This window comes from Homo sapiens, chromosome 18, assembly GCF_000001405.40.
Source record: "Homo sapiens chromosome 18, GRCh38.p14 Primary Assembly".
Lineage (NCBI taxonomy): Eukaryota > Metazoa > Chordata > Mammalia > Primates > Hominidae > Homo > Homo sapiens.
Genome location: NC_000018.10, coordinates 32,653,214 through 33,806,646, shown reverse-complemented (window position 1 = coordinate 33,806,646; position 1,153,433 = coordinate 32,653,214). Strand labels below are relative to the sequence as shown.

The window sequence follows — 1,153,433 nt, the reverse complement described above, 5'->3', positions numbered from 1 at the left end:
TTAATCATTACTGCTATCAGTCTTTTAACTATTATAATCAGTTTTCTCAACATTGATTTGATTATTGACTACCTGACATGGAAAGTTCATAAGTATTAAGATATTAATATTCGAATATAAATTTAGGTTTCATCTTCATTAGTTAGTACATGAAGCGAAAACAACAATGATACAACTATTATACATTTGCAATATGAAGTTTTCACATTTATATCTAAAAATACAGGATTTTGGAGTTCAGAGAGTAAGCAAGAAAGAAAGGCCGGGCGCGGTGGCTCACTCCTGTAATCCCAGCACTTTAGGAGGCTGAGGCGGGCAGATCATGCGGTCAGGAGTTTGAGATCAGCCTGGCCAACATGGTGAAATCCCATCATTACTAAAAATACAAAAATTAGCTGGGCGCAGTGGTGGGCACCTGTAATCCCAGTTCCTTGGGAGCTGAGGCAGGAGAATCGCTTGAAGCGGAAGGCGGAGGTTGCAGTGAGCCGAGATCACGCCACTGCACTTCAACCTGGGTGACAGAGCAAAACTCCGTCTTGGGGAAAAAAGAAAAGAAAATAACTGTTGTAGATTTTTAAAGAAATCATTTCTTTAAAGAAAATTACTCACTAAAAGAAAATAAATGAGTAATAATCTAATCTTAATAGCTATCAGCAATAGACAGTAATTAGAGTTTATTTACTGAGAGCCAGGCTTTAGGTAGTTTATCTGAATTATCTATTTAATCTTTTCAGTAATGCTGGGAGGTATAAAATTTCATATCGTTTCAGTAAGGACAAAACCGATAAAGAGAAAAAGTAAGTAACTCACTCAGAGCACACAGCTGGAATTGAAATAAATCAAAGCCAGACTGTTTGGCTCAAGTCGGCCCTTTTAATCTTACCATTAAACCATCCAATATCCTATTTCCATCAAGTATACTGTATTATCCAGTTCACATCCAGTATACTTGTTTACCTGCAGCTGACACCAATGAAACGACAAAGCAATACCCTCAAATTGTAATGAGCATCAAAAACAGACATGTGCCAAACCCACATCCTTGAGTTTTTCTAAAACCTAAAATAAACAAGGAACAACTTCTCCATTGTTCCCAGTATTGGTGAATATAATGCAGGAGTCTTCTAAATGCATTTTTAAATATTTTTCTCTACATATATGTTCTATATTTTCTTTACAATATTTTTACTCACCATGTAGTTAGTTCATTATTCTTTTTCCTTCTGACCCCCTACAAAGAAAATGACTTTTATTTGGCTATGTTATTTCTTATAAAAACACCGTTCTGCTTTTTCCATACATCAACTATCCCATATTGATAACATTAAATCCTTATAGTATCCCTAAGGGGGTATATCATTAGACTGCCAGAGGAGAGAATTATCTTTTCCTGTGTGCATTCTATCTGCTTCAACTCCATATCCTTTTATCCTTCTGTTTCTGTGTTCAGCAATGCAAAAGGTCAATTCTATTTTACATAAAATGTATATTTGCCACCTGGTACTTTTCCTGATTAAAAAAAATCAGCTTCTCAACATGGTTTAAAAATTTTTTGATAGAGGCAATGTAGAATCCTGGCAGAAACTTGGAAATAGTAGCACATTTTTTTCCTCCAGTATAATAACCTCTGAATTATTTTGTGACAGTCTTAAAATGCTACCTAATTACAATGGTGAACAATAATGAAGGTTTGTGCCTGATGAAACGGGAAGTTGAAGGTTACATGAAGCTTGATATAGTTAGTAAAACTAACTTGGAGTTTCACGAGCATTAAATCAGATGGTTATGAACTATTTCCTTGAACGATGGGGAGGAGGGCATGAAAGACATTTCACACAAAAGGCTTTTCCACATAAAGTAATACATCATATTCTGAGTGGTCACTTACAACTATAAATGCCAAGATGTGGCCATTTTCCACCTCAATGAATATGAACCAACAAAGGTGCTCCTAGAATGAACTTGGTCTGCTCAAAAATATTTGAATTTAACCAAAGGAAAAAAAATCACATTTTTTTCTAGTGCCTTAACTTGTGAGAGGTACTATCCGGGATGTTTTCATATACTGTCATTTAACTGAAATTCCCTCAACAGCCTTCTGTTGAAGGTGTTGATATTGTTACCTCCATCTTTACAGATGAAGGAACAGAGGCTTAAGGAGCTTGACTCAGTTGGCAACTGGCCAAACTGAGACTCAAGTTACTGCTCCTCTGTGCAACACACAGTCTCTCCCAAGGCAAGACATATCGACTTCATCAAGGAGATTGAAACAAACGGGACAGTTATGAATAATGTGCATGCAAACCACAAATACCTTTGCTTCCCAAATTCCTCCTTTCTCTGCACTCTTGTTAGCATTTCAGAATTATGTTTGTTTTTTAAAAAATATTTACCTTTGAGTTAATATATATTATTTTTCCCTAAAATGCAAATGTTTTAGGGAGATGTAACAGAATATTCTATAGCTATCATTGATGCTTTAGTAAGCATAAGTTATATTTCCTTCTGGGGGGGGCAGTTTTAATAGAGGAAAGTAAATGGGAGAGAGGGGTATATACAGGGTAGGTAGGTTGAAGATACATTTCAGATACTTCAAACTGTTAGCTCTGTATGGCTCCCTTGTCTATGAACAGAATATGAGGCACATTTTCAATGGAAAACTTAAAAAAAAATAGGAGACAGCTTTAAGATAGCATCGCTGGACCTCCTTTTTGAATTCATTGAGTTTCTACAATTCTAAAATTGATGGAAAAACGTTTTCATGGTAGATGGCTAAGGCTTGGCAAGTTTGTTTTAAAAGGACGTCTGTATGTGTCTCCTGAGTTCATCTGGGATTACTTCACCAAAAAGAAAGTTGTGATCTAACCTTCAGAAAATTTTTAAGTTTCTATTTCTTCCACAAGGAATTTTCTATTGCTTGTGAAAAGGAAACTAAAGGCCCCAAGTTACATATATATTTCCCAAAACAAATAAATTCAAAAGCTGTGGTGATTCTTTTTATTTATTTTATTTCTAGTATGAGAATTAAGGTATTTTTCCCAAGTCAGCTATTCTAAGAAGAAAGTTGTTAATAAAGCGAAAGATAGTGAGAAGCTTCTCAGCATTGGGAGAAAATTGTTTGATAGCACTATTGTTTTATAAATCAGTTTGGTAAATGATAATTAATAACTAAAATGTTATGTCTTTAAATAACACTATTTTTCTATTTGAGGTGTTTCTATGTTCTCCAAACATAGCTGATAAATGTAAAGTCATAAAATTCTCTTATTACTCAAAATATGCTTGTCAACAATGGCAAGTAAGAAAGTGCTTACATATCATATCACTTCAGCCCTTGGTGGAGGATGGTATAGCCATACTTCCTGCTCTGTCAGCTAAACCCACACAAGATTAAATGCTATGTACATAATAGCCAGTTAGTACAGGTCTGTCTTGGAGGCTGGCAGGTGTTTCCATGAAATTTCACCCCGCCTGTCACAGCACACGGGGCAGCCAGCACCTGGCAACCTCCTCAAAAACAGCACACTCTTTAATTGCTTTGAAACAGCACAAGCAGCAGCAGCTGCTGCTGCCAACATTGTTAAGTAAACAACAGGTTTTGCACCTGCTGGAACAAAATCCTGACCTTAACATTGGCCAGTCAGGTGACCCCCATGTAACTTAGACAGCTTGTCCTAATGCAAGTGGCCTAGGAGATGAGCAGCAGTCCCTCAGTATTGATCCTTCCCCCAGATATGTAATATCTGCCCCTTAGTTGCCTTTTGAGGGCATCGAATTCAGCCCCTTTATATGAAAATTTGAAGAGTTAAATTTTTCTTATGGGCAGTTCCTTCTAGTTCTTTCTCTTTCCCTCCTCTGTCTTCTTTTGAGAATGCTAATGAGAAAAGATGACTTGGCTCTAATTTCCCATATTCTGTGTTATCAGTGATTCCTCTTTAGAAGTCTACAATGAAGAATGGGACTAGAGCAAATAAACTTTCTACCACTGACCAAAGACCCAACCTTTTAGCCTCTGTGAACAGAAAAAAATGAGACGATAAAACAAAATATTTTTATATACAATGTAACAGCTGGGCTTTTCAAAAATACAATTTTCAGTGTTTTATGGCCTTGGATGGGTATCTTCTCACCGTGTAGTGAGACGAGGAAACTCAGCTGTAGCAGCCAAGCGAAAGTGAAGTCAAATTTAACTCTGACTCTCACTGGAAAGTCCTTCTCAGCCTCCACATACATACATACACTGTTCTTATTTAGCAGGATCAGTTCCTAGGCACAGTAAGAAACACAGTTTAGGCTTTAGGGAATATAGTCCAGAAAAATGGAGAAGCAAGGGGCAATGGAGAAATACAGCCCGAAAGCGTTCATGACCATTCTCCCCCTTGTTCACAACTTCTACAAACTGTAGAAGTCCCTCCTAGTGGATAAAGCATTGGATTTGACTGGAACATACACATGCACATCACAACTTCTAGGTGGGGAAAGACAAACTCCATAAGGTGATTTTAAAGAGCAAATCAAGTAATAGTCTCAACGACATCAGATGACAATTAACTGGTGATACAGTTTGGCTGTGTCCCCACCCAAATCTCATCTTGAATTGTAGCTCCCATAATCTCTATGTGTTGTGGGAGGGCCCCAGTGGGAGGTAATTGAATCATGGGGGTGGGTTTTCCCATGCTGTTCTCCTGATAGTGAATAAGTCTCATGAAATCTGATGATCAGATAAAAATCTGATGTAGGGCAGTTCCCCTACACATGCTGTCTTGCCTGCCACCATGAAAGACGTGCCTTTGCTCCTCCTTCACCTTCTGCCATGATTGTGAGGCCTCCCCAGCAACATGGAATTGTGAATCCTTTAAACCTCCTTTGCTTTATAAATTACCCAGTTTTTGGTATGTCTTTATTAGCAGGGTGAGAATGGGCTAATACAACTGGGTTTTAGCATGCATTTATTTGTGTGTTGTTTAATCCCCAGAACAAGTCTTCTTGTGATTTGGCTGGTTTCTAAAAATGATACAACAGAGGGTTTGGCTTATCAGAGAGAAAATATATTTTCAACAAAGAAAAACATACAAACAATATAAACTGAGCCTTGAGATGGAGAGAGATAAATGGAATATTGTGAACCATGAGTGAAAATGTACTCGAATATGTTTTAGGTTCTTTAATTCTCATCATAAGCACACTGAATTCTTAACCCAGTAGAACAAAGATTGGATAGGCCTGCAGGCAAATGATCAAAAATCTGTTTCAAATCCTAAAGCCAACAGAACGTTTTGCCTATGGCTTGTTTATACCATTTGATCAAAAAGAATAATGCAATTGTGAGTTAGTCTGAGGTTGAGGAATTTTTCCAATGAAGTAAGTTAATTATTTATTACTATTGATTTGCTAGAGTGTTTCTGCAAAATCAAAGTATATTTCTTTTTCCACTTTAACATTTCTAAGAATTATGTAACAACTCTCCAAAGTTGTTACTAAACCTAATAACTATATTTTATAACATTCTTGATGCAGCTGATCAATTCGCTACATCAAGCTTATATATTCATGTTTTAAATAAAGTAACATATGTTATGTGCCTCATACATAATAATTGAAGAATAATGACAAAAATGTAAATTTTCCATTTTAGACCATCTCTTGAGTCATACTAACCACTAAAAGACCGAAATATACACACTGAGATAAATGTACTAAGAAATTGATGGGGGAAACCTCTAGTGGCTCATTGAATCCAGGCTGTCAAATTTCCAAAGAACAATTAGATGCTTTTAGCCAAGATCTATAGATTATATAAATGACATGTTAAGAAAATAGCAAAAATCATTCCAACTTTTCCTCTTCCTCTATCCTCTCTTTTAATATCTGCAGCAATATCACAAGAAAAACATATATTTAAGGTAGAAACAAAAGGCCAGTATCATGATCTGGATTATACCAAGATTCAGGAGTCTTTGGAGTTTATAAACATTAAAATATTTTATTTGTGTTATGTAATGTCCCTTTTATTTTATCCTATGGAAGTATACCTTTTAAAATAAAGAACAAATAGGCTAAAATAGTTTTGTGTACAATTAGAAAATTGAGGTGTCTTTCAATTTATTGCCGCTGATATCGTTTTTTAAAATCTTATGTATATTAAAAACTGAAGAGCTTCTTGCTATCCTCTAAATCTGTCTATAATCAGCAATAAACTAGGATTTAAAACATCCCTAACTCTAGGGCTTTTTCTGAAGGAGTAGGGCAGGAATACACTCTTTGTTCCTGAAATATATGGACAAGTACTTGAGGTACATAAATAGAATCATACAAGGAAAACTAATTATTCATAAAAATGAAAGGGGGGCATTACTACACCTGAATCCCAGAGTTTTTGTGTCTTTGTATGTGAGTCTGAGAACATATGGCCTTCTGAGCTTCAAAGTTTTCATCTGTACAAAGAAAATAACAAATTGACATTCAAGAGACTACTGTGTCAAATATCTGAGAAGGACGAGAGTGAATGCTTGAGGCTTATTGTCCACCTCTGCACGTGCCAATTCTCTTAAACATAGTTGTGGCTGTGTATTTTCAAAACCAACAAAAGAACAAAACTCTGTGAAAATATTACTCTTCCTTAAATCAAAACCAGTTTCAAAATGTTTTTAAAGATAACTGATAGGGAAGGCCAACATCTACGTGGAAAAGAAAGAACTTTTGTAAGTTCCATGAAATGATGTCGTGTTAAGGCTTTTTGCCTTATACCTAACAGAGCCTACATAATTATTGCATTAAAAATTTAGTCAGGTTCAATTAGGTATAATTTACCTATGATAAAACACATGGGTTTTAAACATACAGTTGAATGCATTTCAACCAATGTATATACTTATATAACTACCATCTTAAGATATGGAATATTTCCATTCCCCAAGAAAGTTCTCTCATGCCAATAATCCTCACTTCCCCTTTCTTTTCCAGCAAGCAACCACTGATCTAAATTCAGAAGCTATATTTAATTTCATCTGTTATAGAAATTCATAGAAATGGAAGCATACAGCATATATACTTTTTTCAGGCTGTTTTGTCCAAGAATGTTTGTGAGAGTCATCCATGTGATTTTGTGTATCAGTACTTCATTCATTGTTATTGCTGACTAGTATTTCACTGCGTTATGTACCATAAGTTGTTCATTTACTCATCTGTTCAAAGACATTTAGGTTGTAACCAATTGTTTGGCTACTGTGAATAAGATGCTAGAAACATTTAAATGCAAATATTTGTGAACTACATTCACATTTAAGATGTCAAGTTTTTTGGCATGATGTTATATATAATATTCATAATATCCCCTATTTCTTGTTTTCCTGCTTATTTTTGAGTTAATTCAGCACTATTATGATTCCATTTTATCTCTTCTCTGGTTGGTTTATTTACTTGTTTGGTTTTGTGCATGAGCCGGCATTTACATTTCCAAACCATTTGCTCCAGTTAAAGTTACCAAAGGGTTTTCAAGCAGAGGAAGGCACCAGAGGAGGAAATTGTCACAGTCCACTGTCATGGAATACCCTACTTTGTATACAAAATGAGAATTTACTTCAATTTTCTCCTGTGCCACTGATCAATTTATCTTGGTTCCAAACTCACCCTTCTTTGACTGCTCTGTGATAGCATAGCTGGATCTGTTAATATTTTTCTTATTACAGCTGACACACACAACGTTAAGTTTAGGCAGTAGAAAGTACTGAAGAGACAGTGCTCCTCTCTCTACATGCCTGCATGATGTGGCTTTTCCAGTGTCCAGCAGTCAGCAGTTTTCCCTGGCACATAATAGGAGGCTTTGCAGTACATTCAATAGTAAGTACTTGTCTGTGGACAGCATACCCCAAAACCACAGAGGATATATTTCCATCAAGTCCCACTAGTTCAGCACCTCAGTGACCTCTCTACCATTCAATGAGCCACAGTTGGCCACATCCACAAAGGTTTGGGGCTGGGCTTTGGGAATGGGTGTCTCTCTTTTGACCACTCTCTCTGCCCTAGGTGTAGTGAGATAAGAGTGGGAAAAATAATTTTTTGTATTTCCCTAGTCCAACCTTCATTTCTCTGGTCCTCTGTTAAATATAATAATTATGAATATGAAACTTTCCCTATTAAAATTACTGCATGATTTCTCTCTTCTGCTTTAACTCTTACTGAGATAGAATTAGCACCAGAAAAAAATTCTAGGTGTAGCAGCCAAAAATATGACATTGTTTACTGCAGTGGAAAGTCATGGCTTCTTATCCAGTTTCTAAAGCTGAGTTAATTCACTGGCCCACCGCCTCTTAATTGAAGAGAAATTCTGGACACCAAAAAGGAGGATCCTCCACTACAGCCATAGCCACATACCGAAAATCTTCACTGAAGGCACCCAAAAAGAAATGTGTGGCCATTTACTAGAGTCACTGTGCATTAGCAAAAAGACAAAAACCCAAACCTTTAGATGATTACTGGACATTTGGCTCTGAATGGAACCTAATTCCTGGTGACCCAAAATGCCAATGCAGTCAGGTGATGGACAGAATATTAGCTCAAGTCCAACTTAAAGTGTGACAAGTTAGTCCACAGCCCCATCTTGTGTTTAGGTCCCTGGTTCCCGAATGTATGATTGCAACAGAGACACTCGGCAACAGTCAGAAACCCCATATTGACTGATTCATAGATATGGACCATTATTATAGAAAGGGCTAAGTGAAAGCCCCTGGAACTTCCTCCTCAATCCTAAGATAACATACCAGAAGCAATGCAGTATCACTGGGGGAATTTTTTATGTAAACGCCATAATCAAAAATTTGAAAGCAGCAACAGCGGTGAAATCTAGCTATCCTTATATAACTCAACAGTTTAACCTGTGGAGAAATCAGGTAGATATTAGAGAATGATCATGGACTACTGTAAGCTTAATAAGTTGGTGACTTCAACTGTGGCTATTGTCCCACATGTAATATGTTCACTGGAACAACACAGGCCCTTTCATTTGGAATGCCACTCTTGACATGGCTAAGGCAGCAGTATACCTGCAGATACCTACCTGCTCCCTGCCAAGTAGAGTCTGCAGAGGTCTTTGTCTTTATGACACTTAGAAAAGCATACACTGGTCTACTGTATTGATGAAGCTGTGCTTATTAGATACAGTCAGCTGAAAGTTACAAACATTTTAGGTGCCTTAGTAAGACATATATGAACAAGAGGTTCCAAGTAAACCAAAATTTAGGGATTCGCTTCAGTGAAATTTATGGAGAATTAATGTGGAGATATTCCCTTCAAGGTGAAAAACAAATTGCTTCACCTCACATCAACCATCATATAGAAAGATGCCCAGTGCCTGGTATAATGTTTTAAATTTTGTAAACAACCTATCCCCCATTTGAGAGTATTATTTCAGGCCATTTTCAGAATCATCCACAAGGTGGGCAGTTCTTAGTAGAGACTAGAGTAAAAAAAACTGTGAAGCAAGTTCATTCTGTAGTACAAGCTGATCTGTCACTTAGGCCTTAGGATTCAGTAGATTTGATGATATTCAGTGTCTGCAGAAAACAAAGATATTGCATGCAGACCCTGACAAGCACTGATAGGAAAATTACAGTGTGATCTCTAAGATACTAGAATATATATATATTATATATATATATATAATATATATAATATATAATATATATATATATATCATCCACAGATATGTAGGAGGGTGCGTGTGCATGCATGCACATGCATTCACACACATAAAATCTGCAGATAACTATTCTCCTTTTGAGAAATGGCTTCTTGTTTTGTATTGAGCCTTGGTAGGAACTGAACACCCAACAATAGGACATCAAGTGGCCACATGATCCAAGCATTCTGTCATAAATTGGGTTGTCTGACCCACACGGCCACAGCAACCTATCATGAGATGAAAACAGTGTATAAAAGACCAAGCTTGGTCAGGTCTGGAAGGTTATGAGGAAGCTGCATGAGCAGGTAGCACCAGCTCCTTTAATATCAGCTAATGTTGCATTGTCTCTTCTTTCAAGCCATATGCAGGGCCTCCTGGGATACTTATTATGACCAGTTATCTGAAGAAGAAAAACACTCAAGCCTGGATTCCAAATGGGTCTTCACAATATGATAGCACTAATAGAAAGCAAATGAATGTACCACTACAGTCCCACTGGGTGACCTGAATGATGACAGTGAAAGAAAGTCTTCTCAGTGGGCAGAGCCTTGAGCAGTACATCTAGTTGTCCATTCAGTCCAGAGCTAGGGCCAAAAGTATAGATTTACAGGATTCTTGGGAAGTTGCTAATAATGCGGCTGAATTGTCAGGGACATAGAAATAATAGTATTAGAAAATTTGTGACAAGAAAATCCGGGGAAGAAGTATTTGAATGGGCTTTACAAAATGAGCAAAGACTGAAGATATTTGTTACCCATGTAAATGCCCACCAAAGTGCATCCTTAGAGAAGGTTCAAATTACACCTCTTTGGATGTCAGTTCCCTTTATCAGCTCAGTGGCTACATAAACAAAAATGACATGGGTGCAGGGATGGGGGCTACACAAGGGCTTAACGACATGACTTTTTCTTCCAAGGCTGACATAACCAACATTACAGCTAAGAGCCTACTCCATCAGCAAAAGAGACCAACACTAAGCCCCATTCCCTAGGGAACCTGCTTAGCCACATTATGGCAGTTCATTTACATTGGACCTCTTGCACCATGGATGGGGCAGAGAGTCTTCCTCACTGGAATAGACACACATTCTAGATATGCATTTTTTTTCTCTCTCTGTAATGCTTTTAGTTCCACCATCTGTGGACTCATAGAATACATTATCTGTGTGACACTTCCCATAGCTTTGCTTCTAATTGAGGAACTCTTTTTACAACAAAGAAAGTACAGAAATAGGCTCAGACCTGTAAAATTAACTGATCTTTCCACATACCTGATCACTCAAAAGGGGTTAGGCTAAATGAAAGGTGAAATAGCTTATTGAAAACTCAGTCATGGTACAAGTTGGGAGACAATGGAATTCTGTTTTACATAATCACAGAATATACTTTTGCATCTCCTGACTCCCCAAAGAGGGTTGCATAGCAGAGTGCCACCAGCCACGTACTTCCACATGACTAGCTTCCCAGTGGAATCTACAGAACATCTTTATAACTAATGAGTTCAGCAAGGTTGTAGGATACAAGATCAATATTAAAAATCAATTTTATTACTATATTCTGGCAATAAATAATTGGAATTCTGAATTTTAAAAAATAGTGCAATTACAATGGCTTCAAAAAGTGAAATAGTTACACATCTAATAATACATGTACAGAATCTATATGTAGTAAACTACAAAACACTGATAATATAAATGAAGGAAGACAAGTGGAGAGATATACCATGATTATTTTGTTCCTATGTCAATTCTCACGTAATTGATCTATGGAGTCAATACAAGCCCATTCAAAAATCCCAGATGGCTCTTTTATAGATAGTAATAAACTGATTCTAAAATTGACATAGAAAACCAAAGGAACTAGAGTAACCAAGACAAGAAGTCTGATGGTTGGACCAGGGGTTCGGGGCTTTTTTTGTTATTGTTTTCATTATGCCTGGGTCTTAGGCAGTGTCTTAGTCTGTTCGTGTTTCTATAAAAGAATACTCGAGGCTGGGTAATTTATAAAGAAAAATAGGTTTATTTGACTCACAGTTCTGCAGGTTGTACAAGAAGCATGGCACCAGCATCTGCTTCTGGTGAGGGCTTCAGGCTGCTTCTACTCATGGCAGAAGGTGAAGAGGAGCAGGAATCACATGGCAAAAGGAGAGAAGCAAAAGATAAAGAGGGGAGGAGGCCAGGTGCGGTAGCTCACACCTATAATCCCAGCACTTTGGGAGGCCGAGGCGGGTGGATCACCTGAGGTCAGGAGTTTGAGACCAGCCTGACCAACATGGAGAAACCCCATCTCTACTAAAAATACAATAAATTAGCCAAGCATGGTGGCACATGCCTGTAATCTACTTGGGAGGCCGAGGCAGGAGAATTGTTTGAACCCAGGAAGCGGAGGTTGCGGTGAGCCGAGATCATGCCATTGCACTCCAGCCTGAGATCGCGCCATTGCACTCCAGCCTGGGCAACAAGAGCGAAACTCCGTCTCAGAAAAAAAAAAGAGGAGGTGCCACACTCTTTTCAAAAATCAGTTATGGTTGCAGGAATTAATAGAGGAAGAACTCATTCATTACTGCCAGGACAGCACCAAGACCAAGCTTTTCAAGAAGGATCAGCTCCCGTGACCCAAAAACCTCCCACTAGGCCCCCACCCCAACACTGGGGATCAAATTTCAACATGAGGTTTGGAAGGGACGAATATCAAAACTACATTAGGCAGGCACTGTGTCCCCAGGTGTCATGCAGCTGTGGGTGCCTCTCAGGGTTGCTGTCTCTCCTTCAGCTGAATTCTGGGCCCAGTACTGTCCATCTGCTAAGGGTAGAGGTAATTTGTTTTCCTTCTCTCAACTAAAAAAGGTTTTCAACACTACAGGCGGTAGCTGCCACCCCCACGCACCCCTGGCCTATTTTATTTTTTTTTATTTTAATTGCTTTTTATAGCTTGCAATCAAGTAGACAATTATAAAAAATATTTTATTATTATTATTATTATTTCTACTTTAAGTTTTAGGGTACATGTGCACAACGTGCAGATTAGTATACATATTCCATGTTGGTGTGCTGCACCCATTAACTCATCATTTAACATTAGGTATATCTCCTAATGCTATCCCTCCCACCTCCCCCAACCCCACAACAGGCACCGGTGTGTGATGTTCCCCTTCCTGTGTCCATGCATTCTCATTGTTCAATTCCCATCTATGAGTGAGAACATGCAGTGTTTGGTTTTTTGTCCTTGCGATAGTTTGCTGAGAATGATGGTTTCCAGCTTCATCCATGTCCCTACAAAAGACATGAACTCATCAATTTTTATGGCTGCATAGTATTCCATGGTGTATATGTGCCACATTTTCTTAATCCAGTCTATCATGGTTGGACATTTGGCTTGGTTCCAAGTCTTTGCTATTGTGAATAGTGCCGCAATAAACATACGTGTGCATGTGTCCTTATAGCAGCATGATTTATAATCCTTTGGGTATATAACCAGTAATGGGATTGCTGGGTCAAATGGTATTTCTAGTTCTAGATCCCTGAGGAATTGCCACACTTGACTTCCGCAATGGTTGAACTAGTTTACAGTCCCACCAACAGTGTAAAATTGTTCCTATTTCTCCACATCCTCTCCAGCACCTGTTGTTTCCTGACTTTTTAATGATCGCCATTCTAACTGGTGTGACATGGTATCTGACTGTGGTTTTGATTTGCATTTCTCTGATGGCCAGTGATGATGAATATTTTTTCATGTGTCTTTTGGCTGCATAAATTTCTTTTCAGAAGTGTTTGTTTGTATCCTTCACCCACTTTTTGATGGGGTTGTTTTTTTCTTGTAAATTTGTTTGAGTTCATTGTAGATTCTGGATATTAGCCCTTTGTCAGATGAGTAGATTGCAAAAATTTTCTCCCGTTCTGTAGGTTGCCTGTTCACTCTGATGGTAGTTTATTTTATTTTATTTTATTATTATTATACTTTAACTTTTAGGGTACATGTGCACAATGTGCAGGTTAGTTACATATGTATACATGTGCCATGCTGGTGTGCTGCACCCATTAACTCATCATTTAACATTAGGTATATCTCCTAATGCTATCCCTCTCCCCTCCCCCCACCCCACAACAGTCCCCAGAGTGTGATGTTCCCCTTCCTGTGTCCATGTGTTCTCATTGTTCAACTCCCACCTATGAGTGAGAATATGCGGTGTTTGGTTTTTTGTTCTTGGGATAGTTTACTGAGAATGATGATTTCCAATTTCATCCATGTCCCTACAAAGGACATGAACTCATCATTTTTTATGGCTGCATAGTATTCCATGGTGTATATGTGCCACATTTTCTTAATCCAGTCTATCATTGTTGGACAATTGGCTTGGTTCCAAGTCTTTGCTATTGTGAATAGAGCCGCAATAAACATATGTGTGGCATGTGTCTTTATAGCAGCATGATTTATAGTCCTCTGGGTATATACCCAGTAATGGGATGGCTGGGTCAAATGGTATTTCTATTTCTAGATCCCTGAGGAATCGCCACACTGACTTCCACAATGGTTGAACTACTTTACAGTCCCACCAACAGTGTAAAAGTGTTCCTATTTCTCCACATCCTCTCCAGCACCTGTTGTTTCCTGACTTTTTAATGATCGCCATTCTAACTGGTGTGACATGGTATCTCATTGTGGTTTTGATTTGCATTTCTCTGATGGCCAGTGATGATGAGCATTTTTTCATGTGTCTTTTGGCTGCATAAATGTCTTCTTTTGAGAAGTGTCTGTTCATGTCCTTCGCCCACTTTTCGATGGGGTTGTTTGTTTTTTTCTTGTAAATTTGTTTGAGTTCATTGTAGATTCTGGATATTAGCCCTTAGTCAGATGAGTAGGTTGTGAAAATTTTCTCCCATTTTGTAGGTTGCCTGTTCACTCTGATGGTAGTTTCTTTTGCTGTGCAGATGCTCTTTAGTTTAATTAGATCCCATTTGTCAATTTTGGCTTTTGTTGCCATTGCCTTTGGTGTTTTAGACATGAAGTCCTTGCCCATGCCTATGTCCTGAATGGTAATGCCTAGGTTTTCTTCTATGGTTTTAGGTCTAACGTTTAAGTCTTTAATCCATCTTGAATTAATTTTTGTATAAGGTGTAAGGAAGGGATCCAGTTTCAGCTTTCTACATATGGCTAGCGAGTTTTCCCCAGCACCATTTATTAAATAGGGAATCCTTTCCCCATAGCTTGTTTTCCTCAGGTTTGTCAAAGATCAGATAGTTGTAGATATGCGGCTTTATTTCTGAGGGCTCTGTTCTGTTCCATTGATCTATATCTCTGTTTTGGTACCAGTACCATGCTGTTTTGGTTACTGTAGCCTTGTAGTATAGTTTGAAGTCAGGTAGCATGATGCCTCCAGCTTTGTTCTTTTGGCTTAGGATTGACATGGCAATGCAGGCTCTTTTTTGGTTCCATATGAACTTTAAGGTAGTTTTTTCCAATTCTGTGAAGAAAGTCATTGGTACCTTGATGGGGATGGCATTGAATCTATAAATTACCTTGGGCAATATGGCCATTTTCACGATATTGATTCTTCCTACCCATGAGCATGGAATGTTCTTCCATTTGTTTGTATCCTCTTTTATTTCACTGAGCAGTGGTTTGTAGTTCTCATTGAAGAGGTCCTTCACGTCCCTTGTAAGTTGGATTCCTAGGCATTTTATTCTCTTTGATGCAATTGTGAATGGGAGTTCACTCATGATTTGGCTCTCTGTTTGTCTGTTATTGGTATATAAGAATGCTCATGATTTTTGCACATTGATTTTGTATCCTGAGACTTTGCTGAAGTTGCCTATCAGCTTAAGGAGATTTTGGGCTGAGACAATGGGGTTTTCTAGATATACAATCATGTCATCTGCAAACAGGGACAATTTGACTTCCTCTTTTCCTAACTGAATACCCTTAATTTCCTTCTCCTGCCTGATTGCCCTGGCCAGAACTTCCAACACTATGTTGAATAGGAGTGGTGAGAGAGGGCATCCCTGTCTTGTGCCAGTTTTCAAAGGGAATGCTTCCGGTTTTTGCCCATTCAGTATGATATTGGCTGTGGGTTTGTCATAGATAGCTCTTATTATTTTGAAATACATCCCATCAATACCTAATTTATTGAGAGTTTTTAGCATGAAGGGTTGTTGAATTTTGTGAGAGGCCTTTTCTGCATCTATTGAGATAATCAGGTGGTTTTGTCTTTGGTTCTGTTTATATGCTGGATTACATTTATTGATTTGCATATATTGAACCAGCCTTGCATCCCAGGGATGAAGCCCCCTTGATCATGGTGGATAAGCTTTTTGATGTGCTGCTGGATTCAGTTTGCCAGTATTTTATTGAGGATTTTTGCATCAATGTTCATCAAGGATATTGGTCTATAATTCTCTTTTTTGGTTGTGTCTCTGCCTGGCTTTGGTGTCAGGATGATGCTGGCCTCATAAAATGAGTTAGGGAGGATTCCCTCTTTTTCTATTGATTGGAATAGTTTCAGAAGGAATGGTACCAGTTCCTCCTTGCATCTCTGGTAGAATACGGCTGTGAATCCATCTGGTCCTGGACTCTTTTTGGTTGGTAAGCTATTGATTATTGCCACAATTTCACATCCTGTTATTGGTCCATTCAGAGATTCAACTTCTTCCTGGTTTAGTCTTGGGAGGGTGTATGTGTCCAGGAATTTATCCATTTCTTCTAGATTTTCTAGTTTATTTGCGCAGGGGTGTTTGTAGTATTCCCTGATGGTAGTTTGTATTTCTGAGGGATCGGTGGTGATATCCCCTTTATCATTTTTTATTGCGTCTATTTGATTCTTCTCTCTTTTCTTCTTTATTAGTCTTGCTAGCCATCTATCAATTTTGTTGATCCTTTCAAAAAACCAGCTCCTGGATTCATTAATTTTTTGAAGGGTTTTTTGTGTCTCTATTTCTTTCCATTCTGCTCTGATTTTAGTTATTTCTTGCCTTCTGCTAGTTTTTGAATGTGTTTGCTCTTGCTTTTCTAGTTCTTTCAATTGTGATGTTAGGGTGTCAATTTTGGATCTTTCCTGCTTTCTCTTGTCAGCATTTAGTGCTACAAATTTCCCTCTACACACTGCTTTGAATGTGTCCCAGAGATTCTGGTATGTTGTGTCTTTGTTCTCGTTGGTTTCAAAGAACATCTTTATTTCTGCCTTCATTTTGTTACATACTGAGTAGTCATTCAGGAGCAGGTTGTTCAGTTTCCATGTAGATGAGCGGTTTTGAGTGAGTTTCTTAATCCTGAGTTGTGGTTTGATTGCACTGTGGTCTGAGAGATAGTTTGTTATAATTTCTGTTCTTTTACATTTGCTGAGGAGAGCTTTACTTCCAATTATGTTGTCAATTTTGGAATAGGTGTGGTGTGGTGCTGAAAAAAATGTATATTCTATTGATTTGGGGTGGAGAGTTCTGTAGATATCTATTAGGTCTGCTTGGTGCAGAGCTGAGTTCAATTCCTGGGTATCCTTGTTAACTTTCTGTCTCGTTGATCTGTCTAATGTTGACAGTGGGGTGTTAAAGTCTCCCATTATTATTGTGTGGGAGTCTAAGTCTCTTTGTAGGTCACTCAGGACTTGCTTTATGAATCTGGGTGCTCCCGTATTGGGTGCATATATATTTAGGATAGTTAGCTCTTCTTGTTGAATTGATCCCTTTACCATTACGTAATGGCCTTCTTTGTCTCTTTTGACCTTTGTTGGTTTAAAGTCTGTTTTATCAGAGACTAGGATTGCAACCCCTGCCTTTTTTTGTTTTCCATTTGCTTGGTAGATCTTCCTCCATCCTTTTATTTTGAGCCTATGTGTGTCTCTGCACGTGAGATGGGTTTACTGAATACAGCACACTGATGGGTCTTGACTCTTTATCCAATTTGCCAGTCTGTGTCTTTTAATTGGAGCATTTAGTCCATTTACATTTAAAGGTAATATTGTTATGTGTGAATTTGATCCTGTCATTATGATGTTAGCTGGTTATTTTGCTCGTTAGTTGATGCAGTTTCTTCCTAGCCTGGATGGTCTTTATGATTTGGCATGATTTTGCAGTGGCTGGTACCAGTTGTTCCTTTCCATGTTTAGTGCTTCCTTCAGGAGCTCTTTTAGGGCAGGCCTGGTGGTGACAAAATCTCTCAGCATTTGCTTGTCTGTAAAGTATTTTATTTCTCCTTCACTTATGAAGCTTAGTTTGGCTGGATATGAAATTCTGGTTGAAAATTCTTTTCTTTAAGAATGTTGAATATTGGCCCCCACTCTCTTCTGGCTTGTAGAGTTTCTGCCGAGAGATCCGCTGTTAGTCTGATGGGCTTCCCTTTGTGGGTAACATGACCTTTCTCTCTGGCTGCCCTTAACATTTTTTCCTTCATTTCAACTTTGGTGAATCTGACAATTATGTGTCTTGGAGTTGCTCTTCTCGAGGAGTATCTTTGTGGCGTTCTCTGTATTTCCTGAATCTGAATATTTGCCTGCTTTGCTAGATTGGGGAAGTTCTCCTGGATAATATCTTGCAGAGTGTTTTCCAACTTGGTTCCATTCTCCCCATCACTTTCAGGTACACCAATCAGACGCAGATTTGGTCTTTTCACATAGTCCCATATTTCTTGGAGGCTTTGTTCGTTTCTTTTTATTATTTTTTCTCTAAACTTCCCTTCTCGCTTCATTTCATTCATTTCATCTTCCATCACTGATACCCTTTCTTCCAGTTGATTGCATCAGCTCCTGAGGCTTCTGCATTCTTCATGTAGTTCTCGAGCCTTGGCTTTCAGCTCCATCAGCTCCTTTAAGCACTTCTCTGTATTGATTATTCTAGTTATACATTCATCTAAATTTTTTTCAAAGTTTTTGACTTCTTTGCCTTTGGTTTGAATTTCCTCCTGTAGCTCGGGGTAGTTTGATCGTCTGAAGCCTTCTTCTCTCAACTCGTCAAAGTCATTCTCCGTCCAGCTTTGTTCCGTTGCTGGTGAGGAACTGCATTCCTTTGGAGGAGGAGAGGCACTCTACTTTTTAGAGTTTCCAGTTTTTCTGCTCTGTTTTTTCCCCATCTTTGTGGTTTTATCTACTTTTGGTCTTTGATGATGGTGATGTACAGATGGGTTTTTGGTGTGGATGTCCTTTCTGTTTGTTAGTTTTCCTTCTAACAGACAGGACCCTCAGCTGCAGGTCTGTTGGAGTTTGCTAGAGGTCCACTCCAGACCCTGTTTGCCTGGGTATCCGCAGCGGTGGTTGCAGAACAGCAGATTTTCATGAACCACGAATGCTGCTGTCTGATCGTTCCTCTGGAAGTTTTGTCTCAGAGGAGTACCCGGCCGTGTGAAGTGTCAGTCTGCCACTACTAGGGGGTGCCTCCCAGTTAGGCTGCTCGGGGCTCAGGGGTCAGGGACCCACTTGAGGAGGCAGTCTGCCCGTTCTCAAATCTCCAGCTGCGTGCTGGGAGAACCACTGCTCTCTTCAAAGCTGTCAGACAGGGACATTTAAGTCTGCAGAGGTTACTGCTGTCTTTTTGTTTGTCTGTGCCCTGCCCCCAGAGATGGAGCCTACAGAGGCAGGCAGGCCTCCTTGAGTTGTGGTGGGCTCCACCCAGTTTGAGCTTCCTGGCTGCTTTGTTTACCTAAGCAAGCCTTGGCAATGGCGGGCACCCCTCCCCCAGCCTCACTGCCACCTTGCAGTTTGATCTCAGACTGCTGTGCTAGCAATCAGCCAGACTCCGTGGGCGTAGGACCCTTCGAGCCATGTGCGGGATATAATCTCCTGGTGCGCCATTTTTTAAGCCCGTTGGAAAAGCGCGGTATTAGGGTGGGAGTGACCCGATTTTCTAGGTGCCATCTGTCACCCCTTTCTTTGACTAGGAGAGGGAACTCCCTGATCCTTTGAGCTTCCCGAGTGAGGCAATGCATTGCCCTGCTTCGGCTCATGAACGGTGCACTGCACCCACTGTCCTGCATCCACTGTCTGGCACTCCCTAGTGAGATGAACCCAGTACCTCAGATGGAAATGCAGAAATCACCCATCTTCTCTGTCGCTTACACTGGGAGCTGTAGACTAGAACTGTTCCTATTCTGCCATCTTGGCTCCCCTCCCCTCTGATGGTAGTTTCTTTTGCTGTGCAGAAGCTCTTTAGTTTAATTAGATCGCATTTGTCAATTTTGGCTTTTGTTGCCATTGCTTTTGGTGTTTTAGACATGAAGTACTTGCCCATGCCTATGTCCTGAAAGGTATTGCCTAGGTTTTCTTCTAGGGTTTTTATGGTTTTAGGTCTAACATTTAAGTCTTTAATCCATCTTGAATTAATTTTTGTATAAGGTGTAAGGAAGAGATCCAGTTTCAGCTTTCTACATATTGCTAGCCATTTTTCCCAGCACCATTTATTAAATAGAGAATCGTTTCCCCATTTCTTGTTTTTGTGAGGTTTGTCAAAGATCAGATGGTTGTAGATGTGTGGCATTATTTCTGAGGGCTTTGCTCTGTTCCATTGGTCTGTATCTCTGTTTTGGCACCAGACCATGCTGTTTTGGTTACTGTAGCCTTGTAGTGTAGTTCGAAGTCAGGTAGCGTGATGCCTCCAACTTTGTTCTTTTGGCTTAGGATTGACTTGGCAATGCGGGCTCTTTTTTGGTTCCATATGAACTTTAAGGTAGTTTTTTCCAATTCTGTGGAGAAAGTCATTGGTAGCTTGATGGGGATGGCATTGAATCTATAAATTACCTTGGGCAGTATGGCCATTTTCATGATATTAATTCTTCTTTCCCATGAGCATGGAATGTTCTTCCATTTCTTTGTATCCTCTTTTATTTTGCTGAGCAGTGGTTTGTAGTTCTCCTTGAAGAGGTCCTTCACGTCCCTTGTAAGTTGGATTCCTAGGTATTTTATTCTCTTTGATGCAATTGTGAATGGGAGTTCACTCATGATTTGGCTCTCTGTTTGTCTGTTATTGGTGTATAAGAATGCTCATGATTTTTGCACATTGATTTTGTATCCTGAGACTTTGCTGAAGTTGCCTATCAGCTTAAGGAGATTTTGGGCTGAGACAATGGGGTTTTCTAGATATACAATCATGTCATCTGCAAACAGGGACAGTTTGACTTCCTCTTTTCCTAACTGAATACCCTTAATTTCCTTCTCCTGCCTGATTGCCCTGGCCAGAACTTCCAACACTATGTTGAATAGGAGTGGTGAGAGAGGGCATCCCTGTCTTGTGCCAGTTTTCAAAGGGAATGCTTCCGGTTTTTGCCCATTCAGTATGATATTGGCTGTGGGTTTGTCATAGATAGCTCTTATTATTTTGAGATATGTCCCATCAATACCTAATTTATTGAGAGTTTTTAGCATGAAGGTTGTTGAATTTTGTGAGAGGCCTTTTCTGCATCTATTGTGATAATCACATGGTTTTTGTCTTTGGTTCTGTTTATATGCTGGATTACTTTTATTGATTTGCATATGTTGAACCAGCCTTGCATCCCAGGGATGAAGCCCCCTTGATCATGCTGGATAAGCTTTTTGATGTGCTGCTGGATTCAGTTTGCCCTGGCCTATTTTAAAGTCTTGGTTTAAAAGGGGAGAGTGGAGAGAAGGATCTGAACTGCATGTTGTGAGTTTCTTGTAGCAGCGCCTGTTCCCCTCATCCTGGTCTGTACCAGGAGGGACACGTTCTCAAGACTCTTGCCAATTGTTCTTGTGGGGACTCAGTGAAGCCCATGAAGAGTTCACAAGTGTGTTCAAATTCCCCTTTCTGGCTTTCTGCATCCCAAGCAGAAATAGGTTTTCTGATGTATAGAACTTTTAGATTGGCAAGATTTGTTTGTTGTTTTGTTTTGCTTTTTTTCCCCTGTTTTAATTTGGGCACTTAAAAATGCCATTATATCATCTTCTAACATTCATTGTTTCTAGTAAGAAATTATGTCTTCTTCTTGTTGTTCTCTTGTGTGTATTGTGGTAATTTTCCTCTGGCCCCTTTTAAGATTTCTCTCTATATTGTTGGTTTTTCAGCAGTATCATTAGGATGTGCCTAGATTTTTTTTTATTTATTCTGAATACATGATTTGCTGCTTTCTTTTTAAATCAATTTAAATTTTATCCATTTTTTAAAATATTACTTTATTTTTCATTCTTTCTCTTCCTTTTGCCTGGTATTCCAATTATATGAATATTAAACTGTTTGCTGTTATCCTACCGTGGCTATGTTCTCATATTTTCAATCTTTGTCTCTCTTTGCTTCCATTTGCATAATTTCTACCTGTTTTCAATTTTAATGATCCTTCCTCTGTCCAGCCCGATGTTACCCCCCACCCCAATTAAATGTTGTTATTGCAAAAACCATATTAATCAGTTTCAGTTCTTGGCTTCCATTTGGTCCTTTCTGGGGCTTCAAATTATTTCCTGAAACTCTCCATCTTTCCACTCATTATATCATGCTTTTCTGTAGATTCTTTAACATATTTATTATTATTTGTGTTATTATAGCTATTTTAAAGATCTTGTTTAATAATTCCTATATCTTCATCATCTGTGCATTTGTATCTAATGCATGATTTTCTTTTTAACCATGAGTCATCCTCCTTTTTTGCCCTTTTTATTATTTTCTATTGTATACTGGATACCGTGTCTAAAATATGTGTGTATTATTTATTTCTTTCTAAAAATAAGGAATACTACTTTCCTCTGTCAGTGTTAGGTCACTGGGCTGAATTAGGGTGAGAGGCTGTTCAGTTTGATTCAATCAATGATTGAGCTGATTTAGAGAGACACTGTGGTTTTGATTCCTCTAGGAAGGCTTTAGAATTAGAATACAGGGAGTTTCATAAATCTGTCCTTGCTCTTTAGCCCCACCTTTGTATACCAGCTCAGTATTGATATATTTGATCTCATCAGAAGTTGAATTGGGTGGGAGTTCAGTTATGACTTTGGTAAGACTCAACTCATGTCTGGCTTTGAATGGTTTGAAGTTACCTTCTCCCTATACTGGGACCCTGGGATCAAATCACAAGACTGCTGGACCTCAGAACTTCCCATCTGTGAAAGCCTGAGACTGTGGGACTATGAGATTTCAAGACTATAGGAATACAGATAACAAGGCTGCAGACATTGACTTGGAGAATCTGAGTTTTCTTTCTGCTTTCCCACCCTACACCCAGGTTCTGTTACTCACCAAAATTCCTATGTAAGGGAATTACTTCACAGAAAGAATTGTCTTTGTTTTTGAGGGTCCTGCAGCATTCCAATCCATGGGCTTGTTAAAAGGTGCCAGGTTTGCCTCTGTCCAAGCCAATACTGTTTGGATTCTATTCTCTACCAGCCCTGCTGCCACCCACAAAAATTGGTTCCAAGTATGAAAACATCAGCTGTCCCTGAGCTGTTTCTCAGAAAGACTCATCCCTCTGAAGTTTAGTTCTTTTAGATTTTTAAATATCCACAGCCCTTCATTTGCTTTGTAGAAAAGTATAATTTTTTTTAACCTGGTGATTTGTTCTTCAGTGGAAATAAGGTGTATATGTGAAGATTATATATGGCCCACAGACAGAGAATATCCATTTCTAAGCACAGAGAAATACCTTAAGAAAAGAGTCAGATAATAAAATTAATAAAAATTAATTTTTAAAACAAAAATATAAAAAAATCCATTAATCTCATTGTTCCTTTTTAATTATTTATATTAAAAATCAAAATTACCACTATGCCTCTCTGATTTGACTCCAGAGTTACTTATTAACATTTTGTTGAATACAATTTAATACAATTCCTCACTGGATATTTTGCTATACTTATAGAGGCATAGCCCTATATACATATAATTACATATATATTTTTATTCAAAAAATTGGTTAATACAACACTTATTGCCCTATAATACATTTGGCTCACAGTCATCTTTCCAAATCAAAATACATAAGTTCTTGTTCTTTTTAATTGCTACAGAGAATACTCTTGCACTGCCAAGCCAGTATTAATAGCAACAGTCCTCTACTGATAGCCACTTAGGTTTCTTCAATATTTTGTACAGACAATATTCTTCAAGTTATATCTTTATACATTCCTAAAATAATGTTTCCTAAGAAATAAAATATAGATTTTAGTAGACAAAAGACAACTTTTAACATTCAAGAAAAAAGTAAAGCTATTATATTTGATTTCATGGTTTAGCTTTTGTGTTTTCTACCTAGTAGCTATTTATATAAATGCACTTGTCCTGGTAGATATGCCTGCAATTAATCTTTATTTTTGGCCAAAGTGTTTGGTTTTTAAAATATTTAATGCAGAATCATAAACACTCGAAATGCTTCAGTAAAATACAGAGGGAAGGACAGGGGTTTTGTTAGCCATGTGCAGCCGTGAAGCCCAGCTCTGCCGTGTAGTGGCCGTGTGTAACATCTTTCAGGGTGTGAAGTGAGCACAGCAGCAATTCTGTGCTTTATAGTTGTTGTGAGGATTAAATGAGAATTTAGGCATTTAGACAGTAGGTATATACATAGCAGTTCCTAGCTACTATCATTGTCATTCTGGAAATATTGACGACAAAGAAAAGAAAATAGGGACTAGGAAAAAATCAAATTAACAAAAATTAGTCATTAACAACTAAAATAATGTTTACAGATAAAAATCGGAGCAATCATAGGTAAAAAGAAAAGAACTCTAGGAGAATGAAATGCCAGTTTTACATTTCTGAAGTGGTCAACATCAATACCAAATAAATTAAATTGAAATATTACATAATCAATTTTTGTTGATGGAGAGGAACATTTAAAATAAATAAAACTTTTTATGTAAAGAAAAGGAGTTTTGGGGATAAGGGCACTCCAAAGAGGATCATTAAGGCTTTTGTCTCATAGGCAGAAAAGGGGGATGACTGGCAAAACAGTGAGATATCTTAAAATAAATGATGTTCTTATGTACAGAGGTCATTTTGTTCTCCAAATACCAAAAAACAGCATACCTGTTTCATACCATACTGGTTAATTAAGCTACAGAAAATAAAACCAAACAAACCAATTACCGTTTGTGCTCTTTTTCTAACATAGTATTATCTTTAAAAAGATTCAAAGAAATTTTCTTACAAAATCCTAACTCTTTGAACCGTGATGCAGCAACTTTCTCCCTGTACAGAACAGAGTCATAATGACTAGTGAAAGAAAATTTCCTAAAATAAGGCCATGTGGTAATGCTCCCTTGGATCCCATACAAGATAGAGTGGTTGGAGGAATCCTAAATAACCTACTAGTAATCCCCTATTAGGTGGGAAAAACACCTTACATTTTCAGCTGGCCACTCCTTCCCACTGAAGCTCATGTTGCTCAAATGTTCCTGCCAAGACTGAAAGGAGAGAAGCTCCCTGAGCAAGTGTTACAGACTGACAGCTCCCTTCCACCAGCAGCTATGTGGCACACAGAATGTCCATTACTATTTACATTTCATGAACAGGTTAATTAACTACAAACTGAGGCTACAGACTGAGCAGAGGCTATGGAAAATTAGATGTAGGTGCCAAATCCACCCAGCTTCCTTTAGTGGGAGCAGAAAAAGGGTATCAGAACCCAAGCTTCAGTTTTTATCAGGTTTCTCTTGTGTCCAAACATTGGAAAGCAGATCCAGACATGATCATTACAAGTTAATGCCATAGTCTCTCCCATTTAGCCTCATTCTGTGCATGGAAAACACAGTTAACAACCATTCAGAAGCTGACCATACAGCTACCGAATTTCTCCGTGCATAACGGATAAATAAATCAGCTGTGATTATGGAAAAAGAAGCCAATACTTAAAATCTGTTTGTTCTCTCCAAGGGTTGGTGCTTTATATTGCTATGAAAAGGGATCCCTCTGTATGTGAAAGGCCTCCTACCCCATCTGTTTTCTGATAATCCAGGAACAGGAGCTTTTAACACAGCTAGATTTTAATCAGCTTATTTTGGAAGCCCTAACTTACGGTGGTTTGAGAAACTTTTAAAACAAAGCACAGAACTGTGCATCATCTTGTAGGCTAGGGAGGAAAATTCATGATGAAAAAAATTACACAGAAAAAGAGACAAACATATGTATAGTTTAAATAGTTTAGATATTTGGCCCCACCCAAATCTCCTGTTGAATTGTAATTGCCAATGCTAGAGCTGGGGCCTGATGGGAGGTGTTTGGATCACAGGGGCGGTCCCTCATGGCCTGGTGCTGTCTTGCCAATAGTGAGTTCTCATGAGAGCTGGTCATTTAAAAGTGTGTGGCACCTTCGCTACCCCCCACTCTTGCTTGCTCCTGCTTTCCCTATGTGATGGTGCTTGCTCCCACTTCACCTTCCACCATGATCGAAAGCTCCCTGAGCCTTCACCAGAAGTTGGCAAGTGCCAGCACTGTGCTTCCTGTAAAGCCTGCAGAACTATGAGCCAATTAAATATCTTTTCTTTATAAATTACCCAGTCTCAGGGATTTCTACCAATGCAAGAATGACATAATACAGTAGTCAACTGTTATTTAGAGATATATACTTTACCTGTTTTGCTTTTCTTCCTTGCATTTTACTGCTCATTAACTACTCTACCAGAGAATATACAAAAATTATAAAAGAAGGAAATGACCAGTTATTTTTTGGCAGGTGCCAAAGGCCCTTTGGCATAAATTTCCCATACTAAGCATGGGAGGAAGTCAGGAGCCTGAAAAGCTACTGCTAAATGGCTTCACAAGTGAATCAGCATATATTAGCATATATTGTGTTCTCATCAAGATCTTCTTTTTAATTATAAATTACTATGTGTTGTAGAACTTTCTCGTTTATTTATTTGAATAATCAACCAACCTTTACTAAATGTGGGGTGTGTGTTTGTGTGTGCATGTCCAGGACTGTGCAAAGAACTGGGGATCCAGGGACTAAGATTTTTCCTGCCTTTTAGAAGTTCACAGCCTAGGGAGGGAACTGGTAGCCGAATTCCAAGCACTAGGTTCAGAGTTACCCCATTTGTGTCTTGCACCAAGCCTATACGGTAGGTTCATGAGCTATATTTCATAAATGAGGATATTGAGGCTCAGAGATATAAAATAATTTACCCAAGGGCATTCAGCTACTAAATGGAAAAAGTAAAAAGCAACCCAGTCTCTATGGCTCCAAAGCACAGGTTCTTCCCACTATAGCACACTGTCTATAGTAGGAGAGCCAGGAAAAGTAAACAGATGATACAATACAGCCCAGGGAGCAATGGACAAAGAGCTCCCCCAAATAATTCTATTTTTCTTCCTCCCTCTAATGTTATGGGCTCTTAATCAGAAGGAAAGTCAATATTGTGACTGCTTGTTTTTATATTTCTGCCTGACAATTCATATAAAAGGCTTTAATTTTGGATATCTTTGAGAACACAAAGTCTCAGAGCTCTGAAGCATTGATTCAGTAGCACTTCTAATTAAATGGTTTAATAGCAAGATTTATGAAAAATGTACATAGACACTAAATGGCCAACCCCCTCACTTTCAGTAAATCATGTTTTCCTACCATGGGTGAAGTGATTGATTTAACTGTGGCCAACATTCTGTCCGTATTTACAGTCATCCCAACTTCTTTTTCTCAAATCTAGTCCCTTCAAAGTCCAGTGTTCTCAGTGCAATTTTACACCACTTTCTCCAGTTCTTTGCTCCTCCAGTATTTTCTGCACTTTCCTATATTTTTAATGTCTATCTTGGTTGAAGAAAATTCAATTCACACATATGTGAAAGTCTGTTTTATTCTAAAATAAAAAACAGCAAAACAGAAACAAAACACAACCTAACTCTGCGTCACCCTTTATTGCTTTTGTCTCCCCACCTTTCTTAGTGTTCTGAGTTTTGTCTGTATTTATTGTGTCCAATTTCTCAGTTTTAATTCTTTTTTGTTATTGTTGTTAGATGGAGTCTTGCTGTGTCGCCCAGGCTGGAGAGCAGTGGCATGATCTTGGCGGCCCACTGCAGTCTCCGCCTCCCGGGTTCAAGCAATTCTCCTGCCTCAACCTCCCGAGTAGCTGGGATTACAGATGCGTGCCACTGCACCTGCCTAATTTTTGTATTTGTAGTAGAGATGGAGTTTCACCATCTTGGCCAGACTGGTCTTGAACTCCTGACCTCGTGATCCACCTGCCTCAGCCTCCCAAAGTGCTGGGATTACAGGTGTTAGCCATCGTGCCCAGTCTAATTCTCTTTATAACTGCATGTGTGGTGGTCTCTGGCCCCTCAAAGAACCTGAATTACGGCAGTACTTAATTTTTCTACTCATTTAGTTATTTAACATATTTATTAAGCATCACAAAATGCCTTGGAAGTTCTGAAGTCCATGATTTCAAATACACAGGATCCCTTAGGTCCTGAATTTTACAAGCACTTTTAGCTGCACATGATACTGTTGACACTCGCCTTCCATGGTATTTCCTCTTACTCCTTTTCTCTCTCAACTATTGTTTCTTAGTCACATTTGAACTCGCTTTTGCATCTTGTGACATCATATAGGGTTATCCTGGAGTTCTGTCCTCTGTCCATTGTTTCCTTCTCTCTCCACACTATCCTTGAACACTCTCCTTAATTCCAATCGTTGAACTAGCATGTGTAAGCTTATAACACTCTAATATTTATCTTTGGCTCACATCTTTTCCCAAAGCTTCAGAATCATTTATTTAATTTCCTACTACAATTACAATTTTGATGTCTCACTAGCATATCAAAGTCAATATATCACAAATTGAGTTTTACAGAGTTTTACTAATGGTATTCTCTTTCTTTGCTTGCTAACTTAGATATTGGTATTGTTATACACCCAACATTGAAAACTAGGGTTATCCTAATTTTACCCCCGTCATTTATCTATTCCCTCCCTGCTACACACACCTTAAGGGGATTCCCAAATCCTGTTTATTCTTGCTCTTATACATCTCCAAAATCCATCTTCTATCATCCCTGCCCTTATGGATCAGATTCTCAACATCTCTTTCTTGACCTACTGCAATAGTCTCCTCACAAATACCTCTGTCTGTCTGGCTTTCCTTGTTCTCCTTGTTCTCTACAGTGGCATTAGGGTTGTTTATACAAAATGTAAAACTAACCTTATATCAGCCCTGCTAAAAATTCCTCAGTGGCTCACTATCACCAATGGGATGAAGCCCAAACACTTTTTGTGGGACAGGAGGCCCTCTATAACCTGCCCCTATATACCCCCTCCAGTGTCTCCCTACCACGATGCCCTACTCACACTCTGTGCTCCAGCAACAATACATTGCTTAAAATTTCCTTTCTATGCTATACTCATATATCTTCTACTCTCCCTCCACTTAAAATATTTATCACTATTTATTTTGCCTGGATAAGTCCTACTCAATGAATATTCAAGGTATAGATTCAGCATGGCTCTTCTAAAAGCCTTCTTTCAATCCCTAATCTGAACTAAGTGATGCTTCTGTGTGCTTTCACAGCTACCTACATCGTAACATTTGTCACATTATTTTGAAATTTCTATTTAGAGGTCATCTTCCCATTGAAACTAAAGGATATTAAAGCACAGCAACCATTGTTAATTAATTGTTTATCTGCAAAACCTACCACAAGGCCTGTGTCAGACAGACACAGTAAATTTTTGCTGAAATATCCATTACAGATTTGGTCTTGAGGAATATGTTCTGTGTGTTTGTGTTAAAAATGAGTCTAGTTCTGTAGTTTAGCTGAACCAGATGGGCAATTCACAATATTCCCAAAACAACATACTGTTCCTTTGATTACTTTTGGAATAATTAAACAAATCATGAATAAATTGCTATGGGTTTCCTATTTGGGATCTCTTGTTTCTTGTCTTAGGATTATTTTGAGATGCCCCCAGTGATGCCCGCTACATACTTCTCCAAGAAAGAAATAAAACAACCATAGATATTCATCCATTATTAATGTTTTAAGGGAAAACAAATAACTTTATGATGAGTAATAGGCTAATTTTTTTTGAAATTATTTTCTCATATTTACTACTTTTTTTTTCCTTGATCATTAAATTAGCCAAGAATCTTCATAGTTCAAGATGGCAGCTGCTTCCTTGCCAAAAGTTTATTATTCAAATCTACATAGTATATCCCTCTGAATTAAAGTATTAGTGTTAGCTTACATGACAGTGATTAGCAGTATCAAATATTAAAATCTCACATTTGTACAATGAATACAGTTTTCCGAATGGTTTACATATATATTATCCCAATCTTTAGAAAAGCCCTTATGATAAGTATTAATATACCAATTTTATATTGTATATGTAAAGATGAGAATCCATTGAGAATATTAAATCAATGCATTTTATTCCCTGCATGTAGTCATGTTTCTGCACACTATTTTTGCCATTGTAGCCTCTGAAAAAGGAAGGGGATGAATGACCCACTGGGAAAGAAGAGGCCATGATGCTGAGTGGAGCCGTGGCAAATGAGGATGAGCAAGGAGTCCTTCCTTCTTGGCCTTGAGTGGTTACTGAGATGAAGAAGGAAATTAAGTTCAAAGGCTGGTGGAGACACAAGGTTGTCATGGCCTCCCTTCCTTTGGAGCTAAAATTCCAAAGGAAAACATTTGTTGAGAACAGAGTTAGAAGTAAAGGGGCTTTTGTACTATTGACTAGTTGGGACTCTGAGAGAGACCTGTCTCTCAGAATGGCCCCTGCCCTGGTGAGGAGGTACATAAAGGATGATCAGAGGTAAATTAAATAGGATGCATTGCTGTAACTGTGGGGGACTGCAGTTTTAGCAAGGTCAAAGTGAGGCTGGATAAGCAGAGGGAACTATCAGAGCCAGGAGAAAAAAGTTCAAGGACTCAGCTGCGGACACTTGCTGAGCAAGTGTTAACCAGCAACACCTCTGGGAAGACCCAATAAGACACAGAGCAGTACAGGAACCTGAGGACATATGGAAGGGATCCCTTCTACACCTCCACTATAAGATCACATATACCCTTTCTCTCAGATTCTCAGATGTCATCTTAGAGAAGAACAGGAGACGGAGAAGGGAAATACAAGATGGGGACAGTTACTTAAAAGAGGATGTAACTGCATTTTTGGATTTAGCTCCCACATCTAAAGAACTGGGAAGTCATGATTACTGTCCTACAACAACAACAGCAACAAAGCTGAACAAACGAAAAATCAATGAATTTTCTTGGATCCATGAGAGGACTGACATCACAGGAAAACATAGTCAAGGTCTACTTATGTGAAGCACAAGTTACTGGAGCCAGAAGCTGACAGGAATACTTAAATGGTAATTTTTAAATGCTGCTGGAAACTGAGGTGGGTTAGCTTGCAAGTGAGAAACTCCTGGGGTCGAGAGTCTTCGGGGCACCGAGAGTTTCATGAATTTTACAAAGAGGGACCAGATTATGACTGAAAACAGCCAAAACAAACAAAAACAAACAAACAAAACACTTCAGGTATCTAGTGGGAAAAGAGAAAAGTAGTTATTTTGAAATATTCTCAGTAAATTATCCATAATAAATGCTTAATTTCCTGGAGAAAAGACTTTACCAGAGCCTTATCTCACCTAGGAAGCAGGAGGACAATTAAACAATGCTACCCACCTAATTCCTGTCTCACCTAAGTAGTGGGGAAGAAAAAAAAAAATCTAAGAAATACTTAAAAAGTTATAGTCCAGGGACTCAGGACCAAGAAAAAATGATATTTAATTATAACATTATAGAATATTTCCTCTCCATGACTTCTTACCACCATATAAACAAGGCTGTAGTACAAAAACAGCGGTTTAGAATTGAAGCACAGACTGTGTTTTTTTTTTTTTTTTTTTACTATTATACTTTAAGTTTTAGGGTACATGTGCACAACGTGCAAGTTAGTTACATACGCATACATGTGCCATGTTGGTGTGCTGCACCCATTAACTCATCATTTAACATTAGGTATATATCCTAATGCTATCCCTCCCCCCTCCCCCAGCCCCACAACAGGCCCTGGTGTGTGATGTTCTCCTTCCTGTGTCCATGTGTTCTCATTGTTCAATTCCCATCTATGAGTGAGAACATGTAGTGTTTGGCTGTTTGTCCTTGCGATAGTTTGCTGAGAATGATGGTTTCCAGCTTCATCCATGTCCCTACAAAGGACATGAACTCATCATTTTTTATGGCTGCATAGTATTCCATGGTGTATATGTGCCACATTTTCTTAGTCCAGTCTATCATTGTTGGACATTTGGCTTGGTTCCAAGTCTTTGCTATTGTGAATAGTGCCGCAATGAACATATGTGTGCATGTGTCTTATAGCAGCATGATTTATAGTCATTTGGGTATATACCCAGTAATGGGATGGCTGGGTCAAATGGTATTTCTAGTTCTAGATCCCTGAGGAATCGCCACACTGACTTCCACAATGGTTGAACTACTTTACAGTCCCACCAACAGTGTAAAAGTGTTCCTATTTCTCCACATCCTCTCCAGCACCTGTTGTTTCCTGACTTTTTAACGATCGCCATTCTAACTGGTGTGACATGGTATCTCATTGTGGTTTTGATTGGCATTTCTCTGATGGCCAGTGATGATGAGCATTTTTTCATGTGTCTTTTGGCTGCATAAATGTCTTCTTTTGAGAAGTGTCTGTTCATATCCTTCACCCACTTTTAGATGGGGTTGTTTGTTTTTTCTTGTAAATTTGTTTGAGTTCATTGTAGATTCTGGATATTAGCCCTTAGTCAGATGAGTAGGTTGTGAAAATTTTCTCCCATTCTGTAGGCTGCCTGTTCACTCTGATGGTAGTTTCTTTTGCTGTGCAGAAGCTCTTTAGTTTAATTAGATCCCATTTGTCAATTTTGGCTTTTGTTGCCATTGCCTTTGGTGTTTTAGACATGAAGTCCTTGCCCATGCCTATGTCCTGAATGGTAATGCCTAGGTTTTCTTCTAGGGTTTTATGGTTTTAGGTCTAACGTTTAAGTCTTTAATCCATCTTGAATTAATTTTTGTATAAGGTGTAAGGAAGGGATCCAGTTTCAGCTTTCTACATATGGCTAGCCAGTTTTCCCAGCACCATTTATTAAATAGGGAATCGTTTCCCCATTTCTTGTTTTTGTCAGGTTTGCCAAAGATCAGATGGTTGTAGGTATGTGGCATTATTTCTGAGGGCTCTCTTCTGTTCCATAGAGAAGCAAGAGCAAACACATTCAAAAGCTAGCAGAAGGCAAGAAATAACTAAGATCAGAGCAGAACTGAAGGAAATAGAGACACAAAAAAACCCTTCAAAAAATCAATGAACCCAGGAGCTGGTTTTTTGAAAAGATCAACAAAATTGATAGACTGCTAGCAAGACTAATAAAGAAGAAAAGAGAGAAGAATCAAATAGACACAATAAAAAATGATAAAGGGGATATCACCACCGATCCCACAGAAATACAAACTACCATCAGAGAATACTATAAACACCTCTATGCAAATAAACTAGAAAATCTAGAAGAAATTGATAAATTCCTCGACACATACACCCTCCTAAGACTAAACCAGAAAGAAGTTGAATCTCTGAATATACCAATAACAGGCTGTGAAATTGAAGCAATAATTAATAGCTTACCAACCAAAAAAAGTCCAGGACCAGATGGATTCACAGCCGAATTCTACCAGAGGTACAAACAGGAGCTGGTACCATTCCTTCTGAAACTATTCTAATCAATAGAAAAAGAGGGAATCCTCCCTAACTCATTTTATGAGGCCAGCATCATCCTGATACCAAAGCCTGGCAGAGACACAACAAAAAAAGAGAACTTTAGACCAATATCCCTGATGAACATCAATGCAAAAATCCTCAATAAAATACTGGCAAACCGAATCCAGCAGCATATCAAAAAGCTTATCTATCCACCATGATCAAGTGGGCTTCATCCCTGGGATGCAAGGCTGGTTCAACATATGCAAATCAATAAATGTAATCCAGCATATAAACAGAAACAATAACAAAAACCATATGATTATCTCAATAGATGCAGAAAAGGCCTTTGACAAAATTCAACCCTTCATGCTAAAAACTCTCAATAAATTAGATATTGATGGGACATATCTCAAAATAATAAGAGCTATCTATGACAAACCCACAGCCAATATCATACTGAATGGACAAAAACCGGAAGCATTCCCTTTGAAAACTGGCACAAGACAGGGATGCCCTCTCTCACCACTCCTTTTCAACATAGTGTTGGAAGTTCTGGCCAGGACAATCAGGCAGGAGAAGGAAATTAAGGGTATTCAATTAGGAAAGAGGAAGTCAAATTGTCCCTGTTTGCAGATGACATGATTGTATATCTAGAAAACCCCATCGTCTCAGCCCAAAATCTCCTTAAGCTGATAGGCAACTTCAGCAAAGTCTCAGGATACAAAATCAATGTGCAAAAATCATAAGCATTCTTATACACCAATAACAGACAAACAGAGAGCCAAATCATGAGTGAACTCCCATTCACAATTGCTTTAAAGAGAATAAAATACCTAGGAATCCAACTTACAAGGGAAGTGAAGGACCTCTTCAAGGAGAACTACAAACCACTGCTCAATGAAATAAAAGAGGATACAAAGAAATGGAAGAACATTCCATGCTCATGGATAGGAAGAATCAATATCATGAAAATGGCCATACTGCCCAAGGTAATTTATAGATTCAATGCCAACCCCATCAACCTACCAATGACTTTCTTCACAGAATTGGAAAAAACTACTTTAAAGTTCATATGGAACCAAAAAAGAGCCTGCATTGCCAAGTCAATCATAAGCCAAAATAACAAAGCTGGAAGCATCATGCTACCTGGTTTCAAACTATGCTACAAGGCTACAGTAACCAAAACAGCATGGTACTGGTACCAAAACAGACTGTGTTTTAAAAGTTCTTAGGGAAAACCAAAGACCATGAGAAAAAAGAAAAGAAGGACTGTAGTTTAGGGAAATGTTAAGCATCTAGTCACCACAACTCTAGAAAACATTAAACTCAACCCAATGCCTAGCCAGACTAACATAAAATCTCAGTTTAAAGTCCTTTCTATCTCACTTCCTATTAGCTGAAATTGAATCAGTAGAACTTGAGTCTAAAAGAGAAATTACGAGGCCCTAGATGATTTTACTGATAAATTCTACCAATCACTTAAAGAAGTAATTCCCATTCCCTGCAATATCTTTCAGAAAGTGAAAGCAGAGGAAACACTTTCTCATTTCAAGAGTCCAGAGTTATTCTAATACCAAAATCAGATAAATACATTATTAGAAAGAAAACTATAGACAAATATCTCTCATGAACATAAATGGAAAGTTCCTTAAGAAAATGATGGCAAATTTAATCCAACAGTATGTGAAAAGAACTTTACATAGAGATCAAGTGGCATTTATTCCAGGTACACAAGTCTGGTTCAACATTTAAAAATTAATTAATATAATCCACTGTATCAGTAGGCTAAAGGAAAAAAGCATACAATCACATTAATACATAAAAAGCACTTAACAAAATCCAGTACACATTCACAATATAAACACTCAAAAAACTAGGAATAAAGGGGAACTTCCTCAATTTTATTAAAAAGAAAATTCTACAAAAAACCTACAACTATATCATAGTTAGCATACAAGGTGACCATACAAAGCCGGCTGCTTTCTTATATACCATCGATGAGCAACTGAAATGTAGAATTAAAAACACAAAAATCATTCACAATAGGAACAAAAAATGAAATACTTAAGTATAAGTCTAACAAAATATGAGCATTATCTATATGCAGATACCTGTACAACTCTGACTTTTCAAAAATAAAAAAACTACATAAATGGAGCTATTCCATGTTCATGGATTAGAAGTTTCAATAGTGTTATCAATTCTTAACTCGATTTATACAGTCAATGCAAGCCCAGTCAATATTCTAGCATACTATTTTGTAGCTATTGACAAACTAATACTAAAGTTTATATGGGAAGACAAAACAAAACAAAAAAAACAAAAAAAAAACTGAAGAAACAATACAATACCGAGGTAGAAGAACAAAATTACAGGATTGATATGACCTGACTTTAAGACTGTCTGTAAAATTGCAGCAATCAAGGCAGCATGGTATTGGCAAAATAAGAGACATATTGATCAATGGAACAAAATAAAGGGCCCAGAAATTTACCGACACAAATATCTTCAATGATCTTCAACAAAGGAACAAAGGAAAGTCAACAGAGAAAGGACAGACTTCTCAACAAGTGGTACTGTAACAACTGGATGTTCATGTACAAGAATAAACTAAATATAGACTTCATTTCTTTCACAAAAATTAACTCAAAATTAATCAAAGCCTAAATGTAAAATGTAAAACTATAAAACTTCCAGAAAAAATCTGGAAGAAAATTTATGTGACCTTTGGTTTGCAGGTAAGTTTTCAGATACAGCATCAGGAGCATAGTCCATGAAGGAAAAAAATGTTAAACTTTACTAAAATCAAAAATTTCCACCTTTGTAAAAACTCACTATAAGATAATTAAAATACAGGTGATGGTCTTGGAGAAAATATTTGCAAAACACAAATTTGATAAAGTATATATATCCAAAATATACGAACAACCCTTGTTTATCTTCAGATAAATCTTTCACCTTTTACAAAATATACAAACAACTTTCAAACCTCAACAATAAAAAAAAACAACTCAATTAAAAAATAGGCCAAAGATCTGAATAAAGGACTTGCCAATAAACATACAAATGGCAAAGAAACATAGGAAAATATGCTAAACAGAAAATGTCATAAGAGAATTACAAATTTAAAGAACAATAAGATGCCACTACAAATGTATTAGAATGGCTAAACTTTATATTAAATGCTGGTGAGGATGGAGAGCAACAAGAATCCTCATTCATGCAAGTGGGAATGCAAAATGTCACAATCATCTTGGAATACAGTTTGGCAGTTTTTATAAAGGTAAACACGGTCTTACCATACAACCCAATAATCAGGCCCCAAGGTATTTACCTAATTGATTTTAAAGTTTAGGCCTCACAAAAACCTGAACATGAATGTTTATAGCAGCTTTATTCATGATTGCCAAAACCTGAATCACCCAAGATGATCTTCAATAGATAAACTGATAAATTGTAATACTTCCAAACAATGGAATATTATTGAATGATAAAAATAAATGAGCTATAAAGCTAAGTGAAGACATGGATGACCCTGTATCTAGCTAAGTGAAAGAAGCCATTCTGGAAAGTCTACATACTCTGTTATTTCAATTATACAACATCTGGAAAAAGGCAAGACTCTGGAGACAGTAAAAACATTAGTAGTTGCCAGGAGTTTGGGGAGAGAAGGAAGGGTTGAATAGGTAAAGTACAGGACATATTTAGAACAGTGAAATTATTCTGTATGATACCATAATGGTAGTTACATGACATTATGTATTTGTCAAAACCCAAAGAACTTTCCAGCACAGAGGGTAACATTAATGTAGGCAAATTTAAAAACAATTGTTTCGGAGGCCAGGAGATTGCAGGGTGGAATGCAGACGTATCGAGAATCTACTTGTATACAAATTTATAAATAATCTCAATGATGGGAGTTGTGGGAATATCTGCTGACTTAAGTAACTTTGGGAGTGGCTGAAATTCATTAAACTGAAAGCAAGAGGAACTCTACATTAGTACTGTACCCTAGTTGATACAAATTATTTCCCATTGTGGTATAGGTTGAAATTCTGATATTGCTACACATTTATATTGAAATTGAACACTTAAATAAATGGATGGTGGAAGCAAGCTTCTCACTATGGAGTGGGAATTTGGAGATAAGTAAGGGATGGACAGTTGGATGAGTTGTATATAGTAATGGATCAGAGTTGAAGACATCATTATGGATTCATGTTTAGCTTCCTAGAGACATAGATGTTTACTTATATAAATAGCCGTGAAAACATGAGTAAGTAGGCCCACATATACTGCCTTATTCTCTCAACTGAAAAGGCCAAGAAGCAATGAGAACCCAGTAACAAGAAACCCATCTAGTACCCAGATGTTGATTTCTAATGCCATTGGTTTCGAATACCATTTTCCAATTAAAAATATCTTGGAGAAATAGCTGATTTTAAAACCAGGGCAGAAATTATACAAGATGAACAAGATGCATCTCTGAAAATACCTCAAAAGTACTCCTCAAAACTTATACTCATCAATAACTAGAAAGTCTTGGAATTATACACTATGAAACTCGAGTATCCTGTGTTGTTATTATAGAAAGTTAAGAAAGTGCTCAAAAAATTTTTAAAAGACCAAAAATATTTTAAAACCGCCAAAACACTCTACATTGATATAGATATTCCAAAGAAACACAAGAGCTAACTGAAGGGAGATCCCAATGGCCAAAAGCAGAACAATTTGAGCAAGAAAATGAAGTATTGGATTATAAATTTAAAATAAAGATAAATATCCACGAGTCCATACTGGTATAAATGAATTATTGAATAAATATATAAATAAATGAGGGAGAAGAGAAAAAATCTGTCTTGAAATAATTTATGTAGATACCCTGTTCTCAAGGAACATATAGTGAATTGAAATGTGGCTCTCTAAAAGATACGTCTACCTGGAACCTGTTCATTTGACTTTATTTTGAAAAAGGGTCTTTGCAGATGCAGTGATGTTAAGGATCTTAATATGCAATCATTCTGGATTATCCAAGTGGGCCCAAATCCAGTAGCAAGTGTTCTTATAGGAAGAGGGAAAGACATTTGGGTTGGTTCCATGTCTTTGCTATTGTGAATAGTGCCGCAATAAACATACGTGTGCATGTGTCTTTATAGCAGCATGATTTATAGTCCTTTGGGTATATACCCAGTAATGGGATGGCTGGGTCAAATGGTATTTCTAGTTCTAGATCCCTGAGGAATCGCCACACTGACTTCCACAATGGTTGAACTACTTTACAGTCCCACCAACAGTGTAAAAGTGTTCCTGTTTTCTCCACATCCTCTCCAGCACCTGTTGTTTCCTGACTTTTTAATGATCGCCATTCTAACTGGTGTGAGGTGGTATCTCATTGTGGTTTTGATTTGCATTTCTCTGATGGCCAGTGATGATGATCATTTTTTCATATGTCTTTTGGCTGCATAAATGTCTTCTTTTGAGAAGTGTCTGTTCATATACTTTGCCCACTTTTTGATGGGGTTGTTTGTTTTTTTCATGTAAATTTGTTTGAGTTCATTGTAGATTCTGGATATTAGCCCTTTGTCAGATGAGTAGGTTGTGAAAATTTTCTCCCATTTTGTAGGCTGCCTGTTCACTCTGATGGTAGTTTCTTTTGCTGTGCAGAAGCTCTTTAGTTTAATTAGATCCCATTTGTCAACTTTGGCTTTTGTTGCCATTGCTTTTGGTGTTTTAGACATGAAGTCCTTGCCCATGCCTATGTCCTGAATGGTAATGCCTAGGTTTTCTTCTAGGGTTTTTATGGTTTTAGGTCTAACATTTAAGTCTTTAATCCATCTTGAATTAATTTTTGTATAAGGTGTAAGGAAGGGATCCAGTTTCAGCTTTCTACATATGGCTAGCCAGTTTTCCCAGCACCATTTATTAAATAGGGAATCCTTTCCCCACTGCTATTCACAATAGCAAAGACTTGGAACCAACCCAAACATCCAACAATGATAGACTGGATTAAGAAAATGTGGCACATATACACCATGGAATACTATGCAGCCATAAAAAATGATGAGTTCATGTCCTTTGTAGGGACATGGATGAAATTAGAACTCATCATTCTCAGTAAACTATCACAAGGACAAAAAACCAAACACCACATGTTCTCACTCATAGATGGGAATTGAACAACAAGAACACATGGACACAGGAAGGGGAACATCACACTCTGGGGACTGTTGTGGGGTGTGGGGAGAGGGGAGGGATAGCATTAGGAGATATACCTAATGCTAAATGACGAGTTAATGGGTGCAGCACACCAGCATGGCACATGGATACATATATAACTAAACTGCACATTGTGCACATGTACCCTAAAACTTAAAGTATAATAAAAATAAAAAAAAAAAGAAGAGGGAAAGACTGACAGGGGCCTTTTGAAAACAGCAGCAGAGAGAGTTATGCAGTCACAAGCCAAGGAATGCCTGAAGCTACCAGAAGCTGGAAGACACAAGAAAGGATTCTCCCTAGAACTTTCTGAGAGAGCGTGATTCTACTGACCCCTTAATTCCAGACTTCTGGCCTACAGAGCTGTGAGAAAATACATTTCTGTCATTTTAAACCATAAAGTTTGTGGAAATTTGTTACAGTGGCCCTAAGAAACTGTTATGGAGAGGGAGTGCACATTCCCACTCCTTTAATGCGGAGTGTGCCTAGTGATACTCCTTTCAAAGAGTACAGGATGGAAGGGGGAAAATGGAGTACTTTGCAGTAGAAAAACCTGTTGTTAATAAATACCACTTCAGTCAGGTAATCCATGTCAGTATCAGCAGTGACAAATCATGTTGATGTGATGAGGATTTCACTTTATCTCCCTTCTTCCTTCCAAAGCCCCATATCTGCATTCTAATCATGAAAAAGACATCAGATAAATTCCAATAAAGATGCATCTGTGAAGGTACCTCAAAAGTACTCCTCAAAACTTATAGTCATCAATAACTAGAAAGTCTTGGAAACTCCACAGCCAACAGGAGCCTATGAAGACATGATTACTAAGATAATATAATACCCCAGATGGGATCCTGGAACAGAAAAAGACATTAGGTAACACTAAGTAAATCTGAATAAAATAGAGACTTTAATTAAAAATAATGCATCAATACTGTTTCATTAATTATACTAAATATACCATACTAATGCAATTTGTTAATGACAGGGAAAACTGCATCAGGGTATATGGAAGTTCTTTGTATTATCTCTTCAATTTTACTTAAATCTAAAGCTGTTCTAATATATATATATCTAATATATATTAGATATATATATAATATAAACTGTTCTAATATATATTAGAATATAATATATAAGAACAGTTTATATTATTATATTATAGATTATATTATATATAGAACAGTTTATATTATTTTTATATATAAAATATAATTTTTATATATTATATATAATATATAGTTTATATATAAATATATATATATTATATATAATATATAAAAATATGTTATATATATAATTATATATATATATATAGGGGTGTTACTTTAAAGGTAACTTTAAGTTATTTGATCAGACTGAGGTTACCAGACTTGGCTAAATTTAATTTTTGAATTTCCCTCATGCTAGTGATCTTTAGCTAGAACATAAGGAAGCATTTTATTTGCACTTTTAGATGGCGTATGTGCAAATTAGCCAAGGAAATTAAGAATCAGAGACTTAAGAATCACAAAGCTACTAATGGTAGAGCTCTTACTTGAACCTCAGATCCCAGACTGTAAAGTCCAGATTATTTAAACTTTACCTGTGCAAAGCACCACAGGAGGTTAACCAAAAATAAAAGTCTTTCTTTCAAACAAGCTACATTATACTTATCACAGATCCATTTAAATATGTTAAATAGTAAATTTCAGGTGATCTGAGAAACCCAGGCAGGATGGTACAGACAGAACCATATTATGGACGTAGAATATGTTAGATGCATAGTGGAGAAAATGAGTCAAATTCCCTTCTGTAATGATTGAAAGATCCATACTTAGGAAATGAAAGAGAACACAGTAAACTCAATTATCCACATTAAGAAAATATTGCTGTGTCTTTTATGAGCTTTGTCCAAGGTCTTCTGGTTGATGTGGATCAAAAGCTTAAAGGCCTCACCTGTCATCTAATTGTTTATGGTTTATTACTATTTGATAATCTAGAGGGTAAAAAATGTAAGTACTTCACTTTACAACAGTCACATTTTAACACTGCAGTAGTTATTTATCCAATATCTGAAGTATCCTCTCTTAAAATTCTAACCATAAGTACTTATTTCCACACCATGATTAGGAAAAATACAGAAGAGAAACTTAATATTGTAAAATTGTATATTAGCAAAATATTCATGAAGGCAAGTGTTACACAATTAGCCAAAGTCTTTAGTGATCAACTGTGTGAAAATTCAAAGGTTACTTTAAGAACATTAGGAATATAAATAGATTAATCCTATGAATGAAATGCAATAAAGTTAACTCCATATTAAATTTGTAATATATGATTTCACATATATATAACAAGTATGCTACAAGATATTTAGAATAACATATACTTCTTCAGTGACGGAAATTTCCTTCAAGAAGTGTACCCTTCTGGTTTTTGCAAGAAGAAATAAATAATTACATAACTCTAGTTGATTCAGCATAAGGGCTGATAACAGGTTAGAAAATAAATTAAAGCAAAAAGCTTTCATTTTAACCAGCAGGACACATTTTCTTTTCAAGTGAAATGCTCTTTAGTGAAAAGGCTAATAGAATATAATTATTAAGTACATTAAAATTCATAGAGTGGATTTTAATTCATCAAAAACTTGCTTTTATCACCCTACTCAAATAGCCTGTGTGGAAAACAGTCAAATAAATTTAAAAGGTAAAATGGAAGAAACAGAAACCCTGGAGCTGACACTAAATTAAAAAGGCAAGGGAAAGGAGAAATATCGTTTGCTTTTGTGCTATACTGGACACTGAGCTCATTTTATGTGTTTACCAAGTCCCAGCTCATATCTTTTTCCCACAAAATGAATAAATTATTCTTCTCAATGTAAGGTCACCTCTCCAGAGGTATTCATAATATGAATTTCACTGTCCACTCTTCTCCAGGAAATATTAAGTTCTTAAGGGATTATTATAGTTACACTACATGTAAGGATACTGTAATGATAGATGACAATCACATATTTTAATCTCTAGACTATGTATATCAGAATCACCTGAGTTGCCTATTACATATGTAGATTCTTGGTTCCCATTCCTGATGTACCAATTCTGATGGCAGAGACCCAGAATCTACATTTTTGACAAGTATCCACATGAATTCTTGGCACACTAATACTTGAGAATCTTTGCTCCAGACTAATAAAATTGATTACAGTATAAGATACATAATTACTGAATAGGAACTGAAAATGGAAACATAAGATATAAAAGTTTAATGAGCTAACACTTGAATTTGTTTATAAAGTTAAATAAGAATATTTTTAAGAATATCACAATACAAATTAAATAATAGTAATATGGATACATCACAAATGGATTTCAGTACTGTTTGAAGATAATTTGTGTTGGAAAATAACACTTCTTTCCTTCTTTTCTTTCTTAAGAAAAAGTGAAACAATCACTTATTACTATGCTGACTTTGAGATTTGAAAAATATAAAAGTATCATATCTATGCTGTTTAAATGATTACTGTGTTTTAATATTTATCCAAGTCATCCTTCAAGCTTTGTATTTAACAGTTATAATTTTACAGAGAAAAATGAAGCAGGAAAAGTGGAAGAGAGAGAAGTGAATGGGGAAGCCTACTGTATACCAGTGGTCAGCAAGCACTTAATCTTATAGAAACAAATACTTTAATGGGTCTTAATGTATTTCCTGTCTTCTTTACTCAATATTTACAGTTTCATCAGTAATATAAATGTATATCAACTGTTATTGTTCTGAAACTACGGAGATGAATTTTGATTGATTTTAATAAGAGTTCAGAAGCATAATTAGAACAAACATGTACCGAGTCATTTCACACATTATTAATTTAACAAAATATAAATCACTATGTTTCTAAATTAGTCAATAGAGTACAATCAAGAATTTATTCCTTTCAGGTTTATAAGGCACTAATTCTCCAAGAAGGGAGAAATAAATGACAGATCTCAATTTGCCATTCAGGTAACAATCTTCCAAAGTCAAAATCTGACACAGCAAGCCATACCAAAAGGGTGACATAAAGGTAAGATCCCTGTAACCAAAGCAAAAACAAACAAACAACAAAAAAGTGAAAATCATGCCTATCCCTCTAAGCTTAAAATGACAGGCTGGTCCCAAAGAAAGATCTCTGCAAAAATGAAAGACCCTGAGATTCAAGTCTGTTTAACTGACCTTTCTTTGCCCTACCTTCAAATCCTCCAAAATCTGCTTCCCTAGTTTAGAATTAATAACCTGTAAGGCAACATTCATGAGTGTGATTTTCACAATTACTGAAGGGTTTTCCAGTCTTCTGTATTCAGAACAACCATAGTAGATCACCATGGCTTAATCAGAATTTGAAATTTGCTATTGTTTTATACTAGTGCTTTTGCATTCATTTTCTTCAGCTCCAAAATTACTTTTTGACAGTGGCTTTCCAAAATTTTGATTTAGGATTGGCTTCAACTTTATGAGTTGTCTTTTCAATCAAAAGATGTCTCTGTTTTACATTTGTCTGACCTGGTTGCTCTTTGGGCCTCGAATTGCCTTGTTTTGTGTTGAGGAATCTCAATCTTCACCCCTTCTGAAATTAATGTCTTCTTTTGGAAAATTGACCCCTATAGAGGCCTGCCCAAGACTATTCCAGGTTGTTGGTTTTTTACCTTCTACCCAAAGGAATGCAAGAAGAAGCCACTAGCCCAGTGCTTAATTATCTTTTCCTTCTATCTCACAATACATATTTCATAGGCTTTAAACATTATATTTATTGTTGTGTACGCTCTGTAACAATTCAAAAACTAGAGAGGCGCAGGAAGGTAGTTTTCCTGTCTGTCCCACACATATCCCACCACCACTGATGATATTTGGGTGTGTATTTCTTCATTCTTATGTCAAGGCTTTTGCAAATCTATGCAAACACTGACTTACGTAGTTAATTTTTGTATTTCTCATTTGGTTTTCTAGATGTGGTTTGTTTTCTAAAATGTCTTAGTAAGTTGGAGAATTTCTTAGAATTGGAACTTGTTCAGATATATATTTTCTTATTTTTCCTTCATGGTTTTATATATTTTCATTTAAATCAAACTCTGGGGGCCTTGCCTCAGCTATTAGAAGACCTGAAAGACTTTGTGTAGCTGTGCTCCTGATGAACTGCAGCCGGCTGTCTTCTCTTGCTGGTCCTGAGGGATGTCCAACTCTAATTTGACTTCATCCACAGCTTTTGTCTTCTCTGAGTTAAAGGTGATTGGATCTAATTCGGCAAGCAGGTGTTAGCGACTGCTACTGTGGGGCAACTGTCCTTTGCACAAGACTTATGAAAAATTAGCTTAAGAAGGACTCTGTTATAGCAAGAAAAAGATTCTATAATTTGCAGCACAAATAATGTCTGTTGGCAGATTAGCCATGTGGACTCAAAACATCTTACTGTTGTTCTGTGGAAAGATTTCTCTCTGACTTGATATGCTTTAATTGGTTATTCCTAGACCTAGAAAATCACTGCTGCTTCAGAGCAAGTTGATTCTACCTACAAGAGTGCTCTTTGTGAGCAACTTTACTGGACAATTAGCTAGATGAGCAATATATATAAAACAGATGGAGCAGCCACTGGGTGGCAGCAGAAATGTAATAAATACCCTGTACCAATGTACTATCTTATTGTTTAATCCTATCATTTATCATGTAGCATGCTAAAAGACTATTATTTTCAATAAAATATCATATGATAGATAATATTCATCTAATTAATCTCTGTAATATAAACTAGCATATTCAACTATGAGAAAAATAAACATTTAAAACAAACTTAACTACCTAATATTCTATGAATATAATTTTTAATATTACCTAGAATGGCTTTGTGAATTTGCATAGTTGCTTTCCCCATACTTAAAAGTTGCTATTACTTTTAATAGCCATAGAAACCTGCTAACAGAAGTCACACATATTGAGAGAAGAAATGAAGAATTTAGAAAAGACAAATAAATTTACTCACAATCTTCACACCTAGAATTAAACATTAATAGTCACTTGCGATTATATATATTCTCTTTTTTGATGTAGAGTTGTTTTTTCAGCAATACCAATTGGCTGGGTGCCATGGCTCATGCCTGCAATCCCACACTTTTGGGAGGCTGAGGTGGGAGGATCACCTGGGGTCAGGAATTCGAGACCAGCCTGGCCAACATGTGAAACCCTGTCTCTACTAAAAATACAAAAATTAGCCAGGCATGGTGGTGGGCACCTGTAATCCCAGCTACTCGGGTGGCTGAAGCATGAGAATTGCTTGAACCCGGGAGGTGGAGGTTGCAGTGAGCCAGGATCTCACCACTGCACTCTATCCTGGGTGACAGAGCGAGAGTCCATCTCAAAAAAGAGAATAAATAAATAAAGAGGTCATTTTTACATAACATTTTTAAGTGTTCACTCATTTTTCACTCAACATAGTACAAGTTACATGTCATTGGTTATTTTTCTCAATATTCTATATGGTGATTGCATAATATTCCCACATGGCTAGACCAATTTATATAATCAGTTCTCTTTTGTTAAATATTTGCCAATTTTTCTAATATTTACTTTTACAGATAACTGTTGTTAGTTTTGAAGGCTAGGTAGCCAATGATTTTCAGCCTTCCAATGTTAAGTAGTATATAAATAGTTTATATAGAGAAAGATTCTGGTACAATGAATTTGTTGCTTTCTGATTAGAACTTTCTGATTAGAATCACTTAAGAGTCATCCTACATCAAAACCTCAAGGGTGAGGGCCAGAATTCTGCATCTATTTCAATGCACTTTAAAGTTTCAGAACCACTGGCAATCTGAATAAAATTATATAGGCAGATGACCTCAACAATAACATTAATAGAAAATGCACAAACTTGGAAGAACATTTAGCTTTCATTTGTCTCAATTTCTTCCTTTATTAAGTGGAAATGATGATATATCCTAACATTAGGGTAATATTAAGGGAACAATGGTGTTTATCAAGAGTTCATTTCCAACTTCAAAATGCAGGCTTTGAAGACTCTGTTAGGAAGAGTATGACTCTTTGAATACTAGAGATCACATATTGTGATCATAACATACAACAAACATTATGCTAAGCAGTATATATGTATTCTACCCCTCACAACAATCTTGCCAGGTTACCATAATTCCATCTTATAGGTAAGCTTGGATGGTCAGTTGGGTTAAGTAACCCAGGTTACATTGTTTGTAAATGTCAAAATCTGAATTCAAACAAGACTTTCTGGTCCTATGGTGTGTGTTCTTTCAACTCTAGTATTCTGTCAGGCAATATGCAGAAAGGTAGAGGTATAGCCAGCCAGACGAAGTTTCTTCCTGGTTCAGTATAGAGTTATTGTATGCTTACTAGTTTCTTTCTTCTCCATGGTACTTAAATATGGCAAGGGAGTATTCAGAGCAGATGCTTTTATAGACTTTATTGAAAGGCAAACCTTGAATTTATGTTTTTTGGATTTTTTAAGACTTTGCATTTTACAGGCTCTAATTGTCAAGTACAGGTCAAGTGGTGTATACAGTGTTCAGAAGTTTTGAAAAAAATATAACGAAATACTCCACTAAACAAAAACATATCTCTACTGACAGTTTTCTTAAAATTTACAGCTAGCCAGGTGCAGTGGCTCATGCCTATAATCACAGCTACTCTGGAAGCTGAGGTGAGAGGATCAATTGAGCCCTGGAGTTTGAGGTTACAGTGAGCCATGATACACTACTGCATTCCAGCCTGAGTGACAGAGTGGGGACCTGCCTCTAAAGAAAAGAAAAAAGTACAGCTACTCACAACAAAGAAGACTGGAGCAGTCCACGCACGCTGACATTTACCTAAAACTCATGGTTTATAAAGGGCAGGACCTTTGGAGAAAGTGGATTCCTTCAGTTGACTTAGTATCTTTGACTCTTACTTTATCTGAAAATGAGAAAACCAACTTCTTAGTTCTCAGAGGTGGCTTTAGATCTAGCAAAGCCTGAGATAAAATGATTAATACATAAGGCCCTTTATTATCTTGCTTGGTGAATAAATAATCCAACTTTTCCTTAGAAGTCTAATGACATGGGCAAAGGAAAAATAAATAATTTAAATCATTTACTGAAAAAGTTATACTTTTTGTCAAGTTAGGTCTTCGAAAATAGCTGATCTCATCACTCATGCAAGAACCTTGATAAACAGACAGCCTTACAAGTTCATTATCTTACCTTCTATAGGAGCCTCCTCTTCTTAGTAGGAGATTCTGAGAGTAATTTTATTTTAATTACCTACCATAGTACACTGGGATCCAGAGCCTTACATTTGTTTCTGCCTCTGCATGGGAAGTCTCTCCACTTGTTGTCCACTTGACATGGTCCCACACCTTCACACTTTCTTCCATTCTCTACGCAAATATTCTTTCCCTCTCAATTATCTTGGGCTGCACAACAGAATACCATGGACTGGTGGCTTCAACAATAGAAATTTATTTTCTCACAGTTCTGGATGCTGGAAGTCCAAAATCAAAGTGCCAGCAGGGTTGGTTTCTGGAGAGGTCTCTCTTTCTGGCTTGCAGATGGCAGCCTTCTTTCTGTGTCCTCACATGGTCTTTCCTCCATGCTCACATGGACAGAGAGATATCTGGTGTCTCACTCTTCTTATAAGGACACCAATTTTCTTGGATTACAGCCCCACCATTATGACCTTATTTAAGTTTAATTACCTCATTATAGGTCTTATATCCACATACAGTTACATTGGGTATAGAGGTTCAGCTTATGAATTTGGTAGGGGGGCCACATTTCAGTTCATAGCACCTTTTCAGCCAGGCCTTCTCTGGGAACCCTTTATACATTACAACCTCCATACTTTGATTTTTTTTTATGTACTTACAATGCTTTGTTTTCCTTTATAGCACTTATCACTTTCAAATATACTATACATGTTTTGTATTTCTCTCTTTGTTACCTGTCTCCATCCACTGGAATAAAAGCTCAAGAATGATGACAATTTGTTCACTGTGGTACCCACAGTATCTCTGTCATGCCCTAGCAAAGAGGAATCTATGATACAAACATTTCTTGTGTGTATTAATGAACTATCCCTATGTTACGCACGATGGAAGCTACTACAGATACCAAAGTAGAAGAGATACTACAACTTCTCTTCAGTAACTTTTAGTCCAGAGATAGATAAGGCTCACCATAAATGAATTGTAGCTCCCTGTAACCATAAGATATAACTCAGGGAATGACCAAAAAGGAATATAGGGATCTGTATCGTGCACAGTCCAGAAAGACATTTGCTTTCCACACAGAAACTAACTTCATCAGATTTGCATAAATCTATTTGCTAAACTATGAGTCAGGAAATCATATTTTTCCATTATTAAAGTTAACATTCATTTTTTGTAATATTTATATGAGCCAACTATGAAACATAAAAACAGGTCAAATCCGTGTGTGGAAGGATGTTTTAAAATCCACCTTCACAGTCACAAACAGAAATGTCCCATGACCATATTTTAATAAACAACCATGTGTTAGAATAACTGATTACAGAGCCCAGTTTTTCCTTTCTGAGAAATTACTTTGATAGTCTTTTTCTTAAAAAAAAAAAAAAAAAAAAAAAAAGAAGGAAATTACTTTTAGGTCTTGACCAAAGGGTGTTCCAAGTGAAGAGGTCCCAAATCTTAGTAAGCGGGCAAAGGTGGTTTTATTTTTTTCAGCATTGCTTCATTAATCTGAATGTAAAACTATAGAAAAAATAGTCTCTAATTTAGCTAGAAAATAACACTCATTTGCTTGCTAAGGTCTAGCAACAAAAGAATGTTAATGCACATTACTACCTATTACTACAACAGTGAACACAAAATGAAATGAGCAGATGCTGATTTACCTTCTCTGGTGAATCATGCATGGCACGAAACTGCAGTCCTGAAGCAAGCTAGACCATCTGTGCTGTTTTCTCCAGATGAGCCAAATTTGATGACAAACCATTCTCCATATATAGGAGTTTTTCTTTCTTTCTCTCCATTTTATATTAGAAAGTATAGTTTCCCCAATAGAAGATGCAGAAAACTATTTTGCATCTTCTACTATATTGCTAAATATTTTGACTCTGAGCCTGGATAAAGCAGTCTGGAAATTAAATATAACTTCAAAAGAGACATCTTTTCAGAACTTGCATTCCTCAATTATTCTCTCCATCCATATGCAAGCTGTTCTGGAAAATAGGATGGCCCAGAAAGGTACATTTGAATGGCATTTCTGATAAATTTCTTCCACCTTATGATAATGTTTTATGGTTCAAATTTTCTTGAAAAATCAAGTCATGAGAAAAACCATGTATTCCCTGTAATTCAGGGCCTAGCATAGAGATGGTGATGAAAAAAATTTTTGCTTTTGAACGTTGGATGAATTTTGGCACTGAAAGTGCCTTCATCTTTAGAATCCCTTGACAAGTATTAAAGGTCAAGGAGTGAGGTCTTTTTATATTCAGTGAGATGACATGTTTTACTTAAGTAGAAAGGGAAGTTAAAATATCTCTTTTTGAAAATAGGAAAATGCAATTTCTCACTAAATCTAAACTTAAAATTTCTTAGTTTCACAATATCTTCAAATAAATACTTATCAAGATACTTAAAACATTAGGTTGCCAGATGGCTTTAAGATAAATATTTGCAAGCAAGAGGTGATAAAAGATGGGTTTGGCCTGTGGGCAAGATGATGAGTCAGACACGGAGCAGGAATGTGAATCACCCAACGTCATGCTCTCACAGCTGGGGCAGGATGACAATGCAGCGTGGACCACTTGGTGCTACAGACGAGGCTTCTCTATGGAGTGACAGTCATCGCTTATGTCCTCAGTCACCAGTGTGGAATTAAGAGAGTGGTAGGATTCACTTAAACAGGCGAGCATTTCTTGGAAAAATACTGATACAGGTGAAGCTAATCTCTGGCACTATATATATCTTGGTGTTATCAGCTGGATGACTCTTGTATGCTTTTTCATTTTCTGCAATGATCAAAATATTTTCCTTCTGTGATCACCAGCAGAGTGGGGAGCTTTTATTTCTCAAAAGTACTGCATGACACATTTATAAGTTCCCTGACTTCAATCCAAACTTGCAGCTTGCATGTGTAACTCTTTGTTTTCTTATTTGAAACCTATTAATATGAATAGTCAGAAGCAATTTCTTCTCTTTTAAAAAAATTAATTGCTCACATTGCAATTTATATCAAGATACTCCATTTTTTGGCATTGGTTTCGGTAACAGTCTCTGTAACACTAGTTAACTTTTACATACAGGAATATGTTTTATATTTTTTAAAAAGTATTAAAGAGTCAATGACCACCAAGGACATCAGGCACCGTAAATATTGTTTCAATATGTTAACTTTTAAAACGTCAATTATTAACATTACCAACATCTGAACAAATTCCTAGATTCATGAAAGAAGGCTTTGGGGACAGAGCTCTGAACTATGTAAAAGATCTGTGAGACAAAGTAGTAAATATAGAAAGCCATGTTTGCTCACTTCTGCCTGCCAGCATAATTTCACAAAGCCCCTGACTCTGTGACAAGATGCAGTTCTCTGGAAGAATGCTTTGAGGACAAAACTGGATAGAGCACACGGTTCCCACATCTCTTGAATGAAGTCACCATATTCCTTAAAGGATAAATGACCCTAGACCTTGCCTTTTCCTATAATAAGATAATGTCTGACAGGGTCAGTGATTATGCCTCTACTGTCTATAACCAGATGTACTCTTGCACCCAAAATTTGATATGATTTTGCACGTACTGAACCTTCACTGCCTGTATATAAGCAATGAGCCAAAACAGTTTTGGAATAGTCTGATGGAACCTCTCTGAAAGATCTCTCCAGGGCTATAGTCCTCAGTCTACAGTCCCCAGTAAGACTTCTGAATAAAACTAACTTTAATTCTTTACAAGCTTGATTTTTTTTTCTCTAGTGGACGGTCATAAAACTCAAAAAGATCATTATCAGAAAAAAAGAGTCTCATTATTGATGAACCCTGTTCCAGGAAAGTAACTGGTATACTGATGGGGAAGAACTTGCTCTCCTGCCCCGTGGTACTGCCCTTAAACCATGGCAGATGAGGGGAAACATGTGCCCTTCTAGAGGTCTCATTCTCAGCCACTGGCAACCCTAGTTTCACCCACTTGGTTGCTTCCTTCCTTATTGAACCTTGCACGTCTTGGTTATATTTTTGTCACATTATTTTATTGTTTTTCCCACTAACCTATATTTTTTTCAAGGTCTGAGACCCTCTGATTTTTCTTGGAATCCCCAGGAGTTAGCAAAATCTGTGCAGCAGCCATTGCATCTTCTAGCAGGTAAGAGGATGGGCTTTTGTTTCTGATAAATCTTTATACCCCAAATCTTAGCTGAGTGTTCTTAACTTTAAGCTCTCTAAGCCTCAGATTCCTTATTTATTACATAGATATAATAATGGTGCTTCCTTTATAGTTTTTTTTTAAGAATAAATGTGATAATACCTGTAAAATGCTTTGCGGCACTTGTTACACTGCATTTCACTAATATTATCAATTATTTTAAAATTATTTGTTAATACCTTCAATGTTATCAACTATTACTTTTTAATCTTTTTTAATACCCATTTTAAAATAATGTTAACTGTTATTTTAAATAATTTAATAAATTATTTTTAATGTTATCAATTATTTCTAAATGAGTATTTTTTAATAAAGCCTTTTTGGAACAGCTCTGGAAAATCGCTGTAGTATACACTTAAAACTCTTCAAAGTTTATCGATATGAAGGGAACTTGTAAAATCTCCATATTCAGATCGTGACGTCTTCTTTAGATTTATTTTTTAAGGTAATAATATTACTGAAAGTCACAATTATAAAACTGGAATTGTAAGGACTGGTAGCTTTGATTATTCCCAGTTGTTGCCAAGCAAATCTTTTTGGACAGGAAAGTTTCTACCAAAGACCTTTCCAGTATCAACATATGAAGAAGAAGAAAGAAACTGGCTGTTACCGATCTCACAGTCTTTCTGATGGACAAAAGGTGAGGACGTTCAGTGAGTATTTATCGAGGAGAGGTAACAGATTATCCATAGAGTCCTACTCTGAATATAGTTTTTAAAAGCTTTAAAATTTGTTGAGGTTTTCTAAGCTACCAGCTAATTTTTCATTGCTTTTACTTTTCTTCCTGGAGATGTAAAGATTTTATCAAAAATATGCACTGAAAGAAAAAACGAAATCTACACTGAGCTTACAGGTTAAGGGAAGAAGGGGTATAAAATGTGTTAGTGGCTTCCACTTAGAAGCCATTATAGAACACTGTCCCTACTCCTACGCCAACCCTTTCAAATCCTCAATTTAAGACAAACTGATTTGCAAATGATGTTTATATTACAGTAGGAAATGTTTCATTTCTATATAAATGGACACACATAAATGTTGTCACCTATTGGAGGAGAGAAAAACCCAGGAAAAGCTCACATTTTCTACAGTTACTGAGGTCAGTCACACTTTGCTATATCTAGGCGACGCTGTAACATCCCAGAATTGTACATTGAAATCAATCAAAGAAAACAGAACCATAGTTCTGCACTCCTTTGAGGTCCCTCTGTGTTCCTTCTTCATTGAAGAATGAAGATTCTGGGCACAGTGTTTTCCTGAAATAAAATCACAATATGAAACTACAGATACAGGTTGAATCAAAAGTGAAATCTATTTTCCATTTACGAACTTTTGACAAATAAAGACTTTGTGATGACCCTATAGAAAATGAGATGGAATGTGTATAACTTCAAGTGTCCGAGACCTTGTTTTAAAGTAGCTGGTGCCCCCACTCTCGGGCCAAGTTGTTACTTATGAGGAGTGTCCATTTGCACAGCATGGTGAGTATAGTAAATAAGGACCTGTACACTTCAAAACTGCTCAGTACATTTCAAATATTCTCACCACAAAAACAAGTATTTGAGATGAATACGTTCACTAGCTTGATTTAACTACTCCATATTGTATTCATAAATTGTAACATCACTTTTTACCCCATAAATATGTACAACTATAATTTGTGAATTACAATGAATAAAAATTTTTAAATGAGACTTTAGCTGGTAATTTTAGCTTAAAAAAGAAAGTACCTCCGAAACAGACTTTCCCATAAATGCAATGAAGGTACTACGTAAAAATCCAAACTACCGATAAAAGCAGACTCAGGGGGCTCCTTCATTCACAGAACTGACATTCAGCCATTCTTCACTGATTTGTTTTTATAGGGCCACTTCTTTTGTGTAGCATGTGTTTAGATTGGTTGGTTGACCCTTACAAGATTGCTAAATATTTTTAATACATGCTTTACTTATATTCAGGTAGCACAATGGGATATTTACTATAGTTGCAGAACTTAAAACTGGTTAAATAAAATGGTCAAAACTTCAACCTTTGTTTTGTTAACTCAGGTGATTTTCCTCTAAGTAGTGAGTCTATGGTAGTTACATTGGCAACTTGGTTAAAAGTTTCTATAGGGATGAGTACTGGGTTCATCACTCAATTTAGACTTCTAAATTAGTTGTGACATTTGATTATTTCAACTTTTCATTTTTGCAGATCACTGTGAAGCACTGTGTGTGATCTTCACTTGAAATATTCAGTCTAGGCGATCTACAGTTAAAGAAAGACTTCAAATAATTTTATGGGATGTGAAACACTTTCTAGGATTTCTGTTCAATTCTCTTCTCTAGCAAGAAGCCCAAAACTGTTCTATCAACTACACTGCTAGCTGGGTTCCTTGTAAATAACATAATTATGTTTGATTACAATGAAGTATTTATGTGAATAAATACTGGATAAATCACTTGTTCTTTGATAAGTGCTATGATGGATACAAATAAATACTTTAGATCCTAACATAAATTATAATTCAAATTAGGCTACATTATTGTATTAAAAATAATGGCACATTTATACAAGAATTGTGTCATTGTACTTTTATGAAAATAAAAACACACAAGCATTCAGATAAGTTTCACTAAGCGACAGCTTAGAGAATGCTGAGCTGTTCAGTTTTATCCTAATAGGTTTTGGACTAGATAATGCCTGTGGGGTAATGCAATGAGAAAAAATTTTTAAAACAAACTGCAATTCTAAATAAAATTAAGAAAGCATTTTGTAAATATGTTAGTAGAAAAAACAGTGGAACAAAAAAGCATCATCATTGTCGTGAAAATAATGTAATTAATGTAGAAATATCCATCCTCTACTGGCTTACCTGAATAAATTTGACTTTTAATATTATTAAATTTGGTTTTTGTAGGAGGAAAAAGTATTTTCTTTTTTCCTACAAAAGTAAATATCCTCTTTCGCCATCTGGTGGCTAAACACAACATCTTCTGTGTAGATGAAAAACAGGAGATTTAACAGCCAACTGTGTTTAATGCTTTGATCCATCTTACTGAAAAGATATGCGTATTTCTTTAACCTATGTAAATATAACTGAAGCAATTTTGTTTTAATGGCTCACAGCATTTCATTCAAGTAACTCTAGTTACAATATTTCATGTAGGATTTTAAAAAATTAACCAAAGCAATTCTTCTAAGGGATCATTTTCTGAATTATTCATTTTGAAAGTTAAAAATACATGTGATAGTAACAATTTGTTTACCTGAATGCTTTTTGGTATAAAAAATTAAGATCTTAATGAAAACAGAAAGTCCAAATATAGTCTTAAATGATAAGAGTAACAGCTACAATTTCTGAAGTTTCAGTTTTAGCTTTTCCTGTTTTAACCATAGTTATAACCATATGTTGACAAGTCACCATTACCAAAAAGAAGCGTGGGTAATTTAAGAGTATATGGTTTAAGTTGTCCCTATAAATTTTAAATAGAATTTCCAATTATTAGTACATTTAACATATATAAATTACTTCATTTCATTAAAAAATTAAAAATGACAATTATTTCATGTTTAATTTCTTTATTTTCTCCAGAATATCTTAATATTGAAACCCAAGTTGTTACTTTGAGAAAGGGAAAGACAGAGAAACATGAAGAGACAAACATTTCATTTCATTTAACTTATGGTATTGTGAGCAGTCACTTTTGTAGGCAACACTTGTTTTCTTTGTAGAAAAGAAATAAAAAACAAACAGCACCATTAAAGAATGCATGATCCCTGAATTCTAAACAAAACACTGTCTAAAAATTTTCTTAAATGCTTGTTGCACTCAGTCACATTTAGTCAGGTATCAAAGCAAGCGTAACAGTATTAAATTGTCGCAGTCTTACTGAATCAACTGCTCCCCCTTCTGAGGATTTTACACACCTTTTCTGAGTTTTTCCTGTGGGAATAATATATTCTTTGGTAGAGGACTGAAGGAGGATTTTACTTTTCTGTATGCTGATATAAAATGTCTATGTAGGTTCAGGGCCTTCGCCCCCAATCTGTGTTTGTCATGCATGTTATGTTTGGGTTGATTTCACATTTTGCTGTTACACTGTAGGAGTAATACCGCCTTTAAAAAAGGCATTAAATGGCTAATGTCAAACAGATGTAAACATTCAGAATACTGACCAAAAAAAAAAAATTGTACAAACGAACACACATTAAAAAAAAAAAACTACTGAAAATATGTATCATATCAGGTTTCCATGAAGCAGGGGAAGGAGGGGAATACAGCAGTACAAGAAAATTATGGCAACCAAGTAAAGCACTTTCTTTGAAACATTCAAGAACAGTACAAATACAACAAAGTTTTTCTACAGTCTAAATTATTCTGCAACTATCAAATATAGTACAAAGCGAAATAGTATGTGCTATAAAAAAGCAGCTCCTTTAAATTATAGTAAAAATGCTTTTTGTTCTTTTTACAGTGACAAAGCATGAAGACTGAAGACGACAGGAATTTTATATTTAGTAACATTTTGGCTACATAGGCCCCTGACAGTCTGATTCAGAGTTCCTGTTCTAGGACTCTTCACAATTGTTCTCTGGGAACGCAGATGGACAGTGACTCTGGGCTCTGCATGCTCAGGGGGTCATTCCCACTAGGCAGCTACCGCTGTGCTGGGCCTCACCACCGTACAGACGATGCTACCCTAGGCTTGGCTTCAGCTTCTAAAACCTGGGACTTCATTACACCACGGAGGAACTGGGAAACCAGAGGCCACGGTAACTTCCACTTTTGAAATTGTGCGGGGGTTTGTAAAGGAAATGGGGCTACAGCAACATGTATTCTTACTCTCGACTGCATTATAAAGCACCATATGTACCAGCTTGTTTTTGTGTATTTTGAACCGAGTAAGAATATCCAAGGTCCAGCAGTCAACTAAACTTTCTATATAGCTCATCCCAGAAACACATACCATCCCAAAGTCTTTATAGCAACCAGGCTCAACCTCATAGGTTTGTTTTCAAGTTTTTTTTTTCTTCAAACTAGACCTTCGCAGGGAAATATTATATAACTATGGTGCTCAGTTCACCAAAATTTCTACTATTCTCATTTTGGGGAAGAAAAAATTATTTTCATTTTGAAAATGAATTTGCATCACAATGCTCTTATTAACATGCCCATTAACTAACCTAAATGTCTTTATACACCTCAGGCATATGCATATCTTATAGGAGGAGGATTAGGGAATAGCAGTTTTCTTCCTTCCCCTGCTCCAAAAGTGCTACTTAGGGAAATACATCCTTTGTGATTAAAAAAAAAAAAATTGTATGGTACATGTGCAAGTTCTATTCCTGATAAGAATAAAACTGTGTCCAGTAATCAGGATAATGCACATGCTAACATTTGCACACTACACCACAATAACCATGTAGTAAATAATATACTACATTTGCACATAGCAGACACATGTAGAAATCAGAAAACTAAGAACCTACTCAGAATATACTGGATTTTGTGTGTATATATATATTAAATGGAAACCTATAAAATATCTGACCCACATTTTACATCTAAATTTCTCTTCTTCCTTTCCCTTATATTTTAGCTTAAAGATATTAATTTTTCAGTAATATAAACCATATGAGAACACTAGGAATTTGAACTGGAGCAAAAAAAAAAAAAAAAAGGGCGCAGAAAAATTATGCTAATCGGACCTGGATGATAGAATCCATGCACTATCAACAACTGATTCTCCAAGCCTGTTATGTGAAAAATCAAAACATACAGAAGGACACTTTTTCTTATTCCCAATAAGCAACTTGCAGGCAGTATTCAACAATGAAGGAACTGATAATGAGCTCAGTATCTCATCAGCCTCAATTGTACCTCACATACTGAGTGCAAAGGTTCTGTAGACTGGAGTTTCTTCCGACACCATGTCAGTTACTGATGTGATGGTTTTCAATTTGCTGGTGTAGACAGTATCTGACACTGGTATAGCAGTGAATGAATTTGGAAGGAGTTGGCATGCAAGTGTCTATATTATAGGGGTGCCCCGCTGTGAGACTAACAGCATGATCTTCGAAATCAGGATGATATCAGAGCCAGGCAGACAAAGACACCACTGATAAGGATGCCACCCCAACACAACCTGGCAGGCAGTGAAGAGAAAACTAAGGATCCACTGGAACTTATGCTGCTTTCCTCGGGTAAGGCTGGTTAAGTGCATTGCTAACTAACTTTCTCAGTCATTAGTTTTGCCAATTTTACTGTGAAAAACAGAAATGACAGTACTGAAGCACCAAAATCATGGCTACAGCAGCAGGCCTTTTCTTTCTTTCTAAGATAAAGTAAAGTACCTCTCACTATCAGCAATTTGTTATTCGAAATGATGTCTCTATCACCTAAAGAAAGAAATTTGGCAACATCACAATAAATACGGAGAAAAAAACATATTATATAGTTGGTTATTATAAAAAAATCACAAGTGTTCTTGTTTTCAGGAATGTAATTTCTGCTCATTCCAGTCAACTTTTAAGACGTGTTTTACGGGAATGTCAAAAAGTTTACAGTGATTAGGATGATCCCATGTGAAAATATTGGTCATTCTTACCCTGGATACAGATGATTCCCCACCCCCCCCATGTTTGCTTTTTAAATTCTACAGCCACAATCAATCAATGGGTTAATGGCACTCCACATTTTGTGCTCTGTAATCTGAAGTTAAATGGGCATGGTTGGTTTTTGTTTTCTTTCATCTTCCCTCAATGTGCATGTGCTTTTGAACTTGCTTTTGAAAACAGAGCCTCCTGAACTACGGCTGTCCTCTGGTATGAGGGTGGCCAAAATATATGGAATGTAGCTCAAATACTCAACACGCAGACTTTACTGGATGCACACTGAAGATAACTGTTAAGATGCAGTATCCCTTTTTCAAAAGCAGTTCCCCCAAATATGAAGAATGTATTGAATATACCTGAGGGAAAAAACAAAACATGCCATACCTAGAACAGTTTTTTTCAAAATAAGGGTTATTTCAAAGTTGAATTATATAGGTTGTAAATAATGAGAAAAGCAATTGTTCTGAAAAATGTTGACGCTTTAGCCTTGGGTAGTCCCTTTTATCATCAATGACACTTTTAAAAAGATATGGCCAACCTCTGCAAGGTCTGAAGCCAGAATGAATGGGTGTCATCAATAAAGGGCTACAATGATTTCCACCCCCCACTTTTAATATCTAGTAATTCATTAGCGTGAATAGGATATTTACATTATCAATGCATTTATGTGTGCATATACAGCATCTTATTTCCTTGCTTTGAAGTTTAGGGTCTTTTTTTTTTTTTTTTCAAACCTGCTCTTAAAAGCCACACATGAAGCTCTAAAATCCTCTGGGCTTATGGCTATTGGCTGGCCAATTGCTCTCATATTATCAGGTGTCAAAGGCCTAGAACCAGATTGCTGGGCATGAGTCCCATGCAATTTCAGATGTAGGACACATTTCACTACAATATGTGTACAAAATCCAAGGAAGATCCAGATATTCTGCCATAGTCTCTGAGAAAGTACAACAGGAGGAAAGATAATACTCAGGACAGTGGATTTCATTAATGGCATACCTCCTTTAATATATCTTTTGTGATAGGAGCAAATACAAGGAATCACACATTTAAATCAGATTCCCCTTTCTAAATAGGATTTAATCACTGTGGTAAAGCTAGGTTCAGAGAAGTCAACTGTAAAATTCCTTGCTGTAATGGCTCATCTATAGAAAAATGCATAACCACTTTAACTCATTCCTCTCATTCTCCTTACACATCTGCATTTCCGGTTATTAAGTAATTAAAAATGTCCTTTTCCTATCTACACCTCGGTTAAAAGAAAAACAAAAATGGGGCATTGACTTGTATACACATGGACAGATAGAAACTTTCCAAAGCTAGGAATGGCAACTGAACACATAAAAGACATGCCAGTGAGCCATTCAGTTGGGATGCATCCTCCCCTTTATGAGAAATGCAAGAAAATAATGCCATAGAGGAAAGGTACCTGCTCCAAAGCAAAATAAATTAGCATGATAGAAACCACTGCATTATTCTATTTGTTGTTGCTGATGCTATTTGGCTTTTCCGTGTGGAAAAGGGATACTGCATCTTTCACTCAGCTCTTATCGTACAACCAGGCATGCTACACAAAGTTTTGAAGGACCTATGCAGTCGTCATGGCAGAAGGCCCCACAGCCTTTGCACACAATCATGGCTTTCAGCCGGCAAGAGCATTTCAGTTCCAATTCATCTGCATTGCTGCTGTCGGCAAAGTTCTGAACGGGCATCTGAGCGTTCTGACCAGACAAGCCTGTGGCAGGATTGGAGCCACTTCCCAAAATCCCAATGGACTTTTCAATTGCAGATGCTGCCCTTTTGAAACTCGTGCTACCAAAGTGTATTGTTGGATAATTTCCACAGAGCTGCTGTTGTTGCTGCACCTGCATTTTCTGAGCAGCTAATTGGGTAAAAGGCTTTTGTGGCTCAGAAAGCAAATAGGAAGAGAAATCTGCACTTTTTAGCGCGAATGCTTTTAACTGTTCTTTCATTTCATTCTGGTCATAGGAAACTTGTTTCATGCCCAGTTCACAGCTGCTGCTTAAACCTTCCTCAAAAGAAAGAGGTTCCGATTTTATATTGCTACATATGCCCGTGGACTGTGGCCAACTAAGTCTCTTAGTGGTTTCCATGGTAACTGGAGGTTGTTTTTGATCAGATGGGACTTCTGCATTAGGGAGAGGTGGAGGTAGCGGAGGTGGTGGGGGGGGAGGCGGGGGCAAAGCCAAGGGTGGAGGGGGAGGGGGAGGCGGTGGCGGCGGCGGATGTACTAGTGCTTTGTTTGGCATTGTGTGTGCAGTGCCTCCCACCTCATCACCTTCTTTCATGGGCATATTGGGGGATAACATGTTGGCTAACCTTAGCTGGTGAGGTGCTGAGGAAAGACTAACCTCTCCCAATCCCTTCTGTTCAAGATGCCTGTTGAAGGCAAATGCATTACACCCCACTGGGGTCTTGGAAGAGGCCTGTAACAGAGCTGCAGTAGGAATGGGGCCCCTGGCAGCCACAGGCATTTGGTAAAACTGCTGTCTGTGTGAGGTACCAGCGTCAGTGTGGAAGCCGCCATTCTTGTCAACATGAAATAGGTTCTGCTGGAAGCTACACGAGGGGAGCAGCCGCTTTTGCTGTTTGACCTCAGGGCTGTGAACAATTCTGTTCTGCATGGAGTGCTTGTTTAGCCATTCTTGCTTAAATGGCTGGCTGTGTCCTAGCTGACTGATGCCGGAACTGATGACACAAGGCACCCCTTTAACATCTGGCTCCACCAACAATTTTCCTGGTTCACATTTAACTTGAGTGTGTTCTCCTACAGTCCTAGCTACTCTCTTTTTGGGGTGGTTTTCTCGCTTTCTCATTTGGAGTGGTGCCAGAGTCCCTGCCAAGTAGCCCTTACCATCTGGATTTGGAGAGCTGGGCGGAATTTCAACGTTTCTCTCTGGTGCTGTTTTACCCACTGAGGTAGTTTGAAGAGGCAATGGAAGCCTGTTGATTTCAAGCTTGGCTCCCAATCTGGGCTGTGGCAACACTTTTTCCAAAGGCAGGTTGCCCTGTAGTAACTGCGTCACCAGCGGATTGTTAGCCTCCACAGAGGACAGACGACAGCCTGAGCTCCCTGCACCAGGGACTCTCTTCAGGGCATCGGTAGCCAAGGAAATAGCCTCTTCCATGGGACTTGAGGTGGAAGCTTTCATGTTCTGTGTTTGTTGTACACTAGAGGCTCCCTCTGCAGCCGGAGGAGGCAGCTCAGGGCCAGGGAAGTCTTCAGTGTCCATTCTAAAGCCCTTGTCTGCTTCGTGAAGTTCAGATTTCACAGGAAGAGCAACATTTGTTACAAGATTCCTGGGATGAAGTTCTGACACGTTCAAGTAGTTGGCATGTTCAGTTTTGATAGCCTTTGGACAGCTTTGCTCTAGATATTCTTTTTGTTTACTTGAACCCGAGTGAGTAACCAGAGGCTGTCCTGTGCTCCTCATCCCATCATCATTCCAGCAAATCCGGTTACTTGGGTTATACTGATTGCTACAGGTTGTGTCTGCTTCACTTTTGAAAGGAGCTGGGCCACGTGCCTGCTCAGCAAAGTTATGACTGGGAGCAGTCGGCTCATTTAATTTATCTGGAACAAGGGGTAATTCTCGGAGACTTGTGCAGGTGGCCGGCAATGTTTTACTGTCTTGTTTTGCTGCCGAAGCAGCAATGAAAGTGGAACTGTGATCTATACCTTCGTTGGCAACTGGCTCAGGCCTGCTAATCACAGACACCTGAGGACACGCCACGGGCTGTACGGATGCCTCTGTCCTCACTGGTCTGCCCTGCAGGTCCAAGCTGGCTTCTGAGCTTTCAACGGAGACAGTCAGAGACAAACTGGAGGTCAGCGTGGTGCTGTGGTCAACGATGACTTTACACGGAATTGATCGGTTTATGGCTGCTGGTGCAAAGCCCCCTGGTGGTTGCTGAGGTTTTCCAGAATTATCTGCCCTGTTTCGAGGCCCTGAATTTTTGTCCAAGCTTTCAGCACTTAACTTGGGAGGACTATCATAAGAGTTTATTGTCAGCATGTTTCCAGTAAACATTGCGACGGTCGGGTGTGCAACCAGAGAGTCTGTGACCGCTACAGAATCACTGCAGCTGAGGGCTGCTCTCACAGTGGTACCCATGGATACAGTGGCCTGTTCTTCACTCCCAGGTATGGCTATCTTCTCAGAAGGAAATCTGTTGTTAATTCCCATTGGGGGAATCAAGACAGAGCTAGTGGAGAGGTTTGGCAAATTGTTTCCGATGGAGGGAGTTGGCACAGAGGTGTACTGAGTGGAGACTAAGTTACTAGCACTGCTGCTTGATATTAGTAACTGCTTATCATCCATGGAGCTTGATATGCTGGAGCCCTCTGTAGTGGCTGAAATGGGAGTGCTTTCAATACATTTTGGTATAATGGCTATGCATGGAGTGTCAGTTCCCTGGATGGTTTTTAACATGCTTATATTACAAGCAGAAATTGTAGTGTTTGCACTGTCAACAGACATTAGGACAGAGGATTTATCAACAGAACTCACAAAGGGATGTTCTTTAATTGCTCCCGATATAGCAGTGCTGCAAACAGATACAGGGACAGAATTTTTATTAAAAAGCATGGGCACACTGCTATTTTCAGAAGAGGTAGATGAAACAATTTTCTCAGATAAATGTGACACAGGTATGTTTTCATCAGAACTATGCACAGATAAGTCAGTGGCAGTTTCTGGAAGTTTACTTGGGTTAAGAGACTGCTGTAGTACAGTGGTGGTCTCCCGGAGGTGGGCAGACTTGTTGCTAGGAGATCTACAGTTTGGATTGACAATAATGACACCAGTCGAACCTTCCATTTTTGTTTCAGGGGTAGAAGAGACTTCTAAGTTTGGAGGCCCTTCCTTTGAGCTGAGCGGAGGAGGCAACCGGGTCTCTTTAGAGGTCTGGAAGAGATGGGCTCGAGCTTGATGCTTTGCAAAGAGCTTAGCCTTTGTCTGCTCTTTGATGTGTGCCAGAGTTCTCGTCTTTCCACCCTCTCCTGGACTTCCCATGGCTCCAGAGACAATGCTCGCTGCAGCAGCCACAGCAGCAGCTGCAGCAGCCTCTCGCTGGGCCCGAGCTTGTTGGGCCCGGGCCTTGATATCTGCGAGGGTCCTGGCTCCTGTGTTCCTCCCGCCACTGACAGATGTGCTAGTGGATGCTCGAGACTCAGGTTTGGAGACTGGTTGGCTCTTGATTATAAAAGGTGGCCCAATTTTGGAAAGCTGAATCTAAAAGGAGGACAGAAAAAAAAATATAATGTGCTTCATACATGATCACAGAGGAGGCACGTAGAATGTGATAATGCAAGGGAAAAGACTAGCTGCATTCTCTCCTAATATGCCATGAACTACACCTAAATCCCTGGATGCACCCTTAGGGCATAAAGCAATAAGAAACGTAGTATGAATGGAAAAAATTAAGTTTTTAATCTGTTTTTTAATCTACAAAAACATCCATTGTAACTTCATTTGGCATGGAAATGAAGAATCTTCTTAATGCATCATACAAATGGATACAAAATTCATGCTTCTAGAAGTGTAGTAGGCTAAAAAGAAAGACTTCAAGATATTTAATTTTGAAATATCTTTTTTAGTGGCATAAAAAAGTGGAACTTCAACTCTATTTGAGTTTGTCTGTCTTAATTTGACCCAAAGAAAAAAGCCCTGACTGAGATATTGACAACTAGAATTCTCATTTTGACTTTACACAAAGGAACTTTGTGATCCTAGGCTAATCATTGTGTACCTCAGTTTCTCCAATAATCTCTCTGAGCCAAGAACTCTATGATTTTTATGCACTCCTATGCTACCTTGCATGCTGCTTTATACATATAAGAACACAAGAGAAGTTTGTAAACTCAGTTGTAAAATGGGACTAGTTATTTCTGATCTATTTCCTTCAAAGGGCTGTTTTAAAGATGGAATGAGACTACATTTGTCAGCGTGTTCTGTTTTCCAAAGGGATTGTATTATCATTGCATTTGCATAAAAGCAAGGGAAACTCTGATTTTCTGTCTCTAAAGGATTTATGCATTGGGCAGTTTCTTTTGATATTGGTAATCCACAATCTGCTGAATTTTGTAAACGTCCCAACCCATACTGTTTACCAATTCTTGGTAATTAAGAGACTCGCAGAGTCATCACCAAATTCATGAGGCACAAGGTCTAACAGCCAGCATTCCATAGCAAGGCTGTGTTGCTCTAGTCACTAAAAGCATTCTTAGTCATGGCTGTGTAGAGCTGGAAAGACTCTAGTTGACATCCCTCATTTCACAGTTGAGGAAACTGAGGCTGTGCAGGTAAAGTAGTTTGCCTTGGGATTATATAACTAGTGAGTGACTAGAGCCTTTGGACTTCCCATTTGGTGGTGTTTCCATGTATTCTGTTTCCTTTTTCTCCAGATTATACATATCAATTTAGAATTATGCTTTGGAACTTTGATGGATGAAATTGTCTTCCTGAGCTATCTTGTTTCTCATTTTCAAACTGCTTGTGAAGTCTCTGTTCTATTCCAAAGGCCAAAAAAAGAAAAGATAGTTTTGAGGAGAAGATTCAATTTGCTCTTTTAATATTTCTCCTATGTAAAAAATTAAACATATTTTAAATAAACTTAAATATCCTTAAGCAAGAGCTCTTAAGACCAAACATCAAATATTCTTGTAGTATTTACCTTTTTTTCACATCAGTGCTTAATTTATTAATTAATATGCTCAATAATATGGCAAGATAGTAACATCTTGCAAGATTCTAACATATCACAACCAGGATACTGACATTGATGCAATTAAGATTCAGAACATTTCCATGACTACAAATTTCCCTCATGTTGTTATCTATCTATCTTTACATAAAGTCCATATGACTTTGAAAATAAGCTTTTGACAGACTGGCATGTTTAAAAATATCTCCTATGGAAAGTTTATATTATTATTTCTATTGCTTCGGAAATTAAAATGCATAGTAAGTTTTTAATTGAACTTAATGCTCATCTTTTACACCTCTAGAATCTTGCTTACTAGAGACTGCTTTATTAAAAAGAGTAAGTACAACCATAATTTTAAAGTCAGCCTGTGGAGAACATGAGTCATACATAAAATGAAAATTTTGTAGATTTTATATCTACATATAAAGCATAATATTTTTAATTTAAAAAGCTTGAGATGTTTATAATTCTAGACCAATGCTATGATGGAATAATCCACTTTACTGTACAACAGTATAAATGCACTTAGATAAAAGCATCAAGTCAGTATAAGTGACAGAGAGCAGAAACTTAGAAAAAATTACACTGGGTTTATGGTGTAAGTTCTCTAAAGAACTTTTATAGAAAACTAAATTATCTTTCACATTTTCCCAGGTTTACATAGGTCTCTGTACTACACCTTGAAATCCCCATAAACCCAGGTGTCTCAGTGGCCTGGAGACATTTCCAGGCCCTATTCTCTCTCAATTCTTTTTCCTTTAATGCTGGGTCTAAACATATGCATGTATCTAAACTGCTTTTATGAATTCAGTACATAGTCATAAAGAGGATCATTTACTATTAGAGGATTAGATTATAAACTGCTGCATAAAACCTAGAAGGAAGAAAATCTAATTACTCTTGAAAAATTAGGCTTCTAAATAGGAAAAGCCTATCTACGGAATTGCCTTTTGTTTATTTAATACCATACCTTGAGAGGGGGAACCCTTGGTTCCTCTCTGGGAGGCTGTTCTTTCTCAGGTGGGCTGCTAGATGATATGTTCCGGGTTGACTGATCATCTTCTATCCTAGCTCTCTTTTCCTTACAGATTCCAAAGCTGTGTTGCTCTGCAGTTTTTCTCTTTGATATCTCTGAATCTCTACTTTCATTTCTTATCCCATCAGGTGACTTGGAGGGCTCTGATGACTTGGAAGTATGTGAGGTTTCTAACCGACTCTGTGTACTCCCTTGCTTATGTGTTTTATTTCTAGAGCCTTCTGAAAATGGAGCCTTATCCACTGATGAGATATATTGCTTGTCCTGTAATTTAGCAGATGGAAGCTCATTTCCCTTATTATCTGTCCCTTCAGAAAAGACAGATAATTCCAATGGTGAAGGTAACACTTTTTTTTCTGTTCTTTGCAGGACGCTATGATTTTTAACTTTTATCATTTCAGTAGAAGCAAGTTCTGGAATTGAAGCAGGGTAGGGCTTCTCAGTGTCAACATGTGATTTACAGGTTTGCTGACTCAGGGTCTTATTGTGCAAATCTTCAGACGGAAATGCTTCAGGAGCAATGGAAGAAGAACTCATTATGATGGGTTCGGGAGTATTAGACAGATTCTTCTGCTGGGAGGTAAGGTTCTCTCCCAGAGGTTTGGCAGTGGCGGAAGACTCATCTTTCTGCGGGGAGAGTGGCTCTTCAGATACAGAAGGTGACTTTCTTTGCTGATGTGCCATTCTCTCATTTATGGAAGAGTTGGAAATTGGAGATGTTTCTGAAGGAAGTGGCAAACTGGATACAAAAGTGGTCTCAGAGGTGAGAAGCATGGAAGACACTGAAGAAGTTTCTGATGTTAAAGGTAAGTCAGACATCGGTGAGGTTTCTGATGTTAAAGGTAAGTTGGATACTGGTGATGCTTCAGATGTTAATGGTAAGTTGGACATAAGAGATGCTTCTGATATTTCAGGTGAAGTGGATATTGGAGATATTTCTGACATCAAAGATGCATGAAAGTTTTCATCAGTGGAATTTCTCTGGTTGTATTTGTCTGTATTTTCAGTGCTAGATACCTCAGAACAAAATGTTGTCTCAAGGGAGGCTGGAGTACATGATTCTTCTGATGTGGACTGTGTTTCCCCTCCTGGAGAAGGCAGGCTGGTACAGGCTCCCTCTGGGCTCTCAGAAGAAAAGGACGTTTCAGAGATGCAGGCATTTTCTGAAAGCTGTTCTTCAGGGTCACTCTGTAGCTCCATATCTATAGCAATTCCTTCATTTGGAAACTGGCCTTCTAGAGAAGATGACCCTGTTTTTATTTTGGGGGTACTGGTCTCTACTGCAGTTTCTGACTCCTTATGTTCTGTGTCACTGACATGAGTCATAGATGAAGTGGAAGGAATAAGAGAGTCACAGACTTCTAACTGATCGATAACAACTGTCATTTCTTCCTGGGGTGATTCTGACTTCCCTTCTATCTTAACTTCAATATGAGGCAAAGTTTCTAAAACATCATTCATCATAACACAGGATTCCAAGTTATCTTCAGGAGGTGCTATTTGGGGTTCTTCATGAGAATTGGTTAGACTTTCAGCCTCCTCAGAAAATTCAGGTATTGTCTTATGATTTTCATCCTGGCATTCACAGATACTAGTCTCTACCTCTTCTGCAATTTCCTCCTGAATTACAGATTCTTCAGGGATCAAGATATCCTCTGACTCCAATTCTGCCATTATATCTTTAGGTGGAATTTCTACCATAGGGCAAAGAGTAGCACAGAAACCAGGCTCTGGAGAAGCTGGGCTTTTCATGCTTTTTGGCTGTTGTTCTGCCAAGGCTGTCTGTGCAGAAACTGGAAGGCCAGAAGTCCCACATGAAGAACTACTTTGAGCTCCAGCGTTGTTTGGTCCAGTAGTGAGCTTCACAGATTCCTCTCTTGACATGCCCAGCCTGTACAGAAATTAGAAATAAATTATTGCTCAACCACAAAACATAAAAGGTACAACTGGGATCTCTCATGAATGTAGTATTCAATAGAAGTAAATGCATCAAATTACATTTATAATCATTAACATGCTTAATTTATGTAAACCAGTTTACAATGATGATGTTTCTTTGCTGCTTTTATAATCTCAACTAATACTCTGCTTTTGGTTAAGAACAGTCTAGATTTTTATTTTGTAAAGCAAGGAGATAGGAGCCTTACCAAGTGTTAGTAAAGGAATATGAAAATTACATACAACAAAGTATTAGAAAATATTTATAATCACTAACATGCTTAATTTATGTAAACCAGTTTATAATGATGATGCTTCTTTGCTGCTTTTATAATCTCAACTAAAACTCTACTGCTGGTTAAGAACAGTCTAGATTTTTATTTTGTAAAGTAAGGAGATACGAGCCTTACCAAGTGTTAATAAAGGAATAAGAAAATTACATACAACAAAGTATTAGAAAATATGAGCAGAAAAGCAAAATAACGTATAAAATATATATTTTTTAAATCTGCAAGTAGAAAGATGCTCTTATAATAGAAAATTATATAGTTTTCAGAGGATGTAAGAAAACCAAGAAATTAAGATGAACGGAAGATGAATGAAATTCATCAAATTCTGAAATTGAAATGAGTTCCAAAGATTGGTTTTTGTAAACTAATCTAAGAAGTATTACTCAATCACCTTATTTTGGCATCTAACTGTCTAACCTAAGACAACATGCAAATTTCATTAAAGAATAACAGAACATATTTGGGGTTATCAAAGTTATTCTACCAGCTTACATTTGTGTGAAGCAAGACTTTTAAATTCTTTTATGCAGATCTCTTACTGTAAAGATATTCCATACGTGATAGGTACAGAAAATCAAGAAATAATTGAGCATGATGTTCAGGTCTTAAGGCAAATCTAATCAGAGTTACAATCAAGGGTACTGTAAATCACTGTTTTCTATCATATAATTTACACTGTCAGCATCAGATGGTAGAGAAATATGCTGCTCTAAATGAAGTTAAATTAGCGTAAAGGCAATGAGAAAGATAAGCAGGAGAGAGAACATTTCTAGAGGAAAAAGAACATTTAAGTGAAGAAATATAGTCATGGTAACATTGATGCAAACAATACCTCAGTGAAAACCACTTTAACCTTTGCTTTTTAAAAATCCTCAATGTGAAAGGGAAATAATGTTGAATACAGTTTTTGGGTATTTGGCCATAGCCTTCTTTATTTAAATTCAGAAATCTCTGAAAAGGTAGAAAATACTGCCTTCATACATATTCTCTTTCCTTTCAATGTTCTCTAAGATGAATTCAAACTAAGCTACAATTTATAACTATACTATACTGAGAGTATCAGAAAAACAACATTACAGATAAATTTAAAGCAGAATAATCTGCAAGAAATACGGTTCCTTGGGACTAGGTCAAGCAGAGGTACCACTGATACTAGAATAAGTATGTAACATTCAGAAATCTATCCACTGGCAGCCAAATTTCTGCTAGTTGGTTAATAATATTATTAAATATACATATAGGTAAGTGTATATGTACAACAGCACTGTATAAAATATACCCATGTCAACATTTTCTTATTTTCACGGAAAAATAGATTTAAGATTGCATAAGGCATAGGAGGAAGATGTTCACAGTTCCCCATACTACGCAAAGGAAAACCCTGGCCTCCAGAAATCTAGACACAAGTTCACAAGCCAAGCCCTGTAATACTTGGCATTTATACAAGTGATGTAAACCAAATATACAATAATATATTACAAAGAGATTAGGCAAGTGAGAATCATAATAAATATCTAAAAAAATTGAAAACTAAATCAGACAGATCTTAACTGCACACTAGTATGAATGTTTAGACACATTTTTGAAAAAGCGTACAGCAATGAAAAGGCACGTGGTGTCAGTCAACTAAAAACTGGCTGGTGGTGGGGGAATAAAGGTAACCTGGGGGCAACAAAGAAGGGCAGTCAATGAAATGTTCAAAATGTATCTGCCATGCAACATGTGATGAAAGATAAAAAAGATCAAGAGAAAAGTCCAGTGATGTGAGAGCACAAAAGCTACTGATAAACTACAGCAAAAAAAAGGGCTAAGTAGAAGCATGCTTTGTATTCAGAGCTTGGTGACGGCAATGAGGGGGTCATGTTTATTTATAATATCATAGCTGTCATCTTCTAGGGAAGGGGCCCTAGATCTGATATCCAAGGGAATCTGGAAAGCCCCTAAGTTTCATGCAAAAATTGTGCATGTATGTGAATTTTTCTGAGAAGGATTTGCAGGATTAAGACCCCAAGCAAGTTATTTAATAACCTCACGGTTATAAACCTGGGGAAATTACTTAGCTTCACTTTCCCTCAGCTTCCTAAGTTAAAAAAATTATGAATAATGGTATCCATCTTATGGAATTGTTGGGAGGATTAAATGAAATATTTGCAAAGCTCTTAGAAACACATCAGAGCCAGTGTATACTCAATGATTATTTTTTGCATGAAAGAAAGCTCTCTGTAATGTAGGTCCCTTGAACTGAGGCTCTCTGGGAGCAGAGCTTAGGTAGTCCTACAAACAGTTGCATCCCTGGCATCCAAGAGAGTGTCTGGCACAGAGGAGATGTTAGATAAATACATTAAATTAATAAAAGAATGGGTCTATCACTAAAAAATTAAGAACCAATGCTTTGGAGGTACTATCTCAGTTATGCTTCTGCCATTACTAAAAAGAGAGCTCCCCGCATTTTCTTTCATAGGCAAAAGCAGAGGGAAGAAGGCTCCTAAGTGGTCTTTAATCTTATCCTCCAGGGTTCTTAATCCTGCTGGGCATCAGCATGACCTGGAAAGCTTCCAAAACACAGACTCCTGGGCTCAACTCCTAGATTTTGATGCAGCCAGGCTTGAGTGATATTGTTGGTGACTTCATGTGAAGACATATAACAACTAGCTTGTCACATTTTTAATCTTTGAGAAAAGACATTAATTATCTTTATTTGGTTTTGCTTAAAAATATATATATCCTGGCACAGCAATTAAAAACAGGCCTTCCTACTCAAAAGGACTGCCATTTAGGACAATTCATGAAGGGTAGCATACTCTGAGCACCCTATTCCAAGCAGTCTGTTAATTATCTAATTTCTTTACATGAAGAGCTCTCACGTGAGACTCCTTCTGGCATGTCTTTCTTTTCCCCATTTACAAGTGTAATTTTGTGAAATGAGATCACATGACATAGGTCTTGTTACCTGCAACCATCTGTGTCCTTTACACAAAATAACAACTTTCAAGTATTGGTTTGTATGTGGGAGTTGGAGCATAAGTTCCTCTAAGGGGGATCTGAAGTGACCGTCAATAGTAAGTTCTTAAACCCCTCCTTTTTTAGGGATCTGATTGTCTAAGACACTAATATTGCCAAAGCAGAATGTGTCTCTGTTAAACCTGAGGCAAAGGTGAAACTGCTTTCAGGGTTAGTTCATTTGCTACCACGCTATGATGTAAACGCTCATGTCACTTAAAAAAAGCAGCACACATACAGATAATAAAGACAGATGACATTTGAAGAGGAAGATAAAGCAAAAGATAACATTTCAGGCTCTCCCCAAAAGAAGGACTAAACAAAGATTAAAATGCATTAGACACAGTCAATATTTTTAGAAAAGTGTGAGAATTAAATACATGACTAAAATTATTTATCTATAAAGCATTAATTCATGAACATACTTGAAAACAGGATAATTTTACTCAAATCTATTAAGAAATTCAAAAGTGACTACTTTAAGATTTCATGTGCTATTTTCAGCCCAAAATAAAATTTCATGAACAAGTTATAAACCCTTGAAAATGCATTTTTTAAAAATTTGAGTGCTGATATCCCACTATAATTTCATCTGCAATTTCTTACACTGAGGGACTATTGCCTTTTATCACAGGTTTATTAAGTTTTACAGCATATGAGTGTGCTATGTGAAGCAGAGAATTACATTTTCATTTCTTTCTCAGAGAAATGAGAAAAAATACTCTAGTACTTACTTTTCTCCATAAAACCTCTCAAAGAATTTTTCTTTCCAAGGTTCTGTTTTCTTTTCCTTCTCAATTTCTTGCCTTATCCGCAACTGCATTTCTGGGGTAAACTCTCCTAAAAAGAAAATGCTAATGTATTGAATAAATGTGGTCACATCTTTTGCTAATTAATAAAGAAAACATGTAATTCATTTGAGTAAACTTTTATGGATCTTGAAAAGTACAAGGACAAATAATGATAACATTTCTACATCTTCTCTTTTTATGAACATCACTCAAGATGTTCATAAAAATGCTAAAGCTAAATGCTTTAGAAGAATGCTAAAGCTAAATGCTTTAGAAGAATGCTAAAGCTAAATGCTTTAGAAGAATGCTAAAGCATTTAGCAAATGTATTACCTGCTAGGGGCTACAAATAAAAGAGCGTATATTCACTGTCCTTAAGGAAATCAGTCTGCTGGAAATAGACTATAATACAATGTATGAAGCCCTGTATAAGCCATAATAATAAATGTAGTGAAATATAGAAAGTAAAGCGCTTAATTCTGCCTAGGTCGATTAAGGAGGACCACATATAGGAGCTGATTCTTGAGTTAGATTTTGAAGGTTGCTCAGGCTTTTATAAAGTAATTAAATCACAAGGCACAGAGATACAAATCCATATGTTTATGATCTTTTGAGTGGCCAATTGTGAGTAAAACAGCAAGAAATAAAATGGGAAATAAAAGCTGAGGCCAATTACCCAATAGATGTTCTAAAGAAACTTCTTCATTTTTCTATGAGAGACAGAGGGAGGTTCTGGTGGCATTCAGTGTGGAGGGAATATGGCCAAATAAGCTGTGTAGAAAAACAGGTCTGACAACAGAGTGAAGTAATTGGAGGACTGCAGTTATAGGACTGCTGAATACCACACAGGAAAGGTGGAGATTACAGCTGGGCCAGTAGCAACAGGATGCTGAAGAGGGGTCAAGTACAAGTAACAGTTCATGACCAGATAGGTGTGGAGAAAAGGAAGAGGGTCAAAGACATCAGTAAGGTTTTAAACTGAGGAACTATGAGGACAGTTGTGACATTACAGAAATAGAGGAAACAGAAGAAGGAGTTGAGAGGGAAGAGAAGCTCGTGAATTTAATATTAGGCATTTTGGTTAAAAGTGCCTGTTATTAGCTAGTGAGATCTGCTAAGCATTTGAAAATAAAACACTGGGGAAGGAGTAGGGGGATTAGGCAAGGGGGTGAAAGCCAGATTTGAAAATTCTTGGCACGCTGGCAATAGCTAAAACCAAGGTGGTGAATGAGGCAGCTTAGGGAATACTATGATTAGAAAATAAAATGCTGGAGGCATCAGATGGAAGAATAGGAGATCCTGATGAAAGCTGAGCAAGGGCTGGCAGAAACGTAGCCCAAGAAAAATAATTTATAATCTGTTTTTAAAATCTAACGTAGATGGTTTCAAGTCGGATGGGGTGAAAAAACAAATGAGATATTGGTGAAGGAACTTGAAATGTAAGGGCTGAGAACAGAAAATTGGAATTTGCCATCAGTAATTTTTTTTTTTTTTTTTTTGAGACAGGGTGTCACTCTGTTGCCTTGGCTAGAGTGCAGTAGCATGATCAGTAGGTCGATCACTGCAGCCTTGACCTCCTGAGCCCCGGTGATCCATCCACTTTAGACTCCCTAGTTGCTGAAGACTATAGGTATGCACCACCATGCCTGGCTGATTTTTGTATTTTTTGTAGACATGGAGTTTCACCATGTTGCTTAGGCTGGTCTTCACTCCTGAGCTCAAGCGATCTGCCTGCCTAGGCCTCCCAGAGTCCTGGGATAACAGGCCAGTGAGCCACCACGCCTGGCTAGTATTCTTCTCTAGGAGGAATATTTCAGTTGTGTAGAGTGGGCCCATCCCTGACTATAAAGTTTGAGTGTGTAAAGAGGAAAAATACAGTAGCATTGGGCATTCTGTAGTCTTTCAAGAAACTTGGTGATTAAAGGAAGGATAAGGTGAAGCAGTAACTTCCGCGGAAGAGAGCGTTAAAAGAAGTTTCTTTAGGTGCCAGGATGCTTAAGAGAATGCATAATGGATCAAACAATGTCATTAAAATTACCATCCGCAAGAAAATGTTGCTGCATCAAAAATTTTATGATGTCCAAGATAAAATTATGCTTTCTTCAAAAATATCTGACATCAATAATGTCAAGTATAACAAAAGAATCAGTGAACTCATTTGGAAAGGGATATGAGTTTTTACTAAATTAAAGTGTACTGTGTCGGGGAAAAGACTGAAAAATCAGAGAAAGGTACAAGCTCAGTACGGTATGTGTACTCCAATATGTCACATAATAATAGAAAATACAAATTTACCTTCTGCCAGTCGCTGTTTCCACCCTTGTGCTGCATATGCAAAGAATTCATTATTTAGAGCTGAAGTACTGAGGCGTAAAATTCCATCACTTCCCATCTAGGAAAATAAGCCGACAAAAACAAGGTTCCATCAGGAATAAGTCAAAGCAAAAGTATGCAGGAAAGAAGCAAAAATTGAGTGGTGTTGGGCAGTGTATGTGTGAGGAGGAGGAAGGGGGAAGGAGACAGAGAAAGGAGAAGGGAGAGAGAGAGCAGGAGCTCCAGCGAGAGCATGTGCAGGGTAGGAGGCGGAGAGGAAAGGGACCCAACAAAAGATTGGTCTCCTGGGATGAATACTAGGAGTTTAGATGTATGCATTGTGCTTGCTGATGTGTAGGAGACAGAAATAATTAGTGTTCTCCTTGGCTGGCTTCTTATGTAGTTGGTGAGTGAATTTAAAACATATAACAAGTTAAACAATGTCAAGCATTAGGTGAGTGAGAATTAAGAAGTTCAAAATGTAAAAGCTCGGAGAATATATGTATGTGGACATGAGAGTGTAGGAAGAACCTGATGCAGCCGCATGAGAGTCTAAGAGGATCCAGACAGAATGGTTAGAGATAAAAGCATAAGGTATACTGTCAACGAGCATGAGCATTACTGTAGAAGCAGAACATAATGAACTATCAGTAACTGGGGCATTTATGAAGGTGTGAAGATGCTTTCACCTGGTACTAAAAGGCCTGGCAAACTGTAACCCCAACTAGATCTTCAAAGATTTCCTGTTACTTCCACATATAGAATTCATATATCCTAAGCACTAATTATAATTACCTGAAAACACACTTTTAGAGATTTCTTATCCTCACTTTTTTGTTTGTTTTTGATCTTTTCTACACTCCATTTTCACCTATTGAAATACTATCACTCTTCTAAAATTTAACTCAAATAATGCCTTCATGCATGTTTCAGTTCAATCATCATTCAGGAGCAAAGGAGAATATTGAACATAAAGAACAAGTATATTATCTTAAGCTGGATAATGTCTAATCAAAGCCAGCAAAGAGAGACACTGAGAACAAATGCAAGATAAGCTTATTGTTGACGCTGTGACATTTATAGGGAGGCCACAGATTCGAGATCATGAGGGTCTTCATTTAAGATGGCACTGGTAACCACACTAAAATATTCAATACATTTGAAAATTTTCAGGCAGGATTTCATTTATTAATTGATTTATTGTTTACTCATGCTCAATTATTTCATCTTATTCAACAGATACTTGTTAAGCCACTCATATGAACCTATGTGCAGGGCACTTGTATGGGTGCTGGAAATTCACTGGCAATAAAGAAAAATCCTCTGTATTTATATTCTGAATATATTCTACATAGAACAAATACTTTTGGTCCTTGTACGTGCTTTTCACCCGCCTGGGTTCAGCATGACTGATGTACAGTTACATCACCATGCCAATGTCCCACCTCATAGGTTTACCAAAGCCCTGATATATGAATGAATGTCTCAGCTTCCCCATCTTTTGACTGGATAACTCTAGGACACTATCCTCTGCAGTGTGGTTTATGCACTCAACCAAATGGATGCTGTTTGGTGCTATGTTCCCAATGGCTAGGCTACATGGATCTGGGAACTAAGGGGCAGAATGAAAGAACCTTTGCACTATCATTCCCAAACAACCACTTGCAGACTGCATGCATTCTGTCCCCATAGCTCTAGTCTCTGTGGGATTAGAAGTCCAGGTTCCCAGCGGTGAATCACTTCTATTAGAGCAGGGTTTCTCAAGATTGGCACTCTTGTCATTTGGGGCCAGATAATTCTTTTTAGTGGGGGCATGTCCTGTGTAATGTCGGATGTTTGGCACCATCCCTGAACTCTACCCAGTAGATCCCAGGAGCAACTCCCTATCAATTTGACAACAAAAAACATCTCCAAACATGGCCAAATGTCCTGTGGAGGCAAAATCATCCCTAGTTGAGAACAACTGCACTAGTGGACAATGTAAGGGACCCACTGTAGCCAAAGCTTTGTCTGGTTACTTTGTATTATTCATTCTGTTGGACCAGTAGGCAAAGAAAGGAGACAGATAGGATAATCAATCAGCCCTAACCATCATGAGGAAATAAGACTGCTGCAATAGGGAAGGGATGGACAGAAGGGTGTTGGGAACGCTGGGGATTCCCTGGGACATCTCTTGGTGTTATTCATGCCTGGTGATTGACATCCTGACAGGGCAAGACAACCAATGGCTCAAACTCCTCAGGGATGGCGGTCTGGGCCACTTCTAGTAGAAGTGCCGACTAAGAGTGAGAAAATCAGAAATGAGTAATGAAGGAGGGAGATGATGAGCTACAACATCCTTAAAACCAGCTTGAGACTGGCACAGCCTATAGCTGATCCACTAAGCTTCTGGTCATAAGTCTTGTTATTTTCATTTTTTCCTTCTTTCCAATACATTAATATTATGACCAGTTACTTTTTAAAGAGTTAAAGACAGAGGGAGCTTAACGTGAAGCACAAGATCTGAGTGGTACAAGAGGAAGTCTACACCAAACATTTCTGATACTCCACTTTATATCATCTTGGCTACATGAGTACAGAGCAAACAGGGTAAACAGTTGAATCCACTTAGTTCCAACATAAGTCTATAACACTCTAAGACTTTCTCTGAAGCAAAAAGAGCTTCAAGTTCCCCTGCAGGTACAGCCTGGAGATGCAGAGTTTGTCTCTGGGCGCAACTCCCAGTTCATGAGAGACAACAGACTGTAGAAAAATGCTTCACTCTCCTGCTGTCCTCCTGTGGAACAGTTCTGTGGCTCATTCTACACATTTTCTCCAATAAATGAGCGACAGTTGTCCAAAGGGCTTCTCTCTTCCCTGTCTCACCCTATTTAACCCCTGGCTTTGGCTTTAAAATGACCTGTCCTACAGTTCTTGTTCCAGGCCCTGTTTCGGGAGGAAAGAGCTGAGGAGGTTCCTAAGACAGACACCAAACCTAAAGAGCTTGGGCTTCATGCTCTACATGGGAGCAGCCCAGTAAATGTACCATAGGCCCCAGGTTAGTGGCCTCCAGGTCCAAGTTTCCCCCTCAGTTTACTCATGCATATGTATTACCTTTTTCAATATAAGCCATGATGGTGGAAAGTTGTGAAGCACCACTCTAGGTAGTGGGAAACGTATCAAATTTTTGAAGCCAAGGAAAAAACCTAAAAGGTATGTGCTTAAAAAGATGACTTTGGTAGCTGTGTAACAGAAGAGAGAAGGAAAAATGAAACTGAGACATTGCTAGAAAGGGTATCGGAGTATTTCAGTAAAAGGCAACAAAAGAAAGACAAATCTGAGATATATTTATGACTGGGTGAAGGTCTTCAGGATTAAGAAGGTAAAGTCATTGGGAGAACATTTCAGGAGACATTAAAGTTGCTCAGGATGATTCTGGGAGATGGGGGTGGATGAAATGATGGCCAACCTTGAGTGTAAGTCTTTAAGAAATGTTATTAAGGAGTTTTGGTAAAGACAATAAGGATGAGGACAAGATAGTCATATAAATGATATACCTCTATGAAATCTGAAATTTTTCTACAAATATTAACTTTGAATATATGTCCTTGTGATTCCAGCAGCCTTGAGAAAATGGCAACTCAATTTAGAAAGATTAAAAGGGAAAAGGTATTCATATTGTACAGATAGATTTCAATTAGGACTAATAGGTGGAAGGCAAGTTCTCTGAAGAGGTAGAAAGAGTTACTCATTGTGGAGTACATGTATAGAAGACACAGTGGATTAGAATTATTGTGCATTTGAGGACTTAGATTTTGTCTTATAAACTTTTATAGTCGGTGTAACACTTAGCATCTTGCAGATGGTAAATAAAAGTTTATTGTACTGCCCTTGCTTTGAGTAGTGAAGGATTTAAAATTTAACTCCAGTAGCTGATATACAGAAGTTTAGTTCCATATATCCTACCAAGCCAGGGGCATGATTAGTTAGTAATTAAAATTTCAGCATAATTTTAAGACACAAATAAATACCAGATCCAGATTAGCTCTGACAGATTCTCGAGATCTCAGCACATGGAAATGCAAGGCAGTGTGACATAAACACATTCAAGAATATGAAAGCTAGCCCTGGAGGAAAATATTTTTATTTTAAAACAGAAAAATAATTTTAACTGCCAGATCCCCAGGCTGTAACAGACAGTAAAATTAAATACTAGTGCTGAATTTGATTTAGGAAATAAATGCCAATAAAGTGTTTTAAATACACGATTAATTTTATGGGTTTTAAGAAATACTGTACAAAAGATATATTTGAATGAACTGGAACAATAAACATTTCTGAAAGATTTATTTATTCCTAAGTTAGTTACAATGTGTTTTCCTGATTAGCCAAAATAGAAATGTTCATTCCCAAAATCACCTGTCTTATAATGAAGTATCTAACTATTGATAAGTTATAGTTCCTATTTCATTAGGAGGAGAAAAACTCTGATCATAATCTTTGTTCCAAAGGAAAATAAACACTAATAAAGAAAACTTACTCACATAGAGATACTTTTATAAAGGTTTATACTCTTTCTTGGTAAGTATATCATTTGTCTTTGGTATGGATCCTATTAACATACATTTTAAGGAATGGGTGCCAACTGGAATTCAAAGGTTTAAATAAACTTTCCTCCTTGCATATCATACAATGTTTGAAGAAGAATGAATGTTAATTCAGTGCAATAATATATTTACATTTAATAATAATCCTTTAAACCTCTATTTTCTAAACCACTTTTTTCTTATTTTGTGTTTCTTACAAGTGATTCTAACTGCATGGTATGAGAGTTGCTGAGAACAGTGAGTGCTGGAGTTAGAAAGTGGCTAAATAATAACGGTGCACCGAGAAATACTAAGCAATCTAGATTTCATTCTACAGACAACGAGGAGTCATTCAAAGTAAAGCCAAAACATGAAGAAAATATTCACATTGAGTATGTGCGGGGAAGATGATTGCGGCTCTAAATAGGGTATCAGGATGAGCCTCTCTAATAGAATTAATAAGAGACATTTGAGCAGAAAGAAATGCAAAAGCAAGCCACACAGCTAGCTGGGAAACAGCCAAGCGAAGAGAATATAAATGCAAAGGCCCTCAGGTGGGGCTTGCACAGAGGCCCTTGGAGCTAGAGAGCAGAAAGTGGAAGGAAGAGGAGCGGAGGGGACAGGATCACACTGGGCCTTGTCACCCACTATACAGACTGCCTTCTCCCTTGAGGGGGCTGGAAAGCCTTTGGAGGGTGTTGGTCCAAAGAATGATAAGAGCTGACATTTCCAAAGGGTAGCTCTGACTGCTGTGTTTAGAAAAATATTTAGAGTACTGCTGTCTAATAGTATAAAGGTGAGTCACATATGTGATTTCAATTTTTCTACTAATCATGCTGGAAAAAATAAAAGAAACATGTAATTAATTTCAATAATGCATTTTCTTAATCCAAACTATCGAAAATATTATTTCAACATATATTCAATATAAAATATTGTTAATGAGATATTTTACATTCTCTTTGAATATGAATTCTTCAATATCCAGTGGATCTTTTTAATAGCACATCTCATTTCATATTCTAGTGAGCCGTATTTCTAGTTCTCAAAAGCCTCAAGTGGCTAGTGGCTATTGTACTAGACAGCATAGCTTTAGCAGATAAAGATCTACCAGGAACACTAGTATATAGGGTTTACAATAATCCAGGAAAAAAATGATAGTAGCTTGGACTGGGATAACCGCACTGGAGGCAGCGTGAAATGGTTAGGTTCTGATTACATCCTGAAGGTTGAGCCAGCATAATTTGATGATAGATTAAATGTGTGGTATGAAAGAGGGCAGGCAAGGCTGATATCAAGAATTTTTGGACTTAGGAATGAAACGTAGAAAACTGCTAATTAGTTTTTAAAAGACAAGACTATAGGCAGAGGAGGTTTGTTTTAGCACTACATCAGGTTGAGATGCTGATTATAATTCCCAGTAGATGTCTTCCATATGTTACTCCTACTGCAGTGTAGAGGATGCCCTGGACAAAGGCAAGACTAAGACAGGGATTTCTGTTAACTAGCATCAAGAGCAAGCGGAACCAATGATGAAAAGTCTTAAGATTGTTCAGGTAGAGGAAACAGAGAGGAAGGAGAATATTCAAGATAAGTATACAAACCAGAATTGATGGCACTGAGTGATCACTGGGGCTGAGAAAGATGAGACAAAAAGATGTGGAAGATGCTTCCCAGGAATAAGGCTTGCTAACTGAGTACATGCTGGCACCAAACATCAGAACAGGAAAAGGCACAAGAGGGAAACAGTATTTAGAAACAAGAAATGAAGGCTTTGGATATGTTGATGTAAGGATATCTTGATGGCATCCAAATAAAGATGTCTAGTCAGTAACTGAGAATAGGGCAAGATGCTCAATGGTAAATATTGTTTTCAAATAGGAATGATTAGCAAATAAAGTGTAGTTGGAAACATGGGTATAGATGAGAACATTGGAAGAATATTTACCAAAAGAGAAGGTGGCTTAAAGCAGAGTCCTGAGGAATACTAATGTAACAGGAATGAGGAGGTAAAGTAGATCCTGTTAGGAAGACTAAGCAAAAGTAGAAAGAGGTAGGAAGAAAATCGGAGCAAGTGGCATCATATTGATAGGTGTAAGGGAAGAATGTGTTTGCAGAAGGTGATCTGTATTGTGGATGTGCTAATATCTATCAAGCCTTTTAGCATTACTAAGGTAAACAGTGTGTGCAGTATAGTACATTAGCTGTTGTGTCCAATACAAAAATCAATAGGATCTTTAGAGCAAAGACAACCCAGACAGTGAGACACTAATCAGGAGTCTAATACAATACAAAAGAGCAATGAGCATATGAACCATCATATGCTGTTATCATTGAGCCACTTATACCCTGCATGATCAAGCACCCAGTGCCCTTGTAGTCTACATCCCAGTACGAATAAAAGCCAGAGTATTGACTCTCTTTAAAAGGTAAATTTTAATTTTTTCCTTACCACTAAGTATAATTCAGATGGCCCAGGAGACTCTATAGACATGCTCAAGATTTATCCACAAGGGAAAATATTATTCTTTAGAATAACATAAAGATAGGCATAAAAATGAAAGAAGGCTGTTAAAAGGGATGGATTCCCTAAAGGAGATAGATCAGCAATATGCCAAAGACAATTTTGCAAATAACTTTTCAAAGATATTTCCAAAATTGCAGTAAGACAATATTACCAAAATTGTGTTTTGCAAAATAGGTATTTTAATAGGTAAATCCATCTAAAAGAAATGCAGTCTTCCATACAATAAATATAGCCTGACTGTATTAAATATGGTTAAGTAGTTTCATTTACTGTATTATCTAATATGCTAAAATTTATTTTAAATTCTGAAGAATAAATTATACAGTATTTCCCACACTTTTATACTTTATAATCCTCTCACAGAACAACCATCAGTATCTCATAGAACAACTATTCCCCAGAATAGTTTGGGAACTGATGCATTAAGAGTTGTAAAAGTATCACTGACAGAAACAGCCACATGTGATAAGCATGAGACAATGAATTTCCCCATGCTAGAGACTATATTCCTCTTTAACAAATGAATATAAGTTTCTAAGATCTGAAAATGGGACAATTTTGAGAATATTGTGAGAACCAAGTATTCAGAATAAATAGTGACAAAATATTAAAGATGATGTAATAAACTTTAACCTACAAGCTTGAACAACCTCAAGTTCAAAGCCACTGAAGGAAACAATTCTTTGCAACCACTGTCAAAAAAGTCCTAATATATATAATAATTTTTTAAATATTGTGATTATAATGCTGTAATCAAGACTCTATCTAGTCATATGAGGACTCAATAAAAAATGTTATACAGGCATATCACAAAGACATTGCAAATTCAGTTCCAAACTACGACAATAAAGTGAATGTTGCAAAAAAGTAAGTCACATAAACGTTTTGGTTTCCCAGTACATATAAAAGCTATCACTATACTGTAGTCTATTAACTGTACAATAGCATTATGCTAAAAATCAATTTACATACCTTAATTAAAAATACGTTATTACTTAAAATGATAACAGTAATCTGAGCTTTCAGTGAGTCATAATCTTTTTGCTGACGGAGGGTCTTGCATGGATGTTGATGGCTGCTGACTGATCAGGGTGGCTGGTGGCTGCTGAAGGCTGGAATGGCTATGATAATTGCTTAAAATAAGCTGACAATAAAATTTGCTGCATTAGTTGACTCTTCCTTTCCCAAAAAACTTATCTGTAGCATGTGATGCTGTTTGATAGCATTTTGCCCATAGCAGAACGTCTTTCAAAATTGGAGTCAATTCTCTTAAACTCTGCCGCTGCTTTATCAACTAAGCTTATGGAATATTCGAAGTCCTTTGTTTTTACTTCAACGATGTTCACAGCTATCTTAACCCAGAGTCAATTTCATCTCAAGAAACCACTTTCTTTGCACATAAGAAGCAACCCCTCACTTGTGAAAGTTTCATCCTAAGATGGCAACAACTCAGTCACATCTTCAGGCTCTACTTCTAATTCTAGTTCTCTTGCTATTTGCACCACATCTGCAGTGACTTCCTCCACTGAAGTCTTGAACTCCTCAAAGTCATCTATAAGTATCAGAATCAACTTCTTTCAAAGTCCTGTTAATGTTGCTATTTTGACCTCCTCCCACGAATCACAAATGTTCTTAATGGCATCCAGAATGGTGAATTCTTTCCAAAAGACTTTCAATTCACCTTGCTCAGAACCATCAGAGGAATCACTACCTATGGCAGCCACAGCCTTAGAAAATGCATTTCTTAAATAATAAGACTTGAAAGTCAAAATTACTCCTTGATCCATATGCTGCAGAATAGGTATTGCATTAGTAATATGAAAACATTATTCTCTTTTTACATCTCTGTCAGCTTCTTCAGTGACCCCACTGCATTGTCAATGAGCAGTAATATTTTGAAAAGAATATTTTTTCTGAGCAGTAAGTCTCAACAGCGGACTTAAAATATTCAGTAAGCCATGTTGTAAACAGATGTGCTGTCACTCAGGCTTTACTGTTCCATTTACAGAGCAAAGGCAGAATAGATTTAGCATAATTCTTAAGGGCTGTAGGATTTTTGGAATGGCAAATGAGCACTGGTTTCCACTTAAAGCCACCAGCTGCATTAGCACCTAACAGAAGGGTAAGCCTATCCTTTCAAGCCAGGCATTGACTTCTCCTCTCTAGCTATAAAAGCCCAATGGCATCTTTTTCCAATTTCATCTACATTGAAAATCTGTTGTTTAACATAGCCACCTTCATCAATAATCTTAGCTAGGTCTTCTGAATAACTTGCTGTGGCTTCTACATCAGCCACTGCCGTTTCACCTTGCACTTTTAGGTTATAGAGATGGCTTCTTTCCTTAAGCCTCATGAGCTAATCTCTGTTAGCTTCCAAGTTCCCTTCTAGCACATCTTCACCTCTCCAAGCTTTCAGAGAATAAAAAAGAGTTAGGGGCTTGCTCTATAGTAGGCTCTGGCTTAAAGGAATATTGTGGCTGATTTGATCTTCTAGCCAGACCACTAAAACTTCCTCCATATCAACAATAAAGGTGTTTCACTTTCTCATCATTTGTGTGTTCAGTGCAGTAGCACTTTTAATTACCCTCAAGAACTTTTCCTTTCCATTCACAACTCGGCTAATTATTTGGTGCAAGAGGCCTAACTTTTGGCCTATCTCAGCTTTCAACATGCCTTCCTCATTACTAAATGTAATCATTTCTAGTTTTTGATTGAAAAGTGAGACTTATGCAACTTTTTCTTTCACTTTAACTCTTAGAGGCCATTGTAGGGTTATTAATTGGCCTAATTTTAATACTGCTCTGTCTTAGGAAATAGGGAGGCCTGAAGAAAGGGAGAGAAATGGGAGACAGCTGGTCAGTAAACAGTCGGAACACATTTATGGATTAAGTTCACTGTCTTATGAGGGCATGGTTTGTGGTACCCCAAAACAAATGCGATAGTAAAAAATATCATTGGTCATATATCACCATATATAATAATACATTATCATATTTTAATAATGAAATATATTATAATAAAAATGCTTGAAATATTATGAGAATTACCAAAATGTGACACAGACACACACAATGAACACATGCTGTTGGAAAAATGGAATGATGCCCATAGACTTGCTCAGTGCAGGGTTGCCTCCAACTTTCAATTTATAAAAAAAACAGTATTTGTGAAGTGCAATAAAGCAAACTAAATTAAAACAAGGTAAGCCTGTATAGCTTTCATCCTTCCTCCAAATAAGTTTTAAAAGTATGCATGGAATCAAGCAAAAGTGAACACAAAGTAAATTTTAGAGAGAAATATTACCGAACAAAGCAGCACTTAGATGGAAATGTGGAAGGCTTTTTGTCATTATTGTTATGATGGAGTTTTAAAGTAGATGTCATAATAAAAGCCTCTCTTCTTCTGAGCTGTCTTTTTCTACTACTTACTGCTTTTGTGATATGTGTATGTATGTACATCTCTATATCCATCTAAACATATATACACATGTACTTTAATATACACATACATGGAACATGCATACACATTTATGCAATTATCTATATACATACATACATATATATATGTGTGTACATATAATTTTTTCTTTTTCCTTTGCAAATAGAATTTTTAGCCAATCCAACCACTTGGCCAAAATAATGGTCTCCTTTTAAATGGAACCTTTTGCTGTTATCAAGAGAACGAGAACTATCCTCCTGATCCCACCACATGACCTGTCTAAATTTCCAAATCAGCAGAGGATATAATCAATCAGATGCTGGGGAGGCTATTCCTTAGAATAAGACTGTAGGAAAGCAATTTCTTAGGCTCCAATTAACGAAAGAAAACAATTCTCTTATTCTAAGAGAAACAGGTTTCATTATAATTGCTGCTAAGGATTTCAGAATATATAATCAGGAAAGCCATATTTCAGGGATGTATGCAATGTTAAAAGCAAATGAAACAAGGAGAATATTAATATTGATTATTGAAAGGTTTCAGGTATTCAGTTTCAACTATTGTGCTTACATGGGATTTCCCTTAAGCTTTCATTCAATATTAGTTAAAACAATAATTATTTTCCAATGATATTATTCTACAGTTTAAAATTCTGACACCTTTTCTAAGAATCAATCCATTTTCAAATTCCAAAAACAGGAATTGCTCAGAAGAGATGTAGCCTGTGGCAAAATCAGTAAAAACAACTGAAATAAAGACATCTAAAGGCAAAAATAAAGCCTTTGACAGATCACACTTTCACCAGCTTCTCCACAATTAGAGAAGGGTTTGGTGTTCACAGTGTATCTACTTCATGACAAACAAACTTGTGGAGGACCTTTGGCCACATCTTGGGACATTCTGCTGGGCCTCGATGAGAAGCGATGTTTTCAAAATTGGAACAAGTTGTAGCAAATATGAGAATGTGTATGTTTTAAAAGACAACGTTTTATAATTGTATTTTCTTTAATGTTCCCTCTGTGTGTAGCAGAGGGGGAAGGGGGGAAAAAACTTCCAATGTACCCAACCATGAATACTAATGTTTTATTTAGTGAAACTCAAGCTCATGTTCTTGTATAGATAAAATAAGGTTATGTTATAATGTAGTGGGAATCAATGAATCACTGTTTCCATTTGTAATACACTGAACAGCTGTGTTTAAGTGACTATCTATTAGTCATTCCTTTCTTTAACAAACATTTCACAGCATCTACTATGTGCCAGGAACTGTGAAACAGATAGACAGCTTCTGCTGATCCAAGAGCCTTGCACCTAGAGTGGTAAAGGGTAAAATGTCTTTTTTAATAGCATGGGGCGTGCCTGAGAAGGAAAGGATGCTAGGAGAGCCCCCAAGTCTGGGTATCTAACATATCTTTAATTCCCCCTTGTAGCCTGGTAATATCTATGCCCAAAGGTAACTGTCTTAGCCTCTCCTCCCCTTTAACAATGGCCCTGATCTACTTCTTCTTCCATAAAAACGATAACTAACAACAATAATAATAGACTAACTGAGTGCTTTCAACAACCCTGAAGATGGGTGCCTTAGTCTGTCTGGTCTGCAATAACAAAGTACCATAGACTGGGCAGCTTATAAACAACAAAAATTTATTCCTCACTCCTCCGGAGGCCAGAAAATCCAAGATTAAGGTACCAGCAGATTCAGTGTCTGGGGAGGGCCTGTTTCTTGGTTCACAGATGATGTCTTCTTGCTGTTGCCTCCATGGTGGAAGGGACTAGCTAGATTTCTGGGGTTTCTTATAAGAGAACTAATCCCATTCATGAAGACTCTGTCCTCATGATCTAATCATCTCCCAAAGCTCCACCTTCTAGTAACATCACTATGGGAGTTAGGATTTCAACATATAAATTATGAGGAAACACAAACCTTCAGACTCTAGCAGTAGGTAAGCAGCAAAGTAGGATTTGACTCCCTAAAATGATACCTTTTCCATTATACCACATGACTTTCTTTAGTTAACATGCAGGCATTCATTCTTCCACTGAAAAAGTTTATATGCTAGATGCTGGAAATACAATGAACAAAGAAAGGCATGGTCCCCGTTTTATCAAGTTGTAACTATAAATGGTGTTAAGGCCTCTGAAGAAAACAGAAGTACAAGAAGGGAAAATTCTAGGTGCATGCGTGTGGAGGTAGGACTCTCCGAGGCATTTATTTCCAAGCAGAGATGTATGTGAAGGAAGGGCAGGAAAGAGCCCTAGAGTAAGGGCAGAAGGAAAAGCAACCACAGCTCCGAAAAGGGAGGTAAGGAACCTTGTTATGAAGGGAAATGATGCAAGAGTGTGGTAGCTGAAGGACTGTGTGGCATCAAGATTGTTGCTGTTGTTTTCTCCTGTTTATTTTTTGGATGGATATTCTTAGCTAACAAGAATCCACTCTCCATGGTTCAGTTTAATTTCTAAACTATGAAAAACAAACTACTTCCTAGAGTTTTTTGTGAGGATTAAATGAATAAATATATATGAAATATTTTGAATAGTGCTGGCTTACACAAAGTTCTCAACAAGCTGAGATATAATATTTATTATTTGGTAGGAGGTGTAGCAGACATACTCTAGGAGCCCCTGATGAGTCACACACTTGTAGAATTCTCTTTCATTGATTATGGGAAGGACCTATGACTTGCTTATAGCCAATAGAAAATGGAGGAGGTAATGGGCTATTACTCCCTTGATTTTTTTATATTACATAAAATGTCATCTTAGCCAAAAGGGGCAGAAATATTCTCCTGCTGGCCTTGAAGGAAAAAAAAAAAGAAAAAGAAAAAGATTGTAAACTGCCTAAGGGGATAACCTTTAAGAGCTGTGGTCTTCAGCCCCACCACTGTAAGAAAATGAATTCTGCCAGCAACTTGCATGAGCTAGGAAGAGGACCCCATGCTGCAGTTAAGAATAGAGATGTCAGTGCGCTGATTTCACCATGTTAAGATCCAGAGCAGAAGAATCAGCAAAGCTGTGCCCAGACTCCTGACCATGAAAACTAACCTCACTCACTCCCAACCGATGGAGATAATAACTGCATGCTACTTTAAGCTGATAGATTTGTGGTAATTTGTTACACAGCACAGAAAACTAATACAGGGAAGGTGAGAACAACTCATTTGGGTGCTGCTCCTTTCTTTATCAGTTGAGAGACAAAATTATATGTGTACATGAGCTGGGTATGTTTGAGTGTATGGGATATGGGTCTATGGGATACATAATAAGGGACTTCCCACAGTACTAAATGCCAAAGATGACGGATTAGAAAGAGCAGACTATAATCTCCCTGAAGGCAGGGATTTGCATAGCATGACAGAGTAGGAACTTAATTAATGTTGAAGGAACTCGTTTTGCCATGATTTAGTTGTATTTGATGCCTCTACTTAACCCTACCAGTTTTGTGATACTTTTGTTAGGGAGTATAAACAACAGATTTTATAAGGAACATATAGGTAGTAGGAGCTACTTTTAATCTTTGATGTGAAGTAACAAAGAGATACAGAAAGAAGACAATAGATTTTAGCTTTTGCTTAGGGGTTATCAATACTACAGTTACGTTACTGTTACACAACCTTCCAAAGTGCAGACAATTTATGGCTTCTTATTAAATGAATTAGCTGTGCACAAACCAGAAAACGGGAGGTAAATTCCTTCCATTTAATTTGGTATTATTTTAATTTCTGTATATCCTGGTTCCTCTATCATCCTCTAAGGCCAAAAAAACTAAACCAAACCAAAACAAAACAAAAACAATAAACCAACGCCCAGCCTCTCCCAACCCACAAAGCATCCTTCTGATGTATTCAAGACATTCCATGGTAGTCTCCTTAAGTAACCCAACAAGTCACAGTGGAAAGAGAGCTTGATTTCAAGTTAGAAAATTGGTCTACTAAGCCCAGCTCTGTTATCTTCACAGCTGTCTGAAGATGCTCCAATTTCTTAACAGCTTTGAGTGGCGGTTTGTCTCATTATTCAAATGAGGAAGTAAGCATACTTGCAATGCTGTTATATGAACTAGAAATAATAAATGCAAATAACCTAATATGCTACCTAACATATGAGGAGTAAACATTTAAAAAATTAATATATAATAATACTAAGTGCTTAGCTTGTGATCCTTTAAATCATAGCATTCTCAAATATGCCCTTAAAATGGAACACAGATATCATGATATTTAAGAAGCAACAATCAGAAGTGACTCTCTACTTTGAAACTAGGTATCACAACTGCAGAGTTTAATGTTTTGTTGCTCTAGTGCTGGCTGGTCACCCGACCTCTACTGTCACTATTATTCTACTGAGAAATCAGCTCTTTAGCCTTGAGCAAAATCAGTCCTATTACTCAGGCTATAGCTGATTGACCTAGAGATCAGTGTCGGAGCCAAAGCTGTACCAGAGACATATTACATGACTTAATTAATTAATCACCTCCTTGATGTATAGGGAACGAGAATCTGGGATACCAGAAGAGACACTGTGAGATGAACAGATACCCTAGAAATATATAACAAAAGAACAGAGGTAAATATAAATGTATGTTTAACATCACCTCCCCACTCAATTACTTTTTTTTTTTTTTTAACCAGCAAATCTCCATTTCTTGCAATCTGAGCAAGGCCAAAGTAACACAACCAGAAAGTATTACACTGAGTAATCTATTATACATTTTCCACCTTGAAGACAGTATACAGTTCATTGAAGAAAGAAATTCCATTTGCAAAGAAAGCCTAAGACCATGAAAAATGTTGGACTGCAAAGTAATTACAAGCCAACAGTTCACTTTATAGAACACTATAAGGGTACGGTTTCATAAAGACTGCAAACCAACCTTTAAATTTTCCTAACAAAATGCCAAACATGCCACCTAAATTACACCAATCCCAAACACCTACACAAAAATCCTAAAACATACAACTCTCCTATTTCATTAGTAATAGAGAAAGCCTGTCATCTGACTTTCGAAACACCTATGCCACAATTAGCAACATGTCAAACCTTCATGCTTTTACTTCCTTGTTTCCCAAAATAGATTCTATTATAGCAACTGATGAGAAGTTCCTAAGGAAATAAAGGATTTTAAGATCAATGAAGTTTGGGAAACACTATTTATACAAAGTTTAAATGTTTTCTTCACTGCAGAGCTCTGGGACTTTTACTATGCAAATGAATGTAGCATTTCCCAAACACATGAAAGCTCAGAACACTGCTCTCTATGTTCCACGGGTCTGCTTTTCTACAGATTGTGTTCACCGTAAGAAATGTTGCTGTACAGTATCTGTAAGTCAGAGCACTGGAGAATTATAAACCTAGAATCTACTTTTGCACTCTATCCCTGAATTGACACATCTTGCTAAACTTCAGTTTAATGAACTCTCAACTTACCATTAAAGGCCAGAATAAGAATTGGCCTTTATGAACAAGGTCTTTGCCCTTTTAACAAAATTGCCATTGAGACTTTATTCAAATGCTGCTTGACATGACTGACACTCAAACCAATGATTCCTTTTACTAAAAAATGAGGTCGATGTGACTTACTGTGTTTGTCTTTTGCCTTTGCTGTCTGCAATGTCTGAAATAAGTGTGTGTTCACATCCAGGCCCCTCACTCAAGAGCATTTCTGACATAATGGCTACATTCTATCCCCTTCTCTTTATTACCTACCACTCGTCTCTTTACCTATGTCTCAAAGATTTTATTTTTTGATATGTACCCCCTCAATTTTTAAATGTAAAGAGATCATAAGTAATAAAAGCAAATTTTAATACCCTCAGGTTTTCTGTAGATATTTGATTTAAAACATTATCCTTCCCAAAACTAAAGATAAAAATTAGAAACGTTATTGTTAGTAACAAAAATATTAGTCACACAAATATGATGTTTTAGAGAGTAATCACATTGAGTTTTCCAATAATTACAAATCAGCACTGGGCCCATTTCTACAGCAAAATCACCCTTCCTTCCAGTTACTGTGGCTTGATGGATAACAGAAGGCTAAGCTGAATGTGTATAATGTGTAAGTGACATTTTAAAAGTCTAATGTGAAAAGCAAAGTGATAATATGGGGCAGAATGTGTAGCCTACTATTTTTTAATATGCTAACATATATAGTAGATCTGTATATGCCAGATTGGCTTTAGAGTGTAAAGAATGAATTTGCTGAATTTTTAGAGAACCTGCTAGTTTGGAAGCAGGTAAATGAACAAGATTCTCGAAGGAACAGGGAATTTGGGAAGTTTCAACAAGGTCAAGTAGACTCAAGATAAATTAACACATCCACACATGCACAACCTAGTCATAATATTCAGCCCCAGAGTGTGGACACAATGACACTTTGAGAAGCAAGAATAAAGTAAACTATAAAGTAAAATGCAGAGGCCTCACGTGACCTTCATGTCCATTGTCCTGAGTCAGTTACTGAAGGGGGTGTACTGAGGGAGGAGCAGGGCCTTCTACCAGCTAGAAGAACCCTACACCTTCGTTCACTCTCACTGGGATTTGAAGCTTTGCAATCAGCTGTCCTTGTTAGGTAACTTTACCAATTACAAATTGAACTGAATTAAACCAGTCCACAAGAAAAAGTGGACAAGGGGTATGAAAAGGTTCCTACCCCAAAATGGATTCAAGATAACACTAATAAGCCAATTTAAACAAAAAGAAATAGAGGAGAGCAGGCACAGGTCCTTCCCCTAGTATGAATTCATGTGTGTCAGATGGAGAGAAAGACCGGGGGAGGAGAATGGGGGAAGAGTTGGGGGCCTGGTGGAACATGTACCCCACAGGTCCAGAGAATGCCATCAACTCAAGAAAGGAGTGGTGGTCTAAAGCTGAGTTGGGGAAAACGTGGACAGAATGAAAAGGGAGCTTGCTTCTTATGGGAAATACGAGAGCAATAAGAAATACCCGTGGCCTGTTTTAGAGTTAGAACGAACCATGTGTTTTGGGGCAAGTTACTGTTAATGTGAAAGTGATTAAAATAGATCTCTTAATGTTCCTTCAAGATCTAAAGTTCTATGGCATAGGTAGAGCAAAGGAAAAAATGACAATAACTAGGTTCAAAGAAGCAGCAGTTAATGAAAAGAGGGTGAAATGGAGTTAGGAAGGACCTAAGTGCTGCTGGATGAGTAGTGATTCCATGATCCCGGGACCTGCCTATATTGAATTCAATTTGAGCCCTTGGCAACGTGCTGTGCTGAAATGTAACAGAGAGACATTGTTGAGACGCAAAGCAACACAAAGTATGAACACAGAGTTTAAATGTTTTCTTCACTACAGAAAAAGAAAAAGTGACGACATCCAGGAGAAAAACTTTATAAAAATAAGAAATACCACTTGAAATGTGTCTGAGAGGGAGGGCAGTTTCCACAATTAAGGTGGATTGCTGGCCTTTTGTGGGCAAAAAGGAAAGATACAGAGGCCTTGTCATGTGCACACACTCACCCACCAGCAGGAATTGCCAGCACCTCTTATGCCATACAAATGACTCCATGGACACACATGCAAGTCAAACACCCACTATGATGACTTGAGACCAGCATGTAACACTGAAGTTTTGCATGGGTTTTAACACATACAAAATTTTCTTTCTAGGAATGTACCTAACCTGAATTTTGGGAGAACACTGCACTTTGCTGTGTTAGAACTTTTATAACGGTTGTTCACGGAAAATTATGTTATGGAAGTTACCGCTTGTGGTATTTCCATCAATATTCTACCATATGTGTATCAGTCTCTAACTGCAGCTCTTGCAATCATGGTCAGGTGATGTATACATGCAGTTATCCAGATGGCCTACGCCCCGTTATGTCAACATGGATGCTCAGGCCTGACTGCTGACATCCTAGAACACATAAGGTTTGAATATTAAACATTTCCTTTTACATAATATATGACATATATTTGATGAAGACAATGAATGAAAGCTCAGGCCGGGCACGGTGGCTCACGCCTGTAATCCCAACACTTTGGGAGGCTGAGGTGGGGGTGGACCACTTGAGGTCAGGAGTTCAAGAGCAGCCTGGCCAACATGGTCCATCTCCATGAAGAATACACAAAATTAGCCAGGCGTGGTGGCAGGTGCCTGTAATCTCAGCTACTGAGGAGGCTGAGGCAGGAGAATCACTTGAACCCGGGGGGGGGTGGAGGTTGCAGTGAGCCAAGATTGTGCCACTGCACTCCAGCCTGGGTGACGGTAAGACCCTGTCTCAAAAAAAAAAAAAAAAAAAAAAAAAACAAAACAAAACAAAAAAAACCTTCTTGTGGTAGATTGCTAACTGCCTCTCTGTATTCTCCCCCTCATTCTTGTATTGTAACAAACCCTGATTTTGTATAGTAACAAACCCTGATTTTGAGCCACACTAGAGATGATCTTTCCCAGACTCCCTTGAGGTTACTGGTGGCTGTGTCCAACTTCTCAACAAAGGAACGTGAGCACGTGTGATGTATGTAACTTGTGCACTCCTAGTGTATAGCCAGTCATTTAGCTAGAACGTGGATGAGCCAGCTTCAACCACTGAGAAGGAGTGCAATAGCCTGGCAGCAGATGGGACAAAAAGAAGAAACAGAAGTACTGCACAACTTGAAGGAGCAAAACTGCCAAACTCCCACGGATGCACTGGCTACTTGCAGACTGTTATTAGAGAGAAAAACCACTATCATGTCTAAGCTACCATTTTCTGGGACTCTTTCTTACAGCAACATAGCTTCTACCTTGACTAACACACCTTGAAAACCAACTAACAAATGCACACATACACACAAACATATAGACATACATACATGCAAAATACTGCAGAAAGTTTCAGGAGTATCCTGGATCCTTGAAGTCTTTCTTGGTATTCTGAGCTAAATATTTTATAGAAATTGGGGTAGCTAAAAAGTATCAGGAAAACTAGCTTCAAAATCATCAGAGGAGCTTTTGTTTCAGAACAATCACAAGAACACTCGTCAGCTAGTATTGTAAACTACAGGTGAAATAAGAGAGCAGTCTGAAATACAAAAGAGATTAAATGACTGGCTCCTTCCCCAATAACCTAAATTCTTTCATATCTCATCTTTATTTTCAGGCCTGCAAGCAAGTAATCTCAATGAATGTCAAAATCTATTTATAAGTGTGTCAATGTTAATGCCAGGAGCAACAATCACTTAGACTCTAAAACTGTAATACAATTTTTTTTAAATGACAGAAAGCATTAAAATACCATCATTCATATTCTCTGTCAGTAATCAAAGCTGAAATTTTAAAACAAATATATTCTACAATAAATAAATAAATGTATCAGGTGGAAAACAAACAGCCAAAATCATACTTTATGATTAACTACTATAAACAAATACAAAAGAATTTTTGCAAAATAATAGCAACTGGAGCATCAACAACAGTTCTCAAATTTTTGCCAATACATTATCTAGTTTCCCTTTAATCCTGTATCTCATCTTAAACAAATAACACCTAAAATATAATATATTGTCTGTAAACCAGAAATTGGAGGAGTACATGGAACTGTTTTCATATAGCATGAACATTTAAGAAATAAAGATTGCATATTTTATGACATTATCACCATTTTTTCCAGCAACTGCAGGAATGTCTAAAATTTTAATCTTTTTGACACAGTTTTTTATTGCTGAGTGATATATAAGTGATTAGACCAAAAATGTAAGAGTGTGAGCCCTGAGATAAATTAGCAGGGAGGCAACTGCTATGACAATACAGCCCTGGCTCTGCAAGGGATCCCCATAGCCTCTCCCAGACACCGAGTGATCTAATCACACCATATGGTCTCACCCACAGGACTCACAGGATCTGTGCGCAAACAACCAACCATCTAATTTATTCAAATGATAAAGGGGAGGAATGGCTTTTAAAATTCCAAGCTGTTTAAAAATCAGTTACCAGTGACACAATTCATTATCATAACTGAAAAATGTTTCCATTTAATTAAATAATAACCATACACTGACAAGTTAACAATTAGTCATTTGGGAATTCAGATTTTCCATAATATGATTCTTACCTCATAAAAAGAAATAAAATGCAGTTAATATATATGTTGTAAAACTCTGGACAAGAGGAGTCCAGCCAAATTTTGGAAGAAGATCACATATATTTTTAAAGCAACTTTAAGGCATATTGCACAAAATCAAATACAAAATTAAATGAGAAGAATATTCATCAAATTTGCATACAAGCGCATAAAAAAGAGAAAGCAAATGTGAATTCCATGGACATTAAAAATAAAAAATTGTCTGTTTCCCCAAAAGGAAGAGAGAAATTATGACAATAAAACAAATACAAACATCTGTTTACAATGGAAGATGTAATTTGGTTATTTAGAAATCAATGCAAGAATAACCATGATCTCTACATTCATTCTAAAATGACAAAATTGGACTCTGGGGCTAAAATATAGGAAATTAAATGGAAAATCTAAACGAAATAATTTATCTGGCAAAACAAAAAAGTGAGAACATTTTAAAATCAACCTTAGAGAAAAGAGTACAATTATATTCATAAGGCAACAGCATTTTGTATGCAAATTTATTTTATCATAACATTTTTCAAGCATTTTATAAAATAAAGGCTTTGTTCCCCCCCAAACAAAAACCCATAAAAAATTCAGTAAAGAAATAAAATTAGAAGTTTAATATGATCAAGTGAAATGAAAGTGCATATATTTTAACTATATGTTTAAAGATGATAGCTTGATGTACACTTCTGTCTTGTTTGAAAGAAGTAAAAGAGAAAGTGAAAACGGTTAACCTTCACCAATAGATCTACATCTAAATAAGTAGGAAATTCTAAATTAGATCATTAAGGACAAAAATTCAAGAAAAAATTGATATTGGTTGGAATTGATCCTATTTAAGAGTGCCTAGAAAGACAATATGTCTTTAATAAGATAAAAAGAAATGGTCTAATTTTTATGTCTTTGAGCATATTCAGAAGCACACATTCAGAAGAACAAGTTCAGAAAGCATTCCTTTACGTGAACTATGACCCACTGAAAGAGAAAACTCAAATGGAAAAATGAAGTTAATTATGGACAATTCTTTCTAGCACATACATTCTGCTGTCATAGTTTCTTACACTAAAACGATTGCCAATAACAGTTTCCTAGCTAGCCTTAGTGAAGTGCCAAAGATACAAGGTACAAGTGGGGGAAAAATAACACATTGATCAATGACCACCAGTCAGTTTTGTTTTGTTTTGTTTTTTTGAGACGGAGTTTTGCTCTTGTTGCCTAGGCTGGAGTACAGTGGTGCGATCTGATCTTGGCTCACTGCAACCTCCATCTCCTGGGTTCAAGCGATTCTCCTGCCTCAGCCTCCTGAGTAGCTGGGATTACAGGCATGTGCCACCACGCCTGACTAATTTTTGTATTGTTAGTAGAGTCTGGGTTTCTCCACGTTGGTCAGGCTGGTCTCAAACTCCTAACCTCAGGTGATCCACCCGCCTCAGCCTCCCAAAGTGCTGGGATTACAGGCATGAGCCACCGCACCCGGCCCATCAGTCAGCTTTTAAGTCAGACTTACTGTACATCCTGACAAGGAGCTAGGGGTCATGGTGGGAGTGGAAGTGATTAGGAAGCAGTGGTCAGAGTGGGGAGAAACATAACTCCAGTTGCATGTGTGACAGAACAGACTGTTCATTGCAGAGCCAAACAAGTTAGGGCGGAAGAATAGTCATTTTCTTTAATTTTTGCACATGTGACATATTTTCCTTGAAGTGTAACATATATAGAAAGTGAATGAATCATAAGCATGGCTCGAATCACTTTTACAAAATGAATACTTTTTTGTTATCAGCAACAAGATTAAGAAACAGAACATTAACAGCACTTGGAAGTGCTCCCTCCCAGGTACTAATCCCTAAGAGTAATCTAACACCACAGATTAGTTTTGCTTTTTTTGATCTTTATAAAAATGGAATTACACAGTACATACACTTTTGTATTGGGCAGTTATGCTCAACATTGTATTTGTGAGATTCATCCATGGTGTTGCATGTAGATGTCGTTTGTTCATTCTCATTGTAAATTCAAACACTGGAATACTATACAGCAATTTATTTATCCATTATGCTGTTGATAGGTATTTTGGTAGTTTCCAAGTTTTGGCTATTGTGAACACTATAGCTATAACTTTTCTGCTCATGTTTTTGTTGTTTTTTTTTTTTTGGTAAACATATCAATGATTTCCATTAGGTATAAACCTAGGGAAGAGTTTAAATGCTAGGTCAACTTTAATAAATACTGTCAAACCATTTTTCAAAGAAGCAGTTCACTCCCACCAATAGAGTTCTATTTGCTTCACTTCTTCACCAACATTTGTTATTGCCAATATTTGCTTTTTATATTTATGTATGTTTGTTTTTCATCCTCCTGGTCAAGCAGTTGTATTACACTGTGGTTTCATTTATGTTTACTTGATGACTAATGAAGCTGAGCAAATTTTCATATGTTTATCGGCCATTTAGATATTATATCAAGAGCTACCTCATGTATGTTTTCCCAATTGATAGAAATTATTAGCATTAATGAGTGACTGTAGCAAAATTGTTCAATCATAATATAACTGATTGATTAAAGTCAATGTCATTGCTAAATGTTAGCACCAAATATAAAATTAAATTTTGGAAAATTATATATAACCACATGAAAAATACCTTGGAATAAATAAATTCAAACGAAAGATGTGTGAGATCTCTACGTAAGTGGTTCTTCAATCTCTTAGCCTTGGGGAATTTTTCCTCCTGGAACCATTTGGCAATTTCTAGAGAATACTTTTGATTGTTAGGGACTGGAGGCAGGGGATGCTAGTTATGTCTAGTAGGTAGAGGCCAGGTATGCTGGTAAATATCCTATAAGGACAGGTAACCATCCCCAAGTCCATCCCCCACCACAGAGGATTATCCAGTACAAAATCAGAAGATGGGAGAGGGTGTTATATAGTACTTATGGACTGGAAGACTCAATATTATATACATGTCAGAGTGTACAAAGAAACTCTCCAGAGTGAAAGATATGTCCATTATTTTGATTTTGATAATGGTTCCATTGAGTGTGTTTATATGTCAAAGTTTATCAACATGTACACATTCAATATGCATGCTATTTTACATCAATAGAGCTGTTAATTTTTTTATTCCCAGAAACAATTTATGAAAACTGAGACGATAGAAAAGTTCTACAACTATTAAAGAAATTGAGTCGGTAATTAAAAGTTTTCCCAAAAAGATCTCTAGTCTAGCTAACTTTACGAGTATAGTTTTCCTAACATGTTGAAAAGATATAAATCTTACACAAACTTTGGCATCAGATAGAATATTTACTAGCTAATTTTAAGAAAGCATCATTACTTGTATTACCAAAAACCATCAAAGACATTTTAAAAAACGAATATTACAGGCCAATCTCCACTTGATCAAAACTGTAAAAATTTACAACAAAATATTAGCAAACTGCATTTACATGAGCATGCATGGGCATGTGTATGTAAGTTCATTCTAGGAATAAAAGGATCATTTAATATCTAAAACAATTGGTCATTTATCACATTAATATAATAAAGAAGAAATCATCTTAAGAGATACAGAAAGCACTGTTTGTGATTAAAACTGAGAAAACAAGGAATGGAAGGAAATTTCCTTAATATGACAGAAAGCATCTATAAAATATATCTGCTTTAAGCATCCTGCATAAAGATGAAATAATAAAATCTTTAAACCGAAGTTTAAAAACAAGATATAGATGCCACCTATCACCACTTGTCTTCAACACTATACCAAAGATATTATCCAGTGAAATAAGGCAAGAAAGGTATAAGCATTTAAAAATAATACATAAAACTGTAATTATTATAAACAATATAACTCTGTGTATTGACTGAGAGGATAAAAAACCATACACTATTAAAATTAATACGTGAATTAGCACATTCACTGGAAAAAAATCAATATATAAAAATTGATTTGTATATCAACAAAAATAGCAACAATTTATAATACCAGCAAAAATCAGCAAAGACACAGGAACAAATTGATCAAATGATGTACTACCTTTCCTAAGGGAACTATGAAATATTGAGAGAAATTAAGGAAGACCTAAATAAATGGAAAGACAAGTTATGGTCATGGATTGGAAGATTCAATGTGGCAAAAGTTTCAATTCTTCCCTAAGTTGTTCTATATATTAGATGCAATCCATAACCAAAATTCCTGTGCTTTTAGGAACATTGACATTATTATTCTAAAATTTCTATGAAAATACAAAGGGCTTCTAATCAAAGAAAAAGAACAAAGATAGTGAGCTACCTCTACAAGATATCAAGCTACGAATAATCAAGATAACATGGTTTTGGTGTAAGGACAGACAAACAGACCAATGCAAAGGAACAGTGTCTATAAATAGATGCTCACATATAAGGTCAATTGTTATGACAAATGTAACATTACACTGTGGGGGTGGGGGGAAGAATGACCTTTTAAATAAGATATGTTTGGTCAACTGGATATGCATCTAAAACAAATTAATCTCTATCTCATGTCATACTCAGGTGGTTTGTAGATATAAATCTAAATGTAGCATAAGTACATCTCTTTACATGATGCGAATAGACAATATATTAAGACAAATAAGCAAATTGGAGTACATTAAAATTAAGAACTTCTCTTCATCAAATGACAACACTTAGAGAATCAAAAGACAAACCACAACATAAGAAGATACCAACAATATATTTGACAAAGGACTTATACTCTGAATTTATAAGATCTGACACAAATCAACAAGAAAAAGATGACCCAATAAAAAAAATACACTAAAGACTGGAACTGGTAATATACAAATGGGGATATCCAAGTATCCAAAAATGTGTCAAGTGTTGCTTAACCTCATTAGTCATCAGATAAATGCAAACTAAAACCACTATGAACAATTGTAAAGTTTGATAATATCCAGTCCTCGTAAGGATGCTGAATACCATAAATGTTCACATATCACTGGTGGCAATATGAACTGGTGTAATTATTTTGAGAAAGTATTTAAGATAGTTTAATACTATCTTGAAAAGCTGAATCTATGCATACTCTATGACCCAACAATTAGACTTGTAGTCATATATCTCAAAAAATTTTGTATTTAGGTGGACCAAAATCATAGCTACTGAAATGTCCATGGAAGCAAAACCATAAATACCAAAATGTCCATGTTATCTTGATTATTGGTAGCCTGATATCTTGTTGAGGTAGCTCTTTGATCTTTTTCCTTGGTTTTTAGAAGCCCTTTGTATTTTCACAGAAATTTTAGAATAATAGTATCAATGTTCCTAAAAGTACAGCTACTAAAAGTACTCCAAAATGAAAAAAAAAAAAGTGCATCAAGAGAATAAGGAATTATTATGTCACTCAATGGAAATACTACACAGCAATGAGAACTGTTGCTACACACAACAAAATTATCTAAATACAACAGAGTACATACTGAATGATTCCAGTATATAAAGTTCAAAAACAGACAAAAGTAGTTGATGGTGAAAAAAGTCAGGATAGTAGGTTCTTTTGTGTGGGTATTAACTAAAACGGCAACGGGAGTTTCCAAAATGCTAGGGTATGTTCTCTCTTTTTAAAAAATCTGGATGCCAGTTATAAGGATATGCTACCATTTTAGAAAAAATCATTAAGCTGTACAGCTATCAGGTGGGCACTTATCTGTATGCATGCTGCATTCCAATAAAACTTTCACACAAAAATAAATGAATGATTATTTTTTCCTTCCATAATTTCTTCACTTTCATGAATAACTGATCTGTAGAACAATAAAGATAAATACAGTAGTTGAGGAACATTTGGCATTCATAATATCAGAAACGGACAGGGAAAATTTGGAGCTTGTTGAATATAATGTGGGTCTTATATTTTTCTGCAATTACCTGTAGTTTGGCATATATTAAAAATAAAAAATATACAGAGTTCATACTTGATTTTGCTGCTGAAAATGGCTCATTTTATATAAATTAGAAGTTTGTAACAGTTAACTGATCATGCTTTAAAATTTAGTAAATTGTCACACACGTTTGATATAAGGAAAATATTTTCAGTTAAATTAAAAAAAAAAACAAAAAACACATTTTCCAAACACTCGTTTGGGAAATGGGTCTATATAAAGTTGGTGGGATGGTATCCCAATACTGATTCTTCCCCAGTGAAATAAATATGTAGTAGACATTAAAAACATAATAAATGGTAGCTTCATTGTTATCTTATGTTATCTTCTGTATTATAAATTTTATGCATGCATATTTTAAGATATCCAGAAAACAAAAATATTAATCTCTTAAGAATCAACTGTATATTGAAGTATTAAAATATATTAATATGATAAATATACCTAAGCTATTAAACATGTCAAATAATATCTGAATATTAATAATAGCTTATTCAATCTTGTTTAACCAATTTTTCTTGGCTTCTTTCCTTTCCTGTCAATAGAATTTCTGAATGGATAAAACATTAAAAGAAAAATTTAACTAAGAACACAGATGACAGAAAGTAACACTCTGGAAACTATCCCAAAAGGAGATTAAAGAAACTGGGTAAACTGAACCACTTAAAACATTTCCTCAACCTTCCATCAAAACAACCTTTCTATACTCACCATTTATTTAATGATACTTCTAACGTATAAAACACAATATTTAAATAATCAGGATCTTGGTACTAAAATATTAATGAATAAAAACGAATCTGTACAGGCTTAACACAACATTACTCTAGGCAAGAAAATCATATTCTAAATATCATTAACATCTTTGACTTCACACATTATCAATGGCAATGCTTGTGTTTTAAAATACTGTACCATTTTCTAAGTTTGCATATCTGACTGCTTCTAGATTATAAAATGTTGAGCACAGGCACTATATCTACTCATTAATTTTAATCCCCAATGGCTGTCAAAGAAATGGGACACTTATGAGTAGCAAAATGCATTTGTATTATTGTGATCACTTAAAACCTACCATAATACATAATGATAAAATAAAGGTAAAAATCAAAAGAAATGGTCTTCTTTGAGGACACAGTACTTTAAACAATTACTTATTAAAATAGGTACTTATAATGGAAACTGTCAACCTCCCTGTGTTAATGACAATCTATACTTTAATATAATTCTTTTTTCAGAGGCATCTGTAATATCAAAAAGCTTGACAAACTGCAACTTTTCTTGAATGTGAAATGTAACTTAATAGGAAAGAATATAAAGGAGTTTTTGTGAGGTGTTTTTAGTCATAGAAATAAGACGTTAATATGAATTTCATTAAAAAATAATTATTGAGTACCTACTACATTATAGCACATATTGAAATATGCATACACTACTAATATGTCACTTTTTGGAAAAGAGCAGTTTATTTAACAAATGCCTTTGGCATACTTGGAAATCTAGCACAGGAAAACAAATTGAAACCAAAATTTATTACCATATAAAAAAGTTACATAAAAAATCTAAAGGTAGTAGAGTTATTCTTCCAGAATGGTGGTGTGGGAAGCTCTGTGGAACTGTTCCCCGGAGAATCCATCATAATGGTAAAAAATATTTTTAAAATTACCCAGTTAGAGTATCTGGAATTTGCCCTAAGAGCATATAACAAATGAAGAAACAGTTATTCAAAAATTCTGCTAAATCTTGGAAACTACTGCAAGAATCTGTGTCACTTAAGTTCTGACCCATCCATTCCACCCAATAGATTCATGTGAGGGAAGCTCCTCTCCAGGCAATTTTGGCCAAAAAGTGAGGAGAGGGATGGGGGTGGGGGTTGGGGGGGAGTGATTTATCCTCCCTCAATTCCCAGTCAGTTGACACAGTAATTCAATGGGAGAGGCAGAGGCAGGTCCGCAGCATTTCTCATCCCTTCCAACTTCGAGTTCCAAAGGCTAAATACCTGGCAAGTACAACCAAGAGGTCAAGGGCTCCTTTCTTTTGGGCAGTGGGCCACTGTAGGGTGGTGGCTCCACCGCATGAGTGACAGGCCAAGAATACTAGGGCCTTTGCCCCAGCTCATTCATAGGGTGGATGTTTCATTCCAGAAGAGGTAAGCTGAGCACCCCCACCCAATGCTCTGCTACTAAAGCAAAAATGTTACTTCTGTCCCCATCCGAAGCAGAGACTCTAGATTTTGTCCAGGTAGAGAGGAAGACCATAAGAACAGATTTCTATGGTCTCCCTAAAGCAACTATTTAATATAGAGTACAGGTATAGGGAAGTTTGTGCCTAAGAGTGATCTTGAAACCAATGGAGATTTTGGTCGTGAGCAATTAAGAGGAGACTGGTAGCTTTATGAATGTAACAAGCTAAAAAGTAAATCAACTAATGTACCAGAGAGAACCAGGGAAAGAGATAACTAAGAAGAGCTCCCTTGGGACCTGAACCACCTCAAAAACTGGCCTAAAAAATACTCTGCAAAGGAACTGAAATTTAATTTTATCAGACTATGGAGCAATTTATGCCCACCGCATTGTTGAAAACAATAAAGCAATCAGGCAGCAATTAATGGACCTAAGGTCTGGGTGTGATATCAAAGCAGATTATAAAATCTTGAGCAGTGATTATTATCTCCCTAATAATTTTATCCCCATTGCTTATCAAGGAAATAGTATACTTAGAAACAGGTTCACAATGGCAAATGTAATTTTACTGTGAATGGCAAATGTAATTTTGCTGTGACCATTGAAAACCTAATATAATTTATGAATGGCAAATGTAATTTTACTGTGACCACTGAAAACCTAACATAAATTAATTATCCCATTCCCCAAACCAAATATAAACAAACTCCTAAAAATTATGGTATATAATGATAAAATAAAAGTACAATTAAAAGAAATACTCTCTGTCTCTGAGGAAAATATACTTTAAGTAATTACTACCTTTCACTTAGCCATTCATAATAGTTTAACAGAGGGATCAGGGAAAAGGGGAGTTCCATGGTGACTGTGCTCATGGCCAACCAAGGCTGTGCCCCTTCATGCTGCAGAGAAAGTAGCTTCACTAAAATAATACACTCAAATCTCTAACCAAGTTACTAAAAAGACAACAATAAAAACAATTCCTGAAGGAAGAGAGGAGTAGTATATATGGATGCTATAAGATATAACCTACAATATCCACTTGCAAAAAAAAAGAGTAAGAGAGAGAGAGAGATGCAGATATGCAAAGAAACTGGAAAGAATGACAGTCTAGAAAACAATCAGACAAGAAAATCTTCTATGAAATGCTTGATGTTGGATTTAACAGAAAAGGTTTTCGAAGTAGGCATTTTAAATATCTTTAAATATCTAAAGTAAACCATGTTTACATAAATTAAGGAAGGTATAATGACAGTGTCTCACCAAATACGGAACATCAATAAAGAGAGAGCAACAATGAAAAAAGTGAGATGGAAATTCTGGGTTGAAAGGTAAAATAATGAAAATGAAAATTTCATTAAGAGGGGCACAATAGTAAATTTGAACTAGCAGATGAAGGTGTCAGCAAACTTGAAGATACAGTGATAGAGATTATGCACTCTAAAGAAGACAGGAAATAATTTAAATAAGGAACAGACATCATAGATATGTGGCGCACAAGTACTACTATGGGTAGTAGAAGTGGTGAGAGAGGAAAAGGAGAAGAAAATAATAAAAAAAATGTTTAACTTTCTATATTTGATGAAAAACAGCCTACAAATTGAAGAAGTTCAACAAACGTTAAGTAGGATAAATGCAAAGTGATTCATACCCAGACACATTCTGGTAAAAATGCTGAAAGCCAAGGATAAAATTCTGAAAACAGCAAGAGAAAAAGGACTTGTCATGTACAAGAGAACTAGAATAATATTAACAGCTGGCTTCTCATCAACCCAAAAATCAGTGAAGAAAAAAACCCATATACAATAACACTAAAAGAACAAAATAGTAAGGAATAAATTTAATAAAAATGTAACACTTATACTCTGAAAACTAAAAAGCATTGTTGAAAGAAGTTAAAGATCTAAATAAGTGGAAATTCATCCTCTGTGGACAGATCAGAGGACTTGGTATTGTTAAGCAATGACAACACTCCCTAAAATGATTTATAGATTCAAAGCAATTCCTATCAAAATTCCATCTGGCTTCTTGATAGAAATTGGCACACTTATCTTAAAATTCTTATGGAAATTCAGGGACCCAGAATAGACAAAACCATCTTGAAAAAGAAAAGCAAAATTGCAGAACTCACACTTCTAAAAATCTAAAGGGAAAAAATTTTAAATATAAAAAGATTAGAATACTTTGGAGGATATTCATATATTATTAATGTAGGGAATATATTCTTTAACTAGACTGAAAAACCCAAATCATAAAGAAAAAGCTCACAATTTTTTGTATAGCTAATAACTTTTAAAAAAAAAAGACAAAAAACAACAGATCTTTTGGAAAATACTGGGTAAAATGCCCCAAACTGCTTTATTACTGTAAGTTTTAACCCCTATCGTGCTCTTCTCTCTGACCTCGCTAGCATGTTAACTTCCTCCTACCATGACCATTCTTGAACTTGTGACCCACTGTGTTGACTCATCCCTTTACTTTTACCCAGTTCATTGTTCTTTCTTCATTCCCCTAGTTTTGAAGTTCAGCTTTTCTGGTCCATCATGTCAACAAGATTCTTGCCCTTCCTGTCTTTTGGATACACCCATATGGCTAAAGCTCAATCTATAGTGGATGGTTCCATTCTATAGCCAACACTTTTGGAAAAATTTAAGCAGAGAGGTTTGTTAATAAAGCCTTCAAATTCAGGGCCCTTATCGCTCTCTAAGGTAGCCTGATGTGCTGCTTTCAGTGAACTCACTTTCTCACTTTTCAGTTGCTATTTCAAACTTCATTCTCTTTCAGTTGCTATTTCAAACTTCATTCTCTTCTGCTCAAGCTTCTTACCTTCCTCCCTACCCTCATCCTACCTAGCACTACCAGTACATGATCCTGATATCTACTTTCCTGGGGAAAAAAAAAATGAACCTGTGGTGATCAGGCAGGAATGCCCTAGATTTTCCACTAGGAAACTTCAAATACATTGTATTTACCCACCATCTTCCTCTCTTCCAGTTTTTCTGGAAGCAGTCCTCTGTCCCCTTTCTATGAAAAAATATCTCCACCAGTGCCTCAATAACCACCTATTCCACCCCTGCCTTCAGGGATCGTTACAGTAAGCCACCGATTCCTATTTTTATCTTGATTACTTAATTGCTCCCTCTCAAAGGGAACTCTATCACTTTGATCTCTAAACATATTAAATCCTCTGCCACATGAAAAAATAAACCAAACAAAACCCCATCTCTCTCCTTAACATGCTGTTCCAGTTACCCCTATGCCTGCTCCACTTTCAGGCAAATTTACTAAAAGACAAGTCTGCATTCTCAACTTCTTTCTTCTCTAACTTACATCTTATTTAACTCCAATCTGGATTTCTCCTGAACAAATAAATGAAATGGTTCTCAAAAAGTATGCTAATTATAAAGGAGATAAAATTATCATTCTTATAAGCGATATATTTATCTGAAAAACTCAATAATATAAATAAAAAATAATGTATAATTATCAAAAATTGAGTAAAATGGTCTAAGAAAAAAATAGCTTTCACATACACAAAACACAACTATATTATGAAATAAAATACCCCATGTATTACAGCAATTTTAAAAAGAACAGTGGCCTCAAAATACTCAGCAAGAAATTCGAAGATCTAATGCTCCATTTTGTTGTTCCATTGCACACGTTCCATTTTCATATTCTTTGTAGGGGAACATGAAAGAGTTCTATGCAAATATTCTCCTTCCAGTCTCTTCTGAAACCACTCCAAACTAGTTTTTCACCCCAAGAATGCTACTAAAATTGTGTCTGTCAAGATCACCAGTGAACCACATCGGTGAAATGCATGGTAAACTCTCAATCATCATCTTACTCAATACATGAGTAATACTCAATAATCTCTATCACTCCATCTTCAAATTTGCCTATTCTTTCATTTGCCAGTTCAAATTTATTACTGTGCCCCTCTAATGAAATTTTCATTTTATTCTACTCTTCAACTAATAATTTCATTATTTCTCATTGTCACTATTTCTTTATTGATGATGTGTATTTGGTGTGACACTGTCATTATACATTCCTTAATTTATGTAAGCATGGTTTCCTTTAGATATCTGAAGATATTTACAATGCCTGCTTTCAAGCCTTTTTCTGTTCAATCTAACATCAGAGCATTTCATAGAAGATTTTCTTGCCGGTTTTCTAGACTCTTGAGTCATTCTTTCTTATTTCTTGGCCTATATATGTATCTCTCCCTCTCTGTGTCTCTCTTTTGAAAAGTGGATATCTTAGACTATATTTTGTAGCATTTCTATATACTGTTACCCTCCCCTGCCTTCTTCAAGTCTTAGTTTTATTGTTGTCTTTTTATTAACTTGGTTAGAGATTTGGCTGTATTATTTTAGTGAAGCAACTTTCCCTATAGCACGAACGGGCACAGCCTTGGCCATGAGCACAGTCACCCTGGAACTCCCCTTTTCCCTGATCCCTCTCTTAAACTATTATGAATAGCTAAGTGAAATGAAGTAACTACTTAACACATATTTTCCCCAGAGACAGTGTTCCTTTCCCCTCCGAAAAAATAAATCATGGCCTCCTTCCTAAATATTCACTTTCTAAATATCATTGGAAGTGTATTCAATGATAGAATTCTGGTTTTATGCTACCCCACTTCACTGATGATTACTTTTCTGTCTCCTCTGTAAGCTCATTCTCTTTTATTCAGCCATTAACATTTGGAAATTTCAGACTTTCATCTTAAGCCCTCTTCTAAATCTATTCTATAGCCCTTTTTGTTTATATTCATGGTTTTAATTAACAGGCATACATCAATGGTTCCCAATTCCTTTTAACTCCACCTTGGAAGTTTAACCTCCAGACCTGTATAGCCAATTAGTTATTCACTGCTTCCACACAGATTTCTCAAATGCACCTCAGATCCAACACGTCCAAAATGGAAAACATGCTGTCTTTTTCATTTGTGCTGCTAAAACAAAACACTCAAGACTGGGTAATTTATAGAGAACAGAAATGTATTTTGTCACAGTTCTAGGGGCTGTGAGATCCAAGATCAAGGCACCAGTAGAGGTGATATCTGGTAAAGGATATTCTATGCTTCCAAAATGGCACCACGTTGCTGTGTCCTCACTTGGCATAAGAGAAAGAAAGTCCAGGCAGGCCTCTGAAATCTCTTTTATAAGGGTTTAATCCCATTCACAAGGGCAAAGTCCTCCTGACTTAATCACTTCTCAAAAGGCCCCACATCTCTTGATAACATCAGCTTGGAGTTCAAGTTCCAACATTTAAATCCAGGAGGGATACCTACATTCATACCATAGTACATATTCTTCCATCTTTACCTATCTCAGTTAATGGCACCACTATCCATCTACTGGGCTAGCAATACACTGAAGCTGAGTCAGGGAAAACAATGTAGTTATAGGTCACAGGAAGAGAACAGGAGAAGACAGAGTATCATAGAGAGAAAATTCTGGAGTTCTTCAGCTGAATGTTTTCTAAAATTATTATGATTTTTTTGAGAGACAGAGTCTCATTATGTTGCCCAGGCTGGTCTCAAACTATGGGGCTCAAGTCATCCTTTCCCCTTGGCCTCTCAAAGTGCTAGGATTACAGGCATGAGTCACTGTGCTGGGCCATCAGCTGAATGTTGATCAGCTGTGTGAGAAAATTGCCCAGAGGTTGGGCAACAACCACCTGAAATGTATAGAGGTAACAGTGTCCTGTGCTCATACAGGGCCAGGAACAGTGCTTGTTCTCACTAGTCAGATTGGAAAATCATACGCCTTAGTCGTGGGGAAGACTTCACTATAAACTGAGCACAAATCTGGTTCTGCCTAAGATATCATAAGATTCCAAAGTATCAAACCGTTTCCAAAAATTCAACTGCATCAAATTCACTCATGTGCCAGCTCAGAAGCTCTCTTTTCTGTTCTTCAAATTTGTATTTCCAGGGAGCTTAGTGCATGTTCACTACTTCTAATGTTGTTTCTCTTGCTAGACTATAAGCTCAATGAAGGCAGGACTCATGACAATCTCATGCAACACAGTATTTCCAATGTCTAGAACCTTGCATAGCCCACCATAAAATTTCAATTGATATTTGTAAAATAAGTATATTCTTTTGAATCAATTCAACTTTATTAATAGATACTGTTCAGATCATTTTCATCCTATTTCAGTAACACATAAAGGGTCTTGTTCTCTGAATTGTCACACAGGTTCTCTTTATTTAAACTGCCAAATCTTTTCTATGCCTAGTTATTGATTTCTGTCCTTTCCTTCTAAGAGGGTGAGGTCAGTAGGTGTTAGATCAGTCATAGATATTGAGATGGTTTCCATCAGAAACTCTGTTGACCCTGTACAAATATTTCATCCACAAATAAACAATCAGGAAAAAGTACATGTTTATGTTTACTTTAGCTGATGTTTGTCCAAGTTGAGGTTTGGCACTTGTGAGGAGCAGAGATTGATTCTTTAACAAATAACATTTTACCCATATGTTTGGTGATACATCATTGAGGCTGAGCCTTCCTTTGGCTAGCAGGTCAGTTAGGCTTTGGATAGAACACAGGACAACTCCATAGCAAGCACAGCCTGGAAACATTTTCTGCAATCGGATCTTGCTGTTATAGAGCATAAGTCCTGATGAACACTCCGAGAAAGCAAGAATGATATTGAGATGTGCTCCTCCTGACTGCTCCACCCTTGCCTCCAGCCCCCCTCACTCAGAGCTAGTTCTGGACAGGACAAATCAGCAGTCTCTTCCAGTCACATCCCACAGAGTTTCCTCCTGAGGCAGTCACTCCCACCCATTATCCCTCTGGTTAATCTAATCTCACTTTCATTATCTCCTGCAGAAACTCCTCACAGCTTTTGGCATCTGGATGGCGTTCTTCCCCTAGGTTCCATGACTGATAAGGAAATATATTAATGGGGAAAAGCCAATGTCACTTTAATGAGGAATTAGAAGTGGTGAGGGGAATTACATATGCATATTTATACTAACACTTTAATCCAGAAGTTCAAACGTCATTACACTGTTGATTTCCTGCTTAGAATTGATTCCTTTATTCCTTTACAATGAACTTTAACAAATTTTACAACTGGAATCAAAGTATTTTCTTGGGCAACTATATTTTTTTAATAGGGTATAATAACTACTAGGAGTTGTAAAAATGACTTCATAAGTGAAATCAGTTTTCTTCTCTCTAACTTTGACCCTAATTTAGGGGAGACTCACTGTATGACACCTGTTCATAATGGTCAGTGGTGACCTTGGCCTTAGAATGCTCCTTACTAAAAGAACAGGCACTAATGTGTAATCTACCACATGCATGATTCTCCCCCTCAAACTGTCTCTTTTTCATATTTAGGACAAAGCTAATGTTAAGTCATTTACCATTCCTGCATAAACTGGCAGCTAAGAATTACACATACATATATTATTAAGTAAATTATGTAAGAGAACAAAAAGAGAATTATGTAAATATTAGAGGGCAATACTAAGTATTTAGTAATCCAATATGCTAGTGGTAGTGGATTATACATGGACAAAGACACCCTTCCAGGCTATGAAGCTGCCACTTAGTAGCCTGTACAAAAGAGAAAGAAAGTGGCTTAATGCACAGAATAGTATGTTATTCAGGTTAAGTGATTTTGTGTTTCTCTATTAACTGCCTTATGCATAGACTAGAATCAGCTCTGTAAGTTAGATTGCCTATTATGTGCAATTACTTGAAAATCTGTAATTTAATTGAGTCTATAGTTATTTTACATACACTGAAGCAGATACCGATGAACAGGATTTGACGTTAAATATCAGTTAGCTAAGAAATGAATAATATATAGGTAAAATTACTTTCCTCCATAAAGAATTTCCATCTTATTAAATAAATTATATATACCTCCATACCCACCATAAAGCCCAAATGGTGAGAATGAAAATATCCAAGCATGATTGGCCAGAATATCTCTGGCTATGTATGATTTACTATCACCAGTAAGTGACTTAGGCAAGAAGAAATAATGGATCTTCTAAGTACTTTTAGATACGCTTTCAGACTCAGCGAAAAAGCCAAAGTGTCAGTTCCATTAAAATAATTACATTTCAAACACACACTTACTTTTACCTAAAGGCTTAAGATACTAGTATTTTTCATATATTTAATACTTTTGAATTTTATAATCTTTTAAGTAAATTGACATTTCATTATATACACTATTTGTAGAATAAAATAACAGTATAATTTTTAAATCAATATATTCAGTACATAGAGCAATCTCTAAGAGGAGCCTGAGTTATCGAAAATGTATGAGCTATTTCCACGGAGGGAAAAGACGGAAAGCCCTTTCGCATTTGCATTTATAAAGGCTGCGTGACTTCTTTAAATATATACACTGATGCCAACAGAGCCATCAGAAATCAATAAATCACATTCTCCTGTGCTGTAAAATGTCTGACAGACACATCCATTTTCCTAGTCCAAAATTCTCTGCAAAAGGGACTGTGTAAATGTTCCATTTTAGTTTAATGACATTCTCCACAGTTAAAATTATGTGCATTATTGCCAGTGAGTGCAGAACCGGAGGAACACAAAGACAGATAGGATTTTAAAGAGCCTACACAGTACCTACTCTTCAGTGACTAGTTATTTAACAGACCATAGACAACACAGACATAAATGCAAAAGAATTGAGAGTTTAGTAAAAATTGACTAAAATGCTGCAATTACCATTTGGACAAAAAAAAAAGCAGGCACAACTTATTTAGAAGCAGTTGGGGGATGGTCTTATAAATATTTGCAAAGATAGCCCCGTTAGCCCTGATAGCACCAAATAGAGGGAGTCAGAGAAGAACATCAAGTAAAAATGATATCGATGACAGAAATGACAACAACCTACTCATCAGTGAGGTTCAATTTGAAAGTGTAATAAAAACTTTAATAGGACTCCACTTTAGTTGACATTTATTCCACCAGCTGCCATATATTTTTAAAAGGTCACAAAATTGTTCTACGTAGACACATTTTATAAAGTACAAATTCTTAAAGAAAGGAGAGATCCGCTATGTATAATCAAGGAGGTTCTAAAAATTCTCCAAGCACATCTTGCAGAACGCTATGCACAAAGGCATGTCTGGCTACAAACCCAAGCAGTGAATTTATTAAGCCAACATTCCCATAAGGGGGATTGAGGGAAGAACTAGTTATAATTCTACCTATCTGCTACCACTGACCAATCCTGCTCTGACTTCTTGGTTTCTCTGTATTTCATCTCTGAGCCAAAATGCTGTGGTCAAGAAGATGACTTTGACCCATGTGTTTGCCTAAACCTGATCATATCCAAAGTGTGTTACTCTAGGACCCCATAACACTTCATTTATCAACATACTTTGCTTCCTTCCAACCTATATTTTCCTGTCCGCTCAATCAGCCCAGCTCCTCCAACCTTACTTTCCTTCCTATGCTGCCTGAACCTCATAATCAACCACATCTAATCAGTCAACAAGAACCTTACAAGTCTCCTAAAATCCATCAACTCCTTCAAATTTGAGCCTTTGTAAATCTCTGACTTTTGCAAAATCTAACTTCTGGCACATGTGTTACCAAGATAAATGCATAAATATTTAGCATTGCTGGGGTGAAAAACACATAAATAGACCAACTATTTGTCCACTGCCATCTCTTCTCAAATGTGCCCTCAATGATTCTCAGCAACTACTTTTTTCTGCAGGATGAATCTCTGAAAATACACCAAGCCACTTTTCACGGCCTTTTTACTCTCCTGAAATCCCTGATCCTCTAGTCTCTTAGCAGACACTTACATACACTACCATCCAGGGGAAAACTCCCACTTTCTACTGCATTTTTCAAATTTACTTATTTTTTACTCTTTCTTTCCTGCTTCCCTATGATCTCAGAAATCAATACTTTTTTCTTCGTTTTTCTAAATAAGCTTTGTCTCCAATTTAAGTCAATTCTTTCTTATGTATTCTAAAACTTTTGTCAGTAAATCAAATCCTCTCTCTTCCATCTTAAATTTCTCCAATTAACTGCCTCAATTTTAAGCCAAAAGTATGTTTAAGTCTACCCTAGCTTTAAAAACTTACCAATCTTTTGCTATTCTCAAATGCACAATAAACATAATACCAAAAACATGTATTCAGCACCTCCTTCTCCCCTAAATCCAACTACCAAGTTTTGGATGACTACTTCCAAAATGTTCAATATGGACTGAATTGCGCCTCCACAAAATTCACATATTGAAGCCTTAACCCCAACATGATTTTCTTCGGAGATAAGGCTCTTAAAGGGGTAATTAAGGTTAAATGAGGTCATAATAGCAAGGCCCTAGACCATCAGGCCAAGGAGAGAGGCCTCAGGAGAATCCCACCATGCTGGCACCTTTATCTTAAACTTCAAGCCTCAAGAACTGTGAGAAAATAAACTTCTGTTGTAAGCCACCCGGGCTGCAGAATTTTGCAATGGCAGCATGAGTAGACTAATGCAAAGTTCTTTTCCATTCTCTAATATCTGTGGCTAAGGCTTTTACATTTATTAGACAAGTTAAATTACCTTGCTAAGTCATTTCTCAGTCTATATTCACTCAATCACTCATTCGGAAAACCTTTACTGAGCACCTACTATGTGCTAGGCAAAATGAGGAGGAGAAACAAAGGACTGTCCTGAGGCCATTATTCCAATGAGGAAAACAAATACATGAATAAGTTAATCAGAGACTATAGTGAGTGCCAGGAAGGAAATAAACAGAAAAATAAGACAAGAAACAACTAAAGAAGGTGTTTTAGATGGGAGGGGAGGCAAGAAAAGCTTTTGTGAGGAGGACTTTGAGCCCTGGTGGATGAGAAGGAGCTGGTCTTGCCAAAAGCATCCCTGTCAGGAAAGCATCCCTGCAGAGATAGTAGGAAGCACAGAAGCTGAGACACAGAAAAGGCTTGGGTTTGAGGAACAGAAAGGAGGGTATGGCTAACTCCCAGCAAGGTGGAGAGTCTGGGACTCCTCCTCCTCTGTTCTATGCTTCAGTCCCTCATCACGGCTCTTTTTTAAAAAAACATAATTATACGTATGTCCTGCTCCAGTGCAAAATCCTGGCATGCTCTACATAGCTTACTGACATTTGAAGCCTTTTTAAAAAATGCTGTTCTAAGCTACCTTTGTGGCCTCAATTTACTCACATTATATCCCAGCCATTTCAAATTATGTGTTGACAGACAAAATGTACTTTTCTGCCTTTGCATCTTGGGGACAAGGAACATCATGTGGAGAAAAAGCATAAGCTTGGAGTTGGACAAACCTGTGTTTCCATTCTCACTCCCATGGTTTTACTTGGAAAAAGTTGGGTTAGACCTTTTTCCTCCCTGACCCTCAGCTTCTACATATAGAAAGTGGGGTTGATAATACCGTTTAGAGCATTATGGTAAGAATTGCTGATAATATATGTAGAAGACCTAGCAGTATACATAATCATTATTACTGGCACATATTGTTTCCTCTATTGGAATGCCCTCCACATTTCTTTACCTGATAACCTTCCTGTATCTTTCCGGACCCGGCCCAAATGACACCTCCCCTTTCAAGCCTTCTCTAAATCTTACAGACAATGTAATTATCTCCTCTATGTTCCCATAGCATGATATATAAACTACAATCAGAGCACTGTTCTGTAATTACAGGCTTTTACATCTCTCTCTCTCCTCTAGAACAATTCTCTCTTTCAGGATAGGAACTGTAACTTATTAGCAGTTACATCATCAGAGCTAGCAGAGTCTGGTGAATTGTAGGCATTAAATATGTTTTGGTTGAATAAATGAATGAAATATACATTCCATTCCTACCCCAAACCAGTATAATTTTCTTACACCTCTATTACTCAACTTCCTCACAAGGTCTGCCAGTCAAGAGTCTTAGCAGCCACAACAGCTCCTTCAAGTTAGGATCATTTGAGGAGAGTAAAGTGATGACTTAAAAAGGTATGGCCTAGGGGCTGCAACACCACAGAGAACAGTGAAGTAAACTAGAATTAACAATGGGAGTTAGTGTGTGACCTGAAGTGTGAAGGGACGCAGGGCTTATCAGACCACGGGCAGAGAGGGGACTGTATGGAGAGGACATCCTGATAGGAGCTGGCCAATGAATGAAGCCTGTGCTGTCATTGCAGGGAGGATATGATGCTCAATCTCACTTTTCTTTCTCCATTCAATCCATTGCTGTGACTACCCAACAGCTGAACCTAATCAGAATCCAGACAGCCTTCTCTTCCCTCTTCTGAACATCTAGGTATGAGGCTTAAAGCATTGTAAGCGTGTAGAGAAGGGGAGAGGGGTACAGCCATGATCATGACAGTCCAGGAGGGAATCACAGAGCCAAGTGGGGTGAGGTAGCACAGAGAGGTGGCCTGGAGAGGAGTTTTAGAGTCCAACCATGGTGAGGAGGGCACCTGCACTGAGGAGTAGCCTGATGTGCAGTGTTAGAAGTCTAACAGGAAGAGGAAAATGCAAGGTGGGTGGCCTGTCATCAAGAGTCACAGCCTGTGTGTGATGAGGAGACCATCCACATGGCAAAGGTATGGTGGCCAAGATGGAAGACTGGCTACCTACAAGGCAATAATCAAATATCTAGATATATTAAGAGTAAGAGGAGCTGGTTTCTCACTGTCGGAGAAGTAAGAGACATCTATGGAAAGACAGAAAACTAGAATGGACCATGGGGTATTAGATTAGCATTGGGGTTAGTAGATTAGGATTGGAGGTATCAGTGTGAACTCATGGCTTACAAGATAGAGCTATCTGGAAATAAATGTAGATATAAACTGTGTTATGTTTATATATTACGTAAATAGGCTCACATACTTTCTTCTACATGATGTTCCTTGTCTCCAAGACAGAGAAGTTAAGGAAGCATTCACACACACATATACAGGTGCATGTACATGGGTATTCATACCTATACATAAGTGTAGTTTTCTGAGATCTCTCTTAGATCTAGTAACAGCAACATCCTAAGAAAAAAAGAGCACACCTTTCATGACATCTTGATTTCATGACATCCTCCACTAATGGGAACCATGGCTTCTTGAAGAAAGGGTTCATTCCTGGACTGGGGCAGAGAAAGTATACTATAAGATCAGAACACTTTAACGTGCTTCAAAATAAGGAAGTGATCAAAGAATGACTGAGGTTGAGCATGGTGGCTCACCCCTGTAATCCCAGTGCTTTGGGAGGTGAAGTTGGTGGCGGGGGACCACATGAGGACAGGAGTTCAAGACCACCCTGGGCAACACAGTGAGACCCTATCTCTTAAAAAATAAATAAATAAATAAATAATAATGGAGACATGTCAGAGGGCACAGCAGCCAGCTTTAGTGGGCTCTTGTGGACCAAATGTGGGACAATTTAAGCATAATAGCCTAGTGAAAAGAAGGAAATAATGAAGGCATACATATAGATGCACACACACGTGTGTCTGTGTGTGTTTGTACATGAATTAATACATTGAAAATCTGAAGAGGAACAGGATATTTACACAGTTTAAAAGAACTTCCTCACAAAATACTATTTAATTACAAAAGGGAAAGGAGCAAGTTTACACTGGAAAAGCTTGACAAATACACTTTAATACAATGATCAAGTTAACAGCATCAGTACTGAGTCAAATCAAAGTTGTGTGCCACCTAACAGGATGCAAGAAGAACGCAACATCATTTACTGTATTTCTCCCAAAGGTACATAATCTGAATCTGAGTAGGAGATATTATGAAAACTCAAATTGGTTTATAACATTCAAAAGTGTCAAGGTCATGAACATCATGGAAAGACTAAAGAACTGATCCAAATGAAGGAGACTACAGAGACATGACAACTCAATGCAGTGACAGATTTAGTACTGGATGCTGTTGCTAAACGTGACATTACTGGGACAACTGGCTAAATTTGGATAGAATCTAAGAATTACATGATAATCATCACTGTTAATTTCCTGATTTTCACTGGTTACACTGTACTTATGTAAGACAACACATCCTTGTTTATAGAAAATACACCTTTTGGCTGAGCGCGGTGGCTAATGCCTGTAATCCCAGCACTTTGGGAGGCCGAGGCGGGTGGATCACCTGAGGTCAGGAGTTCAAAACTAGTCTGGCCAACATGGCGAAACCCCATCTCTACTAAAAATATAAAAAATTAGCCAGATGTGGTGGCAGGCAGCCATAGTCTAGCTACTCGGGAGGCTGAGGCAGGAGAATCGCTTGAACCCGGGAGGCGGATGTTGCTGTGAGCGGAGATCACGCCACTGCACTCCAGCCTGGGTGAAAGGGTAAGACTCCATCAAAAAAAAAAGATAAAAAGAAAATACACCTTTCAAGTCATCATATATTGGGGGAGAAAGTGACACTGGATCATCTGGCTGCAAACTTATTCTCAAATATGCCTTCACATTTTCTAAAAGTTTATGATTATTTCAACACTTTTTTCAAAAGACGATGGAGGGCACAGGCCCTCCTGATACAGTAGTCCACATACAGGCTAGCCTTCTGGAGAAAAGCAGCACAAAGAAGACTGAAGTGTGGATGTGAAGGGATAAATGAAAGATACCTTACTTAGTCTCCAGTGACTTCCTATTGTACATTTGACACTATTGCCTACATATGATTGGCACATTGTACATTTGACACTATTGCCTATATATGATCGGCACATTGATGATCTCTCATGGATTTGTTATTTTCTATCTATTTTCTGTCTCTTTCCCATCCTCTTTTTTATCCACACTCTCCACAAATACATATACTTCTCTGTGATGACTATGCTATCTCCCAATCTCATCAAATCCCATAGCAGACACAGTAATCTATGTATATGTTATCATTAACTCCATCTTCTACTGTCTTAAAACCTGCACACATAATGATTGTCTGGACATTTCAAATAATGGAAGAATTTCAATCCAATATGTTAAAAATAAAACTCAATTTCGACTTGTCTTCAACAGGCGCTGTTAATTGCCTACGAAGCATCTACTCCAACCTGTGTATCCCCTGATAAAACTTCTAAAAAACAGATTTTTACAGTATCTCTGACCTCTACCACAAGTGCACCATTTTACTTCAGGAGATGATGAACACACTCTCTGAGCTCCAAGGACAGGCGTACTGGGTTTAGGCCAATTTGTATATTCCATTCCCTTGGCTACAGTCATTGTTTAAGAAATGCTCATGTGATCTAAACGGTACTATTAGTGTGAATCTTAGGTCTTTTGCATGAAATACCAGTATTCTCCCCATGCACTGAGGCAAGTGCTCACATCTTGATTCGGGTAGCCATCCTACACAAAGGGATTAGGGTTTAGAAAATGTCAACAAGGCAGAAGATTTTATGAATTATTTATTTAAATAATGAAATGGTCCTTCAATAATAACTGAGACCTAGGACCAAGAACAAGAAGCCCACCCAAACTTCTGTCTTCTAATTAACTGAGCCAATAAATGTCCTTTTATGACTTAAAAATCTTTGAGTTGGACTTTCTTTTACTTGCAGTATGTGTGAAGAATAAACTTAAGTATAAAACTAGATGCAGCAATGTGATGAAACAACTAAGGGTAAATTAAAAATATAATCTAAGATAAACAGAACTCTAAAAAACAGAATGAGAAGTACAAATATAGGAAAACAAAACACCCAAAAAGATTGCCTTAACAGCTGGCATTGTCAAGATAAATGCGAAACTCAGCTCCCATATTTTGAGGATGTAATACTGGAATGAACCCGTTTCATTTGGGTCCAGAGTAGGAGGCCCTTTTAGGACTACTTCATACTAGAAAGAGCAGAAACTTGGGGTAGTCAAAGGAGGAAAACAAGAAAGAGAGGAGTTTCAGATTTTGTAAAATATGTGAAGATGTAATTGAAATTTTAGGTATTTCACATAATTGTAGGACCTTCCACTGGCTCAAATAAATCTATGTAATCAAATTCACATTTCCATGCCATCTCCACTCATTATGGCCATGAAACAGTGGTGTTCATCTTCATTTGGACATTTGCAATAAGCTAGACTAAAACAGCAGCAGTTTTGCTTGTTTGTTGCACCAAGTCACCCGTCCCTTTCTGCTAGAAAAGAGGGTTGAGCCCACCTTGAGCAGAAAGAGAGCATACTAGCTCTAAATTTCTTGCTATAAAATGCTGACAGGCCCACAAAGCTTCTCTTTCTTAAGTTACTCTAGAAAAAATCTCTAGTTGCCTTCTAGACCTTTAACAATCCCATTTCATAGCTGTCATTTATTCCTATTCATCCTGGGTAGAAAATATGTCTGGAATTCATTCCTTCCATTTCCAACTCCAATACCAAGGTCAAACATTTATCTCATATCTCAACTACTGCAACTGTCTCCTAACCAGCCTCTCTGTGTCTTATCTTTCTGCTGTCCAATCCATCATTCACAGAGATACCTGCTCCCAAAAAAGAAATTAAGGACTGCATTTTATTTATCCTTTGGATTCTCTTCCCTTCTTCTATGCCCAGGCACGAAAACATGTGTTTAAACTATTTCTTGCATGTCATTTCCCATCTGTCAAGTTTTTGATGGTACCTACTGGTTTCAGAAAAAGTTCAAAGAGTTTAGCCTACAATCAGGCCATCAAGGTTGTAGACTATATTCCCCCTCAGCAGAATAGCCCACCATTTTCTCCTTTAGGTGGCTCCAGTCATACAGAGATATTAAGTCTTCTGGAACATATAAGCAATATGTCTTTGTAAATGGCATGCCTTTCCTTTGTAAAATTCACTTTTCTTTGGCTCTACTCAAGAAACACCTACCAGTCCTTTAAGGTTCAACTTAAGCATCCTCTCTACTATAAAAATCTTCTCCAATACTACATTCAGATTAAACTTCTTCATCCTCTACATCTTCAAAAGACTTTCTTCATACTTCTATTATGACATTTATGTGATTCTAACTGGTTTTATACTAAACTTGGTAAAACACTTATCCATTTATTAAACTTGTTTTCTAGTAGTGAGCACAGAGTATTACACTTGCGTATGAAGTTGTTTTTCTCCCTTCTGTTATTCTTCCACAAGATTCATTCTTGTATCCTCCACAAGATCCATTCTTGCGTATAGTACACAACACATGCTCAGTAAATATTTCTGAATAAAAAAAGTTTCTCAATGGACTAAGTGTTATTCAAGGATGAGCACTGTGCCTTATTCAATTATATTTCTCACAGTGACTACAAAAAACTGAGTAACACAAACTGCTAGAGGTTGAAGAAAATATTGGGCTTAGATTCTGGCCATCAATATTCGACTAAAACTAAGACAATCCGTTATTTCTTCATTACAAAAGTATTTATTGAGTACATTGTTGATATGTTTTGGGGGTTTTGTCCCTTCCAAACCTCATGTTGAAATGTGACCTCCAATACTGGCGGTGGGCCTAGTGGGAGGTGTTTGGCTCATGGGGGCAGATCTCTCATGAATGTCTTGGTGCTGTTCTCATAGCAGTGAGTGAGTTTTCCCTCTGTGAGTTCAAGACAGATCTGGTTGTTTACAAGAGTCTGGCACTTCCTTCCTCTCTCTCTTGCTCCCTCCCCTGCCATGTGACATGACTTCACCTTCTACCAAGAGTATAAGCTTCCTGAGGCCCTCATCAGAAGCAAATGCCAACAGTATGCTTTGTGTATAGCCTGAAAAACCATGAGCCAAATAAATCTCTTTTCTTCATAAATTACCCAGCCTCAGGCATTTCTTTATAGCAATGCAAATGGACTAATGCAGTTGTAGATGCCAAACCTTATTTCTGAAGCTGGAGACAGATTTGTAAACAAGATAAACTACACCTGTGTTGAAGTGGAAGAAATTGTTGTATAAGCTAATAAATCAGATCTTTCCCCTAAACGTTTCTAACACCTAAATTCTAAGTCACACAAGCTTATAACGGAAGAATCATCAGTGGCTCCTCCCTATACCTGCTTCAAGTGTTATTTGACAAAATGTAAAATTGTGACTACTGGAGAACAAGGTGGTGAAGGAGAATGAGGATAAGGATGATGACGGCTGCATTTTTCTTCTCCTCTTTAATTTCAATTCAATCCTCGAAAATCAAACCCTCATTGTGCCTTTAGGGAAAAACTAAAATTCCTTTCTAACTATTCTTTCTACTTTCATGTTTCCCATGCCTATCATTCTCTTTCAGTACTGTCAGAATAATTTCCTTAAAAAGTAATGGTCTTATTACATCACAGCTCCATTCAAAATCCCTCAATGGCTTTGTATTACAGACACAGGGAGAACACCATTCAGACTCCTCAGCTTCATATTCAAGAAATCTTCCAAAGTCAACTTCCAATCTGTCCTTCCAAAATCATTTGCACCATTCTTCCTACAATCCAGACTTCCACCAGATTAGCTTTTGATTTTGTACCCCTGGACTCTCACTTGGCACTTTTCCATTCATTTTATTCAAATTCTACCTCTATATCTCAAGGCCCAATTCAAGAATTTTAAATTTGACTCTGATATTTCCCTTCTGCATATAAAAGTACAATATACTTTGTACTTTTCCCCTCAAGCTTACCTGTTTCTAACTCATATTTTGGTTATTTACAAATACAGTTTATGTATCCAACTACAGTGCATTTAATCACTCATTCAATAAGCATTCACTGTCTTGCTATTACTCCAAAGCACCCAGAATATATCATATTCAGGGTAAATATTAAGTAAATGTTATTGAAAGAGAAAAAACTCCTATTGAAATGAAAATGTACCCAAAATCAAAATAATCTCTTTCTAAATATGAACAATAATCACCACCAAAGAGATACATATAAATTGTAGCAAACTGTTGCTTATCATATTTAAATATGTATGAAAGAAGATGGGTAAGTCAATAGAAAACAGAAGCAAATAAAAAGCTAAGAAAACTTATTCAAAGTAATATGGAAATATTGAATGAATTTTGTCCACTTCAATTCATGGATGTACCTATCATCTCAAGACACAAATTCATAAATATACATGCATTAAGTCCATCAATTGAAAATGATGCACAGTTTCAGAATTCACTGAAATAAGAATCATAAGGGAATGTTTCCTAGACAGCACTTAATAAATTTTGTGAAATTTAATAAAAGTTTATGTGATAAAATTTTTTTCCTTTTCTTTCCTAAGCAAACAGCTTTAAAAGATGATTGATGGCTGCCATTATGGGTCTATATTTGTATTTCCTCATTTTAGAAGCTTTTCAAAAATATAAAAATACACTTAAAGCATTTCCAGTTATATTTTAAAAATGGTAAAAGGTGATTATTTATAGGCAATCATATTCATACTGATAGACTCTCAGAGAGCAATTGCAAACATAAATTTTAAATGCCTTTTGGAAATAGTTGAGGATGAAAACATTTACATAATTTTTTAGAAACCCTGGCTTTTTATTGCTGCATTTCAGTATTCCCTCTGGGCAAAGGAGCAGCTACTCTAAAGATTTATTTGATAATGGAATGTTTGATTTCTTTGTTTTCCCTTTCCAATGTAAGTTTATAGTTTTCACTCTACCACAATGTACCGTATTTTAAAATTTGAATTGGCTCACTATTAAGAATAAAAATGGTTCTGTTTTAGAGGATTAAATAAGCTAATGACAGCAATAAATAGAAATGCATAAATTACAGAAATTACTATATCCATATATAAGTCATCTTTGATAATAGACCTTCCACTTCATCATAATATAACTAGTGGCTGGTATCAAATGTCTAAAACTTCTACTTACCTGCCTATCCACTTCTGGGAGCAAAAGCAGGAGGTATTGTTGAAAATGCTGAGGTAAGGAAGCAAACGTATGTTTATTTATTAATGCCCTCAAGTTAGTGTTGACAAGAATAGATCCTGGGGTTTCTATGTCAATGTCCTCAGCTTTGGTCCATTTCAAGTGCCCTGTGATGAACAAGCAAGAGGCATGAATTTACTACAGGTAGAGGGAAACGTGTACGTACGTACACACAAACACAGCCACATATATCTAGTGAACATGTATATTCAATTTTATGTTTACTTCTACCCCTTTTACAAATGGTATTTCAGAAAAGAAATTCCCAAAGCTTCTTCCATTATGTGTCTGTCTGTCTTCAGTTATCTTTAGCTGTCATAATGTATACTTCACTCAATATCTTCTCTACTTTTAGCTCAAAGTAGCACCAGGTTCCAATAAAAAAATTTTAATTGTGAGCTTCCAATTAATCAGCATTTTCAAAAACTCTGAATGCCTGAATAGTAACAACTACAATTTATGTAAGTTCTATAAGACCTAAGGCTAATGATAACAGAAACAACAGTACTGTTAATTTTAATAGAGATACTGATAGCAAAAATAGCTGTGTGTTCCTCATGTGTCAGGCAGTGCACTAAGCACTGGATTATTTCAGAAGGTTCCTATTCAGGGCATTTCTGAGGGTGATAATTTAAAAAGCATTGTTTTAAAAAAACCTTAGGTTCGGCACAGTGGCTCATGCTTGTAATCCCATCACTTTTGGAGGCTGAGGCAGAAGGACTGCTTGACCTCAGGAGTTTAAGGCCCGTTTGGGCAACATGGTGAGACCACATCTGCACACACAAAAATTTTTTTTAATTAGGCAGGTGTGGTGGCATGCACCTGTGTTCCCAGCTACCCCAGAGTCTGAGGTGGGACGATCACTTAAGCGCGGGAGGTAGGGGTGCAGCGAGCCATGACTGCGCCACTGCACTCAGCCTCAGTGACAGAGTGAAACTCTGTCTCAAAAAATAAAAAATACAAATAAATTAGCCACTAGGTCTGAAATGCAAATATGCTCTGCAGGATGATTCCACAACTCAAGGCACACTGACCTCCAACAGAAGGCTGTATGTAGAGTTCACATCTCAAAATCATGAGACCCAAGAAAATAACATACCATAAGGGACAGTCAACTGATGCATCAAACACAGACAGAAGAATTACCATTCTGTTACTTGAGCTACGATAATGACTTGAATGTGATTTTATATAAAGAGTATGTTTTAAATCAGAGGTCAGAAAATTATGGCTCATGATTTATATCTGGTCCAATGCCTGCTTTAGCAAATAAAGTTTTACTAGAACACCATCATGTCCAATTGTTTATATGTCGTGTATGTCTGCTTTTGCACTACGATGTGGAGCTGAAGAGTTGTCACAGAAATCACCTGGCCTGTAAAGCCTATAGTATTTACTCGCTGGCCCTTGACAGAAACAGTTTGCCAATCCTTGTTTTAAATAACTAAAGACAAAAGAGTGACTTTTTTTAATTATGAAAATACAGGATACCATGATAAAAGAACAGTCAAATTTTAAGGAGAACCAGATAATACTTCTAGAAATACAAATTAAGTTAAGAAATTTAAAATTTTTTCAGTGGACATAACAGGGGAAAAATTATTGAGTAATTAAGATACAAACTTAAGGAAAATATATAGAGGGCAGTATAAAAATGATGAGTCAAAATGTGATAGGGAACAAATACAAAGAATGTAATAAGTCAAAATGCATATTTATAGAAGTTTCTGAATTTTAAAAAAAACACAGATTGCAGAGAGGCAATATTTGAATAGCTAATGACTGAAATATTTTTCAGAACTGAAATAATGATTAAAGTTCTTAAATAAAGCTACATACCAAATCTCAAGAAAGATACCCATTCCTCCATCTAGTGTGTTGAAATCTCCAAACATCAATAATAAAAGGAGTATCTTAAAACCATTTTTAACAAAAAATTGATTATCTCCAAGAAATTACAGTGTGATGGATAGAAATATTATCAATAAATCAATAAAGACAGTGACATCTCTTCAAAAGGGCAAGAGAAACTGTCAATTTAGAATTTCATTTGTAACTATGTCTCTAAAAAATGACAATTATAGCAATTATAAGAATGTTTTTGGTATCCTAAATCGAAACTCTATCCTTTAGAGAATCTTGCTGAAATAACCACTAGTGTATGTTCTTAACAAATAAAGCAATTATATCAAAGAAGAAATGCAATGGTTGCAGAGGCAATGATAAGCAAAGTGACTAATAATAGACATGAGTAAATCCAAACAAACATTCATTGTAAAAAATAATACTAATGACCTACGGAGGAATCAAACAAAGTGGAAATAAAATAATTCACAATAACTGTATGCAACATGGTAAGATGTAATTGAAATGAGAGCACTATAAAACTCTGGTATGCTCTGGGAACAAGAGAGATATGAACTAGTTCTTTATTTCATTAAAACTCTGGAAGTAGCTATTGGAAGAAAAAAAAAAGAATTATAATTTCCAAATAAATGGATAGATGGAAAAACTCAATCAAAAGGAAGGCACAAAAGGAGGAAAAAAATTAAAATTAAGCACAAAACAATCACAATAAAGGTAACTGGATTTTCACATTAGATTTTAAAAGTAACAACATCCATTTACTTGCTGCTTAGAAGAAATACACATAAAATAAAAATTATATGGAAAGAATAAAAATTTAGAAAATGAACAATAAACTAAAAACTACTAATCAGAAATTCAAAACAACAAAAAAGTCATACTGCAATATTAACATCAGACCAGATAAACAAAGGTAAAAAAATATATTATTAGGGATGAGAAAGATCATTCCTTAAGTGTATAAGGAATAATTTACTGGGAATATATAGTGACCTTGAACCTACATTCATTTAAATAGCACAGCCTCAAAATGTCAAATTCAGGTAATAAAAAAGAAATTGACATCACATAATGTTACCAGAAAGTCTTAACATACATTACCAAAACCTGATAGATTGGATCAAAATAATTGTCTTAAGGCTACAGAGAACTTTTACAACTCAATAATCAATCTTGAACCAAAGACTTTAACACAGGGCATTGTACTGAACCATTAGAGAAAGCATGTTTTTCCCCCAGGATTCAAAAGCAGCAAGAAAACAAAACACAACACAACTGTCCAGTGAGTCTCAACAGATACTGAAGAATAATATACAGCCTCATCTTTCTGTCCCAAATTAAATACAGTACCATATTAGAAAGGTATCAATTATCTAATACCCTACATATCCATTATATGTTTAGATGTTCAAAAGCACACTTGCATGTGCTTTACACGTTACAGAAAAAAAAATTGTAACGGAAATTATAAAGTATTTGAATTTTTAATGATACCGAAATTTTTGAAATGCCACTCAATTGGTTTTAAAGGTAAACTGCATATATTAGAGGGTAGAAAAAAATTGAAAATTAAAGGCTTACGTGTAAAAATAATGAAATTAATAAATGAACTAAAGAATAATAAGAAAGAAGGAAAGATGAGAAGAAAAAAGCAGACATTCGTTAAACAGAAAAGAATAATGAAAACCATCAACAATAAAAAAGTATTTTTTATTAAGCTATTAAAGGACATCTCTGGCCTGAGATGGTATAAACAAATGTGAAGAGGAATGAAAGGTAAGGACACAATACTTGACAGAGTACATATCTAAAGGCAGATGTAATTAAAAGTAGATTTTAAAAAGCATAATATTATGACTCTTTGCAATGTCATTGAATACAAATATTTTAAGCTTTATACATTTCCAAATTTAACCTGAAAAGAGAATGATAAATGTGTAAAAACTTTTTAAAAAATGAATCAGTACGCAACGCCCTCTTTCCCACATACACACAAAGCACAAATTGTAAATGGCTCTAAAGATAAACTTTATGTGAGGTGGGAGACTTACTTTCTTGACCTATCTCTGGAACTCCCTATTTCATTATACACATATTTCAGAAAAAAAGAAAAAACTTCTTCAATTGACTTTATAAAAATAATACAATCTTTATTACAAAAGAAAGAGCAGCAAGACAATATGAGAGAGACTGTATTAGCCAATCTTACTTATAAATACATAAAATTTTACAAGTTGTTTCCATTAAAAAAATCTAATATTTGTTGAGTTGAGATGTTGGGTATGTAGGTGTCTGTTCTACTAGCATCTGTATTTTTCCATATGTTTGAAATATTTCACAATAAAAATCTTAGACCAGAATTAGGAAGAAGCTTCTTTTCTCAGAAGTAGAGGCAAAGGCCAAACCTAGAGGCAAAAATGTTAAAATATATATATAGAGAGAAAAAAATTTGCTTAATTCTTATTATATGGCATAAATATTCTCATGTAACAGAGTTGAGGTCATTTATTGAGAGTAACTCTGATTGGAGGAAATGTTAGAAAACTGAGAAAAATGTAAAACGTTTTATTTTCTACTTCCGAAACATGTTATGAGCAATGTGAGAAATAGGAACTTACACTGCTATTATTTAGCATGGTTCAAAATGTTTAAGAATATCATAGAATAAAGACACTTCAGAGAGGCACACAGTCTTTTATGACAAAGTCAAAAGAAGATCTATTTCAAAGATGTCCACCTAAGCAAAAATGTGTTTTATGATTTTGGAACAAAGACAGAGAAGATGAACTAAATTTGTTGCCACAGAGGATGTTTAATTCCATTTTAATTATCCTTACACGTGTACTCTTAATTGGCTTAAGAACAATCCAATTATATATGATTGTCTTATCTCATTAAAGTTGGTACCTCATATCTCCCTATAGTACCCAGAGAAGGAAAAAAGATGTAGTCATTTTAGCGTTTAATTCCCACTTAGCCTAGAGGGTCTGAGGTAGGGCAAAGGGGAAAAGAACCAACAATTGCTACGTTGCCACAGCCTATGCTATACAAGAAGACACCTGACTGATCTCATGATAAAAATCATGGGGAATGTGTTCCATTAAGGTCAGGGAAATTCTCTATTATCTTGGCCACAGGGAATTTGAAGACCACAATTTGTGAAAGTTGCAGGCTCCAGAACACTTATTGATCACTGGGTAGTCTGCTGGCTTCAGGACTCACATTTCCCAGAAGGGAACCCACACAAGGATTATGCATGAAGTGTGCACACACAGAGATGCAGACACACTCACATAGAGAAGCAAACACAAAAGGCAGACCAGGCAGACAAGAAGCACTGCTCAAACACTGAGTTCAAAACCAAAGAGTTCTTCATGATCTCAAGGAATTAGAGAGGAATGATTCTGAAAAACAGCTCTGCTAGGTGTAGTGGCTCATTCCTGTAATCCCAGCTACTCAAAAGTCTGAGGTGGGAGGATTGTTTGAGGCCAGGAGATCCAGACTAGCCTGGAAAACAGCAAGATCCTGTATCCAAAATAAATAAATAAATAAATAAATAAATAAATAATAAATACATAAATAATAAAATTAACATTGGCATAATGGCGCATGCCTGTAGTCCCAGTTACTTGGGAAGATGAGGCAGAAGGGTTTCCTGAGCTCACGAGTTTGAGGCTGCAGTGAGCTATGATGGTATCACTGCACTTCAGCTTACACAAAAGAGTGAGACTATGTCTCTAAAATGAAATTAAATTAAATGGCGCTCAGAGAAGAAAAATCGGCTTTCAAAGAATAAAGTCTAATGGGAAAAATATCTATCAGAAGGCAAAATCTAATCAATACACAACATGAATCCACGTAGTCTTCACAAATGAAGAAATTGTGTAAAAAGTCTACATGGAGCACTGAGTCCATTAAAATATAGTACCAGGGTTAATGAACTATAGGAATTATGGTTAAACAAACAGAACATGAATGTTATCAACTTCGATATTCAAAAAGTATTGTAACGAAAACATGCAGGTAGGAAGGTCTGTAGTGTAATTATGTCCCTATCTTTTTATAATACATTGTCCAAAGTTGAAATGAGTAGTTAAAAAGGTAATCACTCTTATTTCAGTTTCTTATATTTGTAATAACTCTGGAGAAAACTTTTAGATATAAATATATCTTGTGGCAATATTTAACAATTTTGTTTTTTAGTTTTACTTTTTTATTTAATCTAAAATTAATTAAATTTTGTACTTTTAATTAAAATGGTATAATACAGGTTTTCTAATATCTCTGGCTATAGATACACAGTAAGAAATGTCAAATAATGTTTATAATGCACTGGAGATAATTATTTTGTATGAAAAGATGTGGGGTTATTATTCAAACTTTATTTTTATATTTATGCTTTGATTTATTTAAAGAGTATGTGCCATTTTATAAAACCAACAAAGCTATAATTCTTCACTCCAAAAACATTAAACCAAATAAAATACATTGGAATGAATCCCAGAAGTTAAGCCCACCAAGGACATTTATTAAAACCCCCTCGGAGACATCCATTAGAAGCTTAGATTTGTTTAGCAAGCACTTTTTAAACTCTTACTATGTGACTGGGTAGGAAGAAGTATAATTAAAACTAGTTTAGGTCAATGACCTTGAATTCAAGGAACTTACATTTTAGTTAGAGAAAATTGTAAGATATCAAGATGTAGAAAACAAATGGTAAGAGTATATTACTAAAGAATTTTTAAAGCATTCACAAATCTATGTTCTAAGTGCCATGAAAACAGTGAGATGATAATGTATTAGGGTTGTCTCAGAAAACTTCATGGGGGAGGGTTTTAAGTGGTTTATCCTTTGCTAAGACAAGGAGAGAGGGTATTATTAAAACAACTGATTAGGCAAGAAAAACACATGCTTCAAACCGCATTTGCAGCAGGCACCTACACTTCATCCCAGCAGATAAAGTTTCTACTGCCTGGTTATTTGGTAGTCTAACATTTACTGTTAAAATAATTTTCAAGGTCTATAATAAAGGAGTCCTTGTAGACATTGTTAGCATTTGTTTTATGCATATCAGAACAGTGTTTTCTATTGTACTTGATTAAGAAATAGGAAAGGGACCACCAAAGTTTTGTTTTGTTTCATTATAACCTCATCAGAGAAATACATACCATTTTAGAAGCACTGTATTTTTCAACTGCACTCACCCCGTGACCAAGTCTATTCAATCAGTGGGCTACTCAGAGAAATATCATCATAGTTTTCATACATAACCCTGGCCATGGGCAAACAAACAGAACAAAAGAAAAACCCTACATCAACAGTCGTAGCTTCCCAAGCTGGGTGGTATATTTCTCAGGAGAACGTCGAGGTTACCATCAGAATTAGAATGACTGAATAATTTTTTTTTTTTTTTTTTTTTTTTTGAGACGGAGTCTCGCTCGTCACCCAGGCTGGAGTGCAGTGGTGCCATCTCAGATCACTGCAAGCTCCGCCTCCCGGGTTCACGCCATTCTCCTTCCTCACCCTCCCGAGTAGCTGGGACTACAGGTGCCTGCCACCATACCCAGCTAATTTTTTGTAGTTTTAGTAGAGACGGGGTTTCACTGTGTTAGCCAGGATGGTCTCGATCTCCTGACCTCGTGATCCGCCCGCCTTGGCCTCCCAAAGTGCTGGATTACAGGTGTGAGCCACTGCACCCAGCCAACCGAGGAATTTTTTTCTTTTATTTTCAACTTAACATTTAAAATTGAGATTGAGGAATTTTGAAGCTTCTTCTTCTTATTGTTGTTTTATTGTGCGCTTTAACCCTCTCTAGGGAAGCTGAGCATGAAAGGGTCTGAGGGGGTCCATGGTGCCTCCTGTACTGAAGAGTGTTGAGAGAACATACTGGGGTCCATTGTCTCTTAGGCTACACTCCTTAGATGCTAAGGCCCAAGTGAAACTCAGGCCTTGCACAGGGTGAATATCTTGCAATCTGATAAAGCAACTAATTGCTAGAAATCAAGAGGAAGCACTTAGGGGACAATCAGAAGAATTTTCTATCCTTTTAGGAAAATATCACAATGAGAAAAAAATTGTAGACTAACACCCTGAACTCTGGTTTTCACTGGATTTTGTTTCAGAGTTATTAACTTAAATTAGAACAGACTTACAGCATTTGTTTTAATTCAGCATGGTTTCAACAGGTTAGGACTTATACATACCTACCACTACCTAGAGAAGGCAAGGACAGTAAAAAACCTCATTTCCAAGACCATATGAATTAGATGTCTAACTCAGGTGGAAAAAATAGAAGAGGGAATACAGGCTGTCTCTATCTGGCTGGCTAAAGGATATGAGGTGGGATCACTCCTTTGCACTGATTCTGCTACATGCTGGTATGCAAAGAATGACCTTCTCCACAAACACAGGATCATTTTTATTCAAGAAGATAGGAGGAGCTTCACTATGGACACCCTAGGATGTGTCATTCATTCATCCAAACTTCTAGGCCATTCAGTTAATTAGAATCAGTCATTCATTCCAAACTCATTGAGAACCTACTAAACAGAAGGGCTATGATGGTTGTAGTAAGGACTACAGATGTAGACAGAAAGGCCACTGTTCCAAGGAGTTAACAACTTAATGGCAAAGAGCAGAATGTACGTAAATAACCCTTACAGAGTATTAAATATCAGTCTGATTCTAATAGGGCATTAAAAACATCATTGTCTAAAAAAGACATGGGTGGCTGGGTGCGGTGGCTCACGCCTGTAATCCCAGCACTTTGGGAAGCCGAGGCAGGTGGATCATGAGGTCAGGAGATCGAGACCATCCTGGCTAACATGGTGAAACCCCGTCTCTACTAAAAATACAAAAAATTAGCCGGGTGTGGTGGTGGGCGCCTGTAGTCCCAGCTACTCGGGGGGTTGAGGCAGCAGAATGGGGTGAACCCGAGAGGCAGAGCTTGCAGTGGGCCGAGATCGCACCACTGCACTCCAGTCTGGAGCGACAGAGCGAGACTCCGTCTCAAAAAAAAAAAAAGACATGGGTTACTTTCTGGAGATGGTTACATTTAAGGCCCATCCTTTCATTCCATGTTTTTTCATTTTCTACTGCTGGGCATATATTGGAAACTTTGAAAGTACTACTGACTTCATTTGCACAAAATAAGCCATTCCATTCAGCTGCTTGATAGGTTAGTCAGCCAGTCACAGTTCCTACCCAGTAAACACTTGCAGTTTATTTTTGACAGAATTGTACTTCAACTGGCTTATTTTAAATCTCACCTTCTTCCTCCTTGTGTTTGATACAGGATAGGGTGAGAAATCTTACAATTGCTAGCTCTCCTTCCATGTGTAGTTAGACCTGCACTTTAACACCTATGGTAGTCTCACCATGTCATTTCTTGTATTTCCCTCAGTGGCACCTACAGGTCTAAAATATAGGTTAGATGATTTGACATTCAGATTCTATCCAAAATGAATGGCTTAGACTTTGGAGTTAGATATGCCTTGGTTTGTATCACTTAGCTGTGTCATCTTCATGTAACCTCCTTAACCCTTCAGGATCTCAGCTCCTTCAGCTGTAAAACAGACGTCATTCTACTGTACAAAACTGAAGTAAAATTAAAAGACATAACTTATGTCAAAATACCTAGACCATTCCATTATATATGGCCAGTGAATGTGACTTCACTTCTCCATTCCTCCATTAAAGTAGTTTCATTATCTCCATTACTTTGTAGTCTAGAACAAAGCAGGTTTGAAAGATTGGGGGCGCTCTTTCATTATCTTTTAATTTGCTAACAAGTCAGCGGAAATACTTCAGCAACACGATATTTAACACATAAGGTATTTAGTGGCATGCAGGATTTCCTAAAAGCAGGCTTGTATATCAGTCTTTATATCTTTCAGTTGACTTTCAGTATTAAAACAAATTCTGATTCTCTAATTCATTGAGCATGGACTTCAAGGTACAAAAATCAGAATACAAGAAATCCTGGGCCAGGCATGGTGGCCCACTGCAATCCCAGCACTTTGGGAGGCAAAGGCAGGCGGATCACCTGAGGTCAGGAGTTTGAGACCAGCCTGGCCAACATGGTAAAACCCTGTCTCTACTAAAAATACAAAAATTAGCTGGGCATGGTGGCAGTGCCTCAGCTACTCAGGAGGCTGAGGCAGGAGAATCACTTGAACCTGGGGGCAGAGGTTGCAGTGAGCTGAGATGGCACCACTGTACTCCAGCCCAGGCAACAAGAGCGAAACCCTGTCTCAAAAAAAAAAAAAAAAAATACTGAAGATCTCAGCCCCTGAGAGGATACTGATAAGGGTATACCTTAGTAACTTTCGCTCCTGAAGTTACTAAGGAAATAAATGGGGATGCCCCTGTGCCTTAAATTTTTGTACACTCATTACATGGCACTAACTTTACAGAGGTTGGTAGCTGTTTTTAACTAAAGGCCGCAGATGTTTAAATTCCTTAGTGTATGATAATGTGGTACTGTTTTGGATTTTTAGTATATTCTTTATCTATCATTCTCCCACTATAGTTTTCTATTTCAGAAGTAACTTATATTAAAATACTTACAACACCCAGAGTATTAGGAAAGAATATGTCCATGTACAGGTAAGTATGGTTATACACAAACATACATTTTGGGATAGAGAATAACTAAAATTATTTGGCCTTAAAATAATGCAAAACAAAGAAGTATGCTATATTTAAAGACTTTAAATAAAAAAGAGATTCTGCTTTCCTAAAGGTCTCTTATTTAAATATAAATAAATCCTATTTAAAGTCTTTTTATTAGAAGTATGTCCCAAGATTTAGCAAAATGTCTGTCATATAGTAGCAACTGACAAAACTTTACTAAAAAAAAATCAGATAAAATCTTGAATTTTATAAACAAATACACTCTGCAAATAAGAATTATCTCAAGTTGCCAAGAAAGTAAGTGGCAGAACAGGTAATAAAGTTCACGTCAATAAATTTGCAGTTTCTGCCAAACATTTTACAAAATATTGTAACGATCCAGGTTATTATCATGATCCTATTCACAGCTAAAACAACTCAGAGAAATGAAGCCATCAGGATCTAGGTGCAGCAACAAGCCAGTGGCAGTTGAGAATTCTAATGTTCAAACCAGGATATGTTTATTTTTGTCTTTCTAATTCTCATGCTCTTTTCTCCCTGAATGCTGTTGGGGGTTCCTGATGAAAAGTTATCAGGAAAGAAGTATGTTGAAGAAAACCTGGTGCTGATTTGAAAGACCCGTGGCCTGTGTCTCCAACATTTCTCAGCAATTTTACATTTTTTCAGACAGGCACTACTAAATATTTTAAGAAGCATAGACAAAAAGCAAGGAAGAGCAATTTTACTGCAGCAGACCCCACTGACAATGTACTCTCCAGTTCAGTGAACCCTTTATAAAGACTGCATTTTTTTCTTCCAAGACAGCATATTCCAATAAAGTGAAACCTAGTTGCACAGACAAAACACCGCACATTAGATAGTATCATGACCCGGCAGATAATTATTTTACATGTATCATTTTAAGTCTCATTTTTACCCTCTGCTTCATCCAATATTATCATTCACAAATTTAGTAATAGGCTTAAGACCATTCAGTTGTAACTAGAATGTTTCCTTATTTAGCATTCTTTTTGGTTTTGATAAATGGAGGGAAATTTTAATTTCCTTGTTTAATCATTAAAAAATGTTCTGAAAATTTTAGATAATTTATTTGAGAAAACACAAATTTCTAAAATGTGAAATGGCATAGTCTATTAAACACTCACCTAAACCAGACTTTTTTAATCGTTTTAAGTGCTGACTTGTTTGTTTTCCAGTGGGAGATTTTTGCCCATGTTTCATTTCTTTATCTGAACTGTCTGCTTCACCATTTTTAGATTCAGATCCTAAAAAAGGAAATAGTTATTATGTCATTATCTTCTCTAGCTGTCCTTGAAAAGAAAAATCTAAAATTGTTTGAGGAACTGTAGATATAATCTCCTTTTCTAGAGTTAATACACTACCTTTGGCCACAATCTGATTCCCCTACTGGATATAAAAAGAGAAGCCCAATAAATCAATCAAACAGAACAAAAAGCAAGAACAGATGGCCTAATAGTGGAGTCAAAACTACGTTCATTGATCTGATAGCTTTTAAAAGAAATAGAGTCAGGTCTTTTGTAAAATACACGAATAAGCTTGAACAATACTATGCCATTCTGAGACAACACAAGACAGACACGGAAAGATGAAAAAGAAAGGAATCTTGAAGAGAGGGAGAGATTATACCTTTATAAATAGCTTTATGTTGAAGTATGAACAGAAAATACAAACGTTAATCCACAATAAATAGAATAGTACATAGCCGATAAAGTGACACAAGGTAAATTAGAAGACAAGGTCAGGGCTGCACTGGGGTGAGAAGAATGCTGCCAGAACACAAAAACTAATAAAAGGATTTCTGACTTTGCAGCACAGGACTGAAAAACAAATTCACACTCACAGAGAACTGCTTTTGATGGTATTATACATCAGCATGTGGTCCACCCTTAAAGTTCAACATTCAAACAAAAGCCAAAGCAACAACAACAACAAAATTCGCCTACACATTTTCTTACACCTACTGTCATTAGCAAATGAAGACATTTGCTGATGATGAGGCAAGCAAGCTGGTACCTTTTTCTTTTCTGAACTGGAAATAGTCTATATTTTTGAATCACTGAGTCAAAGGTATAAAGAAATTAAACCAAACCTCAAGTGGAAGTATTATTCAGTTTCAGAAAAAAAATCATGACATCTCTTTCAGTGAGGAAGTCTCCTCCAGGAAGAAACTGGCCAAGCATATGATATTTCAGCTCTTTACCTGAAGGCGAATCCGACTGCTCATCAGACACCTTTAATGGTGTCAAAACAACACGAGGAACAGTCTTGTTTACCATCATTGAGACTCCATTTCTTCTTTTCTGCTGCTGCCTCAAAGCCTACAAAACATAATAAAAAGATATAACATAAAAATATAGCCAAAATAATTTCTCATAATTGAATTAAGTGACTCATTTGTCCATCATTACATAGAACCTCTTAAGAGACTTAAATTCCACAGAGCCCCTAATTTCTCAGGATTCTTAATAGTTACCTTCATGTCATTTTCCCTCAAAAGCATAAAATCAGGCTTTGGCAAAGGGTATAAGCCCGAGACCATTTTCGGTATAATTCTAACAACAAAGCAGCACTTAATGGTTTCTTCTACCTTAGCACTGTGGCTTGAGAGTCCATGGAATTTGAAACTATGACTCCCAAGTCAAATGAATGTAAAATAAATGTTTCGAAACCAGGATAAAAATATATGTGTCTGCACTTCTCTCGCAGGTGCGTCCTCTCCAGCGTACCGCTCAGTCAATCAAGTTAACACTGAGTGTCATCAGTATGTACAGCATGTAAGGACTACAGTATTGATGCACTCACTCAGCCATGGGGAGCACTGCACAAAATCACTCAACATGGCAGGAATCATTTATTTCTGTGAAGGGAATCAGTCCTAATCTTGGAAACCTTGCAGCACTTGGCTTCTGTCTGCTTGACTTTGGGCATTAACCTTCAGAACACGAACATGACAGATTCTAGCAAATCCAGGAAAAAAATGAATATAAGAATAAATCTGTCCAAATGGGAGCACTTTGTGTTTCATAAATGAATCGACCACGGTGATGATAATGTAATAAAAGACATTTAAAAGTTTTGAAATACAGCTTATCTAGCTGATCACTTTATACAGAAAATTACCTGTAATAAAAAGGGTCTTAAGCACACGAAACTGAAGAGCCATTAAATTCACAGCCACAGGAATGCTAAAACTCCTCAAAAGGTTAAAAGGCTGGCTTCATACTGCCTCAATCCTTTTTATTCCTAGTTTCTGTGTAATTTCTACCAATTTTACAACATCCCAGTTACTTGATTAATGTTCTTCGACTGAGAGTTGTCAGAATCTCCTGAAAGACTGCCTTGACTGTATTTCCCCTTGCTATCAAAAAACGATGTCCTTTTATTTGCAAAGGGTATTAGCTGATGTCCAACTTGTCAACCATAAGATTTAGCAATCAAATAATTATAGAAGTGAAAATTAAATACCATTTAAATGAGAGAAAGCATTTAAATTATGCAGACAACTTATTCAGATAAGATTTAAAGCCTGATGAGAAAGTAAAGGCTTGGGAAATCCATTACAAATGATATGGTTGCTAATGATAACATAAGACATATTTTCTTTGATTCTTACATTTATTAAGTTTTCATAAAGTACCCAGGTACTATATATGGGAGAGGGGCAAAAAATACAAAGATTAATAAGATGCCATCCTTCTCACCTTTAGCCTGCTGTTATTAATATATTTAATGAGGACATATGTGTTATAAAATATTTAAGACATTTACTCTTTCTTCAAGATGTATACATAATTGCACATAAATTTTGCACATAATTGAATCAATCTGTCTAGCATTGTATAAGAATTCAAAGTACTTTATAGAAATTAACCTATCAATCAATAATAAAACAGAATACAGCAACATAGCATAGCAATTTAAATTACAATTAAGTCCATCTTTGCCCATTATGTAAGACTTCACAAAACAATTAAACCTGCATAAAGAGTGATCAATTTTTAGGAGTCTTTATAGCATATATTTAAACTACTTCTCATGGAAAAAAAAATTAGACATTTTAAAAATAGTTTGTGTGTGTGTGGTGTGTGTGTGTGTTTGGTTAGAGTTTATTTTAGAAAATATTTAGGGAAAAAAAGATGAACTAATTAGAAGCTGGAATCATAAAGTCAAAGCTGGCATGTCTTTTTAGAGCATTTGTGGTAAATAATAATTAAAGCAACGAAAATTTTGACCTCAATTTCTAGAGCTGAGAGGACTCTGCTATAGAAAAATTAGTAATCAGACAGAAGAAAACCATAATAAAAATGATATAAGAATAAAAACCCATAGCAATTTTTAATTTTAAAAAGACAAGGTATAGTCAAGGCAAGGATAAAGGAAGGTGACCAATATTGAGCCTGTTTGTATGATGTTTTTTGAATATATGTCTCCTGATCAGACAACCTGACTATTTCTTAGTACAATATTTTTAAAAGCACTGACACACATTATGTGTCTGTAGGCAAACAAAACTAAATGCCTACTATATAAAAAGATTTTTTTTCCTATTTTTTTTTTTTTTTTGAGATGGAGTCTCGCTCTGATGCCCAGGCTGGAGTGCAGTGGTGCAATCTCGGCTCACTGCAAGCTCCACCTCCTGGGTTCAAGCAATCCTCCCACCTCATCCTCCTAAGTAGCTAGGATAACAGGTGTGCACCACCACCCCTGGCTAATATTTTTTTGTTTTTAGTAGAGACAGGGTTTCACTATGTTGGTCAGACAAGTCTTGAACTCCTGACCTCAAGTGATCTCCCTGCCTCAGCCTCCCAAAGTACTTGGATTACAGAAGAATTTTATAGAATTTCAGAATTTTCTGAAAAATTGGCAGTGTGATGCAGTGGTTAAGGAGTTGTAGAGAAAGATTTAACTAACTAGCTGCTGGGTAAATGACTTGGGTCAATGTCCTACAAAACAGAGGTAGTAGTGCAGGCAAGATGCTTTAAACAGAAAATCTGCACAACAGTGGTTAGCAGAGTTTACCTTACATAGTAAATACTCAACAAATATCATTTTTTGTTATTTATATAACTTATCCTTTCTGCAACCAATGCATTTTTGAGACCTTATTCAGTTCTATGGTAGCATAAGTGCTGCTGATTTATAATGGTGAATAGGGACAGTAGTTTTAATTATTCCACATTTTAGTGAAGGATTGACAAGGAAATACATGAAATAATATAAGTGTTTCACTCACATATAAGTGCTAAGAAAATTATGCCAGAAAGATGAAGTAGGGTAACTTGGGCGGGGAGAACCAATTTAGAGTGGGATGTCAGATACGGCCTCTCTGGAGGCAACAAAGGAAGTGAGACATAAATGACAAGAAGAAAGTGGTTGCGTGAAAATTGTGGAGTCTCCAATAAGTAAAAAAATAGTATCACATCCACTAGCAGGGATAACTTTTCATTATTCCAGAAATTAAAAAACAAAAAACAAAAAAAGAACGGAGTAGATGGAAAAAAGGAGTAGGGAGTTTACAGAGAAAGCAAAGAACTCCAAAATGGTTGCCAAGGCTTTATAAATTAGATTCGAGGACTTATATTCAGGATTAAAAACATGAGGTCAAATATAAAGCTTCCCTTCTAGCCTCCCCAGACCATGCCTAGGTCTCAAATCAGAAATTTCACTGGGAAAGGGTTTCCTGATTTTGTTATTCCTTTGTTTCCTCTTTCTTTTTTTCTGAGATCCCCAGGATTAGGATTCAGAATAGGAGTGAGAAGACTAGAGCAAAGTTATCTTAACCAGTGTTGTCATAGCCATGACATCATAACCTTCTGGGAGGCAGAAGGCCAACTGCTAGATTTTTATGGCCTGCATTAGTGGATACATAAGAGGCTTTTGCTGGGAGGCCTCTGAAACTACATTCAACACTGACATAAACCACGCTCTCTCTAGCTGACCTCCGCACTTCCCCTCAGTGCAGGCTCTATATACAGGGCTCCTCTCACCTAAGTAGGCAGCTTTCCTAGGCAAGGTCTTTACAAATTCCCCATGCTTGACTAGCTGTTCAGCACCTGCTCAGGCCACAAGCACAGTCAGCATCCTTGTCCCACTGTACGACGTGTAGCCTAGCCATTATGGTCAGCCCTCTGATTTAACAAATCTCATAATCCTTCAAAATACAAGGTTTGGAACACACACACCCCAAATCTTGAGTTATTTTTTTTTACATCTGTTGGGGGTTGTTCAATCGACCATCTGGCCTTCTCTTAGTCCTGTGAGGCTATGTCTAACACCTCTCTTCCAAACAGGGTTACTGGTATCATACTGTCTGCAGCTTTGAGCTTTTGCTGAAATTCTAAGAAAACAAGAAAATTCCTACTTTACTTTATGCTACATATATAATAGAAATCATCTGCAAATTAACTTGTGATTATCTATATTTGGGTATCTCACAGCCTGGATATTATAAATTCATGGAATAGATTAAGAAAATAGGATTAAGAAGATCACTCTAGATAGTCATGGATGCTGTGTCCTGCACAGGGGTACCCTAAAAGAGGGGATGTTATATTTTGTTGTGACAACTTGGAAGGGGCAGCTTTTTCTATTACACATCAAAGTCTTAATTAGCTAGTGGTGGCCCTGTTGGTTTGTCTATAATGTGATTTATTTTGACAGATATTACATAATCAGTCTATTTTAGTCTAGATTCATTTCAGGGGGGGATATAAATGAGACACCTCCAACTGTCTCAAGCCTTAGCTGTACTGTGGAATGCTAATGGACTATCTTGTAGAACAACTTTAAATTCTGTCATTTCAAATCCAGAAAGAAGCAATATCAGAATCAAAATAAACAAGCAGATGGTGACTGTAAATGCAGTCTACTATGAAGGAATGTACCTTCAAGCCGGTCATATGTATAATGTTCCACTGTCCAAACCACACAGAGTACAATTTCAATATCGATGGTGTTATGAGAAGGAGTATAATTGGATTTCAACTTTAATGCTTCCAGGTATTATTCAATATGAAAGAAATTTACAAGCTTAACCCTAGAAATAAATGCACTTTTCAAAGGAAACACACACAACATAGCTAATGCAGTCTAGGAAAAGTAAAGATCATATCACACTCACATCAATTCAATTCTGGCTCTAAGTGCAAGGAAAGAAATCAAAAGATGCTGACTGTGCATGCTTTTCTCCAGTGACATATTGCAATACTTTCTTCCAAAAAGAGAAAAAAAAAACCTTTAAATAAACATTTGATTTTTCAGACAGAAAGCCTGTTAGATAGTTCTAAAAATATGGATTGGTTTCATTCCTATCCTAATGGAAAAAATAAAATAAAACTTCAAATCAGAGGCTTTTGTGTTAACTTGGAATTTTAAGCAAGTAATGCCTGCTTTATTTTAACAACAAAAAAACACAAGCAATGTAGCTTAAGAATGCATCGAATGCAGTAACTCTTCCACTGAAAATCTGAAAATATCACATGCTGTGAATGCTAAAAGTCAAATGATTAGAAATACACATAGAAAACAGCGGGCTGTTTCAGGCACCAACAACTTGCATTGCCGCTAGTGTGATAAATGTCAATGCCCATGTTCAGAAACTACTATCATGCAATATAACCTTTGGAATTTCACAGTATTGGTCAAACATATAAAGCTAAAGCAAAATACCAAGAATAGATCTGCTTTGCAATATCAAAAAGAAAATGCATCTGCAACTTTATGAATAAACTCTACCACCCTAAATAATGAAGGAAGTCAAATAAACCAACACAAACAACATAGAAAGGTTATGTTCACTACCATGTCACTTGCTGTAACACAACTCATCCTTCTTTAACCTTTAATTATCTTGTGCCGGTTTAAAATTTCCAAAATTTAATCTTTCTGAATTATATTTTAAAATTCAAAATCTAATCTTTTTACACTTTTTAGGATCATAACTAAAATACCCAGGCAGAAAGAAGACAGGGAACAAGGTAATAATCAGCAATCTGCTGCTCTCCAGAGGCTTCTGAATATGCTTATGCAGAAAAAAAAGACAACTACTGAAATAACAATATGTTATTCATGCAATTATGCCCAACATATGATGTTAACTAACGTTTTGAGGATTAGAAAGTAAAAGGGACTCAAATATTTGGGAGCAATAAAAATATTCCATGTCAATCGTCAAGGGACATTATAGCTTCCAGATTGTCCAGCTTACAATTACACTGCAATCAACAGTGCTATGACATCAAAGAGCCCTGTAAACATGTAGCCCTCTCTGTAGCAACATGCTTTAGGCAGGGGTAGAAAGTACAGGCCTTCAGACTTGAGAAATTATGCCTGGCATATTTTGTAAGACAGTTTGTTGTAAATTATTTTTTTTACTCCACTTATGATTATAAAGCTATTTGGTTTTAGGAATTTTTTAAATCTACTTATTTCTAAGAGTCTACGCTGGTTAATGTATAGACTACTAAAGTCCTACTGAATCACAACATATTTCTAATAAAATAACAATGACATATATTTGAGTGTGTGTTATCAGTATGGGCTGGTACTGAACATAAGCAGCCTGTGTTCAGAAATGCTATTTTTAATAACTATGCTGTATTGCTTTCCATATGCTATATAACAACTCAAGTATGTAGATTTTCTTGGATAGCATCAAAAATTCGTCTATACTATTACATAGCACATGCTGAAAGGCAGTATTTGTGAAGAGGGCAGAATCTGAAACTACGGTTCTGGATTCAAACATCATCTCTAAGATTTACTTGCTGGGTGATCTTGGGCAAGTTACCTGACTTGGGTCTTAGTTTTTTCCTTTGAAAAATGGGGATATAAGTACATACTTCAAAGCATTTGCATGAGAATTAAATAATATATCCCACGTAAAATGGAGAGTACAGTGTCTAGAAACCATAACAGCTAATTATCAGCTAATGTAATTATTTTTAAGATCATTCTGCTGGCCCTAGGTTCATATGATTATGATTGTGCATGTATACATACACAAGAAACATATATTCACAAACACAGATCATATGTATATGGAAATATATATATATGTATTTAATACACTTACAAAAATTCTACATGGTCATAGCCATTCAGCTATCCAAAAGAAAAGAAAGCTGTAGATTTGCTGAGGTTGCTACAGTTTAAAATGCTGCATGTTCAGTCAATTTTTGCAATGCTGTCTTAAGAAATTCAGCAATTACATGGAATCTGGGCAAAATTCTGCAAGAATAGCTTTTCTTCTAAATATATTTCCAATCTGAATTTGATTATTAATCAAATATTAGCATATTTGCTACATATTGAGCCATATTCTCCTGGTTACTTATTTGCTATAGGTTAGAAAACAGAAGTTTTAAGAAATGAATTAATAACTCTTTCAGGACATTAAGAAGCTTTCAGGACATGATTCTTAAAACAAAGCTTAGACTCTAAGCAAGCAGTGGCAGTTCCCATGAATATATGCTCCACAAAAAACACAAAAACAAAAAAATCACTTAAAATTTTGTAATGTTTTAGTAATCGTAAAAAATGTTCAAATAATACAAAACCAAAATGATGAAAGTACAAATTAATGATATAGAACAATACAGAGAGTTGTACCTTTATATTTCCATTCATATACAGGAAGATTTCATGGTGTGCACATTTTCCAAGTCACTGAACCTCAGAAGTATGAGTTTCATTTATGATCCCATTTATGTTTCTTAAATGCCACAGCCACAAGTGTCCATTTTTGTATCTTTTGTTCTATTCTGGTTAGTATTTTATTACCTGCATCTTATTTGCTGTCTGAATGAGTAGCCCAGGCTTTGCTACCTACAGCTGTTTTTTATTTCATCAATTAAAAAGGGATCTCAACACCAATTTCAATTTTGTTCTCTGGCATCTAAAACATTTCAAATGCAGTAAGTGGCAAGCTTTCCAAAGGATACTTGACCTATGCAGGGTGAAATACTGTTACTACCTTCAATATAAATGCTGCAATGTCAATAATATGAAATAGGAAGGTAACATAATTCAGCATAACCATGTTAAGTTTCTTTCCTATGTTTTCTTGTCTGAGGTACAGGAGAAGATAGGTAGAGATGTCTAAGTCTAGAAGTTTGGATGTGCATATTAAGAAGCTTCAGTGGTTGGTGGAACTTAAAAAAACTCTATTTTAGAAAACATAATTTTTCTTTTCCTTGTGATAAATATATCGCTAGAATGATACCTCTAATCCTGGATCTGGTAAAGGTCATCAATGGGTGGCTGAAGGGGGAATTGTTATAGAAGGATCAAAATAGATGATTGTATCAGAGGAAAGCACTTAAACAAGGGGAAACTATGAATTCAGAATTAAATACGTGAACCTTCCATTTACTGACACTCTTTGTGTTATCATCATACGATGGCTCCATCTAACCATAACATCTCCTCCTTTTCTTCTCTGCACAATTTAGCATTTGCCAGTATGACAGAAGTCACTATTATTTCTATGAGCCACTCACTCTACCATGTGCTTTCATCCTATTACCTCAGCTAATTCTCGGATCAATCCCAGGAGCAAGATACTATTATTTCCCACATTTTCTAGATAATGAATTTAAGATTCAGAGAGGAGAAGTGGCTTGCTAGAGACAGCAGGTGAGTAGCAAGAATTCAAACCAGGGCATGTCCGTGCCCAGAGCCCAACCTTGTGTCTATCCCTGCACCATCTCAGTGCAAGGCCACAAAGGCCCGTACTGCCTCTGTGACGGCAGAATAATATGGCAACTTTAACTGCCATTCAGCACCAAACAACACTCATAAATGAATATTCCAGATATAAGTAAGCAACACTATTTTTCTTATTTGTAACTTAATGTATCTCAGTAACAAGAAATAAATTATCATTTATTTTTATACTATCAGATAAGCACAAAAAACATAGATGTTATTTTTTAAATATGCAATGCATTTATGAACCCAACAGATTTACTACTATAAATCATAAATAGACACACAAAATGTTAATACAAATTTTTACATATTTTCAGTGGGTGCATATTCCTTCTTCTATTTTACATCAAAGTTCTCAGTCAAGCCTCTCCTAGTTTTTTTTTATCACAGATTAAAATTATTGAACTGAATATCATGGATGGGATTGAATTCAGGAAGATTCTGCTTTCTGATTGCTAGGTTATTGTTTACTTGATCAGCAAAACACACATTACCTTAAGTATGCAGAACTGAAGGACAAAGAATAAATGGCAGCTATCTTACCTGTTTAAGAGCCTTTTTGGTGTGCTGCTGGAAGGAAGACACTAACTTGCTTTGCACTGCTGTGTTAGTAAGGCTTGAATCTCGAGTGGAAGATGCTTCATCAGTTACCTGCTTCGAACAAACTAGAAACAGAGAGAGATAATGATATTACTAATTTGAATTCCTTTTTTATATCCACTGTAATTACACACTTGGAGCTTTTCTGCAATTGAAAATGGATACCTAAAATAAAGCAAAATAGCACAGTAAAAAGAATAGTATCTACATATGAAGAAAAGGAATCATTTAATAACTGTGTGGCCGCAATTCCATTTAACCTTTTTAAGCTTTCCTGTCCTAACCCGCAAATTGATGATAATTTCTATGTCATTGAGCTATTGTATGGACATAAAAAATAGACAATATCTGCCTCAGGAGTTGGGAGTCAGTAGGTACTATTTGAATTTGAATATGGAGATTAGGCAATGCATAGTATTCTAAAAACAAACAAAAAAAAACAATATAAATTAATGCAATTGTTTTAAATCTACCCAGCCTCACAGATATTATGATGCTTCTACTTAACAGCCTTACTACTATAGAATCTGTGACCTATGGGACATGTTTATTTTCTCTTATGGGCTGAGTCATAAAGCATGGATAAGGAAAAAAGAAATCTGAGATGCTTGTTATCAATTCAAGATAATTATTTTGAGGAAAATGGTGTTCTCACAGATTACAGTACAACTGCTCATTTTTATCAGAGTCAGGCTTGCATGTTGTCTATTCTACAGAAGACATTTTCTTCCAAAAGACCGCTTTTTAGGAGAATCAATGTCTCACTGACTTGGGTGACCAAGTAGAGCCCACAGGCAGTGTCTGCTCTCTGAAACCTATGTTTGAGCCAGAACTCTACCTTTAGTTCTCCTCAAACGGACAGACTTCTGAGTCCTCATTTGACTCCTTCTCAAACTGAGAGACTTTAACACTGAAATGGTTTGAGTAGGAGCACAGATGCAGGCCCTTTTCTGTATACACTGGGGGAGAAGGAGTTTGGAAAATTAAAACGAGGAAGTACTATGATTAGCGACAGAATGGAGGCATATGTCAAAGGCAGGAGGCAAGAGGAAGTCAGAAGAAAATAACTTGAGAACATATTGTAAAAAAACTCAAAACATGACTTTTTAAGGGCACCAGGGTTAATGCTAATTCAAGAAAACTTTCCAAGTGATGGTAACTTGAGAGGGTTCTGACCTGAGTTTTAAAAGAAGGTGAAGAAGTAAAAATTATTGTAGTAACAAAGGAAGCACAGGCATATGCACCTTGAGAACACTCAAGTGGCTTCTGATAGACTCAAGCACACCTTGCCTAGAAATAACTATGCGGCCCGTGAGAGGCAATTCTGGGAAGAAAATAATCAAGTTTTTTGTTAATACAGAAAGTAATCAGAAAGACAAATGAACAAATTTAGGAAAATAAAATAACAGTTATTAATGCCATACACTTCCAACATGTGATCTGATTTAATCCTTGCAGCTTTCTTGTAACACAATAAGGTATATATTTCTATAATGGAGGAAGAAAACTAGAGCTCAAAAAGGTGAAATAACTTGCCCATGGTCATAGGGCCAATGAAACTGCAGAGATGGGATTCAAGGCCAGCCTAGTCTAGCTCCAGAACCCATGATTTTTCCACTTACAATATTTGGTTTCAAAAGTCAAGATCTGATACAGAAAATATCATATCTAAAGAAGCATAATTTAGTTGCATGATACTGAAACTAGAAGTTAACAAAGGCAGGGGGAAACAAGTCACTCAGCCCCCGACAAGGAAAAACTTAGAATTGTAAGTGATGGGTCTAGGAAATACTATGGTTGAAGTAGCAAAAAGATTTGCAGATGAATATAGTGAGAAAAGTCATTGAATTAAAGATCATATGACTTTTTTTACTTAATATGATTTTTTTGCTTAAGACAGTCTAAATGTTCTAGCTAAGAAACAGTTTATTACATTGATCACATAAACTATGCTTCCTAGGCTTCTCTCCTTTAAATAATCACTGGAATAATTTTTAACACCTTGCCAAAGCTTATTTATCAAGAAATATTAGAAATAATAATCAGTTTATAGTCTAAACATAAATTTATGGTATTTACTGATAATACAGATAGCCTTTTCAATGTTCTGAAGTCTCTATGAAATGTGACCAACTGAGGAGGTGACAGAGAGACGGCAGATAAAATATATGATCCCAAATGAACAGATCTCATGTATGCCCAGCCAAAAGTAAAGTGTGCATTAGCATATATGTTTTATTACTTTCACATTCTTACAATGGCATTTACATCTAGAAAATTGGAAACTTACAGGTTAGTTCGTTTAAAGGAGAACTAAATGCAGTCCATAGATATTAAGGAACTTAGGGAAAATATGAGAATGCTTCTGCATACTGGGCGTCTAAATGTACTTCCAATTTGTTTAGAAAATGCTATTATTCCTCTGTCTTTCAAAGGCAAACTCCACTTCAGCAGGATTAAATAATAACAAATTCTGACCCAGTGTACATGTAATTGAGGCCTCGCATCCCTCCTATTTTCTGAATAAGAAAATAAGCAGTATGCAATCATCTGTCCTTCCTGAGGGTAACTGCTACATAGCTCACCAGTTGCTCTATTTCTGACCTAGGAAACCATCAGACATTGGGATACCTATTTCAGTATCAGCATATACACTGTACATTTTGAGTTAAATTTATTATGGCACTATGTTGATAGTGATTGACATCTATTTATATATGTTGTATCCAAAAGAAAGATTCTATTCAATTTAGAGCCCAGAATTTCAGAGGGAGGGCAGGACAACAGTTGAAACTGCACTAAGGAATACCATGCAGTTTGTTCTAAAAATGATTCATTTTCCTTAACCCAACTTTATTTGCTTTATCTTACACTCCATTCTAGACCCAAGAAAAACATCAAGAATACCTGTCCTAGGTAGTCAATTTTCTCCCTAATCCCTCTTTCTGGAAGTTGTTCCTTACTTTATTTCTCTGGATCAAACCATATTTCCCTAATTATTTACTGACACAATAACTATAGAACTTTAAAGAAAAGCAAAATGTAACAGAAAAAAAGTATGTGATTGTTCCTTTGGGTTAAATAACTTATTTTTAAGAACAAAAAATCAGGAAAGAAAAAATGGGTAGGACATATTTGCAATTCACCCATAGGCTTCAATCAGTGTGCTCATACACATTTTTAAATTACTGACAAATACAGACCTTTTTTCATGGGCATTTGACTTGCTTTATTCATTCTTTTTCCATGCGTATGACGTGAGAATAGCTGAATCTAAAAACACTAATTCACTGAGTACAGTTGGCTGTGCAGGTTCGTGCAGATTCATATTCTGACAAAATGCAAGGTTTTCACTTTTACTTATTCTTGCAGCTTTCTTAATAATAGATGTGATAAATAAATAATGAAGGACTCATTTTAAACAGTTGCCTGAATATTTATCTAAGAGACTGACTTTGGCCTCTGAAATACAAGCCAAAGGAAAATTAATGTTAAAGAAAGGATCAGGGAAAATCCCTTGCATGTAAAATTACAACAGGAGCCAGGAAACTGAAGAATTAGGACAGATGTTTTATCCAATAAATATCAAAGACTGACATGCAGCTTAGAAAGTGATATCTTCTTGGCATTCAGAACAGAACAGGAGCTATCTTTTCTAACTATGTACTGGCATGATCACAAAACTAATGCCAGGACCTTATACTTTGAAATCCCACAATACAGCCTGTCCTTTTCAAACTGAAGATGAGGAAACAAAATGAGACTAGTTCTCCCTAGAATTTTTATCATTCCACATTTTTTAAAAGGTATAAAAATACTATTTCTGTCTACATTTTGCTTGCCTGCCAAAAATAGGCAAGCCAAAAGCATAGTTAAAAGCTAATCTGCTGATTTTAAATTTGCCTCTCAATACCTCTACTCGCACTCCCCAAACCCTCCCTCAAAATACTCTATTTAGAAGATCAGGGAGCAAAAGGAGGTGGGAGATTATAGGTAACCATGAGACAGCCTTGAAGGCTAGAGAACTGGTGACTGCTCCAGCAAAACTGCGGGCTTCAGTGTCTCCAAGTTGTCTGTCTCTCCTTTTAATTTACCATTCAACTTGAAAATACTATGGAACTAGAAAATGTAAATTAGAGTTCCTATTTTTAAAGCTGCATGCTAGGGAGGGGATATGGTTGGTATTCCCTCCTAATGTAATTACTAATCCACTGACAGGTGTACAAGAGGACATCCACAATTGTAACTGTGACTTACAACCCAGGATATACAGAAAGGAGCAATCAGAATACAAACTTGATCTATCTCTCTTGTCTCACATCCTGCCAGCCTCCCAATTCTCAGCCTCTATAATCCAGCCAATCTGGAGACTCTTCAGTGTCTTCTGAACACATCTACTTGCTGTGTTTGTTGTACTTGGTCTGATTGTCCCTCCTCCAAATATCCTTTCCCAGCACTCTGCCTGGCAAACTCATCTTGGCAGTCCAAATTCTGAACAGCTTCCCCCAAAGCTTCTCTGACTGTCCCAGCTTCTGAGGTAGACTTGCTCCTCCCCTAGCCATGCTTTCTTGGAATTTAGTGTACAAATTCATGACAGTCCCTGCAATTCTGGTGCTGTCATCTGCCTCAGCAGCCACAGGCTTGGAAACTCAGGGACTTACATGCGAAGATGGGCACAGAGCAGTCGATCTATTAATGTTCATTGAATTTTTTAAAAATCAAATTTTAAAGTATCAAATTCAAAAATTTTGTTTAAAGTATTTTTGAAGTTAACTTTCAACTATGATTTTTAATAAGAATTCATGAAAGTGGAGGTCAGCAAAGCTATTTTTTATGAAAAAGTATGTATAAAATGAATTGTTGTAAACTTGAAAATAGAAGCCTTCTTAAATTATTTTCTCAAATTATTCTAAAGTCAATTAGGGATAATATGAAAGCCAAATGACAGAATTTCCTTTGCAAGACAGTAGGAAGTTGCACGACCTGCCACTAATTATAGATAGATTTCTCTTTGCCATCTTTACTCATTGTCTTATTTAACGAGTAAAGTCAGTTTTGTGCTTTTGCATGGGGAAATAAAAATAAAATTTAAAAGTCAAAATTAGAAATCACAATGCTTACATAAAATGGCAGAAGCTGTGTGGGTGCAGAACCACAACACAGACCAGGATCTGTACATTATATAGTCTCTGCAACACCGATATTGTGTACTATTAATTGCTCTCTGTCCCACTGAGCCACCCAATAAGTAACAAGCTATCTGAGGAAACTGGTGCTCAAAGACCTAATAAAGACAAGGAGGGGTGCAGCCTTTTACCAATTTCATTTCTGTAAGTTCTCTTTCCAAACACTCCCTTTCATTCTTCTGAATAATCAGACTAGATTTGCTCAAATCACAACAGTTTTCTGTATGAATGATCTTGACATATATTATAGGTTGGTATTCCCTCCTAATGTAATTTTAAAAAGTTATATGAATAAAAAATTTAACTCAAAGGATACATAGTGTATTAGGAATAACACTGTGGTACATTGTTAGAAGTCAATAAAATCTGAATAGAGGGCGGGGTCTTAGAGGAAGTTTATTGGTTTATTGATGAATCATTCAGTTGCACAACTTTTATTGAGTACTTTCCCTCATGCCAATCACTGTATAAGATGCTGGGGGAAAAACAGTGAAAAAGATAGAATACCTGAGTTGGAGGCCATAAGAATTTTTAAAAAATGTTTTCAAAGAACAATGGTCTAGATATAGACCATTAATTCTACCTGAGGAGAACTACCGATGAAAACTTAACAATAATAAATTTGTTTTGAAAGATCAACAAGCAGACAATTCAGAAGTATCCCCAAATGGCAAATAAACACAACAGTTTATGTTTGGGTTATAATTTGTTTTATGTATAGTATTTACATTTGAAATTGTGTATATCAGATATTTTGGATATATACAGCCAGAAAATACATGCTACAAATTGTTAAAAAGACTTGAACAGGGAAAACCATCTAACCCCAATTAAACCATTCCTGAACTCTATTTTTAAAATCCTTTTTGCATTCAGCCTAAGCAGAACTGCCTTTTCTAAAAACATCTGTTTCAAGATAGGTATAGGTATTTGGGTTTAAGCAAATTTCCTTATTACATTAAAAGAAAATCCAAAGGATATAAGTTGCCAAGAAAAGTCAGTAAATAGATTAATAAATTGCTAGTAATACTAGCAATAAAATAATGGAAACAGCAATTTTTTCCTAAGACCCTTTCAAAGGACATGGAGTCTAAAAATTACAAGCACTGATTCTCTTTATAACGTTTAGAACAATATCTTCTATAATGAAACATACCTAATGTAACTGGAATGATTACTATATTTTATAACCTGCTTCATTAGCCCAATTAAGCCTCTTCTTATTCAGAAGAGATTTTCAGAAAAAATGCAAAATAAACCAAGAGGAATGTTGAATCAGATAATAATTATACCAACCATATATGAGTGACAAAATGCTGCTGCAAAATGTCATCATGCCAGAGACCTTAGTGATTTGGGTGGCTGATATCATATGATGCAAATGTCGTTCACCTGCCACAGAAATGGATATGCCATCACCTCATTACAATGGCTACAAATGGTTCACAAACATTTTGGTTAGAACACTGAAGCTCCAAAGGTAACTAGGAAGACCATTGTATACATAAGACGTAGCTATAAGAATCTCTCCTACAAGTACTCAATTTATCAGCCAGGCCAATTTAGTTATACTATTATCTCTGGATATTCATAAAAATATCTCCTTAAACACAGAAGAGAGAAAACTCAAACCAAAAATAAATATATTTAGTAGGAAAAGCATATATTGTAGTTACCAGCCTTTAGCCACCTAACCTCCTCCTACCATAGAACCAACAAGGATTTCGCTCACAGGGTAATGGAGAGTAATAATACTATATGCTGTTTGTGTGGGAAAAATGACATCAGAGGCTTATTTATTTTATACTGGTATAACCCCTGTGATCTACACTGCATCAGGTTCCTGAAACATCTGCACAGAAATAAAGCAATCAGCCTAGAAAATGAGAAACAGAAAAAAGTGGACAGGAAGGAGATCAGCAAAAGTTTGGCACAGGTCAAGGTTAAGTGTTTCATTCATGGGCATCACTACTAATTATTTCATACTTTATCATATAAACTATAAACTCCGATAAAGGGGAATCAGGTTAGCTATCCAGATGGCAGTTTGAGAAATGCTTATACAATATAACTAAAGAAAAGTGAGAACGAATTATCTGGCATCAATGAAAAAGTACTTTTTTTAAAGAACATGAGTGTTTTGTTCATATCTACAGTCACAGATTATATAAATCAAACAGAAAATTGGCTAGTTAAGATGTGTAATTGAGGGAATACCTTCAATTCTGTTTTTGAGAAGTAGTTTGTTGTTTTATTATGAGATCATATTCTGTTCTCAATCTTTAGTTTTATGAGATCATATTCTGTTCTTGATCTGTATATTATGAAATATTTATCTCACAATTCAAGAAGAGAGATGAAAGTATGCTTAAATGGGTCACTTCATCCCATTTAAAAAGAAAACGTTTTCCTACATGACTCTGGACTGTTAAAATTGACCAAAATCCATCTAGACAGGAATGAAGTTCACAGTTCAAGAGGAAATATGTAAGAAAAAGAGGTCTCTAAAAGATAAAAGAAATGAAAAGTGTCTGTAAGTAATGTTTGAAAGAGTTGGGATAAGTCATTTGGAGAAGTTAAGATGAAGGGGTGACCATCTGTTGTTTATCATCAGAGCACAGAAAAAAAAAAGGAGCAAATTAGCTTAATTAAAAGCACAAAAGATTTCAACATAAAGAAAAAAATATTCTCTATAAAAGTTATCAAGAACACAGGGAGAAGTATAAGGGGGACTGTGCGATTTCTATCCCCCGGATCATATACTATTAGAATATTGTCTACTTCAATTGAGTGGTTTAAGAAAAACACTGGCAGGAGAGAGGAAACAGGGCTTCATGATCTTTTGAAATTCCTCACACTTCTTGTGAACTGTATAATCTGGGGGCTGGAATAAAAGAAAGGAGAAGGAGAAAGAGTGGGCAATGGAAGTTCTATATCCTGCCAATGGTCATTTCTGACTGTGAAGAGTATTCGCTTTCCTCTGTGTTTTCTTCAATGTGTAACTAAAACAACATAATTCTCACATACTTAAGTTTCTCTAGGCCACCAATGTAGAGCAGGTGTCTCCATGAGCAAACAAAGCTGTTGCCTAAAATGCAGAGCTGTTGGATGAAAGACAAATTAGCTTAGTCTCCCAAAATTAGGGGACCTGGTTCAGGCATAGAAGGAATATCCTTCCTGCCCCCTGCAAGATTCTTAGGAATGGCTGCCAGGTAGTTGGTCACACTGTGTCGTCTTTCTCCACGATCATGTAGAAGCCTGTTGACACTCTCCTACCCCCACCCTCCTGAACACAAAGATGCAGACACAGAACATCCAATGTAAAACTACACTGGAGCATTCACAGGCAAGTTACTGTAAAACCTCCAGCAAAACAAGACCAGAATACCAACTGACACTGGGTAGGTGGGCAACATCTTCCAAAGTTACTCAAAACACTCCCTTCACAACTCCACAGTCACCCTCATTTTCCTTTTTTGTAGCCTTGTATAAAATTGCCTCATGAGCTGTCAGTGTGACTACTCCCCAGGGTGTCCAGACCTTTTAAATGTATGCCCCAATTTCTCCATGAAGCTTCTCATCTGCATGTAACTGATGTCTCAATTGAGATTATATTCACACACTTCAGGCCTCCTTAACACACTTTTCACTTTTGATAAAAGACCCCTCAAACTGTAGCCTCTGAGCCAATGAAAACAAAGAGTGAGCTGAGTAACGTTTCATTAAGTTAACACAACTCTGCCAAGAATCACACAATCAGAAACCCACTTATAAAACTGGCCATAAAGAATAATGAAAAAGGACTTCATAAAATTCTTCAAATGTTGGAATCATTATTTGCCCTGGGATCTAAGGTCTAAAACATAAGATTCATGTTCTTTTTTTTTTTTTGCCCCAACAGAAACTTTTAAAATACTAATTCCCTTGCTAGAGTGCTGCTTCCTCCCTGAAAGCCATTAGGGTTAATAGCAAGCAGAACCTTTTTTGATCTCTGTGGATAAAATGTGTACAATCTCTAGTTTCCTCATTTAAAAGAAATATATAGGATGGTTGCTGTTGATTTTAAGCCTGAACTATATTAGGGCCACAAAAGGAGAAACTTAATTTTTCTTGTTAATAACAATTTATAGATAGAGGATGAAGAGAGCGAAGACTGTCTACTGATGGTATCATCTCATATAAAATATGTATGAGTTCTGCAGACCAACAACACATTGTGAGTCAACTTAATATGTGTTAGGAAACTCACGATATATCAATGTATTATGCTCAGAAAACAACTCAGACACAAACATACCCATAAATCTCTGACTAAAATAGACCATAAAATTTATAATATTTTACTTGGGTGGCACAGATTTATACTTACATAGGCATAAATGGTCATGGGTTGTCAACACGGATATATCAAGTAATTCACCTAAATCATTCTTTGATCTCTAAAGCTTAGCTTGTAAAATGTGAAGTTTACATTCTCAAGTCTAATTATTATTAACTTGAGAAACTCTTCAGAAGTCAAAGAAACACATAACCATAGTTCTGTGTCTTGTAAATTCCACAATTAAAAATATACCACTTTTCCTACATTGTAAAATTTTTCAACAAAACTTTGTAACAAAGTACCTTGGCAACACATCTCCCATTTTAAAAGAATGTTTCCCTGCCCAGTTGATCCCAAGAAGAGGACTAAAGTATTATAATCATTATCTTAACTCTGCCTAAGGACTCAAGTGTTAATGACTGGAATCAAACTAAGATTTCTTATCAGTTTTTACAAAATACTTTCTTCTCAAATACTTCTCTGCTTATCCCCTAAATGGTACAGCAAATGTCAATAAATAGTTGTCAATCCAATATAACACTATGGTAGCAGCGGCTTATTCTTTCAACGCATCAAGGGTATGTTACAAATTGATGGTTAATATTCTTCTCAATACTCCCCAGTCTTTCATCCCAAAGGATGAATATAAGAAGGAAAGATGAATAAAATAGCAAAACAGATGGTGTACTCATCTCCCACTCCCTCTCTCCCTCCTTTCCAACTTTTCTCTCCCACACCCCTCTCTCTTGCTCCCTCACACACACACATCCACTCATATACCCAACCTTCTCTCTCTGATCACATTTTCAAAGTATATTTGTACAGCTGTAGGAAGTGTGGAAAGTATATCCATTCTAACTTTTGGTTCAAATATATATTAGACACAGAGTAAGCAAGGAAATCACCTAAAGCAGTTCAGTTTCCTGAAATCTATTATTGAATTTTAAGAAATCATGTGGTATCCCACTATTTTATTGGGATAAGCCAAGGGTTCCTCTTTGTCAAAGTCTTAAGTTTAGGATCATAATGGATGTGAACTAACATTGGAAAGGCAAACCGTACCAATGATGACTGGCTACTAAGTGTTCCCTGTGGTTCCAGGCAAGGTATCAGAGTAATGAGAGTCTGGCCTTTGGTGTCACACCTGGGCTTGCAATTTGGATGGGACATTTAAGCTAAGTTTGTTCCCTCAGAGGTAAAAATAAAACAAAATAAAAAAGTACTCAATACATTTTCAATATCTAGGTTTGAAAATGTGTCCTAAGGCTAGATTAATAAGCTATACATAGAAGCACAGGGTGCCTACATGGAGATGCAATTGTGGTTTGCAATAAGATGCAAAAGTGAGCAAGTCAAGGAATACTCAAGGAAATAAGCTATTTACTATTCTTTCACTGCTTTCCCAAAGTAATTTCCCGAATGCAACTTCAAAGGAGAGGTCAGGAAATCTAATTTTTGTCACATTAGCTGGATATGTTTGGGTATGTGTTATTTGGTGAAGTGCCTATTCACATTTTACATTAGGGAAGTTTGCTTATCCCTGTTTTGGTTTCACTATTGGCTGAGTGCTCTCATGCTATCTGTCACCCTTTCTCAGCTACTAAACTCCCAAGGTTTCCTCTGGAATTTAGGATGTCATTATCAAAATCTCCTGCAGCCTCCATATTTTCTCTGAAAACTCCCTTTACTTCTTAATATACAAAATCTGGCTGTCTTCCCAGCTAGGACACTGGTTCCTCTGGAATGCTCTCAGGTGGTAGCCTTTTTCTTTTCTACACCTCTTGTACCACTGGGCCTGGAAATGGAATAAGTGACCTATATTCCCCTCACTGTTCCCTCCAAACCATTCTCCCTCCCTGGTTCCTATGATGCCTCCAGCATTGTATCTCATGCCATCAGACTATATTACTAACTATTCAACCTACTGTACTTATCTGCCAACTCTTGGTTACTCTCCTTGATTTTTTGAATATGTTAGCTGCTAATATGACATCTTGTCAATGTTAGTTCTACTATAATTGTCTGTTTCAATATCCATGCTGATGATTCTCTAATATCTTATGCAAGGGCCACCACCAGCCTTTAAAACATCTTTGTGCAAAAAAGAAAAGGCAATCTTTTTTCCAGGTGGACCCAGTCCCATCCCACAGCACCAGGTTGGGCAAATGGAGGGGTGCTGAATTTCAGCCGCTGATGCCACCTCATCCAGGCAACTCTTGAGTGCACACATGGCCTAAGCACTCTTGATAGCCTGAAACCTAGCCCCCTTCTTTCTTATCAGCTCTGAAAATACATCCCATAATAGTATCCTAAATTCAATCCATGCATTCCACTCTCATATCACTTACACTTCCAACTCATTTCCTTCAGAACACCAGATCAAATAACCTTTTCACACCAATGAGACTTCCTTCTTCACACTATCCTTTACTCACCTCCACATCAGCTTAAATTCTATGGACATTTGCCTTCATTACTCCACTTCATATACCCTTAACTCCTTTCTTCCTCTCTTGCTTCATCATTTACATTTGGCAAAACCCCAGCTTCAGTCACTATACACATCTTCTGTACTTGTAGAGTGGTCCCGAACATGACTGGAGAAAAATGGACAACCATGTAGGTTGGTCTCCTAGTAAATTCAGGATGACTAACCTTAAGAATGTCCTTAATGCTGTCAGACTCTCTCAGACAAATATTTTCTATCTTCTCCTTAAGTCTACAAAACTACCTCCCCTATTCTCACCCTTAACTGATGGACTACTTTTCTATTTTGCTGAGAAAAATAACACACACAGAAGCAAACTTCTACGAGCCCCTTCCACAAGTACTGGCCTACCTTCACTTCTACTGAAACACCCTCGCTTTTCCTACTGCCTCCTTTAGAGCACCTGTCTACATCTCTTGCTAAGACCAATCTCTCCATTTGCTGAATAGTCCCATTCTCCCTCATCTAACCAAACCATAACAGAACACCTCTGCCACATTATCAATTTTCCTTAACTGAAATGTTCCCATTAGTGAATAATTTGCTAACAATTGTTTCCCATTTTTTTAAACTGTCTCTTGATTCTTTCCTTTCCAGCCATTTTCCCATTCCACTCCTTCCCCTGACCTCAAAATTCCTTGAAAGAATTGTCTACACTTGTGGTCTCTAATTCCTCTCCTCTCATTATCTTGAACCCACCTTATTCAAGCTATGGTCTTACCATTCCACAAAAATTACCACTGCCAAATTCATCAATACACTCATAAAGGTAAATCCAGTGGTAATTTCCTAATCTTCATCATGAATTCACATTTCAAAAGCATTGACACATTTGAGTCACTTCACCCTCCAAAATACTTTCTTCATATGGTTTCCAGGACAGAAAATCTTACCGTGTCCATTTACTTTCAGTCTCACTGTTTTCTATACTCTCTCCAAGCTCTTAAAATTCAAGTGCCCCTGAGCTCAGTCTTTGGGTCTTTTTTCTTTTCTATTTACCTTCAGTTCCTTGGTAATGTCATCCAGTTTCCTGTCTTTAACTACCATCTATAAACTGGCCACTTCCAAATCAGTATCTCCAAGAAGGATCTTTCCCATAATTTTCAGACAGATAAAATCAGTTATTTAACATGTCCACCTAGATATTGAAAAAGAATTTCATGTCCAGAACTGAGCTCCTGATCAACAACGCCCCTCCCCTTAACTGGTTCCCTTGAAGATTCTTCCATCTAAACTAAGGACAATGCTATTGTTCAACTTGCTCACATACTCAAACTCTGGAGTTATCCCCAACTCCTTTCTCTATCTTACACTCACATTTATCTGCCAGCAGCTTCTGCTGGATCTACCAGAATCCAATCACTTTTCATCCCATCCACTGCTAGTACTTTCCTTCAAATCAACAACACCTCTCCTCTAGATTACGACAATAGCTGTCTAATGGGTCTCCCTGCTTTTTTCCTTGTTCTCGTATCTTTTTCGTAGTTAGTGATCCTGCTAAAACCTACATGTGGCCATTGCCTTTCTAGCTCAAAACTCTACAATGGCTTAATATCTCACTCAAAACAGAAGCCAGCATCAAGGCACCATATAACCTGGCCCCCATAACTTCCCTGGCTTTGTTTCTTAACATACTCTCCCTTGTTCACTTTGGCCTCACAGCCACACCAGCCTCTTGCTATCTCTGGAATATTCCAGGCACTCTCCTGCCTCAATGCCTTTGTAACTGCTGTTCCCTCTACCTGGAGTTCTCTCCCCTGAATGCCTGTTCTCTCATGCTCCTCAGGTCTTTTCTAAATGTAACCCTCTCCCCTACTCCCCCACTCCCTTATGTATTTTGCCCCATATCACTTGTCACCACTGAATAACCTATACATTTTAGATATTTATTTTGCTTATTTTCTGTCTCTCAAAGAAAATAAGCTTCATGAGAGATTTGCTTTTGTTTTTCACTGCTGTAACTGCAATGTCAAGAATAGTACTTGGCACATGAAAGAAGCTCAGTATATATGTTGAGAGAGCACATGAGCGCTCACCCAGGCAAGAGTACCACACTAGGAGCAACTGCAGTTAAGATTCTCCTTCACCCTCCTGAAAGGGAAAAGTATGCCCCACTCACCTCCCCTTTTAGAAAGCCAGAAATTACTGTGATTCTCTGCCTTTTCCCCTCTCTAATCACAAAGACCAGCCAGGGTTCCACCATTACCACAACAATTGGGGGGATACTCAAAAAGCCTGGGAATAGGGACAACAAGTCACATGAAAAGTAAAACATCCATAAAGCAGTCTGCAGCCATTCTTGTAATTTCCTTAGGGCAATAAACTGTGTTTTTCCTACATTAAATTCACAACCTTTGCTACAGATCAGAGAGGAACGGAAGCAGTAACAGTCTTACAGGGTCTATCAGCACACAAGTTTAAAGAGAGCATTCAGTGAGCATGCAGAGGACAAACAAAGGGACTCTATGGCCATTAATAAAATGAATGACTTTGGGTTATTACTGAAATACAATATTTCTGCAAACATCCTTTAAGGTTTGTCTGTTTAAAGGTAATTTACTGATTCCTATGAGTCTACTGACAGAGACTTTAACTACACAGTTTTCTCTCAAATCATGATCTGGGTCCCTTTGTGGAACCAGTGGGTAGAGTAGAAGAAAGCACTGCAGCTATTGTGGGACAAAGATTTGCCAAAATTGCAGTGCAGAATTACATACACCGAAAGGATCACAATATAATTGTCTTAAGGAAGACAAAAATAAGTTCACATATAAAATTCAGAGGTGAAAAATGCCCCCCCCCCCCGCTCCCCCTTAAAATTCTGGAAGGTTCACTCACTTCTTAAAAGTGTCTAACAAGAAAATATCTTATTTGGCCCTCTTTTCACTGTGAGGAATGATAACACTGAGCTTCATTTGCAAAAGACAAACCAAGGAACAAAGCTGTTATAAAACTACTTGTGATTACAGGAAAAATCAGCACAATCAGAAATAAAACATTAGCATTCTCAGTCCTCCCATAAGAATGAAACCACTAGATGCCCCCAGTAACCCTCTCACTTTGCAGGAGAAATATGTTGATACTTAAAGAAGTATTTAAGAAAATTATTCAGGGAAATATGTACTGTTAAAAAACAACAAAAGCAAAGAACTATATACTTCTTTTAGATTTTATCCTTTTTGAATCAAAACACCTTGATGATAAATCTCAGCGGTAAAAATTTAGAAGAAAACTGTATTGATAATGGTGGGAAATTCAATTAATGAATCATTGGCATTCTATATAACTTTTAAGAGAACAAGGGATTATATTTTGGAATTCATCACACTTACCTCCATTTTCTTCTCCATGGGCATTTGCCTCGGCCATATCTGTACCATCCAATTCAGATTCACAGACTAAATCCAACGTGCCATCTGCTGGGCATGACGACTCCTCTTTCTGTATTATTTTGAAAAGTGATGATTTATGGAGAAGATGTATTAGCAACTAAAAACATTCAAAATACTTGCAGAATCCTACAGTATGATCAGTTATTTGTGACTTAACATTTCAATAATGATTTACTTTTTAATGTAAAATCATTCTTCCATTAAAAAAAAAAACTGGGTAAAGCCCATTGCTACTGTTGATTTTTTTTTTGGATAAATTTTTAAAATCTATACCCAAAAAAAGTTTCCTTTTGACATATGTTGTTTCCATCTTTTTTCAATTCTACAGTTTTCCTCATGTAAAGAAATGGCTTACCAACTCAGAATTTTAATCAGTTACTTAAATACCCAACTTGCTACAAAAAGCAATGGAAAAATTGCAAGTCTTTCTGATTAACCTGGGTTATTTTCTGAAACACACACAGTAGACCACAGCCTGATGCTTAGTAGCTAAAGAAGAATCCCTGCTTTGTTGTCTAACTTTTGACATTAAAAAAAAACTCACATGTAGTTAATGAACTTTAAATATAATCCATGACTTATTAAAGCAGAGACTTCTTTTTAATTTCTAAGAAATAACACAATGAATGTACTTATTCCAAGTTACACAACCATTTGTAGATTATAAGCTTTTGTCTTCTGGAATGTTGCATTTCAGGTGGCATTTCCCCTAGATAAAAATGGGAATGCCTTTAAAATAATTATACTAAAATAATTAAGACTCAGTTATCTGAAGCTTTTATTTCTCTCTTCTTCTCATACAAGTGTGCATTAGTAAAACTTCCTTGAGATCACGATTTGTTTTAAAATTGAATACTAGATTTAATTCAATGTTTTCAAGCAGAATGAATAAATGTCTTATTTTTATAAAAGACAAGGGCATACAGGTGTGAAGCCTGTATATCAACTGACGGTCATTAAGTCAAAGAGTTCATGGTAACTCTGCTCATCTTAAACTCCTGGCCAATGACCCATGACACTCCTCCCCATAAACTTTAAGGAATCAAGAATTTTAAGGAAGCTACAAGTATTCTGCATTACCATATGTCACGGAGTGAAACCACAGATATGCTTTCCTTAAAGAAAAATGTCATTGTTTATTCTTAATATGAAATCATTTCTAAGACATCTGTAAACATTTAAAGGCATAGGAGTCATTCTTCTACTCTTCAAATCTAATTTTGTTTACCTTCACATGTCTGAAAAAATGCATGATAATAGTAATAACAATATGCAGAACAATGCAACTTACTTTGAGAGCATAGAGGCCTGACTTTCCAGGGATTTTGAAGAATGTTCCATCCCCTATTCGAGTGTTAGTGTGAAGCATTGCATTCAGACAGGCTAATGGAGAGGTTCCACTAGAAAATAAAAGTGTGCAAAAATGAAGCAGTCTGAGGTACAGCTTCTATTGCAAAACTGTTCTCTGAGTCTCGCTCGCTCTCTCTTAAAAAAAATAAAAAAATAATTAAAAAAAGACCTCTTTGCATGCCTTTTAAAAATACCCTCTCAACCCTGAAAACATCTACATTACAATAAAGGGCTAGTCCAGTTTCACCAAAGTTAATCAGATGCATCTGTCTTATAAGGCTTCAGGCAAAAGTCTCTTGAATTGAAATTATGCTTTTATTCATAGAGTAACCAATACTATATTTTACAGAAACCAAAGCCCAAATACTTATGTGGTGTTATTTTACAAATAACACCATGAAGCCTTAGCTTTTAAATATTACAGACAACTTGATGGTTGCACTTGAATGATCAAAAAAAAAAAAACAAAAAAACCCACCAAGTTCAAGAGCAGCTCCATCCCATTCGTTTAAAAGCAACAAAAGAATAATAAACCAGGGAAGAACTGATTTGAAATTATAAGTATTTAAGTTACTCACAGGACTGCATTTCTCACATGGCAAAATAAGAATGTACATATGTGTTTCTATCTCTGATACAGCCTCTACAATGACATCCTTTTCTCAGTTAGATATGTCAAAGAAATATGTGTTGGGAAATTCTGTCCAGCTAACAGAATTCTGTAGTAAACATGCAAGTGATTGGAATATCAGATCACTTTTTAAAGAAATCAAACAGCATTAAACTAACATTTAAAATATCAAAGTACATATGTATAAACATTATTAGAATGAGTTCATATACTTGAATGATGTTTATAAAATATAAAGTACATATATATTTCCTGGAGTAGATTTTGGAACAAATTTTGTGTTTTGATTGCAAACTAATATTTAGAAGCTAAAATTTAGAGCTACAATTATTGCCTTTTAAAATTATACATCCATATACATTTTACTTCCTAATATGCCGAAATATCAATATCTGGTCAAACCAATTTTAGTTAAAAGCCCTAACCCCACTACACTCACATGCTTCTTAGGAATTATGGGTATTTAATTCACATTCTGAGACAATACAGCCTTTAGGATATGAAGCTTTCAAACTTTGAATTCGTAAGTTCAGAATTCTAACTTCAAATTTCAAGGATAAAGACATAATTTTGCTCCTAATTAAAAGTTTTCTAAAGATCAAGACTATCAAATCTCTTACTTATAATGAAAACTCACCAGTAAAATGGAAAAGTCAAATATGCTGAATTGCCAGAACACACTTAATAGCAAGGCAGCATATATATACATCATGGTCATAAGGATTTATAAGTATTATCATCCTACAAAGACAATTATTTTAGGAAGCAGCTTCTCTGTGCCAACATATAAATATGACTCCATTGAATTTGACAGGAAACAAGAATCTTAATATAAATTTGGTCACAGAACAATGCAGTTGTAACATTAAAGTACACATGGAAACAATGTTGTGTTTAGGTAATATCTTTCCTCATGAAGCTCCTACAAGTTTGCAGACCTCATTTCATTATTTTCTCTCACAAAATATTTTTCTCGTATTTGGAGAGGGCCCAGGCATACCTATAAAGTAAAATATATTCATCTCCCCAGAAATGTCTTTCCATGAATAAATTCCAAATAAATTATGCAATACATGTTATACTGAACATTGCAAATACATATTTTTACATTATATTCTTCAGACAAAAGCATAGAAAATTTGAAGCTAAGAATGATTATGCCAGATTTTTGGAGTTTTAATTTAGTAGAACTGTCAGAAATACAGACTTTCCGTAGGGACTTGGCAAGAAGATGTTAACACGACAAGTAAAATAGAATCCAATACATAAAAATGACACAATGTAGAATTTTAAAAATATAACTTAATAAAATTGTTCACCTAATATGAAACCTCACAATGCTGTTTCTTCTCTTTATTCCTAAGGCCCTAATGCACATGATTCCAACAACTCAGATTCAGCACGTTAAATAACAATACAGATTTAAAGGCAACGACTAAGTACTAAACAAATGTAACATTACTATAATTTACATTTCCTTTCTAAGGTATAGCAAGCTAAAGATAATTGTAGAAGATAAATTGGCTATTAAATAGCAATTTAATGCTGTGCTTGCTGCAAACATATGTGATAAGCACCCAGTTTTCTACAAATAATAAGCTCTATTAAGCATGAATATATTATTAAATTATACTGTTTAGTAACTCAATAAACACAAGATTTACTACGGAAAAATTTAAAAATATGTAATTCACAATCACAACATCTCCAAAGTCTCAATAACTATTGCAATTTCTATAAATCTTTCCCAAAAGAAACTTGTTTTATTTCAAAACTATACAACATTTGCATTAGAAAATAATTTGCAGTCAAATGCAAATTTTACAACTAAAATCACTCACTGATTAGTCACTTAGTTTTAAGCACACGAGTTTCATTCCTTTATGGAGGAAAAACTAGTTATTCTGGTCCGTTTTTTTAAAAAAACAATGAAAAATACGCATCAAATGAGCTAAATGCTTATTAAAAGGTAACTGATTCATCCAATGTAAAATATACAGAGGAAAATGTATTTCAAAAACATTTCATACCATTTCCTTATTGCTGCTATCCTCATCAATTCCATAAACTACAGAAAACTTAGACAACATTTTCTGCAGAAATATCTTAACTGCTATTGAATAGAAATAAATATAAGTCTTATGTAATTTTATTATTTTTATATTCAGAAAAAATAGAATTGGCATGTATACTATATATTGTATATACACATATATATATCTTAAACATAATGATTAACTGTGGGTAAAAAATGAGGCAGATGTACATGCTTTAAAAGTCTGTACTCTTAGATAGAATTGATTGCCTTCTATGTAATGGTTCTTATTTTTAATTTATTCAACAAAATTTTCTTCACAGTTAATGCAAAAGCTCATCACCTCAGTCGGAATTTAGAAGTTTGAAATCCTGTAACTATATGTGTGTGTATATGAAATAATAAAACATCCAAGTTTTAATTTAAAAGTCTCTGAAATTTCAAATTTACTTACTTTCTAACAAGATGAATTGGAAAAACCACGATATCCCGATTTATAGAAGGAAAACAAAAAGAAAGGAAGAAAACAAAGTTAGTTTTCCAACTTAAAACACAATTCTTCATCTTACCATTTCAACAAATAGGACAATGCACAGGAAACCCACCAAAGCCAAATTTGGCTGCCTATGGGGAGGCTGGGAAGAAAAAACTGGGGCACTGGGCTAAAAGGTGGCTTCGATTTTTTCCCCTAATACTTCTACGATGTTTTCATTTTGTTCAGAAAGCCCATGTATTTCTATATAATAAATATAACTAGAAATAAATAAGCAGGACACTATTTGTCCCCAATTCTTTTCTTTCTCCCATCCCCTACAATTGGGCCCTTTCCTATACACCTGCCAGGGTAGATATACAGCTTATTCTACTTGTTTGTTTTTCCCCCTGTACTGTAAGGCTGTGGACCCTTCTGGTTTGTTTTCATTTCCCACAACCCCTGAAGCAGAACGGGGTGGAATCTGGAGGCAAGGGAGCAGGCATAATTTAAACTGTCTAGACATCAAAGAACCCCTAGAGATGCTTTACAGAGCCCCAGTGCTGTGTGAAATACAGAAAAACTATTGCTTTATATTATCAAATTGCTGACGGAATACACACAATTTTACCGACAGTGAATACTTAGTGAAAGGAATGAAAGGCCTATCTATTAAATAATTTTAAAAACTAGACAGAATACCTGGGGAATGCAATTGGAAGACTATTTGCAGGCATGACAAAGAAAATATAATTGAGAGCCACTATTCCTTTATATATAACATAATGATTTATAATATTTCAGTAATACATATATTAAACTATTTTATTATATTGTTATGTCTTAATAAAAATTTCAGATGTAATCTATTTCCTGCTAACATTTCTTTTAGCCTCATTTTTTAAATATAGAAATGTAAAAAAATTAATTCTGTACAACAAAAGCATAAAAACAACAAATTCAAGCAGTTATTAAACACCATAATTAGTTACTGTGCTTAGTGCTATTAATATAAATTAATATAAACAATTATATGCTCATTCTTTCAAAAAAATTAATAATGCTTCTTTCAAGCATCTCAAATGTTAGCTTTGAGAAAATATAAAGAATATATTTTAAGAGTAAGTTAGGTGGGTCTCAGGTGCAAGTAACATTTTAATTCTTGATACAGTATCTGTGTTCACTTTGTGAAAATTGTTTAGAATTTGTGGACTAAACTCTGTATATACTTCACGAAAATTATTTTTGAATGTTAAAACATTAATAATGTACACTTAGATTTATTTATTTAATGGGCGTGTCTCTACTAGTGGAGAAGAATGAGGATGGCTCCTAAACACACATAGTAACCCAGTGTACATCAACTGACAACTCAGTAACCTAGATGATTACAAACCACCCTAGAAAAACCAAGGCCAAATGAACTTATTACTCTTGGGAGATATTATTGTCAATAAGAAACTCTCTAAAATGACTGAAAATAAAATCTTAAAATTTAGAGGGCTTTATATATGTTATCTGAATGATATATATATATATGTTTGTAATATATGTATATAGTTATATAAGTTAGCTGAATAATTCCAATACAAAATGATCTATACTAAGCCTCAAATTTGATAGTGAAGAAACAGTGTCCCAGACTTCATGGTCTCTCTACAATCACTAGTGAAAGCTTTTATTGTGCAGTAACATAAGAGGAATAAGAAAGATTTAGAAAATATAAACATAAATGGGAATAATCCATCAAATAAGAGACGGGTCACATTTCAAAGGAAGATATTTTGTGATTTTCTATGTGAGGATATGTGGTTTTTGATATTCAATATGTCTCTAAAGTAATGTTAAAATGCAGTATTGGCACTCTTTTTATCAGGAAGGATTAAGACAAAAAATATTTATCAAATAATATATGTTGTACACTTTAATTCTTAAATTTAGAGAAAGAACTTCGAACTCCAGACCTCAGTGTGTATCTCTTGTTGGCATGAATATGTCTGTTTGTACAACAAGTAGAGACATACATTTGAATTTAGAACTCTTATCCTATTAAAAACTACCAAGATATCATTAGATAGACTATAGCGATTCGTACAGCCACACTCACTAAATGGACCTATTGTTTTAGGAATCAAAAATTCAAAAACATTAATACAAGGACAAAAGTTTGCTTAGTATTATTTTAAAACAAGATCTACAGGGAAATTAAGAAATAGCCCTACATAAGCATAAACCAAAATATATGATCTGTATCATAATTTTCAAAGACCCTCAACTAAAATAGGAGGTGAGGTGGTTATCTTTAATTATAGACATCTAGTAAAGAACATGCCACACATACACCTAGACACTGACAATTGTTCCTCTACAATTACACATGCCATGACATGCTATATTACCATCCCTATGCTGGGGAGGGCGGTGGCGAACAACGAGGAAGACTGTGGGCTCTGGAGCCAGTCAGCCTGAGTTCAACAAGGTTGGGACCATTTAGGAGCTGTGTCACATTGGACTTCTCTAGGTCACAGGTCCCTTGACTCTAAAATGTGGATAATAAAACTCACTATGTCCTAGAGAATTAATCCGAAGATTAAATGCATTAAAACATATAAAGCACTTAGAACTGTGTCTGGTACGTGGTAAATGTTCAAAAATTGTGACTTATTTTATTAATACTACTACTGCTAACCATAGTAACCAACATCTAAATGTAAAAAGAATGACAAATGGAAAGAAATTAATATTTCACAGCTTGTTTAAAGAATTGGCTCAGGTAATATTTTAATTTTTAAAAAGATTTTAATTTCTAATTTCATTTTCATCTCAGTATCAAAAATAAGTGAAGACACAGGCATGTGTACACAGCTCGTCCATAGTCTGTCACATGTGGATAGTATTAAAAATAACTGATAACGTAGTAAGGGGACAGGGAGAAGAATGATGGCAACACATCTATTACTATAGCTACCATTTATTGAGCATCTATAATGTGCCTGGGCTTTCACAACTATTATCTATATGCCTCATAGCCACTCCAAAATGTAGGCATGATTCCCAGTTTTATAGACATGACTGAGATTCAGAGATGAGGAATCTTACAGAAGTCAGATAACAACTAAGTGATACAGATGAAATCTAAATTCTAATCTGATTCCAAAGCCCGTGCTCTTTCCACTATCTCACATTCTCTCTCCATAGAACTGCCTCCTCTATTTAATCTAACTTGAACACTTAAGCAAATATTTAGCACTTCAAGGAAATACATTTTTAAAGCCAGATGCTGCTAAATAAGGTGACCTGCTTCATTCTCAATTCTGACTTCTCCAGAGTAGATTTCAAATATAAAGAACTAGGCTGCAGAAGATGACATTGTTGGTTATCTTCCTCTGGTAATGTCACCAATGAAAACAAAGGAAGAAGAAACTTAAAGAAAATATGATAGAGGCCAGGCATGGTGGCTGATGCCCGTAATCCCAACATTTTGTGCGGCAGAGGCGAAAGAATGGCTTGAGATCAGGAATTCGAGACTAGTCTGGGCAACACAGTGAGACCTTATCTCTACAAATATATATATTTGTGTATTTGATAATATATATATATCATAAATAAGATATATATACACATAAGATATATATATACACACACTATGTGCGTGTATTATATATATATATACTATACACATGCACATATATACATATATGTGGTAGAGAATTCAGATCCATAATTGAGATGCCTCTTTATTAAACTGGATCATTAAGAAAAAACACAATTCTTTCACTGAACAAACATTTATTGAGCACTCTATTTATGTATGTCAAGCTAATCTTGAAATAAATTTGTACTCCAACAGTGTTTTGCACATAATAGAAATGTAGGCTGAGCTGAACTAAATTTTCTGAATACATATGAAATGACAGGGGACTCAGCAGAAAGGCAGCCTTGAGGCATGCTGCAAACAAGAGAAAACCATTTGGAATTTAAATGTTATCCTTAGTTTATTCCAAGATGACTGAGATGTGATCATGTACAAACATATCATGTCATTGACTCCTATGCAGAGGCAGTCAACCCATGGCCATAGGTGGCTCTTCAGGACTTTTAGCCTATTTCTCCACCCCTGCAAGCTCAAAAAAATTATTTCCAATTAGGTCAAAAACTGTATCTTACAAAATAAAATAGTAAATTTTATATATTAAAAGAACAGACATTGTAATTATATCTGGTATGAGTTAGTTTCATACTAAAATGTAAGTTTCTATATTCAACCTGTAGCTACTCATTCTCTCCCATCATATTAGCAATGGTCAATACTCCACCATTTCCAGAATCTGTTCTGTGGGATATCTGTCCCAAGTGTTGCTCAAAAACATTCTCAAATGTGTTTGAGAAATGTATGTTGCATTCTCCTTTTGCACACTCACCAAATACATTAATATATATTATTGAAGTCTCTGAAAAATCCTGTTTAACTCTGTGTTTTCTGATCATATATAATGAAAGAATCCTCTCCACCATAACATTTAGCAACAACGCCTATCATGGCATGCCAAAAAATATACTTAGAGAAATGTTATATCATATTTATATGATTAGGATAACTAGGAATAAAACACCTAGCAGTCAGCACTCCCAGGAATGTTTAATTTTATTAAGCAAATGTTAAAAGATTACTTGAAAAATGTGCAAAAGCTCTCTTTTTCTGTGAAAAATACAGTGTGATGATTATTTTCCCTGTATAAATTCATAAAATTGAAAAACACATCCAGGAAGTGTAAATAGCATTGAAAATTCACAAACGTATCTCTATGTACTTAAAAATACTATGTATTTGCAATACAGGTTGAGTAGCCCAAATCTGAAAATTTGAAATGCTCCAGAATTTGAAACTTTTTGAGCACCGACATGATGCTCAAAGGAAACACTCATAGGACCTTTTAGGATTTCAGATTTTTAGATTTGGGATGCTCAACTGGTATAACACAAATATTCAAAATTTTTTTAAAAAAATCCAAAATCCAAGACACTTCTGGTCCCAAACATTCTGAATAAGGGAAACTCAACCTGCATTATATTACCCAACAGATGCCACATCTGACATGAAATGCATCTCCTCAGAGCAGATCTTCCTCCTGATCCCCACTAGCCTCACTCAGCCGTGGGCACAATCTTCCTCCTCCAGTACCCATGACTGATGCATCACAAAGCCCCAACTACGTTCACCTGAAACCTTACATTTTCACTTCATTACATTCTATTTCAAAAAATCTTTACCTCATTCACAAGACAATTCTATAATCTCTAACTGGTCTCCCTGCTTCAACTCCCAGGTCCAATTCGGCCTACACACTGGTGCCAGATAATTTTCTTATTTAAAAACAACAACAGAAACACTGCTCAGACTGCTTCTTAGCCATGCCATTCACTGTGGCTGTGGCTGTTGTTGTGGCTGTTGTTGTGGCTGTTGTTGTTGCTGTTGTTGTTGTTGTTGTTGTTGTTGTTGAATCAGTGGTTTTCACTGCCCACCGAAGGAGGCACAAAGTCCTCAGGCCAGCATTAGGGTCATCTACAACACAGTTGGCATCTACCTCATCTTCATCTTCTCCAACTCTCAGACCACTCTCCTATAATCCAATCCAACTCAGTAAATCACCAAGCTTCTATGGTTTCCCATGTCTGCTCTGGCTACCATCCGTATGGGGAAGCCTTTTACGACCTAAGATAGCCCCATTCCTTTAGAACAATCACGATACTTTGCATATCTCTCATGGTTTATTTTCTTTGAAAATTGTTTACACCTTTAACTTTCCTGCCCTTACTACTTCCAACAAGTTTGGAAATTCCACAGGAGATAGACATATTTATTTTTATATTGCCTGACAAGCAACACCAATGTACTCAAAAGTTGTTTGTTGAAATACATTTAATCACTAAAATAAAAGCTGTTACGATCATGGATGTGTAGACATAAAATACATGCAATGAACATCACCAAAATTCTTTTTAAATTCATGGCTGCAATCATGTCTGTGAAGGACTCTATATACCAAAAGGCTGCAGTGGCCATCTTATATTTGCATACCCTGCATTCTTTTCTTTTAGGGACTCTCCCTTTCATAACAATGTGATTCCAGTGTATGCATCGATAAAATAGGATTGATTTCATCACCAGTAAGGCTGGCCAGATTAAACTATCTACTTGGTCATAGAAATTGGTAAGCTGGTGGAATTTTGAGTGTCTTTTCAAAAACAGATACAGAAATAAAAGGAAAGAGTATAAATTATCTTCCAGTAATAACATTAGCTATAAAGACACAAAAGAGAATAGCTGGTGCCTATCTCTGCCTCCACAAGGCCAGGGCCTGCAGGGGATAAAGCTAACCAGAGGAAAGCAGAGTAAAGCATGGAAAGAAAAGGGGAGAAAAGATCATGGGAACTCCCGTATTGCCTGGTCATGTTGAAGATCAACCTGATGGATGCCCAAGTTAAATAAGCCAATAAGTCTCTACCTAGTTTTATTTTGGATGCCAAAGAGAGAGCTTATATGACTTGTACAAGCTGACTATTTTTCTAGGCCTCATTTACATAGCGATAGTGAGTTTAAAATACACGTGTTTTGAGGCTCTATTAATCCATTTCTGGTTAAGGTTTTAAGGGCAATTAGTAATAGTTTGACTATTAGCTTTCTAAAGCCCATTCCAATCAGGCTGCCTCTCAGCATGTTTCTCTCTTCCTCAATGCCCACTGCTCTCCTCTCTTCCTACTCATTTGTCAAGATCCCCTCATCTTCATCTCCTAAAAGCTACTAATCACCTCTGCAGTCCACAATGATGTTCTCTGCACTTCCAAAGGCATTACAGCCTATGCTACTATTGTAGCATTTAGTTCTGTGCAGTCTACCACCACACTGCTTGATGGCAACTAGCTCCTTGAGGACCCTGACTTTAATAAAGATTCTAGGTGTTCACCTCATAGCGCCTTGCCAGGTTTGAGTGCTCGGAACACATTCAGGGGCTTGTTGATAAGCTAACATTTTACCATTTACAGAAAACAAAATTTCAAGCCTGACAATTCCATGTGTTGGCTGAGGACATCCAGAAATGGGAAATATTAAATACTCCAGTGAGAGCATAAACTGATATAACCAATTTGGAAAGGCATTTGGCAAGATCCAGTTTTTAAAAAAACTGTGCATGCTCTACAGATCAGCAATCCACTTTTTGGTACAGACCATAGAAAAACACATACTTTCACAAAAAGACATTATTAGTTATAGGAAAAATAAATTGTAAATAACTTAAATGTTCAATAGGTTATAGCTATAGATTTAGATATATTTCCCCTATAGATTCATAATAAAAGTATAAATTCTGAACTATGACAATACCCAGCAAATCTATGACACTGCTTCTGAGGAGAAAGAAGAGGAAATCAAAGCAACTTCAGCTTTTTGTTAGACTTTATTAAAAAAAAAAAAAAGAAGCAACTATGCCACATCCACAACTGTTAATTCCAGCTACTGTTTGTTGGAACGTGGGTACTCTGCTGTATTTTCAAAGCAGAAAAAAATTGTTTATTATTTTCTTCCTCACAATGTGACTCTTCTCTAATTTTGTCAGATTCTTGCCTTGATTCAATTAATGTTTTCATGCAAGCAAATGTAATTACATGGAAAGTGCAAAAGTACATCATTATACCCAGTTAAAAGTCCTCCTCAACTCCCCTCAATCCCATCCACTGCCTCAGAATGAATAACTATTAAATGTCAACCATGATTTCTTCCCGATCTTTTTGTATTTACATTCATATATATGCATATATTCAACTTTATGGTTTAGATTTTTACATTTATTTTCAATACAAATGAAAACATTTTTTGCTCTTAATATTCTATAGAATTCTTTCAATGCCTTAACATTTTACTTTATTAATTGTTACTTGAATTTTTTTTTTTTTTTTTTTTTTGAGATGGAGTCTTGCTGTGCCGCCAGGCTGTAATGCAGTGGCCTGATCTTGGCTCACTGCAACCTCTGCCTCCCGGGTTCAAGTGATTCCCCTGCCTCAGCCTCCCGAGTAGCCAGGACTACAGGCACGCGCCATCACGCTCAGCTAATTTTTTTTTGTATTTTAGTAGAGACAGGGTTTTGCCATGTTGGCCAGGATGGTCTCAATCTCCCGACCTCATGATCCACCCCCCTTGGCCTCCCAAAATGCTGGGATTACAGGCATGAGCCACCGCGCCATGCGTGAATTTTTTACAAGTGTATATTCTGCTTACAAATAGTGGAAAATTGATAAGATGTATAAGGCATTAATGTAATTTGACATTACCAAAAAGTAACATATCAAAAATGCAAATTAGTTTAATTATAAGATTTTGAATGTTTTTAATATCCACGTAATGTTCTTAAGAGTCTATAAAATATATGTACTGTATCATAATTCGTTTAAGTATTTCCTTATTACAGAACACTTAGTTTGCATTTAATTTCATCCATGAAAAAAGTGCTACAATAAAGAGTTTTATATAGTGTTCTCTTTGTTTATGTACAACTATCTTCCTACAATAAATAAAAAGATTGTATTTCCAGTTGGAAGTGTGCTTTGTAAATTTTAATAGCTACTTCCAAATTACCTTCTAATGAAAGTAACTAGTTAATGACGGATAGTATCAATCTTTAAATTTTTGCTAATTCACTCCAGGGGTGGAGATGAAAAGGCCATACCACGTGGGAGGAGCAGCACAAGGGAAGCACAAATGGACAGAACTGAATGTGGTGTGCAGGAACGTGATTCCAGAGCGAGGAGTAGAAGAGCGAATAGGATAGGAATCAGATTCCAGAGGGAAGGTCCACACCACTTCATGGCTCATGACATTTAGTTCCACAGTTTAAATGCCATGGCAAGGAGCTTAGACTTCATGCAGGAGATGATAGAGAGCCCCAGAGGACTTTAACAAGGAAGGTGCTCTTGTCCATTTATTAGCACAAAGATAGATTTCAGCTGAGATACACCTAGAAGACAGACCAGTTAGAAGCCTGCGGGACTGGCCTGCAGGGAAGATGGAGCAAGCTTCGCCAGAGAACTAATGGTAGGCAGCAATGTGGAGAAAGTCAAGAAATACATGCAAAGACAAAAAACAAAACAAAACAGTAGGCTGGTTTTTTCTTGTTGCTTTTTGGACAAAGACACTGACAAAATGTGTGAGATAAAGGAGAAGAAGGAGTTTAGGACTGGGAACTAGAGAAGAATGGTGGTATAATTAAGATGGACAATACAGAAGAAATCAGTTTGACAATATGATGAATTTAGTTCTGGACTCAGTGATTTAACAGTATGCATCCAAAATTCAGATATGTACATGCATCAGAGAGTTAATGGTGGTGTTCAGGATAAACACTGGGGCAGCTACCAGTATACAGACAGTATTTAGAAAATGGTGACAAGTGATTGTCATGGTTGTAGAGTAATAAGAGAAAAATGACTGATGTGAGTTCTTTATATTCCAAACTTCAGAAAACTATATGAGAAAATATTACTAAGATCAAAGAAAGGAAAAAAATCCTATAAGAATTTTATTATAATATGATATATACCCTAGCATCAGCATATAATTGTTTTATAAGCCAGAATAAATCTCTCTACTCATAGGTAGAAATAACCTGTAAGTAGGAAGCTATCTAGGCGATCTGGCCAGAAGGAACCATTTCTTTAAATACAGTTTTTTCTTTGTAATACAAGAACATTACTAAATGCAAATTGAAGAAAAGATGAGAAAAATCACTCAATATACCAACTCCTGAACATAACTCTAAGCACTTTGTAAACTTTCTTCCAGCCTAATTCTTTCCATTTTAAATTTATAATTTATTTAAATGCTGAATAACAATATTTATATCATTTTACATACTACCACAAAACTATCAAAAATATCACATCAAATGGTTTAAAATATTCTGTAAACTTGTTTCAAGTTAGTGGTCTTCAACCTGGCTATATATTCGAATTTTAGGGAAATTTTTAAAAAATGCAAATGTCAGGGCCAACTTCACACTTATTAAGTAAAAATATCTGGATGGGGCTGAGGTGTCAGTGTTTTCTTAAATCATTCCAAATGATTCAAATGTGCAACCAAGTTTGAGAGTCGCTGATATCAGCAGCGAACATTTAAATTGTCCTTTAATTACAATTAAAATAGCACTGCTATGAATATCTTAATGCATATTATATTCTTTTCTTATATAATCAAGAATACTTTATATTAGGTTTGTAGAGTGGCATTATTAATTCATGAGATATGGGTTATTTAATGACCTTTGTGAATAATGCCAACTGACTTTTCAATGTATTGTTTTGGTTTACATTCTCACCAGCAGTATATAAGCAAGACGCATCACTTGGAATCAAGAATGAGATGCAAAGACTGATTAATTTATTAGGTGAACTAAAAAAACAATTCTCAAGGGTTGCTTTAACTCTGATTTTTAGGATTATTAGTAAGACTGAATGCTTATCCACATATTTGTTTATTCCTTAGTTTTATGCGTTAGAGCTCCTCTGCTGTTCCTGTCCTTTGACCATGATGCTAGAGGGTCATTGGTTTTTCTTGTTGTTTTAATAATCTCTTCATATAATACCTCTAGCATATTAACTAAAAATATTTTCTCCATGGTTTATGACTTAATGTTTTGTTTTTCATATGCAGATACATAAAATGTTATGTAGCCAATTATCTCCATCTTTTCCTTTGTGGTTTATTTCACAGCTTCTAACTGTGAAGTTATTTCCCTGTCAAAGGTGGATTTAAATGTTACATTTAAATTTTTTCTAATTTTTTTCTATTGGTATGACTTTTCATATTTACATTTTTGATTGTGTCTGTATCTTTCTCAACATAAAACACATATTACATGTTGAAGAAAAAATTATTTTCAAAATGTAAAAAAATTACATGTTGAAGAAAAGCATATTACATGTTGAAGAAAAAATTATCATTTGTAATTGTTTTCTATGGTTCAGAAAGAAAAACAGCAGAGTTTCCTTGTTCATTATCTAATTTTTGATTCATCCTCCTACCCCTTTCTCTCCAGAAAATTCTGATACTACTCATCTGAAATTCCTTGATCAGCAGAATGTCAAAAGAATTCAGCTCAGCATTTTGCTGGCTATGGGAAAAATTTTACCTTTAAATGTTTGATAAAGGAAATGTCTAAAAATAACTAACTTAACCACTAGTGTTAAGACTGGCATTCATAACACAAGACGAGTGCCAATTTAATTTAGCTTCTTTCTCCTCTCTCCTCCTCCTTCTTTATCCACCTATATTCTCAAGGTACTTTGTCCACTGGTGGTTTCCATTTTGATTAGAAGTGCTACCATATAAACATACTTTTTAAAACATAAGCTTTCTAGAAAAAAAAAAGCCATAGGTTTCTGTAGTAAACTGAAAGTTTTGTGAAATTCAAACATCATAGTTATTTAGGATGGTGTGAAATATATATATGTAAAATGCAGATAGAATTATGAAGTAAAAACAAACTTTACAAAAGGACGAATTTCAAAGTAAGTCCTCTTATGGAAACAAGAGGCTTTAGAAAGGAAGTATAACTAGAAAGAGCAGTGAATTTAAGCACCCTTCCCCTCCCCAGACTTAGTATGTGACACTTAAAAATACATCTTAAGAATCCAGTAGTAGGCCTAAAAGAAATTCAATACACCTAGTTCTTGTTTTAATTTCACCCTCAGGGAAATATGATTCATGAGAAACCTAAGTTCAGAGCAGGGGGTCGCAGAAATGCCTATGCTTGCTACAAGCCAATATTAATACTCTTCTTCCGTACATTAAAACCAGTAAAATAAAGGTCAAGATGACTAGGATCAATGTAAATGTTTAAAGAGAATAAATAACAATGTTGCAAGCTAATAGTTTTTAAAATTTATAAAATTATACATACATATTAATAAATTCCACAAGCAATGCTACTAATCAGTTATGTAAGTATTACTTTTGTTTTACAGAAATATCTTCCTTAGGAAAAAACGTGCGTTTTGATTACCCATGAGGAGAAATGTATCTATAAACAAAATAAGATTTCCTGTGCATTATTTGACAGCAATATCAATGTTCCAACCAGACACACAGAGACTCTCCAGAGAGCAATTCCAATAACGAAAAAGGAGAATATGTAAATGTAATCGGGGTAGAAAAGAGAATTGGAGAGCCAAGGTAGTAGTTCAAGAAAAAAATTATCTTAAACCTGGGCCCCTATTTAATCAACTAACTAAATGGCAACTGATTAAACCATGGCTAAAATTATAGAGAACTACCTAGGTTTACGTAACAAAAGGATAAATATTCTTCTGTTTCCCTTCATTTTTCAATCTTCCTAAAAACACAACTTGGGATATCACAGTTTCTGGCCATTTGGCAAGCATCTTATTTAAGTAAGCACAACTCCAACCAACTCATTTAACTTGAATTAATGTTCTTGGTCTTTTATATTGCCACTTAAAGCTTTCAGGAAATAGTTTCTGGATACACCTGCCACCTAATTTCATGAAATCAATATCTCACTAAAGCTAAGTCAGGAAATCTTAAGGTGCTGAATTCAATTACAAATGTTACTTCAGGAGTTGATAGTAGATAAAATATAGCATTGACATTGAAAATCATTACAGTTAAAGGGCTTTACTTCTTTTGGCGTGTGGGGGGATTGTTTTCTAAGGTACTAGTAACAATCAGTAATGACAACATGACGTTAGGATAACAGTAACAGCTTTAACCTTTCTAGTGTCAACGTCCATTTATAAGCACAGAAACAACATCCTCTCTGACTACACCTGAAATAAATCTATTGTAATGATGAGAGACAGCGATCATCAACATAAAAATGAAAACTGCTAGTATGAATTCAAACTCCATCCAAAGATGAAAACAACCATTTACTGAAATCCAGACAAGTTACTCTTTAAGTAGAACACAAGAATTCACCACATCTCTGTCATATGTACCATGTTATACTTAAAAGCAGTGGTAAGCCAACGTTCCACATAGAAAAATTTTTGCAGACACATTAAAAACAAAAAAAGCTTTTATAAACAGTAAACACCTGATATTTGTCTTCAAATGCTGTCTTTCCTCAGATAATTAATTACTAACCACCTGATTGCCTTCCATGCACAGATCCTTAGAGTAAGTTTCTAGGATCCAGTGTGGGGTATCTTTACTTCATTTTCAGCATAGAGTGTGAAGAAATGTCAGAACAAAGATAGAAAATCCAAAATTCTAAACCTGTTCATTTGATAATCTTAAAATTGTTCCTTTTATCACTTGGCTTTTCAAACTAAGTGTGAGGAAAACTCTGGAAATTTTCAAAATCAACATTATCCTAATACATTCCTATGTCTCTCATTTCCTCCTTGGTTTGTTCATGTCTCCTAACCATCATTTTCTTCTTCTTTTCAAAATCTTTTCTCTAGGGACCCCACTTCAAGTCTAACGCTTGCCTGTGGCCCACAGTGACGGAAATACTGAGCTTTGGAATGGGCGAGACCGAGGCCAAATAATAGATCTTTCCACTTATCATTGTGTGAAGTTAGGCAAGATACCTAGCTTCTCTCAGCACCAATTTCCTCATCTGTAAAATGAAGAAACAGCACCCACTTCTCAATGTTACCATCAGGAATAAATCAGCTAAAAAAAATAGAAACTGCTTGGCTCAGTGCCTGACACTGATCAGTTACTACATAAATGTTAGTTTCCTGCCTTTTTGCCAAAATGACATTGAACAGACAGTTCTAATGATATTTACAGACACATACATCTGTGTTTTCTTTTCAGTTCTTTACCTGTATTCTACTCTTAGACCTAATAAACTTCTTTCATGTTCAACACTCAGCAAGCTTTTCATTAGTCTAAAGGAAAATACTGAAATCATATTATATAAATAAATAACCAAGAACAAGCACCACATTTCTAAGCAACATGTTCAAAATTGGAGAAACTCTAGTATATTCCTTGTAAAAATTTAAAATGCATGAGCAGTTTAAGGCAAAGTAGAGGCAGTATTTATGCTGCAAATTCCTTAAAACTACAACCCAATTTGATTCTTAGGAAAGCAGAATCAGAATAATGAAGTGCTTTCAGTGAAGATAAAACAGTCACCGGGAAAAATCAGCCTCAAGAATATTTATTAATGTCATCATGCTACTTTGCTTAAAAGGGTCCCAAGGAAAAGAGTGAACAAGGAGACTACAACTTCAGCAAGAAAGATCATGGAGATGCAGTCAATGTTCACAGGGAAAAAGGCTCTGGATATATACAAGAAAGGAAAATAAAACATTTCTATCTAATATTACATAGGATTTTCATGTTTAGATAAATTTGTGGTTAAAATATGGCCACAGTTTACACAAACTGTTAATTCAGACAGAGAAATTAGAAAGCACACCAGAGCCTCTCAAATTTTCACTTTCCAACAATTCACACTTTCTCACTTTCCATTCTAGACTGCACTGTCACACTGACAAAACAGAAATAACATATGTGAGCGACACCAATCTGGGAATCACTCTCATAACCTTCTACCCAGTCATTCAAATCGCACTGCCTGGCCTTCAGTTGTCCATTTGTCCTCTCATGCCCACTAAATGACAGGGGAATGAGTGACTCTTATGGGGTTCCTTACGGGAAGACCCTCAATGTCCATTTTCACCCAACGTCACTAGCTGGTACCTACCCGGAAGGAATGAACGGAACCACTCCAATGCAATCCCAGCCACTCCTGCTAGTTCAAGCATTCGGTTCAGCATCACCTCATGACCAACACGAAAGCAGCTGAGGCTCTAATATAATCATCATGGAAAGTTGTCCCAAATCCTTCATTGGAGGAAGATCCTTCATACACACCAACGCTGTCTCCAAGCCATGCCGGGGTCTGAAACCAGACTGGAAAATATTATATATGTGTATATATAGTAAAACTCCCACAAACCACTCTTCTATTTTGTCATATTTATTTACAGCTGCTTAACCAATCCTATATATATATTGCCTTCTCAAGATGAAAATATGAACATTCAAGGAAAGATCCTTTCCATAGCAGAAGGTAAACTTAAAAGCATATGAAGACCTGGTGCTGCCTGTTAAGGTTGTTGAGGTGATCCCAAATGGAAAATAGTTTGTCCTGAAGGGAAGAAAGAAAACACAATATTGGTTTCCAAGGCTAATCTTCTAAACAGGGTGGACAGAATCCAGTATTTAAAAGAGCATGAGGAAAAAAAAAAAAGCCTTGACCCAGCAGATAGAATAGCAATGCCAGATTAACCCCTGAAGGTCTATTTGATATTATAAAATGTGCCTTGACTCCTCCTGAATCCCACCACTTTCATAAGTCTAACTACCATCACCTTGACAGCATTATCTGACTCCCTCCTGATCAAAGAGCTCAAGACTGATTGCACTTGCTTATGATGGAGCAGGGCCAGGAACCTTAGAAGGAACAACAACTTGAAATGGTAAGATTTTTTTTTAAATGATCAATGGAGCTACAATAGCTATCATACATAAAAATCAAAAAAGAATTCAAACCAAGTAAAAGAATTTCCATTTTCCTTCTCCTTAATGAATAGGCTTTTTAGAAACAAAGTAATAGACATTACATAGAGTATTTAAAGTTGAACCAGAGAATTCACTGTTTTTTTTTCATTGAGTCCTTTATTATAAAAAGACTGAGGACTATTTCCTTTCCGCTTGCCCCTTTCACCTAAACTACCATAATAGTGACAACTGGAACTTTTAGTCCTACTGCCAAATTTTACCAACTTCCTCTAGTTCCAGAATACATCTAAAACAAAATTAAGTGGGTTAAATCACTGCAGCATTATTTTCTATGTACTTACCCTAAATTATTTTTGAGTCAAGCTGCTATCTATAAAAATGCTCATCATATATAATTGCATTTAAGGTTAACAGAATTCTGTCTTCTTATCTCCACTTAACTTGCTCTACTTGACCCCATTCCATCCTTGTCAGTTATTTTCTATCTATATTAAAACAAAGAAAACTTGGAAATATCCACTTGGTGTACTGCCTCCCCTACCTACTTGGTATATATTTTGGTTCCTATGTCAATTATTCTGCTGATGTCAGATACCTAGAAACCTTTTAGATAGATTTGGACCTGAGATAGCAAACATAACATTCATTATGTTTTTCTGGACATCTTCACTAACTTCACTATATCTCATAAAGAATAACATGTCTCTCACTAAGGATAATGCAAAGAATTGACTCACCTAGGCATAAAACTCAGAAAACATTATTTTGAAAGAGAGAGTTCACTTGGTTGCTTAGTAATATGAAGTAGTTTTCTTCCTAAAATTTTAAATTCTCATGTTTGACATACTGACTTCCTGTTGCATAACCTGAGGTTCCAATCACAGTCAAGTACAAGAATCTTCTCAAACCATTCCTTATACAAATATTGGCTAAAGATGTCTAAGTAATATATGTTCAGTCAAATAAACATTTGCTGTGATGGCCACTATGATCTAGGAATCATACAGGACGTGCAAACGAGTGAGATATGCTACCAGCTTTCTTGGAATTCATAGTTTAGTTCAGAGAAAGAGTTATTAAAAAAACAACGATAATGATACACTAGAAATTCCCCCAAGGAATACAAAAGAAGAAACCATATTTCTTGGGGGAAGTTTCCCAGGAGCACTAACCATCTGTATCTTAAATGATAAAGGAGTATTAACGTGGCAGTGATCCTAATAACCAACAGAGGCTAAAGCATTAGTGTATGTATGTGCAATTTACAAGAATCTCGGAAACCAGATTACTGTTCATAATTAAAATATATTCTATGCTGTATTTAGTTTAACAGGCAGCAAACTATTTCAGTATAATGGAAAAATCCTAGCATATAATGAATGTTCAATAAATATTAAACTGAGGATCTCAAAGACAGAAGCGCACAAATAATGACACAGATTTTCCAAAGAATTATTTCCTACATACATATGCACCTCCTAAGAGACAGCAAATTGGTTTTGCTCCCTAAAGTCTCTTCTCCAAATTTCCATTTTGTGTATATGAAGCTTCATAATCACATTTCAAACAAAATTTGGATGACGGTGCAGACACAGGACTTTAAGACACATCCCTTTTCCCCAAAAACATACCCATCAGATAATGGGCAGAAATACTGTCGGGATACTACTGTTAACACTTATGAGTATGGACGGTGGGAAAGCAAGGGAAATTCTACATCAATATCATACATTCAGAAGGTTGAAGTGACCTAAGTATGAAAATAGCTAAAGAAATATCACCACTGCCTCCACCAAAATACAACAACAACAAAAAAACCTGAGCACTAATATGTTAAGTGAATTGGGATTTATTGTAAATGAACTGTCATTATACCAAACATGGCAAATTAGGAAATATCAATAGGTATAATTTGCTACATAAAGTTTTAACTTCACAGTAAAAAAAAAAAATGCTGAGTTACAAATAAGATCCAAATAAAGCATCTCAGTTAATAAAGGATAATTTACTTATAGGTAGAGTGTACATCAGGAAAATCCCAATCCCTGATATTGGAGTCCCAAAATTAGTTTTTCTTTTTAATTTTATTTTTGAGACAAGGCCTCACTCTGTCACCTAGGCTGGAGTGCAGTGGCACAATCACAGCTCACTGCAGCCTGCATCTTCTTGGCTCAAGCAACCCTCTCACCTTAGTCTCCCAAGTAGCTAGAACCACAGGTATGCACAATCACACCTGGCTGGTTTTTTTTATTTTGTACATAAGGGGTCTTGCTATATTTCCAAGAATAGTCTTAAACTCCTGGCCTCAAGCCATCCTCCTGCCATGGCCTCCCAATGTGCTGGGATTACAGGCACAAGCCAGCATACCCAGCCCCAACATTAGTCGTTAATATATATTAAAAACAACTGAGGCTCTGCTTCATTAAGTAACAGTAGTTTTATATCCTGTCATGGAATCTGAATAAAGAACACTAACTAGACTCCCTTTTCTAACTACTGATGAAATTTTAGATAAAAAATAAATATCAGATATTTTAATATTTCTTATGGAAACATGAAACATTTGGCACCAGTATGCCAAAATACTGCTGTAAAATATCTTAGAATGCAAATTGGATTTCATTCTATCTTGATTATCTTTCTCCAAATTTCTAACAATGGCAGCAAACAGTGACATCTCATAAACTAAATATCTTACAACTGACAGAACATTTTTCAAGTTTTTGCAAATTATTTTATTTTTATAATAGTTTGATGCAAGAATTATGATTTCCCCTGTTTTACTGGAAAGACAAGAAAAATAGTCTAAGTGACTTATCCAAGATAACACATTATGTTCAAAGAAGAAACAGAGCTAGAATTCAAATTTCCACTCATTCAATCTGAAAATATCACAAGTCCAGTATTAACAAGGACACCATGGGGAAGAGAAGATCAATGAGACGTGAACTCTACCAATTAAGCAAACTGCAGTCCTATTACAAGAAAAATTGAGAGAGTTTATTAGATACTGCAACAGAAGAACACACATATTACGTTAAAATGAAATTGCAAAGATAAAGTGATTAATTGAAGCTAAAGGAGTGAAAGAATTCTTCACAAGGAGGTGCTATGTGACATTTGAATTAGGCCTTGAAGGTGGGGGTGGAGAGCAAAAATTGGTGAAGGCCATTAGAGGCTCAGCATTGTCAGAGAGACCTAAAATATAAGGAGTGTCTGTGTAAACTATATAGGTAATTTTTTTCAAAGGTAAAAAGTGATAACACATCTTTAATATAAATCAAGCCCACACATGGGATTTAATGAAAAAACAGATTTGGCAGAGGCTGGTGGTTGTTCTCCAAGAAGGACCCTTCCCTACAGTTAAGATCCTCCACTTTTTATCTTGGAACATGCCTCCTCGAATAAAGATCTATTCTCTAGCCTCCCTTTCAGCTCAGTGCAAGTGTATGTCTAAACCAATGGGACATGAGTAGAACTGTTTATTCAACTTTCAGAGCATGTCTTTAAAGGGACTATGCATGCCCCTTCTTCCAGCTGCAAGCTATCTGAGACCACTGGGATAAGAACAAAATCCTAGAGACAGCAAAGCAACAAGACAGAAGGACCTAGCTTCCTTGATATCCTGGGGTAACACAGCTATCTCATAACTCATAGGACTACCCACCTTCAGACTGCAACATGCAAAGTGAACTTCTATTTGATTATGTCATTTAAATTTTGGGACTCCATGATACCCATGCAAACTTACACATCAGCTTACAGAATAGATTGTGCTATAAAGTAAACAGCTAATTTCTTGGATCTTGATTCTCCAAACTAAGAAAAACAATCTGAAAATATTTAAATTAAATGCAAAGGGTTTAATAAAATCAGCAGCATACACTTGTAACAGGCTATCAAATGCATGTTTTAATTTTAGTCTACATAGCAAGCCTAGACAATAGGAAGGTCAGGGATCAATATCACCATTTTGTATGTGATGAATAAGACAACACATAATGAATTAATTACACAAAGCATTTGATAGCTCTGAATTATATTGGATTTAGCTGCTTTTAATCAGTAAAATAATCATTACATATATTATATACTGCATTTGATACACTAAAGATCCATTCATGAAGAAAATTTAAATGTTACTAATGCCAGAAAAAATAATCGGTAAATGAAAACTTGATTCTTACTGTCTCTTCACATTACTTCACAATGCTTTCATTTACTGATTGGGCTTTTCAGACCATTATATTTTACTGTGATTATATTTAAATATTTAATTGCTATCCATTTTATTTTTTATAGAGAAACAGAAGGAAAATTCAATCAGAAAACATAAAATATAATGTAAATAAAGAAACAGAGTGGGTTGTTAAGTCCATGGGGAAAATCTGAAAAGAGAATAGCTGTTGGACAAACCCTCTTAATCAAATTGTCTACAGACAAATCTATTGGCCCTTGCCTCACATATCCCATAGTTAAATGCATTCCAAACAAAAACTGGAAAATAATACTCAATTCAATGATTTCTCTCTGCGAGGTCGTCATTGGCTCACCATGCCTTACTGAGCTCAATGGCTCTCTCCACCAACCCATGGTGGGAATCTGAGCCAGTCACAGTCCCTTCCTTGTTCTTTTCAGTCTTCCTTTGGGTGAGGTCCTGGTGGCAACAAGAAGCCAATGAGACCAGAATCAAAAATTTTAGATCACTATTTGAAGTACAAATTATAGTACAATCTCTCTTGCATCCCTAACTCCTGCCAACAGTTTTACAACTATTTACTATTAGGTAGGTGCAAAAGTAATTGCGGTTTTTGCCATTCCTTTCAATGGCCAAACCCACTGAATAGTACCTAAGAACTATTTCAATAGTTCCATTTCAATAGTACGTAAGAACAGAACATTGATCCTTCTTTCTTTACACAGGGTTCAGCCTTCACTTACTTTTGAATATACTTTTGTACATTCTTCTTAAATTCTGAAATAATCAGCCTCTTCTAAGCTTAAAGATGAGTCAAATATTCATTGACTATCATTGTGGACAACTCACTCACTTTTCCTAAGCCTTAGTTTATTGATTTGTGAAACAAAAGTCTAAAACTATATGATCTAAAACATCCTTACCAGAAACAAAATATAATTCTCAGATAAACCTCATTCATGTCTTAGTTTGCATCCTAATGTGGTAGGGGCTGTTTTGAATGATCTGTTTTGAAGAGGAAGCTTCCTCTCAGATCAATTCTCACAAGCATGGTTTAAAATTGGGATAGTAATAAACAACAGTAAATGGTCCATGTGGAAACTAGTCCTGGCCTTCTTTTTACCAAAGGACACAACTCCTTAGCTATTAAAAATTATGTATCCCCCTACTCTCTTATCACAAAGGTACCCTTTTAATAAAGACTAGAAATTGTTGGGGAAATTAGGTGGTTGGAAGTTGGGTACAGGGAAGACTGGATTCAAAAGTTTAAATAATTATCTGCTCCAGGTTACTCAAAATGCTTCAGAGACTATTTCACAATCCCTCATCACCTTCTTATGAGAAAAGGAGAGAAGACTTTACCACTCTATGTACTATAAAAAGTAACTTATAAAACTTTGGGAATTAAGTTATAATTGGATGACTTTTAGTAATACAATAAAAAAGAAGGGAATTGAAAAATAATAAATAATTCTCGTCTTAGCAATCAAGTTAAAATTTCGAAAAGTTAAATAAAAACAGAGTAAGCCGTAAAAACTTTGGCAATTCCTACTAGTACTTCCTGTATTCTTGTTCAGTACTTTCCTTCTCGTAGTGGGGGAGAGTGGGAGAGTGGGAGAGGAGGCTTCCAAAGTGAGCCTTGCTAATCCTAACATTTAAGAAATTAAGATCTGAGCTATTCTTTAAACTACCTCACTGACAACAATCTGTTCCAACAAATCTTAATTAATGCCAATTTTCTATTTCTAGCTACCATCAGGTCATCTTCAATGAACACAAATTAAGCTACAAACTGAATAATCATTGTACGAATTGTATTTCCTGCAGACATGCTAGAGAAGAACTACATTATGAATTTAAGATAGCCACAGTGGCCTGAAACATGCCCTGCTTGGCAATTATGCATATGTCTTTTATAAAAATAAAAAGGAAAGGGTGAGGTTTTCATACTTCCCAGTGGGAGTATAATAAATGGGTGATAGGAGAGTGGATGAACAAGTGGTCATGATAAAGATTCTGCTTATTCTCTGCTTAAGAACACTTCCTAAAGGATGCAGTCATGCTGCTTCTGAAACTATACTGGGGCATTCATTCAGGCCTCCTTTTCTTTGCCTAGACACGTATCTCAAAAGGAAAAACGATGTTAATAACTTAGCCTCCCTCTACCTCCACCTAAACATGGTGGACCTAAACATTGTGGAGGTAGACAATCTCAACTATTTCCATGCAATTGTTTCCACAAGTGTAGAAATTGACACCTTCTAAAATTACCTTTTGGATTATCTACATTTTGTTAGCAATTATGATTTGACTAGTAGGTTAGCAAGAAACAAGAATTTCAATCTGTAAGTCCAAGATCAACAATAAAAAATTGAGTTTCATGAAGTCTTTAGTTCTCCCATTACCCACAGTACGTTTCCTGCCCTCAGAGCACCATCTTCTAAAAACAAACAGTACGAAGTTACATTTAAAATATGTCATGCTGCTGTCCATAAGCCCAAATCTTTACCCAAAATGGTCATCCTCATGTTGGACAAGCAAAACGGTGTGAGGTTTTGCATCCTCCAAATGTAAGTGGGTTGTGGAAATGTTTTTTTTTTTTTTTCAGTCTTCAAAACTATTTACAACTAGGGTATAAACTGAAAGAGTTTCAACATACCTGTCTTTGACAAACCAGACTTTCATTTTGGTGAGTAATCATATAGGATAGCAATAATCAGGCAGAAAAACTGCCAACAGCAGTAGGGGAGTGTTTACTCGATAGAATCTTATAACCAATACTTTTTTAAATCACAGTTTTATTAGACTTAGGCCACAAATGTTTAAAAAGGTTAAGAACAATTGGCTCTAAGTCAGACATCAAATCCCAGGTTTATCATTTTCTAGCTTGATGAACTTTTTCAAATTACTCACCCTCATCTGCCTCTGATTCTTTACTGGTAAAATGGGGAACATAGTATCTACCCATCTCAAATCTTTTGTTTCAAGGTAATTTATGTAAAGTCCTTGGCATTAAGCCTAATATAAAGGATCAATAGATGTTAGGTATTATTTTTATTATCATGTCCCTATTTATTAATTTGCTTGACATACTATATAAAACACAGCATTTCAGCACTATGCCAAGAAAATTAATGGTACAAAGGTATGAGTTCCTTTCCTTTAAGAGCTTATATTTGTGTTGGAAAGACAATACTTTTTAACATGTTGGAATATCATATACATGAATAATTCAAGAGATAATTTAGAAATTATCAACTTTAAAATCAAAAAATAACATCAAGTATGAGGCTTAAGATATGCTTCACAGAGAAGAGGCTGAAAGACCTCATTAAATAACACAGAAAATGGTCTGAAATACTCAAAGGCAGAAATGGTATTTTATTCATCTATTAACCCCCACAACTTCTACAGTCTCAAGAACACAGAATGTGCTGAATAAATGTTAATGGAATGAACATATGCCTTAAAACTTCCAAAAAGTTATCAGGATCTTACACAGTAAACACTGAGTAGGCGCTTAGTAGGTATTTAATTAACTTAACAGTAATATCTACATCTCCACAACTTTATCTTAATTTCTCTGAGGTCCTCTAATTTCTGTGATGTTCCTCTAATTTGACAACTAACCACCCTGCATATATATACCTGAGTACTAAGAACAGGCCCAGGAGATGATTACTAGCAGACTACAGAGAATCCAGATATCATATAGACATCTTGCACTGCACCAGCACAGGCCTTAACTTTTTAATAAAAAAGAAACTCAATAGAAAAACGACCTGAGTTCCAGTAAACAATTATCAATTTCATTTTTGCTTGGGTGTGTAAGAAGACAAAGGATAAATAGTCTTTTAATTGTCCTAAAAGAACTAAGACTTATTTTTAAGAATTATGTGCTATTGCTTTTAGAAAAACTGGCTCAACAAAAATATAATTTTTATTCCTTCTGAAAACAAATCAACTATAAAAAGAAGTCCCTATGTGAGCATATCAACTGTTCTGCATTTGAATTATGTTGTCAAGTTCAAAACAATGAAGCAAAACTAAAATCATTCAGGCGTGTGGCAATTAAGAGCACAAGCAATGAAATAAGAGAGGAAGAGAAGAGCTCCACTTAGAAAAAAAATTAAATAAAATCATCCCAGTTAAATGCCTATTCCTCCTCAAAGATTTTCACCTGCATAGGATACTTGGAAAGACTCACACACAATGTAATTTTACATCCATTTTGGGTCCTATTTCTGCACTGAAATATTTATAGAGTGTTCAATGTTTCTGGAGTAAATTATACCTAGATCTTGATAAAGCTGAAATCACTGAAATTACCTTTTTTTGCTCAATTATTTGGAAGAATGGAGAAAGAAAGCTTGACAGCATAAAAAGATATATTAAGAAATGGCCATTTCGTGGCTATAATTGCATAGCTTAGTGGTTATTGATGCCTTGAGGCATCAATATACATGCAGTCACCACAGCTATTTTTACCAAAGGTTTCAAATAAAATCCAAGTGAGTTTATGTTATGTGAACATACACATTATATTTGTTTTGTTTTGTTTGAGATGGAGTCTCACTCTGTTGTCCAGGCTGGAGTGCGGTGGCATCATCTCAGCTCAATGCAACCTCCGCCTCCCAGGTTCAAGCAATTCTCCTGCCTCAGCCTCCAGAGTAGCTGGGATTACGGGTGCAGGCCACCACTTCATGCAAATTTTTGTATTTTTAGTAGAGATGGGTTTCACCGTGTTGGCCAGGCTGGTCTTGAAGGCCTGACCTTAAGCAATACGCCCACCCCAGCCTCCCAAAGTACTGGGATTACAGGTGTGAGCCACTGCACCCAGTCAATATTTGAATATAAAACTTCTTAATTTTATTGGTTTATATGTTAGGAATAACATATGAAAACACATATGAGTAGTAAGCAAAAATAGAACCATGGTACTGTGTTAAGCATATTGTTATAAATAACTTTCAAAATGAATCAGATACAAAAAATTTCTAGAAATATTCTTATGTTATACTATGAATTCTATAAATCTTCCAAATTCTGAATCACGGTTATGGACTGAATGTCTTTGTACTTTCAAAATTCATACATTGAAACCTTAACCCTCAGTGTATCTGCATTTGAAGATGGGCCCTCTAGCGAAGTGATTAAGGATAAATGAGGTCCTAAGGATGGGGCCCTGATCCAATAGGATTGGTGTCCTTATAAGAAGAGACAGTAGACAGCTTGCTGTGTCTCTGCGCAGACATATGGAAGAAAGGCCAATGTGATGACACAGCAAGAAGGCAGCCAGCTACAAGCCAGGAAGAAAGCCCTTACCAGAAACGGACACTGCCAACCTTAATCTGGGCTTTCTGTCTTCCAGAACTGTGAGAAAAAAATTTCTGTTATTTAAGCCACCCACTCTATGGTATTTTCTTACAGCAGCTTAAGCTGACTAAGACAATCACAATTAAGTCTGGGAGGACTTAATAGTAATTAAGAGTCCTCTTCCATGCTTACTGCATTACTGTGAGGCATTCTGTATAAAAAGTATTTCCTTCCCATTCAGCAATCCAATCTTACATCAACAATGTGATAACTACCAGAAATGTGAGTGCCTATGCATGCACGTGTACACACACACACACACACACACACACACACAGGCACACACAACAGTCCTTGAATTTCTTGTGGGGCTCGACTTCTACTTTTCATATCATGAAAAAAATAACGGGACATTTCACAATGAACCACAAATACTCAACTATGGCTGCAGTATCAGATGTTTGACTATAAAGGCTTTACAGTTACCCAAGCCCAAGTCGATTAGGATTGTGCTGAAAACTTGAAACCTGATCTTGCTGGGTAACATTTCACATAATGATTTTCTACTCAGAAAATGCTACCACAATAATATCTAATCTTATCATCCTCCTCAAGAACTACTTAATTTTGTCCCTACATTTAAAAATAGTTTTAAGTTAAAAGAAGCTTAACTTATTAGAGATTACACAGTTATTTTAAACAATTAGTGATATTCATGTGCAGACTATGACTTATTTAATCAATGTTATACCATTTAACTCAAAACTAATTAAATATGTACAGAAAACATACAGTGCCCCAAAACATCTTAAGTGACATATTTTGGGTAAAACCAAATGTATATAAAAACGGCCAGATTAGAAATTCAAAATTTTATCTAAATGTAAGGTGTAATGTAGGCTTTATCATTCATATATAAGCCCTATAGTATCAGAGTATTATATAATAGATTTATCCAGATACCATCTAACTAGAAAAAGCACCATATTCAATTTAATCAAACAATCATCAAACATACAAAAGACTGTAGCTTTTGATTAATCACATTAAGTGATTAATATGTGTGATACAGTCTCTGGAATTTAGGGATACTTCATGTTTTGTGTGTTTCACTTTATTATGCTTCGCAGATATTGCATTTTTTACAAATTGCAAGTTTGAGGCAACCCTGCATCAAGCAAGTCTATTGGTGCCATTTTTCCAACAGCATGTGCTCATTTCCTGTCTGTGTCATAGTTTGGTAATTCACAATATTTGAAACTTTGTCATTATTATCATATCTGTTATGGTGTTCTGTAATCAGTTATCTCTGGTGTTACTACTGTAATTGTTTGGGGTGTCATGAACAGTGCCCATATAAAATGGTAAGCTTGGTCAAAATTCTATGAAGGCTAGGAGAGGTAAGGAAGCCGCAGAAGAAAAGTTAGAAGCTAGCAAAGTTTGGTTCATGAGGCTTAAGGAAAGAAGCCATCTCCATAACATAAAAGTGCAAAGTGAAGCAGCAATTACTAATGTAGAAGCCCCAGCAAGTTATCCAAAATATCTCGCTAAGATCATTGACAAAGGTGGCTATATGAAATAGATTTTCTATGTAGACAAAACAGCCTTCTGTTGAAAGAAAATGCCATCTAGGACTTTCATAGGTAGAGAGGTGAAGTCAAGGTTTGCTTTCAATGCTTCAAAAAACAGGTTCACTCTCCCGTTTGGGGCTAATGTAGCTGATGATTTTAAGTTGAAGTTGATCATTTAGCATTTCGGAAATCCCAGAGCACTTAAACATTATGTTACATCTGCTACACCTGTACTCTATAAATGGAAAAACAAAGCATGCATGACACCACATCTGTTTGCAACATGGTTTACTGAATATTTTAAGCTGTTAAGACGTACTGCTCAGAAAAGAAAAAAAAAAAAGATTCCTTTCAAAATACTACTGTTCACTGACAATGCATCTAGTCACCCAAGAGATGAGGGAGATGTACAAAGAGACTAATGTTGCTTTCATACCTGCTAAGATAACATCTATTCTGCAGTCCATAAATCAAGGAATAATTTTGATTTTCAAGTCTTCTTATTTAAGACATATATTTCCTAAGGCTGTAAAAGCCATAGATAGCAATTCCTCTTATGGATCTGAGGAAAGTGAATTGAAAATCTTCAGAGAAGAGTTCACCCTGCTAGATGCCGTTGAGAACATTCATGATTCACAGGAGTTGGTCACAATAGCAACATTAACAAGAGTATGGAAGAAGTGGATTCTGATCCACTTCAACACTTCAGTGGTGGAACTAACTGCAGATGTGGTAGAAACAGCAAGAGAACTAGAATTCGAAGTGGAACCCAAAGTTGTGACTGAACTGTTTCAATCTCATGATAAAACTTTCACAGGTCAGGAGGTGCTTCTTATAGATATGTAATGAAGGTAGTTTCTTGAGATAAAATCCTCTTCTGGTGAAGATACTGTGAACATTGTTGAAATACAAATAAATGATTTAGAATATTACATTAACTTAGTTGATAAAAAGCAACAGCATGGTTTGGGAGGGCTGACTCCAGTTAAACTAAGTTCTACTATGGGTAAAATGTTATCAAATAGCATTGCATGCCACAAAAATCTTTCAACAAAGGAAGTGTCAATCAATACAGAACACTTCATTGTTGTCTTACTTTAAGCAATTGCCACAGCCATTCCATCCTTCAGCAACCACTATCCTGATCAGTCAGCAGCCATCAACATCAAGACAAGACTCTCTCTACCAGCAAAGTGATTATGACTTGCTGAAGGTTCAGATTATTGTTATCATTGGTTTTCAGACAGGGTCTCACTCAGTCACCCAAGTTGGAGTGGAGCGGCACCATCTCAGCTCACTACAGCCTTGACCACATCGGCTCAAGTGATCCTCCTGCTTCAGCCTCCCTAATTAATATCTGGAACTATAGGCATGTACCACCAAGTCTGGCTAATATTTTATTTTTTATAGAAACAGGGTCTGTTTCTGTTACTGTCCAGGCTGGTCTTAAACTCCTGGGCTCAAGTAATCCTCTTTCCTTGGCCTCCCAAAGTGTTGGGATTATAGGCATGAGTCACCATGTCCAGCATAAAGTATTTTTTAAATTAAGGTATGTACAGTGTTTTACATACATAATGCTACTGCACACCCAACAGACTACAGTATACAAATACGACTTTTATATGCACTGGGAAACCAAACAATTTGTGTGACTCCCTTTTTTGCAATATTCTCCTTATTGGGATGGTCTGGAATCAAATCTGCAATATCTTCAACATATGCCTGGATTATGGATTCCTTATTAAGAAATGCTACTATAAACTGCAGTCGGTTTTGAGGAAAAAAATAGATTTGTAAAGGGGGAAGGAAGACTTGGGATAAGATAACCAGATAAGAAGATAGTGCAATAATCCAGGTAAGGTAAGGAATAAGTATCTGAAGAATTGCAAAAAGTATGGTACACAGAAAGAAAGACGTGTTTAGGAAGATAAAACTAACACTACCCAGAACCATCTGGCCATGATGATATAGGAGAAGGGAGTTAAGAATGGCACTGATTGAGATTTCTAATCTGAGTAATGATGACAAGTAAAATTTTATGTCAACTAAGAACTAGATTATTCTCGAAGCTTGCTTATACACATGTACACACACAAATATATGCAAATTGCCCTATGTTTCTGTTTAATAACACCATTGTCTCATACATCCCTCTCTAAGTAGCTGACTGTGCACACCATTTACACAATGAGAGAATTAGATGTTAACAAATGGCAGGGATGACACTGTGAGCTAACACTGTAATTCTAAAATGCCCAACACAAACAAACTAGACCACCATTTCAGTATTAAAGGAAGGGCACCAACATGGAGTCTGCAGATAAGAATTGATTTTGCAGTAGAAATTACTTGCGTTTATTTCTTATCTCTAGGCAAAACATTGCAGCGGCAAGAAAGAATCATCTCCTAAAGCACTAATTAGCAACGTAAATCTCACCAAGAGCAATGCCAAGAAATTTTATTGTTTGTCACTATACATGGTAATAGAATTTCTGACATGTTATCCCCCTAAAGAAATGCAACATATTTAATAAACCACAGTACAAAGTGGAGATTCTAATTTCAGCATATCATAACAGAGACCGCAAAACAGAAAACATAAAAAGTCTTAAACAAAATGAGGTAAAAATAAATTCCAGAGTTATCAGTGGAATAAAGAATTCTCATTGATACTAGAATAATGACAAAATCTGGGATGTCAATGCATGTTCTACATCATGAAATCTAAAATATGTCCATTATTCTGAGGAACGCTAAACACAATAGATACTGTTTATAAAACTTTTTAAAATGTCCCTACTGGAATATATATTTATAGTCTGCTTCTCTTTAAACAGTTGATGAAATTTAACATAGTTTTTAAATCTAAAATATGGCATCTCTAATATTGTTAAAATGTACCTCATAAATATTGTCTTGCTTTCAACCCAACAGAGGTTTTCTTAATTGCTTTGTGTGGTTTGTGTATATATATATATATGTTTAATTTTATGACCACTTCACCCTCATTATAAACTATTTGCCTATTACCAAATAATATAAAAACTAAATCACAGTTCATGCTACATTAATGACAGGTATCTTGTAATGATAATGCCCAGCACATAAAAAATTATTCCTCACTGATGAATGGTTGTTTTGCTCTCACTATGTAAGTCATGCAAGCCTTACTCCATAACCTTGCAGCCCCTGGATATGTTACTATAACAGAGCACACATTTCTTTGGAAGCACCACTTTAAAAATTACGTAAGACATGGCATCAAAAAACACATCCTCAGGCATCAAAAACCCCATAGTCCTCTTGGTAAAGGAATGATAACCTCTGAATGAGCAAATCAAAAACAGAAAATCAGAATTGGGATGTCCCCCAAAATCACCCAAAACAACACTGTAACTAGACGTACTCCTCTCTTCTAAATGAATACTTTCACTTACTGCAGACAAGAACATATTCCATGGCAGCACCCTAACTCCCTAAGGAAGTGAGGATGTTTATCTAAGAAGTCCAAAGAGGGATATCAAATATCCATCCACAAAAGCAGCAGACTGGAATATTCACATTTTAATCCCGTCTATAGAAGCAGCATGGCCATTTGATTATATGATTCCAATCATCTGAAAAGCCTTCCAATAACTTTGATTGATCAACTGTTGACAATCAATAAACATAAAGGGCAGAAGCCCTAAAAATACTCAGAATCAGTGAAGCAAGCACACAGAGGGACCAGAAGAAAATGACATTAATAAAATCTTCTACCCTATTATACAGAGGGAAAGTAAAAATTACCAAGAATATTTTCATAAGAAAGAAAACCAGATCTTAAAAAATCATTCTATTATTTTTTTTCAACAAAACCACATGTCCTTCTGACAATTTATTATATTCATATTTCTTTTTTACCCACATGGAAGGTACTTATTTCATTCTGGCTTTTCCAAATAGAATTCAATCCTACTCTACACATTTCATCAATAATATGAAGATGAGACACAGAACATGATGTAAAAAAGTTGTCCTATCTTTATCATGTCTACATGAAAATTATATTTAAAGTGTCAGTTGTAAAGAGGAAAATATAGCATACAATGTCAAATTTCACCTCAGTCAAATAACAGTAACATATATAACGAACACATTCAAATATCCTCATTAGTTTTAACAAAATTATAATGTAGTTTTTCTATTATAAGTTGCAAGTTCAAACCAGTGGCTTTCACAGTGTTTGAAAACAAGCAACAGCACCATAACTTTAGTTGTTCACAGATAACCTGCTGGAAACTATCAGCATACATATATTTAATGGGATTTCCACAAACGTGTTAAGTTTCTTTTGATGTTAAAAATAACTACTATTAAATATCATAAAAATATAACATGTAATGTCAAAAAGAAGCTTCTAACTCTGAATGCAAGCCGAAGTTGTTACTAAGCACCAGCAAATTAACGTCTTGAGAATGAAGATTATTGACTAAACAACTGTTTATTGAGTATCTGCCGAGAGCCAGGAGTGTTAGGTACCCTGCCCTTAAGGAGCTCACACACAGGCAGGGAAGACATACAAAGACAAAATTACAGTACAGCGAGGTAAGTGCTCTCGGAGACCTGCCTGGCACACATAGAATGAAGGACCCCGATAGCACTTGAAACAAATGGCCTTGCTTTGAGTACAGATTGGAATGATGATGGCTGAAGACCTTATCTTCTACTGTCTAGAACTGCTAGGTACAGTGGAGGACTGTTTGGGGGAGGACCATTAAAACATTACCTTTCATCCATAGAAGAGACCACCAGAGGGTTATGGCCATATTAGTAACTTCACAAGCACTTCCCTGTATTTAATCAGGCATATTACCAATGTGCATTTCTTAAAACACATCATTAGTAAATACCTAGAAATCAATCAGCTTATGTTTGACTTCATGAAGGTGGAATTTCTAAACTTTACTTAAGAAAAATACATACAGTTACACTTCATTTACTCAACTGCCTTAAATATTTGGAAAACATTTAAAAACTTGGAAAGTAACAAAACAGTACATTAAGTAGGCAAAATAAATGTCAGTATCTGCTCCTTGAAACAACATACATACATACAGGACAGTCCTAAACTTACTCAAAAGCTAGGTATGTATATTTTAGAGGTGACTCAAATAAGCAAATTAGAACTAGAAAGCAAGGGAACAGTGAGCAGAGATGCATGAGCCATAAGTAATGGATTACCATTGACAAGAAGGGGGAAATTTAAAGGAATAGAATGAAAAAACAAATGGGAGCACAAAATGCATAGTCTGAGGCCACTTGATGCAGAGCAGATTTTACAGAAGAAAACTTCAACTGTGTTCTCTTTCTTTGCCTTTCCCTTCCCTATTCAAACTGGTAATTGTGTGCAGGTACTTTCACTAATACTATACTGGTTCATGAGTGTTTGTAACAAAGGACTCTTTTTCCTTACAGAAGGACAAATAGTGATGTAGTGGGTGAAGTGGGGAGAGGGATTCAATTTAGAGGACTAGGGAGTTATGTTTCCCATTTCAGTGTTCTTTAATTACTCTTTGAAGAAGTTGGTTTTTAAAATTTGTTTGTATTTGTTAACTATGCATGCTGAAAGCCCTCTTATATACCATTCTGGGAGGACCAGCATTTTGAAAAAATTGAAATAATGATATAATGATAACAAGTGTAATTAAAATGTTGTGAGCCACGGTACAGGGATTTTTATATCTCTAGCTTCATAACAACTGATAACAGCAGAGTCATTCCTGTGGAGAAGAATATCTTAATGAACGAATTTCAAACGTCTGCTTTTAGGAGGTGCTTTTTATGTCCAAGTTGGCAGATTCCTCTGGCAACAAAGCCCACATAAGACAGTAGACATCCTTAGATTTTTAGCCCCTCTTTTCTTTTGACTGTGGCACAAATATTTTCAGTGCTTTCTAAATGTCATAAATATTTCCAGGGTTACTGACAGGTGGCAAGAAGAAAATTAATCTCCTGTTTTCCTGATTTTGTTCCCTAACTCCTTAAACTGACATCCGGGTTAAAATAGGATCTCCTTTAACAGAATTGTTAGGTACTGTTAGCAACTAATCTATCCACTGCTGCCTCCACTTTCTGGGGGAACAACTAGCACAAACACAGCGTGGTTATATTATCTTAGGCTATTTCTCCAGCGTAGGCAAAAAAAAAAAGTCTCCAAAATAAAAAATGAAAATTTGAGCATAGGTGTCCTGTACGCCAGTAAATTGTGATGTCCATGGACCTACCTTGCTAAATAATACATTTTAAACAGCTAGAGGCTGATGTTACCCACACATTAAAGTTACAGGAGTTATAGGTGAAACCTATTTTTCACAAAAAGTCAGCCTCAGAAGGATATTTATTTATCTTAGCAGTTTCTATATCCACATCAATGAAAACATTCAAAAGGCAGTTCAGTAGGTTTAATTTCATCAAGTTGCAACTACTGTATGCTCAATGGCTTACAGATGGACAATTCATGTACACAAATCTATTCTATGTAACATGGCTGATTACATACACATATGACAACATCATAGTTGTTTTATCCTATAGTAAACCTTTTTCTCCTTGAGTAGTATCATCTATATGGCCCTAACCTGCTATCTAAAGCCAAAACCATAAAATTAATACCCAAGAATAAAGAATCATCAGTGAAATACTACCTGCAACCAAAAGGAATGAATTCCTGATATATGCTACAACATGAGAAAACCTTGAAAATATTATATGCTAAGTCAAATAAGCCTTTCACAAAAGGCTACATATTAGATGATTCCACTTATATTAAATATCTAGAATAGCAAGTCCATAGAGACAGAAAGTGGACTAGCAGTTGCCACAGGCAAGAGTAGTTGGGATATGGAGTGACCGCTAATGGGTACAGGGTTTCATTTTAGGGTGATGAAAATGTTCTAAAGTTTGATAATGTTGATGATGCAGAACTTTGTGAATATAACATAACCCACTAAACTGTACATTTTAAAAGGATAAATATTAGGCTCAACAGCTATTACGGGATGCACCAAGTAGAGTTCTTAAATATAAGAGGACTAGATTTTCAACCACATTTATTGGCACTGAATTTTATCAAAGTGAGCTCATCTTTATATCCTAGGATCTACCTATTAAACCTGTAAAAGTGTTTCTCTTTCACCATTTGGTTTCAGAAACACAATCTCCTCTTACAAGAAACAGGAATAACTTCAATGAGGGGCTAAGTCACACAGTGCTGTTCTTTGTTAAGAAAGTACCTCCTGTATCAATCCATCTAACGTAATGTATTAAGGTAACAGGCAAGTCCAAGGAAATCTTAAATCATCCAACGATTTCTTAATTAGAAAGAATTTGTGGGGAGTTAATTCACAATCAACTACAATATCAAAATCTAGATACACCTATCGCTTAGCAACGAGTGGCAATTATTATTTAATGAAAACAGAAAATGTTTTAAATATGGATACTGACCTTGTTTCTTTTAACCCTTCTTTCTGAATGACTTCCAATATCTGCTTTGCTGTCATTGGTGAGTTGGGGTGTTTTTCTAGTGCCTAAAATATAAACATAAGATTCCTAGATTATTGCATGGCAGCATACAAAATGAAAATGTATGTGAATCATGCATTCTCTGCTTATTTTATTAGAGGGGAAGGGGCTTTTACATCAAAAGCAGTCCATCATACAGATCAGGTGTCCAAAGGAAGAACGTAATTTTTTTGGACATTTAAATCGGAAATTTCTGCAACAAAAAGGGGCCATCCTTCAAACATGTCACAAAGGCGTACATACCAAAAAAGGAATGTGAACCCTAAAGAAAACAAGTTAACAAATGTATATAATTTCCTTTATTTAAAAAGTTGCTAAAATTTTATGGTGAAAGTCATGTTTTCAGGCTGTTAAAATGTTTCCTAAGATTCCAGGTCCTTGGAAACATGGAGCCTGAATACTACCAATAGAAGAGAACGGAGTGCTGGTCACAAACAGCCTCACTGGATTCACGGCCAAAATGTTGAAAGAAGCATACAGGAACCCAAGTAACTCATTACAGTGTGTTTTCCAGTTCAGCTCAGTTTCCTTTCCTTTGCCTTTTCCAATTAATTTCAAGTAAGCCCTTTCCTCTTCCGATTTAGCCTATCTCAGTCATATGAACTCAGTCCCATTCTCTTTCTCTCCTCTTCTGCCCTACTTATCTTTTGTGAAAGGGGTTCTTTTAAACAAAGGGTGTGGAATACACAGGACATAGCTGATTATTTCCACAGGTCTTAGACCATCAGCCCTGGAAAACAGGTTCCTTTATTTTGCAGGGACTTAACCCCATGTGGTGGAAACAATAAGCAGCAGTGCCCCTATTGTGCACCAACATGAACTACAGGGACCACATCTGGGTACAAGAAACAAGTTACACACATCTCCACAATGACCTACTCCAAGGGTAGATGACACCTAATTAAAGATGCTATGCAAGAGCTTCATGCTCAAGTCATGGCCTCTTGTAACTTAGAGACACTAGAGTTCTAATCTATGATTATTGGAAGAATCATAATTATTAAGAATTAACAGGGTCATTCTGAAAATGTAAACTTGAAAAGGCTTCCAAATCTGTTCAAAATGGCTCTGTGATCTCTTATACTGTCAATAACCAAATTTCAACTGATTCACAAGTGAAGGCTCTGTTCATCAAGGTCCCTCAGTGTGTTGCACACAGCCTGCCCATCCTAACCTTTCAGACACTTTCCTATTCTCTCTTTCTAGTTCCCAGGAAATTTCCTCCTTTTTCCCAATCCTGATCAGCCCCTTCCTTACTCATGTTATAAATTATTAAAAGAATACAGAAATATGAGCCACACTACAACAAGGGTATGGCAACGAATATGTGAACGGGAAGGAAGGAAAATGGTCCTTGCAGAAGAGGACACTGTAGAGGTGAACTGAACACTCGAAAAGGGGAAACAGAAACATAGGCAAAGTTGTTTAGGGAAGAGGAGTATAAATATATTGGAAAAAAGGCAATAAGGAAACTGCATAATAGAGCTGTAAAGAAGGAAAGAGTAGAAGAGCACAGGGAAAAGAGGAAGAAGCTGATATGAAAACAAAAAGCTGACAGAAGTTTTAAAATAAGAACTGTAAGTAGAACAGTACATAATTATGAATTACTGAAAGGAGATGCTGTGTTCACATGGACTATATATAGTGTGGGCACTGCCTCAAATGAAAGGCAACGGGTCTCTCATAAAAGATATGGGCAGGAGGTCAATAGACACAGACACACAGGAAGCAAGCAAGGAAGAGGGCAACTGGAGGGAAAGGCATACGATGGGGAAAGAGGAGACAGATAGGAGGAGGGTGAGAAAGGAGGAAAATTGAGCTGAACTGGGAATGTCTAAAGGCAAACTGATTAAATCTAGAAAGGGCCAAAGAAGAAACTCTAGTGTACTAGACAATGTTTAAATGGAAATTTGGGCACACTGGAAATTGGGGTTACTCACTGTGGAGGATTCCCTGTTTCTCTTCCTGAGTACAGGCCCCTCAGCACACCTGGGCAGCTCCTCCCAGCAATTGAGAGAATTTGGATAGCCCTGTCCCCTTCTCTATGACATCACATCCTACTCTACAAAGGAAGTAAAAGTGCCAAGAATTACATCATGAAGTGGATGAGAGGCAGGAAGGAAATGATGAAGCCACACAAAACACCAGAAGCCACCCTCAATTCCTGCAAGACAGAGAACAGAGAGAAGGAGAGGTTCCTGGGTGTGAACAAGCTTTATTGATTGAGCTGTGTAAACATTAATAGAACAAAAGATAAGGAGAAATTATCTTCACAGAACAAAACATTGATGCCATCAAAATAATGTGACACATGGCAGAGACATGAATCAGACTCACAGACAGCCATACTCTAATACACTGAGTGGGGCAAGCCACAGTCAGAGCACAAAGGCATCTTAAGCTACCAGACCCAAACCTTAGACTAACTGTCCATTGCCCCAACAATCTCTTGACCATAAGGCACTACCTGGTCTTGTTGTTGCTTACATTTTGGATGTTTTGGTGGGAGATCTGTTTTATTTATTGTTACACAAGCAACTATTCATCAGGCTTTTCCATTAACTTCTTTAATGTTTAGAAATTCCTTTTATCCAGAGAGCATGCAAATACCTACAAGTATTTCTTTCAAGTACTTATTTTTTAATTCATCTCGAATTTATATTTTTTGCTAAAGTGAAATATTAACATCTGCCCCCTCCTCCCCACAGTAAGCCTTATTTCCCCAACATAATTTGTTTCATATGCCACACATTGGCTAGTGAGGCATCCTCTACCATATGTTAGTAGTAGGGCAATAAAAACTTTTCAAAATGTGAAACCTAAATATAAATGTGGGAACCCAATATATAAAACACACAAATGCAGAGCTGTTCATGTTGAGCTGGAGATGAGAGAGCTTGGACCCCCACACTTACTCCCTCTAATGGCTAACGGCACTTCTGGGAATTTTAAGAGTCTCCAGAAGAAACTGCATAACGCTGTCCTTGGGGGGCTTTGTCCAGGGGTCCCACTAGGTTCCACTGATCTTTCCATCAATTGCTGAGCCAACACTACACTGTTTTAATTGCTGTAATATTATACTTCACTCTCTGAACAGGACACTGCTCTCATTACTCCTTCTTAAGTTTCTAATTATTCACTTTATTTTTCCAGATGAAATTGAGATTGGAATTCAACGAAACATCTAATTAAATTCCGAGGAATTTTATACATCATTCCACTTAAGATTTATTTTGTAACCTGTAATAAGCTTTCTATTATTTTATATTTTCAGTTGCAACTTTGAATATACTTTTTTCATGTAATAGTCCCACGTTCTATTGCTAATACATATAAAAGCCACTAAATCAGGGTAATTATTATCTATATGAATAGTTAATTGAGTTAATAGTTTTAATAGCACAGAGTATACAATCATGTTTTCTACAAATATTGTGAATTGCTTCTCCTTTATAATAGCTGTATGCTTTATCTTTCCTACATTATTTATATTGGCTAACAATTAATCTTTCTTAGTCCATTTCAAAAAAATTTTTGCTGAAAATCTGAGCACTTTACAATTCATTTCCTCAAAAACAGTCCCCTAAAACTGCTGAGTTTCGCTAAGAATATCTGTAGCTAGAATTATTGGAACTAGCACTGCCAGGAAGATTGTAATTACAAACCACTGGCCACATATCACTGTCTCTTCACAAATCAGATTCTGAAACAGTGCTCAATTTTTACATAAAATGTCCTTTCTTTCTTTGTAAAACAAATTGTTCTCTTGTGTTAAAACTATATTTGTGATCTTACTTCACTCAATCTCTGAGATGTCTTGCATCTCTCATGGACTGAAGTCTTTTCAATTCCCAGCTACTTTCTTTTTTCTTCACTTCTACTCCATGAAAGGTTTCAAATTCAACATTGCTCTCCACAAACGGGACTCTCCACGGCTGGTGCACAAAGCAAACACACAACTAGCTGCCTTCCTAGTGGTGGATCTATTTTTCACAGGAGGTAAACAGATGTACAGAGCTAGCAAACATACCATTACATTCCACCTTCTTATCTAACTAACTCTATCAGGGCCTATCTCAAAGACATATACATTCATACAGTTTTGAGGCAAGATAGTCTCATTCCAGAAATTTCCTCCCCTAGACTACTACACGTCCTAGTATGGGGAGAAAAAAAATGCAAAAAAGGACCTGTAATACCTGCAATATAATTAAAGGAAAGAGAGATGATTTGCCAAATCATTTAGGGCCAAGTTAAGAATGCAATTTTCTATGTGTTAACTTTGGTCCTTAAGTACCTTTCTGGCCCAGGAACACTGGCTCAAGCATATTAAGGCTTACTCAAGAATTCCTTGGTGTCTCTCAAAGAGAAAACTCATTCTAAGTATCTCTAAGATCAACACATTAGACCAGTGTTCATTTAAAGGTTAAAATTTTTGCCCTTCTGGCCCAAAATAAAACTTTCTGAGAGAGCTTACTTATTTGACGGCAAAATAAAAAATAATCCCTACAATTTAAGTACCATTTCAATGATAGATGTCTACATTTGTGGAATTCTAAGTGGGTATCAGTGACCAGGCTTTCTCCCTTTTTCTAACATTAATGTGTCATCTTCCCTCAATCAATACTGGCAGTTCATTAAAGTGTTCAGATGTTTAGGGCCTCATGTCCAAGGTAAACGATTTTGGGGTTATAACAACAATAAACCATTATATACCTCTTTACAATTACAGATGACTTTTATACAACATATTTTATTTCATTTGCTTCACACAACATATGTTATTTTATTTGATCCTCAAAACAACTCAGTGAGATGCATAGAGAAGTATTATTAACATTCTCTGAGATGTACAAAGCTGAATTGGCTCAAGGCCATTAGGCTAGTGACTAGATGAACAGGACCTGTATGCATTACGATACTGATGACAATGTTTAAGTATAATAAGAGCAGCTAATATTTATTAGACAACTCCTATGTGCTAAGTCCTCTCTGGGGGCTTTCCATTATTACAAAAGACTTAGAATTAATATGTTTAACATTCCCTATTTCTACTACTCTTGAAAACCTCAAAGGTCCATGTCATTTTGATGAAACATGAACTTGGATTACTGATAGCCTTCAGATGAGAAAATAAATTACATCAAAAGTGACAGCACCTCAGCAAATACCCAGTATTCACAGCTCAATCAGGTTGTTCTTCACTCCCAGCATATGTGGCTGCTGGATGAAGGGTTAAAGATGATACTAACAATTTTCTATTCTATTTAAATGTACTTTATGGTAAAATTATATGCTATTGTATAGCTGTCCCCTACCTTTTTGGCACCAGGGACTGGTTTCATGGAAGACAATTTTTCCATAGAATGGCAGGGGGGAACAGTTTCTGGATGAAACTTCCACCTCAGATAATTAGGCATTAGTTAGATTATCATAAGTCAAGGTATCATCGCTCTCACAAACCCCAGTTCAGCAATTTCACACTTAAGAACAATCAGCCCAGACGTGGTGGCTCATGCCTGTAATCTCAACAATTTGGAAGGCTCAGGTATGCAGATCGTTTGAGCCCAGGAGTTCGAGACCAACCTGGGAAACACAGTGAGACCCTGTCTCTAAAAAAATAAAAATAAATAAATAACAATAAGCAAGGCATAGTGGTGTGTGCCTATAGTCCCAGCTACTTGGTAGGCTGAGGCAGAAGGATTGCTTCAGCCTAGGAAATTGAGGCTGCAGTGAGCAGTGATTGCAACACGGCACTCCAGCCTGGATGACAGTGTAACACCCTGTCTCAAAACAAACAAACTATATATATACAATCAGATATTTACTTAAATTCTCAGATAATGGTTTAAACTATACATTCCCTTGGTATAGGACCTGTCAAAATTGTCATTAATTAGTGTTATCTTGTTTAATGATATTCTTCCTGCTCACTGTAAACCTCATGTAATCCTGGGCCTTGGTCCTCATTCACATCTATATCTCCAAATTGTAGCACTACTAAATAGGCTCCAATAAACAAAGACCAAGTTAATTTGGGGGAATGTTTTCAGTCATTCTATATTTGGAACTTTTTATAGAATAATAATGAAGGTTGTGAGCTCTGGAATCAGATGAACCAGGAATCCCTACTCACTAGATGTCTGATGTTAGATAAGACATCAGAAATCTCTGAGTCATAATTTCTTCTCTTCCTTACTCACAAAAATATTGTGAGGACTAAATGAGATAATGAATATAAAGCACTTATTATTCCAATGAGCCAAATGACTGCCTACAGCAATGAGTGTTAATAAATAGTAGCTAATATTATTGGCTGAAAAAAAAAAGCTGGCCCCTTTGAACACAGCCTAGAAACACAGATTTTTTTCAATACAAAGAAGAGCGCTACCAGAAAATCATAGGAATTAAATGTGGTCTGAGATTTCCTAAGTAAACTTCACTAGTTACTACAAATCAGACTAGCCACATATTCTCATCCCTCGTTGCCTGACCAATTCCAAACGTATTCCACCAATGAGGCACAGGAAAGCCTGCACCATACTGTGCCTGGTTTCCTCATGGCATGCTTTTAGATACTGTTCAGATGACTAGGAAGAAGAGCATACTAAAGGACCAATTATCTTGTTTTGCTTGTTACAAATCAAAAATATAGAATATCAACAGTAACAACTTACTTCCAACAACATATACTGAAACTTTCAAGCAATTATGATATATGGTATCATAGAATATTCATGAGAAGGAAACTCTGTTTTATAGCAACATACTTCAGTTGCCCAGGGTCATAAAACCTGAGCACAGCTGAAAGACATGGTTTTTGGAGTTTCAAACAAAGTGGTCATTCCCTGAATTTGCAGATGAAATTCTATGCAATTGAGAAGTGAATCCTAATTTCCTGCAGGATTTTGGCAACTTTTTTGGATCTCAGTAAGTTTCTAATCATTTAAAACACTTCGCATTCCTTTTTCACACAGAAAGAAAACAAAGTGGCAGACACTCAGAATTTACACAATGTTCTAAAAAGTAAGAAAAGAATAATTGTTTAAATAATGATATGTAAAACTTGTTTTACAAAGTAAAACTTCTCTTAACAAAAAACAGAGAAATCTTCCTACTACAGAAATTTGCAGGCAGTCTATTCTCTTAAGAGCTTAGTAACTATTAAAGTTTTTTCAGTACTTCAAGTAAACATTATGCTTTCCTTTCATTTCTATCAAGTAATCCTAGTTTTTGCCTTTGAATATAACAATAATTATTTAATGTTAAATTACAAACACTGTTTTATCACGTAAGGTCAAAAGGCAATTGTGTTATATAAGTTTACAATTATGGGATTCAATAAGTTATACACAAAATACGTTGCCACATATTTTTAAACACTATTCAGACCAAGTCTCCCTTTGTTTCCAGACTAATAGATCCTTAGTTTCTTCATCAATCTTCATATAAAGTAGTTTGCAAACACAGTCACCCAAATCATCCTTCTCTGAACATTCTTGAGTTTTCCAGTGTCACTTTTAAAATACATTTAAGAATTACACTCATTAAAATAAATGAGCTAAAAATTGATAAATATTTTAACTGTAGCTTGATCCAAATAGAATATGGGAAAATCATTTTTTTCTATCTGCAGTAACTACATTAACCTAATATGACGTGCTTTTTTTCAGCAGCCACCTCACATTGTCACTCAACTAAAAGTTCCAGATCTTTCAATATCTGCTTCTGAAATTGCACCCACAGCTCTGTGGTGTGTTTTCCAAACTTGCCAGGCATAAGCATATCTTTGTTTTAATGCACTAGTGTTTGTTTAATCCAGTTATTTAGGCTCTGAAATCTTATTAGTGCCAAATAGCTGATTATTGAAAGTAACAGCTAAACTCATCCCAGAAATCTCCTCCACTGGATTTCTACATGCCCCAAAAAAACCTGCTGCAAAAAAGGACACTGTGATCTCAAGTAAATTTTATCTTTTAGTTACATATTATTTTCTCAAGCTTACAAAGTTCTTTTGTAATCCCCATTGTTTTCCAATTGCTCGGTTTCCCTTATTTTATTGGCCACCTATTTGACAAGCATGATTTTGACTTATTCCTCCAAGTTATTCATGACAGAGCTAAACAAAGCAATGGAAAACAAACTGTTGTGGCTGCCACTGGGATCTCTTTTCAGACTGATACTGATTACTCAATCTATATACTTTATCTATACATGTTCAATCCACTACAAATTCATTTAATTATACTACCACCCAGTTTATAAGTGTCCATCACTTATGAATGAGTTTTACAATAAACAGACTTATATCAAATGACTGGCTGAAATTTAGCTCTAACATATGCATCTTCCTGATGTATAAGTCTAATAATCCTATCAAAAATAAATTAATTTAGTTTGACATGAATTAGAGAATCCATAATGCCTTCCAGGGATATGATCTTCCGCTTCTATATGCTTACAGTCATCTGTTTAACAATACACTCTTGTATTTTACTGAAGGTTGAGATGAAGCTCAACAATCTATAATTAAAAATTTTTCTCTTCTCTTTTTTAAAATGCAGTTACTCTGCATTAAGCATTATTCTAACATGCATATGAGTTCATTTAATACTTTTAACAACCCTATCACATAGGGCCTATTGTCCCCCTCATTTTATAGATGATAGATGAATTAATGAAGATACAAAGGAGTTAATTTAATTTGCCCAGTGTTACACAGCTAGAAAGTGGGAGAACAAAGATCTGAACCCAGGCCTTTGGACAACTGCTCTCCTGTTCTCCATGATTATCCCCATGGTTATCCACAATACCTCCTGGTCATACCTGCAGATTCTTACAGTGTCTTGTCATCGAGGTTCATATGTCATCATTTCTTATCCCAGATAACTTATCTCATGTAACTTTTCTTATCACATCTCCTTGAAAGAAACTTGCACTAGTTTAAAAGAGACTAATCCAGTGAAATGCTTCAAAAATGAGAAATCATGCCCGATGATAAAGTTGCTGTGACTTTGATCTTGAACATTGTCCCAATTTTATGGCAGTTAAAATGTAGAGGCAGACATTAGTTAACTCTCATTAGCTGAATGAAAGAAACATGAGTTTGTCAGAGCAGATAAACGCTTTCTTATTTCTAAACTAAGAGAAGTGTCTCACATAGACATTTTTATACAGAGGCACTGGGGGGCAATGGACAATATTTACAAGGAGGGCTAAGTAAAAGCAAACATGGGACATATAATAAGTTTTGTTATAGAACCTCCCATAAAAATCTAAACATAACACAAAAATATAAATGAGAATATTAGATGAAATAATTAAAGTAGACAATCTTCCCAAGATCTAATATGATTAAATCAAGATTAGATACTCTAACAATTTGGGGTTTATATTTTACTACTACTAGTATAGATAGATATATAACAACTCTGAAAACAATATTTGCAGATGTAGGATTAATACAATATTATGAAAATTAAGGTGCTTAGTGTATATTTTTGCCTACATATGAATACTAAACACCTGTCCTTATGGAAACAGACAACAGGGATACCCAGCATTCCCTGCAGGATAACGTGAAGAGCAGCAATCAGTCAAGACCCTAAAGTTTTAAATCTTGGGAATCCATATAAGATGCTAGTGTTAATAAGAGCAGCTAATACATAATGCTAGAAAGCATTTCGTAATCAAAATAGGCTAGGCATTTTTCTAAGAACTTGACTTATGTTAAGACATTTAATTTCACAATCACTCAGGTAGATTTGTTTTGTTTGTTTTTTGTTTTTTTTGTTTTTTTTTTTTTGTAGATGAGAGAACTGAGACACCAATACATTAATTCACTTTTAATTCACTTATACCAGGTTATTCCCAGGTAAGAAGCAGAACTGGGATTCAAATCCATGCCTCCTTGTCCAAGTGTTTCACCATCACAATATACTGCCTTGTATCAAATGGTAAAATCTCACTTGGAGGATAATTTAACAGTACTATTACAATGTAAAAGGTAGGCAGTCTCACTTACTGAACTTCATCTACCTTTAGGTATTTTTCTTACAAAAATTCACAGCCTATCCTGCATGTACAATGAAGCATTATATGAGATTATGACTCCAAAATAATGAGACGTAGTCTAAGAGGGAGATGGTTAAATAAATGAAGGTACATACATACCATAAAATAATAGAAATAATAAGGTAAGAAATAAGAAAATATGTACTGACATGGGAGGATGTCCATGAGAAAGTGGTAAGTAAAAATAAACATGTTGAAGAACAATACATAGAGAGGACGCATATATTCCAGTGTCTGTGGTGTACATATACATGTACACCACAAAGTCCCACCCACATCCCCGCCATATAAAAATATTAGCGTTAATAATTGTAATCCTGGAGACTCTACATATTATGTAATTTATATGACTTATGCATGTATTATATAAGTTATATAGTTGTTAACAGCTGATTTAAAAGTCAGCTCAAGGCTAGGCGCAGTGGGTCACGTCTGTAATCCTAGCACACTGGGAGGCCAAGGCGGGCAGATCGCTCGAGCTCAGGAGTTCGAGATCAGCCTGGTCAACATGGTGAAACCCTGGTCTCTACAAAAAGATAAAAAAATTAGCCAAGCGTGGTGGCACGTGCTAGTCCTAGCTACTTAGGAGGCTAAGGTGGAAGGATCTTTTGAGTCTGAGAGGTGGAGATTGCAGTGAGCCAAGATCATGCCACTGCACTCCAGCCTGGGTAACAGAGCCAGACCCTGTCTCAAAATGAGTAAATGAATGAATGAATGAAACAGAGAGAGAAAGAAGGTCAGCTCAAAAACAAAACAAATATGAATACTCAACCAATAACAGAAACAGTTACATGCCTTATACTGTAATCATAGTGAAGAAAATAAAATACAGGAAGACTGAAATTTTTCCAAAGCAAACATTACTCATCATTCAATCTGAGTCAGAAAAATTATTCAATGTTATTCCCACAAACTAGTCTGAAATGACACAGCATCCAGATGTATCTGCCAGAAGAAATTAGTTGTAAAATATATCTTTAGATAATCGTATAAAATGACTTTGTTATATGAAATTATTTGATTCTGCCTACTTAAATGTTGAATAACAATGATGTTTATTTTGTCACAGTTAATAGTAATTCTTTTCTCCTGACTATAGATGGACACCACCACCACCACCTCAATAATCCATTCAGTTAACAAATATTTACCAAGCACACACATACACTAAAATGAAATACAATAAAATTTGCCATTACCATTGCTGGAGACATTTACTCTCTGGCTTACTACAGTGGGGGAAGGGAGGGTGGCAAGCATTTAATTTACTTAGAAATAGATTTAAAATGAAAGGAAGGAACTAAGCTATATGTCTTCTTTCATATTCATTCAAAATGCTAATCTACTCTACATAGAAATGACCGCTGCCTACCCTGTTTCTAGTGGTGGTTTTATAATTCAGATTCTATGGAATTGTTATCTTGATATGTGTTTGCTGCTATATTTCCAGTAACTAGCACATGTAGGTGTGTAATACTTGCCTAATGAAAAAAAAAAGAAGACAATGAATTGACAAGAAAGAATTGATGTACTCAGTTTATTATTCCCTACTTCCTTCTTCCAAAGAATGCCCTTTCTCATTTTGATTTGAATGGAAGCTGTTACATTCCTGAAGCTGACATATCCCTGTCATATTCCTTCAGGAAGAAACAACTCCTGAAGAGCTTCCTATTAAGGATGGGAAGGAGGGATGGCTGGAGTTGGGGACACAGGGAGAGCCAATCATTAATCTTCTCCAGGATGTACAACCCTAAAACTCAAGAAAACACATCTTGATTACTTTCTGGTAATGATACTATGTGAGGAGAGCCTGAGATTTGCTGGAAGCTATGTTCGTAGGCATGTGAGCCAGGCTCAGAAAATAAGCATACTCTGCAGAGAGAGGATGGGAGAGTCCTAGTTACTTTCATTCTTACTTTCCAAGTATTACCTAGAACCTCCCATTTTGCTGCAATGGCTTCTAACTTATGAGTCTTCCAATAAACTCTCCTTTTCATTAAATTGGTTAGATGACCAAAGTTTCATGACCAATGTGTTCATTATACTAATTATTGAGCCTATAGTTGATTCCTTTCATAGGATATTTTAAAAAGATACAGGATATATAATAAATGCTTTTAAGTCAGATGCTAACTTATCTCCTTCCTTTAGATTAACAGAAAGATAGCAATTTCTAAAACCTCATCACTGGCAATGCAAACTCTTAATAAACAAAAATTCTGAGAAGCAGGGTGTATTTCTTTGTTAAATATGCACTTGACCCATCCAGAAGTAATATCTAAAAAAATAAACATTTTACAACAATGGGAGTCCACGGGCAAAGTTATAAATAATTCTAGCGGTAAAAGTTATTTACCTAGAACTTTGATGAGTAATAGGTGAAGAAATTCCTGATTCCAAGGCTTCAAAAATAGGACTAACATTTTAAAAATATGAAGCAGGTATCCTAAGAGTTTAGAGTTTAGACCACAGGCTTTCTACAGACCAGTAGACTTAAGCAAAATGTGTGTTCCTGTTTCCAATTTGAGTCATGCATAAATATTTACCATAATGGTTTATACTACAAACCAACTCAAAGAACTCCCAGCCTGATTTACTATACTCAATTATGATGTAATTAAAATATCTGCATCAAGATTTGTGCTAAATAGGCCAGGCATGGTGGTTCATGCCTGTAATCCCAGCACTTTGGGAGGCCAAGATGGGAGGATCACTTGAGGTCAGGAGTATGAGAGACCAGCCTGGTCAACATAGTGAGACCCCATTTATATATATATAAATTAAGATTTATGCTAAACGAATTCAGGGCAAATATTTCTACATGCTTCTTGATGTACTACCTACCTTAATATTACCCCAGTTTTCCAACCCTCCCCAGTTTACTCCTCATTTCTGGTCTTGTTTCTTAAACTATGTGCTAGAGGAATTAAGGTATATTTATAAGCAAGCAGGACTGGTTTCAATCAGCCAATGTTTGTTGCTATGAAATAGGGGTTGGATCTCTTTGAGAAGTCAATGGAATATTAAAACTTGCCTTTGCCAACAAAAGATTCTGCATGAAATCAGATAGTCCCTGTTGCTTCCTAGCCTTCCTTAGTCCTGATTTTACAAGCTGAGTTCTGCTTACAACCAGGTTGGGAGCTCATTATACTGTAATATCACATTTTGATGACAGAACGAAGAAAAATTATTAACTTTCATGTGATCAAAATACCCATCCCTTTGAAAAAAGAAATACAAAGTAAGAGTTACCTTTAGCCAACCCTAAATTAGGACTCACAACAAGTCTTACTTAGATTTTTCCCAGAGGTTGCCATTCAGCATTATTAAATTTTGCCTAAAGATAAATTAGGCCAGATGTTGTTCTCTTATATTCGGTCAACTGCAGACAGTAGGATTTAAGCCCACAAGGAATCCGTCTTCTCAATGCAAGCTATCTACAGAAAAAGTTTTGAGAGTGTTGTTAATTACCCCTGCATTCAGGTTTAAAAGATAACTATGCCTGCCATCAGGTATGGAGGACATATAATAATACAAACATCTGGATAATCTGTAGGTGTTCCAGTAATAGGGGATATAAATGTAAAATATCTTTTATTTTATGGGAAATTAAAACAAAAAGATGGGAGATTTTGTTTTGTGACCTTAGCAATTCAGAGGTAGCCTCACCTATAATAATATTTCAGTGGCTGCATACCCATATATAGGCTGAAAATTTTAAAGATAAAGGAATTTGCTGTGAAAATCAATGTCTCCTGCAGATAAATTATGCCATAAACAAAATACAATTTAATATGTAAGCAACTGTGTATTTACAACTTAATCCCTGTTTGTGAGAAGGATTGGGAAAAACCTCCTGGTTCTGAGGTTTTAATTTACAGCATGAAACAGATATGGCTGAATATCAGTAAGTTGAAGGACTGGACAAACGTCGCTCGTCTGGTTTAAGATGCATGTGGTCAACACATTCCTTGTGGTATGAAAGTCTGCGGGCTTTCAAGACCAGTTTTCTTCATTTTTCCCCCTTTTCCTACATGAAGGGGTTGGGCTCAATGGGGAATCTGTGAGCTGCCAGGAGTTTCTGCATGGGATATCTAAGGAAGAGTGGAAACTGGTGGGAAACAGCCCGAGGGTAACTGAGCCCTCAATGGATGGGAAACATAGACTGGAATCTCTGAGACAGACAGGCTGGGAAATATAATCTGCTGGTGGGGGTACTTCTCTCCCAGCACTGCCCTAGGCCAAAAAAAAAAAAAAAAAAAAAAAGGTGGGCATAGGGGGAGAAAGAAAAGAAAAGAAATAAAGAAAGAAAGAAGTATTGTTACAGTGTCTGCTTTCCCCTTCTCAGTGGTGTGGAAATCTGGCCATACCTTTTCAATGAAACACAATTTGTCTCAACTTGGGAACCTGAACTCATTTAAAATGTCCAGGTGCCCTTTCTCTATCTTTTCAACAATCTTGGAATTCAATTCCTTGTTTACAACGATTGTTCTACTCTCTCTGGTTAAAAAACTTTCCTCCTCAGTAGACAAGTGGGAGAAAAGGCAGTTATTTTGTAAGGCAAAAATATAAACAAGATTATCTTAAGACGGAATACAAAAAGATTTCCCTTGTAATGAAAAATTTTTTACTGGTTTTACAAGTTTAAAATAACAAAATATAAATACTGGAAAGGAAGATTTTACAAATCAATTTAATGTAATGGAGAAGGAAAAAAACACAAAAGAACTTAACCTTGTTTTCCTAACAGATCTCTGAAGCATGTAATTATATATTTTAGTGCCTCATAAACAAAAGTAAAGGTGGGCCTGGAATAAAAACACCTGTTTTTCTTATAAAGATTGACTCTGTCAGGATAGGCAGAGATATGCAACAGTAAAAATCAACCCCAAAATCTCAGCAGATTGAAACAAATGCTTATTTCTCACTAACATCTACATTTCCAGACAAGAACCAACTTAACTGAAATTCCATCTTGTCACCGGCTTCTGCGATCAATACAACCAGAAAAGAAATAAAGTGAATAAAATAGTGACCCTCAAAAGCTGCAAGTGAGAGGTAACAAAACAAAAACGGTTATGCCTAATTCAAGGCAGCAAAGAAGTATGATGCCACCACATGTCCCTAAGGAGGAAAAATGAAAAAACTGTCCATCAACCTAATGCTTATGAGGTAATATCTACTTGCTCATGTATTAAAGACAGAGAAAGATTTTTATTTAAATAACTTAAAGACTTTTTTCTTTGTAGATTCTATTTAATATAAACATGTACATACAAACACACATGAAAAAACTTCAAACACTGTTTTATTAAAGTCCTATTATTTGTTTCCCCATCACCCATTTCTCTAGATGATACCTTTCATGTGCTTAGATTTGCTTTCCCCATCTGAACTGCCTACGACTAGCACCTAGCACCAAGAAGATAAAAGATAAAATTTCATACAAAGATAGGAGAGGGTAGACTCCCCTGATTAAGGATTTCATTCTCCACTAAAGCTTTTAACTAAAGGAAAAATGTGTTTAACTTTCATGAGTTCATTTCCTACTATGAAGTTGAGCTCAGAAAATAGTGAATTCCAAAAAAAAAAATAAGTAGTGTTGCCTGTAATCCCAGCACTTTGGGAGGCTGAGGCAGGCGGATCACGAGGTCAGGAGATCGAGACCATCCTGGCTAACATGGTGAAACCCCATCTCTACTAAAAATACAAAAAAGTAGCTGGGCGTGGTGGTGGTCACCTGTAGTCCCAGCTACTTGGGAGGCTGAGGCAACAGAAGGGTGTGAACCCAGGAGGCAGAGCTTGCAGTGAGCCGAGATCGCGCCACTGCACTCCAGCCTGGGCGACAGAGAAAGACTTCGTTTAAAAAAGAAAAAAAAAAAAAAAGTAGTGTCATTAGAAGATCGAAAGGAAATGCAATATCTAGATTTATGCATTCATTTTTCTTTTTCCTGCTGACAGTCCATCTATTCCTATTTAGTTACTGGAACTTGGTTTGTAAACAGAGCATTAGCAAAAAATGACAAAGAAATAAAAATTGGAGAAAGGATGAGAATAGGAGATAATATTTTTGTTTATATTCAATAGCATGTTTCTTTTTCTCATTCGCTCACTAAAGATCCTGGTGGATCCAGACTAAATGTGTATTCTCTTTAAATAGTAGCAACTCTGCCCAGGACAGAGCATGAAAAACATCAATTCTCAGAACCATCCACTTTCCAAGCTGAAAAAGTAGAGATAAATTTCCACAAAGCTAAGTAAAATGTGTTAAAAAGAGGGAGAAGGAGAGAAAAAAAATTTCTGAAACACTATATTTGATTCATTTGGGCTCTAGGAAAGGAGAAATGTTGTCAAATGAATAAACAGCAAATGGCAGCAATAAGACTGTGATGTCCATAAATTCCTACATGAAATAAGGAATCATTATCTGATGCTGACCTAATCTCAATATTCAGAAAATGAGTGAAGATTCATTCCATGGAGAAGAAACATTTGTTCTCTTCGGTAAGTTAATATCATCTAAGGATTATGATCAATAAAGGTTCTTCTTGGGCATTTTAGACAGTGAATAAAAATATTTACTTTCATCCAGAAGGTACCTGGAAGCTTCACGAAGAAATGTATATTTTAGTGTGTTAAGATCTAAATAGTACTTGGATCCTAAATTGTGTCAAACTATCTTATAAATATTATATATAGACTATTCCTATATAACCATAAAGAAACTAGTCTGTGGGGGAAAATAGAACAGAAATCATCCATGGTAACTTCTAGCTTCTAAATCAGGAAAGTAGGTTTCAGTAGAAACAGACCAAAGAGATATTTAGGTTCTTTGTAATGGATGCCTGAGCTTTAACATATATTTAGTGTAAAATAAATATTATAAAAATAATAACAGAAGTAATGAATGAAGAGTACCTACATTAGAACACTTAAGGTCTAAAGTCAGGCAGACCCAGACTGGAAACAGTCCTCCACAACTTACTAGCTAAGCAAGTTAATTCACCGTCTATATAGCAAAGGCAATGTCATTTATAATTTGTTTTTCCAGCATACTTTCCATCTGCCTTTTATTGGTGCTTTTTTGTAATTTTCCTCCTCTCTACATGATCCTTGTGTAGCAATCAATCGTGATACCTGATCTTGGCAATTGCTGTTGGTGCAGGAATGGGCATATCAGCCAAGCAAGGATAAAGTAAAATCTTCTTTGGCATTAGCACTTAAAAAATAAGAGAGAGATATGGCCTGGGGAGGGGAAAAGAGACTGAGATTGTCTTTAGGCTGTCGTGGCTAAGGTTGGACAACACACGTAGGTTGTGCCAGTGGCCATCTTACCTTGTCCAATACCTAAATAGAATCCTGCCTACACCATGAAGCCAAGAAAAAAACAAAGCAAAAAAAAAAAAAAAAAAACATAGAAAGCAAATACCTTGACGACATTCTCTAAGTCCCTACCTCACCTAGAACTGAAGTTCATTCCTGGATTTCTCAGTTATGTGAGCCTTTTTCCTTAAACTAATTTGAGTTAAATTTGTTTCACTTGTAACCGGGAGAAACTCAACTAATACACACTCTAAATCTCAATTTCTTCATTTGACAAATGTGAATAATATTATAAAATGTCTCCTAAGCTTACTCACAGGATTAAGCAATATAATGCATATAACAAGTTTAGTTCAGCATGAAGCACATAAGTACCCAATCATTATTAGTTCTTATTGCTATTTTTATTAATTAGTGATAAAGGTATTACTGTCCTTTAGTAATAATTTTATTATGATTGATATACTAAGGTTATTCCATCATATAAAATTCCTATACTCTTAAAAGGAGGCTATGACACTAAGTTTAAGAATAGTTTACTAGCACATATAAAGGAGATTATTTACTTTGCAAACATTTCCAATCTGTGTTGTAATCAATGTACTAGACAATAGTTATCTTGATATGAAAGTCAGAGCAAGCCTTTTTTCTCTCACTATATCCTGTTCTTTTCTTTTACTGTGCCCTTTCTTCAATCACCCCTTCAAGGTAATGCCGTCTATTTCCTACAGTACTTAGACTCAAAGCGGGTACCATGAACCAGTTTCACTTTTAAATAAGTGATTATAAATGCAAAAAGAATCATTCTCAGTGAAGGCAAGTCTAGAGTCAGTGAAACAAATTACAAAGTTGTTGCAGGAACTTCATAAGATGGAAGCTACCAAATACTAACATTAACTGGCATCTTATAACGTCAGACACAAAACTACGCTACACACATTATCTTATTTAAATATTGCAACCACTCTTTACGGTAGATATTATTATTCCTTTATTAAACAATAGAAATAAAATTGAGAGATGTTATGTAACTTTCTCAAGGTCAAACACATAGTAAGTGGCAGACTTTGGACTCAAACTCAAATCTGCCTGACTCTTAGGACCATCATTAATCTACACTGTCTCCATAACCCATATAACAGCCTGAATTAAGGTAAATGACAGTGGAAATGGATGTATAACTATAGTATTTAAAAACAAGGATCTGAAGAGTAGAAGAAAAAAGATGAAGGTGGCAGAAGTCAGTGATTTACTGGGTATAAGAAAAAAATATAAGAATGTATAACACTGACAAGAGGGTTTGTGGCTTGAACAAATGTGGAAATGGTGGTGGCTTTACTGGGAAATGAAAGAAAGGAGGAGAAGACTTGATGGGAGTGGGAAAGAGATAAGGCATTCAGCTTTAATGTTGTGGACTTCATTGTTGCTATGAAAATGCAAATGGAGATATTTCACTACAGGAGTTGAAGGGGCCATATATACTTTATCATCGCTCTCTGGCACCTAAGGTACAGACATGGGACCTAGAGTCTGCCAATTTGATTCTCCTGAATGTGTATTTTAATCTTCAACATGGGGTGCAAAGACAGCAAATTACGAGACTATTCATGACACACTGGGAACAATGGCAGTGTCTCATGCAATAAGCATGGAGTCATGGTGGTGACTATTACTGATGATATTAGTGCCCACAGCAATATTCCAACTAGGCTATTCTTGAAGCATGACCTTGTCTATGTGTTTTCACTGCCCAGCCTCTATTGATCCCTATTTATCAGGCCTCATTCTCCAGATCCTTTTTGATTATATGAAATACTTTATGACCTCCAAAAAAAAAAAAAACCTGCTCCTTTTCTACTTAAATTAGGAGGAGTTGTGTTCTGTTGCTTGCAGTCCATAATTCTGAATAATAAAACCAATACATTCAGCACTGCATCATGTACAGGATTAAGGGAGTCCTTTCCCCATTGTTCTTGTATCATCCCCAACCCATAAGCTAGATAACGATCTGCTAGATGTTAAGGGAAATCTTAAAATACTTCAAATAATTCATAGACTAACAGTGATAAAATGCAATCAATAGGTTATAAACCACAGCATGATCCACATTTTAAAGCAAATATATATATATACACACACATACACACTAAGTAGAATAAAGATAAATCCACCCATAAACATTAAGACAGACTATTAAAACTGTACAACTTCAAAAATAAAGAGAACATGTAGCAACTATCAGATATAAAATGTATATTATACCTCTTTAAGAATAACAATTTAACTCATGGACATGACAAATGAACATTTCCAAAGTACTAAGGATAAAAAATAATCAGCCGACTTTTATAACTAGCTAAATTATCATTCAAAGGTGAGGGTAATATGAGATCTTTTTGTTTTTTCCTACTAAGTTTCTCCTTTTTTTTTTAATTGTAATCTACAAATTCAGCGGATACTGCTTCAAAAGGGTGGCTTTTAATTATTTTTGTACCCAATCTTGACTGTATTCAGATTCAATTTTTTGAGGATAGTAAGGATTTCAGGAGAGAGTAAGAATGACAGGGAGAAGATATGTGACCATCTATTCATCCTTTTATTTTCTAACTTTTACAACTTCATGTGAGTCTGTATCTCAAAGTTAAAAAGTTTAATTAAAACATATTTTTAAAGGTGAAGGCAAAACAAAAACATTTCACCATACAAAAACTAAGAATATTTGCTATCCAAAGACTTTCACATAAAAATTATAAAGCTGTGAAAAGCAATTTAGAAAGAGGGAGCGTGATATAAGAAAGTTGAACAGAGAAGTTGATTAAATAAGCTGATAAATGTAATCAATTAACTAATGTCAAAAATAACTAGTTTGATGTGTTTTAAAAGAAAATAACATAAATCTAAGGCTGTAGAAATTGCTACAAGATTGCAGGGGTTGTGTGGTGTATAACAAATAAAACATGCTAAATTCTGCATATGATTAGAAAATTCAATGATATATCACTTTAAAACAGTGTTGTCAGTTTTGAAAAGGGCTTCTTACGGCCTGGGGTACTTTTGGTTAAAGGTAATCACAAACGTTTTAAACAGGAATGATTCAGTAAAATTGTATCTGTTCTTGAAAAATAACTACAGCTTCAGTAAGATTTGGAAAAGAGGTTAGAGACACAACTATTTGGAAGGTCAGAACTAAGTAAGATGTAGTGAATGAATAGAGGAGGAGTTAAATGTGAGCTATACTCGGAAGACAGACTCTACCACTTTCTCTGGACACCATGTGCTTAGGGACACATAGATAATCCCCTAATAGACAGGAACACTGTCACATTCTTCTTTGCCCAATGCATGACACAATTGTTGAAAGTATCCAATAAATGTTTAAATGAACTGGATAAATTTCATTTGAAATATCCACAATACATGAAGACAGACAAAAGGAATTATTAACAAAATTCTAAAATTCAGGGGAAAGATCAGGGCTGACATCCTCATCAGAGAAGACTTGACATTGGGCTAGGCAAGCTGGCCAAGGGTGTGGGGCGACGAGAATAAAGAGGAGGGGGAGGAAACATCCTGAAATACACCAACACTAAAGGGGCAACTGAGAGAAGGGGACACTCAAGTGAGCAGGAAAGAGTTAAAAGTGATGGAAAGAGAAATGAAGCTATCAAGAAATCTGATTTTTAAAAATTAATTAAATCTCTAAGATTTACAAATGAGAGAGACAAGAAATGAAGAAGAAAAATATTACAACAATTTCTAACTGCAAGGTTTTGAAGACATAATACTTTAAAAAAAAAGGAAGGCAATTTTCTTATATATACTTGTTAAAATAAGGGTTTATTTGTTGTGTGCACATTTGGGGTGGTGGTGGGGGTGGAGGGTCACAAAGAGTCCTGATGTTCCAGACAGTGACTTAGTTCTGGGGCTATGTCAACAAGGATTTGATGTATGTAAAGATTACATATGTAGTAATTTATTTTGACATTAAAAAAATGGAGAATAAACAACAGCCTCACTGTATCATGACTCTCTATGACCGAGCTGGAAAACAAACCCAAAGATCCAATTTCAGTTTCTATTTACTGAAATTTATTAAAATAGGTTCTAATACATTATGGTTAATAGTATCTTAGAAATGCCATTCACCTTCTGAATAAAGAATGGTCCATCCTATTGCCTTCTATAAGTCATAAATAATTATGATTGACTTTGATTTTTTTAAATCAACAGATGCATAAAGAATAATGGAATACGTGTACTTGCCAAAAATACCAATTGTGCAATTGTTTTAAAAAATCATAATCTAGTTTTCTCTGGACTAATTTATGCTACATCTATGCAAAATAAAGCAATAATAATTGTATCATAAATTAGACATGCATATATTTAGGAAAATCTTACAATTCCTAAGCCTGTCCACTGAGTCTAAATTGCACCGCCTTGGAGAATTCCTCAGATTCTAAAAGTTCCTCCAAAGCTAAGGCCTTGGATGTCATTTAAGTTATATATTTCAGATATTAAAGGCAATGTTCTGACAAGCCCTTTGGCGCTAACCCCAGGGCATAAATTTGCCTTAAAACTACGTAAGAATGTGTCAGAGGGCTATATGTCAATCAACCAGGAGACCTGCCTATTCCCAATTTAGTGTTGTCAGTTGCTGACATTAAAACCAGCAACAGTTAATTGTTACTACTTCAAGTGGGAATACTGAGGGAAGAGGAGAGGTAGGTGTCTAAATTCAGACTGATAAAGCTGTTAATTGCTACTCCTTTTTGTAGATTTGTTTAATAATGAAAACAACGTGGTTAATCATATAATGTTTCTATTTGTTCCCCAAGGGCTCTTCAGGGAAAGTTTCCGTCAGGGCTAGATTTTGGCAGCTACCAACTGTGCAGGGACAAAAGCAGAACAATCAAGGCACTCAGTGCTGGCAAATAGCTGAAAGTGGTTGTATACAGATGCCCCTCCTCCTGGCCCTATCAGGAAGGAGCCAGGATCTGCCACTGATGAGCTTTAAAGGAAAAGTTTAAAATGTAAAAGAAGATAATAATTTCAAGCAGAATGTCAGAAGGAAAAGAGGGAAGGAAGGAGGAAGACAGAGTGAGAGGAAGGGACTGAGGGAGGAGAATACATATGTAGGCAATCCAAAAGGCAGGGAATAAGTATGACATAGGCTTGGGCCCTCCCTACGCTTCCATGTAACAGATCAATTAAATTCACATCACTTTAAACACCCATATTGTTTTTTTAAAAAATGACAAGTTACATAGAAAAAAAAAAGTATACACACACACATACAGACACACATACACACACACACATATATACACAACATATAAATATAAAATGTGTATGTGTATGTGTGTGCATGCACAGACACACATACATATATATTGTCCCAGCCTTGCTTTTATAGACAGGATGATGATATTGGGTGTATCATTAAACCACTCTCAGAGACAGTTACTGGGATAGTCCTAGCTACTGACTAATCTCAAGAGGGTATTTTAGGGAACAGAGTGCTCTATGTAAGTCTTATACAAATGTAATGTATATAATTTACTGATTTTTTTTTCACTTTGCCTCATTTGGTAAAGAACATGAGACAGAATTAAATTGTATCATTTAATTTGTTTTCAGATTCTTTAGTATCAAGTAATGAAAACATTCAGAAACAGCTTCAGACCACTCACTGGTGCACCCCCCATCACTGTACAAATACATATCGTAAGACTTATGACATAAGTGATATTCATTTTGTTTTGTGCTTCTTTGTGTGTGCAAGGAGAATAGGGGGTGAGTCTTTAATTCCCTTTCTATTACCACCTAACTACAACAGCCCCATAGTAAAACTCACTGAATATGAAAATGGCTTTAAATCCCTCCCCAATCTGATCGCAATTACATTTTCAATTCTGTCCCAGTGCCTATGCCCCCCCAAGTCTTCTGGTATTTCTAGATTCCTCCACTCATCACCCCCTGAACCTATCCTCTTGCCTGCACCTCACCTCTGTCCATGTCGTTCTCTCTTCTTAGAAGGCTCTCTCTTCACCTGCTTAAACTTACTCATATTTCAAGGCCAAACCAAGTTTCACCTAATCCATTGAGCATTCCACAATCACCACATACCACATAGCTTTTCCCTTCTGTAAATCTGTAAATGAGCACCTGCTTGATCACTCATGTGTCACCTACAGATGGTGTCAGCTCAGTCATCCTCCACTTTTTCTTGTTCCTCTACCAAACTTTATACTGCTTAAGGATGTATCTTTGTATCCTCAACAGCATCTGAATCATATACATAGGAGCCTACAAAGTGTTTAGGGGCCATATTTCACTTTTCCAGTGCATTTCATTGAAGTTTAAAAATTATTACATTATTAAATGTTGAATTCAATTCCTCTATCAGTTAACTTTTCTGTGGTGAAATTCCCTTCCAGGTACAACTCTACAAGTCTAAAAGCCACAGTACACCAAGAAAATAGTTCATTTCTGGCATCTAAGAAATCATCTGTTACTCATGAATTTGTCAAAAAAATAGAAAAACTTAATGTCGGCAGGAAATAAAAAATTAACAACCTAAACACCAGGTCTAAGTTCACATTACTCATTCTTTCAAGTACATTTTTATCCAGCTTGAAACTCATTTTCTTTCTAAATAGGCATAGAGATCATTAAACTCTTTTTTATCTTTCAAACTGTAAAACAGAAATTTAGGTTCCATGTTTGAAAGAAAAGGTGATGAGATATAGATATAAAGAAATGATGCTATGTGCAGACCACAGAAAAGAGCTGAATCAAACCAACTGAAATTTTAGTGATTAAAAATAAAACTACATTTGCAAAACTATATTAGCCAGGCTCATGATCCAACTACATTGTCAGTTATGCTCTTGTGTACCTTTGGAGTGACCCAAATCACACGTCAAAATTCTTCAACTCTTAAGAATACCTGATTATAACCTGAAATCAAAGTACCATTAACACAGTGAGAAAATGTCAAAGGCAGTACACACGCCCTCCCCTATCACCATGCTTATCACTCCTAAAAAATTATATTTATTTCCCAAATACAAAGACAAAAGGCAAGGCAACCAGTAAATTACACAATTATGAATTGCTTTTTAAAAATTTTAACAGCTACAATACCATTCAGCTTTATTTTATAGAAATCCTAACAGTTTATTTAGAATGTAATGTATTGCATAAATAAATCCTAACAGTTTATTTAGAATGTAATGCATAATATTTCCTCTATTAATTTAAGGAAATCTGTGTGAATCTTTTGTTCAGTGTAGATTAATTTTTAACACAATATGATTTACCAAATTTTAATTTACTTAAAACCTTCAGTAACCCTGCTGTGTCGTAAAAGGTTATGTGCCTGTTTTCTTCCAACAATGAGGTGAATTTGTCATTAAAAAATTTTTACCCAAAGGTCACCTTGAACTACCAAGAAAACACACACACACACACACACACACACACACACACAGAAAAAAACCAACCAACAAACTGATGTTCATTATCTGTGTGCATGTATCTAAACTACAAGTAAATAAATCAGCCATGTTACCAAGCACAAAGCTATTGAAATAGTTAAGATTTATTTTCAGGTGTCACTGAGACTAAACAAAGATTGTAAGGAATAAAATAAAAGGAAACTCAGGGAACAAATTAATACATTAAACTATTATCTTAAAAGCAGCATTCCCTATAGAACAAAGTGATGAAGATATCAAAAAGCACTTCTCAAAGCAATATTTTTGCATGTCAAAAAAAGAATTAACCTAGAATAAATATATAAATAACAGTATGTTCTGTGTTAAGCCAGTAACAAAGAAACCCCTTAGTGCTGTAAAACAAAGTCCTGTCAAATCCCCATTTTTTACAAAGAAGCATGAAGATCGTTTCACAATGGTTTAAACTGTATTTATAGTAACAGAATGAAGACTTGAGATAAAAGTCAGAAGGATTAAAGTCAAAGCCCCAGCTCGACATGAGTTATGGTTTTGATTTTTATTCTTATTGTGGTCTACAAATATTAAGACAGAAGATACTTCCATGTGATTGTGGGATCCTCTGAGACTCTACAACCTTAGAAGAGCAGATAAAACAGATGAAAATGCATCTGGTTTGGGAGCAGACTCCATATTAAATGGCAATGCGCAAAGTAACACAACTACAACTGCAGAAGGCTGTGGGGGAGGGGAGGAGGCTAAAGCCTGAAATTTCTGCAACTGATGCAGGGCAGAAGAAAAAAGAAGGGGAAAAAAAGATGTGGTATTACTGTTTTAAAATGGCAGCCTGTTAATAATCACTGCATTCCTGAAAACACAGGCAAATTGTACCACCATTCCTTCTTTCATACACTAAGCAAGCCTAACACATACAAGCATTACACACTTCTTTGAGGAAAATGATACAGCTTGATAGCTGCATCTGTATCTAAAACAAAATCCCTAAAGTTGCCACTCCAGAGTTTACAAATTTGGAGACCATATACTTTTTCTCACAAAGAAAGAAAATAGAAATTCTGTTGTGAACTGGAAAGTCTTAGTTACACTAGAAAGATTCTTCTTCCACATATATTTTTCTTTAAGTGAAGGCAAAGCCACATTTATACATAAGCTTTTGGTCATGGTTCAAAATATCTATTTTGCATTTCCTCTCCCCTGATGTCCTATCTTTCAAGAAAATCACACACACACACACACACACACACACACTCACTCCAGCAAGAAAGATATATATAACATATTCTGCATGAATTGGAAGATCATTCTTAACGTTAATTTGAGTACTCTCTCTTTAGTTCATTTATTGCAAAAACCACATATTGAGTTATATATTTTCTATCCATCCTGAATCTTTACTTTTAAAATCAGGCACCTCATTTAATATTTGATGAAGAAAAGGCTAAAGTCCCTAACAACAACAGCAAAATCATCAGAAGCATTGTGTAATATGAAATGATAGTATCTATATCACAGAAATGCTTAAAAACTTTTTTTAATTGAGAGTTAAGAAATACTATCAATTATAAAAGTAAAAATATTTTATCATGCAAGTTTAGAAGAGAATTCAAGTCCATATGTATTCACGTAATCATAAAGAAAATATGAAAATTAACCAAATATTAATTTGGTTAATGGTGACCAGTTATCACCGTTAACCAAATGGATCAATTTCTCCTTTCTTCACAAAATAAGAATTAGATAAGTCACTTATACAAATCATAAATTTCTGAAAATTATATTTCCAGTACGATTCCTTGCAATTTTATTCAGTATTTGATTTTAACTGGCACATTTTGAATACATACACATTTATACAACTACCAGGGGAAAAATAACTTAAACCAAATTGAAAAATTACCATAACTACTAGTTCAATATGTCTGGTTAAAATAGAGACATCTGGTCTATCGTTCTTTTGTGTTGATGACTCCTAGTGTGTCTTTTCCCATCAACGAACTTTTCGAGAGGAAAATCCAACTTTTAACAAAAACCTGTGACTTAGAAATCTCTTTCAAATTATATCAATACAGATATATCATTATTAGATCAAATAAAACACAGTACCTTCAAGAATAGTAACATATACTGATTGAATACAAATGGCTAGCTTTAAATTCCATCAGAGTAATGTTATTTATTAAATAATTCTCTGCAGGCAGATATGGCTAATTCATGACTTATTATTTTTAAATATTTATAAATCAACTCATTGTTCACTTGCTTAAAATATACACTAAAGCTCTCTAATAGTACTTGATTGCCACTCCACGGAACCTGAATAATGCATTTTCAGAAGCCTTGCACATCCCCACACAATTCTGAATTAATGGCCGAGCAAACAATAAGTAATGTACTATGCTCCAGCAAAAACTCATTGACAACATCAATCTGGCATCTACTTAACACTTACTGCTTACTTCTCACATATTCCCCACAACTTAAGTTTCCTCTTCCAGATGCAGTTCATTAAAGAATCACTATCACCTGCCCATTCATCCACAGAGTGAGAGATTTAGCGATTAACGCAATCACAGATAAGTGGAGAAATAACATACAACACTACAAAATTAAGAGATTAAGTAAAGGGACCTGGGCACTCCAGCTACCAATAACTAGATTGCAATTAAAAAGGACTTTGTCACTTCTTCGCTGGGCAATAGGGCCAATTATCTAAAACCCTTTGCTAGAATCCAGATACATACCAGAGCAAGGCCCTTCAACCAAACTCAGATAATTACTTTTGACAAATGTTCTCCTTGAGCATAATGTAGTTACTCAAATGCTTTTCAAAATGACTACAGTTACAGTAAAACAATCTTTACAAAGTCAACCCAATAACACGTCCTGCTCCCCCCTCCCAAAACCCCCGCTGCATGCAGTCTGCTTTCTTTTGGCCAATTTATAACAGATAGTAAGCTGGCGAATAAATGTTTAATTTATGCAGCCAAAACCCTGAAAGGCTTAGCTTCAAATGTAATGCCTGGCATTCCCGAGACACACTGTACAGAAATATCCTTTTGAAAAATCCTTTTACAGCTGTCCTTTAAAAGAAGATAGGAAGAAAAAAGAAAGAAAGAAAAGAAAAACCCACACATATACATGCATCAAACCAAAGACGCCGACGCCCCTCTGCCAACCGGCATTTCTATAGAGACATTCTTTCGATGATTAAAACGTAAGCTCCGAAAGGTTAAAGAAAAGGAAAAGCAGCCAAGTAACACCGCCCAGGAAGCCAGCAGTAAAATACACCTAGCTGTACACTCTTAATAACCTCCCACTACAAATGACACTGACCCAACTTCACCAAACACACACACACCCGAAACACACTCACAAATTGCACACACGTGCACAGAATGTACACACAAACATCGAGCAGAGCACAATACCTACAAACACAAACGAACTGGAGCCACACAAAACATGCACGTATCAGTGTGCACACATAATGCACACGACATGGCACACAGACACGCAACCACCTAGCCCACATGCACACGCCCCACAAGTCCGTGTCGGACACACACCATGCATGCACGTGTAAAATGTTTGAACTCACAAACGCCGAACATACACACAGACTGTGCACAGAGTTATTGATGAAATTCCGGGGGGTGGAGGGGCCGGGAGGGAGTGGTAATTGCCACACAAAGGTCTCCGGAGCGGCAGAGAGGGAAGTCGAGCTGCGCCGAGCGCTCGGAAATTCACCCGTGGAGAAGGCACAGCAGAGCCCCGAGAGCGAAGTACGGGGAGAAGTGTCCCGGGCGGTCCCGGACGCGGGGCTCCCGGAGATAATCGCTGCGCCCCTCCGCGCGCGCACGCACACACACAGGGGCCCCCGGGCGAGCCCACTCCCGCAGAATAACAAAGAGCAGGAGCCCGGCGAGCGGGCGGCGGCTCGGGCTGGAAGTGGCCGTCTCCGCCGCCGCGGACCGGCGCGGGGCGAGCGGCGGGGCCGGCGGGAGGCGCGGGCGGCGTGTGGGGGGCGGTACGTACCAGGCGGGCAGCCTCGGCCCAGGTGCGGTCCTTCTTCTTCCTCTTGTCTTTCATGTTTGCATCTCATTGATGGTTCTGATGATGACGTGGGGGATTCCACGGGGTGCTCGGGGTTCGGGCGCGGAGACAATGACCCAGTGACCCGGTGACCCGCACTCGCTCCGCGGGGGGAGGCGCGCGGGCGGTGGCGGCGGCGGCGGCGGCGGCGGCGGCGGCGGCGGCGGCGGGTGGGAGGGATGGAGCGAGGGGGTGGGGTGGAGTGGGTGGGGGCGCGCGACGGCGGCGGCGGCGGCGCGCGGCGGGCGGGCCGGGGGCGGGGGCGGCGGCAGCAGCGGGGCCCGGGCCAGGGGCGGGGGCGGCGCCGGCCGGGCTCGCTCGTGCGGGGCTCGCGCTGCGCCACCGCCGCGGCCGCTGCGGTGACAGCTCCGGGGATGCTCCGCTCGGCCCCGCTCACAACAATACACTCTGACGTCACGGGGAATGGCGACGCGGCCGCACACTCACCGCGCTCACACTCGCCGCGCTCACACTCGCCCTCTCGCGCGCGCACACCCGTGCACACTCGCCGCGCGCCCCCTACTCCAGCCACGCCCTGAAACCCTCGCGAGACCCCTCTCCCTCCAACTCAGCCCCCAAATTCCTGGGGCGCTGCCCACTCCGTGCAGGCCGTTCCACCCGCTTCCCGCTGTCCCGCTCAGGCCGAAAGCCGCGGACACGGTGGCCTTTGGAACTTGTGTAGGAGTCCGCCCCGCACCTCGACGCCTCTGTCCTGTGCGCTCACGCGTGCACACTCACTCACACACACACCGCACTACTCTCCTCTGTTGGACTGCCTTAACCCTGTCTCTGCTTGGCTGGGGGAACTCCCAGAGCCTTGTTGAAAGGGTACAGAGCCAGTGTCTTCGGATACAGAACTAATAATGTACGTGCAACTTAACACAATGTTGAACCACCTACAGCATCTCAAACAATGCAGGACCAAAGAGCCGTCACCGTGGATCCACGCGATGCCATACCGTAGGGCTAATTATATTTAAACAGCGTGTAGTCAACATTCTGTAGAGTAAAACATGATGCACATGGAAAAAACTGAAAAGCTAACGCTTGTGTATTTTTTAAATTATAATTTTCAGGTCTGGGATACATGAAGTGTTGGATTGTTATCCTTATTAGCGAACTACCAAAAAATATGTTAAGACTTAAAAGTTTATGGTAATCTTTCCAACTTCATACATCTCTAGTGAATTGTTTGGGTCAGTAGAGTTATTTAAGCAAAGAAAAAAATGACGCTGTGACCCACACAGTAATTATGTGTATTTGTCTTGAGTATCTGAAAACAAAAAGGTCACTTCTACTGGATTATTTTTCTGAAGTTATTTCCTGAATAGGATATTAATGGTATATAAATAGTACTTTGTGTTTTTTCATACACATTATATCGTTTGATCCCCAAAACAGCTCAGTTAAACATATATTTCCCCTCTACTGTACAAATGAGGAAATGAAACTCAAAAACATGACAATGTATCCAAGATATCTTGCTAAATCATTTTTAATAATTCAAGTCTTTTGACCCTAATCTCATGTTGTTTATTCAATTCTATACTGCCTGTTTAAAAATAGTCTTGTCTAAAAAATGAACACTTACATCTAATGAAGAGATTTATGTCTCAGAATGAGAACAATTATAGTAAGGTGATTCCTTTGAGAGCACTGTCAAATGATTGGAGTAATAAAAATGTTTGATTACCAAAAATTAAACAGAGACAGTTCATAATCATAAAGAGCTGCATATGATAATTCTTTTAGAATATTTGTTTTATTAATTCATTAGACTGAGAAAAGACTATGCATCAGTTTTAGAAAATATCAAAAGATTATCTGCACTTTTTCTTTTTTTAAAATGGATTTAGAGAACACGCTGAAGTTATCCCTAGGGGAAAATTTTATCCATGCAATTTGCATAATTCTATCCAGGTGTATTATATTTTTACTTTACATTTCAAATATATTAAATTTGAATCACGTTCACATCTGCTTTTATTTTCCAGAATTCTCTTTATGGCTAAAGTAATTGATATATTTTCAAAGTATTTTCATTCTAGTGTTTTTTCTTCTACTCAGAAATACCTATTTTAAGCAATCAGACATAACATATAATTTGTTATTTTCTGTGAAATAGTGCTTAATAAGGAGTTTTGGAGCCAGCTAAAGGAAAACATACATATTCAGTTATTTCACAGGAAGGCCAATTTCTGGTTATTAAGAGAAAATATATTGTCCTACTTAAGCAGATGTAAATTGATGTTTTAAAAAAAAAGCTATTGTTTATGCATTCATTCTCTGACAGAGAGCTAAGTATAAATAACCAATCTTATGAACTCACTCTTAGATTCTACCTCACCTTTTGGGTACTTGAATATAAATAGTCCATAGCAGGTAAGTCTGGTTAAAGACTTGGTGAATAGTCTATGTCAAATTAACATATTTTACAGAGCACCATTTCCAAGAGACCATTGTTAGACTTCTTTCTTCTACATTTACTTTGTGTCAGGGGGCAGGAAATAGATTAATCAATTACAGATGTTTTATAATTTGGTAAATTATATGAATAGCTTTTCAACATAAAGTGAAATACATTATAAGAAATGTACAAGTAAATTTCTGTGAAAATTAATGGGAGAAATAACTCTGCTGGGGAGATTAAATAAAGCTTTAGTAAAGAGAAGTTTTCAGGTGGGATTTGAGGAATGGGTAGGATTTGAATATTCACACTTGTAGGAATGGAGAAAAGCTTTTTCAAACACAAATGCAATAAAGGTCAGTCAGGACAATTGAAAACTAGGAAAATATTAAATTAGATAGATGACAACTACCAAGCACTGCTTACATTCAATTAAATTCATATCAGATCACATATATTTCAAGAACTCTTTTTTTAAATGAGTAGAGAGGAATAACTCAGAGAACAGGCTCCAGTTAGAATTGCCTATAAATCCTCCCTTTTCTGAATCCCCATCCCAATTATACAGTAATGGAGATCCCTCCAGAGTTCAATTGGCATGTAACAGCAGCTTCTCTGCATTCCACTGCTTTCTTCATTTCCATTCCTACTAATAGTTCTGAATTCAACAACTTAAACATTTGTGCATATCTCCTCTCAAGAATTCCAGCAGATTTTTTTCATTTCCTGTAATGTTTATTGCAACATGCTTAACAATCAATAGAAATAGGTATATAATCCAAAGAGGAAGAAATATTAATTTACATATGACAAAATAGAGGTGTTGGAAAATGGTTTACCGTACAAAATGGAGGTTTACTGGAAAATGGGCTAAGTTAATGTGAGGCTCCAAAAGCAAGAGAAGAGACACCTAAGGATTTGAGGACAGAAGTTGTTTGTTCATATCTGTGGTCCCTCAGGAGATACAAGCTTTTGCCATGGATCCTGGTCAAAGAGTTCACCAAATATGGGAAACTTTAGGTGTTTCAGGCAGGGATAGGGGGCTGGGATTCCTTCGGATTCAGACTCCTTGTGTACATGGCTACCATCCACGTGCCTGTTGAATGTTGTGTGAGGAAGTCTGGATTAAATAAAAACATCTTCCATTCCTCTCCAACAAAATCCCACCAGCGGGCACAACACAGAACAGGAGGTGGAGTGGGGAAGGAGTAATAAAAGATGAGGGGAGAGAATGGAAGCCAGGGTTGCAGGGGAGATGGAAGAGGTCTTTGTTGGTCTGATGGCCATGCCCCATGGGTTTTATTTTTGAAGTAAGTTTGTTTACTATGCATAAGCTTAGAATCTCTGAATTTTCAAATAATAACATTTAATAATTTTAGTTTTTCTAAACATCTTTTGTTAATGATCATTTAGAATCTGACTGGTCTGGAAAATCCATGAAGGTGAGCCCCTTATCTCCTTTGTCCACTGCTCAATTCACTAAATTTCAAGCAGTAAGCAAATTCCCTGTCATACTCTAAGGTGCAATAAATATTTACTGAATAAAAAATAAACCATTGGAAATAAAGGAAAATGATCCCTTTTGTTTTTAATACAATAAACGTCCAACAAATCAAGTTATAGTTTTATCATTTTACTCTTAGTATCATTTTTTCCTGTCCTATTTATAGTCCACTGAACAATTTAGGAGATATAAAGTAAAGTAAAATAAAGCCAAGTGTCACTATTATTCATTATGTGTAGTCAAGTATTACTGAGTGATGCTCCTAAGGGCAAATGAATTTTGACCTTGTCTTTTTATTTTTTTATTTTTATTTTTTTTTGAGACGGAGGCTCACTCTGTTGCCCTGGTTGGAGGCAGTGGCGCGATCTCGGCTCATTGCAAGCTCCGGGTCCGGGTTCACGCCATTCTCTCGTCTCAGCCTCCCAAGTAGCTGGGACTACAGGTCCCCGCCACCATGCCCGGCTAATTTTTTGTATTTTTAGTAGAGACAGGGTTTCACTCTGTTAGCCAGGATGGTCTCGATCTCCTGACCTCGTGATCTGCCTGCCTCGGCCTCCCAAAGTGCTGGGATTACAGGCGTGAGCCACCGTGCCCGGCCTGACCTTGTCTCTTTTATTCTACTCCTACATATCCTTAACTTTTTGAGTCCCTCATTATATCTATTTAAAGTCAGTTTTCCCATGAATATAAACAAATTAGCTTCACTTCAGGACATATAGAAGTCTTAAAAATATTATCCGAAAGTAAGATTATCTAAACTTGGGACGATTCTTCCACTACGACATGAGTAGGATAACTGTGATCATTTTGTTTTTACTTGCAATCTATAACAGTTTAATACTTTAAGATTTCAGCATATTTTAATTATGAAGATATGTGTAGCTATAAAGACAATTAAATTTTCATTTTCTTCAAAAATTTTCTTTAGGTGATTTTATTTATATTGTCAAAGCATATCATTAAAAAGATAAATTAGAGCTACTTTGAGACTCATTTTTAAATCTCTGGCCAATTTGTATTGTTTGTATATTTCAGTGCACTAGTTGAAACATAAAATTTTTCATCATATATCGAGACCCTTAGCAGCTAAAGTGTTCTTGAATCTGAGGAAAAATAGAATAAAGTAGCTAAAAATATTTCCATAGTTTTCTTTTTCACTTTCTTAAGTTGCTCTCTTTTCTGCTTTATCTTTCTCCTTTCTTTGTGCAATAACAAACTCTCCTTCTGAGTAGAGCCCTTCATTCAAGAATTTACCTTTTTCCCCTTTAAACCCTTAATTAGCCATAGAGAACACAGTCTGATTTATGGCCTAGCGTTTAACAGGACTCACACTTAATCCATTACACAAAGAGGGATACACATATTCCCTAACAGCACCACTCATTAGTTTATACAAGATGAAAAAAAAAAAACACTTAGCAAATGTAAATAAAGCGTTGCGTGATACTATCTTCTTATGCATATATAATGTGATCAGAATTTCAACATTGCAGTCTAACAGCTTTTTGCTTATTTTCAAAACTACAAATTAGATTTCTCTAGGTAAACTCTAATTCAATCCCACATTTAGTGGATAAGAAGGAAAATTACATGCTGCTAAATTTATCTTTATGTAGAAAGAATTTCTTAGTTCACAAAGAAGACTAGAATTCTGATTATAGTTACTGTCTCAGACATAATGGAATCCTGGTCATTTACTGATATGATGTTTCCCTCTGTTTTCATGTTTACCAAAAGAGTAAATTTTGTGATGGAGACCCCAAAAAAAGAACTTCAGAGGGATCATTAACAAGTAATTTATTCCAGTAATTTTGTACCTAACTGCTATTATAAGTTGTACAGTAAAACATATGAAGTATACCCCTTAGATAGTAACCTGATATTGGAATGTCCTCTCCTTTCTATGCATAGCACCAAAAGCTCAAAGGAAGATATAAAGCTATTCTGCAAGTTTTAAAAGGATGGATTGAAGTGATGGGGAGATAGGGCTCCTTTTGTAACTGAAGAATTCTTATTGCTTTCCCATTGAGTTTTATTGCAGGGGACACGGCTGATCATTTTAGCCAACACACTTCCAGTAACCATGGGGTGACATGATTGATTAGTTAAATAGCAGAAATAACTGGAAGATCTCTTAGGAGCCCATTGTGGCCAAGGAAATGTCATCCAATTGTCCATTGGCTTATGTGGGGAAAGAAAGAAAGGCAGGGGGGAGCACAGGAATTGCCAACCCCACTGAGGCCCACCTATTAATGAGTAAAGCAGTAGGACTATATTTAAGAAAAAAGAGAACAATGACTCTGCAGTGGCAGAAATCTGTTCAGCATTTTCATAGCCCCAGTGAGGCTGGGGGTGAGAACAGAGGTAAGCCTGTTTATCTTCTGTGTGGGAATAGAGAGATCCAGAAAAAGAGATTCTTGCTCACCCACTCTCCGTGACTTTCTACCACTCTATCACATTTAGGCAAGGTATCCCCAAGGAAAAGGATCAAAGATAGTTATGACATTTAGATGTCAAAATAATGAATCATGCATTTTAAGAATATCTGGATTGAGTTGCTGGTAGGAATTTTAATCAATGCGCATTTTTTAGCAGAAAATTCTTTTCTCTGGAGACCCTCCCTTTTTTAGGCCAAGAGGCGATTAACTCCATAGTAGATTGTCTAGATCACTTTTCTACCTAACCTATAATCATTTAGTTAATTTCTATTTTATAAAACTAATCTCCCCTTTCTGTTTGTGGGCTTATTGCTAAGTTCTCTATGTAGTCAAGGAGTGTTTCACTTTAATAAAATTTCTAAAGTTTGGAAAATTTTCTATTGTTTTTTACTGGAGGCATAATTAACATAAAATAAAAGGCATAGGTCTCAAATATTTGGTCTGATGACTTTTAATAATTGTATATTCCCTAGTAACTATCATCCAAAACAAGATACAGAGCATTTTCATCACCCCAAAATATTTCCTTATGCCATTTCCAGTCACTCCTCATGCCTTCAGAAACAACCACTCTCAGACTTCAATCACCATAGATAAGTTTGGCCTGTTAATAGTAATTTCCCCTATTGGTAGCTCCATCTATTTATTTTTGTAATGGTGTCAGGTGTATTTGATGAAGTCATATATATATATATATATATTTTTTTTTTCTTTTATGGTTAGGGTTTTTGAGTGTTACCCGAGAAATCTTTGCCTACTCCAAATTTAAGAAGCCATTCTCCTTTCTTTTATTCTAGAAGCTTTATGGTCTAGGTTTTACATTCACATCTATGATCTAACTATAATTAATTTTTGTGTATAGAATGAGACAGGGATCTAATGTTTTTCATATGGCTATCCAGATGTTTCTATACAGTTTATCATTATTACTCTTACTAATTGAATTGACTTGGCACTGTGATCAAATGTTAATTGACCATATATGTATGAGCCTATTTCTGGCCTTTATATTTTATCGTATTAACCTGTATGGTTACACTTATACCAATAACAAACTGCTTTGATTTCAGTAGCTTTACAGTGATCTTGAAATCAGATACATAAATCCTAAAATTTTATTGTTCTTTTTCAAGGTTGTTATGGACTTTCTAGATTCTTGCATTTCTGTATAAAATAAATTTAAAGAATCAGCCATTTTTATATGGATGACATTGAATTTCTGTACTAATTTAGAAAGACATTCACAATATCAAAATTGGTATATCCATAAAGTTGAATTCATTTTTGAGGGACTTCTTGAATTTGTGTCAGCCATGTTTTAAAATGTTTGATGTAGTACTCTGGGATATGTTTGTTACATTTATTCCCAAGTTTTGATATTTTCTATGCTATTCAAAATAGTATTTAAATTTGATTCTTGGATTATTAGCTAACAATGTATAGAAATAAAATTGATATTTGAATGTCAATCTTGTACACTGTGATGTTAAATTCACTTTTGGTGTTATAGATTCAAGTAGTATTTTTATATGTATATGTAGAGTATGTTGTCTATGAATAAGGGAAGTTATATTTCTTGATTTAATAAATTTTGTTTATTTTTCTGGCTTTATTGCACTGGCTAGGACTTATGGGACAATTCTGAACATGCATGGTGAGAGTAAACACGCTTACCCTATTTACATCCTTAAAGTTGGAGTAAAGAGATACATGTTTCACTTAAGTATCATATTAGCTGCATGACTTTTGCAGATACACTTTATCTGATTCAGAAAATTATCTTCCTTTCCTAAAAATCTCACAGTTCCTTCCCTCTTTTCTGAGTAGGTCTTAAATTTTGTCAAAAGCTTTTCTGTATTTTTTTTTTTTTTTGAAATGGAGTCTCGCTCTGTTGCCCAGGCTGCAGTGCAGTGGCACGATCTCAGCTCCGTCTCCCGGGTTCAGGCCATTCTCCAACCTCAGCCTCCCAAGTAGCTGGGACTACAGGCACCGACGACCACGCCCGGCTAATTTTGTTTTTGCATTTTTAGTAGAGATGGGGTTTCACCATGTTAGCCAGGATTGTCTCAATCTCCTAACCTCATGATCCACCAGCCTCGTACTCCCAAAGTGCTGGGATTATAGAGACTTTTCTGTATTTATTGATACGATCATAAGATATTTTTATTCTGCTGATGTAGTATGTTACATGGATTCATTTTCTCATGTTACACCTTTTATTTCTACAATATACCACTCTTGTTCTTTTTAAGTTTACTTTTATATATTGCTGGATTTTTTTTCTAATATTTTGTTATGATGTCTGTCTTTATGCTCATGAAGAATGTTAATCCTTCATTGTTGATTTTTTAACATCTTCTAGATATCTTATAGTATTGGTCAACTCATAAAATAAATTGGAAAGTTTGTTCCTTCTTTGTATGCCAAAATGCTGAAAGAATAGTTGTTAGGTTAGTATTATTTCTTCCTTAAATGTTTTGTAGAATTCATTCCTGAAACCACATAGGACTGAAGTTATAACTGTGTGCGTACAACATGTGTGTGTATGTATGTAAAGGGTTTTACAGCAAATTCAATTTCTATGATGTATGATAGGCTATTTATTAATTTTCTCTTTTGTTTCTCCGAATTATATTTATTAAAGTTTCATAAATTTGGCCAGGCATGGTGGCTCTTGCCTGTAATCCCAGCACTTTGGGAGGCTGAGGCAGGCAGATCACAAGGTCAGGAAATCAAGACCATCCTGGCTAACATGGTGAAACCCCGTCTCTACTAAAAGTACAAAAAAAATTAGCTGGGCATGGTGGCGGGCACCTGTAGTCCCAGCTACTTGGGAGGCTGAGGTAGGAGAATGGCGTGAACCCTGGAGGCGGAGCTTGCAGCGAGCCGAGATCGCGCCACTGCACTCCAGCCTGGGTGACAGAGGGAGACTCCATCTCAAAAACAAAAAAAGTTTCATAAATTTTATTGAAATTTATAAATTTATATAACTTGCATACCTTGCATTTACCCAGTGTAATTGTATAATTTGAGGTTTTTATTTGTGTAAATATATACCTTTATGCAACCACAACTTTAATTTTACAACTGACCATCCCCCCAAAAATGCCTTCATGCCCATTTGAAGTCAAATCCAGTTTCTACTTCCAGGACATGGAATCACACAATGTGCAGCCTTTTATGTTTGGTTTCTTTCACTTATTTTGCATTTATCCATTTTTGTTGCATTTATCAGTAATTTGTCTCTTTTTTTATAGTACACTACTTTATGGATATGCAACATTTTGTTTATCGATTGACAAACTGAAGTATATTTAGAAGGTCTACAGCTCTTGGCAATAATAAATAATAGTGCTATGAACATTTGTGTATAAGTCTTTTTGTGGTCATGTTTTCATTTTTCTTGGTAAATGCCTACAAATGGAATTGTTGTATTTTATGGTAAATATATGAAGAAATTTTCAAATTGCTGCATCTTATTTTAAGTACATGTTTCCAAAGTGACACGATATTTTTGGTGAAATGTGTATTCAAATATTTTATCCATTTTAAAATTGTGTCTTTCATCTACTTGTTATTGATTTTCAAGACTTCTTTATATATATTGCATATAAGTATTTTACCATATATGTGATTTATAGCTAGTTTATCCCAGTATATGACTTATCTTTAATTTTCCTAATGGTATCTTTTGAAAAGCAGAAGATCTCAATTTTGATGAAACTCAATTAGTCAAATTTGTGTGTATGTGTTTGCGTGTAGAGTATGTTTATAGCATCATATCTAAGAAATCTTTACCTAACCAAAGGTCATATATTTTTTCTCATGTTTTCTTCTAGAGATTTTTTAGGTTTAGCTCATAAACTTATGCATATGACTTACTTTGAGTTAGGGTGTGGATTTTATGTGTGCTGTGAGCTAAAGGTATCAGTTTATTGTTTTAACATATGAATATCCAATTATTCCAGAATCATTTGTTGAAAAGAAAATCCTTTTCTTGATTGATTTATCTTGGCACATTTGTCAAAAACTTGATCAACCATGATTATATGGGTGTTTTTTGGCACTGTTTATTGGGTTACATTCTTATATTTGACTTCATGCCAATATCACATTATTTCAATTAGTATGATATTATTATAAATATTGAAATCAGGTAGTATAAGATCTTGAGCTTTGTTATTCTTTTTGAAGTTGTTTTAGCTTTTTAGGATTCACTGATTTTTCACATAAATGTCAGAATCAGCTTGCCAATTGATTTCTGCCCAAAAAGGGGGATAGTGAAGCTGCTGGTATATAATCTGTATCAAATCTTTCCACTATCTTCTCACTTGCATTATTTATGATGAAATATCTGTAGTCATCCTCATCTTTGCCCTCTGTTCCTAACAAGCCTTTTTTCTCCCTGGCTGCTTTTAAGATTTTTGATTTATCAGTGGTTTTGAGCAATTTTATTTTAAAATCTTTGGTGTAGTTTGCTTTCTGTTTCTTTTACTTGCAGTTCATTGAGGTTCTTGCGTCTGTGAATTTATAATTCTCACCAAATTTGGAAATGTTTTGGACATTATTTCTTCTAATGTCTTTTCTTTTTAGTAGTTAATCCTCACCATCCTCCCCAGTAACTAGATACATTCTAAGAAAAGGAATTATGTCTTTATTGCAGCACTGTGACACCATGATTAACCCAGGGCCTAGTACATATGACTCGTTGACCATTATCTGAATAAACTAATATATGTATTTCCAAGCAATAAAGATACCATTTGTTTTACTCACTCATTTTGCTTTGGCAGTGTGTATCTGAATATTACTATCTTTGGTTAGACACAATTAAGTGATTATATGTCACCAGTTTGGATTAATATAATTATCAGTCTTTCCCAAATTACCTCCCACCATCTCAGTCCAGGACACTACAACGTGACTTCTCCATTTATCCTTGTATTTCTTTAAAGTCATTGTCACTCCTGTATACAAAAGGATCATGATAGAAAAAGGAAAAAGTGAGAGAAAAAGAAGTAAAGGGAGAGGAGAAGAGGGGAGATTCAGTTGGACTCTTCCTTTCAATGCTCTTATGATCAATATAAAATGTTCTGACTTTCACATTCACAATGCTACACTTAGAGAAATTTTAATAACATTTTTATGTATCAAAATAGTCAAATATTTGTTCATGTTAAGGACAATACACATGTAGAAATAGATGCTTCTTGGGAATGTGCCAATTATATTAATAACACTAGCTAACATTTATTGATCACTTATTATACCATTGGCATGGTAACAAGTACTTGATTTACTTATTACTTGCAACAATATTATAAATTATGTACTATTGAGACAGCCAAATGCCTTGGCAGATAAAAAGGGGTCCCCAGAGAATCTCCAACCCACACTGCATGTGTTAACATCAGGTGCTTTTGTGTACATGAGGGAACCTGCCGAGGGCCTTGTCTGAGCATGCCCACATGTGCACTGGGGTGGAGTGCACCCATTGGGGTGGAGCCACAAGCTGAGAGAGGAGCCTGGCCTCTTTAGTTCCTGTGTGGTGGCCTGGAATAAATCTGTGAGGTGGGGGACCTAGCAGCAGGATTCCATCTTGCTTTGCTGAGGTATTATTATTTTTTGCTTTTTTTTGCCCAGTAAAATCCTGTTCTACTCACCCTTCGATGTGTCTATGTGTCTACATTTACTGGTCATGTGACAAGAACCTGATTTTAGCTGAACTAAGGAGCAAAATTTTGCAACATTTTGGCACCCAATGTGGGGCTTGAGAAAGGGTGAATAAGGTGTGAACCAAAATATCTTTTGCTTTTTTGCTTTTGAGCCTTTTTGTCCTCTGACTTCTTCTGAGGGTAGAAGAAACTGTGCACCACCCCACCCCACCCCAATGACTGCAGGCACCAGCGGCTCCCCCACCCGCCTCCCAGCTGGGGTTAGGAACCCATTTGTACAAGAATAAGAGATATTGCCCCCAGGCTCAACACTGCACTTTAAACTTTTTTCTACCTTTCCTCTAACCCTGAAAGAAGTTAGCACAGTCCTGCACTTTAAGCTTTTCTTTTTTCTTACATCAGGTCAGGAGTTAACTTTTTTTTTTTTCTTTTGAGAGGGAGTCTTGCTCTGTCGCCAGGCTGGAATGCAGTGGCACAATCTCGGCTCACTGTAACCTCCGCCTCCTGGGTTCAAATGATTCTCCTGCCTCAGCCTCCCGAGTAGCTGGGATTACAGGTGCGTGCCACTACGCCTGGCTAGTTTTTCTATTTTTAGTAGAGATGGGGTTTCACTCATTAGCCAGGCTGGTCTCAATCTCCTGACCTCATGATCCCAAAGGTGGGATTATGACCTCATGACCTGATGATTTCCGACCTCAGCCTCCCAAAGTGCTAGGATTACAGGTGTGAGCCACCACGCCTGGCCAGGAGTTAACTTTTAAGAGAGAGGTTTTTTTTCTTTTTAGAAGATGTTTTACTAGGCTAGGTAAGATAAGAATCACTGTTTGTATCCTCTGTAAAGTTTTAATTATGAAAACGGATTTGTGAGGTTGGTCTTAAGCTGTAGCCAATCTGATGTGCTTTGCGTGACTTTCTGTATGGTCAGTAGGAAACTTTGCTGCAGGCTTCCATCTAGTTTTATGTTCTTGGGAATGTGACCCGTAACCACGTGGCCATGTTTTGTTTAGCCTCCATTGTTTTACAATGGCGGCCAAGTTCAATCTTGGCTTAGGGAATGAGTCCTTTCTGGTTTGATATCTGCATAACTTTTGCTGTTTATTCTCTTCCCCTCCGTGAACCACCTTGTATTTTCATTTCTCCGAGCACCTGGGGGTCACCTTTGGTAAAGCCAGAAATATTGTCCACTTGGTGCAGCTAAGGTCAAGTAACAAGGGATTTAAAAGGATTTTCTTAAAGAGCATGCAGCCTAATTAAAAGTGGATATCCAAGTTACAGGTATATTTAAAAGGCCTTTATATTTTATTTTCTTGAATCTTGTTTTGCTGGCAAAAGGGTTTTTTCTCAGTCAACTGAATTCTTTTTCTCCATTTTGTCTTGCCACTCTTAATGCATGCATGAGAAGCCAACAATTCAATCAGGAGATCGGCAAATGAAAAATCTTATGGCTACCGGTTTTTTCCTGCCTGTTTGTGTAGTTATATATGTGTTGTGTGTGTGATGTCTATAAAAAGAACTCTAGTTAATTGGCCTAAAGGAAGACAAGTGCTTGGATCGAATGTTTTTAAAGGGAAGATAAAAGCTGTGGTACCTTTCAGTTCCTGTTACTTTAATCTTTGAAAAATAAAAACAACCTTAAAGATTATTGGTAAAATGCAGATGTCACCAAAATGTAAATAGGTAGACTAAATTATGTAGGTCAGTTACTAGGTTTGATAAATTGTTTAAGGTTAGAAACTGCTTTTTTTGGTTTTTGAGAACTGTTTGACTTGCCTGCTTAACAATTGGTAAGGCCTGGGACATATGGAATTAACCACGCCCTTAATTGTTCTAGAAGGAGTCAAACTTTGGCTGCACCTTATACATAATTAAAACAACTTACCAGGTTTTACATTAAAGTTAAAAATTGCTAGGAGTTACCAATATAACATGTAATTGAGAGTACTGGAAATAGATTTACATATGAAGTGTGTAAGAACAATAAGATGTATATTTAGTAAAAGGTTATAAGAAGGCGGGGAGATGTAAATTCTTGCCTAGAGTTGGTTGAAGGATTGTTTTGAATTAGATAAGATAAAGCTGAAGGTTTAAACAAGTGATGGAAGGACTGTAAAAATCAATCTTGCAAAAATTCTGTGTGTGGATATATTGACTACATTCAAAGGGTATAATATGGGTTTTCTGTAAATTGAGCATTGAAAGAAAACACAACTAGTTACTTTTAAGGTGCTAATCTGCTCTTTAGCAAAATTTGTAAAGGGTTTTATTTTTTGCTTTTTAAAATTTCTGAATCATCATTTTGGCAAGATAAATAATTTAGAGTCATCTCAAATTCTATTTCTTTTTTTTTTTTTTTTTTTTTTTTTTTTGGAGACGGAGTCTCGCTCTGTCGCCCAGGCTGGAGTGCAGTGGCGGGATCTCGGCTCACTGCAAGCTCCGCCTCCCGGGTTCATGCCATTCTCCTGCCTCAGCCTCCCGAGTAGCTGGGACTACAGGCGCCCGCCACTACGCCCGGCTAATTTTTTGTATTTTTAGTAGAGACAGGGTTTCACTGTTTTAGCCAGGATGGTCTCCTGACCTCGTGATCCGCCCGCCTCGGCCTCCCAAAGTGCTGGGATTACAGGCGTGAGCCACCGCGCCCGGCCTCAAATTCTATTTCATAGCATCAAGTGTCAAACCTCTAACATATTTAATAGACTTCTCAATATCAACCTTCAGTTTCAAAATTGTCTTTCCTAATGCCTGGCTTTTGGATGCTACAGAGCACCCCTGGAGTTTCCAAAAGAGAGGTAGACAGGAGTATTTGACATGTTTAGTTACATGAGATTGCCAAAATGGTGTTCAATCTTATTTAGGTTACATTTGGGTGAATAATACTAATATATGTTCCAAAATTTAATGACATTTCTAAAATTCTAATGTCTGAGTATATGCTATCAATCACAAGGTTGTTATGTTATTGTGTACCATAGAGATAAACAAATTTATGTGCCAATTGTGATTCTGACTATAACCATCCTGGACATTTTGTGCTTCACAGATAATTGTCTTGTTTTGATCCTCTTCAAAGCATGGTTTATAATCAACTATAGAACTTTGACAGATGCTCTCAAATGCAGATTTCTGATAATTTTGGAGATTGTAACACTAGAATAAAGGAAAAATGTACAGGACTCAACTCATGAAGAGCTGAAATGTTCACAAATATCAAGCAAAATAAAAATTAACTGAGTGGACTGAACTAATAGAAAACTGAATTAATCTTTTTTACTTTTGCTTGGAATATTGCTGATCCTTGTTTTGTTTTTCAGTAAGTCAAGGAAACTTATTTTGGGCTATTTACAGCCTTTAATAATTAATAAAGCTATACTCCTGTCTAAACAAAATTTGGAGCATGTTTGTTTCTCTCTGCCTGGTTCCTCTAGAATGTGACAACTATCTGTGAGTATTTTTAACTTATGGCAATATAGTTGTTTGCCTCAGTGTAATAAGAATGCATTCTCTTTTGTAACAGGGCACATTTGGAGAAACTGGTTGTTTTACCAAGGCTTTGACTGGAAGAGTATATTTCCCTTTAAGGAGACAAGCTCAACTTTCAGAGCCGATAAGAGCCTGTTGGAAAAACTGGCCTCCTACCCTTGTTTACACAGTCCCTGTACAGGGTTCCTAACTTGCTGTGGGTAAAGATTGTCACTTTTCAACAGGCCCAGGAACCACATGCTCTTGGAACCTCAAAAAGAGAGGAGTTTACACAACTTACAGGTATTTGCAGATACAAACCCATGGCTGGGCTAGGCTTTAAAAGGTCTTATCTAAGATTCCTTGTGGAACAGAACAAAGTCAATCTAAAAGACCTACATAGAAATAATTATTCTTGCTGCACATTGTATAAATAAAAAGGCCAAGTGTAAGACTAAAGTATATTTTGCAAAACAACACAGTCCTATCATGATCTGTTTTTAACAGAAATGAGGACTAGAGAGAGACAAATTATGTTGCACAACATATCATACATTTGTCATTAAATTCTAGACTCAGTTGTTTTTTAAATTTTTGCCTACATTTTAAACCAACTGTGCTTATTCCTGTAAACCAACCAGCAATTTGCAGCTGCAGCTCAAAAGGAACAAGAGGGATTGTTAATGTAAAAATCTGGATCAATATTCTAGTTCTGAGCAACTATCCTGCAAATCTTGCCAGTTTATGGATATAAATAGGGTGCACATTACCTGGAGGTTTCCTTTTTGGGAAAGTAAGACCAAGGGAGCTAACCAAAGTCAAGCTCCACGCATGCAAATCTTAACAACATGACTATAGCCACCAGATATCTGGGCACGTCACAAGAGATCCTTTTCTCTCCCTTGTTGGGGGAGGACTCAATTCCACAGCTTCACCTTAGCATTTGGCTTATGAGAAGGAGTCCATACAACACCCCCAAAACACATTTTTGGCCCAAACTCAATTCCAAGCTTCAGGTGAAAGCCCTAGGAAAGAGAAGTAGATCTGAGGGATCCAGAGGCAGATGATAATGGAAGTTAAAAGGCATAGAGCAGGTGAGCATGACTAATTCCTGCCGATTAAGCCAAGCTTTGTGTTTCATGGATAAAGATCATGCTAGTATCCATGGCATAAATGAGGTCTAGGGAATTCAAAGGCTACTGACAGCAGGGGAGGTGGGGTGTATGTGGGTAAGAGCAGATATTCTCACCCTTGTACCTCCTGTTAACATGGGTGAAATCTGCTTTGACACCCTGGGTGGCACTCTGTTGTGGTTGCCAGGACTCGGGAATACAAGGATGTAGGAAAGGAAGAAGATTACCTAGTTTTCTCTCCCTCAAGTACCCTGGGTATTTGCTAGGAAGAGAAAGAAACCAGAGATGCCTGCTCCCCACTTCCTAGATAAATAGCCATTCATCTTCAGTCTGTACCACTTTCAAATGTATCCTGAACCCCTGAGACTCCTCTGAAAAAAATGCCTTCTTTTTTCCTTTTTATTCCTCTGTCCCCTCTTCACTAATAAGTAATTGTGTCTCTGTACTATGGGAAACTTCCCTCAGATGCATCCTCCAAATTGGGAAGAGTTAATTTCCCAAACCTTACACTGGTTGGCTTAGGATTGGGCTCAGGAGAATGGAACCCAGAAGCCTGACATGACAGCAAAAGGGTAAATGGTTTTGTTTTGTTTTGTTTCTACCAGTTATGCTTTTGGCCTCCATTTCCCTGTGCAAACTGGTAAAAAGGCATCAGGATTTTTCAGCTGTACTTACCCCACATTTATTTTTGATACTTGTTTTCTAATAACCCAGTTTGTCTCTTGTCACATTCAGGCCATCAAACTCCAAACAGTCATGCAACCGGAGCCTCAGACGATAGCCCCTTCTGCTGGGGACCCTTAGATAGGCCTCTCAGGGAGCTCTAACTCCCGTTTTCCAAAAACAGAACCCCCTGTTGGCAGGGAGCTGTTAAGATCAGTCTTTATCCTTATCCTTATCCTTATCCTTATCCTTATCCTTATCCTTATCCTTATCCTTATCCTTATCCTTATCCTTATCCTTATTCTAATGGCAGTTAGATGTACATCTTTCAAGCAGAGAATGAGACAGCCAAATGCCTAGGCAGATAAAAAGAGATTCCTGGAGAATCTCTGACCCACCCCACAAGTGTTTACATCAGATGCTTTTGTACAGATGAGGGAACTGCCCAGGGACTTGTCTGAGCATGCCACATGCACGCTGGGGGAAAAGGTGGAGCCATAGGCTTGGGGAGGAGCCTGGCCTCTTCAGTTCCTGTGTTGTGGCCTGGAATCTATCTGTGAGGTGGAGGACCTGTACTCCATCTCACTTTGCTGAGTTTTTTTCTTTTTTCCCCTTTTTGCCCAGTAAAATTCTGCTCCATTCACCCTTCAATGTGTCTGTGTGCCTAAATTTTCCGATTATGTGACAAAAACCCAGTTTTAGCTGAACTGAGGAGCAAAATTCTGCAACACTATTATGATTCCTGTTTTAGGGAGGAGGAAGCTAAGCTGCAGATAAGTAAATTGCAGAAGGTCATACAACTTGCAAATGACAGAGCTGAGATAAAACTTGATGTGATGCAAGTCAAAGTTTGTTACTTGCACCTATTCTGAGAAACTACACCTTTACACAACAGAATACAATTTTCTACTATAAAATATTTCTTTATTTTCTTAAAAGGTGAAAACAAGGATACATATTATTATATCTCGGATTCTGTTGAAATATATTTGCCACAAAGAGATTCTGAGTCAGTTATTGACATATTTTATTCACGTATATTTGTAAAGAACATTTCTTATTTTCTTATCTTTTTATGTGTATATGTTTATTTAGTAAAGCATGCTCAACATGTACTTGATTTCCTTAAAAACTTTTATATAATCATTTTAGAAATAAACTTTGTATTCTAGAACCGTTTTAGATTTATAGAAAAATTACAAAAGTATACAGAGTGTTTTCCTATACATCAGTCAAGAGTCCCATATTATACTATTATGGTTTGTTTGTCACAGTTGATTAATTTATATTATCAATATCTACTTCATATTGTTATAAACTAAAGCCCATACTTTATTCATGCTTCCATGATTTTTTACCTAATGTTCTTTTTGTTTCAGGGTCCCATAAGGGTACCATATTCATATAGTTATCATATTATATCTCCTTTGATTCATTTTGGCTGTAAAAGTTTCTCAAACTTTTCTTGGTTTTGATGACCTTAACAGTTTTGAGGACTACTGGTCAGGTATATTTTCAGATCTGTGATAGGATGCCCCTCTATTGGAATTGGTCTGATGTTTTTCTCGTAAGTAGAATGAGGTTACTGTTTTTAAGGGAAGGCCAGAAAGCTTAAGTGTCATTTTAATCACAGCATATCAAGGGTACATACTATCAATATGGTTTATTACTTTTGATGTTGACCTTGGCTACATTGCTGAAGTAGTGTTTGTCAGGATTCTCTGTAGTAAAGTTGTTGTACCCACTTTCCTTTTCATGCTGTACATTTTGGAAGGAAGTCACTATGTGTGGTTACATTTAAGAAGGAGTGAAGTGTCTACATAAATTATTTTTATTCTTCTGCATACGAAATTTGTTTATTTTTCCATTTATTCAGTATTAATATCCTTTATTTATTACTAATATCACAGTGAGGTAATTGATATTTATTTTATAGTTTGAGTTATTTTCTTTCTTTTTTTTTTTCTGAGATGGAGTTTTGCTCTTGTTGCCCAGGCTGGAGTGCAATGGCACAACCTCGACTCACTGCAACCTCTGCCTCTTGGGTTCAAGTGATTCTCCTACCTCAGCCTCCTGAGTAGCTGGGATTACAGGTATGCGCCACCACACCTGGCTAATTTTGTATTTTTAGTAGAGATGGGATTTCACCACATTGATTAGGCTGGTCCAAACTCCTGACCTCAGGTGATCCGCCTGCCCTGGCCTCCTAAAGTGCTGGGATTACAGGCGTGAGCCATCACGCTCAGTCTGAGTTATTTTCTAATACACCTTTATTTATTTTGGTGCACAAAATGTTCCAGGTTTGGTGATTCAGAATTCTTTCAGATGGTTCCTGTGTCCTTTTCACATACACCCATCACTATTTTTTTGAGCACTTCCTTATTTGCTGGCACTTAGAAGATGCTCCAGTGAATCTTGTAAATTGCCTGTCCTAGTCCTAGGATCCTCATTTCCTGAGGAGTCCTGGTTCTTTTATTGGAGAAGAGTGTTAGAAACCAAGCTTGCAGTGCGAGGTGCACTTGTTGCTACTGAAGTGTTATTTTTAGCTCCTCTCAGCTGAGAGTTCAAAAAAATACATGCATGTATACTAACTGATATACAGTCATGAGTCACTTAATGACAGGGATACATTCTGAGGAATGTGTCATTAAGCAATTTTCTCATTGTGTGAACATCATAGAGTGCACTTACACAAACCTAGATTGTATAGTCTACTACATACCTATGCTATATAGTACACTATATAGTATGTTTATATAGTATGTAAACCTGTACAGCATGTTACTGTACTATTTCCTATAGGAATTTGTAACACAATGGTAAGCATTTATGTATCTTAACATATCCAGACATAGAAAAGTTACAGTAATAATATGATATAAAAGACTACAAAAGATACAGTAGTGTAGGGAACTTACCATGAATGGAGCTTGCAGGACTGGAAATTGTTCTGTGTGAGTCAGTGAGTGAAAAGTGAGTGAATATGAAGGCTGAGGACATTACTGTATATATACTACTGTAGTAGACTTTATAAACACTGTACCCTTAGACTACACTAAATTAATTAAAAATATTTTTTATTCAACAATAAGTTAACCTTAGCTCACTGTTATGTTTTTACTTTATAAACTTTTTAATTTTTTAAAACTTTTTGATTATTTTGTAATAAACTTTAGCTTAAAACACAAACACGTTGTACAGCTGTACAAAAATATTTATTTATATCCTTATTCTATAAGCTCTTTTCTATTTAAAATTTTTTATTTTTATTTTTTACATTTTAAACTTTTTATTAAAAACTAATACTGAAACACACGCATTAGCCTAGGCCTACACGGGGTCAGGATCATCAATATCAATGTCTTCCACCTGCACAACTTGTTTCACTGGGAGTCTTCAGGGGCAATAACATGCATAGATCTGTCATCTCCTATGACAGCAATGCCTTCTTCTGGATACTCCCTGAAGGACATGCCTGAGCCTGTTTTACAGTTAACTTTCAAAAATAAGTATGAGTGCACTATAAAATACCAGTAATAAGTATAACATAGTAAATACATAAACCAGTAACACAGTCATTTATTGGTATTATCAAGTATTATATACTGTACATAATTATATGTGCGATATACTTTTATACAACTGGCAGTGTAGTAGCTTTGTTTATACCAGCAGCACCAAAACACATGAGTAATTCACTGCTCTTCGATGTTATAACAGCAATAATGTCACTGGGCAATGGAAATTTTTCAGCTCCATTATGATCTTATGGGACCACCCATATTATAATATATGCAGTCTGTCATTGACCAAAACACTATTATGCAGTACATGACTTATATCCAGATCTCTGTAAACATTTTTGGATGCAGTAATCTATATCTATATTAAGGCAAACATGAGTTCATATTTATGTCTCCAACTCTTAATTCATTTCCACATGGATCATTCTATCATTCTCTTCTTACTTATTTATGACCTCCCACTACAACAATGAGAAGCTTGGTTCCCACCATCTGTCATCTATTTACTTGAATTGTTCAATTCTAGTATACATGCATAGCTATATCAGATATTATTTCAGCTATCTTATGGCTCCTAACAATTAGGAGTTGGCCTCTTGTCCTAAACTTTGTGACTACAGCAACTTATGCTACTATGCTATCCACCCCTCAGTGAATAACAGTACTTATGATCATCCTCAGCCATCTTTTTCTTTCTTTTCCTCCTAATAAGAAATACTACGCCTTGAAATTCCTGCGGCAATAAAGAATGTTGAACCACAAACTCCTAATGGCAAAACAACAAAAACCTATCCACATTCATTTTACAAAATAAGTCATTTCTACTTATAGGCATGTAAAAACAGCACCAGCTCAGACTCTGTCCTGCCCCAACACTTTTGAAATACATTGAATATGAAGAGGTTATGACTATGTCTGTCTCTGAAAATGTTGCCTTTCTTCATTAAGTACACAATTAACACAAATGTAATAGTAGGCACATGCATAATTGAGTTCAAAAACCTCAGTTTGGAGTTCAGATCGATGCCACCAAATCTCTCTCCTGTGTGATGTACTTCTTTATAATTTTGTTAGCATGCCAGATGTTTTATTAATATTTTATAACAGAAATTAAATGTCTTGAGATTTCAAAATCATCACAAACTGCTCCAGCTCCACTCTGTTGGTTATTATAATGTCATCAAAATCCTTTCATATATGTGTAGAAACCTCCTTACTGGAACTAGTTTTAGTTCCCAGTTTGTACATATACAGAAAGGGGAAACCCTGTGACATTCAATTTTAATGACATTGAAGATTTGGAAGGGTGTTTTGGAAATCTGTGTACATTTTTGTCTTCTGGGTGGTTCCCATGAAGAATATTCAGCACCTTTTTTTTGTTTGTTTAAGGAATCAAACCTCTTGAGTTTTATTTTTTTAATCTGGCCTCCTCGTTAAAAATTGACTAGGAAAAGATTACAATAGAATGAATATAAATAGCAGCTATAGAATACATTCTGCCAAGAATAAATCCTGTGTTAGAATAGTTGATATATTAAAGCTGCTTTATAGAAAAAAATACTTTGGCACTTCTTACTCAGTGAAGATCCCACTCTCTCTTTCATTGAAACTAGGAACTGTATATATATGAACAGACAGAAATGGGAAATTAAGGCATATATCAAAAAAATCCTTTCAAATGAACGTCTTTATATAACAGCAGCCCAATAATTACTTTTGAATAGAAGAATATTTAGGAAATATATTAATAAAGTTAGTTGTTATACTAGATATACGGATAAAGAGTTTTATTCTTCAAGCTTTTCACCCTAAAAATATTTAAACAAAACTAAAAGCTAAGGAATAAACACATATATTTTCCACCTAGATTCAATAATTATTGGTGATGTATTGTTAATTTAGCACTCGTTCTGTATGTATTTATGTATTTGTGTGTAAATAGCTTTAGCTATAAGTTTGCAAGTTTGTGTGAAGAGCTCTTTTATTGTCCCCATTTCACTGTGGCATGGAGTTCGAGGGTGTAGTTAGCCTCAGAGAGGATTTAGAAGGCAGCTGTAACATCAGAGGCAGTGTTCTTGCAACTTACTTTTCTAAGCATATAACCCAAAGAGCTAAAATGATATATAAAAGATATATCAAGACATGTGCTACTACTATACAACTGTGTACTATATTAGTACAGTAGCAAATTTATATATTATCAAACATAAATAAAATACAAATTATAAAGTTCTAAAGATTAACTAAGATTCTGGGTGTGGGTGTGTTGGCTCACGCCTGAAATCCCAGCACTTTGGGAGGCCGAGGCGGGTGGGTCACCTGAGGTCAGGAGTTCGAGATCAGCCTGGCTAACATGGTGAAACCCTGTCTCTACTAAAAATACAAAATTAGCTGGGTGTGGTGGCGCATGCCTGTAATCACAGCTACTCAGGAGGCTGAGGCAGGAGAATCGCTTGAACCTGGAAGGCAGAGAGAGGTTGCAGTGAGCCGGGATCACGCCACTGCCCTCCATCCAGCACTCCAGCCTGGGCAACAGTGACACTCCATCTAAAAAAAAAAAAAAAAAAGATTAAGATACATTTATTTTTTATTTTTAGTTAACTTATTAACAATAGCAAGTATTTCTGTTCTCATTAAAATATCAAATAATCAATATTAGTTTTTAGTGAAAGCACTGTAATTAAAATTAGTTTATTTTTTTAAAAGCTCATTTAATTCTAAATTAACTAATTAACTAAATTAGAACTAGAGCTACTTTTGTTCTAAATTAAACTGACTTCAAGTCCAGTTTCTAATGGTTTTAGAGCTGAAAAGTTACTTCAAAAAGATACATACAACTAATGTGAAAGGTTTCATTGGATACATCGTGATACACATATTTCAACCATATTTGCCAGTGATGTGAAGAGTTCTGTAGAAGTTCAGCTAATATTTCCATCTTCTCCAGTGCCAACCAGTTGCTTTAGCAAACTACTTGCCAACTGGAAGATGTTAGATTTTAATAATTTTAGCAAATTGGTTAAAAAGACATTTCTGAAATTTTCATTTGGAAGATAAGAGGTTAGAAATACTGTTTCCACTTTTTTTTAATTGGCCATGTATGGCAATCTTTTTACCAGAGTTGAAGTAATTATCATTTCGAAAACAGAACTGCGTAATAATAGTAACATTTTAAACATGTTCCTTTATACTATGAGATTCTTAGATTCTTTTGAAAAAGAAGTTATTTTTCTCAATTATTGTTAAAATGGTATCTATCCCATTTAGTTAAATAAGTAACTAGGTACATATATTTTTATTTCTTCAAATGTCTGTAGACAACATACTGCTGACAGTGTTACCATATAAAAGACCTATAAAATTGAAACAAATGTATTTTTATTAAAAAAAAAAAGAAGCATATAACTCATCTTTAAGCTCAATGACTTTTTAAAGTACTTCACTATTGGATCTTCAAACTGCTGTGTGGTACAAAAGGTTTTCAATGTTACTTCTGATATCTTTACAAAGTGTTACAAGGATTCTACCATTTAAAACAGTATATTCCATGAAGCCAGTACACTCAATAACTTGAATCAATGAGTTAGAGGACTATCAGGGCTTTCATGTTGTATAACTTCTTTTCTTCTCTTCCCCAGGTTACTTCACATTGTCTCCATGTATATATACCAGCATCACTCTACATATTAAATAATAGGGAAGTATCCTTTTTTCCATTTTCCTTTTTTATTAAAAAACCTATAAATATGAAAAATCTAATATTTATTTGCAGCTCCTCAACACGTGATCTTACGTGTTCCCTGGGATATGTGCATCTTTTTGTTGGCGACCATAGATGTAAAAGATATTTGCAAAAGATATTTCAAACTTGGGTGTAATTCAAGCAGTCTCCAATAGCAGAGACAATATGCCTTGAAGAACACCTATGTCAGGAAGGCTCACCCTGCAACAGTTCTCAGGAAGATCTTTCCAGGAGATCTGCCCGGGAAGAGCAGACATGCAACAGATTCAATCCTGTGGGAAGATTACTCTGTCAAGAAAGAGCAAGGATAGCCATTCACAGGATTGCACCATGAGGCTCATGGATTAGAAATTAAGATGATAGCAATGAGATCAAGAGTGTTAAAAGCAGGAGCAGAGTGTAGTTGTGGGGCTTGCCTGCAATATCTGATTGGGCATTAGCTCACAGTGGAGAAGTCTGATGGGAGAGGAGTGCAAAGGAATGAAGGAACATAATATCCATGGTTGGCTTTGGATCCCAAGTATGACTCTGTTGCAAGACCCATTGGAAGTTATAATAGAGGTTGTGCTACATACTTCTTCCATCAGTCTGGATTGGCTCTGAATTGAAGATAATTATTCCTGCAGTATGTAGAGAAAGAGCCAAGAAAGAGATTGATTACAAATGGAAGATAATTGCATTAACATTTTGTGAGATATTATTTAAAATGTTTGTCAACCATAAAAGGTAGTATGGTGAAATCTGCCAACTTAGTTAAGCTTCATATTTCAGTGTAACTGTCAAGTTAGCTTATATGCTGATCTTTATCTGTTAGATTATTTAGTAGTATCTAGGTATCTACTAGATTTCCTAAAGGCAGTCAGTCACAGGGGCTTCCAAATAAAAAATACTTCAGATTATGACCTGGATTTGAGACAAAATTCCACCATTCACTATCTGTGTGAACTAAGGAAGTTGTTTATTTATTGTGAACCAAAGTTTCTTTCTTTCTTTCTTTCTTTTTTGACAAAATCTCACTCTGTCACCCAGGCTGGAGTGCAGTGATATGATCTCAGCTCACTGCAACATGTGCCTATCTGCCTCCTGGGCTCAAGTGATTCTCGTGCCTCAGCCTACCTAGTAGCTGGGATTACAGGTGTGTAGGTGTGTGCCACCACTCCCTGGCTATTTTTTGTATTTTCAGTAGAGATGGAGTTTTTTCCATGTTGGCCAGGCTGGTCCCGAATTCCTGGCCTCAAGTGATCTGCCTGTCTTGAGCTCCCAAAGTGTGGGGATTACAGGTGTGAGCCACCCCACTCAGCTCCCTCAGTTTCTTTAAGTGTGAGGTGAAGATAATAATCTGTATCTCATAGCTTTCCTCTGAAGATTAACTATATTATTTTAAAAGATTTTTAACACAGTGTTTGACATACACTAAGTGCTTAATAACTGATAGCTATTATTAATATTATTTTTAAAGCCTCAGTATTCTATGAATGAAAGAACAAATATATCTAATCTCAAATGTTTATATTTTGAAAACTATCTAGGCTTACACTGATCTTATTCATGCAATAAAGAGGATAGTTCTGGAGACTGCGCATTCAGGGAAGACAGAATGGGTTAGATGTACTTTCCTATTCCTGCTGATAAGTACAGTTAAAAATCCTGGACATCTTATATACACAAAAATATAAAAATGTTGAAAGGTGAAAAGGAAGAAGTAAATTGGCTTGAGAATTTGGGGACCCAAGGGACAGTACATAAATGAGTTCCCTGGATTTTGTATTTTGGTTTTTGTCTCATATATCCTAGACAGGGTATTAAAGAAGCAGACTACCAAGAGATGCCAAGGTGCAGAAAAAAAGCACCAGCAAAGGTCTACTGTCTCTAAGCAAAGGACCAGGAAAGGGACAGCCAAGGAAGACACAACACTTACTGTGCTATGCCAGCCAAATACCCCAAGAAGAAACCCATGGCTCTGTCCCTACTCATGCCAACAAAGACCATGTGGGCATCCTGGACATCTATTTTTTTTTTTTTTTTTTGAGACGGAGTCTCACCCTGTTGCCCAGGCTGGAGTGCAATGGCATGATCTCGGCTCACTGCAACTTCTGCCTCCTGGGTTCAAGCGATTCTCCTGACCCAGCCTCCGGAGTAGCTGGGATTACAGGTGTGTGCCACCACACCCAGATAATTTTTTGTATCTTTAGTAGAGACGGGGTTCCACCATGTTGGCCAAGCTGGTCTCAAACTCCTGACCTTGTGATCCACCTGCCTCAGCCTCCCAGAGTGCTGGGATTACAGGCGTGAGCCACTGCACCCGGCCTGGATGTCTATTCTTACCTGAATATGATGAGGTGCCCCAAGACCTCTTATTCCTACGCCTCCCAAACCCTTATGCCAGGGTTGTATCAGAAAAAGCTAATTGGGGCCTGAGACTTTCATCCATGCCAGGTGTTGAGAAGGTTCCCCTATCCCTGCAGTGTCAGTAGAGACCACATGGGGAGCCTGTACCCTCACCTTCAACTGGTGGTAACAAGGCATCCTTTCTTTTCCCTACTGGTGTGGTGTTGGAGTAGGCCTAAGGAAGAGCTTAGGCTTTTACTAGGGCTTGGGTATAATATCCAAATCCTCATGATGGAGGTCACATGGGGGGCCTGAACTTCCAGCCCATGCATTAGTAACAAGGAGTACCCTCCTCTCATCCACCCAGGTGTTATAGGAATCTGAGTCTAGGCATAACATTATATATACATAGCTTACCACAGTTTTCTAGTGTTGAAATTTTATCAGTTCAAGTAAAGTGTAGAAACCATATTTTACATCCCTTTACCCTCCCCCATTTATAATAAATTGTTTTAAATAATATCTATTATCTCTGTATATAGTAGAGAGTTATTGAGAGCCACTGTAAGCAGTGTTTATGCTGTGTTTATAGCTGAGACTATGCCTAGACTTCCACCTCATTTGGCAGTAAGGAGGCAGAGTCAACCTTTACCCCACAGGAGAGGTGGGTCAAAGTGTTGCTAAAACACAGGATTTAAATAAGAACCAGAGTCTCATAGAATAACATAAAAATGTTGGGTATTCATCAAAAGTTATCATACCCAAGAACAAGAACATCTTTACTTACATACGAAAATGTAATCAACAGATGCCAACACTGAGATGGCACAGATGTTGGAATTATCTGCCAAAGATTTTAAAGCAGTCCTCGCAAAAAATGCTTCAACAATCGATTGTAAACATGCTTGGAACAAATGAAAAAATGGGAAGTCTCAGCAAGACATAGAAGATATGAATAAGAACCTAAAGGAAATGTTAGAACTAAAATATACAATAACTAACATTAAAAATTAAATGGATAGGTTCAATAGCAGAATGGAGAAAACAGACAAGAAACAGTGAACTTGAAAATAGAACAATAGAAATCACAATCAGAACAAGAAAGAGAAAATAGACTAACAAGAGCTGAACGGGGACTCAGGGTATGTAAGACTTTAACAAAAGCCATAACCTTCAGTGTTGGCATTCCAGAAGGACAGAAGAAAAAGAATGGACTTGAGAAATTATTTGAAGAAATGATGACTGAAAACTTCCCAAATTGGCAAAAGAAAAAGAAAGTCTGCAGATTGAAGAAGGTGTGTGAACCTCAAACTCAAATAAATCCATGTTAAAGCACATCAATAGTTAAATTTATGAAAACAAAATACAAAGAAAAAACTCTTGGAAGTATCAAGAAACTGATACATGACTTACACAGGAACACGAATTTGAATGAACAGCAAATTTCTCATCCAGAGCTATGGAGGACAGAGGGAAGTGACACACATTTTTAAGTGCTGAATGAAAAGAACAGTCAACTCAGAATTTTATATCCGGCAAAAATCCGTAAGAATAAAGACATTCTCAGCCAAAGTAAATGAAGAGAATTTGTTGCAGACAGACTTACCCTAAATGAATGGCTAAAGAAAGTTCTCTAAACAGAAATCAAATGATAAAAGAAGAAATTTTTAAAGATTAGGAAGGAAGAGATAATACAGTAATTAAAAAGATGGATAAATACAATAAACTTTCCCTCTCTCGAGTTTTCTAAATTATTTTACATCTCAAACAAAAATTATAACACTGTTTATGGTGATTCTCAATAATGCTCTACTATCTACAGAGATAATAGATATATTATTTGAAACAATTTGTTATAAATAGGGGAGGGTAAAGGGACGTAAAGTATGGTTTCTACACTTCTCTTAAACTGATAAAATTTCAACACTAGAAGACTGTGATAAGCTATGTATATATAATTTTACGCCTAGAGCAACCACTAAAAAAGTATGCAGAAAGACACTTAAAACACTGTAGATAAATCAAAATGAAATCCCAAAACAAAAAATGTTCACATAGCCCCAGGAAGGAAGGCATGAAAAAGATTAAAAAAAAAAACTGTAGACATACACAAATTATTCCAAAATTTACATAGAAAGGCAAAGGTCTTTTCAACAAATGGTTCTGGAGCAATGGGATACCCAGAGGCCAAAGAATGAGCCTTGATTGAAACCTCACACCATTTACAAAATTGTCTAAGAGTTAACTGGAAAAACTTGAGAAGAAGTCTAACGATGAGCATTTAACATAGATAGTTGTAAATAAATACTAAAACAAAGGTGAGGACATGAACAGAAGAATAATGTATAAAGGGGCATATGTTTTGACAAAACAGATAAAAGAAAACTAAAAAATAGGAGAAGGAAGAGAGAAAGAAATAACATAAGACTTGTTAATTTTTACGTAGACAATATGTAAGAATTAAAAGATATCATCACCAACTGATAGAACAGATACTAAAAGATTGTATAAAAATAGAGGACAAAGTGCAAGCAATAGGACAAAAAGCAAAGCTTCCTTAGTAAAAATAATAAATTTTAAAAATAAAACAGCAGGCTGGGCGCAGTGGCTTTCGCCTGTAATCCTAGCACTTTGGGAGGCCGAGGCAGATGGATCACCTGAGGTCAGGAGTTTGAGACCAGCCTGGCCAACATGGTGAAACCTCATCTCTACTAAAAATACAAAAAAATTAGCTGGGCATGGTGGCGGGCACTTGTAATCCCAGCTACTTGGGAGGCTGAAGCAGGAGAATCGCTTGAACCCAAGAGGCAGGGGTTTCAGTGAGCCGAGATCACACCATTGCACTTCAGCCTGGGCAACAAGAGCGAAACTCCATCTCAATAAATAAACAAATAAAACAGCAAAGAAATCAAATCACATAAAAACAAACAGGAAATATAACACAATACATGCAGTTATAAGATAAAATGGCAAAGCTAGTGACTAAGCATAACAATGCAATCAATAGATCACATTTATGTTTCTACAAATAAGTGAATGAAATTTTTACCGCATAAAGCAAGAACTAACTCTTCCTGTATACAGAGACAATCCAAAAACAGAATGATGCAGAAAAGCTATAAATAAATCAAAAATGTATTAGACAAATAAAACATGATAAAAGCAGAGTTTGCAATTCTGATATCAAAATAGAATTTAAATTAAAAAGCATTAAGCCATGAAAAAAGAGGAAATACTTTACTTGTAAAGGTCCTATTTTATAACATAAATATAACTGGTAATGAATATTTATGCTTCAAATAACAGAGCAACCACCTTTGAAAACAAAAGATGGAAACAGAAAACTTTCTCTTCTGGAAATTTAAAAACCTTCTATTAAACAACTTTTGAGTGAAAGGGGAAATAAAAACAAATATTATCAATTTTTTTTAAATAGTGAAAATTCACCTACTACATAGCAGGCCTCATGGGAAATAGTAAAAATGTAGCTACAGATCATATAAAAATAAAAAAGGAAGGTTAAAAATAAGGGCATTAAATTTCCAATTAAAGATGAACTAGAAAATCAACAGCAAAGTAAACCAAAATACCATATTAAGAAGGAAATAATAAATATAAAAGCAGAAATTATTGAGTTAAGCCCAGAAAATTGATAGCTCTAAATAATAAATAAAAAATGTTGTTTGAAAAACAGCAAAATATTCAAATGTCTAGCTAATTTAATAAAGACAATGGAGAAAACACAGACATACAAAGTAATAAATGACACAAATTATTTTGTAAAATATTGAAAAAGGCCACTTTGCAAATCCATATGCAAATAGATTTGAAAGCCTAGATGAAATTAATAAATCATTTAAAAATGATTGTTACCAAAATTGGCCCCATTAGAGTTAGGAAATTTAACCAAACCAATTTCTGTAGAAGAAATAGAAAAAGCTATTAAGGAACTACTCTACAATTAAGCACCAGGCTCAGTTAGTTTCCCAGAGGAAATCTACCAAATCTCCAAAGAACAGATAATCACAATATAGTGTAAAATGTATCTAGCAGAGTAAATGACGAAAAATGCCCCAACTTTTACTTTTGAAGTTACTTTAACATCAGGAAGTAAACCAAATAAAGATAGGACAAGAAATAAAGCTGCAAACTCATTAAAAAAATCAGTAAAGATATACTATAGAACCACATTTAAGTGGTATTTATTTCAGGAATGCAAGATTGATTCTCTCTCCCTACTTACGCCCACCCACACATATATCTGTAAACAAGAAATAAGGCAAATATTCCCAATTCCCCCTCTATTTTTTTAACACTGTACTAGAGGTATTGCCCAAGTTAGTTAAATAAATCAATTAGAAGCATATGAATTAGAAAAGAGAAAGTAAACAATTCTCTATTAGAGGAAGCTAGTATAGTACACCTAGAAAACCTAAGAGAATCAATGATATTGCTAACCAATAAAAATAAGTCAAGTAGCGGGACATACAAATGATATACAAAAATCAATAAGCTTCATCTACATAAATAGCCAATTAGAAAATAAAATGATAGAGAAAACTGTTTTCAATCGCTGCAGAAAAAGAGATCATTAGAAATCAATTTAACAGGAAATGAGCAAAACCTATAAGAAGAAAAGTCTAGTCCTAAAAGTCATAAATGTAGGTTTGTACACATTCTTTAACAAGTCAATATCATAAAGATGTCAGTTATCCTCCAAGTAATTTGTAAATTTTACACAATTCAATAAAGTATCAATGAACTAGTCATATAAAGCCAGAAAACTTGATACAAAATTTAATGTGGAAAAATAATCATGCAAGAGTAGCAAGAAAAACAATGAAAAAGAGAAACTATAGGGGACTAGCCTCACAAAATATTAAATAAATCAATACTCTCTCTAACAAAAGCAATATAGTATTGGCCCATAAATAGAAAGACCTGTACAGAATAGGTTTTTCAGAAACAGACCAATGTACATGTAAAAATTAAGTGCATAATAATGTCATAAGAAATCACTAGGTTAAAATAGGCTTTTTAATAAATGGTGCTGAGATAGATGGTTAACAATTTTGAAAAAGATTAAGATTCATGTCTCACACTATACATGAGGAAAATAAATTTCCAAATGAATTAGTGACCTGCATTTAGAAACTACATACAGTTAGTAAAAGGACACACTTGTAAGTTTCTCAATAACCAGGATGTTGAAAAGGCTTTTTAATGATGACTCAAAATTCAGGTGTAATATTTAAAAGTTGGTAAATTCTACTATATTAAAAAAATGCAACACTTTTGCATGGCAAAGGCACAGCAAAGCACATCTAAAGACAAATGAAAAACTGGAGAAAAAAATTACAATTTATAGCACAGCTAAAGGGCTAGTATTCCTAATATGTAAAGAACTATAGATGGCTTCATAGTGACTGTCTTGAATAGAAGTATTAGAGTCATTATTCAGTTTATTTCTGACACTTCCTTGTCATAATCATAACCATGTCTTTCATATAAGAATCATCCATGTGTAATTTTAAAGAAAACATACACTTCCCTTATTTAAATTACATTCGAGTGTAGCTATAAATTCAAAATACTGGGCCTTGGGCAAAATTGTCTTTTGCCAAATTGAACTGAAAATCATTTGATTGCAAAAGTCATATCCACAACTTGATTTTACGCTAATTAGCTAGGTAATTCAGGTTTTAAAAGCAAGTTTCTTTGCCTCATCCCCTAATCAATGTATTGCTTTGTCTTTGCAGTTCTACTGTGTGTTCTGGATAAGTCTATAGGTAAATCCACCACAGTCTCTTTCACTAAACGGATGTTAATGAATACAATATTGAGCTATTTTTCTTGGCTAAATTACCTCTAACAAGACATTTTAGAGTTGATTTAATGAAGTGCACTAGGAAGTTAAGTAAGTGGCTTATTTCATTAAAGGAGACAGGTTGGAAGAAAGTAAACACAATAAATACTGTAAGGTGTAGGTAATTCTATTGTTTACAAAGTATTTTGAAATCTTTCAAGCATTGCAGCTTTTTCTACTTTAGGATACTATTTGGACATATCTATTATTAAGTTTGCATAGCCACATCCATATACTATTATTATACAGTTTAAATAAATTAGTAAAATCATCCTGGACAACAATAACAACACATAAAATAAATTTACCAATCTAATATTCAGGGAGATAAGCTAGAATAAAGTGATTAATGACAGAAGTTTGCATTTTCATTTGAAGGATTTCAAAATACTTTGTAAACATTAGAATTACCTACACCTTACAGTATTTATTGTGTTTATTTTCTTCCGTGTCTCATTTAATGAAACAAGCCACTTACTTAACTTCCTAATGCACTTCATTAAATCAACTCTAAATAACCATTTCTGAGGTTCCATATTTCTTGTCCTTTATCTCCACATAGAGCAATAAATTATGTGGTTGGAATAAAGATTAATTTAGATTTTTCTCTGGAGTTTCTATTTCCAACATGTTTTACTAAAACTAACATTGGAGCAATCTGGTACATTATTTCTAAAATTATAACTCTAACTGTAAGCTGGAACTTTTCTCCTTAAATTCATAAGTCCTCCTTAAATCTAACTCTCCTGCTATGTACATGGATGGTCATGAGTGATGATAAGCCCTGGCAATTACTAATAGTTTTCTGGTGAGGGCCCTACTGTAGGGTCTGGCGAATAAATCTGCTCTAAGAGAATATGCAGTCCTCAACCTCTGCAGGTTGTTTTGCATTGACATATTGGGATATATTTTTCAATGAGAAGAAACTATTATTCTCTTCCGATGTTGTAGACCTTACTGCCTAGGTGTCTGCCTGAGTTCTTGTACCACCACCACCAAAACGTATAAGACTGGGAACAGGGAAGAACCAAAATTCTGTTAAAATATCTAGGTAAAACTTTTAGAATTTTCATTACAAAATTAACAGTGCTTAACAATGTGTTATCTCATAGATCAATGATTTTCAAAGTGAGGTCCTGGAACCAAATAGCAGCCCATGGAAACAGATTCTCTGACCCAACCTCATACCCACCTACTCTGTGACCTACGATACCTTAATCTAGCAGTGGGGCCCAGGACTCTGTATTTTAATAAGCTTTTCAGGTGACATTGGTTACAGGTCCAGGTTTTTAAAAATTGCCTTCTTAGAACAATCATCATTAAAGTGGAAGTACTTTTATTCTGTTTTCTCCTCCATTGATTTATTGAATCAAATTTCAGAAAGCGCTATAGGCATTTTTCTTGGTGTTCTTTCCTTATCTGAATTATTTTTTCTCATTTTTTTCGTCTGTATTAATCAAAATCTTAATTGCTATCAACCTTTTAGCTGTTAACTTCCATGATTGAGTACTTCTGGGGTAAACTCATTCCATTGAGAAAAAGTTACCCGAATGTGCAAAGGCTTTCAAGCCACTTTACCCTCAGATAATTCCCACTTTAAACACAGCGCAAGTAGATATGAATTCCAAGGATGTTAGAGAGGTGTTTAATTTTTAGCTAATAAAGCCCGAGGGAACCCTTCCAGAAATTTCTGCTTGAGTCCCTGGTCTAACACTTTTATGTGAGGAGTCTCTTTAAGCTAAATTTTTGGTCCTCAGATGAACAGAGAAATCCTTTCTTTCCCCTCCTTTAGTATGTGGTATAACTTGCTAGCTCCCAGCTATTCAGGGATGAATTTGGAAGCAATTACTTTGATGCATGTGTGATTGACTGAATTGGGCTCCTCCTGAATATTAGCTGTATCCATTAGAGAGAACCCAGTTTTCCTACTCACTTATAAAGTCAGGCAAAATTCAGGTTTACTTGGCCTCTTCTCCTTTGTATTTCCCTAGATACTATACTTCTGCTTCTTTTTTTCCCGCTTGGACTCTTTCCCAAACCACTTCTTTCTATTCTTTCCCAGCTTAATTTTTACTTCTCACCCCCTCTTTTGTTCTAACTCTACCACTTTTCTTTCTCCTAATTTTATCCTGATTCCTTTGTTATGTACCGGCTGGTTTCAATTAAGGAAACCTTATGTTTACTCTTTTAAGATTCACACTTGAAAACAGGCTCTGTCATAGATAAGTATATTTATTGTTAAATGTACTAATCCTGTTCAGAGATACAACAGTATTAACAATAATGAGATTATTGGTTGTGGTTTCAGATGAACCGGAAAATAAAAATCTTGCCCAAGATCTTGATCTGCTAGGCTTCCCCTGCCCCCATTTTCCTTGCTCAATGGTTTATTACTTTTTGAAGGTATGCTCTCAAAGCCAGAAAGCTTTAAAACCATCCTCTAATGAGCCCTACCCATTCCTTATCATTCTTTACAAAGTGCAGACTCTGTTTTTTTCCTCTTGCTTTTCTAACAGACAGCATTCAGATTATTTTGAAGGGCTTAGCATCTAGGAAATACTATAAACTTGCAGTGCTGCTCTAATACCCCAATGCCTTGAACAAGATCACAATATTTCTCTTTATCTTCTCTTAGACAATGGAAATGTCACATATCCCTGGAGATTCTTTAGTGCCATACTTTAATAAGTTCACAGAATTCAACTTCACTCTTCCTTTGGCTGAGTAATTACAAAAAGGACTGGGCTGATACATATTAAAGTCTGCCAGTAAAAGCTGCAATCTCACTCATTGGTGATATGCAATGCTTCTAAATGTTCTTAACTTGAAGTTTTCCAATTACGTTAAACAAACCAGTGTCCTAAACTATCAGTCCCTAAGTTTGAAATGCTGTAAAAATATGAAATACTTATTTATCATATCACTAATTCTTTGTTCCTTCAGTTCTGAGGTATTCATCTAATGTGCAAATACGTGGAAGATTATGCTACAGCTCCTCTCCCATGTCAGTGTAGCTGAGAACTCTAAAACAGTTTCTTGGCATTCTTTAGATTTTGTATCCCCAGATTACACTTAATTCTCACCAATTTGGTTGAAGGAAGTTCTGTGCCACATTAAATGAAATAAGAGACAGTTTGTTTATTTTAGTTTATCCTGTCACTTGCATGACCAGAAAATAATAGTTTCAACAAATACACAACAATCTAGTTATACACAATATGATTAACTTGTTTAGATTACTAAGTGCTTATATCTACTTTGAAGAATGTAAGTACTTAAGTATACTTATAAATCAGATATATACATATATTTTTTTGAGATGGAATTTAGCTCTGTCACCCAGGCTGGAGTGCAATGGCACAATCTCAGCTCACTGCAACCTCCACCTCCCAGGTTCAAGTGATTCTCCTGCCTCAGCCTCCTGAGTAGCTGGGATTACAAGCATACGCCACCATGTCTGGCTAATTTTTGTATTTTTAGTAGAGACGGGGTTTCACCATGTTGACCAGGCTGATCTCGAACTCCTGACTTCAGGTGATCCTCCCGCCTCGGCCTCCCAAAGTGCTGGGATTACAGGCATGAGCCACCGCGCCTGGCCTAAATCACGTATTTTCTAAAAATTATTTTTTAAAAAAATTAAAAAAGAAAAGTACACAGAAATTGTATAAACAACTGTATGTACATACTGAAATTTATAAGCACTTACATTTTCTCTTATTTGCTTTGTAAATTATAATAAAAAAATTATAGGTACAGTTATAATTTGTTATAACTTCTATGATCAAAACACCAAAAAAAATGTGTATTGTCCACTATACCCATCACTTCTATTCTTCACTATGATGAATTTGATGTAGGTTCTATCAGTTCCTAGTGTATATTTTCACACACACACACACACATATATATGCATTTATGATTAAAATACAATTTGCAGGTGGTGTTTTAACATTTTTATTTAAATGATATCATACTATTTAGTCATTCTGTAACTGACTTAAAAAAATTTGTACTTTCCAATGTGTAAACCTGGTTTATATAAAATAATTTTCTACTGTATACTATTATTCTGCTAATCTACATTCTTAAATCAACTTCCATATTGATAGCTAGTTTTTTGCTGTTACAATTTTACAGTAAACAACTTTGCATATATTACTTTTTATGACCATATGGGGGTGTTTTTTCATTAGGGAAGATATCTTTAAAATTGTTAGATCATAGGTATGTATATTTTTAATTTTGCTGGATTTCATTAATGTGTTGAACAAAGTTGTTATACCAATGTATACTCCCACCAGTTGTGAGTAGTTTCAGCTTGTTCACTTATTAGCCAATACATAATAATGTCAAACATTTAACAATTGTCAACATAATGAGTGACAGATTTCATTACGGTGTTAGTTGCACTTTTTCTGATACTCAGACTTCCTCTTTTGTGAATTTCCTATTCATATCCTTTGTTCATTATTTTTGGATCTTTCGTCCTTTTCTCACTTGTCTGCAAGAATTGTTTTATATATTCTAGATACAATATCTTTGTTTACTGTACTGCAAATATCTTTTAGCGTGTTGCTTATCTTTTAACATTGATTATGGTGTTTTATACATACACCTTGTTTTTAATTATTATGAATTTAGACTATAATGTTTGTTCTGATTGACCATGAAAGTATAATAATAATTCTTGTTCCACTTCTTCTTGCCATATAATTCCAACTTGACATTCAGGTTGAGAAGTAATATTTTAATTTTTAGCTAAAATGTGTTTCAAACAATGTCCTTATTGAGAATACATTATAATTATTATTATGCTTCTTTGGTAAATAACATTAGTAGGCTTTGAATTCATAAGGGACATAGAACTATATGTTACTGATTAAAGACTAGTTTTACAAAGTTTCTACATCCTAGGGCAGAAAAGGCCCTTAGAGATAGCCTCTTCCTCCCTTTACACGCAGTGGAAATAAAGTCCAGGAAATGCTGGGACTAAAGGCCACTGATCATGGGGAACGTGCAGCTAGAATCGATCTCTATTTATTCCTAGTTCAGAGCACTTTCTATTGAGCCACAATCTAAGTATCTCTAAGAACAAATGGATGTTTTCACTTTTCAGATTTAAAGTTAGTGTTATTCCTAAATGGCCTATTTCCTTTCCTTCCAGGAGAGTGACAATGGACTCAGTACTCAGATTTTTAGGTAATACCAGCTTTCTTCATGATTGGGAGAAGGTAAGAACATCAATTAACTTAGGTTCTCTAAACCAGTGAGTTAAGGAGAAGGGCAAGTGTGCACATTAACCACACATGCTGCTTTTCCTGTGGGCTCCACTCTGCAGGTGGCAGGGAAACCAAACGGAAATGAATCTACCAATTTCAGCTCCTAGCAAACTGTTCCCACATTCAGAGAAATTCTCTAGTAAAGGCTGAACAAATCCCAGGTTTCCATACACGAAAGTTAATTTTTGGATGTTTTTCATATTAGGGAGAATGTTAACCATGGAATAATTACACCGTAATTATCTTGTTTGAATTATATGCTTACAACAAATTCCTGTAGCTGGAAAATTACTAAAATTTGTAAATGCTTAATTACTTACTTTTTCCTTTATTATATCTATATTATAGATACACATCCATTAGGAACAACAATCCATGTATTCATTCAGTTTTGTTACTTTTTCTACAGAAAGAGCCTGTGGTTGATATGGGGATTAAATACATATGGCTAAGAATACAGCTTTGGGTCAGTGTACAGCTATTTTGAAGGGCAGCTGAAATGCTCTCACACATAACCTGAGCTTTTTATTCCCTGAGCTGTTTGAAAGTAGGAGTCCTTTCATCTTTCTGTGGCAGTTCACCATTTATTTATATCTTCTAATAGTAGGTTTTCTAGTTCTAACATCAAGGACTATGCCTTCTGTCTAGTTTGTTCGATTAGTGATCCAAGTAAAACTACAGGGTATTGGAAGGAGAAAGAAAAAAATTATAATTGTCATAACACTGTAGTACTGTAGTGGGTGAAGGATATGAACAGACACTTCTCAAAAGAAGACATTTATGCAGCCAAAAGACACATGAAAAAATGCTCATCATCACTGGCCATCAGAGACATGCAAATCAAAACCACAATGAGATACCATCTCACACAAGTTAGAATGGCGATCATTAAAAAGTCAGGAAACAACAGGTGCTGGAGAGGATGCGGAGAAATAGGAACACTTTTACACTGTTGGTGGGACTGTAAACTAGTTCAACCATTGTGGAAGCCAGTGTGGCGATTCCTCAGGGATCTAGAACTAGAAATACCATTTGACCCAGCCATCCTATTACTGGGTATATACCCAAAGGATTATAAATCATGCTGCTATAAAGACACATGCACAGGTATGTTTATTGCGGCACTATTCACAATGGCAAAGACCTGGAACCAAGCCAAATGTCCAACAATGATAGACTGGATTAAGAAAATGTGGCACATATACACCATGGAATACTATGCAGCCATAAAAAATGATGAGTTCATGTCCTTTGTAGGGACATGGATGAAGCTGGAAACTACCATTCTCAGCAAACTATCGCAAGGACAAAAAACGAAACACTGCATGTTCTCACTCATAGGGGGGAATTGAACAATGAGAACACATAGACACAGGAAGGGCAACATCACACACCGGGGACTGTTGTGGGGTGGGGGGAGGGATAGCATTACGAGATATACCTAATGCTAAATGACGAAGTTAATGGGTGCAGCACACCAACATGGCAGATGTATACATATGTAACAAACCTGCACGTTGTGCACATGTACCCTAAAACTTAAAGTATAATAATAAAAAAAATTATAATTGTCATAACACTGTAGTACTCTCACATAGGAAGGAAATCTACTTCACAAGCGAGTATACAGATGCAATTCCTATAGCATAAAGCACTCTGAATTTTAGAGGTCGGTCCGTTTCCCACATGATATTTTCTAGTTGCCATGGCAATTACTTGTTTTCACTGGGTAACTGAGCGAATGGCCACATCTGTTCTTGCTGTGCTCTCTTTCCCCGCACCTAACACAGAGCATAGGGAATAGATTCACTTCTCAGTGCACAAAGATTTATATGCATAACTGTCTCCACATCAAGGGGAGGCTGTAAATCTCAGGTCAGAGAGACACACTTGCCCTTGAATACCCTCTTTTTTGTGCCCAAATGTTCTTCTATTCTTCTATAAACACAGCTAAATATGCATTTATTCAGTGGAGAAAGATACATAACATTCCCCTTAGGCAATACATAAATAAATATACATGTGTATAGATATATACTGAAGACAGGATAACTTGTGCACTGGTACGATGATATTCTGGAATTCAAAATAAAAGATTCATTTGGATAAACTTAGTTACATCTGTTTTTTTTTCTTTTACATAAATATGTCTTAATTGGTGAGGTCCTTCAGGTAAATAAGTATTCAGATACTTTAGTTCTGGTGCTAATTGGAAGTAGAAGACCTTTGGCACCTTGTTAAATTTGTACTAGCCTCAGAAATAAATAACAGCTGCACAGAGTCAATTCTTTTTTGCTTTTCTGCATGCCCAGAGTGAGACTAGTGATAACAAATGTGTGTAGAGATATTCATGTCAAAATTAGACTCGATAATAGAGTCATGAGGGAGATAACTTCTGGTATTAATTTCATGTCCTTTTTATTTTTGAAAAAAGTATTTTATTTAAATTTAATTTAGTTCAATTTTAAATTTAGGGGTATATATGCAGGTTTGTTACATGGATATATTGCCTAATGCTGAGATTTTGGCTTCTAGTGAACTCCTCACCCATAGTGAACATAGAACCCAGTAAGTAGTATTTAAACCCTTCCCTGCACCCCAACCCTCCTCTCTTTCAGAGTCCCCAATGTCTATTATTTCCATCTTTATGTCCATACGTACCTCTTGTTTGGTTCCCACTTATAAATGAGAACATGTGGTATTTTATTTTCTGTTTCTGAATTTTTCACTTGGGATAATGGCCTCCAGCTCCATCCATGTTGCTGCAAAAGACAGGATTTCATTCATTTTTATGGCTATGTAGTATTCCACATATATATATGTATATGTAAAACATTTCCTTTATTCAGTCAACTATTGATTGACACGTTGATTCCATGACTTTGCTATTGTGAATAGTGCTGTTATAACAGCACAGGTGGCTTTTCCATAAAATGGTTTCTTTTCCTTTAGATAGATACTCAGTTGTGGGACTGTTGAGTTGAATAGTAGTTCTATTTTTAGTTCTTTGAGAAATCTCCATATCGTTTTCCATAGTGGCTGAGTTAATTTACATTCCCATCAACAGGGTATAAGCATCTTGTTTTCTCTGCATCCTTACCATCTCTCAACTTTTTACTTTTTAATAATAGTCATTCTGACAGGTGTCAGATGGTATCTCAATGGGATTTTAATTATCATTTCTCTGATTATTAGTGATGTTGAACATTTTTTCATATGTTTGTTGACTGCTTGTATGTTTTCTTTAGAGAAGTGTCTGCTCATGTCCTTTCTCCACATTTTAATGGGGTTGTTTATTCTTCTTGGCTTAAGTTCCTTACAGATTCTAGATATTAGTCTTTTGTCACATGCATACTTTACAAATTTTTCTTACATTCTGTAGGATGTCTGGTTACTCTGTTGATTGTTTCTTTTGCTGTGCAGAAGCTCTTAAGTTTAATTAGGTTCTATTTGTCAATTATAGTTTACAATGCATTCGCTTTTGAGGTCTTAATCATAAATTATTTGCCTTGGCCAGTGTCCAGGAGAGTTTGTCTAGGTTTTCTTCTAGGATTTTTACAGCTTGGGGTCTTAGCTTTCAGTCTGCATCCATCTTGAGTTAATTGTTGTATATGGTAAGAGATAGGGGTCCAGTTTCCTTCTTCTGCATATGGCTAGCCAGTATTCACAGCACCACTTATTGAATAGGGTGTACTTTCCCTATTGCTTATTTTTTGTCATCTTTGTCTAAGATCAGTTGCTTGTAGATATGTGGCTTTATTTCTGGGCCCTCTATCCAGTTCTCTTGAGCTGTGTGTCTATTTTTGCACCAGTTCCGTGCTGTTTTGGTTATGCCAGCCTTGTAGTGTAGTTTGAGGTGGGATAAAGTGATGCCTCCAGCTTCATTCTTTTTGTTTAGGCTTGCTTTGGTTACTCAGACTTTTTGGCTTCATACAAATTTTAGAATTATTTTGATTTGATGAAATATGACATTATTAATTTAATAGGACTTGCATTAATTCTGTAGATTGCTGTGGACAGTATGGTCATTTTAACAATATTGATTCTTCCTATTCATGAATATGAAATGTTTTTCCATTGGTTTGTGTAATCTGTTATTTCATTCATCAGTGTTTAACAGTTTCCTTGGAGAGGTCATTCACTTCTTCTATACGTGTATTTTTAGGAATTTCCTTACGGCTCTCATAAATGAGGTTAAGTTATTGATATGGTTCTCAGCTTTAGTGTTTGTTGTTGGTGTTTAGGAGTGCAATTGAATTTTTTTTTTGCATTAACTTTGTATCTTGAAACATTTCCTGATGTCATTTATCAGGTCTAGAGCCTCTTGGAGGAATCTTTAGGGTTTTCTAATTGTAAGATCATGTCATCAGCGAACAGAGATAATTAACTTCCTCTTTGCTACTTTGAATGCCGTTTCTTTCTTTCTTGTAGGTAATTGCTTTTGCTAAGACTTCTAGTGTTACACTGGATAGGAGTGGTTGGGGTGGACATCCTAGTCGTGTTCCAGTTCTTAGGGAAAATGCTTTCAACTTCTCCTCTTTCAGTAAGATATTGGCTGTGGGTTTGTTACATGCAGCATTTATTACTTTAGCTATGTTCCTTTGATGCCTAGTTTGTTTAGGATTTTTATCATATGGGGTGTTGGATTTTATCAAATGCTTTTTTCTGTATCTATTGAGATGATCATATGTTTTTTGTTTTAAATTATGTTTATGTGGTGAATCACATTTATTGATTTGCATATGTTTAACCATCCTTGCATCCCTGGAATAAAATCCACTTGATTGTGATGAATTATCTTTTTGATGTGCTGCTGGTAGTATTTTGTTGAGGATTTTCTGTCTATGTTCATCAGAGATATTAACCTACAGTTTTTATTTTTTTGTTGTGTCATTGCCAGATTTTGGTATAGAGATTAAAGTGGCCAGGCATAGTAGCTCACACGTGTAATCCCAGCACTTTTGGAGGCCAAGGTGAGAGGATGGCTTGAGTTCAGGAGTTCAAGCAACATATCCTGGGCCACATAGCAAGACTCCATCTCTGCAAAAAAATAAAAATAAATACAAAAGAATGGAATGCTTTCATAGAATGAGGGAGATATCTCTTCCCCTCTATTTTTTTAGAATAGTTTCAGTAAGATTGGTACCAGCTCTTTGTACCTCTGGTAGAAGTCAGCTGTGAATCTGTCTGGTGCTGGGCTTGTTTTTAGGGTTGGGAGTTTTTTTAATTGCTTCAATTTCATAATTCATTATTGCCCTGTTCAGGATTTCGCTTTCTTCCTGGTTTAATCTTGACAAGTTGTATGTTTACAGGAATTTATCCATTTCCTCTAGGTTTTCTAGTTTTTGCACATAGAGATGTTCATAGTCATATCTGAGGATCTCTTGTATTTCAGTGGTATCAGTTATAATGCCACCTTCGTCATTTCTCATTCTGCTTATTTGTCTTCCCTATTTTTTTGTTTGTTTGTTTTTTTGAGACAAAGTCTCTTTCTGTCACCCAGGCTGGAGTACAGTGGTGCGATCTCGGCTCACTGCAACCTCCGCCTCCCGGGTTCAAGTGATTCTCCTGCCTCAGCCTCCTGAGTAGCTGTGATTACCAGTATGCACCACCATGCCTGGCTAATTTTTGTATTTTTAGTAGAGATGAGGGTTTCACCATGTTGGTCAGGCTGGTCTCGAACTCCTGACCTAGTGATCCGCCCACTTTGGCCTCCCAACGTGCTGGGATTACAGGCGTGAGCCACTGTGCCTGGCCTTCCCTTCTCTCTTGATTAATCTATCTAGCAGTCTGTCAATTTTGTTTATCCTTTCCAAGAACCAACTTTTTGTTTCATTTATTCTTTGTTTGAATTTTTTTGATCTCAATTTCATTTAGTTTAGCTCTAATTTTTGTTATTTCTTTACTTCTGCTAACACTGGTTTGGTTTGTTCTTGTTTTTCTAGTTTCTTGATGTGTGATATTAAGTTGTTAATTTGATATCTTTTTAATCTTTCTGATGTAGGATTTTAGTGCTATAAACATTCCTCTTAACAGTGCTTTTGCTGTTTGCTGAAGTTTTGGTGTGTTGTGTATCTATTTTCACTTGTTCCAAAAATTTTTAAATGTCTGCCTTAATTCTGTTGTTTCCCCAAAAGTCATTCAGGAGCAAGTTATTTAGTTTCCATGTATTTGTGTGGTTTTGAGAATTCTTCTTGACATTAATGTCTAATTTTATTGCAAAAGGTCCAAGAGTATACCTGATATGATACTTGGACCACTTGGACTATGGTCCAAGAGTATACTTGATATGATTTTGATTTTTTTGAATTTATTGAGACTTGCTTTGTGACCAAACATATGGTCACTTTTCAAGAATGTCCCATGCCAGTACCAGCTCTTCTTCTTTCTGAAGGATAGGGATATTCAGGAAAATCTACCTAATTTTGCTATCTAGGTAGACATCCAGAACAAGAAATTAGAGAACACCTGTGAAATATTATAAAAGATGAACATCACCAAGGTATATAGTCATGAAACTATCCAAGGTCTGAATGTTGCCCAGTCTGTGTTTCTTGAACTCCTGTGCTCAAGCCATCCTCTCAACTTGGCCTCTGAAAGTGATGGGAGTACAGACATGACCCACCAGGCCCAGCTACTTTCATCCTGATACCAAAATCTGGCAAGGACACAACAAAAAAGAAAATTACAGGTCAATATCCCTGATGAAAATAGGCACAAAATTTCTCAACAAAATACTAGCAACCCAAATCCAGCAGTACATGTCTTATAAGAATGCATACTCTGTGGTTGTTGTGTGGAATGTTCTGTAGATGTCTATTAGGTCTATTTGGTCAAGACTCCAATTTAAGTCCGGATTTCTTTGTTTGTTTTATGCCTTGATGATCTATCTAATGCTATCAATGAGATGTTGAAATAGCCCACTATTATTGTATGGCTATCTATCTCTTATGTTCAGTATTGTTAGTTTTATAAATCTGGATGCTTCAGTGGTGGGTAAATGTATATTTATGATCATTAAATCTTTTTGTTGAACCCTTTGTCATATAATGCCCTTCTTTGTATGTATGTATGTATGTACGAATGTATTTATTTTTTACCATGATTGATTTAAGGTCTTTTTTTTTTTTCTGATACAAGAATAGCTGGCCCTACTATTTTCTATTTTCGATTTGTGTGATATGTCTTTCTCTATCCCTTTACTTTGAGTCTGGGGTGTCATTACTCATTAGGTGGGTTTCTGAGAGGGAACAGATGGTTGGGTCTTGTTTTCTTTTTGTTTTTAAACAATTTTCCAATCTATATCTTTTAAGTGGAGAATTTAGGCCATTTACATTCAAGGTTAATATTGATATGTAAGGTTTCACCCCTGTCATGCTTTTCTTAGCTAGTTGTTTTGAGTCTGAATTGTGTAATTGCATTATAGATTGGAACTTTGTACTTTGTAGTTTGTACACATGCTTTTATGACAGCAAGTATTACCTTTCATTTCCGTGTTTAAAACTCCTCTGAGCATTTCTTGCAGGTCTGGTCTGGTGCTTCCCTTAGTGCTTGCTTGTCTGGGAAAGACAATATTTCACCTTCATTTATGAAACTTATTTTGGCAGGATATAAAATTCTTGGCTGGTTTTTTTTTTTTTTTTTTACTTTAAGAAGGCTAAATCTTCTAACTTGTAATGTTTCTGCTGAGAAGTCTTCTATTAGTCTGATGAGTTTACCTTTATAGGTGATTTGGCCCTTTCCTCTAGCTGTCTTTAAGATAGTTTTCTTTAGCATTGACCTTGGATAGTCTGATGAATATATACCTTGGTGATGTTCATCTTTTATAGTATTTCACGGATATTCTCTAATTTCTTGTTTCCACCTTAGAAGCAAAATTAGGAAAATTTTCCTGAATTATTCCCTCAAATATGTTTTCCAAGTTGCTATCTTTTTCTTTTTCTCTCCCAGAAATGCCTATAAGTTAAGCATTTGGTCACTTTACATAATGCCATATTTTTCAGAGGACTTGTTCATTTTTAAATGTATTTTTTTTTCCAACTGGATTAATTTGAAAGACTGGTCTTCAGGCTCTAAACTTATTTCCTCTGCTTTGTCTAGTCAATTTTTAAAGCTTTCAACTTTTTGAAATTTATTTGGTCAATCTTTCAATTCCAGAAGTTCCAGTTTGTTAAAAATATATCTATTTCATCTTTTATATCCGAAGTCTTTTTTTCTTGTGTGTGTGTGTGTGTATGTATTGTTTTTCAACTGTCTCTTAGATATTACTGAGTTTCTTTGCAATCTATATTTTGAATTATTTATCTGTCATTTCAGAATTTTTATTTTGGTTCAGATCCACTGCTAGAGAGCTAGTGAAGTTCTTTGTAGGTGTAGAAATATTTTGCCTTTTTGTACTGCCGGGAAGCTCGTACTCATTCCTTCTCATCTAAGAAACTGCTGCTTATTTTTGATTTTGCTATCATTTGGATGGGAATTTTACATTTTTATTCTTTTTTTCCTAGATGGTACAACTGTGATGTGTATTATGTTTGCTTGGTTGGCTTCGTTTCTCGATGTTTTCAGGAAACCAAGGCTCTATATGTGTTCTTTGCTTGTAGATGGCTTTTGTGCAGTGGCTTTCTCAAATGCTGCTTGTTGTAGTGATGTATTGGATGTATGAGCTGACACATTATGTCCTGCAGGGCTGAGAATGCAAAGGTTTCAAGAAGCTTATCTTGAACACTAGCACTATGCTTTTATGACAGCAGATTTTTTTTCAACTTCTATTTTAAGTTTAGGGGTACATGTGCAGAATGTGCAGGTTTGTTTCATAGGTAAAGGTGTGCCATGGTGGTTTGCTGCACAGATCATCCCCTAAACTAAGCATTAAGCCCAGCATACTTTAGCTATTCTTCCTGATGCTCTCCCTCCCCCAGCCCCCTCTGACAGGCACCAGTGTGTGCTGTTTTTAATCCCATGTATCTGTGTGATCTCGTCATTCAGCTCCCACTTATAAGTAAACACATGCTGTGTTTGGTTTTGTGTTCCTGCATTAGTTTGAGGAGGATAATGGCTTCCAATTCCATCCATGTCCCTGCAAAAGACATGATCTCATTCCTTTTTATGGCTTCATAGTATTCCATGGTGTGTATGTATGACGTTTTCTTTATCCAGTCTATCATTAATGGGCATTTAGGTTGATTCCATGTCTTCGTTATTGTGAATAGTGCTGCAGTCAACATATGTGTACATTACAAGAATAGGCTTAATGCAGAGCCTCTTCCCCCAGTCCAGAGCAGGCAACACTGCGATGTGTCTGCCCTCCATTCCTCTGATGGTGACACTGTGTGTAAGGAGGGGTAGATGGGCTTTGCCCTTCATGGAAGCCCATGAGGTGCAGGCTCATGTAAAACGGGAATGCAGCCACTACATTAAGCACTGGAAGGCTTTCTCTGTGTGCACACACGCTGGCCTCCGGTAGGGAGAGCCTCTGCTGCATCCACAACAGTAGGCAGTGGGAGCAGAAGATACCCCCACTCCATGTCTGTTCCCAGCAGCCAATGCCACCTCCCTCAATGATTGGCACCATGCCTGCATTTCATTTCTCCCAAGGAAGTGTTTGGTGGGCTGGGACCTCCTTCTCTAGGAGAAGCCTGCTCAGAAGGATAGATCTCCAGGGAACCCATAGCTTCCTAGGGACCCAGTGGTCTCCTGTGGTTGCCAGAGCCAAAGCTGGTTGTGGGGTGCCTTTGTGGGGGATCTGGTGATGTGACAACTCAGAAGTGTAGTTCTCCAGGCAGGGCAGTAGCCCACAATAGGTACACAACAGCTGTTGATGGAGAAGGTTCTGGCACCCCACTATAGGACTATACAAAAGGATTACAACATTTATTTAGTCATCTCAGAGGGCTTGAAATCAGCGAGTCCTGACTTTGAATGCCATAGCTCTACATTTATTAACTACTTTGGGGCATGTTACCTAATCTTCTTGATCCCCAGTTTCCTTATTTCTAAACCCTGAAAAATTATAGTTACGTATCTGTGATGTTTAAAATTGAAGTGCCTGGAATCATTTCATGTAGGTGCTCAACTGAGACTTTCCCTCTTTATACCATTCCCTGCTGATTTCTCCAATCGTCATTAGGCTATTTTATTTCCAATTCAGTTGATTTTTGTTATTGTTGCTAATGGAAAAGTACATTATTTAAATACATGATATAAAACTTAGAAGATTTGAGTTATGAAGAGAATTCTGGCAAATAAATTCTTAGTAGAATGCAACAACTGCAGAATGTTCATTCTTTTCATCAGCACATGGGAAATTCTCCAAGGTAGACCATATGATAGGCCATAAAATAAGTCTCAATAAAATTAAGAAAATCTAAATAATATCAAGTATCTTATCAGACTACAGTGGAATAAATCTGGAAATTAACTCCAAAAGGAACCTTCAAAACTATACAGATACATGGAAATTAAATAATCTATTCTTAGATTGATCTTTGGGTCAACACTAAAATCAAGATGGAAATTAAAAAATTATTAGAACCGAATGATAATAGTGATACAACTTATCAAAATCTCTGGGATATGGCAGAAGGGGTGCTAGGAAGAAAGCTAAGAGCTTTGTGATGTGGCATTAAGTGCCTACATCACAAAATCTGAAAGAGCACAAAGAGACAATCTAAGGTCACACCTCAGGGTGCTAGAGAAACAAGAACAAACCAAATCCAAACCCAGCAGAAGAAAAGAAGTAACAAAGATCAGAGCAGAACTAAATGAAATTGAAACTAAAAAGACCAACAAAAAACAAAAAAACCCAATAAAACAAAAAAGATAAACAAAATCGATAGACTCTTAGTAACATTAGCCAAGAAAAGATGAGAGAAGACTCAAATAAGTTCAGCTGGAAATGAAATGAGAGATATTACAATGATATCACAAAAATACAAAAGATTATTCAAGGCTACTGTGAACACAAACCAGAAAAATCTACAGGAGATAAATAAATTCCTGAAAATATATTCATACAACCCTCATAGATTAAATCAGGAAGAAATAGAAACTGTACGGACCAATAAAAAGTAGTGAGATTGAAAGAGTAATAAATTGCCAACAACAAAATAAAGCCCAGGACCAGATGGGTTCAAAGCTGAAATCTTTCAGACATTTAAAGAAGAATTGGTACCAATTCTACTGAAACTATTACAAAAGACAGAGAAAGAGGGACTGCTCCCGAAATCATTCTATGAAGCCAGTATCACCCTACTACCAAAACGAGGAAAGGACATAACAAAAAAGAAAACTACAGTGTGATACCTATGATGGACATAGATGAAAAATATTCAGCAAAATACTAGCTAGTCCAACAGCATATCAAAAAGATAATACACCATGATCAAGTGGGTTTCATACCAAGGATGCAGGGATGGTTTAACATATGCAAGTCAATAAATGTGATACATCACATAGAATTAAAAATGAAAATTATGTGATCATTTCAATAGATGCAGAAAAAGCATTTAACAAAGTCCAGTATCACTTTTGGCACAGAAGGGACATACCTCAAAGTAATAAAACCCATCTATGACAAACCCACAGCAAGTATTATACTGAATGGGGAAAAGTTGAAAACATTCCTCTCGAGAACTGGAACAAGACAATGATGCCCAGTTTCACCACTTTTGTTCAACATAGTACTGGAAGTCCTAGCCACAGCAATAAGACAATAGAAAGAAATAAAAGGCATCTAAATTGGAAAAGAAGAAGTCAAACTGTTGCTGTTTGCTGATGATATGATTGTATACCTAGAAAACCCTAAAGATTCATTGAAAACCTCCTAGATCTGATAAATGAATTCAGTAAAGTTTTAGGATACAGAATCAATATACACAAATTAGTAGCACTGCTATACATCAACAGTGATCAAGCTGAAAATCAAATCGAAAACTCAATCCCTTTTACAATAGCTGCAAAAAGAAAAACCAAAAGAAAACAAACAAAACAGAAAAATTAGGAATATACCTAATCAAGGAGGTGAAATATTGAAATATCTCTAGAAAGAAAACTATAAAACACTGCTGAAAGAAATCATAGATGACCCAAACAAATGGAAACACATCCTATTCTCATGGATGTGTAGAATCAATATTGTGAAAATGACCATACTGCCAAAAGCAATCCTTAGATTCAATGCAATTCCCATCAAAATACCATCATAATTCTTCACAGAACTAGAAAAAACAATTCTAAAATTCATATGGAACTAAAAAGCAGCCCGCATAGCCAAAGCAAGACTAAGCAAAAAGAACAAATCTGGAGACATCACATTACCCAACTTCAAACTATACTACAAGGTTATAGTTACCAAAACTTCATGGTACTGGTATAAAAATTGGCATGTAGATCAATGGATCAGAATAGAGGACCCAGAAATAAAGCCAAATACTTACAGCCAACTGATCTTTGACAAAGTATACCAAAACATAAAGTGGGGAAGGGACACCCTATTCAACAAATGGTGCTGGGATAATTGGCAAGCATCATGTGGAAGAATGAAACTGGATGCTCATCTCTCACATTATACAGAAATCAACTCAAGTTGGATTGAAGACTTAAATCTAAGACCTGGCACCATAAAAATTCTATAAGATAACGTCGGGAAAACTCTTCTAGATGGCTCAGGCAAAGAATTCATGGCTAAGACCCCAAAAGCAAATGCAACAAAAACAAAAATTGATGAATGAGATCTAATTAAACTAAAGAGTTTCTTTACAGCAAAAGAAACTATCTTCAGGGTGAACAGACAACCTACAGAATGGGAGGAAATTTCTACAGTCTACCTCTCTGACAAAGGTCTAATATCCAGAATTTACAAGGAACTTAAATTCACAAGAAGAAAATAACCCCATCAAAAAGTGGGCAAATGACATGAACAGACACTTCTCAAAAGAAGGCATTTATGTGGTCAACAAATCTATGAAAAAAAGCTCAACATCACTGATCATTATAGAAATTCAAACCATAACCACAATCAGATACCATCTCACGCCAGTCCAAATGGCAATTACTAAAATGTCAAGAAACAACAGATGCTGGTGAGGCTGTGGAGAAATAAGAACACTCTTATGCTGTTCATGGGAATGCAAATTAGTTCCACCATTGTGGAAGACATTGTGGTGATTCCTCGAAGATCTAGAACCAGAAATACCATTTGACCCAGCAACTGTATTACTGGGTATATACCCAAAGGAATATAAATCAGTCTACTATAAAGATACATGCACACATATGCTTATTGCAGCACTATTCACAATAGTAAAGACATGGAATCAACCCAAATGCACATCAACGATAGAGTGGATAAAGAAAATGTGGTACATCTTCACCATAGAATACTATGCAGTCATAAAAAGGAATGCAGGGACATGGATGAAGCTGGAAGCCATTATTCTTAGCAAACTAACACAGCAACCGAAAAACAAACACCACATGTTCTCATTCATAAGTGGGAGCTGAACAATGAGAACACATGGACACAGGGAGGGGAACAACACACACCGACGCCTGTTGGTGGGGTTGGGGGAGAGAGAGCATCAGGACAAATAGCTAATGTCTGTGGGGCTTAATACCTAGGTGATGGGTTGATAGGTGCAGCAAACCACCATGGCACATGTATACCTATGTAACAAACCTGCACATTCTGTGCTTATATCCTGGAACTTAAAATAAAATAAAATTTTAAAAAAGTGGGCAAAGGATACAAATAGACAATTCTCAAAAGAAGACACACAAATCACCAAGAATCATACGAAAAAATATTCAACATCACTAACTATCAGGGAAACGCAAATTAAAGCCACAATGAGATACCACCTTACTCCTCCAAAAATTGTGATAATTAAAAAATCAACATATAATAGATGTTGGTGTGGATGTGGTGAAAAGGGAACACTTTCACACTGCTGGTGGGAATGTAAACTAGTAGCCACTATGAAAAACAGAATGGAGATTCCTTAAAGAACTAAAAGTAGAACTACAATTCAATCCAGCAGTCTCACTACTGGGTGTCTACCCAAAGGAGAATAAGTCATTATATAAGAAAGACACGTGCACACGCATGTTTATAGCAGCACAATTTGCAATTGCAAAAGTATAGAACCAACCTAAATGCCCATCAACCAACAAGTGAAAAAAGAAAATGTGTGTATGTGTGTGTGTGTATATATACGTGTATATATATATATAATATACGTATACACACACACACACACACACACATATATATGTATGTATACACACACCATGGAATACTACTTAGCCATAAAAAGGAATGAAATAATGGCATTGCAGCAATTTGGATGGAGTTGGAGACCATTATTCCAAGTGAAATAATGCAGGAATGGAAAAGCAAATATTGTATGTTGTCACTTATAAGTGGGAGCTGAGCTATGAGGATGCAAAGGCATAAGAATGATATAATGGAATTTGGGACCTCGAGGGGAAGGGTTCAAGACAGGTGAGGGATAAAAGACTACACATTGGGTACAGTGTACACTGCCCTGGTGATGGGTGCACCAAATTCTCAGAAGTCACCACTGAAGAACTTATCCAAATAACCAAACACCACCTGTTCTCCCAAAACTACTGAAATAAAAAAATAAATAAATAAAAATTCTGGGTAAAATGGATAATTTCAAAGACTACAGTCAGACAAATCAAATAATATGAGCAAATATCTTCAATCAAGAACAGAAAGTCTCAATTTGTTGTTTCAAAGTACACTTGAGTTGTTTCATACATTAGTATTTACACAATAAATATCAAAATGGGGGTTTCAAATGATTTTATTAACATTAATCCATCTTCACAGTCAATAATTTTCCCCCATTTTTAAACATAGAAGGTAGTTAAAATCACAAAAGAAATAAAGCTTTCTTCCTTCCTTCTAAGTTTGATGGATTTTTCTGAGGGAAATCTCTGTGGATTATTTAAAACAATTCTTTGGGTGGAATTAAATGTCAATTACCAAATTGCCATGTTATATTTTTGTCATAGATGAATGTATTTCTGCACACAAATTTATAAACTATTAAAACAGCTGTTAGGCATGGTGGCTCACACCTGTAATCCCAGCATTTTGGGAGGCCAAGGTGGTAGGATTGCTTGAGCTTAGGAATTCAAGACCAACTTGGGCAACATAGTGAGACTCCACCTCTATAGCAACAACGACAACAACAACAACAACAAAATTAGCCTGGCATGGTGGCACATGCCTGTAGTTCCAGCTACTTGGGAGGCTGAGGTGGGAGAATCACTTGAGCCTGGAGGTCAAGGCTGAGTGAGGTCATACCACTTCACTCCAGCCTGGGTGACAGAGTGAGATCCTGTCTCAAGAAAAATTAAAATAAAGTAAAAAATAAAAAAGAGTAATAGCTTTTGATATAAGTTATGCTTATATAGCACAGTAGTTTTCTTTCATATGTCTGAACCAATAAAAAATGAATAAGCTGGACTTGCGTGGTGGCTTATGCCTATAATCCCCGCACTTTGGGAGGCCAAGGCGGGTGGATCACCTGAGGTTGGGAGTTTGAGACCAGACTTACCAACATGGTGAAACCCCATCTCTACTAAAAATACAAAAATTAGCCAGGTGTGGTGGTGCACACCTGCAATCCCAGCTACTCAGGAGGCTAAGGCAGGAGAATTGCTTGAACCCGGGAGGGGGAGGTTGCAATGAGCCGAGATCAAGCCACTGCACTCCAGCCTGGGCAACAAGAGCGAGAGACTCCGTCTCAAAACAAAAAAAAACAAAAAACAAAAACAACAACAACAAAAGAATGAGCTTTATTCAGTAGTGCATTTTTACATTTATCTTAATTGACTAAAAGTATAACCTGATTCCTTTGCATACTCATCAAAATATTGTGGCAATTACATAGGGAAGGAAATTGTCCCCTTTAAAATATTGGTAAAAACAAAATTCCCATTAACCAAGCTTTACTACGTATGTCAAATAATCATCCCTTTAAAAAACATATTTTCCTTTAAAATGCAACAAGATACAATTAATAACTATAATATTCTGCCTAAATGAACTAATAGCAACTATAATAAATATTTCAAGATAAAATTATAATGGAGACCTCTTTATGATATTATGTTTTTGTTATTATGATTGTGAATACAAATAATCTAGTTCATGCGACAGGTAAATAAAATACAATTTCTAACCTAAGTCAATGCTAAGTAATGCTTTCACTTGAGATCTTGGATTTTCCTTTTCTGTGAAGATTTAGACTTGAGGTTCAGATTTGAGGCTCAGACATTTCAATTAAGGGAGAAGCACAAATAATAAAGTGCTTTTGACTTAACACTGGTGTATCAGGGATTTTTTTTTTTGGCAGAATTGAACAGATAGCATCCCCAGGCCAAGCCTGCCCTGTGGCCATATCACACATCACTATTTGCAGTCCTGAGACATAACTGGGATGTAAAGATTTTAGGTAAGTGTTTAGTTACTTTGCCTACTCTATTTTTTTTTCTGTCTTCACATAAAGTCAGTTGTGAGTGAAAAGCTGTTTCTTGCAATTTCTTGAATTTAACTCGTTACGTGCTTTCATAAATGACAAAGCCTACTTTTCTTTTAGCTAAAATTGTTCTCTAAAAAAGTACTCTCTCCAGCTGTGAAACTGATTGATGTTTTTAAAACCCCCAAGGAACTTCTGCTGGCAGCTAAAGTTGTAGTTTCAAAGAAGAAAAAGATGTGATATGTGTTTTTAACCTAAAAAATAAAAACCTTGATTTCTATTTGCAGAAGCAGAATCATTATGCATGAGGTACTGAAAACAATCAATGTAATTAATCGACATTGAAAAATTGAATCTACTAATACCTAAATATTTTAAAATTTAAATTAAATTACTTAAAATATTGAAATATCTTCAGGCCAATCTAGCATTCTAGTAAGAAGTGATCTAGCTATGAATTTTTAAAGTGCTATATTTATTTTTATGAGGTTGTTTAGAGCCGGAAAAACCATTTAAAACCTATTTAATGGAAATTAAGTACATTATAATATTTATATAAATACATTGAGTTTCTGAATTCGTGGTAAGAGACAAGAGAAGGGAGACAAGGGAGAAGAAACAGAAGTAATATTTCTTACTCCTTATTATAAGGAGTTATTGTTTTCAACTGAGATGACTCAAGCCAGTTTGGCCATCTGTAATCAGAGCATTCTGCAACTGTCTGAGACAGGTGAGAGTGGTAAAAAGTTCCTCCACAAACTTTTTGCTAGGTTATATGTTATAATGAAAGCAATATTCAGGCAAATACTGCCACAATTAAATATTTATTAGCAGGCAAGCATAAAAATACTAAACCAATTATTTTCGACTTAGGGAAGTCTCACTCCTCCATCCTTAAGGAGTTGTGATAAAAGTACTTTGCATGAAACTTTTATTGCAGGCAGATGCTACAATATTCTAACATGATCAGATAAATGTCTAGTCAGATGGGAAACAAAATGCTCATGCCTAAATGAACTAACAATAACCACCAAAATAAATATTCCAAGATAAAATTATAATGGACATTTTTAAATGAAATTATCTCTGTGCTTATTATGTTTGTAAGTAAAACCAATCTAGTTTAAGTGAAAGGTAAATAAAACACAATTGTAAACTCAGTATAAGACAGAGCAGAAGAGAGTCATAGAAGACTAGCTCTCCTTTCTGAAGAATCTGTAAGTCCCATTCAGACAACAGTGCAGAAACGTGTGCAATGTTACTAGCGCTTCGGTTTGAGATTACAAAATTAAAGTCTTAACAATTGATCATTTATTTATTTTCCAAATTTTCTTTAATGAATATGTATTATTAATATAATCAAAAGTAAAATTGAAATGAAACACATACACAAAAAAATACAAAATTACTATATAGGGGATAAGAAGAACTAAAATGGTACCAATTTCCTGACTACAAACTTCCATATCTATCATGTCCTAAAATCATGTTGATTCTTCTTTCTTACCACCCATTTTCACAGAAAACCATTAGCTATCCAGAATCTTACTATGGTCCATTGCTTTTAAGAACATCGAATCTCCTGGGTTATTAACAAAGAACCAATATAAAATGTTGTTTATGGTAAGTAGCCTTTAACTATTAATCAAGGAAATTCGTCTGTGATTTTCTTTTTCTTTTTTTTTTTTTTTTTTGCAATTTGTTTTCCTGGTTTTGGTGTCAGGGTAATGCCTTCTCATTGAGTTGACACATGTTTCCTCTGTTTTTTGAAACATTTTGTATAAGAATATTATTTTTTCTTAAGAAATGTTGAATATAATTTACCATTGGATTCATCTGGATGTAGTCTTCTGGTGTCTTGTAAATTCAATTTTTAGAGGAGATATGGGGCTATTCAGATTTTCTATTTTGTTATTTAAAGTTTGTTTTTGACTTTATGGTACACTTATAGTAGATTTTCCTTTGGAGCTACTTTAGCTCTCTACAAATGCATGACCCTTCAGGGGCCCCTTCTGAAGGCTGCAGGTGTTCTGCACAGATTCTTTATTCTGGCTAATTGAAATACACATATCCATTTCTTTGTGAGCTCCGTAGAATATGCAGCCTACACTTTCTTTGTCATTCTTTGAATTGACTTGAAGATTTCTGGACCTCTTTTTCTGTGTGGTTCCCTTGTCTTGGTTACCGCGCCTTCCAAATTTCCAAGTACCTCTGCCTCCTAGAACTCTGGTATCTGTGCCGTCCACATAATAAGACCCTGCTTTGGTTCCCCTTCCCTGTGTCACAGATCAGAAATATCTCCAAGCAAAAAGCTGGGAAGATATAGGACATACCTAGTTTTCTATATATTCGTATGGTTTGGTACAATTTTCTAATAGTAGTTTACCCAAACCAGATTCTTTTGGTTCCTATTTGCCTGGCAGAATGCTTTCACTTTTTAAATGATTCAGTCTTTATAGGTCTTTATTCTTCATGTCTTTCTCTTGTAAACATCATATATCTTGATTTTGTTATTTTTGAAGTCCAATCCTAATATGTGTCTTCAATAGTGAGTTTAGAAAATTTACATTTCATCTATTTTTTAAATATTTTTATCTAATTCTATTAGTTCACTTTATTATGTAATTCTGTCTTTTTTCTGTTTTAAATCTTATTTTACGTATATTTTCATTTTTATCAATATCTCTCACTTCTAACAAGATGATACATTTACTATACTTTCTCAGCCCTCTTCTACACTCTCCTTTTGTTCTTACTAGTTTGATGTTTCCAAGATTTTAATTCTGTGGCAATACACACTTTGTTTTCTCTGATGCTCACTATATTTTAAAAGAAAACAACAAATTTTGCTGACATATTTAATCTGTTCTTCATATGTCTTTTGTAGCACTGCATAGATTTATTAAAATATAAAAATGTTATAATTTAAAATGTTACAAAAATGTATTTAAAACTGTTTCCATGCAAATCTCTTTTGGGGAAAACCTAAGGTTTTAAATTCATGAGACTATATTTCTAAAATATAGTCTCAAAAGACTAAATATTTGAATTATCTTGGCTAGATCTAAGCATCTATGTTAGATTTTTTTCAATGCCTTCGAAATATGATTCCCTCTTTATATTGCTTCCAGTGGTGTTGAAAAATGTGTTGATCTGATTATTTTCCTTGATCTGCTCCTTCCTTCTGAAGATTTTAGAAGTTTCTGTTGTCTCTGATATATTCTTTAATACCCAGGTGTGTTCCTCTACTAATCTCACCTGTTGAATAATTCTCTTGCACTAGAAATTGTTTAGCTGTGGTTTGAATATTTGTGTCCCCCCAAAATTTATATGATGAAGCCTAATCCTCAATATTATAGTATTAAAAGGTGGGGACTTTAGGGGATTTTAGGGTTGTGAGGGTGAAGCCCTCATGAATAGATTTTTTTCTCTTTTTAAAAGAAGCCTGATGGATCTTGTTTATCTCTTTTCTATAATGTGAAGTCATGGAAGGCGCCATGTGTGAGGAATCAGCTTTCACCAGTGGCTGAATCTGCTGGTGTCTTGATCCTAGACTCCTTGGTCCATAGAACTGTGAGAAATAAATGTTGTTTATCAGCCACACAGTATTTTTGTTCTAGCAACCAGAAAAGACTAAGATAAATTGTACTGATATTTTTTAATTCCTGAAAAGGATTATTCATTTTTTTAAAATATTTCCTCCTCTCAATTTCTATAACTGTTATTATTGGTGTTTTATTTCTTGTATATATTTTTATTCTACTTTCCAAATCTCTTAAATTTAATAAAATTTTTTATTTACATTTTAGTTCTTCCTTTTGGGTAGTTATTCAACTGGGTCTTACAATTACGAATTCATTTTTCAGTTATATCAATTCAACATTAACCACTGTACCCTTTCTATCAACCAACTTATTTTTCAACTCATTTTTTCAATGTGTTTTTATTGTAATTCACATTGAAAATATCTTGTTTCTCTTTTAATATATGTTAAATTTGTATTATTACATTTATTTAAACTTTTTGATTTGTTTGTTCTAATGCTTCAGTATCTGAAAGCCTGTTTTGCAATATGCATTTTTTCCTCTGGGAATGAATGTTCTCTTCAATATCTCATTATTTCATTCTTGTGGACATTTCCTCCTGGAAGTATTAGCTACTCTGTAAAACAACGTGTACGAGAGGTCAGACCTCAGTTTATAGAGCCCTGTGGGTTCAAAGAAGGAGAATGGACATGGATTATGATTTGAGAGCTCCAGAGGACAGAAAATCGCAAATAATCACTCTTCATTTGGAAAAATTCTCATTAGAGTTTCAAGTTTTATCTTTTGGTAAAAGCCAAATTAAGAAAAATGACACTTTATTTTCTGTCAGCTATTGGTGAAAGTTCATTAAAATCTTTAATATAATTGTAGATTTGTCTATGTCACCATTTACTATGTCAGTTTTTACTTGATATATTTTCAAATATGTAATTTTGTGCACATAGACTTAAGATTTTTATGTCTATCTGATGGATTGTCTCCTTTATTATTATCAAATGCACCCAACAACTCTGGTAATGCTTCTCATCTCTTTACCTTGAAATATTCTGTGTCATAGAATGTATGATTTATCTCTTCTAATTATCATATCATCAAAAATGAGTCTGGTTCTTATTTTATTGAAGTATCTGTTCAATTTAAATTTAATTATCTATATACTTGGGTCAATAGCTACCATCTTGCAATTTGCTTTACATGTGACAGATCTCTTTATGTTCATTATTCTATAACTTCTTGTCTGTCTTTGAATTAGTAAAATATTTTTAATTATTTTATTTTGCTATCCATAATACATTCTTTCTTTATTCTTACATATTTACATTCTTTCACTATTCTTTTTGTGGTGACCTTAGAGATTTCTAGACAGTGGATGTATGATTTAATGTATCTCATAAAATTATTGGTCTTTATCACTTTCTTGATAGTGCCAGATCCTGGAGCATTATAATTCTATGAATTCTATCATCATTTGCCTTACTATTGTCATGCATGTTAATTCTGTAGGATTTTAAATTCCACAACACGTTACAGTTATTATTTTGCATATACAATATACTTTTTCTATTTCAGGCTAGTCAACTGAAACTGTAGAATGCACAATATAATTTTATAAATACCTGCCTATTTACTCATTGGTCTTTATTGCTTCCTCCATTTCAAAGTAACTATTTGGCATCATTTTCATTCTGCCAGTAGAATTTCTTTTGTAGAAATTTTGTTCATGGTTTCACTCTCACTCTCTCTTTCTCCTCCCACTCCCACCACTTTTTCTTTAGATAGTCTAATTAGAGGTTTATATATATGTTTTATCTTTTCAAAAAGCCAGCTTTTGGTTTCATTAATTCTATTGATTTTATCTTTTCAATTTCATTGATTATTTGCTGTGATGTTTTTCTTTTTTAAGGCTTGATTTTGGCTTAAGGTATTTACTGTGGCTTTAATTGCTTGCTTTTCTCTAATTCCCTAAGGTGGAAACTTAGATTATTTGAGATATTTTTCTTTTCTAGTATATAGATTTAATATTATAAATTTCTCAATAAGCATTGATTTTGCTGCATCCCACAAATTTTGATTAGTGGTATTTTATTTTCATTTAGTTCAAAATGTTTTTAAATTTCTCGAGACCTCTTTTACTCATATATTATTTAGAAGAGTGTTATTTAATCTCATATTTATTTATTTATTTATTTCCCAGTTATTTTTCTGTGATTCATATCTAGTTTCATTCCATTGTTGTCTAAGAACATGCTTTGTGTAATGTCTATTTATTAATTTTCCAAGTTGTTTTGTGGCTCAGAATGGTGTATCTTGGTGAATATTTCATGTGAGCTTGAGAAGAATGTGTATTCTATTGTTGATGGATGGAATATTCTATAAATGTCAATTAGATCAAGTTGATTGATGGTGCTGTTCAATTCAGCTATATGCTTTATGATATTTTTTCACTGTTGGGATTACTGATAGAGCAGTGTTGAAGTCCTCAAGTATAATAGTGAATTTTTCTATTTCTCCTTGCAATTCTATCAATTTTTGCATTGTGTGTTTTGATGCTTTGTTGTTAGTTGCATATACATTAACAATTGTTATGTCCTTTTGGAGAATTGACTGTTTTGTTGTTAAGTAGTGCCCCTTATTATCCCTAATAATTTTCCTTGTGCTGAAGTCTGCTTTGTATATAGTTAATATAACTATTCCATTATTCTTTTATTTTTATTATTATTATTTTTTGAGACAGATTCTCACTCTGTAGCCCAGGCTGGAGTGCAATGGCATGATCTCAGATCACGGCAACCTCTGCCTTTTGGGTTCAAGTGATTCTCCTGCTTCAGCATCCCAAGCAGCTGGTATTACAGGCATCCACCACCATGACAAGCTAATTTTTTTTTTTGTATTTTAATAGAGACAGGGTTTTACCATGTTGGCCAGGCTGGTTTTGAACTCCTGACCTCAAGTGATCTGCCCGCCTTGGCCTCCCAAAGTGCTAGGATTACAGACATGAGCCACCATGCCTGACCTCTAGCATTCTTTTGATTAGTGTTACCATGGTATATCTTTCTCCATCACTTTACCTTTAACCTAGATGCCTCTTTATGCTGAGACCAGTTCAGTCATGGAGACCCTAACCCAGCGGCACTAGAGAAATTAAAGACACACACACAGAAATATGCAGTGCAAAGTGGGAATCAGGGGGCTGACAGCCTTCAGAGCTGAGAGCCATGAACAGAGTTTTACCCACATATTTATTGACAGCAAGCCAGTGATAAGCATTGTTTTTATAGATTATAGATTAACTAAAACGGGAAACAAAGGGATGGGCTCAGGCTAGTTATCTGCCGCAGGAACATGTCCTTAAGGCACAGCTCATGCTGTTGTTTGTGGTTCAGGAACACCTTAAGTGGTTTTTCCGCCCTAGGTGGGCCAGGTGTTCCTTGCCCTCATTCTGGTAAACCAGCAACCTTCAGCCTGGGCATCATAGCCATCACAAGCCTGTCACAGTGCTGTAGAGATTTTGTTTATGGCCAGTTTTGGGGCCTGTCTATGGCCAGATTTGGGGGCCTGTTCCCAACATCTTTATATTAAGGCAGATTTTTGTAGACAACATATAGTTGGCCCTTGTCTTTCCTTCACTATTATGACAGTCTCTGTCTTTTAATTAGAATATTTAGGACACTCACATTTAAAGTTATCATTGGTATAGTTGGATTAATATATACCATGTTTGCAAGTATTTTATGTTAATTGCAGTTGTTCTTTGCTTATCTTCTCATTTTCTTCATTCTCTGGTTTTAATTGAATATTTTATATGATTCTATTTATTATCTTTCTTAGCATATCAATGAGCTGTGTTTAATGTTCGCTGTAGCTATGGGTGCCAGAGGGTTCAATTTCTCTAGTATCCTTATTTTTCTCCTTTCCTATTATCTTTGAATTTCCCTAAGAATCCCTTTTAAAACAGATTCTGTGTCTTGCAGCTCTTTTAGTTGCAATTCAATGTTCTTATACTTTTGCCTTATTGATGTTGTGGTAAGGTGAGGGGGAGAGGAAGCCTTTGATAATCTTTTGATTAAAATCAGTGTTTTAGTGGGCCTGCATCCCTGAGCTGTGACCTTTTAAATGCTTCTCAACGGCCTGGTGTGGTGGCTCACACCAGTAATCCCAGCACTTTGGGAGGCCGAGGAGGGCGGATCACAAGGTCAAGAGATGGAGACCATCCTGGCCAACATGGTGAAACCCCGTTTCTACTAATAATACAAAAATTAGCTGGGTGTGGTGGTGTGTACCTGTAGTTCCAGCTACTCAGGAGGCTGAGGCAGGAGAATCCCTTGAATCTGGGAAGGATAGGTTGCAGTGAGCTGAGATCACACCACTGCACTTCAGCCTGGTGACAGAGCAAGACTCAGGCTCAAAAAAAGAAAAAAAAGAAAAAAGAAAAAAAAACTTCTCAGCTTTGTTTATTCCTTCTCTGGGTGAGACAGGAAGGATAGATGGTGCTAGAGTTGGCTAATTGTCTTTTCCACAGGTCAGATAAGCTCTGATAAAGTCTTTTCCCTTGGAGAGTAGGTCTTTTCTTTATCAAGAATGCTCTGGATACTCACCATTGCCCCTGCCAGAATCAGGAGGGCATTTTTATTAGATCTTTTCTTTGAGAACCTGGCAGAGTTCCTAGAGTTAAAATCCATGAAATGATGGGGCCCCCAGGCATTTTCACTCTCAAGCTTGTCTACCTATCCTCAGCTTCCAGCAGTTGATGAAAATGGCCATTACATGTTTCTAGCAGATTATGGCTCCAACAGCTCTAGGTAAGCAGATCTCAGGTGCGCCTCTGTATTCACATCTCTTTCCTAATTTTAAGGTGGTGGTTTGCCCTGTGATTTCAATTATCTGATAAAGAAAGTCATTGATTTTTAGTATGTTCAGATTTTGTGTTGTTCTAAGCATTGATAACTTACAAGGTTTTTATATAGCACAGCTCTAGAATTTTAATTGCTTTATATTTTTAGTGCAAGTTTGTAGGCAACACATTCTGGCAGTTTCTGTCTGAAAAACCTGTTTATTTTACCTCCATCAAGGTACAGTGAAAAATGCTTGTACTGGTTAAAGAATTCTAGGTTAGCAGCTTTTCCTTTCATTTCTTTGATTGTGTCATTCCATTGTGTTCCATCTTTAGTCTCATTATTCCTCCATTGCAGGTAATGTAGTCTTTTCTCCTCTCTTGTTGCTTTTAGGATTTTTTTCTTTCTTATTGCTATTCATCAGTTTTACCACAACAAGCCTAGGGTAACCTTTGTTTATCCTTCTAGGGATTCCTAGATATTTTTAAAGATGTTCGGACATGTCAAATATTGCCTATGGTCCATTCTCTCTCTCTCTCTCTCATTCTCTCTCTCTCTTTTTCACTGACTCTTATTACACATTTTACAGGTCTTTTTTTGTACATTATTTTGGGTTTCCAGTAATCTGTACCTTAGTTTACTCATGCTGTCTCCTGCCATTTCTAATTTGCTGGTAATTTCCTGCCATTTCTAATTTGCTTAGTAACTTTCTAGTTTTAGACATTGTATTTTAAGTTCTAGAATCTCAGTTGTGTATTTTTTCTTGTATATTTTAATTCTCTGATGAAACTCAATATTGTCAATAAATTGTTCTCTATTTTTCTGAACATATCAATTATAATAATTTTAAAGTCTTTGTGTGCTAATTCAAATATGTGTATTATATTTGATTATTTTATTAAAATCTACTTATTTCCTGTTGGCTTTGGTCATGTCATCTCTTGGCATACCTAATAATATTTTATTGAATATTTCTGATGATATTATTATGCTTTGAGATTATTTCCCCCTTTTCATGCTAAGTAAATATCCTTTTGCATATGGATATCCAGTTTTCCCAGCACCATTTATCAAATAGATTGTCCTTTCCCCAATGTATATTCTTGGAACCTTTGCCAAAAATGAGTTCATTGTAGATATATGGATTTATTCCTGGGTTCTCTGTTCTGTTCCACTGATCTGTGTGTCTGTTTTTATGCCAGTATCATACCGTTTTGGTTACTATAGCTCTGTAGTATTAATTTAAAGTCAAGTAATGTGATTCCTCCTTTTTTTTGTTTTGCTTACATTAGATTGGGTTTTTCTGGGTCTTGTGTGGTTCCATATCGTTTTAGGATTTTTTTCTATTTCTGTGAAGAAATCTGCTGTAATCATTGGGTTTGGTTTGCTTTTGCTGTTCTAGTTCTTTAAGATGCATTGTTAGGTGGTTTATTCGAAGTTTTTCTTATTTTTTGATGTAAGCATTTATAGCAATAAATTTATAGCTATAGTACTATAGCTCTTAGTACTGATTTTGCTGTTTCCCTTATGTTTTGGTATGTTGTGTTTCCCTTATGATTTGTTTCAAAATATTTCTAAATTTTTCCATAATTTCTTTATTCTAATTTTTTTTTTTTTGAGACAGAGTCTTGCTCTGTTGCCCAGGCTGGAATGCAGTGGTGTGACCTCAGCTCACTGCAACCTCCACCTCCCAGGTTCAAGTGATTCTCTTGCCTCCGCCTCCTGAGTAGCTGGGACTACAGGCACGTGTCACCATGCCTGGCTCATTTTTGTATTTTTTTTAGTAGAGACAGGGTTTCACCATGATGGCCTGGCTGGTCTCTATTCTAATTTATTTATTGATTCACTGATCATTCAGGACCATATTGTTTAATTTCCATGTATTTATATAGTTTCCAAAATTCCTCTTGTTATTGATTTACAGTTTTATTCCATTGTGGTCAGAGAAAATGCTTGATACTATTTCAGATTTTTTTTAATGTTTTAAGACTTTTTTTATGAAATAACATATGGTCTATCCTTGAGAATGATCCATGTGCTGAGGAAAAGAATGTGTATTCTGCAGCCACTGGATGAAATGTTCTGTAAATATCTATCAGGTCCATTTGTTCTATAGTGCAGATAAATTTTGATGTTTCTTTGTTGATTTTCTGTCTGGAAGATCTGTTCAATGGTGAAAGTGGGATGTTGAAGTCTCCAGCTGTTATTGTATTAATGCCTATCTCTCTTTAGTACTAATAATTTGCTTTATATATCTGGGTGCTCCAGTGTTGAGTGCATTCATATTTACAAATCTTATATGATCTGGTTGAATTGCCCTCTTTATCATTATATAGTGACCTTCTTTGTCTCTTATAGTTTTGTCTTGAAATCTATTTTGTCTGATATTCATGTAACCATTCCTGCACTTTTTGGTTTTAGTTGGCATGGAATATCTTTTTCCATCCTTTTATTTTCAGTATATATGTGTCTTTATAGGTGAAGTGTATTTCTTGTAGGCAACAGATCATTGGATCTTGGTTTTTCATACATTCAGCCATTCTGTGACTTTTGACTGGAGAGTTTAGACCATTTACATTCAATGTTATTCTTGATAAGTAAGGACTCATGAATACCATTTTTTTGTTTGTTTGTCTTTTGGCCTTCTCTTCCTTCTTTACTCCATTCTTGTCTTCTTTTTAGTAAAGGTAATTTTCTCTGGTCATATGATTTAATTTCTTGCATTTTATTTTTTGTGTATCCATTATGTATTTTTGATTTGAGGTTATCATGAGGCTTGCAAATACTATCTTACACCCCATTATTTTAAGCTGATAACAATTTAGCACTGTTTGCATAAACAATCAAGAAAAAAGAAAACTAATAAAAATTCTATTCCTTAACTTCATCTCCCTGCTTTTTAACTTCTTGCTGTTTCCATTTATGTCTTATTGTACTGTCTATGTCTTGAAAAGTTGTAGTTATTATTTTGGATTTGTTCATCTTTTAGTTTTTCTACTTAAGATAAGAATGGTTTACACACCACAGTTACAGTGTTATAATATCTGTGTTTTTCTGTGCACTTACTATTACCAGTGAGTTTTGTACCTTCAGGTTATTTTTTGTTGCTCATTAATTTTCTTTCTGACTGAAGTTCTCATTTTATAATTTTAGGAGGTCTGGTGTTAATGAAATCCCTCAGCTTTTTTTTGTCTAGGAAGGTCTTTATTTCTCCTACATATTTGAAGAATATGTTCCCTAATATACTATTCTAGGCTAAACTTTTTTTCCTTCAGCATTTCAAATATGTCATGCCAGGCCAGGCACGGTGCCTCACACCTGTAATCCGAGCTCTCTGGGAGGCAAAGGCAGGCGAATTACCTGAGGTCAGGAGTTTGAGACCAGCCTGACTGCTATCGTGAAACCCTGTCTCTACTAAAAATACAAAAATTAGCCGGGAGTGGTGGTGGGCGCCTGTAATTCCAGCTACTCAGGAGACTAGGAGAATCGCTTGAACCTGAGAGGCAGAGGTTGCGGTGAGCTGAGATTGTGCCACTGCACTCCAGCCTGGGTGACAGAGCGAGACTCCATCTCAAAAAAAAAAAAAGAAAAAAAGAAAAAAAAATATATATGTATGTCATGCCACTATCTCCTGGCCTATAAGGTTTCCACTGAAATGTCTGCTGCCAGACATATTGGAGCTCCACTGTATGTTATTTGTTTCTCTCCTCTTGATGCTTTTAGGATCCTTTCTTTATCCTTGACCCTTAGTAGTTTGGTTATTAAATGCCTTGAGGTAGCCTTCTTTGGGTTAAATCTGCTTGGTGTTCTGTAACCTCCCTGCACTTGGATATTGATATATTTCTCGAGGTTTGAGAAATTCTCTGTTATTATTCCTTCAAATGAACTTTCTAATCTTGTCTTTATCTCTACCTCCTCTCTAAGGCCAATAACTCCTAGATTTGCCTTTTTGAGACTATTTTCTAGATCCTGTGGGCATGCTTCATTATTTTTATTCTTTTTTCTGTTGTCTCCTCTGACTGTGTATTTTCAAATAGCCTATATTCAAGCTCACTATTTCTTTCTTCTGCTTGATCAATTTTGTTATTAAAATACTCTGATACATTCTTCAGTAAGCCAATTGCATTTTTCAACTCCGAACTTTGTGCTTAATTCTTTTTAATTATTTCAGTCTCTTTGTTAAATCTATCTGGTAGAACTCTGAATTCCCTCTCTGTGTTATCCTGAATTTTTTTGAGCTTCCTCAAAACAGCTACTTTGAATGCTCTGGCTGAAATGTCCCATGTCTTTGTAACTCTGGGATTGGTCTCTGGTGCCTTATTTAGTTTGTTTGGTGAGGTCATGTTTTCCTGGATGGTCTTGATGCTTGTGGATGTTTGTCTGTGTCTGTGCATTAAAGGGTTAGGCATTATAATCCTCTTAGTATGAGGTTGTTTGTACTCATCTTTCTTGGGAAGGCTTTCCAGGTATTGGAAAGAATGTGGGTGTTGTGATCTAAGCTGTATCGGCCTTAGGGGAAACCCTAAGCCCACTAATGCTGTAGTTCTTGCAGACTTGTAGAGGTACCACCTTGGTGGTCATAGGTAAGAATTCTCTGCATTACCAGGCAGAGACTCTTATGCTTGTCCCTTAGTATTTTCCAAACAAATGGAGTCTGTCTGTCTCTGCTCTGAGCCACCTAGGGCTAGAGGTGGAGCGACACACAAATACCCTTGTGGCTACCATCACTGGGAGTGTATTAGTTCAGACCTGAAGGCTGCACATCACTGGGTCTCACCCATGGCCCACTGTAACCACTACCCGGATATAGCCTATGTTTGTTCAAGGCCCTGGGGCTCTACAATCAGCAGGCAGTGAAGCCAGCCTGGCTTGTGTCCTTCCTTTCAGGGTGGTGAGTTTCCCTAGGTTCTGGGCAGGTTGTGAGGTGCTGTCCAGGAGCCAGAAACTGGAGTTAAGAACCTCAGAAGTCTACCTGGTATTCTACTGTATTGTGGCTGAGCTGGCACTCAAATCACAAGATGCAGTCATTCCCACTCCTCCTTTCCCTTTCCACAGTCAGAGAAGCCTCACTCCATAGCCACTACCACCACAGGCCCAGACTACTGGTGATGTTCACTCAAGGTATAAGGGCTCTTCATTCAGCTTGTGGGAAATGCTGTCTGGCCAGGGACTCAACCTTTAAAACTGAGCTCCCCTTTGGCCCAGGGCACATCCAGAAATTCCACCCGAGAGCCAAGGCATGGAACTGGGGACCCAAAGACCCTACTTGGTGCTCTATCCCTCTGTGGCTGAGCAGGGACCTAAGGTGAAAGAGAAACTTCCCTCTACTTTTTCCTCCACTTTTCTCAGGCAGAAGGAGTTTCTTGCCATATCATCCACAACTGAGAATGTGTTGAGACTCACCTAAAGCCAGCAAGTCTCAGAGTCTCACCCAAGGCCCATGGCATACTACCTGAGTTTTGCTGCTGATTGTTCAGGGGACAAACGCTCTTTAGTCAGCAGGTGGGGGTCCTGCCAGGACTGGGTCCTTCTCTTTAAGGTATGGATTCCTTTCCAGTTCAGGGAGTGTCTAGAAATGTTATCCAGGAGCTAGAGCCTGGAATAGGGGCCTCACAACTGTGCCCAATGACTTATCCTACTGTGACTGAGCTGGCATCCAAGATGCAAGATACAGTACTCTTACTCTTTCTTCTCCTGTCCTCAAATGAAGGAAAGGTGTTTCTTGTAGCCATGAATGTGCAGGTTGAGATGAGGGGAGGGGTGAGACAGCCTTCCTTTAGCCACCACAGCTGGCATCTCAATAGGTTGCATGCCTCTCAAGTCCACTGTCTCTTAGCCCAGTTCAGCATAAGGAACTTCCCTAGCAGTTGCAGTCCTTGTGCGTAGAATGCCTATTAAATTTATTTAGGACTTCTGTACATGTTAGTCTGTGGTGGCGAGCCTTGCTGAAACTCAAGTTCTGGCCATTGGGATGGGCAATTTTCCTCTGACTAGGGCTAGTCCGAATGTTCCCTCTGTGGGCAAGCATCAGCTGACTTCAGCCCAGTTTTGCTTTCTGTTGTGACAGGGCAGCACTGAGTTCAATGTAATGTCTCACAATTGCTGCACTCTCCCTCTCCCAAGTTCACAGTTTCTCTCTGTGCCATGGGGCCACTGCCTGGGGATGGGGTAGGGATGGCATTGGCAATTCAGAAATGTGTTTCCTACCTGCTTCAGTGCCTCTTTCAGCAATATATAGTTAAAACCAGGTACTGTGAGGGCTCACCTGATTTTTGGTTGCTATGAAGATGCTTTTTTATGTAGGTAGTTGTTAAATTTGGTGACCCTGAAAGGGAGATGATCAGTGGAGGCTCCTATTTGGCCATGATGCTCCACCCCTCCTCCCTATCTAGTTTTTCTATTGTTACTCTTGGAGGAGGGAGACAACCATCATACCTTTCTAACATCTTACTAGAAAACCAATCTAGAATTCTTCTTAATTATGTTAATTTATTTTCTAATAATTTCATTACTTTGTAGATTTACTCATATTACTTTCTACGGCTAACTAAATCTTATTACCTAAACACAAAATCACTATTTTAAAATAATATAAAGTAATGAAAATAACTGAATCCTAACTCACACTGGATAACATGACAATTTCTTAGTTTTTATCTATGTTTTACCTTTTGATTCATGTGCTTGAAGTGCTATCTATCTATTCAATAATTTGCAACAGAATGACCAGAATGACTGTGTGTATATGAGAGCAGAGGGATGGAATTATTAAATCCAGATTTCCGGACCCTTTTCACAAGTAAGGAATTCAAATTTGGGTTGAGGAGTAAGGCCCAATAATTTACATTTTTAACAAGCCTCTTCTCCCACGAAGATTTTGATTCATGTTTCATTTTGAGAACCACTCCTCTAAAAGCTCTGATACAAACATATTTATTTTCTAAAATGTTCATTCAATGCAAATGCAAAAAATGTTATTAATATCATTGTCATGATTAATTTAAAATTATTAATGAGGCTGGGTGCAGTGGCTCATGTCTGTAATCCCAGCACTTTGGGAGGGTGAGGTGGGTGGATAACTTGAGACCGGGAGTTTGAGGCCAGCCTGGACAACATGGTTAAACCTTGTCTCTATTAAAAATACAAATATTAGCCAGGCATGGTGGTGCAGGCCTGTAATCTCAGCTACTCAGGAGGCTTAGGCACGAGAATAGCTTGAACTCAGGAGGCGAAGTCTGCAGTGAGCTGAGATTGTGCCACTGCACTCCAGCCAAGGTGACACAGCAAGACTTCGTCTCAAAAAAAAAAAAATTAATGAATTAGACTTTAGTTTTCTTGGTTTGATTATTTGTTAATTACACTAGTTTAATCAATTGTTCATGTCAACAAACATATGATTTCTGTTTTCACTGCTTTTCATATTCCTATCCGGAAGGCAAATCTTTTATCAATGCAAGGTATGGCCCACCTGTCACCATTGCATATTGCATTGGCTTGCTAATGTCATACTTTTGAAATGATGCTATATTCAATTCTGTTTTCAGCCTTTCATTTGGTAGTTTTTTAAGGCTAAACATTTCCAAAGGACTTATACCTAGTAAGTTTTGCTTACGGTGTGCACAAGCATTATCTCCACTTGTGAAAAAGGACAATCTCAGTAATACAGATAAACACACATTTGTTATGGGAGAGGGGGTAGAGAGTATAGAATTATATATGTACTTTAACATTTTCTCTGGGGAATCCACTTCTTTGAAGTTAGACAGCTTTTTGTTTTCATCCCTTAGAACAAAAAGTCTAATTACCTTAACTTTTCCCAGACAACTGAATTGAACAGTTCATTCCTTCTAGAGTCCCTAAACTCATTCTTTAGGAAGGGGAAGGGCTTTCTTTAGTGATTCTATTATGGTTTTGGTATCTCTTTTGATGGAAAAAAGTTTAAAAAGCCTAAACATTTCATCTCTCATGTAGCCTGCTAATACAAATTTATTTATTTGTGTACTTAAAAGTCTTTGTGTAATATCTGTTTTGTTCACCTTTGTACAACAACAATCCCTGGACCATAGGGAGGTATTCAGTTCAGATATCTTGTATCTCTGAGTTTGGGGTTAGAATTTTCGGAACTTTTCACTATCATTCTCATATACAATCTACAGGCAAGATATATTTTCCTTGAAATATATTCCTGCTCAGTTTTAAATATGTAGCAAGTATTATCTTAACCCAGAAACTTGTGTGCAAAACAAACTAGTGACTAATTTTCTTTCCTTCTTTTCAATCACCATAGTTTTGGCCCCAAGTCTCTTTCCCTCTAGGTTCATGGGAAATTTCCCTTGTATCTCACTGTCATTTTTACTGGGTCAGAAACCAGAGTATGAATTCAGCAAAGCATTGGGAACTGAAATCCAGAGTTGGAAAAGAGAAATTTTGAAAGCATAAGTGATTGCTGACATATGAATAAAATGTATCTCCCCAAAAGTTCAGTGAAGCATGACCTCACATATCTGAGAAAGACATCTGGCTTCAAGATGGCAAGCTAAGTATATGAGAGAGACTGAGAACAGATTAAATCTAAATGCTGTTAAAAATCGTATCCTGCATGAGTATTAAAAGTTTAAAGGAAATTATTATTCTTGAAAGAAACTTTAAAACTTCTATATTTATAGGTAAGTAACTGGAACAAAGACAAATAATAGATAGAATTTTTTTAAAAAAAGAGAAAGAGTATCATATATATAGAACACCGTATTAGATGGCAGGACTAAGTTCAAATAAATAAACAATAATAATGAATTAATTTTTGTTAAATTATCTTAGCTCTTTATAGTTAAAAATCAAGCTGCATTTTAGTTACTAGATCCATGCCTAGAACAAAGTGACACCAGATTGTGAAAAATAAAGAAACAGAAAAAAAAAGATTCTAGCAAATGCTAACGAAAAGAAAATAACTAAATTCTATTAACAATGATATTATGATCAGAATTCAAGGCACAACATTAAAAAAGATTGTCTTTAAAAGTGTCACATTTACAAAAGGGATTACATTCAAAAGGCAGGTGTGTAAGTTGGGTGTCAGAAACATAACGGGAGAAACTCATGCAACTAAAGCTAAGGAATAGTATCAGCTCAACTTGACTGAAAGAAGGATTTGAATACTCAGTCCAATTTAAATAATTAAAGGACTTGTAATCTCCAAGAGGGAAAAAAAATACAAAGTCTGGCACATCAATACCCATTATTCTTGTGTACATGATGTATGAAATAAAACAAAAATTTATGAGACATGCAAAGATGCATATTTTCCTTTAGTTCTTCAGATGTGGTTTCCTTTTGTTCTTTGAGCATATTTAGGACAGTTCATTTAAAGTCTTTGTCTAGTAAATCCAATGTCAGGATATGCTCAGGGGAAGTTTCTGTCAATTGCTTTTTTCCCCCTGAATATGAGCTATACTTTCTTGTTTCTGTATGTAACTCATATTTTTTAAAAAATTGGACATTTAAAATAGGCTTGTTATTGCTGTTCACTACTAGTGTTTGTGTTATTGCTATTTCTTGTTAAATACTTTTAAATCTGTATTCTTTTAAATCTGTGGCTACAGATGTCTGCTCAGTTAGGTTAATGGTTAGCTAATGTATGACAGAAATTTCTTTAAATGACTGAACAACAAGTCTAACAGATTTTGCCAAAAGTCTCTGTGTGATTTGTGGGCATTGCTTCATTGTCCAGGCAGACAGTTTAAAAGTCCACCTTCACCTTTACTTCTTATTTGTGCAGACCTTCAATTTCACACAGAAGTGAGAGGTTAGGGTCATCTTCCATCTTTTATGGCTATGCTTACAGCCCTACATGTGCACATGTCCTTCCAGATTCCTAGGAATATATCAGAGTTTTTCAGCCACCTATGTATATCTCATTCCCAAGCTTTTCCTTTGAACGTTTTGGATCTGCTTGTTTGTCCTAATAGTTATTGCCACATGAGATATTAAATAATTGTGGCTGATTGTTTTTGACAAACGGCTTCAGAGAAAAAGCTATTTACACTGGGTCAGCTCAATGTCAGATCAAATAAAGACAAGCTTTGCTAGTGGGATTGGTCAGAAAGCTCCAGAAAGGTCAAATAATGATAGTTTTCTTGAAATTAGAATTTTGAGAAGATCCAACTCTATTCTTTGCCCTTTACAGTCTCCTAGGCTGTTGGTTTTCACTGTGATTTGGAAGTGATTGCTTTTCAAGGCTACCAACAGGCTAGTACAAAGGTCATGGAACTACGAAAGTTAAAATAGTACAAACCTCTCGATTCTTACCAGGATTCAGCCAGTATTCTTGAATAGACACTACCAGGTTGTTGAATACCTTTGGTTAATTTCCAGTGCTCTGAAAACATTGATTTTGACAAATTTTTGCCAGTATTATAAGTGCTTTTATGGATGAGAGGTTTGTTGGAGGTCTTTACTGAGCCATTCTTGCTGACATCCAGCAGGGTTCTTAGATTTGACACCAAAAAGCATGAGCCATAAAATAAAATTTAAAAATAGATAAATTAGGCCTCATGAAAATTAAATCTTTTCTCGCTGGAAGACTCTATTAAGAGAATGACAAGACAGGTCAAGCAGTGGGGGGCGGGGGGATATTTGCACATCACATGTCTGTTGAAGAACCTGTATCTAGAATACATGCAGAACTCTCAAACTTCAACATTAAAAAACAAACAATACCAGTAGATGGTGGACAAAAAACTTGAACTGATATTTTACCAAAGAGGATACGTAGATGAAAAATAATTACACGCAAATATGTTCAACATTGTTAGCTATTAGATAAATGAAAATTAAAACCACAGTGGGACATCACCACACAACTATCAGAATGCTCAAATAAAAAATAGTGATAATAACAAAGGTCAGTGAAAACATGGAAAACTAGAGCTCTTATAGGTCACTGGTGTGAATATAAAATGTTACGGGCACTCTGGAAAATAGTCTGGTGGTTTCCTTTAAGAATAAACATGGACTTTACATATGACCTAGCAATTGTATTATTGTGCAAATAGGGCAAAGAAATGAAAACTTATTTTTGTACAGAAACTTGTACATAAATGTTTCTAGCAGCTTTATAATAGTAGCTAAAACCTAGAAAATATCCAAACATCCTTCAGTAGGTGTTATGGTTTGGATTTGCGTCCCTGCCCAAATCTCATGTTGAATTGTAACCCCCAAAGCTGGAGGAGGGGCCTGGTGGGAGGTGATTGGAACGTGGGGACGAATTTTCCCCTTACTGTTCTCATGATAGTGAGTTCTCATGAGATTTGGTTGTTTAAAAGTGTGTAGCACCTTCCAGTTTGCTCTGTTTGTCTTGCTCTGGCCATGTGAGACGTGTCTGCTTCACCTGCTGCCATGATTGAAAGTTTCCTGAGGTCTCTCCAACCATGCTTCCTGTACAGCCTGCAGAACCATGTGACAATTAAACCTCTTTTTTTTTTTAAATAAGTTACCCAGTTTCGGGTATTTCTTTATAGCTGTGCAAGAATGAACTAATACAATGGGTTGTGGTTAATGAAACACTACTTCCATGCTATGGAATGCTATTCAGGAATAAAAAGGAGGAAACTATTAAAACATGCACTAACTCACTTTAACCTAAAAGAAATTATACTGAGTGAAAAAGCCAATCTGAAAAGAATATATACTGCACGATTCCATCATATAACATTTATGAAATAACATAATTACAGAGTGGAAAGACAAATTAATGATTGCTGGTGATTAGGATATGGAAGCAGGAGTTAATATGGCTATTAAGCAGTAGAATGGAGGAGTCTTGTGGTGATGGCACAAGGATCTTGACTGTGGTGGTGGTTACCTAAAGCTATGGATGTTACAGAATTGCATAGAGTTATGCCCCGTCTCTGCCACACACAACTAAGTGCACATATAACTGTTGAAATCTGAATAAATACTATTCATTGTACCAATGGTGATGAAAAATTACAAATAAAGTTTCAGCCATTCAAAGCAAGCAATGTGTTAACAGAACAATGTATTATGACTGTGTTGAAGGCCATTTGATACCTACTAAATACTCATTTCTCTTCTTCTCAAGTAACCAAAACTCTGATTTTAATTCAGTCACTAGTCTGGCCAACTTAAAATATATATATATTCTTCTCAATTTTTTGGAGGTTGAGTGGCTAATGAAATGCAAAAAGAAATTGTGGATTGTAACTTCTGGGAAGACTATTGTTTCCCTACTATTCACTTTTTCATTTTTCTGGCCTCTGATGAAGATGTGAGGGCCAGATCTCTGGTGGTAATCTTGGAATTACAAGGAAAAACCAAGAGAAAACAGAGGTCTTCTTTTTTATATACTTGAATTGCTGAACCAATATCAGCAATTGCTTTACTCTAGACTTCTGGTTATTTCAGAAGTATAAGCTTTTGTGTGTTTAATCAACTATAGCCCTGTTTCTCTTATTAGTAGCTCAATGCAATTCCTAACCAAAACACTGAACAAAAAATTTATTCATGTATTGCAACAATGGATTATGAGAAATTATATCAAGACAATTATCTTTGTTAATACACTAAAGAAGAAAAGTTATATAATTATTTCAATGGCTGCTGACACATAATTTTATAAAATCTAATATCCTTTTGTGATAATAACTCTTAAATAATGAGAAATAGAAAAATACTTTCTTAATGCATTAAAAATCACCTGATAAAAACCTAGGCAAACATATTTAATAATGAAATATTAGAAACATGTCCTGTAATGTCAGAAATAAGTACAGAATATCTACTAACTTTACTATTATTGAACAATAAGTTAGCAATTTAAGTTAAATTAGGAAAAGAAAAATTTACTTAAAGATTGAGAAGAGATGATCTGATAGTCTTCCTAGAACATTTCAGAGAATAAGTTCATAAACAATGGAACTAGTCAAAGAACTTAGCAATTTGCCTGGATAAAATTCCCCATGCAGAAATCAAAATTTTAAAATCATTCATCAGTAAAAAAGAAAAACTAAGAACCTGTTTACAGTAGCCTGGTTAAGAACAACAACAACAACAAACTAAAAAATTCAAGATGTGTATAAAGAAGGACATAACAATTCAATGCAATGCTATAAATAGACCTAAATACACAGAACTATGCTACATTTATAAATGAAAATATTCAATATTATATAAACATTCATAGAGTCAGAATGAGCAAAGTTTTGGGGAGCAATGGAATTGCTTTGATTGTGGTGGTATCATTTACTTACACTTGTATTTAGATACAAGCGTATTTACTTACACTTGTATCTAAATACACAGAACTACCTGCTACATTTATAAATGAAAATATTCAATATTATAAAAACATTCATAGAGTCAGAGTGAGCGAAGTTTTGGGGAGCAATGGAATTGCTTTGATTGTGGTGGTATCATTTACTTACACTTGTATTACAAGTGTATGTGTTTGTCCAAATGCAGAAGGATACACAAAAAGAGATTAATTTCCCTGTAAGTAAATGATACCCCAACATAATTTTTTAAAACTTAAGTGGGAAACATGCATCAATATGCGCCGATAAAAATTGTTGCAATTGATTCAACTATAAAAAAAACTGTCTTTCTCAAATTAGTCTAATCAGGAGAATATTTGTAAAACAAAAAAAAAGTGATTTTTTTAACACTCAGCAGAAGTAAAAACAAACAAACAAACCTGACAATAAAGAGTGTCAGTAAGTATGTGGAGAGCAAGACTTTTTCTAAGTTATCTTTAGGCTATGAATACTGTATATGGATTTGCTCACTTTAGGCAGCAATTTGGAAATACAATTAAAAATAAATGTCTTGAGCCTATGACCGTGCAATTCTACTTCCAGATATGCATACTTTTGGGCAAAATAAAGTTCACTACAGCATTATTTGGATAATCAAAACATCAAAAACAAACAATGTCTTTCACAAAGGTTTAAATCAAACATGGAATGTATATTTTATGAAATATTGTCTGTGAATTAAAATACACAATCCATAGGCATTAACACAGATACTTAAAAATCACATATTGTTTACTACATAGAATGTGGTACCACCAAAATAAAAACACACTCAAGAAAAAATTTATAACAGCACACATACATATTAAATAAAGGTAAAAAAATGGAAATATGAAGAAAGGACATAATAGTAATTACCTTGGGGGAATGAAAGAGAATACTGGGATTGAGGATGGAGACCAAAGGTAATTTTAGATTTGGTTGTAACTTACTTGAAAAATGTAATAGAAAATTAGCATTATGTATAGGTTGTGCAGATAAAAATGAATTAAAAGGGTCTGGTAAGTATTTCTGTAGGTGAGTTTTGATAGTGGTACTCTATTAAAGGGCAAAAACCAATTTTGAATCATACTGGATTAATACTGAATTAATATATATAACTTCTCAGAGATTCTATATAGGATACATTGGGGGACACCTAATAAAGAAGAAGAAGTTCATTATTTCCTTCTTAGGAGATATGAGGAGGTAAATTTGAGTTTTGAATTTGAAGGGAAAATTGGAATTTGCAAGTGAAGTGGGCCAGAGTGAGTAGAATGACCACAGGCAAGCATACCGGCAAAGGGAGCAGTATGTACAAAGGCCTCGAGTCCTGAATGGGGGTTAAAGCATAGTGTGACTGAAAAAACATGAGGATTTAGAAGGAATGGGCTCTACAGAAGCTGTAAAGAGAACAGAGGCTGGAGATAAAAATCTGGGGTGGATTGTGGGGCTTTTATGCAGTAGAAATGCATATGTTGTTTTCCTGGTTATTAAACTTTTCTCAAACATTTCTACCTGTACTTCTTAAACTGCTAGTTTAATTTAGTCCCATTCTTAAATTGCTAGTTCAAAGCCCATGATGCCTTCCTCAACTACCCTGATTTATTTTGAGCTTTCTTTTTCAGAATGCTTTTAGCACGTACAATCTGTATCCATCATTCTGATACTTAAGTGCCTACATTCTGGAAGGTTTTTATATTGCTTCAGGTGTCTTTACTGTCCAATAAACAAATAAAACAAAACACACAAAAGAAACATACACACACACACACACACAAACACAATAATTACATTGGGTTATATATTATTCTTGTATCCTGAAATGACTGAATAGGATGTAAAGCACATGATGGATACCTGTATTTTCTAAATTGAACTGAGAAGAGATAAAATAATAGTTTCCAGGCACTCCAATAAAAAATTTATCATTAATATAAGCAACAGAGTTACATAGAGTGGGGACACCAGGAGTAATTTATTTTGGTCCTCATTTTGTTTATTAGCTCTGGTTCTCAGAAATGTAGTTTTGCTTCTTTGTGACTTTTATCATCTATAAAGTAGGGGTGATAATAACATGATTAACATTTGTTGAGTGTTTTCCGTATGTTAGAAAAATTGCTAAGTTTTTTTTAAACACATGTAACAGGTACAGATTTCACCATGACACCTACATAAAATAATGGATAGATTTCTTTAGGTGTCTAAATCAAATCAGATCTGTCTTAATCTCCTCCACCTGGCAGGGTTTATGAAAAGACATTCTCAATAGTCCCCCACTCCACAATTCTTGGGATTGATATGAGATTTACACAAGCTAGGTTTACACAATCTGGGGAAGTTGTATTTGACTTAGTCTGTATGGGAATCATTTTATAAGTGTATTGTTCAATTTTAGAGGCCCATTCAATGCCAAGTGGCTTTGCAGCTCCTGGTATTTATTCCCCTTCATCCTTTCAATGACAAATTCAGTATCTAGCACTTTGCTGTATGCCACTAGTTCTCAATGGGAATATGGAGGATTTGGTCCTTCTGGAGACATTTGGCAATAATGGAGACAATTTTGGTTGTTGCAGCTTAGAAAGGAGGTGCTAATGGCATCTAGTGGGTAGAGGCCAGGGATGCTGCGAAACATCCTACGACGCATAGAACAGCTCCCACAAAAAAGAATTATGTGGCACAATACATCAGTAGGGTCAAGATGAGAAATTGCTCTCAGCTGCAGACTCATGAAAATTGTGCCGATTGCTAAGAACTAAGGCGTATGACCAAAACTCCGCTGATCCTAGTACTCCTCCACCTGCTTCAGATGCAAGACTCCAACTATGTCTTCTGTCTTCCTCAAAATGCACCAGCTGCCCTCCATTCATCCAACTTGGCAGAAATTGCAGTTTTCTTTCAAACAGCACTTTGGTTCTTTCAAAGACTCATTTGAGGTTTTTCTTAGGATGGATCTTGAAACCCAAAGAAATTGATTATTTCTGGAGCAGAGAAGCCAAGTAAACATCAGACTGGCTGTCCATACTACTACAAGAAAAACAAGGTAGGAATTAATATCTCATTAAATGATTCTGTAACATTTTCCAAAATAGAAAACTGAGCCTTGGGAGAGATAAAGCCACTTATCTAAGAACACTCAGTTTATCAAAGAGCTAGAGCCATAATTGAAACCTAATCTTAGCAGTCCAGTACTATCTTTTCTGTGATAAGTAAAGATCATATTTGACTACGAAGTTGAGAGATGCTTTAAGTCACTTTCAAAGTCACTTTATCCAGGAAAACTTAAAACAGATGGAAGATAATGCCTGTTCCCCTGTAGCACATGTTTTATTTTAAAATATTTTAGTGAAATATACACACTAAAAAGTACGCATGTCATATATGTACAGTTTGATGAATTATGACAAATTGAGTCTACCTATGTAACCAGTAAGCTGATCAAGAAACAGAACCTTACCAGAAGCCCCCTTGAGCTCTCTTACAGTCTTGAATCCCTCTCTTCCATCAGTGTAACATAATTTTTCGTATTTAGATCCTCTGAAGGTGTCGCTCAGGAGTTCATTATAATACCAATAATACCAAATTCTATTTTCTCTATATTTTGTCTTTCCCTTTCTTTCTTTCTCCCTCTCTCCATTCCCTCCTTTCACTTCCCCACCTCTTCCCACCGTCTTTCCTTCCTTTTATCTTCTTAACTACCATGAGTTCACTAAATATTTTCCTTCATCACCTTTAACATAATAGGGCAAATGTAAAGGAGAATAGGCCCTGAAACAGCAGAACTATTGCAGCAAATGGGAAACCCTACAAAGTTATGCCACTATCACCGTAATGCTACTTGTTTATCTAAATCCATTACTACTATGCACCTGGGTCCTAGGGAAGCCGGCATAGTGAATATGACTTTTAGAATAAGATGCCATGTGACTGGAAGAAAACCACATAGGCTGCCAAAAAACAGGAAACAGGAATGGTAGCCAGCATAAAAACAAAAATAAAAACAATCCCTCCTGGATTCTTCTTTCTCCTATGCTGCTTCTGAGTTTAACATTGAAAATCAATAAATTAGCACTTTCAAATATTCCATGGACCAATTTCCCCCTTGTGTAGTAAGGATTAGTAAATTTTTACAAATTAGCATAATATTTGAATTATAAATTATATGAGCCACTTTTTTTTTTAACAATGCGACTGAGGAATGGAAGAAATGGGAGTAACACCTGTTTTATAAATTAATTACATTGCCACAGAGCTTTATGTTAGGCAGCTGTTGTGTTTTACAGGGTGAATTCAATGAGTGGGATATCCAAATCTGGGGAATCATGAGCCATATGAAGTTGGAGTTTTTCTTTCTTTCTTTCTTTCTTTTAAAGGCAATTTTATTTCTAAGTACATTCAGTTATTCAAACTAAAGTGAAAAGCCCTGCCGAACGGAGGCCTTGCTGACTCTGCTCCAAGGACTAGAATAAAGGCACATCTGTAATTAGCACATTAATTGCTTTAGCACACATGGTTACTACTACAGTATTTGAAAACAGCTGCAAATAGATAAAACATTCCTAGGATCTTCATCTGTCAATTTGCTCGGCATATCCCGTCTTCATAAATAATGTAAAATCTGAATCTTAGTAAAATGTTCATAGATTTGCGTTAGTGAAGTTCTATCACATGAAATAATTCTATAAAAATCTGGGGAAATGACAATACTTATTAAGGTTGTGCTGAACCATACCAACAAATCAGCTGTTTTCCAGTTGATTTAGTTTATAAGTCCATCTTAACATGGCACAATTTACTTAATGAACTGTACCGGGATTGAATGGATCATTAAAATAGCCGAAAACTGCCCAAATTCGGATTTTAGGTCTTCTCTTATATGTAGTGGAAGGCGAAGTTTGTTGTTCATTTTTTTCTGCAAAATTTAAAAATATCTATCATCTTGGAGCACAATAATTTTTCTAAATATTTTTACGAAATAGAAATGATTCTACTTTACAATTATTAATCAATCTTATTGAATGTTATTGTAAGTATTTTTGTGTTCTGACTGGAATTTTAATTAGCCACTTAATTGCTGGCTTGATATTGGACAAAATTCAATAGTTACTCTTGTTATTCTTAGAAGAAACAAAATGTTTTCTCATAGCTTATAGGTACTTCATCGCACAATCACTTCTGTTTTTAAATAACGATTTCATTCAAAACAATACTTATTTCCTGAAATAATTTTTTGGTTCTCAGCTTGTAATACATACATATTTCAAGGACAGTTATCAATGTATTACATTTAAAGTAATGTAATTTAAATTCAGGTTTTCAAGGAGATATACTATAGTCTCTAACGAGGTCTTTCTGAGGCCAAAATTGAGATTCTGTATAGGATAGTATTTGAGAGAGTTTAAAAGTAATGCTAATACTTCATATTTGTCCTGTGGCTTTGGCTGCTCTCCCAGCTCAGACTACGATTTAACAAGCATGGGATCTGTCTTTACCACCTGACAGATGGAATTAATCTTTCCAGTTAACCAGCAAGTGACATAGGAAGACCCTGAAAAAATGGGACAAATATACAAATGCTGGGTTTGGGAAGGGCCATCAGAAAAACCCCTGAACCTGTGGCCTGGCCTGAGTTGGGAAAGGGAGGAAGAGGCACGTGAATGTGGGTCTTTTAGTAGTTAGAGACGGTACATGTAACATTCTAGTTTAATGCATTTCCTAGTTTTGCCTAAAGATGATAAGAGAAAATGGTTCCCCATGATACACTGTATGAATACTCTGAGCAGTACCTAACAAAATACCTTGTCTAGGAATTATTCATAGAATGGGTTTTTAATAAATACTTGATTGAGGAATGAAGAAAACAAGAGTGTAAAACTCATACACGTTTGGATTTTCCTAAATAAAATGCTTTGAGAAATGTTGTCATTGTTTTGTCCTCTCTTTCATGTTGGATATGTTTGATTTGAATAATAAGTTATTTTTCGAATGCTTTAAATCAGAGTGAATTAGTTTAGTATATATTCTAATTATTTATCTCTATCCATTTTCCAAATAGTACTGATTTAACTGAAATTTATAGGAGTGTATGCGTGTGAATTCTAACTATCCAATTCCTTAATTCATTCTGTTAACAAATGTGACTATTGCTTGCATTAAATGGTAATAACTCTTTTACATGTCTAGCAGTTTATTGCTTATATTGAAAGGAAAACCCTGAAGGAGTTTCACTTTTCTTTTTTTCTGTTTTTTGGCATTTGTCAGTGTACAAAAATAGAAGTTCTTTCTGTTTTATTTGAATAATAACCTTCTCATTTTGTGTTTCATGAATATTTTTCTCATAATCTTTATTGAACAAATTTCCATGTTAAGATTTAGTTTAGTTATTTTGCTTACATCTCATGGTCTTTTTAAGACTTCTTTTTTGAAAATGCATTTAGCTCAGCAAAGTTAATGAAAGAATGCATTACAGGCATTTTCAGAAACATTTGTAAATCATGAGATATGATGAAAATATGTTTCACAAATACATATTCATGATTAATTTAATGACATGACAAGCTAGCTCAAATGAAATACCTATGTATTATGAATAATTAACACTGTTACTCTATTAAAAATACAAATTTAACGAAAATAATTTCTAGCCCGGATTCATGGTGAGTAAATTACTATGCTATAGCAATTTTTGTTGAACTTTAAGCTATTTTTCTGCCTGGACATCTAGGAAGAAATGAAATTTTTATGAGAAAGTTATCCCCAGAATATAAATCTGCCCACTGCCTTTATACCCCTTTACAGCTCTTAAAGTAGGCTGTCATCAAAACAGCCCAGCCTTGACATAGCTGGAACACAGTGTGAGAGCATCCTCCCCTGTGGCATCCAGTAGGATGTTATTGCTGAAATCAAGCAGGTGGTGGCACTCTCCTCCACTAAACTCTCCAATATGACCCATCAGGCTTATTCCAGAAGGATGTTTTGTGAGCAGGAATGGGTAGGAAAAGGATTACAGGAAGGGCTGTTTCTTGGCAGGATTTCACTTGAGTTACACTAAAACAAGGATCTGTTATTTTTCTCTTATTCTGAATCTCTGCTGTAGGATCCTCTTAAAATTCTTTCCTAAGTAATTCACACGCCTCTAGATTGTGGTTCTAACAAATTGGACACGGCATTACTGTGTTCCTTTCTCCCTCTTTCTTCTTTTATTACAGCAAATCTCACCTCTTTTTAAGAACGTGAAGCCCACTTGGTTTTAATAATATGCTGCTCTGTGCTTCAACAAAGAAGATCTGTGTTGCTTTTGCTTTTATACATGTATTGCAAAAATCTTCTTTATTGTTTCCTCCTCTCTCTTTCTTGTATCTTTCCTTCCTTCCTTTATTCCCCATTTTCTCTTAAAAGCATTTTTGCTGTATGCCCAATAATGACCACCTAAATATTTCTACTTCCTAATTCCTAGAACTGTGAATGTTGCCATATATGGCAAAAGGGTCTTTATAGATGTGACTAAATAAAGATGCTTGAGATGGGGAGATAATCCTCGATTGTACCGATGGGCCCATTATAATCAAAACAGTCCTTATAAGAAGCAGGCAGAGGGAGTCAAAGTCATAGGAATAGGTGGTATGATGCTGGAAACAGGGACTGGGGTGAAGTGCTTTGAAGATGGAGGAAGGTGGCCACAAGCCAAGGAACACAGGCAACCACTAGAAGATGAGAAAGGCAAGGAAATGGATTCTGTCCTAGGAGCCTCCAGAAGGAATCAGCTTTGCTGACACCTTCGCCGGTGAAATGGATTTTAGACTTCTGATCTCCAGAGCAATACGCAAATGAATTTGTGTTATATTAAACCACTAAGGTTGTACAAATTTGTTACAGGAGTAGTATTAACTTCATATGACTTTCAAAAAGAAAACTAAGTCTAGGCCAGGCTCAATGGCTCATGCTTGTAATCCCAGCACTTTGGGAGGCCAAGTCAGATGAATCACTTGAGGTCAGGAGTTTGAGACTAGCCTGGCCAACATGTGGAAACCCCATCTCTACTAAAAATACAAAAATTAGCTGGGTGTGGTGGAGGGTGCCTGTAGCCCCAGCTACTTGGGAGGCTGAGGCAGGAGAATCACTTGAACCCAGGAGGCAGAGGGGCGAAGGTTGAAGTGAGCCGAGATCTCATCATCGCACTCCAGCTTGGGCAAGAGAGCAAGACTCCATATTAAAAAAAAAAAAAGTCTAATCAAGAAAATCAAGAAACTGGTATTATTACACATATTGTTTAGAAAACAAAACTATTAAATAGAGACTAAACATTGAGCACTGAGTGAAAAATTTCCTGCCAAGCAGAAAGTTCAACTGGGCACAGAGTCTAGGTCAGCTGTTAGGTGGAGTTCAGTGGAGAACCAGGTAGAATTATAAAGGCAAAATACTGTGAACTGTTTCTGTCCCATGTTAGGAAAGCAACATCTCTGAGTGAGGTTGACTGGCTGTGGGACCATGAGGGGCCATCCATGCAAGCCCTGGACTGGCTAGCAGTGATCTAATGGGACTGTGTTGACCTGACTAGTGATGACAGCCTCCAGCTGCCACGTGACATGCTGTTTTAGTCCGTTTAGTGTTGCTATAACTGAAGACCTGAGGCTGGGTAATTTACAAATAAAGGAAGTTTATTTTGCTCACAATTTTGGTGGCTTGAAAGTCAAAGATCAGGTGGCCAGATCTGGCTGGATCCTGATGAGGGCCATGTGTGGCATCACAACATGGCTGAGAAGCAGACAGTCAAACAGGTGTGTGCAAAGAGAACAAACACGAGAGGCAGCCTTGCTTTATAACAACCCACTCTCATGGGAACTAAGAACTCATGCCTGCAAATGGCATTAATCTGTTCATGAGGGCCCAACCCCGTGATCCAAACACCTCCCACTAAGCCCACCTCCTAGCACTGCCGTAATGGGAATCAAATTTCAACATGAGTTTTGGTGGGGACAAACTCAAACCATAGCACATGCCCCAACTGGGATTGTGTCATCCACTCAGGTCTGCACTGGGATTAGTAATGTAAGTGGCAGGTCGGGGTTTATGGAGAGAGTAGAAAGGAGAAGGAGAGCCATACATAAAATGTTAGTAACTGCATTGGAAAGGAAGAGATAAAATAGGGGGAGGGAAGTAAAACTAAAAGTCATAACAAAATGTAACAGCTAACACTTATGAAATACTATCGGCTAGGGATGTTTAAATTTTCAGCATTATTAAATCATTTATTACTTAAACCCTATAAGCAATAGTGGGGAAGGGGTTACTATAATTATGCTATTTTACACTAGGGAACCTTGGGTCCTGATAGATTTTATAACTTGGTTAAGGTTACATGGCCTGTGGCCAAACCAGGTCCAAATTCAGGCCTTCCTAACTCCAAACTGAGCTCTTTTTCTGCTACCTGTTGAACAGAACTTTCTTTGAATTCGTGTATTGTCTCAGTTCATTCTATCTTTTTAATTTGTTGACTGTGTGACATTTACCACTACTGCCATTAAAAATAGCTATGATCACAGTTCTGTGGGACTTAAATGATTACAAGTGAAACTTCACATCAATACTCAGTTCTATTTCCTGTATCACAAGGCTTCCTTCTTAACCTGTCCTATATAAATTGTTGAAAGAATGTAAGCTCAATATAAACATGTTAAGTCTTGCTTCCTTTCTACAGTATTTGTAACATAAAATTCATGAGGCTATATCTATCTTTGGTGCCAAAGCCCAAGGTTAAAAATAACAGAATCCATCGTTATTTATCTTTGTTTTTGTCATCAAATCCAAAGTTTATGCATTTGCTTAAAAGGTCATAGTTGTGATGATTTACATTTTTAGTAAGTCTAAGACATATATTATGTTTTATCTTATCATAAAATATTTTCCAGACAAGCATAGACTGTATCTGATGGATAAGCCACATATATACTTAGGGTACTTAGAGAGTGATACCTTTTTTTTCTGTTTCTTCTTTCCTATATAAGGAAGAGATATTCCAAGATAATGGTAACATCATGTCATTATCAAGACGAAGAAGGACTTAGAGATATTATTCAGCATGATAATAAAAAAAGATAGACAAGGAGGAGCCCATCTTCATAAGATAAAATGTCTAACTGTATAACAGATGCACTAATCATAAAAGTCAAAGCCTCCCCCATAATGATTGACTACTATAAAAATCACGTTTCCAAATAGAAAGGAACAAAGATGATATAGGGACGCAGAGCTTATAGGATGAAAAGAGAAGAGAAAGGGATTCCCTTGAAGGGAAGTGACTCTAGTGAGAGACACAGCCTATTGGTACAGACAACAAGCATAGGTTGAAGAACCTTCACACTTTGATAAAGTAGATTATACATTGAAATGAACAAAAGAGAAATTTCAGACCTTCCACATACTTCCCCCACTCATAGATTCCATTTATTTTGGAAAATAATGCAAAACTGAAGAGAAGGCATATTTTGTGCATATTCTGGACTATCTGTTGGCTTGACTATTAAAGCTTTCTTTTTTTGACTGTATTCACTATATTGTCTTCATTATTAAGAGTGGTTCCTGTGATGATGTGTAGATACAGAGCCAAGTACTTTGCTATGGGAGGAGGTTCAAGGGAGCTTTGCTCTGATGATCAAAAAAGCTCCCACTTTTAGAAGAGCAGGCAAAACAGAACCACAGTTAACCTAAACTAAGATTAAGCCAAGGTTCTGGGGTGATTGTGGCAACTATTTCTTGTGGCTGATGACTAGCAGAAAATATGGAAATGATTTAGTAGGCATCTGAGCAGATTCTGGAAACTTTGGAATGTATGTACACATCAGTGACTCCTCTATTTTCTTTTATAATTGAGCAAAACAGTTTATTAAAGTTAATGCAGCAAGGAGAAAACTGTCTTGGTAATTTTATTAATATCTAAAAAGAACGAAACTATGGAAGGGTATTTACTTTTAGGGTTTTTAGGGTCATAGTTGGGTAACTTTTTTAACTTAACTTTTGATTTTGAGATGAGTATAGATTCACATATTGTTATAAGATATAATACAAAGATCTGATATATCCTTTACCCAGTTTCCCCCAATGATAATAACTTATAGAATTATAGTATATTATCACAACCAGGAGAATGGCATTGATACAATGCACAGACGTCATTCAGACATACGAAGTTTTACTTGTATTCGTTTGTGTGTTTGTGTTCATGTATTTATTTCTATGCAGTTTTATCACGTGTAGTTCCTATATCTGCCACCAAAGTCAAGACACAGAACATTTCCAACACCACAAGCATACTTCTTGCTGCCTTTTTATAACAACACACACTTTCTCCCTACACCACTTTACCACCACTTGGAGTCAAATGTGGAAAATGTATTCTTATTTAGTTCCCTTTACTTTCTGTACTTTTAAATATCATTATCCTGAATATATCAGATGGTGTTATAGTTTACATTTCAGTAATTATGTATGATTTATAAAACTCATAAGAAGGATCACCTATTGTATAGATCTGTATTGTCCCTCTTTCCATTGTTCCTGCTGTTACTCCAAGATTTCTTCTTTTATCCTTTCCTTTCTTTTTGAAGATCATCCTTTTGCTATTATTTAAGGATAGTTCTGCAAGTGGCAAATTCTTTTAGTCTTTCTTTGTCTGACAATGTCTTTATTTCCTCTTCATTCCTGAAGAGTTTTGCTAAACATGGAACTCACGGTTAACAGCTCCTTTTTGTCAGAGCTTGATGAATGTAGTGTGACTTCCTTACGGCCTTCCCGTTTCACATGAGAAATCCACTGTCATCGGAAGGGGTGTTCTTTTGTAGATAAGGTGTCATTTTTATCTGGATACTTCCCAGATTTTTTTCTTTGTTTTTAGCTTTTGGCAAATTTTGTTATGCTTTGTCTTCATGTGGATTTCTTTTGATTCATCATATTTAGGGTTTGTTCAGCTTCTCAAATGTGTAGGTTTATACCTACAGGCAAATTTGGGACATTTTCAGCTATTTTCAAAAATATATTCTTTTAACCTCTCTCACCTTCTCCTCTTTTTCTGGGACTCCAGTGATACAAATGTTATGTGTCTTGTTCTTGCCCCTCAGTACCTGAGGCTCTGCTGATATTGCCTGTGTTGTTTAGATATGATAAATTCTATGGTGCTACCCTCAAATTCACCGATTCTATTCTCTGTCATTTTCATTCTACTGTTGAGCCTACCCAGCTAGATTTTTATTGCTGTTATTGTATTTTCCAGTTCTACAATTTTCCTTTTTAGATAATTTTTTTGTAAAAGTTATCTATTTTTAAAATTTGCTCCAGATAATTTGTAGTTGTTTGTTGAAAGCTTTTTATGATGGCCATTCTAAAAGCCTTGTCAGATAGCATCAACATCTAATTCACCTGAGACTTGACGTGAGTTAATTGTATTTCTGATTCAAGTTGTGATTTTTCTGATTCTTGGTAGGACAGCTGATTTTTTATTGTATTCTGGGCATTTTGGCTATTATGTGAGCAGACTGGCCCATTTAAGTATTTTATTTTGACAACTACTCACTGTTTAGGGTTAGCATGTAGGTCCTGGCTTAACTTATTGGGCTGTAGACTCAAAAGAAGTTTAATTTCAGAGCCTTTGCAGTGCTATTTTGGTCTGCTTGGTTTATCTGGTGTTGCAGAGGCTCTGATTGTCTCTGCTGGTGCTGCTTGAGGGTTTAGAAAGAGTTTCCACAGAGTAGGCTGCCTGGTACCTTCCCACAAAAGATGCACTTCCTGGGTTGGGTGCTTTTTGTTGAGGAGTCTTCCTTGCCTTCACCAGCTCCTACGCCACCCTGCTCCCCCAGTGTGTTTTACTAGGGAGAGGATTCTTGGGCCAATCAGGAAAGAGAGCCCTTTCTAGGCTAGGCACTTGCTGCTGTGGGACTCCCCTTCCTGTGAGAGATGGAGAGCATGTCCCAAAACTAGTGCTTGTTGTGGCAGGATCCCCTTGCTAGTGCTGCCTGACTATTCAGTGTCTCTTTGTCAGTGAAGGTAATCTCAGGGCAAGAGCATGAATCTCTGTCTGCTTATTGTCATCACACCTCTCTATCCATCACCTTTGCCAATGGTATTGGGCTTGCCTGGTGTTGTTGTTGGCTTGATTTGGGAGAGGAATGAGCCTCTCTGGGCCATCTTTTGCTGTAAGGTTGAGCATCAGGAAATGTTGGAATTGGGTTGCCTTTTTCTGTTGGGTAGTGTCTTAGTCTAGTCAGGCTTAAATGAAAGACATTTGTTTCTCACAATTATAGAGGCTAAGTTTGAATTCAGAGTGCCATCATTGTTGAATTCTGGTGGGGGCTCTTTTCCTGGTTTGAAGGTGACCATCTTCTCATTATATCCTCACACTGGGAAGAGAGAGATTGATCTTGTGTTTCTTCCTTTTATATAAGACAATTAATCCCATCATAACGGATCTACCCTTATGACCTAATCTAACCTTGAAAATCTCCCAAGGCTGAACCTCTAAATACCATTGCACTGGGGATTAGAGTTTCAACATATGAATTTGTGGGGGCACAAAGATTCAGTCCATAACAAGTGAGGATTCGTGTGGCACCCTTCTGCTGAGTTGTTCTTCAAGTCCAATAGTTCCTAACCAGTTTGTTTTCCTCTTTTCACCTTTCAAAGTTATGTTATGGTTGCCTTGTGTAATTTTCAGAGTTTATCATTGTACTAAGTGAAGAGGAACAGAGAAAAATAAATCTATGCCACATCCAATTCTCTCTTTCTTAATCACTCTCTGGAGAAATATCACAACCAGTTCAGGAATCTGGCTTAGTCTATTAGTTTACATGAAGCTGTCAGATCTAGGTGGGAAGGCAGAGGTGGGACTTAGTTTTTCCTGTAACTGGCCTGAGATCAGGAGCCAGTGAAGAGGAAAAACAAATAGGAAAATTTCTTTCCTTTCCCTACAAACCAAATTTTCTTTTATTTGCCTGAAGATTCCCTACAGCTATAGGGTATGCTCAGTCCATTAATTAGGCAAATAGGAAGTACATTTTATTGTGTGTAAATCATACTTCAGTAAAGCTGATTACAAAAATAGACCCAAGGATAAAATCCGATTAAACTACTTTTAATACATCAGAAACTATTTAAAATCTACCTTTGAAAGACATATCTTTAAAGCTTGTCTTGAGAAGAATTATGGCTATGGTTTTCATTTCATTGAGGGAAATTTAATGTGAAAATAATCTAATACATAGAGAGCCTACAAACCTTTTTAGGAGATTGTACTAGCAAGAAGGCTACCAACTTGGATTAAAATGGACTTTGGTTGCTCAAATTCAAAAAGGTGTCCCTGACCCACAATATTTTACAGTTAAAAGGCAGGCTATGAAAGCTAATCATCTGCAATTGTCCATAGGAAGGAGGGATGTCTCAGAAGACAGTAAATAGTAAAGGGTCCAAACTAAGACATAGATAGAACACTAGATAATGGAGCCATTCCTAGGAGCATAACGAGGACTTAATCAAGGCTCATTCCAATCACCAGAGTAAGAGAAACTTGCGACATTTTCCCTGGTGGATTTCAGAATTGTTATGGGCCAGGGACTGCTTATTATCTCTGATTCCCCATCCCTCCCCACCCCCTTTTGGGGTAGGACTCTTACATTTTTTAATTTTTATTTTTGTTAATTTTTAATTCATACATAAGGATTGTATATATTTCTGGGGGTACATTCCTCCCTTTTTGAAAGGAGACACTTGTAGCTATCCCATCCTTATCTTATTATTGCATTTTGGATGTGAATGGTCAGATAACTTATCTTTTTACTGCATAGATCTCCCCAAGAGCAACATCCAGGGAGTCACATTCAGATCTGATGCAGATCATGACATTCTGAGCTTCAAGGCTGATGCCCTAACAGGAAGAGACACTGGGGATCCTGGATTGAGGATAATGTTTTGCAAATGGGAGAGACATGAAATTTACAATTAGAGGGAATATTGTGGTAGAATTTTAAAAAATGACCAAACATTCTTTATCTTCCATCATAGGTGGGATTGATTTTTCCACCCCATGGATTTGCACTGGACATGTGACAAGCTGTGGCCAATGGGTCCTTAGCAAACAAGGACAACAGAGGCTTGAAAGGCATTTGTTCTTTGGAGCTGTGGTCCTCCAACACCAGTTTCCAATAACAGATTCTTGACACCCACACTCGCCCTGTCCCACGCTTTGAGCCTCCACTGGCAGCATGATTTTTTCTAATGGTTGGTTTAAGGCAATTTAGGCTTTCTCTATCATGACCAGCAAAATCCATTCTGTCTTCACCTCGGCTTTGTTTTAAAGCCATTCCCACATTGTTATGCATCTGTGCATAATGTAGCACCCCATTTCCAGCTATCAAATCTTTATTAGTTATCTATACTCATTTAACAATTTACCTCAAAACATAACAACTATAAAAAATATACAGAAATCCAGGCATGCCTTAGACAGGTTCTCAGCTTCATGGCCTCTAGCAATGCTGGAATCATGGCGTTGGCCTGAGATTTAAGTCCCCTTTAGAGGTTCTACTGGGGAAGGATCCACTTCCAAGCCCAAGTGATCATTTGTAGAATTCAGTTATTTGTGCGCTCTAGTACTGAGAGCCTCAGCTTTTCTCTAGTGTTTGTCTGGGGGTCTCCCTAAGTTCCTTGCCATGTAGGTCTTTAAAACATGACAGTGGCTGGGCGTGGTAGCTCACACATGTAATCCCAGCACTTTGGGAGGCTGAGGCTGGTGGATCACCTGAAGTCAGGAGTTCAAAACCAGCCTGACCAACATGGAGAAACCCCATCTCTACTAAAAATACAAAATTAGCTGGGTATGGTGGTGCATGCCTGTAATCCCAGCTACTCAGGAGGCTGAGGCAGGAGAAGCACTTGAACCCAGGAGGTGGAGGTTGAAGTGAGCTGAGGTTGGGCCATTGCACTCCAGCCTGGGCGAAAAGAGTGAAACTCCGTTTCAAAACAAAAACAAAAACAAAACAAAACCATGACAGCTTGCTTCATCAAAGTATGTAACCTGAGAGGGCAATAGAAAGAGTCAAAAAGGAAGTTACAATCTTTCGTAAACTAATTATAAAAATGTTGTGGAATTCTATTGGTTAGAAGCAAGTTACTAGGTGTAGCCTACACTGAAAAGGAGAATATCACACAAGCGTACAAAATCCAGGATGTTGAGATCATTGAGGGTTGTCTTAGAAGTATACCTATCACAAGGAGTCAGGAGAAAGATAGGTTGGGGTAATTTTATTTTTCTTTTTCCTTTCTGCTTTGAGACTCATTTCTGGCAGTTGCTGTATCTCTACTGATGGGCTGCCACTACTCCATAGTTCCAGTAACATAATTTCACCCCCTTTCCCCTTCAAACCAATGGGTGGAAATGTTTTCCTGTCATTGGTAATTTCTGGTTGCTTCGACACTTCCTCTCTCTTTCCCTTAATCCAATCCTTCTGCTACAGGTGTTTCATTCATTGAAGACTTTCCTTCTAAACCCATCTGAGTTTACTTTTGTTTTTGGCTGGGATCCTGACTCATGAAGTTGGTTTTTGCTATGAAGAAATACTTGTTTTAATGGGGTAAAACTTGTCTATTTTAATTACTGCTTTTCTTTTTTGTTGTCGTACCTTGAAAGGCTTTCCCTTCTTTCAGGTAAAGAAGATGTAGCAAAAATTGTTACCCTCCCTGTTTATCTCTAAAGTGTTTATGGTTGCATTTATTGTACATTTAAATCTTAGATCTACTGGAAATATATAAGCAGTGAAGTTATCTTATCTGAATACTACCCATTTATTGCACATTATTTATTTAATAATGTTTATTTTTCCCAATGAGAAATGTCACCCATACTACATATTAAATTCATATTTATATATTTATTTCAATTTTAAATTATCTCTATGTCATTTAACATACATTAGACCACACAAAGTGGAAATATATTTAATTTGTTCAATGAAGCTGATATAATTTTAATTATCCAAAGTTGTCCTAACAAAGCAAGACACTTTTTTCATTCTGAATAAATTTGCAAAAATCTTATATAAAGTGTTTGCAAATTGAAACTAGAACAGTGCTTTTAAAAAAAATAAGGATAAAGCAGGACTTATTCTGGGAATACAATATCAATAAATCTTTTCATTAACATTTATAATTACAATGTGTTTTAATTATATCGTGACATACTGAAAAGATGTTTGATATAATACTGCAACAACTTTTAAGAAAATCTTAAAATAGGAATAAAAAAATCTAAGTTAACAAAGAGCATATTCAAAAAATCGCTAACAAACTAAATTCTGAAAATCAGAATATTCAGGAAGACTCACTATTACTTCTGTGACTCAATATTTTTGGTGGTCCTTGCTAATGCAGTGAGAGAGGAAAATTCACATGACAGGAGACAAAACTATCTTCAGTTGTTGGTAGTCTAATTCTATACCTAAAAAAACCAACAGATTAATAAAATCTCCTAGAATTAATTTTGTTTAAAGTTTGCTGGACCGGGTATGGTGGCTCACACCTGTAATCTCAGCACTTTGGGAGGCTGAGGCAGGATAATTGCTTGAGTCCAGGAGTTTAAGGCTGCAGTGAGCTATGATCAGGCCACTGCACTCCAGCCTGGGTTACATAAAGATCAATATGATTTCTCTGTACAACCAATAAACACACAGGGATGCAAAGGATAAAAGTAATTCATGCACCATTGGAGTAAAAGCTATAAAATATGTTGAAGAAATTTAAGAAGGGTTGTGTAGGTCATATACTAAGTTTTTCATAAAATACAATTGAGCAGCATGAAGCAGGACCTGAAAAATTGGATATGTAAATTTAATAAATTTTTAAATAGAAAACCTACAAGTTATGGAATTTTTGAATGGAGAAAACAATCTCAAATTTCACATAAAAAAAACTAAATATTTGGGAATTGCCAAAAGTAATGAAGAAAATAGGGAGGGAGGACTGGTTTAATGGAATTAAAAATTGGTCACAAAACCACTACACTGCAAATAGCATAATTTTTACCAAAGAATAGCCATAAATATATATAAGTAGTAATCTAATGTATGACAAAGATGACATTTTAATTTACTGGAAAATAACATTTAGTCAGTAAACTGTGGTATCACGATTGGCCACCCATGTGAATATACATCAGTCAAATCCTCCAAATCCTCTGTCCCACACTGTATTCAAACAAATATTCCAGATGGGTGAAGGATTCAAATAAAAATTATATTATTATACAATTAATTTAATAAAGGCAGTGAATTTATTATTTAATAAATACAAGTTAATAAACATAATTTATTATATAATAAAGACAATTTAATAAATATGTATAATTTGTTGTATAATAAATACAACTTATTTATTTTACAATAAAATTATAATCAAGTTTAAGAAAACATTTGTATAAATTTGGTTAAAGGTAACATTCCCTAGCAAAACTGGAAATCCAGAAGCTATATTAAAAGAAAGATAAACTTGTCAGAGGAGATAAGGACAGTCAGTTTAGGTATGAAAAAGCTACCATAAAAAAGCCAAAAGACTAGTAATAAACTAGGGAAAAATTACATCTCATGTATGTAATATTACTAATATTCCAACAGATTTTATATGTAAGATAAGAAAATATCCTACAATTTATTGGGAAAATAGAGGCTACAAATTAGCAATTCACAGATAGGGAAATGCAATGGCACAAATATATGAGAGATGCTCACCCTCAAAATTAGTTAGAAAAATTTTAATAAAAGCAAAATGAAATAACAATTTCACCCTTCGCACTGGCCATGATTTAAAGGAACAATAAAAGAAAATGAATAAACTCATACATTGCTGATGGCAAAGTGAAACTTTTCAGAAAGTAATTTCATAAAACTTGATTAAATGCTTTGAATCAAATGAACTACTTTGGGAATCTTTCCTATAAAAATAAAGGTGCATGTGCAAGCGTGCACACAGACACAATTAAAATAAAGGTGCGTGTGCACATACACATACAGAAGAATAATTGTATAAGGACACTTATGGCATTATTTTTAGTAGTAAATGTTCGAAAAAACTGAATATGAAATATTATCTAGAATATGAAATATATGATTTTTTTAAAGAGTGAGATACATTTATGTTCATTGGCTGAAGGGAAGTTCTTGTTGTATTGTTAAGCAAAAAAGGCAAGTGGTGGATAGCATGATTCCATTCTGGTAAAAACCAATGAGCAACAATAATGCACAAAAAATGTGTGTGTGTGTGTGTGTGTGTGTATGTGGAAAAGTTGGTGAAGAAACATACTAGGCATTTACTATCTGAGTCTGGGTGGGGATTGCTGTGGTTTGAATATCCTCTCCAAAACTCATGTTGAAATTTTATTTTCATTGTAAAAGTGTTGAGAGTTGGGACCATTGAGGTGTGGTTGGGCCATAGGACTCTACCTTCATGAATAGATTAATGTAGTTATTGTGAGAATGGGTTGCTATAATAACGAGTTTAGCCTCTCTTACTCTCGCCTTGTCTTTCTCTTCTGCCTTCTGCCTTGGGATGACTCAGCCCAAAGGCCCCTACCAGATGATGGTTCTTTGATATTGGACTTCCTAGCCTCCAGAACTGTGAGAAATAAGTTTCTTTTTAAAATAAATTACCAGTCTGTGGTATTCTATTATAACAACAGCAAAACAGACTAAGACAAGGATGTACATTGAGTACACATAGGCACAAAGAGGGGAATAGAATAGTCCCCAGTACTGGGTACTACTTGAGTACTTGAGAGTGGGAGGAGGGTAAGTAAGGGTCAAAAAACTACCTCTCCAGTACCATGCTCACTGCCTGGGTGATGAAATTATTTGTCCACCAAACCCCAGCAGCAACTACTTTGCCCATGTAACAAACCTGCACAAGTACCCCTTGAACCTAAAACAAAAGTGGAAAGAGGAAAAAAAAAAGAGGTGGGGGGATGAAATAAGCACACACTCAGTTGAGGAGATGGACAGAGCACTCCTAGGCAATTATTTTCCTGTATTGACTATTATTTGATCCTTTGCTGCTGTTAGAATTTTCCACTTTCTTTGTATTTTTAAAAGCAGTGTAGTACCTGGTGTTGAGCATTCAAGTGTAGAAATCCAGAACCATCTTGCTTTGTTCTACATGGTCTAATAGCTTCAAGTGTTTTATGATACATATTTCTTTTCCCTCTGCTGAAATCATGGTTTGCTTTAAACTCTCCCCAGGCCTCAGATTTTGAGTCTGCTTAACTCTATTTCATTACTATTGCTTCCATTTTATATCCCCTGCTCAGAGAATCCATGAATATCTTTATAATTAATATATAGATTCAACTTTGACTCTGGGGCCATTTAAAGAGAACAGTCTCTTTTCCACTGATAATGTTTACAATTTTAACTTCCTTAATTAGCTGCCACCAGGTCTACCCTTATGTCTCATGGCATATGCCTGTCTATATCCACAGGTATATATAAAAAGTCATAATTGTGCCTTACTTTTTGGTTCTGGGAATTCATTAAGACTTTAATTAAGGTATTCATTAAGACCTATGATCAATGACAAAATTGTTTAAGCACTGGATTTTGGAGGTTCTTCACATTTCTAGTTCAGTAGTTTTCTTCTGATTTACCTTGTTTTCATTTGATATCTTCATTTTGAAAATTCTACATTGTTAGTTATTTGTAAACTTAAGAAAGAATGTTGCTAATAATTATCTATTGTCCACGCCCTGAAACTGTGATGAATATGTGCCTAAACAAGTGATTGGCAGAGCCAGGGAAATTGCTTCCTCCATTAGTGGAAAGATATCAGACCTGAGTAACATATGTCACCACCATTCTGGACATATTTGTTCATGTCTTCGATAAATATTTATTGAGTGTTTATTAGGTGACAAACATTGTCCTAGCAGCTAAGATGCTGTAGTGAATGAAAAGGGTAAAAATACCTGCTTTCATGGAACTTGAGTAGGGAAAGGCAGACAGTAATAAAAATCCATAAGTGAAATAGATAGACCACTGTACATTTTTAAGATGCCTAGTGAAAGATATGACACAAAAGGATAGGTGGTATCAGGAGATATAACATCGTTGAAATTCCAAATATAGTGGCCATGGAAATCTTAATAATAAGGTGGCATTTGAGCAAAAACTAAACTAAAAAGAGAAATTGATCTATGCATATACCTACAGGGAGAGTGTTCCGCGCAGAGGGAACAGCCAATGCAAAGGGTCAGAGGTGGGAGCAGCCCTGTTGCACTGGGGAAACAGAAGAACAATATCAACTTGGGTACAGCGGAAGAAGCAAAGTGAACAGATGAGTTCAGGAAGACTTGGGAGGATCATATAGGGGACAACAGGCCATTATATGTGATTTTCATAGAGAAAGGACAGAACTAAATTGCCATTTAAAATTACTGAAAGTGCTATATTGAGAATCAAATGAAGATGGCCAAAGACAAAACCAGGGAGCAGGCTCAACGAAGAGGCTATTGCAATAAGCCACTTGAGAGAAGATGGTGGCTTGAATGGTAGCAATAGTAGAGGTGATGATAACTGGTCAAAATCTGTAGAACTCTTTAAGGCAGATCTCTCAGGATTTATTGATGGCTTGGATTTGTCACATGAAGGAGAAGAATAAAAGACAACCACAAGAATTTTCACCTGAGAACTGACAGAAAGATTTGGCATTATCTAACATGGGGAAACTGGGAGAAGCAGATTTCAGAGGAAGATTAGAGTTCAATTTTGAACATGGTAAAATTGAAAAATTAATTATACAATTAAATGAAAATGTAAAGTAAGCAGTTGGATGAGCCTGCAGTACAGAAAAGACACTAGGAGATTAAGGATGAGAGGAAATGTTTGAGGTTTGAGGAGAAAGGAAAAGATAAAATAATTGCATAGGAGATTGGGGGAATAAATGCAATTGAAGAATATGGAATGATTGTAGGTTAGCATTAAAAGCAGATTTGAAGTTAATGATTATAAATTTATTGTGAGACAGCATTATTTAAAACTTTCCTCAAGCAGGTATACAGGTAGGAAATAGGTACTAAGCTGGATTTTAGAATGACTGGGTTTTGTCAAGACAAAAGAAGTCAGAACAAAAGAAAAGAGAATAGATAGTACATGGTTGGGAAGGATTACCATAACTGATGATGGAATTAAGCTAGATAAGAGGAAATTAGGGGGTGAGGGGTAGTGAAAATAGATTGTGGATCCCTATACTGTTGAGAAATTACTGGATTTGTGGCTGAAGGAGAGGTAAGCCTGAAAGACAGAAGGCGGTGATTATGGAATGGAGCTGTTAGTATGTAGGCTTTCACGAATTTGTGTTGAGCCCTAGAGTGTGATGAAGGAGATTGTCTTAGAATAGAGATAGGATGTCAAGATTACTGACCGTGAATAGGTCAACAAGCTCAGAGACCAAGATATTAGAAAGACTGTATGCCTGGATACTGAATTCACCCAAGAATTATGACAGGACTGTAATGAAGGGTGGGAGAGGGAAGCACAGACAAGGAAGAGCAATTGAAGGCTTGGCTGATGATTGCAACAAGATGGAGTCATAGGTGGTGAAGTCTGATAAGAAGATATTCAAATTGGCTGATTTTAAGGAGGAGGAAAAAAGAGTAAACTAAAAACTGAAATGAGGAGCAAAGAATACTCTTATTCCACCTCCAGGCCCAGTGGTTTTATGAGTGTGGAAGAGATACCAGCCACCAGTTGAGATGGCCACAAGTGAAGCAGTGTCCTCAGGGAGAACCAGACTTCGCTCAGAGAAAATGGTGAGGAGACTGAGGATACAGAATTGTTTCTTCCAGAGGGAATGTGGAAGGGTTTCATGAGTTAGGAAAGAGGGCAGATCAGAACTCTCAGCCAAAGATTAAACAAATCAAGAAAACCCTTCGGATATAAATAATACTCCTTAAAAGAAAATATGCCCACACATACCCAGCTCATAGAAAGTGGATTACTTACTTCATTATTTATAGACTTTCCCATCTTTGCACCACAGAGATAACCACAATTGTTCCTGGCAGAATAATTATGTTTCAAATCCATGGTACCCAGGTTAACCTTATAAAGTGCATATTCCATTCTATTGATTGAACATTGTTAGAATCTTCAGATGCATTTAAAATATACGTCACTTCTTTGGCATGCTTCCTATGTTCCAAGAAAGGTAGTGGAACAATTACAGGTGAGGAAGGATGAGAGATGATGTCAGAAAATGGGAAGTTTGAAGATGGTGGAAGGCCTGGAAATGCTGGGTAAAGGGCCATGTTGAGATTAACCCTGGTGATTCTGAGGCTGGCAGTGTTGCTGAGCCTGTCAGTGTTGGAGGTAAGGCAGGGTATAGTGTCTTGTGAATGTTCTATAGCTCCCACTTGACACCTCCCATAGCAGCTGCCTCTGAGCTCTCTGGAACCCTGGAATCTTCTTGGTCCTTGCCTGTGAAGTCATGATTCCCGGTAGTAAGCAGGTATTTCTCTGAGTGCAGTTTCCTTCTTGACTCCTGATAATGGAACTTTACAAGTGCACACAAAAAAACAACTCTAAAGGACAGATATGAGGTGAGATAGTTAAATATACATAATTATTAGGGTTTATTATCAGGGTTGTGTGATGATCCCAAGGGGAGTGTATGGGTGTCTTATGCTTAGAATAATTTTGGGGGTATACTATCCACTAACATTTCCCTGTGTATTACCTCTGGGTAGCCCCTATTCTATGAAGCCCAGTAGCTCTGATGTGATGCTGCCATGCACACAGGTGTGTTTTCTCAGGTCTGTCACCTCAGTGGCTATTTACTAGCCTCCCTAGGTTCCCTGAATAGGAAACACTCTTTCTGAAGGCTCTGTCACCTTCGCTAGGACTACACAAGAAGACTCCTGGCCAGGTGCGGTGGCTCACGCCTATATTCCCAGCACTTTGGGAGGCCGAGGCGAGCGGATCAAGAGGTCAGGAGTTGGAGAACAGCCTGACCAACATGGTGAAACCCCGTCTCTACTAAGAATTCAAAAAATAGCTGGGCGTGGTGGCGGGCACCTGTAATCCCAGATACTTGGGAGGCTGAGGCAGAAGAATCCCTTGAACCCGGGAGGCGGAGCTTGCAGTGAGCCGAGTTCGTGCCACTGCACTCCAGCCTGGTGACAGAGCAAGACTCCCTCTCAAAAAAAAGAAGATTCCCTTTTCTCAACCCTCAAGTTTCATCCCTTCACAAGGCTCTCTAGTCTCTATCTTTCAAACACTCTGGCTACCCACTCTGGGTGTCCATCTAACTCTCCTCAGTGATGTTAGACTTTCATGAACAACATTTTATCAATGTTTTGTCATCCTCTGGCTTCTTGATTTATCCTTGCAAATGTCCTTGAGCGTAGGAAATATAGAGTACAATTTTGCCTTCTTAATAGGAGAAGTGGTAGAAACGGTCAAAATAGGCCCAAATTAGTATTTTAATGTTATTTTATGATACGCAGAAGAGGAAAACCAAAAAGGATATGACTTGTGTATATGTCTTTCAAATTTTCTCTTTTGATTAAGATCAAATTTGATTAAGGTCAAATTTAAGCCACCTGAAAGGCTACAGGGCTTATGCCTGTAATCCCAATACTTTGGATCACTTGAGCTCAGGAGTTTGAGACTAGTCTGGGCAACATGGCAAAACTCTGTCTCTACAAAAAAAAAAAAACACAAAAATTGGTTGGGCATGTTGGCATGTGCCTGTGGTGCCAGCTACTGTGGAGGCTGAGGCAGGAGGATTACTTGAGCTCGGGAGGTTAAGGCTGCAGTGAGCTGAGATCGCACTACTATACTCCAACCTGAGTGACAGAGTGAGATGCTGTTTCAAAAGAGAAAAAAAAAAAAAAGAAGAAGAAGAAGAAAAGAAAAAGATCACCCTGGAAAATTTTCTTTTGTCTCAGATCATCAACCTTAAATTTGTAGGAAATCATTGTTTTCATTTCTATAGTTTTAGATTAGTTATGTCTACTTTTTGAACTTCATTTAAATAGAATCATAAGCATAATTTTTATGTCTGCTTTCTTTCAACTGACAATGTTTTTGAGATTCAACCTTGTTGCATATATCAGTATTTTCTTTTTAACTTGTTTGAAGAAATTCTATCATATGAATACATACATTAAAAATTTATTCTGCTATCAGTGGCATTTTGGTTGTTTCAAATTTTTGGATTTTATGAGCAACATTACTATGAGTTATCTGTAGAAGTGGAAAACGCTGATAAGTGGAATTGTTATAGTCAGGTGAATATTTAATTTTATAAGAAACTTCCTACTGCGTTGTAGGAATTCTTTTATAACCTGGGTATAAACCCTTCATCAAATATATATTGCAAATACTCTTTTTTGGGAGTGGGAGTTACCTTTTAATTTCTTAACAATTTCTTTTGATGAGCTGAAAATTTCAATTTTGATGGCCTCTGATATCGATTTTTTGTGTGTCCTCTTAAAGAAATCAGTCTTCATTTCAACAAATGTGATGGAGACATTTTATTTTTTCAGAAGCTTTAGAGTATTACCTTTATTTTTAAGTCTCACTTTTTGTCTATGTAAGCATCAATGTTAATATTATTTTTTTCTTTATATTAAATTCATTTGTTTCAGCACAATTTATTGAGAAGCCTATTCTTTTTCCCCCATTAAATTGTCCTGGTTCTCTTACTGACAATACATTAAACATATATATGACTAGACTATTCTATTGCAATGACCTATTTGACTATCTTTACTTCAATATCACATTGTCCTGATCTGTGTTTTAAGTAAATTTTGATATCTGATACTGTGTGATCCCCAACTTCTTTCTTTTTCTTTAAATTTCTTTTTACTATTTCAGATTGTTTTCATATGAATTTTAAAATTATTAATTTCTACAAAAAAGTGTATTTTGGGATTGTGTTGAATTTCTATGTTAACTTGGAGTGAATTGAAATCTTAAATCTATTGAAATTTTCTATTCACAAACAAGCTGTTTCTTTATTTTATTTTATTTTATTTATTTTTAAGTTTTGGAATGCTATAACACTGTATTTCTTTTCAGTATCATTTTACAAAATATTAATTGCAATAAAAACACAAATTTTGCCATCTTATACCTTTTTACATGTACAGTTTAGTAGTATTAAGTATATTCATTGTTATGAGGCAGATGTCTAGAACTTTTACATCTTGCAAAACTAAATCTCAGTAGCCCTTAAGCAACAACTGCCCCTTTCACCCTTTCCCTGGCTCTTGACAAATACCATTCTACTTTCTGTTCCTATGAGTTTGACTACTTAAGATAGCTCACATAAATGAAATCATACATTTCACCTCACATAATGTCCTACAGTTTTATGCTTATTGCGGCGTGTGACATGATTTTCTTTTTTTAGGTAGAACCATATTCCATTGCATGCATATGCCATATTTTCTTTATCCATTTATCTATCAATTTATTTTGATATTTTGATATTTTCTTTATCTATTTATCAATCTATTACAGGGGTGAGACACTGCACCTGCCCCAAAGTTTTTTTGTTGTTGTTGTTGATGTTGTTAACAGGTATTTAATTTTATCAAAGGATTTGTCAATATCTTTTAAAATGGTGAAAGATGGCTTTTTTTTTTCTGTTGAATAAATGAGCAACATTCTTGGTTTTCTAACATTGAATGAACTTTGCACTCCTGAGGTAAATCCTACCTGATTATGATTTATTATAGAATTATTTGTTGCTCTATTAAACTTGCTGATATTTGTTAAAGTTTTTTTTTAATTATACTTTAAGTTTTAGGGTACATGTGCACAACGTGCAAGTTTGTTACATATGTATACATGTGCCATGTTGGTGTGCTGCACCTATTAACTCGTCATTTACATTAGGTTAAAGTTTTTATATCTTTAGAAGATTTATTCGTATACCACTTTATTTTTATTTGCTGCTTTTGATATCATGTTAGTGCTGTGATAAAATGAGTGAATAAATATTCCTGTTTTTCCTATTTTTTAAAGGTATTTGTGCAGAACTGGTATTATTTCTCTTCTAACATTTGGTGGATTCGCCAGTGAAATCAGCTAGGTCTGGAATTTATAGGGGGGAATACTTTTTGTTACAAAGTCAACTTTTAAAGTAAGTATAACAGTATTCAGATTTTCTGTTACATTTTCTGTCAGTTTTAGTAAGTTCCTCCACTCCCCCCAGTAATTTGTTCATTTCACCCATGTGGTCAAATTTATTAGCGGAAAGTTGCTTATAAATTTTACTATCCTATTAATGTCCATAGGATCTCTAACGATATAACCTTTTCAGTTTTCATACTGGTTCTTTGTATTTTTTCTTTTTTGTTGTTGATCAGACTTACTAGTGATTGATAAATTTTATTAAACTTTAATGAGAAAAAAATTGGGTTTTATTTTATTTCATCTTTATAGTGACTTATTCCCCTTTACAGATTAAGAAACTAAGCATTGCCCAAAGCCCTAAATGTGGACTAGTAAACTGGAGCTGTGGGGATTCAAACACAATTCTTTCTAACTCTAAAGCCCTGTCTCTTCCTTTTATCTATAAGATTTCCTACTTCTCAAGTGGGCTTGATTGCAAAAACTGAATCTCCAAAGTTTCAATGTACAGCATAAAAATTGCCAGATACTCTTGTTTTTGGAATCTCAGTTACCCGAGATGAAGAGTCTAGGGTAACTTTGTTTTAATTTACAGAATTCACATTCAGCACTTCTCATGATAGCTCATCATTCAATGCGAAAGTCAAAAAACAGTATGAGAAAAATTATAAAACTATGCTCCCACATCATCTGCCATGGATTTCCTTAGAGCCACAAAATAAATAAATCAATAATGTTGCACTGGTTATCCTACCTGCTTACATGAAACAATTTAGAATTTCTTTTCTCACCTAGACATGGCTAGGGAAAAAAATGGTTTCAACCAAACAAGGGCATCAGCTCCCTTCAGAAATTTTTAACTGGATGCATCCTGTTAACTCTATATCTACCAAATCAGAAAATCAAGGAATGGACCTCCAGCATGTATGCTTTGGAAAAGTTACCATAATGAACATAATGTGTCCCTCTGGTAAATAATTTGTGCGCAATTAGTTGAAAAGTTATGCTGTGTATGAAGCAAATTATATGTGCTACAAGCTGTTGTCATTCATTATTAATATTTACTCCTTTTGAGTGTCTATAATATGAAGCAGATGGGCAAGCTAATCTGGATTATTTGTATGTTATACGTAGGGCCATAAAGAACTATTAGTTCTTTGGTTAATCTTAATTTGTTCTAATATTATTCTACAAAGCACATGAGGATTGTTGATATTTTGTAACATTATTTTATGTGAATTTTGCTGTAAGAACATTACATTTTCTGTCCATGCAGAGAAGAAAATCTCCAGGAGCTAGGAGACTGGAGTATGATGATATGAATTGGACTAGATCGAAGATTTAGCAATGGCACAGAATTGACTGGTCTAGCACAGTGGGTCTGATTTAAGATTGCTCTAGGCTATTGATTCCTATTCACCAACAGGCTACTAAACAAAACAGATGAGCTAAACCAACCTTAGAGTGGCCCAGAATGAGCTACAGAATGAACCTATACTTCCCAGCTCCTTTAAATAGAAAACATCCTGAGTGGGACAGAATCCCTAAGGCCATCATTGAGCTGACTTTATTCCAATGTGAGGATTTTTGAGATGAGTATTATAAAATTTCCTTCAGGCGATGCTTTATTTGATAAGCTGTTGACACTGTTATCCAGCAAAAGCCTTGATGTTAGAGTTGTTGCATATTATTTAGAAAAAAAAAAGTGTTTGAATGAGTACACAAGTTTGTATTCTAATGAATGATACTTTTGTTGACTTCATCGCCATCATTAATGTGAACAATATATTCATGTTTAATTACCCGTAGAATATATCTCACTGTGTTGAAATGGAATTTTTAAATGTGTAATCCCTTACTTTTTGTGGTCATGTAAATTTTAGTTAGTCTTGATGATAAAGACAAATGAAATTGAGGAGTAAAAATATAAATAAAGACAATGTATATCAGAATATAATCTTTATGATTCTAAGTATACATATATTACTAAAATAAAAGAGATTTATGTTTTCTGCTCACACGCTGAAAATAGGGTTGCTAGGTAATATCAATGATACCTATATAAATTTGAATTTCATGTAAATGAGTGATAATTTAATGATTTCCAAAATATTTGATGGGACATACTTATATTAAAATTCTATGTATTTTTATCTAATATTTAAATTTTATTCAGCATCCTGATTTTTCCCCCTAACTCTGGCAACCCCATTTGAAAAAGAAAGTAAAAATGCTTCAAGAGTTAATAAGCATATTTCACAAAGTTTGTTTTTAACTAAAGAGTTTTAGGTACTTTATTTGAATTATATAGCCTTATTTCATAATACATTTCTCTTTAAATATTTTACACTTGTGTTAATAAGAAAATTACTGATTAAGAGAAAGAAACTTGACAACGTATTTTTTAAAAGATCTAATTCATCAAGATTACGCTCACCTATAAAAGCATTTTCAAGTAATTTAAACAGATGGATAAATGTGCCAGCCACATTCAAAGATTCATCTTGACACGATTTATAGCTTCTGATAAGCTTTTCCTGTGGTTCTTTCTCCATGTGACTTAGTTAAGCCATCATCCAGAGGTTAAAAGCCAGAGTTCTCTGACATTTTAAGCCAGTGAAGGGTATTTTCTTCCTTTCACTTGTAAAAAAATAGTTTCTTTTGGTGCAAATCTAAGCCCATTTGCAATACCTTTGCAATCATCTGTAGAATTTAAGCAAAGAAAACAACAACCCAAAGTAAAAATGCCTTACTGAGGTTCCCAATCATTTATTTTCCCCAGTGAAATCTTTCAACAATTAAATTGTTCTATAGCTACCATCTAAGAACACATTTTAGATTCTACATTTCTTATTTAATATATAAATAGAAAATTTTAAATATTAGACAAGTAATCTGCAAAATATCTCCTATATTAAATATAGGAATTTTTCTTGGTAATTCATATAGTGCCTTTGTGATTTGGCTATATAAACAACATATTTTTCTGGTGATGTGGAGAAGATGACTTCCAGTTCTTTCTTATATTCTCATTAAATACTATCTGAATAAATGGATATTGTAATTGGAACCAAATAAAAGAAATCAACTTTCAAAGTAAAATTAAAGAGCACAATTAACTTACTGGCAGTGTACAAACCTGATAATCATTCCTAAAACTAGGAATCTGTCTAAGACTGAAATATTTTCATGTTTGGACATAATCAAAACTACAAAAGCATAAAGTTCAAAAGTTTTTTTATGGACTTATATTGGTCATAAATTTATGACTAATTTATGACCAATTAGTTTATACTAAATTAAATACCTAGGTTCAGTACCTATGTTGACAGAAGCTAGAGGGGCTATACAAGAAGCATCTCTCACTCTAAAATGGAATTTTAAAATATTATACATTAGAGCCATTTAACATAAAACCATATTGAAAGTTCCACTTATTGTAATAGACCCTCTCCTAAAAACACTACCTACCCAGTTTTATAGTTAGGTGTACATACCTCTCCCATTTATCATACGTTATTCCTCTCCATTCTAATTTCTGGTATATGTCTCTATTTTCCATATCAAATCTTAGCTCACTTAAGGAAGTGACAGTGTCATTTTTCTATTCCAAACTGAAAGAAAAACATACTTGTGAGCCAGTTGCAAATGCCATTAGCTACTTAATAAGAGCAGCTCATGTGATAAATTCAATGGAATAGGGAAAACAAAAGGAAATAGTAGTGAATATTAAACCAGATTGGAAAACAAAGGTAATAGATTCTTAATGTGAGTATAAAAATAACTATGAGGTCATAATTACTGGTAACTATAAAAATAAAATTTGGAGAATGAGAATTGATTTTGGTTTCAATGCAAGATAGGAATTCTAAAATTAAAAAAAAATCATATCAAGGGTTGTGATTATGTTGAGAAAATTGAGGGAAACAGATATATTTATACATATGTATTTATGTATATTTAATTGTAAAATATTTCCCCATATATATGTGTACATACATATATGATCTGTATATATACATATACATGTATGTGCTGTATATAGATTTACAAAGAGTCTTTTAAAAAATATATCTATATCTATATATCTATCTCTATATAATGACTTTGACATTTCCACAAATGTATAAAATTTTATACAATTCCTTTAAGAGATATGTTTCAATGGTATTATTTATTCATGGTAGAAAATCCAAAAAGTACAGTAAAAGCAAACAGAATAAAGAATTAATAATACTACTAATAGATGATGTTTTGGTTTATGTAATTTCAGAAGTACGCTATACACATACACTATTTTTTACTTATCAGACTCTTGAAGGAGGCTTATAATTATGAGTAGCTGGATTGAATGTTGAGGCAAAAGTTTGTCCTACATTTTGGGTAGGTTCTTTAATCATTATATTAATTTTAGAGAACTCGCTGTGGCAAAAATCATCCACTGGTTAATCCACTACCTTTACAGAGACCCTTTACTCTTATTGTCTTCAAAATATAGACTCTTAAAGCTAATAATGCTTTTCTTAGCCACTGTTTTGATCAACGAAGTAGAAAAAGAAATATGCTTTGATTTTATGAAAAAATGCCCCTTATTGTTTTTTCTGCCTTGAATATGGATGTGGTATCATGAGGTCTGAAATAAAGCAAATGCTATGCATGGTCAGGTAGAAAAATAATACAGCTGGGTTGTTAGTGGTATCATTGAGCAGCTGAAGCAATTGCAGTAAACCTTTATCTCTGGACTTCTTGTTAAGTAAGTAAAGTATTCACTATTTTTATTGGCATCTGTTATTTGGCCATTTTCTTGTTTGTGGTTAGAAACAATATTTACCTAATATGAGTCATTACTTGGAAATAGGATGCTACAAATAATAGACCCTAAAATATGTGTTTGACCGATTGAAGGAGATAGAAAAGTGCGCTGAGCAGCCACAGGAATTCAAAGCTCAAAATGGTAGCAAGGAAAAGTTAATGGCAGTTTCTAAAGCCTTTCCTCAAGTCTCATTTCTGATTTGACTCTTGGGAAATTTTCTTGTGACATTAACTCAAGGAATTGTTGATAGATTACACAGAGTTGATCCAAGGTATGTGAGAATTCAGTCAAGTTTTATATATTGGAACGAGCCTTTTTTCTTTTACATTCTCATTGCTATTAATAAAATATAACTCAGTGGTATTGATGACATAAAGCTGTCCCAGAGAACTATGACTAGGCAGTACAGCTGAGAAGGCTATGTGACCCAATGATCAAGAACATTTTGGGGAGTGGTGTGACTAGTCGCCTAAACCTGAGGGACTGCATGACTGGCCAGGATAAAAGTACCCTAGAGCTGATTGCTTCTCTTAGCTTATATTTTTCCACCCACATTCATCCTTATCTCTCATGACCATGCATATCTGGAAGGAGTAATGACTGAGAAACTGGAACGTATGTGTGGGAGTCCTGAGACTTCTCCGCTCTTGCTGTGAATGCTCTATTTTTTCCTGTTCTTTATCATTTTTAAAGGCAAGTGAAGTTGGTGTTAGGTGAACATTATTATGCCTCATAAGTTTAATTATGGAAAAATCTAAAATGTTGGCAGGTAATACTTACATTTTAATGAAATGTATCAGTGCCCTACAAGAAGTAGATAGACTAGAGGTAGCCTGTCTGAAAGCAAGAAGGGCAGAACATGCAGCTTTTTTGTTTCCTGAAATTGTAAATTGAAACCTTAAGTGCTGAAAAAAACCAACATTCCTATCCCAGGCTGAAATTGATACTAGCAGAGGCAGCAAAGTCCTGGCCTTAGCAGGATATTAGATTGGAGTTCTTATGCAGCATAAATTAGGATTATGGTATAATCTTCCTACTAAATCCTAGACTTTCAAAGAACATTTAGTTAATGAACACTAAGCAAAAGAAGATGATAGATTGAAATAATGGTTTGCAAGCAAAGGACAAGATTTTTTAGGTTTATTGAATGTGACTAGGCTATATCCATGTTTCTGGATACTTAAAAATGACCAGGCACAAATAAAATGGAACTCTGCTAATTTATTGAGAAGACTGTATTGCCAAAAATCACCAGCCCAGGCTTAACAGCCTGTGACTTTTAAAAGTTGTCATTTCCCAACCGTAAGTTCAGTTTTGAACAGGAAAAGTTTGAAGACTTTAGGTATATTGTAAATATGCATATAACCTGGATTTGCTACTTTTAAGCAGGCTTTAATTTGCTTAAAGATAGAAGTTTGTAAATGTCAAGCAATAGATAGTAGAGTTAAAACCAAGATACTATATATAGTGCAGTGAGAGTTCATAGTTTGGAAGGAAAGGCAATGACAGAAGACCTGTAGAAAATTTAAGGGTCAAGTAAAGGAGGCTGTGAAGAAAAAATAATAAAATGAAAGGAAAAAGAACTGATCATATTGGATCAAAAAGGAACATAAAGGGTAAACAGTATGTCCTCATTTGTATGAAAAGTTTTTAAATTTCTTGAAGCTTTCAAAGAACTTCTTAGGGATGGGGCACCGAAGATTTAGTGTAAGAAGATTTGTTTTTCCTTGATATTATTTTTGTAGCTTAGTGTTAAAAATTATATAGACATATGTATATTATTTTTCAATAAAAATAAAATGATTTATAAAAATAAAAAATTCAAGTAGAGGAATTGATGTAGAATAGGAAGAATATCACATGATCATATAGGAAGAAGGATGGGTCCAACTGTGAGTAATTTTCTGAAAGACCAGTGATAGTAACTTGAGGGTGTTTGTGGTGAAAATCTCACTTTTGTTTTACAATAAATTAGTAAGGCAGTTAAGGAATTAGAGGCTCTACCAGTACACTTTTGGTGAGTAGTGGTAGTATGAATGAGAGCGGGAGCTAAAAGGGAATAAATAAAATTGCTGAGTGGCATGGAGTGCTTAGATAACAATGAGCTCCATGACTTGAATTAGTATCAATCCAAATAAGATTTGCTCTTAAACAGATTTCCAATTATTTACATTATTCCAAAAATGAAATGAACATGTAGCTTTTTTTCTATGTGTCATTTTCCTGTCCATCTTCTTTTATTTAGCATAGAACACTAATAATGTATGACTATAATATGAATAATATATATTTCTGGTGAATTAATGTTTTATTATACATAGAGCAACCCTTTTATCCCAGATGGATTTGGCTGGTAATATATTCTTTGTCCTCTAAAATCAAAGTATTTCTGCCAGTGGGCATTGCTGTGACCAGAATAGATTACTAAAAATAAATGAAATTATCTTTTTGTCTCTCTCTTCCACACACACACACACGTACAACACACACACACACACGCACAAACACACAATTTAGAAATATCTTTAATGTTTTTGAGAATTGACAAATAGAAACCAAAGTCTGCCAGGGGCAAAATTTACTATTTACATACTAAACAGGCTACCATTATTTAAGCAACTGCCATTTTATTTTGTAACTAGATTTGTCTACTGTACTTTATTAGTGGCTTACTAACACACAATGCTTTCCTTAACCTCCAGGGCTGTGATGATTCAGGGTTCTTGCAACATTGCTGTCCTTACCATATTTAAGATTATAAATTTAGTATATGAGAGTATTTATTTTTCATAGCTCCTCTTCAATTAAAGTAATGTGCACTAGGTGAAGAGTGGTTTGGGAGCAGGAAAATGATGTGGTTAAAGCTGTGCTTTGAGGACATTATTCTGTCGGGATTTTGGAGTGCAGAATGGGATCTTCATGATTTGGCAACCCATTGTTTGCTGAGCAGGGTAGGGTGGGAGATGTTGCAGCACGGTCTTCAAATGTGACTCCAGGTGTTTTGGACTCTGAGTCTTTTAGGAGTGTTCAAATATGACTCCAAAGTCTTGTGTTATAAGTACCGTGAATATTAATTTGTATTAATCACAAAAGGAGGCAAAGGAACATAAGATTTGGAGAAGCTAGTGTGTGTGTGTGTGTGTGTGTGTGTGCACGCGCGCGTGTGTGTCTGTGTATTTTATTATATCCAATTTAAGATTTTGTGGCAATCTTGAGTATTAGTTTGAATCTGCATTCAGGAAGAAGACTAGGGATTGGATAGGATAGTTGCTTCATTAAATTTCATAAACTGGTAAATTTTAAACACATTTAATTATAACATGTTGTCTGGATGATTGTTTACAATAAAATAAATAGGCATAAAGGAAACATTGTAAAATATGAGACAAAAACATTAGTGTCAGACCATGACGTCATGTAGAAAATTTAATACAAGAATGGGACATTTTATGTATTAGCTTTCCCACTAATTAACTGCTGGCATCTCTCCCATGATGGTTACAATTTTTGATTAAAAGTAGGCATTTTCATTATCTGGAAACTGACTTCCAATGTCTATCAGGGCTTATTCTTAACTCTCTTGCTTTCACACTCTACTTTTTCTAGCTCTTCCCTGGCACATTAGTCTGTTCTCGCATCACCATAAAGAAATGCCTGACCCTGGGTAATGTATAAAGAAAAGAGTTTTAATTGGCTCATGGTTCTGCAGCTTCTGCTTCTGGGGAGGCCTCAGGAAACTTACAGTCATAGCAGAAGGCGAAAAGGGAGCCAGCACTTTACATGGCCAGAGCAGGAAAAAGGGGGGTGGGGAGGAATTACCTACTTTTAAACAATCAGATCTTGTGAGAACTCTATCATGAAAATAGCACAAAAGGCATGGTTCTAATCCATTCATAAAGGATCCACCTCCATGATCCAATCGCCTCCCATCAAGTCCCACCTCCAACATTGGGGATTACAATTGAACATGAGATTTGGGAGGGAACACAGATCCAATCAATATCACCTTGCTAAGTCCTTATTGCTTAATGATCATGAGAATGAACTCTGTGAACTCTGAATAATGACTTTTGTGCCTGGCACTGAGTCTTCATGGTCTGTTACTTTGGGAAATAACTTCTCTTTCTGGATCTTCCCAGTACTTCTATCCTTACCAATGGCAGTGGAGGTACAGAGAGTTCTGCCAACTCCATCCAGCTCCCTGTTTTCTGTTACCTTGAACCCCAAATTTAATGCTTCAGCAGCCTTTAACTAGTTCTCATTTCCCAGTTCAGTGAGACTGCCACTACCCTTGGGCCCCAGCTCCCTGTGCCACAGTAGGGGACCATATCCTGGACAGAGAACTGGGCAAATGTGCAGCTCAACTCATGTGCAGCTCTTCCTTCTCTCATAGATTAGAATTCTGCTTTGCCTGTTTTCTAATGTCCAAAAAAAAAGAGATGCTTATATATTTTGTCCAATTTATAGTTGATTGTACTGGGTTAAAAAAAAGTACTTAAAAAGCTATAGGATTATATCTGGAAGCAATGCTTCCTAAGGCTATAAAATTTTCACAAATAATTATAAATGTTTTGGAGTTTAAAACATTTAAAGTAAAAATTGTATATGTTTAAGGTATACAATATGATGTTTTGATATGCACATGCATGGTAAAATGATTGCTACAGTCAAGCAAATTAACATACCCATCTCTTCACAGTTACCATTTTTTGTAAGTGTCATAAGAGCACTGAAACTTACTCTCTTGGGAAACTTCCAGTTTATGATACAGTATTGTTAACTACAATCATCATGTTGTACATTATCTCTTTAGACAAATTCACTCTACATAACTGAACTTTTGTACCCTTTGACCAATATCTCCCTATTTTCCCTAACTCCCTGACCCTGGTAACCACCATTCTACTCTCTACTTCTCTGTATTTGACTTTTTAAAATTTCAATGTAAGTGAGATCATGCATCTCACTTTCTATGTCTGGTTAATTTCACTTAGCCTAATGTCCTCCAGGTTCATCATGTTGTCAAAAATGGCAGGATCTCCTTTTTAAAGAATTAATAGACATTCATTCATGAGTAGTGGTCCCTGAAACCAACTGCAGTTTCAGCGATTCACTAGGAGGACTCACAGCACTCAACATATAGTCATACTTAGGGACCTTGATATATTGACTTATTACAGCATGAAGATACAAAGCAAAATCATCACATGGAAAAGGCACATGGAGCAAAGTCTTGAAGAAACCTGGCACGTGCTCCCAAGAGTCCTCTCCTAGTGGATCACTTAATTCCTCTAACAATGTGTTGTGGCAACATGAGTGAGATATCGTCTGCCAGGGAGGCTCATTAAAAACTCAGTGCCCAGGGATTTTAGATTGAGTGCCCTTTGCCTAGCATGTACCAAAATCCCAGACTCCCAGAAGAAAACCAGGTATTTGGCAAGCTACACTGTTTGCACTAATACTTTATGTCCAGTGAGCCACCTTTATCAGTTACGGAATAGTAAGAACCCTCCTGAAATGTTAGTTCCCAAATGTCAACCAAGCACTAACTAGGGGAGTATCTCAGGATAGCAATATCAGGCCTATTAACATGTTAACACTTTTCTGCACAATTTGATAAGTCTACATGACTCCCCAGAGAGATACAGAAGTCAATCTTATATACTTATTTCACGAATGATGCCCCTCTATCTTATTTTTCTGTCTGAAATTTGTAGCTTAAGTTTTCACAAAACCAAATATATCACATTTGTTTTTCATGTAATAGGAAACTATACTGATATCATGAATACAGATAGGTATGTAATTGACCCTCATTGTTCCCAGATGTGATATTTGTAAATTTGCCTATTCACTGAAATTTATTTGGAACCCTAAAATCCATACTCAGGTGGTGAGAAATTGAAGTAGACACACATTCACAGTTGAGGTGGAACAAGACTATGCTCTGCCTTCTTGCTCAGATCTCATGCACAGATGACCAGAGAGTGGAGATGTTAGGAGCATTCGATGTAGTGCAAGAAGCTCCAGGTCTGGGGTTAGTGGGACCGAGTCTGACTCCCAACTCTGACACAACTTTGATATGGCAAGTCACTTAACACTCTGAACCTCATTTTCTTTTCTGCAAAATAAATAAAATAGAATCAACTATGATGTTATTTTTAAGATTTAACATTATATGTGATATATATATATATCTAGATATAGATGTATACCTATAGATATAGATATACACTTATAAATTTCTACCAGGAGCAATGGCTCAGAATTCAAAAATTCAGTTTCCAACACCTATATAGAACATCACTGTGAATAATGACAATCAGCTGTGTATATTTTAATCCCCATTTCTTCATTCTGTGTTGGATTTTCTTCTTGCTGAAGTTTATGGTTTACATATTTTAGTGTCTGCTCGATAGTGTTAACATATTGTAGTATTTTTTATTATAAAGTAATTTAATTGGGCTACCTTCTCGAATAATTAGTAGGGTATCAGATTTTGGGTTAGGTTGACAACTTTCATATATTATTCAATTTTTCTTGGCATTATTGAGCTGATAAGAAATCTGCTACAGGTTTAATTATTGTTCCCTTGTAAGTCAGCAGTTCTTGTCCTCAGGTGGCTTTTAAAATCTTCTGTCTTTGATATTTTGTAGTTATACTATAATGCATCTATGTGTTTATTTATTTTTTTTACTTCTGCTTTGCTGTCAGAAAGTCCTTTTGAATGGAGTACTAATGAATTTCTTTATTCCTGGAAAATTGTTTACCCTTACCTCTTAATACTGATTTTCCACCAGTTTCTGTTTTTCTTCTAGAAGAGAGATTGGCAAACTAAGAACATTGCCTGTTTTTGTTAACAAACTTTTATTACCCATTTGTTTTTGAATTGTCTATAGATGCTCTGGTATTGTCTGGCTTGCAAAACCTAAAATATTTACTATCTGGCTCTTTAACCCCTGATCTAGAGCTCCTACTAGATGTGTGTTGAAATAATGTTTACATTTTAAAATTCATTCTTCATATTTTTGAATGTTGTTATGTTTCTATATGTGTTCTTGGTTTTCCAATTTATTGATTCTCTTCAAGTTTTCAGTCTAGGGCTTATTAATTTTTTTTGCATTTAAAAATGTTAATGATGACTATATTTCCAACATTTTAATTTGATTCACCTCATATAGATTGCTTATGATTTATTTCATCTTGTTCTATTTCAGAGTTTCTTGTATATTTATATGAAATTATTTTCATTATTTCATCCATGGAATTTAAATTCCATGAAGGTAATGATTTTTGTGTGTCTTGTTTGTTTGGTGCTATTCCCAACACCTAAAATTATGTCTAGCATTGAATTGGCATTTCGTAGATATTTGTTATCATCTAGGATTCTAAATATAATTATTTAGAGTATTTTGCAAAAACCATTTAATTTTTTGTCACATAAAGTAAATTTACTTCCAAATTGTTGATTTTGTTGCTTCTCTTTTTTATATTCCTTATGTTGGTTTGCCAGAAGGTGAGTTTGCTCCATTTCTAGACATGTGGCCGCACTTACCGATGCCCTCTTTTTTCCTAACAGCAGAGTTTCATGTAAGCCATAAGACCCAACCAATGTTGGGGGCTTTCTTGTTTTTATCCAGAACCTGCTCAAAAGTAGGACCAGGGTAAACAAAAGGGTTCCAGAAGTAAGCTGAGTTCTGGTCACTGACTCTTGTAGAGCACTTTTAGTCCCTCTTATTCAGGATGACTTAAATTCCAGGTGCCTCTGTTGGTTTCTGGAGTACAGGAAACTCACAACTTCTGCTCCTGGTGCTATTTTTTATTTCTGTTCTGTTTCATCTCTTAGGAATATCTAACTTGTCTGTGAGGCCAGTTATATACTTCTAAAATGTTCTCTTTTTATAGCCTGTGGTTTGAGCCTAGTGGTTTATTCAGTGTGTAATTTTACCATGCTTCTTCATCCTCATTCTTCACATTTACTTAATTGTTTTGCACCCACATTTATCTTTTGCCTCTATTACATCCAGTGTTCCTCTATACTGGGCCATTTTCACTGCCACATAAGCATGCAGTAATATTTATTAGCTTACTAAAATATTTCTTTACCTCACATTTTCCTGCAGCTTCAGGCCATACTTTTATTTTGTCTTATATTACATGCCTCACAATTGTTGTGTATACTTCTATTTCTTCTCCCATCCTGTTCTCATTGCACTCTACTGCCTCACTGAGATCATGCAGTTGTGAACCCCAAAGACCTATACATCTGAGATTCACTGATTGTCAATCGTCACCTCATATAGATTATTTGACACACTCGATCACACTTGTTAGATCTTAAAACCTTTGGTTTGCTTCAATTTGATAATGCTCTTACTCTTCTGAGTGTCCTTTGTCTTTCACTCATTCCCAGGCTCTTTCTCTGGACCCTTGTCAAGTTTCTAGATTCAAAATAATAATAATAATAATAATAATAATAATAATAATAATAATAATGTTGTTGCCCACCAATCAGTCTCAGACTTATTCTGTAGTTATACTTACTCCTTAGAGACTTTCATTGAGTTCCATATTTTCAACTGCTATGCCTAAGATTCTGATGCAATGATTTATATGTCTCACCTAGCCTTTCTCTTTTATCTTGGAGTCTACATCCTGCCTTGGGTTTTTATTAGGTATTTCAATCTTAATATGTTCAAAATGAGACTGTTGATTTCTTCCTGAACCTCTGTTAAAATACTCCTTTTCCTGTGTATTCCATCATTTTAAATGATATCTACATTCATTTGGATTGAGCAAAAGAAAAAACCTTGTAGTTATACTTGACTTCTCTCTATTTCTAACAACACCTGGTCTATGAGAAAATCCTACTTGCTCTATCTATAACAGTATATTCACAATCTGACCATTTACTACCATAAGCATGACTAGATGATGTTTAATCTGCAATAATCCCTCATCAGAATAGTTAGCTAACACTTCAGTTTCCCTTTCTCAACTCCTAGGTCCTATCCTCTGCTCAACTGCCAGTGTTTCTTATAAAATGTAAGACAGGTTATTTTATTCCCCTGCTCATAACCTTCCAATTGCTTCTCATAGCACTGACAGTAAAATCTAAAGTCCTAATGACTGTATGATTTGGCCCTGCTGCCATATCTAAGTTTTACAGGATTTGGTCTTCGCTACATACCTGCTTATTTGATGTAATTTTCTAGCAGTTCTGTTCACTCATTGGCCTCCAGGCACACTGTCCTAATTTTTCTTCCACAAACACAGCAAGATTATTTTTCTCTATAATACATATTTCAGCAATGCAGGTTCACCTCTATTTGATAGGTGAGGAGGGTAATGATGTCAGCATAATGCAAGGTTGTACTACATCTATATATGATTGTTTTCCTAGGCAAAGGGAACTACATGGCAAGAGAAGAGTTGTAGCTACTTCCACAGGGAAGAAATAAGCCTTTGCTCAGCTGCTGTACTGGAGGTTAAGAACCCACTCTAAGAAAAAACAAGGCACGTTTACCAGCACACCTTACCCCCCAGCCTTGCATAACTCTCAGCTGTGTGGGTTGGACTGTCTCCCATGCCCACTCAATGGCTCTCTCAAACTCTTACAACTGCATTTTCTTCTTCATTCTCTCAGCTCTTGCAAGCCTAGGTCTGATATTAAGAGTTGCCAACTGATTTCAAGTTATTGATTTTGTGCATTTTAAAGACCCACATTATGGTAGCACCCAGTCATGCTTAACTACCTACCTAGGTGACCCAGTTGGTGGTACCTACAACTGTTTATGTCATCGCTTTTGAAGTTGTAAAAAATGTGTGTGATCTGCTCTGTATTAATCTGTTCTCACATTGCTAATAAAGACATATCCAAGACTGGGTAATTTATAAAGGAAATAGGTTTAATTGATTCACAGTTCAGCATGGCTGGGGAGGCCTCAGGAAACTTACAATCATGGCGGAAGGGGAAGCAAACATGTCTTTCTTCACATGGTGGCAACAAGGAGAAGTGCCCAGCGAAAGGAGGAAACGCCCCTTATAAAACCATCAAATCTCCTGAGAACTCACTCACTATCATGAGAACAGCATAAAGGTAATGGCCCGCATGATTAAATTACCTCCCACTGGGTCCCTCCCATGATATATGGGGATAATGGGAACTACAATTGAAGATGAGATTTGGGTGGGGACACAGCCAAACCATATCATGCTCCTAATATTAATTCCCTTTAAATCCAATTAATTTCAGTACATAACTTTTCAGAAAGCAGTTTGACCCTCTAACACTACTATAAATATATAAAAATAGCAGAAACATCTACATTATCTTGCCTCTGGGTCTTGGCATCTGTAGTTCCCTCAGTCAGTGACACTTCTCCAAATAGCCTTGTGACTTGTTCCCTTACTTCATTCAAATCTCTCTTTAAATGATTCCCTCTCCAAGAGATCTTCCTAAACAATACATCTAAAATAATACCCACCCTCATAACTCTACTTCCTTAACTTCTCTTATTTTTCTTCTTGGCACCTGACATTACATATCCATTTGTGTATGGATTAATTGTCTGTTTCCCATAGTGGAATGTAAACTTTATCAGGGCAGAGCCTTTGTTTTGTTCACTGCAATAAAAATTTTGGCAAATAGCTAAGTGGTTAGTAAACATTTGTTTAGTGAATGAATAAATGACTCAATGTATGGATAGTTTCATTTTCTAAAAAAAACACTTTATCAAAAATAGTTTTGATGCTGACTACTTTAAGAAAATAATTTCTCATTTCCAACTACATGTTAAATCAAATAAATTATTTTAAACCTAAGAGTTAATTTCATGAGTTAATCCATTTATCTACAAACCATTGCTAATAACTTAAATAAAATTGCTCTTTTAAATAAAACTTCTTAAATAAAACTTAAATAAAAATAAAATAAGTTTTAAATAAAACTTCTCTTAACTAAAAAGAATTGCTTTAGGATGCTTAATGTTATCATTAATAATTTTAAGAGAGTAATTTAAAGCTCTATGGCATAGTAGGAATGCTAGATCTTTAAATTAGAAAAAATAAATCTTACTAAATATAATAATACATTTGTTTAGTTTCATTCTTATTTTCCAATGAGATATTTAAAGAATCAATACTAGATCATACCAACATTTAACCTCTTCAGCTATTTGTTTCCTTCAAGGTTATGGTTATCACAGCCTGTTTTATTTTTCCCTCTGTTTATTTTATTTATGCTTCATGTGTCAGGTGGAATAATGGGCTCTCATTTCCCAGAGGTGAAAAACCTGCAGGGAAATAAAAGTTCTGATTGTTACAAGATAGAATTAGAGCTTGTCAGGCATTTACTATCCTCTTCACATATTCCTTGAGCTAGAAAGACTTCTATGTGGCATGGGTGGGAGTGGAGATGCATGCAAGTTTGTAGGAGGTGAAAAGCAGAGATAGGTGAGGGAGGACATAGGAACTGAAACCAGGAGGTTTTCGTGTATGTAGAACAATTTGCCTCACATATTCACAGGTGAAGCATTTCCTACATAATGTGCTATTTTGAAGATTTTTTGTAATCTGGAGGGACTAGTAAAGTAGTCATGGGGTATTTATTACAAAGAAATTCTAGTGTTAACATTATAACAAAATTGAACTAATTATAATGCGGAGGTAGATTTGCTATATTTAGAAATATCCCTTTAGCACCGAAGCCTAAAATATGTTTTCGAACAAGTTAATATGTTGTTTATCTTTTAGGATATTGTGGTGTTAGGCAATAACTTCCTCTGTCATCAAGGCTGCCACATAACATAGCTCTGAGATATTAAAGAAATGTATCTTTCAGGAAAATTAAACTTCTTTTTACGGTAAGTTTTTTTATGGTTGTTTCTTGAATCATATGATTTAACTGATCCTATTCTCCTAAATTCAGTTGATTCTAAAAAACATTTTCAGCAGATATAGAATTAAAATCTGATTACCTAAATTTTACTTAAAAATATAAGACTGTAATTTTAGAGTAAACAGTTTATATTTTCCTGTGTTTTCCCATATTTGCAGTAAGGCAGAAAAGTGGCTAAGATTATGAGTCTGTAATTTAGCTGCTTGGATTAGACAGCTTTCTGCACCTATTGTCTGTGATATTTTCTACAAACATACATTTGTTTATTCATCTATAAAAATGGCATAGTATTAGTAACTACTCCAGATAATTTTTGTGATGATTAAATAAATTAATGAATTTAAAGCATTTAGAACAGCATCTGATATTTAATAGGTATCCAGTAAGGATAATAAATGCTTGCTATACTTCCTTCTTCCTCCTAAATATGTTTGCAGATCAGTGGAGATTTAGCAGCAAAGAATTTAAAAATTAAGAGCAATAGCTAAATGCAAGCTACTTACTAGGTTAGTAGGTGCATTATATTTAATAATAATTTAAGAAGAATATTAATCTTTTAAATGTAACATTTTCCTAAATGCAACCATTAGTCCATGTAGCCTTAGAAACATTACTTTTGTTAGTGTGTTTTTGTATTTCGGTATACAATCATACAATAAAAAATAGAGCTTGAAGCAGAAAAATTCAATAAGATAGAAGATATAAAATAACATTTTAACAGACATGATGACATACTAAGAAGGAGAATCATTTTTGAGCTTCCAAATTATTAACAGAAATAATTCATATGACAAAAGACTTGAAATTATTGTATGTATATTTAAAGAGGTGACATATCTACCATAAAAACTTTAGGATCTGGTAACTCGGTCATAAAAATTACCTTGGGGCTGAAACCTGGCATATGCTGTGTTCATTTGAAGCACAAATGTCTTCTCATTATTCACAAATGTTCATTGTTATCTTTTAAAAATCAAGAAAAATATTAGTTTTATATTTCTAATGTATTAAAATTTAATGGAAAGTAGAGTTTTATTACAATGGAAATTTTTGTTTTGATCTTATGGTTAAACGTTAAAGACTGCAAGGAAACACATACACATAATCATAATGGGAATTCTACATTATAATTAATTTAGCAATAGCATCTTGTGTCAGAGGAAAAATTTGAAGGCTAAATAAGACATGTGGTGGTCATCACTGCTTGGACTTACACACCCTAGGGGCTTCACTAGGAATAATCACTGTGTTATTCCTTTTGTAAAATTTATAAGCTTTAAGTACTATCAGTTAGAAGTAGTCACAGATTAAAGTAAAATAAAATAACTGCAAATGTATGTTCTTCTTTAGAAACATAACTTTTTTATGACATTGAGCTATAGATTGTATGTAGAAGATAAAGCTTGTGGAGTTTAAGCTAAATGGTGCTGATTAACACAGTAGGCCATTTGGGTAATATATTTTATTGGAATTACAAATTGAAATGTCTGATGGTAGTCAGAACAGAACTATGGGTATTGAAAAATTTTTCTATTCACCCGGATCTCAATTTTGCTCAAATTATTTTTAGTGCAACAGACTATGTAGATATAATGTGTGTGTGTGTGTGTGTGTGTGTGTGTACAGCTTTCTGGGTAGGAATTTTCAAATCACATATGCAGGTGGCAAATGTAACTTTTTACTTATCAATTACATAATCTCTGTTTTGAATACTTGGTTGATGGCTCATAATTGAATCTAGTAGGTTTCAATGGAGCTTATATATTTTAGTACATTTTGTTTCAATTGCACTTAATGAACTCAGAGTATACTCAAGACTCCTCTACTCACCATGTTTTATGGAGTTTCTTGTCATCGATGGGTGTGGTATGTCCTCTATCTTATGCCACGCATCTGAGAAGGAGCCTACCCTGAAGTCTTTGGTTGTTAGCATCTAGTACCACTGGCATCTGAGGCCATGTTTAAGGTTCCACAGTAGCTTTTATGCATTGGTTTTTGGGTTCCATAACTATTTAGGGGATTTCATCAATTCGTCTCACCATCTCAGATGCCCTGTCGCCCTCTCAAGAAGAGCAGTGAATATGGGAAAGATTCAGTCTCACTTTCTCTCTTTTCTGTGACTGTGAGAGATTGGAGCATGATGGAGCCTTTCTCAGATTACCTCTACATGAAATTGCTCTGTCACAATTCCTAATATATTGTTATTATACCATGCTGGTTTTATGGACTGCTCTCTGAGGGTCAGCATCTTCTTGGGTTTCAACCAGAAAGTAACCCAGGAACCTTTTGTATCCTTATCAAAACTATCCTGAATTTCTACTATTTCCTATTATCTCTTATCCTGAGGCTAGACCCACATTGGGTCACGTGGGTTTAGGGCACCCTCCTAGACATCTGTAGAAGCATTTAACACCCCGTTGGATACTTTTATTTGCTCATCTGAATCTATTTCTTCACCATTCACCATCCTGCTCTGTGCTCTAAATGGTTGAATTATTTGGAATAAATAAAGGAGAACCCTTGCTTTCTGGCTTCCATCTCCTAATGGGATTTCCAGCAAGAGATTGGAGGGCAGAAGAAGGGTGATATTTGGAAATTAATTTTCCCGTTTCACTCTTACTACTCTACTGATAGCTAGAACTCCTGTCAGATGACCCTCTTCTAGGAGTATAGTTGATAATTCTGGGTTCTGTTACCTCTATTTCCTATTACGTGCTCTGGCTGTGGATGGTAAAAACTCACCATTTTGTTATTCCCAGGATTTTTAACCAATCATTTGATTTCCCCAAATCCTGCTCATATGTTGTATGTTATCCTTTTATTTGGCTCTCCACAGTACCTATTTGTAATGCCTTCTTTTTGTTCATAGCAGTATTTGGTAGCATATGTGGCCCCAGCAAACACAGCTTCAAATTGGGATTCTGAGATTGGTTTCTCATATAGCTAAGAAGCACATGGCCGACATGCTCACTAGAGAGAAATATTACACAGTAGTCTGAGTCAAGGGATAACATCATTATTCGACAGAATGTAAGGTGTTAGGAATCAGCTGGTTTGTAAATTAGTCTCTCTTTTGCAACAATAATGATTATAAAGGCTGAGTTGTCAGCTAACTTTGTCACATGACCCTGCATAGTATATACAGAGAAAATAACAAACTGAGGCCTTGAATACTAATTCAGAACATGAGTTGAAAATGAGAAAGCTCCTATGTCAGCTTTTGTTGAAGTCCTCATCTCCTCAAGTTTCAGGACAAATACGATTAAGAATCAAGCCAATGGCTTGACTCTAATGAAGGCAGGGATCCACCACCAATTAATTAATGGAGGCAGAGAGCCAGTACTTGGAAGAGACTTCTGGGTCTTTTATACTAAGTTTAGGGCAGGGGTGGGGACGCAGAGACTCACTGAGTAGTCAAAAGGGCAATATTGGGCAGAGATGAGCAAGGCTATGCAATTGGAACCCCCAAATCTCAAGGTACTTCTATTGTTGACTGAGTCATCCCTTTTTCTGCAGAAGGCTGGTGATGCACTTTACTGTCACATACAAGGTTGGAATAGTGATCATAATGAGCTTCACAGACAGAGTGACAGCAGATTAAATGTTCCATGGGAAACTGTGATGATGTTCAATTGCTCAGGGGGTCTCTAGGAATAAAATAGTTAGGCAGCCTATGAGGTGTTTTGTGACATAAGCTGAGTCTGTAGATCTGGTGGACAAAACCTAGATCAAGTCTCCTTAAGGGATTCATATACTTTTACCAAGTTTCAGACCTCAGCTTCCCAGAGGAGGCTGACACAAAATACCTTAACTGAGTAGCCACTGGCATAGGCTATGACTCTCCCTCTAAACCTTGCCTTGAAGGGCCTATAGCCATTACCATATATATTGGATAAAGGAATGTACCCAGAACTTCTGGTATTATTAGGTCCTGCCTCTGAAATAGTGCTAATATTCAGAGACCCTGAATACCACCAAAGTATAATAGAGTGAGGGCAATGGGAATCCCAGGGGATGTGGGGACTCTTGGTCCCCTTTCTCCTTCCACTGGATTCTTTATGACCATCCACAAATCATGTGGTTATTTTCCCAAATCCAGGATGTATATAGTGTAAATAAATATACTACATATTTAGCAGTGGTGTACAATATATCTTGGGTACATCAAGATATATTTTCTACAGAGAGATGCAAACGATGGCGCATTATATCACTAATCAAAGAGGCAAAAGACTTGGTGAACCTCTTTGGATATAGAAGGATAAATATACTAATTTTGTGTATGTTGCTCTGACCTGTTTACCAGGTAACCTTTAATGTGGTCAGTTTTGAGTTGCACCTGAAGCTGTAAACTGCTGTGTGGCATATTGAAGGTGTAGGGTAAACTATTCTGCTTCTTGCCTTTTGTCTTACCAAATGCAACAGAATTAGGGAAGTCTGTCACAAGTTGAGATGTTTTTCAGAGTGTCTGGCAAATGGCACTAGGAACCAAATTGCATTTGGTTTGTCAAAGGTCAAGAACTGTCCTGCTGAAAACTGTTATTTAAATAGAAAACTTGATACCAGGCTTCTTTAAAGGCATACATTTTAACTAGGACACCAAACTATACGAATATACTACCTTCCAAGCCATAGACATGCCTGGCTCAGATCTCCCTGGAAAAAAAATAAGGAATATGCTACAAGTAGTATAATTAGTCGACAGCCTCCAGCTGATGCATCTTAGAGGTACCTCATAGCATTCACACTGAGTCCATGCTCTCTTTAGGCTTCTCCCAGTCAATGCCTGAGCTTGGCAGAAGCACTAGAGCCAGGCCATATCTACCCAACATGTGACTTGTATATTAGACATTTTTTGCTTTGGAGTTTTGCATTGGGTTGGCTGAGACATTCTCAGAACTGCACTACAGCCTGGGGTTCATCCTGCTTCTCTCCCTTCACAGGTATCAGATATGTACATAAAGTATCTGTTCAGATCTTTTGGACATTTTTTAAGATAAAGTTGCTTGTTTTCTTATTGTTGGGTTTTAAAGCATATTTTGATAGTTCTTTGTATCTTTTATCACATATGTGTTTTGAAAATATTTTCTCATAGTCTGTAACTTGTCTTTCCATTTCCTTATCACCATCTTTTGAATAATAGGGGTTTTTAATTTTAATGAAGTACAACTTATCATTTTTTTCTTTCATGGATTGTGCTTTTGGTATACCTAAAAAGTCATACCCAAATCTAAGGTCACCTAGATTTTCTCCTATTTTATAGGTTTGTGATTTACATTTAGGTCTATAATCTATTTTGAGGTAGCCTGTGTTTTACATTAAAGTCTATGATTCATTTTTAGTTAACTTTGTCTAAATTCATTTTTTTGTTGTTGTTGCATGAGATGTCCAATTGTTCTGGGACCATTTCTTGAAGAGACTGTCCTTTCTCAGTTGAATTGCCTTTGGTTCTTTGTCAAAGACCTGCTGACTATTTGTTTTGATATTTCTCTGGAGTCTGTCTTCTGTTCCATTGCTCTGTTTGTCTGTTCTTTCACTAATACCACGGTCTTGATTACTGTAGCTTTGTAGTTAGTCTTAAAGTCAGGTGGCGTCAGTCATATGGCTTATTTCTTCTTCAGTATTTTGTTGGCCATTCTGAGTCTCTTGCTTTTCCACATAAATATTAGAATAGTTTGTTGATATCTACAACAAGGATCAAGTCATAATGAACTTTCATCTTTACAGTTTTGAATATTCTTATCCACAGACATATAATATCTCTCCATTTATTTAAATTTTTTTATTTGTTTCATCAAAGTTTTATAGTTTTCCTCACATAGTTCTTGTATATACTTTGCTAGATTTATACCTAAGTATTTAATTATGGGGAAGCTTAAGTAGATGTTGTTGCACTTTTTACTTCAAATTCCAATCATTTATTGGTGATACATAGAGAAGCAATTTTGTGTGTGTGTGTTTTAATTTGGTCTTTTGCAACCTTGCTATAATAATTTATTAGTTCCAGGAATTTTCTCATTCATTGTTTGGATTTTTTTATATAGACCATCATAGTATCTGCAAACAAAGGTGATTGTATTTAATGCTTCGCAATGTTCATACCTCTTATACCCATTTTTTGCAAGAGTTAGGAATTCCAGGATGAAGTTGTAGTGGTGGGAGGAGGCATTCTTGGCTTGCTCCTGATTTTGGGGGGAAAGCATCTAGCTTCTCACAATTAAGTATGATGTTATATGTAGGTTATTGTAGGTTTTCTTTATCAAGATGAGGAAGTTTCCCTTTATTTCTAATTTGCTGAGAGTTTAAAAATCATTAATAGGTGTTAGATTTTGTCAAATGTTATTTTTCTGCATCTAATGATAGGATCATATAACTTTGTTCTTCAGCCTGCTGGTGTGATGAATTAATTGATTTTCAAATGTTAAACCAATCTCACACACCTGGAATAAATCTCATTTGGTATTAGCATGGAATTCTTTTTATAAAATTGTTGGATTGAATTTCTTAATATATTGGAGGAGTGTTACATTGATGTTCGTAAAAAATATTGGCCTATAATTTACCTTTCTTATAATGTCTTTGTCCAGTTGGGTACTAGGTAATGCTGTCCCCATAAAATGAGTTGCCTCTGCTACTGTTTTCTTGAAGAGGTTGTAGAAAATGGTATCATGTTTTCTTATGTTTGGTAGAATTCACCAGTGAAAACATCTTGATGTGGTGCTTACTGATTTGGAAGATTATTAATTAGTGATTCAATTTATTTAATAAATATAAGCCTACTCAGGTTATCTATTTTTGGTAAATTGTGTTTTTCAAGAAATTGATTCATTTTATCTAAGTTATCAAATTTGTGGGTATAGAGTTGCTTATAGTTGTCCTGTATAATTTTTTAATGTTCATGGCATCAGTAGTGATGGCCTCTGTTTAATTTTTGATATTCATAATTTATGTCTCCTCTTCTTTTTACTTGGTTAGCCTGGTTAAAGGTTTGTCAAATTTATTGACCTTTTAAAAGAACGAGCTTTAGGGTTCATTGACTGTCTCCAGTATTTTCTTATTTTAAATTTCACTGATTTGTTTCAATTATTATGATTATTTTTCTTCTGCTTGTTTTATGTATTTATATTTCTCTTCTTTCTCCAGCTTCCTAAGGGGAAAACTTTATTTATTTATCTAATATCTTTCATTTTTCTATTCTGTGCTTTGCATGCTATAAATTTCAATGTAGGCACTGTTTTCACTGTATCCCACAGATTTTGACAAGTTATGTTTTCATTTTCATTTGGTTCAAAATATTTTCAAAATTTCTCGAGACCAATTTTTTGACCCGTGTATTATTTAGAAGTATATTGTTTAATTTCCAAATAATGTGGTACTTTCTGACCATTTTTTCTGTTATTGATTTCTAGTCTAATTTCATTATGATCTAAGAACATACTTCATATGATTTTAATTTTCCTAGACTTGTTAAGCTATGTTTCATGGTTCGAAATGTGGTCTATCTTGGTGAATGTTCCATGTAAGCTAGACAATAATGTGTCTTCTGTTGTTAGATGAGGTATTCTATAAATGTCAATTAGATTCAGTTGATTGATTATACTGTTTAGTTCAACTGTATCCTTACTGATTTCTGGTTGCTAGATCTCTCAATTACTGTTAGAAGTGTGTTGAGGTCTCCAACTATATTCAGACAGCACGTAACAATGTTTTGGACAACCTGGGACCACATATACAGTGGTGGTCTGATAAGAGTATAATGAAGCTGAAAATGTCCAGTGATGACATAGCCATCATAAGCTTGTAGTGCGACGCATTACTCACGTGTTAGTGTTGATGCTGGTGTAAACAAACCCACTGTCTTGCTAGTCTTATAAAAGTACAAGAAGTACAATTATGTATAGTACATACTTGATAATGATAATAAATGTCACTGATGTATGTGTGTATTATACTATTTATTGTTAAAGTATACTTCTACTTATAAGAAGAAAAGAAGTTCACTATGAAGCAGCTTAATGCAGGCCTTTCAGGAGCCATTTTGGAAGAAGGGATTGTTATGGTAGGAGATGACAGCTCCATACATATTTTTGCCCTGAAGAGCTTCTAGTAGGATGACATGTGGAGGTAGAAGAGGTGATATTGATGATCCTAAACCTGTATAGGCCTAGGTTAATGTGTGTATTTGTGTCTTTGTTTTCTAACTTGAAGAGTAAAAATAAAATTAAATAGAAAAAAATAAAATGAAATAGAAATAAAATTAAATAAATAGAAAATTAAATATATTATAGAATATATTTTTGTACAGCTGACAATGTGTTTGTGTTTTATGTTATTATTACAAAAGAATCAAAAAGTTTTTAAAAAGTTACAAAATGAATAAAGTTAAAAAGTTATAATACCCTAAGGTTAATTTATTATTGAAGAAGGAAAATATTTTTAAAATAAATTTATTGTAGCCTAAGTGTATGGTTCTTAAAAGTCTACAGTAGTGTAATGGCCTGGGCCTTCACATTCACTCACCACTCACTCACTGACTCACCCAAAGCAACTTCCAGTCCTGCAAGCTCCTTCATAGTAAGTTTCCCTATACAGGTGTACCATTTTTATCTTTTATATCATATTTGTACTGTACCTTTTCTATATTTCGATAGACTTAGATACACAAATACTTAGCATTGTTACTATTGCCTAGACTATTCAGTAATGTAACATGCTACACAGGTTTCCATCCTAGGAGCAATAGACTATACCATGTAGCCTGGATGTGTGGTTGGCTACACCATCTAGGTTTGGGTAAGTACATGTGATGACGTTTGCACTATGACAAAATTGCCTAATGATGGGCTTCTCAGAATGTATTTCAATCTTTATGTGACACATGACCACATAATGGTGGTTTTTCTATTTCTCTTTGCAGTTATATTAGTTTTTGCCTTATGTATTTTGATGTGGATACACATCAAGTTGCAAGCATATTCAGAATTGTTATGTCTTTTTGGAAGATTTACCCCTTTATCATTATGGAATTCCTATCTTTATATCTTATAATATTCCTAATTATAGAGTATGCTTTGTTTGACATTAATAAAGCCAGGCAATTTTTCTTTTAATTTGTGTTAGCATGGTGTATCTTTCTTCAACTTTTAGTTTTATTCTATCTGTGTCCTTATATTAAGAATGTGCAGCTCATGAGGTCAGGAGATCGAGACCATCCTGGCTAACAAGGTGAAACCCCGTCTCTACTAAAAATACAAAAAATTAGCCGGGCATGGTGGCGGGTGCCTGTAGTCCCAGCTACTTGGGAGGCTGAGGCAGGAGAATGGCGTGAACCTGGGAGGCGGAGCTTGCAGTGAGCCAAGATAGCACCACTGCCACTGCACTGCAGCCTGGGTGACAGAGCAAGACTCTGTCTCAAAAAAAAAAAAAAAAAAAAAAAGAATGTGTTTCTGGTAGACAACAAATAGTTGGGTCTGGCTCTTTAGTCACTCTGTCAGATTCTTTTTTAATTGGTGATTTAGACCATTTATAGTTGAAATGATTATTGATATAGTTGCGGGAATATCTAGCATATTTACAACACTTTACTATTGTTGAACGTTTTCTTGGTTGCTTGTCTTTTTAAATCTTCCCCTCTGTTTCTGCCTTTTCTGGTTTTAATAGAGCATTTTATATGATTTCATTTTGTCTTCTCTCAGGGTATCAGATATATTTCTTAATTTTTTAGTGGTTGCACTAGAATTTGCAGTATACTTTTATAATTAATGTAACTGTACTTTCAAAAAATTCTGCACTGCTTCATGGGTAATGCAGGTAATTTATTTCTAATTTTTCCCTCCTGACACTTATGACATTGCTGTCATTTTTTCATTTATCAAAATGGTAAAATCATTCAATACATTGCTTTTATTGTAATTTTGAACAGTTATCTATTAGACCAATTAAGAATACAAAGAAATATTTATTTTACCTTTACTTACTCATTCCCTGATGCTCATTTTTTAAATGTACATCTGCTTCTGAAATATATCATCTTACTTCTCTCTGAAGAACTTCTTTTAAAATTTCTTGGCCAGGCTTGATGACTTACGCCTGTAATCCCAGCACTCTGGGAGGCCGAGGTGGGTGGATCACGAGGTCAGGAGATCGAGACCATCCTGGCTAACATGGTGCAACCCCACCTCTACTAAAAATACAAAAAAAATTAGCCGGGCCTGGTGGCGGACGCCTGTAGTCCCAGCTACTCAGGAGGCTGAGGCAGGAGAATGGCATGAACCTGGGAGGCAGAGCTTGCAGTGAAGCCAAGATCGCGCCACTGCACTCCAGCCTGCGTGACAGAGCGAGACTCCGTTTCAAAAAAAAAAAAAAAAAATTCTTGCAAGGCAGGTCAACCGGCAACAAATTACCTCAATTTTAATTTGTCTGAGAAAGTCATTATTTTCCCACTTCTGAAGGATAATTTTGCAGGATACAGAATTCTAGGTTGGTGGGTTTCTTTCTTTCAAAACTTCATGTATCTCAGTCTACTCTTTTCTTGCTTACACGGGTTTTGAGAAGTCAGCTGTAACTCTGCTCCTTTCTAAGTAAGGTGCTTTCTTCCCTCTGCTTCTTTTATGATTAAAAAAAAATTTCATTTCTTTGCAGTTTGGATATGATGTGCCTACATTTGGCTTTTTGGGGGCATTTATCTTGCTCAGTGTTCTCTGAGCTTTCTGGATCTATTGTTTGGTGTCTGACATTTATTTATGAAAATTCTCACTCGTTATTGCTTGAAATATCTGTTCCTTCTCTCTTCTTCTTCTGGTATTCTCATTATGAATATATTACACCTTTTGTAGTTGTCCCACAGTTTGTGGATAGTTGGTTCTGTTTTTTTTTTTTTTTTTTTTAGTCTTTATTGTCCCAGATTTTCAAATTTGAAAGACATGTATTCAAGCTCAGAGATTCTTTCCTCAGCCATGCTCAGTCTAATACTGAGCCAGCAAAGACAATCTTTATTTGTTACAGTGTTTTTTATATCTAGCATTTCTTTTTAATTCTTTTTTAAGAATTTCCATCTCTCTGCTTATATTAACCATCTGTTCTTGCACATTATCTACCTCTTCAATTAAAGCCCTTAGCATAGTAATCATAGTTGTTTTAAATTCATAGTCTGATAATTCCAACATCCCTGCCATTATCCTGGTCTGGTTCTGATGCTTGCTGTCTTTTCACACTGCCATTTTTTTAAATTTTTTGCTTTTGTTTGTATGTCTCCTAACTTTTTGTATGTTTCATAACTTTTTGTTTAAAGACGTATTTGCCTATCATTCTCCAATTTGAGGGGCCATGGTTTACCCTGTGACCTCACTTCTGCAATGTATGTAAGAAACTTGTTTTTTTTTTTAGGGTAAAGTGGTGACTTCTAAGCTCTGTATGTGCCCGAGTCCATCCTTGCTTTCTCAGGCCCAGGAGTGGTGACAGCTTTCATTTATTGGTAGCCTTATAGAGTACACCACCCCTGAGGGTTCCCTTAACCTTGTCACATTTGGTAAACACTGTCTTTATTAGATTTTGCTCAGTGACCTCACTTGAGCATTTCATCTATTTCTTGACAGGATCCCAACTAATGAAAACATTGTTCTTTATGACATTCATCATCCACCTCCCTCATGATTATTATGACCATTTTGTTTGGCTCATGTTTCACAAGAAAAATGGAGTAAACCACGCTTAATTAGTCATTTGAAGATGATTTTTTATGTATGCCTATAAAACAGGCTGAGTAACATACTGTGAAGTGCACTGATTTGAGTCACAGTTTGGTTTGAGTTTAATTCTGCTCATTGCAAACTGTGTGGCTCTGGACAAGTCACTTAACTTGTTCCAAATCACAGTTGCTATGAAAAAGAAAGATAATATATATTTTTTCAAGAGATAGATTTGAGGAGAGGAAAGTGTACAATCTGACATGTGACAGTGTTCAATAAATAAATGGTAGTAAAACTACTGTAATTATTATTCAGAACTTTTTCAGGAAAAGTAAATCACCAATGAATAAACTTAGAAATTAGCAAGTGATTACGCTCATTGATTATAGAAATAGCCATGAGAAAAGACAAGTGTTTCTTCATTTTCTCTTAGTAGTTTTTTAGTGAAAGACAATTCAGGAGACCTAGTCATGATATGTGTATGTGTGTGAATATATATATAGACACACATGCATATATATATATATATATATATATATATATAGAGAGAGAGAGAGAGAGAGAGAGATAAATAGATGCACGCATATATATATATATATACACACATGTATCTATCTATCTATCTATCTATATATATATATATATATATATATACACATGTATCTATATGCCTCTCTGTTCAAGTGTATTCTCTATTGACTTGTTTTGACAGTTAAAGAAAAAGAAAATTTTATACCAGAATGCTAGGTTCCTACCATTAAGGGGAAAAAAGGAAAAGTCAAAGGAAATGAAGACTATCAAAATGGGAGGATGCTTGCTGACTAAAAGGACTGTTGTGCATGGTAGTTGAAATAGGATTTCTGGCATAGATAATAAGGTTAAGCCACCAGAAAAATTTTTCACTACAGGATTTAAATCTATTTCTATGAAGAGTCAGAGATGTATAAGCCATGCCTGTAACAGCTTCTGAGTCTGCTACTTTCCAAAATCATGATCAATTCTAGGACACTAGATTCAGTTTTAGACAATGCTATCTTATAGGCAATATCTAAATGTGCTAAGACTGTTATGAATCAGGTAACATCATGGCTATCTTAGAGAATAACAATTTAATTTTCCCCAAACAGTGCAGAAATAATACTGACAGCTTATTAAATGGCATGAATTTCACAGGCTGTACCTTTATTTAGCATTCCCTTTATATTCACTTTTATTTTTACTTTTCTACAACTCACTTCTCACAAAAAATTTAAGGCCAATACAACAAAAATATATAATGAAATACTAATATAACATAAGTATCAGTAGAAAATCAGGACCAAAGAGTTAACATAATTGCTTATATTAAGCTTAACATCTGGTAGACAAGACATAAGCGCCACAATTTATATGTGATTTACACTATTTTCCTGGGTTAAACAACTGCTGTCTGATTTTTCCTTGCACTCAACCTCCTTAAACCTTTCTCGTTTTTTCCCTCTCTCTACCCCCTCCCTCACACTAGCCCATGCACATGTGTGCACACACACACACTCGTTTCTTACATAGAATTTTGCATGGAACCATTGAATGATATGGTGGACAATATCATCTGAAACTTTTTAAAGTGTAGTAGTATGTTTCATATGTCTTTTTCATATAGTGCTCTTTGATAAATTAGAGTGATGGAACACAGTAAAAATGACTCTATAATGCAGTAAGGTAATAATGTTTTAATCAATAACCTGGCGTTGGTTTCATCTGATTCAGAAAAAGAGCTGAAAGCATGTCCAAAAGGCACAGTACTTTACATCTTTAAAACAACGTATATTCTGTAAATTGTATCCTTTCAGGCAAGCTTTATTAAAACTGCCCAGAGAGAGTCTGAGGCTGTGTTCTCTGATGAAGTGTTGGAGCCTAGGTATTCTGAAAGCATACAGATTGAGAGCAGATCCACATGCTTTATGAGAACCAGATGGGATGAATTAAAGCTTATGACAAAACTTGAGGTACACTGGCCTGGATAAATGACTACAACTTACAGAGGGTGACAACAGGGATATCTGTAGGAACGTTTAACATTTAGGATCATTTAACATTAGCTTTAGGAAGCTGTAATGGTAATCTTTAGCACATAAATGGGGTTAAGATGGTCTCCACATTCTATACCATTTATGAAAAGGCAAAATGGTCTGATTTGAAATATTTAAAAAAATAGGCCATTATAGGGAAATACCAGTAATACTCATTTGGAACTTCTTACTTTCTCATTGTATATCAGTGTCAGTTACAAAATAAAAATGAATTGGTTACTGTAAGAAGTAATTCGACGTAAGCAAATTGAATTTTGGAGAATGGCTGCCAAAGACAATAATTTTTAATTTAGAAAAATTGATATCATGTCACTCTTTCAGATATAATTAGATACCAGATCCAATTACCTACTGTGGACCCTTATGCTCTATCTTAATAAAACATTACTATTAGTAAGAGATCTTAGCTCATTCTCCATGACAGGTGTGATATACATTTAGTTACCCTAAAAGTGGCTGAAAATAATTCTGATGTAAGTTTTAAAAGGAGCATAGAATAGTCATCGTTAAATCTAATTCATGAAATGGTCTAGCATTGTCAGGAAATATATTAAAACATAAGCATGCTTAGGTCCTAAGGACTAATTGGATAAAAGATGGTTAGGGAGAGAAAACCAAGAACACTTGGAAGACAAATGTATGGCTGAACGTTTCATATACTGAAAGCTTTCTTAGATTTAACTATACGTCTGTCCAATGTCTTTACTATTTTCTTTCTTCCTAAAGTACACTGTTCAGTGTAGGCTGGCAAATGGTAAAATTTGTTTTTTTTTCTTTGAAAATATTTTTAACTCTGCTCCTGAATGATAGTTTTGTAGGAAATGTATTATTTGATTATTGTCTTCTCTCTGCATGATTATTATATCACTTTATTCTGTCTTTTATTGTTGCTATAGAAAAATTGGATATTTATGTTTGTTCTGCTTTTGTGGAAAATCTGGTTTGCTATTTGCTAATAAGATCACCTTGACTATTGTACTGGAGGAAAAATGTCCTTTCCTTTATACATTTAGGTTCATAGCTGAGGCCCCTATAACGAAAAAACATATGAACAAGAGAAAAGCATACACACTGAAGTTTTACATGACCCTGGAGCCTTCACAAGGAAAGGAATATCCAAAAAAACAGTTAAACCTGAGTGATTTTTCTAGTAGGTTCGATGAAAAGTGAATAGTCGTGGGAAAATATTACACACAGAAAGGGTATGAGCTAATGGTAATAAACTGGGGGAAACTTAACAAGGCCTGTTTGGTTGGATTCTTCTCTGTGTCCCTGTGTCTTCAGCAATAAGGAATAAGGATGCTCCTTTCCTCCAGGTATATGAGGGCACCTCCCACATGCGGGTCTTATGACCTGAGCCTGGGGAAGGTAAGAAAATCCTTTCTAGGTTTTATGACCTTCCAGGGAGACAGATGGAGAGGAAGGTCAGAGTGACTTTCCTGCTTCTGCAATTTTCTAAAATTTCTTCAGCTTAAAAAAATTTAGGGTAGCATGTCCTAAACCCCATCACTACTAGGTTCTTGTTTATGATGATAAGTCTGGTATTGATTTTGCAGTGTCTGATTTCTGTTCTATTTGAGTTTCAGCCACAATCCTGCACTGGGTTTACTGAGATACTCCTACATTTTTTAATTTCAAAATACCCACTTTTGTTTATGTGAAGTAAGTTAATATGTGTATTAGCTTTCTTTGGCTGTGTAACAAATTACGGTAAGTCTAGCAGTTTAAAACAATGTCCATTTATTAGCCTCACGGTTCTCTAAGTAAGTAGCCCAAGTGAGCTTGCCTGGGTTGTCTGCTCAGGGTCTCACGAGGCTGAAATCAAGGTGATGGCAGGACATAATCCATAATCTCCTTTTTTTTTTTTTTTTTTAAGATAGGATCTTGCTCTGTGCTCAGGCTAGAGTGCAGTGGCACAATCTTGACTCACTGCAATGTCTGCCTCCCAAGCTCAAGCAATCCTCCCACCTCAGCCTCCTGAGTAGCTGGGACCACAGGTGCGTGCCACCATACCTGGCTAATTTTTTTGTATTTTTGGTAGGGACGGGGATTCACCATGTTGGCCAGGCTGGTCTTGAACTCCTGGCCTCAAGTTATTTGCCTGCCTTGGCCTCCCAAAGTGCTGGGATTACAGGCATGAGCCACCGTGCCCAACCAGGACATATTTTCATTTTGAGTTCAGTGTTCTCTTCCAAGCACATCCAGATTATTTGTAGAATTCAGTTTCTTGCAGTTGTAGGACTGAGGTCCCCATTGCCTTGCTCGCCGTCACCTGGGATCATTGTCGGCTGCTAGAGGCTGCCTGCCTTCCTTACCATAGGGTCTTGTCAATCTTCAAAGGTGACAATAGAGAATATCCCTTTGATAAATCCCTCTGATGCTTCAAACCTCCGACTCCAGGAAGAGGTCAGTCCCTTTTAAGGGTTTACCTAATAAAGGCCAACCCATCCTGGATAATCTCCCTTTTTCAAGTCAATTGTGTCAGGTAACAAACTAATCAGGAAAATGAAATCCACCAAATTTAAAGTCCTAAGGATTATGCAGGTGTGTATACCAAGGGGTAGGGTCATGGGCGTCCATTTTAGAATTCTGCCTGCCACAACAGGGGTTTAGCAATTATCAGTGAGTTCTAATTAAGAGAAACTTGTCAATAATGAGATTTCTAGTAGGTAAAGTTTTATTTTATGAGAAAAAAATCTAGCTATTGTTTTAATATGCACATTTACATATTGTGAACCCTCATGAATACATATTTACTGGCATGCAAATGATTCATTTGGTTTATAATTTAACATTGTATTGAGAACAAGCCAAAGTTTAATAATTAATGGAGGGAGATGGGAAAGTGGAGTGCATTCTTGAATCCATTTTTTAATTACAAAAAGAGCTCTGCTTCTGCATATATTAATTTAAGATTAAGACCTTCCACCAGTTTGTTAGTTATTGCTTCCTTTTTTTCATCTTTGGCTGAAAGGACCACATTCCAGGTACGGACTTGCTGGTTTTCCCCTCTTAGAAAGGATTACTAATTAAATTGCCTCTTAAAGTAATAGACTTTGCTGATTTAACCTTGGCAGGCAATTGCCTGTTCTCAGTGTTGCCTGGAAAAATGATTTCTCTGGATGAGAATGCTAATCTTTATTCTGATTCTGTTTTTTTTTTTTAACCATCTTCAGTTTATAGTCCAGTGTTTGTTTTCATTGAAGAAGACGGTGACAATAGTGTAAGACACGACTGTCCTCTGAAGCCTATTTCAGTTCACAGTGTATATTCACAGATGAAGAAACAAAATGTAGGTAATACATTTTGTGCCACTGATTTATGTATTTATTGATCTGTCGCCCAGGCTGGAGTGCAGTGGCACGATCCCAGTTCACTGCAGCCTCTAACCACTGGGCTCAAGCAATCCTCCTGCCTCGGCCTCCCAAAGTCCTGGGACAGGACACGCCTGGCACAGGGTTGTGCCACCACACCCGGCCTGCCACTTAGTATTTTGTCAGAAGGATCAATGCTTCAAAAATTTGTTTTTGAAAGAAACAGACCCTTAGAGAAATGGCTTGAATTAGTCTTGAATTAGTCATTTTCCCCACTTTCAGACACTAGGAAAAGTTCTTTCTTCCTTAACAGTTTGTTGAGGTTTCTCAATACTGAAGTCACAACCAAACCACATGGGGTTATCGCATGGAGTCCTGGTTGTATCATCCCAAGTGGCAAGAAAGAAAGAGGTCCTGCGGTCCTCCCGAAGGTGGACGAAGTCTGTGATCCCCTCACGTTCTAACCTCACTGCTGTACGAAGGGGCGTTGACTCGTCTCCACTCCTTCCCTCTCCGGTAAAGAGGGAAAGGAGTTGGGTTGGCAAATCGGTTACAAGAGAAAGGGAAAGGCACTGGGAGAAGGCGGAGCGGGGGCGGCCTGGAGCGCTGATCGGGCGCCGAAACGCCGGGAGTCGGGGGCTAAGGGCTCGAGCCAGGAGGCCCCGGAGCAGCAGCCGCCCGCTCCTCACGCCGCCGCCGCCGCCCCCGCGGTTGCCTGGACACGGGATAACCGACTTGGGGCCTCGACCGCAGCAGAGCCGGAGGGGTGGGCAGGCGCGGGTCCGGGAGACGCGCGGGGAAACGCGCGGAGCCGGTGAGTCGGGGGCGCTTGTGCCTCGGCGCGGGCGCTTGTGCCTCGGCGCGGGGCGCTGCCGGGCGGCGCCCACTCCCCCTGGCCGCCCGCCTGCGCGACTCCCGCGGGAGAACCAAATGCAATTCCCTGGCCACCCTGAGGGAGTTAGAGTCGACTAGTTCTTCACCCCTTCCAGAGGCGGTGGGGAGTCCTTGCCCCGCGCGTTTGAAAACAATTCCCCAAATCCCCAGTCCCATAATTCCCCAGTCCCCCAGTCGTTTTGTCCCCCTGTTCTCCGTCCTCCAGTTTCCCAGTCCTCCAACCCCTGTCCCCAGTCCCCCAGTCCCCCAGTCCCCCAGTCCCCCAGTCCCCCAGTCCCCCAGTCCCCACTGCCGGGGGAAGGGAAGCAGAGTCTCCCTCCGCTGGCCGCCTAGAGGAACTTCGTCTTGTCTGTAACTGCGTCTCTAGCGTCTTATTCCTTTAAAATAATTATTTCAACTTTTATTTTGCTTATAAGGCCGCCTTGTGGTGGCTCATGTATTATTCCTTTGAACTGTTATTGATTTCTTTTCTTGATATTTAATTTTTTAAGTGTCTGCTCAATCAAGTCAAATACTGAACAACTTCCTGGCGGAGAGGCTGAGAATTTTATACTTGCTTGCTCGAAAGCACCCCAAATAAGATGATCCACGCCAACACCTCCCCTTTACAGGTGAGAAAAGTGATATTCAGAGCTGATTTGTGATTTGACAAAAGTCAGATCCAGCAATCTTCAAACTCAGGAATATAAGAATCTCCCGATTGCCAATTCAAAGCATTTTCTATTATTGTTTTCTTGACATTCATCCACTGCTCAATAAATATTTGTGAATTGACTTGGTAGCTTATCACTCCTATTTATCATTGGATAATCTGTTGTGTATTGATTGCTCTGGGCATCTTGACCCAAATACAGCATTCTTGACATCTCCCTCCTACCCTCAAAATATTGTTTCTTGGTCCTGCTGTAGTAATAGGTTTTAGAACACCACTTACCAAGTTTAAGAACTCAGAGACATGACTAGTTGTAAGACAAATCCAAGAATCCAGAGGATTTTCAGCTATTTATGTTCAATTGTTATTTAGACATTCGTACAGAAACTAGTGTATTTCTATCTTGAATATATAATACTTCTTACTTTACTGTTGCAGTCATAAAGTTTTATTATAAACTATATCTGTCTAATTTCCAGAACTATCGAAAATATGAGTTTGATTGTTAGTCTACCCACTATCCCTGGATGGGTTGGGATTGCTGCCAGAGCTTTTATCCACAACCCAGACTTCTCTCTCCTGCTCCCACCTCAGATTCAACACAACCTTAGACTCAACTAATTTGTTACCACATCCTCAGAATTTTTCTTCCTGTTCTATATTCCATAGCAGTGAACGGGATAATTGCATATATTCTTCTTTCTTTTATCTTTATAATATGGACTTCATTCTCACACTGGCTTATTCCACCAGTCTAGAACCATGATTTCCAAGAGCACTGGACTCATAAATTCCCAAACTTGCACCTATAAAGAAAATCTAGAAACACTCGATGAATTCTTCTTGACCTCAGTTGGTTCAATTTGCCTGTCCCAAGAGCATTTATGTTGGGGATAGGGTTACTACGATTGACAGCAATGTCAGACTATGTGGATGGAGTGGGAAAACAATTACACACAAAACAGGAGCCCTCTAGGAAAGACAATTTCTGGGGGAAAATCCATATTTGTCTACTCAGTTTATCTAGGCTTATGGGACTGAAGATTAATGAGGTTAATGAGAATATTGGCTGCTAAAATGCTAGATGGCAGATTACAGACAACATGGAAAGGAAGATGATGTATGGTGAATGAGCAGGGAAAAGCAGAAAGATTAAGCAACTGGAATATTTAAAGTAGACGAAGAATTTGTATTGAGGTAATGATATAGGGAGAGAATTGGACTGATTATTTTATAAGCATCTGGGTTATATACCTGGTGGAAAATTAGTACATCTACAAGCAGATGGTTGCATGTGTGTGAGCTCTAATGGCCATGGTAACTTCATGTCTGTTTTCTGCACAATAACACAAATTGTGTGTGTGTGTGTGTGTGTGTTTGCCGTGTGTGTGTGTGTGTGTGTATGCCGTATATGGCATTTTAAAATCGATGTTGAACTTTTAACTTCATTTATAATGCTGCTGAAATAGAAGAAGACCACTCACATTAGAACAAGCCAAGGCTATTTATTCAGATCTTGCTAGAGGAAGGGAGTGAGCTACTATTACTTGCATTGGACAGAGACTCAAATGCAGACAGGGGAGTGGGGAAGCTATAAAGCTTCAGGTATGTTTTGACTGGAGGTTGTTGACATGGGGATGCTGAAGGAGGGCTAACTAGAAGCAGGATACTTTATGTGACTGGTCTGAGGATCTTATCTGGCTTTCTCTGCTTGGTCTCGAGTTGGAACCAGGGGCAATAATTAGGAAAGCTGGCAGTCATCAACAAAGTCCTGACTGTTCCATGCTGATCACTGTGGAAGTTATGGTTTGGCTTTCTGGACTGGTTGATGCAGATGTGTGGATTAGAGTTTTATTTTCATATGTGGTCTGGCCATAGTCCCTTTATATTTTCAGTCAATGTTCATAAAAATTCAGTTAGGTAAATTTAAACTTATCCTTATATTAGAAAACTGATATTTGCACACATTGTATTTATGGACATGTAATTTGTTAATGAACCCTAGTTCACTGAATTTAAATTATTACCATGTATTAAGTGGTTATTATATGCTGGTGACTGGACTAAATATTCTGTACACATTATCTTATTTTAACCCTCACAATAACACTGCGAAGTATTGTTATTTTTACCATTTTCCGCAGCAAAAGGCTGAAGCTCAAATACATTAACTACCCTTCCCAAGGTCAGATAGCCAGCCAGTAATGGGGCCCATGAGGAACTGAATTCTACATCTAACTGATTGAAAAGCTATGTTCTTTGGCATTTGATTAAACTACTTTAATCATGATATGTCTATTTTATATTAATTTATATCTATGAACATTACCTTCTGGCCTCCCTTTCTGGGTACTTACTGAATGTGTGTGTGAACAGAGGTAATTAGAAGACCTTTCATATGAACCGAAGGGATTCAACCTACCCTTAGATCCTGGAAAACCTTTGGATTTAACCACAAACCAATGAACTGGATGAGATACCTGGGCATGTTAAATAAAATAGCAAAGGTGGAGGGGCAACAATATGGTTGAACAGACAGTAAAAGAACACAACCAACAAGTTATAGTTTGCATGGAAATTAGTTATTTGAACATCCCTGTATTGATGGTAAGTTGTTTAATGGACAAACTAGACAATTATTTTTGTTTCTTTAAAAATTTTCTTTGTGTAAATGAGATTTTATTATTTAAATTTGTTTTCCTTGAGGTAAAAACTATCCTCATAAATTGTAACTGTTGAGTCTAAAAATTACACTTGCGACAAATTCTTTGAGAGGCTGAAAAAGCTAAGCATTTTTGCTAGAGAAATTATGTTAGTCAGAGGTAATTACACTTTAATCACCTTAAGTGTTCCATTGCTTAAGAAACTCCATTTGCTCGGTTTGTACTCCCAGAACAACTTTATAACGGGCAAAGGATATAGCATAACACAGAAGCAACACAAGAAAAATATGCATGAAAAAGGACCTAGAGGTCCCAGGCACAGGTTTCTTTGTTCTCCCACCTCTGGGTCACGCAGATGCTCTTAGCCTGTACCAGACTGTAACAACTACTGGTGTGCATGTGAAGCACTTCTGTAGCAGGAGACCCAAATCTGCTCACAGTGGAGATCTCTTATAATAAGCTTTTCATATAGACATATTCTAGCTATGTTACCAGCCTTTACTTTGAATGTCTTCCTCCCCCAGGCTCCACTGAAATTAGGTGCAATTATAAATTCAATTATTATTACTAAACAGTGCTGGCAGGCTGATACATCTTGCTCTGAAACAATTCATGGACCCATGGTTACAAAACATCATTTATCTTTAGTTAATACATTTTACAGCATTGGCCAAGGGTCAGTAGCTCTGGAGATAAACTGCAATCAATCCAAACTGGCTAAGATGAACCTATTAGATGCATAGATTGTGGACACAGCAATAAATGTTCAAGTCTTTTCCCCATTAAAACCAGAAAACAAATAGCATCCTCCTTTGCATCTATATCTCACTTCATGTCTAGCTCTTTCCAGCTCATATCTGCTCAAGTCCTAGAAAGAGTGGTCTATGCATGTCTTTCATCATCCTCATTCTTGCTGTCCTGGACATCTTGTTACCTAAACTCTGCTCCTATCATTTATGGGAAATGTTTGTGTTAAGGTCATTCATGACCTTCTGCTAGATGAAATGGACATGTTTGTATTTTTTCTAGTCTTTGTCTTAATGTACTTTTTGGAAACTTGACTCCAGGTTGCAACTCCTTTCTCTTGTTTTCTATGATCCCATTCATTTTTATCCTTCAATTTCTCTAGAAATTGTTAATGTTAATTATTCTTGACTTTAATGTCAAAATTCCTTTTCTTTATTGCTGTTGTTATGTGATCTGATCCAACTATAGTTCTATAATAATAATTCCCAAAACTATGTATCCATCAAACCTTCTCATGAATATTGGACACACATATACCATCGTCATTAAAAAGCACCCATATGTGAAGTTTCAGTGGTCCTCTCTCCTCTGCTCACCTGGTTTTCCTCACGTAGATCTGATTTCAGATAGTGGCAGTGTAGGCTATTCATTCATGCCAGAGGTATGGGAGTCATTCTAGATCCCTCTTTCTCTGTTACTGCATTTAATTTATCATCAAATCACACTGTTTCTGTCTCTTAAATAGCATTTGATCCTTTTTCCTCCTTTCCATTTCTACTTCTTGTAGCTTAATTATTATTGTATTATAATAATAAATATTATTATTATAAATAATGTTTACTATGATCACTTCAGTAGTCTTCTTGATCATTTTTTGCCTCTAATCATGGTCTTCTTCAATAAGCCCTCCATGGCATAGCACTTGCCTCTCTCTCTCTGTAGTGTTACTGTCTGTTGACTGATATATTCCTACAAAAGATTTGAAGTAGTTAGAAAAGGGTCTCATTTATTCTGGCATCATCAGTGCCAAGCATATAATATATATTGAATACTTTTTTGAATGAACAAATTAACATACAATTTAGAAAATATGCATGGGAAATGAGGATATGGTGCTTACATGCTCTAAAACAACACTGTCCAAAAGACTTTTCTGCAATCATAGAACTGTGCTATGATGCAGTAGCCTATAGCTACATGTGACTATTGAGTAGTTGAAGGTGGTTAATGTAGCCAAGGAACTGTATTTTTAATTTTTAAATTGAATATGGCTAGTGGCTATGACAGAGAACAGCATAGTTTTAAGAAAATATGCCCCAAAATTGCTCTTTTTAAAAAATATAATTAACTCTTAAGTGGAATAAACTAAAGCTGTTTTTTTTCTGCTCCAATAATTATGACCATTTTAAACTAAAATTCTGCAGACGGTCCCTCATTCATAGTTCAACAATTCTGTTCAAGAAATATTTTTGAGCACATAATATTTGCCAGGTGCTGTGGGTTCAAAGATAAACAAAATGACAATTTCCACATTTGAAGATGTAGCCCGAAAATGTCACCTGATAATGGAATTTGATTTCTGAAATATTGAAAATTAGCGGAAAATTTGAAAATTGATGAAGACACTGGGAAAGAACATTTTAAATATTTTTTCCCTCTTCCTTCTCCTACATCTAGATTCTGAAGTAGCAGATGAGAGTTAGAATTGTCAAAATGAATCTTATGATGATGGGAATCATTTCACGTCCCCATGTGAAATATACACCCCTCCTGAAGTGCAGTGGGGATGAACTTTTGCTTGTTTCTTTGACCTATGTAGTTTTCATTATCTCCTTTCCTTTCTACCTTCTATTTTGTGTCTTCCTGATATCTCAGTTGCTTTCAGATTTATTAATTTCTCTGAAACACAATGTTGCAGACAGCCCCATGTCACAACCTCTGGCTCTAGACAGTTCCATCAAACTGTGTCATTTCTGGGGACTGACTGTGGTATGATAGCAAATTTTGCATCAGTATGACAGCATTTATAGCCAAGCTAATTTAGATTACTTAGCAAATATTATGCCATGAAATCATGTATAAAATTATATCAGTAGGGTCCAAATATATAGTATAAAATGTATTTCTTTACCCACTAGTTTGAACATTTCCATAGAAAACTGCTGTAAGAAACTGTTGGCGTAATTTCTTTGTAATAAATTCCCAATGCTGCTTATTATTTTTGATTTTCTTATTCTCCAGATGGCTACACATTTCCACTCTTATTTGTCTGTTATTTCACTAAACACAGATTTCTTAGTGGGTGTTATTATTTATTTATATTTTTTATATCTCTGGTTTGTTTTGCAGCAACAAAACCTGTTTCTCTTAATGAAGAATTTAACAACAATAGGAAATTAGTGGAAAGCTTAATTTTCCAGCTTCATTTAGTGCTTCTCAAAAGCTATACTGTTGGATGAATTTTGATTTCTTTACTGAATATTAACAAATTTCTAGAAAAATATTAAATATTGCTTGTATTGAGATCTTTGCTTAGTCATAGTGATTTAAAAGAGTCCAAACATTTATACTTAAACATATTTCAATAATAGAATTACTAATGAAAGCATTACTTCCTTTTTCCCCTATGGCATAATGATAAATCCAGAGTGATATCCATTTTTATTTTCTTTATGAAACGTATAAGAAAATATCTTTCCACACACACACACACACACACAAATTCTGCTATTGAATTATTGGTCAGTCATGGAGTGGGAAGCTATTAAGGCGCTTTACTGTTTAGAATGAAACATAACAGGAAACCTTAGCGTTTTATTACATTTTCTCAACTAACAGCTTAAAGCTGTAATTATGGGGAAATAAAACCACATTGTTCAAACTTCACTCTATTCTTCTTTATTTTCTTATTCATTTTAGTCTGATATTTTCCTTCCCTATAGATGGCTTACTGGGATCTGGTAAAGATTGTTAAGTGGAGGAACATTGAGTGACTAGTGGTGATGGGTTGGGGGCAGGGCAACAGTGTATTACCTGTTTTCAATTTAGTGTTTGAAGGCCTCTAGTAGGAAAAGAAAACTCATGACCTTTTGACAAGGTCGTAATTAAGGGAGAGTTAGTCTCTCCATTTTTATTAAATTTTAATTTGGTAGCTCATATGAACTAGAAGTTTTTTTATTTAGCAACATATGCTTTGTATTAATTCAGTAGTTCGCATTTTGAGGAAGATCATTTAGGGAATCTGGATGAATAAAAATTGGATATACTCTGGAGATGCCATGCCAATGCATGGATATCCTTTTGCAGAAGCAGAAAAATCAGCCCTAGGTAACAATTTTCAGTAGAATTTTAGATGTATCCTCTGTGGGAAAACTCAATACTCCCCTCACGTTATCCAAACTTTAAACCCTACAAGGTTTATAAAAATGACTAATAGAATGGAGTGTTATGCTTTAGAAGAATAAACAGAACTTGGTGAGTGTTAAAATTTCTAAACTAATGTTAACAAACACTGAGTAATTTCTTTGTAATTCAAACATAACCTCAGAATAGTTGATAATATCAGTCTCTCTTACAAAGGCAATAATTAAACCTCTTAAAGATCATATTTCATATGCCTTAATACCACATTAATCAATGTAACTGTGTTCTCAACATTTAGTTCCTTAACAGACAGTAGATTTGAAAAAGTTCAAGGCAGCTGTTTCTTGATACCTTTAAAAAAGTAATTAAATTAATGGACAAAGCCGTGCAATTAAAAAAAATATTTCTGACGTTTATCTTACAGAGCATCATAAATAATCCATAGGTAGAAACGGCATGAAGATAATGTTTCCCTTATTGGGAGATTCAGTCTTTCTTTAGATAAGTTACTGGATGTGTTTCTCAAAGAGATGTGTTTCTTTGCTACTGAGAGGGACCTGGAGTGTATAAAATTAGAAGGAAGAGCATCACGGGGTATTGGTATGTGCATCAAGGAGTATTCAGTTAGTGTGTGTGTGTGTGTGTGTGTGTGTGTGTGTGTGTGTGTGTATGGAGAAGGCATGAGAGAATTATATTAAAAATTGTGTTGGAGAAATCTATTACTACCATCTTTAAGCAAAACTTACAGTTCGCTTAGAAAAACTCTGCTAAAAATGTTTAGGCTCTACTAATATACTTTTGCTGGTATAGAAAGCATGGATCAGCCCAGAAACGGAGTATGTAAAGAACACCACACTTAAGATTTTTCTCTAAGTCAACTAAATTCCAATTCTGTGGTGCCTTTCTACTAGTTTAGCAGCAAATTTACCCTCAGACAATCTTACTACTTGCATCCGCCTCCCCATACCCAACCAAACCCTCCTGCCATGTGTCATCTCTTCCATTGAGAGTACCAGCCTTTTCATGGATCTCATAGATCACTGCTGACTTGATGTGGCTCCCAGGCCCATAAGAAGCTGAGTGCAGCTGGGAGCTCTCATGCCTGTGATGCAGCCTGCAGTGCACCCAGCAGTCATGTCTCCAAAATCTGGTCACCTCCTTTGCTGCTACCATAGCCTTGCTGGGCTCACAGACCTCTTCCATCACCACCTCACTGATCCTACATTCCTCTCCAGGATATCCCATGAATTAAGATCAAAGAGATTTCAGACTGCTTCAGCTTTTCTCCAGGCCAAAAACCTTTAGACAAAAAACTACAAAGTCTTGTTATGATATAAAAATGGGAGTAGACCAGCTGCGGGACTGAATAGAGAGAACAGATGCAATTAATAATTCAATATCTTCAGCTGATAAAATAATGTTTTAACAAACATGGTGCTATTTGGGGTGGAGGAGGGTGCAGTTTGATTACCTGGGAACCTACCATCCTTTATTATAGAGTGGCTCCTAGTAGGAGTATTTATATCACCTGCAGTAACAAGATTAGTTTAAAGTTGTATATGAAAATTTGTGTTATAATAGCTATGTATTTATTTTCATATCTACCAGAAAATATATAATCCTAATGTGAATTGGTGTAAATTGACTTAAATAACACTACAAAGAGTAAGCAAAAATAACAAAAAGTATGATAGTGGTATCCAAATAACCAGATGTGAATAGCCAGTATGACCTTGTTTCTGTGAAAAATCATGTTATTGAATTTTTAAAAAATTGTTATTATGTTTATAATTGAGAATGCCTAATTCAGATATTCTAAGGAAGTTGTGAAGATTCTTAGTATGCAGGAAGTTTTCTTGGCTTTCAACAAAGAAAACGTCCCAAATAATATAAATGGTTAGTTTCCCATGCTCTACTACTCCACTGTTAAAAGTAAAAAAAAAAAAAAAAAAAAAAGTTAAATCATTTGTATTTCACTTATGTAGACTTCATTCTTTTGGTTTTGAGGACAGTGAATCATCACCTGAGCCATTTCCATTATTGTTGCTGATGTTCTTTTTTTTTTTTTTTTTTGAGACGTAGTCTCGCACGGTTGCCCAGGCTGGAGTGCAGTGGCGCGATCTCGGCTCACTGCAAGCTCCGCCTCCTGGGTTCACGCCATTCTCCTGCCTCAGCCTCCCGAGTAGCTGGGACCACAGGGGCCCACCACCGCGCCCGGCTAATTTTTTTGTGTGTTTTTAGTAGAGATGGGGTTTCACCATGTTGGCCAGGCTGGTCTCGAACTCCTGACCTTGTGATCCGCCCACCTCGGCCTCCCAAAGTGCTGGGATTACAGGCATGAGCCACCGCGCCCGGCCTAATATTTTGATTAGTTAATAAACCTAATAGTGCAGCCCTCTATTAGAACAGGTTAGACTATGTTTTGCAAAAGTCCAACATCACAGTGGTTTAACAAAACAAAGATCTCTTCTTTGATGATGTTAGTGATGTGGTTAAGGCAGCTTTCCTTCATGGGGTCCTCTTGAAGGAGTGGCGTAGGGATCCAGCTTCTTTCACTGTAGCTTTACCATCTGGATCACATGGCTTCTAAGGTTCCATGGAAAGGAAAAGGGCTGGAGAGGCAAAAGGAATGATTTTAAGGTCAAGATCTACTCTACATTCCATTGGCCAGAATTCCAATTACATGGTCCTGAAACTGTCTTCAAGAGAGGCCGGCAAATATTGTTTTCCTATTTCTGAGAAAGAGGAAATTGTGCAATGAACACATATTGTTATTTCTACCACAATCCCAAAATATAATCCAGAGTAGTTAAGATATAAAAGACTATTTCATCAAAAGTGTTTCATTGTGCATTTCATATAATATTTACTGCTAACGAACAGTTATACATTGACAAAAAATAATGTCTAAGAATAAATAAAGCTCCAAATAGTTTTATTATATTTAGGTTTAGAAGCTGTCAGAGGCTTACTTTTATTTTACTCAAGTAAAGTTTTTGTGGCAATTTTTTGATTTTAGAACAACAAAAGTATTTTTTTTGTAGATAACTCTTTGTAGATACAGATATATCTGAAATGATTAATATAAATGCAGTTTCTGAACCAATATTATCTCTTAGCTTTGCTTTTATCATGTCACATTATTATCTAAATACATACTAAACTTGCATTGAAAACAAAGTTTACATTTTAGGTGGAAGAGACTATAATTTTACACACGAAAGGATTTATCCTTTGACACAGAACGGCTGGAAATAGCATATATCATCTACCTTTAACAGTAATGCTATCTCAAGTTTAAGCTTACTTTTGTTAAGAAATAGCTTCTTTCTTTGGTTCCCAGGGTTGCAAATACTCTCTATTCTCTAGCTGTAATGACCATTGAAGATAAGTGATTTACAACATGGTTATCTGAATTTAAATTTGCTAGATAAAAGTGATTTTTCTTTACATTTGTTATTTCATTAGGAAAGTTTCCCTGAATTAAAAGAGGTTCTTTTTATTTCATGCTTTCCTTTCTCAAAGACGAATGTGTAATATTTATATCATATATTATTTTCTATCCCTTATAGGATTTAATATTCACATTCACAACATAAATATGTTATTGCTTTATATGCCATTCTTTTGCAGTTTGCATGTCTCTACTACATTTTGCTATGTGATCATTTGATTCTTCTATTTTATTATAACTTCTGCAAAACTTGTTTCATCTTGTTACTGGTTACCGAAGACTGACTTTTGTCCCTTGCTTGCTCTCTCTCTCTCTCTGTCTGTCTCTCTCTCCCCCTCCCTCCTTCTCTGCTTTTCTCCCTCTCTCCCTGTCTCCTTCTCTCCTTCTCTTTCTCTCTCAGTTTGTGTAGGGGTTGCCAGTTCCAGGTCGTTAGTTCATCTTTTCTGTTTGGATATTTCATTTTTAATTACTGATTTTTCTAACTATTTATATATTAATCCAGAAAGTCTTTGTTATCCACATTTGCAGTATCTTTTCCTGACATGAGTGATAATGCGGAGAAGCTTTATATATTTATGAAGTCATAGCTCTAAAATATTTTGTGATTTTGGTGTTATGCTCGAGAGTCTGATCTTTTATAAATCATATTTCTCTTGTTTTTTTTTTTCCTTTTAAACTTTTAATCTATTTGATTTTGAGACTAATTCTATGGTCTCAAGCACAGACTTTGTAATTCTCCTAATTCCATTCAACCAGGCTTACAATTTAAAGTTTGATTGAAAAATACTGCACACGTTATTCTCATTTAAAAGCATTACTGCACACAATTGCACATTAAAGGGTCCTGAGAACTTTTTTTTTTTTTTACTTTTTTTCACCCTAGGAACCCTGTTATATTACCCTCACTCCATCCACTCCCTAATTCTTTTTTTCTTTTCTCTTTTTTTTTTTTTTTTTTTTTTTGAGACAGAGTCTCACTCTGTTGCCAGGCTGGAGTGCAAGTGGGCGATCTTGGCTCACTGCAACCTCCATCTCCTGGGTTCAAGCGATTCTCCTGCTTCAGCCTCCCGAGTAGCTGGGATTACAGGCGTGCACCACCATGCCCAGCTAATTTTGGTATTTTTAGTAGAGATGGGGTTTCACCATGTTGGCCAGCATGGTCTTGATCTCTTGACCTCGTGATCTGCCTGCCTCGGCCTCCCAAAGTGCTGGGATTACATGGTGACACACTCCTGGGCTAAATCCGACTCTGCACTGCCCAGCGATAGCACCTGGTAAATGGTTTAACCTCTCAGTGCTTTAGGATCTTCTCTACAAAAATAGGGCCAGTAGGCTGCTGAGGAGTAAATGAATAACTGGTATGTTTTAAGTGTAAGCTATCATTTTTGTTTTTCTTGGGTTAAGACTTTTCTAGATATTTTATGTGTTAGTAGTATCTCCAAATAAATAAAAACTTCTGGAGGGCAGGAGTTGTCTCATTATTTTCTTATATACCTCCATATGTCTATCAAACATCTGCAGAAGTGTTCAATAAATAGTTATTGACATTCTTAAAAATAGAATTGAAAGAAATTTCTTCAGGAACAAAAGCTATGTCATAATAAAACAGAATAGTACTTTCTAATTCACAAAATAGTTTTTTCATAAGAATTTTGAAGCTTCAAATTTATCAAAATTTATTTTACATTTGAGACAAAAAGTACTTATTCAATATAAATGATGTAAGTACTTTATATTTTGTCAGAAAATGTAAATGCTTGTAGGATATTCACTGCAAAATTGTTTGATGTAACTCAGAGGTGAAATAATAACACATGATACATGATATTGACCTAGGAAATAATTTAACATCGTGAAGGCTGATTTGAATTGCCTGTCACTCTTTAAGTCTCAAGTAATTACCAGAAGGTGAAAGGCTCATCTCTTTACTCAGACAAATTCTGAATACAGTATGAGATATCTTTGTGGATATATGGGTAGAAGCTGACTCTGTGAGTTCTAATTTGATTTATATGAGAAAAATGATATTTAATCTTTCCGAAGATGTGCTTGGCTTTAGCAAAACCATGAGATGTAATATTTAAAGCATCTTAACTCTAATCTATTGGATGTAATACAGACATAATATAAAGTCAATAGAACTTTATCAAAGAAAGAGAAGAGAGATTAGGAATCATAGTTACAGAGTTTAAAGATTTATAAAAGAAATTATTGTAACTGTGTATAGGAAAGATGTGGAACAATGATATTTTCATGATTTTTTACTATTTTGTAATACCTTCTGCATTGTTGCAAAAAATCTAGTCTATTATTGTACAATAAAAAAGATTGTAAAGAAGATATTCTTTGTGAAAGCAATTCTCAAGGCATGATTTATTCTTGTCTCCTATTAAGTTACTATAAATTTTCTAAAATAAGATTTTTACATTTTGGAACTTAAGTTAAAATAATAGTCAATATTTGACAAGTACATTTTTGGCATTTCTGTCTGCTTTTATTGTTTTTGCTTTATTTGAAAATCATTTTTCTTTATTGTTCTTTGAAATAACTTTGAAAATAATTGTTAAGAATGAATCATAGTGACTGCATCTTGAAAACTGGAATATTTTCCCTAGAATCTGTGAGTAGAATATTGACATATAGTTTATTATAAAATATGAATCTTTTCTATGTTTAAGGCAGGATTATGCTCCTTCACATTAAGAGCAAATATTAAGTCTGGAAGCTCTTTAAAATACATGTAAATGTTAATTATTTTACTTTATTTTATTAACAATAACTCAAACTTTGATTTTCAAGATCTCATTTTTCAGAAATTTTCCCATTGTTGACAATCCTCATTTTATTATAATACAATTAAATAATTTTATACTCTGTTGGGCTTTGATTATAAAAAATAAAACAGACAAAGCCCTTGCTGTTTCAGATCTCTTCAGTAGGAAAAGTAACACACGTACACAATTATTCAAGAGACTGTAAGTGCAATATGATACTGAATTGATAAGAAAGTACAAGGAAAGAAGAAAGCAAATACGTTTTGTAGTGAGAAGTAAAAGGAAACTTTATATTAGTTAGAGACCTAAGGAAAGGAAGAGTAAAGAGACTTTGCAAAGGAATGGCTTCATGGAAGCAGATGGCTTGTCTTAATGACTGGTGTGGTTAGAATACAGAACGTAAAATACAGAGGCAAGAGATGGCAGGAATGTATGATTTAATATTTTTATTGTCTCATGGGCATGTAACTTCTATGCCCTTTGAAAAAATTCCTTGCTATTACCAAAAAAGATGTGTCTGGTCAAATTGATGGATTCCTTGAGGGTGCAAATTGCCTTATTCATCTATTCATCTTTGTTTCCTAAATAAGTCACAGTGACATAAACATAAAGCTACAAGCTAATGTTACTAAAGGAAACAATGGGTGACTGAAATGAAATAAATCAAGCATTATAGAATATTAAAGTGGGTCTTAGAGAATAATTCAGTTAGGCCAGGCGCAGTGGCTCACGCCTGTAATCCCAGCACTTCAGGAACCTGAGGTGGGCGGATCACGAAGTCAGGAGATCGAGAATAATTCAGTTAAGTCTCTTAGACATTTCTTTAATCCCTTCTATATCATACTTAATAAATTATTTTATAGCTTCTCTTTTATGACTTCTAGTGATATAATCTTTGCTACCTCATAATATAGCTTTGTTTTCTGTTGAAAAACTGCTTATCAGGAACATCCCATCTCAGGTGTCTACAGAGATGAGATGAAAAAACGAAAAAAGAAAAAATATATCAGGAACATCTCTGCATGATAGCCAAAATATTTTTCTACTGGCTGTAGAACCACCACCTGTTAATCTGACTGCTATTTTTGGAAGAGAGCCTCTAGAAATGTCAACTTAGACTTGCTCCTCTCTTCTCTCCTCGGCCCCATCAGCCCCAGTATCATCATGAGGGCAGCCATGTTAGTAGACAGCATCCTCACCCCATCCATGAATGTAGCCAGGGAAAAGAGAACAGACTCAAGCAGCACAGTTCAAGTATCCTGACTTCCCAGCAACAATTGATTGGATCAGATACAGACACCTGGTCTAAGTAAGGCTAATTAAAATCCTCTAGAGATAATTGGAATCAAGTGTAAGAAAGAGTCAGCTTCTCTTTGGTGGCTGAAGCTTTATATTATAAAACTCAGGAGGTGTCAGCAGCTAAGATTTCTGAAACACGGAAAAGTCAAACTGCAGAAAGAAAATTGAAATGACTATAAAAAGAGAATCTGAGGCCAAGGCAGGGAGAATGCTGACAGCATGTGAGTCCCTGTAATTCTGTTTTTCTTATGGATTGACTGCTGAAATTTCCCAATATCTTTTCCATAAATATTGTGTTTCAGGTTACAGGTTTTTTTAAAATTTTTGTTTTTAAATTAATTGAGGACAGTCAATCAAATTCCTGTTTTCAGACCTTGGTTGAGATCCTGTCTCTGTTTCCTGTTTGCTGCCTTGCTCGATTGTTTGTGTATTCTGTGGTCTTATTTGTTATGTTTAACCTTGCATAGGGGTTTAGAAGCTGTATGGATAAAATATTGGACACTATTTTATTTTTTACTTTCAGTTCCAGGATACATGTACAGAACTTACAGGTTTGTTACATACGTATATATGTGCCATGGTGGTTGGCTGCCCCTATCAATCAGTCATCTAGGTTTTAAGCCCCGTTGACACAATTTTTAAACTATGTGTTAGGTCCACGACTACACCAAATATCACGCCTGGGGTCAGGTTCGAGCCCATGCCAAGGTTCGAGGGGAGTGAGTGGATGGGCAGATAGCTGAAAGAACACTCGGGGCTGTAGGCAGGTGAAGTGCGGTTTAATTCAGCAGCTCTCTCATCAGCAGCTGTCTTACGCTAGCTCTCTCATTAGCAGCTTTCTCACACTGTCCTATTCTGAGCTGTCTGCTCTAGCTCTGTGGCTCCTGCCACCCCCATGCCTGCACGTCAGCCTCTCCCTTGCCTTTAAGGTCAGCAGCTTAACTCTTTCTCCCTCTGGGCCGTGCCGTGGCTCCCCTGTGTCTGTATGCAAGATGGACAGTTGTGGTTCTCTCTCTGTCTCTTTCTGTGGGTGCCAGTGCTGTGTCAAGCCCTATGCACAGCGTCAGAAGGGTAGTTATACCTTCTACAGACACTAGTGGCTTAGAACCAAGTATGAACTTACACAAATAGGTTATATAACAAGTGGAGGTGTGCGCCTGTACACCAATCCAGCTGAGTCACGCAGGCCTGGATGTCTGCCTTGGCCTATTCCTTGAATAAGGCACATCCACGTACCTTACACTATGACATTAAGTGAGTTCAAAATTTCAGCTATATTATAGGTGTAAAGCTGGAAAAAAGCAAGTCGTTATTTTTCAAATATTCTATAGATTAGGAAGTATTTTCCATTGTTAAACCGTTTTTATCTTCTTTACAAAAGACATGTAGACTTCTAACTAATATTGGGCATATTTGGATAAAGTGAATCAGCTAAGCTATAGATAAAGACCAGTAAAAGTAAACAGGTGAATATGATCTTTATAATTACTGGAAGAATACCAATATATTTGCACTATTTACTGGAAAAGATAAAGGAGGGAAAAATGGCTAATGAAATTATTTAAGATGAACTAAACAATATTTTCATGAGAATATGAAAGAATAGGAAAGTAGTTTATTATTAATTGCATAGCTATATCAAAGCTATTAAAATAACATTGATAAAAAGAAACAATATGTTGAAGATAAAATCTATAAATACAGATAAGTATTAGGTTTTACAAGAGTAGATGGCACTTACCATCATTGACTTTGAGGCTTTAATTTTTATGGGTGTTTGGAATGAGTTTTCTAAGTTGTCTAGTTGCTAACTCTAGTAATTATTTGTGGATTTGAGCAATAGATGATCCCAACGAATGCTTTTTTCCATTAAAAAATCAACACTTTGTCAAAGAAAAAACATGGAATAAAGTGGGAGAAGATCTTCGTAATGCAAAGAATTAACAAAGTATTTTATCTAGAACTCTTGAAGGTAAAACACACACACACACCAACATGTGTTTCCCCACATGCCTGCCCTAGAGATACTCTAGTGCTATACACAAAGAAAAGTGTACAAGAATCCTTAAAACAAAATTGGTTACAAAAGGGAAAATATTTAAAAACAATGGAAGTGTTTATCAATAGGAGAATAGATATACTAATACAATAAAATTCTATACAGCAGTGAAAGAATACAATATAGCTGCGTGTGGTGACATGAATACACCTAAAAACGTGCCCTAAATAGGAAAATATTATGTCGAATTTTTTTACAGTATACTATTATTCAGATAGTTTTAAAGCTAACCCAACACTACACAGTATTTTGTTTGGAGGACATACATGTGGTAAAAATATACTGAAATCATTGGATTATGATTTTGATGGCTGTAGTTTCTGGTGAGGCAAGAAAGGAAATGTGACCACTGAGGACTGAATAGGAATTTAAATTGTATTATTAACTATTTTTTTAGGCCGGGTTATAGGGTACAACGTTATTTTTATACTGTTATGCAATTTTTCACTACAAATAAAGCAAGACAATTACCAATACAATTGTGAGAGAAAATGGGTAAAGTGAGATTTTCTGACCAGAATGATAGATCAGAATTTTTGCTTTAGCTATGAAGAAGCAAACAAAATTAGAGGAATATAGTGATTTGCTGAGATGCTAGCATAAGAATGGTGAAACAAAAAGATGTATATGTGTCATATACTCTTGAAATGTGGAAACAAGTAAATATTCTAATAAAAACTGGATAACAGAACCAATGCTAGAAAACTTTAATAGACAGAGAGCAAAGTGAACTTCCAGGCAAATCTGTAGGATTATAAACAGACTGCAGGTATTTCATTCATTCGTGTGTTTTTTCATCATGCTTCCTTTCATTTTCAACCAGACATTTTCAACCAGATGTGCCAGGCATTGCATAGATTTGTGCTGTCCAGTATGGTAGCCAATAGCCACATGTAGCTATTTAAATTAATTAAAATAAAATACAATTAAAAGTCAATTATTTGGTTGCTTTAGCCAAGTTATATTGATATTCAAGGGATCGGAAGTGATCTCAGGTGATACTGTGGCTAGTGCCTTCCATTTTGAACCGTACAGATTTAGGATATTTTCATCATGAAAGTTCTATTGGATGTTGCTGCTGAAGATGCTAAGATTAGAGAAGTGAATAACACAGATTGTATATTCTAATGGAAAAAAGAGAAGTAAAGGAAAAGATCATAAAAGTGTAATGTAATGTTAATGTGTCATTAGAAGAAAATAGAATAATTGGCCAGAGAGGAAAGGAAAATGGGTAAAGACAATCAGATTGTAAACAATAATGAAATGGTTTCCTTAGATCATAATATTGGGGAAAAAAAGCATTTCTATTTATTGTAATGGGGTAGAAAAGAAAAGAATGTGTGGCTTCATGCATGCCAAGAGAAACAATTATTCTAAGAAAAGAGCACAAAACAGATTTCTAGTAAGATAATAATTTAAAAATGGTAATTGAAGTAATAATTCAAGAGGATGTATGAGCTCCCTAGCACAAATAGAAGAATAAGAAACCAGTAGAGGAAGACCCCTGCATTGCCAAAGCAAAAGCATGTGAGGAAGGGCACAGATGTCTTTGCTTTGTGGGTTTTGGGATAGTGAATTCAAATCTAAGTCTGATTTCTTCTGTTTCGTTTCTGAAGTAGGAGGTGATTATTTTCAAAAGAGAGAAGTGGGAAATAGAGAGTTTAAGAAGACACAAGTTTTGAAACAATTGATGTGTAAACTTTTTAGACAAAATAGTACCTTTCCTTTTCTACCAGTCCATTTTTATGACTCTATTCATTCTCATATCCCTGTTTCTAGAACCACCAAATTATCTATTTATTGTTTTCTGACTGAGCGTAACCCGTTCCAGCATTGATAACCTAACCCAGCTCAGCCATTACATCTGTAATTCTCTCATCTGCTCTTCCAGTGACCTTATGTTCTGCCAAATGATACAGCGCTTGTCCTGTCTTTTTGTGCATCTTTCTCTGGTCGTGGTGTACTCATAAATGTTTAACAACTAGCTCTCAAGACAAAAACAAAAACAAATCTTGATTTGTAGCATTTGCTGATTTCTGTGTTATAAATCTATTCACCATGGTTCATTTTGAGCTACCAACAAAACCACAACTGGCTTGCAAAATTCATAAAATTTTAACAATCAGCTTCCTGGCAAGAACTGTGAAAGATCTAAGATTTTACCCTGGCAAGTTAACAAGCCAAGCTACTGCCACATTGATGAAAACAGCCTGAGGGTTGCAGGAAGGAAAGCTGGGGCCAGCATGATGGAATCCTTTGCAGCAATATCAGCTGAAATGCAGTAGATCTTTTTGTTGTTGTTGTTAGTTTATACTTTTGTACTAGAACTGGTTCTAGAATTAATAATTACCTATCATTACTTTATTTGGGCCACTCTAAGCACATTCTGCTATAGAACCTTTGCATATTTGTCAGCAATGCCTGGAAACTCTTCCCTAAAATCCTTTGGCACATTCCTTCAGTTAATTATAGGTAGATGTCACTTCATCAAAGAGAATTTCTCAGAAGAACCTGTCTAAAATAGACTCCCTCCCACTTCCACACCATCTCCTCTAATTGCTTCTCTGGTTGTATTCCACATGTTATGATATGTTTATATTCAAAATCATTGTCCAAAATATTTTCTAAGTTCCATTGTGATATATTCTTTTATATAGGTTATTTATAGTGTATTTTTTAATTTCCACAAGCATGAGGATTTTCTAGCTATCTTTTTGCTTTTCCTTTATGCCTTTATTTTAAGCTTTTTATAATTTTTTTTACTTTTTTTAACTGTTATTTTAATTTCAGTGGTACATGTGCAGGTTTGTCATATAAATTGTGTGTTACGGGAGTTTGGTGTTCAGATTATTTCATCACGGTAATAAGCATATTAGTAGTACTCAATAGGTATTAAAAGTAATGGCAGGCTGGGCACAGTGGCTCATGCCTGTAATCCCAGCACCTTGGGAGGCCAAGGCAGATGGATCACCTGAGGTCAGGAGTTCAAGACCAGCCCAGCCAACATGGCGAAATCCCATCTCTACTAAAAATACAGAAAATTAGCCGAGTGTTGGGGTGCATGGCTGTCATCCGAGTTACTCAGGAAGCTGAGGCATGAGAATCGCTTGAACCTGGGAGGCAGAGGTTGTGGTGAGCCAAGATCATGCCACTGCACTCCAGCCTTGGAGACAGTGAGACTTGGTGTAAAAAAAATAATAATAATAATGGCAAATCCACAATTATTTTTATACCAACCTAATAATTTTTTGATCCTCACCTTCCTCCCTCACCCCACCCTCAAGTAGGGTCCAGTGTCTGTTGTTCCCTTCTTTGTGTCCATGTGTACTCAATGTAAGTGAGAACATGTGATATTTGCTTTTCTGTTCCTGTGTTATTTCACTTCCAAGATTTAACAGTCTCCAGCTCCATCCATGTGGCTGCAAAGGACATGATCTCATTCTTTTTATGGCTGTGTACTATTCCATGGTGTAAACATTCCATGTTTTCTTTATCCAGTCTACTATTGATGGGCATTCGGGATGATTCCATGTTTTTGCTATTGTGCATAGTGTTGCAATGAACATACGTGTACATGTATCTTTATGGTAGAATACTTTATTTTTTTGGGGTATATATGCAATCATGAGATTGGTGAAAAAAAAAAAGAAGGAAAGAAAGATTGCTGGGTTGAATGGTAATTCTGTTTTGAGTTCTTTGAAAAATCATCCAACTGCTTTCCACAGTGGCTGAACTAATGCATAAGCGTTTCCTTTTCTTCACAACCTCACCAGCATCTGTTATTTTTTGACTTTTTAATGGCCATTCTGACTGGTGTGAGATGATATCGCATTGTGGTTTTGATTAGCATTTCTCTAGTGATTAATGATGTTGAGCATTTTTTGATATACCTGTTGGCCACGTGTATTTCTTTTTTTTGAAAAGTCTACATGTCGTTTGCCCACTTTTTAATGGGTTTCTTTGGTTTGTACTTATTAGTTAGTTTGCTCAAGTTCCTTATAGATTCTGGAAATTAGACCTTTGTCAGATGCACAGTTAGAAAATATTTTCTCCCATTCTGTGGGTTGTCTGTTTACTCTGTTGATAGTTTATTTTGCTATGCAGAATCTCTTTAGTTCAATTAGCTCCCATTTGTCAATTTTTGTTGCAATTGCTTTTGGCATCTTCATGAAATCTTTGCCAGGGCCTATGTCCAGAATGGTATTTCCTAGGTTATCTTCCAGGGTTTTTATAGCTTTCAGTTTTATATTTAAGTCTTAATTCATCTTTAGTTGATTTTTGAATATAGTGGTGTAGGGACGGGGTCCAGTTTCAATCTTTTGCATATAGCTAGCCAGTTATCCCAGTACTATTTATTGAAGAGGGTGTCCTTTCTCCGTTGCTTGTTTTTGTCGACTTTGTCAAAGACCAGATGGTTGAAAGTGTGCAGCTTTATTTCTGGGCTCTTTATTCTGTTTCATTGGTCTATGTCTCTGTTTTTGTACCAGTACCGCGCTGTTTTGGTTACTGTAGCCTTGTAGTATAGTTTGAAGTGGGGATTTTTTTATTTTTTTGGTTCCATATGAATTTTTTAGCATAGTTGTTTTCTAATTCTGTGAAGAATGTCATTGGTAGTTTTGTAGGAATAGCAATGAATCTGTAAATTGCTTTGGGAAATGTGGCCATTTTAACAATATTGATTCTTCAAATCCAAGACTATGGAATAATTTTCCATTTGTGTCATCTGTGATTTCTTTCAGCAGTGTTTTATAATTCTCATTGTAGAGATCTTTCACCTCCTGGTTAGCTGTATTCCTAGGTAATGTTTTGTGTGTGGTTATTGTGAATAGGCTTGTGTTCTTGACTTGGCATTCAGCTGGGGTGTTGTTGGTGTATAGACATGCTACTGATTTTTATCCATTGATTTTGTATCCTGAAACTTTGCTGAAATTCTTTATCAGATCTAGGAGCCTTTTGGGCAGAGACTATCGGTTTTTTTTTTTAGATATAGAAATGTATTGTCTGCAAACAAGGATACTTTAGCCCTCTCTCTATTTGGATGCGTTTTATTTATTCCTTCTGCCTGACTGCTGTGGCCAGGACTGCCAGTACTATGTTGAATAGAAGTGGTGACAGTGGGAATCCTTGTCTTTTTCTGGTTCTCAAGGGAAGTGAATCCAGCTTTTGTCCGTTCAGTATGATGATGGCTGTGGGTTTGTCTTATTAGATGGCTCTTATTATTTTGAGATATGTTCCTTTGATGCCAGGTTTGTTGAAGGTTTTTAACATGAATGGATGTTAAATCTTATCAAAAGCCTTTTCTGCATCTATTGAGATGATCATGTAGTTTTTAGTTCTGTTTGTGTAATAAATGACATTATTAATTTGTGTATGTTGAACCAGCCTTGCATCCCACTTAAAAAGCTGACTTGATTGTGGTGGATTAGCTTTTTGATGTGCTGTTGAATTTGGTTTGCTAGTATTTCGTTGAGAATTTTTGCATCTATGTTCATCAAGGAGAGTGGCCTGAAATTTTCCTTTTTCATTGTGTCTCTGCCAGATTTTGGTAGCAGAATGATGCTGGCCTAATAGAATGAGTCTAGGGAGGAATTCCTCCTCCTCAGTTTTTTGGAATAATTTCAGTAGGAATGGTACCAGCTCTTCTTTGTATGTCTGGTAGAATTTGGCAATGAATCTCTCTGGTACTGGGCTTTTTCTGGTTGGTAGGCTTTTTATTACTGATTAAATTTTGGAATTCGTTATGGGTCTATTCAGAGTTTCAATCTCTTCCTGGTTCAGTCTTGAGAAGCTTTTTATTTTGAAATAATTATAGTTTTATAGGAAATTGCTTAGAAATACACAGGAAAGTCCTGTGCTCCCTTCAACTATCAGTTCCCAATGTTATACTAACATCATATATAACTATAGTACAACAATAATAACAATAATACCATAAAATTTATATTGATACAGGCAATGGAACTTATTCAGATTTCAGCGGTAATACTTGCAGTTATTTGTGTGTGTGTGTGTGTGTGTGTGTGTGTATACAGCTCTGTGAACTTTTATTTTATGTGTAGCTTTGTATATCATCACCAACATCATGAGACTTACCCCACCACAGCATTCCTTGATATTACTCCTCCCCTATCTCTAGGCCTAGGCATCTGCTAATCTGTTCTCCCACTCTGTAATTATGTTATGTCATGAATATAAATGGAATCATGCAATATGTATCCTTTTGAGATTGCAGGTTTTTTCACTCAGCATAATTAGTATGGAGTTCATCAAAATTGTTGCATGTATCAATAGTCTTCCTTTTTTTCTGGATTGTATTCCATTGTATGGATGTACCACAATTTGTTTAGCCATTCACCCACTGAGAGACATCTAGGTAGCGTGCAGGTTTTGGCTATTGTGGACAAAACTGCTAAGAATATTCATGTACAATCTGAATGAAAATGTTATCTGGGATATATGTTTAAGAGTGCAATTGCTGCGTCTTATTGTTAAGTTCATCTTTAGATTTGAAAGGAACTGCCAAAGTATTTTCCAGAGTGGTTACATCATTTTGCATTCTAACCAGCAATGCCTAAGTGACCCAGTTTCTCCACATACTTGCCAGCATTTCATGTTGCAACTATTTTTTTTAATTTTAGTCATTTTCATAGATAGATATCTCATTATGGTTTTAATTTGCACTTTGCACTTTTACTGCTGGGCAAGGGTGGGAGTTCCAGCTCTTTCTGGCTGGAAGGGGTAGGAGGAATGCCTTGTTACTTCTCCCTATGTGGCTTTCACTGACACCTTGAGAGTGGTGTAGCCTTTTTACTGCTGGGTTGTGGTGCAAGTAATGTCTCACACTACCCAGTGGGGAAGAATAAAGGTACTTCTTTACTTGTGGGAGTGGGTGGAAGTCCAGGCTCCCCACATAGTTTCCAAATGATCATGAGGTGCTGGGAGAGTTGGAGAGTAGGGTGTGGTTCTTGAGTCCTATCAGTAAAGATGAAAGTCTTGAATCCCTACAGTTTATTTACTCTGATACCACTACCCACTAGGAAATTTGGGGTCCTCATTATAGCCTATCCAGGGTAGATATAGTCTAGGCTTCTGATTCAGTCTTTGTGGGGGCAGTTTTTTTCTTTTTTTTTTTTTCGAGACAGAGTCTGGCTCTGTCACCCAGGCTGGAGTGCAGTGGCGCGATCTCTGCTCACCGCAAGCTCCGCCGTCTGGGTTCACGCCATTCTCCTGCCTCAGCCTCCAGAGCAGCTGGGACTATAGGCGCCCGCCACCACGCCCGGCTAATTTTTTGTATTTTTAGTAGAGACGGGGTTTCACCGTGTCAGTCAGGATGGTTTCGAACTCCTGGCCTCATGATCCACCCGCCTCGGCCTCCCAAAGTGCTGGGATTACAGGCGTGAGCCATCGCTCCCGGCCCGGGCAGTTTTTTTCTGATGTGTTTAGCTGGAGTAGAGATGTTACTGTCTAAATGCATTCCCTCTTACTAAGCCGCCCCTTTCCTGGTCTCTTGACTAAAGAAAGCAGGCTTTTGTTGGAGCTTTATTTTGTCTATACCCATTGGCATTTCTGGGTTGCTGGTCTCTTCTACTTCAAGTTTGGAATATACAAAGCATAGAGAAAATCTCAGAAATTTACTACCTCCTTGTTTCTCTGGTAACAAGTCTCCTAGCTAGTCTGCCTTCTTCTCTACACCTTTCAGTCTTCTTATGTTGGTTTTACATATAATGCACCCAGAGTTTTTTTTATTGTACTTACAGGAAGGAATAAGGAAAAGTGTATATCTATTCCATCTTCCCAAAAGTAGAGGTCAGGAGTGTTGAATTTATGCTTGCTTTTGAATTTTCTTTTATTTCTGTTTTTTTTAAACTATACTTTAAGTTCTAGGGTACATGTGCACAACGTGCAGGTTTGTTACATATGTATACATGTGCCATGTTGGTGTGCTGCACCCGTTAACTCGTCATTTACATTAGGTATATCTCCTAATGCTATCCCCCATCCCCCCACCCCACGACAGGCCCTGATGTGTGATGTCCCCCTTCCTGTGTCCATGTGTTCTCATTGTTCAATTCTCACCTATGAGTGAGAACATGCGGTGTTTGTTTTTTTGTCCTTGCGATAGTTTGCTGAGACTGATGGGTTCCAGCTTCATCCACATCCCTACAAATGACATGAACTCATCATTTTTTATGGCTGCATAGTATTCCATAGTGTATATGTGCCACATTTTCTTAATCCGGTCTATCATTGATCGACATTTGGGTTGGTTCCAAGTCTTTGCTATTGTGAATAGTGCCGCAATAAACATACGTTTGCATGTGTCTTTATAGCAGCATGATTTATAATCCTTTGGGTATATACCCAGTAATGGGATGGCTGGATCAAATGGTATTTCCAGTTCTAGATCCTTGAGGAATCACCACGCTATCTTCCACAATGGTTGAACTAGTTTACAGTCCCACCAACAGTGTAAAAGTGTTCCTATTTCTCCCCATCCTCTCCAGCATCTATTGTTTCTTGACTTTTTAATGATCGCCATTCTAACTGGTGTGAGATGGTATCTCATTGTGGTTTTGATTTGCATTTCTCTGATGGCCAGTGATGATGAGCATTTTTTCATGTGTCTGTTGGCTGCATAAATGTCTTCTTTTGAGAAGTGTCTGTTCATATCCTTAGCCCACTTGTTGATGGGGTTGTTTGTTTTTGCCTTGTAAATTTGTTTGAGTTCTTTGTAGATTCTGGATATTAGCCCTTTGTCAGATGAGTAGATTGCAAAAATTTTCTCCCATTCTGTAGGTTGCCTGTTCACTCTGATGGTAGTTTCTTTTGCTGTGCAGAAACTCTTTAGTTTAATTAGATCCCATTTGTCAATTTCGGCTTTTGTTGCCATTGCTTTTGGTGTTTTAGACATGAAGTCCTTGCCAATGCCTATGTCCTGAATGGTAATGCCTAAGTTTTCTTCTAGGGTTTTTATGGTTTTTGGTCTAACATTTAAGTCTTTGATCCATCTTGAATTAATTTTTGTATAAGGTGTAAGGAAGGGATCCAGTTTCAGCTTTCTACCTGTGGCTAGCCAGTTTTCCCAGCACTGTTTATTAAATAGGGAATCCTTTCCTCATTTCTTGTTTTTGTCAGGTTTGTCAAAGATTAGATGGTTGTAGATGTGTGGTGTTATTTCTGAGGGCTCTGTTCTGTTCTTATGTAACTGCATGCTTCATTCAAGATAGTTTTTTTTTCTAAATTTGCTTTACTGATTCCTTATTCAGCCTAGTCACAGCTACATTAAAATTAAACCAGGGAGTTTAGAATTGCAGTTATGGCAGTTTTCAGTTCACAGATTTCTAACTGGCTGCTTTTCAAATCGACAATATTAATTTTTATTATTTTTAGTTTTGACATTTTAAAATTTGATGTTATAAACATGATCGATTTATAAAGATGTTAAGCAAAGTTTTCTAGTGATATATTATCTGGTAATTTTGCTATTTAGAGTGTCTTTGGATTAGTTTATGCTGTCTTTTGTTTCTGTTGATTTTGGTTACATAGTCATTTTGTATGTTGAGTGTCCTGTGAGTCAACACACAAAATGGGCAAGAATGGCCTTACTGAGATTTGGAATTACCCGGGTAATTTGAGGCTGGGCTTCAGTCTATGGGCAGTCTTCTCATAGATTTTATTTCTGTTTCATTCTGTTTCTTGAAATACAGACTTTTGGGGTCTCAGTCCTAGGAATGGGTTAATTTCTCAGGGCACCTACATTTGGCAGAGTCTGGATTCCATCTTCTGTTTCCAAAGTTTTGTGTGGCCCTCACAAGTACTGCCCAACCTCTCAGTTGCCTCTCCTGGGTCAGATGTTGTCCCCAGGGAAAGAGTGGCCTAAAATGTTAGTCTCACTTCTCTGGATTTTTGACTTCTATTAGATCTGGAACTAGGTATTCCTTATTACCTTGTTAATTCTTAGATGCTTTTTTGAAGATTCAAAAATTATATTTCAACCAGATTTTTTAATAGCAGTAGAAGCATTTTTTTTTCAATTTACCCAGTTCTATCTTACTGGAGGAATTCATTTTCTTATTAATATTATTTAATTTTTCCAGTAATTTTGTGTAGTAGAAGAAATAAAATTATATGTTTTAACTATAATCTTCATTGAATTAAAAAATGTTAATGTCCATAAAACACTGTTATGTTCTCTCAACATTTAGTTATGCTCTTTTCTATAGCTTACTTTTCTTTAAAAGTTGGTCTTTATGAGGTAGAGTGGTTTATTTGGAAGAGCACTAGGCTTGGATTTAGGGTTTTCTTTCATAGCACTTTTGTCTAAGAAGTCTTTTTTCATTGCATTAATTTACTAATTTCAGTCAAGATTTTCTGACTTGTAAAACAAACAAACAAAAAATAAATTAGATGATTTCCAGTATCTAAACTATATAATGATTTAGATCTGCAAATTAAATGAGACAATTGTTATTTCTGTGTTTATAGAATTATTTTCTTTCTGTTCAGCACTTTGAGTTTCTAATTAATACCAATTTGCAGGAATTATAGGGAACAGAGAAACTTGTTAAATACAGCACAGGGAGGTTGTTAGCGATGTGGAAAACTCTATAGGACAAAATATTTGATATTTACTTAGGTAAAGTACAGGGAGAAAAAAAGTACAGGGAGAACGCATAGACTAAAAGATAATTAAGAGACATTTCACTTAAATGCTATGTACGGACCTTGTTTGTATTATTGCTTTAAACAATTCTTAAAAACAGAAAATGTGAGACAAATGTGAACACAAAATATGTTTAGTGATATTAAGACATCATTAATTGTGTTAATTACATTATTGGTATTATGGCTATGTTTAAAAATTTTTTGAAATATTTACAGATACAATAATATGATACTTGTGTTTTGCTTAACCATTATCAGAAGTAGGTGAGACAGGGCAGTTTGTAGGTGTATAGAATTCAGAATTGGTCACAAATTGATAATTGTTGAAATTGGTTGATGGAGATATAGAAATCCATTGCACTTTTTGCTCTACTCTTAAAATATTTTAAAAAGGAACTGAAGGAAGGTAAAGAAGAGATAGATGGTAGTAAAGTTAAACTTTTATTATATGAAATGAAAACATTGTAGGTTCTAGAATCCCCCCAGGGCTGTGAACCCATAGCTACAATTGCCAATGCTAAATTATCTCGTAGTCAGCCTAGGTATTGGTTTAAGTCACTAGCAAAGTAGAAGATCAAAGATCCCTCTTTAATGAAGATTTTTATATTTGATATTTCTGAATGAGATCGTAATAGTCCTAATAAGAAAAAGAGTACATTGTTGGACTTCCTTACATTTTACATCCTTACATTTTACACTATCAGTTCTTGAATTGACAATTTTTAGTAAAATTAAATATAAACTAATTTAGATTCATGATATTTAAATATTTTTCTTTCTAATTAGGTTTTAAAATATTCTTATAACTATGACTGAAAACAAGACAGTTTCCTCTTCTTCCACTAGAGATGATCAAACCAATATAGGTAAGTTTATCATAAATTGATTTTCTTTGAAAATAGTTCATAGATAAATGGAATTCACATCACTTACAGAGGAGGGCAACTGCAAAGATAGTAATCTTTTCCAAGATAATGGTCACAAAACCAAAACTTACTGGGACCAGTAAAGTGAGCTAAGAGAAAAGAGTGAGTCAGCGTAACAAAAACACATTATCTGAATTATAATCAGTTTATTTTATAATTATGGATGAACTGTGTTATAGGTAATAAAATAGGTAAGCAGTACAACAATGGTGTGCTGTAATCAGCTCTTGTATATATCTCTTCTCGATTCCATTCCACTGGTAACTTCAAATTGGCCATGGTGTTAGTATTTATTACCAACTAACAGCTGGATATTAAACTTTTACTATCACATCACTGAAGCTAAACATGGAATATTAAAAATGAAAATACTAATATAATTCTATTTTTAAAATTATATGATTTTATTGCATTACTTTATTTTTTTGCATCTTGAGCTCTGACATCTTTTATTCTGTATCATGTTAGCAATGTCATATCTTTGCATGATATAAAACAGAGGTCAGTAAATTATAGCCCATTGCCCAAATCTGGCCAGCAGCCTTTTATTTACAGACCCCAAATTAAGAATGGTTTTTATATTTGTAAGGAGTTGTGAAAAGAAAAGAAAAAAGAAGACAATAAGGAATATGCAACAGAGACTGCATTTGGCCCACAAAATCTAAAATTTTTACTATCTGATGCTTTCCAGAAAACATTTGCCAACCCTGGTATAGAACTTAACCTTGAATACTTTGAGAACAATAGGTAGTCTTTGTATCAGTTATCACTGCTGCACTGATGCTATGTAACAACCAACCATAAAAATGCAGGTGCATACAGCATCATGAACATTCATTTTATGCTCACTTGTGCATGAGTCGGCTGGATGGTTCTGCTGATATCAGGTGGGCTCAGTACAGCTCACTCATGCATCTGGAGTAAGCCACAGGTTAATTCAGTACCATTACTGATCTTGCTTATTTTGGCTGAGCTCGTTTACAGGTCTAGGGTCTTGGCTGGGAAAATTAGGCTGATTCAGCTCTGCACTTGCTTGTCTCTCATATTCCAGCATACTATTAAGGGGCTTGATCTCTGGGTTTTGGCAGTTTCAAGAGGAGGGACAGAAGCACAGAAGACCTCTTCAGGCCAATGCGCAGAACTGGTGCCCTATCATTTCTGTCACATTTTATTGATCAAAGCAAATCACAGAACTGGCACAGATCTATGGGTAGGAGATTAGACTCCACCTCTTGATGGAAGATGCTGCAAAGTCACACTGCAAAGGAAAGTGAATACGGGGAGGAGAAAATTATTGGGGTTATTATTGCAATCAACTTACTACAATTTTCTTCAGGGTTATAATTGAAAGCAGTCATTTAGTAATTCCAAACGTGAATAAGGTCATGACAGAATGGATTTTATTTAAAATTATTAGCCTTGGGTTAGAATCTTATTTCATCACCACATATTTTCAAAATATTTGAAAAACCTTGGTTTGTAGCTCTTTATTTCTTCTATCAACATTAATTGAAAAAAAATGTTATTTCATTTTCATTTATAGAGTTTGTTTTGTAAAGCTTAAGCAAAAGCTTGTTTTTATTTCTGGAAATTGATCCCAATCTCAGATTAGTAACATGGAACAAGTTATTCATTTAAAATAATTTCCCCAAAAACACAATTTGGAATGAACAGAGAATCATACAGGTGTGTAACTCATATTTAAATAGTTGAAAGAACTGAAAGTTTTGGGGTTGATTATAATGCGAATTAAAAAGACTAATAGTTTGTTCCAAGACTTCAGAGAGCTGCGCTGGTGATTTTCCTTTGAATGACTTGACAAAGCCTATTCTAAATTGGAACAGAAAATGATCCAGTCTACACTCGTTTGCAAGCAAAAGCTAGAAAGTCAATCATATTAAGCATGACTTAAGCCACCCACCATCATTTGATGCAATAGATATACATAGCAGATAAAACTACATATCACATGATTTAATGGAATGTAAGTCTTCTGTGATATAGACATCTGTAAATGCATAAGAAATGAAAATATGTCTGTTTGGCTAACACTTTGGAAAAGAATATAGTTAATAAATTGTCTTTTAAAATGTGCTTGGTGAGCAAGTTTAGGACTTTTGTATTTAAGTGACATTAAAAGCCATATTTGAAATGCTAACATCAATGGGGATTATCAGTTAAAATTTACTTTTGTCACTTTGGCTTCACACCATCATCAGATTTCCTATTCTGTATGTAAGACAACCAGCCATTATAAACAACATACAGCTAATCCAGAAAAGCATTGAAATTTCTGTGTTTAAGCCACAGGAATTTATCAGTCCTGTGTGTTTATGCCAGTGTTTATTGCTATGTCTTTGAAGATTTTAATTATGTATTATATACTAACTTTTGAAAAAGTTTGTCATTAATTCTATCACAAGAACACCATGGGAGGTCATATTTACTAACTTCTGTGAAAGTACATTCAGCATAATAACACTTTTAAAATTATCCGAAATAAAATCATTTTTTGATGTTCTTTCGTTCATGATGTAACTACTGCAATCATATGGAAACTCTCACCATTCTAAAAATAATTAATGGGGCCAGGCGCAGTGGCTCATGCCTGTAATCCCAACACTTCAGGAGGGTGAGGTGGGTGGATCACTTGAGACCAGGAGTTGGAGACCAGCTTGGGAAACAGAGTGAAACCCTGTCTTTACAAAAAATACGAAAATTAGCCAGGCCTGATGGTATATGCCTGTAGTCCCAGCTACTGGGAAGCTGTGAGATAGGAGGATCCCTTGAACCAAGGAGGCAGATGTCGCATGCGGCTCTGCACTCCAGCTTGGGTGAAGAGCAAGACCCTGTCTCAAAAAACAAACAATAAAAATAAAAATAATTAACTGGATGATTATTCTGTGTTCTCAGTTGACATAAATCATAAAACAAATTACCAATCTTTTTCAAATTGTTCTGTAAAATTACAGCCATATATCTTAAACAAGCTGACCAATAGTATTTTCAGATGAGTCACATTTACAAATGGTTAGCTCTGTTTGGGCTAACAATTTTTATTGCAATTAACAGGACCTTTTAACAAACTATAATTTTTTGGCTTTGCAGGCAGTATTTTCTCTAAATACAAAACTGCATTTCATGGCAGCATCACATTTATTTGTATCAAAATACTGATAGTGCGTTTATTTATTAAGGTTTTTCCAATGTGTCTTTTCCATAACATGTTTTCTGTATAACAGGCAGAGAATGAATTTTTTTACAGAATAGTGTTTTGATATTTTAAAATAGAAAATACTTTGCATGTGTAAACATATCTGGAAAATACATGTAAAGTTTAAAGAATATTGATAAAATTATATATTTGTGCACTTATAATTTGGCTTAAAGAATAGAACCTGGTGTTCACTCATCTCTTCCAAATCTCATTTAATTTTATATATTACATATAAATATTAATGTAATACATATACAGTTCTATATATTTTATTTCATCTAACAAGTTTAACTCTCCTATTCACTAATGTTTGTTAAATCATTTGAAAATAGTAAGTTTTAATTTTTACTTTCTTCTCAATGTAATTTTTTCCCATTTTCTTCTCTATCACTAGGCTGGTTTTTTGTGTGTGTGCCCTGTTGAATGAAGGTGACTAAAATGTGCACACATCTTCCTGTTCATGATTTTTAAAGTGAGACTTTTAATGTTTTGCCATTAATTTTTTTTATGGTTTGTAAAGATCATTCTTTATAATTTTCTATAAATTGTGAACCTGTTGTGAATTTTATTAATACTTTTTCTACATCTACTAACATTTTTCTGGACTTTTTTTTCCTTTAATCTTTAAATTTAATGACTTGCATACATGGATTTACAACTTTTAAATAAACTTCATTTCTGGGACAAACAACTTTTTAAATTTTACTGTATTTTAATATATTTGTAGATTTTGTTTCATAATCATTTGTTTAGGATGTTTGCATCTTTCTTATTCAGTAACATTGGCCCCTAGGTTTTCTGAACATTTCTTGTTTTGGTAATGAGGGTTTTATTACTTCTAGATTGAATTATAGAGTGCTTCTTTATTTTCTGTTCTCCAAAAAAGATAATATATTTTTATTATTTTTTTTCTGGAGTATTTGGCTAAAATTACCTCTTAATTTGGAGGGATATAATTATTGATACAAAATATTTATTGGCCTTAGTACTACTCAAGCTTTCTGTTTATCTTCTATTCACTATTGATTAGCAAGTTATAATTTTTTCTTTTAAAAATCTATTTGGTTAAATATTAAATGTTTACAATACTGTTGTACAATAGTGTTAATAATAGTCTTTACTTTTATATCTCTCTATATGCAGTTGTTTCTTCTTTACATTCATAATACTGTTTTTGTTTCTTCTGGTTCTCTGTTTAGTCTTGACAGTCTTGCCAGAGGTAATTCATTTGTGTTAACCTTTTCAAATTGCTAATATCAAAACTTTTGGATTATCTGTAGGTTTTTGTTGTTATTTTGCTTTGTATTTTATGAATTTGGGATATTATTACCTTCCTTCTCTTCCTTCTACTTTCTTTGAGTTTGCTGTCCCACATATTTTAAATTTGGTTGCTTAGATCGCTAATTTTCAGGCTTTTTTCTTTTTTAATATAGTTATGTCAAGCTGTAAGTTTCCCTTGAAATAACATAGAGATAATAAAAAGGATTGGAGAGTCAAATCAAATCAGACTCATATAAAGTGTGTATCTTTGCTAACGATTTTAAGGCTATAGGAAATTCTCAAGTACAGTTGAAGCAGGGAGACATCTGGGACCATCAGAACAGCTCTCCAGGTCCTGTCTCACCTGGTTGGATGTACTCTGCTCCAGATTAAAGAATTATGTGTTTAAGCATGTATGTGCAGCCATGCGACTCATTCAGAAGACTGCCCTCTAGTCATGAAACAGCTCCATTTTTTATTAAGGTAGTTTAATAGTTAACATGATGTTTTTCAGGGAGCCATATCCCGTAAACACGTAGGTTCAGGTTTGTTTATGGTTATAATTCAAACAGCCAAAAACATCCTGCTGAAAGCTTTCTGTTGATAAGAACTCTCCAGTTAACAAACGTCAATTAGTATGTTTGCCAGAATTTCTGTTATTAGCATGTTTGTTAGGAGATTTGACCTGGTTACCTGTTTCCTTTCTTTGGGGGCCTCTCCTTTACTCCCCATGGGAAAGTATGGATTATAGACTTGCTATAACTTTTAGATTTAATTGGTTTTGATTTATTTTTGACATATATTATTTAGACCTATGAAATATTTTGGTTAAGAGTATAATATCTATAAGATCATCCTTATGGATTATGTCACTGAGATCTACTATATGTTTTTACTAATTTTTATCCTTTCAATCTTTATTAGATTGAGAGAAATCTGTTAATCTACCTACTTTTGGTAGATTTTTCTGTTTCTCTTTTCATCTCCTCAAATTTGGTCCCATGTAATTAGGTGCATAAATGTTATGAGCTGTAATACTATTATTTTATATAGTAGTCTTTCATATTATGAAATATTTAAACTTGCCCCACTATATTCTTTGATCAGAATTCTATGTTGTCAGATATAAAGATCATGACAATTGCTGTATTTTCTATTGATTTGCCTAGTATATTTCTGCCCATCACTTAAATTAAAACTTTCTGAATCACTTTGTGTGATGTATACAACATATTTTTACAGTTCACTTAACTATTGATGATTTAAGCCCGTTTACAATTACAAATAAGACTCATAAAGTTTCATTTTCATTACATTTTTATATTTAAATGCATTTATACATATGTATTTTGTACATTATTTGCTGTCCTTTTTAACACTTAGAAAAGTTTATGATACTAATATCTTACTTCTCTCTCTCTTAGATAATGTGTATTGGATCTTTATTATGAGCAATACCAAAATCAGCTAGGAAGCTTTTCTTGCCTTTGCATTCCGTCTTCCTATCATTTAATTAAGGAATATTGTTTTATTCCTGGCTTATACTTATATAGTATTCTTATTGTATTTTGCATATACTCCCACTCCACACCCAACACCATATTTTTGGTACTAGTACTGTATCTGCATCATCAGTACTGGATCTGCATTGTCAGAGCATAAGTACATAAGCCTTCCAGCCTATTATACTTTTCCCATCCTTCGATATTAGTTAAAAAGCTAACATATTCAAGATTCACTGCCTGTACTATGCCAAATTTCTCCCTTCATTTTTGTTGTACTACATCTACTTTCTAGTGGATTCAGAAAGGGATCCCAGGAAATATATTCTTTCATTTCTTGAATGTTCATAGCAATTATCTCTGGCCTATATACTTGAATGACAGTTTTATTTGATAAATTATTTGGCTTACTTTTTTATATAATTTATTTTTTGTTTATGAGAGTATCTTAAATGTATTATCTAATTGTCATTTGACATCAAATCATACCAATTTTATTTTCATCTAATTATAATCAACTTAGTATTCTTATGTAGATTCCAAAGGATTTTTTATTTTTTGTTTTTTACTGTTTAAAATTTTACTAGAATATAAAAATTTTGGAAATACAAAAAATATGACATGCCTAATAGTAAAACACTACTGTTTTCTTTCATATACATTATCTTTTAATGGATATAGATGTATTTATACAGATGCATTATAAGTATAATTTTAAAATTTAAATTATATAAATAACATACATTTTTGTAATTCTTGATAATTACGTTTTTATTGAATAATAGTTCTCAGTCTTCTTTATCATAATTTAAATAACTATTGTTCTATTTTGGCATATATGCTAAGTGATACTGTGTTTAGCTTTTTAAAATTAAGCTACAATTCACATAGCATAAAATTTACCTTTCTAAAGTTTACAATTTAGAATTTTTAGTATAAGTTTGTGTGGCCATTACCACTATCTATTTCTAGAACACTTTCATAACCACTGAAAGAAACCCTGTACCACTAGCATTCTTTCCCCATTCCTCCTCTACCCAGCCTCTGGAACCACAAATCTGTTTTCTTGCTCTATGGATTTGTTTACTCTAGATATTTCATATCAATGATTTTATAAAATAGTTGGCTCTGCATGCCTTTCACCTTTTCAACCAAGATAATGCTGTCAAGGTTCATCCATGTTGTAAAATGTATTCATATTTAATTCCTTTGTATGACTGAATACTATTATTCTTTATGGATATTCCACCTATTGTTTATACATTCATCAGTAGATAGATGTTTTAGTTGTTTCTGTTTTAGGAATATTATGAATAATGCTGCTATGAATATTTGAATACAAGTTTTTATGCAAACATATGTTTTCATTCCTGTTGGGTGTATAGTTAGGAATGGAATTGCTGGGTCATTTTGTAATTTCAGTGTTTAACTTTATTAGTAATTGCCAAATTGCTTTCCACAGAAGCAGCCATAGTTTACATTTCATAATACAAAATACATGGACTCCAGTTTCTCCACATCCCTACCAACAGTTATTAGTTTCTTGGTTTGTTTTTACTTTATTATTATAGCCTCCTAGTGGCTGTGAAGTGACATTTCACTTATTTTTTTTTTTAATTAGTAGACTGTCTTTAGAGTATTTTCAGGTTTATAGAAAACTGGTACATAATACAGAGCTCTCATATACTCACTATCTCCTAACCCACATTCACAATTTCCAATATTATTAACATCTTGCATTAGTGTTGTGTATTTGTTAAAGTTGATAAACCAATATTGATACATTTTTATGAACTAAGGTCCATGACTCATTCTTTTGTGGTACAGATCTCTGGGTTTTGACAAATGCATAATGTTATCTCATGCTTCTCAGATTTCTTTTCACCTTAGGTTTAACAAGAAGTCTAGAGGGGCTGAAGTGAATATTTCCCTCTTTCCATTGGTTAGTCTCTGTTAAGGTAGTTTCCCTTGAGGGGTAGTGGTAAACCAAACCTTCTGGGTATATTTCAAAATGGCAATTTTTACCCTGGCAATAATTCAAAATAACTACTTTTCCCCTTCTTCTAGAAGTCGAAAGGAGTATTCCTCAAATTTCAACTGTGAGAACAAGGTGGAGCTGGAGATAAAAGTAAAAATATACCTGGCCCTCTAATACTGACTCCCCAGAAGTTTTTAACTCTCAAACTAGTCCACACTCAGCCTCCAATAGTTAATCAATTAGATCTTACACTTCTCTACCCATTTTTGGCTCCAGCAACTTCTGCATTAGCCTGACCCTCCAGTTTTTGGGGTGTCAGTTTACATTGTAACCTTAATTCACTGATGGACCTAAGAAAAATTGTTGAGTATTTCCGTTCAGCTTTTTCTTTTAAGAGAAACCGAATGCTGACTTTCAAGATTTTTATGTATCAAAGTGTAACTGTAGTATCCAAACTGATTTTGACAAAAGTCTATTTGCTTTATTCCTCTGTATGAACCATTTGTCCGGTTTTTTTTTTTTTTGGATGTCATACATTTTTGTTGAAAACTGGGCATTTAAAATAATAGAACGTGAGAACCTGTGGTCATCAGATTGTTCTTCTTCTCTAGGGTTTGCTTTCCCTGCTGATTTTTGTAGTTGTTAATTTAGCAACTTTTCTAAATTAGTTCTCTGAAGCCCTCTGTGGCCACTCACTGAAATCTCTATCCAGTTGGCTTAATGGTCAATTAATGGCGGAACAGATATTTCTCTAGATTCCTGGAATCAAATCTCTGTCTTTGCTGAGCATCTTTATGTGCATGTTCAGATACATCTTCAACACTCATCCAAGGACTTGACAGCTCAGCCTTAGCCTTTCCTTCTGGCACATGCAGAGTCTCAAGGTCAACCAGAGGTGAGAGATTAGGGCTTTCATGGGTCTTTTCTGTGTGTGTGCCAAATCCTCAAATGATAAAGGGATTTGGTTATATGGGTGAGAGATGAGACTGAAGTAATTGTCTATTGCACTAGTTCTCAACTAGAATTGTGCATCACAGTAACCTGCAGAAAAATTTAAAAAAATCTACAAGTCTAGGCTCTCCCCTGAAGATTTTGATAGAGTAAGTCTAATAAAGCGTGGACATGTATGTTTACAAATATTTCCTTGAAGCCAGGCATGGCGGTGCAGCAGCTGTAGTCCCAGCTGCTTGGGAGGCTGAGATGGGAGGACTGATTGAGCTTGGGAGTTTGAATGTAGCCTGGGCGACATAATGAGACCCTTCCTCTAACAGTAACAACAACAACAAAGTCCTCAAAATCTGGATACTATTCTGGTTAAGAACCACTGAATAGATAAGTGTAATATGTAAATTCTCATATCTCAGAAATGTAAGATATCTCTAGAAGAGTTGGACTTTGATAGATGCTAATTCCTTTAAATCTCTTCTTTCCGATAATATTAGCCTGACTTTTTCCTGATCATGCTCACAGCTTTAGAAGTGAAGTCTTGCAGGGAATAACCAGGTATTTCTAAAAATGACAGTTCTTTAGGAATGAGGCTTGCAAAAAACTGCAACTCTCTTCTTCCTCCTCCGATATCGTAAATGTGGACCTTTATTTTTCAAGGCTCTGTTGACCTTCAGAGTCAGGGCTGGGACCAAGGAAAGTTAAGAAGCCACAAATGTTTGTGTTCTTACCAAGATTTATCTGTTTTTCTTGAATAGTTGTTCACACAGTTGCTGGAAGCCTTTGCTATATTTCTGGAATTCTGAAAATGTTGATTTTGACAATTTCGCCTTTTTAAATCTTTGTATTTATGGAGAGGTAGATTTTTCAAAGGTCTTTATCATTTTCTCTGATATCTCTTTTTAACTTTTGTCTTTTGTGGGTTTTTGTTTCAAGTTAAGTATTCAGAATTGAAATTTGGGGGACATAGGCTGTGAACATTTGTGTGGCCTTCAATATTTATTTTATATTGTTTTCCACAAATGTACCTCACATTCAACTGTTTATCAGTATTACCACAACATATTAATACCAGATTTTATTTGATTATTATTAAATAGCTAGTTTATTAAATAGAAAATGACCACAATTGCTCTACTTTACATTTTTATTACCAAAGAATATAAATAATTTCCATGTGTTCATTTAATTATTTAATCTTCTCTCATTTGGACCTTCTGATGATGGATTGTTAATAGTTAACGTTTTCAACTTATATAAATAAAACCTGAAGCCTTTATATATTATTTCTTTTTGTGTCATATTTAGTGAAAATAATTGCCCATCTACCTTTGAACTTCTGTCTTGAGTCAAAGAAGATAAAAGTATCATTTTTAATATATTGTTAAATTATTAAATCTAAACGCATGACTAAATGTTATATATCATGTTAATTTTTATAATTTTAATATATTTTGAAAAATTTTAAATTCTGTAGTTCATTAGGAATTTACATTAGAAAATTTGTTTACTGATAGAGTGGTTTTGATGAATACATTCTATTGGAATTTTGTAACTGGAATATTGTATAACAATACAGTTATCCACCAAGGCAGAAACATGAATTAGAGCATGAATTTATTTGAACCAATGTTTTTCAGGGTCTGTTTCATGTGCAACTCTTTGTAGAAACTGACTATAGGCACCTCTCGTTTTATTGCACTTCACTTTATTGCACTTTACAGATCCTGTGTTTTGTTTTGTTTTGTTTTAATTTGAGGTTTGTGGCAACTCTGTTTCCAGCAAGTCTATGGGCAGCATTTTTCTAACAACATGTAGAAAAACTTCATGTATCAATGTCACATTTTAATACTTCCTGCAATATTTCAAAAACTTTTTCATTATTTTTATCTGTTATGGTGATCTGTGATCAGTGGTATTTGTTGTTACTATTGTAATTGTTTTGGTGTAACATGAACTACACACATATGACAGCTAACTTAATCGATCAATGTTGCATGTGTTCTTACTGTTCCACTGTCTGTCCCCCACATCTATTTCTCTCTCCTGTAGCCTCTTTGTTCCCTGAGACATAACAATATTTGTACTTAGGCCATTAATAACCTTACAATGCCCTCTAAGAGTTCAAGGGAAAGGAAGAATTATGTGTCTCTCACTTTAAATCAAAAGCTAGAAATGATTAAACTTAGTGAGAAAGGCATGTTGAAAGCTGAGATAGACTGAAAACATAGTCTCTTGTGCTGAGCTGTTAGCCAAGTTGTGAATGCAAAGGAAAAGTTCTTGAAGGGAATTAAACGTGCTACTCCAGTGAACACAGGAATGATAAATCAAAACACCCTTATTGCTGATACGAAGAAAGTTTTAGTGGTCTGGATAGAAGATCAAACCAGACACAACATTCCCTTAAACAAAAGCTTAATCAAGAGCAAGGCCCTAACTCTATTCAGTTCTATAAAGGCTAAGAGAGGTGAAGAAGCTGCAGAGGGAAAGTTGGAAGCTTGCAGAAGTTGGTTCATGAAGTCTAAGGAAAAAAGTCATCTCCATAGCATGAAAGTGCACAGTGAAGCAGCAAGTGCTGATGCAGAAGCTGCAGCAAGTTATCCAGAAAATCTGGCTAAGCTAATTGATGAAGGTGAACATGCTAAACAACAGATTTTCAATGTAGGCAAAACAGCCTTAGAAGAACTTTCATAGCTGGGGAGGAGAAATAAATGCCTGGTTTCAAAGCTTGAAAGGACAAGCTGAGTCTTTTGTCAGAAACTAATGCAACTGGTGACTTTATGTTGAAGTTAATGCTCATTTACCATTCTAAAAATCCTAGGGCCCTTAAGAATTATGTTAAATCTCCTCTGCCTGTGTGCTATAAATGAACCAACAAAGGCTAAATGACAGTACATCTGTTTGTACCGTGGTTTACTGAATGTTTTAAGGCCACTATGGAGACCTACTGCTCAAAAAAAAAAAAAAAAAAATTTCTTTAAAATATTACTTCCACTGACAACATATACATCCAAGAGGTGAAATGGAGATGTACGAGTAGATTAATGTTTTCATACCTGCCTACACAATATCCATCCTGCAGCCTGTGGATCAAGGGGTAATTTTAACTTCCAAGTTTTATTAGTTAAAAATGCATTTCATAAAGCTATAGCTACCATAGATAGTGACTCCTCTGATGGATCTGGGTAAAATAAATAAAAAACCTTGAGGAAAGTGTACATGTGTACACCATTGAGAATATTCATGATTCATGAGAGAAGGTCAAAATACCATTAACAGGAATTTGGAAGAAGTTGCTTCCAAGTCTCCTGGATGACTTTGAGGGATTCAAGACTTCAGTGGAGGAAGTTACTGAAGATGTGGTGGAAAGAGCAAGAGAACTGGAATTCGAAGTGTAGCCTGAAGATGCGACTGAATTGCTGCAATCTCATGATAAAAGTTTCATGGATGAGAAGTTGCTTCTTGGGAATGAGCAAAGAAAGTGGTTTCCTGAGATGAACTCTATTCCTGGTGAAGATACTGTAGGCATTGTTGAAATGACAACAAAATATTTACAATACTGCATAAACATAATTGGCAAATTAACAACAGGGTTTGAGAGGATTGGCTTCCTTTTTGAAAGAAGTTCTGCTGTGCATAATATGCTATTAAACAGCATCACACGCTACAAAGAAATCTTTTGTAAAAGGGTTAATCCATGAGGAAAACTTCATTGTCCTACTTTGAGAAATAACCACAGACACTCCAACCTTCAGCAACCACCACCTTGATCAGTCAGCAGCCATCAACATTGAGGCAAGACCCTCCATCAGTGAAAAGATTATGACTTGCTGAAGGCTCACATGACCATTAACTTTTTTTTTTTTTTTTTAAGACAGTCTTGCTCTGTTGCCCAGGCTGGAGTGCAGTGGCGTGATCTCAGCTCAGCGCAACCTCCGCCTTGCGGGTTCAAGCAATTGTCTTGTCTCAGCCTCCCGTGTAGCTGGGACTACAGGCGCCTGCCACCACGTCCAGCTAATTTTTGTATTTTTAGTAAAGACAGGGATTCACCTTGTTGGTCAGGCTGGTCTCAAACTCCTGACCTCAGGTGATCCACCCACCTTGGCCAATCATTAACTTTTTAAAACGGAAATATTGTTAATTAAAGTATCTTTTTATTGTTTAGACATAAACAATATTTAGACAATGTTTAGAAATATTTTATTGTTTTAGATATAATATTATCACACACTTAATAGACTACAGTATAAAATATAACTTTTATATGCTTTTGGAGACCAAACACTTTGTATGACTCACTTTATTGCAGTTGTCTAGAACTGAACTTACAATATCTCCGAGGTATGCTTGTATTCTTGGTGTGGTCATTATTTCACTCTAATGTGTTCCCTCATTCCTCCAGTTAACTGTATTTTTCATTCAGCAAATATGTATTAACACTTACTATGTCTGGGGTTCTTTGCTACTTGCCGAAAATACAGAGGCTATAAATAGATATACTCCTTGCCCTCATGAAACTTGTGTGTTGAAGGAGAGAGACATCATAATTTATCTTGGTAATTTAGGAAAATCATTATGAATGCTGAACTTCGGGATATTCTGTTTTTGCATTTCATATGATGATTTCTTATTAGCACAAATCTCAATTTTATATTTGTAAATTGTAGATTTTCTAGTTTGAATCTAAATTTTTTAAAAATTTCTTTGAGATACCTAAAATATTTATAAAATTATCTGATAGCTTTTCAAAATTTTTAATTTTTGTGGGTATCATATCTTATCATGGAATATAATTTATTTTCATATGTCTGTTTTTGTATAGAGAAGAAACTGTTTCTTTTCATTGATCTAGACATTTATTTCTTGCAACAGTCTTTGAAATATATCCTTAGAATATTAGACATATTCAGATATTTAAAGGACAAGGCCCTCTCTCCACTACAAACACATGCACATATTTGCCATAATTTTTAGATTTTTTGATATTATTGCTCATTTTTAAAATTTAAAAATAATTATTAAGTCACAAATAAAGTAGGCCTCATATTTTTATAGGTTATTAAACTGGAAAAAGATACTTTTACAATGTTTATCTTCCTAATGTGAAGCATAATTTACATTCTTGTTTGTTTAAACTTTTTTTATGTTCTAGTAATATTTTGTACTACCACAGTTTTTTAAAGCCTAGATATAATTATTAAATATGTTCCTACATAAGTTATACTTTTGTAACTATAATGATATGTCTTTAGGGTATATTTTTAGGTCATTGGTGTTGGCAATGCTGTCTTTTCTTTTATAAAAATCATGCTGTATTATTTATGTCACATGTATGTAAACTCTCTTTAATCACTTTGATTTTGTACTGAGGATTTTCTAGAGATGCAGTTATGACGTGCGTAAATAATTGCGTTTATCTTTCTTCATGTATTGTATTTTTTCAATAAACTGGGCTATGTCATAAGGCCAATCTTACCATACTGTTGGATTTTTTAAATCCATATATAACTTTGGAAATTAGATTAAACCTTCATTTAAGTTCTCTTGAACACTAAACAGAGAAATTACACAGAAAGCTTCTATTAAAATTGTGAATCTATTTATCATCCCAGAATGTCACCCAAGATGACTTTCCATTTTCTTCCGCAGTGTTTTCTATCAAATGCCCTTTTGCAGAGAAACACCATCAAACTTTGTCTTTCTCTCCTACTTACCCCTTCAGCCCTTTCTTATGTAATTTAGCCTATATGTCTTTATTCTGATGCTGATTTTCTTCCCGTATCCTTACTAGTGCAATATAGGGCAGAATATTTGACTCAGGAAGCAGATATTTTATTTTGTTTTATTTTACCTTTTATAGGTTTAACATGTCAGGAAGTAAAGGCTCTCAGAGAGAAGGCATGGTCAAGGACAAATGAAGGTATCCAACAGCTATTATATATAATTTTCATCTCTTTTTTCTGTCACATATTAATTGTTTTCAAAAAATTATAAGCATGAAAATAATTTCAGGCATTCTTCTGTTCTTCCTAATTGATGTTCTATCAATGAGAATAATCGTAACGCTTCTTTAAAAAAATACTTATCTATTGCTAGTGTATGTTATGTACTCCATTTCCTGTGTTTCCTTTTTCGTTTTGAATAATGCATACTTAAGAAGAGTGTACAAACTTAATATGTGGGTTTTTTTCATAAATGATTATGAGGAAGCATCTGTGTCACCTTCACTCACTCCACACATAGACGTTCCCGGCATTTCAGAAGGTCTCCCTGTACTCTCCTGAACAATTCTTTATGCCATCCACTACCTGGGCTTTTGTGGTGCTAATTTCCTTTTCTTTTTAATTTTAACTGTAGTGTTCCATATGTGTGCATCCCTAAAGATGTAATTTAATTTTGCATGCTTGTTAATTGAAATTAAACTGAGTTAATATATGTTTGTTGCTGCCCTTGTTCAACATTACTTGTTATCTTTATCCTTGCTACTTTTTTTGCTCAATGTAATTTGTGGCTTTCATCCATTTTGCTGTACCATTGTACAATACCATTTTTTGTTATTTTGAATAATGCTTCTAGAAACCTCCTTGTACATATATCCTGTGTGAGTTTCTCTAAGGCATACCTATCAGCAGAATTGGTAAGTATGTGGTATATCTATCGTTGACATTATTTGATAATGCCAAATTATTTTCCAAAGTAATTACATGAATTTACAGTGACATAACAGTGTAGGAATGTTCCAGTTGCTCCATTTTTTTCCTACCACTTGACAATATTAGATTTTTAAAGTATTGACAATCCCCATACTATGTAGCAATGTCTTATTGTGGTTTTAATTTAAATTTGCCTGATTATTATTGATGTTGAAAATTTTTTCATGTGCTTTTTGGCATTTTGAGTTCCACTTTTGCAAATTGGCTAAATCTTTTTTCTAATTTTCTAATGAGTCATTTGTCTTTTTTCACATTGATTTTTAGGAATTTCTTGTGTAATATGAATACTAGTTCTAAATCAGTCACATATGTTAACTAATTTTTTTTACGTTTATGCCTTTTATTTTTAATCTATTTATATTGCCTTTTGATGCACAAACGTTATTATTTTTTCAAGTCAAAGCTTTTTACATATTATTCAAGGAAATCCTAGTCCAAGGTCATGCAGATATTCGTCCAATTCATCTTCTAAGCATTTTGGAGTTTTGACTTTTACACTTAGATTTTCAATCCACCTGGAATTGATTTTTGCGTGCTATTTAAGTTATGGTGTCTACCTTTGTTTTGTGTTTGATTACTTTGACTCTGTACTCCTTATTGCTTTTGAAAAATTATTCATGGGCATTCCATGATGCTTAAAATACAGATGACTTCTTCCAGAGTATACATGTTTTTGCTTCTGTCAGGAACATAGCACTGTACCGATATGGCACAAACTTAAAACAAATTCAAGCATAGAGGCTTCGGTAGAGTGTCCAATGATGAAAACCTAATCTGCAAATTTAAGTGATGAATAGCCAAAGTTTTAATGTCACAGGGGTGAGGTTTTCTGCTTTTGTTTTTATTTTTGTATATTTAGTGTATACTCAGAGAAAATGTCTCTACAGTGTCTTGAGCTCTGGTAGAGGTCATTGGGGTGGTTATTTCTGGTTAACCTTTGCTCCGAGGCTATAGCCAATTGTTATCCAAATTTAAAACGAGTTTTACAATTTAGTTGGGAGTTAAGGCATTCTAATTTTTTGTGCTATAGGCCCTTTGAAGCTTGTTGAAGCTTATACTCTCTGGCATGAAAATTATATTTTTAAATGTATTATAAGAAGTACAGAAATATTTTAAAAATAGAGTAATTTTTCCCCATCCGATTTCACGAATCACTTAAATTTTGTCTATGGAACGTGAGACTAGGTTGTCTTTTTATTTTCTAAAACTTACAAGTCATCAAACCCAGCCCAAATTTTCTAGGAATTGTCAATGACTTTTGTGTCAAATGTCATTTTGCACCCTGTGCTCCACTTAGAAGTATAGTTTCTGCTCTCCTTTAGATTTTGTCCTAGTAGTTTGTAACTATCTTGTTCATATATGTATACATATATATATATATATATATATATATATATATATATATATATATACACATACATATACAGGCTTTTAAAGTTATTTTCAGTGGAAAAGTAGATCTGATAAACCTAGCCTGCCATTCCAAGAAATATGAATTATATACACTATTATTTTGTATTGAATTATACATTTATAATAAGAGGAATTTTTCTGGCTTATATAATTTAACAAGTTTAATCCTCTTCTGAATTATATTTCTTCTCAAATTTGGGAGATAATGTGCTTTAGGACATATTATTCAAACAGTGTACTATTTAATATATATTCCAAGATATGCTTAAGGAAAATATAATTCTGAGGTAAAATAAAACTGAGAAATTTTGTATAATTTATATTTTCCTTGAAGTTTTTTTGATGAGCATTAACACTTTGAAAGCTCTAATAAGTCTTGCAATGAAAAAACCTTCTTAAGTAATATGTTATTTGAGTGTAGAACTGCAGCTTTCCATACTTACAAGAATCTCTTGGAATTATATATTGTAAACAGGATTTAAAGAGTGCTAGTGTAGTTGAAAGACTGGAACTAGACACAAAGTTTAAATCTTAGTTCTATCACTTGCTAACTTTGTGAACCTGGCTTGGTTCACTGCCTTTCTGGGCCACATTTTACTCATGTGTAAAATGAAAATTAATATGTGTTATTGTAAAGATTAAGTATCATAGTATAATAAATATGTTGAAGTCAACTGTCATGTATATGTTCAATAAATATTAGTCATTCTCACTTTGAGATTTTTTTCATCCTCATTGGTTCAATAAATTATGGTAAATTTATACTGCAAGATACCATGACACTGATGTTTTATGTAATGTAATATAATTCTAGTTGTATAATTTACCATTATTTTATAAACTTCTAAGAAATAAAAATCTACCAATTAAACTATTCCACATACCAACCTTGAATTTTAAGATGAATCCTGATGTGACTGATCTTAGTGTGTGAAAAAAAATTTTCTAACAACTTGAAATATAAAGTTGAATTTGAAGTATGGTTTAAAGTTGGTAAGGAATCTCTCTGTCCTGAGAATGAAAGAAATGTATGTATACGTGTCTCTTTACATATATTTTATATATATGCACACTTGAACACACTTATATACACACTCATTTAACAAACAGAAATGAAAGCATAGGTCCACAAAACTATTATCCCAGACCATTCATATAACTTTATTCATAACAGTGAAAACTGGAAACAACCTAAATGTCCATCAGCAGAAAAATAGATTTAAATAAATACTCTGTAGTTATGCAATAATATAATGTGGACCAGTGAAAAAGAATGAGCTGCAAATACATGGAGTAGCATTGGTGAATCTCAAAAATATATTGAGCAAACAAAGTCAGATAAAACATACTCGATGCATTTAATTTCATTATTGCAAGGTCCAAGAAAAAGACAAAACTAAGCTATGGTGATAAAAATCAAAATAACAGTTGCCTATAGTAGATGAGAAACTTTCAGGGGTGATGAAAATTTTTTCTAGCTTGAATGTCATGGTAATTACATTTATGTACACACTTATCAAAATGCATTAAATTATAAATTTAAGGTGGCATTTTCTTCCATGTATGCTATAAAATAAAAAAATTGTTTTACTCTAAAACCATTAAAACATTTTTATGTATTATAAATACACCATACACACATAAATATAAGGTTTAAATGCTTGCAGAATGACTTACATTAATATATACTAACAGTTACAGATAGAATATATGTTAAAGCTCACTAAAGCATAAAATAAGGCATACATATGAAATATTCTCATAGGTATAAAGGATCTGGAAGTACACACAAGAAAATTGTAACATTGGTTGCCTACTGACAACCAGTCTTGGAGTTGTGGTGTCTACTTTTCTTTTGTGTTTGATTGCTTTCACTCTGTACTCCTTATTGATTTTGAGAAATTATTCACGGGAAGACCATGATGCTTTCCACTGGATTACCATGGGGGCAAGAATGGCATTCAAGTGACTGATGCATTAATTTTCTTTTAAACTTTCAAATTAATTTTAACACAGTTCTATAGTGTATGAAATTTTGTTGATTTTTGTTTTATTTGCACTTAATATTTGCAGTTTTATTTATTTTATTTTTTAGAGAGAGGGTTTTACTTTGTTGCCCAGGTTGGAGTCATGGCTCACTGCAGCTTTGAACTCCTGGGCTTAAGTGATCATTCTGCCTCAGTCTCTGGAGTAACTGGGACTACAGGTGCGTGCCACCATGCCCGGCTTTCCAATTTTATATTTTTAATTCTTCTTTTTAAATAATAATGCATTAGGTTTATACAATTCTGATTATTTCGTGTCAGTATCTGACTTACACAAGAATTTGATTCTATTACAATTTTGATTCTTTCGTGTCAGTATCTGACTTACACAAGAATTTGATTGTAGAAACTTTATTCTTTTAATACTCTGGACATACCACAAAACTGCTACATTGCAAACCCCCCAAATCACTGGTTGGGGTACTGAATGTAGGGATTGGAGTCATTGAGACTCAGTCAAGTTGTGGGAACATCCGTTTGAAGATTAGAGTAAAACTAAAGTTCAAAGATAATACTGAGGTCTTAATTATGGGAAAACCTCATCTCGTCATCACAGAGTTTGAAGGAAGTGATTAGGGACCGGGACTGAAGTTGTGGTTACAATGCCAGAAGCTCAGCAGCTTGGAAAATAGGACATTTGCCTCTAGTGCTCTATTATAAACAAGCCCCTATGGGTTGGGGTGGCTGATATATAAGGAAGATTTTTTTTGCAGTTTTAGAATTATTTATTTCTGGCCAGGCATGGTGGCTTATGCCTGCAATGCCAGCACTTTGGGAGGCCAAGGCGGGCGGATCACCTGAGGTCAGGAGTTCGAGACCAGCCTTGCCAACATGACAAAACCCCATCTCTACTAAAAATATAAAAAATTAGCCAGGCATGGTGGCGCACTCCTGTAGTCCCAGCTACTTGGGAGGCTGAGGCAGGAGAATCGCTTGAACCCAGGAGGCAGAGGTTGCAGTGAACCGAGATCACGCCATTGCACTCCAGCCTGGTGACAGAGTAAGACTCCACCTCAGAAAAAAAAAAAAGAATTATTTGTTTCCTATGTTTCCCTTTAATGTCCTAGTACATATATATATATTTCACTTTTACCAGTATTTTAAATGGTATTTATTTACAATTAAACATTTAAGTTCTGAATGTATTTCTGTTTTGAATACATTAACATTTGTTTACAAAGTGTTTCCTTTTTCATACATATTTTTTATGACATGGAATCCTTCCTTGACACATTTGTTATTTGGAAATATACATTAAATTTCCAAATACCTTTGAATTAACTTTATGTGACAAATTTCTAACTGTACAGTAGATTAGTTATATAGTGCAGCTAGTTTCTACTTATTAAACTTTTTTGAATTGTTGTCTAACATACCTACTTTTGCTACCTTTAAAATGATGTAATCTGTATCTTTTTGCAATTCATAATATGTATATCAATATTACCTTATTGTACTCATCACATCCTGTATGTCATTTTGTTATTCTGAACTTCATATGCCACAGATGAATGACGGTGACTTAGATTTTCCCCTATATTTTTTCTCTAAATTTCTCTTTATGTTAAAAAATAAGATTTTTTTCTAATACAATATGCTGTTTTATTGCACGCATATAGATTTTTTATTATTATCTGTAACTTCAATTGTAAAGTAATAACTCTCGGTGTTGTTGAGCTTAAGGTCTAGATTTGTTCATATTTAGTCACATCAAGTTTTCTTTTTCAGAAAATAATTGTATACATTTTATTTATAATTTTTTTCTGTATTATTTTATATTTGGTTCTTTTTGGGTAAATTTAGTCATTTATATATTATAATAGCTATTTGATTAGCACTATCTTTTATCATTTTTATATTTTTTGAACAATTTCCTATTATTGAATATTTTTGCTATAAACTTACTTTTGCCTTATTTTATGCTTTAGTGAGGTTTAACATATAAATATTCTATCTTTAACTGTTAGTATATATTAACATAAGTTAATCTGCAAGCATTTTAACCTTATATTTATGTATGTATGTGTGTATGTATTTATAATATATAAAAATATTTTAGTGGTTTTAGAGTAAAACAATTTTTTTATTTTATAGCATACATGGAAGAAAGTGCCATCTTAAATTTATAATTTAATACATTTTGATAAGTGTGTACATAAATGTAACTATCATGACATTCAAGCTAGAAAAAAATTTCCATCACCCCTGAAAGTTCCTCACCTACTATAGGCAACTGTTATTTTGATTTTTATCACCATAGCTTAGTTTTGTCTTTTTCTTGGACCTTGTAAAAATGAAATTAAATGCATCGAGTATGTTTTATCTGACTTTGTTTGCTCAATATGTTTTTGAGATTCAGCAATGCTACTCCATGTATTTGCAGCTCATTCGTTTCACTGGTCCACATTATATTATTGCATAACTACAGAGTATTTATTTAAATCTATTTTTCTGCTGATGGACATTTAGGTTGTTTCCAGTTTTCACTGTTATGAATAAAGTTATATGAATGGTCTGGGATAATATTTTTGTGGACCTATACTTTGATTTCTGTTTGTTAAAAGCTTAGGACTGGAGTTGCTGCATTAAGTGTACATATATTTAGCTTTATAAGAAAATGTCAAATAAATGATAATATATTTTTATGTTTTAGAATTTTGAAACACTTCCTCAGAGACTGTAAAATAAAACGTTTCCCCTCTCTCTCTACATTTTCTCTTTCTAAAAATGACAGTTTCTTAATCTAGCAATTACAAATCCTACATATCTTATTTATTTATAATTATAAATCATACATAACTTATATAGGATTTATAATTAGAAATAAATCCTACATATCAATAGTTAACATAATTAAGATATATAATAGTATATATATGTATAAAATAGTATATATATATATACACATACACATGCATATCATTTTTTAAAAAATGATGACAAAGCTTACACACAAATCTCTGCCTTGCTAATTTTCACAGTGTGTCCTGGATACATCCTATATCAACACATAATAACTTATCTGTTTGTTTTAAACAGCCTCATGCTATTTTGAATACCTTCTTATGAAAGAGTCAAACCAATTGAAGAGCATAGAGAAAATATCTGAAGATACTCTACTGTGGATTTTGATTAATATTTGTATCATAGTTGTTTTTCTTTTAAGGAGAGCACTTCTCTAACGTAGTTTTTTACATGGTGGTGCTTATTTTAAAATTTTCTATAATATTAACTACTCACTAAAATATGTATTTTTTCTTTTTAAAAGGCAATGCCATGTCTCAAAGTTTGGTTCTATATGGAGCCTCTAAGGAGAACAGTGAAGGTTTTCATGAAAGTAAAATGACAAATACTGAAGGTGAGGACTGAATGTAAATCATATAGTAAACTATATAAACTATATTTATATTATCTCATTAGTCTATAATGTCAATACTATTTCTATTTTGAAATAAATCCTACATATCGTTAATTGTTAACATAGTAAATATATATAATAGTAAAGATATAATGTAGTATATTGTATCAATAGTATATTGTTAATGTATAATCTGGGTTTATGAATTGTTATGTAATTTCAGAAATGTATGAATTTTGAAATAAATTCTTAATCACCCAAGCTGTGACTGGCCTGTTCTAGATAGAACATTTCCAGTTCATTGAGGACATGTTTCTTAGAAGAAAAAGAAAGAAGACAAATGTTTTTGGGGGTGTATTTTTCATTTTTTAAATAATTATTTTATTTTATTTTATTTTAAGTTCCAGGGTACATGTGCAGGATGTGCTGGTTTTTTACATAGGTAAACACATGCCATGGTGGTTTGCTGCACTTATCAATCCATCACCTAAGTATTAAGCCCAACATGCATTAGCTCTTTTCCCTAAGGCTTTCCCCTAACCTGCCCTCCCCCTACAGGCCCCAGTAAGTGCTCTTCCCCTCCCTATGTCCACGTGCTCTCATTGTTCAGCTCCCACTTATAAGTGAGAACATGCAGTGTTTGGTTTTCTGTTCCTGCGTTAGTTTGCTGAGGATAATGGCTTCCAGTTTCATCCATGTCCCTGCAAAGGACATGATCTCGTTCCTTTTTATGGCTGTATAATATTCTGTGGTGTAACTTTGGGAGGCCGAGGCGGGCGGATCACGAGGTCAGGAGATCGAGACCATCCCGGCTAAAACGGTGAAACCCCATCTCTACTAAAAATACAAAAAATTAGCCGGGCGTAGTGGCGGGCGCCTGTAGTCCCAGCTACTTGGGAGGCTGAGGCAGGAGAATGGCGTGAACCCGGGAGGCGGAGCTTGCAGTGAGCCGAGATCCCGCCACTGCACTCCAGCCTGGGCGACAGAGCGAGACTCCGTCTCAAAAAAAAAAAAAAAAAATTCCGTGGTGTATATGTACCACATTTTCTTTATCTAGTCTATCATTGATGGGCATTTGGGTTGATTCCATGTCTTTGCTATTGTGAATAGTGCTGCACTGAACATAACACATGCATGTATCTTTATAATAGAATGATTTATGCTCCTTAGGATGTATATCCAGTAATGCAGTTGCTGGGTCAAATGGTATTTCTGGTTCTAAATCTTTGAGGAATTGCCACACTGTCTTCCACAGTGGTTGAACTAATTTATGCTCCTACCAACAGTGTAAAAGAATTATTTCTCTGCAACGTCACTAGCATCTGTTGTTTCTTGACTTTTTAATAATTGCCATTCTGACTGGCGTGAGATGGTATCTCATTGTAGTTTTGATTTGCATTTCTCTAATGATCAGTGATGTTGAGCTTTTTTTCATATATTTGTTGGCCACATGTATGCCTTTTTCTTGAGAAGTGTCTGTTCATATCCTTTTCCCATTTTTTTAATGGGGTTGTTTGTTTATTTCTTGTAAATTTGCTTAAGTTCTTTGTAGATTTTGGATATTAGACCTTTGTCAGATGGATACATTGCAAAAATTTTCTCCCATTCTGTAGGTTGCCTGTTCACTCTGATGATACTTTCTTTTGCTATGCAGAAGCTCTGTAGTTTAATTAGATCTCATTTGTAAATTTTGGCTTTTGTTTCAAATGCTTTTGGCAATTTCATCATAAAGTCTTTCTCCATGCCTATGTCCTGAATAGTATTGCCTAGATTTTCTTCTAGAGTTTTTATAGTTTTGGGTTTTACATTTAAGTCTTTAATTAATCTTGAATTAATTTTTGTATAAGGTGTAAAGAAGGGATCCAGTCTCAGTTTTCTGCATATGGCTAGCCAGTTCTCCCAGCATCATTTATTAAATAGGTAATCGTTTCCCCATTGCTTCTTTTTGTCGAGTTTGTCGAAGATCAGATGGTTGTAGATGTGCGGTTTTCTTTCTGAGTTCTTTATTCACTTCTATTGGTCTATGTGCCTGTTTTTGTACCAGTACCATGCTGTTTTTGTTACTGTAGCCTTATAGTATAGTTTGAAATCAGGTAGCATGATACTTCCAGGTTTGTTTTATTTTTTGCTTAGGATTGTCTTGGCTATGTGAGCTTTTTTTTGGTTCTGTATGAATTTTAAAATAGTTTTTTCTAATTCTGTGATGAATGTCAATGGTAGTTTAATGGAAATAGTATTGAATCTATAAATTGCTTTGGGAACTATGGTCATTTTCAAGATATTGATTCTTCCTATCCATGAGCATGATACATTTTTCCATCTGCTTGTATCCTCTCTGATATCCTTGAGCAGTGGTTTGTAGTACTCCTTGAAGAGGCCCTTCACTTCCCTTGTTAGTTGTTTTCCCAGGTATTTTGTGGCAATTGTAAATGGGAGTTCATTTGTGATTTGGCTCTCTGCTTGTCTGTTGTTGGCATATAGGAATGCTTATGATTTCTGCACATTGATTTTGTATCCTGAGACTTTGCTAAAGTTGCTTATCAGCTTAGGAAGCTTTTGGGCTGAGTCGATGGGGTTTTCTAGATAAAGGATCATGTCATCCTCAAACAAAGACAATTTGAATTCCTCTCTTCCTATTTGAATACCCTTTATTTTTTCCCTTACGTGATTGCCCTGGCCAGAACTTCCAACACTATGTTGAATAAGAGTGGTGAGTGAGGGCATCCTTGTCTTATACCTATTTTCAAGGGGAATGCTTCCTGTTTTTGCCCATTTAGTATGATATTGACTGTGGGTTTGTGATAAATGGCTCTTATTATTTTGAGGTATGTTCCTTCAATACCTAATTTATTGAGTTCTTTACATGAAGGGATGTTGAATTTTATCAAAGGCCTTTTCTGCATCTATTGAGATAATCATGTGGTTTTTGTGTTTAGTTCTGTTTATGTGATAAATTACGTTTATTGATTTGCATATGTTGACCTTGCATCCTGGGGATGAAGGTGACTTGATCATGGTGGGTAAGCTTTTTGATGTGCTGCTATATTTGGTTTGACAGTATTTTATTGAGATTTTTGCATAGATGTTCATTAGGGCTATTGGCCTGAAGTTTTTGTTGTTGTTGTTGTTGTTTTTGTTGTTGTATCTCTGTTGTATCTCTGGTATCAGGATGATGCTGGCCTCATAAAATGAGTTAGGGAGGAGTCCCTCCTTTTCAATTGTTTGGAATAGTTTCAGAAGATATGGTACCAGCTCCTCTTTTTACCTCTGGTAGAATTCAGCTATAAATCCATCTGGATCTGGGCCTTTTTTTAGTTGGTAGGCCATTTATTACTGCCTCAATTTCAGAACTTGTTATTGGTCTATTTAGGGATTCAAATTCTTCCTGGTTCACCCCCCGACCTGGGAGGGTGTATGTGTCCAGGAATGTATCCATTTCTTGTAGATTTTCCAGTTTATTTGCATAGAGGTGTTTATAGTATTCTCTGATGGTTGTTTGTATTTCTGTGGGGTCAGTGGTGGTATCCCCCTTATCGTTTCTGATTGTTTATTTGAATCTTCTCTTTTTTAAAAATTAGTCTCACTAGCAGCCTATTTTATTGATTCTTTTAAAAAAATAGCTCCTGGATTCGTTCATGTTTTTGAAGTGATGTTTATGTGTTTATCTCTTTCAGTTCTGCTCTGAGCTTGGTGATGTCTAGTCTTCTGCTAGCTCTGGAGTTTGTTTGCTCTTTGTTCTCTAGTTCATTTAGTTGTGATGTTAGGGTGTTGATTTGAGATCTTTCTTTGATGTGGGCATTTAGTGCTATAAATTTGCCACTTAACACTGCTTTAGCTGTATCCCAGAGATTCTGATACATTGTTGCTTTGTTCTCATTTGTTTCAAAGAACTTCTTGATATCTGTCTTAATTTCATTATTTACTCCGGAGTCATTCAGGAGCAGGTTGTTCAGTTTCCATGTAGTTGTGTGGTTTTGAGTGGGCTTTTTAATCTTGAGTTCTAATTTGATTGTACTGTGGTCTGAGAGAGTGTTTGTTATGATTTCAGTTATTTTGCATTTGCTGAGGAGTGTTTTAGTTCCAATTATGTGATCAATTTTAGAGTAAGTGCCATGTGACCCTGAGAAAAATTTATATTCTGTTTTGTCTGGCGAGTTCTGTAGATATCTGTCAGGTCCACTTGGTCTAGAGCTGAGTTCAAGTCCTGGATATCTTTGTTAATTTTCTGTCTCAATGATCTGTCTAATACTGACAGTGAGTTATTAAAGTCTCCCTCTATTATTGTGTGGAGGTCTAAGTCTCTTTGTAGGTCTCTAAGAACTTGTTTTATGAATCTCAGTGCTCCTGTATTGGGTACACATATATTTAGGATAGTCAGCTCTTCTTGTTGAATTGAACCCTTTAACATTATGTAATGCCCTTCTTTGTCTGTTTTGACCTTTGTTGATTTAAAGTCTATTTTTTCAGAAACTACAATTGCAACCTCTGCATTTTTCTGCTTTCAAATTTGCTTGGTAAATTTTCCTCCTTCCCTTTGTTTCAAGTCTATGTGCATCTTTGCATGTGAGATGTGTTTCTTGAATACAGCACACTGATGGGTTCCATCTTTGTATCCAGCTTGCCATTCTGTGTTTTTTAATTGGGGCGTTTAGGCTATTTATATTTAAGGTTAATATTGTTATGTGTGAATTTGATCCTGTCATCATGGCGCTGGCTGGTTAATTTTGCAAACTTGTTAATATAGTTGCTTCATAGAGTTGTTGGTCTGTGTACTTCAGTGTGTTTTCGTAGTGGATGATAATGGTTTTTCCTATCTATGTTTAGTGTTTCCTTCAGAAGCTCTTGCAAGGCAGACCTGCTGTTCACAAAATTCCTCAGCAGTTGCTTGTCTAAAAAAGATTTTATTTCTCCTTCACTTATGAAGCTTAGTTTGGCCTGATATGAAATTCTGGGTTGGAATTTCTTCTCTTTCAGAATGTTGAATGTTGGCCCCCAATCTCTTCTGGCTTTTAGGGTTTCCATGGAGAGGTACGCGGTTAGTCTGATGGGTTGCCCTTTGTAGACGACCTTGCCTTTCTCTCTGGCTGCCCTTAACATTTTTTCCTTGATTTTGACCTTGGAGAATCTGATGATTATGTGTCTTGGGGATAAATCTTCTCAGAATATCTTGCTGGAGTTCTCTGGATTTCCTGAATTTGAAAATTGGCCTGTCTTGCTAGATTGGGGAAGTTCTCCTGGATGGTGTCCTGAAGTATGTTTTCCAACTTGGTTCCATTCTCCCCATCTCTTTCGGGTACTCTAATCAGTCATAGATTTGGTCTCTTTACATAATCCCATAGTTCTCAGAGGTTTTGTTTGTTTTATTTCATTCTTTTTTATCTAATCTTGTTTGTCTGCCTTATTTCTGCAAGATAGTCTTCAAGCTCTGATATTCTCTCTTCTGCTTGATCGATTCAGCTATTGATACTTACGTTTGCATCATGAAGTTCCCGTGCTGTGTTTTTCAGCTCCATCAGGTCATTTATATTCCTCTCTAAACTGGTTATTCGAGTTAACAGCTCCTGTAATCTTTTATCATGGTTCTTAGCTTCTTTGCATTGTGTTAGAACATAATCCTTTAGCTCAGCGAAATTCATTATTACCCACCTTGTGAAGCCTACTTCTGTTAGTTCATCCATCTCAGCTTCGGCCCCATTCTGTGCCCTTGCTGCAGAAGTGTTGTGATTATTTGGAGGAGAATAGGCATTCCAGCTTTGAGAATTTTCAGTGTTTTTGCATTGGCTTTTCTTCATCTTCATGGATTTATCTACCATTGATCTTTGAGGCTGATAACCTTTGGTGGGGATTTTGTGGGGTCTTTTTTGTTGATGTTGTTGTTTTTGCTTTTTGTTTGTTGTTTTTCATCTAATAGTCAGGCCCCTCTTATGCAGGTCTGCTGCAGTTTGCTAGGTGTCCACTCCAGACTCTGTTTGCCTGGGTAGCACCAGTGGAGGATGCAGAATAGCAAAGATTGCTTCCTGCTCTTTCCTCTGGAAGCTTTGTCCCAGAGGGGCACTGACCTGATGCCACCGAGAACTCTCCTGTATGAGGTGTCTGGCAACCCTAGTTGGGAGGTCTCACCCAGTCAGGAGGCATGGGGGTCAAGGAACCACTTGAGGGGGTCATCTGTCCCTTAGTGGAGCTGGTGCATTATGTTGGGGGAATCCCCCTTGTCAGGATCAGCTGATCTCTTCAGAGCTGCCAGGAAGGAAATATTAAGTCCACTGAACCTGAGACCACAGCCACCCCTTCCCCAAGGTGCTCTTTCCCAGGGAAATGATAGTTCTGTCTGTAAGCCCCTGACTGGTGCTGGACCTCCTGCAGAGAGGCCCTGTCCATGCCCAGTGAGGAGGGATCTAAAGAAGCAGTCTGGCCACAGCTGCTTTGCTGCACTGTGGGGAATTCCACCCAGTCCAACTGTCCTCATCTCCTTAGCACTGTTAGGGGAAAACAGCCTACTAAAGCCACAGAAATGGCAGTCATCCCTCCCCGCTATCCCCTCCCCCTGCCCCTGCCTCCTGGGAACTCAGTCATCCCAGGGCAACTCCAGACTGTTGTGCTGGCAGTGGGAATTTCAGGCCAGTGGTTCTCAGCTTGCTGGGCACCGTGGAAGTGGGACCTGCCAAGCAAGACTGCTGGCTCCCTGGCTTCAGCCCCCTTTCCATGTGAGTGGATGGTTCTCCTGTCTCACTGGAGTTCCAGGTGCTGGTGGAGTATGTAAAAACTCCTGCAGCCCAGTGCCTGCCCAAACAGTCACCCAGTTTTGTGCTTGAGACCCAGGGCCCTGGTGGTGTAGGCTCACGGGGGAATCTCCTCATCTGTGGATTGCAAAAATCCGTAGGAAAAGTGTAGTACCCCCGCTGGGTAGCACATTCCCTCACCACTTCCTTTGGCATGGGGAGGGAGGTCACCTCACCCACTGCAGTTCCCAGGTGAAGCAACACTCCACCCTGCTTCTGCTCACTGTCCGTGGGTCACACCCACTGCCTAGTCAGTCACGATGAGATGAACTGGGTACCTCAGTTGGAAATGCAGAAATCACCCACCTTCCATGTTGGTCTTGCTGGGAGCTGTAAATTCCAAGATGGCTGTTTCTATTCAGCCATCTTGGCTCCTGTCAATTGGATGCGTACTTTTTAGTTCCAGAATTAAAGACTTGTACAGTGAGAATCTATAAACATTATCTCTGAAAGTGTTTCTAACACTCAATGTGGAAAGTGGTGGAAAGAGATGAGGAAATGTATACATATATCTATTGGGGTTCATACTTATTTCTTTTTAGGTCATTCTGGTGAAGAACTCTTTATCAAAAATTTTAATCTTGATTTTGAGAAATTACTACTCTGGGAATTTTTCAATTTTATGAGATTAAATTGAAATAAGTTACCATTTTGATTCTTTCATCTGTGTATGTCCAGTGGAAATCTTGAATACAAGTTTAAGATCTTGACTTAGAGTTTACTGCCCATAGTGAATTTTGAACAGATTTATAAGACGGCAAATAAGTGACTTATGAACCAATTAATTCAAGATACTGGAATATCTATGTGCTATTGTGGTACAGAGATATTTAAGAAACAACCCTCACAAAAAGTGTAAAATCTTGTAGGCCAAATAAAATATATGAAGGATAATCCTAAATTGAAAAAAAAAATAGAATATAAATGTATACAACAATTTTTACAATACAACATAAAATAATAGTTACATAGTGTATCAGCGGAGATGACACAAGGAAGTACGTGCCAAATGAACACCATGGATGACAGATATCTTCAATATTTTGACTAAGACCAATTTGCATGGTCTGCAAGCATTAAGAAAAAGGTTAATGGATCAGGAGAGATTTGAAATGAATTTTAAAGAATGCATTTGTATATGGAAAAAAAAGGTGAGGATAAAATTTAAGAAAGTAGAATAGAATGTGTCAACAGTGAGAAAATAACACAAGATTTAGGAAGCATAGATGTATCTGTCTATAGCATAGGGAGAATTCAGAAATGTGAAGATGGTTCAGAGAAAGGTAGAAATGACTGAGGTGCAATTAAGAAGGATTTTGAATTTCAGGCTCAAGACTATTAACTTCATTTCTCGGTCTCTGGTTATATATATATAAAACCAGAGTAGGGAAGTTACTGACTAAATTCTTTGCTTACAAAGTCTGAGCATGCAACACAGAATTATTTGGCTACAGGAATTGTCTGGCTATTGTGGTGGAGTGGGGCCCTCTCTGCTCCATACCCAGCTGGCTCTCCAGGCACTTAGAAACTGATTTTCTTATTACTATTGTTCAGGCTTATTGTAACAAGGTCCTGATCTAATTAAGATCAATGAATACGAAAGAGATTAGAGACATATTACAAAATAAGTGTTAAGATTTGGTGACTGACTAGTACTTACAGGGACTGACTATTCTCTCTATATTAATGTAGGAACTTGAATGAGAAGGTGGAGGATTCAGATGTGATTTAACTGTTCCAAACTTTCATAACTGCAACAGAGATGTAAAAAGAAAAGAGGTTAAATGGAGGGAAGATGAGTTTAGTTTTACAGATAGTAGACGTGCCTCGATGTGTGAATGAAGTTGGTCCCTTTAAGACTATCTCTGGCTTGTTGGCCTTGACTAAATCCGAATGTTTAAAACCAAATAAAGTTGTTGCTTTTTCTTCAAGATGGCAGATGAGAGGCTCTTAGCATGCCTTGGCCACTTGGAAAAAGCAAGATAGTGCATAAAGATCAACTCTCTGAGCGTTAATTCAAGAAGGAATATGAGAATCCACCAGAATGTGAAGGACATTCCAATTCCCAGGGAAGAGAATGCAGGCTAACAGCCTCCATGATGGCATCTGGGTGTTAAAAGTGAGTGAAACTCCAGTACACAGGAGAGTCAGAAAGGCTCCCTCTGTGATTTACCTTTCCACTAGGGATCTGAGCAACCCAGGCTGAAGGAGCACACTTTGTTTCCCCCAAGCCCTGGAGCTAACTTGGAAAGAGGCATAGAGACACTGTGAGGGAAAGACACTGGGAAAAGCTACAGGTACTTTCTTAGACTCAGCACTGAGAGCAGGAGGCCATTTTTAATCTGGGTGCACACAAACTCAGCCATTCTTTGGTGACCCAGCAACGTGTCTGCACAGGCACGTTAGTCTCAGACCAGAAATTAGAGTACTGCTTTGCTTTCTGTGGAGCAGGATATGTGCCTCTACAGCCAGAAATGTGGAAAGTGCTTAATTAGTAGGTGCTGGAATTGTATTCTCCCTCATCACAGGCCGGGGGCAGGAGCAGAGCTACCACAGTCCAGCTTCTCCTGGGTGATGAGACTTGCAATCACGATCAGCTTGGCAACCTGGGACTAGTTGCATCTATCTGTGCTGGGTGCCCCATCCTGATCTCCTGAGACTGTGGTGCAGCAGGACCCTCTGCACTCCACCCCCAGATAGAAATCCAGTCATTCAGAGTACCCACTTACCTGGACCAGCAGCCTAAGCTGGCCTTCTCTTTATAGATATACATTGTGGTACAGTGGGGCCCTCTCTGCTCCACACCCAGCCAGTTCTCCAGGCATTCAAAATACACCCTCACCTGGATTAGCAGCCTGAGTTGTACTACCCTTCCCATGCATAGATCATGGTGCAGTAGGGCTCTCACTACTCTGCACATAGGCAGATCTCCAGGCATTTGGAGCACCCACTCACCTGGAACAGCAGCCTGATCCACCCTACCTTTCTTGTGCAGAGATCTTGTTGTTTGGGGGTTCACTTTGCTCCATGCAAAGGCAGATCTTCAGACATCTGGAACACCCAATCACCTAGAGTTGGAGTTTAAGCCACCCTCCATCACCTTGCGGAGAACTTAGGAATGAGGATGTTTCCTGCTCCCTGTCTAGGCACACCTCTGGGTACCTAGAGGCTGCCTATTGGATTCTCCCTCAGTTCTAGTGCTTATTCTGGCCACTGGGGGACCTATAGGTGGACCTGCCAGAGTGTCCTGCCCATCTAGAGGGAACTCAGACTGTATACTCCAGGAATCATCCTATTGCATAAAGCAAAAAAAGAGCTTCTCCCAGTAAACAAGAATCAAGTGTATACCCAGCAACGTTGGCCACAGCTGGCTGCCACGCATAAGTGGCATCTATTGGCTTGTAGGTTGAATTGCACAGCCTAATAGAAAACCTGCTAACAGAGGTGCATAGCGCTATAGAACCAAAACCAAAAGACCCTACACACCATTCTCTACAATCACACTCCTAGGGAGGGGATTAGGGAAATGGAAAGATATATATATATATGGAAATATATATATATTATATATATGGAAATATATATATTATATATATGGAAATATATATATTATATATATATGGAAATATATATATTATATATATATGGAAATATATATATATACGGCAAAGAAATAAAAAGAAAAAATCCTACCTGCATGAAAATATTTACAAAATTTAGAGTTGCCAGCATCTCCAGATGAGAAGAAACTAATCCTACTGAAACTATTACAAAATATCAAAGTGGAAAGACTCCTCCCAAACTAATTCTACAAAGCCAACATCACCCTGATACCAAAACCTTGCAAAGACACAATGAAAAAAGAAAACAACAGGCCAATATCCTTGATGAACATAAATACTAAAATCCTCAACAAAATACTAGCAAACTGAATCCAGCAGCACATCAAAAAGTTAATTCACCATGATCAAGTAAGGCTTTATTCCTGGGATGCAAGTTTGGTTCAACATATACAAATCAATAAAGTAATTCACCACATAAGTTGAATTAAAAACAAAAACATTATGATCATCTCAATAGATGTCGAAAAACCTTTTGATAAAATCCAACATCACTTCATGATAAAAATGTTCAAGAAACAGGGCATAAAATGAATATACCTCAAAATAATGAGAGCCATCTATGACAGACCCACAGCCAGCATCATACTGAATGAGCAAAACTGGAAGCATTCCCCTTTAGAACTGGAAGAAGATGAGCATGCCCATTCTGACTACTATTCAACATAGTATTGGAAGTCCTTGCCATAGCAATCAGGTGAGAGAAAGAAATAAAAGGCATCCAAACAGGAAGATGTCAAAAAGAAGTCATTGTCCCTTTGCTGACAATATGATTGTATACCTAGAAAACCCTAAAGACCCTACCAAAAGGCTTCTAGAACTCATAAGCAGTAAAATTTCACAGTACAAAATTAATGTACAAAATTCAGCAGCAATTCTGTATACCAAGAATGTTCACGCTGAAAGCCAAATCAAGAATGCAGTTCCATTTCCAATAGTCACAAAATAATAAAGTATCTAAGAATGCCTCTAACCAGGAGGTGAAAGCTCTCTACAGGGAGAACTACAAAACACTGCTGAAAGAAATCATAGATGACACAGACAAATGGAAAAATATTCCGTGCTCATGGATTGAAAGAATCAATGCCGATTAAATGGCCGTATGGCTCAAAGCAATCTACATATTCAACGCTATTTCTATAAAGTTACCAATGTCATTTTTTACAGAACTGGAAAAAGAACTATTTTAAAATTCATACAGAACCAAAGAAGAACTGAAACAGTCTAAGCAATTCTAACCAAAAAGAACAAAGCTGGAGGCATCATTGTACCTGTCTTTATACTACATGGCTACAGTAACTAAAACAGCATGGTCCTGGTACAAAAATGGATATATAGATCAATGGAAAAGAATGGAGAACCTAGAAGTAAAACCTCACACCTGCATCCATCTCATTTTTGTCAAAGTCAACAAACATAAGCAATGGGGAAAGCATTCCCTATTCAGTAAATGGTGCTGAGACAGCTAGCTAGCCATAGGCAGAAGATTGAAATTGGACCCCTCCCTTTCACCGTATACAAAAATTAACTTAAAATAGACTAATGATTTAAATGTAAGACCTCAAACAAATGATAAGAATCCTAAAAGAGAACCTAGGAAACACCATTCTGGGTATCAGTCTTGGGAGAGAATTTGTGACTAAGTCCTGAAAAGCAATTACAACAAAACAAAACATTGACAAGTGGGATTTAATTAATCTAAAAGTCTTTTGGACAGCAAAAGAAACTATCAACAGAGTAAACAGGCAACCTACAGAATGGGAGAAAATATTCACAAACTATGCATCTGACAAAAGCCTAATATCCCAAATCTCTAAGGAACTTAAAAAAATTTACAAGCTTAAAACAACCCTATTAAGAAGTGGGCAAAAGACATAAACACTTTTCAAAAGAAAACATACACATGGCCAACAAGCATGTGAAAAAATGTTCAACATCACTAATCATTAGAGAAATGCAAATGAAAACCACAATGAGATAGCATCTCATACCAGTCAGAATGGCTATTACTAAAAAGCCAAAAACAACAGATGCTGACAACTCTGCAGAGAAAAGAGAATTGTTATACACTGTTGGTGGGAATGTAAATTAGTTTAGCCACTATGGAAAGCAGTTTTGAGATTTGTCTAATAACTAAGAGCTGAACTAGCATTCAACCCAGCAATCCTGTTGCTGGATATATATCCAAAAGAAAATAAATCATTCTACCAAAAAGACAACGCACTCATTTGTTCATCACAGCATTATTTGCAATAGCAAAGACATAGAATCAATCTAGGTGTCCATCAATGGTGGATTGGATAAAGAAAATGTGGTGCATATACACCATGAAATACTATACTGCCATAAAAAAGAATGAAATCAAGTTATCTGCAGCAACATGGATGCAACTGGAAGCCATTATCCTAAGTAGGTTAGCACAGGAACAGAAAACCAAATATTTCACGTTCTCACTTATAAGTGGGAGCTAAACAATGGGTACTCATGGACATAAAGATGGCATCAATAGACACTAGGGATTACTATAGGGAGGAGAGAGGGAGGGGGCCAAAGGTTAAAAAACTAACCATTATGTACTATGCTCAATACCTGGGTGACAGAAGCAATCATACCCCAAACCTCAGCATTACACCATATACCTGTGTAACAAACCTGCATATGCATTCCCTGAATCTAAAATGAAAGTCAAAATTATAAAAAAGGAAAACAAGAATCCAAACAGATTGGGGACAGAGGGAAGGCTAATTAAAAGTTTTATTTTGGAACATCTTTACTTTCTTATCATTTTGTTACAGTAGGTAGCCTCTCAGGTATGAGCAGGGCAAAAAAGGGCTCTCCCCTCCTGCTCACGCCCTCCCCGCCCCTCCCCCAACACACCAGGAGTGTTGGGTGACCATCAGGTGATGGTCAAGCAGTTGTTAACTGTTTATCTAAAGTAATAACTGCTCACAGCCAGTGCCAGAGAAAGGCAGTCTCCTAATAGAAAACACCTTAAACTCATCAGCAGCTTCCAGATAAAATCTCAGGAGTGGGGAGAAGTAATGCAGTATCTTGGAAGTATGCCAACGTATAAAAACCCAAGTCCATAAGTCAAGCTGCGCACTTGGTTTCTCAAGTCACCCGCTTGGCCGTTATCCAAGTTGTACTTTTCTTCTTTTCTTTCCTTCCTTTCCTTACTGTCCTAAAGCTTTTTAATAAAACTTTCACTCCTGTTCTGAAATTTGCCTTGGTCTGTCCTTCTGCCTTATGCTTCTCAGTCAAATTATTTTGTCTGAGGAGGCAAGAATTGAAGTTGCTGTGGACCAGTACAGATTTGCCACCAGTAACTTGGATACCTTCCACTAATAACAGTTCTTTTACTTTTCAAATCATTTCTGAGGATCCTCTGTACCAGGCATCATTTTCACTGCTTGTACTGTATCAGATCTCTTCCATCTTGAAGCTCCCATGGATGCCTCCTTTATCCCTTCCAGCTCTATGTCTGATCATACAAATGTGTCCCTTTTCTTCCGTAGCCTTTCTGCTTTGGCATTTTAATTTACTGTTGTGAATGTATTTCCTTGTTTGTGGTATATCAACTTCTCAATGGGTACATTTTAGTTTTATCTATCATGCTTCTCCCATTCTGCATAGGATTCTGCAGGCCCAGACCTCCCTTCCTTACTCTCAATGCCAGGATGGGAGTCTAGGAAGGACAGATTTGGGAAATTTGTACATTTTTGCAAGGAGCTCAGGGCAAGGTTAAGTCTAAAGCTGTTTAGTTAAGAGTTAAGCACTTAAAGGAGATGATCAAAGGAGAAAGTGTAGAGGAAAAGATTATTTCTTATCAAATAGTCATATTTAAGGAATATGAGAAAAAATAGGTGAACAGGAAGCTAGAGAAAGTTATTAAAAGAACATTTCAAGGAAGGACTGTCTACAATGTTTTTTAGTATAAAAAGTTAAAGTAGGAGAACGATACAAGGTTATTGAGTTCTGCCACTAGGATATGCTTAGTGGTCTTTTTTATAAAACAGATATATGGAGGTACAATTTAAATGCAATACAATCCACTCATTTACAGTGTATAAGTGAATGACTTTTGACAAACACACACATCCATTTAACCACCACCCCAAACACTGTATAGAAATTTCCATCTTTCCAGAAAGTTCATTCGTGCCCCCTCTACAGACAAGATTACTTTAACTCACTCCCACAACTCCAGTATGATTTTAGTTTTACCACTGTAACATTTCAAATAAATGAAATTATGCCACTTGTACTCCTTTGTGCCCAACTTTTTCAGACTCAGGAAAATGTCTGTAATATTCATCCATGCTGTTTCATATATCAGTAGTTTGTTCATTTTTATTGATCAATACCATTCCCTTGTATAATATTGCACAATTTATTTAGCCTTTAATGGAAATTTGAGATTTTTTCAATTTTTGACTATCATCAAGAAAGCTATTATGAACATTCACCTACAATTCTTTTTGTGGACATATTTTTATTTGTCATGGGGAAATATAAAGAAGAGGAATGCTGAGTAATATGGTAAGTTTAACTTTTATAAGAAATTGCCAAATTGTTTTCCAAAGTGTTTAAACAATTTTACATTTCCACTAGCAATGTATAAATTCTAGTTGTTCTATATCCTCTCTGATACTGGGCATTGCAAACCTTTATAATTTTAGGCATTATAGTGTGTGTGTGAAGTTGTATTGAACTGTTAGTTAAATGTGCATTTTCTTGATGACTATGACTAATGATGTTAAGCATCTTTTCACATTGCAATAGTCATTTGTATATTGTCTTTTGTGAAGAGTCCAAGTCTTATGCCTATTTTCTGAATATTAAGTTGTGAATTTTCTCTGCACATTCTGGGTAGAAGTTATTGGTCAGGGATTCTATGCCATATGTCAGAGGGGCCTCCCACGTGGGTTTCTGAGGCTCTTCTCTGCATTGCTCTGTCTTCTTGAGTTCCTGCCCTCTTCCAGATGTTTCCACTGTCCACGAAACTCATATTTACTTTTCAACTCAGCGGGATCACTGTGCTCTGTTTTTCTCCCAGATCTCTTTATTGCAGTTGGGAAACTGTCCCTTGGCAGAGAGCTTGGTGATTGTGGGACTCCACCTTATCAATTTCCCTTTTCTCAGAAATGAAAACCTTGAACTGCCCATTTTTCAAAGTCCAAAATCAGTTGTCTCATATTTTAAAATCCAGATTTAGAGTTGCTTATAACTGGAGAACTAATTCCACATCAGTTACTCCTTCATGGATGGTAGTTGATATACTGCTTAGTGGGATGTAAGAATGAATTTTTCATGGAGAGAACAAAAATCAGATTACAGCCAGGTAAAAAGTTTAAAAAATGATAGAGGATTTGTTTATTCATTTATTCAATAATTATTTAAGGCACTTAATATTGTTCTCTGGAAAGAACTTCATGGGGAAGATAGATAGGAAAACATAAATGTGATAACAGCAGAGTGCAATGTGATCCATTCTTATAAAGAGAAATGAAAAGTGCTATAGCTGCACTCAAATGTCTGAAAGAGCTGAGTATTCCGCACAGGCAAGGAACCTTGTAAGATGGATCTTAATATTTGTATATAAATTGTAATTTGAAGAAGAGATCAGATGAGGATATTGCAGCTGCCAGTATAAACAGTTCATTCAAAAAATTGCTAGTGAAAGCAAAATTTGATATAGAATAATAGCTATAGGAAGTGGTCAGGCAAGGTAGTGGGGAGACCTGTGAGCATACAAGGCAAGTAAAAAAAAATTGTATTGAAGTTGTAGATTTTGAAGAGAAGAAAATGGCAGTAAGTGAACACCAAACAGCGGCATTGCACATTGACTAAAGTTAGAGTAGAAGCAGTTTTTAGCCACTTCTGACTCTGAGAGTCCATGTGTATTATTCTAGATATTTAGTGATAAGTGTCTCCAACAGTTTAAGGTCCAATGAAAATGTGATAACTCTAATGTCAGTGAAAGGTGTTTTTATTTTTCTCATGTATAACAAAAGCTAAAGAGATCTTTGTTTTCCATAAAAGATTAAAGATGCTTTATGTTCATCATGAAAGAGTCTTTGCATGGAGGACAAATTATTTTTAACCTCAAGAGCACTGACTTATGTTACATTTTGGAAAGAAAATCAAGATGTTAAAAGGGATAACAATGTGAAAAGGAAATATGCCTTCAGCAGAGTTTTTCCTAAGCGTTCTGAGTTGAGATAAAGGGATGATAGAATAATTGGGGTAACGTACATAAAGGAAGTGCATATACAAAGCAGAAGAAAAGGAAGGACTCTTGTGATAAAATGTTGAATTATTGGAGCTGGGTGAATAAATTATATAAGGATCAAATTCATTGAGCAGTAAGAGTTGAAAGTTTATAAACATAGTCTTTCTATTTCATTTGCCCACACAAACAACTAGTTGATATTTTTTCTCAAATGGAAGTTTCATGTTGCAGAGTCTCAGCAAACCTCAACTCTGGCTTGGAGCCAGGAGGATCTTGTCTTTTATGCATTAATTCTGGGCAAGGAAGTTGGAGTCAGGGGCATGTTTAGAGAGGATGAAAGTCTCGCCGAGCTTAATTCTTAATATACTCACACTGACCATTTGTGCACAGGCTTCACAAGGAGGAGCTCCCTCGATTTATGTTTGGAATTTTAGGTGAAAAATATCTTATATAACATCCTACCAATACATTAATTTATTAAATAAGAAATCTGAGACCTAAAGACTGAATCATTTTAGCTAAAGATGTGCAGCTAGTTATCAGTTCAGTCAAGAAAATACAGACACCTAGTTCAGCTGTCTTTTGATTATATCATGCTGTCACCCTAAACTGAGTAGAATTCTTAAAAACTGAAAGTTTTAACTTATGCCATGCTTGCAATGAAATAAAAAGAGTAACATGAACCACTGAATTTTGGTTCAATCTTGTGCTACTTAGGATGTCATGTCTTTTACAGATTTTAGTGCAAATTTAAGTTCATAGTACGTGATTCCCATTACTTTACCATATGTTACATATTCAACCTAAACCATAGGAGTGCTATGGAAATTATTAGTATTCACAAAATAGGTTGAGAGTGGCACAGTCAAGAAAAATATAAAAGGAATCATTACTATTCTTGTTTTCACCAAATTTAATGAAGCAAAACAAATGTTTTGACTGTAACAGTGACTGCTTGTTTGTTAAATGTGTATCAAAACCTTCTTATTTCTAAAGGGAGGGCCAACATGCCCTTATCAAGATATTTGGATAGGAGATCAATATGCAATTTTTACTAGATTGTTCTTTTGGTCTTTTGACTATTACATATGTGTGTGTGTGTGTGTGTGTGTGTGTGTGTGTGTATATATGTTTATGAACTAAAGAGGAAAGATGGACTGTAACATACAAAAAATAGTTATAGCAAGTATATGTGTTCAGAGTATGGTCAAAGCAAACTAAAAGACATAGGATACCAGCACTGATATTATGAAGGAGCATTCAAAATGTAAAAACAAGCAAAACATTCAGGATGCCCTGAAATATATTTTTAGTACTGTTTCTCTTTATTTTGCCATACTTTTAAAATATAAAAACAGCCTTCACAGCTTATACTCCATAACCAGGGAGATTTAGTTCAAGTCTCAGTTCTCCTACCTACCTGTTCCGTAGACTTAGACAAGTTATATAATTTATTTAAGCCTTGATTTCCTCATCTATGAAATCAAGATAATAATCCCATTTTATAAGATTGTTGTGGGGATTAAAAAAATGTGGCATCAAAAATTTTTAGCTTAGCTTTATGTCTGGCACATATTTTTAGTGCTCATAAAAAGGTCATTTATATATATATACACATATATACACACACACACATATATGAGAGAGAGTCGAACATTGTAGAATAGACTGAACACTTTTATTTATAAATGAAACATGCCATTTTTACAAGAGATTGTGTTTCTAGAGGAAGATATTATAAGGCTTCATTTAAAAGATATTTAAAAGATTGCAGTTTAAATGAAGATACCAAAAATATTTACCATCTCTGTGGGTTGGCATTGAAACAAAACGCAACAGGATTATTTCTCTGTTCCCTCAAGGTCAATTGAAATGAGGACATCACACTGTTCTCATTGAGGCGCTGAGCATATTTTGTGTCTCCCATTTAAGATCAGTGATTGCAACTATAATCCAGCCCAATAGAGTCCTTAGAGTCAAAAGGACTGCAAGTAAGCACTTTGGTGGAGTTTCATGGACAACTTTGCTGTGCTTCTGCAACCTTCAGTCGATTTGGGACATGCTAGGATTAGAATCACTGAGGCACATCGGACTGAGTGGATTTTATGATGAGTACAGCTTGAATACTATAGTGAGAACATTAATCACTCTTCGTATGAGACTCCAATTTTCAGAAATGGAAGGTAGAAAATGAGGTTATTATGAGGATGAAGGAGACCTGCTTTTATTTTTTTCAGCAAGAGAAACTCATGCTGGATTTAAGGAAGAACTTCAATGCATGAGTAGTTGGATATTATTTACATTGAAAGAGAGCATCTCTTTGAAGGGAATATTTAAAATATATTTCAAAGTTATTTTTAAGAGATTCAGAATCTGTTTAGTAACACATGGGTCAACTGTTTTTTCTGCCTTTTTTTCCTTCATTTTTTCCTATGTTTAGTTCACAATGCTATGTTTTTCAACTTTGCTTGAAGTTTTATTTTGGCTTCTCGGGTTCATTTTTATTTGTTACAGAATTAAATCATAAATGATTATTTTATTTTAGCTTGTACGTTTTTTAAAGATTTGTTCTATAATTTTCTGACAGATTTCTCAGCCTCTCTATTAAGGAAACTAAGAGTATTAGCACTAATAAAGCAGAATTTTTTTGCTTATTCTGAACATCAAAATTTACTACTTTGTATAGAATGAGTAATGAACTTCTATTTGTTCTCTTTAGGGGTGAATAAAGGCATTTACTTTAGCTACCCATGTCGACGTCACAGCTGTGCCGTAGTAAATATTCCAGCACCTTGTGTCAACAAAATGATTTCACACATCCAAGATGTGGAGTCCAAAATACAGGAGCATTTGAAAAGGGTAAGAGACTAATTTAAAATGCTGATATTTTGGTAAGCTTTATCGACCCTCTAAGGATTGGTTATTTAAAGAACCCAGGAAACTCTGGACTTTTTAAATGATAATTGGAATGCTTTTTAAGAATCTTTGCTCAGTTGCATCATTTACTAGTCTAGACATGTTTTTGATAGTCTCACTCCAGAAGGGTGAAACGACCTTATTAAATCGATGTTTTTTTCCCTACCTGTTTGTTCTTTATCCAGAGGCAATCATGCTAAGTAGTAATTTCCATAAGCCAACTTCACTAGTAAATTAAGTAGTATTTACATACTTTTTGGGACACTAAACTGATTAGATGATTAAATTGGTGTATAAAAGGACAGTGTGCCCTTTTTAATGAGTTGTTTTATTCTAAAGAAATGCTTAATAGTTCTATTGAAAAGGAATATAATGATTCTATGTCTTTTTAACCTGTTAAAAGTTTGCCTTTATTATTCTGAAGGGAGTTCAATCTTGAAAGGCAATTATTTTCAAAGGATGATTTAAGAATGACAAAAAATACCACTTCTCATACCTTTTATTAAGATTATATTTCTGAACAACTAATGCAGAATTAGACTGCTCAAATGGGAGATCAATTTTCCAGAGACCTGTGCTATTTTTTTTTTCTCTCCACTGTTACTGGATCTGGCTCAGCAAACATTCTGATGGGCCACTTACAATTCTCAGTCTAGGATGTCACCTCTTTTGTTAGAGATCATTAGAGTACAGTCTTCAAGATTGCAGGCTTTAGAGTGACCTTAGATGGGAATGAAGAGATAGTGATACTATATTAGAACAAGTACCAGCAAATGATATGCACTCAATATATATTTGTCACTGTTACTTCTATATTATTTATATCATTCTATATCAGCATTGTGTTACCTTTGTTGTTTCTATATTTCTCCAAATCAGATTACCCCTTCAGGAAATGCTTTATAGGTCACAGGACTGATGGTGTCCTGGGCTTTGAAGACTATGGCAAGGAAATAAAGAGCAGAAATTAATATTTGTTGCTATGATATGCTATATACTTCCTATGAGTTTTAATTAACAATTACCCATGTTGTTAAAAATGATAAAAATCATAGGTATTTTAATAAATAATTATAACAACTACCACTTATTAAAATGGTATAATGGTATTTTAATAAATAATTAAAACAGGTATTTTAATAAATAATTATAACAGCTACCATTGATTAAAAAACTAATATAAGTCAGACATTATGTTTTACTACATCATTGCTCTTAGACCTTACAAAACTATTGAATGGTTATTGTTATACCTAATTGATAGATAGGGAAATAGTAGTTTAAAACAATTCAGCAACTTGTTCAAGCTCACAAGGCAGAATTGGGATTCACACACCCTCTGTCTGTTTTCAAAGCCCATATTCTTTCCTGAATCCGACTTGGTGCTCTGAACAGTTGATAAACTGTTAGATACTATGGATAATAGGGCAGGTAAAATATTACCTTAGATAAAATAGTTTACAAAATGAGCCAAGATATTTTATATCTTATCTTTAAAAAAACTGAAAAAAAGAGCTATTCTCATGTAAATATATTGAAAAACCTCAAAAAAGGAGAAGCACCAGAGCTGACTTCTTTACTCTTGTCTTCTGGGGCCTAGATTAGTGCCAGATAAATAGTAGGCACTCAATAACTGTCTGTTGAATAAAAAAGTAAATGAAGATCTAAAACAGAACCTTTCTATTCTGCATACATCTGAGGCACCTATCCACTCCATATGGTAATGGTGATTTATGTACCTAACCTCTCCTATTTTCTAGACATTTAATAAATATTTATTGTTTTGCCCTTTATAGAAATTCTACTGTACAGATGAGAATTCTAGGGCATAGAGAAGTCAAATACCTTATATGTACACATCACACAGGTAGTGAGCACTACAGTTGGAATTTGTACTTAGTTCCATCTGACTCCAAAGTCCATTCAACCTCTGTTTTATATCCTTGGAGAGAACTTAATTCTCATTTAGGAGAATATTAGTTGATACTTTGAGAAGAAACACACAATAACAATGATAGAAAAGTACACTTCTAGACAAAAATTTCAATAATGATAATTCTTTGTTTATGAATAAATAAATACGAGTTTTATCTGAAAGGAGATTCATTATGAAATAAATGCTAATGACAAACTTTCTGTTAATTTTCAAGGTTATTTTGTAGATTTTCTATTTTCTATATTTAAAAATTATCTTATTTTGTTTTATTATTGACTGTGCAGTTAGATTTGCTAGTGTTGAACTGGTAAATAGAACATAAGTACTATGTTTGGTGCAATGATGAGGACTCTCCATTAGATATTTAGTTCAAATCTATGCAGTATTTGAACTAATATTTTAAGAATGAACTGGTGGTCAGCTATCCTTTTGAAAGATGAAAAAATTTTTTCTGACTAACCTATCACAATAAGAAAAAAATCTTCCCATTATCACATGGAAAAAGTGATAATATTACCAAAAAATGTTGGTAATATTAGACAACCTTACATTGACATAGGAACTTAAATTTCCTCAAAAATAAAATTAAGCAGGCACAACTGGAAAGAACTCTTTGAAAGATAGCTTCTGATATTTTGAAATCAAAGCTAATAGCATCTAATATTTCCAAATAAGTAAATAAAGATCATAATTCAGAATTAACCTAAGCATAAATCCTCACGTCACATAAAATGAGTTATGTGTGTAAGAAATATTTAAAATGGCAATCCTCCATCTATTCTCTATATTCATGAGTTCAATTGTTTGGATTTTTAGATCCCACAAGAAAGTGAGAACATGTGATGCTTGTCTTTCTGTGCCTGCTTGTTTCACATTGCATGCCTGGATCAAAACATCACACATTCCCCATAAATATATACACCTACTATGTACCCACAAAAATTACAAATGGAGAAAATTTTTTAAATATTTAAAATGAATAATTACCTGCAGAAAATACTAAATATGAATGTGCGCTGGGTGCATTTTTCCTCCAGAATGTCTGAGGGAAATGCAGAAAAGGGATATTTCTTCTCAACATTTTTGCCACTTAACATTTTACCCAGTAAAGTTGTCAACTGACTGTAACTTTGAGAGGAAGTGGAACATTTTTCTGTCTGTAAATGTATCTGTATATACATATATGTGAATATATATTCATTCATCACCTACAGTCCCAGGCCCGTCTGATAACGTATCTGGTGCTGGGAGAACAACAGGACCACCCTTTCACCAGTTTCCAGGGGTTAGGCAGAGGGCAAAGCAAGGCAGAGGAACAATGCTTGGTGATGATCAGCTGGAGCCTTCACCCCAGTTACATATAATATGTAGTCATCTGTGATTATCATAATGGTTATACAACTCTGTAAATACATTAAAAACCACGGATTTGTATACATTGGTGAACTCTAAGCTATGTAAATTATCTCACTAAAGCTATTATTATATCTGTATATATACATCTCCATCATGAATTGCACAAAATTCTTATTTTGAGTTGTAGATCATCTGAATTCCTTTGGGTTTTAATGTTAGAGGTCAAAGCAAGCAACTGGTTTAATTATCTCTCTAAATTACCCATTATCTCATGTCTTATGACTCTAATTGTTACAAAAGTTTGGTGCAATGATGAGGAAGGACAGGCTGGCCAATGAAGGGCCCAGCAACAAGCAAAAGAGAAAGGGGTATTTGCCAAGTGTAAGTTTATTTAAACCCCTCCTGCTGAGGTCTCACTATGCTGGCCCTGCTCGTCTTGAACTGCTGGCCTCAAACAATCCTCCCTCCTCAGCCTCCCAAAAGGTTAGGATTACAGGCATGAGCTACCACCTGAGGCCCATTAGATAAAATTCTATAAGTAATTATAAAGCTTACATCTACCCTGGGTATAACGTACACTGAATGAGTAAAAGATCAGTCTTTTACAATTTTCTGTCCACAGTGATTTCCAATGTAGTCAGAACACTCTGGACGCCTGTGGTTAGCAGCAACGCATCTGCCACGGACTTTTCTATCCACTCCAGTTTAAGTGCAATTTGAATCTCCACTGAAAAACTCTTCAGAGTGGAGTTACTATGAGAATTTTCCCCATATTTTGTTTTTGCAAAGAATCTGGAAACATCACACAATGATAAAAATAATCATCTGAATATCTTCTCATACAAATAAAAGACTCTTGTTTTATTTTTTTCCTCTACCTTATTCTCTTAGACTGCCTAGACTGTAAATAGTTTTATTTAATTTAGAGTGAGCACTACAGAATTAAAATTTTCCTCTTCATTTAATCAATATCAGTCATTAGGATGCTACTGTAACTTAAAAGAATAACACAGAGAGAAAGCATTTAAAAAACATTCTTTAAAATGTTAACAATATATTGTACAAAATTAATAACATCAACTATGATAATAAAGCTAATATTTATAAAATGATTACCAAATATAGACTTATTAAACACTTAATATGCATAATTTCATTGAATTCTTATTAAAACCTTATTAGATAGAAACTGCCATTATTTCCAGTTGCAGATGAGGAAAATGATTTCAGAGGCTGATTTCTCCCGAGATCTAATGTCAGTGGCAGAGCCAGCATCCAGACCAGGTGTATCCGAGCTCTAAGCACATCCGGTTCAGCACTGTGCCATGACATCGTGTCCTTGACAATGTGTCAGCTATTAAGACCAAAGACATGAATGTTAAAAAGTTTGTCATTCTCATTGGAAAACTTGGCTCTTTTTATACCACTTCATATCTATTTTTTAACTCTGAAACCTAACATTTAACACCTGACTCTTTACTAAGTTTCTTATACTTTGAGTTCTCTCATTCTATTAGTTCTATTGTATTTAACTTGAAACTTATGAGCACTTCAAATGCTGATATATCTGGTTTCCTATTCTGTGGTTCCTATTTTCCTTTAGTTTCTTGCCTAATCAATTAATCTCTCTAAACATTCATCAGTTGGAGTATTTGGTCCTTTACTTTTTATCCTGTCATCCTTCTAGTCTGACAAAATGCCAACCCCAAATATCTCTGATGGTCTGCCATCCCCACTCCCACCCCTGGTCTGCTGAATGGTACTGGAGAACATTACCCAAAATTTAAGATGTTATGTAACCATAGTCTCCACCCTCAGTTGTACATTGTATAGTGCTCTGAAATTATTGTTTGTCAATTGAAATTTTTCTAGTAGTCTGTGGTGGCTACTCCAATGTTTTTTTGTTCAAACCTCTAAATCTTCTACCTTACAGCTCATTTCTTTCTTTGCAAAAAAAAAAAAAAAAAAGGAGCGACAACAGAAATGCTTCAAACTGTTGTTATCTCACCTATGGACATCCCTGAACACAAATATTGTTCTTTTTGTCCCCCACCCACCTAGAGCTGTTCCCCTCACTGCATTGCATATTCTACCTTTGCAAGGATCTTGCTCCGTCAGTTGTGTCTTCTCTCAGCATTCTGTCTTTAAAAAATCTCCTTTTTTTCTTAGCTCCTGTACACATTGAAGATACTGATGTATCTCCTATTTTTAAGAACATTTTAAAATTCTATACAGACCTTTAAATATCTCCCCTTGTCTTTCTTTCTCCATTCCACTTAGCATCTGAAAGTTGTCTATATTTAGTATCTAATTCCACACCTCCCAATCACTCATTTATTCTTTGCAGTCTAGAATTTTTCCCCATTCTAATGAAAATATTTTGAGCAAAGTAACCATTTATCTTTTTTTCTTTTACCTATTGGTATACATGCACATACGTACATATACACATGTACTCCAACACTTTGTGGCTAGAACACAAGCATTTACGTGGTTACAATTCAGCAATTTGTTCTGGACTCAGCTGGGCAGTTTTGCTGGTTCTTGCCTGGGACCAATCATGTGGATACACACATCTGGTAGCACAACTGGGAATAATGATTAAAATGGTCTCACTCACATGGTTGTTGGCTGTTAGAGCGTATTTCAAGAGGATGAATCTCAACAGACAAGTGCTTAACAAAGCTTTGCCTGTGTCATGTATGCTGAAGTCCCGCTGACCAAAGCAAAGCACATAGTCAATCCCACTGTTAATGCAGGAGAGTACTAGAAAAGATGTGGATCCAGAAGACAAGATTCTATGGGAACAATTTAGGTAGCAATCTATCAGTCCATTGCCACATGATTAATACTGCTCCCCAAATGCAAACTACAATGACCTTTTCTTAAAACAGTTTTATATCTTTCTGGTATCATGAATATCCATAATTACATGTTCTGTAACAGATCTGATACAGATGAAGTTCCTTGTGTGCAACTTCTTTTGACCCATAGATCTATGAACTAAAGTGAAAAGTCAAATACTGCTCCTGCATACTTAGTATACACAGTGAAGAAGGGATAGAATAATCACAATAAACCCCTCATTCAAAAAGGGGAAGAATGAAGACATAGGGCTTTCACTGATCCATAAAATTCTGAATTTTATCAGCATATGGTGTCAGGTTCCCCAAATCTAGGACCAAGAAATGTTTTTTTATTAGAACCCAGTTCTGCTCATTGGGAATAATTTATTGGTCTGTGGTCCTCACTGGCTGTTTGATTTACTCTCAACTCTTGGCTCCAGAGGTACTTTCATTTCTGTAGAAAATGGATCTGAGTTCCTATCTCAGACTTCTTCCTGCTTCTTATAAGTTGAGAGCTCAGAAGCTTCTTTGCATTTTCAACTGTCTCTTGGTTTTTAGTCCAAGATGCCACAATTCTAATGAAAACTTTGAAGTTTCGTATGAATCTGATTTGGTTTACTTCCATGCCCCAAAAGCCCCAGCCATATTCTTTTGCTTTATTTGCTTTATTAAAACATACTTTCCTTGAATTAGATAATTATGTTTTATGTTCCTCTAATTTGTTTTTTTTAAATAAAATTTTTTTAGAACACTTTAGACCTACAGAACAATTGAGAAGATAGTGTAGGGAGTTCATGTATATTCTGGATCCAGTTTTTAAAAATATCTCATTAGTATGGTATCTTTGCTGTAATTAATGAACCAGTATTGACACATTTATAATTAAAATTTGTAATTTACTCAGACTTCCTAAGTGATTTTAAAAGTTGAGGTGCAATTCACATCGCATAAAATTAACCATTTTTAAGTGAGCAACTCCGTAACATTTAGTTTATGTAATGTGTAATCACCACTATATTTAGCTCCAAAGCATGTTCACTACTCCAGAATAAAACCCCATATCCATTAAGAATTTACTCCTAATTCTCTTCTTAACCCAAGTCTTGCAACTACCAATCTGCTTTCTTTTGAAATAAATTTTATTGCGTTTATTTGAGGTTTACAACATGCTGTTTTGGGATACATACAGACAGACACATATAGATGGTATAGTAGTACAATGGTTACTATAGTGAAGCCGGCTAACATATCTATGTTAGTCTCATATATTTCACATAGTGACATCCTTGTGACAAGAGCAACAAATACCTACTTATTTAACAAAAATCCCTAATATAATACAATTTTATTAACTTTAGTCCTCATGTTTTACATTAGATCTCTAGACGTGTTCATTTTCCATATCTGCTGCTTTGTATCCTCTGACCTGCATCTCTGCATTTCCTCTTCCCGACTCCCACCTGTGGTAACCACTGTTTCATTCTCTACCTGTGTATTTGAACTCCTTAAAAAAATATATTCCACATGTAAGTAAGGTCATGCAACATTTTTCTGTGTCTGCCTTATTTCCTTTAGTATAATGTCTTCCAGGTCCATTCATGTTGTGGCAAATAACAGGCTCTCCATTTTTTATAAGGCTGAATATTAGCTATATATATATATATGTATATATATACATACAGACATACACACATAAACATATAGACACACATACACATGCATACATGCGTGTATGTGTACATACACAGAGACACAAACACACTCCTACATTTTCTTTATTCACTTATTCATCGATGAACATTCAGGTTGTTTCCATATCTTGGCTATTGTGAATAATGCTGCAGCGAATATGGGTGTGAAGATATCTTTACGAGCTGGTGCTTTCATCTCCTTTGGGTATATACCTAAAAGATGAATTGCTGGGTCATGTGGTAGTCCTATTTTTAATTTCTTTAGGAACCTCCATACTGTTTTCTCTAATGGCTGTACCATTCTACCTTCCCACCAACAGTTGTACTAGGGCTCCCTTTTCTCCATACCCTCACCAACATTTATCTCTTGTCTTTTTTATAGTAGTCATCCTTATGTGTGTGAGAAGATATCTCATAGTGGTTTTAATTTGCATTTCCTTGATGATTAGTGATGTTGAGCACCTTTTTGCATACCTGTTTTCCATTTATATATTTTTTGAAGATACGTCATGTCCTTTGCCCATTTTTAAATCAGGTTATTTGGTTTTTGCTAATGAGTTTAAGAGTTTTTAATACATTTTTCATATTAACTCCTTATCAGATATGTGGTTTCCAATTATTTTTTTCCTAGTATGTAACTGGACTTTTCATTTTTTTTTAGTTTGATGCAGTTCCATTTCTGTATTTTTGTCTTTGAAGTCTGAATTTTTGGTGTGATTCCCAAAAGTTGTTGTCAAGACCAATGTGAAGGAGCTTTTCCTCTATGTTCTTTTCTAGGAGTTTTATGGCTTCTGATCTTAAATTTAGGTCTTTTATCCATTTTGAATTGATTTTTGTGTATTGTTTAAGATAAGAGCCAATTTCATTCTGTTGGTGATAGAAATTTAGTTTTCCCTGCATCATTTATTGAAGAGACTATTCTTTCCTCATTGTGTCCTTTTGATGCCTTTGTCAAAAATTAGTTGTCCGTCTGTGTTTTAACTTATTTCTGGACTCTCTATTCTATTCCATTGGTCTATGTTTTTGTTTTTATGCCAGGACCATACTGTTTTGATTATGATTGCTTTGTAATATAAGTTTAAATCAGGAAGTCTGATGCTTCCAACATTACCTTTTTTCCTCAGTATTGTTGGGACTTTTGGTGTTTTTTTATGGCTCTATATTAATTTTATATTCTTTTTCTATTTCTGTGAAAATAGTCATTGGAATTTTTATCGACATGGCATTAAATCTATATATTGCTTAGAGTACTAGGATTATTTTAGCAATATTAATTCTTCCCATTTGTAAACACATATTTATTCATTTATTTGCATCACGCTCAATTTCTTTCATTAATGTTTTATAGTTTTAGTGTGCAAATCTTTCAGCTACTTGATTAGACTTATTCCAAGGCATTTTATGCTGTTATAAATGGGATTGTTTTCTTAATTTCTTCTTCAGCTAGATCATTATTCATGTATAAAAATGCTACTAGTTTTTGTACATTGATTTTGTATCTTGCAACTGCTGAATTTATTAGTTCTAACAGGTTTTTTTGTGTAGCATTGAGGTTTTCTGCTTATAGGATCATGTCATCTGCAAATAGAGATAATTTTCCTTTTTTCATTTTCAATTTTGATAGCTATATCTATTCTGGATATTAGATATAAATAAAATCATACAATATGTGACCTGCATTTTTTTCACTTGACATAATGTGGGAGGTCGATCCACATTGTAGCATGTTTCAGTACTTTGTTTCTTTTTATAGCTGAATAATCTATTGTGTATATATACAACGATTGGTATCTGTCCATCTGTTGATAGTCATTTGGGTTGTTCCCCTTTGTCTATAGTACAGAGGGCTACTATGAACATGCATGTAGTATATATTATATAATTATATATTATATAAGGATTTGATTAAGTACCTGTTTTCAGTTCTTTTGAGTATATACCTAGGAGTGGAACTGCTGTATCATGTGATGATTCTATATATAACTTATTGAGAAACCATCAAATTATTTTCCATAGCCCAACTGTTTTAAATTCCCACCAGCAATATAAATGTGTTCTAATTTCTTCACATCCTTATTAGCACTTGTTATCGTCCATTAAAAAAAAATTTCTAACATAAGGTTAATTATTTTCTTATTTTTACAGTGGAAAATAGAAGGTTTCATGAATACTTTTTGTCTCAATAATAGCATTAAAATATTTAAATATTTGGTAATAATTTCCAATAAAAATATAGACTTAAATAAACAAGGTCAATGGAAATGTTAGATTTATCAAGCAGAAGTTTGTGGGCAATGTGGCTTAGAGCTGTAAGTAAATGAAGTGTTTCATTTCCCCCATAATGTAATAATATTTTAAACTACATCGAATCGGGCAATTTTAGCTCTCCCTCCTCCTTTGTTTTCATTTGCTATTTTGGTAAAATCAGAAATGAGAATTGTATGGAGTCTTGTAGTTAGTTTGATATAATTGATTATATTAGGTATTTTCATCGAAGCATCTACATAACACAAATGTTTATGACAAGTGAAATTCTAAGCTTAATTATAATCAGGAATTTTATTTAAAATAATGATTTAAAGTGACTTTGATAAACTTCTAAAATTTGTCCAGATTTTTCAGATAGGCAGTTATGAATATAAGACTTCAAATGTTTCTCTGGAATTGTAGGCCTTCTCTGTGTTAACCACTTCAATATCCTGAATAAATAGTATTTAAATGCTAGGTACCAGAAATTTTGCCTCCACACATCAGATCAAAGACTGACTAAAGTAATTTTTTAATTATTTCTTTGTTACTTACTTCTAAACAAAGTTGCTAAGGTAATGTTTTGATATATTACCTTAAAACGTTTCTTCATATGAAATTGCACTCTGCTTCAAAAATTTGGAGTAATAATGTTTTATCTTTATAAAATAAATGATTTTCTATTGAGCTATAAAGATCAAGCTGAGACTATTAATTATTACTAACTTGTTGAGGACTTCAGAAGTTTTGGATAATTATATCACAATTCATTGAAGTGCCTCTTAACCAATTTTCCCCTGACTCTCTTGTGATACTTCAACTTCAAATGGCTTCTTAGAACTGTCACATAAATCAACATCATGTGGATTTCTGCATTATGCAGGACTGTGAATGCCAGTTTCCAAAATCAAGGAATAACATTTTCCTGATTATTAATTAGTTTAGAATCTTATTAACATGCTCACTGAATTTTTATTCTCTTCTCTGCAAAATGCCAATTTATCTTTTGCCACTTTCTTTTGGGTTTACTTGTATTTTCTTATTGACTTTTAGGAACTTGTTACCTTTAGTAAGTTGTATATGTTGTAAACACTTTCTCTCAGTTTGTGACTTGTCTTTTTACTTTATTAATTTTAATGTAATTAAATTTATCACTTTACTTTTGCTTTTAAGTGATTTGTGTCTTGTTTAAGAAAAATTTCCATACCACAATGCTATAACAGTTTTACTTTATAGCTACTAAAATTTTAATTTTTCTTTGGAGATTTGCTCAATAATGTGAAATTGATTTCTTTTTTGCATATGAATGGAATTGATAGCTAATTTTACTAAGGAAAATTAGTTTTTTCCACATTGATTTTATTTCAAATCCAGTCATTTCTTATAAATCAGCCATACCATATCCATCATACATCAAAGTTTCATGTATGATTTTACCTATTTCTGGCCTGTTCCATCCCACTAGTCAATTTTACCTCCCTATGCCAATATCTGCTTTCAGTCATTTACATGAGTCATAATATGTTTTGATATCTCATATGGTACTTCTTTTTACCTTTTTAGAGTTCTTCGGGTATTCTTGATGCAGTGCTCTTCCATATAAATTTTAGAATAAGCTTGTCATATTATATGAAAAAAATCTATTGGGATTTTAAACATAATTGCATTCCTCAGTTTTTTATTATGTACATGAATTTAGTCTTTTTCATTATTTGGTCAATGATGTACCACATATACAACAGTGGTCTCATGAGATTACAATATTGTATTTTTACTGTATCTTGTCTATATTTTGATATATTTAGATACACAAATACATTGTGCTATACTTGCCTACAGCATTCAGTATGGTAACACACTGTGCAGGTTTGTAGGCCAGGGGCAATAGACTATACCATATAGCCTAAGTGTGTAGTAGGCTATACCACTGAGGTTTGTATAAATATACTCTTATGATGTTCGCACAATGACAGAATTGCCTAGCAATGAATTTCTGAGAATGTATCACTGTCATTAGTGACACATGACTATATATGTATATATTAATGTGAATGTGTGTGTGTATACACACACACACACATGCATACACATATATATATATATCATATAATTTTTTTGTTCAGATTTTGGTAGGATATGGGAACTAGAGAGAAGTAATCATGTATGCCAAATAAACATCTTGAATGAGAGATAATCTATGAAACCTGTAACATTCTGGTTTTGCATTTTTGATAATTTATGACTTGTACAACCCAAGGTACTCTTAGAATATATCTGTAGAAAATAACCCTGCCAATGACTTTATAGTCCAGAAAAGGCATAATATTATGGAAAGCTAAATATGTGAACTCAGGTATAATTTTGTATTCACCACTCTTTGGTAACACATTACAATTCAATAGATGTCATGTACTTCTGACTGTTAGGAAAGTCTTTTGGGAATAAATAGCAGTTGAACTGTCCCTTGATGAATGTGTAAGATTTAGAATCACAGAGACAAGGTCAGAACAATTAGGTGGGGTTAAGAATAAAACAATATGAATAGATAGGAGATTTATGTACTTCTTGGGAAACAACTGTAAACCAATAAGTTTATGAGATAGGTCTTAATCAATTTAGAGGTTTATTTTGCCAAGGTTAAGAACCATGGTCCATGGCAGCCTCAGGAGGTCCCAGGAACATGTGCCCAAGGTGGTTTGGTTACAGCTTGATTTTATACATTTTAGGGGGGCAGAAGTTACAGGGAAAGACATAAATCAATACATGCAAGTTATACATTGGTTAGGCCTGGAAAGGTGGGACATCTAGAAATGGGGGCTTCCAGGTCATAGGTGAATTCAGGTTTCCTGATTGGTAATTGGTTGAAAGATATGACTTGCCTGAATTGTTGAATTCACCATTAAAAAAAAAAAGCCAAAGTTCTTGTCATGTAGATGAAGCCTCCAGGTAGCAGGCTTCAGAGAGAATAGGTGGTGAATGTCTCTTATCAGACCTTGAAAGTGTCAGGCTCCCTAAAAAGGACCTAGTAAGGGAAAGAGATTCTCTACAGAATGCAAACTTCTGCCACAAGAGACGGTTTTGCAGGACTGTTTCTGAATATGTCAAAGAAGTATATTTTGGAGTGAAATACTTTGATTTCTTTCAAGGCCTGTTATCTGTCATGTGATGCTATATCAGAATCAGGTGGGAATTTGGTATATTATTGCTACAAAGAGTCTTTTTTGTTTATCTTAAGATTTCTGTTTTAATTTTAATGCTGGTCTGTTGTGTCTAGATTACAAAGGCAGGAGGTTATAATGAGGCATGTCTAACCCCCTTTCCTATTCATGTCCTTAACTAGCTTTTTAGGTTTCTTTGGGGTCCCCTTGGCCAAGAGTTGGGGGGACCTACTCAGTCAGTTGGGGGGGCTTAGAATTTTATTTTTGGTTTATACAACCGAGAGTATAAGTACACAAAAATATAATGAAGTAGAGATATGTAAAGTAGAGAATTGACAAGTTTAAGTGACATTTATTCAGTTTTTTAATATGTTTAAGATTTGATTTTTATTGAGATCTTTTGTTTTGACAGTTTGAAACTTCTTTTGAAGAATGGTAAGAAAATTTCATGCTTTTTAAAACTATTTTATTTTTAATGTCCAAATTTCAATCATCTGCTATAATCCAGTTTAACTTCAAAAGGAATAGAAAATCGAATGCAAGATTTTTCACAATAGATATTGCAATATATTTTTTAAAATATAAGAATGAGGACATCACTGATAATGGCAAACTAGAGATCTCCAGAGCTCCACCCCTCCACAAAAACAACTATAAAATTTGCAAAAACATCAGTCAGAATCGACTTTTACAGAAATCTGGAATCCAGTAAAAATTTAATAACCACTAGGGGAAAATTCAATGAAGAAGGAAGCTGCTTCATTGCATTAAGAGAGCACTGTGGCATTGTAATTTGCCTGCTCAGCATTCTCCAGCCTTCAGACTGGTGGCAGCTATGAAGAGAGCAGTGTACACCTATGGTGCAGATTCCTAGTGCCAGAGGGAATAATAGGAACATCATTCTCAAAGAATTGTGTTTGAGTGATCTGATAGCTCCCAGAAAGACTAGCATAAGGACTTTGCTTGACTTGGAGGAATCACAAGGCTGGGGCTACTTACAGGCAGTGTTTGCAAAAAGCATTTAAAGGCATATACTTGCCATAGCAGCCTGAGGCTATAGATAACAGCTAGGACAAGCATTAACCAGACGAAAATTCCTGTGAAAAAATAGGTTGGAAAAAGAGATAGATACATGAAGGAAAATCTCTCAATATACTGGAGATTTGATAGAACACAGAGGGCTGGAAAAATGTTCAAAAAAGACTTGAGAAGATCCTAATCTTACTTCTGGCTGACCTTTAGGATCTGCATGGGCAGGAATTGAAGACAGAGTCAGGGTTTAAACAGCCTGGGTAAGCCTCGAAGGATTACCCTAACACAGACCAAATCTGCCAAGATTGGAGAGTATTGTTTTTCTTTTTCCTTTCTTTTGTTGCCAGCCATTTAAGTGAACTCACACAAAACACTAGCTCACCAGTAAGCTAAGGAAACAGATTTCAGTGATTACACATGACAAATAATACAGCCATTATGAAAGAGTGTTTGGAAGAGTCACTAAACAAACAATAACCCACTACAGACAGAAAAAGCAAATCCAATAGTGTAATCTGGTTTTTATTTCACATTAAAATATTCAAAATGTCCAATTTTCAAAAAGTAAATATGAAGAATGCAAAGAAAAGAAAGCTTGGGTCATTCACAGTGAAAAAGGATAAATTAACATAAACTGTTCTCAAGGGAACCCAAAATTTGGACTTACTGGACAAAGATAAATCAATTGACTTAAATATCTTCAAAGAGATAAAGGAAACCATGAACAAATAACTAAGTTAAAGCAGAAAAGTGATGTTTCAACAAATATAAAATCTCAATTAGAGAAATTATAAAAATTAACCAAATAGAAATTCTAGGCTGGGTGCGGTGGCTCATGCCTGTAATCCCAACACTTTGGGAGGCCAAGGCGGGTGGATCATGTCAGGGATTCAAGACCAGCCTGGCCAATATGGTGAAACCCCGTCTTTACTAAAAACAAATACAAAAATTAGCTGCGCATGGTGGCCTGCACTTGTAGTCCCAGCTACTCAGGAGGCTGAGGCAGGAGAATCACTTGAACCCGGGAGGTGGAGGTTGCAGTGAGCCAAGATCGTGCCACTGCATTCCAACCTGGGCGACAGAGTGAGACTCTGTCTGGAAAAAAAAAAAAAAAAAAATTCTGGAACTGAAAAATAAACTAACTGAAATTAAAAACTTCACTAGAAGGGTTCAGTAGCAGCTTTGAGCAGTCAGAATAATCAGTGAATTTGATGATAAGTTAATAGAGATTATCTAGTCTAAGAAACAAGAAAGACAAGAGAATAAAGAAAAATGAAAAGTGCCTAATAAGCCTAAGGGATACCATCAAGCATAATAGCAGTCAAAAAGTGAGAAGAAAGGGCTAGAGAATGAAAAAATATTTGAAGAAACAATGGCTAAGAAACTCTTCAATTTGATGAAAGACTTAAATCTATGCATCCATTAAACTCAATGAACTCCAAATAGAATCAAGTCAAACAGATCCACACCCATATACATTTTAGTTAACTTGTCAAATGCCTGGGACAAAGAGAATCTGGAAAGCAGCACAAGAGAAGCAACTTTTCATGTACCAGGGACCCTCAGTACGATTAACAGTGAATTGTTCATTAGGAATTGTGGAAGTCAGAATGCAGTGGGGTGACATATTTAAATGCCAGAAGAAAAAAAAGAAACTGTCAATGAAGAATTCCGAATCTAGCAAGAGTATCCTCAAAAATAAAGGAGAAATTAAGACATTCTCAGATAAACCAAAGGGGTGTATCACTAGCAGTCCAGTTCTATAAGAAATCCTATAAGTAGTCTTTCAGGCTGAAATGAAACGACACTAGAGAGTAACTGGAAGCCATATGATAAAATAATAAACAATAATAAAGGTAACTACAAAGGTAAGTATAAAATCCAGTATAAGTGTATTTTTGTTTTGTAATTCTTATTTGTTTCCCTATATGATTATAAGGTCAAATGGATAAAATTCATAATTATAAATTTATGCAAATGAACACAAAATGGATAACTATGTAATTTGTGAAATTGACACCATAAGAGAAAGAGCAGAGACATAAAGGAACAGAGTTCTTTATATATAAATAGATAGGTATACTATTGAAGCTACATTGATTTTAATTCAAGTTTTATAGAGTTAAGATATTAATTGTAATCCTCAGGATAAACACTAAGATTCTATTTTAGACAGTACAGGAAAACAAAGAGGGAAACTAAACAATATATAGAAAAAAATCAACTAGTTACAAATAAGGCAGTTATGGAGGAGTTCAGAAATAAATAATATAGAAAATGAATAGCAAAATGGCAAAAATAATCCCTTCCTTATCAGTAATTACTTCTTATATAAATGGATTAAACTCTCCAATTGAAAGGTAGAGCATGGTAGAATGGATAAGAATAGATAATCCAACTATTCTGTCTATGAGAGTCTCACCTGAGATACAAAGACATAAGTAGCTTAAAAGTGGAAGGATGAAAAACCATATTCCATGCAAATAGTAAGTAAAAGAGAGCTGGAGTGACTATACCAATATCACACAAAATAGGCTTTAAATCAAAGCCTGTTACAGAAGACAAAAGACTTGATACACTGATAAAAGTGTCATTCCACCAAGAAGATATATAAACTATAAATATAACACACCTAACAATATAACCTCAAAACAGACATATAAACTAACAGAATTGAAGGGAATAATAGACTGTTCTACAACAGGACTTTGAGAATTTAATGCCCCCACTTCCAATAATGGATAAAAGAACTAAGCAGAAGATCAATAAATAAATAGACTTGAATAACATGAACCAACAAGACCTAACCAGTTTATACAGAATACTCCACTTAACAACAGCAGAAAACACATTCTTCTCATGTGCACATGGACCATTCTTCAGGATAGATCATATATTATGCCACAAAATAAATCTCAATGAAACGAAAAAGATCAAAATTATACATGGTATTTTTTTCTGACCCAATAGAATGAAACTGGAAATCAATAACAAATGGAAAACTGGAAATTTCATATATATGTGGAAATTAAACAAATCATGTTTTACAAACCAATGAGTCAAAGCAGTAATCACAGGGGAAATTAGAAAACACCTTGAGGTGAGTGAAAATGAAAACACAATGTATTTAAACTTACGAAATGCAGCAAAAGTAGTCCACAGAGGGAAATTTAGAGCTATAAATGCTTACATTTAAAAAGAGGAACTCAAATCCAGTAACCTAACTTTATACCTTAAGGAAGCAGGAGTATGCTAAACCCAAAGTTAGCAAAAGGAAGGAAATAAAGGTTAAAGTAGAAATAAATGAAATAGAGGCTAGAAAAACAGTACACAGAATCAATTAAAACAAAAGGTTTTTCTTTGAAAAGAGCAATGAAATTCACAAACCTTTAGCTAAACTAACCAAAAATAAAAAGAAGACTCAATTACAAATTAACTAAAATAATATAAAAACTGGGACACTACAACAGATTCTGCAGAAATAAAGAGGATTAAAAGAGGATACTAGGAACAAATGGGTATCAACAAACTAAATAACGAAGATGAAAGGGACTAATTCTTAAAAACACATAAACTACTAAAACTGTCTCAGGAAGGGGTAGAAAACCTGAACAGAACTATGACAAATAAAGTGATTGAATCAATAATCAAAAATTTCCCCAACAAAAAAAATCTCAGGACCAGATGGCTCCACTGGTAAATTCTACTAAACATTGAAAGAAGAATTAACATCAGTCCTTCTCAAACTCTTCCAAAAAATAGAAAAGAAGAGAATAATTTCTAAGTCATCCTATGAGCCCAGCAATAACATGATAGTGAAACCAGACAAAGACATCAGAAGCAAACTATAGAATATATCTGAATATACATGACAGGCCGGGCACAGTAGCTCACAACCTGTAATCCAAGTACTTTGGGAGGCCAAGGCAGAGGATCACTTGAGCCCAGAAGTTTGAGACAAGCCTAGGCAACATAATCAAAACCCATCTCTACAAACAAACAACAACAATGAAAAAATGAGCCAGGTGTGGTGGCGCATGCCAGTAGTCTTAGCTACTCCAGAGACTGAGTTTGGAGGATTGCTTGAGCCCAGGAGGTCAAGTTTACAGTGAACTGTGATTGTGCCACTGTACTTCAGCCTGGGCAACAAAACAAAACAAACAAACAAAAAATGACAAAATCCTCAACAAAATACTATCAACCTGAGTCCAGCAATGCATTAATATAATTATACGGCCGGGCACAGTGGCTCACGCCTGTAATCCCAGCACTTTGGGAGGCCAAGGCTGGTGGATCACCTGAGGTCAGGAGTTTGAGACCAGCCTTGCCAATATGGTGAAACCCCGTCTCTACTAAAAATACAAAAATTAGCTGGGTGTGATGGCGGGCGCCTGTAATCCTAGCTACTTGGGAGGCTGAAGCACAAGAATCACTTGAACCTGGGAGGCAGAGGTTGCAGTGAGCCAAGATCGCTCCACTGCACTCCAACCTGGGCGACAGTGAGACTTTGTCTCAAAAAAACAAAGAAACAAACAAAAACTATACACACACACACACACACACACACACACACACACATCATGATCAGTGAGATTTATCCTAGAAATGCAAGAGTGGTTTAGCATACGAAAATTAGTTAACATGTGACACAAGCCCACACCTTTAGTAAAACTAGATTGTAAGGGAACTTTATTAAACACAATAAAGGATATTTATGAGAAACCCTTAGTTTATATTATACCTGATGGTGAAGACTGAAAGTTTTTATCTTAAGAACAGGAGCAAAACAAGGATGCCCACTCTTTCCACTTTTCTTCAACATTAGAACCCTTGCATATTGCTGGCGTGAATATAAAATAGTTTAGATACCGAGAAACAGTTTGTCGGCTCCTCAAAAAGTGAAACCTAGAATTACCTATCACTCAGCAATTTGACTGCAAGATATATACCCAAAAGGATTCAAAACATGTTCAAACAAAAACTCATATACAAATGTGTATAACATCTATATTCACAATAGCCAAAAGGTGGACACAATCCCCAAATCCATCAATGGATTAATAGATAACCAAATGTGTTGTATATACACAATGGAATATTATTCCACCATTAAAAGAAATAAAATTCTTCTACATACTGCAACATGGAGAAATCTTGAAACTATTATGCTAAGTTAAAAAGTCACGAAAGGTCACTTATATGATTACATTTCTATAAAATATTCATGAAAGTTCATCCACAAAGACAGCAGATTAGTCATTGCTATGGGATAGTGGGTTGAAGAAAGGGGAGAGACTGCTTAATAAGTAGCATATGTTCTTTTGGAGTGATGAAAATATATTGGAATGAGATGGGATGATAGTTGTACGATGTTGTGAATGTATTAAATGCCACTAAAGTTTCCACTTTCAAATGTTTAATATGTTATGAGACTTTGGCTCAATTAAAAAAATAGAAAAATTAGCATAGAATTTTACTGGTCCAAGAATTAACCGAACTTTAGAAGATAATACACAAAATGATCTAATTATGTATAATAATTTACTATATCATGTAAATGGTATTAAGCCAGCAGGGAAAGTACTATTTAATAGTTGATGCTGGGACAATTATTTTTCAATTTTTTAAAAGAAAAATCAGAAAAAATATACTTTTCAACAAAAATATTCTGAAATAAATATGAAAACTAAAGGAAGAAAATATAAAGGATATTTCTCTGACCTTGGAATTGACAGAGTTACCTAGATAAGTTGTGGAACAATGACAAGAAAAATAATTTGTAGCCATTAGAAATATGAAATGGTAGTAAAATACACTGAAAATAATTTCAAGTAACTAAAGCAGAATGTATAATTGTGACTCTAATTTTATAAGAATTAAAATATCATTAGACTATTCTATTTGATCTCTGAAGAATAAATATGGATTATATTATTTTTTATGATTTTTGGTATGTATACAGTTTTCTTAATTTAGAATACTTCTTTAATAAAAAATAATGTAATGAAAATTTCAAAAAGAAATTCTCTGCTTTGTTGTTGATACCAATTTTCTTGTAACTTTGATCAGAGAAAAAACACTTTTAAAAAATGTATAATGAAGGCTAGTTTAGGATTCTAGAATCACACCAGAGAAAGATGGAGAAATAGTTTATTATTCAACATACAGAATTTTAGCTAGAAAGGAAATAACATTTTAATTTATAGTCACCTCTCAAGACACTACAGTTTAGTGTTGTCCAGTAGAACTTTCTATGATAATCAATGTTCTATATTTGTACTTTCCAACAGTATAGCTACTAGGAAGGAAACAACATTTTAATTTAGATATTTTTCTAAAAGTTTATTATCTGAAATGATATTTTTACTCATTGTAATTTACATTGATTTCCCAGGCACTACTGAACTGAAATTACAGAAATCATTCATCCAAATTATTCTCACAGAATACCCTTTGTCTTACAGAAACACTTTCTAGGAATGACCAATTTCTTTAAAAAAATGTAGTTTTAATATCTTCTCAAGACATTTTGGGTCATTTGTAACTAATTTTAAGTTTTTATTAATTTACCGTTAAGTGTAAATCCCATTACCTATTAGAATTTTGCTATATTAGTCTCCTATCTAGTAAGATTATCTTGTATAGTAAGTTTCACCACAAATATTTAAAATTCAATAGAAGAGCATAACCTAAAATTTGTTTTACTAACTTTAAGTACTTCTTTACTGCTTGCTTCTTTCCCATTATATAGGAGCAGAACTTCTTCCACAAAAGACCTGAAAGAAGATTGGAGTGTAACTACACCAGTGAAAGAGGTCAAACCAGGAGAAAAGAGAGGTAAAGTTGTTCCTCCTACTTGAATAACTGTATATATTTAAAAGTTCATTGACTTCATTTAATATATTTCTGATTGTCACAATAATCATGTTTAAGAATTTTATAATTATTATGAATGTTTAATAGACAAAATAGTCCTCTATATCATTTGATTAAGCATTCATTCAACAAATATTTATTAGTGAATATTATACACCAAGTACTGGTTTAGGTGATGAGTGTATAATGATGGCTATCCACTTCTCAAGAAGCTATTTGTAGTTTAGTGTTGCCCAATAGAACTTTCTGTGATAATCAGTATTCCATGTGTATATTGTCCAGTAGAATAGCTACTAGCCACGTACAGCTGTTGAACCTTTGAAATGTGGCTAGTAAGACTGAGGAACTTAATTTTTAAGTTTAATGTGAATTAAGTTGCATATAAATGTAAATGGTTGCATGTGGATGATGACTACCATATTGAAAATTGCAGTTCTAGTATATATTTAAGTTGTGATAAATATTCTTATCACAATTTATAAAATATATATTTTATATACAGGTATAAAATTTGTGTTAACACTACTTCAGTGTATTTAAATATATTATTGAGATTTTATGTAGTACCTCCTCTTCCCCTACCACAAAAAATTGCTAAATCCTTGAGTGAAAACTAAGTAATAAACTCAGGACTTTTTAAAAGCAAGAATATTTTGTTTTTCAAAGCTTTCATTCATAGCAAAGCTTTGTTTCTACTGTTTTATTTTTCATTATTTGTGCCTATAGTGAAAACGAGGACCTTAATCATTACTTATCAAGTTTTCACATAACAAATGCTGAGAAAAAATAGATATATTAACAATCACAACTACAATTCCATTAGCTACAATTATGTTTATTATCAGTATGTACATTTGAGGTCTAAAACATACAGCAATAGCAGGATGAGGAAGATTTGTTGTAATCAAGGCCTTATGCTAAAAAATTGCAGGTAGTTGCTTAGAACAGTAATATGAAACTGCAAAACTGAGATGGCACTCAAGAAAAAAAAATGAGATGTTAAATACAATGAATTTGAGGCATCTCAAGTTACCTATACGGCATTTGTTTTGGAATTTATTATTGAAATAGTATAAAAGACAGCTCCTAGAAACATAATGAACACCTTTGCTAAAACACATATATATTCAATCAGAAGTATTTTAATTATAAGTGGTATTAATTTATTCATATATTCCAGACTGAAATCTTGTTATTGTAATTGATATGAATCACAAATTGGCTGGAGAACAAGTGTTGAGTGAATATGTTTTCATTTAAAAAAGACAATTAATTTTAAAGTATCCAAGATGTGGTAGAATTTGACAAAAGAAAACAATAGATTCAAAGATGCCAAATAAAGGACCAGTGTAGAGAAAATCATATTTATGCATTAAAAATAGGGAAACCGGTTTTATAAGAATGCTTCTGAGGCAGCATGCTGGATTTCTTTGACAAGTCCAATGGGTTAAAAAATAGTGATTGTATGACTGCTGAGCTTGCGCTTATCACCGTTATTTAATACTCCCATCTAGCAGAAAATCATTGTCTTTATTGTCCAAAAGCAACATAAAAAAGAAATGTATTCGTTTTCTTTCTTCTTGGTGCAGTTTAGCTATTTTTCCTCTAGCCTCAGTTCTTTCGGGGCCTTATTTCTTAACACTTTGTATTTATGTGTTTATATAACATTTTGGCAAAAGTCAGTGTTTATAGGCATCAGTCCTACAAGGATAGGACTCATATCTGTCTTCTTTACCTTACTTATCTCCAGCAAAGACCATGTGCTTGTTCCCGGAACGTAATGGGCTCTACACATTTATTTCATAAATGGTCAAATGAGTACCCATGGTAATAATTTTGTTAACATTAAGCCGCATCATTCCAGAACTGTGAACCAGGAATCACAAATATCTCTCATTAAAGGAGTTAATTGAGGATTAATTTAGTATTACAACTAAATAAATAGAGTTTCAAAATTCCAATGAATTCCTGGCAAAGCTAAGTAGAGAAGTTCTTATTGGATGAGATTGAAGAATATGTCTTGTTTCTAGGAACCATTATGATTATTCAGTATTTACCTGATATAATCATTATGATATGTTTTTCTTATAGAATAGGAGGACACACAAGCATGATTTTAAAATAAACCTCTATAGTACAGCTTATAAATAGCACATGTGTTTTTTCCTTCAGATAAAATGGTATTATTCCTGAAAATATTGGTTGAGATTTAGCTATTGTAATTATTTTATAAAATGTTTATTAAAAATAGGTCTTCAAAGTTTATAATTAATCTTATATTTGTATTATAATAAAACTTTTTTAAAAGGTAATTCATTTTTCTAACATTCTCTTATTAAATATATAGAAAAATATAATAATACAACTAAGGCCCATGTTCCCATCATCCAGCTTATTGACTGATTTATTAACAAATGTGAATATTTATTTCTGTTTAAGATGAAAAGTGTCCAGAGTTAAAGCAGGAAATGGAAACATTGCTCTCAGAGGCCATTCGTCTCATTAAAAGTCTAGAAACTGACCGGGCAGACGCTGAAGAAGCTTTAAAACAACAGAGATCAAGAAAGAATATGATTAACATGAAAATTGACTCTTGGTCAGTCTGGAAACTTCAAGAACTCCCATTGGCTGTGCAGAAAGGTAATAATAGGGATTTTTATATTACTTCTTATTCTGTTGGGGGCACAGATAATTAATTACAGGTCTGTATATTTTTAAAAAAATTGTCTTAGTGCCATGGCTCATGCCTGTAATCCCACGCTTTGGGAGGCTGGGGATGCGGATCACTTGAGCCCAGGAGTTCGAGACCAGCCTAAGAAACGTGGTGAAAACCTGTCTCTACAAAAAATACGAAAATTAGCCAGGCGTGGTGGTGCTCGCCTGTAGTCTCAACTACTTGGGAGGCTGAGGTGGGAGGATTGATTGAGCCCAGGAGATTGAGGCTGCAGTGAGCCCCAGGTGATAGAGTGAGATCCTGTCTCAAAAAATAAATAAATATCACCTGTTTAGAGTGACCATATTGTTTTGCATATAAACCAGCACTTTTGAAAGATGTTATTGAAGATAATGCTGGGTTCACAGATAAAAACTGTGAGACTGCACTGGACAAACCTGGACCTGATGTCCTTTGGGTCTGTTAGAAATCCAGTAGCATTTATGGTACCCACAGAGCATGCAAACATTTGGCATATATCCTATAATGACTACAGTATTTGAATTTCTAGAACTTTAGGAATTTAAAGTGATTGCCAGTTGGTGTCATTAGCCACATTTTTAGGTCTAGGAAAATTGAAAGAGTTTTAAGTGATATTTTAGGCACTAAATGCGTATGCTTTTGAGAATTTAATAGTAAATTTGCCTTGGGAACTTCTAGCAGGTATCAAAACCTAAAATGTTTCTAAGAGTCATGCAGGTAGCAAGTGTTTTACCTTTAACGAAAGGTAAAAAAGGAAATTCTTTTAGCTCACAGAGTGAGGGACCTATGGTGAAGGATTAAAGAATCTAAAGGTATTGGATTTTGTTTGTTTGTTTGTTTGTTCTACAAACCCTGTACCTATGAAAACATGCCTGACTTCCTGATTCTGCCTGAAGCTGAAAGATTTTTACTCTCTCATAGGATAAAAATTTTAATTCAGGATGCACATGTTTTGTAAGAGCTTTTTTATTAATATTAGGGTGCCCATATATGATCTATCATTTAAACCAAGAAATCTTCCAGAGAAAAAAGGGACATTATTAGTTATTACCCAGACCAACAGCCATTAATTCAAATTATAGGTCATAGTGTACTCATATTTAGACTTTTGTTATAATTTTATGTCTTCTAAAGCTGTAGTTACCAAAGTAGGGTGTATGAATTCCAGAGAGTTGCAAGAAAAGATTAGAACTTTTATATATATTTGTAAATTTTATCATTTTTGAAATTTTCTTTTTGAATAGAATTTGTACTGTGTATGCTCCACTAATATAGTAGATTTATATAATTTATAAATATATGTGTGTGTGTGTGTGTGTGTGTGTGTGTGTGTGTGTGTGTGTGTGTGTGTGCTTTAGAGGCAATGAGGCTACCATAGGGTCAGAAAAGACACCCTGGGAAATTCTGGATCCCAGTAGATTCTTGATAGACTCTGTTCACAACAACAGGAGTCATGCACAATTTTCCTAATTGTTTGGGAGGTTCTTCCCTGTTAGTAGTAGTAGAAAAAATATGGAGGGAAGGTTTTATTTAATTGTTTGCTGATAAATTTACATATAATCTCATATACCCTTTGTAATAGTGCTTAGGTATTGTAGTTTTAGGAGTTCTAGAAATTGAGATACATATGTGCACATTATAGGTACTTAATAAATACGTTTTGAACTATGGAATAAATATTTGTTATGGGTGACAACTTATTGTTGGGTTACCTTTTAATCAATACAAGATCTACTTAGAAAACAGATTTATGTTCGTCTGCGTTATTTTACGTAAGTAGCCACTATATGCAATGAAATTTAAATTCATTATTGTTATGTATTTTTTTTTTTTTTTTTTTTTTTTGAGACGGAGTCTCGCTCTGTCGCCCAGGCCGGACTGCGGACTGCAGTGGCGCAATCTCGGCTCACTGCAAGCTCCGCTTCCCGGGTTCACGCCATTCTCCTGCCTCAGCCTCCCGAGTAGCTGGGACTACAGGCGCCCGCCACCGCGCCCGGCTAATTTTTTGTATTTTTAGTAGAGACGGGGTTTCGCCTTGTTAGCCAGGATGGTCTCGATCTCCTGACCTCATGATCCACCCGCCTCGGCCTCCCAAAGTGCTGGGATTACAGGCGTGAGCCACCGCGCCCGGCCGTATTTTTTAAAGTTAATAGCTTTCTCTTTGAAACATATTCCTTTCAGGTAATGTGTTCTCGGGAATCTTCTGCCTTTATATTATTTATGTAGAATATAATCTCTAAATTTTATGAATTTGTTTACAAAGTATAGAGACATATATTTTTATAGTCTTTAGATTCTCAAAAGTATATAGCATGTAAGACAGGAAAAAATTGTAATCTCCTTAACAAACTTAATGTTAAGTATTATATTTGTTATAAATTTAGATACTTTTCAAAAATAAAATTAAGGAAACTCACTTCTTTCTAGATATTTTCTGGTCAGTCTTCCAGATTTATCTTTCCCCTCAACTCCCCAATCCCACTTAGATTTTTTGTTTTGTGGGCCAGGAGGCTGATTCATAGTGGACTGCATCAAAGATTTTGTTTGCATTCTGTCTTCCTGTTGGGCTCAACCCATGGGAATCTGTGGCAAGAGACCATGGGGAGATAATGGAGATGGGTGAGGCAGGGGAATTTATAGCACTGACTGCCCCACTCTCCATCTGGTCACTTTAAGCTGACTGCATGCCTCTCCTGAAAATGACAGCCCTTGCCATCCAACGTGTAGCCAATTAACTAGCAAATGCTTTTTGTTTTTCCTATCAAAAAAGATAACTAGAAATAAGCTTACCATCATGAATTTGGTAGTATATGATCCTACAAATTAAAAGTTGGATATGCATAGCAGTTTTCCCTTGCAAAATAAAAGAGTACCTATATTATATTATACCCAAACATTATCTGAAGACACAAGTAAACTTGTGACTCAGGCTCCTCAGGTATTCCCATCGTACCTGCTTCTATATATTACCTGTCTTTCCCATAATCTACACTATGGCTCCATGGGTATTTTCCTATAATGATCTGATGAAAGAGGAAAAAAAAAATCACAGCTCTGGTTTCTGAATGAATTTGAATAGTATGTAGACATAATTTGGAGAATTACTGCATTCCAGTCACATGATGGGAAGGGTGAAAGCTAATCACCCCAGGGGGTGAGACAGAAAGGGTGTAATCAGAAAGGACAGATTACAAAGATAATTATGTCCCATATATATGCTCACCAGAATGCCACTGCTATGGAAGAAGGTCTCAGTAATTAATGGAATGTTAAATCTTCCATTTTGTTTTGAATTGTTTTGTCTTTGTTAATTATTCAGTTATTCAGTTATTACTACAATTGTGCTTTGTAACAACCACCTTGGAACTCAGTGGCTTACAACAATAAGCATTTTCTTATTTGCTGATGGCTCTGTGAGTTGGCTAGGGAAGCTCTTCTTCAGGCCGCAGATCCAATTGCGCTGGCTCAAGGCTGTATGTTGGGTTCAGGTCAGCTTCATGTCTCTCTCATCCTCTTTGGCTAGCACCTTCCCAGGAGTATGGTTTTCATGTGGCAAATGGCAAGAATACAAAAGGGTGAATAGAAACGTAGGATGCTGCTCAAAGTGTCAGCTTGGAACTGGCATACCTTCACTTCTCACATCCATTTGGAGATACAATTCCAGTTGAGATTGGGTGGGGACACAGCCCAAATAAGTATCACATCCAAAACAAGAATCTATATGATAAGAAATTATCTCTATCCCAAGGGAGAGGGTAGTGAACAACATATCTATCATATCTTGCTTATTATATATATCATGTCTTGTTTCTTATAACTATTCCTGATATTCTATGGTTTCAACATATTTCATAGTAATCTCATCTTCAATTGTTAATTATTTATTCTGTAGAATTCCAATAAGCCTTGATTACTTGAAACATATCATATTGTTTCTTATATATATCATATCTTGTTTCTTATAACTATTCCTGATATTCTATGGTTTCAACATATTTCACAGTAATCTCATCTTCAATTGTTAATTATTTATTCTGTAGAAGTCCAATAAGCCTTGATTACTTTTTGCCTCTACTAGAATCCTAGAAGTTTCACTGGTTCTAGATCAGTTATCTTACTCATTTCTTAGCTGAATTTTGATCTCTAAACCTTCTTAAGTTTCAAGTTAGAGTTTTTCATTTCCTTGAAGTCATTATTTTTCTACCCAGGGTCATTTACTGAGTTTTTTTTAATCCATGCCAAACTGTTTAAGCCCAAAGTTGTCAGTAAATTTTTAATAGGTAAATCAATTTGTTTCCTAGTTTTAGGTCTGTATCAGTTTGTTTTCATACTGCTGATAAAGACATACCTGAGACTGGGAAGAAAAAGAGGTTTAATTGGGCTTCACAGTTCTACATGGCCAGGGAGAACTCAGAAAATCACAGCAGGAGGCTAAAGGCACTTCTTACATGGTGGTGGCAAGAGAAAAATGAGGAAGAAGTAAAAGTGGAAAAACCCCTGATAAACCCATCAGATCTCATGAGACTTATTCACTAACATGAGAATAACATGAGAAAGACTGGACCATGTGATTAAATTACCTCCCCTTGGGTCCCTCCCACAACATGTCAGAATTCTGGGAGTTACAATTCAAGTTGAGACTTGAATGGAGACACAGCCAAACTATATCATTCTACTGGCCCCTCCAAATTTCATGCCCTCATATTTCAAAACCAGTCATGCCTTCCCAACTGTCCCCCAAGTCTTAACTCATTTCAGCATTAACCCAAAAGTCCACAGTTCAAAGTCTCATCTGAGACAAGGCAAGTCCCTTCTGCCTATGAGCTTGTAAAATCAAAAGCAAGCTAGTTACTTCCTAGGTACAATGGAGGTATGGGTATTGGGTAAATACAGCTGTTCCAAATGTGAGAGATTGGCCAAAACAAAAGGGTTACAGGGCCATGCAAGTCCAAAATCCAATGGGGTAGCCAAATTTTAAGGCTCCAAAATGATCTCCTTTGACTCCAGGTCTCACATCCAGGTCATGCTGATGTAAGAGGTAGGTTCCCACAGTCTTAGGCAGCTGCACCCCTGTGGCTTTGCAGGGTACAGCCTCCCTCATGACTGCTTTCATGGGCTAGTGTTGAGTGTCTGTGGCTTTTCTAGGCACATGTGCAAGCTGTGGGTGGATCTACCATTCTGGACTCTGGAGGATGGTGGCCCTCTTCTCACAGCTCCACTGGGCAGTGCCCCAGTAGGGACTCTGTTGGGGGCTCCAACTCCACATTTCCCTTCCTCAGCACCCTAGCAGAGATTCTTTATGAGGGCCCCACCCTTACAGCAAACTTTTGCCTGGACATCCAGGCATTTCCATACATCTGAAATTTAGGCGGAGGTTCTCAAACCTCATTTCTTGACTTCTGTGCACTCACAGGCTCAACACCATGTGGAAGCTGCCAAGGCTTGGGGCTTCCACCCTCTGAAGCCACAACCCGAGCTCTATGTTGGCCTCTTTCAGCCATAGCTGGAGTGGCTGTGACATAGGGCACCAACTCCCTAGGCTGCACACAGCATGGGGACCCTGGGCCTGGCCCACAGAACCACTTTTTCTTCCTGGGCCTCCAGGCTTGTGATGGGAGGGTCTGCCATGAAGGTGTCTGACATGGCTGGAGACATTTTCCCCGTGGTCTTGGGGATTAACATTAGGCTTCTTACTACTTATGCAAATTTCTGCAGCCAGCTTGAATTTATCCTCAAAAAATGGGTTTTTCTTTTCTATTGAATCGTCAGGCTGCAAATTTTCTGAACTTTTATGCTGTTTCCCTTTTAAAATGGAATGCTTTTAAAAGCACCCAAGTCACCTCTTGAGTGCTTCGCTGCTTAGGGTTTCTTCCACCAGATATCCTACGTCATCTCTCTCAAGTTCAAAGTTCCATATATCTCTGGGGCAGGGGCAAAATGCCACCAGTCTCTTTGCTAAAACATAGCAAGAGTCACCTTTGCTCAAGTTCCCAACAAGTTTCTTATCTCTGTCTGAGACCACCTCATCCTGGACCTTATTGTTAATATCACTATCAGCATTTTTGTCAAAGCCATTCAGCAAGTCTCTAGGGGGTTCCAAACTTTCCCACATTTTCCTATCTTCTTCTGAGCCCTCCAAACTGTTCCAACCTCTGCCTGTTACCAAGTTCCAAAGTCACTTCCACATTTTGGGGTATCTTTTCAGCACACCCCACTCCTGGTACCAATTTACTGTATTAGTTCATTTTCACACTGCTGATAAAGACATACCCGAGACTAGGAAGAAAGAGAGGTTTAATGGAGTTACAGTCCCATATGGCTGGGGAGGGCTCAGAATTATGACCGGTGGTGAAAGGCACTTCTTACATGGCAGTGGCAAGAGAAAAATGAGGAAGAAGCAATAACAGAAACCCCTGATAGACCCATCAGATCTCATGAAACTTATTCATTATCACAAGAATAGCATGGGAAAGACACCCCCCGCCACTGCCGATTCAGTTACCTCCCCCTGGGTCCCTTCCACAACATGTGGGAATTCTGGGAGATACAATTCAAGTTGAGATTTGGGTGGGGACACAGCCAAAACATATCAAGGTCTCTCTTCCATTTTCTGTTGCTGCTTGAGTCATTTTCAGTAATTTATATCTTCTGAAGAATTTGTCCATTTTATTGTAGTTATCTAGTTTGCTGGCCTAAATGTTTTCATGAAATTCTCTTATAATTAATTTCTGTAATAGTAGTAGTGATGGTATCTTTTTCATTCCTAACTTTGGTAATTTGTGCCTTGTGTCTTTATTTCGTGGTCATTCAAGCAAAAGATTTGTCAATTTTGTTTATCTTTTTAAAAAGTCCACTTTTGCTTCCTTTATTGATTACTATGTTTCAGCTTTTATACCACTGAATTTTTTCCTCTGATTTCCCATATCTTATTTGCTTTGGGAATAATTTAAACCTCTATATTTCTCTTTTTATAAATTAGATGCTTTGATTATTTACTTGATGCCATTTTTATTTTCTAGAATTATCAGTTAAAAGCTGTAAATTTTCTTCTCAGAATGTCATTAGTTGCATTTTATAAATGCTCATATGCCATGAGTTCATTATTATTTACTTCAAAATATCTTTTCAAATATCCCTGTGATTTCTTATGGAATCTATTTATTTAGAAGTTGCTGGTTAATTTGCATTTATTTTGAAATTTTCATAAAAACTTCTGTTAAGGCTAATTTAATTATATTTTACTAGGAAATTTTATTTATTTATTTATTTTATTAGGTTTTTGGGGAACAGGTGGTGTTGGGTTACATGAATAAGTTCTTTAGTGGTGATTTCTGAGATTTTGGTGCACTTATCACTGTACATTGTGTACACAATGTGTAGTCTTTTACCCCTTGCCACCCCCAAAACTTGCTCCAAGTCCCCAAAGTCCAACAAATCATTCTTATGCCTTTGAGTCCTCATATCTTAGCCCCCACTTATGAGTGAGAACATACGATATTTGGTTTTCTATTCCTGGGTTACTTCACTTAGAATAATAGTCAGCAATTCCACTCAGGTTGCTGTGAATGCCATTATTTTATTCCTTTGTATGTCTGAGTAGTATTCCATGGTATATGTACCACATTTTCTTTATTCACTAAGTGATTAATGGGCATTTGGGCTGGTTCCATATTTTTGCATTGCAAGTTTTGTTGCTATAAACATGCATTTGCAAGTATCTTTTTCATATACTTCTTTTCCTCTGGGTAGATACCTAGTAATGGGATTGCTGGATCAAATGGGAGATCTACTTTTAGTTCTTTAAGCAATCTCCACACTGTTTTCCCTAGTAGCTGAATTAGTTTACATTCTCACCAGCAGTGTAAAAGTGTTTCCTTTTCACTGCATCCATGCCAACATCTATAATGTTTTTCATTTTTTTATTATGGACATACTTGCAGGAGTTAGGTGGTATCACATTGTGGTTTTGATTTGCATTTCCCTGATAATTAGTGATGTTGAACATTTTTCCATATGTTTGTTGGCCATTTGCATATCTTCTTTTGAGAATTGTCTACTCATATCCTTAGCCCATTTTTTGATGGGATTATTTGATTTTTTCTGGCTGATTTGAGTTCTTTGTAGATTTTGGATTAGTCCTTTTTTCAACGTATAGTTCGTCAAAATTTTCTCCCACTCTGTGGGTTGCCTGTTACCTCTGATTATTTCTTTTGCTGAGCAGAAGCTTTTTTAGTTTAATTAAGTCCCATCTATTCATCTTTGTTTTTGTTGCGTTTGCTTTTGGGTTCCTGGTCATGAAGTCTTTGCCTAAGGCATTGTCTACAAGAGTTTTTCTAGTGTTATCTTCTAGAATCTTTATGATTTCAAGTATTAGATCTAAGTCTTTGATCCATTTTGAGTTGATTTTTGTATAAGGCAAGAGATGAGGATCTAGTTTCATTCTTCTACATGTGGCTTGCCAATTATCCTAGCACCATTTGTTGAATAGGGTGTCCTTTCCTCACTTTATGTTGTTTTGTTTGCTTTGTTGAAGATCAGTTAGCTGTATTTGGCTTATTTCTGGGTTCTCTATTCTGTTCCATTGGTCTACGTGCCCATTTTTATACCAATACCATGTTGTGTTGAAATTGTGCTGAACAGAGAAAAGTTGAAAGCATTCTTCCTGAGAACTGGAGCAAGACAAGGATGCCCACTTTCACCACTTTTATTCAACATAGTACTGGAAGTCCTAGCCAGAGCAATCAGACAAGAGAAAGAAATAAAGGGTATCCAGATGGGTAAAGAGGAAGTCAAACTGCTGCTGTTTGCTGATGACATGAGCGTATACATAGAAAACCTTAAAAGACTCATCCAAAAAGCTCCTAGAACTGGTAAATTAATTCAGCAGAGTTTCAGGATAATAATTTTGTGTACAAAAATTAATGTACACAAATCAATAGCTCTGGTCTACACCAACAGCATCCAAACTGAGAAATTAGGAACTCAACTCCTTTCATGATAGCTGCAAAAAAAAAAAAAAAGCTTAGGAATATACCTAAGGATGTGAAAGACCTCTGCAAGGAAAACTACATAACACTGCTGAAAGAAATCTTAGACTACACAAACAAATGGAAACACCTCCCATGCTCATGGATGGATAGAATCAACATTGTGAAAATGACCATATGGCCAAAAGCAACATACAAATTCAATGCAATTCCTATCAAAATGCTACCACCATTCTTCACAGAACTAGAAAAAAGCAATCCTAAAATTCATGTGGAACCAAAAAAAAGAGTCTGCATAGCCAAAGCAAGACTAAGCAAAAAGAACAAATCTGGAGGCATCATATTACCCAACTTCAAACTATACTATAAGGCCATAGAAACATTTTTTTAATGTTTAATTTGTATTTAAAATTTTATCTGTCTGGGTGAATGTTCTGTTTAGTTCAAATTAATATATACTCTGCTGTTGTTGGGTAGGCTATCTATAAATATCAGGTCAATTTGATTGATAGTGCTGTTCAAGTGTTTTATCTCCTTAAGAATTTTCTGTCTAGTTATTCATTGAGTTTTGAGAATAGGGTGTTCATTTTACCTATTAATTCAGAAAATAAACCAGTAATATCAAAGTTATAATTTCAATTGTCAGATTTGCTCATGTAGTTTAGTTCTTCAAATCATTTAAAATATGCTGACAAGTTGTCAAGAACATAAGAAATGTAGCATGGCCAAAATTTAAGTTTGGAATGGAAATTTCTGGAAGTAAATAGACATCAGTGTTAGATTTAGCCCTGGGGGAATCCTTGAAACCCTGATGTCCTTGAGTTGCCATTTTGATATATGTGTAGGGTACAGGATACTGGAAATAAAGCTTAAGTCTCACCCAGAGTGACAAGTCTAATTAGAGATCAGGACATAAAAATGAGAATCCAAAGGTCTACTAATCCTCAGCCTAAGAGTGAACCATGAATCAACCTGTGGCTCAGATTGAGCAGCCAAGAAAGTTGTTTGTTTCTCTTATACAATGGAAGAAAACAATGCTTCCTGAACATTCGTAATGTACTAATCTCAAATAGATTTTTGATCCCCCACTGCCTGCTGTCTGTGTGCTTAAAAACTGTTAAGTGGAGAATGTCATTTAAATGTTCTGTACGTTAGTAGTAAAGTCAGGCAACTGACAGGATCAAAGGCACATTTGCTCTACAAGACTAAAATTTCAACCCAGGCACGAAAAATTTATCTCAGATAATGTTCCAAGAAAAGAAGTAGCTCAATATTAAATATCATAAAACACATGAAGATACAGGTTCAATGGGTATGAATCAGTAGAAGCAGACCACATAATTTTACTCAAAATGTGTCAGATATAGGATTATATCTGAGATTATAAAATAAGTGTTTGATACATTTCAAGAAATGAAAAGGTTTAAAAATAAAAGCAAGGACAAGAAACTTTTTTAAAGAAAGCAAAATATACAAATGAAAAACTATGAGAAATGAAAAATATATTACATAAAATTAATTTAATAATTGGTTAAATTGTTTATTAGACTCAGAGAGAAGTAATAGTTAACTGTAAAACTTGAAGAAATTGCATGGAATGCATCACAGCAAGACAAGGAGAGAAAAATATAAATAAAATATTTAAAACATGGCATATAGAATGAGAGGGCATCATGAATATTTAATAGAAGATCTTCATGGAAGTAATAATGGCAATACTTAACAAGATAATGTCTGACTCTTTGGAACAAAAATCTAACTGTCTAATTGGTGAGGGTAAAAAACATAAAAAAAGATATTATCAAACATTGCATGTATCAGAAAATAAAAAACATTTAGAAGTATTTCATTTAAAAAATCATTAAAAGTATCATTACATGTATGGGAAAAATCCAAGTCATTAAAGAGAAATCAGTAGCTTTTGTTATATCAAAAAGAGGGACTTAATTAATTATCAAAGTGTATGAGTTTAGAAGTTAGGGAAAAAAGCAAAATAAATACAAAGAAAGAAGGAGAAACCCAACAACAAAATGGTAAAATAATAAAAATACGTAATGCAGAAGAGATGCAAAGCTGAAGTTGGCTCAGTAGAAAGAGCATAATGTAAAACCAATGGCAAAATTAACAAAAAACACAGTGAGAATGTATAACTGATTCAGATTAGGAATGAAAATACATAGGGATATAGCAATGATTAATAGTGATGACGACATTAAGAACAAATTTCTTTGAATATTGTTGAAACTTTGACCAACTAAATAAATTTACAGAGAAAAATAGCTTGCTGAATAGATAATCAAAATATTCATATAGTCATTAAAGGAATGATTTTGACCCAGTAACTAAAAATCCTTCCTCACAAAATAAATAAATATATACATAGGGCCGTGGGGCTTAATATGCAATTTCAAACTTCCACAACATCTTAGAGAAAAGAAATCAAAAGAAACTACAGCTTATATAAGAAGCTATCATAAATTATAAATCAAAATTAAATGATCACAGCACAACTATAGAAAAATACAGGCCAAAATTACAAGTATAAATGCAGAAAATCCCAGGTAAAGACATCAGCAAATTCCATCAAGAAATTTATTTTAAAAAGATAAAAAAGAAAATAAACTAGCCCATCTAATTTTATTCCAAGAATGCAAGATTCAGTTAATGCCAGAAAGTTAAAATAATGAGAAAATCTTTCAATGGTTTTTTTCTAAAATTGTCCTTCTCTGTTCATTGGGATTTAATTAAATTTATACATTAATATAAGGAAATCCCTGTGCTTAAAATTTCAAATATTTTTATACAGAAAAAATAATTTTATTCATTTATTCAAATTCACTTTTGTGTTGTTTGATAGCATGCTGTCACTTTCCCCTTACAGACCTTACCCAGTTCATGTTAGGTTTATTAATAGATTTATGTAGTTTATTTTATGTTTTAGTTTTGCTATTGTGAGATATTCTGTTTTCAACATATTTATATATAGGTAAGCATTTTTTATGTTACTTTTACATGAACTATGTTATTTGTAATAATTTTCATTTCACTATTTCATGTGTTTTTCTATAAGAAAATAATAATCACTTTTGCCTTTTTCGTTCTGATATTTGTAAGTCTTATTTCATCATTTTCCTTCTAGGTGGTTTTGGAAGGCCTCTACTCTTGGAGTTCTCACTTTGAAGCAGTTACATAGAGTACTTTATAGAATGGTCAGAATATACATTGACCATACAACATAAACAGGATTTGTACTAAAATAACTATTATCTTATGAAACATATATTTTAATCCTTTTGATGATGAATTAAGAAAGTAATATATTTTATAGTACCTTTTATTTTAGAGGTAGTAAGATTTGGCCGGGTGCGGTGGCTCATGCCTGTAATCCCAGGACTTTGGGACGCCGAGGCAGGTGGACCACCTGAGGTCGCGAGTTTGAGACCAGCCCGACCAACATGGAGAAACCCCATCTCTACTAAAAATACAAAATTAGCCAGACATGGTGGCACATGCCTGTAATCCCAACTGCTTGGGAGGCTGAGGCAGAATTGCTTGAACCTGGGAGGCAGAGGTTGCAGTAAGCCAAGATCGTGCCATTGCACTCCAACCTGGGCAACAAGAGCGAAACTCCATCTCGGAAAAAAAAAAAAAAAAAAAAAAAAGTAGTAAGATTCACAAATAAGGAATTTCTGAAATTAAAATGTTTTATATTTATGTATTATCAAATATTTCCTCCAATCAGATTTTCTTTTGTTCTTATCCTTCTATATCTAGAACATGAGGCCTATTTGAGTGATGTTATAGAATTACAATGGCATCTTGAAGATAAAGCTAATCAACTACAACATTTTGAAAAACAAAAGACAGAGTTAGAAGAAGCAAATGCAAAGATTCAAGCAGACATAGACTACATGAATGAACATGGCCCTCTACTGGACTCTAAGCAGAATCAGGAACTTCAAGATCTGAAGAACCATTATAAAAAAAAAATGGAGGTAAATAAACGAATGCATGAGCATTTCATAAATTATTACTTAGTTATGCAAAAACTTTTCAACCATAAGAAATTAACACAGCTTTAAAGGTTTTTTTTTTTTTTCTTAAAATTGACCTGCTCTTTATCTCTACACATTACCAACTGTTGGTATTCATTTTAACTATGTCTTCTTTTCTTACCATTATATTTAAGATTATTAAGCATATTTAGTCAAACTTCTGGTAAAATTTTGGTCATTTAAAATAGCCAGGTAAGGCTGGGTGTGGTGGCTCATGCTTGTAATACCAGCACTTCGGGTGGTAAGCTGAGGTGGGTGCATCGCTTAAGCCCAGGAGCTAGAGATGAGCCAGAGTAACATGGTGAAACCCCATGTCTACTAAACATACAAAAATTAGCCAGATGTGGTGGCTTGTGCCTGTAGTATCCTCTACTTGGGAGGCTGAGGTGGGAGGCTTGCTTGACCCTTTGAGGTTGAGGCTGATGTGTGAGGATTGCTTGACCCCTGGAGGTTGAGGTTGCAGTGATCCATGACTGTGCCACTGCAATCCAGCCTGGATGACAGAGTGAGACCCTGTCTCAAAGCAAAGCAAAACAAAACAAGAACTTCAGAAAAATAAAATTGTGGGGTTTTTTTTTAAGCCATAATCATACTGAGCAAAAATAGAAGTAAAATATATTAATTTCATTGTTTATGAAAATATATAAATGAAATAAAAGTATTTTTAAAGGTTAATTAGATATTTAACTCTCCTATTGTGGAATATGAAAATAATTTATTGATAATTGTCACAAAATGAACAAATTTAAATTTGTATTATATTTATTTTTGAACATTTTAAAGTAAATAAAACAAGTTGTTAAATGTCTCCTGTGTTCCCCTCAACAGTTCCATTTTCGTTCCTCCTTTACCAAAGACAATCTTTATAATGAATTTCATGTGTTTATAAGCCAAATTTGTGTAATTATATATATGCGTGTGTGTTAATAAACAATACATAGTATTTTTAATCACACAAACAGTACCATACATGGTGCAATATTCTGCAACCTATTTTTTAATCTGACAATTTTTTAGTTTAATCAAGCTACTGTTGATATGTATAGCTCTAGTTCATTCATTTTACTTACAATGTTCCATCAGATAGATATTTCACAATGTAATTACTTACCATTTCATCTTCTGTTGGCCATCTGAGTTGTTTCCAATATCTGGCAACAAAACTGCTTATTTGACTGTAAACAATAATCACACATGAATACCTTCCTCTGTATCTGCATGTGAATTTTTCCTAGTGGGGTTATATACCTAGTTGGGTAGTTACTGGATTGTGGGTTATACACATTTACTATTTTATTAGATAACATCAAGTTATTTTTCAGAGTGCCTATAACAATTTCTATTACTGAAGTAGTGGCAATACTGAAGTCTCATTTCTCCACTGTGGACAAGAATGCAAGTACTGTCCTCCTTTTTTAGTAATAGACCCCTATATAGTTGGGTGACAATGTGTCAGGTTGGAAGATATTTCTCAATTTCCCTTTTCTCATTGTATTTCTAATGAGATGTAGGTAGGAGTTATTGGCTGCAAATTCTAGGAAATCTCTTTGAAATAGACTGCCTCACATAGGTAGTCTATTTGGCCATTTGCCTTAGCTATCATACCTAGGTTGCTGGAAGTTTAGAAAATGCCAAATAAGCTATTTACTAAACTTCCAGCAACCTTGATATGATAGCTGCAGCTCTAACTTCCATTTTACAGCATGAAGCAACCTTGGGGATGGAAGCCACAACTCAGGATGGCTGAAGAGCAAAAGGATAGTCAGATATATTTCTGTGAGAGGAAAGTTAACTGCAACCTTGTTTAAGCAACTTATTTGGTTTATTCCTATAACTTACAGCAAAACTCAATCCTAACTGGTATAACTCACAATTTAGTTAATATTTTTATTGTCATTCTTTAAAATTTTGTCTATATGTGTTTTAATTGGTATCCCTTTGTTTTACTGTGTTTTTCACTGATAGTGAACTTGGGTACATTATAAGCAGGGCAAGTGGAGTTGTTAGGCACCTGGAAGATCAGGCTTGTGAATGGGAAGAAAGAATTCATGCTAGCAGACCAAAAAAAAAAAAAAAAAAAAAAAAAAGCAATGTTTGTGTAAAGCTTATCAGGGCCAAAATGACAGTTAATTTAATTGTCAACTTATGGGGCCATGATGCCCAGATATTTGGTCAAACATTATTCCAGATGTTTTCAATAAATGTACATTTTTTGGACGAGATTCACATTTGAATTGGTAGATTTAGAGTAAAACATATTATTCTCCATATTGTGGGTAGGCCTTGTGCAATCAACTGAAGGTCTTAACAGAACAAAAACTGACCTCCTCTGAGCAAGAAGGAATCCTGTAAGCACACTACTTTTGGACTGGGACAGCAACCTTTCCCTGGGTCTTTAGCCTGCCAACCTACCCTGCAGATTTTGGACTTGTACCTCCAAAATAGTGTGAGCCTTGTCCTTAAAATCAGTCTCTCTCTCTCCCCCATCTTCCTCGCTCCTATTGATTGTTTCTCTAGAGAAGCCTGACTAATATGGTCACCATTAATGCAATGACTGCCCTTCTTTTATTTCATCATTATTGTGCTACTCCATCACATCTTAAATTCCTAGATCAGTGCTTCTGCTTACCTGCTTTTAAGTCAGCTGGTGACCTTCTAACTATTCCAGGGGTCAAAATGAGAGTTTAGACCTCTTGGCTTCTGTAGCGTGAGCCATAAACTCTGTGAAACCATCCACTGTGGGTGTACAATGCAAGGGAAAGTAATTCCCCAAGAAAAAATAATTCCCCATCATGAAACTGAGATGCTATTAAGAAAGGCTATAAATGTCATGCAGCCAAAATATGAAAACTCTCTAATATAAGGTAGAAGAAAAGTGATATCTTAGTAAAAGTAAACACATTTTTCTTTGATAAAATGAGCATAACTGACAATACTCAAAAATGAAAAGCAGAATTATGAGCACTGAGAGGCCCAAATACTTCCTCAGAGAGAAATAAAAATACATACATTGAGATAGTAAAAATTCTTGCCAACAAATTAGATAACCTAGATAAAATGGAATCAAGAAGAAATAGGAAATCTGAGCAGGTGTATAACAAGTAAAGAGATTGAATAAGTGATTAACCACCTCCCCACTCCACCAAAAAAAAAAAAAAAAAAAGCCCAGGACCAAGTGGATTCACTAGTGAATTATACCACACACACACACACACACACACACACACACACACACACTCTAATAATTCTCCAACTCTCAAACTCTTCCAAAAGGAAAAGAGGAAGAGGAAGGAACACTTCCTAATTCATCTATGTCAGCATTACCTAGTTACTAAAGCCTGATAAATATATCACAAGGAAGTAAATTATAGACCAGTATACCTTATGAATATAGACGCAAAAATCCTCAACAAAATCCTAGCAACCCAAATCTAGCAGCATATTAAAAAGATTATACATCATGAACAAATGGCATTTATCCCAGGAATACATATGTGATACAATATATGAAAATAAATCAGTTTAATGTACCACATGAATAAAATAAAGGAAACACACACACTCACACGATTGTCTCAGTTGAAGAACAAACAATGGACAAAGTCCAAAATTCTTACATGATAAAAACCCTCAACAAACTAGAAAAAGAAGAAAACTTGCTCACTATGAATAAGGACATTTTTGTAAAACCCACAGGTAATACTGAAAATAATGGTGAAAGACTTAAACCTTTTCCTCTAGGATCATAAATAAGAGAAGGATACCCAGTTTTACTACTTCTATTTGACATTGTACAGAAAGTTCAAGCCAGAGTGGTTAGGCAAGTAAAAGAAATAAAAGGCACACAAATTAGAAATTAAAAAGTCAAATTTTCTTTATTATCAGAGGGCATGATCTAACATATAGAAAATACCAAAGAATTCACAAAACAGTCTCTTAGTGCTAAAAATCACATTTAGCAAACTTGCAGAATTCAGCTCAACACACAAAGCTCAGTTATATTTTTATACATTAGTGGTGAACAATCCAAAAAAAATTAAGAAAACAATTCCATATACGGGTCATCAAAAATAATAAAATACTAATAATTTTAAGAAGATGAAAGATTTATATAGCAAAAACTATAATATTTTGCTGAAATAAATTGAATAAGAATTGAATAAATTGAAAGACATCCTGTATTCATGAATTGGAAGACTCAATATTGTTAAAGTGTCAATAGCACCTAAAAATATCTATGAAATCAATGCAATCCAGAACAAAAGCTCAATGATCTTTTGCAGAAATGGAAAAGCCTACCCTAATATTTACATGGAATTGCAAGGAACCCCAGATAGCAAAAATAATCTTGTTAAAGAAGACCACATTGGAGAAGTCACATTTTCCAATTTCAAAACTTACTACAAAGCTGTAGTAAGCAAAATATATTTGCCTAAGTATAAAGAAATAGATAAATAAAGTAGAACTGAAATTTCAGAAATAAACATATACATCTACGGCTAATTGATTTTTAACAAGGTGCAAGAACAATCATTTATTGAAAGAAAGTGTAGCCTCTTCAACAAATGATGCTGGGACATTGACTATCCATATATATTCAAAAGAATAAAAGTGGACCCCTACCTTACACCATATAAACATTAACTCAAAATGAATCAAAGACATAAATATAAGAGCTTAAACTATACAACTCTTAAAAGAAAACCTATGGATAGCCAGGTGCAGTGGTTCACGCCTGTAATCCCAGCACTTTGGGAGGCTGAGGTGGGCGGATCACGAGGTCAAGAGATCGAGACCATCCTGGCCAACATGGTGAAACCCCGTTTCTACTAAAAATACAAAAATTAGCTGGGTGTGGTGGCACGGGCCTGTAGTCCCAGCTACCCAGAAGGTGGAGGCAGAAGAATCGCTTGAGCCCGGTGGGGCGGGGGTTGCAGTGAGCCGAGATCGCGCCACTGCACTCCAGCCTGGCAACAGAGCAAGACTCTGTCTCAAAAAAAAAAAAAAAAAAAAAAAAAAAAAAAAAAAAATCTAGGGATAAATCTTTATGACCTTGGATTTGGAAATGGATTCTTAGATATGACACTGATAGAAAAATAGGACTTAGTCAAAATTAAAAGCATTCTTGCATCAAAGGACACTATCAAGAAAGTAAAAAGACAACCTATAGAATGAAAGAAAACATTGCAAATTATATGTATCTCAAACGGATATAGTTCCCAGAATATATGAGGAACTCTTCTAATTTGACAACTGAAAGACAAACAACTAAATTTAAAATAAACAGAGAACTTGCCATGAACAGATATACATATATCTGTTATATATCTGTTCATAGTAATGAACAGATAGACATATCTTCAGAAAGACATACAAATGGGCAGCAAACACATGAAAAGATGTATGTTCAACATCATTAGTCTTTAAAAAATGCAAATCAAAACCACAATAAGATACCAGTCATACCCATTAGGATAGGATTAAAAATAAAATGGAAAGTAACAAGGATGCCCTAGAGACACTGGAACCATTGTAATTTGCTGGTGGGAATGCAAAAATAGTGCAGCCGCTATGGAAAACATTTTGGTTATTTCTAAAATAGCTAAACACAGAATTACAATATTCTTCAGCAATTGTACTCCCAGGTATACATCTAAAAGAAACAAAAGCTGAGACTAAAAAAACAAAAAGAAAAGCAAAAACTTGTACATAAATATTCATTAGTAGCACTATTCACAATAACCAAAAGAAACAGCCCAATGTTTGTTTACTGAGATAAACAAAATGCAATATATCAATGGAATGAAATATTATTAAGCCGTAAAAAGAAATGAGGTACTGATACATGCTACAACATGAATATAACGTCAAAGCATTATGCTAAGAAGGTAGACACAAAAGGTCACATATTGCGTAATTCATTTATATAAAAGATGCAGTATAGGTAAATCCATAGACACAGAAGGATTAATGACTACCTAGGGCTGGGGGAAATGTAATATCGAGTTTTGTTTGTCATGTTTTGTTTGTAATAAAGTTTTAAAACTCTTTAAAATTATTATTTTTTTATTATGCAATCTTGACCCAGTTTTAAGGCCCTGGCTAGAGGCCTGCTGAAGTTACCCAGTTGCTTACAAAATTCAAAACCCCTAGCCAGTGTGCTTGGGCTTTAGTAAATGCTGCTGCATTACAACATGTCAAAGGACTGATACTTTGGGCTAATTGAGTTTTCGCAAAGGGAGTCTGCTATACCTCTTTAAGTGCACAACCCAATACCTGGGAGGTAGACTTGATGTCTTCGAATGAGAGAGAAGGCTGCCTTCAAGTTAGGCCAGAGGGCTGCTCAATCCCCTTTTTCTGTAACCACCGAGAAGGTATGCAATATAAGTTAGCAGACAAAGATGGTGACTAGAAGCCCAAAACACGAGAAAAAGAAAAAAAACCCAAAAACAACAAGATACAGAGTGGGAAGTAAAGAGTTGCCCCCTTTAGAGTAAACAACTCTGGGAATCCCTTGCCTCATAGATAGCCAAAATATAAATTAAGGTCCCACATGTCTCTAGATATGCTAAGGCCATAAAACAAGGCTTCCAAGGACACTCAGCCCCTCCAGAGTTCCAGGCATGATGGAGTAGCCAAGGCACATATTTTACCCCTTAGAGTACACAGTGTGTTGTGTTGTCTTACCCAGTTTTGAGGCTGTGGCTAAAGGCTGGCCCTCCCTTTCTTGAGCAGCTGATTAAACCCACATATCCAACCCCTTCCTGGGCCCTCACATTCCACACCACTATGTACCCATCCTATTCTCAACAGAGACAGGCCCCAGACAAGTAGGGACACCCCCTGTACTTCAGCATCTGCTGAAATGATTAAAATTAGCCACTCCACAGAGATCTCCTGAAATTTAGCTACCCACACCCACTGGTTGCCACCCATAAGCTGTCCCCTATAGCTCCAGCTTGCTGCTAACCTGTCCCCAGCTGAAACCCCTAACACAGCCCTACCTGGTAGCCATCTCTCCTTTGGAGCTGTAACAGAATTCTGCCTTTCATCTAGCCCAGTTTCACTGCGTTGTGTCTTCCCACTAGGAGAATCTTTTAAAATAGGAAGGGGAGACTAGGGAGTAACCATTTAATGAGTTCAGGGTTTCCCTTTGGGATGATGAAAATGTTTTGGAACTAGAAAAGGGTGATGTTGGCACAACATTGTGAATGCACCGAATGCCACTGAATTGTACACTTTAACTTGTCTCATTCTATACTATATAAGTTGTACTTCAACAAATAAACTTAAGAAAATTTAGAAGGATAAATTTCAAAAGATGCGTTGTAAGATCACCGCCCCATAAAACTAGAAAAAATAATTATACTCTCAAAAATACCTTAACCACAAGAAAAATCTTGTATGTAGATATTATTCCAGTATCAAAGGGAAACTCAAAAATAAAATATCAAATTATTGCACTTAATAATAAACCCTAAAGCTGGTGATACTGCACTTGCGTATGATCTAACCTGTAAAAGATGAATAATTTCAATATTGTTTTAAATATTTAGTCCAAAGAAGAGGAGGGAAATTTTTAAATTAAATGAAGGTGACATATTTCAATACCAAAACTTTATGGAAATTCTATAAAAATAATATTACATATATAAGTTACCAATAAATACATATTTGAAAAATTACTTAAATTATTTGCCAAAGAATTCTTCAGTGTAAGAGAAGAAAAATATATCACTCCAAAGAAATGTATTATAGCACTGTGCCAATGGTTTAACAGCAGAAAATCTAGGTATATAATTTATTGTATTAACATGATTAAAAAACAGAATTTTATCAAATGATGCTTAAAATGTATTCATTATTCAAAAACTGGCAATTATAATAATTAAAATTTGAAAAACACCTTAATTTAAATAAAGAACTATTTCACACAAGCATCCATATTAATCATTAAAATGCTAAAACTGTAATAATAGGAACAAATCAGGTAAACCTGACATCCCTATTATAATTTAACATCATTTTGGGGAATTTTGCTATGTAATAGGACAATAAAATGAAATAAAAGATATACATTTAAAAATTGTGAAATAAAATTATTTTAATATTATTATAATTAAAACACCAAATAGAAGACTGTTGTTTTCAAAATAAGTTTGTATTCCCAGAACTAAACCATCCAATACAGCATACTTTTACTAGCACAAATAAAGTTTTTTTCCATACTTTCAATAAATAGTTAAAAATATAAACAGAAAATTCCTTTACTACCAAGTCATTAAATATTGATGAAGAAACTTATAAAGGTATAGACATTTAAGACTACAATTATGAAATCTTATTAAAGAAAATAAAGGGACAATTAATGTAGACACATAATATATCCTAAGACAGGAAGGCTTATTGTAGTAAAAATGTCAATCATTCCAAAATTGTTACAGAAACAGCCATCAAATTCTAGTAAAATGTACACAATAACCTTTTGGCCTGTCAATTTAAATAATATTATTAGGAAAAAGTAGTATAAAATGCTGGAAAGAGTTTTGGAACATAGGCTTTCTTCTGTTCCACTGGTGAGAATACAAAGTGTTACCACTTATTCTGGAGAGTAATTTGGCAACCAATATTAATCAAAATTCTTAAAATATATGCTAATACCTTACGACTCAGAAAATTCTGTTTTAACAGTACGTTTGAAGAAAATATTCAAGAACCTGCAGTATAACTATAGATTGTGCAATTTCCTTACATGGTTCTTCATCACAGTACTGTTGATGTTATATGTCCCTCATACATGCGTTGTGCATGTCAAACTGTGCATAATGCTCATATAATTGACAATGAGTTAAATCATGAGTATGTGTGATATAAGGGAATGTTAAGTAAAAGTAATGTGATACAGCGATATACAGAGAGAGAGACAGAAGGAAGAGATGGAGACATGAGCATTAGTATGATGTTTGATAATTAGTAAAAGAGGAGATTAGTATGATGTTTGTTCATTAGTAAAAAGAGTAAAAACTGAATATTTTGAAGTATTACACTAAGATATTAGGTTGGTGCATACTTTTAATGGCAAAAACCACAATTACTTTTGCACCAACCTAAGAATAATGGTTTTTCTTAGTGGAGAGGAGTACAGGTCACTTTGTTTGCGATATTTCATCTTTGTTTTCTGATTTTTTAAATAATAAAGTATTATTTGAGTAATAAAAATTTTTTATGAGTGAAGAGATAATGATTTCATTTTGGACATGTTAACTTGGATATTGAAATTATTTTGTTCAGTAACATTTATACATTCCCAGCATTAATGCCTGTCAGGGCTGAAATTCCACTTACCAAACCATAGGCTAAATGTGGGAAGAAAATGTTTCTAAAGAACTTTTGATCTAAATCAATACTACACTAAGTTGAAGTTATTATTTTTAATTAACCATTAAGTGCAAATATAAGCAAAAATATTTTCATTTCTAGGTAATGGACCTACACAGAAAAGTTAATGAAGAACTTGAAGAAGCTTTAGAAGCCTGTGAAAATGCCAGATTGAAGGCTCAGCAAATTAAAGAAGAGATTGATAAGGATATTTACCAGGATGAAAAAACCATAGAGGCCTACAAGTAAGAATTTTTCGCAAACACTAATTATAGCATTTAGAAATTAAATGTTAAGTAAAAATGTAATGTATATTTCTATATAGAAAATTTAGATAAAGAGAAAAATAAAATTTTAAATTATTCATACCTGTCTTATCACCAAGTTTATATGTAAATAAAAAGATATATATTTCATATATGTAAAATTATTTGTGCATAAATCCCTAAAGTACTATATTTCTGTGTCATCTTAAAGCTCTTCATATATATTGCAAAATTGCCTGAGGACATGTTATAACAATAAATATCCCTACTATGTGTGCAAAAGTAACTATTTTAAAAAAATCCAGCATGGGATATGATTAAAAACTAATTAGGTATCAATAAATGAGTTGTAAACTTAGCATGCAATATTTCAACTTGAATTTATTTGATTACGAATGAAATAAAATATTTAAATATATAGATTATTTTGGCATATTATTTATTGAGAGTTTTTTTCTTTTCTACATTTGTTCCTGATGTATTTATTTTCTGCTATTCCTTCAGTTCCTTTTGTTGACTATAACTTCTTTATGATTCTGTGTGATGTAATAGCATTTTTATTTATTAAAAATTGATCAATGATTTAGTATAAAAGAATTTATAGTCACTATGGGAGTTACAGTCATATACATATAAGCAAAATTAATTTATACAAAATTTCACAACCTAGATAACATTCATTTCTTAAGGTGTTTATATTTCCTCACATCCAATGTATATTTCAACATGTACTTAAATATTATCTATTTAGTTAATAAAGAAATCTCTTTTATAACTAATCTGATTAGTTATATTTGATCAATTGGATATATTTTCTAATTTTTATCATGATTTCTTCTTTGACCCATGGGTTATTAAGAAATATGTATTTTTAAAATTTCTATGTTGAGTTCTAATTAATTTTTATTATTGCTTTCCAGTTGAATTGTATTTCCGTGAGAAAAATTTATATAGTTTCAAACCATGAAAATTGTTCAGTCTTAATTAAGAGTGCATTTTTTGGCATGTACTCCTTGTGTAATTGAGAATAACATTCATTCTTTACTTGTTGAGTGTACTGTTGTTACTCTTTCATTAGATCAAGTTTACTAAGCATGGAGGTTAATCTTTATACCACAACATTAACATTATCCAGGTGTTCATTCAAATTTCAGAAAATCAGACTCAATACAGACCTATTAAATGAGAATCTGCACTTTTAAAATACCCCGAGGTGATGTTTGAGAAGCATTGCTCCATTTATTAATTTTTTTTTAATTTTTCTGTCAAGTAATGAGGAAGGTCTATAATTGCCCACTATGGTGATACATCTGTCTACATAATTATTTTTATCAGTTTTTGCTTCCTATATTTTGAGGCTATATTCTCAGGTGCATGCAAATTTGAAGTTGTTAATATCCTCCTGGGATACCAATTAACCTCCTTATCATTAGGAATTGACCTTTTTTGACTCTTGGAACATTTTTGCTTAAACTCAATTAAGGCATGAATACAGTTGTACTAGCTTTCTTTTGATTAATAATTTTAATTAATCTCAATAATTTAAAGTTTTTATATTTTAGATATATCTGTTGTAAACACCATGTAGACACATTTTTTTTTCAGTTTGAAAATATTTTCAAGGGTGGACCATTAAGTGCGTTCATGAATCACTAACATATTTGGATATAAACTACCACATAACTTACTCTATTTGCCACATTTGTTGTATTTTTTTCTTTTTTATTGCCTTTTTTCATGTTGATTATTGGTATTTTCTTATTTCTTGAATTTGATTATTATAATTTTGTTTCTATTCTTTTAGTAGGAAATCCTATTAATTACCACCACAGGCAAACTTAATGTTGTCAGACTCTAAAAATATCTGATACTGTTATCCTGCTGACAATGAAAGGAACTAAGAAAAATTTTACTCTAGTTATTACATTTCTTCTGAATTAAATATTTGTCACTGTTGCTGAATATTTCATTGTATAACAGATAAGTACATTATTATTGTTTTAAGTAGTCAAGGTTATTTTTTAAATTTACCCACAAAATAACTATTTTTATTTTTTCCTTCATAAATGTTAGGCTTTTCATCTAAGATTACTTTCTTTGTAGATTCTGGATATTAGCCCTTTGTCAGATGAGTAGATTGCAAAAATTTTCTCCCATTCTGTAGGTTGCCTGTTCACTCTGATGGTAGTTTCTTTTGCTGTGCAAGAAGCTCTTTAGTTTAATTACATCCCATTTGTCAATTTTGGCTTTTGTTGCCACGCTTTTGGTGTTTTAGACATGAAGTCCTTGCCCATGCCTATGTCCTGAATGGTAAAGCCTAGGTTTTCTTCTAGCATTTTTATGGTTTTAGGTCTAACATTTAAGTCATTAGTCCATCTTGAATTAATTTTTGTATAAGGTGTAAGGAAGGGATCCAGTTTCAGCTTTCTACATATGGCTAGCCAGTTTTCCCAGCATCATTTACTAAATAGGGAATCCTTTCCCCATTTCTTGTTTTTGTCAGGTTTGTCAAAGGTCAGGTGGTTGTAGATGTGTGGTATTATTTCTGAGGGCTCTGTTCTATTCCATTGGTCCCTATCTCTGTTTTGGTACCAGTACCATGCTGTTTTGGTTACTATAGCCTTGTAGTATAGTTTGAAGTCAGGTAGTGTGATGCCTCCAGCTTTGTTCTTTTGGCTTAGGATTGACTTGGCAATGCAGGCTCTTTTTTGGTTCCATATGAACTTTAAAGTAGTTTTTTTCCAATTCTGTGAAGAAAGTCATTGGTAGCTTGATGGGGATGGCATTGAATCTATCAATTACCTTGGGCAGTATGGCCATTTTCACAGTATTGATTCTTCCTATCCATGAGCATGGAATGTTCTTCCATTTGTGTCCTCTTTTATTTCATTGAGCAGTGGTTTGTAGTTCTCCTTGAAGAGTCCTTCACATCCCTTGTAAGTTGGATTCCTAGGTATTTTATTCTCTTTGAAGCAATTGTGAATGGGAGTTCACTCATGATTTGGCTCTCTGTTTGTCTGTTATTGGTGTATAAGAATGCTTGTGATTTTTGTACATTGATTTTGTATCCTGAGACTTTGCTGAAGTTGCTTATCAGCTTAAGGAGATTTTGGGCTGAAACGATGGGGTTTTCTAAATATACAATCATGTCGTCTGCAAACAGGGACAATTTGACTTCCTCTTTTCCTAATTGAATACACTTTCTTTCTTTCTCCTGCCTGATTGCCCTGGCCAGAACTTCCAACACTATGTTGAACAGGAGTGGTGAGAGAGGGCATCCCTGTCTTGTGCCAGTTTTCAAAGGCAATGAGTCCAGTTTTTGGCCATTCAGTATGATATTGGCTGTGGTTTTGTCATAAATAGCTCTTATTATTTTGAGATATGTCCCATCAATACCTAATTTATTGAGAGTTTTTAGCATGAAGGGCTGTTGAATTTTGTCAAAGGCCTTTTCTGCATCTATTGAGATAATCATGTGATTTTTTGTCATTGGTTCTGTTTATATGCTGGATTACGTTTATTGATTTGTGTATGTTGAACCAGCCTTGCTACAAAGAACTCAAACAAATTTATAAGAAAAAAACAACCCCATCAAAAAGTTGGCAAAGGATATGAACAGACACTTCTCAAAAGAAGACATTTATGCAGCCAACAGACACATGAAAAAATGCTCATCATCACTGGCCATCAGAGAAATGCAAATCAAAACCACAATGAGATACCATCTCACACCAGTTAGAATGGCAATCATTAAAAAGTCAGGAAACAGGTACTGGACAGGATGTGGAGAAATAGGAACACTTTTACACTGTTGGTGGGACTGTAAACTAGTTCAACCATTGTGGAAGACAGTGTGGCGATTCCTCAAGGATCTAGAACTAGAAATACCATTTGACCCAGCCATCCCATTACTGGGTATATACCTAAAGGATTATAAATCATGCTGCTATAAAGACACATGCACACGTATGTTTATTGCGGCATGATTCACAATAGGAAAGACTTGGAACCAACCCAAATGTCCATCAATGATGGACGGGATTAAGAAAATGTGGCACATATACACCATGGAATACTATGCAACCATAAAAAATGATGAGTTCATGTCCTTTGTAGGGACATGGATGAAGCTGGAAACCATCATTCTCCGCAAACTATCGCAAGGAGAAAGAAACAAACACCGCATGTTCTCACTCATCGGTGGGAATTGAACACCGAGAACACCTGGACACAGGAAGGGGAACATCACACACTGGGGCCTGTCATGAGGTGGAGGGAGCGGGGAGGGATAGCATTAGGAGATATACCTAATGTAAATGACCAGCTAATGGGTGCAGCACACCAACATGGCACATGTATACATATGTAAGAAACCTACACGTTGTGCACATGTACCCTAGAACTTAAAGTATAATAAAAAATATATATATTTAAAAAAAGAGAGAGTGCTTTCTGGCTGAAGTAGATCCTTTAGCATAACCTTTAGCAAAGTTTTCCTGATGAAAAACTTTCAGAATTTTTGTTCAAAAGATATTTTCTTTTCTTGTAGAATTGTTGATTCTTAGTTGACCTTCATATATTAATTATAACATTTCATAATCTATTAATTTTCATTTTTGCCATTAAGAAGGAAGCTGACCATTTGACTTTCAGTTTTATGCATCTAATCTATATATTTTTTCCTTTGGCTGTTTTGCCTGTTTTTAAGACCATCTCTTTGTTATGAATTTTAATTAATTTTATTTTTCAAGATATTCTAGGTGTTAATTTTTATTTATTCCAGTGGGATTTGTTAGTCGTCTTGTTTCTATGTATTGGATTTTTCATTAATCTTGAGCATTCTGAGTCATAATCTTTTCAAACAATTTCCTTGGTCCCATTTTCTATGTCTTGTGCTCAAATTAAACATATATTAGATTTTCTTATTGTGTACTCCATACTTCTTGATCGTTTTCTCACATTTTCTGTTTTCAAGCCTTCTGAAGACTTTCTTCTGGCTTATTATCTATTTAAATCATTTCCTTTTGTCCTGAGTTTAACATGAAGACCATATGACTGCACCTTGGCAACCACCAACTACGAGAAATGCAATTGACCAAAGGACTCTGTTGTTAGCAGCATCTGACATGGCTTCCAATGATCTCAGCTTCTCCTCCCTGATATTCATTTTACTGACAAAGCCACTCACCCAGAAGATGGGATCTTTCCTTGTTTGGAGTCACAATACCAATACACAAAACCAAAAGTGAGTGTTAAGCAGTGCAGACCATGGAATTGAGAAGTAGTAACATGGCTCACAACTCAACTTCTCCACTAGTGAAGGGTGAGGGTGTTAAAATATAGGATTTATTTAATGAGGAGGTTGGACATTAAAAGCAAGGGGAGGGAATATTCTTATCTTTTCCGGAAATAGGTAGTCAACTTCCCAGAACCAGAGTGCTGCTTCATTTTTGTCCTCCTATGCCTTCTTCCGGTTGTTTCATGAGGATTGGCAATGGTCACGGTGCTGCTGGGTGCTCATTCCATTTAGCATGGAAATGAGATTATAATGAGGCCTGAGGTCCTTTTGAAGTCCTTTGGTTGGCTATCTTGGCTTAAACCTGTCTCAGCTGGTCTGGTTACAAAGGAAACTTTTTTTTTAATCACAGGTGTTCTGTTTCTTAAAGATAAGCAGAGTTAAGGCAGGGTAGAAATTCAGCTATGTCATGTAGGCATTGCACTGGATAACAAATCTCCCCTTTTCTGTATATTCACTCCTCATTCTTGAATGGTGCTGAGGAGTAAAAGTCTGTCTTCTACAACTTTCTGAATCTGAAGTTGGGTGTTAATATTGTTACAGGAAAGGGGTCCCAGTCCAGACCCCAAGAGAGTGTTCTTGGATCTCGTGCAAGAAAGAATTCAAGGTGAGTCCACAGTGCAAGGCAAAAGCAAGTTTATTAAGAGAGGTAAAGTGGTGAAAATGTGTCCAGAATTGGTGGGTTCTTGGTCTCACTGACTTCAAGAATGAAGCCGCGGACACTTGCGGTGAGTGTTACAGTTCTTAAAGGCGGCGTGTCCAGAGTTTGTTCCTTCTGATGTTCGGATGTGTTCGGAGTTTCTTCCTTCTGGTGGGTTCGTGGTCTTGCTGGCTCAGGAGTGAAGCCACAGGCCTTCACGGTGAATGTCACAGCTCTTAAGGCCACACGTCTGGAGTTGTTCATTCCTCCTGGTGGGTTCGTGGTCTCGTTGGCTTCAGGAGTGAAGCTGCAGACCTTCGCAGGGAGTGTTACAGCTCATAAAGGCAGTGTGGACCCAAAGAGTGAGCAGTAGCAAGATTTGTTGCAAAGAGCGAAAGAACAAAGCTTCCACAGTGTGGAAGGGGACCCAAGCAGGTTGCCACTGCTGGCTTGGGCAGCCTGATTTTATTCTCTTATCTGGCCCCATCCACATCCTGCTGATTAGTCCATTTTACAGAGAGCCAATTGTTCTGTTTTACAGAGAGCTGATTGGTCCGTTTTGACAGGGTGCTGATTGGTGCGTTTACAATCCCTGAGCTAGACACAAAAGTTCTCCATGTCCCCACTAGATTAGCTAGATACAGAGTGTCGATTGGTATATTTACAAACCCTGAGCTAGACACAGAGTGCTGATTGGTACATTTACAAACCTTGAGCTAGACATAAAGATTCTCCAAGTCACCACCGGATTAGCTAGATACAGAGTGCCGATTGGTGCATCCACAAACCCTGAGCTAGACACAGGGTGCTGATTGGTGTGTTTACAAGCCTTGAGCTAGATACAGGGTGCTGATTGGTGTATTTACAATCCCTTAGCTAGACATAAAGGTTCTCTAAGTCCCCACTAGACTCAGGAGCCCAGCTGGCTTCACCCAGTGGATCTCCCACTGGGGCGGCAGGTGGAGCTGCCAGGAGTGCCCTGCACCTGCTCTCCGGGCGCCATCCAGCAGGGGGCGGCGCTCGTCAGGGAGGCTAGGGCAGTGCAGGAGCCCACGGCGTGTGGGGGGAGGGGTGCGGGGGGCTCAGGCATGGCAGGCTGCAGGTCCGGAGCGCTGCCTCACGGGGAGGCAGCTAAGGCCCGGGGAGAAATCGAGCGCAGCAGCTGCCCGCCCAGGTGCTAAGCCCCTTACTGCCCTGGGCTTGCAGCCGGCCGCTTCGAGTGTGGGGCCCTCCCAGCTCACACCCACGGAACTCGCGCTATCCCGCAAGCACCGCGCGCAGCCCCGGTTCCCGCCGGCGCCTCTCCCTCCACACCTCCCCACAAGCTGAGGGAGCTGGCTCCGGCCTTGGCCAGCCCAAAAAGGGGCTCCCACAGTGCAGCGGCGGGCTGAAGGGCTCCTCAAGCTCCGCCAGAGTGGGCGCCAAGGCTGAGGAGGCGCTGAGAGCAAGCGAGGGCTGCCAGGACTGCCAGCACGCTGTCACCTCTCAAAAGGACAGATACTCCATAGACAGACTAGGACGTTTCTGAAAGTAAGAGGAGGAACGTGTCCACTCTAGGTACAATGCTTGTATATATGGGAGATGTGCTCTGCTACAAGGGTTTGTGATGAAGGATTAATTTTCTTAATTACTATATTTTGCAAGAATCGGTATTATTATCTTTAACACAAAATTAGGAATGCCTTTGTTTGCCAGATATGGGGATATATGGACACTCCCAAATCTGGGTCTGTTTAGTAAACATTATTAGTTTGTTCCCTTAACATAAACATCTAGAGGCCAGGAATGCCTAAATTTCTGAGAATGCAGCCTTTCAAGGACCAGCCTCATTTTCCTAGCCCCCAGTCAAAATGGAGTCACTCTGGTTCGAACACTTTTGACAATATGGGGCCTGTTAGAGGAGTGAATTTTTTCCCTAGCTAGTCTTAGGTAGATCTGGTTCTCTCCTGGGTATAAGCCTACCTTTTTATATCCGTGTATGGCCTCGATTTGCTTATACATAAAAGAGATCAGAGAGTTTAGGAGACAGAGCCTGAAGATCAAGATAAGTAGGATGGTAGCTAAAGGGCTCAGGAAGGGTAGAAACCGGGTGAAATCAGGGCTGGCCTGTTTTATCATTTTCATATTCCTTGAGGGTCTGTGCCCTTTTGGTTAAATTGGTGCAACCACTTGGTCTGGTTGTAGATGATTTTAATGTCTTTTCGTTGTTTTTAATCTTGAATTACTTACCCAAGCACAACAGAAAGAGCTGGTGACCACACGTACCTCACCTTTTTTTGCCAAGAGATAATCAAAAGTCAGACGATTATCAAGCACAGTGTTAGTTAGTGAGTCTAGGGAGACTTTGAGGAGGGTAAGGGCATCACTAGTCTTATAGGCTAGAATTTCTATACCTGTTGTGAGGTTGCAGAGGGTAAACTCATGGTAGGCAAACCTTCCCTAGGGGCTATGAGACCACCTGCTATCCCAGTACCAGCCAGAATAAGCCTAATTGCCTTTTATTCCTCAGGTGAGAGGGGGACAGGAAACCATTAAACATTTTGACTTCTCTGGGGATTCGGTGCCCTAGGGCTCATTCTCCAGGATGTCATGTATTTTAAGGTTTCCTGTGGATCATTTTGAGCAGGAATCTTAGATCTGACAGCAATTCAGCTTGGTTAGTGGGACTTTTTTCCTTAGGTTCTGAGGCTGCTTTTACTCAGGTGTGGTGAACCTAAGGCATCACTCCTGGTAACATTAAGGCAGAGTTATTTATGAGCATTACCAGATATGGGCTCGTATATTTAGGTTGTAAATGATCTTGTGGTCTCCCCCATCTGCAGGTTTTAAGTAAGCATAGTATCCAGTTGGAAGGGATGGAAGGTCAGATCCGACAGTGAAGGTAATTTTCAGTTTCTATAGGCCTGAAGGGCTTTTACTACTTTTTAAAATTTGGGTAGCATCTCATTTTTTTCCATATTTCTGAGGACCTCCTGGTTATCTGACCAGACTTGGACCAGTCTTAGCTCACAAGGCTTCAGTTTTATTTTTCTTTGTGGAACTATTCTCATTTTTAACAAGGACATGGGATGATACAAAATCCATGAGCGATGAGTTTTCTGGCACAATTTGGCTAAAGTCCTTTTGAGGGTCTGTCTGGTTGGTGTGCTTTACTTTACCCGAAGACTGTGGGCTCCAGGCGGTATGTAGGCACCATTGAATTTTTAGATCCCGAGAAGTAGCCTTAGTAATTAAGGATTTGAATGCTAGTCTATTACCACTTTGGATTGACCATGGCAGCCTGAATCTAGGCACAATTTCTTTTTTTTTTTTTTTTTTTTTTTTTTTTTTTTTGAGACGGAGTCTCGCTCTGTCACCCAGGCTGGAGTGCAGTGGCGGGATCTCGGCTCACTGCAAGCTCCGCCTCCCGGGTTCACGCCATTCTCCTGCCTCAGCCTCCCAAGTAGCTGGGATTACAGGCGCCCGCCACTACGCCCGGCTAATTTTTTTGTATTTTTAGTAGAGACGGGATTTCACCGTTTTAGCCGGGATGGTCTCGATCTCCTGACCTCGTGATCCGCCCGCCTCGGCCTCCCAAAGTGCTGGGATTACAGGCGTGAGCCACCGCGCCCGGCCCACAATTTCTTTTAATAGCACCTTTGCCACTTCATGTGCGATTTCAGTTTTGGTGGCAAAGGCTTTAGGCATTAATGGTGTCCTGAGGCGCTGAGCTTAACTCTGAAATCAGTTTGGCAATCTTCCCCTGGGCATCTGCCTTGGTATTGGACCAGCTGAGTGACCTATTTTTGGCCCTCCCATGCAGGGTGGGTATTAAGGTTATTAACATAGCAAGTGGGGCAAGTCTCAACCACCTCTTTGATTAGCTCCCTGAGAGCTCCCTGAAGTTGTAGCTCCATGAAGATCCCAGTCATACTTTTGCAAACCCAGTTATAAAGGACTTCCTGGCCAGAGTGTTAGAATGGGCTTTTTTAAAAAAATGGCCTGCAATGTAACTGCTTTTGGGAAAAGAAGTTTATGAGGGTTTATTAGCCATCCTGGATGGTCAGGACTTTTGATATAACTACATTTGGAGGCTTTTATTCCATTTTTTGAGAGAAAACTGGGATAAAAGGAGTAGGACCCTGGAAGGAAGGCAAAAGTGGCATTTGGAAATGACCCTTTGTCTGTTTTGACATAAGGTCAGCTTTATTTCTTTTAATTATCTCAGCCCCTCCCTTTTGGTGGCCATGGCAGTGAACTGCTTCCACCTGGGCTGGTTTTCTTACAGCCTCTAATAACCTTAAAATAACACCATTTTTTTACCTGTTTATTAACAAAGGTTAACATGCCCCTTTCTTCCAAATAGCCCTATGTGCATGTAAGATGGAATAGGTGTACCTGGAACTATTGTATTCATTGAGGACCTTCCCTTCCTCCAACTCTAATGCATGGGCTAGAGCAACAAGCTCTGCCTTTGGTGAAGCGCATCCCAGTGGAAGAGCACCAGCTTTTACACCTGTGAGAGAGACTATAGGATAACCTGCCCTCCTCTGTTCCTCTTGCATATAGCTACTCCCATTGGTGAACCATTAGGCTTCCCCATTTTTAATAGGTTTACTTTTAAGGTCTGGCCCACTGGAGTATACTTCCTTTGTCACCCCTAAGTGGTTGTGAGATAAGTGACCATCTTCAGATGGAAGGAGGGTGGCCAGATTCAAGCTGTTAAACATCTTCAACATTATGTGGGAATTACCAATAAGCATTACCTGTAACTGGAGAGCCCTGTGTAGCGACAGCCATTCCACCCAGATTTCTTTTATGACAGTCTGAGTCTGATGGGAAGCCCAAATGGTTAGCGGGTGCACAAAGGTTAACTTTCTGTTTCTTTTAAAAAGAGTTTCACAGCTGCAACAGATCAAAGGCAAGGTGGCTAGCCTTTAGCAACTGAGTCCAGCTGCTTGGAAAAGTAGACCACTACCTGGCTCAGTGGGCCCAACCCTTGAGTTAGTACTCCTAGGGCAATTCCTCGTCTTTCATGAACATAAAGATAGAAAAGTTTGCTTATGTTGGGTAGGGATACTGCTGGGGCCTCATGAGCTGGGTTTTAGGGTTTTGGAATGCTTGGTCACATGCTGCCATCCATTCAAAACTGTCAGATCCCCCAGGTCCCTTGTTAAGGTTTCTCCAAATATCGTGCAGGAGGTTTTTTAACCCCTGAGTTAACACAGTTCATGTTAGCTCCTGTTTCCTGCCTGTCTGGGGATCCTGATATTTGAAAGCAAAGGGGGACTGAGAGTCTGTATCCAGTGGAAGGCAGAAAAAGGCATCTAAAAGGCATCTTTTAGACCCAGGACTGAGTACTACATCCAACTCAGGGACAGAGTAACATGGTAGAATATAAGAATTAGTTACCACTGGGTGCATGTTTTCTGTTACCTCATTAATTGCCTTAAAATCTTGTACAAATTGATATTTTCCATTTAGTTTCTTAACAGAGATGATAGGGATATTGCATGGGGCTTGGCAGGCCCTCAAGAATCCCTGTTTTCTCAACTCATTAATTACTAGGACTATCCCTTTTAGTGCCTCTTGGTTGAGCTAGTTTATATTTTAGAGGCTCAATAAAGGTGCTGTCTTTTGTCTTCCTTCACACTCCTATAATCCTGCAATTTTGGTGGGTAAGTCTGCCCCAGGGGGTGTTCAAAACCTTGTAGGTGGTTCCTATGTCAACCAAGAAATCAACAGTCTTGCACCCTACATCCAGTAAAAGTTGTAGCTCCTTGGGGGATACCTGGAGGGCCAACTGAGGAGTCCCCAGGCCCTGTCAATCTTTTTTCCTACTTGGACCATCTTTCTGTGTGAAGCACCTTGGTGGCACAAGCCCTCTGTCCCTTCCCTTCAGATGTGGAGGGGACAGGCCTTTTCCCAGTGACCCTCTCTGAAGAAGCGGCACATTGAAGAAGGCACATTGAAGAAGACACATTGGTGTGGTCCTAGTCTCCTAGGTCTTCAGGATCCTTTCTCCTGGTTAGGGGACTGAGGGACACTCACTGGAGCTGAGGTTCTCTATTGATAGGTATCCTGTGAGTTATCCAGCTGGCACTGGAGAACAATAGCCCATTGGTAGGCTTGCCATGTGGCCTCTCTGTCTTTTTTATGTTCCTCCTCCCTATCCCAGTTGTTGAATACCTTATTGGCCAGGTCTACTAGTCTTGAGATGAGAGTGTCTAGCTCTAAATTTACTTTTAAGAGTTTATGTCTAATGTCTGATGTGCTCTGAGACATAAAATAGGATTGTTTGTCTTGTACTTATGGGCTCAGTCCCACTTCCTCCCAAGTCTGTTAGAGAACAGTTTTTTGTTGTTGTTTGTTTTTTGTTTTGTTTTGTTTTCCTGCTCCAGTGAGGAGAATGTACCAAAGGGACTGAACATCTTCCCAGTTAGGATGATGAATCTTATAATACTTCAAATGAGGTTTTGAAACCCCTAGGGATCTTTCCTTAGTCCTTTAGAATGAGACTTTCAGTTATAAAGATCTAAAGTTGTGAAGAGAACATACATATAGAGTACCCACCTCTTTTTTTCCATTGGAGACATGCCAGGACATCATAGAGGAAGACTGGCAAGATGCCCCACTCTGGGTTACTGTCTGGGTTGACTCCCTGAGAGGAGTCCAAGGGCGATTGGTAGGCAGGGAAAGTGTTGCCTGCAGAGGCCACTGGGAATAAGGGAACTGTATGTCAAATATTCTTAACAGAGTTAAAAATAAAAATGTCTTGTAATTTCATTGACAGTAAAATAATACCTTAAGAAAATATTATTTTAACATAGGGGGCCAATCTTAAACTATTATAAATTAATTATTTTTTTCAGAGGGGGTCTCACTCTGTCACCCAGACTGGAATTCAGTGTTGCAATCTCAGCTCACTGCAACCTCCACCTCCTGGGCTCAAGCAATTCTCCCTCCCTAGCCCCTTGAATAGCTGGGATTACAGGCATGTGCCACTATGCCTGGCTAATTTTTGTTTCTTGTAGCGATGGGGTTTCAGCTTGCTTCCCAGGTTGATCTCAAACTTCTGGGCTCAAGCAATCTACCCTTGGCCCCCAAAGTGCTGAGATTACAGGTGTGATATACAGTGGCCAGCCAGTAATTCCTTTTTAATTATAGCCAACTTAATTCCATGTACAATTTATCTTTTAAATGTTCTTTCACAAACTTTATCATGACATACACAGGCCATCTACACGTGTGGACCTTTTGATTTGTCCTATACTATCTCTTTTAGAATAACCAGTCATTGTCCAGGCGTGGTGCACACCTGTAATCCCAGCATTTTGGGAGGCCGAGGTGGGTGGATCATGAGGTCAGGAGATTGAGACCATCCTGGCCAACATGGTGAAACCCCATCTCTAGTAAAATACAAAAATTAGCCAGGCATGGTGGTGTGCACCTGTACTCCCAGCTACTCAGAAGGCTGAGGCAGGGGAATTGCTTGAACCCAGGAGCTGGAGTGAGCCAAGATGGCGCCACTGCACTCCAGCCTGGTGACAGAGTGAGACTCCATCTCAAAATAAATAAATAAATAAATAAATAAATAAATAAATAAATAAATAAAAGAAAAGAAAAAAGAAAAAAAAAACAATCATTTTGTTTTGGACAAATATTTACCATATAAGATCCGTTTGCATACAAAATTATTTTTATAACATTTCTTATGCAAAAATACATCTTTATGTCTATAACACTTTTACGTCTTTCCTACTTAGTTTTTAAAATATTGTTTTATAAATGAGTTTTAATCTCCAAATTACATAAAATTATTATTTTTTCTCAATAAGACACAACTTACAGAACTATAGATTCATTAGAATTCTTATTCTCAATAACCTTAAATTTTAGTGAAAGCCTAGGAAAAAAGAAATCATGAACTGTTTTTCAGATGTCGGCATTTTATAGATGAAACCACTTCGTAATTTTTAGAAACATGTTTTTTCATGTTATAACCCCTTTTTAATTGGAAATAACCCAGACATTTAATAAGCATTTATTATTCAATTTAAAATAATTTTAAGATTTTGAATTACACAAAGTTTTTCTACAAGCATGTATCCTATTTATGTGTATTTAATTCTTTCAATTTTTAATAGTTTATCTAGAGTACTTCTGAAAACTTGGATATTAGACAAAGCTAGTCATTATTTCCAGTCATTATTTTTTATTGGCCATTTTTTTAGCCTGTGAATATCAGGTATTCACCTAAGTAAGAACCTTAAACACATGGGTTAAATACATGGGTATTTTTACCACTGATTCACAAGTTTTAGCAGTTTTTGTGGAATGAGTTAATATTAATTTTTTTTTTTTTTGTCAAAAAACACAAAGCTTATTTTTGGCTATGTTCATAGCCTTATGTCATTTATGCCAAACCTTGACATCTTAAAATATCAAGCAGATATAAATATAAAATAATTATTAAACCAAGATAAAAATGTATGCCAACAATTTTGAAGGCTTTTTAAAATTTTTGTTTTATCAATAATTTAAAAACCATTTTTATTTATCAAAGCTTACTGTATTAATCCATTCTCATGCTAGTATAAAGAACTGCCTGACACTGGGTAATTTATAAAGAAAAGAGGTTTAATTGATTCACAGTTCTGCAAGGCTTGTGAGGCCTCAGGAAACTTACAATTATGGTGGAAAGGGAAGCAAACACATCCTTCTTCACATGGTGGCAGGAAGAAGTATGAGAGCTGAATGAAGGGGGAAACCTCTTATAAAACCATTAGATCTTGTGAGAGCTTACTCGCTATCATGAGAATAGTATGGGGGAACTGCCCCATCATTCAATTACCTCCCACTGGGTCCCTCTCACAGCACATGGGGATTGTCAGAACTACAATTCAAGATGATATTTGGGTAGGGACACAGCCAAAACATATCATTCCACCCCTGGCCCCTCCCAAATCTCATGTAATCACATTTCAAAACACAATCATACCCTTCCAACAGTTCCCCAAATGCTTAACTCATTCCAGCACTAACTCAAAAGTCTAAGTGCAGTCTCATCTGAGACAAGGCAAGTCCCTTCTGCCCATGAACCTGTAAAATCAAAAGCAAGTTAGTTACTCCCTAGACACAATGGGGGTACAAGCATTGGGTAAATAAACTCATTCCAAATGGGAGTAATTGGCCAAAAAAAGGGGGCTACAGGCCCCATGCAAGTCTGAAATCCAATAGGGCAGTCATTAAACCTTAAAGTCCCAAAATAGATCTCCTTTGGCTCCATGTCTCATGTGCAGGGCATGCTGTTGCAAGAGGTGGCCTCCCATGGCCTTGGGCAGCTCCACACCTGTGGCTTTGCTGGTTATAGTCTCCATCCAGCCTGCTTTCATGGGCTGGTATTGAGTGTCTGTGGCTTTTTCAGGCACACAGTGCAAGCTGTTGATGGATCTATTATTCTGGGGTCTGGAGGACAGTGGCTGTCCTCTCACAGCTCCATCAGGCAGTGCCCCAGTGGCAACCCTGTGGGAGCTCTGACCCCACATTCCTCTTCTGCACTGCTCTAGCAGAGGTTCTCCATGAGGGCTCTGCCCCTGCAGCAAACTTCTTCCTGGACATCCATGTGTTTCCCTATATCCTCTGAAATCTAGACAAAGGTTCCCAAACCTCAGTTCTTCAATCCATGCACCCACAGGCCCAACACCATGTGTAAGCTACCCAGGCTTGGGGCTTGCACCCTCTGAAGCAACATTCTGAGCTTTACATTGGCTCCTGTTAGCCATGGCTAGAGCTGAAGCAGCTGGGATGCAGGGCACCACATCCCAAGGCTGCACAGAGCAGGGGGAAAGACTGCCTACAAGACCGTTTTTCCCTCCTAGGCCTCCAGACCTGTAATGAGATGGGCTGCTGTGAAGGTCTCTGACATGCCCTGGAGACATTTTCCCAAATGTATTGTTACTTATGCAAATGTATGCAGCCAGCTTGCATTTCTCCCCAGAAAATAGGGTTTTGTGTTCTGTCACATCATCAGGCTGCACATTTTCTAAACTTTTGTGCTTTGCTTCTTCTTGAATGCTTTGCCACTTAGACATTTCTTCTGCCAGATACCTTAAATCATCTCTCTCAAGTTCAAAGTTCCACAGATCTCTATGGCAGGGCCAAAAAGCCATCAGTCTCTTTGCATAGCAAGAGTAACTTTTGCTCCAATCCCCAAAATGTTCCTAATTTCCATCTGAGACCACCTCAGCCTGGACTTCATTGTCCATATCACTATCAGCATTTTGGTCCAACCCATTCAACAAGCCTGTAGGAAGTTCCAAACTTTCCCATATTTTCCTGTCTTCTTCTGAGTCCTCCAAACTGTTCCAATCTCTGCCTGTTAGCCAGTTCCAAAGTCATTTCCACATCTTCAGGTATGCTTATAGCAGCACCCCACTCTACTGGTACCAATTTACTGTATTAGTCCATTCTCATGCTGCTATAAAGAACTGCCTGAGACTGGGTAATTTATAAAGGAAAGAGATGTAACTGACTCACAGTCCACAGGGCTGGGGAGGCCTCAGGAAACTTACAATCATAGTGGAAGGGGAAGCAAACACATCTTTCTTCACATGGTGACAGGAAGGAGAAGTATAAGAGCTGAGTGAAGGAGGAAGCCCCTTATAAAATCATCAGATCTTATGATAACTTATTATCATGAGAATATCATGAAGGAAACCACCCCAATGATTAAATTACCTCTCACCTAGTCCCTCCAAGGACACATGGGGATTATGGGAGCTACAATTCAAGATGAGATTTGGGTGGGGACACAGCCAAATCTTATCAATTACTAAGTCCACATGAATTTGAAGAGTATTTGAATTTAATTTATGATTATAAGCCATTTGGTAGCATGCTAGACATAACATATAACCTTATATATATATATAACCATATATATATAAAAAACCATATATAACCATATATATAACCATATATTATATATAACCATATATATATAACCATATATTATATATAACCATATATAACCATATATTATATATAACCATATATATATAACCATATATTATATATAACCATATATATATATAACCATATGTACACACACACACACACACACACACACACACACACACAAAGATCCAATAGCTGTTACCTTGGACTTTTGGCCATGAGATAATAACACAAACTCACCATTTTATAAAAGATAGCTGGGTCCAAATTATTTTTCTGACAAAATTGGAACCTGTTCCAGTGGCCAAACTGTTTTTCCCAATAGATAATCCAAGGAAGGCTGTGGACCAAAAGTTAGATAAAGAGGTCTTTATGATAATTCATTTTTTTGAAAAGGCTCTTTTACCTTTTATTCATCAATTTCAAATGAGTTTTTAATGTTTCCATTTCAGTTAGATCATAAAGAATAAGTCTTAGGACGAGCAACTTAATAACAGCAGATTCAAAGCAGGCAGAGAAGGAAAGAGGAAGACAGAGAAGTTTAGAAGACTCTAGTTAATTCTGTAGTTGCAGGTTAATCATTTTAGCTCTAAATTTTTCTTACTATGCAGAAAACCAATACTGGCCATTGCACCCAGGGATCCCTGGTGTCTTCTTGAAGGCCAGCTGAGTGTCCTTGGCTCCCTGTCTCAGGCAGTCTCCCCTAGGTGTCTTAACCTCATAATGCAGATTTCCTCCAATCCCCCAAAAATGATCCCTTAACTTTCCAGACTGTATGTCATCCTCCTGTTAGGGGAGAAGCCAAGGCCACTTTGTCTGTGGGGCTTCAGCAAGGAGGAGAAGAAGGAGGAGGGGGAGGAAGTATTTCTGGGAAGAGGGTAAATTTAAGCTCCTCTGGTGCAAGAAAGTTGGCATGAAAGAGGTTTTCACAGACATAAGAGTAAAATCACTAAGAGGAGTAAATAGAAACAGAGAAGAATACACATTCATACACAAAAGACGTACTGGCAGGTCATTTCTTGATCTTGCAGTCTAGAGTGTCAGCCCTTAGGTTCCTCTCTCACCTTTGCAGAGACTCTTAAGGGAGTCTCTACTCAGAATAAAACACTGGTCCCTCCTTCACCCTCTCAAGGACTCCAGCAGGGACCTCTACTGAGTACAGGACCACGACCTTGTGCCAGGCATCCCTGTGCACAACCCTGATTTGGGGTGAGTGTCCTCATCATACTTAGCTCTGAGCTTTCTTTCCAGTACAGCTATATAACCCTTTGCGTGCCTGCTTATGACCTCACAACAATGATATATTACCTTTTCCAAAGCTGATCCCTGGCACTCAGAGTCAGGACTAATGCATGTCCTTTGCTGGCAGATGCGGTTGTAAACCCTTACATGCCAGTTACTGGGTCTATGAGCATGTAAAAAAGCTTCCCAAATAAGGAAGTGGACTATCTAGTTCAGATGCTGGGTCACCAGTTTGATTACAGAGAAAGCTAATCCTTCAACAGATGGGGTCCTTCCTTGTTTGGTTTCATTAAGCTAATACATAAAACCAAAAGTGAGTGTCAAGCAGTGCAGAACACAGAACTGATAAGAAGGAGCAAGGCTCACAAATCAACTTTTCCACTAGTGAGGGATAAGGGGAGCAAAAATGAAGAGGTTGAACATTAAAATCAAAAGGAGGAATGTTTATGTCTTTTCTGGAAATGGGAAATGAACTTCCCTGAACTTGAGCGCTGCCTTCCTTTTTATCCTTTTATGGTGCCTTCCAGCTGTTATCATGAGGACTGTGAACTATCATGGTGCTGGTGAGAGGGTCATTTAGCATGAAAATGACATTATAATAAAGCTTGAGGTCTTTTTGAAGTTGTTCAGTCCAGTTGACCATCTTGGTTCTAACTAGTCTCAGCTGGCCCAGTTACAAAGGGAACTTTTTATCCAGGCATCCTGTTTCTTAAAGATAAGCAGAGTTAGAGAAGGGTTGAAATTCAGCTATGTCATGTAGGCATTATGTTGGGGAACAGTCACACTTTTGTAAAATCCCCGCTTGAATGTGCACTATACTCAGTTGCTTCTAATAAACAGAATAAAGCAAAAGTAATAGAACATCGTTTTATGATTAGGTTGCAAAAATTCGTGACTTATCTTGCTAGCATTCTCTTTCTTGCCATCTTGTTTACTTGCTCTGATGAATCAAGCTGCCATGTATTGAGATGCTCTATGGAGAGGCCTACAGTGTGTGGAAACAACATAAGTTTCAGTCCACCCACCTTTGAGAATCAACCACCCTTGAGAATTGCTGCCAACAACCAGCAATGTGATGGCAGAAGTATTTGTAGTATGTTAGAAAACAGGTCCTTGCCAGTCATGGTAAAAGACCCAGAGCTGGAGAACCTAGGGGATCACAGAACTGGTGAGATAGTAAATAGTAATGAATTTAGCAACTAAGTTTGGTTATACTTTTTATGCAGCAACGGATAGCCAATGCAGGCTCCTGTTGCTACACTTCAAAATCCATCACTTCTTTTTTTTGCCATGGAAATACAATGCACTATTCCTAGCTGATGACTGATTGTTGCAGGTATACTAAGGCAGGCATGCTTCTGGGAAAAATAGGATCCCCTACAGCCAACTTTGAGGATTCCCGGTGGCTTCTTCAAATATTCCATGAACTGCATAGGATGCTTCAAGCTTTCCTCCCTCTCTCATTTACTCTGGGGCAGACTTACACTCAAGACAGGCAGTGTGCCCTGACTACTGCTTCCTCCCAATTTCCTTTCTCACAAGCATTTCCCCTAAAAATATCCTTGAACTTGTAATGCTTTCATGATGTCTGGTTCTCAGAAGATGCAGATTAACACAACAATTTACCATTAAAACTATCTTCTTTTAGATTTTTTTCATAGTTTTTTTTTTTTTTAAAAACTAGACTTTATGTTTTTGAGCAGTTTTGGGCTCACAGCAAAATTGGGTGGAAAGTTTAGAAAGCTCCCTTTTATCCCTTCTCCTCATCCCCCATACTGTCTGCATCCCATACCAAACATCCCACATCCAAGTGGTACACTTGTTACAACATCAAACTTACATTGACACATCATTATCACCCAAAGATCATAGTTTACAATAGAGCTCACTCATGATGTACATTCTATGGGTTTGGAAAATGTATAAAGACATGTGTACACAACTATAATATTATTCAATAGTTGCACTGTACTACTTAAAAAAAATCCTTTTTGCTCTACTTATTCCTTGCTTCCTCCCACCTAACTCCTGGTAATCCCTGACCTTTTTATTGTCTTCACAGTTATGACTTTTTAAGAATGTGATATAGTTGACATCATATAGGATTCAGCCTTTTCAGATTGGCTTCTTTCACTTAGTAAAATGCATTACATTTCTCCTTGTCTTTCCATGGCTTGATAGGTTATTTCTTTTTAAACTTTAAAGATTGACATATAGAATATGTATATACTCATGGGGTATGTAATGATGTTTTAATACACATAATATATACAGTAATTAGATCAGGGTAACTGGCATATCTATTATCACAAACATTTACTGTTTCTCATGTTGGGAACATTCCAAATCCTTCTCCTAGCCATTTGAAGCTATATATTATTGTTAACTATAGTCATTCTATATTGGTACAGAACACTAGAACTTATTCCTTCTATCTAGCTGTAATTGTGTATCCTTTGAAAAATCTCTGTCTATCCCCCCTTTCTCCTACATTTCCCAGCCTTTAATATCCTCTGTTTCAATTTTTACTTCTTCTTTGAGATCAACTGTTTTTTAGCTTCCATACATGAGTGAGAACAAGCAACTTTGAACTTTCTGTTACTGTCTTATTTCATTAACGTAATATTCACCAGTTCCACCCATGTTGCTGTGAATGACAAGATTTCATTCTTTTTGTGGAGAATAGTATTACGTCGTGTATACATATCACATTTTCTTTGTTCATTCACCGGGACACCTAGGTTGATTCCATATCTTGGCTATTGTGCATAGTGTAGTGATGAACATGGGCGTGCATATGAGTTCTTCAATACTGATTTCCTTTCCTTTGGATAAATGCCCAGTAGTGAGATTGCTGGATCATATAGTAGTTCTATTTGTAACTTTTGTGGAATTTTCATACTATTATCCATAGCAGCTGTACTAGTTTACATTCCCACCAGCAGTGTAGAAGAGCTCCTTATTTTTATTTATTTATTTTTTTGCATTCTCACCAGCTTTGTTAGGCAGTTTTTGCATTGCAATAAAGAAATACCTGAGGCTCAGTAATTTATAAAGAAAATAAGTTTAGTTGATTTATGGTTTTTCACACTGTACAAACATGGTAGAAACATCTGCTTTGTTTCTGGAAAGGGCCTCAGGAAGCTGACAATCATAGTGGAAGGCAAAGTGGGAGAAGTGGGAACAGGCATGTCACATGGTGAGAATGGGAGCAAGAGAGAGAGGGAGGAGGTGTCACACACTTTTAAACAACCAGATCTTGTGAGAACTCAATCACTATCCTGAGGACACCACAAAGCCATTCATGAAGGATCCACTCCCATGACCAAAACACCTCCCAGCATGTCCCATCTCCAACATTGGGGATTACATTTCAATATGAGATTTGGAGGGGACAAACATTTAAACTATATCATTCCACCCTTGGTTCCTCAAATCTCATGTCCACCTCACATGGCAAAATAAAAAAAAGTCTTAACTCATTCCAGCATCAAGTCCAAAGTCCTAAGTCTCATCTGAGACTCATCTCCTTCCAACTTTGAGCCTATAAAATCAAAGCAAGTTATTTACTGCCAAGATGCAATGGTAGTATAGGCACTGGGTAAACATTACTATTCCAAAAGAGAGAAATTGGTCGAAAGAAAGAGGCAACAGGCCTCATAAAAGTCTGAAATCCAACAGGGCAGTCACTAAATCTTAAAGCTCTGAAATAATCTCCTTTTACTCCATGTCCCACATCGAGCACACACTGGAAGGGGTCAGTTTTTAAGACCTTGACAGTTCCATTCTTGTGGCTTTGCAAGGTGCAGCTATTCTCATGAGTTGGAGTTGAGTGACTGTGGATTCCAGGTTCAGGGTGCAAGTTGTCAGTGGAGCTACCATTCTGGGGGCTGAAGGGTAGCAGCCATCTTCCCACAGCTCCACTGGACTGTGCCCCAGTGGGGATTCTCTGTGGGGTCTCCAACCCCATATTTTCCTCTGCCATTTTCCTAGTAGAGGTTATCTGTGAGGGCCCTGCCCCTGGGTCAGGCTTCTGCCTGGGCCCACAGGCTTTCTCCTACATCCTCTGAAATGCAGCTAAAAGCCTCCAACCTTCCTTCACGCTTGCATTCTATGCACCCACAGGCTTAACACCATGGTGGAAGCCACCAAGGCTTATGGCTTGTACCCTCCAGAGTGGCAGCCAAAACCATACCTGGGGTCCTTTGAGCCATAATTGTAGCTGGAGCAGCTGTGATGCAGGGAGCAGTGTCCCTAAACTGAGCAGGGAAGCAGCATCCCAGGCCTGCCCCCTGAAACAGTTCTTTCCTCCTGGGCCATTTTCCTGTAATGGGAGGAGCTGCCTCTGTGATCTCTGTAATGCCTTGAAAGTCTTTTTCCCATTGTCTTGGATATTAGCACTTTGCTCTCTTTTAGTCATACTAATCTTTCTAGCAAGTGGTTGTTCTGCAGCCTGCTTGGAATTTTTCTGTGCCACATGGCCAGGCTGCAAACTTTCCAGACTTTTACTCTCTGCTTCCCTTTTAAATATAAATTTCACTTTTAAGTCATTCATTTGCTCCCATATATGATAATAGGTCATTAGAAGCAGCCAAGCTACATCTTGAACACTTTGCTGCTTAGAAATTTCTTCTGCCATATACTCTAAGTCATTACTCTTAAGTTCAAACTTCCACAGATCCCTAGGACACGAACACAATGCAGTCAAGCTCTTTGCTCAGGTGTAACATGGGTAATCTTTACTCCAGTTCCCAATAGCTTCCTCATTTACATCTGAAACCTCATCAGTCTAGCCTTCACTGTCAACGTTTCTATCAGTATTTTGGTCACAACCATTTGACCAGTATCTTAGAAGTTCCAAACCTTCTCTCACCTTCCTGTCTTCTTCTGAGCTCTCTAAACTCCTCCAATCTCTGCCTATTACTGAGTTTCAAAGTCATTTGCACACTTTCAAGTATCTTTATAGCAATGCCCAATTCCTTGGTACCAATTTTATTTATTAAGCCATTTTTGCATTGCTATAAAGAAATACCTGAGACTGGGTAATTTGTAAATAAAAAGGCTTAATTGGCTCACAGTTCTGCAGGCTATAGAAGCATGGCAGCAACATTTGCTTGGCTTCTATTGAGGGCCTCAGGAAGGTAACAATCATGGAGGAAAGTGAAGTGGGAGCAGGCAAGCAGGCATGTCACATGGCAAGAGTGGGAGCGAAAGAGAGAGGGAGGAAGGGCCACACTTAAACAACCATTTCTTGTGAGAACTCACTCACTATCCTGAGGACAGCACCAATTTATTCATGAGAGATCCATCCCCATGACCGAAACAGCTCCCATCATGCCCCACCTTAAACATTGGGGATTACGGCTCAGCATGAGATTTAGGGGACAAATATCCAACCTATATCAACAGCATTTGTTATTTTTTGTCTTTTGATAATATCCATCCTAATTGGCTGATATGATACCTCATTGTTGTTTGCATTTCCCTAATGATTAGTGATATCAAGCATTTTTGAGAAATATCTGTTAAGGTTATTTGCCCAAGGTTTTTTGTTTTTTGTTTTTTGTGTTTTTTTTTTTTCTGTTGAGATGTTTGAAATCCTTGTATATTCTGGATATTAATCTGCAGTTTGATTAATAGATTGCAAATATTTTCTCCCATTGTGTACATTGTACTTGCACACTGTTGCTTGTTTGCTGTGCAGAAGCTTTTTAGTTTGATATTATCCCATTTGTTTATTTATGCTTTTGTTGCTTGTAATTTTGAGGTCTTATTCATAAAACTTTTCCCAGGACAATGTGTTGAACCATTTCCTCTGAGTGTGTGTGTGTGTGTGTGTGTGTGTGTGTGTTTATACTAGTTTTAAAGTTTTGGTTCTTACATTTAGGTCTTTCATCCATGTTGACTTGATTTGTGTATAGGGTAAGAGATGAGGTCTATTTTTATTATTCCATATATGAATATCAGGTTTTTCAGAACCATTTATTGAAGAGACTGTCATTTCCCCAAAGTGTATTCTTTCTGTCTTTGTCAAAAATCAGTTGGTTGTAGATATGTAGATTAATATCTGGGTTTTCTATGTTGTTTAGTTGGTCTATGTATCCATTTTTATTGTCAGCACCATGCTGTTTTGGATATAACAGCTTTGTAGTCAGGTAGTGTGGTACCTCCAGCTTTGTTGTTTTGCTCAAAATTGCTTTAGCTCTTTGGGGTTTTTGTGGTTCCATAAAATTTTTAACTTTTTAAAAATTTCTATGAATACTGTCATTGGTATTCTGATACGAATTGCATTTAAATTGTAGGTTGCTTTGGGTAGTATGGTCATTTTGACAATATTCTTTCAATCCGTGAGCTAGGATATCTCCATTTTTGTATCTTCTTCAATTTCTTTCATTAGTGTTTTGCAGTTTTTCTTGTAGAGGTCTTTGACCTCCTTGGTTACATATGTTTCTAGTTTTTTTTGTAGCTATTTTAAATGAGATTGCCTTTTTAATTTATTTTTTGGTTATATCTTTATTAGTATATAGAAACACTGCTGATTTTTGTATGTTGATGTTGAATCCTGCAACTTTACTGAATTCATTTATCAGTTCTAAGCATTTTTTGGTAGAGTCTTCAGGTTTTTCTGTATACAAGATTATGTCATCTACAAAGACGGACAATTAGACTTCCTACTTTCCAAAATAGATGCTGCCCTGTATTTCTTTCTCTTGGCTAATTGTTCTGGCTAGGACTTCCAGTATTAGGTTGAATGAGAGTGCTGAGACTGGACGTCCTTGTCTTGTTCTAGATCTTATAGAAAAAACTTTCAGCTTTTCCCTCTTCAGTATGATATTGGCTATGGTTTTGTCATATATGGCCCCTGTATTATGTTGAGGTACTTTTTTCTACACCTAATTTATTAAGAGTATTTTTTATTGTGATGAAATGTTTAATTTTATCACATACTTTACTTGCCTTTACTGAGATGATCATATGGCTTTTGTCCTTTATTGCATTGATGTAATGTATCACATTTATTGATTCATGCATATTGAATCATTCTTGACTTTCTGGGATAAATCCCACCTGATCATGGTGTGTTATCATTTTGATATATTGTTGGAATTAGTTTCCTGGCATTTTGCTGAAGATGTTTCTATCTATGTTCATCAGATATATTGGCTTATAGTGTTTTTTTCTTGTTGTGTCCCTGTCTAGTTTTGGTATCAAGGTTACAGCGGTCTTGTGGAATGAGTTAGGGAGAGTTCCTTTCATTTCAATTTTTTTGGAATAGTTTTAGAAGAATTGAAGTTACTTCTTTTTTTTTTTTTCAGACAGAGTCTCGCTCAGTCGCCCAGGCTGGAGTGCAGTGTGCAATCTCGGCTCACTGCAAGCTCCACCTCCCAGGTTCACGCCATTCTCCTGCCTCAGCCTCCCGAGTAGCTGGGACTACAGGCGCCCGCCACCACGTCTGGCGAATTTTTTTGTATTTTTAGTAGAGACGGGGTTTCACCGTGTTAGCCAGGATGGTCTCCATCTCCTGACTTCATGGTCCACCTGTTTAGGCCTCCCAAAGTGCTGGGATTACAGGCGTGAGCCACTGTGCCTGGCCAGTTGTTTCTTCTTTAAAGGTTCAATAGAATGCAGTGGTAAAGCCATCTGGTACTGGATTTTTTGGGGGGAAGACTTTTTGTAACTGAGTCAATCTTATTACTTGTTATTGCTCTGTTTAGGCTTTCTGTTTCTTCTTGGTTCAATCTTAATAGGTTGTATGTGTCTAGGAATTTATCGATTTCCTCTAGGTTATTTATTTTATTAGCATATAAATTGTTTATAGTAATCTCTAATTATACTTTTATTTTTTGTGGTACCCATTGTGATAACTCGTTTTTCATTTGTGATTTTGTTTTTGGGTCTTCCCTTTTTTTCTTTGTTAATCTACCTAATGATTTGTCCGTTTGTTTATCTTTGAAGAAGCTAACTTTTTGTTCTGTGAATTTCTTGTATTTTTTAGTCTCAATTTTATTACTTCTGCTTTTGATCTTTATTTCTTTCCTTCTACTTATTGTAATTTTGGTTTGTTCTTGCTTTTCTAGGTCCTTGCAGTGCATCAGCAGGTTATTTTAAATCGCTCTAGTTTTTGCTATAGTCATTTACTGCTATAAACTTGCTTCTTAATACTTCTTTTTATGTGTCCCATAGAATTGGCATATTGTGTTTCTATTTTCATTTATTTCAACTAATTCTTTAATTGTATTTTTAATTTTTTTCTTCATTCACTGGTCTTTCAGGAATATATCATTTAATTTTAATGTATTTCTATATATTTATTTATTTGTTTATTATTTGAGATGGAGTCTTGCTCTGTCACCTAGGCTGCAGTGCAGTGACACAATCTTGATTCACTACAACCTCTGCCTCCTGGGTTCAAGCAATTCTCTGGTTTCAGCCTCCCGAGTAGGTGGGATTACAGGTGTACGACACCACTCTCGGCTAATTTTGTATTTTTAGTAGAGGCAGAGTTTCACCATGAGCCAGGCTTGTCTCAAACTCCTGACCTCTGGTGATCCACCTGCCTTGCCTTTCAAAGTGCTAGGATTACAGGTGTGAGCCACCACGCCTGGCCCAAAATATGATTCTTAATTAGACTGATACCTTGTAGGTTTTCAAGTGAACCACTAAAGTTCACTTTCCCCTATTTGAGTATGTGGGATTTTTTATGTGTCTTATCTCAATCTTGATAAATATGCAGGTCTGTTTCATCTAATATTTTGCTTTTTAAATCTTTATTCATAAATAATTATAGACTCATAGGAGTTTAGACATAGAGTCCTGTGTACCCTTCCTCCAGCTTCTTCCAATGGGAGTATCTTGTATTGTATATACTGTACTTGTTGTCAGTATTAAAACCAGGAAATTGAGATAAGCCTAATCATTTCATGATTTTTTACATATTTTCATGTATGTATGTGTGTGTGTGTTTATTATTATATGCCATTTTATCTCGTATAGATTCAGTAACTACCACTACGATCAGAATACAGACTAGTTTCATTCCTTGTGCTACCCTTTTTATTCATATCCACTGTCCTTTCTCTGTCTCCTGACAACCACTATTATTTTCTCTATCTCTAGTCTTGCCATTTTAAGAGTGTTATATAAATGAAACCCTATAACATTTAACTTTTGATTTGGGCTTTTTTTTATTAAGCATAATGCATTTGAGAACAATCTGGGTTGTTGAAGGTATTAAGAGTTCATTCCTTTTTTATCACTGAATGAGATTCCATTGTATGGATATACCAGAGCTTGAAACTATCTGCCCTTTGAGGGACATTTAGTTTGTTTTCAGTTATTTGCTACTTTGAATAAAGTTGCCATGGATATCAATGTAGAAGTTTTTGTGTGAACATAAGTTTTTCATTTCTCTCGGATAAATATCAAAAAGTGTGATTTTTTGGGATGTACGTTGACTGTAAGTTTAATTTTATAAAAAACTGCCAAACTGGTCTTCCAGAACGGCTTGTACCATTTTATATGAATGCCAGCAATGTATGAGAGATCCAGTTTCTCTACAAGAGAACACTATTTTTTTAAAAAAATTTCAGCCTGGACTAGTAAGTTTGTAGTGATATCTCACTATGATTTGAATTTGCATTTCCCTAATGGCAAATTGTGATGTACATCTTTTCATGTGCTTGTTATTGAATTCTCTTTTTCATACAGTGTCTGTTCAAATGTTTTGCCATTTTCCCATTGTAATGTTTGTTTTCTTATGGTTGTGTGTAGAGAATTCTTTAATTTTGAAAATATAAGATTTTTAATCGGATATGTTATATGTAAATATATTCTATGTTTTAGTAAAGTCTTGTCTTTTTGTCTTTGAGGGTGTTTTACAATGCAGAAGTTCTTAATTTTTCTAAAATTCTACTTATCACTTTTTTCTTTTATTCATCATGTACTTGGTGTCACACACAAGAAATCTTGCCCTAATCCTGTCACAAAGAAATTTGTTTTCTAAAAATATTATAGGTTTACAATTTATATTTAGATATATAAGCCATTTTTAGTTAGATTGTATATAAAATGTGAGATTTAGCTTGAGCTTCCCTTTTTTTGCCAATGAATATGTAATTATTCCATCACCATATGTTAAATTACTTTCATTAAATTGATTTTGTAAGTTTGTCAAGAATCAGACATGCTTGTGTAGCTCTATTTCTGGGTCGTCTATGACCATTCTATTTATCTATTTGGCTATCCCTCTGCCAATATCACACTTTCTTGATTGCAGAGTTTGCATAGTAATTCCTAACAACAGGTAGAGTGATTCTTCCCTTTTATTCTTCTAAATTTATTCTGATTTAGCTGATATAACAATGAGGAAATTTAAAATAACAGTGGAGACAAGCATAGTATAAACTGCTTTTCTGGGAAACCCTCAAAAGGCTGAGGAATTAGTGGCATCAACTTCATCAAAAAATTGGAATAAGTGAACCACTAAAATAATAACTCCCAAATTGCATGACAGTGGGCAATTGTCCATCACTCAGGCAAAAGTCCATAGTGTATTCTCTGGACTGGAGGCAATAGATAACACTGAGAGAAGAAGAACTAATTTCAAAAGAAGAAAACTTAATCAAACTTACACATTTTGAATGTTGAGGCTATCTAACTCTCATTGCCTAACTGGCTTCTAGGACTCTGACAGGTAAGTCTATACTCTGCAGACATGGAAATGTAAAGAATGTTGTTCTTGCCTATTTGTTTGTTCCTTTAATTTTCATTTCTATAGTGAGATTGTAGATTTCGGTTTCATTTGACTATGCTGCTGGAATCAGGGTTGGTGCATAAGAATCTGGGCCAATTCAATAAGCACACCATATATTTATTGGTGATTGTTCATATTCTCTGTGCCTTTTTCTATTGAACAATTTTTCTATTACATATTGACTTGTAGGAGTTTATTACATATAAACGTTTTACTCTTATGTGGGTTTCAAATAAATCTCCTAGTCTACTATTTTGTTTAAGGTGTCTTTAAAAAGTTGTAATTATCTATATTATTTGCTGATAGTTTATGAAAATGGTAATTTTATCATTTTCTCACTGTGATTTTTTTGCTCCATTAAACAACCATAACAGTATCTGAAGATAATATTTTATTTGGAAAGTGGTTTCTACCTGCTAGATTAGATAAAGGATTGTGTGGTTCACAGATTAGCATTGGTCCTCTTGGGAGGGTCATATAGGAACAAATAACTCTTTGACTATTACTTCTTTTTAAAAAGCCCTGTGTTTTCCTAAGCTACAATTTCCTTTATTTTACCTCTAAGCCTGTGAAAGCAATAACTGCTTGGTCTTTTCACTTCTGCCTCCTCTTCTCTTCTTTTTTCATCTTTTTTTTCCTTACCTTTCCATCCCTGTATTACCCAGCTTCTGAATTAAAAGTGTATAAATCTCTTACCTGAAATCAGATTCAAAGACAGTTTATTTGAAAGCATTTATAATTGATTTTTCTCTCAATTATGTTTTCCCTTGGAAACAATACTATTGATGACTTTTTTCCTCACTATTTACTTAACATCTAAGTAGTATTTTTTTAGAAATTGTCAAGTTACGTTGGGATGGATTTCCATTGATTCATCGGTGTGTTAAAGCTAATTTAAGTATAATTTATTTACTTACTCATTTATATAATTTTTTTGAGATAGGGTCTCACTCTGTCACCCAGGCTGGAGTACAGTGGATCAATCACAGCTCACTACAGCCTCAACCTCCTGGGCTCGATGAATCCTCCCATCTCCGCCTACTAAGTAGATGGGACTACAGGCATGTGCCACCATGCTCGGCTAATTTTCAATTTTTTTTTTTTGTAAAGGCATTGTCTCTCCATGTTGCCCAAGCTGGTCTTGAACTCCTGGACTCAAGCCATCTGCTACCTTGGCCTCCCAAAGTGCTGAGATTACAGGCATGAGCCACCAAGCCTGGCCTAAGTATAATTTAAAATATATTTTTTCTTTTAATGTGAATAAAATAAACTGTGTTTTTATCCCTAGGAGAGAGATATATCAACTTAACAGTCTATTTGATCATTACTCTTCATCAGTGATAAATGTTAATACTAATATTGAGGAGAAGGAAGAGGAAGTGACTGAAGCAATAAGGGAAACAAAGTCATCAAAAAATGAATTACATTCTCTATCAAAAATGGTGAGTTTTTCATATTAGAAATAAAAAATACTGATTTTTGTTTTGAGTTATAAATAGTAAACTTTTTTGTCAATAATTAAATAGCAATTGGCCAATTTTTTTATATTTAGCCAATTTGCCTGTATTAGTTTTCTATTGCTGCATAACAAATTACCACAAATTTAGCAGCTTGAAACAGGACCCATTTATTATCTCAACCTTTTCGTAAGTCAGAAGTCTGGGCACAGCATGGCTCAAGTGGTTGCTCTGCCCCAGGTCTGGCAAGACTAAAATCAGGGTGTCAGTAGCCTGGCACTTCTGTCTGGAGACTCCAGGATAACACTATTTTTAGTATACAGGTATCAAAATATCACACTAGACCCCCTATAAAATGTACAATTATTGTGTGTCAATTAAAACAAAAACTGAAGAAAAACTTCAGACAAAAACTTCTTCGGTTTCTGTTTCAATTGACACATAATAATTGTACATTTTTATAAGGGGTCTAGTGTAATATTTTGATACCTGTATACAATGTGTAATGATCAAATTAGGGTAACATTCAGCATTCTTTGTTTTGGTAACATTCAAAATCGCCCTCTTTCGAGGATTTTGAAAATCCTCGTGGAAAATACAGAATGAATTATTATTAACTAGAGTCACTCTACAGTGCTAAAGAACACTAAAACTTACTTCTCTATTAAGCTATAATTTTTTATCTCTTATCCAACCTCTCTCTATGTCCCTACCCCCTACCCTTCCTAGTCTCTAGTTATCACTGTTCTACTCTCTGCTTCTGTGAGATCAACCTGTTTAGCTTCCATGTATGAATGAGAACATATGGTATTCATTTTTCTGTGCTAGGCTTATTTCACTTGACATAATACCCTCCTGTTCCATCCATGTTGCTGCAAATAACAGGAATTCATTCCTTTTTATTGCTGAATAGTATTCCATTGTGCATCACATTTTCTTATCTACTCATCCATTGATGGAAGCAGGTTGATTTCATATCTTAGGTTTTGTGAATTATGCCACAGTAAACATGAAGGTGTAGATATCTCTTTGACATACTGATTCCTTTTTCTTTGGATATATAACCAGCAGTGGGATTGTTGGATCATATGTAATTCTTTTCTTAGTGGTTTTTTTTTTTTTGAGGAATCTCCATACTGCTGTGATCTCCACTCCACAGTGGCTGTGTTCATTTATAGTCCCAACAACAACGTTTAAGAGTACCTTTTCTCTGCATCTTCAACAGCATTTGTTATTTTTTGTCTTTTTGATAGTACCCATTCTAACTGGGGTGTGCAGTTTTGACATGATTTAATTCTTATGGTTTGAGAACTGAAGCCTTTGTTTCCTTGGCACCTGTCAGCCTGAGATCACACTCAGTTTTCAGAGGCTGCCGCATTCCCTGGCTGTTTGTTCTCTTCATCTCTAAAATCAGCAGTGGTGTGCTCCTGCTTGGAAGCATCTGACCTTTCATTATGACTCATCTTTCCTGAAGATGAAGCTTTCTTTTTCTGCCATATCTCATTCACTGTTGTATAAGAACATAATAGATAAAATAAATAATAGTATAGTAAAAGGAAATAATATATAAATTATTATGCCAATTTGCATTCCTACCTAGAGTTAAAGACATTCTTCTCTACAATAAGGCTTTTTAATTGTACCTCATTATGGTTTGTTATTAGTTATTAATGGAACTGAACATATTTTAATGACTTTTGCAGGGTGATTTGTATTTCCTTTTCTGTGAAAACCTGCTCATGATTTTCCTGCTATATACTGAGTGTCATCTCACTGATTTGTAAGAATTTATATATCATGGATACTAAATATTTTCTAGTTACAAATGTTAAAAATATATTTACCCAACCTTTTTTCATTTCTTTATGGTAACTTCTGATGAAGAGACGTTTCAGTTTAATGTAGTATCAGGTATAAATACATTCCTTTGTGCATTTTCCTTTTGTGAACTTGTTTAAGAAATTTTCCCACCCCTGAGATTATAAAAATATTTTCTGTTATTTCATTCTCAATGTTTCTGAATTCTGCTTTTAATATTTATGTGATAGTTTTAGATGAAACTATGTTTAGAATGTTCAAAATTTAGGGTTGTTTTTCTCGCTCTGCCTTCTATTTACAAATTTGGAAATAAAAAGCTATTTCTACAATTTTTGGAATGCATGTTTCACTTGCCAGATGTGATGCATAATTAATAAGAAATTAATGTATGGGTGTAATGTGAAGTGAGTTTCCAGTTACTTTTTTTATAATATAGAAAACAAGTTGTTACAATACAATTTACTGATGAGTTTTCTTTATATATTTATAATCAGTGCTATCTCTGTCCCATATTAGGCTTTTATGTTTGTGTGGATCTTTTTCCATTCACTTTTTACTTTGATCTATTTGACCATCTTCACCTGAACACTCCATGGCTACGTCACGAAAATTCCATAATGGGTGTTAATTATCTATTATAGTGAATCCTCTGATCTTATATTTTCTTTTGAGTTCTAGGCTTTTCTTGATTCTTGCCCTTCCATATAGGTTTCAGGATTATCTGGTTCATTTATTTAAAATTTTTTGTTAGAATTATGATTGAAACTGTATCCACTTATGGAATAATTGGGGAAGAAATCAAATCTGTATGATAGGGACTTCTAAACATACCCATGATCTATCTCTGTTTATTTGAGTTGTTTTCCCAAATTGAACCTTAATCAATATTCTTGGAACTTTCCAAAAGGCAAACTATGTCTTTGCAAAATCAGACAGTGATGAGATAAATTAACCCTTCCATCTTCATCTAATGTTAAAGTTATTTTTAAAAATTGATTTGTAATGTGATCCTGATATGTTTATAAAATTGGTCTATATGGTAGAAATAGTTTAAAATTTATTATGGTTTAATTCATGTTCTAATATATGGGCAATTTGCATAAATATTTCATTTGACAAAAATGTTTTCTCTGGTTTGGGCATACAATTCTAAGTAGATTGATTTAGCCATCTGTGCTAATTGTGTTATTTAAATCTTTTATATTTCTGGTTTATTTTCTGACACTTCTATCAATTACTGTAAGAGATGAATTAAAATATCTCAGGGAGATAGATTACTTTTTTCATTTTTCCTAAATTTTGCTTTATGAATTTTGAAGCCATAAGTTTAGAATTATTAGAGTTGAGCTTTTTTATTATGCTTTTATTTGCAAGGTTTGAAGTTATGAATTATTAATAAAGTTTGTGGAATGCATATTTCACTTGACAGATGTTAAGCATACTCAATATCTTTAACTTTTTCCTGAACAGTTTAGGGATTTTGTGATCCTCTCCTGACATATATTCAATTTTCCATCATTTTATGCATATCTTATTTACTAATTTTCTTAAGATAATTTATTATTAATTTACACAATAAATGTTTGTTTATATTTATTCCCAGGTTAATATTTTGCACACAACTCTATCTGTTCGTTAGACTTTCCTAAATGAAATTCCTTTTATCTTTTTTTAAAAAAGTTTTGTTGTTGTTTGTTTTTTTTTATTTCTTGGGATGGTAGTCTCACAGTGTCACCAGGGCTGGAGTGCAGTGATGCGATCTTGGCTCACTGCAACCTCTGCCTCATGGGTTCAAGTGATTCTCCAGCCTCAGCCTCCCCAGTAGCTGGGATTACAGGTGTGTGCCACCATGCCTGGCTAATTTTTGTATTTTTAGTAGAGATGGAGTTTCACCATGTTGGCCAGGTGGTCTCAAACTCCTGACCTCAGGTGATCCACCCACCTCAGCCTTCCAAAGCGCTGGGATTACACGCATGAGCCACCCTGCCCAGCCATTTTTTTAAATTATTTTTAAACTCTACCTCTTGCAAATAAGATTCAAGATTTGAGATTTTCAAAAAATTTTTAAATTTTATTTTCATTTTTAAATGTCTTAATTTTGTCTCATTCATGCAGTGTGGAGAATATTAACCTAAATTCATATGAGAATGACTTACACTGCTACATAGGCAAGAGAGAAGGATCCAGAAATAGACAAGGCTGAAAACACTAAACAAAAACAAAAACAAACAAACAAAAAAACCAACCCACTAAACCAAAAACACTGGGCTGAAATACTAGAGGAGGAGGAAATGGCATTGATGAGAAGGAAGAACCTGATCTTAAATAGATAGTAGTATGAGTTTCTCTACATTTGCCCTTGTTTCTGTCTCCAGCCTCTTTCTTGCTCCCACTTTCCCTCTGACTCTATACTCTAACCACCTGAAACAACCTCAGGACAACAGAATGTGCCACATATTTTCATTCTTCCAACTCTTTATAAATACTCTTCCCTCATAATATAATGTCTGTTTGACACTGTTCATTCTCTCAGTCCTATCATTGTGTAGCTGAAATCTTTTATTTTAAATCTCAACTTGGAAGGAAGAAAATCCTTGGTGAAACCATCTCTTAACTTTCTTCCTTATGCTTTGAACTCTAACTACACTCTGCGTTTACCCCTATGCTGGCGCTTATAACACTGTGTTGAAATTAGTGATTAGTTGTCTACTTCTTAAGGTTTTTAAGGGCAGGAGATGCATTGTGACTCTTTCTTTGTCTCTGTGTAATTTATCCAATGCCTTTCCCATGTTAGACAATAAGTGCTTGTTGAGTAAGTGAGTGAATCAAGGAATAAATGGAAGGAAGAAAGGGAAGGAGAGAGAGGGAAGAAAAGGAAGGAAGGAAGGGGAGGGAAGGAGAGAGAGGGAAGAAAAGGAAGGAAGGAAGGGGAGGGGGGGAGAGGAGGGGAGGAGAGCAGAAGGGAGAGGAGGGGACAGGAGGGGAGGAGAGAGGAGGGAAGAGGAGGGGAGAGGAGGGGAGGAGAGAGGAGGGAAGAGGAGGGGAGAGGAAGGGAGAGGAGGGGAGGGAAGGGGAGAGGAGGGGAGCGGAGGGGAGGAGGAGGAGAGGAGGAGGGAGGTAGGGAAGTAAAGGTAAATGGGAAGAGGGGAAATCCTACACCTTGTGAGCCTGTAAAGAACTTGGTGACCTGGAGTGTAGAGAGTAGCCATTCACAGAATCTTCCTTAATTTAAAAGAATGCCTGTAGCTTTCCCAGGGATTACTATAAAAGCCCCAGGGAAGTATAGCATAATCAATAAAAGTTTTAAAAATATTACATACTGTTGACAAATAATTATTACCTTGGTTTAATAATCATGCTGAAATTTGTCTATATCTATAAAAATGTCAGCATGAATAAAATTTTCAAAAAGGGAACAATTATTGAGTAAACCTACAATCAGTTTTTTATATCTTTGATCATCTCTAAAATGAATACGCTGGCCCTCCTCAATTTGATGTTTTAACAAAATGTTATTTATTTATTTATTTATTCATTCATTTATTTTGAGACGGTGTCTCTCTCTGTTGCCCAGGCTGGAATGCAGTGGCATGATCTGGGCTCACTGCAACCTCTGCCGCCTGAGGTAAGTGATTCTCCTGCCACAGCCTCCTGAGTAGCTGGAATTACAGGTGTGAGCCACCATACCCAACTAATTTTTTGTATTTTTGGTAGAGATGGGGTTTCGCCCTGTTGGCCAGACTGGTCTTGAACTCCTGACCTCAGGTGATCCACCCACCTCGACCTCCCAAAGTGCTGGGATTACAGGTGTGAGCCACCACACCTGGCCACAAAATGTTATTTTTGATGAGAAATTGGGTATATATTTATAAGGTTAGTGATATTTTTTAATTATAGAAATCATTTGGAGACTATCATACATTCTAGAAGAGATGAGAAAAATGAAGTTTAGATATATTAATTTTTTCTGTATTTTGCTCATTATAAAACCTTTAAGCTAGATTTTCAAAGAGCACATGTTAAGCATTCAATTAAAAGCAACGATGTGCATTATTGCCATGCATTATTTTTTGGTATGCAATTGAAACTTCCCAGTTCAAGAGAAAAATAGAAGATTTGTGCTGCCTAATTGCACATACAACTTAAAATGATTTTTTTTTTAATTTCAAGGCATTTTGTGCTTTCAATTGAGTCTTTACCTCATTAACATACACTTTTCTCTAATTTGTGTCATGGATCTATGAAAACACATTGTTTCCTTTTCATTTCTAAAAACAATGGCCTTTGTTAGCCAGAAAACCTCTTGAAATTGGCTCAGTGCATTAAAGTAATGTTGAGATCAAATACTTTTTAAATGTAAAACAAAGAATTTTCTATAAATCCCTTTCCCATGTTTATTGTCTACTCCCAAGGTTCAGAATATTTTTTAAGAAAATAATTTTATGATGTGCAATTTTTAGTTTCTTGTAATATAAAAAAGGCATTTATATCTGATTTTATCAGTTGATAATAAAAAATAACTTTTAGGGATTTAGAAATATTTATGAATTTTATATTTTATTGACAATCACATAGACACACAAAATTATTTTTTAGTAACTTAGTTTTCATATAAATGTTGCATATAAGTGGATTCCTTTGGCATATTAGTTGGTATTTTCATAATTTTTGAATATTGTTTTTCATAGAAATCTAATTTACATTACTAACATATTGGCCTATATATTATACAGTATGAATCTAAACACCACAAAATACCCATTCAAATATGCCTTTTGATTCATACATTTGCCTCGAAAATTTTCAAATTAAGCAAATTCCTTCTCAAAAATAGAGAAAGAATAGTTATTTCTAATACTAACAATTTATCAAATAGGAAGCCAGCCTAGAGAAGCTGAGTGATTTTCTAACAGACAAAAAGCTATTAAGTGGCAGAGCCAAACTACAACCCAAATTTTTGGACCATGAAAACAGTAGTGTTTCATTACACAGTATTCATATATGTGTTTTGTAGATAAAATAGGATAACATTTAGAAAAATACACATTGCTGGCCAGGCGTGGTGGCTCATGCCTGTAATCCCAGCACTTTGGGAGGCTAAGGAAGATGGATCACCAGGTCAGGAGTTCGAGACCAGCCTGGCCAATATAGTGAAACCCCCCATCCCTACTAAAATATACAAAAATTAGCCCAGTGTGGTGGTGCACACCTGTAGTCCCAGCTGCTCAGGAGGCTCAGGCAGGAGAATTGCTTGAAACCGGGAGGCAGAGGTTGCAATGAGCCAAGATTGCACCACTGCACTCCAGCCTGGGTGACAGAGTGAGACTCCATCTCAAAAAAAAAAAAAAAATACACATTGCTAATTTTTTAAATAATAGGATTTCAACACTTTTTATGTGTGTATTTTGTGTGGCATATATATTAAATATTAAATGACATCTGTGAAATTGGCTTTTACTATCTTTTATTTTAAAGAAGTGCTTAATGTTATCTAAATGCTGATTTCAAATATATACTAATGACCATGCTAAAGATTTTAAAAATATACTCTGATTATAAAAGCAGTTTACATAGGAATAGATGTTCATTTATAGAAAATGCTGTGAAGATGATTTTAGTTTCTCATTTGACCTATTGAGGTGATGTATTATATTTATATTTAACCATTTTTAAATTCATTAGATGAACTCTGCTTGGTTATGGTTTATTGTTCTTTTAATTTACTGCTGAGTTTGATTTGCAAGGATTTTATTTAAGATTTTGCATCCATATTCATAAGTGAGTCTGTATTCCGGTGTTCTTAATTTGTGCTATATTTGATAGATGCTCTTATCAGGATTATGCCAGCTTTACAAAATGAATTTTGAAACTTTTCTTCCATTCTTATTACCTAAATAATTAATACATATTTAAATAACTTTCTCTTGAAAATTTGATAGAACACCTTGGTGATTTTTTTCCATTGTTTGAATTATTATTTTCTTTTTCATGGGCCACTGTTTTATTTAATAACATAATTGTCATATCAGGCTATGTATTTCTTCCTGAGGTTAATGTTTAATTTTTTAATGGCCCAGGAAATAATCTAAATGGAGTAAGATTTTCAAATATATTACCATAGCATGACGCGGAATGCTTGCTTCCATTTTTGCTGTTATGTTATTTCTAATTGTATACGTATTTTCACTTTTTAAATTAGATTTTAAAATTTTTAATAATTTATTTAAAAAGAAACGATTTTTAGATTCAATAATTTTAGAATTTTCAAACTTTTAATGTGTTAATATGTACTTTTATGGTTACAATTTCTTTCTTTTTTCTTTAGGCTTATTCTTTCACTTTTTACTTTTCACTTCCCTGTTTTTCATGTTTAATGTGTGTGTGTGTGTGTCTGTGTGTGTGTGTGTGCATTCTTTCTTTCCCCAAGAGCTACAGTACAGTTGCATTTCCTGATATTCTTTGTGGAAAATTCTTTGAAAGTCATTTCTGTCTTCAATTTCTCTCCTTGCGTTCTCACATAAGATTATTCCAGTCGGGATCTGCCCCACAAACTCTGCTTCAATTGCTATTAATGAATCCTGTTTTCTTCCTTACAACCCTCAGAAAATCTGATGGGATTCATTATAGAAACTATGATATAAAGTTATTTTAAGGCATGTTTTGAAAGGCACAAATACTTAATGCTGATTCCTCAAAGTTTAGAATATACTCAAGCGAATAGAAGATATTGAACTATGATAACACCATCCAGATGTAGTCACTGTTCATTTTTTTTGTATATAAACACACAGGCCTTGTAATATATATGAATAATGATATTATCATATGCATACAGTAATTGATGGCATGTTTCTTCTTTCATGACATAAAAACTTATTTCAATATTATATTTTACAATCAATTTTAAAAGCTTTAGAGTTTCTTTTTTAACTTTTAAGTTCAGGGATACGTGTGTAGGTTTGTTACATAGGTAACCTTATGTCATGGGGGTTTGTTGTACAGGTTATTTTGTCACCCAGGTACCCATTAGTTATTTTTCCTGATCCTCTCCCTCCTCCCACTCTCCACCCTCTGATAGGTCCCAATGTGTGTTGTTCCCCTCTGTGTATCCATGTGTTCTCATCATTTAGCTCCCACTTGTAAATGAGAACATGCGGCATTTGGTTTTCTGTTCCTGTGTTAGTTTGCAAAGGCTGATGGCCTCCAGCTCCCACCATGTCCCTGCAAAGTACATAATCTTGTTCTTTTTATGGCTACATGGGATTTCATGGTGTATATGTACCACATTTTCTTTGCCAGGTCTATCATTAATAGGCATTTAGGTTTGATTCCATGTCTTTGCTATTGTGAATAGTGCTGCAATGAACATACGTACACATGTGTATTTTAACAGAATGATTTATAGTCCTTTGGGTATGTACCCAGTAATGGGACTGCCAGATTGAATGGTATTGCTGCCTTTAGGTCTTTGTGGAATCACCACACTGTAATCCACAACGATGAACTAATTTACAGTCCCACCAACAGTGTATAAGCGTTCCTTTTTCTCCACAATCTCACCAGCATCTGTTATTTTTTTGGCTTTTTAGTAATAGCCATTCTTTCTGGTGTGAGATGATATTTCATTGTGGTTTTGTTTGCATTTTTGTAATGATCAGTGATGCTGAGCTTTTTTTTCATATGCTTAGACACATGTAAGCTTTTAAAAAGTGTTTGCTCTTGTCCTTTGCCCACTTTTTAATGGGGTTACTTGGTTTTCTCTTGTAAATTTAAGTTCCTTATAAACGCTAGATATTAGACCTTTGTTAGCTGCATAATTTGCAAAAATTTTCTCCCATTCTGTAGGTTGTCTGTTTACTCTGTTGATACTTTCTCTTGCTGTGCAGAAACTGTTTAATTAGGTTCTATTTGTCAATTTTTAGTTTTGTGGCAATTGCTTTTGGCATCTTGGTCAAAGAAGGCACTCAGTCTTTGAGGTTGGTTACCTTCGGATTTTTTTTCTTTTTTTAATCCTGTTGATGACTTTGGGGGTTTAATTTATACTTAATATAAGGAGGATTCAGCCGACTGACTTCGTTTGTGGGAGATTTGAGGGGGCCAGTGTTCAGCTCCTAACTCCTAGACTGCATGCTCTGACTTGGGAGGACTTGTATTGGGCCCTGACTTTGTTCTTGGCTCCTTGAGGTTTGGCCTGCTCTGGGGGATGCCGAGGTGCAGCAGCTGCAGCAGAGTGCTAGTGGATGCAGGGGTGTCTGCCTCCCTGCTAGCTTTCACCACAGTGGCAGAGGCAATGCAGCTTGTTGGAGGGTGGGAGAAGGAGGCCCCTGCTGGAGACTCTGTGTGTGGTTGCCTTGGAGGTGGTGTTGGCTTGGGGCCAGAGTGCTGGTCTGGGCAGGTCTGGGTGCCTTCTCTGTGCCCTGCAAGCAGGAGTGATCACTCAGGGTGTGGCAGGATCCCCTGTTCTCTGCACAGTATTAACACAAGGGGGAGGCACTAGCGGGGAGCCGGGCTTGCTGGCTCTGGGCCCTCCGAGGTTCTCTGCAATGGCCATCAGCAGGGATGTTGAGGGTCCAGTTGCACTCCCATGTGCTGGCAGGGCAAGTAAAGCAAAAACTCTCCCGTGCAAACATGTGCCAGGTAGTGATGTGGTGAGTTGCCATGAGCCCAGGGAAAGCTGAAGTATGGAGAGAGAGCATGTGGGCTGGTGTGTGGGCACAGGGGCCATCTTACTGGAGCTCTCTATTTCTTAGGTATGGTTTACCAATGCAGAAGCTATGGTGTGGGCCCCACTCGAGACTGCCCTATAAGCAAGTATGGCCAGGCTGGGGACCCAGGAGAGGCCAGCAGACCAAGGAGTGCATAGGTCAGACTAGTCCCATCTGATGTGCAGGACCAGCTTGCAGAGATCAGGACCGACAGTTCCCCTAGGGCTGAAGTCTCTCACAGGAGCAAGTCGAGCCTAGAGGTATGGTGGCCAACCCCTAGCTGTGCTGCACTACAGATGCTCTCGCTCCAAACCCTCTGGGCTCCACATCAGCTGGCTTGCTGCCCTTACCACTTCTCGAGGAGGCTCTCCTTGCCACCTCAAGTGTCCATGGTGGTCAAGGGGTCCCTTCCTGCCGGGTTTCAGAGGCCCGTGGCAAGAGCAAGTTGCTCCTAGCCAGTTTCACTCACCTATTCCTCCGGAACTGTTGTGGTTCAAAAATGAGCCCCCCATATGTGATAGCCCTTGCAGGGTTCCCAGCTTTCTCCCCCTTCAACCCAGCTTCTGTGTCCACTCTTGGTGCCTTCCCTCTGAAGATCTGTTAAAAGCACGCCAGTAGTCTCAGTGCCTCCATGGGAGCTGTTCCACTTATCTGCACCTAGTTGGCCATCTTGCCCTCTCTCTCTTTACAGTTTCTTAAACCCTTGTCATTGGATATTAAGTGTGCTTTAATTTTTAAGTATTATAAACAAAGCTGTAATAAATATCTCTAAAACTTTTTAATTGAACGTAACTGTTCATTTTAAGCAAAATGGTATTGTGATAACAAATAATGAAAGTTGAATTATACAGTAGTACAAGAAGCACAGGTAAGAATGATACACCTTAGCATTCTGCCAAAGCTTAAATAATTTGCCAGTATTTTCACATTTTCCAAAATTCTTAAAACCTTAACTTTACCCTTTTCCCATTCACTTTTAAGAAGACATCTTTATGAATTGAATTTCATATCATTAATTCTGTGGGGTTATGAGACTTGTCACATTGTCTATTGGATCTTGTATGGCAACTGGTTCACAATTTTGTACTATGTTCACCCTTTAATTGTATAATTTAGATGTTGGTATTGGCATTGTTTCCTTGAATATAAAATAAGTTTTGAACATGACTTTAAACATAACCAAAACTACATAATAACTCTTAGTGATTATATTGTTTCAATCTAGAGGTGTCTTTCCTTCAATATAATTTACGATTTAAATTATTTATTTTTTAAGATAAAAATTGTTTTTGTCTTTAATAATTATTATATTGTAAAAGAGATAGATTTTGGAAGTTTTATAATTGATTTCAGTGAAATGGAGAACTAAGAAAACTTACTCTCATTGCAATAAATAGCACATATTTAAAATCACTGTAATTTTGTATACGTTTGATGCTGTATGATTAACTCTTAAATGAATCTATCCATTTTAATTTTATTTATTTTTTGTGTGTGTGTTTCTTTATTATTATTATTATTATACTTTAAGTTTTAAGGTACATGTGCACAATGTGCAGGTTAGTTACATATGTATCCATGTGCCATGCTGGTGTGCTGCACCCATTAACTGGTCATTTAGCATTAGGTATATCTCCTAATGCTATCGCTCCCCCGCGCCCCACCCCACAACAGTCCCCAGAGTGTGATGTTCCCCTTCCTGTGTCCATGTGTTCTCATTGTTCAATTCCCATCTATGAGTGAGAACATGCGGTGTTTAGTTTTTTGTCCTTGCGATAGTTTACTGAGAATGATGATTTCCAATTTCATCCGTGTCCCTACAAAGGACATGAACTCATCATTTTTTATGGCTGCATAGTATTCCATCATGTATATGTGCCACATTTTCTTAATCCAGTCTATCATTGTTGGACATTTGGCTTGGTTCCAAGTCTTTGCTACTGTGAATAGTGCCGCAATAAACATACGTGTGCATGTGTCTTTATAGCAGCATGATTTATAGTCCTTTGGGTATATACCCAGTAATGGGATGGCTGGGTCAAATGGTATTTCTAATTCTAGATTCCTGAGGAATCGCCACACTGACTTCCACAATGGTTGAACTAGTTTACAGTCCCACCAACAGTGTAAAAGTGTTCCTATTTCTCCCCATCCTCTCCAGCACCTGTTGTTTCCTGACTTTTTAATGATTGCCATTCTAACTGGTGTGAGATGGTATCTCATAGTGGTTTTGATTTGCATTTCTCTGATGGCCAGTGATGATGAGCATTTTTTCATGTGTGTTTTGGCTGCATAAATGTCTTCTTTTGAGAAGTGTCTGTTCATATCCTTCACCCACTTTTTGATGGGGTTCTTTGTTTTTCTCTTGTAAATTTGTTTGAGTTCATTGTAGATTCTGGATATTAGCCCTTTGTCAGATGAATAGGTTGCGAAAATTTTCTCCCATTTTGTAGGTTGCCTGTGCACTCTGATGGTAGTTTCTTTTGCTGTGCAGAAGCTCTTGAGTTTAATTAGATCCCATTTGTCAATTTTGGCTTCTGTTGCCATTGCTTTTGGTGTTTTAGACATGAAGTCCTTGCCCATGCCTATGTCCTGAATGGTAATGCCTAGGTTTCCTTCTAGGGTTTTTATGGTTTTAGGTCTAATATTTAAGTCTTTAATCCGTCTTTAATTAATTTTTGTATAAGGTGTAAGGAAGGGATCCAGTTTCAGCTTTCTACATATGGCTAGCCAGTTTTCCCAGTACCATTTATTAAATAGGGAATCCTTTCCCCATTGCTTGTTTTTCTCAGGTTTGTCAAAGACCAGATAGTTGTAGATAAGCGGCGTTATTTCTGAGGGCTCTGTTCTGTTCCATTGATCTATATCTCTGTTTTGGTACCAGTACCATGCTGTTTTGGTTACTGTAGCTTGTAGTATAGTTTGAAGTCAGGTAGCATGATGCCTCCAGCTTTGTTCTTTTGGCTTAGGATTGACTTGGCAATGTGGGCTCTTTTTTGGTTCCATATGAACTTGAAAGTAGTTTTTTCCAATTCTGTGAAGAAAGTCATTGGTAGCTTGATGGGGATGGCATTGAATCTATCAATTACCTTGGGAAGTATGGTCATTTTCACGATATTGATTCTTCCTACCCATGAGCATGGAATGTTCTTCCATTTGTTTGTATCCTCTTTTATTTCATTGAGCAGTGGTTTGTAGTTCTTGAAGAGGTCCTTCACGTCCCTTGTAAGTTGGATTCCTAGGTATTTTATTCTCTTTGAAGCAATTGTGAATGGGAGTTCACTCATGATTTGGCTCTCTGTTTGTCTGTTATTGGTGTATAAGAATGCTTGTGATTTTTGTACATTGATTTTGTATCCTGAGACTTTGCTTAAGTTGCTTATCAGCTTAAGGAGATTTGGGGCTGAGACAGTGGGGTTTTCTAGATATAGAATTATGTCGTCTGCAAACAGGGACAATTTGACTTCCTCTTTTCCTAATTGAATACCCTTTATTTCCTTCTCCTGCCTCATTGCCCTGGCCAGAACTTCCAACACTATGTTGAATAGGAGTGGTGAGTGAGGGCATCCCTGTCTTGTGCCAGTTTTCAAAGGGAATGCTTCCAGTTTTTGCCCATTCAGTATGATATTGGCTGTGGGTTTGTCATAGATAGCTCTTATTATTTTGAGATACATCCCATCAATACCTAATTTATTGAGAGTTTTTAGCATGAACGTTGTTGAATTTTGTCAAAGGCCTTTTCTGCATCTATTGAGATAATCATGTGGTTTTTGTCTTTGGTTCTGTTTATATGCTGGATTACATTTATTGATTTGCGTATATTGAACCAGCCTTGCATCCCTTTAATTTTATATATATTATCGTTCCATATTGTCCAGCAGATTTCTTGTACTTCACAGTCCGCATTTAGAGGTAACTTCTGTGTATTAAATACTGTCAGTATTTGTTGCTAATAGTAATATTCTCTAAAGGATAAATGCTAGAAGGTTGGTAAATTCAGTCATTTTCTAGTTGCTGTGTTTGTTTTGTATATGATAGAATAAAGCCTATATTCCGTATATAAATGCTAAAATTTGATTCCATATATAAATGCTGAAGTTTTATGTTTAGGCATAAAATAAAAATGTTATTCAATCAATTTTAATTGAAGTTACTTTTAGAAGGGTGGCTCTATAGGCTCCTTAAACAAGAGGGCATCAAGGAAATTTAAGGGTGTTACTCCTCAACTATTTCAGTGTAGCCAAAAATAGAGAAGTGATTATCTCTTAAAAAATGATGGATTTGGCTTCTTTCTCATGAAGTAAATATATATATATATATATATATATATATATATATGTATTTGTGTATATATATGTGTATGTATATAGATATATATATATATATATATGTATGTATTTTAGGATCATTGGAAAGTCATGATTTCTTTCTTTAGTTTCAAAGGTCCAAAAAAAAGAAGACATTTCACCCCAGGATATATCGAACCTATATAGTTTCATCTGTACTTGATTTAGATTATGAGATTTTGGACATTAGAGATAATAACATTTAGATGCAAGTTTGGGCTTTGGTTGGAGATTTGTGGGCACCCTCAGAGGAGGTGAATGTATTTTGCATATGGGCAGGATGTGGATCATGGGCCCAGGCAGTGCAGTGTGGTATGCAGAATCTGGATCCTCATAATTTGTGCCTTTCATGTCATGCTTGTAAATATGCAAGGTTACATGGGCAGAAGGATTTTGTAGATGTAATTGTGTTTATAATCAGTGCCGTTAGATTGGGAGATTATCCTGGATTGTAATGGTAATTACATGAGTCTTTGAAAGCATAACTTTCTTTTGGCTGAGAGAAGAACAAGTCAGAGAAATGTAGAGTCAGAGAGTTCCAAAGCATGAGAAGTGCTCAGCCAGTCATTGCTGACTTGAAGATGGAGGGGGCCACATAGAAACTGTGAAAACATAATACATTCTGCCTGGAACTGTAATGAGATTACAACCTTAATGAGATTAGAAATGGTTTATCCCCCAGAGCCACTAAAGGAGAGCCCAGGCCAACTGAAACCTTCATTACAGCTTGTGAGACCCTAAGCAGAGTACTGACCTAGCTCACCAGCATTCTGACTTATAGAAAATGAGATAGTAAATAGGCATTATTTTAAGTCAATAAGATGATACTATTCCAATTGTTCAATGACATTTTGTGTCAGGAGCATTTTTAAAGGGTTTCCTCATATAGAATTTGCAAGATTTTGAAAAGTGTATTCGTAAATTATTGTTTTGTACTTCTAGTTGAGGATTTCTCTTTTATTAATTCTTCTAACTAGTTATATTTGGTTTATGAAGTAAATAATGATAATTCTTACTGCACTAATTTACTAATTTTTAAAATTATTTATGTTACTCATCATTGTTTATCTGGGGTTTTCCAGGAATGCTATTATTTCATCTGCAATTAGAGACACTAATTTTTATTAATTCTTATGCCTTTAATCATTATTTTTTATCTGATTACATTGGTTAATACTTTTAATACAGTGTTAAATAGTAGTGGAAATAAGTGGCATCCTTGCTATGCCCCACTCTTAATGGGATTGCTACTAGTTTTTTTATTCCCTTAAATATGATGCTGGCTTTAAGATTCAATATACATTTTATCATGTTGTAAAGTATTGTCAGTTTCAATGTATTGAGTAGTTTTTTAAATTGGGAATGAGTATTGAATTTTCTCAAGAATCTTTTCTGCCTCTAGGGAGAAGCTCATGTAATATTTCTCTCATTATCTATAATACAGTATATTAAATTAATGGATTTTCTAATTTGAACCTTGAATTGTTGGAATAAATCTTACTTGACCATTATATCGTTCATCCTTTCTTAAACACACCCCAATTTTCTTTTTACCATCACCATTAAGCCTTAGGTCACCAGTGATTTCCATTTTGCTAAATCTAATCATTATTCTTTTGTCCTCATCTTTATTAGCTTACACATGCCACTTAACCAAGTTGATTCTACCCTTAGCCTTGGAAACCTTTTTCTTTTGGCTTCCAGAACACATTCTTCATGGTTTTTGCTATTTTTCTGGATTCTTGTTCTCAGTTCCCTCTACTGGTTTCTTTATATCTCCTCAAACTCCAAACATTTGAGAACCTCAGTGCTTAGTCTTTTGTAACAAATCTTATATATCCAACTGCCAACTCTGAATCCAACTGCCAACTCTGAATCTCCACTTAGATATCTAGTAAGTATCTCAAGTTTAACTGTCCTAAAATTGTACTTCAGATGTGGAACCACTCTATAACCTGCATTCTCCCCTATTTCAGTTTATGGCAATTCAAACCTTCCAGCTTTTCAGGCCACAACATTTGAAATATGCACTGAAATGCATTCATTTATTAAAATGAAACATTCATTTATTTTGTGAATTTCTAGGCCAAAGAATGCACATGTTCAGCTTTAGTAGACAATGCAAAAAAGTTTTCCCAAAGAGTTATGTATTTTTCCATGCCTAACATCATGTCTGAGAAGTCCAACTTCAGATTCACAGTCCCATCTAATATTGTCATTTATTTATTTATTTATTTATTTATTTACTCACTTACTTTAGAAACAGGGTCTTGCTCTATTGCCCAGTTTACATTTAGTAATCTTGCTCTTTTACTTAAAAATATATTGTGGATATATATCAAGGTTATTAGATATGAATCTAATGCACTCTTTTAAACAGTAAACAAATATTACATACTAGGAACATGTCATAATATCAATCAGGGCACAGTGCAGGAAACAGAAATCCCTCTGTTTTAGGTAGAAAAAAATTTAGAAACCAATGAATTTGCAAAGCTGGCAGAAAAAACTCTGGGTTGGACATGCAAAAATGTTTCCCAGATTGACCATAGAAGCTACAGCTTCCCTTCTCTCCCCGCTTCCCCTCCCTCCTCCCCTCCCCTCCCCTCCCCCCTCCCCTCCCCTTTCCTACCCTTCCTCCAAGTAAAACTAGAAATCCCTCCCTCCCTCCCTTCTTCCCTTCCCCTTCCCTTCCTTTCCTCTTAGTATCCCTACCTTCCTTTCTGTTCTTTTTATTTTCCTAGGCTTTGCTACCCAAGAAAGCCCATTAGAAGGAAAATGAACCTCAATGACAATGTATTCAATTATTTAACTTTTAAATAAATTCAGATTGAAAATAGTAACTACTGCAAACAATATTAAAATGAATAACTTTATATTTGTTGTTGTTATGAATTGGTTCTTTCTATGGGATAGATTCTCAAAAGTTGAATTATTGGATTAGAACTAAGTATGTTTTTCAAAATAAATATTTCTGAAATATTTTCTAAAACATATGTATACATATGCACATATATTTATATATTAGGAGCAATAGAAATGTATGATTTCTCTCATTTTTCCCAGAATGGTTGGTATTTTTAAATTATACCAACCTAATTGTTGGGTAAAAAAAGGTTACATTAATTTTCATGTTCCTGCCTGATAGCAAAGTAAATACATTTTTTTCTTATTAGCCACTTAAATTTCCTTTTTAATGCAAAGATTTCCGTTAATGGCATACTATTTGATTTTAGATATTCCAATGATTAATACTTTTGAAGTTGTACATTTATTATCATTTATATTAGGAAAGGAATAAGGACATAATACTAGTGACTCCATGGATCTTATTACTTAGGCCAGGGCTAAAGTAATCGTACTTATCCAAAAGTTGCAGATTGCAAGAATTACACATGCAATGCTTAAGGTGTGCTCATGATTGTCTCATAACTTCATTTAGTAAGCCTTCCACAGGCATTTATCAAAGGCATAGTGGTGCAAATCATTAATTTTGACCCTTAGGCACTGAATTTTCATGTATATTTTTTCATTTTTTTCCCATTGAAAAATACTTTGTAAACCTACTTCTGGAGATTGACAATTGTTTGGTATGTAAAATATAAAATAATTTTATGCATCTGAGCTACCTGAGGCAAGACAATAGACCCTGGTTTTCAAGGGTCCTTTATGTAGTAGAGTCTGTCAGTATTTTATTGCTTTTTATGACTGAGTAGTTTCCATTTTCTAAGTACATTACATTTTGTTTATCCATTCTTTAGTAGATGGATTTTTGGCTGTTTCCACTTTTTTTGACTCTTAAGAATAAAGCCACTCTTAAACATTCACTACAATTTTTGCATAATGTGTTTCATTTTCCTTGGTTATATATCTAGGAGTGGAATTGCCAGGTCATGTGATAGTTCTATGTTTAACATTTTGAGGAACTGCCGAACTATTTTCCAAAGTGACTACAATATTTTACATTACCATAGTGATTTATAAGGGTTTCAATTCTAACGTATTCTTAGCAACAATCAGTATTATCTGTCCTTTTTTTTTGAAACCCCTTTTTAAATAAAGCCATCCTTAGTGGATATATAGCGGGATCTCATTGTGGTTTTGATTTGCATTTCCATAGTCTCTAATAATGGAAAATGGCTTTTCCTGTGTTTGTCATTTGTATATCTTCTTTGGAGAAATGTCTATTCAAATCTTTTGTCCATTTTATATTCCGTTCTTTTTCACTTTTTATTGAGTTGTAAGTATTCTTTCTGTAGTCCAGATATTAGACACTCATCAGATAGATTGTTTGAAAATATTTTCTCCCACTCCATGTCATGTCTTTTCACTTTCTTGTTAGTATTCTTGAAGCAGAAGATATTAAAAAGTTTAAAAACTAAAAGTTTGTAATTTTGATGGAGTCTTATTTATCTATTTTATCTTTGGTTGCCTATGCTTTAAGTATCATATCTGAGGAACCATTGCTTAATCCAAAGTCTCAAAGACTTATATCTATGTTTTCTTCTAAGATTTGTATGGTTTTAACTATTACATTTATATTTTTTAATCCAAGTTTAGTTAATTTTTGTGTATGGTATGAAGTAGAAGTTCAAATTCATTTGTTTGTAAGTGGATATTCAGTATTTTCAGCAGCATTCTTTGAAAACACTATTTTATCTCATTGAATTGTCTAGACACTGTTGTTAAAATCAATTGGTAATTAATGTAGTATGGGTTAATTTCTACATTCTCAGTTTTATCCCATTGATTTATATGTCTTTCCTTATGCCAGTACTACAATGTCTTGATTACTGGAGTTTTGTAAATCAATGAGGAGAGCATTGTCATCTTAATAATATTAAGTGTTTAAATCCATGGTTACAGATATATTTTCATTTAGGCCTATTTAATTCCTTTTAACTATGTGTTGTAATTTTCAGTGTACAAATCTTGCACTGTTTAGTAAAATTTATTCCTAAATTTTTATTCATTTTGACACTATTGTAAATAAAATTGTCTTAATTACATTTTTGTATTGCTCATTGCTAGTGTGTAGAAATACCACCAATGTTTGTGTGTTGTCTTTGTATCCTGCAAGTTGCAAAATTGTTCATTAGGCTCTATAGTTTTTGAAAATACATTATTTAGGACTTTCTCTACACAAATCCTTTTATCTGCAAATACAGATGTTTACTTCTTTCTTCTCAATCTGGAAATGTTTATTTTTTATTTTTATTTTTATTTTTTTTTTGCCTAATTACTTTGGTTAGAGCATCAAATACAATGTTAAAAAAAAGACAATAAGAGCAAATATCCCATCCTTTCTGATGTTAGTGGAATGATCCACTTTTCATCAAGTATGATGTTGGCTTTCACAGGTACATTTTTATCAGGATAAGAAAATTTCCCTTTATTGTTAGTTTACTGAATTTTTTATTACAAAAGGGTATAGAAATATTTCAAATGATTTTTCTACATTCATTGAAATAATGGAAATGGCTTTGGTCCTTTATCATATTAATATGGTGTTTATTACATTTACTGATTTTTACATGTAGAACCAACCTTGCATTTCTAGATAGATCTCACTTCATCGTGGTCTATAATCCTTTCTATATGTTTATGGATTCCGCAACTATTTTGTTAAGGATTTTTGTGTCTAAATTCACAAGAGATATCAGTCTGTACTTTTCATTTCTTGTGATGTCTTGTCAGGATATGCTATCACAGTGAGACTGCCTCATAGAATAAGCTGGTAAGTGTATATTTCTTTTCTATTTTTTGGAAGATTTTGTGAAAGACCCATGTCGATTCATCTTTTAACATCTAGTAGTATTCACCAGTAAAGCAATTTGGTTCAGGCTTATCTTTGTGAGAAGTTTTTGATTATTAATTCAGTTTATTTGCTTGTTACAGATTTATTCAGATTTTCTGTTTCTTCTTGAGTAAGTTTTGTTAGGTGGTGTATTTTTGGGAATTTATTCATTTCATGTTGTTTATCTAATTTGTTGGCATAAAATGTTTTATAATATTCTCTTATAATCACTTTTTGAAGGTTCATAGCAATACTCTCTCTTGAATTTCTGATTTTAGTAATTTGAATCTTCTTTTTTCTTGGTTAGTGTATACAGTATTTTGTCAAATTTCTTGAACTTTCCAAAGAACAAACTTTTGGTTTTGTTGATTCTCTCCACTTTTTGCATGTATTAGAATTCATATTTTTCTCACTGTAGTTTTTTAAAAATTAATTTTCATTCTTTTACTTGCTTTGGGTTTAGTTAGCTCTTTTTCTAATTCTTTTAGATGTAAAGTTAGGTTACTGACATAAGAACTTCTTTAATGTAGGCAATTAGAGCTAGAAATTTCCTTTAAAGCACTGCTCTAACTTCATCCAATAAGTTTCAATATGTTGTACATTCATTCTCATTCATCTCAAAATATTTTCTAATCATTCTTGAGATTTCTTCTTATACTTGTTGGTTATCAAGGAACATACTGTTTAATGTCCATATGTTTTGAATTTCCTTCTGTTATTTCTTTGTGTTATTGATTTATAATTTCATTCCAATATGGCTGGAGAAGGCACTTTGCATGACTTCAGTCATGCAGTATCAAAGTCTCTGTTTTTGTCAAATTTTCTATTTCTCTCTTTAGTTCTGTCAGTTTTTGTTTCATGTATCTTGAAGCTTTGTTGTTGGGTGGATTCATATTCGTGATTGTTATGTCTTGATTAATTGACCCTTCTGTTATTATAAAATGTAATTCTTTGTTTGTTCTAGCAATTTTTATTCTAAAGTCTATTTTGTCTGATATTAATCTAGCCACTTCAGCTCTAACATGGTTAATGTTTGCATGGACTTCCTTTAACATGGTTACTGTTTGCATGGAATTTCTTTTTCCAGCCTTTACTTTCAACATATTTGTGTCTTTGATCTCCCATGTGTCTTTTGTGAACCGTATATGATAGGACCATTTCCTTCAAACTCATTCCGTCAATCTCTATACTTTAATTAGAGGGTTTAATTTATTTACATTTAATGTAATTACTGATAAGGTAGGATTTGTATTTGCCATTCTGCTACTTATTTTCTCTGTGTCTTATGTCTTTATATTTTCTCTATTCCTTCATTACTGCCTTCTTTTGTGTAACACTTTAATTACTTTGCAATTGATTTGACTATATATTTTTGAACTATTTTCCCTGCAATTGCCCTAGGAGTGGAATTCACAATGTAATTTACAAAAAAAATTATTTTGGATTAATACTAACAATTTCAATAGTATACACATTTCTTTCTCCTCTATAGCTTTCTTTCTTCCTTTATTTATTTGTCTTGCTATTGTATAAATTATATCTTTATACATTGTGTGACTATCAACAGAAATTTACAATTACTGCTTTATGCAATTGTCTTTTAAATTAGGCAATGAAGAAGAGTTACAAAATAATACGTTTATACATTTTTAATATTTACCTATAAAGTTATGATTACTGGTTGTCTTTATTTCTTCTGTGGATTCAAGTTACTGTCTAGCATTCTTTCATCTCAATTTGAAGGAATCAATTCCCTTGAGTATTTTTTATAGAACAGGTTTATCCCAATATTTGATTATCTGGGAATGTCCTAATATCTCTATTGTTTTTAAGTTATAGTTTTGCTTGATATAGGATTCTTGGTACTTTTCTTTCTGTATTTTGTATATGCTAGTATATAACTTCTGTTTCCCATTGTTTTGACTGAAAAATTGTCTGTTAATCATATTGAAGATCCTTGACATGTGAAGTGTCACTTTTCTCTTGTTGCTTCCAGGAGTGTCTCTTTGTCTTTGACTTTTGACAGTTTGATTGTGATGTATCTCGAGTATATATCTTTGAGTTTTTACAACTGGAATTTCTTGGGCTTCCTCAATGTGTAAATTAATGTATTTTAAACCAAATTTTGCAAGTTTTCAGCCATTATTTATTTGAATATACTTTTTGCCTCCCCCCTCTCTTTTCTTCTTTGACTACTTTTACTTTTGTATGTATATTGGTATATACTTCATGGAATGTCACACAACTATGAATCTCTGTTCATTTTTCTTTATTTTTTTTTCTGTTCTTTAGTCTAGATAATCTCAGTTGACTCGTCTTCAGATTTGATGATTCTTTCTTCTGCCTACTCAAATATGCTGTTGAGTGCAGATAGCAAAAATTTTTTAGTTCAGTTATTGTACTTTTCAACTGTCAAATTTATATTTGAGTTTTTAAAATAATTTATATCACTTTATTAATAGTTTCTATTTGCTAAAACATTATTTTAATGCTTTGTTTTAGTCCTTTAGATCCTTGAACATATTTCAAATTTCCAATTGGATTAATAAATAAAATGTCTAATTTTCCCCTGAGATAATTTCTATTGACTAATTTTTTATTCTGCATAGTCTATACTTTCTTAATTCTTTGAATGTCTCATTTTTAGTTGTTGAAAACTGAACATTTTAAATACAATGTATTTATACTGGATATCATATTTTCACTTATCCTCAGGATTTGTTCCTGTTGCTGTTTGCTGAAGTAGTAATCTTTGTTGTTTTGTTTTGTTTAGAGAACTTTCTAACTTAATTAAGTAAAGTCTGTTGTCTTTCTCATGTGCAGCCCATGAAGTCTCTTCTCAGCTGAGGGTCTGTTAATCATTGGATAATAATCCTTAAAATCTGAAAAAAATTTATCTCTGTCTTTGCAGAAAAGTTCTGTGTGCTTTCTTAGGTTCACCTTTAATAAACAACCAGGCAGTTGCCAACGTTGCCGTAGTTTTTGTTATTGTTGTTGTTTCCTGCTTTCATAGAGCCTCAAGATCAGCAGGAGGTGAGAGGTTAAATAGCTTCTCAGGTATTTCCAGAACATGTGAATACCCTGGTCTTTCACACATCCCTGGATATTTGCAGCCTTCTAGATTCCCAGGAGTTATGTTGGAGCTTTACAAAGTACTATGGATGTAATTCCACCAGCTTTCCCTTTTTAGTTTGTTAGTTCATCTACTGTTTGTTCCAATTTTTAGCCACAATCTCAGGTGGCCACAGAGTTTATCAATTGCCTGTAATTTTTTTGGACAACCATGCTCTGGGGAAAAAGCTTTTCTGGGAGAGAGTTTTTGTGCTGGTAAACTCTGCATCAAATCAAATGCAGACATCCTTGCAAGTGGAGGTTTCCATAAAAACCACCAGACAGGTCAAATAAAGACAATTTTTTTGAGAACGAGGCTTTGAATGCATTCTAGCCTGATTCTACTCTCTCTGGTGGCTGCCAGAAGGCTGCTTTTGACAATAAATTATTCTTTGAGGCTTCTGTGGAGCTGAAGTGATAGGACTAGAAGGTGAAACACCACAAAGTGCACTCTTCTTACTAAGTTTAGACTGTTTTTATTAAATCAGTGCTCCCTAGATTGTTGCAAGCCTTTGGCTAATTTCGAATGTTGACAAGGCTGATTTGACATTTTTTTATCAGTTTTTTTTATTACATTTATATAAGAGGGAGTTTTCAGAGACTCCTGCTTCACTATTTTCATTGATGTCTCTGCAAGGACATAATCTGGGAATGTTGGCTTTTTATTTTACATTTTTTTCATGGTCGTCTTATTTAATTTACATTTTGTTTATGGTGGTATTTTTTGACACATACTTTTATAAAATGTGCTGTCAAACCCATCAACAGATCTCTTGGTTTACTCGGCAAGGTGACACTCTCCTTTAGCCCAAGATTATGCAAGTGAAATCTTATTGATTACTCTAATTTGAACATGTTCTGTGTTTGCATTTAGATTTTTATTCGTCTGAAACATTACTTTTGTTATTATATGAGTTAGATGTGAGGTATAGAGACCACTTTGAATTTTTTTAAACAGAGATTTCACATTATTTCAGTACCATTAATTAAACAACTTCTCTCTCACTGAATTCAGATATCATTTTCTGAAAATATTGATTCAGATTTATTTCTGGCCTTTAATTTTTCCCTCTGATCTTTACTATGATTAGGAAAATAAATGTTGCCTTAATATAGAAGTATTATAGGATGTTTTAGTATCTGGTAGCAAATTTCCAATATTTTATTTTTCAGATACCTTTTGGGTAGTCTCAGATACCTTTTTTCCATGTGAACTTCATTTAATGCAGTTCAAAAAAGACTACTCCATTTTGCTATATTTTTACAGTAATGTTGGGAGAACACACATTATAGTCTATTAAACCATTTTGTAACAAATCATCCTTTTCATGTGAAACTTGATTTAGGATTTTTAATAAGAGTTTTTGTTTACTTTATATAGGTCCTCTTCTTTTTGTCAAATTTTTTCCCAAATAATTTATATTTTTGAGAAAACTTTACAATTATTTCTTCTGTATTTTAAAGACCGATTATTATTCTTATAGATAAAAGCTATTCATTTCCTAATCCTTATATCCAGCCATTTTACCAAAATTGTTTATTGTTGTTTTAAATAGAATTCTTCTATTTTTCTAGGTATTTAATTATGTTATCTAAAGTTGAAGATATATTACCTATTCATTTTCAGTATTATAATAGTAATATTTGATTTTATTATGTAATTGTTTACCTAGTCTTTCCTAAAGCATGATTAATAATGTAATAAAAGATAATATGATCTTATTCTTGAGTCTAATGAGGATACATTCAGTATTTTATAATTCACTTTGGTATTTGCTATTGTTTCTTTATATTATATTTGAATCATTTTTTTCTTGTACTAGTTTTTTTAAGATACGAAAACTAGACAGTGAGTGAATTTATTAAATGACTGTTTTGCAAAGTGTTAGCATGCTTATTTTCTCCTTTAACTTGTTGATGTGATGAATTATGATTCCGAATTTTCTATTGTTTTTCAATTTTTATGTAACTGAAACAAATTCTACTTTATCATGATTAATTTATTTTTTACCTTATGGAAGGATGAAAAGCTATACAATTCACTTTGTTCTGTATATCTTCTTTCTTAGCTGGAAGATTTGAGAAGAGTTTATGACCAACTAACCTGGAAGCAAAAAAGTCATGAAAATCAGTATCTGGAAGCAGTTAATGATTTTTATGCTGCAGTAAGTTGATTTTTTCCTACTTCCCACTTAGAACGCCATTTTCTATTTCCAAATATTAACTCATATATCTAAAAGTGATTTCATTATTATAGGTTTTGCCTTTTGATAATTAGACATGTATGAATGATTCTTTTATTCTTTTCTTAAAGAAAAAAACATGGGATATTGAGCTTTCTGATGTTGCAAAAGATTTTTCAGCTATTTCTTTGGCATGTACAAAACTGACGGAAGACAATAAAAAACTTGAGATTGATATTAACAAAATAACAGTAAAAACCAATGAAAGGTAAATTTGCAAATACTTTTCTTCTTATATACCATAATCCAATATGTTAAATACAATAAACCTCTCCAGTTTGTGTCCCTGGAGTTATATGGTGGTGTTTTTGTTTATCAGTAGCTTAAAATTTAAGTTCTATTCAAAATGTTGCCTTTAGTCACTCTGGGTTCCCTTTGAAAAGTCAGAATACATGTGCCATGTTGGTGTGCTGCACCCATTAACTCGTCATTTAGCATTAGGTATATCTCCTAATGCTATCCCTCCCCCCTCCCCCTACCCCACAACAGTCCCCGGTGTGTGATGTTCCCCTTCCTGTGTCCATGTGTTCTCTTTGTTCACCCTAAAACTTAAAGTATAATAATAATAAAATAAAGAAAAAAAAGAAAAGTCAAAATAATTGTAAAAGTTATAAGCAGCTTTACACAGCCTTATCTTACCTCTTTTTGACTATCCTCTTACACTAAAAAATACTTTAAACTTAAAATACAGTAGCCCCCCCTTAACCATGGGAGATGTGTTCCAAGACCCATAGTGAATGTCTGAAACCACAGATTGTACCAAACCCTATATATACTACAATTTTGCAATCTGATAACTGAGCTGGCTACTAAGTGACTAAAACACAGGTCGCATACACAGCATGGATATGCTGGACAAAGGGATTATTCACATCTGGGGCAAGAGAGCATGAGATTTCATTATGCTACTTAGAACAGCCTACAATTTAAAACTTATGAATTGTCTATATCTGGAATTCGCCATTTAATCTTTTCAGACTACAGTTGACCACAGGTAACTAAGCCTGCAGGAATCAAAACTTGCAGATATGGAGGATCTTATGTATGTCTTATCAAGCTCATGATCTCCTTCAGTCCACTCTCAATTTTTCCTGCAACTACTATACTAGTATTCTTGGTTTGGAAACCTATGAGTTTTCATGACTCCTCTATTTCAACTCTCATATTTAATGGATCAACAAGAACTATTCCACATACTAAATGTATTTTCAGTTTATTCTCTTCATTGCTCCACCAACAATCTAGTACAAGCTATCGTCATGTCTGGCATGAACTCACAGTGACTGGCAGAACTGGTCTACCTGCAATCACTCTCTAATACATTATCTACATTTTGATAGGCATGTTCTTATTTATCTTAACATAAGTATGATCAATTCCCCTCTATATCTGCATGAATTTTAACAGGGGTGAAAGGACCAAAGACCCCCCACCACATATCCTGCAAGGTCCCTTGAATAGGCACATCTGCTTCTACAGTCTCATATTCTTCCCAGTTCACCCTTATTACTTGGTTCAAATACAGTAGTAGTACTTCAGTTTCTCCCACTTATCACTTTTTCCAGCCCATACATGGTATTTTTATGCTACTTTCTTTTTCTAGAATGTTTTTACCACTTCCTTCTACCTAATTGCCACTTATCCTTAAGATTACAGCTGACTATCCTGTGAAATTCAATTCCTCTGTCATATGTACATGTGATACACATGCCTCTCTTTTTCACATCTCTTCTCATATTCATAATTTTTTGTGTATGAATATTTGATTCATTTCTGTCTTCCTCAAAAATGGGAAGATCCATGAGGTCAGATCATGACTACTTTTCCTTTGCTATTGAATCCTCATCATATAGCAGAGTCTGACACATACTATGCTATCAGGAAAAAATGACCATGATACTTGATTATTGTATTGGAAGTTTGATAAAATTTCTTAGAATTATTTTACCTTTGGAAATGATGAAATGGAACAATTTGTAAAACTTTCTTGTATGTGAAACATACTTTTTTAAGGATGTTGGTTTTTAAAGAATAACTTAAAACTGTAGTTGTTAATATTACTACATTTTATCATTTTATTTTATAAAGAAAAAGAACCAGAGGAGCAAAAGCAAACAAACATCTGAAGAGTCGGTGATCTAATAAGGACACTCATCTTGAGGAAAGGGAGAGTGTGTGACAGCAGGCACTTATTAGATTATTCTGCAGTAACACACAACCCCCAAATCTTAGTGACTCAAAATAAAAAGGTTGATTTCTCACTCACATAGTAATTTAGCTGGTAATAGAGGGAAAAGTACATTAGTGAGATCACTCAATGGCTCTTGTAGCTTCCACAGGAGGGTGATACATGTTAATACCACTCACATTCCTTTGAACAAAGCAAGTCACATGGCCAAGTCTGATGTCAGTGGGGTGACAAGTCTAATTCTCTCAAGAATAGACGTAGTGAATTATTGGGAACACAAGTACATCTATCACAAGCAGTGGGAATGCAGCTCTATTTATGGGGAAGGATTTCCATGGTGTATATCTTGCTTACCCAGAAAGCACCCTGAGATGTTACTTAATTATTTAATCATTTAATTTCCCCCAATTTTTACCAGGAATTAAAAATTAAATGGATAATTTTTAACAGCGGATTACATGGTGCTGAACAGAGAATTAATAAACAATCAGTAAAATAAAGTGAAAGAGAGATTAAGAGATTTGCAGGCAAGAGTCAGGTCTACTATATATCTAAGTCATGTTCCTAAAGAAGAGAAGATTAAAACTCAGGACAAAGAGATAATTACCAATTCATATATCAAAATAGTTCTTATATTCTTGTTTCTAACTGGTAACTATATATATCTATCACATTTATGTATATATGCAAATAATTTTATCTATTTCGATTATTTGCACATATAAACTGGCAAGTCTATATGTAGGCAGCAAGTATATATTACATTACAAATGTATGCAAATGTAATTTTTCATTTCCTAAAGTTTTATTTGCTTTTCACCCAAATCTGCTAGATTGTTTTATGATTTTTTTGTTTGACACAGATATTTAAAGCTTATCTTTTATCTCTTAAACAGTGTGAATAGTTATAATCTGCACCTAATAATTTAAATGTCTGTAGTCTTTGTAATTTGCTTCTACTTCTTATTCTTCTAGCTCATGCTTCAGTGCCTTTTTCACTTGTATTCTTGGCTATTTTTTTTTTAACCATGTGTAGTCCACTTGCTTCTGAACACTATTTGTAGAAAATCTTTAAGTCCTAGGATAAAGTTGAGTTAATCATTGCAATCTTATGTTTATGAAAAAGTTTCTATTTTTCAACTTGTGTCCTTGGATATGCTCTAGACTATGATTTTGTTTCCTACGCCATATTTAACAAAGCTCCATTTAACCAAAAGTTCCAGTGCCTTAAGAGTAGTAACGTCTTCTCTATTTAGCACTCTGTCTGTAACACGTTTGTGGTAAGAAATTTGGAAAATACAGAATGTACAAAAGGAGATTGAGACCCTAACATTGTTTCAATTCATAGAAATATAGCTATTAATATATTACTGAATTTTTTCCTTCTTACTAAATAACTAATTATGAGTTTTGATCTTATTCCCAGCATGATATAATAGATTTTTCACAATATTAAACAACTGTTAAATACACCATTTAAATAGCTGTATAAAAGTGTATTATATGGATGACCTATGATTTATGTACAAATTGCTGTTATTTGGATGGCTCTCATTTTTAACTACTTGTTGTAAATATTATGGCAGTGGATTATTTTGTTTAGAAATCTTTATCAACATATTGGCTTTTTAAAATTTAAAATAGTTTCATAGAATTTGATTCAGTATAATACTTTTAAAACTCCCACTTCATCTCTAAAAGTACTTTCCGGAAAGACTATCCCATTCATGAGGCTATGCAGTACATGAGCTTGTCCTCTCACACACCTGTGCTAACTTGAGTGTTATAGTTGGAACAAATCTCTCTCAATATGATAAATGAAAACTATCTTCCTAATATTGTTTTGAACTCCATTTATTTGATTACTAGGGAGGTTGAATATTTGTTCAACCTCTATTGAATTCTACTTTTTCTAAATAATTCTTGTGTGTTTCCAAGGAAGAAATGAGGAACTCAAAGTTCTAAGGTGCAAAGTGGCTTTCCTAAAGTCCCACAGCTGGAGTTTAAAATCTGACTTTCTATATTCAGGTTCAGAATATTAACCTCCTCTCATTTTTTGCAGTCTAATCTGACTTAAATTTAACTGACATTTAGTAAATGTTCAAATATGCTCGATAAATCAGTCAAATAATAACAATTACAAATAGTAGATCTAATGTTAAAATTGCTGTTATTAATATTTTGGGGCACAGATAAGATGGTGGTAGGTTCACAGAGTTACACTTTTGATGTGGCTGAAGCTTAGAGAAAGTGCATGATCTGACCTGTGTGCTTGTGTCTGGGTGTGTATGTGTGTGTTTGCATGCAATACGTGTTTTTATGTGGCAGGCCATCAGGTGACAACATTGAGTCTAAGGAACCATCATGCCAGATAATGAGTCATTTTAAGGCATTTTGACTCAGTTGAGGACTGTAGATGTCCACTAAAGAAGCCATATGATCAGACTTCCCTTTTAAATATGTCATTTTAGTGGTATTTGGATGAGTTAAGGTTTGAAAAACTAGTTTGATGGTGGTACCAGACATTAAGTGAAAAATGTGTAGATGAAAAAAAGGAAGGTTGGAGGGTAAATGTTGCTATGTTTGATTGGGATTGTGTATGGCACAATACAAATGTAAGTATCTGGAAATCATTTTGATTTGTGAGTCTGAAATTGTGGAAAGATAGTCATTGAGATAGATGTTAGATGTAAAATGCAGAAGTACTTTAAATTATCAGGCAAATATTTTCACATTTTTTCCTTCATCTGTTTCTTAAAAATTTGAATTTTTATAGATAGAACTTTTGTGGAAAAATTATAACAATTGGCCATATATAAGTATAATGTAAAATTTCCCCAATATCTGATAGGGCAGAATCAATAAATATAGTTAATGGCCTTTATAGACCCTATCTACTAACCCATAGTTTGGTTTTTCATGAAATCATGAATGTCTACTTAGAAAATATAAGAGAAAACCTCATTCATTAGAAAATTATACCCAAAATGCAACTAAGAAGACATACATAGAAAGTAGGAAGTTTCTATGAAGAGAGTACCAAATGTGATTAAAATATACTTAAAAATGAATAGAGAGATATGTCAAAAATTTGAATATGACCCAGTTATGAGAAAATGTCAAGTTCTAACCAAATAAATTAAAAGTCTTACTGCAGTTGTAACTAAACTCCTAATGTAATTTTATTTTATAATTTAATAAAATAACTAATCAAGGTAATTTTAAAATGACTATTTATGGGGACAAATAGCCCTATGGAATATTTAAATGTGAAAAAGATTATATAACCATTAAACTCTGTGGTATTGTTCAAGGTTGAGATAGCTAGAAAACAGAAATATCAGTAGATAGCAACAGCAATCAGAAATAAAATTGAAAAGATATCTCTTACAATATAATTTTGAAACATCAAATCCACAAAATGAATCTAGCAAGAAGGTGTCTGATAATACTACCCAGAAGACCACATAATATTGTTGAAGCAAATTAAAGAAGATGTAAATCAATAGAGGGGGGCATACCTTGGCCATGAACTGGAACACTCACTCATGCAGGCCGGGCGTGGTGGCTCAAGCCTGTAGTCCCAGAACTTTGGGAGGCCAAGGTGGGCGGATCACGAGGTCAGGAGATCGAGACCATCCTGGCTAACACGGTGAAACCCCGTCTCTACTAAAAATACAAAAAATTAGCCGGGCGTGGTGGCGGGCGCCTGTAGCCCCAGCTACTTAGGAGGCTGAGGCAGGAGAATGGCGTGAACCCAGGAGGCGGAGCTCGCAGTGAGCCGAGCTCGTGCCACTGCACTCCAGCCTGGGCGACAGAGCGAGACTGTGTCTCAACAAACAAACAAACAAACAGAAAAAAAAAACCCTGATATTAAAATGTATATGGAAAATTAAAGAAGGAGAAAATATTTAACAATGTTTTAGAACTAGGCTTCGGAAATTATAATACCATTTTTCAAAATTAACAATAGAGCTCAATATGTAAAATGACTCGTTACTCATGTTAGGGTAAAAAGACAGACCAGTGGAAATGAGTAGAAAGTCCAAAATCAGACCTATACGTATACATTCACCAGATTTGTGACAAGCGTGCCACTATAGTGCAGCAAAGAATAAATGGCCTAATAGCCTTATGAAAAAAAACAAAAAAAAAGTCTTACCTCTACCTATCTAACAAACAATAGTCTATTTTTTTGGAACATAGTTGTAAATGTGAAAGTTTGAACAATACAAAATTCTAAGAAAACATAGAAAAATATCAATAAATATGAGTCAGGTAAAGTTTTCTTAAACAGGAAAATAAATACCATCATAGAGAAAAAAACTGATGAATAAACATTCCATTAAGACAGAGAAAAGGTAAACCACAGACTGATAAAATATATTTGTTATAGCTATATCTGAGAAGATAAATTGATAAACCAAAAAAATTGGTGAAGAAAAATAAGTAAATAATAAAATAACAAATATATAATATAATGATAAATATAAAATAACAAAAATAATTAAAAATTATAGAAAAAGCAAATAATCAAACAGAAATCTGCAGAACTGAACAGTCACTTCACAAAAGAGGATAAACAAATGTGTAGTAATCATGAACGAGTAGAATGAATAGGTAAGATATAACATAGTCATACAAAGGAATACTCTGCAGCAGTGAGAATAAACAGATTTCAGCTACACACAACAACATGAATGAATCTTAGAAACATAATATTGAGTAAAAGTAGACAAAATGGCTGTATATACTATATGATCTTGTTCAGAAGCAGGCAAAATGGTCATAGGAGTCAGGATAGCAGTTCCTATTGGGTGGTAGTGACTGAGAGAGCACACTCCTGGGATTCTGCTGGCCATGTGTAATATATATATATATGTGTATTTTTTTTTCTGAATGAGGGTGGTACTGGTGTATTCACATTAAAAATTCATTGAACTATACTCTGATTTGTACTCTCTTCTGTATAAAAGTTCTACTTCAATAAAATGTTACTTTTAAAATAAATATTAAATTACATAAATTGTTAATTCAGTCCAACTAAAATGTGTTCAATCACTTATTAATCATTTATTGAATTCATATTGTATGCAGACATTATGGTAGGTTCTAAAGTTACAATACATATGTGGAAAACTTCCTGCCTTCAATGAGCCCCCAAGAAAATACATAATTATTATGGAAGTTATGTTTTTCAGTAGCTGATATGGTTTGGCTCTAAGTCCCCACCCAAATCTCGTCTTGAATCCCCACATGTTGGGAGAGGGACTGGTGGGGGGGGGTGATTGAATCATGGGGGCAGACTTCCCCTTGCTGTTCTCGTGATAGTGAGTGAATTCTCAGGAGATCTGATTCTTTGAAAGTGTGTGGCATTTCCGCCTTCACTCTCTCTCTCTCCTGTTCAGCCATGCTAATATGTGCTTGCCTCCCCTTTGCCTTCCGCTATGATTGTAAGTTTCCAGAGGCCTCCTAGTCATGCTTCCTGTTAAGCCTGAAGAACTGTGAGTCCATGAAGCCTCATTTCTTCATATATTACCCAGTCTCAGGTAGTTCTTTATAGCAGTGTGAAAATGGACTAATACAGTAGCCTAATAAGTACAGTAAGAAATGCAAGAAAGGAGCTAGCAGGAGCTTCTGCACTGCAGCTCATTTTAGCTATTAGTGACTATGATTACCTGGGATTAAAAACCAAACAAGCAAAAAAACTTAATTCTGTGGTTTCCTTTACCCTGCTTTCTGTGAAGATATTACATTTGTTAATTTTTTTCTCTTTGAAGTAATATGGCCTTGTGATGTTTTTACATATAAAATTAGAAAGATAAAATGCACAGCCTTTTTTTTACAGTTACAAACCCACACCTTGTAACTGCTTGCACCTAGGGCCTATGTCATCATTTCCCCCATTTTTAGATCCTCAAGGACTAACCTAGTTTCTGAAACATTGTTGATGTACGTTATGTGCTATACAATATTTTCAGGAGAAAATATTCATTTGTAGTATACTACGTGTAACTTGTTACATTGTATAAAATACATAAAATAATATAGAGATTAATAATTTTTATCTTTTAGCACTTTGAGAAATAGCTTCATATATCTTTATTTGTACTTCATTTAAAATGTTTTCAAACAGCAATTTAATAACATAACTATGATTCATAAACTAATGTTGTAAGTTTATACTTAGGACTAAATATATTTATATTTAAAGAAAACAGACTTAAAAAGCAGGTGTGTGAGTGTGTTTGTATGTCCTGAGCACCTGCTTTGTGTCTGACACTGTTTGAGGTGCTCACGACAATGTTTAAATTTACATTGTTGTATAGGAAAATAATAATAAACATGTTGACTAATGAATATATAGTTAAAATTGTAGTCATTGGTACTCTTGTGGGGACAATAAAACTGAATAATGTGGTAGAGAATGACAGGCCAGGGCAGGGTTGAGGACTCTGCTTTAGCAAGAATATTCGGTGTCACCTCTTTGAGAAACTAACATTGGAATTGAGACCGGAATGAAGACATGTCAGTCAAGCACGTCTGAGGAAGAGAATTCCAAGTATAAGAGGAAGCTTTGAGACAGATAAAAATTCTTTGTGCTCTGAAGAGAGAATGGAGGCCGGTGTTGCTAGAAAATTGTATGAGAGGGGTAATTCACAGAGACAAATGTTGGTAAGGCAGACAGGGCTCATATACTAAAAGCCTGTAAGTGTGCTAATGATAGAGGCTTATGATTAAGGCATTTTCATAATCTTATATTTTAGAGAGATCACTTGGGCTGCTTAGTGATGGATGGACTTTGGTGCATTTAAGATGGAAGGCTTTTTTTGGTAATTCAAAAAAATATAATAATTAAGACATATAGATAAAGGCTTTTGCAGTATAAATGGTAGGGCATTCAGATATGTTTTGGAAGGGATGCTAACTGGACCTTTTGGTAGGTGGGATATAAGACATGAAGGAAAAACTGGTTGGCTATTTGCTGAAATAACAAGAGCTTATAGAGGGTATGAAGAGGATTTGAGGAGAGAAGATATGTCTCCTTAGGCCATATTAAATTTCAGATTCTTATGAGCTCTTGAAATGGTAATGAGAAGTAACAATTAGGTACATTGGTTTACAGCCCAGTGATGAGGAGGATCCCAAAGACAAATTTGGAGTCATAAAATTAAACAATGGGACAGTTTGAGATGTCTAAAAAGAGAGTGTAGGCAGAGAAGTAATGAGAATTTACATTTTGTGCAATATGGACAATGGAGAACATGAAAAGTTTTTTGCTACAGAACACTTATAAATGGGGCATACACAGAGCTCACATCTTTTAAATGAAGAGCTGGGCTTACAGGCAAGTAAAGGAAATTCTCAGGGGTCAATGCATTGAAAGTAATTGAACAACTGCAGGCTGAATTCCCAACTGATATTTGGCTTCCCTGAAAATATGGGTGGAAGAATAGCCTTGTTGAACTTGGTAAACAAGGGAATTAAATTTTAGTGGCTTCAAATAATAGGTCATGGGCCATGGATCTGTGCAAGTGAAGGAGTTGGATAAAGTAAGGGCACTTAAGTGAATAGAAAATAATCTACCCATGAGCAAAGGCCGAAGGAAGAAAGTATCTGTCTACTTCTGGGACCTGGGTGAAAGAAAAGCAAGTGAGAACATTCCCAGTCTGGCCTCTTTTCACAATGGTTTGATGTTTTAATTTACATCATCAAAGTGTTTTTAGAAGGCCCTAACCAAGAAATTATCATAGAAAAGTTATCCTGCTCAGCTCAAATAGTCACTGGAGGAATAAACCCTAGACTGAGGCCATACAAGATTCTCACACAAAAAGTAAGGCTTTTAAAAATGAACTTACAAAATTATAAAGCACATAAGGAAAATTCCAACATGAATTGAAGTTATCAGAAACAATGATAAGGTTCTTAATTTATCAGCAAAAATTTCAAATAAATAAATAGAACTCAGATTGTACAATTATGAGATTTATTCTATCTAAGTTTTAAATAGTTAATGGGAACAAAACAAACTAATAGAACACTATCCAAAAAGTGCAGGCAGTTGAAAAAGAATCCACCAAAACTTGTAAAAATTAAAACTGGATTCATTTCTACTGAAGATTCTATTAATTGAATAGTAGAAAGAGCTGGGGGAAATTCATTAGTGTACCTAAAAATAGAACCCAGAATACAGCACAGAGAGAAAAAGAGAGAAAATCTGAAAGAAATATTCAAGTTGTGGAAAATAGAATGAGAAATAAAGGAAAGAATGGGGAAAGCAGTATTCAAAAAGATAATGGCAGATGATCTATAATTTTTAGAACATAGATTTTCAGCTTCAAACAGCAGCATAAATCCCACACAACATAAACTCAGAAATAAAACTTTAATTTATTTAAACCGTAGTTTACTCAAGTTGGAAGGAGAAATTAAAGGCCTGGCATGCTTTTTGTCAAACAAATGTATTCTATAGGGACAGCATCTGCATCCTTCCTCTTTAGATACCAAGGGATAAATAATACTTTTTGTTCAAGACTAAGGTGTCCATCTGTGCTGTTGGTCTCAACCTCTTCTGCCCTGTTCAAGACATAGTTTTACTCGTATCACTTCCATTTTTGAAATCTTTATTCACTATCTTTTTTCTTCCTTATCTTTTTAGTCTATAGACATCATTAATCCTCCTCCAATATAAAATGAAAGGTTTGCTTTCATCCTATTTGTACTTTTAGCAAATCACTCAATAGTTCCCTTTTACTGTTATTAAAAATTACACATAGTTAGCAATATTTGCTAGATTATTAGAAATATTTCTTTCACTATTAATCATTTTTTGACATAAAGCAGTCCAGCTTCTTAAATCCCATGCTACCAAAATTTATCTTAAGTGCAAAATAGACCTTTCTTCCTGAATACATGAGGCCATTTTTCAGTCCTGTGGTAGGCGTTTTTTTTTTTTTCTCTCTTTCTTTCTACATGTTACCCAAGCATTTGTGTCTATGCCCTCTTTGATGCTATCCCTTTTTGAGATTCAGGATGCCATTCTCTTGATTCTTCAGGTTCTTCCTTTAATTCTGTGAAGCTGTTCTTTTCAGGAATCCTAGAGCAGCTGATATATCTCTGCTGTCCTTGATTAGTTTAGGGTACTAATCTCAGCCCATTTATACCCTTGCTCCATCTCCTGTCCCAGAAATTTTGCCTGGTCCCCTTATTTTAACATGTACTGTACATTTTTTGACTCTTTAATCTCACTTGACATTCTCTAGCTCTACCAACAGTATCATGTGGAGTATCTACTCTCTCCCCTAACTTAAATCCTGCACTGTTATCCACCAAGTTACCTGTTTTGGGCGTTGTTCTATATCCCTCTCTCCTGGCTCACTCCAGCATCTTACCAACTTCTTTAAATATCTCTCCAATGGGTACTTTACTTTTTCTCTATTTCAATTACCAATAAAATAAACCAGGCCCTTATTGTCTCATGATGGGAACACTATTTTCCTTCAGCAGCTTAAAAACATTTCATAGGCTCCCTACCAGCTATTGGATAAAGTCATGCTTCCAGACTGATAGATTGGACACTGTAAACTGTCACCTGCCCAACTTAAAACTCATCTCTTATTATTCCTTCCATGATCTTAGTCTGTTTTGTGTTACTATAACAGAATACCTGAAGCTGGGTAATTTGTAAAGAAAAGAGGTTTATTGAGTTCATGGTTCTGCAGGCTTGGAAGTTCAAGGGCATGACCCCATCCTGGCTAGGGCTTTCGTGCTGCATCAGAACATGCTGGAGAAGGTCAAAGGGGAAGTGAACAGGTACAAAGACACAAAACTTGAGAGGCATCCTGGTTTTATAACAACCCACTCTCATGGGAACTAATTAATTCCCATAAAAACTAATCCAATCTCACCAAAGCAAGAGCTCACTATAGCGAGAACAGCACAAAGCCATTCATGAGGGATTTGCTGCCATGATTGAAACTCTTCCTGCTAGACCCCACCCTGTAACACTGTCACATTGGGGATCAGATGTCAACATGGGTTTTAACAGTGACAAACAAACTATCTCCAAACCCTAGCAATCCTTATGTTCTAGCCTATTAAAATGCTTATGCATCTGAACTCATATTGTTTTCAGCTTCAGTTTGGTCTCCAATATTCTTCTGATAGGAATTTACTTTTTCCTCCTTCTCCTTCCATCTGCTCCTCCTCTTCCTTCTCTTCGTCTTCTTCTTCAGCATGTTTTTAAATCTGATTAATTCACCCTTTGTATAATAGCTCAGACATTAGCTATTCCCAGAAGCTTGTCCTATTGGTAACTTATCTTCCCTTGTCTACAAACCAAAACAGTGTAAAGTGCCTCTTCCATTATTGTCTTATTATTGCACTGGAATCTGTTTTTTGTTTCCTGTTTCCTTCATGAGAGTATAAACTTGTTTCCATTTATCTTCATATCTCAGTCACCTAGCACAGCTGTTGACATATAATCAATGCTCAATAAGTATCCATTTAACTAACTTTCCTTGGTTCCATACTTCCCTTTTAGCACTTTCCACACTATGTACAGTTACTGCCGGTTTGCTTATTTGTTGCTTCCTGTCTGGCCTGAGCTGCTTAATTGCCTTCATTATATGTATCTGTGTGTGTGTGTGTGTGTGTGTGTGTGTGTGTGTGTGTGTGTGTGTGTTTCTCAATAGATGTTGAATAAATGACATAATGAATGAATGATAGCTAAATATAAAAGTTTATTCTTAGTTCTTCCTTTGCTTCAGTATCTCCGTCCTCCTATTCTCTGTGCTATGTATTCTGATGTCACATCCACTTGTGTCTCTTTCTGTTCCAAAGCAAGACTAATGATTATTTTTCTTATATTTTTTCCCTCTCATTGTGCGTCATCTCACTAAAGCAGAGAACACTATAAAGAGTCATGCAGTCTTTATATACTATTTTAATTAATAAAAACTTTATTGAATCATTTATGTTATTCAGTGCAGGTAAGCAGTATGTATATATTACCCTCAATTTATTTAATCTTGATTACAACTTTGATGATAGGTATTATTAAATTAATCTTACAGATAAGGATATTGAGTATGAAACCATCCTCCCCAATTACATAAGGAGCAATCAGGATTTGAATACAGGTCTACTTAACTCCAACATTTATGTTCTTTCCACTTAGCAACACAGCCTCTTCTCTTCCGTTAGGTAAGTCTTGATTCTTATTTCTGACATGTTGCAGAAGATTTTGGACACAAAACCTACTTCAAAAAAAATCAAAAGCTTATGGTTTAACTTAATTCTCCATCTCTACATTTGACTATATCCATTGTTTATCTCAGAAAGCTCTGTTCTTCTTACTCTCTCCTTTATTTTTTATCTTTTTTAACTCTACCATTTATCTGAATCACCTTCCCCTTAGTCCCAGTTTCTCTTTTTCCTTAAGTCCAAACATAATTTAATGGTTAAAAAGCAAATCACTGATTTCATAAGTCTAGTGAATATCCCCATGAAACATCCTCATATTGGAACTGTTATGTACACTAAGATTCCATTAGAAAACTATCTCAACATTTGATGTCATTTCCAGACTTTTACACTGTTTAAATAAATTACGTAATTACTGCAATATATGGTATACTGTTCATATATAGTTTACCTTCAGAATGCCAACGTTAAAACACAGATGCCATATTTGTTAACAGACTTTGTTCAGTTATCCTATACATACAAATACTTACTAGACCTTTTTGTGACAACGATGATGATATGATTGTTTACCTTGCAGAAGCAGTTTATAATTTGGTAATTTTGTCTTTCAAACCAATGAGCATCCATTAGAAATAGACCCTTTACATTTGGGACATTTGACTTGAGCAAACAATTTTACTTGATTGCTTATTCACATGATAGGCAGGGTTCAAAAACCTAAGTCAAGGAAAATGAGCTTGTTTAAAATGATTTGAAATTGATTAACTTAGATTTAGTTTGCTTGAAATTAACTGTGTGGTATGAATTTCTATATAGTCATTTTCTTACATTCAAGCTCTGTAAAATATTCTAAATATCTATTTCTAGTGTTCAACTGTATCTTAAGCAAGACAATGCCATTGTAACTGCAGTGAGCCAAAGATGGGGTTGGTAATTGAGGGAAATGAGCAAAAAAGCTATTGAATAATATAGAGATATATTGGCATATTTTATGAAGTTTGTTTTTTAAGAAGTAACAGTGTGGTGATTTATTTGTAGAGATAGCAATTCGAATATTACTGAAGTTGTTAAATAGCCTGGAATACCTAGAATGAATCCACAGGGTGCTGTGTTTTTCATACCCATTTAGCTATGTCTTACCAGTCTATTAATTTGAGTTGCTTCACAGAAGTGTCAAATTCTTCTTTTTCCAGCATTGCACAACAAACTTTTGCATCAATGTTTTAAATGATTTTACTTTTGGTTTTTAATTTTTTCAGACATTAAAAGATAAAAGTATACAAATAATGCATTAAAATGATATATACATCATCTAAAATTAACTACTCACCCACATGTTAGTTAGCCCATTTTAGACTTTTTTTTCCAAGAGTTGAATACTAAAAATAAATTATACTTTCTATTCCTACTTTCTACCTCTGCAGAGGCATTGAAATATGAATTTGGGTGATACAGTCCATGCAAGAACTTAGATTTTCAATCCATTAGCTTTCTCATTTTCAACAATCTTTTCTTCCGTCCTACACCAACCACCTTCTCTTATAGTTTTACTCTGTTTTTGTCATTTCCAAGAATTGAGTTATTTCCTGGTCTCAATTTTAATTATCCGCTTTCAGATAACCAATACCTCTTTTTCTAACTTACTCTACTAGCACCCTCACTCTAACAAATATTTGACACTATGATGACCAAACTATCATCCTTACTACATTTTTATATCCCACCTTATTGTCCTTCTTTCCCTTCTTACAGAACCTAGTTACATTGGATCAAAATAAGCACATATTTAAATAACATTCAAGACTGTGTTTTTATGACTTGAAAAGCCCTATCCCTAACTAAACCAGCAGCTTTCTTCATTGAACTTTTCCTAGCAGCTGAATGTGGCTAAAATAAAACACAAGTATGCTAAGTAGCCTCACAGGGTGGATCCTGGTTTGGTGGGCCCTAGAGGTTATAGTATATGGGGGCAGTAGATAAAAGAAAACAATATTATGAATACAAAATGCCCACAGTTACTTGAATACCACTTGAGAGAGGAGACCTTGTATTAGAAAGAGAGAATGATCTTCATCAATTTTGATTAAAATATCTTGTTTCTACAAACTTTATAAAAACATATGACCATGTGAAAACACTGCTAGGGAGACACTCGAAGGACTTTGTAAGGGACTGGGGCCAATTAGAGGCCCTCATGTTTAAGCTTCATTAGCAGCACAATAAATTTACTTCTGAGTAGAACTTAAATTCTGTGACCATAAATCTTGAGTGATATTCAGCACGACCAAGAAATTTCTAGACAATTCCACTTTTCTGATGACTGTTTTATATCTTCTCCCTCTCTTGACTCCTAATAACCATATTATCCTCAATTTAAACTAATCATCCTCTTCATAGGGAGTATAGATATAATGAATGAGAATTATCTCAATCTCTTACCAGCTTACTGGTACACAATACGAGTATATCCTTTTTCCCATGAATCATTATTCATCTTTAGCAGCCCATGAGCTTTGCATAATATTGCTCATTTTATAAAGTATGAAAACACAAAATAAACCTTAGTCCTGTAACTCATCTCTTTCTATTTTTTTTGTAGCAAAACTTTAAAAAATAAACACGTCTATTTCTGTGAACTCACAGTTAATTCTCTATTGAATCCACTCAACCAGGCTTATCTCCGTGTCATATTCTGGATCCAGTGTCAATTTTTCTCCTTAATTTGAAGGTTTTTTTATTGTTTTCTTATTCAGTTTTGCTTGGTAGGACATCTGATGACATTTTGGATATAATTTCTTTGTAAATAATTTGTCTTTTCTCTCTGGGAACTTCAGAATTTTCTTTTCTTAAGAGTTCTGAAATTTCACAATTTTGTTTGTAGCTATGTGTGTGTGTGTAATTTTTTCAGTTTAGTACTAAGTAAGACTTTTCAATTTGATGATCCTTGTTGGGTTTTGGTACTGAAATTTTTCGGGTATAGTTTTGCTATATACACCTGCTACCTATCTATCCTATTTCCTGTCCTATGATGTTCCGATAGGAGTCTGATAGTTGATTTGTGAATTGCTTCTTATAATTCTGCAATTTTATTACATATTTTGAAAATACATAGTCAGAGACATTGACTTAAATAAATATTTCATTTCTTGTTGAATTGTTTTCTTTTATTATCTACTTTTACCTTGTTTCTTATTCATGATTTTCTCATTAAATTATATTTTGTGATATTACTGTTGCTGCACTAATGTTTATTTTCAAATTTTTGAGTGGTTTAGTCCCCAGTCTATTTTTTAGGCAGCAGTGGAGCTTATTTTTTAAACATAGTATTATGATAAGCCTAATTAGTGACACTAGTTTTAAAACATGTTTAGATAATTCTAGACATTTTAAATTAATCTGGAATTATTTAGTTTTTCTACTGTCCTCCTGAGCATTACACATATTTTTGCAAAAAATAAATTACTATTGAACATCTTTACACTTGTCCTATTTTTAAAATAGTTATCTGGTGCCTTAGTTTCACTTTTAAATAATAATTTTTCACAATCAATACATATATTTGTTGACATTTCTCATTCATTTTTGTTTTTATATCATCTTGTTTATCCTTTTTGTTCACTTTCCAGTGGCTAAAATGATTCTTTAATAGTTATTTTAATAAAGAGAGAACCAAATCATGAGGGAACTCCCTTCACAATTGCTTCAAAGAGAATAAAATACCTAGGAATCCAACTTACAAGGGATGTGAAGGAACTCTTCAAGGAGAACTACAAACCACTGCTCAATGAAATAAAAGAGGACACAAACAAATGGAAGAACATTCCATGCTCATGGATAGGAAGAATCAATGTCATGAAAATGGCCATACTGCCCAAGGTAATTTATAGATTCAATGCCATCCCCATCAAGCTACCAAGGACTTTCTTCACAGAATTGGAAAAAACTACTTTAAAGTTCATATGGAACCAAAAAAGAGCCCACATTGCCAAGTCAATCCTAAGCCAAAAGAACAAAGCTGAAGGCATCACACTCCCTCACTTCAAACTATGCTACAAGGCTACAGTAACCAAAACAGCATGGTACTGGTACCAAAACAGAGATAGAGCTGAATGGAACAGAACAGAGCCCTCAGAAATAATACCACACATCTACAACCATCTGATCTTCAACAAACCTGACAAAAACAAGCAATGGGGAAAGGATTCCCTATTTAGTAAATGGTGCTGGGAAAACTAGCTAGCCATAGGTAGAAAGCTGAAACTGGATCCCTTCCTTACACCTTATACAAAAATTTATTAAAGATGGATTAAAGACTTAAATGTTAGACCTAAAACCATAAAAACCCTAGAAGAAAACTTAGGCAATACCATTCAGGACATAGGCATGGTCAAGGACTTCATGTCTAAAACACCAAAAGCAATGGCAACAAAAGCCAAAATAGACAACTGGGATCTAATTAAACTGAAGAGCTTCTGCACAGCAAAAGAAACTACCATCAGAGTGAACAGGCAACCCACAGAATGGGAGAAAATTTTTGCAATCTACTCATCTGACAAAGGGCTAATATCCAGAATCTACAATGAACTCAAACAAATTTACAAGAGAAAAACAAAGAACCCCATCAAAAAGTGGGTGAAGGATATGAACAGACACTTCTCAAAAGAAGACATTTATGCAGCCAAAACACACATGAAAAAATGCTCATCATCACTGGCCATCAGAGAAATGCAAATCAAAACCACAATGTGATACCATCTCACACCAGTTAGAATGGCGATCATTAAAAAGTCAAGAAACAACAGGTGCTGGGGAGGATGTGGAGAAATAGGAACACTTTTACACTGTTGGTGGGACTGTAAACTAGTTCAACCATTGTGGAAGACAGTGTGGCGATTCCTCAAGCATCTAGAACTAGAAATACCATTTGACCCAGCCATCCCATTACTGGGTATATACCTGAAGGATTATAAATCATGCTGCTATAAAGACACATGCAAACGTATGTTTATTGCGGCACTATTCAAAATAGCAAAGACTTGGAACCAACCCAAATGTCCATCAATGATGGACTGAATTAAGAAAATGTGACACATATACACCATGGAATACTATGCAGCCATAAAAAAGGATGAGTTTATGTCCTTTGTAGGGACATGGATGAAGCTGAAACCATCATTCTCAGCAAACTATCACAAGGACAAAAAACCAAACACCACATGTTCTCACTCATAGGTGGGAATTGAACAATGAGAACACTCGACACAGGAAGGGGAACGTCATACACTGGGGCCTGTTGGGTGAGGGAAGGGGGAGGGATAGCATTAGGAGCTATACCTAATGTAAATGATGAGTTAATGAGTGCAGCACACCAACATGGCACATGTATACATATGTAACAAACCTGCACATTGTGCACATGTACCCTAGAAGTTAAAGTATAAAAAATAAAAATAAAAAAAAATAAAGGCTTTCTGGTAAATTTTCTTAAGCTACGTCAGTTTAGCTCATCAATGTTGAATAATAATTTGGCAATGTATGGAACTATAGCTTCACATTTATTTTTGCTTAGATTTGAAGATAATAATTTTCTTTTGGCATTTATTACATCACTTTGTATGTCCTTAATAAGTATCTTTAATATTCTGCTGTTTTATCACAATATCTTTAGCTATAGATTTTTTATTTTTATAATGTTCAGTACTCACAATTGATTTTGTTATCTGGTCTGTGGTCCTATTTTTTTCTCAAGTCTAGAAATTTCTCGCATTTTTAAACTAATCTTCATAGGGAGTATGGAAAATTTCTCTAGTCTTTACACAACATACCTTATTATTGTTCCTTCTGAAAATCAACTGGAATGTCGCTTAACACATACTCAAACACACACCACACATTCATCCCACTCCATTTAATGCGTGGACTGTGTTTTCCACAAAACAAATACATGTATAAACATGCACAACATATATACACATACATGCACAAAGATTAACACACATATACACATATGTACACAGTAAACACAAAAAGTTTACACAAGCACAAATATGCATGTGTACACAAACATAAGTACCCATAGACTCAAAAGTATACATACACTATGTATAGACACAAACGTGCCACACATATATATTGTGTGTGCTTGCACACACACCCCATATTTTTTGTGTTATTTGAGTAAATACCTTAGTACTTCATTCCTTCCTATTAATCCAAAACTCTCTTTGTCTCTTCTCAATTTGGGGTTTTTTGGTTCTATTTCAAAACTATTTTAATTATTTCTGTCCATATTTCTTTTCATTATTCCTTAAAATTTGTTGTCTTCCCCATCTATCTATTTTTGTCTAATTTCTGCTGTGTGTCAAAATTTCTTTTCCTTTTACAAAATCAGTGATTTCTTTACTTAGATCTTTGAGCATTTTAAATATACTTATTTTAAGTTCTTTGTCAGAATGTTTCATAAAATCAGTATCACCTAAAGTGCTTTGGGTTCACACTCTGATTGCTAGGTCTTTGGAAACAAGATATTTCTTAATATGTTTTGGTGTCCTTTTTGAGGCCTCCCATTCTAAATAAGCAGGTCTCTTTTCTCTCTCTGTCTCTGTCTCTCTGACTCTGTCTCTCTCTCTCTCTCACACACACACACACACACGTAACACACTTACATATATACACATACACCCCTCTCTCTCCTACACACATATCTTCTTGTTTATCTCTTTCCAATTGAAATTATGTCATTGCTTCTACCTCACCCTACTTGGTCCCAATTAACCAATCTTTAAATTCTTCCATTTATGGTCATCTTTTCTGATTCCCAGTGATCATACAAAGATGATATTGGGGATAACATTATTGCAATTACTGATTCAATAGGCAGCATTGTTGAGTTATTGGTCTCAGGATCTGTTCTCCTCAATGCCTTTGCTCCTTGCTCTCTATGTGTCTTTAGCCCCAGTCAGTGAATGATCCTTTCACATCAAGCACAGCTCATGCAAAGCCCTGTCATGAGTCAGTGAACCTTGCACTGGTCGCTCATCTGGTGCAACACCTTCAGCTAGTTTTATGCTTCTTCTCCTCTACTTATGCTTTGATTTTTGACCCCATTTCTATTCTACCTTGTTTGTGAGCCTAGCTATGTCTCCTGCTTGCCTTGAATGTATGTTTATTCTTATTTCTACATCATTCTTTCATCCTATTTTGGAATAGGTGAAAATGAAGGATCAATGCAGCTCATCATCAGCTGATTTGGCCACACTAATTCAATCTTCTCTGTGTTCTGTTAAGTGAAAGCTAATCATGTGTATTCACCCCAACCTCTTGAGCAGTGCTACTTGAATGAAGTGTGATCTGCAACCAAGTGTCATCAACCTGGGAGCTATTCTCAGACCCATCCTGCATCTAATGAACCACATTCTGAGAGTGAAGCCTGGGAATCTGTGACTTTCAAAGCTCTCCCTGTGATTTTTATGTGTATACAAGGTTTAGATACCGCTCCAGTTAATATCTATAGTTTGCTTTCTGGTTGCATGTTAGAATCAAATGGAGTGCTTAAAAATAGTGATGCTGGAGCTTTACCCCAGATTTATTGTATATTATTATAAGCCTACTAATCCATTTTTAGAAGCACAAAGTTTTATTAAATGCTTTGCAGGTTATTATAATGTGGAGTTAGTGTTGAGAACCATTGCTTTATTCAAGTGGTTCTCAACAGGGATAATTTTGTACCTTTAGGGGATTTTTGGCAGTGGCTGGAGACATTTTTGGCTGCTACAACTGAGACAGTGCTGCTGGCATCTAGTGGAAGATGCTGCAAAATATCTTACTTACAATGCACAGGACATCCCACCTACAAAAAGAATTGTGCCACCACAAATGTTAATAATATCGAAGTTGAGAAACTTTGCTCTTGTATATGCTTTGGTTTTTGTTTAGGCTTTTCCATTGAACATATTCTCTCGTAAAAACACCTTTATGGAAGTCACAAATTGAAATGGAAAGGAGTATAGAAGGGATTTTGAATGTTCAAAAAGCCAAGCACCCGGATTCCCCAAGCCTTTCTTATTGATGCTCTTATGCTTCTGAAATTGGAAACAGCCTGACAATTAGGGGTAACCATCAGAAGCAGCAGAATAAATGGAGTCCTAGGACACATGTTCTGTCTTCAAGTTTTAGCTAATTATCCAGCAATTTTGTATTTTTGACAACATAAAATATGATCTTATTCTTTTTTACTATTATTAAATATGTTTGTCTCACTATATACTCAATAATATTAATTTTTGCTTTACTTTTACAGCATACGGAAAAAATCAAAATACGAATCTGAAATAAAATATTTGACAATAATGAAGTTAAAGAATGATAAACATCTCAAGAACATCTATAAGGAGGCTTATCGCATTGGTACTCTTTTCCACCTAACCAAACACAAGACAGATGAAATGGAAGATAAAATAGCAGAAGTGAGAAGAAAGTTCAAGGTTGTGTATCTTTGTGTTCCTCTTACTCATGATGAAAAAAAGAGTAATTTACCTGAATTGTATCGATTTCATCTTGATAATTAGATTTTAATTTAAGGATTAACAGTCTTTTCAAAAACTCACTTCTTATAAATGAGAAGAAAACCACCTCTCTCCAAAGGCTCAGCTTGAATAGAAGAGGATGAGGGCTCAATGTAGCTAATCCACAATTGTTTCTACTTTTTGCTATTATCAACCATAAACTACTTGGAGCACCAGGAGTGTGGTGCTCAGTTCATCTTTATCCTATATATCTAACACATAATAATGTCTGCCTGTAGTAGGAAGAAGGGATTCTGAGAGGTGTTCGTCTACCTTATGTAATGTGAGAATAGAAAGTACCTCTAGTAGGCCTATGAGTTGTTGAATTCTAGAGTACCTGGAAATTTGTAGACTACATTTCTGCAGAAATAATTGCTCACATGCTTCAAACCCACTCCTAAGTGAGAGATGTATTGGCTAGCAGCTCTCTGCCATTTGTGGTAGAGGCTTTGTATTAGTCCATTCTCACGCTGCTATGAAGAAATACCTGAGACTTAGTAATTTATAAAGAAAAGAGGTTTAATTGACTCAGTTCTGCATGGCTGGGGAGGCCTCAGTAAACTTACAATTATGGCAGAAGGCACCTCTTCACAGGGTGGCAGGAAAGAGAGCCAAGCAAATGGGGAAGCCCCTTATAAAACCATCAAATCACATGAGAACTTACTCACTATCATGAGAATAGCATGGGGGAAATGCCTCATGATTCAATTATCTCCACCTGGTCCCACCCTTGACATGTGGGGATTATTACAATTCAAAGTGTGATTTGGGTATGGACACAAAGCCAAACCATATCAGACTTGCAAAGTCCACCCCACTTTACTGCACCTGCAGGGCCACTTCAACAGGCTGCTTTCATCCATCTTACACACATACGTGTCTCCTGTCTTTGCTATTTTCTTAAAGACTTATGAGCAAAAAAAAATACCTAGAAAATATACAGTCTGTACACCATTTCCAACATCTGTTGCTAGCATTATCGTCAATGAATACTTTCCTTTGTGATATCTGAATTTCGGATGTGTAAATGTTTCTGTACTGAAAGATTGGGGTGTTTTTCCCACATTGAATCCAGCTGTTCAAATGACCTATGTCTCTCCTAATGGGTGTTGAATGGGTTAATCATATCTTCTATGAGATAAGTGAGTAAGCAAAGTAAGCATGCATAGAATAAATTAAAATACAAGGCATATGATTCTGTGGTTTAGCAATACAATAATATTGTAGATGTTTATAATTTTTAAAATAATATCAATATATTTCTGTATTTTGGTCAGTTAATTTTTTTTTCTTTGAGGATATCAATGAAGATATCATCATCCACTTACTTGGCCACTTAACTGTGTATTTCAATTTTTCTAATTGACTCGAAACCTTTGTCATCTTTCACATATTTTCCCCGTGGCTGTCACAAACTACATTTAATTCTTTGAACATATTGCTTCATTTATCTGAGGTACTCACTTATGAAAGAGATGTTGCACTGGATTATTTATTTTTCTAAATTTTTTTGATACCATAAAATAGAACTTACAGATTCAATGCAAGTTTGATGTAACTCTACTGTAATTGCTTTGCCAGCCCATAATAGAGTGCCCCTTTTCTGTTATTTTTAATTTTATTTTTTAAATTGACATATAATAATTGTAGATATTTATTGGGTACATAGTGATATTGCCATACATGTATAATATAGTGATCAGATTAGGGTAATTAACATACCCATCATCTCAAACATTTATCATTTCTTTGTGATGAAAATATTCAATATCATCTTTCTAGCTATTTGAAAATGTATATTATTCTTAACCATAGTGATCCTACAGTGGTATGGAACACGAGAACTTATTCCTTCTATCTAGCCATCATTTAGCATCCTTTAAAAAATCTCTGTCTCCTACTTCTTCCAACCCACCCCACTTTTCAGTATTCTCTGTTCTACTTTTTACTTTTGTGAGATCAATTTTGGTTCGTTTTCACATATGAATGAGATTATGTAGTATTTAACTTTCTATTCCTGAGTGACTTCACTTAACATAATGTCCTCCAGTTCCATCCATGTTTCTGCAAATGATAGGATTTCATTCTTTCTTATGGCTCAATAGTATTCCATTGTGTATATATACCACTTTCTGTTATTCATTTATCTGTTGTTGGACACCTAATTTGATTCCACATCTTGGCTATTGTGAATAGTGCCACAAAAAAAACATGGGGATACAGATGTCTCTTCAATATATGAATTTCCTTTGGATAAATAAACAATAGTGGGATTGCAGGATGATACAGTACTCCTATTTGCAGTTTTTTGAGGAACCTCTGTCCTGCTGTCCATAGTGTCTGTACTAATTTTAATTCCCACCAACAGTATATGAATTCTCTTTTTTCCACATCTCACCAGCATTTGTTATTTTTTCATATTTGTATACTATCCATCCTAACTGGAGTTTGATGATACAGTTGTGGTTTTGATTTGCATTTATCTGGTAATTAGTAATGTTGAACTTTTTTTCTTGTATTTGTTAGCAATTTGTATGATTTTTTTTTGAAAAATATCTGTTTAGATCATTTGCCCATTTTTAAATCAGATTTTTTTTGTTTTTTTGCTGTTGAGATGTTTGAGTTCCTTGTGTATTCTGGATATTAATCCCCTGTTGCATGAAAATATTATAAATATTTTCTCTTGTTCTTTAGGTGGTATTTTCACTCTGTTGACTGTTCCCTTTGCTGTGCAGAAGGTTTTTAGTTAAATATAATGTAATTTGTTTATTTTTGTTTTTGTTGCCTGTGCTTTTGAGGTCTTTGGAATAATATCTTTTCTTGGGCCAATGTTCTGAAGCATTTATCCTATGTTTTCTCTTAGTAGTTTTGTAGTTTGGGGTCTTACAGTTAGGTCTTTGACCCATTTGGAGCTGATTTTTGTATAGAGGGTCTAGTTTCATTCTTCTGCAGGTGGATATCCAGTTTTCCTAGCACCATTTATTGAATAAACTGTCCTTTCCCAATGTAGGTTCTTGGTGCCTTTGTCAAAAATCAGTTGGCTGTAAATATGTGAATTAATTTCTGGATTTTCTGTTCTGTTTAACTGGTCTATGTGACTGTTTTTATGCCAGTACCATGCTATCTTTGAACACAGCTTTGTAGTGAATTTTGAAGTCTGGTAGTATAATGTCTACAGCTTTGATCTTTTTGCTAGGAATGCTTTGGTAATTTGAAGTCTTTTGGGGTTCCATACACATTTTAAGATGATTTTTTCTTTTTCTATTAAGAACATATTTGGTATTTTTATAGGAATTGCATTGAATCTGTAGATTGATTTGAATAGTATGGTTAACATACTATTTTAACAATATTAATTGTTTATCAATTTTTAACAATATTAATTTTAACAATATTAATTTTTCCAATCCATGAGCATTGGATGTTTTTCCATTTTGTTTGTATCCACTTCAATTTCTTTTATCAATGTTTCATAGATTTCCTTGTAAAAATATTTCACCTCGTTAGTTAAATTCATTCTTAAGTATTTTATTTTTATTTTTTATAGCTATTGTAAGTAGGATGGCCATCTTATTTTTTTCAGCTAGTTCATTGTTCATGTATAAAAATGCTACTGAATTTTCATGTTGACTTTATATCTCGCAACTTTAAGGAATTTATCAGTTCTACAATTTTTTTGGTAGAGTCTCTCTCTACACACACACACACACACACACACACACACACACACACACGATCATATAATCTGCAAAGAGGGTCAATTTGATTTTCTCCTTTTCAGTTTGGATGCCTTTGTTTATTTTTCTTGCCCAATTGCTCTGACTAGGACTTCTAGTGGTATATTGAATGAGATTGGTTAAGAGTGGGCTTGCTTGTCTTGTTTAGTTCCTAGAGGAAAGACGTTTAGCTTTTCCCCACTCAGTATGATCTTAGTTGTGGGTTTGTCATATATGGACCTTATTGTGTTGAGATATTTTCCTTCTGTACCTAATTTATTATGAGGTTTTATCATGAAGAGATGTTGAATTTTATAAAATGCTTTTTCTGCATCTATTAAGATAACCATGTGCTTTTTGTCCTTTCTTCTGCTGATGTATGTATCACATTTATTAATTTACATGTGTTGAACCATATTTTCATTCCTGGATAAATTTCACTTGATTATGGTGTAATATCTTTTTGATGCGCTGTTGGATTCAGTTTGCTAGTGTTTTGTTTAAGTTATTGCCTCTATTTTCATACATATTGGCCTGCAGTTTTAATTTTTTGTTTTCCTCATGTGTATTTGATATTGAGGTTATGCTGGCCTCATAGAATGACCTAGGAAGAATTTTCTCTGCCTTAATTTTGTGGAATAGTTTCAGAAGAAATTGTTTCAATTCTGCCTTAAAGGTTAGTAGAATTCAGCAGTGAAGACATCTAGTCCTGAATTTTTCTCTGTTGGAATACTTTTTAGAACTGATTCAATCTTGTTACTTGTTATTGGCCTGCTTACGTTTTCCTTTTCTTCTTGATTCAATCTTGGTAGATTGTATGTATCCATTTCCTCTAGGTTTTCATATTTATTAGTGTATAACTGTTCATTGAAGTTTCTAATGATCCTTTTTATTTCTGTTGTTATCTATTGTGATGTTTCCATTTTGTTTCTGATTGTATTCATTTATGTCTTCTCTCTTTTTTTCTTAGTCTAGCTTTTTCTCAATTTTGTTTATTTTCTCAAAACATCGACTTTTTGTTCCATTGATTTTTGTACTGTATTTTTAGTCTCAGTTTCATTTATTTCTGCTTTCATCTTTATTATTTATTTCCTTCTAACTTTGGGTTTGTTTTGTTCTTGCTGTTTTAGTTCCTTGAGATCATTACATTTTTATTTCAAATCTTTCTAAGTAGTGTATGCATTTAGTGCTATGAACTTGGCTGTTAAAACTGCTTTTGCTGTGCCCTATAAATGTTGATATATTTTTTTATTTTTATTTGTTTCAGTGAATTTTTCAATTTTATTCTTAATTTCTTCCTTCACCCATTGGTCTTTCAGAAGCATATTGTTTAAATGCCATGCATTTGTATAGTTTTAATCTTCTACTTATTATCAATTTCTAGTTTTCTTGTAAGTGGTCAGAGAAGATACTTGATATAATTTTAATTTTAATTTTAAAAATGTTTTAAGATTTTTTTGTGTCTAAACATATGATTGATCCTGGAGAATATTTCATGTGCTGATGAAAAGAATGTATTCTGCAGCTGTTCAATGAAATGTTCTCTAAATATTGAAATAGCTCTAAACATTCTCTAAATATCTGTTAGGTCCATTTGGTCAATGGTGCTATTTAGATCCCATATTTCTTTGTTGGGTTTTTGTCTAGGTGGTCTGTCCAGTGCTGAGAGTGGGTTGTTAACATCCACAACTATTAATGTATTAGATCAATCTCTCTTTAGATCTAATAATAGTTGCTTTATATATCTGGGTGCTCTGGCATTAGGTATATATGTGAGTGTATGTGTTTACAAATTTTCTCTTACTGAATTAATCTTTTTTAGTATATGTTTTCCTTTGTCTCTTTTTACAGTTTTTCATTTGAAGTCTGATTTGTCTGATATAAGTACAGCTATTCTTGCTCACTTTTGGTTTCTGTTTGTGTGAAATCTTTTTTTTTTTTTTTAACCACGTCACTTTCAGTCTTTGTGTCATTACAGGTTAATGAAGTAAGTTTCCTGTAGGCAGCATATAGTTGGGTCTTTTTTAGTCAATCCAGTTGGTCTATATCTTTTAAATGAGGAATTTAATTTGTTTATTTTCAAGGTTATTATTGATAAATGAGGAATTAATCCTGTCATGTTAGTGATTGTTTTCTGGTTGTTTTGTATGTCCTATGTTTCTTACTTCATCTTTTACTGTTTATTTTTGTGATTGGGTTGTTTTCTGTAGTAATAAGGTTTGACTCTTTTCTCTTTCTACTGTGTATATTGGCTCTGCCAGTGAGTCTTATAGTTTTGCATGTTTTCCTGATAGTTATTGTTTTTTCACCACCAGATGTGAAACCTATTGGGCCTTTCTTTTAAGGCCTATTTAGTGGTGATGAATTTCCTTAGGTTTTCTGTTCTGTAGAATACTTTTCTTTTTCATTTCTGAATGATAGCTTTGCTGGATAGAATATTCTTGGCTGGCAGGGGTTTTTTTTAAGCCTTTTAAATATACCATCCCATTATCTCCTGATTTGAAAGATTTCTCCTGGCAAATCCACTGTTAGTCTTATAGCAAATTCTTATATGTGACGATGCTTTTCTCTTGCTCTTTTTAAATTTGTTCTGTCTTTGACTTTGGACAATGTGACTACAATGTGCCTATGACAGGACTTGTTATGTTGAATCTATTTGGCATTATTTGAGCTTCCTGGATCTAGATGTCCATCTCTCTCTCATGACTTTGGAAGTGTTCACCTATTATTTCATTAAACATGTTTTCTACATCTTTCTATTTTCTTCTTCTGGAATGCCCATAATACAAATGTATGTTCATTTATGCTGTCCCATTAATGGTGTCATTCTTTTCATTGTTTTCCTCTGCCTTGTTATTTCAAAAGACTTGTCTTCAGGTTCATAAATTCTGCCTTCTTCTTGTACTAGTCTATTATTGAAGCTCTTGATTCTATTTTTTTTATTTCATTTACCATATTATTCAGCTCTAGTTTTCTGTTTGGTTCTTTTTTAATAATATCTATATCTTTGTTGTATTTATCATTCAAATCATAAATTGTTTCCTGATTTTATTGAACTATCTGTATTCTCTTGTATCTCTCTGAGTTTCCTTATGATTATTATTTTGAATTCTTTTTCTGGCATTTTATATATTTCTTTATTATTGGGGTATGTTACTGGAGAATTATTGTCTTCCTTTGAAGGTGTCATTTTTCCTTGCTTTTTCATGTTTATTGTTTCCTTATGTTGGTATCTGTGCATCTGGTGGGACAGTTGGCTCTTCCGATTTTATGGAGTACGTTATGTAGGGAAACTTATTCATGTTGATGAGTCTTGGGGTATCAGTTTTTTAGAGTTTGTTGTATTTAGTCCCAGGTGGATACAGTAATGTAGTCTCTATGTAGTTTCTTCAGCTGTAATCTATGCTAGTGACATTTGCAAGTGTCTCACTTGCCTAAGCTGAGAGAATCTGTGGTGGTGTGACTTTGTTAAGAGTGGACTCACTGGGCTGTTTCTCAGATCAGGGACACATGTGTACACATGATGGGTCAGCTAACTTAGGGTCTGGCTCACTGGGGTTGAGGCCACAGGGCTGTTACTCTGTCTGGAAGTATGGGCATGCAGTTGCTCAACTGCCTTCAGGTGTGTCTTCAGGGCAACCCATGTTTTATTTATGTTTTTTTTTTTGTTTTTTTCAGTCTTGGGACCAGGTTCACAGCCACTTGGCCAACCTAGAGGCATGTCTGCCAGGGGTGGCCTGTGGGGCCGTTTCTCATGCCCAGCACATGGCCATATGGTTTCCTCGCTGGCCTGGAGTTGTGTTTGCTAGAGGTGGCCCATGGTGTTGTTTCTCAGGCCTAGAACATGGGCATGCAGATGCTTGGTTGGTATGGGGGGCATTTCAGCCAGGGGGAGGGGAGGGACAAGAGGCTGTTTATCGAGTCGACATGGGCACAAAGCTGATCAGCTGGCCTGGCAGCATGTTTTCTGTGGAAACCCATGGAGCTGTTTCTCAAGCCTCTGACATGGCTGTATGGTTTCTTGGCTGGCCTAGGGGCAGACCAGCTGTTTATTGGCTCGGGGACCTTTTCTACTCAGGGGTGGACATGCACTAGTTTGGCTGGTTCAAGGGTGGGTTTGCCCTGGGTGGGACTCAGATCCTTTCCTAGATGGAAGTGCTGGGGGTGGAGGGGTTGGTTTCCATGATGTGCAGGACCAGAGTCACAGCCAATCCTTGACCCAGGCTCCACACAGCTAGGGTTGTAGAGTGTAGCCACTGGGCTTGGAATGAAGATGGAGCGCCATTGCTGCAGAGGTGCAGTGGCTACTGGCCTCCAGAGAAGGGTACACTCTAGAGGTGGCTCTGGTATCAAGACAGTGCTGTGCTGCAGCAGCTTGGCTCACAGGAGGTGGGTGGGAGTTGGGGGAGTGCATAAGTTGTTCCTCTAATTTGAAGCAATGCAACAGTATAAATTTTCAGCAGCTCTCCAAACTGGGCTCAGGGCTTATGAGGACTGTGGAATTATCTTGTAGTAAATACTGTAGGTATTTACAGTGGCAGTGGGGGCTGATGAGGTTCCTCTGTTTACCTTTTTCCTGCAAAGGGAAGTTGCCCCTAGTTTTGGGCCCATCTGATTCAGGAACAGGAGATGGGGCTGCAGAGGCCAGGTGCCTTCGTGCTGCTCTCTTGGACTTCCAATTACCAGAGTTGCCTCTCCACTCCCCTGCTCCACTCCAGCATTCTCTCTTTGACACTGCATTCAAATCTTCATTATTTATTTGTTGCTTTGGTTCTTTTTGGGGTGCGGATGAACTCCAGGCACTTCTAGTGAGCCATCTTGTTGATGTCACTCTCCCTTTCTCTCTTTATTCATGCAAAATTAAAGAAAGTATTCATCATGTTGTTTCCTTACCTCATGGGAGCTGATTGATCACTGGAAAGAAGCAACAGAAAGAAACTGGTCCACTTAAGAAACCATTCCCAATGGTTAATCACTCCTGCTAATTTCTGAGCCTGAATATATACGGCATTAAAAACTTCTATAATATACACATGCATATCTGCTTCAGAGTTCAAAATAAATTCAAAATAAATTTCTAGATTTTCCTTAGATAATTCAGGTTTATAGTAATTCAAGTTTGTAATTTTTGCCTGTGTAATGACCCTATTATCTTTCATGGACTGATTCATGAAAATCTTTAGAACACTCTAAATCTGAGAATTATGTTTTCCTTTTAAGTAACTTTCTGTATTTGTTGAGCCTGGCCTGAAATTAATCTTTAATCCATCATCTAGAAATTAATTATAGGAATATCACTTCTAGGGTAGCTCCAAGAAATAGGCTTTTGAAACTCTAGAGGTAGAATTTATGAATTATGTTCTCTCAAGTTAATGCATCTGTAAAATGCCAGATAAGTTTTAGGCAGTCTTAGAGTAGAAGCAATCCTGAACAAGAAGTATGTCTAGCACTTTCTCTAATTTTTTAGCTATTACAAATGATTTGTCCCAGTTTTTCCATATTTTCAATTCCAATAACTGACCTATTCAGAAAAGAGGTGTTTGGCCAAGTGTCAGAATAAAATTAGCCAATTGGGATAGGGAATAAGTCAATTTAATAGTAATATGTATTCAATTATAGTGTTGATGGAATGAACAGAAAACCATCTAGAATTGTCTAAAGAATGCGACATTGCAACCAAAAATTTTGAGAGCTTTCACCAGTTGTTAAGTACTTCCTAGCACTCCAGCTGAAATCTTCTATGCAAGCTGCATAATCTCGAAGGGTTTTTTGCTTGAATATAATGGAATTCTGGTGGAAAAGTGAGAACATCAGGTCACTCTGGTTCCAGGTTAGAATCATAGTGCTAGAACTAAGTGGAAACTTAGTAAAAAGGAAGGAATAAAGTAGACATAAAGAGTTTTCTTCAAGCCTATTTTATGAAAAACCCCTTATACATGCTAATTAATTTAACATTCACAAAACTGTGCAATTGTTATTAACACATTCATTTTGGGAGTAAAGGGATTTTCCCAAGGTAAGCTTTTAGGTGACTGTGTAGAGTTTAGGGACCAGGACATCTCATGCCAGTCTTGGTAGAGTCGTAAGACATTAGACTTACATTGTGACCAACAAAGATTCAGTTAAGCTGAAAGCTTCAAAATAATCATACTGGGGGTGGGGGTCGTTTTCAATGCTAGAAAAAGACAGTGTGTCAAGTCCTTAGAAAGTTCCAGTCCACAGTAATCTGGTGCATAACTTTAGAAGTCTATGACTTGCCTTGAGTGCTTTTTCAGATATTTTAACTAATCTCAAACTGTTCTTTATGTTCTCAGACCTCCCTTCAACTACTATTTGTTCACCTCTGAGACAAGGTTTATAGGCCCATCCTTTGAGTAAAATAAAAGTCAGAACCTTCTCAAAAGTTTCTTGGAGGGCATAATTTCTGCTAGTACTTAGAGCATCTTTAGTTCAATCAACAGAACAAAACAGATCTAATAAACTAAAGCTTAATGTATGCACCATGCAACTTCTATAAGAATTCCAGATAAGACTGATAATATTTTTAAGTAGTTATAAAATGAACATTCTATTAATTCATTAATTTTTATCCCAAAGGATTTATGCCTTATAGCATGTCGAATCTGGAGCATATTACTCTTGTCCCACATGTAATAGCTTTTATTGAGTTATGAATTGCTATCACATCCTTGGCTTTTAATAAAGGTTGGTAAAAGTAATGGCTAAGATTGACCATTGCTTCTTGGTTTTTCAAATTAATAAGGGAGTTAGTCATATTGTCAATATGCTCAAAAAAACCTACAAAAGTAATTGACCTTAGATTTCCAAACTAAAAAAGTTGTTTTTTCTTGATAAAATTTATTTCTTTTTAATTAATAATTAAGAGTTCCCTACACTTTCTTATTTCTCTCTGAGTTAAGCTGCTTAGAAGCTCAGTTATTTATGCTGAACGTTTCTAGGATAATCACTTCCTTATCTCTCTCTGTTCCATATTTATAACTTTGATCTGGTATTTTTTTGCTTGTTTCATTGGTCTTCGTTTACTAAGATTCTTTTCCACTCCATTCATAGGCAGAATACTTTGCCAAAATTGAATGGAAAGGAATCTGCTATTAATCATAATATTGGGAATGTGTAATCTGTATTAGTGGGAAATGGTTGCCGGGAAAAAGGGAAGGAGAATACAAGGAAAACAGAAATAGTGTGAAGGTACAGCAGGATTAAAGTCCCACAATGGCTGCTAAGTAACCCCTTGGTCAAGCATCAGAAGAGTTCATTTTTCCTGACACATTTGAGGAAGTAAATAAACATGAAAATGTGATAGAAATAAAGCATTGAACATTTATGGATCTTGATAGTACAAAACATTTGAGAATATAATAAAACTTTATTTAGCTTGCTATAAATATCATATGGGAACATAATTTCCTTCTCCATTCTACTGGGTTAGTACTTTGCTTGTCAGAAATTGGATGGCAAGTTGACTTTTCAGTATTTCCATTTAATTATCTGAACTTTGTTTCTACTTTTCTTCTTCCTGTTTGAAAGGAAATGTGGTTCAATTGAAAAAGCATGGACTTTAGAGTCAGATGTTTCTTAATTCAAATCCTGGCTGGTTATGCTAATTATTGGCTCTAAGAATATTAAAAATATACTTAACTTTTCTTAGTCTAGGTTTCTCATCTCTTAAATAAATGTAACAGTATCTATATGGTACCTTTGGGTGATAAATACATAATATTGTGTATAAAACATTCAACCTGGAGCCTGACAAATAATAAATTCTTAAAGGTATTAGGCATAAGTAGCATAAAAATACTCCTATAGCGTGAGGCTACCTTTGTTGTTCAGGATAAAAAAAAAACAATCTTTAACAACTTACCTACATATTTTACTCTTAAGTCTGTCTCCCAGTAATTGTGATAAATGCGTGGGTTCTAAACAACACGTTGAACATAATGATAGTTATTTGTTGAGTACTTAATATGAGTGATGCCTTAAGCATATTACTTTATATACATTTTCTTCTTTTACCTCCCATACTTATTTTATGAAAAAAAGTGTTATCCCAATTTTACATATATAAAAACTGATATTTGATACTGGTAAAGATATTTTGCTATAACAACTCATAGGTGCTCAAGTATCCAATTCAGTGTAAATTAGAGCTTTCTGGAAAGCAATTCATCAATAGATGTAAAAAACCTAACATTCATAATCTGTAACTCAGTAACATTATTTCTAAAAATACAACTTTAAGAAAGTAACCAAGAACAAAGCCAACAGAGATGCAGGTTTAAGGATGTTTATTAACAGTTAACGTAACAGCCACTGAAAACATGGTTCATGAGGTCAACAATAATTGTTTATTTTGTATACACTGCTGCATTCCAGTGCTTAAACAGTGCTTATACAGATACTCAATAAATATTTATGGAAACCATGAATATATACTAATAACATATAATAGGAAATTTTAAATATACAAATTTCTCAATAATAGAATAGTGTTTAAATCTATGAGTATTAAGATAAATTATAAATTCATTCAATGTAGAATTTTTAAAAATTAATGAGACTTCTGCTTTTGTAGTAGATGAGAAAGATCTTGTTAGACTGACTCTACCAGAGATAATAACTTTAAATTCAGGACCTAAAAAAGAAATGACACCAAAAAGTCAAAATGCGTATCTGTGGATTTGAATATTTGTATTATTTCTTTTTGTAATTTAAAATATTTCACCAGAAACACATATACTTTCGTACAAAAAGAAAGATAACATAGTGTCATGTCCTATTTTCAGATAGAATCAGGTTGGGCTGCCACCTATACTTTCTGTTAGGGTCCTGGCCACCAAAATGTTTCCTAATAATGCACAACCATAGCCAGAGATACCTGGTCCCACTAATTCAGTCCAGCCCATAGTCACTTAAACATATCTCAAATTTTGCTTTAAGATTGTAATTCTTTAGAGTATCCATCTTCCTTTCCTGATCTCAAACCTTACATAACATAAATTCTCTAACTTTGCTCTTAGTGCTTCTCTGTCACTGGAAATGAAACTGAAGCCATTTCTTTGATTCTGATGTTAGATCTGTTTATGTAGTGTTGCTCCCTTTTTCTCTTTGAATGTGGGTTTCCGGACTCAGTATTGACTGTTTGTCCTCCTTTCAGCTATCTTTTGTCCTAGTACAGGAATCTATTCCAGCAGTGTAGCTCTCTGCTGCCACCTTCTGGTTTGTGACTGCTAAAACCAGGCTGCAGGTCAAAGGTGACTGTTGAATGTGCCCTCTTTCCAGCTTCTGAGATATTGTCACTTCCTTTGCTCCAGGCTTCTTCCAAGCTCTTCAAAGTGATCCTTTGATCTCTTTTATTCCTTTTCTCCAAAACCAGAATTGAGTCGTTGTGACAGAGACCTTAATCCGCAAAGCTTAAAATATTTACTATCTGGCCCTTTACAAAAAAAGTTTGCCATCTCTGTTCTAAAGAACACAGGAATAGCAAATGTAGGCAGCAGCCAGTGCCTGGAGGGCTGAGAGAAAGCACCCTAAGAAGGAACAAGCATGGAAGAGGCTGCTCTCTCCCAAGCAGAGTGAAGCTTTATTGGAGAGGGTGGGGTTGTGTCTCAACATAGGGTTCAGCAGCAGCTATCTGCGTGTTGCTGGAGAGACTTGATGGAGGTGGAATGGAGTTTGTGGGCAGAGAACCTCCCCACACACCAGCTGGTGGCAGTTCTGCAGGAGAATGGAGAAAATAACAACGGTCCACTGGAACAAGGAACCAGGACACAGCGCCCCTTGCTGCTGCAGCTCTGCCTGCCTGTCCCCTGCCCTCTGTTGATAAAGCCTAGCTTTACTCCAAAAGTAAAACTGCAAAAGGAAACTGCTCACAGGATCCACCTCCATTATCACAGATCAGAGTTAAAAACAGTAGATTTGGAGCTAAGAGGCAATAATTAGATAATGAGCACAAATGCATAGTCTACATGCAAATTTCTCTATTTCAATTGGTTGGTATATGTCATTGAGCCCCATGCATTGTATTTATCTGTTATAACTTTTGAGTCTCTTTTAATCTTAAAAAATCTCTACCTTTTTTTTAAAAAGTTGTCTTTCACTACGTTACATTTTTAAGAGTCTAGGCCAGTTACTTTGCAGGATTTTTCTCAATATGGATTTATCCTTTTGTTTCTTCATAATTAGATACAAGTTAAACACATCTGGCAGGAATATAACATAATTACAATAATATAATATTGTGTCCACAAGCACATGGTCTATGTTTGTCTCATTATCAGTGATATTAAGTTTGATCAGTTGGTTAAAGTTATGGTCAAGAAATGTATTCATTTCCCCATTGTAATTAATAAGTAATCAATTGAGTGATATTTAAGAATACATGGCTATTTTTTCCCAACACATTTCACCCAGTGGATTTAGAATCTATCAGTGATCCTTAGTAGAATCCATTATTGGAACAGTTGCTAAGTGGCAATTTTTCTGGGCTTTCGTTCCCTTTACAATGAATTGGCAATTTGAAGAACTTGAACGTTTAGCACAAGCTGGGCCACAGGCCACGTTTCTGGAGAAGGCAGTCTTCCTTCAGTGCTTTTTCAGGTATTTATACTTTAGGAATATATATTGCATGCAATCCTAAGTCAGAATCAACCTCACTGTCTTTTCTACCACCTGTCCCATCTCTCCACATCTCAGGAAAAACATCTCAAAGGCCTTGTTGTATCATCCATCTTAAAGATGCTATATATAAATGTGATTGTGACGTTGTAATGGGCCCTGAGCTTCTCCTCATATAAAGATTTTTTTTAAAAAATAACATCTTTTTAATTTGAAAGAATCTGAAACTTTTACAATTTAATTCCCCAACCTAGAGATCAAAAGCAAGCTTGTTTGTTAATCATAAACCCATTTGCTCAATAAATTATTCATTTGGCAAATATTATATAACAGACAAAGTGCTAGCAGCCAAGGAGATAGAGGAGGGAGCTTACTGTGAAGAGCTGTAGAATGTGTCCAGGCTCTAGTAGCAGGCAGTCCTGGTGCTGATACATGTTTGAAGACTGGTCCTGTGACAAATTCCATGACCTTAGACCTCGGTTTTATCATATTTGAAAGTGGATAATAGCTATTTCACTAATGGATATGATAATTAACTTACACACACACACACACACACACACACAGCCTCTGAGTTAATGTGGTTCCACTTACAGTTTTTCAACTTTACCATGGTGTGAAAGTGATGCATATTCAGTGGAGACCATACTTTGAGCACTCATACAGCCATTCTGTTTTTCTCTCTCTCAGTATGGCATTCGATAAATTACGTGAGCTATTCAACATGTTATTATAAAATAGCCTTAGGTTAGAGGATTTTGCCCAATGTAGGCAATCAGTATTTCACTAAGCAGACCACACTATAGTTCTTGTGACATTTTTCCTCTTGGTAATTTGAACTCATTTAACCCTGGCTTTTTCTCAGCAGCTACATAATTCATGTTGAATAATGAAAGGTAGTATCTCCCCAGGAGCCCATAAGTTTCTAGCAGATTCCATTTTAGAACCAACTATGGCATCACTAGCTAATTGGAACCCTTTCACCCAAAGTCTCAGTTCTTCAGTCTCAACTATAGGTGGCTAAGATTCAGAATTCAAAGAGGTGTCCCATTTGCCTGGAAAGCCTCATGTTAAAGGAGGCCCTACAAGAAAAGGGGCACATGAGAGTCAGAAGGCTCTACATTAAATATTCCTATAACTTTGAGGGTTCCTACATATCTGGGTGTCACTGAGATGCTCTCTGTCACATTGTGTAAATTAGTATCCTGGTTCCATCAATTGCCAGCTTTGTGTGCTTGGTCAATTTATGTAATCTCTCTGTCAGTTTTCCTATGTGCAAAAGGGACAATCATAACTATTTTATAGATTTCATTGTGAAGTTAAGACAAGATAATTCTACCAGAAAGCATATAATGTATCTTAGCCATCATTACTAGGAGTAGTACAAATGGTAGTTTTATCATTGAGGGAACACATGGCATTTATATTGTTATGTGAATGTAACTGCCCAGATTCTCCTTCAGGAATCATCTCAGTCACTTTGCTTAAGGTCATTCCTGTTCCTGGGGTAGCTCACATTTAATGACCAATAAAAATAGAATGATAGCCTTGCTACCTTAGTCCAACTTGGGGCAAATCTGATGGTCCATTATTGCTCATGGTTTGCTGTGGAGTTGATCGAGGTTGTTGTTGGGAGTCTATGGCAGCTCAGCCTATGTTTCTGTCCAATCCTGCTTCATTCCTCTCCTGTCCACAGGAGTTGATTCCAAATATGCTCCTTAATAAGTATCCTATACACTAAACTTAACTCTAGAGTCAGCTTTACAGGGAACAATGCCTGTGATAATAGGATGGGAAAACAAATAAATCCCCTCTCTCAGATGTTGGACCTGTAATCTAAGACCTTTGACCATCAGAGCTCTCCCTGTATCAGTCTTTGGGGTACTCTGTGGTGTTTTGAAAGTATTCAGTAGTTCTCTCAGAAACTGTGTAGCCTCTTGGCATTTTCCCAGTGCTTTGGGTAGACCATTTTCTGTAAAGAGGACCGTCTCATAGGAAGGCCTTGAGCATCTGCCTGGAAACACTCCCTGTGGTGTTGGGTCTTGTGTAAGTATGCAATTGGCAGCCCAGCCAGTGATAAATACTTTCTCTCCTGGTGACTGGTCATTTAACCTGGCTGTCTGGATCACAGAGGTTTGGGGGCATGGTAGAAAATGGAGCTTGGTAAAGTTCTTTGAGACGCTAGACAGAAGCTCCAGATGTTTTGCCCATGCAGTGTACAAATTTGTCCACTGGTAACAGGCTGAGTTGGTTTTGTACACAGATTTCAAATGTAGTATCTTTCTTCTTTTCAGAGAAATACAAGTGTCTTATTCTTGCAGCTTCAGGCTTCTTATCTATTTAAATGTCTCATATACTGCCTGCAGTTCTTTCCAAGCCACACATCCACAAGTTCTTTTCAAACAATATTAATTTATCCAATTTAAGTGACTTGAATTCATTTCAATAATAACTTGCTTTCTCACTAGTTGACAATTAAAAAAACAAACAAAAAAACTTCAAAGAATGAATGGATGAGTGAATATTAAGGAAACACAAATGAATCAATCCATATTGTAACCAGAGTGATCTAAAACACACACTTTGCTTACCATTCTTCACTAATTTTATTAATGTACCTGGAAGGTTCTGCATAATCTAAGAGTTGTTTGTTTCTTCAGCTTCACCTCATTCACCAAGTCTTTTCTCTAACACATAAAACACAACAAAAGCACACATGCCCATACATACACATTTTTCAATTAGTTTCAGACAAAGGTCAAATCGAGCTATTTTGGAATATGATATATTTTTCTCCAGTCTACAAAGCCATTTTGAATTTTGTTCCATTTCTATTAAATAATAAACAAACTGAAAAACTGTGCTGTATCTGCTATCATGTTAGAAGAGGTCGCTAATCTATTTAAAATTATCAAAACGTATTGTTGCATAAATTCATTTTAGATGTAGATATATCCTTAAGTAAAATGATATATCAAAGTTACTGCTTTATTTACCACCTTCATGTTTCCTTCTTTGGAATTATTCTTTTGCTTGAGGTAAACATAATTTTGCTGGTTTGCTATATTGAGTAGAGAAAGTGTTAGAGCAGAGGCCTGCTGGCTTGTTTCTTTGTATTGTCTCTATAGACCCTGGGATATGATGAGGGATTCAGTATTGAAGTAGGGGTATCAGAGACATTTCTGAATTTTTATTGTTCCTCCTTGCAAAACTATGTGTGTGTGTGTGTGTGTATATATATATATATATATATATACACACACACACACACACACACACATACATATATCTTTTGAATCTGGAGGACATCCTAAATCCCAGCCAACTCCTCCCTCAAATCAGGGGTTCCAAGATGTAATTTTAAGACAGAAGGAACTTTATGAACTACTTCCAATTCTGGTTTTGCGTGATAATTTAAAGCAAATCTATGAACAATTTACAACAATTTTTCCAGGTAGCAAAGAAAAGATTTTTCCAAATTTTTTCCCTACAAACTTGAAAGGTATGATTTAAAAAAAAAAAAAAGGAATTGTTCTAGCTAAATGGAGAGTCTGCTCTTATTTTGCACACTTCACACTTGACTTGCATCTATCTTGTTTTGAAAGTTGATTGTGTTTATTCCAGAAAGTAATATTAAAAACAAACTGATAGTTTTTAAAAGGAGAAATTGATGACTACCTTGTTTCACTTTCTTATTACTTTGATTTTTTAAGTTTAGGACTATAAAATGCAAACTGGAAAGACTGAAATTTTGTAGTCTAATTCCTGGTGCTGTACCACTTAATTACTTTACCTCGAAAAACACCAGGATTTTAAAAATACATATAATAAATTATAATTAATATTTTACTCTATATTGAAACATTAAAAATGTGTCTTATATTAGCAATTGTTTTAAAAAATGTTTTTGATGTTTTATGAAGAAAATCCTCATTTTAAAAATTTCCTAACATATAGGGTAGAGAAGAATTCCTGAAAAAACTCACTCAAGGTGAAGTGGCTGCTGGAATGGTGCTTCAGGTAATACTGATTTGGTTTTAATATTTTATTCTTCCTTTAATTTGCATTTTACTTAGCATTTTAAATTTGCCTGTAATGAGGCATCTTGTCACTACTTGGTTTGCAAGCCAGCAGTTTTCTCTCCTTAGCTGATGGCAGTTGCCCTCTGTGTACAACCAGCAGTGTCTGATCATGCATAAAGAAATTGACCTCCCATATACATATCTCATTTTGTGGCATAATGGGAATTTCTGCCAGTCTAGTAAAAGAGCAGTGGGATCTTATTTTTAAGTGTCTGACTCTTTAGTTTGCTTTGTGGTGATGTTATGTTTTCTTTACTGTTAGTGTCTTTCACTTGGATTTGTTTATTTAACCCTGAAAGAAAAATATGCTTTGATACTTCCATATAGAGATTTTGAAAATAAAGCATGTAAGCTGGCAAAAACAACTTGAATTTTTAAAATCTTTGTCTACCACCTGCATATCCTTTGGAATCCAGATTGGGTTTTTTGATCCATGCCGTGTTTCTAGAATGCCTCCCCTTTAGAAATACTTACATATTTGAAATTAGTATTATTATTATAAGAAAAAAAACAAGAGTCAAAACAGTTTCAGTGTTTTTGTTTGTTGGTGGGTTTCTGTTTTTGTTTTTTTGAGAAAGAGTCTTGCTCTGTCGCCAGGCTGGAGTGCAGTGGCACGATCTTGGCTCACCATAACCTCTGCCTCCCAGGTTCAAGTGATTCTCCTGCCTCAGCCTCCCGAGTAGCTGGGATTACAGGCATGCACCACCATGCCCAGCTAATTTTGTATTTTTAGTAGAGACAGGGTTTCTCCATTTTGGTCAGGCTGGTCTCGAACTCCTGACCTCAGGTGATCCGCCTGCCTCAGCCTCCCAAAGTGCTGGGATTACAGGCGTGAGCCACCACGCCCGGCCCTAACAGTGTTTTTTGAGATGATCTACACCTCTGCTTCTCTTGGAAGTAAACCTAAATTTTGTAATTTTTTTCTGTTATGAAATTTGGCATTTTCAAACATAGAAGCAGTGTTTGCTTCTATATGTTTCAAAACACTAAACTTCCTCATTTATTTCTATACGTATGTTTTATTTCTAAGTGTCTAACTGGAAAGACCTGTTAGTTGGTTTTGTCTTATATTGCAGTACTTGCATATATTCCACGATGTGTTATTAGTGTGTTCTCTAACTTGGTGTCCTCCAATCCTTACTTAAGAATGATTGATTTTGACATTTTGGGCTGGGAAATATTTTTTTAAATGTTTGATTTTTATTGTCTATTAAAGTGTTTCTCTCATTCCTTCTAACAATAACTGTATTATCTTTAAATATACTACATTCGGCAGTGTGTGGTGGCTCACGCCTGTAATCCCAGCACTTTGGGAGGCCAAGGCGGGTGGATCGCTTGAGGTCAGGAGTTCGAGACCAGCCTGGCCAACATGGCAAAACCCCTTATCTATTAAAAATACAAAAATTAGCCGGGCATGGTACAGGCCTGTAATTCCAGCTACTGAGAAGGCTGAGGCAGAAGAATCGCTTATACCCGGGAGGTGGAGGTTGTAGTGAACAGAGATTATGCCACTGAACTCCAGGCTGGGTGACAGAGCAAGACTCTGCCTCAAAAAATTTAAAAAAAGCATATATATATTATATTATATTACATCCATGAGATTTTTGGATATTATAATATATGTAATATAATATATGTAATATATATTACATTCGTATCCATTTTTTATGGTGACATTTATTGTATTATTTGATTTTCAAATAAAAACAAATATTACTGCCTGTCACTGAATAAGAGGCTCAATAAATGTTTAAGTTAATAACTGAATGATTTATTTAAAATCTTTGCTGGCAGAAAAAACTATATTCCATTTACGAAGTCCAGGCACTTGAGCGGAAAGAGCTTATAAAAAATAGAGCAATATGTGCCATGTCACTGGCAGAACTACAGGAACCTCTGCTTCAACTAGAAGATGAAGCTGAAAGAATCAGAAGTCTCGACAAAGAACATTCTGTTGTAAGCATTTAATTAATCCAAAAATTAATGTGCAGAAATATATACGTTAGTAAGTTACGCATGTGATTTTACATTATCATTTGGGAAATTATGATTTCACATAGGGGCAAACTAAGTAACTATTTCAGGACCACGCAACTTGATCTGCAGTGAAACTCTATAGCAAGACCATTAATGCTATTATCTAGAACCCCATAGTCTTAGAGGGTACTTGGGAAAAGCAGGTTTCAAGTGCGTGAGTAGTGACTTATCTGGTGTGAACGTTCATTATGTTAAACTTGATTCAAAGTCTTCACTCCTTCTTAATGAAATCCTAAAGTTGTGCTCATTTGCATATAAAATGTAAGAGATCTTGACATTTTCATGGTAAATTTTTGATGCATGTAGATGTTTAGACAGCTAGGATGAAAAATAAAGCAAATGTTGATAAAATATTTTCAAAATTACAAGTTTATGGCAGTAACTGATATCACTAGCCCTTCCCAAAGAAAAATTTAGTCGAAAAACATGTATTAATCCTGTCATTAGTCTTTTGGAGAACTAGAGGGTGTGGCAAGAGTTATACATTCTTGTCCTTCCCTGCAGGGAGGCCATACATATATTTATTTGAGACATTTCGGCACCAGAACTTTTTTCCTTTGCAAATAATAATGTAACTTTATATTTTTAGTCTTTGATAATTTTCAAAATGTCTTTATTTCTTAAAATTGTGATTTAAAAAGTGTTTCTATTTTAAAAGTTTATTTTGAGCTTCAAAGCCTTCCTATGAAATAGGCAAGAGGGAGTTTACTGGTATCAAAGACTTGAGAAAACTTGTGCTTAAAGAGCCTGAGCAACGTGTATAAGGTCATGAAGCATGGAAACAACAAATTCCGAGTACCACTGTATTTAGGGTTTCTAAATGCTATCATCATGCTCCTGCAAAGAATGTATAACCAGTACAAACATCTAGTGGGATAAATGATTTTAATGATGGCTCCCCCTTACATTAATGATGGAAATTTATTAATTGCATCAAAAGCCTAAGTGAGGTTGTCTGAGTACAATAATGAATTCCAGAAAAGATTAATGATCTTTGTTTCCTGTTATTTTATAACAGCCATGGTTTTACATCTTCTTGTAGTTCAGTAATCATTTTTGGTTTGATTATATTTTAATAGTTAATAAATTATAAGAATTAATAATTTAGCACACAGTAAGGAAGAATAAGTTTTTACATACTTTTTGGTAGTGATTGCTTACTATTTGTATTTGGAGTTTTAGTTTTGATTAAAACAAATATTATAACAAATATTCATACTTTCTATGTAAGCTTATTTATTTTTGTTACTTAACTAAAATTCATTAGATTTTGGCTTTCTCACATAGTGCAAATAGAATATTGAAATTTTTGGATATACAGTATATTTCTGTAATTTATGTGTGATGGTTCTTTCCCTTTATTTGCCAAAATAAATGCTGTTGTTATTAAAATAGTCACTTAAGTACGATTTGGCCTAAATGAGGATAACTGGGTTGCAAATGCTGCACATCTTAATATCTGAATGTCTTCTAGATGCTTAATAATATAATTGATCAGAAAGATCTTATTAGAAGAAAGGTGGGAAAAGTAAAGAAAAAATTACGAAAAAAGGGGAAGAAAACCCTTGATGCATTAATAGAAACTGAGGTAAGAATTTAAGTTCAGAATCTAATTTTGAATTTACAGTTTATGTATGTCAGTGAAAACTATTCAAGCAAGTTTAATTTTAAATGAATGTGTCTCATTTCTTATTGATTGCACTAAATCGACTAGGGATAAAAGCGCACACACTCACACACACACAGTCCTTGTGTTTTCATTTACTTTCTCTTGCAGTATCTTCCTCACTGGTCTAGTTTATCAGGGACATAGCTCCTAATCAGGATAAATACAAGGAAAATTAGATATTGGATTCATGCAGAAGTCTACTGCTTTCTGTGATGGCCATGCTGTCTCCTTTTACTTGGAGATTAAAAACCAAAAAAAAATGAAGAAGAAGAAAAGAAATAAAAAGGAAAGAAAACAAGAAAGAACAGAGGGAGAAAAGGAAGGAAAAGGGGAATTGCTATGGTCTGAATGTTTGTGTTCCCCCAAAATTCATATGTTGAAACATAATCCCCAATAAGAGGCTAGGCCAGAGGTGATTAGATTATGAGAGCTCGTTGGGATTAGTGCCCCTATAAGAGAGGCCCCAAGAATCTTGCTGGCCCCTTCTACCACATGAGTATGAAGGAAGAAGACACCATCTTTGAAGCAGAGGGTGAAGCTTCATGAGACACCAAATCTGTTGTTGCCTAGTTCTTGGATTGCTTAGCTCTAGAACTTTAAGACATACATTTCTATGGTTTATAAAGTACTCATTCTAAGGCGTTTTGTTGTAACAGCCTAAACAAACTAAGACAGGAAGAAAGAAAATGAAGGAAGGAAGGGAGGGAAGAAGGGAGGAAGGAAGGAAAGGAAGGAAGGAAGGAAGGAAAGAAGGAAGGAGGCAGGAAAGGAGGGAGGGAGGGAAGGAAGGAAGAAAGGAAGGGAGGGAGGAAGGAAGGAAGAAGTCAAAATTAAACAATAAAAAATAGCATGATTACACTTTTGTTAAACGGCTAGAATCTTCTATTGACATATGTCTACTGTTTTACCCCCAAATTATCAATCTGACACTCTGAAACTATAAAATATCACATTTAATATAAACATGCTTAAACTAGTGAGCATTTTCTTTTCAGTTAGAGAACTTAGAATCACTAATGTAATTTAATTATTTTTATATTAATATTGTATCATATAATTTGACTATACATTTTAATATTCCAAAAGATAACTTAAAATCATATACATAATTCTTTAAATTTTAAGCCAACTACTACTAAGATTTTGTTCTTAGAAAGCATCTTCACTTAGCCAATTAAGGTCAGCTTTTTCTATTCATCTTACTAGTGGTTTTGTACACAAAGCCTTTATTTAGTTGTCAGTTAAAATAAAGGATTGACTTTCATAGTAAAATGATACTCTGTTTTGCCAGGGAAAAGACCTTCACTGGCTTTGCTTTTGATGAGGAGAGCTTAAAGCAGAAGGTTTTTAAATTATGTGATTCCCTATGGGAGTCACAGCTTACAAAAGAAGTATAGTTCAAGAGCCAAAAAATAATTTTAAAATAATTTACTTTTATTTGCATTTTATAAAGGACACTGTGACCAGAACTGTAATGGTATCCTCATCACTCCCAAGGGACGCTCCTTATACATACCTCTTTGCCTTTCCGCCCAGTATTCTCACACACTACAGGCACTAAGTGTCTCATCAATTTTCTGAAAAGTCACCCTTCCTATTTATCTCATGTCCATCTATCTCTTTCCCTCTTTTACTGAGCTTTGTAGCAAGAATATTTTAATATAGCAGTTGGGCAAAGGCAAGACTCACTTCTTCAATAGAGGTGGGACTAGAGCCCAAACTCGACTGTTAGAGTCAGCTTACTTTTTAGCCAAAAGAAGGAGAGAAAAGTCAAAGAGCACTGCAAGTTTAATGCTGTTGTCTTCTGCATGAACTCAGTGCCTACTAGGTCTGTTAGGCACTATATTCACATCTTCAGGTGAAAGAGAGTGTAGCTTCTCTGAGGAAGATGACTGAGAGTGCGCGAGGCTGTGGACAGGGAGTAGACTTCACCCCTTGTGAGAAAAAATGAAGTGAGTGAATTGCAGGGTTCATGGGCTATATTTGGTGTAGACTTCATAACAGTAAACAGCTCCATCCCTGTCTGGTACGCAGGGCTTTGTGGGTTTCTCTGAATAGGCAAATGCTTAAATACATTCAAGTATACTTAAGAGAGTATCCTTGGTAGTGGCACTTCTCGCACACTAGAATTTGGGAATTAGGAGTCATAAGTGGAAGTTGTGATTATTACAGCAGTGAAAAATGACTGGTTCAATTCAGAGCAGAAAAGAAAATCATTTTCCCAGCATGGGTATTATCTTCAGCCAATGTTATCAGTAGAAGTCAGGTAGGTCAGCTACCTCTTATGAACTTCATTAATTATTATCAACGTCATTTATTAATGTTGATTTCAATGTGCTGACAAAGGGCAAACACACGGCTCAGATCATTTCATTGAATTCTCACAGCAACCCTGTGAAGTACTTAGTATTGCATTTATATAAATTAAAAGCTGAGGTTTATAGAGGTTAAATTCCCAAGTAGCAAGAATCCCCTTCTGTCCAATCTCAAAACTCATGCATGCCAATACCTACTATGTATAGTAAAATCTCATGTAATTTCTTTTAGCAGCAGTGACCAAAAAGCAAGGGCCAGTTTTGGTATAGAGAAAATAGTAAAGGCTTTGGAGTCAGAGAAATCTAGTGTTTAACCAGTCATCACCACTTAAACTAGCTGTACCATCCAGACTATTCTGGATTTTCTATTGTAAAATGGATATAACATTGATTATATTGCTACTGTGAGTCATAAAAGGCACAGTTCAAATACAATGCATAGTACAGTAATCGGTGCATTGTAACACCCACTGATTGCTCCCTTACCCCCATTGCCTTTTCTACAAAGTAGAGACTGGGATTTGTTCTCTACCAGAGAGTATTGTGTTTCTGCAGATGGGAGCAATCTACAGACCAAAACATTTGTTCCTACCTGACATCTAAATTTTACCCCCAAGTTAGTATGTATTCAGCATAAACAAATGGATGTGTGACTGGAGACTTTAGGGCTTTTTCCAAATTAGAAATATTTCCCCATGAAAGTTCTTATTGCTAACATTTCTAACTCGTGAATTATTGGCTGTAGGAAAGGGGAGAAAGTCAATATTGTCTTTATTATTATTATCATTATTATACTTTAAGTTCTAGGGTACATGTGCACAATGTGCAGGTTTGTTTATGTATACATGTGCCATGTAGGTATGCTGCACCCATTAACTCGTCATTTACATTAGGTATATCTCCTAATGCTATCCCTCCCTCCACCCCCAACCCCATGACAGGCTCCGGTGTGTGATGTTCCCTACCCTGTGTCCAAGTGTTCTCATTGTTCAATTCCCACCTATGAGTGAGAACATGTGGTGTTTGGTTTTCTGTCCTTGTGATAGTTTGCTGAGAATGATGGCTTACAGCTTCATCCATGTCCCTACAAAGGACATGAACTCATCCTTTTTATGGCTGCATAGTATTCCATGGTGTATATGTGCCACATTTTCTTAATCCAGTCTATCATTGATGGACATTTGGATTGGTTCCAAGTCTTTGCTATTGTGAATAGTGCCGCAATAAACATACGTGTGAATGTGTCTTTATAGCACCATGATTTATAATCCTTTGGGTATATACCCAGTAATGGGATGGCTGGGTCAAATGGTATTTCTAGTTCTAGATCCTTGAGGAATTGCCACACTGTCTTCCACAATGGTTGAACTAGTTTACAGTCCCACCAACAGTGTAAAAGTGTTCCTGTTTCTCCACATCCTCTCCAGCACCTGTTGTTTCCTGACTTTTTAATGATTGCCATTCTAACTGGTGTGAGATGGTATCTCATTGTGATATTGATTTGCATTTCTCTGATGTCCAGTGATGATGAGCATTTTTTCATGTGAAGGACCTCTTCAAGGAGAACTACAAACCACTGCTCAATGAAATAAAAGAGGACACAATAAATGGAAGAACATTCCATGTTGATCGATAGGAATAATCAGTATTGTGAAAACTGCCATACTGCCCAAAGTAATTTATAGATTCAATGCCATCCCCATCAAGCTACCAATGACTTTCTTCACAGAATTGGAAAAAACTACTTTAAAGTTCATATGGAACCAAAAAAGAGCCCACATTGCCAAGACAATCCTAAGCCAAAAGAGCAAAGCTAGAGGCGTCACGCTACCTGACTTCAAACTATACTACAAGGCCACAGTAACCAAAACAGCATGGTATTGATACCAAAACAGAGATAGAGACCAATGGAACAGAGCAGAGCCCTCAGAAATAATTCCACAGATCTACAACCATCTGATCTTTGACAAACCTGGCAAAAACAAGAAATGGGGAAAGGATTCCCTATTTAGTAAATGGTACTGGGAAAACTGGCTAGCCATAGGTAGAAAGCTGAAACTGGATCCCTTCCTTATACCTTATACAAAAATTAATTCAAGATGGATTAAAGACTTAAATGTTAGACCTAAAACCATAAAAACCCTAGAAAAAAACCTAGGCAATACCATTCAGGACATAGGCATTGGCAAGTACTTCATGACTAAAACACCAAAAGCAATGGCAACAAAAGCCAAAATAGACAACTGGGATCTAATTAAACTAAAGAGCTTCTGCACAGCAAAAGAAACTACCATCAGAGTGAACAGGCAACCTACAGAATGGGAGGAAATTTTTACAATCTACCCATCTGACAAAGGGCTAATATCCAGAATCTACAAAGAACTTAAACAAATTTACGAGAAAAAATCAAATGACTCTATCAAAAAGTGGGTGAAGGATATGAGCAGACACTTCTCAAAGGAAGACATTTAAGCAGCCAATATTGTTTTTAACCTAGTAATATGTCCTCTAGATGTATGTCAAATGTGGTTCCAATAGGATTTGTTGGTGGAAAGCATGTGGGCCATGAGAGAGAGGTGTCCTCATATCATTTTTTAAATGTTTGTCTTATAATGGGCCTCAAAAGAAATATTTAAAAAATTACAGAGAAAATAATAGATATTTGCTGCATGTTTTATGTGTGTCAGGCATTGTTTTAAGTGCACAGACATAACAGCACATCATTTCATTTTCATGATAAGCCTATGAAGAGTGTGCTATTACCTCTATCTTACAGTTGAGAAATCTGATGCTTTGTTTCTTAATTAACTTGTACAGGTTCACATAACTCATTAGTGGTAAAGTTGCAATTCCAACCCAGACAGTCTGACACTGAAATAGATGCTCTTAACCATTATATTGTATTGGTCATGTCACCCAAGTTTGCATACAATGAATTAAAATCAGAAATCAATGACAAAAATACAGGGCAAAAAGAAATAAAAAGTATATGCACTACTAGAAATATTTCAGAATCACATTTCTTTTATTAATTTGCTTCTGTGCTAAGAAATAACTAAAATACAAATTACCATTTATTTATACATGACCAATAATGACAAACTATACAGCAAAATTTATGACATAGGCCAATATAGTATTTTGACATTACCAATAAATGATTTTGATTTAAAAAAAAATCTAAAAATATTTAACATATTTATTAAGGGCAAAGAAGAAAAAATGAAAATTAACAGCCATGGGAGTGATTAAAAGGGGTATAATTATATACACAGTGAATTAAATACTACTTTGCATAGGAATTTGTTTTAAGATCTATATCAATTGTATGTATGATTTCTTTATAAAATGGTGAAAACTGGGTCAAAAGAAATAAAACACAAGAATAGATCAATGATCATAGAAGAAATTTAATTTGTCCAAACTCTACCAATAAAACCAAGAATCAGTCAAGATACTTTATGAGTCTCTCTACAAATACCACTTACAGAGCATAAGAAAGCATGGAAATCTTCTAAAATCATTCTATAATGAAACTAAAACCTTGCAACCATAACCAAAAATTAATAGTGCAAGAAACAAGTCCGTTGGTGATCTTGCTTATGAGCATAGATGACCAGATCATAAATATATTAGCTAAATAAATTTTACAGTGTGCTAAAAGATATACTATGCAAAACCAGATTCCTTTGAAGAGGAGACTCTTCAGCTAAGACTAAGAAATGAATGATGAAATCTGATCTAAACGTCAAGTTTAGGGATAGAGAGCATGGAGTACTTAGAGTGTCCATACTCACACCTGTCCGCTCTCTGTCTTTGGGTTTACTTCCACCCCCACCCAAATAACTTAATACTCCAATGGACCTATCAACAAATCTTAGTTAGTTATATTTCCACTACATTCTAGTATAAGGAGAAAAAATCCTTTTATTTATCAGTAGAAAATTATCAGAACTTCCAGAAAAGGAAGGAAACAAAGCAGGAAGGATGTGAAAATTCAAATGCAGTACCCAATGTTCAAAATCTTAGACAAACAGTAAGGTTTTATAGTAAAACAAATATAAAATATTAGTTGTTATTCTTGAAATCTATGAGTAAAGAAAGTATTTGGAAGCATATGGGGAAAATAGAAGATAGTGGAGGCAGAAGGAGCCATTGAGATCTGTAGAATCAGTTGGGAGAGTAACACTAATTAGCAGCCATGCTGAATGTGGGGAACAATTCAATAACAGTCCATCAGTGAGTCACTCAGTTCCATTTGAACACAAACAGTCATAAAGGGATGACACAAAAATAGATGCACAATCAAATGTTCATTCTGGAATTGCACAGGCCTACCATGGAAAGAAGTGCTGGTAGTAAATATTGGCTTCTTTTGCTGGAAATATCAGAACAATATATATATCCTTGTCCGCCTGCCAATGCACTTTGTACATGTTTGAAAACCAGTGACGACATGTTTGCATCTTGAAATGACATGCTTATAAAGTATGCATTTAGGTGTGTGTTTGGAAAGGGGAGCAAGTTTGTGTGGGACAGAGAGAATAAACAATTTTATTTTTTAGAAAATCAGATGTAACAGTGGAGAATATAAACCTCAGTTGTTTTTTTAGAGACAGGGTCTCACTCTGTCATCTGGGCTGGAGTGCAGTGGAGCAATCATGGCTCATTGCATCCTTGACCTCCTATACTAAAGTGATCCTCCCACCTCAGCCTCCCAAGTAGCTGGGACTACAGGTGTGAAACACTGCACCTGGCTATTTAAAAAAATTTTGGGTAGAGACCAGGTGCTTGCTTTGTTGTCCAGGTTGGTCTTGAACTCCTGGCTCTAAGTGAACTCCTGGCTCCTCCTGCTTTGACTTCCCAAAGTGCTGGGATTACAGGAGTGAGCCATCAGGTGTGGCCCACTATTAACTTTTAGTTGTTCACACAGCCAATGTAATTGTGTTCCTAAATAGCAGGGATTTGAAAATCCAAGTATTTAAAATAAACACTTGTGTATATTTTTTTTCAGAGTAAACGCTCAGCAATTTTTAAAGACCTAGAAGCAACTAAAAGTAAGACAATGATTTTTTATGCAAAAATAAATGAATTGAATGAGGAATTAAAAGCAAAAGAAGAAGAAAAGAAAAGTTTTGATCAGACACTTGAAATATTAAAGTAAGTACTTAAACTTTATCAAAATATGAAGTTTTTAAAAAATATTAATAAATAAGATCAAATTTCCATATTTAAAATGCATTCTTAAAATGGTTCGTATTTTTAATTATAACGTAGTGTGGAATATATATGTGTTATTTGATAATTTTAGTTTATAAAAGCATAATCATAAACTGCTTTCATTCATTATTGCTTCTCGGGTTTGTTCTTATTTGAATAACTGGAAATGTTTCTCCCTTTCCAAGGAGGAGAACTTTATTCTTTATGACATTAATAATATTCTTCATTACTTTCAGATGTATCAGTATTTATACTCCATGTTTAATAATTTATGTTTTTTCACCCAAATGTTTTTGATTAGTTTTGAGGTAAGAGTTCAGACTCAGATATTCTATGAAACCTCGTGCAATTTATTCAAATTTATCATTTCAAAAGTTTCTTATCAGTCACCTCATGAGTCGGGGATATAATTGTTCAGGGTTAGTAAGTCCTGAGAGAATGATCATGCTCTCAGGCTCATTGGGTATCCATAGACCCTAACCTAAAACTTATTTACTCTTCCTTTACTCATTTTGCTTCTCATTTCCTATCTTGTAAAACATTGAGAACTGGACTTGGAGGAGTATTAGAGGAACATGCACTGGCCACATTTAGGGACAACAGTCTGCTTTAAATAAAGAAGGTTACTACAAGCATTAGCAAAATCATAATGCTTGAGGGATAAAGTGTCAGAAAAAATTTATGCCCAGCCTGTTGCCATGCATTCTAATGGAGTCAAGTCAATGCCCCCATCAAGCATTTGTTTAGCTATTATCATAGAGTAAAACTTATTTTCAACATGATAATTCAGCTTTATCTGAAAAACACTACTCATATTCACTATATTATGTGAAAAAGCAGGGAAACATATCATTTACTTTTAAAGATATTTATCCACCTTGTTTAATACCTGTAAGAATAGCTTGGGACTCAAAGATATAAATATAAATGTATATAACTTACATTAAAATTATAAAGATCTAATTCAGGAGCTGATGAAAATTTTTTCTTCAGGCTTCCTCCCGTTTCAATCCTAACTTCTTCTGAAGCTGGATTATATGGCCTTTCAGACAAGAGTGGTTTCCATGTCCCAGTGAATCAGTTCTCTCTCTAAACTTGACAAAGCCCTGCCTTCCAACAAGAAAAGGAGAAAAAGAATTAGCCAATACTGTGGAATTACTTATACAACTATTAATTAGCAGTGATGGTATATAATGTCAAATAATATTTAAAGCTACCGTTGAATGACTTGCTATTGTGCCAGGTACGTCCTGGACAATGTGTGTACCTTGTCTCATCCAATTCTTATAGCAAGTGGTTAAATTGTATCATTTCCAATGAATGCTGAGAAACAGAGGCTCAGGGAATCTAAGATCACACTCTTAAGTAGTGGTAGAGGTAGCTTCAGCTTAGCTCCAACCTGTTCCAAGTGTGTGCCCTTTCAACTGACCCCCTAAAGTGGGATTGCAAAGGAAGATCAGCTGTTTTATGAATAATCTACTGATATTTTCAATAAGTTCCCACAACAAGCTACTTATTATTTATTGAGAACTCATAGTGGGCATACTGCCAGGCCCCAATAAGGACTAAGAAATGGCAAGTGGGAAAGTGTATCTTCAAGTGTCTGAAGATCTTTGCAGAGAGACAAACCTTATATAAACAAGACAATTAAAATATGGTGTTAAAAATAATGGCAATCAAAGCCATCCTTGACCCTCATTTAATTTTTATAATTGCTTCTTAACTAGAAAGTGGAAAATTAAAATCCAGACCCATAGGACTTCAAAGTCCACTTGTTTTATCACTGTGAGAAAGGAAACATTATTTTATTGCATAGATATACACGTACATAGTGTATATAAATGTCTGTGTAGATATTAATACAATGCTATAATTAATATAATTCAATATCAAAACAGTGTAGAGAACAAAGTACATGTGGTCAAAATATATCAATGTTTTTTTGGGATCAACTATGAACATTTTATCGTTTTGGTCACACTAGCTCCTTCCTGTGTGAATTTCATTGGTTCTCTCTGCTCCAAGATGTCAATATCATTGGCTACTGATCAGACATCACTTAATAATTTGGAATGTTTTTGGTATGAATGATGTAGAGGAAAAACCAGGGCAAGATAGATGAAAGAGGAGAAGAACCTTATTTCCTGTAGAAGAAGAGGCTCACATCCACTAACTGTAAACAAAGTGATATGTTTTCAAATTTGCTGATAACAGCTATAACGAAGAGCAGAAAAAAATGAGTACTTAATGTTGAACTGCTGAATCAGAAAAAGGCAGGACTAGATTTGAATTCTGGTTCTGTCATTTACCAACTAGTTGAGCTTACACAAGCTAATTAATTATCCAAGTTTAGGTTCCTCAACTCTAGGTGGCTATCTCATTATTATTTCATAGAGTGGTTTTTGTTGTATTAAATGGGATATTATTTAAAAGCAGAGATATTAGTTTAGTCCTTCCCAAAATATTAGTCTTGCTGCCTTTATAGCTAACTGTGCAAGTGATTTAATTTTCTGTATCGGTAGACTTGTTAACTAATGTGGATAGAATAAGACTGTGTTGAGCTTTTTCAGATACCTTAATCTGGACACTGAGTTGCTGCTCAACTTTGGCAAGCAAGTTATTGTTACCAGTATTGTTTTAACCATGTTTTGATATTTTTCTACTAGTATTGTTCCTTACATAACTACTGAGTTCACCATAAAAGTTATTTTACCTTTGCATTATGATGTGTTTAATTGCAAATGATAAAATACAGACATGCACACACATGCATACATACACCTATTCACATACCAGCTTAAACAATAAAAAAATCTATCATCTTATGTAACAGGAAGCATAAAGCAATAAAAAATGCATCATCTTACATAACACCAGCTTAAACAATAAAAAAGGCATCATCTTACATAATTGGCAGAGCAAGCTGCAGGGTTGGTTGATTCAACAGCTCAATACCAGGCACTCATTTTTTTCTCTCTCCACTATGGCTGTTGGCAGCAACCTTGAAAGCATGATGTGTAAGTCACATTTAGTGGGTATGAGCTCTTCTACATGGAATTAAGAGCTTCTCACTCATTTCCTCGAGCTATCTTAATATAGCTTCTCGCCCCTGGACAATGGGTCATATGCTGGTTGGACTAATCAGAATATATCTCTTGGAGGAGGGGTTTTCTTGAAATGCCTAGAGAACAAAAGCATGCTGGATAGGCAACCAAGAGAATACACTGTTCTTCCATAGATTTTCTTCCACCTGGATGATTTAGATGTAGCCCTATGGAAGTAGACCTTGAGAAAAACCAGGGAATTTTTCCAAGGCCTGTCAGTTCAAGGGTCTTCAAGATTTTTCATTTTGGTCCTTTTAAAATGTCTCATAAATGCATTTTGAAAAATAAAATGTGAATTGATTAGTGGCACATGGAATTCTTTCTTCACAGGAACAAATTTATAACTATGAGATTTAAAAGGGAACATGCACAAACTGTGTTTGATCATTATATGCAAGAGAAAAAAGACTGTGAAGAGAGAATCTTTGAGGAAGATCAGAGATTTAGAGTGCTCCTTGCTGTAAGACAAAAAACTCTTCAAGATACCCAAGTGAGTATTATTTTTGCATGTTTCAAAATGAAAGGAATATAGTGATAGTCAAATTAGCAGCTAGTTTGAGACAATTTTTATCCTGAAGTAGCAAGGGTGTTAAGATTTTAAAAATAAATTTGTTAACATAATAAACCTGGAAGTTTTCATTGTTTCTTCTAAGTAATTATGATATATTCATAGAGCATATTGTACTTTTCAATGCATTTTATGTGTACTCTCATTTATTATCGTACTTTATTTTGAAGTCTATTAATATAAAAATGTAGGCTATATTTATTCCAGAGTCCTTTTATGCTTTTAATGAAGGATGTGAGAATGAGAATGGTTATCATTTGTTTCTGAATAAATATACTTTGAATGTTTACCAACCACTTTTTTGAGGAATGAAAATATGTCACGCTCTTCTCCTGTAGAAAAATTTTGCATAATATTCTAATGGACCTATAAATTTACTTGTTTGAAACAGGGAAATTGTATTAAAAGTTCTTTTAGGCCTGAACTTTTATTAATCAAATTATATTAAGCTATACCTATAAAATGTTTGCATTCAGTTAAATGATTCCTATCCCATTTTAAATTTTGCAATAGTTTTTGTTACATTTAATTGTAATGAATTAGTACCATATTTAAATTACATTTAAAAATATTACTCATTTTTGGAAGATACAAAGGGACATCTTTTCTAAGAAGCAAAAATATTTTCCGTAGTATTTTAAAACTCTTTTCTGTGAAAGTTTTCAAAGTATATGTAGTATCATAATATATGAGCTATTTTTGATCTTCATATTTATATATTCAAATATGATATTTATATATTCAATTATTATATCAATATTTCCATTACTTTCCCTACTTTTTACATATCTAAAGACGTGTGAGAACTTTTTTTTAAAGACTATTTGGAACAAATGTACATTGCATGAACAAGTATGTGGGTGAAAGAACATATCTTCTTAGTTCTATTGGTTTGTCTATAAGAAAATTATTAAGAAGAGAATAATACTTTGTTAATAACAATGCTAAGTAACATTCTTCTATTTTAAATGTGGCCATTACATTTTAGAAAAGGGTTTTCTTGACCTAAAAATATGAAAATAATTGGTGCCATCTAGTGGCAATACGTGATGCCTCTTCTTAGAGCAGTTGCTGAAACCGATGGCTGAGTTTCAGATGTGTGAGCTACGAATGGATTGGAGGAAGCTTAGACTCCAATGCACCTCTCAAAGCAAGAAGGCTTAAGTTATTTACCGATTTAAGCATTCTTCCCCACCTCACATTTTATTAGAGCAGTAGAATTAGTTATTTGAATTCAACCACATTTTCTAGTCACAGTGGTGCTGAGAACACAGTGGGGTCTCAATAATCATTTATCGACTGGCATTCCAGCACTATAATGGAACAATAATAATTAGTGAAATGGCAAAAGATGGTCAGCAGGAGAGAGATGAATAAAACATCCTCTATAACCAGCCTCTAAATTATTGAGATTTGCATTTCTTTTCATCAAAAAGCCTGTCCCTGCCTTTCTACTCCCAACTGTACCCACCCCCAGCCACTTGGAAGCATTATATGGTCTCATGATTTTTTCTGGGCACTGATCTCTATCTGAACTTGTTTTGGTAATTCATTTATACCTGTCTTTTGTCTGCCTATCTCCTGCCAGAATAATTTCTTCTCTAAGGGGAGGGAATTTTCTTTTATATCCTTTTCTGTATCCTAAAATCTCAGTACTATGTCTGGCCAGAAGTACGCAATAAATATGTGTTGAATGAATAAATAGATAGATAATAGATGCTTTTTGGATAATTTTGCTGTCCACATGCTGCTAGTAGCAAGAAGCAGGAGCATTTCAGAAATACTGTTCAAACTCCACCAGCCTGATACTCCTGATACTTTACCAAACTCATCCTGGGTGCAGAAGCTGAATCAATCTCTCTCTGTCTGTGTGTGTCTCTCTTTCTCTCTCTCTCTCTGTCTGTCTCATTCTCTTTCTTTTCCTGATACTTCCTACTCTAGTGAAAATGGTTAAATCATCTATTGCTTTCTAGCACTTAAGGATTCTGTTAACTATGTCAACAGTGCTTGTCAGATAACCTTAAATTTATATGAAGTTGTCTCTTACCAGTTTCTTGGATAGCTCTTGTTGTGCATTCACCTTATGTGACCAGAATCATAGAGTCTGAAGATGCAGAGTTTAGAGATTGATGTGCCTTATCATTAATGATGCTATTTATTTATGATTATGATCAGTTATTGAGTGTTAAATGGTGAAAAGACGATGTGATTTCTCGTAGAAACCTGATCTCATCCCTGTTTAGGAAGTGGTAAAGGTGTAAATGTGTATGTAATGTAAAGGATCCCTGCAAAGAAAAGAGTCTCATTAAAGGCATCATTATAAATGTAATGTTACTAATCTGAGGTGTTCCTTTTGGGCAAAAGAATTGATCACAATTATGGATCATCTGTAGGGATGGTTTAATAAAATACTTCATAAAAGTCACAAGAGTTAATGGAGAATATGAGAAAACACACAATAGAATTAGAAATACCAACAGCTAATAAAGGTAAGAAAATATACACAAACTTCAGATAACATACAGACAGCATGGTTCTGGAGTTAAATTTGATCTCTCTTCAGTAGGCAATTCCATATCATATATCCATAAATGGTAGATTTTTTAATAATGTCATGGCATTTTTACTAACTGTCTATAATTTGCAAATGCCATTGCTTAAGATCAAATTTTCAGTGTACCATATTCATCAGAGGACTGTAGCTCTAGCTAGTGATGTTTGTCCTTGCTTTTGGAAAGATCTATACAAAATTGTAGGTTATATATGATATAATTTGTTATGAGTTGTCCTTAGAAGACCTGCTGTATCGCCTATGTCATTTCCTTTCTCTGTGTGTTCTTTCCATAGATTTGCTGTCCCCTCTGTAATTTAGCTTATGAGAGAAATACAATGAACTACACTGGAAGAACAATTTCCAGATTGAGTTCTAGTAGAGACAATCTCCCATTCCTTGTAGAGTTAATTGCTTTTTATTCTGCTCCATATTTTCTACTCTCAGGAAATACCTCTTCCTCTGGCTATAGCAGTCCCAAATTTGGATATAAAATTATTTTTGACACTTTCATGTGGAAAAGTTTTAGCTTAATACACTGTTTCATTTGACCACCAGGTACTGGAATAGTAAACATTTCAAACAAATTTATTCTCTGAGATATTCTAAAGATTATCACAATTTGTATATTATTCTCCTATTGGTCACTCTTCATTTCTACATTCTCACAACTATTTCATGAGTATTACTGTATTCAAGGCACTCAATGTTGAATGACCGAAACCCTATACTCCATTTTCAAGACACATCAGCAGGAAGATGGAAGATTTGAAAAACAGACTTGAATATAGCGGTCACACTCAAATTATAAATATCATGACCACATCCAAATTACAAACAGTAAATTGTGGCCTTATCCACTGTTCTAAAAAAATTAGAGATTACTTTGAGTAAAAAAAATGACATATTCTGTGGTCTAAATTGTGGGAAATGAATATGTGATAAATCTGGAAACATTTAGGGGAGCTGACCAATGGATTTCCTGGGCAAGAGTTATTTGCCTTAATGACAACCTTCCTGTCGCAAAGACTATTTTACTGTAACATGAATTTTTTTTAAGTTAGGAACATGTTTTACATAATTAATATTTCTTTTAAAAGTACTTTTGATAGGATTGAGCATCAATTAATCACACACAATTATATAAATTAGGCTTATCGTATTGCTTTTTAAAAGTAACTTGTTAAAATCTATCTCTGTTTGAGGAATGAACATTTTAATTTGAAGATGGTGGCAAGAGTGCTAATTTTGTATCAGAGATTACCTCATGTTTTTGCGCAGATCCGGTGCTTCAATGATCACAAGTACTTAACAGGAGAGGGTAGCACTAGAATATAGAGGAAGGATGGGGCGTGGATATGGGTGATTCCTAAATATAAATTTAATAGATTTTGAGTGTTTCCTTAGAGCATTATCCATTAAACAAGGAAGAAGCTTCTCTTATTTGTAAATCTCTCTCTAGCATCATGTCACTCCTTGTGAATATGTGGCAGAATTACTGCTAATACTATATTAAAGTAATATCTATCTGAAATTTGAATAGATTTTTTATTTTCTGCATTGACAATCAACTACCATTTTTAGCTTTTATTTTTTTAACTACCTAGAAGCATCTATTGCAATTATTTGGCTATAGTTCAATTTTTCTAAAAATTAGTATTTTTCTTATATAGTTGTGCTAATACCCAATGAACATACTTTAGATATTATGATTTTCTCAGGGAACATTCATTTTCCATTCCCACTGGAAAATGAATGTTCCCTGAGAAAATCATATTATCACTTTTGCAATGCCTTACCCCACTGTGGAGTAACAGCAAAAATATGTAGATTTTTCTCTTGATCAACTAAAATAATTATGTTTTCAAATATCAAATTGCATTTTTAAATATACGTTAATTGGCTATGGTTTATTAAATTTTTAGTACATTACTAGATTTAATTTACAAACATTTAATTTAGAATATCTATTGGTCTATAATTCTATTTTGTACTTTTTTAAAGATATTGGAACAGAGATTTACTACAGTTTTTAAAATGAAATAGGAAGGTTTATTTAGTTCTTTTTCTATGTTAAATTGCATGGGGCATTTCAGTTCCTTAAAGGTTTGATACATTCTCTCACGATACTATCAAGATATGTGAAGGGTCTGAGATTTTACCCTGGCAAGTTAACTGGTTAGCCTGCCATAGTTTCACAGATGCTAGCAGAAGACATGAAACTCCAGCCTGAGAGACAAAGGACTTTATTACTACACAACAGGCAGCATGAACTGTTTCCTTTGGCTTCAAGACTCAAAGGGTGATATGAAAGTGGTCCATGTGGATGCTACATATATCAGAGGTTTTTATCACAGCTGACAAATCCTTAATGTAGGAATCTCCCAATTTTATCAGGGGGCTTCTAGCAAACTTACCCAACTTTTACCTTGGAGGAAGACATTACCTTTGCTATACAAACATCATTGAAAAGAGAGTTCTAGATAGAAGCTGTTACAAGAAGTGTATGGTGAATTCATGGTGAATTGCTCCTAACAGATATTACTGGAGCTTGGCTCTTTTCTGAAGAAAAAATTTAACAATATATTCTTTTTTTTCCGTTTTGTGTGATCAGTGTTTACTAATTCCTTTTGAGTCAATGTTGAAAAGCTATATTTTTCTAGAAAAAAATTATTTTAACAAGATTTATGATTAATTATCATTAAGGTATATGAAATACAATTTTTTACTTCTTCTGCTTATGTAGTCATACTTCTTTTCTTGTGCATTAGCCTTTTCTTTTTTTACTTGATTAGCCTTGATAAATTTTTATATTTTGTTTTTCCACATACTCTGAATTCTTATTTATAAATATTCTTTTTTGTTTTTTAATTGATTAATTTTAGCTTTTTTCTTTATTATTTCCTTTGATTGACTTTCATAAGTTATTCTTTCTTTAAAGCAACTTGAGTTGTCTACTTTGGTTCATTATTTCTCATTTAGTAATTAAAAACAAATTTTTCAAATGATCAAGTATTCTCTGAATGCAATTTAGGCAATTTAAATATATAGTGATCGCATTTAATGTTTTTAGTTGCACATTGACCCAGTTACAATTTAGGGAATGTAGCTGCCTTGAGTCCTTTTTGGGGGGTGGGGGATGCAATTAATAAATAAATAGCTGACATAAATCATTATTTAAAAAACTTTTTTTATCTCCCCAGGTTGAAAGTGGAGGGTGTCAGCTGTTGTTTAAATTTATGTTAAACAGTCTCTTTAATTTGCATGGCTGGGGGCCAGGTACTGTGAGGCATGCCTGCAATCCCAACACTTTAGAAGGCCAAAGTGGGCAGATCACTTGAGCCCAGGAGTTGGAGACCAGCCTGGCAACATAGTGAAACCCTGTCACTACAAAAAGTACAAAAATTACCTGGGTGTGGTGGCATGGGCCTATAGTCCCAGCTATTTGGGAAGCTGAGGTGGGAGGATCACCTGAGCCCGGGAGGTTGAGGCTGCAGTGAGCTGTGATTGTGCCACTGCATTTCAGCCTGAGTGACAGAGTGAACACGTATCTCAAATAAATAAGTAATTGGTATGAGGTCTCCAACTTTTGCTCCATAGAGAATTTCTGAGCAAATAAGTCAATGAAATAATTAATCTGTTAACTAAAATTCCACATATTCAAAGTTCTTATATTTCAGTCTACTTGATCTGTCATAGACTATTCATGGTGTGTTGAATTTCCTACTTGTTTTATTTCTGTGGGCTTTGCTTTATATATTTGCAGGTCTTAATATTCAGTGAATATAATAGGCTATAATTATTAAATGATCTTTTGGATTGTAATTTTTTATAAAATGGCAGCTTTCTTTTGTAATATTTTAAAGTTAATACTATTAACTCCTGCTTTTCTGTGTATTACAGTACTTTAATTTTGCATTCTATTATTGACTCTTCTGACTTATTTTTTAGATGTGCCTTCTGTAAGCTTTATATAATAATATTTAGAGTGATTTTGCTTTTTCAACCCACTCTTATTTAGTGATTCATTTGTATGATAGTTTTATTGGTTCTTGCTTCTGTCATTTTAATAGTTTCTGTGATAGCTTTCTGCTTTTGTCATTGTTATTTTTTGGTATGTATACTATTGTCATTTAATTTTATTGCTGTTAATAGAAAATGGAGACATTCCACTTTTAGTTATATTTTTGCTTAAAATAATTAAAGGTATTCTTAAATCTATTTTGTATTAATTATCAAAGTCATAAATCAAAACTTTTACCTTACTCCAACAATATGAACAATTTGGCCCCTTTTCTTCTGTTATCCTTTCTCCCTCCTTGTTTCCTGGTCATAATTAATTGTGCTAAGAATTATGGCTTTCTTATCATTAACATGCTGTTATTGTTTTTACCATGTAAATTTCCACTTTCAGAAAGTGTTTAGTCTTTTGCATTTAATTTTGTAACCATATCTTCAATAATTATTTTTATAATATTCTACATAGTAAATGGATTTTCATATTTGTTAAGAATTCTTTTAACTATAACCTCTCCCACTTCAGTGATTTTAATATCAATACATCTCTTAGTTGATCAAGCCACACATTTTGGGATTTCTTTCCAGTAGGCAATTGAGTTTATACATTTTCCAAGTTGTCTTTACTCATGAACAACAAATGGTGGTATATAAATTTTTTAATGTCACAATCTCAGTCCTTAACTGTAAAAGAAAATAATTACAAGATGTGCCTTCGAGACTTCTAGTGAGAATTAAACATGTAAACATGAGCACTTAAAACAGTTTTTGGTACAAAATAAGTGGACATCACATTAACAGTTCTATTGTTGTCATTATTATTTCTTTTCAAAAACTACAGATTTTGCTCATTCGTTTATTGGTATTTTGTTTGGTTGAGAGAAACCCTGAAGGTATTTTTTTATTGCCTTTAAAGATAACCTTTCATTCCTATTTTTGTTCATTTACAATATCAAAAAGTTGCCTTTGTATATTTTAAATTAATAATTTTTCATTTTGCTCAAATAAATATGAAATATTTAATCTTGAACTCAGGGTTTTTTAGTTCGAGTTTGGGAAACTTTTGTTCTATTTTTGTCTTTCACTATTATTTACATTGCATTTGCTTTGACTTTTAAAATTTGATACCACTATTCCTGGACTATATTTTGTTTTCTGTTTTCTATATAATTAAAAATCTTTTGTTTTCCTTTGTCATGCTCAGGGAGATCTCTATTTGTGTCCTTCACATTAGTGTCAACTCTGAAGCCACTGGGATTTTGAGGTTATTTGTTCAAGAAGTTAGCTTCCCCTAACTCTTACATAGACCTCATTGAAAATCCACGTTGGATAGAGTCTTAAAAGAGCTATCATAGTTAGTCTTATAGACATTTGAGAGAAGAACATTCCAGAGACAAACTATTCAGTTGGCAGCATGCCTATATGTTCAAGAAACAGTAAGGCCACCAACTAATGTAGGGCAGAGGGAGCAATGAGGAGGATGATAGGTGAGGCTAGAGAGATAATGTGAACCCTTTTAAGGAATTTGACATTTACTTAGAATGAAATGGAGAAATATTTCAGGTTTTGAGCAGAGGAGTGGTAAGTCCTGACTTATGTTTGAAAAGATTGACTGAGGCTACTGGGTTAAGAATCACTGAGACTGCTGGTTCAGAGAACGAGAGTGGAAATAATAACGTCTTTATTTCCTACTTGTAAAGTTAATAATAACAGTAATAATAATAAGATAATGAAGTCATTATATTACTAAAATAATCAATGACTATGTAAATTATCTTGGCTTGTGAACGAGTTACTAGGCATATCAATAAAGCAGAGACAAGAAAGGCAAATGCAGTTATAATTTACTGCATAAGTTAAGATGAAGATAATGCCTAATAAAAAAGAAAAATTATGTGACAGGAAAGCAAACTTAAAAACAAAGTTAAAAGGCAGATGACTCATTGGAAAAAGAAAAATAGTTGCAAAATATGTGGCACCTAATATCTTTAATTTATTGAGTGTCTATAAATGAAAAAGCAATACAAAATATTCCAGAAACTATGAAAATTCAGTTCATAAGAGCAAATATGTATATTAAATTGATAAATATTTCTGATAATCTCAGGACTTGAATTAATACAACAATGATATACCTTAATATAGGAAAAGAGGAAATTATGCTAATATCCAGAGTTACAATAGCCGCATTGGAAATGTGAATTTGTCCATTCCTTCCAGATGGAAATTTTGCAATGTTTTCAAAACCTCCTAAAAGAATATATGCTATGATCTACTACTATTCAACATTAAAAATATGTCCTATAAAAATGATTAGGAAACTATACAAAAATGGTTATTTAGGAATTTCCATCTAAGTGTGCTTTTATATTAGTAATGTGATACACAATAAGAGATAAGGCTGAGAATACAGGTAAAGAATATATTGTGAGGACTCAGTGAAAAGTTTACACTTAATTTGCAGGGGGAGACATGAAAACTTTTTGTGGAGTGTAATGTGCTCAGAGATGAGCTGTATAGCAAGATCAATTAGAGAGCATCATACAGGATGAACTGAAATGAAATGTAGGCACTAGTTGCAGATAAAAGTCACAAAAAAGTGATTTGGTCGTCAGAGAAGTGATGAGGCACTGATGGAATAGGAATGCGGATGTAGACCCCACAGAGCCCAATGCCAAATCGTGTGTCATGTGAAGAAAACATTAGAAGGTAAGAGGTGGTGCCATCCTGGTTGACTGGTAACAGCTTTGCTGGCATTTTCAGTACAAAGAACTTTTGACGACTGAATTTTCTTAAAAGATGACCTGTTTTTAACATAGTAGATCCTTTTTTTTTTTTTTTTTTTTTTTTTTTTTTTTAAGATGGAGTCTTGCTCTGTTGCCAGGCTGGAGTGCAGTGGCGCGATCTCGGCTCACTGCAACCCCCGCCCCACCGGGCTCAAGCGATTCTTCTGCCTCAGCGTCCCGAGTACCTGGAATTACAGGTGCGCACCACCACGCCCAGCTAATTTTTGTATTTTTAGTAGAGACGGGGTTTCACCATGTTGACCAGGATGGTCTCGATCTCTTGACCTCTTGATCGCCTGCCTCGGCCTCCCAAAGTGCTGGGATTACAGGCGTGAACCACCGCGCCCGGCCAGTAGAGACTATTTAAGTGGAAATATGTACCCAGTAATTCACCTTGCAGAGGTAGAGTTTGGGATAAGGAGTAAGAATGGAGTATAAGATCTGGGAGTCAGCCACTGCGTTGATAGTTGAAACCAGGGGAACACATAAAAACCTTGAAATAAAGTAGAAAATATTTGAAGACAGAATCTGGATATGTTACTCAATACATTATTGTTTCTCAGCTCTTTTCTATTCAGTTTGGTAAACCGGTTGGGGGCTCTGCAACGTTTCTCCTTTGTCACCGGGCTCTAAGTTAGGCTTTGCCAATAGGGGGCACTAGAGGGAGACTGGAAAATTTAAGGAGAAAAAAGAAACTTGTTCCTTACTGCTTGCTTCCTTTAGCTTCCTGTCTGTTTGTGGCTCTTGTCAGCGTCTTCCTAGGGAGCAGCAGTTCCTTCCCACAGCTTCACCTTAATACAACCCACGGCTTTTGCAACGCTTGCAGAACTGATTTTTTCACATCCCACATCAAAGACATCAGAGCCAGCCAACTGAAGCCCCGCCTCTGAAGTCTGTGCTCCAGGCTGGCAGAGCCTGTTCTTTTAACCCAGAGACATTCGCATCAGTCCAGAGGTTTGAGTTTCAGCTCCACAGGGGCTCAAAAGTGCCAAACATTGCCAAAGTGTTGAGTTATATATTCTTAACTTTGCCATTAGGGAGAGCATCACTGATAAAAAGAGTGGCATCAGTCCATTGGTGAAGGCAGAAGATCAAATGTAAAGATGAAAGGGGCAAGTACATGGAAAGGGGAAGCTTTGAAATACTTTTTCAAGGGCTTTAGTAATCAAGGAATGTAAATGTTTTAATTTATTTGTTTGCAACTTTTAAATACCGGAAATAAATATTTTTCAGCAAAAGGGAAAGAGACAGGATTGAGGGAGAGATTGTATTATATGTTGTGTGATGCAGGATTTGCTTAAATATTTGGTTTGCATTTCACTTGGTGAATGCTTTGAAGTACAGAATAATACCTCACTCCTGTGAGCCTTCCAGGGTCTGTCACAATGTCTAGGACACAATAAATTATCAACATTTGCTGAATGGAAGTCCAAATGAAGTGACGCAACTCCTTAAATAAGTGAAAAAGTAAAATTTATATTTCAGTTTACTTTGGAAAAGATAAACTATATTGATTTTTGTTCATTCATTCATCGATGTATTTGTTCATTTTGAAGTCATGTGTTGTCAGAATCTGTGTGAGATTCTGAGCGTATTACAAAGGCAACACCTGCTTTTAATTAGCCCCCCTAAGCAAAGGTGAAAAAAACAGGCACAAGCCAATTAAAATAAGGTGTAACAAGTACTTTTCTTGAATTAAGCACAGAGTTCTCTAGAACCTGGAAGAGGGGCTTGCAGGAAATCTGAAAAAAACTTGCGAAGATGAGTATTGCAGAACTAAATCTTGGAAAGTGGGAACAAGACAGCCAAGAAAAGAATACTTCAAGTAGTGAAAACATTAGGAGGAAAGACATACAAGTGTCGAAAATCAGCATGCATTTAGGGAACTGCAGTTGGTTTATAGCGTTTGTAGATCAGAGGCAGGGAGAAAGGTCCTACATAGAGGTAAGAACCATGTCATGAAGGCTCTGAATGTCATACTAAGGAGTTTGTGTGCTAGGTTATGAATAATTGACCAGAAGGGTAACAAAGCTACACTTCCAGCTGAAAAACATCGCACTAAACTTCGCAGATGTTTCCGCTGGACTGCTGTTTCGCATTAGTGTTGCACTAACAGGCTATTGGTAGACTGAAACATTAATCTTGTCAGCACTTAGAGTTGTTGGGAATGGCCTAAGGATGGCTCGAGATTAGGCTTAGAAGCCTCTCCCATCAAAGAACCTTGTCCCATTACCCCAGTGCAATGAAGTGAAAATTTCTTTTTCTATGCATTCCATGACATAAACATGGTTCACTGTCATTGATTACATGTAATAAGTTGGAGACAGAAAAACGATATTTGATGAAGCTATACCAATGAAGAATTTAGAAGTGAAATTATGAAGTTCTAGTGAGATGAAAGAGTGAATTCCAGATTTTTTTGAGTTAATGTAGACAGAACTTGTTGAGTCTTTGGGTGCTGATGGTGAGAGGAATTGTCCAAATATATATATATCAGGTTTCTGACTTTGACAACAGGAGAGTTGTGGTGTCGGTATCCAAAACCAGAAACTATAAATTGAGGAATAGATTTGGAACTGGATTCAATCAAATGTAAAGTATCTTTGGAGGAGCTGAGTACAGTGCCCAGTTGAAATCTGTTAACTGAATCTGAAATTCAGTTAACAGAATACGGTTGCAGAAATTATAAGCATATGCATTGCATCAGAGGCTTCAGGAAATCTTTAATAATACAGGAACCTTGGAGAAGAAATATCAAGACACAGCCCTGGTTGGGTGATTATGAGATGGAAAAGGGAGTAAGAATAGCGGCAACAAAAGACTCAGAGGTTGTAATTAAAAAACGAAGTATAGGAGTTTGAAACTTCAGAGGTGGCATCATTCCAGATGACAACAAGTTAGAATGGTGTCCATGGGTATGAATGGTTAATGGAATGTGTAATTGAAGTTAACTTGATTTGAGTAATCCCATAAATTCTAAGATTAAAATGTTGGATAAGTCATCACAATAGATACTGAAGTAAAAGAGTATGATAGGTGGAACAAGAGATAGACAGGAAGAGAAGACTGAGTACCATGGGCCAAAGCCTTTGCTTTAGTGTGGAAAATGACCAGGAGACCATTGAGTGGCAGGGCAATAGGTGAGAGAAGGCAGAGTATTTTATTATTTAATCTATATAAATTCATAACAGGAGTATTTTCACATAAGCATGGAGGAATAATGGTTTGGAAGCAATAATGGACAACTAGGTATACACTAACTGCAATTAAACCTTCTAGTATATGGGTCCCTAATAAAGTAGCAGTCTGTAATTCAGACCCAGGTTTAATTAATACAAACAGTTGTATCTAGTATTCTGAAATAAGGATAAAATATAGCTAAGCTTGTTTACCGAGAAATGGCACCTCCAAAGTTCACATTGGAAGGGTTTAGACTGGGGTAATTGTTAGTTCAATTAATGAATATATATTGAGTTCCTGCTACATTAAATACACTATTCTAGATACTGAGGATTGTTGCAGTAAAGCACATCCCTTAACTCTGAGAAGCATATTAGCCTTACAGAGGAGACAGAATAATAAACATCATTTTAATATGCTTTGTTAACCACAGACAGAAACAAGAAAGAGGGACAGTGTTAAAATGCAACTTCTAAACATTGCCACCGTTTCTTTTATCAGAAAAGTTTTCAAGGAGAGAAAGCGAGTTACTGGGACTACCAAGACTTGATAGGTATTGCCTCACCTATACCATTACTAAAGGCATCGACAAAATATTAAGTTATTATAAGTATATATTTATATATCAGTGTCTATCATCAAGAATTTTTACAAATCGCATAAAATGGGCTAAGCATTGCTAAACATAGCATAAGATATTTTTAAATCTTGGTTGTTCATATAATTAAAAAGACCTCCAGTTGTCCTGTCCACCTTCCTTTAAATAGTATGAATTTTACTTGAGAGTTCTTACCTTCAAGAAGGTCACCTTGTCCTGCTTTCATAAAAAATGAATTTAATGTTGCATAAATGAGATAGCTACAGGATTATAATGTTCATAAGCATAGATCTTAGCCTAAAGTGTTCCACCAGAGCCAGGAAATTGTTTTTAGTTACTATACGTTTCTAGTTCATTTCTATTTGTTTAAGCCTTTTAGGAGAGGTAGAGATAGGGAGATAGATAGAGAGAGAGAGACAGAGAGAGGCAAGCTAGCTCTTACTTTGTCTTTAGTGAGTTATCAGTGGTTTTCCATAGAAGTAACAGCACCAAGTGTTCCCTGTTAAAGTTAGGATTTTTGAATGTGGCCCTGATGCTCTGACAAATATCACAAATATGACTTGCAGTGTCCTGTGGGGAGTATTGTTAACATTACCCAGGTAGCCCTCCCACTGTCTGATTTATTTGCTTATAGAGAACATGTATACCTGACTTCCTGAGGGAGCTGCATATCTCAAATTTGGGTGTCATGATAATAATAACAGTTTGAGAGAAAATGAAATAGGCTATAAAGAGAAAGGAAATGGAATATATAAACTATTGTACAGTGTCATGTTCATTTTCAGTACTATATAGAATAATGAAAATGTTTTTCAATAACCTTTGTTGATTTTTATAATGTGAAACACACTTTATGGAAAAAGACAATGAATGTACAAAGCAAAAAAAATTAGTAGAAATAGTTTTAGCTTTTGATTCAAATCTCTGCATTATTTCCCATAAGTTTAGAGTTGAATTCTGAAATAGAACAACTTTAAGATAAAGGATCCTTCTTTTCCCAGCTTTGGCAATTCTAAGTTGATCTTTCAGGGTTCGAGCATAAGTATTTTTTTTTTTTTTTGATAAAGCAATCCAGTGTGGTAGGCCACAAAGGTTTCATTTTTTTAATTTTACAGTTGCAGTTGGAAAGCTTAAACTTAGAGATATTAAACAAGACTTTCTCATAATCACTCAGCTTTTAAGTTTCACACCTGGAATTATAATGGGTCCCCCTTCTACTAACCCCCACTACCCCACTACACACAAATATCCTGAAAGCCCTCAGTAAACAATAAAGCAGTAGGATATTATTACCACTCCCTACAAGTGCCCAGATGCCCTTGCGTTTGTCATTGTTCTTTGGGTACTAAGATCAAGTGGCTGGATGCGGTGGCTCGCACCTGCAATCTCATCACCTGGAGAGGCTAAGGCATGAGGATCGCTTGAGTCTAGGAGTTTGAGACCAGCCGAAGCAACATAGTGAACCCTCAGCATTATGGAAATTTTTAAAAATTAGCCAAGAATAGTGGCACACACCTGTAATCTCAGCTACTCAGGCGGTTGAGGCAGGAGAATCGCTTGAGCCCAGGAAATCAACACTGCAGACAGCTATGATAGCACCACTGCGCTCCAACCTGGGTAACAGAGTGACACCCTGTCTCAAAAAAATTAAAATGAAATGAAAAAATTAAGATAAATCAAGGGGAATTAAGGCCCAATAAAGGCCCAAAACTTTGTGATCAAGTGACTTCTGAAGTTAAAAGGTAGACAGAATGCAAGCAATATATCAAGTCCTTCTCAAAATGTTCATTAGTAAATCAGGCTTACCTTTACAAGGGGCACTTTACTCAGGCACATAGAACAACAACAAAAAACTCCCCATTTCAGCAGGTTCCTCTCACAACACCATAACTATTACCTCTATGATGGGAGACAGGCAGGTGATGTATGTTGTGCTGGAAATATTATCAGAAGTTATGAGGTAATAAAATGTAGTACCATAATTTGCACCCCTAGTTTAAAGATATTCGTATGCTCAGCTTTTGTCGTCTTGGCATGTGGTAGGCCCTGTACCCATAACATCCAGAAGTTAAAAAAACTGCACAGCCAGAGAGCACAGTCCCCACCAGACTGCCCTCACTTCAGACACCAGTTGGCTACAAATTTAGGGGTCCCACAAGTACCCTGAGGTTCAATAATTTGCTAGAAAGCTCACGAAATTCAGAAAAGTGCTGTCTATAATTAGTTTTATCATAGTAACAGAATATAAATTAAAATTAGCCAAGGGGAAACATATAGCACCGAGTCCAGGAAGGGTCTAAATACGGAGCTTCCGTTCATCCTTTGCTCCCTGGAGTCAAGGATGGTGTTACCTCCTCTCTGCCACAAAGTGTGACAATACATACAGAGGATTGCCAACCAGGGAAGCCTTTGGTATTCAGAATTTTTATTGGAGCTGAATCACATATTGCCCCTGTGGCTGACCTTTATTCTCCAGCCCCTCCTGGAGGTCAGGATAATCGTTAGTTTTTCCAGAGGTTGGAACTGATGCTGTTGTAATTGCATCAGTTACTGATAAAAGTAATTGCCAAAATAACTTTTGCACCAACCTAATATGTGACCCAAAGTCCCCATTATAAGTTCCATTATTTGACTGTCTAGCAGCAAAGCCCCCAGACAAGTAAAGACATTCCAGAGGCCCAGAGGTCATCCCAGTAGGTGAGGGCAAAGGCCAGACTGCTCTTTAGGTAATTCAACTCTACACAAATAATTACTCAAGAAACCAGACATTACTTAACAGCTTGAAACATGAGTCCTTACCCACATCCAGCCTCAAAGGATGCAGATAAATATGTAGAATTCCATAGATCGTACATTTCCAGTAGGGGAAAGGAAAAAAGTAAAACATCAGTGTAGTATAAGTTATTATCATAGGACTCTGTCTAATAAATATAGAAATATAGCCTTGTGTCCTAAGAAGTTATTTAATCTGTGATCAATCATAATAGCAGATACCTGACTTTTAGGAGATAAACTATTCAAGATACTGTTCAATAGTCTGTGGAAGGGGAAGGTATATGAGGATGACTTGAGGAAAAAATATCCATGCATCTGAATGGTAAGACTGATGGAGACATATTTACCTGTACTACAAAACACAGGAGGAAAAGCAGGCTTGGCAAGAAAAGAGCTGCAGAATGAAGTTATGTGTGTGTTGAGCTTAAGGTTCGTAGGTTGTTTTTGAAATGAGGCCTAATGGACAGGTGCATATAAAAGGCTGATTCTTTCTCTCAGGTAACCAGGGTAACTTTTGTATCACTACTGGTCCTTTCTCCTATCAAATTTTCTCAGTGTGGCATTACAGCTTTTTAACTTAAGGCCATGAAACCCTAGAGGTTGGTTTCAGAGATCCAAAGATTTAGGCAAAAGATCAGGTAGACAAGCAGTAGTAGATCATATAGATTCATGTGTGAATTATCTGGAGTTATATATTTTACTAAACTTTTCTTTAGTATAGATAGTTAAAATTGTATTTTTCTTTTTTTAATTTTCTTTTTTCTTCTCTCTCTCTCTCTCTCTTTTTTTTTTAAGAGACAGTGCCTTGCTCTATCATTCAGGCTGGAGTACAGTGGTGCTATCATAGCTCACTGCAGCCTCAAACTCCAGGGTGATCCTTCTGCCTCAGCCTCACAAATAGTAGTTGGGACTTACAGGTGCATACCACTGCACCTGGCTATTTTCTCTCTCTCTCTCTCTCTCTGTCTCTCTCTCTCCCTCTCTCTCTCTCTTTTTTTTTTTTTTTTTTTGTAGAAACAGAGTCTCATTGTATTGCCTAGGCTGGTCTCACCCTCCTGGGCTCAAGCAGTTCTTCCACCTCAGTCTCTCAAAGTTCTGGGATTACAGGCATGAGCCACCATGCCAAGCCTGAAATTGTGTTTTTCATTTGCATGTAGCCAAATATCACAGAAAAAGTTAACCAGAGAAATGAGTCAAGAAGATCATCATCATATCAACTGTTGTATGAAATTGACTAGATAAGTATGTAAAGATTTCATCATAGAAAGCAAAAAGACATAAAAAAAGTGATGGGAAGAAAGTACGAAAGTTCAACAGGTCAAATGCAAAATAGAAATACAAAGTTTTATTGGATGGGGGAAAAAGCGAGTGTGGTGTGTGTTCAGAAATTAGAGTTGGTGAATGTGAAGTCACTAGTATTCAGGAGTTAATTGAAGTTAAGGGTAAGCATTGACTTGCCCAAGAGATTGTGCAGAGGGATAAATATATGTATATATTACTGGTGCTCAGGCACCACATGTCAGTACTTAACCACTTGAGCTCTCTAGTTGAATAGCTCTCAGTTCTAATCCTGACTCCAGGATTACCTATTTCATTATCTTGGTCAAATTACATAACTACTCTAAGTGGCAATTTTCTACCAAGCATATAGTTATAAAGATTATCTGAGATATTTATAAAGTATTTATTTAATTGCCTGGAAGATAGTAAGCTAGTAAGTACACAATAAACGTTAGCTCCTATATACAGAGGTTAATACATATTTACTTAGTGCTATGGTTTGAATGTTTGTCTCCTCCAAAACTCATGTTGAAATTTAATTGCCATTGTAACAGTATTAAGAGGTGGGACCTCGGAGGGTGTTCAGGCCATGAGTGCTCTGCCTTCATGGGTGGGATTAATACCATTATAAAAGGAACATATTTGGCCCCCTTTTGCCTCTGCCTGTCTGCCTTCCTCCATGTGATGATGCAGACACACAAGTGTTATCCCAGATACTTGGGAGGACTTGATCTTGTACTTCTCAGTGTCCAGAACCATGAGAAAATAAATTTCTGTTGATTATATATTACCCAGTCTTAGGTATTATGTCACAGAAGCACAAAACAGACTGAGACATGCAGTATGCAAATGAATGAATATACTCCGCTCTGTAAATCAAGAAAAGGTAGTATAACCACTTAAATATAGTTTACTATAACAGTTTTTCAATAAACTATGGGTATTTGATATATTTGGTAGTGACATTAACATTTTCAAAAAATATATTGATATAAATTAAAAGCTACTTCCTTGAACTGATCCGGAATTCTATGTGAGATAAGACATTATAGAAATCACCTATAAAAATATAAAAAATGTTGCAATGTTTTGTACAATGTGGAGTTAGGAAAGTTAAATATATTTCAACCTAAAGACTTTCAAATGAAGCATTCCACAGTAAAATGTCTACTATGTGAATTCCTCTCCATATAAACATGGGTATGCACGACTCAGTTATTTGAATTATATTTAACAAAGTCATTAATTGGATAATTTTAGTTTTTTTCCTCTGCCACATCCTTGCTCAATGGCTGCCCCCTCAAAGGCTTCCTCAGACCTCTTTATTAGATTTGTCTTTTTTTTTTTTTTTTTTTTTTTTTTTTTGTGAGACGGAGTCTCGCTCTGTTGCCCAGGCTGCAGTGCAGTGGCGCGATCTCGGCTCACTGCAAGCTCCACCTCCCGGGTTCACGCCATTCTCCTGCCTCAGCCTCCCAGGTAGCTGCGACTACAGGCGCCTGCCACCACGCCCGGCTAATTTTTTTGTATTTTGTTTAGTAGAGACGGGGTTTCACCGTGTAAGCCAAGATGGTCTCAATCTCCTGACCTCGTGATCCGCCTGCCTCGGCCTCCCAAAGTGCTGGGATTATAGGTGTGAGCCACCGCGCCCAGCCTAGATTTGTCATTTTATTCTCTGCTTCCACTGAGTCTTAGAGAGAATTTTTTCTTCTTTTTCTTTTTTTTTTTTTTGAGACGGAGTTTTGCTCTTGTCACCCAGGCTGGAGTACAGTGGCACGATCTCGGCTCACTGCAATCTCCGCCTCCCGGGTTCAAGAGATTCTCCTGCCTCAGCCTCCCAAGTAGCTGGGATTACAGGCACCCGCCACCATGCCCGGCTAATTTTTGTATTTTTAGTAGAGACGGGGTTTCGCCATGTTGGCCAGGCTGATCTCAAACTCCTGACCTCAGGTGATCCGCCCACCTCGGCCTCGCAAAGTGCTAGGATTACAGGCGTGAGCCACCGCGCAGGGCCCATAGAGAGGATTTTACTCTTCACTGTTTATTACAATTTTCTGTTGGAAAGCCTGCCTCTGTTGTAGATTGTAATAATTGTGCAGGCAGGGACAGTGTTTTTTTCTTTTTCTCCGATGCCTATCAGAGTGCTTTGATATAAAATGGAATTATTAATGTCCACATCATGTATTTTTTATATTGACCATGTCTCCATGTCTCTATTAAGTGTAAACGTGTTAGTATACCCTTTAAGTGCTGAGAAAATTCAGTTTAGTGTCTTACCCACAGACAAACTGAAGTCCTTTGTTCAGCTGCTTAACTGATCTATATCTAACGTTTTATCTTATCTAGCTGCTGCATGTATTTTTCTGTATTTTTATTGAATTCATACTATATTAAACTCTGCTATAGGAAATTACAACCAAGTTGAGGGAGACTTACATGTTAATATAACAGTTGTAGGTGACATAAGTACAATGGCCAACTGTACATAAGTACAAATGGTCCATGGAGGAAGCGACTGTTTTCATGTCACCACAGTACCTACTGTATATTATTTATTTATTTAAATTCAATTTAAACAAGGTTATGAAAGCTACAGTTATGGCTAAATATAGTTTTAAACATTTATTCATTATCAGTTTCTATCATATAACAGAACATGTGCAACTTTACCATATTTTTAATGTATTACTAATTTCTCAGTTGCCTTTGGAAATTAAGATAATCATGTTTATTACTTAAATTGATGGAGTTGATAATATATCATCACTCAAAATAATTTTTACTTAAATATAGATATTTATCTCACTATATTTTTTGTCCTGACCATGGAATTTGTATTTGTCTGTCTCTCGTTTTATTTTCTTCTATCTCATATTATTCATGGAAAGAGTTTATTTGATTACTATTCAGAAGTACAGATGACAAGGCATATAAATCCAATAAATATTAAAAGACTAAAAATTAAAAATTTGAACTCTCTATGCACATGAAACCTCTTCAATGCATATCTGTGAAAACTCCAATCGCCAAGTGAAATTGCTAATGTTATTAGACAGGAAAATTGATCTAATATTATATATTCTGGTAGGATGCATTACGTTAATAGAACGCTCAGAAAATACTTACATAGCCTGCTCTGAACCTAATTCTCTTAGTATAGAAAATAGGCAGCAAATTATTCTTATAATCCTTGAAAATAAATTCAAAGTTGAAATAAAGTAGTTATCATAAATGACTTCTTATAAAATATATGGGATAGTTTTTTTAGGACAAAATTTTCTAAAACAAACATTTGTTGACAATTTACCATGAATTAAGCATTATGTGACTTAAATAAAGATCTTGTCTCCAGTGAACTCACTATGTATTGGAGAGACCTTATATTAAAATAATAATAATAAATATGGCAAATCCAGTAATAGATATGTGTGTAGAGTACCACTATGGTGGCATCCAACCCAAACTTGAGGTCAGTGAAAGAAGGAATTCTGAATGTGGTAATCTAATTTCTTAGAGTTGTTTGAGAAAGCTAAGAATTGTGGAACATAACAGAATAATAGATAAATGTATAAGTTTAATAGTATAATTGATACATATAATTACTGAAACCATCATGCTGACATAGTTGAATATCATGCCTTAAAAATGAGATAATATGAGCAAGTGAGAAGCAAATTGCTGATGGAGGGGCAAAGTGTATTTGAATAGAAGGACTGAGTATATTGCTGCACTATTGGGATGTTCATTGAAAGTAATGAGAGAGAGAAATAACGAAGAATAAGTTAAAAGATTGAAAAATAGAGGTAAGGCAACACCCAAGATTCTGGCTGATGTTTCAGAGCAGGTATTTACAGGAAACACCAAACTGCAGATGTGAAGGATAATCCTCTATTACACTTAGCTTCTCCAGTATGAAAGTGAATCAGGGAATTTTATAATATTTTTCTCATTTCTGGAATTGTTCATTAGGGAGCCAGTTCTGCCTAACATTGCATCAAATGTCTACCTTGGAAATATGCAACTTATCTCAAGTTTGTAACATATGTAGAATGTATAAGCTTTTTTCATTGACTGGTTTCACAGTAAACACATATACTTAGAGAAAATAATTACGAAAAGTATTACCCAGAAAACAAAATTATAGAAAGGAAGAAACAACCAACTCATAAAAATTATAAACTTATATCTATTTGTAGTCTTAGAGGAGTCTCTGCTCAATAGTGTGGGCCTCATTCCTCAAATTCTGTGTAGCTGTGAAGGAATTTATATCAGTCAAGACTCAGTCTGAGAAACAGAGCCTTTTAGGAGCAGTATGGGAATAAGAGATGTGTTATAGGAATTCAACCTAATACACAATGAAATAAGCTTGAATGAAAGATCTGGAAAGAGAAACTGGAGGATTAGAGAGTCACTAATTAGTCTTCCAAATCACTAGAATAGGGGAGAAGTCTAAGCTTCCTAAAATTCTAAGAAGCCAAGTACATCCAGCCACTGAAGTAGAACCATGAAGCGGGGGCTCATGGAGAGTTCTGCAGGAAGCTACTGCTTCTAGGTGTCAGCTACCTTTGTTGTCCACAGCCAAGCACTGGTTGGTAGTCTAGGGCTTCTTTTAGCAGTGTCAATGGTCAGCATATGATCTGGTTGCACAGTAGAGAATAAGGGCACACTGGCATCCATTGGGTATCTCCGTATCTATCTGTCACCATATATGACCATGGTGACCACCCAAGATTAGGGCTACCACTTCAGTATGCTTTCAAAATTGCATGCAAATTCTTCATGTTTTTTCTTTTGACATACTCTAAACTGGAATCTTATAGTCAAAGGTTTTGTGAGAAATGTAGTTCCCAACTAAACCGAGTTGATAATAACATAATTCAATGCAGTCTACCCTTTTGAGCTTGACATCCACACATGCCTTTAAAAAATACGTTTTGCTTCTAAATAAAGTCAATTGCAAATACTTCTTCTGATTCTCATGTTCAAACTAGTCTCCATACAACAAAAGTATGCCAATTGCTTAGCCAAAACAGGATACACAGTTCATATCACTTTGTACATTTGACTAAGTAACATTCCTTGTATGCTATCCTGTAATGTAAATACCAAGATACAGGGCTAACCATTAATACTATATCTGTGTTAAATATTACTGGAAGTAGATGGGACAAAAATAACTTACATATATGTAAACATATAAATATGAATACATATATAATATACAAATATATTCATGTCAAGACAAAGAAGAAATAGCCATAATTGCAATTGTTCTTGTTTCTGCAACTGGTCATCGTTCACATATAACTTTACAACTTTATTTATAACTTTATTCTTCTGCTGCTTATACTACTTGCCCTTAGCAAACCCCTCATCTTGTTATTGTTGCTTGTCTATGCAGATGACACAAATCTTCATTTCCATGGGGTTTCTGTTATTAGCCATCCTGTCTTGGTTATAATTTTCCATTTACTTTCATCACAGGTCATGGGAGTACTAACTGATACCCCAAAGAAACTCCTGCATTTCAAACCTAGTCTCCCTTACTTGCATTAAGTAGTAGTGGCTCAATTTCTCTTTGAAAGTCATAATCAATCATCCAGGCTAGTAGACTATCACATTTTTTGCCTGTTGATTCACTGTCATCAGGATTCCAAAATGACCAGATGGAAGTTTCAACTTCAAGTTCAATCAGACGATTACATTATCCCCTCAGGAAAATTTTCTATTATTTCTATCCCTTAATACTTGAACCACTGTAGTCATTTTCTATTGCTGCCATAACATATTTCCACAAACTAAAATGCTTAAAATAACATCCATTTAATATCTTACAGTTCTATCTGTAGAAGTCTGACAAGCTTGGTTGAAATCAAGGTGTTGGCAGAGTTGCATTTCCTACTGGAAGTTCTAGGGGTGAATCTGCCTCCAAATGCATTCAGGTTGTTGGCTGAATTCAGTTCCTGTGGTTGTTAAAACTGAAGCCTCCACTTAGTTGCTGGTTATTGCCCATGGCCACTCTTAGTCCTAGAGACCTTTTTCTGGCCCTGACCTGTGTACCTTTACACCTTAAACCAGCAGGTGGATCTAATTCTTCTCACCTTTGAAATCTCTCTGACCTTCTCATTTGTTTCATCTTTCCTGCTTTCCTCTTTTGCCTTCTGCTGCTGCTTTTAAGGTCTCATGTGATTATGCTGGGCTTATTTGGATAATCCAGGATAATCTCCATATTTTAAGGACATTTGATTAATTCCCTTAATTTCATTTGTTAAGTCTTTTCTCAGTAGTGCCCAGAGTAGAGTTTGAATAAGCCTAAGATGGAAATCTTAGAGGGACATCTTTAAAATTTTGAGTACCATAACCACAAACCACAGACCCTATACTGATTGCTGATTTAGAGCATGTTCCACATTCTGGAGAACATTACCCTATCCTGCATGGCATTTTACCTAATTGGCACCATGACTGAGTCCACCATTTTATCACATTGTCTTTGCTGGCTTAGTGCTGTTATTTGTTCCCTACACTCCAGCATTTCTTTATCCCTTTTGCATTCAGATAATTGATTTTGATGGAATATTTCCCCAGGTCACTCTTAGCCAGCAAAGAATAACCGAGCTCTTGAAGAATGTTGGTATTTCCTTCCCCATTGTATTTTGCAAAGCCTTGGTGAAGGGAGTATCGAACTACCCAGAAAATATAGGCAGAAACTGTTAAGTAGATTTCACATGGTAAATCCACTTCAGGATTCTGATCTCCCTGAGACTGGCTACCTTCTTTCACATACCAAGGAAGTTCTAGCATTTCAACTTCATTTTACATTGGCCAACTTTGGGTCTTGGGTTTAGATAACTCACCACTCAAATGGAGATTCTTCTATCTGCTCAAGAAAATACTTTGAATGCAGAACCTCTCATTAGTGCAATCGTATGAATAAATTTGGCCTGATCCAGCCTTATTTCACCATAAACCAATATCTTTAGGCTAATTTCTATACATACCTAGCAAGTTTTTGTTTATACAAATTTTTAACATTTTGACATTATTTTGATGTATGTGGTGCATACTTAAAGGTCACATTTTGTATCTGATCCCTGAGTCCTCCCTGAACTTGAGTCTGGTTATAAGCCTAGAAGGAATGAGATGTATTGAGGGTGTGTCTTAAAGAGGTCAGTATTTCTCTGAAGGGGATTGACATTAGGAAATGTCATACAAGAAGAGAGTAACTTCCTTCGTCAGGAGAGAAAGGGTTGCATCTATTGCAAAAAGAGGCTACAGATGAAGATGAACTGAATATGGAGTCATGGAGTGGAGACAGGGTGGGCCATATCATGTGGTTTGGCTCTGTGTCCCCACCCAAATCTCATCTTGAATTGTAATCCCCACATGTCAAGGGAGGGACCTGATGGGAGATGATGGATCATGGGGTTGGTTTCCCCCATGCTGTTCTCATGATAGTGAGTGAGTTCTTATGAGATCTGATGGTTTAAAAATGTTTGGCAGTTCTCTCTCTCAGTCTCTCTCTCTCTCTCTCTCTCTCTCTCTCCTGCCGCCATGTAAGATGTGCCTTGTCTCCCCTTTGCCTTCCTCCATGATTGTAAGTTTCCCCAGCCATGCAGAACTGTGAGTCAATTAAACCGCTTACCTTTATAAATTACCCAGTCTCAGGCAGTTCTTTATAGCAGTGTGAAAACGGACTAGTACAGCATGTCTGTCTGTCCATCACAACCTCTTTCAACTGCTCTCTCTGACTGCAAAGGTCTTCTAAAAGTAAGAGTCAGTGCTTCACTTCCACCTTCCAAATCTGATACCAGTTAACGTATTGGTCACTTCTAATCTAGAATTGTGGAGGGAAAGAGGTTCTGGAAAAGAGTTTCCAAGTTAACAACATGAAAACATCACAGTCTAGCAGAAGGTCCAAATCTTGGTCTCTGGGCAATCCTTTATAGGCTAGGTAGATTCACGAGGATGCGCTGAAAGAAAAAGTAACAATCTCAATACCCCAACATAAAACTAAACAAGGAAACTCAGGGAGGAGAGTTTCTCTGCTGATGAATCATCATATGGCTCCATAGACTTTAACCTCAACTACGTCCTTGTTTCTCTTTTATTAATTATGCAGAATTAGAACATTGTCACTTAAAAATAATCTTTGACTATGTTTTGGTCACTACACATGTAAGAAAATACTTTCTCAGGTTGTTAACACACATACTATGGTCAGTGCGTCTGGTCTACAGACAGAAGAGGTGGTCTGGGATTGGCTGACACCATATACAACTGCTAAGAGTGCTAAGTTGCTATTTAAGATTAAAATACCCAGTTTAAAATACACACACACACATACACACTCTTTTACTCATGTAAGGCAGCTTATTAGATTGAAAATCAGAATAATTTCCTAGTAGAAAGAGTGATATGTAATTTTAAACATTTTGAATGGCAAATTCCAAGTTTTATCATGTACTGTACATATTTATGTGAGTACTAAGCATCTTGAAACAGGCCTCATCAACTACATCATATGTATCTAACTTGAACATATTACAATACTTGACATATATTAGATAATAAATTATTCTTAGAGGCATGACTGAATAGATGAAATATGGAATCATTAAGGCAGATGAAAGATGAACTCTGTAAGCCTGGAGAGATTTGTTGTTGCAGTTGGTGTTGGTGGTGTTGGTAGTGGTAGTGTAGTGGTTTTTTTTTCTTTCAAACAATACCCATTTTCTCACTCTAGAGATATTCTGGTGAACCACCAGAGCAAGAAAATAACGTTGGAAACTACTGACCCATAGGCATTTTAAGATGATACTTTCTATGTAACATCTTCTTTAACCTTCATACAAAAAGCCCAGGTTTTCTCTGCTCTTGTTAAGGGTATTCAAGATTACCTTAAATTAAGTGGTACCAAATCAGAACTTCCCCTTTTACTAAATATATCTAAATTTCTCTTTGTGAGAAAAATTTTTGATGTGTCTTTTCTATATTTGTTTACTGCGATCTCCTTGTGTAATAACCTTCTACTTTTGACTTTATTTTTATTTTGTAACGTTCTTTTTAAAAATGTTCCAAAGGAGGTTATTTAATTTCTCTGCAGACTGTGGTTTCATACTGTAGCTAATATAAACCAGATACTAGAAAAGATAATAATACATACTGGAGTATAATGATTTAGTGTGCTTTTTCCCCTGTGTTTGCATGTTTGCAAAGATTTAAAGCAGTATTCGCAATGTACTCTTACCCCTTTCATCCATATCTCTTTTCTGCATTCCTTCATTTTTTCATGGAAGGTGTTTTCCTTTTTCTTTAAAACAAGACTTTCCCTGCCACACTGCATACTCTGGAAGAAATTGGGGTTTTCTCTTCTTGTTCATCCTTGCAAGTTTCCCTCTGTACTTTCCAGTTTCCCCTTTCTCGTAGTAATTGTGATGCAGGATGAGCACACCCCTTTCCCGACCTTCTCTCAAATGATTTCTTTAAGCTGCAGTGCACCTTTCTGTGGAAGAGGGGGCTAAGGAGTCACACCCCCACATTCACCTGAAAGATATTAGATGGCTATCTTTACAGTATTGCTGTTGTCATACTTTCAGAAAAAAAAAGCTGTGTACAGATCTTTACTTGAGTCTTTTTGGTCTCGTATAGATGCAAATTAACTTTTCTATTCTGCTTCACTTCAGTGCAACTAGTTACAAGAAGCAGTAATACCACAGTGACCTGATTTCAATAAGTAACTGTGAGCAGGTTAAGTAAACCTGAATAATGACCACTTTGCTCCTTGAAAGATGTCAGTTTTTTAAAATTTTGTAATACTTATGTTAATAACTGCACACATTTTCCCATCATTTTTTAGTAAACTATATAATACTTCACTATTACAGAATGTGCTCTGGTAGTTCATCACTAAAGGAAATATAATTGGAAGCAATTGATTCATTAAACAAAATCCTGTAGGATTCTGAGTCTATGAAGTTTTCCCCCAAAAATAGACTAATATTTGAAGAAGGGCACAGTTGAATGCCTTTGGCTGCAGCAACTTTCTATTTTAAACTTACTAGGTTCTTCGTTTTCTGGTCAGTGTATACTGGTTAGTGTATATCTGTTTGGTTGATGGCAGTAATGTATGTATATATTAGACTGTCTTATTATTTAGTCTTTTGTCCTGCCTTCACTGCTTGCCAAGAACTATTGATTGCATTGCTTATTCCTCATATCTGAAACACTGAGTCATAGCTTTGGTTCCTTGTAAGTAGCCGTTACTTTGTTTGCTTCTTGGGTAGCACACTTCCTCTTATTCTGTACAATATCTTATATGTCAAAATTAGATGACAATGGCATTCCGAAGTAAATACATCATGAGTATTTTTTTCAAACAAATATCTACTAATGTTATATACTATGAACAAGAGAGGCATAGTCTCTTGACATAATCTGTGCTTGTGCACAAGTCATTGACATTTGTGACAGGCTAAAACAAAATATTATATACACTAAAAAACAAATCTAAACATCCTCTTTTTCCTTCTTGTTTGAAATCCAAATCTACAGTTCAAACTTAAGCTGAGAATAACTTATTTCCACTAGTTATACTTTAAGCTGTAGACATATTAATAGGTGGCAGTGATTCTGGGCTAGAGTAAACATAGATAGAGAACAGATAAGTCTTTTAAGATAAACTGAATCACTCTAATAAAATATTAAATAGCACATGTGAATCTCCCCAGATAATTTTTCATTGAAAATTCATAACAAGTTCTGTTGCTTCCTAAAGGCTACCTGAACACATCATGAAAATTCTATAGATCAGAGTGCAATGAAGTAAGAGTAATAACCACTGACTAGAGAAACTTGTAGAATAAATCTATTTAATTGCATATTTAAGATGAGCTTGGCTTCTGTGTGGGGGGAGCAGAGCTGAATGCCCTATCACAAACCCAATAGCGCCAGTGTCAGTGAGCTGTGTGAGTTGTCTCTATGGGTTGTAAATTGGATCCCCTCAGTGACCAGTTAATGTTTTCTGTATTTACGGCAGTATTTCTGTTTTTCACAGCCACCAGGGTACTTTGGCAACATAAAAATTTAAAAATAATTTTTAGCAATCATACCGTGCCAATTTTTTATAGTTAAAGGGGCTCATTTAAATTGGAAAACCTGCTAGTCTGAAATTTTCATCTGAAGGATTACCACCAGCCAGAGCTACTTGTCTGATGAGGGTTTCACATGGCTTATCTAATGTGAAATCTCCCATGTGGTATATAGTTTCATTAAACGGTGATCAAGAATACATTAGTTCAAAACAAGAAAAGGCAATGGAGCTTAATCCGCCAGGCATCTTGGCGCAACAACTTTAAAAGAGTTATTGAAGTGAAACAATTTGAGAATTAAAAGTCTTCCACTTATACAAGACTCCTGTCAAAAGCCTAAAAGTCAGCCTTTCCTTTTTCTGTTCTCTGTTTATATACCACAACAAAAAAAGAGCCCCTGAAACAATATTTTGACTGTTGTAAAGCCAATAAAATGCATATATCGGTGAAATAACCTAATCCTAATTTAAAAACCAGATTTATCAAGATAGAAAAATAAAGTAACTGGTAGATAATGTAGAAATAAATAGAAAAATAAATTCTTTAGAGAAAAAGGTAAGAAACAAGTATTGGTGTGATGTAATAAAAACTGAGATTCATATAGCCTATGTTTATGTTTTAAAAACAATAGTATTAGCTCCTCTTACTTAAGAATTGATCATTAAACCAAACGGTCACATTGCAAATATACTTTTTAAAGAGACATTGGGATATATTTATGATTATATATGAATATAAGACAAATGTTAATGATTTTCCATTTTAATGTATAGAAATTCACAATAATGTTAAATGATTTTAGAGTTACACTTTTTTATATATCTCAGTAATGTATAATAGAGCAATAACTAAATGTAAAATTAATTTGACTTGTCATGTTGACATATATAGTGAGAGACTATGCATACATTCCTTTGATCTAACTAATCATTTTCATCTATTAGCACTTGATGAAAAATGTATTAGCTTATGTCAGGAAATTTCAACTCCCAGCACCAAAGATTTGAAAGATTTCTCAACATGCTTTAGCACACAATATAAAGAGTGAGATTTTAAAAATGTTATTACAAGTATATTTTGAAGAGTTTGAAATTTGTTATATTGAAAGATAGTATAAAAGACAGACTTATAATTTGATTTTTTAAAATGTAATCTTATTGTAGTACTTTAGAAAAATTACAATCATCTGAATTTAAAAGATCAGCTTCTGGAAATATCTGCCACTAAATACTTATTTTTCTACTTGTTATTCAGCTTGGATTTAAAGATACTATAAAGTGCATACTTCCCTACATTTCTCCACCAGTGTATTTCAGCCTTAGTCTTGAAGGAACTGTGTCTAATGGTGTAAAGATATTTCAGGTTATGTATTATTTAATCTGAGTTCTCTTGTGAAAAGTGATATATTCCATGATAAAACTGAGAGTTATAAACATTTTTTAAAATCTCAAACAATATGTGTCAGCTATTTTGCATTTTTTTACCTTTTTCTTGCAAGTCACAATGATACAAAGTAAAAATTTCTTTTATATATAAGCTTCACATTTTGGGGATTTTTTATTGTGGTATAAGGTGCTGTAATTATGATGTTCCCTTATTACACGGTATGGTGTTTGCCACTAAGGAAAAATGTTATAACTTAAGAGATTTTATGATTAGTGACTTTTTTTCTTAATATGTCATTTGCATATACTTCCCTATTTTGTTGTTGTTAGGTAGCCTTTGAAAGAAATTAATAAAGTTTATGTAGTTGGCAGCAAGTATAGCAACACAGAATTTAGGCACTCCCTAAATTCAATCAGAGTTTAGATAAAACACAGACTATATTAATGTATGGGCACTGTTATAACCTCTATTAATATAGTTGAAAGCCGTCAAGCACCACTGATTCTCAGAAACATAAAAAAGTTTGTATTAAAAATCACTGAACAGTACAAAAGTGGGAACAATACATATAAATTAAATTCAACGCTCAACTTTATAAAACACCTTTCTTTATAAAAGATGGCACATGTTTGCATGCATTTCATGTTGTAGTAAATAAAGGTTTTTAACTGGGAGTACTCAGATGCTTATTGTTTATTTGACAATTTATCTTCTTAGGTTAAAAGATTATGAATTTTTACCCAAAACACAAATGTCCTTTTATTTTTATAGTTTTAGGGGGCCCTTTTAAAGGAAGTTAGTATAAGAATGGCAGTATTTACTGTTGTCTGCATTTGAGTGGTTCACAGCTGAGCACTCCTCTTGTGTATTCAGTGACAAATGGCAATCACTTTATCATTTATCTTATGACAAATAGCAGATTCAGCCACAAACTGCTGGCCATAGCAAACTTACAGGATGAAGTTCTTTATTGTTTATGGTTTGTGGGTTGATGTATTCATGCCTTGTTTATTTGTGAAATGCAACAAAAATCAGTAAGCAGGCATGAACAGAAATTTGGCCACGCAATCAATTGTACTTTTTTTCCTCCAGTCTTCCAAGGACCTTACAAGGAAATTCGCTGAACTAGGTCTAAGCTATAAGCTGCCTTTAGAAAAAAAAAGTCATTAGAGGATGCACCAAATTGTGACATTATGCCCTTAAGCCAAAATAACATTGAATGGAGTTCCTACCTCGCATTAACCTCCTGAATAAGGGTCTTAAATTTGATAGCAAGCTATTGTCATAGACAAGTGGCATAGGCCAAGAGTAGAAGGAAATTACCCCATACTTTCACAATTTAAGCAATACATTAAAGTTTTTATTTCTTGTTTTGTATAGCTAAAGGAAATTTGCAAAGCAACTTTGTACAGCAATGTAAATTGTACCTGAATTGCATATACCAACTGTTTTGTGATGGCATATGTTCTTAGGTTTGTTGCTAATGTAGCTTATATAATTGATATATAAGGAAATATTGAAGTAGGTCACATTCTGTGACATGTTTGAGATTAAAATATGTGACACTGGACAATAACAATAGCACATTTTTAAAATTGTAGCAACACATAGACAGAAAAATGTAATTTTTATTCTAAGTCTATTTCTTCCAGGATGTCTTTGAGAAATTTAGTATGACTCATTGGATTATATTTTATAATTAGCATACCTTTAAAATCATTATGATATATTATACTGGATCTAATGAAATGTATCAAAATTACTGATCTGTTGAGTTAATAGTGAAAAAAATTACTAATAAAGGTAATCCAGTTAATAAAAAAGTATTAACATTGGGGGAAGATTTCTTCTTTTCTTTAAGGATACATGGATATAAAGAAGGACTTAGTTATACATAAATAGAAAAAATAAGATACCTATGTACAGTATGGAATCAAGTTTTGATATCTACACCACTAATACCAAATCAGCAAAAGAAAGTAATGCCTAAGATTTTGCCAATTTTCAAAACTCAGTAGGAAACTGTGATGTTTTAGGGTTAAATAAATGATGGACTCATTTAATAAAAATTTAATGTACGTTTATTTTCAAGTCATATTCTTAAGTGCTTTGCATAAAAGCTATTTGAATAGCCTCCAAGCAAATGTCTAAGTCCCATAATTTGGTGTTATAAAAAACAGATATTTGCAGCGTAATATATTTATCATTTATATCCTGAAAAACTTTCTGCCAGAAAAAAACAAGCCAAAAAAATTTTAAAAAAAGAAATCTGTCCCATTAATGTCCATGAAGTTTGTAGACTAGCGGTGTTAAAACTAATATTCTGAAAGGAAACTGAAGTTAGAGGTCCAGAAAAAGCTATTATGCAGCTCTGAGATTTGCATATGCTATCTGCTTGGCTCATCAGAGGTGAATGATAGTTTCCACTGCACTTAGTTACAAGCCAATCTAGATGCAGTTATTTGCATAAACAATTTGATTGGTAAACATTGCTCTATACCTCTGTGTTGAAAACTTTTGGGGGAAGAGACACTATTTTGCTATTTCTTTTTAAAATCACACTTGGGTTATATTTCCTTTGTGTTATGACAGAGAGAGACATTAGTTTGCTATTTCTTTTTAAAATTATACTTGGGTTATATTTCCTTTGTGTTATGGCAGAGAATAGAAGACAAAGAAGAATGATATACAGATAAAATTTGATCAAACAGATAATGCAACAAGAAGACAAAACATGGCTTTAAAAATATTATTTGAATTAAGACTAGTTAATAAAAGTATTTACTGAAATTACTCTGAAAAGAGAAAAGTTGTCAATAAACCCAGATCTATAATTCAACCATCAATATTTGGATAAATTTTTATGCTCTTTTTCTCTCTACATCTATATTTTTTACAAAACTGTAATGATTAACTTATAATTTTATACACATTTTTTCACTTAGCAGTAGATTATTTTCCATGCTACTATATGCTCCTTAAAACTATATATATAGTTTATATATATATAGTTTATATATATATAGTTTATATATATATATATAGTTTATATATATATATATATATATATATATATATTTTTTTTTTTTTTTTTTTTACTGAGTGCTTTAGTAGTCCATCAAGGAATAAATTCATTAAACAGTTCTGGAAGGACTAACACATGCCAGATATTGTTGAAAGTTGTATATAAAATTGTTATCACTATGATGCCGACTGCATTGAGCTTACAATCTAGACAGAAAAATGGAATGAGAAAAGAAAAAGTACAGGGTGATAAATGTGGGGTGCATTGAACAGTTCAAGAAGAAGCATCTAAATCAAAATAGGGGCCCATGGAGGTTTCACCAATAAGATGACTTTGATCTAAATTTTGATTTAAAATTTTTAAGAATATGTAGGAGCTAGCCAGGTAGAAACAGTATATGATAGAAATTTGGAAAGCACTTATTGACAAAGATAACAGTGCAATTGAAAACATGGTTTATCTCTGAATAGACCAGGTCAGCCAAAAGTAAAAGTCAGCATGGCCATGTAGTGGGAGACCTTCGTGTACGGAGCTGCAAATGGCACTGGAAACTAAATCTGAACATTATCCTGAAAGGAAAGAGAAGTGAGTCCAGGGTTTTAAGGTGCTAATGGATACACCCATTCTGACTCTTTATAAAGAGGATGACTGTCAGCAGTGTGAAGACTGAATTGTGATTGGAATGTGTTTGGAGACAGGAATACAGATGGGAGATTCTTACGGTAATCCAGGCTTAAAGTAATATTTCAAGAGAGGCAGTGAGAATGGGGATAAATAAAGAGAAGAAAGGAACATTTTGAGAGAAAATTAATGGGATTTGCTGAAACCTTAGTCACTAATTGGATGTGGGAACTGGTGGGACAGAGGAGTTGAGGATAAGTCTCAGGTTTCTAGCTTATGAAACCGGGTAAGTGACAAATGCCTTTTACTAAGAGGAAGAGCACCTGTGACGGAGAGGGGATTATGAGTTTAGTTTTGAAAAGATTGGGTTGGGTTGTCTGTCCCATCTAAGCAGAGATGTAAGATGTTGATACATCTCTGGATCCTAGGGACAAATATTGCATTGAAGTTTTGGGAAGCATTTGCATATGGTGTTATTAAAGTATCAAAAAAAAGTCCACTGAGAGAAGTGAGAGCAGGTTGCTAAGGGTACAGAGGAATTTGCGGAGCACTCATATTTCATGAGAACATAAGAATTTCATGAGCATGAACATTCAGAAGATCATATGAGAAGTTGTGGGAAAAAAGGAAGAAAACCAACCATCAGGCAAAGTAAAAAAATGGTTTCTACAGAAAAGGAGTAGTCAAACATGTCAAATAATGCAGAAAAGTAAAAGATACTAGAGATAATTAATAGATCATAGTTAAGAAGTTTGACAAAGTGGTGGAGGAAGAAGCCATATTTCAATGTGCTGAAAAGAAACTAGAAAGGTAGACAAATTCATTATAGCTTATTCTTTCAAAAGCATAGATTGTGTTAGAAAGAGGGAAATTAGTCGACAGAAATAGAGTAAAGGGACTTTTTTAAGGTGGGGGCACTTGAGCCTGCTTATTTGCCAAGGAGAAAAAACTAATAGAGGAAGAAATGTTAATGTGTTTTACACGAGCAAAGGAGATGTTTCACAAAGCCAACTCCCCAAGGATGCAGAATGGAATTGGAACACACAGAGTCCTGGCAGAAGCACTAACCTTGGTTAGAAAGGATAGAGAAGAAAGGTGGCAGATAAGATGGTTTTTTATTTAATTTTTAATTTTAATTATTTTATTTTATTTTACTTTAAGTTCTGGGATACATGTGCAGAACGTGCAGGTTTGTTACATATGTATACCTGTGCCATGATGGTTTGCTGCACGTATCAACCTGTTAAGCCACGCATGCCCTAGGTATTTGTCCTAATGCTCTCCTTCCCCTTTCCCTCAACCCCCTGACAGTCCCCCGGTGTGTGATGTTCCCCTCCCTGTGTCCATGTGTTCTCATTGTTCAACTCCCACTTATGAGTGAGAACATGCGGTGTTTGGTTTTCTGTTCCTGTGTTGGTTTGCTGAGAATGATGGCTTCCAGCTTTATCCATGTACCTGCAAAGGACATGAGTTCATTCAATAAGATGGTTTTTAAATGAGGTGAGTTCAATCTTTAAATAAGAAAATGAAAATATTGTAAAGTCAGAGATTTAGTGAAGAGGTTTATTGTTGAAAAGTATAAGTGAGATGTGGCTGGCTGAAAACATAGACGAAGCATTGAGGAAACAGATTCACTTATAGACCTTGAATGTGTAGTAGTAGCAGCAGGTCATTTTCTCCTATGTCAACAGCTCAAATTTAAAAGAAAACTCTTATTTTTTAAAAAAAATTCAGAGCTGGAATTTTGTAGATTGCTTGAGACCTAAACACAAATATGAAACAAAAAGTGTACTGAAGACAGTACACTGTAGTAATTGAAATGATAGAGTTGGTATCTAAGGAGGATAGGAAGGAAAAGAAAAGCAAATTTGCTAGTAAATGGAAAATACAGAGTAAAATCATAAGAGAACTTGTACCCAGATAAGTGAAGATATTTGTCTTCTAGTGAAAGAGGGGGAAAAATGGCTGTGAAAACCTAAATGTGGTGGATGGAGACAGGAGAAGCTAAGACAGTTCTCACCTTAAAGTTCTTATTTACTGAGTGAAATATAGAGAGTAAATCTCTTGATGGGCCCAGCAAATAAATCACAAAATATGATAGTAAGAGAAAAATATTATAGTTACAAAATGGGATGATTGGTTTAAAATTTCAGAAGTGGGACATTTTGGGGTTGCACAAATGGGTGTGTCAATGAGTTCAGGGGGTTACAGAGCTATGGATATAATCTTTGAGGAAGCCGAAGCACTCTAAGAGTGTCAGACTGGACAACTCCATGGATGTTAAAATCATCCAAGATAATTTCACTATTTAAGGTGTAAAGAAGTCTTTAGCAAAAGTAGGAGAGTGACAATAAGTAAAAGTAAAATGAAAGGTTATCAGGTGTTATACCTGGATGGCATGATCTTTAAAGGAAGTAATACATAGGAAGCTGGAGGAGGGGGTGTGTGGAAGGGGAAATAAAAGACAAGAGAACACACCTGCCTACCTCTCCCTTAACTACATAGGTGTCCTGGTGGAGATGTAGATTTCAGTTAAAGAAAAAAAAATCAGTAGGAATGTTCTATGAAGAGTATGAAAAAGTGGAGAATTGATCAGAGAACAGAGGTTCCAGAAAAAGCAATAGACATTTTTGGATGGAAGGCAGTTGTAGAAGCAAAGTGTGTTATTCCAATGACAGTAAAGAGAGAATAGAGGGATAATGTCAGCATATGGGGTAGAGACCAGCAGAGACAGGGGTGTCACTGCCAGAGTCACAGGCTTTAAGCTTCTTTCTAAAGTCCTGAAACTCTAAAGCAAAATGCTGTCTGCCCACTTGGTAGCTTCACTTCAGCGGTTTAAGGCCAGAGAATAATCACTGTAGGTAGTCAAGGCATTGCAGTGGCCTCTGCTTAGTGTTTCAGATAGAAACCAACAAAGCACTGCCTCTGCGAAGTTCAAAAACAGATGAAAGTAGGCATTATTTTGGTGCTTCAGAGATATATGAATTAAAATCTGCAATAATGAGAGTTGGGCATGGAGGGGGACACCTGTAGTCCCAACTACTGGGAGGCTGAGGCGGGAGGATATCTTGAGCCCAGGAGTTGGAGACCAGCCTGGGCAACATAGCAAGAGCCCATCTAAAGAAAAAAAACCCCACAAAACTGCAATAACAACTTTATCTAGAAAAAAATGTTAAAAGGAGAACTAGAAGCTCAAGCAAACATAAGGGATTATTCTGGTGGAGGTTGACTTTAAGGTATTGGTTGGGACAAAAGAATTTGAAGACAGATTTTGTGTTAATGCTTCTATTCTCATCAATACATAAGCAAAGAAGGATACAATAATGCGAAACAGAGGCCAGGTGCGGTGGCTTACGCCTGTAATCCTAGCACTTTGGGAGGCCGAGGCGGGCGGATCATGAGGTCAGGAGTTAGAGACCAGCCGCCAACATGGTGAAAACCCATCTCAACTAAAAATACCAAAAAAAATAAAAAAATAAAAAAATAAAAAATTAGCCGGGTTGTAGCAGGCACCGGTACTCCCAGCTACTTGGGAGGCTGAGGCAGGAGAATCACTTGAACCTGGGAGGCAGAGGTTGCAGTGAGCTGAGATCACGCCACTGCACTCCAGCCTGGGACATAAGAGTAAGACTCCATCTCAAAATAATAATAATACTAATATGAAACAGGAATTGTTGGTTAATGAAAAGAAAAAAGAAGGAGAGATAAGGTTACTCCTATTATTGCTGTAGTTTGGGATATAATAAAGATAGGAAAATGAAGAAGATAGGATTTTTTTAAAGAAAGTATTTGTTCTTATATAATTTGATAAAATCAAGACTATGAAACCAAATGAAAATGGAATGGCGTTGACATTTACTCTCCTCCTTCTTAAAATAAAGGATTTGTCTTATCCTCAGGTGGTTTCTATGCTGGGGTTTCAGAAGTGTCTCATGTGATGACCTATCTTTGGTCAGTGTCCTCTTTCAGTTCTCTCTGTTCACTATTCCAAATCTCATCCTCTGTCCTCATTCATAGTCCTTGGGAAGCTTCTATAAATAATATAAATATAACATTTAAGAGCCCATGCTCTGGAATCAAATGGACTCATTTCAAGTGTCTGTTATTTAACTTTGAATGTGGTGGATCTTGGACAATTAATTTAACTTCTGATATGGTTTGGATATTTGTCCCCACCCAAATCTTATGTTGAAATGTAATCCCCAGTGCTGAAGGTGGGGCTTGATGGGAGGTATTTGGGCTATAGGAGAAGAGCCCTTATGGCTTGGTGCTGTCTTTGCGACAGTCAGTAATTTGTTACAAGATCTGGTCGTTTAAAAGTACCTCCTGCCGACTCTCTCTCTGTTGCTCCATTCTCACCGTGTGACGTACCTGCTCCCCCTTTGCCTTCCACCATGATTGGAAGCTTCCTGAGGCCTCCTCAGAAGCAGATGCCACTGTGCTTCCTGTACAGCCTGCAGAACCGTGAGCCAATTACATCTCTTTTCTTATAAATTACCCAGTCTCAGGTATTTCTTTATAGCAGTGCAAGAATGGCCTAACACAACTTCTCCGTGTCTTAATATTATTCTCTGGTAAAAGCCAATTGTAAATCTCCTTACTTAGCCATGATAAGCGCTTTTCAAGGATTATCACTTTTACTCTAGTCTTTTGATTTGACTGTAAAACTCGAGAATACAGGAAAAATGCTAAATGATGTGAGGAGAAAGTTCCAGACGAACCCAGGACACACTGAAGAGAGAACTCTGTATACCAAGTGTTCTCATCAATGCAAGACAAAGGAAGGACAGTCACGGCAGAAGCTTTAGCTAGAGAAGGCAAAGATACATTAGGAGACTGACGCAAGGAATATTTCTGCCCTTTTCATGAAATTCAGAACCAGACTTGGAGAAAACATAGTAACAATGAGAATGCTTATGCAGGAAACATTAACTTTAGAAGTTGCTCTAACTTTAAGGAAAAAAGCATAACAAGAGCCCTAAGAGAGGACATCTGTTCTTTTTTATGGCAGCTTTTCTTTTTATCCAGTGACTCTTTAAAGCCGTGGCACCTGTAGTTTTGAAACTTTTGAGGAAGGTCAAAATAGCATTGCTCATAAAAATCCTACATGCTTTGTAGAAGGAAAATAGCAAGTAATTAGAAGTTTCTATAAAACTGAATGCAAGCCAGGCACAGTCTCATGCTTGTAATCCCAGCACTTTGGGAGGCTGAGGCAGGCAGATCACTTGAGCTCCGGAGTTTGAAACTGGCCTGGACAACATAGTGAAAACCCGTTTCTACTAAAAATACAAAAATTATCCAGGCATGGTAGCCTGCACCTGTAGTCCCAGCTACTCAAGAGGCTGAGGTGGGAGGATTACTTCAGCCCAGGAGGAAGAGGCTGCAGTGAGCCAAGGTCATGCCACTGCAATCCAGCCTGGTCAACAGAGCAAGACCCTGTCTCAAAAACAAAAACAAAAACTAAATGCAACTCTAAAATATTGCAAGGATTTTATTTTAAACAGTGCAATCAAGCAGAGCTGTACATAATGACCATTATTAGAAGATCAATTTGACATCCTCTGAAGAAGCATAAAATTATGATACAGGAAGGATATATATCAGTTATTAAAAATCATGGATTTTTCTTACAAGATAGAAAGACCTAAATGTGTACATTTCTTCATAAGTGAAAGAATTATGCATCCTTCATTAAAAACAGCAAAAACTTGAACAATTTGGAAGCAGCATGTTTTGTTAAATAGATTTCAATATAGAACAAATTTTGAAAACACCCACCAGAAGCCATAGATCTTCCAGAAAACAAAAATATAAACAAAATACAGTTGAACGAAGATAAGCATAATAAAAATAAAATACTATCTAAAAGCACCAGGGTTATATGAGATGTTCCTAGAGTGGTAAGGCCATGAGATTTGTTCATAGTAGAATGTCCCTAGTAAGGTTTTAACGGTTAGGAAATAGCATGCCTAATGTATTTGAAAACTATATAATTATAAATATAAATGTATAAACATAATTTTTTCATGATTATTATAGCTTTGATTCAAGCTATCTTTAAGTATTTTTTGTTTAATTTGCATATTATATATTTTACATTTAAAAATTCATTTTACGTATATTTATTTAACTCTAAATATATAATGATTGTATTTTAAGGCTATCTGAATTATACATTTTCCAGGGACAGGAGATTTTTGTCAACTACTTACATAAAATATAAACAGCTCTGAAGTCAAGGACAGGTATATTCAGAAAAAGGATATCAAGTGGTATTAATTGTATTTTAAAATGGTCTTTTGTTTTAAAAAGAATTGGCTGGGCGTGGTGGCTCACACCTGTACTCCCAGCATTTTGGGAGGCCGAGGCAGGTGGATCGTCGAGACCAGCCTGATCAACATGGTGAAACCTCGCCTCTACTAAAATACAAAAATTAGCCAGGCATGGCAGTTTGTGCCTGTAATCCCAGCTACTCAGGAGGCTGAGGCAGGAGAATTGCTTGAACCTGGGAGGTGGAGGTTGCAGTAAGCCGAGTTCGTGCCACTGCACTCCAGCCTGGGTGACAGAGCAAGATCCCATCTCAAAACAAAACAAAACAAAAAACAAAAAACAGAATTTTGGCATGAGTAAATAGAAGTTGTTTGAATACCAAAAGTAAAACCGAAGTTTCGCAAATATAGCAAATTCAATTCATTGCCAGGCACTAACCTTGGCATTGGGAACACAGGAAACTAAAGAAATATTGAGCCAATTTAGGAGTATTTCCTCAGCTCCTCTCTATGCAGAGACACACTGTTCCTCTACACATTTGCTCCAACAGCATGTCAACTGTTACCCCAGCATAGCTAGGTGCTGAGGTGTTTGGTTCCTCTATAATTTACAGCACAGGCAATTGCAGGAATTGTCAAAAACACACTCTCTATAGCTACGATCTCTTTGGTCAAAACTGCGATTCAGTAATCCATTCTTTTAGGTAATATAAAATCTCTTCTTGAATTAAATCAGACCAGCAGAAAGCTATTTCTGATCCCGTATTATCTCTTCTCTATAGAATTACTTACCTTGAGGGTCACTGTAAGAAATGGCTCTGATGAAGCTCATTGTTGTGTTCACTATAAAGAGGATGTTGTCCATTAAATTCACAATACCTACTTTAGGACCAGAAATTTTTGTCAGGTGTAAGTATCAGGAAGAGTGAATAGGATTTATTCTGCACCTTCTGTTTGTTTGATCTCAGGGGCACTGAATTGACCAGGTTTCCCTTTTAATAGTGTCTGCTAGGATATGTAGGCTTATACTCGTTATTTGCTTTCAGGAAGTAGATAGGTCTATTTTATGGCCCATGCTTATCTATTGCTCTTTTATTTTTCCTCAGCTGGTTTAAGTATATTTTTTCAGTTGTGTTTGTTCACAAATAAATTTCAATCCTGTCTCAGGATGGAGTAGGAAAGGGAAAAAAAGCAAAAACAGATTCTCTATATGCAAAATCCTGTAATCCAGAAATGAGTGGAAAAGGAGTCTTTCTCCAGGTAACCTATAGCATGGATAAGTAATACATAGAGAAACCATAACATAAAGCAGAAACAGTATTTTTTTCTAGAAAATAATGTGCTACTATAAGATGAATAAAGTTGTTATAAGAATGGCCAGAATAACACAATGGATTATTAATAAACTGAAAACATCTATTTAATTGGTTCTCTTGTCAAGCCAAGAAATAAAAAAATCCTCTGCTTTTAGGATAGAAAAACTTGAGCTAGTTAAGTGGTTTTTGTATGTGACATAAAATTGATATTAATTTTGTAACAATATGGCTATTTTATTTATTTCTATCAATTTATATTTATATCACTTAAACTATTTGTAATTTTAACATGTAATTATTTATTAAAGTCATTATTTTTCTATTAACCAATATTTTACACAATATGTATACAGTGATAGGATTTACCCCACGGCTGATATCATTATATTTATGCTGTATATATAACACCCAAGTATTTCAAAAGCTGTAGTTACATATTTTAAATTGCACTTTCCAGAGTAATTACTTCATTTTGTGATTATTTCGTTTTAATAAGTTCCTTTAATAAGTTCTAAATAATAAGTTATTTAGTTTTAATAAGTTCTTTTGGTTAAGAATCCAAAAGAACTTCAAAAGAAATATGCCCCTCTTAAATCAGAACAAGAAAACAGAAACATTTATGCTTATAGATTTCACAGTCTTTCTTGTTAGCCTATTCCAATAATTTATAAACAGGAACTTAACACAGAGGCTCTGGGTTACACAGAGCCTTAAACTCCCTGAAACCATATACTTCTTGCTTAGATTACAAGAGTAGCTAGAGAAGGACGTCTTCCTGAAGAAACATTACATGGCTTTTCTTACCCTTCTACAAAGTGAAGGAGCCATTTCACACACACAACACATACACACACACACACACACACACAAATGCCTGGGATATACCACAAAACATGACATCTTTGAACTTAATGAATTTCATGGCTGGTATTGGTTTTGAGGAAGAGAGATCAGCTGGTATATGTGGCAGCAGAGATTGAGAAAACTGAGGAAGGTCTTGCTTGCTATGTAAGCTGGTGATGAATATTGTCTTTGTGCAATGATACGTAGAGGTGGTACCTAAAGTGACCACCCAAAGAAACCAAGTCACATTCAATAATTGAATTGAAAATGATAATACTGGCTTTTGTTTTCTAATATAATCAAGCCATTATATGTTCCTATACTACAAGCACAGAGCATTTTTTTCACTATTCTAAAGCTTAAAATCTGACATGTATAGACAGGAAACAGCACACTGGTATCTAGCCTTTCAAACAGAAATTTTTATAAGAATTTTAAGTAAAGAGTTGGCATCTGACAGAAGGAATATAAAAGCTCATGATATTCAACCACCCCTCTGTATTATATTTTAGTGTAACCCTGAATTTATTATTTCTGTCAACTTTCTAATTTTTGTTTTTGGGTAATAGACCAAGAATAGATTTTTAGAGAATGGCACTTGAAGTTAGTGACATGAAACTTGAGCCTTTGCCTCCTGGTTATAGAAGCAGAATTTTTTTCTAGTGACCCACCACATTCTGTACTTACACAGTCTTTAAGCATTTCCAACCAGCCAAATTTTTCTATTATCAAAAATCAGTTAACTGCATGATTTACTCAGGCTGATTTCACTAGCTTAAATCTCCCAGTAAAATGTATCCCTAAGAGGAATGAATTGTTAAATTAGCTGAAATTGCACTTTTGAGAAACTGAAACAGGTGTGATTTGAATGCACATTTTACTTAGGTTATAATGCCTGATAGAGAAAGAAACTTGAATAACTAAAAAGAGTGTATTCTCTTTGCAAATTTCCGTAACTTACCTGCAGTTTTAGATATGTGGCCAAATGGTCTGTTTTGATTCAGTGACAATTGAAATGCTTCAACGTATTGGGCAATGGCCACTGCCTGTCTATCCAGATGTTAAAAAAAAAAATTTACCCTTGTAATGTAAGATAATCATGTACTCTAAATACACTGAACAATAGCTGTCAAAAACCATAACAGGATGTAGGCTGAGAAATTTGATAAACACTACTTAAATATTTGAATAACTGAATTGTAAGCAAAACTTTTTAACTGGGCTTATTTTATCTTTTGCAATTATGAAACTATTTTGGGTCCAATTAAGTTCTGTCAGCTCAAAATATTTTACAAACTAAGAGTAGTTATTTGTAAATAATAATAGAGCTCTGCATTCTAATCATTTACACCGTTAGGACATATTACTAAGTAAGTTCGGGTTAAACACAAAACTGTACATTCCTAAACATCTCAATCAATATGGTAGTTGTATTCCTAACTCATACTTCAAATGCTCTTAGTTTTATAACAAACTGCTTACTTTAACTTCATGTTTTTGGATTTTAAAAATTTATTTTTATTAACAGTTTTATTTGATTTTGTATAAACAAATTAACAAAGGACTGATTTTTTTAGATTGGAAAAAGTATTTTTTAACTTGTTTGCAAGTATTTTCTCTACTGCTACAAAGACAGACACATAAACCAATGGAACAGAATAGAGAGCCCAGAAATAATGCTGCACACCTACAGCCATCTGATCTTCGACAAAATAGACAAAAACAAGCAATAGGAAGACGACTCTCTATTCAACAAATGGTGCTGGGACAACTGGCTAGCCATATACAGAAGATTAAAACTGGACCCCTTCCTTACATCATATACAAAAATTAACTCAAGATGGATTAAAGACTTAAATCTAAAACCAAAAACTATAAAAACCCTGGAAGATAACCTAGGAAATACCATGCTGGACATAGGACCTGGCAAAGATGTCATAACAAAGATGCCACAAGCAATCGCAACAAAAACAAATATTGACAAATGGGACTTCATTAAACTAAGGATATTCTGCACAAAAGAAACTATCCACAGAGTAAACAGACAACCTATAGGATTGGAGAAAATATTTGCAAACTATACATCCAACAAAGGTCTAATATCCAAAACCTATAAGGAACTTAAATACAAGAAAAAAATACCCATTAAATGTTGGCAAAGTACATGAACAGACACTTTTATTATTTATTTATTTATTTATTTATTTATTTATTTAGAGACAGAGTCTCACTCTCTCACCCAGGCTGGAGTGCAGTGGTGCAATCTCAGCTTGCTGCAACCTCCACCTTCCGGGGTTATGCAATTCTCCTCTCTCAGCCTCTCAAGTAGCTGTGATTACAGGTGCATGCCACCACGCCCGGGTATTTTTTTTTGTATTTTTAGTAGAGACAGGGTTTCACCATGTTGGCCAGGCTGGTTTTGAACTCCTGACCTCAAGTGATCCACCTGCCTCGACCTCCCAAAGTGCTAGGATTAGAGGTGTGAGCCACTGCATCCAGCTGAACAGGCACTTTTCAAAAGAAGACATTCATGTGGCCAACAAGCATATGAAAAAAATGCACAACATCACTAGTCATTAGAGAAATGTAAATCAAAACCACAATGAAATACTGTCTCATACTGGTCAGAATGGCTGTTACTAAAACATCGAAAAATAACATGCTGGTGAGGTTGTGGAGAAAAGGGAATACTTATGCACGGCTGGTGGGACTGTAAATTAGTTCAGCCATTGTGGAAAGCAGTTTGGCAATTTCTCAACTTAAAATAGAATTACCATTTAACCCAGCAATTCCATTATTGAGTATACATAAATCACTCTACCATAAAGACACATGCATGCATATGTTCATTGCAGCACTATTAACAATAGTAAAGAGATGGAATCAACCTAAATGTCCATCAGTGGCAGACTGGATAAAGAAAATGTGATATGTATTCACCACGGAATACTATGCAGCCATTAAAAAATAATGAGATCACGTCCTTTGCAGCAACATGAATGGAGCTGGAGGCCATTATCCTAAGCAAACTAACACAGGAACAGAAAACCAAATACTGCATGCTTTCACTTATAAGTGGGAGCTAAACATTGAGTACATATGGACACAAGAAAGGAACAACAGACATCAAGGCCTACTTGAGGGTGGAGGGAGGCAGGAGGGTGAGGATCGAAAAATTACCTATCAGGTACTATGCTTATTACCTGAGTAACAAAATAATCTCTTCATCAATCCCTGAGACAAGTAATTTACCTATATAACAAACCTGCACATGTATCTCTGAACCTAAAAGTTAGAAAATCAAATCAGACCAGTATGAATTTTTACGTAAAAGTCAGCTACAGGCCAGCGTAGTGTGGAACACATGTGCTAGTTTAATTTGGCTTCCATAGTCATGAAAATAAATAGGTATTACTGATAGAAAGATGATGGGGACAGAGAGGTGAAAATGAATGTCTATTTGATTTGGATTTGTATTATCTCCTTTAGGTGTTAATGTTACTGAACCTTGTCATTCACCAATAGCACCACAACTCTTTCCTTATAGACACCTAGTAGGGAAACTATTCCCTGAAAAACGAGTTTAAGGGCTCTAAGCTCTAGGCCATCCAATTGGGATCAGAGTTGGAATCTAGTGCCGTAGGGAGATTTTTTTCCTTTTCTCTAAGTTTCTATGTCATTCATTTGGCCAGAACCTCAATAAGCAATAAAATATTTTGTGACAAAGGGAAACAGTTATTTTTAATAATCGTTTTATTGTATATAAACATATTCAGAAAATACTGAATTTTTTAAAGATTTGAAAACAATATTTTTAACTTGTTACCAAGTGTTTTCTTTATTTGTTCAGTGTTGTCTGGACCAACAGTTCCTAAAGTGTGATCTATAAGCCCTTGGGGATCCATAAGACCCTTTCCAGAAGAAAGAGGGGGAGAGGAAGGACCTATAAACTATTTTCAAATAGTAGTAAGATATCTGTCTTTTTCACTCTGTTGACATTTGTGCTCATGGTGTAAAAACAATGGTGGATACAACTGCTGATACCTTAATATAAACCAAGGCAGTGGTGCCAAAAGTACTCACTGTGTTTCTCACTGCCAGGCACTTGTATGGTGAACTGTAATTAAGAGTTTAGTTGTTGTTGTAAATATTAGGTTGGTGCAAAAATAATTGCTTTTTTTTCCATTGAAAGTAAAATAAAATTGATATTAATTGCATTAAATCTCAACACTTTAGTACATATTCTTTGTGATGAATTGTGAAGTACATTTAAAACAGTTCTGCTGCACATCAAAGTAAGCTGTCTCTAGGAAAAGCACTTGTGTGATATTTGGAGCTGTGAATTGAACTAGCCTTTTTTTTAAATAAAACATCATTTTTACTTAACAATTGACAGGCAAACTGTGATTATTCAGACTAAACCATTTGACATACATTTGCTTGAAAATGAACAAAATGGGCCTGTCACTTCAAATAAAACAAGTTATAATATTTATTGTCCATAAAACATTTGAGCTTTCAAATGAAAATTAGAATTTTGTAGAACTTATTCAGTCATCCTTCAGTGTCCAAGGGGGATTGGTTCTAGGACCCCTGCAGATACCAAAACCTGAGGATGCAAGTTCCCAACATACAATGGCATAGTATTTGCATATAGTCTACACACATCCTCCTGAATCCTTAAATAATCTCTAGATTACTTCTAATACCTAATACAATGTAAACACTGTGTAAATTGTTGTTATACTAGATTGGGTTTGTTGTTTAGAGATAGGGTAATGCTCTGTTGTCCAGGCTGGACTCCTGGGCCCAAGTGATTTGCCCACCTCAGACTCTGGGGCAGCTCAGACTACAGGCATGTGCACTGCACTCAGCTGTTTTTTTTTGTCTTTGTTTTTGTTTTAATTCATATTATTTTTGCATTGTCTTGGATAAAGAAACTTTCACATCTGCAGATTCAAACCACAAGTGTATCAAAAGTATTGTACGTGCTATTGAGAGCTTGACGTCCTTCCAAAATGTACAGACTTTTCTAAAAAGATAAGCATGATATTAACAAATGGGATTTTTAAATGACATAATGCATTTATCAGTATTTGGAAGACCTGCATAACTCCACAAACTAATACACCAAAATGACCAATGCATGATATTACCAGTGGATTTTAATTCAACAAGGTATAAAAGGTTTATTGATATGACTTCTGAGTCCAAACTGTAAATAATATTTCAAAAACTACCTCTTGCTGAGTTGGGGTGTAGTATCAAAGAAAAATATCCACAATTATCTGAAAATACCCTCCCATTTCCGGCTACATATCTGAGGCTGGATTTTCTCCAAATACTATAACCAAAATAACAAATGGCAATATACCCAATTTAGAAGCAGATAAGAGAATCCATCTCTTTTTTAATTAACCCAGATATTAAAGAAATTTGAAAAATGTTAAACACTGCCCTTCTTACCACCATTTTTTTTTTTTGCTAGGGAAGATAGTTATTTTGCACAAAAAATATGTTATTTATTATTGCTATTTATAATGAATTAATACATATTTTCTAATTTCTCAGTTTTCATTTCCAAAATGGTAATTATCAGTAGATACAACCTATACAATCAAAAGCCTTTTGCGTTTCTTAATAATTTTTAAGAATACTAATGGATCCTGGTTAGGGTGCAGTGTCTCATACCTGTTATCCCAGCACTTTGGGAGGCCGAGGTTGGCGGATCACCTGAGGTCGGATCACCTGAGGTTGGGAGCTCGAGACCAGCCTGACCAACAAGGAGAAACTCCGTCTCTACTAAAAATACAAAATTAGCCTGGCATGGTGGCGTGCACCTGTAATCCCAGCTGGCTGAGGCAGGAGAATTGTTTAAACCTGGGAGGTGGAGGTTGTGGTGAGCCGAGATCTCACCATTGCACTCCAGCCTGGGCAACAAGAGCGAAACTCTGTTTAAAAAAAAAAAAAAAAAAAAAAGAATGTAAGCGGATCCTGAGAACAAAAATGTTTGAGAATGATTAATGTAAGCAAATTTGACTTATGTAGGATACTCAGTTTAGTTCACAGATATTTCTATAAACCAAGTGGAAGCAGGGTGTGGCAAATATCAGCCATGGATTGAATTGCAGTTATACATGTTCTGATATAAAGTTACTATATTATTTCAAATATATTTTCGCATTTAACTTTCCACAGATGCAATTGATTTTATGCAATATGATTGGAAAAATTATTGCTGCACAGTAACACTCTTTTAAATAGTATAAGACTTAACTAAAACTTACTGAAACAACATTCTGACACCAAAGAATTATTTTGCTTGTTTAGTATCTTTTAATTGATGTGATTAGTTTTGGCTGCCAAAGTTTCATGACTAGTAAATATTATTTTCATGTCAAATGCAAATTATTTTATTATAGAATAGCTATAGCAATTTAGTAAAGTCAAAGTTCTTAGAAAAAGGGGGTACTGAAGAGCAGAATTGATTTATTGCATATGAAATCTTATCTAAAGCAGTTGATTCTTTTTATCAGGTACTTGACTTTTTAGTAATAGCTGATAAGTATATAGATAATAATTTTATGAGAAAAATGAATTCTGATTCCATCATTTATACTAGGGCCATGGTTCTCTATTTTCTATGTTATTATCATTGTTGCTTTAGAAATAGTAAAAAGCATCTATTTAAATGAGACTTGTGTTGTAGAATTGGGACTGTATGTACAAATCACATGTGCCCTGGCTTAGTCATTGAGTGTTGGCAGACTATATGTTTATATATTTTAACTTGACTTCTGAAAATTTAACATTGAAAAGGTATTATTTAAAATTATGTTCTTTTCAAAAGAAGATATGCATGTGGCCAAAAAGCATATGAAAAAAACGCTCAATATCACTGATCATTGGAGAAACGCAAATCAAAAACGACAGTGAGATACCATCTCATACCAGTCAGAATGGCAATTATTAAAAAGTCAAAAAATAACAGATACTGGCGAGGTTGTGGAGAAAAGGGAACGTTTATACACCGCTGGTGGGAGTGTAAATTAGTTCAGCCTGTGGAAAGCAGTATGGCAATTCCTCAAAGAGCTAAAAACAGAACTACCATTCGACCTACCAATCCCATTACTGAGTTTATATCCAAGGGAATATAAATCCGTCTACCCTAAAGACACATACACACGAACATTCATTGCAGCACTATTCACAATAGAAAAAAACATGCAATCAACCTGCATACCCATCAGTGATACATTAGATAAATAAAATACGGTACATATACAGCATGGAATACTATGCATCCATAAAAAAGAATGGCATCATGTCTTTTGCGGGAACATGGACAGAGCTGGAGGCCATCATCCTTGGCAAACTAATGCAGGAACAGAAAACTAAATACCTCGTGTTCTCACTTATAAATGGGAGCTAAATGGTGATAACTCATGGACACAAAAAGAGGAACAACAGACATTAGGGCCTGCTTGAGGGTGGATGTTTGGAGGAGGGAGAGGATCAGAAAAAATAACTAATAGGTACTAGGCTTAATATCTGGGTGATGAAATGTGTACAACAAACCTCTGTGACATGAGTTTACCTGTATAACAAACCTGTACATGTAACCCTGAACCTAAAATAATAGTTTAAAAAAGTAATAAAAACATAAAATTATGTTGAGAATATTTCAGCTAGATTTGTAGTTCAGATTGATAGTTATTACAAATGAACTTTAACAAATTATTTTTTTTAAATTATACTTTAAGTTTTAGGGTACATGTGCACAACGTGCAGGTTAGTTACATATGTATACATGTGCCGTGTTGGTGTGCTGCACCCATTAACTCGTCATTTAACATTAGATATATCTCCTAATGCTATCCCTCCCCTCTCCCCTCACCCCACAATAGGCCCCGGTGTGTGATGTTCCCTTTCCTGTGTCCATGTGTTCTCATTGTTCAGTTCCCACCTATGAGTGAGAACATGCGGTGTTTGGTTTTCTGTCCTTGCGATAGTTTGCTGAGAATGATGGTTTCCAGCTTTTACACTGTTGGTGGGACTGTAAACTAGTTCAACCATTGTGGAAGTCAGTGTGGCGATTCCCCAGGGATCTAGAACTAGAAATACCATTTGACCCAGCAATCCCATTACTGGGTATATACCCAAAGGATTATAAATCATGCTGCTATAAAGACACATGCACACATATGTTTATTGTGGCACTATTCACAATAGCAAAGACTTGGAACCAACCCAAATGTCCAACAATGATAGACTAGATTAAGAAAATGTGGCACATATACACCATGGAATACTACGCAGCCATAAAAAATGATGAGTTCATGTCCTGTGTAGGGACATGGATGAAGCTGGAAACAAATTCTTATTTATAGTAAGTCTCCAGAAAACCTGAAGGTAATTGTGAATGGATAGGATAACTCTATCCATTTAGGAGAATTCTAAACCTCTGCTCTTTAAATAAGATCGAGAGAGGATTCCTGCCAACCCTTGCCCATAGGAAATTTTTGAGGCAATTCAAATTGCAAACAAGCCTGGTGGGAATCCAATATATATCTATAAAATATGAATAGGAAGGCTGTCAGTAAAGGAGAGATTGTTAGCCTCGTAAGAAAAAGTTGGAAAGTTATGGGACAGAGAATGGCCTTTTCATATATTGTGTAGAACTAAATCCTGATAGAATGTGTCACCCATTTTCTCTACTCCACACATGTAGTTTTCATTAGTCTCGGTGTTCATGTGATAGCCTTGGAAATATGAAGTGGAAATTGGGCACAGGAAATGGGTAAAATGCTTTGCATACTTTTAAAAATAGGCTTTCAGTGTTCTGAAGCATTTCCTAAGCAGATCTTTGATTTTCCAAGGTCTATAGATAATTTAACTCCACTATTCTTTTTTCCTGGAATTCCATTCTTCTTGTTGCTCTCTATTCTTTTATACCTCTCAGTAGCTTGAGGTTAAAATTCTGCTCTTTTAAATCATATGTACAAGGCTAGAACAGTTGATCTATTTTTTAATTTTAGAAATGCTATTTTGAGAATTTGTTTACTTATGTGTGAAATAAAATAGATTTTCCAAAGTTACATATTTTGGGGACATTGTTGCCATTCTCTTTCCTATTTGGCATTTGGCAATCTAGAAAGGGTAGAATTAATCAGGGTAATTTTTTGGAAAATGTAATGAAGAGTCAAGTGGATGGGTATTTAGAAAGCATAAGGTATGTGAGGAGGAAGTAGTGTGGTTACTCGCCAAAGCTTGGAAAATATCATTCAAGTCTCCAAGACCATGAATAGTGGCTGAAGACTCAGACTCCTATAAAACAGAAACACTTAAACCAAGATGCTTCTTTGACTGGAACCAGATCCAGGAATGGTAGTAAATAAGGATTTTGTTCTGTGAGCAATGATGTTGACCTTTAACTAGGAAATAAACCCCGAGCCCAGAACCAAAGCACCCTGCTTTCTTGATGGACAGAGTATCGAGAGAAATACCTTTGCTATTGACCTGTGTCCTATGACTAAAGGAGAACATTAGAGAATATTGACCAAGTGTTTACACTTTGAAAATTCTACTTATCTAAGGCAAGATTGAGAGTCATGTGAATACTTGAATATAAAATTACAAGATAAAATAAATAATACTTGTAGTGGTTTGCAGTATAGGCATTTTAAATTGAATCACACAGATTATTTACCAAAAACGTGGCTAAAAAGACATATATGTCAAGTAAATTAAAAGAGGACATCTGTGAACACAAATTCAAGTGTATATTTCAATTCAAGAAAATATAATTCAATACCATTCATTTACCAAGACTGTCGTAGAAGATGAATAATAAATTTTAATTTCATATAAGTTATATGCCAGAATTAGATCTTTGGAATGGATGTTTCCCTCCCAGCTATCTTGAGTCATTGAAGCAGAAACTCAATTGTACAGAAACATGGAAGTAAGTAGCTTTCCTGAGGGCCATATTCCAATGCTTTCCTCTCTTGAATTATTTCTTTGGGCTTTGTCTTCTTCCTTAGAGGAACTCTAAATCCTTACATCTTTGAAAAGAGATAATTAAAGGCAGTTTTTGTAATATAACCACTTTCTTACTCTGATGATTGATAGGAATGCTATTGTTACTAAGTCAAGGGGTCATCTGTCCTGTTAGAAGTTTTCTGTATAGGTTAGAGTTAAATAACTACCCAAAAAGATAATTTAAGTATTTAAAAACCTGTTTATTTCTACCTCCAGATAGATACTATTTAAATGAGAACAAACATATGTCTTAAAATTAGTATTAATTCTGGTAGACTAAATAATGGTGCCCTAAGATATCTGCATCCTAATCACCAGAACCTGTGAATGTAATCTTACTTGGAAAAAAGGACTCTAAAGATGTGATTAAATTAAGGATTTTGAAATAAGGGGATTACCCGGATCTATTTGAGCAGGCCCAAAATGTAATAACAAATGTCCTTATAAGAGAGAGGCACAGAGATTTGACAACAGAAGGAAAAAGGTGACATGATAATGGAAAGTGAGACGTGATTTGGGGCTACTAGCCAAGAAAGCAAATTCTTTTCCTGGAGCCTCCAGAAGGAACTAGCTCTGCTAACCTCTTGATTTTAGCCCCATAAGATTTCTTTCTGACTTCTGATCTTTGGAACTGTAAGAGAATACATTTGTATTGATTGGAGCCACTTACTTTGTGGTAGTTGTTACAGCTGCATCAGCAAAATCATACCATAATGTTCAACAAAATGGCACTAGGCCACTTTCATAAAGATTTTACATTTTTTTCCTCCCAGTAATTTTCTAGAAAGAGGAATTATATGACATGATCTTCCACAAATGCAAACATCTGGGAAATTATTTATTGTTACAATCAGTTTTTACACTTTTGCCGTTAATTACATATGCCAGAAAATGGCCCAAAAATGTATAACTGTGACCCATAATAAATTAATCACATGGCCTCTATTATTCCGTATTGCAGAATCTGTTGTTTATTCATAAGAACATTTTTCTTATGAAAAAGTGAGTTCTATTATGCATAGTATTAAAAATTTTTATATGACAACGAGGCTGTCCTCATCCAATTATAAGAGTAAATACTGTCAAATTGTCAGCCCATAAACCTACTGCATTCAAATGATGTATTTTTAATAACTAACGTACCTTTAAAATGGGAGGTAAGCCTGGGTCTTCCATAAATACAAGTTTTATTTTTAAATTTTTCTTCCAATTTATTATCTTCACTCTGGCAATAACTTGGAAAAAATTCTGAGGCAGACACTTTAGTGTAGAGAAAATTGGCTTGTCATAACATACAAAAAATAACATTGTAATTCCTACTCCTTTCACTAAATATTTAACCTTAAACAAATCATTGTCTTTGAAATAAAGAATTTGGATTAGATGATCTTGAAAGGCCCTTCAGATACCACATTCTGCAATTCTGTGAATGTTTATAGTAATGATATTTAACTTATAGGAATTATGACAGTATTTGGCACTAAAATATAAATTGGTCTAAAATTTTCCCTTTTTAAATTATAATGCATATTGTTTATAAAAATTTTAGTTTTTTTAAATTGCAAAATTACGATGCATTTTAAACTGATATTTTAGAGTACATGAATTTAAAATTTTAATTTTTAGATAATTCTATGGAAATAAAGTACAGATATCAAATTTACAATTAACAATGATTTTTGTACTAACTGTAGATTGAAGGTAGACGTTTTCTGTGGAAATTCTGGGGCTACAAGTATTTTCATAGCTTTCTTAGGGAAAAAGGAAGATATACCAATTAGATCACTGAGAACTTTGGCAAATTAGACTACATCTTGAAGAAACAGTCATCCCCTTTAGGGAAGGCACAGAAATAATATTAGGAAAGTCTTGAGATCAGTGATAAGAAAGCAATTTAAACAGCTGTTGCATTCCAGAAAATGCTTGTTTGACACACTTTTAGGAAGGGGAAGTAGATAAACACTACTATCAAGAAGCTCATGTATCTAGTGTTTACAAAAGCTTCTCCAAAATCATTCCAGTTAGTCTAAGAACAAACCCTCAGATAAGTGAGCATTCCAAATCCAGTGGAAAAGAAAAAGTTACACCTACGTTTTAAAAAGCTGTAAGAGGTTCCAAATTACTTACTTCAAGGAGTAGCAATTTCTGTTGGCAAGATGCATGACAAGTGTTAGCCTCATGGGAATCCATTTGTGACAACAGAGCAGAAAGCGGCCCCTGCTCTAACAATAAAAAAGTGACAGATAATATAGAAGTAATCAATCTGAAAGGTATAGAATATTTAAACCATGAAATGCCTAAAAAGCCATAAGCGAGATCTTAAAATCAATATAGGATGCTACTGAAAGTCAGAGTAATGACTCAAGAATAGGAATGTTATACTGGTCCCCCAGAAAGGTTTTGTGTTAAGGTCAACAGCAAGGAGGTAAAATACTATGTCTGTGTATTTTTTTAAAACCACATTACTGTTAGATTGTTTTTTATAAAAGAGAAAAATTGTGCTGATGTTTTATAATATTAAAAGTGACTTAAAATACATTTAATATTTTCTAACATTTTGGTCTGTATTAATATCATTCCAAACTATTTCATGAGAACAAAATCATATTAGTTCATTTAAAAGAAGGGTTACAGAAAGCATAGAACCTAATAACTGCTTAGGTCTGGGAAGACTTAACTGGTTTTATCAGCACTTCACTTAAAATAGTCCTAAATGCAAGCAATGTAATTGCTTGTATCTAGGAAACTAAGAGGCAGTAAATCACATTTCAATGTGTATGACTGGAAAGTCAAAGGCAGAAGTATTTCTAGGTTTAATTTGGAAGATCAATCACAGATATTAAAAATGTATCTGAGAGGAAAGAAATACTACTGTATTCTGGTACTCTTTGAAACATTTTTATTTATTCATCCAGTTATCAGAAAATTGGGAATAATGAAAGGAGCATTTCCAGACATGTTTAAAACCAAAGAAAGTACTTAGCCATCATATTGATTTATTGAACCCACTTAAAAAATTATATGTAGACTGTTCTGAATCCATTGTATGTTGGATACAAAGTTTTAACCTATCTTCCTCCTTTCTAAGATAAATGTAGAGATAAAATGGTAACAATATTTCCTGGAATTAGATTTTATGAGCCAAGGCTAATTTTTTTGCCAACTGAATACCAGGCATTGCTATAGGAGCAGGGAAACTGGAAACCTTGTTTAGCTTATTTCTGTCTCTGGTACGTACATCTATTAGCAAGATCAGAAACTCTCGTAGTGGAAATCTTTTCCATCCCTCTCCCCACAACTCCAGCTCTTGCCAAAATCTTTGTATTTTAATTACAGCATCTGAAACAATTCAGTACTTCTTCTTTTGCTTTTATTTTCTCTTTTTTTTTTTTTTTTTTTTGAGAGGGAGGATTAGGAAGCAAAAATGATAGGAGAAATGGAGAAAATAAGAGCTCTTGTTAAGAAAGAATTGACTGTAAGTTTGCTTTGGAACAGCCCAGAAGTGTCATGCAGAATTAAAATCACAAACAGGTTAGTGAGAAATACTTCTTTCCTTTTACAATGCCTATTATTTTTGCTACCTGGGAGTTTTTTTTTTCCTTTATGGGTGATATTTCCACATATATTTCAGATTGTTTAAAAGAAAACGTTTTCAGCAGGGTGCGGTGGCTCACACCTGTAATCCCAGCACTTTGGGAGGCAGAGGCGGGCGGATCACAAGGTCAGGAGTTTGAGACCAGCCTGGCCAACATTGTGAAATCTCAACTCCACTAAAAATACAAAAAATTAGCTGGGCGTGGTGGCAGGTGCCTTTAATCCCAGCTACTCGGGTGGCTGAGGCAGGAGAATCGCTTGAACCTGGGAGGCGGAGGTTGCAGTGAGCCAAGATCACGCCATTGCACTCCACCCTGGGCGACAGTGCGAGACTCCGTCTCAAAAAAAAAAAAAAAAAAAAAAAAGTGTTTTCTAGCTGGCCAGACATCTGTCAACATGCTCTGTATCCTCAAAGATAACTACAGTAACCTGCTTTTTTTTTTTTACTAAAGATTTCTCTTGAAATGTTCTGACCATTTTTAAGTTAAACTCCCTCATTTTCAGTAGGGGTAGCCCCTGATAACATTCATTTTGTATATACAATTAAGTATGAATCACCAACTTTTTCAGTCATTTAACCACCATGAAATACCCCCAGTAATGTAGGACTTTATGTTTCTGTATCATTTCCATGTCTGGGTCTGCTAGTATGTGTTCCTGGCCCTAATGCAAACATGAGCTATGTCCTGTCTCCTTCTCTACTTTTCTTCCACAATACAGATCATCCTCTCTTTAAGCTCTTATAAGAAAAGTCAACCATCAAGTAGGTCCGAAGAAGTGTTTGACAAAAAAATTGCCTGAGATGCCTAATATTCAAGATAATTAATTTTAAAAACTAGATATTTGCAACTGATCTTTTTCTTTTTTTCTCATTTTAAATTAGACCACCAGAAAGTAATGCACCTGAGATTTTCATGATTACTCTCTGTTTTTAATTTGATTGATTTCTACTCTGATTTTCCTAATTCTACTTACTTTCAGTTAAGTTTCTTTGTCTAGCTTCTTAAAGTAAAAATTTAGATAACTGATTTTAAACCTTGTTTCTCCTAATAAAAGCAAATATGTTATAAGGTATTATCTAAGCATAGCTTTAGGTATATCACACATATTTTAATATTTTTATCTTTTTATTTTCATTCTACCGTAAATGTTCAAATTTCCCATTCAGTTTCTTTTTTTAACCCATGAGATATTTAGAAATGTGTTCTTTAATTCACAAATATTTAAGGATTTTCTCGATATCTTAGTGTCATTGGTTTACAATGAAGTCTATGTTGGTCAGAGAACATACGTTGTACAAATTCATTTTTGTAATTTACTGGAGCTTATATTATAATTTATTGTCTATTTAGGTGAAGTTCTTTTGCATTTGAAAAGGATGTATATTCTGCAATTGTTAGACACAAAATCTATAATCTCAATTATGTTAAGATAATTGTTCTTTTCTACAACTTCTATAAACTTCATGATTTTTTTGGTATTCTATCAATTACTGGACAAGAGGTGTTGAAATCTCCCACTATGATTATAGATTTGTTTAGTTCTGTTGGCTTTTGCTCCATGTGTATTGAAGCTTTGTTAGATATTTATACATATTTATGACTGTTATATCTTTTTAACCAATCGACCCTTTATAAAATGACCTTTATCACTGATAATATTCCATGTCTTAATGCAAGTTTTGTCTGATATTTTAGAAACACATTGAATTCTTTACACTGACATCTGCATGGTATGTGGTGTACCTTGCATCCTTTTACTTTATCTCTCTGTATCTTTATATATAAAGTTCATCTCATATAGGTGACATGCAGTAAATTTTGTAATTAGTAAAACTCTTAATTGAAGTATTTACTTCATTTGCATTATTTATATGTTTTATTATATGTATACATGATTATGTCTTTAATTCCATATTTATATTGTTGTTCTCTACTAAAATTTCTTATTTTTTCACTCATTATTTCCATCTCTTTCTTAATTCCTTGACTGTATTTATAACAGCTGCTTTAAAGTCCTTCTCTGAAATTTCATTACCCCAGATCACCTTGGAGTCAGTGTTCACTGAGTAAATTTTATCTTGTCTATGAGTCACAATTTGTGATATTTTTGGACATTATACCGACTCCAGACACTCTTATTTTTCTCTGAAGTCCGTTGATTTTTGTTCTGACTGCTAGGTGTCTTCCAAGAAAAAGCTGAGTCAACAAGAATCTCTCTCCCTGGGGTCTCCTTCTTTTAAGAACCTCCTCCAGGTTCTGCCTACTTTTGGTCACTCTCCAGTGCCTTCATATATTTTGTTTTCATATTGTGTGCACAGATTATAATTTCAATCTACAAGAAGCTACTATGTCATTACCAGAAACTGAACTCATTTCCATTATATTTTAAGGTTTTTCTATGAAATTACAGTTTCATAAAGACACAAAATTTTTAAAATATTTTAAGTTGAATAGTAAACCAATATTACGTCTTTTCTCGTTATATATAGTGATACAAAATCATTGCTGATAATCTAAAAAGTAGACAAAATAACAATGAAATCATCTTTCCATGTAACTTTTATATATGCATACCATATATATATATTATTTACAAATTTTGTATAATACTGGATATATTATTTTCCATTTTTCTCTGTTTACTTATATTTTAAATTAGCCTATCCTTATGGCATTACTCTTCAAAAGTATAATTATTTTATTGAAGAACATTTACTGTATAAATATATGATTGCTTGTTTCTAATTCTTGTATTTTTATGTGACTTCTAAATTGTTTTGTTCTTATGAAACACTGTGACAAAATTCTTTGTAATGCCTGTTATGCTTCTATTTATTTTTGTAATTATTATGAGAGATAACTCAAGGTTGAAAATGTTTAAATCTTTGCAATTTGTTGATAAGTATTTGGCCAGAGCTTTTCAAAGAAATAAGTATAGACATAATATATAAGATACATAGATACAAACATAGATATAAGATATGAGAGACATAAGAGATAAAAGTTTAGTAAGAGGTTCTTTCCCTGTGTATTTGTTGCTTCAATGCTTTGCCTATTTTCAATTTTAATTTTCTATTTTCCAAAATACAGTAGTTACATAAGTTAAAACATTAAACTCTACTCCAAGATCAGGAGCCCTCTGCCTCACTCTTTCATAATCCTCCTTGGCCCTCCCTAAAGGCAGCTACTGTAAAATATTTAATGTCGTATTTCAAATAACAGCTTTCTACTGCACACTCTTGGCATTTCTTACTGTGTTAAGCTAATATATATAATATATAATATATGTTATATATATATATATATATAATTGTCACTCACAACTGATTTAAAGCATGTAGCATGAAAATTTTCCATTTCTTATGTAATTCTGCTTCCCTGGAGTTAGTAATTGCCTCTTTGTGTTTCTTTGCCTGTTTTTTTTTTCACAAGTCTAAAATGACTTCATTTCTGCTTGTGTTTTTTCTTCGACAGTGCCTTCCTATAGTCTCTTTTCTGCTCCAGTCTGACTTGTTGCTCATTTTTGCTGCTTAGCTACTGTCTCGTGTCTAACTTCAAAGTATGTCAAGGCATTCTCTTTGCCACTTCCTAGCATTGGATCAACTGCTTCCTGGAACCAACTATATCTTCTTTTTTCTGCCTGGAGGTGTACATTCTCCAGAGGCTTCCTGAGAAAAGATGAGGGTATAGCAGTCCACTTTTGCTGTGTAGCAGTCCACTCCAACACTTAATGACTTAAAACAACTGTTAGTTCAATTCTGTGGAGTCAGCTGTTGTGGTTCTTGTGCTCTGGCTAGCTTGGCTGGGATGAGAGAATCTAGGATGGCCTCATTCACATATTTGGGACTTCAGCTGGATGGCTGAGATGGTTGTGGCCCCATTCCCTTACATGATCTTTTGATCTTTCATCCTTGGAGTCTAGCCTTGGCTCCTTCCTGGCGAGCTCTGGGTTTCCAGTGGCACAAGAGGTCAAGCCCCAGTGCACAGCCACTTTTTGAGCCTCTCTGCTTGTGTCATGCTTGCTAGTGTCTCATTATTCAAAGAAAGTCACATGCTTAAGCCCAGATTCAAGGGATAGGAGAAACTGCAAAATATTATGACCATTTTTGTAAAGATTCCCACTTTGCGTATTTGAAAATGATTTTGGTTTATATTTCATCTTGATTGATAATGCCCTGGGTGTAGAGTTATAGAATAGTGAGCATTTGCTCTCAAAATTGTAGGCCTTTATTTTCTGGTTTCCATTTGTCGCCTAGCCACTAAAAATTCAGATGTCATCCAGTTACTAATCATTGTATATATTTATCTCTTCACTCCTTTCCTCCTTCTCCTCTCCGAAAACTTTAAGATCTTCCCATTACTCCTAGTGTTGTGAAATTGCTTTTGGCCTGCATCTATTTTCAATAATTGTGTTGAATGCTGGGTGGATAGTTCAGATCTTGAGATACACACTCTTAGTTTGGAGACATACTTTATACGTAATTTCTTTTTAATCTGCTCTCTATCCCTTTTACTTTTTCTCCTGTTGTTGGAATATGTATTTTTCACCATAATAATATTGTTGTTGATACCAAATTCTGATACTTACTGAGTGTTTTCTTTATTCCAGTCATGGTTCTAAGTCCCTTTACTAACTCTCTTCACTAAGTTAATCCTAATGACAACTACATGAGCTGGGTATTCACTGTACCATGTTTAATAGGACATTATTGTCGTTGGTGTTAATATTATTATCCCGATTTGACAGATACAGAAATGAGAAACAGTTTTCTTGGGGTGATAACTTTCCTCAGTTGATTACTTTCTATTATAAACTTTTGGTTTACTTTTTGGATGATGCCTTCAACATTGTTTTTCATCCTCTTTGTTGATTTGAGAAAATATTCTCATTTACATTTCTAAGAGAACTGTTGTATTTTTAGAACTCTTTTCTCTTTGAGAATGTTAACTATAACTTCGTTTGCTTTTTTATGTTTTCTGCAAAGTCTTGTTTGTATTTAAGCTTTTCCGCATTTGTTTTAGTTCTCTTTTTTGAGTTAGAAGTATTTTTGCAGTATCAAGTAACTTACAACTCTGATGGTAAAAAGTACTTAAATAATATTTGAAGACTGTAGATATGTATTTTTTTCAGGTGCTCGCCACCACACCCACCTAATTTTTTGTTATTTTTCAAGAATTTATTTATTTATTTATTGCTATTTATGTTTCAATAGTTTATGGGGTACAGGTGGTATTTTGTTACATGGATAAGTTCTTTGGTGGTGATTTCTGAGATTTGGTGCTCCAAAATCACCCAAGCAGTGTACACTGTACTCAATACATAGTCTTTTATCTCTCACCCTCTTCCAGCCTCCCCAAGTCCCCAAAGTTCATTATATCATTCTTATGCCTTTGCATCCTCATAGCTTAACTCCCACTTATAAGTGAGAACATACATTTGATTTTCCATTTCTGAGTTATTTCACCTAGAATAATGGCCTCCAACTCCATCCAAGTTGCTGCAAAAGACATTATTTCATTCCTATTTATGCCCGAGTAGTATTCTATGGTGTATGGTTGATAGGCACTTAGCTTGGTTCCATATCTTTACAATTGTGAAATGTGCTGCTATAAACCATCCGTGTGCATATGTCTTTTTCATATGTCTTCTTTTTCTTTGGGTAGATACCCAGTAGTGCTGGATTGAATGCTGAATTGAATGGAGTTCCTTAAAGCTTCTCCATACTGTTTTCCATAGTGGTTGTACTAGTTTACATTCTCACCAGCAGTGTAAAAGTGTTCCCTTTTCACCACATCCACACCAACATCTCGTGATGTTGAACATTTTTTCATATGTTTGTTGGCTGTTTGCATATCTTCTTTTGATAATTGGCTATTCATGTCCTTTGACCACTTTTTGATGAGTTTTCTTTTCTTGCTGATTTGTGTTCCTCGTAGATGCCGGATATTAGTCCTTTCTCAGATGCATAGTTTGCTAATATTTTCTCCCACAAGATTGTCTGTTTATTCTGTTGATTATGTATTTTACTGTGCAGAAGCTTTTTAGTTTAATTAGGTCCCAATTATTTATTTTTGTTCTTATTGCATTTGTTTTGCAGTCTTAGTCATGAATTATTTGCCTAAGTTAATGCCTGGAAGAGTTTTTTCAGTGTTATTGTCTAGAATTTGTATGGTTTTAAGTCTTAGATTTAAATCTTTGATCCATCTTGAGTTGATTTTTGTATAAGGTGGGAGATGGTGATCCAGTTTTATTCTTCTACATGTGGCCTCCCAGTTTTCCCAGCACCATATAGACTAGGGTGTCCTATCCCCGAGATATGTTTTTTATGCTTTGTCAAAGATCAGTTAGCTGTAAGTATTCGGCTTTATTTCTAGGTTCTCTATACTTTTCCATTGATCTACATGCCTATTTTTATGCCAGTACCATGCTGTTTTGGTACTATAGCCCTGTAGTATAATTTGAAGTCAGGTAATGTGATATCTCCAGATTTGTTCTTTTTGCTTTGTTTTGCTTTGGCTATGTAGGCTATGTTTTGGTTCCATATGAATTTTAGGATTGTTTTTTTCTAGTTCTGTGAAGAATGATGGGTGTATATTTTTGACTGTTAATCTTCACTGTAGAATGTTTAATGAGAGCGAGCCATGTTATTGTGAGAATGTTCAAATACATAGTGTTTAATTTTCTTGGTTTAGTCAATTATTTAGAATAATTCAATCTGCTACATGTTTGTGGGGAGCAGGAAAGGGGAGATTGTATAATGGAATATTAATGGGTGGAGGAGGGAAGGGAGATGGAGACCTCATTATACAGCATATGGCCCTTCACTTATTCCTCTACTTTCAGTGTGGCTCTCTATTTTCACTGTGACAACTTTGCCTGGTGTCTGAGGCAAAGGTCAGAGTATCTCTGATAGTGTTGGTAGATGACAAATTTCTAAAACTGCTGAAGAGAACTAGCTTTCCTACTGTGTGGATACGGAAAGGCTTCAAGGATCTTCAGAGTTTCTTTTGAAAATTCCTAATATTCTTGTTTTTTGTTCACATAGCTCCACATTCTGAGATGGGTGATACCTTCACCTTTAGAGCATTTCTGGAATTTGGGGTACAAATTGACTCTCTTCTTAATCTCCTCACTGCTAAAACTGGTTAGATTCCAAGTCAGTTAGTATTTAACCATTTGCTTTCTGGCTTCCAGAAAACCCTAAGTCAGTTAGTATTTAACCATTTGCTTTCTGGATTCCACAGTGTGTGGATTTTTCCCATAGAGTATTACAATGTCCACTATAGATCCAAGGGAAGATTTCCTATGTGTGGGGATCCAGGTTGTTTTCATCTTGGTGATTCTTCATCCCAACAGGAGGCCTACACAATTAGTTTGACAGGAGAAGGAACCATAAGGATGGCAAACTAGCTCTTAAATATTTTAGCCTAGGAGTTATACACATCATTTCTGTTTACAGCGCATTGGCCAGAAACAGACACATAGCTCCTAGCAAGGGGGCTGGGAATAGCCCATGCAGGGGTTGGGGTGAGGGGACCACACCTGGATATTCACTGACAAACAATTGTCACTGCGACGGTTGACCCTTCTGGTTACAAAAATGTTTTCTTGCTCCCTTATTGTGACATGCCCCAACAAAAACCAACTAAGTCTCACCAAGTCACTTCCTTTAAGCTCAAAGTCTAAGTTTCTGCATATTATACTATAATCTCTAGATTCAGACAGATGAAATAAGAAGACAAGGTATCTGCATATCCTCAGTCGCATGACACCTAGTGTTTCATTGTGGAAATGGGATACAATAAAAGCAAAAACACATTCCAGAAAGGGAAAGAATGGGAGATATCCAGCAGAATTCATAGGAATTCTGAGATCTTGAAATCTTGGTGGGTAGACATTACAAAGATTCCCCAAGCCTTCAGAATGGTAGAAATCAGCTACCAGAGCTCTCCCTCTCCCTCTCCCTCCCCCTCTCCCCACGGTCTCCCTCTCCCTCTCCCCACGGTCTCCCTCTCCCTCTCCCTCTCTCTCCACGGTCTCCCTCTGATGCCGAGCCGAAGCTGGACTGTACTGCCACCATCTAGGCTCACTGCAACCTCCCTGCCTGATTCTCCTGCCTCAGGCTGCCGAGTGCCTGGGATTGCAGGCACGCGCCGCCACGCCTGACTGGTTTTCATATTTTTTTGGTGGAGACGGGGTTTGGCTGTGTTGGCCGGGCTGGTCTCCAGCTCCTAACCGCGAGTGATCTGCCAGCCTCGGCCTCCCGAGGTGCCAGGATTGCAGACGGAGTCTCACTCACTCAGTGCTCAATGTTGCCCAGGCTGGAGTGCAGTGGCATGATCTCGGCTCGCTACAACCTCCACCTCCCAGCCGCCTGCCTTGGCCTCCCAAAGTGCCGAGATTGCAGCCTCTGCCCGGCCAGCCGCCCCGTCCGGGAGGGAGGTGGGGGGCAGCCCCTGCCCGGCCGCCGCCCCGTCCGGGAGGTGGGGGCGCCTCTGCCTGGCCGCCCCGTCTGGGAAGTGAGGAGCCCCTCTGCCCGGCAGCCACCCCGTCTGGGAGGTGTACCCAACAGCTCATTGAGAACGGGCCATGATGACAATGGCAGTTTTGTCGAATAGAAAAGGGAAATGTGGGGAAAAGATAGAGAAATCAGATTGTTGCTGTGTCTATGTAGAGGGAAGTAGACGTAGGAGACTCCATTTTGTTCTGTACTAAGAAAAATTCTTGTGCCTTGGGATGCTGTTAATCTATAACCTTGCCCCAAACCCCGTGCTCTCTGAAACATGTGCTGTGTCCACTCAGGGTTAAATGGATTAAGGGTGGTGCAAGATGTGCTTTGTTAAACAGATGCTTGAAGGCAGCATGCTCGTTAGGAGTCATCACCACTCCCTAATCTCAAGTACCCAGGGACACAAACACTGTGGAAGGCCGCAGGGTCCTCTGCCTAGGAAAACCAGAGACCCTTGTTCACATGTTTATCTGCTGACCTTCCCTCCACTATTGTCCTATGACCCTGCCAAATCCCCCTCTCCGAGAAACACCCAAGAATGATCAATAAATACTAAAAAAAAAAAAAAAAAAAAAAAAATTAAAAAGGCAAGCTTGCAGGAGTAGGTTCTCTCTCTTCTGCCCCTCTGCCACCCGAGGACATGGTGTTCTCCTCCAGAGGATGCAGCATTTAAGGCACCATCTTGGAAGCAGAGAGACTGGGCCCTAACCTCCTGGTACTTTGATTTGAAACTCCCAGCCTCCAGAACTGTAAGAAATAAATTTCTGTTCCTTACAAAAAAAAAAAAAAAAAAAGAAATCAGCTACCAGATAATGCCTAATGTGCTCTCTGGGATTAGTGTTGTGTTCATTGTTCTTTATGGCTTTGGGAGTTTCTTCTGGTTTTCAGGATGTTCCATAGCCATGTCTGAAGAGGCTGTTGTGGAATATGCCAGGATCAGGGCTTCACAGTTTTCTTAATTAAGGTCTTGCCAGTGGAAAGTTGGGAGTCCAAGGACTGTAAGGCTGAAATAATCATGTAACTTTACGGGTATTTTTTCAGACTGAGTCTTAAAAACGCATTAGACTTTCCATCTGTTGTTACTGGTCAGTTTATTTGCTGAACTCATACCCAGACATCAGTATGATCTATTCTCAAATCTTTATTTCTTTGTTCTCATATCTTATGCTTCTCTATATTTAAGGAGAGCTATCCAGAAAGTGTCATACCAGAGACAGAAAGTCTCTTTTGTTTCACTTTTTCCCTGGGGCACCTTCATTAACGATAGTTTATTGATTGACTGATTGAGACAAGGTCTCACTCTGTCACCCAGGCTGGAGTGCAGTGGCATGAATATGGCTCACTGCAGCCTCGACCTTCTGGGTTCAAGTGATCCTCTGCCTCAGCCTCCCATGTAGCTTCCCATATGCCACCATATCCTGCTAAATTTTTATAAAAGTTTTTTGCAGAAACAAGGTCTGCCCATGTTGCCCAAGCTGGTCTCAAACTCCTGAGCTCCAGCAGTCTTCCTACCTCGTCTCCCAAGTGATAGGTTTTAAAATATGCAAGGAAGCCACTCTGAATCTGATCTTTGCCATCAAGCTGTTTTAACAGGATTTGTCTCTCAAAGGCTTTTTCAATTTTATCTCTCACTTTTTCCCAAACTTCTGCTTTCAGACTGAGGTATTCTTTGCTGAATCATCTTTCTTGTAATACTTTGCGAAACACAGCTAGCAGTAACCAACACACCCTTGTAAGTTTCCAGTTTCCAGTGTTTCGAATTCATTGCTCACATGATTGAAACTGCAACTTATTGCAGGCAGTAGCATTATCAAATATCAGTATCAGATACTGCTGTTGATCTTTAGTATAAGTTATCATGATCTTTCTAGCCTATACCAGACCACTCATCAAATGCCATATATTTTAATTTAGTTAGTTTTTTGGCTTTTAGTTTGTTTTTTAACAGACGTTACCCACTTCTTATATCAATCAATAGTATTAATCAGGATAGATTAGGTTGTGCTTCCTGTAACATTTCCCAAATCTCCAGGATGTAAGACTATATCTTTTGATTTCTAATCCACAGAAGTCCACTGGTTTCTCTGTGACTCTCCAGGGAAGTTCACTTTCACAAAGTAACAAAGGGCACTGGTTCATTTTCATCTTCTGGTTCCACCATCACAACTGATGCCCTTCATGGTCTCCTTGACAGTAGAAGAGAAAGCTGAAGGGTCACACACCATCCATTTAGTGTCTTGGCCTCAAATTTTTTTATGTGTATTCTGTTCATGACCCATTTGTGCAGAACTATTCTCAGGGCCCTTCCTAATTGCAGTGGGGCTGAGAAATGTGTGTGAGCCTATGGATATTTGGTAAGCAGCCGATGTCTCCCATTAATGCTATTATAATTTTAAAAATTTTGCAAAATTCTGGGTCAATATTGTGCTTTATGATGAACTAGATAACATTTCAAGTGTACTATACCCAATAAATCATACTTAAAATTGAAGAGGACAAGGATATTCTTAGCAAGAGGACTATAACAAGTTGGGAAATTAGTGGAGATATTGTATAAACGTGAATGTTCCTGTCCTGAGCCTGGAAAATAGCAAAAATTCAAACTCTTTTTAAAACATAGTTTTAAAAATACAAGGCGTTTGAGAAAAAATGAATAACCCCAATTTGAAAAGAAGGTTTATAAATGGAATCGTGATAAATATTTTTTGATTGGTAAAAGGAACCAGGTGGCAGAGACTATGAAATGGACTAATTCAAACTAATTCTTGAAACAATTAGTCCAAACCTTTTAAAAAGTATTTTAGATCAAGAATGGTTAGATGTCTGGAAATTAAGCTCATAATTATCAGATATAAAACTGCAAATCTTGACCATCAAAATAAGGAGATTCTTTGAACACTAGGAGGAAGACTATGGATGTTGGTTAGAGAGAAATAATGCGTATGCATTATTTTAAATATATTTGCCTAGTCCTTGTGTTATCAATAACTTACTAATAGCCTTCGAAAGAAATTTCATAGGAAGTGATAAGAAAATGGTGATCTTGGTCAATAGGCCACCAGGTGATTCATGGCACTGTTATTCTAGGAAAAATACTGCTCGTTTGTTGAGTTCTAATTTTCTTCCTTCAGTCTTTTCATTACATTTCTTCAGGAATTATTTTTATTCTGCTGACTTTTCTGTTATTTAGGCATTTTAAAACCGAATATGATTTTAGATTTGATTTTTTCTTGAAATTGCTTCTACAATTATTTCCTCCAGCCTTTTCAACATTAGAAATTTGGCAACATAATTGAAAGTAGTGCATAAGGAACGGAGATTATGAAGGGAACAAGCATATAGTTTAGGGTGTGGTCAGTCACTTCATTCTCTTCCTCTCCGGACATAATGACAATAGGCTTGAAAAAAGAGAAACTCACCTATTCATTGAATCGAGCTGCTTCTGCTAGCACTATAATATTATAATATCTTTAACACTTGTTTTATAATTTGTAAAGAACTTAATATTAAAGTATGACCCATTATAATGTTGCTGACATTTCAATGTCACAATATTAAAATATTGTGCCATTGAAGAATAAATCCTAGAAGGAGCAGGTATGTAAAATAGGACAAATTTAAGGAAAGCAAAGTAAAATCACAAATGACATCTAGTGAAAAAACCTTGAAAGGGAATTGTCTTTAATTAGTTCACAGTTGGAGATGGTTCATACTGCTTATTTTAGTTAAGTCTTTCATTTGAGGAGAAACAAGCTATTTAACTTTCAGGATGCTTGCGGGTAGTTGGAGAGCAACTTGAATCCTCTATCTTATTGAATAAAACTCTGCCTTCAATATAGTATAATTTTGATAGGGAAGAATATCATCTACAAAATATAATCTATTGGGATTTGTCACACATTAGAACAAAAACTCAAAGGTGGTGCAGTAAAGTAAATTTATGGCATGTTTATGAGTCTGTGTAGGAGTCATTGATATTTATTTTAATGAGTAAAACTGGCTCAGAAGCATTTCTAAGTAGATATCCTTTCTACTAAGCCCTAATACAAGATCTAAGCTTATGGCGAAAAGAATCCCCTGGTTTACAATATGTGGTAGATTTTTCTATGTAGAGAATATAAGGAATGAAAGAAATTCTGATAAACATGTTAATACTTTGGTTTTATAAAGGTTTATGAACAAATATCCTCAGAAAAGAATGAAACTTTTACACTAATATTCCACAAGCCTGCTACTTTGCTGAAATCTGGTTTTGTAATATACTGATAACCATCACGCTTATCTGTTGTTCACACAAGGTCTACCCACTTCAAGTATCTCTATATAATAATATTAGGGAACATTATTTCACTACAGACTTCATGAAAACAATGGAATCCTACCAAAGTTGAAGCTGCACCATGAATGATAGCTCTATGCATTTGTATAACACTTATTTAGTCATAATCTGTTTACAACAAAAATATAGAGATACAGCAGAGGATATTCAGGGGCTACATTTATAAATTTCCAGTTCCTCCTAACTCACAATGTGATGAGAACACGTAGCCAAATGTAACCACAAAAATAGTCTTTGGTTTTTACTTATATTCTGCTTCTAGGTTTTGTGATGCTTCTATGTGTATGTTCTATAAAATTCTTGTGCTCTTCTTCACTGAAAAGATACTTTCCAGTGTGATGGTCTCAAACTCTGTATTTATCCTCATTCCCAAAATTCGATTAAAACATATTATTTGTGATGACTGTTTTGCCCAATAAACTCTGCACAATGCTAGCTGCCTGCTTTGCTTCTTAATGAGGAAAAGGGTTTTCTATATCCCTCTCTGAGTCTTTCAACAATTCTGCTTTCTTTTCTCTAATCTTAATACTGTGCCCTTTTCTTTGTGCCATGTTTTCTGTAACCCGTGGAAGCATATAGTGATATTTTAATAAGGAGAATAACTTATTCATTAGATTTTACATGATAAATATATTATGCTTTTGTTAAAAAAATATGGATACCTTGACATTTCTTGTATAACTCCCTCTAACACTCCCAAGCAGCTCAGGGGATAAGGGGAAAATAAGATTTTCTATTACTTCCATTACTTTAAATGGCAAAAACTGCAATTACTTTTGCATCAGCCTAATATTTAGATATTCTTCTTTCTCTGTTTTAGGATGTTTATATGTTTGCAAAAATTAAAATAAATGGTGAAATGCCTGCTTTTTTCATAAAAATGTTTAATATCATTCTACAGGCCCAATATCTGGTCTTGATACATCTGCTTGAATTCTGTTAATATTACTTATTTCTTTCTTTCTGTTATCAAATTATTTCCTAATAAATCATGAATTTTCTCTTCCTATTTCCCCATCCACCAACAATCAGTTTCTAATAATCAAACTCTTAACTGGATTTCTGAGCTTTAGACATCTGAACTCTAGACTGCTACTTTCCATTACTCCTTTTCTAGTCATCCATTCTATGTAAAACCCATTTACTCTTCTCTCTTCCTCATTTTATTCTATCATGATACTGTATTGTTCAAAATTCCACAGTGGCATAGAATGACATAAAAAAGAAGTAATAGCACTTTCTAATGCCATGGAGGGGCTTTCCATGTTGCAGTATGGCGATCCCTCATCCTTGGCACAACTGACATCTCGGGCTGGATAAGCCTTTGTCATGAAGGGCTTTCTTGTGCATTGCAGGCAAGACATGTTAGACACCAGTAACATCCCTCTAGTTGTGACCACTAAAAAGTCTCTGGGGATTTTGCAGAGGTAAGGGAAGGGCAAAATTACCCCAGTTGAGAAACACTGTTTTTCATCCACTTTTGTCTTGATTACAGTCGTGTTCAGCTGCAAATACCCAAACACCTATTTAACTATAGTTTAAAGAATAGGCTTTTATTTGTTTGTTGTTATATATTTATAGGTGTCTGTAGGTGAGCATTTGCTGGGGTTGGTACAGTGGGTCAATAATGTTAGGACTAACATCTCTGAGATTCTCTTGGCCTTTCCCTCAGAGTTACTATGTGGCTGCTGAAAATTTGGGTATCACATCCTCTTGCAAACAAGAAGAAGGGAGGTGGGGAAATAGGGAAGGGACATGCTCATGAAACTTACATTGGCATCTCATTGAACAGAATGTTGTCGCATGATCAGCATTAATTCCAAGGGAAAGTAGGTCTAAAGTTAATCTAGGAAAAGAAGAAGAGGATTGGAAACATGTTGGAGGAGTTGACCCATAGAGTCTAACATGCCCTAACTTCACTTCTTCCCCAGAGGAACTTTCCTCTTTGTGTTTCTTTGGATAAATAATTCTAGAAGCTAAAACAAAATATCCCAAATTTTACTAAGTATAAGGAAATAAATGTTTATTTCTTGCTGAAAATGTCCAGTATGGCTAACCTTGAGCAGTGAGCAGTGTTCTGTATGTTCTTTCAGAAATTCAGTTTCTGTTTAGCTTTTGGTTTTGTCTTTTCCAAGGCCTTGGTCTCCCCAGCCAGCTCTTCTGCTTCTGATCTGCAGGAAGAAGGAGTGTCAAGGATTTTGCAGAATATGTTTGGGGGCTAGGCCAGAGATACATTTTTACCATGTCCATTGGCATCTTGGTGGCCAGAACATAGCTAAAAAGGCAATAACTAACTATAAGTAGCCCATCTCTATCACCTGCCCCAAAGAAAGTATTTGTTTCCGTGTCTCCCTTCTGTGTGCTTTTCTGAATTTCAATCGCCCATACCTTTTCTTCTTTCTGGATGTATTAGTCTGTTTTCATGCTGCTGATAAAGACACACCCCAGACTAGGAATAAAAAAGAGGTTTAATTGACTTACAGTTCCACGTGGCTGGGGAGGCCTCACAATCATGGCGGAAGGCAAGGAGGAGCAAGTCATGTCTTACATAGATGGCAACAGGCAAAGAGAGAGCTTGTTCAGGGAAACTCCCATATTAAAAACCATCAGATCTTGTGAGACTCATTGACTATCACAAGAACAGCACAGGAAAGACTCACCCCCATAACTCAATCACCTCCTATGGGGTTCCTCCCATGACACTTGGGAATTGTGAGGGTTATAATCCAAGATGAGATTTGGATGGGACACAGCAAAACCATATCATTCCATTCCTGGCACATCCAAATCTCATGTCCTGACATTTCAAAACCAATCATGCCTTCCCAACAGTGCCCCAAATTCTTAACTCATTTTGGTATTAATCAAAATTCACAGTACAATGTCTCATCTGAGACAAGGCAAGTCCCTTCCTTCTATAAGCCTGTAAAATCAAAAGCTAGTTATTCCCTAGATACAATGGGGGTACAGACATTGGGTAAATACAGCCTTTCCTAGTGGGACAAATTTTCCAAAACAAAGGGGCTACAGGTCCCATGCAAGTCTGAAATTCAGCAGGGCAGTAAAATCTTAAAGCTCCAAAATGATCTCCTTTGACTCTGTGTCTCACATCCGGGTCACACTGATGCAAGAGGTGGGTTCTCATGATCTTGGGCAGCTCCGTCCCTATGGCTTTGCAGGGTACAACTTCCCTCCCAACTGCTTTCATGGGCTGCTGTTGAGTGTCTGTGTCTTTTCCGGGCACACAGTTCAAGCTGTTGGTGGATCTATAATTCTGGGGTCTGGAGGATGGTGGCCCTCTTCTCACAACTCCACTAGGTGATGCCCCAGTAGGGACTCATTGTGGGGGCTCTGACCCCACATTTCCCTTCTGCACTGCTCTAGCAGAGGCTCTCCACGAGAGCCACGCCCCTGCAGCAAACTTCTGCCTCAACATCCAGGTGTTTCCATACATCCTCTGAAATCTAGGCAGAGGTTCCCAAACCTCAACTCTTGACTTCTGTGCACCCAAAGGGTCAACACCACATGGAAGCTGCCAAGGCTTGAGGCTTGCACCCTCTGAAGCCACAGCCGGAGCTGTACCTTGGCCCCTTTTAGTCACAGCTGGAGTAGCTGGGACACAGAGCACCAAGACCCTAGACTGTGCACAGCGTGGGAACCCTGAGCCTGGCCCATGAAACCATTTTTTCTTCCTAGGTCTCCAGGCCTGTGATGGGAGGCCCTGGAGACATGCCCTGGAGACATTTTCCCCATTGTCTTGGGGATTAACATTTGGCTTCTCGTTACTTACGCAAATTTCTGCAGCAGGCTTGAAATTCTCCTCAGAAAATGGGTTTTTCTTTTTGCATCGTGAGGCTGCAACTTTTCCAAACTGTTATGCTCTGCTTCCCTTATAAAACTGAATGCCTTTAACAGCACCAAAGTCACCTCTTGAATGCTTTGCTGCTTAGAAATTTCTTCTGCCAGATACCCTAAATCATCTCTCTCAAGTTCAAAGTTCCACAAATCTCTAGGGCAGAGGCAAAATGCCACCAGTCTGTTTGCTAAAACATAGCAAGAGTCACCTTTGCTCCAGTTCCCAACAAGTTCCTCATCTCCACCTGAGACCACCTCAGCCTGGAATTTATTGTTCATATCACTATCAGCATTTTTGTCAAAGCCATTCAACAAGTCTCTAGGTAGTTCCAAATTTTCTCATATTTTCTTGTCTTCTTCTGAGCCCTCCAAACTGTTCCAACCTCAGCCTGTTACCCAGTTCCAAAGTCGCTGCCACATTTTGGGTATCTTTTCAGCAACACCCCACTCTACTGGTATCAATTTACTGTATTAGTTTTCATGCTGCTGACAAAGACATACTAGAGACTGGGAAGCAAAAGAGATTTAATTTCCACATGGCCTCACAATCATGACAGAAGGCAAGGAGGAGCAAGTCATGTCTTACATGGATGGCAGCAGGCAAAGAGAGAGCTTGTGCATGGAATCTCCCGTTTTTAAAATCATCAGATCTCATGAGACTCATTCACTATTACAAGAACAGCACAGGAAAGACCTGTCTCCATAATTCAATTACCTCCCACTGAGTTCCTGTTATGACACGTGGGAATTGTGGGAGTTACAATTCACGATATGATTTGGGTGGGGACACAGCCAAACCATATCACTGAAATTCCTTCCCTTCTTTGTCTTGTTTGTGAAAATTCAAAGTTTTCAGTATCTCCTATTGAAGATTAGGGGACTGTACCACTTCAAGGCAACTAACTACTCCTTCCTGTGAAACTGATATCATGCCATGATTGGAAGAAGGGCTTTGGAGTCAGACAAAACTGGGTTTAAATGATGATATGCACTAGTTTTATAAACTTGTCCAAGTTTGACTTCTGTGAATCTTGGATATCTCATGTTTTAAATTGGGTCAATATTAAATTATGAATGAAATGAAATAAAGCCCTTGACATAGCACTTAACATACAATTTGCAAGAAATAAAGATTATTTTTTAAAGCTGATCTTCTTAAGCAGTTACTACCTATGCTGTGCATTGGGTAACTAGTTGAATATCACATTTTTCTTTTCTGTTAAATTCATTAGTTCCCTAGGCAGCTATAAGCAGTCCTCCAAGCAGGAGCTATGTCTTACTACTGTTGTATGGAGGCGGCACTGACGAAAAGACTGGGAAGTGAGGCCTACTTGTTATTTTCTCCCTAGGTGCAGGCTGATTGACCATCTGGAAGCTATAATAGTAATACCTGTACCTCATGAGGTGGAGATGCCCTTTTCTTTTTTCCTCACAATACAAATACAAAGTTCTTCTGTGCTTTCTCATGTAGATATACATAAACATTAATAAGTAGTTGACATGCAAAGAATTAAGTAACTGATCTTCAGCAACTGTGTATTTCTCAGAAGTTTAGAATGCTAGCATAACAGAGCATAACATTTATACACCAAGGCTTCACATTTACCAATAATGTTTGGTGGATGTAAATGACAATACCTTTATACCTTTCACATAAATTTCCCCCTTTTGAACTCATGTGAGACTAGGTTAGGCATTATTATTTTCATATTATAGATGTGCAACTTCAAATTCCTTGAGATTAAGCGACTTGCATAAAAAATAAATGGCTAAAGAATATATCCTAAATGTTCGCCTTGTCCACTTTCCATTACACTATTGAATTACAGAGCCATTCAATAGTAGCCTTACATAGGAAAAAAGCCTTGGAGCAAAATACAGGGGACCTATGCTCTGGATATGGCTTCCACTAATTGCCCGTGTGATTGTGTCTTCCAAGTCTTGCACCTTCTATTTGGCCAGTAGCTATGTCTGTGATGGTAACACTCTTAATTTAGCTTATGTATAAACAGGGATGCAGAAACTAAATCCACCTGATTTGCTATGGAGATTGGTTGTCTAAAGTAGAAACCACATATCCATTGAGAAGAAGTCCAGTAAATTAGTTGATGCCTGGAAATAATTGCTTTTCTAGATGGGCTTATAATGGATTTATGAAGTATAAATAGAACATAAAACAAAGTTACTTAGATAAAACCTGGGAAGGCTTTGAATCTTTGCAGACATAGAACAAACGTCAGCTCAGACTAGGTTCTCTTCAAAGAGTAGAACTAATAGTTGTAGAAATTTATAATGGTGTAAATACACAATTGCTAAAATAAAAATTTACATTACTATTAATATTAACCTATTTAAGGGTATTCTTTTTTACTTAATTCCTTATACAATCATTTGTTATGCCTTAGACTATATTTTATGAAATCAGTTTAAACTATAGAAAAACAATATATTACTTGCTTTTTAAAAAGTGTTTGCATGACAATGACAATGCATAATAGATGCTTAATGAATGCTTGTGAATGAACTGAATAAATTAATGAAATGTGTTCCAATGAGAGACTAACATTTTGATTTCTTTCATCATTTGTTTGCATTGGAGTGGAAGTAGGAATATTTCAAACTTCCAGATTGATCTCTTTGTCTTTCTTCTCTCTGGCTCTCACTCTCTTAACTCTTTCTTTCTGATTTAAATTGACCCAAGCAAAAGTATGTTACTTTAATTATGCCTCTTAAATTATATTTACATTGATATGGGATCAGGGATATTGCCTGTTTGTTCACTTGCTCACCACTATGGCCTCAACCCCTAAGAGATAGCTTGGCACCTAATAGGTGCTTAACAATTATGTATTAATGAATAAATAGATCACATAGATAATTTTTAAAATTTATTTCCATTTTTTCACTGGCCTCTTGACTCTTCTACAACAAATTATATGAAATAGAGTGAAAAATGTTCTTCAATAATATAGGTCTTCAAGATTATTGAGACCAAGTTATTTTCAGAAAAAATAGGATAGCACCAAATAAAAAATGTAAAATTAAATTTTACTGAACTTGAAATTTGTAAATTGAGTTAAACAGTGTGGCTTGTTTCCAAAATGAGGTCAAACTTCTTTTAACAGTCAAATCATATGACCCCAAGTCTTCATCCTGTGGGCCACACATATATTATTCTTCTGTCCCTAGGGTCCCTGTTGCTCTATTGCTAAGTCCAATATTGACCCTTGTTCCCAAAAGCTTTGTACTTAGGCCAAATAATCAACTCTAGTTATTCTAACCCTGCAGAGAGGAAATTAGAAGTCTGATTCATTCCCTGGAGAGCTCTCCAGTGCTTCTGCTACCTCATAGTGTCATTATGGAAAATAAGCATTCCTGAAGTCAGAGGTAGACATCTTCTAACTCCATACTTATCAAGGCAGTCACCAATACTTGGTCTGATGATCTGCTATTCTTGTAGTAGTTTTTCAAGGTACGTGGGGAGAAAGGGAACATGTCATTTCACCATATTAAGCCCCATTACATTTGTTCCACACTACAGTAGGTCAGTTCTCTGCCAACATTCAGTTCTCTGGCTTCTCAGCTCTTTTTGTTTAAGCTCTACACAGTCATTTCCCCTCTGCCTGCTCAAGGTCCCACGGAGGCTGGGTCAGCCTCTGCCTTGAACTTGCTCTGCAAAATAACAACCCAGGATCAGATTTTCCCCTTCCTCATGGTGAGTTTTCTGATCTTATTTGCTAGATTTATAAAACAGTCATTTGTACAGACTGGTATAAAAATTCTAAAGGGATCTTTCAAGTTTGCTGTAATAGACAACAAAAATCAGTTACATTGGATCACAGGCTCTGTAAACAAGAATCTGTGTCTATTACCAGAAGAAGGATATGGGAAACCTTGCAGGGCAGACCAAGAGTCAGTCTGTCACACGGGGTAAATGTCAGGGTCAGTGCCCTATTCTTCCCATCAGCAAGCTAGGTGGGCTACCCAAAAATTGTTGAAATTAGGCAGATTTTTAAAATGAGTCATGCAAAGTTCATAACAAGTTCATTCAATAGCATTGGTGAAACCGCTCATGCAATCAAAGATAGCTACATGCAAAAAAGATACCATATATCTGAAAGTTATCACATTAAAGAAACAGACTAGATCAGTTACAGGTGGTTATCACTTTGTGACTTTTACTTTCTTCTCTTAACTGTATATATTTCTATGTAATTCTATGTAATTGTGTGATAATAGTTACTTTTGTATCAGCAAAATCTGGGATAGCTTCTTTTTTACATCTAGTGCTAGATAGATCAAATTGATTTTTGATACGTTGCTGCATGATACTTAAAAATCAGACAGATTTTAATTTATATTTTTATGTCTCCTTGTAAAATACATTATTTTTTTGTGTGCCATCTAAATGATCTTACTAAGCTTTGCATATTTATTTACCAAAACTTTGACCATTATATTTTTAATGAAATAAAATTTTAAATTTAACATTACCTATGCAAATTGACTTTTCCAAGTTTAACTTTCACTGTGCCAATAAATCCAAGGTGCTCTTTTTATTATTAATGACAAAATTAATAAATATTTTAAACATTTTCACCTTCATCTTAACTTCAATTTATATTTAGACAAAGATTATAACTTCAATTCAGCATTTAGGGCAACTGATAAATCTTATATTTACAAAAATGCATTTTAATTTTATTTTTTTCTGAAATACTGCTCCCTTTTTTAATATTCCATTTTAATGGAATATCAATTTAGTTTTAGGTCCAATGAAATACAGAATTAGATCACTACAAATTACGAACTGAGGAATTAAGCAATATCTTTTGTTCATTTGTGAAAAACAGCACTTGCTCATTGGTTTGCCACCAAGAAGTCCTAATTGATCTGACCATGCTGGTATCTTCTCCTCTGCTAATGACAGAGAAACTTATGTGTGAAAACTCAATCTTTCATATGTACATTAAACTAGGAACAAGTGTTTATCCTAAACAGTGATTGTACAATCTGATACTTATGTGCTGTTTAATAAATATTAGAAGGAAAGAAGAAAGGAAGGAAAAATGGGATGGGCGAAACAAAGGGACATTTTGGTCATTTCTAATACAGGATTTAAAAATACAAATCTTGTTTTGAAAGCAGTGGCCATTTTCTTAAAACTCAGCTATGAAAATGTAACCCTTATATGTAGATAGAATAAATTACATATTTCAGTAGCTAATAGTGAACATTCTGTAGCTACTATTAATTTTTCTCAATTGCAATAAATTTCTTGATCATTATTATGAAATTTCTCAAAACATTTGAGATAATTTGGGATGCAAGCTTGTAATTACTGTTTTTAAAACTGCTGTTTGTAGTCACATGTTGAAATAAGCCTGCGATCTAAGCAGATGTTGGACACAATCTCTTCATAAAGTAGTTTTCAATTATCCTAACCCCCAACTATGAACATTCATAAATTATGGAAAAGGTACTCCTTAAGCATAATATGAATATTTTTATAACCATATGTGTGAGTAGAATATTAAAAAGTAATAATAGATTTATAAGTTCTAAAATTACTATTCCTGGAGACCTAAAATTATTATATAATTCTTGTTGATAACTTACCGCTCAGGTGCAAACTTTGATCTATGAGTTTCTAGCATTTTGTACATGTTCTTTAAATTTTTTTCTTTTCTTTTGTAATTGCCTGCAGAATTGATTAGCTTAAGTCTAACATGCATCTAAGGGGACAAAATCATCATCATTTTAGCCTACTTAATGATTTTCCTCTTTGCCGACATCATATGAACTACTCTTTTCCAGAAGTGTATCTCAAAATCTTGAATCTAGTGACATCATATTTCATTATATGATATCTACTTACTTTTATCCAAAGTAGAATTGAATTAATGTTTTCTGATCATTACAGGAAAACGTCCCAGAAATTTTAGACAACTAAGAATACAGCCTTGCAATCACTACTTTGAAAACTCCCATTCATAAATAGGCATATATTTAAATACACTAAGCAAAATGATCCTGTGAAATGTGGCTTCTTGGAGCCTGAGATTAGGGCTCAGAAGACTTCATGAGTTGTCTACGGAGTTTACTGGGCAATTTGGGCATGTCATTAATAGACTCTCTAATCGTTGAAATATAAAAAAATTTGTAAAACAATAGATACCTCACATGCTTGTTGTGGAAATTGATTAAAGAAAGATTTAGTGACAGTTTCAATTTAGAAAAAGGTTAACGCATATATCACAGCAGGCCTTCAGGGATAAATATGTTTACAGTAGTTTGAAAAGTTATTAATTTCTTTCTATAAAACCTAGAGGACACTAGTTAGGCATGATCAAATTTATGTATTTTCTCTTAAACCTGGCTTCATTCCTCAGTTTAAACTAGAATCAGAAAAAAATTAAACGTCTTTAAAAATTCTATTAAAAGATTAATAATATTCTTTATATTTAACTCTATAATAACATACAAAGTCATTTTGCCAAATATAAAATATTTTTCTGCTTATTGAGCATTTCTCACAGACGTTTTCGATAACATTTCAACATTTCAAATGAAATCATATCTGAGCTCTCTGAATTCCCTATAATAGCAAAACTCCTTCTTCTCAGTGCTTTTGAGATTTATTCATGTAACTCCCATTAGAGTTAATTGGAGTTACTAACATAAATTCCACTTGCTCCAAATAGAGACTAGGTTTCTTTAATGTTGTTTTTATTTTTTAATAAGGTTAGACTTAAAATAGAATCTTGTATACAATGGTCTCTTTTGCCTCGGGAAATTAAAATGCCTTTAACAACTTTTAGGGTTAGGGAATCGAAATCTGTTGCAAAGTTTTCTTTCTTAATTCTGCTGTATTATTACATCATCATTATAAATTACAATTGGTAATGAAAGAAATAGGAAAGTAAACTATAAAAGCATTTTTCCAGCAAGCCACCACTATTTACATACTATTTGTAGATTTATTTGTGGAATTACTCTGTTAATGGTATATTATTAACACTATTTAGAAAAAATTGTGTTTGTTGTTCTTAACAATAAAGAGGAAGAAGCAGATATTATATATTGAGAGAAAAGTACCATTTCAAATGAAAAGAAAAGCCAACACCTCATTTTTCATGAATGCTGTTTATAGGCAGATTCTTTTAAATTACCTTTTAAAATATGATTGTTAATAAATATTAGTCATTTAAACTATGGATAATTTTATAAGTGCAAATATTATTATATAAAACACTTGAAACCCAGTCTTTAAAGAAAAAACTTGATAAATGCTTTAACCAAAAGAAAAAACAACGTAATATATAGATGTTTGTCAGTTAAAGACGGTTTAATTAATAGACCAATGAATTTGCTTTCAATAGTGCATAACCTCTTTTAGATTACATGAAAACATTCTTTCATGTCTAGTACATTCTTGAAAAGTCGTTTGTAACTCAAACATTTCAAAGAGGATATGCAGAGAATTAATTTCACCTTAACTTTTTTTCATTTGTCTTCCTGGAGATATTTCCACAGAAAACAACTTATTTATCACAGAATAATTCAATAAAAATATACTCACTTTACTCATCTATCACCCTGCTAATATTTTTATAAAGCCATTAAAGACCATTTACACAATGAAAGTGTAGATGAGGTCAGGAAGTTAAAAGTCGTTAAAAAATGAGACTAGGAGCAGTTCTAAAAAGAGAGATGTCTTAGCTACATGAGTAGCACCAAAAAAAAACAAAGAAACAAACAAACAATCAATATAACTTTGAATTTTGGGGCAGCCGTAACAAAAAAGAAAAGGTGAAGTATTTTATAATTCTGTTTTGCCCCAAAAGGAGGCATAAAATGTATTTAGAAATATAAAAAGTTAATATTTGTAAATAACCTGACTTGGGCCTGGAATTATATTTAGTGGTTGTCATGGCTAGGTCATATAATCTAATGTGGTTTCATGTTATATTATTATTTACTGTTAAGGAAACTGAAGCTCAGTAAGGTTAAGTAATGCCAGAAGTTTACATACAGCTAAAAGTCTTCCAAGTTAATATTCATTTCTCTGAAACAATCATTCAGGGCAACAAATATTCTTTTAATGTTTAAATCCTATAAGAAATGGCATAATGTTGGTGGGTAAGTATATTAAAGACAGAGAATCATGCCTTTATTATTTCAGAAACCATTATATTCATAATTCTAAGATAATTATATTAACTATATGATACTTTTAATAAAATTTTTCTTTTTCCATAACAAAATATTACCACTGTAATTTTGAAATTGTCACTTTTATTGTTCTGAATTTTGTTACTTTCATAGTTCTGTTTGGGCATGATTTTTTTCATTTTTCCTTTTGATGAGTTTATAACGAACAAGTATTCAAATATTTTAAAATGGAACTTTTTCTAGTTAATAGCTATATTTACAATACATTATCTTGATATAATTTAGCTGTGCTGCATGTAGAAAACTGATTTAATACAGAAATAAAGTTGAGAGCACCTACAGTAATCGATAGTTTAAATGACCTTTTAACTTTCTGTTGAATATTTTCAGATAGAAAATTAATCATCATGAATTCTATCATTAAAATTCTATTCAATAAAACATCAATGAAATAATTTGGAAATATGGCTCCCATTAGCTCACAGCTCCACACTCAACTCCTTATATAATAGGCACATTTTAATTTTGTCTTGGTTTTGTAAAGGAGATAGGATGGTGAAGTGGGAATGAAGCACCTGCCTTATTGCTGGTGCCTTCCCCATCCCAGCTAAATCAATGTTAAATAAATATTTAAATTTATGCTCTAATTTGCTGACAGCCAGGGCAAAGGAAAATTGTAATAAATTGTGTAATTCCTTTTTGTCTGAGGAAAGGAAATACACAGTTTGTCTAGAAAACGTATTGAAGAGGAGACAAAATATTAGCCTGCCTATGTCACCTACCTGTCTGATAGCCTGTTAAGCTTGATAAGAGGAAGTACGTATTTCTTGCTAGTAGAACATATCAGAGACAAACCAGGTCGAATGTTTGCATTAATCTCAGCCATGGTAATTAGTGAACACAGTGATTTTTATTAGTCTTAATTTCTTGATATTTCTACCAAGAGAATGCCCCCTGGGGCAGCACTGCACAGTGTGTTTAAACATGACCTTGGAACCTAACACTCTTGGTTTTTAGACCTGAGTTTATCATATGCTAGCTGAATAACCTTGGGAATTTATTTTATCTCTCTGAGGCTTTGTTTCCTTATGTGTAAAATAGTTACAACAATACTACATACTCATGGATTTTTTGTGAATGTTAAGTCAAACTACATAATAATTTAGTACAGTGCCTAGCACATAAGGTTGCAATAAAATGGGGACAAAAATTTTATAAATGTTTGCTTATAAGAAAAATCTGAAAATCTACATTTTAATAGTATTCTAAGAAAATGAAAATACTACAGTTGTTAAAAGATATATTCCAAAAATTACAATCTGCTATTTTTTACAGATATTTTAAATTATTTAATCTCACCAATCTCACCAAAACTATCTTAACTTTTTCTTTTAATCCAGAAATCCTTGCTCTTCGGTAATGACTTTACACTTATGTCTACAACTATCTGAATACATAAGTCTATCTTAAATGAAATTTAGCTATGCTATCAAGTTATATATTACACTGCCAAAAGAGCATTAAATATGAATCTGTTTCTCTGTGAATTGTGAACATATATTTAATCCAGAATTAAAATTCTTGATGTACTTGCAAATAGCTAAAATATTTTACAAGAACATTACTATAATTTTTATATTATGAAATATATAAAACAGTAAGTTTTCTATGAAAATAGACTCCAATGCAAAGTAAAGAATAAAACAATGGACAAAAATTGACTTAAAATTCCTGAATCTCAGAAAATGACTAGAATTTGTTATTTTGGATCAGCTTTTGTCTGATCTGTTAAAATTGTAGCAACTACCCATAAGAAAATGCATTATAGATCACATAATGGTATATTTGCAGAAAACCAGTATATAAGTCTATAGACAAAATTGATGAAATGAAATCCAAATTCTTTACTATTTTTTTTTTGCTGGAACATTATTATATGGAATTTTTCTAATGGGACCATATCCAAGTTTTAGCATTAACAGATGGGATCCTGTTGGGGTTCCACATTTTTAGTTATTTAGGACTTTAGTAAACAGTGATTTTATCCAGTATGTGATTGGAACAGATGTGATCTTATCAGGGTTCCACTTTTTTTCAAGGGCATAAAATTGCCATGATTTGCTGTACAGTGCTGGAGTTTACTTTTTGTGGTTTTAGAACCAGAGTTCTTTTTAGCCAGAATTTGCCCTTGGGTTCTAAAACATCATAATAGGGAGTTAATGTTTTATTCTCTATTAATCCCATTAAATCCTTTTAATATTAGAGCATGTGTTGCTTTATAGCATTAACTAGTGTCTTGCACTCAACAGTATTTTCACAGTTTATGACACTGCTTAGGGCATTAACAAACAGCTGTTTGAATTAAATGAGCAGTTAAGGACCCTGTTCATTAACTCAAAAGTTTCATGTATTTTTAATTCCTTAAATCTAATGGTATCATCACCCTCCAAGAAATCTATCTTTGATTATAATTTGCTCTGACCACTATTGGTTATGGGGGAAAGTATTATTGTTTTTGAATATGAGTTATACCAGGGGTGGGTATCTTTAATGAATCTTAACTATCTCATAACGGTTTCATTCTTATGGGATATAAAACTTTAAAAGTTGTTTACGGCAGTTGTGTTAAGATTTTCTCCAATTTTGGTTACTGATGACTTCATTTAGCTAATGTAAAGAGGCAGTTGGAACAGAATTATTTGCATTTGAAATGGTGCAATCAGAGGTTTGAGACTGACTCATTTACAAAAAAAGAAAATTGTATTTGGACAGTGACAGATTATGTGATGCAGTTCCTGGTGCGGGGTAAAATGTTAGTCACTGATTTCTCTCCGTGTAGAGAGATTGTGCCTTCCAGAGCTTCCTTAGGGACTTTATTACCTTCAATTCAATCACAGTCATGGACATCTCGACTCAGTAATTTGAAGGGAAGTAATTAAATAAAAAGGCAATTTTAAATTAATGTGCCAAGGATTCTAAATAAGCTGCATGAGGGCCAGATTCTTGGTTGATTCATCCTCTACTCTAGTGTTCTAGTCAGACCTCACGAAATTCAGGGCCTTTATTGCACTTAGTAGGTACTAAGTCTTTTGGAGAGAATAATTGGATGCTTTAATTAAGACATTTTTTACCTGTTGGATAAAACTCTTCCAGGTTTCCCACAAATTGTCCCAAAATTTGATCTTCAGTTCTTTTAATTTTCTCTAAAGGGTCTGTAACTCTTAGAGGAATTTAGTTCACAGTTGTTTAATAATTAATTTAAAAGCATTATAAAATTATCAAGTGGGACATATGACTTTACCATTTTAACAATCATATTTACTTTTACTCAGTGCAGATGCCAAGGATTGACAATGTCAGTGTAGAGATGTTGTTTGTGTAGTAACTGAAAGGAATGGGATAAACTAATAAGAATGGTTCTCTAACAAGAAGTAGAAAACTACCTCTTCCTGCTCATTGCCAGAAATTGAATCCACATTTCTCCTGCCTTAAGTTAGAAACAGACTTAATGAGAGCTGGATTCCAAGCCTGGAAGTTTTCTCTAAATCAGTCTGAATTGGCTTGAAATTCATAACTGCCCCAGTTTCACCCATATCAGATGGCAGACGGTACCTTTTCCTCCTCTGCTTTGCCTCAGAATATCTCTGTGGGCTTCACTTCCTCCCTTCCAAATCCTTCATCCAGAGATAGTGGGTGACTGGAGGGTAGTTCAGATAAACTTTGAAGCAGATAGGGTTGTTTGAGGATTCCTCTCCAAACTTGACTACTAAATTTGTAAACAGTATCAGAGATTTCCTTTATTCTCCCTACTGTTAAAAATACCAACTGATCAGGGCTGGGCGTGGTGGCTCACACCTGTAATCCCAGCACTTTGAGAGGCCGAGGAAGGTGGATTACGAGATCAGGAGTTCAAGACCAGCCTGGCCAAGATGGTGAAACCCCGTCTCTACTAAAATTACAAAAATTAGCCAGGCGCGGTGGCAGGTACCTGTGATCCCAGCTACTCAGGAGGCTGAGGCAGGAGAATTGCTTGAACCAGGGCGGCAGAGGTTGCAGTGAGCCAAGATTGCACTGCTGCACTCCAGCCTGGGTGGCAGAGTGAGACTCCATCTCAAAAAAACAAACAAACAAAAAAACTGATCAGTTAAAATATGAAGCTATTTATGGGTATTTGGTCTTTAAGAATAAAATCTTGTAAAATCTAGAAATGTAGTCTGAACTCTAAGAGATTCCATTCTTTTCATTATACCAGAATCCTTAGATATGCTTAGATATGCTGCCATTTGTAGTGTTACTATGAAAGTGATCTCCACTAATATTTTAGGAGTCCACAGAGAATCCATACATTCAAATGAATAAATATCAGAAAGTTTATATTTTTAAATAACTGAAAAGGGAGATTTCAACATATAAAAGCAAATAAATCTAAAAAATAAAAACTTTAGTATACATAGATATCTATACACACATATACACATATTAAATATAAATATTTGAACAACACAGGTTTGAATTGCAAAGATCCATGTGTGTGTGTGTGTGTGTGTGTGTATATATATATATATATATTTTTTTTTTTTAACCAAATGCAGATAAAAAATACAGTAGTTGCAGCCAGGCACAGTGGCTCATGCCTATAATTCTAGCACTTTGGGAGACTGAGGTGGGGATCATCTGAGGTCAGGAGTTGGAGGCTAAGCTGGCCAAATGCAGAAAACCTGTCTCTACTAAAAATACAAAAAATTAGTCAGTGTGGTGAGCATGCCTATAATCCCAGCTACTCGGGAGGCTGAGGCAGGAGAATCACTTAAACCCAGGAGGCAGAGGTTGCAGTGAGCTGAGATGGCGCCACTGCACTGCAGCCTGGGCAACAGCGAGACTCTGTCTCAAAAACAAAAAATAAACAGTAAAAATAAAATTCAGTACTTGCAAGACATGAAAACCACGCATACAGGAGGACCAACTTTTCATATACATGAGTTCCACAGGGCTGACTGCAAGACTTGAGTACAAGTGGATTTCAGTATATGCAGGGGGTCCTGGAACCAATCCCCTGAGGATACCAAGATACCAAGATACTAGAATTTCTTTAGTATAGTTTAGTATATATATACATATATTTCATATATTACATGTATTATATATATATTTATATTTAATATGTGTATATATGTAATGTGTAGCATTAACACATACATACATATACTAATTAAATATATTTAATATATACACATATACACAAAATATTATATACATACTAAACACACCAAATAATACTACATACTGTATATAATACTACAATTATATACATATTCTACATACTATATATATACGTATATATAAATATTCTGATTTCCTGTCATCACTATTTGAAATCCATCCATGTCTACGGACACCATCCAAACCAAGTTACCATAATCACTTGCTTGAACTAGCCTCCTAATTGGTCACTGCATTCACACTTGTCTCCTGTCCACCTGGAGCTATTCCTTGCAAAGCAGTAAGCCCTAAGCCTTAAGCCAAAAACACAAACACACAAAACTAAAAATCTCCTGCCTGGACCTTCAGTGCTGAACATACTTCAGGGGCTTCCCTGGACTCCCAAGAGCCTGGAATCTAAACTTCTTAATGTGGCCTGTATAAGCAGGCATTGTGCACCTCTCCATCCAGATCTCAGGCCACTACCCATCCAGTTCTCGTCCTCTGGGACATTAAGCTTCTTTCTGCATTTCAGCTGAGTCAAGCTCTCACCTGAGCACTTCAGCAGAAGGCCCTCTCTTTCCTGGAAGCAGGTGTCACATGCTCTGAAAAGCTGTCCCAGCCTCTAGGCCCAAAGCAGGTGTTCCTTTTCAGGTTCCTGTTGCTCTCTTTACTATATGATTATTTGAGTAATTTATTTTTATTTTTCCTCTACTAGAGGTAAGATCTATTTTCTTAACCTCTGGATAACTGGTACGTCACAGCCAGAGGAGACACTCAATAAATATTTTCAAATAAATGAATAAACTCTGCATTTTCTTTAAGAACATAAAAAAGACATTTTTAAGAAAAGATTTTGCACCACTTAATTTTTTGATAAATGATCAAGCATATGTGAAGTCATTTAGGTGTTTTTTAAGATTATCATCAACATTTCCTTATTATTTTTAACTACTCTTTAAAACCAGTTAAGTGATGATTATACTCTTCTTCTGGAAATCTAATATTTATCAAATAAATAACTAGAGATTACACTTTTTTCTGGAAATCTAGTTCTTATTAAAAATTTTGCCTGGTAGCTATCAAATGTTGTGCTATCATTTTATATACCCCTTGAATGTATTAGCTTCTGGTTTTGTTCTAGTCTGAAGTGCATTATATTATGCAAAATCCAGAACAAAATTAGAGGAGTGCAGTGTGTCTGAAGATTACAAAGGTAGGATGAGATATTGAAGCCTGCCAGCCTGAGAGTGTAAACTGGGAAATAGATACCCACTATTGTGCTAGGCATTGCCAAAAACAGGAAAAAAAAAATCTCCTGGCAACAGGTGCTAAACACTAGCATCAAGCAAATGTGTGCAGGTGGAGGTAAGAGGGCACAGCTGACACTGAGGCATAAACTAAGGGGACCACAGGGACCATGTCTCAGAAATCTACTTTCAGCGTTAGCAGATACTAAAACCAATGCACATGCTTACAGGTATCCTTATTTCATTGTTTTACTTGTTTGCACAAGCCTTTGTATACACAAACAGTTTATAAACGCTACTGCTATTTTGATAATAAATAGCATACTCTGACACAGCCTTTGTGGAGAAAAGCAAATAACAGGTCAATTAAGTAACCTCCCATTTAAGGAAAATGTTCTTTTGCACGTATTATGAATTATTACTTCAATAATATCCTTCAGTATTATCCTTCAGTAAATCACCACTGTCAAAAGTTTTGAAAGAGAAAGAAGATACAAACAATTTATATATCTGAAAGTAGAGATTAAAAAGGGAAAAAGCTAGAAAGTAATTAAACTAAAGTTAGTTATCATTACTCACAAATGTTCTGGGAAAACTAGTATTAGTAACTAGAAAATAAATAATTTAGGAGCTTTTGGGGAAAGACTGTATGGTATCAGCTATTTATTGGCACTGAAATAACAAGTAAAGAACTCATCTTTCATTTTCTTACACATAAAACCTGTGGAAAGATTCCCATGGCCCCGGAATCAGGACTCACAGGTCCTGGGCTGAAGGGTTCACCAGCAGCCATGAGACCAACATTTGTTATCGATGAGACAAGTGCTGAACTGTTGTTCCAAGGCTGTTGCTGTAAAACCATAGTGCATTGTAGTTTGTTGGAGGTTAGTAGCACTTGTTAATTTGATCAAGGCTGAAGTTTACGGAGGATAAAGTAAACAATGCAAACTGCAGACACCATCAGTTTCCTATGGGCAGTGAAGTGTAGTCTGTTCCATTTACACTTCACAACAACATCTGATGGGCTTTGTCAGTACTGCACAGAGTAATTAAACCTGAAATCAATAGCAGGCATTTGTCATGTTTACAGCCGCTCTTTCTGCTGGGTTAAACTCATCAGTTTAGTGCCGTTCTGTTTTACTGCAGAGACACGCTCCATTATTTCTTCAGGTACAGTTGAGATATTCAGTTACATGCCCAATAGTTTGAATACGACATTAAGATTAAAAGGGACAGGCAAATGGACAGTTTTTGTAATATATTTGCTGATTTTCTTAACTGGTGTTGGATTTCCATTTCCTTCAATCTTTTTATGAAACCCTTTGTGGTCTGAGATAATATATTCCCTTAGCTCCCAAATTGGCAACAAGGCTCATCTCAAATTTGATAGAATTTGACATCGACTATAACTATACACAACGATTGCTGACATGTTTTTATTTGAAAAGAGTGAAGAATAAGATTCAAAACTGTTGCCTTATTTGAAGAAAATTGGTCTTTTCCATGTTCAATTAAGGATTTGTGATAAAATGTTCTTTTATGTCATTTTTTACAAAAAATCCTCACCTTTCATTTGTTTTGCTTCTTTTTAATTTCTTTTCTGTTATTTTTCAATCATTTAAATGATGTGGTTAGAGCATGGTGGTTTTTGTAGTAAGAGAGTCTGTAGTTCAATGCTAAACTTGAATTTGACATACATATTTGAATTTGTATATTTGAAGGAAGCTGAAAAGCATGCCCTGGTCCGAGTGTTACAGTCACTTAGTAAAGGCCCTCATTACTCTCATTTTATGCAAATCATCTTAAGCATCTTACCTTTCTGTAAAGTATTACTTGTCTTGGTACACCAAGGCAAACAGGATTGTTGTAAGAATGAATTTTACTGCCAATTAGTTGGTTATATATAAAACCATAGTACTTTTATATTATTTTTGCATTCATGTGGTATTTTAATATTTTAATACACAACTCTCCTCAAAAGTGAGCTTTCTACTACATGTGATGATAAAGATGAAACTTAGGTACTATATTCAAGATAGTGCTTAAACTCAAAATGGTACCCTGTATGCTGACAGCGAAATATCTGGAGACTGTGATACTTATTCAGGGTCACCAAGCATCTGACTTCGTTGAACTCTATCATGTGTTCTTAGTGCTTCTTGTTCCAGTTAACATAAAATGGGAGCTATTTCTGTAGCCGGTACCTATGAGAAATTTGATTAAGACTATGGATAGAGTGTTTGAAGGACTGTTTCATAGAACACTGAGGCTTGCCCAGAAGAAGTTGATAAGTCACGTAAAAGCAATATTAAAATAGCTAATTAGGCTTGTGAAAAAGCCAAGCAAATTCCAGTCATTAGCTGCAGTTACTTAGAGTGGGTCCTCTCAAATTCTCTGGGTCAATAACAGACTTTAAAAATGAATTAAGTCTGGAGATAGAATTCCATGCTAGTTGCATTGTTGCTCATTTATCATCTGTCCATGGCTGTTTGTTTTTAATTCCTTAGAAGACTATGATCTCACATAATTAGGGAATGGAGGGTCATCTTTTTTTAGCTTCTCTAAGTGGTGGGAGTATGAGTGACTTTTCCTGTTATATTCTTGCCTTTATATAGATTATCTAATTTTAATAACACAGCATTATGCCTGCTATGAAGGCTACATAAATATAAAATGTAGTAAAAATCATGAAAATTCTGCACCAATAATTTCAGGATTTTTATACCTTCTGTCTCTCTATAAGTGCAGGTATCAATATTTCTGATCTGATATGCCAAGCCCCAGAGCATCAGTTAATCAATATGAAGCATTTCAGAGAACCCTAAGTCCATGCTACAAACCTCCTCTAAATTCAAGTCAACTTCCATTTCAGTCATCCCCAGCAAGGAGATTACCACAAATAATGCAAGCATTCTTAGCCATTTAGCAAATTTAGCTTTTTGCAAAATGTATATAGTATTCTAAAGTCTACAGGACACTTTTGTATTTCATAGTTCACTTAATAACAGGGATTCCTTCTCAGAAATCTTTCATTAGGCGATTTGTTCATTGTGTCAACATAGTAGAGTAAGTATACTGATACAAACCTAGATGGTATAGCCTAGTACACACCTAGTGTATGGTATAGCCTATTGCTTCTGGGCTACAAACCTGTACAGCATGTTACTGTAATGAATACTGTAGGCAATCAAGTTTTTGTCTTTCTAAATATACCTAAAAATAGTAAAGTTGCAGTAAAAATATGACATTATAGTCTCAAGAGACTACTGACCTACCCACAGTGTGTCATTGACCTAAACATCATTACATGGCATGTGACTGTATTTTTCTCATCTGATGCTCACAACTCTGCAGTGAAGGTTCCTGAAATGCAGAAGAAATAAATGAAGTTCAGAGAGGTTAAGTGATTTTCTCAAGATTACGAGATTACGATGCTTTTAGTGGCAATATCTAGCCTCAGACTTGGGTCTTCCAGTTCTGATACTGATGATTGCTATAGTATCTTGCTACATTCCAAAAAAACAAAAGCCTATAGTGGTCAGAATTCCAAGATAGCCCCTCTATGAGGGTTCAGCCCAAGAAGCAGAATTAGTAGAATATCGATCCATGTCTATGTCTATATCTGTGTCTATGTTGATTTCTGTAGCTATCACCTATCCACCTATGTATTAATATATGTTTGTTCTTTTGTTTATTACAAATCTTACAGTATTATGGGGACTAGCTAAGTAAGTCTGAAATTTGTAAGGCAGGCAATCAGGAAGGGAAGATTTTGGGCAGCCTGGAACTCAGGGCACAAGCTGAAGCTATTGGGCACAGGTGGAATTTCTTCTCTGTCTATGTCTGTATCTGTCTCTTTGCCCTTTGACGCTACCCATTTCTGTTAAGCCTCAGCCCTGTTTCCAAGTCCTTCCAAATGGTTAAATCAGACTCATCCAGTTTATCTATGATAATTTCTTTTACTTAAAGTGAATTTATTAATGGATTTAATCAAATCTGCAAAATCCCCTCATAGCAACACCTAGAGTAAGTGTTTGATTAACTGAGGAATGAAGACTAGCAAAGTTGACACATCAAAAAATCAGTCACAGTCCACCTCGTGTCAACTTATCACTCATATATGGCTTTTAAAATTATACCTAATTTCCAAATAAAAACAGTCATATATTACCTAACATGATACTGCTATTCTACATACAACCAAAAACATGTTATGCCTTTCCCCAGAAAAGTATAAAAATCCTTGAATAGTATTCATTCTTCTTGTTTAATATCCTGTAACTTAAATAAATACTGAGATAATAAAGTTATATATCATGTTAAATAATTAGAGTAAGATAAGGAAGAAAACAAAAATATTTGGTTATTGTATGTATAAACATATTCATGTCAAAATAAGAAAGAAATCCATGTAACTATTGTAGTCTTCATTTCTGTAGCTGATCACATGATTGGAAATGTTATTTATAGCTATCCTTTTCACCATCCATTTCATATTTCTTTTACCCTCAGCAAGCATCTCAGCTGGTCATGGTTCTTTTCCAGGTGGGTTGACCCAAACCTTTATTTCAGTGGACATAACAATGATTACATTGTTAATGTACAATCCATTAACAGTCTTTCCTTAATTGAGTTGCATTCTTATGGTTTTTCTTTGACTTTAATCATAGAAGATGGGAGTAATAAGAGATGCCTACAGGATTGCCTGTATTTTAGAACTACCTCTCATTACCCACCTTGTATAATTGCAAGCCAATTTCCCCTTGGCTGTCAAAATAAATCAGCCCAGTCAATATAATATAATGACCCTCATTTTTGCTTGTTGATTGGGAGAGATGAGGAGCCCAAATGGCCTGGAGTAAGTCTCAATTTCTAATTCAGTGGAACTGTTATGTCCACTGGTAGAAGTTTCTTTTTTTTTTCTTTCTTTATTATTATACTTTAAGTTGTAGGGTACATGTGCATAACGTGCAGGTTTGTTACATATGTATACATGTGCCATGTTGGTGGGCTGCACCCATTAACTCATCATTTACATTAGGTATATCTCCTAATGCTATCCCTCCCCACTCCCCCCACCCCACGACAGGCCCCGGTGTGTGATGTTCCCCTTCCTGTGTCCATGTGTTCTCATTGTTCAGTTCCCACCTATAAGTGAGAACAAGCGGTGTTTGATTTTTTGTCCTTGTGATAGTTTGCTGAGAATGATGGTTTCCAGCTTCATCCACGTCCCTACAAAGGACATGAATTCATCCTTTTTTATGGCTGCATAGTATTCCATGGTGTATATGTGCCACATTTTCTTAATCCAGTCTATCATTGATGGACATGTGGATTGGTTCCAAGACTTCGCTATTGTGAATAGTGCCGCAATAAACATACGTGTGCATGTGTCTTTATAGCAGCATGATTGATAATCCTTTGGGTATATACCCAGTAATGGGATGGCTGGGTCAAATGGTATTTCTAGTTCTAGATGCTTGAGGAATCGCCACACTGTCTTCCACAATGGTTGAACTAGTTTGCAGTCCCACCAACAGTGTAAAAGTGTTCCTATTTCTCCACATCCTCTCCAGCACCTGTTGTTTCCTGACTTTTTAATGATCGCCATTGTAACTGACGTGAGATGGTATCTCACTGTGGTTTTGATTTGCATTTCTCTGATGGCCAGTGATGATGAGCATTTTTTCATGTGTCTGTTGGCTGCATAAATGTCTTCTTTTGAGAAATGTCTGTTCATATCCTTCGCCCACTTTTTGATGGGGTTGTTTTTTTCTTGTAAATTTGTTTAAGTTCTTTGTAGATTCTGGATATTAGCCCTTTGTCAGATAAGTAAATTGCAAAAATTTTCTCCCATTCTGTGGGTTGCCTGTTCACTCTGATGGTAGTTTCTTTTGCTGTGCAGAAGCTCTTTAGTTTAATTAGATCCCATTTGTCAATTTTGGCTTTTGTTGCCATTGCTTTTGGTGTTTTAGACATGAAGTCCTTGCACATACCTATGTCCTGAATGATGTTGCCTAGGTTTTCTTCTAGGGTTTTTATGGTTTTAGGTCTAACATTTAAGTCTTTAATTCATCTTTAATTAATTTTTGTATAAGGTGTAAGGAAGGGATCCAGTTTCAGCTTTCTACATATGGCTAGCCAGTTTTCCCAGCATCATTTATTAAATAGGGCATCCTTTCCCCATTTCTTGTTTTTGTCAGGTTTGTCAAAGATCAGATGGTTGTAGATGTGTGGTATTTCTGAGGGCTCTGCTCTGTTCCATTGGTCTATATCTCTGTTTTGGTACCAGTACCATGCTGTTTTGGTTACTGTAGCCTTGTAGTATAGTTTGAAGTCAGGTAGCATGATGCCTTCAGCTTTTCTTTTGGCTTAGGATTGACTTGGTGATGCGGGCTCTTTTTTGGTTCCATATGAACTTTAAAGCAGTTCTTTCCAATTCTGTGAAGAAAGTCCTTGGTAGCTTGATGGGGATGGCATTGAATCTATAAATTATCTTGGGCAGTATGGCCATTTTCACAATATTGATTCTTCCTATCCATGAGCATGGCATGTTCTTCCATTTGTTTGTGTCCTTTTTTATTTCATTGAGCAGTGGTTTGTAGTTCTTGAAGAGGTCCTTCTTTCTTTGGTTCTTGGGCCTCTGGATCAGCAGAGTTATATCATGAGAATGGGAAGCAAAACTTTTGGTAGTGGATCAGTAGGGATAATAGTGAGTGGAGCCACTTCCATTTATGCCCCTTGATTTATGCACCAGTAAATGGTGATTGTGAGAGAAATAGCACCATGCATTGGAGGCTGATTTAGAGTAGATATCACATCCTAGAGGACATTGCCCCAGCTCTGTCCCCTGTCTAGAGGACAATGCCCCAACTAGGAGGCATTGCCACCTAGTTGTTATCATAACTGAGTGCTCAAAAGGCCATTCCACCATTATATCAAGTGCCTGCTTCAGGATGATGGGGAACATGATAAAACCAGTGACTTCCATGAGCATTGGCCTATCAATACATTTCATTTACTATGGAGTGAATTCACTAGTCAGAAAAAAATGCTGTGCCAAATGATAAGGCATTCTGTATGTCTGTGGTTGTCAGACAGGGGTTACTCTGCTGGCTGCAGTGATTGATCCTGACTACCCTGGGGAAATTGGGCTGCTACTACACAATGAGAATAATAAGGAGGCCCTCCAGGGCCTCTCTTTGTACCCCCATGTCTTGTGATAAATGTCAATGGAAAACTACAATACCCCAATTGATCAGGATTGAATAGACATCACTCTTCAAGAATGAGGGTTTGGGTCACCCTACCAAACAACTACAACTAGATGAAGTGTTTTATAGCAGGGAAGGCAAGTCCATATCTAGATTAAGTGTCTCTTTCTTTTTTTTTTTTAATTATACTTTAAGTTTTAGGGTATATGTGCACAACGTGCAGGTTTGTTACATATGTATACATGTGCCATGTTGGTGTGCTGCACCCATTAACTCATCATTTACATTAGGTATATCTCCTAATGCTATCCCTCTCCCCGCTCCCCCCACCCCACGACAGGCCCCGGTGTGTGATGTTCCCCTTCCTGTGTCCAATAAACGAAGCAGTTTAGTGTAATCAACCTGCAACCAGGTAGCTGACTGGTCACCTCAGGGAATGTTGCCATATCAGGGACTCAAGTTGGTCTACGTTGCTGGCAGATTAAGGACTCTGCAGTGGCTGTATCCAGGTCAGCTTTGGTGAGTGGAAGTCAATGTTGCTGAGCCCATGCATAACCTCCATCCCATTAATTGCCATAAACACCATGGCCATTTTGTTCAGAAGCTCATTGGACAATGCCAGGCGTGGTTGAGAAAAGAGGCTAATTCATAATTGACTGAATGGACCATCTTACCCACTTGATTTCTAAAATCTTCTTCTGCAGAGGTGACCTTTTGGTAAATTTTAATATGAGACACAAATATCTTCATTTTTTGCCCATTAAGAATGGGCAATACATATTTGTCTTCCCCAGACCTCCTTTTCATCAATTTTCTAACCATGCCCCTTAGTAGTCCATGGTCATCCAGCCAAACTATTAACCACAGACCATCAATTGATATAGATTCATGCCCCTGGCTTTTTCTCCATCCAGACCAAATAAACAACTAGGTACACTGCTCATAGGAAATGCTGCCCACTGGGGGAATCCTCCTTCACCATTGTTCTTCATGGCTGTCCCAGAAAGTGATTGTAGTGCTATAGCTGTCTGCTTTCAGGTGATGTCTGCATATAATATAGGACCCTGTATCAACCAGGCCTGAGATTTTCCTGGTAAATTTTCTTTAAAAGAGAGTAGGCTTTTCCTGGTAAAAGAGATTCAGTGTGAGAGGGGCTTTGACAGGGGGTTCTTCCCTGCTGGCTTGAAGCTGGAGTGGGCCACCTGAGTGCATTTCTAGTTGCTGAGAGCAATGCCTGGCTGACAGCCAACAGGAAAACAGGAACCTCAGTCATACAGCTATAAGGAAATAAACCCTGCCAGCAATCTGACGGACTTGAAAAGTGAGCAACGGCTCTGGGTGTTTTCTGAGTGAGAACTCACTCCAGCTGCCACCTTGTGTGTCAAACACTAAGCCGGGAACCCAGCTGGGCCATGCCAGAATTTCTGACCTACAGAACTGTGAGATGATCCCTGGATGTTGTTTTAAGCTGCTTACTTTGTAGTGATTTGTTATGCAGCAATGCAAGACTAATACAAAGCCACTCCCTTGTCTATCCACAGTTTCATTTCTACAAGATTAATTTAGAACATCTTTGCCTTAGACTTTTCAACTACTCTTTGGAACCTTGGTTTTCCTTCCAAAGCATATGTTCTTAAAAGCATTAAGTGGGAGTAGATTTGGCCACCACAGTTATGACCCAAATCTCCCAAATTTCCCTGGTGGTAGCTTGAGGTTTAGAAAGGTAAAGCCCCCTCTGTAGTAGCTCAGCTTTGCAGACTCTCCTGGGTTGGTAAATCTGTGCAGCAGATTCTAGGTTAATAATTCACAGGTCCTGATAATTACCTTGACGGCTAAGCTCAGTGTGGCAATTCCTTGAAGAGTAACTATCAGAAAAAATTAGGAATATTTTGTGGTAATATTTTTTATTTTAAAAGTTTCAAGTTGAAAAACTGTCAAATTTCATTTGACATCAATTTAGTCAAAATAAACTTAGTAAGAATTAAAATAATCTAATTTGCAATAAAAGAGTCATCATGTATACTGTAACTACTTGAAATGCACTTATCCTAAATAATAGATTTTAGCAGATTCCTTTCAGAGAAAAATGGACCTGGACTGAGGCAGAACGATTAACTCCTTGAAAGGACTCAGAATGTGCAGGAGCACATCTGGGGTCTATAGTGAACTACTATGGTCACTATAGATGGTCTATAGTGACTATCAGCAATGGAATGCTAACGTAGCAGGGCGGCGGCGGGGGAGGTGAAGTATGCAAATGTATGATTTAGACATACAGGTAAAGTAGACAAATTTTTAAGGCTGTATGAAGAAAAATACAATCTTTGTTCGGTGATTACTAAAACTGTAGTCAGTATTTGACTGTAGACGCTATGGCTGAAAAAAAATTAAGATCTATCTTGGAAGTTTTTCACAGAACATTATAGTGATCCTAGTTTGAGAAACAGGAGTTTTAAGACTTGGTATCACTATTATTTCTAATAGTGAAAAAAGGATGGTGAGAATTGACTTTTTCATAAAATTCTCTTACAATAAGGCTTCTAAACAATTTCTGGATATAGTACATTTTGATAAACCAAGTTAAATAAAATAGAGCTATGTTGAAACATGATACCATTATACTAAAGATTTTACAGGCTGAGTGCAATACCCATGTATGAAAGGTTGGGCCTAAGTCAGTAACGAACATCAGGGACATGAGTAAATGGCGAAGATAATACCCTAAAACACTTCAGTTAAATTTAAACATTTTTGGTGAAGAAAAGAACCAAGCAAGGAAGAATAGCATTAATAAGAAGCTCAGGATGGACAACTGTTTTAGAGAGGGAAATGCTGGTATATCAGTTTCCTCTCTCTGGTGCAACATGAGATCGTGTAATCAAGAGAAGAATTTACCTCTATTCAATCTACCTGGCTCAACCCCAGAACCATGCAATCCAACCTCATCTATTTTTTGACCTGTAAATCTCTATTATTCAAATGACAACTAGGCAGCCACATTCTTTTTCCCTTGCTATTTTGGCTCATTACATAAAAACTTTGGCCTTTGGAAATATGGAACAGATTAATTTTCTCTCATCCCTCCACTTCTCACTTCTCCTAGGTGGTCTGTCCTATTAGAAGAATGAACAGTGTATTTGACTCTGCCTTTGCTGAGTTTCCTTTAAATAAAATATTTGAATATAGCTTAAAAAATTTAAACATTTTTTAAAAAGTAACTATAGCCCTGTTTCATTTAATCTACATATTGCCAAAGTTTGTGATTTAAGAATTTAACACAAGATAATTGAATGTGAAAAAGAGCTATTTGCCTCATATTCTGCTTTTGGATTTTCTGTGGGCTCCTTTAACTTAGGGACAGATTAATAAGTATGGACTATTAGCCATTAATTAGTAATAGAGTAATAACTGTTAAGTAGTTATTAACCATTATGAACCAATTCTGAATTCACAAAGTCCAATCCCCATTGCAGTGTTCCCCTTCTCAATTACTGGGTTCTCTTCCTTACAGACCCCAAGTTCCCCACCCCCCATTCTCTCGGACTTCTGTATGGTGATTTGGGCTACCAGGGTCTCTCCTGCACAGCATTCTCAAGGCTGATGCAGAATGTGCTGCAGACATTCTCTGACATCTGGCCTCTTCCTCCATATTCTTTCTCCTCACCCAACCTAGTAAAAGAAAAGGGATCCTCCAGTCCTTTCCTCATGCAGGTTTACATCTGTTTGTCCTGAAAGTAAACCAACCTCTTCATTTGGGTAGCAAAGATGAGGGTGGAAGGGGAGCTGCCTCAGAACATTATTTGCTACACTCATTTCTCTTTTTTGTCAATCTCCTATGATAGTCCAAAGTCCATGGGCATTCTATTCTTACTGTTTTTTCTTTTTTCCTGTGTAAACTACCAAATAGCATCTATAATAATGCTGGCTATTTCATGGCAAAGGGACTAACACCAAAATTTGAACTCTATAATTACTCATGTTCTACCTGACATCTGTAATGACCTTTGGTCACTAGCCTGGGAAGAATCTAAACCACCACTAAGGTGAAGCATTCTTTTAACAAGCCCCTGGATTTTAGGTTATATATATAAACCCTGTAATTTCTATAACATAGCCAAAGTAGTGTCCCTTGCATGCAGTCCAATAGCCTCTCATATAGTAGTCTGTGGCAGATGTTTCTGAGGGAGTAAAACATATAATGTACCTAATTTTGCAAAACTACACAATAGGTAGACATTTCTTTTTCACCCCAGCTGGTGATCGGTTTATGCCCTGAAGCTTGGAGATTTATAACCCTTGTAATTTTATCCTAAACAGAGTAATTGCAGGTGCTCTTCCATTGCTATTTTAATTAGTGATGAAGACTTTGCCAAGATGTTGAATCTCAAGATAATGAATTTCATCTAGTAGGTAGCTGTGACCATTTTAAGATATCAAGTGTCCTCAGAAATTATTTTATTGATTCCAAAGTTTTTATTTAAGATTTTAACCCCAGCTTATCCTAAAATTATTTAAGGAATGTTATGACACAAGTCATCAAATCTCTTTCCAACTAAAATAAATAAAGTCCAACAAAAGAAATACACATGTTTTTATTTCAAAGGTAAATGTTTCTCAACATATCAAGGATTATTGATTTTTAGCAGAAAATTTTCAGTCAATAATTTAATGTGCACAAAAGTGTAAAATAAATATTTTTAAGTTTTACTATTCAAGAAAACTAAACTATGATTCATTGTGTTTTTTTCTCTCAGCAGACTTTTAATCTTAATTGAGCATGTGTTTTCTTTTGTCATTGGATAGTCCATGGGGAATTAAAAAGAAATTCTTAGAGTTTGGCTTCTAAAGAATTTTCTTATAAGGAGAAGTCTCAATCAAAGACCATGACCTTATTTATGTAAAAACAAATTTACAAAAATATCTTTGGTTTTTATGAGTAGGAATCCTAGGGATTAGCCAAGTTAGGCTAACAGTTTAGAGTCATTTTATTTATAGGTGTGCATTTTAATCAGCATGAATCTCTTTTGATTTTCCTGTTTTCCCTCTGTGGAAAATGCAGGAATTCCCCCATCATCTTCTGTTTGTCTTGGACATAAATACGTGTGGTAGGGTATAGAATAATCACGAAAACAAATGGAGTGATAATAATAGGGAAGATGATTGGAGCCCAAGTGCTGATCTTGTTCCCCCAATTCATATGATGAACCTGACATTAAAGCTAACTGGCTATGAAAGCTAACAAAGTGAAACTTGCAGTAGATAACTGGTGTGACTCTGCTGTTGCAGACTCTTCTAGTGCTGAGCTCTTCACTTTATCTTTCAGGAAAACATAGTCTATCTTTGAAATTCTATCAGCAGGCTGTCTAATAAATGAAAATTGATAAAGCTAGAAAAAGGAGAAAGACAACACCAAAAAATAATTTGTAATTAATTTTTAGACGAAATCTTTTAAATATGGCTAGTAGGCTTAAATTGAGCATGATCATGTCGCTTCTACTTTGAATTTTATATCATTAATTCTTAAGTAGCACAAAGGTTGAAAATAAAAAGAAGAAATTTAATATGTTACTTTATCTAACAAAATTGGGCAGAGAATGTTGCTACAGTCCAATTTCCCTGTAAGGAGAACTGGAAGGAGACTGAGGCTGTGGTTGTACTATTATGAGCTTCCTTAGGTCAGAGGGGTCATCTTACGGAGCTTTGTTTAGAATAAAACTATATAAAAAACTATGATTTTTTCTTATTGAAAATAAGAAAGACTATGTTCATTACTTACCTTAAATTTTTATTTATAATATCAGTCATGAGTTTATGAAAGCAGAATAAACACATTGATGTATTCATTACAACAGTTTATTAAAGTCTCATTGATTTGAAACTTTCTCATTTGTTAGTTTTGGCAATTTGGATAGCTTTGGGAAAAATTAATAGCCAAACTTTGCTTTAATGTTCAAGGAAAATAAAAATACTAGGAAAGAAGATTCAAGTTACATTTCTTTATTAAATAGAACTTTAATACATAATAGATTAAGAAATAACCATTTAAACTTTATCTTAATAATATTTCTTGATAGCTTACCGTGTATTTTCACTTCTACCCAGTTATTTTATCTTTATAATCACCATGTTAGGCAGACGGAGCAGATTTTATTATTCTCATGAATGGAGGATAACAGTAACACACAGCTAGTACACAAATGATTTTGAAACCTGTTATTCCCATTGCATCTTAGTTCTGTCATCATATTAATTGTGTTTAAATGAATGGTTATTTTTCTGTTATCCATGGAGAAAAATAGCAGGTGAAAAGGTAATTAATAACTTGCAATGTTGGGTAGGGGAATGTTTGACTTACCCAAAATCAAAGTAAGCAATTTCCAGCCTTTAAAATTTTCAGTAAATATAATGTATCACATTAACAGAAAAATGAAGAAAAGGATCAAATAATAATCTCAATTGATATTACAAAGCCTTAGCGATATTTAAAACCAATTTATGATATTTTCAGCAAACTGGAAGCAGAAAATAACTTGTTTAACATGATAAAAGATGGCTTTAAAAGCTGTCATTATATGAGAACATTATTTGTACATAGATAACCCAAAGGACTTTACAGATAAACAGTAAGAACTAATAAGTGAATTTGTGAGAATCAATGGATATAAAACAAACAAAAATCAATTGTATCTCCATATACTAGCCACAAGTATTTAGAAAATAAAACATTAAAATAGATACTATTTATAATAGAATAACTAAACATCTAGGTATATATTTAACTAGGTATATATTTAACAAAAGATGTACAAGTCTTCTCTGAAGAAAACTACAAACCTTTCTGAGAAAAATCAAATAATTTCTAAATAAATGATCTACCAAATTTATATATTGGAAATTCAGTATTTTGAAGATGTGCATTCTCTCCCCAAGTTGGTTTATATGTGTGATGCAATCCTACTTAAAATTCAAGCAGAATTTTTGGAAATTGATGCATTGATTCTAAAATGCCTAAGGAAATGTGAAGGGCCAAGGGTCTTGAAGATGGACAAAGTTGAGAAATTACTGCCAGATACCTAGACTTACTATGAGGCCACATTATAAGAAATTGTGATATTGGTACAAAGACAGATAAGAGAACAACAGACAGAATAGAGATTTTAGAAACACACTTAGAATGTAAACATAGTCTCTTGATTTACAAGAAGATGCCACCAAAATACAGTGTAAAAAGATGTACTACATAGTATATGGTGCTGAATCAATAAATAGTACATGATCAATTGGATATCTAAATATTTTTTTAAAAAAGATACCTTGACTTTCTATTTCACAATGTACATAAAACCCAGTTCTACCTGTTTACAGATATAAATGTTAAAGTTATGTAAAGCTTTTAGGGAAAAACCTGTGAGAACATCTGATTTATTTTGTAATTGCCAGAGTTGTTTTAAATGAGACACAAGTACCAACCATGAAAGAAATACATAGTTTATAAACTGTACTCTTTTAAAAATTGAGATGTTCCATTCATCAAAAGACACCATTGAAGAATAAAAAGACAAGTTACATCTTAGGAGAAAATACTTTAGATACATATGTCCAACAAAGTACTCTCATCCATGATGAATAAAGAAACTGTAACAAAACAATAAAGACAGGCAGCATAAGTAAGAAAAAGTGACAAAGACTGGAAAATCGCTTCAGAAAGGAGCTATACAAATGTCCGATAAGCATATGAAATTGTGCTCAACATGATAAATAAATGCAAATGAAAACTACGATGACATATCTCTACACACTTCTCTAAATGATTAAAATTTTTAAATGTAGATAAAATGTAAAGCAACAGGAACTCTCAGACATCTCTCAGAAGGTAAATAGGTGTAGTCTTTTTTTAAATGTTGGCGCTATCAACTAGAGCTGAACATATGCATATGTCAGGAATTAGAGCACATGTGCAGCAAAATATGTTAATATTTTATACCAAGTGTTACTGTCAGCTTTATTCATAATAGCTCCCAAATTAATTTATGGACAGCAGAGTGCATAAATTGTTGTTTATTCATAAAATGGAATAGTATATAGTGATGATAATGAATGAACTGTTGCCACATAAAAAGTATGAATTAATCTGACAAAATTAAGATTGAGCAAAAGATACCCGACTCAAGAGAATATATACTATGGTACTATATTGTAATTATATGATTATAAAAAACAGCCAAAACCTGTGTGTTTGGGAGAATGGTTAATTATTGACTGGGAATGGAGATGAGTGAGGTTTCTGGGGTGATGATATTTTTTCTATATTTTCATGTAGATGCTAGTTATGTTGGTGTATTCATTTATAAAAAATGTATTAATCCCTATAACGACATATGCTGTATCTTAAGAATAAAGTTTTTAAAAGATCGAGGGATTAATATAGACTTTAATGAGTAGAAAACCCATCGACCACAACCTTTTTATAAAAGACATATACCAAATGCAAATGTTTTGCATCTCTTTTTTAGTAAAAGAAAAGTGAGTTCTGAAGATATATTCTGGATTTGAAAGAGTACAATAACATTTCTTTAAACATTTTATGGTTTCAATGCTTAAGCAATTTGACAAGTTTATTCTCCTTGTGTTATCTATATAAGGTTGTGATTAGCTGAGAAACCCAGCAATCTGTATATATGTATATTTGTAATAGTGGGTTAGTATTCTTGAAAGAATACAATATTATTTACCCAACAATTTCTTAGCCCACAAAAAGCTGTAATGTAGGTATTTCGTTCATTGTCATACTTGAATCTTACTTATGGTCACTGCATTGAATGTGGAAAGGGGGCAGGCTGGACCCAGTTATGCTTTAATGAAGAGCAACCATATGACTGTGCCATTACACACCAACTGACAGCTCAAAAATAAACATGCAGAAATAGACCTGGAGCGACAAGAAGGAAGAAGCAAGACCTTGATAACTGGAGGGGATATCTTGCTTATTTGCTGAATTTTTTTATAATTTCCCTAACACAGATAACATTTCTAACTAAAGTTTTATTTTTAAATTATAGCTTGAATTCTTACTAGTTCAAACAGAAGTTATCAAAGTACACACTTTTTTTAAAAAACCGTTTATATAGTTTGCTAATTAGTTAATCATAGAAAAGTTATTGGCTAGAGAGACTTTTGTACCTAACAGAATAGGAAGTTCATAATACAATTAAGCTATATTTAATTGTGATGGAGAAACATAAGAGTGTCAAAATATTCTTACTTATTTAATAATAATAGACCTTTAAAATATAATCAACAAATCATCAAGTGAATAAATAAATTTATTTTAAGGGAGGGATAATGGTTTAGTCTGTCTGTTATAGTTGACACAAACAAATCTAGTTAGGAAATCTTAGCATAGTCTACTCTATACCATATCAGAATTGATTTTTCAGCAGTTATTCACATGCTACAAGAGAAGCCAATCATAATTCCCAAAGATACAGTCGGGAATGCCATAACCTCAAATGTTGAAATCCTGTAAGATCAAAATCCTGAAAATATAATTCTGCAAAACATAATTTTTTAAAATTAAGATACTTATTTAAATTTTAATAGATTTGAAAAACATATAAAAACATGACAGAAAACTTCATATGCCACTTTACACAGTAAAATAAGCAATAATGACATAGATATGTTTGAAAGCATAAACACTTAGGTATACTAATGACAGTTCCATGCATATAATATATGAGTAGATGAACCATGTTCTTAAAGATATAGGTCAAAAAGGGAAATGTATAAACACTTATCACTATGGTTGGTAAATGTGTGCACCCAGCTTTATAGTTGTGGTCCTCTGAAATACCATGACAAACATCCTAAGTCTTTTGACAAAAATGGATAAAAAAACTTCAAAAGGTCACCACTGCATATGCAGTTGCCCAAAGAGCCAAGATCTCAAAAAATTTTATCTTTCACAAATGCAGAGGTACAAAAAGAACGTTTCTTCTCTTATTGAGAAACTTTAACATTTTTCCATACATGCACAATGCTAACACACAAAGAAACCCTTATGATAGTGTACTTTCAGGGAGTCAAATTTGCAAAATATGCATAAAACAAATTAGGACTCTCTAAAAGTCTTTACCCAATTTATACCTCCAGTACTGGAAATGATACAAACATAAAATACATAGCATAGCAAATTATAAGAAATAATGCTGACCATTTAAAATGGTGTTGAAAAATAACTAAGAAAAGAAAAAGAAAAACTGGAAAGAAAATTAGGCATGTAAAATTGTATTACAGGGACAGATTATGGGCAGTTGCACAAAGATAATCCATAAGAGCTGGCCTAACATGATGCAACCATCTTATTATTGTGATTTTCAGAGTTTTAGAAGTTAGAGATTTTAGACTTTTGGGATTTTTATCTTTAGGAAATTTTTATCTTTTGAGATTTCAACATTTTGGATTATGGCATTTGGGATTGTGTCTTTCCGGATTATGGTCCAGACTCTCTAAAGTCACTTGACATACTGTTAGAAAACAAATATTAAATGCAAAATAAATGAATAAATGATGGAATACATTTATTTATTAATAATTCATTTATTAATAACTTGTTTCCTGATTTTCCACTGTTAAAATGCTTGTTTCTCTATAATATCTTATTAATTTTATATGTCTAGTACCTAACACAGTTACCTGGGTTGCCACATTAGTTTTATATTGTTGTCATAACACACCAGCATGAATTTATAAGTTTAAAAAGACACAAAGTTATCTTATAGCTCTGTAGGTCAAAAGTCTGACTTGGGTCTTGATGGGTTAAGTCAAGTTGTTGCCAGGGCTGTATTCCCCTTCTGAGGGCTCAGGGAAGCATCTGTTTCCTTGCTCATTTGAATTGCTCAGATTGTTCACAGAATTCAATTTCTTGCAATTGTTCGTCTCTGCTTTCTTGCTGTCAGTTGAGGGCCATTTCCAGCTTCTACAAGCTGCCTGCATTCCTTGGCTTGTAGCCTTCTTCTTTAATCTTCAAAGACAGTTATAGGTTTGATGACGGATCTCAATTCCCATACATATTTTAAATTTCTCCTGCTTCTTCCTCCACATCTCTCTGAACTTAGGTAGAAAAGATTCTCACTTTTAAGAACTCGAGATTAGTTAGTCCCACTCAGATAATCCAAAATAATGTCTTCACCTCCAAATCTGTAACCTTAGTCATAGCTGCAAAGTCCCTTTGCCATGTAGCATAGCATATTCCCAAATTCCAGAGATTACCTTTCTTTGATAACTATCAAAGACACAACTTCTGAAGGGTTAGCTTGATCCCAGATGCCTGGAAGACTCAATGGCCTGCCTGAACTGCAGATAGTGTCCATAAGTGTTCCTATTCAAAATAATGTTCAGGAGTCTGTCAATTTCGGAATGTTCAAAATTTCAGTGCCTGACTGCATGTGAACAGGTTTCCGTATAAAGGCTATCCTCAGGTCAGTCATTACTCTGAGATCAAAGCAAGGTAAAAACTAATGATACTGAATATTTCTGGAGTGGATGTAGCATTTAATTCCAGAAGACTTGCTCTTTCTTTCTTCCTTCCTTCCTTTCTTTATTTTCTTGGGAAAATTGAAAGGAGGAAACTTGCAGGAAGGAAGGAAAATAGGTTTGACATCGGCAGGGTTATAAGTGTAGGAAAGGGCACTTGTTCTGACCTAGGACAAAGAAAGGAGGAATCCTGTGAAACTGAGGAGCATTGCTTCTCCCATCCGAAGAGACAGCAGTATATTATATAAGCATTGTTTCAATTTAGACTTGTGTCACTTCTCCATATTTAAGTCATTGAAATATGTAAGAAATTTATCATTTCTCTGTTCAAAAATATTTGGGATAAGGTCATTCAAATGCTGCATTTGTATTCTTATTTACTATTTTCACTTTTCTTAAAGTATTCATTTCCACTGGCAACTGTGAAGATCCTCTGTAATTTTTGAAAATCAACTACAGTCATTTCATGTGAAACTGTCTTACTTTTTTTTTTGAAATTTTAATCTCCTGAGTTGTGAGAACACAGCTTAGCAAAGTGTATGGAGGCAGCAAAGCAGGTAGTTTAGATTTCTGTTAGCCTTCCAAGGAAAACCTACAAGTAAACTGGAATGCAACACAGAGAGATTACACAGTAAAATGCTTTTGCAAACTAGGATTTAAGGAACTGGAAACCTTATTATTTTTCTCAGTGAAAATGTACATAGATAAATTTCTGTGTTTTTATGTTGTAAAAATGAATTGTGAAATGTTTCTCCACTGAATAAAAACACACACACAAACAAAATACCATTCCTGTATAATTCTTTGAAAAGTCCTCTCATTTAAGAACACATGACTCAAGTGGACACTTTTAAAATATAAAAATTATTAGTAATTAGTTCATCTATTTTCTTCATAAATGTACCTCTGTGCCCACGAAAGTATTGGTATTAATGCAGTTTCACACATTTACTAAATTGTTCAGTAATGTTTACTGAGAAACTACTATGTACCAAGCATAAGAGCAGAAAGTTTTTATGGCACAAAAAAATTCACAGAAGTGGGGAAATTAATATGAAGATAGTAACTATAATAAAACATGGTGATTGCAGTGACAGAGCTATGCATAGTGTCATGTAAAAAGTACTAACTGTGCCTGACTTAGTGGTAGTTTTCCAAGAATGCTAATTTTTACACATTTCTTCACATACCAATATGTATGCACAATATTTAGTATCAATTAATTAAGAATTACTTTTCAATAACAAATGCCTCATTACAAATTCCAGTTCTATTGCTTTTGAGTCCTGCATTCCTCCTAAGGAGATTTCAGCTTGTTTTGCTCCTTATCAGCCTCTACTTCTCTTCGTATCTGTCAATAAGTTACAAATATAAAAAGAATTATTTGTGTATTTGTGCATATAAAAGAATATAATTGTATTTGTCACATATTTAGCTTACTAATGGAAACTTATTACAATGGCACACTTACACTTCCCTACCAGGCTAAAATGTCATATTTATATAGAACTATAAAATACCTCTTACTAACTTTTCCAGGTAAACCAAATGTTTTTAATTTCATACATTTGTTACCATAACTACCCAAATTAATATATGGCCAACATCAAAAAGAAGGCAGCCATGTAATGAATTACACCATCTATGTTTAACCTTCCTTCCATCGTACTACCTGAAGTGTTTCATTTTGTGGGAAAAACGTAAAAGTGGGTCATTCAATATTTCCCCAGAGATTTTTAGTTTTTTGACGTATTTCTATTTCCACACCTTAATGTGGGAAGAAAGAGGGCTGAGGAAATGATGGGACGAAAAGATGGTGTTTTCAGGAGTGACAAGAGGACCTTAAATAATTGAATGTTTTGAATGTTTTATGCTTGACAAAGATAATGAGGGGAAACAAAAGGAAGAAAAGAGAAGATAGAAAAATAAATAGAAGTTGAAGAAAAACATAGATGAGATAAAAAGAAGGCATAGAGAGAAACAACCATGAATTCGGTAACTATTAATGATGACAGATTTTATGCCTTTATTTTTCTGATTGAGGCTAGTTGGTAGAAGAAATCTCATGGTTATGAATCCTGAGAGATCTATGGTTACAGAATTGGATTTCTAGACATGTTTGATATTTGGTTTACCTTCTTTAGAGGTTTTCTATTAAGCCCCTGGAAAAACCTGGAAGATCTAGATATCCATTTACTTAATCATTTTAAGAGAGAGCAGTGGCAGTGTCATTGCTGACCATGTAGACTCACATATCCTCAAAATATTAACTCTTCATTTATTTCCTCCCCCTTTGATTTGTAAATATTGTTTCTATCAAATTGCCCATTGGCACTTTCCTTTATGAGCTGATTTATGCAAAATTTATTATTCCGTTTCTGTCTTCCCTGCTCAGCCCCATATTTTAAAGTTCATTCTGTGTGGCTATAATATTTGTCTAGTCCATTTCTTCTCATCACTGTAGAGTCCTTCACAGTTTACTTAGCCATTCTACAAATGAATGGACACCTATGCTGCCCATGAAATTAAACTTTAGCTTAGCTCAGCAACATGAAATTAATTCTGAGCCCCCCAACAGAAGTTTCAGGAGTCAAAAACTGAGCAGACCTCTCTATCTACTTATAATGCAAGACCTCTATGAACCACTTTTAATTAAAGAAGGCGTGGGGTAGACACATTTGGGCAAGATTTATGGTATTTTAACAGCTCTGACTACTCTTTACAAAGTTATTGAGTCCATTTTGAGAGTACTTACAAAGCTCACAAAGATTTCTTTTTTTTTTTTTAAGGACTTCGAGATAATTTTGAAGTGACTGTTGATTGGCTGTGTCACCTTACTATGGTCCTCTGCTGGAAAAATAAAAATGCTTTCTAACCATGTTTTTTTATGCTTAGGCCTAAGTAGAGCCCAAATAGATCTTGAATGAGAGGTTTAAATTGGAACTTCATTAAGCACGTGATATGGTTTGGCTCTGTGTCCCCACCAAATCTCATATTGAATTGTACTCCCATAATTCCCAGGGGTTGTGGGAGGGACCTGTTGGGAGATAATGTAATCATGAGGGCAGTTTCCCCCATACTGTTCTCATGGTAGTGAATAAGTTTCACTAGATCTGATGGTTTTATCAGGGGTTTCCACTTTTGCATCTTCCTTATTTTCTCTTGCTGTCACTATGCAAAAACTGCCTTTTGCCTCCCACCATGATTCTCAGGCCTCCCCAGCAATGTGGAAGTGTAAGTCCAATTAAACCTCTTTTTCTTCCCAGTCTCAGGTATGTCTTTATCAACAGTGTGTAAATGGACTAATACAGCACGATACTAATATATTAATTAAGACTCTATAGTAGGGGTTAGCAAATGTTTGTCTATAAAGGAACAGGCAGTAAATATTTCAGGCTTTATGGTCCACTCAGTCTCTATTGCAATTACTTAACTCTGCCACTGTAAAGCAAAAGAGACTGAAGACAATATGTAAACCAATGAGTATGAGGTGTTCCAATAAAATTTATCTACAAAAGCATGCAGGGGCTGGATTTGGCTGGAGAGCCATAGTTGGCTTATCCCTGATCTAGAATATCATTTTCCCCTATACCAAGATTAAATTAGTTTGGGAAGTAGATACATCCCGAAATGGTTATCTGTAGAAAATTGCCTTAGATATTTTATATCATATTTCTGCTTGGGATACGTTGCAAGGTTTGGACAGTGCTCTAATGTGAACAACAGTACCAGGTGAGTAAAGATGCTCATAATCTCTTCCTTCCCAATAAAGCAGCAAAAGAATGAAGACATTACCAGTAATTCAACCCATAAGGATATTGTATTAGACTGCAAATTATTTGCTGAACTTCTCATAGTTGGCACATCTGTGGCAATAGCCCTAATGTTTTCTGACCCTGAATCTCCAAGGAAAAGACTGAGGCCTATTTTTTTTTTTTTTTTTTACTTCAAAGCACTCTCCTCCATGAGTATCTAATTTATTTTGAAAGGCTGATGTAATTCTATAGGGTATTCAGAAATTAGAGCATTTACATACTAGAATCTTAAGGGTTCTGCAATTCATACCCAAGATTAGGAGGGGATGTAAACCCAGAAAGGGTGTCAGACTGAAATTAGGGGGGACCCTAGCCTTAATGTTCTGTCCATGTGTGACCTTGGGCAAGAAATTGACTTCCGTTGCCCCTATTTCCTCATTATCGATGTAGAAAAATTTTTTTAAATTTTTATTTCTGAAGGACTTGCACCAAATTGTTAATGCTATCTCTGGAGTATAGAAATGACAGTCACGTGAAGAAAGGTTTTAATTTTCTACTCCATGTACCTCTCTGTTATTTTGTATATAATATAATCAGCATGTATTACCTCATAACAAACAGATTTCTAAAAGAAATATTTAAATTCTGATGTAACATAGATACGACAATAAAACTGGCATTAAATATATAAAGTGCTTTCAAAATTAACCATTTTCTACAAATGTAAAGTGGCATCAGGTTATCTGACTACATCAGTGGCAACTTGCAAAATATACATATTTTAATCATTCAAAGCTTTTACTTAATTTATGCCATAATATGTGTTCTGGAACCCCTTAGATCAGTTTTTCTCTCATTTGTAATGAAGTTTCTAGGTACTGTTCTTACAATTTCTGCATTTATACAGTACATTATTACTTTATGATAAAGTTAGTTCATAATTCCTTAACTGTTTTTGCTGATGACCTTTTAAAGTTGCATAATTAGAATAAGTTGTGGTTATTGTATTGGAATCTGTATCCCATGGGCCAAGAAGGCAGCACATTAATTCTCTGCATCACCCACTCGATGTGCAGTGCCATCAGTACAAAGATATTATTCTTTGTAATTACATAAAGAAAGGGTCTATTTAGTGTTAACTGACCTTTCTGTGACTGATCAGCCTTTTCCGCCAGTGAAGTAGAAATGTATATCATTAAAATGTGAGTAAATAGGAAACCTTTCTACATCTTAAACTGTTCAAATCAGGAGGTACACATGAAGAGGAAATGGTTGTTCAGCCTTTCACATGATGCCGTGAAAAGAGGAGCAGACTTTTAAAATATATATTTTAGAATATATATTCTTAAAATATATTTTAAAATATCAACAAATTAAAATATAATTAAATGATTATAATGCATAGGAATAGTTAACAAGGGCATAACATCAAATATGTTTCTAACACTCTTGATATCAGAAAAAATATTAAACTCAAAAATATATTCAGGATTAAAAATTTTAAGTTTATTTAATACACAATTAATAAATTTAGAGAAATTATTACTGTGCCTGTCACTTACTGAGGACAAAAATTGTGCCACGGATTATTCTAAGATGTCATATACTTTAAATACTGTAACCATTTAAATAATGTCCTTTAATTTAGAAAACATCATTGGGGATATAGATTAGGTGAAACCGATTTTTGCTCCTTTTCTTATTACATAATTTATTTCTGTAATCAGTTATATCAAATTATTTGAAGGGACATAAATGATTTTGAAGAAAACTTGACCAAATGGAAATTTAATAGCTAACATAAGTGGCATTTGTGTAAGGTTTTCTTTAAGTTATTCAATAGTTATAGGAGGAATACTATAGTCAGTATGGAGACAAATGTTTCTTTCTTTAACACACACCCACATTGATCAGGTGTTTTTTAATAATTAATAAGCATCTGTATTTCTGGGTCAGGTTTTCCCTGCTAAGACCACATACAGAGCTCTTATATGAAATATCTCCAGAAATCAGTTGACAAACTGATGCTTCCTTGAAACTTTGCTCATCACTTTTGCTGGAACTGATCTCTCATGGAACTACTATCGTTATGTGGATATGCCTTTTATCCTTCTTCATGCATAATGCATCCTGATGTAGTTAGCTTTGTGAATGCCTCTATTCCCTTATCTGATTGCAAGCTCCTTCTGCCATGAAATTGTGTGTTTTTTCATGTTATTATCAATAATTCTTGGTCAAATATATACAACAGAGACAAAAATAGTAATAGGGAACAAGCAAGGTTAACAAAAGATGTTCAAAAATTCTCAATGAATTTCTTCTGAGAGGCAATGTCATAATGTCCGTTAGTAAACTTTATGCATAAATTAATGCAGTAGCTAAATTTGTAACCCAGTCAGGAAAGTAAGCTGAGGAGTCCTTTGTGTCCTCATATAGTTGGGAGCTGGGGTAGGGCAGCTAACGGAAGTATTCCCCTGGACTCTGGCAGGGACAGGTATGATTCGTCAGCTGCGTGTCACAGGCTTTCATCAAACAGTGTCATAAAGGTGCCTCCACCAGTACCTCCCATACTGCTTTTCTGTCTTGCTCAGTACGTACTTTTGAATAAATGAGTGAATAGAGAGCATTTTGTTAAACATGATAATACATAGAGTTTAAGGTATGTAATAACCTTGATGCAGAGGATTGATTTGTTCATTTACAAATCAAGAATGTTCTTTTAAAACTAATTATCAGAGAACTCGCCTTGGACAAGAGAATGGTTTCCATGGCAGCACAGACAAGGAAGTGGGTCCTGGGAGAGTTAAAACAGTTATTTGCTCCTCTGAGGCTTCAGGGTATCGACACATATCATTCTTACAGACTTGCTTCTTGGAAACACTAGGGAGAACTCTTGCTTTCTGTAGTAATTGGTGTATAGATTTTAAGGGAGCAGCAATGCAATAATGCTTCTATGCACACTGTAGGTGATGCCCTTAATAAAGAAGATATTTTCTCCCTGTCTTCTACATTGTTAGAGGATCAGCTTGTATTTTAAACATTTGGGTTAATTACACTAATGCCCATGAATAAAAGTGGGGGATGCTTTTGAAGTTACTCACAAACAGACTTGGAGCCCGCTTGTCTTGTTTATTCTAAAATATATCCCCTGTACATGCTATGAATCAGTCTCCGCACCAATACCTGCTTTAAGGACATCAAAGCCTCACGGTATGCAAAACTATCATTCCAGTGCTCGAGAAGGGCAGAAATGTACCAAGGGCATATAAGAGGCCTGTGGGGATTCATTGGGATGGGATCAATGGTGTAATGCGTGGGCATGTGCACAGGATCATATACTATTGAAACAGTGGTGCTTGGAACTGACATTACTTGTAATGCTATGCATTGATAGGATACTAAATATGTGGATACATTTTATTGTTTACACTTAGTAATATGCTAAAGTCAAAAGACAGCAGAACATTTAACCTTATCTATGAGAGTTTAATTCACAAGCCATAGGCAACAATAATCTACTGTTCCTAAGGGGCCAAGAAAATATTTCTGTTGACTCTGACTCCTCCAAATTTGCTCAGATATATACTAACGTTTGTGGTGGGGCAGCTTCGATCTTCTGATTCAAATCAATGATTTTTTTTTCTTCTGTGAAGCTTTTTGTTTATGCTGTTCCCCCACTTGATAGAATCAATTCCACTGTAACTGGAATAGAATTCTTCACACTTCAGCCTCCTCCAACTACAGCTTGTAATCCTTGGCGAACAGGAATTATATCTTATCCTTTTTTTAATTCCTGGCCTAACCATAGAGCTGAATCCGTAAAGTAAACTTCCCAAGGGTTTGCTAAACAAATGATTAAATAAACAAAAAAATGAAGAAAAGGCTAGATGTGAGGATGCTCTGGAGTAAAATCAATCAATAAATACTAACAATACATTTTTTGTTTTCTGATGGTTCTGGTGGGAAGTCCATTCTTTCCATCCATGAGACTGAAGTGAATGTAGTGCGGTCTATGCAAGAATATGGATGTGGTAGCAAGAGCCGGCAGAGCTCTGGTGAGATGAAAGAAAGCAAGGAGCTGTCTGCAGTAAATTCTTAATAACCAAGAATTAGGGGATGACAGACAGATCATCAGAAAAGATTAGCTAAGACAGCAACAGACAGTTACATCAGGACAGGAGAGTAGAGTTAGAACTGGGTCAGAAGATGACAGCTCTCTTACAATACATAATTGAAAGAAAAACCTAGCCCCTCTGCCTGGTAAACTGGATCCAAATGCCTACATTAAGAATAATTAAGGGTATATATGACACATTGCTATGCATTTAGTCATAGACACCACGATGATTGTACTAACAATAAGGTATTTGTAAACAGCTATTTCACTTTTTGTACTTAAATGTATAGTGCAAATATTTTAATCATAACCACCTTTCTAGAATGTTTGAATCAAGTTTTTTTCTTGTAATCTCCTTTGGCATTAGTCCACCTTTGATTTTAAAAATAACAGTTCAAATAGATTTAAACTTTGTCCAGGATAAGTGTCTCTGGTGGAAGCTCCACAGATCTCCAAGGGTAGCATTATTCTACTGCATTCAACCATAGTCCACAGTTCTACAGGTCCCAGCTTTGAAGGTCCATGCATTTGGTCTTGCCAGGGAATGCGTCAGACCTAATCAAATACTGAGATATGGAATCATGTAGATCAAAAAGCACAAGAAACTAACAATATATAACCAATATGCCCATATTTATGTATAATTAACAGTAGCCTGGGACCACATTCTAATTTCCATAAGTGGCCTGTTTTACCTATGTCAAAATGCTGTGTTAACCAGATTATAATAAGACAGTTTCTTGGCAGAAATGGACTTAGAACTATGGAATTCAGTTATTTGATTTAATTATTTAATGTCATTACATTTTATGAAGACTGCATTGCATATAGTGTTTAAAAGTGCTGGCTCATGTTTGCGAAGGGAATATATTGGACGGTTAAGGGTACAGGATCTGGAGCCAGTCTGACTTGATGATGCAAAGCCCAGCTTCACTGCCTAATAGCTGTGCAAACTTGCACAAGATATCTGGCATTTCAGTTGCTTTGGTTGTATAACAAATACTCCAAAACATCATGGTGTAAAATGACTATGCTTATGATTCTATGTGCCAGACATTTGGACAAGGCCGAGCGGGGATGGCATGTCTCTGTTTCACCCTTTCTGGACATCAGTTGGATGACTTGGAGGCTAGGGGTTAGATTTATCTTCAGCTGACTCACTCACTCACAATTGATGCTGTTGCCTGAGAACTGAGCTAGGACTGTTTGCTGGAACACCTACACATGGCCTCTGGCCTAGATTCCTTACAATGTGGTGGCAGGTTCCAAGGGTGAATGCCCTCAAAGAGAGGGCCAGGCAGAAGCTGTATGCTTTCTATTATATAAGCCAGCCTGGGAAGTCACTTAGCATCATTTCTAGCATCCTCGATTAGCTGGAAAAGCCATAGGTCTACCCAGGTTCAAAGGAAGGAGAAATAGACTGTACCTTTGGATAGGGAGTGATAAAGTTCTGGAAAAAACATCGAGACTGAAAATATTGCTGTGGCCATTTTTGGAAAATACAGTTTACCTCAACTGATATCTCTCGGCCTTGTCTTTCTTACCTGTGACATGCGGATAATAATATAAAGTCTCAGATCATTGCTACAAGGATAAATTCAGTAAATACTGCATTCCTAGCACAGCTCCTGACTATAGTAAGCACTCCCTAATATTAGCTTTTACTCTTTTTCTAATTCTCATTTTTGTCATCAAGCTAATGTAACACAGTATAACTAATACTAGAGTGGAAGTGGAATGGTTTCCAGAACTGAGACGGTTGAGGCTTTGGGTCTGGAGGAATGTTTCCTGTTGATAGGCACCGGCTATGTTAGTGTCCCTGACTTTATTTCATTTTTGCTTCCATTGCTTATCAACTTCTTTTAAAGTGGCATATTCTTTTTAGGGAGAGGAGGGTTGTTAATATCTTACATTCAGTTACAATACAGATTTACTATCCTGGGTAATTTTCTTTCTTCTGAAGGTGACTGTGTAAGTCTCAGTTGTTATTTATTATATGTGGAATTTATAACTTAACAGGCAAGTTCAGCCTTATTTCTAATTTCCTTGCTGTATATCACAAAGTGAAACAGAAATATGATATAGGCTTTATATTTTTTATATTTTTATATTTTTATATAAAATATAAAAATTTTATATTTTTATATAAAATATAAAAATTTTATATTTTTATATAAAATATAAAAATTTTATATTTTTATATTTTATATTTTTACATTTTTTTCCCAAAAAGAACCAGTTTTCTGATTGGAAGTCCCTAGTCCCCATTTACCCAGTGAGAGATGAGAAGAAGGAAAAATAAACTGAAAGTGGAGAAAATTGAGGAAAAGTCCAAGTGGAATCTATGGCTTAAAGAACAAGAAAAGTCAAGTGGGGGGGGTGGGGAGTAGAACTACTATTTGTGTATTTTGAATACTCAACCTGTCTCCATTTTTCAGCATTTTTGCTGACAGAGAAGGAAGCCAAGCCTTTCCTTAGCAATGGTTCTTCCACACTTTGGGGATCATGGGCTAACTAAATAACCCAAGAAAAATGCTGTGTACAGTTTAATGAGGTTCACATACCTTCTGAAAGTCAATGATTCACCCAAAATAAAGAATTCTTGTTAAACCTGGACAATATGGTTATCTTTAGAATAGTTTTTAATACAAAAACATATGGTATGATTTCTCTTTATATACTTAAAAGAGTATATATACACTTAAAAGTGTGTATATATATATATACACCTCTCAAGTAGTACAGTATCAAATAGTATAATGAATGTGCCATATTATAATGGTGGTTATATTGCCAATCAGTTACTTCATAGAAGTTGAAAAATAAAATGTGTGGTTCCAAAGGGCACAATATATATATTTCTGAATTAATATTATGTGCATACATGCATTTATTCATTTACTGAAAACGTGTGCACCTGCTTATGTTAGATCTTCGCAGTGCAACATCTCTTAGGGCGAACAAAATGATGGTCTCATCCCTCATGGAACCTACAATCTAGATTTTGTTCAGTCCTTATAAGCATAATCTTTATTTTATAATAAAATATTGGGAAAAGAAGCTGTAATATCCCCGAAGTATCAAGGCTTAAAGAAAAATTTGTGATAATAAAGAACAAACCATCACCAAGTAAAATATTTTCCTTAATAAACTCTAGACAATATGGAAACTATTAACAAACATTCATTACATCTCTTCTCTTCAGCAAGCTATCTTCCTAATGTTTTACCATCTTAATAAGTATTAATAATTGGAATTGAGTAAAAAACAATAAATCTGTCTTTGAGAAAGTGTTATATGTACTTAGGCCTTTTGAGTGAATGTAATAGTATGGAAAATAAAAGAAGTGAAAAAAAAGAAGAATTCTACATTCCAGTTATCCTTTTATGAGCTATTTCCCTTGCACATATTTCCACCAATAATTATCATTCCCCATTTGTGTCATTTACATTTAACAATATTATTGGTTAAAGTTAAACAAGTCAAAGTTGTGAGGTGGACTCTCAATTAAACTTAAACATTTTCAGTGTCGAATGAATACTATTATTTAAAATTAATAAAACTTAAACTTCATTATACATCTGAAGGTCACTGACTTTCAGGAATAAGTAGTGAATTGATACATCCTTCATATATTCATTACTGGAAAATGATAATGTAAAATATTGTGACTGATGTAACGTTTTGAAGATTTACTGGCATAACTACACAATTTGCTTTTTTGGCATATATTCTAATTGCGATATATAAAGTGGAAGAACTGGTATCATTCAGAAATTGAACATGTATGCATTTAGAAATAAAACTGCATATTAAACATTGAGCAAAGTATATATTATAAAATATTTCCCCAATTAAGTTCCATTAAATTGGTAAAATGCAAATCCCGGAACTCTGTATCACTCCTCTCAAATTAAATGTTTGTAGTAGCCACCTAGAAATGGAAAGAAAAGCACCTGAGAAGTAGGATGTCTCAGATATCAGAGTTGTGCTTAGATTTAATCAAAAAAACAAATGAACAAAAAATTCAAAATGATGCCTATTCCTTTCTAAAGTAGAACATTTATCAATGTTACAAGTTAATCACTTCAGGATTGGATTTTAATATTAATGTCAAAATCTTAAATTAGTATAGCTATCTTTTGAAAAGAATCTCCACCAAAGGAAAATATTAATAGAACTTTGTCCTCGTAACAAAAAATAATTCAATGTGATTTTAGGCAAGTTTATAGATAGAAATTTCTGAAGTTTTAAATTATTGTGACAGAATTAAGACAAGGGCATTTAAAATGATTCTCAGTTGGTCATTTTGGCTTTTTGAAGAATAGCTATGACATAATATTTATCATTAGGGATCAATATGGATACCAGCCTTTCATGAGAAATATGTTTGTTGACTTTAATAAATCTTCAAGTGTGTAAATACAGAAATATTTGTACAGGCAATTTTCTGCTGAATTACATTTCCTCTATACACATTCTCGCATGGCAACATATTTTTTAACAACTTATACTAAGGGTTTGTTGTGATGGCAATTTTCACAAAGAAACAATTTTAATTGCTTCACAATGGTTATTTCTGTATCTAGTTATTGAATCATCATTATCGTCATCATGATTAATCTGCATTTATATGTTTTGACAACTTATTTTGCTATTATAAATAACATTGTAATGAATAAAGCATTTTGCTTAGGATAGATTCCCAAAAGAGAAATTACTGGATTAACAGGTTTGAAAATATTTAGAGCTATTGATAAATACCATATTTTTTAAGCAGTCAGAGTAAGTTTTCTGTGCAAGAAATGTAAAAAAAAAAAATCAGAAACTAAACTCAGTTCAGGCATTTAATTTAAAATTATAGATAGCCCCCAATTTGCCAATGAATAGTGATGCAAAGTTATTTTCTAAAGAGTTTATATTAGATTTGACATATATTTATTTAGTCATGGAGGAGGACATTATAAAGTTCTCAACTGCTCATACTAGCAGATTTAACTTTTATTTAAACATAACTAAAATATATTAATTATAAACAATGATGCTGGGTGCTTCTAAATTTTGCATTCCCTATTCTTTGTCTTTTACTCTTTCCTCATCTATGTTTTTAATGTTTTCTGTGGGTACCAACATTCTGAACTTCATGGAGATGAAATTCTAAGCTACAAGGTACCATCTACTCATTTAAGCACAGGGGCTAGAGAAAAGTATAAGAGGACAGGAAACTGTGAAAGTGCTCCTGGGATGCTGATTAAAGGGTCCCAGGACTGGGCACCTTTCAAGGCATGATAGAGGGAAGTTCAGGAAAAAGGCAGTGAAAAGAGGTGAATTAAAAGTCAGACTAACTCTGATGAATCACACATTAATGTTAAAAAAAAACCTGCATCAAAAAAGAATATTATTAAATCAACAAAGGATATTGGTATCAGGAGAAACATTTTTTGGTTATTTTGTTATTTTTCTACTATACATAATAGAGCATGTTTAGATAATTTAAAAGATGTAAAAATTCAAACAAATCCAAATGATTTTAATTGCGTTTATATATATATACACACAATTCAATTATATTTTTTTACCTTCTAGAAAATAATAGCTGATTCACTTGAAGAAAATCTGCGTTTAGCTCAAGAGTATCAACAGCTACAGATTACATTCTTAAAAGAAAAGGACAATTATTTCAATATATATGATAAACAGCTATCACTTGATACTTCAATTAGAGATAAGAAACAGGTATTGGTTTTTCTAATTGTTTTAAGGTGATGATTTATGTCATATATGCACTACAAAAGTAAAAAGTAGTCAGTTTGGGTGCCTCTGATCTGACGATGATATCCACAACATGGCCTATTTTCTCTGTGTAGTTTTGTTGTATATTTATATCAACCTTTTAAAATTGAATTTTGAAAGAATATTGGAGAAATGAAAAACTTAGTTTCTAATCCACTATTCTATAGTAATTTGATTTTGATTAATATGATGAGAAATGCCAATTTTTTATCTGTAGATTTAAATATATTATCATAGTCTTTATATTTCAATTCTAAGAGTGGGTGATTTCCCATGGCAGGCCTCTAAATTGTCCTTTTAGTATAGAGGCTCCAAATTCTGGTAACTATTTTCTTATTAGATATGGAGATTAATTGGAAACTTGGAAAAATAGCTGACTTTCTCTAATTACTGAAAATCATTGGGAATTCTAAATATATTTTATAAAATCTTCTGTAATGGTAAGTGGAAAGGTAAAGCACACAATATGCTATGAATCAGAAAGGAAGAAAAAGTTCTATTACTAGAGTGTTATAATACAGCCACTTCCTTTATATTCTCCAGATACTTAGTAACAATAAAAAATATTTTCCTTAAATATTTGTTTTCCCCCAGGATTCAAATTTCAGAAAATACAGTCATTATTTTTTAATAATTAACCTAACCATGAAAACCAAATTGATCCTTTCTCCTACTGGTATCACCCATATTGTTGCATTATAAATCAGTAGTTTAGAATAGCAGTGCTATACTTACGGCTATTATGGAATGTTGGGAAGGCAAAAGGTGGGATTTTAATGCAAGTTCTACTAGCTCCGTGAGCTTGGCAAGTTGCCTTTTCCAACCTCAGTTTTCTCATCTATAAAATAAGATTTACCTCACAGAGTACTTTGTAAGTAATAAAAAAGAGCCATTCATAATAAGTTACTTTAAAATTTAAGGGATGCTATACGACTGTAAGTAATTATTACATTCATCTGGCATCCCCCTATGTACTTCCCTATTTGCCATCCGTCTACTCTCATGAGAGTTAAAGCTTCTGAATACATTGGGAAAGAGAAGAATGCATTTTTCTCTTAAAATCTTGAAATGATAGCAAGATGAAGATACATCAAGGTACAAGTGTTTGGGAGGCTAAGGTGGGAAGATCACCTGAAGTCAGGAGTTTGAGACCAGCCTGGCCAACATGGTGAAACCCTGCCTCCACTAAAAATACAAAAATTAGCCGAATGTGGTGGCATGCCCCTGAAGTCCCAGTTACTCAGGAGGCTGAGGCAAAAGAACGACTTGAGCCCAGGATGCGGACATGGCAGTGAGCCAAGAATGCACCACTGCACTCCAGCATGGGCAACAGAGTGAGACTCCGTCTCAAAAAAAAAAAAAAAAAAAAAAAAAAAAAAGAATGAAATAAGTGTGTTTGGGAAAGAATTGATAATACAACTATCTGCCAAAATCTTAGTGTCCTCAAACCATTTTGCAGGACTCAAAGAAAGGGCATGTATGTATCTATGAAGAATTTGTCCAATCACTTCACGCATTTGACATTGTTATTTGAAATTAAATATGTTCTATTTGTTGTTCATAATTGAGAAGCAGAAAATAATCATTGACTATACTGTATTTCCTTTTCTAATCGGGGGGGAGCAAAAATAAATTATATGTGCAGTTATCTGCAGTTATCAGTTTATAAAGAATCACTTGGTGGCAAATGACAAATACATTCGATACATGCATAAATAGTGGAGACCCCATGCTTTTTAAGAGAAAGCCCTAACATCACATTTTCATAGTAAGAGCAAAATTATCTTGATCTCATTTTGGAATTAAAGCAAATCTTGATGCAAGATACAAGGACTGAGACTATAGTAGGAACAGACAGTGGAGATTGCTGGGAGATTGGGTTTATGTTTGTGATCCCTCAAACGAATCACTTTTAGCACACCTGTTTCAGGGAAACTTTCAAGATTTATTTGTACTTCCAATCATTTTTCATTTTCATCCTTCAGCGATGGAGGTCATTAAGTGCAGGCTGCCCTTGTCAGTGTCATGTAGGATCAATTTGCTGCAATGGACAGAGAGGCCTTATTGATGCTGTTAAATCTGTCAGTGAGAAATCGTATGTCATTAGCGTCTAATGCACTGCTTACAGGATGGAATTTGGCCAACAAAAATGGAAAACTCTTTAATATTTTAGTCCATTTCCTTGATATTGCAGCATTTCCCATGTATGCAGGTTTTAGTTCTTTGGCCAGTTTAGTTTGGGTACACAAAAGCACTATTCAGTCTCTGATTCCCTTGTTGAATTCCCTTGACAGATATAATGGATCTCACTTTTAGGAATTTTGTGCATCTTTTTCCTGTTTTAGACTAATTTCATTACTTCTGAACATGAATTCCTTTTGGCATAGTAAATAATTATATTTTAATTATTGTGCTTCTTAGGGACTATTATTCTCTCTATACAAAGTATACATTTTCATACTTCTTTGTATTCTTATGCCAAGAGTAATAAAGAAAACCTAATGAAAGAGTGAAACAAATGGAAAATAATGTCCCCTTACTTGACACAATCTTATATACACGTCTCAAATGTTAGAATGCTATAGTATTTCTCTTACTGTTAATATTTTGTCTGCTTTATTTGCTTGTGTTATCTTTGATACTTTCCTGTACTTTTAAAATTTGTAGCAATGGGTATTCTTGCCTTTAAAAATCAGAAAGAGGCAAAAGCAATTATGCAAAATTCTTATTTGCCCTGTTCATGGGTAATGATAGAAAATAATCCAATCTAAGACTTCTCAGATGTCAAAATTAAAACACTAGAAATACATGAAGGAAAATCTCTGAAAAACAGATTATACTTCCGTGTGAATATAGACATTTTTGTTAGAAGCTTTCAAATACTTTTTATAAAAATATGTCATTTTTAATATTTTATCTTTAAAGTTAAAAAAAGTCCATGGGTATTTTGATGAAGTCACCATGTATTTGTTTTAATTGCCACCCCAGATTCTTTGTGCCTGCACAGAAAGGTAAGTTAAGCAAGCACGCAGATATTGAAGTGATCTGTTGGTTGAAAACAAGATGGCTTCCAAAATGTGTTAAAATATATTTTTTAAATTATATAATTAGCCATTTGTAAAGCTTTACCCTTCCTTACTACAAATCTCAGTGCTTTCAAACTAAGGGAATGAAAATTATTACAGAGTCAGCCAACACGTAACAAATACTTGTGTGGACAAAGTATTTGTGCTATATTGTTTGCAAATGTTATCTTTTAGTGTCTCTCAATAATCCTGGGGAATTTGCTATTACTGTTATCATCTCTCCCAATGTAAGATATAGAACTAACATTGAGTGTCACACAAGATTGCTCAAGTAGAGGGAGATGCTGGGATGGGAATCAAATTCAGGTTTTTCTTATATCTAATCTATTTCAGAATTATAATACTACCACTTTACTATAGCATTAATTAAACAGTCCTATACATGGCTAATCAGGTTATGTAAAGCTTTGAAAAAAACATGTAAATTATATATGATATCTCTAGTGCTCAACTGAAATAGATTATTTGATTCACTAGTTGTTTTTGTAATTTTATTTCATTGGAGCCACTTTTTCAGTAATTTTCTGGGGAAAGGGCCACCTGTTTATTTGGAGGAGATTTAATTTTCATAGGGATTTTAGGTAGGTTTCATAATTCTAAATTGTAAAACTTTCTAACTAGAAGTGCCTTTAGAAATATTGCCCTCCTCTTTAAAAAATAATTTTACAGAGGAAGAATCTTAGGGAGGCCAGAGTGGCTTAGTGATTTAACACATTACACAATTAAGTAGAAGAAATGTTGTCCTAGAACTTAGTTTTCTTTACTCATGTTCAAATGTTCTTTCCAATAAACTGCAGATAAGCATATGCTATGATTTTTGTGGTAGGTTTGACTGGACCAATAGCTGAGATGTAAGCATCTCTTTTAAATGATTTGGGCCTGTGAAGGAATTACAGAGACAAGAATTAGAGGACTACTCTGCAGCAGTGTGTTGGCCTCTAGGGAATACTTCTGATCCTCATAGAACACTTGTAATTCATTCATTCAATTATTCAAAATATATTATTAATCACCAATTGTTCTATATACCAGCAATGAGCAATTGGAATGTGAAATTTAAAACACAATGCCATTTATATTAACACACACACAAATAAAGTGAATTTAACAAAATATGTATAAGATCTATATGATGAGGAGCACAAAATGAATGAAAGAAATAAATCAAAGAAGATCTAAATAGATGGAGAGATATTCCATATTCATGGATAGGAAGACTCAATATTGTTAAGATATCCATTATTTCCAACTTGATATATAGAGTCAATACAATCCCAATAAAAATCCCAACATATTTTGTGAATATCAATCAATTCTAAATTTTATATGAAATATAAAAAGACACAAAATAACCAGCAAAATATTGAAGAATAAAGTCAGAGGATTAACACTACCCAACTTCAAGATTTACTATAAAGCTGACAAAGATACTATAGAAGACATAGAAATGTGCCACCTTATCTCTGCTTCCATGCTAAAGGTTGTGATCTCGAGTCCAGGAGATTCTTTCCTAGACTATAATGTAGAATCAGAACTCTCCAGCATCCTTTCTTCACCCCACCAAGAGAAGAATTGTGTATTTTTGCTATTTAACCTACCTTGCCTAGGTCTCATTGGACAACATTTCTATATTAAATTCTCAAAGAATTGTATCATCTATAGATTATATAAGTTTTCTCATCAACTTTCAACCACAGTTTTCTTTAATACTCACTTTGTATCGATGTGCTTAGGAGTCAATATCAGTTCTAGCAATAAACAATTAATTATTTTCCTAGAGAAATGTGAAAGCTGTTTGATTCTCATTTTTATAAGTATTTAGTATTGCTTGTTGTCCTGCACACCATATAACTGTGCTTTGATAGTGAATTCTGTCTGCTTGTTTAATGTAGATAGAAATTCACTTCTTTCATAGCAAAACCATAAAATAATAATTTTCCCTGTAACAGCTATTTGAAGACCCTATCAGTGTCTCTGCTTCCATTTCTTAGAACACAGGCATGTGGACATGCAAACACACACACACACACACACACACACACACACACACAAATGGCTTTGGCCCCTGTTTCTTAGAAAACACACACACACATACACACACACACACTTGTTCTAAAGGCATTATCACACTTTATAGACTGATAAGTTTGCATTAAATTTATACTGTCCCATTTCTCTGAAGAGTTTTCCTCACGAGACCTGTGAAGAGCTTTGGGGATGCCCGAGACAGGAGTACACAGCTGATAGACTATTGTTTTATCTCAGTGAATCTACCTTTTGTTGTCCAAACTCCATGAGGAAAATACTAAGACTGGGAGTTTATTGCTGGCCAATATTTTAAAGAAGTAAACTTGGCTTAAATCAAACCAATTATTCAGTCCAATACCAGTTTTGAGGGTATTTTCAATTTATGTATCTTTCATGCAGTTTTGAGATTTTATTCTGGTAGAGTGGCATAGCAATGAACATTTTGTTTTTAATATTAGCCACACCTTAAGAGTGATTTATTGAGTGTGATGATGGACTCTAGTATATCAAAAATATTTAAGATAAAATTTTCGTGTGTGTGTGTGTGTGTGTGTGTCAACCAATGGCTATTTTGTTGTGTGTGTGTGTGTGTGTGTGTGTGTGTGTGTGTGTGTGTGTGTCAACCAATAGCTATTTTGTTCCCAAAGGAATATCTGGATATCCTGCAGTGTCCGGAGACATTTTTGGTTGCCTCTGGCATCTAGAAGGCAGAAGCCAAGAATAAGGATGTTGCTAATCATCCTACAATGCACAGGACAGTCCCTCTCCCCTTCACACACACCAAAATTCTCCAGCCCAAATGTCAATAGAGCTGAGGTTAATAAACCTTGATATACAGAGAGACAGAATTTACATGTCATATATATGTAATGTGCATGCGTATGTGTATATACATATATATAACATGACACACTGTGTACTATATCCCCTTCTTAGAGATTTAAACTGCATTTGTATATTTAAAATTCTGAGAAATTCAATATTAAGAAATCTGTTAACTCTGTTAACCCTGAATTTTCTATTGTCCCTGGAATTCTTTCTTCTCAGGAAAACTATTTACTACTGATTGACTTGGTGTTTAGTAGATTAAACCTTGGAAAATATTATTCTCTCTCTCTCTCTCTTTCTCGCTATATATATATATGTGTGTGTGTGTGTGTGTGTATATATATTTATATATGTATATATACATACATGTATATATGTACATATATATAAAACATAAGAGAATAAGAGGCAACTATGTCACAAACTCTACTTTCATGATATTCTGCTGATATATAGCTTTAATAAAAAATAAGTATTATTTATATTACCTATAAAGCTATAGAATAATTTGGAATATTTTCAAATAAATATGTTCTTTGGGAATCCACAGGTATCCAGAATGCTGACTTTCTTTGATACTGTAGTAGAGCAATAAAATGAAATAGTATTGTTTTTATCACTTAAAACCTATGTTTAAAAAATTACAATAAAACAAGTAAATATTTTTGTATACACCTTTTATGATAGGTATATTTTCTAATTATCTAATACATGACTTATAACTGCAATTGATTTTCAATTCTGTGGGATTATCTGTTAATGATTTTTTCATTTTGAGCTGTGCATATGCATCTCAATGACATAAACATTTGGAAAAACTCATTTTTAATCTTTTCACAAATCTACAGAGCTACATCTTATAATCATTTATTAAAATAAATATTAATATGGAAAATGTATATTTATATGCTAAATATTTTCTTTAGTCATTTCTTTTTTCTTCAAAATTTAACCGTCATTGAAGGTAAAATGGAAAACCTATAGACAGCTTATTTAATCCCATGAACCTCTGATAATAAGGAATATGAATATCTCCCTAGCAGGATGGTTGTATAAAACAATATACTAATAATTACTATTTATGAAGCACTAATATGTGCTAGGCACTTTGTTAGTTTTTATATGTAATCTTATTTCATTCTCTGAACAACTCCATGAAGCATAAAAATACGTTTTATTTTTTATTTATTTATTTTTTTGAGACGGAATCTCTCTCTGTCGCCCAGGCTGGAGTGCAGTGGCGCGATCTCGGCTCACTGCAAGCTCCGCCTCCCAGGTTCACGCCATTTTCCTGCCTCAGCCTCCCGAGTAGCTGGGACTACAGGCGCCCGCCACCACACCTGGCTAATTTTTTGTATTTTTAGTAGAAACGGGGTTTCACCGTGTTAGCCAGGATGGTCTCGATCCCCTGACCTCGTGATCCGCCCGCCTCGGCCTCCCAAAGTGCCGGGATTACAGGCGTGAGCCACCGTACCCGGCCCCAAAAATACGTTTTAAATATAAAGCACCTAGAACAGTTTTTTACAAACTATATTTTGCATATAGAAGATATGGCTACTAATATTTCTATTATTTAGATAAATATGTGTCCTTCATTTCTTGTATCAAATTGTAGTGTGATTATATGATTATAACATGATCCTCTACTCTATAATAGGTATTAAACAGTGTATGCAACCTGAGAATATGGGATGAATTATGGGTAGAGAGGACAGAAGTGTAAGTAGTAGAGACATTATGATAATCCATTAGAAAAACATGCAGAGGCCCTAAGGAATGAAGGAATAGCACCATGGTAAGACATCTAATGCCCAGGTAAAACTGACAGAGGATGATACGGTAGAAAATCATGTATGTATACATGTATAAGACCAGGCATGAGGGATAGACTCAGCAATGACACATGAATTGGAGAAATTAATCCAAATCTTTCTTTCTTTTTTTTTTTTTTGAGACGGGGCCTCGCACTGTTGCCCAGGCTGGAGTGCAGTGGCGCAATCTCGGCTCACTGCAACCTCCTCCTCTGGGTTCAAGCAATTCTCCTGCCTCAGCCTCCTGAGTAGCTGGGATTACAGGTGCACACCACCCCGCCCAGCTAATTTTTTGTATTTTTAATAGAGACGGGGTTTCAGTATGTTGGCCAGGCTGGTCTTGAACTCCTGACCTCGTGATCTGCCTGCCTCGGCCCCTCAAAGTGCTGGGATTACAGGTGTGAGCCACTGTGCTCGGCCGTTAATCCGAATCTTATACCACCAAACACCAATTAGAACACATATATAAATGAAAAGATCTCATTTGCAATAGCTACAACAGCCAAAAATTTCCCAGAAATACCTAATATGGAATATGTCATTGTAATCTTCATAAAAGAACCTGTAAAATTTTACAGATGGAAAAGACAATAAAACAGCACATGCCATAGCAATACCCAACATTTTAATTTGGTTAATCTGGCATCTTCATGTTATAATTTTAAAGCACTTCCAAACAAATTAAAAGAATATTTTTTGGACGCTGATAAAACCATTCTGTACTGGAACATGAAAACAAATTAAAGGATTATGGAGAAAATGAGGGAATATTTGTTCTAACTTGTCCTGAAACAAACAATAAAGCTACAAGAACATGTTGTAACAATGACAAAAAGTTCAATGCATCACAAGGACTGGCTAGAAAAAAAAAGTCCCAATATGCCAAGCAATTTATTGTATAAAAATGTGAAAATGCAAAGAAATGCAGCATAGTCTTTTCAACAAAATGGTGCAAGGCTTACTGTATGTTTGTGGGCAATTGCAAATAAATCCTACCTTGAACCATGCCAAAAACCACAAATGCGTTAGAGTGTTAAATATAAACACACAATGTAGTTGAATAGGTATCTGATCTTGAAATGAGAAGAGTTTTTATCAACATCATGAAAAAGAAGAAATCTTTTAAAATGAAAATGTATAAATTTGCTGACATGAAAATTAAATGTCTGTGGGTTTAAAACTATGGGAAAATATTTCAACATCTGTGTCAAACATGAACTTAATATTTTTACCACATGGAGTGCTACTCTCTGTCCCTTAAAAGATAACTTCTCTAGTAGAATCAGGAAGAAAGTATTTAAATAAGTATTGCCTGGTATGTCTTGTCTGTGTTGAATATTTTAAAAAATACAAAGCAAGTTGATAAATAAAAGGGAGAGAAGTATCCTTAATAGTAAAAAACAAAAAAGGAAAGGAAAACAACAGGATAGCATTTGCACCCACCAGATTAGCATAATATCTTACAATGATAATATCTAGTTTTTGGAGGAAGCACTGAAATTGACACTTTCACCAATGGTGATATTGTACTTTGAAATGCTCCCTATGAAGAACAAATTGACAACATATAGCAAGAGCTTTAATGTATTCATACCCTTTATCTCTAAGGAACATTACCAAAATATGCACAAATGGTGTTTTCAACAAGGATTTGATTATAAAATGGGCAGAACAGTGTAGCATGGGGCCAGACTGCCTGGGTTTGAATCCTGCCCTTTTGCTTCCTAGCTATGATTTTGAGCAAGTCATTTACCTCTTGGAGCCTGTGGTTCCTGATCTGTAAAATGAGAGTAACAGCAGAATCTACTTGATACAGCTTTTCTGACAACTAATTTAATACATGTAAAGATTTCTAACAGCCTTTGATACGTAGTAAGTTCTACATGTATTTCAGTTACATTTATTGTTGTTATTAAATGAGATTACATAGCATACTTCACAGATTGTTTAGTATGTATGAAGAGAGAATAAGAATCAAAACAGGTATTATTATCATTATTTTTATACTATTATGAAATAACCTCAACCGTGGCAATGGAATCCTTATAGGAATGACTTTTATTACCTTGTATTAAGAAAGATTATATGAAATCAGAACACATTGTAAAATCATCACTTTCTGTTAACCAAGAGTGAATTAAAACAACAGATACCAAGTAACTTAGATGTGATTATTTTATTTTATTTTTTTAGAATACGTATTTTATTTTATTTATATATATTTTTATTATACTTTAAGTTATAGGGTACATGTGCACAACATGCAGGTTTGTTACATATGTATACATGTGCCACATTGGTGTGCTGCACCCATTAACTCATCATTTTCAAAGGATTCTTACATCATGAGAGGCTCTAGTAACATAGTGAGCCACACAATCATTTCAATTATACTAAACTAAGTGGAATTTTGTCCGTATCCAAATTTCCAGAGAATGTATTTTGCATGCTATGCTCTAAGTATTCATATTCTTCTTTTTGATATGGGGGTCTCACTGTCACCCAGGTTGGAGTACAGTGACGTGATCTCGGCTCACTGCAACCTCTGCCTCCTGGGCTCAGGTGATCCTCCCACCTCAGCCCCCTGAGTAGCTGGGACCACAGGTGAATGCCACCATGCCCGGCTAATTTTTTGTACTTTTGGTAGAGATGGAGTTTCACTATGTTGCCCAGGCTGATCTCGAACTCCTGAGCTCAAGCGATCTGCCTGCCTCGGCCTCCCAAAGTGCTGGGATTACAGAAGTGAGCCACCATGCCAGACCTAATTATTCATATTCTGTGTATACCTGTGTACACCTGATTCTATTAAAAGAAATTAATTGATTTTGGGAGGTTCCTCAACTAATTCACTAGACACTAATTCACAAGTTAAATTTTTTCCTGCTTTCTTGAAATGGACTTCAAGTAAAGCAATTTACTCGTACAGTCTGACCCTTTAAGAGTTTGTTAATAAGTGACTTTGGAAAAATATTGTGGACAGATAGACATTAAAAATACTTTCCTTTTGTCAGTTGAAGAGCAATTCTCACTGATTTCCTATCAAAATAATCCTGAAAATGACAAATGTTCTTTTTTACAACCTTGTACTTTTCCATCATAGTAAATCACTGATTAACAAATAAAACACACACAGGCAATACATTATCTGAGAAAAAGAAAAGTAACAATGCAGTGGCTATAGTGTTTAGAATTTTGTGAGGTTGTGTCAGATATAAAATCATTTTCTAGTTATTTCCCTTGGTACAGGGTATCAGAATTGTGTGGTCTTTCAAGAAAAAAATATTTTAAAGAAAGATATATGCACTGTACTCCTAGGTTATTGAGAAAAGTATATAAAACAAAGCTACTGTCTGCATGATGTATATAGAAAAAGAGCAAAAATGTTATCTGTAAAAGCAGAAAAGAATATGGCTTGCTTGACTTTTTGAATCAAGCAAGCTACAGCAATCTTTTGATTCTAATATGAAACTATAGTAAGGATCATTGCACTAATGCATGAGGATTTGTGATAATGTTGCAGAAATTTTACTGTCAAAACTGAACTGCAGTGTAATGACTTTTGTTATCATGGTTTCTAATAACTATTCAGCATGAATTGACCCTACATATGTTTTGCTGCAATAATGTGTCACTAACTCAGAAAGCTAAAAAGAAAATAAAAAACAGTCAACATAATGCTGTGTATGACTTCATGATAACCTTTACTATTAATATTGTTAAAACAATTATATTAATAATAGTCACTATGCAAACTATGGGATCACATGTCAGTAAAACCTCAGACACATTGTGACAGTTCTGGCTAAAGAAACCTATAGAGTACTTCACAGTAAAATATGTCCTCCTCTGTTCAGCCTGGGCACTAGTTACTGACTGTGCTCTTACTACTTCCATATCTGATTGTTACCTCTATTGTAGGGAGTCTTGGACAAGTTTCCCTACTTCCTATAAGGTGTTTCTTTTTCCTTTTATGGGCTATCTCTTTAGTTTTTTACTTTCTATATTTTTGCATCTCCTTATTGCACCATATTTTTATTTCAGCATCTCTTCACTGCCATAAATAAGAGAAAGTAGAATGTTTACTTTTCTGTGTGGCAGTCACCATGCTAGACATTTACAACCAGTGTAAATCATTGAGTTGCACCAACCATATCATAAATGTTGACCAATTACAGATATCATTATCATTTTTGTTCTATTATTATTTAATTCATAAAAACACCATGAAACAACTGAGAATATTCTCATTTTTCCTTAGAAAACAAAACTACTGTATTAGTTTGCTAGGGCTGCCCTAACAAAGTACCACAGACTGAGTGGTTTAAACAAGAGAAATTTATTGTCTCAGAGTTTTGGAGGCCAGAATATGAGATGAAAGTGTCAACAGGATTGATTCTTTCTGATGGCCTCGTGGGATGGATCTGTTTCCAGCCCCACATTGCTTGTAGGGGGCCATCTTTTTCCTGTGTCAATACAATGTCTTCCCTTTGTATGCGTCTGTCCAGATCTCCTCTTCTTTTCTTTTTTAACTTTTATTTTAGGTTCAGGGTTACATGTGCAGGTTTGTTACATAGGTAAACTCGTGTCATGGGGTTTGGTGTACAGATTATTTTGTCACACCGGTACTAAACATAGTACCTATTTTCTGTTCCTCTCCCTACTCCCACCCTCCACCCTCAAATAGGCTCCAGTGTCTGTTGTTCCCTTCCTTGTGTCCACGAGTTCTCATCATTTGGCTCCTACTTATAAGTGAGAGCATGTGAGATTTGGTTTTCTGTTCCTACATTAGTTGTTAAGGATACCAGCCTCCAGCTCCATCCACATTCCCACAAAAGACATGATCTCATTCTTTTTATGGCTGCATAGTGTTCCATGGTGTAGATGCACCACATTTTCTTTATCCAATCTGTCCTTGATGGGCATTTGTGTTGATTCCATGTCTTTGCTATTGTGAAGAGTGCTGCAATGAGCATTCACTTACATATGTCTTTATGGTAGAATGATTTCTATTCCTCTGGGTACATACCAAGTAATGGAATTGCTGAGTGAAATGTTAGCTCTGTTTTTACCTCTTTGAGGAATTGCCACACTGCTTTCCACAATAGTTGAACTAACTTACACTCCCACCAAGTGTATTAGTGTTTCATTTGCTCCACAACCTCATGAGCATCTGTTATATTGTGACCTTTTAATAATAGCCATTCTGACTGGTGTGAGATGGTATCTCATTGTAGTTTTGATTTGCATTTCTCTGATGATCAGTGATATTGGGCTTTTTAAAATATACTTGTTGGTCGCATGTATGTCTTCTTTTGAAAACTGTCTGTTGATGTCCTTTGCCCACTTTTTAATGGGTTGTTTGTTTTTGGCTTGTAAATTTGTTTAAGTTCCTTACAGACACTGGATATTAAACTTGGTCAGATGTGCAGTTTGCAAAAATTTTCTCCCATATTGTAAATTGTCTGTTTACTCTGTTGATAGTTTTATTTTGCTGTGCATAAGCTGTTTGGTTTAATTAGATCCCATTTGTCAACTTTTGGTTTTGTTATGATTGTTTTTGGTGTCTTCAACATGAAGTGTTTGCTGGTTCCTATCTCCAGAATGGTATTGCCTAGGTTACCTTCTAGGGTTTTTATAGGTTTGGATTGTGCATTTAAGTCTTTAATTCATCTTGAGTCCATTTTTGTATATGGTGTAAGGAAGGGGTCCAGTTTCAAACTTCTGCATATTTCTAGCCAGTTATCTCAGCACCATTTATTGAATAGGGGGTCCTTTCTGCATTGCATGTTTTGGTCAGCTTTTTTGAAGATCAGATGATTGTTGATATGCAGCCTTATTTCTGGGCTCTCTGTTCTGTTCTATTGGTCTGTGTGTCTGTTTTTGTACCAATACCATTCTGTTTTGGTTACTGTAGCCCTATAATATAGTTTGAAGTCCAGTAATGTGATGCCTCCACCTTTGTTCTTTTTGCATGGGATTGCCTTGGCTATTCAGGCTTTTTTGTTTCATATTAATTTTAAAATAGTTTTTCCTGGTTCTGTGAAGAATGATATTGGTAGTTTCATAGGAATAGCATTGAATCTGTAAACTGCTTTGGGCAGTATGACCATTTTAATGATATTGATTCTTTCTATCCATGAGCATGTAATGTTTTCCAATTTGCTTTTGTCATCTGATTTCTTTGAGCAGTGTTCTGTAATTCTCATTGTAGAGATATTTCACCTCCATGGTTACCTGCATTCCTAGGCATTTTTTTCCTTTTGTGGCAATTGTGAATGGGATTGTGTTCATGATTTGGCTCTCAGCATGGCTATTGTTGGTATATAAGAATTCCACTGATTTTTGTACATTTATTTTTAATCCTGAAATGTTGTTGAAGTTGTTTATCAGCTGAGGAAGCTTTGGGCCAAGACTACGGGGTTTCCTAAATATAGAATTATGTCGTCTGCAAACAGGGATAGTTTGACTTCCTCCGTTCCTAGTTTGATGCCCTTTATTTATTTCTCTTGCCTGATTGCTCTGGCCAGGACTTCCAATTCTATGTTGAACAGAAGTGGCAGGAGAGAGCACTCTTGTCTTGTGCTGGTTTTCAATGGGAATGGTTCCAGCTTTTCCCCATTCAGTGTGATGTTGGCTATGGGTTTGTCATTGATGGCTCTTATTATTTTGAGTTGTGTGCCTTCAATACCTAGTTTATTGGGAGTTTTTAATATGAAACAATGTTGAATTTTATTGAGAGCCTTTACTGCATCTATAGAGATAATCATGTGGTGTTTGTCTTTAGTTCTGTTGGCATGAGTCACATTTACTGATTTGTGTATGTTGAACCAACCTTGCATCCCGAGGATGAAGCCTACTTCATCATGGTAGATTAGCCTTTTGATGTGCTGCTGGATTTGGTTTGCAAGTATTTTGTTAAGGAGTTTTGCATTAATGTTCATCAATACTATTGCCCTGAAGTTTTCTTTTTGTTGTTGTTGTGTGTCTGCCAGGTTTTCATGTCAGGATGATGCTGGCTTCATAGAATGAGTTGGGGAGGAGTCCCTCCTTCTCAATTTTTTGGAATAGTTTCAGTAGGTATGATACCAGCTCTTCCTTGTACACCTGGTAGAATTTGGCTGTGAATTCTTCTGGTCCTGGGCTGTTTTTGATTGGTAGGCTATTTATTACTGATTCAATTTTGGAACTTGTTATTGATCTGCTCAGAGAATCAGTTTCATGCTCATTCACTCTTGGGAGTGTGTATGTGTCCAGGAATTTATCCATCTCTCCTAGGTTTTCTAGTTTGTGTGCACAGAGGTATTTGTAGTAGTTTCTGATGGTTATTTTTACTTCTGTGGAGCTAGTGGTAATATCCTCTTTGTCATTTCTAATTGTGTTTATTTGGATCTTCTCTCTTTTCTTCTTTATTAGTCCAGCTAGTGGCCTATCTATATTATTATTTTTTTCAAAAAACTCACTCCTAGGCCAACTGATAAAGATATCAGTCATATTGGATTAGGGAACATTATAATCACCTCATTTTTAGCTCAGCTACCTCAGTAAAGATCCTGTCTCTAAATAGGGTCATGTTACAGGCTACTTGGGTTAGGACTTCAACATATGCAATTGGGATAAAAGGGAATACTATTTAGCTTATAACAGGTACTTTGTTGTAATTTTAGGCTACTCTACTTGTAAGTGGGAACCAGAGCTAGCAGTCAAACCGAGTCCCCTGGGACTTATTCTCCTCCTCTTTTATTATTTTTCTTTACTATGCCCAACTCATTATCCATATACAGGGTATAACTGTCTCTCTTTAAATGCAAAAGTATTTCAATTATAAATATCTTGTAATACCTGTGATATTGGGCATGAATATGATTAAGCAATGCTTAGTAATAAAATACTTTTTGAGAGAGAGTTTATGGTGTTACATAGGAAATGGTAGATCATTTATGTTTCTAATCCATGGTGAAAGTTCAGGCAGATAAGTACCTCTCCCACTAGAAGAACTTTAAAATCCACTCCCATTGTCTCAGACAACAGAACATATGTTTACCAGAAGATCTTGATCCTAAACAGATTGCTACAGACACAAAGATGAAGGGTGAGGGTATACATCCTATTAGCAGCTCCAAGCAGCTGCTAGCATGTAGCAGAGAATACAGAGTAAAGCAAAGCTTGCTGTGGAAATTTGATGAGAGAGATACTGAGATTGATATTCTGGAAAATATGGTAGCATGACAGGGTTAGATGCACTACCGCCTCCTCCCCCTCACACACACCACGAGCTGACTAGAGTAACCAAAGAGAAGTTTTGGAAGATTTAAGGAAAGAATATTATAGAGAATATTATAATAATCAATGCTGACAAATATATCACACAAAGTGTGGAGTGCTGACAAATATATCACACAAAGAGGAGAAAGGCAACACATTTGGAAAAACAAATGAAGATACGGAGTGCTGATAATTAGAAACTCTCATTTCTGAAAGAGATCTGAAATGCGGCAGTAAGCAATGGGAGGAATTATGGTATCCCTTTCCTCAAATATCCTCCTATATTGGAAGCATGTGGGCTGAAGTAAGGACTACCACATTGAATCCCCTTTCAAGTGTGAAGACCGATCTTCTTAAGAGCAATGTCTGCTAACGTGGATGGGATCTTTCTCACCTAAGAATGCTAGGATTGGAGGTGTCATTCATGGATGTCTGGGGAAGTCCATCTGAAGTGATTGTCGGGACTGAGCACCACCAGCAGCACAGCCTGCCTGTGTGTGAGCAAGGCGTGGGGCCACCCATATGAAAAGCCAGGTGGTCTTAGGGCTTTTCTCTGATGATTCTTTACTACGTTATAAATTTCAAGAATAAAGAAGTAATTCCATGAAGCATGCATTTAGAAGAAATACAGTGCCTACAAAGGGAACATAACTTCAGACTTAATCTCCACAATGTTTTATGGCAGAAAACTGTAGAAAAATATCTACATAATTTTTTTTCAGATGAAGTTTTGCTTTTGTACCCCACGGTGGAGTGTAGTGGTGCAATCTCAGCTCACTACAACCTCCGCCTCCTGGGAGCAAGTGATTCTCCTGCCTCAGCCTCCCGAGTAGCTGGGATTACAGGCATATACCACCATGCCTGGCTAATTTTTGTATTTTTAGTAGAGATGGGGTTTCACCATGTTGGCCAGGCTGGTCTCGAACTCCTGACCTCAAGTGATCCACCTGCCTCGGCCTCCCAAAGTGCTAGGATTACAGGCATGAGCCACACCGTGCCTGGCCAATAACTACATAATTTTAAAGGAAAAATTAAGGCAAGAATGTTGTATCTAGTCAAGTTATTTCTTATCTGATGGGAACAGAAAGGTATTTTTGTTCTTTGCTTGTTTAAAAATTTTTATTTTTAATTTTTGAAGTTACATAGTAGGTATATATATTTATAGATACATAAAATGTTTTGATATGGAAATATAATGCATAATAATCACATTGTAGAGAATTGAGTTTTCATACCCTCAAGCATTTACCTTTGTGGTACAAACAATACAATTCTACTCCAGAAAGGTATTTTTGAATGAACAAACAGCAAATATAGATTAATTAGCAAGCTTTAAAAATCCAGATGGCCAATAAACATAGGCAAAATGTTTCTACCTCTCTAAAAATCATATATATTCAAATTAAATGGAGATACAAGTCTTCAATTCTCTTTTCAAAAGATCAGTAAGATTGATTATACACAGTGATAGTAGGTTATACACAGTGATACTAGGGGAGTGGAAGGAAAAAGAGGCATTCATAGAAGATGAGAACTCATCTGTCATCAAATCCATCAAAGTACCTGCATCTACTCCACAGTAAATGTCTTTCTACCTGTTTAAGATTGAAGTATGTCTGCTCCTAATATAGATGTCTTTTCATTTGTGCTCTGGATTCCATCCTCTTTCACCTTCTCACAGTCATCACTCATACAATTTTCCTATCCTTCCATATCTTAATTTCCCTCTCCACTGAATTATTTTCATCATTATATATTATACAAATATACTGTAGTATCTGCCATCTCAAGAACTCATTTTTGAGTCCATGTTTACTGGAGCACTTTATGTTTTGTTACAAATTTTGGAATGAGTTGTCTACATTTGCAGTTTTCATCACTTTCCATTCTCTTCTTTGAAGTACCATTTGTCAATTGCCTCCATGATGTCAAACCCCATAGGGTGTATCTGGTCTCATCTTGCTCAATAGCTCAACCATATTTGATCACTGTTTACCACTCCCCTTCCTGAAGCACTCTCCCTTAGCCATGACACCATGACTTCCTATTTTCCTCCCACCTCACTGGACACTAGACAGAATATCTCTTGTGTCAGCAGCTTTTACTCTGCTCAGCTTCCAAATGTTGGAATTCCCCAGGGCTCCATGGTGAAATCCCTTCACTTTTGTTTATCTACCTTCATCCCTTCAGGTGGATGCCTAAATGTGGATGAATAAAACATAATTTTAAGCAAAAGAAACCAAACACAGAAATTGATACTGTGCAATTTTTGGTCTATATAAACAGGTGCAATTAATCTATGATGTTGGAAGTCGCGGGAGTAGTTACCCTTGGTAGGAAGCAGTGATTGGAACAGGGCATAAAGGGAGGTTGAGAATGACGTAATGTTTTCTTTCTTAATCTGTGTTCAGTTTGTGAATAATTCATTGTGCTATACACTTATGATGTGCATGCTTTAATATATATGCACATTTTAAGTATATATTACATTATATATATATAAAATCATAATTAAATTAAAATTTAAAATCACCCAGTAACTTACCCCTATATTCAGGATAAAACCCACATTTCTTGCCCTGGCCTCCCCGACTGCATAATCCAGTCTCTTCCTCATTCAGATTACTCTCACTCACCTCAGTGTGCTCCAGCTACTTTTTGATCCTTGACCACTAGCCTCATTCCCAATATAGGGACCTTGAATTTCCAGATGCTTCGAGCTGTATATATTCCCAAAAATTTTCATACATGGCTTCTTCTTAACCATTTAATCACTAGATTGAAAGTCCCTTCCTTAGAGCAGCCTTCCCAGAGCTGCTAAAGTTGTCCCTTAGCCACCCACTATCATGCCACCTATGTATTTTCTTTGCTCTTAATACTCTGACATTTTATGTTTATTTGTTCATGGTTTATTTCTGCCATAAACGTATGCTCAATACAAGAGAGCAACTTATTATCTAATTCACAGCCATTATTCTAGCACCTAGAGAAGTGCCCGGCAAATATTTTTGCAATTACTAGATGATCGTTCCCAGTGGGTATCTAACAAAATGTTTATGCATACCCACTGAGACAGCATTCCTACATCTAGAAATTTATAGGAAAATAATCTGAAAGTCTGCAAAGATATATATATAGATAGATAGATAGATAGATAGATAGATAGATAGATAGATAGATAGATGCTGACTATAGTACTCTTTATAAAAAAGGAAAATGTCAGCAAATTCAATATACAGTAATACAGAATTGTCTGAGTATATGATAGAATTTGTATATAATGGAGTATTATGCAACCTTTTAAATGAATGATATAAAGAGCTACAGTACATAGTTAAGTGAAAATTAAGGTATTTTCACATCGTATAATCATGTAATATATGATTCCCACTTTGTATTCTCATATTATTAGATTTTATTATAATCATTTCTATCCATCTATCAGTCTACCTGGGAAGCTACATTCCAAAAGTCAGCAATACTCAGGCTGCAAATGATTTTCATTCTCTTATTTCTCTATTTTATTTTTATTATATTTATTTTATGATATAAAAATGTAAAGCCATTTTATGTCACAAAAAAGAAAAAATTAATAAGGGCCCTGAAACAAGAAGTGAGCACTGAGAAATAAATTTTATGAGATTTTGAAAAAATGTTGGATACCCACAAGTAAAAAGTCTAGAAAAATCCAAGTCAGACACAATCCCAAATATCCTCAGCTCCCACTGTAAATACTTTATACTATAATTCATTTGCTTTGATTATTTAAAAAATGTATAGTTGGCCAGGCTCAGTGACTCATGCCTGTAATCCCAGCAGTTCGAGAGGCCAAGATGGGTAGATCACTTGAGGCCAGGAGTTTGAGACCAGCCTGGCCAACATAGTGAAAGCACCTTTTAGAGGAATTGTTCTACCTTTATACAAGGAAAAAGTGAAACCTGCAGAACAATTTAAATCAATGTTGAAAGAAAGAATTGGCAAAACTCTGCAGTATCCCTTAAAATATATACTTATAAATTTAAAATTATTTTATTTTTCTATGGTGATGACACACAATACACAAATAATGAAGACATTTTATTCTTCTTTCCATTAAGGACATCTTAAGTCAATACACATCAAGTTTGAATCCTGGCTCTGATAAGACCTTGGCAAAGTCACCTAGTCAGCTTGTTTCCTCCACATATCTTTTCTCTTTTACTGAATAGAGGTACTGTGAAGATTATATGAGATGATGCATGTGATAGCCTAACATAGTGGCTATTGCATATTATATATTTGTAAATATCTTTTGACCATAGGCTCAATAACCCTCCTCATTTTGTCAAGTTTTTCTTATGGGGACTCTCTTCGATTTATTTTATTCCTAAGAGATTTCAGAGGGTAATATCCTCTATATTTTCTCTAAATTATTTGTGTTTGATTGCTTTTAACCATTTTTTAAAAGATAGCTTATATGCCTAATTTAAAAATTAATATAATCTAAATGCAGAACATCTGAAAAACACAAAAAGACCAAATTTTCTCTCTGAATTCATTTAAAAGTATAGTATTAGTAACCAAAATTAGAAGGGAGTATCTTAATGATAATTAACTGAAACCAGAAAAAGACAAAAAGATTTTTTTCAAGTCCTTGCATATCATACTCTTTTTAAGAATTTCCTGTGGAGTATAGGCAGTATTCACAGTAGCATCACATTGTTGATTAATATTATAATAAGAAAAATTTCTTCCAGGCATCTCTTTTGTGTATTTATATTATTCAACCTTTCAATTTTTATCTCCTCCTTATACCAACTAATATTTGTAATTACCTAGAGAGTTGATGAGCACACTCTAAATTACTTACTGCAAATTATCTAATAGCAGTTGACTGGATGATCCCAAGAATCAGTGCTTGGGAGTTAAATCAAAATATTAATGCAACTTTAAATTGAAATTTCAATTTCCCTTTGGTTGAACATTCAAGCACGTTGTGCATCCATCCACCTAAATATAATGTGGCTAAGGTCATATTTCCTCAAGTTTCCCAATGAGAATATGACAAAGAGCAGATTCCAAGACCTCCTGAAAACAAGATGGATTTCACTACCATTTTTTCTTGTCTCTGTAACCTGTAATCCTATCACAGAACACTGTTTAATGGGTCTGGCATGATTTGCTATTCAGAAAACCGTGTTGGTATTTCATAGTACCCATACTTTTCCAGGTGATGAAAATTTGATTGATTACTTCTGGTATCTTCTCAGATAACCAAATAATGACATCAGATTATTTAACCTCTTTAAAAATACATACGTATTTTGCCTTTTCCAAATTATTTTCATTTAAAAAATACCTTTATAATAATATTTCAAAGACTTCTTGATTTTAATGCAGACAGCTAATTTTCCTATTTTCACAATTTTATATATAGACAGATCTTTCTTCTTTTCTGTTAAATTTCTACATGACCAATTCATTCCTCTATGCGTCCACCTTTCCATCATGACTAGCTCACTCTGATCAATGACTACTCGCTCCTAAAAGGCAGTGGTAAAGAATTCATTTAACTCCAGCCTGTTTGCTGCTCACTGTATAAACCTCTCCATTCAATAATTCACTATAGTTAAACAAATATTGATGGAGCACATACTATTTTCTCTTTCTTGTATTTTAGCAGAGCTGTTTATTTTCTAATTCTTATCCTTAATTGATTTGAAGATTTATTTTCATCTTTATGACCTCTGTTGGTAATAACCCCTGTTGTATCTTTGTAATGTGTCTCAATGAATTTATACTATTTTCTTTTGCATTTGTCTTTATTAATCAAATTAATTTAAATTTGAAAACTGTCTCTTTGTCTTTAATGTTACATAGATTCCTGATTTTAACCAATTTGTATTGATACATAATAATTCCACATATTTATGGGGTACATATGATATTTTGATACATGTATACAGTGTGTAATGATAAAATCAAGCTATTTAAGATATCCATCACCTCAAACATTTGTTATTTCTTTACATTGGGACCATTTCAAGTCTTCTCTCCTAGCTATTTTTAAATATACAATAAATTGGTTCACCGTGGTCACTCTACCATGCTATCAAACTATAGGACCTAGTCCTTCTAGGTAACTGTATGTTTGTACTCATTAAGCAACCTCTGTAACCCTACACCTTCACCCTTTCCATCCTCTAGTAACCATCATTCTGCTCTTTCCCTCCATGAGAACAATATCTTTAGCTCCCACATATGAGTAAGAACATGCAATATTTGTCATTTTATCCCTGGCTTATTTCATTTAACATAATGACCTCCGGTTTCATTCATGTGGCTGAAAGTGTCAAGATTTTTTTATGGCTGAATAGTATTCTATTGTGTAGATATTCCGCATTTTTTATTCATTCATCCACTGATGGACACTTAAACTGATTCCATGTCTTGGCTATTATGAATACTGCTGCAATAAACATGCGGGTGCAGGTATTCCTTTGTTATATTGACACATTTTCCTTTGGATAAATACCCCAGTAGTGGGATTGCTGTATTATATGGTAGTTCTGTTTTTAGCTTTTCGAGGAACTTCCATACGGTTCTCCATAATGGCTATACTAATTTTACATTTCTACCAACATTGTATAAGAGTTCCCTTTTCTCTGTATTATTTCCAGCATTTGTTGTTTTTTGTCTTTCATAATAACTATTTTAACTGGGATAAGATAATATCTCACTATAGTTTTGATTTGTACTTCTCTAATAATTAGTAATGTTTAGCATTTTTTCATTTACCTATTGGTCATTTGTGTGTCTCCTTTTGAGAAATGTCTCTCCAGATCCTTTACCCATTTTTTAAGTGGATTATTTGTTTCTTTGCTGTTGACTTGTTTGAATACCTTGTATATTCTGGTCATGAATCTTTTATTGGATAGTTTGCAAACATTTTCTCCCATTTTTCAAGTTGTCTCTTCACTTTGTTTATTGTTTCCTTTGCTTTGCAGAAGTATTTGTAGAAGTTTAATATAGTTTCATTTGTCTATTTTTGTTTTTGTTGCCTGTACTTTTGAAGTGTTAGCCATAAAATCTTTGCCTAGATCAATGTCCTCAAGGTTTTCTCCTGTACTTTCTTCTAGCAGTTTTATAGGATTAGGTATACATTTAAGTCTTAAATTGACTCGAGATGATTTTTGCTTATGGTGAGAGCCAGAAATATAGTTTAATTCTTCTGCCTATAGAAGTCTAGTTTCCCAGCACTATTTATTGAAGAGGGTATCCTTTCCTCACTATATGTTACTGGCAACTTTGAAAGAACAGTTGGCTATAAATATGTGAATTTATTCCTGGTTTTTCTATTCTGCTCCATTGTGTATATGCCTGTTTTTAATCCCAGTACCATGATGTTTGATTACTACAGCTTTGTAGTATACTTTAAAATCCGGTAGTGTGATGCATCCAGCTTTGTTCTTTTCACTCAGGATTGCTTTGGCTATTCAGCCTTTTTTGTTTCATACAAATTTTAGGATTTTTAAGATTTCTGTGATGACTGTCATTGGTATTTTGATAAGGATTACATTGAATCTGTAGATTGCTTTGGGCAGTATAGTCATTTTAACAATATTAATCTATGAGCATAGGATGTCTTTCCATTTGTTTCTGTCACTTCATTATTAGCTAATTTGTTATTGGTGAATACAAATGCTCCTGATTTTTGTATGTTGATTTTGTATTCTGCAACTTACTGAGTTCATTTATTAGTTCTTAGAGTTTTTGGTGGAATCTTTAAATTTTTCTAAATATAGGATCATGTCATCTGCAAAGCATAACAATTTGTCTTTCTCTTTTTCAATTTGGATGCCTTTTATTTATTTATGTTGCCTGATTGCTCTGGCTAGGACATCCAGTACCATGTTGAATAAGAGTAGTAAAAGTGAGCATGCTTGTCTTGCTCTCATTCTTAGAGGAAAGGCTTTCAGCTTTTCCCCATGCAGTATAATGTTAGATGTAGGTTTGTCATATATGGTCTTTATTATGTTGAAATAATTTCCTTCTGTACCTAATTTGTTGAGAGTTTTTATCATAAAGCAATGTTGAATTTTACCAAATGATTTTTCTGCATCTATTGAGATGATTATATGGTTTTTGTCCTTCATTCTATTGATGTTATCCATCACGTTTATTGAGTTTTAAATGTTGAACCATCCTTGCATCCCTGGGATAAATCCCACTTGATCACGGTATATTATCTTTTTGATGTGTTGTTGTATTGAGTTTGCTAGTATTTTGTTGAAGATTTTTGTATGTCTGGTCACCAGGGATATTGGCTTGTAGTTTTCTTTATTTGTTGTGTCCTTGTCTGGTTTCAGTATCAGGGTAATGCTGGGCTCATAGAATGAGTTAGGAAGAATGAACTCTTAATTTTTTTGAATACTGTGAGAAGACTTCTTTATAAGTTCTTCTTTATAAGTAAGTTTGATAGAATTTAGCAATAAAGCCATCTGGTCCTGGGCTTTTCTTTGTTGAAAGACTTTTTACTACTGATTCAACCTTGTTACTCATTATTGATCTGTTCACGTTTTCTATTTCTTCCTGTTTCAATCTAGTAGGTTGAATGTGTCCAGGAATTCATTCATTTTCTCTAGATTTTCCATTTTTTTACCATGTAATTGTTCATAAGTCTCTAATAATCCTTTGTATTTCTGTGGTATCATAATGTCTCCTTTTTGATTTCTGATGTTATTAATTTGAGTCTTCACTCTTTTTTTCTTTGTCTCTAGAAGTTTTTGATGTTCTTTGTCTCTTCAAACACCGGCTTTTTAATTTTGTTAATTCTTCTTTTTTTCTTTCTTTCTTTTTATTTATTTATTTATTTTTGAGACAGAGTTCCTCTCTTGTTGCCAAGGCTGGAGTGCAATGGCAGGATCTCAGCTCTCTGCAACCTCTGCCTCCCAGGTTCAAGCTTCAGCCTCCTATGTAGCTGGGATTACAGGCATGCCCCACCACGCCGGGCTAATTTTGTATTTTTAGTCGAGATGGGTTTCTCCATGTTGGTCAGGCTGGTCTCGAACTCCCGACTTCAGGTCATCCACCCGCTTCAGCCTCCCAAAGTGCTGGGATTACAAGAGTGAGCCATCACGCCTGGCCTGTTAATTCTTTATATTGATTTTTGTTCTCTATTTTGTTTAGGTATGCTTCAATCATTATTATTTCTTTCCTTCTACTAATTTGGAGTTTAGTTTGTTTTGTTTTTTGCTTTTTTATTTCCTTCAGGTTCATCATTAGGTTGTTTATTTGAAATCTTTCTACTTTTTCGATATAGACATTTATTGGTTTAAACTTCCCTCTTAGCACTGCTTTTGATAGATTTCATAGCTTTTTGTATGTTGTATTTTAATTTTCATTTGTTTTAGGAGATTTTTTGACATCTGTCTTAATTTATTTATTGAGCTAATGGTTGTTCAAGATCTTGTTGTTTAATTTCTATGTATTTGCACAGTTTCCAAAGTTCATCTTGTTGTTGATTTCTAGTTTTATTTCACTGTAGTCTGAAAGGATACTTGACATGATTTTGACCTTTTAAAATTTGTTGTGACATTTTTTGTGATGTAACATATGATCTATCAAAAAGAATATACCATGTACTGGTGAGAAGAATGTGTATTCTGCTGCTATCAAATGAAATGTTCTACATATGTTTGTTAAGTCCATTAGGTCTAAACTGCAGTTTAAATACAATGTTTCCTTGTTGATTTTTTGTCTCGATGATTTTTCCAATATTAAGAGTGGGGTGTTGAAGTCTCCAAATATTACTGTATTAGAGTCTATCTCTCTCTTAAGATCTAGTAATATTTGCTTCATATATCTGAGTGCTCCAGTGTTGGGTGCATATATACATAGAATTGTGATATCCTCTTGATGGATTAGTCCTTTTAGCATTATACAGTGACCTTCTTTGTCCGTTTCTACAGTCTTTTACTTAAAGTCTGTTTCATGTGATATAAGTATAGCGACTCCTGCTTCACTTCGGTTTTGATCTGCATGGAATACCTTTTTCCATCCCTTCACTTTCCATTTACATGTGTCTTTTCAGATGAAGTGAATTTCTGGTAGGCAGCATATAGCTGGGCTCTGCATTTATTTTTCCATTTAGCCAGTTTATGTCTTTTAAGTGAGGAATTTAATTTTTTATATTCAAAGTTATTATTGATACATGGGGACTTATTGCTATCATTTTATTGTCTTAATTATACTAGTTAATTATCACTGTGTTATATATCTTTTCTTTCTTCCTCATTCATTGTTTACCTTTACAATTTGTGGGTTTTGTAGTGATTACATTTGAGTCGTTTCTCTTTCTTACTTATATATCTACTGTGGTAGTGAGTTTTATACTTTCCTTTGTTTTCCTGATAGTAGATATCATCCTTTTACTTTCAGATGTAGGATTCCCTTTAGAATTTCTTGTAGGACTGGTCTAGTGGTGAATTCATCAATTTTTGCTTGTCTGGGAAAGATTTTATTTCTCTTTCATTTTTGAAAACTAACAGGCCAGGCGCGGTGGCTCATGCCTGTAATCCCAGCACTTTGGGAGGCCGAGGCGGGTGGATCACGAGGTCAGGAGATCGAGACCATCCTGGCCAACACGGTAAAACCCCATCTCTACTAAAAATACAAAAAATTAGCCAGGCGTGATGGCAGGCGCCTGTAGTCCCAGCTACTCGGGGGGCTGAGGCAGAAGAATGGCGTGAACCCGGGAGGCAGAGCTTGCAGTGAGCCAAGATCACGCCACTGCACTCCAGCCTGGGTGACAAAGTGAGACTCCATCTCAAAAAAAAAAAAAAAAAAGAAAAAGAACTTTGCTAGGTATAACAGTCTTGGCTGCCAGATTGTTGCTCTTGTTGCTGTTTTCAGTACTTTGAATCTATCATCCCATTCTCTCCTTGCCTGTAAGGTATCTGCTACAAAATTTGCTGTTGGTCTGATGGGGATTCCATTATGTGTAACTTGCTGCTTTTCTCTTGCTGCTTTTATAATTCTCTCTTTGTCTTTGTCTCATTGTTGCCAGTTGGACAACAATGTGCCTTGGAGAAGACCCTTCGAGGCTGAATCTATTGGAATTGTTGAACTTCCTGTATCTGAACATGTATATCTTTTTTTGCAAGGCTTAGGAAGTTTTCAGCTATTTTTTCATTTAACAGGTGTTTTTATGCTTTTATCCATCTCGTCTCCTTCTGGAAATCCCAAAATTCAAGTATTGGATGACTTTATGGTGTTCCATGTGTCACATAGGCTTTCTTCATTCTTTTTCTTTTTATTATTATAAAAACTGACACATTGTAATTGTACACATGGGGTATAATTTGATGTTTCAATACATATATATGTTGTATAATGATAAAATCAGGATATTTAATGTGACCATCACCTCGTGCCTTTATCATATATTTGCGGTGAGGACACAAAGCATCTAGCTATTTTGTAGTACACCATATCTTACTGTTAGCCATGTCACCCTACTGTGCAATAGAACACCAGAACTTATCTCTTCTATCTAATTGCTACTTTCTATTCATTGACCAACCTCTCCCCTTCCTCTTCTTTTCCCTCCCCTCCTCAGTCCCTGGTAGCAACTGCTCTACTCTTTGCTTCTACAATGTCAACTCTTTTTTTTTTTTTTTTCCAATTCCACACATGAGTGAGAACATGCAGCATTTGTCTTTCTGTGTATGGCTTATTCACTTGATGTGATGTCCTCCAGTTCAATCCATGTCGTCTCAAATGACAATATTTTACTATGGATGAATAGTGTTCTGTTGTATGTATACACCACATTTTTTCTTCTTTCATTCATTGTTGACACTTTTTTTCTTTTATTGTTCGTTGTTGGACACTTGAGATAACTCCATATTTTGGCTATTGTAAATAGTGCTGCCATAAACATGGGAGTACAGATAGCTCTTCAACATACTGATTCCATTTCGCTTAGATATATATGGAGTATTGGGATTGCTGGATTATATAACAGTTCTATTTTAATTTCTTGAGTACCATGCATGCAGTTTTTCACAGCAGCTGTCCTAACTTACAATTGCTCTAACAGTGTGTAAGCATTCTCCTTTCTACACATCCTCATCAAAAATATTTTTTGTCTTTTTATTATAGCCATTCTAACTGGAATGAGGGGATATCTCACTGTGATTTTGATTTGTCTGACTGGGTTATTTCAAAAGATCTGTCTTCAAGTTCAGAAATCATTTCTTTTGTTTGATCTAGTCTATTGTTGGAGTGCTCAATGGTATTGTTTTATTTCATTTATTGAATTCTTCAGTACTAAATTTTCTACTTGGTTCTTTTTACGATATCTGTCCCTACTGAATGTCTCATTGAGATCACAATTTTTGTCTCATTTATTTGTATTGCTTACTTATGTTCTCTTGTATGTCACTGAGTTTCTTTGACATTATTGTTTTAAAATCATTTCCAGGCACTTCATAGATTTCCTTTTCTTGGGCTCTACTATGGGAGAATTATTGTGTTCATTTGGAAGTGTCATTTTCCTTGCTTTTTCCTATTTTGCTTTCTCATATTTAGTATATTGTGTTCTTACATTAATATCTGCACATTTAGTGTAACTCACATTTCTTAATTTATGGATTGGTATTCATAGGGAAAGACTTTTTCCTACAGCTGTGTCTATAGTGTTGGCTGGAGAGGTTGCTTTGGCTTTGAATCTGGGTAGGCACAATAGTGTAGTCTCTGTATGATTTATTTGGCTGTAATCAGCATTAGTTGTATCTGTGAGTTCCTCAATGGCTTGGGTTGCAGTTAGTGCAGTTTGCTTTAGGGTTTGCTGAAAATGTGAATGCCAGGCAAGCTGGTTCTCTGGCACAAGTGGTGGTGGTGGTGGGCCAGGCATGCCAGTCTTCAGAACTCCAGGTGGTATACAGGGGCACTAGTGGTGGCAGGCCTGGGGATTCTTGTCCTTGGTATATGACTACCTAGACAGGTATATTAGAGTGCCTAGAGTGCCAGCAGTAGCAGCAAAGGGTCAAGAAGGTGGGAGGTCCCTTGGGCTCTGTGTACAGCGTGTGTAGTGGTAGTTATAGTGGCAGGCCAACCCTTGGGCCCCTGAGAGGTGCACATGGGCACCAGCAGTGATGGCGATTGGCTGAGGAGTTCAGTCTCCAGGTTCCCAGGAAAGCATGCAGGTGCTGGCACTGGACAGAGTAGACCTGTACTTATGCCCCTGTATGGTGCATGCATACACCACTGGTGGGGGCAAGCTTCCCTTATACCCAGGCCCCTGAACAGAGTTTATGGGCAGTGGCAGCAGTCTGGGAGAGCTTGTCCTCAGTCCCCTGGAAGGTATGCATGGGTGCTAGCAGCGGTAGGCAGAACAGTTTGATCTCCAAACCCCCAGATGACATGCTGGGCACCCATGGTGATAGGCAGAGAGGGCACATACTCAAGTGCAGGTATGTGTTGGCACTGGCAATGGCAGGCAGGGTAGGTCAATCCCTAGCCCCACCCTGTGCAATGCCAGTGGCAATGGTGGAAAGTGGAGCAGGCCTGTCCTCAGGCCCCAGGATGGCGCCTGGCTGGTGGGCTGGTTTCCAGGAACTCTGAAAGTGCATGCAGATGTGCCTGCCATGCCGCTGGAAGGGGTTGTGTTTCTGTCAGTGTCAGTGGCCCAGGGCAGATGGCTATCAGGCTCTGCTGAATGCGGGCTCCAGCTCCCTTTATCCTGGGGCAGCTTTCCTAGCACACTGGTCAGCCTGCTCCCTAGGCTATAAGACACTGTGGGCTGGAGTTCTGCTAGGTCCTGGCGTTGTGACACTTCGGCATCTAGGTGAATGTGGGGAGATATCAGTGAGGCTCGTGGAATGTGGAAATAAGGGACTGTGTGGCCTCAGGGCAGAATGTAATATGGTGGGGTCTAGGGTCTCAAAATGGTGCCATGCTTCAGCTTCTTGGACCTTGGGGAATGTGTGGGACCCAGCACAAACTCCCTCTCTGAAACAATGCCATCACATGGACTGCAGGAAACTCAGGGTCCACATGGGCTGAGGGGCTCTCCCTTGGCTGGAATTGCAGAATTCATGGTGAAACTATAGACTGCTGGGGCTCTCTTGCTTACCTTTCTGTCCGTCACAATAGTGCTTCCTCCTGGCTCTGAGTCAATTCCAGCCAGGTTGGCTGCTTTACTTCCCTCTCCATCTGTGCCTCAGAGGTTCCCTGTCACTTGCATGCTGAATTTTAGTGTCTGTCTCTCTTACAAGCTCTATTCATAGTATGGTTACCTGTTCGCTGTTTGGTCCTTATCTGTGGAGAAGGTGAGTGTGGTGAGCCTCTATTCAGCCATCGTGAAGTCAAGTTTAACCAATTTTTTTCTCTGGACTTCCAATACATGGTCAGATTATATTTCATACTTTGTTTCTTGCCAGTACCTTAACATAGCTAATGCATATATTCCCAAAGGCCTTTGTCCAAATCCTAATTACTTCATTTTAGAGCATCTGTTTTGCTAGATGAAGAAATAAGATGAAAAGATATAGATAGTGTCCACACACAAAGTACCTGTTAGTAGACCTTTAAAAAAAATATTTCTTTACCTCTGAATTGATTCTGTTAATTGACATGCTTCAAGACTTACATTCACCATCTTTTCCTCACCTATTTCATAGCAACAAAATACAAAGTAAAATAAATCCGATTACTTTTACACTAAAAATATATTTCTAAAGTGATTATAAAACCATTTGATAGTGTCTCTAAATTACTTGTCCATGAGACAGCTAGGTAAAATCCCCCATTGATATCTGATTTGAATCAGAGATTTTCACTAAACCAATGCATGTCTTCATATAACCCTCTGTAGATGTCTACCATGCCAAATCTTGCCACTGCTGAAAAAAAACACATCAGCAGTATTGATAAATCTATCATTTATAGATCATCTAAATAATCACTATTTGGTTATTCATTTGAACATCTATGCATCTATGAATTTGCCTTAAGTAAAATGAAACCAATGTGTGAAGATGTAGCTGAGCTCAGATTCCTCATTCTAACCCTTTTTCTTTGTCTCCATATAATCCATGCTGAGATTTAGTAGTTAATATTTGCCACTTAAAGAGTTTGTTTACAGAGGTAGAATGAATGGTTAAATAAAAAGTGTACGATATCAGGAAGCATTTCAAATCACTTAATAAAATACCAGAAATTGGTTTTTAGATTCCCTCCATTCTGTCAACATCAAAATATACTCAAGTAGAGTATTTAGGCTTATTGGTGAACTTAGAGTAAAATTTATGTATTATTTTTTATTCATAGAATTGAAACAACAGTATGGTTACTTTTCTTTATTTATACTTCAATGGGATAAGATTATATTTTTACAAAATGAGTTGAATATACAATTATTAAACTGATACATTTGCATATTAATGTCCTATTTTAGCAATAAAAAAATTACCAGTCTGATATCTTATTGTTTAGGGTTAAAAATTAAATTAGTGAAAAAATACTAGAAATAATGTTATAGAACTGGATATAAAACTGTTGGTTAAAAATTATATCTACATCTTTAAAGCTGAAACAAGCCTGATAACAAAAGTTGATGTATTTTAATGTTTTAATTGATTGGAAAACTTGCTAAATAATTGTGCAAATTTTCTAGATTTTAGGATATATAATTTTTTAGATTATAACAAATTATGAGGTTTTCCTTCAGCATAAATATAAGGAGTGTGCGGAAATGTGGGTAAATAATAGAATAGGTCATCTTTATATCACTTAGTTATGGGTTTAATAAGGGAAATATTTTGTTCTTTCTTGCTTTTGTGCCTTGTTTTGATTAAGTGCTATTGTTTTTCTGCATTGTTCAAGTTCATGTAAAAAGTAGAATAAACTCATTCTGAGAGAAATATTCCATTTTTCTAAAACTTCCCACATATGTGCATTACTGTTTTTCTCAAAGAGACTTCGAATGAACAAACTTTATATTATGAGAAAGTTTGAAGTTGACTTCAGCGTAACAGTGTTTTGTCTTAAGCATCAGATTCACTGTATTCACCAATAGCGGGAAAGTTACAACCGAGTCCAATTTTCAAAGCTCAGCAAGAATGTGCTACTTCAGAAACTAAAAATTAAAAAAAAAAATGTAATTTTAATTTTAAAAAGTACAAATTTGTTTAGAGTAAGTAGAGGACATCAATCATTTATTTACTTATTTGACAATCATATTTGAGAAAACTGGGCATCTGCTTGGCAATGAAAATTTAAAGACAAGACAATGTTTATATCTTAGAGGAGAGTATGTGGCACCATTAGCAATGGAGTTTCCTCAAATAATATTATAAAGGCTTTATGGCAAGTATTTTCTATAGGGTATTACATGGAAATTCAAGAATGGCTAAATTTATTAGAGACAATAAACCTAAATTTTCATAAAATGTCATTTGTCAACCAGAAACTCGTTATTTGGCTCCTTTTACCAATGATGCTGTAATGGCTTTTGTTCATAAATAATACCTTAAGAAGTTACTTTAGGAAATAACAGAATTCGAGACTCATTATGACTCATTTAAGACTTCACAAAAAAGTAGATACCTATACTGAGTCTTAGAGGCTGACATGGTAGAAAAGAAACACATTTCAAAGAAAAGTATATGTAAGTTTAACCCAAAATATGAGAGAGCTGCAAATAAATATTAGGCAGAAGTAGCTGCAGGTAGCATCCCAAAGAGTTTGGAAAGGAGAGTCAAAGACATGGAGACTTACATAAAGCAAATCAGGAAGAATCTTATATGCGAGGGCTAATAGCTTTGAATTTTATTCCACAGACAATGGGAAGACATTGAAACATTTTAAGCATGACCATGGCATGACCAAGTTTATGTTTTAGAGAAATTACCCTTGAAGAAATATATCGATGGACCTGCAAGATTTGGACTGGAGGCAGAAAGTCAACTTAGGATAGAGTGAAATATTTCAGGTTAAAGGTACTGACAGTTTATACTGATACTGACACAAAGGCAATGTAAGGAAAGTGAAGGGCACAAATTGGAAACCTATTTAGGAGGTAAAGACAAAGGACTTCGTGATTTGGAGGTGAGAAGTAAGATAAAAGAATGAGTCTGGCACTCACTCACCATATTTGTATGACCTTTTTCTACATTTGAGGCCTTTTGCTAGTCACCAGAAGCATAAAAATATTCTCAGCTTGGGTAATTGTGTAAGTTGCAGGGCAAACCTCTAGGATAGGTCATATAGTTTAGTAGCAGGTTTCAGATAGAAGAGAATGTGTTCTTGTGTGGATGTGTTAAGTTTGAGGAAGTGACGATGCAGAGTAAGCAGTTATCAATATCATATTAGAATACAGCTGAAATATTGAAGGCAGAGCTACTAATCGGGGAGTCTTGAATTGGATTTGTTTGATTTTGCTTTTGAGTCAATACTTCCTAAATAGATGTTCTGCCTCCAGTTCAAATCTTACAGGTCCATTTATATATTACTTTCAAGGGCGATTTTTCTGAAACATGAATTTGATCATGCCACAGTCAGACTGAAAATGTTTCAATGGCCCCCTGTGGAATAAAATTCAAAGCTATTAGCCCCCACAAATAAGATTCTTCCTGATTTTTCCTAAGTCTGTAGGTCGTTGACCCTTCTTTCCCAGTGCTCCAGGATACTACTGGCAGCAACTGCTGTCTAATATTTATTTTTCTTGGAACTTATAAATATTGTATATTTATGATGAAATTCCAACAGTTCATCTTCCAAGTGTTGTATGTGTATCATCACATTTCATCTTCAAAATTGTGTGAGATATAAATTATTACTATATCCATTACAAAAATGAACACAAAAGGAAGAACAGCAAGGTAAAACACTTCATTAAGTTCTAAACATCTATATTTAAGTATACTTAAATTAGTTTCCAAATTGTTAAACCTTAAAAAAACCTGAATATGAAAGAATTTGTACGTAAACCATCAATTCACCTTTCACAAAACCCATGACATCCTGCCTTATTAACACCTTTGTTTCAGCTGTCAAATACTTGGAACATCTTTTAGGGACTGTGCCTTGAGACTTATTTCCATAAAACTATGTTTTACAAAATTTTTTCTGTGTAATCTCTACATGGCTGTGCCTTTCCCATTTCCATTCTGAAGAGGCTATGTATCAATTAGGAGGTTTACTATTTCTGTCTCTAGCATTTCAGCTTTCAGTGGTGACTCCTGTACTGCAGGTCTCTCATTTATTGACTATGGCCATTGAGGATGCAGAGTTGTCCACATTTGGGGGTTGTCTAGCTTCTTTTATTAGCGTAATATGTTCAAGGCTTACCATGTTGTATCATTTTTACGTACTTCATTACTTTTTACTGCCCAGTAATACTACATTGCATGGATAGATCACATTTTTTTAAATCACTCCTTAGGTGATGGACATTTATGTTGTTTCCATTTTTTGACTCTTGAATAATGCTGATATCAACATTCATGTCTTTGTGTAGACGTATGTTTTCATTTCTGTAGGGTGTATGTATCTAGGAGTGAAATTCCTGAGTCAGGTCATATGGTAGCTCTCTGTTTTACCTTTTGATGAACTCTTATTTTTTTCCAAAGTGGCAGTACCATTTTACAATCCCATCAGCAATGTAGTGAGTTTCAATTTCTCCACATTCTCATCACCATTGCTATTGTCTCTCTTTTTTTATTTTAGCCCTCCTAGAGGGTGAGAAGTGCTACCCCACTGTGGATGTGGTTTACATTTCCCTAATGACTATTGACAAACAATTATTTGTAATACTGTATAGAGCTTAAGTTTTTGGTGTCTAGATACAAAATACATTTTCTGTTCTCTCATATTCTTTACACAAAATTAATTTTAAAAATTTCAGTTGGGCTGGACGTGGTGTCTCACACCTGTAATCTCAGCATTTTGGGAGGCCGAGGTGGGCAAATCACCTGAGGTCAGGAGTTTGAGACCAGCCTGGCCAACATGGTGAAACCTTTCTCTACTAAAAAAATACCAAACATTAGCCAGGCATAGTGGTGGACACCTGTAATCCCATCTACTCAGGAGGCTGAGACAGAAGAACCACTTGAACCCAGGAGGCAGAGGTTGCAGTGAGCCCAGATCGCGCCATTGCACTCCAGCCTGGGTGACAAGAGCGAAACTCCATCTAAAAAAAAAATTCAGTTACGTCTCTCTAAATTAATATCCTAACCTTAAATGAGTTGCAACCTGCAGTTTGCAAAACACTGGGCTGGATGATTCTTAAGGATCTTTCTAGACTTCACAACCCAACAGTGCCTTATATGTCATTATTGTTCTAAATGCTTCATAAGCAATGTTTCACTTAGTATTTATAACCACCCTTTGAAGCAGGTATAAATAGCCCCATTTTATATAGATATAAATCCAAAATCAAATAAATGAAACAACTTTGCCCCTAAGGCCCATGCTGTTGTGTGCTTTATTGAAATAAAGTCTTGCTATGTTCAATTGATCCTTAGAAACTTATGTAGTTTTCTCATAGTCCCCCAGGTCAGTCATTTAATGTTCTTGGCTCCTGACTTTCACTACATGACTGAATAAATAATGTCTTTTATTCTGCTTGCTTGCTTATTTAGTTAGTTAGTTATTGTAAAGTTTTGACTTTTTTCCTTTTTTTCTGTCTATACTGTTAATATGTGCTTATTACAGAATATTGGAAAAATAGTGGAAAGCAAAAAAAAAAAAAGGAAAAACTTATAAACACCAGCAATTCCAACATCAAAGATGACTTTTCTAATTTTATGATATCTACAATTCCAGACCCTCTTTTGGCAAAACTGAGCTCATCCTGCACATAATGGTCTATAAACTGGAAAAGTATACTCACAATACGTGATTAAGTATATTTGCTTTTTACTCTAGCCTGAGTTTACCCTCCACCAATGATGGATCTCCCTTTAGCATTGAATTTATAACCTCTTATGCCTGACTCTCTCATTTCTTTCCCCAAATTAGGATGAATTACATTTTCCAACTTCTAATATTGTGAATTTCTGAATCTATGCCAGTTTCTTCATGGATAAAACTCTCAATATTTCTCAATCTTCTCACTTTTATTATTTATCCCTATATCTGTTCTGATTCTTTCCATTTTCCCCATCTTCCAGACTTCCCTTTACTGTGAGAGGAACCATAAAAAATCATTTTTAATAGGGGTGATTTTATGGCCCTGCCACGTTTATCAATATGTTGTCACCAATGCTAATTGGTAACCATACAGATAATTTGCCAACTCCAGTTCATAAGCTTGAAACCATATTTGATGACAATCTTAGAAACAAATTGTATTATACAATACAGAGAGCAGAAATTACTTTTAACTTGACATCTTTCCTGGCACACAGGTGATAGTCAATAGATGTTTGCTTGATGATTGTGAACTGACCCCTGCTCATCCCTTCTCTCCCCACTAAGATGAAGGCAGAAGCCAGATGATGGTAGAATTGACATTTCAATCACATGTAGTAAGTAGCATAAGCATGTGTGTCCCCATAGGCAATTTTATTTTTTCATTTATTTAATAATCTTCCATTGAGGCCAGGTGCAGTGGCTCACACCGTAATCACAGCAATTTGTGGGGCCAAGATGTGCAGATCACTTGAGGTCAGGAGTTTGAGACCAGCCTGGTCAACATGGTGAAACCCTGTCTCTGCTAAAAATACAAAAATGAGCCATGCATGGTAGCATGCACTGTAATCCTAGCTACTCAAGAGGCTGAGGCACGAGAATCACTTGAACCCAGAGGTGGAGGTTGCAGGGAGCCAACATGGTGCCACTGCACTCCGGCCTGGGTGACAGAGCAAGACTCCTTCTCAAAAAAAAAAAAAAATTATCCATTGAGTTCTTGTAATAAACCTATCCCTATAGTAGTTGCATAAGAGTTGGTGGTAGAAAGAATTGAAGATAATTATAAGATTGTGTCACTTCCTCATTGAACTTATAGCTTCATTGTATAGGCAAAAGCTTTTCATGTTAAGTGTTAGAGAACATTCATAAAGAATAAGAAGTGGCTGGGCATGGTGGCTCAAACCTGTAATCCCAGCACTTTGGGAGACTGAGTCAGGACGATTGCTTGAGCCCAGAAGTTCGAAACCAGCCTGGGCAACAAAGTAAGAATCCATCTCTGCAAAAAATTAGCGGGGCATGGTGGCGTGCACCTGCTGTCCCAGCTACACAGGAGGCTGAGGCGGGAGGAACCGTTGATCCCAGAAGATTGGGCCTACAGTGAGCCATGTTCATGCCACTGCACTCCAGCCTGGGTGACAGAGTGAGAGACCCTGTCTTAAAAAAAAGAAAAAGAATAGGAAGTTAAAGATAAGATCAGATTTTTTTTCACATGAAAAATATGCCAAATGGGATCTAATTAAACTAAAGAGCTTCTGCACAGCAAAATAAACTATCATCAGAGTGAACAGACAACCTGCAAAATGAGAGAAAATTGTTTCAGTGTGTTCATCTGACAAAGGTCTAATATCCAGAGTCTATGAAGAAGTTAAGCAAATTTACAAGAAAAAAAAGCATTAAAAAGTAGGCAAAGGACATGAACAGACACTTTTCAAAAGAAGACATACATGCAGCCAACAAACATGAAAAAATGCTCGACATCTCTGATCATTAGAGAAATGCAAATTCAAACCACAATGAGATACCATCTCACACCAGTCAGAATGGCTACTATTTAAAAGCCAAAAAACAACAGATGATGGCGAGGTGTGGAGAAGTGGAGTAAAAGCAACACTTTCACACTGTTGGTAGGAGTATAAATTTGTTCAACTATTGTGGAAGACAGTGTGGCAATTCCTCAAAGACCTACAGGTAGAAATACCGTTTGATCCAGCAATCCCATTACTGGGTATGTACCCAAAGGAATATAAATCATTCTATTATAAAGATGCATGCAAGCATATGTTCACTGCAGCACTCTTCACAATAGCAAAGACATAGAATCTACCTAAATGCCAATCAATGATAAACTGGATAAAGAAAATGTGGTACATATATACCATGGAATGCTATGCAGCCATAAAAAGGAATGAGATCATGTCTTTTGCAGGGACATGGATGGAGTTGGAAGCCATTATCCTCATCAAACTAACGCAGGAAGAGAAAACCAAACACTGCATGTTCTCAGTTGTAAGTGGGAGCTGAATGATGAGAATACGTGGACACATGTAGGGGAACAACACACAGTGCAGCCTGTTGGGGTATGGGGGGCAGGTAGAGCATCAAGAAGAATAACTAATGGATGCTGGGCCTAATGTCTAGGTGATGGGGTGATCTGTGCAAGAAACCACCATGGCACACATTTACCTATGTAACAAACCTGCACATTCTGCACATACACCCCTGAACTTAGAATAAAAAGTTGAAGAAAAAAGAAAAATGTGTAATGACTGTCATATTTATTTGATTTGATGACACAGCTCATGGAAATATTTATTGCGAAGTGAACTCAGTTCAAGAGGATTCATCTCAGTGGGAAAGACTAAAGTAGGTAGTAGACTAAAGTATTAATAATTATAGGAAAGGGTGTATTTTCACGGGGATAGAGAATGTGAATTAACTACACAAAAAGGGCAAAGAAAAGCACTGGACACCTTGCTCTGAGTAGATCTTGGACATTCTGGTATGATGTTTTAAGTTTTAGAGCATAAATAGTATATGAAAACTATATTTTAACATAAAATAATATTTTACCATTACATTATAAGGATTTTATGTACTTATTATTTTGTATAATATTATTCAAAATACTTTTCTAAAGCAACAGAAATACAATTTCAAAACAAAAAGTTGTCATAAAGTGTTACCCAGATACATTTTAAAACTGAATTGTATTTTAAAATTTACATAACTTGAGATACAAATGCGTTCTTGAAACATTGAGCATCATTTTACTAATTTCAGCACTGCTTTGACTGTATACTTAGGTTGTTTCATTTGTATATATTTTTCTTTTTTCGACTTTTCAATCTCTGAAGGTGGAAACCCCCATAACTTATTTTTATCTCTATTGACATCTAATATATTATCAGTAAATGTTGTTTGAATTTACAATGTTGAATTATTATTTTTACCCCTGGAAACTCTTATTTTGGAGTTACTTGCCCTTCTTACAAGGAAGACAACTGAACATATTCTTAATTCATTTTTGTTTTTTCATGAAGAAGAAAATACAGTTTTCATCACAAAGTATTACCTATGTCCGTCCACCATTTCAATCCGTTTTTTTCCTCTGAGTATGGAGCCCTCAACTATTTGAATCACTGTAATAAATGTGTTCCATAAATGAAATAATAAGTTCTTCTTTATTATTATCTAGGTGACATTAGACCTTTCCACAGGTTACAGGGAGTGATTTGGGGTAATGAAACAAATCCGTAGGGAAAGCCATCTCAGTAGGTAGACTGTGTAAATGGATTATTTTATGGATCGAAGCTTGTGATTTTCAGGCTGATGTCCAGACACCAGATGGCTTTAATCCTTTCATCCAGAACACTAGCAGCCTGCTTTGGTCACATTGCTCTTGCTAATATTTGTAGAGCATCTATGTGGTCCCCAGTGCATGCACTTATTATTCTATTAGGCAGATATTATTTCTTTTGAAGCTAGATCATATGGCTCCTAGGCTATGTTGCAATCATTGGCATTAATCTCTATTTGTCCAGCTTTAGGGTGGAAAGTTTCTATATATGCATCTTCTAGGGAAGGACATTTAGACATTCCTTTTCTGAAGATGAAGAAATGACTTACCAATATCAGGAATTTCAAACTTATCAGCATTACCTTTCCCTACCAAAATACATGTTAATAATAGGTAGTTCTAGTTGTTAAAAAAAATTTTTTTAAATCCTGCTTCCTAAAAGATTAGTAAAATAAAGGGCTTATGAGGAGCTAGCACAGAAACTTCCTTGTCATTTTCAAAACCACACAGGCTAACCTTAAATAATAATAAAGGATTTTATAGGAGCTATTCATTTCAAAAATTCCAAATATTCCTCAAACACTACATATATGTTTTTCTCTTCCTCTAGGTTTTTGTTTCCTCTTAATCAATATGAACAAGAATTTTCCTTCTTTATAGTGATTTGGATGGACTCTAAATGCGGCTCTTTTGAATACAAATCCATACAAAGTGTAGAAATAACAAGAGACTCTCTTTGCATGTTTAATCAGCCTTGCTGCAAACTCTCAGTAGTAAAAATTGTTATCATATAACTTAAAGTTAAATTTGTAATCTTGTTACCCTATTATGTACTAGAGTTCTGAATTTACCTAAGTTGACAAAGAAATGAAATTTTGCAGCTTTTGTCTGACATGCCTGCTGTTTATGATTTTAGGGATTATATTCATTTTCAGCATTAAATTCATAGAATAAGCAAAATGTCAAACTTTGTTTACTAATTTTATACTTATCTGTTCTTTTAATATCCTGTCTTGGTTCTCTAGTTATAACATAGATGAACCTAAAGTTTGCTAGAAACATTTGCCATTAGCTTCTTCTAAAAAAAAATTAAATTTGAGGATAATCCTACCTCCAGAGCTTATTCTGTTCCTGGTCATTGACTGTGACAGTGGAAGGCTCATCTGAAAGCACTGGAGCATCCCATCTAAAAGCATAAAACATATTACATTTCATGAAAAAGCTAATTCAGATTGTTTAATTCTGGTAATATTGCCTCTGTCACCTTCAAAATCAAAATGTTCTTTCCTGTTATTATAAGGAAAACAACCAAATTGCTAAAAAACCCATTTGAATACACAGCTGCCTTATGTTGCATACTAATTTGATTAAAAATGCTCGTGCCTCACCAGCATTTTTATATAAAATACATTGGTAAATTTAACAAAGACTGTTTAAAAATATATCTAAGGAGGTTTTGCTGACCAGAGTCAGCAGTGACCACTGGCGCCCCTGGACTGAGCAAAAATCTTTCTGGCTGTCTTGGAAAGCATGAAACAATTGTCGAGCTATATTTGTTTGCTCACCGCTTTGGGCACTGAGCCAACCTCATTGCAAATAACTACATTAGTCAAGTGTATCCAAATTATTACAACACAGCGTCCATCCCAGTTATTGCTTTTGAAGCACTTTCTGAATCTTCGTGTCACTAGAAAACATTTATTTGAAGGGTGAGCATCACATAAATTCAAGTCCACTTGTATTTATAGAAAAGTGAGAAGACTACTTTCACAAGTGGCTTTATTTTTCTGTCTTTATGAGAAGGAGCCTTTGAAGTACTTATTGTTGTAATCCTAAATCAGAAGAGTTTCTCGCCTTCATCAGGATATTTGCCATCCTGCATGTTTTCTTTTATCTCTTTCTTGAGATGATTTTTATCTAGTGTTGATACTTATCTACACTTTAACTAACTGTAACTTTGTTTCTAATAATGAATGTAAGGGGTGAAAACATTGATGATCAGGCTGGGTGCAGTGGCTTATGCATGTAATCCCAGAACTTTGGGAGCCGAGGCAGGAGGATCACCTGAGGTCAGGAGTTCGAGACCAGCTTGACCAACATGGCAAAGCCCCGTCTGTACTAAAAATACAAAAATTAGCTGGGCGAGGTGGTGCACGCCTGTGATCCCAGCTACTAGAGAGGTTGAGGCAGGAAAATCACTTGAACCTGAGAAGCGGAGGTTGCAGTGTGTCAAGATCGCGCCATTGCACTCTAGCCTCAGTGACAGACCGAGACTCTATCTCAAACAAAAAACAAACAAACAAATTGATGATCAGTCAAAGCCAAACTACTGAAATCTGTGCAACTAAATAGATGAAGCTTTTAGAAATCTATTTCATTTCTTATGGGTGAGCCTTAAGCTAGGTCTGCATAGAGAAAAATAAATTCTAGGTCTTTCTTGATGACCTTTCTGGTGAATTCTTACACCAATGAAGATATTCTTCAATGCCTCATTACTCTCTAACAATAAGATTTGTTATTTTGGAAGATGCACTAGCTCCTTAATCCACAGGATAGCTAAGAATATATCCTAAAAATTTATCTGACATAAACCATCTTGACTTACTTAGGTTTCCAGGTTAACTCTGCATTGCATAAGGCTTGGGTTTGTTTGTTTGTTTTTGTTGCTTGCTCTACTTTTCTACTTAATTCCTTTATATTATCTAGAGTTCCAATCTACTCTTCCATATAGCCCAAGCCACTGTGTGCCTCAACTTGCTTCTTAGAATCTTAAATTAATAATTTCGCTATCAGTGATATTTTTAAAAAATGTCTGCCATTACTCTTTCAAGAACATTCAGAAGACTAATGAAAAATTATTTGTGATTTCAAACTTCGGCGGTTTCTGTCATAAATTTAATGTTTAGCAGCATTTTGCCATTTGACCTCCCAAATTAAACACAATTCAGAAAATATAACATTATAAGAAAATGAACCCATCTATGTTTCTGAAAAACTACAATGAATAAAATAATGTTCCCACAGAGGCTTGATTCAATTAAAAGCTATTTAGGATAAAGTACAAATTAAACAAATAAATAATGTGATCTTAGTTGTATTCTTAAAATATTATTTATTTATTTATTTATTTTTGAGATGGAGTCTTGCTCTGTCACCCAGGCTGGAGTGCAGTGGCAGGATCTCAGATCACGGCAAACTCCGCCTCCCGGGTTCAAGCGATTCTCCTGCCTCAGCCTCCTGAGTAGCTGGGATTACAGGCGCCTGAACCACACCCTGCTAATTTTTGTATTTTTAGTAGAGACAGGGTTTCACCATGTTGGCCAGGCTGGTCTCGAACTCCTTACCTCAAGTATCCACCCCCCTCGGCCTCCCAAAGTGCTGGGATTACAGGCATGAGCCACTGTGCCTGGCCTTATTCTTAAAATATTTTAAAGTATTGTTAGGAAACAATTCTGTTGAGGGTGAACAGAAATAAGGAGTTCTCTGATTTTTCTGTTACTGTTGATTAGCAAAAAGTGTGATGCATCTATCTTCAAGTTAAAAATAATAAGCTTGTCTTTCAACAGTGTTTATCAAACACTCACCCTGTTAAATATTCTGAAACTTCCAGCATATTCAAGAATAAATGCCAAACAATTGGGAGATGGTTAACTGAAACATGCTGGAGCTATAAAAACAACTATTAACAAATGTCATGGAAATTATCTTGATATAATGTAAAGTGATAAAAATTTAAACAAAACAGGGTAAAAAGATAATAGTAATTTTGTTAAATATATGGGAGTACATAATTATATACTAGTTTTAAATTACATTAAATCAAATGCAGATGTATTTGTCCATGTGTTTGGTATGTGTATATATTTGATAGAAAATTCAAATTTTAAATAGAACTTATCCTTGAGTTATAGGGTATTGCTGATTTATTAACATCTTTATAAGTTATTATAGTTTCTCAATATGTTTCATGGCTTTGTAGGATTTCTTTTATAAATTAAAAAACCACTAAATGTTGGGGTTTTTTGAAAAATCTTATTGTGAGGCTATGAAAAAAGTTAATACTCTTTTATCCCATGATAAACTTTACATGTAGTTATTCTGCTACCTTTTTAGGTCTTAGTTTTATTTACTTAATTGCTGTTACACTTGTGGTAAGGTATACTTAATCATTTGCTTATCAGTTGATTAGAACCCAGTGTCACTACAATTTTTAATTTTATCTCTAAAGATTACAAAATATTGACAAGTTATCTGGATGTCATTCTGTGGTGTGATAGGGATGGAGTGGGAGACATTTTGTAAGTGAGGTTTTGGAATTCTTATAGTATTTTTGAAAATGCCTATAAAGTTAAAGAGAGAATTTTACTTGAGACCATATAAAGGATTGGGAAAACAAATCTGAAATTGTAATATGTTATTTTTAGGCCTCATTCTTTTTCACTATCTATTTTTGCACATTTCTCCCTTGATAAAAATGAAGCTATCCTTAAACTTTTATTTGATGGTTTCCCCTAAGATACAAACAGATAAAAGCAACGATTCTCACAGTCAGTATACAGGGAAAACATCTGTAGAGATTTGTTATACAAATATTTCTGTAAATCCTCCAGAAATCTTTTGTGTCTAAAACTACCTGTAAATTAAAAACACAAAGATGAAGCAAGTAAGTTGTAAAATTGCTATTTGCTTTATAAATATTTTATATCATGGTTTATTTCATGAGGATGTAAAAAAAATTCAAGAATGACTCTATTTCATAATGGAAAGAAATTATTCTAATCTGAGAGCTGCTTCTAGAAACTTCTAGGATATTCTACCATAATACAATATAGTTATCACAAGTTACTACCAGGAAACTGAGTTAGAATGTTGGGAGTATCTTATATGATGGTATAAGCATACTGTTAAGGGCTGCTGTAATAATGTACCAGAAACTGGCACGGCTTAAAAAATCAGAAGTTTATTGCTTCACAGTTCTGTAGACTAAAAGTCCAAAATTTAGGTGTAGTGGGGGCATGCTCCCTCTGAAGATGCTAGAGAGAGATCTGTCTCAGGCCTTTCCCCTAGCACCTGGTAACCTTAGGTGTTCCTTGGCTTGTAATTGGCTGTCTTCTTTCTCTGTCTTTTCACTAATTTTAACTTGATTACCTTAACTTCATTACCTTAGTAAAGAACCCATCTTTAAACTAGATCACATTTCTAAACTAAGTCGGAGGTACTGGGGGTTAGGACTTCAACATATCTTTTTGAGGGGACAGAATTAAACTGCTTATCCAGGCAATCTATACTTCTTACAAACTTTGACCTTCCAAGTTGATCTTTTATGTTTAGAGGGTAAAAGTTACCTTTCCACAAAAAGCAAATTGATGGCTAGTGTTTTTCCTGAGGACAAATCACTCGACTTAGAACACTCCAAAAGAATTATAAATACTGAAAATTGGCAAAACCCAGTTTAGCATTAGGGCTTCACTGTAGAGACTTAGAGACAGCTAAGAGTTCATTTAGAGTCCCATGTTCTTTGCTGTTTAGTGTATAACTCTGTAGAAAGATTTTTGAACTTACAAAGGGACATGAAGATCAGGGCATTTTAGGTTGGAAGTACCACTTTTCATTTCACAGATGAAGAAACACTTGAAGACCCTAAGCAATATTTGGCCAGAAAAAAAGAACTTGCTGGCAGATGGATTAAGCAGACAAAATTTCATCCATAAAGAATATTTTATGCCCTGAAATATGCAAAATTAGAGGCCTCAATTGGGAAGCTGATTGTTTCATAGTTGACAAACATAGCCAGTGAAATGCAGATATATCACAAAAATGAAACCCGCCAAAAATAGGCTACCACTTTGTAACATATTGGTTAAAACTGTGAGACACAGACGTTATGGGAGAAAAGGAATGAACTTAAACCAGAACAACTAAAATCTGCCCTGGGACATCATAAGCCTGAGGTTTGAATTCACTTTTTCTTTATTGTGCCATTTGTATTTTTTTTCTTTTGGTTCTGTTCTGATTATTTAGCTGACTGAAGCAACTAAAGTAGGGTAAGTTGTGACATCTTTGCTTTTTCAGTTGAATTTTTTAAAGTAGCATAAACACAGGAGACAGTTGTGTGTACCATTATGCAACGCCCACAAAGTCATTATATGTATTTCTTGCAATTGCCAAAAATATCTATGAATAAAAAATAGCACAGTTCCATTTCTAATACAATGTTTTACCATACATAATAAATGTCAAAGCTGAGTTAAAGTGAGGAATCATTTATTTTGTTAGAGTCAGTCAAATACAAGTTATATAAGGCATTTCTATATCTCCATACCTGCAGTCTTACCCTTCAGAATAAAAGTTTAAATTACCTTTGTTCATTTTTCTTTCAATAGTCAGGTCCCTCTTCTGTAGGGCTGCTGTAGTTTGCTAGGGGTTCACATCAGGTCCTATTCATCTGACTCGCTCCCCTGCCTAGAGATGTCACTCAAGGAGGCTGGAGAGCAGCAAAGATGGTGCCTGCTCCTTCAGTCTCAAAGTAGCTACTTGTAGCAAACATGAATGGCTTCATTTTGCATTGAATTATAGTTTGTAGCATTATCATAAAATTGATAATGCTTGTTTAATTTTTTTCCTCTAAAACATTTTAAATGTTAAGTAGGAACATTGAGATTCTGAAATTACTGTGGTTATTTTTTTGCTTATACTTAGCTTTGTCTTGTAAACGTTTTCATTTTTAACAGGTATATGCTGTACTTATTTTATATTAAAACAGTAGTATATGAGAAGTTGTCTCTCTAGGCCATCAAAAATGAGTTTGGGCTACCATGAGACTGGATTTTTAAATGGTTGGAAAAAAGGTGGGTGATCAGATTTATGTTCAAGTCATAGCTATGCCAAATAGCAATTGTGTGTCCCTGGCCAAGTTATCAAAGATTTCTAAGTGTGAGGAGAAGAAACCTTAAGATTTTTAGACCTAGATGCAAGGATAAGATACTAGAATATAAAAACAGGTCACTCATTCTTTTGGCAATCAGCTAGAAATCAAGACCAATCTCCCCAATTCAGTTTCTCTTAAATGTATTTGTATTTATTTCATGTTCGTAAAGGCTAACATCATCTACTATCTTACTAAATATTATAAGACTTTTTATTTTGAGATGGAGTCTCCCTCTGTTGCCTAGGCTAGAGTGCAATGGCACGATCTTGGCTCACTCCAACCTCCGCCTCTCAGGTTCAAATGATTCTCCTGCCTCAGCTTCCCAAGTAGCTGGGATAATAGGTGGGTGCCACCACACCTGGCTAATTTTTTTTGTTTTTTTTAGAGACAGGGTTTTACCATTTCAGCCAGGCTGGTCTCGAACTCCTGACCTCAAGTGATCTGCCCGCCTTGGCCTCCCAAAGTGCTGGGATTACAGGCACCAGTCACCGTGCCCAGCCTAAGTATTGTAAGACTTTTATTTGGAAAACTGGTAACTACTAAGCTACGCCTGCAATGCTTCGGCTTTGTAAGTGAAAGTAATGCATGCATTTTCATTAGAGGAAATGAGAATAATCTAATACTTTAACTTATGTAGTTATTATACAATTGCTTTATCAAGATCAGAATTTATACAGATGAAGGCCAGAACAATTGATATTAAGCTTTGGAACAGATTTTCATGAGCATTAGACTATGTTTCTCATGGTAAGAGACAAAATTGAATACATCATTTGTTCTCCCAAACACTCTGCACAGAACCTGGCAAAGTAGATGTTCAATAACTCTAAACTGCTAGTTAGCAAATATCTATTAAGCACCCACTACATGCTCAGCACTTTGTTGAAAACTAGAGACACACAAGTATGGCTATGCAAGATAAAATCTAGCTCTCGGGCCTAACTATTTATTGATTAATTACTATGACATTAACACGGTAGGTCATATATTAAGCACTACAGGCATCAGGAACTATATAAATATTGTTTAAATTCTATAAATACATGATTTAATCTTCATAGGGACTCTATGCAATACATTTTTATTGACTTTTTTATCTTTTTACAATTTATTTTATTTTTATATATTTAGGGGTACAAGTGTGGATTTCTTACATACATATGCATTTCTTACATGCACCATGGTGAATTCTGGGTTTTTACTGAAACCATCACCTGAATAGTGAACATTATACTCAATAGGTAAATTTTCAACTTTCATCCCCCTTGCATCCTCCGACCATTTGTGGTCTTCAGTGTCTGCTCTGTATGTCCATATGTAGCCATTGTTTGGCTCCCATTGAGAACATGCTGTATTTGACTTTCTGTTTCTGAGTTATTTCCCTCAGAACAATGGCCTCCATTTCCATCCATGTTGCTGCAAAAGACATTATTTCATTTTTAATGGCTGAGTAGTAGTCCATCAGTAGTATTCCACTGTAGTATACCACATTTTCTTTATCCAGTCATCTGATGATGGAGACTTCAATTGATTCCAGATCTTTGCTATTATGAGTAGTGCTTCAATAAACATACCAGTGCAGGTATCTTTTTGCTATAATTGTTTCTTACCCTTTGGGTATATACCCAGATCAAATGGTAGCTCTATTTTTAGTTCTTTGAGAAATCTCTATACTGCTTTTCATAACGGTTGTATTAGTTTACATTCCCACCAAGAGTGTATAAGTGTTCTCTTTTCTCCACATCGTCAACATCTGTTTTTTTTGTTTGTTTGTTTTTTTAATAATAGTCATTCTGACTGGTGTAAGATGGAGGAGTCTCATTGTGGTTTTAATTTGCATTTCTCTGATGATTAGTGAGATTGAGCGTTTTTAGGATTAGATCTTGGGATTGTTTTTGCTAATTCTGTTAAAAAGTGACATTGGTAATTTGATAAAGATTGCATTGAAGCTGTAGATTGTTTTGGGCAGTATCGTCATTTTAACGATGCTGATTCTTCCAATCCATGAGCCTAGAATGTTTTTCCATTTGTTTGTGACATCTACAATTTATTTTATCAGTGTTTTACAGTTCCTGTAGAGGCTTTTTAATCTCCTTGCTTAAATGTATTATAAATGCCATTTTACAGATAAGGAAATTTAAACTTGGAGAGGTTAAATTATTTATTTTCCCAAGTTTTATACATACATACACACACAAACATACACACACACACATACACACACACACACACACACATATGCTGGTGTGTGTGTGTATATATATTGTTAACAACACATCAATCTAGAAAATTCTGAGTCCAAATTCCAAACTCTTATTATTTTAATATATTTAAATATAATTTTGTTTTGCCTTCTTTAGCATAGTATCTAGTGCCATATGATTTTGATTGCTACAAGTTGAATTAAACTATTACGGCGAGAAATTTTGAGAGAGGATAAAATGTGCTAAATGTGATTAGAGTATGTAATTTGCTTTTAAAAAATCATTTACATATAATTGCTAGAAAATCTGAGCATTGGTGTTATACTATAATTTCTTTTTAAATCTGATTCCATGAATATGGTTACAACTCAGGCCCCTTTTCTGGAAGTAAAATGAGAGTGTCTTGGAGCATTTGATACTTGAATTATACCCTGAAAACTTAATTTATACAAAATTATTTTGTTTTTAAGATATAAATAGCTAATTAGCACCCAAAACAGGAGACAATTATGTTATGTTTAATTTTACAAATGCTTAAATAGGACTTAAAATACGCCACACACCATTCTAAGAACTTACAGAGTGATGTAAGTGCCTTTTTCAGAAGCATAAAGTAGTAAAGTAACTGCCCAATACCACACAGCTAGTCAGTGGTAAAGCCAAAATCCCAATTGAAGCACTCTGGTTCCAGATCGCATGCTTTTCATCATTATGCTAGGCTGTCACTTGTTTGTCAGAATAAACATATTGTTCTATGATAATTCTCAGTAGAACTGTAGTCTCTGTATAATGTCAATATGACAGTTTCTTCAGTATTAGTTCCTTTTTAGATAGTTTTTTTACTGAAATAGAAGATATCTATTACTTGATCTTCCTTTACATAGAACCTTCAGTGTTACTTACTATATGTCGTATTTTAAAACAAGATTAAAATCTACATGCATATTTATAACTTGATTGTAGTCTTTTATTTAACATAGCAATATTCATTCAGTATTTTCTTCAAATGAATTTTTATGTTTTGAAAATTAAGTAATCAGTGCTAGTGCTTTACTTTCGATTTTCTTTTCATTTTTATATCTGTTTATAAAATATACATATATCCTTTCACTAATGAAACCCAATGCTCAGTTGTCCTACATAAGCTGTTACTTTTCTGACTATTATTGCTCACTCTTAAATCTGCGAATCATATTTTTCATCCTTTATGGAAAATTCTCCACCATTATCTTCTCACTTTTTAATACTCAAATGTATAGAAAAGTACAATGAGTATACAGCCTACACCTTGATTCAAAAATTAGTAATATTTTTCTCAAGCTAGTTTTTGCTGAACCATTTGAAAGTAAGTTGCAACTGTCATAATTTTTCAGTGCATTTTCTAAAAATAGTAAAATTCACCTAGTAACCACAGTATAATTAGCACACCAAGGGAAATTAAAACCATTTTCCTAATACCCAGTCCATATTCATATTGTCATTCCCAGTTGTCCTCCAAATGTCTTCTACAGCTGTTCTTTTTAAACTAGCATATAATAAAGATACATATATTGCATTTTTGGTCTCTTTAGGCTATTTGATACAGAACAAACTCCACTCATATTTTACATATGTACATACATTGACTTTTTTAAAAGATCAAGCCAGTTATAGAGTATACACCTTTTGAATTTATCTTATTGTTTCTTGTGGTCTGACTTACTTCTTTGCCCTCTGTACTTTCTATAATATTAAAATACATGTCTAAAAGTTTGAATACAGTCAGATTAAATATTTTTGGCAGGAATACCTTACAGATGATGCATCTCATTAAGGGCTTGTAATTTCACTATTAATTGTGCCATGTTTGATAATTTCTTCAAGGTGGCAACTGACAGTTTTCTCCATTATTAAGGTATATCTTCCAACTGGCAATTAGTACACAATTTGTAGGTTGGTAGTTGGTGTCATGTGAATGTCTTGTTCCCTGTCATCCTTTCAACTAATTGCTTTGACATTCATTGATGCTCCATTCCTAAATCAATAACTTCAATGAATATCAAAATAGTGATTTTTCCAACGCTATTCTTCCTTTATATTTATAAGCTGGCATTCTTCTTTAAAACAAAACAAAAACAAAACATTCTTCCTCCTCAAATGAGTGTGAACTGTAGTGATTTTGTATGCTAAATTTGTACCCTAATGCTTACTGAATTCCCCAATATTATAGCCTTTTTTCTTCATTGAGCTTCTTGGGTTTTTCACATATAGTCTTATATAATTTACAAGTATATTTAACCTCTTTGTTGACATGTTTACCTTTCCAATCAATTCTTCAACTCTGATATTGTTGGTTTTCTTATCTTGATTTTATAAGAATGTGTCTAAAATTTTTAAGTAAAACTGTTTGGGGAGGAGGAATGAATTTCTCAATTTAAGAAATAATTATTATTTTATTAAATGTTTTTATTAGTAATGGGTATTTTTGCATGATTTTCCAGAATTTATGGAAAGAATAATGCCATTTTCTTCTTAGACTTATCAATAAATTAGATATTATTAACGGATTTAGTAACTTTGGTTCTTTTTTGAAATCCTAAAATAGACATCACTTGATCATGATAAATTATTTTTAATATATCATTAGATTTTTTCTAATATAACATATATTATACATTATATAAAATGTTTCATTGATATACATAGGGAAGATTAATCTATGGTGGTCTGCTTTGTATATTTAAAATTTTATATAAAATACTCATGCATATAAATATTTCCATGCTTTCTTTCATTTTCTGTGCTTTTAAAAGATTAAATAGCTTTGGGATTATCTGGAATTTAGAAGTTTGAATTTATCTGTCAAAACATCAATAAGATGTCTCAGTTTATAGGGTGATAAGATTATTTAAAGTTTCTAATTTGTTTATATAGATATGGGTAATTTTAAATTTTGTGTCTTGATGGGTTCATTTTTGGTAAACAATAGTTACTAAAAAACTGCCTTGGCCTTCTGTTAAACAATTTAAAATAATATCCTTTCACTTGTACCTATTACCAATTATTATTGTACTTTCTCCTTTCTCTTGCTCTTGGAATTCTACTTTAAAAATTGAGTTATTTTAACTCTTCCAACACAAGGCATATTCACACTATTCTTTCATTCTCATTTTAGCCTTAGACCTACAATTGCATATACTCGATGCTCACTACTATTCTCTTTGCAAAATTTTCAAACTATCATTTCCTGGGTAGGAGAAGCCTGTTCACCAGCATTGTCCTCAGGAAAGGCTTACCATGTGCTATTTTTTGAGTTCCTGCATGTAGGGATTTGATACTAGGGGAACAATTTGGCTGGATAACTCCTCAACTCATACTTTTTTTCCTTGAGTTCATTTTAAAAGTTGCTTTATTGTTACCTTGCTTTGTGTGTTAATATTGAGAAGTTTACTGATTTTCTTTCCTTCCTAAATGGCTTGGAGTTTTAGCCCAGAAAATTATTTTCTTTATCTATAAAGGATAGCAGTTTTACTAAGACAAGTCTAGAAGATGACCATTCTGGACCTATTCTCCCAAATAGATACAGGGCAACTTTTCATTATGTAGTTTCTGGTCTTTTGTATTGGAAAAGTACTATTACATTTTAATGATAGTTTTACACTTAAATTCTTTTCCATTGATTTGGTTTTTAATAGTCAGAGACTCCAATTATACATTTGTTTTATCTTCTTTGTCTGCCTTCTTCAGCTATCACTTTCTTTTAGATCATTTTGCCTCTTTATTTTAGACTCTCCTCACTTTTGTCCTGTATACCCTTAGTTTTATATATATGCATATGTATATATTTAACTTTGTAAGTTGGTATTTTATTTCTGTGATATTTTGGTCTTATTCCTCAATAGTTTTATCTGGATTCTGTCAGAGTATTTTTCACATCATCCTACTGTTTGTTTATTCTTTTCTATGTTGAGTTTTCATGTGTACACTAACTCATCAAATTGTAGTCAAATGGAAACGTTTCCAATTTTTCTCTGATTCATAATCATGAAATACTATATTTATCTTCTTCCTCTGCCAAAAGTGTATTTTTTTTCTTATGGTAATTTTTTATAAATCCTGGATTTTCTTGTGGTTGTTATCGTTGTTAATTTTTCTGTTATGTCTTATTAAGTCAGCAATTGTAGTCGATCCTGTGGGATGAATAGAGTGAAAAAGGCAAATAAGTGTCTTTCTTAGATTCTTAATCTAGTTTCTTCCTTTTCTGAGGCTAAAGAGAATTTTATTTAAATACTTAGTGCCTAAATTTTTAATGTCTTCTAACCCTTGGGTACTATTTCGTTTCTGAAGGGTCATTGTATTGTCATTTCCTTCTCTTCTTTCACCAAGAGATGCATCTAAGGTCCCCTCTCTCGTTTTGAAATAGTGCCTTTTCATAATTGCTATTCAAGTTTCACTTATATAGAAGCTAGGATTTGAACCATCAGATCTCAAACTTTCTGCAAGTATTTTATATTCAGAATAGGCCTTCTCCTCTGAGGGCATGCTCTTGTTAATGATATTGGTGTTAGCCCATGCATAGGGGCCTCATGCAGGCTTCCCTGTAGCCACTGATCAATGCTTCACTCCAATGTGAGCTCTAGACCTGGCCTTGCTGGTCTTGAGAAATATATTTTTCTACTTTCTTATAAATTGTGATTTTCAGTCTTTCTATCTCCTGATTTCACTGTAGGCATGAGCTATGTATGATTTGTTTGCTCACCTTTTAACATGTGGATGTGTGGAGAGATTAAAATTAAGGTGGTTTTTATTGTCCTCTCATCATTTCTTCCTTCTGTTTTCATTCTATTACTCCAATTAGAAATGCTTTGGTCTTTTAAATTCACCCTTAATATTTCTCAATATCACCTCAGCCCATTAAGTGTTTTATTGATTATGTTTTTATTTGAAGAATTATATGGTTTATTTCTAGATGTTTCATTTGTTTTATTTTCATGTCTCTTTGTTCATTCTTAACATCCTTTTTTAACTGGTCATTTTTGTTGTTGGGAACTTAATCTTTTAAAATACTTTATACATATCTTCTGTATTTTGTAAATTGTAGTTTAAAATATGAGCTTTTGGCCATATACATATGTTGTGTGTTGTTTTGATTGACTTGCCTTTTTGTGTTTTTGATAATTCTTGATTGTGAGAACATTGCTTAAACTAAATTGATGGGAGTCCTTTGGCATATGTTGAGGATTAAGGGAGTTTTCCTACAAAAAGGATGTTTTCATTAGCCAGAGGTGAATGGGAGTCCTATTGTCACTTCGTCTACATTTAAGTTGTCTTAAGATTCCATTTCATGATGTCAGTGATACTACCAGCATCTCTTCTTAGACAACCTCATTCTACCTCACTGCCAATGACTCAGGCTTTGCAAAAAAATCCAGTTCTTACTGGTCTAGCCTGCGCTATTTTTTCTGTAAATGTAGTAGAAGAGATTCTTCAAGTCTTCACTACCTTCTGTGAAATGAAAATGTCTCAAAGAACATGACATTCTAAGTTTTTGTTGTTCTACAACAGGAGGTCACTTGGAATTCCTTGGAAGGCAATCAGTCAGAAGCATGTCTGAATATGCTTTCCTAAAAAAATACAAGTATATCTAATTCACTGACCTATCGACATGAAAGGTAAAAAACATCAGTAAGTGAAATAGGGACCAATATTTAAAGATATGAGAAAATTCAATATATAATAATGTCTTAAATATTTATGACATAATATCTGCTTTGTAGTCTAACTCCAAGCTTCCCTGATATATTTATACATCTTTGAGATATACCAAATATCTTGTTCATAGTTTTCCAATCTGTCTTTAATTCTCCCTGATGCTACAGACTCAAGCTAATTTAACCATGTTGACTTTCCAGCATTTTAGTCATAAAATTCAAACTTTTAGAAACAAAATGTCTATAGTAGTTTGCTCTGGTAATATGATCATTTTTGCTTTGATGCTTGTATGTATGTAAAATAATCATACTTTTATTGAAAAAACTGGGAGGTGTGTTTTTCTGATCAATCTAATTCTCCATAATTTGCAATAATTAAAGTGCCACAGTGGCTCCCCAAGTAACAGAGAATTAAGAGAAATTCAAATTGTTACATACATAGCATAGATCCCAGTATTTATAGATTGATTGCAGTAGAAAGAATTTCTATTATGGCAATAATGTTGCTGCCTTCTCCCATTCCTATTCTACTTTAAATAATGATCCTGCATCTTTAAAAATAAGTAAACCTTGTCATTTTTACTGATGGTCACTCATAGTTTTATGAATGAGCTAGTGTAGTTTTCCTGTCGAAAATTTATAAGTATCACTAAACTGGCTTAAAATATACCCATACTCTTGGTATCTAACTTGAAGAAGGAAAGGAAGTTGAGGATGAGATTTATCCAAGAGAGTTTACATATATTCATAAACTTTTGAGAAAGAAGAAAAGCATCTACATTCCTGGGCTGGACTATTGAGAGAAGTTCAGAATTCTCCATTGTCAAGGAGTCAAGAAAACATTTTGAAAGAAAGGTGTACTTACTAGTCAACTACGGTAGAAAAGTAATAAAATACCTCCAATTGTGTGATTGTACAGTAATGAATAAACAAGGAGTTAAGGCTAGTTAGAGCTTATCAATGACAGATAAGTTAGAGCTTATCAATGACAGAGTTTACAAATGTGCTTTTAAAGTTTTTGTGGAGAAAATTCCTGGAAAAATTGATAAGAAATATAGTAATGCACCACCTGTTTCTCAAGAGACTCAATCAAAGGAACATAGAAATTCAAATAACTAGTGTTAGATCTGGGACTATTTGTCTCATTTAAAAATCAACACAGTCTATTAATGCCTTGGTGCTTTTGGTAAATAAAACAATTTTTCAAGAAAGTATTTTGATTAAGTACCAGCCACATTTCAATCATTATATTATGAGGCTTTTCTCTAGTAGTCGATGCTTATATGTGTGGATTAAGGTGCTATTTATCATTATATTGACATTGCCTTGGTTCCTGAAGAACTGTTCTCTCCTGATTCTGTCTTGACCACTGTCTGTCTTGCTCTTAGTCTTCTTCAAGACTCTCCTTCTTTCACGCAAAAAGAAATGTTGGCCATTTCAAGTCCATATAATTTATATCCTAAACCAGTTTTGAATCTATTGTCTCTCTCAGCTGTAATTATTATCCTAGTTTATATAGGTGTCATTTTTCATCTGGATTACACCAACCGCTTCCTATTCTGTCTCCCCGTGTCTTGTCTTAGCCTTTATCAAAACCTCCCTCCTCACAGCTATTTAAAACCCTTCAGTGATTCTTCAAAATCCAAACTTTCCCAATCATCTGGCCTCTGCCAGACTCTCCTCCTTATTTTGAGCCACTGTCATCCATCTTTACACTGTAGACTCTCGCATTACCGAGTTGTGTGCAGTTCTCTTTGTACACCAAGTTGTTTCCCACCCTGGACTTTTGCTCGTGCCATACCCTTTCTAGGATACCTCCCCTCAGTCAGATTTCTATACTCCTAGTCATCCTTTGAGGCTCAGTGCAAATACCATTTTGCTCAAAAAGCTTTCCCTAGAGCTTTCTCTCCCTGTGTCATATTCCCATGGAGTTTGGTGTTCTTACAGCCATGTATTATATAACTATTGATTTTCTTGATGCTAGCACCATGTCTTAATCACTTTTTAATACTCTGTACCTATCACAAGGTCTGGCAAATAATGACATATAACGAATAATTGATGAGTATATTAATTAAATATATAATAAATAGATTTTTTCAGGCACAAGGGGAATTGTGAGTACTTTTAAACGAAAATATCATTTTCTTTATACATGAATTTATAGATACTACATATTACTATCTTTAACAAATTTCAATTATATAAAGATTATGAAAAATATGACTAATCACATAGGTATTCTTTTAAGTAGCTTAAAGAGTTTAGGCTTGTGTCTACTACATTTGCCATTCTTGTGTTTGTTTCAAATTGTAGTAAAGTTCAGTGAATTGGGCATAAATATAAAATGCCACATTACTATTTTTTCAAGAAATAGCTCTCTGTGGAATGTAAAAACTTTTGAAATCCCCATTGTGCTGTACTGCTACTATAAAATGTACTTCAGTGAATCTTTGAACATTTTTATTTTTAATCAAACTAAAAAAAGTCAGAATATTTTCCTTTCTTATTTTTAAAGACTTGGCTTTATTTTTCTCCCAGATTGTGATCCAAACCAAACTCTTTTGAATATTTAATTGACAAATAAAGATTATATATAATCAAGGTATACAATGTGATGATTTGATATATTAATACTTATGCAATATGTAATGATTACCACAATCAAATTAACACTTTCATCACCATTCATGCTATACAATAGATCCCTGAAGTTGTTAATCTTATAACTGAAAGTTTGTATTCTCTGACCAGCATCTCCCATTTCTCCCAATCCCCAGCCCCTGCGAAACACATTTCTACTCTCTGGTTCTAAGAGTTCAATTATTTTTTCTTGGGTTCTACATCAAGTGAGATCTTACAATATTTGTTTATTTTAATCTGGCTTATTTCACTTAGCATAATGTTTTCAAGATTCATCCACGTTGTCACAAAAGACAGGATTTTATTCTTTTTTATGACTGATTATATTCCATTGTGTGTGTGGATATATGTGATATTTTCTTTATCCATTCATTTTTCTTAACCTTCATTACTCGCTGTTGCTACTTACTCTCCCTTCTGTTTGGCCAAACCATTCCACTTGTATGCTGGAATTTCTGCTTTTCTGTTTTTCTATGCTCAGCTTATTCATTCTGACTCATATAGTGTTTCCCTCCACTTCCATGTATCCAGACTCTACCCTCTTGTCAAACCAGAGGTCAAAGCCTACTTCCTCTGCCTTTATAAACATCCTAACTTCTACCCTAAGAGAAACCATCTCTCCTCTCTAGAAGTCTCAGAAGTTTGATTTGTGGCTCTCTACAGAGTTCTACTTCATTTCTACTCATACACTCCCAAACAGCTGACCTTAAATAAACATGTCTCATGTTCCACACTGCCTTTTAAGTAATTGCTCTGTCCTTGAGTGTTAGGAATAAAAATATATTATTCATCTTTATATTAATGTACATAAAACAAAATGTACTTTATATTATATTGGCATTATTTTAATAATACGTATTGAATGAGTGTGTAATGTACAGATAGTAATATCATAAGATAATTATCATTGAGATGAAATGAATTATAATTAATTCAATTTATACATATTGAGGAACTACTACTATATGCTAGCCACCATGATTTTTGAAAGGAATTGAAAAATTTTCAAAATTTCAGGCTAGGATCTGGAAACATACTGCAACAATTAAAATACTGTGAAATCATTGTGTACACAACAAAGACACTATGAGAGCAGAGGGGCATGCCAATCAGCCTGGGAAGGCAACATAGGCTGGTTGGAAAAAGAGCTTTTCCAAGCCTTGAATGACTAGCCAGCATTACACACATACATAAAGTTAGAAAAATATCTCAGAAACAAAAAGCAGCAGCAAATATAAAGGTCAAACAGGAAAAATATGACACTTTCCAGAAACTTACAAGAATGTCACTAACCCAATTTGGAAAAGTTTTATGTGCTGCCATGAGGAGTTTGACCTTATCATAAAATTTACTAGTTTACATAAAAAGCTTTTAAGCAGAGAAGTGACAAGATAAGGCTTTCATTTTAAGAAAAGCCCTTTGAGGCAATTGTGTAGACTGTATTAGAGGGAAAAAGACAGGAAAGGAGTTCTGTTTGGAAGATTTGCAATGTTTCCCAGACAAGAAATAATGAGAGCCTAATGCAGAAGGTGTCTGTAAGGATGCTATGGGAAGGAAGGAAATGAGACATAATTCAGAGGTAAAAGCCACAAGATAGACAGAAATGCAAAGTGTGGGAAAAGGAGCCTAGGATGACTCCAAGGTTTCTTGCTTGGGACACAGGTGATTTTCTAAAAGACAGGTTTAGTAAGAGGAAAAACGGGTTTGTAGGGAAAGATGATGACATTGGTTGAGTTTTAGGTGTGGGTTGGCATCTACAAAATAATTTCTAGTCTTTGTATACATGTTTATATATATACACATATATATATATACACACACACAGATATTGTCTTGGGTTCTGTCGATGTGTAATTAGCAGAATAAGTCATGGGATTAGATATCAATCTGAAAGAATGAACATATAATTTGAAAAAAATAGTGGGATAAGTAAGGTAAGAATTGAAAAGTGTATGTTGTATTGAAAAATGACATTGTAATTCTTGCATAAAGACAGATTAAGTGGGATTAGAAGAGAAATACAAACAGGGAAAAGATGAAAAATGCAGCCCACTCTTTGAGGAAGCTTGGCTGGGAAAGATTAGCGAAAGTCGGGTTGACTGCTAGAAAGGATTCTAGGTTGAAGGGAGTTATGTCTTTGCTTTCTTTTATTTTAAGTTGGGAAAGTTTGAATATTTTTGTGTATTTTGTGAATTAAAAAGGGGATAGGGTAGAAAGAATGAATAATTAATGGACTGAACCTCAAGGAGACAGGCGAGGTTGGGAACAAAGGCATAGGTAGAGTCACCCCTTAAGCCAGATGCCAGGGAAGGAGTTAAATGTTGGATTCATCCCGAAAACACTAAAGTGAGAAGATGCAGAAAGATTGAGAACATTTTATTCAAGGGCTTTTTTCCTTGGAGGCGACATAGGCTAAACTCATGAGGAGAAAAAGAAATATTTTTTCTCAAAGGCTTTTTCTTTTAAAAGATACTTCCTGAACTCTACAAAAACCAAAATTTAAGACTCACAACACTAAATTAAATTTTTTTCAAGGACCCTCTCCAAATTCATTCCTTTTGTAGGTTGTTGGAGGAGTGATACAATTCTTTTATTTGTAATCATAATTATAATTTATGGTAACAGAAATGAGAGAAAATACAACAGACCATAAATGAGAGCAGTGATGGGACTTCTTTAGAATGCAACATTTAAAGTGAGTCTCACGTATGTGAAGAGTAACAGGGAGCAAACAGCCTTGTGAAGTACTTAAGGCAGAAAGGTGCATGACATTTTAAAATAAATGATAGGAAGGTCAATATGATCAAATTTACCCAATTCAGGGGTTGTTAGTAAAAATTAAGCTGAGGAAAGGTAGAAGAGGATGTGGAAGCCTTAATTAAGGGTGTCAGATTTCCTTCCATAAGCCATAAGAAAGAATTGAAGGTTTTAAACAGAGAAGAGATGTAGCCAACCTTTGCATTTGTCTCTCCTCTGTCAATTCTTACCCCAAATCTGTACCCAAACTAAAATACTTCCAGATTCTTGAAGACATCTTGCTTTTTTCGTCCAGCTCTTTGCATATGAAGGTCTTCTTGAAAAATCCATCCTTCTCAGTAACCTTCCATGAGTACCCCAGATAGCCTCAGCTGCCTATATAGCGTCCCTAACAACCTATACTAGCACCTATAGTAGCATTTTTACTGACATTTTAAATCAATTTGTAAGTATGCAAACATACAAGAAAATGCAAGGATAATTTTATAGCCCTTTCCTAGGCAGATTGTAAGATAGCTCTAAGATTCGCCTCCTCTTGAGAACCCATCCTGTGTAATTCACTCACTTTGAATGTGAACAGAATATGTGATTTTGGTGGGATACTCTTTATTGATTAAATTATATCGTGTAAGACCCTTTATAGATTCTAATGCTGACTTTGAAAAAGGGAGCTCTGATTTTGTGAGATAACCATGTGACTAAGTTTAAGGGTGGCCTGTAGATGCTAGGAGCAAACTCTGGGACTAGCCAAAACAAAACAAGGATCTCAGTTCTACACACACAAGAAATTCATTAATTTGCATAAAGCAGACACAACCATGAAAAAACAAACTGAGTCAGTAAATGGAGCACTAGCACCCCAGAGGCCTACATTATGCCTCCTTGTAGAAACAATTCTTTTCCTTAAAGTTTACCACAGTCCTGACTAGCCCTACCATTGGTTATTTTTGCCTGTTTGTGAAAGTTATATAATTAGAATTGCACTGTGTTATCTTTTATGATTGGCTTCTTCCACTCAACATTATATTAATGAAATTTATTCATTCTGGTCTATGTAGTAGTAGTTCATTCTCATTACTAGATAGTATTTATTCTCATTGCTCTATATATTGTGTGAATAAATAAGAATTTATTTACTCAATCTATGCCTGAGAGATATTTTTATTTTTATTCAGATTGGGGCTATCGTGAACAGTGCTGCCATGAACATTGTTATAAATATATTCTGGGATACAAAATACATATTTATGTTGCATATATGTCTAGGACTTGAATCATTATAACATATTTGCCAATATTAACACAAAGAAAGAGGATGGAAACAAAACTGTACTGGAGCCAGCTGGTTCCTTGAATCCATAGGAACAAATGAAAAAAATCAGAAATAGTAAATAAGAAGGTTACCATAACAACATCTTTAAATATATACTTGTGCGTTTTTCTGTACTTTAATAAAAGACATAAAATTATATAAAACAATATATATACATGTCACTGAATTAAGATACAATAACTAGATTCTATGAGGTTAAAATGTATGCAGTAAGCCCTGGAGCAACCACTAAGAAAATAAATCTAGCAGCTGCGTGGAGGGTATGCACCTGTATTCCTAGCTACTCAGGTGGCTGAGGTGAGAGGATTATTTGAGGCCAGGAGTTTAAGGCTATGAAGTGCTATAATTGTGCCTGTGAATAGCCACTGCACTACAGCCTGAGCAACATAGCAAGACTCCATTTAAAAAAAAAAAAAACTCCAAAAATATGTAGTAAAAAAGTCATTAAAGGAGTTAAAATTGCACACTCGAAAATATTCACTTAAGTAAAAGGAAGCAGTAAAGAACTAGAGGAACAAAAAAGACATAGACATCTAGAAAGAAACAAATGGATGATGTGATAGTTAATTTTAGGAGTCAATTTTAATCCTAAAATTGAATCAGAATTTCAGGATTTCCAGGTTTTGGACTCCAGGACTTAACACCAATGCCCCCAACTGACCCAGGTCCTCAGGCCTTTGGCCTCAGGCTGAGAGTTACACCATTGACCTCCCTAGTTCTGAGGCCTTCAGGCTTGGACTGAGCCATGCTACCAGCTTCCTAGAGTCCCTAGCTTGTGGTCAGTCTATTGGAATTCTCAGCTTCTGTGATCATGTGAGCCAATTCCCTATTAAATTCTCTCTCTCATATCTATATCTACATCTATCTATCTATCTTCTTATCTATCTGTCATCTATCATCTATGTCTATTGATCTATCATCTATCTCATGTGAGACAATTCCCCATTAAATTCTCTCTCTCATATCTATATCTACATCTATCTACCTTCTTATCTATCATCTATCATCTATCTATCTATTGATCTATCATCTATCTCATGTGAACCAATTCCCCATTAAATTCTCTCTCTCTCATATCTATATCTACCTCTATCTATCTATCTATCTATCTATCTATCTATCTATCTATCTATCTTCTATCAGTTCTGTCTGGAGAACTCCAATACAAAGGATATAAAACAACTATATTGATAATAACATTAAATGTGAATGGATTAAACAATCTAATCTAAAGACAGAAATTGTTGGATTGGGTGAGGAGAAAACATTCAACTACATACTCCTACGTATAAGAGATAATTTAGATTCAATATACAAATAGGTCAAAAGTAAAAGAATGGAAAAATGATGTATTATACAACAGCAACAAAAGAAAAGCTAGAATATGTGTACTAATATCCGACTAAATTTTTAAATGTTCTAGCATAAAGAGAGGCATTTTATCATTATAAAGTGCTAATTCATCAGGAAGATAATAGCTATGTTAAATATATATGCAGGAAACAACAGAGCCCTAAAATAAATTTAGCAAAACTGACAGACTTGAAGAGAGAAATAGATAATTCAGCAATATGAGTTAAAAATTTCAGTGCTCTACTTGCAACAATGAGTAAAATAACTAGGAAGAAGATCAACAAGGAGATAGAAGACTTTAAAAACATTTTAACCTAAGATCTAACAGCAATATATAGAATACTCCATCCAAACCCAGCAGAATATATATTCTTCTCAAGAGCATATGGAATATTCTCCAGTGTAACCTTAAAACAAGCCCCAAATAACTTTACAAAATTTGATATAATACAAAGTACAGTCTCTGAAAAACAAGATATGAAATTAGAAATTAAGAGATGGAAACTTGGGAAAATTACAAATAAGTAAAATTAAATACACTCCTGAAAAAACAGCAAGTGAAAGAAAAAATTACCAGAATATTAGAAAATACATTGAAATAAATGATAAGGACACCATATACCAAAACTTGTGAGATGTAGTTAAAGCAGTGTTCAGAGCAAAATTTATAGCTGTAAATGCCTACATGAACAAGAAAGGTCTCAAATCAATAGCTTTCTGTCTTACAACACCAGTAATTGTAAACTAAACTTAAAGCAAGGATATAAAAAGGAAATAATAAGATCAAAGCAGAAATTAATGAGATAGAGAATAGAAAAATAACAAAGGAAAAACAGTGAAATCAAAAAACTGATTCTTCGAAGAGACCAACAAAATTGACAAAACTTTAACTATAACCAATAAAATAAGAAAGACGCAATATGAAAATCAAGAATGAAAGATGTGATATTATTACCAACTTTAGAAAAATGAAAAGGAATGTAAGTGAGGAGTATGAACATTTGAATGCCAGCAAATTAGATAATTCAGGTGAGACTCATGTATTCCTAGAAAGACACAATCTATCAAAACTCACCAAAGAAAATTTAAAAATATGAGTAGACTTATAAGAAGTAATTATATTGAATTAGTAATCAAAACTTTTCGAAGAAAATCCCAGGCTCAGATGGATTCACTGGTGAATTTTACCACAGGTTTTAAGAGGAATTAACACAGATTCTTTACAAACTCTTCCAAAAGCTAGCAGAGCAAGGGACACTTCCCAACTCGTTCTATGGGATGAGTATTACTTTGGTACTGAAACAAGAAAAAAATTACAAGAAAATAAAACTACAGACCAATAACTTGTGAATATAGACACAAAAATCCTTAATAATATACAAACAAACAAAATCCAACACCATGTAAAATGAGTTATATGTTATAATCAGGTGAGATTTTTCCTAGGTATGCAAGGTTATTTCAGTATCTGGATATCAACTAATGTAATACATCACATCAATAAAGTAAAAACCAAAAAATAGGAGCATCTTAATAGACATAAATATGGCATTTGACAAAAACAAACACTGCTTTATAATTAAAAAATAATAAACTAGAAATAGAATGAAACTTTTTAACCTGATAGATACAAGGCATCTACAACAACAACAAAACCCACAACTAACATAATTATTAGTAATCAGGAAAATAATTAAAGACATTAATTATTAGTAATCAAAAAAATAAAAACCAAACCACAACATCATAACTTTATATCAACTAGCTGGCTATAACTTTTTAAAAAACATATAATAGCAAGTATTGGCAAGGATGTGGAGAAACTGGAACCTTTATTCAAACCTGGTTGGAATGTAAAATGGTGTAGCCACTCTGGAAAGTCATGCAGTCTAGATAAAATTGAATTACTTAAAGAAGTTGTTCATTTCATTTAAATTTTGAAATGTATTATGATGAATGTATTTCAACATTCCTATTACTTTTAAAACTGGATCTGTAGTCATATCAACTTTTATTTTCCTGTTATTGATAGTTTGTGCCTTATCTCACTTCTGTCTTGACAAGTTGCCTATTTTGTTTTATTTTATTAATCTATTCTAAGAATGAACATTTGGTTTTGTTGTCTTTCTCTACTGTAAATGTGTTCAATTTCTATTCAGAGCTTTATTATTTCCTTCCTTCTATTAATATATTCTTTAGATTTGTTTGCAATTCTTTCACTAAGTTCTTTAAATCGAAATTTAGAACATTGATTCTCAAACTTTGAAGTTCTAGATTTGCTTCAGCAGTGTTTTAACTGCATTGTAAAAGTATAAATGTAATATTCTTCATTAAGATTTATTTCTAAATATATTTCTAATTTATCTTGAGATTTCTTTTTTGACTAGTATTTTTCACTTGTTAATTTGTTTTTTGGTTGGAAATCTGTTGCCCAAATATCAAAATATTTGGAGGTTGTTTTCGTAGTTATCTTTGTGATACTAATTTGTAGCTTTATTCCACTGAGATCAGAGAACAAAATCTGAATTATTGCCATCACTTGAAATTTTATGACTTTCCTAACAGCCTACAGTGTGATCATTTTTGCTTAATATATTTTGATGATATGTTGTTAGGTGCACACTTAACTAGAATTGATATATCTTCCAGGTGTACTTTTTCAATATAAAATATCTTGTTAATCTCTAGTAAAATTTAAAATGAACTCAAATTAGATATTCTTGTGATATTTACTTTATATTGTTGATGCTTTATGATATATATTTCTGATGTTATATCTCACTTTCTATTTTCTTATTCTTCAGATTTGTTTTTGTATGTGGCAGGGAGTTTTTCTTTTAATCAAGTCTCACTATTTTTACTCTTCTAATTGTGACTGTTTCTAGTTCTAACTGTAGCTGTTTCTAGTTACATTTATTGTAACTACTGTTATGGTTGTTTTTATCTCTTATACCACAATGATTTTATTTAGCTACTCTTTTGTGTATAGCTTTTTCATTCTTTAAGTTCTTGGAATAATGAGATAGTTTCATTATTCCACTCTCCTCACTAACAACTTGTTAGTTATTTATTCTTTTACTAACCTTTTCATGGGTACTCTTGATATCATAACATGTATTCTTGGCTTTTTATAGTCAAAATCAAATTATTATGTTTACCACTTCCCCCAACAAAGCTAGAGTTTAGAATAAGTTAAAATGATTATTTCTTTCTGCGTTTTGTATAAGTTTTGCAATGCATTTCAATTTTGCAATTATTTTGAATCCCCAAGATTCTGTTATCCTTTTGTATAGTTAGTATTACTTTATATTTACAAATATGTTTGCCATTTCTTTTGAGCTTCATTATTTCTGCATTTCCATGTTTGCATCTGCCTGAAGAATCCTTTGGCAATTTCTTTTAATACAGATCTCTTTCCAATGAGTTCTCTCAGAAGTTATTTGTCTAAAAATATTTGGATTTGCCTCACCTTAGAAGGATGTTACTATGGGCTTTAGAATGCTAGATTGCTTTTTTTCTTCATTTGTCTTATGTTTTATGATGAGGGATTTTTTGTTTTTGTTTTTGTTTGATTTTTTACTCTTGGCACTTTACTTCTACCATTCATTTACTTCTACCATTCATTTCCTATCATTTCTGTTATCAATCCATAGCTACTGCTTTAAACGTAATATACTTTTTCTTCTGGCTGTTTTTAAGATTTTCAATTTAACTTTGCTTTTCTAATAGTATTAGTACATCTAAGGATGTTTTTCTTTGTATTCATACTGTTTTCTATTCTAAAAACCTCATGAAATTTGTGGGTGAACTCTTTCACCAACTTTGGAAAATTATTGAGCACTATTATTTTTTAAAGTTTCAGTTAAACTTTTATTCCGAGGTATTTTTAGTTCCACATGCCAATGTAAGAGATAATGCAGAAAGATTTTGTGTATTCTTTACTCACTTTCCCCTAATGGTAACATCTTGCAAAACTATAGAGCAATATCACAACCAGATATTGATATTCATACGCCCAAAATACAAAATGCTGATTAACACCAGGATTCCTCATATTGCTCTTTTATAACCACACCCACATTCCTTCCTCAACCACCTGTTTCTTTACCTGGCAACCACTAATGTGTTCTTCATTTGCATAATTTTTTCATTTCAAGAATGTCATATAAATGGGATCATACAGTTTGTGACCTTTGGGGATTATTTATTTTCCTATAGAATTTTATCCAGGTAAATGCACACATGTATTAATAGTTTATTCCATTTTTTTTTCCTAAGCAGTTCCATGGTATGACTGTACTATAGTTTGTTTAACCATTCACTTGTTGGAGGATATCTGGAGTGTCTTCAATTTTTAGCTATTATGAATAAAGCTCCTATAAACATCCATGCACAGGTTTTGTGTGAACATGTCACTTCTCTGGGACGAATGCCTGAGAGTACAATTGTTTGGTCATATGGTAATTAAGTGATTCGTGTGTTAAGAAACTGACAAACTGTTTCTCAGAGCGATTGTACCATCAATTATTACCAGCAATGTGTAAGTCAAATTTCTTTACATCCTTACCACCATTTGGTGTTCTCATTATTTTTGTTTTAGCCGTTTTGTTAGATATGTAGGGGTTTTAATTTGATTCCCCTAATGGCTAATGATGTTGGGCATCTCTTCATGTGCTTATTTGTCATACGTATATCCTCTTTGGTAAAATATCTCTTCATGTCTTTTGTCTATTTTCTAACAGGATCATTTGGTTTTTTAACCTTTGAGTTTTGACCATTTTTAAATAAAGCCTAGTCTTTTTTTCAGGTGAGTGACTTACAAATATTTTCTCTCATTCTGTAGCTCTTCTTTCCATCCTCTTAACAGAGTCTTTCACAGAGCAAAAGTTTTAATTTTAGTAAGCTCCAACTTATCATTTCTTCCTTCTATACATTATGTTTTTGGAGCTAAGTCTAAGAACCCTTTACCTACCTCTAGATCCCAAAGATATTTTTGTCTAGAATTTTTTATAGTTTTTGTTACATTTTAATAAGTGATCCATTTTAAGTTTTGTCGAATAATTTTTCTGCATCTATTGATATGGAACTTTTCTTCTTAAATGTGTTGATATGGTAGATTACACAGACTGATTTCCAAATATTCAAACAGCTTTGAATCCCTACAACAAAGTCCACTTGGTTATGTTCTGTAATTCTTTATATACAGTTGTTGACCTCTGTTACCCATTGTCTAGTTAAATATTTTTATATCTGTATTCGTAAGGATGTATTGGTCTGCAGTTAACACTATTTCTTTTGTACTGTCTTTGTCAAGTTTTAGTATCAAGATAATAGTAGTTTCATAAAATAAATTGAGAAGAGCGGTGGCTCATGCCTGTAATCCCAGCACTTTGGGGGAGGCCAAGGCAGGCAGATCATGAGGTCAGGAGATCAAGACCATCCTGGGTAACACGGTGAAACCCCGTCTCTACTAAAAATACAAAAAAAAAAAAAAATAGCTGAGCATGGTAGCAGGCACCTGTACTCCCAGCTACTCGGGAGGCTGAGGTAGGAGAATGGCGTGAACCCGGGAGGTGGAGCTTGCAGTGAGCCGAGATCGTGCCACTGCACTGCAGCCTGGGTGACAGAGCAACACCCCATCTCAAAAAAAAATGATAATAATAATAATAATAAATAAGTGTTCCTATTTTCTGTAAAATATGTTATAAAGTGTGTCAATTTTGTGTTCAAATTCATTGTTGAAGTTCTAACAGCTGGTACCTCAGAATGAGAGTATATTTGGAGGTAGAGCCTTTAAAGAGGTAGTTAAGGTTAAATGAGATAATATGGGTGGACCCTAATTCGGTATGGCTGGTGTCCTTATAAGAGGAAATTTGGAGGCACAAATTTGGATGCATGCATACAGAGGAAAAATCATGTGAGGAGAAAGACAGAAAGCAGCCAGCTGAAAGCCAATGCTAGAGAGGCCTCAGAATAAAAACGATCCAGCCAGCACCTTGATCCTTGACATGTAGCCTCCAGAACTGTGACAAAAAAATAGTTTCTGTTGTTTAAGCTACCCAGTCTGTGATGTTTTGTTATGGTATCCCTAGCAAATTGATACAGAGAATGTATATAACTGGTTTTAATTCTTCCTTAAACATTTGTAGAATTCTCCAGTGAAACCATGTGTTGGGAAATTAAGTCTTGTTTGGCAAGTTTTCAAATTATGGATTCAATCTTCCTAATAGTATTATGCTTGTTTAGATGACCTGTTTCATATTGTGTGAATTGTTGTAGTTCATGCTTTTTGAGGAACGGTTAATTTCATCGAAGTTGCCAAAGTTATATTTACAGAATTGTTTATAGTATTTCTTTGTCATTCTTTTGATGTCAACAAGATCAGTAGTACCATATCCCTTGCTTTGTTTCTGATATTAGTAACTTGTCTCTTCCCTTCTTTATTCTTTGACAGTCTTGCTAGAAGTTTGCTAATTTTATTGATGTATTCAGAGAACATATATATTGAAGATAGAGATATATTTAGATCTTTATTTTATTGATTTTATTGTTTTTCTATGTTCAATTTTATTGATTTCTGTTTTTATATTTTTTCCATTTACTTGCTTTGGATTTATTTAGCTCCTATTTTTCTAGTTTCTTGGGATGTTTGGGAAGCTAAGATTGCTGATTTGGTAGCTTTCATTTCTTCTAATATATGCACCTAGTGCTATTAATTTTTCTCTCAGCACACTGCCTTAGATGTATCTAACAAATTTGAACATGTTGCTTTTTCATTTTCATTCAGTTCAATGTACTTTTTAAACTCCCCTTGAGACTTCCTCTTTGACCCACAAATTATTTAGAAATGTGTTATTTTCCAAGTGTTTCTGGATTTTCCTGTTAACACTCTCATATGGAACTCTAGCTGTGGTTGAAGAAAACATTCTGTATGATTTCAATTCTTTTATATTTGTTAATATTTGTTTTATGGTCCAAGATATGGTCTGTCATAGTATATGTTCCATGGGTACTTAAACACATGTGTATTCTGCTATTGTTGGATGGAATGTCTCTATAAATGTCAATTAAACCCTGTTGATTGATGATGTTGTTGAGTTCTTCTCTGTCCTTAATGATTTTCTGTTTAGGTGTCCTATCAATTATTGAGAGAGGGTTGTTGAAATCATCAACTATTGTTGTGGATTTTTCTACTCGTCCTTTCTATCTGTTTCTCCTTCACATATTTTGCAGCCCAGCTTTTAGGTTCATACACATTTAGGATTGCTATAACTTCTTCTTGATGGATTAATTCTTTTATTATTATATAATGTCCCTCCATGTCTGATTATTTTCTTTGACATAAAGTCAAGATTGTTTGATATCAACACAGTCATTCCTGTTTTCTTTTGGTTAATGTCTTTATATCACTTTTCATCCTTTACTTCCAGCCCCCCTATATATCATTATATTTAGAATGAATTCCCTGTTGACAGTACATAGTTGAGTCATGTCTTTTTAATCTGCTCTGCTAATGTCTGCGTTCTAATTGATATACTTAGACTATCTACATTTAATGTAGTTATTAATGTTAGAGAATAAGTCTGCCATCTTATTTTTTGTTTGCTTTCTATTTGTTTTCTGTTTTCATTTCTCAGTTTTATTTTTCTTGACTGCTTATGGGTTATTGGAATATAATTTTGAATTTCACTTGGATTTTTCTATATTGTATTGTAGTGAATCTCTGTGTAGCTTTACTAGTGGTTGCTGAAGGTATTACATTTTAAATACATAACTTGTCACAGTACACTGGTGTCTGTTAGAAACCTTACCTCCCTTGACATTCCTCTGCACTCTCCATGTGTAATATAATTGTCTTAAGTATTTCTTCTAAACACATTTAGAACCACATCAGACATTATAATTTTTGCTTCAACCACCAAATATAATTTAGAAAACTCAAGAGGGGGAAAAAGTGTGTTAAGTCTACTTATATTTCTACTTATCACATTTTTTTCTTCCTAACGTTCTAAGTTTTCTTCCTTTATCATTTCCTTTCTGTAACTGAGAAAGCCTGGTTAATGTGGCTTGCAGGAAACAGCCCTCCAAAATACAAACCAGCACACAAAAGAATGGGAAAAGATTTGAGAGCAAAGGGCAAATGACCATCACATTATCTCCATTTCATATATCCTCCTTTATGAGAATACTAGAAGAACATACCAAAAGACCATTAGGCAGTAATATGGATGGTATGTCATTAATATTTATGTGTTTTTGTAAGATGTTTGTTTCCCAAATTTCCTGAATTTTCTATGTTGCAATTTTAAAATTAAAAGGAAATTATATACCTATTGCTTTTAGAACATTTTTGGTGACCAGGAAAATAATTTAAAAAATATAAACACATACAGAAAGAGAATGAGACAGAGAGAGAGAGAGAAAAGTCTAGTTGAGCAGCCTTAAAGGAAGCCACCACTAAGAGGCAATAAAAATATAAAGCAGTGGCATTTAGCACTGTAATGAAGTAGAGAAAAGTTCAAATAGGAGTAGATGTTTGAAAGCTTCAAATGCTGAGAAATGTCAGTCACTGGGAACTTCCCTGAGAGCAATTGTAGCAGTTTGAGGAATAAACATGAGGTGAGGTTAATAGGAAGGTCAAGTCAGAACTGTGGTATCCTTTCAAGAAACTTGGATCAAGAATGAAAGCAGGGGAGTGATACTTTTGTCACAGACCAATAGTCAAGGGAAAAGTTTTGTGTGTGTTGTGTGTTTTGTTGTTTGTATTTTTAGTAGAAACAGTGTTCGCCATGTTGGCCAGGCTGGTCTCAAACTCCTGGCCTCAAGTGATCCAACCGCCTCGGCCTCCCAAAGTGCTGAGATTACAGGCATAAGCCACCATGCCTGGCCTGTTATTTTTAACATAGATGCAGTCTCAAGTATTTGTATATGGAGCTGAAAGAGTCAGTAACAATGAAAATGAAAATATATGAGAAAATAAAAACTGGTAGAAAAAGATTCAGAACAGGTGAAAGAAACAGTCATGCCATTGAGAACTGCTTCATGTAAAAAGATCCATCTGCAAGAAGATATGCAAGATCAAAATGTTTTCAGTTAGTGATCTGCCAATATCATTGCTTGTTTTCTTTAGTCATCTGATTCAGAGTTATGTATTTCTGCATTATCATGTCGCTTCAATTAATGAACCTATGAATTGAGTGTATGTAATGTTGGTTGCTGTTTCTAAGCCTCCAGGTGGCAGTGGCCTTATTGCAGTAGCTTTTGTGATACCACCAGTCTCTGAATCCTACGTGAGAAATATGAAATCACTCTCCCACTGATTGTTTTTCTGTAGAGCCTCACAAATATATATGTCCAACTCTCATTTCTTCATGTGATGGCTGTAGTGTCCTGTGGTCACTTGACACTAACACACATGTCATTTTCAAATAATAGTAGTGCACACTAGGGCTTCATAAATATAGTCAGTAAATACAACCTAAAATTCACTTACGTGAATTAACTTAGACATGTTTTAATTAGGAAATCAGAAAAAAAAAAGGTTGTTTGTCATAGGCCACCTGTGGGCAGGAATTAAGTTACATTTTTACAACTTTACTGCAAAAGTGCTATAACCATGGAGAAACTCAGTACGTAATTTTAGATTAAACACTCCCTGATTTATAAAATTGAAAACATTCCCATTGTGATCAGCAATTGCTTTTAAAAAAGTAAACACACACCACATACATTCACAACTACTTTATACTTTAAAAACAAAAGCAAAGTGGGCTCATGGACTTATAAATACAAACCTTATCTTATTTAAAGGAAATCAATTATTTTTAGTATTCACAAGTAGTGCTACCCTAGTAAATTAAAAACAGTGATGTATAAATCTCAATTATTTCTATACTATGGCTATATTATATTTCTGAAATCGTTTGTCAGCTAAGAAAAAATGTGAGCTCAACATTATTTCAGTTTCTTTGGATCACTATAATTTGTTTAACGGAGAACAACACAACTTTCAGGGAGAATGATAGAGTTGGAAACATAAGATATTAATAGTGAGATATCGGCCAGGCATGGTAGCTCACACCTGTAATCCCAGCACTTTGGGAGGCTGAGGCAGGCCAGGAGTTTGAGACCAGCCTGGCCAAGATGGTGAAACCCCATCTCTACTAAAAATACAAAAAAAAAAAAAAACCAATTATCCGGTTGTGGTGGCAGGCACCTATAATCCCAGCTACTTGGGAGGCTGAGACAGGAGAATCACTTGAACACGGGAGGCAGAGGTTGCAATGAACTTAGATCGCACCACTGCACTCAAGCCTGGGCGAGAGAGTAAGACTCTATCTCAAATAATAATAATAATAATAATAATAATAATAATAATAATAATAATAATATCTCAGTTAAGAGGATCATGAAATGAATGATCATCTATGTTTTCACATCAATGGATTCTGATTTATGGTATTTAGATGTATAATAGACTAATGTTTACCCCCAAAGTTATTTTATTACAAAGAGTCTTCGTGATTTGATGTCACACAGAGGAGTTAAAGCCATGTCTCCTGATTTTATCACTGGTGATATTAAATCCACCTTGAGTCTCAGTTTCCTTACTGTAACATGGAAGGAAGTAACACTCCATAGAGTTTTTAAGATGCTTACATTATATAAGTAAGGCACCTTTCACAGCATCTAATGGTATAAGAGCTCAATAAATGATTTTTTGTTTTATTTAAAGATAATTAGCAATGGGAGAAATGCCTTATGCAAGAGTGAAGAAGAAGTACATCTCTTAATCTAGGAACCAAGTGTACAGGTTGATTGTCCTCCAGTTATAGGGCCACCTGAAAACTAAATTAGCAATCATATATCTTGGACAACCTAGGATAAGAAAAGAGTAAGCTGTTCTTCAACTGGGTTTTCCATATGGCAGCCTGATATGATGTTCTTCACCACATTAGGAACATTTATATACAAGTGTTAAGAATGGTTCTTTTTATCAATTCACTTGCTACATAATCATAGTACCCTCCACCTTTCTTTGTCTCAGTTCTATGCATACCACCAGCCTTCTGCCAACATTGGATTTTCAGCTTCTGTTTATTCATTCATTTATTTTTAAATCAAAAATACTTACAGTGCCGATTTCCAGGCACTACGGAAGCAAGATGGGCTATTTCTGCCCTCAACACACTTAAATATGAATATGAGAAGGTAGATAATTAAAGAAGTAATGACATAGTATTGAGAATTCCTATCCTAACAATTCCCTAAGGATTCTCTGGAGAACCTCTATATGAACAAGATGTTTTATTGGTAGAGAAGTATCTCATAAAATCAGAAATGTAGTATTATACCAGCTCTGGTTATTTATATTGCAAACAGGGAATTTTTGTAACAGCCTTATTGATATATAATTCACAAATCATAAAACTCACCCACTTAAAGTATACATTTCCATGATTTTTTTTATATTCACAGATTTGTACAACCATCACCACTAACTTTGAAAATGTCATCACCCCAAAAAGAAGTTCCATACTTAATAGCAGTGGAGACACATTCCCTCCTATTTCAGTTGCTGTAACTTCTAATCTATTCTGTGTCTATAGATTTGCCTATTCTGCACATTTAATATAAATGGAATCATAGTGTATGTAGATATAGCCTTTCGTCACTGGCTTCTTTCTTAATGCTTTAAGGCATAATGCTTTAAAGGTTCATTGAGCTTGTACCAGTATTTCAGCTTTTTGTTTGTTGAACATTTCTTCATATGACTATACCATATTTTGTTTATTCATTCATCACTTGATGGGCATTTGGGTTGTTTCTACTTTGAGGGTATTGTGAAAGTTTGGGTGGACATACCTTTACACTTCTCTTGAATGTGTACCTCAGAGTAAAATTGCTGAGTTATATAGTAACTATATGTTTAACATTTTGAGGAGCTGCCAGAATGTTTTCCCACCAACATGTATAACAGTTCCACTTTCTCCACATCTGGTCAGCAGTTTTTATTTTCTGCTTTTTTGTTGTTTGGTTGATTGGTTTTTAACCATTCCAGTGAGTATGAAGTGGTATTCCATTTTGGTTTTGATTTCTCAAATGACTAATAATGTTTAGCATCATTACCTGTGCTTATTAGTCATTTATATATCTTCTTTGGATAAACGTCTATTCAAATATGTTGTTCCTTTTAAAATTGAGTTATTTGCCTTTTTATTGACTTGTTAGAGTTCCTTGCGTATTCTAAGGACAAAAGTCCTTCATCAGCTATAAGGTTTTCAAGTAGTTTGTCTGATTCCTTTGGTTATATTTTCACTTTCTTAATGGTTTCCTTTAAAGCACAAATGTTTTTAATTTATCTTGAGTTTCAATCTATCTTTTTTTTTCTTCTGTAGCTTGTGCTTTTGGTATCATGTCTAAGAGGTTCATGACTAATCCAAAATTACGAAGATTTTCATCTGAGGGTTTTATAGTTTAGTTTTTACATTTATGTCTATGATCCATTTGAGTCCATTTTCTATGCATATTTCTGGACTTTCAATTCTATTCCATTCTTCTGTGTTTCTATACTTATATCACTACCACTGTCTTGATTATTTGTAACTTTGTAGCAAGTTTTGAAATCCAGAAGTGTGAGTCCTCCAACTTTGTTCTTTTGTTAGATCGTTTTGGTTCTTCTGAATCCTTTGTATTTCCACATGAATTTTAGAATATACTTCTCAATTTCTCCCAAATTATGTAACTTGACTTTTTATTGGGATTATTTTAAACCTGTAGATGAATTTCGGAAGTATTGCCATGTTAACAATATTAAGTCTTCTGATCTTTGAACATATAGATGTCTTTCCATTTACTAGGCCTTCTTTAATTAGTTTCAACAGTATTCATACTTTTAGACCACAAGTATTACACTTCTTTTGTTTAATTTATTTCAAAGTATTTTATTCTTTTGATGCTATTTTGTTGGAATGATGGTATTTGGGGATTATTTGTTGATAGTGTATAGAACATAATTGATTTTTGTTCATTGATCTTGTACCCTTCAATCTTGCAGAACCCATTCATTGGTTCTAATATTTTTTTACTGATTTTTTAAGATTTTCTATATATAAAAGCATGTCATATATCATCTGTAAATATAGTTTACATTCTTCCTTTCCAAACTGAATGACTTTTATTTCTTTTCCAGCCTAATTTCTCCATGTAAAACTGATAGTAAAATGTTGAATAGTTGTATTCACATATTTATTGTCTTTTTCTTGACCATAGAGGAAAATATATATTTACTATTGAATATAATGTTAGCTATAGGGATTTTTGTCAATAGTCCTTACCAAATTGAGAAGTTCCCTTCTATTCCTGTCACATCAAGTACTTTTCATTAAGCATTGCCAAATGTTTTTTCTGCATCTGTCATTTTGCTAAGTTTTTCTAAATGTTTTTATTTTCTGTACTTCTATTATTTTATTGCTTCATTCTCTATGTTAAGTATATATTTTCCAGTGTGCCATTTTAATTCCTTTGCTGTTTCTTTTATATGTGTTTTGAGTTAATTTGTTAGTGGTTACACTGGGGAATACAAGTAACATCTTTGCTTATAACAATCTAATATCAATTAATACTAACTTTAATAGTATTCAAAAACTTGACCCCAATAAAGCTCTGATCCCCCTCCCTTTTTTCTCTGTTACTGTCATACAAATGACATTTTTCTACATTATAAGCCCAGCAACAAAATTAATAATTATTTCTTTATTCAATTGTCTTTTAAATTCATGAAAAGAAGAAAAGAGTTACCAACAAAAATACATTTTTATGGCAATTTATATCTATCTGTGTAGATACCTTTGCTGATGCTTTTTTTTCATAATGTGGATTTGATTTCTTGCCTAATATTTTTTCATTTTAGTCTGAGGAGCACTCTTTAGAGCAGATCTGCTAGCCAAAACAAACAAAATCTGTTTTGTTTTTGTTTTTGTTTTTTGCTGATCTGGGAATGTCTTAACTTCTCCTTCATTTTTGAAAGATAGTTTAACCATATATAGAATTCTTAGTTGACAGTATTTTTTCAATACTTAATATATATCATTATTCAGGCCTTCATGATTTCTAATGGTAAGTCAGCTATTTATATTTTTGAGAATCTCTGGTACATGATTTACTTTTTTTCTCTTTGTCTTTCAGAAGTTTGACTATGATATTTCTATATACGGAAATTTGAGATTATTATATTTAGAGGTTACCAAACTTCTTGAATGTGTAGATTAATGTTTTTCCTCCAAATTTGGAAGTTTTTCCCCACAACTCTCAGAGGCTCTGTTAACTTTTCTTTGTTCATTCTCTTTCTATTCTAACTGAAGAATCTCAAATGACCTATTTCAAGTTTACTGATTCTATCCTATGCCACTAAAAGTCTGTTGTTGAGCCCCTCCAGGGAATGCTTTTATTTTAGTCATTATACTTTTTAACTCCAGCATTTTTATTTGGTCCTTTTTTATAATTTTGATTTTCTTATTGATTGTTTCTAGTTGTACACCATACATATAATTCCTTCAGTTCTTTAAGTTAGATTTCTTTGGTTCTTTGAACATATTTATAATAACTGATTTCAAATTTTTGCCTAGTAAATCCAACATCTGGGCTTTTTGGATTTTTTTTTTTTCTATTTACCATATTTTCCCCAATTAGCCATGGTTTCCTGTTTTTGTTGTTGTTGTTTGTTGTTGTTGTTGTTTTTGAGACGGAGTCTCGCACTGTCTCTCAGGCTAGAGTGCAGTGGTGCGATCTCGGCTCACTGCAAGCTCCGCCTCCCAGGTTCACGCCATTCTCCTGCCTCAGCCTCCCGAGTAGGTGGGACTACAGGCATCTGCCACCACGCCCGGCTAAGTGTTTGTATTTTTAATAGAGACGGGGTTTCACCGTGTTAGCCAGGATGGTCTCGGTCTCCTGACCTCGTGATCTGCCCCGCCTTGGCCTCCCAAAGTGCTGAGATTACAGGCGTGAGACTTTCTTTTTCTTTTTTCCTTTTTTTTTTTTTTCTTCTTTTGAAACAGAATCTTGCTCTGTCACCCAGGCTGGAGTGCAGTGGCATGATCTTGGCTCACTGCAGCCTCTGCCTCCTGAGTTAAAGAGATTCTCCTGCCTCAGCCTCCCAAGTAGCTGGGATTACAGGCACCCACCACTACACCCGGCTAATTTTTGTATTTTTGGTAGAGATGAGGTTTCACCATGTTGGCCAGGCTGGTCTCAAACTCCTGATTTCAAGTGATCTGCACGCCTCGGCCTCCCAAAGTGCTGGGATTACAGGTGTGAGCCACCACACCCAGCCTCTTTCCTGTTTCTTTCCATGTTTTATACTTTTTTATTGTTGCTCAAAACTAGACATTTCAATTAATATAATTTGGCAACTCTGGAAATCGAATTTTTTCTCCCCAGGGTTTTTTGTTCTTGTTATTTGTTATTGCTGTTGTTGCTGCTACTGCTGTGCCTTGTTTTGTGATTTTCCTGGACCAATTCTATAAAGTCTGTCTTCTTTATTATGAGCAGCTACTGAAGCTTCTCCCCAAACAGACTAGTAATTTGACAAATATTTTTTAAATGACCTGAGCCAATAAGTCTCCCAGATGTTGTCAGTGGACTCTGTGTGTGTGTGTTATACATACATAAAACAATATAGTAGGTTATAATTATGTCTTTTCCTTTACTTCCTGCTTATACAGGTCCTCTAGAAAAAACAGCAGTAAGAAAGTGGAACATTGTCGTGTCTTTTCTGAGAATGTAAACTGCCCTACACATAGGTGTGCCTTTTAGATTGCTAGTGCTTTGTCAGAGATTTTCAAAGACCCTTTAAAGACATTTCTTTTTCCAGTTTTTCCTTTTAAGTTTTTCAGTTAGCCTCTTGCTAGCCCCAATAGGTGTCACTTCTTCAGGAAACTGTGGTATCAAACAGTTCCTACTGATTGTACTAAACAAACGCTCTAAGCATGCGCTTGTTTACACTGATTAAACTATGAGTCTTGTCAAATAAAGATAAGCCCTGCATATGGGATTTTTCCAGGGAGTTTCTGGGCAGATCAAATAGTGACAAGAACACCACACTCATTCCGCTGCATCCTGTGTTTACTAGAAATTGGTTCTCACAGTTATTGTGGTATTAAGGCTGTTGGTTTTCCAGGTTTACGAGGAGTTGAAGTAGGAGAATGGGAATAGAGCAAGCTAGAGCATTACAAAGCTTACAATTTTTACAGAAATTCAGCTGTTTTCCTTGAATACTTTTCAGACTGTGGGCAAGGATGTTGGTTAATTTTCAGAGTTCTGTCAAGTCAAGGTCGATTTTTGACAAATTTTGCTTTCATGAAGGGGCATATTTTCGGAGCTCCTTATTCCACCATTTTAGAACTGCTTCTCCGCAAACATGAATTTTTAAAATAAGTCATGATCTTTTACACAGTGTACCTTGATGTGAACAAGATTGTCTAAATAGGAGTGGTTATAACATTGGCAAGATCTTTGTATGCATATATATAGTCTTCCCTGGATTTTTCTTGGGAAAGTGCAATATTGACACTTAAGTGAAATACCTTTCATCCATGTCCACTTCTTGAGTGAAATTATCCCTTTCAAAGCTCATACTCTATTTCCGCACTGAAGGCAGAGCAAATGACATCATTTTTTAGTTACAAGAAAAAATTTATATTTTGGCTTACATACTTCTTATAACTTAAAATATAGTAAATATAAAAATAAATCATAGCCTTATGTCATAAAATTATATGTGCCAAGATAGCCTTCTTAGTATAAAATGGAATGCATTTAAAAAATGGTTCACCACTTTGAGTACCCAAAGCCAAAGATAAGTAGAAGTAAATACTGATGAACTTTTATTTTACTTTTATTTTCTTCACCAAGGAGATTAATCATAAACTTGGAAAAGGTAAATAGTAACAAGAGGGCCCAAATCCCTTAAGACTGATAGTGTCCATACCCAGCAAAACAGTCCTGGATCCTGAAAGAATGTATCTATATGATTAAGGAACTAAAGTTAGTTACTGGAGAGAAGCTGTGAAGCAGGTGAAAGAAATGTGAAAACACTAAAATTAGGAAATTTGTCTCATTTTTCAAAAGGAGGAGAAACTAAAGCTTGGTGGGAGTAAAATTAAGCCTCATAAAAGTATTCTAGATTGGTTTATTTAGGAGATTATAAGTGAAATCCTATAAAAGGAAAAATGTGTTATTGAAATATATGGATTCACTAAAAATTAATTATGTAAATTATGCCAAATTTCCCTCCATTCTCTTATAAACAAGTTTGCTCTAACTACTGTTTAGAGCATAGGCTGATATTTGCAAAATATAATATTTCATTGTATCCTTGTGTAAGAAACAGTTGCATAACCATAACCAAAGAAAATGGGTGGTTTTAAAGTCATCCTTGATAAGCCACTGGGCTGCTGCTGGACTCAATCATTTTTTATTCCTATTTGCTAAAGGCATACTTTAAAAATGTCTAGTTTCCAATATTATGGGGAAATTGTATCATATGGCGAAAAAAGGTTGAAGATTATCTTGATTATAAGCATAAAACTAAAATATGAAATTTAAAAGAAGACAGTGGAAACCATCTACAATTTAAGTTCCAATGTTCAATTATTTAAAGCCATAAGATGATTCTCTGGTTTTATATTAATGTTAAGAAAAATATTTTAGGGGAGCGCTGTAAAATGAGGCACTGCATGGACTGGATTAGCACCTTTTATGATTTCTGAGTTCTCTTCCAATGCCAAGATTTGGGGATTATATATAGGAACTTTTTATTTAAGGTAAAGTTGAAATATTTTAATAGCTGGCAAAAATCATATACATGTAAAATATTCTGAATCCTAATATCCCAAAGTGATGCATTTATCTCTACCTATGTCATTCTCTACAATAATTCTTACTTTATCCTGGTGATTGATATTCATAAAGCCTGATATATGGGAATATCACCCTTGAAATAATTAGTATGCATGTAGAAACAAATTTCAGATCACTTCTTCAATGCTGGCATGCAAAAGCCTGTGCTAAAAATAAAATACAGGAAAATAATATAATGTTTTGCAGAAATAACATTTAAGTATTCAAATTGAGCCCTCACTATCTTAAATTGTAGCTATGTGACTTTATCTAATGAAAGAAACTAAATGAATCCATGCTAATGCATTATTGGTATGTGAAGAACAAGAAGAACAAATCACACAAATTTCCCCACTTAATTATTGTGATAGAAATTCATTGTCATATTATTGACCTATTTGATCATGCCCAAGTTAATCATGTCTGAACCTTTCCCAGTGGGAAATAAGCTTGTTCACTTCCTGTCTTGCAAGAAAATCAACTAAAACTCAGTCACATATGCCTATAGCCCGATCACTGCAGCCCACCGTAACCATCATCTCCAACAGGGAAACTGTAGTCTGCAATGAGCCCAGGAGACTCATCACTTCCTGTGTCCTTTTTTTTTTTTTTTTTTTTTTTTTTTTTTTTTTTTTTTTTGCATTCTGCTCAATCATTTGCCACGTTAAGTTAAGCCTGTTTGCCAAAACCCTTCCTGCTTTCTCTTTGCAAGGAGCTGTTTTGAAATACTGAAACAGAGTTTACGTGCAGTAACAGACTAGTAAGCCAGCAACTTTAGTCGCTTATTAAAGTCAAGCATGTGTCTTTGTTTCATGTTGCTAATGATGTGGAACCATAGAGGCCTGAGTATATTTCGCCTGGACGGTGTGGGAGCGAATGCTGAGAGCTCATTACTCGGCTCCCCATTGGAATCCTGCAGGCTTCCGCTCATTGAGGAGACTGTGGGGGCTTTGACAGAATTATTATACTGAATATTTTTAGACTCATTAACTATATCACCAAAGCAAAACATCTCTTCCTCAGATGCAAATGGCTGCAGCTACTGTGGCTTTGCTTTAGTTATTGCAGAAAAAAGGATGAAGCTTGAAAATAACTTAAGAAAAAGACTTCTCATGCCTGAATGTTTGATTTTGCAACTTATATTGGGACTGTTGTGGCTGTTTTACCACATTTGAGCCACTTGTATACAAGTGCTATTTATAAAGATAAACACATTCATTTCTCTATATTAAGCAGTAATCAAAATCTTTTTTAAATTTTCTGTGTGTTCTATAATGCATTTCTGGATGAGGCTTTGACGATTATGCTGTGAGCTGAGGGTTATGATATTCATTCCCAAGACTATAGAGTAACTTTTGGTGCCTGACCTAAATCCAAACTGAGAATGACTATGTAGTTAAAATAATAATTTGGGGGAATAGCTGTTCTCTAATTCAGGAATTGTAACATATGCTGCCTGGCGTGAAAGATGACACACTGTCTTAGATCATTACAATACCTTAACACAGCACTCTGATTTAAGGTTGAAGAGCAAGAAAGGAATTTTAACCTACCTCCAAATTGTCTTGCTCTTGTGGATTTCTGTTCAACTTTAATATTACTTTATTGAGGCTCTTGGTGATTTAATTTAGGCTTAAGCCCTTAAAGAAAAAAATATGCATACCTTAAAATTAATTCTTTAGAGCAAAGGACAGAGAACTACATTTATGGTCCTTTTGGTATGAAAGTTAAGTTGGACCTATAGAGGATTTCAGGTTTCCAAAAATAAATTAAGTTTTGGCACTTTGACAGAGAGTCTTTAATTTCTTCTATATTACTGTTTACAAGCATGCCAAAAATTTGCCACCTAAGGCAGCTAGACTGAGATGTGTTTTCTGGACTTTTAAACATTAATATTTGGTCTGAAATATTTTGTACCTTAATGAAAACATTGTTGTTTGTGCACAAATATTCAGTGCTTTGGAAGAAATACCCTTTGATTTTATTTGTGGTTCATTTCCCACACTACAGTGCTTTGACAATGGTGACAGTGACTTCATACATCAAGAATTTCTCCTGCTTTCCATGACCGCCAGGGAATCTGAGGGGAATACTTTACATCTGAAACATGTTTTCCTTTGGGATTCTACCGTTAGAATAACAGGTCTGATCAGTAGCCCATTATGAAATGGAACTTCCACATGGAAGAGAAAGGAGTGAAGAAAGAAAATACCTAAAAATCAAACATATAATAAAACTACAAAACTGAATTTTATATGCATATTGAATGTATACTATAGCTTTTAGGATGCCATTGTACTCTCATTAGAAATCCCAATACCCTATATTCTTTTACTATCAAGAGCATACAAAACTTTGACGGTGTGAGGTAGGAATTATTTCACTTGGATGATTAGAAGACAATGATAGTGTGGCCAATGTCATAGAATTAATTGTTTTGTGGGAGAGTTCACTTCACCTGGAGTCTCAGAGAGATTACTCAAAATTTCTGTCAATGGTTCTAAAAAAGATCATGAGATAAAGTATACATCAATTCTCATTTTTTGTATTCCTTTCAAATAAGCATTCAAAACATAAATGTTACTATTGATGGATCAGAGACACCATCCTTTATTCAAAGATGTTGCAGATCTGCTTCATGGAAAGCACTCCTTTAGATGTTTGCATTACGATAGTAAATAAAACAGACATTCTTGTTCTAGTGAGGGAGACACATAGCAAACAAGATAAATACAATATATTGTGTATTAAGAAATTAATCTAGAATGGATATAGGAATGTGTGTTGGGGAAGGGATGGAATTCTAGATAGGATGGGAAGAGAAGTATTAGCTGAGAAGGAGTAGTTTTAATAAAAATATGAAGGAATTGAGGAACTAGCAATGTGGATATTTGCGGGAAAGATATTGCAGTAATGCAGAATACACAAAGTCACTAAGATAAAAGCATATCTATAAGAATAAAGGTAACACCGGGCCAGTGTAAAAGAGAGAAAGGGGAAGGTGAGAACAGAGAAATAATGAAGGGATATATTATTTAGAGACCTAAAGACCATTGTCTTTTCCTTAGAGTGAGCTGGAAAACCATTGAGAGCTTTGACATGAGAAGTGACAAAATCCAAATTATGGTTTAATTGGATCACTCTGGAAACTGGGTTTGAAATAGACTGAAAGTGGTCAAAGACAGAGGAAGGGAGGCTATTTTAATAATCCAGATAAGAGATTTTGATGGCTTGGATCAAGATGGTGCCCATGGCAGTAGTGAAAAGTGGTCAAATTCAGGGTATATTTTAAAGATAGCACCAATAGGATCTTCTGATGACCAGATGAAGGGAGTAAGAAAAATAGAGGAGTGAAGAATGATACCAGGATGATTTGCCCACACAACTAAAATGAAGTTGGTCTTAAATGGCAAAAGAAACAAGAGGAGACAGGTTTAGAGAGAAATATCAGGAAATCAGTTTTGAACATGTAATATCTGAGATGGATTTAAGACATTCAGGTGAAGATGTCAGGTAGTTTGTTGATAAACAGGTCTGGAGTTGAGGGAAAGTATCCTTACTGGAGATACTAATTTGCAAGCTTTTCACATATAGATAATGTTGGCAATCATTAGACTAAATGAGGTAATCTCAGGATAGAGAAGAAATCATTGATGACCTTGATAAGAGAATTTTTTTAACAGAATTATATCAATGAAAAAAATCTGATTGGAGTAGATTCCACAGAAAATGAGAGGAGAACCTGTGCAGACATGAGTAGAGACAGCTTATACAACAATTTTGATATAAACATAAGCAGAAAAACAAAGAAACAGGAGAGAGCAAAATGTGGGCATGAGAAGATTTACTTTCCAAAATATTTGTACACGAATACAAATGATTGAGTAGAGAGGAGGAAATGTGTGAAAGGAGAATTAGAGAAGAACTGAGGAATTGCTGAGACACTGTCCCTTGAGCAAATGAGAGGGGATGGAATCGATTGCACAAGTAGAAGGATTGGGCTTTGCTAAAACATACACAGTAACAAGAGAGAGGGTAAACTACACTGACACAGACAAAGATCATTGCTGGAAATTTGTGGACAATGTTTTCTGGTTACTTCAATATTTTTCAGTGAATTAGAAAGCAAGTTCAGTTGGGACCATGAGTGTGGAGGAAAAGTTGTTTGAGATATGCAAACCTGCACTATAATGGAAGGAGTATTGGCTTGGGGATTGAAAACTTGAATCCTGTTACTAATTATTGGTTTGCCCACTTTAGTGTCATTGGACCTCAAGTTGCACAACTGTGAAATAAAACATTCATGCCAATATTCTTAAATTCTGTTTTCGTCCACTGATTCACTTGTAACCAATCATCAGAATGTTTGACATAATGTTACAATCAAAGCTGCTAACATAATTACAAGAAATGAGAAGCCAATACATCACTACCCAGAAGATCAATGAGAAAAGAATTGCAGACATGCAAATGTACTATCACTATTCAAATGTTTACCATTATAGATGCTATTGCACAATGTTCATGTTTTGTTTTCCATTTTCATACATTAGGAAGGACTGAAATTTTCAAAGTAGTTACTGGTGAAAAATTCAGCCCTTGTTAAAACTGTGTAGTCCTATAGCTGATCAGTTGACCTGAATCAGTCATGTCATACCAATCAAGTAAACTGAATGTGTGAATAGGAATATAATAGCCACCAATAGCCTTGATTTGTATGTACTTAGGTGCAGTCTTAAAACTTTTCAATGGCCCAGTAGCTACAACTACCCCTATCTTGTCAGCAATATGAGGACCAATATAATTTGAGTCGTTAGAGGGGAATGACAGGATTCTGTTTCCTTGACTTTGGGTCCCAGTGCTCTTGGGCAGAGGGTTTTAGTGATGACAGTGAGACAAGCTGCAGAACTCAACAATGAATACCTGACCCTTAGCTTGAATTTTCCATTTACAAGATGTCACCTGTTGAAAACAAGATGTTGCCTCTTGAAATCTTGAATCAGCTTTTTAAGTCAAAAAAGTAAATGTTAACTCACATAATCATATGAAAGAAAGTGTATTTGAATGCATATATTGTTTATAGTATATGTTGCAAAGCCTTACCATAGAACCCCCACAACAACTCCTGTTGTTACAACTATAACTTTCTGTGTTGAGATGGGATGATCACAGGCCTTGTTGTTGCGTAGAAAATGATAAAAATCCTTTATAAATTCTGTGAACATAGATTATTCCCACGGCCTCTATGTAGGAAATGCTGCATCTCCTATACCGAAGTAGTTTATAATAGCTTTTAAAATCGTGTTTTAATTAGTTTTCTATTGCTGTGTAACAAATTACTACAAATTTGACAACTTAACATATAATACATTCATTAACTCACAATTTCCACATATCAGATACATAAACAGAGTTGAACAGGGTCCTCTGCTCAGCATCTCACAAGACTGAAATCCAGTTGTCAGCCAGGCTGTGTTCCTTTTTGGAGCTTAGGGTCATCTTCCAAGATGTATTATTGGCATGTATTGTTGGCAGAAATCAGTTTTTCTTGCTGGCTGTCAGTAAGGGACAACTCTCATCTTCTAGAGACCCTCACAATTCTTTGCACTGCAATATCCCTTTCAAAGGGCCTCTCATAACATGGCACTTCAATATTAAAAGGAGACTCCCTTCTTATCTGCAAAGACAGAGTCTTGTATAACCACATAACCTAACATAATCACAGGAATGACCTCCCATCACTTTTTCCATATTCTATTGGCTAGAAGCAAGCCAGAGATTCTGCCCATACTCAAAAAGAAGGGATTCTACAAGGATTTGACTTGTTGGGAATCATCTTGGAACTCTCCCTACCTCAGTGGTACAAGGAGTATTTATTGAGATAATGTATCTACACATACAATACTTGATTTATAAAAAGCACTTGCTAAATGTAAACTGTTATGACTGATATTGTTCATATAAAATTTAAACACTATGCAAATAGTAACTTTAAGTTTAAATTTAGAAAAAAAATTATCAAATTGGGAATCAAAAATTGTTGTCATACATTGCCATCAAACATTTATTAGGCATTTATTTGTACATTCCTCTCCAACTGATTGTGACTGTGTAGGTAAATTAGCTTACATAATGCATTGAAGCATTAGGAATTCTTCCCTCTTAAAATGGTACCTCTTAAGCATTCTGAGTTGTGAAATAAAACCAAAGCAAATTCAATCTTAAATAAGTTATTTTAGACTATTACAAAGGCTAAATGAGTCAACAATTTTATTCTAAAGATCATTTAGTCTAAAAATATGATGTTAATACAGTCAACCAAACGAATGTCACAGATCCTTATGTATGATAACTGATAAATTGTAAATTATCTCATATTGAAAAAGAAATGTGCTTATTTATTTCTCCTTTTTAAACATAACTTTCTAGTAAAGAAAATAGTTAAGTCTTCCATTTAAATTCAAGGGAAAGGCATCAGAATCATTTAGAAAAGTGGCATGTGGCATGTTTACATTTGATATTATGCTTCAGTTCTACTTATTTCAGGTTTTCACTACTGGTAGGAGTTGTATCGTAAAAGATCATTACTTTCTTTGTGTACACAGAGTTAGAACTGTAGAAAAAGAAGCATCTACTTATTTTGAGTTTTTAATTTTTGTGTGTGCATAGTGGATATATATATGTATGGATTACATGAAATAGTCTAACAAAGGCACTCAATGCATAATAATCAGAGTAAATTAGGTATCCATTACCTCAAGCATTTATCCTTTCTTTGTGTCACAAACAATCCAATTATTCTCTATTAGTTATTTTAAAATGTACAAGTTATTGTTGTCTGTTGTCACTCTGTTGCGTTATCAAATACTAGATCTTATTTATTTTATCTAACTATATTTTTATACCCATTAACCATCTCCTATTCCCCATGCCCAATAACCTTCCTAGCCTTTGGTAACCATCATTCTGATCTCTATTTCCATGAGTTCTATTGTTTTTACTTTTTAGTTCCCACAGATAAGTGAGAACATGCAAAGTTTGTATTTATGCCTGGCTTATTTCACTTAACATGATGTCCTCCAGTTTCATCCATGTTGCAAATAACAGGACCTTATTCTTTTTGTGGCTAAATAGTACTCCATTATGTATATGTACTACATTTTCTTTATCCAATCATCTGTTGATAGGCATTTAGGTTGTTTACAAATCATGGTGATTGTGATAGTGCTGCAGTAAACATGAGAGTGCAGATATCTCTTCAATATACTGACTTTCTTTCTTTCGGGTATATATCTAGCAGTAGGATTGTTGGGTCATATGGGAGCTCTATTTTTAGTTTTTTGAACAACCTCCAAACTATTTTCCATAGTGGTTGTACTAATTTACATTCCCACCAACAGTGTGCAGAGGGTCCCTTTTCTCCATATCCTCGCCAGCAGTTGTTATTGCCTGTATTTTGGATAAGAGCCAGTTTAACTGGAGTGAGATGATGTCTCATTGTACTTTTAATGTGCAGTTCTCTGATGATCAGTGATGTTGAGCACCTTTTCATATACCTGTTTGCCATTCATATGCCTTCTTTTGAGACATGCCTATTCAGATCTTTTGCTCATGTTTTAATCTGATAATCAGCTTTGTCCTATAGAGTTGTTTGAGTTCCTTATATATTCTGGTTATTAATCCTTTGTCAGATGGATAGTTTGCAACTATTTTCACCCATCCGATGGGTTGTCTCTTCACTTGATTGTTTCCTTTGCTGTGCAGAAGCTTTTTAACTTTATGCGACCCCATTTGTCCATTTTTGATTTGGTTGCCTATGTGCTTGTGGGGTATCACTCAAGAAATCTTCAGTCCAGTGTCCTGTAGCATTTCCCCAGGTTTCATAGTTTGAGGTCATGGATTTCAGTCTTTAATCCATTCTGATTTGAATTTTGAATGTGGAAAGAGATAAGGGTCTTGTTTCATTCTTCTGCATATAGATAACTGATTTTCCCATCATCATTTATTGAAGTGACTGTCTTCCTCGGTGTATGTTCTTGGCACCTTTGTCAAAAGTGATTTCACTGTAGGTGTGTGAATTTGTTTCTGGATTCTCTATTCTGTTCTATTGGTCTACCTGTCTGCTGTTTAACGTAATTTGAAGTTAGGTAATATGATTTCTCCAGTTTTGTTCTTTTTGCACATGATAGCTCTGACTATTCTGGGTCTCTTCTGTTTCCACATAAAGTTTAGGATTGTTTTTTCTATTTCTGTGAAGATGTCATTCGTATGTTGATAGGGATTTCATAGGATATTTAGGTTGCTATGGGTAGTACAAACATTTTAGTTATATTGATTCTTCCAATCCATGAACATGAAATATTTTTCTATTTTTTTGTGTCCTTTTCAATTTCTTTCATCAATGTTTTATAGTTTTCATTGTAGAGATTTTTCACTTTTTTAGTTAATTACTAGGTATTAAATTGCATTTGCATCTATTGCAAATGGGATTACTTTCTTGATTTCTTTTCTAGATTGTTCACTATTAACATGTAGAAATGCTGTAGATTTTTGTATGTTGATTTTGAGTCCTGCAACTTTGCTGAGTTTGTTCATCAGTTCTACTAGTTTTTGGTGGCGTCTTTAGGTTTTTCCAAATATAAGATTATATTATCTGCAAATGAGAACAATTCACTTCTTCCTTTCTAATTTGAGTGCCCTTTATTTCTTTCTCGTCTCATTGCTCTAGCTAGAACTTCCAGTGCTATGTTGAATAACTATGGTGAAAGAGGGCATCCTTGTCATGTTCCAGATCTTAGAGGAAGGACTCAGTGTTTCCCCATCAGTATGATACTAGCTTTGGATCTATTGCATATGGCTCTTATTATATTGAGGTATGTTCCTACTATGCCCAGTTTTTTGAGGGTTCTTATTATGAAAGGATGTTAAATTTTATCAAATGTTTTTACAGCATCAACTGGAATGATCATGTGGTTTTCATCCTTTATTCTGTTGACATGATGTATCACATTGATTGATTTGCATATGTTGAACCATCCTTATATCCCTGGGATAAATCCCACTTGGTCATGATAAATGATCCTTTTAATATATTGTTGAACTCAGTTTGTTAATATTTTGTTGAGGATTTTCTTCATTAATGTTTGTCAGTGATATTGGTTTGTAGTTTTTCTTTTCTTTTTTTTGGTGCATCTTTGTCAGGTTTTGGTATCAGAGTAATACTGGCCTCATAGAATGAGTTTGAAAGTGTTTCTAACTCCTCTATTTTTCAGAATAGTTTAAGTAGGATTGGTATTAGCTCTTCTTTAAATGTTTGGTAAAATTCAGCAGTGGTGCCATCAGGTCCCAGGCTTTTCTTTGCTGGGAGACTTTTTATTATGGCTTCAATCTCACTATTTGCTTTTGGTCTGTTCAGATTGTGGCTTTCTTCGTGGTTCAATCTTGATAGGTTGTATGTATCTAGGAATTTATCCATTTCTTCTAGGCTTTCCAATTTATTGGCATATGATTGCTCACAGTAGCTGCTAATGACCCTTTGAATTTCTATGGTGTTAGTTGTAATGTCTCCTTTTTCATTTCTGATTTTATTTATTTGGATCTTCTCTCTTTTTTTTCTCAGTTTGGCTAAAGGTTTGTCAATTTTATTTATCTTTTCAAAACACCAACTTTTTTTTTCACTGACCTTCTATATGTTTGATTCATTTCAATTTCATTTATTTCTGCTCTGATCTTTATTATGTCTTCTACTAACTTTGGATTTGGTTTGCTCTTGCTTTTCTAGTTCTTTAAGATGCGTTGTTAGGTTGTTTATTTGAAGTTTTTCTCATGTTTGATGTAGGTTCTTATTGCTATAAACTTTCCTTATAGTACTGCTTTTACCATATCCCATAGGTTTTGGTGTGTTGTATTTCCTTTATTATTTGTTTTAAAAAAATTTTAAATTTTCTTCTTAATTTGTTCATTGACCCACTGGTCATTTAGGAGCATATTGTTTAATTCCATATGTTTGTTTAGTTTCAAAATTCCTCTTATTAATAATTTCTAGTTTTTTTTTTCATTGTGGTCTGGTCAGAGAAGATACTTGGTACAATATCTATTTTTTTGAATTTTTGTAAGACTTGTTTTGTGGCCTCACAATTGGTTTATTCTTGAGAATGATCCATGTGCTGAGGATAAGAATGTGTATTCTGCAGCTGTTAGATGAAATATTCTGTAAATATCTATTAGGTCCATTTGTCCTATAGTGGAAATTACATCTGATATTTTCTTGTTAATTTTCTGTCTGAGACAGCTGCCCAATGCTGAAAGTGGGGTGTTGAAATCTCCAGCTGTTATTATGTTGAGATTTATCTCTTTATTTAGCTCTCATACTATTTGCTTTACATATCTGGATGATCCAGTGCTTGGTGCATATATATTTACAATTATATTCTCTTGCTTAATTGACCTGTTTATCACTATATAATGACCTTCTTTGTCTCTTTTTGTAGTTTTTGCCTGAAATCCATTTTGTCTGATATAAATATAGCTACTACTGTTCTTTTTTGGTTTCCATTTGCATGGAGTATCTTTTTCCATCCCTTTAGTTTCTATGTGTCTTTGCAGGTGAAATGTGTTTCTTGTAGGCAACAGACACTCTATGCTGGGTCTTCTTTTTTTAATCCATTCATACAATCTATGTCTTTTGACTGGAGAGGTTAGTCTGTTTACATTCAATGTTATTATTGATAAGTAAGGACTTAGTCCTCTCATTTTCTTATTTGTTCTCTAGTTGTTTTGTGGTCTTCTCTTCCTCACTTTTCTCCTTCATTCCTGTCTTCCTTTTAGTGAGGGTGATTTTCTCTGGTGGTATGTTTTAATTTTCTGCTTTTTATTTATTTATTTTTCTTTTTTTGAGACAGAGTCTCGCTCTGTCGCCCAGGGTGGAGTGCAGTGGCGTGATCTCGGCTCACTGCAAACTCTGCCTCCCCGGTTCACGCCATTCTCCTGCCTCAGCCTCCCAAGTAGCTGCGACTACAGGCACCCACCACCACATCCGGCTAATTTTTTGTATTTTAGTAGGGGTTTCACTGTGTTAGCTAGGATTGTCTCAATCTCCTGACCTTGTGATCCGCTCGCCTTGGCCTCCCAAAGTGCTGGGATTACAGGCATGAGCCACTGCGCCTGGCCTCTGCTTTTTATTTCTATGTACTTGTATGTTTTTCGATTTGAGGTTATCATGAGGCTTGAAAATACTATCATATAACCCATTATTTTAAATTGATGATAACACAGATTGCATCAACAAACTAATAAGCAAAGAGAAAACTAATAAAAATTCCACTTTAATTTATTTACCCCACCTATTAACTTTTTGTTGTTTCTATTTATATCTTATTATGCTGTCTTGAAAAATTGTCGTAGTTATTATTTTTGATCAGTTCATCTTTTAGTTTATCTACTTAAGAATGAGTACTTTACACACTACAATTACAGTGCCATAATATTCTGTGTTTGTCTCTATACTTACTATTATCAGTAACTTTTGCAACTTCAGATGTTTTCTTATTGCTTATTAATGCCTTTCCTTTCAGATTGAAGTACTTCCTTAGCATTTCTTGTAGGACAGGTCTGGTGGACAAAATCTCTCAGTTTTATTTAGCTAGGAAATTCTTTAATATCTCCTTCATATTTAAAGATATTTTCACTGGATACGCTATTCTAGGATAAAAGCTTCTTTCCTTCAGCAATTTAAATATGTCACCTGGCTTGTAAGTTTTCCGCTGAAAAGTCTGCTGCCAAACATATTGGAGCTCCATTGTATGCTATTTGTTTCCTTTCTCTTGCTGCTTTTAAGATCCTTTCTTTAGCCTTCAAGTTTGATTATTAAATGTCTTGAGGTAGTCTTATTTGGGTTAAATCTGTTTGGTGTTCTATATTCTTCTTGTGCATGAATATTGAAATCTTTCTCTAGGTTTGGGATGTCTTCTGTTATTATCCCTTTAAATCCACTTTCTACCCCATCTCTTTCTCTACCTCCTCTTTAAATCCAATACTTATTTTGTCTTTTTTGAAGCTATTTTCTAGATCTTGTAGGTGTGCTTTATTTTTTTTAATTATTTTTTCTTTTGTCTCCTCTGATTATTTTCAAGTAACCTGTGTTCAAGCTCACTAATTCTTTCTTCTGCTTGATCCTTCTGCTAAGAGACTCTGATGCATTCTTTAGTATATCAGTTGCAATTTTCAACTCCAGAATTTCTCTTGGTTCTTTTTAATTATTTCAATCTCCTTGTTAAATATTTTTGATAGGATTCTGAATTCTTTCTCGATGGTATTTTGAATTTCATTGAGTTTTATCAAAACAGCTATTTTGAATTCCCTGTCTGAAAGGTCACATATTTCTGTCTCCAGGAATGGTCCCTTAGTTCATTTGGTGAGGTCTTATTTTCCTGGATGGCCTTCATTCTTATGGATGTTCTTTGGTACCTAGACATTGCAGAGTTAATTATTTATTTCAACAGTTGCAGTATGGGCTTGTTTGTACCTGTTCTACTTGGGAAGGTTTTCCAAGCATTTGAATGGACTTGGACATTGTGACCTGAGTTTTGGTATCTATAGCCATATCTACATTAGGGATCACCCCAAGCCCAGTAAAATGTGGCTCTTACAGACACATAGAGGTACCACCTTGATGGTCTTGGATAAAATCTAAAAGAATTTTCTCAGTAATTAGGCAGAGACTCTTGTTCTCTTTCCTTACTTTCTCCCAAACAAATGGAGTCTCTCTCTGTGCTGAGCTGCATGGAGCTGGAGGATGGATGACAATAAACACTCCTGTGGCCACCACCACTGGGACCACACTGGGTCAGACCTGAAGCCAGCACAGCACTGGGTTTTGCCTAAGACCTGGAGCAAGCACAACCTGGCTGCAACCTATGTTTGCTCAAAGCCATAGGGCTCTAGAATCAGCAGGTGGCAAAACTAACCAAGCTTGTGTCTTTCCCTTCAGAGCAGTGAGTTCCCCTGGCCCTGAGTGGGTCCAGAGATGCTGTCCAGGAGCCAGAGCCTAAAGTTGGAAACCTTAGGAATCTATCTGGTGCTCTATTCTACTGTGACTGAGCTGGCATGCAAAACACAAGACAAATTCCTTCCCCCTCTTTCCTCCCCTTTTAATAAGCAGATGATTCTCTCCCTTTGGCCACCACTGCACCAGGCTCAAGGCAAGTACTGTCTGGCTACTGCCAGTCTTCACTCAAGGCCCAAGGGCTCTTTGTTCAGCTTGTGGTGAATGCTGCCAGGCCTGTGGCTCTCACTTCAGGGCTGTGGTCTCCCCTGTGGTCCAGGGAAGATCCAGAAATGCCATCCAAGTGCCACAGCCTGGAATTGGGAACCCCAGTTGTCCACTTACTTGTCTACTCTACTGTGGCCAAGATGCTACCTAAGCTGTGAGACAAAGTCCCTTTTCCTCTTCCCTCTCCTTTTCTCAAGCAGAAGGAGCCTCTTTCCGTAGCCACCACAGCTGGAAATATGTTGACACCTGATGTCATCTTATCTCTAAATTTCACCCAAGGCCTGGGTATCTCACCAACACTGCCTGGGTATGACCGCTCATTATTCAGGGCCCACATGCTCTTTGGTCAGCAGGTGCTGAATCCTGCCAGGATGAGGTCCTTCCCTTCAAGGCAACGGTTCCTTTCTGGCCCAGGCTGTGTCTAGAATTATCATCTGTGAGCTAGTCTGGAATAGGAGCCTCTGGAATCTGGTGGATGCTGTATCCTACTGTAGATTAGCTAGTATCCAAGTTGCAAGACAATGTCTTCTTTACTCCTTCCTCTTCTGTCTTCAAGCAGATGGAAGGAGCCTCTCCTGGAGCTGCAAGTTATGCTGCCTAGGGTTGGGGGAAGGGTGGTGTAAACACTCTCTTGACTGCTCCAGCTGGTGTCCCTATAGATTGCATGTCCCTCAGGTCCATTATCTCTGAGCCGAGCACAGCACCAGGAGTTGCTCAAGAATTACAGTCCTCATGGCCTAGACTGCCTTTTGAGTTTATTTAGGATCCCATAGCACATTAGACCACAGTGGCGAGGCTTGCTGGAACTCGGGGGTTCTGATTGCTGAGATAAATGATTCCCCTCTGGCTAGGGCTGGTCTAAATGCTCCCTCCATGAGTGTCCACTGAGTTCTTTCCCAGTATTGCATTCCTCTGCAATAGGGCAGCACTGACTTCCAACGCAAAGTCCCACAATCACTCTGCCTCCTCCAAGCACACAGATTATCTCTCTTCACCACATGGCTGCTGCCAGAGGATAGTGGAGGGGTGGTGTCAGTGATTCAACACTGTCTTTCCAACTATCTTCGGTGCCTTTTTCTGTGCTATGAAATTAAAACCAGGTACTGTGATTGCTCACCTGATTTGTGGTTCTTATGAAGGTACATTTTGTGTGGATAGTTGTTCAATTTGATGCTCCTGTCGGGAGGACAATCAGTGAGGGTTTCTATTAGGACATCTTGCTCTGCCTTTCCACCTATTTATTTTGGATAGTATAAAAATGAATAAAATGGTTGATTTTTTTTTCTCATATCAAAATGAATTATTGCTAATGAAACAAGACAACTATATTGGCCTTCCTTAGATACCTGCTGTTTTGGTCAGGATTCTCCAGAGAAGCAGAGCCAATAAAAAAACATAGATATATAAATAGTCAGACAGATAGATAGACGAATAGATAGATAATATATAATATGTATGATATACATATATAGTCTTTATATATACATACACAGGTATGTATATATACTACACTCTTTACACACACACACACATACACTTTATGTATATTATAAAGAGAGAACAAGAGAGAGATTTTATTTTAAGGAATTGGGTCACATAAAATTCTGAGGCTGGCAAATCCAAAATCTTCAGGGTAGGCTGACAGGCTGAACATCCAATGAAAACTTGCAGCTTGACCCTGAAAGCTATCTGCTGGCAGAATTCCCTCCCTTTCATAGTGGTTGGTGGAGAACATCAGTCTTTTCATCTTAAGGCATTCAATTGATTGGATGAGGCCCAACCACATTAGGGAGGACAATCCATTTTATGCAATGTTCACTAATTTAAATGTTAATCCCAATCTAATAAACAATCTCCTCAGAAACAAATAAATTAGCCTTTTAACTAAATATTTGGGTACCATGGTGTAGCCAAGTTGACATACAAAATTAACTATCATACCTGTCTTCACTGCCCCATCCTACCCCCACACACAGAGTACAAATAGTACTAGGGTTATTTAATCCATTGAAAAAATTTTACATGAATTCCCAGGGATGATAACTTAAATTCAAAACGAAAGAGAGAAGTTTTGGATTATGATTTGAAGTCTTTGTAAATTGGTATGAGGGGGAGGGTGAGCTGTGTAATTTAATTTTTTATTTTATTTTTCTTTGTTATTAATAGAATTGGTTATTCTATAACTTTACTTAACATTTGTGCTAATTCATCTATAATGCATTTCTGCCATTCATTCATTTATTTCTGTTGAGGTATTCTTTTTTCTTATTGATTTATATGATCTCTTTATAATACATGTGTCACTTTTTTGCTTCAAATATTTTCTACATTCAATTTTTTATACTACATTTTAAATTTTGCTTGCAGTCAAGTGCATCCAGATTTTTTAAAAATTATTTATTCTGTTATTTTGTGCTTAGAAAATACTTGCCTATACCAGAATCAATTAAAAATCCATCTGGATTTTCTGTTTCCTATGGCTTAATTGTTTGTATTCAACTCTTTAAATCATATTTTAACAGTTTGAAATTATATTATAGATGCAGTTTTACATTCTACTTTATTCATTTAATATTATATATGGAGCATTTTCCTATAAAATAAAATTTTATTTACTGTATAATATAAGCTGAGGATATAATTTATAGTTTTCCAAATTTCTAGTTTTCTCAACATTGTTGACTTGTTGACTTTCTTTAACCTAGCTTAAGTTCTTGCATACTATTCCTAACTCAATGATATTAAGGTTACTTAATATTTCTCTCATTAAGCATTTTTTGTACATTATAAAGTCTTTGTATATAATGTAGGGATATTAATAATACCAAAATCAGGTTTGTTGAGAAGATTACACTGGGGACTTTATACATATTTCAGTAAAGTTTTGTAACTTTATTACTACAGATTTTATAGTGGGTTTTCTTGCTGTTGTTTTTAATGCTGTTCTCAGGATTTTATATTTCTAATATTGTGTGGTTGTCATGTTGTTCTTATGACTGGGAATTTTTTTTCTATTATATTTTTACTTAAACCATAAAGGAAAGCTCACTTTTTGAAAATTCATTCATTCCGTATCTGACATTGTAGCTGAATTTTATTTTTATATTTGACTTTGCACTTTATTTTCATGAGTCACTTAGGGGTGTGTGTGTGTGTCTTAATATATATATGTAAATATAGAGAGAGACATAGATATAGATATAGATATAGATATAGATATAGATATAGATAAAATTGTAGGATCAGAAAGATTTACAAGCATCCTGACTCCAGATTACAGAGTTTTCTCTAATATATTCTCCTATAGCATCTTTCTTTAAACATTTTTATGCTTTTCTAATTTGTCAGCAATTAATCTTATTGCTTTGATAATATAGTTGACTTATAAATTCCCAATTATGTAATGTACCATGCTTTTGTAGAATGGCGCAAGTCTAATAGTACCTTCTCAGTTTATGTTTTTTGGTTTTCTTTGAAGTGAAATAGCAGTTTATATTCTTTAGAAGGAATATGGCAAAAAGCATTCATTAATTCAACTAATATTTTTATGTTAGAAATAGAGGCAGCTTAGCCATTTTATAGGGTACCACAATACACAGTTGTTTATTTTGTATACATCTGGTTTTCATTTAGGCCTCTATTATACTTGGCTTTAATAAATCTGATGTAAATTAGTTGGTGAAATACTATTTCATGTTGTGATTTTATTTCCTTGAGTATCTTTTTACCAAAAAATACTAGAAAGAAAACTATATTGATTTAATAAAAAATTATATTTTTAAATTGCTCTTTGAGGAATCACATCCAGGACTAAACAACCACTCCATAAACTTAAATAACAATTGCTTTTCTGTAAAAAGAAGAAAGCCATTAAGAGATTCAACTTCTACTACATTGTTAAACCCTGATTCTTACTTGCAGAGTTGTTTTAATTATGTGCCATAAGTTCCTCCTCCCATTGATAAGCGATCGCATTTATTTGAGTTGCAGTACTATATGTAGATTAATAAAATACTGTTTCCAGGGACTGAGCCCATGTAATTCCATTACACAATGGCTGATCCAGTGCAACACCTATGAAAAGGAGTGCAGGGTCATTGCCAGCTTTCCTCTCAACTTGGCATAACTGAGCTGCTATCATCAAAATGACAAACAAAATACTATTTTCAAATGAGCCATTAAACAGAAAACTGTTTCCTATTGGTATGAAACCATGATTTAGTCACCTTAGAAATACTGCTGATATTCTAATCACTAAAACTAAAAGTCTGCTCTTATTCTTATTTTTATCCCTTTCACACCTGTGGCAGACATGGATAATCATCATTGAATTCTCTTTTGCTTGGTACAAGCTAATCCTCCAGCCTTCTAAACACAATGCTCCAGATGGCCATAATTAATTAATTAAAATTGGCACTTGAGACAAAACCTATTTGCCTAGTTGCTAACTCATAATTTCTATTGACCGCAGCAATAAACTTGGTGATTATTGTAGGTTAATTTTAGTCTTGGAGGCTTTTCTGTTCAATTTTGTATAAATGAAGTACTGTGTGTCAACTTCTATTTTCCCTTTGAATTTCATTACTTAAAACTGGTACTGGAAACAGGGTATCTTCATTTCAAAGGCAAAGTGGAATTTAGACTTAATAATATAGGTCCAGATTTGTACACTGTTTGCCCAGAGAAGGAGATTAAAAAAGAGTTAAAATTATTTTACAGGTGATGAAAATTTGCAGGATGAAATTCTTATTCTTTAAAGTTTTTGGTGTTTTGACTTTTGTCTCTGCATTATCCCAGTTTTCTTTCTACATCTCTAACCAACTTTACATCTTGTGAAATATGCACTTATGTTTCTGAAATAGTTCAGTAACATAAGTTAAAGAACTAAAATCAAGTAATGGCAGTAAGTTTGGAGAAAAAGAATGGAATACAAGCATTCAGGAGTTAGAAAAGAGATTTAGTAACCAATTGGAGGGGGATGCTGAGGAAAGGAAAGATTCATGGGTAACTCTGAGGCTATCCTGGGTCAGAGTGAGGCAGGCTTTTTTAGAGATAATATTAGGACTCTGTAAGATCATGGAGGAGGAAGCATTTTCTTTCTGCTTGGGGTGGGGTGATGCCTCAGGAAAGGCTTCTCTATATAGTAGTAATCTCTGTTGCAACACAGGACTGTGTTGTACAGAATTAACCTGTGGTGTTGGTTCAATAGGCATAATAGCTAATAAAATTTTACAGTGTAAGATTTGTTGTAATTGAAGTGAAAGGAAACCAGCTTTCTTGACACTCATTAAAGGCCCTATATTTATTAATTAAGTCATTCAAATAATATTTGTTGAGGACTTTTTATGCACCTAACCCTGAATCAGGTGCAGGGGACACAAAGATGAACATCACATTGACCCTGCCCTCAAGGACTTAATGATCCAGCAGAGAAAGCACATATACAACCAACTACAATACACCTGAAATAAACTAATCCCTATCTGTGCATGATAAAAGATCACATTCAAGGTGATGCTGGGCAGGTGAGCCCCAAAACTGGGGCTTGGCCCAAGAGGGTTCTTGGCTTTGCCCAGGAAAGAATTTAATGGTGAGCCAGTGGTGTTAGACAGCAACATTTATTGAAGTGGCAGTGTACAGGAGCAGCAGAGGTACTGCACTTGCCCAGGGCATCAGCTCAGGGCAGTTTTGCAATCTTATTTGTACTTATTTTTAATTATATGCAGATTAAGGGACAATTGGGTTGTCGGGTCATTGCCATAGTAAGGGTGGTAATTTTTGGATGTTGTCATGATGGTAATAAACTGCCTTGGCACTCTGATGGGCACGTCTTATGGAAAGCTGCTTCCACCCTGTCCCTGTTTTAGCCAGTCCTTAATTTGGTCTGATGTTTGAGGTCTGAGCTCCCACCTTCAGAGTCAAGTACTGCTTCCTACCTCAGAAGAACAAAATCCTTAATTTTTTTTTTCTTCAGACAGAGTTTCATTCTGTTGCCCAGGCTGGAGTGCAGTGGTATGATCTCAGCTCACTGCAACCTCTGCCTCCCGGGTTCAAGCAATTCTCCTGACTCAGCCTCGAGAGTAGCTGGGATTACAGGTTTGCGCCACCACGCCCTGCTAATTTTTGTATTTTTAGCAGAGACGGGGCTTCACCATGTTGGCCAGGCTGGTCTCGAACTCCTGACCTCAGGTGAGGTGCCCTCCTTGGCCTCCCAAAGTGCTGGGATTACAGGTGTGAGCAACGGTGCCTGGCCCCAACATCCTTGAGTTTAATTAAAGGAAATATAATATTATCTTGGTCCATCTAATTTACGTTTTTAATTATATTTTTTAGGTGTCAAATAACAACTGTATATATTTATGGGGTAAAATGCAATACTTTGATGTATGTGTACATTGTAGAAAGATTCAGTCAAGCTAATTAAAATATCCATATCCATTGCCTCACCAACTTATCACTTTTTTGCGTAGGGTGATCATGCTTAAAATCTATTTCTTTAGCAATTTTGAAATATATAACACATTAACTGTGGTCACCATGCTGTGCAATAGTAAATATTTCTGCTTTATTCCTCAGAAGTCTCCTCATTATTTTACAGTTTCTATATACCTTTTCTCTTCCATTTTCTGTAAGTCTTCAAAATTCCCTCAGTTGCCACCTTGTCACTTTTTTTTACTTACTTTCAAAGCATCTTTTAAACACCCATGAGCCATAATTTAGGAATGACTGACCACATATAGTTTTGTGTATCATCCTCCTTGTTTTAAATTTAATATTCCAATTTAAAATTTGATCCAAAATGTGTATTTAGAAAAATTCAGAAAGTTTATCCCATTTTATAATGTATTTTAGAAACAGCAAAATCTTAGAGATTTGATAATCCCACATATCATGTAATGAGCAGAACAAGCTGTCAAAAGAACAAAGAATGGACTAGGTCTCCAAAAGCTCATTTACAGAAAATGAAAAGGATAAAAAAAATGCATTTGATTTGACAAGTTGTTACAGCGCTTATACTAACATGACAGAAAATATAATAAAATTGGTTCAACTATTACACTTTCATTTATTCCAAGGACTATGACCAAGTTTCTACATGTTGACTTACAGCTTATGTACCCACTTTTGAGGTGTGATTTGGGAAGACCTAAAAGTTCCCATTATTTCTGTACTTTATACCACAAACACAACACACTATCTAAAATTTCTATCATTAGATATAATCCCTTAGGTAAAGCAATGGGCAGATGTCCTTTTTAAATGCCTGGGGTAATTAACACAGAATTCTTCAGGAGCATTAAAATATGAAATAGAAATTCTTTATTTAGACTAGCTCATGCAGGGATGTGCCTGGAGGTGGAAACTCAAGATAAAGGGTGAAACAGAGAAAGTTTTGTTGGGACTGGGTATCAGAATACACCTCTGCATAAGCCTGAAGGAACAAACTGGGGACCAGCCCGAGACAGCATGGAGACATGAGGGGCTGGTGCAACTGTAGTGGGACATTTGGAAGAGGGGTGCAACATTTATTAAAGAAAGTAAAGAGCACAAATGTTAAAAATTTGCTTATTTACCATTTTGAAATAAAACTACCTTCTAGCTTACATGAAATCACCTCCTCCTATCTTGACACTACCACCATTTTCTCTTGTTAAGTCTGCGCCTCCACAGACTTTTTTATCTTTCATGGCTCAAATCACAGTTCATAATTGAATACTTGCTTGAATCCTTACTGGTGAAGTCCAGTTTCCCCCACAGGTTGTAAATGTCATTAGGCATAGTTATCCTGGCCCCTTATTTTCATTAGTGTGCATTTGACACCCTAAAAATTTATGTACACAATACCTAAATTTAACTGTTTAATTTGCCCGGCAAACATTTATCAAGTGCAATGATTAAAAGGATAGGATATGAAGTCAGACAGTCATGAATTTGAATACCGGCTTTACCACTATGTAGTATATTATTTGTTCTTGCTACTAAGAATCTTTTTTCCAGTCTGTAAAATGATAATAGCCCCCATTTTATGTAGAAGTAACTAAGATATTGAATGTAAAATATTTTGCACCATGCCTGGCATATAGCAAATGCTCATTAAATAATAATAAATATAAAATTATTATAATAATTTTTATTTAAAGCAGATAACTACTCATAATATAATTGATATAAAAGAGTATCTCACTGTGTTATTAACTTTCATTTTCCTAATTACTTGTAAGCCATTTGTGTTTTCTCTTGTGAAAAAAAAATCTTTTGCTCATTTTGCTATTGGGCTTTATGACTTTTCTTTTCTTTTTCATATTGGTATCAGTCATCCCTAAGATCTATACATAAATCCTGGACGCTAATATTTTGTTGATTATATATGTAGCAAATATCTCCTCCCAGTTATGGCTTCCCTTTTTCATTTTCATGGTGTTTTGGATGAACAAAGTTTTGATGAAATACAATTCAAAAATCTTTTTCTGTATGTATTTGAAGACATTTTCTTTTAATTTCTTCTGAGATTTTAAAAATTTGACTTGAACTTTTAAGTTTTTAATACATATGGAATTTAGTTTTACATATACTGTGAAGACTTGATGAATTTTTTTCACATTCAGAATCAATTGTCAAAATAATTAGTTTATCCATTCCTTATTGATTTGCAATGCCAACTCTTTATAACTTTAGGTTTAATATTTATGTGAACTTCTGGGCTCTCTACTTTGTTCTATTGATTACTACGTCTATTCTTATACCAAAACATACTGTTTTAAATACTGTCTTTGCAACAAATTTGATATATCGCAGGGCAAATGTCTCCGACTTGATTTCCTTATACAGTGTTTTGACTAACTTTTGCTACTTGTTCCTAAAATTTAATTTTATAATCATTTTTCCTAAGTTCCCTAAAGTGCACTGTTGATGAGAATTGCCTAGCTGTAGATTAATTTGTGAAAAATTGACATTATGACATTGATTCTTCATAGGCATGGCCATGGTTCCTTACATATTTAGTTAGATCTCATTCAGTATATTTAAAGAAGTCTTCCAATTTTCTCTGTATATATCCTACTCAACTCTTTAACAATAGTTCTTTCAAATTATCTTATAATTTGATGCTTTGTAAAAAAGTTTTTTACAGCTGCGAACAATGTATTTCCAGTGAATAAAATTATAATTGATTTCTAAATATCAATCTTACATGCAGCCTTTGTCAAAAGTTTCTCATTATTTCTTGTAACTTAACAGTAAATTATCTTGTATTATCTATATGAATAATCAATGGCAGGTTCTTTACTTTGACATATATGTATTTTTTTCTATATGTGAGTTTTTTCCTTATCTCACTACATTGCTCAGGCCCTCCCATATAATGTTGTATAACTACAGCTCACTGGCCAAATCTGGGCTGCCACTTGCTTTGTTACTGCTCATGAGCTAAAAATGGTTTTTATATTATTAAATGGTTTGGAAAATATCAAAGGAAGGAAATATTTGACACATGAAAATATATGACATGCAAATTCCATAATTAAAGTTTTATTGTAATACAGCCCAGTCATTTGTTTACATCTCTTCTATGACTGCTTTCAAGCTAAATCAATAAAGTTGAGTAGCTGCCACAGGTGGTTTGGCACACAAAGATTAAATATTTAGTATCTAGCTCTTTCCAGAAAAAAATGTTGCCAACCTGTGTATACAGAAACAAGATACTGATTGTTATTATCACATAAATGAGTCTTGAATTTTTTCAAATGCATCTTCTCCATCCAATAAGATGATCATATGGTTTCTCTCCTTTTCGGGGATTAATGTGGTGGGTAAAATGTATGTTTAGATTTCTTTTAAGTCTTGCGTTCCTAGAATAAATATCACCTGGCCATGATTAATTATGGTTTTATACATTGCTATGTTCATTTTACAAATACTTGCCACATATATTTTGCACATAAGTTTATAAGTAGAATTAAATTATACTTTTTGGTTTTTTTACTGCATTTATTGGATATTAGTTTTCATGTTTTGCTTGACTTCTAGAATAATTTGGGAAATATTCTCTCTTTTTCTATTTTCTGAAAGAGTTGGCATACAATTGGAAGAAACTGTGTCTTTAAAACTTGGAAAAATTATCCTATAAAACTTTCAGAGCCAAGTGTTTTCTGTATGAGGGCAATTTTAAACTACTAATACAATTTCTTTAGTAATTGTAAGAATATGTAGCTTTCTATTTTACAAGTCAGTTTAAGTTCTGTTTATTAGGACTTTGTCTATTTCATTTCATTTTAAATTTACTACATAAAATTACTCATAGTATTATCTTAACAATTTTAATTTCTACTATGTTTATCAATTTTTCTTTTGTTCAAATATTATTAATTTTTTACTTTATTTCTATTTCATTGTGTTAATCCTTGTGGAAGTTTGCATAGTTTATTGGTCTTTCCTAAGAACTCTGTGAATTTCCTCTATCATATATATATGGTTTCCATTTTATTACTCTTTTCCTACATTTTTGATTAGTTTATTCTGTTCTTTATATATTTTTTTAAATTTGGATGAAAAGCTCTTAATCTACATTTTGTCTTTTCTAATATAAGCATAAAAGACTATAAACCCCCTTAAGTATCATCTGTTTGCATCCTATGTGTTTGAAATTTATTTATTTAGCAATCAGTATTAAAGAATTAACTATTTATTTATTTATTTATTGTTGAGATGGAGTCTTACTCCGTAGCCCAGGCTGGCATGCAGTGGCACGATCTCGGCTCGCTGCAACCTCCGCCTCCTGGGTTCAAGCGATTCTCCTGCCTCAGCCTCCCGAGTATCTGGGACCACAGGCATACGCGACCACGCCCGAATAATTTTTGTATTTATAACAGGGACGGGGTTTCACCGTGTTGGCCAGGCTGGTCTTGAACCCCTGACCTCAGTCAGATGATCCACCTGCCTCAGTCTCCCAAAGTGCTAGGATTACAGGCGTGAGCCACCGCGTCAGCCAACAACTTTTTATGATTAATTTTGATAAATTTATTATTATTATTATTATTATTATTATTATTATTATTATTTTGAGACGGATTTTCACTCTTGTTGCCCAGGCTGGAGTGTAATGGCACAATCTCCGCTCACTGCAACCTCTGCCTCCCAGGTTCAAGCGATTCTCCTGCCTCAGTCTCCCAAGTAGCTGGGATTGCAGGCGTCTGCCACCACGCAGTAGAGACAGGGTTTCACTATGTTGTCCAGGCTGGTCTCAAACTCTTGGCCTCAGGCGATCCACCTGCCTCGGCCTCCCAAAGTGCTGGGATTACAGGCGTGAGCCACTGCACCCAGCCAAATGTATTATTTTTAACTTTACTCATAAATGTCTAAGGAGATATAGACATTTTTGTTTTGTTTGTTTTGCTTTCTGACTTCTAATTTAGTTGTTTTGTTGTCAGGAACATGGTTTATATCATGTCAGTTCATTGTAATAAAAGGCTTGCTTTATGATCTCATAAGATTTTATACAGTTTATGTTTTAATGTATATAAGTTACAAGTTTTAATGTTTCCGTATGCTTAAGAAGATGGTGTAATTTATAATTTGGGACATGTGCATGTATATCTGTATGTACACATATATATGCATATATACATATATATGCTAGATCAAGTTTATTAAGCCTGTCAATCATCACCATTATTTTAATTTTTGATTTGCCAAAATTGATGTGTTGATATCTATAGACCTAGATATATATATATGGATATGAGTAATCTCTATCTAAGAACACTATTTGTCTTAAGGTCTCTTTTGCCTACTATACTCAATGTTTCATTGTGCTAGTATATGCCTGTAATCAATAATTTTTTTTATTATTTAGTTTCTATCTTGACTATCTTTTAGTTTTTAATGTGTTTCATGTAAACTATATGTAAGCATCATTTTCTAAATCTAATCTTCTGCCTGTCCTAACTGAAAAATGTAATCCATATATGGTTATTGTAATCAATTATATTTTTTACCTCTTTCTAGTATCTCTTTGTTTTTTAATTGTTATATTTTTTTCTACTGCTTCCTTTTTCTCTCTACCTGCCTTTTTAGTTGATTGAAGACTTTTGTTTATTTTTTCTTATTCTATTTTTTCTCCTCCTTTTCTTGAAGGCCAAACCACTATATCTAACCTTTTATTTGAAATTTTATTTTTATTATACTTTAAATAGACCATGCATATTTAATTTAAAATATACTTGATATTTTATTTATTACAGCACATATTTTAACTATCATGCAATATACTGAGTTAGAGAATTTTAATTCAGACTTCTGAACTTCAGACATACATAATATTGTTATAAAACATTTTAGTTTCCATGATTCTTTTATACTCTTTAATTAGGTATTATAATTTTATTAGCATTGCTATTAATATTTCATACAGGGAATGTTTGTTTGACTTTACATATTTACCTGTTTTGTTGTTATTCACCATTCCTTCTTGCAACTCAGAGCCTCTCCATGAAATCATTTTCCTTTTTTCTGAATTACATCCTTTCTAGAAGGTTCAATAGAAATAAACTCTCAGTTTCAGTTTATCTAAAATATCTCTTTATTACCCTTGTTCTGAAATAATACTCTTCCTGGTAGTTTTTGTTTGTTCCTGCGAATCTCATTGTTTCTACTATGTATTAATATATTCAGTTGACTAGAAGTTAATAGATCTTCATCTCTATAAAACTTGTGTCCCAGTTTAAGATTGCTTTTTTCCAGAGACAATTTGCACTAGTTTCTTCTGCAAGCCAAGGGGAAAACAAAAACTTAGGAGTCCTCAGCTCTACTCTAGGCTTAGAGAGTATACATGCAGAGATCATTCACTTACCTGGAATTGGTGGCTACTCACTATTCAAGTTTCACTCATGGTTCTCCAGATTCTCTCATGGGAATTTCTTATGTGTTCTAAACCCATCAATGCAATAAAAATATTTGTATAAAGAATTGATTTTGTTTTAAAATTAAAGCACTCTTCAGAGTGTCTAGTGAACTCTTTTTTTCATAATTTTTCATTACATTTTGCCTATTCTCAAAATACATGGAATAAATTAACTAGGCCAAAAAACTCAAAACCCTGTCTAAAATGTTGTATCTCTATGTTAGAAACAGTGCAAAAACAAAAATATCTTTCTATATTAAGAATGAGTATTTTATATTGAATCCAGTTTGGTAGAACTATACTTGTTCCTTGCATGATTGGTAGAACTATACTTGTTCCTTGCATGAGACAATCAAGGTTCAAATGACACTAAGTCACATAGCCCAGTAATACCTAGATCTGCTTAGGTTTTCAAATATCCAGTGATCCTTCCTTCTACTGCTACCATAATAAATTTCCAGAGTGTGGTAGAACATCTGTAGTTTCCTTAATATGAGTCAATAGTATTCCATTTATATTAATCATTGCTATTTATATTCTTTTTAGATTCTTTGAGTATCTTCAATTTAGTTCACAATGTTTTCTGAAAGAATGGTATTAGTAACTAATGTAGAAAAAGCATTGTTTTATTATAAATATATTCGATAATATTTGTCATAACCTGGATTTAATTATATATACCAGTGCAAGCCAGCAAATGAGTTTATAAATTTTGGGCATCTGTGACAATTTGCACTACTTTTCAGATTTTCTTCTTACTCTTGCCATTCTTCTAGTGCTAGAACAATTCTAGATCACTAACAAGAAGCTAAGACAATAATAGGGTCAGAGTTTTGCATTCTAAATGAAGCTTATACTTTCTGACCCATGATTTTTATAGCTGTAGACTAGTTTCCACACTTAGGCTGTCCCGCATTGCATGATTGTGTGGCGTATTTTATTTACATTTGCAGTTGAATTTTTGCAAATTGTTTAAAACAAATAACTTCATAAGCATTTATGTTTACTTGTGTGTAAAAGAAATAAAAATGCTGGGGGTATTTATAATGAAATTTAATGTTTTAAAAGTAAAAATATACTATATTTCTTCTTGAAATTTTGAAATAAACCAATGAGCTCTATAATTAATCTTTTTCGAATAATGTTTTTATTGTGAATTAATTTTAGGTAAATGTAATTTTTAAAGCATTTTCTTGATTTTTTGCATTAAAATAAGTGGGTCTCAGAAGACTATAAAGATATACTGTGGATAATCATCAGAGAAAATTGCTCAACCACAGCTCATAAATGAAAACCGAAAGTGCCAACTTAGACCATTTATTTGGCCACATTTTAAAATCAAGGTACTTAATTACTTTTGGGCAAAAGACTGACAAGCAGGCAAGGAAGTGTATGCTTCAAAAATATGTTCATCTCTATGTTTGACAGTGTAATCTTTCATATTTAGCTGTCATGTAATTCTATCTTCAACCATTTTTGAACAATTATTCATTTGAGAAAAGTTAGATTTTTATTGTGAGGGTAATTTTATTTTATAATTTTGTTTTATTATTGGTTTAACAATTTTTTCAATCACAAGGAACAATAATTTTAGAATTAATCATATACGTTCATTCATTTATTTCTTATTGAACTGTTCATGGGATTTCAGTGTGAATTTTAGCAACTTAAGCAAAATATATAAACTACTGTCTTTACACATTTTTATCAAAATCTACCAGAATGCAGTAATTTTATTTCAGAACCAAATTATCAAACTAAGAAGGTTTTAAGTTTTGCAGGTTGTTACTACTATTAAATGTGAAAAAAGATGAATTATTATCTGTTATATGTAATAGTGTGTATTATCATTATAAAGTATACAAAGAAATACATTTGCATATTCATATAAAAGGATAGACTTGATTTTTAACTATTCAGTACAAAAATTAATAGTGTCTGTGTAGATCAGCTTTCTCTCTGTCATACCATGGTTTTATATATTAGCAGAGATCCAAATGCAGAATTATCGAATATATTATTTTTATATAATTAGAGTAATTAAATAATTCTTCTTTAATTTTCTTAAATGCCAGCACCAAAATTGGGAGTGCACGTGGGTCTTATTTTTCTTAAGTACATCTAAGCAGTTAATAAAAGCTATTTCCAGAAATGAGCTATGTGATCTTTAACACTAGTCTGTGAAATGGATTTGGTAATAAAGAAATATCTCATTACTTTTGATATTTGTATATTGTACATGTATAGCTTTGTAACTGAGTACTATAAATAGCTCAGTATTAACTGGATTTTTTATATCTGTCATTCCTGCCTTGCCAAAAATCTGTGGAGTAGTTTATAATTGCTATTGTTTGGGTTATTACAATAAACAGAACTGATAAGGCTTATGCTATTTGCCTTGTGAGCTGCACTTCACATCACTCTGTTGAATTAAAATTGCATGCACATACCTTCACTTATCAGTTTTATCTATCTGTCAGAAATTGAGAAACGCAGTGTGCTTTCAGTATGTGAAAACTTACAACAAGCAGATTGAAATTGTAACCATTATTTGAATATTCTAGTGCAAATAAATGAATGTATTTGTGCTATTATCTATCTACCTTCTTTCTATCTAAAATAAATTCCTATAGGAAAAGCTCATTATTTTTTCCAGATGGCCTTTATCGTATTTTGTCAAAGCTTTAAATATGATTTTAATTAGATTACCTAAGGTGCAAATGCAAATCTACAGGATACAGCATTTTTTTCTCTTCTTTGTCAAATGTGAATAAATCTTAGAGCTGCTTCTACAGTTGTACTATTTGTTTGACTGTGTTTGTAGATAGGAAATACGGACTTCTGAAATGGCTTCATTTGTAATATTTGTAATATTTCTATTCTTAGGTTGCAGGCTTCTTACCTAAGAAACTTCCAAACTCTCTGCCAATTATATCAGATGAACTCTCAAATTTTCAGGTACCTGTGATGAATTAATCCATGCATACACGTGCATCTTTCAGAAATACTGTAACCTCTAACAAGTGTCACACATTGTCACCACCATGTACCTACTCCCAATTCCCACTCCAGTGTACTGAGAAGTGGTTTTTTTTTTTTTAGATTTTATTTTTTAGAGGAGTTTTGGGGCTTACAGCAAAATGGAGTGGAAGGTACAGAGAGTTTCTGAATACCCCCTTTCCACATACATGCATAGCCTCCTCCATTATCAACAACCCATGCCAGCTGGTACATTTGTTACAACTGATGAACCTATATTGACACATCATCATCACTCCAAGTTCATACTTTAGGGTTCACTCTTGGTGTTGTACATTCTATGGGTTTGGACAAACGTATAATGGCATGTATCTGCCATTGTGGTATCATACAAAATATTTTCACCGCCCTAAAAACCCTGTGTGCTCTGCTAATTTATCCTGGGAGGTAATTTTTACTTCAAAAATTTGGAATTGTTCCACACTTTTCATACTTGTCCTACATGTTGTATTGATAAAGATTGTTTATTGCAGCGATTCTGTTAATTTTCTGTTTGGATTCTGTATCTAATGGGTTTTCATGTTGCATGTGGAGAAATTCTATGTTCTTTTCAACTACCAGTTGAAACTGGATCTGTATAAATTCCAGTTTTTATAAAGATGTTTTTCATCCAAAAAAGTATAAATAAGGTATTTTCAAAAATCCCTTTCACAGATTTGAATCCAGCAGTTGTATGTTTTCACAAATCCAGAATGAACAAATTATTATTCATAGACAAAGAACTGTGAGTGCTGTTCATGCACTGTCTACCCTGCCAGTTACTATCATCTTTGTATTCTAAAGGACTTTTTGTTTTCAGTATTGACTGGTCTTTGTTTCCTGGCAAAACAATTTATAGTTCATTTTCAGATAACTATACATATGGTATTTGTATTTTAATTAAAAAGACTGTTGTGATGTCTGATTCTTATAAGGAGAAATTCATTATAAGGACACTTCTCATTTCCTTGAAACGTTCCCTTTCTTTTTTTCCAGGGTTCTTAAATTGCAAAAGCCAGTTAAATGATGTGCTTTGGGGAGTTAATTTTTGGTACCATATGTCTCTAAAAATGATTTAATTTTATCCAAAGTGTGTTTTCAATGGTATTTATGTTCTGTAAGACACAGACACAATTTAAAGAATTTTTAAGGAAAAAACATACTAGTCATTATTTCAACACATTAGCATATGACACGTGTATAAGCTGACAAAAATATCTGTTTATTAAGGTTAATATATTTTTAACATCTGGGCTCTATGGTTACCTTTTGAAACTAGCAAATTCAAATTCTCATGAAAATATTTTACATATGGCAATCTTTAATTTCATATGAAATAAGTTATGAAGTCACTAACCAACAACTGTGTTAATTGTATGAGTGGGATGAAGGAAAATACCAATAATTTTATGAGGCAGCTGAAAGTAGTAATTTTTTCCTTAATGATATAAACTCAGTATTTCAGATATTTTGTTTATTATAGGTAAGATCACATTTAGTGGGTATATAACAAAAATATTGTACAAAAAGCCATTTTTATATTTTGACAGATGGTCACGTATAATAGGATACCCTTAACAAACAAATTATAATAAATTCTCTGAAAGTAAATCATTCTAAGCCACAAAATGTGGAGGATGCCTTTCTTGCAGAGATGTCACCTTAACATAGGTTTTGTTCTTTAAAGAAACAACTAAGCATGCAGTAATTTACAGAGTTATATATAAACTATAAGTAAACAAGTTTCTAATAAATTTCTGTGTAACCTTACCAGCTTAGTAAATCCTGACATTTTCTATATTTGTTTTGCATGTTTAAACCAGTATAGATGCATTCAAAATCCTCAGTCTGCCTCTTCCTATTATTATTCCCCTCCTTCCTCGTGGTTAATTAACCTTTTGTGTTTACCATTCCAATTTTTTTAATGCCATTTTTACATAGTGATAAAATTAAAACAAAAAGTATTATTTGTAAGATTTTTTTGTTTCTCTAACATACATACCACCTGCAATTTTAATGTGTTTATTTTATTTTATTTTTTTAGAGACAGAGTCTAACTATGTTGCTTAAGATGGTTTCAAATTCTTGAGCTCGAGCAATCCTCTTTGGCTTGGCCTCCCAAAGTGCTGGGATTACAGACATGAGCCACCACATACGGCCAGTGTGTTTATTTTAAATGCTGTGGTTTAGGGTATGAACATACCATAATGTATTTTTCATTACTTCAAAGACAATTAGATTGTTTCCAAATTTTTACTATAGCAAGTCTAGAGTATGTAGCTTTAAGTATAATTGCTGGATCAAAGGGAAAGTACAACTTCATTTTCAATACGAAATTGTAGTTTGTTCTCCAAAGTTTTTGTATCAAATTATACACAAATTTGAACAGCATATGAGTTTAATTTTTTTCACATCTTTACCAAAATTTGATATTGACAGATTTTGTTAGTATTTGACAATATGATGAGTTTGAATTTTATTTATTCATATCCTACTATTAAAGTTGAAAAACTTTTCAAATGTTTTCAGGCCAAATAGCTTTCCTTTTATGTGAATTGCCTATGTGTATAATTTGCCCATGTTTTTCTGGTATACTGTTTCTATTTTTATTATTGACTTATAGGGGCTTTTTTTTTTTTTTTTTTTTTTTGAGACGGAGTCTCGTTCTGTCGCCCAGGCGGGAGTGCTGTGGCGCGATCTCCGCTCACTGCAAGCTCCGCCTTCCGGGTTCACGCCATTCTCCTGCTTCAGCCTCCCGAGTAGCTGGGACTACAGGCGCCCGCCACTGCGCCCGGCTAATTTTTTGTATTTTTAGTAGAGACGGGGTTTCACCGTGGTCTCGATCTCCTGACCTCGTGATCCGCCCGCCTCGGCCTCCCAAAGTGCTGGGATTACAGGCGTGAGCCACCGCGCCCGGCCGGGCTTTTTATATGTTAAAGAAATTAATCCTTGTCTGCTGTATTATTAAAATCTTCTCTAAACCTGCAGCTTATATGGTTACTCTGTTTAAATTTAACTTAAAAAAATTAAATGTGGTTAGATTTGTCAATTTTTTTTCCATTAGAAGTTATCATTTTAATTTTTATTTAAAAATTCTTCCTTTCCTCAAAGCCATAAAGTTGTGTCATGTTTTTTTAAAAAATTGTTAAAGATTAACTTTCCTCATTTCAATCTACTTTACTTTTATTTTCCTTATGTTGTGAGTTAAGGATCTCATTTTATTTTATTTTGCATGGAGCTAGCCAATTATTAGCCATCCTTTCCGCACTGATTTGTAGTGATATCTCTGTCATATGTTACATTTTATATGCATGTGTCTGTTACTCAGCTCTCTTTGCTGATCAAATGCTCTCTTTGGATGATCCTAATATTACTCTTAATTCCTACAGCTTTAAGATAAATTATATATATCACATGTCAAATTTTTCAGGCTTGTTCTCTTGTTTCACAGTTGTCTCATTACATATTCTCAGTCCTTTATTCTTCCATGTGAATTTTAGATCAACTTTCATGAAACCTGATGAGATTGTAGACTACTTTGTGGAAAACTGATTTGTCCATGACACTCTTTTCTCATATATGACCACATTATACCTCCAGATTTATTCAGTCTTTATTCTTCAAAATATTTTGTAACTTTCTTTATAAAATCTTGCCCATTTTTAATAGATATAAACCTAAGTACCTTTCATTTTATTTTATGGTAATAAATAGGATTTTTCTATTACAATTCAAAATTGGTCATATTGATTTATAAAAATGGACCGGGCGCAGCGGCTCATGCCTGTAATCCCAGCACTTTGGGAGGCTGAGGAGGGCAGATCACCTGAGGTTAGGAGTTCAAGGCCAGCCTGCCCAACATGGCGAAACCCTGTCTCTACTAAAAATACAAAAATTAGCCCAGCGTGGGGGCAGGGGTCGCCTGTAATCCCAGCTACTCGGGAGGCTGAGACAGGAGAATCGTTTGAACCCAGGAAGCAATGTTGCAGCGAACTGAGATCGCGCCATTGCACTCCAGCCTGGGCGACAAAGTAAGACTCTGTCTCAAAAAAAAAAAGTTATTAATTTTTCAGTGCAGATATTATAGGCAGAAAGCTCCTAAACCCTCATCACCTCCATTTGTTGTTTTGTAGAGCCTCTTGGATTTCTCATATAGACTTTTTTTTTCTCTCTTTTTTTTTTTTTAGACGGATTCTCACTCTGTCTCCCAGGCTGGAGAGGAATGGCGCGATCTCTGCTCACTGCAACCTCCGCCTCCCTGGTTCAAGCGATTTTCCTGTCTCAGTCTCCTGAGTAGCTGGGCCTATAGGCAACCGCCACCGCGCCTGGCTAATTTTTGTATTTTTAGTAAAGACAGGGTTTCACCATATTAGTCAGGCTGGTCTCAAACTCCTGACCTCAGGTGATCCACCCGCCTGGACCTCCCTAAGTGCTGGGATTACAGGCGTTAGCCACCGTGCCCGGCCTTTTCTCTAACTCTTATAGCTATCTTTTGTCCTTCTGCTTTTTTATTGTTTCGACAAGAATCTGCAATACAATTTTAAAAAGGGGTATTGATTTCTGATATCCTTACTTTATTTTGCCCGACATCCCCAGGAAGATTTCTGAAGTTTATTTAGTAAAATGTTTGATGGAAGTTTTTGATTTATACCTTTTATCAGGTAAACTTTTATCAGTTCAAGTTGGGTCCATTTTAATAAACATTTATCAAGTGATCACTGCTGACATCTTAAAATGGGTTTTTTTCATAATCACTTTCCTAAAATAATTGTTGTCATACCTATTTGATATAATCAATCATTCTTTGCAGCATCTTAGTTGTTTTTCCTTAAATATTCTTTTGAATAGTCTTTTTGTCTTTCGTGTGCAAATGTGTTTGTGTGCATATGTTATTTTATTGGATACTGGTTCTTCTCTCTTTAAGATTGTCTTTAATTCTTCCTTTTCCTGGTTCTTGTTTTTCCATAGGCCTATTAGCTATTGATTTCCCCGCAAAAAAAAAAAAAAAAAAAAAAAATCTTTTTTGAGATATTACTCTTTCTTAGTTGATCCTTAAAAACTTCTCTGTTTAAGAGGCTTCAGTTAACATGTGAATATGGATAAATTCAAGGCCTTTATGGCTACCTCAAGCTAGAATACAGACAACTGAATAAAAACAGACACTGCATACAGCTGCTTCTCCTCATTTGACTTGTGGCTGTAGAAAACATTACTATTCAGTTTGCTTTGTTTACACATGCTGAAGCGCTCCCACTTGCAAAATTTACCTTGTTGTTAAGGAATTCCTCTACAGCTCATCTTTCCATTACTTGCTTTTTATCATATTTGTGGCTACTTTAATAGTATTAATTTATTATTTTCTTTGGCAAACAAATCTTTGTTCATAGGTGTAGTTCCGAGTATCCTAGGATCTCTTGGGGGAAATAATAAGGTATTCTGAGAGCTAAGCTGGCTCCAAATAACTACAGCCTTGGAATAAGAAAAATACTAGAGAAAATTAAAGTGGTATTTTGCTGTAGGTGACTTTTCACTGAGATATCTGATTCCACTCAGTAAGGCTAAGAGTTCATCCTACAGCCGTTCTTTGAAAATCGTTTATTTCTGGCTTATTGCTGTGAACTTTTCTTGTCTTAATAGTCTATTGTCCAATTTTTGTACAAGGTAGGCTCCCATTTGTTGTTGTCTTAAAAATTCCAAATTACAACGAACTAGTAAAGTAAGGTCTGAGGTAGACAATAATTTGAAAACCTATGCTATGTGGTAAGGTTTTATCATGCACTTCTTACTAATGTCTAACAAGCATATCTAGATGTTCATTTTGCATCACAGCCTATTTTCCAGGAAACTCTGTGGCAAAGGTCTACGGAACCCTTGGGTGTTTCTAGCAGTCTTTATGACTATCCTTAATCTAGAAGTGACTGCTAAAATATCAGAGAGAGAAAGAGAAAAGCCATTGAACTTTAACTGATATGGCATCATGGTTAATAACTTAAACTTTAAGTTAGACGGAATTGAATAACCTAAAGCAAGTTAACCTCTTTAAAATATAGATTTCTCAGCTGTAAACGGGGGTTAATCAAAGAAGCTATCTCAACAGGCCCACTGTGAATACAATCAACCTATGAACTGTGTTGTTTAAATAAGTCACATTGACAAGAATTGAGAAAGTTGACAGATTATTTGTCTTTGTTAAGAAAATAGCAAAAATCTAATCTCTTCAGAGCCTCCACCCACAACAGACAATTTATAGTTAAGCATCATTTAGCAAATTGTATTTATCTATAAGATTATGGCCTCTTCATTCAGGATGTTTACCTCAGCAAACAATGTATTTAGGTAGTATATAAAGAACTATACTGCAATATGTGTTTCAAAATATATTTCCACATGTAATTTCAGAAATGAGATATCCTGTTAGTAAAACTGATTGATAATTTTATTTTTTAAGCAAGTAAAATTTCCTTCACACTCATTTCATTTTTGCCCTTTAAAAAAATCTGTAAACTGCAAGGTCATATTTTAATAATAAAGACCAGTATAAAAATCACACAAATTTCAAACATATATATGCTATGAAATTATTTTCAGGAATATTTGTCATGGTTCTTTTTTTCTGCTATTAATGTTTACTTGACACAAATGTCAGCTTCTTTAGCCTTGTCCACTGTTTCAAATTGAAGTAATATCTAATTTAAATATACATGTGCTCTGCATCTTATTGTTAAAGCAAATTTAATTAATATTATTTAAATCATTGATGCATACATTAGGTAATACAGGGCTAGTGCTACCTCCTATGGATCATTCCTGAACCCCCAATACCCAGACCCTTCTCCTGTCCCTGAACAATAATTACAGTCTTAATATGACTCTTTATGTAGTTGTGAACATACACAATGAACTAAACTTTTCAAATGTCTTAATGAGTATATCAAGATACAGCATACCTCCCCACATTGACTGTCAGGCTTGGCTAATACTAAAGAAAACACAATTTTTTTTAAGTTTGACAAAATTTCTCTTCAAATAATAATGCTAAGTTTTAATTTAATAGCCCAAATTATCTGAAATGCCCATAAACTGGTTCTGGACAATGTAATTCAGCATTTAGTAAGCTGAAATACCTATAGTTTTCAAAGTCTTTTCTTCTTCCTAATCAACTAACCAAAAATAGAGGCTTTATTTTCCTGGGAACCAAACACAAATACATATGTGTTATTTATAACAATGCATAATGAGGATAATGATGGTAAACAATTTACATGCAATACCAAGTATTTAGTTAAGTGAATTGTTTTATTGAAATATATATACAAAAGCATTCCCAAATTTTACATACACTCTTTATTGATGTTTTACAGAGGATCCTGCATATGTAACCCATCAGATAGCCACATTTTTCACATGTTTTTACTCTGGTATGAGGAAGTATTTAATATAAAAATTGTGTTTGATATTATATGTTTGGATGTGAATTTTGTTTTTTCATTCTGCAAAATATGCTAAAAATGAGCTGATATCAGCAATTATCCACATCCCCAAAACCAAGAGTTTTCAGTGACAGAATGTATTATATTGTATAAACATATGATATATACATTCATTATAAATATATAATATAAGCATTCATTATAAATGTTTGGGATTTTTAAGAAACTGTTTTTACTGTTAATTTTATGTTTATCCCTTTGAAAATGCCTTATTATAATAATTCTGTATGGCGTGCCTACGGTAACTGGTGAAGGGCAAATGTACATTGTTTTGATAAAACGTCCACTGTTTTCTTTTGGTTTTTATATTAAATTTCCAAATGATCTAGCACATGTCATAGGTGAATTCTTTCTTTTTCTGTACAGATCCTGTATTAAACATGTCACTTCTTAACACCGCATCCACTATGCTTTAGTGCAGTGAGATGTTTCCATGTCACATGGTCAGAGGGAGGTAGATTAATAGGGAGTTCTAGCTGGAAATTTCTTCCTTGTTATTGTTCTCCCTCAGCAGTTGATGGCTAAGTTAATTCTCTTTAGTTTTGTCATGCTCTAAAGCACACATTGCCAAGCAATGGTAAGCTTTATGAGGAAAAAAAGCAGTGATGGTGTCCATCAAAGTCTTAAAGTTGCATTTTTAAACTTTGGCTTGACCTGATGTGCCATTCAAAACGGCTTCAAAAGATGATTTTTTTCAAGAAAGGTTCAATATGTCCCAAGGCTATCGGTTTTGAGTTAAACTGGGTGAAGTAGAAATATTTTACTCATCAGCTTTGCAGTCACAGAGTTTGCCTCAGCTAGAACAAAACTGCTGAGGCATTTAGAGAAAATTAACCCCCCATCCTGGCGGCCAGATGTGACTGGTTTCTGATGAATGCACATGAGTGGGCTGAAAAATCAAGAGACTGTGAAATTCCTGTCAGGTCCGTGCAGTGCAGAATGGGCTATTGACTGCTTTCTATATTTCCCTCCATCATTCTTCTTGAACACTGCCATTAATTTCCTCTCCTCCTCTGACTTGTGTTTTCTCCCCTCCCTCTTCCCTTTAGCTCTGTCAGCTGCAGAGAAGGATGCACACACTGTGGCAGGAGCACTTCAAACTGGTGGTCCTCTTCAGCCAGATGAGGCTGGCCAACTTCCAGACAGACTCTCAGGAGAGTATTCAGAAAATATTAGCTGTGCAGGTAGGTGATTGCAGGGAAGTAGGAAAGATCATTCTGATCTAGATTGAAAAGCAAATGATGGGTAGTGTGATGAAGCATTAAAACCATATCCCATCAGAGTTTTATAAATTTTTAACCTCTTTAATAAACTGGAATTGCATGAAGAATGAATTCAGTAAGTTAGCACATATACCATGCATACTTTGGGAGAAAAGGGAGATTGGACTTATTTCTCACAAACCTCAGAACTGATTTCTATAAATACATTTAGTATAAATAATTTTTTTTCAAATCTTCAGGCTTTGCAGATGTCATCCAGCTGTTTAAAAGATGTTGACACAAGATACCTTGTGCTGATTTTGTGCAAAATCCACTTCAGTGAAAATAACCCTCTTATGTTTACTTAGTTTAACTGTTGTCTTTCCTTTTCTATTTTGCAAGAGGCTCATCCTAAGCAGATTTGGAAATGACTTTATTTGAAAGATAAGCAACTTGAGACTAGAAAGTAGCTGTGGTTCTAGATGCATGTGAGATTTTACTCCTTGTTTCAATAAAAACATTTAGCAGATACATTGTTTCATTTTAAGAATGATATATTTTAGAAACCCACATTAAATATGTGAAGACAATTCTTAAATATTACTTAAACTTTTAAAAAATTAATGTTTTACCATATCACATGTTACTACCTGCATAAAACATGACCTCCCAAAGAAAAACACATACTACCTTGTTCTATTAAGTAACAAAAACTAGAATGCCTGTTCTGTGAAAAACAAAAACATAAAATCACACTTTTCAGTAATATGAAATGAATGCTGAACCCTAAACCAAATCTTTTTCTAAACATTTTATTATACACGCACTTCATATTACTTTTAATTCAAGTAAAGGAAGATTTTGCAAAGCACTTGAATAGCTATGAAGCGATTTCAAATTTCATTTTTGCTGTTGTCTATTTTTTGATATTTTCTTCTGAGGATTGTGTGTGTGTGTGTGCTTTATATATGGGTTGTTTTGACAGTGGGTTATAAGAAAAAATTTAAAATAATAGAAGAAAAAGGAAGATTTTGAAAGGCAGTGCTTAAAACATGTAGATTTAGTAGAAATTTATGTACAAACTTGAGTACAAACTACAATTGCATTATTTTAGAAGTCAGGAGCATCTTGTTTTCCTTAAGTCTGTTAAAATGTAACACATTATATTGTGGCTGGAACCTGTGAATCTCTTTTAAATATTTAAAAGTAATCTGCATGTTCTAATTAGTATCTTAGAAAAATCTATATTTTTGTCCAAATGTTTTTAAAAATCTACAAATGATAAATTCTCACTGTGAATTATTATGTCTTTTCAAATATTAAAAATGTCATTAGAAATTATTTGAATATCAGTAAAGTGATTCTCTAATTCATACCTTTCAATAATCCTTGTTTTAATTTTTATGAGAATTTCACCAACATATTGTTTACCAAACTTGATTTTAAATTGCTTATTTGTATGGCTGTTACATAACAGTGGAAATGAAGGGATGGGATAGGTTAGGTAGGGAAACTCAACTACTCAGCACCTAGAGACACAGCAGCAAGGTTGGATTGTATTTGGGGAACGTGAGCAGCATAAATTAGTGCCTCATTTTCTTATCTATTGGAGATGGCTTCCATTTAGAATATTTCAATTTTGGCTTTTAATAAAAATGTGAAAATACAATTTTCAAAATCTTACTACAAAACAGTGGAAATATGCAATCCTCTGGGGAAAAAAATCAAGTCTACAACCTTCAGCATGGTACACAACAATCTTCATGACCCAGCTTGTGCTAATAATCCCAGCTTCATCTTCTCTCTGCTTCAGTTCTTTAGTATGTTTCAGCCACTCCAAAATTCTTGCTAATTAAGAAACTTGCTGTGAAACTCATTCTTCTTCTTTTGTGTTTATACTCTTCCCTGTTTCTGCAATACTCATTTTTATCATGCCTGTTTAAAAACACCTGATCAAGCTACCATTGACTTTCTTCACAGAATTGGAAAAAAACTGCTTTAAATTTCATATGGCACCAAAAAATAGCCCGTAGAGACAAGACAATCCTAAGCAAAAAGAACAAAACTGGAGGCATCATGCTACTTGACTTCAAACTATACTACAAGGCTACAATAACCAAAGCAGCATGGTACTGGTACCAAAACAGATAAATAGACCAGTGGAACAGAACAGAGACCTCAGAAATAAAACCACACATCTACAACCATCTGATCTTTGACAAACCTCAGAAAAACAAGCAATGGGGAAAGGATTCCCTATTTAATAAATGGTGCTGGGAAAACTGGCTAGCCATATGCAGAAAACTGAAACTGGACCCCTTCCTTACACCTTATACAAAAATTAGCTCAAGATGGATTGAAAATTTAAATGTAGAACCCAAAGCCGTAAAACCCCTTAGAGAAAACCTAGGCAATACCATCCATGACATAGGATGGGCAAATTCTTCATTACTAAAACACCAAAACCAATTTCAAAAAAAGCCAAAATTGGCAAATGGGATCTAATTAAACTAAAGAGCTTCTGCACAGCAAAAGAAACTAGCATCAGAGTGAAGAGGCAACCTATAAAATGGGAAAAAAAGTTTGTGATCTACCCATCAGACAAAGGTCTAATATCCAGAATCCACAAGGAACTTAAACAAATTAACAAGAAAAAAACAACCTGATGAAAATGTCGGCAAAGGATATGAACAGACACTTCTCAAATGATGACATTTATGCGGTTAACAAACGTATTAAAAAAGCTCATCATCACTGATCATTAGAGAAATGCAAATCCAAACCACAATGAGATACCATCTCAAGCCAGTCAGAATGACGATTATTAAAAAGTCAGGAAACCATAGATACTGGCGAGGTTGTGGAGAAATAGGAATGCTTTTACATTTTTGATGGGAATGTAAATTAGCTCAGCCATTGTGGATGACAGTGTGGCAATTCCTCAAGGATCTAGAACTGGAAATACCATTTGACCCAGCAATCCCATTACTGGGTATATACCCAAAGGATTATAAATCATTCTACTATAAAGACATATGCACATGTATGTTTCTTGCAGCACTATTTACAATAGCAAAGACTTGGAACCAGCCCAAATGGCCATCAGTGACAGACTGGATAAAGAAAATGTGGCACATATACACCATGGAATACTATGCAGCCATAAAAAAGAATGAGATCATGTCCTTTGCAGGGACATGGATGAAGCTGGAAGCCATCATTCTCAGCAAACTAATACAGAAACAGAAAACCAAACACCGTGTGTTATCACTCATAAGTGGGAGTTGAACAATGAGAACACATGGACACAGGGAGGGGAACAACACAAACCAGGGCCTGTAGTGGGGTGGGGGGTAAGGGGAGGGAGAACATTAGGACAAATACCTAATGCACGCAGGGCTTAAAACCTAGATGATGGGTTGACAGGTGGAGCAAACCACCATGGCACATATATACCTATGTAACAAACCTGAACATTTTGCACATGTATCCCAGAACTTAAAGTAAAATAAAAATAAATACATAAATAATAAAATATAAATAAATAAAACCACCTGACCCAATTCAATCACTTCCTCTACAAAATGATTCTGAGTCCTTCCCCAACCTTTCTGTGCAAGATGAATTAAATTCTACCTTACTTGTACCCTGTATATACCCACGAACCACAATTGTATTTTCAGCAGCTAACCACTCCTACATGTAGCTTGTCCTCCTTTCTGGAAGATTCTAAGCTCCTTCAGGCCTTTATACCATCAGTGAAATCCTTTCAATTCTCCCTGGGTTGTATTTTAGGGTGTATTGTAGCAAGGCTACTAGGGGGCTTGATAATACCCTATGTCTATCTTGTTTTCACTTATATCCAATTGTTTTAAAGGAAAACATGCTAGAGTGACTTAATGTATTTGTGGAGTGAATCTGCAGGTATCAATGTATACAACATGATCCAACATGACTAAAAATTGCATAACAGACCAGATGCTATTGGTTTTCATTTTCCTGTGGCTTAGTATCTCGATTCCTTTAAGTGCCGATGTCAGGGGGTCTAAATAATGTTTCCTATTCTCAAGGTAGTATTAAAATGATGCCATAAGATTTCGGTGAACTATTCAATGCAAAAATCATTTGATGAAGGTTTTGTAAAGTAAATTGTATATAACCAATATTGAGGAAAAGCAATTCAAAAATCAGTTAAACAGAAAAAAAGAAATTTTGTTTTATCCTTGGCCTTGGAACAATTCCTTACAGGGCCACACAAAGGCATGACTGGCAGATCTACAGTTGGCAGAAAACCAGGTGGGCCAGATAAGCTTTTGAATTACATGATCAAGCAGAAACCAATAAGATGAGTTATAACTGGAACAAAGAATTGGTGTATCTGACTTTGAAGCCCTTTATATGAAAAAGATTTAGGGATTTCAGTTGACCACAATTTTAATATGAGCGAAAGTGAGCTACTATAAACTTGGAACCAAAGGCCTGTCCCAGCCCTAGTAATCACAGACAACTTCTTGACTCTGACAGTGTATGGCATATTTTATATGAGGTCCTAACTTCATGTCAGAGCTCTTACGAAGTACTATTATCATTTCCTTTCTCCTCCCATTATTTTTTATTTTTACTTAAACTTGTGGTATTTATTACCTTTTTGGCATGTTATTTGGAAAAAAGACTGAGCACTAGCAAATCATTTAAATGAGAGAGTGAAGAAGCTACAGCATATGAATGTGGTCTTAGACTGAGTAAGCAGAGGCATTTTTATCTGGAAGGAGGTGAGTCCCATAAGATAAATTGCACTTTTTCTTACATTGAGTATATCTGTGGTATTTTATACAAGTTTGGGAAGCATAATTTAAGGGTCATATTGACACACTAGAGAGCAGCAATATAAGAAAGATTAAAGAGTGGGAGAAATATTTAAAAAGTTGGAATGTTTAAACCTGAAAGACAAAGGCTTTGGAAGGACAAATATCTGAAGGACTGCAAGTAAGGGTTGGTATATATAGTTTGTTGAGCTCTAGAAGCCAACACTGGGAACAAATCATGGGAGAGGTTGGAAAGTGGGTTTAGGGTCAACAGGAATAAATTTTATAACAAGTATTTCTGTCCAAGCGTGCACTTCTGGTGTTCAGATGTTAGATTAAACAGGCCAGGTGCATTAGGGAAGATGTTACTACAGTGATTGAGGGGAAGCAAATGGACTGGGGGTCAGTCCAGAGGGCACCTCCTCAGGGATGTGCTCCCCCTAGTAGGTTCCTATGACCTCTTTGTGCAAGTATCTGTGTGTGTGTCTGTGCCTTCTCACCCACTAGTATGTGAGTCTTCTCAACTCAGAAAGCATGTCTTATTTCTTCATCTTCATCTCCCTGGCACCAGCTGCAGTTCTTGGAACATAAGTATAAAAATTTTGTTGAGTTAGTGAACTGGTTTAGTAAGATTAAATGTGATAACTCCAAAAGTTCTTTCTACCTCTAGGTGCCTACAGTTCTGTTACTTAATAAACAAAAGCATTCACTGGTTGCTTTGCCAGGAATTCTGATAGCATAGGTTTAATCATTTAACACACACACACATACACAAACAACTAGATATAGGGATAGTTTCCTATTTCTGGAAAAGAATTGTGTAAATGAAGGAAAGTCAGGAAAAAAACCACAACAGAAATTTAAAATCACTTAGCAGTGTGATGTAAAAGGAAATCTCTGATTCTGTGTGATCTTTTGAAACACAGAAGAATTTATAGAAAACATGCATTTTGGACTTTTAATATATATACATTTAGAGATATTATGCTCAAGGAATAACATTAAACTCCTAAATATTACTGGTTCACTCTATATGGTAATAGAAAAAGTATTTAATTATAGTTGCCTATAATTTAAGAATATATACGATAAATCTAAAATTGGATTTTTCTAATGTAAATTAGTACAGCCATATGGGAAACAGTATGGAGATTCCTCAAAAAATAAAACTATAACTACCACATGATCTGGCAATCCCACTACTGGGTATATAGCCAAAGGAAATGAAACCACTGTGTCAAAGACATATCCGCATTCCCATTCCCATGTTCATTGCAGCACTATTCACAATAGCCAACACTTGAAATCAACCCAAATGCCTGTCAACAAATGAATGAATAAAGAGAATGTAGTATATCTACACAGTAGAATACCATTCAGCCATAAAAAAAGGAATTAAATCATGTCATTTGAGACAACATAAGTGAACCTGGAGGATATCATGTTAGGTAAAATAAGTCAGACACAGAAAGTGAAATAACCACATAATCTCATTCACATGTGGAATCTTAAAATATTTGTCTCATAGAAGTAGAGAGTAGAACAGTGATTATCAGAGAATGGGGAGAGGCTAGAGAAGAGGAGGATGGGGAGAGATTTGTCAACAGGTACAACGTTACAATTAGACAGGAGAAATAAGTTCTAATATATTGCACGATAGGGTAACTACAGTTAACAATAATGTACATTTCAAAATAGCTAAAAGAGGGGTTTTTGAGTGCTGTCACAAAGAAATGATAAATGCATGAGGAGATGAATATGCTATCTATCCTGATTATATAGTGTATGCAGGTATTGAAATGTCAAATTGTACCCCATAAATAGGTACCATTATAATGGATCAATCAAAAAATTAAAAAAAAAAACAAAAGTATATATGAAAATTACAAACACAATTAAATTAGACCAATATAAAAAGAACATTCTATATGATTCCATTCAAATAAAATTTAAAAACAAAACAAAAAATTTGTCAGTTTCAAAATACTAGAGAAAAAAAAGTACCATAAAAAATTAGATAATTCAAAATGCAAGGAGTACAGGAAGAGCAACAAAATGTATAAAGTAAGGCTAAATGCATTAATGATACTAATAACTGTAAATGGTTTTATTGCACAGTTTAAAGTTACAGATTTGTAGATTGGTCATAAAAGCAAAATTCATGTTATTTAGAAGAAATGCACTTCAAGCAAATAGAAACTGAATGAAGATCCTGGAAAAAAAAAAGAATAAAGAATTTCAATTTTAAAATGAGAGAGAGAAAATTCAAGGAAATAAAGAATTAGAAAACTCAAATTTGGATCTTTTATGTTAATAAAAGATATAGTCTAAGACATCAATCCTGAACGTAATGCACATGACAACATAACTTTATAATATATAAAGTAAGATCTGGTTAAAATTCAAAGAAAACTAGACAAATCCACAATCACAATGGGAAATATTGGCACATCTTGAACTTTTTGGAAATAAAAAAAAAAAGAGCATCACATATCAAAACCTGTGAGTTGTGATTCAATTGCAAAGAGATTCAACTTTAGAAAATATGTTAATGTAATTTAATATAAACACAGATTAAGGGAGAAAGGCAGCATAGTTTTAATCAATGCTGAGAAGCATTTGCTAACAATAACAATATACTTATTCTAATAAAAGTTACAAAATAGTTTACAAATTTAACTTCATAAAATGTACTTGATAATTTGATAAAGAAGGTAGAGATACCACTCAGAAAATGGACAAAACTGAGAATCAACAAAAAAAACTTTAGAATTAATAAGACAGTTATTTAAAATGGCAATCTAAAGTATATTTTCTAACCATAATTAACAAAAATTTAGCTCAATCTTTTTGGAGAAAGCTACTAAACAATGCCAGAAAGACATAACCCAAATAAAAGTAAACATATATCATTTGCATGGATGAGAAGATTACATATATATACCTAGATATCAAATTTTAAATCCAAAATTTTTAAAAATCCATAAATAAAAATCCATTCAATACAATCATACTCAAAATCCGAACAAAATTTGTGTGTGAAGCTCAAGAAGGTGATTCTAAATGTATTTGGAAGATTAAAATCCACAAGGATAGCTCTAACACTTTTTAAAAGGAAAAATTGTTGCTGGGTTGGGGTGAGGGAACTTATGCCACTGAGTAGCAAAATATATCAAAAAGTTATATTAATTAACACAGCACAACATTAATGCAAGAATGGATAGAAAGATCTGTAAAACAGAATAGTTGATGAACATTTTTTAAAGGGTCATATAATAAATATTTTTAGTTTTCCAGGCCATACAGTCTCTGTTGCAACCACTCAACTCTGCCTTGTAACAGGAGAGCAGCCATAGACAGTAGTATATAAATGGATGCAGCTGTGTTCCAATAAAAATTCTTTTACAAAACAGACAGCAGGCATGAAGCTGCTCACTGGAACAAAGAATCCAAGAAAAGCCCCACAAATACTTAGACTTTAGAATATAGTGAGAGTAGGATTTCAAATTGTATATGATGAGATGGACTATTCACTTGCCAGCTATGTGAGATAAAAGTAAATATCCAAAATATACAGAATAGATTATTTTGTATATCTATTTTGTATATTTATATACATTATAGAGTAAACATTTTTAAAATCTATTTTTTAAAATATAAAATGTTGTATAGTGTTAAGGTACACTGAGGGTAATAAATTTGACTACATAAAAATAAATACATTTTCATGGAAAAAGATATAATTAAAAATTGATTCTATTATATATCTTATATATTTTTATATATAAAATAAGCATTTATTTAAATCAATAAGAAATAATATAACCCAATAGGAAAATATTTCAAGTTTCATATATGAATAAATGATATATGAAAAAATGCCAAATATCAGAAGTACAAAAAAATTAATAATATAAAATAATTTGTTTTCCGTCATCATGCTGGCATGTTTTTCAAATATATTAATTAGTGGTGATTATAGTGTAAAGAAAAGTAAACTTTCATATTCTGTTGAGGACTATGTTGTCCTCAAAATTTAAAATCCTATATTCCTTAATAGAACAATGTCATATTTTATACTAAAGATACACTCCCACTTGTGTACCAAGAAGCGTGTTCTAAGGTTGTTCATGATATAGCACTAGTGATAGTGAAAAATTGAAGGCAATGTAAATACCCATTGAAGACAATGTAAATATCCATCAATATATGAAGACATAAATAAACACACATATATCTAAAATATGTCAGGCTAAACAGGACTTTAAAAGAATCAGGAGGAACTTTGGGAAGCCAAGAAATTATGTCAAAGAAATAGTAAAAAGAAGAAAAACATACAGAATAACATCTTAACCAAATGACCTTAGTTAGGTAAAAATAAATGCATAGCATTCTTTATTTCAGTAGTCTATATTTCAGTTGTGTGTTTATATTTTACCTGTAACTATCCATATTTAAATCTGCAGAAATAGGTCTAGAAGGATGCACACTTACTGACACAGAATTTTTGGAAACGAAGTAGGATTTGTGATCTGTGTGGCTGAAGGGATTGATGAGAAAGAAATTTTGCTCATTTTTGCTCATGTATTGATATATTTTTATTTTGTTTTACAATTCATTTGTTAGGTAAATAATTACTGTAAGACTATGTGCCAGTCACTGTTTGAGGTGCCGGGTATACAGTAGCAAGCAAAACAGACAAAAATCGTTAACTTAATGGAACTTACCTTCCAGTTGTGGAAAAAAGACAGTAAACAAACAAGTTAAAGATACAGTCCCGCTCTGTTCTAATGAGAAAAACAAAATAGAGAGGGGGGCATATGAAAGGACAGGAAAGATGCTGAAATACATTCTAGAAATGTTTTTTGCATTAATGCTTGTGTAAATAAACAGTTCAAAGGGTAAACTTTTTTAAAAAATCTCTCTTTCTATGGGATATTTTCTGAAGTGAAAATATACACTTAACCGCTCTGAATGCTAGAGTCTGAGTTTTGGAGTAGATGGGTTGACAAGTTGGTTGCTGACTTGGTTTGTATCATCTGGGACGTGAAGCAGGTATAAACAGCACCTATCCAAGGGTCACTGTGAGAATTAGATGAGATGATGTATATACAATGTGCCCTGTACACAGTAATGTGCCCTGACTACCTTAGCTCACTTTCTTCTCTTTTTTCTCCTGGTACTGTGTTAAGACGACTCTGAAAATTCAACATTTTGCCAAAATTAATTAATCGTGGAAACATTCATACTTCCCAGTCATTTTCCCTTCAGGAACTGGTGACTCCATGGATGTCATTGCAAACTTGAGAATTCAAGAAACTACATATAGGCACACAACACCTCTAGTCATATAATGTAATAAAATAAATGCTTGGACAACTTCAATTTAATGATTCCTGCCTCAGCCTTTAACATATGCATAAACACATAAACAAAAAAAAGAAAACAAATGCTTAGTTAAAACATCCAAATTAATGAGCCACATTTAACCAAATATCTTCCTTTAAATGTAAATCAGCATTCCACCCTCATCTAAAGCTGACTATAGCTAATGAATAAGTGCCTTTTGCCAAAAGTTAGAGTCAGAAAATTCTAAGCTGAGTTTATAAGCTAATTTGTTCTACACCCCTACCTTTAGGAATGATTATGTTATTATTCTCCTATGGTCAAATGCCTCTACAATTCCATTTTGATTGATATGGGTAAAATGTAAATTACCATAACATTCTGAAACACTGAATTTATTCTGTACTTATTGATTACCAACATAATGTATACAATACACATCATGTTTTTAACCTTAAGCAGTTTGCTGCTAAGTTGAAAAATATCAATTAATTTCAAGGCATATTTTAGGGATTCCCACAATATGAAAGGCATTTTGCTAGACACTTGTGGTCCAAAGGTAGAAGACATACTCTCTGTCTTTAAAGAGCTTGAATCTCATAGAGGAGGTAGACACAATATATTGTGTAAATACAAATGAGGGCAGTAAGAAGAGCACTTAGCTCAACCTGAGAATGGAAGGCCGTTCTCTGAAGGAGAGAACTCATAAACTACATCTTGCAAGGTGAGGGTACATCGACAAAAGGTAGTCAGGGGGTTATATAAACAGGGAGCAAAGATATATGAGAACAAAAACAGTATTGTGTACAGGGAAAATTACTAACAATTTTATATTAGTAGAGCATAAAAATGCAACACGGGGAGCATCAGAGATGAAATGAAGAGGGAGATATAAAAATATTCAGGAATAATAATTACATGATTAAATATTACCAGGTACAGACAGTAAACTTTACAATTGGCCAGGAAATAGGAAGAATTACTTCAGCCTGAATTCAGGGAAATGCCTTTGTAAGAGTGGGACTTAAAACAGGAATGAGCAACTGAATATAAAGGGAAGAATGGAAACACTGTGAGGTGGGGAAAGGGAAGCAGCTCAAAGCAGAGAAGTATGAGGGACTTAGGAAACAGATTCCTGGGATATGGAATAGACATTCTTGTTTTGTTTCTTTTTATTTAATGCAGCATTTATCTAGCCATTACTATGTGTCAAACTTCGTCCTCCATGCTCATCCTCAGGACATAAACCTAGGCAATTTGGCTGTGAGGTACCTGTTCTTAACCACTATACCATGGCAATTCCCTGTGTGTTTTTTACTGAGATTAGATTATGTTGGAGGAAGACAGTGTGAAACAAGAGTTAGAGTAAGGTCTTTAATAAGTCCAGAAATATCAGGCTAATTTAGGGTTGATATTTCAGAAATGTACTAAATATTTAGTAAATCATTCTTGACCACTCAGTTACCAAACCGAGTGCTAAAATATCAGCATGCACTTCTTAGGTATTTTTTGTATAGTATTAATGTAACTTGATTTATTATCTGCCGATGGTGAGTGCACTGAAACCATAAAAAGTATAGAAATAATATGGCCATTTTGGTGAAAAACATAAATTATAGATCCAATTAATTCAAAGAACCCCCCAAAAGAGATACACATAAAAAAATACCAAGGTAAATCATAGTAAACTCCTGAAAACCAAAAATAAAGAGGTAATCTTAAAAACAGCCAGAGGAAAAGAAACAAAAAATTACCTCTAACATCTTATCAGAAAAAATGGAGACTAGAAGACATAAAAGAATATCTCAAACTGCTGAAAGAATAAAATACAAAAACAATCAGCCCAGAATTCTCTACCCAGAAAAAATATCTTTCAAAATTAAAGGCAAAACAAAGATATTTTAGATACATGAAAGTGGAGAGAATTGCTGACCAGTAGATCTGAATTACAGTAAATGCTAAAAGAAGTATTTCAGCTTGAAGGAAATGACCAGAAGAAAACCTGTATCTACAGAAAGGAAGGAAGAAGAATAGCTATGAGAAATATACTGGCAAATGTAAAAGACTCTCTTTTTATTGTCTTCATTTATTAAAAAGACAACTGAATTTAGATACAAAAATTACAACATTGTAGTATAAGATTTACAGTATATATAAATGCAAAATAAATTCGAGTAATAGCATAAAAGATAGGAGAATAAATAGAATTTTGTGGTGCAAGTCTTAAATATAAAATGATTATGATATTGACTCATGGAGACTAAGTGAGAGATGTATATTGTTACTCTCTTTTAAAAATGAAAAGTGATATCACAAAAAAGCCAATGATCAGATTAACATGGAATTCTAAAAAGTGTTTGATTAACCCTAAAAAAAAAGACAGTAAAGAAAAAACAGAAATAAAAAATAAATAGAAAACAATGAGAAAAAATAACAATAGATCTAAATCCAAGCACATCAAAAATTATATCAAAGTGATTAAAATCTCCCACTAAAAAGCATATATTACATTAGACCAAGGGTCCTCAACCCCCAGGCTGCAGACAGGTACAAGTCCATGGCCTATTAGGAACTGGGCTGCACAGTAGAAGGTGAGCAGCCAGGAGCAAGCATTACACACAGCTCCGCCTCCTGTCAGATCAATGGCAGCATTAGATTATCATAGGAGCACGAATCCTATTACACATGCAAGGGATCTAGGCTGCCTGCTCCTTATGAGAATCGAATGCCTGATGATATGAAGTGGAACAGTTTCATCCCAAAACTATTCCCTGCTCTGTCTGTGGAAAAATTGTCTTCCACGAAACCGGCCCCTTGTGTCAAAAAGGTTGGGAACTACTGCATTAGATAACATACAAGACTCAATTTAAATCGTCTGTAAGTGACACACTTTACAAAAGAAAAGACTGGTAACTTGAAAGTTTTAAAGATGGAAGAGTATACCATGCAACACCAAGCTCAATATGGTTGGTGAGTCTATATTAATATCAGATAAATTTCTCAACTAGAAATATCATCAGGAATAGAGAGAGACATTTCATAAAAAGAATTAATGAATTCATCAAGCACATATAAAAAACCCTAAATATGTATGTATCTAATAAAAGTTGAAAATATATAAAGCAAATATTGAGAAAACTTAAAGTAGAAATAAAATAATGTATAATTATAGTTTGAGATTTCAATACTCGTCTCTCAGGAGTTAATAGAACATAAAGACAGAAAACCAGTAAGAATATGGAAGAGTTGAACAACACTATCAACCAACTTGCCCTAATTGACATTTAAGAAACAGTCCATCCCAAATAGCTACATATGATTGTTTTAAAGTGTATACATAACATATAAAATTTCCAAATATAGACCATATCCTGGGTCATGAAGCAAGTATTAATAAAAGTAAAATGATTGAAATAGTAAAGAATAAGTTTTCTAACAACATGGAATTATTATAAATGAATAATAAAAAGATATCTGAAAAATCCCTTAAATATTTGAAAATTAAATTGCACACTTGTAAATATATTATGGGTCAAAAAATTAATTATAAGAAAAATTAGGAAATATCTTGAACATAATTAGAAAGTTCGTGCAGGATTAATCCCAAGTGGTGAAATTGACAATCCAAGGGGCATCAGGCTGAATCGATTTTTGGGGTAGAATTAGAAGGCCTGTATGGGTGAAGCATAGTGCTGGGGTAGAGAGGAGTACAAAATGAGGTCAGAGATGTGATCAAGACCAGATTTCTGTGGGTCCAATTTAGGGACTATCTTTATTGCTTAATTAGCACCTAATTTAGCATTTAGCGTATAGAACCTAGACTAGCACCTAGACGTATCCTGACAAGAAAGTTGAATAAATGAATAAATGAAGTTTTTCTTGACTGTTGATGTAACCAAATCTACTCTATTTTTTTCAAATATTGACTGTTGTCAAAATCTCCCTTTGAGTGTGTTTAAGAGCTCCTTCTTCCCCATCTAGTCTCTAATTTCCTATTTCACCTCAAAGTTGTTTCCACTCACTCTGTTTCTAACCATTTATTCTCTAATTCTTTGCTTTTTATTCATTGGTTATGATACCTGTTTTCTGATTCTCTCACCTCTTCAAAATATCTGGAAGATTTTGACAATATCCATGAGTGCCTGTGGATAAAAAGTGTAGCCTTGGATCACCTATTTTCCTTCCCTTTAAAGATAAACAAAAGATAAACACAATTCATATATTGATATCTAAGATAAAAGTGCATTTATTTCACAATGTGTCAATATGATGTAGCTTTAGGAGATTAATAAAACATTTGTCAATATTCAATTCCATGAATTAAATTATCTACTCTTTTTATTCTGTTAAATGACATATTAAGCCAAAATGTATTTCTTCCCTTGATTTTAAAATAAAATAAGCTTATTTCTGATCACTTTTATTGGAAAGACATAAATTTTATGTATTCTGATTTTTTCTTAGACTTAACAACAACAACAAAAGACTCCAGCATTTTTATTTTTTTTTAATTCACTCTATGCCAGCAGGACATTTTTCAAGTGGAAGAGCCATGTCAATGGTGTGGGGGAGAGGAGTTTTTCAAAGACAGAACTTTTCGTTTGAAAATTAGTGACTAATGGAGCATATCCAGTAGGTATTTTTCATACAACTTAGCATCATCATTATATAATGATGCTGCTTTGATGTGAGATTAACTCAGGCACATGATTTTTCATCCAAAAGTATCAAGATCATAAAACAATGAACAGTGCAGTTATAACAAGAGAAAAAAAATTAGGATACATTTTTAAAAGAAAACTCAAAAAAGATGAAAACTTGAAGCAGCCTTGTTCTCATAAATGGTGCCAAGTCTATCATAGACCATAGACAAAGAGAAAATTATGAAAATGGAGAAAGGGACTCAGTAAAACAATGTGAGAATGGCATGTTATAGAGTTAAAATGAACCAGACTCAGTTTTTATTTTTGTTTCATAGAAAGTGTACACCAAATGAGAACTAAAGTTCAATGCACTATGTATCCTACCTCAATCCAACAGAGTCTCATAGGTTCTTAAACATAGGAGGCTTAACCTTTGGATTTTCATTCATGTAAGAAACTGCACATATTATCAATAGGAGAAAATCATCTAACATGACCAAACCTTGACTTGAAAACTCTTCTCATTCCTTTCCCCTGCAGATCCCTCAGTTGGCAAAGGGAATATTTTCCAAATGAGTGCTTATGATCTTGACAAAACCAACTAGAATCCAGTCAAATATAAGACATAAATTTACCTTACATTCACTTAACAGGTTTCAGTTTCATCAATATCTGACTTGATAATTGTAACAAACCTCTCAGATAGGATGGGAGAACTTGTTACCACATTTGGGGGATTTGGTAACTGAATTGTAGAGAGCTGAGTTACGGGTCCAGAGACTCATAACCAGAAAGTGATGAATCTGTGGACTAACACCTTGACAACTGTGAGTTCCACCCTTAATGCCTCTTAGTGAACAATCCCTCTTAGTTAAAAATCAGCCTGTGGTCACTTCAGTTTGAGCCCTTGTTTGAGTGACTCCACTATAAATCAACCCTTAACCAAAAAGGAAGGCAGCAAGCTTGCAGAATTAAAGTCTCAGGCTGGGACAGTTAAGTCAGGAAAGCTCAAAGGACATTGTCATTACACTACAGAATGTATAGACTTCTATGTACCTTAGTAGGGTTTGAACCTGCTTCAATTATTGCCATCAGGCCCTGACTTCGTCAAACATCTATCACTTTACAGTACACATTGCATTCTCTGCTACACGTTTAAACATAAGCTCTTTACCAAAACAAACCTGCTGGAAGTCCCTCTGTACTTGACATTACTTGAACTAATTATGGTATTTCAACACAGCTCCAGTAAATGTGTTGATAGACATATCATAGCTTATAAACACATCTATTGGAATGCTAACCATGGTTACAAAGCAGATTATCTTATTTAAAGACACTGGTTTTAAAATTTAGACATTTAATTTAATTATCTTTTCCCAGAAGTATATAAGGAAATCAGAAACCTAGTGTGAATAACATTATCTTCACAGAAATGAAAACTTGCAAGAGCATTTTTTGCCACAAACTCAATAATTTTAGTATAATCACTAACTATGTTTTTGTTTTACAGAACCAGTATGATTTGGAAAAAGAATAAAATTGCTTTTAAAGTACAAAAATAATTATGAACCACTTCAAACGTAATGTCTGTGTTTTATTTCTCATCAGAATTCATTAGTGTGTAGCATCAATAATTTAGCCCATCATTTGCCAACACTGACTTGGCTCAGTAGTTCAATCATGTAACCCTGTAAACTCACTTTCCATTAAAATGAATGTTGCTGACAAAGGATAACTAAAGAGATACTTCATTTATTAACTAAAGAGGTACTTCATTTATCAACATTTTTAAATTAGGAGTTTGGGGCCACAGAAGCTTAGCTGGATGATTTATTTGAAAGATCTTTATATTAGACCTGAAGACTTGCTCCAAATCATACGATGCAACCCACGAAGACAATCGCATTTCATTTGTGTACTTGTGACTCAGGGTTCTCTCTTCGGCAGCAGGCATAGCCACCTGCAGAGAATCAAATGACCTATCAGGATGAAAACTTGACTGTGTAGTAGAAAATTATAAAATGTACAGCATTCTTCTATATCCTGATTTACTCTGTTGGGCATATTTCTTACAAAATCTATAATTTGACAACTAATATTGTAATATCCTAATGTTGTTAAAAATTGATTTGAAGCATTAAGTAAACAGGCTAAAATTAGTTAATGATGAAGGTAAGGCTCCCTAATATTAACAACATGTACTTTAGTATGTTCAAATTTCTCATCGTTTGCCCCTGACCTATACTTTCCCTGATACAAATGCCTATAGATGTTACCCCCACTGTTTTGAGCAAGATAGTTTCATTTTCCAGAACTGATCCCACCTTCTGCTGCTATGTTAACATCACACCATTTTGGATGCAAAAAGCAAACAAACAAATAAAAACATCTGCAATGCAGTGAGCAAAACATGAAATCAAAATTCCTCATATATGTCAAAATTTTTATCTCCTAGGCTTTTAAACATATGATTTCTAGCAAATACCACAAGACTGCATGATCAGATCCTTCCTTGCTTCTTCTGTAATAAATTAAATGCATGTTCTTATTAAAACCTTTTTGTACAACAAGGAGGATCTCAGCATTCAGCCTCTAGAGTTGCCAGCTGGCATCTTTCCCTGTCTTGGATCAAAAAGTTCTCAGCCAGCTGATTCATTCAAAAGTCAAAATCCAGGGCTGAGGTTGGATTATGAAATGTTATCTTTACTGTATCAAAACGGCTTCTTTTTCTCTTATTTCATCTCTTTCTCTTTAGCTTTCCTTCCTTCCTTTAGAAATATTTATCCTGGAAGATTCTAAATAAGAATGATCCTACAGAAATGTTTTCTCCTGCCTCCCCTCATCTTTTCTTTGCCTTATAAAAGTTCAGATGGAAAAAACAGTTCTTTCTAATATTATGAGCAGGGAATTACTCATCTCACATGACTTGTTAGTAGAATTCTGTAGTCATTTTGTGAAGAAAGGAAGCTGCGCTGCACCAATGCAGACAGCAGCCAGGGGTCTACGGTGAGTTCCAGCATCATTGCCTTGGCTCATGTTTCTACAGTACTTTATATTTTCAATTTGTGCTTATTTTAACTTGGGCCTCACAAATAACCCTGGAAAGAAGATTTTGTTAGGTCCATTTTGTAGATAAATTAATTAACTCAAATAGTGTAAGTGATTTCCCAAGGCCACTTACTTACAGCAATAATTTTACATGATTTATTATCAGAGGGGAGAAGAGGCAAAGTGATTTTTCTGTAGTAAACCTGAGGTTTGTGGATTTCATTTCGTATGTTTTTAACTTATTGTGGAAAACATGTCACAATCATGGCATCTGTTAAACTAAGTGGTTGTATAATACGATATGATGTATTATCCAGGCTTAAAGCATTGTGAGAGAAAACACTTTATGCTGTATTTCTTAGTTACGTAAAAAATAAATAAATAATTAGTTTAAAATTTGCAAAGAAAATTCACCAGAATGCACTTAAATTTACCATACACATGTAGAAATACAAGACATGAAAATAAATATATGGATAGCCAGGATCTTAGCCATTGAATTCCTCTCCCACACATTTGACTTCATTAAATAGAAACATTCTGATTGTTTTTATCTTTCTCACTTAAAAATATTTGTAAAATTTAAAAATAGAAAAATAGAAGAATGTACATAACTCAATTTTCAGGCAAAACAAAATGAAAAAATGTGTAGTGTTAGTTATAGGCAAAATTTTTCTAAAGACCTTTTAAATATGTATCAGGAATGGACCATGATGGCTAGCACATGGATTTTAAAAAGACACTTGGAGGAAAACAGTAATATAAGCCTTTTATGAGAAAACAGAATAGAGACTATGTTTGCAGTTAAGTAGTACCTGTTCTGGAATACCTTAAGATAGTGAAAACTTATACAAATTCCAGTTGACCTAAAGAGATTATGTAACACTAAGAAAATGTGAATAGAAACCAATCAGCAAATTCATAAGACACAAATTATAAGGGCTAAGTGAAATATATAATGAGTTTACCAAGTTATACACAGACAAGTTATTTCTAAAAATCCTGAATATGTTGAGACATGACAAAGATCTGGGAGTGTATGTGTGTGTATGTGTGTGTGTAATAGAAACTTTTCATTAATTTAATAAATACTTATCAAATATCTGTGTAGGCATTTATAAAGATACAGACAGATATAAAGATGAACCAGATTCAGTTCCTGCTAAGAAAAAATTCTAGTCTATGATAGAAAAAATCAGCTAAGAGGCAATGTCAATATAGTATGATAATTGCAATGACAAAGAAAAAGGCAGAGGTGGGAAGATTTTCCATACAAAAGACAAACAGAGTACTAAGACCTAGACCTGAAAGAAATCTACACATTACTGGAATTAAAATATCTACATATGACTCTATAGGAGTACAATTGGGCTTTAGCTATGGGTGAGTGTGAAGAGATAACAGGAGCTTAATCTTGCAGATGGTTGTGTGGCATGCAAAGAAGCTTCAACTTCATCCTGAGGATATAGGGGAAGAAGCAGAGGAGTGGAAATTGATGTAAAGAAAAAGAGGGAGATGATAACATTTGAGTTTTTGAAAGATTGCTTAGACTGATATGTGGAAAGTAGAAGCTTGGATGGGGAGATGAAGGGGATGGAAATGGAGTAGAGGTTTCATGACTGGAACTGAGGAAATTGATTAAGGTGCTCTTGCAGGAACTCAATTTGGACAGCTAGCATCCTGAAATGATGTAATGTCACTGGAGATAAAGAAGGGTATTTGAGAGATAGCAAAGGAGTATGAGTGACAAGACTTTTTTTTTTAAGTGGATGTAGCATTTAGTTTCTAACATAGATATTTCTTTTACCTTTCCATGAATCCTGGCTTGGAAATTCAACAAAACACTGTCTTACACCATTCATTCTTTTCTTCCCTCCTTTTTTATTAAACAAAAATTGTTAACACTACTGAGTTTGGGGAAAGAGATAAAATGTGAAAGGAGACAGATATCTCTTTTGCTCCTGGGGACTGTCTGATACTGCTTTCTGTTCCTTTGAAGTCATTTCCATCACTACCTCCCAATTCTCTCTGCGTACCTTCAACTCTCTTATCTCATAAAAGAGAGAATATTCTTCCTGCTTCTATATATCCAGGCATTGTTTTTTCATACTTCCACCATGGCAATTGATGTATTAAGTTGTAACAGCTTGAATTTATTTCCCCAGACAGACTGGAACCCTAAAAACAATACCATATTCAGCTTTATATTCCCAATAGAGCCAAATACAATGTAAAATGCATATTATTTGAAATACATGCCAAATATATACATATAGCATTTTTATGATATATACCTACAACATGTGTATATGATACATACATATCTTCTTCAGAAGTCTCTAAAACCCTTGTAAGAAGGGTTCATGATTTATTCATCATCATACCCTGTGGAGTGCTTAGAGGGCATACGTTTTAATAGGTTTGCTATAAATATTTGATGAATAAAATGGACAGTTCTATCAAAGGATTACCTGAGATAGTATTCAGGAAATAATCTGGTATTGAGTTAATTAATGAAAAAAATGAACCAGGGCAGCATTAGGAAAATATCAGATTTCATTTATTCACACTTGAAGAACTTTTTTTATAAAACATACCCAAGAGTCAGTGCATTTTTAAAGGCAAGTAGGGACACCGTATTGTTTAAAGTCATATTTGAAAGCTCTCTTGTGTATTTATTTTTCTGCTTCCAATCTACCTGTGAGGCTAGGGAAAAAAAATCAAGAAATTGTATGAATCCAAAAAGTCATGAGATATATGTGAAAGGAAGCTTATGCATTAACATCTCTAGAAGTCTGAATGTAAAGAAAACTTCTGTTATCATTTTGCCCTTATTCATGTTATTATTTACAAGTAAATATATAATAACAAAGCCAAAATAAGGAAGTCCATTGAAAAACAATGTCAAGGCTGCAGATATTAACAGTGAAAAATTGTGTCACAACATTGTTTTATAAGAGAAAAGAAGAAAAAGTATCTAGGTGTGTATGAGCTAAATGGGGTTCCTTCTTTTGTTATTAAGTGTAACATTTCTAAAAGAACATTTCTGTTCATCATTTTTAACTTTGGTAACCAACTACTTTTTGAGTGTCAAAGATGAGTTCAGGAATGGGATAAATGTTTGTCCTATATTATTATTATTGGAACCTTCAGTTCACCAATGGTAAGGAACACACAGGCTGTATTTGCAATTGACTTTGGAACTTGGTAACAGGAAGAGGTTGGAACAGTTTGGAAGGCTCAGAAGAAGATAGAAAAATGTGGAAAGTTTGGAAATTCCTAGAGACTTGGAGGGCTCAGAAGATAGGAAGACATGGGAAAGATTGGAAATTCCTAGAGACTTGTTGAATGGCTTGGACCAAAATGCTGATAATGATATAGACAATGAAGTCCAGTCTGAGATGGTCTCAGATGGAGATGTTGCACTTGTTAGGAACTAGTGCAAAGGTCGCTCTTGTTATGCGTTAGCAAAGAGACTGGCAGCATTTTGCCTCTGGCATAAAAATCTGTGGAACTTGGAACTTGAGAGAGATGATTTAGGGTATCTGGTGGAAGAAATTTCTAAGTGGCAAAGTGTTCAAGAGGTGACAGAGCATAAAAGTTCGTAAAATTGGCCAGGCATGGTGGATCACACCTGTAATCCCAGCACTTTGGGAGGCCGAGGCAGGCAGATCATGAGGTCAGGAGATCTAGACCATCCTGGCTAACATGGTGAAACCCCATCTCTACTAAAAATACAAAAAATTAGCCAGGCATGGTGGTGGGTGCCTGTAGTCCCAGCTACTCGGGAGGCTGAGGCAGGAGAATGGCTGAACCCAGGAGGCGGAGCTTGCAGTGAGCCGAGATCATGCCACTGCACTCCAGCCTGGGCAACAAAGCGAGACTCCATCTCAAAAAAAAAAAAAAAAAAAGTTTATAAAATTTGCAGCCTGACAATGTGGTAGAAAATAAAAACACATTCCCTGGGGAGAAATTCAAATCTACTACAGAAATTTGCCTAAGTAATGAAGAGCCAAATGTTAATCATCAAGACAATGGGGAAAATGTCTCCAGGGCATGTTAGAGACCTTCACAGCAGCCCCTCCCGTCACAGGCCTGGAGGCCTAGGAGGGAAAAATGATTAATGGACTTGGCCCAGGGCCCCCCTGTTCTATGTGGCCACATAGAAAGAACATGGTGTCCTGTTGCCCACCTGCTTCAGCTCCAGCTGTAGCTAAAAGGGGCCAAGATACAGCTCAGGGCATTGCTTCAGAGGGTGCAGACCCAAAGCCTTGGTGGCCTACACATGGTGTTGGGCCTGCGGGTGCACAGAAGTCAAGAATTGAGGTTTGGGAACTTCCACCTAGATTTCAAATATATGGAAATACCTGTATGTTCAGGCAGAAGTTTGCTGCAGGGGCAGAGCCCTCATGGAGAACTTCTGCTAGGGCAGTGCAGAAGGGAAATGTGAAGTTGCAGCACACTCAGAGTCCCCACTGGGGCACTGCCTAGTGGAGCTGTGAGAAGACAGCCACTGTCCTCCAAACTCCAAAATGGTAGATTCACCGACAGCTTGCAGCATGTGCCTGGAAAAGCCACAGGCACTCAATGCCAGTTCATGAAAGCAGCTGGGAGGGGGGGCTGTACCCTGCAAAGCCACAGGGGCGGAGCTGCCCAAGGCTGTGGGAGCCTACCTCTTACGTCAGCATGACCTGGATATGAGACATGGAGTAAAAGGAGATAATTTTGAAACTTTAAGGTTTAATGACTGCCCTATTGGATTTTGGACTTGCATGGGGCCTGTAGCCCTTTTGTTTTGGCCAATTTGTCCCATTTGGAATGGGTGTGTTAACCCAATGCCTGTACCCCCATTGTATCTAGGAAGTAACTAACTTGCTTTTGATTTTACAGGCTCATAGGTCAAAAGGACTTGCCTTGTCTCAGGTGAGACTTTGGACTTGAACATTTGGGTTAGTACTGGAATGAGTTAAGACTTTGGGGGACTGTTGGAAAGGCATTATTGTGTTTTGAAATGTGAGGACATGAGATTTGGGAGGAGCTGGGGCAGAATGATATGGTTTGGCTTGGTGCCCCACCCAAATCTCAATTTATAGTCCTATAGTCTTCATGTGTTGTGAGACCAACCTGGTGGAGATAATTAAATCATGGGGGTGGCTCCCCACATGCTGTTCTCATGATAGTGAGTAAGTTCTCACAAGATCTAATGATTTTATAAGGGGCTTCCCCCTTCATTTGGCACTCATTCTCTCTCCTGCCACCCTGTGAAGAGGTGCCTTCCACCATGATTGTAAGTCTCCTTAGGCCCCACCAGCTATATGGAACTGTGAGTCAATTAAACCTCTTTTCTTTATAAATTACCCAGTTTTGGGTATTTCTTCACAGCAGCATGAGAAGGAACGAATACAAGTTAAACTATTAAATTTATAATAATAAAAAGGGATGCTCCTGTGATATCTCCAGATTATCCCTTAAGGCAGAATTATTTCAGTAGGATTACATACCAGCATATTACCTTCAAGCATAGGTTAACATAGGTAATAACTGAGTAAAAAAAGAATAAATTAATGAATAGATTGTAAAACAATTGCTCCTGGCAAAATAAATAAGTCTAATTTTGCAGACTATTTTTTTTCTTTTGACAAAACAAATACATCTGTAGTATTGGAATTCTAGAGAAATGTATAGTGGATTATGAGTCTTGTACTAAGAAGATACTCCTGGGCTAGAAAAAAATATGTTAGAAGACATCAGCATATTAGTGGTAACTGAAATTATGGGGAAGGTATTCAGCTGTAACATAGGAAAAGGTATTAGCTATAGAAGTCTAAAACTCTGTGTTGATCACAATTATGCCTAAGTATTATAGATTAATTTTTTACCTTTTAATATGCTTCCTTTGAAGTAGTATGTCTCCAATATTTTCCTAAAATTACTAAAAATAATTTTTTCATCTAAAGTTTAATCTTACCTGTTAAACTGGGCCTATTACTAACTTCAAGTAGCTGAAGTTGTAAGGAACTCACACACTGGGGCCCCACACAGCCATATCACCAGTTTCTGTAACTGTAACTGTTGGAAACTCTTGGGTAACTGTAACTGTTGGAAACCAGGAAATGTTTTTAAAAGTACTACTGAAAGTAAACGAAATCGAATGAGACATCCACATCCAGCCAAAATGAAGTAACTAGAGTCATATTTACCTGCCTGCCTAAAATAACCAATCACTGAACAAAGCATATGGAACAATAGTTTTCAAGCCATTGGTCATCAGTTAAGAAATGAGTGATCCCACAAAGAAATGAAACAAACAAGATGAACCCTACAATTTTCCTATCTTGCTGGCTTGAGAGACTTTACAAATCATGGTGCAGGTGGGAAGAATAGAGGCAGAGTCCAGCAAATTATGTGAATTGAGTAAATGGAGCTAAGGGTTCAAGGAGAATAAGGCAGCTAGGATTTACAAGACACAGTATCAGGGATGAAAGCCTTGCAGATTCTCTCTGGAGGTTTACAGAAGTCTCCCTTGGATAACCTTTTAAGCAGCAAATGCTTCTAAGAAAACTACCCAAGTTTTCTACTCATGAAAAGAGTCATCCAAAATATTAGTGGAAATAGTATCTGGTTGTTACATATGACATGTTTGTATCTAAGAGAATGAAAAAGCTTATGATTTGTGGAGAGTTGGGTACAATCCTCAGAAAAGTCTTGCCTCAGTGGTAGGGATTAATTAGCCGTATGCTAACGTAATTCTATTCCCACCTAACAAATTTTGAAAGCAAGGCTTAAAAGGATCAAACTATTTTCAAGTAACCTCACTGCATGCCACAACAAATCTGAAAACTATATATATAGGAATATGAAAATATCTAGCACCAAGGAAGGTAAAATGCACAATGTATGGCATCCAAGGAAACATCAAATCCAGGAATGCAAAAAATACCAGAAAAGTACAACCAATTAGGAGAGAAAAACCAATCAATTAAAACTGACACAGAACTGATAAAGAAGTTAAAATTAGCAAACAAATACATTAAACAGTTATAACAGTATCCCATATGTTTATAAATTAAGTAGAGACATTGAAGATATAAAAAGGACCCAATTGAACTTCTAGAAATAAAGCTTACAATGCCTGAGATGAAAAATACATAGAATAAGATTAGTGGCAGATTTAATATTGCCTAACAAAAAAGGCTGGTGAATTTGAAGACATAGCAATAGAAACTGTCCAAAATGAAAGAAAGAAATAGTTTTAAAAATGAAGAACACCAGTTAGCTGTAAGATGTCATCAGTCAACCTAATAAATGTGACACTTGAGTCTATGAAAGAGAAGAAAATAAAGAGAGAACAGAAAAATATTTAAAAAATCATGGTTAATTTTTTCATCTGTAAACTAAACTGTAAACAAAGAAATAGAGAAATCTCAAGAAACCCCAACCTCAAGATATGTAAGAAACTATACCAAGGCATATCGTAATGAAATTACTCAAAACCAGTGATACAGAGAAAAATCTTTAGAAGAGCCAGATAAAAATAGACATGTAATGTGCCGACGAACAAAGATAAGGTTAACAGCAGATTTCTCATAAGTAACAATGCAAATGAGAAGAGAGCGGAGTAACATATTTAAAGTAATGGGGAGGGAAAGTCATTCTAGCATTTTATACACAGTAAAATATCTTTCAAAATAGGGCAAAACGAAGACTTTTACAGACATACAAAAGTTGAAAATAGTCATCACCAGCAGACCTGCACTACAAGAAACGTTAAATGAAGTCTTTCAGGAAGAAGGACAAAATGACACTAGATAGAAATACAGGTCTCCTGAAGCGAATGATTGGCTCCCAAATGATAATGACATGAAGGAATATGTGATTATTTTCTTATTTTTAAAACACCTTTAAATGACAATTGACTGGTTATGCAACAAATGACAATATATTGAATAGTTTATAAAATATGAATAAGTAAAAAGTATGACAATAGCATGAAACCAACAGAGAATAAATGTATTATTATCTGGTTTTATACCGTTTTTTAAATGATATAATATCACTTGCATTCAGATTGCAAAGAAGTAAAATGGTCATTATTAGCAGGTAACATGCTTATCCATATAGAAAATGTAATTAAGTCTGCAAAGAAGCTCATAAGCTAACAAGTGAGCTTAGTAAGTTTGCATAATATAGCATCAATGTGCTAACAGTGATTGGATGTTGAAACTAAGAAGACAATGCCTATACAATAGCATCAAAAATGTGAAGTAATTTATACTTCTGTGCCACAAAAGAAAATTAAACTACATTTCTGAGAGAAATTAAAGAAGTCCTGAATAAATCAAGATGTACCTCATTTCTCAGTCAGAAGACTCAATATTGTTAAAGTGCCAGTTTTACCCAAATTGATCTAAAGATTCAACACAATCTGAATCGAAATTCCAAGACGCTTTTTCATAACAATTGAAAAGTTTGTTTTAAAACCCACAAGGAAATGGAAAGGACATAGAATAGCCAAAACAACATCATAAAGGAAGTACAAAGTTAAATGACTTACAATACCTAATTTCAAAATTCATTATAAAGTTACAGTAACCAAAAAAATGAGGCATTGGATCAAAATATATCAATAGATGAATAGAACAAAATAGCGGACACAAACATAAGCCCACATTTATGAAAACCTGATATTTTTACAATGTTGCAAAGACAAATTATTGAAGAAAGAATAATTTCTTCATGAAAAGGTGCTGTTAAAATTGCATATCTATGTGAAAATAAATAAAATTTCACCATTACCTTGGACAATATGCAAAAATTAACTCAAAATCATAATCCTAAACATAGAATCTAAAATTATAAAACTTCTAGATTTTAGGGGAAGAATACCTTTATGAACTTGGGATTGGCAAAGATGTCTTATGTACAGCACCAAAAGCACAAGAATAAAATAATAAATTGGATTTTATCAAAATGTAAAACTTCTGACCTTCTAAAGACACTGTTAAGGAAATGAAAAACTGGTCACACATAGGAAGAAAATATTTGTAGGGGATATATCTGATAAAGGACTTGTATCCAGAATATAAATGTTAAAAAAAGAAACTTTCAAAACTCAATTATTAGGTAAATAGATACTCACAAAAAGAAAAGGGCAAAAGATTTGAATAGACAATTCACCAAAGAAGATATACAAATGGCAAATAAGTAGATGCAAAGCTGCTTAACAGCACTGGTCATTTATGAAAGGCAAATTAAAACCACAATGAGATACCACTACACACCTATTTGAATGGCTACAATTAAAATACTGATCATATTAAAAGTTGGCTAGGATGGTAAGAAACTAAAACTCTCATACACTGCTTGTGGGAATATAAAATGGTACAACCACTGTAGAAAATATTTTGCAGTTTCTTAGAGTTAATGCATATTCTATAATCTGGCCATTACACATCTTGTTGTTTTCTCAAACCTAGCAATTTCTGATCGTGACTGCTTTGTTATTGTTATGTTCCTGGTTGTACATACCTCTATAAAGATCTTCTTTGTAAGTCCCCTCGGCTATACCAAAGGAGAATGGCACTTTTCTTATGTTCCCCCAACCTGAGACATTATAATAGACAGATAAAAGAAAGACACTCTTTAGGAGGCCGAGGCGGGCGGATCACGAGGTCAGGAGATCGACACCGTCCTGGCTAACGCGGTGAAACCCCGTCTCTACTAAAAATACAAAAAAATTAGCCGGGCGTGGTGGTGCGTGCCGGTAGTCCCAGCTACTCCGGAGGCTAAGACAGGAGAATGGCGTGAACCCGGGAGGTGGAGCTTGCAGTTAGCTGAGATTGCGACACTGCACTCCAGCCTGGGTGACAGAGCGAGACTCTGTCTCAAAAAAAAAGAAAAAGAAAAAGAAAAAAAAGACACTAACAAAAAAAACAACAAAAACAGCAAAAAAAAAAAAAACCCAAAAAACCACAACGATCCAAAGTTACTATTCCTCCCTGTATTTGTTAATAATTATTATAATTCAATTCAGCAAATCTATATTAAATACCCACAAGAGACCATGCACCGGACTAGGTTCTAAAATATAAAGATGATTGCATACAATTTCTGTCCTTGGGGAGCATGTGATTTGTGAATAATTTGAGGATCAGTATATAGAAACTTTTGTAGAAAATAACAAAGTGATCATTCATTGTGTTCTCTGTAATAACCATATATTTCATTCATAGTCTTGATACTTTTAGGTCTAAATATTTTGAATGAATATTTGTCAAATGATATTTCTCTGTCTTAATACTCATTTCAAAGCAATCAGAATGAAGAGAGTTTGAAGAAAAGTGGTGGATAAGCCATACTGACATAACAGTAAAATTCAAATTCACAAGCAGAGTTATTTTGTTGCATTTTAGGGCAAATTTAAGAGATTTTACCTAACTGAGAGTCAACCATCTACAAGGTTAGCTCATCAACAGTGTCACATTTATTCTCATGAGTAAAAATTATTTGAGGGCCTCTGATGAGCACAGAGCCTCCCTAGAAGTAGGTTACATGGGAATTTCAGTGGTGTGAGGAACAAGGCTGTACCCAAACACGAGATTTTTCTTGATGCCTATTCCAAACACCAAGTGTAATATAAGGAAGTATAGTTCATAAATGGCACAAAATGAAGCAAACTTTATGGTCAAGAGACAATTATCCTAAAGCTTTTAACATAAAGAAAGATAATTCAGTCACAGACTATGTAAAAGTTAAAAAAAAATTAAAGCAAACACTTAAAGCCCACTTAAAATTGGGCCCAATTAAACTAATACCTGGAATATCTAAGCTTTTTTGCTCTCAACATTAAAAACTGTGTAATATCACATTAAAAATATAAAAGAAGTTATAGTCGTCTCTGCATGAACATGGTAAAAACAAGACACAAACATCAGCAATACGAGATCTGCTCCAAAAAAACCCAAATTTGTAGGAATTTTAGAAAGCATGCACCTTTAGATTTAGGTCATTTCCTGCCAAATAATTTATTTGGTTAGGCCTCTTAAGTGCTTCAATATGTTAAGCCATGTGGCCTTCTCCAAATTGTGCTTACACAGTTACTAAAGTGAAAGCTCATATTGAGCTGAAACACCTTAGTTTTTAAATTGTTGAAATTCAAAGATAATATGTAGGAAAATTAAATATGTAACAAAAGTAAACAAATATGTTTATGTAACAAAATTTTGTTTATGTAACAAAATTAAAATGCAATGCTAAATTGTTTTGTATAAGCCTCTTTTCCTAGTCAAACTTCATGTAATCAGCAATCTAAAGTAAATCAGACAAATAATTGACAACTTAAAGTTTCAAACTTGGGGAGTATGTTCATATTCACAAATGTGTATTTCAGAAAACTCACGTGAGATTATTAAGTAATGTGACTGTTAAATATTCTTATATATGCAAGTCGTTTCCCAGTCATAATGAGGTCTAAGTATCCTTATATTGCTAACAGCTTTAGAACTGCCTTCACTGCCTTCAGGACATATAGCCTACAATTCCAAGCATATACAGCATTGACAAATCTCTGATTTGTGTGGGTTCAATTTTTGAAACAATCAAATTCACAAACAATGAGTAAAATGAATGACTAGCTAGAATATTATTTGTATTATTCTGTTTTCATGCTGCTGATAAAGACATACCCCAAACTGGGTAATTTATAAGGAAAAAAAAATGTTTAATGAACTCACAGTTGCACGTGGCTGGGGAGGCCTCACAGTCACGGCAGAAGGCAAAAGGCAAATCTTACATGGCAGCAGGCAAGAGAGAATGAGGGCCAAGCCAAAGCGGAAACTGCTTATAAAACCATCAGATCTAGTGAGATTTATTCACTACCATGAGAACAGTATGGGGGAAACCACCCCATGATTAATTATCTCCCACTGGGTCCCTCCCACAACACATGGGAATTATGGGAGCTACAATTCAAGGTGAGGTTTGGGTGGGGACGCAGCCAAACCATGTCGCTATTTTTGTTTCAAGTTGTGAGCAGGAAACTTCCCAACATAGCTATAAAGTTGGTTATGAAGATGGTGCCTACGCAAGAGCTGTAAGAACACATTGGGGAAAAAAACCATAAACCTTCCAAATAGGATGTGTAAGTACATATTGTGGCTAACTGAAATGAAATTTTATAGCCACATCTCAATTAATATGTACTACAGACATGGTGATTCTTTAAAATAGGCCCATCAGTGCCTCCCCATCACTTACAGCAGATAATCTTGGTGTGCAGTATCTGTCATCATCTATTTTCTATCTGCCTTTCCAAATATATCTTTAGCCATGCTCTGAGTTCTGAACACTGATATATTTAATGATTCCCTAAATAGATCCGTGCTTTTCCATCTCCGGTCTCATCTTTCAAGGACCAGCTTACACATCATCTCTTTTATTAGATTTCCCTAAACTTCCAGCCAGAAGTGGTATTTCTCTCCTCAAAACCACCACTTTTCTGTGACCATATCACATCCTGTGTTGTGATAAACTAGTTATTTCCACATCCCTTGAGGCCAAACCATATTTTGTGCTCTGGTTTACTGGGGGTAGGGGGATCCTTCCCTGAAAAAAAAAATGTGTGCTACTTTTCCACTTTAAGCCACAATATCTTCCACTGTGCCGGGAACAATGCCTCAGAAATAACAGAGGCAAATAAATGTTTGTTGCATGAATATATGAAAGAGAAAGGTGACTTACAATGTCCATACAAGGTTTGAAAAGTAACTACGAGATCTCATTTTAACTAAATTCTTTTTCTGCACATCACTACAATTTTCCCAAATATATCTGGTTGAATCTTAATATGTTGTGTTACCTGATAAAAGATCAAGTGGACAATAAATTTCAGAAGTGCTGAGTTTTAAAATGTTAAGCGGGATTTGTTTTTTGAAATTTCAGAATATCTGTAATCATACCATAGTGCTTTGTATCTCTTGAAAAAGTGGAATAGAATATTCAGTGTTTACAACATGTTTTGCCACAAAATATTTGCTCTTTCTCAAGAAAACACAATGGGGCTACTCTCTGCTGATTGTATTCTGAGAATCAAAACACAAGTAGGATTAAACTCCTGCTAATTAATTTAGTAATAAGTCTAGAAATAGAAAAAATGAAGTATTAATAGTATACAATTTTATTTATAAGAATAATTTAAGGAAAGGTTGCCACTCATGTTGAATTCTAGGAAAAAAAAGAAGCACTAGTTTCCTAAAAGAAAAAAAATAGGACCTATTATTATCCACAGATTTAATTGTTTCCCCCCAAAACTGAGCAAGATCACGGAGCATGATCATTTGTTCAACAGGGAATTCGTGTGAAATTTTCTTTATTAACTGGCTGGAATAGGATACTTGAAATATTTTTCTCCCTTAGAGTATATTGGTTTAGGATAAGTAGTCCTCTTTTTAAACTATCACTTTGTTATATATAAAATGAAAGGATCACTTTCTCTCCATCATTTGGCATGTTGTCAAAGATGTGATTATTTTCCTCTCTAATCTAAATAACCTCACACCATGTTCCCTGAAAGGCAACCTCATCATTCAGCTTCATGATTCTCCTTCCAATATCCCCTAACTTCAGCACAAAGGCCTGCAGCTAGCTGCTTTGGTCTCTGAATTTCTAACTTACTTTTTTGGAAATCTGATAATATTTGAAATACCAGTTAAAATCTGGCAATATAATGTTTCTTATGAATGCTTCCCCACCAAAAATCTAATAACATTGCACAAAAAAAAAGACAAAGTAACAATTTTCTTTCTTCAAAACCACTCAGCTATGCAATCTTGAGTTCTTTTAGACCTTCAGAAGGTATGATCAGTATGCATAGGAAAAGTCATGTCTCTTACTTAACTTTGCAAGAGTGCACTGCGAAGCATTAATAGCAGCATTGCTGTGTTAATAAACTTCAGTCAAAATGCTTTGGGAGATAATTTGATTAAAAAAAAAGAATAAAAAACACCAAAGCTGAAATATAGCTTTTATAAGCTGCAAGATCAATTCACCATGTGCTTTTTTAATCAACTGAAATATATACATTTAAACAGAAAACACAGATGACTTAACATTCTCCCATATCATGTCAGTCAGCATGACTAGTTTCTCATAATTTTTTTTTTAGAAAACTCTCTTGTGCTCTGACTTATGGGGAAAAAAACTTTCCATGAAAAATGTGTGCTACTTTTCCACTTTTGGCCTTGTATGTGCTTCTTCTCTGCCTTAATTGCAGTATAAATCAACTGTAAAAGAAGATTTACAGTGATTATGCCTCACTTAGAGAGCTGCGAAGATTGATCTGGAAGTGGTATGTTTTTCAAGCCCCAGGTCTACTTTTCATCTTAGCTGGTTCTACACTGAATCCCAGGACATGTATGGCGATATTCAAAATGAAATTGATGTGAGAGGAGAAAGTTCTGGTGGGTCACTCTGTTCTCTGTGTTCTCACTGAATATACCTAATCACTTACCCTTCCAAAACACTGGGGCAAAAGACTTTACAAACCATGTGAACTTCAAACTCATTTACTACATTAGGAGAAAAGATGACCATAACTACTGAGTGGATCCTATATATCCTCCCATTTTCTCTTTATGTGATCAACTGGGTGGGATGGCAACAGAAACAGAAATCTTCCTGTTTTGAGTAGATGAATTATTAACACTGTCATCAATAACTTATTAAGGAAGGGCTATATTCAGGTCATTGTAGTAGTTTTTTGAAGAGAGGTTCATCAATCCTTACTTTTATGAAGTTTGTTTTCTTTCTACTGGAAGTTTATTCCTTGATGTGATCACATCAAAGCAACACACGAACATAGAATTAAGAAACAAGTAGACATAATGTAGTATGTGCTTTCATATCTTTCCTCCTTCAAAAGTTCTGGAACATGTTGAATTTTGGTCTAAGCTCAGTAGCAGGACCTAACTTCCATACCTTTACCATCTGCACCTTTGCCCATACTGTTGGCATTCAGTCAAGTGTCACTCTTATCTAAAAGATGAAATAGCAGGTCTTTTAGCTTTCTTCTTGTTAGATTTCTTTGAAAGAGTCTTTTTTATAACTTAATTGCTTCATTTAAAAAGTGACCTCAGTGATTTCTTGATGAAAAGTAATAAAATCTCTAATAAATTATTAGGACAGCTGTTTGCTAACTTGCCAATATATCTCTTTTAAAAATGGGCTCCTCTTTCCAAACAACACTCCTGAAAGATCATGTTTTCCTGTTCAATTGTTCCCTACTTTTATCGTTTTCCTATAGCAGAAATCTCCTGTTGAATAGACAAGTGCCAAAGATTTTCACTCTCAGCTCATATGAGGACTCAGAAAGGAATGTAATCATACTTAAAAAATAAAGTATATTCTCAAATCTAGAAATTAGCTAGTAATTGAAATTATCATCACAGTGTTTTAACTGATGACCATTGAACTCTTTTCCGGCAAACGGCTCATAGAGCATTAATTGCATGTCACATTACAGATCTGCAGAGTTAAGTTCCATCTTGCCCTTGGTACTGTGAGGTCTAAAGCAACTTTGTAAGCGTCTTTCAGAATTAAAAAAAAAAAAAATCATTAAACTGCAGGAGTTCTATTAGGTCTGCTAAAATATGTGCCCCATTGTCCTTTCACATGTCATTCCCTGACCCTCAAAGCTCTATTACTGAGTTCCTACTGTATTTCAACACTGCTGAGGAGCTCTACCTCCTATGTCTCCCCAGAGCACCTCAAGAACGTTCTTAACACACCCCAGAAAATCATTTCCCACATAAAGCAAATCCAATGAGTTTAGAAAGGGAGGTTGATTCTGATTTCATTTTGTTCTGATCAATGTTTTGCATAAGGGGGACTACCTGGATCTTTTTCTTTTATAGTCCTATAAACATTTTAATTTATTATTTAAAATAACTCATATAACTGCTGGTCACAAAGCAGGAAGCAACAGACACTGGGGTCTACTTGAGGGTGAAGGGTGGGAGAAGGGAGAGGAGCGGGAAAAATAACTATTGGGCACTAGGCTTAGTACCTAGATAACTAAATAATCTGTACAACAAACCCCCATAAGGGAGAAAACGAGTTACAAAACAAAAAAGTTTACCTATATAACAAACCTGCACATGTACCCCTGAACCTAAAATAAAGTTAAAAAATAATAATAATAATTCATAATAGTGACTATACTAATATAAAAATAGAATCCTAATCTAGGAACAAAAAGTAAAATATTTTGTCTCTGGTATCAATCAGTAAATTATATTATGAGATCTAATATCTGCATTACGAAGTTTGCAAGAAGCAAAAAAAGAAAAGTTGATAAAAGTTAATGAAAGATATATTTTAATATATGACTATATGCTGACTTCATACAAACATTCACAGAATTATAAATCTTATTTTTCAAATTTCATTAATTCAAAAGGGGCTTCTTCTTTTTCTGTATAATTTATACAGGGCTTGGTTTGACCTTGGATCAATCATTTTGTTGATTTTCACCATGAAAAGATTTTTATTTCCCAAGCAAATACTAAAAACATAATATGAAAAAAAACTCTGCCAATTCAAGCAAATGGATTCTTTTTTAGTACTTTAGAAACACTCTTAAATATCCAGAATGTAATTGTAATGCTAATTTAAGATTAAGAGAATGTAAACTGGCATTTTATTATGCAAATTACACATCAATTGTAATTAGCTTTATTAAAGCAAGGCTTCATCTAGTTAAATTTTTCATACAAATTCAAAATTTAGATTCATTGTTCTTCCATTAGTCTATCTATATATTTATAATGGAGTGTGTGTTTCTATATAAAGACCCAAACATTTCGGATATGAAAGAGATAACGTTTGATTACTGACAGGTGTCTGAAGCCGGAACTCATGGATGCTGAATCCATCTACCATGCTCCTATCTGCACACTGAGTCATGCAGGTTATTAGTGCTGATCACAAAATAAAATACAGGTGGATTTTTCCTGTGTGTTGTCTTTTACTTCAAGGATCAAGGCTCAGTCACCGTCATTACTGTTGTGTGCTATCTCCAAATCAAGACCTAAGTTCTTACAAATACTAAAACATGGTTCTCTTTCCCAATAAAAAGAAAATTCATTCCTAGCCCATTAATTGAGCAAGTATTCTGTATATCTATGATATCCTCATTTCTGAATTAAAGATTTATACCACGTTTGACTATTCTCATAGGACTTCTTATATAACTTGACTGAATCCAATTATGAAATCCTTTAAAAGTAGGATGATTTTTTTCAGGCTTTATTCAGATGGATTTTTCAATGTTTCATTCTTATCTCTTATTTAAAATCTTTTTTTTTTCAGTTATGTTCCTATTCCTAGAAGAAAATGATATTTAAGTATCTTTCTTAAAAATAAACATAGAAGTATTTCCATCATCAAGAAATACATATTAACACATATCAAATATTTCAGTTGGAATTAATCACTTAGTTTTCATAAGACTATTTTATACCTGCTTAAGTATATAGCCTTATATCTCTACAAAATATGTTCATGATGGTATTGTGACATCCAGACATCCAGAGCTGGACCTTTTAAGGGATTATTTCACTTCTTGGGTAATTAAAGTAATGTAGTCTTTAGTGTAGAGACTATAAATAGCACTGAAGGGATGAGACGTATGATAATTACCCAAAAAACCGCTTATATGTATTATGGCTCAGTTATAACATGCATTTAGAATGGCAGCAGACCAAACCAATATTGAAAATCAGAGCACACAGTTACAGTACATATTCTTAATATCCAAAAACAAAAGTGAACTCTGCGTTTTCCTATCTACAAGAATAGTTTGAGAAAAATACTTTGCAATAGATAAACCTTAAGACAAAGGTCATCAAGAACTAACTTTTTATGTGTTGTTGCCTTTGCCCTTGTTTACATTTAGAAGAAGAAAACAGTGGGGATCCTACATTACTGCAGCATGTAGTTATAAATATATATTATACACATTTTATACACACATTTTACTAATTATTAAGTACCCTTCTGTATGTGTATATGTGTGCATGTGTGTTGTTTCTTTCCTTGCATTACAATGCAAACTCCATGAGGGCAAGAAATTTTCCTTTTTCCCTATTTATATAAATAAATATATTTGTTGAATAAATACGAACATCCAGTTGTTGAAGCACTATGAACAGAAGCCTAGTGACCATCATTATAATTTGTTCTTATCTAATAACCAAAATTTCACTTTCTCTATGTGACAAATTTGCCTAAAATCTTTGTAATGGGACAAGGATGATAGTGGGTAAAAGAATCTCTAAAGCAGTAGAATAATTTAATTGTCTCATTCACTCTCTACCTTAAAGTTAGTTGGACTTTAATTTTTAGAACTTACTAGATCATAGAGAAATCACTCTTCCTTGGGGTTTATACTGTTTGTCTCCTATAAAGGAGAATGTAATGGTGTTTGTCGTTATTTTTATTGTTGATAAGTTTTCCATGTGTATGATTTCATAATAATGCTCTGTTTTCTTAATTAATGAGTACTTATTGATTTTGTTTGTTTCTTGCTTCTGAACAGGAGGAATCTTCAAATTTAATGCAACACATCTTAGGTTTCTTCCAGACTTTGACAGATGGCACATGCGAAAACGATGGTTAAGCAAACAACCAATGTATCTTGGATGCTGAAATAAAAGACAAGAAAAGTCACACAGTTCAGATAACAGTGTAATTGGACATTCACCTGTTTGCCATTTCACACTTCCATGAACGAAAAACTCACTCACCTCCCAGCATGCTTTGCCACTCTTTTACTCACAGCAAATCCATAACAATGAAACAGGTGACTTTCATGCTGCTGTCAGGAACGATCTAATTTCAGCTCTGGGTGACTGATTGCAATTGGCTTTGCCTCATCTGATAATTAATCTATGTCACCATTAATTGGAAGAGAGAATAATTACTGGCGGTGTTGACAGTGACTGTTCGCTTCCCCAGATTTCCCTATCGTCTTGGCCCAAATAAAGGCTTTGCCATTCAGTACTTAAAGTTTGTGTAAACTGTAACAATATCTATGCCCATGTGACACTTTGAGACACTCTGTCTAATGTACTTTTGTTTTTGTGTTTACCAGTCTTTTTTAGCTCACTGAGAGCTGTCTCTCTCAATCACTCCTCAATGTTCTATCTTAATTTTGTGGAAGTTTAAAGTTTTCAATGAGCTGGAGATGAATGATTAATGAATAAATTTAAATGCTTCATTTTGTCCATGGATCATTAGTCAAGTCCTTTGTGGTAAGGACCTGAGAAAGGAGGGGAAATTATTGAGACATTAGCCTGAAGCAAGCTTGAGGTAAATATTATGCAAAAGAAGAGAGAGAGATGAAGACACACACACACACACACACACACGCAGAGAGAGAGAGAGAGATGAAGACACACACACACACACACAGAGAGAAAGAGAGAGAGAGAGATGGGGCAGGGGAGAGAGAGAAACAGAAAAAAGTGGGGCACTTTAAAGAACAACTTGAATGGCCTGGTGAAAGGCCTCCAGAAATTTTGAATCCCTGGCCATTCCCAGTTTAGTTTAATGGGTACATCTGGCCACTTGTTCCCCAATGCCTACAAAAGGGAAAACATGTTTCAGTTAAACTAATTGTTTACAGTATGTTGCTTAACTAGAGATCCAAATCTTTCTCCTACTCATTTACATAGAAGCTTTTGTTTTCAGAACCTGCCACAAACTGTGACACTGCATATTTTATAGAAGAATAATCACTGGTCGTAATAAAAATGTGGAAAGTAAAGATCTCTGGCATTTTATATATTTATCTTTAGAGCAAATGATCCTAGGCCTGGAAATAAACTTTTTTAACATTTCTCTACTTTTAAGAGGGTCTTTCACCCTAAAATAACTTTTAGGAAACTACAACAGCAACATTTTATTTTGCTCATACTGCCAAATTTTATGAGTACAATTACTGATCTTTACCTCAATTTATTTCTTCAAATGGATATACATGAACAAAACAATAGCAAAAGCTTTGTCTCCATAAACTTATTACAAACACAATAGCTAAAGGCCTCACTTTATGTTGACCTCACTCCCAAAGTACTATATAGCCCAATGGTATGTCAACATTTAAGGATAATATTGTGCTGAATAAAATATCTAAGGGCCCTCCAGTATATCTTTATATCTCTAAAGAGAATTGAACATATATTACATTATATCCTCTACTAGGATATAATTTTACTATGATTTCCAGAGAGGGACTCCAATACCTTACAAAAAAATACAGTGCTTAATTCATTCTTTTCATTTCAACTATATTTGTTGAAAATCTTCTGTAACCAATATGTCATGCTAGGAACTGAGAGATGTGTACAAAAGTGTATGGAGGTAGTAGCCTTTACTTCTTAAAGAATGACTAAGATTTGAATATGCAAAAACCCAGATGACAGTGTTCCATTTAGGTGTAAACCATGAGAAAAGACACAGAAGGGAAAGCATGAGCCTGCATCAGAAATGGAAATCTTCTACAAGAAAGCCTTTAATAGATATGTTAATCTAAATGACTTGGAATAAGGCAACACAATAGAATTCACACACCCAGTGGTAATTAACATTCTTATTAAGAACTAGTTATCTCCGGCCGGGCGCGGTGGCTCACGCCTGTAATCCCAGCACTTTGGGAGGCCGAGGCGGGCGGATCACGAGGTCAGGAGATCGAGACCATCCTGGCTAACACGGTGAAACCCCGTCTCTACTGAAAATACAAAAAAATTAGCCAGGCGTGGTGGCGGGCACCTGTAGTCCCAGCTACTCGGGAGGCTGAGGCAGGAGAATGGCGTGAACCCGGTAGGCGGAGCTTGCAGTGAGCCGAGATCGCGCCACTGCACTCCAACCTGGGCGACAGAGGAAGACTCCGTCTCAAAAAAAAAAAAAAAAAAAAAAGAACTAGTTATCTCCTAGCTCTCAGGACAAATTGAAAGGTCTGCTTTACTTTCCTCTAAAAGTGTCAACTTTGTAGAAGCTGTCTCTGTGGTTGCCTATTTTAAAATCACATTTGAAGTCAAAGAACCTAAACCTTGCTGCCTTCTGAAAATCATCTAGACAAAAAATCTGTTTCCATTAATGACTTGCAAATCTCTATCATTATAGTGGTAGCTCTCTCATAAGATGGCTCTTGATAGAAGATGCACTATATTTTATCAAATTTTCTTTAGTTCTTGGATGATTTCTTTTTATAAACATTTAAAAATTTTTTAACTCTGCATGCCGAAATGGAAATCTGTATATCTAGAGTACTTCCGAGGAAAATACATACTAGATGACTTTGTCATTAAAAAGACATAAAACCCAGAATTGTCATAAAGTGACATTTCAATATTTTCTATGATGAAAAAAAAATAGACACATCAATAGATTGGTTATTTTAGGACTTCCAATCCGGTACTAAGGAAATTAGACAGTAGATTAGTAGCCTGACTCCACATCTGTCTTTCAATTTACTGAAGTCACTTCAGTAGCATCCCTCTTGACAGAATAAAACTGAGCAGAGGAGGTCTGGGCAGGAACCTGCAGGTGTGATAGTGATGCCATTGCTCACCTGTCAACCGTCTTTCAGGCCGGGCATTTCCTGAATAGATAGATTACATTGAAACAATGTGGGTTGCCTTCTTAAAGCCTATCAAATAGAGAGTTGCCCTATACATTAAGGATTAAATTTAAAGAAATAGGTCTGAAGGATTTCTCCCCTATAATATTTAATAAATTTGTTCTTGAATATGCAATAAGACATTAAAATTCAAGGCAATGTTGATCTTACCCCCACCTCTTAATCCCCGTAAGACTTTGAGATTAGTAGTATTCTTTCTGATTTTGCTCCTAATCCGGTGGAACTATATAGGAAGATTCTGTGTACTATCCATGGAGCAAATATGTAACAGATTGTTCTGTACAACATGTCACAAACCACATAACAAAAACCTCAACTACAGGCATCAGGTTTCTAACAGCGCCAATACCTGACCTAAGAGACCAGTCACACTGAAAACTTCTGTTTGTAAGGATGAAACTTGTGAGGTATAATCAGGCCCATTCCAATGAAAGGTCAGGATATATGAGAAAGGAAAGGAGAAAGAAGTCAGTCGGGAAGCATCAGAGACGAATTATTTCACGCCCTCAGGGCTATCACAACAAAATTCAGAAAGCTGAAGAGCAAACTTTAAATAACACTGGTAGAAAACATAATTATAGAAAGAAGTTGCCTCCCTACTTTGAACGGAAGAGCTCTGACATCAAATGCCTGCTGGGGATCATAATTTAATCATTACAATAGAAAGAGTTGTTTAAGAATGACTGACTGGCATTGAGAAACAAAAGATAGATGGCAAGGGTGACTTCAGAGCTGCAATTCTCCCACACCACAAGAGCATTGAACAATATCTCAGCCTGGTCCTGCTTGGAGCCTCTTCTTGGGCTTCTATATTCTTAGTCACTCACTGTCGTCTGTATTCCACCATTATTCAATAGTGATCCACAGCAAAACTGAAATGGGTATTTCCTTAAATTTGGGCTTTTAAACTAATTGCTGTGGGTTCTTTCCGGCTGCCACTGCCTACAACAGACGAGCTCTCCTTTAACTGTATTTTTACAGCTGAAATGATCTCTGTGACTGATTTACTTCTGCACAAATCTGTGCCAGACAAAAATTTAGAGAAGTGTCTCTTTTCTTACCCTGCTTTACACTACATTGGTAGTGTGCATTATATAAAACATTTTGGCATTTTGGCAGAAAGATAACAACATGTAAAATGAGGAGGGAGGAATTACTCTACAAAAATCATTGTTCTGTGTTACAGTATTAGATAATTTTTGGTGTTTCATGTCCTTTTTGAGGAAATTAAATGAGGTAAGTAATGTAGGTGCTATGACACAGCATTTATAGAACATACATAATTTTGGAGGGATTTTTAGATAAGATTATGTCTCTACATATGACCTACAAAAATTAATACTCTATAGTGTCTTAGTCTGTTTTGTGCTGCTATAAAGGAATACCTGAGGCTGGGTCATTGATAAATAAAAGAGGTTTATTTGACTCATGGCTCTGCAGGCTGTAGAAGAAGCATCGTGCTGGCATCTGCTTAGCTTCTGGTAAAAGATTCAGGCTTCCACTCATGGTGGAAGGTGAAGGGGAGCTTGCATGTGCAGAGATCACATGGCAACAGAGGGAGCAAGAGAAAAGCAGGAAAGCACCAGGCTCTTTTTAACCAGCTTTCATGGGAACTAACAGTGTAAGAACTCACACATGCCACAGAGAGGGCTTTAATCTATTCATGAGGAATCCAACCTCATGACCCAAACACTTCCCATTAGGCCCCACCTCCAACATTAGGAACAAATTTCAACATAAGGTTTAAGGGCCACACATCCAAACTAAAACAGTAAGAAAACATTATTTAAAAGAGGTTAAAAATTAGGCAGAAGGAAAATAAGGAATCAAATAAGCCAAGGAGGGAAGTTGGTACAAAATACATCCATGAAGCCTTCTATATTTGCAAGTAATGACTGCAAGTTAGGCTCTGAGCTTTCTAATAGCCAACATAAGAAACAACTCTTGCAATAGTTTGGTCACTCTATGTTAGTAATCCTGGGCATAAGTATGTAGAGAAATGTAGAACATTTTATTTTATTTAACATTCAACTATAATTTTTATGTTCAGCTCTCTATACTCAATATTGGCCATACTCTGTCTCTGGCAGAAATGGAAGAGTTTGAACATTCATTGCAAGAAGAATGAATATATATCTTGTGTCAAAATTTGACTGATAATAATAAAATAATAAACTCCAAATTTCTCCTTGAAATCCTTTAGCAGAAATAACTGCTATAGTCACATGGAAAATCTTCGAATGTCACCCATCTGTGATTATATAACTAACCATAGATCCCATCCAGGCCTTTGCAGAAGACTGTCTTTATTGATTTACTAAATACGGTCATTTGTTTGTTTGTATTCATTGTTATGTGATGAATCCAGAATGATCCTATTGGTATTCAGCACCAAGCAGCTGCTGAAATTTCCCAAATCTTGTTATTCCAGTTATAACTTTTAATGTATTTTATTATATGTGATAATACCTATTGGGCAGATTTTTATTTTAAGGTTTTTCTCTTCCTAAGCATAAGATTATGAGGTATAAAGAATGAAATACCATTTATAGTCTATATGTATGCATTTATCTCCTAGAGTCATGAATTCATAATCTCATTCACATGTAAAATACATATGGTTAAGATGTGAGTAAAAGCTTGGAAGAAGGTTGAAAACAGGTCAGTGATAATGAGAAAAGAAGAAAAAATGTATTGTTTAAGGCATTTAGGGTAATATTTTGTTTCTAATTCTTCATCAAAATCACAAAGCAGTTTCTGAATATGAATGTAATTGTACATGCCTCTTTATTTGTAATAATTTAATTTTGGCATTTTGAATTGAACTACCCATTAAAATATTATCTTCGTTGCTGAAACAAGTCATATAAGGACATTGACATACTTCTTAAGAAATCTGTTCTGAGCCAGAAAAGTATACTTCATTTTAACAAGGCGTTCACAAGTCCATTGCTGTATTCCAAAACAATTCTACTGTGTTGCATTCATACAACTAGCCTATAAATGTACCAATGTCGTTCTGACACATCAAGCATAAATTTGAGTTTGAAAGTCTCACTTGGCTGGGTTTTACAGGTGTCCATATTGTTCTGACTATGATAAGAGGTGACATTTGGGCCATTGTGGATATGCTTGTGCTGTCTCTAGAAAGTGTTCACAATTTCCTTTTGTTCTATTTCAATTTTTGTATCTAGATCATCTTCTTTCACCCAGTAACACATTAATTGTAGCAGCACAGGTTACATAGTCATGTAGATATAGACTGGGTGTTTGCTGGATAAATTATTTCACCCAAGATCTGCAGATTCTGCCCAACCAACATGGCATGGCATTAGAACTGGCTTAATGGTGACTTTTAGAGCTTATGAGAGACTGTGAGAAAACTCAAACAAGAGAGCCGAGTAGCACATACATCACCCACAATCCTCTTCTCTGATTTAGATGGCAACTTCCGGAAGAAAACTTGGGGAATATGCAAAAGAAAACAGCCTATCCAGACAGACCAGCCAAGTGAGCCCTGGTGATTGCGGGAGTGACAGGGATCGCATGCAGATTGACCTCATGTCCAGCTGAGTTACACTGGTATTTTTAGAGTTTTCATCAGGGGAAAAAAAGGAGCAGGAAGGTGACCATATAATTAATTCTCAAGACTGGAACAATTGTGATTATAAAAGGGGATGATACTAATAATTACACTAGGAAAATCAGCATAAACCAGGACTGTCCTAGCCTGGAAAACCTGGAACTCATGATTCCCCCGGATAGCACTAACCCAATTACTTCCTTTCAAAGGTTCATATCTTAATATAGAAAGCCTGGCAAATAAATGCATAATCTCTAGAAATCAGTAAACCGTGAGAAAGGTAAGTTCAAGAGTACATTGGGGAACAGAGTGGGTCCGTGTGATTAATAATATTTGGGGAAATAGTTTAAGTTGCCTATCATTGAAGTATAAATTGATTTAGAATGGGAAACTCTTATCAGCTCAAATGAGAATAGCCTTGGAGGTAAATAATGTGTGGGTAGGAAATGTTTTTACGTGCTCCTCTCAGGATATATGTAGTATTAACTCTTTCTGGCCACTAGGGGACCACTTAGTACTTTGCACATGGCATTCAACTGCTTACATCATTTTGCACATATACTAAGAACAGGAGGCTAATAGCATCAGGGGCCTGTGACATCTCTTGCCTATACCGCACACTCCTGTAATTGATTATATGATATTCTTGTCTAGTTCCTTTAAGTACGTTAGTTTGGTCACTTATAACTCAAGGACTCCTTAGATATGTGTTGAATCTTTGGTGCACCTTGTCAAGTGCCTGGGGAAGAGCTGCACATTCAGTGAGAATGTGACCATTGTTTTTCATTTTTTAAAAATTGAATAACAGTTCTTCCTGGGAACTTCCCTGGCCCTGCACTAAATGTTGAACTCTCACCTCAGGTAATAATTTGAGCCCTGGCGAGAACAACAACAATAAAACTAAGTAAAAATTATCACATGCCTACTAGGTACCAGGCACTATGTATTTATTTACGTGTGTGTGTGTGTGTGTGTGTGTGTGTGTGTGTAGTGTCTAATCCTATAATTTTTTCCAAGAAAACTCTGTTTTCCTCATATTAGAGACGAAAAAACTGAGACTTAGGTTGAATTACTAATGAATTCATATTGATGGGGCAAAGGTATAATTGGATGAGGGGATTGAATTTGAATTACCAACTAATTCATATACTTGGGGGCAGAGATGAAACTTGAATCATTGTCCAAAGTCCATATATTTTTTTCGTGTTCCATAAGCACTAGGGAGAAAAGCCAAATGATCACCTGGTTCTTATCATGACATCAGTGATCTTCCAAGCAGGGACTTGCCACTCCACAAACAGGAAATCTTTCACTGGTATACTTTTTTGCTGTGGACATGGACTCAGTACAGAAAACCCTACTCCAAGCTGTCTGCCACCTAAACATCCATTCATCCTCTAAGGTCAGTTTCTGCATGGAGAATTCAGCATCCTCAATAATTTCTATTAGTGCTCACGAGCAGGCATTTTCTGATGTGGACACCAAACATTTTATCCTATTATTTTATTTTATTATCCTTTTATGTAGTTCTTATAGAAAATTATATATATATATATATATATATATATAGCCACATCCATTGCTGCCACATGCCAATCACTAGAGCATCCTACACAGAAATTCTGGAGCAAGTACATCCACTACCCTCAAGTACTACCACTATCATCCTACTTTTCACACCATATTATTGTTTTTAAAAAATTTAATCTGAGTGCTGTGACAGAACAAAGCCATATCTTATTTATCTCTGAATTCCTAATCCTGAACATACTTACTGGCACATGTTGATCAAGAAATAGAGAAAAAAGTGCCATTCCAGATATCAACTGAGAGTCAATTTCATTTCCGGTGGAAAATCCAATGTGTTCCCAACATTGCTGGGAGGCCTCTAGATGCAGTACCTTCTCGGAAATACTTGCCTGTAACAAATTCTTCTCTGCCCGGCATTGAGCAGCTGCTCCTTTATCTCTGCTCTGAGACTGACCCAAATCGTTTTTCCAGAGAGAAGTTTTATGACACACAGCAACACAAACACAAACAGTGAACACTGAATATTTGGCATCTCCGGGCAGAAAAATCCATCTGCAATGCTGCCATGTTTCCCTGTCATCGCTTTTCTCACCTATTCTCTGTTCATTTTTAATGTAACACAGCTGATCTATTCCTTTTGTTTTCTTTCCTCCTTCTAAGGTATCACCTTCCATTCCAAGGGACTTCTAGAATTATTTTGTAAAGTATATTCTTTGTTAATTCTTAAGATATTAATACAATATAATTTTTAATCACATAATAGAAGCAAGAAAAGAAGGAAGGGAGGAAGGGAGAGAGGGAGGAAAGGTATGGAAGCCACTCAAAACTATCAGCCTCTTACTAAATCATATAAATTTCTGGGGCATTCTCTCTCTCTCTGTCTCTCTCTCTCTGTCTCTCCTCTGTCTCTCTCTCTCTCAAGAGTTTTAATGACATAATTAACATAAAATAAGCAGCATATATCTAAAGTGCACAATTGGATGTTTTGACATCTATATACACTTGTGAAACTATCATCACAATCAACACAATGAGTATATCCATCACACCAACATGTCCCTCAGTTCCTTTATAAACTTATCCAACCTTCTCCATCCTCTACTCCCTACTCTGCCCCATAAAATCACTCACCTGTTTTCTGTCACTATAGATTAGTTGGAATTTCCTATGTTATATAAATGAGATCATATAGTATTTACTCATTCTTGTCTAGCTCTTTTGTCAACATAATTATTTTCAATTCCATTTTATAGATATACCAAAATGCATTTATTTATCCATCTGCTCATGAACATTTGGGTCATTTCTATTTGGGGCTATTATAAATAAGACTGCCATGAACATTTTTGTACAATTATTGGAACGTTTTCATTTATTTTGGGTAAATACCTAAAAGTGGAATGTCTGTATCATATCGTAGGTACTTGTTTAGCTTTTTACAAAACCACCAAACTGTTTTCCTATTGGCTGTACCATTTTACATGTCCCCCAGAAGTGTATGAGAGTTCGAGTCTCTTTACATCCTTGTCTACATGAAGTATGATCAGCCTTTGAAATTTTAAACATTCAAATGGATGTGTAATTGTACTTTGTGTTACTTTTAACCCGCAGTTCTTTAATGAATAATGTTGTTGAACATCTTTTTGTATGTTTATATAACATCCATATGTCTTCTTTGGTGAATTGTCTGTCCAGATCTTTGGGCTTTTTTTTTTTTTTTTTGAGACGGAGTCTCGCTCTGTCGCCCAGGCTGGAGTGCAATGACGCGATCTCGGCTCGCTGCAAGCTCCGCCTCCCGGGTTCACGCCATTCTCCTGCCTCAGCCTCCCCAGCAGCTGGGAGTACAGGCGCCCGCCGCCACGCCCGGCTAATTTTTTGTATTTTTAGTAGAGACGGGGTTTCACCGTGTTAGCCAGGATGGTCTCTATCTCCTGACCTTGTGATCTGCCCGCCTCGGCCTCCCAAAGTGCTGGGATTACAGGCATAAGCCACCGCGCCCGGCCCTCAATTTGTTCTTTTATAGAACCAATCTGTCATATCGAAGAAGACTTTTTTTTAATCATATCTTGGGAGTCTTTGGTCATATCTAAGAAGTCTTCACCTAATCCAAGTCACAAAAATGTTCTTTTTTATTTTCTTCTAGAAGTTTTACAATTTTAAGTTTTTACATTCAGTTATATCATTCATTTGAGTTATTTTTATATATGGTGATAGGTATGGATCAAAGTTATTTTAATATATGAATATTCAAATTTTTGGCACTACTTATTGTTAAGAATATATTTTCTTCATCGAATTGCCTTAACACATTTGTTAAAATTCAGTTGTCTATAGACTCTGTCTTCTGTTCCATTGTTTTATTGTCTGTATGATGCTAATAGCATATTGTCTTAGTAGTACTTTTACAAGTCTTCAAATCAGAAAGTGTTAGCCTATCAACTTTGATCTTTTTCAGAGTTATTCTGGCTATTCTGAGAATTTTGCATTTCCATATAAATATTGAAATCAGCTTGTCAATTTCTATCAGAGAAAAAATCCCTGCTAGGATTTTGATTTGGAACGCATTGAATCTATACATCAGTTTTGGGAAGATTAATATCTAAACAATATTAAGTCTTTTGACCTGCAAAAACAATACATCTTTCCATTTGGTTAGATTTTCTTAAATTTTTCCCAGGAACGTTTCATAGTTTTTGGTGCACAGATCTTTCACACATTTTGTCAAATTTATCCTTAAGTATTTTATGCTTTTTATACTATAACATATGTGATATTTAAAATTTTTAATTTGCAATAGCACATTATTAGTATATATAAATACTTTTGTATTTATACCCTGAAAAATTCACTTAATATTTAGATTTTGTATAAGTTGCATATAATTATTTACATAATCATGTAGAAATGCAAATTAAGAGTTTTACTTCTTTCTTTCCAACTTGGATGACTCTCCTTTCTTTGATTTATTACACAGGCTTGAGTCTTTCATGTAATGTTGAACATAGTGGTAAGAGTGAATATCCTTATCTTCTTCCTAGTTTTAGGAGGAAAGCATTTAATCTTTCACCGTAAATATGATGTTAGCTACAGGTTCTCCATAGATGCTTTTATCAGAATGGGTAAGCTCCTTTCTAATCCTGGTTTGTTTGGAGTTTTTTTTCCTTTGTCAGGAATAGATGTTGGACTTTATCAAATGCTTTTTCTGAATCCAGTGAGAAGATCATAAGGATTTTCTTTTTTGGATTTTCAAATGTTAAACCAACTTTGCATTTCTGAGATCAATGCGATCTGGTCATGATACATTATCTCATATATATATATATGAGATAGATAGATATATATATACCCAGAGAGAGAGAGAGCTGGATTTGACTGTCTAAAACGTGTCTATGCTCATGAAGAATGTTGGTCTATAGTTTTCTTTTCTTGAAATGTCATCCAGAATGTGGTATCAGATTAATTCTGGCCTTATAAAATGAATTGGGAAGTAATTCCTCCACTTTGGAGGAAAAAATACACATACACAGAGAGAGAGAGACAGAGAGAGAGAGAGAGAAAATTCTCATGGAGCTATACAAAATAAATTCAATTCTTCATATTTTAAAACCACTATTTTACATCTTCTTTTTGTTACACAGGTTTCTCATGTGATACGCCCTTCAGAACCTTGACTAGCATTATGCTCCTCATTTTGAGATGTGACAAATGTTTTATTTCCTCATTAAAATGATATTATGAGAAGACAACCCTAGTAATTTTCTTATCACTGCATTGAACAACAGAACCTTCACATCCCTTAATTTTGCCACTTAACTTTTATTAATGCAGCCAAAGATTGCTTTAATACAAACTAAATGCTTCTTCACCATTACTGCCATAAAGCAATGATGTTGTGTTACAACCAAAACCAAAGGAAACCCCAAATGAAAGGACTCTGTCCTTTTATCCCTGAGAGTAAACCTTACTCTGCTCTTACCCAAATAAGTGAGGATTCCTCTTCTTAAACAGACACAAGGGAAGATCTAAGGAGTGAAAACATCTTAGTCCTTTGCTGGTGACTACAGCAAAAACAAACAAGAAAACAAAAATCTATGAGTACCATGAAAACTTTTTGTTGGAAGGTGCTTTACAAGTGCCTAAGAAGCCAAGTTAGTGGCCAAAGAGGAGATCTAGGAATTATGAAAAAATGTGTGGCTAGAGACGAATGGACAACTACAGTTATTGACACCAACAGAACTCTTCTCTTCTGTTTCTATAAATCTTTTGATTCAAGACGATAAGATTTGTTACTTGTACTTTGGCCTAAGTGAATAAAAAAAAAGAAGGACTTGATATGAAAAGAAGCTCTTATCAGTGTCACAATAATATCAGACATACCTTGAGATGACTGATAGTACTGATACTACCTGTCTCCCAACTGCCGTTCTTTGTCCCAATACGACCTGGAGCAACTTAGATGAGGACTTCATGGGTTAGATTTATTTAAAGTATATTGACTTTTTCATAGAAAATGAGTTCTTGTGAAATTTAGCAGGATGATTGATAAATAGTAGGTAATTCATAAATATTTACAACATAAATGAGTAGGTAATTAAGTAAATGCTCACACAGTTCAATAGCAAAATACCAAATAATCCAATTAAAAAATAGTCAAAGGACCTGATGAGACATTTTTTTCCAAAGACATATGAATAACCAACAGGTGTATGAAAAGGTGCTCAACATCACTAATCACAAGAGAAGTGCAAATTAAAACCACAATGTGTTATCACCTCACACCTGTTAGGATGGCTATTACTAAAAAGACAAGAGATAACAAGTATTAGTGATGATGTAGAGAAAAGGGAAACTTTGTACACTATCGGTGATAATGTAAATTGTAACAGCCATCATGGAAAAACTTATAGAGGTTTCTCAAAAAATTGAAAACAGAACTACCATATGCCAGCAATCCTACTTCTGGAGACATATCCAAACACAATGAAATTAGTATCTCAAAGAGATATCTGCATGCCTATGTTCATTGCAGCATTATTCACAACAGCCAAGATATGAAATCAACTGAAGTATACATCAATGGATGAATGGATAAAGACAATGTGAGATATGGATGTAGATATATAACGGAATGTTATTCAGCCAGAAGAAAGAAGATAATCCTGCCATTTGCAACAATATGGCTAAACCCGAAGGACATAATGCTAAGTGAAATAAGCCAGACACAGGAAGATAAATACTGTGTGACCTCACTTATGTGTAGAATCTAAAAAAGTTGAATTCATAGAAACAGAGAGTGGAATGATGGTTGCCAGGGGCTGAGGGGTGGGAGAAATGGGGAGATGTTGGTCAAAGGGTACAAACTGTCAGTTATAAGATAAGCAAGTTCTGGGAATCTAACGTATAGCATAGGTGATGATTGATGTGTTAATTAATTTGATTGTAATAATCATCACACGATTCATACATATTTTAAATCATCACATTGTATACCTTGAATATAAACAATGTTTGCCAATAAATTTTTGAAGGCGAAAAAATAAAATTGAAGATAAAATATTTTTTAAAGTAAATAACTAAAAAACCAAAAACATAAGAGAACAAATGAATGAATGCTGTAATCATCCAGGATAAGGGGACAAATTGGACCTAATTATCAAATTAGAATAATTCAAGGAAGGTTTATTTACAAAGCACTGAATGCAAAGTCATGAGTAGGCTGTAGAGGAGCCATAAGGGATAGTGCAGAAATCCTGGGCCAATAGGAGTAGAGCTATTGCCACTCCTATACCTAAAGGATGAAGGAGGAAGAAGCATGAAGGTCCATTGATGTAATCTGTACAGGTCAGCTCCCAAGGCAGGGAGCGGGCAATAGAATGGTAGAGCGTAGATCTGGAGGAATAAGCAGAGAATATTCAGTGCAATCAGCTATGAGCCAGGTCCCAAAGCAATGAGCTCTGGAAAAGGAATAATTGCCAAAGGAGCAGGCTCAGCTTCAAGCCATAGAAGGAGAACCTAAATAATTTGGTATAATAGGTAGGAAAAAAGATGTTTCTCACATGGTGTTTTCTGGAGCACAAGCACATGAAAATGTTAATAGTATGACCCCCCCAAAAAGTATCTACTCTCAAGTTTACCAAAGACTGATTTTCCAGCGGGTCAACGGGACGGATTTGATAACCTTCCTTTGAAGGCAACAAGGAGGTGTCATTGACCAATGAAAAGAATTTATAAAAAGGACCTGCATTGGTGTACTATTGACTGGTCATTTTGAAACTATGAACAAAACAAGTTCTTAAAACCTAACTTCTTAAGTCAATGCCAAAATGAGAATTTTGAACTAAAAAAGAACAGAACATGAGCATCTACTGTACTAGTATCCAAAATCGAATAGTCCCCTCTGGGCAAATTTACTATTATGATCTCATAGCAGACAGGCCGTGGCCTCTAATCTCTCAGCTCATGCCTTTTTTCTTTTGCTCACGTTAGTCTGGTGATAAATGATATAGAATTTCTCAGAGAGAGAGAAAATTATGCCCAATATAAAAAGTGGTTGAAAAAAGCTGATTACAGAGTCATTAGCCCCTGTGGGCTCATTTTATTGCTATAAAGTCATCATTCAAGTAGACATATATTTAGCTTCTGCGGCCTTCATTTGTGGTAAGCAAAATAACCTCAGACAGAAAAAAAAAGGGAGCCTAAGTTCAAACTTCCTATTTTTAGTGATGTGACAGCCAATTTACTAAATTAGAAAAGCCCAGAGCAGAAGCAGAGAAATGTCATCAGCTTATGTTCCTTGTGTGTGCTGTGTGCTGCTGAGAGCACATCTGTGGACAGGCTTAATCCTAGGTCACATATTCTATGAGAGGCACTTAAAATCCAACACATGACCAGAAGGTACCAAGGACAGTGAGAAACTTACACATCTTGATATATGAGAAGTAGTTGAAGAGACGAGACATAGCCTGGTAAACAGAGGCCTATATGAAACACACAGTCTTTTTTATTCCATTTAAGGGCTGGATAAGGGAGGTAGATTTATTATCCAGCTAGATCCAGTAACATGTGGACAAACACTTTCAATTGGCAATGAAACATTTGTTCATCCATTTATTCATCCATTCAATAAATATTTATTGAGCAACTATAATTTGTCATTTATTGCGCTAGGTTCTCAAAGTTAAAGGAGAATTTATTAGCAAACACTGTGATTTTAAAAAATCACGAGCTCCTTATCACCGGTGGGTTTGTAGCAGATACTGGATGACTATCTGTGAGTGGTATTATAGAAGGGAGAACTTCCGTCTCCCTGCGAATCACACTCTCTGATTTTTTTTTTTTTTTTTTTTTTTTTTTGAGGCTGAGTCTCGCTCTGTCACCCAGGCTGGAGTGCAGTGGCGAGATCTCGGCTCACTGCAAGCTCTGCCTCCCGGGTTCACGCCATTCTTCTGCCTCAGCCTCCTAGTAGCTGGGACTACAAGGCGCCCGCCACCATGCTCAGCTAATTTTTTTTTCTTTTTCTTTTTTTTTTTTTTGTACTTTTGAGATGGGGTTTCACCACGTTAGCCAGGATGGTCTTGATCTCCTGTCCTCGTGATCTGCCTGCCTCTCTGATTTTAATGTGCACAAGAATCACCCGAAGCTTGTGCAATTGTACATCCTAATGCAATAGATCTGGGCTGAAGCCTCAGATTTTGCATTGCCAAGTTCTCAGGTGATTCAAATTCTGCTGCTCCATGGGCCACACTTTGATTAGCGAGACACAGATCACTGCCTCTCCAGTATTCTATGATTTTAGTGGGAATTCTGTGTCATCTCAGATGCCTTCTCTTGCCTTTCAGATAAAGAAACAAAATTAGAAGACATTTTCTTGTCATATATCCATCAGTAAAAGTGATAGAGCATGCAGCTGGCTTGGAGTCCAGCTCTGCATCCCACCTTCCTACTACAGTCAGATTAAACACATTCAGAATATAAACTGCAAACCATGGGAAAAGGATGTGCAGTAGTGCCCCTTATCCATAGTTTCACCTTCGTCTGTTACGGTAACCCGCAGTCAACTGCAGTCCAAAAATGTTGAATGAAAAAGTCCAGAAGCAAACAATTCGTATTTAAATCATATTTAAATTTAAAAATAATTCATTTTAAATTGTGCACCATTCTGAGCAGCGTGATGAAATCTCTTACACCATCCCACACAGGACATGAATCATCCCTTTGTCCAGCATATCCATGCTTTCTAGGCTACCCACCTATGAGTCACTTAGCAGCTGTCTTGGTTAACAGACCTACAGATCAAAGAAGAAAAGTGAGTACAGAACAATAAAATATTTTGAGAGCGAGGAGACCACAATCGTATAACTTTTATGATGGTAGATGGTAATCGTTATATTATTGATGTTAATCTCTTCCTGTGTCTAACTTATAAATTAAACTTTATCATAGGTATGTATGTATAGGAAAAAAAACATAGTATATATAGGGTTCTGTACTATCTGCACTTTCAGGCATCTGCTGGGTGTCTTTGCAAGTATCCCCCTTGGATAAGGGAAGACTACTCTACCAGTGTCCGGTCCACTCTCCAAGTCTGAGTTCATAGCTCCCCTCCTTGGGCTTCCCTCAGACCTAATCTCGTCTTCTATCAGCACTTTGCATACTGCTCACTATCCAGTACTGACTTTGTTTTGTTTGCCCCACAAATGTGACATTTGGTGCTTTTTTCCCAGGTTCAACCTTAGAGTATTACAGCAATGACCTTAGTACCTGCCCTATTAATTGTCCCACTGTAAGGACTCAGGTCTCTCAGTAAACATCTTTACCCTTCAGTTCAGAGTCAATCTCCCTGAAACTGTTTTCTGCCACAAGGGTCATCCTGTCTTGTGCGGGGATTAGGCAAATAGAGGGTGTTGCAATGAATTTGTCATCTCAGGGAACCCAGAATACTCTCAGGTTTCCAGAAATTATTAGAAAGGCAGAGTTCATCCAGGATAATTTCTAGATACTGTCTATCTTTCTTCTTTAAGTAAAAGCTAAAAGGAGAATGTTGATAGAACTGATATTAGAGATTCATCTGCTAATAATAGTTGCAATCTCCAGAAAAACTGGGATTCCATTTAGTTTACCTTCTGAGGTAACTAAATGTTTACAAGCATAGAGACGTATTCTATTTTACAGGCAAAAGTTCCAAATCTTCTCTATCAAAAATCCATTCTTAGGTGTTTCTGTACAGTTTTGATAAATTTGACTACTAATTAAGTAAATTGAAAAAAAGACAGCAAGAAGACATATAATCATTGGAAGAAACTGGAGAGGTTTGAGTAAGTATAAGCAAATTCTTGACCCATTTTAAACAATATCACTCAATTTTTGCAACACATATTCAAGTTTAGCAACAAAGAGAGGTGAGCTGTTCCATCTCATATTTATGTTCACCATCTATAAACTCCCATAGAGTTTCTATTGGAAATTGCCCCCACTAATAACTTGATGAATTCTATTAATTCTATTAATTTGCCACATATTAGACTTCCTTCCCAGAAAAATTATAAACTTCTTACAGACAGGAAATATGTTTTTTCTTTTGCATTCTCTTCAGTGCTGTGTACCTACTAGGGACTTAAAGAATGTTTGTTGTTTGATTATTGAAGTTAATATAAATATTTTACCGGCAAAAATAATATTATACCTGTTTTCTATTTGGTAAGGAGTGAATCTGTTGCAACTGGTGCTAAGGAGGCAGGGAAACTGTAAACATGGCAGAGATCTCTTGGACTACTGTTTTGAATTCTAGAAAGAAGGGCGGGGCAGATATTCTCGGGGGTAGATGTGTCAACCCCCTGCCATTAGAGGGAGTAAGAGCAGAAGGAAACTGAGCAGGCCTTTACTGTCTCTCATTTCACCACATTGCCCCTGGTGGCCCACTGCTTCAGAACTACCATGATATCTACCTGTACCTAAGAACAAAATGATGTGAGGACACCTTGTTGCTAAGATATTCAGCCAAAAAGACAGGTGTGTGTTGCATGGACCATGTTTGTGTGGTGATAATTTGAAATACTTCATAATGAACAGCCATATGACTTCCTTTTTCTCTTTCCAGATATAAAGTTGTGCCACTCTCTTTCCCATATTCCTCTTCTCTGGCTCCTCAGTCATCACTAAGAGGTCTCTGCCTCTGTCTGGGTCCTGGGCTCTGTGATGGCTAATTTTATGTTTTACCTTGGCTGGGCCCTGGTGCTCAGATATTTGGTCAAATGTCATCTGGTGTTTCTGTAAGAGTGTTTTTGGGTAAGACTTACATTTAAATCAGTGGCCTTTGAGTAAAGCAGATTTATCTCCATTTTGTACGTGGGCCTCATCCAATCAGATGAAAGTCTGAAAAGACCAAAGACTGGCCTTCCCAGAGCAAGAGGGAATTCTCCAGCAATTGGCCCTGAGACTTGAACTGCAACATCAGGTCTTTCCTGGATCTCCAGCCTGCAAGCCTACCATGGAGATTTAGGACGTGTTAGCCTCCATAATCACATGAGCCAATTCCTTAAAATAAATCTCTCTTTATATGTATATACACTTCCTGTTGGTTCTGTTTCTCTGGAGAACCCTGATGAATGCAGCTTCTTTCACTGTGATATTTGGAAGTTGATTCTTTCTCACATGGCCACAACAGTCACAAAACATTAAAAGAAAAACCATCCAATGGAGAAGACTCTGACATAAAATTTGCCTGTCCCCAGTTTCTGAAAAGACTTAAGCACAGTGCCAACGAAGGAAGCAGCTGAATAAACTGGAGTTTTCTGTTTCTCTGACAGTACACTTCTCAAGCAGGACTCGGTAGTACATGAGTTAAACTTCCGCTTCATCCATCTGCCAGGACATAAAGGCTGTTCTGTTAAAGTTGGTAAGAAACGAAAGAGTGAAAGGAAAGACAGTTCAGTTGATAAGAGTGTCATGGAAAATAGCTGACGCTCTGTAAGTAAAGAAGATGGAACTGAAAAAGTGTGCAACAGCAATCAAATGTATCAGATCTTAACTACTACCTGAAAACAGGCATGACAGAAGCTGCAGCACTGGCATAGGAAAGCTAGAAGTTCATCAATGACTCTCTCTTACAGCATCCTATTCAAGTTTTTTTAACTTGATTTTTGTCCAGCACTAAATAGAAAGATCTGGAAGAGTAGTGTTTGTTCATGTTTACAGGCTGTCAAAGCAATCATTTTTCCGGGTGATCATACTCTCAAAAACCTTTTTTTCTCCCTTCAGGTAAAGATTATGATTGACTATAAAATAGCAATAGAGAAAAGATCAAATTCCAACCACTCCTTTTTTTCAATAAGAAAACTTGAGATTTCCTCTACCAAAATTGAAGTCTCCCCATAGTTTTTTTTTTAGTAGATCTTAGACTTTTGTCAGCAAGCCTATTCACAGTTTCAGAAACCATGAAATCCTTAGTCTTCCTACTGCTAAACTTTGAATTCATTTGTAGTTCAACACATCTGTTATTTTCTCCAGGCAGAAAAAAAAGGAAACCCACTGAAAACTCTGATTTATACTCCCAAGTGTCCTTAAATTCATCCTAATACCTCTCCTTCCCCACACCCTTTTTTTAAGTTTGTCTCACAAACAGTGATAAGCCCAAGGTTACATATTATACACAGTTTTCAAATCAATATTACCTTATATCACATTGCTGAGCAGTTTAGGGCTTTGCGGCTAGCTACCATGACAATAGATGCACAGCCTGGAACCAGTTTTAGTTAATTAGAGTCAATCAATCCAAACTTTGCTAACTTACTCATGTGAAACAATAGTATAATGAACCAAAGTCGGCAAGATGATTGGGAAACACAAATTATTACACCCTGATAAATTAAATGTGACTATTACAAAACCTTCTTTCTAAATGAATACTCAGGGAGGAAATATATGGGTATTTAATATAATTAAGAATCCAGGGAAAGTAAACTTAAAGCAGCTATTAAAGCTCCTCCTTTTTCTTTTTTAAGAAAGAAAATCACTCAGAGGTTGTCGAATGGGAAGATCTTGTGGCAACTTTATGAGTATTCATTTGGGAAAATATCTTCCAGTAGAACCCATGTGATCTGTAGGTGAAACAGAGGGAAAACAGGACATGCACTCTTGTGGGCTCTGGAACCATAGTGAGATGGGCATGCTAAGCTGGGGAAAGAATAAAATGAGAAGAGGTGGATGGGCTTGAGCTCCTGTGTTTGTGTGCATGCAGTGTCCAGAGCATGGGTTTATGTGACTAAGATGTCAACACTTTTGATCATTGTACAAAATTGAATAAAAGCATTTCCCCTGAATTCTGGAAAATCTGACATGCTCTATCTATTATTGGTATTTGTGGCACACATGCCTAGAGTTCAAGGCCTACGCAGACTAAGTAAAATAATTAGCCATTTAAAACAAAACCCAAGATTTACTCTCCCATGAGCCAAATTTAGCTGTTGTTTTAGCCCAAGATAACCTATGAATCCTATCAGAACTATTACTTTAAGTTAAAAAACTACGTTGATTGAACACAGTTAAATGGGAGATAAGGAAGCTCTCGCAGTGCATATTGACGTGAAGGTATAAGGCGTCCTATTTAGGAAATGAGTGATGGGAAGGGAAAAGGGTTTGGATAAGAAGCAGAGTGGGGTGGAGAAAGGAAGTTTGAAAAAATGCAGAAGGTTGAGCTTTAAAACAAGATTCTTATGCACCAGCTTAGGCTAAGGTCAGTTTTCTTATTTGCTCTTGGCAGTGAAACATGTTGCATAAAATAGCTTTGCAAGAGGCAGTGTTGAAAGAGCTCTGATGACCTGGATGGGGGTCCTCTTCCAGCCAGTCCCACCTGGCCTCTGTTTTTTTAACTGGGTGCTGAGAGCTATGACCACTGAAGAAGCTACCAACTCAAAATATTTCAACCCCAGGTGCAATTTCTAAAACAGTTTTTGATCATTTACTATACTGACATGTTAACTAGTTATCAGATAACGTGATAACAAGTTATCTTGTTACTTTTATCATAATCAGGTAATCAAGATATACACCAGAGATATTTACAGTGCGGAACATAACATCATATGTTAGATTTCATTTCTTTATGTTGAACTACTATCCAATTTTCTTATAATCTAAATTATGGCTAACTTACAGCCTTTATATACTCTCAAGTTCATGTATTTTATTGTCATTTCCAGGCTTGTAATAAAAGCAATGTAAGGATTGGCCACACATCTATAGTAAGACTTCGTGTCTGTGTCTCCATGGATTGGGTGGGAAACTCCATTTGTTTTATTTTCTTTATTTTTAAAATATAATTACTGCAGTGATAAAGTGGCTCACTCTTCTTTATGCTGTAAATGAATAGTCAACATAGTTTGAAGCATCTAAAAGACACAGAACAGGAGTTATGTCACTTTCAATGTCCTATAATGTCTAATACAGTGTATCAGCTACAGAGGTCTTTAATCAATAGCTGTTAAACGATGGATGGATGCATAGGTGAATGGACAGATTACAGACAGGTGGGCAGATAAACATATAAATAAATTAAAGGTCAGTATAAGGACACAATGACATATGGCTTATATTTCTTTGCATTTGGAAAACTGCCTTAAATGCTTGATATTTGAGACTCATTTTGGGAAATGACAAAATTTTACATACTAGAAATATATTATTAAAAGATCACATAATTTTTAATATTCAGAATCACTGGACATATTTATACTCATTCAACTACTAAAAACAGTAAATAAAAGGTAACATGATTTTTTAAGTTTCAAAGATACGTGGCTAATTGAATCTCACCTTCCACATCTCAGATTCAAATTCTATCATTAGCAGTAAAATAAATTGTAATGAAGGGTTTACTTTTCAGATGTAGTTTATACCTATAACGTAAATCTCATAAAACCAGTTGCTTCTCCCAAAACCACATAACAATCACGAAGTATTTTCTTGGCCATGACACCACCAATTGGTGATGAGAAATTTGCTTGTGCTTTTGACATTTCTGTGTAAAACAACAGCTGCTTCACTCACTTGGAAGCAGCCTTTTCTCCCCCATTGGGGATTCTTATCCCCTGTGGAGGTGGGTGGGCATCCTGCCGGCAATGTTGCATACAAAGAAAGATGCTTAGATACTCCATTGCTGACAGCTAAAATGAACTCATTCTGGGAGAAATCTGTTTTCCAGTGGAAGACAGCCAGACCTGCTTTCCTTCAGGGAATACAGTATGAGGGATACCATGGCCCTGCTCTCATCCTAGTGAGTCTAACACCCACAGTCACATGGGGCTAGCCATGTACACTGCAGAAAGCAAAGGCTAATACTGTAAATGCATCCTAACTACCAGCAGCATGATGCTAGGTCAACAGTGAGCAGATGATTTAAAACATAAATATATTGTATGAATGTACTGGGTCCTCCTCTTCCTTCCTGTCATCATCACTATCAACATCATCATTATTATTCTCTCATCTGCCCTACACTTTCACCTTCCAAAGTTCCTTAAACTTGAACAGTGTTGGTTTCCTTTTCTTCTGGTTTTCCTTCCTAGTCTCCTACGTATCTTGCTCCATATACTTAGTGAATCTACTCATTCCCATGTTCTTAAAAATTTAACCCCAGGAGAGAAGTTTCACTTAGGCATGTGACATTTAAAGGCTGAGCCTTTGGAAGGTGGCGATCATCTTGATGTGTTCCACTGTAAGTATGCTGGCCCAGGTCCTTCTGTCTATGCTTTCACTGTTATCAGAATGCACCTCATGAAGAGCACTCCCTGACTCTTCAATTCCATAACTTCCATGCACAGATTCAGTACAAGCCCAAGGCCAGCTCTGCATGTGCTCAGAATGTTCATTGAGTGTGGGATACAAGTAGCAGTCAGAAGACCTCACTTTATGTACCACACTGTAAATCTGCTAACCTCAGAGACCTGTGATAAAGACGAAGGTGCTTAACGTGCATGAGGACCTGCTGATGTTGGCTATTTCACTTAGAAGGAATAAAGTAGAAAGAACTCTGAGTCTAGAGATTTCAAGCCTGCCTTCAGCCACTTGCTAACCATGTGCTATCACATAACCTCTCTGAACTTCATCATCAATATATAAAGTGATAACATGTGACTTAGTGATTCTGTGCATGTATATGTGTGTATATACATATATATATACCCACAGAGCAATAGAGACGCGCATGCATACAGTTACTTGATTTCCATATATATCTAGCTCTGACACTTCTCTTACTTTTCCAAATGGATATTTCATTGATTATCCATGTCCAACCATTTAAGAATGACTTTTATACTTTTCTAATGGTTTTTGTATTGTATGATCTCCAGAAAAATGGGAGAAGTCTTGTACTTGCTAGTGTTAGTTCAATGTAAAACACACTGTAAATATCATTAAAATGCAGCCAACAATAGACAGGAAAGGGCCAAAACGTGTTATGACCAAAAAAAATCAACAAATATATTTTTAGTAACATGTAAAAACAAGGTAAAACTACCTCTATCACTTCTTAGAGAATATCTCATATTTCTCCTTTCTCCCCTTCACTGTCTATTATGATCCAAAGAAGAAGCTGTGTTAATACTCTAATTTCTAGCAATAGTTCTTGTATTTTTCTCTATAAGTCTATCATTCCTAAATTCCTGTTTCCATGCTAATTTCTATTCTCATTCTTTCAATTTATGTCCCACTTCTCTCTTGATCCCTCTACTTGGATGTTCCACAGGTATCTCAAACAACACAATTTCAAAAACCAAACTTACTGTTTCCATCCCGAACTATTCTTTCTCAAGTGTTTCTGCTTTAATAACTGGCTCAGTAGTCACTCATATGCTCATGACAGAACCTTGGCAATCATCCTTGACGTCCATATTTGTTGATTATTCTTTCAAAATATACCACTAATTGACCAATTTCCCTCTACTCATCTCCCTCTCAACCACCCCAGTGTGAGCCATCCCTCACTTCTTCACTTTCTCTCTACTCAGACCCTTTCTCTCCTCTGCCATGTTCTCAGAATGATCGTTAGAGAAATCTCCCAAAAACTCAAATTTGAATATCATTTTCTTTCTTAAAATTATCCCACAATTTCCAATTCCTTTTGCAGCGCTGGATTTGTTATATACAAAGGGATAGATGTGCAGGAGTAGAGTGGCTGTCTGATTGGAAGAAGGTAGCTAGGGACTTTGCTTAGAGCTGCATTTGTATGGGATACATGTTGCCCATGGTCTTATCCATTGTCACATCCCTAGCATGGCCTTTCATCCCTTGAAAGAAATGATCCTGCCCAACTTTCTTTTTTTTTTTTTTTTTTTTTTTTTTTGCAGTCTTGCTGTGTTGCCCAGGCTAGAGTACAGTGGCGCAATCTCGGCTCACTGCAACCTCCACCTCCTGGGTTCAAGTGGAGGTTCACACCTCCTGGGTTCAAGTCCCTCAGCCTCCCAAGTAGCTGGGATTACAGGTGCCCACCACCATGCCTGGCTAATTTTTGTATTTTTAGTAGAGACAGGGTTTCACCATGTTGGCCAGGCTGGTTTCAAACTCCTGACCTCAAGTGATTCCCCTGCCTCAGCCTTGCAAAGTGCTGCCTGCCCAAATTTCTATTCTCAGTTCACGTCATACTCACCCTCACTCACTGTATTGGAGTTTCACTGCCTATCCCCATCCTTGCCTTCCTCAAATGGACCAGGCTCATGTGCAGATATGCTGTTTGTCTGCCTGTATCACCTTGCTTTTCATCACACTGTCCCTAAAGGCCCCTGTGCTCACATCACCACCATCTTTCTAGTTTCTGTTTAATTATCACTTCTTCAGTGAAGATATCTCCTCTCCAGGTCAGAATCCCATCTTGAATGCTATCAAAGTACCTAACTGTTTCAAGCGTAGCACTTACCACAATTGTCATAACATGACACTTCAGAAATCTTTTCTTTGAAGTCCACAGCACTTGCCATCTTCTACAGCCTAGAGAGCAGGAACCAGATCAGCTTAGTTCATCCCTGAACCCTCAATACCTAATATAGGGCTGGGCACATAGCAGATGCAAATGTGTTAAACAAAGAAATTACTAAATCTATTTACAACGCTCTTTTCAAACTCACAGTTTTCAAAGAAGACCAATAATTTTCTTGTGTGTATAGATATTATCTTAATGAAAACAAATGAAACTTTTTGCTTCCAATGTCTAAATTGTTGATTACCTATTAGACTGAGAAAAGGACCTGTCCCTCAGGTGTAACACAACAGAATTTTGGAATGAAGAAAAAGATGTTTATTTTTAAATTTTTTCTTCCTTATGGAGGACAGGAATCTTGTAAACCTACTTCTTAGGTGATTCACAGTCAGTCAGACTTATTAAATTGTTGATATTGTTTTCTTATCTCTTCCTATAAGCTTGATTTTTACTTAAATTCTTTTGTAATTATTTATTTGCTAAACATTTATTAGATACCTATGATGTGGTAGGACCTCATCTGTATGTTGTGAATGGAAAATAATAATTATTGAGGCGCTAATAGTCTACTAGGATAAACCAATAAATAAGTACATTTATGGGTATACTATAAGACAGTTAAGAGATCTAAGATAATTATATGTATAATGTTGCAGGCATATAACAGAGAATTCATTAATTTTACCTATGAAGATTAGGGAACATTATGAAGAGGGGCGCACTGGGGCTGTTCTTGAGGAAGGTCACCAGACAGACAGTGACTCCTCCAGTCATTCAGCAGGAAAGGCAGTGGCATGAGCAGAGGCAGAGAGCCTGTTCTTCACATTTGACCATCACCCTGTGCGATTCAGGCTCACTAATAAACAGACCTAGCTCTCTTATAAAACATACATCTCTCTGGTGAGCAAGGCTTTCCTGAAATGTAATGCTACTTTCATTTGGTTCTCAAACTAGCTGCTCTGCAGGGAATTCAGACTTAGCAGATCTCACTTTCTTTCTGGACAACTAACAATATGTGCAACTTCCCAGCAGTCAAGAAATATGGGCAATATCCTCCTGTAGAGATGTACTTTAATGATTCATCAGTGACTGTACTATAACTCATTCATAAAATCCCAAAGCATTAAAAGCTCCATCTTCATTATTACCAGATGTCTTACAGGCGCCTAAGTCAACACTTCCAAATGACTCCCTGCAAGTTTGCAAGACCAATTGTACCTTCAAGGACATCCAGGAATACAAATGCTGCAGGGAATCTGCTGAAAGCTGGTTAACAATGCTGTAAAAAATGCCTTTTAGTGTTAAGGACCCTGTGTTTCTCACATTCTGCCAAGTCCATCCTGGAGATAAACATGCTTCCAACTGACTGAGTTTGAAAGGAAAGAATAAATAAATTTCTTCCAAAGATTATAGAAATTGCAAGAACATCAAAGTTTCTCACTCTCAATAGATAGGCAGACAGGTAGATAGAGACAGATTTGATTAGACAGATAGATAAATAGATAGGCAAAAAGGTAGATATCCTTCTGAAAGCTATTTTTTAAAACCACTGAACAAAATGCAGAAAAATTTGCTTTGGGCATCAAAGAAAGTAATTTTTAAAATTAAGATGCCATAGACTGCCAGAATTGAATCCATGAAACCTTTGAGAGCATGGAGCATGATGGGCTCCGTGAAATTTGCTTCTGTTCTTCAACCTATCACAGGGTACCAGCTGAGACGGGGATAAGGCTGTCTGTGTCCCAGCTACATAGACATCCTGACATCCCTGCCACTGACTTTTCAGTTGACTTTATTGCAAATGTCCCTGAAAAGAGTTCTTCCTTTTTAAAACATTTAAACTCCGTATTTAAAACTGCTACAGATATGCTTTTGTCAAAAATGCTGCTGAAAAAGTGAAGAATAAAAAAGGAAACTCTTTTGAGCTTGCAAGTTTCCTGCAGCCTGAGCCAGTAACACATATTTAGCACTGACCAGGTGACTCCTGGCCTTGAATGGATGCCCTGATTCCAAAGTGTCCTAAGTGTTGTAGCACATTCCTACCTTCCCACATGCCAATTCCTTCCCTTCTGAAGTCATCACTCCTTCCTGTCTTTAACTGTGGTATGTTATACCTTTAAAGCATTACATTCGCACATAGTTTATTTTTTCGTCAGCTGTAATCAGTTTTTGAATTCTGTTGTGTTTTATTTTTTTTTATCCAAGTATGGTTCTCATGGTGTAGTAAATGACATTAGGCTTTTGTAAATTCTTGCAGAATATAACAGATCATTGGTTTTATAACACAGTCGCTGCTTTTGCATTCTGATGAGATTATTAGTAGCAGCCTAGAATACAACATCCCTGCATACTGTTAGTTAAAAAAAAATAAAAGTTTACTAAATGGTCTCTTGTCAACTGTATCTGAAAATCATTATAGTTTCTCTGTTTCCTCTACATGAAGGGGCTCTTCAGCAAGCTGGTGGGTTATGTCAACATGAGGTTACAAAATTATTATCCCAGCTCTGTTTGTTTCAGAGGGGCTTACGCCATGCATTAGCATTCCTATTGTAAACCTCAGGGGCTTAAGGTATTTGTACATCCGGTGTAGAACAATTCCAGTGTTCAAACAGAGGATGCTCAAAGCCAATCGGCCTAGTAGTAGCTTTCAGTGGGAGCAGATTCTGAGGTGGGAAAAAACGCACTGGGGCTTTTCTGATTTGCCATCTCTCCATAGCATAGATTAGCCTTTGGGGTATTCTATGGCCTCCTGTGGAGAGATTTAAAATCTACTCTATTAATAAAATTAAGTGTTTCTCCCTCTTGGACCCACAGTCTACAATGTAAATTAGCTCCATGTGATATTTACATGTGGGGCAAATAGTCCTCCACACTCTACAGCACTGCAGCAAGCAAAGGAGAAGTGCAGGGCGTGCAAGAGGAAGTGCCTGGCACAGACCAGGGAGCAGAACATTCTCTTCTTTTTTTTTAGGGCTAAAATGATGACATTTGAAAATTGCCAACTGCATGTGCACCTTACCTTTCTCTCCATACCACTTCTCACATGCATACTTCCTATCTGCATTAAGATCATGACATTCTGAGCTCTAAATTGATACAATGCCAAATAAAAAGCTATCCTGTGAGCCATAATGGTTCTCCAGAAGTCACGGCATTCAACATAGTCAATAATATAAATTTTTAAATGTGTAAATGCATATTAAAATGAGAGATCTGATTTGCTTCAATAGTTCTGGCCTATTAGACACATAAAATGGTGTTTTAAAAGCCTGCTGGCATCTAGTTTGCATTTTACCTGAAAATGGGAGTAATGAGCATGATGAATTTTCTAAAACCTTCAATATCCTGTTTTGAAATTTCCCCCACGTGACAGTTCCAAGATAGAATCAATTTCTCTCTCTTCTTTTGTTTTTATTTTCTTCTTCCCCAATTTCTCAGTTGTTTTATTGACAATGCTTTAAAATTAAATAGTGTTTAAAGTTACCATTATTCTCTTAGAATTGTAAATAGCTTCTTCGGACTCTTTCAAGACAGCCATTTTTAACTGGAAACAGTCCCTGACAGTCCATGTCAGGTTTATTCATGGATCCTCCTTTGAAACTACAACGCAAGATCGTCTTTAAAATGTTTACTCAGAAATGGCTATAAGTTGTTTTGGTAAACAAGTTAATACAAATGGAAGGCTGAAATAATCAAATTTTTAAAAACTTTCACAGATCAGTGTTTCAGAACGAGCTCTAACCTCTGCCTTCAGCTGAGATGCAGACACTGTGTTAAGGACTAGGGATGAGAGACTACTGCAAGGGCCTAAGGTTGATTGCATTCTAATGGGCAAACCAAAAAACAATTACAGCATCATATATTAAATGCTGTGTGGTATAAATTCAGAGGATATATTTTTCCCAGAAATTGGTAGGATCAAGAATGTCCTTGTACATTTTTTTTTTACTTCCCAGGCAGAGGCTAAGTCCTTTTACCCAGTGATGAGGTTTCCTTGCAAATCAAAAGGGATAATGAAGTTCTAACTCTAAATGTTAATAGGTAAGAAGTTAAATCCCACCTTCCACACTTGCTGTATGATCTAAAGCATAATAATAAGCATCTCTTAACTTCATGTTTTTCTGCTATGAAAATGGAGCAAAAATCATGCCTACCTCATAGAAGTGTTATGAGTTTAAAGCGAGAGAGTGCGTGGAAGTAGGCTAATGCAGTATCTGGCACATGGCAAGTGCTTGTGAAATGCTATCTGGCATTACTGTTATTGCTATTCATTGAGCCCATGTGCTTAACGACTTTACCTGCATGCCTCCTAAAGTCAGGGCTGTTCGTTTGTTTGTTTTTTGTGATGGAATCTAGCTCTGTCGCCCAGGCTGGGGTGCAGTGAGTGGTGCGATCTCGATCTCAGCTCACTGCAGCCTCTGCCTCCTGGGTTCAAGCAATTCTCCTGCCTCAGCCTCCTGAGTAGCTGGGGATTACAGGTGCCCGCCACTGCTCCCAGCTAATTTTTGTATTTTTACAAAATTAGTAGAGATGGAGTTTCACTGTGTTGGCCAGGCTGGTCTTGAACTCCTGACCTCATGATCCGCCTGCCTCGGCCTCCCAAAGTGCTGAGATTGCAAGCGTGAGCCACTGCATCCGGCCACAGTCAAGTTTTGACCAAGGCAGTGAGTTTCTTTTCACTCACTGAGAAAGAAATGTACTTTCTTCTCCCAATTTGAGCACTGTGCAGTCCAAGGGCTTGTGTCAAATTCTCATCCATGGGGCTTCATCCCACTATCTATTGGGAGCTGGTAAATGTGTCCCTTAAGCTCTATCTTTAATTTGTAAAATTAAATTGCAGATTATGGGGATGGTGAATTCGATCCTAGGAATTCACATGTTTGTTTACACGTGGAAGTGGAAGTTTTGTTCCATTTATTGAATGTGATGTGACCTCAGCCGCATCATATGATGCTTTGAAGATCCATGCTCTGTTTTACCCTGGAGCTGTGATTCTCTTATTTTTTCTATGTGAATGAGTACATTGTGCTGTTTTCCTAGGCGCCAATCAGTACATACTTGACTGGTCTCCGGCAAACTGCCAGGGTTATAAGGCGGAGTCCTCTGATCTCTGCATTGACCCAGGCTTCAGGGATCGGTCCTGTGTTGGCAGCCCCTCAGCTGACCTGTCTTTTTGCAATGCTAATGCCAAGCTTTCCCATCTCTTCTCCTACTCCTATGTAGAATATGGCTTCCTTCCTTTAACTTCTTCATTACATGCACACACCCCACATGTACACACTCAACTCTCCTCATCAAAATTTATTAGAGACACCCATTCGATAAATATGTTTCAGGTATCTTCTGTGTGCCAGGCACTGTGCTAAGAATTAGGAATATAAATTAAACAAGACAGATCTTGACCTTGAATGTACTAGACAGTAGGAAATAGACAGCAGACAAATATGTGAATAGGTAACTAAAACATTTTCAGACTATGGTTAGTGCTTTCAGGGAAATAAGTGGGGCGATGGGCCAGAAAGCAACCGGGGCATTTACTCCAGTTGGAGTGAACTCAGAAATCTTCTCTAAAGAAAATACCCAAAGAATGAAGAGAAGCCAAGCAAGTGAAAGTTACAGGGAAATACTTCTCAGGCAGGAGACACAAGCAAATGCAAAATCCTCAAAGTGGGAAAGAACTGAAAAATTTCAAGAACCCAAAACACCCAGTGAGGCCGGAGCTTAGCGAGGCTGTGCCTGTGTGAGGAGAAGGAGGGGCTAGAAAAGAAGGAGGGGCTAGAAAAGAAGGAGGGGCTAGAAAAGAAGGAAGTGCTAGAAAAGAAGGAAGTGCTAGAAAAGAAGGAGGGGCTAGAAAAGAAGAAGGGGCTAGAAAGGAGCCGGGACATGCAGGGCTTTGCAGGGTTAGGGAGTTGTGGTGGGAGAGGTTTGGGTTGTGTTCTAAACAGGACTGAAAACCTATGCCGGTTTTTCAGCTACAGGGAGACCTCCTGCAATGTATGGTGTAAAAAACTTTAATAACAGTAGGGTAGAGAAAGGAATCTACCAAAACCAGACTTAGAAAAGGAAGGCCAGTTTGGAAGTTACAGAAGCTTTCCAGGCACTGGGGTGTGAAGGGAGGATGGGGCAGGAGTTGGCAAAGACTGAATGGAAAGGAACTCAATGACAGATTCCAGGAGGAGGCGGGTGAGGAGAATGAAAGAAATAAGGGAATTCCCGGTGACTGCAGGTTTCTGAACTGAGTAGATGAATCATTTATTAGATGGGAGAGAAACCGGTGTTGACAATTCTGAAAGTGGATGGGTAAAGTTTGAAATGCCTATGAGCCATCCAAGTGGAGACATGAAGAAGGCGCTACCCGACACGGTTCTGTGCATTCTACTTATCCACTATCCAGAGTGTCAATATTTATCACATTGGAAAACTCTTCAAAGTAACAGTCACCATTTGCCAGGTGACAATTTGATCCTTCTGGTGCATTGCATCTCTTTGGTGTATTGACTAAATGTGATTGTTACATGTTAAGACTGCATCTCACTATCAGTGTCAGTACACAAAATTCACTATCAAATGCTCAGCACAGAGCTCAGAAAATGAAGGTTTATCTGGAAGACTTCTGCAAAGGCCTGAAGGGATGGCAGTATCAGATTTATAGGTCAATGATGAGGTCTCATGATCTAGAATCTGAAAAATTCAGAATGTACCTGCAAGAACACAGCCCCCTGGAGAGATGTGACATAGTAAATACCTACGGTATACATTGGTAAACACACTAACATGGTCTCCTCGGGTTCTAAAAATGTCACACAAAAGACATTTTTCCTAAAATACAGATCAACTGGTTGCTGCATGGGGAAAAGCATTTGGTGGGAGGGAGGAGTAGGAAGGAAAATTCCACAATCACAAACTTGTTTCTTATAAGAGAAGAACATGCAAATCATGTTTATCAAAGAAAACTGTATAAAATGTTGCAGAACCTTTCCTGTCAAATGAATATAAGATGCTAATTGGTGATGTATGTAGTCCCAGAGATGCTTGGCATGCAGAGAGTGAGTGAAGTACAACAAAGCATTTGTATGGGCCATCTGGAAGGGCATACCACACTCCTGCATGTGATGAAAAAGTGCAATTAAACAGAAACTTTGGAAACCAAGGCCTAAATATGCATGGCCTTGACCCAGGTCAAGATCCTTGCGAGAAACCCTTCCATGCACCTAGAGACTACGGTGACCAAACGCAGCGGAACACGGCTTGGTGAAGCTATTGCCAGCCCTTTAGTGAAGCTATTGCCAGTCCCTTTGCAATGTGGACATCTCTACAGCTTTACCAAGCATGAAGATTGTGTTCCCAATGTACTTCATATGTGAAACTTCAAGTTTTGCATTCACTCACACACACACACACACAGACACATGCGTGCACACATGCGCGAGTATTTCCCACAAACACCAAAGATAATATACAAAATAGAAATATTTGTTTTTGCTCTATGCATGAGAAAACTTTTAAAATGTTCACCAAAGGAGTAAAAATTATGAAATACATTTTTACTCATTTCAGCTTACAAACTGGATTTTCAAAACTTAAAATTTTGGAGGGTAATAAATCCTTGAGATAAAAGTGTTTCTAAATTTTGTTCAAATAAATATCTCAGTCTGTAAGGAGAACTAGTCCATTTTTTAAACAGTATTTGATGGCTTGAAGACGGGCCATAAAATTTGGTGATCCATTTTTAAATGAATGATTTGGTTTCCAGTGAGGAAGCCACTGGCAGTCTGAATTGTTGAAAGAAGCATGAGGAGAGAGAGTAATTCAAGACCACAGAGACCCCCAGAATCAGGTCCTGTGGATGCTCAGCCCTGTATTCTGCCCTTTAAGGCTCATGTTTTTTACCCTGAACTCTTGTCACTTATATCTTTGTTTGAAGAAAAGTTTCAAGATTGCTTTAGTCCACGGCTGGTTAAAAGACAAAGGAACCCAAAGCACAAATACGAACACCTGGGAAATTGCATTTTCGTGATCAATCTACCTCTTCTTAAATACACTTTGTTTGTTTGCCTATCTGAGTGTAAGCCCCAAGGCAAGAACTGTGTCTTTTTAATGTGTTTCACAGCACCGAACCTATTGCAAAAGCTGAGGCAATGATAAACAGTAATAATAATGCCATTCAAAGGGAATGCTGACTCAAATAGCGTGATTTTAACCCTGCTGGTTTAGATACTTGGAGTTGGGAAAAGATATGGCACTAGAAAAATTTATAAATATATAATCCAACTCTGCTTCTAAAATCTTCCAAAATCCGAGTCATTCTAATCTCTGTTTGGGTTGCATATTTTGAAAACTGAAATGGTAAAAGTAATATTTGCCAAACACACACACACACACACACACACACACAAACCTGTACTAGAACAAAAATGTAATCACCAAACATTTTCTGAGCACCAACAGTATTCATTAAAGAAATAAAAGAAAATAGGATACATTTCCTACTCTCTCAGACCTCATAATGTATAGGCAGATCATGAAAGAGTTAAGAGAGGGGAAAACAGGAGATTTTTTTTAATGCTTTTGTGAAAACCGTGCCCTGTAGATCATAATAAAATGCACTCATTTGAAATGGATGGTCTATTCCTAAGAACATACCTACATGGGTCAGCTCTTTGGAGGAAAAATGCAAGACTGATTATCTACACTCAGGGAATGGGGCCTGACTAGAGAGTGTGCTTGGAGCACCTTTCTGAGTTTTCAGAAGACATGTCATTAGTGGAAATATAAGAGGGGCTCTAGGCCAGGTGTGGTGGCTCACGCCTGTAATCCCAGCACTTTGGGAGGCCGAGGTGGGCGGATCACCTGAGGTGGTCAGGAGATCGAGACCATCCTGGCCAACATGGTGAAACCCCGTCTCCACTAAAAATACAAAAAATTAATCAGGCATGGTAGCACGTGCCTGTAGTCCCAGCTACTCGGGAGGCTAAGGCAGGAGAATCCCTTGAACCTGGGAGGCAGAGGTTGAAGTGAGCCAAGATCACGCCACTGCACTCTAGCCTGGGTGACAGAGTAAGACTCCGTCTCAAAAAAAAAGAGGTTCTAGCCTAAAATACTTATCTTCCACCTATATATTTATCTGAATTGTTTATCACATTAGCTAGTTGCCATTTCCCCAGAGCAGAAACCTAAAAGACTGAGACAGGAGGATGCATAGGTGTTGATGAGACCGATAGTGAAGAAATCTGGCAGCCTCAGTGTGAAGAGCATAGCACATTTTTGAGAAAGATACTGAAAAGAAGGAAGGAGATGTTTTAAGAATGGAATTTAGGAAGACATTGGGAGACCAGGGGAAAACTTGCCTGCCATACAAATTATCCAGTTCTTAACCTGAATGTTACTTTGAGGAGGATTAGGCACAGCTCAATATTCTGAAATTAAATTCATCTAGATTTTATATAATGAATTTCAATTTGCCATTGCAGCTTTCCTAACTGGAATTAGGACTGTAATTACTCCTGGTGGTTTTTGTGACCCAGAAGATTCAAGAAAATTTGAAGCTGTAGGATCTTTGGAAGCCAAAAGGTAGTATGTGTCACTGGAGACATTTTTACATTTTCAATGTTACAGACTGAATTTTGCCTCCCTCCCTTCATATATTAAAGTACTAATTCTTAATGTGATAGTATTTGAAGATGTGACCTGTAGACAAGTGATTAAGATTAAATGATGTCATAAGGGTAGGATTCTAACTCCATATGACTAACGTCTTTATAAAAAGAGGAAGAGACCCCAGGGATGTGTACACAGAGAAAACACCATATGATAACATAATGAAAAGGTGGCCATCTGCAAGCCAAGGAAAAGAGTCCTCACTAGAGACCAACCCTGCCAACACCTTGATCTTAGAATTCCAGCCTACAAAATGGCAAGAAATAAGTTACTGTTGTTTAAATCACCCAGTTTGGCGTTTTGTTTTGGCAACTCTAGCAGACAATACACTGAACTCACTTAAGTGATTACTCACTAGGAAAATTGCTCTTCATAAAGGAAAAAATAGCATAAATGTGCCACTAGGACAAAGAGGGGCAACAACAAATAGAGGAACTTAGAGTCTAGAGTGATGATTTTCAGTTGGGTGAAGGGATGGCCAGGTACAAGGTAACTTCTGCAAAATCTATGTCTTACTTCCCTTCTCTCAGAACCCTACACCAGATGCTGATTTATTTTGAGACCAGCATGAATAATTGAAAATGTTTCCAGATAATTCTAATATATGAGCACCCTTCCTCTCTCACCCCTCCACTCTGGCTTAGACATTCATCACCGAACTGCTGGATGCCTATTATAAAATTAAAGTGCATCAGTGGTGACTATTCCAGCTAATGGCTGATTATCCAAAGGCCAATCATGAACCATAGTTATATGAAAATAGTTGTCTTCACTCTCTATTCCATCTACGATATCAAAGCAGAATCAGAAGCAACAGTAAAACGCCAGAAATGTGAGATGCCATTCCTCAGGAAGAAATTGTCTATATTTGTCCAGAATAGAGCATCTTACATAATAGATGAAACATAAAGCCTCACCTCTCTTGGGATATGAAAATATTAAATGTGTAACTGATCCACAAAGAAAACAAAGTCTCCTATTGTCATTACTTTGTTCAATTAGGTCCCACATTTCTATTACTTATTTGGCAGAGACGTAAGGTTTTGCCCATAACTGAGTTCTCTACTTCCCTTTCAATTAGGCTAGAATTTCCAGTCTCTCTTCCAGTTAGGTGTAGCAATATGACTAAGTTCTCACCAAAAGGATGAGTAGAAGTGACATACACTCCTTCCAGGCCCACCTGAGAACCTCATTTCTTTTCCTGACCATAAGGTAGAACAAGAAGATCTGAGAACCTGAATAAAACTGAGTCTCATAATGAAAATTGCCTGGGTCCTTGGATGACTGCATAGTGGAGCAACCTACTAATCCCCCAGATTCAATAAATTAACAGGGGTGAAAAATAACCTTTCATTATTTCAATCCATTTCCATTACTGTTATTTATTAGAACAGTAGACCAATTCTAATAACACATTTATATTAGAAATAGCAAAGAGTTCTCTTTTTTGCCAATAAGTTCCAGGAGTTTTCACTTTAGGAATGATCATCTGAAGCTAAACAATTCATATTCACCCTGATCTTGCAGAAGCTCTGAGTCAATTCCCATGCAAGGCTAAAGGGTAACTGAGCTGATGGACTAAGTTTTTTGATGAAATTAAAGCAGGGGTCATGGTGATCTTTCACAGTTGAGTGATGTCTTTCTTCAAAGACGTATATATCTTGGATGTATTCCATAAGAGTTGCTCTCCTTTATGAGCCTTGTCAGATGGGGTCTTCTTATAATTCCACTTTCCTTGAAATGAGAGAACCAGGGCCAAGCACTATGAGCACTTATTAGATATTCCTTGATGATTATATAAACATACAAGTTTAAGTCTGATAAGCCTAGGCTATGGACTATGGAAATAGAGCTTAATTATGGCCTGGACATGTTTACTGGTTAGTAGCAAGTGTCTGGGTTTCTGGCCATTCTGTTGATCTTTATTGATACATAATAGTTGTATATATTTTGGGGGTATATGTGATATTTTGGTATATGCATACAATGTGTAAAGATCAAATCAGGATAATTGGAATATCCCTCATCTCAAACATTTATCTTTTCTTTATGTTGGGAATCTTCCAACTCTGGTCATTGTCTTGAGGGCAGTTTTGCAAAGCATGTGTTTGATTAACCTCTCAAATCATAACCTCCTGTCTCCCAACCTATGGGGGTATGGAAGGAAGAACTGAGTATTCCCAATTCATTTTATCTGCGCCCATATGGGTTTGTCACATGCTCATTGGAATAATAATGTCTGAGAGCAATGAGGGGGTGGATAGATCACTGGAGAGTGTGTGTGTGTGTGTGTGTGTGTTATCTGCAGGGATAGACAGATAGCAGTTCTAGGGAAGTAAAAAGCAGGGCAGAGAAGTAACAAATGGACATATGAATACTCTACCCAATCTCTGGCCTTTTACAAACAAATAGGTTTAACCCTATACCATAGTATCACCAATATTACTAATTAGGATGAGCCATGCTATTTGATAAACTTTTATTATGTTTTATTATAAACAAGAACATTTGAATTTTTCACTATTAATAACAAATAACATGTGTTAGAACTTAATGAACCACAAAGCACTTTGCATAAACATTATCTCAAAGCAGAAATTTTTTTGGGCCCTGCACCCCATCCACTTGGCCCACCTCTGATTTCAGAGCAGCTATGGTAGCACTTCCATGCATGTACTCTGCCACCATTCTTTCTCAAGCTCAAGCAGCAACTTCTCTCCACTTCTCTGCCTCAGGACTTTCTCTAAAGTCACACAACACAGTCACAGTCAGAAAGCGTGGGAGTGGGATGGGAGACAATACTCCTGGTGTGGTGGAAACTCTCAACTAATGAGACAAAGGCATTAGCAGGTAAATGTCTGGACTTCGCATGTTCTGGAAAGACAATTCCGAGGTTCACATTCTATACATATACATTTAGAGGGTCCTCAGTAGAATTAAGACCTACTTGCCCACAGCAAAAACCAGCTGATATTCCAAAAGTGTTGTCCCTCCTACTTCCTTGTCTCCATTTCCCTGCTCTGTCAAGATGGTTTCCCTGCTCTAACAAGAAGGTAACTCGATCCAAGTCCTGGATTTGGGCTCTGCTTTAGGATAATCTGACCAAGATATTTCATTGAATCTTCACTCTAGAATAGAAACCCATATGCATCATGACATGTACCTCTTGAACATTTGCAGCTAAAGAAAAAAAGGCACAAGATGAATTGGGCAGCTCGTGCTCCATCTGCTGGAGGGTTAGAAGTTGCCAATTATACGACTAAATGTTGTGACTTAGCCATACTACTTTTCAAGGACCAAAATTGCAGCCAAACTCAGAAAGATATTATCATTTGCCTTCTAAAGAGACTTGGAGTTGTAGAAAAGCTATGAACTTATCATGTATCTTGCTTGCAGAATCCACTTTGGGACTGTTTGGGACTGTTACTAATTTTGACAAACCATATTTGAATCTTTAACATATTATTGAATTAATGTAACTTCAAAAGAAAACTAGCAGCCTCTTCTATCAAGTCTGCCTTGTATCATTATCACCTTTCTTAAATTTCTCTATTATTTTAAAATCTAAGTTTTCTAAAAAAATACTTTATCTTATAACCTCAGCTTCTGAAATTAGAATTTTAAAAGCTTCTAAGCAGTTAAACTCTAAATAAAAAATTCCATATAGTAAAGCTTCTGTAATTTTTTCGTGATCCACTCATCGCATACAAATTTGGTTTCCTTGGTAGTTTTGCCCTTGAACTGAATAGAAATAACCAGATACAATGTAAGAGAACAGCATATATGTGTAGAAAGGAACAATAGATAACAACATGGCCACAGGAGAGAAGACAATAAAAATCAGAAAAGAGAATTTTAAAAGATCAAGCTGGCTTTTGTATGCACCTGAATAACCTTAGTGAAATTTTAGATCATATCACCACCTAAAAATCAATGATGAGAGAATGATGGCAAGGAATCATGTATATTCTGTTTCTGAAGCCAAAGAAGTATAGAGGATAGAATAGAAATATTTTCATGACGTAATTTTAATACTATCTAGCATTTATTGACTACCCACCTTGTGCTAAACAATATACACTTGGCATTTTACAAACATCATCTTCAGTCCTCACTGCAACATTGCAAATCATTTGCCACTATCCTTCTTTTAAACAGGAGAAATCTGAGGCTCAGAAAGGTTATTTAACATTCCCAAGGCAACACAGTTAGTTGATAGTTACCCCAGAGTATAAATTCAAATCTCTTTAGCTCCAAAATCCATGATTCTTTCTTACTCTTTGTCACCTTTACTATAAATAACATTTCTATTAGTTTGTTCTTGTGTCACAGCAAAGGAATACTTGCAACCGATAGTTTATAAAGAAAAGAGGTTTTAATTGGCTCATAGTTCTACAGGCTGTACAGGAAGAAAGAAGCTGGGATCTACTTCTGGCGAGAGCCTCAGGAAGCTCCCAACCATGGGAGAAGATGAAGGGGGAGCAGGTGCATCACATGGTGAGAGTGGGAGCAAGACACGGGGAGGAGATGCCACACTCCTTTTTTTTTTTTTTTTTTTTTTGAGATTAAGTCTCGCTCTGTTGCCCAGGTTGGAGTGCAATGGCATGATCTCAGCTCATTACAACCTCTGCCTCCTGGGTTCAAGTGATTCTCCCACCTCAGCCTCCCAAGTAGCCAGGACTACAGGCACACACCACCACACCCAGCTAAGTTTTCTATTTTTAGTAGAGACGAGGTTTCACCAGGGGCTGGTCTTGAGCTCCTGACTCTCAAGTAATCCACTAACCTTGGCCTCCCAAAGTGCTGGGGTTAAAGGCATGAGCCACCATGCCTGGCCGAGATGCCACACTCTTTCAAACAACCAGATCTGACATGAAATCAGTGAAAACTCACTCATTACCACAAGGAGTGCACCAAGCCATTCCTGAGAGATTTGCTCCCATGACCCAAACACCTCCCACTAGGCCCACTTCCAACATTTAGGTCACATTCCAACAAGAGATTTGGAGGGGATAAAACATCCGAACCATATCATTCCACCTCTGGCCCCTCAAATCTTATGTTCTTCTCACATTGCAAGATACAATCATCCCATCCCAATAGTCCTCCAAAGTCTTCGGTCATTCCAACATCAACTCAATCAAAAGTCCAAAGTCTCAATTGAGACTTAAGGCATGTTCCTTCCACCTATAAGACTGTAAGAACAAAAATAAGTAATTTACTCCCAAGATATAGTGGTGGTACAGGCGTTGGGTAAACATTACTATTCCAAAAGAGAAAAATTAACCAAAAGAAAGGGGCTGTAGGTCCCACAAAAGTCTGAAACCCAGCAGGGCAGTCATTAAAGCTTAAAGCTCCAAAATAATCTCCTTTGACTCCATGTCCCACATCCTGGGCACACTGCTGTTCTGGGTGGGCTCCCAAGGCCTTGGGCAGTTCTGCCCTGTGACTTTTTCACACTGAGGTTGCAAGTTGCTGGTGGCTTTACCACTCTTGGGTCTAGAGGGTGGCAGCTTCATTCTCATAGCTCCAGTAAGCAGTGTCCTCATGGTGACTCTGTGTGGGGGCTCCAACCCCACATTTTTCCTCAGCAGTACCCTAGTTCAGATTCTTGGAGGGGCTCTGCCCCTGTAGCAGGCTTCTGCCTAGGCACCCACACTTTTACATATATCCTCCAAAATCTAGAGGGAAGCTGTCAAGCCTCCTTCACTCTTGCGTTCTGTGTGCTTGCAGGCTTAACACTACGTGAAAGTTGCCATAGCTTAAGGCTTGAACCCTCTGGAGCAGTATCCCAAGCTGTATCCATTGCCTTTTAGTGAAGGCTGAAGCCAGAGCTGCCAGGATTCTGGAAGTAGCATCCTGAGGCTGCACAGGATAGTGGGCCCCTGGGCCTTGCCCCTGAAAACCATTCTTTCCTCCTAGGCCTCTAAGCCTATGATAGGAGGAGTTGCCTCAAAGATCTTTGAAATGCCTTTGAGGCCTTTTTCCCCATTGTCTTGGATATCAGCACTTGGCTCCATTTTAGTCATGCAAATCTCTTTAGCTCCACAGGGTGCTTTCATATCCCCCTGAAAATACTTGCTCCTTTTTTATCACATCTCAGCATCAAATTTTCCAAATGTTTAAGCTCTGCTTCCCTTTTAAATATAAGTTCCAACTTTAAGTCATTCCTTTGCTCCTGTATCTTATCTTAGGCTGTTAGAAGCAGCCAAGCCACACTTGAATGCTTTGCTACTTAGAAATTTCTTCCACCAGATGTCCCAGGTCATTGCTCGTAAGTTCAAACTTCCACATATCTCCAGGATGTGAGCAAAATGTAGCCAAGCTCTTTGCTAAGGCATAACACAAATGACCTTTGCTCCAGTTCCCAATAAGTTCCTCATTTCCATCTGAGGAATCATCACTCTAGCTTTCACTGTCCATATCTTTATCAGCATTTTGGTCACAACTATTTAACCAGTCTCTAAGACGTTCCAGACTTTCCCTTATTTGTCTCTCTTCTTCTGAGCCCTCCAAACTCTTCCAACCTCTGTGAATTACCCCATTTCAAAGCTGCTTCCACATTTTCAGGTATCTTTATAGGAAGGCCCCCACTCCTCAGTACCAACTTTCTGTATTAGTCTGTTCTTGTATTTCTATAAAGAAATACCTAAGACTGGGTAGTTTATAAAGAGATTTAATTAGCTCACAGTTCTGCAAGCTATACAGCAAGTGCGGAGCCAGCATCTGTTTCTGCTGAGGGCCTCAGGGAGTTTCCAGTCATGGCAGAAGGTGAAGGAGGAATAGACAAATTACATGGTGAGAGGAGGAGCGAGAAAGAGGGGAGGTGCCAGGCTCTTTTAAACAACCAGCTCTTGTGTGAAATTGTATAGCGAGAACTTACTCATTATCATGAGGACAGCACCAAGCCATTCACGAAGTATCCACCCCCATGGCCCAAACACCTCCAACATTGTAGGTCGTATTTCAACATGAGATTTGGAGGGGACAAAACACCCAAACCGTATCAATATTTAAAATATAACTTAAGGTGACAAATTCTAATTACCTGGTTTATATAAAGCCATACTAGATTAAAGAAATATTAGTAATTTGGTGATAATGACAAAACAAAAACAGCTGAAACACTACGTGATCCATCTTTAGGCACAGAGTTTTCAGAAGTTAGATGTTCTTCTGATTATCATCACATAGCAAATTATTATGATAAAATTGGCACCATATTTTAGTATTTCAACTTTAATAAATAATAAGTAATAATCTAACACACTTATAGTTTATTAAACATTGAAAAGCACTTTTTTCATACATTATTTAATATTTATACACACAATATTTCAGTTATGGAGGTAGGAGCCATATGTTCAACAGATAATGAAACCAAAGCCCAGAAAGCTTAAGTGCCTTTTATAGAATCACACAGTATATTAGAACCAGGGGAACCAAAATCAATGTCTCCTTATTCCCAATTTGATGCCAATAAGCAACATACCCAAATTTAAAAATGTGAAAAAATTTTGATCATTATAAAAAATCAGTAAGTCACACATTCTGCTACTATTTTGGCTAAATGTAAAAAAATTACCATCTTATTAAGTTGTGTTAATAAATGGTCAAAGGGAAAAACAAAAAGGGAGGATCTTGGAATGTTTCTATATAATTAGATTTTTTTACAGTGGGATATTTTGCTTAGCTGGGAGACTGCCAGCTATAGACAAAATATGGATGTGTAACAACCTCCTCAAAACTTACTGATATACAGCAATTAGAATATATGCTATGTTCAAATGTCTTCAGGTCAGTTGGGCTGTTTTGCTCCACTCACCTCTCATTCTTCCTGGACTAACAATTTACTGGGCTCATGTTCTTCTCAAAGCCAGGGCAGTGGTGCACAAAGCCAGGTGAAGGCAGAGATACTTCCGAGGATGAGGCTCAGCATTGTCTTACTATCACTTCCATCAACTTATCATCAGCCAAAGCAAATCACACAGCCAAGACCAACATCACTCAGGTGGAAGGGCTACAAAAGCATATTGCAAAGGGTGTGGATAGAGACAGTGGAACATTGGGAAGAATAGTTTAACCTACAACTGGTGATTATCGTAAACAATCATGCATTCCACAACTTATTTTTACCAAGTACATTGCATACAGGACACTAAGGATATAGCTGTGAACCAGACTAACGTAATCTCTTCCCTTATGGAAGCTATGAAAGAGGAGAGAGAGAGAGACAGAGAGTGTGCGTGTGTGTCCAAAAGTTATACTAGTCATAATTCAGCCTGTCTTTGTTGATTTTGAAGTATACTTGATATATCGTAGTGGTCTCCATTCTAAACATGTTTTTATTGTGCAACGTTTAAATGATGAGGTTATAAGAAATTAAATTAAATATGCAGTTTATTCAGGGTATACTACAGTCAGTGTTGCCTAGATTCTTAATTTCTTACCATTTCCCCTATAAAACAACGATGCACTTTTTAAAATTCCAGTTATTTTAGTCTTACATGTATTTTAATTCCAGATAGATGGGAGTTCATTGGAAAAAATATTCTCTTAAATGTGGTGAGTACAAGTAAAATTAAAGAATCTATAAAGTCAAGAAAGTGGCAGGTTCTTTTTGATAAAATAAATGAGAGTGATATAATCATTTTTATTCTTTGCCAAGTCCCCTGATACTATTAATCCCATAACCTCTTATTCTCAGACAGGAGAGAACATCACTGTCATTTCCTCAGTGACTGGGACAAATATTAAAAAATTGTAAAGGCTAAGTAGACATTTACTGAATCAATGCTGGAATGAATACATAACTCAATCAATAAGTCAGCCAATGAAAAGAGAGACAAACCTAATGATTTCCTACTAATATTCATGGACTATCATTGGCTTCTCCAGTATAAGCTCCTTAGATGTTGGGGGCACACATTTTTTTGGGAGATGGGTCACGTAACCACAGACAAAATTCCTATGAGTCAAATGGCAGCTCTATAATTCTCTTTCCTTGTTATTTTATAGCTAACACAGTCTTACTATCATAAGGCATTCCATCATCATCTACAGGGCTTACGATGATGTTCCTAACATTACGTCTCCTAGGTTTCTCCAAGCAGCCCTCTATCCTCGTACAGAGGTACTGCAGTTTCCAGAACTTGCCTGCTCTCTTCCATTTCATTGGTGACGATGACTGCTCTTTTTCTGTTTCCTGTCTGTATCTCTTGTGCTTGTCCTCCTGGAAAATCCTCCATTTTTCCAATACGAACATGTCTCTTTTATGAAGTCTACCCTGAGCTCTCAGTGGTAAAGAAACGTTTCCTTCTCCAGGATCCCAGAGTAACTTATACACACAGTAGCCTATTTATGACATTCTAAAGCAATTACCAGCTCTTATCATCGTTCCTAATACCTAGTAGGTGTTTTCATTCCTGCTAAAAAATATATAAGTAATAACAGTTTACAGCTGGGCATGGTGGCTCACACCTCTAATCCCAGCACTTCGGGAGGCCAAGGCAGGCGGATCACGAGGTCAAGAGATCAGATCACGAGGTCAAGAGATCGAGACCATTCTGGCCAACATGGTGAAATCCTGTCTCTACTAAAAATACAAAAAATTAGCTGGGCGTGGTAGCAGGTGCCTGGAGTCTCAGCTATTCGGGAGGCTGAGGCAGGAGAATCGCTTGAACCGGGGAGGGAGAGGTTGCAGTGAGCCAAGATCGCACCACTGCACTCTAGCCTGGCATCAGAGCAAGACTCTGTCACACACACACACAAAAATAGTTTACCCAGTTGGCTAAAGAATCATCAGCCAACAATTTAATATAAATATAAATGTCACACATTTTTAAAAAATACTATTATAGTACAGCCTTCTTTAGGCCTTCTGAAGCCTTTTACTCAATGCTAATAAACACTCACCTCATCTCACATTCTGACTTCATTTTATCAACAAGCATTTTTGAAAATCTGGGAAACAACAGCAAAACAAACAGATGAGCATATTAGCATGAAATATGCAAAATTCTGTATTCTTGTTTGAAGGGTTGCATTTATTGCCCTTAATCCAGTTTACAAATTGCAGGAGTTTAGGATGCTTATTGACGTTTGTGTTTGATTAAGATATGACTATATATTTAAGAGCTGGCAAAACTGTCGAGCCAGCCTGTGATTGCAGCAGTAATTAGGCATTTTAGCACATATTAGTGTAAACAGCTGTGTAAAATCCATATCAATGTTAGAAACACAAGTGATGTGGTTCAGTTAAAATATCACGAGGTTGGTTATTGAAGGTGGCTGCAAAATGCTGAGGAGAACCTGGAAAAATTAATTGCTCCCACAAAATGACATAGGCTAACAGAGGTTAATTTAAGGGAACTGTCTTTCAAACATTACAAATGGAAGTAGTGGAGTAAGAAGGAGATTTGGGGGCTAGAATCCCTTTTCTAACTCTACCCACTCTTGTGTGTAATACACACATCCTGAGATATTCTGTACTTTGGTGGAGAGAGTCTCACTGTCACTCACCAGACTGGAAGGTCTCAAAAGTAAACTGAGCAAAACTGTAAATGCTATACACATCCAAAAGTTAGTTATCAGGTCCATTAAACCACAACTGAACTCCACCACCCTTCTGTGGCCTTGCAAATATATATAGCAGCTCCTACACTGGGCAACTCTTATGCATAAAAAGTGTAAATTTTGAGATCAGCGTGCCTGATTTCAAATCTCTGCCTTGCTCTTTTCTATCCCTGGGATGTTGAGCAAGTTATTTCACCTTTCTAGACATGATTTTTCTCATCTGTACAATGGGCATAATCTCCACTTCATAGTCACTGTGTTAAGAATGAAAATAGACTTCATATATAGATAGCCTGAAAGTACAATATGGGACCCAGATAGTCATGAGTGATACAGACGTTTCAAGAAAAATATATGAGCAAGAGATTAAAATGGGCTATTATTCTACCACTCCATATTCTATGCTATATTCAAAGAACCAAGTCTTCCATTGCTTCCATAGGCTTTCCATTGTAGAGATGCTACCAGTGAGAACCAAGCTGAAGGGCTATCTCAGTTCATCAGCACTTTCCAATAGCACAGAATCACTAGGGTCAAAAGCAGAACTTGAAGACTCGACTATCAGCTCTATTAAAGCGAACACTAGACACTAGATAGCCAAATGCTTTGGGTAAATTTCTTTTGCTTGTGGTGGGAAAGAGACAGAGATAGTGTAACCCTGCCATCTGTTGACCTAGCAGCATATTGTGCCACTTCTGGTATGAGCAAAGGGCTCTCAAACCTGGGAAGGAGGTGAAAGATCAATATTTACAAGAGTACAACTGCTAACTTTATTCTGCAAACTCTAGCTATGTTACTGCACTTTAACTATTATACGCAGGCTGGTGGAACCACAGATTCTAGGAACAATATTCCCTGAAAGTTCTTTCAGTTCTACCCACTCCATTCCACCCGAATACCAATATGATTATTAAAACAGCTATCTGTGCTTCTCTGGGGGCACATTCAATAGATTTTTGAGGGTAAATCATATGAACAAAGAAGAATAACTCCAATATATGTCACTAGAAATAAAAGGCTCCCTACAGGGCATGTGGCATTTTTAGCTTTATATGCCAAGTCTCTTATCAAACACACAATATTGATCAAAAATTAAAATAATGTGTTAATGGGAACTTCAGCTCTGGTCCTAAAATATCTGCTATGCATGTATTAATAACCAGGACTACCAAAGTGAAGACGAAATTGACCTCTGATTAGATTTAAAACTATATTGCTGAACTGAAACTATATTTTTTGAGAAAAAGAAACAAAGAAATTATCATCATTTTCCTGTTTCTAAGCAGAACTACATAGATCTTATCTAGCCCACTTTCAAAGATCTCCAGAAATTCTGGGCTCACATCCTCCTTTGCTGAGCACACCACACTAGCACCTGCATCTTTAAGATGTACTCAGTTTGTGCCAAGCGTCAAGCTTCTTTACTATTTTTCTGTCTCTAGTAAGGCTTGACATTGGTTAATCAACACTCTTCTAAAAGGTTTTTTTTTAAAAATCTTTAGGACAGTATTAAACTTGAACTTCATGTACTTGTTATTGAGGCTTTTGTTTTGTTTTGCTATGTTTGTTGTTTGTTTTTGAGAAACTGAGTTGTTTTCATTTTATTTATTCAGTGAAATGATAATTACTAGGTGCCTACTAAACAATGAGCAATATGCTAAATAATAGGAATTGCAATGGAGTAGGTCAGATATTTCATAAGCGTATACTCAGATATGTAAAATATGGAAGTTTTAAAATTCTTTTCTAAATGTCCATGTAACCCCCATTTTTAATCTTTTATTTTTTCATTGACAAACAAAAATTATATATATTTATCACGTACAACGATGTTTTAAAATATGTCTACATTATGGAATGGCTCAGTTGAACTGATTAACATATGCATTACCTTAATTCCCATTTTACACCCATGTTTTACCTAATAAAGGAAATCACTTTAGTTCAGATAAACATAGGGCTTATTTTCAGTCACCTCAGGGCTGTCTCAGTCTCTTTCAGGCAAGCTCAGTCCATTTATAGGCCTATCAATGCTCCTTTTCTCCCTGGAGTGATATTAACATTCCAGGAGGGCTATAGGCATCCTCCATCCTTGCAATGAGATGAGACTCTTGATGAGAAGTGACTCCTTTGTCTTGCCTTTGGTCATTTTGCTCTGATTTTGTTACCTGGAAAAACTCAGGTATCCACATGGCCCCTGCTGCTCAGATTCTCCTAGTCACTCTGCATCCCAACATCGCAACTCCAGGGCTCCGTCCGCCACTTTCACTAGCCCGCTAGGAAGCATTCCACACCCATCTCAGGAAGCACAGAAATTTAGGGATGTTCTCCCACCTCTCTGGGTGGCTTCAGGCATAGGAAAGATGCCAGCTCAGGACATTTGTACAGTTCCCGGCAGCCATTTCTTTGCGTCCACTGTTGTTGCACTGTGCCCCAGAGGACTTCCCAAAGAGGCCCTGCCTGGTTGCTGTCATAGCCGCTTCTTTGTGGGCCCCACACCATAGCAGCCACAAGGCCCTTTTATAGGGACTTCTCTTAGCTGTCTTCATAGGGACAAGCTAAGCTCTCAAAGCAACTCTTCCCAAACAGTAAAGTATTGTTTCTAGTCTGATTAATTAGGTTTTTCACTTGTTCACTTTCCAAACTATTATTTTAGGCTTTGTTATTTAAAATGTAAACCAGGGACCAGTAGCTTGCAGTATTTTCAAGCTTATTAGAAATGCAGACACTCAGGCCCAATAGGAAGCTGTGCATTAACAGTGCTCCCGGGTGATTCCTGTGCCCCTTCCAGTTTGGGAAGCACTCCTAGTTAAGGCATTAACTGCTGCTGAGCTGGGGATTTAGCCTTTTATTCCAAAATGCCTGCTCCTAGTAAGATGAAAAGATTTGCTCCCAAGGCCATTTCCTCTACTGGGAATTTCCAGAGGCCTTCTTTGAAACTCAAAGCCAGGGATTTGTGGTTTTTTTTTCACTTTCTCTGATCTTTTGTATCCTGTACTCCATTCAATAACTATCTCTTAAGGCAATGAATATCACTGATTCAATGGGATAGTGGAAGATGGGAAATCTGGAAGGGAAGTGTAGGCTAGGCCAAATGAGTATCTCCGATTTTATTCCACTAGCCAACCCAAAGAACAATAAAATAGTTTCTTAAAGGAGCACACACACTAGTGAGATTCCTGATTCTACCAGCCTGCAAATTATTTGAAGGTAATGTAACTCAGGTAAAATAATCTTTTCTGCCTACTTCTAACAAATATGCTCTACTTCAACTCTTAGAAAAATCTGGACATGGGGACTGGAGGAAATTAAATACACACTCAAGTGTACAATTAAGTACACTTGTTTTTAATGGATGGGTAGAAAAGGGACGAAGACATGTTATGACAGCTGCATTTCAGGGATAGTTACCTAAAACTTGGTGGATCACAAGAAAAATTCCCTTCTCCTTGTAGCCAGACACTGTAATGGGGTACTTTATTTTATCTTTTTATTTGTATAAATGTGTGGGTTACTAGTGCCATTTTGTTACAGGCATAGATTGGGTAGTGGTCAAGTCAAGGTTTTTAGAGTACCCATTTCCTGAATACCATACCTTGTACCCACTAAGTCATTTCTCATCATCCACCCACCTCTCACCTCCTCACCCTGCTAAGCTTCCATTTTCTATCAGTCTACTCTGTATGTCCATGTGTACACATTTTTTTTAGCATTGAATAGGGTATTTTATGGAGACTTAAAAAGATATAGAAAGTCCAGCATACCTCTAGGAACGTATTTTTTTTTTCCTGGTACCCTGGATATCCCTGAAAAATCATCAATCTAGGTCATAATATTTTTAGTTGTTTATTATTCATGAAACAATGCTATGTATTTATAATTTTACATAACACCTTTGTTGGATAAAGTTCAAAGAGCCTAAACAGTTTATGGGCCTAGCATCTTAGGGCAGTAAGGGAAACAGACATGACCACCCCTCTTTGAAAGGCAGGGGCCACTGCTAAATCAGAAACCTGAAATCCAGACCTTTGCTACCTGCCCTTGAACTGAAAGTAAGCATATACCCCAGGGTAATTATTTACTTTTATTTTCCCTCTCAAAAGTCCCAGTTTAAACAATAAATAATATGGTCACCCTTTCCAGAGCCTATTGCAGTTTGACCACCAAGGTTTTCCTCCTGTGCCACTCTGAAAACTGCTGATGGCCAAGTTCTGTAATGCTGCTGAGGTATCCACCCCCTCGCTAGAATGGACCTCTTTGCTTCAGGACTATTCCCACTGCTTAACAAATGCACATTATTACCCCTAATAAACTTCCCGAGACTTGTCAGCTTTTATGGAGTGATAAAGCCTTTCTTTGAAACACCTACCTTGCCTTTTAGTTAGGAGCAAAAGAAAACATGTTCCCCTGGTAAACACATCTCCTCTAAGATGGCAAACGAGAAACTGCCCCTGCTTCCCCCTCCCCCACCTATATTTTTTTTTTTTTACCCTTGCAGCATTTAGAAAACTCTGTCCAAGAATATTACTCTATGAAGAAAAAAAAAACATCATTTCAAAATTATTAAAATCTCTGTGGGAATTCATGATTAATTTTAAGGCCTGGCAGATTAAAATACATTATTATGTACACTCTAGTGCATCCTTTCAGATATTTTCAGAATCTGATTTTGCTCTCTTGATACACACCAATGACTCTACATGTATCTAGTAGATTGCAAGGAATAGATTAGCATTAAAGAGGCAGTATTGTGTTGTTAGGTTGTTATATGTAACTTGTGCTCATACATTAAGAAAAATGTACCTGGCATTCCCCCGGACATGACCAGGCCTCTTAAAAAAAGAGAGTGAGTGAGAGCATGGTGACTACTTGGTGACAATACAGTTGTGGCAGCAGTTCTGAAATTCTGACCTTTGGGGTATTCACTGATGTTTTTATCCAGTTCCCAGGCAGAAGACGAACCACAGCGGCCTGCCAGAAAATGGAATACAGGCATTTATTTTCAGAAGCTATCAAATTTTCTACTTCCTAATCGGTAAAGAGCTGTCCTTTTGGCTTTTTTTTTTTTTTTTCCAAGGAAGTCACAATTGCAGCTGCAGAGACAGGGATAAACCTACAGCTTCTTTTTCTTTGTTGAAGACAAAGAGTAAAATCAATGAAAAGCAAATCAACAAAAACCTGTATAAACCTTACCATGTTTCACTTTGAGGAGTCCAAATACAATGACAAGGAAACTAGCTTGCCTCTTCCTCCAGGATATGACACTTCCACTCTTGATGACCTTCCTCTGTTTATAACCTTGAATAAGTAGCATGATTCTTGGTATTTAGATGGGTATCTGCCATTCAAGAGTGAAGCTGCCCACTTCCACATAAGATATTCTGTGACATGATTTTATTGTTAACAAATATTACTCATAGAAACAAAAATAGAGGATTCTGACCCAGTTAAGGGCTCTGTAGAGCTTTTGGCATAATAATAGATAAGAGTGGTTTTTTTGACTGAGCACGGTGGCTCATGCCTGTAATCCCAGCACTTTGCGAGGCTGAGGCAGACAGATCACCTGAGGTCAGGAGTTTGAGACCAGCCTGGCCAACATGGCAAAACCCCGTCTCTACTAAAAAATACAAAAATTAGCTGGGGATGGAGGCACACACCTGTAATTCCAGCTACTCCGGAGGCTGAGGCAGGAGAATCACTTGAACCTGGGAGGCGGAGGTTGCAGTGAGCTGAGATTGCACCACTGCACTCCAGCCTGGGCAACAGAGTGACACTCCATCTCAAAAGAAAAGAAAAAAAAAGATGAGTGCTTTTTTATCTCAAAGCTAATACATGACAATATATACATAACACTAATTTACATTTTTCCCTTTAGATGATGGAACCAAATGCACACAAGAGTTGACCTTAAACTACAAGACGAAGTGGGCAAATCAGATGTTGCGGTTCTCCTGTTTACCTACTCCAATTTCCCTTGCCAGATACTTGCTCTAATTACCTTCCTTCTCCACTTGCAATTTTACAAAATATTTGTGTTTTTAAAAAATCCTTCATGTGGGGCTGGGCGCGGTGGCTCATGCCTGTAATCCCAACACTTTGGGAGGCCGAGGCAGGAAGATCACCTGAGGCCAGGAGTTCGAGACCAGCCTGGCTAACATGGTGAAACCTGTCTCTACTGAAAATACAAAAATTAGCTGGCTGTGGTGGCATACCATGTAATCCCAGCTACTCAGGAGGGTGAGGCAGGAAAACCACTGGAGCCTGGGAGGCGATTGAGCTGAGATTGCACCATTGCACTCCAGCCTGGGTAGCAGAGCAAGACTCCATCTAAAAAAAAAAAAAAAAAAAAAAAAAACAAAACTTTTCATGCGTGGATCTGCTCCCAACATGTTGACGTTTACTAGATGCTATCAGATTAATCCTATTTCAATATGGGGTACCTTCCCTTCCCCTCAACTTTCTCTACAGCTTCCCACTCTCGCTCTCCCTTGTCCATCCATTCCACCACTATTTGCCCGCTTTCAATTGCTGGTCTTGCTCAAACTTTTTCTTTACTGTTCTTTTGTCCTCTCCCTCTTCATTTGTTTTATACTTAGCCTAGACAGTTTACAAGTGAAAGAGATAAAAGAAGAAGGGGCTATTCAGAGAAAAGAGGCCTAAATACTGCAGAGGCCCTGCTTGTGTTTACTGCTGGTGTGTTGTGATCCTCCCCTCACTGGATTTTCCTATTTTAATGGCCTTCCAGAAAAAAAATAGTGTGTGTGGGGCCTGGGGAATTAGTGTACTTATTAAGGGCTCCTGCAACCAATCATAGCCATTCCACTTTGAAATTATCATTATATATGTATGCATGTACACACTCTCACACACACAAACATTTTTGTTCCCTATTCTAAAACCCATTTCAGGCAGTTAGGTGTTCAACCTAGCATTCTGGGAAATTGACAATATGGAAGAAGATGCAGGGGTGATAGTGACCCCATCTAATTTCCAGTTTTCAAATAGCAGGCTTCATCTGCAGTTGGGCCTCCAGGTTGCCATTCAGCCCTGAAAGACCAAGAGTATCTTCTGGTTTTTTCATCCTGTCCTCTGAGATTTCACATTCACATACAATCCTTACAAATAACATATTAACATAGTTTCCATGTGATGTTTAAATAATTTTCAGCTATATTTAGAAGAAAAGATAGAATCTTAAGCAACTGACCCAATAGAGGAAAGGGTATCATGGCAGACGTATGACTGAGTTCTTTGAATAAGTGGGACCTTGTATCAGTCCATTCCTGCATTGCCATAAAGAAATAACTGAGATTGAGTAATTTATAAAGATGAGAGGTTTCATTGGCTCATGGTTCTGCAGGCTGTATAGGAAGCATAATGCCGGCATCCTCTTAGCTTCTTTGGAGGCCTCAGGAGACTTTCAATCATGGCAGAAGGCAACGGGGAAGCAGGCACATCTTACATGGTCAGAGCAGGAGCAAGAGACAGGGAGAGGGAGGTGCTACACACTTTTAAATAACCAGATCTTGTGAGAACTCTATCACGAGAACAGTACTAGGGGGTACGGTGCTAAACAATTCATGAGAAACTGCCCCCATGATCCAATCACCTCCCACCAGGCGCCCCCTCCCAGCATTGGGGATTACATGTCAACATAAGATTTGGGCAGGGACACAGATCCAAACCATATCAGACCTTGAGTAGACATCGCTTGAAATTTAACCAATGAGAAAATTGGCAGAAATAACTAACATCAGAGGTATTCATCAGGTCGTCTCAGCTTCACAAATCAGTTGAGATTAGAACCATCTCTCAAATTTGAAACAAGAATTCAGTGAGAAGTTCATTAGGCAACTTGCAATGCTGAGTAGAGAGGGGCTTTCCCTCCACCAGCCCCTGTGGGAACACAGGCTGTGGTAGAACAGCTCTCAAGGAGAAAATACCCTACTGCAGGGTGAGTCTAGGCTTGGGTAATAGCCCAGAAAGCAAGTGCAGAAGTGAGACTTTGCCTAAAGACAGGCCCTGCTCGATGCTAATCACTGACTATTCCAAAGCAAGAATAGACTTTCTAAGTTTCTGTTACAATGAAAAATGTAAAGAAGAAAGTTTTATTGCCTTTACATAAAATAAATTATCAATAAATATTTGATGGTATTTAATAAATGCACATGTATGAATATGTATACATAGAGATGATAGGTAGATGCATAGACAAACATATAGATAAATTAAAGTAAATGTGTGTGTGGTGTGTGTATGAGAGAGATTGAGAAAGAGAGGAACAGAGAACGAAAGTTTTCAATTCATGGTAGTATCACTCCTTTCCATCCCATCCATAATCTTCACCTCCAGAAGGATCACATATAAACCATGTAAAATTAAAATTAAAATAGGATAATCAAATTTAATACAATAACAATACACTTACATACACATACAATACACTTACAATAAACTTATGATCATTTTTACAAAATAATGGGACAACATGATATAAGGGAAGAAGCAAGCACAGTTTCTGAAAGTTAAACAGACCTGAGTTTACATTCTCTCTCTACCACTTGCTTACTACATGACTTGGGGCAAATTACTCAGCCTTCCTGAGACTTAGTTTCCACATCTGACAAACTAGAATAAAACTTATTTTTCATGGTTACTGTGAAATTTAACACATATTACTATAAATATCTAGCATACCAGGGTTTCAATGCATTTTAGCTGGCTTCCATTTCCTTCATTTGTTGATGGCATACAGCACAATAGAGGGTCTCCCTGAAAGAATAGGGGAAGAGGACAGGTTCCAGCTGCAGAAGTTAAATGAAGTCTAGAGCCAGAAGGGCTAATCCTGGGCCCACAGGCAAGGAAAATATTAGGAAATAAATTTTGAAAAGACCAAGAGTTCCACCAGCCATAGGAGTTCGTCTGAGGTGAGCAGTACACATTGCTGGATCCAGCATCCATGCCAGCCATGACTGAGCAAAAAGACTTCAAGGTTTTGTCCCAGGAGATAAGGTCAAAAGAGCCAATCTGCAAAGATCTACCAAGTACTACATGTTAACCATGTACACTTTCCCAAGTTCTTTAAATAAGTGAATACTGACCATATACCAAGGAAAAAATGCAGTCTTTATCCTGGTTTTACAGGTAAGAAGACAGAGGCATAAAGAGGCTAAATAATTCAACTAAAGTTACCGGCCCAGTAAGTTGAGGAGCCGGGATTCAAATCCAAGTAGCCTGGTTCTAGAATCTGTTCTCTTAGCCACTGGTGAATGGTTTTGAATGCTGGAGTCTAGTGTTTGTTTGTTTTTAATGAGACTATATGTAAAGAAGAGAGAAAGATAGAGCAGGTTTATTCTAACCTCAGGACTAGTAGTAATAGTGATAACAACCACTGCACATTACTTGAAATGTACCAGATGCTGGTGCTGAGCACTTTACATATCACTGAATCCTCTCAACAACCCATGCTCTACTCACTACAACTCTCCACTTATTTTTGTTGAGGGAACTGAGCTCATAAAAGTTAAAGGTATCAGCATTAAATGAGATATATCTATGTCTTCATATTTCCTGGTTTGAGTTGTTTCAGCACCTGACTTGAGACAGTTGGTGTATTGGTGGCAGACCCCATTATCTGAAGAGCCAAGAGAAGACTGTTGAAACTGAGAGGGGACAAAATTACTGGGGACAGCCATGATTGCTGTGTTGCCCTTCCTTCTTGTGGCAGGTTCACTCACCAGGAACTCCTCAAATCATACAGTCAAGTGCCTGTGAGATGCCATGATGGATTAGGCCACTCACCTAACTTCAGGGCATCCCTGAACACACATGCAGTCACACACACTCACTCACACACACACACACACCTCCTTCACTATTGGCCCCTAACTCTTATGATTTAAATTCAGTAATATAATGTAGGACTAAAGTGGAGGGCAACAATTTTGGTCCCCTATTTGCCATAGAGTGTCACTTTTCACAGTAGCATTAGATAATAGATAATAGTTCATGCAATAGGCTCAGGCCATGATGAGTTTAAGTTCAAATATATTAAGATTTCAACTTATGGTCAGGGATAAAACCCTACCTTGATTTTCTAAAACATCACAGTGGAAGGGACACCAAATTCTAATTGTCCTACAATATTAATTCCCCTTTGTATTGGAGGCGGCTTAGCCAGCAGATTCGGGCAGACCTCTGAGTAGGAAAAAGAAGAAGAAAGAAGTAATCACTGGTGCATGAATTGAGGGAACTCAGCCATTTATAAAAGGATTCCATAGTCAACATGTAAAAGGGTTTCTTTGTAAATTTCCCACTCATTTTTTTTTCCTTCCCTTGATGCAAGATTTTTTCATTTTAAATAGTGGGGAAGCTGTAGAAAAGAATTATTAAAATCAAGAAGAAAGTAAATAAAGCGAAAAGCAATTCATTTGGTCATTGCCTAAAGAATTGTAAGTGAGGTGTCTATAACTCAACATCTTGTGCTGAAGAATTTCTTAATTAATTCCTTCTTTGATTAAGCAAATATTTACTAAGAAGGTACAAAGATAGGAATAGGAGATACAGTGTAAACAAAATGAGATGATGTCTTTGGCTTTATAGAGTTTTTATTTTACTGATAGAGAACACCAATAAACAAGTATATGTTCAAACAAACATATTCATAAATATTAAGAAGGAAAGTAACAGAAATGGGAATAACACCCTAGAACTATATTAAACTGGTAGCTGGAGTAGAAAACAGATTGAAACAAAAACATAAAAAAGCAGATATTACCATCCAATTAAATATATTTTTAACAAGTATTCAACACTGCACTAGGCATGAATACATTCCTGTTTTTGATTGCTACACAGCCTGGATGGGAAAATAGAAAGAAAGATGGATACGTCATTGCAATACCCTGCAACAACTGCTCCAATGGAGGTGCCATGGTGGGGAAGAGGATGGATGGGTTGAGTAATTAAAGTCTTCAACAGAGGGGGCTTTAGAGCCAATCCCTGAAGGATGAGCAAAAAACTCAACAATTGATAATGAGTTTGTAAAGACCCTTGGAATAATGTGGTAAAAAGATACACATATCTGCTAAGGAGATTATTCTTTATCTTAAGGAGAGCTCAAGAGACCTGTAAGCAAGGGAGGGATTCCATCACATCAATGTTTGGGAAAGACTCCCATGACAGAAGTTTAGGAAATGGATTACATCTGGCAGGGACAGAGCTGGGGAGACTAGAGAAGAAGTAATTAGGTCAAAGGAGAGAGATTCTTCAGACCATGTCCTCCACCACTAGTGGCCCCAGTGGGGCCCATGGAAGAAAATTTGCTGGAGGGAAACTACACTAATTCATAGTCCTAGTCCAGAGCTGGGAGCTGCTGTGACCCCTGTTGATAGACCATCTGTAGGGGGACAGAGGCTTACCCTCCCACGCTGGCAGGTGTGAAAACTGTACAAAGGAAAGCCAGAGGTGGGGGCAGTCCCTTCCCCAAATCATTGTGTGACTCCACCCTGTGCAAATACAAGCCGAAGGAGAAGTGTCCTCATCTGCAGCTCTCTACGTGCTTTTGTGCTTATTAAATGAACAAAAGAATACAACTTGTAATGCTTCAGAAAGACACTGTGCCATTAGAACCAAATAAGGATGGCTTCGTCTAGTCTCACATTTATCTAGCCCTCTTAAAATCGAATTTCAATTTGAACAAATAATTCTGAGCTAGCTAGCTAGGTCTGAGTAGAAAAGTAAACATCCCATCAGCATTAATGATTTAGTTGATCATCTTCATCACTATTCAGTAGCCATAGTCCCAATTCTAGTATGATTATTTATTTTTTTGAAACTGTCTTTGGAAGAGGTGTTGTTTTTTAACTTGCAGATGTCCTTGGGCTGATCTTGTGTTATTTCCTATTTGAAAGCTTCAGGTGTTGCTTTCAACTCTGCTTCTCTCGTCTATCACGAAGAGATGTCCTACTGGCATATCAAGCAGCACTTTGCAACAAGAGGCCATGTTGGTCAGTATCCAGGAGGAATAGGTATATTTTTAATAGGCAAAGATGACATGGAAAATAAGATCAAGGTTGCCTAAATTCAATTTTGGAACAAATCTCCCTTTTTCTCATTCTGATTCCCGACAGTTTCATCTTTTCTAGAAAGGTGTTTCATCCATAGTTCAATATCACTTTGCCCTTAAAAATGCCATGATTAAAAAGCATCTCCATGTTGTGATAAAAGGCTTGTTTTGCTGTGCAGAGAAAAACCAACACACTTATTCAAAATCAGGGAACACGATTCTTTTATTTTCTTAGGTTTACCTTTGAAAGTAACCCTGATCCTTAGGAAGCTGGGGAAATGTTTAATCACATGAAATTGGGTACAAATCACCTCCTTGAAAAGCCTAAAGCCAGAAACACTTCCCTGGAGCATCCTGTGCTTTGAGACTTTCAAACTTTCCCCGAAACATGAATTATGATTTTTCTCTTATGTACTTATTTTTCTACAATAGTTTTTCTGCTTTCTAGTTCTATGCTGGTCTCCTTCCTCTACCTCAGATATGTTCCCAGATCAGTCTCACATGAGTGAGAAATAGTTGCCCCAGCCTCAAAACTCCAGTCAGGGAGAGGATCAAGGAAGTAGGGGATATAAAAGCATTTTTTTTTGTCTTTTTTAATGCAGAGCTATTGGTAGGCATCTGATGCTGGATACAGCAACCCAATTTGCCCATCTCATGAAAGGCACCCCACTTTACCCAATCTCAGAGGTGATAAACCCAAGGGCAAGGAAGAACAAGTAATAAGGTGTTCTTGTCATGCAGCTCAAGATTTTTAAAACACATTAACTGTAATTTTTAGATAGTCAGAATTTAGTGAACCATTAAAAGTGACCCAGTTCATTGAACCAAACTGAACTGAACAGATGGAATTCCACCCTCCTTCTGCTTGAATGACTTCACGAACAATGCAGAGTCTTCTTTTAAATCCCTCCTTTGAGCTCCTTACCTCACTTATGCAAACATGTCGGGAATGCTTTGGTCATTTTTCTACTTGGCAATTCTCTTATTGCAACTGGAAGCTGGAAGCTGGTACCCAGATTGTGCCGAATTTATGAGACTGAGTATTGTGCTTTGTGAGCTGTTTATATGTTGCCATTTTTTTCTGAATTTGACTCTGCATGTGAGGCTCAACAAAGTCCTGAATTTTTTCTCTTTCAGAACCTGTGTCATATCCAGCTCTCTTTATTTCGTGGCTCTCTTATTTCCTTTCTAGTCTCTTTTTCTTCCCACAAGCATAAAACATATGCATGAGACGTTATAGCTTTCCAAGTCCTTTCTCTGCTGCTCATGGCCTTCCAGGCACACGTGATTATGGATACTTTGAAAATTAAACATCTATTCTTCAACTTTTGATGTTTAAAAAATGAAGCTGAAATAAGCTTTCTCATGAATCACAGAATGGCATCCCTGTATATCAGAATTCTCCAGTAAGAATGGCAATATGTCCTGTTATTTAAAAATCTCTAATATGCTGAAGAACAATATGATACGTTGGTTGGAAAAACGAAAATGAAGGGCCTCTCAGAGCCTCTAGGCAGTGAGGAAACAGTGAGAATATCTCACAGAAAGAGATACATAAAAGGTTAAAATTGTGGCAAAATAAGAATAAAACCCAGAGACCAAAACAGAGCCATCTGTATCTACACAGACTTTAGAAAAATAGAGATTAGAGCGGTTTCATTATGCTGGCTCTCACGTGACCAGAGAAGCTGTAAAACAAACTGTGTTATGGTCTCGGGATGAGGTCTTAGAAGTGGAACCAGAATGGGTGCACATTTGTTTATTTTAGTCTGTATCAGCTTTAAGTGTTAATTAACATAGTGCACTGTATTATCTCTGTGCCTATGGAGCAGAGAGAGGACCCACATTGTCCCTGCCCCAACCCCCACATAGCTTCTGTGGGACAGTTCTGTTTGGCCTTCTGGCTTCAGTGCAGGGCAGGGAGATGCAAACTTTATAGCCAAATCAGAGTTGGCTCCAGTTTGGGGAATGACCCGTCAATTATCCTCTGCATCTCAGCTCACTCATTTGCACAATGGGAGTGCTATGCTCATTATGACCCTGAGGTAGCTCACTGTGCAATTCTGATCAGAAACTAGGTCAACAACAACCAAAGGAAAGGTTGATGTTCCCGCTTCCTTAGTTCTGTTTTTCTGTCCTTTGCCTGCCTCACACTCTCCTGTCTCTCCTGTCTTCTCTATCACCCGCCCTCACTCATGTGCATAATTAAGGAAGTGGCCATGAATGAAGGTATGAGATCTGACCCCATCTTCTTCTATGCTCCCATTCTGACAGCATGGCCAGAGGACCCTGAGGCCATATGGCAACCTTATTCCTTATTTATCTGTTAAATATTATGCCCAGGCAACTAGTCTTACTCTTATTAACATCCAAGTTACTAAGTCATGTTCAAGTAACTTATTAATTTATTGACCATCTATTGAGCACCTACCATGTGCCAGGCTCTGGAGATAGAAAGATGAATAATGCAAGCCTTGTCTTGGAATCTTCAAGAGTGATCAAATGTGTAGGGAAGTAATAACAATGTAATAACAATGCAATGGGTATCGGCAATGGTTTGCACTGTTTGCTATCCATGTAATTCAAACCAAATCAGAAAAAAAAAATGCCCCTGCCAAACTACTGAAGTTAAATAATTGACATTTTTAGCATCTCTATTGCCTTTCAAAAAGTAGCATGATGAAGGAAGCACCTCAGCAAGAAGTTTCCTGAGAAGGAAGAGTGTGAGTGGTTTTTTTTTTTCCAATTAGCTTTGTGTCCTTGCCTTGAAATGGTCACAACTGCAACATCACGGATGTCATCTGGAATTTCTTCATCATTCTCAAGCTTCAAGATGAGATCAAGGAGCCATAGTGTGCATTTTCCTCAGCCGATTTGAAGATTTCAGCAGGGATTCCATCAGCTCCAGATGCCTTGTTGTTTTTCATCTGCTTGATGGCTTTCCTCACCTCATAAAGAGTTGGAGGGATTTTGAGATTGCCACTGATTGGGAGTTGTGGGATGGAGTTGAAAACACTCCCACTGATAAAATAATTTCCACTGAAGACCTGGAAATGCTCTTTTCAATATGTGTTGACATTTTCTCTCTCACTGAGCAGTTTTCAAGCACCCTTATCTTCTTGATAGCTCATATAGAGTTTCAGCGTTATCCGACCTAATCCATGTGGGTGTTGAATCGACTTCGCCATGACATCTCACCATCTGCCCTGTGTGTTGGAGGGCTCTCTGAATCTTTACCTTGACTTACAAATGTAACAATGTCTTTCTTTTGGGATCAACAACAATGTCAAATGCCAAAAAATTAAAAACAAAAAAACTCATTGCAGACTTATGTTTAAGATTATTATAAGATTGCCAATTTGCATCTGTTAAATAATGTTTAAGAAAGTCAGGGTCTTGGCCAGGCACGGTGGCTCACGCCTGTAATCCCAGCACTTTGGGATGCCGAGGCAGGTGGATCACAAGGTCAGGAGATCGAGACCATCCTGGCTAACATGGTGAAAACCCATCTCTACTAAAAATACAAGAAAGTAGCTGGGTGTGGTGGCGGGCACCTGTAGTCCCAGCTACTTGGGAGGCTGAGGCAGGAGAATGACGTGAACCCGGACCTGGGAGGCAAAGCTTGCAGTGAGCTGAGATCATGCCACTGAACTCCAGTCTGGGCGACAGAGCAAGATTCCATCTCAAAAAAAAAAAAAAAAAAAAAAGTCAGAGTCTTGGGGGTAAACTAGTATATGGAGGTCCTTGGCATGTTCATGTTAGGTAAGAAGTTGTGCATTAATTCACATAGAAATCTATTGTTTAGCTTTAATGGCCTGTTCTCAATAGCCAATTGAGTCCAGAATGTTCTAATGTTGCAGGAAATAGTTCTGAGAAATTGATTTTCCTTTGTTCTATGAGTAGATGCCCCTTTCCTATTTATAGGAATTTATTTGGATTATAGCTTCGAATTTTATCATGAGAGTGTGATGGCCTCAGAATTGTAAGTCTCTTATCTTTTAGTCTCTAGGATTGCCTATTCAGAGGGCATCATTGGGCATAAGGATCTTATGCAGAAGTGTTCTGTCTCTTTCTAATACAGGACAAGTATTACAGGTATTCAATTATAACTATCTTCATCATGAAATGTTAGAATTAGACAGAGCTCAGCACTTTGATTTTATTGGTGAGGAAATTGAATACAAGAGAAAAGAAGTGATAGCTATCCCAAAGTTGCACAGCTGGATGGTGGTATATGGTGTTCTAAAACTCAGTGCTTCTAGGGCAAGATTCTTCCAACTACAGTATTCTTTCTCTCCTGACAATATAACACCTGATGAAGAATGAAATCCAAATCTTTGTATCTTCTCTAATTTCTCTCATAAACAATACCCAGGAAGCAGGAACTTCCTATTATTAGTCTTCGTATAATTTGACAGAACCCTCAATCTATATCAGTTGAATATAACCAAACCAGGAATCAGTACATTTAGGCACTCACCAGTATGAAACACAACAGTCACTCTATATTATACCACTGATGTTAATAATACTCCCTGATTATCTCAATGTTTGGGGCACCAGAAAAAAATATATAAAGACTTTTATTTTAAAAGGATGTGCAATCATAAAAACTAGAAATATGCTTTGTTGCTCTTTATAACGAAGAGAAAAGAACTACAGGAACTCACTGAATAGAAACCATAGATGTGTGACCTTAAAGATGACTCTAAGGTGCAGAAAAGTTTCTGCACCTTAGAGTCATCTTTAAGTCATCTCTATGGCAGTCTCAAAGAAGCATTGTTTAAAAAGAGGAAACTAGCATATTGATGATCTTCTGCAGCACAGGAGCTGGTTTAAGGATCTTTACTGGGTCTTGAATGTATCAGCCATGAACCATCATTGTACATACCCAATGAGCAAGCTATGGTGATACTGCTGTAGACCTTCAAAGGCAGCATGAAGCAAGAAGTCCTACCCTTGAATTGCTGATTGATATGGTTTGGCTGTGTCCCCACACAAATCTCATCTTGAATTGTAGTTCCCATAATTCCCATGTATCATGGGAGGGACCCAGTGAGAGATAATTGAATCATGGGGGTGATTATCTCCATGCTGTTCTCATAAGAGTGAGTGAGTTCTCATGAGATCTGATGGTTTTATAAGGGGCTTTTCCCCCACTTCACTCTGCACTTCTCTCTCCTGCTGCCATGCGAAGAAGAACATATTTGCTTCCCCTTCCACCATAATTGTAAGTTTCCTGAGGCCTCTCCAGCCATGCTGAACTGTGAGTCAATTAGACCTCTTTCCTTTATAAATTACCCAGTCACGGGTATGTCTTTATTAGCAGCATGAGAACAGACAAATACACGGATTGACTAAAAGGAAAAACAGAACACACATGAATCAGAGGCATGCAGGTGAGCTTCCAGTTATTACAATGAAGAATAACAAAGTATTTAACTTTTGAAGGCAAGATCTCTTCCTTTGTGCAAAGCACAGAGGGTCTTACTCTAGGAACTCAGTTAGTGCTGGCCTCCTTTCCTCTCATTCTATTCAGTAAATTAGAAAGCTTTCTCTAGCCTACCCTCATACCTCCCTGCCTTCCATAGCCTGGCCTAGCTCCATTCATTAATGTATTCATGCATTCACTCTGCAAATATTTAGTGCGCATCCCTTATGCAATAGGTCTTTGCTAGATACTTAATGAAAAATCTATAATCCCTACCCTCAGGAGTGTTTAAAGTCTAGTGGAAATGACAGGAAATAAAAAAGTGATTATAATACAATATGGCAAATGCCTCAGTAGGGGTAAATGTGTACAAGGTTGAATTTTATTTTGGAGGGCAATAGGGAAAGATTCCTTTCAATGCTCCTTTTTTTTTTTTTTTTTTTTTTTTTTTGAGACAGGGTCTCACTCTGTCACCCAGGCTGGAGTGCAGCGAGATCACTGCTCACTGTAACCTTGACCTTGTGGGATCAATTGATCTTCCCACATCAGCCTCCCAAATAACTAGGGCTACAGGTGTGTGCCACCATGCCTGGTTAATTATTTTTTTTTTGTAGAGATGGATCTCACCATATTGCCCAGGCTGATTTTGAAATCCTGGGCTCAAGTACTCTTTCACCTAGCTTCCCAAAGTGCTGGAATTCAATACTCTCTTAACGTCATTAAAGGAAGAGGAAATGAGATCTTAACAATCCATCACCACAACATTTTATTTATTCATTTATTTATTTATTTATTTATTTATTTTTGAGGCAGAGTTTTGCTCTTGTTGCCCGGGCTGGAGTGCAGTGGCATGATCTTGGCTCACTGCAACCTCTGTGTCCTGGGTTCAAGCAATTCTCCTGCCTCAGCCTCCCAAGTAGCTAGGATTACAGGCATGCATCTCTATGCGTGGCTAATTTTGTATTTTTGGTAGAGACGAGTTTTCTCCATGTTGATCAGGCTGGTCTCGAACTCCTAACCTCAGATGATCCACCCACTTCAGCCTCCCAAAGTGCTGGGATTTTATTATTATCAATTGAATACAGGTCATCACAAAAATGTTCAGGGCAATTATTTATGTTAGGCTCTACCCTTGTGTGGCAATCTATAAAGAGTCTTCCTTAGCTTCTGTCATCTCTTAATAGTTATCTTCCCCGCCAGCCTCTCAACTCTACAGAGATTATTTTCCAGGTTATTTATTTCTTGGTCCTACACGTACTTGGACACCAACTTCCATGTCTCCTGGAACCTCTTAGGTTCCTTCAGTGTTCACTTCCGCTTCATAAGTGAAAGAGTAGAAGAAAGGAAAGCTACCCTCAAACGTCTGGCCTTGATTAAAGTATAAAGCCCCAAGTGACTGCCTAGCATCTCCCTAAACATTGCACTAAGAATTCCTCGTTCCATTTCTCAACTTGCAGTGGCATTGGTAACAATGCTATTTTGTTGGTATAAGGTTAGCCCCAAAGGGGTTGGGTGTGTTATGTCAAGAAATTTAAGGTTAAGGAAAAACACCCAATGCTGTTGCTTTATTGGCACATGTCATATCCCAGAAAGTGGAAGAGGAAGAGGTAAAAATAAGAAAAAAAGATTTATTCTTGCAGAAGGCATCTCAACATTTAGAATAGCCATGAGCAGATTTGTGTTTTAGAACACTCCCTCTGACTGCTGTGGCAGGAAGGGTCTAGAAGTTTGCATAACTGGAGAGAAGGAAAATGGTTGAGGTCTATATTAGTTTTCTGACACTGCTGTAACAAATTTTCACATACCTAGGAGCTTAAAACAACATAAATTTATTCTCTTACAGTTCTGGAGGTCAGAAGTCTAAAATGGGTCAGCAGGACTGAGTTCCTTCTGGAAGTTCAAGTGGGAAAACCTATTTCTTTGCTTGTATAGCTTCTAGGAGCTTCCTGCATTCTGTGGGTCATAGCCTCCCAACATTCCTGTGTCTGTTTCTGTCGTCACATCTTCTTCTCTTTCTGAATCTACTGACTCTCTCTTATAAAGATCCTTGTGATTACATTGAGCCCTTCGAGATGATCCAGAACAATCTCTCCATCTCAGGATCCTTAATCACTTCTGCAAAGTCCCTCTTGCCATGGAAGGTAAAATAGTCACAGGTTCTGAGGACTAGGATGTGAACACATTTGTGGGAGGGCACTAGTCAGTCTACCACAAGGCCTTTGAAATATACAACCAAAAAGGATATGCAGGTGAATTTCAGAGTTATTCAAGGAGCAGAATTAGGATTTAATAATTGGCTTGTTGTAGATATGGGGTCAGAGAGGGGGAAGGCTAAGAAAACCTTTTGCTTTCTAACTTGATCAACTGGTTGGGCTGGCGCCATTATCTGAGAAAGGGTGTGCTGGAGAAGCATGCTGTAGGGAGGGGAAAGTTATGAGGTGAGTTGTTGACACACGAATTTTGAGATGCCTTGAGAAATCCAGGCAGGGCTATACAGTTGACAGGTGAATGAATACACAGCTCTACAGCTCAGGAAAGGAATTACAAACCAAATTGCACACATATTTAAATATCCTGAGAGGAAGAAAACAAAATAATTGAAGCAGTCAAGTAGATAAGTAAATAAAATCTCTCAGAAAGGGAACCTAAAATGAGAAGAGGTAAGGTCTAAAGACAGAAGAATATGTGTGTGTGTGTGTGTGTGTGTGTGTGTGTGTGTGTGTGTGTACAAATTATATATATATATTTTTTTTTCTTTTTTTTTCTTTTCTGTTTTGCTTATTGGAGACAGGGTCTCACTCTGGTGCCCAGACTGGTGTGCGGTGGTGCCATCACAGTTCACTGCAGCCTTGAACTCCTAGGCTCAAGCAATTCTCCCACATCAGCCTCCTGAGTAGAAAATACCAATATTTTAAGTTCTAGTAAAGCTTTGAAAATTCCAAAGAGACAGAACATGTGGCTAGCATATTCTTTCCTACTAGCCCCCACTCTTTCTCTCCTGTTTCCTTCCCTCTTCTCTGCCCCACAGTTTTGACTCTTCTTTATTAACTACTCAGCCTTTCCCTAATCTTTAAGGAAGTACTGATTCTAGATCATGCCCAACAAATGCTACCGCCAGCATGCCTATAGAGAGAGGAACTGGCATCTCCAAGGAGACAGAAAGAAGGGGACAAAATAAATAAGTGTCCAGAAGATGAACGTGCAACAGCTGAGGATGTGAATGCCAATGAGGGGTTGAGAAGGACTTTTCTCTTCCTGCCTCCTCCCCTCACCTCAACACTGTCCCCCTTATAGAACCCATCAAAAGCCGTCAGAAAAAGAGAAGAAAGGGACAAGTAAAACATCTGGCAGTTCCCATGAGCAGGGAGGTGGGACCGCTTGGAGTCACAGTGGGCCTTCCTCTTCATGGCGTGGGGCTGTCACAGACCTGCCACAGACAAAGCTGAGACTGCTTCCATACCCGAGAAGGTGGTAAGCTTTATAGAGGTGGGCTCTGCATGTTTAGCATATCAGCACATCCTCTATGTTGAGTTTCATAGTGTTCAGGAATATGGGTTGGAATGTCTTTGGGCCCAGGAAGCATAGGGATGTGGCAGGTACCTGCAAGGGCAATGGCTCCAGGACAATAGGTGAGAAGACACAGTCACTCCCATTGTTTCACGGGGCTCTGGAAAATCTGCACTCAGATTCAGACCATGGCTTGGACTCACATCTAGTGGATTGCCCCACGTCTTCATTATATGCCCAGCACATAATACATCACATTACCAGCAACAACAGCCCCCCAAAAGCATCACAGTATGAAAGTGGAAAAGCATTTTTTAGGCTTTTACTACTTAGAAGTGCTTGCTCCAGACCAGGATTAACATGGATTACTGGGCGGAGTGGGAACGTGTGTGTGAGAGTGACTGCTTCATGTAAGAGAAGTAAGGGGCTGTAAGAGCGTTCTTTTTGCCAGCACTAAATTCTCCCCCAGCGGCTTACTCACTGCACCTGCTAGGTCTCCAGCATGGTCTCTCGGGGTTCCTTAACCCTGAGTGCCATTAGAAGCAAGTAGGGAGCTTATAAAATGAAAACAAAAACAAAAAACAGATGCCTGTGCCCCGCTACAAACCAACTGGATATCAAGATCCCTGGGAATCTGGTCCAGGCATTATTTTGCCCCCTTAAATGCCTCCAAAGTGATTTTAACATGCCGCCAGGGTGGAGAGCCCCTCATAATCTCAAGAACAAATCCTGAGTGGTACAACTGCTGATGAGTAATCAGGAGCAGACTGATTTCTGTTTCGACAGCAATTGGAAACACTGGCTGCAACATCACTCTTCTAACAGCAAACTCCAAACTACCACAGCAAGACTCCAAAGTACCTTGGCCAGCAATTCACATCAAAACCCATGTAATGGCCACCTATGCCTTCTCTTCTCCTGGAGTAAGCAAAGACAGGGCTTCTAAGGAACAGAGATGTAAGGGATGCTTTCACTCTGAAACAAAAGAATGAACATACTCATGAGACATCTCCCTGATTTTTTTATAAACACAGAAAGCAATTACTTAGTTTCTATCTAAGAAAAAACTTTTTCATCAGTCAGGATGCCAAGCTTGGCTCCACAACTTAGGCTGTGACATGGACATGAGACATGGCCTCTCAGAATTGATTTCCTGGCCTCTAAAGGTGGCACAGGGATACCCACCTACAGGTACAGTGCAGTGACTTAGGGTGCAAAGTTGAGATCTTTGCCCTACTTCAGTACAAACCTAAGATAAAATTAAGGCTAACACCTCGCCTCAAGAAACCTCCAATTTCAATAGAAACCAACAAAAATTAATGAAATATGTAAGCCAACCAAAAAGTCATTGACTTTCACTTAATTGCCAAAATGATTGCAGAAACAATATTTGGTGAGTGAATTCAGAGAAGGATGAGTACAACTCATTTCAGGCTCCTAACAATGTGAGAACATTTGCAGAGAAGGATGGATTGGCTGAGTTCTAAAGATTAGACAGGATTTGGGTTTGCTGAGAAGAGAGAGGAGGGCTTTACTGTTAAAGGAACCCTAAGAATCAATGCAAAGGGCTATTATTGAGTAAAAGACCTATTTTCCTCTGTTCATTCTTTATTCCCTGATAAATTATTCTGGAACAGCCTCCTCTCAGCTGCATGTTCTCTTCCTTCAACAAAATCCGATGTCTTGCCATATTCTTCTTCACATCACTGTTCTTTTTACTTGGCCTACCTGGGTCACCCCTAAAGCGAACCAGCCAGGCCTCAGTATATGGCAATGGTTTGTGTGAGAAGCAATCAGATGGTGTTGTTCTTTGCCCCTCAAGGGCAGTTTCAGGCACTTCTTTTGGGAGGAGGTGTCATGCCCATGCCTTTGTACTCCAGATCACTGTCTTAGCACAGGGGATTTCAGCCCTTTGTAATTTCCTACGTACCCTCAGCAGCCAACAGTGGCATGCCGCTTCACAAAACAGTGATGGTGATCCATCTCTTGAATTTGTAATCCCTCTATATTTTGTCACTGATTGTGAAGAGCTTTGTGATGCAAAATATACAATATAAAATGATTTGGGAATGAATACAGCTTTTGCACTCGCCTGAGGATTTCTTTCTTCTAGCCCTTCCTTCTTCCTCATTTTATACAGATGAGAAACTAAAAACTGGAGCAAGACCTTCCCTTTTTTGTATTCTAGCAGCTTAGAATAAAGTAAACAAAGCCCACCTCTCAGTCAGGCCAAACCTAGACACTCCCTTTCCAAGGGTCGAAGGTGATAAAACTCAAGGTGTGCTTTGCAGAGCCAAGAACTTCTCTCCTTGAAATGTCAACCCCTGTGCACAACAAGGAAATTTTAGCCCATTATGTTTCTGATTCATTTGCACTTAACTCATCAAGATATTGTTTTGTATGAGCTGTTTGATGTCTGAAGCACCTCATGAGCCTTTTTACGACCCTTTTATTTGAGAAGCTGGGAATTATGCCTAGCCAAGAATAAACAGAACTCAAAGCTTCGAACTCAGCTCAAAACATAGAACCCTTACTTAGGCAATGGCTAAATAGTCTGCTCTTTCTGAGTTTTGCCGTGTTTAATTGGAAAAAGACTCAGAGGAGTATAAGACAAGGAAAAACCAACAATGATTTGAAAATGCTTTGCTTCAGTCCTGGTAGATGCTGTCATTTGGTCTATATTAATTAGCATGGAAAAATATATCATCTTTTGGATCCAGCCTGTTTGTGAAAGCTATAAACATAAGACTATTTTGAAGTGAGAGACAGTGATAAGCAGATTTCATTTTGTTGTTGTTTCCTGAGCAGCGGTTCTTAATCAGATGAATGAACTTGTTTGTACTAGTTAACTTTGCTGGAGTTTAGGAGTTGTATTTAAAACAGATTTTATCCTACAGTGATATTAATTTGATAGGATCCCTGATCTGTAAACCATTGGTTATCTTGGTCTCTCCTGATAAGGAAAAAAAGTGCCGAGGATTTCCAGTTGGTGAGCACATTTGGGCAGAATCTTTCACACGTCACAAATTGCAGATGGGAGGCAGTGATCTCGAACATGCAGTCACATTGCGTGACCATCTGACACCTTCCATTTAGAAAAATAATACTTTCCTCCCAGCATACGCTCCCTGCTGCAACCAGCACCAAAAATTATGCCTGGGAGAGCCGTTCCTCCTAGACCAGGGTCTTAAATATTTCTTAGGCGCCTTTTAAAAGATTCATACTGCAGCAGCACCTAGCTCACACCCTAGTCACCTATAGAAAAATCCCAAAAAGGCAGCTTCTCAATGATGCTGCTGATAACAAAAACATCCACAAAGAACAAAAGGGGTGGGGGTGGGGGAACTGGAAGGAGACAGGAAAATTACACTAGACGCAGTTGTAAGGTGATTTATTCTTGTCTTCTGTGTGATTCGAGCATATTCACGTTAAAGTCAACGGACTTCTTTGTCGGCTCATTTCTAAGCTGCTTCACAGTGGCATAGAATTTCGCAGTCCCCAGGAGGGGGACCGGAGTCCCTGGGATTGTATATAACTTGCTCATCCACCAGTGTTCTGCACTAACCCATGCTCATTTAAGACAAGGAAGAGCATCTCTGCCTCGCCTCCTCTCCTGTACATTTAATGACCCCTGGCAACAGCAACGGCAGTGATTTCCAGCAGACATGTTCAAGCGGAGAGATTTTTAACCAGAAATTCAGAATTCTGATAGCATGTCCAAATGGGCAAAGCTTATTTGCTGTTTAACAAAAGCCATGGCAAATTCGTATCCAATCTCTATACATACGTACACACACATACAAACACACACACACATAAGGTTGCATGACACTGTGTGCACATGCACAAACACACGTACACAAAATGTGACTGACTTTCCCTGTTTCTTTGTCCCAGAGTGAAACTAAACACACTTCTGTGACCTGCTAGGTTGTCAATATCCACCTTAAAAGAATGAAGAGGGCCTGAATAGCTGCGGTCCTAGGAGAACAGACTCAAAACTGTTTCCTTAGAATCCTTTGCGGATATGGGGTAGGGGGAAGGGGTGTTTTCTCCATGATCATAGAACAGAGGTGGTTAAAACACTCAACCACCTGCTTTTAAAAAATATATTACCTTCTTCTCATTTTCACACTGCCCTAGGTTTCGGGGGACTTCCCAATAGCAGCACGTGAATAATTTTAGGGTTGTATATATCAGGATCTCATCGCAATGTTAAAAAAAGAAAGAACCTTTTTTAAAAATAAAAAACAATGTGGCATTTACAGGATTGACACCCTATTCTCTTTTCTTATAGAAAAGAAGTGCAGACGGCTTGATAATTCCTCTAATAATAACACAATCCTTTCCTTTCATAAGGAAGGGAAACTGCTTGAAAAGCTGCCACATCAGAAGGGTAGGCAAGAGGGTTTGTTCTCAAGAAAGCTTGAGTGTCAACTCCAGTAGGAATTCACTTATTTTCCTGAAGCTCTTTAAAAACATCAGAGCAATAGTCATTTGTAAAATCAACTCCACTTCTTTACCTATGGGACAAGAACAGCAAGGGGAGGACTTTAAAAAGAAAAAAAAATGAACAAGAACATGCTGCTTTGACCAGGGTTGCTCCAAAAGCATTCATCGCTCTCTAGGTATTTGTGCAAATATTTTAGTCTGTTGTTGTTTTCTCCAGATCTTTGACTGATAAGACCTATAAGGATAATACCTTTTGTCTTATGAGCTGTCTCTTTCTGTCTCTGTATCTACATGTACATGAATATTAAAATATACATATATATGTTTGTGGACATGCAAGAAATTTAATCAGGCTATCATGTGAAATATCAAATTATAAAGCTTCCTCCTAGTACAAGCTGTCCATAGGATCCACACATGCCATGCTTTGGTAATAGGGTTGAATAGTGCTTACCTGCCCAATGGTTTCTTTAGGTATCACTTATAGGTGTAACCCCAATCCACTTATCTCCCAGATACCTATTCATCTTTATACCATAACTTTAACCTCATCACTAACTCAATGACAAGGTACATTGTATTACCCAGATAAACTAAGCAAATGAAATGCCTGATTCCTAAAAGCTCCAGATTATTAAGGAAGTAACAGCTTGGGCCTGAACTATTGTCTGTGTTGTCCAGATAACAGCTAATTTGATATTGAGCTTGGGAGATCTATTATAACTGGGAAATAATCATGAAAACTTATGATTATTGAGCAGTTTTCATAGGCCACACATGGTTTTAAATAATTTTAATGTGTTTAAGGAAGGCACTATTATCTACCTTAATTTACACATAGAAATGAAGTAATTACTCAAGATAGCATGGCTAATGAGAAGTAGGGTCACTATCTGAACACTGGCAGACCAACTCTACTCCCCATACTCTCCATCTCTACGTAATGTAAGCTGCTTCCTTGTGACTTTTGCTTTAGGGATCCTCAGCTTTCAGTACCTGGAAGGGCTGCCTTTCCAGGTACAATTCTAATCAGAAGTAAACGACATGGGACAGCAGATATTTCTTACACTAGTTGGAGGGAGGTGGCAGTATATTTGGGCTAGATTAAAAACTATTACCTTAATGAGAAAAGCATGTTGTGCTGAGAATGATAGAGCAGAAGAATGGAAGAAATCTTGGTTCTAATGGCATCACTCACCCAAATCTGAAGGCTCTCACTCTCTGAGTATCTAGATATGAGACAAAATAAGTGTCCTTATTATCACTCCGATTTTTTTGTTGTGTTGTACTATTGAACTATTAAATGTGAAGTTGTACAGCCCATTGAATACTAGAGAAAATACATTAGCATCATCAATGTAATATTTGTTAATTCCCCCATAAAGAGGTGTCAATATTTTTGCCTAGTCGTGTTAAGTGGTAAAAGAAGTTATATATCAGAGATTTTAACCACAAGAAAAAATAAAATATGAAATAAATGTTAATGGGTACATTTATAGTTAGAAAACTTAATGCTATCCTTAGATTCACTATGTTATGTGTATCCTAAACTATAAAATTTGGTTTGTGTGACTCAAAATTCATCAAAATATTCCAGCAATAAATCTTGAGAAGAGGAGTAGAAAAAAGTAACATTTATACAGGAATTACTATTGGATGCATTTGCTAAATCAGAGATGAAATATCTTAACCAATCTGTAATGTCTTTCTCAAAATTAAAAAAGATAACTAATGTAGACTAAAAAAAGAAATGTAGACTAATTACTTGTCAAATTTTATTTTTAATTGCAACCCTTTTGTGGTAGCTTTTACAACAGACCCATACAACATTCTTTAGCCTTCTCTTTAATTTCTTCAAAGACAGTCAAGCACAAATCTCTTAGTATTAAATTGAATAGATGGCAAACAGAAACTTTGGCTGGATACTTTGCTGCTTCTTCTGTGGTAAGAAAAGGGAACATTCACTAGCATTCATTCAACAAATATGTATATAGAGTGCCTACTATGTGACAGACGCTGATCTAGGGACACAACAGTAAATGCAACAAAAAAACTGCCTGCCCTTTGGAGCACACATTCTAGTGGAAGGAATGCAGACAATTATCAAACAAAAATAAGTAACAGAAGTGACATAATGAGTGATATAAAGGAAAATAAAGTGGAAAGGGATGGAGAGTTTGTGATTTTAGATGGTCATGAGCAATGGCACATAGATAATGACCTGAGGGAGGTCAGGTGTCAAGCCTTGTGAATGGCTAAGAAAAGGGTATTCCCAGTAGAAGGAAAGAGCAAATGCAAAGGCCCTGAGGCCATAGCATACATGACATTTTCAAGAATCAGCAAGGAGGCCACTGGAGCAGAATGAGCAAGGGAGAGAGCTGGTAGCTGGAAGTGAGGTCCTTGAAAAAAGGGGGAGAAACTGGGGAGGGCAACCCTCAAAGTCTTTTGAGATAAACTTGACTCTGACTCTTAGTGTGTTTGCACAAAAACACACACTTTCTGAGTCAGTATTCTGCTCCCCTCTCAACTATCAACTACATATAACTAATCAACTAAATACAAATTCTTAGCTAAAAATTTTGTGCCATTCCTTTTCACATATCATCTTCATGTAGAGCTCTAGTTTGAAAAGGTTTTTATATGCTTTATCTCAAGTGGGCCACGGTTAACATCCATATTTTACATGCAAGAAAACTAAGTCTCAGAGGCACTGTTTTAGTATGTGTGTGCTGCTATAACAAAATACCTGAGCCTGGGTAATTTATAAACAATATAAATTTATTTCCTCACAGCCTGGAGGCTGGGAAGTCCAAGATTAAGACACCTGTAGGTTCCATTATCTGGTGAGGGATGCATCCTCTGGAGAGAGAACTCTCTGTCTTCACGTGGCAGAAAGCAGACAGACAACAGGGTCAAATGCTGGGTGAAGCCTCTTTTTAAAGAACTGAATCCCATTCATGAGGAAGGAGTCCTTATGACCTCATCACCTCTTAAAGGCCCCACCTCTTAATACCATCACATTGGCAACATCTGAATTTTGGAGGGGACACATTCAAACCATACCAGACCCAAACTGTCTTCACTAAATCTTATGGTGGTAAATGACAAAGGTGCTTTGGATTTGGTGCTTTACCCTCTAGCCACACTCCCCCAAAATTCTCAAAGCACTAAGCTTCATTGCCAAGGTCCTGACTAACAGTGGCATTTTGGTTTATGGGAAAGAGAAAACAAAATCTTGAATTTTTCTCTTCTCCATAAAATGTAAGTTCCTCTCACAATTTGGTGAAAGCAACAGACTGTTTCAAGAAAAATAAATAATTCTGTAATAAGGAAATACCATTATTCATTAAATTTCTCTTCAAAAAATGTTGGCAAATGTGAGGGTTTTGTTTTAAAATGTCCCAAATAATGACAGTATACCTAACCATGTGATTGTATACTGACGTAACTTTCTTGTGGGTTTTTATCAAAACTACTGAAATTTTATCTAAAAAAAATTTTGCCCTTCACTGTATGTTGCAATCATGAAATGCTAGTGATTTACAAACCCTTTCTCTTACAAGGAATAGCTATCAAAAATACCTGAAGATGACTGAGTAATCTTTTTATTGTGTTTGAATAATTCTTATATTTGTAGATTTCATATCAAGTAAAAATTTTTAAGTGGGGGTTTGCCTATGTAATATTACTTAGTCCAATACCCAATTTAAAAAAATAAAATTTTACATTTATATATATACACATACACCTATATCTGAGCATTAATTATATATATAAGATATATAAAAATAAATATATATGAGAAAATATGTATAAGACCATTATTATACATGTAAAAGCATATATGTGTGTAGAAACATATCCATAGATGGACTTCTATATCTATTCACCTATGGATTTATAAATATATAGAGGTAAGCATTAAAAGTTACATATCTATAGATCTATTTATGTAGTTCTACAGATAGATCTATAAATAGAGAGAAGCATTAAGAAATCACTATCTTCACCAGGTGCAGTGACTCATGCCTGTAATCCCAGCATTTTGGGAGGCTGAGGTGGGTGGATCACGAGGTCAGGAGATGGAGACCATCCTGGCTAACATGGTGAAACCCCGTCTCTACTAAAAATACAAAAAATTAGCCTGGCGTGGTGGCGGGCACCTGTAGTCCCAGCTACTTGGGAGGCTGAGGCAGAAGAATAGCGTGAACCCAGGAGGCAGAGGTTGCAGTGAGCCGAGATCACGCCACTGCACTCCAGCCTGGGCGACTGAGCGAGACTCTGTCAGAAACAAAGAGAGAAAGAAAGAGAGAAAGAGAGAAGAAAGAAAGAATGAAAGAAAGAAGAAAGAAAGAAAGAAAGAAAGAAAGAAAGAAAGAAAGAAAGAAAGAAAGAAAGAGAAGGAAGGAAAGAAAGAAAGGGAAAGAAAAAAAGAAAGAGAGAAAGAAAGAAAGAAAGAAAGAAAGAAAGAAAGAAAGAAAGAGAAAGAAAGAAAGAAGAAAAGGAAGAAAAGAAAGAAAGAAATCAGTATGGGGGAGGAGCCAAGATGGCCGAATAGGAACAGCTCCGGTCTACAGCTCCCAGCGTGAGCGACGCAGAAGACGGGTGATTTCTGCATTTCCATCTGAGGTACCGGGTTCATCTCACTAGGGAGTGCCAGACAGTGGGCGCAGGCCAGTGTGTGTGCGCACCGTGCGCGAGCCGAAGCAGGGCGAGGCATTGCCTCACCTGGGAAGCGCAAAGGGTCAGGGAGTTCCCTTTCCGAGTCAAAGAAAGGGGTGACGGCCGCACCTGGAAAATCGGGTCACTCCCACCCGAATATTGCGCTTTTCAGACCGGCTTAAAAAACGGCGCACCACGAGACTATGTCCCACACCTGGCTCGGAGGGTCCTACGCCCACGGAATCTCGCTGATTGCTAGCACAGCAGTCTGAGATCAAACTGCAAGGCGGCAGCGAGGCTGGGGGAGGGGCGCCGGCCATTGCCCAGGCTTGCTTAGGTAAACAAAGCAGCCGGGAAGCTCCAACTGGGTGGAGCCCACCACAGCTCAAGGAGGCCTGCCTGCCTCTGTAGGCTCCACCTCTGGGGGCAGGGCACAGACAAACAAAAAGACAGCAGTAACCTCTGCAGACTTAAATGTCCCTGTCTGACAGCTTTGAAGAGAGCAGTGGTTCTCCCAGCACGCAGCTGGAAATCTGAGAACGGGCAGACTGCCTCCTCAAGTGGGTCCCTGACCCCTGACCCCCGAGCAGCCTAACTGGGAGGCACCCCCCAGCAGGGGCAGACTGACACCTCACACAGCAAGGGTATTCCAACAGACCTGCAGCTGAGGGTCCTGTCTGTTAGAAGGAAAACTAACAAACAGAAAGGACATCCACACCGAAAACCCATCTATACATCACCATCATCAAAGACCAAAAGTAGATAAAACCACAAAGATGGGGAAAAAACAGAACAGAAAAACTGGAAACTCTAAAATGCAGAGCACCTCTCCTCCTCCAAAGGAACGCAGTTCCTCACCAGCAACGGAACAAAGCTGGATGGAGAATGATTTTGACGAGCTGAGAGAGGAAGGCTTCAGACGATCAAATTACTCTGAGCTACGGGAGGACATTCAAACCAAAGGCAAAGAAGTTGAAAACTTTGAAAAAAATTTAGAAGAATGTATAACTAGAATAACCAATACAGAGAAGTGCTTAAAGGAGCTGATGGAGCTGAAAACCAAGGCTTGAGAACTACGTGAAGAATGCAGAATCCTCAGGAGCCGATGCGATCAACTGGAAGAAAGGGTATCAGCAATGGAAGATGAAATGAATGAAATGAAGCGAGAAGGGAAGTTTAGAGAAAAAAGAATACAAAGAAATGGGCAAAGCCTACAAGAAATATGGGACTATGTGAAAAGACCAAATCTACATCTGATTGGTGTACCTGAAAGTGATGCGGAGAATGGAACCAAGTTGGAAAACACTCTGCAGGATATTATCCAGGAGAACTTCCCCAATCTAGCAAGGCAGGCCAACGTTCAGATTCAGGAAATACAGAGAACGCCAAAAAGATACTCCTCGAGAAGAGCAACTCCAAGACACATAATTGTCAGATTCACCAAAGTTGAAATGAAGGAAAAAATGTTAAGGGCAGCCAGAGAGAAAGGTCGGGTTACCCTCAAAGGGAAGCCCATCAGACTAACAGTGGATCTCTCAGCAGAAACCCTACGAGCCAGAAGAGAGTGGGGGCCAATATTCAACATTCTTAAAGAAAAGAATTTTCAACCCAGAATTTCATATCCAGCCAAACTAAGCTTCATAAGTGAAGGAGAAATAAAATACTTTACAGACAAGCAAATGCTGAGAGATTTTGTCACCACCAGGCCTGCCCTAAAAGAGCTCCTGAAGGAAGTGCTAAACATGGAAAGGAACAACCGGTACCAGCCGCTGCAAAATCATGCCAAAATGTAAAGACCATCGAGACTAGGAAGAAACTGCATCAACTAACGAGCAAAATCACCAGCTAACATCATAATGAGAGGATCAAATTCACACATAACAATATTAACTTTAAATGTAAATGGACTAAATTCTCCAATTAAAAGACACAGACTGGCAAGTTGGATAAAGAGTCAAGACCCATCAGTGTGCTGTATTCAGGAAACCCATCTCACGTGCAGAGACACACATAGGCTCAAAATAAAAGGATGGAGGAAGATCTACCAAGCAAATGGAAAACAAAAAAAGGCAGGGGTTGCAATCCTAGTCTCTGATAAAACAGACTTTAAACCAACAAAGATCAAAAGAGACAAAGAAGGCCATTACATAATGGTAAAGGGATCAATTCAACAAGAAGAGCTAACTATCCTAAATATATATGCACCCAATACAGGAGCACCCAGATTCATAAAGCAAGTCCTGAGTGACCTACAAAGAGACTTAGACTCCCACAAGTTAATAATGGGAGACTTTAACACCCCACTGTCAACATTAGACAGATCAACGAGACAGAAAGTCAACAAGGATACCCAGGAATTGAACTCACCTCTGCACCAAGCGGACCTAATAGATATCTACCAAACTCTCCACCCCAAATCAACAGAATATACATTTTTTTCAGCACCACACCACACCTATTCCAAAATTGACCACATAGTTGGAAGTAAAGCTCTCCTCAGCAAATGTAAAAGAACAGAAATTATAACAAACTATCTCTCAGACCACAGTGCAATCAAACTAGAACTCAGGATTAAGAATCTCACTCAAAGCCGCTCAACTACATGGAAACTGAACAACCTGCTCCTGAATGACTACTGGGTACATAACAAAATGAAGGCAGAAATAAAGATGTTCTTTGAAACCAACGAGAACAAAGACACAACATACCAGAATCTCTGGGACGCATTCAAAGCAGTGTGTAGAGGGAAATTTATAGCACTAAATGCCCACAAGAGAAAGCAGGAAAGATCCAAAATTGACACCCTAACATCACAATTAAAAGAACTAGAAAAGCAAGAGCAAACACATTCAAAAGCTAGCAGAAGGCAAGAAATAACTAAAATCAGAGCAGAACTGAAGGAAATAGAGACACAAAAAACCCTTCAAAAAATCAATGAATCCAGGAGCTGATTTTTTGAAAGGATCAACAAAATTGATAGACCGCTAGCAAGACTAATAAAGAAAAAAAGAGAGAAGAATCAAATAGACACAATAAAAAATGATAAAGGGGATATCACCACCGATCCCACAGAAATACAAACTACCATCAGAGAATACTACAAACACCTCTACGCAAATAAACTAGAAAATCTAGAAGAAATGGATAAATTCCTCGACACATACACTCTCCCAAGACTAAACCAGGAAGAAGTTGAATCTCTGAATAGACCAATAACAGGACCTGAAATTGTGGCAATAATCAATAGTTTACCAACCAAAAAGAGTCCAGGACCAGATGGATTCACAGCCGAATTCTACCAGAGGTACAAGGAGGAACTGGTACCATTCCTTCTGAAACTATTCCAATCAATAGAAAAAGAGGGAATCCTCCCTAACTCATTTTATGAGGCCAGCATCATTCTGATACCAAAGCCGGGCAGAGACACAACCAAAAAAGAGAATTTTAGACCAATATCCTTGATGAACATTGATGCAAAAATCCTCAATAAAATACTGGCAAACCGAATCCAGCAGCACATCAAAAAGCTTATCCACCATGATCAAGTGGGCTTCATCCCTGGGATGCAAGGCTGGTTCAATATACGCAAATCAATAAATGTAATCCAGCATATAAACAGAGCCAAAGACAAAAACCACATGATTATCTCAATAGATGCAGAAAAAGCCTTCGACAAAATTCAACAACCCTTCATGCTAAAAACTCTCAATAAATTAGCTATTGATGGGACGTATTTCAAAATAATAAGAGCTATCTATGACAAACCCACAGCCAATATCATACTGAATGGGCAAAAACTGGAAGCATTCCCTTTGAAAACTGGTACAAGACAGGGATGCCCTCTCTCACCGCTCCTATTCAAAATAGTGTTGGAAGTTCTGGCCAGGGCAATCAGGCAGGAGAAGGAAATAAAGGGTATTCAATTAGGAAAAGAGGAAGTCAAATTGTCCCTGTTTGCAGACGACATGATTGTTTATCTAGAAAACCCCATCGTCTCAGCCCAAAATCTCCTTAAGCTGATAAGCAACTTCAGCAAAGTCTCAGGATACAAAATCAATGTACAAAAATCACAAGCATTCTTATACACCAACAACAGACAAACAGAGAGCCAAATCATGAGTGAACTCCCATTCACAATTGCTTCAAAGAGAATAAAATACCTAGGAATCCAACTTACAAGGGATGTGAAGGACCTCTTCAAGGAGAACTACAAACCACTGCTCAAGGAAATAAAAGAGGATACAAACAAATGGAAGAACATTCCATGCTCATGGGTAGGAAGAATCAATATCGTGAAAATGGCCATACTGCCCAAGGTAATTTACAGATTCAATGCCATCCCCATCAAGCTACCAATGCCTTTCTTCACAGAATTGGGAAAAACTACTTTAAAGTTCATATGGAACCAAAAAAGAGCCCGCATCGCCAAGTCAATCCTAAGCCAAAAGAACAAAGCTGGAGGCATCACACTACCTGCTTCAAACTATACTACAAGGCTACAGTAACCAAAACAGCATGGTACTGGTACCAAAACAGAGATATAGATCAATGGAACAGAACAGAGCCCTCAGAAATAACGCCGCATACCTACAACTATCTGATCTTTGACAAACCTGAGAAAAACAAGCAATGGGGAAAGGATTCCCTATTTAATAAATGGTGCTGGGAAAACTGGCTAGCCATATGTAGAAAGCTGAAACTGGATCCCTTCCTTACACCTTATACAAAAATCAATTCAGGATGGATTAAAGATTTAAACGTTAGACCTAAAACCATAAAAACCCTAGAAGAAAACCTAGGCGTTACCATTCAGGACATAGGCGTGGGCAAGGACTTCAAGTCCAAAACACCAAAAGCAATGGCAACCAAAGCCAAAATTGACAAATGGGATCTAATTAAACTAAAGAGCTTCTGCACAGCAAAAGAAACTACCATCAGAGTGAACAGGCAACCTACAACATGGGAGAAAATTTTCGCAACCTACTCATCTGACAAAGGGCTAATATCCAGAATCTACAATGAACTCAAACAAATTTACAAGAAAAAAACAAACAACCCCATCAAAAAGTGGGCGAGGGACATGAACAGACACTTCTCAAAAGAAGACATTTATGCAGCCAAAAAACACATGAAAAAATGCTCATCATCACTGGCCATCAGAGAAATGCAAATCAAAACCACTATGAGATATCATCTCACACCAGTTAGAATGGCAATCATTAAAAAGTCAGGAAACAACAGGTGCTGGAAAGGATGTGGAGAAATAGGAACACTTTTACACTGTTGGTGGGACTGTAAACTAGTTCAACCATTGTGGAAGTCAGTGTGGTGATTCCTCAGGGATCTAGAACTAGAAATATGATTTGACCCAGCCATCCCATTACTGGGTATATACCCAAATGACTATAAATCATGCTGCTATAAAGACACATGCACACGTATGTTTATTGCAGCATTATTCACAATAGCAAAGACTTGGAACCAACCCAAATGTCCAACAATGATAGACTGGATTAAGAAAATGTGGCACATATACACCATGGAATACTATGCAGCCATAAAAAATGATGGGTTCATGTCCTTTGTAGGGACATGGATGAAATTGGAAACCATCATTCTCAGTAAACTATGGCAAGAACAAAAAACCAAACACCGCATATTCTCACTCATAGGTGGGAATTGAACAATGAGATCACATGGACACAGGAAGGGGAATATCACACTCTGGGGACTGTGGTGGGGAGGGGGAAGGGGGGAGGGATAGCACTGGGAGATATACCTAATGCTAGATGACGAGTTAGTGGGTGCAGCGCACCAGCATGGCACATGTATACATATGTAACTAACCTGCACAATGTGCACATGTACCCTAAAACTTAAAGTATAATTAAAAAAATAAAAAAATAAAAAAAATAAAAAAAAAGAAATCAGTATATTCTATTACCAAAATATCCTCACCTGGACATTGTAACACACACACGCATACAGGAAGAGCATAACCTAAGAATAATGAATATTTCTCCAAGTAAATTCATTTAATTTTATATTTAAAAAGACTAATTACAGTGCCCTGTGCCCTTGTTTTTCTAAATCATAGCCGACTTTACCCAGTGTGAGGACTGGCCTTGGAGAGTGGAAATAGGATCAAACAGATTAGGATCCAGTCCTAACTCCACCACTTACTTGCTGCATGACCTGTGGCAAAATACCTGACCCTTTATGCTTCAGTTTTCTCCTCTGTAAAATCTGAGAAACAGCAACAATCGCATAGGATTGATGTGAGGTTTAAATGAAGTATTTATGTAATGCATCTAGCAGGTACCTGAATCATAATAAATGTCCAATGTTTATTCACTTCCCTCCAAGTCTACTCAGTTTCTTCCTCATCTTCATCTTTCAAGTACGGATTTCAAGTGCAGTAAATAAATAAGTGCTCAATAAGTATTTGCGGACTATCTACTTAAGCTGGTTCACTGACTGTTTAAAATAATAAAAAATTGGGTCTTATATTATTCTTCCTAGCAATAATTAATCAGACTTAGCTGGACATTGTGGCTCACACCTGTAATCCCAGCACTTTGGGAGGCTGAAGCGGGTGGTTCACTTGAGGCCAGGAGTTCAAGACCAGTCTGGCCAACATGGTGAAACCCAGTCTCTACTAAAAATACAAAAATTAAGCCGGGCATGGTGGAACACACCTATAATCCCAACTACTCAGGAGGCTGAGGCAGGAGAATTGCTTGAACCAGGGAGGCAGAGGTTGCAGTGAGCCAAGATGGCACCACTGCACTTCAGTCTGGGCAACAGAGCAAGACTGTCTCAAATAAAAATAATAATAATAATAATAAATCAGACTTATTTTTCTTACCTAAATTCCTCATGTGAAATATGCCTTTTTCAGCTTTGTATTTCTATAAACATAGGAAGCAGTCATAAACATTTGGCAAATTGAGTTGGTTACTAAATTTCCTTTGCACAAGATTGACAAATCTGTCAATAAAAATTTTTAAATGATGTATTTTGCTGATTGCACTTGAATCCTCCATTTTTATTTATACAATTGAGTGCGCTAACCCTCTGAATCATTTACCTTTTCACCATTTTTCTCTTCCAGAATCTTTGAGGGCTGCCATGTAGATGAATCCTATCATCTTGATTGGACCCCAAATTTCTCACCATGTGCCTCTTAACTACAGTATATATGGCTGCTTCTGAAGATGGCACAATTAAGAAGATGACTATTTTAATTGAGGAGCTACTGAATAAAGCTGTGATTCTTTACTTTTGGGGAAGTTTTTTCTGTTTTTGTTTGTTTGTTTGTTTTTTGTTTGTTTGTTTTTGCTTCTGGACATTTGCTTTCCTTTCAATAAACCGCTGTTCCTCTGGAATACAAAAGAAAGGATTGTAATGGTAAGTGGAATAGCCTCCCATCTATTTCCTCATCTACATTCCTAAACTGCAGTGCAATTGGTTGATATCTAATTGGCTTGTAAGTAATACTGCTGGTTACATTATGTTATGCTATTTCAGATATATATCAGTTCTTGTTATGGTCCTCTCTATCGTTACTGAGTTTAGAAAATTGTTTTGGCTGCCCATTTCTTAGAGTATGCAAATCATAGATCTATGGCTTGAAAAGATTCATTTCATCATGGTCATCCTTTGGCGTATACAGGTCTTTTTTCCCTGGCTCCTATATGGTCTGAGAAAATAAAACTGCTCATCATGTATCGAGTGAAAAGGAAATAATCAGCTTGAAACAAAATTGACTCAATTTGTAATTTTTTTCTTTACCATAATTTTATATCATTTTGCAAGTTAAAGTTTACCTTATAATCTTTTATAGGCTTTTATAATAATATGAATGAATCATAATATGCTAGCAAGTTATAGTAAAATAACTAAAATAACTAAAGAGTTATGATGAAAACAAGCAGAAATTTGCCCTACCCTTTCCCAGTTCTCCTTTTTAAAGACCATCATTCCCTCTTTTAACTACTTCTCTTAACATTTATCTCTGATAATTTGCTTAGGCCACAATGTCTTTATCACTTTTGACTTTCTATATCTGCCACTTCTCCCCAATTCAATATAATTAAAACAAAAAAGAGTTAAATCAAAAATCAGTGTTCACATTACTGTGTACTATAGTATCAAGTAATTACTGTGATTAGATTTCCTTCCTTGTACAATTGCTGTTGATAGAGTTTATTTTTGCCGTTTTTTGTTATTTGAGTAGTTTTTTGGAAACGAATTCATAACTTTTCCAACTGCTCCTCTGAAGCCACCATACATTTAAAACTAGTACTTTTTTATTCAAATTTCCAAACATAGCTGGTACACTAGCAATTCTCTTTTCACCCTGATCCACCTTTTTTTCTGGAAATTTTCTTCCTAGAAACACTGGTTTCCCTTCTTCACTCTAAACTGGTGCTTCTTTAAGCCTGCTATCTAGACAGTATCTGAGATTTTCTTTTCCTAACTTCGTGAAATGTACATATTTTCCCAAAGAGCTATGTTTTCCTTTTCTTCATTTATTTCTTGGTTCTGCTGAAGCCTAACCTCTGGTAGTTTGCAAAAAAAAAGAAAGAAACAATGGAAGAGGCATCTGGAAATGATTTATTTCTTATTCAAAATCTTGATGGATGGTTTGATTGGGTAGAAAATTATGAGTTGAAAATTATGTTTATGTCAAGAAGTTGAAGTCTTACTATTTCTGGGGGCCTGCCATTCCCAATACTTTGCCAAATATGGTCATTTTATTTCTATCTATTGTGTTGAGCCCCTTGAATTTCAAACCTCATGTTCTCCAGGATGGAAAATGTATTTTTAAATTAATCTATTCATCTACCCTACTTTCTTCACTCTCTTTTCCTAGAACATGTATTGGTAGGATGTTAGACTTTTTTGATTGATTTTATATATGTAAATATTTGTATCTATATTTTCTCTTGTTTTTCCATCCTAGATCTTTTTATCCTACTTATGAAGATATTTTCACATTTTTATAATTTAGTTTTTAACTTTCTGGTTATATTTTAGCTTTTTTTAATGAATGCCTTACTATACCCCTTTTTTTAAATCTGAGGATATTGCTTTAAAAGCTTTCTTTTATTCTTTTGGAGTTTTTGTGTGGTTATTTGGTGGTAGTGGTGGTTGGTTGGTTAGTTGGCTAGTTGGTTGGTTAATTTTTAATGTTTCTTCTGTTCTCCGCATGATCTCTGTTTCTTTCAAGTTAATTTTTTTCTCTCTCTCCATCTTGTAGACTTCCATCAAAAACTGGATTGTTATTACTCTAATTTCTATTTATACTTAAGAATAATTTAGTAAAGTATGATTAAGTGTGATTGAATACTCTATGCCATTAGACAGGATTGTTCATTGATGAGCAATGTTCTTGAGTCCTGAGGCTTCCCCTTCTAGGTTATTCAGAGGATAGCTCCCAGTCCACCTGGCCAAGGGGAAAGTGGAGAAAGCTGACTTTACTGGGCTCTGACATTGTTAAGATACTTCTAATCATTCCTGATTTTCAGTGCGATACTTCCACCCTGCCCTGTCTTGGACTGCTAATCCCAAGTTCTGAGTCCCTTAGAAATTCTGAGGTGCCCATCAGCTCACTTTTTGTTACTTTCATCACTGCGAGATCTTAAACCTTAAGATCTTCCTCCGTGCTCGTGAGTCCACCAAGGGCCGTTTCCCAAAACATATTGAAATCCCTCATCCGCTTCTATCTGTTTTCATTTTATCTTTGCCCTTTTTAGTCTATTTTATCCCCTTTCTATCCGTTTCAGAGGTGGGCCAGAGCAAGAGGAAATAGCATGGTCACACCACCTTTTCTAACCTATACCTGTAGTTTTGATTTGCAAAATTTTCTAATTTTTTTTCTAACTTCCTCACTGACAAGTAACAAAACTGAGAATATATGTTGCTTTCATTTGGTTTTAAATTGAATAATGTCTAACATGGCAGTTATTCACAAACGTTTATTTGCAGACAGTGAACATAATGAAAGTATTGTATAATTATTTAATGATTACAGTGTAGGCTATTATAGACTGGCCAATTAACAAATTAGAGCAAAAATGTAACATCAGGGATGAATTTACCTTGTCTATATGAAGAAATCTGCCCTTCATTATATAGAAAAATAAAAGCTTTTTTGAGTGTTTTTAGTCAGTATTTTAGCTTCGTAAAGATAAATCTTCTTAGTCCTTAAAAGCTATATTAAAATAATTTAAATAAACATCCTCTTATGATAGGAGGCTGCTTTGAGCTTTCTGACTGAAAGACTCTGTATAGGCCAGCACTGGTCATCTCCAGATCATACAATGCTAACATAAGGTCCCCCATGGAACCCACATCCTGCTTTTGGTCAGCATAGCCTGTGCTCACTGAGGTTCAGAGAACTGAAGTGTCCATGCTGAGATCTCCTCCCAGATGTTTTTATTCTCTAACTGACCACAGATTTTTTTAAAACTAATATGGAAAATTACAGAGTGTTCTTTCTTAGTTGTGTGATTAAGCAGGATAAGCAACAACACTGACAAGTTGCCTTGATAAATTTCAGAAGCCAAATAATACTGTTGACTCTTGGGAATGAATTCACTGAAGGATGATACACTACTCTTAAGGAGTAGTCACTGGAGATTTCCCCAGTACTCCACAGACTTTGAACAAAAACTCTAGAAAAAATAAAAGGCAAGGGCAAAGGCAAAATAATGAAAAGAAATGTACAACCAGATTTTGGCTTGTTTTATTAACACCTTTATTGAGATATAATTTGCACAAAATAAAATTCATCCTGTGAAAGTGTAAAATTCATGGCTTTTTAATATACCCCTAGTGGTACAGCCATCATCACTCTTGATTTTAGGACATTTTCCTCAAAAGGAAAATGTCTGGCCCAGCATGGTGACTCATGCCTGTACTCCCAGCACTTTGGGAGGCCGAGGCATGTGGATCACCTGAGGTCAGGAGCTCAAGGCCAACCTGGCCAACATGGTGAAACTCTGTCTCTACTAAAAATACAAAAATTATCCAGGAGTGGTAGCAGGCACCTGTTGTCCCAGCTACTCAGGAGGATGAGGCAGGAGAGTAGCTCGAACCCAGGAGGTGGAGATTGCAGTGAGCCGAGGTGGAGATTGCAATGATCCAAGATGGTGCCACTGCACTGCAGCCTCGGTAACAGAGTGAGACTCTGTCTCAAAAAAAAAAAGAAAAGAAAAAAAAAGTTCTCTCAAAAAGAAATCCCACAGTTATTAGCAGTTGCTTCCCTTTTTTCCTTCCCCCGGCCTTTGGCAACCACTAATCTACCTATGTCTCTATGGATTTTGCCGATTCTGGGTCTCTCCTATAAATGAAACCATACAATATCTGGTCTCTTGTGACTTGTTTCTTTCACTTAGGAGAATGTTCTCTTCATGGATAAAGTATAGCACCAAGGAAATACTTTATCTTGTCTATATGAAGAAATCTCCTCTTCATTCTATAAGATAATAGAAGCTTTTTTATGAGGAAGTGCTTTTAGTCCATTTATTAGGCATATATATCCATGTTGTAGTATATATCACAAATTCACTCATTTCTGTTTTCAAATATTTCACTGTATGGCTGTACCACTTTTGTTTACTCATCAGTTGAAGGACATTTGGATTGCTTTAATTTTTTGGCTATCAGAAATAAGCTTTTATGAACATTTATATCCAGGTTTTTATGTGGAGATAAATTTCCATTTCTTTGGGGTTTATTCCTTAGAGTAAAAAGGCAGTTCATGAGGTTTAAACTTTTGAGAAAATTCCAAACTCTTTTCCAAAATGGCTGCACTACATCAGTATTATATGAGGGCTTCAAATTCTCACATTCTCACCAACACTTCTTATTGCCTATATGGTTTATGTTGTTGCTTTTTTTTTGCTTTAGCTATTCTAGTGGATGTGAGGCAACATCTCATGATTTTTATTTGCATTTTCCTAATGAATAGTGATGTTGAGCATCTTTTCATAAGCTTAATGGCCATTCATGTATCTCCTTTGAGAAAAGGTCTACATAAATATTTTGATAAGTAGGGTTTATTTCTGAACTCTCAATTCTATTTTGTTGATCTCTATTTCTATCCTTATAGTCTTGTTTACTGTAGCTTTGTAGTAAGTTTTGAAACTGGGAAGTGTTGAGTCCTCCAAGTTTTTTCATCTTTTTCAAAATTGATTGCACTCTTTTGGATCCCTTATATCTTCATACAAATCTTAAGATCCACTTTTCAAATTCTGCAAAAACAAAAAAGGCAGCTGAGATTGCACTGAATTTGTGGATCAATTTGGGTAGTATTGCTATCCTAACAATATTAAGTATTGCAATCCATGAACATGAGATATCTTTCCATTTATTCAAGTCTTCTTTTACTTCTTCCAACATTTTGCAGTTTTCAGTGTACAGGCCTTGCACTTCTGTTGAATTTATTTCTAAATTATTTTTATCACATATAATGTCATTTTAAATGAAATTGTTTTACTTTCAGATTGTTCATTGCTAATATATAAAAATATAATTGATTTATGTATCATGATCTTTTAACCTGCAACCTTACTGAACTTGTTTATTACTTCTTTCTTTTGGCATAGATTCCTTAGGATTTTCTACATAAGATCATATAATCGATCACAAAGGTAGTTTTACTTCTTTCCTTAAAATTTGGGTGGTTTTTAATTCTTTTTCTTGCCTAGTTGCTCTGGCTAGGATCTCTAGCACAATGTTGAAGTGAAGTGGTGAGGGTAGACATCTTTGTCTTGATCTTACAGGAAAAGTGTACTACAATTCACCAGTAAGTATGATATTACCTGTGGGTTTTTCTGAGATGCCTTTTATCAGGTTGAGGAAGCTTCCTACTATTGCTAGTCAGTTGAGTGTTTTTATTATGAAAGGGTGTTTGATATTTTCAAGTGCCTTTCCTGTATCTATTGAGATAATTACATGGATTTTGTTCTCTATTCTACTAATATGATGTATTACACTGATTGTTTTTCAGATGCTAAACCAGCTTTGCATTCCTGGGATAAATCCTACTTGGTCATAACACATAATCTTTTTTATATGTTGCTGACTACCAGTTTGATTTTAGTTGTGATCAAATATCCTGCACAGTATTTGAAATGTGATGACAATGTCAAATATTAAGTATAACAACAATAATAATATGTATGTCTGGCTCTTTGCTGGGTATTTTTACATGCATCAGCTTACTTGTTCCTCATGCCAGTCCAATTAGTTAGATTCTAATAGTATCCTAATTTTACAGATTACAAACCTGAGTCTCAGCAAAGTTATGTACCGTGCCCGTGGTCATAGAACTAGTGAGTGGAGGTGCTGGTATTCTAAGCCAAGAAGTCTGGCTCCATGACCTGAGCTCTTAACCACTACTTTCTGAGAGTATCTATCCAGATATGGATACTCTTGCCTGAAGTAAGAACTATAGCTTCTCTTTATATTTTTACTTCCCATCTGTCTGTTGTGCTTGGCCAATAGTACAAGGTTTTGACCACTAAAGATGAGTAAGCAGTGCTGACTCACAAGATTGTTTTTTGGACAGAGACAGAGATAGTTTCATTCAATTTAGATTCAGTTTGGCACATACATGCCATGATCCATAGGAATAAATACCTGAGAGATGACTGAAAATAGGTCCCCTATACAAACTGGATTTAACTAGAAAATGTACAATTTTTTTTCACTAAATTGAAGAATTATGATTTCCACCTCACTGTCTCTAATATTTATATGGTTATTTGTTCCGGATGTTTGGAAAGATTTCCCTAAGCTTATCTCACCAGATCTGTTTGTATCTCTCAGGTAATGAGAGAAAATAATAATAATCAAGGGTGAGGAGGTTGCAGAGGAAGAAAATTTTAACAAGAATATGCACAAAGGAAATAATAAATTGGAGTAGTAAAGCATTCTTTTTTATTCTTTTCCAAAATACTCTTTAATTTGACTATATTGTTTTACAGTTCAAAGGGGGAGAAATATTAAATATGAATAAATAAGTCTGGGAGGAAAAAACTGAGATTATAACTTTACATTCTAATATCATTTTGAGTTATTTTTTCTATCCTTTCTATTTTCTAATTTTCATTTTACAGTGCCCTTTAAATTTTCTATATTTAATAATTTCTTAGGATTATTTTCCAGAAATTTCAGCTGCCAAAGTGAAGAATGCTTTGAAAAGATCTATGCCAAAAATAGTGTTCTACAGAAAACTATCATTCAAATTAAATATGAGCTAAAATGAATTAAAACTCTTTATTTTTTCCGGGTAAACTCTCAATTCTTACCAGTAGCTATTAGATCATGTCTCAGAGTAATTAGGAATTCAGAATCCACAGTCCCCAAAAACACCTCAGACTCCTAATCTCAAATCCAGGGGCTAACCTTTTAAGTAACAGTTCATCAATTCTACACATGTTAATAAAATTTCAGAGGAGCTCTTGTCTTTATCACTAAGAAAAGTTGAAAGAAAAGAACCCAGCTCAACCATCCCTGCCCTAAATTCCTGTGCTTCCATGCTCTGCTCTCTCACAAGGCAACCCTGTGAGAAGTGGCAGCTCTGTGCTCTCCCCCACTGCCCGTCTGTAGCACTGCATGGCTTTGCATTGCTTAAGGATAAACAGGTTGGAGTTGCATATGGTTAGCATTTTTTGTTTGAGCTGGTGCAGGGAGAGGTTGTTTAGCATCTGCAGGTCTCACATGGTGTCACGGGCAGTAAAGGAATGACTGAAGTAGTTGCAGACAGCATGGAGTCTGCATTCCTCTCTTTGCCTAAGAAATCATGGATAATTAAATTAGCATGGATCGAATGCAAAGTATGAGACCAGAGGCATTAGAATACAAACCCCCATCTCAACATGGGATCACCATATTTACCTGTATTATATGAGGCGATAAAACACCAGAGGAGAAAAAGTAATAAAAACAAAACAGTAATAAAAACTTACATTTACATAATTTCTTTCTGTCCCAGGATTCCAAAGCATTTTAATGAAAATCATACAGGAAAATCTGTCACATGACATGTGACTTATAACTGCCAGAAGAGCTCACTAGTGATTACAGCGTGGCCAAAGGAACTGGAGACAAAAATGCACGTTAGGAAAGCTGGTGTTTAAAAAGAAGGGGAGTCCTGTTTTAGGTTTTCTCACTCACTCTGTTACCTTTATGACTATAAGTCAGAGTGATCAATTTCAAACCTACCCCCACTGTAATTTGAGAGTGGTGAGAAGCATTAAAAGGGCACAGATTTGCCAAATTGCATCAACCTGGAAGGATAAAATCCATGCTTACTTAGGAAATTGTCAAATGCACACTTTATTTCCTTTTAGTCTCTCTTCATTGGCACTTCTCGATGCAAGTTAAAGGACAAGGACTTCATCATATGCGTCCAGTCTTATTAGGTTTCCTAGGCATGTTTCCCACACACAAACTGAAATTCATACTGTGTTTATGAAATCAGGCCAGTTTTGTTATGACTTTGAAAGATTTGTAAGGAACAGATGCTAGCTCCAGCTGTTTTTATCAGTGATCTGCAGGCTGAGGTGGTCCTAAGGAGGTTGTGCTCTTTCTGAAAGTCATTAAATTGTGTTATACTAGCACTCACATATTGAGAATTTCCACGTAAAGTTAGATTCAAGAAATATATTCTGCTAGAAGCCAACAGGATTTTTTAAAAGATGAGACAGTCATACAATAGTCCCTACCACAGAACATGAGGACATCTGTGGCATATCTGACACCTTTTAACTCAACAAAATCCCTCGTATGTGTCAGGCAGATGCCAATTATTATACTAATAATAAGATTGATAGGAAGAATAATGAGTGCACACTCTAAAAAGACACTCTGTAATCTTTTTAAAAGTATTACCTAATTTAAGTCTCAGCAACACAGTGAGGTAGGTACACCTTTTAATCGCATTTAAGGATAGCAAAACCAAAGTTCTAAGTGTTTTGGGAATGGTTATGTGGATAGCAGATAACCAAAGTTGTCTGCTGATGTCACATAGCCATTTATAAAGTGTCATTGATTCTAAAATGAAGTCACAAGGAAACCATTCTATAGTCTTACTTTTCTCTTGTATTCTTATCTCCAGCTAATAAGTCCAAGAAACGAGAGAAGGTCAAGGCTCTATTCTGAGTTTCATTGAAAAACAAGTACAGAGGAGAATCTCAGGAAGGCAGAAATGAGAAAACAAATAGAAAATCAGCCCTATATCCTAACTATTGGTATCAAATCATTATTTTTTCTCAATTCATCTAACAAATATTATGTTTCCTTGTTATAGTGGAGACTACAACATAACTGTTTTAATGACATTTACATTATAAAAAGGAAGCATGGAGCTATGTCTATCAAAAGCTTTTTATGTTCTACTTGTTATGACTTCATGAGACAAAATATAATAGATGCTGTTATCTGTATGTGAATTTCCATAAGCCACATATTCATTCTGCGCACTCTGAGCCTCAGTTTCTCCTCTAAAATCCTTCCAGCCCAAAATTCAATGATTCTATAATTCTAAGTCACAGCAGATTTTGAGTTTGCTTTCTTTTATATTCATTATTATTTTTATGTCTTCCAGAATGTGAGATAGATTACATTAACCAAGATTTCTCAAATAGTTTTACACATATTGGACGTTCATTATAGCAACCTTGACTCCAGCAAACCTTCATGAATCAACCTGTTATAAAATAGAGCAGTCCAGTAAGGCAGATAAATACTATCATCTGCTAGAGCATCCCAAAACATTCTTCATAAATGATGTTTCGTGCAACATGATTAGAAAACACTGCCATCTTCCTTAAGGTTAAACCTGTAACGATTATGTAAATAAGAAATAAAAACCTCTGCATAGAATTGTATTCATATAACTTATGAAGCAGAAGTAAAAAGTCACAGAGAATAAAACATTTTCATAACAGCAAAGAATCATAGCTAATATTTCTCAAGCATTTGCTCTGTCCAACACTTTATAGGCATTACTTCATTTAAAGTAAATATGTTCATAATAATCAAGAATCATGGCTAAGATTTCCTAAGTATTACCTTATTTAATATTCACAATTACCGTATGAGGTAATGAAGTCAATAATTAATATTCTACTCAACATATTATTATTTAGGGTCATCATGCTTTATTTAAGTTGTGATTCTCAAATTTTCCCCCATCAATAGCAGATTATTTTCCCATCCAATGTCTAGTCTCTCTTCTTTTACTGCCTTCCAAATGTTCAAAACCCCACAAAGGCCTTAAAGGCCCAACCCTCCCTTATCCAAACCAAAGGCAACACATTGACCTCATTCCTGCCAAACGACCTAGAATATTTAATGTCATTATGGTATCTTTTGGAACTTGCTTACAACTTGCTTATCAGATTATTGATTCTCCTGTACTGTTCAAATGATTTATGTTTTTGATAAAACAATAACTGAAGTTCTTTACAAAGAAAAACAGCTTGCTTGTGTGTGTGTGTTTGTGTGTGCTTTTACATGTTCTCCACAAACAGACTGGAAACTCCTCCATACACTAACTTTCTTGTTGATTATTGGAATACACATTTATCCTATCTTTTGATTATCAAATGCTAGTGTAGGTCAGTGGTTATCTTTAAAACTGTGGTATAAATACTTCTGTATAGCAGCCCAATAACGTGATTCCCTCTCACTACTTAGCATAGTTCTAGCTACAGAGGTGATAATAAATATTTGAATGCAAAATGTAATTGACTTTAATTATATCATCTCAATTTCTATATCCAGTTGGTCTCCTGTTACTTTTTAAATGCAAATTCTAAGTCACTCCTCTCATCTTTTTAAAAATGCTTGTCTAAACTTCTTTGTGCCCTAATTTCCTTATACATAAACTGGTAGTTCTGATTGTGAACCAAAATAATAGTAGTGAAGAAAAATGAAATATTAATCATAAAGCATATACAATAGTGCTTGGCACATAGCAGATACCCAATAATTATTTACAATTATTATTTTCCTCTGGCCTCTTTCATTTGTTTTAAAATGACATGCTCATCTTTGCTCATTAAAATTAAGAGGTTGAGGGCCAGGCTTAGTGGTTCATGCCTGTAATCCCAGCACTTTGGGAGGCCAAAGTGGGCAGATCACTTGAGGCCAGAAGTTTGAGACCAGCCTGGTCAACATGGCAAAACCCCATCTCTACTAAATATACAAAAATTAGCTGGGCATGGAGGTGCACACCTGTGGTCCCAGTTACTCAGGAGGCTGAGGTGGGAGGATCACTTGAGCCTTGGAGGTGGAGGTTGCAATGAGTCAAGATTGCACCTCTGCACTCCAGCCTAGGCAACAGCATGAGACTCTGTCTTCAAAAATAAATAAATAAATAAATAAAATAAATTTAAGAGGTTGAGATGATACACTGAAACTATACATAGCCCCGATTACCATGTTATTCTTATCTTTTAAAAATAAGTAAATTGCACACTACTTTAATAACACACAATTTGTATCGTCGTTATCTAGCAGACATCAGAAAGTAATTAAACATGGTGACAGATTTTAAAGCAACACAATTCCTTCATGTACCATGTTTAATGAATTTCTATGAAACTGAGTTCCTACTACACTTCAGGCATTGAAGATATCATCATGACTAAGACCAATTCTTGCCAGAAAAGATGTTTAAGCGGGACGGACACGACACAGAAAGCATTCAAAATGGGTTTTCCCATGACACAGTTGTACCTCGTTTTCCTTTCCATACCACTCGGTTCCTCTGGGTGTCAGTGGCACCCTCCTCTTTTCCGGAGTGGTACCTTTGAAAGGTGGGGTCTTTCACACTCAGTTTGGATGGGACTCAGTGAAATCTGGGATATGGGAGATGATCCCAAAAGGAAAGCAACCCTCTACAGATGGGCAACATTCATGTGCTGAACCACTGACAGAGGAACAGGCAACAAATAGTGCTCGCCAGGCTTGCACCCTGCTTCCTTGTCACTTCTGTTCCAGAAGCTGACGACAATTCTACCCACATGATTGGGCAAGATGAGCCTCTATTCCTGACCTCCTCTAAGATCATGTCCCATCAGCATCAAAGTTTCCCCACCAGCCCAGAAGCATCTTGTGGGTAAGGGAAATGTAGTAGGGGAGATTCCTCTGCCTCTTTCTCTATGACCTTTCTAATCCGTTGTTTTGTTCTGAACTTGAGAGAGGTAGGAGGCAGCCAAATATGCCTGGGCAGATAGGGGTGTTTCCCCAGTGAAACCCCACCTCCAAGCTGAAGACAGTTTAAAGCCTGAAAGCCAAGCTACAAGTTAAATCTTCCAACTGAATTGAGAACTTGTCTTCCCGTTTGGTGCACTTTCCTCTGATTGAGCCCCACTCTTTACTTATTTCGCATGTACCTACCCTTTCCTAATTGCTTTCCTACACTGTTGTGCCCACCTTTGAGTGGCATCTTCGCTTTAACCTTTTTACATACTCACAAGCCAATCAGCATACACTCCCCATTCTGAGTCCATAAGAGGTCCTGGACCCAGCCACAGGTGGAATTTTCCCACCTCCAGGTAAGGGAACCACCCCCACATTCTCTCCACTGAAAGCTGTTTCATTGCTCAATAAAATTCTTCTCTGCCCTCCTCACCCTTCAAAGTCCAGCATATCCTCATTCTTCTTGGGTGTGGTACAAGAGCTCAGGACCACTGAACGCAGGTACAGGCTATAACACAGGCAAGCTGGGGCACACCAGCAAGGCTGAGTGGGGCCCAGGCTGGGCATTGCCAGCCAGAGGTCCCCAGCTTGCAACCTGACTGAGAAGAAAAATCCTACATCAAACTCTTTTAAATAATGCAAATCTATATTTTTTATAAGTAAAACACAAACATTCTAGAAGCTGTACTATAGCTTAAAATGTATATAAAGGTCAAAAATATGCTGATAATTGTGATATCAAAATAAAAAGCTCATTAAAGGAAAGATGACCTCACATGTTTTTGAACTGTTGAAACAAATGCAATCATTGATAGACTTTTTGCAAACTAGAAAAAATACTTATAACAAACACAACATTAAAGTTTTACTATCTTTAATACAGGAAATGTCCTCACGAATTAATTAGAAAGAAAGAACTCATACTCTAACAAATAAGTGAGTAAAGAACATGAAGAATCAATAAACATACATACATATACACACATATATAAAGACAGATCAGGAAAATTTGTAAGTGCACTTTTTTTCAGATATTACAATAAATGCTAGTAAAATCAATGAATTTTTACATAGCAAATTAACTTTAAAATTGGTAATATTTGGGGATGATAAAAATAGTAATGCAGAAACCATCAGCACCATTAGCGAGGCTAAATTTGTACAATTATGCTGGATGAAGTTTTGTAAAAATGTATCTATTTTTGTAATCTTAAAATTGTGTACAAGCTATATCCCAGTAATCCCTCTTCTACAAATTTACTCTGAGGAAATTATAGATGTGCCAAAGATTTATTTATCAAGGTTGTTTATCATAAGCTTGTTTAAGATACCCAAAAACATGGAAATAATCTCAAGCCTAACAACAGGGAATTACTTGGATAAACTGTATATATCCATATAAGAAAAAACTATAAAACCATTGCAAATGAGGCTGAAAAAGAATAGAAAGATAGAAATATATTCATGTTATATTGTGGGCATCGGTTACAAAACAGTTTGTACAGCATAATTTATTATTGTAGTATTTGACAATAAAAATATCCTTGAATATAAAGAAAATTATACACCACAGTGTTTATTTCTGGTGGCTGATACTGCAGTGATTCTTATTTTCTGTTTACTCCTTATCTAATTGTATAAATCTTCTACAATGAGCTCCAATTGTTGCCATAAAAGATTATTTTAAAATGTTAAAGTTAATGGCAAATAATTAGGTAATCAAGTAGTCAAGTAATAAATTTTGAAGCAACAGGAGAAAGTTGTCTTGAAAAATGTAAGAGTGGGATATTCAGAGCATATAAATCCTAATGTGGGAATGTGGGAAGCAATCATGTAGTGGAAAGAATGAAATCAAATAAAACAAGTGTACGGAAGAAGACAAGCTGAGATTCGACACTGATACAGAGGGAAAAAAGGCATCTGAAAAAGGTATCTGACCATTAGATAAGGTAAGTAGGTAAAGAAGCAAGCTTCTAGAGGGTTTGAGTATTCTAACTGAACATCTTATCACTCAAAATAATGATGTGTTTTCATTTGATGCAAATGTGATAATGGCCAAATTACTCTAAAATGCAAACATCTTAAAGGGTTGCTAGTAGAGCTCTGGAAGCAGTTAATTGATCTCCAGCATGACTGGGATTTTCAGGCTGGTGTTAAGTTTAACAATCTTGAAAGGTGTTTTGGAGTTCAAATGCAAAATAAGTCCCTCCCTTGGAGGGAATTCTGTGAATTAGTTGGAGACACAGGCATTTACAGCTCACAGGTTTCCTCATTTGCTGGTGGGTATCGTTATCTTTATAGTTCTATATATAAAATAGGCAAATGTCCCAGGTCATGCCTTCTCTCATGAAAAATTGGGCATTTGCTGGGGGGTGAGAGGAAGCCCAGAAAAGTTTGAGAATGGGCAGGAATACAGAAAATATAAATGAACACAAAAGGGCATCAGTTTAGATAACTAATGGATACCCATCCCCAAATATAAAGGAATTTTCCTCTTGGGGGAAAATTTTATTTCTGGTAACTACTCATGAACACATCTACAATTCCCCTATGATCCAGGAAAACCAATACAGAGAGATTTCCACCACACTGGTATGCATATTTCCTACCATATAAATGCATAAATTACTAAAATCAGTGATAAGATTTTGTGGACAGTAGGTTTTGTGGTTAATGAAACAAACTGGACAGTAGGTTTTGTGGTTAATGAAACCAACTGACCTTGAGAGGCAGGTAAATACTACTAAGTTCATTTTTCTTATGAGCAAAATTGAGACAACAATACCTGAGTTGCAGGGTTGTTTAGAAGATAGAAGTAAATTATATACATAAATGCTTAGTCCATAATAAACAGTGCTGTCATTAAGACATTGATTTTTTTTTTCCTTAGGACAAAGTTGACCAGGGCTTGTTGTAAATGCATAAGACAAGAAACATATGTAACTTGGGCTGAAATATAAAATAGAAATGTTTTAGTTGACAACTTTTTACCTGAAATGTCATAGACATTCAGGAGCAAAAGTTGAATGCTTGTATTTACAACAAAGTTTGAAATTAGTTCCAAATTTATCTATCAGGTGTGGGCAGTATTTTAACAATTATTTGATTATTTGAGCTACACTTGCATTTTCGATTGTAAATGCATTTGTACCATTTCTAGACAATTCTATGTAATTTAGCACAGTAAATGTGAGCAAGCATGCTTATGTTAATGTCAAATGACTGGTGAGATTGTTTTCCTACTCACCATAACTAAAATATTTCTATAGATTTTGATCCTAAACTAGTATTAAAAGTAATGACAAAGCCATGATTACTATTTCACCAACCTAATACAAAAATATGAAAATTATTAAGACTAGGTAAATTAATGTTTGAGAATTTTTCTTCTCTTCCTTTCCTTTCCTTCCCTTTTTTTCCTATCCCTTCTTTTGTGTTTATTTCTCTTTTCTTTTTCTTACTTCAGAGTAGGCTAAGTTTAGCCCTATTTATATAAGATATTTTAGAGAAAAACTTTCCAGATATAATAATTTTCTAAGTAAATATCTTATGCAAGCTTATTTTAGCTTGTCCTTATTGAAGGAAACTTTCTGAGTGATTGATCGCATCCTATAACATTACAGTATGGTGTCATAAATGACAATGATATCGTCAATCAGTCAGCAGTATGTTAATTTTAGTTTAAGAAAATTTGAATCAGATGCTTTAGATCTAGAAAAAGAGTTCAATCCCCCCATTCCCAAACTGTCCAAACCCTGCCACCACCACCACCTTTTGGAGTGGACAAGTTGTTTGGCTAAGGACGCAAAGTCAGTTGATAACAGAACCTGACTTAGAACCCAGGCATCTAACTCCAAGGTGGAAGGTGAAGTATAGGCATTTCTGAGAAAGGATCAGAAATACATTTTAATAATAAACTTTTAAACACAACATTGCAAAGCATACCATACTCATGATACTTCTTAACCAGATTGTTTTTCTTGTGATTTCAAAAGTTGTGAGTAGAATGGAGTTTTAGAGTAAGACGATGGGTGTTTGTTTGAATCTCTGCTCCACCACTTAATCTGACCACAACCCCTCAGCATGAACTTCCCCATCTATAAAATGTGGATAATGACAACTAACTCACAGGAGTGGTAAGAGAATAGTATAAGAGAAATCATGAAAGTAAAATCAATTTGTGAAATATAAAAAAAGTAAAAATGAAAGAGAGTGGTATTATCATTTTTACCCAGCTTGCAAAAATCCTGGCCCCTGTATTATGAGTAAAGTTGATTTCCAGTTCTCTTGGCCTATTCCAGCAATATAGCTCTTACATTTAAAATATTGAGGATTTTTCCAGTGGGATTTTTGCTATGCAATAAGGAAATATAAGTAATTATCTAAAACAAGGCCATCTAATTATATTAGGGGGTTCTGATAACAGCATAAACCATGAAAGTGGAACTTAAGTGCTTTATTATCAGAATCATAAAACAGAAATACAGCCTGTTATTGCATTATTACAAATTCTTTATTTTTATAATACAGAGTGCTTCCCAAATTATTGTTTTTATACTCAATATATTCCTGTTAATTTTTCATATAGATATTAAAATTATTTCATAATATAATGCCATTTTACTAATGGATTTTTTGGTAAATATACTACAGTAAATAGTATAAAAAACATGACAGAGTGGAGGTCTTTGCTATAGTCATTAATTTTCCCATGTTATACACCAATTAGCCATGTATCATATCTGTAAAAATATACATAGGGCCATATGCACATAATTGAAACCCGTACCTAATGATACCCTCGTAAACTATTTTCCCACCATTGAAGCACACATATGTTTAACTTTGAAATGCATTGCCAGAAGAATGCCTTTGAAAAAAATCTCACTGCAGATGAAGTCTCATCAATTGCTGCTTTTTTTCTACTGTATACTTTATGAATTGCCTAATCATAATTAACTCCAACCACTGGAATTAATTACTCCAGATGATTTGGAAATTGGTCTTCTCAGTTCCTCAGAAATTCATTGAGATCATCCCACAAAGCAGAGGAAGGAGTGTGAATAAAGCAAAAACTGTCTTTGAAAAAACAAACGTGTTTTAGGATTGTGTTTTGTTTATTAAAAAAGGAGAAATAGGGTCAGAGAATGACTATAAACACATTTTATTCTTTTCTAGTTTCATAGAATTATAGCCATTCAGAGCTACAGTGAGTAGCTATTTCAACCCCTTCATTTCATCCACATAGAGAGACTGTAACAGCTTGAGTGACTTGGTTGAGGTCACACATAGAGCTAATGCCAAAACCAGGAAAAAACCAGGCTCCCTGTCACCACAGCACAGTGTTCTTCATACTCAACCTGACTATGTTGATGTCATGGGTTCATGATCCCAAACTTATGTCGGGATTCTGTTCAGCTGAGAAATAAGAAAGAAGGATAATGGGTCTTGTAAGACTTATAAAACAAAAATCAGATAAAAATCATACATGGACACTAAGAGGTTGGCAATTGTGGGGATTCATTGACAATGAGCCCTGTGCTCAGGAAAGCCCTGGTATTCTTATCTGAGGAAAGCTTGGATTTGGGTGAACCCACCCCAACTTCGTCTCAGTTGTTTTCAGATTCACCGTCACAATCTTTCCTCTCTAAATATGTTGTGGTTAGAGAATATAAATCTGTTATGTTTGGTAGAAACCAATTCTGCATCAGAGGACTTCAAGGAAGAATTGGAAAATAGTGGATAAAAATTTGTAGTTTTTTTAGTTGTCAGAGTAAAATTTACGTTTTAAAGATGTATACTTTTTAAAAATCAAACGGTTACTATTCACACTAAATCAAAAGGTTAGTGTTAACCTGAGAGCTGCTAAATTCTCTCTCAGAAAGAATCTATGTAACCTAGCCAGAGCAGAAATCTGAAAAGCAGGAATCGGAGACAAGGAATGACCTAGAGTTTGTCATATCTTCCTAAAAAGCAAAAATTGGTATTAATGGGGAAAATACAAATAAAAGAAAAACAATAAAAGCAAGCTTAATTATTATCTTCCCACATCTTCCCTGGGGGCTCCCTGATATGACAAAGTAAAAGATAATGCAATAAACTAGTTGAGTCCTCCCAGAAGCAGATGCCAAGACAGAGCTAGAAGCACAAGACATTAACTGGGGAGAGTGACTTGAAAGAGAAAGGGGAAAAGAAACAAGAGCAGTTAGGAAAAGCCTTTTAGACCATGATGGAGGTCTGACACCTTGCAAAGGTGCAAGGGAAGGAAGAAAGAACAGGGAGGAGAGCCTCAGACCATGGTGTAGCCCTGGGAAAGCCTCGGCTAACACAACGAGTAGCTCCAGCACAAGAAGGGCCCAAAAAGGAGCATCTCACCGTCCAGAAATAAATTGCAAGCCCATCTACTGCTGCTTTGCTCAGTCATTGGCAGGAGGCTGCCTTGCAAGTGCTTGATATCTGCTCAAAAGCTGAGGCAGATCCCAAAGTCAGCACAACCAGGGGCTGTTGGCCATGCGCACTCTTTGTAGCAGGTTCACCCTTGGAGGCATCTCTGAGTGGTGCACCACCATGGCGACACACTTGCAGGCATTGATTCTTTTCCAGTGTCATTGCCTGGGTTGAAATTTATGACAGCCAATCAGATCATTTCACCTGTGTCACCAAATCTGGTTTAGATGCCAACTCTATCTAAATCACTTATGCAAATAGTTTTGTAAAGACATTATTTTATTTTAAATGTCCACATCTTATCTGGTAAAAAACATATTATAAGCACTTTTGGGACCTTCTTAGGTGTGAACTATTTACTCTTACAAGTGCCCCATACTTTCAATGTCATTTAAGGTACAAAATAAAAGTAACTTTATGTTTTAGAAAACAACTAATTCTAAAAATTTTCCTTTAAATTCTGGAAATTGGAATATTATCTCCCCTGAGTATCCATAAGATATTTACTCAACCTTGATTCTTCTCATTGATTTTGTCTCCCCACAGAAAAGCAACTTCATTTTTTGTCCTGCTGATTTGTTTTAATCAAATTGCTCAGTGTTACAAAACACAAAATAAAGGAAGATGAGCTTTGCTTGTTTTTTCCAGATGTGCTCTGGAGCAGTTTTGATTTCTGCTTCCTCTTCCAAGACTTGGGCCTCTGTGTGTCACATTCATTGGTGCTGGACTCTCAGTTCCCTCACTGGACAACACACACAGGCCAACATGTGGAGCTGGACTTATTCCCAGGCTCCTGCCTCCTAGGCACTGCAGAGTATTTGGTCTTTACAGCAAACTAACCCAGAAAAAATTTATTTCCTCCTTGTCAGAAATAAAAATGCATGTTATTGCCCACAGTTTTAAGCTGTAGATGTAATATTTTCATCCAATAGTGAAGAATGGTGTCATTCCAAATTTAATGTTGAACCCTAACTTCTCCCCTGAACTCCAAAATTATGTGTTCAACTACCTGCTCAACATTTCCACCTGATGGATGATGATATGGTTTGGCTCTGTGTCCCCACCCAAACCTCATCTCGAATTGTAATCCCCATGTGTAGAGTGAGGGACCTGGTGGGAGGTGATTCGATCATGGGTGTGGTTTCCCCCGTGCTGTTCCCTTGATAGTGACGGAGTTTTCATGAGATCTGATGGTTTAAAAGGGGCAACTTCCCCTGTGCGTGCTCTCTCTCTCTCTCTCTCTCTCTCTCTCTCCTGTTGCCATGTAAGATGTGCTTTGCTTCCCCTTCTCTTTCCACCATGATTGTAAGTTTCCTGAGGCCTCCCCAGCCATGTGGAACTGTGAGTCAATTAAACCTCTTTTGCTTGTAAGTTATCCAGTCTCAGGTAGTTCTTTACAGCAGTGTTAGAACAGACTAACACAGATGGTCAATGGGAAAAGTCATCTAAAATTTAGCATATACAAAACAGAACTCATCCCTCCCACATGTGCTCCTCCTTCAGTCCTTCCCCGTGGAGTAAATGGTAATGACCCTGGTTGCTCTGGTTAAAAACCTTGGACACACCGTTGACTCCTCTTTTTCCCCGCTTTGTATCCAATCAATAAATGGGTCATCTTACTTCTCCCTAGAGCATTTCTAACCACTTCCACTCTTACATCCCTCATCCAGACCACCATCATCTCTCACCTGGAGCATTTCAATAGCCTCTGAACTGGCTTCCTTGTGGCTTCTTTTGCTTCATCAGTCCATTTTCCATTTAGATGTCAGAGTAGTTCTTTGTAAGCCTAAGATATTTCATCTCACTTCCTTGATCAAAACTCTCCAAAGACCTGTCTTCCTCTTCAGGATGAAACCTGAAGTCTTTGCCACAGACTCTGGGGGCTTGCCACTGCTCTGACTGCATCTCAGACCGCCGCCCCTTTCCTGCACTCTTCTCTGGTCTTTGGGCTTCCTTGGTCTTCTTTGAATAAGTCAAACACCCTTTTCTCATCTCAGGATCTCTGGGATTACTGTTCATTCTGCCTAGGGAAAAAAAAAAACTTCATCCTACCGTTCTCAGCTCAAGGACAGCTTCTGGAAGAGAAGCAAGGGGCACGAGGAGAGTTAGGGTGAAGCTCAGAACCAGAAGTGACCTGGCAATGTGGAGACAGCATAGAAAGTGCACTGGGGGCTTGGGTCTATTTTCCCTAAGCCTCAGAGCACAGGGGAGCTCCAGCTGGCATTTGGGCTATCTGAAAAACTGCTGAGCAAACCTCCTACTCTCTGCTCCACAAAGAAAATATTCATTGGTGGCTATCAAATGCCAAGTGCTTTACCTATATTATTCCCATAAATGCCCACAACAACACTATGGAACATATGTGATTATCATCATCATCGTTACACATATAACGGATGTGAGGTTCCGCATCATGGCCAGGCCATGTCTATTGAGACAGAACAAAGATCCAGTCACAGGTCAAACCGACTCCAAAGCTGATGCTCCTTTCTCTGTGTCATGCAGGCTCCCCATGAAATAAGATGCATGCTTCATGTGTATCAGACCATTTGTCAGTCTCAGAACAATCCCTACAACTTCCCATCTTCCTGCACCCCAAAATCCATCAGAATAGCCTCTCACACTTCCAATCTTTTTTTTACTAATAATTCTGACTTATCATCCCAAGATTAGCTCAAATGATCAGCTGGTTGTCCTCTACCATCTTCCTTTCCACTTCAAGTAAGAATCATAGATTCTCCTTCAACCCAAATGGTGTGTAAACATGGTTTGTGCCTCTGTTCTGGTATTTTCAAACCTTCATTGCTGTTAGCCAGGTATAACTTCACTCCATCAATGCTAAGTTCTTTGAGGTCAGAGCCATATTTTTGTTATACTTTTATCCCTCAACACGTAGGACAATGCTTTAACATGTTAGATATGCAGTAATACTGTTGCAGTTGAATAGAATTGAATGGAAATAAATATTACAAAGTCTCAATTTGCTAGTCACTGGCAATAATAGATAACTTTCATTGAACACTTACTAGGTGCCAGGGGCTTGCTAATCCCTTACATGATACACCTCGATTTATTCCTGACAACAACTTATGTCCTGACTAATATTATTACCTACACTTAACATAGAATAATATTGAACAACAGAGAGATTAATTAACTGTACTAGTGGCCTCGGAGCTAGGAAATGGCAGAGCCAGGATTTGAACCTGGGCAGTCTGAATAAGAGCCCATGATTGAACCATAACACTAACCAAAATTGAATTTGTGACCTCAGTAACTACTCTAACAATTGCCTCTTTTTGTCCCATCCCATCTACAGCTGTGCCATGTTGTGGCATATTGTCTATGCACTTAACTGTTTTAAGCTGTGTTTCAGGGCACAGTCCAGGGGCCAGAGAGATTCATTTGTCAGCAAGTGGATATCAGCTGAAGAGTGGTTAGATGTGTTGAGTCCAAAGCAAGTTCTAGGGTTTGGAATTCCTGTTGAGGTATTCATTGTGACAAAACAGTATCACTGTCAACTAGAAATCAGGCTAGCCAGACTTATTCATTCTAAAAATAAACAATCCTTCTTTTTTTAATGCCTAAGAGGTGTGGAGACACAGGAGACCAGTTAACATTTTGTGGTGATCATGGAGTAATCATCAGGTCTGACAAAAATGATGGACACAGCTATTAAGCCATGGACATGGGACCAACACCAGGGTGCATGCTGGCCACCCAGCCTTCAAATCACCTGCTGAACAACACATTTCACTGCTGCCTGAGACAGCGGTGCCTCTAAATGAGCTCTTAAAAACTCCAAATTACAAGGAATGTTAAAATCTTAAAGATTTTCTAAGATAATTGCTAAAAGGTTAATTAAAACTTGAGACTGATTTGGCCATTTAAAACTAGCTTTTTTCGGCCGGGCGCGGTGGCTCACGCCTGTAATCCCAGCACTTTGGGAGGCCGAGGCAGGCGGATCACGAGGTCAGGAGATCGAGACCATCCTGGCTAACACGGTGAAACCCCGTCTCTACTGAAAATACAAAAAATTAGCTGGGCGTGATGGCAGGAGCCTGTAATCCCAGCTACTTGGGAGGCTGAGGCAGGAGAATGGGGTGAACCCGGGAGGCGGAGCTTGCAGTGAGCAGAGATCGCGCCACTGCACTCCAGCCTGGGCAAAAGAGCGAGACTCTGTCTCAAAAAAAAAAAAAAAAAAAAAAACTAGCTTTTTTCATTTGAACGTCTATATTTCCTTATGTCTGGACAAACATCCTTTTAAAATAATAAAAAAAATTCTGAAAGCTGTAGGAGATGGACAGTTGCTTAATTTGTGAGTGAAAATTAATTTCTTCATCTCAGATATTACAAGGTGGATTTCAGTATTGATTCTAGAACATCTTGTGCAATTTCTAACAACATCATCTCACACTCTTCAACTCAGTGACAATGTTGAGCATTTGTCATTAACAAAGGGAACTAAGTCCCCTCTAATTTGAGGGAATGGGATTTACAGACAGTAGTGGACACACACACACACACACACACACACACACACACTCTTAATGGAGAAAATGGGAAGAGGGATGCCAATGATTTGTCATTTGAGAAGGAGCAAAGGGGAGTATTGGCATTGTTTAATTTGAGTCAAATAGCAGAAAGTCTGAATATCAGCGCAGCTCATTTGATTTTATTACTGAGTACACTCGGAAATTATTGGAACTGTCTCTTTTTGCCAGTGCCTGCTGCCCTGCTTTTGGTCGTTAGATTATTTGATTTGACACTCACCACACTAAAAGGTTGATCCTTCTGCTCTGACTATCAGGGCTGGTATGAGGAACAGAGGAAGAAAAATTGCACAGCTGGTAGTACAGTGAACCCAAAAATATACAGAAATGTACCAGAGGGAATAGTCATCAACACGAAGTGAACAAGCACCCAGACTATTGATCACATGCTGCTCACAGAACACCAGGCATTTCTGCCAACTCCTTTCGACTCATACACTGAACGACAGACAGCATGTTGTACCTTGCATCATCAGTTTTGATGAATAATGCACTGATAAGCACTGCAGCCAGTATTCTGGGGGAGCTGAGAAGCCAGATGTCATCTGGACCTCCAATAGTTTGAACCCTGAGTCTCTGACAAACGCTGATAAAAATATGAGATGAGCACTGCAGAGTGGGCAAAGCCACTGCGAGACTGGTGAATTTTATGCTGTTCTGGCAAGTGAATGGGAATCAGCTTTGTTACAAGCAGAAGTGAAGAGGCTATGCTTGCATATCATCCATTACTAAGTTACAGAGTGGTAATGGTGTCTAGGTGAACTTCATCTGAGATTTGTTGGGGAAGTTCACACACGTACACACAAATAAAGAGCTTTTGAGGGAAAACCATTTTTAAAGGGCTCAAATTCACACAGCTCCAACTGGGGCTCGTGACAAACAGATGGAACGAGCTCCCTCCAAGATGGAATTCAGAGGATGGTTATGACAGATTTGAGCATCGCCTTAGTGGGAGGTGCAATGAGATCTGATCGGCCCCCCATGCACTGCATGCTTGAAGCATTTCAGCAGGAGGGCTGCACAGATCATGTTTTAATTCTATCATTACAGGTAAATGTTCAAAAGGATCAATTAGACACAAGGTTTCCTTCACTCGGTAACTGCAGACCTACCCCACGTTGTTTTATGAGTGAAACCTGGAGTTGGAGCAACAATTGTCTTTGCTCTATTTAATTCTTCATCTAGACAACAGATTTTTCTGACCCTAAATTCAACAACGGTCTCTGGTTCCATCCTCAATTGCAATCGCCCCTCCTTCCCAGCTCCCTCCGAGCCCTCATTCCCCTCTGCTATCTCAGTTTCCCCACTGTTGGATCTCTCTCTCTACCCCTTGGTCTCATGGTCACACTCTTATCTGGTGACCTTGCCTCTTCCACAGTATTCTCAGCCTCTCGAACCCAAGCTGTCAATATCTAGCACTGAGACTGGGCAAATCAGAGACTTAAGCTACAAACATTGGCGAGCCCAAACCACTCCTTCGAAGCTGTCTCACTTGGGGCAAAATGAATCATGACATACATTCACCTGGTTTGGAGGTTGCCCTTTTTCACACATTCTAACCCACTGTATTTGATTGGATCATTTGGGCAGACTGAGAACCAGAGAGAATCCTGTATTGCCATTTTCCAGAATGTATAGACCAAAATATGTTGGCTTTGGGTGGCCTTTATAGACACCCTTATTAAAACGGTCACTTCAAATTAGCCAGATGTGGTGGTGCATGCCTGTAGTCACAGCTACTTGAGAGACTGAGGTAGAAGGATCACTTGAGCCTGGGAGGTGGAGGTTGCAGTGAGCAGAGATTGTGCTACTACACTCCAGCCTGAGTGACAGAGCCAGACCCTGTCTCAAAACAAACGAACACACATATACACACACACACACACATACACACACACACACAAAACCCAGTCACTGTGGTTTCAGTTCTAACAGCATTATAATAGGCAAAACTTAGATGATGTCAAAATAGTTTCAAATTCTCTAAAATAGCCTATGAAATCAAATATAAACAATTTTGAATAGACAAATAGACAATAAACAGTCTATAAATGAACAAACACATATAAAATATCATTTTGTAATGGAGTTTATTTCGACATGGCAAGACACTGACCCTGCAGGAAGCCCACACTCTCGCCTCCACCTCACTCCCTGGCCTGTGCACTCCAATGGAGGCAGATGCACTGCACTGATTTTTTTTTTGTTTGCTTGGTTTTTGTTTTTTGACTTGTTATTATGAAATTTCAAGCACAGAGGAGTAGAAAATGGTAAACCAGACAGCCACATAACCTTTACTAAGTTTTGACAAATGCTAATTTTGGCATATTTGTTCACCTTTTGGAAGGAGGTTAAAATTGTAAAATAAATTACAGATACCATATTCACCCCCAAAAAATGTCAGTCAGTACCTTTTTCCAAAGAGGACATTTTCTTTCATGGCCCGATATCATTTTCATACCTAACAAAATTTCTAACTTCTTAAGATCACCTAATATCCAGTCTACATTCAAATTCTGTGTAGTATTCCTTAAAATATCTCTTGTAGCTGGTTAATTCAAATCTGAATCCCATGAAGTAGCTTGTATTGTGTTTTCTTTCCCTTGCACTATTTAAATAGGTATTATTTCTCTCTCTCCTAGCCTCTCTCTTTCTTGCACGCACACGTGCACACACACACACACACACACAAACCCAATACATTGAAGTTCATTAAGTTAAAATGTGTAATATGCAATTTGTTTTAATGATAATATAAAAGAACATGATACATGTCTTGAAACCTAGTATACAAATTTCACAGGGTAATAATGACTAAAACAATATATTTTTGGTGGTTTAAAAAATATGTCTGCAAATTCTTCATCTCTCTCCTTTCAGGAGGTGGAACTTAATTTCCCTCCACCTGAAGTGTGGGCTGGACTTAGTGACACATTTCTAATGAATAGAATGTGGCCAATGGGATGGGCTGTACTTTCGAGATGCTGCAGCTTCCATCTTGGGTGTGATCTCCCTCTCTCTCTATTGTTCCTTGTGTAAGAGCAGTGCTGACCGTAAATCCTGCCCTGGTGGCAAATTTCTATCCATTCCCTCTGAAGCACAGGTGCCCCTCCCCTACAGTGTATAATTCCTAGGTCTGGGGAGCAGTGGCATGGGGATCTACCACCTTGTCTTGTCACCATCTGAGATGCAGACATGGCTTCTGTTCATAAGCCCCTGTTAAATGTTTCTTTCCAAACAATTGGATTTGTCAGCCTCTTTCTTTGGCCTCTCAGCTTCCTTGACTTTGGGGTGTGTTTGCATGGACCTGCCTACTCAAAACATTGGTTAAAATTATTTTAGGCTTGGAAGCTTCTTGGGGTTGTGTGGAAGGCTGAGTTATGACAATGGATTCATTAGATACATCTAACTCTACCAGTGTTTGAATGTCCCATCAGTTTTTCCTGTAGGTAATCAATGTATATGTGGTGGGGGTTCAAATCTAAGTGGTCCCCATCCTGCTGAAGCAGCCATGCCAGAAAAGCATGCCTTGTCTACAAGACTAACTCCCTTCAGGTACATATACTTGGTGTGATGACCACATTCTGGGGCTGCCATCAGCCTTGCATGCTCTGAAATTCCACTTCTTCTTTGTTTTGGAGACTATCTAAGTTAGGAATATTAAACCATGCTATCAAAGCTTACTCAATGGTAAACTCAGAATGTTTAATTAAATTTAAAAAAAAGAAGGTTAACAGCCAAGGAAAACTTTCATGTTAACAGGCTAAATAAGCATATATATATAAAATACAAACACACACACACACACACACACACACATACACACACATATATGTATATATATACATGTATATACGTATATATGTATATATATGCATGCATATATATACTTATATACGTATATACATGTATATATATTCTTTTTTTTTTTTTTTTGAGACAGAGTCTTGCTCTGTCACTCATGCTGGAGTACAGTGACTTGATCTTGGCTTACTGCAACCTCCACCTCCCGGGTTCAAGCAATTTGCATGCCTCAGCCTCCCAAGTCGCTGGGACTACAGGTGCACACCACCACACCCAGGTAATTTTTGCATTTTTAGTAGAGGCGGGGGTTTCATCATGTTGGCCAGGCTGGTCTCAAACTCCTGGCCTCATGTGATTCGCCAGCCTCGACCTCCCAAAGTGTTGGGACAACAGGCGTGAGCCATTGCGATTGGCCTGCAGATATGTTTCACTATAGGTAAACTACACAGGAAATCAAATTGTGAAAGAGTCAGAATGAAAGTAGAATAAAAGGGTCATATTCAGATGTTGACTCAGATGTTGAAACGTATTGATTCTGATAGGGTGTGGCCCCCAGCTACTCAATGAGGAGACAAAATAACTACTTACTGAAGAGGACACATCCCCTGGAGAGGACTTAGAGCATCCTAACAAAAGCTGCCCTTCCAACTGTCCCGCTTCTGTGCTTTCATTGCTGGAAATTCTTTTTTTTTTTTCTGTTTTCCACATTTCTTCTTTATGTAATAACAAAACTTGGAAGCAAATGAATAACCAAGACATTTGGAAATGTATTAACACCAAATTATCTTATGTTTCTCTTGTGGGACTGTCAAGCTAAACCACAAACCTATTTGTCTAAATAAGGCTGCTGTCTAAAGGGAATGGATGTCTCTTTCATTATTCATCCTAAGAGGAGCTCAATATACGGAAGGTTGATCTAGGTTTAGGAGGTCTATTCTATTCTCTATGTTGATTTTCTGCTCAATTTTCTCTAAAACTTCAATGAACCCTCATTAAAAAAAAATATAGTCTGGGAATGTGGGGAAAGATGCCAGAATAAAGTCACCTAACAAAAAAGGGGGAATGAATCTTCATCAAAACAAGGAAATAGTCACAGTGTCAAAACCCAAAACACAAAATGTTCCTGCCAAATATTCTGTCGAAATACAGTTTCATGTAAAGCAATTAATTAATTAAGAATGATCACATTGTCAAGTGATAATCTAGTGGGTATCTGAATAGAGACATACAATCTAGGAGAATTAGGATACATCCCATAGATACAGATACAAAGGAAGGTCATACCGAAGGCGGAATTATCTTACCAATTATTTCTATTATCTACAATCTGGACACCTACCCATAGGATAGTGTGAGGTGAAACTTGGTGAGTCCACATCATAAATGCTGAAGATCCTATGAGAGTCATGCCACCAGGAGAAGGATAGAACTGATTTAGGATAGAACTGATTTGGTGAATAGTTATTTGTTAAAAAAAAAAAAAAAGTCCAGACTGAAGTTGTGAATTACTGCACCTCATGCTTTCCTGCTCTTCCTGCCTTTATCCCAACCCCAATCTCTTCCCTCCTTAGAGTACTGTGTAGCAAATATTCAACTCATTTCAAATACAAGTTAATAATCAGAAAAGAGACAATGGTATAAACACATGCTAAGAAACTGCAAAAAAAAAAAAAAAAGAAGAAGAAACAATAGAAACAATATAAGCAAAGGGTACGCAAAGAATACACACACACAAAAATTAATCAAGGAAATGGAAGATATAAAATACCATAATCTAAACAAAATTAGGGAGAGCATTACATCTCTTTTTTAAAAGGACTCAAAAAAATGCTGTCAATTAAAATGAGCTGGCAGGATAATAAGAAAGAAATAGAAGAGAAAAAATTTTGAATATTGCAGAAATGAAAGCCCTCTGAAAGTAACAAAAATAAAATAAACAGGACTGAAAATATTCAGGACCAGTGTGAACAGGTTTGAGAAAACAGCACCAGAATGCAGTGAAGATGCTACTCCACAGTCTTCCTGGAAGTACTTGGGAAGGGTGGTATGTGGAAGGTGATTGTTTTACGCCCAGTCCTTCAAATGCTGAGTTTCTAAAATAAAATTCAGAGAAAAAAGGTAAAGGAAGGAACATTGCTAGGAGTGTCAGAATGCTGAGTGTCAGGGTAGGTTAGAGTCCAGCCTGGGTAAGTTTTGGAGATCCGGGCAGTTACTGCGCCAGCCAGTGGGGGAGACGTCTCAGCCTGTTGTGGAAACCATTAGGTTCTGGAAACTGAGAGTGTTCTCTGGAAAATCTGCTTTGAAATAAAGTTGCTTTTAGAGATAGGAATTTCTGGAAACTACTGTTTAATAGAGAGCAGTCGGAGAAATGGTATCAAAACCTGTGTTGGATCTGGAAACATTGTTAGAAAAGATAGTATGAAGAGGAGTCCATCTTAGCCAGAGGTAGACTTGTGGTACCCCACAGGACTTTTTAGTCAAAGTTGCAGCTGCCATGCCAAGAAGAGCCTTCTAGGTTTTTAAATTATTTTAATACAGAAAAGGGAAAACAAAGAAGTCAAGCCTCAAATCAGCCAGAAGAAAGAATCTAAAATATCTGAGATAGCACAGAGATCAAAAGCTTAAATGATGAGAAAATATAGGCGTGTAATCCCATATAACAGCCCTGAAAATTGGTGGAGATGGGAAATTTTTTAAAAATTTACCCGTGGAAAAAATATAGACTGTGAAATATACATATATGCACAACTATTACAGAAGATTGACATAAGCACAAAAATAACTGCGAAGAAGAAAACCCATTCATAATGTTCTGAAAGGTAAAAAATGGTCCAGGAAATTAAACTACCTTGAAGACACAATCTCTAACACTCATTTCATGAGGACTGGGGAGACAATTCCAATAAAATAGATGTTGTGCACAGGGTCTGAATAGAGGATTAGAAGCAGCCCTAATTTTAAAGTCACTCTATAGACAAAAGCTGAACCATCTTTTCTTTTTGTAAATATAATTTATTTTTTATGTTTTACTTTTAGAGACAGGGTATTTCTTATTGCCCAGGCTGGACTCAAACTCCTGGGCTCAAGCAATCTTCCCGCCTCAGCCTCCCAAGTAGCTAGGGCCATCTTCTTATTGAGAGTTTAATGGGCTGCAATTATTTGCTGTTTAGGTTCAGTAACCTACATTTATCTAAAAGCTGGAATTTTCTAAAGGGTTGGAAAGGTTCAAAAAGAGGTGGATTGAATAGCAATTACCTGTCTAGGCACAGAGTATCCAGGAAGTGGCTGGATTGATGGTGACAACCTCTAGTCTCTTCAACGGTGTTAGCTGGTGCTACAGACAAAATACCCAGATGTTTTTCCTATGCATATCTTGTGTGTAGAAACTTACCAGTGTATAGAGGCAGGTAAGAGGCAAATGTTTCACCGTATTCCACCCTGCTCTTTTCACTCAGATCAAGAGAGGTATGATGTCTTAACAGGAGAAGAGAAACAGAAGGAAAACCCTAATCAAAGGGAAACTTTTCTTCCTCTGTGAATGTGGACTACACTGAGAACAAGGAATTTAAACAAGATTCCCAAGACCCATGACTCCTTGGAGTGCTTCTCAAACTTTAATATACATACACACATCCTCTTTTGGTCTTTTGTATCTTGTTAACATACAAATTATGATTCAGAAGTTCTAGATGAGGCCTGAGAGTCTAAATTTCTAACAAACTCCCAAGTGATGATCCTGTTCTTGTAGGGACCACACTCAAATAGAGTTTCAGAGAACTGACTAAAACTATTGCTCTGTCTGAGATGAACAATTTATAAAACCATCTTAAAAATCAGTACACTGGGCCATGTGATTAAAATTCACCTAATTATTTGTAGGGGTTTCAAAATCTTTGAGGAATGTGTGTTATCAAATTCCTAAACCAAAAGAGGATGAACAAATGGCAGTCATCATCTGGCCTATAATGTATATCAGTCAGAAAATATATCCTCAGATAACCTCAGGGGCCCTTGCTTTCTTCCAAAGGATGATCAGAGTGCTAGTTAATTTGATTAATACAATGTATTTGTCAAGTCTCCAGAGAGGTATAAACAAACAGAAAATGACCATTCTTGCTTTTTTCATTCACCTAATATTTATTGCATGAATAAACTGTAACCCACCATGTCTTAGGCCCTTTGCTAGGTGCTAAAAATGCAGCTGGGATCAAGACAAACACATTACAGAGACAGCCTTCATTGGGGTGGGGGTAAACAATAACAAATTCTTTCTGGAGCCAAAGACAATTTTTCCTGGACTCAGATGTATGAAGAAGTCTGGATATGAAGGCAGAAGAATGAAGGTGGCCTGGAGCCATTTGGCAGTAGCTTGGGAGAGAACAGGGACCACACCTGGAGTTGACTTGAGGGTGAGTCTGGGCTTAGGAACCGTTATCAATTCTTCCCCATAGTTTACAGCTATTCCTTTCTACCAAACCTTAAGTAAATCCTCATTAAATTTACAGCATGATGTTATAAATGCTGCATTGTGGAGACCTGGGGCAGGACCCGTACAAAAATGATACAAACAATGATCCTCTCATGAAAACGGGCTCAGAAGGATAGGTGTAGCTCCCATTAGTTATCAGTCATTAGTTGATCCAGTGTCCCAGAAGGGACAGCCAAGAGACAGGTGACATCATGGCAGCAAATGAGGAGGCCAGTGCAGAAGAATTGGACATGCGCTGGAGTACATATAAAGCAGCTCTCTGAGACGCTCCCTCACATGCCAAAAAGGTCTCTTTCAGGTGACTACCTATGCTTCATTCCATGTATACCACTGTGATAGCCTGACTCTCACAAAGTGGCCTCATTTCCCTTATTTCCAAGTTCTTTGACGCACTTCATTCTCCTTTCATGTACTCAGGGCATTAAGTCCATATAATTAAATATTATCTTTTTTGGAGTTCCTTTGCAATTAAAGTATAGTGAGAGAGAATTTATAACAATGTTAAGTGATCATTTCTCCCTATTTCACTGTCCCTCGCCCATCCTCATTTCCCCACAGCACTCATGACTCCATCTACAGTGCAGAATGTCAGCACTATTTCATCCTCAGGGACAGTCCTTCTCTGCCACATGCACCACAGCCGCAATAATTCCAGCAGGACTTGTTTAAAACAACAGTATGTCATTGCGAGACGGGAGTTTCTGGAAAGGCTCTGTTAGGGTACAAAAGTCTCTATGATCTCGCTTCCCATTTTTCTCTCTATATAGTCAGCCCTGCATATCTGCCGGTCCTGCACACTCAGGTTCAACCAACTGCAGATCAAAAATATTCAGGAAAAAATTAAAAATAACAATACAACAATAAAAATAATATAAATGGAGAAACAATATAGTATAACAACTGTTTAATAGCACTCACACTGTATTAAGTATTATAGGTAATTTAGAGATGATTTAAAATATATAGAATGATGTGTGTAGGTGATATGCTAATACTACGCCTTTTTTTTTTATATTAGGGACTGAAGCATTCTCGGATTTTGGTATCAGTGTGGTTGCTGAACCAATCCCCCATGGATATGGAGGGACAACTGTAATCACTTTTGTTGACATACTATAGTGTCTCAAGAAGACCCATTTATTCTAGAGCTAAAATTTTAAAGTGAACATTTTTTAATTTGTAGAATAGTTTTAAAAACTAAATTTGAGCCTATGGACATCTGAAACAGACTCTTTCGACGTGATCTTTTGCTGTCCAGAAGTTTAGGAAAATGTGTAGAATTTAATTTGAGTGTAATGTAAAGAATGGTTAGTAGTTTTGTTAATTTTGAAGTAATAGATTCTCTTAAATATAACAGCAAGCTCTTTTAGTGAATTTGAAACATGTATAAGCATATCTTAAAGTAATGGGACTACCGTGTAAAAGAAAGAAGTTAAATACAATAATAATTATCAATTAACAGGGTACAGATTCAACAGCCAGTTTACTTTGTGGAGGTCACATAGATGTGTGTTGATGAAAGATATTAACACAACTGGTCAGCAAAAACGCTAGGCCGGGCGCGGCGGCTCACGCCTGTAATCCCAGCACTTCGAGAGGCCTAGGCTGGTGAATCACCTGAGGTCAGGAGCTCGAGACTAGCCTGGCCAACATGGTGAAGCCCCGTCTGTACTAAAAATGCAAAAAATTACCTGGGCATGGTGGCGGGTGCCTGTAATCCCAGCTCCTCGGGAGGCTGAAGCCGAAGAATCGCTTGAACCAGGAGGTGTAGGGTGCGAGGAGCCGAGATCACACCATTGTACTCCAGCCCGGGCAACAAGAGCAAAACTTCATCTTTAAAAACAAAAACAAAAGACCACTATATACTAGAAGTCATCTATTGTTAAGCACTCTATAATAACTGATAGATGCTATGTTGTACCCTGAAAAATGGGAACATAACCTTTCCTTGCCACTCAGGGATGCTACCCTCAGAGCAGTGTTCCCTGCTCTACCAACACCTGTCTCAAGAGGAAAATATTGGTAAATACAGGAGGGGTCTTTAGACTTAGGCAAGGTAAACCAAATTGAGGAAGGGAAAGAACAAAGAAAGTTTGTGTAGTTCAGGCTCATACTAATATTTTTAAAAAAAAGAACTAGGAAAACTTGGTAAGAAACAAATACCAATTGTTTTGCCAACTTGATTTATCATAAGGGAATTGAGAAAATGCATTATAATTCTCCAATATTTTGAATAGGAAACATGGTCAGAAATTTTTATCTTGCAAACTCAAATGCAGATACTTTTTAAGGGTGTGTAAATATATATATGATATATATACAATAATTATACAAATTATACAATAATTTGTATTATTATACAATAATTTGTATAAATTTAAGAGATACAAGTGCAGTTTTGTTTCATGTATATATTGCACAGTGATGAGGTCTGGTTTTTTCCATGTAATCATCACCTGAATAATTGTACCTATTAAGTAATTTTTCATCCCTCACCCCATCCAATCTTCCCACTTTTCTAGTCTCTGAAGTCTATTATTTCACACTATCTATCCATATGTATACATGATTTAGCTCCCACTTATAAGTGAGGATATATGATATTTGAACTCTAAAAGCATATTTTATTTCTGCACCAACTTTTTCCTCACTCCATCCCACTCATGCATTTTTTCAAATAAATATTTTTATTGATACACAGATAGAAAAAGTACACAAATCATAAGTGTGAAGCTCAGCGAATTTTTACACAAGGAACACACCTGTATCACCACCGTTCAGATAAGGAATAAAATATCACTAACACCACAGAAGCCCTCCCTTGCCCCTCTCTCAGTCCCTAACCCTAACTTCCTCTCCAAAGATAACACTATCCTGACTTGTAACACCCAATTTTCATATTAATATAATGAATGACATCATATGTACCTGTACCCTTTTGTGTCTGACATTCATTCAACGTTGTAAGAGTTATTCATGTTATTGTATATACAATGGTTTATTCATTTTCATTGCTGTGAGGAATTCCATTGTGTGAATATACTAGACCTTATCCATACTGTTGATAGACAACTAGGTTGTTACCAGTTTTTAACTATTATGAGTAATGCTGCTATAAACTTTTATACATACATAGGTATATGTGTGTATGTATATATACATATGAGTATGTACCTATTTATGATATATCATGTATATAATCTGCAAGTATGTACATGATAGAAGATATATATCTTTTGGTGCATATATGTATATATCTTTTGGTACACATGTGTATGCATTTCTGTTGGACTGGTATTGCTAAGTAACAGGGATATGTACATGTCCAGTTTTAGTATTAGTAGATACAAATGGTTTTCCAAAGTAGTTGTTCCAGTTTACAATCCCGTCAGCAGTGTATGAAAATTCCAGTTGCTCCCCAGTTTAATCCACACTGGGATTAAGACAGCTTCCCAGTCTTTTACATTTTAATCTTTCTGGTGAATGTATAATGTTACTTCACAGTTTTAAATTTTTATTTCCTTAGTGATTAATGATGTTGAGCACTTTCTCATATACTTACTGTCAAAAGAGATTATTTTGCCTATTTTTCTATTTGAGTTGGCTTTTTTCTTACTGATTTGTAGACATTGTTTATATATTTTTGAATACAAGCACTTTGTTGCATATATATATACATATATATATATATATATATATATATATAGCAAATATCTTTCTTATGGCTTAGCATCTTACTGTGTTTGGGATGTGGTTTGATAAACAACTTGTATTCTTCTTTATCAATCTCTTCCTTTATGCTTACTGCTCTTTTGTGTCACTTTTTAGAAATTTCGACAACCCAAGGTCATGAATACATTCTTTCTTATAAGCTTTAATGTTCTATCTTCCTATATAAGCCTATAGTCCTCCTAAGATTGACTTTTGTTTTCAGCGTGGTTTCTCAACCTTAGCACTATTGACATTTTGGACAGGCCAAGTCTTCATTGTGTAGAGACTCTCCTGTGCCTTGTAGGACATTTAGCAGCATCGCTTGCCTGTACCCACTAAGTACCATAGCATGTCCCATCCTAAGTCATGACAATCAGTGATGTCTCCAGTCATTGCTGGATGTCCAAGGGAGCAGGAAGGCCAAAACTGTCCCTGTTAAGAACCACTGACTTATGCTATTAAGTGGGAACCATGGTGATATTCAATTGACTTGCCACTACTACTAGAATGGTATTCTCCACGCTCTGCCTTGTCACCAGTATCACAAATCAGAAGACCATATATGTTCAAGAGACTAAAATGTTCTTTCTGGACTCTTTATTCCATCGGTTTCAAAACCAATACTCATGTCAATATGACACTGTTTTATTATAAAGCTATGGTAATCAAGACTTGATATCTAGCCGTACATATATTCCAATTTTGATCTCCACAGTTTCTTTTACTATTCCTGCATCTTTGCCTTTTCATCTTAGAATGAGCTTGTCAATTTCCATTAAAAAAAAAAAACTACTGGAATGTTCACTGGGATTACATTAAATCTATAAATCAACTTGGTAAAATTGACATTTTGGAAATATTGAGACTTCTAATTCTGGACCATAATATATCCACCCCCTTTAATTAATTCTTTAATTTCTCTCAACAGTGTTTTATGGTTTTTGGTGTAGATTTTCTACACATCCTCCCTTAGATTTATTTCAAGGTATTTGACTATGTAGATACTATTACAAATAAATTTTCTTTAAATTTTTTAACACCTTCTAATATATAGGAATATATCTCATTTTTTACATTGAGTTTGTGCTAGTTACATAGTTAAATTTATTTATTTATTCTGACACTTTATATTTGAATTTTTGAACATTTTCTGCACACTTACATCATCTTATGTAGTTAGGGTAGTTTTATTTCTTTCCTTCAATATTTTTTTCTACTCATTTTTTATGTTATTGTATTGACTAAATTTCAATACAAAGTTGAACAGATAGTAGTGATAATGTGCATCTTTTTCTTTTCTCTGATCTCAGCAGGGAAAGAATTTTGTCCTTAATTATGGTATTTGATGTAAGCTTTTATAGGTACATTTTGTCAAAATAAGGAAATTTCCTTTTACCCTTGGTTTGAGATGAGTCTTTGTCATAAATGATATTTAATTTTAATATATTTTTTCTGCATTCATTGTGGCAATAATAGTATAATTTATTTTGTTAATGTTAAAAATAAAATTGATGATTTAAAAATTTAAAATCAATCTTGCATGCCAGAACACTAATTTTCTAATGGTATATTATTATTTCACATGTCATAGAATTTAAATAATTAATCATTTGTTTAGATTTTTTGCTTCTGTGATCATGAAAAAGGTAAGTTTGTAATTTTTCTTTCTTATGAAGATTTTATCATGTTTTGGAATCAATATTATTCTGGCCTGTGATAGAGACAGTTTGAAGTTCTGGTTGCTATCTTTTTCTAGACAAGATTTACTTCTGTTTCTGGCAGGCAGAGACTCCAGTTTTTCAGCAAAAAATTATAGAGCAAAAAAAGTTAAGGCAAACGCAGGTGGAGCTTCTGTTCCTGAAAAGAATCTTTTGAGAAATTTCTGTCTTACAAATACATATTTATTTTGAACAACACTTTCTGGAATTATTGCTACTGTAGTAAAAATAAATTGGAATAGCTCTTCTCTTTTTTATTTTCTAAAGATTTGGGGTAAAATTGATCTTATTTATTTTGTAAATGTTTGAAACAGTTTACTGACAAAGCCATCTTATGCTGTCATGTCTTCATGAAAATATATTTATTGTAGATTTAATAGCTTTAATGGGACTATTTAGCTTTTCTATTTTTCTTATATCAGGTTTACTAAGTTATATACCTCAAAAGGATTTTTTCATTTAATCTAAATCTTCAAATTCATTTGTTTAAACTTTTTTCTCAAATAATTTTTATTTTTTTCATGTCTGAGGAAAAAAGTAATGTCTACATTGTCATATTAATAGTTTGTTTTCTGTCTGTCTCTCTCTAGGGTTTTATCAATTTTATTAGTCTTTCAAACCCCCCACATTTTGCTTCTTTGATTTTCTCTATTTGTACCTTTGTTTTCTATTCTGTCACCTTTGTCCTTTTCTTACTATTTCTTTGAGTTTCGTTTGTTAATCTCTTATTATCTCCTTGAAACGGATGCTTAGATCATTGATTCACAAACTTTCTTCTTTTCTAATACATGCTTTCAAGACTAAAAATTTCCCTCACAGCTTAGCTGCAACCCACAAATTTTAATATACTATATTTTTATTATTACTAAGTTTAAAATATTTTCTAATTTCCATTTTGAGTATTTACCTGTGGATTATGGAAGAGAATTTCTTTATTTCTAAACAACTGGAGATGTTGTTATCTTTTTGTTATTGATTTTAGTTTTAAATCCACTCTAGTCAGAGAATACAATCTTTTCTCAGTATTCATGGGGCATTGTTCAAGGATCTCCCACAGATGCCAAAATCTATGGAGGCTCAAGTCCCTTATACAAAGTAGCATAATATTTGCTTATAACCTCTGCATACCCCCCCATATACTTCAAATCATCTCTAGATTACTTATAATACCTAATAAAATGTAAATGCTATGTAAATAGTTGTTATACTGTATTGCTTAGGGAATAATGAGAAGGAAAAAAATCTGTCCTTTTCAGTACAAATGCAATTTTTTTCTAGATATTTCTGATACATGGTTAGTTGAAACTATGCATGTGGCAAGCACAGATTGAGATGGCCAACAGTATATTCTCTATGTTTTCAAAGTTTTCAATTTAATGGAGGTTTACTTTATGGCCCAGCATATGTTTAATTTTGGTAAATGTTCTACATGCACTTAAAAGAATGAATATTCTGCAGTTGCTTTGAGCAGTGTTCCATACAAGTCAATTAGGTTAAGAGTGTTAACTGTGTTGTTCAAGCTTCCTATATCTTTACTATATCTTTATGCTTATTGTCTCAATTATTAGAAGAATTGTATTCAAATGTATCACTATTATGGATTTGTCAATTTCTTCTTTTAATACTGTCAAATTGGCTTTACATAGTTCGAGGATTTCCTATCTGATGCATAGAAATTTGAAACTGCTCTATCTTCCTGTTGCATTGATTCTCTGATCAGGAAGTCTCCCTAGTGTTTTTACCTTGAAGTCCACATTGTCTGATATTAGCAAAGCCACTCCAGCTTTTTTTTCTTTTTTTGGTTAACATTGGCACAGTTCTATAATCAGTTACTTTAAAGTCCATGACCTTTATGTCTATTATCTAACTCACCTGTTGGTCTCTTTCTCTTTTCTTAATTGTTTTCTCTTAGTTTTCTGCAACTTGGTATTTTTTCCTGGTATTTTTCTTCCTGGTAGTTTGCTGTTGTTGAATGCCAGACATTGTGCATGGTGGTTTGAGGCTCTGAATAATATTATTCTCCTACAGAGATGATTTGCTTTTGCTTCTGGCAAATCGTAAGAGTAGGGTGATGTATACTAATCCAGGCTGGGCAGAGGTGAACTGAAGCTAATTTTCAGTGTTTGTGAGAACTAATTTTTTTCTACCTTTACCAGTAGAATATAGACTTCAGCTGAAAGTCTGCATGTTTTATAGGTGGGCCCTGAATTTTAATTTGTTTCCCCAGGACCACTAGATTGCTGAAAGTTTACTTGGCTTCCCATCCCATTGACTAAAGGTTTTTCTTGGCTTTCTGAATCTCTTAGGTGTTGCTCACAAATAGGCAAATGTCACTTCTTTTTAGGACGTGTACTTTTCAAACTCTGGCTCCTGTCACAGCCTTGAACTCCAATTTTTGTTTCTCCAGCATTGTAAAACTGCTATAAAAGTCTGTTCAGCTACTTAGCTCTCAGATCCACCCAACATATGAATTGGCAGATGCATTGAGGGGAAATATGAACAAAATAATTGAGATAACTTTGATGTACTTCCTCTTTCTGAACACATGGGCCCTCAAATATTAACAGCCTCGATAACTAACCCTAATCCTAACTCTCCAATCAGAGGGTTTTGCAACCAATTAGAGACTTTTAAGCTCTTTCCTGCTTTTTTTACTGGTTCTTGGCTTGAGGGGAGGGCTTTTCTAATACAAGGTAGTCTGCCAAAACCGGAAGCAGAAATACTACTCACATGCTCCTAAAGTGATATTCCTTAAGAAAAGTTCAACCTCCCTTAACTATGTTAAGGTGAATGGAAAAGACAAAAGTATTGTTTTTCTCAATAATATTGCAGAATATTCCCAAGTGTGGCTAAGGTGATGAAAAATTTGTTTCGAATGAGAAAACCCTAAAAGGAAATTTAAGAGAAACTAGAGTGTCAGTTTATAGCCATTTTCAATCTGGAGATTTCCCTTTTAGACTATAGTGAGTATCAAAAAACATGTAACTAGCATGTGATTCCTCTAATTTTAAAGGTATGATTGCTGAGGACCAAAATACACAATGCTATGACAATCTACCTTGGGCAGACCTCATAAAATTAGATAGGTAGTGACTGGAGGGTGTATGGACATGGCACTGTGAAAGATATCTATACAAAACATACTCTGCACCAAACAAAACATCTTATGATTCCAAGAATGGTTATCCAACCTGTATTTTTCCATGCCTCACCTCTGCCTGGAATATGCCTTTCACATCAACATGACGATTAAGCCTATCTCCCCTGTGGCAGGGTCTGGATCAAATGTAAATATTAGAGCTTCCTGGATCCTCTGAACACCTAATTCACGTTTCCTGCACTTTTTTTTTTTTTTTTTTTTTTTTGAGATGGAGTCTCACTCTTGTTGCCCAGGCTGGAATGCTATGGTGCTATCTTGGCTCACTGCAACTCTCACCTCCCGGGTTCAAGTGATTCTCCTGCCTCAGCCTCCTGAGTAACTGGGATTACAGATGCCAGCCACCATGCCTGGCTAATTTTTGTATTTTTAGTGGAGACCGGGTTTCACCATGTTGGCCAGGCTGGTCTCGAACTCCTGACCTCAAGTGATCCACCTGCCTCGGCTTCCCAAAATGCTGGGATTACAGATGTGAGCCACCACGCCCGCCCTCCTGCAATGCTTTTAATGGAACTTACACCTGTCTTACTAGCATTGTATTTGTTAAGGATTGTTCTCTCCCATTCAGAATTAAAACTCATTGAAGGCAGAGACTGAAATGTTTCATGTTTATTTCCCCTGAAATACTTTGTGTTCATAAATTGTTATTGGCAAAATAGCTGTGTTGAAAAGCCTAACTACAATGAAGGGCTATATAGCATTCTATGCAAATCAAAGCACAAGAATAATTTTCCCCACCTGTAGTTGTGGATAGTTCATATACTAAACTGTTAAAGACATATAATAAAAGTAAAGGTAAAGTATAATCATACCACAATTGTGGTATGTGTGCGTGTATGTGTGTATTTGGGCATAAACATTATGCTTTCTTGCTAATGATGGACAGCCAATTGTTGATCATATCCAACAAATTCATGCTTCATTTGTAATTAACTGTTTATTTGCCTGAAAACAATGCAAGTAAAATCCACAAATATTTGAGTTCCTACAATCCAAGACACTGCATTGTGTATTTTGAGAACCACAAATAAGAATAATATATTAACCCTGCCTTCAAGAGGGAACATTCTGAGGCATTAAGGCAGTAAGACACTACAAATTAAAATATTGGTAGGATAATATTTAAACCACAGTTGAAGAGATGCAACCAAGCAATATGCAATTAATTGCCAAATGAATTGTAGAGACTATCATTGCTTTAGGAATTTGGTGCGGGGTGAGCACTGCATTGGCAGGCAGTGGGGGACAGGGTGGTTACTTGCAGAAGGACGTTTGTATACCAAATGAAACGCCAAAGGGGAGTTGTGGGAGTGGGAGTGGGGGTGGACAGGACAGCAGAAATCCAGCCCAGCTCCTCTCACCAATATATCTGCCCCAAAACAAGCCCACTTCAGACCAGCGAGGAGAGGTCATTTTATAGATAACAGAAGACATCTTATGTGCTACAGTACTTTGGTTGAGTGGAACTTTATGGAAGGTATGGATTTGAACAAGGTCTTGGAGAACTAGTGTAATTTGCTGTAATTCTGCAGATGATAAGTATCAAAGGTATGTCTGGGAACCACTAGTGTGGGAAAATAAAATGTTCAGCCAGGGGAGTATTTTGAAATAAGAAAACATATGGAGAAGACATTGTATAAATGTACATATATATGAATAATTTTAAACTCCAGGCTAAAGAGTGTAGAATTTATTGTATTGGTATTAAGAGCCAATACATGTTTTTGAGCAGGTTATATGTGACCAGCGTCTCAGTAACATTTGTCTAATGCAGTATATTAAATGAATGGAGAAGTGAGAGATCACTACCAGGGCATCAAGCTGGGTCCCATTGTAATTGTCCAGGCATAAAGTGAGAAGGGTCTGGGGTAATAACAACTGGAATAGAAAAAAAAAATGCAAATTTGAAGGTTACAAGAAATAGAGAAATCTAAGGAGAAAGTTTTATTTTATAATAAAGTTATTTTAGTTATTAAAAGCAATATTTCTTTTTTAGTTAGCTTCATATTCTTTTTCCAGTCTTGAATTAATGTAATCAATGTTTTTTCTTAATGGAATGAAGATAAAATTTTACCAGCTCTTGAAAAAAATTATTCAGATAATCATATGTAGTCGAGACTAAAGTGATGAGGTTCCACTGTGTCATCTGATGCTTAAATGCATGGTCTCTGGAGCCAGACTTCCTATGTTTGAATTAGAGCTCATCATTTACTAGTTATATGACCTTGGACAAGTAGCTTGATTTCTCTGTGCCTAAATTTCATCTATAAAATAGGGTCAACAATGGTATCACCTCACAGAATTATTTTCAGGAATGAAACAGTGCCTGGCATGGGGTGTTACTTGTTGTTGAAGTTATTCTTATTCTTATCATTTATTGTGTTTCTCAGGCCATACAAGCCTGGAGCTAAGGATGATCATAAAAGCTACAAAATAGCATTTCTCTGACTCTGCGACAACCTATTTCTTAAGAATTTCAACCTCACTCCTCAAGTTCCCAAATAATTCTGGGAATAGGTTTCCTCTCCTGAGTTATCAAGATGTCTAATCCTCTCACTTTCTCAAAGGCATATAATGGCATTACCTCCACAGGCTTCAGTGCTGCCCATCAGGCACTCTGCTGTTGCCATCATTGATGCCCACATACACAACAGTGTTCCCAATGCTCAATTTTGAGGGTTCTACAAGGATACCATGGACACCGTGCCATTATTAGTGCCCTCACTGCCAACTCCACCTGCACTACTATCTCTACCGCTACTATCTCTAGCACTACTATCATCTCTAGCACTACTATCTCTAGCACTATTATCTATCTCTAGCCCTACTATCTCTAGCACTATCTCTAGCACTACTATCTCTAGCCCTACTATCTCTAGCACTACTAGCTATCTCTAGCACTGCTATCTCTAGCACTACTATCTCTAGCACTACTATCTCTAGCGCTACTATCTCTAGCGCTACTATCTCTAGTGCTACTATCTCTAGCTACTTGTAGGGCAGTGCAACTGCTCTTTCACCCATATGGCCATCAACACCATGGCCCATGGTATCAATGCTGCTTTTAAATTGTGTTATTACTAACCCTCAGAGATGGAGAACATGCTTGTTTTACTTTTACCTGGTCTTCTTTTTCTATGTCCCTCATCCTAAGAACTCAGGTTTAGGTCCTAGTAACCAGCCTCCTGAACCCTTCACATGACAAGCACCATGCCATAATTAGAATCTCCCCTTCCATTTGAAATTTAACTTTTCCCCATGAACCTTCTTAGAAGGAAGTGTTTTCTAAAAGGTTACATATCCTAGAGGGCAGTAACATGACTTCTGACAATTGTGCCTTCAGAGGTATGTCAAAATGTTGGTAAATGCAACATGGTTCAAGTTGGTTTCTTTGTTCACTTGGTTTTTTATTTTAGAAAAAAGCAAGCCCCATAGAAATCCTACCTTTCTAAAAAAAAAAGTTCATAAATACAAATACTAATGTGAGGAGGTATGTTTGCCCATAAGAGAAAGCTAGGCAATGAATGAGAAAAAAATAAAAAGCAAAGGCATTAAAGAAATAAAAGTAGTCAATGTGATGCAATTTCAATCCCCTGACAATGACTGATATTTCACAGGAATGAAATCAGATGGATGCGTGTCTCTGAGTGCACTGCAAAAATGTTCCCTCACACAGCTTGTGAAGCAATCAACAGGACCAGGGGCTATTCTGGACTTAGTCCAGGGAAATGAAAGCAGGTAAAATGAATACTGTAACATGGAAGCTAATAAACCCCTAGGGGAAAGTTATCATAATATCACCAGATTGGAACACACTTCTGCGAATATTTGAGAATGGTAATAGAGGTATAGAAATATTGGATATGTGGAATGAGTTTTTTAAAAAGTTGATTGGAATCAACTGTTGTGTGCTCTAATGGAAAGGTATACAGTGCTAAGAGAGAACAGATGACATTCACTGTCCTGAAATTCAATTCTAATAACAGAAGTCAATGTAGTCTCATAAAAATGTAGTAATCGAAATCAAGAGCAATTTCCTTATTTAAAAATACTATCAGTTTTGATATGGAATTAGATTCTTGAGATTAAAGAGAATGAAAGAAGTCACTAGCAAGCTTCAAAAATGTATTTATAACGTAGTTTCAAAGGAAGCCACATGGAATTGCAGAAAGAGCAGGGATTTTGGAGACCAACTCACCTAGATTCATGGTGCTAAGCAAGTCACTTCTCTCATTGCCTCCTCTACACAAAGGGTACAGACATGCCTACTTTAGTAGAGTTATTGTTCACAGTCAAATAGATCATGCAAAAATATCTGCATAGCGGGTGGCACAGGGTAGGTTCATGGTAAACATCACACCCATCCCCTTAATTCTTATTCTTTTTCATGGCCATCAGTGTACCAGACATTCCCTCTCTGTTTTCATTTTCTTCTGTCTTCCACCAAAATATTAATACCCCCAATGCCAAGTCAACCAGTGGGGCCAGAGGGAGAGATGGAAGTAAAGAAATAGGCTTGAGAGATCTTGAGAGAAGACATGTAAATGAACTGCATTATAGTAAGTGCTTTTCACCAGCCAGTGAACATTGATCCAGTTTGGGGCAGCTCTAAAATACAAAAGTAGTATGGCAGTTCCACAGTGGATTGACTTTTTTTCAGTGTAAAATGAAGGCAATGAAAACATTAGATGAGTGCTATGGTTTGAATGTCCTCTCCAAAACTCATGTTGAAATTTAATTGCCATTGTAACAGTATTAAGAGATGGCCCTTTAAGAAGAGATTAGGCCTTGGGGGTTCCACCCTTTTGAATGAATTAATGCCATTATTGTAGGAATGCGTAAGTTATTGTGAGAGTTTGGCTCCTTTTCTCTCTCCATCTCAGGTGCTCCCTCACCTGCCATGTGATGCCTTCTGCCATGTTATAATGTAGGAAGAAGGCCCCCACCAGATGCAACCCCTTGATCTTGGACTTCCCAGCCTCCAGAACCATGAGCCAAATAAATTTTTTTTCTTTAAAATTACCCAGTCTGAGGTAGTCTGTTATTGCTGCAGAAAACAAAGACAATAAGTAAAACCAAGTGATTTCTAAGTCTCTTTCAACAATTGTATTGTGATTCCAGCTAATTGGACATGCTCCCAGGGAAAGGGACCTGGTGAAACATGGCAGTCCCTAAAAAGTAGGCAGTGCACCTACAGATACACAGAGGTGGCACATAGAGATCTCGAAAGCTACCATAATTGTACAATTTTAATGTGAGAGATCAGTCCAGGCTTATACAATGAAATCTAGAGAAACCCAGATATCTGCTATTTTGACTAAGCTCAGCTTATGAGGCATAACCAAAATGTAATTTTATGTTGGTCTCTCCTCCTTTATTGTTTTTTTTAATATTTATTTATTTTTTTTGAGATGGAGTCTGGCTCTGTCACCTAGGCTGAAGTGCAGTGGTGTGATCTTGGCTCACTGCAACTTCTGCCTCCCAGGTTCAAGCAATTCTCCTGCCTTAGCCTCCCAAGTAGCTACGACTACAGGTGCATGCCACCATGCCCAGCTAACTTTTTGTATTTTTAGTAGAGACAGGGTTTCACTGGGTTAGCCAGGATGGTCTCGATCTCCTGACCGCCTGACTTGCCCGCCTCGGCCTCCCAAAGTACTGGGATTACAGGTGTGAGCCACCGCTCCCAGCCATCTCTCCTCCTTTAAAATGTATTCAATGGGAGACATTTTCCCCTGCTATTAAATGCACCCTTCACTGGGCTCCTTTACATCTGCATTTTGCTGTTCAGTATAAGAAGATGTCTAAGTTTAAAACAGTCTCAAATCAATAGATGTCCGTCTCTAGTAATAGTGAAATCCTGAACTTGACTTAGGGTTTAAATCCTTTTTCATTCACCAGATGGTCAGGTTTTAGGAATGCTGCCTGCTACCTGAAGGACAGTACACCTTTCCTCTTTCTCTGTCCTCACTCTTCTGCTCCTTCTGCTCTGCTCATTAGCTACAGTTTCTAATCTCTCCTGGGTTGGAGCACTAATCAGAAAGGCAGGCTGGAAATCTTCCTACATGAATTCATATTGCTATAAGCTGACTCTATATTATCTGGGGCTGGAAAATATTTCAGCTGACTCTTTCTCTCATGTAGGTATTAGTGGCTACATTTATTTGTTGAGTCCTTGCTGGCCCCCTCCAACTACACCTCTAGCTTGTACTTCTTGGACTGTCCCACTCCATCCCACTCCCTGCCTTGGCCTCTTCTTCTCAGATGGTCCATTCCATGCAGATGTTTTTCTATTTGAGACCCATTGCCTCCTCAAGACAAGCTTATTTGACAGGTTATAAAATGGCTTCAGGCCTATGTTCCTATATTAGATTCCTCTCTGGTCCCTGGAGTTTTGTCTCTGAACTGCCAGCAAGGGAGAGGCAGTTACTTTCTGATGCAGCAGCGACTCTCCTCTGCTCAGCTGCCAAACCAGCTCTCCAGCACATCTCTTCTGCTCTTTGATTTCCTAGACTGAAGTTAGACCCAGCCAAATCTGAGCACAAACCCAGAGGAGGCATAGCAAGCTCTTAAAGCAGTCTTTGAAGCTCTCCCTTACTGTGTTTGAGTGAGAGCAGGTAGTCCCCATCTCTCCTTTCTTAGGGAAAGACGCTCTCTGTGCAGCTTTCCCAGAGAAGTAGTCCTCAAAAGTGTTCTCCCTTCCCACTCTCTTAATTCTTTTATATCCTCCATTTTAATCAGTGTTCTTCTAGTGTCCAGCTGCAAGTTTGTGCAACCAACTCCTGCCTTTCAAAATGTGTATTTTGATACAGAACCTCACTTTGGTGTGCAGAATCTGCTGTATCATGAAACCTTGTTGGAAACTTAAACATTTTATTATATAAGATCAAAACACCTTATTACATACACATGTACCCAAAGAAAAACAAACACTGGATGAAGGAAAACATTCAACACTTTAGTATTCGGGTAATATTGCATTGAGGCATGAAAAGCTATTCTACTGTACCCCAAATATTGAGGTTGCCATGGATTTATTCCTTTAAGAAGGTTAATTGACTATGTACCACGTGCAAGCAGTGCGTTAGGCCCTGAGACCACGACATTGTGAAAAAGAGTCACGGTTCCTGATAATGGACAGTATAGTCTACAAGAAAAGCATCTGTCCCCATTTTCTTTTGTCCTCATTTTTCAAATAGAGACTTTACTGAGCTTTTGTACTCTTAGTTCAGCATTGCAAACACACTGATTTCTTCCTTGTCAGCCTGTACATGAAAATTAAGTCAACATATATATGAGATAGGTGGTTCTTGCCAAAAAGTAACTGCAGTATATGATATGAGATTGTTACCTAAAGTCCTTGCCAAGGTTTTGTGTTATTGAAACCTGAAAGTTCACTTAATCAGAAGTACTTCTTGGTAGAGCAACATGGGTCAGTAGGTGAAGCAATGGCATGGAAAGGACTCTGGGAACATGAATTTTAATTTGGTTCTGCCACTGACTGTGACCTTGATCAAGTCCTCAGACTTGTATCTCAGTTTCCCTGTGGTAGAAGCAGGAGGACACTTACGGCAACATTGGTTGAGTGTTGCCATGCTGTTTCCTTCACACCTGGAGACGACAAGTTAGCACCCCAATATCTGTTTTGTGTATGCTGAAACTGAGCTACTAAAAAAAAATCTAAGCATATTTTTAGATTCATATAGTGAATTAAAAGCCACCCAAAAGTTAGAACTGAGGATCTCTGACTCTCTATTCTCTTAATAAAATGTTTGGCAGTGTTTAATATGAATTCGGGTTTTAGTGCTTCAATCCCCATCTCCTTGCTACTACTGTCTTTCACAGATTGGCTCTATTCTCATTGTTTCCCATCCTGTAGTGAAAGAAATACATATATATATACACACACACATATATGCTGCCCTTTAAAGCCATATTTTTGCCATATCATTTAAGGATGACACAGCTAAGTGAAACAAAACATGTGTCGAGGCCCTACTATGAGCCAGACACTGTGCTAGGCACAAAAGGCATACAACAATATAGTTAATCAGAGCTCATAGTCATTGAGGGTTTACTACATGCCATGTTCTTTGTGTGGATTTTCCTTTTTATTCTCAAAGCAACTCCTATGGGGTGACAAACAGCAAGTCCACTTTACTTGGACTTGCTGTTTGATGATAAAACTACTTCTCAGAGTGGTTAAACATCTTTCCCAAGATCACACAGCCAGTAAGTGGAGGAAGCTGAAATTTTACCCAGCTCTTCTGACTCCAGAGTCCATATTCTTAACTACTAACTTACTCTGCCTTCCAAAGATGAATACGATTAGATAGAACCTCCTGTGAAGAGGTTCATGGATGAATGGAGGAGAAAGATTCATAAATAACTGCTATGGAAGTACAGAGAAATGCGCAATTAAATTTGTGCAGAGCTGGAGCAAATGAATGTGTGAGAAGGTATTGCAAAGAAGGCAACATATGAATTTGAAGGAGAGAAATGAGGGATTAGAGATAGGCATTCCAGAGGCAACAGCGTGGGGCAGAAATACTGTAAATCTGTAAGATGTGTTGGGGAAGGAATTACGAGTAGCAGAGTGTGGCTTGAGCATAGTACATTGGCTCCTTCTTTCCTAGGCTTTCAGTGGCTGCAAGAACCTCACCACTCTGCCTTCCTAACACCTATGGAGCAGGGAGAAATTACAACTCCACATCAACCCCCTGGGAACATAAGCAGGTCTCTACAGCTCCACTATCCCCCAGCTTAAAGCATGAAATTTTGAGATAACCTCAGTTAATCTGTAGATGAAGTAATTTTCTCTAATCACGGAACCAGCACAGACTGATGGTAGCTTTCAGGACCATGGCCTCCTTGTCCCCCTTCATTTAAGTTGATCCCACACTCCACGTGACACCAACCTATAGACAACCCCAACAAATGAGTTAGGGTTCAGAAACGGGTGTGAAGAATGCTACTGAAGATCAGACAATGGCCTAAGTAGAAAGAATCAAAATGCAAGCATACATGGCAAAAAAAAAATCCATTCAAAAACTTTTCAAGAGCCTATAGTGATCCAGGCTCAGGTCTATGCTAGAAAGCAACAATATTCCCTCTATTTGATGTTATTTTAGCATTTAAATAAAGTGTAATGGAAGCACATTTTGAAGAGGGAAGAAAACTGACTTTTTTTCTTTATAATGGCATCCATTAGTTTCTGCCTCAACTTTCCACTTATAAGTGGAAGATTGGATTCATCTAATCCAAGTTAAAGTTTTGTCAATTACAACTCACAGGGAGTAGTTAAAATAGGAATTAAGGTAAAATATATTCTGGTCTATTCCACAGTTGAGCATCTACTTGGTCTAAGTCCTGACCTCTTACGTTGTTCCCACATACCTGAAAGAAAACATTATTCACTTGATTTACATATAGAAAATTCAAGGAGTCATATAGGAATTTATTTTTGCATGACTTGATGGTAGTGACAATGTAAAATATTTGCTCGGTGATAAGTCATACTTAGAATAAGATAGAGAAGGATTTAGACTTACCATCCCTAGACATCCAGTCTCCTGGTGTTTCAATCCATGTTACTAGATGGACACCTTTGAATGAAATCTTAGAAATATTTTCTATAGGAGTTTAAGTGTATTTTTACATGAGCTTGTGTTATTGCTGCCTATAAGGCCTAATCAACAAAACAAGCAAAGAAAAGATTGAGTGACTTGGTTTAAAAAAAATCAGTGGGGAGGCAGGTGCAGTGGCTCAGGCTTGTAATTCCAACACTTTGGGAGGCCAAGTAGAGAGGATAACCCGAGGCCAGGAGTTTAACACCAGACCGGGCAACATAGGGAAACCCTATCTCTACAAAAAATACAAAAATCAGCCTGGCATGGTGGTGCACACCTGTAGTCCCAGCTACTTGGGAGGCTAGGGCCAGACAGTTATGTAAGCCTGGAAGTTCGAGATTACAGTGAGCTATGATCGCACCACTCCAGCCTAGGAGACAGTAAGACTTTGTCTCGGGGAAAAAAAAAAAAATCAATGGAAATAGCCAAGCTGTTAACTTTACATGTTAAATAAATTAACATATTATTTGCATTCTGAAAGGGATTTTGGATAAAAATTCCTGAATAAAAAATCCGAGTTTATAATAATTATTGTGATAGTAGTAGTGTCTAAAATGAATAATTTTTCATCTATTATTCTTAAAAGTTGAGTATTTTGCACTCTGAGATATGTATCGTCATCCTCACTTTACACTTGAAGTAACTATGTCTTTGAGAGGTTAAGTGCCTTACCCAGGTTCATACAGCTTATAAGTAGCATTACACGGACTCAAACTCAAATCTACAAATACTAAAGAGTGAGCATCAGTACTATATTTTATTGCCTAAAAATAAAGTGGCAGATTTAATCCCTAGGGAATATATAAACTCAGAAATCCAGATTTGCAGACAGCTTGCAAATGCTATATTTTAATGTTCTCACAAAATACCCTTCATCTAATCCAAAAACTATCCACTTGTGGACTCAGACAGACATGGGCATCCCTGCAACCTGCTCTGGCCTTAGTTCAGAGCCATGTGAAGGGCTGAGAGCCTCAGGACCACTCAGCATCAAACTCATGTCTGCTGTTTACATCCTATGCTTGTTATTCAGATCTTTTGAATAGCTTCTAATCTCTTGTTGTTGAAGGGTTTTGACCTGGACTCGTGACCCCATGTTTCAAAAAAACTTTTTTTCGCCTCCTGACCTTGTAGTTTCCGCAATCCTAACCTCAGTATCTGATCCCTGATGCCTGTCTCCCTGGATTCTGGACCTCTTACTTGCTAATCTCTCCCTCAGCTGACCTCTCTGGAATTAATCAGTGATCCACCTGCCAGTACCTTTTATGCCTAACCAACAAACCCCCAGTCCTGGCCTCTTTGGCTTTATCTCTGGTCCATTGTCTCCCAAACCCTGTTAGAATATGCTTTGAAGAAATGGTCTGATTTTCAAAGATACAAAATCAGTTTGAAACTTTGTAATACATGACCCTCGAAAATAAGCCTAGATACAAACTCCCAAACTGAAGACATTTAGTATGCTGACTACTTGTCAACAGACCATAACATCAGTCATGAGTCAAAAGAGGAAGGTGAGCAGGAAGGGGGACAGATATCAAGGAGCCACTTGAATGATAAAGTATTTTCAAAAACACAATTATCTATGTCTGGCTTATCTATTCTACTAAATTATAATTCCTTAAAAGCAAAGACTTGAATTTTTTCCATTTTAGATTCCACGCAATGTCCGTATGGTGCCTGGTACTAGCTAGGCACCATATTATTGAATTAATGAATATAGCAATTGATTAGTGTTTAATGAATTGGCTACAGCCAATTGTTGTTCAGGCATATTTACAAAAAAAAATCTTTCAAGGTTTTTCTGGACAGATTAAAGTGAATTACAACTCAAGGGAAAAGTAAAAGAAAACAAAACACTCCACTCTCTAACATATATTTGAGAACAAATGGAAAATAACACTGGGACTTTGAAAATGAGGAGCATGGCCCTGAGGATTTCAAAATGGACTGCCTTCCTTCTGCTGGAACAACGGCACCACACAACTGAACAAACAGCCAAGGGGCCATGTTCTATCCTGCAGCCCCCACATGTTTGCATTAGTGAGGTAAGCAGCTCAAAGGGGAACTTAAAAGAAGACTTGTATTGTTCATGGAGCCTTTCAAGCGTAGTAAGGGTGGAATTCCATCTGTTCAGTTCAGTTTGGTTCACTGAGCTGGTTCACTCGTAATGGTTCACTGAGTTGTGACACCTAGTAGAAATTACAACCAATGTTTTTAAAAACCTTTATGTTATCATTTGTGAAACTGTGTGGCTTGATCACTTTAAAGTTTTCATCTCCTTGTGTTTTTGATCTGTTTCCAGGATACCTCTTTCCTGGTCTTTAAAAAAAAAAAAAGTGAAAAACTAGCACTGAAAATACCACTAAAAAGAGGAATATATTTGTTGAGCTCTGTTTTGCATACTGGCTTAATTTGTGCACGATTTCAGACAAACACAGAAGTTACAAAGCTTTCACTCCGGGTTTGCATTCACCTTGTCTCCCAACCATGAGCTCTTTATGCACAGAAAGAGCCATGAATGGCTAACACTCTTTGCAGCAGCTTAGCAGATACTCTGCCTTGAGGAACAGGTAGAATTCCACACTACTCGCTTGAATGACTCACTGAACAATACCAAGTTATTAAGTTTTTCAGGACCAAGATGGTGATGGGGGAGGGCACTCCATTTGACATCTGCCCAGTGGCATCTTACAAAAAGTCTCTGTGCTTGCACGGAACTTTGCAGGAGGCCAAGTACCGATCAGCAATGATTATGATCTCAGCCAGATAATCATTTTCACTTACCTGGAGGAGAAGAAACAAAGTGGTAAAATGTGACAATGATGTAAAGTGATGGATGGTTATTTGCAGTGCATTTTGCAAACAGCACATTGGGTATGATGAAGGAGGACCTTTGTATGAAGTTCAACAAATAACAAAAGACATTCCCACTATACTTTGAGTAACCTGCCTCAAAGGTGCCAGATCTATTTCTCACAGGGTGAAGGAAGCGTGCAACCTATTCAGAGAAAAAAAAAAAACAGAGAGAGGAATGCTTAAGAAGGTTTTCCACTGCATGCACTGGAGATCTGAAAAGAATGAAAGTAAATCTGTAAAGCAGAAATCTAAGGAAGAAGGAAATGCAGAAAGGCCGACCACATCAGGCACCTAGTCCAGTTGGTTATGCCATAATCATTGATACCATGGTATTTTTGTCTCATCTCGTATCATGTGCTTCAATTCACTCCAAAAAGTAGCTCCAGCATTTTCCTCTGACCATTGCTCAGTAATGAAGGAGTATGTAATGCAAACGCACGGACAATCTCTGGGTCTTAACAGTAAGAAGCTTCCTGTTGGAAATCTCATTGGGTTAGGTAAAAGGATCTTGATTTATTTGCCAATGAAGGATAGAAAACAATTCAAAATTATTTAAGTGATACTTTTGCCACTGCTTACTTCCTGTACATCTCTGGAATTATGATATTTATTCATCAGCTCAATTTACCATACTATCATCCTGAGACCGTTCCTTTGAACTGTGTCCTTGCCTTTCTTCAACATCCCTCCAGGTATCGTATCATCACGGCCACATCAAAGCAGGTAGGGTAACAAATGTTCACTGAATTAAAAAAAAAATCTGATGTGTGCTTTACTTTTCTAAGTTCTACTTGTATTGCAGGTGAAATTCCTTCCTCTGGATTTTTTGGCTGTTGCTTGTCGAATGTTTTCGTCCTGGCTGTGTCCATTTGCATTTGTCTCAGACTCTAACTCTCTTAACTATCCTCATCTTCCATCACAGTGACTGCATAGCTCATCTTCAACATTTAGTAAGATAGGTGAACAGTGTCATCACTATTAATATTGAGAGCATTTGATAGTCTTGGTCTTAATCCCTTTTAGCATATTTTCTCCTTTACTAATCTTTCTTTCTAAAGCTTCTCATTTTCAAGAGGTAAACTCTATTGATCAAATTAGTTCTTATCAGCTGAAAACTAGGTGACCTGTGAAGCAACTAGTAGATTAACTCTATCCTTTTTACTTTTCTTCTTTTAAAAGAAAAAAAAGTTATGAAATGCTTTGCATGTGAATTACACCAAGAAAGAGTAAGCACCAGAAAAAAATACTGTAATAACACCTGAATTTTTATTAAAATCTATAATAGGAGGAAATGTTTCTTTCCAGTAATGAATATAAAAATAAAAAAATAAAAACAACCTATATACTAAGAATAATAATAGTTACATGCTTCTGAGGACTCTCTGGAAAGTGTAGATTAGATATTTATGTGTCTGTGGGTTAAATCTTTGTTTGACTATTTCAGAAGCTAACCTGGGTGGCATGTAGAAAATCACAGCATGATTAAAGATTGCTGGCATGCTTTACAAAAAGAGAAGAAAAAAAAAAAGAGGAAGGTCAAGCCTCACTAACTTCTTGGAATTTCTAGAAGACACAACTGACCGTGGAGACCAGAAGAATAGAATGAACACTCTTATTCTTTGAATGTTTTGTTGTTGTTATTGTTGTTGTTGTTGTTAAGGAAGCTTTTTGATAGTGGTCTGTGTTAAATACTACAAAAAGTTTTAAAACAGGTAAGCTACTCCAAAGGGAAAGGTTAGAAAATGCCCAGATGTTTCCTGAAAAAATGGTTTCATTTGCTCACGCAAAAGGTATTGAATGTAAGAATGTATGTGCAAACTTCTCAAATAAAAAAAGAAAATAGGCACTTACTGGACACCTACTATGTTCTAGGGATGTCACATGCTCACTCTCATTGAATCTTCACTCAGCCCTGGAAGGTGGATATGATTGTCCTCATTTACTACATGAGGAAATTGATGGTCAATGAGATTAAGTAGATTGCCTCCAGTCACCCAGCTGGTAACTGAGTCGGGGAACAGGGATTCAAACTCAGGTCTAGCTGGCACCAACCTTTGTGCTCTTGCTGCTGCACCACATGGGCTTCTGGAGAAGCTAATGGTGGTGTCTCCAGCCCTTGAATTCTCCAGCTCTCCTCCTCCACAGGACAGCCTCTGTTTCTGAATCACCTTGAAATCACTGCCTTCCAGCAGCCTCTGCTTCCAGATACCTAACTAAGCAGATCCTGGTTTCTTCCTTCACATAAGGTACAAATGTTCTATTTCCACTTTGTAGGTATTTGGATTTCCCTGAAGTTTTCAGCCTTAAACTGAAGGGATTTTGTTCTAAGAGGAAATTCTGGCATCTACAGGGAATGAAGGGAAGAGAGGCTTTCCTGCTCCTTGTGACTTACTCCTGGCTCTGCACAAGACCCCTTCTGTGCATGTATAACTTTAAATATGTATGTGCAGTGTGCCATGCAGAGTTCAGGAACATCTTTTGGCTAACTAGCTGACATTTTGGCTCTTAATAAAAATGGACAGAGCCTGGGGGAGTCAATTACAAAAAGAGTACTGAGCTAGAAACTTGCTGGGAAGGAAGAGAAAAAAAAAAAAGAATATAGTGGCTAGAATTGAAGAAAAAGTGTAACAGGTGAACTTCAATAATGATTACATTAGTTCATATCATAACCTATTTCCCTAAAGCCATGAGATGCCTTTTAATGTTTTAATATCCATACCCCTCAGCTAGTAAATTTTAGACACCAAATATAGTATATATATATAGATAGATATATAGATATACACATATATGTATTTATACACACACACATACATGCACACATCTAAAAGCCAATCATAAGTTAAATGCTTATAATCTTTTAAAAAATTAAAGCAAATTAAATTTGACACTTAGGTTTTTATAATCATCCCTTGAGATAGTTTTTGCATCCTAGGGTATCACAAAATCAAGGTACTTTATGCTCCAGTGCTGGAAGTATTTTGGCCTTCAGAGAATAAATGGCGTTTATCAGAGGGACTTACTAGTAAGGGAGAGTCACTTCCTGTGGATCTACAGGAAGTCCATTAGCAATCCCAACCACTGCTCCAGAGGGATCCTTGATGATATTTATCACAGTAATTTTAACCTTGACCTGTCATGTTCAAACATGACATTTGGCCAAGATTGTTGAAGTCTTCCTAAGAGAGTGTGATTGAGAAATAAAAATGTTACCAACAGTCATTGTCTTATACTTCACACTAGTGATTCTCATACCTTTTGCTTCGGGAAACTTTTACACTCATAAAATATTGAGTACTCCAAAGAGATTTTAGTTACAAGGGATTATGTCTATTGATATTTACCTTACTAGAAATAAAAAAGTAGACATTTTTAAGTCTTTATTAATTTATTTAAATATAATAAATGTGTTATATGTTAAAATGAATTACGATTTTATGAAAAGTATATTATCCCAAACAAACAAAAGTCAGTAATAGTGGCATTGATTAATATATTTGCAAATCATCTTAATATCTGGCTTAATAGATGACAACCAAACTCTCATGTCTGCTTCTGCATTCAGTTTGTTGTAATATGTTGCTCTGGTGGAAGCATATGAAGAAAATCCAGACTCACACTGACGTGTAATTAGAAAAAGAAGAACCATTTTAGTAGCCATTTCAGATAATTTGGGATGTCATTTTTAATACTACACCAAAACTCCGAAAGTGGCAGTTTCCTGTAGATTAGCTGCAATATGGAATATGAACTCATATTAATTAACTTTTTATACTCTGTTACATTAAAATCCATTGTTATTTCATTTTCCATGAGTTCTTTACTGTTGTATGATTTTTTATTACCAAGCATCAGTGTTTGGAAAATGTTGCCACATTGAATTATTTTTTAAAAAGCTTCTAAATGGCCACATATCATCATACAATATAAAAAAAATTGTCCATTAGTAACACTACCAATCTCATTAGGAAAGTGTTTAAGTCAAGTTCATGGTGGTGTATACAGGTTTTTCAAAATTTGATTTTTCACTGGAAAGTTCAAATTTTATCATGGGTGATACAATCAGTTGTTTTCGTTGAATTTACAGCTTTACATTTTTCATTGCCAAGAATATTTTCACCATATATCCAAGAATATCTGTCAGTCATTCTCTCAAGTAAAATCATGTTCCATGAAAAAGTGGCTAGTTTAGCTTGCAACTCAAACAATTGCATAAATGTTCTTCCTCAAGGCAAATGCTATACTTCAGTATGCAGGAGAGCTCTTCATTTTGTCACACAGAATATTAAAAAATATGTATTCAAAATTAAGAGTTAATAAAATCAATACTTTTATTGCTTCATTAAAGACTTTTTAAAGTGAGACTGACAATTTCTTTAAATGAGAAATGCATCTTTTGTGAAAGATCAGCATTCGAGAATACAATGACTAGTAGCTCAGCTTGGTGCTGCTGCTTTGATTTTTAATAAGATAACACCAGTTTTACCGACCATTGCTTTTCTACCCTAAGTACAAATGTCAATACAGTAGAAAAGGCAAATAAAATCTTTGAATCATTGTAAACACAGTTTTGACTTCAAAGATCCCCTCAAGAGATTTCAGGTACCCCCAGGGGTCTATGGACCACGTTAAGAACCACAGCTCTATGTAAATAATTTCTTGTGCCTGTGGCTACAAAAAAAATTAGATAGCTATTAGAAGTTCTGAATTCTTGCCTTTAAGCCTCCTCTCTCTGGTTTACCTGTGGTGTTATTTACAAGATGTGCATACTGCATATGTGTTACTATGAAAGTCCCTTAATGTGAGTGTGTTTTAGTTAGTGCTTTGCCTGCTGGCTATTTTCATTTGCCTGCTTTTAGTTCTGCAGTCAATAGTTGCTTGAGTTTTTACAGCTATCTTCCTTCTTTTATGTCCTGCAGAGTTTGAATGCTGAACTGTTCAAGAGCAGAAACTGTGTCTTGTTAATCTTCAAAATCCTAGCACATGATACTTAGCTCAGGAAAGGTTGGGGTTCAGTAAAGTAAAGGAGGACAATATGACAGTCATCTTTCTTTCTTTCTTTTTTCTTTTTTTTTTTTTTTTGAGACTGAGTCTCACTCTGTCGCCCAGGCTGGAGTGCAGTGGCGCAATCTAGGCTCACTGCAAGCTCCACCTCCTGGGTTCACGCCATTCTCTTGCTTCAGCCTCCCAAGTATCTGGGACTACACGTGCCTGGCACCACGCTTGGCTAATTTTTTGTATTTTTAGTAGAGACGGGGTTTCACCATGTTAGCCAGGTAGGTCTCGATCTCCTGACCTCATGATCCACCCACCTCGGCCTCCCAAAGTGCTGGGATAACAGGCATGAGCCACCGCGCCCGGCCAATAGTCGTCTTTCAAGATAGTATTGCATCCTTAGGAAACTAGACGGTGATGAGGAAATTTTCTAAAAACCTAAGTTAAGATCATTTGTGGACATCATGGCTTTTGTTGCCATTGCTTTTGGTGTTTTAGTCATGAAGTTTTCGCCCATGCCTATGTCCTGAATGGTATTGCATAGGTTTTCCTCTAGGGTTTTTATGGCTTTAGGCCTTATGTTTAAGTCTTTAATCCATCTTGAGTTAATTTTTGTATAAGGTATGAGGAAGGGGTCAAGTTTCGGTTTTCTGCATATGGCTAGCCAGTTTTCCCAACACCATTTATTAAATAGGGAATCCTTTCCCCATTGCTTTTGTCAGGTTTGTCAAAGATCAGATGGTTGTAGATGTGTGGTGTTATTTCTGAGGCCTCCATTCTGTTCCATTAGTCTATATATCTGTTTTGGTACCAGTACCATGCTGTTTTTGTTACTGTAGCCTTGTAGTATAATTTGAAGTCAGGTAGTGTGATGCCTCCAGATTTGTTCTTTTTGCTTAGGATTGTCTTGGCTCTATGTGCTCTTTTTTGGTTCCGTATAAAATTTAAAGTAGTTTTTTCTAATTCTGTGAAGAAAGTCAATGGTAGCTTGATGGGGATAGCATTGAATCTGTAAATTACTTTGGGCAGTATGGCCATTTTCACAATATTGTTTCTTCCTATCCATGAACATGGAATGTTTTTCCATTTGACTGTGTCCTTTCTTATTTCCTTGAGCAGTGGTTTGTAGTTCTCCTTGAAGAAGTCCTTCACATCCCTTGTAAGTTGTATTCCTAGGTATTTTATTCTTTTTGTAGCAATTGTGAATGGGAGTTCACTCATGATTTGGCTCTCTGTTTGTCTATTATTGGTGAATAGGAATGTTTGTGATTTTTGCATATTGATTTTGTATCCTGAGACTTTGCTGAAGTTGCTTATTAGCTTAAGGAGATTTTGGGCTGAGACTATGGGGTTTTCTAAATATACAATCATGTCATCTGCAAACAGAGACAATTTGACTTCCTCTCCTTGACTTCCTCTCTTCCTATTTGAATACCCTTTATTTCTTTCTCTTGCCTGATTGCCCTGGCCAGAACTTCCAATACTGTGTTGAATAGGAGTGGTGAGAGAGGGCATCCTTGTCTTCTGCTGGTTTTCAAAGGGAATACTTTCAGCTTTTGCCCATTCAGTATGATATTGGTTGTGGGTTTGTCATAAATGGCTCTTATTATTTTGAGATATGTTCCATCAATACCTAATTTATTGAGGGTTTTTTAGCATGAAGGGGTGTTGAATTTTATTGAAGGCCTTTTCTGCATCTATTGAGATAATCATGTTGTTTTTGTCATTGTTTCTGTTTATGTGATGGATTACATTGATTGATTTGCATATGTTGAACCAGTCTTGCATCCCAGGGATGAAGCTAACTTGATCATGGTGGATAAGCTTTTTGAGGTGCTGCTGGATTTGGCTTGCCAGTATTTTATTGAGGTTTTTTGCATCAGTGATCATCAGGGAAATTGGCATGAATTTTTCTTTTTTGTTGTGTCTCGCCAGGTTTTGGTATCAGGATGATGCTGGCCTCATAAAATGAATTAGGGAGGAGTCCCTCGTTTTCTATTGCTTGGAATAATTTCGGAAGGAATGGTACCAGCTCCTCTTTGTACCTCTGGTAGAATTCAGCTGTGAATCTGTCTGGTCCTGAGCTTTTTTGGTTGGTAGGCTCTTATGAATAACATCGGTTTGAACGGTACAGGTTCACTTATACACACACTTTTTTCAATAAATATATTGAAAATTTTTTTGGAGATCTGTGACAACTGGAAAAAACTCATGGATGAAACACATAGCCTAGAATTACTTTAAAAAATTGAGAAAAACGTCTGTTAGGTCTGTTATGAATGCATAAGACATATGTAAATCTTAGTCTATTTTATTATTTACTACCATAAATTTATATAAATCTATTATAAAAAGTTAAAATTTATCAAAATGTACACTCACAAACGTTTGCAGACTGTCACGGCACCATTTGCTGTTGAGAGAAAGGCCAACAAATGTAAAGATGCGGTATTTAACCATACTGTAATAGTTTTTTAGCCACCCCCGTTGTTACTGCAATGATCACAAGCATTAGGAGTATCCTCTTAAAATGCCACATGACACTAACAATCTTCCTGTGACCAGACCAGTAAATTACAAATTGCAGTAAAAAGTGATCACTTGTGGCTCTTGAGTATTTCTCATTGTGTTTATCGCAACACTATAAGCATTGAATTGAATACAAAGTGGCACTAGTGATGTCGGAAATGTCCCCAAGAAACAGAGAAAAGACATGACATTACAAGAAAATTTTGAATTGCTTGATCTGTAACATAGATTGAAGTCTGCAGCTGTGTTACTCATCATTTCATGATAAATGAATCTAGCCTAATGATCATTGTAAAAAAGAGAAGGAAATGCATGAGATTGTTGCTGCAGCTATGCCAGTGTGTCCGGAATTGGTGGGTTCTTGGTCTCGCTGACTTCAAGAATGAAGCCGCGGACCCGGACTCAGGAGCCCAGCTGGCTTCACCCAGTGGATCCCGCACCGGGGCTGCAGGTGGAGCTGCCTGCCAGTCCCGCGCATGCGCCTGCACTCCTCAGCCCTTGGGTGGTCGATGGGACTGGGCGCCGTGGAGCAGGGGGTGGCGCTCGTCGAGGAGGCTCGGGCAGCAAAGGAGCCCACGGAGGGGGTGGGAGGCTCAGGCATGGCGGCCTGCAGATCCCAAGCCCTGCCCCGCGGGAAGGCAGCTAAGGCCCGGCGAGAAATAGAGCGCAGCGCCGGTGGGCTGGCACTGCTGGGGGACCCAGTATACCCTCCGCAGCCGCTGGCCCGGGTGCTAAGTCCCTCATTGCCCGGGGCGGCAGGGCCGGCCGGCTGCTCCGAGTGCGGGGCCCGCCAAGCCCACGCCCACCCGGAACTCCAGCTGGCCCGCAAGCGCCGCACGCAGCCCCGGTTCCCGCTCGCGCCTCTCCCTCCACACCTCCCTGCAAGCTGAGGGAGTGGGCTCCGGCCTTGGCCAGCCCAGAAAGGGGCTCCCACAGTGCAGTGGTGGACTGAAGGGCTCCTCAAGTGCCGCCAAAGTGGGAGCCCAGGCAGAAGAGGCTCCGAGAGGGAGCGGGGGCTGTGAGGACTGCCAGCACGCTGTCACCTCTCACCAGGAGGTAAGAAAACGTTGCACTTTTTTGTGAAATACCTTTTTATCTCATATTGAAAATGCAACTTTTGTGTGGGGGCAGGATTGCTATAAGAGAGGTGTACCTATAGACTGGAATATGATTTGAGAAAAAACAAAGTGATACGATAGCTTAAAGCAAAATAAAGGATCTAAAGCTAGATAACTCAATACCAGCAAAGGACGGTTTGATAATTTTAGAAAGAGATTTGGCTTAAAAAAAAAAAAAAAGAGTCAAGATAATAGGGGAGGCAGCTTTTGCCAACCAAGAGACAGCCGACAAATTTCCCAGATGCCATTAAAAAAGTGAGGAGAATATGAATGGAACTGGAGGTCATTATCCTTAGCAAACTATTGCAGGAACAGAAAACCAAATACCACATGTTGTCACTTATAAATGGGAGCTAAATAATGAGAATACAGCAGACATGGGGGCCCACTGAGGGTGAAGGATGGAAGGAGGGAAAGGTTCAAAAAAAAAAAAAAAAAAAAAAAACGAACTGTTGGGTACTATGCTTAGTTCATGGATGACAAAATAATCCATACACCAAACCTTAAGTCACGAGTTTACCTATATAACAAACCTGTACATGTACCACTTAACCTAAAATAAAAGTTAAAATTTTTTTTAAATGAAAAAAAGAAAATCATTGAGGAGAAAGGATATTTGCCTGAACAGGTTTTTAATGCACACGAAAGTATCGTATTTTGGGGGGTGTGGGAAACACACACAAAGGACATTAATTAGTAAGGCAGAGAAGTGAGCACTAGGATTTAAGGCAGGAAAGATAGGCTAACTACGATTTTGTGACAATGCAGTTGAGTTTATCATCAAAACTGCCCTTATGTATAAAGCTGCTAACTCTTGAGCCTTGAAGGAAAAGATAAGCACCAGCTGCCAATCTTTTGGTTGTACAGTAAGAAGCCTTGGAAAATGAGAACTCTTTTTCTGGATTGGTTCCATTGATGCTTTGTCCTTGATGTCAGGAAGTACTTTTCTAGTAAGGGCCCTTTTGTTTTTTTGTTTGTTTGTTTGTGACTGAGTTTCGCCCTTGTTGCCCAGGCTAGAGTGCAATGGCGCGATCTCGGCTCACTGCAACCTCCGCCTCCCAGGTTCAAGCAATTCTCCTGCCTCAGCATCCCGAGTAGCTGGGATTACAGGCATGCGCCACCACGCCCGGTAATTTTGTATTTTTAGTAGAGATGGGGTTTCTCCATGTTGGTCAGGCTGCTCAAACTCCCGACGTCAGGTGATCCGTCCGCCTCTTCCTCCCAAAGTGCTGGGATTACAGGCGTGAGCCACCATGCCTGGCCAGGCCTGTATTTTAAAGTTCCTTTGACATTGGACAATGCCCGTGGCCACCCAGAAACCCACGAGTTCAACACAGAAGGTGTCAAAGTGGTTTACCTACCCCCAAACAAAATATCTCTAATTCAGCCTCTAGATCAGGAATCATAAAGACCTTTAAGGCTCATTACACACTCTATGGAAGAGAACCCTGATAGAGAGAACATCATGAAAGTCTGGAAGAATTACACCATTGAAGATGCCATTGTTGTTATAGAAAAAGCCATGAAAACTATCAAGCCCAAGACAATAAATTACTGCTTAAAAAAACTATGTCCAGTTGTTGTTCATGACTTCACAGGATTTATGACAGAGCCAATCAAGGAAATCATGAAAGAAATTGTAGATATGGCAAAAAGGTGGGGATGTGTGAAGGATTTCAAGATATGGATCTTGGAGAAATTGAAGAGCTAACAGACACCACATCAGAGGAATGAACAGAAGACGACTTGATGGAAATGAATGCTTCTGTACCTGTGCCAGATGATATAGAAGACATAAAAATTGCAGTGCCAGAAAACAAACCGACACTAGACAATCTGACATAAGCTTTTTAATTACTCAAGACTGCTTTTGACTTATTTTATGATATGGATCCTTCTATGATATGGGCACTGAATCTAAAGCAAATGGTGAAAGAAGAACTGGTAATGTTTGGGAGCGTTTTTAGAGAAATGAAAAAGCAAAAAACTCACACAGAAATTATGATGTATTTCTGTAAAGTTACACAGTGTGTCTGCCTCTCTTGCCTGCCTTTCTCCCTCCACCACTTTCATCCCTGAGATAGCAAGACCAATCCCTTTTCTTCTTCTTCCTTCACAGCCTGCTAAACTCAAAGATGATGAGCATAAAAACCTTTATGATGATCTGTTTCCACTTAATGGATAGTAAATATATTTTATCTGCCTTATTATTTTCTTAATAATATTTTCTTTTCTCTAGCTTACTTTACTGTAGGCATACAGTATATAATATATGTAACATACAAAATGTGCATTAATCGACTGTTTATGTTATCAGAACGTTTTCGCATCAATGGTAGTTTATTAGTAGTTACGTTTTTAGAGAGTCAAAAGTTATATGCAGATTTTTTACTGTGTGGGGGACCTGACCCCTACTTTGTTCAAGGGTCAACTGAACAATATCAACCAGTATTTATGCATCCGTTTATTTTTATAAATTATTTCATGTACCATCTTATTTTCTTTTATAACAATAAGAGCTATTATGTATGAAGGACTTTCTGCTTGCTAGTCATTAGGCTAGAAAATTAATATGCATAGTTCTGTTTGAGGTTAAAAACTCTCTAAGACAAGTATTATTATTGCCCCCAATTTTTAGATGAGAAAACGGAGGTTTAGAGGAATCAATAACTTGGCCTTATAGCTAGTAAATTACAGAGGTGGAACTTGAGCCCAGTTTTCTAACTCCAAAACTTGAAATCTTTTCTACTAAAACACACTCTTGGAAATTTAATTTTGTGTTATTCTTATTGAACATACTCCAAATTATTTATCAGAAGTTTGTTTCAAAACACTGTGGTTTGGGATTTGCTTTTTTTTGGAAAGCTTACAAAAAGATTAAGAGTCTTAGAATTGATGTTATTTTTTAAGAGTCACAGAGCTAACAAAGAATATTAGCAAACCCTGAAATATTTGGTTAGGATCACAGTCCTGGAAAGGTACTTGGTTAATGCATTTTAGAAACTTAGCATTTAGCTAGGTGCTAGGGTTTTTTTTAGAAGTTCTTTATTTTCCCCCATCTTCTAAGACTATTTTTAATTTTTACTTTTAATATGTTTTTTAAAAATACTATTTAAGCTATATTTAATAAAGTATGGAAGTATAATACCCCAATTTATAAGTACAATACCCCAATTTATAAGTATAATAAATGTACTTAAAAATATTTAAATCAATTCCTACATGTTGTATTTATGTTCTCAAAAAATTATATTCTCCTATCTAATAGTATTTAAGAATAACACAGAAAGAATACTGGTCTCATCCATGTGACTCAGTAGCTATCCTGAGTTTGTGTTTTCTATTAAAATGAAGACAATAAGTCAATCTTTGCAGTGCATCTGTAAGTCAGTTAAGTATTAACCATTGTCAAATGTCTAAATGTTAAATTTATAGTTAGAAAATGGAAACTTTTAAAATAAGATCTCCTCTCTGTGCAGATGGAATGGACTTAAAACTCCCATAGATTCATCAGCCAATCACAGTTAATTATTTAGGTGTTCATTTATTTAAAAATATGTATTTTAACAAGTATAGTTTCTAATGCTAAAGAAGCAGAGAAATAGAGACAAAAAAAAAGAGTAAGACATGGCTCTGCAACAGTTTGTGTTTATGATTCCCTTCCTGCAATTAAATTGTATTGACTCAGATGGTATATTTGAATCCATTGCATAATCAAGTGAAATTTTATATGTGTTAGCACTTTAAATACTGAAAAGTGCTACACAATTTAAGGTGTTATTATCATTAGTGCTATTTTAGTACAAATTGAATCATCTTATTGCCTGGCCCAGTTATCTGTAGGCTGAAGATGGATGAGATAAAAGTAATAATATAGTTAAATGTTTGATGGCCAACATGTGAGAGTTTCTCTAGGATTTCACTGGAGTGGATACGTTAAGGAATATTAATTTGTAAGCATTCTTGGTGGATTGATTTGAAGATATGACTAGACTCATTCTAGAACACTGATTCTCAAAGTTGAGCAGGCATCAGAATCACCTAGAAGGCTTCTAAAAACAAAAATTACTGGGCCCCACCTTCAGAGTTTCTGACTCAGGTCTGGGGTGGGATCCAATGATTTGCATGTCTAACAAGCTCTCAGATAAGGCTGATGCCAAGGACCACACTTTGTGAATCCCTGTTCTGTCATAACCAGGGTCACACTAAATGTTGGAATGTGAAATTTAATAAAAAATTATTTATGCAAGTGGATCTGTTGCCATCCCATTAGTCAATGTATCAGTAAAGGTGATTGTGTTAATGGTTGTAACTGCATTTATAGCAGAAAGTGAAAGAAAAGAAAGTAGGGTTAGAGAGAAGCCTCTAATAAATGACTTTAATAACTGGGCCAACGAGTGAAGGAAATAGAGAATCTTACTTTGCTTGCTGTATTTACACATCATCTTATCTTAAAAGTCAGTAAGGTTTAGAAGGGCTATCTCTACACAAAGATAATGACTTGATAGCATCAGATTTGGAATTAGAAGAAATAAAAACACTAATAGGAGAAAAGAAATACAATTTTTCCATCCTTAAGGTAAAAGAAACAGTTTAAGGAAGCTTTGAATGTCTTTAAGACACTGCATTTCATCCATATGTAACAGTCTTTGCCTTAAGTCTGATAAAGGTTAACTTCATGGAGCATAGAGGGCACCACTAAATGATCAATTGCTTTAACAGGCAATCGAGATTCTTGTATGTACAGGTGTCCTTGGGGCTGCTGCCCTCCCTAGAACCCCCTTGGCCAGCTGCAACTGCAAACCTGCGTTCTGTGGGCACAGCCAAAGGCACACATACCTTTCTGCAATTGTAAGCAAGACTGGGAGTATGCCTCTGACTCCTGAGCCCACAGAAACTTAACAAAATCACTACCAGTACTCAGAAACACTCTCACCCTCACAGTCAATAATAATGCTTGGGAAAAGTCGGGGTCATCTGAAGTGGAGAATTTAGCCTGAAGTGAATTTATAACCCTAAATGGGTTTCTGTGCCAGTTAGTAATCTCATTCATCTATGAATAACAATGATCCTGTACCCTCCCCAACAAGGGATGAAATATGCAAAATTTCACTCTTTTCATGTAAAAGAGGTCCAGTCATAGGCAATCCAGAACTAGTTCGGTGGGTTCACAGAATCTTCAGAGACCCAGGGCCCTTCAAGCTCTCTGGCCCACCAATCCTAGGTATGAGCCTTGTCCTCGTGGTGGTCCAGGCTATGCTACTGGGGCTGCAGCAGATAGAGGCACATTCTAAGCAGAAGATTGAAGGAAAGGAAGAAAAAGGCCACATGCCCATCCTTTGAGGGAGATTTTGTAAGTCCCATACAAAAGCCCCCTTTGCATCTAGCTGTCAGGGAGGTTGAGAAATGTGAACTGGGCAGCAAGGAGCTCAGGTAAAAATTAAGTTTCCATTACTAAAGAGAAAGGGAAATATGAATATCGGGTAAATAAATAGTAACTTATGCCATCAGGTCCAAGAAAATTAACATTCTTCCTTTCCACCATAGAAAGTGGTAAAAGGGGCAGCACCTCAAAGCACACCTACATGATACTGTAGGTCCCACACTTTGGGGAATGTAAGAGCTACTTGGAATACTTGTTAAAGTCCAGAATTCTGGCACCCTCGAGATTCTAATTTAGCAGGCTTAGTGGTTATTGTGATTCAGGAGGTGCCAAGGACCACACTTTGAGAAACACTGCCTTACAGTATTATTACCATTTGTCAGCCAACTGTCTGCTGCCACCTGAGTTGTTACTGATTATCCGTGGTAACAAATTCTGTTCTGTCCCTTTTTAACTCTTTTATTCTCCATAATTAGATCTTGTAAATGGGTTGGACATGCTCCCCAAGTGTTTGTTCCATCAGTACAGCAAGATTGAAACATTAATGACAGATGCATTTTTAGCAATGAAATAAGTCCTTCCTTGAAGGCAAGCAGCAGAAAGCTTCCCCAGGAGGAGTTAACCTGGGTTCCAGAGTGGAGCAGCAGAGTCATGCTTTGTGGTGAGTCTGATGGCTAGAAGCAGCCAGGGTCAGGCTTGACAATCAATCTAACAGTGATGATTAATAGCCAAATAGAATCTCTGGAGCTTTATTCCTTAGCCTCTGCTCTGCCTCCTCTTTAACACTCAGGTAAATGTCAAAAAAGGAACTAGGGATTATAGCTGACAAGGGGTAAATGCCTTCATGTTGTCCTCCAAAGGTTAAGGTTTCCCAGACTTAGTGGAAGCCCCAATCTCCAATAACCATTAATCCACTCTACCCTGGTAAGAGTGAGCATATTTATGACTACAGTCACTAAAGGGTGAAATAAAGATTAGTTTTTAGTTAGGAACGCAAAGCTTTTGAGATCAATACAAACACACTGCTGAAATCAATCTAAAGTTTGGAATTTTTAAGTAAAGATTTACTAGGCTTCTTTGCACAGTTAATTTTCCAAAGGGAAAATAAGCTCAGAAATGTAACATAGTAATCAAATTGAGTAAACACTAGTCAGTTTGTAAACTGACCTTGGTTATGTGCATATCAAGTAAGTGTGTAAAGCAATAAAAATGCCCATAAAGTGGACTGTAAATTTGCCAATAAACAGGTAAAGCCAAAATACACATATAGATTTACATGATAAGAATACTAGCAGCTACATTTGCCTATTTGAAAACATAAATAATCAATAGACATTAATATTGAAGTTATTCATGCATTTCCCTATTACTGTGCATATTAAGTGTTTCAGTTATTTCTACTTTGTTTGATAGATAAATGTATAGCCATATTTTATGAAACCCTTTAAAAAGAATATAGAACTGTTCTCAAAAACAAAAGCTACTGTTTGGATGAAAGAGCAAGTGGATTGGAAATACATAGCTTGTTATAGTCCTCTGCTGTTCATGTTTGATGCATGTATACAATTTATTATGCAATTTCTTGAGATTTGACAAAGTAATTGTCTGGCAAACCATAGCTTTAATGATTTTTTTTCTGTTTCATATGAAGAGACTGTAGGTATTTTAGGAAAATGGCTTAATAGATCAGTGTCTGTAAGTACTCTTTTGCTTGTTATATATCTGTAGGTTGCGGAGACCCAGAGATATTTTCAGAGGAGTGTGATTCCATGTAGTAAATTCATTTTCTCCAGCAGAGTAAGTGCATGAAAGCTTACTGTAAGCTATAACTTGCAGAAATTATTTAAGCTACCTTGGGCCCTTGTAGTGGAACTGCATATCTTCTCAGTAGAGAACGGAGAAGAAAGAACACGACAGCACCTCCAATGGGAAGAGGATACTGGAATAAAGGCACAGCCTTCAGTTAATTTCACTAGGCTACTGTGTAACAGGTTGATGTTATCTGCAGTTGTTAGAGGGTGGAATTATCAACCACACTCTAACTGACTCTGCAGCTAAGATTCATTTGCCACTGTTTGCTGCCTGGATGCCAGAGATGGACTCCTAAAGCTCATTTGCCTAAAGCATATTCCGTCCATTCACCCGATGCTTTGGGGCAGAGACATACAGAAATTTGGGTTCAGGAGATTGATGTTGTCATCTTTGAAATATTTAGAGGGCACAACAAAATACTTTTAGTTGCTTAATGTCAGCATCTGCCACCTGGTGCCACACTCTTGGGAAATAATGCCAATATTATTATTTGAGTGTGCCAATAATGCACACTCACAAACAGTGAGCAAATATGTGTATACATTCTTAAATAGTAAAATCCACACTGGTCATAGGAGACAGGCAATAATTTTTGCTCTACTAACGCTATCACATAGGTCCTAAAACAACATTTTAGCAGCACATACTCTCCAAGAAAGGGTAAAATAATTCTTAAGTTTTATGAATTGCACATATGCAGTAATTACAATAGCACAAATATGTGTATATGCACATACATAGAAATGTATTGGGTAAATACCTATATATTTGTGTAACATACATACTATATATGTATATGTACATATACATATAAACATAGACATATACATACAAATAAAATCACTATGTCTGCACCAGGATAGAGAACTTGACCACCTAAATTGTTGTTCAGGTGTTTTGACCAATGATACATCACTTTACAGAATAATTCGGCAAACTTTAAATCATTTTTGTCAATTTTACTTTTTATGAGGAGATTCATTTAGCAATCAAGATGATCCACCCTCAGATTCTGAGTGTTGATGACATGTGACAATTGGAATAAAGCAGTTTGGAGTGGGGATAGCTAGGTTGCCATCATGAATCTGCATAGTTACAAGAAAAACCAGATTAAAGTTATGATACTGGAAGAGTTCCCAGGTCTCTGTAGATTTCAGAACCATATTGATGAGTAACAGAGGGTTTAAATGATCAACTTTTCTAGCAGTGCCAGTTCTTCCACTGTACAAATCTCTAAATATTTGTTCTAAGAATCCACATAAAAACACAAAAGCCATCTTACATATAACATTAAATGTTCTTTGGGAGGCCGAGGCGGGCGGATCACGAGGTCAGGAGATTGAGACCATCCTGGCTAACATGGTGAAACCCCGTCTCTACTAAAAAATACAAAAAATTAGCCGGGCGTGGTGGTGGGCGCCTGTAGTCCCAGCTACTCAGGAGGCTGAGGCAGGAGAATGGCGTGAACCCGGGAGGCAGAGCTTGCAGTGAGCCGAGTTCGCGCCACTGCACTCCAGCCTGGGCGACAGAGGGAGACTCCGTCTCAAAAAAAAAAAAAAAAAAAACAAAAAAAAAACATTAAATGTTTTGTTGAACAAATCAGTGAATCAATGATAAATGCATAGTTGAATCCATCTATGAATCAGCACAACTAGAATAAGCAAGTCCAAGTCTCCAATTCCCAGGGGTGACAAGCTAATTTCCTAAGTGGCTTCCAATAGTAAATTGGGCCCTTGGGAGCCACACTATTCTTCTAGGCCAGTAAGGGAGGAGGTTGCACAAACAGAAGGAGAAACCCTAAGAGCCCAGGATTCCTAGGAGAAGGAAAATACTGACTGAAGGTATGGCTCTAGGAGCTTCCAATTCTCATTTCTCAAGAGAAGATTCCTGAAATGTGAAGAATCTAAAGAAAAATCTATATACAGTCCTACATCTTTGTGTATCAGAGAAATCCATCTATATCCACAGCTACTTGTTACAGATTCTATGTGTTGGCAGGATTCTCAAAGAAGCAAACGTAGGGTAGATACAGGGGCAGATACACATTCTATGGTGCATAACTTACAAATTTTTAAAGCTAACAATACCATAAACATTGCCAAGTCCAGGAAAATAATGTAAGATTAACTAATTAACTGTGTGACAGATCTCTATGATACTCCTTTCCCTGAAATTTTGGCTTCATACTATTAAAGTAGCAAAATGACAAAGATTTTATAACACCATTTTCTAGAGGGAAAAAAAGTAGATCAGTTAATCTGTCTTCTAACATGATTGATCAAAATTTGTTTTCTAAGGCTGAGGCAGGAAGATAACTTGAGCCCAGGAGTTCAAGACCAGAATGAGAAACATGGGGAGACCCTATCTCTACCAAAACAAAACAAAACAAAAACCTCAGGTGTGGTGTCAGGCACCTGGGGTCACAACTACTTGGGAGGTTGAGGTGGGAAGATCTCTGAGGCCTGGGAAGTCGAGCCTGCAGTTAGTGGTGATCATGTCCTACACTGCAGCCTGGGTGACAAAGAAAGACTGTGTCTCAAAAAAAAAAAAAAAAAAAACTAAGAAAAAATTTTAATTTTTAAAATTATTAATAGCTTAGAAAGTTTTTTTTCAGCTTCTCAAAGTTTCTCTAGAGTTTCATGTCTTGTTGCTGTGCAAGTCAGCACAGTTGGAATTCAGAATATTCCTAGTAGTCCTTCCTACATCAGGTCAGCTTGCAACAATTTAACTCTACATGGAAGCAATTGTGAACCACATAAATGCACCCTTCTACATCAATCCAAACCAGATTCCCAAATCAACTTCCCTTTAGCTATGTCTCAAAATATTCACAACTCCTCCAAAGCCAACTGACATGAGGGGAAGTCAGAGTGGAAATAGCACTCTTAGTTGATTACAGTAAAAAAAAAATCTCATTTTTGTAAATTTTACACATTGCGAGTGCCCCTCCTAGACCCTTGGAGGGGGCCCATGAGAGTGAAGTGCCTTTCTAGTGGACAATTGCCTCTCATCACTCAACTGGGGTGTAGTTTTTCTGTGGCCCCTCATAGCTAAGTTGGGAGGCCCAATCCCTCCACTTATTTCAAGGGAATTTACCCAGGCCCTGTTACGAGCTGGGATCCTGTATCCCATGCACCAATCAGCATTTCCAAAAAACAGAGAGATTCAGAATATGAACTTTAGAGCTGGAAAGAAAGGACATTAGCAACCACACAATCCCCTTCCCACCCCACAGATGATTAAACTGAAATCCAAGGAAAGTTAACTTGTGGATAGATTTATTACTTAGTTGTCTTGTGAATCAATTATTTGGAGTTTACTAAACCAACGTTGAGTATTTTCCATGTACAGGGAATTCTCCCATCAAATCCTTACAATGAGCTTATAGGATAAATGAACCCCATTTGACCTATAAGAAAAGTGAATCTCAGAGAAATTAAGGGTCTGTCTGGCCTTATTTCACACAATTAGTAAATTGCGTAGTTCAGGTCCACATTCTTGCCCACTATGCTATGGCATCTCCAATTACCCAATGGGTATGATCTCCTCCCACTAAAGATAATATAAATAATAATTATTTTGTATTGTTTTATTATTTCACAAATTACTTTCACACTTCACAGTTTTCTTAATTATTACACTGCCACTTAAAATAAATTTTGTAGGAATTAATATTATCTACTCTATGAAAAAACTAAGGTTTAGACACACTGGGATACTTGTGTTACCAATAAATGATGAAAGTGAGCCTAAAGTCCATTTTCTTTCTAGTCTAGGTCCTATGTTCTTTCCTCTCACTCCCACTGGTCAGTGATCCATTAGGTGAACTGTAGCTGTAATCACCCCTCTTATAGAAACTTCCAGTGGTTGTCAAAAGCCATGGACTATAAAAGTAAAATGAGCATAGACTGAGATACTTTTCTTATAGCTTTCTCCCAGTAGGTCTGTGTTTGAGGCCTTCTTCTAAAGTTAGAAGATCCTTAAAACTCTCTTATTGAAGATAATGGACTTCAGTTGCAAAGTATTTATTTTCTGCATGTTACACTAAAAGTATTTGAAGTGTAACCCTAGTAAATAATAAAGTTGAAAGTTGTTACTACAGGATGTGTTTTATTCCTTCATTACATCCTGTGAGAGCTTGGTGTAGTCTGTGGACTCATCAACCCCAAAGTAGGAACACTGTGTTGCCTGTTCTTCCTTCTCATGTCTTTCCCATATAAACCTGTTAAGTTAAAATAAAGTTGGCCTGTAATGTATTAGGGTTGGAGACACGAGTATAATCTCATGTTTAGCTTAATTTAAATATAGATGGTTACACATATGTAAACATGTATAGATATGTGTACATATAGGGTTAGTATACACACATATTTCCTTGATCTTTCAGTGCAGAGGATCTAAAAGAAACAACACCTCAGCAGCAATGAGCACACCTAATGGCCAAATTTTTACTTCCAATACCATTCTCCAATAACAGGAAGCAGTGTTCCTTCAAGAAATGGTTGATTCTAAGATTGGGGTGTAAAATATACAAGATGAGCCTGCAGTATATTGCTGAGAAAGAAAGAAGGAAGGAAGGAAAGAAGGAAGGGAGGGAGGGAGGGAGGGAAGGAAGGAAGGAAAGAAGGAAGGGAGGGAGGGAGGGAAGGAAGGAAGGAAGGAAAGAAGGAAGGGAGGGAGGGAAGGAAGGAAGGAAAGAAGGAAGGGAGGGAGGGAGGGAAGGAAGGAAGGAAAAGAAAGAAAGAAGGAAAGAAAGAGAAAGAAAGAAAGGCAAGAAGGCAGGAAGGAAGGAAGAAAGGAAGAAAGGCAAGAAGGCAGGAAGGAAGAAAGGAAGAAAGGAGGGTGGGGAGGACAGACAAAAGGAAGGAAGGAAGGAATGAAAAGGAAGGAAGGAAGAAAAGGAAGGAAGGAAAGAAGGAACTATATGTCCTTTTAAAGCTGGAATAGTTTAATCAGGAAAATAAAGCAGTATTGGATTATAACTCAAAGTGTAAAATAAATATCCATGAGTTTGTATTGATATAAATAAATAAATAAATAAATAAATAAATAAGGGTAGGAATAGACAAATTTTTCTTGCAGGGGAATTCCAAGTAATTTATGTAAATACTCCACCCAGAAGGAATTGAAGAAGTTGCTCTCCACTCCTTAAGATTGGACTGTGCATAGTGACTTTTTTCCAAGAAGTACAATATGGAAAGAGTGATAAAAAGAAAATAATATCTTATTATGGAGATACATGACAAACACTAAATCAGCTAGGTGAATAAGTTTAACATCAGCAGTGATTAGTCATATTTATTGCATGTATCCCTGATATTATGTAATGAAACGAGACTTTACCACGGTGGTCCTCCTCCCAAAAACCCATAATCCCAGTCTAATCATGAGGAAAACATCAGACAACTTTTAACTGAGGATCATTCTACAAATTACCTGACTGGTACTTCTCAAAATCATCAAGGTCATCAAAAACAAGAAAAGACTGAGAAAATATACAGCCAAAATGAACCTAAGGAAACATGACAACTAAATGTCATGTGGTCTCCTGGATGGGATCCTAAAAACAGAAAAAGAACATTACATAAAAACTAAGGCAATCTGAATAATCTACACATTCAGTGAATAATGATTCAGCTAATAATGATTAATCAATGTTACTCATCAGTTATAACAAACGCATCATACTAATGAGATATGTTAAGAAAAACTGGGCACTGGGTATATGAGAACTCTGTATTCTCTTCTTAATTTTCCTGTAAATCTAAACATGTTCTAAAATTTAAATGTTTATCTTAAAAGTACTCTGTATCTTAGAAAACAACTAAATAAATTGTTTTACTAATAATAGTTTCAAAAGATGAAGTTAGCACATACTAACAGCTACCCATGCTGAGAAATACTAACTTTGGGAAACAACAACAAATACACAAACACACAATTTCACCTTCTAAATTAAGTACTGTACATATTACCTAAAGAAAATCATTATATTTCAGTTTTCCACCAAACATCTACAGTACTTTTCATTAAATGGGCAAATAAGCATATACATATAAGATTCAACTGACAATTTTTACCCATTTCAGAGACTCTATAGAATTTTATGTCAATAATATATGTATTTCAGGTTTATGGAGACAGTTACATTAAAAGCATGTCTCAAAGATGAGAGCTGTAAAAATCTGCATCATACACAATTAAAGTGTTTCTCTTCCACATGGAGTGAAATTCTCTCTGCAAGTATTTAGCTGCTTTTGACACTACTGTTAAAAAGTCAAGAAAATTAATACACATCAAAAGGAATAAAACAAGACCAAATATTCTAGCAGTTGGAATTTAAAACCCTACAGAGGACTTGAGTCAGTCCTTATCTTGACCCATGTCTTGCTCTAAGCTCAATTAAGACATAAAGACAAAATGAAAAGACTTCGATGCAGATTTATTGTGTCGTATTAGCTGTGGCTACATGTTACTATTTGATTTTGAGAAAATATATCCTTTAGTTCCTGGGTTGTCTCTAAACAACTAAAAAGAAATACTCATCAGAATTCTTGATTTGTCACCTTAGACAATCGACTCCCCAAATTTATCCAAACTTTCAGACAATACTTCAATAATTACTATATTAACTCAGAATCTGAACAATTTGAACAACTTTACTGGAATACTATGAAATATGGTATTATAAAATAAACAATAGAAATGGAAATAGGATTGGGTGTACTGGGGTGGAGTGGAGGAATAAGGAGGATAAGGATAAACAAAACAACAGAGAAATATTTTTTAAATGGAAAGTTGGAGAGATTTGCACTAATATCAAAGAAGCAAAGAGCAATAATAAATAAATACCTCAAGATATAAACAGGTCACCTGTAGGGAATCTAGCACTGCAGTCAAGGTAATAGATCCTTGCAAAGATACAATAATATTTGATTACTATCTGGGCATATAGATATTTGACTAAGAAATTTAGATCATTTCTTTCCATTAACTATAAAACTTTCAATGGGCTGTTGAATATTCCAACATAGCAATACATATATTCATTTTTAAGAACTGGTAAGAGAAAGAACAAAATTATTGCCACAAATGAAAGAAAAATTTGAGGTGGAGAAGGTGATTTTAATAATTTGCGAATTTGGATGATAACTCTTTATGATGAAGATGCATTGTCTTGCTTATAGAGAGTTTCATACCCTTCTAAAATAAGCATTCAGAATATAAAAAATACTTTCCAATCAACTCCAATCCTTTGAAAACTTTTGATGCATATAAAATAATTTGTGAATATAAGTAATATAATTTCTGCCAATGCACTCAAAATACACTGACATGTTTTACTTGTTTGTATCTGATGACGTCCGCAAAGATGACTGGGTAAATTCTTCTGACCTCCAGCCTCTGGGAAGTTTTCAAGGGGAGAAGAATATGTTCCTCCTTATTCTCCTGTTTAACATCCAACTTATCCCGCAAATCACTAGGAGAGCTCCCAATTATACTTTGGGGAACATTCAGTTCACTTCTCCTGAATGCAAGCCTATACAGTAGTTAAATGAAGGAAATGCTCTCTCTCTTCACATATGGGAAAACTGAGACCTGAAAAAAGAAAAGTGATTTGTCTAGAGGCTCAGGTAATGTCAGAGACAGAAGCCAATCACAACATTCTTTCTCATCTCAGTCACTGTCATGAAGGCCTAGTGCCAAAAAGCTACTTTTCAGAGTTCTGAATCTATTCAGCAACCTGTTATTAAACCATCATTAGTAATAAATATCCTTAGTTTTTAATATCCAGTTGTGTTTATTGGGATGGTTCTCCATCCATCTTGATTCAGAATGCTTTTAGTGCTGCTTCCTCCTGCAGGAAAATCTGTATGTCCTGCTTTTTCGCCTATAGGCTGGCAGAGGACAGTGCAGCAGCCAACACACACAACCACCATTGGTGCATGGCTAAAGATCATGGTGATTTTACAGTATCTTGAACATTTCACAACCACAAAGTAGGAACTGGAGCTCTGCACCAGGCACTTCTTGTGTTCCCTCTCCTCCTTTTTTGAAGAAGGATGAAGAATTTCCTTTACAAGAGGCATATTCTCATAGGGAGATCACACTCCCAGAAAGGCGAAATATCCTTAATTTTTAAAAATCTTAATTACTCAAGACATGTGTGAAACACCAATGTCCCCAGCGGGAAAAGGGTGGTGGTTTTTAAAACTACAGGTAAACAACATATATAGATATACGATATCTAGAGAGCAAAGCCAAAAATAGTGGTACTTTCATTAAAGTGACCAGTTGCCTCTTGAGTAGTATCATGAATCCTTACAACCCTAAGAAAAGTAGATGTATTCTTTTCATCATCCAATATTTGTTGAGCACTAGGCATAATCTGTAGAAAAGAAAAAAAAGGAAAACTAGGAAGAGAATTCTCTAGCTACATCTGTCTACTTTTTATTTAACAAATGTTCACAAAGCATTCACTATGTGTCTGGTACTGTTTTAAGGACTTACAAATATTTACAAAAATTTAAACACCGTAAGATCCGTTGAGATAGGTTCTACAATTATCCCATTCTCAAATGAAGAAAGCAGGCACAGGGAGGTTACTTGCCCAAGGTCACACCGATAGAAAGTGGCAGAACAAGGATTCAATTCCAGGGAATCTGCCTCCAGAATTCATGCACAGAATTGCAGCTCTGTGCTACCTTTGTTGAGTAGTTTAATTACTATTAAAGCAACTACTCTCTTCAAAGTTTTGGAGAGCTTTGCTGGGTGATTGTGGCTATAGGTAAAATGTTTGGAGGAAGCACTTACTAAGGTCCCATCAAACTCTTAGCTATGTGCTGTGAGCAGTAATTTCACAATAGAATAAAGATTTTATTAATTTTAAGACAGTAGATCAGTATAATCTGGAGATTGACTAATACCAGTTTAGTCAAATACCTGACAGTCTCTGATTGTTAAATTCTTCCCTTGTTCTCTCTGCTCTTTCTCTGATACATTTGAAAATTCACCTTTAATAGTCCATCAATATATTTATTGAATAACTACTATGGGCAAAGCACAAAGCTACGTACTATGGGAGATTTTTACCAGACAGAGAGCTTTTTCTCCCCTGGATGCTTATAATCTAGTTAAGATGATAACAGATTTCCCTGAATAAGCAATTAACAAAGCAGTAAATAATAAATGTTGAAAGAGTGTTACAGACAATATGTACTCTGAGGAAGTTAAGAGGCGAGCTTCTTTCTGCTTCAGTAAGTCCTTATACATACCCGTATCAGAGCAATTATCAAGTATAATTATTCACTTGCTGAAGCTAATTTACCAGCTTGTCTCTTCTACTGGAGTGTAAGCCTCTTGAGGACAAGAATGCAGTTTTATTCATCATTGTTTCCTTGATGTTTAGCACAGTGTTTGGTGTTCAATAGATACTTAATATATACTTGATGAATGAATGAATGCATGAATAAATAAACAAATGTTTCCTAGAGGCAGGCATTTCTTTTGTGGCCAGTACAGTAGAATGGTAAATCCCTGGAGTCAGGCTGTGTTGGTTTGAACCTAAGCACTACTTTTGAAAAGTTGTGTGATTCTGAAAAATTTACGTGATTTCTCTGCATTTCATTTTGCTCATTGGTAAAATGATAATAATTGTACCTTTCTTCAGCAGCTAATTTGGCTATGGAACAAATCACCCCAAAAGCTAATGACTTGAAACAGCAGCCATTGATGTAGCTCAGGGTTCTGTGGATCTGTCATTTGGAGCATGTTGGTTCTCCTGTCTCAGCTGGGCTCATTCATGCATCTGAGTTCAGCTATTGGGCAATCTGGGGAATGTTTTGTCCATGTGATGTGTCATCTTCTACCAGGCTAGCCTGGGCTTCATCACATGGTATCTGGCAGGGCTCTAAGAGGGAGAGTTGAAACACACAAGGCCTCTTGAAGCTTAGACTCAGAATTGGCACAAGGTCGCTTCTGGCACATTCCATTGGTCAAAGCAAGTTACAAGGCCAGCTCACATTCAAGGATTAGGTAAGTCGATTCCACTCTTGATGAGAAGAGCAGCAAAGCCATATTATAATGTAGTGTGTATACCAGGAAGGGTGGAGACATGGAGGTATTTTTGCAATCTGCCATAGTCTTCCATAGGATTAGCAAGAGGATTAAGAAAATAAAACATCTGAAGGATTTGGAACAGTGTCCACCATGCAGTAATAAACTCAATAAGTAGTAGCCATTATTATTCTGTTAGAGGTTGCCAGGAAAAGTTTTATAGTGGAAAGAAATCTGAGTTTACTCTTGAGAGGTAAGTGGAATTTCTATTTGTAGAGAATGAAGGCCTCTCAAAAAGACACAGCCTAACAATAGGTGCTGCAGTTTAACAGTGGAGCGTGTCCAGAACAGGCTGCCCAGAGGAGCTAGAGCTAAATACTGGGAACCCGGAATGTGAGCCACAGAGTTGGGCTTGACAGCAGAGCAATAGCAAACCATTGGCTTTTGCCTAAATGTTAGCCAATAGCACCATTTCTTATTGTTATTTCAGATTTTGTGTTCTTTAATAAGCTTCTCAGTGCTGATGGTTCTGTGATATCTTTGACCCATCTACTCAAGATTTAAAAAAAAAAAAAAAACTAGAAATCTTGAGTTGTGCCTGGGTTTTGCCACTCCCTAACTTTGAAGGAGCTATGTGATCCCTCTTTACTCAATTTTATTCCATGTGTAAAATGGAATAATTTCTTCCCTTATACATCCATTCCACAATGACAGTAATCTTAAAGGTCAGATCACATTGAAATAGTGTTTACTATCCAAAAGACACAGGGGAGACCAGGCTCTGATGTTTATGCAATTTGGTGATAACTCATAAATCCTAAGCAGAAAAGTCAAGAATAAGGAAAATAAAGATTCAGTGTGGCTGCCCCTATATGTTAAGCAGCAAAACATTTCTAGAACTGCTCTAAAGATAATCTTCAGTTCCTCCAGTCCAGTGAGATGATCCTGAGCAACTGGAACCACTGATAGGCCTGGATCTCTGCCACCTTGAAGGCTGACCAGACCACTAGAAACTAATGGCAGCTCTAGTAGACTGCTCAGTGGCCATAGTTTCAGAATCTTTCCATTGTACATGGTTTAAATGCAAATTCACTAATGAATAATTTTGATAATTCTATCGAAGTATGAAGATGGCTTGCATTAGATGACTACACAATCATATTTAATTTTTTTTTAAAAAAGACAATTCTGGCTCCTCTTATGCCACGTGAAATCCATCCTGCTGAGTGCTCCTGACTAGTCACGTCCTTCCTGCCATTTTAAAAACAATAGTGGCAGAGATGCAAGCTGCTGATAGCGCTCAGCAGGACAGATCAAACACACAGATGCAATTTCTGTATGTTGAACACTGAAGTAGGATAAAATTCAAATACTTAAAATCGCTTAGTAGCTAGCATCTGATTGCTGCAAATTGAATCTTTCATAACGAGATTTATTGTAAATAGTGTCGTCTCATTTGTGAGTTCTGCAATAATTTCAGTCAAAGCCAGTATAAGATACTGGAGGTGTGAGATTTACATGACATATATGCTAGTTTATGCACAGATTATGAAGGGACCCTTTATCAATATTCTTTTTTAATTGCTTATACAATAACCAGAATTGTATTTTTTTCTGAAATTTAAACATTATCAGATAACTTTAGAATGCAGAAGAAAATGTTTTTATCCACTTCAACAGCCATTTTAGAATTGCCAGCTCCCAATCCCACTCTCTTCCCTTTCCACCCTAGTTGTTAAATAAGCATTAAAATTATAGGTAGCTAAAATTTTTGAAATGTGGCTTTTATATTGTTTGGAAGCAATAAAGAGCCTGGTAATCATAATTAGTGGTCAATATATCCTATCCATAAAAAAATAGAAATTTGAAACTAAGTTATTTTGAGGCCTACAAACATACTTTAATTCTTTCAAGATAAAACAGGAAGGTGGCCATAATTTAAGTGATCAATACTATTATTGCCTTTGGGCTTAGTTCCAAATACTTCATGAGAAGTTCATAAAAGATCAACATCAAAATCATAATATAAAAATTGCACTTTACATGTATGAGAGTTTTGTGACACTCCACATACTTGATAGCTTTAATTGCTAGTGACACAGAACTCCAAAAATGTTCTATCTTAGAGTCACATGATCTTCCTGTTCAACACCCAAATAAGGGAAATTTAAACAAAAATCAAAACAATAATAGGGCCAGGAGAATTGTATAATCTGTTGTCTTTCTCTCCTCTGCCCTAAACAACAACAACAGCAAAATTCTTTTCTATGATTTAATCATGTATTGGGGCATTTCCACTATAAACATAAATATGAGAATGCAGCATCTCAACAGGATCTGAATAAAGAAGTCTTACTCTCAGATAATCTAGAACCTTGACAAAAAAAGTGGGGGGGCTTTGTGAGGGTTAAATGCTTCAGTTTGATCCTTCTTAATTCATTTAAGTGTGACTATCCCATGTGCACGTTAATGTTATCATTGTAAATGGGGAATCCCTATTTCTGAACCTCAGAATTTTTAATTTTCCTCCCTTTCCTAAGCAGGTGTCTTTCCATCTCTCACAAATCAAAGAGGATGATGGGGGGTCTGAATAGATGTCTTGCAATGGTGCCCTGATACGTATTTTAATAAGTTTACTAATCAGAGCACATATAAATTAGAATGAATCATAGTCATATAGTTAATAGCAAACAAAGCTCAATTTAGTTCATGTCCAGCTTTCTTCGTGTTCATTTTACTCAAGGGCATACCTTCCTTTTTCTGCTTCTTTTTTTTCTTTCTTTCTTGGACACCTCCAACCCCCATTGACAACCGAAATGCAGGGCTATAAACATAAGGGTGCAATACATCATGAGATAAGTCTGGAGAACATGTCCTCTACCAAAATGCACATGAATCTCTGGTACAGCTAAAATTCCAGAAACATGCTGGGGTTCCTTTTGCATGCTAAGCAGGGTCAAAAATGTGAGCACTATGTGGTTGCCCTTATATATCAGATGAGCTCTAAAGTTGAAAGGTTACATTTGTGAAATTGCGGCTGGGTTTCCTAGCACTTGATTCTAGCTCCTGCAAATCAAAGACTCCTAATTGAAATACAAATCCAACAATATGATAATCTTTCAGTAAAAAAAAAAAAAAAAAAAAAACGTGACTTCTGCACCCTTATCTGTTGAAGAGCTGACAGAGAAGTTCAGAGGCAGTTGTTTAACCAGACAAAATGATAGAGAAAATATGTTTTCAAATAAGATCATAAACCTTGAACAGTGCCTTGTGGGAAGCAAATGTAAAGCAAAGGGCTGTCCTCTATTCTGTCTACCAGCTCTACTCCCCCACCCCGGTGTGTATCCTCAGCCACTCACCTTTTAGGCAAGGGCTAGTGTCTTTCAGGACAGACCCAAACCCCAAATACCAAAACAGAATAAAGTAGTGTCTTAGCATACTTTGAGATCAGACTGTTTCTGCATTTCACAGTGCTGGGGGTGGGGGGGAGGTGTGGGGGGAAGGGAAAAGCAGCATACCAATGTAGTGAAATCTGGAAACAACAGCATATATACAGACACAAAAAAAGTTTGCATATTGCACAGAGCACTTGAAGATCATAAATCTATGCATGAGAAAGATGTAGTGGAAATTTTGGGGGGGATTAGAGTTTATTTTTGTCATCTCTGTGAGACAGCTACTCATTCATCCAGATCACAGCTAAGAAAAAAGCTGGTCACAGAAATTAGCAGTTTCAGCTCAGCAGCGAAGTCGCCAGCCTGTGAAGGCAGAGAGAAATTGACTAATTAGCAATGCGCACTAAAACTTGACGGTTCTTTATAGAGAGAGAGAAGAGAGAGGGAGAGAGAGGGAGAGGGAGGGAGGGGGGGCTCGCTTTTTCCCCTTCTTTCTTCCAAAGATGTTTGAAATCGCAGTCATTTACGCTCGACAATTTTTACAATAGCCTTGAGCCATAATTTTGCGAGTCTCTCCAGCATCCATCCCCCTGTATGGTCTCTCTCTACTGGCCAAGCACGACCGTTTCTCTCCCCAACCGTGGATTTCCTATTACTCTCGTTACGACTCACTGAGCCCCAGGCCCAAGGATAATGATGTGTTGTTTCTTGGTAGCATAATTTGTCACACGTACATTTTTTCTTCTTCTTCTCTTGCAGAAAGCTCTGCTCCCTCTCTCTCTCCCTCTCTCTTTCTCTCTTTTCTCCCTCTCCTACATTTTCTTGCTGTTGCTAATTCATGGTGATCAAATGATGTACGACAAAATAAATTGTAAAGAGTGACTGCCTGGAGTTGGGAACCAGAAGGTGTTTTCCCCCTCCCAAGGAGACAGCAAACCTTTAAAAAGGAAGGACAATTGATTTTTGGGGGGAGCTTAAGTGAGCCTTGACTTTGCAGCTGGTTGAGAACAGGTAAGTTTCTGGCCTTGTGTCTGCCTTGTGTGTATTTTGTTCTGTCTTTTGGATTGTTGGAGGGGGAAGGGCCGGGGAGGGAGTCTTTCAGAGGGGTTGGCGGGGGGGTAGTTGTATGGCAAACGCTCATAAAGAAAAAACTCCTATTGCAAGAAATAAGCAGATGAGGAGGAAAGGCAAGGGAGAAGAACAAGAAGGAAGGGGAATAGGAAAAGATGGGGCGGGGGGAGACAACGAAGCGGAGAGAGCTAGAGAGAGGTATGACCGGGTCCTCTTAAAGGGAGAGAGACTCTGTAAGATGTTTCAGGCAAGCCAGAGCTTTGGGGGCGGGCGTGGGGGTGCTGCCGGCGGAGGGAGCGCGAGGGAGGGTAGGGTCCACCTGGAACGGGATGGTAAAGTGAGTCGAAAGGAGCCCAGTCCGGTATAAATAGGAAGCCGGCGATCCAGGACCGGCGCCAGGCAGGGCAGAGTGAGCCGCAGTGGAAGGGGCAGGTCCGCCGGGATCCCTCCGAGCCGGGCGGCGGCGGCGGCTCTCCCCCGGGCGGGCGGGCCGGCGGGCCGGCGGGCCGGCGCGCGGGCGGGATGCAAGCAGAGGGTCCCTTTCTGCTCAGCCCTGGAAGGTGCAATTACAGGTTAAGGACCTGGCGTATCGATTTCGCCTCGCCTCCCCCACCCTGCCCTCCTCTGCCTAGATGCGGGCGGCTCAGACTTTTTACAGAAGTAGTTCCAGGGCCGGGGAAGTGGGGGTGCCCGAGTGGGGGGCCGCTGGGGGCTCTACCGAGGGGGTCAGAAGGGAGCTGCGGCTGCAGGCGACGATGCTGGGTGGGGCGCAGAGACCCCGCACCCCACTGCTCCCCCGCCCCCCCGCTCGTTCGACAGCCCCCACCCCTCCCCCAACACCTGCCTTCTAACTTGAACTTCTCATAGTTACTGGAGTTAAAGCGACTGCGCCTGGTGCCCGGGAGGGGAAACCGTGCACACGAATCCCTCCCGGCCTCCAGGCCTCCCGGCTCCCTCTCCAAACGCGTCCTCGCAGCCCCACTTCCTCCCCCTGAGTCCTCGGTGCCGCCCCTCGCTGGAAGGGGAGATTGATGCCTGAACTTCCGCGCTTTGAAATGAGCGAGACGGGGGAGAGGGGGCCACCGGGTGGGGGTGGCGGTGGTGGAAGGATTCTCCTGCCAGGTTTAAAGCCATCTCTGGAAAATTAGCCAAACTGAGTGGTGACGGGGAAGCCAACAGTTTGCGAAGCGGGGAAGCGGGCAGGGCCAGGTTGAGGGAAATGAGCTCGAATTGATAAGGACAGCTCCCGCCTCTGCCGATTCCACTGAGCGGGTCCTCACCGCGCTCCGCTGCACTTTCCCGGGAGAAGAAAGGGCTTTATCTCCTCCCTCAGACTATTAGCCTAGGAGTTTCTCGGGGCAGCATGGATAATCGAAGGGGGTCCCAGCTTTTGGAGAGCTAAGATTCGCACACCCCGCACGCTGGTCGGGCCCCTGTTCCTACCCCCTCCCCCAAACTGGGCCAACTGCGAAAAGCAAAGCTTCGGGCACAAGTTGACCTGGAACCTTCGCCGTCGGTCGCCTCTGAGCTTTCAGGGCACCCCCGGCTCCCCACTTCCCGGCCTTTCCCTTCATCTGGCCCGGCATGGACACGAGCCCACGAGGTGCCTCGGCCTCAGCCGCCACTTTGCCGTCGCTGCTGCCACTGCTGTTGCTGCCAACAGCCGAGCTGAGGTGGTTGGTTTTAGGAAAGTGAGGGACGAAGTGTGTGGGAGGTGGCGAGAGGAGCCGCAGGGCGCAGAACCGGCGCCGGGACCCCAGACAGGGCCCTTCTGGTGGCGCTCACGGATCCAGCGTCTTCGGACTTTCCTCCTAGGGTCGGGGTCCGGAGCGCGCCAGGAGGGAGTCAAGCTGAGCCTTGATTCTTGTTCTTCGCCCTCCCCTCCCCTCCACACCCTTCCCCACCCCGACCACACCCCACCCGCTCCACCACCCTGCTCCCCTCCCTCCCATCCCCCACCCCTGTCTGCCAGGTTGGAGGAGGGTTTAAAGCCAGGTGCACCGAGTCAGCTCGCCATGTCCAGATCCGGGGACAGGACCTCCACCTTCGACCCCAGCCACAGCGACAACCTGCTGCACGGCCTCAACCTGCTGTGGAGGAAGCAGCTGTTTTGCGACGTGACCCTGACGGCCCAGGGCCAGCAGTTCCATTGCCACAAGGCCGTGCTGGCCTCCTGCTCGCAGTACTTCCGATCGCTCTTCTCCAGCCACCCCCCTCTCGGGGGAGGGGTCGGCGGCCAGGACGGCCTGGGGGCCCCCAAGGACCAGCAGCAGCCGCCGCAGCAGCAGCCGTCACAGCAGCAGCAGCCGCCGCCGCAGGAGGAGCCCGGGACTCCTTCTTCCTCCCCCGACGACAAGCTGCTGACCAGCCCCCGGGCCATCAACAACCTGGTGCTGCAGGGCTGCTCGTCCATCGGGCTGCGCCTGGTGCTCGAGTACCTCTACACGGCCAACGTGACCCTGTCCCTGGACACGGTGGAGGAGGTGCTGTCGGTCAGCAAGATCCTGCACATCCCCCAGGTCACCAAGCTCTGCGTGCAGTTCCTCAACGACCAGATCTCGGTGCAGAACTACAAGCAGGTGTGCAAGATCGCCGCGCTGCACGGCCTGGAGGAGACCAAGAAGCTGGCCAACAAGTACCTGGTGGAGGATGTGCTGCTGCTCAACTTCGAGGAGATGCGCGCCCTGCTGGACTCGCTGCCGCCCCCCGTGGAGTCGGAGCTGGCGCTCTTCCAGATGTCCGTGCTGTGGCTGGAGCACGACCGCGAGACCCGCATGCAGTATGCGCCTGACCTCATGAAGCGCCTCCGCTTCGCCCTCATCCCGGCCCCGGAGCTGGTGGAGCGGGTCCAGTCAGTGGATTTCATGCGAACCGACCCGGTCTGCCAGAAGCTGCTGCTGGACGCCATGAACTACCACCTGATGCCCTTCAGGCAGCACTGCAGGCAGAGCCTGGCCAGCAGGTAGGAGACAACAAAGAGGAGGGCGGGGGAGGGGGGGGTAGAGCCAGAGAGGCCGGAGGGAGGGGAGGGGGCAGGGAGGAGGGAAGAGATGGGTGGCCTGGGCGGGTGGCTCTGGCAGGATGAAAACAAACGCAAACAATTCAGAGTGTGTGAGGAAAGTTGATTTCAGAGTCCCTGAAAGGTCAATAGGGAACTGGCCTAGCAGCATCCCTGAGCGCTCCAAAGCCGAGGTTCTAGATATCCCCAGAGCCGTAAACATGGGAATTGTGGACTCAGACTGAAATTGACAGGCAGATGGGGCCAAAGGCCAGGACAGTTAGAAGTGTAGCTTTGGAAGTCTCTCTAAGCCAGCTCTCCCTACAAATCTTAAGATGGGCTTGCTCAAGAAAAAGGATCCTGTGGTGAGGAATGCCCACCCCACCCCTCCTCAGTTCTGCCTTGGGTGAGCAGAAGAGCCCAGGCGATGCTTGCAAAGGAAGGCTTTCATGGTCTTGCCGTCACACACTCAAGTTGTTTCTTCATGACTGGGATCTGCTCCCTGTCGATGTCAGAACTCCAAAATGCTTTGTCTATTAGGGTCACTATTGGAAATGCTGGTATCATGTGCCCAGGCAAACTTTTCTATGTTGTGGAAAGCCTTTCCTTTTCACTTTTAAAGGAGAGTAAAGCAAGAGATTTCAGGGTGATGGGGTGAATCTTGCCTAGCAACTCCCATTTCTGAGAAGAGTGCACTTGAAAATTGGGATGGAGGAGTGGAGAGGCTTCTAGCTCCAGTTGGTCTGTGTGCCTGCTCACCAGTGACAAAGAAGTTGGAGAGTTGCTGCTGCCTCTGTTGTTGCTAGTTAGAAATGTGGCTGTGTGTGTTGCAAGTAGGATTTCAGGGGAGAGAGAAATGATGCCTTTTAAAAATGCTGCTGAGATAAAAAGGCTGTAGGAATTGACAATCGTGTTTTATTGGCTCCAATTTTAAAACCATTTTTAATGAGCCCTAGCAAAGGGTTTCTTTCTCTTTTTAGAAAAGAGAAACAGTATCCTCTCAGTTTCTCATGATAAAACATCATGATTCCAGATGCCAGGCTACTCCAGCCTAACCACCAAAGTGTTACAAAGTGTAGCAAAGTACATGGTTTGAAAATCTAGCAGGGCATTTTCCCAGTCAGAATGATGTCTAAAGAATGGGGCCCACCTTGTGCAGCCTTATAGAATTAAATGGTGTGTGTGTGTGTGTGTGTGTGTGTGTGTGTGTGTGTGTGTCATTATGTTTCCACCAGACCTAGGTAACTAAAGTTTAAAGAAATGGAAGATACTCTCTACACTTTTTTAGGCAGCTCTTGTGTTAAGGAGAGGCCAACAGGAGGCATGAGAAATCTTGAACTTGTAACAAAACCCTGTAAGTTCATTTTTCTAACATCTGTGGGAGATGAGTTAACGAATCGTGTTGTCAAAAGATGATAATAGGACAATAGAAGAAACAAGAATCCAAATCCCCGTGTGCTTTTAACAGTGAGCACAAGAGGCCAATGAGGAAAAAAACATGAAACGTATTTTTATTTTATTGGAATTTTTCGTTTGTCTAAAGATCCAAATGGCAAACTCAGTGTGATGGGCGATGGGCCTTGGTGATTAATATTCTGTGATTTAAATTTTTGTCACTTTTAAATGACCTACAAGTATACTTCATTTAGCATATATCACACATAGTCAATAATTCAGACAACACAGTTATAGTTCTGAACATACATTTACTCATACTTTTAAAAATATGTATAACACGGTATAAATTCAGAAACCCAGAGGAATAATAAAATTAAGATTTAACTTATTCTAAGAGTAATTTTGGCAGAGGAGCTTTATAAATTTGATCCAGTAAATTTCTGAAGCCCTCAATGCACTTTTATCTAACAGGTATGTCCTAAGGTTCAATGTTAGAAGAGTTGACTTTCAAAATGCAAAATCCATTTCCCACTTTAGTCAAGATTCAGCACACCAGCTAGTGCCTGCTGGCTCTGTCCTGGTGGATGGCTGAGATACCAGGCTGCCTGGCTCCGTGACGACACCCTCCAGCTTCACTGGGCCACATCATTTGAAGGATATGTAGTGGTGTCTGACCACTGAATGCTTACAAGTGTCATGGATGCTGCAAGAATCTGATACTTCTGCAGTAGGAAGAAAACTGTATTTTCTTTTAAAAGAGAAAGATATAGAAAAGCAAATAGTTCATGCGAACCTATCATTGACCTCAAAGTAATATAATTTAGGTTTTATTCCTTTATTAGTAAAGGTAGCATTTTGAATTTTACAGACTAATTACATTATTTTAATTGTAATTCATAGGAAGAATGCCAAAATAACCATGAAGTTCCTAACTTTAAAGTAGACAGAAATGCTGTAAGTTGCAACCAACAATATTAAATCAGCCCATTTATTATAGCATCAGTGTAATATAAAAATGTTCCCTTAGCCTTATGTGTCATTTAACGGGGATAAATGTGTTAACCAATTGTTTTTGAGATTACATCACTTTCATTGAAGACAATTGAATAGAAGGACCTTGTATTTATTACTTTTTATCCACCTGTAGTTTTTAAACTCTAAATATAAAAGAGTTTCTTAAATTCAGAGAAGGAGATGAAAATGTAAAATTGACCAGTCTTTTGGAATAAGTACAAAGTATAAGCAAATAGAATAACTTCAAAAGAGAATTTACTTGTTTAAGAGTATATTATCTATAGAAAGTAGAGATATTAATATAATCATAATTTAAGCATTTTAAAGATTATTAATTTTGAGTTTTCATTAAGCCTAGAAAAGTAAAGGAACCCAAGTATGAAATCTTTATACAAATACTCAAATTAATATAAAATGTTCCCTCTTGTTGCTTGGTTTTTCTAAGTATACCAGTTGCACTTAAATTCATATTCCATTTTACCAAACTTAACATAAGGACAATAAGTAAAATAAGAAACTTGTCACTCTGTATTCAAATACACACATAAGTAATTTAAGATGACAGGATTGACAAAGGATATAAAGTTTCAGTTAGACGGGAAGAATAAGTTTTAGTGATCTATTGCACCAGCAACGTGACCACAGTTAGTAAAAAAGTATTACATATTTCAAAATTGCCAAAATAGTAGATTTGAAACATTCTCAACACAAAGAAATGATAAAGAGGTGAGGTGATGGATAGATTAAATCAGCTTGATTTAATCTTTCTACAAGTCAATATTAACATCATCTAAAGCATGAAAATTTAGTTTCATAAAGCGACATGATATGCAGTGTTTAGTATATTAAATGTAAATAACAGAAGACATAGTCTAAATTTAGCTTAAGTAACCCAAATAGTTTCTTTTTATTTACAGTTTGAAATTTTAATGTATAATTTAGCAATTATCCCAAATAAATCAAATTGGATTAGATATTAATTAACTGGATAAAATTAACTAATGTTTTACATTTTCATTGCACCTCACACAATATAACGAATAAATGCTTATTAAAAGTTGAATGAATTAAGATTATGAAAAAAGAAAGGCTCAATGTTGTACTTCATCAATACATTAATCTACATTACTATTGCACATAACAAAAGTTTACTGAACCTTCTCCAAGAAAACACCTGTAATAGAAATACATTCATGAAAGTAATCATATTTTTTAAACATTTAACAACTAGCTATTACGTCCCATGTAGGGTTCCATATCGAAGTGTAGTTTTAAAGAAATTATATTTTATAAACAACAGGAGACTACCTAAGATTTCATTTACTACAAAACATAGTCTATTTATAGATTTCTCATAAATTAATGTAAAAATCTATTTAAACATCAAGGGTACTAATTATCTATCTGCTAAAATGACTTGCAATAATTAAAATGCCATTACATTTCCTAATATACAGTTTTGATTCCTGGTTTTGGTGCTTAGAAAGTGTTTCATTAAATGTAGGACAATATTTTCTGTTGGTTCTCTTTCTAAGAACTGAGTAATAACCTTAACAAAGCAAACTAAACTTGTATCCATGCATTCTCTAAATTGTTACTTCCCTTTATATCAATTTGATACCCTCAGATTAAAAATTGTTAGGTAGTTAAATTTTGTATCAGAAATTATTCAACCATTCAGAATACAATTTGTTTATTATCTGAAACAGGACCATTGATTACAAAATTACATCAACCGATATGGGAGTCAAATAGTTACATCCTACAATCAGAAGGCAATTAAAAAGGATACTAATGCCTTGTATTGAAATAGAGGACTTACTGTTAAAAGTGGACATTTTCCAGTTTTAATTCATGCTTGTATTTTTACCATTTTTATGAACATGAGGTTCACTCATTACCTTAGCTAATTCTAAGCATCCCAATTTTCTTAACTTAAAAAACAGTAAAAAATGTGTTACCTTATTTACAACTGCTACTGCGTAACAGGTGATGTTGACGCACTTCACATACATTACTTAATTGAATTCTCATAACAGCCCAAGGTATGGGTACTATCATTAGCCTCATATAGATAAAAAACTGATGCACAGAGCAGTTAAGCATTGCTCCATGATTGCACAGCTGAACCCAGGCAGTGTGGCAAGTCTGTGTTGTCATTCACAGTGTGCTGTTTTTTACTATCACTCCCCAAATGCTAGCCAGGCTGAAATCTACTAATTGACTGAAGAGTTATATGTAGACTTAAGACTTTTCTTTTAAAAAGAAACTTGTGAGGGTTAAATAGTAATGTATCTGACTTAAAAAAAAAATTAGGAGAGTTGTTTTTCCAGGCCAGGGGTCAGCAATTTTTTTCTATAAAAAGCAACACAGTGTTTATTTTTGGCTTTGGGGTCACAAGGTCTCTGTTGCAACTACACTACTCTTCACCTGTAGTGCAAAAACGCAACTGACAGTACATAAATGAATGGGCATTGCTGTGTTACAGTAAAACTGCATTTGTGGGCACTGAAATTTCCTGTAATTTTCACATCATGAAATATTATTCTTTTAATTTTTTCAACCACTTACAAACATAAAAGACACTCTTAGTTTTCAGGCTATACAAAAATATAAAAATAGAACATGGACTGGATTTATACTGTGAGCCACGGTTTGCCAACCCATGTACTAGGCTAGGCACTTGGGATATATCAGTGAAGAAAATGGACAAAAACAATTTGCCCTTATTCTAGTGGAAAAAATCCCCATTAGTCTTCATCCTTCCATTTGGAAAGAACTCAAGTCTAAATAATTCTACCGTGCTAAGTTAGAAGTTAATTTATCCAGAATATGACTTAAGGATTTGAATAGTGATCCTCGGAAGCTAAATAGTGATTAATTAAAACAATGGATGAGTTTCTCATTTTTTCAAGCATACTGGATATAAAACCTCCTAATGTAGAATGGTCATCATTATTCAGAAGAGGCTTAAATATTGTTTATATGATATTTTAATCATTTCGAGTAGGAAATCAAAATAGGCGAGTATATTTAACACACTATTTTTCTGAGGTTAACGGGCACATATTCAGCAAACTAATCTAGGCAAACTAATCTAAACTAAATGAACATGTGAACAATTATTTTTCTAAGTGTCAATCTGTATCTCCAGCTGCTTTGATCAAAGGGCATGTCAGGATTCCTGACTTATGAGTGGATCAACTGGATTGAGTATAGATCCTGCCTGCCTTCTGCAAAGTGAACAACCTCTGGAGAAATACTTACCCCATTGTAGGTTTGTCTTATGTGTCTGTCTCAGACCCCAATAGACGGTGACTTCTCTGAATATGTGTAACCAAAGCACTTAACTCAGTGCCTGACCTTGATCCAAAAATGTGAGTTCGTTGTAAATTGCTATTGGTCTTAAATATAATTGAGATAGACACTTAAGGTTGGTGCAGTATAGTGTGAATCAAAAAAGCTAATGTGCAATAAAAATATAGGTAATTTTAAAGATGATTACACACACGCAAACATACACACAACCTGTTGTTGGCCAATAATAATAGTAGCTATCACTGTCTGAGCAACTACCACAAGCTTGACTTATCACTTACAGTGTTTCTAATCTTTACAGCACCCTTTAAGCCTTTTTAAAGATGAGAAAACTGGGACTCAGAGAAGATAAGTAATTTACCCAATTATCTGAATAGTGTTGAGTCAGAGGTCCTTATCACCAGGGAAATAACCCTGCCATTATGAGTATATATTGGAGATGTGGCATTTACAAAAGACAAACTCTTATCTACACCTTCCACTTCTGTTTTATCACACCACAAAAGTCATTAAAAGTTCCTGCCATCTAACTCTTCTTCAGGCCACTCAACCAATGAAGAACGAGGGGAAGACATTAGAAAGCCAGAATTCTATCCTTCTGGTCTACAGCACTTAATTATTAGTTCTGAATTAAGGGGCTAAATAATAAGTTGCTGAGATTTGGCACTATAATATTGACTTACTAAAAATAGAATGAGCCAATGCACTTTAAATAAAGAAAAGAAAGAAAAATAAGAAATTTCTGTTTAACTATGAAAAAAAAAAAAAAACCTTGAAGCTTGAATTTGAACCAAAAGTTGGTTTCCCTGGATTTCTGTGCACTGAAGTACTAAAGGGGTGTCAGATTTGTTTTTGTGACAGTAAAACACTATTCATGTTGGGGATACTTTCAGGTGATTAAATAACCAGGTAGAAGTTGGAATTATAAAAATACCTGTATATTTTAATAACAAAATAAGACCTCTCTAACTGAAAATTTATTCTGTTTATATTTTGTTTCAAGAAAATCAATTTAACAATTGTTAGATCATAAATGTTTGTCTTCTCTCATTCACTTAGAATTCAGAAAACATGTTCATTTTCCATGTCCTTTCCATTGATTTCCAAGATAATTCACAATACAGGCATTACTAATGATGATTTCTTTAAATTAAAACAAAAAAACACTATTTTGATATGGGTAGGAGGATCACTTAACCAGAGAAAGGCTATCTGTTGTAGTACAGATGATACAATGAGTGTGTTCATTTTACTGTAAATAGCAGAGAGGTTTATCTCTTCACAAATAATATTAATGCAAATAGGATTAGAACTATTTGCAACACTAGAAGTAAAGCAGAAAGGTATTATGGAATGCCTACCGTAAAAAGAGAAAATAAATTATAGGGTAATGAGAAAAAGAAGAAAAAACAAGAAGTAAGAAAAATGCAAGGAAATAAGGGGTATCAAACAAGTTATTAAGAATGTGAACTATCTGAAAAAGGAAGAAAAAGAAGATGGGCAAGAAATTTCTAAAGACTGGAAATTAGGTGTTCAACATTTACAAATCAAGATAAGAACAAATCAAGAAACACTTAAATCATGGCATACCCAACCTTATATAATTTAGAGTTATAGACAGAATTTCATTAAAAAGAAAAAAAAAGTCAGTCCTCAAAAGAAAGAAAATATTTTCACAAGAAAAAAATGTCAATCATGGTACCTTACCGCCTATAATACCATTCGGTTCAATAACTATGTATATGTAATCTGAGTTAATAAGATTTTTTGTTGTTTTTTTTTTAAATCCATTGTTGTGCTAGGTAATGCAGTAGTTTCAGAAGTCTCGGAGTTCAAAGGGGACAACCCATTCTGTGAATATAAGGAGATAAACATATAACTGCATTCATTGCAAAATCATCTTAATTCCCATGTAATTTGACCTGGCAAAAGACCTGAGAAGCAAGGAGAACTTCAGGACCTCTGACAGCTTTCTAAATGCAGGCCCATGACTGTGTCACACTGATAGTGGAAACTTGGAGTGATGCATTGCAATTTACTACTAATCAGAAGTTGTGCTATGGAATAACCCCCACATTTGTATTGAACGTATATGGTACATCAAGCTCTGAGCTAAGTTCTGAGATACAGAGTTGAACAAGACAGCCACATTTCTGACTGCATGCAATTTACAGTAAAAAGAGAAAGAGTAAATAGTAACACAAAATAATCACACTGGCAATACATAACCTACAAGAGAAAAGTGGCATGGGCTGGGACACCCTATAACAGACAGCTGTAACCTTATCCGAGTGACTGGAGAAGACTTTCTCTGCAACAAAGGTATAAGATGAGCCTTGAAAGATGAGCCATTCTAAGTAATAGGCCTGGGGAGAAGGCAAAATATGCAATTGGAGAGGCAAAGCTGAGAGAAGACCACCTGCAAAACTCCTGGGCAGAAAAGAGCTTGGCACCTTCCAGGAACTTAAAAAAAAAAAAAAAAAAAGGATGTGTGGCTACATTTGTGGCAAGAGGGGTTGTCCAAATCATACAGGAAGTTGTAGGCCCTGCTAAGGATTATTTACTGCATAGATACATTTTAAAATGGAAAAATCAGCATGTTTTTCAGTTGAACTGAAAAAAGAAGTAATACTATTGTGGAAACACTGCTGCCTTTGAAATCATAAACCTAAATGAGTGGCCTGGCTCCACGTTAGCCGAGTCCTGCAGCAGTAAAATGGGTTAATAATTATAGTTCTAAATACTTAGCAGCATTTGTAGAAAGATCAGCTGAGATTGTAGAAAAACTAAACATAAAATGCTGTTTTAAGTTTGTATATTATTAATTTTAAAAGACATATTTAGCAAAATTTACCTGAATGCACTTTTGCCTATCAAAAAATCACTAGGACATATTCATGATATCACTGATAGCACAGAAATAGTCAGAGACTGTTAACACCAGAGGAATGAAGTTGGAGGGAACCAAAGGTGAAACCAAGGGCATCAGAAGGAAGTGGGAACATTAGAATTTTCGACAGCTCTCAGCAATTTATATTTCATTCTTCAAAAGGAAAATGATGGCCGGTTGAGTTATAAATGTCTTTCATTTTTTCCTTTCATAGAAGAGAGTTCCTCTTCTTTTTAATCTCATAAACTTAAGCTTAGAGGCTTTCTTTTCTGCTGCTCCCAAAGCCTTTCACATGCATATGTCTGGCTTCTTTGCTCCCAGAGCGCCTGTGAGGGGTTGGTAAATTGCACCTGCGCGGGGACTCTGAACTTCCTCAGAGCTCAGCTGGGCCACCGTATGGAGACTGGCTCACTGGAGGCTGCAGAGAAGTGAACTGAAGAATTACAGTCGGTTTCACTTCCCTGCCTTATGTGCCTTCAGGTGCCTCTGAAGACAGGCGAGGCCAGTGAAATGGAGAGGAGGAAGAAGAGAGAAAGCAGCAATATCTGAGAAAAGTCCTTGAAAATGTAGAGGCATTGTTGAAAAATATGGAAAGATGGATGTGCATGTTTGTGTGTGTGTGTATATGTGTGTGTGTGTGTGTGTGTGTATGTCTGTGTGTACACAGTCCAATCACATATTGTTGGGTGCTACCTTCAAATTTTCTATAGAGTGATTTCTGAGATGTGTTTTTTTATCAGATAAAGTCTATTTTGAATGTCAGGGTCAGGGTGGGATGGTCCACAATTCACAATCTGGTGCTGAGTGAGGAATTATTAGGCTGGAGGGTCAATTTGTCACCAGAAAGAAAATAGTCATATTTGTAAATACTTCTTAGAACAAAAACAACAGAGGGCTGTTTGGCTCTGATTTTGAGCACCCCTCAAAACCAACCACATCAGAGCATCCTGTGCAAAGCGATGGGATTAAAAAAGGGAATGTAAACCTGTGAGTCAGAGAGGGAAACTTTGAAGAAAACACTTTAATGCTATCAGGTGTACACTAGGCCCTCACCACTTTCTATTTCATATGCATTAACAGGAGTTCACTGATACAGTGAGAGATCCCAGTCAGTATGGGTGTATTACAGAGGCAGAAGTGTGTGCCCAGTAGCACAGATGAATTTGGTGGATTGGTTACTATAGCAACTGTACCACCATTGTCAGTGGCAATTCCTGTAATCTCCCTCTCCTAAGGTTTCATAAGCATTCACTCCAAAATGACGAGAGAGAGAGAGAGAGAGAGAGAGAGAAGGTTATAATGCAGATATCTTAAAACAGCTGTATTGTGTAGTAATTAAGACCTGAAAGTTAGACAAATGCTAGTTTAAATCTCACCTCTACCACTTACAAGCTGCTTCTCCTTGGGTAATTTACTTAACCAATTTTCAGACGCCTTACCCATAAAATGTACATCATAATACCCACTTCATTAGGGCAATTCTAAATGTTAAAATAATGTGTGTACATCATCACTTAGTATAGTGCCTGGCTATACATATTCAATGATTGATAGCTTGGATTTTTATAGGAATAGTTCCATTTATATATATATTTGCCTTTCTGTTCACTTGTTAGGACTTCCACTTCCATACAAAATGTTTAGAGTTGGATTTCCACAACGTGAGTATTGACACTATTCTGATAATGATTATGCTTCTGCTGAAGCATTATCCATTTTAGCCATCATGTTAAGTGGATGTTCATTTTATCCACCTTTGAGTGATATATAGATCCCAAGCCAATCCTGGAATTTTATTCCATCCTTTTGATCTATTCATGCCATCAGAAAATTTAGAAAACCCATGGTAGATTCACATTGAGCAGCTTTATTGAGATGTAATTAATATACTATACCATTCACCCACTTAAAGAATATAATTCAATGGTTTTCAGTATATTCACAGAGTTGTGTGGCCATCACCACAATTTTAGAACATTTTAATCATTCCCTCCCCCAAAAACCCATATCTGTTAGCAATCACCAATCATTCCCTCACCACCACCATCATCCGCCCGACTTTCAGCCCTAGGTAACCACTAATCTACTTTCTGTCACCGGAGATTTGCCTATTCTGGACATTTCATATAAATAGAATCATGCAATATGTGGGTTTTTTTGAATGGCTTCTTTCATGTAGTGTATTTGCAAGGTTCATCTATGTTGTCACAGGTAATAGTAATTCATTTATTTTTATGGCTGAATAATATTCCATTGTACAGATAAACTACATTTTGTTGTTTATCCATGGACGTGTGGGTTGTTTCCACTCTTTGCTATTATGAATAATGCTGCCCTGAGCATTCCTATACAAGTTTTTTGTATGGACATATGTTTTCATTTCTCTTGGGTATGCATATACCTATGAGTGGGAATGCTGCCTCATATATTAATTCAGTTAACATTAAACAAATATTTAACCTTTTGAGGAACTGCCAGATGGCTTTTCAAAGCAGCTGCACCATTTTACATTCACACCAGCAGTTTATGACAGTTCCAATTGCTCCACATCTTCACCAATACTCATCTGTCTTTTTCATTATAACCATCTTAATAGACGTGAAGTAGTATCTCATGGTGGTTTGCATTCCCCTAATGGCTAATCATGTTGAGCATCTTTTCATGTGCTTATTGGCCACTTGCATATCTATTTTGAAAAATGTCTCTGGGCCTGGTGGTGCATGCTTATAGTTCCAGATACTCAGAGGCTGAGGCAGGAAAACTGCTTGAACCCAGGAGTTTGAGGCTGCAGTGAGCTGTGATCGGTCCACTGCACTCCAGCCTGGGCAATAGAGCGAGACACCATCTCTAAAAACAAACAAACAAAAAAAAACAACAAAAAGATACAAAAGAGAGAGAGAGAGAGATGTCTATTCAAATTCTTTGGCCATTTTATTTTTAGTTGTGCTATGTGTCTGTTTATGATTAAGTTATAAATATCCTGTAAGCATCATAGGGCTTCTTATGGTACCTAGATCACAGCTGAGGCCACCTTCTGCAGGAACATGTTATACTATTTGCAAAATGAAAAGAAAATGCATGCAGATGTACAGTGCAAAATTCTCTAGATGCTTTTATATGACACTTATGACTATTATTAAAAATCTTGGTATTTGGTGTGGCAGAGAAAAATATCTGTGATTGATTTTGGTATTGTTTGTTTTCATGTGATCATTTTAGCTTTGTTGACTTGGGCATCATATTTCTTAAATGATATTCTGGACTTGGATAAGCAAATCTTTCATTTCAAGGAAAATATTTTCATTACTCGACTTATTTACTTAAATTTTCTTAAAGACACATAAGAAATATTTTTTTCAAGCAATGTTAATACAATAATTATTTTAGGAAATAAGGTGAAATTGTTTTGACTTCCAAGACATGATAACTGATAAGAAGCACTATAGAAGAAGAAGTACTGCATGTCAAAAGAAAACAAAACAAAAAACAGCAGCTCTCAGTTTAAAACGTTCCTTGTGGGGATCAGCAGGAAACAGCAAAGCACGGGATTTTCAGTCATGGCTGAGATTCAATGGAGGGCTTCACCACACATATCACCAAGTGGATTCCGACACGGAAAAGCTAAATTTATCATGAGAATAACTTATCCAGTTTCATCTTTCCTTTGCTACAGTCTCCTGGCAGTTTTCCTTAAGGACAAAAACTGCTGCTACTGCTGCTCTTGAAGAGAAATTACTTTTACTACTCTTAGTAAGTTGGGTACTGTTACTTCATTGTCGCTTCTAGTGTGTGGATATGGAAGATTGGCCAACAAATTGTTTCTTGGGCTTAATGTTTATGCTGCTGGGTAGAACAATTTCTATTTTGATTATGTATCTTCATGAACAATCAAATTCTTGCTTTCTCTGAAAAGATTTACATCTTTGATACATAAGAAAGAAGACTGAGCCACTATGACAGCTCTGAGTGCAAGATGGTAGGGATCATAGTGTGGGTTTCTTTATATTTCAGGGAGACAAGGTATTATCAAAAGTATGTGATAATTTCACAGGTTGTAGAATGCATTTTCAACAAATCCCAAGAATGCAGAAAACCTCTAGAAATTAGTCACATGTTTTTGTCTTTAGAAGATATCTTCTTCCCTTGGCAGAACTTCTAGTCATGTAGAGAAGGTATCTAATTCTAGACAGTCACTTCAGAACACCTAGAATCCTGACAAACTTCAATTGGCATTGTTGTATTCAAAATTGAAAAGAGAAAATAGACATGCAATGCAAAACTGAAATATTTAAACACCACCCTTAAGGCACTTAAATAAATTCAAGATTTGGGATTTTTCCAGGGTTAAGGAGCAGCAAATGAAACCAACAGCAAGTAGTCTAGGTAAAAATCTATCCCAGGAAAAGGGACACCTCTTGTGCAGGAAAGAGCCCCTCAAGCCTTCCATCAGTTTAATCAAACTGACAGTCCAACTTCCAGGAAAACAGTCATTCTTTTGACCTATTAAGAGAAGGAATAATCTCACCTTAGAAAGGTTTTTTTTGAAAGTGTTTCACATTTGCATGTGTGTGTGTGTGTGTGTGTGAAGGAAACTCTAAACCCTAAAGTCTCCAAGTGGCTTAACAAAAATTTATTGTCTCCAATTTCTGGTGGTTGGAAGTTCAAGACCAAGGTGCCAGCAGGGTTGATTTCTGCGGAGCCTCTCTTCCTGGTTTGTAGACAGCTGCCTTCCTGCTGTATGCCCACATGGCCTTTTCTCTGTGCTTACATGCAGAGGAAGATCTGGTGTTTCTTCCTCTTCTTATAAGGACATCAGTCATATTGGATCAGGGCCTCACCCTTATGACCTCATTTAACCTTAATTACCTCCTTAAAAGCTCTATCTCCAAATGTAGTCACTTTGGGGGTTAGGGCTTCAACACATGAATTTGGAGGGAACACAGTTTGGTCCGTAACAAAGCCACGTTTAAGACACAAAATTAGAAAACAGGGAAATTAACTGAAATATTGCTTTTCAACTAGATCCATACAAGCAAAGTTATCTAGGCAGCTGAACAGTTATCCAAGTCAGCAGTGTATAAATAGCTCTTCCAGTAATGTAAAGCTAGTAGAGAAAAAAAAATTCAGATCCTTTTTCCTCAATTCCAGAAGATCTTGCCTAGACCAGTAGCTTTTTCAAGAATCAAACATAGAGCTTTTTAACAAAATATATCTTCCCTAGCTCCACCCCAGAGATTCTAAATAAATTGATCTGAAAGGAGGTCCCAAGAACCTGCATGTTTAGCAAGCATCATAGGTAGTTCTGCTACCAGTAGATTTTGGACCACATTTTGAAAATCATGGAACTAAACAAATAATTGCTTCTGTTTTTTGAATTTGCTACATGTCTATAAAAGATAGGAGAAAATACTGATAGTGATTTCTTAAAAAATGGGGAAAAATTTTTGCAAAATTAAAAGAAATTTCATTAATTGATATGAGAAAAAGGGAAATGAGTCATAGGGAAAGTTGCTGGAATTACCAAATTCTAGGGGATTTATTTCCTAGAGATGAAATTCGGGTCCCTAGCGCACTACAGAATTTGCACTAGAGAATAATTCAAGCCACACAGTATAGCATCCACAATTCAGCTTCAGAGAATATGGTAAACTTTTCAGAATAATTTGTTGCTGCATGTCAAAGATCTGATAATGAAAAGAATATTGCTCCAGATTAGCTGATTGGGTGGGTCTTAGAGGCTTCTGTGAATGCCCTTTCCAGTGGGGGATGACCTTGGAGGGCTTCCTAGACACCACGGAGCCCTCCACCTAGGGTTCATTGTGGCACCATGGTCCCTCGAGGGTTGGTGATACAGCAAAGAACAGAAAGAACTGGCTCCCTACAAGGAGGGAGAGGAAAAGCAGAGGAAGATAAGAGATTCCATTTCACCCACAGCAGCAGGGTGTCCCTAAGCAGGATTCCACAAGCCACACCTCATTGTCTCCTCAGCACACACACCCGCCAGGGCCTGCCTCCCTCCCTTGCTGCAGATCTACACAAAAATAAGGATAACCTTCTTCTTTTATCTTTGCCCCAGGATGATTTCATAGCATTTTTCTTACCCTAAAAATAAACGTTGAGTCCTTTTAGAAGGAATCCACTGAAACTCCCTTCTTGAAAATGGACACTTATTTGTTGCCATGAATATTCCGGGAGAAGCCTGGAGAAATCTATCCTGTTACTAACTTTTCTCAGTATCTCCCTGCATGGCCACTCCTGCAGTGACTCTCCAACTGGAAACAGCCTGGTTGGCAGGAGGCTGGCTCCAGTTCCTCCGAAAGAGCCTCACAGTTTCCCCACAGGGAACCTCTCCCTGGAGTTAGAGTAAAGAATGAAATTGGACTTTGGATCGGGAGGCTGTTGTCCCTCTCAGCATCATCTTGAATGGCTGAACTCCTTTCTTCAGAATGTCAGGTTGCTGTCAAAATATTCATTTCTACCATTATGTCTCACTCTCTCAGAGATATAATTTTAGTGGAAAGATGTTGCATCCTTCTGAACTTGAATTTTCATTATTATTTTGTGACCTTGGTGTCTTTCTGCACTTTTTCTTCTGCAGCAGGTGCCAAAGTTTCCTTAGGTCAAAAAGTCACTCTTATCTCTTCCAAAAGCCAGCCAGATGGGAGGGAGAAAGAAAAAGACAGGACGAAGTCTCAGTAATGAGACTGGCTCTCAGGAGGCAGCATAGTCTAATAATTGGGCTTTATTAGGAGTTTAAATGCAGGCATTACTTACGAGTCCATCACTAGCCTGAGAGTGATGCTTTATCTCCTTTCGTCACTAGGCTATACAGAGCTTGAATGGCTCCACTGTGGCAGGCTGCACAGAACCACATCTCTCTTGAACAAAGAGAAGAGCTTTCTCCTGTCACACACATGTTGGTTGTCCCCACCAGCTTGCTCAGTAGCAAGCATCTGTGCTAGAGAGCAGCAGGACCCTGCATCCCACTTGCAGGCAGGAGGATTAGTCTGAGAGCTAATGCTTGCCACGCAACTTCCTCACAGGGATGTGGGGAGGATTAATGAGATGCTATTTCCATTGCAATTTATGCTCTTCAGAAGAAAGGTGCTAAGTAGGAGGTATTAGAATTAGGGATTATACAGGTAATCAAGCAAAGAAGATATTCAACTGCTCCTAGTTACCAAAGGAAGCTTTAATCTGGGAGGTGGAGAAGGAGGGGGAAATGCAGTGAGTATAAACTTGGCTGGAAGCCATTGTCCCTCATGAAGCAAAGGGCCAAGGATGAAGTGTCAAGTGCTATGTATAATATAAAGATAAACTCGTCCTGATCCTTGGGGCTTATGAGCTAAGCCTTGGGTGGTGGGGGTGGGCTACATTTCATGGATTCAGATAAAGGTCTTAAGACTTTTTTGTTATATCTGCCCCTGCCATCACCAGCCAGTCTGCAAGTTTGGTGCCTAGAGGAATGTGGCAAAAGCATAAGCCAACTACCGTAACTGCATGCTAGAGGACACAGTAACATTCTGGAAGAATTGTGGAGGACCCATGTGAGCCACAGGGGCGGGATGAGAAGTGAAGGGGCGGGATGAGAAGTGAAGGGGTGGGAAGATGGCTAATCAAAATTGCAATGTGTAAAGCAACAGCCAACAAAGTTGTTGATCTTCACATGGTCACACAGACAGGAAGTGGCAGAGTTGGAATGTAACAGGTTTTCAGAGCTTCAGATATTAAAGTCCTGATTTCTTCCATTTCTTATAGTGCGTCCCCAAGTAGGATTTATCTGCCACTGGTAGAATGTGAGACAATTTCAGATGGTACACAAGAAATCATTTTAACATTTATAATAAGTTAGGTATTGTTATATTTTAACGTGTGTTAGAGATAAAATAATTAACCCATGAAGCCCATGATTTAGTAAATATAATTGCTTAGAACCATGGTTCTCAATACCCGTTGCATCTTATTAATAGAATCACTGAGAAAGCTTAAAAGACACACACACACACACACACACACACACACACACACACACAAATATGATGCTGGGTCCCATCCCAGATCATTGAATCAGAATCCCTGAGAAGTTCTGATAGCTTATAAAAGTTCCCACATTGGAGGCGGAGCTTGCAGTGAGCCGAGATCCCGCCACTGCACTCCAGCCTGGGCGACAGAGCGAGACTCCGTCTCAAAAAAAAAAAAAAAAAAAAAAAGTTCCCACATTGGGAACCACTACAATAGCCTGGGATTTTTAAGGAAGCATTTTTTTAAGTGAGCAGTTTTAAATAAAATATTTAGTGAATAATTTCAAAGCATGTGGCTATGGCAAAAATAATGAAAGTCTTCTGTTGTACTGATAACTGAAGTTTGGTAAACATTGTGCTTTATCATGGTAGGCTCCTATTCTATAAGACAACACTAGACCTAAAGAACAAAGATAAGCAGAGACATCCAAAGAAAAATGATGAACGTGATAACGTAACAAGAGAAAGACTCATTATTTGGACATGCTCAGACAGGGATAAAAGGTGGAGGGTCTAGGGCAGTACATAGTAAAAATAGCAGCTTAGATTTGGGAGTTGGTTGATATGAATGTCCTTTTCCCAATATATGGCTCTCTGAGTCTTCCACCCTGTGGTTCAGAAATACGCTTTTTCCTTTTTCCCCATTGCCTTTTGACACCTCCACCCCACTGACTGAACCTTGAAACAAGTAAGGGAAAAAAAAGAATATAAAGAATCTATAACATCCTCCTAGATAGTGGGATTTTGTAATCCCACTGATCCTTGGGGCTTATGGGGCTTTTAGTCTGCCCACCTATTCCTTCTTTGTTGTTGGTGTTTGTTTGTTTTGTTTTGTTTTTTTGAGATGGAGTCTCACTCTGTTGCCCAGCCTGGAGTGCAGTGACGTGTCCTCAGCTCACAGCAACCTCCACCTCCCAAGTTCAAGTGATTCTCCCGCCTCAGCCTCCTGAGTAGCTGGGATTACAGGCACACGCCACAACCCCCAGCTAATTTTTGTATTTTTAGTAGAGATGGGGTTTCACCATGTTGGCCAGGCTGATCTCAAGCTGCTGACCTCAAGTGATCTGCCCACCTTGGCCTTCCAAAGGGCTGGGATTACAGGCATGAGACACTACGTTGGACTCTATTCCTTCTTTTATTCGTCATATCTTCATTTATACAACAAACATTTATTGAGCACCTACTATGTAGTAAGTTCTTCTTGCTTTTAAGTATAGTCAGAAGTTTTTTCAGTGAGCATGTATTATCTTTATGATATAATCAAACAAATCTTAAAGTTACTTCCATCTTAGGAAAACTAAATAATAGGCACGTGACTGACCGTTCTTCAGTCACCACATAGCCAGACTCTGTGTGTGAGGAAGAGGAGGAGCCCAAAGTCAGACTCTGGGAAGTAAGGCATTTTCAGCCACACCTGAGAGCCACAGAAGAGTTGTGTGAGAAAACCCTGGAGATGTTTCTTGTGTGAAATGGAGGAAAATAAAACCCATCCTGCACACTGGAAAAGCTGCCTAAGCCCCTTTTCCTCTAGTCTTTCATCTGTTAAATGGGGATAATGATACTTTGTGTTTACCTACCTCCCAGAGGCATTATCAGGTCTATTTAAAGGCTCTTCCGATGAAAGCTGCTGTGTAATTACCAAGAACAGCTATGATAAAGACACCTAAATACAACAGCAAATCAGCTGGAACAAACTCTCAAAGGAGTTTACTTCGCTGGAAAATTTTAAGAGAAGGGTAGCAGCTCTCCTTAGGGCAGTTTTGGGTACCATTCTGGCTGGAAGTTTAGGGAAGGCTAGCTGCCTTTCAAAGCCTCCTTCTGGCCAGGCCAATTACTTGGAGTAGAGGGATCTACCTCTGTTACTTCCTCCCCACGATCTGAGCAGCTTCCATATGAAATTCCCCTTTCACATTTTTCCAGATCTGGACTCACAAGCTCTTTTATCCCCCAAATGAAATTCCAGGAAGACATTTACTAATAGGAGAAAAAAAGAGAGAAAGGAAAGAGAGGTTATAATAAGATAGGTAATTGGGAATTCAATGGTTTTTAAGAAGAGGACTGATGTAATTGGTTATTAATGTTTGGCTTTGCTAAAATTCATTTGACAAAATATGTAGTGTTGATGGGGATGGGGGTCAGAAAGCAGGGCTACCACTTTACAACAGCACAAGGGAGAACCAACCCAGCTGAATCCAGCTGATGGCCGCTCAGCTGGAATGAAGAGAAAGATTTAAGAAATATTACAGCTCTAGAAACTATAGAATATAGCAAGAAAATGGAAGAGTCAAGGATACCATGAAATTCGGTGACTTGAATATTGTAAGATTTGGTGACTACCCTAACAGAGGCAGCTGGCAGCGAAGAGAAGTAAGTAGATTATATTTTATGAATGAGATCTGAGTCAATACCATTGTAGGAAGTCCAGTGATTTTATATTTTTGTTAAACTTGCTTATGCAATCAAAGTTCTGGCTATTTATATACAGTGTAACATATGGTATCTGCAAGGCTTCTAAGCAATAAAAACTCCAAAATTCCAAAGATGAATTTTCAAATGAGTACTTTGTAAAGTTAATAATTACACATAATAATAATCGCTATCACTTATCAATTTTGAACTATATAAATATTTTATTCCTATGTAACCCAGATTTCAGCTGGAGGCATAACAGATCTGGTAAAGAAATTGCTATGAACCCCTATAATCCTCTGGCCTGTGGAAAACCAAAACTATTTTGCTATGGTCTAAATGTTTGGGTCCACCCCTTAAAAATTCATACCTTGAAACCCTAATCACCAGTAAGATAGTATTTGGATATGGGACCTTTGGGAGGTAATTAGGTCATGATGGTGGAACCCTCATGATGGAATTAGCGGCTTTATAAGAAGAGAGAGGAGAGCACACACGTGTGCTCTCCTCTCTCTCTCTCTCATTGCCCCCCTCACCATATGAGAACAGAAATGGGAAGTGGGCCCTCACTAGGAACAGAATCTACCAGCACTCTGATCTTCCACTTTTCAGCCTCCAAAACTATGAGAAATAATTTTCTGTTGTTCAAGCCACGCAGTCTATGGTATTTTTGTTATCGCAGCCTGAACTGACTCACACATCCATCCTCATGTCTGTGAGTCCCTGGAACTTGTGTTTTCCTGGCCTTTTCTACCTGCCAAATCACTCCCATACATTGCTGCTGTACCACCAGATGTGAAAATGCCCATTTACTGCTTTTATGCAATACTAAGCTATCATAAGTTTAGTAAAGTCCACTGAAATTGGGAGGACATGGGAAAGAGTCAAAACTTCTTTCCATTTTCCACAGCCCCTTCCTCCTGGATTATGTTGAAAGTATCAATATTTTCCCCCTTCAGTATGCAGAGACATTCATCTTTCAAGGTGTCAGCAGCACAAAGGGCCTTTCATTTGCTGGAGGGACTGGCTCTACAGAGTGGCTTTGGTTACAAGTAGAAGGCATTTATTTTGCTATTACACCTAAATGACTTTATTTAACCCTTACAACATTCTTGTAAGAGGATACCATTATTCCCACTTTACAGATGAAGCAACTGAGGCTTAGAGTCAGCCCAAGGAGTTAAACATAAGAAAAGGTAGAGGATTTAAATCCAGGTCTGATGACTCTTAACTTGTAATTAACCTGGCTTCGGAAAGATGGGGTAATGATTATCTACTCTGGATCGCTTTGCTACTTCAAAACTGCTTGTTGTTATTGTCGTTGTTTTCAATCAAATCTCCATGTTTCAAAAAATGGTCATACACTCCCAAAGACCCTATGTAGAGAAAGTAAAAATCCCAATGATTTAGTATCATTTCAGGAAGAATGAGTTAGCATAATTAAAATATCAAAACAATTGAAGTACAACTCTTTATTATCTTTAAGTAATAAAACTTGGATGAGGGCATAGGCCACCTGCTTGTCAAACCTGCAAATTACATAAAGGAACAGATAATATTGATGATAATGAGGATGAGGATAATGATGATGTCAATAACTATGAAGTTGTTGATGATGGTGGTGGTAATGATAATTAGCATTTATTTAGCACTGTTTTAAATGCTTTACATATATTATATCTTTTAATTCTGAAAATTAAAGATGCCTGCGCCTTAGGTCTTGTTAGTGTTATCCCTATTTTATAAATAAGGTTAAAGAGAGGCAAAGAGGCCAGGCCCAGTGGCTCACGCCTGTAATCCTAACACTTTGGGAGACCGAGGTCGGGGGATCACTTGAGGTCAGGAGGCAGAGACCAGCGTGGTCAACATGGTGAAACACTGTCTCTACTAAAAAAAAAAAAAAAAAGCCTGGTGCGGTGGCTCACGCCTGTAATCCCAGCACTTTGGGAGGCCGAGGCGGGTGGATCACCAGGCCAGGAGATGGAGACGGTGAAACCCAGTCTCTACTAAATATACAAAAAATTAGCCAGGCGTGATGGCGGGCGCCTGTAGTCCCAGCTACTCGGGAGGCTGAGGCAGGAGAATGGCGTGAACCCGGGAGGCGGAGCTTGCAGTGAGCAGAGATGGCGCCACTGCGCTCCAGCCTCGGTGACAGAGCGATACTCCATCTCAAAAAAAAAAAATTAAAAAATACAAAATACAAAATACAAAAATACAAAATACAAAAATTAGCCGGAAATTGCTTGAACCCGGGAGGCAGAGGTTGCAATGAGCCGAGATCACGCCACTGCACTCCAGAAGCCTGGGCAACTGAGCAAAACTCCATCTCAAAAAAATAAAATAAATAAAAATAAGAGTGACAAAAAGGCCAGCCTACGTTCACTTAGAACAGCTGAAACCAGGCATCTCACCTTAGCTAAGAGGTCTACACCCTTAACAACTAGGCTACTCTGCCTCAAAGATTCTGATGGCTTCCATAGATGTCCCCACTAGGGTGGAATTAAGTACCGCAATGAACAAGGAATTTATTCCTCTTGTTCCCATTATTATCTCCAATCCTTAGAACACCACCTGGAACATAGTAGGAACTCAGTTAACAATTGCTAACTGTAAACGAATTGAAGCAAAGTGTCTAAATCAGTAGAGGACAAAAAATGTTAAAAAATAGTCACGCATAGCTGTTTAAAATATTTTAATTAGAAGAAATATAGGATAGGAAAAACTTGGCTTGAAAACACTTGTTTTTTTAAAAAAAGATTGATATTGATAATCAGTAGAAGCTGAACAGGGACCCAGCACTGCACTGTGACTGCTAAAACACTACTGTGATTTTAGAAAGCCTTAAAAGAAAACTAGTATTTCAGTTTTCTTTGGTCCATGGCCTGTTAGGAACTGGGCCGTACAGCAGGAGGTGAGTGGTGGGCAAGCGAGTGAAGCTTCGTTTGTATTTACAGCTGCTCTCTATCACTTGCATTACCACCTGAGCTCTGCCTCCTGTCAGATTAGTGGCAGTATCAGATTCTCATATGAGCGCAAACCCTACGTGAATTGCACATGTGAGGGAAGTAGCTTGTGTGCTCCTTATGAGAATCTAATACCTGATGATGTGTCACTGTCTCCCATCACCCCCAGATGGGACTGTCTAGTTGCAGGAAAACAAGCTCAGGGCTCCCACTGATTCTACATTATGATGAGTTGTATAATTGTTTTATTATATATTACAATGTAATAATAGAAATATAATAATAGAAATAAAGTGCACAATAAATGTACTGCATTTGAATCATCCTGAAACCATCCCTCTGGTCCATGGAAAAACTGTCTTCCATGAAACCGGACCCTGGTACCAAAAAGGTTGAGGACCACTGCTCTAGAAAACCTAGGTAGGTTTTTCAGCTCAGCTTAAGAGGAAAAAATATATCTAACACAACTGTACAACAACTTTTAACAACAGAGTGTATCTGAAAACCTAAGATTCATTTCAAATTTCCAAATAGATAATAATAATTACTTGTTTAAAAAACTATCAGAAGGATTTCTATATTATGTAGGGGACTAGACCAAGTCAGTGTCCTCAAGTCTGGCTGTGTATTAGCATCAACTGGAAGGCTGTGAAACAGCATTGATTTTTTAAGACTCATCCTATTGAATCATAATCTCTGAGAGTCGAGAACTGAAAATCTATACTAAGAATCCAAAATTTCTAATGCCTTCAGTTGATCCTGGTAACTTGCTAGGGCCTGGGAATTACGGAACTAGATTACCTCAAAGTTTTCTTCTAACTCTATGAGTTAATGATTCTTAGAACATTGCAGAATATCTTCTTTCATAAATGAGAAATATTTGTTATCTGTAAAATGAATTTTGCCTAAATGTGCATTGGTGATTATAAAGTGCCAGCATATCAGCTGATTTCTAAATAGGTTAAAAGTTTTTTTGCAATCTAGTTCATGAAAACTTTTCTCATGTATCATGGAAAGGAAAACTTTATCTGGCCTGTTTCCCAATTATTGAAGTTCCAAATCACTGAAATATAAATAAATGAGATTTTACAGTACTTAGAACACCAGTATGATGAAAAATTTGTTTACACCAGGAGGTTTAGGTCATCCTTCAATCATTCATCCTGGGAACCAAAGTATGTATGCACGCCAGCACTCACGCATACAGGCGCGCACACACGCCCAAATGTGACACATGGTAAATGTTGGGCAGTTACTGAGATGGAACAAAGGAGACCTTCAGATTCCATCGCCTTTGCAACCTTACATTTTTCTATGCAAGAATCAAGGAACTCAGATCAAAGACATTCAAATATTATTAACCACGATATACTCAGCTTTTTGTTTACATTTCTTTTATTCCTTGTCTTTCAATACGTACTTTGGTCTGGGTTGGGTAAAATGGGTAAAATGAAGAGTGAAAGGAGTATTTGAAAATAATAAAAGGTATGAAGAGAATATATTAATTTGGGCTAAATTGGTTCCCTATGTTAAGAGCTTCTAAAAAGTATACTATGTTGCCATGAGAAGAAGCTCTAGAGATTGCAATGAGGCTACATTTATAAATTTTGACTAATCTAAAATTAAACCTGTAAAGCTCTGCTGGAATTATTTGAAAAAGAATAATTAAAACCCCCTTCAGCACAGTTAGTTCAGCTTCTCTTAATTTTACTTTTCTAGTTCACAGGTATCTTTGTTTGTGGTGTTTTCAAATTGAAGTTCACACACATCAAATAAATAGTATGATAATCAGAAGTTCAGTATTCAATATGCATTCATTATTAACTGTCGTTATTGTCATTGTCACTATTATAATTGCACATTGTAAAAAGAATGGAAGCTTTTCCACAGGAATTATTCACGTGTATTGCTTTCTAGGAGTAATTGAATAGTTGACATTGCATTTATATCAAAGTAAAATATGTGATGGTTATTCTCATTTGTATTATTCTTAAGCAATAAGAAATGTAAAGTAATCTCTATTAGGTTTCTTTATTCGGATTCAGAAATCTTCATAGTTTTCTGTAATGTCCAAATGTGTACCTTCTTATAACAGCTATGGGAACTTTCTCTCCTCTCTGTAAAATGGAGAGTTATACCTACCACGTTGAGCTGTTTTGAGAGTCAATGGAGAAAATAGTGAGAAAACCACTCAAATGTGTTTTGTTACTTGATGTGTTCTTTCCTCTGTATGATCCAACTTCTTACATGTTTTATCCTATTTTGGGTTTCAATTTGGTTCATCTTCACAAAGTAGAGCTTCAAGTTTTATTTAGAATTAAATAATATTGATACTGGCTTGGAAAACTGAATAACACAAGATTTAGAGAAAAAATACTCTAAGTAAAATGTCATGACAAATTGAATGAATGATGATGTAAATACAACAATGCAAAAGATTTGGAAGGCATCTTGATTCACTAAGAAAGCCATACATCATGGCTTCAAAGCACTGCCCCTTTGTAGAAAACACACAGCCATTGAGGGTAAGTAGGATTTCCTTTTCCTCCACATAATTCTTTATTACAGTCTCTGCAGAGGCCTGAGTCGCTTAGAGATTTACCTTAGTTGTGTGGAATCTTTCATTGCTCTTTGCTAGCTAGCCCTTGAATCATGTCACTGTTGGCAGGGGTGGAGGGTGTTACCGTTTGCCCACTGTTCACTGGCTTTTGTATTGGTAGTCAGTCCACTTCTTAGAGGACAGATGGCAATGGCTGGCAATTTGGGCAAGAGAACAAAGACACTAGATCCTCTCCTTATCAGCAGAGATGGTCCATCTAAATCAGGGTGGAGAATCACCAGTGTAACTTGTCTAGGGAAGTTCCTCTTATCAATGAATGAAATGACCTTACAAACATGTGTGAGCCATGCATTCATCTCCCTTTGCCATCCATTAAACACATTTTTTTTTTGAGATGGAGTTTTGTTCTTGTTGCCCAGGCTGGAATGCAATGGCGTGATCTCAGCTCACTGCAACCTCTGCCGCCTGAGTTCAAGTGATTCTCCTGCCTCAGCCTCCCAAGTAGCTGGGATTACAAGCATGTGCCACCACACCTAGCTAATTTTTTTTTTTTTTTTTGACATGGAGTTTCGCTCTTTTTGTCCAGGCTGGAGTGCAATGACACAATCTCAGCCCACTGCAACCTCTGCCTCCTGGGTTCAAGAGATTCTCTTGTTTCAGCCTCCCAAGTAGCTGGGATTACAGGTGCCTGCCACCATACCTGGCTAATTTTTTGTATTTTTAGTAGAGACGGGGGTTTCATCATGTTGGTCAGGCTGGTCTCGAACTTCTGACCTCAGGTGATCCACCTGCTTTGGCCTCCCAAAGTGCTGGGATTACAGGCATGAGCCACCACGCCGGGCCCCATTAAATACATGTTTTAAGCAGTTAATTTGTTTATATACTAAAATATATTTAATTATGTTGCTTTTGTCACAACCGCCACTTCCATGAGTTCTTTCCTCTGTGTCTATCCTGTTGATACTGATCTACCCCCAACTGCAGTCTGGCGGCATGTGGACGAGTGATGTTAGGACAGTCACAGAATCGTGACTTCCAGTTGAACAGGTCTGTCTACACATGGTCATTTGCAGCAACCTAAAAAGAGTATTTGTTTTCATCTTGACTTCTCTTACACACACAGAGTGGTTATTTGGGCTAAAAACTACAATAAGAAAAAAATGGTCATATATCAGCTCTGTGGCCATGCATCTAGGAGATTATATAGCATGTGAATTATGTATGTATGTTTTCCAAGTGAAAGAAAGGTACAGACTGCACTGATTTTTCTTAACCCCTCTTGCAAAAACACCCCAATCACTGAAATCCTCCAAGTATGGGGGCTCTTTGCTGTTGTATTCTATTTGCCAACTACTAGTCTATAAAGCATATGGGTACTGTTTGAAGGTACTTCAAATTCAGAGTTTGGGTTTGTTTGTTTTCCTTTTGGCTCAACTATATCCACAGAGTGGCAAAATTAACACTGCAAGCTGCCATCACATTACTCATTCCTCTGTAAGTACAGCTCCCTCTATCTATGAGTGTCTACTATGGACAATTCTCCAGAAGGTATTTTTCCCACTGAGGCATAATAATGCATTCAATGGCACCAGAGTTTCATCAAAGGAATTCTCTTGTTCCCTTCCTTCCACATGGAGATGTCATTAACTGTATTAAGTTAACTCTCCGAATGTTAGGTTCTTAACCAACAAACAATGCTTCTCCACAAGGGCATACTTCGCCAAGCATTCTTGAATCAGAACGAGCTGAATATGTAATCATAGATTCAGAGCCACGCCGTGGGCTTGTGATCATCACTAAGAGGAATCCTTTTGTATTTATTGACTTTTTTCCTTCAATCATTGTTGTTCCGTTTCTTCCACCATCACCTTGAGCCTTTCAGGTACATGAAAAGTTCAATTACATGTAAAGCGACTGTTAAATCAGCAGGCCCTTTGTAGGGGTCTGGGCCTCCTCTCCCTGCTTCAATCGCAAGTGTGCTCAATCCATTACTGTTCCTGAGGATTGTACATCCATCAGGTCGAGTGTGCTGGCCAGGGTGCATCTTACAGCTTTTACTGCATATGAGACATTGCAGGCCTTTCTCAGGAACTGCCAGGCGGACTGGGAATCACAGTCACGGTTAATAGCAGCGAATTGCCAGCTCTTGATGGGTGGGTAGTCACTCCTTTCAGTGGTTGCCCCCTGGGGGAGAAGGTAGAAAAACAGAGGGAGGGAATTAGAGTGACTTTGCACAGTTGAGCAGGTTCATGCCGCTGGATCAGTGGCAAGCATTGGCAGGGCTCCACTCTGGGGAGGCTCACAACAACATCACAGTCTCATTTTTACCAATTGGTGCTGCTATATCGCCAGTGGTGCACAGGGGGAGAGCAGAGGGGAGGGTGAGCTGGGAGTGGGGGAAGGGGAAGAAGGCAGAAGTCTAAGCTAAATTAAACAAACAAAAAAATTCATGTTCAAACTGGTTAACCCACCCCAGTTAGCCCTGTGCTACTAATTGTACCAAACTCGTATTTGAAGTTCCCTGGGTGATTAAAGAGTTGGCTCACAAACTCCCTGCATAACCTTAATTTTTTCAAGGTTCTTTGAGTGGAGAATGGCTTATAATAATGATTTTGACTAATACGATTTTTGACATGCAACTTTAATGCTTAACCTTAGTACAACTCCAGAGCATTTCATGTGTACTCAGCTGTAAAGAGTGATGATTTAAAGGGATAATATAAGAAAAAGGTCGTTCTAGAATGAACCTCTAACAAATTGCATAAAGGGAGCTTATTATTCTATGAGTATGGGGATGTGCAGCTCTTCTGATCATTTTTCTGCTTGGTTCAAAAAAATTGTTGAGACATGAATGGGGGAAGAAACAGGAAAAAATGAAACAGATATCTGCAAGCAAGGAACATTCTTTGATGGTTATGATTTCGTTGCCACTAAAAAGACTCTACAGTAATGTGGTTATTCATCTCCTCTTTTGTTTTGGGTGAAGAATTCGCTCTAACAAGAAAATGCTGTTATTGGTTGGAGGGCTGCCTCCTGGACCGGACCGGCTCCCCAGCAATTTGGTTCAGTATTACGACGATGAAAAGAAGACATGGAAAATACTCACAAGTGAGTGCATTATTTATTTATTTATTCACTCACCTATTTATTTCAGGTTAGCGCTGTCTTGATGAATTTGAAAACATGGTTAATCAAATTAGACATTTTATTGATTTGTTCCCCTTTGGAGGTTTGTTTATGTATCACCGGGGATTTAGAGTAAAAAACTAAATTAACATTGCAGAGGTGGCCAATTTGGTAGTCGAGTAGGCCTAGCCTAAAATCACTGTACTGGTTTACGTTTCTGTATGTGCTGCAATGGAGGGTGTGGGGGAGGAGCAAAGATCTTCCCCCCAAAATTCTTCTGTTCTTTTTGTTGTTGTTCATTGAAAAGCAAAAGGTTGGTTTATGGCGTTCGCTAGTAAATTTTCTCACATCAAAATGGTTGTTTAGTTCACTGTCTCTGTAACTAACATTCATGTTGCTTTTTAGGCATTTTTGCTCATTAATATTTAGTCTGTGGAACTGGGTCTTTAGAGAAATGTCCCCTTATACTGCTGCATAGTTTGAATGGACAGATATATTTGTGGCCTATTCCAGCTGCATGAAATTGTGCTTGCAAACTTCTACCCAGGATTCTTCTCCTCCCCTTCCTAAAGGGCGATTGTGTTTTACAGCAAACCTCTTGCCTTGGGCACTGAGATTTGGAACTTATTGTTATATCGGTTATGATTCCCAATCGGACTCACTCATGGAATCAAAAATCATCGTTTCTTGAGTGCAGCAGGCTGTGTGCACCAGTCCCCTCGTGGGCACAGTGGCTGCACTGGTCAATAAAACTAAATTTTAACTGTCAAAATTGCCCAGAGCTGTATAGATAAAATAATAAATGAGCAATTTTAATCCATAAATCAAAGCCATACATTTAAAACCAACAAAAGTGAATGTTAGATTTTCTTATTGCATGTGTCTTAACAGTTATATATTTTACCATGTTTATTTTTCAAAAATCGTTTCCTTCCCTCTTCCTGAAAGCCCTTTAAAATAATAGAAACTGGACAACAGTTTACCCATAAAAGCAGTAGAGGAGCAGAGACATGTGTGGTGGTGCTTGAAATAATACATTTTGGAGCTGGCATCCCCCAGTGAAACCTGCAGTAGCATTGTCCAGGAACTGCAACAAGAAAGCTCCCTGGACACCAATGCGCTACGGTTGTAGTAAAGAAGTAGTAGAATAGTAGCAGCAAGATTAAGGAGAAGAAAGAAAGAAAAATAAGTTAGTGATGTCTTAAAATGATTTTTATTTCTCTTTTGACAAAAATACCATTAGTAGTGGTTTAAACATCGGAGTGAGTGGCCAAGCTGAATTTTAAAGGTTTGTCAGAAACAAAAGCTAAAGCAAAACCAAGGAATTTATTTTTTAATACTTGACCAATAGTGAAAGCCTGGATAGAAAGAAACATGGAGACTAGGAGGAGGAGAGAGAAAAGAGGAAGGACAAAAGATTCTCAAAGAGAAATGACAGAGTGATAATACACCCAACCAGTAAATGATATTCATTCATAAATCCATTTGTTTTCCCAAATACAAAAAGCTAGGTCCAATTTGTTACTTGTTTGACACCCTTCAGTAAAGACAAAAAGATGAATTAAAGCATTGTGAACAATACCTTAGAAAAGTCTTATGTGGATTTTAAACCTTGCTCAAAGATAGGTTGATTGTTAAACATTGTCCACACTGGGGCATTTTCAAGCATGAAAGGGGAATCTATTAATTATGCCAGGACAACAGGTATAGACTGGAACATATGGTCACCTTACTTCAAGTTTTCACATTGCCTGAATTAACGCTCTGCTTGGAGGGATGTAGGAAGAAAACATGAACTTTGAATCAGACAGACTTGGTTGCAAACCCAGATCCAGGACCTTGAGAAAATCATATAAATATTTGGAGTCATGGTTTCTTAATTTTGTGAAAGTCACTGTAGTATTTTTAAAATAAAAATTGTGTTTATAAATCATCTAGCACATAGAATGCACTCAAAAAGTTGCAGGTACTATTGCTATTACTGTAACATCACTATCAACATTAGCATAAGGACTGTACCTTTACACCTAGAGGCATCAGTCAATCAATGCAAGCTCTCCATGCAGACAAGTAACACTGCAACAGACATACCACTTCAATCCACTGCCCGAGAGTAGGGAGCATATTCTCCATAGTTTTCACATGTTAGATTTAATAATCTATAGATTAAGAAGTAAAGAGAAAAGGGTATCTATCTATTGACTCTATTTATTAGATTTGAAGTTGAAGGAAATAAATGTGTGTGTGTGTGTGTGTGTGTGTGTGTGCAAAGTTCTTATAATGGGAACATATTTAAAGATCTTGAACCCTTTTTCAATACTCAGACATACTTATGGCTTTGAAATAAATGTTTACTCTACTTAACAATGTTCATTTCACTGGAACTTGTACTTAAAAATATATAGTTTATTACCTGCTAGACTATGACTATATGGCCCCAAGTAAAGGCATATTTTTTACATTTGTTGAAGAAATGTAGAAAGTTTACCTAGATAATTTCTGCTTGGTTTTTTTTTTTTGTTAAGATACCTTATTCTGCAAAACAGAAAGAGGCAACTGACAGATTGCTATGCTTTGGGCCATCTAATAATAAATGAAGAAATCTTTCTCATCAGAATCCCAGATTCTTCCCAAATCTAATAAAGCCTAAGGGATTGGAGAACTTTCCACTGCCATTCTTTTGCCCCAGAAGAAATACCAAACTAGTTTGTCATGGAGGTGAGGATGACAGTTAAAGGTAGGAGACAGTCCCCTGGTTTGGGGTCTACTTATTTATTGAATGACTTTCTCCATGCAAACTAACTAGCAGACACCTAAAACATGAGGTAGATGGAGTTTCTGAATCTCAGCATACTTTGCCCACTTATGTTGAGCAAACATTTCTCAGTGTGCCTCACAGACATGCTCCTCTTAGAAAGAGGCCAGCCTACAGGCAGGTGCACAGATACTCACTCATGGGTGCCACTCCATTTACACACCTTATATCACAGAAGAATTAAGAGGAAGGCTAGTTTTCTTTAGATCTTATCCTATTATGTTATTTATATTTCAGAAATACGATGTAAGGGGTACACTTAAGTAATAGTGAGTTGAATGGAGTGGAGGGGAGTAGGAGTGAAAAAGTGGGTCTATATAACACGAAGAAAACAACATTCAAATAGTCGGCCAACCAGTTGTTTGTCCTACCCAAACAGTAAAGGAAACAATTATTCTCACCAAAAAGATTGTTTTGGTAACATGCTGGCACAGACTGCATGTTTATCTTCCTTTTTGGAAAAATCATTTCATATATCATCATAAAAACTGATTATAAGAAAAGCCTCTATCAGAAAAATATTGAGAAATAACATGTAAAAATGACTGCAACGTCTTTTTGTAAATGTGAAGTGTTAAGTAATAACATTATAAGTTTGGCATTGTTGTTCTCTCGCCTGTTAATAATAAAAGGGAAGTCAAGATGCACTTTTGTTCATCTTTATTTCTCAGTACTGCTTTTCTTGCATCTCTCACTCCTGCACGCAGTCTCCCGTTTCATCTTAACTTATTAGAAAGCAGTACAGGAGACATGAATACTAAAATGGCCAATGCATCATGCCTCTTGCACTTTGCAGGCCCTAAATCCTCTGTGCAAAGATTAAACAGAACACTTGCTGGGGTTACCGTGTACTTTTGATAATAGATTTCTTTTATATCAAAGTTTTTATGAAGTCCACATGTGGAGACCCCTTTTATTTCTCCCCATAGGGCAGCATTGGAGAGCTCTCCATTCCATTTTTATTCCCTGTGGACCGATTTCTTTACTGATGGGCAAGGTATTTTCCAGGAGCTGGCATCCTTTTTCCAATGTTTCAAATAAGAGATTCTATTTATTAGATGCTTCTTTGTTGCCTTTTGTGACCAACAACAGAAAAGAGGGACTTTAAAATATAGATTTATCCTTCCATGTACCAATGATGACTTCTTTTTAATAACATTAGAATGAAAATTATGGAGCTAAGTAGAAAGTCGTGTTCCTTCTCTTGATAACTCTAAGTTCCCTTTGTTAAAGATAGAGGAAATGCCTTTTTGTTTCTCTTCCGTTCTGTTGATTTACAACTCTTTTCTCTTTGTAGTGGAAGGATTTGGGAATTTTCTAGTGTTCAGTCATGGAAAATAAAGGAAACTGTTGGGTGGTGGTTTCCTAGGTTGTCTCCTCTGACCCACGGATGACATTTAACTTGATCCCATCCAGATAGGAGGGGTCCTGTGTCTGGTTGTTATTTATTTCTTTAAGAGGAGTCACAAAGATCAGAAAGCTGGTGGATTCTTCACACTTTTGAAAAACTATACTTTCTATAAATGGTGACGGAATAGTCATGAGCAAACAAAGCTTGTATAAGACATTGAACTTCAGTTCCAAATGATAAATATAGGTTTGATCATATTCAATAGCCAAGCAATGCAGAATGGTTTAGTTGTTGATTATTCAGGGAATAATTAATAAACCTGCATGTTGATACATTCAAATGGACTTCTTTCCTTGGCCCTTCTGTTTCTTGATTTCAGTTCATTTCTGTTCCCTAAGGATATAAAGGGAGGAAAGTAAAATTAGTCAAAACCTAATAATCATTTATCATTATTTGTTTTGAAGAAAATAAAATGTAAGTTAAATTAAGGGCTTTGTACCTGTGGGTTTCCTTTATTCATATTACCTTTATTACCAAGAACTAAAACCCACAAACCATTTAATTTAATGTTATTTCTAGACAGGTAGGTAGGGTTCATAGATAGTGTGTTTCTCATTGCAGGAGAACTTCAGAAAACAATGAGGTACTTTTGAACGACTCTGAAAATGCCTAGGAAGAATTTAGACTTATTTATAGACCTCATTCCTTTATGTAATAAGCAATTATTGAATACCCACTCTGTGTTGGATGGTAGGATAGAACATGCATAAGATAATCTCTCCTCTCAATAACCTAAGGAAGTAATTATAATACAGGGTGCTAAGAGATACATACAGAAATTCTAGGGTGCTATGGGAACACAAAAATGAGCCCCTAAAGTTAACATGAGAGGTTAGGAAAGCTTTCCTAGAAGTGACCATCTGTAACTCTGAAAAAATGGGTAGGAATTACCTAGGCAAAAGGTAGATGGAAAAGTATTTTAGTAAGACCACCCAGTATTGAGAATGCCAAAAGACAAGAGGGAGTATAGTGTCTTTTGGCAACTGAAATAAATTTGTGTATCTATAGGAAAATCTGAAGTTGGACTAGTAAGCAATGGGGCTGCAGAATTAACCAAGAACCATATCACATGGAGACTATTTCAAGGAATTATCAAGACAGGTTCAAGAATTAAGAATTGCAAGTAGGGATACCCCTCTATTTTTTGTTTTCAGGGTTACTGAAAAAAACAGGGATCTAAATATTATATACAATATCATAGCAGTTGATCTCTCTTAGCTTGGAATTTTTTGTTTCAGAGCATGGAGCAATCGTTTCCATGGCTTTGGACAAAGAAGGAGAGACAATTGTGTTTGGACTTTTTAAATATGTTAGCATCTAATTTTACCTTCAATGAGCTCAATTCTAATTTGAGATACATGGCTGCACATTGCTATATATCTTGAATTATTTGCTACTGTGTATTCATGCACCAGTGCATTAGTGGATTTTTCATAGATTTTTAAGAAAATATGTGTGGTGGTCACTCCAAATACTGTATTTCAAGGAAGCTGGGTACCTAGAAAAACTGGTTGACCTTCTTTGGCCATCTCTCATTTATTTCTGGCTTATACCTCTCTTGAATATAGCAATTGTTTTTTCTCCAGAGAACAGCATGTGTACAAATAATTCTGATACCTTCTTTAGACATAAGCTGTGGTATGTGCTACTGAATCTGAAATGAAGGAGGTATGAGTCATGCGGGCTGTTTAAATTTGCTGTGTGTCATTCCTGGGCAAATTACAGACTAAGTCTGGCAAATCATTGAATGTAAGTACTGAAAGAATAAATGATCTCAATGCCCAACCCTCTCATTTTACACACTCATTTCATTCATTTAACAAATATAATTGGTATCTTCTATGTAACAGAGATTGTGCTAAGCACAGAGGATACCACGCTGAGCCAAAACAAATATCACCATGTTAATAGTTTAGAGAGGGAAACCAGCATTAATAAATAATCCCAGGTAGCAATATATAATAAGAAAATGTGATAGTGCTCTGAGAGAAGGGTATAAAATATATAAGATCTGGCAGTGGAGAGTCCTGATCTAATCAAGGAGTCATGGGGAATATTACTAAAGAAATGGCATTTGCACTGACAACTGAAGGATAAGAAGGAGTTAGGCAGTGCCCAGGTGAAGATGTGAGATAAGATTGCTCCAGGTTAGTTAACAGTAAAGGCAAAGATGCTGCAAAAAGAAGGTGCGTGGCTGAACTCAAAGAGTGAGGGGGAAACAGATAGGAGATGTGGCTAAAGACACTGGCAGAGACCAGGCCATACAGGAACTTCAATGGCAGGCTCACAATTTTTTCATTTTGGCTTTTACTTTAAGTTATGCAAAGAGAGGAGGTGCTATATACCTAGGGTCACACAGTGATTTAATGGCAGGGTAAGGAATAGAACACTGGTATCTGTAGTTCCATCTAACTGTGCTGCTCCAGATCCCACACCAATTCATCTCACCAAAAGATGCCGTTAGTCAAAAAGTCCAAGCAGATGAATGGAATTTAATCTGTGCTGACCCATTTCACCCACGAAAATCTAAACGGATCCAATGTACTTGAGGTAGTACCATGTTCATAGAATAGAGCTAGAATAGGCTAATTGAAATAATAACCTACTCTTAGAGGTCAATAATATAATCTTGGTTTATGGACTAAATTGCAAATTATGACGTGTAAGTGACAAAATTTGCATTTAAGATTATGGACAGGCCACAATTCAATGCAACTTTTTGACATTTTAACTGTGTCTTGGAAGCAACATAGCATCAAAGAGCATGTGTGCGCGTGCACGCACACACACACACACACAGAGTAACATCTTTAGAGACAGATAGACCTGAATTGAAATACACACAAGATGTGTGTTGACCGTGTGACTCTGGGAAACTGCTTACTCTCTGATCTTTTAATCTTATCTGCAAATTAAAGATAATTGTACTCACCTCACAGGGTTATTGTGAGAATTAGATAAAATAATACACATAAATGTCCAGGCTCAGGATCTGGAATAGAGTTGTTCCTCAATACATTTTTATTCTATTTTTGCTAACTTTGCATTATTTTTTAACAAAATAAAGAAAACCAAAATATTGAATCTTATCTTCTGCTCATCTAAAGTTTGAGAAAGAAGACACACTTTGATTCAGAATGAAATCTCTATGTCTAGCATGAAGTTTATGTGTATCAGTCAGGATGAGCTAGATTATGCTGCGGTAATAACTCCAAAAGTCTCAGGAGCTTAAACTGACAAGAGAAAATGATTTCTTGCTTATTCTACATGTCCAACACAGGTTGATAGAGGGCATCTGCTCCACAGAGTCATTCAGGGATCCAGGCATGTGGGGGCTCCATCTTGACATGCATCTCCATCATGGATGCAGCAGGGAGAAGAAAGAGCTGCAGTGTCTTGCACTGGTGATTAAAAGTGACATATATCATTTCTTCTCAGTCACAGGACCACACCCCATTTCAGGGAAGCAGGAAAGTGCAAGCTCACCAGAGTTCAGAAGGAGGAAAACCAGAGAATTTTCAAACAACACAATGTGACTATCATAATTATACTACTAGACATCAAATATTCAGTGTATTCTTCTGCTGTGCTCAAAGCGCTCTCACCTCTCCTCCAAGGGGAGATTACCCAAAATCATCAAGCTCATTGTGGAGGACCTCTGGGTGAGAAGAATAGTCATCCCAACATCAAGCTGATTTGAGACTCCTCTTGACCCGGAATGAATAAACTAAAGAGAAATTATCTGGTCCCTCACACATAATGCACCGTGATGGAATAGGGACAGGATCACCCCAGTAAACACGTTCATTTGGAAAGACCGTAGCAATTTAGCAATTCTACCAAATAGACATTATGAAGGGCACCTATCCAAGAGGTGGGTTGTGTTCCTTGATTAGGGTTCTGCCCAATTCTGTTCATTATTTTTTTTGTTTTCCCATGCCCCCTGCTTCTCCCTGTGGGAGATCCTTCTTTTCCTGTTATCTTCATTGGCCATGTCTGAAGTGACCCTGATGAATATGCTCTTCCTGGGAGCGGAAGAGTTTTCTAAGTACATTCCATGTCTATAAACACTTAGAGGACCATAGTGGTTTTAGGTATAAAATTGTCAACAGCTTCTTTTACTCAAGGCTAGCAGTTCTTTCAGCAATTAACTCTCAAGAAAACTTTGCTGTTTTCTTATGTTTCCAGCTACTCCAAGGCCGGTGACCATGCTACATTTCTTTTCTGATAAACTTCTCAGATTGCTTTTTCCTTTGTCTTCTTGTGTCCTTCTCTCTCTCTCTCTCTCTCTCTCCTTTCTCTCTCTTTCTCTCTCTCTGTCTCTCTCACACACACACACCACCACCATCTAATATTCTTTATATTTCTGTGTCTATAAGACTTCAGTGGGAAAGTTTCCTTTTTACTCTTTTCTCTGAATTTTTAGAATTTACTGGTGGTTGTCTCAGCCTTAATTGGAACTTTCTTCTAAAACATCCCAACTCAGTGAAAGTACTGTGAAAGTCACACCTTTAATTTTTTCTCTCCACTAAGCTGAGTTTTAACTTACCTTACCAGATGAAATTGAAAAACATCAGTCTTCCAAGGCTACACACCCTAGATTTCTGGACTCTGTTTCCTTTCAATACTGCTCATAAATGGGCCAGCTTTTTCTGAGATCATCTCTTTTTTGTAAATCTTGCCAAGTCCAGCCAACAGCAACCAACACATACAATCAGCATTCTGTTTTCAACCTCTTCCCTTGGAGGTGGAAGTTCATTAAATAACTGATTAGCCTTCCAAGTAAGAGCAAATAACAGTTGTACCCAGTGATTTTTCTCACCATGATATCCATTTCTGTCTTTCTACTCTTCTATCTCAGTTTCCTTATCAGCCACTGGACCTTCTTGGTACCAGCACCTGTATCAGTCGGGTTAGGCGGTGACAACAATCCCAAATCTTAGTGGTTTATGTAAGTAAATAGTTATTTCTTTTCATGTCACATGTCTATGGCAGGTTAACTGGGAGCCTGTTCCACATCTTCTCATTCTAGTCCTCAGGTTGATAGACTCCACTATTTGACATGTCACCATTTTCATGGCAGAGAAGAGGAAATGTCACACTGACTCTTGAAATTTCTGCCCTGAATAACATGGCGTATCAGCAAAAACAAATTGCTCAGCCACATCTAATTTCAAAGTGGCTGGAAAAGTGCAATCCTCCCAAGATCTCAGAAGGTGGATAATCAAAATATTTACTAGCCCCTAATGTTTACAACAGTGCACCCTTATGTTCCCAAATACTTGTTTCACTCTTCTTGTCACATGCAAGATATTCTCACTTCTCCTGTGAGGGGAAGTTATTAGTCAGAATACAATTGTTCTATGTATCTTTCTATCACTTCCTACATAGGACTGTATTGTCAGGAATGATATTCATTACCAGGATATAAAACCATTTCTTTTTTCTTTTTATTTTTTTGAAATGGAGTCTTGCTCTGTCTCTCAGGCAGGAATGCAGTGGCACAATCTCAACTCACTGCAACCTCCACCTCCCGGGTTCAAGCAGTTCTCCTGCCTCAGCCTCCTGAGTAGCTGGGACTACAGGCATGTGCCACCACGCCCGGCTAATTTTTGTATTTTTAGTGGCGTTGTTGGGGTTTTGCCATGTTGGCCAAGCTGGTCTTGAACTCCTGACCTCAGGTGATCCACCCGCCTCGGCCTCCCAAAGTGCTGGGATTACAGGTGTAAGCCACCGCGCTCAGCCAAAACCATTTATATTAAAAGGAGGTTTAGAAAAACACTCTAAATATTATTATAATGCATTTGGAGTGAATTTTTAAAAGTCTGATTTCCCTCAGATATTTTTAATATGTCTGAGTTTATACAATTGTCCTTGTTTCTAGTATTTATTGTATGTAAACTATTATACATCTAAAATATAGTTATGCAAATATGTATATATATAAATTATTTATATAGATATATACACGTAGATCTCATAGAACAGGATGGTTTTCAACATTTAGAGAGACCTCATTTAAAAAAACAGCTGAAACGACTTCTTTTTCAACTCTTATTTTAGCTTTGGGGGTACATGTGAAGGTTTGTTACATATATAAATACATGTCACAGTACATATTATTACATCACTCAGGTATTAAGCTCAGTACCCAATAGCTATCTTTTCTGCTCCTCTCCCTCCTCCCACCCTCCCCCTCAAGTAGACCCCAGTCTCTGTTGTTTCCTTCCTTGAGTTCATAAGTTTTTATCATTTAGCTCCCACTTATAAGAGAGAACATGCAGTATTTGGTTTTCTGCTCCTGCATTAGTATGCTAAGGACAGTAGCCCTAAATGACTCTCAACATGACAACAACAACAAAACAAATAGAAAGATAATTTTGGAGAGCAATTATTATGTACACATATCCCCATCAAAATAAAGACGTAATGAAGGCAAAGTACAAATAAGTAAACTGTTTCTTTTCAAATCCATGAGATGACTCTATGGTGACATCATTAACTAAACCTACATTTTAGGAATAGCCAGCCACTTAGAATTTTTGGTTTTGTGGATCATACATAAATTGACTCCATTGCTGGGGAGTGTATGATTACTCTACAGTCAAACCTTTCTATTCATTAAGTGTTTCCGATGGAGCAAGGAGCTGTGCTGATACCTTAAGGACCTGGCCACATTTAGCTGGGATTAAGGATGGTTTTGTGAAAGGGGAGTGCTGAGCAGACACTTTCATACCTCTGTGTCTGGTTGTCAAGGCAGACGACCGCTTCTCACAGCGTGTTCTAATTATTAATCCTACCGACCTGCCTTGTTTGGTCATTAAGTCTTAATTTATTTTTTTAAAACATTGAGATTGAATTCTAGTTATTTAGCTAGAACAATAACCTTTGTGAGTTTCGAAGACCATAATGTTCCCACATTTTTATGTTGAGAACCGCAAAGCACTTTCAGAAAACCCTACTGCTAAGGCAATGATGTATCACTTTCACTTTCATTATATGTTTTTAATCAGAGCGTGACTTCACACTAGACAAAGCGATGCTTTATGCATGGTCTCACTTGTTTTTGCTAAAATCTTTTGACATGATTAATTTTACTTTAATGCTTTTGTCTTGTTGTAATGGTAAGGATGATGGGTATAAACCAGACAAAAATACATGCTTTTCTATTATAATGCCTCTGAGCATTAAAAATATCTTAGATGAAAGGGGAAAAAATCACAGGAAACTGGTCTGACTGGAATTAAATTTCTTCCTACCTGAACACAGAGTACATGAGATTTTTGTTTTAATGGTTCAGTCATTGTTTTTAGTTTTATTTTTGGTATTTTCATAGCAATTTATTCATCTGTATGATTAGATCTGAAGAGGAGGAGAGAGATCATAGCTCACGGATTTCTTGATCTCATTTGTTGCTTTGCAGCATTTACCTCCTTCACAGAGTTAAGGGATCAAAACGTTAACCATTTCTCTATGAGGTCTATCTCCAGCAGATCAAGGTGAAGCAGGCTATACTTCTCCATGCTGATCTCTGTCATTAGATATAAGCCAGTTTCTGGCTGTACTGATTTTTAGTCTAAAAGAATTGAATATAGTAAATACCTTTTGTTCAAACTACAAAAAAGCAGTGATATACATGACTTTAAGATGAAAACAATAGACCATTCAACAAGTGAGACCTGCCTCGTATGCAGCTGTTGAAGTATCAATTCTACCATATTCTCTCTTCCTTTTTCCTTAATGAATTATGGAGTTGCTTGTCTGTATTACAAGAACATAGCACCTTGTAATACAGATTTTTCTATTTCTAGTTCTATTTATTGGCATTTTCTAGGTGTAGTGAGTTGAATTGTGTCCCCATGAAAAGATATAAGTCCTACTCCCAGTACCTATGAATGTGACCTTATTTAGAAAAAGTTTATTTGCAGACAAAATCAAGTCAAGATGAATCATATTGGATTAGGGTGGATCCTAAAACCAATGATATTATGACAATGACATATTTCTATTTTGTGGCCTTATTTAGAAATAGGCTTTTTTGCAGACAAAATCAAGTTAAGATGAATCATATTGGATTAGGGTGGGTCCTAAAACCAATGATATTATGACAATGACATATTTCTATTTTCTACCCAACCTGTCTGCTTACTTTCCTTGTCTCCTAAACAAATCCTATTACAATGTAAATATCATCTAGCACAGGCTAATAGCACTTTACGTACACAGTGATGGAAATGTCCTGTATCTTTGCAGTCTAACATGGAAGTCACTAGCCCCATGTGACTATTGTATGTGTTAAATATGGCTCGTATAACTGAGAAACTCAATTTCTAATTTTATTTTTATTTAAGTAACCCCCTGTGGCAAGTGGCTTCTGTATGAACAGCACAGCTCTAGGTAGTAGAGAGTTCACATTCCCACAGAGGCACTGCCTGCCATCCTCACCCTCCCCATCTCCCTACAGGCAAGGAAACAAATAGGTGACCCCCACGAAATAAGGAAAGTCAAAGGACACCCAATGAACCACGTGTGAGCCTCATTCTAGGTACTGAGATTTCATCTTTTGGCTTCTCATTTTCTCCTTCCACAAACCCCAACTTTTTAATTTAGGTTACCTGTAGTATTCGTTTCCCAGGGCTGCCATAACAAAGGACCACATATTGGGTGGCTTAAAACAATGGAAATTCATTCTCTCACAGTTCTGCAAACTAGCCGAAATGAAGGTGTCAGCAGGGCCGTGCTCCCTCCAAAGACTCTAGGGGAGAAGACTTCCTTCCTCCTTCCTAACTTCTCGTGGCTTCCAGCCCTCCTTGGTGTTTCTTGATGACAGCTTCATCACTTCAATCTCTGTCTCTGTCTTCACATGGGTTTCTTCCCCGTGTCACTCCTCTGTATCTCTGTGTCTAAATCTTCCTCTCCTTTCTCTTATAAAGACTTTAATGCTTTTGTCTTGCTGTAATGGTAAGGATGATGGGCAAAAATGCATCCTTTTTTTGACCAGGCAAAAATACATCCTTACCATTACAACAAGACAAAAGCATTGGTGTTAGGGCCTACCCTAATCCAGTATGACCTCATCTTAATGATTTTATCTGCAAAGACTCTTTCCAAATAATATCATGTTCACAGGTACTGGGAGTAAGGACTTGACATAACTTTTCATGGAGACACAATTCAACTCATTACACCTAGAGAATGACACACATAAGAAAAAGATATAACAAAATTCTAAGCACTTCACTTGCATTTGTTAATTTAATTCAGACATCAGCCCTCGACCATGGTAGGCACTATTATTTTTCTACTTAAGATGCAGAAATGGAGGCACAGAGACATTAAGTAATTTGCTCAAGGTCACACAGATGGTAAATGGCAGAGCCAAAATGTGTACCCGAATAAAGCTTCAGAGCCTGCAGTCTTTGCTATTTCTCATTACTGTAGTTAACAACAGAGTGCATGTTGTAAAAGGAGTCAAAGGTGAAGCAAGACGAGACAGGCTACTTCAGCATTTTATGCAGAATCAAATTGAACATCCTCTGCACAAATAGAATATACCAGCATCCTAAATATGCATGCATATTTGTTGAACCTTCTACCATCCTCTTTGTTATTAATTGAAGATTGAAGAAAGAATATAATATTGGATTATTTTCTAGGTGAAAATTTCAGAATGAGGCGATCACTTCCAGGGGAGTTGCAGCTTCTACCGCTGCTTTCTGTGTATAACTTCCTCACTTGCAAAAATCACAATGGTAAGGGCTGTGTGCCAAGACGTAACTTTCTAAAGAGAGAAAAACTGTGTATTTGTGCTCTTGGTTCTCTGAGTACTAATGACATGGGGGTACTCCTCTGTCCATGTCATACTGGTAAATCTCAGATCTTTGTTTTGTGTTCATTCATAAATTTGTTTGAAGCTTTTCATTACCATAATCATTAACTTTATCAAATATCAGTAGCTGCTCTTGTGTGTACATAAACATTTCATGGGATTAAATTACTCCTTCCACTTTAGAGCTTTCATTTTAAAAAATGATAAAGTATCCTTTTTTTGTCCTTATTCTTGTCAAAACCCAAGTCATTTCCCTTACTTCAACAATAATGAAAGGACATATGTGCAGATAAGGGGATGTGTAATGGTTGTTTGGTTTCAATCTATCATTAAATTTGCAAAGATTCAATATGCTATATTGTTTTTGTCACAAATACATGTAAATAAGTTTCCAGATGTAATTCCAAAGACAATCCATGATGGTTCTCATAATTTAAATGTATCTTTAATGCCCAGTTCATTTGCTAATCTCAGCACTGGGGCTTCATCTTCTATGTCTTACTCCATCTGATTTCAGCCCTAAACTGAAAAGCCTGAATAGATATGGATACAGTGTAAAACCAGGAGGCAGGCACTACTGAGTACTTTTGCTAGGCAGAGTAACCTTTCTTGACCATTGAAAAATTGTTAAGTTTCCCATACTTTGTTTAAAAAAGACCAGAAGTATAAAATACATACCTTTTTAAGAAGCAGCTTTTGTTCCTTTTACCAAATAAAATTTAGTCATTCACAAATATAGTAGCCAACACCTGATTCTATTGCGGGCTGCATAAAGCTAAGGTTGGGAGTTCACTCCCCTTTATAGCTCAGCTGCCTTCCCATATAGGGAAATTCTTTCTCCAAAGGCTGCACCCCAACCAGCTTGCCCCTCAAGCATATGTGACTGTGGATAACGGAAGTCCATTGAAAGAGAGGATGGAACAATGCAAATCCAGGAACACTACTGGAAAATAACAGGATGTTTATTCTGCTGAAAGTGGGTTAGTAGCATCATCCTCATGCATGATGCTTCTTTAAGCAGAATTGATGAGGGTGAAGAGAGCACATGGCAGCCCCATCTGAGGTCTTCTCGGTTGCAGTTATCTGCAGTGTGTAATATGTCCCTTGAAAGAATGCAGAAGCATTAATATAAAAATATTTCCCAGAATAAATAATTGCTATGCCAATTTTTTCTTTTGAGAAAAATATTTTATTTTATTTTATTTTATTTTTATTTATTTATTTATTTATCTTGAGACAGTCTTGCTCTGTCACCCTGGCTGGAGTGCAGTGGCACGATCTTGGCTCACTGCAACCTCTGCCTCCCGGGTTCAAGTGATTCTCCTACCTCAGCCTCCCAAGTAGCTGGGATTACAGGCGCCCACGACCACGCCTGGCTAATTTTTGTATTTTTAGTAGAGACGGGGTTTCAACATGTTGGCCAGGCTGGTCTTGAACTCCTGGCCTTAAGTGATCCGCCCACCTCTGCCTCCCAAAGTGCTGGGATTACAGGTGTGAGCCGCTGCACCCGGCCAAGAAAAATATGTTAATAGTAGTTGTCTATCCAGGGGTCAGTCCTCAAACTTTTTCTGTGAAGGGCTAGGTAGTAAATATTTTGGGCTTTGTGGCCGTAAGGTCTCTGTCACAACTACTCAGCTCTCCCATTATAGCACAAAAGTAGCCATAAACTATACCTAAGTAAATAAGCATGGCTGTGTTCCAGTATGACTTTATTTATAAAAATAGGCAGAGGGCTGGATTTGGCCAACAGGCCGTATTTGCTAACCCTTGCACTATAATCTAAGGTCATGACTACTTCACTCACAAATCACACCACTTGGTAATGAGACAATACTGATAGTAGTAACTCTTATTTATTAGACTGACTGAGCCACTTACATGTATTAATTCATTTAATCCTCACATCAACTGTATGATGCAAGTTCTGCCAGAACTTCCATTTCATAGAGGAGGAAACCAAGGCATAAAGAGGTAAAACAAGTTGTATGACACCATGACTAAGAAGCAAAGCCAAGAATTAAACTCAGATAGTCTAACTCCAGAAATCACACCTTAAGTCACAAGCTGTACTGACTCTCAGGGGATATTTTGTGACCTTCATCTTTAACTTGAGAGGCAGATGCTATTCTGAATATAAAAGAAACACTTTCTCTGTCAGCAACATGAGGGCAGATATTATGTCTACCTCCATGACTGACAGCTCCCCCATGCCTAGCTCACAGGACACATTCCGCAGACACTGGACAATACTGAATCAGGGAATTAACTCTCGTGCTGTGCCAGGGCCATGGGCAAGCACCAAAGGGGACCAGACATTGGCTCATTAGCCACGGGTTCCTCCAGTGGAGCATCTGCTGGTTGTAATGAGACAACAACAGCCTTTCAAAGATATGTCCAGCTCTTAAATGTGTGTAATGAGATTTTTCTGCTTAAAACTCTCTTTGAACTGCAAATATCTGTTACATAAAATGAGCCTATTTGATTACTCCATATGCAAAAGAAGTAAGGAATAAAAACGCAAGGAAGGCCAGGTGTGGTGGCTTACACCTGTAATTCCAGCACTTTGGGAAGCCAAGGTGGGAAGATTGCTTGAGCCCAGGAGTTTGAGACCAGCCTAGGCAACAAAGCAAGACCCTGTCTCTACAAAAAATTAAAAAATAAGTAGTCAGGTGTGTTGGTGTATGCCTGTAGTCCCATCCCACCTACTTGGGAGGCTGCATCAGGAAGATTCCTTGAGCCCAGGAAGTTGAGGCTACAGTGAGCTCTGATCTCTGATTGTGCCAGTGCACTCCAGCCTGGGCAACAGGGTAAGATCCTGTCTCTAAAAAAAAAAAGGGAAGGGAGGGGAATTTTTATTTTAGCAACACCATGCTAAACATGGTAATGAACATTTTAATTGAGCACTTATGTGTCCAGCATTGTGTCAAACACATTACAAACATGGTTTTATTTAGTGTTCATAAGGCAGACGTAACTAGCTTGATGAGGATGGAAAAAAATGAAAACTTAGAAAGATTAATAATTTGTCCAAACTTAAACAGTTAGTAAATACATAAGTTAATAATCCAAGGTATGAAATTTTTACTTTGAAATCTGGATGCTTAACCACCATATGACACTCTGCATTGAAGTGCTCTCTCTGCACCTCTAATGGCTTGAGGCTAACATAGACGAAGAACTTCTATACACAAGACATTGTGCTCTGTGCCTAACATAAATTATCCCATTAAATACTCAGAGTAACAATGTGAGGTCAATAGCATTACTATCCCCATTGTGTTGGTCAGAAAACCAAGGTTAAGGGTGTGTCCAAGCCACTTTGTTCTGGAGCCCAAGCAACTGGCTTCAGAGCCTGCCTCTGAAACCCAACACTGCACTGTTTCTATCTGGTTGCTATGATTTTAAAGATAAGAGTAAAGACATGTATTGAGGGCTCTCTAGGGTAATGGAGGTTTACACATTTATTTATTGGATAAATGTTATCCTCATCACCACTCTGGGTAATATCCCTGTGTAATCTTCACAGTTGGAAAGCACTTTCAAATCTATCATTTATTGGTTCACCCTTAATAACCCCAGGAGATAAACAGGTCACTTTTTATTATCACTATTTGACATATGAGAAAACTTAAGATCAGAACGGTTAAGTGACCTGTCAAGGTCACGCTATAATTGATGAATTTGTGACTTAAACCCTTGGCTTCTGACCTACTTTAGTTCAGTGTTTTTTCTATTAAGCCATGTTCTATGAAACCTTATTAGGAGTTCTTTGACCTGTAACTGACATTATTTGATCTCTTTCTAACATGATATTTTTTTTCCAACTGGATTTATTCAGAAAAGTGTTTATATATCAGAAGCTTTTAAATCACTATGGCCACTTTGAAATAAAAATAATTAACTCCTTGTTTGCAAATAATGCACAGAAGAGAACCCACAAAGTGCCATATTAAAATTGAGCATGCTTGGTATATAACATAGGGTTCCAACAGGAAACAGATGACACTGTTTAATAGTAAGAGAGCTACTTTGAGAGATGTGGGCAAAAGGCAAGAATATCTTAGAACTAGTGTACCCCCCTCTCCAACCCCTGGTGCTAGTAAGAGGGGCACTGTTCAATTGGGCTCATAATTTGGCCCTAGCACAAAGTAGCTTGGACACATCCTTGACCTTGGTTTTCTCATCAACACAATGGGGATAGTAATGCTATTGACCTCACATTGTTACTCTGAGTATGTAATTTAAGCCCTCAATACATGTCCACAAGGGAAGAGAGGATTACCAGAACCAGACACAGAGAGGGCTCTGTGGAAAGGGCCAACTAAGGACCTTCATTAAGATGAGAAAGGCAGCTTGCACTGACCCAGAAAAAGAAAGTGAAGAGTAAATACCCTGACCTTCCTCTCCTACCTCCCTCAGTCTTCTGAAAGCAAATCCATCCAGAAGCCAGAGGCAAGAGAGCCCCTAATTTGGTCAGTACCACTGGAGTGGAAGAACAGAGCAAGGACCTGGGGTGGAGAGTACATCTGTAGGGTCAAAATCAAAAGATGCCAGCTTCCTTGGATTCACTATCTATGAATACTACCTTTTATTAGAGATCAAAATCAACTATTTTAAATGTCAAAATACAAATACATTTTTGGTTCTTTGGAAATGTAATATCTAGTTTGGCTTAACCAAGCTCCTTAAAACCTTAGCTGCTTTATGTTTTCTATTGTGTCTAACTGACCCAATAGCAAACAAACAAATTGAAGTGGAAGCAAAGGGGAGTGACATGATTCCACTGCACAAGCCTGTCCTCCATTGAAGGAGGAGCAAACCAGTGTTATCCTATGCCCATTCCCTACACTGAAAATGACCACGCCTGTTAGGTTTTTGTTTTTGTTGTTGTTGATTTTTAAAGACATGGTGTCACCCTGTCACCTAAACTGGAGTGCAGTGGTGTGGTCATGGCTCCCTATAGCCTCCAACTCCTAGGCTCAAGCAATCCTCCCACCTCAGCCTCCCAAACAGCTGAGACTACAGGTATGTGCCATCACGCCTGGCTAATTTCTTAATTGTGAGACAGGGTCTCACTATGTAGCCCAGGCTGGTCTCAAAATCCAGGCTCAAGCAAATCTTGCCTCAGCCTCCAAAAGTTCTGAGATTACATGTGTGAACCACTGTACCTGGCCTGATTTTTAAGATGGATTGCTGTTTTTTTTTCCTCTCCCATGATTTTCTTCGCCAGCTGAAGGTAGTGTTCATGGTACAGTGTTGTGTTGTGGACACATTCATGGTTATGGAGTGAAAATTCATGGTTTGATTCACCTTTCTCAGAATGTACAAGTGGCATTCGTGGTGAGAACTGAGACCATGATGTCTTCAGTACTGTGGCTCCCTGCTGGGCTCCATGAGTTTTTATTTGAAGAGCTCAGCTCTGCTGTGGACAGCTCCTCTCCATTTTCCCAGGTTCCTTCTGGTTAAGCTTCTCTCGTTTTTTGGTTGTTGTTGCTCACAGCATATTGGGCTTGAGGCTGTTTCTGGTAAAGTCACTGCATATTTGAGGGATGGCACAGGTTTGAGCTGGGGCCTCCTGATGGTCATAAAATGCTGAAGGAAAATGTATTAGTCTGTTCTCACCCTGCTAATAGAGACATATCTAAGACTGGGTAATTATAAAGGAAAGAGGTTTAATTAATTCACAGTTTCACATTGCTTGGGAGGCCTAACAACATGGTAGAAGGCAAGGAGGAGCAAGTCACGTTTTATATGGCAGCAGGCAAGAGGGCGTGTGCAGGGGAACTTCCCTTTTATAAAACCATCAGATCTCATGAGACTTATTCACTATCACAAGAACAGCATGGGAAAGACCTGCCCCCATGATCCAATTACCTCCCACCGGATCCCTCCCATGACATGAGGGATTATTACAATTTAAGGTGAGATTTGGGTGGAGACGCTGAGCCAAACCATATCAGAAAACCATGGCCAGGAGAGTTCTAGAGAAGGGTCACAATTTTTAGGTCATGTGGGTATTCATGCATTTAAATGGGTGAGTCAGGTAGGCGGGTTCACTATCGTTGTGATTTGAAGAGAGATGATTGGTAAAATTTTTCCCAACTTTGTTTACACTGGAGAATTAAATATAACCTTTTTCACCACATGAAGAATTTCAGATTGGTACTTGAGGAAAGCCAGTCATGTGAAAAAGAAGAGTTGGAAGAAGAGTTTGATTAATTATCCATTGAAAAATAATGTATCAAGGTTGGGAGAGAAGATCCCTTCTCTCGAGTGAACAGAAAATAGGTAGAAATATAAATTTCATATGGATAAAGCCTGAACAAATGCTCAGTGAGTGTAGATATCAATAATGAATCATTTTTTAGTATTATTAACTTAAAATAATTCCAGTTTGAAAGTCACTCTTTTCCTTTCTTGTATCCCTGAAATAGCTCCCATTAGGAAGAGCTTATGTCTTATCTCTTAGCTCTACACATTCTTGTGACAAGTGGCACAGGGGTATCAGAGTGGCAGACAACTGCTGCATGTCCAGCCTCTCTAACACTGCACAAAGGTGAAGGGTTCTCTGCAGACTACAAATAGAAGCCTGGGTTTTTTCTCAGTAGGATGTCAAATGTGGGTTTTGCCCCTTTTTTGTCTCCTGCTGCTATCATTATCTAAGTGTCCAGCGGCATGGAATTGAGGGCATGATTACTGAAGTGCTCAAAAACGGCCAGCCTCAGAGCACTGCCACGCTCCTGGCCCATGTGGGAGTCAACAGCCTTCTCTGTAGAAAACACACTTTGTTGGCAATTGCGCTTTCATCATGCCACTTTGCCATCTCATTATTCTCCCATATTTCCATTTGATGAAACCAACGTGAAGAGGATGATCTTAAAATACATGTGCTACCAAGGGAGAAGAGGAAGACTTATGGAAGAGGAGAGTAATGGCCATTATAAACATGTGAAGAAGCCTGATGGGCCTGGCATTGAAATCATGAAGAAGGTAGAGTATTTTCTTTGCCAATGACTTCTGGTCCAGAGACATTCATTTCGTACTTGTAGTACTGGTGAGATGGCCTTCATCTCAGTGAAAGTCACATCTCTCTGGCTAAGTCATCTACTTGGAAAGCACAGCTTTGTGAAAATTGTGCTTCCTCATGTAACTTCCTGGATGCCTTTTTTATTCTAGTTACTCTTGAAGCATTAGTGTTTGGCCGCATGTCATCCCAAGCCCCCTTCGCATCCTGAACATTCATCCTTGTGACAGCAGCCATAAGAATTGTTGGGTGACCACTAGTCTGAGTTTCCTTCCCAGACTTCTTTCTTGAGGCAGACTACTGTATTTCTGACTGCAAATAGAAACCCAAACATCTCCATTTGGCCTTAAAATTACCTTGCCTTTGAACCCATTCTGTCTTTGTTGTTCTCTGTTGGGAGAAATAGCATCTTCATCTCTCCAACCTGAAATCTTAAGTGTCATCCCTGACCCCTCTTTCTCCTCCAACCCCTTCCTCAACTGACCATAAGCGCTGTCACTATGATCTTCTGTTTCCATTCTCATCCATTTCCTCATCCCATTCTCACTGTCAAGTCTTAGCATATAATCTTTCAATGAATCTTCAGAATGTACAAGATGAAATCCAACTCTTTAGCAGGGCTCCTAAAACCTGCCTTCTCAGATTTACTTTCTGCTCTCTCTCCTATCCCACACATCTTCCTCCAGTTTTTGCTAATACATGCAGACCTCTAAAATGTCCTGCTGACACCCAGGCCAGTGCTCATGCCTCTTCTTTGGTATGGAATGTTTTTCAGTCCTGTTTAATTCTACACACAATTATGCTTTGTGCAGGAATTTTGGATACAAATACGACATGGCCCACATTATTAAGGTCTCCACAATTTTTACAGAAAACATAAATTAGTCAGTTACATATACTACTATTGGCTGAGATTGAAGTAGGTACAGGCTGCGAAGGGAGCACATCCCATTACACCTGGCTACGCACGTCCTTCTGACCAAGCACCCGGGTAACTCCTGAGCCACCTCTGACAAATGCTTGCTATCTCCTCTGTGTTGTCACAGCTCCCTGCCCATAAGTACCTTAGAAAGCTTGTTGTTTTGTGACATAGTTGTTTAAATGTCTGCCTGCCTACACTGAAAGCAAGGATATCGTGCCTTTTGGAAATCTTTTAGCCACTGTGTCAAGCACATGTAGTAATTATTGAATAAATGAATGAATAGTGCCTAAACGACAAGAGCAGCTTAAGCAACCCTAGCTATCATTAAACGGATGACATCAAAGTCAGTTTACCTTCACATCTTATTTATACAGGGATCAATTCAGATGCATTACATCAACTTGTTTGACGTATATAAAATGTTATATAGTGAGGTCTCAAAATGCTCATAGTTGTTAATAATGAGAGAAGTATCCATTCATAAATTCATCCTCATCTTTGACTCATTCGTGAACTTACAAGATATAGACACAGTATACTTCAAGTTCAAAAATTCTAAAGTTTTAAAATGTATTCTTTCCTATGGCCAGTTTTATTAAGTGCCTGCCATTGGTGCACAAAACAGGCATTAGCTTAACATTAGTTGAAAGTGCAGGTTTCCAGCTGGGCGCAGTGGCTTACGCCTATAATCCCAGTGCTTTGGGAGGCCAAGGTGGGCGGATCACCTGAGGTCGGGAGTTTGAGACCAGCCTGACCAACATGGAGAAACCCCGTCTCTACTAAAAATACAAAATTACCCAGGTGTGGTGGCACATGCCTGCAATCCCAGCTACTCGGGAGGCTGAGGCAGGAGAATCACTTGAACTCGGGAGGCAGAGGTTGTGGTGAGCCAAGATTGTGCCATTGCACTCCAGTCTGGGCAACAAGAGTGAAACTCTGTCTCAAAAAAAAAAGAAAGAAAGTTCATGTTCCCATCAAATTATAGCATGATATAGTGAAAATTTTGATGAAAATAGCCGGTACCATTTTTACAAAATGTTTATGGAAGCTAGACTGTGTCAATATTGTGAGTATATCTATACACTTTAAAGATACACAAAGTTTAAAAAGAAGGTAGAGTTTATCATAATAGCTATAAAATGTTGAAACTATTTTTTAAACTCTGATTAGTGTCATAAATCAAAAGATTTATGGAATTTTAAAATGGGCTTTGCTTTCTGTGTAAAAGAAACCCTTAAATTACAATATATGACACCAAATATTAATGGAAATCTGTATGCTGAATTCATTTTGGTGGTAAAATACTACACTTCATCCTAATCTGTTTCTTGGTGCTACTGCCCATTGATGTTTAGTATCTGGGCTCTCTTGCTAATCATAAGCAAGATTAGCTTGCTCAGTATGTCACCTACACATTCAGAACCTTGACTCTTCCAGCTCTAAGTCTGGGGGGAAATATCTCTGCCTACCTCACAGAAGGTGCATGGGAAATTTCACTGTAAACTGGAAAACAACATACAAATGTGATGGATTCTTATTGTGCCAGGAGAAAGAGAATAATGTAAACAGGGCAGAATATGACATTGCATTTTAAATTCAGGAAATTGCTCAGAGTTGGCGAACTCCTGAAAGGTAGGTTGAGATCAGGTGTAAAAGATTATGTGAAAAGCATTTGGATACTATTCTATAGTCAGTGGGGACTCACCAAAAATCTTTGAGCAGAGAAATAACATAATTAAATCTGTGTTTAAAAAGCTAATTTAAGATGAATTGGAAAAGGAGAGATTGGAGGCAGGGTAATCATTTATTGCATAACCCAGAATAGGGATAATAAGGGTCTGATTTACGGCAATAGGTATGAAAACGATGAGACACTAGCAAATACAAAACTCATTTTATAAATAAAGTTAGACATCACTTGGTAACTACTGGGCTGTAGAAGTAAGAGACAGCCTGGCTTGGTTGGCCAAATTGATCTGATGTCTTTGGTCAAAAGATGAAACCAAGAAAATGAACGTTTAGAGGAGGATGGAATGTGGTTAGTCTTCAGTATGTCAAGTCAAAATATCTATATTCATCATACTCAAGACTTGTGCCTGGCACATGATAGGTGTTCAATAAATATTTAGTGAGTGTATTGATGAAGGAAGGAAGAATTAAAGACTGGGAGAGATTCAAGGGAAGTTCTACAGAAAGAACTAGAAAATGTTGATCTATATGACAGACGAGAAAAGAGTAGAAATACCAATTCAGAAGTCAGCATTTAAGCAAATAGCATCATTGAGATCTGGAAGGGGGAAGAGATAGAGAGGAAAGAGGACAAAATACCCAACTCCAAGAAAATAGGATTACGTATGCCCAATCCTTGGCATAGAATAGGGTTCAATAATAATCATTCATTGACTACATGAATGAAGAAATGCATGAGTACCAACTTTTCAGGGGTAGATGAAGAAAGAGCAGCTGGGAGTCTCATAGTAGCCCTTGGTGTTTTCTGAGGCATTTCGTACGAATCATAGACTAATTCTACAGTTCAACATCTGGCTCCCATGAGGATATGTGAATGACATAGTCTAAATTTCAAGCAACCATGAGGAATTTCTTCCCCTTGTCTTTCTCACTTCAACATGCTTTATTTTTGGTTTGACTCATTTACTTAAATCTATCATCAAATTGCACTTGCAACAGATTATTATTTCCATAAGATTTCACATACCACATCAATGACAGGAATTTATAACGTTTTCTCACGTAACTAAAAGTGGGCCAAATAGAATAAAAATATTCATTCCATTCACCTCATTTATTATGGTACAACCAGGTTGACCAGAGGTTTTGGAGCTATTAGTTCAACATCTTGCCCATTATTTGGTAAAGCCCTCCAATTTGGAGAGAGAGGATATTTCAATCTCATTCCGAGTTGGCCTTTCTCTTATAGGCCCAGTCTAGACATCTGTCTAGCAGATGAGGATATTGGGACAAATAAGAATATGTAAATAATAGAAAATTAAAATTAAACTAAAGCTTTTAGGAGTCATAATGTAAAAGGCTTATATCTACAAAAGTCATATTTGAAAAAATAAAAATATAAACTAGGTATAAAACAATGAAAAGGAAAATAATCAATTTTTAAATATCAACTATATGAAATGAAGGTACAAAATTGATTGCCAAAAGTGAAGCAAGCTAGGGCTGGGTGCAGAGGCCCATGCCTGTAATCACAACACTTTGGGAGGCCGAGGTGGGTGGATCACCTGAGGTCAGGAGTTTGAGACCAGCCTGGCCAACATGGCAAAACCCCATCTCTACTCAAACATACAAAAAAAATTAGCTGGGCGTGGTGGCGTGTGCCTACAATCCCAGCTACTCAGGAGGCTGAGGCAGGAGAATCACTTGAACCTGGGTGGCAGAGGTTGCAGTGAGCCGAGATCGTGCCATTGCACTCCAGCCTGGGCGACAAGAGCGAAATTCCACCTCAAAAAAAAAAAGTCAAGCAAGCTAAAATCTTCACAATTTATAATAATTTTAACTTTCATCATTCTGTTCTCTCACCAAAAAAGCCACTGTTTTTTTTACAGCTGATACATGATTGATAATTTGTATTTACCACTGCCCTTTGGCTTTGCCCGCTCTCTGAAGAATTAAATAACAAAAAGACAGGTTGAAAGGAGGTAACTGAAGAAATAATAATATTAGAATAATATATAAACCAGAGCACTGGTCATTGAATAATCACAAGTTGACTATATTTTAAAAATATAGTCATCATTTATCATTATAATCCAAGAAATCTTGTTTCTCAGTTAATAAAAATTTTTCCCATAAAATGACTTCTAAATGTCAGATGAATGTAATTCAAAGAATGAGAACATAAAATTAGTGTCTGTTTTCAGAAGCACCATTAAGGCTTTTTAGTAATTTCACTGACTTTTTAGATTTTCCAATTGAAGATCCACCTATAGACCTTTCTTTCAACTCATTACTGTGTAGTAGAAATAAACTTTGGGCAGCTCTTCTCAGCTCAAGGGCCCTGATGGATTTGAAAACTATTTTCCCCACAAAGGATGATTATACAGATTTGCTACAATCATCTTTGACTATTAGGGATTAGAAAGTCAACTGCTACTTGAGGTGAGGAGCTATAATTCATAAAGGATCTAGGTTAAGATGACAAGAAAGATTAGAAGATAATGTTGAAACTACTTAATCAAAAAAGATCACCCGTATTTAAATATACGTGTATTCCTAAAAATCTGAGAGGGCACTTTAAGGTAAGGTAAAGACTTTTTATCTTTTCAACGTTGTCATTAAAATGTTTGCTCCTAACTTAAAACAATTTATTATATAAAAAAGTGAATTCAATAAAGTAAAGGATAGGTTGAAGCTACTAAAAAAAAAATCATCCGTCGGTAAATACCCATGCATTTATAAAAACCTGAGACACCTCTTTAAGGTAAGGAGGAAGACTTTCTCTTTTAACTTCTCTAAAATGTTTGTCTCTTAAAGCAATTTACCCACTTGGAAAAGTGAATTTAATGTGTTTGTCTCTTCTGTGAAATTATTCCCTGAAACTCAAAGAAAACCATATCATTTTTCCACACACATATACACCCTATATAGAAATGTAAGTTTATATTGAAACATGGATCAAAGTTGCTTATAGACTAAAGGGCAGAGCTAAATTCTAGCTCATTACATCTCTGCTATGTCAACACCATGGGACTTATCTGCAGATTTTTCAAGATATTGAAAAATCTGACCTATTTTTAAAAATCTATCTTTAACAATATTAGCATAGGGTATGCCTGCTAGGTGTCTGTACATATGAGTTTCTAAAGGAGAAACTACTTTATAGTGCCTTCAGGACTCATGTATGAAATTCAAAAATAGGTTGCTGTGAAAGGTTGAAATAGATTTTGGTCCAGCTCAAATATTTGGTATACTAAGGAAGAGTAGAGTCAAGAAAATAATATTGACATTCTCCAACTCAGTGTAATCTGCATCAAAAGAAAAAAAAAAAAGGACCACCAGAGTTTTAAAAGAGAGGCCCTTAATTTTGGCCTTACTGTTGTAAGTTTTCCTCTTTGTTTTTGTTGGCCTTGGAGTCCTGTACCTGAGCATAGTTCTTGATGTTTTTTCTGGAGGGTGAGCAAAGAACAGTGTACACCATCTAGTGGCTCAGTTCAAAATTGCTGCAGTTAACGAAAGGCGAGTTTGAACAGGAAGCAGCAACGGGTGTTTGCAACCATGGGAATTAACAGACTTCATTCTTCCTTCAACATTTCTCCAAGAGGCTGAGAAACGCTGAAGTAGTTGCCATGAATTCCAGAGAGAAGCTCTCACAGTACACAAAAAGATTCAATCTAGGAAGTTAATTTAAATAGCCCACAGTTAAAATCCTACTTTATTTCAACTATGTATCTATAATTACTCTGCTTTAATGAGAACTTTTTACTTGCCTTCTTAGTACCAGAATTAATATTACTACTGTAATACTTTGTTCTATCAGGAAGTGGGCAACTTGGATGAAAGAGGAAATGGGTTCCATTTGTGATCATATGCTAAATGAATTGCTTCTTTAAATAATCACCAAAGCTGTGGTCGCCAGCCTATAAACTCATAGAGAGCCATGGAGCTAACACACAAGGAGTTCCTGAATCCACAATCAGAGGCACATTCTCTATAAATTGAATGCATAATATCTTCTATATACACTGGGTTCACCACTGCAGTTCAAATGCAATTAGTAAATTGCATTTGTAAATTGCAATTTGTAATTTTAGTAAATTTAGTAAATTTGTAAATTTACTAAAATTTAGTAAAAAAGCATTACTAAATTATCAATAATTTACTTGTTACATAATTTTCATCAACAAATATTAGTATATCACTCTCATGCAGGAACATGCAAAAATATGTTTATTTATATGTAAATTTTATCAAAGGTAGATTTTTAAAAGAAATTTAATGGTGTTGATTTCTGCAGTCCCACTTCTAGGAATTTACTCTTAGAAAATAATTATTTGCATGTTCCAAGATATTCATTTCAGTGTTGTTTATAACAGCAAAAACAAAGAACCAAAATTAAGTGTTTTACAATTAGAAATCATTGAATAAATATTAGTTTAGCCATACCAAAAGAAATATCATACTACTATTAAAAACTATTAATGAACATCTACATTTATTAAAATGAAAATAGCTTACCATATATTTAGGTGAAAACAGCATATTACAAAAGCATATACACCATAATTCATGTTTACATATTAGTGAGTGAGCAAAGAAAAATGTCTAAAGGTTGTTATTTTCTTTATAATACAGATGGGGTCTCCCTATGTTGCCCAGGCTGGTCTCAAACTCCTGGGCTCAAGGGATTCTCCCACCTCAGCTTCCCAAAGTGCTGGGATTATGGGTGTGAGCCACCATGACCGCCTAAAAGATATTTTTTATCCCAAGAGAAATAAGTCATTTATTTTACAAAGCATAATAGAAAGAGAGGAGTCAGGATGAGCCCAAGGCTTTTGTCCTGAGCAAGTTGAAGGATAGAGTTGACAGTGGCTTAGGTGGGAAGGGGAATATTTGGAGAGAAAAGCCAGGGGTTCGTTTGGGGGCACTGGTAAGTTGAAGAGCCTATATGATACCCAAGTGGGGTTAGATTGAGGGTTTTAAAGTCATATTCTGGGGTTAACTTTATTAACTTTTTCTGTAAGGAGGAGGACAGTAGATATTTTAGGCTTTGCATCTCATTAGGTCTCTGCTCCAACTATTCAACTCTGCAGTTGTGGCACAAAAGCAGCATAAACTGTTGGGAGTGGCCATGTTCCAATAAAACTTTATTAACAAAAACAAAGTATTAAGTGTGGATGGAGGTGAGAAAGATTTAAAAGCAAGCTCTTGGAGCATGCTGGCTTACAGATTGAGGAGATGAAGAGCAACCAGCAAGGAGTATGAGCATGGAGCAGCCAATCAGGTAAAAGGAGGATCCAGAGAAAATGATCTCCTGGAAGGACACATTTGAAGGCGTGATCTACTAGGTCAAATGTTTCAGGTACATGATATGAGATGAGCATCGAGAAGTGACATTAGATTTAGCAACATGAAGGTTAATTTAACAACATTGTGTCCATGGAATTATGAAACTAAAAACCTAACTGGAACAGGTTGAAGTGAAAATGGGAACAGAAACCCTAGAAATCTTGAGCAAAGACAACTTTTTTGAGGACTGTTTATATAAAGGGAAAAAGAGACATGGGATAGGTAGAAAGAAGAGGATATTGATTCAAGAGATGTCTTTTTTAAAAGTGACCAATATAGCAGCATGTTTCCCTGCTGATAGGAGAGATCTCATAAAGAGGGGAAAATTAATGACGCAAGACATAATAAAATTGCTGGAAGAAATATCCTTGAGTATTTGAGAGGACCTAGTACACAAATAGAGAGCTTGACTTTAGAAATGAGCATGGAAGGTCCATCCAGGCTAACAAAAGGAAGGCACAGTACAGGTCTACTGATGCAGGTAATTTGGTAGGTATGAGGCAGGGAAGCTGTGGGAATTCTTTTCTAAATGTTTATATTTTCTTAGTGAAATAGAAAACAAGGTTATCAGCTAAAAGTAAATCAGGGAGCAGATGTTAGAGAGTTGAGGAGAAAGAACAAATGTGAAATAGTCATTTAGGACAAAGGTGGGCAAACTTTTTCTGTAAGGGCAAGATAGTAAATATTTTAGACTTTGCAGATCATTAGATCTCTGCTGCAACTATTCAACTCTGTGGTTGTGGCACAGAAGCAGCCAGAGACAATACATAAATTGTTGGAAGTGGCTGTGTTCCAATAAAACTTTATTAACAAAAACAAATGGTGGGCCAGTTTAGGCCCATTAGCCCCTCGATCTGAGAGAATAGGATAATTAATGGTCTAAGAAAACATAATAGGAATTTCAGGCAACAATAACATGAATGTAAAATGAGGCTTATTCACATAGCGATGTAAATTTATCTAGTCACATTCAGCTCTGTGGGTTTTCACATGGGGCTGAATATAGACAAGATTTGGTTCAGCTATACAACTACGAAGGATAAAGCAAGAGGCAAGAGAGTTGAGTGTGTATGCCAGGAAATTACTGCAAAGATGAGCTATGAAAACTAAGCTGAATCAGGAGGGAATAAAGATATGATGGTATGATGTATGAGGAACAGTGAAAAAGAGTCAGGCTTAATGGATTTAGGCCTTGCTACTAGCCCTTGATGCTCAGATACTCTTCCTGAGGGAAGAGGACAGTTCATTAACTACTTTATTAAAGAGTAAGAGATAAATTGTGATTCAAACTTGTTGAGTGACTGCATAGAGCAGCCAACGTTTTGCAGGTAAGAGTGATGTTACTCCCCATTTTGTCACCAGGAAAATGAGAATCCAAATCTATTGAGAAGTAGTGTTTGAATAGATTTGTACTGTAAACACAATACCATTGAATAGATTTGTATTGAATAGGTTGTATTGTAAACAGTCTTGTTTATAATAATATCTAGTTTCTCAGTTATTAAAATTACTCCTTTTCTTCCTCTTTTTATTACATAAAAATGTTCTTGCCTACTCCTTCTCCCCAAATGCTACATATACCCACTGTCACGTGCCAATTAATGGTCTTTTTCTTTTGCTGTCCCCCATTTTCTTTGCCTCTTAGCTTTTACATGTAGCTGTGCTTTACTTTTTATGGGCTGTGACTTGAAGAGGTTTATACTCTTCCTATTTTTTCCTTAAAGACCTTTCTTTTGTTGGATTTCCACACTTTGAGATGATGGCTTTTTTATTTTGGCAGATTCTGCACTGGTGATAAATGTTACCAAGATCTAAGGAGGGGCCCTATTTGCTGTTCACACAGTTCAGGCTTTACTCCCCTTCTTAAACTCTTCCAGGCCTTTCTACTGAGAGCAGTAGAGTTTGTGGAATTCAGGGACCTCCACCATCTTGGCTCTTGTTTTCTTCCACTTTACATCCCATTGCTCCTTACACCTCCACTACACGCCAGCCAACTGTTAGGCACCCAAAGGTGCCTAACAGTTCAACAGCCACCATGCCTTTGTGACACAGATGGCATTGATGGGACCTCCCTGAACCCCTCTCCATCTGTCCATTTCTCACCCTTCCTTCAGTGGCCCAACACAAATCCACCTGTAGTTATTTTCCAAGACAACTGAAAAAAGCAATTACTCTTCTCATGCCTCATCTTTTTCTGTACTTTGGACCTCTATTACATCATTAACTACAGTCCGTTTTATGTTACATTTACATGTGTATATAAATTATCCCTCTCTGGGACATGTGCTCCTGGCAGAGATGCTTACATTCTTTTCTGTTTCATATACAGCACATAGTAGGTGTCTGATATAAGTTAGTTAAAAATTAAATGAAATCCCTTATCCTTCTCATGCAAATGTCAGTTGTTAGCTAGTAAGTGTAAACCAATGTAACTCTTAAAAATATGGGTACTCGTTTCACTTCATCCTATCCACATGTCCAGATATCATCATCTTCTGGAAACCACACATTCTTGCCTCCCTATAACTCAAAATAGTATTTTGATTCAGTTCTGTAGTAAATCCATACTTCAACAATTGCAAACTTTTGTTAAGTCATTAGCATCTCAAAGAAACTTTGTTTATTTGGAGATGTTTTGCTTGGAGAATATTTGTGAAGAAACTAGAGAAAGGGGACAACGAAAGAACAACCTTTTACAGTTTGTTTGTAATGAGGCTTGTACTTTACATAAGTTATCCAATTCAACTGAATTCTCACAATAGCTCTGTGAGGTAGATATTATAATCAACATTTTACTGATGAAGAAAACCAAGGCTCCTAAACTGACACAGTTAAATGATATCAAACCTGGTTTGTATGACAATATACTGTCTTCCATTTTAAAAAGCAAATTGTACATAAATCTGTAATACTGAACCAAGTAGCTAAACCTACATACTTATTTAATTACCTTTTCACCTTAACCAAATTGTTTCACTTTCTCTATTTAAAATTTCAAAGTATTGTTTGCAAATAACAGAACTCCAATTCTATATCACTTTAAACTATTTTGTCTTTAATTTAACAAACACTTATTGGGCATCCACTATGTGCAAAGCATTTTTCTACACATTAGAATTTCAGTGGTGAGCAAGACAATCCTTGTCTTACCTATGCAGTTAGTACACTAGCATAGAAATAAATCACTTGAGGCCAGGAGTTCAAGACCAGCCTGGGCAACATAGCAAGATTCCATCCCTACAAAATATTTAAAAATTACCCAGATATGATGGCACACACCTATAGTCCTAGCAACTTGGGAAGGCTGAGGGGGGAGGATCCCTTGTGCCCAGGAGTTGGAGGCTGCTGTGAGATATGATCACATCACTGCACTCTAGCTTGGGTGACAAAATGAGACCCTGTCTTTAAAAAAAAAAAAATTCTAAAGGTAGGCATTATCAAGTGTTATCACAAAAGAAGGGTAAGGGAGCAGAGAATGATAGGGAAGGGCTTTCTAAATGGCACTGTCAGGAAAGGTCTCTCTTCCAGCAGACACCTGACTTAAATGATGGAGTGAACCATGAGAATATTCAAAGGAAAAACATGTCAGAGGCAGAGAGAAGAGCAGATGCAAAGGCCTGACACAGGAACATGTTTGGAGTGTTGCAGAAGCAAAGCAGCCGGTATGGTTGGAGCACCGTAAGTGAGGCAGAGTGTGGAAAAGAGCTTGGAAAGGTATCCAGGGCCAGGCCGTGTGATCTTTGCAGACCATTCTGGAAACTTGAAAATGTATTCCAAAGAGAAGGAAATGACTGAATAGAAGTGAATGTCATCACCTGACTCTGGTTTTAGAAGGACTTTCTCAGTAAATTGTGAAAAATAAGCCAAAAGGGGACAAGAATGAAAACAAGGAGACCCGTGAGGAGGCTGTTGCAAAGGTCTATGGAATATAGGGGGTTTACTGGGCCACATGACCAGGAGGGCAGGGCAGTACTGGCCTAAGAATGACTAAGAAACAAAATTTCAAAATCCCATCAGGATGCCTTCTCTGAAGGTCTCATTTCTCACAACACGAGCTCCTTCTTTGCTCAGACCTGCTTCTCTATTGCTGTAAGCAGCTCCAGGATTTGTGATCAGAAAAGAAAGTGTTCTCCTTTCAGCTCCAGTGTGAAAACCCCTCGCAAGGACCTGGCTGGATCATGCAACCCTCTCTAGACCAGTCACTCACATTCTACTGCTGTGTGTACAAGCCTGGCTTGGTGGGTCAGGTAGTGGGGTGCTCTAGAAGGGGCAGCTAGAAGGGAGAGCAGGATGAAAGAAGTTTGCATTTTCTTTATTTTTTAAAGATATAGCAGGGCACCCTGTGAAGACAGCAGAAGAATGTAGTGTCTGGGGAGAGATTGAATAGGGCACGCTGCTACCTAACTAAGCCAAACTCCAGTGATTTCTCCTATCTCTAGATTTTTTTGACACAAATCTTCTACACCACTGCCCTGTTCCTTTCAAATGGCCTCACATGGATCTGTATCAGTGTTTCAAATACATTGCAAATGTCCCTATGGAATAAAAAGGGCGATAATGCCAATTTCACTGGCAAATCCTCTAGCACCTCTGGTGGGATGGTGCTGGGCACTAGTGGATTCTCAGGAAAGATACGCACATTGGCCCCAACCAGAGGAAATTGGAGCCATGCTTTCTTAAAAAGTGTTCCTCAGGAGCCCAGAAGCAGTTTGTCAGAAATACATCCATCCATCCATAATCAGTTTATTGAATGAGCTTCACATATGAGGCCAGCCAAAAATAACTTGATTTTTTTCAGCCACCGATTTTCAAACCCTCTCTGTTGGATAATTTATCTCTCCCTGTAGGTTGTACCTTGAAAAGTTCTAAAGCAGACCCAGCCACTTTGGACCATTAAATCATCCAGTAAATACATTTAAAGTTTCTCCATCTCCTACTGTATCAGGAATCCTCAAGACCACCCCCAGGTTCAGTGACTCACTAGGAGAACTAACAGGATTATAGAATAGCCATACTTACAGCTATGATTTATTACAGCAAAAGGATACAAAGCAAAACCACCAAAGGTTAAAGGCACACAGGGCAAAGTCCCAAGGAAACCCAGCTCAAGCTTCCAAGAGTGCTGCTCCTGTGGAGTCACATGGGACACATTCATTTCCAGCATCGAATGGTGACAACACGCTTGAACTGCTATCTACCAGGGAAGCTTGGTTAGAAACTCCAGCCCAGGGGTTTTATTGGGGGCTGGTCAGGTACACATCTTCTAGAACACACCAAAATTCCAGGCTACCAGAAGAAAAGGAAGTATTCAGCATAAATCACATTGTTTATACCAACAATTTAGGTACAGAGAGCTACCCTTATCAGCTAAGGTAGTGGGAATGCTCCTGAAATCTCAGTTCTCAGATGCCAGCCAAAGGCTAGCTTTGCAGGCGGCCCTTTCTGAGGAAGCAGCCTTAGGCCTGCTATGTAAACTCTTTCCTGCACACCTGTGTTAACATGAGAGTGAGCCAGGCTGGCCTGCCCTGAAGGAAATCAGCCATGCTGTGTATTCTGGTTTCACCATGGATACAGCTAGAGGAGGGTGTGGGGCAAACGAAGAAAAGCTCTTACTTGCCTGGTTTCCAAGACCTGGCTTCCTGCTCCTCAGGAGGCAACTGATATAGAGCTGAGTTTCTCTGGTGATGAGCTGTCTTTATGAGTTCTGTTGTGAGTCTCTTTCTGAAGACATCCTACTGCCCCATGGGCTATACCCACCACATAGCTTTTATTATGGTCACCTTCAACTGGCAATTAATCTTCTTGTGGTGGGAGGGGGTGTCCTTTCAAAACAGCTCTGGCCAAGCAAGCCTCCACTGCACCAGCTTAGCCCACAGGAAGGTACCAGGTACCATTGCCCCACCAAACCCAGAAGTGCAGGTGACTTCTCCCCCAGCTCTCCCTCACACTCTTGTGACAGACAGCTTCCCCCCAGCCTTATGCCTTCAGACATCTCCCTGTGCCTGTCAAGCTCCAGGAGACATGCACACATCTGATCCAAGAATTGTGCCACTCTCTGCCTCATCTTTAGGGTGGAGGGTGAGAGGATCATTATTTTCTCTTATTGATGGAAAATGCACAGTATTCCCATAACGACTTAAAAAAAAACACCTACTCACCAATTGTCTTCTACATCTTTGTATATATAGACTGAATACATGTGTGTGTACACACAGACAACCAGTTCAAACCAGTTTAGGGACCAAGTTATCAAGTCCTGCATAGATAACCCGGTATGTATCTTTAGATTGTCTTAGCACCAGGGTCTCAGCCTATATTCTAACACTGGAGAAGTGGCAAATATTCATATCATTCATAAATATATTCATAAATAAATATTACTTAGTATTCAGTGAATATCTAGTTTTGCCAGTTAAAAAACAGTGCCGAGAAAGGGGTAAAGGGATTCATCATATTGTTCTACATACTCTGACCTGCACTGCTTCGGTTCTTCACCTTTTCCCAGCAATCAAGATTGCAGAACCTCCTGGAAAGATGACTCTAGGCCTCATCATGGCCCTGACCATCCACCTTGGGCACATCTCCTAAGATCACGGACTGCACCTTAATTTCCCTTATGTGTGACAAGCTGTTGACTCAGTATAATCCTGATGTCCTGGCCCAACTGCTCTAGTACTTACTGGACATCACGCATACACATGCACACACCATGAAATGGCCATTGGAAGACTGTATGACAGATTCTTCTGAATCTTTGCAGTGAAATAGGCTTTAAAGTCAAATAAGTGCAACGGCACCAATAACACACTGAGTTAGCTAGAACAAATGCAATGATGGATTATCTAAAAGGAACAAAGTTATTGCTCACAGTTCTGATAATGCTACCAATTGCTTCCAGAATGATTAGGTGGCTCCACATGTCAGGAAAGATTTAATTAGAGCAGAGGCTACGATCACCGGATTGTCTAAGAAGAGAGTGGTCCAGATGGGAACTTGAGTAGGTAGAGCAGGCCCGCTGTCCAAAAGGACAGTGTAGATAAAAGCACGTTCCTCTTATTTGCACCATTGTGTCCCAACACATTTTCGCAGGCCTCAATTAAAAAGTTGATATTGTAATAATATAACATACATTCATTTATTTATTTATTTAGAGACAGTCTTGCTCTGTCACCCAGGCTAGAGTGCTGTGGTGTGATCTCGGCTCATTATAACCTCCACCTCACAGGTTCAAGTGATTCTCCTGCCTCAGCCTCCCGAGTAGCTGGGATTACAGGCATGAGCCACCACATCCAGCTACTTTTTGTATTTTTAGTAGAGATGGAATTCCAACATGTTGGCCAGGCTGGTCTCAAACTCGTGGCCTCAAGTGATCCACCTGCCTAGGCCTCCCAAAGTGCTGGGATTGCAGGCATGAGCCACCACACCCAGTCATAATACAATCTTTTAAAAAATTTTATTTTGTAATTGATAAATAATAATGTATAGGGTACACTGTGATGTTTTGCTACATATAATGTATAGTAATCATATTAGGGTAATTGGCACATTCATCATCTCAAACATTTATCATTTCTTTGTGTTGGGAACATTCAACATTCTCCTTCTAGCTATTTGAAGCTATGTAATATGTTATTGTTAACTGTAGTCATGCTACAGTGATATAGAACAATAGAACTTATAAGATTTCAGACATTGATCTAATTCTAATAATTCATTTTTTTAAATTAAGCTAATATTTAAAAATTATATCACAGGGCCTTGCCCAAGGCCTGGCACTTAGTAGGTGCTCAGTAAATGTTTGTGGAATCTGTGTGCCTTTTCCCAGTAATGACATTTACTGCTGCAACAGCCTGGAAAAATCTCTTTTCGGAATCATGATTAAGCTTAAGCCTCACTTTCTCACTGAAGTTTTAGTCATTTCCTCCCTGGAGCATCTATTGCTCTTCTACCTGGAGTACTCTGTATCCTATTTATCTGTTCTCATGTTCTCTCTCTCTCTCTGTCTACACAGTGGGCTCTGGGATGAAGGAATGGTGTACAATTCATCTTCATATGCTCAGAGGTTGGCATAATAACCAATAGGTACACAGTACAGTACATATTTTTGAATGAAATGAATTAGCTGCTTGAAATATGATTCTTTTTTTTTGAGACAGAGTCATGCTCTGTTGCCCAGGCTGGAGTGCAATGGCGCGATCTTGACTCACAGCAACCTCTGCCTCCTGGGTTCAAGCGATTGTCCTGCCCCAGCCCCCCAAGTAGCTGGGATTAGAGGTGCACACCACCATGCCCGGCTAATTTTGTATTTTTAGTAGAGACAGGGTTTCACCATGTTAGTCAGGCTGGTCTCAAACTCCTGACCTCTGGTGATCTGTCTGCCTCGGCCCCCCAAAGTGCTGGGATTACAGGTGTGAGCCACTGTGCCTGGCCCAAAATATGATTCTCAATTAGACCTTCTGATACCTTGTAGGTTTTCAAGTGAACAACTAGAGTTCACTTTCCCATATTTGAGTATGTGGGTTTTGCATCAGAAAACTCCTCTTATAAATCCTCATTATGTAGGCCACACCCATTTCCTTCCTTCTGCCCTCAATAACTTGGGTCAACTATGGGGCCATCATCTAAGATAATTTAAACTACATAACAATCATTTTTGCTATCCTGTTGCCATATCATCCACCTTATAAATAGCCCTGACTCCCTTAACCTTTGTCAAAGATTTTATTATCAAATGCTTAAATAATATATGTTGCTCTGCTACTTTAATTCATTTAGAGGGTTTACTATTTTTGACATGAGCCTTTTGGGCTGTGGAACAATAAAAAGTATGAGAATGATACTTTCTCCCAGAAAAATATGATCAGGAAGACATTGTGTTGACACTTGGAAAAGGGCAGTCATCAAAGCTCTAGAGTGTTTCATTGACATGTCTCTGAAATACACAACACTTTGTAAAACAGGAAAAAAAAACTAACCTTTGAAAGAGATGGCAGCTTTCATTCCCAAAGATTTTTTACTCTCCAAAAGTAAAAATAAAACTACATTTAAGTTCCTACTAGCATGCCAGGAAGTATTCAAAGTAAAACCGTTGATATTAAAATAACACGATCATAATTTAGGAATATATTAGTGAAAATATTTGAACTAAGATAAAAATAAGACTTTGAAGGTCAGTTTTGCTTAAACAGGTAATAGAAGTCCAATGTGAAATCACATTAATGTCACTGCTTATTAGCACTTCCCCAAGTTAAGTGTTCAGAACTAAAACTGTAAATCAACAAGGTTTTATTGAAAACCTTTGCCCTTGGCACAATTAGGTGTTATCATAGTTCTGGAAAGAAATAATATATGGCCAGCCTTTGAAAAGCTTACAAACCTCCTTTGCTTAAAACTGACATATGTGTTGCATGGGTGACATCTATCCTAGAAGCCATAGAATCCTTACCAAAGTCACCCTTTCTTCTTTTTTCCTTCTTTAACTTCCTCCCTCCTTCACATCTTCTGGCATCCATCACAATCTTTTCCACCTTCCAAAAAAATAAATTCCATAGTCTCTTAGCTAGCATTCAGTCATTCGTGCTATTCGTTGATCAATATTTACTGATCCATTAATATTTCTGATTACTATGTTATGCCTAAATGCTATAGGGATGCCAGAGTCTGGCCCAGTACTATGTGCTGAGTTCTGTGCTAGGCATGAAGCTACAGAGATGATAGCATCTGGCCTTCAGGGGCTCATAGATCTTTTGGGGGTGACAAGCCAAAGACAAGCCTTTTAATACACTGTTTCATCACTTGGCAAGTGATACAGTAAAAGTATGCATTTAGTCCAATCATTGCAAAGATGAGGGAGTGATGAAACGATCCTCATAGTCAAGAAAACTGACCCTTAGATACAGTTTTGAACTATGAGAGACAAGCTCTCTTCGTTCTTGCACAGCCTCCTAAATGTGCACTTTTTTTTAGATTTATACACCTTAAACTCACTTAAATAACTTCATCTCCAGGGATTATGAAAATCTGGCTTGGTATGTGCAGAACAAGTAGGAGGTAAGGGAGAAAGTGCTGGCCACCTTTGGGTTAATTCAGAACATTTGCCAACTCATAACTGGATTCTGACCATAAAAACTCTTACAGAGTTAAACTTTCCAGACTAACTGTCCGTAATGATAAAATCATCCCCAAATACACAAAATGTTTCCATTTATTTGTAGTTTGAAACTATAGTAGAGCCCAAATATAACAGAAAAAAAGTAGCAGAGCTTTTTCCTATTTATTTATTTAATAATATCTTAAATTATTTATTCAATAATATCTATCAAGCCCTTCCTAATGTGTAAAATGTGTAAATATGTAAAATGTTTTACTGTGTGTCTGTTTCTATCTCCAGAAATGCATTAGCCAGCTTGCTAGATCTTTGCTGAAAGACTGAATGGTAGGATTAAACTAACTAGCAAATTTTAAAACATTTATGTTTCTCAATTGCATTTACTATAAAATTGAAGACTTTTTTTTAAAAAAAAAAAAAACAAAAAACCTCTAAGAGCCCATGGCAAGGAATATTCAATATTATTAAAGGGAAGCATCTTTCTTTCAGGTTATTTGTTTTCAACAGCATGTAATTGCTATTTGAATTTGCTTCAATGAGTAAATATTTCACAAATATGTATTCTAGCAGTATGATGCTTCCAAGATATCATTTATTTTGTCCGTTCCTAGAAAAGAATACCTTAAAACAGAAATTATGTAATTATAAGTAACATAAATTATATCAAAAACTCAAACCCAACAAAAATGTATAAAATACAAATGGATTTTAAATGTATGAAAACATGCTACACCTGTAGCACAAATAAATGAAGATTTAGATTTTAACTAGACATCAATTGTTCACTCACCATACTGGCAAAGATACAAATGTAAAAATGGGTTCCAACAAAATGTAAAATGTACCTATTCTTTGGCCCAGAAATTTCACTTAGAAGAATCAACCCTACAGATAAATTATCCACATGTGTTATGTATCTGCAAGGACACTCAACACAGCACTGCTTGTAACAGCAGCAACCTTCAAAGCATAGCCCTTCTGTCCATCTCTACTGTCCCCTCCTAGCCAAGCTGCTATCTTCTTTCATCTAGATCACAGAAGGAACCTCTGCCTGATCCTCCTCTTTTCCTTCTTTCCCTCCTACAACCTCAATAGTAGCCAGACTGATATTTTTAAAACATAAATCAGATTATGTCATCCTGCCACTTAAACCCCTCCTATGCCTTTTTATCATGCTTAGCATAAAATCCACCATGCTTATTCTGGCTCATGAAGACCTGCATTTCAGCCTGTGTCTGCCTGCTGACTTCATCCCATGCCTGTTGGGCCCTCATCCAAGGTGCTCACAACACACAGGCTTTCTCTCTGCTTCTCAGACACAACCAACTCATTCCCACTTCTGCACCAACTGCTTCAACTAAAGTAATAGAGAGGCACTCACTCTCTAGCACATCATCCCATTGTATTTCTCTTTATGTCATCTGTCATCACCTGGCTGTGCTCCTATTTGTTATTTATTTATCTGTGTTGTTCATCCTCTCTATCATATAAGGTCTAGGAGAGCAGGGATATTGTCTGCCTCGTTCAGTTGTGTATTATCAGCAACCAGAAAGGTGTCTGCATCTAGTGAGTGTTTAGTGAATGTTTGTTGAATGAATTAACCATCAGAAGGAAATGGAATCAATTATAGAATGCCCATCAAATGGAATACTGTGCAGTCACTTAAAATAATTCAGTGGACGATAATGCCAGTGTTATCTTCTGACCATGTCCTTCCACACTGCACTGGTCTGCCCTGGGCCTCTCTCCTCAACTTCATCTCAGATCCCTGTGTTCTGGTCTTCTTGCTGTCCTTCACACATTTCAAACCTGTGCCTCAAGGTCTTTGCACTTGCTATTCTTGCACCTGCACCCTGCACAGCTCCCTTACTCACTTCAGCCAATTCTCTCCTCACAAGTCATCTACTCAGAAAGGCCTTCCCTGAGCACTGTCAAAACTCACTACCCTTGCCGCTCCCTCTCCCCAGCCCAGATTTATTTTTCTTCTTGCACTTATCATTTGAAACAAAAGAGCTTATTTACTTGTGTCTGTGTTTGTTGTGTGCTTCCCCTGACTAGTGTGTACCCGGTTTGCTGCTTACCACGACCTCCCCAGCAGGTACAACATTGCCTAGCATAGAGTAGCACCAAAACAAATACTTGATTAATGGAGAAAGAAAGAATGAATATATTATTAAGTGCTAAAAAGCAAGACACTAAACAGTATGTCTACAGTATGCTGCTGCCATTTGTGTTAACAAAAATGACCCATATATATAATGTCTCTGGAAAGAAAACCCGAGAACACAGTAGCAGAGATTGCCTCTGTGGTAGAGAACTGAAAGGCTGAGGGTGGGCCGAGGGTAAGAGGAAGACTTATTTGTTCTGTATGTCCTTTTTTTTTAAGATTGTATTTTTACCATGGGCATTAATTATTTTTTCAAAACAATTGAGGACTTTGTTATATCTGACAGTTTTGCAAGCTTATGTATTTGAGACCAAAAATATCAAGGCCTTCACAAATGTCACATCCAATTGATAAACATTCAATAACCATCTATTTAGCAAGTCTATATTCTTGGCACAGCCCTTTGCAATCTCTTGTTTGGATATTCATGAAAATTTGGGGGTTGCAAAGGATACGTATACTTTCTGCTGGAAGAGGTTTACATTCCTTAGATGTAAAATGTGGGAGGAGACACAGTAGTGTGGATCTCTAGTACAGTAAGGCCTTCATGAATACAAACAAGACCCCTGGACATTTTATAGGCCAGGAAAACAGCCTCTGTAACCAAGGTATTTTGAATCTGCTTGCAAGGTTGAAATATGTCCTTACTGTTTAAAAAAAAAAAAAAATCTGCCAACAGATTCTACCCACCCTTAACTGGCTGATTTTCTCAGTGTTTTTTCTGGCTCCATAAAACAAATGTACTCTGCTTTAAGGAAACCAGCTATTCAAATATCCAGATTTATAGGAAATCATTTAAAGGAATGTCTTCTTGCTTTAAGGATTCATTCAAATATCATAGTAATAAACACATTTAAAATATGATTCAATATAAAAAATTATACACAAATTTCAGAAACACCATCACTGAACACTCAGGAACTCAGTAATTACTTGCTGGATGGATGAACATACCTATTGAAAATCAGTAGAGTGAAATGGATAAGAGCGTGAGTTGGGGTCCAGATATCCCCATGTTTGGATTCTATCTCTGCCGTTCGGTACCTGAGTCTGACCTTCAACAAGTGACTTACCCTCTCAAGGCCTTTTAGTGTTTCTAAAAAAATAAAATGAATGAGTAATGCCTCCTTTGTGATTAGTTGTATTAAATGAAAGATGTGAGCCAATTTAGGTAAATATACTATCAGTATATTTTATCATTTATTATTTCCTTCACTTAATTTCTACTTGCCTGAATGTGAACAAATGAACAGCAAGAACGCAAGTGTTGTTGTATTTTCAAAGCTATAATATAGATCAATATAATTATATATTTAATGTACATATATGTGGCACATAGTAAATGTTTGGTCAATGCTGGTTATTATTGCAAAAAGTAATAGGGAATTCCCGGAGAGTTTGACTCCTTTTTCCCATCCACAAAGACCAACTTTGTGGATAAGATCTCAGGGCATTTTATTGCTCTGGTAGAAGGAGGGGTAAAAGACTGTGTAACTGAGATTTGTATGGCCTTAAAATTATGGGAAAACAATTAGCAGGTACATAAGTTAATTGTGGCAGAGATTCAGCTTGTTACGATTGCTAACATCTATTTCCTGTGTGATGATTAGTCATTCTGCAGAGTAAATACTGTGACAATATCCTCTCCAAGTTTATTTTACAGTATTACCTGATTCCTACTTTCTTAATTAAAAATATTAAATGTAAATGTTTTATTTCATTTCCCAAGACTAGAATAGAATTTTGGGTGTTTGGAGTGGAACGGGCAAAAATGGTACAAATTGCTTGAAATTTAGAGATGAAATGAAATGCTCCTTCAGATGATGAAAAGTTTTTTCTTCTCCAATTTTCTGGCTTTTTCTTTCTCCTAGCACTACCTGTTTGTTTAATAAAGTTGAGAAGTCTCGCAAAGGGCCTTATGAACACCTGTTATTATATTTTAAATCTGATTTGAAAGTGCCTCTCTCCTACTCCCTCTGAGTAAAGTGACCTTTTTAAATGGAGGGAAGTGGGTTTAGATGACAGTCATGATAAATGCGGTCATGTTCACTCAATAAAATAAGGCCCAGTGCATTTGAGGATAAATCAGTGAAATGTACAGCCCCACCTGTCTGTCTCCATCATTCATCTCCACTGTCACTTTCACAGTGGCTGATGGATCACAGTTGCTGTAAAATTAGACAGCCTTTAATCTCATTTCATCCTGATTAGCTTCTCTTTCCCCTTTCCCTCTAACTCACTGACTGACACGCTAAAAACTCACACTGGGCTGTATGTGAACCTGGAGTACAAACCTCCCCCACTATCTGCTTGCGAGGGCGAGGCACTTGTCCACCTCTGGAGAAATCTGGAAAGGAGCAGGCATGTATCTGTGGTTATTTAAAAGAAAATCAATAAGTACAGTACCCAAGGCCATTTTAAACAATTGTTTGCTCTTGTTCACTACCCTATTTATTTTGCTTTTCTTTGGGCTTAATCAGAAGTCAAAGAAATTAGGTCTTTTGCAAAATTCAAACATTGATTGAATATAGATTTTTTAAAATAAATTTGGGAGAGTTTTACATTCAGAATAATGTCAAAGAGCATTTGGGTATATTTATAGCCTCTCAATTCACAGTAATAATTCAGAAAAGACAATAATTCAGGAATGAGAATACTGAAATGCTCACCCAAGAAATATAGCAGACAGGTTTTAAAACAAAGGTAAAAATGTGTAAATAGATGAGAATTCCTTCAAGTAGCCTTTAAAGTAGGACTTCAAAGACCTTCTTTTCTCTTATTTTGAAGAGTTCAATAGTTAGCTCAGTGCAATAGTTTCATTTGTTTGCATAAAGCATAACAATAGGGGTAATCAAATGAAAAAGAGGCTTAAAAATAAATCATGTATTATTTCCTTCACTTAATTTCTGCTTGCCTGAATGAGAGCAAATGAATGGCAAGAACAAAACACAAGTGTCATTTTATTTTCAGAGACTGTACTTTATTATGAAGCTGGACTTCTGTTTTTTTTAAAAAAAGATAATACCGTTTTTCATTATTTATAAGATTTGGGCAAAATGTTGAACTGACCAAAAGTTTAAAAGAAATATTTGAAGAGCTGTGGTCATAGAATAAGTTCGTTGTAGCCGATGGCCTCTATGACTGCACTGTATCTCATGTGAATTGATGCATACAGCTGACAATTAATGCTGAGTAAGTTTACCACTGGCCAGAGGACATTACCATCAACTGGAGTAGCACCAGGTTGTTCGTAATATGACAAGGGAAGCTTCGTTTTGTTTTTGGTATTTTGGAACCAGCATTATGATCCAAACAATGATGAACTAATTAAAGGGAAGAAAACCTTTCAAACATATTCTACCTCTGTTGCTCAATGAGCCTCACGTGTACTCTGCCACAATGAATTCTGAGTAGTGAAGCCTGTAGCATCTACGCAGGTAAAAGCGTTTTTCACAGAGATAAACTGAGGATTCATGGGCTAAAGGACATTCTTGAGATGACTCTCGAAGTCAATTGACCTAATTCATGGACCGCGCAAACCACTGCCCACCCAATTTCTACATTATGCCCCAGATTGGAGGTTTACACACCAATGCCTTCCGCCTTGTGGATGTAAGTTCAAAAACAATGCATATTTACAGTACAAATAAATAAGTCAGTAGGTAAATAAACAAAACAAAACTCCTAAAATCCCTTGGTAAGAAGCTTAAATGATCTGATTTGCTCTTTCAGAGGCTGTGTTATGAGTCTCAAACCTGTACCTGTTTCTTATTTTTTATTTAAATATCTTAGCCAGCGTAAATGCTTTCTGAGAAAAATAAAAGATAATAAAAACAAAATGAAATGAGAGCTATATAGCACCCAAAATAAGTCAGGCGTGAGATAGGTCTCCTCACTTTCTCTCTCCCTGCATTGGCAAAGGAGCACAAAGTAAGAGTTGGCCCTGACTCATATTGATTTCCCACTGCACTGGTTTCTTAAGTGCTCTGTTGATCCGTGTCAAGGAATAAGTTCCCTGCCTGAACATGCACATCACCTCCCCATTTGTCCTCACCTAGATTTAAGGTGCCCATATGATGAGCTGAACAAGGACATCATTTTTCCTACTGGGCCCAAACCACTGTAGGAGATATGATAACTAATGCTGTATACGTTTACATTTACCATAGGATATTATTGTAGCAGACACTAACACTGCACAGCACAAAAGGAGACAGGAGCATCCTGTTCTGGTACTTTGTGTCTCCCCAAAGGAAATGTAAATCAGAACAAATACAGAGAAAGCTGGCATTAGTGGGTTTCTGAATAATGCCCCCTCCTCACATCCACCACATTTGGGCAGAGAGAAGGGAGAGGCAAGGAGAATAGATATTTGTGATGTTCCTGACAGTTTTCATCTTTGTTACAGAAGAGCTCCTAAGCAGATAGATAGAGAATGTGCGATTGTGCTGCTAATGACATTGTACAGGATATTAAGCGTATACATTTGGAGGAGGCATTAAATCAGCAGGACCTTAATTTAAAAACTTAAAACTGTATGGAAATTCAGCTTGTTCATTGCTGTGGAATAGAAAGCGACCAAGCACCCTGAGTCTGTTTATGGAAAGATTGCCAGCAAACCACGTTGGGCAGAGCATCTTAATGGCTCCAAGTGTATTCAGGGTTACTTCTTCCAAGAAGTAACCCCAGCCCTGACCATTTAGGAGTGTCAGTCATTCAGATCACTATCCACATCATCAGGCAGGCTAGGAGAACCTAGGAATCGAAAGCAGCATGACAGGTTGTTCTTGACTAATTTCTGGAATCACATTATGTAAAATTAGTCAAAAGGGGTTGGGTTTGAAACCGCTGGGAACACACCACCGAGTCACTGCATAGGGATCCCTGGATTGGTGAGTAGTGGCTTGGCCACCTGTTCAATCTTCTTCCTCTGACTCAGTCTCACATTTTATGCACTTCAGTGAAACAAATAGCCAGTGAGCCAAGGTAGCAAATCCTGAGATGGAAAATTTCATATGTCTTTTTTTTTTTTCTTAATTTCAGTTATGCCATACAACAGTGCCCACCACTGCGTTGTGGAGGTGGAAAACTTCTTGTTCGTGTTGGGTGGAGAGGACCAGTGGAATCCGAATGGTAACTATTGAACAACTTAATTGGAGGTGCTCAACAAGTATGTGTGTAATGAAGGGCATCAGTAGCAGTCCATTTTGTAATTAGTGTGGAAAATACATTTCTGTGCAACGGGGACAAATGAAGTAGTAAGGAGATGGGGCTGACAATTGGAGAGAGGGTCAATCATTGAGCTAACTGGGGACATGTGTAGCAGAGCGATCACTCATCAACTGTCTGGGGATTTGGCTTCACAGTGATACCCCAGCCCCTCTCCTTATCCATCCCCTGAGGAATGCCACAAGCATGAGCACAAACTCCCTAGAGGAAGGGAGCAAAGCTGCAGCTGTTAAGAATCCTCACCATCTTCTCCACCACCTTTCTCCCATTTTATCAATATAATAACGTGGGTTGCAATACATAAGCATTATGTCCAGTCATGCCGCACATAATTTTAGCTGAAATTATTTGGCAGCAGGTATTACTCAACATCCATTCCAGTTGCTGTACCTTTTGCAAGTGCTTCTTCCATAGATTATCCACCATCCTCCCCGTAGATGTGATTACATCATAAACTTATTGCAAAGAGAAATTAAACATTTTAACGCACGTCCCAAATCGAACACAAGAACCCTGTGGCTTGCAGAACATGCAAAATTATCAAGATATTTTTGGAAAGCTTGCACATGAAGGAGGAGTTGCAGTTGTAGCCTTCTGTGTAACAGAGATAATTGTGACTGAGAAACCATAAAACAGCTTGCAGGTACACATTTTTACTTTAAAACCCCAGAACATCCAGCTGAAATTACATATACTGCATATATTTTATTGTGAGTGCTCTCTTTCAGCATCTGCACCAAGGCAAATTATAGAAAATTGTTACATCTGTTCACTCTAGAAAATCTTCAAGGAAAACAATCCAGGCCACCCTTCAAGAACATTTCTTTTAAGAGAGAGGGACATTCTTTCTCAAGACCTGCAGCTTTGTTGTGCCACATTTTCTAGTGTTGGAAAGAAGATGGTTCCTGGGCTTTGTGAGAAACTTGGAACAGGAGCAAGGATGATATTTCATATCTCTCCCCTAACTTACCTTTGTAATGATGGATTCGGTATGTTACCAGAAAACCCTGACATGCGCACAATGCATTGTAAACTCCTCATTTACTATTTAACTTATCCTTCTTTAGATGTGATTTGAACTGGAAGGAGCATTTGTAAGCAAACACATAGTGTGCAGCCACTGGGTTTATCTAAGCAAATAATCTGCAGAACATTCTTTTTGAAGGCCAGGTTAAAACTAAAACATGACAAGAGAAAACAGGAACATCTTCAGCCTACTGCACTTTGCAGGTAGAATAGACCTCTGTTAAAATAGCAGTCTTGTTGCCACAATTCATTCTCACAAAACACTGTGAATCTCCCTGACTTAAGGTCTTAAGTCAGATCTTAAGCAGCAACACAGAAAACCTGTTCCAGAGGCATATGCAAAAAAACAAAACAAAACAAAACAAAACAAAAAAACACCTGTAACTACTTGCTGTTCAATTTCTAATCAAAGGCACATCTGAGAGAATTGGGTGGGGGGAACACGGGAGAGTTGAAAGGACATATTCCTTCCTCTAGTCTAGAGAATCAAGATTTTATCTTTGAACTAATTCAGACTCCCATAAAATCATGCTGTTGGATTACACTGATTTTCTCTTTCCCAGCCCTGAGAGGAACAGCAGTTGGGTTTAAAGCCATCAGTGAATATGCTGTGAGAAATGACTAGAAACAGCACACAACGGCATTTACCATAGGGATGGTTCTCACCATGGCCACTCATGGGCTCTCTATGAAGCCCCAGAGGATAAATTCTTTAGACCAAAGTACTGAGGCATTGTGTGCTTTTGAAAAGTATTATTAATGCTAACGATGTGACTATTGTGTCTCTTTTCTTTGCTGTAACCACTAGGATGCACAGAATTAAATTTTAGTATAACTTTAATTACTATATTTTAATTTTACCTTTATCCTTAATACAGGCCTGGGAGTGCTCTCTCTCTCTCTCTCTCTCTCTCTCTCTCTCTCTCTGTGTGTGTGTGTGTGTGTGTGTGTGTGTGTGTGTGTAAGATCCCTTTTTAGAATTTTGGAAGCTTCCACATGAAAGGCTGAGTCATTGTGTCCCTGACTCATTTGGCACGTGAGGTCATTTAGTATAGATCTGGGCAAAGGAGGCTGGACCATGGGCTGGGCTCACCTAAATAGAGGAGAACTGGTTACACCTTGCGGCAAGCAGGCCAGCCTTTTGCACTTCATGTCAGTTATTGGCCAAAGCCTTCCCCCAGGTGGGGGATGAGGGAAGGCAATGAGGTGGCCTGTTCAGCAGGAGGAGCCGCCGTGACCATGAGCAGCCAGCATTCAGCAGCCAGGGAATGGGTGCACCGGTCTGGTAAAGGAATCTGGGCTAATGAACAAGAGCACCCACCACAATCCCGTGAATGGTTTCTATACTCCATCCATCTGGTCAACCATAGTTGACTTCGTTAGTATTAGTAGTAGTACTTATTGAGTACTCCTTATTGCCAGGAACTTTGCTAAGCACTCAACTGCATCATTTCACTTAGTCCTCACAAGCATCCTGCAAATCATTCCATGATAGCTCTAGTTTTACTATGAGAAGACTAAGCCTGAAGAGGTTAAATGACTTGCCAGAAAACATAGCTTACAAGAAGCTGAGCTGATTTCAACCTAGGTCTATCTGATTTCAGAGCAGTCATCTTTAGCCACTGTAATACACTGTGTTTCACGTAAACATATGTATTTGGTTAGATGTGTAACAGTCATGCTTTTGCTTTTGATCTTGTGAAATTAAATCAATATTTGATCACATGGATAGTGGCTCCCACTCACTCACAAGGAACTCCTTCATCAGTCCTCATTTTAAAAACTGTGAAGAGACTCAACCATCTCTAAAATATGAGAGTCTTGTATTATAATACCTCATGCAATTAACACTAAAACATATAAAGGAGAGCAATCCTATGATAATATATAACATGCTTTAATATCATTGCTGGCAGGGAGAAAGCTTTTAAATCCGTGGGTTCGGATGTTATGTATGTCAGTCCCAGAGATGAAATCTTCTTAAGTTAAACATTAGTTCTTATGAAAATGGTATCTGAGATGTGTGCCCTTGAAGTACAAAATTGCAAATTTCAATACATGCTCATAAAACACAAACATGTACTCATTGAAATAAATATAATTATATCTATTGATGATCTATTGATGACCACAGTTTGAAGTCAGCAAATATATTAGTTACTGGAAATATAATCAAAATACACACATAAGGTTTTCTACTCAGATATAATTATTAACTCCTATCAACTCTCTTCATGTCATTAGTGATAGGAATGCATGATCATATTCTAATAGATATACATAGACTCTGTCAGTGCCCCAGCTTATGGAAACCCAGTTTACATTTGTCACTTCCTGATAACTGGTTCCCAAAACAACTGCTCATAGGGAACTTCTTTTCTTCCCACCTCCTTCTCCTCTACCCATTGGCTGGAAACTGCCACCCTTTGCCCCATATAATCACATCAGCCAAGTGCTAAGCAACAATGGTGTCTGGTGACAGGGCACCAGCACAAAAAAGAAAAGTGGAGGAAAATCACAAAAAAAATGAAAAGGATGAGAAAAAACAGAATGTGTGAAGGATAATCCAAAATTTCATAGCATATGGCTGCCACTCTCAAGCTGCTGGTAGCATCTCAATAGTAGCCACAAGGAAGGAGAATAACCCCATTTCATCTCACCTTCCTCACTCTACCACACTCATTCTTCCTGAGGTTCATTATCCTCTCTGCACCTCCTTTGCCACCTCCAGAACGCCTTCCTTCCTTTCACCTTCCCAGTCCTCCATTCTTGACCTATTTTTGCATCTTCTTTGGGGGGTCTGGGAACAGGATCTCACTCTGTTATCCAGGCTGGAAGGTGCAATCATAGCTTACTGCTGCCTTGAACTCCCGACTTTGAGCAATCCTGTCACCTTAGCCTCCTGAGTAGCTGGGACTACAGGCATGAGCCACCACACCCAGACTCTTTGGCATCATTGACCCTGCCTCTGGAAACCATTTTCTCATCTCACATCCATGTTACACCAGTTTCTGCTTAGCCTCTTCTCTGAATCAAGGCCACTACCATTACAACAAGAAGTGAACATTGCTAGTTTCTACCACCAATGCTCAGCACATGAAGGCACTCTCAGCCCCATTGCCAGGAGGAGGCAGATATCGTCTTCCAAATGGAAATTCTAAACCAAACATCTAGAGAAACATTCCTATATATGGTGGGTAGGTTCTACTTTCCTATGAATATCATTAATCTTCAGCTGAATTTGGGAATTAACCTTGGAACTTGACGTAAGAATGATGAGATTTTTTCTACACAGAAATGATTGCAGATTTCACAAAAACTCACTTATTAACCAGCTCTAGACAACTCTTTCTTGAGGTGGAGCCTCCTTATGTGAAATCCAAGTCTTCTGAGTCTTCCTTTCCCCCTCGTACTCTTATCTCTTCCTGTATGTCCCCAAATAAAACTCAATTTACTACTCAACCTAACCATCCAAACTTTCCCACATGATTCCTATAACTCATGATCTCACATCAGCAAAATATCTATAATCCTTAAATTCTCCTCTGAATGGTTCCTTCAACTTCTTTTCTAATCAAAACCTAGCGCTGTTTTATTTTGTTTTGTTTTGTTTTTGTGGAGTCTCACTCTGTTGCCCAGGCTGGAGTGCAGTGGTGCGATCTTGGCTCACTGCAACCTCCGCCTTCTGGGTTCAAGTGATTCTCCTGCCCCAGCTTCCCAAGTAGCTGGGATTACAGGAGCCCACCGCCATCCCCAGCTAATTTTTGTATTTTTAGTAGAGCTGGGGTTTCACCATGTTGGCCAGGCTGGTCTCGAACTCCTGACTTCAAAGATCTGCCCTCCTCGCCCTCCTAAAGTGCTAGGATTACAGGCATGAGCCACCATGCCCAGCCAAAACCTGGCTGTCTTCTGAGAGTACTGCTTTCCCAGCCACTCTTTCTAACGGGAGCCAGTGTATATCTCCTTCCCCCACATACTTTATATTATTGGAGGCAAGCAGCTTTTCTGTTTTGTCTTTATTGCCATTCTCAATCCCTTAAAACCCCAAGCACTTTAAAGGACATCTGCAGATGATACCGTTTGCTGCCTCTTTATGTGGCAGTAATCCACTGTTTTGCCGGTAATGCCACCTTTTCACTGTCTGTCATCCCCTTGTGTCCTTACTTCCCGTTTTACTGAGCTTAGCTTCTATGGCCCATCCCTATAACCACTCTCCTCATAAACCTGCCGCCCTTTTGTTCTCTCTCTCCTTCCTCTGTATTTGCCTGGCAATACTAGTCCTGGTTAAACCTAACTCTCTTCCCTCTCTTCCCCTGCCCCTGAGTAGCTAAATGTGGATACAGAAAACCACACAGCCAAGCTGGCTACTATTCAGCTCCACTAAATTTCTGTGGTCAATGTGCCTTTCTACCCTCCAAGGTAACTACTTCATTCCTCAGTCTTTTCAAATGCCTCCTTCTTCAAAGGCACCATCCTCACTCTCAGTTGATGGCCTTCCTTTTTAGTTCAATAGAAGCACTCAGAAGATAAACCCTTCATTTTGTTGCCTCCAATCTATTCACTTATTTCCACTGCAACTTATATATTCTGTCTTCCCCCATTATTGTTTCTGCCCCAATCCTAAAGTCTGTTCCTCATTCCTTCTTGCCTGCTCAAGGACTTTCCAGTGTGTCCGAACTTTGAAAACAACCAAACAAACCTTCCTTCAATGCTGCATCCTCCAGCTATAATCTTCTTTCTATTGCAAAAGTCCTAAGAAGCAGTGCCTATCCTCTTACCTCCACTTTCTTACATCTTAGTCTCTCCTGAGTAGTCTGCACTCAGGCTTTCATCCCCTCCGGTTCACTGAAGCAATTCTTGTTGAGGCCACCAGCAACCTTCATGCTGCCAAATCCTATAGTCACTTCTCAGTTGCTCACTTCCCTTCCTTTTGAAACACTATTTGCTTCCAAAATACCACACCTTTCCCCCCTATCTCTGAGCATTCTTTTCCTATGTTGGTTTTGCTTCTTCTATTCCAGGGCTCACTCTGAGGACCCATTGTCTTTCATTTTCATACACTCTCCATACATGATTTCACTCAATCCTATGCTTTTAAATAATAACTCTGGACTAATGACTCCAAAATTTGCACCCATAGCCGCACTTAGCCAGTGGCCTACCAGACACTTCCTGTTTGAGATCCTATAGGTCTCTCAGGTTAATTCCAAAACAGAGCTCATAACTTCTCTTCCCAACTCCTTACCTACTCCTCCTTGGTCTTCCCCACCTCAGCAAATTGCATAATCTTCCATTCAGTTATTCAGGCTAAAAACCTAGCAGCCATCCCTAATGACTCATTTTTTCTCATACCAATATTCAAGCCCTCAGGAAATTTTATTTGGCTATGCCTGCACAACAGATTTAAAACTCAACCATTTCTCACCACCTCCACCTTCATTCAAGCCACCACAGCTCTTACCTTGATGATTGTAGTGGCCTCCTGACAGTTCCCCTCTTCCACAGTGGCCCTCCTATAGTCTACTCTTTATACAGCAGCCAGCATGATAGATTGGACTGTTTTTCACTTGCTCAAAACTCTCCAGTGACTTGCTATTGTCCTTATAACAAAATATAAAATCCTGCATCAGCCCACAAGGCACACTATGTTCTGGCCCTTGACCCCTTTCTGACCTCTGCCCAGTTACCCTAGCATTCTTGCTGTTTTTGAACTCACTGCCAGCCCAAGGACTTAATTCTTTCCTGCCCCCTTGCCTGAGAGGCTCATTCTGCAGATATTTGCATGGCTTGCAGAAGACATCTGTGAGCAGGTGACTATGCTACTGAAACTGGCCTCCCCTTTATCATTCTTGGCTTTATTTTTTAATAGCGTTCATCGCTACTTGATATTATATGTTTGTTTATTCATTTATAAGGATACAGACTACATCTTTCTTGCATACCAATATATTTCCAGAGTCTAGAATACATGAAACACACAGTAGGTGCTAGGTGCTTGATATATATTTGTACAGTTAATAATTGTGTTGGGTGGACATGTCTGTGTGAGCACATGCACACACACCCACACACCCCTATCTGTTCAGTCCTGTAGTGAATTTGGTACCCATCTCTCAATGTTTAGTTACACATATATAAATAAAGGTAGACTTTTAGAGTTAAGGCTTCAAGTCCTCTAGATGATTATCATCTCAGGTGCTACAGAGAATGTAATATATTATTTTGCTTCCATTTCTTGTTTTAATGTTAACATGTATATAAAATAAGATTCATTTTAATACCTTGGAGGCATTACCATGCTTCTCAGCTCAACAGAGAGGATAAGCTGGTTAAGCAGCTCAGAGGACTCACATTTCCCATTTCAGCAAATACACCTGTGTATATGTCACAGCAACTGTGCTCCCCCCAAATACACACACAGAACTTACTTGATATGCATAGGACAAAACTAACTTTCCCAGTCAGGCTCTTTTTGTAGTGGCTGCTATTGTTTGAACAGAGAGAGCAGACTCTCCCACCAATAGAGAGGCCATGCACATGTGAGGGCTGGGGACACGTGGGAAATCTCTATACCTTTCCTTCCATTTGGCTGTGAACCTAAAACTTCTCTAAAAATATTATCTTTTAAAATAATTTTTTCTGAAAAGAAAGAAGATGTAAGAAGTTTTTGTTGTTGTTGTTGTTGTTTTTTAAATGGCTCTAACCAGAGATACCATCATACAAGGTAGTCTTTGGAACTGATAATTTACAGACAATAACTTACTGTGTTTAAAACATTAAAACACCAATAACACCTGAGATATTTTTATCCTAACACTGTAACAAAAGCCAGTTTGGTAAATGTAGTTGCTTTGATTATTGTGGTTGATTTAGTTTTTCCTAACTCATTGCAAAAAGAGAAAAAGGAAAGAGAAGGAAAGAGGAAAAACACTTGAGGTGGCACATTTATTTTTCTATTGACTCATCGCCCGTGCTGTGTTAGGTATTCCCTCTACTTAATTCATCTATTTGTTAAACCTGAGAATAGAGACGTCTGATAAAACACTACTACATGTGCAAATCAACAAAAGAATCTAAGTTTTAAATGTCTCGAATGCATTTTTACAGGAAAACACAGTACAAATTTTGTCAGCCGATATGATCCTCGATTTAATAGCTGGATTCAACTTCCACCCATGCAGGAAAGGTAAGTGTTTATTTCTTGCACCTGAAACGTTTGTGACGGCTTTACAGGAGGCATGGGTGCTAGGTGGTTTTTTGTAAGAAGGAATGCTAAATAGAGTCAATGAAAGACATATGAGGCAAAATAGAAAACTTGGCCTAGCCAGTTTACATGACCTCCCTTGTTAATTCAATAGAGAAAAATAAGTCAATTATTTGTCCTAATGTAGGAAGAAAAAAAATGTGTGGCTTGTCTTTCTTGATTATATTGATTGGTATTTTGCAAATAGAGCTACAATTTCTCTGGCTATACCACTCTTTTTGGTGATAATATATTTAAACCCTAAAATTGAAATATAAAATACTATACTTGCAATGATGTGCATTTTGGTACAGACATTTCAATACTCAATATTAAATTATTTAATATTAAATTCAATATTCAATATTAAAATTCAATATTTAAATGTTAGATATTTAGATAATTAGATATGAAATATTGAACTTTAACATCTCAATAGTAAATTTTGTCTTGTTTACATTTTCCTCCCCAAATGTCTTTGAATCCATACATTCAAGAACAAGTAATTTGTTAGCTTTAAAAAAAATTAGTCTTGCAACGTGTCATCTCATTTTTTTGCATACAGAGTAGTTATCTCGACCAAGTCTCCTGGCTACCAAAGGACAAGATGGCTACTATATTTACATATATTTTGTCTCTCCTAGCTGTTCCTCAGGCATGACACCATGTCTTTATCTGCACATGCAAATTCACAGCCTAGATTTTGAACACTTGGTTCTTTTCAAATAATATCTAGACATCCTCTTGAGCAAATTCTCCAGTGTGATAGACAGTAAGCTGCAAACTATTGCCTCTTCAGCATGCACTTTGGGAGGCCGAGGTGGGTGGATCACGAAGCCAGGAGTTCATGACCAACCTGGCCAAGATGGTGAAACCCCGTCTCTACTAAAAAATACAAAAAAAAAAAAAAAAAAAAAAAATAGCCGGGCACAGTGGCAAGCGCCTGTAATCCCAGCTACCTGGGAGGCTGAGGCAGGAGAATCGCTTAAACTCAGAGGGCAGAGGTTGCAGTGAGCCTAGATTGCGCCACTGCACTCCAGCCTGGGCAACAAAGTAAGACTCCATCTCAAAAAAAAAAAAAAAAAGAAAGAAAAAGGGAATCAGCAGCAGCATTCTTTCTCTTTTCTATTTCTTACATGACTTCTCACCTGAATATCTCTCTTTTTATAACATTTAAGTAGATTACCCTGAGATTAAATTGGATCCTTAATCCTAAATTCCAAGCTAAAAGAAAATTTTCATACAATACCATTTATTCAAAAATGTACTTATTGCAGCAAGACAGCATGAATCTATGCTCTAATGAAACTCAATATCTAACTTTCTACTCTATATACTGGTAAATATATTAAAACTCCCTTAGAAAACTAAAGCTACACACTGAAAATGATGAGGCATGATACATTAAGGACCACAGACAGTTTTAGGAATGTCTAGTTCAAAGGTACCTGAGGAAATAATTCTAAGTCAATTAATAGCTTGACAAACTTAATGAATCCGAAGCTTCCTGGTATCTTTCTCCAGTGCACCCTGTTTCTCTCTTTTGGAGGTTACTTCCTGGTTGCTGTTATTACAGCTGCATCACTTTGCCCTTTAATCAAAACTATTCCAAAAAGTTTTACTTAAAAAACAACTATCAATACATGTTTGAAATGTCATCATCTCATCACCATGGTCCCCTTTGCTGGGGGCTGTACACCGTGATAATTAACCTTCATGCCTTTGGCTTGGGAGGCATAACTCACGTCGTGGTCAATTATCCCACTGTAGAGCCCCTAAGGATGGGAAGTATTGCTGCAAAACCTAATTAGTAATTTTTTTGAAAATGTGTATTGTTTACTTGATAGTCTGTAATGACTTCCTCTGAGGCACTATGGCCTATCATGGCAGGGTCCTACTTAGACAATTTTTAGCAGCTCATTGACCTGATAAAAAGACCTGCCATGGTCTGTCGGCGCCCGGCAGCCACCGTTGACAGGATGGACTGTTTAACGTTTCTTTCTAAGTCATTATGGTATATCATGTCAGGTCCCTGGTAAAAGAAGTTTTTTTTTTAGATTTAGAACAATCAACTCGATAGACCAAATAAAGAGCTCCTTACAGCGCTGAGTGGGAAAAGGCAGATCTCACAAATGCCCCGTCAATCTTGCAGCTCCATCTCTCCTATGGGCTGGTTGACCCAGGCAACAATCCATAACTTAAAATGAAATTTTTCTGTCATTGCCCAGTTTCCATTCAAAATAGCAAGTACAATCAGTTACCAGTGTAGATTAATTGGTGGTTTAAAAAAGGAGGAAAAAGAATCTAGAAATATATGAGACACTCTTCAGATCAGAAAAGTTGCTTAAAACATTTAGTTAATTTTACATTGTGTAGATCATGAATGAAACCGGAAGTTCCCCGCCTACCCTCTTCCACTATGCTGCTACCAAACTGCTGAAAAATTATTATGCTGAGAAATCACCAAACCAATTGAGAATAATGAAAACACATTGTAAGCCACCTCTGGGGTAACCTACCCTTACAGAGCTATACTTGCTATTTTGAATGGAAGCTTGGTAATGACAGAAAAATTTCATTTTAAGTTATAGACTGTTGCCTGGGTCAACCAGCCCATAGGAGAGATGGAGCTGCAAGATTGACGGGGCATTTGTAAGATTTGCCTTTTCCCACTCAGTGCTGACAGATTGAGTCCCAGGATAGCCTACCTAGGCAACCCTTCCAAAAGAATAGAGAAAAAGTGCAGAACACCTTCCCAGTTTAGCAGGGAAATGGGCACATGGCCTTCAGACTCACTCAACCATGAGTCAGCTCATGAATTGCATGCCTGCTGGCTATGAATTTACTGACAGAAATGAACAGATGAAAATATAAATTTAAATGTAGTGCCAATGAATTGTTTTGCTCTCAGATTTAGAATTTAATTCTTCAGTAAAGAGAGGAAAAATTAAAAACTTGGAACAGTAGAAATGCTTTGGTAACTTAATTTTTTTTCAGTAAAAGTTGATGTTTGAAGTGTTATTCTTATGGAGATCTTACTCCCTAGCTAATCTAAAAAAATAGAAAAAGAAAAAGCAGTTTGGGAAGCGTTAAGAACAAAGCCTCTATTTCACAGAGTAAATAAAAGACAAGAACTTAATATGTCAAAAATGCATCAAATTTTAAATATTTTGTTTTTCTAGTAATATTTTGTGTTACAAGAAACAATGGGAGACAATATTCTTTCTAACATATCCATTGTTTTTAATCCAACGACAAAAGTCAAAAATTCAAGCAGGGTAAGGATATAGTAATCCAATCTCATGCTTTAGGATATAAACTGACAACTCCAAGGGCCAGAAAGAACTTGTAAAGATCTGCAAAATAAGCAGAGTGTAAAGTATATTTGTACGCATTATTATTAATCTTTTTAAAACTTATCTCACAAATACTGAATATTGCTTCTGGCAGTGGGGGCAGGGGAGGCTGAAGGAGGGAGAGATGAACAATTTGAAACAGAAACAGTGTAATCCCAATAAGAAATCTTTAATAATCTTGAACTTACTTTCCCCCCAAAATAAAATAGCCTGAACCTTATATGTTCTTCATGTGGCGAAGAGGGGCAGGGAGCATTGTCAAGAGAGACCTGGTATGGGAAGATTTTAGCCTACAGTGAATGTTCACAGTTGCTGGCAGACCATTAACAATCAGGTTTCTAAAATGCATTTCAGGAACTCTCACTTTGGTCATGCAAGGGAATAAGTCAAAGACTCAGAATCTTTACTATTGGAATTTCTACCTAAAAATGCACTTGTCATCAGGAAGTGAAATCTGCTGATTTTTTCCCATTTAGATCCTAACAGTGACACTGTGTGGATAAAGCTAGGAGTACACACGAAGTGTCGCATGAAGAACGCCTTGGCTAGAAAAGAGAGCAGGTTCTGACAGGCTGACCAGGTGTCACGGTGAGGAAGGAACCAGATCATAAAAAGTGAAAAAAAACTGAATTTTAGACAAGAAAATGAGTTCACCAAAGGGAGATCTTCCTCTTATTCTTCAAAATCTATACTCAGTTAAATAGAAGGTTTTCATACTTGTTGTGACTAAGTGGCATCTTTTCTTCTAGACTAATGCTGCACAGAACTCACCATTACCAGCTTATAACCCACATAGTCCCAATTCTTTAAAGATGGCCCATTAGTGAAATAAGAAAATGCATTGTTTCAGAGGCCCCTAGAATCACATGGAAGAAGTGTACTGACCTACCTTAGTGTCAGTGTTGGAAAAAAAATATGTTTTACTTTAGGATGGATTTTTGTAGATATGTGTCAGTCTTTTCAATGAAACACTTTAACTTGAAAAGGTAAATGTACTAGTAGAATAACTTTGACCTATCATATTCAATGAGAAAGTAACTGAAGCCTGGTTGAGGAAATAGAAGGAATCAGTTTATCTGCAGGCACTTAATTTTGCAACTGCTTTGAAATTTTATTTTATATTTAGATGAGTTTTTAGTCCCTCATACCAGAAAAATCTCAATTTTTTAAAGATCAGAAATCCCTTTGATGATCACATTAAAAAGCTTCCTCCAAAAAATGCACATGTGCAAAAACATCTATCTACAGCATTTTATTATAATTTCAGAGGCTCACGGACCCCACAGAAGACATGGACCTGGTTAAGTCTTTACTTTATGAAATCTGACTCGTCTTCTCTTTATTTTATTCCTACTTTTCTCCCTGCCACTGTTTTCATTATTGTTGTTCTTCATTATCTTTCTGAATTTTCCAAGGCACATATTTCCTTCAAATATATCAAGAAAATCTAGAAAAAGCAAACATAACTAAAATATTGCTCTAAAATTATCAATGATATCTATTGGGATAATTTCAGGACTATCAAAAGTTGAATACATTAACATCCATAACAAATATCATGCCTATATGGTAACAAATTATCTAAACAAATATTATTTAGTTGCCACTTAAACATTATTAGGAAATGTTTAAATGCAAACATCTTCATGGTCAATTTTTAAAAACCTTTTATCCAGATAATATTAATTGACAGTTCCTGAACATGAACAAAATGCTGGACACTATGACAAGCACTTATATGTATTTGCCAATAGCCCTGTGAGAAAGAGACCATTATCATCCCCATGTTCCAGATGAGCAATCTGAGGCTGAGAGAGGTTGGGTGACATGTCAAAGGCCACACACCTAGTACATCATCTAGCCAGGCAGTCTTACTCAAGAAGCCAAATCGTTAATCACCGTGCTATATACTACCTCCTAAGTGTTTTGGTACTTCATAAACACAACCTGGAAAATCTCCAAGCAACATACATTTACTTGATAAAAACCTGTAGCACTCCTTGTCTTGCAATCGACATTGAACAAGAATCTCGGCATCTATTTTAATAGAGATCATTAATTCATTAAATATAAACTATATTATCTGAGGGGCATGGCACTTAACAATTACACTTATTCAATATTGGACCACATGTTTTCCTTGTGAAGTATATTATTCCAGTAGTATCAGTGAAAAAAAGAAGCAAAGAGTCAAAGGCTTGCTTCAAGTTTCAAACTAATCATCCTAACTCCCAATTTTTGACTGCTGTTTGAATGTTATTTTCCCTCAGCTCTCATATTTTATTACTTGCCAAGTTTTACATCTTCTTCCTTTAAAATATCATTTGCATCACCCCTTTCTATTTCTTCTACTAAAACTCTAATTCAGGTCCTCAGTGTCTTCAAATCTCACTCCTAAATTATGGCATATTTTAGGATTGGTCTCTCTGTCTACAATCTTTCCAACACAGCTTGTATCTTTTGCTTTGATGGCATAATGGGATAATATAGTCAAAAGCCTCTCTTAAAAAGGGATTTAAAATATCTTATAGCCTTTTAAGAATCAACACAAAAGGCTACTTAGATGAAATTCCTGTAACTGGTTATATAAGTGCAAAATTTGAACATTATATGAAGTTCACAAAAGTTATTCTATTTGCAGTAGTAGTACTAAGGGTAAAAAAAGTGATAATTGAAGAAAATTTTTGATGATGTAGTTCTCTTATAAATTGGGAACAATGACCCTTGAAGGACCATAAAGAAAGTGAATGTCAAGATAATTTATTATTGTTACATTATCTACCTCATTTTTCACTTTGCCTTACAGAGCTACGATATCCTTACAAGGTACCGAATATCCCAAATATTAATGAACACTTAACAGTGTATAAAACAAGATAACAAGGGCTGAAACAAAGAGTTGGTGAATTTCTCCTCTACTATTACTTTAATATCAAGAATATTAACCAGGAAGGGCAATACATATGATTACTGTAGAAGGTCTCAGAATTATAAGGTATACGTGTAATTTTTAAAGATTTGCAACCCTTTCTGAAGCAGAATGCACCCCTTTCCCTGACTAGCTGTGTGGTGCTTATCTTATTTCGAAAGGTAACATTTCACAGCTCCTCTTGTGATTTACTGTGGGTTCTTTTCATTGTAGAAGAGCCAGTTTCTATGCATGTCGGTTGGACAAGCATTTATACGTAATTGGTGGAAGGAATGAAACTGGCTACTTGTCCAGCGTGGAGTGCTATAACCTAGAAACGAATGAATGGCGCTATGTGTCCTCTTTGCCACAGCCTCTGGCGGCTCATGCGGGAGCAGTGCACAATGGGAAAATATACATTTCAGGCAAGTAATTCCTCCACTTTCTGTTACAAAGTTCAGTTCCAAAGCACTCTCTTGACTTGTATGTCTATGTTTATTTCACAGGGGGTGTACACAATGGAGAATATGTCCCATGGCTATATTGCTATGACCCAGTAATGGATGTCTGGGCTCGAAAACAAGATATGAACACAAAACGTGCAATTCACACTTTGGCTGTAATGAATGATCGCTTGTATGCAATTGGAGGAAATCATTTGAAAGGTCTTTTTTTTGTTGTTTTGTTTTTTAGTCACAATAACATTTGCACCTCATATTTCTCGCTAAGGGGGTTTCTCCTTAGATAATCATAGTTAACCAAGTAAAAAACATGTTGACCTAATAAAATCTACTCTGTGTAAATTGGCAGTACCCTTGAGCAAGCATTTATTTTGGCTTTGCTGCAGATAGGATTATTTTTAAGTTACCATACACATAAAAGAAAAGGATAATGATGTCTACAGAAAATAAGAAACAGGAGCATTAATAACTGAAGAACACAAACAATTTGTCGTAACAATGAATTCACTGAAATAAATTATTTCTTATCACCAAAGTTGTAGTAATGAATTTTTTCCAGAAAATTGTTTTCTGCTGTAATCATAAGGAACTTTAGTCATAAGTGCACAAAGCTAATATGTGATTTTTTTAAAGGTAATATTTACCAGATATTTGTGTCTAAATTTAGAATTTTTTTAAGAATTCAATAGCAAGCCACTTATGATTATCAAATTCTGTTGCTTTTTTTCAATAAAAAACTTAAAGCATAGCATTTTTAGAGACATGTTTTGGCAGCTTTCCTTCCCTAGATATGTATACGACTGCAACTTTTTGTAGTGTATGTGCACATATATAACATTATGTGCATGCATGTAACACTGAATGTGATACCAGAGAGACCTATGATATCGAGAACATTATTGAACTGCTTTGGGCCTCAGTTTCCTCATCTGAAGATGAAGAAACTGCTCTATGATCTCTAAAATCTCCTTCAGCTCTCCTAGTCTATGATCGCTGAAATTGAGCTAAATGGGAAACAGGCTATCTAAGTATGGTAGATAACGCACATGTGTGCATTTATTTTTTAATAGTATATACATCTTTTTAAATGGTTTAGATCTAGATGTTTTTTCTATTTTCCTAATACATATTTACCTGTAGATGAAATAAAGCCTGAACAGGTGTAATTTTTATGTAGATAGTTCCAAGTTCATGTTCATTCGTCAAGTTCATGTTCAGAAATGCCAGTAGCCTAGTGCATGTCTGCTGCTCAGCTTAAGTGCTCTCCCCAATGAGAACGGATTTTCTTTACTACTGTGATGCTTACCTTTTTATTCTTTATCTCTTTCAACGGTGCTCTTTCATTTCAAGCCACACACCATTCCTTTACGTCGACATGTTTTGTATTAACTTTGTATCCTTCTATGTTAAAATGTGATTTCTTTGCATTTCTTTTGCACAAGATATTGTCTAAATGCTCTAGGATCTTCTAACATTTAAGGTTAGGTTTGGACAGAAAGACTCAGGTAATGACAATCTAAATGAGAAATAGTGTGCACACATCAAAACTGGGTTAGCTCAAGGAGGCATCATGGTGAGGAGAGGATATAGACATTGTATCTAAGCCTAGGTTTGATTCTAGTTATGCACTTTCTAGTTGTGTGGTCTCACTCAAGACACTTAACCTCATGTCTGTAAAGGAAGGATAATTATCCTTGCCTTGATGGTTTCTGTGAGGATTACAGTTCCCATGTATAACATTGTCACAGAGAAGGCACATATATCTTCAAATGATGCCTCCAAGGTCAGAACCTGGAATTTGCCCAAGTGCTCATTCTAAGTGTATATGCTTCAAAAATTATAATCAATAATATTAATGGTAAAGGAAAGGAATATACTCTGGTGTTGCAGTGAGTACATTGTTCTGTTGTTCCACCATCTATGGGATTTATTTTCTGTAGGAAGTTAGTAACCGAAATAACCTGTCTACCTCTTCAAGAACAAAAATTTCTCCACCTTTTTATTCATCTTCTCAATTATTTTAAAGAATCCAGTATGTTGGTTACTTTAGAATACACACTGAGATTGTCAGCTAGCAAATATCCATAGCCTGCATTTAACTACGGGAAAAATAGATAAAAACATTAAGGGTTTGACCTGCTTGGTGAGCACGAAGCTCCCACTAGGTGTTTCTCACCCTCTAAATTAAAGGCAGGGCTCCAGTAGAGACCAGGAACTTAAGTTGTTCTCAGTGACCTAGGTAGTGCCCCAGACACCAAGAACCCTATCAGAAGCTGTAGGAGAAGCTCTTCAGTGAAAGTTACTCAGCCTTCTACTCTAAACCTTGATTCTTGGTAAATACTAGAAACGATTTACATCATCAGAGTTGTTTATAAACATAGTCAAATTGTGGAAAAGGTAAAAGATGCTGAACAACATATTTTTAATCTATTAAAACATTCTGAGAGAGTTAAATATTCATTTGAGAAAAAGCAATACAATTTAGTCTGCAAGAGTCTGAGTTCTGAAGCCTCTCCTGGATTCAAATCTCAACCTATCTACTTACTGACTTGTGACTTACTCAAGTAATTGACTTTCTCTGTCTCTCAGTTCCCTTATCTATAAAATGAAAGTGAGGACAGGGACTATCTCATAGAGTGATGGAAGGGATTGAATGAGTTCATTTAAATAAAGCCCTTAGAAAAGAAAACTAGCATATTGTAAGTGCCTTGTACAATGCTTGCTTAAACTATTATTTTAAACATTTTTAAATAAGGTTTTAATAAACCATTTTAATAAGATCTATCCACATATAATCAACCTTTGCTAATGACATCTGCTCAGGCATTCTTGCTTTGAAGTAATCTAAAACAACTAGAGTTTCTTTGGGGTTTTCTAGGTCTTTCTGACATTTCTCCCAATCTCAGTGAATTTATGCATTTGTGTCTTCAAAAACATAATTATCTATTTTGGCTTGAGACTTGTTTTTAAAAGAAGCCCTAGCCTTAAATTGGGACCCTGAGCATTTATCATTTTGTTGTTCCACTTTGTTCTGTCACTTAGGTTTCTCCCACCTTGATGTAATGCTTGTGGAATGCTATGACCCAAAAGGTGACCAGTGGAATATACTCCAAACTCCCATTTTGGAGGGTCGAAGTGGCCCTGGCTGTGCAGTGCTTGATGACAGCATTTACCTTGTGGGAGGCTACAGCTGGAGTATGGTATGTGTCCACATTTACTGCATCCTCCTTTATTTCGTTTGTGCTTACGTTTTCTGTATCCTTCCAAATGTGTTATCCTCCACACATGTACCTTTTAAGAGTATCATACTTACATGCAAGCAGTCAGTTGCTTTAGATAGTAAAATAGGATCAGCCTGGTGGCTGTTGAACTGGCTTGCTAGCTGATCAACAGCATCACAAGGTGCAGTAGGTCTCCCTTCTCTCCTGTCTCTATGACCTTGTGATTCTGGCTTCCCAACTGAAAGTCAAACTGAGGTGATTTTACAAATGTTCTGCAGTTCAGTAAGAGAGTCTGAAAGGTTTCTGACCGGTAAGGCATGAAAAATGGAAATTCATTCTCCAATATTCATGAAATCTATTTAGGATGTGTGATTTGCCATTGATTTTTCCCCTTATTTTCCCTCTTTATCGTGAAATTTTCTAAACATACACAAAAATCGAGATTAGAATGGGACTTCATTAACCCATCATTCAGCTTCAACATCCATCAACATTTTGCCACACTTCATCTATCCCCACTTTTAAAATCTTTGGCTCAGGCAATATGAAGTAGATCCCAGATGTCATATCATTTCACCCTAAATGCTTCAGTATTTACCTTTTAAAAATCATTAACTTACGTAAATACACTCACACTCCAAAAAATTAACAATAATTCCTTTATATCCATTTTTATATTCAAATATTTGCCATTGACTTTTAAAAAAGATGTATTTTTCAAATTGACATATCCAAATCAGGACCCAACAAGTCTTTCTTATATTTCATCATTATGTCTCATATATCTCTTGCAATCTAGAACATTACCCTGACTCTTTTTGTTTCATGCCATTGACTCCTTGACAAAAGAGGTTCAGTTATACAGAATACCCTACATTCTGAAATTGGCTAATGACTTCCTTGTGGAGTCATTTGAAATAGTCCTCCATCTGCATATTTTCTGGAGACTGGAAGTTAGAGATAAGGGCATAATTAAATTCAGCTTCTTTCTTTTTCCTTTATTTATTTCTTTCGTTAACTTCTTTTTTCTTTCTTAGCAAAAACACCTGCGAAGGTGGCTTTGTAGTTCAAATTACAGTACATCAGGAGACACATTGGGTCTAGCAGATTACATATTCACTTTTAAAATGATGAACATTTTTATATTTTCCTGATTACCTGTGTTAGTTTTGTAAGATTAATTTGGTGGTTTTAATAATATTATTTGGTTTTATTTCTTTTGCCTCTAACAAGATTGTGACATAAAGTTTTGGGGAGCTTTAAAACATTATTAGTTATATAGGCAAATATGTATTGACATATATAACTAGATATTCATATGTGCACTTGTTTGCTTGTACAAATTGTTAGCTGCAAGAATGTATTTGTTTGGAAGCAGACATTGGGGCATTTTTAGAAAAATAATTATTAGGTTGGTTGGGTCTTTCGTTTTTTTCCTATGATAAACACAAAGCTGCCTTGGTTTGGGGAGGAAAAGGTTACACAAGCACTAGCCTCTAAAGTTGACAAAGAAAACAAGATTAAGGACATTTTATTTCTCATGTGGCCTCTTGAAAATAAATAAATCAATATATGAGAAAGTTGACAAACTTTCATTTCCAGTTTACTTTGAACTGGTTTTCAATCCTAGCTCTGATTCTTCACAGTAGCAAAATTAAAATGGAGAAGTGAGACAACAATCTGAAATATAATTGTCTTAACTATTTGAATGTTTAAGGTAAATTTGTTCTCTTTTCTTTTTTAACTTAAACCAGCTGGATAACTTCTATTTTTGGTATATTATTTTTATGTATGTATTTCTTTCTTTAAGCCAAGATCTTACTCTGTTGTCTAGGCTGGAGTACAGTGGCATGATCAGAGCTCATTGTAACCACGATCCTCCTGTCCTAGCCTCCCAAGCAGCTGGGACTACAGATGTGCACTATCATGCCCAATTTGTTTTTATCTTTTTTAGTGTGTGTGTAAAGATGAGGTCTTGCTATGTTGCCCAGGCTGGTCTCAAACCCCTGGGCTCAAGTGATCCTCTCGCCCTAGCTGCCAAAGCTCTGTGATTACAGGTATGAGCCACTGGGCCCAGCCAATTTAGGATTTGTTGAGCATCTAGGATCCTCTAGGTATTTATTTAACTTTTATTATTAGTCACACACACAAAAAAATTTTTTTTGAAATTTTGTCAATCTTAGCTTTTTCTTTGGAATAGAACAGTTTAAAATCCATTGCTTTCATTTGGAATTATTTAGCAAGAATGGAGAACAGATATTTTCTTTTCAATATATTAATAAATATGATCAGTAACATTGCCATTGCACTTCTCTAGCTTCCTTCTCTAAATGCTCCCTCCTCTGTCATTACAGGGGGCCTACAAGTCATCTACAATATGCTATTGTCCAGAGAAAGGAACCTGGACAGAACTCGAAGGAGATGTAGCAGAACCGTTGGCAGGCCCTGCCTGTGTGACAGTTATTCTGCCCTCTTGTGTACCATACAACAAATAACACCAGGAAACTCTGGAATGAACAGTATCACATTCTAGGAAGCAATGGCAGGTGACATCACTATTATAATAGGAACAATGCATTCTAATGGTACAACTGCCAAAACCCACCCTTGGTTTCTGATGATTTATAAGTAACTACAAAAGAAAGAGACCTGTTCTTGAACAGATACTATGTCTATAACTCAGATCGCACCAAACTTCCTGTGGTGACAGACTCTTCCATTTCAGACTGGTTTTAACTTATCCCAGCTTTACAAAAACTCTTCATGTGAATCTTAACTTGCAAAAGGAGAAAGATAAAATACAGAAGACTGGCCCCAGAGAGACCTCAGATCAGTATTGTGCATTGTAGTCTACCTGCATGTGATCTATGTTGACATTTCGGGGATATTGTGTTCAAGAATGATTCCAAATTTGAGCCACCAAAATACACTGCATTACAGAAATTGCCACTTGATTCTGTACTCTTAACCTTTGGCTACTTCACAGACTCCATTGGCAACACTGTTATTGAAAATCATGTAAGATTAAAGAGAGGCATTTTCGTTTCTATACAACTTCATTTCATACACCTTCTGCCCTTACAGCACCTCATGGGATCAGAAAAGAGAAAGATGTTGGCTCTTGTAATAAATGCTTTCTACCCTATAGGTTCTAGGCTAGACAGAGTCGTCATTTCTGTGTCCTCAATTTTATCTGAAAGATTAAAACAAAATATATTATGTCACTATTCAGTTCATGGAGGTTTGTGCTTTTTCATATTTTGTGATATATAAGTAGTGAACACACATGTTATTTACTTCAAAAGACAGGATTGACAAATTCAGTCAATACTATTTTAGAGATTCTGTTAGATGATATGTCTGACCCAAATTTAATCCATAATAAAAAAAAATGGGAGATTGTTTTCAGGAATTCAGGGATGAAAAGAAAGAATAATTTCCATTAAGTAGAATTCCAGTTGTCTTTCTGTTTCTAAAACACAGAACTTACAAGAGCCACAGGAGCCAATTATAGCACCTGACAGAATACTTCTCCTCTTCCTCACCTTCGGGTGCCTCTAGACACTTGACTTACGATCGTTATTCCCCCAATTCATCATATTTTGTTTGTTATCACCAGAGATGCCTGAACTCAGTTAAGCGAGCAATTGCTAGTTGTCTTGAGGAGCATGAGGAATTCAGGAGCAGAAGGTCAGGATAGCATGAGATAGTCTCAATGTGGCCAACCAAAAGGACAAAACTGACAGGAATGCACATTCGATTTTCAAGCCCTCCAGAGCTTGAACAACAACTTTAGGAGTAAATAAAAGCCTAAAATATATTTTAACCATCCAGAGATGGTGTTGAATCCTTCAACAAATGTGTCATTCAAAACAGTAATTAGGGAAATCCCACAGATGAAAAATGCCTTAGTGATAAGCTTTCATGGCAGAGCACGTCAAGATAAATGGGTATACTGGAATCCGATGCCGTTTCTACAGTAAAGTGCAATCTTCGTTGTTTTTGTATTTATTTGTATGTTCAGATCCAAAGGATCCGTTGTAAAAATATATATATATAAATATATGTATATCCAGTGCAATCAACTGTCATTTCTTTTTCCTTAAAACATATGAGTATATAGAAAGAAAAGTTACAGTACTCTGTGGGAAAATCTCAGCTGACATCATGAATAGAATGAGGTCTGCTTCAGAACCTTTTGTTGTCAACTGTCACTGTTTCTTCCAAAAGTCACAATTTGTACAAGAACCTTTGCTTTCCTTAGACTTGTTCTGCATTTTATTTTTTATTTCTCACCAAAATAAAAGCATTTATGAGAATTATAAGTAAAGCTTTCTGTATTTCAGAGAGACATAAGTTACTAGAAAGTGAAAAGTGAATAAATAAGTCACAGAGAATGTAAATTTTGTACAGTATTAGAATGTGTAAATGAAGCTTGCTTGGAAGGGGAAAACTTTAAATAAAAACTTTATGTACTAATTCAACTGTCTCTCATATCCTACTTACATATGTATAAATCTCTACATTAAACCGTTTGAAGGTTTGTGATATGTAAATGCCTAAATATTTTTGTTCTGAAGCTGTGATTTACAAGTGTTATTTGGCTTTCTCACAATATGTAAATGTATACAGTATGGACAGTGCTAAAATTATGGAATACTTCTGGAAAATGCTGTGAGTTAAAAATCATATGAGTGGAATCTGATGTTTTCACTACAAGAGTGTTATAATAAGACATAACTTATCTGAGATCAAATAACTAAATATTTATACACATTATTAGAAGCACCATTTGTGTTAAAAATAACTGCACCCTTTTTAAAGAATAAGTGAGTCACACATTTAATTAAATCAATTATCAAATACATAGTATTTAATTTTATTCTCTTTTGAAGATCTGATGAAGTAGTTGTACAGGGCAATTAGAGGGGCTATGGGAGACATAGGGGGAACTAAGGCTTGCAGTTAAGGGTAGCAGTTGGGCAGCCTTCCAGGCAAAGAGCTGTGTAAGATCAGGAGCTACGTTCGGAAGCCTGTAAGCTGGGGGGAATTTACTTTAATGCTTCCCAGCCAAATCTATCATTAGTGATGATTAAACTCAAAATTAGAGGATATTTTGATTCTCCCTAATATTCCACAAGAAAGAGTAATGGAGTTTCTTTCTCCTTCCATTGGATCTTCTCCTCCACATACTAGAGTAGCACACTGAAAGAAGACCCTTCTCCTGAGCCAATGGCTAGTTGCTGAAGGGCTTCTCCAAATCCCCTGAAATACCCAAGGCTCCAGTGCTGACTAAATATCATGAGATGTTAAGAAGGCATGCTTATCTTTTTCCTAATCCCAATAAGCCACCTACTTGATGTCCCTCGCTAGACTGTACTTTCATGTTTTATATTTAGTTAGTTAATACTTGAAGGAATTTTGGGTAAAGTGGAAATATACTGAGGGGACAAAAAAAGATATTTTTTCTAAGAATACATCTTAAAACTGACTAAAACTGGAAGAATGCATATACAGACCAGATTTTTAAAATTAATTAAGCTGTGTCTGTGAGCTTGAAATTAGTGTCTGCATTTGTTCTACCCTATTCAGCCAAAGTCATATTTTCCCAGCTGCTTGACACTTATATCACTTAACAAACTATCATCATTATCAACATGGTAAGTATCAAGTATTCATTGAATATCCCAAAGAGCATCATTATAAATGCCTGACTTCTGATTAAACTTAATTCTTTAGGTCAAAATAGTTTTTAAAAACAAATAAATAAGCTAAAACAAGAGTAGTAAAGCACACCAAAGCCAACTAATACACATTGATGAGTACCTTGATAGACTGAGTTCTCACAGAAAGGACCGATCATGACTGATCATGCCTGACTTTCTAGAAGCACCTAACCTTGAGGATATTAAAACTTTAGTGGAAAATATTATGCCAATAAGAAGCAGCAGAAGGGTCAATGTAGGAATAAAATATTCAAATACATAGTATATTTGCTTTGTGTCGCTGTAGCTATATAGTGCTGCTCTGAATTGTAGAATAAATATACACCAAATATAGGGTGGTGTGTCTTTATGGAGGTTATCTTAGTCCATTTTGTGATGGTAGAACAGAATACCTGAAAGTGGGTAACTTATAATGAGCATAATTTACTGGTGCACAATTCTGAAGGCTGAAAAGTCCAACACCAACTTTCTGCCATCTGGCCAGGGCCTTCTTACTGTGTCATCCCATGGTGGAAACCAAGAAAGTGAGAGAGACAAGGGAGGCCCAATGTGCCCTTTTATAGTGGCACCAATTCCACCCATGAAGGTGAGCCCCTGTGACCTAAACACCTCTGAAAGACCTCACCTCTTAATATTGTTACAATGGCAATTAAACTTTAATATGAGTTTTGGAGGGGACAAACATTCAGGCCATAGCAAAGGTATTCTACATTTGTTGACTCTATAGGCTTGGTGCAATAACAAAAAGTGCATGTTTAGATATGCATAGTAAAAATGTGCTTCAAGAATGCAACACAAAAGTTTAGAATAAGAAAAATTTTTCTATAAATTGAAGCTTGAGTGGCTTATTCTATTCTAGGTTGTTGCCTAGCATATATTAAGGACCCAGTAAACGTTAATTGTTAACATTAGCAGCAGTAGTATTATTTTAGTGTATTTTAGTTCACTAATGATGCTAAAGACAAGACAATGAAGTAAATTAATGCGTGGGACTGTCCACTCCTCAAGCACAGAAGAATTATATCACTTCAGATAAAGTAATAAAGTGATCCTTGATTGTAACCTCCCTTTCCCTTCTTTATTTATTAAGCTGACTCTTATTCTGTGGCCTTCCAAATCCCTTATATACAACACAATGGCCTGTAGGGGTAGGCTGGGGAAAGGTGAACATTTGGTTGCAGGGAGATAGCAGGCTCTTTGCTTCCAATCACGTTGCTCAAATCTGGAACAGTTGACCCATCAGTCACCTCAAGTGCACATGTGCACCATAATAACAGTCCCACAAAACCTGCCACCAGCACCCAAGCATACCATCGAAACCTGAGAATCACCCCACCTCACCTCCCGCCACTGACGTCTGTGCACTCTTTTTGGAGGCCTGAGAACAGGCCCACTCAGCCTGCTACCACCACCAACACTGGTACCACCCACACATGTCACCAGGGGCCTGGGGACTGCCTCACCCAGCCATAGCAGCCACCGCTGACACCAGCTCATGCCATCTGAGAGCCTGAGGTTATCTTACTACTGCTACTGCCATCATGCATGCCATACACACTGCCCAGCAACCTGAGGCCTGCCCAGCCACCCAGCCCACTGCTGTCACTGCCATCAGGTAGCCTGGAGGCCCAAGAATTGGTCTTCCTAGACCCACTAATACCAGTGCCCATGTACACCACCAGGGGGACCCAAGGACAGGCACGCTTAGCTCACCACTGCCATTACAGGGGCCCCAGGACTGGCCCACCTGGCCTCCCCATCCTAAGCAAAGTCTCACCATAGCCTCCACTAACAACTTCAGCCTAAGCCACTGAGGAAATCACAGACACCATTGACACTACTGACAGCCAAAGAAATCATACAACAACTACCCTACTGCACATACCCAGAATCAAAACTAAAGCGCCCTACCCAACTAATGCCACCGATACATCTACAGGAAGAAGTCTTTGTCTATGAAAGGCAATCTAAAAACTGGAAGAAACAACTGTTATGTCTGTTTTTTTTTCTGATTCCCTTTCACCAATTTTATTCTACAGTTCATGTTCTACCCAACTACTATTATTATTTCACCATAACACTTTGAAATCTCTAAGTTTCGGATCTTCAGGGACATTGCTTATTTGGTTCATCTCTGATCCTTTTTTTCATTTAACATTTCTGATGAGAAACACTGCAGCTCCTTCCACCTGCAGGCTCTTCCAGAATAGCTGTGGTAAATTGTACTTTTTTAATGAATGGACTTAGACCACCAAGCTTCCACACCAGGCCAGATGGCATTCATACAGTTTGGCAGGAAGTTCTTTACTTGTCTTACAAGTTTTTCTTAAAAGCAATTGGGACTATTAAAGCCAGCTGGGATGGAAAGCCATATTAAGTTTATTCTTTTCTCTTCCAACACAATTGGTTGTATTAATCCAATTCACAGGATAGAAAGAAAAAAGAAAAGGAACTTTAAAGCCAAAGTCCCTTGAGGCTATATAAGCTACATGAGGCTATATGAGGTCCCATGAGAAGATATAATCCTCGTGTCTAACTAGACCACCCCTAGAATAGTCATCATCTCCTCTATGTCTTTAGAATATTTACCAGCTGCATTATTCATGTAGCTTCTGTCACATATTTTCTAATATTGATGGTGTTTTATGTGTAATATTTATGCCTTGTTTTAACTAAGCCCCTTGGTGTATAAGAGGCAACGTCTGAATGTTGTGTTTCCCCACCATGTTTGCTCACAGCAGTGCTCAGTTGCTTAAATGGTGGTTGATTTTAGGGGTATTAGAATTCCTGGAGTAGCAGAGTCATTTCTGACTCAGAAATTTTATGTGCATAATCTTGAAAATGTAAATTGTACATGGATGTTCTGGATCCTAACTGCTACCAATATAATAAGCCCTACAATAGCCTTTGATACAAAGGTCTGTAAGTATGTGACCACTAGTTGCTTTTGTCATATTAACCATGTTCCCCTTATTTAATGGCTGTGAAAAACCAGAATTTTAACCCTACTATTATGAAAATCTTTTTTCCGAAAAGCAAATGGATAGTACTGGTGTGATTCTTGCCTCCAGCTCAGGAAACATTCACAAATATTGCTTCCTAGGTGGTCTCTTCACAAACAATGAGGATTAGTATGTAATAACTCTCTTGGTATCCCCAAAATATATCCCCAGTATTACAGTCAGTCTTTTATTTATTGATTCCTCCCAGTGTGGATGAAGCTCTTAATACGTAAGTAACCATAATGTAAAGTATATGTGCAATAAAATCATACAAATAAGGTGTTGTGGGAGTTCCAGAAAGAAGTTTATGTCCAACTAGGGGACTCAAGGAAGACTGAGGCAAAGGCTGTATACAGAGTCAGTCATGAAGAATGGGTAGAAAATAAGAGATATTTTTTCAATTAATGTTTGTAAGGTAGTCCTTGAAAATACAGCAGATAATAACTAAGCCATTTTCACATGGAAAAGTGCTAGATCAAAAATAGTAGTACAATCATTTCCAGATTAGTGTATTGGATGATGGTTTGAATAATGAAGTGTGAAGGCAAGAACTTTTATGTCCAGATAGAATAAAGTAGTTCAGAGCAGGCCAAGATTTCCACTGTGACAACTAGCAAAAGATGAATGGTATTTTGTTTAACATTGTTAAAGGCATGAGAGATCTATGAAAGCAATTAGGACTAGATTAATTAAAATTCCAGAGGAGAACAGAGTTCCTAGATGAGCTGATTATGGCCACTAATATTTTTCTCTAGGAACGTTTTCCAGTTCTGACCAAAAGTTGATCAACCTTGGCTCAGAAAGAGAAGAGGCTATGCTACTGGAAAGAGAAACCAGCAAAAGTGTTAGCTGCCACACAAAACTGGACTGACAAAAATGAAAACTTGAGAAGCCTTAAACACAGCCAGTTTTCCTTGAAGGGAATTTTGGAGTTCTGGTATTGCCCAGGAAGATAAAAAGCTAGGCCAAAAACTTCCAAAAGGCAGAAAATAGCTCCCACAATCTCACAGTGCTTAGAAATTAAAGATTTTCAAGGTGAAGAAAACTCTTTCAAATACATGACTGCTCACCCCCTAAAGACATTTGCCAATATTAAAATGGTATGATTTGTGAGGATAAAAAGTTACGCTGACAGAGGCGGGCAGATTGCTTGAACCCAGGAGTTCAAGACCCGCCTGGGCAACATGGCAAGACCCTGTCTCTGCAAAACATACAAAAATTACCTGGGCGTAGTGGTGCATGCCCGTATTCTCAGCTACTCTGAGGCAGGAGGATCACTTGAGCCTGGGAAGTAGAGGTTGCAGTGCGCCGAGATAGCACCACTGCACTCTAGCCTGGGCAACAGAGTGAGATCCTGTCTCTAAATAAATAAACAAACAAACAAATAAATAAATGTTAGGCTGAACTCCTCTAAAGGGAAAATCTGAATCTCCTGCAAACTGCAGGGCTGACTGGACTCACAGCCAAAAGCCTGGGAGGGCCTACCCTAGGAAGAGTGACAAACCAAGTATAGATTGAATCTTACTAAAATGAGTTCCAGCCAAGCTTGATCCCTGAATGAATTAAGATAATAACTTCCTCACTCTATCTGCATAACAGAAAAGGGGACTCCTTCTCTGATAGAAGATAAAACCATATGGAGCCTACAGTTCTTTCATACACAAAAGCATTCATTCAGCCAAAAATTGTTACTCATGAAAAAAAATCATGTGACTTATAATCTACAGAATAAAGCAATGAAGAGAAATAGACCCACTGATGATCCAGATGTTTGAATCAGCAAACAAATAACTATGATCAATATGTTAAATACAAAAAAGTAGAAAATATAAATGAAACGATGAAAGCTCTAACCACAGAATTAGAGTCTATTTTTTAAAAAAAGAATCAAGTAGTTACTCTAGAACTAAAAAACACAGTATCTTAAATTAAGAACTCAGTGGATGGCATTAATGGCAAATTAGACACAGGATTCGTGTCTAAACTGGAAGAGAGATTAACAGAAAGTATCCAAAATGAAGCACAGAGAGAACAAAGAATAGAAAAAATATATAGATTGAAGTGGAAGAGACTTCTAGGACATGCTCAAAATGTCTAACATGTGTATTATTACAGTTCAAGAAAGCAAGAAGAGAGATGATAGAAAACCAGCAGTCTCAGAGGTATTGGCCAAGAATTTTCCAAAACCGTTAAAGGATATTGACTCACAGATTTAAGAAGCTCAACAAACACCAAGCAGGATAAAGACAAAGAAAACCACACAGTACATTTCTGAAACATACTGTATGAAAGTACAGTAAAATTCCTAAAAAACAGAGATTCTTAAAAATAGCTAGAGAAAAATATCATATTATTTTCAAAGGAGCAATAACGTGGCTTTCGACTTAGTTCTGAACAGAAATGACTGAAGCCAGAGACATTAGAATAACATTTTTGAAGTGCTGCAAGAAAACAAAAACCATTCCAGAATTCAGTATCTGGTAAAAAATATTCTCTCATCACTGAAAATAAAGACAATTTCAAGCAAAAAAACAAACAAACTAACTAACTAAGGGAGTTCATTGTCAGTAGGTCTGCATAAAAGAAATACCAAAGGAAGATTTTCAGGCAAAGGAAAATAATCAGAGATGGAAACATGGAAAAAAACAGGAGAAAATTAAGAACACAGGAAAGGATAAATATGTGAATAACTATAAATAAATATAGATTGTATAAAAACTGTGAATTCTTGTGAAATTTTAAGTTTATAGGCACCTTAAATACATAACATGAATTATTTGAAAGGCAGGAGGGAAAGATAAATAAAGTTCAAAGGTTCTAGGTTTCTAGTAACATTAGGAAAGAGTTCAGAGTAATAATTTGTAATAAGTCAAGGATGTATGTTGTGATCTGTAGGACAAATATTAAAAGAAGAATAAGGTGTAAAATTAATAAATGAGCAGGATGAAAAAGAAATAATGTAAATATTTAATTCAAAAATCAAGAAAGTAGAGGAAAGATAATATTAATACAGCCAAAATAGAAAGCAAATAGTAAGATGGGAGATGTAAAACCAAACATACCAGTAATTTCATTAAAGAAAAAGGAACTAAATAGTCCTAGTAAAAGAATAAGTTTGTCAGATTGGTTTTAAAAATGAATGATGCTTATAAAAGACAGCATTTAAATATAAAGATAGACCAAATGAAAGCTTATATAATTATAATACTATCAGGCATAGCATGAAGGAAGACTAAACAAAGTTCATCAAAATGGCCTGACTTTCTCCTACATTAAAAGCCTAGGACTTCTGGGTTGGCTTTTTAAATAACTCATGACACTGAATTGATAGAGATGTTATGTAATATTTGGGCAAATTAGATGTTGTTTTATGGATAATAAATCAGTTGTAGGTAATCAATGTTTTAAGAAATAATTTTATATAATTATTTGACTTGAAAGAAACAAGAAAAGATAGATGAGAGAGACAGATGGATGGACACATAGGTAATCTTGAATATTTATTATAAACTCTCCAGGATTTATAGCTGGAAAATTTAGGCTTAAATTTCTTTTTTTTTTTTTTTTTTTTTTTTTGAGATGGAGTCTTGCTCTGTCACCCAGGCTGGAGTGCAGTGGTGTGATCTCGGCTCACTGCAACCTCCGCCTCCCAGGTTCAAGTGATTCTCCTGCCTCAGCCTCCCAAGTAGCTGGGACTACAGGAGCGCACCACCATGCTCAGCTAATTTTTGTATTTTTAGTAGAGATGGAGTTTCACCACATTGGCCAAGCTGGTCTCAAACTCCCAACCTCATGATCCACCCACCTCAGCCTCCCAAAGTGCTGGGATTACAAGTGTGAGCCACTGTGCCTGGCCAGCTTAAATTTCTAACATGAGTCTTAGATATCGAGGCCATCCCCTACAGTATGCTTTCTTTAAACACAGTGCACACCCTCCAGGAGGTCTGAATGGCATGAGCCCACCACCTACCTTTCCACAAACAGCCCCCTCAGCAAAGGAGACCCTGGCACAAAGAGCCCTAAAGCTGGTGGGGCAGGGGTGTAAAGTCATGTTGGAGGCAGTATGACATACTCTGAGAATCAAAGGTAGGGGTTTGTTCTGTAGAAAAGAAATATATAAAGGAAATATTGTTCATCCCAAAATTTCAAAAGAAAAGTTCTATCTGACAGTAAAAAGTTGATATGGTTTGGATCTGTGTAGCCGGTCAAATCTCTTATTGAATTGTAATCCCCAATGTTGGAGGAGGAGCCTGGTGGGAGGGAATTGGATCATGGGGGTGGGTTTCTCATGAATGGTTTAGCACCATCCCTTTGCTACTGTTCTCCTGATAGTGAGTTCTCACAAGATCTTGTTCTTTAAAAGTGTGTGGCACCTCCCCATTCTCTCTTCCAAGAGAGAAGAGAGGGTTCTCTGCTCCACCCATGTGAAGATGCCTGCTCTGGCTCTGCCTGGCGCCACGAATAAAAGCTCCCTGATGCCTCCCCAGTCATGCTTCCTGTACAGCCTGCAGAACCATGCACCAACTAAACCTCTTTTCTCTCTAAATCACCTAGTCTCGGGTTATTTCTTTATAGCAACGCAAGAACGGACTAATACAAAAGTCAAGAACTATGTTTCCGATATATATGACCTCAGATATCAGTTTGACTCACAGATGGAGGTTTGACCCTTTAAAATGCCAGCAAAGGCACATCAGATGGATTGTGTGAGAAGGGAATAGTTAATAGGAGAGGCAAATGATGTTAATAAATTCCAAAGGGCTTGTTCCATCAAGAAAGATTCCACTAATCTGCAGAAGTCTAACTCGTAGGACTTCATAGGACACATTCTGTTAGTGTCAGTGTTCCACATCAATTACAGATTTCTGAAGGGCCATCAGAGCAAAACTATGCCTTTAATATGTAAGCCAACACTGCTGTAACTAAGATTGCAATTGGACTGGGACAAATCTCTATGATCTTGATATATGAAAATCCAAATAGATGGTTTCCATAGAAATGAATAAAAACATTTCCGAATTACTTATTCAGGATTAATCCACTGTAGCTCTGCAAAGCAAATACATTTGATGAGGCTCAGTAAAGCAGCCAATAAAAAATAAACTAAAATTGTCCAATAAGGTGGTTCCCTTCATAACAGAAAATCCATGCACAGGTAAAATATGCATTTAGACAAAGTGTTATTTTTTAATTCCAAGTGCATAAATCCATAAAATTAATCATTGGAAACACCTTAAGGATTACTGGATGGAGTTTAAAATAGATGAAAAGAATAAACACTATATAGCCACCAACCCTTCTATCCAAATTTTTATCCTATTGTGTCCTAGCTAGGTTAACTTGGGCAAGTTAAATTCTTCTCTCTCAGCCTTAGTTTCATCATCTGCAAAATGGGAATAATAATACTTTCCTCTTGGGTATAATGAAATAATTTCATATTTTCCAGATCAAGAAGGCATAATGCAGAGAGATGGAGGGATGCATTCACAACCATAGTTAGTAAGGGAAAGAGATAAATCCAGGAGCCAAGTGGCTGGTCTCAGTCCCAAATCAACCCTCTTCTGTTATTGTGCCATTTCCTTTATAGTTGAGTTTCCATTTATACAAGTAAACTGAACTAAAAACCTGGAGAATTATCTCAGGAAGCTATACTAAAATGATTTGTCTCAAATATTCTATTGATTCAAGTTTACTCCCCCATTCAACCACCCAAAAATGTTTTCGTTTTAAAAATCTGGCATTAAATCAAATATTCCAAAATTTGAAACTACAGCATACATAGCAAGACATTAAATGGGATTTTTTCTGTTGCCTCAAGTTAGAATTTTAGCTAAGTCTTCAAAACAAAGGACAGTGGGCATTAATTACCAATGTGTTAGTTTGGGTTCTCTGAGGAAACTGTAGATGTGCAATAGATGTATTGGGGGAAATGCCTACTAGGGAAAAAGGAAGGGCACCAGTGGCAACAGAGAGAACCTTGAAAATACCATTCTTCTCTCACCCCTGTGAAGGAGAAAGGGAAGAAAGGGTTGGATAGGAAGTTACTCAACTTACAGCAAAACTCTAAGTTTTGGAGCAGACCAATGGGAAGTCCTTAAACCAAAGTTATGCTTCCAAAAATTCTCCATGGTAGAAATAGGCCTGTCTTAGTATCCCTGACACATTTAATCACTGGCTTGGCTGGGAGTAGTCTGTGGGAAATGTGGCTCTGACACAAATGCAGTGATGGATTCAGAACAAGTAGCTGGGATTGTCAGTCAATTATGCCTTCTGCAGGAGATCTGAGTGGCACATTCGCACAGCTACCACACCACATTTTCTACATATGAGTCACATACCCAGAAGACTTGCTGAGAAGTAGGCAAACGGATCCAGTGACTATATCCTTCAAGCACTTCTGAAAGCAAAGACTGTAAATTAATTAGAGGGAGATCTCCAAAGAGCATCTGTAGGAGTGAAGAGTGCTGGGACATTTCACATCCTCCCAAACACTCAGAAATTGAAGCCATCTGATTGGGTAGAAGCTGAGATCCTCACCTCCTTCTTACCTCCAGCTACTTGTCTGCTAAGATACAGAACACAGAGCATGCCCAGTCCTGTTTCCAGAGCAGAAAGCAAGAGTATCCTTGGGAGAACCTAACACCAAGGAACAGTGCCTACCTTTAATCTGGAGAAGCCTGGGAGTGGGATTCTGGTTGAAGAACTTCTGGTATGTGCATGTTAAACACACCCTCTTCACATCAGATCTCTCTGTTATTTGGGAGGCAGATTTGTAAACCCACAAAGGGCAAAGGTGGTACAATGACAGTGTTCTTTGCCTTGCCACTTATCTGTGACTTGAAGTAGATTATTTTACTTCTCTGAGTCACAATTAACTCCTCTATAAATGAGTAGTAACTTCTACTCCAAAAGCTTGTTTTCAGAATTAAATGAAACAATATATGTAAAGACCGCAGAAACCTCAACAAATAGTAACTATATTCCCAAGTAAAAAAGTAAATTCAAGACAAATTTGTAATTTAAAAATCACTTTTAAAGAATTTGTTGTCTGTAAGTAATTTTTTATTTTCTTTTTTTTAATTATTATACTTTAAGTTCTGGGGTACATGTGCAGAACGTGCAGGTTTATTACATAGGTATACACATGCCATGGTGGTTTGCTGCACCCTTCAACCCCTCATCTATGTTAGGCATTTCTCCTAATGTTATCCCTCCCCTAGTCCCCAACCTCCTGATAGGCCCCAGTGTGTGATATCCCCCCCCATGTCCGTGTGTTCTCATTGTTCAACTCCCATTTATGAGTGAGAACATGTGGTGTTTGGTTTTATGTTCCTGTGATAGTTTGCTGAGAATGATGGTTTCCAGCTTCATCCATGTCCCTGTAAACTACATGAACTCATCCTTTTTTATGGCTGCACAGTATTCCATGGTGTATATGTGCCACATTTTCTTTATCCAAGTCTATCATTGATGGGTATTTAGGTTGGTTCCAAGTCTACTATTGTGAATAGTGCCGCAACAAACATACATGTGCATGTGTCTTTATAGTAGAATGATTTATAATCCTTTGGGTATATACCCAGTAATGGGATTGCTGGGTCAAACAGTATTTCTGGTTCTAGATCCTTGAGGAATTACCACACTGTCTTCCATAATGGTTGAACTAATTTACATTCCCACCAACAGTGTAAAAGGGTTCCTATTTCTCCACATCCTCTCCAGCATCTGTTGTTTCCTGACTTTTTAATAATCACCATTCTAACTAGCGTGAGATGGTATCTCATTATGGTTTTGATTTGCATTTCTCTAATGAACAGTGATGATGAGCTTTTTTTCATATGTTTGCTGGCTGCATAAATGTCTTCTTTTGAGAAGTGTCTGTTCATATCCTTCGCCCACTTTTTGATGGGGTTGTTTGTTTTTTTCTTGTAAGTTTGTTTAAGTTCTTTGTAGATTCTGGATATTAGCCCTTTGTCAGATGGATAGATTACAAAAATTTTCTCCCATTCTGTAGGTTGCCTGTTCACTCTGATGATAGTTTCTTTCACTGTGCAGAAGTTCCTTAGTTTAATTTGATCCCATTTGTCAGTTTTGGTTTTTGTTGCCATTGCTTCGGTGTTTTAGTCATGAAGTCTTTGCCCATGCCTGTCCTGAATGGTATTGCCTAGGTTTTCTCCCAAGGTTATGGTTTTAGGTCTTACATTTAAGTCTTTAATCCATCTTGAGTTAATTTTTGCATAAGGTGTAAGGAAGGGGTCCAGTTTCAGTTTTCTGCATATTGGTAACCAGTTTTCCCAACACCATTTATTAAATAGGGAATCCTTTCTCCATTGCTTGTTTTTGTCAGGTTTGTCAAAGATCAGATGGTTGTAGATGTGTGGTATTATTTCTGAGGCCTCTGTTCTGTTTCATTTGTCTATATATCTGTTTTGGTACCAGTACCATGCTGTTTTGGTTACTTGTAGCCTTGTAGTGTAGTTTGAAGTCAAGTAGCGTGACGCCTCCAGCTTCCTTCTTTTTGCGTAGGATTGTCTTGGCTATGCAGGCTCTTTTTGGTTCCGTATGAAGTTAAAGTAGTTTTTTTCTAAGTCTGTGAAGAAAGTCAATGGTACCTTGATGGGGATAGCATTGAGTCTATAAATTACTTTGGGAAGTATGGCCCTTTTCATGATACTGATTCTTCCTATCCAAGAGCACGGAATGTTTTTCCATTTGTTTGTGTCCTCTCTTATTTCCTTGAGCAGTGGTTTGTAGTTCTTCTTGAAGAGGTCCTTCACTTCCCTTGTAAGTTGGATTCCTAGGTATTTAATTCTCTTTGTAGCAATTGTGAATGGGAGTTCACTCATGATCTGGCCCTCTGTTTGTCTATTATTGGTGTATAGGAAAGCTTGTGATTTTTGCACATTGATTTTGTATCCTGAGACTTTGCTGAAGTTGTTTATCAGCTTAAGCAGATTTGGGCTGAGACAATGGGGTTTTCTAAATATAAAATCATGTTATCTGCAAACAGAGACAATTTGACTTCCTCTTTTCCTATTTGAATACTCTTCATTTCTTTTTCTTGTCTGATTGCCCTGGCCAGAACTTCCAACACTATGTTGAACAGGAGTGGTAAGAGAGGGCATCGTCGTCTTGTGCCAGTTTTCAAACAGAATGCTTCCAGTTTTTGCCCATTCAGTATGATATTAGCTGTGGGTTTGTCATAAATAGCTCTTACTATTTTGAGATATGTTCCACAAATACCTAGTTCATTGAGAGCTTTTAGCATGAAGGGGTATTGAATTTTGTCGAAGGCCTTTCCTGAATCTATCGAGATGATCATGTTGTTTTTGTCATTGGTTCTGTTTATGTGATGGATTATGTTGACTGATTTGTGTATGTTGAACCAGCCTTACATCCCAGGTATGAAGCCAGCTTGATTGTGGTGGATAAGCTTTTTGATGTGCTGCTGGATTCGGTTTGCCAGTATTTTATTGAGGATTTTTGCATCAATGTTCACCACGGATATTGGCCTGAATTTTTCTTTTTTTTTTTTTGTTGTGTCTCTGTCAGGTTTTCGTATCAGGATGATGCTGGCCTCATAAAATGATTTAGGGAGGATTCCCTCTTTTTCTATTGTTTGGAATCATTTCAGAAGAAATGGTACTAGCTCCTCTTTGTACCTCTGGTAGAATTCGGCTGTGGATCCGTCTGGTCCTGGACTTTTTTTGGTTGGTAGGCTATTAATCACTGCCTCAATTTCAAAACCTGTTATTGGCCTATTCAGGGATTTGATTTCTTCCTGGTTTAGACTTGGGAGGGTGTATGTGTCCAGGAATTTATCCATTTCTTCTAGATTTTCTAGTTTATTTGCGTAGAGGTCTCTATAGTATTCTCAGATGGTAGTTTGTCTTTCTGTGGGATCAGTGGTAATATCCCCTTTATCATTTTTTATTGCGTCTATTTGACTCTTCTCTCTTGTCTTTATTAGTCTGGCTAGAGGTCTATCTATTTTGTTGATCTTTTCAAAAAACCAGCTCCTGGATTCATTGATTTTTTGAAGGGTTTTTCATGTCTCTGTCTCCTTCAGTTCTGCTCTGATATTACTTATTTCTTGTCTTCTGCTAACTTTTGAATTTGTTTGCTGTTGCTTCTCTAGTTCTTTTCATTGTGATGTTAAGGTGTCAATTTTAGATATTTCCTGCTTTCTCTTGTGGGCATTTAGTGCTATCAATTTCCCTCTACACACTGCTTTAAATGTGTCCCAGAGATTCTGGTACGTTGTGTCTTTGTTCTCACTAGTTTCAAAGAACTTATTTATTTCTGCCTTAATTTCATTATTTACCCAGTAGTCATTGAGGAGCAGGTTGTTCAGTTTCCATGTAGTTGTGTGTTTTTCAGTGAGTTTCTTAATCCTGAGTTCTAATCTGATTGCACTGTGGCTGGAGAGGCTCTTTGTCTCTGTTTCCATTCTTTTGTATTTGCAGAGGAGTGTTTTACTTCCAATTATGTGGTCAATTTTAGAATAAGTGCGATGTGCTGCTGAGCCGTAAGTAATTTATTGAAGACCTGGGGACTCAGTGGTACTAGGGAAAGTTAATGAATGTTTCCAGCACCCTATTATTTGAGGACAATATTGTAATAAGACCCTATGTTTGATTATTTAGTAGCCCTAATTATTCTACAGATTGGTTGGTGTCAACACATGTGATATGTGATAGAATAACCAACCGTCAGAGTTTACCTGAGTTTACCATGGAAAGTGTTGCATCTCAGAGAACCCCTCAGTCCCAAGCAAACCAGAACATTGAGTCAATTGCATGTGAAGCTCCTAGAACATTGCCTAGAATATTTTAGGCATTCAGTAAATATTAACTATTACTGTGATTACTTTAGTTTATTGACATTTTAATCTGTCCTTTATTAGCAAGACTGTGTTGTGCTTTTGAGTACAAAGGTGAATAAGGCTCAGTATATCCACCCTGAGTGGAGCTCCAGGGTTAGCCTAGTAAATAGGAGAATAGACATCGTATTGACTCTCAAAATTTGTTTTTGTTACAATGCACCCTTTTCATCTCCATAGAACCTTTACAGGGTAAATATAATATACATACTCTAAAAAGCATAAAGGATGGGAATAACAGCGATAAAAACAAAGATAAAACCTATTGTCAGAAATTGTTAAGCAGTTTCTTTGCTGAAATATGTCTTGAAATGGGCTCTTCACAAAGTTTACTGAATTTCTTGAGCTTCCTACAAACTGGAGGCAAGTCTAATTGTCCTATCAAACTGTTTCTCTTCAATGCATTTTCATTGAACTTTACAAGTCAAATGAATTTGATGAATTGAAACTAATGGCAAATCAATATGGCAAATCTGCAATTCTTAAAAGATCACCGTTGAGATCCATAATGTTTCATTTGACCAATTTAGATATAGCCAAAAAAAAGAGCACTGACACCCAGTTCTACATTACCCATCATTCAAAAATCCAGCTTGTACTTCATGCATACGATGGGCCTATGATCAGCATTAAAACGAAAGCACATCTTGTAAATTTTCCGAGACTTAAAACTGAGGGGATTCTTGCATGCATGAAGGGACTTGACTCAACCTTCAAGAAAGGAAAGGTAACTACTAACCCTAAAAAAATATAGCTCAGAGGTGGGCAGAGCAAGATGGTGACATAGAAGTCTCCACTGATCATCCCCCACCCCTCAGGGACACCTATTTAACAACTATCTCCACACACCAAAAAAAGCACTTTTATAAGAACCAAAAATCAGGTGAGCACTCACAGTACCTGGTTTTAACTTCACCTCACTGAAAGAGGCACTGAAGATGTATTAAAAACCATACTGAATTGCCAACACCACCCCTCTCTTACCCTTAACCCTCGGCAGTGGCAGCATGGTGTGGAGAGCATTTACATGCACTGCAGAGAGGGAGAGCCAGCAATTGTGAGGCATTGAACTCACTGCTGCCCTTACTATAGCAGAAAGCAAAACTGAACCAAACTCAGTTGACTCCTGCTCACAGAGGAAGCATTTAAACCAGCTCTAGCTGGAGGGAAATCGCCAATCTCATTGAGAACTTGAGTTCCTGCAAGCCTCGTCACTGCAGGCTAAAGGGCTCCGGGGCCTGAAATAAACTTTATAGGCAATCTAGGCCACAAAGACTGCAACACCTAGGTGAGTCCTTGTGTTCATCAGTCTGACCTGGGCCCGGAGCCAGTGGACTTGCGGGGAAGGTGGAAACGTAAATTACTGGAACTACTGGGACATTAGTTTGGACAGTTAAAGGAGTGCTAGCATTACCCCTCCCCTAACCCCATGCTGCACAGCTTATAGCTCCAAAAGAGACCCCTTTCTTCCACTTGAGACGAGAACACAAAAAAGTGGGGAGGATTTTGTCTTGCATCTTGGAGACCAACTCAGCCATAGCAAGATAGGGCACCAATCAGAGTCATGAGAGCACCTTTCCAGGTCCTAGCTCCCAGATGACATTTCTAGGCATACCCTGAACCTGAACAGAACCCCCTGCCTTGAAGAGAAGGAACCAGTCCTGGCAGCATTTGTCACCTGCTAACTAAAGAGCCCTTGGGCCCTAAATAACCAGCAATGATTCCTAGGTACTACATCAAGGATCTTGAGTGAGACTCTAAGACTTGCTGGCTTCAGGTGAGAGTCAGCACATTCCCAGCTGTGGTGGCTGCAGGGTAGGACTCCTGCTTGAGAAAAGCAGAGAGAAAAGTAAAGGAGACTTTGTCTCGTACCTTAGGTATCAGCTTGGCTACAGCAGGGTAGAGTACCAAGCAGGTTCTTGGGGTCCCCAATTCCAGAGACTTGCCCTGGGCCACAGCAAAGCCCACTTGCCCGAAGGGTGAGTCTTAGGCAAGTAAGCATCACCACAAGCTGAATGAAGAGCCCTTGGGCCTTAAGGGAACATTACTGGTAGTCTGGGAGTACTCCCTGTGGGCCTGAGGTATCAGTGGCCATCAAGTGAGGTTTCTTTGCCTTTTGAAAGGGGAAGGAAGGATGGGAAAAACTGTCTTGTGGCTTGAGTCCCGCTCAGCCACAGTAGAAGAGAACACCAGGTAGACTTCTAAAGTTTTCACATCTAGTCCCTGACTTCTGGATGGCACACTGAACCCACCCAGGGCATGGGGGAACTTGCTGCCCTGAAGGGAAGGACACAGGCCTGGCTGGCTTTGCCATCTGCTGATTGTAGAGTCCCAGATCCTTGAGCAAATATAGGCAGTAGCTAGTCAGGGAGTAGTTACAGCAGGCCTTGGGCAAGACCCCATGCTGTGCTAGCTTCAGGTCTGACCCAGGACAGTCCTAGGATGGTGGCCACAGAGATGTTTGTGTCATTCCACCTCCAGCTCCAAGTAGCTCAAAACGGACAGAGACTCTGTTTGTTTGGGAGAAAATAAGGTAAGAAAACAAGAATCTCTGCCTGGCAATCCAGAGAATTCTTCCAGATCTTGTCTAACACCATCAAGACAGTACCTTTATGAGTCTGCAAGAACCACAGCATTACCAGGCTTGAAATCCCCCGTAAAGTAGATACAGCTTAGATCACAATACCCAAGTCCTTCTGAATATTTGGAAAGCCTTCTCAAGACGAATGGTTACAAACAAGCTCAGACTGCAAAGACTACAATAAATACCTAACTCTTCAATGCCCAGACATAGATGCTACAAGTATCAAGACAATTCAGGAAAACATGACATCATCAAATGAAACAAATAAGTGACCAGGAGTCATTCTGGAGAAACAGATATATGACATTTCAGACAGAGAATTCAAAACAACTGTTTTCCCCTTCTTGTTTCCAAGTGTTCTCATTGTTCAATTCCCACCTATGAGTGAGAACATGAGGTGTTTGGTTTTTTGTCCTTGCGATAGTTTGCTGGGAGGGGTAGCATTAGGAGATATACCTAATGTAAATGACGAGTTAATGGGTGCAGCACACCAGCATGGCGCATGTATACATATGTAACAAACCTGCACGTTGTGCACATGTACCCTAAAACTTAAAGTATAATTTTAAAAAAACAGCTGCTTTGAGGAAACTCAAAGAAATTCAAAATAACATGGAAGAGGAATTTGGAATCCTATCAGATAAACTTAACAAAGAGATTGTTAAGTTAAAAAGAATCAAGCAGAAATCCTGGAGCTCATAAATGCAATTGGCATACTGAAAAACACATCAGAGTCTTTTAATAGCAGAATTTATCAAGCAGAAGAAAGAATTAGTGAATTCGAAGACAGGCTACTTGAAAATACACAGTTAGAGGAGAAAAAAGAATAAAAAATAATGAAGTTTGTCTACAGGATCTAGAAAATAGCCACAAGATAGCAAATGCAGGAGTTATTGGCATTAAAGGGGAGGTAGAGAAAGAGATGGGGTAGAAAGATTATTCAAAGGGATAATAACAGAGCTTCCCAAACCTAGAGAAATATTTCAATATCAAAGTACAAGAAGGTTGTAGAACACCAAGCAGATTTAACCCAAAGAAGGCTACCTCAAGGCATTTAATAATCAAACTCCCAAAGGCCAAGGATAAAGAAAGAATTCTAAAAGCAGCAAGAGAAAAGAAACAAATAACATACAATGGAGCTCCAATACGTCTGGCAACAGACTTTTCAGTGGAAAGCTTATAGGCCAGGAAACAGTGGCATGACATATTTAAAGTGCTGAAGGAAAAAAACTTTTACCCTAGAATAGTATATCTGGTGAAAATAGCCTTCAAACATGAAAGAGAAACAAAGACTTTCCCAGACAAACAGAAGCTGAGGGATTTCATCAACATCAGTTCTGTCCTATAAGAAATGTTAACATGAGTATTTCAATCAGAAAATATATGTTAATGAGAAATAAGAAATCATCTGAAGGTAAAAAAAAAACTCACTGATAATAGTAAGTATACAGAAGAACACAGAATACAATCACACTATAACTGTTGTGTGTAAAATACCCTTAAGTAGAAAGATTAACTGATGAAGCAATAAAAATAATAACTACAACAACATTTTAAGACACAGAAATTACATTAAGATATAAATAGAAACAGCAAAAAGTTAAAAAGTGAAGGGACAAAGTTGAGGCAAGTTTTTATTGTTTTCTTTTTGCTTATTTGTCTGTTTCTTTAGGTAAAAAGTGCTATGTTGTCATCAGCTTAAAGTTGTTATCAGCTTAAAATCATGGGTTGTAAGATAATATTT

The 1,153,433-nt window shown here is 36.2% G+C and overlaps 3 protein-coding genes, 6 long non-coding RNA genes and 1 pseudogene across 45 annotated transcripts, besides 9 other annotated features; 3 read left to right on the top strand and 7 right to left on the bottom strand.

The window, feature by feature from the left end:
• On the bottom strand, positions 55,452-228,428 carry ASXL3 (ASXL transcriptional regulator 3). Of its 8 annotated transcripts, none has more exons than XM_005258356.2 (13): positions 227,962-228,428; positions 198,971-199,053; positions 197,594-197,596; positions 161,645-161,753; positions 160,294-160,402; positions 144,910-145,031; positions 135,857-135,974; positions 134,781-134,900; positions 123,079-123,242; positions 74,583-74,679; positions 72,232-72,337; positions 66,204-68,160; positions 55,452-63,759 (listed from the first exon to the last, which is right to left on the bottom strand). In XM_005258356.2, exons 1-13 carry the CDS (start codon positions 228,013-228,015, stop codon positions 60,052-60,054), a joined length of 6,750 nt encoding a protein of 2,249 aa, XP_005258413.1. In that variant the 5' UTR covers positions 228,016-228,428; the 3' UTR covers positions 55,452-60,051. The 8 variants fall into 8 exon arrangements, with proteins under 8 accessions (XP_005258413.1, XP_011524507.1, XP_016881501.1 ...); XM_011526205.3 differs by lacking the exon at positions 227,962-228,428 and adding an exon at positions 207,875-213,364; XM_017026012.1 differs by lacking the exon at positions 227,962-228,428 and adding an exon at positions 201,142-204,622.
• LOC124904347 (uncharacterized) lies at positions 62,586-65,175 on the top strand. The gene is made up of 2 exons (XR_007066447.1): positions 62,586-62,669; positions 63,357-65,175. It is a non-coding gene; the product is annotated as an uncharacterized LOC124904347 (long non-coding RNA).
• Positions 76,854-76,903: a silencer, noted in NCBI's record as "silent region_9391". NCBI's record gives its function as "represses an Ori minimal core promoter by ATAC-STARR-seq in GM12878 lymphoblastoid cells {active_cell/tissue: GM12878}" and the evidence as "EXISTENCE:reporter gene assay evidence [ECO:0000049][PMID:35858748]".
• Positions 90,428-90,477: an enhancer, noted in NCBI's record as "active region_13213". NCBI's record gives its function as "activates an Ori minimal core promoter by ATAC-STARR-seq in GM12878 lymphoblastoid cells {active_cell/tissue: GM12878}" and the evidence as "EXISTENCE:reporter gene assay evidence [ECO:0000049][PMID:35858748]".
• Positions 220,933-221,644: an enhancer, noted in NCBI's record as "OCT4-NANOG hESC enhancer chr18:31164967-31165678 (GRCh37/hg19 assembly coordinates)". NCBI's record gives its function as "activates a minimal SCP1, AML or CMV promoter by ChIP-STARR-seq in naive H9 embryonic stem cells {active_cell/tissue: H9 hESC(naive)}" and the evidence as "EXISTENCE:reporter gene assay evidence [ECO:0000049][PMID:30033119]".
• Positions 227,112-228,099: an enhancer, noted in NCBI's record as "H3K27ac-H3K4me1 hESC enhancer chr18:31158512-31159499 (GRCh37/hg19 assembly coordinates)". NCBI's record gives its function as "activates a minimal SCP1, AML or CMV promoter by ChIP-STARR-seq in naive and primed H9 embryonic stem cells {active_cell/tissue: H9 hESC(naive and primed)}" and the evidence as "EXISTENCE:reporter gene assay evidence [ECO:0000049][PMID:30033119]".
• Positions 228,100-229,088: an enhancer, noted in NCBI's record as "H3K27ac-H3K4me1 hESC enhancer chr18:31157523-31158511 (GRCh37/hg19 assembly coordinates)". NCBI's record gives its function as "activates a minimal SCP1, AML or CMV promoter by ChIP-STARR-seq in primed H9 embryonic stem cells {active_cell/tissue: H9 hESC(primed)}" and the evidence as "EXISTENCE:reporter gene assay evidence [ECO:0000049][PMID:30033119]".
• CCDC178 (coiled-coil domain containing 178) lies at positions 365,607-869,241 on the top strand. Of its 10 annotated transcripts, none has more exons than NM_001371120.1 (24): positions 365,607-365,696; positions 366,566-366,685; positions 394,537-394,616; positions 409,439-409,498; positions 417,018-417,107; positions 436,458-436,597; positions 450,301-450,323; positions 457,672-457,757; positions 460,236-460,436; positions 473,253-473,473; positions 483,014-483,156; positions 513,335-513,488; positions 539,350-539,445; positions 539,595-539,731; positions 561,219-561,402; positions 579,792-579,854; positions 581,711-581,872; positions 583,428-583,541; positions 590,952-591,097; positions 594,592-594,751; positions 713,737-713,886; positions 823,295-823,366; positions 831,966-832,100; positions 868,556-869,241. In NM_001371120.1, exons 3-24 carry the CDS (start codon positions 394,559-394,561, stop codon positions 868,634-868,636), a joined length of 2,676 nt encoding a protein of 891 aa, NP_001358049.1. In that variant the 5' UTR covers positions 365,607-365,696; positions 366,566-366,685; positions 394,537-394,558; the 3' UTR covers positions 868,637-869,241. The 10 variants fall into 10 exon arrangements, with proteins under 10 accessions (NP_001358049.1, NP_001295055.1, NP_945346.2 ...); NM_001308126.3 differs by lacking the exon at positions 365,607-365,696 and adding an exon at positions 365,907-365,994; NM_001371121.1 differs by lacking the exon at positions 365,607-365,696 and adding an exon at positions 366,076-366,174.
• Positions 381,832-383,031: an enhancer, noted in NCBI's record as "MED14-independent group 3 enhancer chr18:31003580-31004779 (GRCh37/hg19 assembly coordinates)". NCBI's record gives its function as "activates an origin of replication core promoter dependent on BRD2, BRD4, P300/CBP and CDK7 cofactors, and independent of MED14, by STARR-seq in HCT116 cells {active_cell/tissue: HCT116}" and the evidence as "EXISTENCE:reporter gene assay evidence [ECO:0000049][PMID:35650434]".
• Positions 505,395-505,927: an enhancer, noted in NCBI's record as "NANOG hESC enhancer chr18:30880684-30881216 (GRCh37/hg19 assembly coordinates)". NCBI's record gives its function as "activates a minimal SCP1, AML or CMV promoter by ChIP-STARR-seq in naive H9 embryonic stem cells {active_cell/tissue: H9 hESC(naive)}" and the evidence as "EXISTENCE:reporter gene assay evidence [ECO:0000049][PMID:30033119]".
• Positions 574,808-575,102: an enhancer, noted in NCBI's record as "tiled region #1696; K562 Activating non-DNase unmatched - State 13:Ctcf". NCBI's record gives its function as "activates a minimal TATA promoter and a strong SV40 promoter by Sharpr-MPRA in K562 cells {active_cell/tissue: K562}" and the evidence as "EXISTENCE:reporter gene assay evidence [ECO:0000049][PMID:27701403]".
• On the bottom strand, positions 848,733-868,562 carry LOC105372059 (uncharacterized). Of its 3 annotated transcripts, XR_935365.3 has the most exons (5): positions 868,370-868,562; positions 852,561-852,669; positions 852,000-852,141; positions 849,837-850,013; positions 848,733-848,875 (listed from the first exon to the last, which is right to left on the bottom strand). It is a non-coding gene; the product is annotated as an uncharacterized LOC105372059 (long non-coding RNA). The 3 variants fall into 3 exon arrangements; XR_001753402.2 differs by lacking the exon at positions 849,837-850,013; XR_007066328.1 differs by lacking the exon at positions 852,561-852,669.
• An 11,510-nt stretch (positions 869,242-880,751) lies between the features above and the next one.
• LOC107985186 (uncharacterized) lies at positions 880,752-887,244 on the bottom strand. Its single transcript, XR_001753401.1, has 3 exons — positions 887,069-887,244; positions 885,023-885,058; positions 880,752-880,831 (listed from the first exon to the last, which is right to left on the bottom strand). It is a non-coding gene; the product is annotated as an uncharacterized LOC107985186 (long non-coding RNA).
• Positions 887,245-889,929: 2,685 nt separating this feature from the next.
• Positions 889,930-973,211, bottom strand: LOC105372058 (uncharacterized). Of its 18 annotated transcripts, none has more exons than XR_001753390.2 (11): positions 973,124-973,211; positions 971,456-971,791; positions 951,184-951,475; positions 940,550-940,660; positions 918,778-918,945; positions 913,315-913,362; positions 911,225-911,419; positions 906,034-906,142; positions 904,914-905,133; positions 893,683-893,814; positions 889,930-890,158 (listed from the first exon to the last, which is right to left on the bottom strand). It is a non-coding gene; the product is annotated as an uncharacterized LOC105372058 (long non-coding RNA). The 18 variants fall into 18 exon arrangements; XR_935347.2 differs by having other exon boundaries at positions 918,886-918,945; XR_935350.2 differs by having other exon boundaries at positions 918,886-918,945; positions 940,630-940,660.
• Positions 918,573-919,772: an enhancer, noted in NCBI's record as "MED14-independent group 3 enhancer chr18:30466839-30468038 (GRCh37/hg19 assembly coordinates)". NCBI's record gives its function as "activates an origin of replication core promoter dependent on BRD2, BRD4, P300/CBP and CDK7 cofactors, and independent of MED14, by STARR-seq in HCT116 cells {active_cell/tissue: HCT116}" and the evidence as "EXISTENCE:reporter gene assay evidence [ECO:0000049][PMID:35650434]".
• Positions 1,027,361-1,027,608, bottom strand: RPS27P28 (ribosomal protein S27 pseudogene 28; annotated as a pseudogene).
• Positions 1,033,206-1,035,971, bottom strand: LOC105372055 (uncharacterized). Its single transcript, XR_935342.4, has 2 exons — positions 1,034,360-1,035,971; positions 1,033,206-1,033,332 (listed from the first exon to the last, which is right to left on the bottom strand). It is a non-coding gene; the product is annotated as an uncharacterized LOC105372055 (long non-coding RNA).
• On the top strand, positions 1,033,624-1,133,974 carry KLHL14 (kelch like family member 14). Of its 2 annotated transcripts, NM_020805.3 has the most exons (9): positions 1,033,624-1,033,980; positions 1,036,013-1,037,002; positions 1,064,598-1,064,719; positions 1,111,095-1,111,184; positions 1,119,414-1,119,492; positions 1,126,048-1,126,238; positions 1,126,320-1,126,478; positions 1,129,317-1,129,474; positions 1,131,850-1,133,974. In NM_020805.3, exons 2-9 carry the CDS (start codon positions 1,036,056-1,036,058, stop codon positions 1,131,988-1,131,990), a joined length of 1,887 nt encoding a protein of 628 aa, NP_065856.1. In that variant the 5' UTR covers positions 1,033,624-1,033,980; positions 1,036,013-1,036,055; the 3' UTR covers positions 1,131,991-1,133,974. The 2 variants fall into 2 exon arrangements, with proteins under 2 accessions (NP_065856.1, XP_047293640.1); XM_047437684.1 differs by lacking the exons at positions 1,111,095-1,111,184; positions 1,119,414-1,119,492; positions 1,126,048-1,126,238; ... (1 more) ...; positions 1,129,317-1,129,474; positions 1,131,850-1,133,974 and adding an exon at positions 1,067,263-1,068,199.
• On the bottom strand, positions 1,068,196-1,121,718 carry LOC112268208 (uncharacterized). The gene is made up of 3 exons (XR_002958196.2): positions 1,121,651-1,121,718; positions 1,117,768-1,117,906; positions 1,068,196-1,069,296 (listed from the first exon to the last, which is right to left on the bottom strand). It is a non-coding gene; the product is annotated as an uncharacterized LOC112268208 (long non-coding RNA).
• Positions 1,133,975-1,153,433: the final 19,459 nt, after the last annotated feature.

What these genes read in the sequence shown, in the direction of transcription:
- ASXL3 (XM_005258356.2), bottom strand. Translation starts at nt 228,015, where the DNA reads ATGAAAGACAAGAGGAAGAAGAAGGACCGCACCTGGGCCGAGGCTGCC. An exon ending in GGGCCGAGGCTGCCCGCCTG is followed by an intron (nt 199,054 to 227,961) that starts GTACGTACCGCC and finishes TTTATATTTTAG; the next exon opens with GCACTAGAAAAACACCCCAA. An exon ending in ATTAAAAAAGTCTGGTTTAG is followed by an intron (nt 123,243 to 134,780) that starts GTGAGTGTTTAA and finishes TGTTCATCACAG; the next exon opens with GGCACTTGAAATGGACCAAA.
- CCDC178 (NM_001371120.1), top strand. Translation starts at nt 394,559, where the DNA reads ATGACTGAAAACAAGACAGTTTCCTCTTCTTCCACTAGAGATGATCAA. An exon ending in AAACTCTTCAAGATACCCAA is followed by an intron (nt 594,752 to 713,736) that starts GTGAGTATTATT and finishes TTTACCTTCTAG; the next exon opens with AAAATAATAGCTGATTCACT. An exon ending in AGAAAATATTAGCTGTGCAG is followed by an intron (nt 832,101 to 868,555) that starts GTAGGTGATTGC and finishes GCTTCTGAACAG; the next exon opens with GAGGAATCTTCAAATTTAAT.
- KLHL14 (NM_020805.3), top strand. Translation starts at nt 1,036,056, where the DNA reads ATGTCCAGATCCGGGGACAGGACCTCCACCTTCGACCCCAGCCACAGC. An exon ending in AGGCAGAGCCTGGCCAGCAG is followed by an intron (nt 1,037,003 to 1,064,597) that starts GTAGGAGACAAC and finishes TTTTGGGTGAAG; the next exon opens with AATTCGCTCTAACAAGAAAA. An exon ending in GAGGCTACAGCTGGAGTATG is followed by an intron (nt 1,129,475 to 1,131,849) that starts GTATGTGTCCAC and finishes CTGTCATTACAG; the next exon opens with GGGGCCTACAAGTCATCTAC.